Here is an 853,049-nt window from a genome sequence, read left to right as displayed (position 1 = left end):
TTTTAAAACTGCCCTTCTTTTTCCTGGCACTTGGCTTCCTCTGCCTGTGTGTGGCTCTGCTTCCTGCGGCAGCTATTTTGCGGTTGTGCTCGCCACCCTACACCACCACCACAATGTCAAAATTGCAAAGGTGTCCAAAATGTTGGGGACCCCTTCAATAATGAAAGAGAAATCCATCCATTCAGAGTGGGAGAGGACCACCCTTAATGGTTGAAGATAGGCAGAGCAGTCAACACCTCAGAGTAGTGAGCACAAAGGACTCATGAAAATTGATGCGGGAATAAATATTATTGGTGTCTAAGGTGCCACTATGCCTTTGCTTAATTTTGCTTCCGTTTCAATGTGCACCTTTTAATTATGCTTTCAGCCCTTTGAAACTAGAGTCGAGTTGTGTCAGAACAGAATAAAACCCTACTAGTGTTGACAATTTGTAACTTATCTACAGGGAACTAAATCTGCAGTTAACTTTAAATACAGCCATAGCAGTTCTCCCTAAAAGTGTTAACCATTGATTTAACTTCTAGCCCACTCTGATGTCTACAGTATTTAACTTTTGTCTGAGGAGTGCAACTCGTTTCCCTTTTCCATATGGTTTTTTGGTATCAATTAATCAGTATTGTACATATAATAAATGGTATATGTTGCACTCATAAATATATAAATAGCGCAGGCAATCACGACAAAAAATCAAGAGCAAAAAAGCAGAGAATGCTATTTTATTTCTTGTTTATTTTTTTAAAATAAAGTGAGACCAACATGAATGATATAGCGGCTGGAGTATAAGAGTATCAGATTATCATAGGAGGGACCCAAGTTAATGTATCTTATTTATACTTATTTTTTATTTATATCCTGCTAGGGTTGCCAACCTTGAGGTACTAGCTGGAGATCTCCTGCTATTACAACCGATCCCAGCCGATAGAGATCAGTTCACCTGGAGAAAGTGTCTGCTTTGGCAATTGGACTCTGTGGTATTGAAGTCCCTCCCCTCCCCAAACCCTCCATGCTCCACAGGATCCAGCCCAAAAACCTCTCGCCGGTGGCAAAGAGGGACCTGGTACCCCTGTATCCTGCTGATCAGCGACCAAAAGTGGCTTTTCACATTGTTCCCTTCTCCTCCACTTAATCCTCAAAACAACAACCTTGTGAGAGTAGGAGAGGCTGCGAGATTGTGAAAGCCCCACGGTCACCTGACAGGCTTCCATGCTGGAGTGAGGGATTCAGACTCAGTCATCCCTGGTCCAAGTTTAATGCTGTAGCCACTACACCACACCATCCCCCCATTGGGTCATCTGGGCCACATACACTTTCTCAGCCTAACTTACCTCACAGGGTTGTTATGCCACCTCAAGTTCCTCGGAGGAAGGTGGCAATAAAAAAGAACTAGATGAGTGATCTTCAACATGGTAATGCCCATGGGTTTCCTGGTGCCCACTTGCTTCCTCAACCAAAATTTCTTCCCCAAAGCAATGAGCCAATTCTTCCTTAATGGGTGTAAAGAGATGCTTCAGAAGACCCCAGGAACCATCTTTTTTGTGTTTTCAGGGAGTACCCCTTTGGGGAACCACCTTTTCCTTAGCACAACTTTGAAACATCCTGTGAAGGAAACCCCACAACTTCCCTAGACAACCTATTCTATTAGTGGTTCCCCCACATAGGTCTGATACTCTGCCTTCCTCCCCACATTAATATACCTTATAGCAACTTAACTGATTGTCCTTCAAAAACCCAACCACAATGTTTACACATGTGGTAAATTCTACGAGTCTTGTCAGATATAGAAATAGACACCTAGAAACTTTTCTGGTACATTTGATGAGATCCATTTCTCAAGATGCGTTACCTGGTGTCCTGCTGAGATCTCATTCTGTGAGTTGAAGACGGTCATCTGGAAATTATCGTATATTTCCCCTTCATTGCCTGTCAATCAAACAAAGAGACACCACGTTTCCATTTTTCTGTCCATGAAGACTCTACTTCTGAAATGTTTTATCGGGGGTGGGGGGAAAACCCAGCAACTTGTAAAAGTCAAAAAATCCCACTGAAACAGTTAATTGCTATCAACGGGCAGTCTGAGCCACACACACACAAGAACCACTCCAATAATATCATTTAAAATGTGGAGATGGTTTTTGATTGTTCGGCTTTGGGTGTTTGGAATCACCTTCTATTCAATTTGGTGTTCTAAATGAACTCATATCATCGCCCATTATTGTGAAAAATGACCACCTGCCTCCCCCATATGTTGACTCCATTTTTAAATACTTCCCTTTGAAAGTCTCAAAACTCATTAAAGTGGCAGGGCATCCGGCACATGGAATATGGCACATGGAACAAAGGATTTCAGGGAACATTTATTTTCTAATTTGAAAGCATATTTTTTATTTTCTAATTTGAAAGCATATTTTTGTTGCTTTTGCAGGTTCTGCATTATTTTTTCCTCTTTGTCCTTTTAATTTTTATTGCCCCCCCCCCCCGTGACTTTCAGCTCGTACATTCTCTTGATGCCATAATAATCATCTGGCTTCTCTCCTCTCCTCTCCTCCCTCCAACCCCCTTCCACCTTTCCATTTGCTTCTTGCAAATGTTTTCGATGGATTCTGATTTTCTTTTAGCCCCGGCCAAATTTTCTCAGTCGTTCTAATTAAGGACCTTTTTAAAGGAAAATGGAAATATTTGTACACTGTATGCAGAGTGCAGACATCATAGTGTCCCAATGGAATCCTCCATATTCCTTGCATGCACCAGAAACTCTTACAATTGAGGGATGCACAAAGCTCTCTTGAGCAGTGGCATAATTGCTTATTAAAATGCCTTTGGGTTCCTTCAGAATTCTTCAGGTGTTTTGGAAGAGAACAAAACCATATAATTCAGTTTAAATTTGTGGAACTTTCCTTCATCCCTCATACCAGGTGAATTTGTGGTGACGGGCCCTAACTAGGGTTACAAACTCGGGTTTGGGAAATTCCTGGAGGTGTTGTCAAGAAATTGGTATAAGCATGCAAGCAACGTGGTGGAGGAATTCCAAAGAACTGAGATGAGCAAATGTGACGAGCATGAAACAATGTGCTAACATAATCTATCTCTTTAATACGCTTTTTTTATTTCAGAGAAAGCCCCTGGTTTTACAAGATCTCTTATCATATCCCACAATATGCCCATCAATGATAATTTCTCATTAAAATGTTTTCCCATGAGGATATATACGAGTCATGTTTTTAAAGAAAAATGACTAAGTATCCCTCGGTGCTTAAAAAACAGCCTACATTGTAGCTTGAAGGCAAACAACAATGCCTCACTTAAAGAGACATTTTGTCAAACTCAGAATGAGGGACAAACCAGGCCCATTGCAAGCATGCATGAGAATCTGAGTTTTCCCATGACTCTTGGGTATGGATGTGGCTATTACAGACTGTGAAAAGTAAGCACTTTTAAAATTATCCTGGGGGACATTTTTCAAGGTAGAGTCACCAAATTCACAGCATAGCTGCAAGGGACTCTCCTTGTATGAAGCCCAAAGATTGGTAAAGTTGGGACAGGGGGTCTGATTTTCTGGGGTCCCAAAGGAGTCAACCCCCTCCTCCATAGAGAAACATTGTAAACTTTACCATGCATTTCTATGGAGGAGGAGGAAGGCGACCCCTTCTAGACACCATAATATCAGACCTTTTGACTCAATCTTCACCAAATGTTGGGGCTCATGCAAGGAGAGTCCCTTGAAGCTACCCTGAAAATTTGGGAACTCTACCTCCAAAAATGCCTCCCTCAAAGATCATTTAAAAAATTCCCATAGGGAAAAGCCTGGGGAAAGCCAAAGCCGAAAAAAGCCTATTCGGCTGATTCACCGATCGAATATTCAGCTTTGGCTTTATTCCCAGGTTTGGGTATTTAGTAAAACCGAAACCCAAATAATGCAGAAATGGCTAATTTCGGGTTTGTTTTCAGTTCGGGCTTATCAATATGCAGAACCCTATCCGCTGCTCATGTGGAAGAGTGGGGAAACAGCCCTGGTTCTCCAGATTAGAGTCCACCGCTCTTAACCACCACACCACTACACAGTGGGACTAGATACTGAGTAAACATGCATAGGATCATGCTGTTTCACAGTTACTTTATTCTTATTATAAAATATTCTTTTTAGAAGCAACGAAGAGATTAAAACCTTTTCTACTGAAAAGTATTTTAGGGCTTCTGAATTCCTTTTCCTTAGCCCAAGGGTCTCTTACCCTGTTGAGCATCTGTGGACATTTCTGGAATTTTGAGAAAGGGTAGCAGGCAAAGGTTTGCCAACTACTGGGTGGTAAATTCCTGGAGATTTGTGGGGGGGGGGCTGTGGAGGTTGGGTTAAGGAACTGGACATCACTTGTAATTCCTGGAGAATTTTGGGGGTGCAGCCTGAGGAGGGCGGGGTTTGGAGAGGGGAGGTAATTCAATGCCACAGACTCCAATTGATAAAGTGGCCATTTTCTCCAGGGGAACTGATCTCTGTCACCTGGAGATCAGTTGTAATAGCGGGAGATCTCCAGCCACCACCTGGATGATGGCAACCCTATTTATTGCCATCTCACTGTGGACACTCTTCCCTTCTCACAGGTATACGTGATAGAAAATTCTTCATTCAGACTATGGTACTAATGTGGGTGGTTCTGTGGAAACCGAACAATAAAACCCTACATTGGATCTAATTCAATAGGATGTGGAATTGATAGTTGCTGTTAAAAATTAATGTGAGAGAACATTATCCTTTTAATATGTTTAGAGAAATGTTAAGCTCAGGTGTATTTTCTGACCTTTAAAAGCACGGTTAATTTTATTAAGCCAGTCAAGGACTAGCAGTGCCTTTCTCTTTGATTTTCCCAATGTTTTCAGATAAAGCATGAATAACATAGGGTGCGCATTAAACCACGGGATACACTCACAAGCCATCTTGCTTTTGGTACAAAAAAAAGAAACATTGTGACAATGGGAATTCATGTGGTGGTTTATTTGTTTGTTTCCAAACATTTTATGCCTCCTTTCCACCCAATCAGGGCCCACAAGGCAGAGAACATTTAAAACAAAACATATAAACAATTAAAAGACAGTCAAAAATATAAACTTCAACTAAAATCTCAAAAATCAACAAGGAGGGCCAATAACCATTATTGGGGGTATGCCAAATGAAACAAAGAAGTCTTCAACTGCTGGCGGAAGACACTAATAGAGGGAGACAGATAAACCTCCTTGGGAAAGGAGGTCCAAAGTTTTGGTGCCACAACGAAGAAGGCCCTTTCTCGGGTCACTGCCTGTGTAGCCTCAGATGGTGTAGCCAACCGAGGCAGAACTTCTGAGGATGACTGGAGTGAATGGGTGGATTCATATGGGAGAAGGTGGTCCTGAAGTTATGCTACTTTCAGGCCATACAGGGCTTTAACAGGTCAATGCCAGCACCTTGAATTGAGCCCAAAAGCACATTGGAAGCCAGTGTAGGTGGAACAAGACTACACTGATATGAATCCACCCCCCCCAGTAAACACTCTGGCCACAGCATTCAGAGCCAACTGTAGCTTATGGACAGTCTTCAACAGCAGCCCCACATAGAGCACATTGCAGTAATCTAATCTAGATGTTAACAGGGCATGCAACACAATGGCAAGATCTTTTCTGCCCGGGAATGGCTGCAGCTGGCTCACCAGCTGAAGCTGGTGAAAGGCACCTCCGGCCGTGTAGCACCTCTGGCTGCTACTTTATGCTAAGGTTACACTAAGGACTGCTATTAAGTAGGTCGCAGTTCACACAACCATTCATGTCAGCTGAAGGGGCATGAAAAATTACACTTATGTGCATGTGATACTTGATGCTTCGTTCCTCACAAGCTTAATGCTTTCCAGGATGAGACAAAAGCACACGGGTGAGGGATGTGACCAATAGCCACAATTGTCTCAATTGCATGTGAAAACAGCCTATTTTCTATGGCAGATGAGTGTCCAGAATAGCCAACGGGTTGCAGAATGCAATCCTTGGATCTGCTGGGAGAAAAGCAGTAATTGGGTGTCCATGGTCATGCTCAATTAAATCAGTTGTCAATAATATCACACAAGTGATAACATGCTGATGTCAGATCTACACGGCACATTTGGTTTTGCAGATAAGTGTTTCTAACCTATGGTGACAGTTCTAGCTGAGGAAAGAAAGGGAGATGTTGGGTACATCCCTCAAACACAGCTGTATTCAAATGTCACATGAAGTTAACAATGCTCTGGAAATGCACCTCCAGCTTGTTAACTTGTTGTGGCATCCGTCTTGTTAATATCCATTGGGATGGATGCAGTGAAAGAGACAGGAATTCAGTGCTTATGAATCAAAACTACCAAGCAGATCCATTCAATCCCTTTCACTTTGTAATTACTTATATGAGCCTGGATTGAGTCAATGTTGAAGAAGAAGTTCATTTTTACATGCTGACTTTCTCTACCTTTTAAGGAGAATCAAACTGGCTTACAATCGCCTTCCCTTCCTCTCCCCATAACAGACACTTTGTGAGGTAGGTGGGGCTGAGAGAGTTCAGAGAACTGTGACTAGCCGAAGGTCACCCAGCTAGGATTTCCAATCTCCAGGTACTAGCTGGAGATCTCCTGCTATTACAACTGATCTCCAGCCGATAGAGATCAGTTTACCTGGAGAAAATGGCCATGTTGGCAATTGGACTCTATGACATTGAAATCCCTCCCCTCCGCAAACCCTGCCCTCCTCAGGCTCCACCCCAAAAACCTCCCACCGGTGGTGAAGAGGGACCTGGCAACCCAAGCAGCGCACATTCCCTACCAGAAGAGTAACAAAAGTTCTGGCAGTGTATGAGCTTTCATGAATCACAGCTCACTTCTTCAGTGAGAAGGAGTGAGCTGTGACTCATGAAAGCTCACACCCTGCCAGAAATTCTGTTAGTCTTGAAGGTGCTACTGGACTCTTGCTCTTTTCTACTGCTACTGACAGACTAACACGGCTTCCCCTTGGGATCTACCTACCAGAAGGGGTTATGGCACTAAACCTTTACTTAAACTAAGGCAGGACTTGACAAAGATGTTCCAAATGTAGTTGACAGGCAGTACAGTGAAGATGGAAGAAAGTACTTCTTCAGATAGGTCCTGATTAACAAATGGAGTTCAATACCATAAGATGTGCTGATGTCCACCTTTAGATGGCTTTCAAAAAACAGATCAGACACATTTACAGATAACAGATCTATCACTAGACCTGTACTGTAAACTGTCCATATACCTGTGAGAGATCCCCCTCTCTGAGTTTGCTTCTCCAAATCAGTTGCTCAGACGTTGATACAGAAACAATAGATTTATTGAAGCCTTCAGGAGATGAGACAGGCACAGGTAGAAAGTTGCAAGTGAGGGGCTATACGGGTTTACAGAATATATTGACTCCAGGGCACTGGGGCACTGGGGTTCACACTTATTGTTATGGGAAGTTACAAGCTTGGCATAATACAAAACATCAGACGGATCCCAGGAAGTCTGGTGCGGCTATCACACTTCCAAGGCCGCACCGGCCTGAGGGAGTACTGGCAGGAAGAACAGCGGGGGGGAAGATACATGGGCCATCAGGCCTGGCGCCTGAGACCAGAAGGTGTGAACTGCTTTTACGAGTTCACTGATAACACCGCAGGTGATGGAAAGCAGAGACACAAAGACAGAGACCCTCACATTCTGCCCCCCTTAAGGCCCCCCTCCGAGAGGACGAGGCTTATCGGGATAAGCGAGGTGGAATTCTCGGACCAAGCGAGGAGCTGCCATGTGGGGTGCGGCCACCCATTCGTCATGAGCGGAGCCAAGGTTTTTCCAGCGAACAAAGTAAAACAGTTTCCCTTTCTTCCATTTGGAATCTAAAACCTTGGATATTTCCAAATGGGTATCCCCTCCTACTACGGTAGGAATCTCATGAGCGGGAGGGGGGTGGAACTGGGGAGCTGCTACATAAGGTTTGAGGAGGCTTATATGGAAGACTGGATGAACTCCCTTGAGAGTCTTAGGGAGACTCAGTTCCACGGTAACCTCGTTGATTACTCTGGTAATGGGGAAAGGTCCTACATAACGGTCGCTCAGTTTTTTGCAGGGGCGAAGAGAGCGGAGGTTTTTGGTGGACAGATAGACTTGCTCCCCCACCTTGAGTTCCCATCCCGGAGACCGGTGTTTGTCTGCTTGTTCCTTGTACTTGCTTTTTGCCCTTTCCAGATTTTTGAGCAACCATGGCCAGGTGGATTTAACCACCTGAATCCACTCCTGAAGATCAGGGGTAGACTGGAGCTCTGGCGAGACGGGGGCAGAACCGAAAGGGCCAAAATCCGTCCCGTATATAACTTGGAAGGGACTAAAGCCGGTAGAGGAATGAGGCGCATTGTTGTACGCATATTCGGCAAATGGCAGCAGGTCGACCCAGTCGTCCTGGTGGAAATTTACATAGCAACGCAAATAACATTCTACTACCGCATTTACTCGTTCCGTTTGACCATCCGTTTGGGGGTGATAGGCGGAAGAAAGGCCCTGTTCCTCCACTCCCATTAACTTTAGGAAAGCCCGCCAGAATTTGGCAACAAACTGGACCCCCCGGTCGGAGAGGACCTTCCTCGGGATCGAGTGTAGCCTGAGGACGTGCGTGATGAACAGTTTAGCTAAGCCCTGGGCTGAAGGAAGACCTGCACATGGAACGAAATGAACCTGTTTGGAAAAGAGGTCTGTGATAACCCAGAGAACCGTTTTCCCCCGACTTGGAGGTAGGTCGGTGATAAAATCCATGGCGATGACTTCCCAGGGACGGGAGGGGTTCTCAAGCGGTTTGAGAAGCCCCGGGGGTTTTCCCATCCGTTTCTTGGCTGTGGCGCAGGTGGGGCAGCTGCGCACATACAACTCTACATCAGATCTCATACCGGGCCACCAGAATTGCCTTCGAACCAGGTGAAGCGTTTTTATGAAACCAAAATGACCCGCTAGCCTGGCCCCATGTACAAGTCCCAATACTTCTTTGCGAAGGGAAGATGGGACATATAGTTTCCCCCCTTGCACCCACCAAGTGTTGGTTCGTTCCAAGCCAGTGGGGAGGAGATGGTGCTCCTCCTCCTGTAAGGAGGCGTCCCGGAGTCGCTGTTGGAATGCTTCCGGGATACCTTTGAGCGTAGGGGGGGTCTCCGGTTGGCGGGCTTGGGATCGGGTGGTGACGGCCAAGCCAGGGACTTCCCCTCGCTGTTCGGGAGTGAACAGGGAGTCGACGGGGCGATCGAAATCGTTGCGATACTGGGGAAGTCGTGACAAAGCATCAGCTAGGGCATTTTCTTTGCCAGGGACATGTTTGAGGGTGAACCGGAATTTTGCAAAAAATTGGGCCCACCGAATTTGTTTGGCATTGAGTTTTCTAGCTCCCTTGAGAGCCTCAAGATTCTTGTGATCTGTGCACACTTCGAACGGCAGCTCGGCCCCCTCTAAGAAGTGTCTCCATATGGTAAGGGCATGTTTGACCGCTGCTGCCTCCTTCTCCCAAATGGCCCAGTTGATTTCGGACTGGGAAAACTTCTTGGAGAAGTAGGCGCATGGCCTCAACCGTCCCCCCTCATCCCTCTGCAATAGGGCCCCGCCCATGGCTACATCCGAGGCATCCACCTGCACCACGAAGGGCTTGGTGCAATCCGGGTGAGCCAAAACGGGTTCGGATGAAAAAAGTAGCTTTAAACGTTCAAAAGCTTGCTGGCACTGGGGAGACCATTGCAGACGGGCTGAGGGGAGTGCGGCGCTAGCCCCCCTGTCCTTGGTACGCAACAGGGCAGTGAGGGGAAGCGCAACTTGGGCAAAGTTGGGAATGAAATTCCGGTAAAAGTTGGCAAACCCCAAAAACTGTTGAAGTTGGCGGCGGGTAGTGGGGGTTTCCCAGTCCCGCACCGCCTGGACCTTGGCGGGGTCCATTTCCAACCCTTGGTGGGAAATCACATACCCCAGAAATGTAATAGAAGGTTGGTGGAATTCACACTTGGACACCTTAGCATACAGTTTGTGCTCCCGCAGCCGCTGGAGCACTTCTCGCACTAGGCGCACATGTTCTTCCATGGTCTCAGAGTAAATAAGAATGTCATCGAGAAATACCACCACCCCCCGAAACAGTAAATCATGCAAAACTTCATTAATTAATTGCATAAAGACACTCGGAGCCCCCGAAAGTCCGAACGGCATGACCAGGTACTCAAACATCCCAAAACAACTGGAAAAGGCCGTTTTGGGTTCGTCTCCTTCTTTGATGCGAATGCGGTGGTAGGCTTCTACCAAGTCCAGTTTGGTGAAGATTCGGCCCTCCTTTAATTGTGCTAGAAGGTCAGGAATAAGAGGGAGGGGGTAAGCATTAGACTGGGTGACTGCGTTCAGTCTGCGAAAGTCAATACACAGTCTTAAATCTCCCGTCTTTTTCTTTACAAAGAAAGCTGGGGCTGAATAAGGAGCCTTGGAGGGGCGTATGAAACCCCTCGCCAGATTGACATCCAGATAGTCTCGCAATACAGTCTTTTCACTAGGGCTCATGGGGTAAACCTTTCCCTTAGACAGTTTGCCTTCCCCTACAATCTCGATGGCACAGTCCGTTTCTCTGTGGGGAGGCAGTTCGTCGCACTCTCTAACATCGAAAACATCAGTAAACTGCGAGTACTCAGAGGGTAATTGAGGAGAGACTGGGGCGGGGGACCCTACCAGTGCGGCGGCTGGAGTTCTGAGTACCCGTTCCTTGTCATGCAACCCACAGGGGTTTTCGGGGAAGGAAAGCACCCGTTTAACCCAATCAATGGAGGGATTGTGTCCCCTTAACCAGTTCATCCCTAACACCACAGGGGTTACAATAGGGGCGATGGTGAAATACAACCGTTCCCAATGTTCCCCCACGGACATAATCACGGCTGCAGTTCTGTGGGTCACAGGGCCCCGTTTAAAGTCACTCCCGTCCATTTGGGAAAAACGGAGGGGTCCCGGAAGCCGCTTGCGCCGGACACCCAACTTCTTGGCAGTTTCCTCATTTATCATGGTGCGGGCACACCCCGAGTCGACCAACGCGGGGACCTCTAACGGGGGACCCCCTTTGGGTAGGGACAGATGAACACGCACAAATACATTGTCCTCTTGGGCGCTTACCATCGGTGGAGCTCCTTGCACAACGATAGGGACGGTCTGCTGCGGAGCCCCCTCTACAGCAGACCGACGGCGTTTTTTGCCGGCTGTTCCCACTCTTCCTCCTCGCTGGAAGAGGGGGACGGGGTGGTGGCTTCCGGGGAGCCGTCCGAATCAAAGACGGTATTTGTAATCCGGGACCCCGATGGGACCGTAGAGTCGGATGCCCCATCCTGGGGGCGCGCGTGGAGAGCGGAGGGTGCGCCGGAGCGCCGGCTCAGTGGTCCACTTCTGCGGCGAGGCTGGCTGTCGGCGGCCGGTTTCGTCGGCTCGGCCTGGGTTTGGCGGGGGGGGGTCGGACGGCCTGAGCGAGAGGGGCATTGCGATGCAAAGTGACCCTTTCCCCCGCAGATCAGGCAGACGCCGGCCTCGAACCGCTTGCGGCGTTCCGCGGCCGAGAGACCCCCGCCACCCCCTTGCCGGAGTTCCCGGCCACGGTCACCTCGGGGCCTGGGGTCTCGCCCAAGCCGTTGCTTGGACAAGTTCAGGAGTTGTTTGCGATTCTCGATGTCAGCAGCATGGCGAACCCAACCTTCCACATCCGGGGGGTTCCCTTGCATGAAGGCCCAATGTTGGAGGTCTGGGTTGAGACCCTCCCTGAAACATTGTACCAAGGTAGCTTCACTCCAGTCCAGAATTCGGCTAGCCAGTGACTGGAACTCACTTGCATACTGCGCCACCGACTTAGTCCCTTGGCGCAGTTGCATCAGGGAGGCTTTAGCCCGCTCACCCAGAGTCGGGTCCTCAAAACGGTTTCGGAGTGCTACCATGAACTCGTCCAGGGTTCGCAGCACCGGCGAGCGGAGTTCATACTGCAACACCATCCAGGCAGCCGCCTCCCCTTGCAGTAAGGAAGCCACGTACTGCACCCGGGACTCCTCAGAAACGAAGGTTCGGCCTTGTTCCCGCATAAAAATGTCTACTTGGACCATAAAAAAGGTCAACTGGTCTCCCGACCCGTCATACGTGACTTTCAGGTCCCGACGGGCCGGGGGGGCAGGGGTTGCGGGCGGAACTACCGGCGCCCCGTCTGGGGGAGCACCGGCTGGAGGTTGCAACTTCAGCGCATCTAGGGTCGTGGCCATCTCACCCATTACGCGTTGCATGATCTCCATCTGCTCCTGCAATGTGAGAGATCCCCCTCTCTGAGTTTGCTTCTCCAAATCAGTTGCTCAGACGTTGATACAGAAACAATAGATTTATTGAAGCCTTCAGGAGATGAGACAGGCACAGGTAGAAAGTTGCAAGTGAGGGGCTATACGGGTTTACAGAATATATTGACTCCAGGGCACTGGGGCACTGGGGTTCACACTTATTGTTATGGGAAGTTACAAGCTTGGCATAATACAAAACATCAGACGGATCCCAGGAAGTCTGGTGCGGCTATCACACTTCCAAGGCCGCACCGGCCTGAGGGAGTACTGGCAGGAAGAACAGCGGGGGGGAAGATACATGGGCCATCAGGCCTGGCGCCTGAGACCAGAAGGTGTGAACTGCTTTTACGAGTTCACTGATAACACCGCAGGTGATGGAAAGCAGAGACACAAAGACAGAGACCCTCACAATACCATATACACCTGAGCCGACAGAACTAATCACCCTCAAAGGAGGCTGCACATTGTGTCTCTGTATGAGTCACTGGCCACCAAGATCAAGTTAATTCATGTCATCGTATTTCCTATCACTATGTATGGGTGTGAAAGCTGGACATTGAAGAAAGCTGATAGAAAGAAAGTAGATTCTTTTGAAATGCGGTGTTGAAGGAGAGTTTTATGAATACCATGGACTGCCCAAAAGACAAATCAGTGGATTATAGATCAAATGAAGCCTGAACTGACCCTAGATGCTTAAATGACTAAACTGAGGCTATCATATTTTGGTCACATTACAAGAAGACAAGAGTCACTGGAAAAGGCAGTCATGCTAGGAAAAGAGGAAGACCCAACAAGAGATGGATTGATTCAATAAAGGAAGCCACAGCCTTCAATTTGCAAGATCTGAGCAAGGCTGTCAAAGATAGGGCATTTTGGAGGTCATTGATTCATAGGGTCGCCAGAAGAAGAAGAGTTGGGTTTTTTTTGCCGACTTTCTCTAAGGAAGAATCAAACTGGTTTACAATCATCTTCCCCTCCCCACAACAGACACCCTGTGAGTTAGGTGGGGCTGAGAGAGGAAGAAATTAGCTGTGACTAGCCCAAGGTCACCCAGCTGGGTTCATGTGTAGGAGTGGGGAAACCAACCCGGTTCACCTGATTAGTTTCTGCCGCTCGTGTGGAGGAGTGGGGAATCAAACCATCTCACCGTGGACACTCTTCCCTTCCAGATCAGAGTCAACTGCTCCAAACCACCACTCTTAACCACTACACCACGCTGGAATGCCATCACCATAACTCTCATTAGCAACTAGGAGACACAGGCCAAGATTTCCTTATATGTTGCCATTTCTTTTCTTTTGCATTGCTACTTCCAGTGAATACCTTGGAGAGCAATTTCTTTCTAGCCACTTGATGGAGTTACAGCACCTCACACCAAGCGAGGATCTAATCTGCTATGTTCCGGATGATTCTGAATGTTTCATCCCTGCTGTTTTGACCCAAGAATCCCTCTTTTGACTTTGCTTTTCCCTCATGTGACTTGAACAAGTGAGGCTTTATTTTTGTGCCATTTTCACCTTATCCCCTACCATTCCCACCCATAAAAACACACATTTTCAATGTTTTTGCATCAATAAATCAGCATTGTACAATATTTAAGAGTATAAAAACATAAATATAGCCATGTTGGATCAGACCAAGGCCCCTCAAGTCCAGCAGTCTGTTCACACAGGGACCAACCAGCTGCCTCTATGAGGCCCACAAACAAGATGACTGCAGCAGCATTATTATCGTAGGCATGCTCATCTGATCCTGGAGAGAATAGGTATGCATCATGACTAGTATTCATTTAGCCATGGATAGCCCTATCCTCCATGAACATGTCCACTCCCTCTTAAAGCCTTCCAAGTTGGCAGCCATCACCACATCCTGGGGCAGGGAGTTCCACAATTTAACTATGCGTTGTGTGAAGAAATACTTCCTCTTTTATTTAGTTTCTGCTTTTGTGCCAGCCACAATTTTAAATAAAGCACAAGAGCTCTGTTGGCTGTGGAGGAACCATTTGCTGCTATGGGTGGAGCAGCCAATCGGAACAGGGCTGGAGAAGCTATTTGTGCTCTTTCCTGCTTTCTGCAGCAGGCTTTTGCTGAGAGTTGAGCCCGCCCACAGTCCCTGGGCGTAATGCGGGAGTAGCTGGTTGCCTTTTGAGGACCGAGTGGGATTTTCTTTGGGGGGACCTCCTTCAAATGGGCTTGGAAGTTGGGGTGACAACCACAGCCAGCAGCTCCCTGGGAGGAACTGGGAAACAGGAAAAGGTTTGCTTTGGGGGGAAAAGAGCAATGCAGACCAGGGCATGACATCACTTCCAGCAAAGAACTGGAAGTGACGTCATTATGCGGGGACAACACTCTATGATTTGCCCAAAACCACAGTTATGACCTCATGTAATGATGTGACTTCCAGTTCTATACTGGAAATGAGGTCATGCCACCCATTTCCCTCCATTCTTCCCCACTGGCCTTGGAAGTGGGGTATTTTCTGAAAAGAAGCCATTTTTTGCCAGCTCTATAGTGTCCAAGGAATGGTGCTATTAGGCCTAGTCTTTTGACAGGTTAGGCCATAACTAGTATGGACAGGAATAGTGGAAAGTTGGGCAAATACCCCAAGCCATCTATGGGTCACAGGGTGCTGCTTTCAATAGGGTTGCCAGCTAGGGTTGCCAGTCTCCAGGTACTCGCTAGAGATCTCTTGCTATTACAACGGATCTCCAGCTGATAGAGATCTGTTCTCCTGGAGAAAATGGATGCTTTGGCCATTGGACTCTATGGCATTGAAGTCCCTCTCCTCCCTAAACCTCACCCTCCTCAGGCTCTGTACCAAAAACCTCCCACTGGTAGCGAAGTGGGACCTGGCAACCCTATTGCCAGCTCTCCCTTGGGAAAAACCTGGAAATTTTGGGGATTGAGCCTGAGGAGGGTGGGGTTTGGGGAGGGGAGGGATTTCAGTGGGGTATAATGCCACAGGCTCCATCTTCCAAAGCAGCCATTTTCTCCAGGCAAAGTGATCTCTGTCAACTGGAGACCAGTTTTAATAGCGGTAGATCTCCAGCCACCACCTGGAGGTTGTGCAACCGAAAATAGAACTAGTGCCCCAAAAGTGGCTATTGGAATTCTCAGGCACTTATGGCAAAGAATGCAAACACACTGGCTTTACTTTCACCACTCATCGTCAAGGACTTAAAGTCATACGGACATTTGATGCTTCTTCAGATGAAGTTTACACATGTATTAGCATGGTAGTGCATCAATTGTACAGCGTTTTTCGTTTGTGTTGTGCTCTTAGTACAATATATTGTGGTAGCAGCATATTTTGTGTTTGCATTCTTTGCCATAAGTGCCTGAGAATTCCAATAACCACCTGGAGGTTGGCAACCCTCGTTTTCAAGCTAGCTTATCACTGGCTAGAGCAGGTGGGTGGGCTGATGAGAGAAAACCCTTGGTGGCTGAGCACCATCAACTAAGCTCTTAGTGGCTGGAGTAGCATGTTGAGCACAATACCTCTTGATAATGCTTTATGTGCAGGCAAGGATAAACGCTGGTTAAGTTTGAAGCCAGGGTGGTCTTGCCCCAAAGGCTGGCAGTAGGGTTGCCAGCACTGGGTTCGGAAATACCTGGAGATTTTGGGGGTGGAGGCTGAGGGGGGTAGGGTTTGGAGATGGGAGGGACTTCAATGCCATAGAGTAATTGCCAAAGAGGCCATTTTCTCCAGGAGTACTGATTTCTATATTACTTACTTTAATGATACTGCTCATACAGCCAATTCGGCTCTGAAAAGTGTCTTGCTAAGATTAATAGTGGGAGCTCTCAAGCCACCACCTGGAGGTTGGCAACCCTAGCTGACAGTCACAGTAGGCTGTTTCTTAGCAGCAACTTGTACTAATTCAGGGATGTTTAACCAGAGTAGATCAGCCATTAATAAACTAGTTAACCTGCATATGGGTGTCTAATGTACTTATTTGGGGGTACTGGTATTTATAAATGACGTACGGGGGCAGAAGGTCACTTGGGAGTAACCACTCACTGTCCAAGCAATTAAAAGTATCTCTCTGGTCCTCCTCCTCCAGTGCTTCTGTAATCTTTTTCTCATTCTTCCCTACCGCAGCAGATTCTCTTCTTTTTCACACAACTTTGTTCTGGTTAGGAAAGCGATAGCATCAGCATCTTTTTGTCTCTGCCCCTCCTCCTCTTCCTCCTCCTCCTGCTTCACAAATGTACACTTGCTTCCTTGCTGTGGAAGAGCTATTGACTCGCCCTCTGCATCAAAGCTGCTATTTGCCTCTTCCAGGGAAACACTGAGGTGACTGTATTTCCCACCCCCCAGCAGTGCAAGTTACAATTTGAGGTACTGGTTTACTTTGGGAGGGGGGGAAGAAGAGGAAAGGTTTCCCCATCTAAGCACTGCAGACCTGTTCTAAAAAGACTATAATTGTTGTACAAGCCACCATTTAATGGCTGGCTTCACTCCCCGACTGGCCATTTTGTGACTGCTTTGAGGTTGCCAACCTGCAGGTACTGTAGGGTTGCCAGCTCCGGGTTGGGAAATACCTGGAACGTTTGGGGGTGGAGCCTGAGGAGGGTGGGGTTTGGAGAGGAGAGGGACTTCAATGTAGGGTTACCAGGCCACTTTTCGCCACCGGTGGGAGGTTTTTTTGGGGCGGAGCCTGAGGAGGGCATGGTTTGGGGAGGGGAGGGACTTCAATGCCATAGAGTCCAGTTGCCAAAGTGGCCATTTTCTCCAGGTGAACTGATCTCCATCGGTTGGAGATCAGTTGTAATAGCTGGAGATTTCCCAGCCACCACCTGGAGGTTACTGGTATTTTACCATACAATTTTACAATTAAGCAAATGCTACCACTTCCAAAAACTCTGGAGTGAATCCTGAACTTATAAAAGTCCTAGTTATCCCTAATTGGGAATAGGAGTGCGAGAGCCATGATGACGTCCCAGAAACATCCCAGAAGACCCTTCATTGTAGTAATTCTTAAGGTTAATAATAGATTCTCAGACCACTTTGCCATGTTCCTCAGTGGGATACAATATTGCAATAATACAATACTACAATGGAGGGTTCTCAACAAAAGACCTGAAGAAGGAACCTTGTGTTCGAAACAAGGAGTTCTTGGGAACAGACATCATCTTCTGGGATGCTTCTGGGACATCATTGCGGCTCTCGCACCCCTATTCCCAATTCAGGTATAACTAGGGCTTTTATAAGTTCAGGATTCACTCCAGAGTTTTTGGAGGTGTTAGCATTTGCTTAATTGTAAAATTGTATGGTAAAATTGTATGGGCCCTGACCTGGATGGCCCAGGCTAGCCTGATCTCATCAGTTCTCAGAAGCTAAGCAGGGTCAGCCCTGGTTAGTATTTGGATGAGAGACCACCAAGGAATACCAGGGTTGCTGTGCAGAGGAAGGCACTGGCAAACCACCTCTGTTAGTCTCTTGCCATGAAACCCCCAAAAAAGGGGTCGCCATAAGTCGGCTGCGACTTGACGGCACTTTACACACACACACAAAATTGTATGGTACTTTTGCTTACCTTAATAGATAAGTTACACTGCATTTTGGAGTCATTCTGTGCTTCACCAGTAACTGCTTGGCAGCACAGAGGGTGTCGGCTTTTTTTAACCACCTGGAGGTTGGCAACCCCAGTAACCTTAGGCCTTTCACTCTCTCTTGCTAACCTACCTCACAGAGCTGTTATTATTATGAGGGTGAAATGGAAGAGGCAAGAATGGTAGTGTAAGTCACGTTAAGTCCCCTTTGAGGAGAAAAGCAAAGTATAAATATCTAAATAAATAAACACAGAAAAGCAGGATGCCATTTCTTGCTCCGCTTGCTTTCCAAAAGAGTCCAGACCCTGGCAGAGTACAGCACAGCAAGATCTCAGAGACAGAAGAAATACGGAACATGAAACCCAGTGGCAATCAATGCTTAATAGGAAAACTACAGGGAAGCTGGCCTCAGAAAAAGGACAGATGCCTGTGGATACTGTTATCTGCCATTAAAAGAAGGAGAACACAAGACATAGAACAGAGGCTGTCAAAGTTTTTCAAAGTGGAACATGCATACTTCTAAACTTCTTCTTCTGGGGACCTACAGGCAAAATATCTCCGTGGTACTTTCTTCCTCCCCAACACAAACTGCAATATTCTCAGATCAGTTAATGCTGAACGAGTTTATCTTTCAGTTTTCATCTTCCGTATTTATAAAGATATAGCATTATCAAGCAAGAGTGTCATGGGCCCTGCCTTGGGAGCTGAGGACTCGGAGGACTCTGAAGCTGAAGTGGAGGGACAGGTTGCCTCTGGGCCTTCAGTACCTCCATTGCAGTCAGTAGCACAGGAGCCTGAAACAACTCAGCAGGAACCACAGCTAGGCAGAGAGATGGAACAAGGGCAGACAGAAGCTACTCTTCCCCCAACCCCTGCAGCAGAAGCTGAGAATGGCAGCCCTCCAAGCTCACCTGAACCTGATAGGCATATCAGGACTCGGCAGCGTGTGGTTTTGCAGGGTAGAAGGAGGTGTGCTCGCTTGGAGAGGCTAAACAGACAGAGAACTGGTGCTGAGTCTTTTCAGGATGAAGCCTAGCTTGGAAGTGCACTGACTGATAAAGGCAGTGCAGGCATGCTTTCACTTTGCGGAAGCAACCGTGCAGTTTCTCTGTGTTCCTGCTACTGCCTCTGATTAATCTTACCGGCCGTTGACTCCTGCCTGCTTTGACGACGCCTCTGACTTCTGACCCTGATAGATAGCATAATCTTTGTCGCCTGCTCCGAAAGGGGCTAAATACCTCCTGCACGTCTGAGGACTGCGGGCACCGCCCAGCCCTTGGCCTACGCCGGCACAGCGAGGCTTTACCTTATGGCTATTTCACCCCTTATGTAGGGGCAAATCTATATTCATTCCAAACTCTTTCCAGACACCACTCTCTTAGCAGAGCCTGTTCCTCCTTTCTGGCCTCATGACCCACCTGTGAGAGAGTTGTGACTCACTTTTGGGTCACGATCCACAATTTGAGAGCCACTAAGATAGAAGCAGGAACCTCTAGAACTTAAATCATGCTCTGGCTTCATAACAAACCAAGTCTTTTAAGCCTAAATTGGGTTAGACCTTGGCTACCTACGCCTGTAGAACAGTGATCCCCAAAATTGTGTCCGTGGGAGCCAGTGTGTTTCTTCGTGTTCTTTTCCTTCTCCACAAACCAAAGAATCCATTTTGGCTTTCCTCAACCACTAGGGTTGCAAACCTCCAGGTACTAGCTGGAGATCTCCTGCTATTACAACTGATCTCCAGCTGATAGAGATCAGTTCGCCTGGAGAAAATGGCCGCTTTGGCAATTGGACTCTATGGCATTGAAGTCCCTCCCCAAAATCTGCCCTCCTGAGGCTCCACCCCAAAAACCTCCCACTAGGGCGAAGAGGAACCTGTCAACCCTAGTCCCTAGCCATAATACAAATTAAAAATGATGATACATGATGTGCGAAAAAAAAAGCTGTGGAACTTACCAAGTACCAAAAAATTAACAAGGGAGCTCAAGACCCAGGCCAAATGGCTCCCCCCACCATCAGTGGCCTTGGTGCCTACTACCTGCTTTCACAATTCCAAGGCTTGAGGATAGGGTTGCCAGGCCAGAGCTGGCAACCCCCAGGAGTAATTAGGGGGTAGGGGCTGGTGTACTGGTGCCACCCTGGCAAGCTGAAGTCACTTCCAATAAAAACTGGAAGTGATGTCAACGGACACTCTAGGGTGTAAAATCATATAGCAGGAGACCTGGCAACCCTACTTGAGGACCTTTGCTTTAGGGTCATGGAATTGGGAAGAATCAAAAGGCCCATGAGGCCACAATCCTGTGATGTGGTAGGATTACCCATCACCTCATTCTGTGCCGCAGATCTGCCTCTGCAATCTAAGTCACAGTATATTAACAGAGCTCAGAATGCCATGTTCAGCATATCACCTCCGAAGCCCTGGTGTCAACCTTTCTGGATATGTGAACTACTTAAGATCCCTGTGCCTCCACATCTCAAACAAGAGGATAATAATGTTAACTACTGTTGATGTCCTGAAAGCACTGAGTGATAAGGTGTTAATTCATCATTATTTTACTAGCTGTTCAGTCCCCTGCTTGCTAGCCAGAACGCCTGCATTAATGGCCCAGGAAGAGCCATAAACAGATGGTATGCCATATAATGGCAATCAGAAAGAAATATCTAATGTACAAGGAATTTTAAAAAATATCAGTAGTCAGGGCTATTTGGATGATTAAAATCTCAGCGCAGACTCATTTGAGTTTTACTGCCTTGTCGGGGAAATAAAAAGTAACCGTCACTTGCCCTGTAAATGTTAATGGAAGTTTGTGGTAAAGGAAAGAAATGGTAGGATTCGCACATATATGGGCATAAGATATTTCCCCATCATTTGAGACTCATAGCTGCACATGTGATCAGATTCAGCAAGCCAACCCAGATCGGAAAGAAAATCTCAGAAGTTGCTCAGATGTATCAGAATTTTTTTTTGAGTCCTGAATTAACTTGATACATATTCCCTATACTGCAAACATGATTGTTCCCAGATTTTGCTATGAACCCAGACTCTAAAATATCTCTATATCCCAAATCTCAGGTAGCTACTAGCAGTGCTAAAGCGGCTGTAGTAATGCAGCTCTTCCGGGGGTAAACCCGGAAGTGACATAATCATGTCATGTGTAGCCGTGAGCCCGATCGGATTGGATTGGCAGGCAATTGCCCACTGAAGCCACCCACCTGGCAACCCTAGGGTGGAGTCTATGGCATTATACCATGCTGAGGTCCCTCCCATCCCAAGCCCCACCCCCAAAATCTCCAGGCATTTCCCAACCCAGAGCTGGAAACCCTACTCAGCTATCTAATTCTCACAACAGCCTTGTATGACGCACCCCCCTTCCACCCACTTCAATATCCCACTCACTCAGCCCGGCCGTATATGCTGAGGGGAAAAGGCGTTGGCCTGAGTATATTTGTGAGGAGAATTATTTCTTTCTTCTCCTCCAGTCCCAGATGCGTATTTACCTCAGTGAGAAATAGGAGACAAGAGGCTTTTCAGCTTAAACAGAGAAAACAGGGAAGTTTATTAAAGAGAACTTGCAGAGATTGGTTTTTAAGAAAAGGCAGAATAATTTGGAGGGAAAACTCAGAGTTAGATTGATACAGGCAAGATTACTTCAGAGAAATAGCTTAGATGTTCCCTTCACTCAAGTTACTTTCAGTACTCAGTTCTCAAGCTTAGTTCTACCTCACAGAACTATTATTCAGACGTTCAGACCCTCAGTCTGTCATTCAGCTTCAGACTCTCAGACTCTGTCCCCAGCCTAGCTCTCTCTCCGACTACCCCACCTTAGTGGCTGTAATCCTCCACACCTTCCTGCTACCGGAATAGCTCTACCTCAGAGACTAATTCCCCTTGGTGACCTGAGAATGGGCCCTCAGTCTCTAACCCAGTTCTCACTCCTGTCGCTCCCACAGGTTGTGTGTGGGTCAATAGCTTTGGCTTTCGCAGAACCCCTCAGGTTCACAGAGTACAATCTCGCTTCTTCTTCGTCCCTTCACCCAGCTCTGAATGGTGAATCTCTCTCAGAGCTCCGAGTGCCAGCTCTCTGGCTCCGGCCACTCTTGGTCTGTCAGCTCTTGCTGCAGATTAAACCCTTATCCGTCACACCTTGCGAGGTGGGTTAAGCTGACAGAGAGTTACTGGTTCAAGGTCGCCCCACTAGCTACATGTTTGAGTAGGGGTTTGAACACAGGTCTCCCTAAGGTTGCCAACTCTGGGTTGCAAAAATTCCTGGAGATTTGGGGGCGGAGCCTGGAGAGTGTGGGGTTTGCCTTTGGCTGCCATCCAAAGGAGCCATTTTCTCCGTGGGAGCTGATCTCTGTAGTAGGGCTGTTGATCCAGTAAAAAACTAAACCAGAAAAATACAGAACAAATGCAAATTTGGTAAAATTTGGGTTCGGGTACACCAAGTCAGCAAAATCTGGGAGGTTGGCAAAGCTGGATTTGCCATTCCTGAAAAAGCCGGATAAAAACCCGGCTTTTTCTGGAACGTCTTTCCATGGCTCCGGGATGGGGGTATTTTGTGCAGGTAGAGGTCCTAAATTTTCAGGGTAGCTAGAAGGGACTCTCCTTGCAAGAACCCCCAAGTTTGGTAAAGATTGGGTGCAGGGGTCTGGAGTTATGGAGTCTGGAAGGGGTCCCCCCATCCTCCTCCTTTGAAATGCATTGGCAAAGTGGCTGTGTTCAGACTCTTTAATCTGATCCTTGCAATGTATCTCAATGGAGAAGCCGGGCTTTAAACGGTGGGTGGGAAAGTTCGCCTGGTGCCTCCATAGAGTTACCCTGTGATACATTTTGTCTCTATGGAGGTGTGGGGTGAACTTTCCCACTCTGTAGTCTGGAAATCAGCTGTAATCCCAGGAAATCTCCAGACTCTACTTGGAAGATGGCAACCCAACCAATTCTAGTCCTACGCTCTAATTATTTCCCCATGCTGGCTTTCACCAAAACACTTCAGCACTGCAATCCTAAGTAGAGAACTGATTTCTATCACCTGGAGATCAGTTGTATTAGCAGGAGATCTCCAGCCATCACCAGGAGGTTGGCAAACCCGAAGCAAAACGTTGGAGAAAAGAGCCAGAGGCCACTGGTGAGGCAGCTTGAAGAAGAGTTGTTTTTATATGCCAACTTTCTCTACATTTTTAAAGGAGAATCAAACTGGCTTACTATCTCCTTCCCTTCCTCTCCCCCCAACAGACACTTTGTGAGGTAGGTGGGGCTGAAAGTGTTCTTGAGAACGGTGACTAGCCCAAGGTCACCCAGCAGGCTTCATGTGTAGGAGTGGGGAAACCAACCCGGTTCACCAGATTAGAGTCCCCCGCTCATGTGGAAGTGTGGGGAACTAAACCCAGTTCTCCAGATCAGAGTCCACCACTCTTAACCACTGCACCACACTGGCTCTGTCCAGTTCCTTCCCACTCTCTGCTCTGTTGTCCGAAAGAAGACCGGTCTCGAGATCCTGATCCTGTAGCATTTAGCAGCTTGTGACCTGATGCCACATCCAGGAAAGCCCCATGCAGGGGACAGTATGGCTGCCACAGCTCAAGCTCCCCCATTTTCCCATTGCCGGGCACAGGTGCAGGAAGGTAAGCAAAATCACACTCAGAATTGACGAGTGTTTCCCAACTGCTCGCCATTCCCCAGAAGGTGGAAGCAGGCTGCCTTTACTGCACTGCTGGAATGCCGCTTCCCTCCTCTGCCGATCGAGCTTTGCAGTTTCAACCTGCTGCCAATTAATTCCATCTTGCAGTCGGCGTGAATACAACTGAGCTTTGCTTATCAGGGAATTAAAGCTAATGTATGCAAGTAATTAGAATTTCTCAGTAATAAGCAGCCCATGTTTTAGTTTAATGCTGACAATTAACTACAGTCAGATAAGACTTCTGTACAAATGATTCAACAACGGGGCTGGAAGGTTGAAGGGCGGAGAGTCCTTGACCCCATAGAAATGCTAACTAAAGTTTCCCGAGCTACTGGTGGGGGGGAGGGGGCTAAATGCCAACAGGTTTGTATCTCTACTGCATGGCAATTAATCATTTTTTAAAAAACATGGAGGATGACAGTGAACATTATGAACATGTAGCTCTTTGCATTCAATTAGGGTTGCCAACTGAACAGAAAAAGTATTCTACCTTGCCTCTATGCCTTGAACAGCACAAGAAAAGCTAAGATGGATCAGACCAAGGCCCATCAAGTCCAGCAGTCTGTCCACACCGTGGCCAACCAGGTGCCTCTAGGAAGCCCACAAACAAGATGACTGCAGCAGCATCCTGCCTGTGTTCCACAGCACCTAATATAATAAGCATGCTCCTCTGATACGGGACAGAATATGCATCATGACTAGTCTTCATTTTGACTAGTAGCCATGGATAGCACTCTCCTCCATAAACATGTCCATTCCCCTCTTTAAGCCTTCCAAGTTGGCATCACAAGCCGTTACCACATCCTGGGGCAGGGAGTTCCACAACTGAACTATGCGTTGTGTGGAGAAATACTTCCTTTGGATCCACAGCTGAAGCTTTTCACTACTAGGAGGTGAGCATTTTGACACGGGGGCCTGTAAAAACAATGGCAACCCTAGCTTATAGGGAGACCAGGTCTCTCCCTTCAGCAGGAAACCTCCAGCCCTCCACTGGCTCTGCCTGCCTCTGCTCAGTCGGGCAGCAGGGGAAAATGCCAAGGAAAATGGGGTTGGGGGCGATCAGTGTCATGCTGATGCCATGGCATCACTTCCAGCATGACCCAAAAGTGACATCATGGTTATGGTTGCCAAGTTGCCAACCTCTAGATTAGGGTTGCCAACCTCCAGGTAGTAGCTGGATATCTTCTGCTATTACAACTGATCTCCAGCCGATAGAGATCAGTTCCCCTGAAGAAAATGGCCGCTTTGGCAATTGGACTCTATGGCATTAAAGTCCCTTCCCTCCCCAAATTCCACCCTCCTCAGGCTCCACCCCAAAAACCTCCTGCCAGTGGCAAAGAAGGACCTGGCAACCCTACTCCAGGTACTAGCTGGAGATCTCCTGCTTTTACAACTGATCTCCAGCCAATAGTGATCAGTTCACATGGAGAAAATGGCCGCTTTGGCCATTGAACTCCATGGCATTGAAGTCCCTCCCCTCCCCAGCCCACCCTCCTCAGTGTGATGTGTCATTGTGATGCCAGAGAAGGTACGTCCCCGCCCCACACCATCTTTTGCGGGTTGCCAGCCATGGGCAGCCCTAGAAATAGTATCATACATTTGCTATGTGAGACTAGGCAATGGTACCCGTTATTTAATTGAAGCCTTGAATGCAGGAGGACAAGGAGAAAGGCAGCATGCTAACAGCATGCTAACATCCAAAGCCCGTTGACTTTAACAAAAGCCTGATACATGGGATTTTATCAGGGCAAGCTTTTGTGACAGCCAGGAGAGCTTACGCTGTGTACAAATGTTGTCCGCTGCACACGAATGCAGCTGTTGGGTCAAATGGGTTTGCATTGCCACTCAAAACCAACATAATAACAATGAAGCCATGTACCTTAGGGTGGAATGGCAGCCAAGGAAAGAGCCTCTTATTATTCAGATCTCTTTAAAAAATCTATATGGAATATGCTCTTGCATTCAGCTAATACTTGACAATAGAACTTCAGGGCATCCAATGAAGTTGATGGAGGGCAAACAAAAATAAGCACGTCTTTACCCAGTGAATAATTAAGTTGTGAAATTCAGGGCCAGTGGATGCAGCTATGGCCACGACCATAGATTGTTTTAAGAGGGCATTAGACAGATTCATGGAGGATAGATCCATCAGTAGCTACTAGCCATGATGACTGAAAAGATCCTCCATATTTGTGTGTGTGTTAAATGCAGCCTAGTCACTTCTGACTCATGATGACCCTATGAATCCATTTTCCCCAAAACATCCTATCCTTAACAGCCTTGCTCAGGTAAGCCAGCATGGCGCAGTGGTTAAGAGCGGCGGACTCTAATCTGGAGAACCAGGTTTGAGCCCCCGCTCTTCCACATGAGTGGCGCACTATAATCTGATAAACCACGTTGGTTTCCCCACTCCTCCACACGAAGCCTGCTGGGTGACCTCGAGCTAGTCACAGTTCTCTCTGAACTCTCTCAGCCCTGCCTACCTCACAAGGTGTCCGTTGTGGGGAGAGGAAGGCATTTGTAAGCTGCTTTGAGACACCTTAAATGTAGAGAAAAAGTGGGGTATAACAACCAACTCGTCTTCTTCTTCTTGCAAACTGAGGGCTGTGGCTTCCTTTATAGAATGAATCCACCTCGTGTTGGGTCTTCCTCTTTTCCTGCTTCCTCTTTTCTTTCAGCCCCGCCTACCTCACAGGGTGTCTGTTGTGGGGAAGGGAAGGTGATTGTAAGCCGGTTTGAGTCTCCCTTAAGTGGCAGAGAAAGTTGGCATATAAAAACCAACTCTTCTTCTTCTTCTTCTTCTTCTTCTTCTTCTTCTTCTTCTTCTTCTTCTTCTCCTTCTTCTTCTAGGGATGCCAACCTCCAGGTGGTAGCTGGAGATCTCCCTCTATTACAACTGATCTCCAGGTGACAGAGATCAGGTCCCTGGGAGAAAATGGCCACTTTGGAAGGTGGACTCGATGGCACTATACCCTACTGAAGTCCCTCCCCAAACCCTGCCCTCCTCAGGCTCTACCCCCAAACTCTCCAAGTACTTCCCAACCTGGAGCTGGCAACCTATCACAGGATCAACTCAGTTTTTAAGCTCTCTGTCCAGTAGTGGCTTCTACTTGCTTTCCTGCACCAGTTGCTTCATATGTAGGGTTGCCAGGTCCCTTGTTTCCACCGGTGGGAGGTTTTTGGAGCAGAGCCTGAGGAGGGTGGGTTTTGGGGAGGGGCTTCAATGCCATAGAGTTTAACCACCAAAGAAGCCATTTTCTCCAGGTGAACTGATCTCTAACGGCTGGAGATCCGTTGTAATAGCAGGAGATCTCCAGCTAGTACCTGGAGGTTAGTACAGAAACAGGCTGATAACAATATGTAATGACAAAAGTATATTGAATGTAACAATGTGCTACCAAGCCAATTGCATATATACAACAAAGTATTTCTCAGTTCTGGTTGTATAACAATGTGCTAACAAGCCAATTGTATATGTACAACAAAGTATTTCTCAGTCCTGGTACAGTAACAATCAATCCTACTTTTAACCATCAATACACTTTTAAGCATCACCATTTTAGGGACAAAATAGCAACCATGTGTATTTTTTAGCTCATCTATTCCAACATCAGGATGTCCATTGAAACAAGGTTGCGCAGACAAATTTACAGTTTCCACGTTCCCAAATGGGATACAAGTTGTATCCCATCTGGGAACGTGGAAACTGTAAATTTGTCTGTGCAACCTTGTTTCAATGGCTATCCTGATGCTGGAATAGATAAGCCAAAAAAATACACATGGTTGCTAAAAGGGTGATGCTTAAAAGTCTATGAGAATTTTGAAACTACAGAAACTTATATTGAAATGAGTACATTTTGAAATCAATATATAAACGGGACTGAGGAAGAATTGAAACAATCGTATCCCTTTCTACCCTTCTTCACTTGAAGACATCGACCTCTGATTGATTGTTACTGTAGCAAGACTGAGAAATACTTTGTTGTACATATACAATTGGCTTGTTAGCACATTGTTATACACCCAGAACTGGGAAATACTTTGTTGTATATATGCAAATGGCTTAGTAGCACATTGTTACATTCAGTATACTTTTGTCATTACATATTGTTATCAGCCTGTTTCTGTACTAATTTTCTAACCTTAGGTTATGGTGCAGAGGTGTTGATTTTTGACTGCTTAGTACCTGGAGGTTGGCAACTCTATTCATATACCACATATACTACAGAGTCAGGAATGCATGAAGGGAGCCAGTCAGAATAGCTATTTGTTATGATGCAGGACAAAAAGTCACACGGTTGCCTAGGGATCCCTACTCTTGAAAAATTACTACTAGTCCCATGAAGCAGTGTGAGTGAGTTTCAAAGACATAATAATATTGTTTATTTAGGCATCCAAAAAAACCCCACTCTGGGGTGCCATAGAAAAGTAGAAATATAGAGGAAAAAGTTCTTGCCTGAATCTGCCCGATCAGGTTACAACTCTGTTGTAGCTGGAAAGAACACAAAGATCCCTAATGTATATGCAGCTCCTTCCTTCCTTCCTCCACAATAAAAACAGCCTATTTGTCAGACGATATTGTTATTGCTCAATTCTCACTTGAGCCTTGATTCTACCAGTTTTTTTTAAATAAAAAACATGTTCCCCATTTTTGCCTTTTGTAGAGTTCCTCTTGATTGTTTTCTGTGTTCCCTGTTTTTTACAACAGCTTTAATACACAGTTTAATGCTGTGTATGAATTTATTTGACAATATTCCATGTACCACAAATTGCATTGGTTTCATATGTATATAGTTTGAGGAAGAAAGCAGGGAGAAGCAAACTTTGATGGACGAGAGACGTGGCGTGAATGCAAAGAACATCTCGAATCGTTGATAGGAATCGGCACTTTGAAATCAGAGCAGGAAGTCTAAGCAAACTGCTCTTTTATGTAGAACACAATTATCATATTATAAAGGGGAACCCCAGTGTGAAAGCCAACATGTTCCTTTGTTGATTTAAAACATTTATCATCCCACCTTTCTCTCAGAAAACTGGGACCCAAGGCAGGTAATAAAACCAATACATCACCAGAAACGTCAAAAATAGCCTTTAAAATAGCTGGTGGTTAGAATGTCAGCTCGGATCTGGGAGGACACAGATTCAAATCCTCATTTGGCATAAAGCTTGCCTGGTGCCCTTGGGCCAGTCTCAGCTTCATCTATCTCACAGGGTTGTTGTGAGGATAAAAGGGGAAAGGGGGTATCATGTAAGCTGCCCTGAGCTACTGGGGGAAGAAGGACTTAACAATGCATTAGGTAAGATTCCCTGAAATAATCCCACATAGTTTAGGAGGCTTCTCACAGACCAGCTGAGAATCAAGTGGGGAGGGGGAGATACGAGGGCAAGAAAAGACAAGGCAACAGAAAAAGGGGGAAAGAAGCACATGTATGTGGCGATCAGTGAAGAGAGAAGGAGGATGCACACTATGCTTCATCCCTACCCTATTTTTGTGAAGCATAAGCACGTCTAAGTATCTGCATATACATAGATTGATGTGAGAAGGGGTGCAGGTGTGTGAGTGTGTGCACATACAAGTACAAAAGAGATGGCATGGGTTATGGGTATGTATAAGCATAGAGAGAGGGCACATGTGCATGTACATAAGTGTGCCAGTACAAATGTTGGGTTGCCAGCTCCAGGTTGGGAAATACCTGAAGGTTTTTGGGAGTGGAGTCTGAGGAGGATGGGGTTTGGAGAGGGGAGGGACTTCAGTGCCATAGAGTCCAATTGCCAAAGTGGCCGTTTTCTCATAAGAACATAAGAAAGGCTATGCTGGATCAGACCAAGGTCCATCAAGTCCAGCAGTCTGTTCACATAGTGGCCAATAGGGTTGTGCAAAAAAAAAAAAGGTACATTTCGAGTTTGGGTTTTTTCGCCCCATTTTTTCAGGAAACCCGAAATAAGCTGAATACCCATATCAATAAATAATTATTAATTTCCCAAAATGGCTAATTTTGGGTTTATTTTCAGTTTGGGTTTATTGATATGCCCAACCCTAGTGGCCAACCAGGTGCCTCTAGGAAGCCCACAAACAAGACAACTGCAGAAGCATTATCCTGTCTGTGTTCCACAGCACCTGATATAATAGGCACGCTCCTCTGATCCTGGAGAGAATAGGTGTGCATCATGACTAGTATCTATTTTTACTAGTAGCCATGAATACCCCTCTCCTCCATGAACATGCCCAGTCCCCTCTTAAAGCCTTCCAAGTTGGAACTCCAGGGGAACTGATCTCAGTCACCTGGAGATCAGTGGTTATAGCAGGAGATCTCCAGTTGCCACGTGGAGTCTGGCAACCCTATACATAAGGGAATGGTGTGTGTGCATGTACAATACTCCTCTTCTCCCCCCCTGCCCTCCCCACCATAAATGTTACCAGGCCCTCAGACTAATACGAAATCCAATTTGTCACTTTTTAACTTAGGGACGGAACAGAATTTCTGAAAGGGGTGGTGGATATTGACTCCCGACATTCAAAAACCCACCCCATTCAGAGCTGGATAGCCAAGGCTTGACCAATCTTGTCACATCTTGGAAGCAAAACAGGGTCAGCCCTGAGTAATACTTGGATGGGAGACCACCAAGGGTTGAAATGCAGAGGATTTAATTCCATCTGACTCAGGAAAGCTACCATTTTCCAAGTTCCTGTTGCCAAGAGGCATTCTGAGAATTCGAAGAAACTTCCAGAGCAGAGAGCTGGAAATTAAGGAAACTCATGGACAAGAGGAAGAAGCACCCCAGGGTGAGTCTTTCCAAAATTTGGAGAATTTTCCAGATAGGCACATTTCCCCCTGAGAATCCCCCCAAAGGTTCAGAAACACCCAATCTGTTTTGAAATTATATGGTGGGTTTTGCCCATCACAAAGGGTGAAAATATTGATTGGTGTCAGCTACTAGCAAAGGGTTTTGATAATCTGTTTTTTCCAAGCCAAAACATTTGGAAAGACAATAATCAATTACACACATGCACACATACACACATACCCCCAAAAACTAAATATATCAAACATGTAGAGATGAAAGTGTGTAGAAGATTTGGGTTTTTTTTTACTCACAATTCTACATGAGTATCTGGTCTATATCAATTTCTTCAACATGATCCGCGCTGCCATGAGGCTCTATGATTGTGGCCACTATATGAAAGATGAACACCAGGGATTCCAGATGGGGATATGGTTGGAGTGAGCCACTAGCATGTCTGGACATTGGGGGCACTACATCATTCTAAGTGTGTATAAGTATTTTCTCCTTGAATGGGATGTTCCTCTCATAGTCTTAACCTGGGAACTGCCCTCTGACCCCTCCTGTATCTGTGTGTCCTTTGTTTTTTCCATTCTCCACATAGCTTTTAATGGACTCACAGGTCTCTGCAGGTCTCTCCTGTAGAAACAATGCGTCATACTCCTGAACTCATGATTAGGCTTGCCAACTGCCCGGTGGGGGCAGGCAAAAGCCCGCCAATCCACCGGGCTGCTCACCGCCCCTCCAGGGGTACTCAAATTGGCCCCTCAGCTGGACGGCGGTTGGAAGAGGGCCTGTGGAGGTGAGCTCTGCAATGGGCACGCACACGACCCGTGCAACACGCCAACGTCACCTCCAGGTTTACCCGGAAAAAGAAGAGCTGGTTTTAATATACCGACTCTCTACCACTTAAGGGAGAATCAAATCCGGCTTACAATCACCTTCCCTTCCCCTCCCCACAACAGACACCCTGTGAGGTAGGTGCGACGAGAGAGTGTGACTAGCCCAAGGTCATCCAGCTGGCTTCATGCGTAGGAGTGGGGAAACCAAACCAGTTCACCAGATTCGTGTCAGCCGCTCATGTGGAGGAGTGGGGAATCAAACCCAGTTCTCCAGATTAGAGTCCACCACTCCAAACCACCACTCTTAACCATTACACCACACTGGCTCTCCTATGCCACAAATGTTCCCAGGTCCCCACACTAATGAGGATGCTCTAGCCATCGCCTCCGAAACTCTATGGAAACATTAGTTTTGGAGGCAATTGCTAGAGCATCCGTGTTGCTTCCAGGTAAACCCAGAAGTGATCTTGGTGCATTGCTCGGGTTGCGCTTGCACACCGATTGTGGCTGCCAGCCATGCCCCCACAAAGCTCCCACCGGTGGTGAGGATAGGGTTGCCAGGTCCCCCTTCACCACTGGCGGGAGGTATTTAGGGCAGAGCCTGAGGAGGGCGGGGTTTGGGGAGGGGAGAGACTTCAACGCCACAGAGTCCAATTGCCAAAGCGGCCATTTTCTCCAGGTGAACTGATCTCTATCAGCTGGAGATCAGTTGTAATAGCAGATCTCCAGCTAGTACCTAGAGGTTTGTGGAGAAACAAAGGTATCAAGCTCACAATAGTAATGCAAAAAGTGCTCTATTATTTACAAGTGCAAGCATCAAAAATATCATGAACATATACAAACATAACACAATGACTATGTGTAGCTGAAAGCTACCCGAAGAAGACAAATGTTTGCAAAAGTAAGTACAATGACTTGTTTGACAACTTTCTTCTTTTAACAGAAAGCAATAATGGAGCCTAGAATCGGGGAAGGCACACCTCTGCTGGAGCGTTTGCCGGATGATTTAAACGCTTTCGCCGTCCGAAGACAGCTTCGTCAGCCAGTGGCCTCAAACTGTTGCTCCTATGATAATATAATAAAGCAGTGTTGCTAAATAGAAGCTATATAGTTTCTTTCTTCAATAAAAATATATATTGCAATTCAAATATATGGCTACCAACAGCCAATAAATTACCCAACCATTAAAATGTATTAAACATACCTTCAAATCCTTTATAAATAATTTTTCAATAACAATCTTTCTCTTCCATGCACCTTTCTGGCTGCCTGAGTGAAGTTGTGTGGAGAACCTAAGCCCAGCTGGAGGTAATAAAGGTCTATTCTTGGTTACTGTGGTAATTGTTCAAGCAAAAGACTCCACGTTATTTTAAGGGGACAGTGCACGAAAGAAGTTGTAATACTTATATTAACTATAAGTTATAAAAAGCATGATAAATCTACCTCATTATTAAGACCATTTTAAACAAATGTATGAATTTCATTTCTTGTCTTAATAAGATATTTTGAATGTTATCTATATTGAATTGATTGCCCTTGTAAATCCAGATCACAAAAAAATCTGAGATCATTTTCAAAATGTTTATTAGCCAGAAAGTGTTCAGTTTCTGTTAAAGAAGAAACTGAAACTGCTTTCTGTTAAAAGAAGAAAGTTGTCAAACAAGTCATTGTACTTACTTTTGCAAACATTTGTCTTCTTCGGGTAGCTTTCAGCTACACATTGTCATTGTGTTATGTTTGTATATGTTCATGATATTTTTGACGCTTGCACTTGTAAATAATAGAGCATTTTTTGCATTACTATTGTGAGCTTGATACCTTTGTTTCTCCACAGTTCGCTGTTGGTATCTGTGCTGTATTTTTGTTTAGTACCTAGAGGTTGGCAACTGTAGGTGACGAGCCACCTGGCAACCCTACACATGATGCCGGCTCAGCTGGCCACTTGTCATAGGGAAAGTCGTCTTTAGATTAGGCTTCTCTCTCTCTCTCTCCTTTCAACTGCAACCAGCATGTGAATAGAATCCACTTGAATAAATGTAATTTTTACTTTTTGCAATATACTTCTTGGGAGATTTATTTACTGTGCTCAATACCCTGCTGCTATGACTGGACAACCCTAAGTCATACAGAAATGGTACCCTTCCTTTCTGCCCAATGAGGGCACCAAGGAGGCTGATTTCAGCTTGCCCAAATCTAAAGTTCTGTGTGAATCCTGATGCACCTCTTATATGTGTGCAGAGGGTTAGATAACAGCCCCTGTTTAATAGAAGGTGGGAAAGAAATCTACATGTCCCAAAGAATGTAGCCATGGCTTAGGGCTGTCGATTCGGTTCGTCTGAACCGAATAAACAGCCAAATTTTCCCCGATTTGGCGGTTTTCAGTTCGGATGGTACCGAACTCAAAAAAAGCGGGAAAACAACGCGCCAAATTCGGCATGTTTGGGGAGATCGCCAAATAAATTTGGCAAATTTGGGGTCTTTGAATCAGCAGCGGAACCGTCAGTTAGTAAGCAATTAGCAGCATTCTCCCGCTGCCAATCGGTGGCCAAGCTGGGTCTTCTTCTGGCCAATCAGTGTATGAGCCCAGCTGCTGCGCGGGCCCGGGGAGAGAAAGAGAGAGCATCTGTTTGTGTGTGAGAGAGATCCCTGTGTGTGTGTGAGGGGGTGTATGTGCACATTGGCGGCATTCCACGGCTCCGGGGGGCATTTTTTGGGGTAGAGGTCCCAAACGTTCAGGGTAGTTTGAGGGAACCCTTCTTGCAAGAACCCCCAAGTTTTGTAAAGATTGGGTCAGGGGGTCCCGAGATAGGGGGCCCGGAAGAGGTCGACCCCCCCAAAAAATCGCCCACAGGAATAAAGCCACTTAAAGCACATTGGCGGCATTCCGCGGCTTCGGGGGGCATTTGGGGGGCTAGAGGTCCCAAGCTTTCAGGGTAGCTTGAGGGGACCCTTCTTGCAAGAATCCTCAAGTTTTGTGAAGATTGGATCTGAGGGTCCCGAGATATGGGGTCCCCCCCCAACTGCCCATTGGGATGAATGGGATCAGGCGATACTGAATGTGCATCTCTACAGAGCGGCAAATGCAAGGCAAAACCTCCCGTGCATAAATGGCCAAAGAGTCGTGAGAGATCCTGAGCAGCTGCTGCTGCCCTGCTTCTGCTGGAACAGAAGACATCCACAGTTTGACCCATTTTGGGGCTTTTATCTATAACCTTTTTCCTGTGTGGGGGGAGGGGAAGCAGATTCTGTGTGTGTGTGTGTGTGTGTGTGTGTGTGAGGGGGGAAGCCAAAGTGGGGTGGGTTTGATTGCCTCTGTGTGGGACTCTGCTTTCTCCTGTTTTCATAGGTTGCCAACTTTGTCTGGAGTTAACTGTGGGTCAGTGAGTCTACCTCGGCTGGCTGCTATTGTTTCCAATGGGCTGTGCAGCCACTTCTGTTGTTTCTAATGGGCTAGCCTGGCATTTGTTTTAGTGCATCCCATGCTAGTTATGCTGTTTTCTTACGCTTTGAGCATTGTTGGATGCACTTTTGGCGTAGTTACATCAGCTCTTAGAAGCCACAGACTGGCTTCTACTGTGTGTGTGGTGGGGGGAGCCAAAGTGGGGTGGGTTTGATTGCTCTGTGTGGGACTGTGCTTTCTCCTGTTTTCATCGGTTGCCAACTTCGTCTGGAGTTAACTGTGGGTCGGTGAGTCTCTTTCTGGCTGGCTGCTATTGTTTCCAATGGGCTGTGCAGCCGCTTCTGTTCTAATGGGCTAGCCTGGCATTCGTTTTAGTGCATCCCCTGTAATGTATTTTCAATGGAGTCAATGCAAGTCAACCCACATTCCCCTCTCCCATTATCTTCAATGGGCTGGGCAGCCTCTTCCATTGTTTCCAATGGGCTGACTTGTCATTCCTTTTAGTACATCCCTTTTAATAGCTTTATTCCCCCGGGCCGGGGTAATGGTACGGCCCAACTGCCGAAGCAGCCAGACCCCCGGCCGAGCAGCTGGGTGGGGGGACCCATTCTGGGCCCCATATACCTGGGCCCCCCCTGACCCAATCTTTACAAAAGTTGGAGGTTCTTGCAAGAAGGGCCCCCTCAAGCTACCCTGAAAGTTTGGGACCTCTACCCCAAAAAATGCCCCTCCGGAGCCGCGGAATGCCGCCAATGTGTTTTAAGTGGCTTTATTCCTGTGGGCGATTTCTTTGGGGGGGCGACCCCTTCCGAGCCCCATATCTCAGGACCCCCTGGCCCAATCTTTACAAATATTTGGGGTTCTTGCAAGAAGGGCCCCCTCAAGCTACCTTGAAATTTTGGGACCTCTCCCCCATAAAATGCCCCCCCGGAGCCGCGGAATGCTGCCAATGTACTTTAAGTGGCTTTATTCCTGTGGGCGATTTTGGGGGGGGTGACCCCTTCCGGGCCCCATATTTTGGGACCCCCTGACCCAATTTTTACAAAACCTGGGGGTTCTTGCAAGAAGGGACAGCTCAAGCTACCCTGAAAGTTTGGGACCTCTGCCCCCAAAAATGCCCCCCTGAGCAGCGGAAAGGCGCAAATGCGTTTTTAATGGCTTTATTCAGCCAAATTTTTCCCCGAACTCGGAACCTGGCGCCGAATCCCACGGATCTGAATCGGGGGAGTTCGGACTTCGGCATTTCCCGAATTAAAATGGGCCGCATTTTGCTGAATCCGAATTTTACCGAATTTTTTTTCAATAGCCCTACCATGGCTTGCCTCTCAATGGCGAGGAACATGGCTCTACGTAACAAACAGTGCTCATCAGGTATCCCATGCCTAAAGCAGATTGCTGGATTCTGCTGAATGTGGTTAGCATGGATGTGTAAGCCTTCTGTTTGGGTAACTGACAGGAAATTGGCTCAAATGATGCAGATGGACGACCTCTTTCCAGGCGTGGACAGATGACAAATCCACGTTGCTGTTAGATTTGTTTGACCTGCCTCTGTTACCTTCTGTCTGGATGCTCACATTAGTGGGGAAAGCAGGTGGCTCATTCTTATTCCTTCTCCATTTCCTCTTTGAAGTGTTCTATACTTGTTAACAATATAAAGAAAATTGGGCGAATTCTTATTGTGCTTCCAGATGGTGGGGGTTTATGAGTGTTTGGAGGGGCTGAATCAATGCACCTGACACCCTCAATTTGCATGCCAATTGTGATTATTCCCATTCTCATTGGTCTAGTGCAAACAGCGCAGAAGCAAATGGCAGAGAAAACCAGCAACACTACCGTTGCATTCTGCACTAATAAGAACTGCTTCAAAGTACTTCTTTTTCCACTTCCTGTTTTGATTTTCACATCAAGGGAAGGCTGGTAGGATTCCCATGCCACCTCAGCAAATGCCAGGAAATTTGGGGAGGGGGCCGTGACAGGGGAAGTCAGAATTTGGGGAGGATATGATGTTGCTTTCAGGTGATGCTCTAAGCTGGATCACCTTGTGTCTATGGTCTTTACCACTGAGACTAGAGGAAATTTCTAGAGTGTCACTTTGTGAGAGCCATTTTTCTTCTGCTCCTCAATTCCTCAAGGTGAGAAATTGGGGCTGAGAGCTGGTAATTCCCTGGCCTTGGTCAGTAAATGGGAGACCTAATTCCTGGAGAAAAATGACATCTAGATCTTTCCTTCTTTCTTCCCAATCCTAGCCCTCCCCAGACTTTACCCTCAAATCTCCAGGAATTTCCCAAACTGGAGTTGGCAACCTTATAACCTGGTTGTCAAGATCAGAGAGGGGAGGGCAAATGACAACCCTGAGAAGGCTGGTTCTGCTTCCTTGAATCTCTCTCAGGCCATTTATGCAGGGATATTTAGCTCACGATCCCTGCTGGACTCCTCCGAGGCTTCCTTTGCAATATTCATAATTTTACCAACCTTTGGAAGTCACTTTGCTCCCACCTCATTCTTTTCCCGCAGTTCTAGGATGCTGTTTTATAATGAATTTAAATTCTGTTTCAAGGCAAGAGCAAGGCAAATCCTCACCATTTCCATGCATAGTCCTAACTTCAGGTTTTCTCTCCCCATGCCCATTCTGGCTGCTCCCTCCCACATGTCTGTCCCTCCCATCCAACCCCTTCCCTCAAAGCAAAGCACAAAAGAGGGAATGAAACCTTCATGAAATGTGCAGGAAAACACCTCCAACTGAAGAAAGGCAGGAAGGCAGCTCCTGGCAGAGAACTGTTGAAGAAAGGAGGGGAGGAATACCCAGCTCTGAAAAAGCATGCACACAAGACAGGGAACAGTCCCTTTAAGTGCTGACCCGACCCCTCTGAGTAAACTGCAAAAAGGCTGCATTTTCTGGGGTAGGGACTCAAAAGCTCCATGATTCGCTGGGGATGCCTAATTAATCACATGGTACTCCCAGAATTTCTTCGGGGTGGAGAAGCCCTCATGAATATGATGTTTGAGAATTCGGATCAGAAAATGGCACAGCCAACCAAACACAAACTTCCCCTGCATTAATGACCTCAGTGTACTGGATGCCTAGCCAACTCCTCCCATTTCATATGTTTTTCCTGAGCAGTGTGAGGTCTGGCATGATGTTTCTCAACTGGCTCATTTTGCCTCTGCCACTGAGAGCGAAACAGCCATTCCCTCCCATACAGATGAGGCCAGCCAAAAAGCCAGGGATGGCAGGGCATTGCAGGCTTCTGTGAGGATTCCTCCTTACACTCCTCCTCATTGACCAGTTCCCTTGGATCCACCTTTATGCTCCAGTGGGTCCTGGGAGTGGTCCCCTCTTAGGGTTCCCAAAACCGCCTCAGCAAATGCTGAGTGATTTTGGGAGCAGTGCCTGGGGAAGGTACAGATTGGCAAGGATGTGATGTCACTTCCAGATGATGCTCTAGGAATTTCTCCGAATCTCTATGGTAAAGAGCATGGAGACTAGGAGAAATTCCTACACTGTCACCATGGAAGCCATTTTTTCCCCACCCACTGCTCAATTTATCAAGGGCAGGAGATTGGGGCTTAGGGTGGGGAATTCCCTACCAGCCAAGCCTATCCTCACTCCACTGACACCAGCAATGTGTCACTTTTGCCCTGGCTATGCTTACATCTAGGCAGCCAAGAGAGGCACAATGTGGACACCCATCCCTGTCACACCAACAGAAGGATATTGCAGACTGTGTCCCTGAATTTTCTACCATATTTTTCCTTGTAGCTTTTTGCAGCACACAGAACGTTTCTGACTAAGAGTCCCATTTAACACAAAATGTTCCCTGTGACATTTCAAATGATAGCAATCAATATGATAATGGTTCAAATTGGTGGGGTTTTCAGCGAAAACGACAAATCGGCAGTGTAACTGGCATTCATCTCTTTTATCAAATATTATTTCCTGTCACTTTAGGAAGATACCTGTATATTTAAAATTGGTAATGACCAGTAACGACCTCTAAATAAATAGAAAATTTTCTATTGACTTCTAATGGGGCAGTGCTTTATTTCATGGCAAGGCTATTTGAAGAGTTAAATGTGTTTTCCTTTCAATCGATACTGTGGGAGAGAGAAAAAAAAATCACCCATAGCCTTTGAGGAAGGGTGGGCAATATGTAAAAAAATAAATATTATGCGTGGAACTATATTGTAAGTGGAAAGATTGCCCTACCTGACATTGTCTTTACACCGAATATATTAGTGCTGAGTCAAATCTATTCAGTATTTCATGATCTTTTCCTGGTGCAGCCAAATTGTGCTTCCTTTCTCGTGATAGTTTGGCATTCTGTACCAACATGTCTTGCTTATGTAGAAGTGAACAAGAACTGTGATTAGGGTTGCCAACCTCCAGGTACTAGCTGGAGATCTCCTGCTATTACAACTGATGTTCAGCCGATAGAGATCAGTTCACCTGGAGAAAATGGCCGCTTTGGCAATTGGGCTCTATGGCATTGAAGTCCCTCCCCTCCTCAAACCCAGCCCTCCTCAGGCTCCACCCCAAAAACCTCCCACTGGTGGTGAAGAGGGAGCTGGCAACCTTAACTGTGGTTGGGGTAATCCATTCAGTGGCAAGATCTGTATATACATTCTTGATTCCCCCCTTCTTCCTTCTGACCTCCATGACCTCTGAACCAGACAGCTGGGTGCTGGAATAATGGCTAGAGCCAAAGGCTATTGTTATCTTTCAATTCAGATTAGCCATAATAACTATCTTAATGAATGGGGTCCTTTCGGTTGAGGTTTCGGTTAACTAACATCCAACCACACAGCCTTACTGAACGGATCCTGGATGAATTGGTTGGATCTCCTTTAGGGTAGGGTTGTAAATTTCTGTCTCCTTTAGAATAAGGTGAAAGAAGTATACTGTGGTGTCCGATCTTGGGTGGTAGACTTAGAAAAGTAATCTTGACAACTCCTGATTCTACATGTGTGCATGCATGAATACGCACACCCCTTTCTCTCTCTTGGAAAGGGTAACTCCAGATTTATCTAATGCAGACTTGTATGATTAACACAGCCCAACCCTCAATAAATGGCTTCTTGTCAAAACAGTTTATTTAAAAGCTTATTTTGAGTCCAAGAACAATAACAATCCCATCAAACTGCTTCAGTGGCATTATTCCGTTTTGGGATAAACGACTTGGCCAATCCGGATTATTGCCTCATAAAACAGAGTCGGAGCACTATTATCACTTAACTGCACCTGAATTCCAGGAAAACTACTTCATTCAAAGGGTAGTAAACACAAGGAGTGAATTGTCAAGTACAGCCAGTGAAGCAAACAGCATAAATGAGAGTTAGAGATGTTGAATGCATTCATAAATAAAGCTGAAGGGTACGCGGAGGGCACAGAAGCATTAGGTGAACTGAGGTAAAGAAAGGCAGGCTTGGGGGAGTGGGGGTGATGAACCACCCAGTTGGTCTTGAATGACAGTCAGTCAGAATAAATGTGAAGGATCTGCTGGTGAATGTATCCAAAAGGCCTTGGAAACTGTATGATGGGATTGGGCTACAGATCATAAATTGTGGCCTAGCTTCATCTGAGCCCTCAAGGGCTTAAATTATAATTGTTTCCCTCCTTTTAACCAGGATAAGGCATAAGGTGAACCTTACTTCTATTTTGGAAGAAGGACATTGGCTACCCAAAGGTTCTTCGTTGGTCTCTGGACCCAATTCAGGGTGCTGGTGTTCACTTTTATGACTTAGGGTTGCCAAGTTTGGATTGGGAAATACCTGGAGATTTGGGAATGGAGTCTGGGGAGGGGAGGTTTGGGGAGGGGAGGGACCACAACTGGGTATAATCCGATAAGAGTTGGCCCTCTGAATCAGCTATTACCTCCAGGGGAACTGATCTCTGTGGCCTGGAGATCAGTTGTAACTCTAGGAGGCTGGCAACCTGGATGTTGGCCACCCTTGGTCTCAGTGTATTGTGAAGAGTGGGGTTGACAACCTCCAGATATGGCCTGGATATCTCCTGGAATTACAACTGATCTCCAGACAACAGAAATCTGTTCCCATGGAGAAAATGGCTGCTTTGGAGGGTGAACTCTATGCCATTATACCCTACTGTAGGGTTGCCAGCTCCAGGTTGGAAAATACCTGGAGATTTTGGGGGTGGAGCCAACCTCCAGGTACTAGCTGGAGATCTCCTGCTATTACAACTGACCTGTCAACATAGATAAGTTCAGCTGGAGAAAATGGCCGCTTTGGCAATTGGACTCTATGGAATTGAAGTCCCTCCCTTCTCCAAACCCCACCCTTCTCAGGCTCCCCCCCCCCCCACAAAAAACCCCCTCCTGCCGGTGGTGAAGGGGGACCTAGCAACCCTACCTCTTCCTTATATTATTTCCTCTTCATTCACGTGACATCTTCAGATGTTGCTCTGCTGTTTGTTTGGGTCTTTTATGTATGGCAGATAGGCTGAAACAAGGCTTTTTGACTGAATAGCATCTACATTATGGAATTCCTTCCCCTCAAATATCCACTACATCACTAGTGGGGGATCTTTCTACTGGCATTTATATTTCGAAAATATTTCCCTAGCCAGCCAGAAGTGGCAGGGAGAAGCCAGAACTAGCAGAGGTGAACAGACAGAAGGAGGTGAGGAAGTACCAGAGCTGATAGGGAAGAAAACAAGTGGGTGATTTTGGGGTGGTGGTGTTAAGACGACCCATGGGGAGGGAAAAGTGGATAGAAGGGTGAGAGTTGACACACTGAGTTGGTAAAGGTGACCCTGACTTTATACTGGGGGCATTTGTTGGGATTTTTTCTTCCCTGCAAGCCCTCATGGGTCCCTTTTGTTAGACAAATTTCTGCATATGCCTAGTAATGACCACTAGTCTTAAGTGTAAGGATGTGTTACTGGCAACCAAGATCAAGTTAATTCATGTCATCGTATTTCCTTTTACTATGTATGGGTGTGAAAGTTGGACAATGAAGAAAGCTGACGGAAATAAAGTAGATTATTTTGAAATGTGGTGTTGGAGGAGAGTTTTATGAATACCACGGACTGCCAAAAAGACAAATCAGTGGGTTCTAGATCAAATCAAGCCTAAACTTTCCCTAGAAGCTAAAATAACTAAACTGAGGCTATCATATTTTGATCACATTATGAGAAGACAAGAGTCACTGGAAAAGGATTGACTCTATAAAGGAAGCCAAGGCCCTCAGTTTGCAAGACCTGAGCAAGGCTGTTGATGATAGGACATTTTAGAGGACATTGATTCATAGGGTTGCCATGAGTTGGAAGTGACTTGATGGCACTTAACACACACACACAGTGATGACCACTAGATATTTGTCATATTAGCCGAATGGATTCTCTATAATGAGCACGATCACATGAAACTGCCTTCTACTGAGTCAGAGTATTGGTCAATCAAGGTCAGTATTGCCCACTCTGACTGGAAGCAGCTCTCCAAAGATTTACTCATCACCTACTACCTGATCTTTTTGACTGCAGATGCCAGGAACTGAACCCGGGACCTTCTGCATTTTTTTCAGTTGAACATATGAAGCTGCCTTATACTGTCAGATTCTTGGTTTATCAAGATCAATATTGGTCGTTTATGCATGGGTACTTGGACTCACATTCGCCCCCGGTCTGTCTTGGTTGTTCCTTGGAATTATGCATGAGTTTTCCATCCAATAGAGATGACCTTGCTGCTAGCCCTAGCAAATCCCGGAACTTCCCGTTCCTCTAATTACCCAACTCTTCAGTCTCCCCTGAGACCAGCCCGGGTGAATTCACTGTGCATAAGGCAAAGTGCAAAGCACAGAAGCTTGGGGGAGTGACGTTTCTTTCATAGGAAGCACTACAGTCAATCAGAAAGCAGTATGCCAAGGGGTAGGGATTCAACTGCTTCCTGCTTCCAGTTTTCTCAGAATTCTTTCTGAGCAGAAAAATCGATTTTAAAAACGAGGCTTGGATTTCTCTTCCCCCCTCCTGTCCCTTATAGAGAGCTCCATTTTGTTTTTGTTTTTAAGATGTTTTTTGACATGGCACTTGGGTTTCCGTGGGGGGGGACTTTTCTCTCACAGTAAGCACTACAACCACTTACAAAGCAGTGATACAAGGGGCGGGGACTCAAATGCTGCTTGCTTTGAGCTTGGAGACTGCTGGTGCAAAGATTCACAATGGGAAAGTGTGAGTCCAGAAAGCAACGAACCTCAGGTAAAACTCCCATGCATGGACGACCACTGTCTGCTTTGCCTGGCAATGGCTCTCCAGGATAATTTTCACATCACCTCCTGCCTGATACTGTGTCCAGTTTTGGGCTCCACAATTTAAGAAGGATGTTGACAAGTTGGAGTGTGTCCAGAGAAGGGCGACCAGAATGGTCAAAGGTCTGGAATCCATGCCTTATGAGGAGACTTAGGGAGTTGGGTTTGTTTAGTTTGGAGAAGAGAAGGTTGAGGAAAGACATGATAGCCAAATATTTGAAGGGATGTCATGTTGATGAGGGAACTAGCTTGTTCTCTGTTGCTTCAGAGACTAGGACACGGAGTAATGGATTTAAACTAATAGAAAAGCGATTCCACCTAAACAATAGGAAGAACTTTCTGACGGTGAGGGCTGTTCGATGGTGGAATGTGCTGCCTCGGAGGTTGGTGGAGTCCCAGTCTTTGGAGGTCTTTAAGCAGAGGCTAGATGGCCATCTGTCAGGAGTGCTATGATTGTGGAAACCTGCATGGCGGGGGGAGGGTTGGGCTCACTGGGGATGTGGGGGGAGGTAGTTGTTAGTTTCCTGCATTGTGCAGGGGGTTGGACTAGATGACCCTGATGGTCCCTTCCAACTCTATGATTCTATGATTCTTGTGAAGTCAGTGGGACTAAACTTATGAACAAACATCGAAAGAGATGCTTGAGATACTACCGACTGAACTGGCATGCAAAACAGATGCTCTTCAGCTGAGCCATAACCTCTTCCCTTGATGAGAACACATGAAGCTGCCTTACAATGTCAGACCCTCAGCCTGTCAAGAAGGGTTCTGTGTGCTCTGCTTAGCAATGGTTCTCCATGGTCTCAGGTGAGGGTCTTCCACATCACCTGCTGCCTGATCCTTCAACTGGATTTGCTGTCGATGGAAGCTGGGACCTTCTGTGTAATGTTCTACCATGGCCCCTGGGGCTAGGTTTGCCAACCTTCGGATACTCGCTAGAGATCTCCTGCTATTACAACTGATCTCCAGCTGATAGAGATCAGTTCTCCTGGAGAAAATGGCTGCTTTGGCAATTGGACTCTATGGCATTGAAGTCCCTCCCCTCCCCTAACCCTGCCCTCCTCAGGCTCCACCCCAAAAACCTCCCACCGGTGGCAACCCTACCTGAGGCCCTGATAAAGCTGGGTACCTGTGAATACTAGTTGCAGGTGGAGAAACACTGGGAGACAGGGCTATTGTCTTCGAACCCTGCTTGGGGCTTCCTGGAAACATCTGATTAACTACTGCATGAGTCTGACCCAGCGTGGCTTCTTATGTTTATTTATTTAAAGCATTTATTGGCTGCCTTTCTCCCTTACGAAGGTCAAGGCAGAGTACAACATAGGTAAAAAGACATAAAACAAAAGACATAACAACCAACATTTAAAATCATACTTCAGGACTGCTAGTAAACTTAACCAAATGTGGTCCTAAAATGATCAAAAGTGAGGGGGGGGGGGCAGGCATACCTCCTTAGTAAGGTTGCCAGCCTCCAGGTGGCACCTGGAGATCTCCTGCTATTACAATGGCTCTCCAGATGACCAAGATCACTTCCCCTGGAGAAAATGGCTGCTTTGGAGGATGGACTCAATGGCATTGTACTTTGCAAAGGTCCTTCCCCTCACCAAATCCCGCCCTCCCCAGGCTCCGCCCCAAAAATCTCCAGGTATTTTGCAACCTACAGCCGGCAACCCTACCCCTTGGGGAGGTTGTTCCACAGTCATGGGGCTGCCACTGAAAAGGCCCTTTCTTGTGTACCGACCAAATGGGTTTCTTTGATTGATGGGGCAGTCAGGAGGGCCTTTCCAGGCAGGAACATATGGGAGAACATGGTCATTCAGATACTCAGGTCCCAAACCATGTCGGGTTTAAAAGGTAAAAACCAATGGCTTGAATTGGGCTCAAGAAGGAATCAGTAGCCAGTGTAATTGCTTTATTATTGGGGGTAACATGATCCCAATAACTGGCCCTAATGAGCAGTGTAGCCACAGTACTAGCTGCAGCCTCTGAACTCCCTTCAAGGGTGGAGCCAAGTAGACTGCATCGCAATAGTCCAGTCTAGATGAAAGTAAGGCATGGATCACTGTGGCTAAAGCTGACTGACCCAGGAACTAGGGTTGCCAACCTCCAGATGATGCCTGGAGACCTCCCACTATTACAACTGATCTCCAGGTGACAGAGATCAGTTCCTAGGATTGCCAGGTCTCTCTTTGCCACCGGTGGGAGGTTTTTGGGGTGGAGCCTGAGGAGGGCAGGGTTTGGGGAGAGGAGGGACTTCAATGCCATAGAGTCCAATTGCCGAAGCGGCCATTTTCTTCAGGTGAACTGATCTCCATCGGCTGGAGATCAGTTGTAATAGCAGGAGATCTCCAGCTAGTACCTGGATGTTGGCAACCCTACCTATTACAGTGAGAAAAGCTGCTGCCAAACACCCTCGCTTTTATCCATCCCATCTCTACTCCCTTACTCAGAAACCTTTTCAAAGGCTTTTATCTGATATTAAAGTGCCATAGCCTTCTCCTGGCATTTAGAAACAGATCCCTGGCTTTCCTCTTGCACAGCTAGGGGTCTTTGGGACTCTCCTTTGCAATGTACCATTTTTAAATGTTCAAAAGCAGCTCTTTATCCCCCTCTCCCAAGTGATAATCCCGCCATGTGCAGTGGAGAAGGGATTTATTTGGGGGCATAGTCCTGCAGGTTCCCGACACTTTTGATGTCGTCTGATAGAATGTTAAAAAAGAGAGGCACTTTCTAGAAACCTTGGATTTCCCTGCCAATCTTTACATCTGCGACAATCTCTCTGCATGTATATGTTTGCCGTTTGTTTGGCCATATAAACATTTTTTTCTCCCCTTCAAGTGTTGCAAAGTCAGACATCTTTTGTTTCCTCTTTGGCTGCACATAGATTTCACCCTCCAATATCTATACCTTGTGCCCTGCTTACATCTGCCTTGTTAGCATAAGGGGGCTTCGTGAAGTAAAGTAACTGGAACGAGTAACCTCATACTTTTGAAATGAAAGATTCGTATGCAAATTGGGGTCCATCGTTTGGGAAATGCATGCAATATAAAAGCTGGGAAAGATCCCAGAGATGATGGCATGTACATTCCATTGCTGATAGGTTTATGCACATGTAGGGTTGCCAGGTCTGGGCTGGGAAATACCTGGAGATTTTGGTACTAGCTGGAGACCTCCTGCTATTACAACTGATCTCCAGCTGATAGAGATCAGTTCCCCTGGAGAAAATGGCTGCTTTGGCAATTGGACTCTATGGCATTGAAGTCCCTCCCCTCCTCAAACCCCACCCTCCTCAGGCTCTGCCCCAAAAACCTCCCACCTGTGGTGAAGAGGGACCTGGCAACCCTAGGTACAGGCAGCAGAGTACTAGGCAGGAAACCCACACCCTTTCCCAGGCATCTAATGAGGTTCAGGATAACCAAATGAGTTATTGTGGGCTGTGTGTGCTCAAACCTAGAAGGCAGTGAGAACCAGTAACACCAGTCCCTGTGATTGGAAGCACCCACATTGTCTGATTATGGTATAAATTCTATGAACACAGCCCTTGGCCTTTCCTGTGTTGACCACATAAGCACACAAAGCTGCCCTGTACAGACTCAGACCCTGGTCTTTCAAAGTCAGTGTTATCTATTCTAACTGGCTACAGCTCTCCAGGATCTCAGGCAGAGGTCTTTCAGGTCACTTACAGCTAGAAATGCTGGGGTTCAAACAGTGGACCTTCAACGTGTAAAGCAGGTGTTCTACCACTGAGCCAATGGCTCCCCCCCTGTTCACGGCTGAACCTCAGGCTCCCAGATTCCAATTCCATCTTAAGCTACTGCTCCAGGTCCAGCAGTGGAGGTCAGGAACCCCAATCTGGAGAATATACCCTCTAACACTAGATGAAATATGGTCACCTATGCTTCCCACCCCCTATACTGCTATCAGGTAGGGATGCTAGCCTCTAGGTGGGACCTGGGGATCCCCTGGAATTACAGCTCATCTCCAGACTGCAGAGATCAGTTCTCCTGGAGAAAATAGATGCCTTGGTGGATTTTATGTAGGGTTGCCAGCCTCCAGGTACTAGCTGGAGATCTCCTGTTTTTACAACTGATCTCCAGCTAATAGAGATCAGTTCGCCTGGAGAAAATGGCCGCTTTGGCAACTGGACTCTATGGCATTGAAGCACCCCCCTCCCCAAATCCCTTCCTCCTCAGGCTCTGCCCCAAAAACCTCCCGACGGTGGTGAAGAGGGTTCTGGCAACCCTAAATCTATGACATCGCACCTCACTGAGGCCCCTGTCCTTCCCAAGCACCATGATAAAACGTCCAAGAGTTTCCAAGATCGCATTGCTTTACTCTGCTCTGGTTAGACCTCACCTAGAGTACTGTGTTCAGTTTTGGGCACCACAGTTTAAGAAGGATGCAGACAAGCTGGAACGTGTCCAGAGGAGGGCAACAAAGATGGTGAGGGGTCTGGAGACCAAGTCTTATGAGGAAAGGTTGAAGGAGCTGGGTATGTTTAGCCTGCAGAGGAGAAGACTGAGAGGGGATATGATAACCATCTTCAAGTACTTGAAGAGCTGTCATATTGAGGATGGTGCTGAGTTGTTTTCTGTTGCCTCAGAAGGTCGGACCAGAACCAAAGGGTTGAAATTAAATCAAAAGGATTTTCATCTAGACATTAGGGAGAATTTTTCTAACAGTTAGAGCAGTTCCTCAGTGGAACAGGCTTCCTCGGGAGGTGGTAATCACTCCTTCCCTGGAGGTTGTTAAGCAAAGGCTGGATAGCCATCTGTCAGCAGTGCTGATTCTATGACCTTAGGCAGATGATGAGAGGGAGGGAATCTTGGCCATCTTCTGGGCATGGAGTAGGGGTCACTGGGAGTGTGTGTGTTGGGGAGGTAGTTGTGAATTTCCTGCATTGTGCTGGGGGTTGGACTAGATGACCCTGGTGGTCCCTTCCAACTCTATGATTCTGTTATTCCCAACCTGGATCTGGCAGCCCTACCTCCCCCCGCATCTCCTGCCAGTGGCAGGGGGAACCTGGAAACCCACTCTCAGGGCTTTTGTATGAAAGTTTGTGGTTGCCATCATTTTAGGGGTTGTGTGCTTGATGATAGCCTTCCCTCCTTTCTCCTTTCTCCATCTGGGAGTGGATTAAAGAAAAGGATACATTTTCAACTGCTAATTAGCAGCTAGCAAACCGTTTGGTGACTGTCAGTTTTCCTTTTTAGTGCGGATATGTGAAACACTTGTCCTAAAGGGGGACTTTTTGACTTCAGGATAATTATCCCATTACCTCTCATGGCACAAAATTAGCTTTTAATAGAAGTGTTTGAGGTGGCAAGGAGGGAGCAATGTTTAAAGGGCTAACTGCTGAAAGACGTTTTGCAGCCTGTCACCAACGTCTAAATTGTCATCTCGGAGCCCCCCACATGCTGTTAAAAGTAGAATAGCTATTGCCAGTTTAATAGTTTCAGGAATTAAAATGGCAAATTCCATGACTAGAAAGCCCACAGAGGGTCACTGCGGTACCTCACAAAAGGCTACCCTTTGACCCTATGTGAGAAGCCGCCTCAATCGCTTTGCTGACTTTGATTCTGCCATTTTATTGTTGAGCTGTGTCAGAAGGAGGTGGTGCTACTCAGGGAGAGAGAACAGAAACGGAAGCCTTTGCTGACATCTTGAAGCTGAGCAGGAGAATAGAGAAAATCAACCAATGCAAGACGTTGTCAGGTTGGAAGTAGAATTGCCACCACATTTTGCCTAAAAGTAAAATTTTCAGTGAATGGGAAGCTAGGTAAGAGTCCTATGTGGTGATGCCAAAAGGAAATGCGCACCCTTTTTCTGGGGACAGATTGCCCCATCTTTGCCAGTGCTCCCAGGTAGGGCTGTTGATTCGGTTCGACCCGAACTGAAAAAACAGCCGAATTTCTCTCAATTCGGCAGATTTTCAGTTCTGACGAACCGAACTCAAAAAGGGGGGAACCGGGGAGCCAAATTGGCTGAGTTCGGGGTGTTCCCGAATAAATTCAGCTGATTCGGGCCCTTTCCCCCACCCCACGCGCCTTCAGGGAGCTTCCCTGGAGAGGCGCGGGGTGCCCTTTAAACAGATCTGTGCCTCCCGGTCGGGAGGCACAGATCTCTTTAAAGGGCACCCCGCGCCTCTCCAGGAAAGCCCCCTGAAGGCGCGCGGGGGGCCGAATTTTCCCCCGAATTCTGGATCCCCTCGAATTTCCGGGGATCCGAAGCGGGGGGGTTCGGACTTCTGCACGGCCCGAATAAAAACGGGCCAAATTTTGCCGAAGCCGAACTATACCGAATTTTTTTTCAACAGCCCTACTCCCAGGTTATCTTGAATTCTTAACCATTTCAACCTTCCAAAAACCTTTCTTCTTGGCCAGACACTACGCCTTACCCCCTCAATGAATTAGTTGGCAGATTCCTAGATAGCCCAATCAAACAGAGAGTGTGCCCATGTGGAAAAGCAAAGATAGAAACACTTACCCATTTTTTATTCAACTGTGATTTATATTCTCCTATGAGATCTTCTCTTATTACTCCATTAATTTCGCACTTTCCTGTTTGTTCTCATAACTATCATTTAATCTATCTTCTGTCTGGTAAAGATAAGGCTGTTACTTTATCTGCAGTTTATTATTTAACAGCCGCTTTGAAGAAACGCCACAAATTATAAGCAAGTTACGCCTAAATGTTTATTTACATACAGGCGCTCTTTTTGCACTGGAACTAGAATGGGTAAGAATCCAAAACCGAAAAAAAAAACTGTAATTAAAACGTGTGGAATACTAACTCTCTCTCTCTCTTTTTTTTTTTTGCCCGGTCTCTAATTGCAACTGATTTAAAATGAAATTTATGAAGATAAGCTGAGTCATTCTCTCTGGCTTCTGTGTCCTTTCACAGTTTTGACAGTCTTTGTCTCAAGACAGTTTGTTCAGCCCTTTGAAGCCTCTGCTCTCAGAGCAGCCAGAGCTGACAGCTTGAAAAGTTTGAAAACAGTTTCACACCATCTTCTAAATCCAGCAGTGACTGAGATGAACAGCGGGCTTCAGGAGAAGACAGGAGAAAAGGCGTGACTCGCTCAGAAATCGGTTCCACCTAAAGGATGTCCTGACTGTACCTTTGTAACAGAGTAGGGCCAGGCCTGGGTACAAATAGACTACCAAAGGGGGGGAAACACAATCATAAAAGTACAGGGAACCTAAGGGTTGAGCTGCAAACTAAAAATCTCATAAAATAATATATTTATTTGATGTACACAGTAAAATGGATTAAAACACTGTCTGTCTGTCTATACATCATTTAAAAGATACCAACAATTTCAAAGATACATGATAAAATTACATTATAAAACCATTATAAAACACTGTGCCTAGAATACACCTTCAGTCTAGGGTCTAGGCTGATCAAATGTGGTCAGCTGGTACACTCTGCTGAACATTTTCGAGAAAGTTCTGAATTCCTTTGTCAGGTGTAGCTTGGGAGCCAGCATGGCATAGAGGTTAAGAGTGGTGGTTTGGGGTGGTGTACTCTGATCTGGAGAACTGGGTTTGATTCCCTACTCCTCCACATGAGCGGCAGATGCTAATCTGGTGAACTGGGTTGGTTTCCCCACTCCTACACATGAAGTCAGCTGGGTGACCTTGGGCTAGTCACAGCTCTCGTAGAGTTCTCTCAGCCCCACCTATCTCACAGGGTGTCTGTTGTGGGGAGGGGAAGGGAATGTGATTGTAAATTGGTTTGATTCTTCCTTAAGTGGGAAAGAAAGTCAGCATATAAAAACCAACTCTTCTTTTTCCAAGAATGGGACCCAATTATTGCTGCACAAATTTTTGGGGATGTTTGAGTTTTCACTATGAGAATCTTTGTTTCAAAGGAGCCAGTGTTCAGTGGAAGTCCAGTGCCTAGGGTGGCCAGCTCCAGGTTGTGAAATACCTGGAGATTTTGGTGGTGGAGCCAAAGGAGGGCATGGTTTGGAAGGGGAGGGACTTCAATGAGGCATAATGCCATAGAGTCCACCTTTCAAAGCAGCCATTTTCTCCAGGTGAACTTTTCTCTCTCACCTGGAGATCAGTTGCAATAATCTCCAGCCACCACCTGGAGGCTGGCAACCCTACCAGTGCCCTGTTTCTAGGTCTCAATATTTATTCTGAAAATGAACCCAAGTATTGCCCCCTCTTTAGAAATCAAGCATGGATCCACCAGCCAACATCAGCAATCAGCGAATGCCTTTGTATAAAAATACTTCTGGTCATTTATGAATGGGTACTTGGACTCACATTTACCCCCGGTCTGTTTTGGTTGTTCCTTATAGTTATGCATGAGCTTTCCGTCTATTAGAGATGACCTTGCTGCCAACCCTCACAAATCCGGGGACTTCCCATTCCTCTATTAGCCTGATTCTTCCCTCTCCCCTGAGCTCAGCCTGAGTGAAATCCCCGTGCTAAGGCCAAGCGCGGGAAACACAAGCTTGGTTTCTCTCACAGCCAATTACAAAGCATGATGTAAAGAGGTAGAGATTCAAATGCTTCCTGCTTCCTGGTAGCTCTTTCTGAGCAGAAAGGCTTTTTTAAAAATGAGGTTTGGATTTCTCCCCCTCCTTTCAGATTGCTCCGTTTTTTGTTTTTTTCTTCTTATTATTAAAATGCCTTTTTATGCAACAATTGGGTTTGGGGGGGGCGGGAATTTTCTCTACAGTAAGCTCTACAAAGTAAGCCAATTACAAAGCAGCATTTAAAGGGGTGGGACTTGATTTGAGCTTGGAGACTGCTGGTGCAGAGATTCCCAACAGGAAAGTGTGGGTCCAGTGAGCAACAAACCTTAGGTAAAACTGTCATGCATAAATGACCTCTGAGAATGTACAGAGTGCTTTTGGTTGATCACTAAACACAAGTCAAGAGCAAGTGTGGTCCAGTGGTCAGATTAGGATCTGGGAGACCCAGGTTCAAATCCCTACTCTGTCATGGAAACTGGCTAGGTGACTTTGGGTCAGTCACATACTATCAGCCTAACCTACCTCACAGGGTTGGTGTGAGGATAAAATGGAAAATAGAATGATGTAAGACTCTTTGGGTCCTCCCGGGGAAAAGGTGGGGTATAAATGAAATAAACAAATATATACAATAAAAGGTTTCTTGCCCCAACACATTCATTTAGAAATCAGGCACAGGTTCCTTTTGATTTTTCAAGCATAAAAGCTGAGTTTACAATCCCTTTTTGTGTTCCACTCCCTGCTCATTCTTTGGGCTTCCTGGCCTTTTCTCTCCCCCCTTTCCCATATTTTCCTGCTATCAGCCACAAATTGATATTTTAAAAAGAACACGTACCAACAAGGTGGAAGAAAGCACGTTGTGTTTTCAGTGTCCATCTTGATGCTTTCCCAATGAATTAAACTATGTGATGCTAAAGAAAGCTCATTCTACCTGCTTCTCCCCCACACACTCTACAAAGCTCTGAGCGGATTCTCACTGGACTGAACAGGAACCAGGCAAGAGCGGAAAATATCTCATTTACATTTAACACCCAGGCTCTTGGGGAAATAGTTCAGAGAAGGGTGGGAAAAAATCAACAAATGCATCAAAAATTACATTTTATGCCAATTTCTCCATCTCAGTGAGAACTTGCGTAGTGAAGGGATGCAAATGCATCCTTTTAGGAGTTGCCGAAGAGACCTCTGGGTGTATTTCAGAAGGAGGGAATGATATATATATATATGCACACACACCTTGGTAAAACCATTGTTTAGGATATCTGTTGAGGAGAATCAGCTTCTCTTGCTAAGTACAGTGCCTATTATAGTCAGAAACAATCAAAGTATTGAGGGGCCTTGCTGCTAAAGGGACAGAACGCCAGGCGGTTCCTTGCATGGCTTGGTAAAAGAAATGTCTTGCAAACTAGCCCCACCCCCATCTGTCAGACATTGTCACCAGCATACTAATTCTTAGCAGACTGAGCTCTGTGGTTTGAACGTGCTGCCTGGGCCATTGGTAGGCTTGTCAATCACCTGGTATTGGTGGGCAAATGCCTGCCAATCGACTGGACAACCCACCGACCTTTAGCTGGTTGGCAGGCAGAAGAAGGCCAGCTGAAGGGGGGAGCAATCATGGATGCTCTAGCACTCTCCCCCCAAAACTCTACAAACTCTCTATGGTTTCTATTGAGTTTTCAGAGAAGATTGCTAGAGTGTCCCCATAGAGTTTTCAGAGATTACTAGAGTGTCTGCAACATTTCTGGGTAGGGTTGCCAACCACAAGGTGGCAACTGGAAATCTCCTGCTATTACAACTGATCTCCAGCCAATAGAGATAAGTTTTCACAAGGAGAAAATGGATGCTTTGGCAATTAGACTCTATGGCATTGAAGTATCTCCCCACCCCTCCCCTCCTCATGCTCCGCCCCAAAAATCTAACGCCAGCGGAGAAGAAAGACCTGGCAACCCTACTTCCAGGTCGTATCACCCCAGCCCCAGAAAGCTCCCACTGGTTGCCAAGGGACTAGATCATTATGAAGTCTCACAGTGCTGTCCTAAGCAGACTTGCCTCCTTCAAATTTCATTGAAGCCAACAGGCTTAGAAGGAGGTAACTCTGCTTAGGATGGCAACTGAACTTTAGGGCTGCTCCATGTCCATGAGGCCCTATAAAGCCCTAGCCTTGGTTAAAAAGAACCAACCAAAGGAAAACAGTGTGATGGAGAAATGAGGCTCCACAGAGCCTGAAGTGCCCTGCAGGGTAAGACATGGCATGCGTTGGTAAGGTTGGCAGCTTAGGGTTGCCAGCTCTGGGTTGGGAAATACCTGGAGATTTTGGGGGCAGATCCTGAGGAGGGCAGGGTTTGGGGAGGGGAGGGAGTCCAATGGCCAAAGCGGTCATTTTCTCCAGGGGAACTGATCTCTGTTGGCTGGAGATCAGTTGTAATAGCGGGAGATCTCCAGCCACCACCTGGAAGTTGGCAACTTTAGTTACAGTGCTCACTAGGGAAGAGTGAGTTGAAAACGATTTTGCCTTCCTCTTTTGACTCCCATGGAAGTGAGTTAGTGGGTGGAAACACGGGACCTGTATTTGGGGCCTTTATGAAGTATTTCTGAGACTTGCAAGGCTGATGAAGCCGTAGTCGGTGAAACGCAAATTAATACCTGGGAATTGCGTCCCTATCTTGCGGTTTTGAACTCTGTGTATGTGGGTCCCACCGGACAAGAGAAGCTTTCCGCTTTAAGAACCTTCAGCTGTTTAGCGAACTGGAAGAAAACTATTTCGGTTGTAAAGACTGTTTGAGCCTGGTTGCAGGCTGATCGTTCTGGACTTTTCTACTTTACGGTATTCCGTGTGGGATCTTGTTTGGCTATATTTAGCCGTTTGTATATATTGTACATACTATTCAGTACCACCTTGTATGTTGTTCACTTGTTGCATGTCATTAGATAGTGTATTAGGTGTTTAGATAATATTCTCTTTATGTGTTTATAAAATTGCATTTGTTATAACCTAGTCTAGTGCTGTGCTTTGTTTTGACCACCTGGAAGTTGGCAAACCTATGAGGAGGGGAGATTCTGCCACACACAGCAATTCCTGAACCCTCCACCTTTTTCATTACTAAAAAGTTTACTCTCCTTGGCAAAAGGGTAATTTTGATGGGACCTAATGAAAGTCTTCCAAATTTATAATGTGACCAATAAAACACCATCAAAGTAGGTTTTTTTTTTAATACAGTGCAAAGTTTCACAAACTCCAGGCCTAAAATATCGTTAAGAGGACATTCAAGTAAATGGAAAAATCAGGTTGAACATTATTTCACTGAAATAGGTAATAAATGTATATAATGAGGGGCCAGAAGAAGCCATGAAAATGAATCGTCGGGATGGGATTAAGGGGCAGCCATTCAGTTGGTGATCTCTAAAACATGACATGATATGGCATGATGAGAAATGAATAAAATGAGAGAACATATTTTGGTTTGATTTTCTGAGGTGTGAGGATACTTGTGTATTTATTTCCCTAGTCATAACTGTTCATTTCCCCCCTATTATTCTTCACTGAGTAGCTTTATCCGTTCTGTGGGGAGGCAGAGGTGAAGTACCGGGGGTGAAATAATGGTGGAGAAATACGAAGGGTGGGAGAAGGTGCACCCCTCTCTGAAATGAGGCCAATAACCCTCTCTAAATGTACTACTATTTGTTATTATCCCTAAGTGCCTGTATGGGTTGTTTATTAACATTATTTGAAAACCACAGACTAGGATCAGCCTGGATATATAATATGGAATAAGAAGGAGGAGGAGGAGGAGGAGATGAGTTGGTTTTTGTATGCTGACTTTCTTTACCACTTAAGGAAGAATCAAACCAGTTTACCCTCACCTTCCCTCCCCACAACAGATACCCTGTGAGGTAGGTGGGGCTGAAAGAGCTGTAAGAGAGCTGTGACTCACCTAAGGTCACCCAGCTGTCTTCATGTGGAGGAGTGGGAAACCAACCCGGTTCACCAAATTAGCGTCCGCTGCTCATGTGGAGGAGTGGGGAATCAAACCCGATTCTCCAGAGGAGAGTCCACCACTCCAAACCACTGCTCTTAACCACTACAGAAGGCTCAACCAAAGCTTCAGTTGCAGTTATGGTTGTCAGCTCTGGGTTGGGAAATACCTGGAGCTTTTGGGGGGTGAAGCCTGAGGAGGACAGGGTTTCAGGAGGGGAGGGACTTCAATGGGGTGTAATGCCATAGAGTCCACCGTCCAAAGTGGCCATTTCCCCCAGGTGAACTGATCTGTTGCCTGGAGATCAGCTGTAATAGCAGGAGATCTCCAGCCACCACCTGGACGTTGGCAACTTTAGTTACAGTGCTCACTAGGGAAGAGTGAGTTGAAAACGATTTTGCCTTCCTCTTTTGACTCCATGGAAGTGAGTTAGTGGGTGGAAAAAGGACAGCTGGATCTTCAGTAAAATCGATTTTCTCAAATCAGTTTGTGGTCCTGTTGAAAATTAGTTGTAAGCCTCTGGTTCTGGAAAGAATACAATTCCTGGCTGGTCCATATCCACAACTAATGGTCCAAGGTCCCTAGGGAGAGGATATTTTCTGAGAATTGGATTTCCCCCCACCAGATTTAGCAGTACAAGATGAAGATATCCTGTGCTGCTAGATGGCCAGCTTGGCCTGATGACTAGAGTGCTGGACCAGGGAGGACCTGGGTTCCAATCTCCACTCAGCCATGAAGCTTACTAGATGACTACTCAGTCTCTCACTTAGCCTAACCTACCTCATAGAATGGGCATGGAGGCAAAATGGAGGAGTGGGGAACTAGACCCTTGGGCTAAAGGGCAAATCCAACAGTCTTCATAATTTTTTCCTAGATGATTGTTCGTTCTTTAGACTCTTCCTCTTTTTTTTTCTTTAAAAAAAGATGTATTAATGTATTTTAAGAAGGCAGGGGGTAAATCAAAAGCAAATTATAGTGTTACTCAAAGAAAGATAGTGGATATATGGATACATCAAATATCACACTGTAATTTGGTACCATTGCAAATTACTTTGGATATTAGTTTAGCAAATTAGATGAATTCTGTTGGCTACCTTAAAAACAAGATAGACAGAAGATGCCCTTAATTTCAAGGTTCTTATTAAGTTCACATTACATTTGTGAACTAAAGGTAGATGAGAGAGGATTAAAGGGAAAATGTTTAAAGGAAAACTGTTAATTGCTTTTCGCAAAATGAGATAAGTACAGTATTGAGTTAAGCTCAGAGAAATCTCCATTGAAGAATATATTAACCACAGTAATTTCAGTGGAAAGAATATCTTATGGGGAATTTCAAGCCATATTTCTGACACGGTGCCAGGATGTCCTTGGTTAAAGGTAATGAATTTCAGTTCAAATAACAATATTTTGTCAGGCACTACTAATCTGAGACAAGATAATTTGGAACCCTTTTATCACTAGCCAAAAATGGCAACAAAATGGGCCATCAACACGGGCCATTTATGCATGGCATGGATCTCTGTGGTCTGACCTTGGCTCAGCTCAGATTAATCTAACCCGAGTTAGCTAAAACCATATGCATTGCCTGGCATGAAAAGAGACAAAACCGTGTTCAAAATGACCCATGAATAGTATCCACCCTGAAAATGGGAGAAAGGAGGACTTCTTGGCCAATCACCCACCTACATGCTCGGCACCTCTTTTGGTGATTGGTGGTTGCTCTTACGCAAATGGATGCCATCCGGCCCCTTTTTGGGCTCATTTTAAAATGCAATAACTTCCACGTTTTTTTTTTTTTTGTAAATCTCTTATTTTTGATATATTGAAATACTGAATGTCCATTAATTCATGAACCCTATCCTTAACTTACATTAGAGAGGACACGTGAAGCTTATAATTACTTTTATGTACAGGTATTTTAGCCGTTTCCCCTGGAATGGGTGGGATGTGATTCATTGGAATGGTAACATCATAATATATAGGCCTTTTATGCATGGTTGTTTCCCTTGTGGTCACCCCTCCAATGACTCCGGGTCTTTGTTTTGATTATGCATGCAGTTTCTGACCGTCAGAGGTCGCCTTGCTCTCTGCCTGTGTTTCCCTGCATTTTGCCTGTGTTACAGGTCTCTGAAAACGTGGGCAATTGTAATAGCGGGAGATCTCCAGGCCCCACCTGGAGGCTGGCAGCCCTAGCTCCTGGTATGGTGAACTCAACCTCTGCCCCTCCCCTTTACTTCTACTTGGAAAGCAGGGCATGGCATGGGTACAGATATCAGGCTTCGGGCGTTCAAATTATAAGCATGTTTAATAAATGAATAAAAATCACACACACACACAGTCTGTACAGCATCAGGCTGAGCAAGGATACAAAGAGAAGGAGAAAACACACTCCTAACTCTAAACTCACCCTAAAGATGTTAAATGAGGAGAGGCTAATAATACTTGAAGGTGCAGCATTCAAAAGTCCTTTCTTACCTTAGTTCTCAGCATTGGGACTTCTGCTCATATGGTCAACATGAAGTGCATAGTCCGTTATGGCTTTAACCTCCAGGGCCAAAAGATAGGAGAGAGCTTCTTCCTCATGTCCTGAAAATTTCTAATCCCTCCTTGAGAGTCCCTCTGGGAAGCAAAAACTATCTAGCCATTTGGATTTCCCAGGCTGTGTCCCCAAGTGTGACATTCTAGCAAAGGTCCCATCTTTATGCACTGTAAGTGTTCTGTCCTGGGGGGAGAGAGAGGGCTCTTCTTTTGGCCAGGTTTTTTTTTTACCAGCCTGAACAGTTTCTGGAGCCTGTGTAGAGTATCAAAATATTCAGGTGAATTCTGGGTGGAGGGCATTTCTTCATATCCTAATCTGAAAAACAGAGCTGCTGCTGAAAGTAGACCCTAGCCAGGACTATTTATTGTGCCAGCTTTTTAAAAACTCCATCTGTTCATTCCTACAGCTCAAAAATTCATGTAGTTCGAAGTCATTTTTTAATCTCTAGCTGAACATTTTGAAGAAGTACCTGGGAAGATAGTAATATGGCTGGACAATTGCCTCCTTTAGCAAAGCAAGATGTCGCGGGCGATAATCTGACTGAGTGCACATCCTCACGCCTTGCAGAGGTTCGCAGGCTTTATGTACACAGGAGATAAATGCGCAGGGCCGATCTTTCCTAGTGTTTATAACCAGGAAAGCAGCAGAACAATCCAGAGACTTTAAACTGGGGAGATTAGCATGCTGAAAGTGGTGGGGGGGGGGGCAAAGCAAGGACAACATGATTGGTGTTCAATAGTTAAGAATTAAAAACATTTGCATTTCAATCAAAGTACAGGAATGTTTTATCGAGGGAACAGGATTGCAGTTTATTCCTCGGTTTATTGTATGTATTAGAGGAAGGTAATACTGGGCTGTTTTCTGGTTGTATAATTCCAATTTTTGCACTGTTTATGACATATCATATCTGATACTTTTTGGCATTATTTCTGATTTTTGTTATTCTTTTCTGATTGCATTTTTGTGGCTGTCTCATGCTGTTTGGTTATGTATGTATGTATGTATGCATGTATGTATGTAGGTAGGTAGGTAGGTAGGTATGTATGTTAGAGCCCTGTGGCGCAGAGTGGTAAGCTGCAGTACTGCAGTCCAAGCTCTGCTCACAACCTGAGTTCAGTCCCAACGGAAGTTGGTTTCAGGTAGCTGGCTCAAGGTTGACTCAGCCTTCCATCCTTCCGAGGTCGGTCAAATAAGTACCCAGATGACTGGGGAAGGCACTGGCAAACTACCTTGTAAACAAAGTCTGCCTAGAAAATGCCTGCTTCCATGACAGAGTGGGGGATTCAAACCTACCTTTGGGATTCCAGTCTGACACTCTAACCAGTATCCCATACTGGCTTTTGCATTATCTTATGCTGTGTAATCCACCTGGAGTATCAGTAGGAAAGGTGGGCTACGAATAAAGTAAGCCTGCCCCTAGGGTCGCCAGCCTCCAGGTACTGGAAGGAATAAAGATAATGGAAAAGATCCAAACAGCACTCACAAGGTAATATAAAGAGGAAATAAATTTATGAAAGTGCAGGTAAGTGCAAAAAGTGAACATATATACATGCAAGAATCAAGAAGATACACATCCAAAATTTTCATATGATAAGCAAAATTAGTCCAGCAAGGTATGCAATGTAGCAAAGGAAATAAATGTCCATTGAATCACATATAACACCATATATTGTCTATAAAAGACTTTCCTGTGCTTCTAAGTAGCTGGACGAAAGATGTCTGAGGCAAGGGCCACAGCGAAGAGATGCCGAGAAGAGGTGCCAGGATGTGTCGTCTAGATCATGCACACGTTTCGCATATGGCTTCATCAGCTACATGTATCTGTGTATCATAATCAATAAATATACCATGCTAATACAAAAATTTCATATCAATAAATATAACAGTTTAAAAATTTAAAAGTTAAACCTTTATTTTACATTGTATCAAATATATTAAGAAACTATGCAATCATCATAATAAATATATATTTAAAAAAATTATCTTACCAAAGAAGTTCATAACAATCATACCAATTTCAAAAAGGGACCAAAAGGATTTCTGTATAGGTCTCCAAAGGATATAATGAAACTGACAAGATGCGAGTTCAAATAGGAAGCAATGCAAGGAAATGAACTACAGCTGGTAAAACAGAAAAGGAGAGTAGCAAATTCTTTAAAGGAGAAAACTCCTATAAAAAACAAGAGTAATCCAGTTCATTATTTAGGCCATTGGGGGACAAGGATCCCATAAGAAAAATAAGTTTCGTTTCCATTTGGTGTAATATTTTTTGTATGTTTTGGGAATCGTAAGGGCGACCTTGGTACTGCCACAGGACGCAGAACGCCATGTCGTTATCTCGGTGTCCTTTATCAATGAAGTGCGGAGTAAGCAGAGCCTCAAGATTTCCCGCACGGATCCTGGAACGATGCTCAGTAATTCTCATCCTAATAGGTCTAATTGTGCTGCCTATATAAGAAAATCCACAACCTCCAGGTACTAGCTGGAGATCTCCTGCTATTACAACTGATCTCCAGCCGATAGAAATCAGTTCGCCTGGAGAAAATGGCCACTTTGGCAATTGGACTCTATGGCATTGAAGTCCCTCCCCTCCCCAAACCCTGCCGTCCTCAGGCTCCACTGCAAAAACCTCCCGTCGGTGGTGAAGAGGGACCTGGCAACCCTACCTGCCCCCCACACATACCAAATCTACCACCAGAGACTACTATCTCTGATCATAGAGCCAACCTTGGATGGAGACGGGGCAAGAGCCCAAATAATTCAAAAATCTTCATAGGTGAGACCTCAAGCATTTTTTTTTGCACTTTCTGTTTTTCTTGATATGCGGCCTTTTGCCCCAGAGTCTCTCCCTCCCTGATAAGCCTCTCAGTAGTGACCAAGTCATCAATAACTTGCTCAACAAATATCTCAGCAGCAAGAAACTTTTGCAAAAATGCAGAGTAAACTGCATGATCCAAACCTCAAGGGATGTTAGGGTTGCCAGCCTCCAGATGATGGCTGGAGATCTCCCACTATTACAAGTGATCTCCAGGCAATCAGTTCCCCTGGAGAAAATGGCCACTTTGGAAGGTGGACTCTGTGGCAATATATCCCATTGAAGTCCCTCCCCAAACCCCTCACTCCTCAGGCTCCCCCCCAAAAATCTCCAGGTATCTCCCACCCCGGAGCTGGCAACCCTATTAAAGGGTTACATATCACCAGACTGCCTCTCTCCATTTCTCCAGAGAAATGACAGGCAATGTCTTTTAAAAAATAAAATTCAGGTGGTGCATGGTAATGTAGAGATCACAGTGTGCACAAACTCTAGGGATGTGCCTGCAGCATTAGTAGGATTGCCAACCTCCAGGTGGGACCTGGAGTTGTCCTGGAATTCCAACTGATCTCCAGATGACAAAGGGCGAAAACGCATGGTCGCTTTAGCCTCCTTTATTTCCTGTTTCAGCCAGAATTCAGCCAGGATCGAACGTATGCGTTTTGCTGAACGTGTGTTCGATCCTGGCTAAATCCTGGCTGAAACGGGATATAGGGGGCTAAAGCGACCATGCATTTTCTCCCAGAGGCAAAGATGGGTTTCCCTGGAGGAAATGGCAGCTTTGGAAAGTGGACTCTATGGTCTCACATTCCTGCTGAGACCCCTCCCCAAACTCTACCCTTTCCAGGCTCTACCCCAAATCTCCAGGAATTTCCCAACCTGGAGCTGGCAACCCTATAGGCAGAGCCTCTTTCCTTCCAACCGGTGACAAGAAAATGAGCAATTCACTTTGAGATGACTGATTTTTTTTAAGAAGGCCGTGCAGCTGTGCGCTTGGTTCATCAGCTGCCAGCTTTCCCCCTTTTTTTTAAAAAAAGCACAATGTTATTGTAATAAACTATCCACAATGATTCATTAATTATCCACTAACTGCAGATAACTGCCAGCAAGTCTACATTAGCTTGTCTTGCCTTTCCAGGGTTTGAGGCAGGACAGCCAAATGAGTTCATAACGGCTGGTAATGCCTAATTTCCCCCAGATCATTGTCCAGATGATCAATCTTGCAGTGATTGGAGGATGACTAAGACAGACGTCTGAGGGGGAGGAGTTTTCCTCCAATCTGTAACATCTGGGAAGAAAAGAGGTGGGATTTTTGACACCACCAGAGCACGATGCTTTGCGGTTGGCCTGGAAGCACCAAAGCTGACTTAACAAAGAGTTCTCTCAGTATTTATCACGTAGGGTTGACAGCTCTGGGTTGAGAAACGCCTAGAGATTTGGGGGGTGGAGTTTGGGGAGGGGCCTCAGCATGGAACAGTGCTAGGCTTGCCAACCTCCAGGTGGTGGCTGGAGATCTCCCACTCTTACAACTGATCTCCAGGTGACAGAGATCAGTTCACCTGGAGAAAATGTTCACTTTGGAAGGTGGAGTGTATGTAGGGTTGCCATCCTACAGGTCATAGCTGGAGATCTGCTATTACAACTGATCTCCAGCCGATAGAGATCAGTTCACCTGGGGAAAATGGCTGCTTTGGCTATTGGACTCTATGGCATTGAAGTCCCTCCCCTCCCCAAACATTTCCCTCCTCAGGCTCCACCCCAAAAACCTCCCACTGGTGGCAAAGAGGGACCTGGCAACCCTAAGTGTATGACATTATACCCCATTGACGTCCCTCCCCTCTCCAAACCCTGCCCTCTTCTGGCTCCACCACCAAAATTTCCTGTTATTTCTGAACCCGGACCTGGCAACCCTAATCAATGCCATAGAGTCCACCCTCCAAAGCAGCCATTTTCTCCAGGGAAACTGATAAATTATTAAATTATTAATCTCCAGGCCCCACCTGGAGGTTGGCAAACCTATTTACCAGCTTTGCCACTTTTCTCCTCTGTTTTAAGGCAGACTGGAGTACTATATGTGCCATTCCAGCATACTTTGGGCTGACCAAAATAGTCTCATTATCATGACCATGATGTGCGCAACAGTCAGAGACTGTACATGTTTTCACAGGGCTGGCAGGAATGCGTTAATCAGTGTATCAGGATTATGTATTATTATTGTTTCAAAGGGGTAGCTGTGTTGATCTACAGTAGAAGGGCAAGATTCAAGTCCAGTAGCATCTTAAAGACCAAGAAGATTTCCCGGGTATAAGCTTTCAGGTGCCAAAGCTTTCAAAGGTCTCTGACTTAGTCCTTTGGCTCTTGTTGATCTTTTAGGTGCCACTGGATTCAAATCTTGCTCATATATTATTATTGTTATTATTTACTTCATTTATGGTCTCAACCTTCCTCTCTGAGACTCCAGACAAAGTACACAATTAGAACCAATGTAATACGAAAACGCTAAAACATCCAACCAATAGGGAATGAAACAGGCTTACCCAAATTAGAAAACAATGCACTAGAATAGTTTAATGCATACAATATACCTGTATAATATGTACGGTTGCAACAGAGGGGGATTTCAGAATTGGAGAACTGTACAATGAAACCAGTGTGATATATATGAGGAACAAAGCAATGAAAGCTGCCTGAAGTGTCACACATGTTAGCTACAACCTTATTCCCTATTATAAATATGCCCCGCTGAACAATTCAGTTTTATACACCATGTTACCATGTTCTGCTGAGAATCCCAGGAATATTCAGGCAAACAATAACGAAATCCCAGGAATACTGAGACAAACAAAAATGGGATGGCAATTCCTAGCATTAACACAGGATTGCCCTTGAAGACCTCTTGGACATTTCGTGAGTACAACATACAGTAGCTTGTCTGCTGACTAGAATGTGGATGTGTGAACGTATCAGCTCCATTTTAAGGCAGGTACTAAGCAGGGTCGACCCTGGTTCGTACTTGGATGGAAGACTACCAAGGCAAGAGACATGCTGCACAGAGGCAGGCAATGGCATCTCTCTTGCCTTGAAACCTCTGGACGTCTCTTGCCTTGAAACCTCTATGGGCTTTGCGGTAAGTCAGCTGCAACTTGACAGCACTTTCCACCACCACCACCACCACTCTCGTGACCTATATGCTTCTGAGTTCAATTCAGGGTGCCTGAAATAATTTATCACCTTGGTGTGAACCTGCTCACCAGCCTCCCAGAGCAATCTCTTTGCTGTGCCCTCCTTTCAAGTGGTTGAATAGACTGTTGCTTGAGGGTATTCTTTCAGGTCTGTAGCACAACTCCTTTGCAGCCTGGTTTATAGATTTTTTTTTTTTACGGTGCTGAATGGTTTTGTAAAAGCTGATTTAATGACTTGTTTTGTTTTTATGTAGATAATTTGTGATTTTTTTAATGATTTTATGGTATTGTTTTGATCTGTAAGCCACCTTGATCATGACTCTGGAGAAGCAGCCTGTAAAGTCTCTCAGTTAGGCTTGCCAGTTGACCGGTATTGGTGGGCAAATGCCCAGCAAATGACCCTGCTGCCCACCGACCCTCAGCTGGTTGGAGGGCGGAAGAGGGCCAGCTGAAGTGGGGAAGTGATCGTCACTTCCAGGTAGGGTTGCCAACCTCCAGGTACTAGCTGGAGATCTCCTGCTATTACAACTGATCTCCAGCCGATAGAGATCAGTCTCCCTAAAGAAAATGGCCGCTTTGGCAATTGGACTCGATGGCATTGAAGTCCCTCCCCTCCCCAATCCCTGCCCTCCTCAGGCTCCACCCCAAAAACCTCCCACCGGTGGCAAAGAGGGATCTGGCAACCCTACTTCCACATAAACCCAGAAGTGATGTGGACACTCTAGCAAGCTCCCCAAATAACTCTATGGTTTCCATAGAGTTTTTAAGAGGAGATTGCTAGAGTGTCCCCATCACTTCCAGGTTGCATTGCCCCAGTCCCAGAAAACCCCCACCGGTTGTCAGGGGGGAACCTGGCAACCCTACTCTCAGCAAATATATAAGTGACTGGGTTGATGAGACAATGTACAGAAATCATATTTTGCCCAGAGTTTGAGGGAAGTTATGGCCTTGCGAAGGAATTGGGCGTTGGGTGGGTGATTTGTTTGTTTTGGTATACATGTTTTCACTATGTTGGCTAGTGCTGACTGACATTGGTTTTATATGCCGCTTTGAGATGTTTAGAAAATGGGAAAGGCAAATATCTACATAGTTTAATATTTTTTTAAAAAAAATCACAATGAGAATGTTGCCTTTGGGCAGACAGTACCACTCTTGTGTATGTGATTACTGTCTAAGGACATAGTTTTCCTGTTCTTTTATTTTCAAGCAAGGCAATTTTTAGCTTGCCTATTTTTATCTTGCCCTTTTCCATGCAGCAGATGCAAAATCAGCCCTCCCTTTTAACGAAGTCTTAACTGAGTATTGTTAACATGGCAGAGAAAAGGGGTGGCCATATTTCTCCCCAAGCATGGAAAAATCCTAAAAGTCACTTGAATTTTTGAATCCAACCAGTCACAAAATTTGGTAACATACTCATCCCTGGGGTTATTCACTATCCGGTGAAGGGGGCATTGATTGGCAAACCTGTGGGGAAAAGCTTTAAGTAAGTGTATGCAGTCCTAGAAAATCCATGTTGTGCAAAAAATCCCCCCCCCCCAGTAAATTTCAGGTTTGGGTTTATTGGGCCTGATTCTTTTGTTGTTGTTAAACCAGAAATAAGCTGAATACATATACCGGTAAAATTCGGTATTTGGCTTATTTTCAGGTTTCCTGAAAAATTATAGTTTATGGGGATTTTTTCAAAGCTCCTGAGGGGGCATTTTTGGAGGTAGAGTCACCAAGTTTGCAGTGTCATTACAAGGGACTCTCCTTAGATGGTCACCAAAGTTTGGTGAATGTTGGGACAGGGGGTCCAATTTTAAGGGCCCTCAAAGGGGTTGTCCCCATCTTCCAGGCATTTGCAAGCCAAGCTGTCCATCGGTTTTCAGTGTTGCTGAGGACTGATGGAAAGAGCCGATTGCCTGGCTGGCACCTCAAAGTCTCATGGCTGCCTTCATTTCTGGGTCACTTTGCATGATGTCCATGCAAATTAGCTTCCAAATGGAGGGAAAAGGCTTAAATACAAGAGAAATAAGGCACAGAAAACATTCTTTTTGGTGGTAAATGACATCCTGTGAGCAGTCCTTTATTGTGGTCATGAAAAATCTGATTCCAAGAAAAGGTCATGGTGCGGGGAAATGAAGCCTCTACTCAGGGCAATCTTCTTTTAGAAAGCAGGTTTACATGGGGTGGTGGTATCGAAGCTGGCTGAAGTCATGACAATGGGGGCTGTCTGAAGGAGATTGGCATCCATGTGGATGAAGAAATTTCCTTCGGAAGCATGGTAGGTGGCTGTTGAAGCCGGCTTTTTTTAGTTGGAGGATATATCCCTCCAGATGGGACTGGGTGAGCCCCGTCTTTTAAATAAAGCTATCTGAAAGAAAGAAATAAAGAAAGAAAGAAAGAAAGAAAGAAAGAAAGAAAGAAAGAAAGAAAGAAAGAAAGAAAGAGAAAGCACAGAGCCATGCCAGGAGCAAAGACAAATAGCTGAACCCTTTTTTGGAAATTGCCTATTCTGCTTTGGCTTTATCCCCAGTTTTTGGTATCCGGTAAACCAGAATCCTAAAATTTACTGAAACGGCAAATTTCAGGATTATTTTTGGTTTGGATTTATCAATATGAACAACCCTACTTCCCTCTAAATTTTCAAGAGCCATTCTTTTTGCTGTGAAATTTTAAGTGATAAGAGGGACTGACTAACATCCGTTTCCCGGGGCCAGCTGCCTTTTTTCCCTCCCCAGTCCTCTGCAGCCCCCAAACAAGAAGCACTCCTGAAATTCTACGAGTCAGATTTTCATTGCTGTGGTATATAGGGAGTGTTTTGGGTATCCCGAGTGACCAGAAACAGCTTATTTCAGATTTAATTTTGAACATATAAATTTGGATATATAAATACTAGAGTTGCCATGTCCTTCTTCGCCACTGGTGGGAGGTTTCTGGGGCAGACCCTGAGGAGGGTGAGGTTTGGGGAGGGACTTCAATGTCATAGAGTCCAATTGCCAAAGAGGCCATTTTCTCCAGGTGAACTGATCTCTATCGGCTGGAAGTTGTAATAGTGGGAGATCTCTAGCTAGTACCTGGAGGTTGGCAACCTGTAAGACTCCAGCACCTCGTTGCATTTCTCTCATAAGGAACTTTACTCCAGACATAATCGCGAGTTAAAAAGTTTTATTTAAGAAAGCCAGCGAGTTCAGTAGGTCCATTGAGACATAAGGCTAGAATGCAGACATGGGGAAACACCAGTACATTTAAAGGGTACATACAATAGGATTGATTAGTTTCAGGACATAATACAAAAGGGCCGAGTTGAGGCAGAGTTGTCTTGATGGCTTAGGTATAAGGAAACAATACAGAAGGTAACTACTCACTGGCAAAACCATACATGAAACTAATGCGTGAAATAGCTAGGTGATTGCCAGGGCTCCCAGGCATTGTTCCGCGGGGCCTGGTAACACACTAACGATTAGCTGGGCAGGTCTCCATTGAGGTGTAGATACCGGGGGGATGGGCAGAGGCAGAAAGCCAGGAAGCGTTAGCTGACACAACCCTAATGCACACCCTAAACTTAATGCATTGTATTCATACCCCAACTCTAATTCCAGTGTATCTTGGTATATAAAATGACACCCCACCCTTTCAATCGGATGCTTAAAACTTTTCACACTGCTAATAAATTTGCAAAACAGGCCATTGCCATGGGGAAAATGCTGAAGAAAAAGATCTTAGGGCTGCACCCTTCATCTGTACAGTGCTGAGTGACCACTGCTGACGGTGGTTTTCAGGTGCCACAATTACATTTACCATGGGCTGTCGTGGCAAACACACCGAGGTGTCTGCATAAACCACATGAATAACATTCTTTTCTATCCTTCGAATTTGTTTGAAAGAACGAAGCAAGGAAAGGGAATGGTGGCATCAGGAACGAGTTTTACTTCAGGATCCCAGCTGAACAGGTTGCATCAGGCATCTTGAGATGCATCTTGAATGAGGACAATTAACATTCGAAAGCATAAGGGCATACAGCAGGGGGTTGGTTGCCTTAACATCATTATAAATATGTATTATTCGTTCTTTGCATACCAAATTCACTTCTTTTGACGCTCAGAAAGCTGCCTTGTCATCTGGTTTGTTAAATTATTGAAAGATTCATTAATACATTGGGATAAATCTACTCTCTCTCCCCCCTCCCCCCAGCACCCACTGATGCCTTTGTTTTTGATGCAGCCATTCTTGGAACTCTATGATAAAACCAAAGACATTTTGGCACTTTCTCAAGATGATTGATGTCACTTCTGGGGAAAACCTGGAAGTGACATCAGTTCTCAATTGGAACCACAAAAATTGCTGTGGTTTTACCATAAAGTTTTCAGCGATTCCTAGAGAGATGTGATGTCCCTTTTGGGTTTTTCCTGGAAGTGATATCACACTGTTGTTGATGGCTGTCTGTCCCCCTCCAGTCTTTGTGGCAATGATTTTCTGTCACATGACTCATTTCCACATGTCCCCTTCATTGGTTCCAAGGAAAGGAAGGAAAGAAAGGAAAGGTTCCAACTAGGGCTGTTGAATTTTTTTTTTTTTTGGGAAAAGTTCGACTTCGGCAAAATTCGGCCCGTTTAAATTTGGGACGTGCCGAAGTCCAAACTCCCCCGCTTCGGATCCGCGAACTTCGGCACGAGATCCGGAGTTCGAGGGAAAATCCCCCCCCCGCGGGCCTTCACGGAGCTTCCCAGCTGGGAGGCACAGATCTCTTTAAAGAGCCCCCCACGCGCCTTCAGGGAAGCCCTGTGAAGGCGCGCTGGGGCCCTTTAAAGAGATGATCTGTTTAAAGAGCCCCCTGCACGCCTTCAGGGAAGCCCCGTGAAGACACTCGGGGGGAACAGATCTGCACCTTCCAGCTGGAAGGCGCAGATCTGTTTAAAGGGCTCGAATTTGCCGAATTTATTCACGAACACCCCGAACTCGCCGAATTTGGCTCCCCGTTGTCCCGCCTTTTTTGAGTTCGGTTTAATCCGAACCGGAAAACCGCCGGGGGAAATTTGGCTGTTTTTCGGTTCAGGACGAACCGAATCAACAGCCCTAGTTCCAACAACTGACACCCCCCTTCTAATAAGCATTTCCTCTGAGAAGAGGATGGAGTTAGCTTGGCTTCTTTTGCACAATAATAACTGAGGCCTTGCACTAGGGTTGCCAACCTCCAGGTGGTGTCTGGAGATCTCCTGTTATTACAACTGATCTCCAGGCGACAAAGATCAGTTCCCCTTGATAAAATGGCTGCTTGGCCAATTGGACTCCATGGCATTGAAGTCCCACCCCTCTCCAAACCCTGCCCTCCTCAGGCTCCACCCCCACAATCTCCAGGTATTTCCCAACCCGGAGCTGGCAACCCTACCTTGCACTGTTACCACACTGGATAATATGGGAAAATGGTTCTGGTATCACTGCTGTAGACAGGCTGAAAAATATACCTCCGGGTTGTTAAATTGGGGAGAGATGTAAAATATACAGGCTGCTCACCTTTTCCCTAAGAGAAACAATGTCAGAGATTCAAGCGTGGGTGGGGAGTAGGGGCACGTTATCTTGCAAGGAGTTGCCAAGATAGGCGCCATTGGCTCTCAGTTTGACATCCAGCGGTTCCAGGCACACGGCCTCCACCAGGAGAAAAAGGCACCAACCTCAGAAAGGTTTAGAAACAGAATCAAAGGAAATCTGGTGTGCTGAGAAGCTCCCTGTGTGAAAATTGCTGGCTCTGCTTAAAGGTCCATAATCCACACAGTGTGAGAGAGAAATAAAAAAAGAACAGTTCGCATGGCGGAGTGAAGGAAAAAGGTCTTTCAGGCCTGATCTCAGCCAGCCTCTAGACTTGGTTTGCAATGCTTTGTAAAGAACTGATTAGAGTTGCATTTGGGACACAGCTTGACTCTGTACAGCCTGAGCGCGGGAGATTGCAGGCTGCGACAACGAGCGCAGGCCGTGATTTGCATGTCGTTTTTCAGCGATGTCGTTTAAGAACCTTTTTGCCCGAGGAAGGGTCACATGCAATAGGTAGGTGGGCCTTCCCTCCTTTGTATAATCATCACCCGTGAAACAGTTCACATGAACTCCTAAATGGACTGGTCATTGTTCCCACGCACCTCCAGCGTGTACTCAGAATAGGTCTGCCACATTTTCTCTCTCACACACATAGGGTGCCTGTACCTTAAATAAAATGTGCTTCAGTCAGAAAGTTAAGAGGTGAAGCATTTATTTCCCTGGCATTGAGGTATAAGGTTTTTTTTTTGGGGGGGGGGGAGTCTTCCAGTAGAAAGCCTGCTGGCATCTTTTAGAAAAATTGTGCTGTAGGACTAACACCCCCCCCCCAACTTCTCTTATGGTGGGAAATCAATCAATGGAAATTTGCCTTCACAAAATGATTTACAGCATATTGAAGGGGAAATTGGCTAATAGGTATGGGAAGTCAAGGGGAGGTGACAAGGAAAAGCCTTAATTGCCTCATTCCATGAAAACCCAATGACATTTTATCTATAAATACTGCCTTTTAACCTCAACAGAAACTAATGCCGTGCTCTTCTAGGAGCTCACCCTCTTGAGAGTCAGAATGGTGGAGTGGTTAAGAGTGGTGGTCTAGAGCTGTAGACTCTAATCTGGAGAACTGGGTTTGATTCCCCACTCCTCCACATGAGAAGCGGTCGGTGGACTCTAGTCTGGTAAACCAGGTTGGTTTCCCTGCTCCTACACATGAAGCCAGCTGGGTGATCTTGGGCTATTCACAGCTCTCTTAGAGCTCTCTCAGCCCCACCAACCTCACAAGTTGTCTGTTGTGGGGAGGGGAAGGAAAGGTGATTGTTAGCCAGTTTGATTCTTCCTTAAGTGGCAGAGAAAGTCAGTATATAAAAACCAACTCCTCCCCCTCTTCCTCTTCTTCCTCTTCTTCCAGATGTGTAAGATAAGGTGCAATGATCCATTAAAGGGATACCATTTGCCTACTGCTGGTTGTAAGGTTACCTGAAATAGCTTGCTAATTGTTTGGTACTGGTGGGCAAATGGCCACCAATCGACCGGGCTGCCTGCCAACCCTCAGCTGGTTGACGGTTGGAAGAGGGCCAGCAGAAGTGGGGGAGCAATCATCCCTTCCAGGTAAACCTGTATGTGAAGTGGATGTTATAGCACTCCCCCAAAAAACACTATGGTTTCCATAGTGTTTTCAGAGGAGATTGCTAGAGTGTCCCCATCACTTACAGGTTTACCTAAAAGTGATACAGACTCTCTAGTACAGTCCTCCAAAAACTCTGTGGAAACCAAAGAGTTTTCAGAGGAGCCCACAAAGCTCCTACCAGTTGCTAGGGAGACTTGGCAACTCTAGGGTACAGCCTAGGAGAGCAGGGTTTAGGGAGAGGAGGGACTGTGGTAGGCTATAATGCCATGCCATCCATCTTCCAAAGCAGCCATTTCTCCAGGACAAGTTGAATAATTGTTTTAAATAAATAAATAATAAATAAGTGATTTATGTAGTTTAAAGATCAGTAGTAATTCTGGGAGATCTCCACCCTTCACCTGGAGGTTGGCAACTCTAACTGGCAGGCCCTCCTCTCACCTGTGCTCCTCTGAGCCGCAAGAGAAACAGCATGGGCCAGAAATTACACCCATTGATGAGTTAAGTCACAACCACTGGAAAACCCCAGGGTGATAGAATTCCAAGAGTATCACAGTGGATGGAAAATCATGTACCTCAAACTCCACCCGCCCCAGGATCCACCCCCAAAATATCCCTGGGATTTGTCGGTGCAGGGCTGGCAACCCTATCCTCTCAACATGTCTACAAAGATAGGTGTAGTGTCTTTGCTTTCCATGCATGAAGCACTAATAAGGCCACTGGGGGGCAGGCTGGAGTGCCACACTACACATTACACATTGCTGTTCTTTTTCAGACAGATATGAAATCATGGAATTAACATTCCCAAGCATGCTGGAGCCTGATTTGTCTCACAAACATGATGCAAGAGGACGAGGGGCTTCAACTTTCTCTCCCAAGCTGTTTACTTAAGCTGTAACAGCCTCCCTGACTTGTGTCACAGGTAATATATAGTTCGGTCCTGAGAGCATCTATTTTCAAAAGCCAAAAAAGGGAGGCTTTATAAGGATTTGTAGTCTAGCAGGTGGGTCTCTCCAGGATCAGAGGAGCATGCCTATTATCTTGGGTGCTGTAGAACACAGGCAGGATGGTGCAGCTGCAGTCGTCTTGTTTGGGGGCTTCCTAGAGGCACCTGGTTGGCCACTGTGTGAGCAGACTGCTGGACTTGATGGGCCTTGGTCTGATCCAGCAGGGCTTTTCTTATGTTCTTATGTCTCCATGAAGCACTTGATCATCCCAACATATGGGCTGAAAACCAGTGTCATAGGCAGCTATCCATGCCTTACATGTTCCACCCATGTTCATACTCATAAGTAAGTTGGACCACAGTGGTGCTAGCATCAAGCTACCCTCCTCTTGGGCTGACTGCTGCCCTATGCCTCAATAACTGGATTACTATTGTTCCCTCTGCCATTTACCCTTAGGGTTTCTAACCTCCAGGGGGTGTCTGGAGATCTCCTGGGATTACAGCTGATCTCCAGATGACAGAGATCAGTTCACCTGGAGAAAATGGCTGTTTCGGAAGGTGGGGTCTATGGCATTATACCCCATTGAAGCCCCTTCCCTCTCCAAACCCCACCCTTCTCAGGCTCCACCCACCAAATCTCCAGGTATTTCCCAACCTGGAGCTGGCAATTCCTTCATTTGGCTCCTTATCTCCTTTGTTCTCTTCCCCACGGCTTCAATGTAGAGATCCGATTACCTCTGGACTCAGCAAATCTTGACTTTATGATTACAGAATAATAATAAAAATTTTCCCATTCATTTTGACAGATCTATTCTATACCCGTAAAGTATCTAGCTAAACCTTAAGAACCACTGGGATTATTGTCTATAATTTATCAGGGGGGGTGGGATTCTGATTGTAATGGAACCGAGGCTTAAATAGAGTGAAGATGTCATGCCCATTTCTTTTTTTCTTTCCCACCAAGCATCATAGTTGGGTTCTAAACCTGTCCTTACCATTGTCAGCAGGGAGAAACAAACATATTATGTACACTATCGCTGGATCAACCATTTATAGAGATTAGCACAGCAATAAATCACTGGATTTATAAGCTTCTTGGAGCTTTACTAATTATCCACTTGTATGGGATTAGCCAAAAGAGGTTTTAAAGTGACTGGGTTGGTAGAACTAACTTCGCAGTGTGGCACTGTAGCCTTGGAATTTAGACTAGTTCCTGAGGGAGCCATGGAAGATAATGTGGGGCATTCACATAAAAAAAAAATATTTCTGTCTGTCTTGCTTTTTTTCATACATTATGCCACAGGTAACACTTTATACCGCTGAGAAGGCTTCGACGACTCTGTACCCTGCTCTGACCTCCTTGGAGGGACAAAAATGGAATAAATTAATATTTCACATTTTCATCCTTCCAAGGAGTTCAGGACAAGGTACTGGATCTACGTCCAGCCCATTTTGCCCTCGTAACAATTCTGTGAACTATTTTAGGTGGCGAGAGTTTGACTGACACAGAGTCACTCAATGAGTTTCCTAGGAGTCTTCTTGGGGACTGCAGGGCTAGTCTTCTTCTGTGGCTCATTAATATCTCCATTCCTTTTGCACCCTTTTTGTATTATGTTTTTATGCCAATAAAGGAATGATGATGATGATGATAGTTACAGTTCTCTCTGAACTCTCTCAATCCCACCTACCTCATAAGGTGTCTGTTGTGGGGAGTGGAAGTGAAGGTGATTGTAAGCCGGTTTGATTCTCCTTTAAGTGGTAGAGAAAGTCAGCTTATAAAAACCAACTCTTCTTCTTCTGCCCTGGTTGCCAACTGTCATCCATCTCTTCTACACAACCAGAGAGCATGTTGTAAGGCAGGTGCTCTATACTATGCCTCTCCTGCTCAAACATGATATTCACAATATTTTCAGAAATATTCATGCTGATGGTTACTATTTCTCATGAGGTAGCCATGCAGCTCAATCCAGGACTCAAGCTGGTAATCCCTGAACAGACTCTTCATTTCCAGCAGGAAAACAGAAATGAATCTTATTCTCTGAGAGAGATGTAAATTACATGGTTAAATTCAAAGTCACAATCATGACTGTATGAAGTCAAAACCACAATCTCTTGACCATTCTTTTTTGTGGCTATATAATCTCCCACCTTAAAAAAGTATTCCTTGTCTTCCGTCTACTGGACTAATCACCAGTTAACTGAACTAATCACCAGTTAAAAATCCTCTTGAACATTCCACCTTTTGCTTAGTGTCTCTTTCTGTCACTCCATTAATTTCGGTGAGGGTCTGGCATTGTGTGGGGTTCTGTTGGTGACCCAGAACTACCTAGATTTGACACCTGCAGAGTCTGTGAAAGATCCGAGATATTTTCCAACACTCCCAAGTAAGTGTCCACAAAATCACAACTTCTTTTCTTACATATTGAAACTTTAGCTTCCCGATCTGGCAAACTTCAGTAGCCACAAGGAGAGGGTAATTTATTCAGTGTGCTATGAAACAAAGAAGAGGGGGGGAAAAAGACTGACGAGTCTGCCAGGTAAGGTTTTTAGTTTTTTAGAAGTGGCATTTATAATTTTACCATGCTACCTTGCTGATCGAGATGAGATTTGCTATTTTGTCAGAACAGCAAGATTTTATTGTTAACTTCCTTGCCCTGCAGGAAGTCTTCATTCAGCTTCTGACCCTGTTGTAAGAGACTGTGCCAAACATGGCAGTCCCACGGGGTAATTTAAAACCTGTTACAATTGTCAATCACACATGCGTCATTTTCATTATGTTTCCCCACCCCCCACAGATTATAGAAATGAGCCATAAAATGGTTTCACATTTCCCCCCTTAAATAATTCAGAATTAAGCACTGAACCGTGAACCTTTTTGTTATAAATCTTTATTTTTATTTGAACAATTGGAAATTCACAAGCAAAAAGATGTTTACCCAAAATGAGCTAATATAATCAGGTATAAAAAACAATTATTGCAAATAAAAACAAACCACATACAGAGTAGATTATATACACACACATGCACATACTGATAAATTGACCAGCTCCTGTGCAGATAACCAAAACTTCACAATGGGGCTACCTACAACTCTTAAGGACACTTCTGCAAACTGAAGCAATTCCCAGATATGCAGAAAATTATTTGCATCCCCAATGGATCCTCCCAAAGCAGTAAAGAGGACTATGAATGCACAAACATGATGCTGTGCCAAGCAAGCAATGTCAAACTGAAGCAAGGGTGCAAATCTGTGCTGAGGAGAAGCAGAAAACTGGCACAAACAGTGACAGCATGCCACAAACTGGCTGACCAGCCTCCTCCCTTCTCATCATCTCCCACAACGTACAAATATCCATCTCCTGAAACTGACAAGTACTTCCTTGCGGCAAAGTGACATCCAGACCTGAGAGGTCATTTATGCATAGGAGTTTGACCTGAGGTTCGTGTCTCACTGGACCCACACTTTCCTGTCGGGAATCTCTGCACCAACAGTCTCCAAGCTCAAATCAAGTCCCACCCCTTTAAATGCTGCTTGTAATTGGCTTACTTGTAGTGCTTACTGTGAGAGAAAATTCCACTCTCCAACCCAATTGCCACATAAAAAAATGCATTTTAAGAACAACAACAAAAAGAGCAATCTGAAAGGGCGGGTTGAAATCCAAGCCTTGGTTTTAAAAAGCCTTTCTTGTGCTCAGAAAGAGCTCAGAGGAAGCAGGAAGTATTTGAATCCCCGCCTCTGGACTTGTTGCTTTGTAATTGGCTGTGAGAGAAACTAAGTTTGTGTGTCACTTTGCCTTATGCATGGAGATTTCACCCAGGCTTTGCTCAGGGAAGATGGAAGAGTCGGGTTAACAGAGGAATGGGAAGACCTGGACATCGCGAGGGCTGGCAGCGAGGTCATCTCTAATGGATGGAAAACTCATGCATAACTCCACTGAACAACCGAGACAGACCTGGGGCGAATGTGAGTGAAAGTACCCATGCATAAACGACTGTAGAATATATCCCACCTCCAACATACAAAACTGCAATCCTGGTGCAGCTACAAGGGTCTGACATATCTTGGACTTTAACTACAGACATTGCTATTTGTAATTAATTATCAGCTTACTTGGCTGTGTTGCTGCTGCTACTGTCTGAATGAATTGACTGTGAGTAGTGTCTCCCCTTCCAACTGCCTCCCACCACTGAAGATGATTCCCTTCCCCTCAGTCAGGTAGGAAAGGAAGTGCCTGAGCAACAGGAGCCACCCGGCAGATTGATTGAGAACAACCTGTCCCTTATTCATTTGAGACTTAACAGCAACCATTCACTTTGTGGAGCTACAGGGGTCTGACACACCTTGCACTTGAACGACAGACATAGCGGATGTTTGTAATTAATTATCAGCTTGCTTGGTTTTGTTGCTGATGCTGCTATCAGAATTAAAAGTAGAAGAAAGGGTAGGATTATAATGAAGAAGGTGCATAAGTGGTGTTTATATGGTATATACAATATGTGAGTAGAATAACTGAAATTTGGTTCAATTACTACAAGACAAGTCAAGAAGAAATGGAATCTTGATGAGTATTCAGATATGTGTGATTTAGATACCTCTAAGCAATATTTACAGCACTGATTTATTACTTTGGAACATAATATCAGTGTTTAGTTAGATAAAATTGAATTGGAAAGAAGACTATCAGTTGGAAAAGAGACTGGACAATTTGGAAAAGGTTAAATCAGCATTGTCCAAGAACACTTTAGTATAGGGTTGCCATGTCCCACTTCTCAACTGGTGGGAGAGTTTGGGGGTGGACCCTGAAGAGGGCGTGGTTTGGGGAGGGACTTCAATGTAGGGTTGCCAACTGCCAGGTAGTAGCAGGAGATCTCCTGCTAATTCAACTGATCTCCAGCCGATAGAGATCAGTTCACCTGGAGAAAAATGGCCGCTTTGGCAATTGAACTCTATGGCATAGAAGTCCCTCCCCTCCCCAAACCCCACCCTCTTCAGGCTTTGCCCCCAAAATCTCCCGCCGGTTGAGAAGAGGGACCTGGCAACCCTACTTCAATGCCATAGAGTTCCATTGCCAAAGCGGCCATTGTTCTCCAGGTGATCTGATCTCTATCGGCTGGAGATCAGTTGAATTAGCAGGAGATCTCCTGCTACTACCTGGCAACTGGCAACCCTACTTTAGTACTAGAGTCAATACAAGACAATCAAAAATCTATCAATGTGGTAATACATCAATTATAGGAAGATAGTAATGAGATTAAAGTGGTACAAGAAAAAATGAAGAGCCAATTGCAATTACTAAGTATAAAATAGAATTTTTAGAGATTAAAAACAAGCAACATAATTTGAAAACAAGAGGGTTGAAAAAGGGTGTGGAAGGTGATAATCAGATAGCATTCTTAGAAGAGAAAATATTTTATTGAAGACGCGTATTGGGTTAAAGCAAAACAAACAAACAAACACCCCTGCCTCTAGGAATTTCATAAGAGATGTAATCGTTGCTCTTCCAAACTCCTATGTAAAAGATCAATTCATGAAAACAATGGCAGATCAGACCAATTTACTTGTTGAAGAACAAGAAATACAATTATTAGCATATCTCCCAAAATCAATCCTGCAAAAGAGATGAGAGTTAAAACTTTAGTTTACCAATTACAATCACAAAATATTCAATATACCATTCAAATTGTCTGTTAGGGATCAGGATAGATGGGTAGTGATAAAAACTAAGCAAGAAGGTGAGCAGTTGTTGGAACAATTAAGTGCACAGGAATTAGAAGCACATGCACTAAATTAGAATGCTGCTATTGCTGCATTAGAAAAGTTAGAAAAAAAGCAGTTAAGTCAGAAATCTATATCACGGTGCAACTCTGTTAACAGTGCAAGTGTATCACATCCAGTATTGAGTTTCGAGGAGTCAGAATGAGTTCTGCAACCTAACTTAAGGAGAGCTTCCATGCCAGTTGATTATAAACTCATATGGTGAAATGTTTAAGTTTAGTCATATTGAACATCTTTTTAAAATATCTGTAATAAAGATACTGCTCATTCTGATGTTGGTCTAGTGTATTGGTTATGTAAAGTTGACCCAAATAAAAGAACTTTCATTAAGTGTCAATGGGTTGAATTACCCAATTAAGTGAAAGGTTATTTCAAGGTAAACCAGAAAGCAAGTATGTGGTACAGCAATGATGCAAGGCACCCATATGAAGAGAGTATGAAGAGAGATCAGATAAATCTTTTGATGAGCATGAACTTGGGTGATGTATATGAAGCTTCGGCACTTGAAAATAAAAAAGGTATTGATGTTGTTAGATCAATTATGTTAGTAACATTGATTTTTATGTTTAATGTTTTGCATTCTGAAGCCTTCAAAAAATTTCAAAACAACAAAGAAATGGAAAGTCTGCAAAGCTGCTGGTTGGGGGGGGGGAAGCCATACTTTTAGAGAGCAATCCAAAGTAGGCTTACTCAGAATCCTATGCAGGCCCATTCAATGGGGCTTACTCCCAAAATTGCAGTGTATATCCCCAAGTATCAAACTTCAGTGCCAATATCAATTTTCAGTCAACATTAGTCTGTCAGTCAAGCAATGCATGTTTTAGTCCAAGACTTAAAAACAAACAAACAAACATACAAATCACCAAACCTCAAGCTGAATCAGCAAACCTCCAATGTTCTTTCTTGTCAGTACTAGGGAGGCTCCACATAGAGATATCCTGGCTATGTTGCAGAGCAGCTCCTGATTTTCAGGTCATTGAGAAAAACGTCTTGTGCATTATCTGTGGGAGCATAAACTTGGAGTACTTCAAGGCTATGGATCAGAAACACCTTTCATAACTCCAGCGATCCCACTCTCATAACCTTCATAGCATTTTTATCCCAGTATTTCATGTTTCTCAAAGTTACAGACAATAAAAATATTCTTCACAACCTATAAAGAAAAATATTTGAGCATAAACATGAAAAGGCTTTATGCAGCTATCGACGATATCTGAACATATCCTTCAGGTCCCTCCCACCCTTGCTTTTTAGTTTTTCATTTCTTACTTTGCCCTCCCCCCTTTAATCTGTCACCCCTCCTTTGGACTATTTCTTTTTGAAGATTTTTTTCCATGTTACAAGTTGTACTGGTGTTTGTTCAATAAGAAAAATGACACAAAGTATTGTTTAAGAACAGTATAAAGCCTAGTAGCAAATGACGATAACATGCTAAAACCATACTGAAAACATTGTCTATTCAGATCAACAATGGCCAACTCAAGTTGGAATGAAGGATAAGTCCGACTTCTTTCCAGTGCAAATGGTAATGGGATTGAGCCCTGGCAAGTAGGGGTTTGCTCCAAGACAAAAAATCCTTATAATTTCAGATCCAGGATTTGGGGAGGGGGATTTTTACCATGGCTGCTTGTTTTTTGGTTAGGACATTACCCATTCAGGATTCAAATCCATGTGTTTTTTCAGGCTCCAGAGTTTTGGGAACATATTTGAGGATCTGGGCAACTGTTTTTTAAAGTTAATGGCACCAGATTTGCACAGAACATTGACCTCCATCTAATCTAAACACCACCCAAATTTCAAGAAGATCGAACAAGGGGTTGGAATTCACAGACCCCTGAAGTAGGTGCCTCTTAGCATAGTCTCACTTCTCTACACTGACTGATTCCTATCAGGGAAAAACAGGACTGGCCACCAGCATAAATTAAAAAACAAATATCTACTTTCATTTTATTTTCGACTTCCTTTGAAGATGCCGACCCAGCGCCATGTCCTCCGAGTTCACTCGGAGGAACCGAGAGGCGTTTTGAATCGGGGCTCTTTCCAAAAGCCCCGTCTCTGATCCTAATCAGGGGATTGGAATGCAGGTAACCCCCTGCTGCCAAAGAAGAGCGGTTTGACTCCCAACCCCCCCCTCGCTGAGGAGAAGGAGTTGGTCGGAGTCCCGCCGGCTGAGGAGGACTTTCATCACCGCGAAACACCTCGAGGACCCAGAAGCTGTGGTCCCCTTCACATTACACTAAATATCGTACAAGCAAATGACAGAGAACCCCGTCTTTCAAGCTCCATGTAAGTCACTTGAACTCCTTTTGCTTATCATAACGGATTTGAACAACTGGAATTGTTTAAAATACAACTAAGACTTTACACCCCATCACCCAGACTTTTAAACGATCATCCGGCTAAAAAGTCTGTTTAATTAACATAAACTGAATTAGCAGGCAAACAAAAACAACCTGGAAGATTTGAGTGGCATCGATAGCTTCCAATCGACAGCTGCTGTGTGAAGGGGAGGAGGAGTACTTTTAGCTTTCGTTTTCTCCGTTTGGAAGAGTCCTCCAGGCACGTACTCAGGAAGAGACCTCTCTAGGACTTGGAAACCAAAGAGGAGGGTCGTGCCGGTGTGCCTCACTCAGTGCAACATCAAAATAGATTCTACTTTCCTAAATCAGAGTGAGTGTCACGGAAGGCTCACAACCTTGTATCTTCCAGTTCTGCCTAGCAACAGCACTAAAGCTAATAGATTCTTTTCACAACTTTACTGAACCGGTCTGCCTGCTTACATTTATTTCTGGTCGGGGAAAAGGAGAAAAGCCACAGATAACCATGGAAATAAACTATCAGAAGATACAGGAAATGTTGGCTGAACAAAATGAATTAATAAATGGACTAGTAAAGAAGAAGTTTGAACAGGTCTCCAAGCAACAAGAGCAATCAGTTACACAAATGACTTTAATTATCACTCAACAGTTTGCTGATGTTATAAATGAGATCAAGGCAATAAAAGACCAAGTTACACAAATGAAAGAGAGTATGAATAAGATGGAACTTTCAATTAATAACAACACGGAAGATGTGAAAAGACTCAAAAAAGATATGAAATCCCAATCACAACAAATCAATGCTATACAATTCCAGAACCAGCAAATGAAAGATCAACTTGCTATTTTGGATCTACAACAAAGAGAACATAATCTACGCATACGCAATCTACCGGAATGACTTGGGTCTACCAGAGATGACATCATCAAATCACTGGCTGAAATATTCCATTTTAATGTACAAGAATTGAATGCAGCAATAAACAAGATATATAGAATTCCTTTATCAACACGGGTACAGAAAACAAAAGCCAGAGAAATTCTGATCTCCTTCTTTGACATCAGGATGAAAAATATTATCATAAAATTTCAAATGGAGAATCAACTGAGATTCGATAATATACCATTGATAATTCTCAAAGATATCCCATATCACCTGATGGAAAAGAGAGCTGTATACAAAGATTTTGCTGAATTACTCAGAAATAAAGGAATAAAATACAGCTGGTTGCTACCACAAGGTCTTACATTTACCTATAAACAGACTAAATACGCTATCAACTCATTGGAAGACGTGGAATTTTTTTTTGACAAGAAACAGTGAGCTATCAACTCAAATTGTTGGAAAACAAGCAGAAGACTCTATAGCCCACGGAATACAGGGCATTGACTGTTCCAGTCAGGAGACCACTTCAAGCAAAAAAGTGATTGGTGATAGAAACTCCCGACAGAAGAAAAAGAATAAGAAGAAGGGCTGAGAAAGCAAGAAGAATACTAATTTGACTTTTAACATGGGAAAGGTGGGGGGGGGGTAGAGGAAAAATACTATAAACATTGTTTTTGTATAAGGTTTTTTTTAATCCTCTTTTTTATTTTATTTTTAGATTTACACATGTATTTTGAGATGAATATATGGAGGGACATGGGATTTTTATCTCACTGTTTTTTTAAATGTTCTTATTTTTTTACTCCTTTTCTCTCTCCTTAGTATTATCAATATTAAATATATTGGATAAGGGGAAAGTATAGAGTATAATATCAATAGGGTGACTTATAAATGAATTAGAATGCATGGATGCAAAGGAGATCTTAGATATTTTAGAGAGGGAGGAAGATGGTGGGGAAGTCAATTATTTTTTATTGTATTTTGAAGACATACATCTAATAATTTTTTATGAATTGTTAATGATTATCTTTATTGATATAGAGGATGTATGTCTAAATGAAATGTTGGTTATTATTGAAAAATAATAAAAAAATATTAAAAAATACATTCATTTTATTTTCCTACTCCTGCAATGAATGAATGACAAAAAAAATTTACCTTTCCACTCGTGGTCTGTTGTTGGTTTCTTTCACAAACTGAGAAAGAAGGTGTGAGCTAGAATGTCAACAATAGCCGGTGTGATATAATGGTTAAGAGCGGCGTTCTGTAATATGGAGAACCGGGTTTGATTCTCTGCTCCTCCATGTGAAGCATGCTGGGTGATCTTGGGCCAGTAACAGTCCCCTCAGAACTTACCTACTTCACAAGGTGTCTGTTGTGGGGAGAGGGATTCTGATTTTAAGCCACTTGGAGACTCTTTAAGGTAGAGAAAAGTGGGGTATAAAAACGAACTCTTCTTTTTCTTGCCTCTGGAGGGGCTGAAGTGACTAGTTTCCAACACAATGACACAAAAATTACAGGGGAGCTAGTGCTGCCTATCCACTAGAGTCCACCCAACTGTCAAGCGAATTGGACCAAAGAGTACAATTTTACAGGCCCTTTAACAAGTTGCCCCCCAGCATTCTGCTTGCAGAGAAAAAAGGGGCTCTGCCCCCATAAAAAGGGGAAGAAAGAAGGAGGAAAGAAGGGGAAAGCTCAAACTGCAGCTCTGCCAGACCCTGCTCCTGGCTTGTGCCAGCCAGGAACCACCTTCCCTAGACCCCTTCCTGGGAAATTCAAAGAATCAAAGAAAAACAAGCTGCCTGCTGCTGCTGGTAAGCACTAGAGCATTAAAAGCTACATTGTGGGGTGGGGGCATGCTTTTTGTAATGCCTAAGAATTTCAGATTTGTATAACCATTCCAGAAGTTCATGGTAGTGACCCAAAACAACAATTTTCATGTATATTTTTGGCTCAGGAATTCCAGATTGTACACCCCTACTGGCAAGTCTTATTGTAATTTATCTATTAAATATGTTATGAAACAGTCTTTCAAGCCCTGCTTCTATTTGTCCACAAGCTCAGGAAGTACCACTGCCATCCTGGGTTTCCACCTGGTGAGGCACATCTTCCCCTCTACTCTTGGTTTACCAGCTTGTCACAAGTCAGCCTGCTGAGGTCTCCTCGGAAGAAGAGGACCTTGAAGCAGCACTCAGTGAAAGGGAATAAGCATGGCAGGCAGAGCAGGCACAAATGGATGAATACCGTATATACTCGGGTATAAGCCGACCCGAGTATAAGCCGACCCGAGTATAAGCCGACCCCCCAAATTTGAGGCCAGAAAAGGGAATTTCTTATTGACCCGCGTATAAGCCGAGGGTCAATAAGAAATTCCCTTTACCGGCAATGCTGCGCTCTAAAATGGTGGCCGCCATTTTAGAGCGCAGGGCCCTGCCCCAGGTCGCCCTCCCGCCTGCCTCTGGGCCCTCCCAACCCACCCCAACCCACCCCGACCCCAGTGCCATTCAAGGGGGGAGGGGGAAGAGCCCCTTACCTGGAAAGGCGGCGAATCGGTGGCGGCGGCGGCGGCGCGGCCTTCCTGGGCTGGCAGGAGGCCCCCCCCGGCCAGAGGAACGCGCCCAGGCGCGCGGGCGGCGCTGCCGCCGGCGGGGGCCTCCTGCCTGGGCGGGAAGGGCCCCCCCGGCCAGAGGAACGCACCCAGGTGCGCAGGCGGCGGCGGCGCGGCCGGCGGGGGCCTCCTGCCTGGGTGGGAAGGGCCCCCCCGGCCAGAGGAACGCACCCAGGCGCGCAGGCGGTGGCGGCGCGGCCGGCGGGGGCCTCCTGCCTGGGTGGGAAGGCCCCCACCGGATGGAGGAAGGCGCCCAGGCACGCGGCCGACGGCGGCACAGCCGGCGGGGGCCTCCTGCCTGGGCGGGAAGGCCCCCCCCGGCCAGAGGAACGCACCCAGGCGCGCGGGCGGCGCTGCCGCCGGCGGGGGCCTCCTGCCTGGGCGGGAAGGGCCCCCCTGGCCAGAGGAATGCGCCCAGGCGCGCGGCCGGCGGTGATGGAGGTAAGTTCCCCCCTCCCTCCTCCCTCCTCCCCCCTCCCCCCTCTACCGTATTGACCCGCGTATAAGCCGAGTTCGGCTTTTTCAGCCCTTTTTTTGGGCTGAAAAACTCAGCTTATACGCGAGTATATACGGTATTCCCCGTGCCTACAACCACCCAGGACAGGGGACTCACCTGTGTCCAACAGCAACCCTCCACAGCCACTGGAGCGGCAGCGCTGAAGGTGCAGAACAATCCTCTTTAAGCATAAAAGGAATGCTAGGTTATAAGAGCACTGACAGCTGATAGCAATGAGGATGTGCTCCCTCCAGCAAGGAATGCTGATTCAGAGGATCCAGCAACAGCTGGTTTCTCCTAGGCTTATTTAAGCTGAGGCTTGCATCCAGGAGGGTGTGGGAACAATGTGTGTCACCACTTTGTGCTAACTACAACTTTAGCTGTTTCTGTACTTATGACAGAACCCTGACTATTCTTTGGGGCTATGTTTTTACCACTTGGAACTGAACTCTACCGATAACCTGGCTTTGCCTTTGGACTGCATAATGAAAATAAAGCCCCAAAGTAGTTGAGGGGGGGGTCACCACAGAAACAACCTGTGCATAAAAGGCCATTCTGTCTGAAATTTTTGAGGGAGCGTACGCAATCTTGGTAAAGACTGGATCTTGCCTTGATGTCTCCAACGGTGAGAGGGTCCATTAGGAAGAAGGGGCTATTTAAAAGGCTCTTCCCCCTGATTAATTTATTGGCAGTTTATTAGAAAGTCCTTGTAATTTAATCTGGAAATAAAAAGTGAAAAGGACCTCATTTCTCATCTCAGCTTCTAATGGAACAAAGCCGCTTGGGACCTGGTCTGAGAAGAAGCCTGCTGTTGAGACACTTCAGTCTCCTCTTAGCCTATGAATAATGAGACAGAGGCCAGCTCTGAAAAACAATGGAAGTCATTAAAAATACATTAACACTAAAATAATCCTGAACAAGGAAGGCCCACAGGCATGTGGTTTCCCTCCCTTTTCGTTCTTTTCAAAGCAGGCAAGAGGAAATCTAAGTGTGCCCTTGTGGGGTTCCATAAGGTCAGCCACTCATTGAATTCAGATTTCCATCGCCTGTTCATGTCAAACCGCCATTTCAGAGATTCATGACTTGAGTGGGCCTCATCATCCTATCGCTGTACGCTGGGGTTGCCAACCTCCTGGTGCTAGCTGCAGATCTCCTGCTAGTAGAACTGATCTCCAGCCAACAGATCAGTTCACCTGGAAAAAATGGCCTCTTTGGCAATTGGATGCTATGGCATTGAAGTCCCTCCCCTCCCCAAACCCTGCCCTCCTCAGGCTCCTCCCCCCAAATGTCCAGGTATTTCCCAGCCTGGAGCTGGCAACCCAACTGTACACATACAGGATGGCTGGACAGGTCCTAGGGTTGCCAACCTCCAGGTGGAGACTGAAGATCTCCCAGAATTACAACTGATCTCCAGACTACAGGGGTCAGTTCCCCTGGAGAAAACAGCTTCTTTGGAGAGTGGAATCTATAGCATTATACCCCACTGAGGTCCCTCCCCTCCACAAACCCTGCCTTCCTCGGGCTCCACCCCAAAAAATCCAGGAATTACCCAACGCAGAGTTGGCAACCCTAACAGGACCAGAAATAGATATGCACTGTGCAGAGTCTAACAGCAGTATAGCATGTCTGTTGGGGAATGTCTAGGGTTGCCAGGTCCTCTTCACCACTGGTGGGAGGTTTTTGGGGCAGAGCCTGAGGAGGGCAGGGTTTGGGGAGGGGAGGAACTTCAGTGCCATAGAGTCCAATGGCCAAAGCTGCCATTTTCTCCAGGTGATCTGATCTCTATCGGCTGGAGATCAGCTGTAATAGCGGGAGATCTCCAGCTATTTCCTGGAGGTTTGCAACCCTAGGAATGCCACTCAGAACAACACAACCCCCTTTAGTTCTCCACAATGCTAGTCTAACACCTAGGAACTAGGGACCAAGGATGGGAAGAGATTTGTAATACTTTTTAGGGCTCAGAGGCTCTTTATGTCATTTAGAAATAAAATAGGTTTTTTTATTCATGACATGAGATTGTATTGAGGTATTTATATGCTGCTTTTCCACCCAGTTGGGACCCCAAGTGGTGTACGGTTTTATTCTCCCCTCCACCATTTTATTATCACAGCAACAGCTTTGTATGGAAGGTTAGGATGAGAGAGGATAACTGGCCCAAGGTTGCACAGAGAGCTTCGTGCCAGAGTCGGGGTTCGAATCTGGGTCTGCCAGATCTTAGTCTGGCATTCTAACTAATACACCACACTAGCTCTACGCCACACTGTACTGGCCCCTTCCTTCAGCATCCTGTCCCTCCCTCCCACAAATCCTGTTCCTGGGGTTCCCTGGGGGGAATTCCTGCGGGGAATTTCTTGCTGATATGGGAAGGGGAAATTGAAGATGCCCTTGCACCTGGAGAAACTTTACGGGATTCAATCTTACGTGTTACAATTTTGTACCCAGTCCACAGAAAGGATCCTTGGGTTCTCCTTTCGGCTGCAGAATGAAAAAAAAAATTCTGGCCCTGTCATAGGCTTGCCAACCTCCAGGTGGTGACTGGAGATCTCCTGCTATTACAGCTGACCTCCAGCCAATAGAGATCAGTTCTCCTGGAGAAAATGGCCACTATAGCCATTGGACTCTATGGCACTGAAGTCCCCCCTCCACAAACCCCACCCTCCTTAGGCTCCCCCCAAAAAAAACCCCACCGGTGGCAAAGAGAGACCTGGCAACCCTGCCCTGCCAGTTTCTTATGTTTGCATAGAGGGGAATTCACAACATTTATCAAGTGCATTTTTACCCTACCCTTCTGACGTGGGAAGCGTTCTGAATTCTCCCTTCCCCCATTTGACCCTCACAACATCCCTGCAAGGTAGGTGAGGTGGCAAGAGAGTGGCTGGCCCGTTGTTTCCCCATTCCACCTTCCATCGAGCAAGGGATGAAAATAAATTGGCTGAGGAGAAAAGCAACGCAATTCTTAAACCCACAACTATCAATAATTCTGCTATGAGAGCCGCAGCCTTAGATAACCCTCATTATGTCCTTAATTGTTTTGTTTGTTCCTTGGTGTGATAAATATAAAATTGTAATAGGGGAAGGGGAGAAAAATCAAATTACCTCTCTGAAAACACAAGCACCCATTGTTTTGGTCCTGCACCACCTCCCTTAATTTTCCTCAGCATGGATGTGCTGTTTATATGCTATTGTTCCTGGAGAATAATTGACTTGAGGCTGTGATTATATTTTGTTGGTAAAGTTATATTCGCTCATCGACAAAGCCATGTCAGGAGATATACCTTGAGATGATCCTTACAACCCACTCTTCATTCTAAAATGCAAGCAAGGACCGAAAGGGAACAAAATAAAATGTAATATGCATTTTCCAATGAATTCTCTGTTTGTTTAAAAAGAAGCACCTTGATTCGGCTTTGTTGAAGTAGTTCTTCATGCCATTCATTTGAGAAATTCACTTCCTTTTTCATTTCCACAGATTTCGGTGGGGGCTTTACCAGCTGTAATGCTCTCCTCCCATCCAGTAGGAGTAAAATTATGCAGTACCCCACCTGATATAAAGAATCCACCCAGGCAAACTTCAGACTGAAAGGAGAAAACATCTCAGTTGTATAGGGCAATGCATTTTCACTTGCAGAGCATGCATGGGGGTAGGGTTGCCAACCTCCAGGTGCTGGCTGGAGGTCTCCCGCTATTACAACTGAACTCCAGGTGACAGAGATCAGTTCCCTTGGAGAAAATGGCCACTTTGGCAATTGGACTCTATGGCATTGAAGTCCTTTCCCTCTCCAAACCCCCACCTCCTCAGGCCTCACCCACAAAATCTCCAGGTATTTCTCAGCCTGGAGCTGGCAACCCTAATGGGGGGGGGTATTTATTCACCGGTGTCTAAAACAGGCCTGGGGAGGTCTACGTCTAAACCAAAGTCTTTGCTTGAGGCCATCACAATGTCCACTGGCAGTGAATGCCACAATTTAATTACTCATTAATTTAAAAAGTACTTCCTTTTGTCTACTGCATATCAACTTCATTGGGTGCCCCAATTTCTAGTAGCATGGGAGAAGGAGAGGGGGGGAAACCCTCTATCTACTTTCTCCACCCCTTGCATAATTTTAGAAACCTGTATCATGTCCCCCCTTAAGTCATCTCTTTGGTAAACTAAAAAGTCCCAGACTCTCCAGCCTTCTCTCATAGATGCTCCAACCCATTGATCATCTCGATTGCCCTCTTCTGTAACTTTTCCAGCTCTGCAATATCTTGTTCAAGATACAGCAACCAGAACTATACACCACATTCCAAAGGAGGCAAGATTTAGCTCCCCCTTCCCTCATTTTTCTTTGTAAAATAGACCTCCACACATTTTCCTCACACATAAACAGAGATGTGTATGAAGGACCCTGCACTTTTCTGTTTACATTGGCTTTTTATATAATCAACTAAAGGAGGTTGTGCCTGGCAACCAGCGTGAGTGTGGGGCAGGGACACAGGGGGCTGCGCCATCGAATCATAGAGTTGGAAGGGGCCATACAGGCCATCTAGTCCAACCCCCTGCTCAGTGCAGAAAACCCAGATCCAGAAAACCCAGAACTGACATAGTACAACTCTAGGAATTGCCAGATAACACTACAGTAAAACCATAGAGTTTTATGGCAAAAACTATGGTAAAATTGTACAGTTCCTGGGGATTCCTAGAGTTACTCCACTTCACTTCCAGGTTTCCCAAAGAAGTGACATAGTGGTGCAGATTCCCACGAGGTCTTGTCTTGTTTTGTTTTTTAAATTCTCTCACTGCTGCTAGGGCTGCCAGTGGGATACCTTCAACCATGGCAGAAAGCCTGGCAGCCCTAGCTCTGCTGCATGGGGCACAGATAGGGTTGCCAGTTCCCTCTTCACCAATGGTGGGAGGTTTTAGGGGTAGAGCCTGAGGAGGGGGGGTTTGGGGAGGGGAGGGACTTCAATGCCATAGAGTCCAATTGCCAACTTGGCCATTTTCTCCAGGGGAACTGATCTCTATCGACTGGAGATCAGTTGTAATAGCAGGAGAAGGTTAACCTGGAGGTTAGCAACCCTAGGCACAGAGAAGGAGGCACCTGGCCCCACACAGTAAAGAAGCTGCATGCAGCAGGGCATGGCTTGGCAGACTTTTTCTCCCTCCCTCCCTCCCTCCCTCCCTTGGGGGGTTGGGTCCTGGGCTACGGTTGCCAGCTCCAGGTTGGGAAATATCTGGAGATTTTATAAGTGGAGCCTGAGAGGGTGGGGTTTGGAGAGGGAGGGACCTCAGTGGGGCATAATGCCATACAGTCCACCTTCCAAAGCAGGCATTTTCTCCAGGTGAACTGATCTCTGTCACCTGGAGATCAGTTGTAATAGCAGGAGATCTCCAGCACCCTCCTGGAGGTTGGTAACCCTAGCCAAGGCAGACTGGGGTAGAGGTCAGGGTTCTGTTCCAGGGCCATTTTTTTTTCTCCCAGTCGACCTTTGGGCAGAGAAGCACTGCTGCGTGACGGGACAATTTACCACTCAAATAGAGAGGTTGGGTGGTAAATTGTCCCGGTGTGCTGCAGCACTTCTGGAAGTAAAGCAGAAGTGGCGGCCGCGCGTGTGTGATTCCTCCCTCCCAAAATCTCCTGCCGGAGGAGAGGGGAGACCTGGCAATCCTAGTTCCAAATTCACCAGCCTCCCCAGTCAACTGATGTCTGCTAGCAGGGCTGGAAGAAATCCAAGCCAGGAGAGCCACTGCCGGTTGGTGCAGACAGCTGGACCAGTCCTATGACTTAGCAATGAGGCATCTCCATTTGTCCATCGATGTTTTATTTAAAAGAAAGAAGTCAGATGGGAACAGGGCTCTCCTTGTTTGCTCTCGCACAACCCAGTAGGGCCTGCATTGCCATGACGGTGCGTGGTGACAGCTGACTTTATTTAAACTGGGGGGAAACTCATTCCTAAGAGTGTTTTCTTGGCTGCTCCGAATAGCAGCATCGGTTTTTGGAGAGTGGAAACTTTTCCCAACTGTGAAAGAGCCCTGAGCAGACAGGATTGCTCCACAGAATGCAGATAGCAAACCAAGATCTACCACCGACCAAGATCTACCACTAGTCATGCGCACCAGTGACTGGTCCCAGGTGGACAAGGGCTAGCGGTCTGCCTCAAAAGACACCTTCAAGCACTTCAGCAGGGCCAGATGAATGACACTACATGGCTGTGGATTAGGGTTGCCAGGTCTCTCTTCACCACCGGCGAGAGGTTTTTGGGGTGGAGTCTGAAAGTGGTAAAAGCATAGCCCAAAAGAATAGTCACAGTTCTGTCATAGGTACAGACTGAGTACAGAGACAGATAAAGTTGCCGTTAGCACAAAGTGGTGACACAAGTTATTCCCACACCCTCCTGGATGCAAGCCTCTGCTTAAATAAGCCTAGGAGGAACCAGCTGTTGCTGGATCCTCTGACTCAGCACTCCTTGCTGGAGGGAGCGCATCCTCATTGCTGTCAGCTGGCAGTGCTCTTATAACCTAGCACTCCTTTTATGCTTAAGGAGGACAGTTCTGCCCCTTCGATGACACCTCTAGGGTTGCCAGGTCCCTCTTCATCATCGGTGGGAGGTTTTTGGGGCGGAGCCTGAGGAGGGCGTGGTTTGTGGAGTGGAGGGATTCAATGCCATAGAGTCCAATTGCCAAAATGGCCATTTTCTCCAGGTGAACTGATCTCTATCGGCTGGAGATCAGTTATAATAGTGGGAGATCTCCAGCTAGTGCCTGGAGGTTGGCAATCCAATTGTGGATGTTCATGCAGCTGCGTGCACGAGTTCTGTACATAGATTCTCCTTTCTGGACAAAGGCTATTATATTCTTGCTATCATGCACCATCTCTTTTAGGGAATATATTTGCCCGTTCTCCAGTCTTGGAGTTCTGACTCGTTTTCAAGGGAGACGGCTGCGGCTAGGAAGACAGAAAACACCAGTTGTCCTCATACCTCTTTTCTGGCGTGCTCTGGGAATAAACTCCATTCTGTATTCTGTGCTTTTAAGACACTGTCAGGCCTTTGCCGTCAGCAGGAGTAAAGGCTCTTGATATGAGTTAGGCCAGTTTCTGGCTACACGTCAAGTTCTTGGTTCTCATGCCTGTAAACATCTGTGTACAGTTTCGCTCGTCCTGTTTTCCACAGCTGCGCTAATGTTTAGTCTTCCTGGGAATCGCTTATCTCGGGGTTAGGGCTGTTGATTCGGTTTGTCTGAACAACAACAAAAAAGCCGAATTTTCTGCAATTCTGGGGTTTTCAGTTCGGATGGAACCGAACTGAAAAACGGCAGGAAAACGCCGCCCCGAATTCAGCAAATTAGGGGCGATCGCCAAATAAATTCGGCAGGTTCGGTGTTCCTGAACCTGCCTTTTCCCGTCTTTAAAGACCCCCCCGCGCACACCTTCACGGGGCTTCCCTGAAGCTGGGCAGGGGGTGCTTTAAACAGATCTGCGCCTCCCAGCTGGGAGGCGCAGATCTGTTTAAATTCGGCCGGGTCTTTGAAGTGCTGGGCGCCGGCGCCCAGCACTTCAAAGACCCGGCCGAATTTTCCCCCGAACTCCGGATCTTGCGCCGAATTTCATGGATCCGAAGTGGGGGAGTTCGTACTTCAGCAAGTCCTGAATTTAAAAGGGCCGAATTTTGCCGAAGCCGAATTTTACCGAATTGTTTTTTCAACAGCCCTACTCGGGGTTGCTAGCCATGTTTACCTTCACAGCCTGTAGTGCTTTTAAACATGTAACCTGCCTATGTTTCGCCATTATCAGCCTCACCTGCCTGTAGGCAGTCAGTTCTTTAATCTGTCTCTTTGCTCCTAATAAAGTATTACTGCTTCAGATCTACCTGTCTGGATGAGTTTGCTTATGGGATGCTAGGGACAGACGCCTGATCCTGACAGGCACCCTGTCTGATTTCTGGCTGTATTGATCACCTCTGGTTTAAATGAAACCCATTTAGACTCAAGGAAACTTAGGCTATCAGCAGATGCCATGGCTAACCTATCACCAATTAATTTCAAGATTTAAGGAAGACTGCATAACTAGGGGAGCATTGAAACCACAAACAGAATTTGAGCAGATTATAAGTAAAGCATCTCAACACTTACTAGGTAAAATCTACAAGCTGTTGGTGACGTATGACACGGAAGATGAACAAGTGAAGTCATGCCAAATTAAATAGATGGAAAACCTGGTTGAAATTATAACAATCAATGAGTGGGAACAGCTATTTCACAGAAACCTCAAATTCACTTTATGCCAAGGGATTCATGAAAATTGGTTGAAAATGCTACACAGATGGTACCTGACGCCGAGTGATATTCAAAATATGAATAGTTCGACATCTGGCTTATGTTGGAAATGTCGTAAAGCCAGGGGCACTTTTTATCATTGCTGGTGGACATGTAAATCAGTCCAGAAATTTTGGAAGAAAATACATAAGAACATAGAAGGCATTCTCGACCATAAGATAACATATGATCCCAAACTATATCTACTGAACAAAACTCCAGATAGCATCGACAAGGACCAACAAGATATGTTAAAATATTTAGTTACAGCTGCAAGGATAGTTTTAGCATCGTTATGGAAAACAAATAGAATACCACAAATCGAGACTTGGATTGATAAAGCATATGAATATATAACAATGGCACAATTAACTGAAACACTACAGAAAGAGACTCAAAAACAAAATAAAGACAAATGGAAATCCTTCTGTGAATACATTAAAACCAAAAAATGACAACAAAACTTAGTAAGACTCAGCAGATTCATATTTGAGATCTAACACAACTAATTAATAAGTTAATGTATTATCACACCCTATAAGGGGGCGGTACCATATATATATATATATATATATATATATATATATATATATATATATATATATATATATATATATATATATATATTCTTTCCCTCTTTTTTTATTCCCTTGCCCTTTTTCCTTCTGTATCCCATTTATTATTAAAAACCAATAAAAATATTTATAAAAAAGAGAGGAAACTTAGGCTAAGGCAGAAACCGATAAAAAAAAAACCCAGAACAACAAAAAAACACCCAGCCCTGACATAAAAGTGCTGTGATATTTGGTACTGTCTTCCTTCTTTATGTAACTAGTTAACATCATGCATTAAGGTTCCAATAAAAACACATCTGCACCAAATTTCAGATGTTTATTTAAATGATAACCTTGGGGGGGAGGGGGCTTACATAAAGAAAAAATGACAAGAAAATGAAACAACCAAGGAAAAGTCTGAAAATAGTCATATTCTGAACCATTTGCACGGTAAACGTTGACACTAAAGAAGGATCATATTGGCTGGGTTGGATCTTGCCAGTTGTTGCTCCGCTGAAAATGAGGGAAAGAGAGCCCCAACTTGCAATTTTGGCCACCAAAAAGGCTATGTGGAACAAAAACTACATGGGATGGAGGCTGCAGGAAGGAAAGGAGTCAGGCAAGACCAGGTAAAAAAGGTTGGTAAAATGCAACCCAGTGACCTGCTAGGAAATCAGTAATCAGATCCTTCTATGGGGAGAGGGAAATTCTGCAACTGATATTCTATTTTATATCTTATATCTAACCCAAAATTTTAAAGTATAATATGGAAAACTTTTGATTTATTATAAGATGGATATAAGGACTATTGAGAACTAGTATGATTCCACTGATATATAATGTTGTATTATTATGTATTGTATAAAAGATAATTATTTGCTATCTCTTGTTTATTGGTTGAACTATTAGATGTTTTATTGATTTTTATGGCTTCAAGATTTTTAGGAAGGACCTTATTAATCTATTTTTCTTTTCTGTATTCGTATCTCTTTATCTTTTGTTTTTATAATTGTATATATTCAATTATATATGTATAAATGTATATACACACACACAAAAGTAATCAGATCTTCTTTTTTCTTTTTTTTTCTTTTTTAAATCCAAACCAAGTCCCGGGGGCAAGGGGATGAATTAGATCAGGTTGGTGGTGACTCAGGAGAAGGGATTTAGGATCCCTTCTCTGTTTACTTGATCTAAATGCTTCCCCCAGGCTGCCGTTTGGGACCTTCATGTTTTCCCCAGCTGGGCAAATAGCAGGTTGGAGATATCCAGATCAGGAAAACAGTGCATGAGGGCTAAAATACTCCCCCTGTGGCACCATTTCCCTCGTATGATTTGGGCTCCCCAGTGGCTACTTTGCTGGGGGAAGATCCTGTCATGGCTCCTTTCACACCCTGTTTAACCCTATTCTTGATGTGTGGCCTTAGGACAATCTCTCTCTCTTTCTCAGTCCAACCTACCTTGCAGGGTTGTTGTGAAGATACAACGGGGGGGGGAAGGGAGAAAGCCATGAGAGTCTTGAAGGAAGGATGGGCTATAAATGTACTGGCTAGATGTATTCTATTCATTTATGTTTTGGTTCTCTATTTTTCTCTTTTGGTTATAGAGATCTATTTGTACCGTGCATGCTTGTTCAGTTTGTATATGTGATTTATATTGCATTTATGTGTACAATATATGTCACATACACATCTATAACGCTGATTCACTGGCACTGAAGTCATGTTAAAAGCAGAATGTATTTTATGCGAGGGTGGGGAGACGCACGAAAAGCCCTACGATGTCACCAAAATAAATAATTTATCAGGCTTGAATTGCACAAGGCCAAAGGAAAGCCAAAACAAGGATTTAGGAGTCAAAAGAGCAGATAACCAAAACTGAAACCCATCTATGAAATATGAATGGCAACTGGAACAGGAGTGAACGACTCTATGGCCATTCTTAAGCCATTCTCAAGTCTAGGATGCTCTTTAACTCCAATGGCATAATCAGGAAAATAAGGAAGCACAAGACAGAATCCAGATTAATATCTCCCATCGCTCAACTGATAAATAAACAGATAGTGAATTGGATCCCACAGATCCATTCCACTAACAGGGCACTTTCCCTGGTGGAAAAATTGGGTTGCCAGTGCCAACTTCCAGGTGATGTCTGGAGATCTCCTGCTATTACAACTGATCTCCAGGTGAGAGAGATCAGTTCCCCTGGAGAAAATGGCCGCTTTGGCCAGTGGACTGTATGGCATTGAAGTCCCTCCTGTCTCCAAACCCTGCCCTCCTCAGGCTCCACCCCCCAAATCTCCAGGTAATTCTCAACCTGAAGCTGGCAACCCTACGGAAGGAGCCTTCCGTATTTATTATATTTAGAAAAACATTTCTTTGGATCAGGTTTCCCTTCAGTTATATATCAAGGCTGTTTCTCGCCTCCCCCCTTTAAAAAAAATGTGTCCAGCCGAAGCAGTCAATCTTCCTCTCCAAAATTCAAATGGCATATTAATTATACAATCAACAGTGGCTTTTCTACAAAGAGGTGAGGACCACAATAATTTCAGAATAGCTTTTAAAGGGCTTTGTCCGATTTTATTCCTTTCTTCAAGCGGCATGGGCCCCATTAATAAATGTCTCCCCCCTCTTTCCCATGCAAAACTCATTAAGATAACAGTTACCAGGCAGAGGAGGCGAATTTACAGGGCCTATAATGAATACCGGTTTGTATTGGAGTGAATAACTTCAATATTAGCAATTTAAATTTATAGTTTGAAAACAGATGCGTTGCTTCAAATAAATTACCTTATGAGACAGCAAAATCGCCAATTATCAGCTCCCTTCCCTGAGCAAATCAATGTGGTGGTGGGGGAAATAGGAAGCATGCAAATTGACGAATTGTCAGAATTAGAGCCAATATTTATCATACTTTTCTAATGCTTTTAAAAGAATAATTCGATGCTATTACTCAGTCCCCACCCCGCTTGGTTCTCTACTCCAAAATCAGTCCCAGGCTTGATAAGAGGAAACCAGATTCAAGAGTAGTGTATAGGGTTGCCAACCTTCAGGTAGTAGCTGGAGATCTCCTGCTATTACAACTGATCTCCAGCTGATAAAGATCAGTTCACCTGGAGAAAATGGCTGCTTTGGCAATTGGACTCTATGGCATTCAAGTCCCTCCCCTCTCCGAACCCCGCCCTCCTCAGGCTCCGCCCCCAAACCTCCCGCCGATGGCGAAGAGGGACCTGGCAACCTTAGCATTTTATAGATGTGTGTCCTTAGAAGCCAATGTTCGCCTGCAGAGGGTCAACCTTACGCCCACAAGCACAGCATGAGGGATGATTGCATTGCTGCTTGAATGCTTTTGTGTTTTAGGCTTTTATTGGCTTGGGATTTTCACCTGCTCCGTTTGCTGTTGCATTTAATTCTATTGTTGCTCCTGTGTATCTGACTGCCCTAATAAATGTTATCTAACTAGACTTCCCATGTTCAGTACAATCATCCTTCTCATCATGAATGCTGTCAACAAACATTAGAGGTATGCACTTTGGGGGGCATTTTTTTCCTTTTGGTTTCAATGGTTTCATTCATTTTTTGCTTCAGCTTTGTTATTTTTTTCTGTCCATTGTGGGAATATTCCCGTCCCTCTCCCTTCACTGCATTTATTGGGCTGATGGCAGCTGCTGCTGACCAGATTTCTTGTGGTGATGGTATCTGCTGGCCAGGCATGCAGAAAGCTGGCTGTTCACCAGCAGGTAGGCCAATTTCTCTCTCCCCTACCTCCCCCAAGTTCTTGGACATGGTTTTCAACATGTCTGAGGCACCAGGCCACATTACTAGGGTTGCCAGGTTGTTGGAACCAGTGGGCGATTGCCTGCCAATCCAGTAGGCTGCTTGTAGGGGTGGCTGTGCATGCTTGCAGCTGTGCAACATGTTTACGTCACCGCCGGATTTACTCCTCCGCATTGCGATGGGATGCTTTACCATGCAAAACCCAAAAATTCTTTGCTCCTAAGACCCATAGGTCCCGAGCATATTTCTTAGAGGAAAATATGATGGAGACATATTTGGCCATAGCCAATGTTATAGTTGGGTCTCTATCCATCAGCAAAAAGGGAACTATTTTGTCACTTGTTATGGTGGCAGGAATTCTCGCCAGTATGGAGGTAATCCATTTATCTCGGTGGTGTTTAAAGATGGGGCATTCCATCATCTTATGAGATAATATGTCAATTTTCTTTGTATTGCGTGAGCAAAGTCTGTCAGAATATGGTAGATTTCTATATCTTCCATTTAATATTGCTGAGGGTGCATCATTTAAATGGGCGAGCATAAAGGCTCTTTGAAAGGAAGGGACTGTCAGGTTATAAAGATATAGTGGACTTAGCAAAGGGGCAATGTGAAGGCGATCTGGCTGCGACATCTGTCACCCCATTGGTCGCCAGGATTGAGTGGTAAAGCATCTCATTGTGATGTGGTGCTTCGGGGGGTAAACCCGGCAGTGATGTAAGCACATCACATGTGGCCGCCCAACCTCGCCCCAGAAAACCTCCCTCCAGTGGAGGTTTGGGAAATGTAGGTTTTCAGGGTGGCCCACCTGACAGTATTCTTCAGGGAGAGAAGATGTGTTCCTTTAGAACTGCTTTTGGAGACTGGGCAAAGAAATGCATCATTGACCATGGGTTCTTTTTTTCCTCTCACAAAAGAAGAAATGCTTCCAAAGAGTTAGAAACAGAAATGAGTCTTGCTGGGATCAACTAAAGCACATTTTCATAATACCCAAGGCCAAGGCCAAGGTCAATGAAGTCTTTTTTATACACAGAAATCACTTTAATCGGCATTTTGATGATCTGGTGTCCTTTCTCTCTCTTGGCAAAAGAATTCACTTTTGGATCTTACATTTTCTTCATTTTGTAATGGCAGCTCATGACAGTGACCGGATGAACCAGCCTGTGTAAGAATCGAATTTCTTTGCCTGGGGACAAAAAGAGTACTAGACCTTCACAGTGTTGGCTGCTGATTATTCCATTGGCCTTGGCTTCAAAAGGTTTGCTATGGCACTAACATCAATAAGACATCAACCATAAAGAAACGTTCACTGGGTGTAAAGGAAAAACAAACAAACACCATGCCTTTTTGGCATCAGATTCTGCAAAACAGTTTGGCAGAAGGAGCCAAATGATAACCTCCCTCCTGCTGTTTCTTATAAAAACAGCAGCAGGAGGAAAAATGATATGTTAGGTGATGCAAAAAATCATGGAAACTGTCAAGTTATTCATGAAACAAGATGAGACTAAAAGTGACAGCAGAACAGAACAACTTTATGCTAAGGCGAAGGTTGAGTGACTGCCCTTCCAATCCTGGTTCTCTAGTTCTGAGCACAGCACCACCTGTTCCTGGAACAGCAACATTACTCAGTTAAAGCTCTCCATGACTTGCCAACCAGTATAGCCTACTCAATATTCCTTCAGCGGTAAAGGTAGCTAAGATTATATTCTGGACTTCATGGTTTTATGAGGACTTAGAATCATAGAATCGTAGAATCATTGTCATGGGTCAGTCTCAGGGGAATGAGTCATCCTCAGAGGAAGTACTCTACCAGGAGGATCCAGCCCCGCTCGACCTGCATCAGGCCTCACAGCCTGAAGTGTTATCTGAACCATCCCAGCCTTGCGAGGAGCGTATTAGCCCAGCTGGCACCTTTCAGGCTGCTGACCTCCTAGAGCCTCCACAGGACTCGCATCCCGAAGTCTTGTCATAAGAACATAAGAAAGGCCCTGCTGGATCAGACGAAGGCCCATCAAGTCCAGCAGTCTGTTCACACAGTGGCCAACCAGGTGCCTCTAGGAAGCCTTTAGGAAGTCAGGACCACTCCCATCCTGTAGGGAGCCTGGACCCAGTAGCCCAGCTGTGAGCCCTCAAACTGCTGTCTTACCAGAGACATTGTCAAGGGCTGACAGGTGGAGGCAGTGACAGAGAAAGCAACTAGTAACTAAAAGGCACAGTGCCAGGCTTGAAGCATACTGGCATTTGCTGGAGCAACAGAGGGGGGAATCATCGCAGGATGAGACCAAGCACAGGCAGGCATGCTAGAAAAGAGAAGGCTGGGCAGGGCAACAATGAGGAAGCAACGTGTAGCCTACCTTGCAACTCTCTGACTTCCATGCTGAACACACTCTCTCTGACCTTAGACCCGCTTAAGTGACTATGTGTGTGGATTCTGATTTGGCAAGTTAATAATAAAACCATAAAACTTAAACAAGACCCATCTCTAAAAACACCTCCCTTTGGCTCTTAAAGTATTTGCAGTCTCCAAAAAATGAGCAATAAAATAAGTACACTGAGGGTCAGAGTCCTCTAAGAGGAACTGAACTTTTTGCTCCAAAGTTGGTACACGTAAGGACAATGCAAAAGGATATGTACCAAGGAGTCCACTGATTGAAGAGGGCAGGGTCACAGCTGGTCTGAAAAAGGGATCCTTAGCATACGACCCAGCAAAACCATTGAAAAGGGGCAATTAAATCCTATGCTCTTTACATCATATCATATCCTTGAAATTCAAAATACATAGGGTTGCCAGACCCCTCTTTGCCACTGGCAGGAGGTTTTTGGGATGGAACCTGAGGAGGATGGGGCTTGGGGAGGGGAGAGACTTCAATGCCACAGAGTCCAATTGCCAAAGCGGCCATTTTCTCCAGGGGAATGGAACTCTATCGGCTGGAGATCAGTTGTCATAGGAGGAAATCTCCAGCTAGTACCTAAAAACACAGTATCAACAAACTTGTCTCATCCCATCCCACTGCCTCCACAGATAACGTGTAACGTAACTTGAGTAGGTAGATTGGGTGTTGGAATGATGGTGGTGGCCCCCATGAGGCACCCTCCTTCTCTGCGGGGTAGCATCACTGCCCAGGGATTCTGCTTTCTGCAGTGGGCCATGACCAAGTTCACTGCTGCCATGGGGAGGGCTGGTTTGGTCCCTCTCCAGTTGCGGTGAAGAATGGTGCCCTTTAGTGATCACTTAGGTCCTGGGTGGGCAGCCCCTGTATGCCGGATGTTAAATATTGGATTGTGGGAATGGATCAGAGGTGTCGAACTCATTTGTTATGAGGGCCAGGTATGACATAAATGTCACTTGGATGGACTGGGCCATGCATACCATAAAATTTCACGCCAGTTACTGGAGATACAAACTTTATAGAAGACACATACAAAGCCAATTAATGATATTATTTTCTACTTTATTATTTTTTTTACTTAAAATACAAACATGCTTAACACAATAACACTCTAACAGTATTTTCTTTCAGTATTTTCTTTAACAGTCTTTGAAATGTTGACTGGGGTGTGTGGCTGCCAGAGCTGGCAAGCCTGCAACTGGCTTGCCAACCCAGATCAGGAGCAGGCAGGGGTGGCTGCCTCGGCTGGCTCATGGGCTGGATAAGAGCTCTCGGGGCTGAATCCAGCCCCTGGGCTGTATGTTTTACACCCTAGTTTAAATGACTGGGAATGGAATTTAGATGACTGGGAGATCTGATATATTCAGATTTGAAGGGAGATGCAGTGGGGACAGCAGTGGTCTCTGAAAAAAGTGTCTGAGGAAGCTCATGATGGAATTAGTTGGCATGGTTTATGCACACACGTTAGCCAGGTCACATTCCCGCACTGCGCCTGCATGTTCTCACATGCGTGTTGCATGTTTGCCTGCATGTAAAAACATGTTTCCTCTTCTTTTTTCCCTTTAAAAATATTTATTAAAATTTACAATAATACAGCATTAAAAATGAAATTATTTCCAAACATCGACCAATACTTATAAAGCCTATAAAACCACCAATCTCTTTATAAACCAACAACAACAGAATCTAGACTTTTAAGCGTGTACTCCATTCTGGATATTGTGGGATTCCATAGTCTATCTAATTCCTCTGTGTTTTTGTTATTTTGATAGTAATTCAATTTAATCAAAACATAAATCTCCCTTACTTTGTCGAACCAACTATTTAAGTTTGGAGAGTTTGTTCCTTTCCAATATCTGGCAAAAGGTATCCTTGCTAATGTTAACTATGGAGGAATACATCAAAATGCTTCTTGTTCATAGTCAGTAAACAGTTTATCAAAATTATTTCTGGTTTCATAGGTATTTTTATTTCTAGACCTTTAGATATTATAGTAATCACTTTTTCCCAATAAAGTGTAGCTCTGATACATTCCCACCACTTATGATAAAAAATCTGCCTTATCTATATAACAAAACCAATGTTTCCTCTTCTTGACCACCACCTCAAGATATAAACCACAGCTTCAAACAACGGATATCCCAGACAAACGCGATTGGATATTGAAAACGTTAGACTTAGTGGAGATGGGAAAATTAACGGCTTTGATTAACCAAAGTGATAACGAACAGTTCAGGGGAGAATGGGAGGTATGGAGAATTTATTGTGAACAAGAATTACATTCTGGGAAAATAGAAGGTTACATATTGAATTGACCCATTATGTGTTTTTTGATGATTAGTTGTTGACGGTTTTGGTTTAATATTAGGGTCAATATAATAAACGAAAGAAATGTACTAATCCATTTTGAAGCAGACGGAGGTGATGGGGAAGTCATTGTTAATTCATTACTATGCATTTTTAACAACATTACCGAGATATTTACTAATGATTATTATTATAAATGTTGTTAAACGAATGTTAAATTTAATATTTCCTAAAAAAAACCAATAATGTTTTTTTTTTTAAAAAAGATATAAACCCCAGCTTTTCAGTAACTGGTGCCTTTGGGTACGCTGGTAAGGCTGCCTCTGTGCAAGTACGTAGGGCAGAGCTTCCAGTTACTTTAGCTCCCTCCATGGGAGCATGTCGGGGAAGAGCTGCTAAATTCCAGGAAGCTGTGTTGGCCTTGGAGCCACTTGATTGACAGCTGTGGAATTCTGAGATTGGCCATTGGAATGGTCACATTTTAGAACGGAGAGGGTAAAAACGCGGGGTCGCTTTAGCCTCCTTTATTCCCTGTTTCAGCCAGGATTCAGCCAGGATCTAACACATGCATTTTGCCGAACGTGCGTTCGATCCTGGCTAAATCCTGATCAAAACAGGGAATAAAGGAGGCTAAAGTGACCCCGCATTTTCGCCCAGAGAGTGAGCTGAGAGTACGTTAAGCACAAAAGACAGAGCCTGAAGCAGCTAGGTAGAGCTGTGAGCTCTGCCTGGAGAGGATTTCTCCCCAGGAGTTTAAAACAAAGGCGCACTGTTTGAGTTGTCTAATCAAGATAGGGTCAGCAACTAGGTTTTGAGGAGGACACTATCCCTAAGCATGGAGAGTGAGTCCTAGTCATTGAAGTGGGAAACAGCTCTGAAGGAAAGAGCGATCTCTAAACTAGAGAGGGAAATCTCTCTGGTGAAGTGAGGGATAGTGAAAGTGTTTAGGAGAAATATCTCTAGGGTCAAGAGTCATCCCTGTCCAGTTTAAGGAATAATCGGGTGAAGTGATTTTTACAGTTCCTAACTCCTATAACTGAAGAAACAAGTAAATTGAAGTGAAAACTCAAACAGAAACTGTCAACTAGAAAAAGCCATCTCAGTGTGAAACCAAGTGTCAAGCACCTATATGTGAAACTTAGTAGTACCATCTGAAACAACAAAATATCTTTTGTACACCTCTCTCTGTATATATCAGAATTGCCTACTCTTTATTTGTTTGTGACCAGCCAGATACCTTTTCTGAAATCTAGTTTGCCTGTTCTAAACCTCATCCTACGTTGCTGTTGTAAATAAAATCTGCTGTTTTAACTTTTTACCTCACAAAGCCTTTCGTGTGCCAAAATCAATCCCTCGATCTGTGACAATGTCCTTAGCGTCTATGAGCGATCTTAGCACGTGGGTGGGATTTCAGGCACAGTCTGGCTTTCTTTCATAACAAGCAATACATGCCACCCCCAGTTTAAAACTAGTGTTCATTTAAACTTTCCTTGAGTGTGGGCTCTAGGGCTGTTGATTCGGTTCGGCCCGAACTGAAAAACAGCCGAATTTCCCCTGATTCGGTGGTTTTTAGTTCGGAACGAACCGAACTCAAAAATGGAGGGCAACCGGGGGAGCCGAATTCAGCAAGTTTGGGAGTTCACGAATAAATCCAGCCAATTCGGGGCGTCAGTAAGCAGCATAACCGTCAGTAAGCAGCATTCTCCTTCCCTGGCCAATCGGTGGCCAAGCTGGGTCTCCTTCTGGCCAATCAGTCAGGATTGAGTACTGGAGGAATCAGCTGATGTGCGGCCCAGCCGGGGGGAGAGAGAGAGAGAGAGGGAAATCCTCATGTGTGTGTGTGTGTGTGGGGGGGGTGCTTGTGCACATTCGCTCCTTTCTGTGGCTGCAGGGGGCGTATTGTTTGGGGTACAGACCCCAAACTTTCAGCAGAGATTCAGACAAGCCTTCTTAAGAGACCACCCAAGTTTTGTAAACATTGGGTCAGGGGGTCCCGAGATATGGGCTCCCCCCTTTTTTCTTTCCATGGCTGCAGGGGGCGCATTTTTTGGGGTACAGACCCCAAACTTTCAGTGGAGCTTCAGATGAGCCTTCTTAAGATACCCCCCAAGTTTTGTAAATATTGGGTCAGGGGGTCTCGAGATATGGGCTCCACCCCTTTCCCCTCCCCCCTTTTCCATTTCCGTGGCTGCAGGGGGCGCTTTTTTGGGGATACAGCCCCCAAACTTTCAGCATAGCTTCAGACAATCCTTCTTAAGATACCACCCAAGTTTTGTAAAGATGGGTTCAGTGGGGGCAGAAATATTGGCTCCCCCCTTTTCTCTTTCCGTGGCTGCAGGGGGCGCATTTTTGAGGGTGCAGATCCCAAACTTTGAGCGGAGCTTCAGACAAGCCTTCTTAAGAGACCACCCAAGTTTTGTAAACATTGGGTCAGGGGGTCCCGAGATATGGGCTTTCCCCTTTCCCCTATTGGGATGAATGGATCAGCTGATCCTGTATGCATCTCCAGAGCAAAACATCACGTGCCTAATTGGAATCGTCTTGGATTACAAGTCCTCCCCAGCCCCTCCTGATGGAACAGAAGACAGCCGCAGTAAGACCCCTTTGGGGGCTTTAAGCTATAATTTTTCTCCTATGTGTGTGTGTGTGTGTGGGGGAAGCAGAGTCTGTGTGTGTGTGGCGAGGGAGCAGTTTCTGTGGGTGGGGGGGAAGCCAAAGGGGGATTTTGCTGGTTCTGCCTGGGGGTGTGTTCCCCCTCGAGTCTCTCTCTCCCTGGTTTGAGGGGGGTTTCAGTTGTGTGTCTTCAGGTTTTCCCTCATTCATAAGAGTGGTTAGGTCTATTTGGATGCTTGCTCAAAACTGGTTTTCAAATGGTGACTTAAAGAATGCATCTGCCTGGTCCCAAGTCCAATGCAAAAGGAGAAATTCCACCCCCTCCTGTTCATTATGCATAGCTAGCTGCCTCTGTCCCTTTCCATGGTTTGCAAACTCCCAGGTGTCAGGTGTTGCTTTGCACAGTTGCAAAGGTGTTGCTTACAAGGTTGTGTTGCTTTGCAGTGGTGTTGCAATGCTTTGCAAACTTCTCAGCTGTTTGTCGGGGCTGGGAGCTTTGTGCGTGGGCGGCAAGCTCTGCTCAGACGTGCACATTAAGGGTGTGGGGACCCCTTTCGGGGCCCATATCTCAGCCCCCCCGACCCAATCTTTACAAAACTTGGGGGGTCTTTCAAGAAACGTCCTTTGAAGATCTGCTGAAAGTTTGGGACCTCTACCCCCAAAAATGCCCCCCCAGAGCCACGGAAAGGCGCGGTTGTGTTTTTAATGGCTTTATTCGGCCGAATTTTTTTCCCGAACTTTGAATTCCCGCCAAATTGCACGGACCTGAAGCGGGGGAGTTTGGACTTCGGCATATCCTGAATCTAAACGGGCCGAATTCAGCCGAATCCGAACTATACCAAAAAAATTTAAATTCAACAGCCCTAGTGGGCTCTGAGCGTCCGCTGTGGAAATAGCTCAGCCTTCAAACCCATTGAACATCGATGCCCTTGGCATAAAGATAGTGGTTAGCTTTTGTTATAATTAAACACACCCTGGCACAAATGCAGTCCCACAGAGCATTAACTAGTGACATAAATTCAATACCAGAAGCAATGTCAAGAGCATTAGTTGCTGGGAAAACATGTTGAAAGGCAAACCCATCAATGCAGAGTTTATGGGTAAGGCACAGGAAAGTCGCTACAATGTTCTGATACTCCTTTGGGGAAAAATGATTATGACTTTATTATTCATAGCTGATTTTCAATCTGAACATATGATAGTTCAGAAGATATTGACAAATGATTGACAAGCCTAACTTGTTAGGTAAAGCTGTGGCAATCTCCCTCCTGAAAAAGAGAATAGTAGAGTTAGACAGCATAAGCACTTCCTCCAGAGCATGCAGGGCTTGTTGGTTATTTTCAGTTGGTTCTTTTATGCATGGCTGTTTTACTCGCCATCACCCCTGTGACAACTTGGGGTCTTTGTTTGGATTATGCATGCCGTTTCCGATCGTCAGAGTTTGCCTTGCTCTCCCCCTGCATTTTCCTGCGTTTTGCCCGCATTTTCAAATTTGAGATAAAAGAGGTCCCTCAAAACGCAGGCAAAATGAGGGAAAACACAGGAGGAGAGTGAGGCAACCTCTGACGGTCACAAATGGCATGCATAATTCAAACAACGACCCAAAGCCATTGGAGGGGTGACAGCCATGCATAAAAGACGTTGGTCTCCGACCCTCAGCTTCCTTGCCAGCCTATTTGAAATTTCTAACAATTCCTGCCCATAGCCGGGCCTTTTTTATAGCCAGGATGAATGCACTCCAATCTGCCATTCTGAGGGGCTGCTATATGATGATTGCATTCCAGGACAGATATTGCAGATGTGGACAGAGAGAGACTGAGACATTGGATCATATGATCTTGTTTTGACAGTGGTCTGATCTATACAGAGCGAAATGGTTGAATCCAGTCCTGAGGAATTTAGGATCTGTTTATAGAACTAAGATTGTACCATTTTTGTTAAAGGATGAGAGTGCAAGGATTACTTTACCCATGGCAAAATTATTTTGGTGGTGTTTATGTGGAAGAAAAAGAGTTGGTTTTTATACCACTTTTCTCTACCTTTAAAGAGTCTCAAAGTGTCTTACAATCACCTTCCCTTCCCCTTCCCACAACAGACACCTTGTGAGGTAGGTGAGGCTGATAGAGTTCTGAGAGAACTGTGACTGGCCCAAGGTCACCCAGCAGTAGGGCTGTCAATTCGGTTCGGTCCGAACTGAAAATCAACCGAATTTCCCCTGATTCGGTGATTTTCAGTTCGGACGGATCCGAACTCAAATCTGGCGGGCAACCGGGGGGGCCGAATTCAGCGAGTTCGGGAGTTCATGAATAAATTCGGCCAATTCGGCCCCCCCTTCAGGGCAGCCCGCTGAAAGGCGCGGGCTGCCCTTTAAACTGATCTGCGCCTCCCAGCTGGGAGGCTCAGATGAGTTTAAAGGGCAGCCCGCCTCCCTTCACGGGAGCCCGCTGAAGGGAGGCGGGCTGTCCTTTAAACTCATCTGTGCCTCCCGGCCGGGAGGCACAGATGAGTTTAAAGGACAACCCCCCCCCCTTCACGGCAGCCCACTGAAGGGAGGCGGGCTGTCCTTTAAACTCATCTGTGCCTCCCGGCCGGGAGGCACAGATGAGTTTAAAGGACAACCCCCCCCCCTTCACGGCAGCCCACTGAAGGGAGGCGGGCTGTCCTTTAAACTCATCTGTGCCTCCCGGCCGGGAGGCACAGATGAGTTTAAAGGACAACCCCCCCCCCTTCACGGCAGCCCACTGAAGGGAGGCGGGCTGTCCTTTAAACTCATCTGTGCCTCCCGGCCGGGAGGCACAGATGAGTTTAAAGGACAACCCCCCCCCTTCACGGCAGCCCACTGAAGGGAGGCGGGCTGTCCTTTAAACTCATCTGTGCCTCCCGGCCGGGAGGCACAGATGAGTTTAAAGGACAACCCCCCCCCTTCAGGGGAGCCCGCTGAAGGGAGGCGGGCTGTCCTTTAAACTCATCTGTGCCTCCCGGCCGGGAGGCACAGATGAGTTTAAAGGACAACCCCCCCCCTTCACGGGAGCCCACTGAAGGGAGGCGGGCTGTCCTTTAAACTCATCTGTGCCTCCCGGCCGGGAGGCACAGATGAGTTTAAAGGACAACCCCCCCCCTTCACGGCAGCCCACTGAAGGGAGGCGGGCTGTCCTTTAAACTCATCTGTGCCTCCCGGCCGGGAGGCACAGATGAGTTTAAAGGACAACCCCCCCCCCTTCACGGGAGCCCACTGAAGGGAGGCGGGCTGTCCTTTAAACTCATCTGTGCCTCCCGGCCGGGAGGCACAGATGAGTTTAAAGGACAACCCCCCCCCCCTTCACGGCAGCCCACTGAAGGGAGGCGGGCTGTCCTTTAAACTCATCTGTGCCTCCCGGCCGGGAGGCACAGATGAGTTTAAAGGACAACCCCCCCCCCCTTCACGGGAGCCCGCTGAAGGGAGGCGGGCTGTCCTTTAAACTCATCTGTGCCTCCCGGCCGGGAGGCACAGATGAGTTTAAAGGACAACCCCCCCCCCCTTCACGGGAGCCCACTGAAGGGAGGCGGGCTGTCCTTTAAACTCATTTGTGCCTCCCGGCCGGGAGGCACAGATGAGTTTAAAGGACAACCCCCCCCCCTTCACGGGAGCCCGCTGAAGGGAGGCGGGCTGTCCTTTAAACTCATCTGTGCCTCCCGGCCGGGAGGCACAGATGAGTTTAAAGGACAACCCCCCCCCCTTCACGGGAGCCCACTGAAGGGAGGCGGGCTGTCCTTTAAACTCATCTGTGCCTCCCGGCCGGGAGGCACAGATGAGTTTAAAGGACAACCCCCCCCCCTTCACGGGAGCCCGCTGAAGGGAGGCGGGCTGTCCTTTAAACTCATCTGTGCCTCCCGGCCGGGAGGCTCAGATGAGTTTAAATGACAGCCCGCGCCTCTCCAGCGGAGCCCGCTGAAGGGGGGCGGGCTGCCCTTTAAACTCATCTGCGCCTCCCAGCTGGGAGGCTCAGATCAGTTTAAAGGGCCCCCGCGCGCCTTCAGGGAATCCCTGAAGGCGCGCTTCGGCCGAATTTTCCCCCGAACTCCGGATCCCCCCGAATTACCGGGGATCCGAAGCGGGGGAGTTCGGACTTCGGACCGTACCGACCCCACAAGGGTCAAATTCGGCCGAATCCGAACTGTACCGAATTTTTTTTTTTTTGACAGCCCTACCCAGCAGGCTTCATGTGGAGGAGTGGGGAAACCAACCTGCTTCACTAGATTACAGTCCACTGCTAATGTGAAGGAGGGAGGAATCAAACCTGGTTCTCCAGAATAGAGTCCACGCTCTTATCCTCTACACCAGGCTAAAAAAGATGAACTTTTATGATGGGGTTAGGAGACTACTTTACCTTTAAGAAAATGTGTGGAGTTAATCTACCATTTAGAAATAAAACAGAATTAAAAACATATACAAATATAATAATAACAACAATAATAGAATTTAAAGTCTAAAAATAATTTAGTCTGGCCTGACTTGAGACTTTGGGTCAAATGAGTTGACCATTACAAAGAAAGGAAAGGACAAATCTAACTGGAAATGAAGAACATACATTTCCCCAGATTTAAGAGGAAAAAATTCAACAGGAAAACCCAACAGTATGCTACTGTCCATTATTACATTGTATATCCTTGCTTGACTTCCAATCACTTCTTTCAGTTGATGTTTTTAATAGGGATGACCTTAAACCATAGTTCCGGTATACAACAATCTGGTCAAGATAACTGGTCACTTATAAGGGCTTAGGAGCACTCCATTATTCAAGGGGGTTTGGCTTGTGTGACAGAGCTACAGATGGCTCCATAGGCCTTTTGTGAACTTGTCCTCTGAATCTAGATCTCCTCAGAAGTCTATTGTCCGGCTGCACCTGAACTGATGGTTGTGAGACTAAAATGTCAGCACTCTTCAAAGACAGAAAAGCAAATGCATTTTACCTTACTAATTCTCTGGGCTTCCTTCTTCTTTTAAAACAACAACAACAACAGAGCACAGATCTGCTGAGTGCTTTCCAGGATCATTCAAAGAAGGATGACTTTCTAAGTTGTGGATAAAAGGAAATGGATGTAGAAAGAATAAAGACTGCTTTCAGCTAGCACATCTTTCAAAGTTTCCATAACCTTACTGAAGCCTCTCTCTTTGCTTTTTCCTGTAGCCCTTAGTCCAAGACTTTTGGTTCTCCAACTTTCCTTGTGTATGCATGTGTTAAGTGCCATCAAGTCATTTCCAGCTTATGGTGACCCTATGAATGAATGACCTCCAAAACCACCTCCTGTTAACAGCCTTGCTCAGGTCTTGCAAATTGAGGGCCGCAGCTTCCTTGATAGAGTCAATCCATCTCTTGTTGGGTCTTCCTCTTTTCCTGCTGTCTTCAACTTTTCCTAGCATTATTGTCTTTTCTAGTGACTCTTGCCTTCTCATAATGTGACCAAAATGTGGTAAGGAAAGAGGAACATTTATGCATGCATGGTGGATATGTAAAAAAATTAAATTTTTTTGGAAAAAAGTAATAAGCGAAACTAATAATTTGATTAATATTAGAGTAAAAAGGAATCCCGCATTTTGTTTATTGGGGATTCCACAAGATAAAATGGACAAAAATGATAGGGTCATATGTCAATATAGCTTTGCTGCTGCAAGAATTATAATAGCTAAAGTTTGGAAGCAAGTAAATAAACCTTCAATTAATGACTGGAGAGAGAAATTATGGATGTATATGAGGATGGAAAAGATATGGAAGAATTTAAAGAAACATGGGTGAAGGCCATAACATATTGGGATAAACTGGCGAAAATGGATTTTACTATTTTAGTTAATGAGTTATAGAAATAAGGTTTGTACTTTTATGTTAATGTTAATATTGTAATCTTTAAACTGTTCAGACACTTCTCCGGAAGTCTGGTGATGGGTCACTTTTTATGGTGGGTGGTGGGGTGAAAGGGTATTTTTGAATTCTGATTGCATTAAGTTGGAGAACCAAAAGTCTTGGACTAAGGGCTATCAGGAAAAAGCAAAGAGAGAGGCTTCAGTAAGGTTATGGAAACTTTGAAAGATGTGCTAGCTGAAAGCAGTCTTTAACTATTCTTTCTACATCCATTTCCTATTATCCACAACTTAGTTTCCTCTGAAGCTGGACAGAGGGAACAGGGCAGAACCGGCAGTTGCCTGCTCTTTCTCCCTCTCTCCATTGTGGGGTGGGGAAGTAGGGTTGCCAGGTCCCCTGACCACTGACTGGAGCTTTGTTGTGGTGGGGCTGGGGGGGCGGTGGCGGGTTGAACAGCACAATAATGTCACTTGGGTGGTCAGAAGCAGCGGGCCCTAATCTGGAGAACTGTGTTGGTTTTCCCACTCCTACGCATGAAGCCATTTGGGTGACCCTGGGCTACTCACAGCTCTTTAGAGTTCTCTGAACCCCACCTCCTCACATGGTGTCTGTTGTGGGAAGGGGAAGGGAAGATGACTGTGAGCCATTTTGATTCTTCCTTAAGTGGTAGAGAAAGTCAGCATATAAAAACCAACTCTTCTTTTTCTTAATGAGGCTGTGCCTCGTTTTTCTTAATGAGGCTAATCTGGTGAACTGGATTTGTTTCTCCACTCGTCCACACGAAGCCAGCTGATGACCTTGGGCTAGTCACAGCTCTCTTAAAGCTCTCTCAGCCCCACCTATCTCACAGGGTGTCTGTTGTGGAGAGGGGAAGGGAAGGTGATTGTAAGCCAGTTTGATTCTCTCTTAAGTGGTAGAGAAAGTCGGCATATAAAAACCAACTCCTCCTCCTCCTCTTCTTCTTCTGGTTGGCTACAGAACATATGAACACATGGTAGTATTTTCATCTCAGGATAACTCACCCTTTGTTTTCCAGTTTGATTTGGGAAATCTGGGGATTTCTACCTGACGGGTTGTGGGTTGGGCTGGCCGCGATTGGTATTGCTCACTAGAAACTTGGAGAGCCAGGGCACTGTTGTGCACTATTTGGGCTATGCCTACGACACAACTTAAGCATCTGTAACATGCATTTTTTATTACCTTCACTTCTCTGTTGCTATCATTCAGTTTGGGTTGTAAGATCCTTAGCACAGGGAGCATTTTATTTTTTGCCCATGTAACTCAGCAAAGCGCAATATCTAGTGATGATTATCCATTCATCCATATTTATGAAGCAGGGAAGGATATGAAATGAAAGATGAAATGATTAGACTGGGCAACTGTTATATTTTCCTTCAGGAGAAGCAGCCATATGTGAAAGAGGACCAAAAACAATTAATTATGGTAGAGAGGTTTATTACAACGTTAGGGTTAGATCCTAGGGTTAGACCCAATGCTAGGGTTAGGTCCCCCTTCAGCTAAAGGGACACAACACAGCTTATGATGTAGTTCCCCCCTCTTCCATTTTATCCTATCATCAACCTTGTGATGTACCGTAGGCTGTGAGAAAGTGACAGGCCCAAGGTCACTCAACAAGCTTCCATGGCAGAACGGGCATCCCAACTGTGGGCCTCCAGATCCTAGTCATTTCACTTTGTATGCAGTTGGACCCCTCCTCCTGCTAAGGGGTGCCATGAAGGCATGTGAGCCAAAGACATAAGAGCAAGACACTGGTCCCCACAAAATGGATGCTTCTCAGAGAGTTTGGGCTCCATCTTGTGTGTCTAACTTGGGCAGGAAGGTGGTTGAAAGCTGTACTTCCCCCTGGCCTGAAGGTGTTCTTGGCTGGACCATGGGACTAGCTAATCTCCAATGTATCATCCTAAAGTGATTCAATCACCACTCCGAGCAGACCATTACTTACCCTATCCCAGCAATCAATCAACTGCATTCATCCCAGCAATCAATCAATATTCAAGAGAGTTGCCCAGGCATTCTCTTGGATAGTGATGACTCATCAAGCCTCTGCTACCCTTTTGTCCAAACCCTGGAAAATCAATCAATACTTTGATTCTGGTGTTCCTGCCAGCTTATCTCATACTGCCTCAGGACCCATTATGGGGTGTAAATATCGGTCCTTTGGTCATTCATAGAGTCTGTGTGTCTTGCATCCATGCACGCACCCCCACTTGCGTTTGGGCTCTTTCCTTTGCTCCTGGAAATGCTGGCCGTTTTCCTCTTCAGTACTGCTTTCCCTGGACGTCCTTTCAAGACTGGCAACTATCCCTAAACCCTATCCCACTTCCACCCTGTTTCTCTTAGTCAGCTCTTGTATGATTCGTGCGTGTATGTCCATTGCTTGAAAGTATATTTCTTGTTCTTTTTATTCTGTAATAAAACCCATTATAATTATACAACTGCCTGCTGATTTAAGAGTTTTCACCTAGGACTAGCCTGGTATACATAGGTTATCAGTCCCAGTTATACCCTCTCAATCTGTTTCCCTGGCTAATTCCCCCAGCTAAAAGTAGAGTCTGCGTACTTAGGGTAACAACCACACTGGCTATATCATTCGTTAGGACCTCTGTCTGTAAAAAAAAACCAAAAACCCCAGCATCCTAATAATTGCCAGTTCTTAGCTGTATTCCTATGAATACCGCCTCAGTGGCACTTTGTCATGAACAGCAGATGTTCCTTGCTGACCAAGCAAAGGAGGTTTTCTCACTAGGAACTGAAGAATCAGCCAAGCCACTGGTTTCCTTCCAGAACAAAAGCCTACTCGCATACTGATTAGTTTCTCCTGGCAGCCCGAGCCAAGTACCTGCAATTGAATAGACTCCACAAATGCTTCCTATGAGAGTGTGAGAGCAGCAGGTATTCTACCGACCTGATCTTTTGTGAGAACGAAATTGAAGACATATGACAAATGTGCACAGATTAATTTAAAAACATATCTTGCTAAAGAACCAAATTTAGGGCCCTGTACTTGTCCAGGAACCAAGATTCCTTCAACACAGGAGTCTCCAACCTTGGTGAACCTGTAAGCACTTTGAGAACAGGTCGTGGAAGCCAAATCATAATAGTTACCCAGGGGAATGGGTCCAATCACAGAGCACTGGAAAGTCCTATAAAATCTTAGGATGTCCAAGCCAACATCCTCCTATGATAAAGATGGCTGTTTCCAAAAGGATGATCCCTGAAGATACAAAGGCAATGCCTCCTGGCCTCCTCTGAGGTACCTCCTAGTGCAGTGCAGGAAAGCCAGGGCTGGCTCTTTACTTTGGGGGATACATTGGGGGATACATTGCCGCTTCAAGGACTTTTGTAAATTAGAGGCAGTGGAGTATAGTGGTTAGTGTGTCAGATTGGGATCTGTGAGACTGGGTTCAAATCCATATAAAATAAAAGTCCAGTGGCACTTTAAAGATTAATGGCTTTATTGCTGTATGAGCTTTCATGAGTCCCCTTTCACTTCTTCAGATCTGAAGACTAACATGGCCATGCCTTTGCAATCATCTTTCAGATCCATACTCAGATCCATGAAGTTCACTAGATAACCTTGGGCCTATCATCTTTTCTTAGCCAACCTATCTCATAGGTAGGGTTGCCAGGTCCCTCTTCACCACTGGTGGGAGGCTTTTGGTATAGAGCCTGAAGAGGGCGGGGTTTGGGGAGGGGAGGGACTTCAATGCCATAGAGTCCAATTGCCAAAGCGGCCATTTTCTCCAGGGGAACTGATCTCTGTCAGCTAGAAATCAGTTGTAATAGCAGCTTGTGCCTGGAGATTGCCAGCTAGTGCCTGGAGGTTGGCAACCCTATTCATAAGTCATTATGAGGTCAACCACAGAAATATATATGTGACATAGAGCTCATTGGAGGAAAGACTGCATATATATATATATATATATATATATATATATATATATATATATTGTGGCGCCCCTGGTTGCCCCCTAGCGGCGGTGCTGGGTACTGCCGGGTCCGGCGACGGGTCCATTCTGACACTCGCCTTCCCCGCCCACAGACAAATCTTCCCGGGGTTACTCCACCTTGAGGCCTCCCGGTCCTTCTCCCTCTTCCCCTAGGGAGGTGAAGAGCCGGCCTCAGAATGAGAGGGACAGGAGGGGTTAACGCCACTCCTCTGTCCCCTCGCAGCTTGGCGTTGCCTCTATTCACTCTCTCTCGCACACAGGTCAACGCTGCCTCCTTCCTCTCTGGCCTCGGCTCATGCCCTCCTTATATGGGGGAAGCCCCGCCCCCTCCCTTCCTCAGGCTCCACCCGCCCGAGGTGATAAAGCCTAGGCTACTCTGGTCATGGCTGGCTTCCGTCCCGGCCACGCTCCTCCCTTCCCCATTCCGGCTCACGGCCGTCGAGGATCCCCCGTTCTCCCTCCCGACCGGCAGCTGAAGCACCAGGCGGAGCAGGAAGGCCCGAGGCATGGGGTGTGGCCCGCGTCTCGGGACATATATAAAATAGATCAGGGGTCCCCAACCTTTTTGAATTCTGACACATGACAGTGGGCACAATCACAAAATGGCTGACACAAGAGGTGGGGCCAATTACAAAACAGCTGCGACAGGAGGCGGAGCCAACTACAGAATATCAGAAAAGGAGGTCATATGTTTGCCTTCATGGCTGGTTCTTGGCACTCTGCATCGATAGTTGAGGGCCACTCTTTTTAAATTGTTTTAAACTGTTTCGATTTGAATTTGTAATTTCAACAAGGAAATTATTTTGTATTTATTGTATGTGTGGTTTTATCTGCTGTGAGCCGCCCTGAGCCCTGCCTTGGCCGGGGATAGAGGGCGGGCTACAAATCCAAAAAATAAATAAACTAATAAATATGTAACTCTAATAGTACCTCTTCAGCATTCCAGGCAGAAGCTGGGAAGGGGAGGGACTTCAATGCCATAGAGTCCAATTGGCAAAGTGGCCATTTTCTCCAGGTCAACTGATCTCTATTGTCCGGAGATCAGTTGAAATAGCAGGAGATCTCCAGCTTAGTACCTGGAGGTTGACAACCCTACTCTTGTTAGAAAGGGACAATGTGGAACTTAGTTCATTTCTGAGGTTCCCTGATCCCTGTCCCTGAAGTGATAAACCATGTGTAAATGGACAAGGAACTATTCGGATTGAAAACCTGACAGGATTCTTCAGTGTTTAGCTGCAGATTTTATTCTCAGAAGATTTAATAATTCTATGAAACTGGTTTAAATGTGTAATATGCACATTCCCTGAGTGATTCGCCATGTATTTACCAAACCACCATAAATACTTTAAAATGTTTATTACAGTGGCGTAGTAAATTTGGATCTATATGGGTGATGGGCCATTCAGATGAATATTTCATTATGCCATATAAACCCAGAAAGCAGTTCTGTGAATTGGCCTGCAGCCTGTTGGGTAGTATTTCACTCTCGCGGGCTTAAAACTATCTTTAGAAAATATTGATATGAAAAGAAATGTACAAAATTAGACACCTGTAAAGCTTTAAGAGCAAGGGTCCTACCTTATCAGATAACAGAGGGTATAGTGTGATGAACACTTCTAAAATTAATGTTTGCTATAGGAGCACTTGTCAAACATTGCTGTGGCAAAACCTCAATATACCGGCAAAAAAAGTATGAAAATCAGAAAGAGCACAATACTTCTAAATCTCACAAAATTACATTAAAATGCACAGAGGATAATATAATATAGTACTATATAGGAAGGATGACTCCAAAAATCTGATTCATGACAGCCTGATCTCTAATAGAATTTGCCAGAAGGGCAGAAGTAGCCACCGACTGAATAATATGTTTTGCTTTATTTCCCACAAGAAAATTAAGTTTTCCTTCTGTGGTAAGATGGAGATGCTCATTACTTTGAAGGAAAGGAGAGATCCGTCTTTTCCTGTGGTTCGGGTATGGAGAGGGATATCAAAGTTTGTGAGGAAAGTCCTTCTCAGGTGGCCTGACATCCCTGGATGGATCGTTGCCTCTGAACCAACTTCACAAAGATACTCCAGGATAAGAGCCAGCTTTCATTTTCAGTCTTTTGTATGACGGGACTTTTGATGAAATCTGGTAGGTTTGCCAGCTCAGGGTTGGGAAATACCTGGAGGTTTCTGGGGTGGAGCCTAAAAAAGGCGGGGTTTGGAGAGGGAAGGGACTTCAATGGGGTATGATGCCATAGAGTTCACCTTCCAAAGTGACCATTTTCTCCAGGTGAACTGATCTCTGTCGCCTGGAGATCAGTTGTAATAGCGGGAGTCTTCAGCCACCACTTGGAGATTGGCAACACTACCACCAAATTGCAGCAACTTGCACCACTTATAAGAAGTTTCTGAGAACCCCTCCTGACATCACCATTCACTGCATGGATCCTTCCTCTGTCCCGGGTAATCCTGGAAGGAGCCCAGCATGGATTCTTGCCTCATAACCTTGAATTTTCAACATTGGCTTCAGCAGCTCCTGCACCAGTAATGGCAAGGGTGGAAAGGACCCAAAGTTAGGCCCACTGAAAGATCATAGAATCATAGAGTTGGAAGGGACCACCAGGGTAATCTAGTCTAACCCCCTGCACAATGCAGGACATTCACAACTACCTCCCCCCCCCCAGTGACCAGAAGATGGCCAAGATGCCCTCCCTCTCATCATCTGCCTAAGGTCACAGAATCAGCATTGCTGAACAGATGGCCATCTAGCCTCTTCTTAAAAACCTCCAGGGAAGGAGCGCTTACCCCCTCCTGAGGAAGTCTGTTCCACTGAGGAACTGCTCTAACTGTTAGAAAATTCTTCCTAATGTCAAGACGGAAACTCTTTTGATTTAATTTCAACTCGTTGGTTCTGGTCCGACCTCCTGGGGCAACAGAAAACAACTCGGCACCATCCTCTCTATGACAGCCTTTCAAGTACTTGAAGATGGCTATCATATCCCCTCTCAGATGCCAAAGCTCTTGACATACCAAGCAAAGATGCCAAAGCTCTTGACATACCAAGCAAACATGAGTAGCTCATCCTATAGTCATGCCTTTTTCTTGGGGCTTAAGAGTTCTTTTCTTTTCTTTTTTGCCACTGACTTACGGCGACCCCATACTGTTTCATAAGTATTATAGACTTGCTTGGGGCAACCGTTAAAATCTGCTCCAGATTCTTAGAATATAAAGTTGCCAGGTTCCTCTTCACCATCAGCAGGAGGTTTTTGGGGTGAAGCCTGAGGAGGGCAGGGTTTGGGGAGGGGAGGGTCTTCAATGCCGCAGAGTCCAATTGCCAAAATTGCCATTTTCTCCAGGTGAACTGATCTATATTGGCTGGAGATCACTTGTAATAGCAGGAGATCTCTAGCTAGTACCTGGAGGTTGGCAGCCCTACTAGAATAATACAGTTTTTAGAACAATTATTTCTCATATTTCCTGAGTCAGTTTGAAAGGTACACTATCCAGACAGTTTATTTTCAACTGGAAATTTGCTTTAAAAACAAAACAAAACACTTCTAATCACAATAATGCTTACTCTGACAAACTAAGTAGAAAATCAATACACACATCTAAAATCGCATTAACTTGAAACAGCACTTGCTACCTGGTCTCACTGTTTGGAAAGATATACAAATCTTGATGCATCACACAATGGAGCCTTTATTGATGGCCAATTATTTGACATCCAGTCAAATTATTCTCGAGATGGGAAAGTCATATCAAATTACACACCACGTTGATCCATTTTAAAGCTGTTTATCTACTCATCTATTTTTTTAAAAAAATCTACAAGATGATACATATTTCAAAAATAGTATTTCTGCATTAGGGGAGAGGGGGAAAGGCATCATAGTATAATCCAATCTTTTCAAGCCAAGCAGGATCGGTACTTGGATGGGAGGCCACCAAGGAAAACTCTGCAGAGGAAAGCAGTGGCAAACCACCTCACTTTCCTTGAAAGCCCCTTGCTGGGATTTAGGATTGCCAGGTCCCTCTTTACAACTGGCAGGAGGTTTTTGGGGTGGAGCCTGAGGAGTGCGGGGTTTGGAAAGAGAAGGGACTTCAATGCCATAGAGTCCAATTGACAAAGCGGCCATTTTCTCCAGGTGAAGTGAACTCTATTGGCTGGAGATCAGTTGTAATAGCAGGAGATCTCCAGCTAGGACCTGGAGATTGGCAACCCTAGTGGGGTTGCCATAAGTTGGTCACTACTTAACAGCACTTACATATGTAAAAGGGGAGGAAAGCAATTCAGAAGAAGGTGGGCCAGTTCCCACTGGGAAATGGAAAAAGTACTTAAAGTTGAATGTACCTAACCTTTAAAGTTGCTTTCAAAAAAATGAACTCATTACTCACTCCAGAGAAGCATTCTGCAATGCTGGCATACCTACTGAGTACACAGGCTCACGTAACAATATAAATCTACCATTGCCTTTCCTCCAGAAAGCTCAGGAAGGCATACTTGATTGCCCCCTCCTTTATTTTATTCTAATGATTATGTGAAGTAGATTAAGCTGAAGGAGGAGGAGGAGGAGGAGGAGGAGGAGAAGGAGAAGAGTTGGTGTTTATATGCCGACTTTCTCTACCACCTAAGGGAGACTCAAACCGGCTTACAATTGCCTTCCCTTACCCTCCCCACAACAGACACAACAAGTAGGTGGGGCTGAGAGAATGTGACTAGCCCAAGGTCATCCAGATGGCTCCATGGGTAGGAGTGCAGAAACCAACCTGGCTCACCAGATTAGAGTTCACAGCTCATGTGGAGGAGTAGGGGAATCAAACCCAATTCTGCAGATTAGAGTCCACCACTCTCAACCACTACACCACACTACATCAATATACAATGATGTGTGGATATTTTCAGAGGATAGCCATGTTGGTCTGCAGTGAAACAGTTAGATCAGATTCCAGTAGCAGCTTAGAGACCAACATGAGTTTCAAGTTATAAGCTTCTGAGGGTCCAAGCTCTCTGAGATCTCCAGATTCTTTTATTCTATTCAGAAGATGGGAGGGGCACTGTAAAGGATGCCAAGGTACCCTGCATACTGCCATTAGCTTGATTAGAGGGAAAATGGCAGAGGGTAGAAAATTAGCATCTGTAGTGAGATAAGGACCCTATGTCCCTATTCAGCCCTGGAGGGGTCCTGTTCTGAACTTGTGAATGTGTGTGTGGATATACAGCATTAGTCTTCTTCCATCACTGTGTTTTGGTTTGTAGCAATATTTGGGGTCACTCTACATGAAATGCATGAGATTTTATTTTATTTGAGCCTCCCCAAGGATGGTGGTCCAAACAGTTCAGACAGGACAGGTCAGCCCACCTCCATTTCCTGAACTGAAAGCTTTCCTGAACAGCTTTCGCAAACCGAGGAGCCGCCCAGAAACAGCCTTTTCCACATTTAATGTGTGGCTGTGATTCATGTCTGGCACTCTACCATAAGCGCCTGATGCTTTGAGAAACTAACGAAATCTCCTCCTATTCCATACGTTAGCTGTCTATGGTCAGCCCTAGAGAGGAATTCATAATTGCGGCAACTAGCTGGAGCAGCATCTCGCAGGTCAAACACAATAACAGCCTGTTGGTGGAACACTTTGGGATGCAGGCACAGAGAAGCAAATGTACATGCCATGGAAATGTAAGGAAGTTTGAAAGGGGTCGGAGAGAGCCTATGGCATATTTTGTTTTCAACAAAATCAGGGGAAAGTATGATGATACCTGGCCAACTATTCTGACAGCTTGTTTCTGGTCAAGGTCCAAGTGCAAGGAGGAAGAAGAAGAAGAAGGGGAAGAGGAAGAGGAAGAAGAAGAGGAAGAGGAAGAGGAGGAGGGGAGGAAGAGTTGGTTTTTATATGCCGATTTTTTCTACCTTTAAGGAGAATCAAACTGGCTTACAATCGCCTTCCCTTCCCCTCCCCACAACAGACACCCTGTGAAGTAGGTGGGGCTGAGAGAGTTCTGAGAGAACTGTGACTAGCCCAAGGTCACCCAGCAGGATTCATGTGGAGGAGTGGGGAAAGCAACCCGGTTCACCAGATTAGAGTCCGCCGCTCTTAACCACTACACCACACTGGCTCTCTCAAGCAAGACCACTGAAAGCCCATAGACCACCAAGACCCACTCCAATTGCCATATGAAAACCAATTACATAACTTGCCTGGCTCCCTGGGTCTGGGAGTTCACCCCCCCCCATCACTGCTGCTCAAGATCAATGGATCAAAGAGCTTCTAAGGGATAAAGGAAAGGTAAAGGAAAAAATTAGATTTGCCTGTCATCCACTCTGCCACTCCTGTGGGAACCTAATGTGTGCTTCCTGACATGGCCAGCTCAGCATACTTCACATTATGGAAGTATCTCAGTACAGTATCTGCTCTGCAACATTCTTTCTCCATAATTTCTTTCGTGTGTCTCTGGTCCAATGCGGGGGGAAAAGATGTAGCATGAGTATGCTTGCCAGGTTTGGAAATTCCTGGAAATCTGTGGGTGGAGCCTGAGGATGGTGAGGTTTGGGGAGAGAAGGGACCTCTGTGGGAGGAGAAGACCAATTACATAACTTGCCTGGCTCCCTGGGCCTGGGAGTTCACCCCCACCACCACCACCACTGCAGTGCTGAGTGTAGACCACAATACGTGGCTAGCAAGGGGCAACCCAAGACATTTGGTGTTTGAGGCAGTACACTACACAGACGCGCAAAATCTGACATGGGCACAACCCACCAGAAAGTTCTCCAGTTCAATCCTCATTGAAATAATCACAAGTTTTGCAAGCTCACATTTCATAGATTTGCTTCTGTCTAGCTAGACTGAATGCTAACCCCTCTATGGTTATGCGGGGCAGAATTTTGAATATACCTTATCCAGGCAGAACCTCTCCTTGCTCTTCTGGCTCTATCGATTCATTATCGCATGCCCTCTTGGAATGCTGCTTTTACGAGGCTCTTCGATCACATTATATCTCTCCCCTTCTAACATATATATCTAATGCCTCTGTGTCTGACATAATGCCTTTTTTACTAAGTGACAGGGATCCCAAGGCTGCATTGTCAGTGGCAAGATTTGTTTCAGTCCTTATATCCCTCAAACATTAGATATATGCTGCTCAAGATCAATGGATCAAGGAGCTTCTAAGGGATAAAGGAAAGGTAAAGGAAAGAGTTAGATTTGTCTGTCATCCACTCTGCCTCTCCTGTGGGAACCTAATGTGTGCTTCCTGACATGGCCAGCTCAGCATGCTTCACATTATGGAAGTATCTCAGTACAGTATCTGCTCTGCATCATACTTTCTCCATAATTTCTTTTGTGTGTCTCTGGTCCATTGCAGGGGGAAAAGATGTAGAATGAGTATGCTTGCCGGGTTTGGAAATCCCTGGAGATCTGTGGGTAGAGCCTGAGGATGGTGAAGTTTGGGGAGAGAAGGGACTTCTGCGGGATATAATGTCATAGAGCCCAATCTCCGAAGCATCCATTTTCTCCTGGGAAATAATCTCTGTATTCTGGAGATCAGCTATAATTTTGAGAGATATCCAGGCCCCATCTGGAGGTTGGCAACTAGGGTTGCCAGCATAAAGCTGGCAGCCAGTGAGACATTGACCTTTTTGCGGGGGCTCACCAATAGGGTTGCCAACTTCCTGGTACTGGGTGTGGGTAAAAAAGAACAGCACACAAATATAAATGCAAATTTTATATAAAGTGTCAAAAAAGTGCTCATGAAGTGACAAAAATCAAATAAATATGTACAATATATACAATAGGATATGCACAATGTAGACAAAAAAGTTGTTCCAGCAAACAAGTAATCACAATGTAACAGGTTTCAATCCAACAGGTAAGGTTTTTTAAAAAATACGTTGAAATTTCCTAATAAAAATATCTTTCCAACAGAAATCAATAGTAAAGCTGGAAAACAACAGGCAATAACTCCATAGCTATAGAAGATGTTCCAGGACGTGTCATCTAGATCGTTCAACCACATTTCGCTATGGGCTTCATCAGCTACAAGTTCAACAGGAGATAATAAAGATGTGAACCATAATAGGTGCCGTCTCGTAATGGACCAGAGTTACTTCTTTGTAGGTCTCCAAAAAACAAGATAACTTCCAGGTACTAGCTGGAGATCTCCTGCTATTACAACTGATCTACAGCTGATAGAGATCAGATCACCTGGAGAAAATGGCCGCTTTGGCAATTGGACTCTATGGCATTGAAGTCCCTCCCCTCCTCAGACCATGCCCTCCTCAGGCTTCACTCCAAAAACCTCCTGGTGGTGGCAAAGAAACCCTACTGACCGGTGACATAATGACATCACTGGTCACATGATGAAGTCACTTCCAGTGCAACGAGAAGGGATGTCACAGGGTTGAAGGCAATGCTCTAACCTTTGCTCAAAACTCCATGATTTAACCATAATGCTTTGGGGAAAATGCTTGAGCATTGCCCAACATGATGCCACTTCTGGGTTTCACTGGAAGTGACATCATAGCATTGATGCCATTTCCCCTCCCCCATTCCCATAGGGATTTCTCTCTCACCACCCAGCTGAGCAGCAGCAAGAAGAGCATGCAGGAGGTCTTCTGCTGAAGCAGGAGATTTGCCAACCCTGCTATGGAGGCACTCTGGTTGTACATCCAGCTCTGATGCTGCCAGAAACATTTCAGCCCTGATACTCTTGGTGTAGGATTGCCAACTTCCAAGTCGCACTTGGAGTTTCCCCACTGTTACCATTGATCTCCAGATGACCATGGTCAGTTCTCCTCAAGAAAAAGGCTGATTTGGAGACTGGACGGTATGGTATTGCACCCTGTTGATCTCCCTCCCCTCTACAAACCCCGCCTTCCTCAGGCTCCACCCCCAAAATCACCATGTATTTCCCAACTCAGGGCTGGAAACCCTATCTTGGTGTCTCTGAAATGCTGCAACTACACTTGCTGTTGACTTTTTTCAGTGATACAGAGGTCATTTATTGAAATCAAACCAAGATTAGCTCTGATTGTCTGAGGCAGACTTGGAATACAGACTCAGACGTGGTCTTACTATGAGACCTCACCCTAGGGTTGCCAACCTCCAGGTGGTGGCTGGAGATCTCTCACTATTACAACTGTTCTCCAGGGCACAGAGATCAGTTCACCTGGAGAAAATGGAATCTATGGCATTATACTCCATTGAGGTCCCTCCCCAAACCCTTCCTTCCCCAGGCTCCACCTCCAAAATCTCCAGGTATTTCCCAACCTGGAGCAGGCAACCTTACTTTAGACCTTTGCTTTTACCACAGAGATGGGGGATTTACTCAGCTGGCCCAGGCCTCAGGCCATGAGGAGGAGTTGGCTCTATCCCAGTTTACGCCCTCATCCCCTTTCACACAGAGGGATTACTCTCTGTTGCCACTGGCTGGCCATTATTACAATCACAGTCTCGAGCAGCGGTTGTTGGCCTTGAAATCTATTGAAAACTTTGACTCAGATTAAATCAGCAAAATACATATTTAGATCCCATTGATGCCCATTCAGATCCTTCAAGGACCGTAGAGCACCATCAAATTCAGCTCTGCAATCCATTTTCTATGTTCAGTCATAAAGCAGACGGCTGATTAACCTGTTCCTGTCAACCTGCATACATTTTTCTTTCAACCATCTCATTTAAACTGTATTCCTGCCGTGTGGCCCCTCCCGGTGAATGATAAAGAATGGATTTCTGCGGGTTCTTTGCGGCTAAAAATGTATCTTTACAATGCTGGAAGTCTGATGAAGTGTCAAGAAGAGAACATTGGGACAGACAGGGAGTTGAATTGAGGAATAAAAGAACTGGCTTTGTTATATACTTTCTTTCCCCTTTCTTACCTCCCTCTCTCTTTCCTCCTTGCCTTTCTATTTCCTTTTCTTATTTTTTAAAAAAGGTTAATGGGCTATTGGCTCAGGATGGGTTAGGGAAATACCTGGAGAATTTTGGAGCTGAGAATTTGGGGGTGGAGCCTGAGGTGGGAGGGGTTTGGAGAGGGGAAGGATTTTAGTACCATAGAGTCCAATTGCAAAAGTGGCCATTTTCTCCAGGGGAACTGACTTCTGTTGCCTGGTGGTCAGTTGTAATACTGGGAGATCTCCAGCCACCACCTGGAGATTGGCAACCCTAACAGAAATCCTTACAACCCTGTAAGGAAGGCCAGCACTTTTTGCTTCATATTGTAAATAGTTAGGGTTGCCAAGTCGCCCCTGGCAACTGGTGGGAGCTTTCTGGGGCTGGGGCGATGTGACCCAGAAGTGACAGGGTGCTCTAGCAATCTCCTCCAAAAACTATGGTTTCCATAGAGTTTTTTTGGGGAGTGCTAGATTATAATAGAACCAAATATGAAATAGAACACTTAAGGAACTTCAAGCAATATTACAGCACAGCAGGAAATCTTTGCAACGTGGGACAATAACCTATATAAGAAGAAAAGGATTAGACATTCTTATAACTCATGGAATATTTCCTTAACATTCTACTAATATACACCAACTGAAGAAATGGACTCTGAAACAGGATACTTACCGGGTTCCTGTCTTGGTTGTATATAGAATAATTGTATGAGTTTAATCATTCCTGCAAGAAAAAGAAAATGTATAAGAATATATAAGAATGAAATGGTTTATGTGAAGTAACATAACCAAATACTTGAAAGATAACTATTATACATTTATGCAAAGAACATTTTTGTTGTTGGTTTTCTTTAAGAGATATTTTTATATATATTTTTGCCATAGTGACTACATTCTCTTGACTATCCTCCAGGTGGTAGCTGAAGATCTCCTGCTATTACAACTGATCTCTAGCTGATAGAGATCAGTTCACCTTGAGAAAATGGCTGCTTTGGCAATTGGGCTCTATGGCGTTGAAGTCCTCCCCCCCCAAACTCCGCCCTCTTCAAGCTCCGCCGCAAAAAACTCCCATAGATATCCGAGCCATAGATATCCGAGCCAGGGTACTTTCAGATAGCCCACTGTAATTGCCTAAGAATGTAGATCACCATTATTGCAAATGCAGGGAAGGTGGCCATGGTTGATAGGAAAAAAAATTAGGAACTGCATTTTCTTTCATTCCTTTTGCTCTTTTGAAAAACTTTCATTACTCAAGCCAATCAGATTTCCTTATGCTGCCTCTAGCCCTTCATTCACACCCTTTCATTATACATGGTAAGCGCGCAAGAAGCAGCCAGCTTCAATTCACAGGACCCTGCTTCCGTATTGTTTCACTTCCTTGTGATACTGAAAACAAAGCCGCTCCATCTGTGAGACTGATGTGATATTAATGACTTCTCCCCATGCAAAAACTGGATTTTGCAACGAGTCCAGGAGGAAAGAGGGAACGCTCTCCTTCTTTGAAGTTCTCTATCATTCATATTTAGGAGCGAAGGGGCAGCATACACCTCAAGGACTAATGATAATGGAAAATTGTTCACTTGGAGACATTTTTCACAACTTGCCATTCTAAACAGAGTCGCACCTTTCTAAGCTCATTGAATCCAATTGGACTCATAAGGATGTAACTCTAGCTAGAAATGCACTGTAATATACCTAATTCATTACAGAGTGTTGTATAGCTGCTATTTTATGTGTGTTTATATGTGTGTCTATATTTTTATATGTATATAGGCAGGAGCCCAGTGGTGCAGAGTGGTAAAGCTGCAGTACTGCAGTCAAAAGCTCTGCTCACGACCTGAGTTTGATCTCGACAGAAGTCGGTTCCAGGTAGCCGGCAAAAGGTTGACTCAGCCTTCCATCCTTCCGAGGTCGGTAAAATGAGGACCCAGCTTGCTGGGGGTAAAGGGAAGATGACTGGGGAAGGCACTGGCAAACCACCCCATAAACAAAATCTGCCTAGTAAATGTCAGGATGTGACATCACCCCATGGGTCAGAAATGACCCGGTGCTTGCACAGGGAACCTTTACCTTTTATATATATGTATATATGTGTGGGTGTATATATAATTTTGAATATATAATTCTGAAGTGTGTATCTGTGTGTGTATAATTCTGAAGTGTTTTCTGTCTGTGGATAGCTAAATCTGCAGATAGGGGGCACATTCCCCATGAACAGATCTTTCTGCAGACCAAGGGGAGCTGCTAGGCCTGCTGAAACATCTGATTTTTTTAAAAAGGGGAAGGGTTAAATCCCCTCCATTACCTCAGGCTTTTGGTGCTGGAGATGCAGCCCAGGAACTGGGTTTACCCAGGACATGCCAGCAATGCTCCAGCCCTCCCCCCAAAACTCTATGGTTTATAGTCTGTGGTTTCCATAGAGTTTTTGGAGGGAATCACTGGAGCATCCCCACACGATGCTGGCACTTCCGGAAGTGACGGAATCTCACCGCACTCATACGCGTATCACAATTCAGGAGTCTAGCCCAAAGAATGCTCCCGCCGGAGGCCAGGTAGGTCCTGGCAACCCTAGCAATATTTCACTTTTCCTAGTAAGCCTGATTGGAAACCATTTTCTTACTAATATAGAAGAAAGTACCCTGACACCGATGGCCCAGGCTTACTTGACCTCATCTAGATTAATACAATGCCTGGATAATCAGATTATAATACAGATTAAAAAGGTGAATGCTAATTTTGGTTGCTGAAAGTTCTCAGCCCATAATATGGCACAAGAAAATGCCAGAAAGTAAACCACAGAGAGAGGTTTGGAAAATGCAGAACACAGATTGTTTTAGATGTGTGTGAATTTAGCAACCTTCCAGTTTGCACTTTCAAGGGCTGGTGTCTTGCAAAGATAAACTGTCTTGCAGTTTTAAAACTAATTACCTCCAGAATAATAAAAGATCCTCCAAGGCAAGCTATGTCTTACAAATCATTAGCTAATTCAATGAAAGCCGGATATGTCAGGCAACAGGACAGAGTATAAGGAGAGACCCATTTCAGCAAGCTACTGTGCAAGGAGAGGCGGTGGTGGCTTTGGAATTGTCCTAAAATCATGACCTGAGCTAGAAAGACACAGGGTTGGATCTACTCTGCTCAGCTAATGGCAGTACATTTCTCTATGACGAGGAACAAAGTGATAGAATACCAAAGTGATTGGATATAAGGTCTTTATAGCTAAAGCAGTGATACTCACTTGGTGGATCAGGAGCCACATGTGGGTCATTAATAGGGTTGCCAGCTTTGGGTTGGGAAATACCTGAAGATTTTGGGGATGGAGCCTGAGGAGGGCGGGGTTTGGGGAGGGGCTTCCATGGGTAAATTCTATCAATTACGGGTTCAGGTTTTTTTTGGGGGTAAACCCAGAATAAGCCGAATACCCCTACCAGTAAATTTTGGTATTCGGCTTATTACCGGGTTTACCAAAAAATCCGGCTCCATTATAGTCTATGGGGATTATTTTCAAACCTCCTGTGGGGGCATTTTTGGAGGTAGAGTCCCCAAAGTTGCAGCATGGCTGCAAGGGTCTCACCTTAGATAGTCACCAAAGTTTGATGAACTTTGAGACAGGGGTTTTTCAGGGGGGTGACATTGGAGTCAGCTGAAGTCCCAACCACAGGGGCTGTCTGAAGGAGACTGCTCATCCACATGGGTGAGAGAGTCTCCTTTGGAAACCTGGTGGTGTCAGCAGCTGTTGAAGCTGGCTCTTTTTAGGTGGAGGGTATGGCCCTCCAGTTGGGACTGGTGAGCCCAGTCTTTTAAACAACCCTTATTCTTTATCCAAATTAACCCACTGAATGGTGATGGATGGATGGTTGTGTATTTGGATGGTTGGTCAGACCAAGTTGGCTCAGATTACACAATCCTTACCTCAAAAGGGCCCCAATTATAGGGTCCTAAAAAAACCAGTCAAAGAAAAGATAGAAAAGTGGGAGAAAACACAGAGCCATGTCTCTGAGCAAAGACAAATAGCAGAACTCAAAAAAGATGAATATTTATTCGGCTTTTTGGGAAATTGCCTATTAAGCTTTGAGGAGATACCCAGGTTCTGGCGTTCAGTAAACCCAAAGCCCAAAAATTACTGAAATGGCTAATTTCGGGTTTCTTTTCAGTTCGGGTGTATCAATATGAACAACCCTAGTTCCAACAAAAGCAATGTAGCATTCTATCTCATCTCCCTGTCAGGAGCTGACCAAAGCATCTTATTTTGGGGAAGTTGCATAGATTAGTGATAATTCACCTGCTTTTATGTCCAAAGTCCACGGTTCAACTTCTGGCATCTTCAGTTAAAAGATCTCAAGGGACAAAGACTGGGAAAGGTCCTTGGCTGCTTTATATAATAGTTGGGTAGGTGGACCAATGGTTAGATTCAGCAAAAAGCAGCTTGGTAGGGGAGGCAAAAGAACAAATATATCCCCTTGAACCGGATGCCAAATGAAGGACCCAGCAAGGAGATGCAAGAGGAGAAACCAAAAGGTGCGAAGACTCGTTTGTTGCCACTCTCATGCCCAGGATATTTTGCACATGGCTGATCTTCTTCTGGGGGAAAGATTCTGCATCTTTCTCAAGGAATGGCATCAACAGTGGAACATACCATGTTCGACTGTGGCGATCACATTTGGGCTTTTCACTGAGTCTGCCCAGTTCAGCACCAAATACCAGCTTTGTGCTGTGTTTTTGCCATACTACGCAAACAGATCAGCAGCCCTTAATGTCATTAAAGACTATTTCAAGAGTGTCAAACATGTGGCCTGGGGGCCGAATCCGGCCCCTTGTCTGGCCCGCGAGCCAGCCGAGGCAGCCACCACCCCTGAGGTGACACTCCTGAGGTGTCAATAAACAAAGGCAGTTAAATAAAATAAAATACCGTTATGAGTGTTCTTGTTTTAAGCATGTTTATCTTTTAAGTAAAATATAAAGTAAAAAAATATCATTAATTGGTTTTGCCCATGTGGGGTAGTGGTTAGGAGCAGCGGACTCTAATCAGGTGAACCAAGTTGGTTTCCCCACTCTTCCACAAAAAGCCTGCTGGGTGACCTTGGGCTAGTCACTGTTCTCTCCAAACTCTCTCAGCTCCACCTACCTCACAAGGTGTCTGTTGTGGGGAGGAAAAGGGAAGGCAATTGTAAGCCGGTTTGATTCTCCTTAAAGGTAGAGAAAAAATGGGGTATAAACACCAACTCTTCTTCTTCTATGTCTTCTATAAAGTTTGTATCTCTAATACCTGGCATTCAATTTTACGGGAGTCATGGGCCAGCTTGACCAAGTTACATTTATGTCATATCTGGACCTTGTAACAAATAGGTTTGATACCCCTGGACTGTTTAGCTGCACACTGAACTGTAGGATTCTTCTTTAACACACAGCATTTTTAAATGACTGATTTAACTATCTGTATAAACAATTGGCTGGCCAGCAGAGCAGACACGCAGCAAGGATGGAGAACTCCATTGGCTGTTGCAAAAAGCTGCATATGTTAGGAAGGAATACATTGAAGCAACCAGCTGAAAAGCCACAAGTATGTCAATGAACAGATGAAGGGGGTATGAAAAAAAATCAGCTGCCTGATTGGTTCTGGCGAACATGACATGAGCGGCTGTTCAAGCATCCCTAATTAAGATATGGAAACAGTCTGATTTTTTCCAACTCTCATCAAGTAAATAGGTTGGATCTGTAACAGAGCAAGTACAAGATAAGCATTTGGCTCTGGAGAACTGTTCTGGAAATTGGATTCCTTCAGGCTGGGCTAGCATACGATGGATGTTTGTAACCTTAATGAAGAAGAATTGTGGAACTCCCTGCCCCAAGGTGTGGTGATGGCTGCCAACTTGGAAGGCTTTAAGAGGGGAGTGGACATGTTCATGGAGTGGTCATGTTCATCGGCTATCTGTGGCTACTAGTCAAAATGAATACTAGTCATGATGCATACCTATTCTCTCTCCAGTATCCGAGGAGCATGCCTATTATATTAGGTGCTGTGGAACTCGGGCAGATGCTGCTGCAGTCATCTTGTTTATGGGCTTCCTAGAAGCACTTGGTTGGCCACTGTGTGAACATACTGCTGGCCTTGATGGGCCTTGGTCTGATCCAGCATGGCTTTTCTTATGTTCAGAAGAGGAGAAGGAAGAAGAAGAGATGGTTTTTATACACTGCTTTTCTCTACCTTAAGGAGTCTCAAAGTGGGTTACAATCATTAACCCTTCCTTTTCCCACAACAGGCACCTTGTGAGGTAGGTGGGGCTGAGAAAGTCTTGTCCTTTTGTTTCCAGGTAGCACCTGGTATCCGCCTGAGGGGTAGACAAGCCTGAACTTGCCCAGTCAGCTCTGGACCTAGGAGCACAAGATGGATTTCAGGAGACTCCGTTGTGTCTCTGGCTGCACAGCAGTGTTCCATCCTTGTGCACTTGCTCCAGCCCTGTACACAGCCTAGGGCTGTCAGGAGCCCATAACAGCAAATTCTTTTTTTGGCAGCTTGCAAATGGGAGACATAATATTGCAGTTAGCCTTTTCCCAGGGCACTAGGGTATTTAGCTGGTTGCCTAAAAAAGCAAGGCCCAAGCACCTTTCTATTGCTTCCTGCTTAGGGCCAGACTGGCTTTCCTCAACGAGCATTTTGAGAGTCTTTCCGATAGACCCAGAGCTCCTTTTAGACCAGAGAAATTGGAAGATCATTTGCATCCCACAAACCAGGCGCCTCGTGTGTACAAACATATTTCCTCCCCTGTGAAATTTCATCAGGGAATTTGCCAGATTGGAGTGTGTGTGTGTGTGTGTTTTAATGAAGTGAAGCATAGATTTTCTTATAATCATGTATTCCCAGGAGCTGAAACCTTCAATAAGATAAGGTACCAAATATCACAAGACTAATAATAAAGCCACAAGAATTGGCAAATGCTATATTCTCGGATGATTATCCTCCGCTTCCAAAAATCCCCTTGAGCTTATCACTTGATTTATGGACATGCTGGGTGGAACAATCCTGCTCAAGCTAAAAAGAAAAAGAAAAAAGCCAAGATAAACTTATATGTTGCTTTTTAAATGTCTTTGATGTACGGCTTGCTATAAATAGTCTGTGAGTAAATGTTTTAGGTAGGCAGGTGTCTAGACATGATTCATCTTCCCGAGCATCATGCCCACTCATGAACCACTTAAATGACACTAGCTTTAGGTATTACCAGTGAGATACTACCATGTCACTCTGGGATGCTGGCTTAGCACAGACTCGGTTCACAAAAACGTGTTTGTCACTTGAGGAGTGCAATTGAAATGAATGCCTGAATGGGTCGTCACTAAGGTTGCCAGATCCCCCCTGGCAACTGGTGGAGGATGGGGAAGTAGGATAGGGGGTAGATGTGTGAGCATCAAACAAAGCACTGGGACACTGTTGACAAAAGTACATGGGTTGCCACAGCCAATGGGATTAAATAGCAGTATGGGCAGACAAAGCTGAGGAGGCAAGGAAATGGAGAACGGTGCTGAGAAGAATGGTGGTGAGGTGGCATGAACATGCTTTCAACAAATGCCTAACAGAAGAAGAAGAGGAAGGAGGAGGAGGAGGAGGTCAAGACACTTTTTGACATCCTGGAAAACGACATGGAAGGAGTTTGGGCTTGTTTCCAGTTCTGTGAAGTGCCATGCACAAAAGGGAGATTTCAAAGGGGACGGCACTGTGGTTTCTCTCTGATCTGTGCTAATTACTGTGTTCCACAGCTCTTAGCACCTGCAAGATATGTGTGAATTGTTCACTGGAAGGAATTATCACATTTGTCTTCTAAGAGATCAAAGCAGAAGCTACTTCCACTCTGTGACAGGGAGACGAGATTAGTCCTCTCTGACTGATTCCCAACTGAGCCTGAAAAAGGATTTGAATTACTATATCCACTATCTCCTGACCATTAGGGCTGTTGAAAAAAAAATTCGGTAAAATTCGGATTTGGCAAAATTTGGCCCATTTTGATTTGGGAAATGCTGAAGACCGAACTCCCCCAATTTGGATCCATGGAACTAGGTGCCAAGTTCCGAGTTCCAGAAAAAAATTGGCAGAATAAAGCCATTAAAAACACATTTGTGCCTTTCTGTGGCTCCCGGGGGGCATTTTTGGAGGTAGAGGTCCCAAAATTTCAGTGTAGCTTGAGGAGACACTTCTTGCAAGAACCCCCAAGTTTTGTAAAGATTGGGTCAGGGGGTCCCGAGTTATGGGGCCCGGAAGGGGTCCCCCCATCTTACCGTTGGAATAAAGCCATTAAAAGGGATGTACTAAAACGAATGACGAGTCAGCCCATTGGAAGCAATGGGAGAGGCTGCCCAGCCCATTGAAGATAATGGGAGAAGGGAATGTCGGTTGACTTGCATTGACTCCAATGAAATACATTACAGGGGATGTACTAAAACGAATGACAGGCTAGCCCATTCGAAACAACAGGAGCAGCTGCACAGCCCATTGGAAATAATAGGAACCAGCCAGAGAGAGACTCACTGACCCACAGTTAACTCCACACGAAGTTGGCAACCGGTGAAAACAGTAGAAAGCACAGTCCCACAAAGGCAATCAAGCCCACCCCCCAGCAGAACAGGTAAACCCACCCCCCTTTGGCTTCCCCCCCCTCTCTCTCTCTCACACACACACACACAGAATCTCCCCCACACACATACACACACACACAGGAAAAATATATAGAGAATTATAGAGAAAAGCCCCCAAATGGGTCTTACTGTGGATGTCTTCTTCTCTTCTATCAGGAGCAGGGACTGGGAGGACTCAGGAGTAATCCAATATGATTCTAGCAGACTCACACACACATACTCTCTGGCACGGGAGGTTTTGCCTTGGATTTGCTGCTCTCTAGATGCACATTAAAGATTGCCTGCTCCCATTCATTCCAATGGGTGGATGGGGAGGGACCCCATAACTGGGGATTAATTGCCTTTTAGTCAGACCCCCGGGCCGGGGTAATGGTACGCCCCAACTCGAATGTGTTTTTAAAGGCTGTAATGGGCAGATGGGGGGACCCCTTCCGGGCTCCATAACTCAGGACCCCCTGCCCCTATCGTCACCAAACTTGGGGGTTCTTGTAAGAAGGGTCACCTCAAGCTATGCTGAAATTTTGGGACCTCTACTTCCAAACTTGCCCCAGATCCGCAGAAAGGCGCAAATGTGTTTTTAATGCCTTTATGGTTATGCTGCTGATTCGGAGCCCCCGAATTTGCTGAATTTATTCAGCAACTGCCCCTAACTCACTGAATTCGGCCCATTGTTTTCCCGCCTTTTTTGAATTCGGTTCCATCCGAACTAGAAACCGCCGAATCGGGGGAAATTCGGCTGTTTTTCGGTTCAGAATGAACCGAATTGACAGCTCTACTGACCATTTAAAGAGACCAGTTAAGATGATACAGACCCCAACCAGGAAGCAGGGATGAGAACATCATCCCTTAGTCCTCTTACTCCCTCTGTACGGCCTTCAACGTCACGTGCATCCCCACGAGGGAGAAATGGTCACATACGATTAGGGTTGCCAACTCCAGGTTGGAAAATACCTGGAGATTTTTGGGGTGGAGTCTGAGGAGGGCGGGGTTTGGAGAGGGGAGGGATTCAATGCCATAGAGTCCAATTGCCAAAGTGGCCATTTTTCACCAGGGGAACCAATTTCTATTGCCCGGAGATCTGTTGTAATAGTGGGAGATCTCCAGCCACCACCTGGAGGCTGGCAACCCTACATAGGGTCTGTGCACACACAATGCAATAGGCATAGGCTCAGGTCACATGGCCAATTCCTGGACAGGGAAAGGGAGAGCCTTTGGTTTGACCCAATGGCTGCAGTCCAAAGAAGAGTTTTCCGGGAGTAAGCCCCATTAAATAAAATGGGAGTTACTGCTGAGTAGACCTCATTTGGGTCACTCCCAATGGCTAGCGGAGCTCCTGTATCAAAAGCGGCTCATTAATATGTGGGCATTAATTGCTGGCCACCTTTTACTCCACCTTTCTTTTGAAAAACATTTTGATATGAATGATGAGGTTCCTAAATGTTGGGTTGGATCCTGTGAATCTATTCCACCAATGTGGTGTAGTGATTAGGAGTGGTGGATTCTAATCTGGAGAACCAGATTTGATTCCCCACTTCTCCACATCAGTGGCAGACTCTAATCTGGTGAACCGGGTTGGTTTCCCTACTCCTACACATGAAGCCAGCTGGGTGACTTTAAGCTAGTCATAGCTCTCTTAGATCTCTCTCAGCCCCACCTACCTCACAAGGTGTCTTTTGTGGGGAGAGGAAGGGAAGGCGATTGTAAGCCGGTTTGATTCTCCTTAAAAGGTAGAGAAAGCTGGCATATAAAAACTTCTTCTTCTAATGCCAGCACCTTTCTGTCATGCAAAAGAAGGCTCTTTCATCAGGATGGCCATTGGTGGAAAGAATCCACAGGATCCAATGAAGAATTATGATTTATAAAGTGATACAGGAGCCAGCTGATTAGAGAAGGGAAAAGCCACATAAATATTGTGGTCAGGTTTATCCATCAATTACAGCTTTTAAAAAAACTGATTAATCAACTACCTCAACATTTTCTGTCAAAGAACCAACAGATTAAAATAAAATACCTGTAATTCCAATATTACTGAAACCTGAACAAAAATGTTGAGATACTGGAGATAAATGTTTGAGAAACTGAGATAAATATTTGAGATAAATATTAAGTTAAATATTTTAGATACTGGAGGACATTGTCAGGCTTCAGCAAATACACAGCGTTTCAGGCAATAGACCTTCAATCCAGGCAGAGCAGCAATTCAAAGATTTATTTCAGAAAGTCAGTGATTTCAGTAAGACGCGCAAGGTTGGAATACATGACAGGGGGAGTGTGGATACATTTATAGGGCTGATACAATAGGGTTACAGGAACAAAGAGACAATATAGTCATTTCCTGCCGGTAATGACTTAAGTAAAACTGAAACAGAAACAATCATGAACAATCAGTGGAGGAGATGGCCGAGCTCTCGGCTTTGTGCGCGGGACCCGATATCAGATCGAAGATTTACACGAGCGGGTCCCAATACAATTGTAAATCTCTGGCCGGAGCTCGTGTGCAAAACTGGGGGGGGGGAAGGAGTGCACCGAGAACTCCATTTTGTTTGCGGGGAAACCATCTTGTTTGAGGACGGAGCTGTCAGAAGTCCTATCTGACAGACATGCACCACTGCTTACAAATTATATAACAGCAAACATAGAAAGAACAGCTGCCCTTGGTAATGAAGTAATGCACATTGAGGGCATTCCTGGGTTGGGGAATGTCGTTTGGAGGTGGTGTGACCCCACAACAGTGTAAGTGCCCACTGGTAAAAGGGGCACTTATGCTGGCATGGGGGGCATTCCTGCCAGCACCTGGGCGCTGTGGAGCTTCTCAGGGCTCCCTCACTGGTGCAACCTCTCCGGGAACTAAATCCCGGAAGAGAACATCGGCGTTGGCGTTGAGGGGGGCGGTCCCAGGGTGTTCCCAGGGGCGGAGCTGACTTTATTCAGCTTCCTAACACCTTCCTGCCTGGGAATGCCTTCCGCTGTTGTGGCGGAGCTATGACACCTTTTCTGGTGTTGCATCCCTGCTGTTTTCAATGGAGGCATTTCTCCCATTTCCCCCCTTTTTATTTTAAAGAAGGCTTTTTTGTTCTCTGCAGCAGCTGGGAAGCCTCTGAGGAGGCAGCATGGTTGTGCTGCTCCCGGCCACCGTGAATCCACCCCCACCCCTCAGGAATGGGTCTATTTTCTCCTTCTCCCAAATTTGCTGAAGCTGGAGATCGTTGAGAGAAATTCTCTTAATTCCTTTTTATCCATGTTCTCCCTGAAATCCTGCAATGTGTTGATTTCCCCCTTATGGGGGATTTGGAGTCTGTTTCTAATCAATTTCATTTCATTTTTTTTTGATAAGCCAAATGAAAAAAGGAGACTCGGACTTGTGTTGGAAATGTGGAATTGAAAAGGGAACCTTTATGCATGCCTGGTGGTTGTGTAAGAAAATTAAAAGTTTTTGGAGAAAAGTTTTGAAAGAAACCAATAATTTGATTAATATCAAAGTAAAAAAAGGTCTGGCTTTTTGTTTATTGGGAATCCCTCAAGATAAAATGGATAAATGTGACAGAGTCATGCAAGAATTATAATAGCTAAAACCTGGAAGCAAACAAATAAACCTTCAATTATTGACTGGAGAGAGAAACTATGGATGTATATGCGGATGGCCATATTAACAGATTTCCTACATGGAAAAGATATGGAAGAATTTAAGAAAACATGGGCGAAGGCTGTCACATATTGGGACAAACAGGCAAAAATGAATTTTACCTTTTTAGTTAATGAGTTATAGAGATAAATGTTTATATCTTCATATTATTGTTATGACTGAATTTTAAAATCTGTTAAGACACTTCTCCGGATGTCTGGTGATGGGTTGCTGATTTAAGGTGGGTGATGGGTTTTAAGGGTGCTTTAAATTTTGTAATTTTTATTGCACTATGTAGTTAAAACAATTTGTATGTACTCTTTTGTTTTTTTCTATTTCTTTGTTTTGTTTTATATTATATATATATATATATATATAATCAATTTCAATTTGATCAGAGAGAAAAAAATAAAAGAGAGGAGGGGCAGGAAGGAAGAGTGTGCATCATTTCAGAATTTCACTCTGGAGATGCTCAGAGGCAGGCAGTATGTTCCCAAAACCTTCCTGGCCTGCTATAGCACCATACTTTGGTACAAAAGAACTGCAAGGGGCAAAGTTACAAAAGGGTGTGCTGATTTCTCTACAAAGAAAAATGAAAGGGACATCCTTCTTTTAAAAGAGAGGAAAAAAGAGAATAAGGGGGATCATTGCCTGTATCTAAAAGAAGTGAATTTCGGAAAAAGAAATCCCCCTCCCCATGGTGTAGTGGTTAAGAGAGGTGGTTTAGAGAAAAAGGAAATAAGGGGGAAGCTGCGGGAGAGGAAGGAAATAAGGGGAAACAGTGTGCAGTTAGGGTTGCCAACCTCCAGGAACTAGCTGGAGATCTCCTGCTATTACAACTGATCTCCAGCCAATAGAGATCAGTTCCCCTTGAAAAAATGGCCGCCTTGGCAATTGGACTCTATGGCATTGAAGTCCCTCCCCTCCTCAGGCTCCACCCCAAAAACCTCCCGCTGGTGGTGAAGTGGGACCTGGAAAACGTATGACTTGGTAGAATGGGGAATCAGAAGAAATTGTAGCTGCATTATCCGGCTAAAAAATACGTGGATCCCTTCTAGTATCCGCAGCTTAAAATTTGAACCCACTCCTGCATGGAGTTTTACCAAAGCAAGTAAGAAAAAAGTTTCCTCGTGCCATTTAAATTCTTGTGCTTCGTTTTCCTTCTTCTCTCAGCTGTCGGCACTCTTCTCCTCATACGGACTTTGCCCTCCTTCTTTTCTGCTGCTGCATAAGCCACATATGTTTACTCTGGCTTTCCATCATTAGCTTCGCACTTCAGATTGTTTTATTCAGCAGCGCGGTGCCTTTTGCATAGCATCTCAAGATGTCTTGGCATGATTGTAGGCCTGCAAATCGCAGCTGTGGCTGTTTTACATCACAAGGAGCCACGTGAGAACTTATTAAGGAGCTGCGAGCGATTATGCTGTGAAGAACAATCTTGGAACTGAGAAGGAAGGCCCATTTAGAGATTTTTTGCCAAATCTTCAGTTTCTTGAACAAACGCCATGCAATTTATTATGACCAGTCACAACAAGACAACGCAGTATGCCCGCTTTCAAGGCCTCCACAATTTTTCATCAGGCTGTTGAAAGGAAGGGCAGAGAAGAAAAGATCTCCTAGTCAAGGGTTGCCATCTCTGGACTGAGAAATTCCTGGCATTTTGGGGGTGGAGCCTGAGGAGGATGGAGTTTGGGGAGGAGAGGGACTCCAGCCAGGTATAGGAATTAGGGTTGTCAACATCTGGGCACTAGCAGGAGATTCCTTGCTATTATAATGGATATCCAGCTGATAGAGATCAGTTCACCAGGAGAAAATGGCAGCTTTGGCAATTGGACTCCATGACATTGAAGTCCCCCCCTCCCCAAACCCCGCCCTCCTCAGGCTCTGCCCCCAAAACCTTCTGCTGGTGGGGAAGAGGTCCCCCCTCTCAATCACATTTTGGGGGTTTGAGTGCTAAAGCAGCCGCAGTGAAGTGGTGCATCAGGGGGTAAACCCGCAAGTGGCATCGTAGCATGTGCGTGGCTGTGGCTCCACAGCAGCTGAGTGGCTTGGTGGGCAATTGCCCACCAAAACTATCCACCTGGCAACCCTAATGGGACCTGGGGGATCCCCCTGAATTACAGCTCATCTCCAGGCTATAGAGATCAGTTCCCTTGGTGAAAATGGATGCTTTGGAAGGTAGACTCTATGGGATTGTACCCCACTGAGGTCCCTGTCCTCCCCAGGTTCCACCCCCAAATCTCAATTACTTTCCCAACCTGGAGCTGGCAACCCTACCCTGATCCTCTGCCAGTGGCCGGGGGTGGGGCCTGGCAAACCTAGCCAGGTATAATGCCATAGCATCCTTCCTCCAAAGCAGCCATTTTCCCGAAGGGAACTGATCTCTGTTACCTGGAGATCACTTGTAATTTGCAGAGGTCTCCAGGCCCCATGTGGAGGTTGGCAACTGTGTCCTATGTCATGATTTTAAGCCCACTCCTATGCAGAAGGCTTTGCTGACTTCAGTGGCCAGCTGGGAACATTCAATTTCTGTGAATCAAATAGTTAATATTACAGAAGCTTGGCTCTGATGGAGCATCCACAGCATGTAGGGTTGCCAGGTCCCTCTTCGCCACCGTCAGGAGGTTTTTGGGGTGGAGGCTGAGGAGGGGAGGGTTTGCGGAGGGGAGTGGAGGGGCTTCAAGGCCATAGAGTCCAATTGCCAAAATGGCCATTTTCTCCAGTTGAACTGATCTCTATCAGCTGGAGATCAGCTGTAATAGCAGGAGATCTCCAGCTAGTACCTGGAGGTTGTCCAAAACCTGACACAGAAGGAACGATATGTCCAGGCAGTTGTAACAAATTACAAAACTATATTAAACAACGTGAAACAATCATATTGAAACTATATACAAAAATAAATCCTTCGTGCAGTCCCACATCTGACACACTTCAGAATTATTGTTGTTTTGCAGGTGCAGATCCAGGATTAACACAGAGACATCTTGAACATACCAGAATATACTTACCTGAGTACCCTGGATCTGCACCTGCAAAACAATAATAATTCAGAAGTGTGTCAAATGTGGGATTGTACAAAGGATTGATTTTTTGTATATCATTTCGATATGATAGTTTCACACTGTTTAATATAGTTTTGTAATTTGTTACAACTGTCTGGACATATCTTTCCTTCTTTGTCAGGTTTTGGACAACGTACTTATACACCCAGAGGTGTCTTTTTGTATAGTACCTGGAGGTTGGCAACCCTAAAAGCAAGCTGCTTTTACAACTGATTTCCAGGTGACAGTGATCAGTTCACCTGGAGAAAATGGCCGCTTTGACAGTTGTACTCTATGGCACTGAAATCTCTCCCCTCTCCAAACCCCTCCCTCCTCAGGCTCCATCCCCAAAATCTCCCAGTATTTTCCAACCCAAAGCTGACAACCCTAACCTGACCCCTTATTTCTGCTCCTGGAGAACAAAGGATGTTCAATAACGGCATGGGGGGGGAGAGAACTGGGGAGCTGACAAAAAGGGTAGGATGGGGAATTGGGATGAGGGAATTGGCAAACATCACCCTTCCCTGATCCAGCAGTGGGCCATGGTTCTGTGAGAGACCACTGACAGCCAATTTGGTGTAGTGGTTAGGAATGGTGGACTGTAATCTAGTGAACCGGGTTTGATTCCCCATTCCTCTACATGAGCAGCATACTCTAATCTGGTGAACTGGCTTCGTTTCCCCACTCATCCACATGAAGCCAGCTGGGTGACCCTGGGCTAGACACAGTTCTCTGTGAACTCTCTCAACCTCACCTACCTAACAAGGTGTCTGTTGCGAGGAGAGGAAGGGAAGGAGTTTGTAAACTGGTTTGATTCTCCTTAAAAAGGTAGAGAAAGCCAGCATGTAATAACCAACTCTTGTTCTTCTGTTTCTGCTTCTTCTGCTTCACATGCAGAAGGTCCCAGGTTCAACCCCCAGTATAGGGCTGTTGAAAAAGAAAAAATTCAGTAAAATTCGGATTCGGCAAAATTCAGCCCATTTTTATTCGGGAAATGCTGAAGTCCGAACTCCCCCGCTTCGGGTCCGTGCAATTCGGCATGAGGTCCGGAGTTCGGGCCTTTCGGGTCCCATATCTCGGGACCCCCTGACCCAATGTTTACAAAACTTGGGGGTCTCTCAAGAAGGGTCCTTTGAAGCTCTGCTGAAAGTTTGGGGTCTCTACCCCAAAAAATGCGCCCCCTGCAGCCACGGAAAGGAGCAAATGTGCACAAGCAACCCCCCCACGGGGATTTCTCTCTCACACACAAACAGATACTCTTTTTTTCTTTTCCCGGGCCGCGCAGCAGCTGGGCTCATGCACTCAATCGCTCAAACTGATTGGCCAGAAGAAGACCCAGCTAGGCCACCGACTGGCTGCAGGAGAATGCTGCTTACTAACTGATGGTTATGCTTCTGCACCGAACCCCGAATTTGCTGAATTTATTCACCGAACACCCCGAATTCGCTGAATCCGGCTCCCCATTTTCCTGCCTTTTTTGAATTTGGTTCCATCTGAACTAAAAACCGCCGAATCAGGGGAAATTCGGCAGTTTTTCAGTTCTGGACGAACCAAATCGACAGCCCTACCCCAGTATCTCCAGTTAAAAGGGTCAGGTGGAAGCTGATATGCAGTTTCTCTCTCACTACCAGTGAGAGCAGACAATTCTGATCAAGAAACCAACAGCACAATCCTAAGCAGGTCTACACAGAGTCCAACTGATGTCCATTCACAGAGATTCTTTCCAGAGGATTGTTCTTAGGAGTGCATTTCAAGAGTCTTTACTCAGAGACATGGAAGAAAACTGCAGTAAGATGGTAACAAAAGATCCTTGAGAATTAACACATTTCCAATGGGAGTGTTTTACTGTCGATAGTTCAGTGTCTTACTTTTTCACCTGATTTAAGCATTGTATTAAAACTGTGTGTGTCACAGCTTAAATAAAAGTCTCTTATCTTAAAAACAAAAGGAGTCTGACTCCTTATAAGAGAGCTTCCTGTATTCATGTGCTGGTATAACTGTCACTCCAGCAAAACAACAACTTTAGATCCAACCCAACCCAACCTGTTTCTTGTTAACACTTTCCATTCTTTCACAGCTAAATATCAGTTTGTGAAGGGGTTTTCTACAAACTGGCAGATAAAAAGTCAGTTACTATGTTGTTTTCCAAGCTACGGAACTGGAGACTTGCAAAACAAAGAGTGTAAACAATCTCTTTCTGTTTGTGTGTAGGTAGCTAGCAGCTTTTGGGTGGCCATGTAATTGTTAGAGAAGAAAAGTTGGTTCTTTATATGCCAACTTTCAGAAGCCTTGCTGGGCAAAAGCTCTACCTGGCCCCTCCCACCCTCTAAAAACACTTGGCAGGCACCAGAAAAGGTGTTGGTGGGTGCCATGGTGCCCATGGGCACCCCTGCTCTAAACAATATTGACTTGTATAGACCCAGGGTCTGACTCTGTAAAAGACAACTTCATGTGTCATGAAGTCCCAGGTCCTCATTTAATGAGGAGCTATTGCTAAACTACCCTAACCTTGATGGCTCAGGCTAGCCTGATCTTGTCAAATCTCAGATACTAAGCTGTGTTGACCCTGGTTGTTGATTGGATGGGAAACCACCAAGGAAGTCTGTGGTTGCTATGCAGAAGCAGGGAATGGTAAACCACCTCTGTTTTTCTCTTGCCTTGAAAATTGGCTGAGACTTGAAAGCACTTTCCAGCACCAAGTGTCAAAGTGCACCTTTTCCACCATGATTCAAGAAATCTCACAGGAGCAGGATATTTCTGGTGCCTTCTCCACCTCGGGTACTACACACATGGATGATCATTTTCTACAAGACTAGTAACTTGAGTACAGTCGCTGTAAACTTTACGATCCCCACAACTGTCGAGGCTTTGTGAATAAAGGACCTTGTAAGAGTGATAGAATAGGCTAATGCTTTTATTATAAAATCAACACATCATCTAATGGTTAATGAACACATAGCGCTTCGGCCTCCTTGATAAAAGGGAGATTACAACTTTTAAACAATTTGCAGTGAACTTGTCCATGTCAATACCGTAATGCACATGGAAATTGTCGGTGTTACACTGTCAAGTGCTATAATTGTCTTAAAGGATTAATTTTGGAGCAAATTAAGTCACTACAGACATCGTGTGGGTGAACTTCTGTGTTAACTTTGATTAGATTGGTATGCTAAAGGTCACAGAGTTTAATTAGTATTGATAAAGTTCTATATTAATGTGATCACCCTGTTAACAGTAGTAATTATAATCTCGGCTTTCCTGTATTGAAGGCAGACTGTTATATATACCTTATATAATTGAGTATTTGCAATTTGATAACCTTATTGTCCCCCTATTTTTTTCTGGGTATAAATTATCGCCACCACAACAAATGTAGGAAGTTAATTCTGAAGCTAAATTGTAGCTATTCAAGACAATGCTGGGACATCTGTAAGAATCTGTTTAATAGGATTACCAAGGAATACATTGGGGGTACGCTAATAGCAAGTTGTGACCAGGCAGGTTTTTCTTGCCCGTCGCCCCACCACTACTACAGAATCCATCCTAGATGCCTTTGTGGGGAGAGGCAGCGGCTCAGCAGTAGAGCATCTGCTTGGCATGCGGAAGGTCCCAGGTTCAATCCCTAGCATTTCCAGTTTAAAGGATTACATTGTTGGTTCTGGGGAAGACTTCTGCTTGAGACCCTGGAGAGCTGCTGCCAGTCTGAGTAGACAATACTGACCTTGATGGACTGAGGGTCTGGTTGAGTATGAGGCAGCTTTATGCTCAGGCGTACATGCAGCCCCCATGATCATAGGGTTGCCAGCCTCCAGGTGTGGCCTGAAACTCTACCAAAATTACAGCTGATCTCCAGACTACATGAATCAGTTCCCCTGGAGAAAATGGCAACTCTGGAGGGTGGGCTGTATGGCATCACATCCCTGCTGAGCTCCCTCCCCTTCCTAAACTTTGCCCTCCCCAGGTACAGCCCCCAGCCTCTATCTTTGCCTGAGCTGCCTGCTGCGTGGAGTCAGCCCTACACCCAACAGTGTAAATATGTACTACAATATGGTGGTTGGGGCTAGCCACGATTGGTGGTACACTGTATATTTCATAGTGTAAGGCCGCTGCCATGTATTATTGATGGTATATATGCCATAGTTTGGTGGTTGGCACAAAGGCCCAGGTCCAGTTGCTGGTACGTCCAACTAAAAGGATTCCATATAGAAGGGCCAGAGGAATCCAATACATGGGACCTTGGAGAGCTAATGCTACTTAATGTTGATCATACTCTGTTGGAATTACCAACAAGCTGACTTGGCAAGAGGTAGTTTCATTTATTTCTAGTACTGTGTATATCGATAAACTCAAACTAAAAATAAACCCAAAATTAGCCGTTTCGGCAATATTCGGTTTTCGGTTTTGCTGAAAGCCAGACCCTGGGGATCTCCCTAAAGCCAAACGGGTGATTCCCATAAAAGCCGAATAATTATTCAATTTTTTTTTGGTTCGGCTATTCGTTTTTGCTCAGAGGCACGGCTCTGTGCTGTCTCCCATTTTTTCTGTCTTTTTTGACTGGTTTTGTTAGGTTGGGGTCATGTAATAGGAGACAACTTGGTCTGACCAACTATTCAGTAGGTTGATATGGATCAAGCATAAGGGTTTTTTGAAAGATGGGGCTCACCAAGTCACGGACACAGGGATATATAACCTCCAACTAAAAAGAACTGGCTTCAACAGCTGCTCACACCATCAGGCTTCCGAAGGAGACTCCCTTACCCTGCAGATAAGTAATCTCCTTCAGACAGCCCCCGTGGTCAAGACTTTGGCTGGCTCCAATAGCACCCACCCCCCAAAAAAAATCTGCTGTCAAATTGAAGGTTGCCCAAATAGAGGCATCGTTTCCCTGCACTATGACCATCTCTTAAAACCAGAGTTTTGATGACCATAATAAAGGACTGTTCACAGGATGTCATTTGCCAACAAAATAAATGTTTTCTATGCCTTATTTTTCTTGCATTTAAGCCGTTTCCCTCAGTTTGGAAGCTAGTTTGCATGGACATCATGCTATGCACTTCAGATACGAAGGAAGCCCCCAGACTTTGAGGTGCCAGCCTGCCAATTGGCTCTTTCTGCCAGTTCTCGGCAATGCTTAACTTCTGAACCTGAAAACAGATGGACAGCTTGGCTTGCAAATACCTGGAGGATGGGGGCGACCCCTTTGTGGGCCCATAAAACTGGACACCTGTCCTAAAGTTCACCAAACCTTGGCGACCATCTAAGGAGAGTCCCATGCTGCAAATTTAGTGACTCCAAAAATGCCCCCACAGGAACTTCAAAAAATTCCCCATAGATTATAATTATCTCACATTTGAGTTCCCCAAGAGTTCTCAGGTGTATGCCATTTTCTCCAGGAGAATTGATCTCTATCGGCTGGAGATCAGTTGTAATAGCAGGATATCTCCAATCACCTCCAGTCTCAACCGGCAAGCTGACGAAGCTATTGAAACATGTGAGAATTGACGACACGTAAGTGTTGGTTGTTTTCCTGCTCCTCCCTCTTCTCATTGGATGTTTTCCATGCCCATTGAGTGACACCTTGGATCGCGCAGAATGTACGGCAGTGTTGTTTACATTTTCTCCAGCACTTCGGAACCTCCTGCTGGGGCTTTGTGCACACCTCCCTGTTATGAGGACTCATTCTTTTTGAACTGCTCTTGAGTAATCCTCCACAGGAGTGTCCTCCCACAGAGGGGATCACATTGATTGACTCATGCACTGTCTATTGGGGGCTATTGTTTGTGTGTACATATGGTCTCTTGTGCGTAACTTGCTGTTGGTTAGAGTATATGGTATTAGAGATTGTAGTTTGCTAGAGATGCTTAGTTAGGTTTAAGGTTAGTATCCAAACTTAGAGTTAAGGTAGAGTGCAATAGTTTTTATAAGTTTCCTTTCTATAACTTTCCTTTGGTATATGTATTCACATTAAATAGGTGCATAGAGATATAGAGCCTGTGTGCTGTTCTTTTTGTCTCAGACCACCTGGAAGTTGGCAACCCTACTCACACCCCTTGGCTAGCTGGCTTTTCAAAAGCTCTACCAGTTATAAGAGTGAAAGAATTAAAAGAGTTCATGTTAAAAGAATTAAAGTTAAGTTAAAAGGCTCTGCCTGCAAGTAAACTCCCTCACAATACAATGCCCAAGAACATTAGAGTTCACACTACACTGGAGCCATTTGGAATATCACCCCTCAAAACTGAAGCCTTCCAGGCAAAGCCACTGTTGTTGCTTTTTTTGTAAAGTGAAATAGGTATGTTCAAACAGAAATATGTAGAGATCTGATGTACCATTCATCTTATACCATTTTCTTGTCATGCTTAATTTACCAGGAAAGCTATCAAACATTGGTATTTTCTCCCTACATTTATTTTTTTCTCTTCTTACCCCTAGAGGATGAAGCACTAGTTTATGCAAATCACACCCTGGACCTAATGTAGAGGGAGGTGTGTGTTTATATGTGTGCATTGTCTGTTTGTGTGCACAAAACTGGCCCCACAAAACATTCCTGAATCAGATTCCATTTCTCCATTAATGGGCAGTTGTTGTTTATAATTTATGAAGCGGAGGTGGCACAATTTGATTTTCATAAGCTTCAGTGATCCTGCTCGGTGAACAATATTCATTTTGACTGGTAAAGCTGAATAAACACAATCTTGCAGTCATAGCTGAAGAACATTTATTTAACTCTGGGGCATCACTTCAAAGCAGTAACGTCAACAACCTAATACTTTAAAGTTGTCTTTCTTTGATAGGAGCAAATAGAATATACATTACCCCCCAGGAGGGTTTTGTCAAGTCACATTTTCAAGTTGTAACAGCAACCAGGTTTTTCAGTCCAAAGTAGGGTTGCCAGCTCTGGGTTGGGAAATACCTGGAGATTTGTGGGGGGGAGTCGGAGGACGGCGGAACTTGGAGAGGGGAGGGACTTCAATGCCATAGAGTCCAATTGCCAAAGCAGCCATTTTCTCCAAGGGAACTGATTTCTATCACCTGGAGATCAATTGTAATAGCGGGAGCTGTCCAGCTACCACCTGGAGGTTGGCAACCCTGTTATGGCACCCTCACAGGCCCGCAGCTACCCTGGGATGAAATGCCTGGTTGTCTTAAGCCAGTCCAATAAACAGACAACAAGGAGGAGGTTAAGTTCAAAAACAGCAGTTCTTTATTTAGCTAAACACAGAGCTGGGTGGGCCAACCACAGATAAGGCACAGGGTTACCCACATAAGAACAAAGAAGGTAAGCATCATTTATGCATTAGGATGGGGCAAGCCCATAGCTGCTTACAAGCAGATTGATACACAAAAGCACCAATACACGTTAGATGTCTACTCTATGTTAATTAGCATAGCCTATAGATATTGCCTGAAGGCGTAACCAAGCAAGTGCTTGATCTTGTGAGCTAGGAAACAGAACTAAATTCCTAAGGATAGAGGTAAGAGTAACTGTGAGCTAATTCAAAGACAGCTCTCTCTCATTATGGTGAGAGGCAGTACCAGGCAGAGAGTGTGATTTGTTGGCTCATAGTCTTTAGATGCCAACTTCCCTAACACTTCTGTGTGTGTGTGCATATGAGTACATGGTGTTTTATACCAGCCCTTATATTTGGGCACAGCAGGGACACCCCACAAGTGTACAGGACTGAAGCTGGTGTGCAAAGAATGGAAACACTGCTGTGTAGCCAGAGACAAAAGGGGTCTCCTGGCATCCAACTTGTTTGGGCAAGGCTGTAGCATGCCTTCCCCCAAGAAGACAATGGAGGCTCAGTGGAAACCAAGAAACAATGGATGAGTATTTAGCATTTCTATACTTTCCTGCAATAGATGGCAAGCATCCTGCCAGATCCCATCAATTCTATTGTAACTAACTCCTAATCTTGTCATTTCTCCAGCCAAGCCCCTCAGTGACTCACCTTCCGAACCCCACCTCAAATCTCCAATCCTATGTTCTACAATTAACTCTCAAGTACCTCAGCCATCACCAGGCGTTACCAATGGCAGAGAGACCATACCTCCTCCTCCTCCCTTCCTTGGTTATAAAATATCTCCTTTTGTCACAGTAGACGGCTGCCATTTACACAAAATGTAAGCTCTACACCTGGAGTGCAGTCCTTTTCCCCCTTCCCCTTGTGCAGCTGCCATTCTGGATCCTATTCTGCAAGAAGGTGACTATAGCCCGCTTGGGAATCTCAAACCTTTACTTTCTTAGCTCTGTGTGTGTTGGAAATTGCTTATTTGTTTGTGTGTGTGTGTTTTACCACTATTTGATTACTTTTAATAAAACCCTTAAAATACATAAAAACCTCCTTGTTGTTGGGTTGCTCTCCATCTGGCTAGCTCACCTAGGGGCAGAATTGGTTAAAAAAATCCCCACGTCAGCCTCTTGCAAAGCTCTATCTAGTCTCCAGCTAATTTCCCCGAACAAAGGAGACCTCTGTGCTTGGTGTTAACAACCCTAGTCCAAAGGCCTGTAAATGTTGCTGAGGCAAGGCCTTGCTCAATTTTGACTGGGCCTCTTCCACTTTTATACCCATGGCTCGGCTCCCTAGAATCCTCTTGAGCTGAAAATAATTGCCACTTCAAAGATTCATCATCAGGATTTTGATGAGCTTGGTGGGGAGCGCAGCCTCGTGTTTTCTGCCAGGAGACCCAAACTGAGGAAATGTGCACAGTCTCCATGTACGTTGACTTGGAAAGGCCAAGCCACTGCATTTGACTAACTGGGCACAGAAGTATCATTAGCTCTTTTGCTATGTCTAGACCTAAAATAATACACGGCCAAGAAGGAGCTGTGCTCCATTTAGCAACCAATGGAGTGTAGCAGGTTGGCTCTCTTTTGCCTACTGTGATATCCGACCAGCAAAATCCAATGTAAAGCTTTTCCTAGACTATACTGCTTCGGGCTACAGCAGGGAGTTTGAATCAGAGTTGCCATCACCTTGGGAAAGAGCAAGCATTTAGATTGATACGTCAGCGCCTACTAGATATAGAAATGCAGACCCTAACCTCCCTAGCTAATAGACACTGTTCCCCCATGTTTCATGGTATTACTCCGGCTTATGGAGCTGCTGCTTCCTACTTGTCTCATTTGGAGTCACCGGACATTCGCAGAGCTTTCATGCTCGCTAGACTTAACATTCTTCCCTCAGCTATCCTACAAGGAAGATACAAAGGAATCCCTTTTATTTATAGGTATTGTCCATGTAAGACTGGGGATCCCGAACACTTAACTCACGTGCTGTTGTACTGCCAGCTTTACATGAGGCTGAGGAATACTTATATTAAACCCCTACTGCCTAGTGAACAGAATCTTTCAGATCAGCAGTCGGTGATGTACCTTTTATCTGATAGAAACCCTACCGTTACCCAACAAGTAGCTAGTTTTCTCCTGTCTGCACAAAGGATTCGTGAGCAGTTTGTACGTACTTCTAAGTAATGTCTTTTTAATGTAATCTGTTTTAACCGATTTTGTAATTCTGTTTATGGTATACTGATGTAAATGCCTAATAAAGGTAATGATGATGATGATGATGATGGTGATGACGGAGTTGTCAATAAAAGTCTACCTGAACTGAAATTTAAATCAAACATCTGGGGGATTTCAAGGGAAACCAGAAAGGTTTCCGAAAAAATTAATGATATTTGGTGGATGGAAGGGGAGTTCAAATATTGTTGCTCTCAATGCTTCCCATAGAATACTAATATGTCAGGGAGGCAGGTTCCAAGTCGATTTCTTCTCCTTGATGTGTTGGGTTTCTAAGTAAAAGGAGGGGGAAGAGGAGAATTCCAATACTCATACCTGCATCCTGTAGTCCAAAGTGGTACAAACCAAGGAAATCTTTACCACTTGAACGTTTTCTAGATGTATTGAGGGATACTTATAAAATTCAGACTGGGGGGTATTCAGAATGCCCATTCTAGTGGTTTAATACTGTTCATTCTAATGTCCACATTCTTCTGAATTAGATCCTGGGGTTGCATAGCCTCGCTCCCCCCACCCCCCCGTCCCATCCCTTCTTCAAATTGATCTGGCAGCAGGTTTGAATCTAGGGTTGCCAACTCCAGGTTGGGAAATTTTTAGAGATTTGGGGTCCTTAGTGAGGGCAGGGTTTGTGGACAGGAGGGACCTCAGTGGGGTATACTGCCACAAAGTCCATCCTCCAAAGCAGCCATTTTCTCCATGGGAGCTGATCTCTGTCATCTGGAGATCAATTGTAATTCTGGGAGCATTCCAGGCCCCACCTGGAGGTTGTCAGCTAACTATTCTAGATGATGATGAAGAAGAGTTGGTTTTCATATGCCAACTTTCTCTACCACTTAAAGAAGAATCAAACTGGCTTACAATCACCTTCCCTTCCCCTCCCCACAACAGACACCCTGTGAGGTTTGTGGGGCTGAGAGAGTGTGACTAGCCCAAGTTCACCTAGGTGGATTCATGTGAAGGAGTGGAAAAACAAATCCAGTTCACCAGATTACCCTCCACCAGTCATGCGGAGGTGTGGGGAATCAAACCCAGTTCCCCAGATCTGAGTCCTCTGCATCAAATCACCACTCTTAATCAGTACACCACGCTGGCATAGATACCTATGTGGTGGAAAGAAAGAAAGAAAGAAAGAAAGAAAGAAAGAAAGAAAGAAAGAAAGAAAGAAAGAAAGAAAGAAAGAAAGAAAGAAAGAAAGAAAGAAAGAAGGGGACTATTGCCTTAAATCTAGGTTGTTCAGAGGATGCTGCTTCTGCAGGCTAGTTGCAAAATAAACAGCATTCAGTATCCAAAAATAAAGCTGAGATTCTCAGGGTGCCTTGAAGGGCAAACATACTATTGTTGTCCAAAGATAAGGAAAATTTGGTGTACTTATTTTTACATAGCAATTTTTTTTTGCTACATAGCCTTCTTTATTTTGAAGTACAATTCAAAGTACTGGTTCTCAAGGCTCTAAAAACAGCTTGTGGCCAGGGGACTTAAAAGTCCATCTCCTCCCATACTGTCCAGCATACCAGTTAAGATCCTCTTCCTAATACAATGAGCATGGTTGCATTAGGACGAATTCTTATCTATATCTAGACGTACAATGCCTGAGGAATTTATGTTTCAAGAAAGACTTGATATATGAGATGTTGGGAGATATGAGACTGGATCTTCCTGAGAGCTGAACGGACAAGAACACAGGAAGCTGCCTTATTATAGCCGTACTGTATGTGAGATGACTGACAGTGTGGGTATGGGGAATGGGCACAAGCAAGCCAGCCCCACCCCCTACATGCAATCGCGAAGAAGAAGAAGAAGAAGAAGAAGAAGAGTTGGTCTATATACCCCACTTTTCTCTAACTTTAAGGAGTCTCAAAGCAGCTTACAATTACCTTCCTTTCCTCTCCCCATGAATGACACCTTGTGAGATAGGTGGGGCTGAGAGAGTTCGGAGAGAACTGTGTAGGAGTGGCTTCATGTGTAGGAGTGGGGAAACAAATCCAGTTCACCCGTCTAGAGTCCGCTGCTCATGTGCAGGAGTGGGGATCAAACCTGGTTCTCCAGATTAGAGTGCACCGCTCTTAACCACCACACCATGCTGGCTCTGTATGGAGCAAATGCGCAGAGGAAGTGTCTGCGTGGATGCTGCCTCCCTGCATTCAGCAACATTTGGCAAGCAGTGCCTATGATCATGGGGAGGTAGCGTTTGTGAGGTCACTTCCTCCATACATTTGATTGGTTCAGATGACATCAGCAGTCCTGCAGTGGCAGGGGAGCGGCTCATGCCTGCTCTTTCTCCATGCACAGCCAGTGTGGACAGGTCATCTGTACAGGGCTTTCGAGTCAGACGATTGGTCTGTCAAGATTAATACTGTATATCTGACTGGAAGGAGAATGCCAGTAGAACTCCAGAACCTTCTACACAGGGTTGCCAACCTCCAGGTGCTGGAAGAAAAAAGGCTCTGTGCTGTATAATATGGGAAAGAAACAGCAACAGTACAAATTATCAATGCAGTTATATATATTGGGTACAAAAATGTATATACAGTGACTACATAAATAACAAACAGTACATAAAAAGACAAAAGACAAAAATTCACTTAATAAAGGTAAGTACTAAACGTTATAACTATCACTGATATATCTATTTTCTTTTACAGAGTTCAAGCTTCCAGGTAAGTGCAAATGTCCATTGTCCGCGGATGCGTAAATAATGTGAGCCGACACCAGAGCTGGGATAATAAAAGGGCCAACTTTATTTAATCATTCAATAGGGATCTGCAGCGCACAAAACCAAAATATCCCCAATAACTGACTGCAGTGCGGGCCATTGTGGGGATGCTGAAGAGTCAGGCCTCCTCTTGCTTTTGCATCCCCGCTCTAAGGGCGAGACCCACCCTGGCTCTGAGCTCCGAGCCGTCACATGTGGTACGGCTCCCGCTCTTCCTTGCCAAGCCTTTTTAGTGCTCGAGGGAGGTGTGCCGCGTCCAATCCACCCTAGCCGCGAGGTCTATAGGTAAAGGATAGCGGCACCCCTCAAGGAGTTCCTGTCCCAGTTCCCTGCCAGGCACCGAGGCCCCAGTCCTGGTTTGAGGGTTACTCCTTCATCTTCCCAAGTGATGCCTCAGGGTGCTCACCGGAGTTGTAAAATGAACCATGAAGCCACCTTTCTCCCGCACTGCTCCCGCATGCTACCTACCACTTTCAGAGCAGGGTAGGCGAAAAAACCCCTTCGGCTAGTTGCCAATGGTGCCTGGGGGGTAAAAAATTCCTACCCGGCCCCCAGACGGGCGACCAGCTTACGCCTACTCTGAAACACGGAGAGGGAGGGTGGGATGTCTGCTCCGTCCGCTTCCAAAAGAGGGAGGAAATTTCCACCCCGGCGCTCTTAAGCCCTTTCCCCCAGGCCCGCCCTCTTCCCCACGTCAGGCCAAGATGCAAGAGGACTGGCTCTCCTTTCGCGCCCGCAGACAAAATGCGCCCCTCCCCTCAATTCTTTGAATGTGGGGAGGGGGCGGTCTTGTCCGCGGATGCGTAAATAATGTGAGCCGACACCAGAGCTGGGATAATAAAAGGGCCAACTTTATTTAATCATTCAATAGGGATCTGCAGCGCACAAAACCAAAATATCCCCAATAACTGACTGCAGTGCGGGCCATTGTGGGGATGCTGAAGAGTCAGGCCTCCTCTTGCTTTTGCATCCCCGCTCTAAGGGCGAGACCCACCCTGGCTCTGAGCTCCGAGCCGTCACATGTGGTACGGCTCCCGCTCTTCCTTGCCAAGCCTTTTTAGTGCTCGAGGGAGGTGTGCCGCGTCCAATCCACCCTAGCCGCGAGGTCTATAGGTAAAGGATAGCGGCACCCCTCAAGGAGTTCCTGTCCCAGTTCCCTGCCAGGCACCGAGGCCCCAGTCCTGGTTTGAGGGTTACTCCTTCATCTTCCCAAGTGATGCCTCAGGGTGCTCACCGGAGTTGTAAAATGAACCATGAAGCCACCTTTCTCCCGCACTGCTCCCGCCACGGGGGCGGATCAGCCCAATGCTTGGTCCGCCCCCAGCCCCCACTTGCCCTCTAGGCTGCCAGGAGGCCCCGCTGCAGATCCCTCAAGAAGATGTCATAGCCTGCATCTGAAAGATGGACCCCATCAGGTCTGTATAGGTGTGGAAAGCAATGCTTGATTTCCGGATGCGCAATATGCAAGCCATCCCCCGAGACTACTGCACGCCGTATTTCACCATTCACCTTTGCCCGAGCCCTTTCCAGGTGCCCTGGGGCCAATGCGCCCTTCCAGACCCGTCTCTGGAGCATGTCTGACCAAACCAACCGTACGCCGGGCACCAGGGCCCTCAGGTGCTCAAAATCCGCCAGGGCTTGCAAAACAATAGACTTTCCAGGCCGCTTTCCCATGTCATTCTCGCCCAAGTGGATGACGATTACTTGAGGTGGGTGAGACGCCTTCAGGTGATCGTGGAGGGTTGGCAGTAACTGTTCCCACTGCATGCCCCTTCTGCCCAGCCATGCAATCAGCATCGTTTCGCTTAAACCCAGCTGCGTGCTGAAACCCCCTGTGGCTGCCCTGCGGCTAGCCCAAAAGATAATGCTGTGGCCACAGATGAGCACCCGCCTCCTCCTGCGCTGGCAGCCTGTAAAGACAAAATGTCAGTGTGCCGGCAAAGAGGATCCCTGCCCCGGACCCACTCCTTGTAGCTGTGCCACCGCGACCAAAGGCCTGACATAAGACCTGAAGGCTGCTGATCGCCACCTGCCAACTGCCTTAACCATTTCATCCCCATGTCCCAGAGTGGCCGCTGTGGAGGCAGCCCCAATGCGAAATGAGTGAGTACCAAAAAGGTGAGGGGGGGCTCCCAGGCTGGCTAAAACTCTCTTCACCACCGCCCAGAACTGGTACCTAGTAAGTGGCTTGCCATCGGCATGCTGGAAAAAAGGCCCAGATCCCTGTCCCCGTGTTGCAACATAGCTCTGCACGGCTTGCACGGGGCAAATGGCCACTGATGCACAGGGGTACAATTGAAATACCACTCCCTTACCCTTCTGATCAGTCTTAGATGCTCGGAGCGTGACCGCCAAACCCGTGGCCGTTACGGAAACATCCCGCATATGCAGTGCCCTGCCTGATCGATCCCACTTGGACCGCACTAACATTTCACTAATCCGCAGGGCCCCAAAGAAGGCCAGGAGGGCAGTTGCACGATACAGTTTGACCTCGAAAGCTGAGGCGCAGTGCGCTTCTAGGCCCAGCGACAGGCCTGCTAGCAACTCAGGGGACACAGGGGCCCTGGCATCTGGCTTCCTTGGCTTTTCTCTGGCCCACCCCTCTAGCATCCTCCGCACCCTAAAGTCGCCTGTCGTGTCTGCCTTCCCGGCTGCCTTTGCGTAGAATGCCAAAGCTGACAGGCGGCCAGATATAGTGGAAACCGTGTACCCTGTGTCGTGCAGCTGGACGCAGTACTGCATGAGGTGGTCCACCGGTATAGGCCAAGCCAGCTGTAGCTGCTCCTTCCCCCTAAACTCCTCAAAAGCCCGGAAACTCCTGGCAGCCATTCCGAGTACGCGGAGCCAAAGAGTTGTTTATGGCACGCCAGGCCTCACCCCTCCAAGACTCCACAGTGCCACGGGCATCTCCTCTGGTGATACCTGGGCTAGAGGGGCCAGGCTCCTGAAGCGCTCTATCTGAAAACGGGATAGTGCATCAGCGCAATTATTTGTTATTCCAGGAACATGGCGAGCTGAAAAGAGGATGTTATATTTGAGGCACTGTAGTACAAAAGCCCGCACCAAAGACATGACTCTAGGGGAGCGGGAGGACAGTGTGTTAACGATGTGGACCACAGCCTGATTGTCACACCAGAAATGCACTGAATGATTGGCTAGAGCCTCCGGCCAGATGTGAACTGCCACAACCATTGGGAAAAATTCTAGGAAAGTGAGGTCCCGTATTATGTCACTGGCCTTCCATTCTGCTGGCCACCGCTCGGCACACCACCTGCCCCGGAAGTAAACGCCAAACCCATGGGCCCCCGCTGCATCAGAGTGCACCTGAAGTTCTGCCTCGAGCAAAAGGTCTTCCCTCCAGAAAGATACCCCATTGTAACTTTCCAGAAAATGGGCCCACATGCAAAGGTCCTGCCGCATGGCAGAAGTGACCCGTATCCTATGGTGGGCGGCCCGCACGCCGGCCATGGCCCGGCAGAGGCGACGCAAAAAGGCACGCCCCGGCGTGACCACCCTGCATGCAAAATTCAAATGTCCCACCAAGGATTGGAGCTCATGCAGCGTGACTTTCCTTGCCCGCTTAGCCTTAAGCACGAGGCCCCGTAGCTCAGCAAGCTTTTGGACTGGCAGCCTCGAAAGCTGGCCCACGGTATCCAGTTCGATACCTAGATAGGTCAGTTTGGTGGATGGGCCCTCAGTCTTTTCGTGGGCCAGGGGCACTCCCAGCCCCTGGCACAATGTATGAAATCGCTGCATGAGCTCCAAACACTTCTGCGAATCGGGGGGGCCGGCAAAAAGGAAGTCATCTAGATAATGTGTTACACCTGATAGACCAGAAAGCACCCTAACTGCCCACTCCAGCATGGAGCTGAATTTCTCAAATGCTGCGCATGATATGGAACAGCCCATAGGCAATGCCTTGTCAAAATAGAATTTGCCTTGAAATGAGAAACCTAGGAGATCGAAGTCAAGTGGATGGACGGGGAGGAGGCGGAATGCAGACTTAATGTCGCACTTCCCCAACAGTGCACCCTCTCCAAAATTGCGTATCAAACGCACTGCATTATCAAAGGATGAATATTTGACCGAACAAAGCTCCTGGGGAATGGCATCATTCACCGATCCGCCCTTTGGGAATGATAGATGATGTATCAGCCTAAACTCCCCAGGAGCCTTCTTTGGGACTATACCCAGTGGTGAAATACGCAGGTTTTTTAGGGGCAAGTCACTGAACGGGCCTGCTACTCTGCCTTCCTTGACTTCCTTATCAATTTTCGTTTTAACTATACCCTCCATCCCAGTTAATGACTTCAGGTTCCTGGCCATGCTATGAGCCCTAGGGCCCACCGCTGGGATCCGAAAACCATATGTAAAACCATCCAGCAAATACCGTGCGTCTAAGTCCCTCGGGTAGGCAGCTAAAAGGCGCCGGAGTTCGAGAACTTTAATTGGACTGGGCGCCTTTTGGAGCAGCACCTGTGGCAGTTCCCCCACCTCCTTTCTGACCCCAGCCCCGGTCCCCACGACCCCGCCTATTGGGTCGGCCCTTGGGGCAGGAAGTGACGGGGTGGGGTTCCCTACAGATGGGGCATTCATGTCTGTATCTGCAGGGGCGATGATCACAGCGGCCGGTGGAACTGAAATCCCAGCAGAGCAAGCGGGGTTGAACCGCCTGGCCCCCAGGGGGCCTAGAGCTTGGAGCGCGATCGATGAGGTGTCCGCTGTGGGACCTCTCACCCTGCACAGCCCTTGCAGGCATCATGCACTGCATCCACAATTCACCCTGCGGGACATCCCAAGCAAGTGCCGGATTACGAGCCGCTCGCAGTCTGAAATTCTCATCGTACTGGAGCCAAGCCTGGCCCGTGAACTCGCTATAAGCACGATTAATGATGTCCAGATACTTGACCAAGGCCAAGGCCCTGGATGGCTGTTCACGCACAATCACCCCCTGATAGATAAGGTAACCTACCAGCCAGTTGGGCCAAGTGCGGTCCACTTTCCTCCTCCGCCACTTATCGTCATCTCTATGCCCTTCCTTGTCTCTCCCTTTTGGCTCCTCATCCCCATTCAGGAGTGGAAACATATCCACATATTCCCCTCTAAGTATTTTGTCTGTGAGGGCCTGGGGATGGTGGGATCCCAAAGGAAGCCCCATCTCCCCATGTGCCATCAACTGAGGTTGAGGGCCCTGGCCAAGCGTAGCTGCAGCAGTAGGCTGCCCAGCCACTGTAGCGGGCCCTGTGGCTCCCCCGTCCAGCGTCCCCCGGGGGCAAGTGGCCTGCTGTCCTTGCCAAACCTGATTGACCACAGACATTGGATCCTGGGCAGTGGCAGCAGGCTGGCGAGAAGGCTGCCGCCCCCGCCCAGAGAACTGTGTGGGCCCCAAGGCAGGCAGTGCTTCATTTGACTGGTAAGGGGGTGGCAAGTCCATTGCCTGCTCATTAACTAAAGACTCCCCAGTAGATGTTGTGGCCCGTGACTGTGTGTGCACTGGGAACTCACCTGTTTCTGAGAGCCTGGGCAGTGAGCAGCTCTCCCTTGTCGGTGCAGGGGCAGACTCACTGTCCTCCCTGGGTTCCCTGGCATTCCCCTGCTCCAGCGTATCCATACGCCCTGCAATGTCATCCATACGTCCTGCAATCACGGACACAATCTGGTAAATGGATTCTAAATCATGAGCCCCCTGTGGTGAGGCCCCACCCCGAGCAGGCGGCCTCCCTTGCCCCACGATTCCTTGCACCCCACTCACTCCTTGAAAAGCACCGCCCCGCTTCCCTTTCCGGGCAGTCGTGCTTCTGGCTTGGATGTGCCGGGCCACGTGGCCAGCAGCCTGCCCCTCCAGCACTTTCAGCGTAGGCTTACGTGCCCTTTTAGACCTTATGGCCTGTGAGGGCTGTGTGCCTTTCCTTGATCCCATGGCTGGTAAGGCCAGAGGTTGAGGGGTCAGAGAAGGAATGCAGGGGCTTCCGATTCAAAAACGTGCGCGAAGCAGGAGGCAGATGCTGCAGCCGACAAAAGTTTCTGTTCTAAAACGTGCGTGAGTGAGAAACAAAAGCTAAGCCACCAGCCCCTTAACAATGGGGGCAGTAGGACCCTGTTGCCGGGCAGCCCGTCCGCAACCCGGCTTCCTAAACAGGACAAAGGATATGACCCTTAAAAGCAGAGGAAACAAAAGGAGCGAAGCAGCGTGCGGACAGCGGGAGCTGCTGATACCCTCCGTGCACAAGCAGATGCTTGCCACCCCCTTGGGAGGACTGTACTACGCGGATGCCCCCCCCCCGCCTTTCTCCCTCGCTCGGATACTTAGCCACGTGTCCGGGTGTGAGTTCCTCTGTTCCTCCGACTGCCTGTCTGCTCCGTCCGCTTCCAAAAGAGGGAGGAAATTTCCACCCCGGCGCTCTTAAGCCCTTTCCCCCAGGCCCGCCCTCTTCCCCACGTCAGGCCAAGATGCAAGAGGACTGGCTCTCCTTTCGCGCCCGCAGACAAAATGCGCCCCTCCCCTCAATTCTTTGAATGTGGGGAGGGGGCGGTCTTTGGGACATTTGCACTTACCTGGAAGCTTGAACTCTGTAAAAGAAAATAGATATATCAGTGATAGTTATAACGTTTAGTACTTACCTTTATTAAGTGAATTTTTGTCTTTTGTCTTTTTATGTACTGTTTGTTATTTTTGTAGTCACTGTATGTGTGTGTGTATATATATATATATTGCACCCAATATATATAACTGCATTGATAATTTGTGCTGTTGCTGTTTCTTTCCCAACCTCCAGGTACTAGCTGGAGATCTCCTGCTATTACAACTGATCACCAGCCGATAGAGATCAGTTCCCCTGGAGAAAATGGCTGCTTTGGCCATTGGACTCTATGGCATTGAAGTCCCTCCCCTCTCCAAACCCCGCCCTCCTCAGGCTCCACCACAAAAACCTCCTGTTGGTGGGGAAAAGGGACCTGGCAACCCTACTCCTACACCAACAACCTGATCATTTTTTAGCAGGTGATTGCAGCTTGGGATCTTCTGTGTGCAAGGCGGATCCTGTGCTACTGTGCCACAGTTCTCCTCCACACATTTCTACCAAGCAAAACACAAAACAAACCCCAGCTCTGGAGGGCCTCAGTTTGGTTCAAGGCCCTGGTGTGGGATTGTGAGGTGGCTTGGAATGGCGGGCAATGGCCCGCCAACCCATCAGCCGGCTCACAGAAAAGTCCATGCGTGTGCTTTCGCGAGCAATGCGATCCCGTCACTTCTGGTTGACTTCTGGAAGTGCCGCAGTGCGACGGGATGATTTTCCTCTGAAATGGGGGGTTCAGTGGTAAATTGTCCCGTTGCGCTGTGGCGCTTCCAGAAGTAAATGGGAAGCGATCAGATTGCATTGCTCGTGGCTGTGCTCATGCGATCCCCATCCAAAAAATCTCCGCTTTAGGAGAGGGGGACCTGGCAACCCTAGTGGGAAGAGAGGGAGGCTTAATCTTTCTACCTATGCATGTTTACCAGTTAAATCTGATCTGCCCCCTTGGACTGTTATTAGCCCTGGAAAGAACAAAAGACAAATATCGGATTAAGTTAGGTTTTTGGACTAGAACCAATCCTATATAAGCTTTGATAAGAGAAATTCTTCTAATTCCTTTCGCCCCATGTCCCCCTGAAGCCTTACAATCTTTCTTTCCCTCTTTTTAGGAACTGTGAGCCTGGTTCTAGTCAATTCTGGTTGGATTAAAAGAGGAATTCAAAGAGAAGAGGGACAGGAAGGAAGATTATGCCAAATTTCAGAGTTTCTTGCCATGCAAATGCTATGAGGCAGGCAAGGTCTTCTCAAATCTTCCTAGCCCCCCTGCTAGAGCACCACCCTGTGGTAACATGAGGAAAAACCCCCCTGCAAGGGCTGAAGTTACAAAAGCTGCATAGAAGTGTAGCAGAAAACTGCAAAGAGAAATCAGACAGAAATTAAGGAGAAGCTCCTCTTTTGAAGGAGAAATAAAGAATAAGAAGCCTCAACGTCTATATCTTAAAAACTGAATCTAGGAAAAATAAATTCTACTCATCACAATGACACTGTTCTGTACATATTGGACTGCAAGCAAGCCATCTAATTTTACCAATCCTGTTTATTTTTCCATTAAAGTCACCTGTGTTCTCGGTATTTGAGAACAGATCATAAACAGCCAGGAACGTAAGAAGGACTCCAGAAGCAATTATACTTCCCTGTAACTCAGAGTTCTCCTGCTGCTGCAGATCTGTAATTTTATTTGAACATCAGTTGGGGACAGGGGCGCTTAATAAAGCTGTAATAAACACATTTGCTGTCAACAGACATGCTGTGGTAAAAATTAAAATAGTGGGCCTATGACTAGGTTGCGACGGTTGTGCTCATGGAACACATTGCTCAGTAAATATCTGATTGGAAACGCATCTTATCCCTTCAATGCCTGCTGGTTTCGCTTCAGAAAAGCAACTCAGACCAACCGCGTTTAATTACATTGCAACCAAACGGAGAGCCGTAGATTTCACAACCTCGTCAGATTCATACGGCACCCCTTCGAGGGTTGCCAGGTACCCCCTGGCAATCGGCGAGGGACAGGGGGACTTACCAGCGGCAAACTGAGGCCTCGGCCTCTGTTGCCGGTGAAGCGTCAACTTCCAGTGCGCTCCAGAAGTGAAATCATCATGTCACCGTCGACAAGGGGACACTCTGGTATTTGGGCAAAAGGTCTATGGTAGAAGCCATTTTACCATAGAGTTTTTGCCCAAATACCAGAGCAGCCTCACATCACCCGCGATATGATGACATCACCTCCAGCGAGCACTGGAAGTGACAGTGATGTGTCACCGGCAACAGAGGCCTAAGCCTCAGTTTGCTGCTGGAAAGTCTCCCTGCCAGCTGGCTAACGGCACCAGGAGGAGAGCCCCCAAAGCAAGGGATCCTCCACCCCCATGCAGGGGTCTGGCAACCTTCCCCCTGTGCCTCCGCTGGCATGAGGGCCAGGGCTTTTTCGGCCTTGGCTCCTACTTTGTGGAAGTCTCTGTCTAATGAGACTCGTGCCCTTGCAAGATAGAGATGTTCCACCAGGCTTATGGTTAAGGGTATCAACGGTATCAACCAGAAGCTGGCCTCCCATTCCCTTTTCCCTCTTCCCTTCCCTTCCCTTATATCCCTTCCTCCCCTTATCAAAGGAGCCCCGTGGCACGGAGTGGTAAGCTGCAGTCCTGCAGTCCAAGCTCTGCTCACAACCTGAGTTCGATCCCGACGGAAGTTGGTTTCAGGTAGCCGGCTGAAGGTTGACTCAGGCTTCCATCCTTCCGAGGTCAGTAAAATGAGTACCCAGCTTGCTGGGGGCAAAGGGAAGATGACTGGAGAAGAAGGCAAGAAGGCACTGGCAAACCACCCTGTAAACAAAGTCTGCCTAGTAAACTTCGGGATGACCCCATGGATCAGGAATGACCTGGTGCTTCCACAGGGGACCTTTACCTTTTACCCCTTATCAATCCCCTTCTTTCTTTCCCTTCTTTTCCTTACCTGTGTTTCTACCCTAGATGTTAGTCTGCCATCTCTTTCTCCCCCCGCCCCCAAGGTATGGCATTAAGTTTTATAGTGGCTGCCGTAGAAACAGCTCTCTCTACAGGGAACTGAATTGGCGCCATGCTTTTGAGCGAATTTTCAAATGCAGCGTGTTTATAATGCTTTAATTTGTTTGAATGGTTGAATATATTTTAATGTATTTTATTATGATGTTAGCCACCCTGAGCCTGGCATTGCCAAGGGAGGGTGAGATATAAATAAAAGATGATGATGATGATAATGATAATTATGGGTGTGGCTCAGTGATAAAGCACCTGTATGTCATGCAGAAGATCCCAGGATCAATACCTGCATCTCCAGTTAAAAGGATCAAGGTGATTTGAAAGACCTCTACCTGAGACCCCAGAGAGTGCTGCCAGTCTGAGTAGACAATATTGACCATAACCAATGGTCTGATTCAGTATAAAGCTGCTTCATGTGTGTTGATGAAGGGGCTGTGGCTCAGTGGTAGAGCATTGCTTGGCATGCAGAAGACCCCAGGTTCAATCCCTGGCATCTCTAGTTAAAGGGAGTAGGCAAGAAGGTAATGTGACAGACCTCTGCCTGAGACCCTGGAGAGCCGCTGCTGGTCAGAATGGACAGTACTGACTTTGATGGACCAAGGGTCTGATTCAGTATAAGGCAGCTTCATGTGCTGGGCAGTTGATTCAGGACAGACAAAAGGAAATACTTCTTTACACGAGGAGTGATTAAATTGTAGACTTTGCTGCCAGAGGATGTAGTGATGACCACAGGCACAGACAGCTTTACAGAGGATTAGACTGTTTCAGGGAGGATAGTGGCTGCTAGCCATAGTGACTAAAGGGAATCTCCATGTTCAGAGGTAGTAAACCTATAAATACAAGTGCCAGGGGGAAAAATCAGGGGAATGCCTTGGTTTTTATTCCCTGTGGATGGCCCTCCATAGTAAATGGCCCCTGTGTGTGACAGGATGCTGGCCCAGATGGACCACTGGTCTGATCCAGCAGGGCTTTAATGTTCTTATGTGTTCCCCAGATTTGCTTCCCCGTGGGGGATCTTATATTGCCGTGGTACCCCATGAATCCCGGCATTACTTTTATAGCAGCCAATGGTGTTTGCCTTTTCATACCGACCACCACCAGGCCTGGTGGAACCTGTCCCAGCCGCCAGCTGCTGCCGCTTCTCTGCCAAGCAAAAAGAGCAAACTGTGGCTGAAATGTCTGAGGCCTCTAGGAGGAAAGAAGCCGGAATAAGCAGCCGAACTGAAGGACAACATGCCCATGCGGGCCGCTAAACCTGCAAAGTATATGGTGCTAGGGAAAACTCATCTAGTTATATGCTCTTTTATGCACTGCTGCTTCCCTCGCCATCACCCCTCCGATGACTTTGGGTCTTTGTGTTGATTATGCATCCTATTTCCAACTGGCAGAGGTCACCTCGCTCTCCCCCTGCATTTCCCCGCATTTTGAGGGACCTGTTTTATCTCAAATTTGTAAACGCAGGAAAAACGTGGGGAAATCCGGGGGAAAGCGAGGTGACCTCTGACAGTCGGAAACAGCATGCATTATCAACACAAAGACCCGAAGTTGTTGGAGGGGTGATGGCGAGTGAAGCATCCATGCATAAAAGACCTATGTCTGTGACTTCAGTCCAGTTCCCTGCCCACCTCGAAAGCAAGCTCTGACCAATCATTCAGTGGAAATGGGTTGTTTTATGATATCGCATCAATGACAGTGGGAAACTAATCTAATGATGTTGGGATTGTGACATGAAAGGTGAGAAGACCTTGCAGGCTCAGCTGAGGCATTGTTGGGGGTTTACTGGAAAATTTATCATGACTTAGATCTTGAAAGTGCTTTACTGGACAATTAACTTTAAGGACATGCATGATTATATCAAGCTAAATACAGTTACGGTGTGTAAATTTAAGGCTCTTTGGAATGACAAGGTTTGTGCGTTTATGACTTCACAACAGTGGTTTCTCCTGTCTTATAAAACAGACCATGCCTAAGGGGGGAAAACACTCTGAGATAGGGAATCTGACAGAAAATTGGATGCAATATTTGGATTTTCTAAGTTAACAAAAATATTGACAAGATATTAAACACAATTTTCTCTTGTCATATTCCTGAGAGATTGTTCCATTGGTTGGCATTAATAAAGTGATTGCCAATTTATAACTATAGTGTATGTGTACCCTCTCAAGGACCCCAAAGCAAGAATTCACTCAGTTGGTAATACCAATTATCTGTCCCGTTCATATATGCAAGCCACATCACTTTATTTATGGCTCATTAATTCCTTGACACAGAGCTGGAATCGAGGGTCAGAATGGTGGGGTAACTGCCAAGGTCCTATGCCCAACTCAGGGTTCAGCACCAACAATAGATATCTTGTATCTGTTTCCACCAAGAATGAGAGATTGTCCTGAGGCCCCCAGCAATGTCACAAGGGCCTTCGGAGCAATCTTCAAATTCACTCTGGGAAGAAGTCTGAGTAGACAAACCTTGATGGGCCAATTGTCTGATTGAGAATAAAACAGCTTTATGTTCATGTGAACGTGCCACCCCAACGATCATAGGGCTGCCAGCCTCCAGGTGTGGCCTAAACTCCCCCCCAAATTACAACTGATCTCCATACTACTGCGATCAATTCCCCTGGAGAAAATGGCAGCTCTGGAGAGTGGGCTGTATGGCATCATGTCCCTGCTGATCTCCCTACCCTTCCCAAACTTTGCCCTCCCCAGGTACAGCCCCCAGATCGCCAGGAATTTCCCAGCTGGGAGCTGACAACCGTAGATGTTCACCAAAATAGCCTTTTTTAGGTGGTCAAAGTGGGTACCTTCATCCCTGTTCACCAACAGCAAAGTTGAAGAAGAACACTTGTTTTTTCTATGCTGACTTTCTCTACCTTTCAAGAAGAATCAAACCAGCTTACAATTTCCATCCTTTCCTCTCCACACAACAGACACCTTGGGGGGTAGGTGTGGCTGAAAGAGTTCAGAGAGAAATAAGACTAGCCCAAGGTCACCCAGCTGGCTTTATGTGTAGGAGTGGGGAAACCAACCCGGTTCACCAGATTAGAGTCCACGGCTCATGTGGAGGAGCAGGGAATCAAACTGGGCTCTCCAGATTAGAGTCCACCTCTCTTAAATTTGGGGGGATTGAGCTGCGGCAATGCAGCACTTCCGGAAGTAACACCGGAAATGACTTCATCGTGGGTGCATGACTGCATGAGCACATACTCTCTGCTCCAGAGTGGCTGGGTGGATTGGTGGGCAATTGCCTGCCAAAACCATCTACCTGTAAAGCCACACAAGGGGATAAAAATGCTGTGTTACAAAAGTACAACAAAAATACAGCAAAAATCAGGCTAACAATCAGGTAAGTGCAATAAGTGCAAATTGAATATATTCTCAGGCAAGTACTATTACCTGAATAATACAAGAGCCCCGTGGCGCAGAGTGGTAAGCTGCAGTACTGTAGTCCAAGCTCTGCTCATGACCTGAGTTCGATCCCAACAGAAGTTGGTTTCAGGTAGCCGGCTCAAGGTTGACTCAGCTTTCCATCCTTCCGAGGTCGGTAAAATGAGTACCCAGCTTGCTGGGGGTAAAGGGAAGATGACTGGGGAAGGCACTGGCAAACCACCCCGTAAAACAAAAGTCTACCTAGTAAACGTCAGGATGTGACGTCACCCCATGGATCAGGAATGACCCGGTGCTTGCACAGGGGACCTTTACCTTTACTTAAGTACTATTAAGAATTCATAATTACTATGATACAATATGGCACTCTCACATCTTTAATACATCAAACAATGCTGCCATAACTCGAATAACAAGAGGACACCACCTGGCAACTCTACCTCTGAGGTAGGTTAGGCTGAGAGTGACTGGCCGAAGGTCACACCCATCCGCTTCCGTGGGAGAATGGGGACTTGAACTTGGAGTCTCCCAGATCCTAATCTGACACTCTAACCACCACACCATGCCGGAAGTTGACACCAGGCACATCTACAATGAAGTCACGAAAACATATGTGTAGCGCCTCTGTGTTCTGGCTTATTATTTCTACTTTTGTCGTTCCTGCATACCAATTTTGAGCCAACCCTAAACATCTGTAGTAGCTGCATGAACTTCTAGCCATTAACTTTCCAAAGCAGTTGACAGGGTCTGCCAATAAAAAAAGTGATGATTCACTGTCAATATATTCTATGCAAATTGAGAACATTCTACCAGACAAGTGTTTGCTAGGTAATTTAAGTCATACAGGCCAATCCTTTGCACAAATACAAAAACCGCTTTCTGCTCTGGTTTGCCAGTTAGCAGATTAGCTGCTAGTGCCAAGCATGGCCAGCAAACCAGAGCAGAATACCGTGCCCATATTTGATCTTTCCCTATTCATTTGATGTAAGCTGGGAGAGATCAGACTCAAAGGTTAGCATGGTACCTTTTCCTCCCATAGCGTGAGTGAGGGACAGACAGGGGTGAGCGAAAGAGATGCATTTAAATCTTTTCTTCCTGTGCCATTTTCCTGCTGAAAATTTAACATATTAGTTCTATTTTTATTGGTCTTGGACTGTATTAAATAAATTTATTTATTTGTGGGGAGGGGAATTTCTCTTTCCGAAATTAACTCTTTTAGATACAGCCATTGATTCCTCTTATTCACTCTCTCTCTCCCCCACCCCCTTTTAAAAGAAGGCTATTGGATTGATTTCTCTTTGTGGGGAAAACCAGTGCTCCCTTGTGTAACTTCATCCCTTGCAGTTATGCTATTGTACCACAGACTGGTGATCTAGTAGGAGGACAGGGTGTTTTGGCCCTGCCTCTGAGCATCTACAGAGTGTAATTCCACAATGTAGCAGAACCTCCCTTCCTGAACTTTCTGTCTTTTGAATTTCTCTTTTGATCAAAGGAACTGATTTGAAACAGACTTCAAAATCCTAAAAAGAGAAACAGAAACAAATGGTTGAGAGCTAGTGAGGTATAGTGGTTAAGAGCGGCAGACTCTAATCTGGTGAACGAGGTTTCCCCACTCCTCCACATGAAGTCAGCTGGATGACCTTGGGCTAGTCACAGTTCTCTCTGAACTCTCTCAGCCCCACCTACCTCACAAGGTGTCTGTTGTTAGCTTCTATCTACTCATGCCACCTGGCCCCATTATCTGTCATCCAAGAAGTGGGCAAACATAGCATTTGTCTTTATTCATCCTCCTCCCTTGAGTAACTGCATCTGGTCCCAGTCGTACAACATTCGTCCCTCTGGTTTACAGGCACATCAGCAGAGAAGAGCTGGAGCAAGTGGAAGACACCGTTCAAATCTAATCATAGCCCTCCACCACCAAGCTAGTAAGTGAGCAATGTTTGGAAAGACCAACCTATCAGTGCAACTGATCTGTATAACTGCTGTTTGGAAAACATCCCTGTCAGTAACATCTGCTAAATTATTTGCTAAATCCCTCTTTCTCCTCTTCTCCTCACCCATCAACCTCTACAAATTCTAACCCAGACAACCTGTTGCCAAAATATCTGAGTGATTTAAAGATTTGAAATTTCGTATAATGACATTAATGATGGTGCCATTTAAAAAACTTTAATTAGTTATTTTGTTAATATGTGAATGCAGACAGCGGTAAGATTTGCAGAGTTGGAAATAGTTTTTGGTTCACCCACATATTGTTCAAGCAAATCTCAAAGCCCAATCCTACTGTGCGGGCCTGCTGGCTGCCAAAAGCTATCCCTGAGCAGCAGTACTGAGGAATACAAAAGAATTCTTCTCTGGATTGGAGCTCTGCACTGTGCTGTTAAATAATATCAAAAGGCACTGAGTCATGCCAAGAAGGAAAGGAATGCAGGGCAGCTCCTCTATCAGTCATGCAAAAACCCACCCCAAGAGAATTGTGCACCTTTTTTTTTTCCAGGTTAGGTTAATTTTTAAAAATCCGAAAAGCTAAATATAATGAATTTGGCTTTTTTGAAAAACCTGAATCCAAAAAATATGCAGCGAAAATGGCTGCCTTTTTTTTTTTTTACTGGTTAACCCCCCAAAAAAAATACCGAAAAGGTATTTTTTGTTTTTGTTTTCCTTTCCAGTATGGCTTTACATGAATGCACACATTTCCCTGAAGGACCTCAGAACCTCCTTCCAGATAATCTGACCATAACTAATGACCCATATCTCCAAAATAACAAGCAACAGGCTAATTCCAGCAGTTTCCTTCCTATAAACAACCGCATAGGAAGATCCCAGTCCTTCCCCAATCATGACAAGTACCCAGCCATAGCTGTGTACATATCTAATTTCCAAATCTCCCCTAGGGAACACTTTTGATACTCACAGTGCAAAAACGGAGGCCCCCCCCTCCAGTAAAGACAAAGGATTTTTCAGGCCTGCTCATCCCTGAAAGATTGCATTTTTATTATCCCCAAATTCCAATGCCAACACTCCTTTCCCTCCTCATCCCAGGCAAGAAGGTATAAAGAGTTAACCCTCAGCCCCAAATGTCCTATTTTCTTTTATAGGTCTATTTCTCTGTACGTAGGCAGCTGTTGTAGGGAAAGATGTTGGTGTTTTATTTACTGTTTCCTCATCTTGTGTTTTCCGTTCTGTAACTTCTATTACTGCTCTATCATATTGCATAGATTAATTTGGTCTCTTTTTTCTATTTGTGAAATCAAAATCCCATTTGTTTAAGAGTCTTTTCCTTCTTGTTTTTTTCCCCACTTGTAGATCTGGACCTCGGAATACATAGGCTAAATAATCCCAAGTATATAGGTGCCCCAAATACACCCCCCCCCATACAAGCAGGTGACGCCTTTGCACATTATGGCCCTGACATGTATCTACTGATTTGGGTAACAGTTAGGTGATGGATCATAGGTTATGTATAGGGTTGCCAGATATCAGGTAATGGCAGGCAATTGCCCACCAATTAAGGGGGCTGCCTGACACCCCTCAGCTGGCAGAAGGAGGCCAGCTGAAGGGGGGCATTTAATGTCACTTCCGGGGACGCTCTAGCACATTCCTCCAAAACCTCTATGGTTTCCATACAGGTTTTGGAGGAATGTGCTAGAGTGTCGTAAACCTGGAAGTGATGTTATTGCACAGATCACCCCCCCAGTCCCACCACAATGAAGCTCCTGATGGTGGCAAGGGGGACCTGGCAACCCTGATTATGTAGGCCATTTTAAGTAAAGGAACCATCTTTAGATGTAGCTGCACCAAAGCAGCTGAGAAAGGAATGAGGGCACAAAATTCTGGGGGCTTAGGTCATGTAAAGAGCAATGCAAGGTGCTGTTAGGCGATAGTAGAGCCATTCTAGTCAACCATTTCATGTGTGGGCTTCTGAACTTAAGGGGGTCAAAAGTGGCATAAGGGATCTTTTTCTGGTGGCCCATGATGTCTCTTGGCAGCTCAGTGGTGGACTAATGCATTGGAGAGACTGTTACCTGCAAAGTGTGACTCAGAGTACTGCTGGATGCCCAGAAAACCATCTTCGCAAATCTGTTTTACTGCAGCAGTTACATGTTCAGACCATGCATTGGACAGGAAGTGGTTACAACTTCTCCCTATACAAATGGAATGGTGATTTTGGCATCCTGGAGGTTTGGACCGCTCATTAAGCCCCTTTAAATATTTTTAAAAAATATACCAGCAACAAAATGACAACACAAAGAAATGCCAGTTACCATTTCCCATTGCATTTCTTTCATTTATAATTCAATTGTGTATAGCAGCAAACTATTTCCAAAGCTCTTAACAACTTCCTTTCACCTTTCCTGTTTTTCAGAGTGGAAATGCACATAAATCTTGGGGCTGTGATCATAATCTTGCATTTAGATAGCTTTTCCAAGTCAAAACATTCTACATCTAAAGTACCTCGCTACTGCCGGAGAGAGTTTTGCATATGCTGACTAAGTTCTGCCATTTTATAGATCTCTTCAGTAATACGTGTGCCTGCTTAAGTGCACTTAAGAGAGTCATGATACAACACTTACCAGGCTCCGAGGACTTCTCTGTACATGTTCAGCAAAAGCACACTGTAGAGTCTTTCCCAGACTGGAACATTTCTGATTGCAGGCGCAGGAGCAGCTTCTTCTGGAAACTTCTATAAGAATCAGGGATTATCGTGACCTGCTCTGGCCAATTACCATTCTAGGTGTCTTTGCTCATTAGCTGGTTATGCTGCTGTTCCCCCTTTTGCTTATACTGCATAGGTATTTTATGCATAGGTACTTTCACTGACATTCGCCCCTGGTCTGTCTCGGTTGTTCCTTGGAGTTATGCATGAGTTTTCCCTCCACTACAGATGACCTCGCTGCCAGACCTCACAAATCCCGGACCTTCCCGTTCCTCTGTTAACCCAGTTCTTCCCTCTCCCCTGAGCTCAGCCCAGGTGAAATCCCCATTCATGATGCAAAGCGCAGGATACTCAAGCTTGGTTTCTATCACAGAAATCATCTAGCCAATTGCAAAGCAGTCTGTAAATAGGCAGGGATTCAGATGCTTCCTGGGAGCGCTTTCTGAGCAGAAGAAAGGCTTTTAAAAAAGGAGGTTTGGATTTCTTCCCCCTCCCTCATTTCAGATTGCTCCATTTTTTTGTTTTCTTCTTCTTAAAATGTCTTTTTATTTGGCAATTGTGTTTTGGGGGAGGGGCTTTTCTCTCACAGTAAGCACCACAAGTAAGCCAATTACAAAGCTGCATTTCAAGGGGCGGGGACTTGATTTGAGCTTGGAGACTGCTGGTGCATAGATTCCCAACAGGAAGGAGTGGGTCCAGTGAGCAATGAACCTCAGGTCAAACTCCCGTGCATAAATGACCAAAGCGACATAAACTCTTTTCAGCTGTTAACATTTGACCATGTGTATGATATAATGCAGCTTGTGAGACCCACCCGGTTCATGTGATCGCTGCTTTGTCTGAAAGGGAAGATTTGTGTATATTCAGACATGGTGACGGCAGCAAGAGTAACTTATGCAGCAAAATGGAAGGCCGAGAAATGCCCAGAGTTAAATTAATGGATGAATATGTTAACTGAATATGCGGCAATGGCAAAATTAAGAGCTTTTATACACAATAGACCCATTTCAGGAAAAATTGAATGTCTTTTTCAGTTATATAACTAAAAATTAAGAATAAAATAAAATTAAAATAGAAGAAGAGAGATTTAGGGAATTCTTGTTTTTACATTAAAAATTTTATTAGATATGAAGATATATTGAGATTATAGAGTAATGTAATTTAAAAGAAACGAACTATTAAAATGTAAATTTAAAAAGTAAGCTCCACATAAATTGTAATAATATGATTGTTTATATTTAATGTTTATATGTTTGTTTGTGTACTGAAATAAAACTTTAATAAAAAAAAAAGATTTGAAACACATGTACCAGAGCCTTTGGAAATCGTATTGGGAAGATGGTAGCACTCTTTCCCCATATTCATTGTCAAAGGTGATGACTGAAAAGGAATACACAGCCACAATACCTATTTGCTAATACTCAAACCAACAACACTTCCATTGTATTCTGGGAAATCCTAGGGTTTCTTGGGAGCTTTTAAGGGGTTCCTCTGTAAAGAGATCAGTAATGGCAGACATGTTTCCCTGAACAACCACTTGCCCACAGAAAAACAAAGTTCCTTTATACAAAGTCATTCAATTGGTCTGTCTATCTAGCCTTATGCCATCTACTCTGACTGGAAGTAGCTCTCCAAGATTTCAGGGGGATTTCCAAGTCCTTATCAGTGGAGATATCAGTTATCCAAGATCCTTATCAGTGGAGATACAAGGAATTCAATCTAAGATGTTCTGTATGCAAAGCATGTGTGCTGTACCGCTGAGCTATTGACGCTGAAAATATGGAACACTTTACAAGCGTTATGCTACGCTAACCTTCTCTGATTCATTCCAGTTTAAGTATATGTACTATTGGGTCAAGGTTACTACCCTATGTCTGCACAGAAGACTTGTGCAACTAGAAGTGAGACAAACAGTACAACCTCCATAGCCCTTTTCTGCTAGCAAATGAATGCCGAGTGGAAGGGAAAGAATGATGAAGCCCCTCGTACTGCCATGCTATGCTCAGGAGATGATTTGTCCCCACAACACATTATTTTTAAGGAGGGTTGCCAGGACCCTCTCACCACTGGCAGGAGCTTCACTGTGGTGGGGCTGGGGGGTGATTGGCGCAATAACGTCACTTCTGGGCTAAACCCACTACCCCTCAGCTGGCCAGCAGGGGGATGCAGGCCAGCTGAACGGGTGATTAACCTCACTTCCAGGGATGCTCTAGCACATTTCTCCCAAACCTCTATGGTTTCCGTAGAGTTCCGGGGTAACCCGGAAGTGAGGGGGATGCTCTAGCACATTTCTACTAAAACTCTATGGAAACCATATAGGTTTGGGAGGAATGTGGTAGAGCATCCCTGGAAGTGAAGTTAATCACCCCCCTTCAGCTGTCCTGTTTCCCCCAGCTGGCTGGTTAAGGGCTGCAGTCAGCCCCCTTAATTGGCAGGCAGTTGCTTGCCATTACCTGGTATCTGGCAACCCTATTTTAAAGGTGAGCACTATGTCACCTGTTAAACCTGAGATGGGTTGGGGTTTCCCCAACCCAACTTGCATTTACCGTCTAATCTAATCAGACCCTTGGATACCAAAGTAGTGCCTTATGTGAAGGCAATTTGTGATTTAGAATGTGATTGTGAAGAAATGTGTCGATTCGGTTCCAAGCTGGGTCTTCTTCTGGTCAATCAATTGCAGATGAGTGTGTGAGCCCGGCCGCTACGCAGCCCAGGGAGAAAAGAGAGAGTGTCTGTGTGTGTGTGTGAGAGAGAGAGATCCCCATGGGGGGGGGTGCGTGTGCGTGGTCCCGGGTTGCTGTGCAGCCCAGAGGGGAGAGAGAGTGTGTCTGTAAGTGAGAGAGAGAGAGATCCCTGTGTGGGGGGGTTGCATGTGCATGGTCCCGGGTTGCTGTGCGGCCCGGGGGGGAGAGAGAGGCCATTTATGCATAGTCAGGAGGAGTAATCCAATCTTATTCCAGCAAGCAGCAGCAGGTCAGCTCAGAACTTCGGAACGCCGAAGTTCATGCCGAATTCCATGAATCCGAATAGGGGGAGTTCAGGCTTCAGCATTTCCCGAATAAAAACGGGCCGAATTTTGCCGAATCCGAATTTTACCAAATTATTTTTTTCAACAGCCCTAATCTGGAGATCTCCGGCTATTACAACTGATCTCCAGCTGATAGAGATCAGTTCACCTGGAGAAAATGACTGCTCTGGCAATTGAACTGTATGACATTGAAGTCCCTCCCCAAAGTCCGCCCTCCTCAGGCTCCGCTCAAAAAAACCTCCCACCAGTGGTGAAGGGGAACCTGGCAACCCTATTAATTACAGCTTTTGAGGAAACTTCAGAGCATCTTCTCTGTCTCTGAAAAGCGCTTGTATTTTAGTGCTTTTCAAAGAGCAACTCTGCCAAGCTGGCACCAGGGCTATGAAAATGTGTATTTACTGGCCATTCATTATGCTCTTCAGCTTCAGTAAACAAACCAATATTTCTGACGCTGAAAAATGATAGCTCTCCAAGTCCCTTTCTGGACTGTGTCTTCTAAGTGTACAACTTTGTTAAATCTTGCTCCTCATTTTCTGCACGGGCTTTCCTTGCCCTGGGTGCAGAAGGGAGGGGGAAAATCCCACAAGCAGTAATGACACATCTTAAAATGATTAATCAACAATAAGACTATAATTGAACACAAGAGGGTAGTCATTGCTAGATTAATTGCTTCACTAAAATAATCAGCATCCTGTGCATATCAGAACAAGATATTCCATGGAAGCTTTAACACTATGTAAAGACAAATGTTATTGTGGTAATAATTACCACCTTCTACTTAGGGTGGGTGAACTTGCCTTTTCTTGTGTAGAACAGTGGTGATCTAGACAGGACAGTGACATGACCCATTTTAATAGGACCATCCTCAACTTTATAGGTAGGGTTGCCAATCTCTAGGTGGTTAAATAACAATATAAAGAACCTGTGCTGTAATAAGCCGAGTTGATACTTAGAGACAGCACGATAGCTCAGTCAATTGCTCAACATATATTTAGTAATGTCACACAACAACCATCACTATCACAAATAACACTCTACAGTATACAATGTATGTCTCTATATCTCAAATACTAAATACTCTAAAGAAACCAAGTCCTTAACATCACATGAGAGTCCAAATGGCCCCCAACCAGAGGCAAATCCCACAAACCACAGCAAGAAAGAATATGAGCCATGGAACCAATGATGCTAGGACTTGTGTAATCGTGGAGCACGCAAAAAAATTCAGTCTTAGGAACGAGTCCTTTATCTGTTAAAGAGTCATAGGTGAAGACGCAGACCGGTGCAGAGAGGTAGAGCCAGCAAGTATGTGTTCTCTAGATTTTCACATGTTTTGGACGCTTCGTCAGCTTGCTGGTCTTCATAGAGAAAAACTCATTGATTTGAATCACTCCATGGCAATTCCCCAAAAGCACAACTGATTAAAACAGGAATTCTCCTAAAGACCTCAGAGGGTTCCTCAGAGATGACTGCACATAGACTGCAGGAAAGCTGCAGTGTGATGGGACAATTTACACTCAAATGAGGGGGGTTTGGGGTTTGAGTGATAAATCCTCCTGTTGTGCTTCAGTGCTTCCAGAAGTTAACTGGGATTGTGTTGCGGCCATGCACGTGTAATCCCCATCCCCAAAATCTTCCACTGGAGGAGAGGGGGAGGAGCCATGGCTTAATGGTAGAGGATCTGCTTGGCATGCTGAAGGTCCTAGGTTCAATCCCCAGTATCTCCAGTTAAAGGGACTAGGAAAATAGGTGATATGAAATACCTCTGCCTGAGATCCTGGAGAACTGCTGCTGGTCTGAGTAGACAATACTGACTTTGATGGACCAAGGGTCTGACTCAGTATAAGGCAGCTTCATGTGTGTCCATGTGTTAAACTCTACTTATCATTGTACAGCATGGCTTTTGGAAAGCAGAGCATAACAGATGATGCCAGTTTTGCACAAAGACGACCATTGACATTAATGGCAGGATGCGGCCCTGAGTGTTGAATAACTTGTAAGGGATTGAAAATATCCGAAATGTTTGCCAGCCATAAAGGGAAGGCCCTCTGGATGGTGTTTGTAACCTTAAACATAATAGATTGCCTCTGAATTGGTATTATGTTTCTGATTTTGGGTTCATTTCAGTACCATCTTTTATATGTTTAGGACATGCAACAAATGTTTAAATTCAGCATTAGTGCTCTAGTGGAAATCTGTTCAGGGATCTAGAGCTTCCCAACAGTACTGCAGAATATTCGTTCTCATTAAAGATGGAAATGGCTTAACCTATTTAAAAATAATTATGAAAAAATATGGCAACAAATAAATACCAATTTGACAAATTGGGAAAAAATACCTTTATCGTTGTGGGGTAGAGTATCGGTAATTAAAATGATGGTATTACCCAGGATGCTTTTCTTATTTCAAAATTTACCGATTATTAAGGGGTTTAAAGTTTTTAAAATTTGGAAAAAGGATATTCTAAAATTTTTGTGGGGAAAAGGAAAACATAGAATAGCGTATAAAAATTTGATTCAATTAAGAGAAACAGGAGGATTAGGTTTACCTGATTTGCAACAATATTATGAGGCTTCCTGTTTTCTCTGGCTAAGAACTTGGATTAAATTAGAAAATTACCAATTATTAGAGTTAGAAGGGTATAACCTTCGATATGGTTGGCATGCATATTTATGGTATGAAAAGGAAAAGGTAAATAGGGATTTTAAAATTCATATTATTAGAGCTGGGCTATTCCAAATTTGGACAAAATACAAGAAGATTTTAGAAAATAGGACCCCGGGATGGATTAACCCAATAGAAGCTTATATGAAGAGGGGAATACAGTTAAATTTAGATATAGAGATGTATAGGGGTATTATTGAATGGAAGGAGAGTAAATGGGTCTTAAAAAGTAGGGAAGAACTAAATATAAAAGACTGGTTTTTATATTATAAACTACAAGATATTTTTAATAAAGACAGTCAACTTGGATTTAGTAAAAATAAATCCGAGTTAGAAAAGATATTAGAAAGGAAATAAAGGATTGATCGGTAGGATGTATAAATTATTGATTACAATTAATTTAGAACAAGAAAGAATTAAACCAGTCATGATCAAATGGATGCAGGATTTAGGATTTAACATAGACTTGGATAAATGGGAAAATTTATGGAAGAGGGAGTTTAAATTTACAATAACCAAACCCCACCCTCCCCAGGCTCCACCCCCCAAATCTCCAGGAATTTCCCAAACCAGAGTTGGCAGCCCTAGTCTAGCTTCAGCTTCCTCCTAGCCTCATCTGTGAAATACAACATTGGATTCAAGGAGTTTTGCCCAGGTGAGGCTCCCTGGTCAGATAATGAAAGGTTGAGTACAAATCTGCTCTTGCCATCCTCTTAAGAAGAATTCTGTTGGGTAACACCAGTGGTCCACCTTCATTAGTTTTCTGTTTCCCAAATGGTCTAATGGTTTTCAGGGAATCCTCAATGCAGGATGCCCCTTCTCCCATCGTTTGCTTTAACATTTGGTATTCAGATGGATCCTGCCTCTGAATTTGGAGATTCTAGGTAGCTATCATGGTTAATACTGGTACATAAACCTGTCCTCCCTGAACTTGTCTATACCCATCTCAAAGTATCTAAAGCAGAGGTGTCAAACATATGGCCCGGGACCTGGACCTGGCCGCTTGAGAGCTCTTACCTGGCTGCAAGCCAGCTGAGGCCGCCACTCCTCCAGTCCCAATCTGGGCTGATGAGCTGCTGCAAGCTAACTAGCCAAGGCAGTCACCACTCCCCACTCCCAATCTGGGCTGGCAAGGCCCAACCAAGTGGCATTTATATCATATCCGGCACTCATAACAAATGAATTCAACACCCCTGATCTAATGTCTGGTCTAGATGACATATTCAGAGAGAAGAAAAAAAAAACTGTGGATCAGCCATACCAAACATGTGGAATATCATCCCCATGGTAAATGACCATAGTAGGTTTATGTCTTCTGACAACTGAAATGACATCCAATACCCCCCCCCACAAAAACTATTAAACATTTTTATATTCTTAAAATCACCCACTACAACCTTCTGCTTGTTAAAGTAACTCAAGCTACAATTCCCTCAACCACTGCTACAAGATAAAAATAAATCTGTTCCAAGAAAAGAGGTAGAAGAAGCTATATATAGACATGTTTAGATTCACCTGCTTATCAAAGCTTGCAGAAATTAAAGTGCTAAGCACCTATAACAAAGCTTGTTAAACTGTGGGCCGAGGGCAGAGGCAAATGTTGTTTGATGGACCCAGGATTGAGTTGCCAACAGGCATCGAGAAAATGTATGGAAATGTATGGAAATTTATGGAAATGGAGGCATGGAAGTAAATCATGTCACCTGGTAAATAACCTCCCATTAGGACTCTATTAAAGGGACTACATTTTCCAGTCCATTGGTAACCCTAGTCCAAGTGGTTCATTTCACCATACCTTTGCAGAAGGCAGAGAAAAATTCACATCACGACTTGCTTTTCTGGAAACTTGTTCAAATAAAAATATGGGTCAGGGCATGTATTCAAACAACTGCCCTCCCCTTTAGCTGGAAGGGTCTTTGGCTTGAGAGGGACATGGAGCTGTTGGCTGTGACCAGCAGGGTGTTCAGTACTGGCAACCAGCAGGAGTTGGAGGGGGTGGGGACATGCAAAATAAGTGTGGTGATGCCTTGTCATCAGTTCTGGTACAAACCTGGGAGTGGTGTCCATGTGAAAGTCTAGGATTCCACCTAAACTCTGTGGGTTTGACATAGAGTTTTGGTGAAATCCTAGAGTGTTACACCAATGTGTTGATGTCACTTCTGGGTTTGCCCTGGAAGTTATGTTGCGGCATTGCTGTAATGTCTATTTCCCCCATGCATTCCATCCCCTCTGCTCTACCGAGAGGTGGTGAACACCCACAATCCAGGGTAGAATGTATGCTCTTATAGAAGAAGGAGGAGTGGTAGTTGGTTTTTATATGTCGATTTTCTCTACCTTTTAAGGAGAATCAAAATGGCTTACAATCCTTTCCCCTTCCTCTCCCCGCAACAGACACCTTGTGAGGTAGGTGAGGCTGAGAGAGAACTGTAACTAGCCCAAAGTCACCCAGCAGGCTTCATGTGTAGGAGAGGGGAAACTAACCTGGTTCACTAGATTAAAGACCACCGCTCATGTGTAGGAGTGGGGAATCAAACCTAGTTCTCCAGATTAGAGTTCACTGCTCTTAGCCACTACACCACACTAGCTCTCCATATAGCAGGAGACCTGGCCTCCCTAAGAACATAAGAACATAAGAAAGGCCCTGCTGGATCAGACCAAGGCCCATCAAGTCCAGCAGTCTGTTCACACAGTGGCCAACCAGGTGCCTCTAGGAAGCCACTAACAAGACGAGTGCAGCAGCATTATCCTGCCTGTGTTCCACCGCACCCAAAATAATAGGCATGCTCCTCTGATACTAGAGAGAATAGGTATGCAGCATGACTAGTATCCATTCTAACTAATAGCCATGAATACCCCTCTCCTCCATGAATATGTCCACTTCCCTCTTAAAGCCCTCCAAGCTGGCAGCCATCACCACATCCTGGGGCAGGGAGTTCCACAATTTAACTATGCGTTGTGTGAAAAAATACTTCCTTTGATCTGTTTTGAATCTCTCACCCTCCAGCTTTAGCAGATGGAGAGGGAGAAAAACTTCTCCCTGTCCACTCTCTCCAAACTATGCATAATTTTATAGACCTCTATCATGTCTCCCCTCAGCCGCCTTCTTTCCAAGCTAAACATTCCTAAGCGTCTTAACCGCTCCCCATAGGACAGTTGCTCTAGTCCCCTAATCATTTTGGTTGCTCTTTTCTGCACCTTCTCAAGCTCTGTAATATCCTTTTTTAGGTGCGGTGACCAGAACTGTACACAGTATTCCAAGTGTGGTCTCACCATAGATTTGTCCAAGGGCAGTATGATATCAGCAGTTTTATTCTCTATTCCTCGTCTAATTATGGCCAGCATGGAATTTGCCTTTTTTACAGCAGCTGCACACTGGGTTGACATCTTCATTGAGCTATCCACTACCACCCCAAGATCCCTTTCTTGGTCTGTCGCTGCCAGCACAGATCCCATCAGTGTATATGTGAAGTTGGGATTTTTTGCCTCAATATTCATCACTTTACACTTACTCACATTGAAACTCATTTGCCATTTTAATGCCCGTTCTTCTAGTAAGTAGAGATCCTTCTGGAGCTCTTCACAGTCCGGTTTTGTTTTAACCACCCTAAATAATTTGGTGTCATCTGCAAACTTGGCTACTTCACTGTTTAACCCCAACTCCAGGTCATTTATGAACAGGTTGAAAAGCACCGGTCCCAACACAGATCCCTGAGGTACCCCACTGCTCATATCCCGCCATTGTGAGAACTGACCATTGATTCCTACTCTCTGCTTCCTATTTTTCAGCCAGCTCTCAATCCATAAGAGGACTTGTCCTCTTATCCCGTGACTATGAAGTTTGCTTAGCAGTCTTTGGTGGGGGACTTTGTCAAAAGCTTTTTGGAAATCCAAATACACAATATCCACAGGCTCATTCCTGTCCACATGCTTATTGACGCTTTCAAAAAACTCTAATAGGTTAGTGAGACAGGACCTACCCTTACAGAAGCCATGTTGGGTTTTGGCCAGCAGACCTTGCCCTTCTGTATGCTTGACAATTCTATCTTTAATAATGCTTTCCACTAATTTACCCGGAACAGACGTTAAGCTAACTGGCCTGTAATTTCCTGGGTCCCCCCTGGAACTTTTTTTTATAAATGGGTGTTACATTGGCCATTCTCCAGTCCTCTGGTACAGAGGCTGATCGAAGGGACATATTACATATCTTTGTTAGAAGTTGAGCAATTTCCCATTTGAGTTCTTCAAGAATGAATACTGTCTGGTCCCTAGCTGGGGCGAGGGTTGCTGACATGGTGTGTTATATTGTTCTTGTGAAGTGCCCTGAGCATTTTTAGTGGATGATATTACCTACCTGTTCTAAATGAAATCGTGAAATCGTTTCTTTGTTAACATTGCACTGGAGAAGAAAGGGAGCTTTGTACTGAATGCAGCAAGAACCATTCCAAATGGGACCCATTGCTCTGCTGTCACTGCTGCTATTTTTATCTGTACCTATTAAGAATGCCATCAGAAGTATTAGGAACATAGATGGATTAAGGCATGGCATTTATGGGGGAAACCATTTCAAATTCTCTCCCACCACCCACATGACTGTCCCATTTATAACAGCATCACAGCAACTCCTTGGTCAGTCCATCCTCAAACTTTGTTTTTTTTAATTTGTTGGTGATAATAGAAATATAACTGCAAAAAGGTGGCTTCATCAAAGATAGTGCATCAAAGGCATTTTGCTCCTAATGTGACAGATTGTTATAATGATGAGCAATGATGTGAGTTATATTACCAGTGCTGCATTAGGGAACCGTCTTGTGTTGACTGTGATTTTATTTGTCATGGGCGATGGTTTCAACAATCAACTCGACTTGACTTATGGAAGCTCGTGGTACAACAGACTCGGGGAGATGAAGTATGCTCGCCCTCTAATGATAGATGTCATTAGCACGCAGTTAAAAGCTTAAGTCCCGTCCCTTTTTATTCATTCTGAGCTTGTCTGATCCTCCGATGGAATCTTTCGACTGGTTCCAGGGATACATCAAGTGCCCTGCACTTTTAAATGTAAAATCGACTCTACTTGATTGTGCTCGATAGAGATTAGCTGAAACACTAAATTCTTATTTAATTGGACACCATAAAACTTCAAGGTCACAAATCACTAGGTTCAGGTGGCTGTGTCCAGGCCTCCGTTTCCGCAAAAGGCAGGTTATGTTTTCAATCTTTACTCAGCCTCAAGATCAAGCTTAGCTGGCAGCCTGATCCTAAATATTTGTCCTGATACATCTGCCTGTGACAGTTGCATAGTTTCCCTGCAATGTTGGCATGTTAATGTAGGGGAGGGACCATGGATCACTGGGAGAACATCTGCTTGCCATGAGGAAGGTCCCAGGTTCCATCCTTGGCAACTCCTGTTAAAAATATCTGTTAAGAGGTGATGTGAAAGACTTCTGCCTGAGACCCTGGAGAGCCGCTGTCAGTCTGAGTAGACAATGCTGACTTTGATGGACTGATGGTCTGATTCAGTAGAAGGCAGCTTCCTGTGTTCATGTGATTTGTGCTGTTGAGTTGGTGCTCCATGCAAAGGGCACCTCCCTGTGGAAGCCTTCTGTGCTCCTGGTAGAATACCGTAGAGCATAATCAGGAGCATATGAAATATTCTGTGCAAAACAGGTACATTTCTACACAGACTATCCCAAGTTCAGAGTAGGAATTCGACCACACTGATATAAGAAAGCAGCATAAATGTGGGCATAAGCAAACCTGCATGTTTGGATCGAGAGATTTAGATGTGCATATGCATCCCCAAAATTCGGCCAGGCTGTGCAAACCCATTTCTTTTTTAAAAAAAATTAAAATTATTTTTAACACACAAATACAACGCAAGCACAAATGCATCACACACACAACTTACAGTACTCTTACAATACTTCTTACTAGGAATATGATCTCCTTCAAATATCGAGTGCAGGTGGAGCTGTTTTTTGCTATATAGTCTAATATTACTCTTTTAATGATTTCCTTGCAAATATTTCTTTGATTAGTCCCTAATTTAAGCCTATTAGTCTAAAATATTTACCCAGTCTATATATTTCTAAGCTTATTTATTTTAATTATACCTTTTATTTATGCCCTCATTTATGTTTTTTAAATATTAATTCTACACCCTCCAATCAATGCTTCTTAGTTGTTAATAATATAACTTTACATTTCTTATTACCTACTAAAATACCATATATCTATTAAATCACCAATCCATTAATATCTACTCAATTTACTTTTTTAATGATTACAAATACCTGTACTTCTTCTAGTTTATCCTATAATTATCTAACATTCTTACTGTGCATTCCTGAGAATTTGGCCGAAACTTGTTAGGAGGCGGCGTGACCTCACTGCCAGCGTAAGTGCGTCTAATCATGGCACAAGATGCACTTACGCTGGCGGCGAGGGCAGTTCTGTCGGTGCCTGAGTGCCACGGAGCTGCGTGCTGCTCCTCCGCCGGCACAGTCTCCCCGTGGCAGAGACCATGGTGGAGACTTGTGGTGCCAGCGTGGGAAGGTGTTCCTGGGGTGTTCCCGGGGCAGGGTGAGGGGAGGAGCCACCGGAAGGCGGCTTTCTGTCCCCTTTCGCCCCGTTACGCCGGCACAGAGAACAGCAAATCCACGAAAGCAGTTTTATTGGTTATCATCGACAGGTTTCAGAAGCCATATTCAGAAGAACACTAGTAAGGGGCAAAAGGCAAGGGGCATAGCATATATGGAGAAGCAAAAGGAGATAACTGGTATCCTAGGCAACCCCCCTCCCAGAGGCAGGAAGGAGCACTTGGCAGGAAGGGGCACTTGGCGATTCCCACACTATGGGAATCTATGAAGACTAAACATGGGGCACAGACTGGCCTTGGACAGAACAGCACAACAGCACCTGGAGGCAGCTCAATCGCACTACTGCATACCATCCTCATGGCATGCTCCTGACAACTATATACAGTATTTACAACAAATCGTCACCACCAGATTCATTCATCAAGGTATTCAGCTTACTGATACTAATAATGTCCGTAGACTCAAAGTAAAGCGCCCGGCTTCATCTGTTTCTTGAACTTCCCTTAAGAGAGTAGTGCCAAATGTCCGGTGGGGACCACAACTGAATCCAAATTGTTCAGAACCAGATCAGAGAGAGGAACACAGGTCCATGGTATTCATTGCGTTTCACCTAAGGCTTCATCAGCCTCAATTAGTTTCTCAAGTCGCCTAGTTCACATCAGTCAGTTTTCAAAACATGCTCAGAGGAGCTAAGTTAGTTTTCCAAGGCTTATAAATGGCCACTTTGGAAGGTGGACTCTATGGCATTATAACCCATTGAAGTCCCTCCCCTCCCCAAACCCCGCCCTCCTCAGGCTCCACCCCTAAATCTCCTGGTATTTACCAACCCAGACCTGGCAATCCTAGTATTGGTGGACCACATTGGAGACCCCCGGTGTAATCAGTCCAGAAAGTCATGGTAACAACCCCAAACTGTGATTTTTGTGTATATTTTCAGCTTGGGAATTCTGGAATGCATACCCCTAATAATAGAACATAAAAACGGCATCTTGGCTCAGCTCCTTTATGCCTAAATATAGAGTCACCTGTGTTCTGAATGTTAGTAACTCCACTTATAAATCACCTGGATTACTTGTTATCTGCTGCTATAATTTTCTCTGATACTCAAGCACTTCACAAATCAACCCGGGGTATACAAATCAAAAAGTTATTCAATTAGCACAGAAATATCGGATGTCACCGCAAAATGTCACTTAATGTCAGCCTTGAAATGAGCAAATAATTCGCCTCATCAGCTTAATTAACAAAGCAGGCAGCCAAGTAAAATTAATATGCTTCAAACGTTCTTTTTGGGGATCCAGTTTGGAATGAAATGAGTGTGGTGGAAGTTTAATGGCCAAGTCATTTTCAAAGCTAAGGAACTGTTTTGTCTGGAATCAGGAAATGATACCAGAGATACTGAATTGTGAAAATAAAACAATATTGCTTAAAAATGTTTTTAATACAATTAAAATATGGTTTGTGGCTCTATGAGAACCGGCCTTTAATATCCATATGCATATATATAGGTCTCTTCTCACATACCATGTTACTGTATTCTTTGTTTTTGTGCATCAGTGTATCCCCAGAGTAGAAAACAGTGAAGCTGCCATTAAACGTGTAGAACCTCATGTTCACATCACAGTAGGGTTGCCAGGTCCCTCTTCGCCACCGGTGGGAGGTTTTTGGGGAGGAGCCTGAGGGGGTGGGGTTTGGGGAGGGACTTCAATGTCATTGAGTCCAATGGCCAAAGCTAATGAACTGGGAAAGGAGTCGATTGTGCAAAAAAAAAAAAGTATATGATATAGAACAGCAGTTCCCAAACTTTTTGAGTCATGGAACACTTTCCGGGACAGAAATTAATCATGGAGCACTAATTTTCACCTAGCGCCTATATACTAAACTGAATGACAGTAGCATTTTTCTTTCCAATCTCTTCATGGACCACTTGGAGATGTTTCGTTGAACACCAAGTGCTCTGTGGAGCACAGTTTGGGAACAGAAGAAGAAGAAGAAGAAGAGGAGTTTGTTTTTATACCCCTATTTTCTCTACTTTTAAGGAGACTCAAACAGGTATACAATTGCCTTCCCTTCCTCTCCCCACAATAGACACTCTGTGAGGTAGGTGGGGCCGAGAGAGTTCAGAGAGAACTGTGACTAGCCCAAGGTCACCCAGCAGGCTTCATGTGTAGGAGTGGGGAAACCAAACCGGTTCACCAGATTAGAGTCCGGCACTCATGTGTAGGAGTGGGGAATCAAACCCGGTTCTTCAGATAAGAGTCCACCATGCTCTTAACCATTACACCTCAGAAATGGACACAAAATGTATAATCCACCATCATATTAGAATCCTGAAGATGTTTAGCTAAAAGCCATGCCAGAATAACTCATGATAGAAAATCCCCACCACCCCACCTCATCAATGTAGCACATGATGATCATTCTGAGGTTCACAACTAACCTCCTGTTGAGTCACCACTAGAAGCCCACAATAATTTTTTCTTGTTACCGGATAAATCGGCAGCAGTGCCAGGAATGCTCATGTTTTTGAGTGCCCTATGGATATAAGACTGGAGCAAAGTTTAACAAGATGACTTTTCATACACTTCTTAGGATGAGTCCTGTAGAACCTGATGGGTAGAAACTTTGCTAGAAATTCTCTTTGGCCCTGCATCTCTACAGAAGCTTCCCCGTGCACTTCGGGCTGGATGTTCTCTGGGCATTTTTTTCTCTTTTCACTTCCTAGCGACGTACCTTTGTTATAGTCAAAGCTTCATTACAAGCTTTCTTCAAATATTTATGTCCTGCTTTCTCCCCCAGGAGATCCAAAGGGACTTGCGAAAAACAGCAAGAAAATATGATCAAAATGCAAGAGGAAAATACATTATTTAAATAAGACAAACCCAAAAAAGAACCAGCTAATATCTTGGGCCAGTCTCATATCCGAGGGGCCAGCTCATCCAAAACCACAGGCAATAAGCCACAGGCGAAGAGCCTAAAGCTAAGAGGAACACATGCTGTACCTTTAGAAAATCCTAAGGTCAAGCTTTAAGTTCATCTTTTAAAACTGGTATTTGTTGAAGAAACAGCACTCCAAAATGATCTTTGCTATAACAGAAATGGAGGGGTCTCATCCAATCCGTAACCTTACGGGAAAGTTTACTTTCACATATTTGCAGAAGTACCTACTCTGAGTTCAATTATTAGCACTGCTAATAAAGTCAATGTTTCAGTTTGCTTGGATTGTATTAACGTCTCTTAGAACTCATCCATCCAATCCACCAACACGCCGCATTGGCGCCATGTGACCAGGCCATCCAACCACAAGTAGTACAATGGGGGTGGGGTGGAATCTGAGATAGGTTCAAATTAGCTAAAGCAAACCCCAAATATCACAGAATGAAGGATCACGTTGCTTTGAATATTCATGGCAGGTCAATCCTTTGCATTGCCAAGCCAGAGTACAGCAATGAATGTTTGACTCTGAAGAATAAAGAAAGGAGGACTGGTTTGGCGTGATGGGATTCTGAATGCCGTTCCTTCTGGTACTTCACATCTGGTCCTTTAATGGTTATGTACACAGAGACCTTTAAATATTCGAGCTGAAGCATAAATGCACAAGCTTGTAAATCCCCATCAACACAATGGGGCTTGGTTTCACCGGGGTGTCATTTAGCCCATTCCCAGTGTCAGGTAGCAGCACGAAGAAAGCTCAAATTGTATTAACACAGACGGAGAGAACAACTTTTATAATAAGGCACTGTACCTAATGAAGGGTGAGGTTGCCCTCCAAGTATATTTTATAACACAAGGACATCAGAAGAGCCCAGCAGAATCAGACCAGAGTTCCATTCAGTCCCAACATCCTGTTTCCCACAGTGGCCAACCAGAGATTCTGGAGGGCTAAGTAAGGTTGCCACCCTCCAGGTGGTGGCTGGAGATCTCCCACTATTACAACTGATCTCCAGCTGATAGAAATCAGTTCCGCTCGAGAAAATGGCCACTTTGGCAATTGGACTTCAATGCCATAAAGTCCCTCCCCTGTTCAAACCCCGCCCTCCTCAGGCACCACCCCAAAAATCTCCACATATTTCCCAACCCAGAGCTGGCAACCCTAGGGCCATGAGTAAAGAAGAGCTTCCTTCTGTCCATCCTACATCTATTGCCTGTGGTGGCGGTGGTTTGGAGCTGTGGACTAATCTGGAGAACTGGGTTTGATTCTCCACTCCTCCACATGAGTGGCGGAGGCTAATCTGGTAAACGGGGTTGGTTTCCCCACTCCTACACATGAAGCCAGCTGGGTGACCTTGGGCTAGTCACAGCTCTCTCTGAACTCTCTCAGCCCCACCTACCTCACAGGGTATCTGTTGTGGGGAGGGGAAGGGAAGGTGATTGGAAACCAGTTTTATTCTTCCTTAAGTGGTGGAGAAAGTTTGCACATAAAACCCAACTCTTCTCCTTTTCTTTCTTCCTTCTGTCAAGTGAGTGCCCCTTGAGCTCTAGCATTTTGGAAGACCTCAAAGTAGGGTTGCCAGGTCCCTATTTGTCACTGACATGAGGTTTTTGAGGGCGGAGCCTGAGGAGGGCAGGGATTGGGGGAGGGGAGGGACTTTGAACTGATCTCTATCTGTTGGAGATCAGTTGTAATAGCAAAAGATCTCCAGCTAGTACCTGGAGGTTGGCAACACAACTTCAAAGTTTCTTTCTCTGTCAGTTTCAGCAAGTTCAGACCCCATCAGCATATACTTAAATTTTGATTTTTTTGTTCCAGTGTGCATCTTCTTACAGTTTCCTACACCGAACTCAGGGGCAGTCTTAGTGATCCTGAGGCTCTGGGCAAAAGTCCCCGAATCACTGCCACTCTCCCCTGCCTCTGCCCCCTCACTCCAAGGAATTCCAGGATACACATACACTTTTCTCCTTCCCCATTTTATCCTCACAACAGCCCTGTGAGGTTGGTTAGGCTGAATGAATGTGATTGGCCCACAGTCACCCAGCAAGCTTCTGTGGTAGAGTGGGGATTTGAACCTGGGGCTCCCAGATCTTAGTCTGATCCTCTAACTCCTAAGTCACACTAACCATAGTTAATTTAACTAAACCATGGTTTCACATGATAAATGAACCAGGCCAATGTACAGTCCATTGAGATACAGTAATCTAACTGTGTTTCCCCACATTCTGTTCTATGCAACTGAAGAATAGGTGTCAGGTCCCAGGGCCAGAGGAGTGTGGTCAAGAGTAGTCCGAGTTCAAAACCGAGGGTCAGAAGCAGGTAAACGCAGTGCCAGACGATCGTCAAAGTCCAGTCCAAAGTCCAAGATACACAAAGGTCTTCAGGCAAGTAACCCACAGGTAGCACAGAGCGAAAGCACACATTGTTCCCACATCAGCCCGGCTGCTAACGTTTGTTTAAATAAGCCTAATAGAACCCAGCTGATGCTGGTTCCTCTGACTCAGCAGTCCTTGCAGGAGGGAGCTCATCCTCCTCATTGCTGTCAGCTGCTAGGGTTCTCCGTAGTTAGGGTTGCCAGGTCCCTCTGTGCCACTGGCGAGAGGTTTAGGGGGCAGAGTCTGAGGAGGGTGGGGTTTGGGGAGGGACTTCAGTGCCATAGAGTCCCATTGCCAAAGCGGCCATTTTCTCCAGGTGAACCGATCTCTATCGGCTGGAGATCAGTTGCAATAGCAGGAGATCTCCAGCTAGTACCTGGAGGTTGGCAACCCTATCCGTAGTGCTTGTAATCTGGCACTTCTATGCTAGAGGAAGAGGGTTCTGCACCTATGGCGTCACTGCTGCAGCGGTCGGGGGGGGCTGCTGCTAGTCATAGGTGAATCTGCTTCCCTGGGTGGTTGTAGGGTGGTTGAAGTCCCACCCCTCGCCAAACCCTACCCTTCTCAGGCTCCCCCCCAAAAAATTCCCGCTGGTGGTGAAGAGGGACCCGGCAACCCTACATGGAAGAAGGGGTCGAACTCGGCACAGATGGACCTTTTTGGGCAGCAGCCTTGTGTTGAGCATAATGCATTGTGCTGCCCCAAGTACTCTGAAATCTGGACCACTTATAAAATAGGAACCAACTCTTCTTATTATTTTCTCTGTCTTACTCCATGCATTGGTTCCATTCATTAATGTAGATTAAATGATCAGGCGCACGCTACAGTTCAAATGCATCAGAGTGCCAGAGGTCAATTCAGGTCATCAGTCCAGAAGCAAACATCTACGTTTAAGGACTTTCAGGGGAGCATGTGCAGACTGTCAAAAGGGAGAGATGTCAGGCAGCGCAGTCAACAAAAAACAAAACAAATGAAGAAAGACAAGCAGATGGTTTGTAAGTAAAACTTGGTCCCTCTCAGACATTTGAGCTCATCTTGCTCCGCTCCGCTAGTCACTCAAATAGAAGTGGGGTCTCTCTGGACAGTCTGACCCTCTCCTTCAGCACACACATTTAAAACTCTGTCAACCTCTGTTTTTATAAACCCCAAACCCATCAAATTCATGTAAGTCTATACTTGATGTTCTTTCTTTTTTTAAATAATTTTTATTATTTTCTGTAACACCTTATACAGATATTTCAACAACTAACGGAAATCATCAATAAGGGGAAAAAAAAGAAAAAGTAAAAAACATTACATTGTTGAAATTATCTCTCAGTTATCAAATAAAATTCAAAAAACTTCCCCTTCATCTTCCTCCATCTGGTTATAAACCTATTTGATTTTTTGTATTAAGAATTCTAATCCTAACTTTTATTTTATATCTTTAAAAATAATTCTTTTTGTTCAATATCAGTTCGACTACAGTTACACAATATTTCCAACCAAAAAGCTTATTTCATTGTTTTAAACCGAGCATAACACAGCAATTGTAGATTTTAACCATTAAACATTGTATATACTAATAAAGAAGTTATGTAAGACTGAAAATAAAATTAATGTATCATATTTTTTCATCTGTGTCTTTAAAAAGTGGATTAGATCAATAAGTAATCTTTAAATTTCCCATTTAAGTTCCATTTCACAGTAAACCCTCCGTGCCTCCCAGTCACCCACAACTTGTACGTTGTCTTTTTGGTTTGTCAGAGCGATGTGATTTGCCTTTTCTGCCAATTCTAACATCTTTTATTTCCAGTCTCTTTTATCTGGAATGTCCAGATGATCCACCGGCTGCTCCTTTCAGAGATAGGTCTTCTTCTTCTCGATTTTGTTCCTGTTCCTGTTCCAAAATGAGGTCCCCTAATTCTTTTTCATGGCTTCTCATAAAATTTTCAGCATCTTGCAATGAAGTGACAGTGAATCTGGTCTCTTTATAAGTGAAAGTAAGTCCTTGTGGCAACATCCAGCGATATTTTATTCCTTTCTTCCGTAGCATCATAGTGAAATTCTTGTATGTATTTCTCTTTATCAGTAAATGTCGAGGAATATCCTTGAGAATCATTAATGGGATCCCTTCTACAAACAGGGGATTTTCATAATGAGTTTGCATGAAGATATCTTTCATCCTGATGTCGTAGAAGGAGATCATAATATCTCTAGCTTTCGATTTCTCCAGTCTGGTCGGTAAAGGAATTCTATATATTCTGTTTGTTGTATGGTTTAATTCTTGTTCATTTATTTGAAATAGATTAGCCAATGTTTTTATAATGGCCTCTTTGGTGTCACCAAGTTATTCAGGCAGATTACGTATACAAAGGTTGACTTCTCTTACTTTCAAATCCATCATAGCTAGCTGGTCTTTTATAGTCTCTTCTTGAAGGTGGATAGCATCCAGTTGTTTGTCATAGCTTTCCAGTTTCTCCTTGGCAGCTTTCTGTTCTTCAACCACCTTCTTCACTAAAGAATCCATTATTTTGACCTCCGTTTTAATTGTTGTAATTTGGACTTTCATATTTTTAATTTCATCTGTTACAGTATCCAACTTTTGTTTAATTTGATTAGTAGATTGGTTTAAGGTATTCAGCATAGGAGTTAAATGATTCATTTGTTTTGATAGCTGTGTTTGTTGCTTAGACATTAGGTCATACTGTTTTGTAAACATATCAGATTGTTTAATTAACATTTCTTGCATATTCTTGCCAGCTTTATCCATGATAGCTTCTTAAGAAGATCCTAGTAAAATCCAGACATTTACACTGAAAAAAATGCTTTTAGTTAATTTGGCAGGTCTCAAAGTCACTGCTCTTATAACATGAATAGTTTAGTTCAGTCTATTTTACATGTCTGGCAATGTAAATAGTTTTAAATTCTTCCAGTCAAAATAGAAATGAGCTTTTTAACTTTCAAATACCATCGAGATTTACAGATGCTCTAGCACGGCAGTGGGGCAGAAAACATGAAGTACACAGGAAGTTAGATGGTCGTGGACCTTCTGTTGCCTCCTCTAGATGTCCAGGAATGTAGGAATTGTTTAACAGCTGCACAGGGGAGACACACTCCTGCGATCCTATCTTCTACCTCTCAATGGTACTGTTCCTTTGTTATTGGGCGCCTTAAGGAACAAGTTTATTTTCTTGCTATCTTCCAGTTCTCCAAGACAAGTCACTTCCAGGGAAAATGTGGCTGGAGGACCTGCTTAAGTCAGAAGTTCCAGAGTTGGGGGGGGGAGGAATCTTCTTTCCTCCCACCCCTTTCAACATCGTAGCATCTGATTGGTGGTTATAATGTCATTCAAAAGTCTCATTTGTTATGTCTGCCAGCTGATCAAATTGATAAGGTTCCTGCCGTTTTATCTGATAGCTTTTATTTTCAAAAATTAACTCATACATTGGGTGGAGAGATGTGGATTTCATAGATGTTTTTATCCATCCTTCAAAACTTCTAGATCAAGGTAAAAACAAAAGAGTCTTTGTAACTTACTCAGATTTCGGAAGATGAGGTTTTCTTCCTTTTAATAAAGTTCTTTAGTTGGTGATAGATAGAGTTGATGAAAGCTTGATGCCAAAGAAACGTTCATGGTGATGTTATTCCCCTCGATGCCAGCGGGACAACGTCCAAACCTCCGAGGAACTTAAAAAAAGCTCTCTCAGAGGATATGGGAGTCAAACTGCTCTTCTCGGCTGCAGGGGTAGTCCTGCGCCCCAGCCCACTGGTTAGGAACCGGGGTGGAGTGCATTGTTGCACCCCAAATTAGAATGTTTCTTGGGTTCCTCGGGAGTCCCCCGAGGAACGTAGTGCTGAGATCAGCTCTCTACCGGAAGTCCGTCCATACTTGATGTTCTGATAGTTGGCCTAGCCATTTGTTTGAAGGCTACTCGGCTTTTGCTTTAAAGGAGGGTTTTTGGGAAAGGCTGGGAATTATCACACGACCAACAAATTTCCCAGTGACACCAAATGAACAAAAGCCACAGTGCATGAAAGAAAGGGAAGTAAACAGAGGCACACAGAAGATGGCCCTGACCTGGATAGCCCAGGCTAGCGTGACCTTGTCAGGTCTCAGAAGCTAACCAGGGTCAACTCAGGCAAGTATTTGGGTGGGAGACCTCCAAGGAATACCAGAGTTGTGACATGGAGGCAGGCAGTGGCAAACCTCCTCTGAACGTCTCCTGCCTTGGGGTTGCCATAAGTCAGATGTGACATCACAGCAAAAAACCAACAACACACAGAAGGTGGTAGAAGCATTCGATGGTGGAACACACAACAAAATTACCAAGAACAGAATCTCCCATTATCATCCAGGAGTTGACTCCATCCTTCAGTGCTAGTCATGTTCAGAACTGGAGTTCCAGGGTTCCTTCATACTGAACGAGGCAATATTTTGCAGGGTTCTGGTTGTGCATAGGGTTGCCAACTGCCAGGTAGTAGCAGGAGATCTCCTGCTAATTCAACTGATCTCCAGCCGAAAGAGATCAGATCGCCTGGAGAAAAAAGTGTGGTCTCACCATAGATTTGTACAAGGGCAGTATGATAGCAGCAGTTTTATTCTCTATTCCTGGTCTAATTATGCCCAGCTTAGAATTTGCCCTTTTTACAGCAGCCGCACACTGGGTTGACATCTTCATTGAGCGATCCACTACCAACCCAAGATGGCTTCCTTCGTCTGTCGCTGCAAGCACAGATCCCATCAATGTATATGTGAAGTGGGGATATTTTGCCCCAATATGCATCACTTTACCCTTGCTCACACTGAATCTCAGAGAGATGGTAGGAAGGGTGCAAAGGACTCTTACAGGTGCAGTTGGCTGACACAAGACATGGGAAAGCTGGAGCTCCATGAGGGTTGCCAGCTCCAGATTGGTAACTACCTGGAAATTTTGGGGATGGAGCCTGAGGACGGTGGGATCTGGGGAGGACAGGGACTTCAATAGGGTATAATGTCATAGAGTCCACCCTCCCATTTCCCCCAGGTGAACTGATCCCTGTCGCCTGGAGATCAGTTGTAATTGTGGGAGATCTCTTGCCACCGCCTGGAGGTTAAGAGAACAAACAGCACCACAGCTCATTTGTAAGAAGCTATTTAGTAATATAACATGGAAAAAAGCAGAGAGAAAAAAACTCAAAGCATACACGCAGGTATGAAGACAGTCCGGAATTCCAACTACGAAAAAAACGAGGGTGTGTTCATATATGGTAACACAATAAAGTCTCACTGTCGGGTATCCTCCCGAAATTCCAGGGTAAATAAACGAAGGTTGCTTCACCGTATCCAAATGTTCAATTCAAATTGAATAAGATAAATTCCAAATGGAAACACAGTAACACATTCTACTATCCGGAGAGATCATTTCATTTTCATTTGATTTGAATATTTTAATACGGTGAAGCAACCTTCGTTTATTTACCTTGGATTTCGGGAGGACACCCGACAGTGAGACTGTTTGTTTTCTTACCTTACTGTGTTTCCATTTGGAATTTATCTTATTCAATTTGAATTGAACATTTGGATACGGTGAAGCAACCTTCGTTTATTTACCCTGGAATTTCGGGAGGATACCCGACAGTGAGACTTTATTGTGTTACCATATATGAACACACCCTCGTTTTTTTCGTAGTTGGAATTCCGGACTGTCTTCATACCTGCGTGTATGCTTTGAGTTTTTTCTCTCTGCTTTTTTCCATGTTATATTACTAAATAGCTTCTTACGAATGAGCTGTGGTGCTGTTTGTTCTCTTAACTTAACCGCCTGGAGGTTGGCAACCCTAAGCTCCATTGGGATCTCTCTAAAAGCACCATAGGGGGTGGGTGGGCTTATTCTGCTTCCATTTCCAGTCTTGCTCTGTAGCCGACACACAGAAGACACTAGTAACTTCAACTACAAATTATCTCTTCTGGCTGGGAGAGAACCCTTACTAATGGAGAATACTCACTGAGATACTACAACCTCAGCACCAAACAAGAGACTCAAATGAGGCCCCTCTTACATAGGCTCTTGAGGAGGGAACAGGAACTAGTACTTGAGGGCTCACCTAAAGCTGTACACACACATGTGCACCACAAGGTGAGCAGAGATGAAATTGTAGGGTGGGACAGGATGAAGTCTGGGGGACAGCTGAGGACAACGTAAAGAAGGACAACAGACCTTTAAATACTTGGGCTGGGAAGTCAATAACTCCTGAGGCCAACCCTGATGATCTCTGAACACCACAACGGACCTGAACGATGGTACACTTATTTCTATCATGTTAAGACTTCTTTTATTTGATGGAAATGCCATTCAAACTTTGTTCCCACCATTTCATAGGAATCAGAAGTCATCTCCTTGCATGAATGTCTGGGGCTTAAGTGTTGCAAGTTATTCTTTAACTGTTCTTCATTTATTAAATCAGTATTTCATAGTTCTTAGGTCAACAGTGAAGGATTGAAGACCTGTGCTATTCTAGTCCTGATTAAACCTAAAAGTGAATCAAAAATGCACAATGTCCCCCATCAATGTATCCCATAATTAGAAATCTCAAAGATAGCTGATATGTATCACAATCAAAGTCTCAAAAAGTTTGACTCTGCAATGGAATTTATCAGGGGAGGGGGATTCAAATTTGATTTGCAAATCTGAAATGTCCTATTTGTGTCAACTCTGCTACATCTCTGGAATAGATTATTGTGGGGGAAATTTTGCCTTCCAACAATATATGACTTGTCATATTTGAAGTAAAATGCAATGTTCTCTGAGTGTAAAAATGTGCGAAGAGGACTGAGGACTGAGAAGATAATAAGGACGGAAATGGTTTTGGACACAAGACCTCTGAGAAAAAGGTAAAGCTTTGGATTATGGTGAAAGTCACATGCCCAGGACATTAGCACAAGCTCTTGCAAGTTTGTACCTGATTCCCCTCAACTAGACCAAAGTCCTGCATGTAGTAGATGGGCAATGCTCTTTGCTGTTTCCATGACCCTTAGGAGACCTTGGTCATACTAGGGATCCCTAACTATGACAATCCTAGAGGCACATCAGGGATTTTTAGAAAGGGCAGTATATAGGCTTGCCATTTGCATACTGACAGTGGGCAATCCCTCACTTCTGCCCTCCATCCCCCACCCTCACTGATTTGAGGAGCAGGAGAAAAAGCCCAGGGGGGGTTGCATCAGTGGTGATGTTCTAGGAATTTCTCCAATCTTTATGCTTAAGAGCATAGAGATTGGAGTGATTCCTGTAGCATCACCTGAAAGTGATGTGACATCCTCCTCCCAGAAGTGACATCACATCCTCTGTGACATTCTAGGCATTTCCCTAGTCTTTATTAACGTAATGACTGACTGGGGAAATTCCTCGAGCATCACAGAGGATGTGATGTCATATCCCCAGAAAGTTCACCATCCACATATCTCTGTCCCCCAATTCTCCCACAATTTGCAAGTGCGGGGATGGCAACACTAACACCATCATAAAATGCCTGTCATGAGGACCAGTCATAGAATGACTGCCATGGCAGAATTACAAAAGGCTGAGAGATTCACATTTAAGCATCCTCTTATGATGTTTCCAAATAAGTGTGCCCTGCAGACACAAATGTGGTGCCTCCTGTGTTTTTCTAGTGGAGAGAGGTTAACCAGAGTTTTAGGTGAATCCTAGAATGTTACTCCCTGTCCCACGCCGGACACCTCTGCACCCAACACAGAACAGTCGGCGGGGCCCCCCACCTCAGTGACGACTCTCCCAGCCTCGCAGGGGCGATGCTCTGTGAGTGGAGGATCCATGGCACCCCCACCTTGACATGTATGCCAAGAGAGAGAGGTGCCAAAGAAGGAGTGGCGGGAGAGCTGGCCACGACAACGGCGAGCTTGGCGATGTCGGTACCTCTCAAAATGCCACAGAACCCCCCCCCCCCAGGTGCAAAGCGGGCAAGCGTCTGGGTGACGCCAAGACAGGCCAGGGCCAGGAGTGGCATGTCCTGACCTGGAATGTGCCCAGGGGCTGAGGGCTGGGCTATTCCATGGCGGGCAAGCACGGCACCGTGGAAGCCGGGGCCAAGCTACCCAACCCAGGAAGAAGGCAGGGAGGGATCGCCTTGGATGGCCCCACGAACATGTGGGACGAGGGAGCAGGTTTAGCAATCAGCAGCAGGTGCTGCTGATCACCAATATAAGCCCTTGCCCAGAGCAGGAGAAAGGGAGGAAGTGGGATTCCTCAGATCCTGGGGCAAGAGAGTGGGGAGGGGGAACTGGTGGGTGTGGCAGGTAATAGGGGGGAAGGGATAAAACGGAGGAGAGATCACAGCAGCTGAGAAGGAAGGATTGGCGAGGCATTGGATGCAAAGGACTGACGGACCTACTGTATGCCCTATGGAGTGAAGGAGAGGACTCTGGGTCCCACAACTCCCTGTATGAGGCATTGCTATGACACCCAAGGCACATGCTGCGAGAAACTCCGCAGCAGGGGGCGGGGTGTAGGGCACCATCCTGGACCCACCACCAGTAGGGGGTGCTGCTACTGGAACTCACACCCCAACATCATGATGTCACTTCCAGTTGTTCACAGGAAATGGTATTGTGCATCGAAATGATGCCAGCGTGCCTTTCCCTGCCCCCAAATCCACCTGGCCAGGCCCCCATAAGTGCTATGCACTGTTAAAAATCCACAAGGGATCCGATCCTGCATCTCCTGGTGTCTCCCCTAGTTTCACCACTGTAGAAGTCAAACTTTGAGAATTTTGTGAAGATACTTCTGTGTAGTTTCCTCGCCATTATTTACATACGCCTTTGATTGTTATTTTTCCTCTTTTGCTCTGCTTCCCCCTCATATGGAGAGATTAATCAACACACCGCTTCCCATATTCACAGCTGCTTGACTTTTTCTCATTATGCAATCAGTAAAATTAATGAACAGTCGCTCTGAAACACCAGGAGGCCGAACAGAAGAGAGAAGGGACCAAAGGAAGAGGGTTGTTAGAGGCTTTTTTTGGGGGGGGGGAGGGAACGGTCAGTATCCCAAACCAATAAAAATAAATTCACTCTTTCTGTTTTGAAGACTTATGGGTAATAAGTTAGGCATCTTCCAGAGAATTAAATTGGTGTAGCCTACTGTTTAGTCTCATTTATCAACATCACTATTGGCCTGTTCTTGTTCTGGAGCTCTTAACATTTGTTAATACAAGAAATTATACATCTGAAAGTCCAGAGACTTCTCTCACATATATGTGTGCAAATACACAACTAACAAAAACTTAGACTATTGTATATAGTTCCATGATGGCCCATGCACATACTTCTAGATAAGCCAGATGTATTAGGATGGATTGGAGCACTGTTGCTTACTTTTCTATATATAGGGTTGCCACTTCTGGGTTGGGAAATACCTGGAGATTTTGGAGGTGGAGTCTGAAGAGGGCAGGGTTTGGAGAGGGGAGGGACTTCAATGCCATAGAGTCCAATGGCCAAAGCGGCCATTTTTTCCAGGGGAGAAAATGTCACTTGGAAATCAGTCGTAATAGCGGGAGATCTCTAGTCACCACTTGGAGGTTGGCAACCCTACCTACATAAGAGATTGAGTATAGGGGTGATATTTGCAGGTGGTCCCAGAAAGGGAGAGTCCCAGATCAGGCTACATTCAAAGTAGCCAAGAAAGGATGGGTTAGAGGCATCTACCTAAGGTTCTGGTGCCCCATCTTCAGCCTATTTCCATAGATTTGACATTCACTGTCCTTCCCATTCTGGTAAAGTGGCCTTAATGATGGTTGCCTTTGTGGGCCAAGTTGTATTTTATTTTTTCCCTCTTCATGAATAGGATTGGCTTTGATTCTGTTGCCAACAACAGCAAAAAAAGATAATTCCTCTGTTTTAAAGGAAGAATCATGCTCATTACCCATAGGCTCAAACAAAAAACCTACTGTTTCTCTGAAACTCCAATGCAAAACTCACTCTTGGTTTTAAGCCCACTGAAATTTGTCTCAGGACCATGATATGAAGGAAAGGAGTGGTTCTCACACCCCCACACCACTTTCCCAAGCTATAAGAGCCTAAGAGGGGAGTTTCCCCATATGCAGCTCCAAAGAGGGGCAAATAATTCCCTTGGGGCCATGTGGGCTCAGGAAAATGGCATGGGAGAAGGCAGGGAGCCCCCTCCCCCTGCACCATGGCCCCAACCCAGTTGGGTCCCCACAGAGATTTAAAGGGATGTTCCCCACAGCGGATGTTTAAAAAGTCTGATGTAGCTTGCCCCTAAGCTGTTCGGTGATAATAGAAACATGAAACACTCCATGTCAAAAGCCTCTTACGACAACTTTACAAAGCCAGTGGGTCAACACAGATGCCCTCCTGACTTCTTCCTGACTGATAGCCTTCAAGTTCCGGCAGTGGGACATCCAATAGACCAAAGACACAGAACAGCCAAGAGGGAATGCTGTGATGACCTAAGTTGGTTTGCAACCTCATCATGGAAGAAATGGTTCTTTAGATATGTAAGTCCCAGGCTGTGTAAGGGTAATTAACAGTGCAATGCTAAGCAGAGCTATACCCTTCTAAGTGCATTGAAGTCAATGGGCTTCCAAGGGTGTAACTCTGCTTAAGATGGTACCGCTGCTCTTTGTTGGGGGTGTGCATATCGATAAACCCGAACCAAAAATAAACCCAAAATTAGCTATTTTGGTAAATTTCCAGTTCAGGTTTGCCGAATGCACAAACCTAGGGAGAAAGCTGAAGCCGAATAGGTAATTCCGGAAAAAGCTGGATAATTATTTGGCTTTTCTCTGGGCCATGGTGTGGGGGGTCATTTTTGGAGGTAGAGTTCCCAAATTCACAGCATAGCTTGAAGGGATGCTTCTTCCACAAACCACAAAGTTTGGTGAAGATTGGGTCAGGGGGTCCTATTTTATGGGGTTCAGAAGGTATCGCCCCCTCCTCCATTGACAATCATTGCAAGCTGCTTCTTCTTCTTCTTCTTCTTCTTCTTCTTCTTATTCTTATTCTTATTCTTCTTCGTTTAAGAGCTGTTTAAGGAGTCTCTGGTTTCGTTATGGTTGTTTCCAGGTTCAATCTTTAGGGTGACCTGGTGTGCCTAAGAGAAATTCCACAACACCATGGATTGCCTGGTGAAGGATTATGGTAGCTACATAAAGTGCTGTGGTTTATGTTTTTCCCTATGACTGAGCTACAGGACTGCAGCTGGGTCAGGGCACTCAGGAAGAGCTTGACTGCTCTCCGTCTCTTGACTACTGTTTAAAAATCTCTAAAACAAATAAAGGAGATGTTGAACTTCATAACTTATAATTTGAAATTGCTTAATTTCTAAGCCTCTCTCATAAAGAGGAAGAACTTCTTCCATAAAATGTTCCCTATAGTGCATAGTCAATAAAGATAAATGAATTGTTTACTGAAGGAAAGCACACAGTCTGAGCTCACACAAAACTTTAATTTAATTAATCAGTGGGAGAGGGAAATATTGAAATATTAGACATAAACTCCACCCGACCAGATAGAAAGCGCTCACGGTTTTAGCGATTCGGTTTTCACTGTGTTGCAGTGTAAGTTTCCTTCACCCAGTTGTGCCCATAAATAATAACTAGAAAATCGGTAGTGATAAAATGCTCTAAAATTGATTGAATAAACAAAAAGAATTACAGTGTTCTTTGTAATGCGGACACATTTTTAATCATCTGATTGTACACACCCTTCTGAGCACAAGACTGCAACTGTGAAAGACAAAGGGTTCAATTCTGAGCCATTAAAATAAAAAAGAAGCTCATTTTTAACAACATGGACAATCCTTTATAGAACATAGAATCATAGAGTTGGAAGGGGCCATACAGGCCATCTGGTCCAACCCCCTGCTCAATGCAGGATCAGCCCAGAGCATCTCTGACGAGTGTTTGTCCAGCTGCTTCTTAAAGGGGGAGTTCACCACCTGCTTAGGTAGCTGATTCCACTGTTGAACAACTCTTATTGTAAACATTTTCCCCCTAATATCCAGTCGGTTACTTTCTGCCCATAATTCAAACCCATTAGTGTGGGTCCTATCCTCTGCTGCCAATAGGAACAGCTCCCTGCCCTCCACTAAGTGACAGCCCTTCAAATACTTAAAGAGAGCAACCATGTCTTCCTGGCATAGTTTCGCATACATTGAAATCAAGGCCTTAGGTCCCACCTTAAATTTCTATAAGAGCAAGGGGGGCATTTTTGCTGATTGTCCCCTCCTGTGGGAGGTCAAAATGCCCCCTGGAATGCTGTTCCTGGGGGATTGTTCCTGGTGGTAGGGTTGCCAACCACCAGGTGATGGCTGGAGGACCTCCCACTGGAGGACCTCCTACATGGAGAAAATGGCCACTTTAGAAGGTGCACTCTGTGGCACTATACTCCATTGAAGTCCCTCCCCTCCCCAAACCCCACCCTCCTCAGGCTCCACCCTTCAAATCTCCAGGTATTTCCCAACTTGGAGCTATCATCCTGAGTGGATTAAGAAAACAGAACTACAACATGTGCTTTTCCCATCACTATTCAGTATTTTAGAAACAAATCTGAAACTATCCCCTTTGTTCCACCTTTCAGGAACCTTGAGTATTCCACAAAACATCAAGTATTCTGTTACCATAGGGTTTAATTGTATTGTTATTGGCTGCCTTGAACTACTTGGGGACTGATAAACTATACAAGAGAAAAATGTTGAAAGAATATGAAAGTAACTAATACAACAACACCATTGCAGATATTATGACGGATGATCCTTCTTGGCTAAACTTATCCAGCTATCCCTTCTTCTAAGATTTTGATGGCTCTTCTTCAATCCTCCTTCCTGTCTCCCTAGTCATTGATGAGCTAGTTCACTGAGATTTCTCAGTTCCATTTTATTTCCAGTTGGCTGATGACCACTAACATTAATTAAAATCTTAAGTTAAATTATTCTTAAAAGAACATGCCTTCAAACTCTTGCAATCCATTCGTGGAACAAAGGTGGAATTCATCCATGGCATTCCCCAACATAGGCACACAGTAGGGCAAATGGCTCATGTACTTGTAATTAAAGTTGCCGTCTTTTTTCCTGTCTCAGAGGAATTTGGTGCTTTTAATAGCTCCTTGATAGTCCTCTTCAGCTATGTAGTGAGGAAGGACAAAGACAGTGTAATCTTATGCACAGTTACTGCTATCTGAGCGCAATGGATTTAGGCAGGAGCAGTTCTGCATATGAACAGTTGACCATAGACATCTTGAATAATTAATGAAAAGTGTGTTTCAGTTGCACAAACACACAATTACTAGGCACACAATGACTAGGATGTAAAACATTGCAGAAATACACAGGCTTTAGGGTCGGCCATGGCATCTGCTTAGTATGCAGCAAGTCACAGGTTTGACCCCCAGTGTCTCCAGTTTAAGGTCTTTCAGGTGATAGGTGACAAGGAAGACCTCCGCTGGAGACCTTAGACAACTGCTGCTGGTCTGACTAGAACAAGAAGAAGAGTTGGTTTTTATATGCCGACTTTGGCTATTTATGCATGGCCGTTTGCGGATTAATTTGTCCTTCTGAAATAACACTCTTTTCCCAAAACGCTGCACACATGGGGGGAAAGGAGAGCATGACAGGAGCCACAGCCACTCTCCTCCACCCAATGTCTCTGGGCAGAGGCGAGGGGAAGCTGAGAGGAAGCCGGCAGGTGTGGAGCCTGCCGCGGCTGCTCTGCGTGCCTCCACCCCACCGGGCAAGGGGGAGGGGAAGCTGGTGGGGGGTGGAAGCTGCCGCAGCTGCTCCACAGCCTCCACCCCACTGTCCCCGGACCGGGGGGAGGGGAAGCCGGTGTGTTTGGGGGGGTGGAAGCTGCCGGGGCCGGGTGGAGTAAGAGAAAGTCAAAATGAAGGGAGAGGGAGAGAGAGAGAGAGTCGACCCGGATGCTAAATGCTCTGGGAAGGTCTCGCAGTTGCAGCGATCCTTTAATTTATATCGCTGCAATCCTGGGAGTTTAGAAGGATAAATGGCCATGCGTAAATGGCCTCTCTCTCCCTTTTAAGGAGAATCAAACCAGCTCACAATCACCTTCCCTTCCTCTCCTGACAACAGACATCCTGTGAGGTATGTGGGGCTGAGAGAGTTTAGAGAAACCTGTGACTAGCCCAAAATGAGATGGATTGACTCAAGTCAGCAGAACGTGAGCAAAACTGGTAATGATAGATTGTTTTGGAAGTCATTAATTCACAGGGTCGATAATTGGTCAGAAGCAATTTGTTGGCACTTACACACAGAAATGCTACTCAACAAAACACCAGTTGGGATGACCTTGTTTGGCAGAATAATGTGCTATTTGTTCTGGTTGGATAATGTCCCTGATAGACATCTATCTGCTTAGCTAATTTCCCTCTTTGGTGGCTGTTAACAGCACAGGAAATAGAAACTAGAAAGTGATACAGCATAATACCTATCAGATTTGCACATTTCTGACTGCCCCTGAATGCAGGCAATGACTCTGCCTGGATTTGCATCCCTTACAGTATTTACAAATGAAATGTGCTTTTAGTCTGGTTATAATAAGGAAAGTTCTAATAACACATTTCTAGCAGGCCCTTACCACCACAACCTTCAAAATCACCTGACCAACACAGATGCTGCAAATTTTGCCACAGACATGTTCAATAATCAAACTAATTGTGTTTGATCGTGACAATTCATGATAAGCTGTTAATTCAGTCTGCTCGGTTTTCACTGAATGACTTGAATGTCTGTTGAGGGGGTCCAGATCAGAAACCATTCACGTTGTTAAGGGTTACTTACACCAACCATGAGTGGAAGGCTTTTTTTAAACACAGCATTTGTTTATAATTGATTTATATGATTTATGGCTGAATTAACTGTTTATTTAAATCATTTCCTGCCGACTGGAGCCGCTTCAATGCAGGCGAGGGGGGAGAAGAACTCAACTAGGCTGTGTGAGAACGGGCATGTGCCAAAAGTGGATTGTGCTGATGAAGCAACCTGCCAAACAGCCATGAATGTGTCAACGGACATCTCAACTGTCCATCAAAAAAACTGACTCCCTGTTCTTGACTGGCAATAGCACATGAGCTGAGCCAGAGGGTGCTCGATCATCCCTACCAACCGATCTCCCATTCCTCTAAACCAGGGGTGTCAAACTCATTTGTTATGAGGGCCGGATATGAAATAAATGTCACTTGGTCAGGCAGGGCCATGCCTCGCCAGCCCAGAATGACAGTGGGTTAGGGGGCGCTGCCTCAGCTGGCAAACCCAGCCCAGATCAGGACTAGGTGGCTGGCTGGCTTGGCTGGCTCACAGGCCAAATTAGAGCTCTCACAGGGCCGGATTCAGCCCTTTAGCCGTATGTTTGACACCCCTGCCCTAAACAGTGCTTGATCCTTCCTGCCCCTGACTAGGGCTGTCGATTCGGTTCATCCCGAACCGAAAAACAGCCGAATTTTCCCCGATTCAGCGGTTTCTAGTTCGGATGGAACCAAATTTTAAAAAGACGGGGAAATGATGAGCCGAATTTGGCGAGTTCAGGCGGATGCTGAATAAATTCAGCGCCCCCGAAGCAGCATTCTCCCGCGGCCAATCGGTGGCCAAGCTGGGTCTTCTTCTGGCCAACAGTTGCGGTTGAGTGTGTGAGCCCAGCTGCTGCGCGGCCTGGGGAGAGAAAGAGAGAGTGTCTGTTTGTGTGAAAGAGAGATCCCCATGGGGGGAGTGTGCACACTTGCGCATTTCCACGGCTCTGGGGGGGCATGTTTGGAGGTAGAGGTCCAACACTTTCAGTGTAGCTTGAGGGGATCCTTCTTGCAAGAACCCCCAAGTTTCGTTAAGATTGGGTCAGGGGGTCTGAAGTTATGGGGCCTGGAAGGGGTCGCCCCAATCTGCCCATTGGACTAAAGCGATTAAGAACACATTCGCAGTTTTCCACGGTTCGGGGGGGGCATTTTTGGAGGTAGAGGTCCCAAAATTTAAGTGTAGCTTGAGGGGACCCTTCTTGAAAGAACACCCAAGTTTTGTGAAGATTGGGTCAGGGGGTCCGAAGTTATAGGGCCGAATTCTTTTTCAACAGCCCTACCCCTGACTGCATATTATTTTTCCAAAATCTTCTTTGCCTTCCCTTTCTCACCTTTCTGTCTCTTCCATCCCTAGTTACTTTCCCACAATTCTCCCTTTTCCCCTTAGCTCTTCATCAGGCTCCCTGACTTCCTTCCTGGCACTGAGTTTTGCATGTATGTGTAAGTAATACAGTGAAATTTCCTGGGTGAAATACCTGTCAGGTTCTATCAATTGCCTGATTGGCATGGGAGCTGTGACAGAGAATATGGACTGTACTACTCTGCTGATGTCAGAAGCTCCAGAATATATGGGAGAAAGCCAGGGCCTAGCTGAATCAACAGAATAGATTGAGCCATCTTCTAGCTTGGAGACGTACATGATTCCTCCATTCACTATCATCACTGTCACCCTCCTTCATCCAATAGCTACATTTTTACTTACTTTAAAGCTCCCTAATCCCTCTAAATGGATCTTTCTGATTTGTTTTATCACCCATTAAGCCCTTAGTTGCTGGAATGGTACTCTCTCTCTCTCGTCCTCTGCTTGTTACCTCTTCGTCACTACAGTCTTTGAACCTCTTGCTCCTTTTAAAGATGAGTTTACATAAGGCCGACATGACTGATCCGATGATGATCTCAAAAGCTTAGTCTGCAACTGAACACACCCTTGGGGGAGATACAGGAGCAAACTTGGTAACCGTTTCCTACAGTTCGGGGACTTGTGAACAGGAAAATGGTTGAACAGAAAAACTGAGGCCCTTCATTCAGTTTTAATGCAACATACCGTGGCTCTGTGGAAAGCCTCCCGTATTTCTCTGCATTGCAAATACATAACTATCCTTTTAGCATTTAAATCATTACCTGCTTAAGGAAGCCGTAAAGGTTAAAAGCTCATGGAGGGAGGGAGGAAACATTTTAAAGTTAAATTTCCTCGGGGTTCTTCTTCTTCAAAAAAAAACTGCTTATGTGTACACACCTGTTCAAAATTGCTTTCTAGTTTTTAATCTTTATTTAGATGTTTTAATGTGAAAGTAAATTGGATAAAAAAAATCAGTGCTTTTTAATGCATGGCATATTGTAGTACTGAGACACAATCCCATGGAAATTCTGCAAGGAGGTAAGACCGGAATAATGAGGAGCGCACACTGTGACCCAGGAGTCTACAAGACCATTACAGCACCAGGACCATGGACAGCACACTATTAATCTAGAGAAGAGGAGGAGGAGTTGGTTTTTTATACCCCTCTTTTCTCTACTTTCAAGGAGTCTCAAAGCGGCTTACCTTTCCTTCCCCTCCCCACAACAGACACCTTGTGAGATTGGTGAGGCCGAAAGAGTTCAGCGAGAACTGTGACTAGCCCAAGGTCACCCAGCAGGCTTCATGTGTAGGAATGAGGAAATAAACCCGGTTCACCAGATTAGAGTCTGCCGCTCATGTGGAGGACTGGAGGAACAAATTTGCTTCTCCAGATTAGAGTCTACCGCTCTTAACCACTCTGCCACACTGGCTCTCTAAAAGCTGGAGTGTTGTTCTATCATTGGTTAGTTAGATTTGAGTTTTGGGGAGGGGCCGTGGCTCAGTGGTAGAGCATCTGCTTGGCATGCAGAAGGTCCCAGGTTCAATCTCCAGCACCTCCAGTTAAAGGGACTAGGCAAGTAGGTGATGTGAAAGACCTCTACCAGAGACCCTGGAGAGCTGCTGCTGGTCTGAGTAGACAATACTGACTTTGATGGACCAAGGGTCTGATTCAGTAGAAGGCAGCTTCATGTGTTCATGTGAGTTCAGGACACCCTAGAGACCAACAAAAGTTTCAGGTCATAAGCTTTCAAGAGTCAAAGTTCCTTTTGTCAGCACAATGTCTGACGAAGGGAGCATCGACTCTCAAATGCTTACATCCTGAAACCCTTGTTGGTCTCTAAAGTGCTCCTGGACTCAAATCTAACTGCTCTACTGCAGATCAACATGGCTCCCCTCAGAAACTATCATGGGCAAGAAAGGCTAGTGCTATTTAATATCAACTCACATTCACTTGAACATGTCAGTGGGCTCATCCATTGGTTAGAAACAGCCAACACACATTCACTTGGCAATGGAAACCAAGGGCCAGTATCTGGATAATGTTGGGATTTGTATCACATGGTCAGCTGTAGATGCATTAAGTGTAATGTGAGAATCCCTCAGTGCACACATTACAGAAAATTCAAGTGTACACAGTACGAAGATTGCATGCTTATTCACTATCACTTGTAAACAGGGCTACTGTTCAAGGGAGGAGGGTTGTCTTGGCTTTGCCTCTGTGGACTAGAATCGGGCCCAGTTATAAGGGTAGCACTTTGGTTCTCGGAAACGTCTTCTGGTGATGTTCTTCTGATTTTCCAGCTATCAACTCTGAGAATGGCGTAAATGGTGAAGGCAGGATGCTGGAAGCTGAGAGACCTTCAGGAAAAGACTCATTCATATATGCCAGCATCAGCAAGGAGACATTTGTGGGTGTGGGTAATGAAATACAGTTCCTGGTGATACTTGGGTCTCCTCATCTGTACAACAAGCAAGGTCACAGCAGGAAATAGTTCCCCAATGGCTGTGTTCTGAGGTAATCCAGGTAAAACCAGTTTCAGGGTATTTCATGCTCTGGGACTCCTTCCTTTGAAACAGAAGCTGATGAGTCCCAGTCCCAGTTCATGACCAGTTCTTCAGAAGAATTTTGAGGCACAAGAGATGCAAGGGAGATGAAGAGACCACAAATTCATTCCCTTTGTTTCAAGAACTGGAGTGCTGTCATAGCTGAATGATAAAGACTTCAGTCCATCAAGCATCTTTGACTATGATCAGGAAATTAAAGGTCATCTTTGCACCTGGTGGGATTTTAATCTGTTGTTTTCTACGCCCACATTGTATTGGTTGAGCAGCCTTAAATCAGGTTCCGAAAACTTCAAGACATCCAATGTTGGAAGACCTTGAAATGTCAACATGGTTTTTTCAGACAGTGGAAAGAGATTGTGTATGTATGTTATGTGCTGACAAGTCCCTTCCAACTTATGATAACCCTATGAATTAATGACCTGCAAAATAGTCCTATCATTAGCAGCCTTGTTCATGTCTTGCAAATGGAAGGTGGTGGGTTCCTTTATTGAGTCAATCCATCTTGTGTTGGGTCTTCCTTTTTTCCTATTAGCCTTAGCTTACACCTTTTTAAAACCCTGAGGTAGAAGAAAGGCTGGCTTTTATACCCCACTTTTCTCTACCTTTAAGGAGACTTAAAGCAGCTTACAATCACCTTCCCTTCTCTTCCCCACAACAGACATCTTGTGAGGTAGGTGGGGCTGAGAGAGTTCGGAGAGAACTGTGATTAGCCCAAGGTCACCCAGCGGGCTTCATGAGGTAGGAGTGGGGAAACCAGCCCAGTTCACCAGATTAGAGTCCACAGCTCATGTGGAGGAGTAGGGAATCAAACCCGGTTCTCCTGATTAGAGTCTGCCGCTCTTAACCACTACCACCACACTGGCTCAGTAAATAAACTGAATAAAAATACAATGTGTGAAAAAAATAAGCCCTCCTTCCTGTGATATTACTATGCTCAGGAGAATTATAGAAGACACCTGCATTTCCCCCCCAAGCAGTTGCAATAGTAGGAGTTTTCTTTCCCAGGAAATTTGGTATAGCTGCTTGAACAAATTTGGAAGTTGTTTTTATAACATGCTAATTTGGATTAAGAAGAAGACCTGGATAGAGTGAGAGTAAGGAGCAGGGAAGCCTGTGTGGTCTGAGTCTGTGGCTGCCTCATCAACGTCCATAACGTTCTCCCCCACTGAGTGAGGATGCATGGCAAAGGGGCAGGAGAGAGCAGCTTTTGCCTGTGGCTAAGAAAACTTTCTGTGAGCGAAATGAGCGGCAAAATGCAAGGGGAGACGGTTGAAGCTAGCAAGCCAGATGAGAGCGGCCTCTAATTGAGCCAGTAGCTGATCAGGAGCACAAAGAGGTCAAAGGAACAGAGTCCCATTGGTTGGCATCATGCTTCAGGAAACACACTCTCTTCAGAAAGAAACATCTCCAGCATCCTATCCATTTTTAAAGAAAGGGGGGGGGGAGGAATGAACAATGTTCTCAGGGCACAGACTTGGGACCAAGTGCCCAGACTTGGAATGAGTCACATGATTTTTCATCTGTTAAATCTCTTGGCTGGTAATGATAGGCATGTCGCTTTGTCTATGGCAAAGTTTCTATTTTGTGCCCTTAGAATTATACAGGCATCTATTAAAAATATCCCTGGGGTTAGGTGTTAGCGGGGCAGCTGTTTTATTAATTTTTCCAAGTTGCATTGAGACACGTCGCTGCTCTGATTTTGAAACAGAAACGGGACTTGGAAGGAACTTTGTGCTTCTCTCCTGGTTTCGTTCTTTGGGACGTGTGATGGATAGGTCTGAAGACTTTGTAAAATTGCAGCCATGTCCTTTGTCTATTCCTTTGCCTTTAGACTTCACAATGAGCCAACCAGTTTTGGGTGGGGTTTTTTGTAGATTTTTGGGGAACATTTTCCGCCTTGGCAAGCATTTCAAGAACACAGAAGGAGCACGAACATGGCAAAGGTGGGATTTATAGCTTATTTAGGGCTTAGTCGCAGCGACTTACTGTTTTCCCCAAATATTTCAACAGTGAAGGAAAATGCCTCTTCTTATTATTGTTGGCACTCCTGGCAAAAGCATTTTCTGTCTGCTGCTCTCACTGGCAATGGCTGTCACTTCTCTCAGGGACTGGTAGATTTATTTGTTCCTCCTTTCCTGAAAAGCTCAAGGTGGCTTACAAAGCAATATCAATAAAACATCATAAAATATAATTACAATCTCATAAAACACCGTAATAAATACCATAAGTACCATCACACATCTTAACCTCCCAACATGGCGAGTGTTAAACACCTGCACAAATAGAGTTACCCTCTAGTTGCTTTAAAGGCTGTTTATGAAAGGCACTCTGGAAAAAGAACCACACTTTCCCAAATACTGGCAGGGATTAGATCTTGTGCACTTCCTATAGAAAGTTTTTCCAGTGGGATGGAGACACATGTGAAAAGGTTTGTGAATGGGTTGAGGTGGAACATGCAGCTTCAAACAAGGGCAGAGCCAGCTATATTATCACATAACCAAATCTGTCTGTGTTGCATTGTATGCAACCTATAACCTGTAATCTGACCATAAACCTATTCTCTGCATGACAGATTGGGAGAGATCGCCCATATGGTTAATCCAGAAATCATTGCCCTTCCTCCAAATTACATTCATTGGTTTTCAGTGACATCATATAACCAACTCTGGTGAGCAACATTGTGCTATCTTGTTCTTTTATTAGATTATACTTGGAAGAAGAAGAACGCTATATATGTCATGGAGCAGCCAGAAGAAACAGGATCAGAAAAGGTGAATATTCACACAGCATACTGTTGTACTTCACCAAAATGGCAAATTTTTTTACTTGAAATATACTTGAAATATATTTTTACTTGAAATATATATGCTTGGATGAGAAACTACTCCACTCTGTATTTATTTATATTTTACCCTGCTTTCGAACATCAGGTTCTCAAGGTAGAGTACAACTAGGATATGCATTTGGATATAATTGAGCTGAATATATATTTGATAAATACCTTATTGGTATTTTTCAGACATATTTCAATCTCCAGATAGTATCCAGGGTTTCCCAGGGTACTGGTAAATGGGTCCTGAAAACCCCACAATATTCGGGATTAACCAGGAGTATTGGGAGCCAGCATTCCCAGGACTTATTTTGTTCTTTTTTGGAGTGTCTGTGTCTTCCTGGGCTTGCTATTGGCTTGCCAGGTTCATTTCTCTTAGATTATGCCCCTTAAAATTGTTTTTGTTGACTTTGAAATGTTGTATTCTTTGTCAACTTGCTTTATATCAGGTTTGCTTTTTGCGGTGGATCCAATTCACCTGAAATTTGGGAGTTATTTAAAGGACAGGCACCAGCAGCTCTGCTGCAATTTTGGAGCCAGTAGCTTTAAAAACAGCTCCTTCCACCCTCCAGAAAATTCCCAATAGGGAATAATGGAGCTGAAAAATATCAGTATCCCAAAAAAGTCTAGCTACAATTACCAAATTGGTATTTGGAACCTGGAAAACTGGGAATAATAATATTTTTCAGTTCCCTGATATCCAGAGCCAAATAAAACGTGATTTTTTTGAGCTGTACATCCCTAGATTATAATGTCAGTTCTATCCCTGGCTGGGATGAGGGTGGGATATATGTTTAAAAATAAATAAAGAAATACATTTTAAAGAAAGCAAAATTACAAAAGATAGTCAACAGTAGAACTGCAGTATACTTGATCAGGCAAAATCATTTAAACCAAAGCTGGACGGACAGCCATGTTTTTGCTTGGTGTGTAAACTCCAATTAGGGTGCCAAATGAATGAATATCAGAGGGAATTCCACCACCAAGAAGATCCTGTGCCCAGTAGCTATCTATATTATCTCTAAAGAAGTAATATTCAAACGTGTGTTTCCAAAAAGGTTCTTAACAATGGGATAGGTTACATTTTTGGATCAGGCCACTTCACTCGCTTCGTTAATGTCTTATTTATTAACTTTGTTTATATCCAGCTTTTCTCCCCAATGTGGACACAAAGTAGTTTTCATCAATTTCTTCAACTTATACTCACAACAACCCTGTAAGGTAGTTTACATTGAGAGTGTACGACTAGCCCCAGTTATCCAGCAAGCTTCCATGACTGAGTGGGGATCTGAATTCTAGTCTGACTCCCTAACCATTGTTCCATGCTAGTTTTCTAAACTGGCTAGTTTTCTCTATTGAATTTCTCACCCCCTAGCAGTCTTGCAAATAGGGCTGTGCATTTGTTAACTCCGCCTCTAAAAATGTCCCCCGAGCACCTAAAAAAAATATCACATATTCTCTGATGTTAATACGGCCACTATAGTCTATGCACTTAAAAATTTGGAAACCTCTAAAAATACCCCCCAGGAGTTTTGAAAAAAATCCAGTAGGCTAAAATGGACCCAATTTTTACAGGGAAACCCTTAAAAAAAGCCAGAATACCCATTTACTAGTATGGGTATTTGGCTTATTTCGAGTTTCCTGAAAAAAATTGGGTCCAATAAACCCGAAACCAAAATTTATCAATTTTTTTTTTGCACAGCCCTACTTGCAAAGCCAATCTTCCTTTGAAAGTGAGGTTCAATGTGCAAATTTCTTCATCTCCATCAATAGCTACCATCACCCAGGATCAGGGATGGGAAAAGCAAGCGAGGAGAGCAAACGGGGCAGACAAGAGGTGGGAAATCCATCACACAGCCTGACACAGCATTTAAACCGGTGCTCTAGGTGTGTTTTGCTGAAAGGCCAAGGATGGGTCTTGTCTCTGCATACTGATTGCAACCTACCCCAGGTCCTTGAGACAGGCCCAGGTGTATCAATGCATGTTGATCAGCTCCGCTTTATTTCAATGGAATGTCCACGCATGACATTTTGCATAGGGTTGACATCCGAGCGCTTTGTCCCCTTGAATGGCGAAAACTATCTAAACATCACTCAATGTTATTTATCGCCGCACCGCCCAGGTCATTCCACTTGAGCATTTGTTGTGACCTTTCCCCACCTATTAGCACATCTAATTGCAATAGACAGGGCAATTTCTTGGTTGCCACTGTATGAGATGAGCAGACAGCATTTGCTCGGAGCAATTTCTGACCTTTAACTGCTACATTAGCACCTATAATTGGAACTGAAAGGGCAGTTGTGACTGAAAATCATCCCAACAATTCAATTGGAGCCTTTATGATTCCTCTACTAGAACCATATGGTTTTGCACTCAGCTCAACAGGGAAAGAAGAAGGCTATTGGGGATTTGACTCACAACAGTGGCTTTGACAATTAACCACAACACCTTTTGACTTGGACACTCACAAAATGCAATAAACAATTTTATTTGCTGCATGAGATGGGGGAAATAAAATAAAATCATGACGCTGTTGGTTTTCTGTGAGTTGATTCAAGTAAGGCCACAGGATAGCTTCTCACGGTAGCCTTTGATATGTCAAAGGGTTATGCCAGAAATAAATCAGGCAATTTAGATTCAGGAACCTGACGGCCAGTCTTGTAACATCAAAGCAGGACATTTTGGCACTTGACTTACTGCATCAGCAACTACTTTCAAAATGCATAATCGATGTAAATATGAGATTAAAGGCTGATGAAATAGGCAAGGGGAAATCGCCTGCCTGCCTCTCTCAGGATTTTGCCCATGATTATGTCCCATCTGTGTCTACAAATTGTTTTCCAAGAGCTTTATTGACAGTGTCCATAGCCTGTAGTAGAGTTCTTTACATCTGGATGCTCTGGAAAGCTCCTGAAGGAATAAAATATTTTGGAATATGTGACACACCGGGCAATGACCAGAAGCCAAATAACCCACAAATATTCAGGTTATGGGATAGCAGCAGTTAAGGTCTTCAGGCTTGTCTTTCCCCCTCCTTTGAAGGTTTCCCAGGCAACAGGAGGGAGGGGGAAGGAGACATTTGTCACAGGTCTGCCACTTCTGCTGCTGCTCTGGAAGTCTGCTGCCTAAGACAGAGGTCATTTATGCATGTTCACCCCCGTCTGTCTCGGTTGTTCCTTGGAGTTATGCATGAGTTTTCCCTCCATTAGAGATGACCTAGCGGCCAGCCCTCACAAATCCTGGACCTTCCCATTCCTCTGTTAACCCGATTCTTCCCTCTCCCCTGAGCTCAGCCCGGGTGAAATCTTCGTGCATAAGGTAAACTGCGGGACACACAAGTTTAGTTTCGTTCACAGCCAATCACAAAGCAGCAAGTCCAGAGGCGGGGATTCAAATACTTCTTGATTTGAGCTTGGAGAGTGCTGGTGCATAGATTCCTAACAGGAAAATGTGAGTCCAGTGAGGAACAAACCTCAGGTAAAACTCCCATGCATAAATGACCTGGATCTCGCTGGAACCTTGAGGATACCTCTGCCTGTCTGCCTGGTTGGTCTGATAGGCTTGGGGTACTTCTGGGCTTCTGTGGATTGCAGTTGGTTCTGCTGGGCTTGCAAAAGTGGCCCCCTGACTTGAAATTGTCCTGCTGGGTTTCTGTGGATTGCCACTGGTTCTATTGCACTTGCAACATCCCCACTTGAAATTGTTCTGGTGGGCTTCTGTGTGTTGCCCTTGGTTCTGATGGGCTTTTAAAAGTACCCCCCCTTTGCTTAAGATTGTTCTGCTAGGCATCTATGGATTGACCTTGCTTCTGGAAAAATAAAATTCTGCTGGGATTTTCTGGTTGGACATTGGTTCTGTTTGGGCTTGCACTGCCACATTGGCCATGGGTTCTGCTGGGCTTCTCTGGTTAGACATTAATTCTGTTGGGCTTGCCACACTGTCTTGTGGTTGTGGTGGGATTCCTGGGTGGGATTCCTGGGTTCTGTATTGGTTCTCTTGGGCTTGTCTCACCTCATTGGGACTGCCGTAGTGAGAATAAAAATGAGCTGAGAGAAATAATTTTGTAAACATTTTGGGTCCCCATTAGGGAGAAATGTGGGGTATAAATATCTAAATAAATATTGCCCACTTTCAACTCAAGTGCAATGTTTATAGTGGGATCAGTGGACATATTCACTAACTGGATTAAATGTAGAAGGAGATTAAATGTTGAGGGATCAAGTACAGATGAAGTTATATGCACTCACATGTGGACATGTCTTAACGACAAGCCAGAATCAGAAGAAAAAGGTTCTAACCTAGGACAGTGGCTACATATCTATCTTGAATTGGAGTAGAATCAAATGAGAGAACAGTAAAGTACATTGCAATTAATCAAAACTGATTCTAAAAAAGCAGAATATAGTGTGTGGCTGGATGAAACAGGAATTTGCCATATTAGCACACAGTTCAATCAGATGATCTTCTCACAATCCTAAATTTTGAGTGTGGCATCTATTTGATCAATGGACATTTCATAGAATTAGGGGGTGGAAGGGATCACCAGGGTCATCTAGTCCAACCCCCTGTACAATGCAGGAAATGTACAACCACCTTCCCCCCACATCCCCAGTGACCCCCTACTCCATGCCCAGATGATGGCAAAAAACAAACAAACAAACCCTCCAGAATCCCTGGCCAATTGGGCCTGGAGGAAAATTGCTTCCTGACCCCAAAGTAGCAATTGGCACTACCCTGGGCATGCAAGAAAGGGCCACGAGAGCCAAACATTGATGCAACCCTTCCTGCCCTCCCTCTCATAATCTGTCTAATTTCACAGAATCTGCTGACAGATGGCCATCTCTGTGTGTGTAAAGTGCGGTCAAGTCGCAGCCGACTTATGGCGACCCCTTATGGGGTTTTCATGGCAAGAGACTAACAGAGGTGGTTTGCCAGTGCCTTCCTCTGTATAGCAACCCTGGACTTCCTTGGTGGTCTCCCATCCAAATACTAACCAGGGCTGACCCTGCTTAGCTTCTGAGATCTGACGAGATCAGGCTAGCCTGGGCCATCCAGGTAAGGGCGATGGTCATCTAGCCTCTGCTTAAAAACCCCCAAGGAAGAATTCACAGCCAATGCCAGCAAACCATGCCTGCAAAAACCACATCTGCAAAACCATGCCCGGAGGTCAGAGTTCAAAGTAACTGGGATATGCAAGAGTATATTATCATAAAGTTCAGTTTATCAGCTTTCACCTGTGTTGGACATACGTCTCTCAACTCTGCAAATGTAGGACACCCATTACTTCACAGTGGCTCTTTTTAACTCAAGCCTCTAGGCTCTGCTCATCCACTAAAGGTTCACATTACAGTGGATTCTTGCTGAAGTTCTACATCTCTTAGGTGGAAAGGAGCTGTTAAAATATGGAGACTAATCAAAACTTCTTACTGTGCTGCTGAAATTTCTTCACCGTTGACCTAACTACATTTTTAGTATCTGCACTGCACTGCAACAGCTTGCTTTAAATGATTGCAAATGTAGAACACACATCGGGCATCATACATCCCCCAAATACATGGGAAGGAGCATACAAAATGTATGTGTTGCTTGCCCATTCATGCAGACTTGGGTATGTGTGAAATGGCCAAACCTATGTGGAGCTATTGTCACTCCACGCCAGGTGGGTCAGTTAGTTTGAGGCTGTTGGGAAGTAATTGTAGAGAGCCAATCAGCGTGATGTAGTGGTTAAGTGTGGTGGACTTTAATCTGGAAAACTGGGTTGGTCTCCCCACTCCTACGCATGAGGCCAGATGGGTGCCCTTGGGCAAGTCAAAGTCCTCTTTGAACTCTCTCAGCCCCGCCTCCCTCACAGGGTGTCTGTTGTGGGGAGAGGAAAGGAAGGCGATTGTAAGCCGGTTTGATTCTCTTTAAAAGACAGAGAAAATCAGCATATACAAAACCTCCTCCTCCTCTTCTCCTCCTCCTCTTCGTTCTCCTTCTCCTTCTTCTTCTCCTTCTTATTATTAATTAATTATGCCAGGAATTCCCAACTCGGTAACCATCAACACCTTTCCTGCGGCCCACCAAGGGTTATAAGAAAGTGGATTGGACCAGGTGGGGCTTTTGTCCAGCAGGGCTCCTGATTGGCTGTTGGAGGTCTAATTGGCTAAAGTGTTACTATGAGAGTTCTACAAAACCTTACTCTCCAACATTTTGTGATTGGCTCTGCCTCCTGTGGCAGCCATTCTGTGGTTGCAAGCACCCACCACCCTGTGTCAGAGTTCCAATAGGTCCCTGCAGGCTCAACAAGGTAGGTGACCCCTGAATTAAATTGTGATTTTAGAATAGCATGACATTTATTATCAAATTCCCCCAAATTACAGAGCTTTGACTTCAATCTTCCCAATCGCATGGTCAATCACATGGAAAGGGTGAAGTAAACTTGAGGAACAGCTAGTCAAGTCCAACAGTGATGCTTCACCTGAGAGTGTATTTGTTATAGTAGATGTTAATCACATTGCAAAAGCAAAGAGATGCAGCTTAAGAACATAAGAAAAGCCCTGCTGGATCAGACCAAGGCCCATCAGTTCCAGCAGTCTGTTCACATAGTGGCCAACCAGGTGCCTCTAGGGAGCCCATAAAGAAGACAGCAGCATCATGCCTGTGTCTTACAGCATGCTCCTCTGATACTGGATGGATCTTGATCTCTTCAATACAGTAGGACAAGCAGCGTATTCCTGACATGCGCTGGCAGCCCGCACCAAAGGCCTTTGGAGGCCGGCGAAGGCCTACACCAGCGCAAGGGCCCACAGTGCCGGCATCTGGGTGGTGCACACTGGCATTTGTGGCCCCAGAGCTGGCGTGCAGGGCCAGCCACCGGCGGCTGCCACAGCAGCGCCAGGCCCGGTCGCCGACAGAGCCGGATGCTGGCATCCAGACGCCAACAAAGGCTGCACCAGCGGATCTAGAAGACCCAGGTTCAGCAGCTGCCACAGCACCAGAAGGACCTTGACTGTGTGACTGAAGGTAAGCCCCAACGGTCTGTTTACGGCTGGCTCTGCCCCCTTGCAGCAGCCGTTTTGTGGCAGCCATTTTGTGGCTGGACCCGCTGCACTGTGTCAATTCCCAAAGTGCCCATAGTCTCGAAAAGGTTGAGGACCCCTGCCCTAGAGATGTGTGTGGGTCATTAATGGGACCGCCATGTTGAGCAGAGTATCACTAACAGCTTACCCCCCACCTCGCACCTATGCAGTGGTTAAAGAGGACACAGCAATTAACAGGATCACTCAGCTGTTAAGAGCCAGAACACAGCAATCTTATTTTAAAACTGAGAAACCCCAGACTTCTTAGCACAATGCAGGAATTACCAAAACCTCCAAGCATATCCACGTTTTGCATGATCATGTGTTCCGACTTAAGCAAACGGTTGGCGTGAAGCAAGGGATCATAGGGAAACCTCTGTGCAGTTTAACCGGTGACAGGCTTTCTGGGTGATGGTCCCCTCCCAGTGAAACACCCTTTTAGGGGAGGTTTGGAGGATGCTTCCCTTGGCAACTTTTAAGGGAATGCTGCCATGCAGTATTGTTCAGGAAACTCTTTGAAGGAGGCTGATGTTTCTGCCATGGAGTCTGTTATGGGGTTCGGCTTAGGCTGTTTTAGGTATTTTGTCTGCTTTTCTCTTGAATTGGTGCTGTGCTGTTTTCATATTCAAGATGGCTGGAAGCCACTTAGAGCCTCCTTCTTTGAACGGACAGATGGAATGGAAAGCTGTTAACCAATCAATCAATGAATAAAATTGAGATAAATCTGAGTCACAAAGTTCGGCATTTTAATATTACCATAAACACCTCTCAGATAACAGAGTCTTTTACAGGTACTAAGGGTCTCGGGGAAAAGTAAAAATGGCTTTCCCCTTTCAATGTAAAGTGTTTTTTACTGCCTCTTAATATATACAGCCTGTGCAGGTCCATTGAAAACCAGAGACAGCGTGAATGTATGGCCAACATCTCCCAGAAGATAACAATGCTAAATAGTCCATTTCCCCACTACTCAATGTCGCACTGCAGTACTGGAGTTGGGCAAGAGCCCAAGCGTTTCTGTTGATAAGAGGAAGATGGTTATCTCATCCCATTAAACAACTTTGGGATAATGAGTTGCTCCAATCAATCAGAACTCTGGGTATATACAGTGAGAATTAATAACAATTGGGGAATCACATCCAGCTTCTCTTTTCAATATAATGATGTATATTATTCATAAGTGAAAACAGAAATCAGCTTATGTCCATTGTAATGCGACCCTATGCAGAGATACTCTCATCTAACCCAACTGAATAAGGCAATTGCTGCATAGGATTGCAATGACAATAACTTCCCTCCATTCACATGGAGATATCAGGGCATAGTTTTAAAATTGAGCAAACAGTAATACTCTGATATTTACATCGAAGATACTAGTTTTGCAATATTTCCCATGTTAAGGGACATCGATAGATAGACAGACAGACAGGCAGACAGATATTTCACCATCAAGTTGCATCTGACTTATGGTGACCTGTAGGGATTTCAAGGCAAGAGATGTTCAGAGGTGGTTTGCCATTGCCTGCCTCTGTGTCACAACCCTGGTGTTTCTTGGTGGTCTCACATCTGAGTACTAACCAAGGCTGACCCTGCTTACCTTCCCAGAACTGATGAGCTCAGGCTAGCCTGGGCTATCCAGGAAAGGGCAAGGGATATATATCATCTATTAAAGCTCTGTTCAAATCCACATGAGCCATGGGAAAAACAAAACAAAACAAGATTTAGACGATTTCCCCCTAAGACCCACCTTTGGCTCCCACTCCTCATTTCAGCCCCCACATCATACCCTCCATCACTGCCTTTGAGATGTATCAATTATATGTTTTATTGATGTCAGTATTTTTGCCTTGCTTTTCTCCCAAGTTGATGGGGTGTCAGGCTAGGATCTAGAATACCCAGGTTCAAATCTCCACTCTGCCATGGCAGCTCAGCGGGTGACCTTCGGCCAGTCACACACTGTTAGCCCAACCTACTTCACAGGGTTGTGGTGAGGGTAAAATGGAGGAGAGGAAAATGATATAAGCCACTTTGGGTCCCCATGGAGAAGAAAAGTGGAGTATAAATGAAGTAAATAAATAAACGATTTTACCATCTCAACAGACTGGTCATGTCAGTATACTTAAACCTGAGAGCCAGTGTGGTATAGTGGTTAAGAGTGTTGGATTAGTATCTGGGAGACTTGGGTTTGAATCCCCACTTGTGCCATGGAAGCTCACTGGGTGACCTTGGGCCAGTTACATTTTCTCAGCCTAACCTATCTCACAGGGTTGTTGTGAGGGTAAAATGGAGGAGAGGAGAATGATGTAAACTGCTTTGGGTCCTCATTGGAGAGAAAGGCAGGGTACAAGTGGAGATAATAGTAACAACAACAACAGCAGCAGCAAACTGAATGCAACAGAATGTACCACCACACTGAATGTTCTCCTGTTTTGGATTTTCAGGGTCAAATTAGTGCTAGGTGTCAGGAGAGCAAATATTTCTCATCGCAAAACCATTAACCTTTTGAAACATAGTTGGCACAGCTTCCCTACTTTTTGCAGACACAGTAACACCATTTTTTAATTTCTTGTTATTCCAACTTCACAAGACCTCGATCTAAGAACAGAGGGAAATAAAGAAAAGATTCCAACTTCTTTTTCCTATGTTACGTCCTATGGTTAATGATCTCAATGAGTTGGAAATTGCAATGGGAATGGGATGACATCACACACCGCAGCCAGTCTGATTTGGCTAAGTTTATTGAAGGCAAGGGGCTGTGGCTCAGTGGTAGAACCTCTGCTTGGCATGCAGAAGGTCCCAGCTTCAATCCCCGGCATCTCCAGTTAAAGGGACTAGGCATGTAGGCGATGTGAAAGGCCTCTACCTGAGACCCTGGAGCGCTGTTGCCCGTCTGAGTAGACAATACTGACTTTGATGAACCAAGGGTCTGATTCAGTATAGGGCAGCTTCATGTGTTCCTGTGTTCAAGCAAAGAGAATTGAGAGGGAAGATAGTGTTGCCTGAGTCACGCATACATGTGATTCCAGCCAGTCGGAGATCTCTTAGTGAACTGGATGATCACAGCACTATATAGCCAATCAGAACTGGCTACAGACTGCGAAAAAAATGAAGCCTGTTTAGGAAATATTGTTCTCACTCCTGAATAGGGGAGCATTATTGCCCCCTTTCAGTGTAATCATAAAAAATGAACAGTGAATAGGGCACTCCCACCCTATTTTGGCTAATTTCTAACAGAACATTGTAGTGTCTAAATGTTATGATATTGGTTCTTGTGGGTTATCCGGGCTGTGTAACCGTGGTCTTGGTATTTTTTGTATTACCGTGGTCTTGGTATTTTTTGGTCTTGTATTACACAGCCCGGATAACCCACAAGAACCAATTAACTCTGACCGTGAAAGCCTTCGACAATATCATGTTATGATCCTTCATATTGGCTTAACCCCAGGAAAGACTGACCTCTTTTTTTCTATGGATGTGAAATCAGGACCCTCAAATGAAAACGTCTATATCTTCCAAAGCTTAATTTGCTTCTGAAAAAAAATATGTACTTCTGAAAATAGAAGGCATTTTTTTTACTATGAAACTTCAGGTGATTCAGGCGCATTTTAATGTTCCTCCCACCACTGCTCCATTAAGTGCAAAACTTTTTTTTAAAAAAAAACAAACACCTGAAATTGCTAAACAAAAAGAAATTGCAATCTTGGAGAGTCTCTAAAGCTTATCTCTGCCACGTTGCTTGGTTCTCATTTCTGAAAGATGGGATATTTTATATTGCAAGTTATCTGTGCTGTAATACCCACTTACAGAAACATATAAACTGTGTCATCCTGAAAAGTGAGCCCCTTTACAGTCCAACCTGAATACCCTCCTTCAAATTGCTTTGGTTAGTGCCCGTGGCTTCTCTTTGCCAGACCAGAAACAGAACGTTATGAAGAGCATAGGAAATAATTGATTGCCCACCAATGAAAATGCCCTTGATTTGAAAGTCATATGTGACAGTCACTCTGCTTTTAAAGCTACCCTGACATACAAGCTGGAAAGGGCAATCACTCATATAAGCAAAACACAATAGTTCTTCATTAGAGGGGGCATTTTTCTTCTTGACATCTGCAGTTTGGTCTGCTCGATTATGGAAGCATATGACAACAATATGTCTATGCCGGAAGCACTCGTAGTAAAAACAAAAATTCAAGCAACCAAAGCACTAGCTTCTAACGCACTGGACTATCCCTAAACCTGTAGCAGGGTGGCTGAAAAAGAAGGTGTGCAAAATCTCAGCCAATTTCTGCAAGAAATCCAGCATGGGTTGGATGGACCACAAGGATCGTGCAAGCACCATAGATCTTCCTGGCTTTCCACTCCTTCCAGCAGTTATTTTCAATACCAGGAAAATTTATTCCTGGGCTCATGGGAGCTGTGTGGAGTAATAGCCATGTGGGTTGGGAGGCTGGAGTGGGGCTGGAGAAGTTGGCAAAATCATTCCATTCTTCCTTTTCCATTGGTGGAGCTCCACTCCCAGAAGAGCCAGGAAGGAGCAATTTTATCCTCTTCCCTCTCTTCATTGCAGTCTCTTGAACCATATGGCTATTATTTAGGGTTGATATTTGCCCATTGGGGGTGCGAGATCTCCCACCTCCAGCAGGTGTTGTCTACAGCACTCCAGTGGCTGGTGGGAGGAAAAAAAGATGAAAAAGCACTGTTACCAACCATGTGATGTCACTTGGCAAAACCATAATGTTCCCAGTGATTGCTAGAGAGAACTGATATCACTTTTTGGGGAAAACCAAGAAGTGACATCAGTCCTATGGTTTTACCATGGAGTCCCTGGAAATTCCTAGAGTGGCATGAGGTCACTTCCTGGTTTTCCTGTAAGTGATGTCACACCAGTGGCAATGGCCACCACATGTCCCTGCCCTTTAGATCTCTCGCTGATTGCCAGCCCAGACTTGGCAACCCTACTATTATTCCACATGTGTCCCATGACCCTGGGAATAAAGTTTCCCAGTATAGGAAACAACTGCTGGGGGAGGGCAACCTGGGAAGATCAGTGACAGTCACCATCTTCCACTGAAGAATTGTAGATTCCAACCTCATGTTTGTGATTGCTACAATTAACAGCACATCTGTACTTTATGACATGAGTCGGAATCACAAGAAGCATTCACTGTAGGGATCATGGAAAGACCATGCTAAGCACTAAGATGCTGTGATCCTAATGGGGGGGGGGGTCAAATATAGGGAATTTAATTTATTGCTCGAAAACACAGTTTTTAGATTCTGTAGAGCAATACCATGTAGATCCTAAATTTTTCTTTAAGAAGGAAACCACCCCATAATGTAGCTACTTAAGACATCTAAGATTAGGGGTGTGCTCCCAGGGGGAAAAAAATCATTATAATTTTGGATCCAGGATTGGAGGGAGAAAGCTTTACCATGATTGGTGATGTTCTGTTAGGGCCTTACCAGTTCAGAATTCAAATTTCTGTGGGTTTTTTGGAGGGTTACAGAATTTTGGAACAATTATTTTCAGTGGAGAACCAATTCACAGTTCTGTGGCTGCTGTTTTAATAGACAATGGTACCAGATTTCCACAGAACCAAGTCTTCTCTCTAATCTAAAGACCCCCCCCAAATTACAAGTGGAATGGAAAAGTTTGACTTTCCAGTAGGTGCTTCTCAGCACACACACACTTCTTTTCCTTAATTCCTATGGGGAGTGCAAGCAGGAGAGTTCCAGCTGGCAGTGTTATTTTAATAAAATCCTGTCTGTATCAGGGTCCCCACAATCTTACAGTGAATGATTGACCCCAAAAAAATTACCTTTGGGCTAAAAAAATCTGAATTTGCCATCTTTCCTTTCTGTGGGTTGTTCCCTTTCACAACGTAAAGAAAGCTTCCCCTGCAGAAAACGCCCCCCCCCCCAATCCCTGCAATCTTTGAAAATAGTTCATTAAGGAAAAGATACAGGATGTGCATGTGTCATTGCATTTAGTGAATCCATCATCCAATTGCTAGGCGATCAGAACAATAAAAGAAAAGCAAGACACCTATTGCTGCTGAAAATAAGCACAAACACACACACACTCTCTAGAAAAACACATGATGGAGTTTTCAGGGCTTTTCTGTGCAAACACCACAACTGTAAAAACACTTCTTCTCTAATGTTACCATGTATTGTAATTTGATTCCACTACCTTTCCCATAAAAGATCCCATGATTCATTGCTTTTCCTTCTCATAAATATATGAAATAATTAACAGCACATCTGTACTTTATGACATGAGTCTTGCCAAATTCTTTTGTAACTAGCCAGCTAATACCAGGAGATTCTTTAGGGGCAAAGATTATTTATTTATATTTATTTCATTTTTACCCTGCCTTTCTTCCCAGTGGGGACCCAAGGGAGCTTCTGTCATTGTCCTCTCTCTTTTATCCTCACCACAACCCTGTGAGGTAGGTTAGGCTGAGAGTGTGTAGCTGGCTTGAGTTGGCCAAGGAAGCTTCTATAGCAGAGTGTGGGAATTTAAACCTGGACCTCGTAGAGGTGGTTTGCCATTACCTGCCTCCCCACTGGTCTCCCATTCAGGGCTGACCCTGCTTAGCTTCTGAGACCTGATGAGATCAAATCAGCCTGGGCCATACAGGTGAGGGCACAGGACATTAGTCATTTAGTAATGGGTTGGATCCAGTGGTTCCCTTCTGCTAAGTGAGGACTCTTTCCACTGAAGGAAAGAGTCATTCTGTTGCCAGGGGGCGGGTGGGGGGGAGGAGACTTTTCCTGTTAGAAAGGGTTTTTTTCCTCACTTAGTAGAAGGGACTCATTCGATTCAGCCTCATGTCTTTAGTATCATGAGGGTTAAAGGAACACACTGTATTAGGAGTGGTTCACTGCTTGTTTTTGAATTGATCTCTTCCTTAATTTGGAACTAGCCGGGTGGAGGCTGTGCTGTGTACAGCTCCGTGTGGTTAAAGAGGACATAGCAATTAACAGGATCATTCAGCAATTAAGTGCTGGAACACAGCAAAGCAGAATGGAAGTTAAAAGGAAAGAAAGTGAAACAGTGAATAAAATATGGGGAGAAACAGCAGAGGACATCAGCTCTCTAAGGCAGTAAGGGGCCTTTCTTTATTACAGCCAGCAAGGTCACCTGGTACTCTACAACAAATGCTGATCCCCAAACCGGCAACATTTAAATGCATCTCCCTCATATGCAAATACCCATTTCCCAATCTTGTTCTAATCTCTGTTATTACTCCAAAGATGTTTCAGCACCACAGTGACTGGTTCCCCACAGATGGAATGGCCTGTCATCTTGTAATCCCATCTCTGCGCTGGTTCTGATAACCTCAACTTTCCCTCCCGCTCATGGTTTCTGCTCTCCTCTTTCTATATACTATACAAAGCCCATGCCTTGGCTTAGTTTCAGTATTTACACCTTTATTAATCCATGGGTTGCATGCCAACTAAATGTTGCATCGAAAGAAGGCACTTCCATGATCAGAACAGAACTTTTTTGCCTGCCCTCTCCAGATGCAAACCACCAATCTTCCTATGATTGCCAACATCCCAGTGGGGCCTGGAGATCTCCTGCAATTACAACTGATCTCCAGATTACAAAGATCAGTTCTCCTGGAGAAAATGGCTGCTTTGAATAACTTTATACCCCACTGAGGTCCTTCCTCTCAAACTCTACCCTCCCTAGGATCCACCCCCATATCTCCAGGAATTTCCCAACCTGGAGATGTGTGCGTGCGTGTTAAGTGCCATCAAGTCTCCTCCAACCTCTGGAGACCCTATGAATCAATGTCCTCCTAAATGTCCCATTCTTAACAGCTCTGCTCAGGTTCTGCAGACTGAGGGCCTTGGCTCCCTTTATAGAGTCAATCCATCTCATATCAGGTCTTCCTCTTTTCTGCTGCCTTCAACTTTTCCTAGTATTATTGTCTTTTCCAGTGAATCTTGTCTTCTCATATGTGACCAAAGTACAGTAGCCTCAGTTTAATCATTTTAGCCTCTAGAAAGAGTTCAGGATTTGATCTAGAACCCACTTATTTGTCTTTTTGGTGGTCCATGGAATCCCTAATACTCTCCTGCAACACCACATTTCAAAGGAATCTACTTTCTTCTGTCAAGCTTTCTCCATTGTCCATCTTCCACACCCTACTTAGTAATGAGGACTAATACTCTGGCATGAATTAACTTGATCTTGGTTGCCAGCGACACATCCTTATGCTTAAACGTCTTTTCTAGCACTTTCATGGCTGCCCTTCCCAGTCTCAATCTCCCTCTGATTTCTTGGTTGCAGTCCCCCTTTTGGTTGACGATGGAGCCAAGGAACAGAAAATCTTGAACAATTTCAGTTTCTTCATCGTCAACCTCAAAGTTGTGCAATTGTGCAAACCTGTTGTGTAAACCTGGAGTTTGCAACACTCAGTCTCCCTGAAAGGTGGCACCTGGAGGACAGGATACCATTTTGAGAAGGTGAGTGGGCTGCAATAGGAAAGAGGAGGAAGAACATTGCTGTTCTGTTGATGGAGATGCTGTTCGTTAATGGAAACCAGACTGTGGATCCAACCTGATACCTTTTGTGCAAGGTAACTGGTAAATGCCTGTTGTTATTACCCAAGCAATTTGGGTTGCAATCTTTGCATTATCGTGACAGAAAGAACTTTTCTGTAAATGCCAGCTGTCTAGGGACAGCAGTAGTAAAGAGAAGCACATTCTGACCTCGGCTGCCTACTTGAGGTCTTTGGGCTACAGGGGGGTTGCATGGATCTCTCCCAGAAAGAGGAAACATCTGCTTGACCACAGCTGGATAGAAATGTTTATTTTCTCCTGATGTTAATCCTTTTCATATGTTACCATTTTAGTGCTCAAACCATGCAAAAGGGAGATCATGCTATCCACAATCCTCCCAATAGGTGCGGTGGCCATTTTGTGTGAACAGGGCAACACATGTTTTTCCCACTTTGGTACACATATACAGAGTCCTAGATTTTTATGGGTTCAGAGTCATGTGCACCAAAGTGAGGAAAAACAGGTGTGGCCCTGTTCCCACCCAACAGTGGGCATGCATATTGAGAAGGTCACAGGTGACACCATTTCCCCTTGTGCTCATGATGCTGAAATGGACTATTGCCAGACTGATCTCTCCGCTGTCTTTTCCCTCCTCTTCTTTTCTTCGCCTCTTCCCTTGGGCAGCTTCTCGTTTTAGTTTGTAAACCCGAGGACCCGATTCTTTTGACTGATGTCAACTCTTTGGGGGGAAAATCTGTCTGGAAAGCACCCTATGTAAATAAATACCAGTTAGGAATTTTCTATGGGCATCAGAGTTTAAATTGTTCACTTAATAGTATACAAGCTGTATAGAAGCAATGGGATTCTTGGGGGTGAAAGAGCTTGTGGGCAGAACAGTCAGTTCTTCTTACTTTATTAGGACTAAGAGCCGTGTTAGTTTCTGTGTCTTTAATATCTACCCAGTAGGCAGAAATTCAACCAGGGAACCTTTCAGAAAAGTTTCCTCTCCATGGTAGGGAAAACAACATCCTTTAATTCTTGCCTCTTGTGAATCTATTAAAGGCCTAAGATCCTTCCACATGCCCTCCAAATTCTTCAGATTTTGGCCCAAGCAGCTACTTGCCAATGCCTTTTGCCTTCTCATTTAGGCACATTTCGGTGGCTTCTCTAGTAAAAGTAGAGTACTTGCAAATATAATTTGAGACTGGCATTTTCTTTTGAGCCTGCAGGTAATACTAATCATACTCTGTTGAAGAGAAACATTCTGGTCCATTTCTTAGAAATAAACATATACTTGTAGGGTTGCCCACCTCCAGGTGGTTGATAAAGAATATGCAGCCACTATGGCATATAGTTTAACATTTAAATGAGTTGCAACAAAACATAGCTTCAATATTAAACTGAACTCCCACTGAGTTATATTTTCATCAATTTCTAGAAGTGCATAACACAATACATGTAGAAATATTCATTTACAGAAACTTGTACATGTGGCAACAGTCCAAACAAAAGAGAGGGGGGAGGAACAATGGGATGGAAGGGAGGCTGGAGGCCCTGCTCCCCTGATCTGACTCTGGCCCTATGGTTAGGGCCAACCTCCGGGTGGTGGCTGGAGATCTCCAGCTATTACAACTGACCTCCAGGAGACACAGATGAGTTCACCTGGAGAAAATGGGCACTTTGGAAGGTGGACTCTATGGTATTATACCCCACTGAAGTCCCTCTCCAAACCCTGCCCTCTTCAGGTTCCAGCCTCAAAATCTCCATGTATTTCCCAACCTGGAGCTGGCAATCCTGTATGCATATCTTCAAGGCACTCTCTAGGCCCCCATACAGAGAAACTGCTGTGCCTCCCATAGTGTTTCAGATCACAAACGGTTGTGACTGGGGATCACAAATGTTTGGTTTTACACACATACTGTAATCCTAAATTATGCCCCTCTGAATCCATTAAAGGGTGAATAGGCAGCATGGTATAGCTAAAAAGTGTCAGTACTTGGATGGGAGACCAGCAAGGAAGGCTCTGCAGAGGAAGACAATGGCAAACCACCTCTGCTTCTCTCATACCTTGGAAGTCTCTTGCTAGGGTTGCCACACATCACTTGTGACTTGGCGGCACTTAAATACGTAAATCCACTGAAATCAATAGACTTGGAAGGGCAGAAGAAAAAGAAGAAGAGTTGATTTTTATATGCCGACTTTCTCTCCCACTTAAGGAAGAATCAAATCGGCTTACAAACACCTCCCCCCCCCAACAGACACCCTGTGAGGTAGGTGGGGCTGAGAGAGCTGTGACTAGCCCACCCAGCCAAATCCCTTTTGTTTAAGAAAGGAAATGCCTAAAATGATTGCCGAGGCCACGGCGACTCTGACATTGCACTTTCCCCACAATTTAACTGCGGTGGTTTCAAAGAGTGGGGCTTCAATCCTTTTTGGACCTTGCCCCACCCTGCTCTGAAAAGGTACCTCTGGAATTCTGGAGAACTCTCCCAAGGGAGTAGAAGGCACATTATGTATAAGAAAGAGTGTCAAAGAAACCAACCCCAGCTCTCCAAAGGCCTCTTAGCATTATTTATCTCTGCAGAAATAAAAGTTAAGGATGCCAGGTGTACTCACCTCTATTACAGGCTCATTAAGCAATTCAAAATGCCCCCAGCCAGTAATGGGCGACAATTACCCTTTTGGTCTCTGAATAAAATAAATAAACCTCTCAAATCTGTTTTGTTGGCTACAGATCAAGCGCTGAAGGAAGGAGAGTGGGAGAGGAAGGAGAGTAAGAGCAAGAGAAATGAAGCAGCGACATATACGGTAGGTATATGAACAGAAGAGTAACAAAAATTATGCGTTGTTCAATGGTACCATGCCAGATAAATGCTTCGAATTTCCTCCCACTTCCATTCTAGAGCTGGTTATCACTGAAATCAATGGCAGAGCTCCTGCTGAGGGGTAGGGCAACTCTGTGTCTGTGTGCTTAAATATAATACATTGATTTGGTCAGGGTTGAAATGCTAAAGTGAATAGAGAAGAAAGGATGCCATGTTAATTTCTTTCCAAAAAGACCTCTGGAAGATACCTTTGAACTGAAATAAGGTATCACGATCCACAGTGTCTAGAAGCTACGATTGTACCTGATGTAATCTGGGTTGGCCGCAATCCTCATCAAATTGTAAGCATCGCATCAATACCCCCAGTTCATGGAAGAGGCATACATAAAGAAACAACATAAGAACATAAGAAAAACCATGCTGTATCAGACCAAGGCCCATCGAGTCCAGCAGTCAATTCACACAGTGGCCAAGTGCCTCTAGGAAGCCCACAAGCAAGTTGACCACAGCAACATCTTGCCTGTGTTCCACAGCATCTAATACAGTAGGCATGCTACTCTAATACTGGGGAGAGTAGATATGCATCATGATTAGTATTCATTTTGACTAGTAGCCATGGATATGCATCATGATTAGTATTCATTTTGACTAGTAGCCATGGATAGCCCTCTCTTTCATGAACATGTCCACTCCCCACTTAAAGCCTTCCAAGTTGGCAGCCATCACCACATGCTAGGGTAGGGAGTTTCACAAACAAGCTAAAAGCCAATCTGTAACCTTTCGGTGGGAAACAACAGAGGACTCACCACCATTCCTCCATTCACCCTTTGAGAGGCTGTGGCTCAAAGGAAGTGCCTCTATTTTTCATGCAGTTTTAATCCCTGACATATCTGGTAAAAAAAGACCACGCAGTAGGTGATGTGAAAGACCTCACCCTGAGACCCTGGAGAGCCACTGCAAGTCTGAGTAGACAATGTTGACCTTGGTAGGCCAATGGTCTGATTCAGTATAAGGCAGCTTCATGTGCCAGCTCTGTGAGGGTCAATTTTAATGGCCTGTAAAATGGAAAGGAGCTCCGTGGAGCTGAGTGTTAAGCTGCAGTACTGCAGTCAAAAGCTCTGCTCACGACCTGAGTTCAATCCCGACGGAAGTCGGTTTCAGGTAGCCGGCTTAACGTTGACTCAGCCTTCCAACCTTCCGAGGTCGATGAAATGAGTACCCAGCTTGCTGGGGGTAAAGGGAAGATGACTGGGGAAGGTACTGGCAAACCACCCAGCAAACAAAGTCTGCCTTGGAAATGTCGGGATGTGACGTCACCCCATGGGTCAGGAATGACCCGGTGCTTGCCTTTTTAAAATGGAAAAACCTGGTACATGCCCTGAGAATGTCTTCTAGTGATGCTCAACCACCCATTAGCTCCTCTTGCATCTCGTTGCAATCAGGGAGCCGACTGTTTGCCAAGCTGCTTGGATACATCTGAACAAATTTGTATGCATCTGTTTATGTGAGGAGACTGATTTCTTGCACTGTTACGTGATGGCAGTGGTCCCCCCCTCCGAGTCATCGGCTCCAGGAGTGTGTGGCTGTCCTCGACTCAAGCCAGGGCTTTTTCAGCCCTGGCTCTGGCTTGGTGGAATGCTCTGTCTAGTAACATCAGGGCCCTGTGGGACCTAAAAGAGTTCTGCAGGGCCTGCAAGACAGAGCTATTCCACCTGGCCTATAACTGAGGACAGTGGCAAATGATATCAGTGCTGGCTTCCCTAATCCCTCCCCCCTTTACTCTACAACTGATATTTTAGGTAGGGTTGCCAGGTCCCTCTTCACAGGGAGGTTTTTGGGGCAGAGCCTGAGGAGGATGGGATTTGGGAAAGGGAGGGACTTCAATGCCTTAGAGGCCAACTGCCAAAGCGACCATTTTCTCCAGGTGATCTCTATCGTCTGGAGATTAGTTGTAATAGCAGGAGATCTCCAGCTAGTACATGGAAATTGATGACCCTAATTATAGGGGGCGGATAACCAACCCAATTCAGTCTGGTTTGCCTTGGTGTCAGCATCTCTTGCTGCAGCGTGCACTATATTATATGGCGACCATCTGCTTAGTAATTTCAGGAACGGTGTTGTGTTTTAAATGTTCAATTGTTATATTTGTGGCTCTAGTGTTGTTACCTGCACTGAGCCCAGCTTTGGCCAGGGAGGGCAGGTTAGAAACCAGATAGATAGATAGATAGATAGATAGATAGATAGATAGATAGATAGATAGATAGATAGATAGATAGATAGATAGAAGCACCGCTGCAACCCATGTTCTGCGCCTGACCTAGACTTGGGAGAGGGCCAAGCAAAATGACCCCAGGGCAGCCCCTGGCATGCTAAGCAATCTCCTGCAGTTGCTTGGCTCTTCGATCCAGATTGTATGTGAGCGGTGCGCAGCTGTAATAAAAGTTATGCAGGGAAGGTTGGGCTGCAAGTGGCGGTGATGCAGAGGCCTGGGCTCTGCCGAGCGCTGTGATGGTTTATGTAGAGAAAAAGCAAATGGCCCCTTTGTCTGTAATAAATGCTCCCCGATTCCCTTAGTGCTGAATAGACGATGCAGACCGATACATCTTCCACAAAACAACTGTACCTTTTATAGATGAACCTCACTGTGCAGTGTGAAAAATATATCGCCATGCCTTTAAAACTAGAACTCAGTGGCTCCTGCAGGATTACATGGAATTCTTCAGCACTGAAACTGAGGCTGACCCAGGCTGGTGTTTTTCAAATTCCCTGCACAGCAGGATGATCCAACTTTTGGTGCCTCTTGCCAACCAGATTAGTAATTGGACGGGACACCACAGAGGAAGTCCAGGGTTGCTACGCAGAGGCAGGCAATGGCAAACCACCTTTCTACCTTGGAAAACACAAACTGTGCGCTTCTCAGATGTGGCTATTACGAGGGTATTCTGCGGAAGCTGATCTGTCCACTTATTAATTTAATGGAGGCAGAAGAAGAGGTAAAGAAACTTCTTCTTTGGGGCAGGGACTGCCACATTTTGCTCTGCTGCAATTAAGATCCATACGGGAAAGGTTAATACTGGGACTGGCTAATTTTTATCCAGTAAATTATTAGTTTTAACTGTTTTTAAATTGTGATATTTTTAGACAAGAGAGATCTTAATCCTTCACAGGTTGTATTTGCTCATTTTATTCTGGCTTTTGCCATAAATAAAGGTGTTAATTGATTCACCTCTCCACCCCTGTATGTCTTTTGCCCTGACCCAGATGGCACAGGCTAGACTGATCTCATTAGATCTTAGAAGCTAAGCAGGGTTGGCCCTGATTAGTACTTGGATAGGAGACCACCAAGGAAGTCCAGGGTTTCTACGCAGAGGCAGGCAATGGCAAACCACCTCTCCACCTCTGTATGTCTTTTGCCTTGACCCGGATGGCCCAGGCTAGACTGAACTCATCAGATATTAGAAGCTAAGCAGGGTCAGCCCTGATTAGTCCTTGGATGGGACACCACAAAGGAAGTCCAGGGTTGCCACACAGAGGCAGGCAATGGCAAACAACCTCTCCACCTCTGTATGTCTTTTGCCCTAACCCGGATGGCCCAGGCTAGACTGAACTCATCAGATATTAGAAACTAAGCAGGGTTGGCCCTGATTAGTCCTTGAATGGGACACCACAAAGGAAGTCCAGGGTTGCCACACAGAGGCAGGCAAAGGCTTTCCTTGAGTTAGCTGTGACTTTGATGGCACTTCCCACCACCCTACTGCTCCTCTTAGCAAAGTGTTAAGCCTTCCTCCAATGTAAGCAGCTCTCCCTCCGGCAGCAGTGCTACTTAAGTTGGAAGAAGTCTGTTTAGGCAGAAGAAGAAGGCTTAAAGCATTGCTGAGCAGAGTGGTAGGATAACCCTTATATTATGAAATCAGTGCCAACCTATGAAACCTTTTCCTGATTTCTTACCCTTGGGATATCCATTGGGTATGAAGACACTACAGTCTTTCTGCTCAATGCAAAGGATTCTGGGAAGTCTCCTGGGATATATTCTCAGGGACATGGTGCCCCGTTTCAGCTGAAAATATAACTTATGAGAACAAGTTTTAGAAGGTCAGAAAGGGAATTCACCATTGTCATTCTTCTCATCAACAGCTCCCTGATTACATATCTTTTATGAGTTTCTAGGGTTCTGCTGAAAACAGTTTGAATTCAGCCTCTCTGCCATACTTTTCTGACAAAGATTTGAAAGGCAATAGGTTCTCCATTCTCCCCTACCCATTTTTAAATGCCTTGCCAATTTCTACCTACGAAAAATGTATTCTGCCATTTGAACAAGTGGATTCGACATTGAAATGGTACCAGGAAGAGAAATCCAGGATGCAGAGCACTGATGTTGATACGAAAAAGGACTAGCTTGAATGGCCCGTGAAGAGGTTTCTATATATTTGGCAACCAGGCACAACTGGAAGATAGACAGGGTGTACCAAGGAGGGTTGCTGTGAATTTTGTGGTAAATGTGTTTGACAGTTGAACATGGCATGCTTGACTTGGAGGGCAGGACATGAGCTGAGCACAGGGGCTATTTTGCTTTGGCACCGAATTACTCAAATGCCTGCGGACCAGGATTGCATCTGGTTTCTTTTGCAAAAACACACTGCAGGAAAATGGTGCCAATACAAGCCGATCAGCAGCTATTAACATCGCTACATAGGCAAACACCAAGCAGCAGGATTTTTTCAACCCATCAGACTGATCTCTAGGTTGTGTGACTGATTTAACAACTGCCTGTTGAGCAGAGAAGCAATGCAGAAAGGATGGGGAGAGGGGGGCAGAACTCCATTGGGCTGTGTAAGAATGTGCTTCACCTAGGCTTGCCAACCTCCAGGTAATAGCTGGAGATCCCCCAATATTACAACTGATCTCCAGCTGATAGAGATCAGATCACCTGGAGAAAATGGCTGCATTGGCCATTGGCCTCTTTGGCATTAAAGTCCCTCCCCGGACCCTGCCCTCCTCAGGCTCCACCCAAAAAACCTCCTGCCGGTGGTGAAGAGGCACCTGGCAACCCTAGCTTCACCAAAAGCCAATTTAGCTATACTGTACTGTTGAAAGGAATACATTAAAGCCGCTTGCTGAACAACCACAAATACGTTGATGGACAAATGAACAGTCCATTGAAAAAACCAGCTCCCAGTTCATAAAATCATAGCGTTTGAAGGGGCCATACAGGCCATCTAGTCCAATCCCCTGTTCAATGCAGGATCAGTAGGGTTGCCAGGTCCCTCTTTGCCAACAGTGAGAGGTTTTTGTGGTGAAGCCTGAGGAGGGCAGGGTTTGGGGAGGGGAAGGACTTCAATGCCATAGAGTCCAATTGTGGCCGTTTCCTCCAGGTGAATTTATCTCTATTGGCTGGAGATGAGTTGTAATAGCGGGGGATCTCCAGCTCGCTCCTGGAGCTTGGCAACTATAAGGATCAGCCTAGAGCATCCCGGACAAGTGCTTGTCCAGCCTCTGCTTAAAGACTGCCAGCTTAAAGACTGCTCACCACCTTCCTAGGTAGCTGATTCCATTGTTGAACAACTCTTATTGTAAAAACAATGCCCAATATCCAGCCGGTACCTTTCAGTCCAAAATTTAAACTCATTACTGCAAGTCCTATGCTCTGCTGCCAACAGGAACAGCACCCTGCCCTCCTGTAAGTGACAGCCCTTCAAATACTTAAAGAGAGCAAATGTCCCCCCTCAACCTCCTCTTCTCCAGACTAAACATTCCCAACTCCCTCAGCCTTTCCTCATAGGGCTTGGTCTCCAGGCCCCTGATCATCCTTGTCGCTCTCCTCTGCACCTGCTCATTTCTGTCCCTGTTTCGTGAACAGGTTATAAGCTGAACTGGTGGGTGTTTGACGATCCCTAATGCTAACCATATCCAAGAGGTCAGTCCAATCGGGCCAGCAAGGAAGGAATTGATAAAGTCATCCAGAAAGCGAACCAAGCCAAGCTAGGAAGTCAGAAAAAAACTTCTAAAGATAGAAGAGGAGGCGGGGTCTGGTCTGCCTGCCTGGTATGTTTGTTTCTGTCTTCTTCTTCTTCTTCATTGTAATTAGAAAGAAACTTCTAAGAAGGCAATGGTGTCCTGCTCAGGGAAGTAAGATAAGCCCACCATTCTGTTCCATCTCCCTTAATTCCTGGATGGTTAGGGATTGGTTCCCTGATTTGTCATTGTTGTCACTGAATGAAGTTTGGGGATAGGTATATAATAGCTAGGGAGGGAAGGCAGCTTGGTATAGCCTGATCTCGTCAGATCTTGGAAGCTAAGCAAGTTAGTATTTGGATGGGACACCACCAAGGAAGACCAGGGCTGCTACGCAAAGGAAGGCACTGGCAAACCACTTCTGTTAGTCTCTTGCCTTGAAAACCCCATAAGGGGTCGCCATAAGTCAGCTGCAACTTGACGGCGCTTTACACACAAACATATATAATCGTTGCTGTTTTATTTTATTTTTATTGGAACATTTTAATGGATTTTTAACCATCAGGAAAACATTTTAGGGCTCCAACCCCCCCTTGCCAATCAATTACCAAATATACAACAGAACATTGATGCCATTTGCTCTTTTAAAAATAGAAGAGAAAAAATAAATAAAGAAGAGGGAATAAAGGAAGCGTCAAATATCCACTCTCAAACAATATTGTTTCTCTTCCCCTCTAATCATAAATTATTATTTTATTGTATAGTTTTACCTCATGAATTGCCTCAAGCAGGTCTCTGTGGAGATATCATATACATTTTCTGAATAAACAAATAAACATGAAAATAAAATAAAATGCATAACCGTGACAGTGTTCTCATTCCATATGGAGTTAATATTGTATCATACTCGCTTCCCCCCATGCTGACATCCTTTACAAAGATCTCCGGTCTCTGTAAATTGGTGCTCAATATCTACATTCCACTGGTGAACATCTAAGGTGCTCATTTTAAACTTCATGCAAGTATCTGTTTTAGCACATCATGGCGTAAGTTCAGTACAAACTAGGCATGCTGTGAACTTGGGCGCAAATATGATCGACATCAATTGACTGCTAGAACTTGCTTGATTTCACATGATGGAAGCTAAGAACAAACATAAGAACTTAAGAAAAGTCGTGTTGGATCAGACCAAGGCCCATCAAGTCCAGCAGTCTGTTCACACAGTGGCCAACCAGGTGCCTCCAGGAAGCCCACGAACAAGACGACTGCAGCAGCATTATCCTGCCTGTGTTCCATAGCACCTAATATATTAAGAATAGGGCTGTCAAAAAAAAAATTCGGTACAGTTCGGATTCGGCCGAATTTGGCCCTTGTGGGTTCGGTACGTGCCGAAGTCCGAACTCCCCCACTTCGGATCCGTTCAATTCGGCCAGAATTCAAAGTTCGGAAAAAAATTCGGCCGAATAAAGCCATTAAAAACACAACCGCGCCTTTCCGCGGCTCTGGGGGGGGGCATTTTTTAAGGTGGAGGTCCCAAAATTTCAGCGGAGCTTGGAGGGACCCTCCTTGCCAGAACCCCCAAGTTTGGTTAAGATTGGACCAGGGGGTCCGGAGTTATGGGGCCCGGAAGGGGTCCCCCCATCCACCCAAAGGAAAGAAAGAACAGAAGCCGGCTGCTATTCATGCAATGGGCTGGGGGGGACCCCTTCCGGGCCCCATAACTCCGGACCCCCTGACCCAATTCTCACCAAACTTGGGGGTTCTGGCAAGAAGAGTCCCCCCAAGCTACCCTAAAAGTTTGGGATCACCACCTCAAAAAATGCCCCCTCCAGAGCCGTGGGAAAAACCTCCCTATGCCTGCTGGTGCTGAGAGATTTCTCATTAAGCTTGTTTCCTCTGCGGTTAACCACAGATGCCCAAAGGGTTAACCCCTCATGGGAAGTAGGTTAATGAGAAATCTCCCAGCATAGGCAGGCATAGGGAGGTTTTTCCCACGGCTCTGGGGGGGGGCATTTTTTGAGTGGGGGTCCCAAACTTTTATGTTAGCTTGGTGGGACACTCCTTGCAATAACCCCCGTGTTTGGTGAGGACTGGGTTGGGGGGGGGCTGGAAGGGGGCTTACCCCTTCTCCATAAAAACCAATGCAAAACTTTTGGCTTAGGGCTTAGGGCTATCCATGGCTACTAGTCAAAGTGAATACTAGTCATGATGCATATCTATAATCTCCAGGGTCAGAGAGGTTTTGCCTTGGATTCGCCACTCTCTAGATGCACATTCCCCCCAGCCAAATTCTCAAAACTCAACAATAAGCCCCCATGCAGAGTTTGGAGAATCTGGCTGGGAAAATGTGCATCTGGAGAGTGGCAAATCCAAGGCAAAACCTCCCCTGCTTAAATGACCAAGAGATTTACCTCCCTCACCCAAGCCTGGGTGCTACTCTACCTAATAACTAGTGCACCCTTAAACAAAGTTAACCACCAACATCACAATTCACAAACAAGGCAGCTACCTTGAAGCAGATGGATCTCCCCTGCAAGCAGGAATCACACAGGTGAGGCGGCGCAACACTCTAGGAACCCAAGCTAACTTCAACCAAAGTACACTGGATCCCCCCTCCCGTGGGCAGAGACTCACACTGACCCACTTAACTCCAGCCAAAGTTGGCAACCACAAAAAACAGCAGGAATAACACTCCCACAAAGGCAAGCCCACCCCAACCAGAACAGGTAATCCCCCCCCAACCAGAAATCACAGCGTACACACACAGAGCAACAACCCAAACATCACATTTAACATAAAGAGCCCCAAACCAGGCCAAGCTTAACAGAGACTCAGTCAGTAAAAGCCTATGCCAACTCCAGGCCACAGCAGGAATTAGAAAGCCAAACTTGGGAACAGTAGCACAGACCAGAAATCACAGCCCGCACACACAGAGCAACAAACCAAACACCTTTAAAATGACTATTCACTGTCCTGATGCAAAAGGAGAAATTCCCACCCCACCGCACTCGCCTGCTCATTGTTTGCATGTGTGTGTTAAGTGCCGTCAAGTTGCTTCCGACTCATGGCGACCCTATGGCCATTTATTCATGGAAAGGTTTGCATTGGAGTTGTCACTCTCTAGATGCACATTTTCCCCATCTGAATTCTCAAAACTCTGCACGGCGGCTTATTGTTGAGTTTGGAGAATATGGATGGGGGGGAAAGTGCATCTAAAGAGTGGCAACTCTGATGCAAAACCTTCCATGAATGAAAGTCCTCCAAAATGTCCCATCTTTGACAGCCCTGCTCAGATCTTGCAAACGGAGGGCCGTGGCTTCTGTAGCCCCCGCAGGCGGCAGGATCGCTCGGGAGATTGGAGGGGGGATTGGAGGGGGGGAAGGGCAGGCGATCCACTGCAGATCCCTCGCCTGTCTTCCCGGGACTCCCAGGAAGGCGAGCGGGAGGTTGGCAAGCTCCTCTGCTCTGCCTGGACAGGCAAAGCAGAGGGGTTTAAAGACACCTCGCCTGTCTTCCCGGGACTCCCAGGAAGGCGAGGAACACACACCCCAGGCAGAACCGACGACAGCCCCCTTTGGCTTCCCCCCCACCCACAGAAACTGCTCCCTCCCCACACACACAGAGACTCTGCTTCCCCCACACACACACATACACATACACAGGAGAAAAATTATAGATTAAAGCCCCCAAAGGGGTCTTACTGTGGCTGTCTTCTGTTCCATCAAGAGGGGCTGAAGAGGACTTGTCTTGTAATCCAAGATGATTCCAATTAGGCACGGAACGTTTTGCTCTGGAGAGAGCACACAGGATCGGATTGGCTGCCCCATTCATCCCAATAGGGGAAAGGGATCCCCTGACCCAATGTTCACAAAACTTGGGGGGTTCCTTAAGAGAGCTTAATCTAAAGTTCCAGTGAAAGTTTTGCGTCTGCACCCCCAAAAATGCGCCCCCTGCAGCCATGGAAAGAGAAAAGGGGGAGGCGATATTTCTGCCCCCACTGAACCCATCTTTACAAAACTTGGGTAGTATCTTAAGAATAATTCACTGAAGCTATGATAAAAGTTTGGGGGCTATATCCCCAAAAAAGCGCCCCCTGCAGCCACATAAATGGAAAAGGGGGGAGGGAAAAGGGGGAGAACCCATATCTCAAGACCCCCTGACCCAATGTTTACAAAACTTGGGGGGTATCTTAAGAACACTGGTCTGAAACTCCGCTCAAAGTTTGGGATTTGTACCCCCAAAAATGCGCCCCCTGCAGCCATGGAAAGAAAAAGGGGGGGAGCCCATATCTCGGGACCCCTTGACCCAATGTTTACAAAACTTGGGGGGTACCTTAAGAAGCTTCATCTGAAGTTCCAGTGAAAGTTTTGTGTGTGCACCCCAACAAATACGCCCCCTGCAGCCACAGAAAGGAGCGAATGTGCACAAGCACCCCACACACACACACGAGGATTTCGCTCTCTCTCTCTCTCTCTCCCTGGCCGGGCCGCACATCAGCTGATTCCTCCAGTACTCAATCCTGACTGATTGGCCAGAAGAAGACCCAGCTTGCCCACCGATTGGCGGGGGGAGGAGAATGCTGCTTACTGACGGTTATGCTGCTTACTGACGGCCGAATTGGCCGAATTTATTCGCGAACTCCCGACGCTGAATTCGGCCCCCCCGGTTGCCCGCCAGTTTTGAGTTCGGATCCGTCCGAACAGAAAAGCAACGAATCAGGGGAAATTCGGTTGATTTTCAGTTCGGACCGAACCGAATTGACAGCCCTAATTAAGAATACTCCTCTGATCCTGGAGAGAATAGGTATACATCATGACTAGTATCCATTTTTACTAGTAGCCATGAATACCCCTCTCCTCCATGAACATGTCCACTCCTCTCTTAAAGCCCTCCAAGTTGGCAGCCATCCTGATCAGTTCTCTGCCAAAGTTCATCGTACGCACTGTGCCACACTGAAGACTGTTGCAACTATACAGCAGCAGAAGAAGAAAAAGAGGAGGAAGAAGAAGAGGTGGTTTGGATATGCCAACTTTCTCTACTTTTTAAGGAGAATCAAACCGGCTTACAATCTCCTTCCCTTCATCTCCCCACAACAGACACCTTGTGAGGTAGGTGGGGCTGAGAGAGCTGTGACTAGCTCAAGGTCACCCAGCTGGCTTCATGTGTAGGAGTGGGGAAACAAATCCAGTTCACCAGATTAGTGTCTGCCACTCATGTGGAGGAGTGAGGAATCAAACCCGGTTCTCCAGATCAGAGTTCACCACTCCAAACCACCGCACTTAACTACTACACCACACTCTTAACCACTACCTTATCTGTTGAAGGCTTTAACGGTCAGAGTTCATCAGTTCTTGTAGGTTATCCGGGCTGTGTGACCGTGGTCTTGGTATTTTCTTTCCTGACGTTTCGCCAGCAGCTGTGGCAGGCATCTTCAGAGGAGTAACACTGAAGGACAGTGTCTCTCAGTGTCAAAGTGTGTTGGAAGAGTAATATATATAGTCAGAAGGGGGTTGGGTTTGAGCTGAGTCATTGCCCTGCAAAAGAATCAAAGGTAATGTGCTAATCATTGTCCTGTAAGTATCAAGGTAATGTGCTAATTCGGGTGTGGTATGTTAAGGCTTGGCTTCCTGTCCTGAAAAACTCCAGACTACGAAGACTACAGTCCACAATAGCCATGCAGATTAGCTTTGGATTCCACATGTTAACAGATAACTTCAGGATACAGTGGTTCCTCATTAACATACCACACTTGAGCTTGAACAATTTGATACTAGGAGAGGCCATTTTCACTGTCAGAACTGTATGGCATGCAATTTAAGTCTGGAAGTAAAAGAGTTCAGAAGGGTTGATTCTGACTTTACATTCAAGCTCAAGTCTGGAAACTGCGTGGTAAACGATATAGAAGGGACACTGAAAGATTATTGAGGCAAAAGGAAGCATATTTCATACACCTGTTTATTCCCTAGAACCATATGGTTTAAATCTGGAAAATGATTTAGTCTAAGCAAAGGCTTAGGGCTAAAAAGAAAGTAAAAAATACGCTCCACGGAGCAGAGCTCAGTCACAATGCTGCTCTCAGTTTCAACCGGAACCGGAAATCCGGAAAATGATTTAACATGCTTCATTTGAGTGTGTATCACTTTACGGAACTACTGTGATGTCATGTTAATGTACTCTTAAGCTGCACTGATGTGGATCTTTTCCACAACTGCTTGTATCCCAGTTGGGAACAGAGGAAAGGTGAATCTGTTGGTGCAACCTATGAATGGATATCCATTGTGGAAATATTGGAACTAAAAAATTGTATGTGGTTGCTGTTATACTTAATAAGAAGATTAATCATCATTAGAGACAGTATTGGAGCTACTGAGGCTAAAATTAAAGAATAAGCGTGCAAATATGATGACTGTAAGTAACAACTTGAAATAAGCATGATTTGATATTTGATAATATTGTTAATATAGAAGTTTAGATATTTATTGCACAATATTGTAAGATATGTTTATTGGTACAGGAACGGGACTGATGAAGAACTGTGAAACGATCGTCTCCCTAGGCATCGTCACTGTGCACCGTCCTTCAGAGAAGATTGTATTTTTGGAATGAATGTGACTGTACTTTTCGTACTTTTTGTAGTACCAGTGTAATTTTCATGTAACATTGGCCTTGTAGCCTTTGTGGATCATTCAAATACACTTATCGTAGAGTTATATATAGCCATAGTCTGTGCTTAGTTACTAACCTTAGGTATTGGTACAGAGGTGTCCTTTTGGATTGCTAACCTCCAGGTACTAGCTGGAGATCTCCCACTATTACAACTGATCTCCAGCTAAAAAAGATCAGTCCCCCTGGAGAAAATGGCTGCTTTGCCAATTGGACTCTAGGGCATTGAAGTCCCTCCCCTCCCCAAACCCCACCCTCCACCCCCCAAAATCTCCCGCTGATGGCGAAGAGGGACCTGGCAAAGAGGGATGGCGAAGAGGGACTACTGTGTTTCTTGGTGCCCACTTTCATCTTTCCCAAAGTGCCTTTCCCCCAAAGTAAAGTACCAGTCCTGGCTTTCCTGAACCTCACTGGATCAGGAGGTGCTTTAGAAGAGCCCAGAAGTCATTACACTTGGGTCCTCGGAGAGCACCCATTTGAAAATTGTGACTTCCATCATACAGAATGGAAACTCCCCCCCCCCCCAACATTATTTGAATGGTTCTAGCCCCCATGGTATCCATTTTCTGGCTGGCCGTACCATCAATGGCAGCCATTTTTTGGAAGTACCCATGAAAGGTTCTGAAAGTTCCCAAATGTCCACAGGCTCAACAAGGTTGTGGATCCCTGCTTTAAAACAAAGGTTATGTAATGTTAAAGCGAGTCCGTACGCTACTGATTCCTTGAAGCTATAAAGGAATGGCTCTAAATTGTAAATTTGATTGCTACAAAAGCCGTGAAGCTCATTGAGAAACTTTGGACTTCTCCCTCTGTCACTCAAAACTCACAGGCTAGATGAAAATATCTTACCTTTCTTACTGATACTGTCTCTCCAGGGAGCACAAAGTAGAAGATGGATGTACCACTTCTGCCACTTCTTTAACAGTGTTCTGAAACAGCCAGTTCTGGCTGTCTCTCACTTCTGCTGCTAGGACTGTGAGGACAAAATGGAGGCAAAGGGAAGGAAACCTGTTTTGGTGCCTTGAATTCCTTGAAAGAAGGGGGAAGAAGAAGAAGAATTGTTTTTTTTATATGCCAACTTTTTCTACCTTTTCAAGGAGAGTCAAACCGGCTTACAATCTCTGTCCTTTCCTCTACTCATAACAGACGCCTAGAGAGGTAGGTGGGGCTGAGAGAGTTCAGAGAGAACTGTGACTAGCCCAAGGTCATCTAACTGCCTTCTTGTGTAGGAGTGGGGAAACCAACCCGGTTCTCCAGATTAGAGTCCGCCGCTCATGTGGAGGAGAGGGGAAACCAACCCGGTTCTCCAGATTAGAGTCCGCCGCTCATGTGGAGGAGAGGGGAAACCAACCCGGTTCACCAGATTAGAGTCCGCCGCTCATGTGGAGGAGAGGGGAAACCAACCCGGTTCACCAGATTAGAGTCTGCCATTCATGTGGAGGAGTGAGGAATCAAACCTGGTTCTCCAGATTAGAGTCCACTGCTCTTAACCAGTACACTACGCTGGGCAGGAGAAGTTGGTGGTGGCTACACCATTGCTTTTGACTTCATAAATTCTACATCTTTGTAGTTTTTCTTAAATCAAAACTTCATATCTGCAGATGAGGACAGGCTAGCAGCGTCCTGTCCTCAGGACTCCATGAAGGGAAAATTCCATTTGACTGTATCTTAGCCTCAGCACAACCGAATGAACACTGAGGCGAGTTAGATGGGCTTCCCAAAGCTTGTGCACCCTCTGAAAGGCCTCGATCGTTTCGTTTGGAACCTTCTTTCCTTTCGCCCATTTGCTTCCTGCCTTTCTTGTAACATGTGGGGTTAGTGACAGAAATACTTGGAGAGGGAGGCACTTTTTACGTTTTGTGTTTTTCTTTTTTGCCCCTGGTTAGTCGTAAGAGCTCATAATGCTATATCATCCCAATGGCTGAGTGGGTTTAGGCAGAAAGTGTACCAATGAGCTCGTTTTGTTATTAATCATTTGCCGGAGTTGAGGTGCTCCTACAGTCAAAGCCATCCAGAGACATAAAATGCATAATATTTAGTCTAATAAATCAGTCTGGTGCTGGAGACCCCAAAGAATCCCAAATCACTGGCCGGGAGCCAAATAATTTATCCAAGGCATTATCCAAAAAAATAAAAATTGCAATGATCAGTGAAAAACGGAGGGCAGCAAGTGATTATTTATGAGAAACACGCAAGCCATTCAAAACCATTTGATTTATCGTTTTGCGAAGCCCATTAGGGTCTATATGTTCATGGAAGGCAAGAGATTTTAATTTAGGGGGTTGCAATGAACTATGGCTGGGGAATACATATTTGGGTTTCTAGCAAAGGGGGGGGGGATGGCGACAGCCCTCCAGCAATCTGATTTACTGCACAAAGAAATGCTCCGCCACACGTGTAAATCTTTTGGACTAAATAATTACGAGGAAGATAATAAACGGAGGGGCGAGGTTCAATCGAAAGCATAATGTGCTCGCCGCGCCAAAGGTTTTATGCTTGCAGCAGAGGGAGATAGGGTAATTTACAATCCTCGGTAAATATGTACATTGCTTAGGTCTATGACTGGCCCTGGCCAGGCATTCCAGGTCCATAATGCAAGCTGATTCTAACAATGAAGCTGTGACTCAGCCCCTACTGTAAAGATGCTTTATGATCCAATCCTGACTTTTGAGCCTATTGATTTCCCCTCCGTCATGTACTTAGTTCCAAGGAAGAGGTGAGGCAGCTTTATTTAATTCTCGCAATCTTAAATCTTTCTTTCTTTTTTATTTTAGTTTTCCACTTTTCAGTTGAGAATGCTTTCCGGTCTTCACCCTCTCCCACATACTTTACAAAGTTTTTGATGAAGAAGGAGAAGAAATGGTTTTTATATGCTGATTTTCTCTACCTCTTAAGGAAACCCATCTTACAATCACCTTCCCCTCCCCACAACAGACCCTTTGTAAGTATGGTTGTCAACCACCAAGTAGTAGCTGGAGATCTCCTGCTATTACAACTGATCTCCATCCAATAGAGATCAGTTCACCTGAAGAAAATGGCTGTTTTGGCAACTGGACTATGGCATTAAAGCCCCTCCCCTCCCTCCCCAAACCTGCCCCCACCTCAAAAACAACCCGCCAGTGGTGAAGAGGGACCTGGCAACCCTACTTGTGAGGTAGGTGGGGCTGAATGAGTTCAGAGAAAACTGTGACTAGCCCAAGGTCACCCAGCAGGCTTTATGTGGAGAAGTGGGGAAACCAAGCCGGTTCCCCAGATTAGAGTCTGCCGCTCTTAACCACTACACCACACTGCCTCTCAGAAAATGTCTTCTAGCTTGTGCACATTACAGTTACTATTTGCTCAAGATTAAACATTTCCAAATCCCTCAGCCTTTCCTCATAGGGCTTGTTATCCAGGCCCCTGATCATCCTTGTCATTCTCCTCTGCACTAGGGTTGCCAGGTCCCTCTTTGCCACCAGCAGGAGGTTTTAGGGGTGGAGCCTGAGGAGGGCGGGGTTTGAGGAAGGGTAGGACTTCAATGCCATAGAGTTCATTTGCCAAAGCAGCCATTTCCTCCAGGTGAACTGATCTCTATTGGCTGGAGATCAGTTGTAATAGCGGGAGATCTCCAGCTAGTACCTGGAGGTTGACAACCCTACTCTGCACCCACCATTCTGTCCACATCTTTCAAGAACTGAGGCTTCAAGAACTGTGCACAATACACTTACCAGGGATAGTTCTGTTCCTGGTAAATTACTATGATTTAGGGATGAGCAGGGATGAAAAATGCAAACTCATTCCTAATGTCCATACCTTGCTTTGGGAGGGAATACTGTTGGATGGAGTAGCTAAAGCTGCCATTCTTCAGATTTTGTCCACTGGGTCTTCAGAAGTTACATACCAGAGTCAAGCAGCATGCAATATTAGGCCTGGATCCAAAAGATGTCAACAGGTGGAAATGTTTTCTCACCCATTCATCTCTCCATCTCCCCCTCATCATGTTCCTTAGGGACACCCCAGTCCAAAAAAAGGAGCATGAGGGTTATTTGGAGCTGCAGCAGAAGGTGGAGGCAAGGAAGTCGTGCTCCTTGAATGAAACTCTCTGAGTTGTGTCCTTCGCTTAACTGGATTCAGCAGTTCCAAGCTAATGGACAAGTTCCTTTCTCTATTGAATTCCTGCCTTTTCTTCCACAGATGAGTCCTTTTCAGACATGATAATCATATGTACTGGGAGCACACTGTCTATGAGCCTCCCAATATGCATGGCTGCCATGCTGTGTGAACAGTGAAAATGTGTGTATTTAGCATGCTTATACAACCTCAGGATGTGTGTGTGTTAAGTACCATCAAGTTGCTTCCGACTCATGGTGACCCTATGAATTAATGTCCTCCAAAGCATCCTATCCTTAACAGCCTTGCTCAGATCTTGCAAACTGAGGGCCATGGCTTCCTTTATAGAGTCAATCAATCTCTTGTTGGGTCTTCCTCTTTTCCTGCTGTCTTCAACTTTTCCTAGCATGATTGTCTTTTCCAGGGACTCTTGACTTCTCATAATGTGACCAAAGTACGACAGACTCAGTTTAGTCATTTTCACTTCTAGGGTCAGTTCTGGCTGGATTTGATCTAGAACCCACTGATTTGGTTTTTTGGCTGTCCACGGTATCCGTAACACTCTCCTCCAACACCACATTTCAAAGGAATCTGCTTTCTTCCTATCAGCTTTCTTCATTGTCCTTATCCTCAGGATACATGAATGTAAACCCTGAAAAATACAGGAGTTGGTTTTCATGTACTGAAGCTGTAGCACAAAGTAAATACATGCGTGCCTCTTGTTTGCACAATATGGTGACCATACTTATCGGGATGACCACAGGTCAAGCATGCTAACATCCCAGTTGTTTTCTTTCCCCTTTTGTCCCTTCCCTTGTGGAGTCCCTGTCCCCGCGTCTTTCCACCTCTATCCTCTCTTCCCCTCCCCCAGACTGAGGACACTGATGGTGGGCATATATATGGCCACTTGTTAAAAACATCCTCCCCGAGATGGAGTATTTAGGTGCCATGGTGAGGAGATTGTTAGCTGAGTAGTGTTTTAAAATTGTTATTGTATTGTATTTATCTGATAGATTATATTGTGTTTGATGATGTTAGCCGCCCTGAGCCTGGCTTTGCCAGGAGAGGGCAGGGTGTAAATCAAAGTATCATCATCATCATCATCATCATCATCATCATGTGTGGATGGTAGGCTCCCAGGACATGTGACTGTAATGGCTGAAAAGATTTATGGTATGCTCAAATAATGCTACAGATTATCTAGCCACTTGGGAGGAGGCTACGGTTAGTTTGCAGATATTATTCCCCTTAGAAAAATGTGTGTGAGGAGTAAATGATAGCAAACTATAATGTACTTAGTTCCAAGTGTGAGGCCAGGTGGCCTTATTTCATGCTCTCCTTAAATCTTTTCATTTGGGGTGGCCTGTTTTCATTCTGTATGCCTCTCTTCCCTCTACCGTGTTTCTGATCATGGGAAGGGCACCACACTTTGCGGCGATGTGGAGGTTCGGGAAAGGCTGCCCTGGGTGGTGAGTTGCTGTTAGGGTTGCTAATCTCCAGGTACTAACTGGAAACCTCCTGCTATTACAACCAATCTCCAGCTGATAGAGATCGGTTCACCTGGATAAAATGGCCACTTTGGCCATTGGACTCTATGGCATTGAAGTCCCTCCCCTCAACCCGGCCCTTCTTAGGCTCTGCCCCAAAAACCTCCCGCTGGTAGCGAAGAGGGACCTGGAAACCCTAGTTGCCATGCATGAATGGCTCACTGCATGGTATAATGCTGCAAGGGCACAATTGCTACCAGACAGTTGGTATTCTGCAGTAGCTAATTATGTGAACAAGAGGTCTTCAGTTCTACTCCTCCTACAGTCATGGAATCATCGATGGGTCTTAGATCAGCCGTTCTTGCAGAGGGTCAGTTCCCGCACTAGCGATGTAAAAGAAAATTCTCACAGTGTCCATGGAGGCATTGGGGGTACCTTTCTTGGGGGAGGCAAAACACCTTACACTGGTGCCAGAAAGCCCTGGAATGAGCAGCTGACATAACCTCTCTGTGGGAGGGAAAGGTTATGAGTAGGGTTGGTGGTGGCTGGAGATCTCCAGCTATTACAACTGATTTCTAGAAGACAGAGATGAGTTCACCTGGAGAAAATGGCTGCTTTTGAAGATGGCTTCTATGGCATTATACCCTGCTGAGGTCCCTCCCTTCCCCACCCTCCTCCCCCCAAAATCTTCAGGTATTTCCCAATCCAGAGCTGGCAACCCTAGTTCTGAAAAACAAGTGTGTTGAATGCTGTTGGTGTACAGGGATAAGGTTACCAGCTCCAGGATGGGAAATACCTAGAGATTTTACGGGTGGAGCCTGAGGAGAAGAGAGGGACTTCAGTGGGGTATAATGCCATAGGATCTATAGACTCAGCTCTGTGGCAGAACACAGGCTTACATCTGCAAACCTTAAGCAGTTGAAGACTCAAATAAAAAAACACAACCTTCATTAGATTCATCTGTGGTGCTGTGTGGATTGAAAACATGTTGTTGTAGAACATGCCAGACTGTTTATCATTGTGCTTTACAGTCCTTCAGATGTTCACAGAGTTTGGCTTTCTTATATGTATTCAGGCCACATGATGATGGCTCAGGCCCAAGGAGAAACCCACATATGAAACGTTAGTAGTCAATTTGTCCTCTAGATCTCTCACCACCGAAGAAATCCACCTTCTTGACTTGGGTTTAGGTTTTGTTCCCACTTCTCATTATTCAGCGTTACAAACCAAAATTGATTTATTCAAGTTAATTAGCAATATCACATGGAAAGAATCTTTAAAAATTATCAACCAGAGGCTCATCATCCAGAATCTTTAAATCCAAATCCACCTTTATCCCCAACACTTCAAACCACCTTATAAGTACTTTTCAACACTGAGTATCCCAGGATATACAAAAATTAGAAAACCATAAATGGAAACCTAAGCCCAATTTGACACCATCACAGCAAGCCATTCTTTTTGATTTGCAAAATGATAGCAACATAGTAATTAGACAAGCTGATAAAGGAGGGGCCATCATTGTTCAAAATGCATCTTCCTACCATGCGGAAAATCTTAAACAACTTAACAATGAGCTATATTACAAAAGACTTGCCCAGAATCCTTCTAGCAAGTTGACAAAAATTATTAGAACTGTGGTCTCAGAAGGCGTATCATTAGGTTATATAGATCGTCAAACTGCTGATTTTCTGACAGTCCCCTATCCAAAAATACCAATCTTCTACTCTTTACCTAAAATACATAAGGATAACAAAAATCCTTCCGGAAGACCCATTGTTTCCTCCAAAGGCTCACAACTTGAAACCATCTCTCAATTTCTAGATTACCATTTGCTAAAGCTACAGAATCTTTCATGCTTGACTCTGGTGACTTGATAAAACAGACTGAAAATCTTCCCATACCATCTGGTGCAGTACTCGAGACCCTAGATGTCGCAGCTCTGTACACTAATGTCCCGCTTATAGAGTTAGAACTATTACTCTTGAACTACTCGAATCTAGAGAAGAGCTTACACCTCCCACCCACTTCCTGTTGGACCTAACAGACATTGTCTTTGAGCACAATTTTTTTCGGTATGGATCTGAGTTCTTCCTCCAAACCAGCGGGGTGGCTATGGGCACAGCTGGCGCCCAGCCGTAGCTAATATTTATATAGTCAATTTCGAGAAGCAATTTTTATTTCAAAACAACCCATTCAAAAGTAATATTATTTTGTACAAACATTTTGTAGATGATTTGCTATACATCTTTGACTCAGAATATTCTTTTATTTCATTTAAAACATGGATCAGTACTTTAGATCCACACTTGAAATTTTCTGGCAACTGCCATCTGTCTAAACTTGCATTCTTAGACCTGGAGATTTTTGTATCATCAGAACGCTGGCTGGCTATAAAACCTCACCGTAATTCTATGGCTAAGGATTCCGGTCTCCACTTTTCTTCTTGTCACCCAGAACATCTCAAAAGAAATCTGCCGTACAGCCAATACATCAGGCTGAAATGCAATGCTACTTTTCCTAATGATTATAATACAGCCGTGGCTCAACTTCAAACCTCCTTATATAGAAAGGGGTGTCCAAAGGAAGTTATTATACAGGCTAAATTAAGGGCTGACTCTACCAACCGCACTAGCTTAGTGCATGATAGACATGAAAAAAGGAATACAAACACAATCTTTTGCTCCCTAGCCTTCAACCAGCATTCTGGCTTAAATACAGAACTTGATCTTTCATGTTATATTTAAATCAGTTACCTATCCGTCAGGACCTTCCCGGCATGAAATCCCAGCCATGTCAGCAGCAAGAAATTAGCAACACCTGTAAAAACGTGAATGGGAACAATAAAGTAGTATTCTATGGCGCAGTAGTTTCACTCCTATGCATGATTCTAAGAAGTAAGCAGCTTATGATTAGCGCTTGAAAATTAATTTAGATAGGAAGACTCCATCAATGAAATAAATACTGATTTGAAGGTAAGATGTCATCTTTGAGTTCTCTTCAGGAAGAAATAGATACTGGCATATTTGGCAGATTAATTGTTAGTTGAAAGATAATTGCATTAAAATTGTTTTTTAATATGTATTCAACATATGTATAGCACCTTAAAATGTAAAATGTATAAATATTTATATTTAAAATACTTAAAATATTTAAAAATACTAAGAAAATGACGATGTTAAAAATGTTTTTAGCACACTTTTTAGACACTTGAGCCATACACAACGACTATAGAAATTAGAAAAATACTACTGGATAGATATTATACATGGGAAGAAAATTGAACATTGATATGTATATTCCTTAGGCTGAAGAAGCAATGTAATTTGTGAAAAGCGTTACAATTCCGGAAGACGTTTCCCTTCCACCTCTTTGTTTTTGCGGCTTTGGAGAATTCCTTCCCATCCACTGCCCTTCGGGGCTCTGCCGTTGTTTTGAACTTTCACTGTACCAAGGAGCATTCTCTCCTATTACCACCTTTGTGGAACTTTGAATTTACCCATGTTAGAGGTCTTTTCAGACGTCAAAGACTAAGTGGGGTTTATTGTTCCTAGGTCCCCTAGGATTGTTTTGTATACCTCATTGTTCTTGTAGTCGTTGTTGTTGTTTGTTCTGTGCCTTGCGAATTTGTAATGCACTATTTTGCAATTGTATATTGAGCAACGTGCTAATTTTTACCTTCAACCTCTAGGTGGTGGCTGGGGATCTCCTGCTATTACAACTGATCTCCAGGTGATAGAAATCAGTTCCCTGGAAAAAATGGCTGCTTGGGCAATTGGACTCTATGGCATTGAAGCTCAACCCTTCCCCAAACCCCGCCCTCAGGCTCCGCCCCCAAAATCTCCAGGTATTTCCCAACCTGCAGCTGGCAACTCCAGGTACATCCCTGGGGATGACCATCTCATTTAGTTTGGCACTCAGACCATTGGTCTATCAAGATCAGCCCTGTGTGCTTTCCCTGATGGTGACTCTACAGGGTCTCAAGGAGAGCTATGTCACCTCATCCTTTTATTTAGAAGCTCTGGCACACAAAGCAGATGCTCTGCCATTTGATGTGAAAGATTACCTCATCCAAATAGTTCAGACATATGCTAAACTCTGTGCTTCATATCTTTTGTCTCTTGTTTTCATGTAGTCTTTAATACCTTAATTGGGCCTTTGTCCATTACTGTTCATCACCCCAAAGAACCACTACATTGTACATATTCATGCAACCCTCACATTCTTGACCTCCCAGCAAACACCAGTCCCCATCTCATGCTTTAAACCGCACCCAGTTTTTAAATTGTTTCAGCTTTTTCATGACATATGATCCATATGACATATAATCCATATGATCGTGCATTTGGATTGTTTTAAAAAAGTATCACATTAGAATAAGTGTTATTAAAACAGACCCCCAAATTACAAACAGTGAAACCTGTTTTACCAACTACCATATGGTGTTAATAAATATCTTGATTTTGTTTCCATTATCCTCTAAAATAAGGATCGATAGAACCTAATTAAAATCTTACTTAAAATCCATCACGTAAAATGCCCATACAAATTAAGCTCCTCTTTCTTGTTATGTCAGGGTCATTTTGGTGATTAAGGACATCTCAAAGTCAAAGAAGCCATGGGAAAGTTGAACCTTTTCTCCAGACAACCCATAGTGTAGTGGAGTACATCATTCATGGATTATTTTTTAATTTTATTTCATTTATTCTTGGTTTGAGAAATGAAGGCAGCATGGTATAGCTCGATCGTCAGATATGAGAAGCTAAACAGGGTCAGCCCTGGTTAGTATTTGGATGGGAGACCACCAAGGAATACCAGGGTTGCTATGCAGAGGAAAGCACTGGCAAAGCACCTCTGTTAGTCCCTTGCCTTGAAAATCCCATAAGGGGTCACCATAAGTCGGCTGCGACTTGACAGCACTTCACACACACACACACACACACACACACACACACACACACACACACACACACACATTCTTGGCTCAAAGGCCAAACAATATGCATGCCTTTGAACATATGATTATTCCAAAACATGAGAAACCTTTCCCCCATACCTAGAAAATCTCACAAACCGACTCTTTTGTCCATTAAAAATCCCTTTCCAGGATCTTTTTTTCTTTCTTTCACTGTGCCTGTTTTCATTCATGAGTTCATTCCATGATGCTGAAGAAGGCGGATTCTAAGACAAGGGAGAACCTAGAGCAGGGATCCCTAACAAAGTGCTTGTGAGAACCATCACACCTGCTGAGAGCTTTTCTGGTTCCCACCAAATGATTTTAGAAAGTGGACAGGTCTAGACAGAGCTTTGCCCAGGAGTGTTTCTAATTGGCCATTAAAGATCTGATTGGCCGAGCAGATTTTTAAAATGTTTTCTTTGGAAGCAGCTGCCCCCTCATCACCAGGATCTTCACTGAGTTACTGAAAGTGAGCTGTATGTATATGCAAGGAAATATTTTAAAACAGAATGTCCATTTAAAAAGGCATCTTGTTAAAGAGAAATGTTGAAAAATGACTATGAGAATTATGCATAACTTCACTACCTGACATTCTGTGGTTGGCTCAACATTAGGGTTGCCAACCTCCAGGTGGTAGCTGGAGATCTCCCGCTATGACAACTGATCTCTAGGTGACAGAGATCAGTGCACCTGGATAAAATGACCACATTGGAAAGTGGACTCTATGGCATTATACTCCACGGAGGTCCTGCCTCTTTCCAAACCCCGCCTCTTCAGGCTCCACCCCCAAAATATTCAGGTATTTTCCAACCTGGAGCTGGCAACCCTATTCCACCTCCTGTGGTGGCCATTTTGTTGTCCACTCTGTCACATTCCCACCATGGATCTATGTGTTCCCACATGCATGTTGCTTGTTTGATTGCATGTAAAAAGTGTGTTTCCTCTTCCTGCCACCACTCCAAGATACAAAACCCAGCCTTTCAGAAAACCAGTGCCTTGGGGAACCCTGGTAAGGCTGCTAGGGCTGTTGATTCAGTAAAAACCGAACCAGAAAAATAACGACTAAATGAAAATTTGGTAAAATCCAGGTTCGGGTTTACCGAGTCAGCAAAATCCGGGAGGTTGGCAAAGCTGGATTTGCCATTCCTGAAAAAGCCAGATAAAAAACCCGGCTTTTTCAATAATGTCTTTCCGAGGCTCCTGGGGGGGGGGGCTTTTTGCAGGTAGAAGTCCCAAATTTTCAGGGTAGCTAGAAGGGACTCTCCTTGCAAGAACTCCCAAGTTTGGTAAAGATTGGGTCAGGGGGTCTGGAGTTATGGGGTCTGGAAGGGGTCGCCCCATCTTCCTCCATGGAAATGCATTGGCAAAGTGGTTGTGACTCTTTAATCTGATCTTTGCAATGTATCTCAGGGGGAAGCCGGATTTTAAAAGGTGGGTGGGAAGTTCACCCGGTGCCTCCATAGAAATACAATGTGATACACTTTGTCTCTGGAGGTGCGGGGTGAACTTTCCCACCGTTTAAAGCCCGGCTTCCCCATTGAGATACATTGCAAAGATCAGATTAAAGAGTCTGAACACAACCACTTTGCCAATGCATTTCCATGGAGGAGGATGGGGGTGACCAGTTTCCTGTTTCTCAGGCCTTCCCCCCACTTGGAAAAATAAACAGTTTGCCATGGCTCAGGAAGCCCTCACCATAACAGGCTCCACCTCTTGTGGTGGCCATTTTGTTGTTGGCTCCACCTCCTGCAGCAGCCATTTTGTGGTTGCACCGCCCACCCTGTGTCAGAATTCCAAAGGTGCCTGCAGGCTCAAAACGGTTGGGGAGCCCTGACCCAGATGCTATAAGAGCAAACCTAAACAGGTCTACTCAGAAGTAAATTTCATCTTACTCTGTGGGCCTTACTCACAGGAAGGTGCTCGCAAGATTGCAGTCTATGTTCTACCAAGGCAGGAAAAGAGGAAGACCCAACAAGAGATGGATTGACTATAAAGGAAGCCACGGCCCTCAGTTTGCAAGATCTGAGCAAGGCTGTCAAGGACAGGACACTTTGGAGGACATTGATTCATAGGGTCATCATGAGTCAGAAGTGACTTGACGGCACTTAACACACACACACATTCTCACATGTATTATATGCCCCAAAGTCACTTTTGTACAGGCTAAGGTGCATTGTGTACTTTTGACAATATACCTGTTTTTATTGTTACAACCTCCAAGACTTTTGCGCTCTGTTTTTTTTTTTTTTTTTAATTTAGGGTCTGGCATTCAGAGTCAGGAGTATAGTAAACACATCATTGTCCTTGCCTTCATTAATGAGAAAAAGGGATTACATGAGCTAAGCATCTGTCCAGGGTTCTCTATGTCTTTTTAGCAATTCCAACATTTCTGATGCTCAGACCCCGAACTGGCAATTTGTGTACTTGCTGGCGTGCCATCTGTTTGCAATGCGCCAGAGAATCATATGTCTTAAATTAAGCATAGGCTAGGGAAACTTTGCCAGTCTTACCTGCAGAATTGTAAGGAGATTTGCAAAGTGCCACTTAATGTCAAAGACAGTGGTGAGTCGGTTCAAGTAGCCTGTGCAACATGTGAATAAATGCTGTCTTTTAGTCAGAGCATGAACAAATTCAAAGGGCATCGATTACCTTGATCAACACCTTAACAAAAATGCCACAGCTAGGAGGATGTTGTGGTTTGAAGCTTATTAAAACAGTAGCTCACAATGAATGAGTTTACTGGTTGTTTCTCGGTACAATGCAAAGTGCTGGTTAGAAGAAGAAGAAGAGTTGGTTTTTATATGCCAACTTTCTCTACCACTCAAGGAAGAATCAAACCAGCTTACAATCATCTTCCCTTCCCACAAAAGACACCCTGTGAAGTAGGTGGGGCTGAAAGAGCTCTAAGAGAGCTGTGACTAGCCCAAGGTCACCCAGCTGGCTTCCTGTGTAGGAGTGGGGAAACAAATCCAGTTCACCAGATTAGCCTCTGCCACTCATGTGGAGGGAGTGGGGAATCAAACCCAGCTCTCCAGATCAGACTGCACCACTCCAAACCACCACTCTTAACCACTACACCATGCTGGCTCTTATTATTAATAGGGTTGCCAGCTCAGGGTTGGGAAATCCCTGGAGATTTAGAGGTGGAACTTGGGGGTAGTAGTGGAAGGTGCCTTAGATGGATAGGATGCCGTAGAGGCCACCCTCCCAAATAGCAATTTTCTCCAGGGGAACTGACCTTTGCCATTTGGAGATCAGTTGTAACTCTGGGAGATTTCCAACCCCCACCTGGAGGTTGGCAACAACAACGGCTGTGGTACTTGACCATCTCTCTGCTGCATACTGTCCAGTCTGGCAGTTTAGAGCTTCTCCCAAAGTCCTACAGTGATGGTGACCAGAGACAGGACTTTTTCAGTGGTTAGGGCTGCTGACCTTCAGGTGGGACCTGGAGATTTCCTGGAATTAGAACATCTCCAGGCAAACGAGATCAGTTCCCCTGGAGGAAAGGGCTGCTTTGAAAGATGGACTATACTTGGGGTAGTATACCCATTCCTTTCCAGGCTCCACCCCCAAAATCTCCAGGAATTTCCCAATCTGAACTTGACAACCCTATCAGCTGTAGCATCTTGCCTTTGGAATGCCTTCCCCCTGGAGGAGGTTTGCCTGCTGCCTACCTTGCTGCCCTTCAGCTGCCAGGCAAAAATATTTCCTCTTACCCAGGGGCTTTCAACTGAAAGATTCCATCTTTTAAAAACTGTTTTTAGCATCTGTTGCTAGGAATGTCTTATGGATATAATTTAAGTGGTTAGTATTTGAATGGGAGACCACCAAGGAATACCAGGGTTGCTGTGCAGTGGAAGGCACTGGCAAACCACCTCTGTTAGTCTCTTGCCATGAAAACCCCAAAAGGGGTCGCCATAAGTTGGCTGCGACTTGACGGCACTTCACACTCACACAAACATTCTGTGTTGTTTGGGGGCTTATTGTTCTTATGTTGTTGTTTTTATGATTTTAATGTACAGATTGAGTATCCCTCATCTGAAATGCTCGGGACCAGCAGCATTTCAGATTTCAGATCATTTCGGATTTTGGAATATTTGCATATACATAATGAGATATCTTGGGGATGCAATCCAAGTTTGAACACGAAATGCATTTATGTTTTATATACAGCTTATTCACATAGCCTGAAGTTAATTTTATACAATATCTTTAATAATGTTGTGCAGGAAACAAAGATTGTGTACATTGAACCATCAGAAAGCAAAGGTGTCACTATTTCAGCCACCCACCACAGAACAGAGAATAAGTAGGGAAATGATATATCGCAGGCGCAGCTGAAGGGGACTTTTCCCCCTTGGGGACGCTGAATAAACTGTATGTTGTGCACTTGCATTTTGACTGCGACCCATTATATGGGTCACGTGGCATCATATTAGCATCATTTCGGCGCTCAAAAAGATTCGGATTTTGGATCATTTTGGATTTTTGGATAAGGGATACTCAACCTGTATCTTTTACTTTGTCATTCATGAATCGGACCCAGTGCTCTAATCACTATAGCATATGGGCTTACTAATAAAACAATGAATGTCACAGTCATTTGTAAGAATTAATGAGTTCAAATAGCCTCATGAGCAGAGAAGTGTGTTTCCTTCCTGTGAGATATCTTTCCAATTCAGATTCTATATATTTCAGCTTTCATACATTTTCTGCTGGTGGGCTCTCAAAATCCAACAACAAAAAGCTTTTGCAGAGTTTAGATTCCGCCCCCCCAAAGGAAGGCAGATACTTTTATCTGAAACACATTAAGAATCCTGGAGTTTCCCAGTATAACATTTAATGTACTATTCTTATGCACTGTTATAGAGCTGTTTCTAAAAAGATACAGAGCAGTAACAGAACAGTTAAGGGAATATGGCACCTGAATGCATATATGCATGCCTTTTTTTTTTACCCTTTCTTCCTCTTTTATCTCAACATTCTTTGAGGAACAGAATCCCATATGGCCCTTATTCAGAACATATGTTTGTGGTAACCTCATCCAGGTGTCAGTCAGATGAAGCAGTGCTATGCAGGGTTACAATAGTCTAAGTGCACTGACATCCTTGGGCTTTGACTGGAGGAACTCCAAATAGAAGTACAAAACAGACCTGAAAAGAGACCTACAGACCCAGCATCAGTGTATTGTGTGTGTAAAGTGCTGTCAAATCGCAGCTGACTTAATGGCAACCCAGTAAGGTCTTCAAGGAAAGAGGGAGGGAGGGAACTTTTCTCTCACTACAGCCAATTATGAAGCAGCATTTCAAGGGGTGGGGATTCAAATACTTCCTGATTCGAGTTTGGAGACTGCTGGTACATAGATTCCCAACAGGAAAGTGTGGATCCAGAGAGCAACGAATCTCAGGTAAAACTCCCATGCATAAACGACTGAACAGAAGTGGTTTGCCATTGCCTTTCTCTGCATAGCAACCTTGATATTCCTTGGTAGTCTTCCATCCAAGTACTAGCCAGGACCAACCCTGCTTAGCTTCTGAGATCTGATGAGATCAGGCTAGCCTGGGAAATCCAGATCAGGACCTCAGTGTATTAGGGACTAGTTTTCTAATAGCTGCCTCCATTGGGATGTAAGCTAGTGAATGCTGGATGGTATATAGGGGTTGAGCTCACCCGGCATGTACACACAAGTTTATTCATCATAATTAACAAATTCTAACCCTTTTTTTGAATTACAGACATACGTTTTTTAAACTAAATTGTCACCAGCAGTCCTACAAATCACTTGAAATAGACAGTATCTCTTTTTAAAAAAATGCCCAGCATCTTATCTCAGATCAAACGTCAGACAATGTTGACGGCCTTTTCTTAGAATATTCAGTCAGAACCTTTCAGTGAATGATAATTAACAAGATAATTAGCATCAATCAACTTTTCTTGGGTTTTCCCTTTAAAAAAACCCTTAACTATTCCATTCTGAAGAACATATGCAGAAGGTAGAAGGAAATTATTACTCAGGAATAGTCACAATGAAGTTAAACAGGACATATATCATTTGAATAGATGCCTATTGGGCTCATAGAAGCTGTCACGGTACCCCATTACCACACACCAGGATCCCCAAAGCTGTGTTATGGCCTTCACAGTAGGGGTGTGCATCAGCTAAAGCTGAACTGAAAAGAAAAAAAAAAAAACCCAAAATACCTTTTTAGTAATGGGGGGGGGGGTTATACCGAAAAAATGGCTGCAATAAAAGGGAGCCGAAAAGCGGATCCCGAATAATGCCAAATTTATTCGGCATTATTTGGGGCCGCTTTGGCCCCTCAGCCATTTTTTTTACTCCCTGTCAGGCCTGTATATTAGTTGCTGTTTACTTTTGCTTTTCCGCCAACCAGACCTAAGGACTGTTATGCCTACTAAACTGCCACTGAACTTAAGGACTGTTATGCCTACTAAACTCTGTTTAAAGCTTTGGAAACACAGCTTTGTTTTTAATATGTAATCTCCGCCTTTTCTGTGCTTTTATATTACCAAGTTCTAGCTAGGCAGCCTCATAGCAGTGGGTTGGATCCTGAAGAAAAATCTTGTCAAGGAGAGGTGATTTTAATGGATTTCTCCCCTTCCATTGCCTATCTTCAGTTCCCACTTCATGCTGATCCTGGGAGGGGGTTCTTCTGTCCTGTCTTCCTGGAGTATTATTGGGGGGGGGCTTTGGGGCTGTAGCAGGGTAAGTGGGAAGGCCATGCTATAAGTGGACTGGAGATTTCCTGCAGGATCCGAGACACTGAGTAGTGTGGCAAACGATGTGTCCAAATGAGAGGCTACATGTCTGAATGAGAGGTGTTTCTTATCTGAGACCGTGGTACACTGCATTGGTCAGGCCGCACCTGGAGTACTGTGTGCAGTTCTGGAGGCCTCACTTCAAAAAGGCGTGAACAGATTGAAGAGGGTGCGGAGGAGAGAGAGAAGGATGATCAGGGGCCTGGAGACCAAGCCCTACGAGGAAAGGCTGAGGGACTAGGAAATGTTTAATCTGGAGAAGAGGCAGTTGAGGGGAGACATGATTGCTCTCTTTAAGTATTTGAAGGGCTGTGACTTAGATGAGGGCAGGGAGCTGTTCTTGTTGGCAGCAGAGGCTAGGACTCGCAATAATGGGTTGAAATTATGGGTGGGAAAGTACCAGCTGGATATTAGGGAGGAAATATTTTACAGTAAGAGTTGTTCCACAGTGGAATCAGCTTCCTAGGGAGGTGGTGAGTTCCCCCTCATTAGCAGTCTTTAAGCAGAGGATGGACAAACACTTGTCAGGGATGCTCTAGGCTGATCCTTGGGAGAGCCAGTGTGGTGTTGTGGTTAGGAGCGGTGGACTCTAATCTGGAGAACCGGGTTTGATTCTTCACTCTTCCACATGAGCGGCAGACTCTAATTTACTGAACCGGGTTGGTTTCCCCACTCCTGTACATGAAGCCAGCTGGGTGACCTTGGGCTAGTCATCGTTCTCTGTGAACTCTCTCAGCTCCACCTACCTCACAAGGTGTCTGTTGCAGGGAGAGGAAGGGAAGGAGATTTTAAGCCAGTTTGATTCTCCTTCAAAGGTAGAGAAAGTCGGCATATAAAAACCAACTCTTCTTCTTCCTGCCCCTTCCAACTCTATGATTCTAATTTGAAACTGCTATTATCACAACTACTGATATCTGATTAACTGTCTATTAGGACATTGTTAATTAAATACATGTATATTTTTAAAACCATAAAATTCTTGTTTTGCTACTGGCTCATGTTTTGGTTGCTTCCCCTCTCTCCTCTTCTTTCACATTGGTGTACCTGCTCTCCCTCTTTCATTATTAATTGCTACTTTCTCCTAGCCAACACCGGGGACAGGATAATGCATCTTCTGTTTGCCAGGAAACGGGTGGGAAAGCTTTCATATTTAAAGACTGGCTCATCCCCTACCACGTCTCGGGGAAAGAGAATGTGTCACCTCTGCAACTGGTTCACTCATCATTTTGTGACTGCTGTGTCCCAGCCTCCCTCGGACGTGAGTCTCCCCTAATTGAAGCAAGGCGTGCTGCGGTGTAGATCGGATTGCCGTATTTCACCTGCTCACTCCTCTCTGAATGAAATTGGCTGCCAGCTGCCCCCCAGCAAGACCTTTACTTAATACAGTGAACTCTTCTTGGAGTACAGAGGACTGAGTAAACAACAAGACAAGGGTCTGTTTTTTCCAGCCCGGAGCACATCTTGGCTTCGTTACCGTTGTCGCTGTGCCCTGTTTCGAACACAAGTCATTGGAATGTCACAAGTTCCTCAGAAATCAATGGGACCTCTGCCAAGGAAATGCACCTAGGTGGCCAAGCCAAAGGAGGCCTTGGGGAGGAAGTGAAGTGTAGTCCTTTCTCCCCAACCCTTGAGATAGCCTTGTGGTTGGCAACTCTAGGTTGGGAAATCCCTGGAGATTTTGGGGGTGGAGCCTGTGGAGGGAGGAGTTTGGGGAGGGGCAGGACCTCAGTGGGGTATAATGCCATAGAGTCCACCCTCCAAAGTCGCCATTTTCTCCAGGGAAACTGATCCCTGTCACCTGAAGATAAATTCTAATTCTGCGAGATCACCAGGGTTGTCAACCCAAGATATGCTGGGTCTTGCTGTTTCCTTTTCACAGGGCCTATGCCGCTCTTCCCAAATATGAATCCTGCTGTTTGAAAAGTGTCAGGTTGGGCCTAGAGTTGCCATATCCAGATTGGGAAATACCTGGATAATTTGGGGGTGAAGCCTGAGGAGGGTGAGGTTTGGCGAGGGGAGGGATTTCAGTGGCATAGAGTCCAATTGCCCAAGCAGCCATTTTGTCCAGGGGAACTGATCTCTGTCACCTGGTGATCAATTGTAATCTCTATCCACCACATGGAGGTTGACAACCCTAGACATTTTGAAGAGAGGAGGTTAGGACTTTGGCCTAGCCCTCTCTCTCCCTTCTCTAAGAGGCCCTCTAGCACAATTGTTTGCTGACTAAAGACCTATTATCAGAAAAGGCACTTTAAATCCCTTGCATCATTTTACAAAGTCCTCATTCCATAAGGCAGAAACTGTCACTCTGATATGACAGTTGTGTATGGAAGAGCATTTAGTCAGTGAGCCCACCTGCAGTTCTACAGGGTACAGCCCAGGCTCAAGTTTAAGAAGAAGAAGAGTTGGTTTATCCGCCGCTTTTTCTCTACCTTTAAGGAGTCTTAAAACAGTTTACAATTGCCTTCCCCTCCCCTCCCCACAACAGGCACCTTGTGAGGTAGGGGGAGCTGAGAGAGTTCAGAGAGAACTGTGACTAGGCCAAAGTCACCCAGCAGGCTCCATGTGGAGGAGTGGGGAATCAAGCCCGGTTCTCCAGATTAGAGTCCACCACTCCTAACCACTACACCACAATGGCTCGCTGATGGAATGCAGTTTCATCAGCAGAATTGAACTTTCCTGCCTACCCCCCAACCACCCCCCGAAGTCCATTGATCTCCTTAATATGCTGATCCTAGTATGCAGGAGACCCTCAGGAATGACATGAGGAGCAAACTGGTGGTCTGGACTGGATTGGCTCTAGAGCTGGTTCCAGTTCAAGGGCTTTATACATGTTGGCGATTGCATTGCATTTATCCAGTACTATCGGATACCCAATCCTATTGCATAGGTGGTGAAAAGTGCTGTCGAGTCAAAGTCGACTTATGGTGACCCTTTAGGGTTTTCAAGGCAACAGGCAAACATTGCCCACCTCCATCTAACAACCCTGGACTTTCCTAATGGGGGCTGACCCTGCTAGCTTCCGAGCTCTCATGAGATCTGGCTAGCCTGGGCCATCCGAGTCAGGGCCCCATCATCAAATGCTGGCCATTTATGCAGGGCTGTTTCCCCGCAGTCACCCCCACCGACTGCTTCAGGGCTTCCTTTTGATTACGCATGCCTTTCCTGACCGTCAGAGGTCGCCTCGCTCTCCCCTTGCATTTCTGCATGTTTTGCCTGTGTTTTCCAGATGCTGTTTTAGACAGAATCTGGAAAATGTGGGCAAAATACACAGGGACACGCGGGGAGTGCAAGGTGACCTCTGATGGTCAAAAAAGGCACGCGTAATCAAAAGGAAGCCCCAAAGCAGTCGACGGGGGTGACCACGGGGAAACAGCCCTGCATGAATGGCCGTTGTCAAGCAATGAACCTCCGTTGCATGTCAGTTGTGCATGCATCACAACAGCCATCTACTCTCTTAGCCCGTCAAATTCAGATTTCCATCCATTCCACTATGATTCAGCAAACATTGAAACTTTCAAGGGACATGTGAAGAATATTAAGCATCCAAATGCGCAGGGGAAACTTTTGAAGAGAATTTCAGGAAGCCAATTTGTTTCAGCTCCAACGGCCTCTTGGTCTCGACCTGTCTGGACATACAGTCTGGTGTCTCAGCAAGGTTTATTAAATCAGCAAAGGTTGACAAATCCCCGACCCATTACTGTTAGCAAACGGTTTTGCTGCACAAGCAGTTATGTGTTCAGGTATTTTACTTACAACTGGAGCTTTTCATGCCCATTTCCTAACCTTTAACTGAAAAGAAACAGATTTTTTTTTTTTTAAAGAGAATAGAAGCTATGTCAATTCCTGGAAGCAACCAGAGCCAGTCATGCCATATCAGGGCCTTTTGAAGCTGCAGCGTAATGAGAAATATAATGTGCCATTCTTCTGCTTGAATTACTTTTAATTTTTTTCTATATTAAGATAGATCTTTTTTCCCCCTCTAGGAGTCCAACAATTCTCTTATCCAAACAGTCTGTGATTTATTTAAAAGTGCAGTCCCTGGTTCAAATTTTAATTAAAAGTGTTAGTCATGTCTTCCCAGCAAAACAAATATTTATTATTAATAATAATTTTTTTAAGGAAAGTATGGCCCTTCATCCTGCTTGTAGGAAGAGCACACTTCTAGCCCTGTTTCCAGCATGAATTAACACCAGTCATTTCTGTTTCCATAGAGTGTCTTGTTCAGCAAACATGGAATTACAAATTTGGCTCCGTTGCTTATTGCGGCTGGACCTGTCACTAAGTCACTGGATCGCCTGGCACCTGATAGTTGACAGTAAGAGGTTAATGGTTCTCAATAGCTATAAACCTTTTTTTCCAGCTTGTGGAATGTCACAGCTTGCATGTAGTGGAGGGGCAGGGGAAAGTGTCTTTATAGTTTCAGTTGGGGTGGGGGAGAAGAAGAAGAGTTGGCTTACAATCTCCTTCCCTTCCTCTCCCCATAACAGACACCTTGTGAGGTAGGTGAGGCCGAGAGAGCTCTAAGAGAACTGTGACTGGCCCAAGGTCACCCAGCTGGTTTGATGTGTAGGAGTGGGAAACTAACCCAGCTCACTACATCAGCATATGCTGCTCATGTGGAGGAGTGGGGAATCAAACCTGGTTCTCCAGATTAGAGTCCACCGCTCTTAACCACTACACCACGCTGGCTCTCCAGAGAGAGAGAAAGAGAGAGAGAGAGAGAGATCACTAAAACTTAGAATTTTCTAAGCAGGCAGGGGTGCTTGTTTTTGAGTGTTCAACATTCCTTTGGGGAAAATGTGCATCTAGAGAGCGACAAATCCAAGGCATGCCCTCCCATGCAGGAATTTTTTTCCCCAACTCTTGCGATAAAGCTCTAGACTTCTCTATCAATAGCTTTTGTTCCTTTTCTCTAGAGGTTGGGATACTGGGACCACATTTTGACTTGGGGGGGGGGGCTTGCAGGAGAAAAGCTCTGGAATTCTCTGCATGCTCTGGGAAAAGCTTCTGGAATTCTGCTGCCTGAAGGGAAAACTCCTCTCTCTTTGGGGGAGCAGGGCCATGGGGGGGGGGGATCTGCGAGGATTCAGGAGGTTCCAGTGAACGGGCTGTGGCTTTGAGGTGAAGGAGGCGGCGGGTGTGTGTGTGTGATCCTCCCAATCCTTTTACCTTGCGCAGAAGGCACATAACGCACACCCTGCTTCTCTTTGTGCAGCAGGGATTCTTGCAGCCTCTGCTTTGGGCTGGCAAGAAAACTTTGCTCTCGGAATCAAGATACTTCTGCATGGGAGGTTTTGACTTGAATTTGCCGATCTGTAAATGCACATTTTTTCATTGCCATGAATGCTGAGACCTCTTGTTTTTCAGTTTTGAGAATTCGGGTGGGGTAGATGTGCATCCGGAGAGTGCAAATCCAAGGCAAGACCTCCCATGAGGGAGGTACCAATTTATCGGTATATCGCTATTTTATCGGGGAGAAATTAAAAAAAAAAAGGATGACATAGTCCTTAGTGAGATCTCCAATGGAAAACAGGCTTTTTTGAGGGAGGCTGCCGCGCCGTGCGCATGTGTGGGACGACAGGGGGGGGGGGAAATAGGTGGATAAACGGCTGTGGGAGGAACACCATTGAGATAACCCAGCCCCATCGGAGCAAAGTTCTGCGCGTTGGGATACCATTGCATAATTCACGGCTCCAATCAACATCGGACTTTCTCATTTGATTCGGTGCCATGAATAAGCGTTTTAAAAGGCGGATTTTTAAAAAGAGCTTTGAGGGAGCAGCAAATTCATCCATGCATAAATGGCCTGTGTGTTTATGCCACTTGTTCTTTGGGAATTGGATCTAGGACTAGCAGTTGTGCTGCCTGCTGTAGGATTCTGCTTGCTTCCAGTATGTCCTCATTGTGTATTGGTAAATAATCAAGTAATAATCAAATAATCAAGAGCCAGCGTGGTGTAGTGGTTAAGATCGGTGGTTTGGAGCGTTCAAACTGCTTGAATACGTCTGACAACTGCATGCATTGTGATTACATGGTGCTTTTTTTATCTCAAGCACATGCACCACTGTTGCTAGACTACTGCCTCCAAATTTAAAGGTATATTGTTTTTTTAAAAAAATATTTTGTTGAGACTTATTCCTTTGGGGTCTCTGGGGAAATGTGCACCTCACAGATTACCCTCAGAACTTATTCGAGGCAATATGCCTGCATGCATAGAATTTTGAGAATTTGGACCAGAGCGGCAAACCCAACTCAAACTTCCCATGTACAAATGGCCTTTGTGTGCATTACAGTGATCACATTATTCAGATTCCCTTTTAACTCTTACTCACAGATGGCCCTCACTGATCAAAAATGCTCCCCACAACAACAGCATTCCCTGATAAATTGACAAGTCAAGCCCCTTCAATCATGCTGCCCTGCTTTCTTGGCATAATGGGGCTCTGTGTCATTTTTAACCTCCCCCACCCAAGACCAAATAGATTTGAGGCAGGAAAATATCTCACAACTCCTCCTTCACCCACCCCATGAGAAGTCTATTCCGATCAACAGTTTAAATTCATATTAAGGAGCTTACCGATTCAAGAGCTCATTCATTTTAAAAACAGTGTACCCTTGGCGCTGACATTCAAGGAGTTAATATAGCAGGGAAATCATGGTGTCACAGCCCAGGACAAATGATATTGGCAAGTACTTGGAATAAATAGCTTCTGTAGACCTGCCAAAGCTTTGTCTTGAGTAATGGGGTTCACTTATTCTTTTTTATTTTGGAGGAAATAAGGAAATTCAGTTGTAAACGGCTTTATTCATTCGCTCCTTCGGCGCATATGGTTGGATGAGACCATTGGAAAGCTCTGCAATGGGACCAGGACTCTCTGGGACTTATTCCAATGTTCCCACAGCCTGAAGTCAGTCTTCTAAGGGCAGCTATACATTTCACATGGCCTGGCTGGACTGCCCCAGAAAATAGCATGGATAAGGTGGATCTGCACCAATGAAGAGGTCTCACAGAGCTGAGTCTCACAATGGGTAACACAGAGATTCTGCAGACCAGCACAGCTACTCTCTGAAGCAAAGAGTTGAAAGGATGCAGTTGTTTCATTTTTGAGGCTGTTTCATTCAAGTGTACTCGTGTTGTGGGGAATGAAACAGAAAATAGCAAAGGCAGCCTTTTCCTCTAAGGCGAAACAAAATGGACAAAGATCTCAGCCAGTGTCAAGTTGCCTCTAATGGATAGTCATGGAAATGTATGAGGGGAGCCCTTGTTCATGCAGGTAACCCATGCAATTGATCCATCACAGGAGAGGTATGTTCTGAGTTGGGTTGCCAACCTGCAGGTGGTTAGCAAAAACCAACAGAAAGGCATTAGCACAAGTATATGCAAAGAGTGAGCGTTGTTGACAAAATCCAAAAAGTCAGAAGTATGCTGACTGTAAAGTACAAAGTGCAACAGTACACAGAAATATATATAATTCAAATAGTCCAAGTCAAGTAGTCATATTGTAGACCAAAACCAGTGTGAAGTTGGTCTTACGAACAAGCTTCCAAGGCAATAAAACGATGTGCTGTGTAGTATGCGTTCTTGAACATAAAGTTCTGCATATAGGTTCCTTGACCTGTATCAAGAGTGCAAATAGTACAGGGATCTGTTAGTCTTCCTGTTTCAATTATGAATCTTCCTCAGAATTCGACATGGTCTGCTCAGTGGCTAGTTCACATGTCAATGTGAGAGAAATTCTCTGCAGGTGGTGGCTGGAGATCTCCTGGGATTACAACCAATCTACAGGTGACAGAGATCAGTTCACCTGGAGAAAATGGCTGCTTTGGAAGGTGGGTTCTATGGCATTATGCTCCATTGAAGCCCTTCCCCTCCCCAAACCCCACCCTCCTCAAGCTCCACTCCCCAAATCTCCAGGTGTTTACCAACCTGGAGCTGGTGACCCTAGTTCTGACCGCAGACAGGAGTCCTGTTGTTGCATTCTGTACTCAGTGGATTTTTCAAGATGTCATCAAAGGCAGTTTCTCATACAGCATGTAGAAGTAGTCCCATCTGGAAGTTACTACAGCATGGAGCAGCATGGCTAGGTGGGCAGAGTCTACATAAGGGGCCAACTTACAAACCAGAGGGAACTGAATAAAGGCTATTCGAAACAGCACTGACCTGTTTATCCATCAACACAGCTGGGTCTCAGAGCACTCTGAAGCTCTTAAGTTGACCTGCCAAAGAGACCTTAACACTATCTCAGGCTGGTAGGTCAGCAGCAGTCAAACTCTCCCCCTTCCCAACCAGCATCACCTCCATCTTGTCTGGATTAAACTTCAGTTTGTTCACCTTCATCCACTTGACCACGGTCTCAAGGGACTGGCCCAGGTCTCACAACAGCTTCCACAAACTTAGACAATTAAATATTAAAGTTAAGTGTCATCCACATATTGGTCATAGGTTGGCATTGCTGTTAATTTGGGGGGAGATTCAATACTAGATTGCAATTTTTAGTCCTCTTTCTTATTATATTTTTATCCAGCTCTTACTCCAAGGAATACAGGGATGCAAATCTACTTTTCTCCTTCCCTATTTTATTCTCACAATAACCCTGTGAAGTAGGTTAGGCTGACAGATAGTGACTGGCCCAAGGTTACTGGGTAGGTTTTATGACTGGATAGGTGAACTTAGGTCTCTATAGTTCTAGTCTGTTGTTCTTATATCTACAATATATTGCCAGTCTTTGCAACATTGCATTCTGTCTGGTGGTTGAATAGAATCATAGAGTCAGAAGGTACATCCAGGGTCATCTAGTCTAACCCCCTGCACAGTGCAGGGAATTCACAACTGCCTCCCCACCCCCACCCCACACACCCCTACTCCATGCCCAGAAGATGGCCATTAAAAAAAAATCCTCCAGGATCCCTGGCCAATCTGGCCAGGAGGAAAATTGTTTCCTGACCCCAAAGTAGCAATTGGCATTTCCCTGGGCATGTAAGAAAGGGCCACAAGAGCTAAACCCTGACGCAACCCTTCCTGCCCTCCCTCTCATGATCTGCCTAAGTTCACAGAATCAGCATTGCTGACAGATGGCCATCTAGCATCTGCTTAACAACCTCCAAAGAAGGTGGAGTTTGTTTATACGACACTAAATTCTTATGCTTGCTTGGAAGTCTCACACGGTCATCTGTGTTAACACGCTAATTTAAGACATGCCTTATAGGGGGTCAGACTATTGGTGTGCAGGACTCACTTTTGTCTACTCTGACTGGCTGCAGCTCTCTAGAGTGTATGGCAGGGACAACTTTCCCAACATCTAGTACGTGTGATCTTTCCCAATAGAGCTTATTAGGATTTTAGAATTATGCAACTGCATTTGAATTTAGTTGACTGCAGGACTAGTTAAGAGATGAGTCACTCATTAGCTTAAAAATTCCACCGTCATTCCAGAGATCTGCTAGAGAGAGAGAGAGTCATGTTCTCAGCACATCAGGCGAGCTCTCTAGGAAGACCTCTGAAATGATGATGGACAAATCTGTGAAGGCCTGCAGGAATTAGTTTGTATTCCTTACAGCAGGGGTGTCAAACATACGGCCGGTAGGCTGGATCTGGCCCCTTGAAAGCTTTTATCTGGCTTTCAAGTCAGCATGGAGTCAGTGTGGTGTAGTGGTTAAGAGCAGTTGTTTGGATTGGGGGACTCTAAGTTAGAGAACCAGGTTTGATTCCCCACTCCTTCACATGAGCGGCGGATGCTAATCTGGTGAATCAGGTTGGTTTCCCTGCTCCTCCACATGAAGCCAGCTGGGTCACGTTGGGCTAGTCACAGTTCTCTTAGAGCTCTCTCTCATCTCTCTTTCAGATATGACAGATAGTGACTGGCCCAAGGTTTATGTCATATCTGGCCCTCGTAACAAATGAGTTCGACACCCCTGCCTTAAGGCATGTTTATCTTCCTTTTCTTTTGTACTGGATACCTCCTTCCCTTGAATTTAACTGGGACTCTCTTGCAGGTTTATCAGTAATAATGCCAACAGGAGCTCCAAGAAAACACTAACTGGCACAGACTTATTTGAGGCTTCTTGTCTTCTGCCTAATAACCCAGAGGATAAGCTCCACCGCGTGAGATCACTGACACCCACCTCCATCCATTTACCTTCTACCCATGAAGCAATTGCCATCGCTGCCTGGTTGACCTCAGACACTTTTTAACTCTCCTTTTATATTGGCTGGACGCATACAAAAAGGCGAACAGTGACAGTGTGGAATTACTTTTTTAAAAGGCCACTGTGGGCTTTTTTTAAAATCAGCTTTGGCCCAGGTGGTATAGTGTGCAAACCAGAGAATTGTGTACCATCCAAACGAGAAAATACTCATCTAAGTATGTGTGAATCAGACACAGAAACCTAAACACAGGCCTTTTATGCATGGGTCATTTCCATTTAGGGTTGCCAGGTCCCTCTTTGCCACCGGTGGGAAGTTTGTGGGGTGGAACCTGAGGAGGGCGGGGTTTGGGGAAGGGAGGAACTTCAATGCCACAGAGTTCAATGGCCAAAGTGGCCGTTTTCTCCAGGGGAACTGATTTCTATCGGCTGGAGATCAGTTGTAATAGCGGGGGTTCTCCAGCTAGTACTGGGAGGTTGGCAACCCTATTTCCACTGGATTTGCTGCTCTCTCAATGCAGAGTTGTTGCCATCGAATTCGCAAATCACTCTGCACAGGGCCTTGTCCCCCCGAAGAAATTCCCGGAGTATTTGGGATTGAATTAAGCATCACCAGCAAAAATGCAGAGCGTCTGAAATAATGGGGGAGTGGTCACCAATGTCTTCGTTATTACGCCACTTTTTTGGTTCACGCATGCACTCTAGCAACAGATCGCTAGATTCTATTTTTTTAAGATACATTTTTATTTTAAACGTACAAATTACAAAAAAGAATAAGACATAAAATCTATATAACACGACATACACAACGTAACATTTAATATATTACCAAATGTCCCCTGCTTTAATCTAAAGCAGTGGTTCCCAACCTTTTTTTGACCAGGGACCACTAGGACTTTTTTGTTCGGTGCAGGGACCCCAAGGTTCAAAATAAAAATGCCGAGTATTTGAAAATAATCTTTAATCATAACTGTTAGTAAACATTAAACTTAGAATAATATTTGAATATATATTTTTATAATAGAGAACTTTTAATTGAAAATATTAATTTATTATGGGTTTATAACTTTGTTTCGCGGACCTTAATTTAGTTCTCACGGACCCCTGGGGGTCCACTGACCCCTGGTTGGGAACCAGTGATCTAAAGCAATCAACTGTTATCATTTTTTTTCTACCATCTAAAGCAATCATCTGTTATCTCCAAGTTTCCTACTTATAGTTAACCATTTAACTTGTATTTATGTCTACCTCGAAATAAAGAAAAAGCTTTTATTTTTACCAAATCGCTAGATTCAAAGTTTAAGTATTCTGCAGTCCTTTGCTGGAACACTTCAAAAATCACTCACCTTATTTCAGTAAAATATCCGGAGTTGTAAAGGATGGTTTTGACGGACTGGGAAACCACATCTCGGCTCTACCTTAGTTTTAATCAGCTTTCCCGTTTTAGAGCCCCTGTTCTTTCTCTGGCTGCATCCAGGCAGGTGGGTGGAGCCAACGGGGCTCTCCAGCCACTTGGCCTGACTCTCACTCACTGCTCACACTCAGCCGCGGATCGTTCGGGCTGGCTGGTGGAAGCTGTTGATGATCCATCACAAACACAGTGCGACCCCCTCGCTCATACTGAGGCAGGGAACCCTAGGCTGTGGAGTTCTGATCTCAGGCAAGGCAACAAGGTGTTAAAAGGATTGGGCCGCGGTCTTTGGGCCCTGTGCAGGGTGGGCCAAGGTGGGGCCAGCAGCTCTGGCTCATCCCCGCCTAACCCTCTCCCTTCAGCGGGGGTGAAGAAGGGACAGCATCTCAAAAGGAAATGCTCCCTTGGCCTGGAAGGGCTTTCCTATGCTCCTGTTGCCAACCACAAAAGTATCTTCACTCAAAATGACATACCCATTGCTTGCTTTCTTCCCTCCCTGCCTCCCTCCAAAAAGTAATCAAGGCAGTTTACAATATAAAAATGATTTTCAAACTGAGTCGGAGGTAAGGTTGCCAACCTCCAGGTACTGCTCCTGCTATTACAACTAATCTCTAGCCGATAGAGATCAGTTCACCTGGAAAAAATAGCCACTTTGGCAATTGAACTCGATGGCACTGAAGTTCCTCCCCTTCCCAAACCCTGCCCTCCTCAGGCTCCACCCCAAAAACCACCCGCCAGTGGCGAAGAGGGACCTGGCAACCCTAGTCGGAGGCCAGGCAAATGCCTTACACCTTCCACCTCCCCTCCCCCCGTCCCACTTTCTCCAAGGAATCCCGGTTGACTCATACATGCAGGTCACTATTGTGGAGGGCTGGGGAGAGGAGTGGGAGGAAGAACCAAAATTGGAATAAGAAATGGCTGCCCTGTGCCCAGTGTCCTCTCACTGTTGCAAAAAAAAAAATGTTTTCGAGGGGAGGGGGTGGAGGAAAGGGATAGACAAGTGAGAGGCAGAAACGAGAATGTGGGTGTGAGGAGACAAACCTGAACTAAAACTATGCATTGGAGTAGCAATCAGTTTAGGTTCAATGCAGACGTTAACCTTGGGGTAAAACAGCATCCAGAAAACATGGGGGAAATGCGTGGAGAGAGCGAAGTGACTTCTAAAGGTTGGAAAAAACATGCATCATGAAAATGAAGCCCCAAAGTAGCCGGGGGGTGACCTTGGGCTAGTCACAGTTCTCTCCGAACTCTCTCAGCCCCACCTACCTCACAAGGTGTCTGCTGCGGAGAGGGGAAGGGGAGGTGATTTTAAGCTGCTTTGAGACTCCTTAAAGGTAGAGAAAAGTGGGGTATAAAAACCCATTCTTTTTCTTCTTCTATGAAGATCCTGGAAACATTCAATATCTCTTACTGACATTTCTTCTCAAGACCATTTCTTGTTCCTGTAGCCCTGGTAGCACGAGAAGCAAGTAGACAAGGGACCTTATCTCAGTGATTTGCTGTGCCATCAGAGAATGTTTCTTCTTGATCTTTCAGAGCCGGTGGGAAAGGCTGCATGTAAAATAGAATACAATTAATAACAAGGACTCTTGTCCTGCCAACCATTGGCACCAGTGGGAGTGGAGTTTGCTGGTATTACTTGGCATCCTACCTCATTAACATTTATGAGGAACTTACAGGGAATTTTGCATTGACACTTACAAGAAGCTGTCTTATAAGGCTCCAAGAAACTTAAGCAAAGCACCTTTCTCTTATGTTTCCACATGCTGCCTCATCTATTCACATGGGGGTTGGTTGCCTGGGATGAATTTACTCCACAAGAAGGTGGGGGAAAGGCAACTCAACATGTTCATTCACAGTTCGACAGAAGTGTGTTTTTCTCCCTCAAGCTCTGATACTATCGTCAGAAAAGCATTTAAGAATAGCACATCAAAGGTATTGAAAGCCAATGGGAAGTAAGCCCCCGGTTGACTGCGGTTGCCCTCAAAAAATTCTACCCTTTACCTTACAAGTGTTTCCCAGGTCATGATTTCCAGTTCCAGCACATTACTCCAATGACTAAAAGCGTGATGTAGGACTATGTTATAGTCAATGCGATAAATGCCAACGTTCATAGGGAGCAGCAGACAATCCCGGATTAATTTGTGAATGCCTCACCACGGATATATATTCTCCCAAACATATGCAGTCCAGTCATGATAACCATATTGAAGCATCTGTCAAAATTCACTGAAATGGGTTTTTGGATCAATCACAGTTTTGTTTTGCTCCCTGGTGACTGTGGTTGCCCTCAAAAAATTCTACCTCTTATCTTACAAGTGTCTCCCAGGTCATGATTTCCAGTTCCAGCACATTACTCCTATGACTAAAAGCATGATGTAGGAATATGTTAGGAGCCCAGTGGCGCAGAGTGGCAAGCTGTAGTACTGCAGTCCAAAGCTCTGCTCACGACCTAAGTTCAATCCAAATGGAAGTCGGGTTCAGGTAGCCGGCTCAAGGTTGACTCAGCCTTCCATCCTTCCGAGGTCGGTAAAATGAGTATCCAGCTTGCTGGGGGTAAAGGGAAGATGACTGGGGAAGGCCTTGACGACCATATTGAAGCATCTGTCAAAATTCACTGAGATGGGTTTTCAGATCAATCACAGTTTTGTTCTCAATTGTTTCATTAATTTGTGTTTCATTTTGTCGTGCTCTGTGATCGTCACCATTCACGTGTAAATGCTGAGATTCACCAAATTTTGGATATCTACGCTAACACAGCATGCTGATTAGTAGGACAGATGTTGGCATGGGGAGGCAAGAAGGTTGTTGCTCTATTTGACCTGTTGTGGGTACAGATGTTTCCTTAGTTGGGATTTTAATCATGGACGGAAGTAATGAAAACTGACAATTTTCCTGTAAACAGTGGACTGTGGTTCTGTACTTTCACAGCTGACAAAGTTTTCTTGCTAGAAAAGAACTGACGGATGTATTGTGGATTGTAAGAAGGTAGGAGCTCCCTTGCTGAATCAGACCAGAGATCCAGCTGGTCCAACATTCTGCTCCAAGAGAAGTCTCATAAACAGGGCTGTAATGGCTGTTTTTCTCTCATGCTGTTTTTCTCTCTGCATCTGATACTAAGAGGTATACTGCCTCTCAACATGATGATTCCATTATTCACCGACAAACCTATTCTGACTCATCACTTTTTAAGCAAGTGTCCATCACCACATGTGTGGTGAATTCTGTAAGTTCATAATTATATGTTGTGGGAAAAGGTACTTTCTTTTTGTCCTGAATCTCCTGTCAATCAATTTAATGAGTCGCTCTGAATTCTATTATTATGAAAGAAGGAGAAATTAATTCCCTTCCTACACTTCCACTACTCTCCATAAGTTTACAAACCTTCATTTTCTCCCTGTCGTAGCATTTTTTCTAAACGAAAAAACTCCAAAAGCTTTAGCTATTCCTGGCAGGGAAAGTGATCCAATCTCTGACTCAAGTTAATTGCTTGTTTCTGAGCCTTTTTCTAGTCCCCCTGTACAAGACGATTATCAATATATCTAATAGTCAGCATGGGCCCATCTGTGGATACTGAAATATGCAGACTGGGGCGACGTAGACACACGTTTCTACAAAGCTAGGGGGACACCCAGGCTAGCAGAAAAAATTTAAAACTAAAAAAGGGTGGGTTAAAAAAAGAGAGAGTGAACAATTGACTGTGCAAGAGTGGACAACTGTTTTCCCAATGCAGGTTGGCATGCAACAAGAAAGAATTTGGGGGTGAAGGAATAGAAGCCACTCCTCATCCCACACCACAGAGGGTGTGATGTTGGAGGTGGGCAGGGAAAAGGAAGAAGAAGAGTTGGTTTTTATACCCTGCTTTTCTCTGCCTTTAAAGGGGTCTCAAAGTGGCATACAACCACCTACTCTTCCCCACTTTACAACAGACACCCTGTGAGGCAGGTGGGACTGAGAGAGTTCTGAGAGAACTGTAAGTAGCCCAAGGTCCCTGAGTAAGCTTCATGTGGAAACCAACCCGGTTCTCCAGATTAGAGTCAACCGCTCCTAACCACTACACCATGCTAAGAAGGAAGGTTGGTTTTTATATGCTGACTTTCTCTATCACTTAAGGAAGAATCAAACTACTCTACAGTCTCCTTCCGTTCCACTCCCCACAACAGACACCCTGTGAGATAGGTGGGGCTGAGAGAGCTCTAAGAAAGCTGTGACTAGCCCAAGGTCACCCAGCTGACTTCATGTGTAGGAGTGGAGAAACCAACCCGGTTCACCAGATTAGACTCCACCACTCATGTGGAGGAGTGGAGAATCAAACATGGTTCTCCAGAGTCCACCACCCCAAACCACTGCTCTTAACCGCTACACCACGCTAACCATCACTGCTTCCTTAGTTGCCTAGGTGATGGCACTAGAGGTGCCTGGGGAAGTAAGTGCAGGACCTACCACCTGCCCCCCTTGGCCATCAAGGCAATAGTGTCGGGCTGTTGAAAAAAAGAATTTGGTAAAATTCGGATTCGGCAAAATTCGGCCTGTTTTAATTCAGGAAATGCCAAAGTCCGAACTCCCCCGATTCGGATCCGTGGAATTCGGCGCCCAGTTCTGAGTTCGGGGAAAAATTTGGCCGAATAAAGCCATTAAAAACACATTCAAGCCTTTCTGTGGCTCTGGGGGGGGGCATTTTGGGGGTAGAGGTCCCAAACTTTCAGGGTAGCTTGAGGGGACCCTTCTTGCAAGAACCCCCAAGTTTTGTGAAGATTGGATCAGAGGGTCCCAAGATATGGGGCCCAGAAGGGGTCCCCCCACCCATCTGCCCAGCCGGGGTTCTGGCTGCCTCGGCAGCTGTGCCGTACCATTACCCCCGCCCGGGGGAATAAAGCCATTAAAAGGGATATACTAAAAAGAATGACAAGTCAGCCCACTGGAAACAATGGGAGAGGCTGCCCAGCCCACTTAAAATAATGGGAGAGGGGATTGTCGGTTGACTTGCATTGACTCCACTGAAATACATTACAGGGGATGCATTAAAACGAATGACAGGCTACCCATTCGAAACAACAGGAGTGGCTGCACATCCCACTGGAAACAATAGGAACCAGCCAGAGAGAAACTCACTGACCCACAGTTAACTCCACACGCAGTTGGCAACCGGTGAAAACAGGAGAAAGCACAGTCCCACACAGAGGCAATCAAACCCACCCCACTTTGGCTCCCCCTGCACAGTAGAAGCCAGTCTGTGGCTTCTAAGAGCCGATGGAACTATGCCAAAAGTGCATCCAACAATGCTCAAAGCATAAGTAAACAGCGTAACTAGCATGGGATGCACTAAAAGGAATGACAAGTCAGCCCACTGGAAACAATGGGAGAGGCTGCCCAGCCCATTGAAGATAATGGGAGAGGGGAATGTCGGTTGACTTGCATTGACTCCACTGAAATACATTACAGGGGATGCACTAAAACAAATGACAGGCTAGCCCATTCGAAACAACAGGAGCGGCTGCACAGCCCACTGGAAACAATAGGAACCAGCCAGAGAGAGACTCACTGACCCAAGCTAACTCCACACGAGGTTGGCAACCAGTGAAAACAGGAGAAAGCACAGTCCCAAACAGAGGCAATCAAACCCACCCCACTTTGCCCCCCCCCACACACAATAGAAGCCAATCTGTGGCTTCTAAGGGCTGATGTAACTACGCCAAAAGTGTATCCAACAACACTCAAAGCGTAAGCAAACAGCGTAACTAGCATGGGATGCACTAAAAGGAATGACAAGTCAGCCCATTGGAAACAATGGAAGAGGCTGCCCAGCCTATTGAAGATAATGGGAGAGGGGAATGTTGGTTGACTTGACTCCATTGAAAATACATTACAGGGGATGCACTAAAACGAATGCCAGGCTAGCCCATTAGAAACAACAGGAGCGGCTGCACAGCCCATTGGAAACAATAGCAGCCAGCCAGAAAGAGACTCACTGACCCACAGTTAACTCCAGACGAAGTTGGCAACTGATGAAAACAGGAGAAAGCACAGTCCCACACAGAGGCAATCAAACCCACCCCACTTTGGCTTCCCCCTTCACATGCACTCACAGAATCTGCTCCCCCCCACACACACACACACAGGAAAAAAGTTATAGATAAAAGCCCCAAAATGGGTCAAACTGTGGATATCTTCTGTTCCAGCAGAAGCAGGGCAGCAGCAGCTGCTCAGGATCTCTCATGACTCTCTGGCCATTTATGCACGGGAGGTTTTGCCTTGGATTTGCCGCTCTGTAGAGATGCACATTCAGGATTGCCTGATCCCATTCATCCCAATGAGCAGTTGGGGGGCATACTTCGGTACCCTCTGATCCAATCTTCACAAAACTTGGGGGTTCTTGCAAGAAAGGTCCCCTCAAGCTACCCTGAAAGTTTGGGACGTCTACCTCCAAAAATGCCCCCCCCCCGGAGCCGCAGAATGCCGCCAATGTGCTTTAAGTGGCTTTATTCCTGTGGGCAATTTTGGGGGGGCGACCCCTTCCGGGCCCCATATCTCGGGACCCTCTGATCCAATCTTAACAAAACTTGGGGGTTCTTGCAAGAAGGGTCTCCTCAAGCTACCCTGAAAGTTTGGGATGTCTACCTCCAAAAATGCCCCCCCCCGGTGCCGCGGAATGCCGCCAATGTGCTTTAAGTGGCTTTATTCCTGTGGACGATTTGGGGGTGTGTGACCCCTTCTAGGCCCCATATCTCAAAACCCTCTGATACAATCTTATCAAAACTTGGGGGTTCTTGCAAGAAGGGTCCCCTCAAGCTACCCTGAAAGTTTGGGAAGTCTACCTCCAAAAATGCCCCCCGGAGCCACGGAAAGCTGCGAATGTGCATACGCACATTCCCCATGGGGATCTCTCTCACACACAAACAGACTCTCTCTCTTTCTCTCCCCGGGCCGCACAGCAGCTGGGCTCACGCACTCAACCACGACTGATTGGCCAGAAGAAGACCCAGCTTGGCCACAGATTGGCCACGGGAGAATTCTGCTAGTTGCTTACTAACTGACGGTTATGCTGCTGATTCGGAGCCCCCGAATTTGCCGAATTTATTCGGTGATTGCCCTGAACTCGCGGAATTCGGCTCTTCGTTTTCCCGCCTTTTAAAAATTCGGTTCCATCCAAACTGAAAACCCCAGAATCGGGGAAAATTCAGCTGTTTTTTCGGTTTGGATGAACCGAATCGACAGCCCTACGATAGTGTCATTGGAGGCCGGCAGGGGAAGGAACAATGGGAGCTGTAGCTGCCCCCCAGCTGCTGAGATGCTGAGGCTGAAGGTGGGTGGGGAAAGGAGGAGCAAAAATCCCTGCCACCACTGAAGTGGCACAGCTGCAGGTGGGTGGACATTAGTGTAGAAGCCACTGCCCTATGAAAACAGAGACTTTGCCTTCATGCTGGTAACATAACTGAGTGGTCCTGGGTTAGGCCAGTGAACTCACAATGGTAGCTTAAAAAGCTTTATTGGTCTAAAATGCATGGTCCCTTAGCCCACTTTCTTCCCCGTTCCAGCCAGGATAAAATGAACCCGGGCTGGAGGGGGGGGGGACTGTATGGATTACCTTGAATGATCCGGGGCGAAGCTGTGTGCTGATCCGTCCATGAAAACAGAAAATGCAGGAGACATGTACTTCCTGGCAAGTTAGCAATGCCCCCTCCCCCCGGTGATTGGTCATTTAAAAAAAAAAAGGCAGAGAGGTCACAAGGGGAGGGGTTTGGAGTTGGGCGGGCCATTGTGATGCGAGAAGACTCAGCCCGTGTTTATCTGAGACGAGCCAGGGATAACAGTTTGACTCATGAATTACAAAAACCGAGTTCGTTTGGTGTCAAGACAGGGCTGAGCCAACAGCAAATAAGGTCCCGTCCGTTCACGAAGATTTGATCCTGGGCAAAACAGGGAAGAAACAGGGAAGAAAGTGGGCTAAGGGACCGTACGTTTTAGACCATTGATAGAAAAGTATTCAAAGAGATATAAAACTACAAGTTAAATTGTCAGAGGCAACAGCAAGATAAAATAAAGAAGTCTAGCTGTCTACATACTTACTAGGTTAATACATCATAATGCTAGATGTTGAAGCTATAGGTAATGCTAGATGTTGAAGCTATAGGTCTTGTTCGGCTAAGCATTATTCAGAGCGACAAAGTGTCATGATGACAAGCAAGAATGAAGAAGGAATGGTGACCTACCTCTTTCATTTTGTGCTCCCTCACTGACCCTGTTTACTTCTCAAGTGCTCTCTTCAATTGTTTATGTGCTTTGCTTACGTGTCCCTGCTTTTTTAGCTAATACTGATGGTCATGCACCTAAGCTAAGCTCTGAGAAAGTCCCTATTCTGTTATATGCGGATGACGCAGCAGTCCTATCCCTTTCAAAGATGGGTCTTAAACGTTTATTAGCTTCTTTTATCCTATTCTGTAAATGGAATTCTCTATCTATTAATTTTGATAAGACCAAGATCCTGATCTTTTCTAAGACTTGGAAGCAATCAGTTTGGAAAATTGAGGGAAGAGAAATCGAACAAGTGAAAACGTTTAAATATTTGGGGGTCTCTTTTCATTATAATTTAAAATGGATTGCACACCGTAATCAGTCCCTAACCTTGGCAAAAAATAAGATGGCTGCAATAACTCGTTTTTACTATAAGAAGGGTAACCATTTTGTTCCGGCCGCCTTACAGAGTTTCCAAGCCACTGTGATCCCGCAATTTTTGTATAGAATCCCAGTTTGGATCCAGGGTTTTAATAAAGAAGTGGAGCGTCTCAGGGCAGTTTTTTTGAGATGCATCCGTGGCGTCACAAACTCTGTTATTTCTCTCTGTGCGCTGAGCTGGGACTGCACACGATAGAATCTGGTGCTTGGATCACTACAATCAAATACTGGTTACGCTCTCATTTTCGATCCCCCCCAAGTAGTTTATTGGCAGCTTTACATACTGACTCAACTGTTTCTAGATGGTCTCAGCTTATCTTAAATAGGATCAGATCACTCGAGACTGATCTTGATTCCTTGTCCAATTCCAGTGAATTATATATTTTTAGGACAATCCAAAAAAGGATATGGGACAGTGATTCCCAAATAATAAAAGCCGGTGCTGAAGGTATCTGCTCCCCTCGTTTTTTAGGCCTTTCTTATCAAACAAATTCTAGGGCCCAGTATTTTTTTAACTATACCCTCTCACCGTAGAGCATTTTTGTTGGCCAGATTTAATATATTCCCTTCAGCTGTTGTTAGTGGTAGATACAAGGGAATACCACGTGAAGCAAGATGTTGTAGGTGTCAATGCAAAGAACCTGACACAATACAACACATTCTCTTGTACTGTCCACTTTTCACACAGCTTCGATGCAGCTTAATTAGCTCCCTTCCTCAATTTACTATTGCAATGACTACTGGAAACATAGCCCATTTATTGGATGACAAAAGCTTTGAAGTTACCACTCAAGTAGCCGAGTTCCTGGCCAAGGTCCTAAAGGAGGGAGAAAGAAGGAGGGGAACCCTCATTTAATTGTTTATTATAATATTTACCGATGAACTGTGTATTCATTCTTTTTAGATCCATATCTAGCTGCTTTACATGTTTGTTTTGTTACTGTTAATGCCAATAAAGGTTCTGTTTTCTGTTTTCTGTTCTGCTTACTTGTTGCTTTTAATTGTTGTTTTGTGTGTGTGTGTGTGTATTTTTAAAAGTGTGTTTTAATGGTTTGGATTGCTTGCCACCTGAGAATGCTAAGTTGGGCAGAAAGGTGCTTAAAACGTTTTAAAGGAAGGAAGGAAGACCCTTTTCAGATCCCAACACTATATATGAAGTAGGTTCGGATTTTTTGTTTTTCTCCAATGTTTATCACATACAACTGAACACTGAATCACGTCTTCCATCTTGGTTCCCACTCACCCACTTTGGAGAGACCTTTCTGAAGCTCTTCCCATCCTGTTTGAATTCCACAATCCCAAAACCTAAACCTGGAAGAACAAGGCAGAAGAGCCCTAGAATTCAAGCATAATTGACACAGTCAGCATGACCCTGGCATCAACTGGGAGAAGGCATATGTGCCTTCAATACAGTGGTTGGGTCTATGTGGCCAATCACAGTTAGTTGTGGGTAACATGGGTGACTTCTCAGATCTGAATATCAGATAGCATTGCACAATGAAGAATGCTTGCCATTATTGCTGGTGACCTTCTAGGACTCCAGGATCCCACTTGCATATGCACGGGGACAAAACACGAAGCTGCAGTCTACCGAATCAGACCATTGCTCTCCAAGGTCACAAGGTCAGGGTCTTTCAAATCACCTTTTACCTGATAATTTTTGAACTGGAGATAGCAGGGATGGGACCTGGAACCTTCTGCAGGCCAAGCAGAAATGGATTCCCTGTTCAGCATCATAGGCAGCTTTGTGTGGCCATGCATAGTATCTTCCATTATGCAAATCGTAGAGTGGTTTTTCAGATCTGTCTCTGTGTAGCTGAACCCAGTGTGGGCTTGTGTATCTGAAAGGTGTTTCTCAAGGCCACAGGGTAAACTCTAGGTCAAGGTGCATGTCACATTACATTTTTAAAGGGCAAACAACTTCTACTTTAATAGGATGGGTGAGCACCTCGGGGTTGTGAAAGGGCTAGGCTAGGGCTTCAGGTGGCAACCTTCAACTCCAGTCATGGATGATGTACACTGCAGCTCAGGGGCCTTGAGACCAGTGATCTGTAGGGTTGCCAGATCTGGGGTAGGAAATACCTGGGGATTTTGAGGGTGGAGCCTGAGAAGGGCAGGGTTTGGATAGGGAAAGGACTTCAATGCCATAGAGTCCAATTGCCAAAGCGGCCATTTTCTCCAGGAGAACTGATCTCTATTGCCTGGAGATCAGTTGTAATACCAGGAGATCTTCAGCCACCACCTGGAGGTTGGCAACTCTAGTGATCTGGCCCAAAAGAAGAAGAGTTGGTTCTTATACCCTGATTTTCTCTACCTTTAAGGAGTCTCAAAGCAGCTTACAATAGCCTTCCCTTACCGTCCCCACAACAGTCACCTTGTGAGGTAGGCTGAGAGAGTTCTGAGAGAACTGTGACTAGCTCAAAGTCACCCAGCTGGCTTCATGTGGAGCAGCAGGGAAACAAACCTGGTTCACCAGATTAGAGGCCGCCGCTCATGTGGAGGAGTAGGGAACCAAACCCCAATCAGAGTCTGCTGCTCCTAACCACTAAGCCATGCTGGCTCTCAAGAAGCTGGAGCATTCAGTACAGCAAGCAGAGGGCCCTCTCATGTTGTTGCTTTTGCTCGCCTCCTTATCCACATTCGCTGCCAAGCCTGCCAAATATTTGCCGAGAACTCCAGAGAATGGAAGGAGCTGGATTTATAGATTCCTTTAGTGCTGTTGACGTTGTCCGTCCCAGGTTAAGGGCAGTCAAGTTTATGAGAAGGCCTTTTGATTATTTCACCCTTTTCAGGGTCCTTTTCATCTATCACTCAGCTCTTCAAGGGTTGTTTGTCAAGGCTGAGCTGCCAGAAGTCTGTGGAATTTCCTCCTACCCCCTGTCATAAACACACTGCTACGTGCCCAACTGAATTCATAGCTATGTCTCACCGGACACCTCTGCCTTCTGCCTTTCTTACTTTCCAGAAATGGAGAAATGGCTGAAGTCTATCTGGACATCACCAGACATTAAATATGATTGGCTTTCAAGGCACGTACTATACTTCCTAATATATAAAACATCGGAAGGACTTGGAATGCCTACTAGCTGCTTGCAGACCAGCCCTTTCTTGTGAGTAGGGTTGCCAATCTCCAGGTACTAGCTGGAGATCTCTCACTACTACAACTGATCTCCAGGCAATAAGTTCCCCAGGAGAAAATAGCCCCTTCGGCAATTGGACTCTATGGTACTGAGTCTCTCCTTTCCCAAAACTCCATCCTCTTCAGGCTCTGCCCCAACATCTTCAGTTATTTCCCAACCCGGAGCAGGCAACCCTACTTGTGAGTAACCTTTTAAAACCTGAGGTAAAAGAAGAAGAGTCAGAGGGATCTTGGCCCTGGAGCTGGAAGGAAGACCTGACCTGATCTGAAACCTTCCTCCCCTTCTTCTGTTGGTTTAAAAATTGTATTTTTGTGTTGTGAGCCACCTTGGGTCTCCATTGGGGAGAAAAGCAGCCTACGAATGCTTACATACATTTTTTTAAAGTTAAATAGAAGAAGAATAGTTGGTGTTTATATGCTGACTTTCTCTACCTCTTAAGGAAGAATCAAACCAGCTTACAATCACCTTCCCTTCCCCACAAGAGACACTCTGTGAGGTAGGTGGGGCTGAGAGAGCTCTAAGAGAGCTGTGACTAGCCCAAGGTCACCCAGCTGGCTTTAGGTGTAGGAGTGGGGAAACCAACCCGGTTCACCAGATTAGCATCTGCCACTCATGTGGAAGAATGGGGACTCAAACCCGGTTCTCCAGAGTCTGCCGCTTCAAACCACTGCTCTTAACCACTACACCACACTGTACTGTAAATTAAAGGACAACCACTGGGCACCACAAATGATACTAATTTTGCATTGCCAGGGCTATGGATAGCCAATATGCGCCCCTGGGCAAAAAGTTTCCTTCTCTCCACCTGCCATGCATACATCTTTGAAGAAGAAAGAGAGAGGAACGCATAAGGGAAGAAAGGAATTCACCAATACTTAATAGAACAAAGAGCCTCTGTAAAATTCCATAAGCGCTCACATAAGCATTCCCTTTCCTTAACTGGAAAATGTACCAGGTGCCTGCTTTCTGCAGGAGAGCACTTGCAAGGATTTCAAGTTAAGCAAAGGGTTAAAACAAGCAGTTCAATGTCCCTAGAACAGCTTCTCCCTGCTGAGGAAGCCTCAAAATGACAAGTACCAGGTCAGGTGAGAATTTTATGTTCCTGTCTCCCCCTCACCTTGACATTGCTTATCATTGCCCAACAACAGAGAGCTAAAAGTATTGCTAATAAGAGCATTTATAGAGTACATACCAAGTGATTACGGCTGCAGTCCAAAAAACACTTTCCTGGCAGCAAGCCCTATTGAATAAAATGGGACTTTTAAGTAGACCTGCTTAGGCTTGCTCCCTAAAGCTGTGTGCCTCTATTATCTCAGACATCCCTATAACTACATCAGGTAGATGATTTTCCTCATCCCCCGCAGGGATCACCAGCACCTTACCTAATGCCCCCAAATGAGTTCATGGTGTAGGCAGGAGGAAGAGGAGGAGAAAAGTTCATTTTTATATGCCAATTTTTCTCTATCTTTTTAAGGAGAATAAAATTGGCTTACAATCGCCTTCCTTTCCCCACAACAGACACCCTGTGAGGTAGGTGGGGCTGAGAGAGCCCTGTGACTAGCCCAAGGTCACCCAGTTGGCCTCATGCATAGGAGTGGAGAAACCAACCCAGTACACCAGATTAGAGTCCGCCACTCTTGTGGAGGAGTGGGGAACCAACCCCGGTTCTCCAGAGTAGAGTCCACCGCTCTTAACCACTACACCACATTGGCTCTCCATTGAACGAAGGGCTTCTCCGTTCGAAGTTCACTATGCTGCTGGCTGCACCAGCTGTCAAAATCATCCAGCAGCACAACCCTCCACAACTGAGTTACACCCTCTTAAACCCATTGGCTTCAATGGATTTAGGAGGGGGTGACTTTGCTCAGGCCGAAACTCTAGTGGAGTATTGTCGAAGGCTTTCACGGTCAGAGTTCATTGGTTCTTGTAGGTTATCCGGGCTGTGTAACCGTGGTCTTGGAATTTTCTTTCCTGACGTTTCGCCAGCAACTGTGGCAGGCATCTTCAGAGTAGTAACACTGAAGGACAGTGTCTCTGTCCTTCAGTGTTACTACTCTGAAGATGCCTGCCACAGTTGCTGGCGAAACGTCAGGAAAGAAAATTCCAAGACCACGGTTACACAGCCCGGATAACCTACAAGAATCTAGTGGAGTAATTTGTGAGGGTAATAAAACTAGCCTTCAGAACTGCCGCGAGAGGGTAGTGCTCATAAGATTCCACTGAGGTCTCTCCTCCAGTCTCCCCTGCTGCCTATCAGCCTGGAATTCTGTGGCCGGAGCAACGCAACATATTAATCATGGGGTGAACCTTTTTGTTTCTATGATATGGTCTTTAGATCAGCTCACCAAAAGGTGAGTTATCAGAACAGTGGGAAGGAAAGTAAATCAATAAGCAACCGATACTTTTCTTACCTTTTCCTGACTCACTGAATTCAGCTGGTGATTTCCACAGCTATCGTAAACAGTTACAGCCTTCTAAGTTCATTGAAATCAAGTACCTGCTTAACTTGACTTTCCCATGGACCTAATGACATTTAATCAGTATTTATGTAGAGAATGTGCATGTTGCCTCTCCAGAAACATGCTTGAGGTAGCTCAGAAGTAAAAGCAATACCATACAATCCTAAAAACAACATAAATGATCAGTATGAAGTAAGAAGCGATGATTAAAACCAAGCCAGAGACATAAAGATATCCTAAGACCAATACTAACCCTAGAAGCGAAAATGACTAAACTGAGACTATTGTATTTTGGTCACATTATGAGAAGACAACAGTTACTAGAAAAGACAGCCATGCTGGGAAACGTTGAAGGCAGCAGGAAAAGAGGAAGGCCCAACAAGAAATGGATTGACTCTATAAAGGAAGCCACGGCCCTCAGTTTGCAAGACCTGAGCAAGGCTGTCAAAGGCAGGCCATTTTGGAGGAGACTGATTCATAGGGTCACCATGAATAGGAAGTGACTTGACAGCACTTAACACACACAAAACCAATATTGAGCAGCCTAACAAATATCTCCAACACAGTCCTCAGGCCAGAAGCAGAGCATAAAACAACTGCAAAAAATAGACAACCCCTTACTCAAAAACCAGGGTAAATATAAGTGTTTTGGCCTGGTGCCTCAATGATGGCAAGGAAGGTGCCAGGCAAGTCTCAAAGGGGAGAGCGTTTCAGAAGCGAGGGGCCACCAATGAAAAAGCCCTGTCTTTTCACCTATGCAGGCAGGGGCACAGAGAGTGGGGCTTTGGAGACAGATCGGAATTGGTGGACCGGACAATCTTTTTGTTTCACTTTGCTGGGTGGGAGTTTTGACATTGGTTTGCACACTATGTAAGGCCTTATAAAGATGAAGGGAGAATACAGTATGGAACCAATTTCCATGTTACTCTGGTGCCATACAAAGACATGTGCTTATGTATCTCTGTTTGGGATGTCATTACCCTCAAGGCAGTCAAGGTCCAATCTGGCTTCTGCCATGGATACTCCTTGCCCTTGTCTGACTGGCATAAAACCTAGGTTGCCAACCTCCAGGCGGTGGCTGGAGTTCTCCCTCTATTACAACTGATCTCCAGAGATCAGTTCACCTGGAGAAAATGGCTGCTTTGGAAGGTGGACTCTATGGCATTGAATTTCCTCTATGACATTATACCCTATTGAAGTCCCCTCCCCAAACCCCACCCTCCTCAGGGTCCACCCCAAAAATCTCCAGGTATTTTCCAACCAGGAGCTGGCAACCCTAACAAAACTTGGAGTGTTGGTTTAACCACTGAGTTTCCAGCAATTCCTAGAGCTAACTGGCATCACTTTGGGGTTTTCCCGGAAGTGATGTCATGGAGCACACAATGCCACACCCCCATGTCCTGCCATCCCAAGCTCTTGCCAGTTGCCATGCCTGGCAACCCTACTAAGTGATGCAGCAGTTACTGTGCAGTTAAAGTTATACAATAGATCTAGTATGGAAGTTAAGTGAAACTCAGTTGCTTAATACCACCCAGATTAAACAATTCAGTTCTGAGAGAAATCTATCTGTCTCCTTCCCTGATTAGTTTTCACCAGCTGGAAAACATTTCTGTTCTGGAAGACTTTTTATGCTTTTTTAATGTCAATTATTGATAGACTGCTTTTGTAGAAAGCTGATATTTTGAGTGGCTTTTAAATAGTTTTTTTTTAAATGATGGGTTTCTTGTAATTAGATCCTATGTATTGCCTCGAGTGCCTTCAAGAGAAGAAAGCAGCTGACCAGTTGTAATTTTTATTCTTAATTTGCTTGCTCATTTGGCACAACCGAACATGTTTTAAAGAAGATTAATCAAAAGAAAGCTTTTTTTATGAAAAATGAGGAAAACAGAAAAAGAAAAGTGAAGTTATCTCATGGAAAAGTCTACTTTTGGGAGGTAAAATAGGTACAATGTATGAGCATCATTTATTAGTAAATTATGACCCCATTTATCATAGAAATAATGCCCATTTTCATGTATATTTGATGACTGCAACCTATGTATATATCCTGCTGATTACAACTTCCCACAGCCGATCTTTAAGAAATTTCGAATTGGATGTCAGTTTGCAAAGTCATTCATTGGATGTTCATTCAGTGCCAATTTTTTTGGGATCCCCCAAGGGTCGCCACAAGTCATCTGCAACTTGAAGGCACTTTACCCCCGCACACAATGCGGAAATACAGACTTGATTGTGCCAATGTTGGTGCATTTTCTAGAACCCCAAGTATTATATAATTCAGAAGTTCAACGATATTTGATACAGAAATATTTCTGATACAGAAATACTGGAGGGACTCCCAAAGTATGGAGAAAAAATATAAGTTTGTAAACCAAGGTAGCCCAATCTTATTAGATCTCACAAGCTAAGCAGGGTTGGCCCTGGTCAGTACTTGGATGGGAGACCATTAAGGAAGTCTGGGGTCACCTAGGAACCCTCTGGGTCAACTTTAAGACTTTGATGGTAAGAATTAAACTTTGCAATTTTTTTGTAAGTGCACTTGATTACTGTATACACCCTGATGTAGTTGGAGATGTATATTATATTATGTAAAAGTTTTTATTTTGCTTAGAGAATCTTTGCATGAAGATGACATTCAACTGAAGAAGCACATGCGAAACGAATACCAAACCGGAGGTATCGTCTTGGCTTCCTCTGAAAATATTGAGTGCATCACAGAGACTGTTCATATTCATACCACACGTCTGGGGTGGACTTTTTTTTTTGAACTTTGTTGAGGATACAGTTACTTATTGAGCATGTATTTTGTTTTGGTGTAGGATTGTACCTTGTATTTACCTTGAGTTGAATCTGTATCTATGCATGAAGTAATGCTTTCTTATTTTCAGTTATAAATATTGTCAATATTTTCAGAACTAGTTTGAATATAAATTTTGAAACAGTAATATTTACGTTATTGTGAGCCTTCGTGCTGCTGTTTTCACAACCTCCAGGGGGTGGCTAGAGATCTCCCACTATTACAACTGATCTCCAGAAGACAGAGATCAGTTCCCCTGGAGAAAATAGCCACTTTGGCAATTGGAGTCTATGGCATTGAAGCCCCTCCCCTCTCCAAACCTCACCCTCCTCAGGCTCCAACCCCAAATTTTCCAGGTATTTCCCAACCTGGAGCTGTCAACCCTAATGCTGAGACAGGTAATGGAAACCACCTCTGAACGTCTCTTGCCTTGAAAGCTCTACTGGGTTGCCATAAGTTGGTTGCGTCTTGTTGGCACTTCCCATCACTAAACTTTAAGACAAGCCACCTGATGAGGACCGAACATTTTTATTGCTCTCACGATGTGTGGAATGTTGAAGGCAGCTGAGCATCTGCTAAGGGGAAAGAAAGGAGAACAGGATAGAGAGACTTGTACTCCTGTCTGTCCCTTGTATGGGTGCTTTTGTGCAGAGCTTTTGGATGAGGGCAGCTGTTGACATGAAAGAAGGCCAATGTTTTAATGGCTAGCCAATGGGAGGTGGTTTAGGGTCAGCTACTGAATTCCTAGCTCATGTCACTCGGGATGCTTCTCAGCATAAAGGGCATCCACCCTCCCTTCCATCAGAGCAGGGTGTGTTTATGCTGGGGTAGGGTTGCCAACTCCAGGTGGCAGCTGGAGATCTCCCTCTATTACAACTGATCTCCGGGCAACATAGATCAGTTCTCCTGGAGAAAATGGCCACTTTGGCATTTGGACTCTATGGCATTGATTTCCCTCCCCAACCCCCGCCCTTCTCAGGCTCCACCCCCATAACCTCCCGCCGGTGGCAAAGAGGGACCTGGCAACCCTATGTATGTAAGTGCCAGCAAGGAGCTTTCAAGGAAACTGAGAAGCAGAAGTGGTATGTCATTGCCTTCCTCTGCAGAATCTTCCTTGGTGGTCTCCCATTCAAGTACTGACTAGGGCTGTCAAAAAAAAAAAAATTCGGTACAGTTCGGATTCGGCCGAATTTGGCCCTTGTGGGTTCGGTACGTGCCGAAGTCCGAACTCCCCCACTTCGGATCCGTTCAATTCGGCGGGAATTCAAAGTTCGGGAAAAAAATTCGGCCGAATAAAGCCATTAAAAACACAACCACGCCTTTCCGCGGCTCTGGGGGGGGCATTTTTGGGCTTAGAGGTCCCAAACTTTCAGCAGAGCTTCAAAGGACGTATATTGAAAGACTCCCCAAGTTTTGTAAAGATTGGGTCAGGGGGGGCTGAGATATGGGCCCTGAAAGGGGTCCCCCCACCCTTAATGTGGATCTCTCCGCAGAGCTTGCCGCCCACGCACAAAGCTCCCGGCCCGACAAACAGCTGATGAGAGCAAGGGCGGGGCAGGTGCTAAGAACTTTGCAAAGCAACACAACTGCAGAGCAACCCCTTTGCAAATATGCAAAGGGCGGGGCAGGTGTGAAGAATTTTGCAAAACAATACAACTGCAAAGCAACACAAGCACGCAATGCAAAACCTTTGCAACAGTGCATAGCAACACCTGACACCTGGGAGTTTGCATACCATGGAAAGGGACAGAGGCAGCTAGCTATGCATAATGAGCAGGAGGGGGTGGAATGTCTCCTTTTGCATTGGACTTGGGACCAGGCAGATGCATTCTTTAAGTCACCATTTGAAAACCAGTTTTGAGCAAGCATCAATAACCTAACTGATCTTATGAATGAGGAAAAACCTGAAGAATAAAAATGAAGCCCCCCCTCAAACCAGGGAGAGAGAGACTGGAGGGGGAACACACGCCCCAGGCAGAACCGGCAAAAGCCCCCTTTGGCTTCCCCCCCCCCACCCACAGAAACTGCTCCCTCCCCACACACACACACACAGACTCTGCTTTCCCCCCCCCACACACACAGAAAAGAAAAAATATAGATTAAAGCCCCCAAAGGGGTCTTACTGTGGCTGTCTTCTGTTCCAGCAGGAGGGGCTGGGAGGCTGGGTAATCCAATATGATTCCATTTGTATCCAATATAAGATCCATATGTATGCATCTCTCGAGGGTGATCCATTCATCCCAATAGGGGAAAGGGGAAAGCCCATATCTCGGGGGGCCCTGACCCAATGTTTACAAAACTTGGGTGGTCTCTTAAAAAGCCTTGACTGAAGCTCCGCCGAAAGTCTGGGATCGGCACACCCAAAAATGCGCCCCCTGCAGCCATGGAAAGAGAAAAGGGGGGGGAGCCAATATTTCAGCCCCCACTGAACCCATCTTTACAAAACTTGGGTGGTCTCTTAAGAGGGATTCTCTGAAGCTATGACAAAAGTTTGGGGGCTGAACCCCCAAAAAAGCACCCCCTGCAGCCACGAAAATGGAAAAGGGGGGAGAGGAAAAAGGGGTGGAGCCCATATCTCGGGGGGCCCTGACCCAATGTTTACAAAACTTGGGGGGTATCTTAAGAAGCCTAGTCTGATGCTCCGCTGAAAGTTTGGGGTCGGCACACCCAAAAATGCGCCCTCTGCAGCCATGGAAAGAAAAAAGGGGGGGAGCCCATATCTCGGGACCCCCTGACCCAATGTTTACAAAACTTGGGTGGTCTCTTAAAAAAACCTGTCTGAATATCCCCTGAAAGTTTGGGGTCGGTACCCCAAAAAATGCGCCCCCTGCAGCCACGGAAAGGAGCGAATGTGCATAAGCACCCCCTCACACACACATGAGGATTTCCCTCTCTCTCTCTCTTTCCCCGGCCGGCCGCACATCAGCTGATTCCTCCAGCACTCAATCCTGACTGATTGGCCAGAAGAAGACCCAGCTTGGCCACCGATTGGCCGGGGGAGGAGAATGCTGCTTACTGACGGTTATGCTGCTTACTGACGGCCGAATTGGCCGAATTTATTCGCTGAACTCCCGAACTCGCTGAATTCGGCCCCCCCGGTTGCCCGCCAGTTTTGAGTTCGGATCCGTCCGAACTAAAAACCGCCGAATCAAGGGAAATTCGGCTGATTTTCAGTTCGGGCCGAACCGAATTGACAGCCCTAGTACTGACCCTATTTAGCTTCCGAGATCTGATGAGATCTGTGTTTTTATAAGCTGGAATATCCACCACATAGCCCCATCCTGGGTCAGTGGCCAGTGAGAATACTGCCTTCCCTCCCTTTAACCTATTACACAAATATTAAAAAATCTCCTTAATTATGAGTCCCAAGCTGCCACTTTGGAATGTGTCCCAAGCTGGTTCCATAGAGGGGGATCCAACTGGAAGTCTGCCCTAGCTGGAGAAATGCCTAGTGGTGACTTTGCAATCTGTCAAGATAGTGCCATTTTTATGATAATTATTGCAGAAATCTTACTCTGACAACACTTGTAAATCTCATCAGGGTTGTACCTCTTGCTAAGCTCATCACTTAAAGCATTTGGAACTATTGTCTTCCACCAAATGTCAGGCAGGGACATAAATCTCTGTCGAATACCTGACCTCGAATATTAATCACCCCCATCTGGCATTACCTCTCTTTAACACGGAGCTTTTAATAGTGTCTGGCTTTACATAGCAGATGTAGCCCTGTCAGAACTGTCTCTTTATCACAAGTTGCCAGCTCCAGGATGGGAAATACCTGGAGATGTTGGGGGTGGAGCCTGAGGAGGGAGGGGTTTGGAGGGGGAGGGACTTCAATGCCATAGAGTCCTATGGCCAAAGCGACCATTTTCTCCAGGGGAACTGAATTCTATCGCCTGGAGATCAGTTGTACACATGAACACATGAAGCTGCCTTATACTGTATACTGTATCAGACCCTTGGCCTATCAAAGTCAGTATTGTCTACTCAGACCGGCAGCGGCTCTCCAGGGTCTTAGGCAGAGAGGTCTTTCACATCACCTACTTACCCAGTCCTTTTAACTGGAAATGCCAGGGATTGAACCTGGGACCTTCTGCATGCCAAGCAGATGCTCTGCCACTGAGCCACGGCCCCTCCCCATAGCAGGAGGTTTCCAGCCACCACCTGGAGGTTGGCAAACCTAATCGCAAGCCTTTCGTGGGGGAACCACAATGGGAAAACTCATGAAACTGAATGCAAATGCCCGACTCCTAAACAAAGATATATAGCAAGTCATATAAAGTTGACAGCAAGCTGGAGTATTTCTGGCAAAATGGAATATTTCTGGCAAAATTACCCACAATCTAAAGAGTAACAGAGCAGAGCTTCAACTAAGGCCAACTAGAGCCCATGACTCTCTTAGTAAGATGTATTACTTCGGAGATACCCAGGCCTTAGAAAATTGTCTGACATCTCTAGTTAAGCTCTGGTGGAGATCTTGACAGACATGCTTGACTTAATGAATGAAATGCGTCACTGGGCCTAGAGCACAAAATGGCTGTTCCCGTTCCAAAGTGGCAGTTTATGACATTTTGAAAGAAGCAGGACCCTGAAGGTCTCTTGCGATATGAATGTATTTAAAATATCTATATCTTTCTCAAGCCTTCCAAAACTGCTACACTGGGTGGCTTACAACACAACAACATATACAATCTAACAGCGTAGAACACAAAACAAGAATTCCTAATGGACAGCCTGGAAGCAAATTTGACTAAGCCGCGACAGTCACATTTATCCTCCAAAATCCCTCTGGAACAATACTCCCTTAGTCTGGGCTCACACATGATTTTCTATTTAGAAGATTCATATTTAAATCCATACCATGGATTGCAGGCCCCTGGGGGAAAGCATCCCTGATATTAGGTGACCCAACTTTCAATGATTGGAACAAAAATAGAGGTGCACCATATGGGCTCATTGTCTCCTCACCCCGCTCATTTCCTGTATGGCCCCCTTCCCCAGAATTTAACCTTAAAGAATCATAAACAAAGTCCAATGTTTAAAAATGTTCTAAAGGAAGGCAGAGAAACAATGAAATATTGATCCAGTGTGTGATAACTGCAAAGAAAGCAGATGGAAAACATTGGCCTTCAAATTCCTTTTGAGAAAATATCAAAGTTTATGTTTTTTATTAGGGTATTCTTAAGCCAAAAGCCACTTAAAAGCAAGGGCTTTTGCTATAAAGATGCTGTGTTCTGAAATCAATAGAAGCAAACTGCAATCGGCCAATAATTTGGCTATGTTAGATCACTAGACAGAAGCTTTTATTTTGTCTCTGAGAATTTCGGCAGTATCTTTTGTGCCGCTTGTATCCTTGTAACTGTTGAGAACGCTTGCTTTTGTTAATAGGAATTATTTCTTGGCTAGAATTTTAACCACTTTCTTAACATCTTCAGTACAAAGGGTAAGTTCTTTATGTTTATCATCAACTGAAAATTAAGTCCAAGGGCATGCAAATATCCTCCTGTTTCCCTTCCTGTCCTTGTCTCTTCCTGTTTTCTCCTCTCCTTTTCTTACCCTGTTCCCTCTTTCTTATATTTGGATACTAACTAGCATTGGAGATAATACAGTATGCTAGATAGGTGAGTAGGAGCTTTTTAAGGTGTCTAGCAGAAGTGAGAAGCAGGAGGAGACAAGGATAAGGCTCAGAGGTCCAAGAGAGTTGATCATCCTGCAAGAGCCACAGGTGTTCCAGATAGGCATGGTCAAGTTCCAGAGCTGCTTCCAGCAAGGGAAGAGAGCAGAAGGACCATGCTCAGCCAGGGCTAGGACCTCACGGGCAGAGGAAGTGTCCAAATTGTGGAGGAAAAAACTCAGGTTTTAAGGACTTTATGATTGTCCCTGTGGGTCATGTGCTGGGACTCCATCAGGTGATCCCAGAAACTATCGCCTAGGAGGCATTGTTATTTGCAGGCTGCAGCAGATAATCCTGCAACACAGGTTGTAAGGTATTAGGACCAAGCTAGTAGGGGTCTGGGATTCAATCTCACCCCTTGCCTTGAGTGGAGAACTAAGTCATGCATCCACTTCTCTCACTCTCCACTAGAGATACTTGAACAGTAGTTGGATTGCATCCTGATCTCCATGCAGCTGATAGTTTATCAAGCATCCAACTCTCGCAAGTCATTCATAACCGGGTTAGGATACTTGTTCCCGATGCATCTCAGCCTACAACATGATCAGCTTTCGCACACACCAGTCCTCACCACACATAAGGGCAGTGTATTGTTGGAATTGAGGTTGCTATCTCTTTGGAGCAGAGAACTGTCTTTTTGGCTGTTGTTGTTGTTGATGATGATTTGCCCTGACTTGGATGGCCCAGACTAGCCTGATCTCATAAGATCTCAGAAGCTAGGCAGGGTCGGCTCTCTGTTTAGTACTTGGATGGGAGACCACCAAGGAAGTGCAGGGTAGCTCCACAGAGGCAGGTAATGGCAAATCACCTCTATTCATCTCTTGTCTTGAAAACCCAATGGGATCACCATGGTTTGGCCTTGATTAGATGGCACTTTCGTCCATCACTACCACCACCACCACCACCACCATCATAATCATATGAATGGCAGTGTGCATTCATGGCACACTAAAATGAAATGATGATCATGATTATGTCAACCTATAGCTCAGATCTATGGGGATTTTTATGATTCCAAGGAGTTTTGACTGATTCTGTCTTGTTATCTCTCTAAGCGGCCATCCCAACAAATCTTAATACCCAGTGCCATAATGAAAAAATGTAGATGCAGAATGGGAATGTTCTGTAGTTTGCATGATTCTTTTCAATCATGGTCTTTAAATTTGTTGTGCTTTTATATGATATCCCTTAGGAAGACTTTGTATCAGCTCCAGTGTACTCCTGAGACGGTTTTGATCATTGAAAGGGCTGTGCTTTGAAAGGTAAGGTACGTCTTGAGAACTGAATACACTTTTTGCCAATTCCTTTTACCCCATCTGGAAACTCTGCTTGTTGAACAACAAAATTCATTTCCTTTGAAGCTGTTTCCAGAGTTGATTTGTAGCTTGCTTCAAAGCATGTAAACACAAAGTGGAGTTTCTCTGTATTAATTCTTGGAATAATTATATACTACTCATTTAGCTCGATAAATGCCACTGTATATTTCATGATGATGCAGTTCTCTAGAAGAGATGTGAACTGCAGAGCTCAGAGCATAGGAAACTAAGGAGAGCCCTGCTGGATCATATCAGAGGTTCATCTAGTCCAACATCCTTTCTCACATGGTGCCCAACTAGTCATTCTGGAGGGCTAGCAACGGGCATAGAGGCTGAGGCCTTCCCTGATGTTGCCTCCTAACATTAGTATTCAGGGATTTTCTTCCTCTAGATGTGGAGGTTCTCTTTAGCTTCCATGACTACTAGCCATTGATGGACCTATCCTTCATGAATTTGTCCCATCCACTTTTAAAGCCACATATGCTTATGGCTGTAACTACTTCCTCTGGCAGTGAATTCTGTGTTTATGGGCTCTCCTTCACTGAAATTTTTCAAGTACAGGCTGGACAGTCACCTGGAGAGGATGCTCTAGTTTTGGATTTTTTCACCATGAATTAGAGATGAGACAATATGTCCTACATGGCCTGATTGAGATGTGCAACAGGTAAAGAGGTGGCAGTGTTTATTGAGGTGATACAATGAACTGTACCACTTCAGTATACTAGGGTGGGATTACGTTTTTCAAAAGTTCCCCTACACTAACAATTCCCTATCTGTGGAAATCTGGCACAGAAGACAAAGTGCTAGGCTAGAACCTTACTATCTGAGATATTAATGTTTTATTTGCATGGAATTATTGCATTAAGAATGTGTAGGGTTGACAGATACCAGGTAATGGTGGGTAATTGCCCATGAATTAAGGGGTCTACCTGCTGCCCCTTAGCTGGCTGGCTGGTGGACAATTAATGTCACTTCCGGGGATGCTGTAGCACATTTTTGGAGGAATGTGCTAGAGTGTCCCTGTCCCTTCCAGGTTTACTTCCTCTCACCCCCCTCCCAGCCCCACCACAATGAAACTCTCGCCGGTGGCAAGGGGGGACCTGGCAACCCTAACAATGTGGCCCCTTCACTTGCTGCAGGAAATGGTACAACTATTCTACCACAGAATTCAATCACTGCTGTGAATGTATGCTAGGCCCAAGAGCCTCCTGACTCTAGGATTCTATGCATTTACATTTTGTGAGAAGAGAAAACTAGTGGTGATAGAAACTACCGTCAAGTCACAGCTAACTTATGGCGATGCCATTGGGTTTTCAAGGCATGAGAAGAACAGAGGTGGTTTGCCATTGCCTGCCTCAAAATAGCAACCCTAGACATCCTTGATGATCTTCCATCCAAGGGCAGTTACTGCTTAGTTTCCGAGATCTGGGTAGCCTGGCTGGAGATCTCCTGCTATTACAACTGCTCTCCAGCTGATAGAGATCAGTTCCCCTGGAGAAAATGGCCACTTTGGCCATTGGACTCTATGGTATTGAATTCCTTCCCCTCCCCAAACCCCACCTTCCTCAGGCTCCGCCCCCAAAACTGCCAGTTATTTCTTAACCCAGAGCTGGCAACCCTAAGCCTGGGCTATCCAGGGCAGGGCAAATTAGCTAGCGCTCTGCCTACTTTCATCCAGTTTTGATTTTCAGGTAGAGATCAGCAATTTCCTTGAGGTAAAAGGTAAGTAAATAACATATTTCAATTGTATTATTGCCCCCCCCACTGCTTTTTCATCCTTAATTAGTCAGAAGGGAGATCCCCAACCAGAAATCACACAGTGGGTTGTGGGGGAGGCAAATGTCCTCCTCTTTCAGAGGACATCTCTCTCTCTCTCTCTCTCTCTCTCTCTCTCTCTCTCTCTTTCTTTTTAAGGGGGGGGGGCTCTGAAATGTCCAGGTTCCACTTCTGTCTAATCAGATCAACCAAGCTGGCTATGGAGGCTCAATTCCCAAGCACATCCAAGGTTCCCCAAGCTGCCTGCAGTTGAAAGAAGGGCTGTTCAAGCTAGCCAGGCTGTTTCAGGTTAATGAAAACGAGGACAGCGGGCAGAGCTTGCACCATGGCTAGTTATTTTTCTGTTTCAGTTAAGGCGATGATGTGTAAATTTGCATCTGTGAATGTCACTTAGCATATGCACGTTTCTGTGCAGCTTTGGTCCTCTTTTGTCCTATTTTTTTGGTCTCCCCCCTCGTGAGACGACATCACAATAATCCCCAGCCCATCAGAACTGGCTCAATGATTCTGTTAATAAGGGTAGTTGAGGGCCATCGGGAGTGACAATAAGTGAAGGTAGTAGAAATGTTAAGACATCCTTGCAAAGTTTGCCAAAAATAATCTCTCAGACAAAGCCTAAAACGAAATGTTTTTGCCCCAGAGCAAAACTCCTTTGGACGGAGCCAGGTGATAGTTTGAGAGTGTGGTGGAGACACTGTTGTCTATGATGTGAAACTCGTCTTACTTAGCACTTATCAGTCAGGCAGTGTTTCAAAATCCATTCGACCTGTGACAAATTTAGGGCAAAAGAAATTAAGCCCAACTCCACTAGGAATGATGCCTCTGTCATGCCTTCTTAAATTTCTCTTGACACCTCGCATCTGTCCCCAGTATTTGCAAGGCAAGCATCATTTTACTTCCTTCAGACTTTTTCTCTTCAAATCCACACTCGCCTTACCTACAGTAGGAGATAAACAATTTAGGGATTATCCCGGTTTTGTACGGCTCGTAAGTTACGGGGGAATTCCTTCGTAGGTCAGTTCCTAGGGGCTTTTTAAAACCCAGGTAAGCACAAAGGAAAAGCGAAAACCTCAAATGAATTTTTGATGTGGGCGAATGTTCGGCCGTGTCATCCTCCCCTCTACATTAATCTGAAGTGTAAAGTCCCTGGAGAACTATACCACTTGATAATTCTGAAGATATATGTTTGCCTCATCCATTATTCACCTGCAAAGACAGTCTTTCTTCTTGGCAAGATTGTTAGCAGTTCTTTTGAAGACCATCCGCACCGTAGCCCATCGGTTTTTTGAACTGGATAATTTAAATAAATTACAAATTACCCCATTACAGAGAAGCAGCTCTCTTGGGAAAAATTATCAATCCATCGCTGTTTCAATTTATTCAGCTGTATATTACTGAAGTATTTTTCCCCCCAAAGTATTCTCAAATTCTGCTTATATGGAAATAGTCCATGGAACATAAAACTCTGTATTACAATGGGTGGGGGGGATTTTCCTGTGGCAAACACAAATGTGCATAAATGCTAGAGGATGAGGAGGACCCTAGAATACATTCAGCTGTGTTCATGACTTATTTTTCGAGGGATCGCCTGGGCCCCCAAGCTCACCCAGGGCTAGGGTTGCCAGATCCCTTTTCGCAACCAATGGGAGGTTTTTGGGGTGGAGCCTGAGGAGGGCAGGGTTTGGGGAGGGGAGGGACTTCAATGCCATAGAGTCCAATTGCCAAAGTGGCCATTTTCTCCAGGGGAACTGATTTCTATCGGCTGGAGATCAGGTGTAATAACAGGAGATATCCAGCTAGTACCTGGAGGTTGGCAACCCTATTTTCTCCCCCCCCCCCAGGCTCGTTCCCCTCCTTGCCCCTGGGTCCGCAATATTCTGTTCCCAATTCATGAAGAAACTACGCATAAATGGAAAGCTGGTATAAAGTGGCAGCCAGAGGGACCTGGCAACCCTAAAATGCCTGGGATTGAAACTGGGACGTTCTGAATGCCAAGCAGATGCTCTGTCACTGAGCCACAGCTGCTACCTCTTGTTATTTTGCATTTCTTCTGTTGGGTTCTTTCTCTTTGCCTGTAAGTTATATCTCCTGAAGCTCTCTCTGCAGCTGGAAAGACTACAGTTAGCTAATGCTTTTTGCAGTTCTATTGTTGCAGTAAACATTATAGAATCAGCTCTGCATATGTGGGATTGGTTTATTTTCCAAGCTTTGCTAACAGCCCTGAGTTCACTGGAGAAGTGGGAAATACAAACATAAATATTTAATGGTGCCTAGTACCAGGTCACCTACCTCTTCAGGGTTGCATGGGAAAAGATGGGTATGTGGGGGCTGTTAAAAATTGCTCCTGTTTGCTGGTGTGGCACAAATTGTAATGGTTCAAGTATATTATTTTAAACTGGGAGTCAAGCGTGTGGCTGCCAATGAAAACAACAGGCAAAATTGTAACTGCATACCATAGTTGACTTACAAATGAAATTGGACAGAAAAAGAAACATCAGTGTTGATGCCCATTTATTCAGGGATTTCAGATGAAGCAGCTTTTTTTCCCTAACCTGCCCCTTCTTTGGGCCGCCAATCATTCTTTGGTTATGCTGATGATTCAGAACAATTGGCAAATGTTTAGTCAGTGATTGTAAATTACAAAAGAAGAGTTCCAGGCGACATTCCTGTGTTTTGAAGGAAAACACTCTGTCAGCTTTGAATTTTCTCATGCTTTTTACCCTGAAAGATTTTATTGTTCTTTATGAACACATGTTGCTGCCTTATACTGAATCAGACCATTAGTCCATCAAAGTCAGTATTGTCTACTCAGACCATCAGCGGCTCTCCAAAGTCTCAGGCAGAGGTTTTTCACATCACCTACTTGCCTAGTCCCTTTAACTGGAGATACCAGGGATTGAACCTGGGACCTTCTGCGTGCCAAGCAGATGCTCTGCCACTGAGCCATGACCCCTCCCCCTTGGAACAGCTAACTCATTGTATATATCAGGAGACTTTGTTTGTTTGTTTGTTTGTTTATCATTTAAACCTATTATCTCTCTCCCCCCGGCTGAGGCCAGGCTCAGAGCGGCTTACAAAGGATGCATCCTATTACATAATTAAAAACTTAAAACAACAATTTGAAAGCCCTATAAAACTGTCATCAAATAATGTCCTAATTTATCTAAAGGTGCCTCTAAATTGTTAACATAAAACTGCATCTAGGTGAGCACATGGATAACAACCCGATTGATTAGGGAGCGAGTAGTAGCAGTGGACATTACAGTTAACATTAACTCAGGAAGCAGTTGGAAATGACTGGATTTAAGACAGTTGCTAAAAAATAATAATCAGTAGGATGGGTGAACTCAAATGTTTTGGGGAAAGAAGAGAAAAATTGAAGCTTCCCAAACATGAAAGAACCAAAAAGCAACAGGTTCATACATCCTGACTGTATGAGCTTCATTGTAATAACCTGTGAGTATAGTTAAATTCCTATCGTTAATGTACCATTGGCTAAGTCTCCATGGTTTGTAGGGGTAACTGTAGATCAAGTAAAGACCCTGGGGGTGCTCTTGGACATGGTTTTGTCAATGGATTCCCAGGCTGATGATTTGGCTAGGACCACCCCTGAAAAAATTGCTTCTAGTTCCTAGGCTGTCCCCTTATTTAGACTCTGCAAACCTGAACACACTAACCCATGTTACTGTAACTGACTGTTGTAATGCACTGTACATGGGGCTTCCTTTAAAGATCTCATAAACCTCCGTTGGTAATAGGATCGCCAGTTCCCCCTGCCCACTGGGTTGCCAGACCCAGATTGAGAAACTCCTGGAGATTTGGAGGCGGATCCTGGGGAGGACAGGGATCTCGGTGGGGTACAGTGCTATAGAGTCCACCCTAGATCAGAGGAACTGATCGCTGTAGTCTGGAGAGGGGCTGTAATTCCAGGGGATCCCCAGGTCCCACCTGGAGGCTGGTAGAGTGGCAAGATTCCTGTCTGGGGCCCACTACTTGAAACATAACTCCAGTGCTGCATCAATTGTACTGGTTACCTATCTGTTGTTGGTTATTCCTTTTAAAGGTTATTTATAGCCTAGGGTCCTCAGACTTTTCAAACTGGATTTTCTGGAATACTTCCTCATGCCAGCTAAAAAGCCTTCTCCTCTTCGTACCCTCTCTTAGAACTGTCCCTGGGGCAACAACTTCATTGGCCACTAGGGTTGCCAGGTCCCTCTTCTACTTAGGAAATGCTGTTAGTTACTTTGGGGCTATCAGTCAGAGTTACCAGTTGGCCAGGAGAAAAAATGTGCTGTCACTTTAATAGAAGCTACATAATGTGGAGGTAGGTAATATCACCTGGTATATAACATTCCATTATTAAATCCTGAATAAAAGGACAGGACATTTTTCTCCAGGTCATTTGGCTGATGGTGTGATGACAATTGGGGAGAAACCCAGAAGGGTCATCTAGTCCAGCCCCCTGCACAATGCAGGAAATTCACAACTACCTCCCCCCCACAAAATGTTTGGAGCCCATCAAAAGCCCATGCTGCACAATCACTTGAGAGGGAGGAGGGATGTTTATTTTGTGTATCCATGAACCACCTTTACAAACCTTTGCACATGCACAGAATGCTACTAGTCTACAGGGTGGACAACTAAATTAGGTCCTCTCTCCTCCTTGTAGTAGCTTGCAATGTACTTTCAGCCATTCCCCAGTTTGCAACTGTACGGAACAGGTGTTCAGAAATGAAATGGAGCATATAGACGGATAGTTATGTTTGTCGATAACTACATAAGGTTTTTCAGGCCCAAACGGTAACCTGGGGGACTTGGGATGTATGCTGAAAGTCATTCTCGGCAGAGGCTAAATAAGGTTATGAGTGTCTGGAGTTTGTTTACGGACGAATATTTTGATAAATTGCTAGTGCGTTGCTTTTATTGACCAGAAGGGCTTGTCTGGCAGTTAGTAAGATGTATGATAAGTGATTTGCTCAGAAGTTCCAGGGTAATGTAAATGGCGTCAATTTCATTCACTAATCTCGAGATCAAACTCTTTTTCGTAGATAATGGATGTCTCCAGTTAAATAACATGAATCTGCCTAAGGCAGTGTGTTTCTGTACCAAAGTAGCAAAGGCGCATATTACAGTACTTTCATATCCTTGCTGCTATAGCAGTCGCATCCTCTGCCTGTTTCTTTGGGGTTCTGCCGCCATCCCTGCATAGGCTTAGAGAGCAGAATTTTATAATATGCATGTTGTCCTGGGGAACCCTCTTGGGATTATATCACAGCATATTAAAAATTCACATGTGATAGAAATGTCCTTTATGGCATCTGCCAGAATGTGAATATTCTAACAGCTGCTATCCAAAGTTTGAAACAGATGAGGTGAAGACGATCACATGTCCCTTTGCAAGTACACAATGCAAACTGTAGTCTCACATAGCCTAGTTTGTCTTCCTAGGCAGGGAAGACAGAAGGGGTTTAAGCTTTCACCTTCCCCTCAGTTTCACTCTTTGAAACTGGGCTGTTGGTGAAGTAACACTGGAAGTGACATCATTGTGTCGCTGGTGACATGGGACTCTCTGATATTTGATCAAAAACTCTACTGGGGAAGCCATTTTTTTACCATAGAGTTTTTGCCCCAAATGCCAGAGTGCCCTGCATCACCAATGACACAATGACGTCACTTCCGGTGTGTGCTGGAAAAGACATGACCGCATCACCAGCAACATTGCTGCTGTGCTGGGCCAGACCTTACCCCCACTGCCAGTAAGTCCCCTGCTAACCAGCTGATCACAGTGGAGTTGCCATAAGTAGGTTGCTCCTTGGGGGCACTTTCTACCACCAACAACTGTTTCCTGTTGACCCCCAGACCCCCAGCAATCTTACATTGAGAAAAAGAAACAAAGCCCTTCCCCTCTTATAGAAAAATAGCAAGTTGAAAAGAAGGGTTGTAGGCTCAAACATGCTGTATGTAGGAAGGGTTTTTCTTCATCAGAACTAAAGATCTTCCACATACAGTCTGAAGTGGAACTTGGGGAATTCACTGCCACAGGATATACTGAGAGCCACTAGTTTAATTGGCTTTGATTGGGATCAGACAAATCTATGGTGACCAGGTCTATTGATGCCTCTAAGCCATGATGGCAAAATTTATATATGTATGTACAACATTTGGAAGCCCGCCTTTCTCCTTGAAATCACTCAAAGTGGGTACCAATTAGGGATGCCAGCCTCCAGGTGGGACCTGGGGATGCCCCGGAATTACACCTCATCTCCAGACTACAGAGATCAGTTCCCCTGGAGAAAATGGATGCTTTGGAGGGTGGACCCTATGACATTGCACGCCTTTGAGTTCCCTGTCCTCCCCAGGCTCCATTCCCAAATCTCCAGGAGTTTCCCAACCTGGATCTGGCAACTCTACCCAAATCCCCTGCCACTGGCCAGGGGGAACTTGGCAACCCTAGTAAGAATAGTGGAATCTCCATGTTCAGAAACTCTGCATACCAGCGCTAAGAGGCAACAAGAGGGGGAGTCTTTGGCCACTGTGCCTTCCTTGCTGGATATTCCTGGATATTTGGGGGTAGAGCCTGGGGAGGGCAGGGTTTGGAAAGGGGAGGAACCTCAGGGTGGATGTAATGCCATAGAATGCCCCTTCCAAAGCAGCCATTTTCTCCAGGGGAACAGATCTTTGTGGCTTGGCGATCAATTGTAATTCCAGAAGGACTTCACACCCCACCTGGAGGCTGACAACCCTACATGTCCTAGACCCTTTCCTTGCCCCTGTTCTCTAACTCCTGCAGAAAGGGTCTGTGGGAATGAGGAAAGCTTTCAAGCTCCAGTCTCCTTCCACAGAGAAGACTATTGATGAATAATGCATGGAAGTTCTGTGGACTTAGCTTTGCTGATAGAATCTACCTGATGATTAATTATCTTCCCTCAGGCCAGTTTTTTTCCCTCGGCTTCCTAGCCCTGTCACTGGTAACGCAAACTCCGCTACCGATTAGAACTTGATAGAATAGAGCAGGAATTTCAGAAATATGCCCTATCCTGTGTTGATGTCCTTCAGATTGTGCATGGTGGGGAGTTTTTGGAAGAAGCAGAGTGCTTCCCTCGGTGCTTAGAATAAATATGGTTTCCACTGGAGCAAGTTTTGGCGCCTTCAAAATAACATTGGAGGGAAGAAAGGGCAGGTGCAATTTCCATTAAAGCTATACAGGCAAGCCTTGTTTTATTGCGCTTCGCAGATATTGTGTTTTCGAGTAAATCTATCAGCACCATTTTTCCAAGAGCACGTGCTCACTTTGAGTCTCTGAGTCACATTTTGGTAATTCTCACAATATTTTGAACTTTTTCATTATTATTACAATACATTGGTTTTTTAGACATAATGCTATTGCACCCTTAATAGACTACTGTATAGACATAATGCTATTGCACACCATTGCTGCCTCCATGTAAACTTGCCTGTGAGTCCACTGTTGGGCTGAAGCCGTGCGCTGGGTGGGGGGGGCACATCATTCTCAGGCCCTGCCTTGAGGCCCCCTGAGAGGAGGGAGGGGGTTGTTCTTCATTACCTTGGAGACGGCTGGGCTTCCCCCCACCCCCCAAAAAAAACGGGGATATGAGGCTCAAAACAGCGGAGGTGGTGAATGTGGGTGGGGATAGGTACTGTGCCCCCCCACTGTGCCCCCCAATATCTATTTTTGTTAAATATCTTTTTTTCTTGGGATCAGGTGCTTGCAGTGGTCACAAATCACTACCAGTCTAATGGCAAAAAAAACAACAACAGCTGGGTTAAGAGCAGTATAGGGTAAACATGATTTTTATATGTGAAACGAAAAACTGTGTGATTCACTTTATTGTGATATTTGCTTTATTGCGGTGGTCTAGAACTGAACCGGCAATATCTCCTAGGTATGCTTGTACATAGTTTGTTAAACAGAGCTGTCTGAGACAGAAGGGCATTTGAAATAAAACAAACAGCACCAACTAAATGCTCATTTGCACATGGCCCTTAAGGATGTCCTTGAATGTGTGAATTTGCTCCACTAAGAAATGTTTTGTCTGACTCATGATCATGGGTGACCAATGCACCATCAAATGTTATGTGGACTAGTGGCTGAAGAATAGAATAAAATGGTATGTGTAGCTCCTTAGGAAGAGGTTCCAACTGCCACATTTACTGCCTGAGCTGCCCACCAGTAAGAGGTTTTGCGGTTTGTGAGGAGGCACAAATGCAGAATCTGAGGATGAGCATAGAGACAGAAATACTAGAGTCATGCATATCCTTTGGTTTCAGCTTCAGGGGAGGAATTCCATCAGCCAAGATAGAAGTGACACAATACAGTGAATGGAGCCAGATGTGATTGGTGGTGTAGCCGTTAAGGAGAAAGGCAGGAACTATGACTGAGCTGTGGTGTTTCAGTTGAGATTTGGGCCCAATCACACAGGCTAGCCATCGGTTTATGAAGCAGATATCAAGTGATGAAATGTGGATGAACAAGTCTGGCCAAAGAGCTTTTGGCTCCCTAGGCAAAATATGACTTTGACCTCTTATGCATGACTGTTTCCCTCACTGTCACCCCACTGATGACTTCGGGTCTTTGTTTTGATTATACATGTTGTTTCCAGCTGTTAGAGGTCGCCTTGCTCTCCCCTTGTGTTTCCCCATTTTTTCAGGGACCTGTTCTATCTCAGATTTGAAACCGCGGACAAAACGTGGGGAAGCGCAGGGGGAAGGCGAGGTGACCTCTGATGGTCAGACACAGGACGCATAATCACAACAAAGAACCAAAGCCATCGGAGGGGTGACCGCAAGGGAAACAGCCATGCATAGAATGCCTTTGTTTCTCCTCCTCCCTCCCATTCAACATATATACTCAAATATAGTGAAACGTCAACTGGTTCATTCCAAGGGCTGCAATCCTAAGCATGCTTGTGTGTGTGTGTGTGTGTGTGTGTGTTAAGTGCCGTCAAGTCGCTTCATGGCGACCCTATGAATCAATGTCCTCAAATGTCCTATCTTTGACAGCCTTGCTCAGGTCTTGCAAATTGAGGGCCGTGGCTTCCTTTATTGAGTCAATCCATCTCTTGCTGGGTCTTCCTCTTTTCCTGCTGCCCTCATTGTTTGTTAGTATGACTGTCTTCTCTAGTGATTCTTGCCTTCTCATAATGTGACCAAAATATGATAGCCTCAGTTTAGTCATTTTAGCTTCTAGGGTCAGTTCAGGCTTGATTTGATCTAGGCCCCACTGATTTGTATTTTTGGCAGTCCACGGAATCTGTAACACTCTCCTCCAACACCACATTTCAGAGGAGTCTACTTTCTTCCTGTCAGCTTTCTTCATTGTCCAGCTTTCACATCCATACATAGTAATAGGGAATACTTACCTACATGCTTACCTGGGAGAAAATCCCCTTGAATACAGTGGGATGTATTCATGGTAGACATGCATAGGAGGAAGGAACACACATGAAGCTGTCTCCTACTGAATCAAATAATCGGTCCATCAAGGTCAGTATTGTCTACTCTGAATGGTAGTGGTTCTTTGGGGTCTCAGGCAGAGGTCTTTCACATCACCTACTGCCTGGTCGTTTTAACTGGAGATGACAGGGATTGAACTTGAGACCTTCTGCATGCAAAGCAGAGGCTCTTCCATTGAGCCACAGACCTTCCACAGTTGAATGCAATTTCAGCTCCCTCAGCCAGCCTTGCACCCTTGACCACTGCAGCTGTCTGTGGCTTTCTAGCTCTTCTGGTGTCCCCTAGCTCTGGTACTCTAGGCAATTGCTTAGGTGTGCATAGCGGACTGTGTGTGCACCACCCCTGAATTAATTCCAAAGTGCTGATACAACCATTTCATTGCCACACATGTAATGTTTCCACTATAGTAAGATGAAGCCAAGGGTTCCCCCTACAAATGCAACATGCTGTACTACATAATATATTTATTATGTTGATACCCCCTGAGCAATGTATCAAAGCTGCTTCTCTCCCCACCCTAGTTTCACCAATCCCTGCATCAAGTTGTTGTTCATTGTAGAAAACAACTGCTCAGGAACACTTGTCTAAGGGAAAAAAAAGAAACAACAACCAATTTTGGAATAAAAATGAAGGAGAGAATCTTCAGCAGCTCTCTAACAAAGCAGCATTTGTTTAAGCCACTGTTTCCCCTCTTCCTTATGAGCCTTGTCCTTTTTGAACTGCCTCCAATGGAGAAGAGGAGCTTACAAAGGAAAATATTAGGGAACCCCAGAGGATGACAACGACTTGGTGAATGTTGAATCCTTGGGTTTTGCTGAACAAATTGGCCCACCTTGTAATTGCTGCCCATTGTGAAAGTGGGTTTTGCGCTGCCACCAGTTAACAACTCAGCAGCAGCTCCGGCAGCTTCCACCTTACATGTCTACTCGACAGCAGACGCGCGGCCACAAAAATCTGAATACTTTTCAGTCAGACTCCTATTAAAAATGTCAGGCCAAGTTGGAAAACAATGCATTCTATAATTCATAAGCTGCTCTGCTGTAAATAATTCAGGACCTGAGGTGTTTAGAAGAATACAATAAGTGTAAGCATATTCTGCGGTATCATTTCTGGAAAGGAAATATGCGAGAGTACATTTTATAGGTAAGATAACGCCACAATTACTGCTGTTTAATTCCCAAAGCAAAATGCAAAAGTACTCCTGTAAACATTATGTCACTGCTAAAAGTAGCAATTACTCTCGTCTTCACAGATTAAGGCATCTTAGTTATTGCAAGGGTGGCATCCACTATACATCATCCCCCTCCCCTTTCAGTACAACAAAATTGGGCTGGTGGAAGAGCCATGAAGGGATTGTCCTCAGGCTTTTTGCTGAGAAGGGTTCAAAGAATGTTACTGCACATCTATCAGACAGGGTCGGGCTTAGTTTTGGTCATGGGTGGCCATTGACTGTATTCTTGGGGGTTGTTCTGCCTTCCAGAAAGAGGTTTGACAACCAGAAATATACTTACACATCAACTAGGGGTGCCAGCTCCGGGTTGGGAAATACCTGGAGATTATTGGAGCGCAGCCTGTTGAAGGCAGGGTTTGGGAAGTGGAGGGACTTCAATGCCATAGAGTCCCATTGCCAAAGTGGCCATTTTCTCCAGGTGAACTGTTTTCTATCAGCTGGAGATCAGTTGTAATAGCAGGAGATCTCCAGCTAGTACCTGAAGTTTGGCAACCCTACACATCAACACACGAAGCTGCCTTTTTCTGAGTCTGACCACTGGCCTATCATGGTTAGTATTGGCTACTCTGACTGGCAGTTGCTCTCCTGGGTCTCAGAGCCAGTGTGGTGTAGTGGTTACAGTTACAGTTCTCTCAGAACTCTTTCAGCTCCACCTACCTCACAAGGTGCCTGTTGTGGGGAGAGGAAGGGTTTATGATTGTAATCTGTTTAGGGAGTTTTCACGGTAGAGAGAAGAGGAGTATAAAAAACAACTCTTCTTCAGACATAGGACTGTCACATCAAAAGAGGGATGTTGAAATGTTAAATTGTAAAAAAATTCTGTTTCTTATAGAGTGATCTCCCCTCCCACCTCATATAAGTGAAACTGTGGCCAAATAATCTTACAGGCTTTGCTTTATGATCCCTAGTGGCGGACCTACATTTTTGGGAGCCTGAAGCTTGAACTGTTATGGGGCCCCCTTTGCAACCAGCAATGAGGTCTGGGTAACCGCTATCTTCTTCTGTGGGGTTGTTCTATGGCAGATGTACTGGTTCATTCTCTAATAGAGAGGTAGAAGGCCATCAGAGGGGGTTCATTAGGATAAAGGAGGTGAAAATCTGACTTTTGGTATTAAAATGCACAAGCGAGTGTCAGGCCTTTGACATGGCCTTTGCTGGTTCAGGCCTGACTCTTGACATGACTCTGGCTTCGTGTCAAACAACCTTGGTTCTCATGCTTGTATATTGTGTACAGAACCATAAAAAGACATCTGAATTCAAACACATACGTTTCACCTACGCTTCCTGGGAACTCCTTATCTTGGCTTTGTTTTTTAAGCATGTACTTTCCCTAATGTCGTTATTAGCAGCCTTATTCTGTTTGTAGACAGTCCTGAAATTTACCTTTTTGCTCCTAATAAAGTATCTTTGCTTCAGGATCACCTCCCTGAGGGGAGGGGCTGTGGCTCAGTGGCCGAGCATCTGCTTGGCATGCAGAAGGTCCCAGGTTCAATCCCCAGCATCTCCAGTTAAAGGGACCAGGCAAGTAGGTGATGGGAAAGAACTCCGCCTGAGACCCTGGAGAGCCGTTGCTGGTCCGAGTGGACAATACTGACTTTGATGGACCGAGGGTCTGATTCAGTAGAAGGCAGCTTCATGTGTTCATGTGAGTGAGTTTGCTTACGGGATGCTCTGTGTAAACACCTGATCCTGACATTAGGCTGCTAATAACAACATTAGGGAAAGTACATGCTTAAAAGCACTTCAGCCAGGGAAAGTAAAACAAAGCGAGGTAAACCCGAGATAAGGAGTTCCCAGGAAGCGTAGACCAAATAACTGCAAAGCTGCGGGAAACCAGACAGAGGGAACTGTACACAATATACAAGCGTGAGAACTAAGGTCGTTTGACACGAAGCCAGAGTCATGTCAAGAGTCAGGCCCGAACTAGCAAAGGCCATGTCAAAGGCCTGACAGCGAGATGACTGCAGCCGGAATTGAGAATTCAGGTGTCTTTGTGTGGTTCCGATCGGCTCCAGCCTAAGGGCTGACCTATACAACTATGAAGCCCTGCACCAACGAAGGACTTGAGGATCCAGCTGCCAAAATGTAGGCTGTGAATAGATTCTGGCGAGCTCAGCGAGCCCTTACAGCTGGGGTTTGGGGCACTGCAAGCCTCCAAGAAAATTTGAAATTTGACCAATTTCAGGGACATTTTGAGGCCATATGAAATGGGTATTAGGACATATTCTAAGGTCAATATTAGTTACTTCAACCCATTGACTTATGATTCTATCACTAAAATGGATTTATTGTAATAACAAACACTTTTAGAAACTCCATTGATTTTGTTGAAAAATTCACTCATTAAAAGAAAAAAAGTTGCTTCAGGGCCCCCCCGGGATTAGGGGCCCTGAAGCGTAAGCTTCATTAGTTTCATAGTAGATCCACCACTGATAATCCCACCTTTCCTCCAAGAAGCTCAGGATGACATCTATGCTTCCCCCCTCTTCCATTTTATCCATTTTGTGGGATAGATTCAGAATGACTGGCCCAAGGTGACCTGGTGAATTCCATGGTATGACGCACCCCCCTTTCAGCCACTTCAATATCCCACTCAGCCCAACCGTATATGCTGAGGGAAAACGCGTTGGCCTGAGTATATTTGTGAGGAGATTATTTTCCTTCTCCTCCAGTCCCACATCAGTATTTATCTCAGTGAGAAATAGGACTCAAGAGGCTTTTTAACTTGAACAGACAAAAGGGAAGTTTATTGAACAGAACTCACAGATTGGTTTATAAGAAAAGGGCAGAAATTGGAGGGAAAACTCAAGTCAGAATTATATACACAAGATTACTTTAGAGGTAGCTTAGATGTTTTCTTCACTCAAGTTCCTTCAGTTCTCAGTTTCAAGCTTACTCAGATTCCGTTTCAAGCTTAGCTTAGTTCTGTCCCTCAGAACTATTATTCAGACGCAGACTCTCAGGGCGAAAACGCACGGGCGCTGTACCCCCCAAAAAGCGCCCCCTGCAGCCACGAAAATGGAAAAGGGGGAAGAGGAAAAAGGGGTGGAGCCCATATCTCGGAACCCCCTGACCCAATGTTTACAAAACTTGGGTGGTCTCTTAAGAAAACCTATCTGAATATCCCCTGAAAGTTTGGGGTCTGTACCCCAAAAAATGCGCCCCCTGCAGCCACGGAAAGGAGCGAATGTGCACAAGCACCCCCTCACACACACATGAGGATTTCCCTCTCTCTCTCTCCCCGGCCGGCCGCACATCAGCTGATTCCTCCAGTACTCAATCCTGACTGATTGGCCAGAAGAAGACCCAGCTTGGCCACCGATTGGCCGGGGGAGGAGAATGCTGCTTACTGAAGGTTATGCTGCTTACTGACGGCCCCGAATTGGCCAAATTTATTCGCGAACTCCCGAACTCGCTGAATTCGCCCCCCCCGGTTGCCCGCCAGTTTTGAGTTCGGTTCCTCCCGAACTAAAAACCGCCGAATCAAGGGAAATTCGGCTGATTTTCAGTTCGGGCCGAACCGAATTGACAGCCCTACTTTATCCTCCTTTAATCCCTGTTCCAGCCAGGATCGAACGCACATTAGGTGAAATGCATGGCCATTTATTCATGGAAGGTTTTGCATTGGATTTGCCACTCTTTAGATGCACTTTTTCCCTATCCATATTCTCAAAACTCAACTATAAGCCGCCATGCAGAGTTTTGAGAATTCAGATGGGGAAAATGTGCATCTATAGAGTGACAAATCCAATGCAAAACCTTCCATGAATAAATGGCCCATGAATCCTGGCTGAAACAGGGATTAAAGGAGGATAAAACGACCATGCGTTTTCGCCCTCAGACTCTGTCCCCGGCCTAGCTCTCTCCCTGACTACCCCACACCGGTGGCTGTAATCCTCCACACCTTCCAGCTACCGGAATAGCTCTACCTCAGAGACTAATTCCCCTTGGTGACTTGAGAATGGGCCCTCAGTCTCTAACCCAGTTCTCACTCCTGTCGCTCCCACAGGTTGTGTGTGTGTCAATAGCTTTGGCTTTCGCAGAACCCCTCAGGTTCACAGAGTACAATCTCGCTTCTTCTTCGTCCCTTCACCCAGCTCTGAATGGCGAATCTCTCTCAGAGCTCCGAGTACCAGCTCCCTGGCTCCGGCCACTCTTGGTCTGTCAGCTCTTGCTGCAGATTAAACCCTTATCCGTCACACACGGCTGAGCGGGAATTTGAACCAAAGTCTCCCCAGGCCTAACTGAATGAGCTAGCCGCTGCCACAATCTGCGGTCGTGTTTAAGTTTGGTCGGGATTAGATAATATTTCTCCAAGGTCCATAGGCCACTAATGGAGCATTCTTGGTTTAGGCCTCCCATTTACCTACCCAGGGTGGAGATTTAACCACCCTGCCCCTGAGGAATTGATGGGTAAGAGAACAAAAGGCCTCCACATAGTGACTCAAGGAATTTCCACCAGGCTTTATGATAAAGGCCATAGAGATGAGGAGAGGTAGCCACCCAGAAGTGACATCATATCATCCTCAAACTCCACCCCCCCAGCCCCCCACAAATCTCCTAGTATTTGCTGGGACAGTGAGGGGAACCCTGTTCAAGGCTAGTATTAGCGAATGGCAGGGTGGATAAATATCAATGATATTTTAATGGAGTTTTTTTCCCATTTAAATTGGATTTTTAAAAAATAAAATGCTTTTGATGAAAAATCTATCTAAGGATAGTTTTCTCTTTATAGTCTATTTCTATTTATAGTCTAAAGATAGTTTTCTATTATAGTCTATCTATTATAGTCCAAAGGTTATTCATCATGAAATAAGGATTAGTTTTTAATTATGTAGCATGAGGCTGTATATTCATGCAATATTTACATTTTTTGGTAAATGAATTCCATAAATCCATTCACAATGTCATGCTCTTCTAGAGGTTTCTGTAAGATTATTTTGGGCAGTTTTTCTGTCCAAAAGATATTATCACAGATGCTCGTCGCTGCAGTTCTCACAACAAAAAAAGTTATAAAATAAACATACAGAGTTGAGAAAAAGACATTAATCCCATTGCTCCTTTGCAAATATATATACACAGAATCAACCTCTTACCTCTTAAGTGCTGTTTCAAGAACTTCAATGAATAGAAGCTTGTTAGGAGTGGACTAGATCTGCACACGGAGCTAAGTGTGAGGAAGGAGGGGCAAGCAGTAGAAAACCATGATTTAAATCTAGACTTACTGACAAGGGATTCAAATTGTGACTTAAATTGTGATATAAATCAATTTGATTTAACTCAAATCCAACCTGGAGAATTGTAATACAGATGGAGAGCTCTGGTTGCCCTGGTCCTCATCCCTGCCTCTCATTTTTGCCTTGAGTTTCACCCCAAAGCGAACATTCAGTCCTGGATTTCTTCCATCTCATTAGGACAGGAGGTGCCCCTGAAAACCCTAGGAGGAGCCTATGTTTTCAGGAGTACCCATTCAGGAATAGGAAGACACTTGGCTTGGATCCTCTCAAATTCTGTGATTAACTCCATAGCAGACATTTTATGGTCACTGTCCCCCAACATGGCAGTCATTTTGGCAATACCCATGACCTGTCTCAGAATCCTAAAGTGGGTAAGCTGGCCCATTGTTCCCCAGTTCTCTCACCTGGACCAGGACAAGGCATTCTGATATATGATAGTTATGAGATTTAAGAATACATTCAAAAGTCTGAAGCACCCTTTCCTGTTTTGACCTAGGGGCTTTGCGTTTGGGTTGCTAATCTAATTAGTATTTGGCATCGTGCTTCTCATCAGTATTTCTTGCTATGAAAACTCAGGACACGTTGACTGTCAAAGAGCCAAAGTCATTTGCTTGCCTGCGGTTGAAATGGGCTGGAACCTTCACTCCAAGGCACTGGGCCAGTGGCCCCCTAGAGAGAGCTGAAATGGTTCTTGTATATCACATCCCTAATCTGGCAAACACACCATTTTATTTACATAATTGTCCAGTCTCCAAGATGGAACTAATCACCCCATCCCCAAATGAACCAAAGCAGGGAAATAGCTGGACTCTTTCATCAGATGTTCATCTGAACATCCAAGTCCATTAAAAGTACATGCTGAGGTCTCCCTACCATTTTGCCTCTGATTGTCGGGTGTTTCACAGGTACCTTTCTATCACTTGATGGTTACAGAATCACTGGTTGGCTTCCATGTGTTGTCCATTTGTCACCTCAGGTGAAGCACTTTTGAGTGGACACGGTTCATGCATTCATCTAAGAGACATCAAGTACAAAGTGCTTGACACTGCAATCCTATGCACAGTTACTCCAGCCTAAGCTCATTGACTTCAATGTACTTAGAAGGGCATAACTCTACATTGGGTGGCACTGTAAGTAATGTGCATTCATCTGGTAACCAGACCATAGAGTCATAGAATGCAAAATGACAAAGGTTGTTATTCTCCATGGCTAGGGTGATTAGATCCTATTGGTATTTTAGAACAATGGTCCTCATTGTGGAGCTTTTGGGCACCATGGTACCTACCAATGTGTTTCCTGGTTCCCATTTCCTTTTCCCCTAACGCCAGCATCCAATCCTGGCTTTCTTCCATCTCATTAGGACAGGAGGTGCCCCAGAAAACCCCATGAGGAATCTATCTTTGCAGGAGTACCCCTTCAGAAATAGGAAGACTCTTGGCTTGGATTCTCTCGAATTCTGTGGTTAACGCCATAGGAGCCATTTTATGGTCACTGTCCCCCACAAGCTGAACAAGCCCTGGTGCAAGTGTTACACTAGGACTTAGGAGACTTGAGTTGAGATCCCACTCAGACTTTGGGCTTTCTCAGCCCAGCCTAACTCATATGGGTGTTGTGGAAGTAAAATGGAGGAGAGGAAATGGTTTGTTGCCACCTGAGCTTCTTGAAAGAATGAATACAAGTCTGAGTGCTAATTCCTGTTTTTTTTTAAACAAAAACTCTGCATAAACAAAATTAGCAACCAAAAAAACCCTAGCCTAGCCTTCTCATGGGTATGCTACTTTTCCACTGGAAGGGTTTTGTTGTTATCATTCAGATGAGGAGTGTATCTAACAGTGCAATCCTAAACAGAATTACACCCTTTTAAGCCCATTGACATCAATGTGTTTAGCAAGTTGCAGCTCGTCTTGGGATGTCACTGTTAATATCCTGCAATCCCCCTCCCCCTAGTCCGAAACCCTGATGGTGCTGGTGGAAAGTGCCATCAAGTTACAGCCAACTTATGGTGACCCCGTAGGGTTTCATGGCAAGAGACAAACAGAGGTGGTTTGCCATTGCCTGCCTCTGTGTAGCAACCCTGGACTTCTTTCATGGTATCCCATCCAAATACTAACCAGGACTGACCCTGTTTAGCTTTTCTGAAATCTGACAGGATTGGTCCAGCCCAGCTTTACCATGATATTCATTATTTACTAGTTTCTATTTCAGGAATTCTTTGGGGGTCAGGGTTCATCTCCTTCTCTTTATCCTGAGCCCTTGCAACAAAATGACGTAGAGCTTTATCGAAAGGACATCACACCTGTGCCAATGATCAGTCACCCGTTGCTATACAACTGAAAGTGGTTGCCAACTTCAATCATTTTCTTTAGAAAGCAGCAGGTATGAGGGGGAATAAAACAATCTATCATGCTTCACGTGTGCCATGCTTCCCTTTGTATTAGATTGTGTTCCGTGCTTTTTTCATTGCATTGAATAAATTATTCTCCTCTCAATATAAAATACCCTTTCAGGGTATTTTATTCCACTTGCAATTGCTGTAATAATGTCTGTTTCAACATCAATTATCTGGTTGCCTTATGGCTGAGAATAATTTTCATATATTGAACATTAGCACTCAATGAGAGAATTGTTACGAAAGACTATCAACCTTCGTCAAAAAATGTGTGCATTAAAGTAGCAGGAATCTGGTAATCGAGCACAAGCCTCAGAAAGAGATTGTTAAAATGGTCCCCCATTTGAAGAAGAAGAGTTGTTTTTTATATGCTGACTTTCTCTGCCAATTAAGGGAGACTTAAACTGGCTTACAGTCACCTTCCCTTCCCCTCCCCACAAGAGACACCCTATGATGACACTCACTCCATGGCTATACCAGATAGAAGCAGCCATCTTGCTTTGGAGTCTGACTCAAAGAGTTCCCTCACCAGGATTACCATTTTGAAGGCGTTGATGACCCTGCCTTAGAAAATTCTGTCACATGTGCCCAAATGACACAATGGTTAGCATTGTATATTAGGAACACATTGTACAGAACTTCAAAAAGGATTCTCTTGTCTGGGAATGTGTGTGTGTGTGTGTGTGTTCTTGCTTATCAGTCAACTGTGCTCCACAAAGATGTACAGTTTTCCAAAATTCTCTGGGTTATTCATATGATCCCCCGCCCCCCCAAAAAAGTTGAGGAAATATGGACATACATAAATCTACTTTTTAAAAAGCAATCCGATAAAATGTAATAAACAAACACTTGGCTCCATCATCAACCAAAAGGGAGACTGCAGCCAAGAAATCAGAAGGTGATTGAGATTGGGAAGGGCAGCCATGAAGGAGCTAGAAAAGATTCTGAAGTGTAAGGATGTGTCACTGGCCACCAAGATTAAGTTAATTCATGCCATTGTATTCCCTATTACTATGTATGGGTGTGAAAGCTGGACATTGAAGAAAGCTGATAGGAAGACAGTAGATTATTTTGAAATGTGGTGTTGGAGGAGAGTGTTACAGACACCGTGGATTGCCCAAAAAAAAAAAAAAAAAAATCTGTGGGTTATAGATCCCTGAAAGCTAAAATGACTAAACTGAGGCTATTGTATTTTGGTCACATTATAAGAAGGCAAGAGTCACTGGAAAAGACAGTCATGCTAGGAAAGGTTGAGGGCAGCAGGAAAAGAGGAAGACCCAACATAGTTCAGCAAATACTTGGACCAATCATTCATGGATAACTTTATGGCATATTCTTGACTGGCAGTTACAACATGAACCAAACCCTTTGGAGTTCAAGTATCCCTAACTGTAACCAGTTGCAAAGCAGGTGACATAGCTTTTAGTGGAGATTTTCCAAGGAGTTGTTAATGCATCACAAAATACTGTTCCTGGCTTTTTCCGGCTGGCTACAAGACTATTGAAGGTCTTAACTCTCTCCATACCCAAACCAAACCAAACATACAGAAATACAAAATCCAGAATATACAGTTAGAAGGAAGTATCATTAAAAGCCATAGATAAAAAATTTGACACAGCAAGGGTTATGTTTGGATCAGTGATCAGCCAATACTTTTGCTACTATTTCTTGCTTTAGAGCAGGTCCCCACTTCTGGAGGTATACTGTAGTCCATTTATCTCTGGCGAGATCATACTTTTTACAATCGATTAAAAAAAAAAGCCAAACAGTGTCCAAATTCCCTGTTTTACAATCGTAAAATCATTCCGGAAAAGGGGATCCCTGAAAACCTGCCTGCTAACTCCCCCAATAGTAGTACATTGAATCTAGCCTTGGTGAAAAGTATTCTATATTTGGGAACAGTTAAAAATGTACAATAAGTGTCTCCATAATGCACTCTTTAGTTGCCAGGGTGTAAAATTACATTTTATTCATTAACTTGAATCATACATTTATAATCTCAATATACTGGGAATAAAACAGAATTGGAATGTGGAGTGAAAATGCTGATTGTAAGCAAGATCTTCAGAGGTCATTCCGCTAGCAGTGTGATTATGCACTACATTGGTGGCATTCAGATTGACATGAATATAATAATAATAATATTCTACGTCAATACTGTGGTTGTTTTCTGGTAGTTCTTTATCGTAAAGAGCCATCATTTAAATCAATGCCGAACAACACATGCCAGGATAAATGGATGCACTACAGCCACCTGAGAAGAATCTGCAAAAATGTATAATAGTTTGAGAAGTGGGGTTTAGGTCATGACCTTTGAAATAGCCTTATTATATTGTGTGCCGTGAAAAACAAGTCGTCTTGCTGGTGGGCTTCCTGGAGGCACCTGGTTGGCCAGACTGCTGGACTTGATGGGCCTTGGTCTCATCCAGCATGGCTTTTCTTATGTTCTTATGAGAGGGTGCTATCAGTATCCAAGAATGGCCCTACTATATCTGAAAAAATGGGGGTGGGTAGGTAGATGGATATTGTATATTCCCAGGCTAGCTGGATAGATAACCCCATTTTTTTCCCTCCTGGGCAGAATTATTGAAAGTGGCCTTCCTACCTACTCCAGATGGAATCTAAAGAGGTAAACGTTTCTCTTATGGCATTATCTTAATAAGCAACACTTAAGGCTTTCAGATATACATCCAGAAAGCACTAGAAAGGTGATTAGAACAATGGTTTAATTTTTACAATTGCTATAACTTTCTTGCATAGTCTGCAGCCCCATGGTATAAAACAATTTAAATGTACAGTGATCATGATAATGATGCTCTTTTGGACTTTTGATTACTTTCTACCTCTCATAATTACCTTGTAATTATCATGGGACTCTCAAATGTTGGGTGATTCCTGATCTGCATTAGTGGGATTTTTTTTAAAAAAATGCATACAATATAATTTCCTTATCAGTGAAATCCTACACACAGTGACATTCTTGTAAGTCCACTGAAGTCAATGGGTTTCGAAGGGTGAAACTCTGCTTAAGATTGCACCACAAGGCAGTTCAAAGGTCTTGTGCCAGACCAACCATGGTGATTACTTACAGCAGTGTAACCAAGAACTGATTCTTTCCAAATATGTGCTGCAATTTTTTTAGCCCACTCCACTGCTCTGAACTCCTCATGGATATTCAAGTCCAACGGTGAGTGATTTTATTCATATTTATAACCCGTCCTATCTGACGAGATCAGGGTAGATTACATCAACATTACCAAAAATGCTAGACAAGTCTCTGCCCCCAAAGGGCCTTTACTCAAAGTGTTGAATATTAAATGCTTGAAGAATCAAAAGAGTGCAAAGAACAACTATTATTCATTAACAGTCAAATAACAGGCTGGCTAAGTATCGCTCAGAACGTTATACTATTGTGCAGAATGGTTCCCCATTCAAATAACTTGTCAGATTGCTGGTGCCCAGGTGCCCACCTGTTGTCTGCCCTTATGCATTCTGTGAAAATAACCAAGTAACCTTACTGGAGGTTTCCCAGTGCCAAGATATCCAATGTGCTGTAGTGGTTAAGAGTGGTGGGCTCTAATCTGGAGAATCGGGTTTGATTCCCCACTCCTACACATGAAGCCAGCTGGGTGACCTTGGGCTAGTCACAGTTCTCTCCAAACTCTCTCAGCCCCACCTCCCTCATAAGGTGCCTGTTGTGGGGAGAGGAAGGGAAGGTGGTTGTAAGCTGGTTTGAGTCTCCTTAACCAGTTCTTCTTCTTCGACAAGGTTTCCTAAAAGATATCACATGGGTTGATATTTCTCCTGCAATGTACATCTGAGGTGGCCTGCTGGATGGGTTGTAGTCCACATGCTACATCTGGGTTACATGCAGAAGCCCAAATGGTCTGCACCTGGGCAGCACTCCACATGAGTTATGTGCCATGTGCAGGAGGTGGACTGGCCCTCCAATTTAGCCGGCAACTTCCCGTTGGTTGATGGCTTTGGAGGTCTGCTTCCATTTCAACTGCTTCAAGAAAAACATCCTTGGCACAGCCAGCACCCCCTCCTCCCCCACATTGGAGGGCAGAGACTTGAGCTCCTCTGCTTTTGGCTCTGGTTCTAGGAGAGTGATACATGCTGGTTGCATACTTGATCCTTAAAGAGTGAGTTAAGAAAGAAGGCACAGTAGGTAAATCTGGAGAGAATGGTTGAAAGTAGGGCCTTTACTGAGTCCAGGATGCAGTGAGCCCCAAAGTGGAGGGAAATGAAAGGCTATGGCTCAGTGGTAGAGTATCTGCTTGGTATGCAGAAAGTCCCAGGTTCAATCCCTGTTATCTCCAGTTGAAAGGATCAGGCAGTAGGTGATGTGAAAACCTTCATCTGAGACCCTGGAGAGCCACTGCCAGTCAGAGTAGACAATTCTGACTGTGATGGACCAGTGGTCTCATTCAGTATAAGGCAGCTTCGTATATGTTCATATGGGAGAGGTGTGAAACAGTCTGAGCTGGCGTGATCCAGCATGTTCTTATTTGGGAGTGAGCCCCACTGAACTCAATGGGGCTGTACTTTCAAGTAAGTCTGCGCAGGATCCTGCTTCTTCAACAAAATGGTCCTGTTGTATATTTGCTCAGAAGTAGATCCCTCACTAGTAAGTGTGTTTGGGACTGAGGCTAGCTTCTGAACCAGTCTGAGCGACAATTCTTGGCATGCTTTTTCGAGAGGGAACCCCGTTGACCTCAGTGGGACTTAGTTCTGAGTCAACATGCATAAGATTGAGCTATCATATTGAATTGGAAGAGACCAGCTGTCTACCGACAAATGATGCTTATGGATTGTACGCTGAATGTATTAAGATGTGTGGTGGCCCGTCATTGGAGGTCAAGCCCAACTTTTGCAGAGTGAGCTCAAGTGAAGGAGCTGCCCAAGCACCCTTCCCCCATGCCCTTTAAGCAGGATCCAAGATGAAGTGTATAGGGAGCACCTTCCGCTTCAGCCCACCTTGGATCTGAGGTAGCAGTGACAACATGAGAGGAAGCATACACCCCAGGCCATCTTGACAAGGTGCAAGGCAGGGGGCAGAGGAAGACCCTCCACACACACACACACACAATTTGGGTGGCTCAGGCAAGCGCTTTTGCTCCTTGGGCAGTGATCCAGCCCTGGAATCCTGGAGCAGTAATGGAATCACAATGGTGGCAGCGATGGACCCTTGATAGTGGCAAGCCAAGTAGTTCTTCCAAGCAGTACTCAGAACCCTTGATGGAGGCAGCGATGGACCCTTGAAGGTGGCAAGCCATCTAGCTGTCGTGGTTCCCCAGCACACACACACTGAACAGTTTCAAACCTCACAGGGGCAAGTCCAGGGCACTCCAAAAGCCAAGTCCAAGGGTTCAAGCCGAGGTCCAAACAGAGCAAACAGTACACAGCAGGCGCAGCGAGGTCAGGAGTAGATAGACACATTGCTTCCACACTAGGGCTGTCGATTCAGTTCGGCCCAAACTGAAAAATAGCCGAATTTCCCCTGATTCGGCGGTTTTTAGTTCAGGATGAACCGAACTAAAAAATGGCGGGAAACCGGGGGAGCCGAATTCAGCGAGTTCAGGAGTTCATGAATAAATTTGGCAAATTCGGGGCGTCAGTAAGCAGCATAACCGTCAGTAAGCAGCATTCTCCTCCCCCGGCCAATCGGTGGCCAAGCTGGGTCTTCTTCTGGCCAATCAGTCAGGATTGAGTACTGGAGGAATCAGCTGCTGCGTGGCTGGGCCGAGGAGAGAAAGAGAGAGAAATCCTCGTGGGGGGTGTTTGTGCACATTAGTTCCTTTCCGTGGCTGCAGGGGGTGCATTTTTGGGGGTAGAGACCCCAAACTTTCAGCGGAGCTTCAGATGAGCCTTCTTAAGAGACCCCCCAAGTTTTGTAAACATTGGGTCAGGGGGTCCCGAGATATGGGCTCCACCCCTTTTCCCTCCCCCCTTTTCCATTTCTGTGGCTGTAGGGGGCGCTTTTTTGGGGTGCAGCCCCCAAACTTTCAACATAGCTTCAGACGAGCCTTCTTAAGAACCCCCACAAGTTTTGTAAAGATGGGTTCAGTGGGGGCAGAAATATGGGCTCCCCCTTTTCTCTTTCCATGGCTGCAGGGGGCGCATTTTTGGGGGTGCAGCCCCCAAACATTCAGCATAGCTTCAGACGAGCCTTCTTAAGAGACCCCCCAAGTTTTGTAAACATTGGGTCTAGGGGTCCCGAGATATGGGCTTTCCCCTTTTCCCTATTGGGATGAATGGATCACCCGATCCTGTATGCATCTCCAGAGCGGCAACCTCCCGTGCTTAAATAGAATCATATTGGATTACCCAGTCCTCCCAGCCCCTCCTGATGGAACAGAAGACAGCCACAGTAAGACCCCTTTGGGGGGTTTAATCTATAATTTTTCTCCTGTGTGTGTGTGTGGGGGGGAAGCAGAATCTGTGTGTGTGTGCGGAGGGAGCAGTTTCTGTGGATGGGTGGGGGAAGCCAAAGGGGGCTTTTGCCCATTCTGCCTGGGGTGTGTGTGCCCCCTCAAGTCTCTCTCTCCCTGGTTTGAGGGGGGGCTTCAGTTGTGTGTCCTCAGGTTTTCCCTCATTCATAAGATCGGTTAGATCTATTTTGATGCTTGCTCAAAACTGGTTTTCAAATGGTGACTTAAAGAATGCATTTGCCTGGTCCCGAGTCCCATGCAAAAGGGAAAATTCCACCCCCTCCTGCTCATTATGCATAGCTAGCTGCCTCTGTCCCTTTCCATGGTTTGCAAACTCCCAGGTGTCAGGTGTTGCTTTGCATGGTTGCAAAGGTGTTGCTTTGCAGTTGTGTTGCTTTACAGTGTTGCTTTGCAGTTGTGTTGCTTTGCAAATGTCTTAGCACCTGCCCCGCCCTTGCTCTCAGCTGTTTGTCGGGGCTGGGAGCTTTGTGCATGGGCGGCAAGCTCTGCTCAGAGATGCACATTAAGGGTGGGGGGACCACTTTTGGGGCCCATATCTCAGCCCCCCCTGACCCAATCTTTACAAAACTTGGGGGGTCTTGCAAGAAGGGTCCTTTGAAGCTTTGCTGAAAGATTGGGACCTCTACCCCAAAAAATGACCCCCCTGGAGCCGTGGAAAGGCGCGGTTGTGTTTTTAATGGCTTTATTCGGCCGAATTTTTTCCCCGAACTTTGAATTCGCGCCGAATTGCACGGACCCGAAGCGGGGGAGTTTGGACTTCGGCATATCCTGAATCCAGACGGGCCGAATTCGGCCGAATCCGAACTATACCGAATTTTTTTTTCAACAGCCCTATTCCACACAGCTACGCCCTTTCCAGCTGCTTATCAACAACACGCCACTCAGGAAGCCTATAATGCACCTGCCAGCCACCTCACACCTGCTCCTGCAAGCACTCATCCCCGCTGTCAGTGCTGGGTGGGTACTGAGCTGCCAGTCGAGCACTTTGCCTCCGATCCTGTAAGGTCCTATGTGTTCACCTCCTCCGCCATTCCTGAGGCTTTGGTGATGAGGGGGTTGAGCAGACAGGCAGCTGGCTTTCTGCAGCCAGCTCTGAGCTGGAGGGCTGAGGAGTTGCTGCACTGGTCCCTGGCTGTGGGTTTGGGCCTGGCCCTGCAGGGGCTGCTTCTTCCTGTGCCACCTCAGCTGCTGGCTGTGGATAGAAGCCAGGACTACTGGCTGACTCTTCATCAGAGGAGTCATTGGTGCCCCCTGGACCCAGCTGGACCATAACACCAGCTCTTCCAAGCAGTACTCAGAAGCAATCTGAGGTAGATTATGTAACAGCATTCAACTCCTGAGTTTATGAAAATGCCAAGAGGGGGAAAAAAGTGTGTAGCATTCAAATCCAATAAGTTAGTAAAAGGATGATTAAGTATATTCAAGTTCTCTTAACAATCTGCTGTCCTTTTTTTTTGTAGCTTGCCTTGGGGAATTCTTGTTGAAAGGTGTGCCCATGTAAAGTGCCATCAAGTTGCAACCAGCTTACGGCGACCCCGTAGGGTTTTGAAGGCAAGAGACGAACAGAGGTGGGTTGCCATTGCCTGCCTCTGCATAACAACCCTGGACTTCCTTGGGGGTCTCCCACCCAAGTACTAACCAGGGCTGACCCTGCTTAGCTGTTGAGATCTGATAACATCGGGCTAACCTAGCCCATCCAGGGCAGGGCAGAAAGAAACATTTTTTAAATCAATTTAAATAAACAGAATTTGGCATAAAACAATCCTTGTTATGACACTATCACAAAAATGTTGTGGGGACAATTAGTGTCTAAGGAATTGTCCAAACCCAGAGATGTCAAGTAAGATTTCTTAGTTGTCATGGTCAGACCAGAGTTCCACCATAGTTCAGCCCTTCAATCTGATCACGAACATATGGGCGATCCTGCTGTTTCTTTTACAGGGCTGTTTTAACTCCCCAATGTTCCCCTGCCAGGCACCTTACATAAGACTAGAGAATCTTGCATCAATGTTCAATAAAGCCAGCATAGTGTAGTGGTTAAGAGCGGTGGACTCTAATCTGGAGAACCAAGCTTGATTCCCCACTCCTCCACATGAAGCCTGCTGGGTGACCTTGGACTAGTCACAGTTCTGTCTGAACTCTCTCAGCAGCAGTTCCCTCACAAGGTGCCTGTTGTGGCGAGGGGGCGGAAGGTGTTTGTAGGCCACTTTATGGTAGAGAAACGTGGGATATAAAAACCAGCTCCTCCTCCTCCTCCTCCTCCTCTTCTTCTTCTTCTTCACCATGAAAGACACAGACAGTTGATTGGCATGTAAACCGGTGTGGGTTTTTTTTCCTTGAGGTGGAAAGTTTGAATGCAACTGCAGTCAGCATTTTTTTAAAAAAGGAGACTAGACCTGAGCAACAATGAGAATTGGAGCCTTTTAGTCATGTTGCCTCTCCGCCTCAGTAATGTCTCATCTGATTGTCATTACAATTCCATGTATGATCACTGAATTGTAACGCGGTCCAAGAGAATGGAGAGTGCTGAACCTGAAGTGGAGATATAATTATGCCTGTCTGTGCTCTGTTATGTTTCTTTGCCAGGCTGTCAGTGGATCCCCCCACCCTTCTTTGTAAAGTACAAGAACAAAAAATAACCCCTGAGAATTTTAATGATTAATTATGGATTAATTGTGAAGCCTTATTTCATCACGGACAAGTCGGATTGGGTAGGTTTCTTGCAGAAAGCAAAACCGAAGCAGAATGTATATGACGGTTTCTCTGCCGTGAAATGGTTTATATGCCACCTGGTGGGGGATCCCAGTACTTTGCAAGGGATTTTAAAAAAATTAAAAAAAATTTTTAATACAGTGCCTGTAAATAATATATATGCATGTTATGTTTCAGTAACAAAAAATGTCTCTGGTGTATTTCTTTCCCCCATTTTATCTAGTAGGTTTTAGGCTGTGAAAAACTAATAGGGGAAAAGCTACTACAACCAGCAGAGAGAATGTCGAACATTTTGATTCCAAAGCATCAAGTTGTTGCATATTGGCTCTGATATGCTGGCAAATTATTAAACATGAACAAAGTGTGTGGTGGGGAGGGGCCGTGGCTCAGTGGTAGAGCATCTGCTTGGCATGCAGAAGGTCCTGGGTTCAATCCCCTGATCTCCAGTTAAAAGGACTAGGCAAGTACGTGAAGTGAAAGACCTCTGCCTGAGACCCTGGAGAGCCGCTGCCAGCCTGAGTTGACAATACTGACTTTGATGGATCAAGGGTCTGATTCAGTATCAGGCAGCTTCATGTGTTCATGTGGTGCACATTTAATAAAAACCAAGCATCTGGCTTCACTAGGGAGCATGGGTTGTGGGCAGTGATTCCCACAAGGTAGATCTCTGACCTACCGCTGGGTCTGTTGTAGTTAGCTGTCAGCCCACAGAGACAGTCTCTTCATCCCAGCAGTTTTGTAGAGTTGTGTGAGCTGTCGGCACGCAGCGGTCTCCGGTGAGCAGAAGGGCTTTCCTGTGCATTTAAATGAAGAAAGCAGATCTGCATTGACTCCCCTCTGTCCACTTGGTTCTGCTTGTTCTCTTGAAATGAACAGGACTGTCCCTTCAGGCCAAAGCTCACCTAGGGGTGGGGATGCAGGCGAATAGGGTAACACATGGATGGGATGGGAGGAGAAGTTATTTCCTGGTCAGAATTCTCATGCAGTAGCCACATTCCTGTGTTGGATCTCTTAGGGAGCAACCCTCAGCAGATCTACTCATAAGTAAGCCCCATGTTATTCAGTGGGGCTTATTCCCCATTGCAGCCATCACTGCAGCAATCTTTAGGATTGCTGCCATAGTGAATAGTCCTATAAACAGTGCCAACCAGGATCCGGAGGAGCCTTTGTGCGCTGAAGATGATTCTGCATGTGTGCTCATGGAAAGACCTCCGTTTCCTCTTTAGGCAGTATCTTCTAGTGCTGTTATGGGGAGGCGAATTTCTTTTTCCAAAATTCACTCCATTTTTAGAAATAGCCATTGATTCCTCTCACTTTCTCTTTTCTCTTTTAAAAGTGGGATTTCTTTCATCGATTCCAGTGTGGTGTAGTGGTTAAGAGCGGTGGTTTGGAGCGGTGGACTTTGATCTGGAGAACCGGGTTTGATTCCCCACTCCTCCACACGAGTGGCGGAGGCTAATCTGGTGAACTGGATTTGTTTCCCCACTCCTACACAAGAAGCCAGCTGGGTGACCTTGGGCTATTCACACTCTCTCCGCCTCACCTACCTCACAGGGTGTCTGTTGTGGGGAGGGGAAGGGAAGGTGATTGTAAGCTAGTTTGATTCTGCCTTAAGTGGTAGAAAAAGTCAGCATATAAAAACCACTCTTCTTCTTGGAGAGACCAAGGCAACCTTTTGGAACTTCAGCCACTGTAATTGTTTTATGTTACACGCCACAGGATGGTGCTCTAACAGGAGGATAAAGTTTGGGAAGACATTGCTTGCTTCTAAGCTCCCACAGAGTGAAATTCTGAAATTTTGCAGAACCTCTTTTCCTGGTCCTCCTCCTGGAGAGCCATCATGGTGTAGTGGCTAATTGCAGCGGACTCTAATCTGGAGAACCGGGTTTGATTCCCCACTCTTCCACATGAAGCCTGCTGGGTGACCTTGGGCCAATCACAGTTCTCTCTGAACTCTCTCAGCCTCACGTACCTCATAAAGTGCCTGGTGTGGGGACAGGAAGGGAAGGCAATTGTAAGGCACTTTGAGACTCCTTTCAGTAGAGAAAAGTGGGGGTATGAAAACTAACTCTTCTTCTTTCTTTGATCAAAATGGAATTGATTCAAAACAGATTCCAAATGCCTAAAAAGAGGGAAAGAAATGAATTGTTGGATTTCATGGAGAAATTAGGTGATGAGGAATTACGATAATTTCTCTTAGCTCTATTTGCCTTGCTTATACCAAATGCCAGGTCATGGGGTCAATGAACTTTGAAGCTGAGTGGAGATGGTGTGGCTCAGTAGTCAAGCACATGTTCTCCTTGCACAAAGTCCCATGTGCAGACCTTGACACCTCCAGGTGAAGGGGTCTCAGAGAGGGAGTGCTAAAGGAGACATATGTCTGCCTAAAGCCCTGGAAAATCACTGCCAATCAGTAGAAATTATTTTTACTTAGTATCTGCGGGTCTGTCTTTTCTGGTATGCTCCCCCTTAGAGAGCTTTATGCTCTTCTAATACCAACTTACTGGTGGTCCCCAGCTTTAAAAGTATCCGGCTGTCCTCAACTAGGGCCAGGGCTTTTTTTGGCCCTGGTCTTGACCTAGTGGAACTGTCTCTCCCGTGAGACCATGCCCCTGGGGAAACATAAGGAATTCCACAGGGCCTGTAAGACTGAGAGGTTCCGACAGGCCTATAGTTAAGGGCAGCAAAGGTGTGTCATCAGAGCTGGCCTTCCTACCATCCCCTTCATGCTGTGACCAACCTAAAGTGGGTACCCTGACTGCTTCTCCAGGCCCACCATGGTCCTATGCTCTGGAGAAGAGCACCACTGGCTTGTTTAACAGATCGATCATAGGAAACCAGTTTGAAATTTTTAAGGTTCATATACTGTATTGTATATCATGGGTTTATTGTATTATATTGCATTGTTTTGATGATGTTAGCCGACCTGAGCCCAGCCTCAGCCAGAAAAGAGGGTGAGCTACAAATTTATATAAACAAACAAACAAATAAATAAAAGAATTCCATATTTCCCTAGGAGAAGATCTACTGTGAAAGGGTCTCTCAATGCACACATAAAACATTGCTTTTCTTTTTGGATCTTGGTCAATTGGATTAGAAATTATTATGAAGAACTTAACTTTGTTCTTACCAAGAATGAAGACTATGGGGCCTGGACTGAAAGGAGCAGTTTAAGAATGATAGCTTTAAACGTCTGTAGTAGCACACCTTTTGTTTTTAAAAAAGAGCTGAAGGAAATGGTGCGTTTAGTGGTTGTGAATCAAATCGAAGAAGTTGGCTTCTTTAATTATATTTCCCATCTAAAGAGAACTTCTCCAACAACTTGGACATTATTTTTTTAATTAGATTTTGTTCTGGTCTAATGGTGGCAGAGGCAATTAAGCAGACATTTGCAGGGGTGGAAAAGAAGCAATTTTGAGCGGACAATTTCAAAACAGAGGCTGCTTGGGTATAACCCCCCTCAACCTACTAAACTGTCTGGCTGGAAACTTCTTTGGAATGTACCATGGAGAATGACTTCTCTCTCCCCCCCCCTCCTTTTTTATTGAAAGCATTCATTTTTGAAGAGGTTTGGTGGAAATAACTCTTTATAAGCACAGTTGCAACTTACACCATGAGATTGTGCATACACAACAATAACAAGAACAACAAGAACAGCAAGAACAAGAACCACCACCACCACCACCACCACCATAATAATAATAATAATAATAATAATAATAATAATAATAATGGATTTTTAGATTTCTAGTTGAACAGGTTGGGTTCAGAGTGACTTACAACAAAGTTATACAGTTAAAATTCATATAATATACGGTTTAAACTAAAACAATAGCATTTAAAATGACAACTCCCTGACTCATGGCAGCAGTATTACTCCGCACATACGGTAATTTTTTATAATGTTTCCAATAATAATGGGGAAAGGATGGGGGCAGCAGAAGAGAGGGAGGCCGGCAAGATAGTAACCGTTGCTGTCCTCAGCCATATGCCTGGTGGAACTACTCTGTCTTTCAGGCCCTTCAGAATTGATTTAAGTCCCGCAGGGCCTGGATCTCACTTGGCAGAGTGTTCCACCAGGTTGGGGCCAGTGCTGAAAAGGCCCTGGCCCTGGTTAAGGACAGCCAGATGTCTTTTGAGCCAGGGATCATCAGCAGGTTTTCTCCGGCAGAGAAAAGCACTCGTTGGGGGATATTTTCCTGGGAGTAAACCCCACTGATTAGACCTTCATAGGAACCTGATTAGTAGGTACAATAGTACTGGCAGCGTTCTAAACTGTTGTACTGAAGAAACATAGCTTTGGATTCCAGAGGAGATACCCAGCTTAATTCAAGTGGGATTTTCCCAGTTTCTAGTCCATGGAAGCTTGTGGCAGGAGAAACAATGACTGGTTCTATAGTACCATAGACTTCTTTGGCATAAGGGTGTGTGGGCATGTTCAAACAAAGCTGCCTTGTACCAATAGACTATGTTCATCTAGCTCAGAATCCTCATCTTAGACTGAGTAGAATCTTTCCCAACATTTTTGACCTTTAACATTTCTCTTTAATTAGAGAATTTGCAAGATCTGAGCAAGGCTGTCAAAGACAGGACATTTTGGAGGACTTTCATTCATAGGGTCGCCATGAGTCGGAAGCGACTTCACGGCACTTAACACACACAGAGAAGCCAAGGACTGAACCAGAGACCTTCATAATGTAAAGCAGCCTTCCTACCACTGAGCCAGGGTCCCTTATTTGGAAGCTTTAATCTAAGCCACTGGGTCTTCAACTCATGGGTCAGGGCTCTCAAATGGGTCACTGTGCACTGGGTAGCAAACCCTTTGTAGAACGGCCATGTGTTTTGAAGAGACCTGCTGCTAGTGCACATGTGTAGCTATCAAAGGCACCATGCTTCTTGTGTTTCCATCTCTTCACTCCGAGAGGAGCCACAGCATAGTGAAGTGGTGCCACTCAACAATGGGGCGGACTCCTCCATGGCTCTCCACCTTGGTTCATTCCTCCCTATATTGCACTTTCTGTTGTTCAGCTTGTGCTTCCTGTCTCTGGTTTTGTTGGTCTGCTGCCCACAGCCCTGGCCTTGACACCAGTGAAGTCTTAACTCTGGTTCCTCTTCTTCCTGTCCTATAACTGAGATGTCTGATGTTTGCACCATAGTGAGTTCATGCTGCCGTTTCAAGGTGGGTCCTGGGTTTAGAAACATAGGAGGACGAGGACAAGTGGGGAAACCAACCCGGTTCAACAGATTAGAGTCCGCCGCTCATGTGGAGGAGGAGGAAGAAGAGGAAGAGTTGGTTTTTATCTGCTGACTTTATCTACCACTTAAGAAAGAATCAAACTGGCTTACAATCACCTTCCCTCCCCCTCCCCACAACAGACACCCTTTGAGGCAGGTGGGGCTGAGAGAGTGTGACTAGCCCAAGGTCACCCAGCTGGCTTGATGTGTAGGAGTGGGGAAACCAACCCAGTTCACCAGGTTAGAGTCTGCCACTCATGTGGAGGAGGGGGGAATCGAACCCGGTTCTCCAGATTAGAGTCCACCGCTCCAACCCAGGGCTCTTAACCACTACACCACACTGGGGAATCAAACCCAGTTCTCCAGATAAGAGTTGACCACCCCTAACAGCTCTGCCACACTGGCTCTCATTGGTCTAAGTGTATCTAGTCCATGAACTTGTATGCTACAACCCTGTCCTTCTTTACGGGCACCCCCAAGGCCTTTTTGTTGTTTTGGCTTTTAATTAACTCTGGCAGATAATTCAATAGTCCTCGTGGAGACTGAGGAGGTGGAGAGAAGGACAGAATCAAGTGCATTCTTTCTCAAGTGCGAGGTAAAGGGGATCAAGCCAACCTAGTGTTGCCAACTGCCAGGTAGTAGCAGGAGATCTCCTGCTAATTCAACTGAACTTCAGCCAATAGAGATCAGATCACCTGGAGAAAAATGGCCGCTTTGGGAATTGAACTCTATGGCATTGAAGTCCCTCCCCTCCCCAAACCCCGCCCTCTTCAGGCTCTGCCCCAAAAAAACCCTGCTGGTTGCAAAGAGAGACCTGGCAACCCTAAGCCAACCGGAGGCCACATCCCATTGCTGGAGACATAGGATTGCCAACTTCCAGGTACTAGCTGGAGATCTTCCCACTATTACAGCTGATCTTTAGCCAATAGAGATCAGTTCACCTGGAGAAAATGACCACTTTGGCATTTGGACTCTATGGCATTGAAGTCCCTCCCCTCCCCAAACCCTGCCCTCCTCAGGCTCCACCCCAAAAATCTCCAGGTATTTCACAACCCAGAGCTGGCAACCCTATGGAGACATCATTACCACTAATCCTGCCCCCACCCCCTATATGTGTCAGGCTGTGATAAATTTACACATACGTAAAGGCACTTCTTCCTTCATTATGTCCCATATATTTAGGGTTCCTGATAAGAGCCAATTAAGAACAAAATTGGAGTCCTCTGGCAATGTCACAAGTTTCAGGTTCCTAGTAAGAGCTGGTGAAGAACCAGGTAAGTGGCCCCTAGCAGACTTTACCAGGGGACAGGGGTGCAAGACATTGTAAATAGTCTATGCCAAGATGAACAACGTATTTCTCTTCTTTCAGTGCAAATTCAACGAGGTGGCTGAATTTAATTGCAACTTGAGGTCTTAGAGAGATATTGCTTCCTCCTTGCCACGGAGCAAATCACACTAAAAACTAATCACCCCCCCCCCCAACAGCTGGAGCCATGTCTGTGTATGTGTAAAGTGCCGTCTAGGGATAGCAGGTGTTTTGCTGTCTTCATCGTGATAACCGGAATTTCTTGGTGGTCTCCCATCCAAATACTAACCAGGGCTGACCTTGCTTAGCTTCCGAGATCTGATGAGATTGGGCTAGCCTGGGCCACCAAGGTCAGGGCAACTAGAGCCATACAGGCATGGAAAGTAGCATTTGCACGGGTCTCCTGACCTAGAAAAGGAACCATGTGTGCAAATCTGTTCCAGGAAGTGGTTCCTCCCTCCAAATCTAGCAGCAGGGGTTGTGTGTGGAGGGGGTAGCAAATTGCTGATAGCCCTGGCCAGCTCTTGAGGGGGTGATGACTAATAAGCGATTCAGTTTTCCTTCCTCCCTCCAGTCTAATGCTGGCCTCCCTTCCTCTTCCCCTCTCCCTTCTTTTTTCTTCCCCTTCCCTGTTCCCCTCCCTGTTCCCCATGTGTTCCTTATGCCTTCCTTCACTGATTTGCTCCATTTTAGATTATTAATTTGAGGTCCATCTCTCCCTCTGTGGTACATCATTAGTAATGTGCACTGCAGAAACATCTCTCCCTGCTGGCAATTATTTTGGCAACTTGAATTGGCTATTGAGTAAAATTTCAGCATTGTTGTTGTTAACTATATTTTTATCATACTGTATTATGCATTTTATTGTATGTATTTTAGATATTTAGTCTCACCTGCAGCTTATTTTTCTCATCTTGAGCCTATTAATTATAGGAAGGCATTTACCCTTGCCAGATGCCAGGCTCTTCCATTGGCTGTTTTAGAAGAGAAAAATAAGAAGATCCCTAGATCAGAAAGGTTTTGTCCATGTGGGACAGGGGACATTGAAACCATAGAACATGTACTGATACGTTGCCCATTCTACTGCGAAGTCTGATCAAAGCTTATTTCCCCCTTGCTTGGCAAACTCCCTAAAAAGCCAGCTGAGCTTTCGGCAAAGAAGCTCCTATTAGGAGAAAATCCACAGCTTACTCTCCAAACTGCCAAGTTCTGCACTGTTGCTATTAAAATATGTAAAATTTTGTTAGAGAATGAATGTTATAAAATACTTTATAGTTTTATAAATTTTAAGGTGATAATTTTAACCAGGGTTGTTTTTATTGATCTTACACCTTTATTTATACAAGCAGTCTGTAATCCTACTGTTCAAAACTATTAAGTCTAGACACTCTGATGTATTAATATGTGATTGGTCAATTGACCGTATTAATAAAAATTTGAATTTGAATTTGTATGTATTTTAATCATGATGTGAGACCTCCTGAGCCCAGCATTGCCAGGGAAGGGCGGGATATAAATAAAAGTTATTTACTACTACTACTACACTACTACTACTACTGTTGTTGTTGCTATTGTTGTTGTTAGTGTATTATAGGGTTCCATGCACAATTGGATCAGGGGCAATGTGTTTTTTAACAGAAGACTAGGCCAGCCCAAATTTACACATAATAAGTCTGCTCTTAAGAGGTTTGATGGATACCTCTAGTTATGTGTAGTTTTGATGCATAATATGAACCACACAAGTACAGTCAGAAGAGAACAACAATTGGACATTTTCCTGGTAACAAATTGATAGCAAATCCAGATTTACCTCTCTGTGTAAGGGTGAAATTTCTCTGCATTCCTCCATTCCTTCTCTGAACATGGTCTTCTGTAGGTTTCCCCCTAAAGCTCTTGCTGGAGTAATTTTGGTAGGCATGAGGTCAACAGATGTCCACTGGTGGACCACCAGCCAATTTCTAACAGACAATCTAGTACCTCCTGCTGCTGGGGACATTGTAAACAGTGCTGGCCTAGGTGGATCTTGATTTGATCCAGCATGGCTCTTGCTATATTTAGAAGTAATAGAGCATATTGAAGATCTTTTAATACAGTGTTCACGGTTAACAAATTAAATGCACTTTTGCATTATAAATTAATGGACCAAGAAGATTCTAGTAAAACCAAAGAGCAGACCTTGCAAGGCTGAAAGCAACTAACCCCTTTCTTGATTCAAATGGCTGCTAGGTGTGTCACTGGAAGTTCTGATCTGCAAAGGAACAATTCATTTAAGTGCCTTGCTGACATGCAGCTGATGAAACAGAGCATGGTGTAGACTCATAAAAGACTGATCTCTGCATTCCAGTGCCAAATATGCCATTTTGCTGATTACTCTGCTCTATGTTTGTGCAATGAATGGGTGTGCAGTTCTATTCCTGGCAAGTGGTCACCGCAGAATGTGTAGAACATGCTGCTAAAGTGGGTTGTGTTAAGCAAAGCGATGGACATTTTAGGAGGACCTGGAAGAGGTGAGTAAATCATTCTTGATACTATTCACCCATTTTTGTGGATCGTGTAGCTCAATGAGCTGAACAAAAATGTAAGGCCCTGTTTTTTTTTTCTCCATTGGAAACAATGGAGAATGGAAAGAGCATACTCTTTGGGGGCCCATAAAATTGGACCCCCTGAGCCAACCTTTACCAAACTTGGGGGTTATTCTAAGAAGAGTCACCAGAAGCTACACTGCAAATGTGGTACCTCTACCTCAAAAACACAGCCTCCCCAGAGCCCCACAAAGATTCCCCGAGGGTAAAATGGACCTGAAGAAGCAAAAAAAAAAAAAGACGGCTTTTTCAGATTTGCCTTTTAGGCTCCATTAAAATGGTGCCTCTTTTTTTTCCTCTGGAAAAGGCTGAGAAAAGCCGAAATTGCTTTTCCCACCTTTTTTTTTTTTTTTTTTCAGTTTGGCATATCCGAATGCACACCCCTACTTCCCACCCACTCTGTCCTCTTTGGAGTCCCTGGTTTGAGTCCCTGGTTTGACAGCCAGCATGGTGTAGTGGTTAAGAGTGGTGGTTTGGCAATGTAGACTCTGGTCTGGAGAACCAGGTTTGATTCCCTACTCCTCCACGTGAGTGGTGGACACTAATCTGGTGAACTGGCTTGGTTTCCCCAGTTCTCCACATGAAGCCAGCTGGGTGACCTGGGGCCAGTCGCAGCTGTCTTAGAGCTATCTCGGCCCCAGATACCTCACAGGGAGTCTGTTGTGGGGAGGAAAGGGAAGGTGATTGTAAGCCGTTGCCTTGGGAAATCTCACATTTGAAGACACTCACATACTTCAGGCGAATGGGCCTAAATTGGCTATGATCCAAGTGGAATGCAAGATTCTTCCTTAAGTGGTAGAGAAAGTCGGCATATAAACACCAACTCTTCTTTTTCTTCTGAGTGCCCCTGCCACCTGAGGCTAGAAGGGCCTTCTTGGTTGTGGTGCCAAAACTTTGGTTTCCCTTCCCAGGGAGATTCATTTGTCTCCCTCTCTTGTTGTCTTCCAGTAGTTGGTGAAGACGTTTTCATTTTGTTTGGCTTGCTCTCTGTAACTGTTACTGGCCCACCTCCCTTATTGTGTTGTTATGTGTGTTTCTATGTTTTCATTGGATTGTTTATTTTACATATATATTTAAATGCTGTTTTAAAGTTGAAATGTTTTGATCTTTACCGCCTTGGGGACCCTGTTTCGGTGGAAAGATGCCTTAGAAATATTTTAAAGAGAGAAAGAAATATAGAGAATTAGATGCCAAGGAGAAGGGTTCTGATGTAAGTGACAGACCAAGAAAGAGATCTTGGGGTGGCTTGCTGAAGATGTCAACCCAGTGTGCAGCTGCTGTGAAAAAGGCAAACTCCATGCTGGCCATAACTAGACAAGGATTAGAGAATAAAACTGCTGCTATCATACTGCCCTTGTACAAATCTATGGTGAGACCACACTTGGAATACTGTGTACAGTTCTGGTCACCACACCTAAAAAAAAGGATATTGCAGAGCTTGAGAAGGTGCAGAAAAGAGCAACCAAAATGATCAGGGGACTAGAGCAACTGCCCTAGGAGGAACAGTTAAAACACTTAGGGCTGTTTAGCTTGGAAAGAAGGCGGTTAAGAGGAGACATGATAGAGGGCTATAAAATTAGCCATGGTATGGAAACAGTGGACAGGGAGAAGCTTTTCTTCCTCTGTCATAATACTAGAATGTGGGGTCATCTACTGAAGCTCGAGGGTGAGAGATTCAAAACAGATAAAAGGAAGTATTTCTTCATACAACACATAGTTAAATTGTGGAACTCCCTGCCCCAGGATGTGGTGATGGCTGCCAACTTGGAAGGCTTTAAGAGGGGAGTGGACATGTTCATGGTGGAGAGGGCTATTCATGACTACTAGTCCAAATGGATACTAGTCATGATGCATACTGTGAGCTCCTGTCCCTAGAGCGGGCTCACTAGGGGGTTCCAACTCTCTACTGCGCTGCGTTGCTACCCCCACCTTCTGTCCCAGCCTCCCTGGAGGAGTTTAGACAAAACCTCAGATTGAAGGGAAGTTTGGAGACCGCTCGTCCCCCTTGTAACTTCTCCTTCCTACCAGAGTATCGCAAGCATTGTTTTCTTGCGCGTTGTCCTCCAGTACCCACTCCTCCTCGGCTTGTCAGTCATCCCTGCTTTTTATTATGGCCTTCAACATCGGCCGCCCACCACCTGACATGTCCACCAACTTCCGGCCCACGCCCAATTCATCTTTTCCTTCCATCCCGGCCTCCTGCCTTCTCTAGTAACAGCGGTGAGTGCTGCCCGGTTGTCTGCTCTGGCTTCCAGCCGTCTTCCCTTGTCTCGTTCCCCTGCCTGAGTCTGTGTTTCTGACCCCGTTTGTGTCATACTTCCCATGGGGCTCCCCTCCGCCTGCTCTCGCCTCGCTCTCCGTCCTCTCCTGGCATGCTATCCCTCTGCACTTCCCATCTTTCTGTACTTCGTCTCTGAGCCCAGTGTTGGAGCCCTGCAGTGTTCCCTCAGCATTGTCTATTCCTCCCCTGCTAATCCCCCTTTTCCCCCTTGACTCCCTGCATTCCTGAGCTGCCTGCCCCTCTTCCCCCTGAAGGTAAGTGCCCTGGGTGGCACACATACCTATTATGTTCTTATGTACTGTTGTGCTTTGAGGAGCATTCAGATATGCAGTCAATACAGCTGATGTCTGAAGTAGGGGATAAGTGATGAGCCATAGGCTTCTAATGCTTGAAGAAGGGTGGGGGACAGATACAAAGGCATGTCTTCTCAGCTGAACCAACCTCCTTCCCGTTGTAGCCTCAGGTGAGCTCCGATACTCTAATGCTTGAAAAAGGAGTGAATACTAAGAAGCATGTTCTCAGATGTTCCCAGTTCCCAGATTCCTTCCCATTGCAGCCTCTGGTGAGTCCTGGTCTTCCAATGTTTGAAAAGGGAGAGGAGCTGATAGTAAGACAAGTCTTCTCAGCTGGACTGCAGTTCCCAGCCTCCACCCCCTTGCAGCCATTTGAAAAATATATAGTATTAGAGGAGTTTTACTGCACTGTGAGCTGTTTTGACCAAGACTCCTTCTTTCTCAAGTGTCATCTCTCTATCTGCCAGGGAGTTTTTGATTAGGGTGAATTTCCAGGCATGGAACGCATATGCCGTTTCCTTGGGAAATCTCACATTTGAAGACACTCACATACTTCAGGAAAATGGGCCTAAATTGGCTATGATCCTAGTGGAATGCGAGAGTGTGACCTATTTCATGAATTACCTGCAGCTTACATAGGTTTCCTCTATTCCATTTGATCCATACAACAACCCTGAGAGGTAAGCAAGGCTGAGAGCATGTGACCAGCCAAAGGTCACCCAGCAAGCTTCCATGGCAGAATGGGGATTCAAACCGGGGTCTCCCAGATCCTAGTCTGACACTCAAACCACTACACCACATTGGAGACAAACATGCCACAGTGGGGTATGTATAAATGGGCTTATGTGCAAGCAGAGGAGAGAATGTATAATGCCATCCTCAGCCGAGTTACACTTTTTTAAGACCATTGACTTTAATGGACTTCCAAGGGTATAACTCTGCTTAGGATGACACTGGTAGTATATTAGGGAGATATCCATCATGTATGGCTGAGGGCAACCTAGGCTATTAATTGGGTGGTATCTTCTCTCCATCTTATAAAGTTCTAATTGGTAACTAGCAAAATAAAAGTAAATAAAAGATAACTGCAGTGAAATTAAACCAAAGGTGTCTGCTTTTTTATTTCCTAAAGGGATGTTGGAGACTCTGTTTCTCATGTTTGGCTGGGTGGTTCTTTTTGACAACAATAATTCATAACCTCAATATTTGACACTTTTATTACAGCATGAGCTGAAACAGAAGAGAAATAACTCATTAACTCTTCTTAATTCTACCTAAGTTTCAAAGAAAACCTTTGGGTATGTTTCTTGAAACAGCTGATGCCCTGTTAAAAACATATTTAAAATTCGACATATTGGGTAGTTAGACTTTCAGAAACACTAACAGGAAATCTCAGGGTTATTCTTTTTATAAAAGCCATTTGGGTATTTATAGATTTTTGACACCACCTGTCAAACCAATCATTTTCTGGTTGATTGTGCAGAAATTGCAAATCTGAAAGATTGCCACTCCACAATGTTAATTATTTCATATCAGAAGTTTAAAGCAATAGCCTTAGTTCCACATCACATACCACTTACTTGCAGCTCTGTTGGGTCCCACTGACCTCAACAACTATGTCAGATGCCAAATGATTGGACTGGAATTACTCACTAGTCATGTAAGCTGTAAATGTTCTTTGAAGAACTATGGAATAACCCTGTAAAGAACTATGGGGGGAGGGAAACACTTCAAGAGTGAATTGAGTCCATATCAGTTGATCTTCTCTCCCACCTGAAATCTTGGGAATGGTAGCTTGGTGATCATGCTGACATGTATCTGGGATGGATCCTAGAGATCCATGCTAAAGGTAGTATCTTCTGCAGCACAAGGCACCTTCCCTTGCTGCAAACCTCGTCCCTCTTCTACTGAAGGCCATCTTAGTCATGGTAGATGATCTTGAGTATTTCACTCTTTACTTAAGGATAGATGGGCTCACATTCTAGCTGTATCTGAAGAAGTGAGCTGTGACTCCTGAAAACTCATACACTATGAGAAATGTTGTTAGTCTTTAAGGTGCTACTGGACTCTTGTTCTTTTCATCTTGAGTCATGGTAAAGTGTCTTGCACCAGAAGAAGGCACCTCATTTAGCATAACAGATACATTGACTCCAATCCTGTGATAGAGACAAGAAGAAGAAGAAGAAAAATTGGTTTTTATATGCCGACTTTCTCTACCTCTTACAGCTTACAATCACTTTCCGCTCCCCACAACAGATGAAGTTCTGCCCTTGACAAATGGAGGTCTGTTTTATAGATACTTTGCTGATTTAGATAATGTTCTATGGATGTCTGCACAGCTAATAAAATCAAGTAGAGGAAAGGTGCAAGGATTGCCCCTGTTCAGAGGGATTTCCCTCAATCCTATTTGATAATCATAGTGTATAGTCACACCCTCCTTTTAGAGGAGCAGTAATTTACTCCTATATGAAATGCAACAATAAATTACTTAGGTAATTACCCACACTACCAACTCAATGTGTGTATGTAGGGGTAAACTACTAGTTTCTTTCACATCCAGGCTGAGTCAGAGTACACAGTATCAATGCTCAGAGGAATCCTAGAATTGGAATGGGTGTTATAGGCCAACACCCTGATTGGTAATTGTTTTGTATCTGTGATTGTTTTGTATGTTTTACTCCAATGTCAATGAAGGCTTTTGTTCGTTCGATGGCCTAGGCCAGCCCAAACTTGTCAGAGTATGGAAGCTAAGCAGGGTTGGCCCTGGTGAGTACTTGGATGGGAGACCACCAAGGAAGTCTAAGCAGGCAATGGCAACGGCAAACCACCTCTGTTTGGCTCTTGCCTTGAGAATCTTACAGGGTCACCACTAGTTGACTTGACAGCACTTTCCACCATTTATCATGTTTCCACCATTTATCACGCCCACCCCCTTCTCAGTGCAGGAAATTCCAAATTGGAACATGCTTAACAAATGACTGTCCAGCCTGTGTTTGAAGATCTCCAGCAAGGAAAAGCCCACTCATACCTTGTGGAGATGCTCTCTCAATTTTTTGTGTGTGCTGTCAATTCACTGATGATTTATGTCGACTACATAGGGTTTTCAAGGCAACAGATGTTGGGAGGTGGTTTGCCATTGCCTGCATCCTCATCATGACCCTGGCATTACTTGGAGGTCTCCCATCCAAATGCTAACCAGGGTCAGCCCTGCTTAGCTTTTGAGATCTGGTGAGATCAGGCTAGCCTGGGGCTACCCAGCTCCTTAGAAGGGTAGAATGATTACTTCTTGTGACTTGGATACTTATACTTCTTTCAATTAAGCCTAAAATCTCATTAGCCCTTTTTTTGTTGCTGCATCATGCTGCTGACTCACTTTCTGCTTATCAACTGCAGCCCTGAGATCCGTTTTACATGTACTGTTGCCAAGACAGGTTATCTCTCATCCTATGCCAGTGCATTTGATTCTTGTTTGGCCTAAATGCAGAACTTAACACTGGTATCTGTTGAATTTCATGTTGTTCATTTCAGCCCAGCTTTCCATCCTATCAAGGTCATTCTGAAGGTTTTTTCCCCCTGTCCTCTGAGGTGTTCAGTGGAGACTATCAGAATGGCCTAGCTGCAGTGGGCAACCTCCTGCCTCACTACCCTAGCCCCCATTCAATGCAGCAACAGAAGCAAAATGGGGGGGGACAGCAGGGGGACACTGTGACATCAGTTTCTAACAATTAGAGCAGTTCCTCAGTGGAACAGGCTTCCTCTGGAGGTGGTAAGCTCTCCTTCCCTGGAGGTTTTTAAGCAGAGGCTAAATGGCCATCTATCAGCAATACTGATCCTATGACCTTAGGCAGTTCACGAGAGGGAGGGCATCTTGGCCATCTTCTGGGCATGGAGTAGGGGGTCACTGGGTGTGTTGGGGGGAGGTAGTTGTGAATTTCCTGCATTGTGCAGGGGGTTGGACTAGATGTCCCTGGTGGTGCCTTCCAGCTCTAGGGTTCTATGACATCCGAGAGAGTGATGTCACAGCATCATGTAGCACTCTAGGAATTCTCCAACTCTTTATGGTTTTTCCCATAGAGCAAAAGTCTCTGCATTTCCTGGCACTTACCAAGTGTTTTTTTAGAAAGTGGGCGGAGCAAGGTGATGTTTTGCCCAGCATGGCTTCTGATTGGCCACTGGAGAGCCGATTGCCCGTGCAGATTTTTAAAAATTACTTCAGCAGCAGCTGACTTAATGGAAGGCTTCTTTATGTCCCATTTAATTTTGTTTTCATTTTAACATTGGAAACCATTTTGAATCAAAAGTCAGGATATTAATGTTTTTGTAAATAAATAAAATCTTGCCATTGCAGGGCTAAGCCATGACTGGCAGGTACACATAGGGCTGCTCATGAATGCTCCAGTGAAAAGCAGTGCCTTTCCCGCATGTCTTGCACTGAGGAAACAGATGCTGCTTTTGCTTCTTAGATTGTCAACCCACCCTTATTTTAAGGAGTTCATCTTAAGGCAGCATAGATGGCCCTTCCCTCCTTTCTGTTCTCACAAGAAACGAGGCTAAGGTCGCCCAGAAAGCTTTGGGCCAGAGTGGGATTTGTACCTAGATCTCCCCACTTTAGGGTTGCCAGGTCCCTCTTTGCCAGTTCTCTAACCACTATATGATGCAGACCTATTACTGGTTGAGTATCCCTTGTCCAGACTGCTTGGGACCAGAAGTGTTCTATATTTCAGGTCTTTCCGTATTTTGGAATATTTTGGAATATTTGCATATACGTGAGATATCTTGGGGATGGGACCCAAGTCTAAACACGCCATTCATTTATGTTTTAAGTAAACTTTATACACATAGCCTGAATGTAATTTTAGACAATATTTTTAAATAGGTTTGTGTATATTGAACCATCCGAAAGCAATAGTGAGAGAGGGTTGGCGCGGCTGCTGAGGGCCTGTGAGTAACGCCTGCATGCTGGCTCAAAACGTCCCGTTTTCAGTTCATTCAGGTTTTTGCATGTCTTGTTAAGGGATACTCAAACTGTACTATTGTGCATCCACAATGATGAGAGTTTCCCAATATTGTGCACTGTCTCCTTAAGCCGCCCAAGGGAAACAGCAGTATGTAACTAAATACCGAACTGTGGTGGGCAAAGAAATGGCAAAGGACTTTATTCATTGCTACTGAGCACACTCTGTTGTAAGTCAGCAGGTTCAGTGGAATTCAGTTGCCACATCTGGCATACAACTCTTATTATTACTAGAAAGGTGGAGCTATTGGGGTACATCCGGCAATGAACTAACATGGAAGAGCCATTGTGGTGTAGTAGTTAGGAGCAGTGGACTGTAATCTGGAGAACCAGGGTTTGATTTCCCACTCCTCCACATGAGCGACGGATTCTAATCTGGTGGACCGTGTTGGTTTCCCCACTCCTCCACATGAAACCAGCTCGTTGACCTTGGGCCAGTCACAGTTCTCTCAGAACTCTCTCAGCCTCACCTATAGGGTTGCCAGGTCCCTCTTCGCCATCTGCGGGAGGTTTTTGGGATGGAGCTTGAGGAGGGCAGGGTTTGGGGAGGGAACTTCAATGCCATAGAGTCCAATTGCCAAAGCGGTCATTTTCTCCAGGTGAACCTATCTCTATTGACTAGAGATCAGTTGTAATAGCAAGAGAACTCCAGCTATTACATCACAAGGTGTCTGTTGTGGAGAGAGGATGGGAAGGAGATTGTAGACTGGTTTGATTCGCCTTAAAAGGCTCAAAAAAATCAAAATATAAAAATCAACCCTTCTTCTTCTTCTAACTCAGCAAAAGGATCCAGAGTGAAAAACTTGTTCAGGAGGGGAGGGACTTCAGTGCCATAGAGTCCAATTGCCAAAGCAGCCATTTTCTCCAGGTGAACTGATCTCTATTGGCTGGAGATCAGTTGTACTAGCAGATCTCCAGCTAGTACCTGGAGGTTGGCAACCCTAAGTCAGACCCAAGCACTTGACTCTTTCTGCTGCTCTCAAAGTATGGTAAAAGAGGGGGCTATTGGCTTGCTCAGTGCAACACTTAGGGGCCTCCATGGCCAGATGGCAGTATTACAGCTACCAGATCAACATAGGATGCTTCTGAGTCTGGCCAGGCTCCTCAATTTGGGCAACTTGTTGGTTGGATAGAGACTGAACTGATGTCAAGCTGTCCATCCCTGTTTACTAATGTCTTGGTTCAGTGACTGTATCAATGTATCCGTTTGACTGAGGATGATAATAAAATCTATTTGCAGCTGTCCTGCCAGTGAAAACAGAAACAAACCTTATAAGGAATAGATTTACAAACCAAGGCTAGCAAAATTAAGAAACCCCTGAATGTATATTTTCACTATTAGACTGAGGGGATACTCTAAGGCAACGTACCTTCAATGCAACCGCACAGTATTTTGTGACCTGAGTGGTAATTGGGGAATTATCTCCCAGCAGAAACCTTTTGGTCCATTCACCCTCTCCATCATGCTAATTTTCCCAAAAAGAGGATCAATAATTTTGGAGCAGACTGTCTTATAATAGGAACATTGGGCGGGGGGGGGGGCATGCTCAGTGGTTTCCAGTTCCCATGAGTTGCATGGGCAAAGTTTCTCCGCCCTGGGGGTCTTCTTAAATCTCCCTTCTAAAATGGCAGAAGGTGTTGCCAGGGTATAAGCTCTCCTATGTGTATTCATTTCCAGGGCGTACAGATATGCAGCTGGTGCTAAGCTATATCTGGAATGATGAGGCACTTGAATGCAGGAGAAACCAAAAGGTCCGTTTGGTGCTCAACATCTTGATCAGTTTGACTGATTGCCCAGACTATGTCCTCTTCACTTCAGGCAACCATCCTTGAATCAGAGTCCCCTCCCTAAACCTTCTCCACATTCCTTTTTACGAGTCACCCCAAAGCTGGGTGTTTTCTACCAATGTCACGCTAAAGCAGATCAGCCGTTAAAGGTCAGGCAGGTTGTTTTTGCAAAATTACCGGATTAATCCTGCAAGTCTTGAACTCGATGGACATTTTCCTGCAGATGACAAATGGAAGCACACTGGGAACAGGCTCAGCAGCATGCAAACACTGACCAAGCTTGAAGCAGTCCATTACTCACGGGTTCCTACACATTCCGTACAGTGGGTCCTGACTCTCCGTGTCAATGAGAAATTACCCAAATGAGTTGATTATGCTCTCTTTGTACACATGAGTCATAGACTTTACTCAAGGCCATAATGAGCATGGAAATAACATTAACATGCATTCTTAATTATGCTATTGTTCTTTGACGATTGCCCAAGGCTGAAGCAGGAAGAATGGCTGGGAAGACAACTTGGAAGGCTTTAAGAGGGGACTGGCATGTTCATGAAGGAGAAGGCTATTCATGGCTACTAGTAAAAATGGATACTAGTCATGATGCATACTTATTCTCTCCAGGATCAGAGGAGCATGCTGAATATATTAGGTGCTGTGGAACACAGGCAGGATAATGCTGCTGCAGTCACCTTGTTTGTGCGCGTTCTTCCCAAGAAGAAAGTACCACAGCCTTGGTACCACTAGTGAGATGGCCATGTCCCAGGTTACCTCAACATCCACCATGTACCATTTCAGGGAAGTGCATACAGAGCAAGGCCTCTGAGGAAGATTTTAATGTGCAGGTCAGCTTATATGGGAGAAGGTAGTCCTTGAGGTTTCCTGGATTCAAACCATATAGCAGTAGCAGTAGAAGAAGAAGAAGAAGAAAAAGAAGAAGAGTTAGTTTTTATATGCTGACTTTCTCCACCACTTAAGGAAGAATCAGACTAACTTACAATCACCTCCCCTTCCCACAACAGACACCCTGTGAGATAGGTGGGGCTGAGAGAGCTCTAAAAGAGCTGTGACTAGCCCAGTGTCACCCATCTGGCTTCATGTGTGGGAGTGGGGAAGCCAACCTGGTTCACCAGATTAGTGTCTGCCGCTCATGTGGAGGAGTGGGGAATCAGTCCTGGTTCTCCAGATTAGAATCCACTGCTCCAAACCACCTCTCTTAAGTACTACACCATGCTGGCTCTCCAAAGTGCATTTAGCACTTTGAAGGTTGACACCCAAACATGGAATTGGGGCCAGAAACCAACAAAGAGCCAGTGAAGCTGATGCTGGAGGGGCATCATAATGTCCATGTAACCTGCCCAGTTAACAACCCTAATAGCTGCACTGGGGACCAGCTGGGGGCAGCTGCAGATGGACTACTGTGTCAAAATGCAAGGTTGGCTAAGGCAGAGATTGCCATGGCTTAGTCAAACTTCTCCAGCAAAAGGAACAGCCACTGAATGAGCCTAAACTGGTAAAATGCACTATTGGCTACCTTTGCTACCTGGACATCTAAAAATAGCAGAGGTCCAAAAAGAACAACAAAGTCGCAAGCATGGGAGAACTGGGGATGCAATCCCATCTAACATAGGCTCTGTCTACTCTAAACCCATTTATAGGCCAGCCAGATTCCTAAACAAGAACACTTCCATATGATCTGGATGAACCTTCTTTAAGAAGGAGAGGAAGGGAAGACAATTGTAAACCAGTTTGAGACTCCTTAAAGGCAGAGAAACTTGGGTATAGAAACCTCCTCTTCTTCATCATCTTCTTCCTTATCCAGTTTATACCTGGCTTCATAACTTCCATTACCCTCCAAACATTTCACATAAAGGAGAGATAAGAGCTGATGTCATTAGTGCACTAGCCGGACTGTATCCCAGGTCTCTGAATGAGTTCTTAGAGTGCTAGATGTTAAAACAGAATGGGAGAAAGTTGGACCCTTTTAGCATCCACAGGCTATAATTTCCCAGCACCACCAAGAAGAACAGGATCTACTGCAGACTAGCATCCTGACCCAACCCAGCAAGGCAATCCAGAAGGATTCCTTGGTCAAAAGTATCAAAAGATGTTGAGCCATCCAGGAGAGTAAACAAGGATATACAAATTCTGTCAGTTCTTTGGATCAGATTCTCCACATGGTCAGCCAGTGTAATTTCTGTCCCTAGATCATGTCATCCATAAAATAATATCATCCAAGTAGTCCTAGAGCTGAGTAGCTACCAAATGTTCTATACATAGCCTAAATATGGAAGCTTGGAGGTGTTGAAAGTTGAAAATAAATTATACACGCATTGTATAAATGAGTCATCAGTACCGGCAATGAGAGTGGGAATACAAAGTCTTTCATAATAAGACCACCAGGAAACAAAAAGAAACAATAAGGGTCATCTATCCCTCTAGGAGGCATTCAATAAGTTAACATCCAACCAAATAAGCACAGCTGGATTGCTATCAATTTTAGTTTAAGAAGGGCAATTTGAAGGTACCGTAGATTTGGATTTTCCTATTTGGGAGAAATATCTGAAGAATTTTGTGGGAAACAAAATGTTGTAATAGCACAAATTATGGATTTTAGATGTGCTGAGAATGGCACATTTTTGTAAGTACTAAAAAGCAGTTTATTGATGTCCAAATGGATGGGCAGTTCAGTTTTCAGAGGATTATTTCTTAAAAACTGATTGTGCCCAAATAACACATTGCTTTGATTTGTCACTATATTCTTTGAGGAAGAGACTAGGGATGCTAAGAATGTTTCCACGAATGCATTTGACAGTCAAATTAAGTACGTAGAGAGCTGTCACTCAGATATGAATTGACTACCCGATCAGTTTGGTTTGTACCGAACAACCATGAATGCCTGCCAAATGGGTTTGCATCGAATATTAGCAAAACTGTGCATGCTGCTGCAGATTCAGACTGATGGACAGCGATGAGGCTTGCTATGGTCTACTCAGACAAACATTGAAGGGTAGGATTTCATTGAAACATGGGATTGATTTATGATTGATTTAGATGATTTGGGAGTTATCTCATTGTCTACATAAGCAATTGCCTGCTGAGTAAAGCAGCTAACCAGTGGGGGGGGGGGTGATAGTAGAACTTGATCGGGCTGTGTGAGCATGTGCTTGCCTGAAAAGGTGATTGCGCTTTGTTGCATGGTTAGGGAGGAAAACAGTTAAAGAATACAGGCCTTTTATGCATGGCTCTTTCCCTGGCAGTTACCCCTCCGACAGCTTCGGTCTTTGTTTTGATTATGCATGCCGTTTCCAACCGTCAGAGGTCTCCTCGCTCTCCCCTTATTTCCCCACATTTTGCCTGCGTTTTGAGGGATCTGTTTTATTTGAAAACACAGGCAAAACACGGGGAAATGCAGGGGGAGAGCATGGTGACCTCTGATGGTCGGAAACGGCATGCATAATCAAAACAAAGACCTGAAGTCATCAGAAGAGTGACCGCGAGGGAAACAGCCATGCATAAAAGGGCACAGTGAAGCAACCTATCAAAAATCGATGAACAGAGTGACAAACTATTGAGCTGATCTCTGAAAAGCCAGGTCCCTATTCATGACCAATGAACAGGATGCGATCTGAACTGGCAGGGTTTTGAGCATCCCTAGAAGAGACATGTACCCTTGGAGTAAGGCCAGGATAAAATATATTAGAGTACAAATCTGACATTGTGAACAAGGTAAGTCTAAGTATTTATGGCACGTTGGTGAAGTTCTCAGTATTCCTGACAGACATACTTTTGGCCTGGTGGAAAAGATCTGTACTCTTAAATTCACAAAATACAGAATTAAGCTAGCCACCCAAGGTTACCTGAAGCAAATTTTGAAGCAAGTTATGAGGTTCCAACCTAGATCAAAACTATCCAAGATATTTCAAGATAAAGGAGTGTGGGTCTGGATTTGTATTATACTCCTTTTGTCTAATATGGATATCAGCGCTTAGCTGCTGAAGAAAGGGACACTGCAAAATGAGGAAAAAGACCATGGGAAGGGTTATTTATTAGGACTACTGTATTTCCCCTTTGCTTTCAACTCTTTAAAAGGCTTATCCAGTGTGGTGTAGTGGTTAGTGTCAGACTAGGATCTGGGAAACCCAGGTTCAAGTCCCCATGCTGGCAGCTTCCTGGATTCTTCTGGGCAGCCATACACTCCCAGCCCAACCTACCCCACAAGGTTGTTGTAAGAATCAAATGAAGAAGGGGAGAATGCTGTAAACTGCTTTGGTCCCATTGGGGAGAAAGGTGGGGCGTAAATGAAGTATGGAGTATGGAGAGCCAGTGTGGTGTAGTGGTTAAGAGCAGTGGACTCTAAACTGGAGAACTGGATGTGATTCCTCACTCCTCCACATGAGCGGCAGACTCTAATCTGGAGAACCGGGTTGGTTTCCCCACTCCTCCACATGAAGCCTGCTGGGTGACCTTGGGCTAGTCACAGTTCTCTTCGAACTCTCTCAGCCCCACCTACCCCCACAAGGTGTCTGTTGTGGGGAGGGGAAAATGGCATATAAAAACAACTCTTCTTCTTCTTCTTCTTCTTCTTCTTCTATATAAAGAAGAGCCAGCATGGTGTAGTGGTTAAGAGCGCTGGTTTGGAGTGGTTTCCCCACTCCTCCAAATGTGAGGAGAGGCAGAGGCTAATCTAGTGAACTGGGTTGGTTTCCCCACTCCTCCACACGAAGTCAGCTGGGTGACCTTGGGCTAGTCACAGCTCTCTCAGCCCCACCTACCTCACAGGGTGTCTGTTGTGAGGAGGGGAAGGGAAGGTGATTGTAATCCGGTTTGATTCTTCCTTAAGTGGTACAGAAAGTTAGCATATAAAAACTAACTCTTCTTCTAAATAAATAAATTTGGCACCTGGGAAACCTTTTATCAACTATTGGTTGTTATATTGTCCACTACATGGCTTCAATTTTTATTTCCCCACCCCCATGCTTAGTAAAATAGCAACCTGCTGACCACCAAAATCCTGTGCTCACTTATGTCAGCAAAACATTCTATTGTAAGAGGCCTTAAGATCACGCCCTGGATGACCTTTCTTTTCTTCCTCCCCTTTTTTTGCTTTAATATCTAGCCTGAGTAAAGGTCCTGGAGTGCGCAAAATCATACACAGTGTGTGGTGTTATTTTAAAGAAGGGAGGTTTTGAGGGCAGAGCCTGAGGAGGGCGGGGTTTGGAGAGGGGAGTGGCTTCAATGCCATAGAGTCCAATTGCCAAAGCGGCCATTTTCTCCAGGTGAACTGATTTCTGTCGGCTGGAGATCAGTTGTAATAGCGGGAGATCTCCAGCTAGTACCTGGAGGTTGGCAACCCTATAAGAGATGGTTAGAGGTGGTTTGCCATTGTCTTCCTCTGCATAGCAATCTCTGTCTTCCTTGGCAGTGTCCCATCCAAGTACTGACTGTGGCCAGCCCTGGTTAGCTCCCAAGCTTTGACAAGAGTGGGCTAAGCTCGAGTCTTAAAGTCTCGATTATCTGTTATGATAAAAGCTTGCTTTGCATTGGAAACACAGTTTGCCTCTTTATATCAGTTGCTAAGAAGCCAGGGCAGGAGGATGCTATTGCAGTCACCCCGCTCGTGGACTTCCTAGGGGCATCTGGTCAGCCACTGAGTGAACAGAATGATAGACGAGATGGGCCTTTGGTAGGGTGGCCAGGTCCCCCCTCTCCACCGGTGGGAGGTTTTTTGGACTGGGGCTGGGGTGGCGATTCCACATGCACGGCTGCACGTGACAGAATTATGTTGCTTCTGGGGGTAAACCCAGATGTGTCATAATCGCATCACGTGCAGATGTGCAACACCTTTGATCGCCGCTCCAAGCAGCTCGGGGAATTGGTGAGCAATTACCTGCCGGAACCAGCAACCTGGCAACCATAGCCTTTGGTCTCATCCAACATTGCTCTTCTCATGTTTCTTGGGTTCTTAATGACTTCCAGAAACAGTACTATTTTTCTGATCCTATAATGATGAAAGTTCTGGTTGAGAAGCTGGGACATTTCCTGGAACTGAGAAAGTTGCTACAGAGAGGATTAATTAGGCCTGTTAGGAGAGCTATTCCTCTCAACATTTCACCAGGTTTTAATTTAAAGAGCTTTGGTCAACAGGACATGTGTTGCTTCTTGCTCAACAGACTGTTAATCAATCACGAGCTAATTGTTGTTCTCGGAGTGGCTTGTTTCCTGGAAGCTCAAATATTTAATTTTATTCAAAATGCAATATGAAAGATGGCTTGTGTCATTTTGTCATATTGTAGAACATAAAAATCTTTTTAATACTGAGTTTTGTCCCAATCTTCATTTTTCTGACGTGAATATGTCAGCACCTTCCTTTCTGAAATGAGGGAAGTTCTTTGTGGGAGGAGGCTGTGGGGTTTGGTAGTCTGGAGTCCTGATATTATAAATGCAGAACTACACATTACACAAGTGTGGGGTGAAATTACAAGAGAGAATAGGTGGGAAAGAAGAGAGTTCCACACACACACACACCAACAGTTGATTCTCAGGGCATTTAACCAGTCATAAAATGTGCCAAGAGATAGACAGAAGGAACATAACTCTATTGATTCTCCTAAACCTCTCAGCATCTTTTGAGACTATCAATCATGGTATCCTTCTGGTCTTCCTTTTGAGGTTGGGACCGGCAGTACCATTTTGTGGTGGTCCCAGTCCTGCCTGGAAGGTCAGTTTCAGAAGATGGTGCTGGGGGACTGCTGCTTGTCCATTGGCCTCTGGCCTGTGGGGCCCTGCAAGGCTCCATCTTGGCCCCATGCTTTTCAACATTGACATGAAACCATAGGGTGTGGTCACCTAGAGATTTGGGGCTTTAACCAATACACAGGTGATGTTCAGCTCTATCTCACACTTCCAATGGATTCCAGGGAGGCAAAAAAAACAATAAATTGGTACCTGGAGGCACTTTTGGAGTGGATGCCAGCCAATAAACTGAAACTTAATGACACTAAGACTGAAGCCCCACCTACCTCATATGGTGTCTGTTGTGGGGAGGGGGATGTGATTGCAAGCTGGTTTGATTCTTCAGCATATAAAATCCAACTCTTCTTCTTCTTCTTCTTCTTCTTCTTCTTCTTCTTCTTCTTCTTCTTCTTCTTCTTCTTCTTCTGTTGGTGAGTGGAAGGTCTCATTCAAAATTTAAGGTGCTCCCTGTTCTGAATGGGGTTGCATTCTTCTTGGCTTGGAGGTCCTCCTGGACCTAGGCCTACTGCTGAATAAGCAGGAGGCAACTGCAGCTAGGAGTGGCCTTAATCAACTTTGACTAGTTAACCAGCTATGGCCTTTCCTGGGCAGAAGAGATCTGGCCACTGTGGTATATGCCCTGGTAACACCTAGATTAGATTACTGCAGTGGGATCCTATTTGGGGCTGCCCTTGAAAAGTGCATGGAAACTTCAGTTGGTACAGAATGCTGCAGCAAGGATGTTCACTTTTAGTAGGGTTGCCATCCTCCTGGTACTAGCTGGAGATCTCCTGCTATTACAATTGATCTCCAGCCAGTAGAAATCAGTTCACCTGGAGAAAATGACTGCTTTGGTAGGTGGATTCTATGGCATTGTACTCCATTAAACTCACCCCTCTCTCCAAACCTCACCCTCCTGAGGCTCTGCCCCAAATATCTCCAGGTATTTCTCAACCCTGAGTTGGCAATTGTCACTTTTAGGAATGCCAGCCCCCAGGTGGGACCTGATGATCCCCCGGAATTACAGCTCATCTCCAGACTACAGAGATCAGGTCCCCTGGAGAAAATGGATGCTTTGGAGAGGGGACTCTGTGGCCTTGTACCCCACTGAGGTCCCTGTCCTTCCCCAGCTCCATCCACAAATTTCCAGGAGTTTCCCAACCTGGATCTGGAGGGTAGCAACAGAGGATTTATTCTCCAGGCCAGCCCTGGAGGTTGGGAACTGAGTTTTTTCCTCCTTATGTTTGTCCAGGAGGGTAATATCAATAGAACTTATCACTTAGATTCGGCAACTTGATTAAATTATAATAGGTTGTTTCTGATATAACAGTACCTGGAGGTTGGCAACCATATAGTGGTCCCCTCCCCAGCCTGAAGAGTGTGTGGCTGTCCTCGACAAGAGCCAGGGCCTTTTCAGCCCTGGCCCCGGCTTGGTGGAATACTCTTCCAGTTGATTTCAGGGCTCTGCAAAACCTTAAGGAGTTCCACTGGGCCTACAAAATGGAACTATTTCACCAGGCCTACAACTCAGGGCAGCAGCCACTTGTCCATCATTGCTGGCCTCCCCATCTTCCCCCCACCACTGTCATCTGTGGGGTCAATCTGCTTGTCTGGCCCACATTGGGTTGCCAACCTCCAGGTAGCAGCTGGAGATATCCCGCTATTACAACTGATCTCCAGGTGATAGAAATCAGTTCCCCTAGAGAAAATGGCCAGTGGCGAAGAGGGACCCAACAATCCTAGGCCCACAGTGGCTACTATGCTTTTATCTGAATGCCATCTTGTTTCATAGCTGTTATAATTGTTGAATTTTTTAATTGATGTTTATGGTTTTATTTGATTTTAAAGGTTGTTATCCGCCCTGAGCCTGGCCTGACTGGGAATGAGGCAGGCTATAAATATGATAGATAAACAAACAAACATACATACATCTGAATAGTGTTAAGGGCAGACCACCATTATTCAGTTCTGTAAGAACCATTACACATCCATCAATGAGGGACAGGAAATCACAGGCACTGCTGTCAAAATTTCACCCCTGATTCTCGATGCACCTGAAAAACTGAGCTAATCTTCATGCACAATAGAAATGCAGCACAATCAGATCTATTTTAGTGACTACTTGACACCATTCAGTCATTAGCTGACTGGATATATATTGTTACACTGTCAAAAACATGTTGAAGTGACAGAGATGCTGTTATAAGCCAAGAGACCCATGTGTGGAAGACAACAGAAGCTGCCTTTGCATATATGCCTTGCTAATGACACAAATCTTGGCTCTGTTTGTGGTAGCACAGATACAAGCACAGACCCAGATACAGAGCCCTCCTTTGGGACTCCTTTGGAGTTAGTGGCTATTCTAATATTGTTGATTCAAATTGCATGCAAAGGACTATTATCAGGGGCAAAGGAGGTTGCCTTGAAATACAATTGAAGAATCATTCATTGGGTGGAGGCTAATCTGGTGAACTGGATTTGTTTTCCCACTCCTACACACAAAGCCAGGTAGGTGACCTTGGGCAAGTTACAGCTCTCTTAGAGCTCTCTCAGCCCCACCTACCTCACAGGGTGTCTGTTGTGGGGAGGGGAAGGGAAGGTGATTGTAGGCTAGTTTGATTCTTCTGTAAGTGGCAGAGAAAGTCGACATATAAAAACCAACTCTTCTTCTTCTTCTTCTTAACATAAATTTGGTGATTTGTTGGCTAAGACAAATTGTTTCAAAGTAAATCAAACCAATAAAAGCAGAGACTCTCTGAAGCATGCAAACAGGTGAAATTAATGCACAATAATTAAATGGCACACATTTAATGTTGATTTTTTTATTATTATTAATCTATTCAGATTCTTATAACACTCAGAGGAAAACATTTGAGTTAGAGGGTTTGCACTGAAATGTGAAAATAAAGGAAAGCATTTATCATGTGGCTCCAGAGGGCACAGTGACATGATATTATAATGGAATTAATTGCTAATATATTATTTATCCAAAGCATTTTGGCTTTTGCCAGTCAGAACTAATAAACAGATATGATGCCAATGATCAAACAATTATATTCAATACCTCAGTGATTTCTAATGTTTCAATAAATTGGAAGGCCTGCTGTGATCACTTTGCAATCATGAGCAAATATATTAATTACATTAAATATATTAAATAATTGAATCCAATGTATTAATTACAAATACATCAACATATAATTCATTTGGAAACTTCTCAGCCTTTCACTCAGTGAATTTCCCCATGCCAACATCTTGAGCCTGTTTTAATGAAGAATGTATGGTTGTGGGCTGCGGCTCAATGGTAGAGCATCTGCTTGGCATGCAGAAGGTCCCAGGTTCAATTCCCAGCATCTCCAGTTAGAAGGATCACACAGTAGGTGATGTAAAAGACCTCTACGTGAGACCTTGGAGAGCTGCTGACTGTCAGAGTAGACAATACGGACCTTGATGGACTGACGGCCTGCTTCAGTATGCGGCAGCTTCATGTGTTCATGTGTTGCTTTTAAATACATCAGTCCTGTTCTGCCTTTAGAACCCACAGGGCAATTTATAGAGGGGCTCCTATGGTCTTGTATCTTAGTACTGATGGAGGCCACACACCATCAGCAATACCACAATGTCAGGTGCTCCCTGGGCAGTCATTTCTTCAGAAGTCTTATCAGCTGCACTGTGTGTGTTTGTAAAGTGCTGTCAAGTCGCTGTGGACTTATGGCGACCCCAGCAAGGGGCTTTCAAGGTAAGTAGAAGCAGTAATGGTTAGCCATTGCTTTCCTCTGCAGCGCCGTCCTTGTTGGTACTGACCCTGCTTAGCTTCCTAGATCTGACAAGATCAGGCTATACCATGGCACCTTCCCTCCCATAAGCTTCATTGGACGTGCTCAAATGTTAACTGATTTGCATTCTGGGAAATGTTGGCCAAGCATGGTAATTTTCCCTATAACATTGTTGTATCTGAAGAAGTCAACTGTGACTCACAAATGCTCATATTGAAATAAAGATTGTCAGTCTTTAAGGGGCCACAGCACTGTTGTTTACAGTGCCACATAAGGTTGCCAACCTCTAGATGGCACCCGGAAATCTCCTGCTAATACAGTTGATCTCCAGACAATCAAGATCAGTTCCCTTGAAGAAAATGGCAGCTTTGGAAAGTGGATTATATGGCATTATACCCTGTGGAGGTCCCTGTCCTCCCTAGCCCCCCGGAGGCTCCACTCCTTTCTCCCCCAATCTCCAGGTGTTTACCAACCCAGAGCTGGCAATCCTAGTGCCATAGGAGAAAAAAAATATGTACATGGTTTCTTAATCAAAACAGAATACGCTGTTAGTTAAAAGCTCAAGGAGTTTAAAATTTCAATTTCAATATGGGGAGACAGCAAAGGCAGAGGAGGGAAAGGAGTAGGAAAGGAACAATGAGCCCCAGAGAAAGGGTAGAAATGGGACAGACAATAACAATAGCAACAATGTTATCAAATACAATTACTCATACTTACACAACTTTCATCTACAGGGTTAGGCCAAATCTGGAGTGGAGATCTCACTCAAGAAGAAGGTAGGCCTTCACAGACAACATGAGGCCACTTCCATCACAACTCAATGGTAGAGTGCCTGCCTTGCATACAGAGGGTCCCAGGTACAACCACTGCAAACTGCAGTTAGAAGGATCAAATCCTAGGTGATTGGAGAGACCTCTCCCTGAGACCCATCCTGGAAAGCCACTGCCAGCCTGCATAGACATGGCAGACTGACTGTGATAGACCATGGATCAGGAAGGTGGAGATATGAAAGACCTTCACTTGAGATCCTGGAGAACCACTCCCAGTCTGCATAGACAAGACTGACCATGGTAGACTGACCATGGTAGACCATGGATCAGGGAGTTGGAGATGTGAAAGACCTTCACCTGAGATCCAGGAGAACCACTGCCAGTCAGAGCTGACAGTAGGGACTTCAAGTGCCCAAGAAAGTTTGTGACTTGAAACGAGGCAACTTGATGTTTGGAGGAGGGGCCATGGCTCAGTGGCAGAACATCTGCTTGGCATGCAGGAAGTCCCAGGTTCAATCCCCGGCATCTCCAGTTAAGGGGATCGGGCAAGTAGGTGATGTGGAAGACCTCTTTCTGAGACCTTGGAGAGCCACTGCCGGTCTGAGTAGACAATACTGACTTTGATGGACCAAGGGTCTGATTCAGTATAAGGCAGCGTCATGTGTTCATGATGTGTTCATTTGTTCAATGGCAATATGCCCAGCTTAAGCAAGCAGAGCCTGAGGCACAGTCTGGTGCCTGCACACTCCTCATTGTTGCCAGAGATATTCTATGGCAATGTAAGTGTCACCCACAAACACAGATGTTGAGTGAAGTCGATTTTTGGAATTTCAGGTAAAATGGAGTATTCCTTCTGCTATATCTCAGCAGAGCTACAAAATCTCCCCACCCTACCCCTTACTCCTTGAAATGCAAATGAAATATATTGATTTAGTAGTCTGGTTTCTGAGCAGGGTTCAGAGTTAAGTAGAAAAAGTGGGATATAAATATATGTATCACACATACATATGAAGCAGGAAATGCTCTAATCACAGTACCATTATGGCTTTCTCAGCATCTCTCCAGTTCTGATATTCTCTCCCTGGAAAGCCACTGCCAGTCTGCATAGACAAGACTGACCATGGTAGACGGAGCAGTAGAAAAGAGCAAGAGCCCAGTAGCACCTTAAAGACTAGCAACATTTCTGGCTGGGTGTGAGCTTTCATGAGCCACAGCTCACTTCTCCAGATACAACTAGAATGGCATTTCATCTATCCTTAAGTAGAGAACAGTGAATTAGCCACACAATAGCAATGTAAATGTCAAAAGCAAGTAAATGAGATTAGCAGGCGTGACTGGATTAGGCATGATATGCAGAGGGGTAGTAGGCGTGGAGAAATTAGCATTGGTAATGAAACAGGAATTTCAGGTCTCTGTTAAATCCAGGAGAACACATACTCTTGAGTTTCATTATTAGTTGTAATTCAGCAGTCTGAGTATAAGGCAGCTTCCCGTGCACACCGCAGTCCAAACCAATCCAATGTGCCACAAGCACAATTTTTAATTGTCATTAAAATGTAATAGGAATTTAATTTTCAGTTCTACTCTTTTCTGGCTGCCTAACTCAAATACAAGGTGAAATACTGAAAACCACGCACAAGTAAAAGTTTAAATGAGCCCCCAAAGGAATCATAATTAGGAGGACTTGGCCCATATCACTACTTAGGCAAGGCCCATTCAACCAGCAATGAATTGTATCCCTGGGCTAAAGACAGCATGGAAAATAGGTTGGGAAGGGGTCTGAAGGAAAAAAAACTGCTTGGATGCCAGCCTTCAGGTGGGACCTGGGGATCCAGGACATAGGGTCATCTGCTGAAGCTGGAGGATGATTCAAAACTGATAAAAGAAAGTATTTCTTCACACAACACAGAGTTAAATTGTGGAACTCCCTGCCACAGGATGTGGTGATGATTGCCAACTTGGAAGGCTTTAAGAGGGAGTGGACATGTTCATGGAGGAGAGGGGTATTCATAGCTACTAGTTAAAATGGATCCTGGTCATGATGCATACTTATTCTCTCCAGGATCAGTGAAGCATGCCAAATGTATTAGGTGCTGTGGAACACAGGCAGGATGGGCTTCCTAGAGGCACCTGTTTAGCCACTGTGTGAACAGCCTGCTGGACTTGATGTGCCTTGGTCTGATCCAGCAGGGCTTTTGTTCTTATGTTCTTATCCCCCAGAATTACATCTAATCTCTAGACTACAGAGATCAGTTCCCCTGAGGAAAATGGATGCTTGGGAGGGTGGACTCTATGGCATTGTACTCCCCAGAGTCCCTGTCCTCCCAGGGCTCCATCCCCAAATCTCCAGGAGTTTCCCAACCTGGATCTGGCAACCCTACACCTCCATCTCCCGCCAGTAGGCAGGGGGGACCTGGAAACCTTATCAAATTGAGTTATAGGTATATAGAGCAGCGAAATAATTTTTTTCCTTAGGACCCTCCTCCCAGTTTTATATAACGTTGTTTTGCAAAGTCAGTCTTTAAATGCTGCAAAATTAAACAATGATCTCAGTCTGAAGCCACCGTGACCAGCCTTAGGCAAGGAAGCAACTACATTTCCCTCTCTGTTTCTTTAGCAAAATGAGAATAACAGCGGTCTACTTTCGGTATGGTGGCAAGCATAGGGGATGATGACTATTCCTTCTGCCCTTTACCTATGCAAAGTCCTCAAAATGATGATTAATAATGTTGAGGTGTGCAAGCAGAATTGCCAACAAAAATGGTTTTTAATGTTATAGTGCGTTGGATAAATTGGGTCGGCTTCTCCTGTTTAACTACGAAAAACAATTTTCAGTGGCTGCAGTCCTTCCTTCACAAGAGAGCCGCTTCCTTTCAATGCACGGATGTAATTGCAATGCCATCCTGTCTACAGAATGTTTTTAAAAGGGCAGAGAAGAATATTCAATAGTCTCCCCTAGACTTAGACAAAGCTCCGACAATTCTGGGCACCAGGAGGTTTCCATTAGGGAAAGTGACCATCATTAGAAAATGTAGGGGGGAACCTACCAGGTGAGAGAGGGAGAGAAAGAACCTTACTGCCTTAATAGATCTTTGGAGGACTTCATCAAACGGGATGGGAATTAACAGCGAAGTCAATTGAGTCAGGGTCACCCTCTTGGCTAGAACACGGAAAGTGGCCCTGATTGAATCCACACTGTCAATCTGTATTCTTTTCAGGGACATAACAATGTCAGGAGATGATGGTTCTTTCCTGTAAAGGTACTTTCTCTGTGTCCTTTTTCTCTGCATGGGTAAGTGAAGAAGGACAGTCTGTAGAAACAGTTCCTTTTTTAAGGCTTGGAGGGAAATGGCCATTTCTTTAACCATATACACACAGCCACACAAAAGTCTTGGCATGGGGGAGTGATTTTTGCTTTATCACGTACAGAGGGAGGAGAACCCACTGATTATGTATTTTTACTTTATTTATTAGCTAAAGGTCCTTCATTAAAGTGGACAGAGCATGTGTTTGGGTGGGTACATTTTATGGGCTCTGTGCACAGAGCCCCTGCAGCATATATGCTGCCACATAAGAACATAAGAAAGGCCATGCTGGATCAGACTAAGGCCCATCAAGTCCAGCAGTCTGTTCACACAGGGGCCAACCAGATGCCTCTAGGAAGCCCACAAATAAGATGACTGCAGCAGCACCATCCTGCCTGTGTTCCACATCTCTGTCCTTGGCTGCCGGACTATCCAATATCAGGATTGGAGAGATGCTGAGAGAGCCATGGTGGTATAGTGATTAGAGCATTGCACTAGGATTTAGGAAACCTCAGTTGAAACCTCTACTCAGCCACGAAGTTCTGAAGATGATCTGGGCCAGTCACGATGTCAGCCTGGCCTACATCACAGGGCTGTTGTGAGGGCGAAATGGAGAAGAGAATCATGGCTGTGATTCTGAGGAAAGTCAGCATAAAGTGAGGTTACAGGTAGGGCAGGCTTTTGCCCTCATCTCAACAATTTCCGAAGAAGAAGATGAATAAGAAGAAGAAAAAGAAGAAGAATTGGTTTTTATATGCTGACTTTCTCGCCCACTTACAGAAGAATCAAACTAGCCTACAATCACCTTCCCTTCCCCTCCCCACAACAGACACCCTGTGAGGTAGGTGGGGTTGAGAGAGTGTGACTAGCCCAAGGTCACACAGCTGGCTTCATGTGGAGGAGTGGGGAAACCAACCCAGTTCACCAGAGTAGCATCTGCCACTCATGTGGAGGAGTGGGGAATCAAACCCGGTTCTCCAGATCAGACTCCACCACGCCAAACCATCGCTCTTAACCACTACACCACACTGGCTCTCTGTTTATCTTCCATTGTAGGTATGATAGACATCCATTGCAAGGAAAAGGATACAGAAGGACATCTTTGGGGCAGGTGCGATCTGCTCTCCCCATTCCCCCACTTGGTGTGTGGTGCAAGTTTTACTTTTTCTCATTGATGTCACAGAATGTGGCCATTTTCCTTTGTCACACTGAATACAATTGGAACCATAGAGAATCAACCCTACTCCTGCCTCAGTAACCTCAGGACCCACACTGGAAGTTGCCTTCTACTGGGTCAGAGCCTTCATCTACCAAGACCATTTTTGTCAGCTCTGACTGGCAGTGGCTCCCCAGAGTCTTAGGTAGTGTGGTGTAGTGGTTAGGATCCAGTACAGTGTAGTGGTTAGGAGAGGTGGACTTTAATCTGGAGAACAGGGTTTCATTCCCCACTCCTCCAAATGAAGCCAGCTGGGTGACCTTGGGCTAGTCACAGTTCTCTTAGAGCTCTCTCAGCCTCACCTACCTCACAAGGTGTCGGTTGTGGGGAGAGGAAGGGAAGGAGATTGTAAGCTGGTTTGATTCTCCTTAAAGGTAGAGAAAATTGGCATATAAAACCCAACTCTTCTTCTTCTTCTAGGTAGAGGGTTTTCCATATTTGTCTACTAGTGGTGGAAAGTGCCATCAAGTCACAGTCAACTTATGGCAGCCCTATATGGTTTCCAAGGCAGGAGAAGGACAGAGGTGGTTTCCATTGCCTGCCTCTGTGTAGCAACCTTGGACTTCTTTGGTGGTCCCCCATCCAAGTACTAGCAAGGACTGACCCTACTTAGCTTCCAAGATCTGATGAAATCAGGCTAGCCTGGGCCATCCAGGTCAGGGCATTTTCCTACAACGCAATCCTTTTTAAACTAGAGAAGCCAAGGATTGAATTTGGAACCTTCCGAAGACAAAGTTGCCAGCGTGGTATAGTGGTTAAGAGTGGTGGACTCTAATTTGGAGAACCAGGTTGGTTTCCCCACTCCTACACATGAAGCCTGCCAGGTGACCTTGGGCTAGTCACAGTTCTCTCAGAACACTCTCAGCCCCACCTACCTCACAAGGTGTTTGTTGTGGGGAGAGGAAGGGAAGATGATTGTAAGTAGCTTTGAAATTCCTTAAAAGGTAGAGAAAATCAGGGTGTAAAAACCAACTCTTCTTCTTCATCTTCTACTACTACTACTAACAACAACAACCACCATCACCAAGCTGCGGCCATACTCTGAATGAATCACATTTCTGGATCTTGCTGGTATGTGATAGAAATGTTTGTAGCTGATATAAAATGCCTAGATTATTCTATCTATGGCTTTTGGAGGCACTGTCCAGTCACATAGTCATCTTAGACCACATGCTCACCTATGGCCACAGTATAACTAGCATCTGAAGAGAACTACACACATGTTCCATGCGCAGACATTAATTTCACAACAAGATTTGCAGTGCAATCCTAAACAGAGTTTCCTTCCCCTTTTAAGTCCATTGGCTTACAAAGGTGTAACTCTCCTAAGGATTGTCCTCCCACCTAATCTTCACAATTGTTTTTGAAAACAAGGTTCAAAAAGAGGTTAAAGGTAAGGCATTGAAGTCTTCAATCCTAAACACACTTTCTTGAGAGTAAGTCCCATTAAATAAATTGAGACTTATTTCTGAGTAGACCTACTTAAGATTGCTTCCAGAATTTTCTTCCCATTGCATTCAGTTGGTCATTCTAGATCTGCCCTTTGGCTCTTCATTTTAGGTCTGAGTTTTCAGGAATTCTTAAAAAGAGATTTGTTATCCCATATGGAGAAAACGTCTTTTAGAAGTTAAAACTGCTTCCTAGCTCCTGCAAATGTCACCTATTATTATGGCCTGACAGAAAACACACATCCCCGCACACAGCCTTGGCATTTTTGAGAAAATGCTGGATTTTTAAAAAAATACAGGAATAAAAAAAATGGTGCCACAGTATACTTGGTTTTTCTCATATTCTTCACTAGCCTTTGAAGAATAAGACTACATGCTTGTCCTTATGTAAAGTCAAATAACAATTGTAGTTATTTATCCAAACTTCCAATGTTAAAATCTCAATAAGGAATGCAATCCCATTACTCTGCAACAGCTAGAGTGCTTAACTTTCAGAGTATTGTGGGGGTGGGAGTGTGTGTGTGTGGGGGGGGGTTAAGAGTGGGTCTTGAACCCTCTTCAGAGCAAGGGCTACCTTAGTGCCTGCTTATGGTACCGGTGCTTGTTAAGCCCTCCCTCTGTTCGCCCCTCCCTCCCTCCCTCTTAACCATTTAGAGTTGTCAACTCCAGGTTGTGAAATTCCTGGAGATTTGGGGGTACATCCTGGGAGAGACATCAGCAGGCTATCCTGCTATGCAGCCCACCCTCCAAAGCAGCCATTTTCTCCAGAACTGAACTGCCATCCTGAGATCAGCTGTAATTCCAGGGCCCCCCTGGCAGCTAGCAGCCCTAAATGGAGTGGTTTAATATGTTTTACTCCTAAAGAAGGGCAAGGCAAGATTTGAGGCTGGCAACCCTATCCACCATTATTAGCCATAGAAAGGGGGGGAACAGTCACCCAGGGCCGTCTTAACAGCATTATAGCACACACACACACACCCCGAGCTAATCAGTGTCCTGGGCCCCCTACCTACACAACCACTCATAGGAATAAAAATGTACATGGCCGATAAAATTATATTTATCGGTGCTTCCAAAACGAACAAGTCCTTTCTTACATGATACTTCAGGATTTATTCTGAATCCAAACCAAATTAACATGAATATTGGTTCTTGTAGGTTATCTGGGCTGTGTAACCGTGGTCTTGGATAACCTACAAGAACCAATGAACTCTGACCATGAAAGCCTTCGACAATAACATGAATATTGTTCATTACCTTTAGTAAAACGCACGCTAAATATGCAAGTCTCAACATACATAGATTAGCATGGGGCCCCACGAGCATAGGGCCCCCATGCTAACCTACGTATTTTGTGACTTGCACATTTAGCATGTGCTTCACTAAAGATAACGAACAATATTGATGGTAGGGTATGAGCTTTCGTGAGCCACAGCTCACTTCTTCAGATCCACTGTGAACAGTATTGATATCAATATTGTCCAGCGCGCTCCTGGGGTCAGACCTGCCCTGCCTCGGTGACTTTAAGGCCGTTTCCCCTCCATCCATCCGGCTCGGCCCAGCGAGAAACATCTGCACCCCGCAGCCCTCGCCGGCTCCGCTGGCGGGATGCTGAGCAGCAGCAGGCCCGGCTCGAGCACTTAGGACCGCTCGGAAGACTCGGCCGCCGGCCGGCTCCGCCAGTGGATCCCAGGAGGTTGGAGCAGAGCGAGCCGGTACCATCTCCGATCGAGGGGGGGGGGAGCGAGGAAGGAGGGGACCAGCCGGCTCCGAAGGGCCCGATCCTCCCCTCTGTGTCTTTTTTGGGCCGGGAAAAGGAGAGGGGCGGGGTGGGGGGCCGCAGGGGCCGAGGGGCAGCGGCCCAGGCTCCCAACTTCAGCACCACGGACAGCGACCGCAGCATTTCAGCACCGCGGACAGCGGCCGCAGCATTTCAGCACCGCGGACAGCGACCGCGGCGCTTCAGCACCACGGACAGCGGCCGCGGCGCCGCAGCCTCCGCCCTGCCGGCTCCGGCGCGGCCCTCGGCGCGGGGCCTTGGGCTCCTTGGGCTGCGGGTTCGAAACCCGCCGGAGTGCGCCGGAGTTGGGGAGGGGTCTCTCCCCGCTGGAACGGAGCGACGCCGAAGAGGAGGAGGAGGAGGAGGAGGAGGAGGAGGAGGAGGAGGAGGAGCCGGGGAAGGCAGAGAAGCGGAGGGAGGGAGGGATAGGGAAGGGGAGGATTTTCCCAGCCGCTCTCCCTCCCTCCCTCCCCCCCCCGGGTTGCTGGTGATGCTGCCTCTGCCGCTCGCCGGAGCCGCGGCAGTCTTTCCTCCTGCTGGCGAATGATGGATGCGGGAGGCTGGAGCCTCTGAGCCAGCTCCTCTGCGGCGGCGGCGAGACGCTCCCATCGCCGGCTTCCCCGGCTGGCTGGCTGCCTGCCTGCCTGGCTGGCTGGCTCGCCCCGGCCGACGGCGCCTCGAGCTGCTGCGGGTGCGCTCCGGGCAGGCGCCGGAGCCGCGGCTCGTCGGAGCGGCCAGGCTGAAGCCGGAGCTCCCCCGCCAGCAGCCCGCGAGGCAGGGCTCAGCCGCAGCGGGGGGGGGGGGGGCAGCTCCGCTACCCTTCGCCTACCCCCCAGTCTCACCCACACACACACACCCCCGGGGGGGTAGCATTCCCACCCCTCTCTTCCACTTGGCTGCCGACTTCGTCGGGCTGTTCCCTCGAATAGCTGCTGAGAGACCTCCGAAGTCCCGGGGACTTCGCTTCGCCCAGGAGTAAGAAAAGAGGAGGCGTTGGGGTTTTTTTTTTTTGGGATCCCCCACCCCAGGTGGAAGGCGACCCCCGCCGAAGCCGGCCGGGGCAACGGAGCGACGGAGAGGAGGACCCGACAGCTGCCTCCCGCATCTGGCGCCTGGGACTAACGGGGGGGCTGGAGGTCCAGGATGGTGGTGGTGCTCCGCGCCGGCTGCAGGGCGGCTCTCTTCCTGTGGATTTTCAGCAACATCAGCTGCAGAGCCCGGACGGCGCTCCCCGCCTCCCGTAAGTCCCTCGCTTCGCGGCCGTCGCGCCCCTCCCGGCGGTGGAGGGGGTGGGACGGGGGTGGGACGGGGGGGAGAGGCAGGAGGCGATCGGCAAGCCTGGTCAGGGCTCGGGCTCGCTTCCGTTTCGGCGCCGGCGACTCCCCGCAGGGGGAGGAGGGCGAATGCGGTCCAGGGTTTTTTTTTGGAGTGTGGGGGGGGTCGACGTGAAGGATGCGCGCCGGAGCCAAGTTGGAAGCCCGGAGATGGGCCGGCCGGTGCGCGGTCGGCTCTCTGGGAAGTTGTTTCTGGCCCGCGCCGAGGGGGCTTTTGCGGTCGTCGGGAGCTTTGCGAGCTTTTTTTGGGGGGGGGGGGATGACTTGTGCTTTTCCCGCCGCGGATCTGGCGGCAGAAAGGCCGGCCCGACCGGAAGGAGGAGAAAGTTTTTGGCTCCCCACCACCACCACCAAAATCCCTGACGTTGGACTTTGCGCCGTCGGCGCCCTTTCCCTGTCTCGGTGTCGCAGGGCAAGACTGGCCGCCGGATGATGGAGCCCAGAAAGGCAGCGGTGGGTTGCGTCCCAAATCGCAACCCCCCCTCCTCCAGAGGGCCTGATTCAGTTGGGAGATCCCCTGGGCGGACTGAAAACGGTGCCGTCGAAAATGACTAGAGATTGGTGGGCGGTTGTCAGAACAAGATCTTTAACCAGCCCTGCCAGGTGATGCTCCAATGTTTGTTTGTTTGTTTGTTTGTTTTAAACCCAAAAACAAACTCACAGCGTTGGATTCAGAGAAAAGCATCTTCTTCCCCAAGCTGGTGTGTGGCTTTATGGGCCAGTTTTAGACTTGAGTTTGGAAAGTGGGGGCCCTGCGTGCTGTTTTCTCTTAATAAATCCCTTTGCGGAGGGAGAGGGGAATCGTCGAAACAGAAGTCTTGGTGTTTGACTCAGCACATTTCCCTCCAGTTAAAAAAAAAAAAAAAATAGTAGAAGAGGTGCTTTATCGCTGGAGGAGAAAACCTCTCAATGGTCTGGAAATCCTTCCCTGAGTCACTGGTAGGCAAGGAGTCTGCAGTTGTTGTTGTTTGAAACCGAAAGAATCGCTCTCTGCACTGGCTCCTAGGAACTTCCGCTGAGTCTTGCTTGATGTGTCCCGGAGTTGAAATTGGGCAGAGAAGCCATCTCCCCAGGCTGACTCCTCTAGAGCTCTGGGATACCCGAATACAAGGGATGCTGTCTCGGTGTCTGTGATGGGTTCAAAACGTTCTGGGCATGTTCACCGGAAAGGACCAAATGCGGCATGCTCACCTAAGAGTGTTCGATTCATGGGTTTGAGCCCTTCCATTTGGCAGCATGCCAACCGAGGCGTACCGCTCTGTGCTGGTGGCTTGCCCCATTTACATTCTGAGCATCGGTTCTTCCTAGGCAGTGAGAGGAGATGGTATGCAACGCAGCAGGCAAGACCCGGTTGTGTCTCCCTCTGGTTGCTGCAGCTTGGCTGTATTAAAGTTGGCGCATTAAAGCCCGTACTTTGAATGCTGGTCTTGGTACCCCGTACCAGATTTCCCAGATGTCTACCTACCCCTGCGGTTATCACATGAACTTGCAGGATGTTTCAGTTGGGTCAGCTCCTGGCGTTGTAGGAGAATGCAGAGAGAAGCCTGCTCACGTGTTCAGTCTTCTAGCCCTTGTTGAAACATTAGGCTTGGATTCCCTCTTCTTGTCTTTTAATCCTCAAAGTTGGACAAGAATGTTGTGTAAACGAGAGACTCAGATGATATATTGTTAATGCTCTGGATGGGCACTGTCTAAAGGTGGTTTCATATTCCCAGATATGATTCCCAGATGTTCCCAGGTATTGTTACATATCCCCAGGTATCATTACTTTGTGACCCTTGGCTGCCTGTCGTGAAAAGTGGGCACTTTGTAAACAGTTCGTGAATAAAAGTGGCTGGTAAGGTAGCAGATGAATGGATACGGAAAGAGAATTAAACCGCACAGGTGCATCTTCTTTCTCAAACCATTATAACCTGGCATATGAAAAACACATGAAATGGAACCCTGCAGAGAAGCACAAAAGTATATTTGCCTTCCAGGTGCTAGCGAAAGAACCATGTAGTTGGGAGATTTTCCTTAGCTCTGAAATTTGGTTATGTCACCCGAGCACTCCAATGTGCAAGCATCCTGGTGGATAAATTCATTCTTCGGGTCTTTGTTTTCCTCTCTGTCTAACTCTGAGTTGCATCACTGTTCTGTTTAGATGGATAAGTTATGCATGACAGTCTGAGGGGGCATTGGAAGGCTCCTAAAGAGCTGCCTGCTGAAAGAAAGACTTATAGATGTGATCCATATCCCACCAAAGCCCACGGCAAAACCTCAGTGATTTCAGTGCAGCTGGTGCTTCAAATAATTTGCAACCCAAGGATCGAGAGTCTTTCTCCCTGCCACTAAACTGCTTATGAGAAGCCAAGCTGCCTTCGGCTGAGTTACGGCGAAGGAAATGGTTTTCATTTATCCTGCATGTCGAAATGAGAAGCAAGAAACTGAATGGCTAAGGGGCTCATAACATGAGCGGTGGCAGGACTGCGCACATGTTGGGGGGTGGAAGTTGGGCTACAGCGCCGTGCATCAAATGTTCAGGGCATTTCAAGCCACTTTAGAGGAGCATCATGAAGACCAAAATAATTAGCTTGGCTTCTGTTGAGAAAGCTTGAGAAAGTACCGTGGTCATTTATTGCCTTTCGATGCAGAAAACAGATCATCAAGTGTTCCTAGGTTTTTAAAACGGTTAAGGGATCTAGTTAAGAGTTTGGGAAAGTTGAACATACTTTGAGTTGTTTTTTAATTCTTCTATGGGATTTGGTTAAGCCTATTAATGGAAACTTTTGTTGACTTTATTTAAAGGACCTTAATACATGTATTTGAATAAGCTTATTTTACACAGAAATAACTTATGCTGGATATTTTCCAGAATTCGAATGTCCCGTAGCGCACATATTTGACGTAAGGCAAACAGGAGTATGTTGATAGGTGACACTTCTCGAATGCAGTGATAAGCAGCAAGCAATTCAGCTGTGTTATATTTCTGCATAAAGTTTAAGGACTAGGTTGTGAAGTCTCTTTAACTATTTGCATCAAGGATAATGAACAGCTTAGCCAGGAGAGGTCATCACAAGACAAAAAGTAAGATGGGAAATAAAATTTAATGCTGGTTCCGACCTCCTTTACTCTGACTTTAGCTGTGATGAGCTAGGGAGGATGGGAATGCAATCGCACTTAGATTGGCGCTCTCTTCATGGGCTCTGCCTGGCAAAATGTCTTTACAATAAATGTAACCAGATGGCTTGCAAGGACTGGTTCAAAACAAGTCCCTTACCTTTGCAGTTAGATTTTATTCAGTTTATCTTGTTTGTGTACAAATGAAGTCGTTCCAGCAAATACCTTGTCCTGTATTTGTTGAGAGCCAAAACCCTTGTGAGGGGAAATAAGTAACATTTTGTATTATAACTTGCTCTTTCACATATATATTTTATGACTAATGAGAACATAGATACATATTGGTGATGGTGCACATTTACATGGAGGTGTCAAACAGGAAAAGGGGATTCAGCACGCTGCCTGGTCTACGTCGGAAGAAGCCTGTCTCCTTTGGAGAAGTAGAAATGAGCAAGAGTCCAGTAGCACTTTAAAGAGTAACAAAATTTCTGGTAGGGTATGAGCTTTCTGAGGAAGTGAGCTGGGACTTATGAAAGTTCTTTATGGTAGTCTTTATGGTGCTACTGGACTCTTGCTCTTTTCTGCTGCTACAGACAAACTAACACGGCTACCCATCATGATCTGTCTCCTTCGGAGAAAGTCTTTTTCTGTTGGAAGAAAATCTAGTAAAAGGGAGTTAGCGGATCCAGCTCTGCGGGAAGAAGTCGTCATCGGATCCAACCCATTGTCTCCAGTGTGAGCCCACCCAAAGTCTCTAAGTGGTGTGGGAGAATGTGAAAAATGGCAATTAAGTATTGTGCACCTCAGCTGATCAATGTCCACATTCTCTGTTTTGTATATTGCTAAGCAGTATATATAAGATGAAGGCTATCCACAATAACTGGGTCCTGTTCAAAACCTCTGGGATCAAATCTCATCGTCCAGGATCCATAGGTGATTTCCCTATTGGCCAGGCAATGTGTGAAAATCCCTGTTAATAATTTGTGCACATTCTTCTCCACATCTTCATGTCACTCTGCACAACTACACCTAACTTGGGGAGGGGGGATCACTTGTCAGATTGTGAGACCTTGTGGAAGTATCCTCTCTTTCAACACAAAAAATGTCCAATGTGTCTGAGTAACTCTGAATATGGGTATAAGTTGTGTTACACCTGAGTAAAACCATACATATGCTCCAATTTGGTGGGAATTGTGGTGTATTTAGCCAGGGACAAGAATGTATCCGCAATTGATATTTGGTACACCTGAACACAACAGTGCTGTCCTGGGAAGAGTCAATGGTTGGGTAATAAGGAATTTGTGTGTACAATTATCTTGCAGGTTTAGTGCTGTGTTCAGTTAAGATGAACCCCTTGCTGAAATAAACCACATGCATCTTGTTACTATGTCTGCAACAGCCTACAAATCGGCACTGGGGAGACAGAATTGAGAACTAAGCTGTTTTAGGCCCCTGTGTAAAGCATATGCACAGGTCAACTTGCAGCCATTCAGCTACATGATGTCCCTGCAGCCTTCTTGACTTGGTTGTCCTTTTAGAGGCTGAGCAAATGTGGGGAGGGGATGAGGAACAGAACCACAAAAAAGCTGGGGGAACAGGTTTCCCTTTGGACGTTTCCCCGATATACACAGAACAGCATTAAAAAAAAAATATTGTGAACATATTTTCATCTCTGTAGTCAGGTCCGTTTCATAGACCCATCAAAGCTCCAAGCAGTAAGAAATCTGGTCTCCCCGTCTCCTCGCCTGCATGCCAAACAATTTCAAAAGATGCTAGACACGAACACTCTTCCTCTATGCTCATTAGCATGGGAGTTCATGTGTGGATTCCCAACAAGGAAGTTCCCTCTCCAAATCCTTGGGTCGACCAGCCCAGGTTTGGGAACCTTTCTCTCTCCTTAGATGTCTCCTGGTGGCTTGTCGATTGAAACTGAATCATCGCTCCTAAGCCACACTGGTCTTGCTAAACTTTACTCTTTGCCTAAGCAATCTCCTTGAGACCAGGCCTATTTAACAAAAGGTCTCAAACACATATGGGGTGAAGCAGGTGAGAAAACAAGCTCATCCCTCAGCCAGTTTCGGAAAAGTTTGGCCCCAAAAGGGGCCCAGCTTGCCTACTCTGTGCTGTGAAGGGGCAGGTAGGTGGGGTAGTTTTCTATGCAAATGGCTCGCAGCATCATCTATGTCTTGAGGTTTCTACTGCCTGCCCTTCCTGCCCCTTTCCTTTGCCATGATTCATGAGGCTAGCTTACGCAGCCCAATCAAAATTTGCCCTTTCTTTATCATTCAAACAAATGATGGTTCCTTGGTGGGAGCCACAGTTAACCTGACCTCTGGTGTACCAGTAGGGTTGCCAACCTCCAGGTACTAGCTGGAGATCTCCTGCTATAACAAGTCATCTCCAGCTGATACAGATCAGTTCACCAGGAGAAAATGTCTGCTTTGGTAATTGGACTCTATGGCATTGAAGTCCCTCCCCTCCCCAAACCCCACCCTCTTTAGGCTCTGCCCCAAAAACATCCTGCTGGTGGTGAAGAGGGACCTGGCAACGCATTGGTAACGATGCATTTAATAGGGGGTCAGTATTTAATGGCAAACAGTGGTGACAGATGCTAATTTTCTGCCCTTCCCAAGCATTTCCCCTCTGTTCTCATCAAGCTGATTACAATGTGCATTGCAATTCTTCATCATTAATTCTTTTTTCCCAATAACCCTTCCACTTTCTTACTGGGAGGTAAGAGAGCTCTGTCCTGATTTGTATCTGATGAAGGGAACTTTGCCTCTGGAAAGCATATAGAGGTTGAGTAGCCCTTATCCAGACATCCAGACTTTTTGAGCCAGCATGCAGGCCCTCAGCATCATGCCAGTTTGCTTTCTGATGGCTCAATGTACATCAAATTATTAAAAATATCATTTAAAATTACATTCAGGCTATGTGTATAAAGCATATCTAAAACATAAATGAATTTCGTGTTTAGATTTGGGTCCCATCCCCAAGATATCTCATTATGTATATGCAAATATTCCAAAATACGGAAAGATCCAAAATATGGACCACTTCTGGTCCCAAGCAGTCTGGATAAGGAATACTCACCCTGTACCTGGAAAATCTTGTTGGTGTCTAAGGTACTCCTCAACTGGAATCTAGCTGGCAATGAATTGTACTCATTGCAGCCTTCCTTTTCTGCATTTCAGTGTTTTCACTATGGCAGATGCAAAGTGACCATAGCTGGGGAAAGACCCCCCACCCAAAAATCAGGCCAGTGGAATGAATGTCACTGTCAGCCCCTAACCAGACATCTTCTGTCTGGATCCAGCACTCATGGTTGCAAATCCACCCTGCTTATGGTTGCCAGCCTCCAGGTAATAGCGGGAGACCTGGAGAAAATGGCCACTTTGGCAATTGGGCTCTATGGCATCGAAGTCCCTCCCCTCACCAAACCCCACCCTCTTCAGGCTCCGCCCCCCAAACCTCCCGCCAGTGGGGAAGAGGGACCTGGCAACCCTAACCCTGCTCAGCGTTTCCTTAACTGATGTAAGTCAGGCAGTGATTTCCATTGGTTCTCTGCATGTGTTCATCACAAGGCTTAAAGGCTGATAGAAAAGAAATGCTGAATTTGCTGGCAATGGCCAATCCATTTTCTGCCATTTGCCCTCGACATTTAGATGGCTCGCCCTCCTATGTTGTGATTTCTCCTTTGCCCAAAGACCTGGAACACATTTCCTCCTCTTCTTGATGTTTATGCTTAGACCCTTTATAATGCCTTTAGATCCAGAGAGCCATGTTGCATCTACCGTAGCTCAGACGGGGACTAACGTGTCAACATTTAATGTTTCAATTCGAAACTGAAAGCTACAGCTACACTTGGATAAGTTTGTGTCTGTCTTTGAGTCCACCAGAGAGCAACGTTTCCTGGAGGAATTCCTTTGTTCTTTCAGCTTGGGCCTTGGAGGAATCCTTGTAAAGCATCTTGTTCAGTTGCTGGAAATATTTAAGACTTCGCACTCTTTCAATAACTCACAGCAAATTAACCAGGCATGCTTTTTTCCTTATTTGAAATGTTCAGGCAGTTGCCTAACCTGCCCCTGTTAAAGAATTGCTAGGCTGAAATAGCATGTTTCAGTCATAGCGCCATTGACTAGCAACTCATATGAAGATATGAAGCTGAGTTATACTGACTTTGACCACTGTTCCATCTAACTAAATTCAATGTACGTTGACTGGCAGTAGCTCTCCACTGTCTCAAGTGAAGGTCTTCCCCAGTTCTGCTTCCTGTGGTTCTTTTATTTGGAAATGCTGGGTATTAAACCCAGGGTCTTCTGTAGGCAAAATGTACCCTCTACCATTGAGCTTGGTGTAGTGGTTAAGAGCGGTGGTTTGGACTGGTGCACTCTGATTTGGAGAACTGGGTTTGATTCCTTACTCCTCCACATGAGTGGTGGAGGCTAACCTAGTGAACTGGATATGTTTCTCCACTCCTAAACATGAAGCCAGCTGGGTGACCTTGGGCTAGTCACAGTTCTCTCGGAGCTCTCTCACCCCACCTACCTCATAGGGTGTCTGTTGTGGAGAGGGGAAGGGAAGGTGATTGTAATCCAGTTTGATTCTTCCTTAAGTGGTAGAGAAAGTCGACATATAAAAACCAACTCTTCTTCTCCTTCTCCCCTAGATTTGCTGACCCTCAGAGGTTTACTTGGCCTGGTTAAATTAAGGTCCAGTTCACACTGTGTCTTGGTAGGTAGGTCGTGTGTGGCTTCACTCTCCCTCCACTCTGCACAGAGAATGCTCTGGTGTGGATTGGGGCCAACACAGTAGAGTGGACAACTTAGGTTGACTAGGTTATGCCTTCTGCTGAAACAGAAGAAGAAGTGTTAGGTTTTATACCCTGATTTTCTCTACTGAACAGTATCTCAAACTGGCTTACAATCACCTTCCCTTCCTCTCCCCACAACATACACCTTGTAAGGTAGGTGGGGGTGAGAGAGCTCCGAGAGAACTGTGACTAGCCCAAGGTCATCCATAAGGCTTCATGTGTAGGAGTGGGGAAACCTAGCCAGCTGTCTCATATACAGTTGCCCTCTTTGCTCTAGCAGCAAGGAAAATTCAGGCCAGGCTGGCCCAACACATTAAAATCGATTAGAGCTGAACTGCAAATTTCATTTACATGTGGTGAGTGAGGAAGAAGTGAGTGAGGAAACCAACCCAGTTCACCAGATTAGAGTCCGCCACTCATTTGGAGGAGTGGGGAATCAAACCTGGTTCTTCAGATTAGAGTCCACTGCTCTTAACCACTACATCACAGTCTTAACCACTTACACGCACACATATACAAGAAGAGTCCTCTGGTTGTTATGGTCCAGTCAGTAATCTCCCACAATCTCTAACATTTGCCATTTACCTCAGTAGGTGTTGTCTGCCCCACTTGCCACTGGTGTGGATTCCTCCTCCTCTTCCTGACCACCTGTGATGCCCCACACGGAATCTCAAGGCCACTGGAGTGGCCCCACATACACTCCCCCCCACATACACACACACACAGGAAAAAAATTATAGAGAATGACAGAGAAAAGCCCCAAATGGGTCTTACTGTGGATGTCTTCTTCTCTTCTATCAGGAGCAGGGACTGGGAGGACTCAGGAGTAATCCTATCCAATATGATTCTAGCAGATTCACACACACATACTCTCTGGCACGGGAGGTTTTGCCTTGGATTTGCCGCTCTCTAGATGCACATTAAGGATTGCCTGCTCCCATTCATTCCAATGGGTGGATTGGGGGGGGCATAACTGGGGATTAATTGCCTTTTAGTCAGACCCCCGGGCCGGGGTAATGGTACGGCCCAACTGCCGAGGCAACCAGACCCCCAGGCCAGGGTGATGGTATGGCCCAACTGCCGAGGCAACCACCAGATCAGACCCCCGGGCCAGGGTAATGGTACGGCCCAACTTGAATGTGTTTTTATAGGCTGTAATGGGCAGATGGGTGGGGGGACCCCTTCCTGGTCCCATAACTCGGGACCCCGTGCCCCAATCGTTACCAAACTTGGGGGTTCTTGCAAGAAGGGTCACCTCAAGCTACGCTGAAAGTTTGTGGCCTCTACTTCCAAAAATGCCCCCCGGAGCCACAAAAAGGTGCGAATGTGTTTTTAATGCCTTTATTCCTGTGGGCAATTTTGGGGGTGGACCTCTTCCAGGCCCCATAACTCAGGACCCCTGCCCCAATCGTCACCAAACTTGAAGGTTCTTGCAAGAACGGTCACCTCAAGCTACGCTGAAAGTTTGGGACCTCTACCTCCAAACATGCCCCCCCAGAACCTCGGAAAGGCATAAATGTTGATTCTGAGCCCCCGAATTTGCCAAATTTATTCAGCAATTGCCCTGAACTCGCCGAATTTGGCTCATTGTTTTCCTGCCTTTTTTGAATTTGGTTCCATCCGAACTAAAAACCGCCAAATCGGGGAAAATTCGGCGGTTTTTCAGTTCGGGAAAAACCGAATCGACAGCCCTAGTCGTCACACTATAGTCAAATAGTACCTCCTAAAATGAAATATCACAACAGTAATAGATCATAGACATATAATCTTTTAAAATTCAACATAAGTAGCTTATGACTCACCATGAGATAGATATCAAAAATGTTTCAACACAACTAAAATACAGATATATAAATTGTGGATGTAACATACAATATCTGCTTATATAACAGAATATAAAGTAATCTTACAGGTATATATTCAACAAGTGATTCAATTCAATGTCAATTAAAATTGTTGATTCAATAGGTAGTGTTCACCAGGTAGTGTTCCATCAAGTCATATTAACAGGTCTTTTAGTGTAAATTTTGACTATAATGTGTCTAGCAGACATTTTTAGTACCTTCTCATTGCCCCCTGTATTTTCTTGGTTATATAACCTCCTGGTAGTAGCTGGAGCTCTCCTGCTGTTACAACTTGCTGTCACTCTGATTTCCAGCTGATAGAGATCAGTTCACCTGGAGAAAATGGCCACTTTGGCCATTGGACTCTATGGCATTGAAGTCCCTTTCCTCACCAAACCCCACCCTCCTCAGGCTCCTCCCCCAAAACCTTTTGCCAGTGACAAAGAGGGACCTGGAAACCCTACACATCTTGCAGGATATGTAGCCCACATGCGGGTGTGTAATTTTTCAAACAACCCAGTTGCCTCAATTTTATAAGATAACTTGATGTTGATATTTTCTGTTGCAGGATGTTATTTTGCTGCTGTTTGGCCCTTGACCAATAATCTTCTGTGTCTTTTGTGTAATATTATTTTAAAACACAATGTAAACCTTTCCCAAATAAATAATATCGAGAGAGTAGACCTAGTTAGTTCTAGGTCATCCGTATCCATTGTTGGATATGCTGCCTGATCCTATGCGAGTTTGCTGGGAAATAAATCTGTATTGAGGAGCACCTGCTCCAAGGAAACAGGCACCTTTTGTTCCCATCTCCCTGCTTCCTCTAACTTTTTTCCACCATCTGAAAAGCTGGTAGGATTGTTAGCCAAAATGCTCAGTTAAGAATTATTATATGGGGGAATTAGCATTCAGTAACCGGCACTGGATATAACCTGCAGGATCTGACCTATGTCTACGGGAGTCCAAACCGTGATTCAAAGAATAAAGCGGAGTCAATGGTTTTAGTTTCAAGGATTTACTTATTACTCATATGTACACGGACACTCAAATAACATGTATACAACAACACAGAGAGCCTAGGAATTAAAGAGAGTAGTATAGAGACGTTTGCCAATGTAGCAGGCCCTCTGAAGACAGGTAATACTGCACCTGGTCCAGAAGAGGAGACGTCCGGGGTTCCGTGGGCTAAGATACTGGGAAAGGGGAAGAAGAGGGATTCCCGGGACTCGACCATCGAGGCGGGAGGGGAGCTTGGTCAGGCTGTGCAAGACCCAAACCAACAGAGTGACAGCAAGTATGCAAGAGGAAGACCTAAGGTAAGGTATGGACTACGGAGACTCCAGTTATACTCTCTCAGGGGGTGGGGGCTGATTGGATTACCCAGGTGGTTCCCTGTGTGAGCAAAGGTGACATTAACACTAATGGTCAGCTACTGGTGGTGGGGCAAAAGGGCAATTGAGACAAACTATTCTACTCTTACTGATTTGCGCAATTCCTGGAGGACCGGGAATCATTCGTAGATGGGATTAATGAGCTGGAACAAAGACGTGTACAGCTGGGTCTGGGGCGGGTCGCTTTGCATAGCCGGGTGAGCGATCCTCTGTTACTGCCATCTCGATGCTTTCCGATGGGCCATCAATCATGCAGATGATGCGGGGAGAGGGGGGGAATTGGGGATGATTACATGCTTGACAATTCCTTGCGAGATGGCTTCTGCTGGAAAGGGCGCACAGGAAAATGGATTCCCTCTGGTTCACAGGAGGGGTTGACCTGGCTGTGGTTCCTTGGCTGCCTGTTTCACGGGACAGGATAGGAGCCCTTTCAGTGGTGATTCAGGCTGGCTGTCATGACTGGAAAGCTGGTGTCATGCATCTGTTGGGGTTGCCATGACCAGTCCGAGAGATTGGCAACCCATTTGCTTACAGGATCCAACCCTCTCATTGATATATTAGTTAATGTAATATTTTTCACTGCACACAGATGACAGTGGAGGTTTGAGATGCTGAATTTTTATTGTGCAACCTTCAAGGCTTCAGACTCTCCCTTGAAAGTAATAAATCCAGAAATATAGGTCATGTATTACATACCTAGACGCTGTATGTATCATATTTTCATATCATGGAAAGTAGTTAAGTAAGTACAAACACTCCTTTGGGGACCACAGTCCATTGACTTCCAAGACTAATGTTTTCCCCATAGAATCCAATGTGGCGTAGTGGTGTGTTGGATCTGGATCTGGGAGACTCAGGTTTTAAACCCCACTCCGGCATGGTAGCTCATAGAATGACCTTGGGCCAGTCACCCTCTCTCAGTCTAACCTAGTCCCCAGGATTTTGGGGAGGATAGAATGGAGGCTGGGAGAGAACCCTGTGTACTGGGTTTCAGAGTTGCCACTTGGGGTGGGGAACTCTCAGAGCTGAGTTCTCTTTCAGTTGTGAGGTGGAAGAAGGGAGGGGGAATGCTCTGCTGGCATTAGAGCCTGGCATTGCTGCACCAGCAGCCAGAGACCGGCGGCCGGCCTGGCACACCGGCGCTGGGGCCACAAACGCCGGCATGCATCTCCCGGACACCAGCGATGCGGGCCCTTGCGCCGGAGTTGGCCTTCATCAGCCTCCAAAGGCCTTTGGGCATGGCTGCCAGCGCGGCTCAGGAATGGGCTGTAACTAGGGTTGCCAACCTCCAGGGAAGGTTCCTAACACTGAGCATGTACCTTTGCCTTGTACTGGTTAATATAAGCAGTGCAAGTGAGATTAATCACTACTCTTCAAGATACTGCTTGATGGGCTTGATGGGCAAGCTGAAGAAGGACAGAAACGTGTGAAAGACTGGCTCCACATACTTGCCACCTCCAGTCCAGGAGTTCTCTTGTCACCTCCAATCTGGGATTTCTTGTCTTTGCCAATTCCATTCCAGGATTTCTTGTTACCGTTTGGGGAGTTGATGCCTTTTGAACTTTGTACGCAGGTACACCCTGCCTTTCTGAATGAACTTATTGGGCTGACAATTATTTGCTTCCTTTTGAATTTGTTACAAGCAATTGTTTTCTGTTTAAATGTGTAATAAGTATGCTATAAGCACCTAAGGAGTGAGTAGTTATCAACCTGTCGTGGTGTTTTAAGAAAATTATAATAAAAGTATGCAAATAGTTAGATATAGTTGCATATGTATTAGAATTTATTGAGCCCCATGCTGGTTGTTGTTTGCAGTTTCTACTATAGCAGCATAGGGTTTTTTGTTTGTTAAAGAATCTCCAGGTGGTGGCTGGAGATCTCTTGCTATTACAACTGATCTCCAGTTGATAGATCAGTTCACCTGGAGAAAATGGCCGCTTTGGCAATTGGACTCTATGGCATTGAAGTCCCTCCCCTCTCCATACCCTGCCCTCCTCAGGCTCTGCCCCCAAAATCTCCAGGTATTTCCCAACCCGAACCTGGCAACCCTAGCTGTAACAGTAGCAACTATACCCGTCCTCTTTTCTTGCCAAGTTTGAAAGTTGACTGAGAGCTCACGCACTTCTCAACTGTCAATGAACTCTGTTGCTTAGAGTTACTCTCATCTTAGACAGTTAGTTGAAACAGTAAGGGGGGAAAGTTGGATGAATTGCTTTTTAATAGAGGTTAAGAGCTGCATTTTGATTCAGCTGAGCTGAGCTGGGGACTACAGGCAGGGGTGAGTTTAAACTATGCCTGTCTTAAAACGCTGGGAAGCCTAACTAAACTGAGAATTTAATTGAGGTTTGCTGGGAGAGGGTTGTGATTGTTGTGCCAGTGCGTGATTGAGGTTGATTGCTGCCTGAAAGCTTGATTGTTACCTTGTTAAATGGTGTTGTGATTGGAGCTTGTGTGTGAGAGGTGGAGGCTGTGAGCATTTAAATTCCAAGGCTTCTGCTTTATTATATTATTCTTTGGTGTTGTAACCCTACCGTTTACTCTCTTGCACTCTTCCAAATAAGAACTGAGTGCCGAAGTTCCTTACCCTGCAGCTATCTGCTGCTAATTCACATAGATATTCAAGTTGCTCGGTACTCCAACTGGATGGAGAGAATTACTCTGCCAAGATAACAAGATTTTATACTCACCCCACAGTTCCCCAGTCACGATCCACAGGCTAAGAGCCACAGGGCAAGAGCAGTGGGGTGCCTCCGGGATCTGTGTTGGGACCAGTACTTTTCAACCTGTTCATCAATGACCTGGAGCAGGGGTTAAACAGTGAAGTAGCCAAGTTTGCAGATGACACCAAATTATTTATGGTGGTCAAAACAAAATCGGACTGTGAAGAGCTCCAGAAGGATCTCTACATACTGGAAGAATGGGCATTAAAATGGCAAATGAGTTTCAGTGTGAGTAAGTGTAAAGTGATGCATATTGGTGCAAAAAATCCCAACTTCACATATAACACTGATGGGATCTGTGCTGGCAGTGAAGGACCAAGAAAGGGATCTTGGGGTGGCAGTGGATAGTTCAATGAAGATGTCAACTCAGTGTGCGGCTGCTGTAAAAAAGGCAAATTCCATGCTGGCCATAATTAGACGAGGAATAGAGAATAAAACTGCTGATATCATACTGCCCTTGGACAAATCTATGGTGAGACGACACTTGGAATACTGTGTACAGTTCTGGTCACCACACCTAAAAAGGGATATTACAGAGCTTGAGAAGGTGCAGAAAAGAGCAACCAAAATGATTAGGGGACTAGAGCAACTGCCCTATGAGGAGAGGTTAAAACGCTTAGGACTGTTTAGCTTGGAAAGAAGGCGGCTGAGGGGAGACATGATAGAGGTCTATAAAATTATGCATGGTTTGGAGAGAGTGGACAGGGAGTTCCAGGCATTTCCCAACCTGGAGCTGGCAACCCTACACCTGAGTCATACAGCACCTCCTGATGGATGATGAAGCCCTTAAAAGTGAATTGCACCAATGATGAGTTGTCCCTTCTCATTTTTAACTTCTCAGTTTCTAGCAGCAATTGTTCAACATCCCTGGTGCCTGAGAAGCATAATGAAACTTCCAGATAAATCCTCAGAAATGACACACCCGTTTGATCAGTATGTGCCGCATTTTTCAAGGGTCACGCGGCTCCACAGTCATGCCACTGTCATAGCAGCAATTATGCTTCAGAGCTCATTCCTTTATGCATTTCATGCCCCAGGTTCAGCAAAGCACACATTTAGCAAGACCATTGCATTTCAGCAACTCCTTAAGTGGTTTGCTGAAACAGAGTGGCCTGTTGAATTGGGGCTTCGAGACGCGGCGACTCTTAATAGCTTTTGAATGATTTTTTAGTTACATTTCTCCCTGTGTATATTTCAATTATTAATGGTGCAATTTTTCCCCTGCAGGTTATTTAGTTGGAATGGGGGAGAGAGGGGAAGGAAAATCCAGCAAAGCTATAATTCATATGGTGTGGCTTTCTCGATAGCCCATGTCTTTCTGAATTGGATGCTGGTTGGATATTCTTCCTTATGAAAATGATTCAACACTTGATAGATCAGGGTCAGATATAATTTAAACATTGATGTAATGTACAAGAGCAGAGGTTTCTGGAAAGTGCTGTCAACTTGCAGCTGACTTACAGTGACCCCATAGGGTTTTTCAAGGCAAAAGAGGTTCAGAGGTGGTTTGCCTGCCCCTTAGGGTTGCCAACCTCCAGGTACTAGCTGAAGATCTCCTGGTATTACACCTGATCTCCTGCCGATAGAGATCAGTTCGTCGGGAGAAAATGACTGCTTGGGCAATTGGACTCTCTGGCACTGAAGTCCCTCCCCTCCCCAAACCCCACCCTCCTCAGGCTCCGCCCCAAAAACTTCTCGCTGGTGGTGAAGAGGGACCTGGCAACCCTACCCATGGAGCCTCACAAGGTTCCATCTTGTCCCTCATGCTTTTTAACATGTGTGTGAAATAGGGTTGCCAACCTCCAGGTACTAGCTGGAGATCTCCTGCTATTACAGCTGATAGAGATCAGTTCACCTGGAGAAAATGGCTGCTTTGGCAATTGGACTCTATGGAAAACCTCCAGGTAGTAGCTGGAGATATCCTGCTATTACAACTGATCTCCAGCTGATAGAGATCAGTTCACCTGGAGAAAATGGCCACTTTGGCATTTGGCACTTTGGCCTGAACCCCACCTCCTCAAGCTCCACCCCACAAATCTCCTGTTGGTGGGAGGGACCTGAGAACCCTACTTTCAAGGCAGGTTTGGTTTTTTTAATTAGAATCCTTGGATGATCGCATTACAATGTTGGAATGTTAGGCCTGTTTGTCGGTCCCAATGATTTTTTTAAATGTATGGATGTGCGAGTATATAATTGTCCATATGCAATTCTACAGAAAGGCAGTGCTGAGCAGTAATTATATTGGATTCTCAAGTAGCCGACAGCTCAGCTGGTCATTAAAAACATGTGCAGAGTGCAGGAGGCAAGATCAAAACTAGGTATTTGTGTAGTTGATGTTTTCCAAACCTAAAGCACAACCAGCATTCATTGACGGATATATTAGTCCCCTGAGAAGGAAGGAGTAACATAACATTTGGTGCCTTTCTTTCAGTCTGGCCTTTTTGCTGGATTTATCTGTTTGTTTGTTTTGTGAAGAGGCCATCTGTCAAACTATGAAGAAGTAGAATGGAATCATAAAACTGGAAGAGATCAAATTATCGCATTGCACCAACCTCCCCCAAAAAACACATGGCTATCCATCTACCAGACCCTATACAGACCTCACTTGCCAGATCCTCCCTGACTACCCGTGGGGGATGGGAGGGGTAGAGTTTCCAGATCCAGGGTGGGAAACTCCTGGAGATTTGTAGATGGAGCCTGGAAAGGAGAGAGACCTCAGTGGGGTACAATGCCGTAGAGCCCCCCCTCCAAAGCAACCCATTTTCTCCAGGGGAACTAATTTCTGTAGTCTGGAGATGAGCCATAATTCCAGGGGATCCCCAGGTCCCACCTGGAGGCTGACATCCACTCCATGATGCAGACCAGTGCATGCTCCAAAAGGAGTGCAGGGTCATTGGCTGTGCAAACAGAAATGATCCAACATCTTTAGGTTTATGAATATGGCATGCTTCCAAAAACTAACAAACAGTGGGATACTTAAAGGCAAGAAACGCTAGCCTAAACTGTGGTTAGTTTGTAAAACCTGAATTCAGAGTCCAATTGCCAAAGCAGCTATTTTCTCCAGATGAACTGATCTCTATTGGCTGGAGTTCAGTTGAAATAGCAGGAGATCTCCAGCCACCACCTGGAGGTTGGCAACCCTAGTTGGCAACCCTAGGGCCATAGCCAGGAGTTCAGATGAAGCTACTGGGGGAGCCTACTCAGAGGAGTTAATGCATTACAGGGGATCGAAATGAAGCCTAAATACAAGCAGAGTATGGGAACTAGCCCTCAAACAACTGCAATGTATACTCCATCAGTTTGCTAGTATTTAGGGATAAGGTCACCATGAGTTGGTAGTGACTCGATAGGGTTGCCCACCTCCAGGTGGTGGCCGAAGATCTCCCGCTATTACAACTGACCCCCAGGCAACAGAGATCAGTTCACCTGGAGAAAATGGCCGCTTTGGCCATTGGACTCCATGGCATTGAAGTCCCTCCCCTCCCCAAACCCCACCCTCCTAAGGCTCTGCCCCCAAAATCTCCAGGTATTTCCCAACCTAGAACTGGCAACCCTATGACTCGATGACCTGTTCTTCTTCTGTCACGGATAATCTCTGTGACAGAGCTTCTGTAACTGGGCCACATGATGTCCCCGAATCTTGCTATAACACAGGTTATTCTCTATCATGAATCCCAAAACTATTTCTCTTGGGCTGTTGAAGGTTTGCCTTGTGTGAAACACCATTGGTAAGCATTATCTTCATTATGAAGGATGTTCAGCCATGGGATTTAATTCATGTCTCCTACCCTGCCTGGGGAAGAAAATTGCTTTTAGTTTTATATTAGGCCTCGAATGGCGAAGCTCAATCTATGTACCTCTCATCATCGTACGATGCCACATACTTAGAGCTTGGTTATCTTTGCACAGTGCCACCTGCATTCATCATTTTTGAAAGGGGGGGGATAGAATCGGGTAAGAATCTGACAATGTGATTTCTAATACAAAGCACAGGCTTATTTTAGGTAGCAATCCATATCTGGATTATCCTAGAAAATGAAAGGCATTGAATTGGTCCAGAAACATTGCAAAGAAGCATGGGTAATACCATTTTGTAAGGAAACTCGATCATTCAGAGAGGGGCTTACTTTGAGCCAGGACTCAGCCCCAGAATTTTTTTTATCTTAACTGTCAGAACTTAAAGACCAACGTGCGCATTGTGATACAGAATTAAGTATGCATTTGAGCAATTATTCCATTGCACTTCCAAATACAATTTCCTCTAGGCATTCATGTCCTTCAGAAATATTGAACATAACTTGCACATTTCAAAGGTCATAGGTTTGCCAGCCTCCTGGCAGGAGATCTCCCATAATTACAGCTGGTCTCCAGATGACATGGATCAGTTCCTCTAGAGAAAATAGCTGCTTTGGAAGTTGGACATCATGGCATTATACCCTGCTGAGGTCCCTCCCCAAACCCTCTCCTTCCCAGGCTCCATCCCCAAAATCTCCAGGAATTTCCCAACCCAGAGCTGGCAACCCTGGTCTACACAAGGTAAAATATTGACCTTTTATGTTTGGCTGTTTCCCTCGTAGTCACCCCTCTGACGACTTGGGTCTTCATTTTGATTGTGCATGCCGTTTCTGACCGTCAGAGTTTGCCTCACTCTCCCCCGCGTTTCCCCGTGTTTTGCCCCCATTTTTAAATTTGAGATACAACAGGCCTCTGAAAATACGGGCAAAATGCGGGGAAATGCAAGTGGAGATCAAGGCAAATTCTGACGGTCAGAAACAGCATGCAGAATCAAAATAAAGACCCGAAGGCGTTGGAGGGGTGACCACGAGGGAAAAAGCCAAGCATAAAAGGCCATTGTCTCGTCCTATATATTTCTGAGCATGTATAAAGTTTTCTTAGCACTGAGATGCCTGACTTTCCAGACCCCAAGAAGGCCTTGGCATAGGGTTGTCAGGTCAATCTTTGCAACCAGCAGGAGGTTTTTGGGGTGAAGGCTAAGGAGGGCAGGGTTTGGAGAGGGGAGGGACTTCAAGGACATAGAGTCCAATTGCCAAAGCAGACATTTTCTCCAGGTGAACTGATCTCTATCGGCTGGAGATCAGTTGTAATAGCAGGAGATCTCCAGCTAGTACTTGGAGGTTGGCAAACCTACCTTGGCAATTCTGTTCCGATGAAAAGAAAGCTAGATTGCTGAAAGCAATGAGGCATTGTGAAATGAGGAGGGATCTACCATCCGCTGTCATCACTGAATATATTTTCTATTCATCAGTATAGATATGGACTGAACCTTATTATTCTGTTCTGTTAACTACAGAGCTTGCCTCCAGACACATGGAACCTTCTGCTGGTGGAAGAGGCTTGTTCCAGTCAAAGGCCCCATCATTAATGGAATGGAATAATATGACCCAACACATAGTCTATCTTCCATTATTACCTATTATAAGCACCGTGGACAAGATGTCACCCTGTGGAATTATCAACTTGCACAGCACAGCACAGTACAATACAGCACAGCCTTTTATATCCTGATTTGAACCATGATGTCCGAGCAAGCACTATGAATGTGGACTGGTATTATTTGATGCATTACCATTAGCAGTAGCTGAGGATTTTTGCAGTGAGAAATGAATATATTACATCAGTAACAGCCATATGAGACCCCAACTATCCACTCAGAGAAACAGTGCTGGGACAGCGAGTATATAACCCAAGGATCCCCAACAATGTTGAGCTGTGGTAATGGACTAAAGGGTAATGAGTGCCACCACAAAAGGGTCATCATGAAATATGGGGCCACTCACCAATGTCATGGGAGGGTGTCATGGGGTAAGGCACTGACAAAATGCTAGGAGGATGCTTGGCTTAAAATCTTCCACGAGTGCGGCAGCTGTTTCTGAATGGGTGCTCCTTGATGACCTCCTTGGGTTTTCTAAAACCACTCTTATTCCAGTGAGGTGAGGGAATGACAGGTTAGCTTTTGGCTGTGGAGAACAAAAAAAAGTGGTCCCCAGGAAACACATTTGCTCTGCTCGCAACCTGAGTTTGATCCCAACTGAAATTGGGTTCAGGTAGCCAGCTCAAGGTTGACTCAGCCTTCCATCCTTCTGAGGTTGATAAAATGAGGACCCAGCTTGCTGGGGGTAAAGTGTAGATGACTGGGGAAGGCAATGGCAAACCACCCCGTAAACATAGTCTGCCCAGTAAACATCATGATGTCCCGGCACCCATGGGTCAGTAATGACCTGGTGCTTTTACAGGAGACTACTTTTACTCTCCTTTTTTTACATTGTTTTAGCTCTTCCTGTATGCCATTTTCCAGCTCTAGCTTCCATCTCCTCAAAGCTGCTATTTGCCAGTTGAGGTATAGGCAGCAGATGGTAGGGTCAATAGTTACTTTATTGATGGTTGAGAGAGAGAGAATTTGTTTAGCCATAGGTCATTACAAAATATCCTTACGTATGTACAGTTTATTGATGATTTGTGTGGTGCAGTTGTTAGAGTGTCAGACTAGGAACTGGGAGAACCAGGTTCGAATCCCCACTCAGCCATGGAAACTTGCTGGATGACCTTTGGCCAATCACACACTCTCATCCTAACCTACCTCATAGGGTTGCTGTTGTGAGGATAAAATGGAGGAGAGCAGAATTATATAAGCCACGGGCCCCCCTTTAGAAGAAAAGTGGGCTATAAATTAAATAAATTTAGGGCCCCCAAAATCTGATCATGAAAACATCCTCTCCCCTGGTAGGGCTAGGAGATTCAAGCTTTCTGGTGAGCACTTTAATCTATAAAATATTACAAGATATTCAATTACAGATTTCCAAGTATCACCTCTAGTTTGACCTTTACATGCTCTGAAAGTGAACTTTTTGTGTGTAAGAATGAAACGTGACTCCAATTTAAAAAGTCCCTGAGCTATCAAAAGTTTGGGAAACTTTGCCTATTTCCCCCAAATATCTGGTGACCCAGCCCCTTCTGGACTTGCATTTATATCTCGCAAGATCCACAGAACTGTGATAACCAGACATAGAATCATAAAATCATAGAATCATAGAGTTGGAAGGGACTACCAGGGCCATGTAGTCCAACCCCCTGCACAATGCAGGAAAGTCACAACTACCTCCCCCACATACCCCCAGTGACCCCTACTCCATGTCCAGAAGATGGACAAGATGCCCTCCCTCTCATGATCTGCCTAAGGTCATAGAATCAGCATTGCTGACAGATGGCCATCTAGCCTCTGCTTAAAAACCTCCAGGGAAGGAGAGCTCACCACTTCCCGAGGAAGCCTGTTCCACCGAGGAACCGCGCTAACTGTTAGAAAGTTCTGCTACTGTCAGCTGAGCTGGAAATATAAGCTTATTGAGGAACAGAAACAATTTTTTCGAGCCAACATGAAGGAGGAAAAAAGAATGTCCTTGCTAATCTTTCATTTACGCAAAACCACAAAGACAAGTACAGTACTGTTTTTTCAGACTTGGGTAGAATTCCATGGCATATTTGACATTCTGTTGCAGTTCAGGGGGTGGCTTTTTTTTTTTTTACAAGACCACGCTTCCCAAGGAAGAAAAGTACTATTTACAAATATAGCCTGTTATTTTTACAGTGCAAAATCAGTATTCTCTTTTTCCTCCTTTTTCTTTAATAGTTCTGATTAAAGAGGGGGAGAGAAATTCAAGGCTTATGAAAGGCTTCACGGCAATTGGGGAATGGAAAAAAGCTGGAAGCATCTATTAATCCAGCACGTATAGAGACATCAAACTGAAATTGTACTGCTGTCATTTTTAATGAGAATGTTGCATTCTGCCGGCTCGTCAGCTTTGGGGATTAATGCTCAGAAAGTTTTTTGCAGGTGTTCTCTGCCCCCTCCCACACACACACAGTAATAGAAACAGTGTCTTCCTCCACCAACGGGGAATTAGCGGAGGTGGACACAGTTGCTAGCCAAGGGGCACTCATCTGGTTCTGACAACACAAAGCAGCTTTTTCGAAGAGCCCTTTGAATGGAGAAGGTCAAGAGATGCGGCTTCTCTGTAATGTACTGTGATGTGATTCTGTACCTGCCAAATGTCTCTTGGCATTGAGGGCCACCGTTGGGTTAGGGATTGTTTGCCATCGTAAAAGCGAGATTGAATCTCCATGCTAAAGAGGCAATATACCTCTGACTATCAGATGCTCTTCGCAGGCTTCCCGGAGGCATCTGGTTCTTTGGCAGTGTTCAGAAATAGGATGCTGGACGAGATGGACTGGATCTCCTCCAGGAAGGCTCTTCTTGTGTTCACAGGAGCAGAGAACATTACTGACACCTTCTAGCTTCAGAGAAATCTTCCTCTGCTCAACTGATATTTACTTGCACATCATCTGCTGCTTGAGATCCTTTATCTATAGGTTTGTGTACAGACCGAACCTGAGACTTTCTGCATATGCTTGAGCTATGGCTCGATTGCTATTGTCAAAGCGATTTTCCTCCTTTACTTCTGAGCCAGTGTGGTGTAGTAGTTAGAGTGTTGGACTAGGAGCTGGGAAATCCAGGTTCGAATCCCCACTCTTCCATGGAAGCTCACTGGGTGACCTTGGGCAAGCGACAGACTCTTGGCCTAACCTACCTCACAGGATTGTTGTAAAGCAGAGGAGAGGAGAACAATGTAAGCCCTGCTGAGCCCCCACTGAGAGAAAGGATCAGTAGAGATGAAATGAAATAGAATACTCTTTTCTGCAATTCCCCTTCTAGACTGAAAGCCCAACAACCGGGTGTGTGTCTTATTTTCAATTATGCACCATGCCCAGATGGAGGGAAGGCAGTGTGGTATATCGCCATCTTGTCTGATCAGAAGCTAATCTTTATAAATAAATGTATTTAATACAGTCCAAGACCAATAAAAATAGAATCAATATAATAATTCAAACGTCCAGTATATCAAATAACTTTTGAGAAAAGAAACATTTTAATATTATAAATTCACAGAATTATACATTATCTTTATACAAATTAGCTAAAAAGCCTATATATGGCTTACCCAAGTTTTCCTAGTCTTACAGTCTATCCATCCAAATTTGGCGACTTTGAAAGTGATCTCTCGATTCTTATCCGCAAGCATAACTGAGAGAAGAATCCTTCTGTTTTTGCTGGGGTGTCTGGGAATTATGGGGCTAATCAGAGTTTCCCTTATATGACTATAGATCTTACAGTCAAAAAAGATATGCTCTAGGGTCTCGATATTCCCATATCCACATAAGCATACACATTCTTTAGATGGTAAATCTCTACATCTACCCTCAAGAATCACTGAGGGCTGCATATCATACCTTAATACGGTGAAACTCCTTCTATGATTAGGATTATCTAAATGCTTAAGGGAAGCTAATCATGGTCAATGCTCAGAAGGGAGGCCACCAAGGAAGACTCTGGAGAGGAAGGCAATGGCAAACCACCTCTTCTTCTCACTTGCCTAGAAAGCTCTTGCTGGGGGCGCCATACGTTGGCTGCAACTTGATGACACTTTACATGAACACACACACACTGTGCCCAGCTAATAAAGGCACTCAGGAAATACTAGAACTCCTACTAATTCATATCCTTCAATATCTAACTGTAGTAATAAAACACCCTGGAAGTTATGAAAAAGAGAGTTTATTTGTGTAAAAAACATTATAGCCTGCCAGTCGTTTTTATCTGGTCTACTTTTGTATCAATAAAACGAGCAATCAATAGACGACCACCTCTCTGAATTTTTTGTCACAAATATGTCTTCTTCCAAAAACGTTTAACTACCCCATCTCCAAAATATCTGGACCAATGGCATTTGCTGCTATCTGAAATTAATGATTCAATCTATAAATGCTTTTATGCCCTTCCAAATGTTCACCAAACCAAATTGCCTTCATTGTGGATGTAAAAGTTTCTAGGAACATAACCTTTTCATGTTACATTAAAGTAATGTTCTCTCATATGATGCAGCAGTCCATATATTGCCAAAGGATCTCATTGGCTGGTCTCTATGTATGTAATTTAAGAAACAGTAAAAAGTGACAAGGTTATAGCAGATGAAGAGACCGGAACACTATAATTTCCAATAATGTCTGAAATAAGGGTGCTTCCGAAGTACTTCACCAGATGGCTTGACAGTACTTAGCCGACACTATGTTATGTTTCCTTGACACAACACAGTATGTTTATTGCAAAAATAATACCACAGCTTTCTACAAATGCTGTGCTCAGTCATGGAATCATAGCACATGCCATTTCTTCTCTAACAAATCTGTTCTAGGCATCCTAATAAATTCTTGATGCCATGTACCAAATACTGTATTTTTCATGATAATATCTAAAAATAACAGGTTGTATCGAGCTAGCTTTTTCATGCAATCTTGTCCAGTTTTCCTCCCTACTATAGAATGTCCCATGTGGCCTTGTGCATGCACACCTCACAATCCCCAGTATAGGAGCCAGCATGGTGTAGTGGTTAGGAGCGGTGGACTAGGGTTGTGCATATCGATAAACCTGAACTGAAAATAAACCCTAAATTATCGATTTTGGCAATTTTGGGGATTTGGGTTTACCAAACACCGAAATCTGGGGGTGTGATTAAACAACAAACCCTTTCCTGACTCAAATATTATCCCTCAAGTATGGGTTGATTATTTTTCCAACGTCGTTGGCCATGCTGTGGTCCCTCCATCTGATAATGAGGAAATTATTCCCTCAAATATCCCTCCATGGCATGCAGTAAGTAGGGAAGAAATTATGACCCTAATTTCTAAACTAAAAACCAGTCGAGCACCAGGTCCTGATGGGCTCCCTGTCGAACTCTTTAAGAAATATGCTGACTGGTGGGCTCCATTACTAGCCAGTCTTTTTACATCAATTGATCATTATGGTATCCTTCCTGATTCATGGCCGAACTCAATCTTAATGCCAATCTATAAAAAGGGAGACCCAAATCTACCAGGAAATTATCACCCTATTAGCTTGCTATCAGTACTGGGCAAGTGATAAGCTAGACATCTTGAGACCCGCCCTTCGGAGTGGTCTCAAGCTAAATCCATTATTGGCCCAGAGCAAATAGGATTCACTAAGAACAAATCATCTTTAGATCACTGTCTCGTTTTATCCTTTCTTGTGGAAAAATACATGAAGATGGGGGGGGATTGTTTGCAGCTTTCATAGATCTAAAAAGTGCTTTTGACTCTATTTCTAGAGAGAAACTGTGGGACAAATTGTCAAATCTAGGAATTGACCCCAGGCTGCTAATACCTTTAAAGAAATTACACTTAAACACCACCTGCCAAGTTAAATATTCAGCTAATGGTGGACTGACTAACAAAATCTTAATTCAAAGAGGCATTAAACAAGGGTGTGTTTTAGTTCCCCTACTTTTTAATATTTTTCTTTCTGATCTAGTACAGTCATTGGGTTCAGTTAATGGTCACCCACCTAAATTAGGGTCCCAGTCTTTACCTCTACTTCTTTATGCGGACGATACCGTCATTCTTTCTTTCACCAAAGTAGGCCTCCAACGATATCTAGATGCTTTTAATAATTATTGCCATTCGAATTTACTTTCTATTAACTCCTCCAAATCAAAAGTAGTGGTATTTTCCAAAAAATGGTCCTTATACAAATGGCATATTGGGAAGGATTCAATCGAACAAGTTAAAAGCTATAAGTATTTGGGAATTACCTATAACTATAATCTCAATTGGTTTATACATCGACATAATACTATTAAAGCCACCAGGATTTCCTTAAATCAACTCAAGCAATTTTTTTACACGAAGGGGAATCAGTGTGTTCCTGCAGTGATCAAAATCCTGAATTTGAAAATACTCCCCCAACTTGTGTTTGGTGTTCCCTTATGGCTTGGAACTCTTAATCAAGAAGTGGAAAACATCCAGGCCATATTTCTTAGACAAATATTGGGGATACCTAAATGTGTTTCATATTTTACAATGTGTCTTGAAACCGGGCAAAACTTGATTGCCACCAATGCCTGGATTCAAACAATAAGATATTGGCTCAAATTATATTTTCAAATTGAGCCAGGTTCCCTCTTATATCTTTTGAAAAGTGAACTTCATTATTTCTCATGGGACATATTGATTAGATCTAGACTCTGCCAAATTGGAATTGATTTAGATAATCTTGCTCTGGCCAATGAATCTTACATCTTCAAAAGAATCAAGCAATGTCTCCTTAATGTAGAATTGCAGAATTTTAACCCAGCTCTTCCCCCCATCTGTTCTCCTGCGGCCCTAGGCCTTAATAATGGATCGGGTAAAATGGCTAGGTATCTAGATAACCTAGAGATACCTTCTCAACGCCGCGCTTTTCTATTAGCTAGGGTTAACGCATTCCCATCTAGGATGCTCTTAGGCCGATACCTTCAGATCCCTAGACATGAACGCTTACGCACGTGCGGTTTAAATTTGTTGGATACAATTGACCACATCCTTTTAGATTGCCCCTTCTATGTGACTCTGCGGGATAAACTGCTATTTACTTTGCTCCAGTACAAGAGATACAGGAGTAATGAAGTGAAATGCAAATTTCTCTTGAGTGATCATGATCCTAAAATTACGGCTACCATGGCTGAATTTCTTACAGGAGTTCTTAAAGAACAAGAAAAGTTTTATTAACCCGACTTGTAACTTATATGTATTGCCCTTTGGAGTTATATTGTTGTTTTATCTCTGTCTTTTGGTATGCCAATAAAGGTTAATGAAATGAAATGAAATGAACCTGGGGGTGTGCCCGAAGCCACATAGGCGATTCCCGAAAAAGCTGAATAAGTGGTTTATCCCCGCCCAGTGAAAAGCCGTGAAAAGGGTTTGATGCATTTAAATGGCTGAATTTTTCAGAAATCATGAATTTAAAGCCGAATTCCCACCATAGGGGAATTCGGCATTTGGGTTTCCCCCCTAAAAAGGCCAATAAACCTGAACCCAAATTTTCCTGATTTTCCCCCCAATAGCCCTAGTTGGGGCCCTTTTGAGGTGGGGGTCATGTAATCAGACCCAACTTGGTTTGAGCAACCTTCCAACCACATAACCATCCATCCATCACCATTCAGTGGGTTAATTTGGATAAAGCATAAGTGTGAAGTCCAACTTGAGAGACCTTTCAGAGCCAGCTCTGGCTGCTGGTGGCTTCCAGTTTGATTGTCACAAATGGTATGTAGGCTGGGTTCATGTTGGACATGTTGTAGTGGAATTATGGTTGTGCAAAAAAAAAAACTGGTAAATTTTGGGTTTGGGTTTATTGAGCCTGATTTTTTTCCAGTAAACCCGGAATAAGCCAAGTACCCATACCGGTAAAGGAGTATTTCAGCTTTATTTCTGGGTTTACTGAAAAAAATTGGGTCCATTAAAGTCTATGGGGATTTTTTTTAAAAAAACCTGTGGGGCATTTTTGGAGAGAGTTCCCAAATGTTCAGAGTAGCCTCAGCTTTATTCCCAATTCTAATATTCAGCTTTAATTAAATCCAAAAGAAGCTGAAAAGGCCTTTTCCAGGTTTATTTTCGGTTTGAGTTTCTTGATATGCACAACCCTATTGTAGATGGCTGGGGAAGGAAATGGCAAATCACCCCGTAAACAAAGTCTGCCTAGTAAACGTTGTGATATGGCATAAACCTATGGGTCAGTAAAAGTTATAATGTAGGCAAAATTTTCTATTAATATTTTTACTTTTGTACTGTATCCAAAATGACCCCAAAACTTTGTTGAGGAGTGCCAGGAGATTAATGATTTGATATAGAAAAGCTACCCGGATGCCTTAGACTTAAGTGCACACCTATATCTGAATCAGGCCTGACCAGAGTCATCCAAAACTAGGGTTGCCAGCTCCAGGTTGGGAAATTCCTGGAGATTTGGGGGTAGATCCTGGGAAGGGTGGGTGTTGAGGAGGGGAGGGACCTCAGCAGGGTATAAGGCTATAGAGTCCACCATGCAAAGCAGCCATTTTCTCCAAGAGAACTGATCTCTGAGGTCTGGAGATCATTTGTAATTCCTGCAGGTTGGTAACCTTACCAGAACACCTTGTGGCCCATTTATCTATTGTTACATGTTAGAGGAGTGTTCTAGTGAACCTCTGCACAGATTCACCAGCCAATCCTAAGAACCCTTTTCTAGGTGTAAGTTCTAGGAATTGATCAGGAAAAGATTCTCTGTAGGCCTTCTTAAGGTTGCTCTATATGGCTTGCAATTTAGAGATGCTGACCTACCTTACAAAATGGTTGTATGGGTGGCTCCGAATGCTGGTCTAAATCCCTATATGAATGTTAACTTTTGTTCTCAGAAATCTTTACCTGCTTCTTTGTCTGCAGCTCTTAAAGGTACAGGAACCATGATAGGAAAAGTGGTAATTTGTGTCCTAGGGACTCCTTGTCTGGGGTGTTTGAAAAGTTGCCAGATATGTCCCTGCAAAATGTTCTCCATTTTTTTCCAATTAGAAAGCATCCTTCGCCTGAGGACACAGAAATTGTTTACCAATCTATGACCCCAAAATGCAATCATTAATTTCAGTGTGATTTTAATTGGATTAATTCGAGACCAAGGGATTACGTATGTATTTAAGGATTTCTGACTCTCTTCTGTAATTATTTAATCAACGTAGGCTCTGTCAATAATTATAAACATACCTAAGAGCTTATAGCATTTACATTTGGCAGAATTACCAATGGGAAGACATGGGACTCACCAAAGTAACACAGCATAAAAGAAGAGATTCCTGTTAAATTCTTGCTTTTTAAAATCTGACATAATTGACGCAATTGTAACTGCTGTCATGATCTATAAAAAATAAAATATTTTTAAAAAGAAGAGATGGGCTCTAGTTTTGTTAGAAACCCACTATTAGGTTACATTTCCCCCCTACAGAATGACTTCTTTTCATCATAGGCATCCTACTCTGATCCTGGAGATAATAAGTATGCATCATGACTAGTATTCATTCTGACTCGTAGCCATGGATAGCCCTATCCTTTATGAACATACCCACTCCCCTCTTAAAGCCTTCTAAGTTGGCAGACATCACCACATCTTGGGGCAGGGAGTTCCACAATTATCTACACATTGTGTGAAGAAATACTTCCTTTTATCTGTTTTGAATCTCTTACCGTACAGTTTCAGCAGATGACCCTGCATTCTGGTATTATGAGAGAAGGAAAAAAGCTTCTCCCTGTCTATTCTCTCTATACCATGCATAATTTTATAGACCTCTATCATGTTTCCCATTAACCACCTTCTTTCCAAGCTAAACAGCCCTAAGCCCTATCCACCATAAAGCTAGGTGCATCTCCAAAGCACATTTGGCTTAATCAGACCTCCAAAGCTGCTGCTTTCAGACTGTTCTGGAATTTGAAGAAGAAGAAGAGTTGGTTTTTATATGCCGACTTTCTCTACCACTTAAGGAAGAATCAAACTGGCTTACAATACCCTTCCTCTCCCCACAACAGACACCCTGTGAGGTAGGTGGGGCTGAGAGAGTTACAAAAGGTTCCTCGTTTCGCAGCATCCATTGGAATGGAAGGAAACTTTTTGAAGGCTCAAATTAAGCATGACAGCATGAATCTATTTTTTTTTCTGTAGAGCATGAGAGATTTGGTTGATAGAGTGCTGGAGTGGGACTGGAAAGCCCCAGGTTACATTTACAATTGATACCAGCAATGGTGTAGTGGTTAAGGGAGGTGGTTTAGAGCGGTGGACTCTAATCTGGTGAACCGGGTTGGTTTCCCCTCTCCTCCACGTGAAGTCAGCTGGGTGACCTTGGGCTAGTCACAGCAGAAAGAGCTGTAACTAGCCCAAGGTCACCCAGCTGACTTCACGTGGAGGAGAGGGGAAACCAACCCGGTTCACCAGATTAGAGTCCACCACTCCAAACCACCTCCCTTAACCACTACACCATTGCTGGTATCAATTGTAAATGTAAACCGGGGCTTTCCAGTCCCACTCCAGCACTCTATCAACCAAATCTCTCATGCTCTACAGAAAAAAAAATAGATTCATGCTGTCATGCTTAATTTGAGCGTTCCAAAAGTTTCCTTCCATTCCAATGGATGCTGTGAAACGAGGAACCTTTTGTAATTCTGCCTGGAAACAGAGAAACGGCTTTAATGACAAATTGAAAGGAACATGAGACGATGAATATTTTTCACTCAGCATTTTCTTTCTTCTCGAGACAAGAGGGAGAATGTGACTTCCGAAAGTGGGAGGAGAGGGGAAAAAATGCAAAGGCATTTTCACAGCCAATTTCTTGCAATGGGTAAAGATCCTAATGTGTCTGACATCAGCCGGGAGAGGCTATACAGCATCCAGCATGCCCTGAAGAACGGAGGCTGTCACTTGATATTCTGTGGATAAGGCACCAGTAGTAATTTCAATCATACTGTCAGCACCTTGCAGGACTGGTTAATTCCCCTTAAGGGGGAAAGCAATGATAGCTCTCAAACCAGGCTGATTTCCCTGCGCTGGTGAAACAGAACATCTCTCTTTCCTTGTACATTGATTGAAAATGACTGCTGGTAATTGGAGATGGGAGACTTTTGATATTAGCCGTTCTTAATGCATTTCTTTACTGGAAGTTTGTATGGGGTTGCAAGCTGGCTCCCCCACCCCCTTTTCCTTGTGTATGTGAGCAGATACATAACCAAAAGTTCTATGATGACGAAGATTACATTATAGGGAAGCACACGCTTGACGTCCATGGGAGCACTGAAATTGGCGACTGGCAGTCCAGAGGTCCAATTTGGCCTTGTGAAACTTTCCATCTGACCAACGGCATGGCTCTTGACCCCCCAAAACAATCACTTTATGTAAGCAGAAAAGCAGCTCTGTTGGATCCGAACAGAGGTCCATCTAGTCCAATGTCTTGTTTCATACAGTGGCCAACTAGTAATCCTGAAGGCCCCAAAATCAGGCTTTACTCTATGTTATCCCAGTCCACTAGCATGCAGAAGTTTGCAGACGCTGTATATGGGGGGGGGGGGGTTCCTTTTACTCACCATGTCTAGTAGTCACTGAAGGATCCATCCTCCATGTATCCACCTAATCTCCTTTTAAAGCTACCCATGTTTGTGACCATAACTATGTCCGCTGTCAGTGAATTCCACAATGGGCAGCACAATCCTGAGGGCTGCAGCTGGCCATTGGTGTAACTATGGTGATGCTAGTCTGCTACCTGAAGGGTTGCTTTAGTGAGCAGACAGCAGGAAAAAGAGCATGTTGTTGGAGTTTTGAAGGCCGCAGCTGTATCAGAGTCCCTACTAGGGTTGTGCAAAAAAAAAACAAAAAAAACCAAACCGGTAAATTTCGGGGTTATTGGGCCCAATTTTTCAGTAACCCCAAAATAAGCCGAATACCCATACCGGTAAAGGGGTATTTTGGTTTTATTTCTGGGTTTACCAAAAACAATTTGGGCCATTATAGTGTATGGGGATTTTGAATGGTGATGGTTGGTCAGACCAAGTTGGCTCTGATTACACTACCCCTACCTCAAAGGGGCCCCAAGTATGGGGCCCTAACACAACCAGTCAAAGATAGAAAAATGGGAGAAAGCACAGAGCAGTGCATCTGAGCAAAGGTAAATTGGGAGAAAGGTAAATGGGAGAAAGCACAGAGCTGTGCATCTGAGCAAAGGTAAATCGCCTATTCAGCTTCAGGCAGATTCCAAGGTTTTGGTATTCGGTCGACCTGAAACCCTAATATTGCCAAAACTGCTAATTTTGTATTTATTTTCAGTTTGGGTATATCGATATGCACAACCCTAGTCCCTAGTAACTGCACTGTAGCGTCCCATCCAGGTGTTGTGTTTCAATAGCTTGGTCATGACTGACAGAGCAAGCAGAACTGACCAGGGACCTGCAGGAGTAGGGTCGCCTGGCAAGCCGATCTACCACGTAGAGTGGGGCAGTGCCAGACCCCCCCCCAAACCTCCAACAAGCATTGTCCTCTGCTGAGGGGGTGGGAGACAAGCAAAGAATTGAGATTATAGCCCAGTGTAGGGCTGAAAATGTCACCCACCCCAGCAGGGGGTCCAATTTTATGGGCCCCCACATGGGTCACCCCTTTCTCCATAGAAAAGCATTGTGAAGTTCACAGTCCTTTTCTATGAAGAAGGGGTTGACCCCTTTGGGGCCCATAAAATCGGATCCCCAACCCAAACTTTACCATGCTTTGGGGTTCATGCAAGGAGAGTCCATTGCAGCTACCCTGAAAATCTGGAAACCCTGCCTCTAAAAAATGCCCCCACGGGAGCCTTGAAAAATATTCCCATAGGCTAAAATGGACCCAATTTTTTTTTTTTGGGGGGGGGGACCTTTTAAAAAGCAAAAAACCAATTTGCTGATATGAGTATTCAGCTTGTTTCAAGCCCCCCCGCCCCGCCCAAATCAGGTCCAATAAACCCGAAATTTACCCTTTTTTTTGTTGGTGGTGTTTTTTGCACAGCCCTAGAGTTTGTGAGGGAGTGAGCCAGTGGGCAGGGTCGAAACTCTTGGCCCTTCAGCCCTGGCTGAATTAAAAAGATGGTTCTGGTTAGTTGCTAGCTGTCACAGGCCACCAACACACACACACACTGAACAGTTTCAAACCTCACAGGGGCAAGTCCAAGGGTATTCCAAAAGCCAGGTCCAAGGGTTCAAGCAGACGTCCAGATAAAGCAAACAGTCCACAGCAAGGTTGAAAGTAGATGGACATGATGCTTCCACACAGCTACACCCTTTCCAGCTGCTTATAAACAGGATGCCACTCAGGCAGCCTGTAATGCCATGCACCTGCCAGCCACCTCAGACCTGTTCCTGCAAACCCTCATCCCTGCTGTCAGTGCCGGTACTGAGCTGCCAGTCAGGCACTTCGCCACCTGTCCTATAAGGTCCTACGTGTTCGCCTCCTCCGCTGCTCCTGAGGCTCTGGTGATGAGGGGGATGAGCAGACTGGCAGCTGGCTTTCCACAGCTGGCTTAGAGCTGGAGGGCAAGGGGTTGCTGTGCTAGTTCCTGGCTGCAGGTCTGGCCTCACAGGGGCTGCTTCTTTCTGTACAATCTCAGCCACTGGCTGTAGGTAGAAGACAGGGTGGCCGTCTGACTCTTCCTCAGGGGAGTCATCAGTGTCCTCTGGGTCTGGCTGGGCCATGACACTAGCCAGCATCTGAAAGCACTGAAACAGTTAAGATAGCAAAGAACTTTTTACTGTTAAGGTTACCTGTATGAAGACTGAGGCAGGATTTAGTGTTTATTGTTGAGTTTCCAGTGTCATAACTGATGTGAAGTGTATATAATTTGCACTTGGGTGCTTTTCATGGAATGCAAAGTATCTCTTGAAAAAGCAGTTCTTTGTAATCATCCTGTTGATGAGATGCCTGGTGTTTATAAGAGCAGAAGTAATTTTTTCACACTGAGTTTTGGTCGTGCTGTTTGTCCTTTAGTGGAAGTACAATTAACCTCCCTGTTCTTTTCAAGCTAATAGCAAGTAGGCAAAGAGGAGATCCAGAGAATGTCCTTTTCCATTCCATTTGGGTGGTGTTTGAGAGTCTGTTTGCCCGATCCTTCCTTCCTTCCTTCCTTCCTTCCTTCCTTCCTTCCTTCCTTCCTTCCTTCCTTCCTTCCTTCCTTCCTTCCTTCCTTCCTTCCTTCCTTCCTTCCTTCCTTCCTTCCTTCCTTTCTTTCTTTCTTTCTTTCTTTCTTTCTTTCTTTCTTTCTTTCTTTCTTTCTTTCTTTCTTTCTTTCTTTCTTTCTTTCTTTCTCTCTCTCTCTCTCTCTCTCTCTCTCTCTCTCTCTCTCTCTCTCTCTCTCTCTCTCTCTCTCTCTCTCTCTCTCTCTCTCTTTCTCTTTCTCTCTTTCTCTCTTGATGAGCTGTTACCCATGCACACATTCCTATAGAAAAACATTAGAGAAGGCACCTCACGTCCCTTTTGTCAGTCATCTGAAATGTCATGAATGATTTGTTACTGACATCTTCTGCTCCGTTTTTCTCTCTCTCCCGGTGCAGACTCGAGAAGCCTTCAGTGTATAAACTGAATATGCAAATTACTCACCCAGTTTCACACTAAGCCAATTAGTGAAATTGTTTCTTTATTACAGGCTTTGATGCTGACCCTGAGATTGAGCAACATTTGGAAAAGAATGCAAATTAATTTTTTGAAAGGGCAGAGCTTTGTGAATGAAAACATAGTCTAGCGGGCTGTTATTTCTGTAATGCTTAATAGCGCATGCACTTGTTTTCTTGTTTCTATATTAATATCAAAACGAAGGCCATTTTTTATTTATCTCAGCTATCTGGACAGCAATTGGACCTGCGTAGCTGCCAGTGTCAAGTAGAAAAATCGAGCCATTTCTAGTTAACACTATGGGTACAGTAACTGCTCTGAAGATGGAAACCTGTAGGCACTGTTTTATTTATATATTTCAAAAAGTTACTTTCCTGGCTCTCAAGTTAGAAGAAAGAGTGACATACAAAGGTGAAAACTAGAAACCAATCTATTAAAAAATGCTTTACTGATAGCAAGGGGCATTTTTAAAGATGTTTGGAAACACCAAAAAGGAGCAGCTCATCAGATGCAGAATCCAAGGCTGAACCAAAAGTGAGCAGGATATAGCTGGCTATGTTTTAAATTCAGGTATGATGCAAAACATTCATTCACTCTTTAACCCTTAGAAGGACTGATGATTTCAAAAATGCTTATTCAGCATGTCCAAAAATGCATAGGAAATCCAGGCTCTCATTAGGGTTGCCAGGTCCCTCTTCACCACCGGCGGGAGGTTTTTGCTTCCTCCTGGAACCAGGGATGGGATCAAGCAGAGTTCACTGAGATGTAGGGTTGCCAGATACCAGGTAACAGCAGGCAATTGTCCGCTGGATCACAGCTGGCCAGCAGGCAGAAGCAGGCCAGCTGAAGAGGGGATTAATGTCACTTCCGGGTTTTGGGAGGAATTATCATTAGATTTAATAGTAACAATAAGGCAGTGCTAATCTTTTTCTTAAATATACCGATTGTGAGGCTCAGCATAAAGTTTCAGTACAATATCAGTATTATACAATAATAATCAAGTATTGTAATCCATCAAGATAGTGTGAAGGTATGAAAAATTATCAGGTATCTCCCTCTTTTTTTAAAGGCTTATTTGCTCTTAAGATCTATAGATGAGTTAATAGAATAATGCAAGAAGGTACAAAATGACTTAGAACCGCATCAAATTGTAGTTGATGAAGGTCTTGCTGCAGGTATGGCACATTGATTATGTATAAGGTGTGTATGTTGCATGCTGTATGTTTTGTTTTATGTTTATGAAAATAAAAACTTAATTAAAAAAAGAGTTTTTGGAGGAATGTGCTAGAGCATCTCCATCACATTCTAGATTACTTTAGTAGTAGTAGAAGACTTGGTTTTTATATGCTGACATTCTCTACCACTTAAGGAAGAATCAAACCGGCTTACAATCACCTTCCCTTCCCCTCCCCACAACAGACGCCTTGTGAGGTAGGTGGGACTGAGAGAGTTCGGATTGAACTGTGACTAGCCCAAGGCCACCCATGTGTAGGAGTGGGAAAACCAACCCGGTTCACCAGATTCGAGTCCACCACTCTTAACCACTACACCACACTGGCTCACCAGTGACATTATTGCGCTAATCACCTCTCAGCCCCACCACAATGAAGCTCCCACTGGTGGCAAGGGGGGGACCTGGCAATCCCCCTGAGATGGCTGCCACAGCAATGGAAGCTCATTGGATGACCTTGGCCCATCACTCTGCTATGTGATAACATCGTTGCCTTCAGGCAGAAGTGATGGATTTGATGAAAAGAAAGGAATGGAACCTAGGCAGCAGCTTATATGGGCTGCGAACACAAGTGAACTGGCTCAAAATGTCTTCCCAGCCCCCTTTCATAATGAAAATGTTCATGATCAAACATTAAGCTCAGACCGAGTTGGCTTTCCGAAATCTGCTTTTGCTTACAGGAGGTCATCCCATGTAGTAGTCTGTTCTGATGAGCATGTTTGTTACATTCTATGAGATCCCCTCCCTCAGTCTACCCAGATATCTTCACTGCAGGCTGGTTAACTACTGGGCATTTAGATATCTGCAGAAGTGGGTTTACCTATTATTCTGCATTTTCTCTCTCTGACCACGTCAGTTGATGATGCTAGAAAGCAGGTTATGCAGACCTCAGAAAACAGTGTTTTGAGCCATGGAAACTCCCTAAATGACTTTGGCCAGCATGAGTGGTAAACAAGTCCTGGGTATGGCCATCTTGAGGCTCACTAGTTGGTTGGAAGTGAGAGAGATTATGTAAACAAAGAAGGGAGTTTGCCAAGAACTGGTTGAACTAGCTCCCAAATAAGGAACTTGGGAGTTGTTTGGACTGAATGGGGGGAGGAATGTCCCAAGCAATTCCAGTGTTGATGGTTGTGTATTTGCTGCATAAACAGGATAAAAGGAGGAAGTGAATGATTTGACAATACAAGTAGACTGAACCAAAGGCTTGGTCCCTTGGTCTCTGGCTGTCTAGGTTGTCAAGGGTAGCACTACCCTGAGGTGTGTGGACTCACACTTCAGTGCTTATGGTTTGGTTTGCCCAACCTGTCTCCTTAATAAGGTTCCTTGGCTTTAAGGAGCCCTTGACAAGCCATGGTTAGTCCTTGGATGGGAGACCACCAAGGAAGTCCAGGGTTGCCACGCAGAGGCAATGGCAAATCACCTCTGAACATTGGGAAGGGGCCGTGGCTCAGTAGTAGAGTCTTTGCTTGCATTGTAGAAGGTCCCAGGTTCAATCCCCGGCATCTCCAGTGAAAGGGACTCAGCAAGGAGGTGACGCAAAAGACCTCTCTGCCTGAGACCCTGGAGAGCCATTGCTGGTCTGAGTAGACAATACTGACTTTGATTGACCAAGGCAACTTTCAGTATAAGGCAGCTTCATCTCTTGCCTTTCAAAACCTATGGGATTGCTTGACGGCTCTTTCCATCACCACAGACCTGTTTAGTACCATTATCAAGATGGCTGCATCATGTGCTTCTGACCATATCCATGGCACCAATGGTTGGTCCTTTTCAGGTTCAGGATTTCATTTCTTTTTTGCCTTGATATTCTTTGAGGAATGAATATTCATATGTGTGTGGCATTTTTTCGGTCTGTTGCTTGGTTGAAGGGTAAAAGAAAAGGAGATTTTAATCTGCCTGGCCCTTAATCAGCTGCTCACACTGTTTCTCCCCTCTCATCACGCTTCTGAAAGCTAAGAATCTCCCCCCCCTTTTGAAGCATCCATGTTGTATTTAATATTTCCATAAACCATTTTCAACCTCCAGTTCCAACAATATTAAAAACTGCAACTTTTGTTGTCTTGGGAAGGAGAATAAAAGGGAAATGACTATATAAACTGTAATCATAAATGTGTGGGTGTGTGTTAAGTGCCGTCAAGTCGCTTCCGACTCATGGCGACCCTATTTTATCAAAAATATGCAATTATAATAAGATACCACACAACTGTATGCATGGTGGAGATCTTTTTATCCAACAGCACTCTGGAGGAATGCAAGATGCACACAAACCACCACTCTTAACCTCTACACCATGCTGGCTCTCCACCTGAGAGCCTGGAAAACTGCTGCCAGTCAGAGTGGACAATATTGATCTTGATGGACCAATGGTCTGATTAATATAAGGCAGCTGCATGCATGTGGCCTATAGATCAAGAGAAATCATACTATGTTATTTTCCATTACAATGTATGGATGGGAAAGTTGGACAATAAAAAAGGCAGCTGCATGCATTTGACATATAGATCGAGATAAATCATACTATATTAATCTCCATTATTATGGATGGATGGGAAAGTTGGACAATAAAAAATGCTGTCAGGAAGAGAAATGATTCATTTAAAATGTGGTGGTGGAGAGTTTTACAGATACCATGGTCTGCCAAAAAGACGAATAAGTGGGTTCTAGATCAAATCAAGCCTAAATTCTCCCTGGAAGCTAAAATAACTAAACTGAGGCTATCATACTTTGGTCACATTATGAGAAGAGGAGACTCACTGGAAAAAGACAATCATACTAGGAAAAGTTGAAGGCAGCCGGAAAAGAGGAAGTCCCCATAGGAGATTGACTGACTGAATTAAAGACGCCACAGCCTTCAGTCTGCTAGAGCTGAGCAAGGCTGTTGAGGATAGGATGTTTTCTAGATTATAGGGTGCCAAGAAGTGGGGTGAGACTTGATGGCACATAACACACAAGGGGGTGGGATGCCTTTCACACAAAAAAAAGTCCAGCAATAGCAAAAAGTGGCTCCTTGGGCAATTCTTCCAGGTTTGTTCCCATAATATGCAAAAGTGGTCTCCCATTCATAGTAAATACTGTTTTTTGGTTTTGCTTCTGTATTGCCCTTTCTATGTTGATATCTGTGCTAAATTTCTTAAGTCACTCTTAGATGAATGGAACGGAGTTTTGGACAATTGTAAAGTTCATTTTTTTCTCTCTGGACAAAACTCCGATATAATGCATAGGGTAGCAAAATTTCCAGAGCTAGCAATGAAGTATTGTCGAAGGCTTTCACGGTCAGAGTTCATTGGTTCTTGTAGGTTATCCGGGCTGTGTAACCGTGGTCTTGGAATTTTCTTTCCTGACGTTTCGCCAGCAACTGTGGCAGGCATCTTCAGAGTAGTAACACTGAAGGACAGTGTCTCTGAAGGACAGGAGAGACACTGTCCTTCAGTGTTACTACTCTGAAGATGCCTGCCACAGTTGCTGGCGAAACGTCAGGAAAGAAAATTCCAAGACCACGGTTACACAGCCCGGATAACCTACAAGAACTAGCAATGAAGCTCTGAGAATCTAAATTCTGATCCTATCTAGTCCTAGCTTTTATTCTCCTTGTTTTTAGCTCCTGTATTAATTGCATATATGCCAATAAAGGTGCTGCTGCTGTTGTTGTTGGTTGTAAATACAGTGCTGATATAGAAAGCATTGCCTTTTCTCTCCAATGGCTTCATTTGACTCAGTAATGCCATCATGCATTTAAATCTAATTGGCTGCAAGGATTGTGATATCATGCTCGATCCCCGATGTGTGTGATAATTCTAGGGATGTGAAATCTGGGTTGGGAAATTCCTGGAGATTTGTGGGAGGAGGAGCCTAGGGAGCGTGAGGTCAAGGGTATAATGCCAGAGACTCCACCCTCCAAAGCAGCCATTTTCTTTCAGCAAACCAATCTCTGCAGTTTCTAGATGGGTTGAAATTTCAGGAGATCCTCAGGCTCCAACCAGAGATTGGCAACCCTAGATAATTCTCAGAAGGATGACCCTAGAAAATGATGCTAAAGCGGGGGGGGGGGGGAGAGACTGTTTTGGCAAACTGGAAGAACAACAAAAAGAAGTGAGCTGTGACTCACGAAAGCTCATGCTCTACCAGAAATTGTGTTTAGCCTTTAAGGCACTACTGGACTCTTTCTCTTTTCTACTGCTACAGACAGGCTAACATGACTCCCCATCATGATATATCAACAAAAAAGTGAACACTCGCTTAGAAGGGTGCAATATCATATAGGATATTATTGTTGTATAGTTTTTACTGATCTGATTGACTGTACCAATAAATATATATATATATATATATATATATACCATATAGGATAGCACTGTCAATCTACTTTTCCCCCCAGGAACTATTCCATGCATACATGCATGTCTTTAAACCTTCGCTTTTGTCGTCCAGAAATGAAACAGGTAAACAGTGGGTGCAATTTTACTCACCAGCAAATGGCAATATCTCTTTTGTCACCGCTGCCCTTGAGTAGATGTGATCTTGTGACCCAGATGTGGAAGGTCCTGAGTTGCATTTGCAATCTTCCCAGCCTGCTTGACCCTGAATGCTGACCGCTCTGTCTTGATTGACAGCCATTTGGAAATGGATTCGGAGCAGGGTCATAAATCTCTAGCGCTGACTGCTGTGCTGGGGCTATTATCAATCTGCAAACTGTAGATTGATTATGTTCTTTGCAGAAGGGGAATGGGTGTACTTCTTGCTTTCTTTGGAAAGAAGTCCAGTGTTTATTGACCGGCTTAATTTTATTATGTGGAAAAAACAGTAATTATAAAATGTCTTTCATGCATGATTTGAGAATCGGACCTACTTGGAAATTCCATGCCCTATGTGATCCCTAATTTTTCCTAGAATCAATCCATCTTAAATCTCATTCATAGCACTTGGCTGGTTTTTTTTATTTAATTGTCTACCCTTGGATCCAACTGGTTTCCTGGTGGCTCTGGCAAGTCTATAGTGTAGTCTTCATTCGGTACATAACAAGCAAAGTTGCAAAAAGTCTAATGGTGGCTCTGGGAAAGGCTCCTCCTGACATGGTTGTGTTGAGGAAATCAGTCTAAAGGTCCGTTCAGAGCTGGAGGATGTTAGACCAAACGCAGAGAGAGACCTCAGATGAAAAGTACAAGAAAGTTTATTTACTAGTAAAGGAGAGGTCACACTTTAGCAGAGCCGCGAAAAGATGATGTCTTAGAGATACAGACGCAAACCAGAACTGATATAGTCCAGAGATGAAAGGTGTCATTTGCTCATAAGTTTAGAACAATAATCTTACCATCGTATGATCATAGCAACATTTTTCTTGGCATTAAAACCCCCTTTCTGAAAACAGGGACTTTCCATTATTTACCAAAACTCAAAGTCCTGCTTTCTGTCTCTACTTTGTCTACTGATCAGCCACTGAGTAAATATACAAGCCGCTTCTTTCCGAAACTTCTTCAAGCTTACAGCTACTGCTCTGATTTTTTAACCCATTATTTAAAACCATTATTTTATTATCCCTAATAAAATCATTTCCATATCAGTTGACAGACTTGTTCAAAGTTCAAGTTAAGTGTTTTATGCATGGTCGCTTAACCCTCCTTTATTCCCTGTTTTAGCCAGGATCAAAATTTTGGGTATGCACGTTACTTCATTCCTTGGAAACTCAACGCTGCTTCAATGCAAAACGAACCCGGTTTTTCCCATTCCTCTTCTGGCCCGAATTAAACCATGGATCCTGGCTCATTCTGGAATCACTGAGCGAGCGTACAACTTTCTTGGGTTGAACTTCACCCCACCCTTTTCCAAACCCCTCTTCAAGGCAGCATGCTGATAGCCAAACAGGGGAAGCACAGAAGATTGGCTTCTCCCACAGCCAATCACAAAGCAGTGTGTAAAGAGGCAGGGATTCAAGTGCTTCCTGCTTCTTGCTACCTCAGAGCTTTTTCTGAGCAAAAGAAAGGCTTTTTTTTTAAATGAGGCTTAGATTCCCCCCCTTCTTTCAGATTGCTCTGTTTTTTGTTCTTAAAATGCTTTTTTATGTGAGAGTTGGGTTTGGGGGGAAGGAAATCTTCTCTCACAAGGTAAGCCAATTACAGAGCAGCATTTAAAGGGGTGGGACTTGATTTGAACTTGGGAGGCTGCTTTTCTGTATTCCTGCCTCCATCAGCACACAGTTTTGTCCCTGATCATTCCAGCCAATGCATACAGTTTCCCCCAACCTGGGTTACTTTGATCCTGGCTGAAATGGGGAATAAAGGAGGTTAAAGTGACCATGGATAAATGACCTTAGTCTCTGGAACCAGAGACAACACAGGCCATTGACTCAGTTGCCTTCCTCTAGCAAGACCTCGCTTTGCTCTTTGGTTTGCTAGGGAGCTGGGACCATAGGAATAGCAGGGAAAATGGCTAGAGTGACAGTGAAAGTAATATGGTGCTAGAACTGTTATAAATGTAGGCTCCAGCCCATTGTAGCCCATTAAAGTGCCCACTACATGGACAGTGAAAATGATAAAGATATCTTCCTTTTCTACCTCCATTGTATTCTGTGGCAACGTTGCTTCAAGAGCGGAGAAAACTATATTGGGCCCCTGAGGGAGGTAGTAGAGCCCTCAGCAAAGCACTTCATGGATCAACTGATGAGCACATGAAGCTGCCTTCTACTGAATCAGACCCTTGGTCCATCAAAGTCAGAATTGTCTACTCAGACCGGAAGCGGCTCTCTAGGGTCTCAGGCAGAGGTCTTTCACATCACCTACTTGCCTAATCCCTTTAACTGGAGATGCTGGGGATTGATCCTGGGACCTTCTGCATGCCAAGCAGATGCTCTGCTACTGAGCCATGGCCCCTACATTCAACTAGAGGAAGTTTCTCCAGCCTAAGAAGAGTTCTTTCAACTTAAGTAGCTATTCTTTTGGAGGAAGAGCCACTTAAGTTGAGGAAGGCTTAAGGGTGCTCTAGCGGAGGGCCTCTTGGCATTCTGCCACGTTGCCCACTGGTGCATTGGACACCAGCAGGAGGAAATGAGGGACATGCTTATATTACTTTCAGTAAAAAACAGAAGGGGCACAGTGGATGCTCGAGCATTTTGCACAAATGCTAGAGCATCTACCATGTCAAAACCAGATGTGACATAAGCACCATGAGCACAACACCAGCACCCCAGGCCCCACCAGCACAGTGGCAGGGCAACCCTAGGAAGGCTATTTAGGCTGGAGGATGGATTCAAAAGCGGAGTGATACAGGCCAGTATCAAATCTGACTTGGCCTGCATATTAATTACAGTTCAGAAAATGAAATGCAGTTTTTGATTTCCATATGCGGAAGGCTAGTTGAGGTGACTTGGAAACATGTTGAAACTGAAGCTGTTTAAGCAACTTTAATGTTGCTTTTGAGACCTAATTGTGGAACAAATGTAACACCGCTCTTGCTCTTTTGTATTGCCGCATATTCGTAGACGTGGGCTATTTAGCTCCATTAAGAAAATGCAAATATATCTACTTACGTAACAATCACCTTAATGATCACTGCAATAATGCTCTTCTCTTGTTTAAAATGATGCATTCTAATCCCATCAGTACGGTAACTTCTGCCAAGTGGTGAATTATTAATAAGATTATAATCACGGTAACGAAGCAGCCTCATTATATTTTGCTAGCTGCTGTTAAAAATTTGGCTGAGCAGTCCAGGGGTGTGAAATTGGGTTGGGAGATGTATTTTGTATCCAGGGAAGGAGCTGGAAGTAAGTGTGGTCTATGCTGTCCCAGAAATAACTCCAGTGTTTCTCCATGGAAATCTTGTGAGTAAAACTGATCCAGAGCATAAACTCTTGTATCAGTTTACAACCAGTTTAGGGTAGATTCACACATGCATGCATATCACTTAACCACTCATCATTTTACTACTGAGTACTTAGGGATAGTTCACACACCACTGGGAGTCCTATCATGTGAAGGAGGGTTGCCAGCTCCAGCTAGGGAAACAACTGGAGAAAAGAAGAAGAAGAGTTGGTTTTTACATGCTGACTTTCTCTACCACTTAAAGAAGAATCGAACCGGCATACAATCACCTTCCTTTCCCCTCCCCACAACAGACACTCTGTGAGGCAGGTGGGGCTGAGAGAGTTCTAAGAGAGGTCATCCAGCTGGCTTCATGTGGAGGAGTGGGGAATCAAAGCCAGTTCTCCAGATTAAAGTCCACCGCTCCAAACCACTGCTGTTAACTGCTACACCACGCTGGCTCTCTAAAGGCAGATTATATCGTGTAATACAACTGTAATCAGCAGGGTGGGGCATCCAATGAAGAGTGTGATAGGGCTTGGGTTGCTGAAACCAAAAAACTAGCAGAAATTGAAAACAGAACTAAAATAAACCTGAAGCAAGACATAATCATTTCCACATGGCACATTAAACAATACAGAAATTAGGGACGTGTGTTTGGATGTAATTGAGCTTATTACTATTTCCCGGGTATATTCAGCTCCCCCAAATATATCCAGGATTTCCCAGGATAGCAAAAGATAGATATATTCAATATTCAATATTAACCTAATGAAGCCGGTGTTTGCAGGTTCCCAGGATGGTTTTTACCCCCCCCCCTTTTCTGTGTCACCTAGGGCTTGTTAACAGGTGCCAGGCTGCTGTAGATATGGTTCTGTCACTTTCAAGGGGTTTTGTTGATTTTTAAAAGTTTGATCTTTGCTGGAGTTGGTTTGTGTGGGTTTTTTTGTTTGTTGATTCACGTGTTTTTCTTTAAGATGCTTGCATTTTGTATAGGTTGAGATTCATGCATTTTACATAGTTTTAAATTCTCAGGTATATATTTTCAGATTCTTGGGTGTTACATAGTTTCAGATTCTCAGTTTAGAATGGCAACAGTTCCAATAGTGTTGCTTAGAATGGCAATAGCTTCAATAGTGTTCCTGTGGAGGAGTCGCTCGGGTTTTATATTTTTGACAGCCAGGGAGTTCCTCCATAGGAACAATGGAAGATGGCTTGAGGCACCTTGTTCAGGGTCCTATAGAATTGAATCCATTGGTCCAAGTCACTTGAAATTTGGGAGTTATTTAAAGGACAGGCACCAGCATCCCTCCTGCAATTTTGGTTTTAGTACCTTTAAAAACAACCCCCTCCCAACCACCTGGACATATTCCCCAAAAGGAATTATTGAGCCCAAAAATACTGGAAACCTGAAAAAAAAAATCCGAATACCATACTGGTATTTGGAAACTGGAAAACCTGGAATACCAATATTTTTGGTCTCCAATACAACTGGATCCAAAATATGCCAATTTCTTTTCTTCTTTGCTGCACACCCCTAGCAAAACTATATAGGAGTATACTTAAAGTAACAGACAGAACACAGTAGTATAGTCCACATTGCCTATCTGCTTTACCAGTGCAGTTCTCCCCTCCCCATTTGATCCTAGCAACAACCAAGTGAAGTAGGTGAGAAGTTACTGGCTCAAAGTTAGCCAACAAGCTCCACAGGTCTTAGGGTTTCCAAGCCGGGGTTGGGAAATTCCAGGAGATTTGAAGGTTAGATCCTGGGGAGGGTGAAGTTTGGGGAAGGGTGGGACCTAGGGCTGTTGAAAAAAAAAGGTAAAGTTCGGCTTCGGCAAAATTCAGCCCTTTTAAATTCAGGACGTGCCGAAATCCGAACTCCCCCGTTTCGGATCCGTGAAATTCGGTGCGAGATCCGGAGTTCGGGGGAAAATTCGGCCGGGTCTTTGAAGTGCTGGGCGCCGCCTGCCCAAGCGGCACCCAGCACTTTAAAGACCCAGCTGAATTTAAACAGATCTGGGAGGCGCAGATCTGTTTAAAGCGCCCCCCGCCCAGCTTCAGGGAAGCCCCGTGAAGGTGCGCCAGCTGGGAGGCGCAGATCTGTTTAAAGCGCCCCCCGCCCAGCTTCAGGGAAGCCCCGTGAAGGTGCGCGGGGGGCTCTTTAAACAGATCTGCGCCTTCCAGCTGGAAGGCGCAGATCTGTTTAAAGAGCCCCACACACACCTTCAGGGAAGCCCCGTGAAGGCACACGGGGGGGGGGGAACAGATCTGCGCCTTCCAGCTGGGAGGCATAGATCTGTTTAAAGCCCCCCCCCCCCGCCTGGCTTCAGGGAAGCCCCATGAAGGCGCGCAGGGGGGTGTCTTTAAAGGCGGGAAAAGGCAGGTTCGGGAACGCCGAACCTGCCAAATTTATTTGGCGATCGCCCTGAATTTGCTGAATTCGGGGCGTCGTTTTCCCGCCTTTTTTCAGTTCGGTTCCTGAAAACCCCCGAATTGCGGAAAATTTGGCTGTTTTTTTGGTTCGGACAAACCGAATCAACAGCCCTAGTGGGACCTCAGCAGGATATAATGCCATAGAGTCCACCCTCCAAAGCAGCCATTTTCTCCTGGGGAATTGATCTTTGTCATCTGGCGATCAGTTGTAATTCCATGGGACCTCCAATCTCCACTTGGATGTTGGCAAGCATAAAGAGGTATTTCAACTGGCATCTCCCAAGTAATAGTGAGACCCTCTAACCCCTAAACCATGCTGGCTTTCTCCCATGCCAGGAGAAGGGAGAATTTTCACATCAATTCATGATGACAGATAAGATCAAGGTGATGCTTGATAATAATTGTCATGTAAATAATATATCATGTAAATTTCCCCTTGGAGCTGATTCATGTAGCAGCCATTATGTAAGTTGAACACACAGGGTGAGAGACTGCTAGTGTGGGGGGGGGGATATAGTTTTGGCCACTCATCTCTCAAACATCCCAGTTTCTGTGAAGTTGCTACAGGTGGTGCTGATAGTAGTGATGGTGATGATGAAGCTACACCTTAAATATCTATGTGCTCTACATTTTTTTTAAAAAAATAATCATGGCCTGGCTTCAGTCTTACTCTCCAAGGGGGCTTTACAGAATGGTCAAAGTTAATCAGAAGGAAAGCAACTTTCCAAGAGATGGAAATGATGCAAAAGTAGTAGGGAAATAGGTGCTCTATTTTGCATAGAAAGAGAGAGAGAGAGAGAGAGAGAGAGAGAGAGAGAGAGAGAGAGAGAGAGAGAGAGAGAGAGAGAGGTTGCACAGGAACTTTAATTTAGTAAGTCCCACTGCACTTTGAGGCAAGAAAATCTCCTTCAGCGACTTCATCAAATAATATGTACAGAATGACTGCTTAAACGGTTACTCTGAAAAAACTGGTTTAATTGCCCTTGAGAAAAAGTCTCTTGACTAGATATGGACCTTACAAGCCACCTTGAGCCTATGGAAATGGCAGGATATAAATACATGAATTAGCTAATTCCTGAGCTTTGAGGTTTACACTTTTCTTCCTTTTCACCTATTCCCTCCCATACTGGAAGAGCTGAAGCGGCCCCATCTTGGAATTCTTGAACCTCATATGACGCAGTCTACTGGCTGAGACTCCAGCGAAAGAACGTTTTCAGGACCATGGCTTCAAGTCAGTGTTTAAAAACTTCATTTCATGAGGGTTCTGTCACTCCAGAGCCAACGAGGCAAGTGGCAAACCACCTCCCAAACGCTGTGTCAGGTGTTTTGTATTCAGCTTCCCTGCTCACATGTCTCAGGGCAGGCGGTAACTCTGACCTGCTGTTGACCCACTGCTGAGGAAATATAATACGGTTTATGAGATCACTGTGCTTCTCTCGACTTCATGGTCAGAAACCAGTCAAAAGGCTGGCTTACAGTGAGGAGAGAGGCATGCTTGCGGGACTGTAGGTGATCACCCCCTACAAAATTGCCTTTTAACAGCCGGGAAGTAATTAGTCATGTGCCAGGAACATCTCTTAGCATCAGGTGAACATCACCAGTTAAAATAAAATCTGCATAAAGTTTGTTTCCTTACAACTATAGATATGTGTGATATAGCTGAAAAAGCATACTAATCCAGTTTTCCTTGGTCATCCAACCTCATATTGTTGTCATCATTTTAGCCATATTTCCACCTAATATATGCAAAGACTTACTATAAACAATCATAAGTAAGCAACATTACAATTTCACTAATAATTATTTAGATATTTTCTATGCACCAGAGTGGTGTAGTGGTTAAGAGCGGTGGTTTGGAGTGGTGGACACTAATCTGGAGAACGGGCTTTGGTTCCCCCGCTCCTCCACATGAGCGGCGGACGCTAATCTGGTGAACCGGGATGGTTTCCCCACTCCAGCCATCCATATATATTAGGAAGGTACACTCCTTTGACTTCTGAATGAAGCTACAAGCACATGGAGGAATCTAAAGCTTGAAAAAATCTATATGAAATGGGAATTTTACCGATCTGGAGAAACGGGTTTGATTCCCTGCTCCTCCACATGAGCAGGGAGGCTAATCTGGTGAACTGGATTTGTCTCCCCACTCCTATACATGAAACAAGCTGGGTGACCTTGGGCTAGTCACATCTCTCTTAGAGCTCTCTCAGCCCCACCTACCTCACAGAGTGTCTGTTGTGGGGAGGGGAAGGGAAGGTGATTGTAAGCTGGTTTGAGTCTTCCTTAAGTGGTGGAGAAAGTTGGCGTATAAAAACCAACTCTCCTCCTCCACCACCTCCTCCTCTGTGGGAAGGTGTTCCACAGCCCAGGGGGTAGCAACTAAAAAGTCTCTCCCAGCAATGTTGCCTCAGAAAATACAGGGTCCTACAGAGGGGCCTTACCCAGGGATCTCTGGGCCCAAGCAGGTTGAAATGGGAGGAGGTGGTCTTCAGGTGCTTTGGACTTAAGCCACTTAAAGGTCTAACCCAGTACCGGGAACATCATGCTCTGTCTACTCAGAGCAGTAGTGGCTCTCCAGGGTCTTGGGTACATCACCTAAGTGCCTGGTCCTTTTAATTGGAGATGCCAGTGATTGAACCTGGGACCTTCTGCATGGCAAGCAGATGTTCTTCCTAAGTGTCTGGTCTTTAACTAGAGATGCCAGTGACTGGATGCCAAGCAGATGTTCTACCACTGAGCCACAGCCACTCCCCAAATTTCAAATTTTGCCTATGTTAATATGTCTTTATTCAGATATAACATTTAACCATGTGGGTTTTTTTCTTAACAGTGGTTAAGTGTTACATTTGAATAGCTAAACCATCACTAAGAATTGGCTGCAAACTGGCATGTGGACCTATAGGCTGATGAGGGTTGGGTGTACTTATCTTATCATCATTGAAGCAGAATATCTGGCGCAAGAAGAAACCTCTCTGCATACAAAGTGAAACATTGGCCTTCCTTGGTGACTTGTCATTCATGCCCTCTAGGGGCAGGATTTGCCTGACCTGGGTGGCCCAGGCTAGCCCAATCTTGTCAGGTCTCAGAAGCTAAGCAGAGTTGGCCCTGGTTAGTATTTGGATGGGAGACCACCAAGAAACTCCAGGGTTGCTATGCAGAGGCAGGCAATGGCAAACCATCTCTGTTAGTCTCTTGCCTTGAAAACTATATGGGTTTGCCATAAGTTGGCTGCAATGTGACGGCTGCTGTCTCTCACGCACACAGAGGCAAGAATTAGCATGGCAGACTAGATTATTATTTCACCTTACATCTCAGCTTTTAACCAGAATGGCTAAAAGATAGAGTTAATGATGGTTATGCACGATGTTGGCCCTGACCTGGATGGCCTAGGCTACAGATGTAGCAAGCTAAGCAGGGTTGGCCCTGGTTAGTATTTGGATGGGAGCCTACCAAGGAAGTCCAGGGTTGCTGTGCAGAGTCAGGCAATGGCAAACCACTTCTGATGATCTCTTGCCTTGAAATCCCTATGGGGTCGCCATAAGGTGGCTTCAGTTTGATGGCACTTTCCATCAAACATGATGTTTACTGAGCCCTCTTAATTTGAGAAAACACCCATTGTTTCTGCAGTTTTACTTTAATTGTTTCTGGAACGTCTGTGTTAATACCAAATGCAAGCCTCAAAATACAAATTAGAGATGTGTTGTTATGGAAGTTCCAGTCTACTAATGCAGAGTTCTCAGACAGGATTCGGCTGTTCTTCAGTGTGCTTTTTAATATATATGTAAAATTTAAGATGTTTGTATAGTATCTGCTGACTTTCCCAAAAATGCGTTGCAAATTCTCTGTTAAGCTCATCACTGTAACAACACTGTTCACATCCTGTTTGGCTTTCCATATACCAATTCTCTCCACTGGCTTTTTTTTTTTAATGACTTTGTTGTTCAACCATTGGACTACGGCAGGAGTGAAATAAGTCCTTTGAGTGTGAGGCTTTAGGGGAAATGGGTGAATTCTAGTTCCAGGCCCTTAATAGATTTCTTCTCTTAATAGCTGCTAACTCTTTGATTGAAATGGACTTCTTTCAGCCCTGTTTGCATTCTCAGCTTTAAAAAAAAAATCAGAATAGTGACTGAGGATATAGGGAATTCTGGTATGACTCAATGGGTTGCCAACTCTGGGTTGGGAAATTCCTCGAGGTTTGGGTGTGGAGCTCGGGGAGGGTGGAGTTTGGGGGTGGGAGGGAACTCATCAGGGATATTCTGCCATAGGGGCCATGCTCCCATGTTGCGTCTGATGACATCCACCCTCTGAAACTGCCATCCCCCCCCCTCCAGGGTAAACTGATCTCTGTAGTCTGGAGATCACATGTCATTCCAGGAGAACTTCAGGCTCCAGTGTTGCATCTGATGACATAGGGCAAAAACGCATGATTGCTTTAGCCTCCTTTATTCCCTGTTTCAGCCAGGATTCAGCCAGGATCGAACGCATGTTCGGCGAAACGCATGCGTTCGATCCTGGCTGAATCCTGGCTGAAACAGGGAATAAAGGAGGCTAAAGCGACCATGCATTTTCGCCCATAGAGTACACCCTCTGAAGCTGCCATTTCCCCCCCCAGGGAAAACTGATCTCTGTAGTCTGGAGATCACATGTCATTCCAGGAGAACTTCAGATTGTCTCCATTTGGAGGGAGGGACAATAATATGATGGAATTATCCAGAATTCATTTTTGTTCCACATGTTGGCAGCTACAGCAATTCCAGCTCTTCCCGTTTCAAATGTTTCATGTCACCAATAACACCACTGACCTCCTCTCTCTACATGTTCATAGCATAGAACATTCTTGCTATTATCCCTTCTGAGACAAGACCTGGCTTGCCCCTTACTGACTTAATATGCTGCAACTTTCCTTGCTGACTTCCACTGTTCAGCTTCAGTTTACAGCTGTACCAGAACCGCAAGGTTTTCCTCCGGTTTTTATTGTCTTGCTTCAGTGTACAGCCGAATTATTTATTGCTGTGGAAACAAACTTGGTCCTTCCAAATGAGACTATTTATTACATTAATTATTATAGTTTATTCTAGGTTTATTCTTGTGGAACACTATGTTTCTTTCATTTGATGCAATTATTCTGCATGCAATTCTTGATTAGAACACCCAATACGCATATCAGAATTTTGTGGTCTACGTTGCTTTTCTTTTTGCTTACTTCCTTTAATCAGCATGATATTGTATTCTCTTTTACTACATGGAAGTTGGCAACCCTGATATGAGACCTGACATAAAAGAACTGGGCGTTTGGCTGGTGGCAGCTGCAGCAGCTCAGGAATAGGAATGGAGGAACAGAGTGGACCTTACACCTGGGCTCTTTCATCTTGCAAACCTTTTACTTTATTTGAAGAGGCAATACAGTGCTGTGAAATGGGGCGCCAGAGCGTGAAAAAGAAACGTTTGTTCTTTCTGACCCTTTGCGAAAACCACTTAACTTCTATTCTGCTTCTCTACTTCTCTTTGTTTTGTTTATGCATTTCTAGACGATTTGCTCTGTTTCATCAGTGCTAACACACATTATAGGCTAGTTAGAAGGACCCAAACAACAGATATGCATATGAGAATACAAAATGCTCTGATGGTGGCAAAACTTGCGACCAAGCAAGCCAAGTTCGGGTGCAATATCTTCTGGCACTTCAAGGGCAAGGCATAGCTCCAATTACCTCTGCTTCCCAGACCTAAAACAATATCCTCCCTAAGATGGAGTAGTTGGGTGGATTTTAAGATGACTAGTTTGTGTTTAGATTGGTTTTAAACTGTTTACTGTATTTTATGTACTTACGTGATGTTAGCTGCCCTGAGCCCAGGAGGGCAAGGTATAAATGAAATCATCATCTTCTTCTTCTTCTTCATCATCATCATCTTCATCATCATCACAACAACAACAACAACAACAACAATAGTTGTTTTTTATATGCCGACTTTCTCTACCACTTAAGAAAGAATCAAACCGGCTTACAATCACCTTCCCTTTTCCTCCCCACAACAGACTAGGGCTGTCAAAAAAAAAAATTCGGTACAGTTCGGATTCGGCCGAATTTGACCCTTGTGGGTTCGGTACGTGCCGAAGTCCGAACTCCCCCACTTTGGATCCCCGGTAATTCGGGGGGATCCGGAGTTTGGGGGGAAATTCGGCCCCCGCGCGCCTTCAGAGGGATTCCCTGAAGGCACGCGGGGGCCCTTTAAACTGATCTGTGCCTCCCGGCCGGGAGGCGCAGATCAGTTTAAAGGGCAGCCCGCGCCTCTTCAGCGGGCTCCCCTGAAGGGGGGGCCGAATTTGCCGGATTTATTCGTGAACTCCTGAACTCGCTGAATTCGGCCCCCCGGGTTGCCCGCCAGTTTTGAGTTCGGATCCGTCCGAACAGAAAATCACCGAATCAGGGGAAATTCGGTTGATTTTTAGTTCGGACCGAACCGAATTGACAGCCCTACAACAGACACCTTGTGAGGTAGGTGGGGCTGAGAGAGTGTGACTAGCCCAAGGTCACTTAGCTGGTTTCATGTGTAGGAGTGAGGAAACCAGCCCAGTTCACCAGATTAGCCTCCGCCGCTCATGTGGAGGAGTGGGGAATCAAACCCGGTTCTCCAGATCAGAGTCCACCACTCCAAACCAATCGCTCTTAACCACTACATCAACCTGGCTCTCCAAATTGCTCCAAACCACCACTCTCAACCAATACACCCCACTGGATTATTATTATTATTATTATTATTATTATTATTAGTAGTAGTAGTAGTAGTAGTATCATCATCATCATTAAATAGAGGTGTAGACCAGAGTATGTGGTTGGTGGAGATGATGGTAAAATAGGTTTAAGAAGGTGCTGCAGCACAGACGTAGGCCATCTGCTTTGTGTGCAGAAAGTCTCAGGTTCAAATTCTAGTTAAAAGGATGTGGAAGACCTCCACCTGGGACTCTGGAGAGCTGCTGCTAGAACAGACAATGCCAATTTTTATAGACCAGTGTTTTGATGCAGTAAAAAGCACTGTTGTGTTCAGTAAACACAAGCACACCTTGGCTTGAAGCCATGGTTTCATTAGGTTTTGTTTGTGAAACCAGGATTTGGCTCACAGACAGTGGTTTGTCTCAACAAGTGCTGTTTTCACCATCTTTACTATGGCCAGGGAGGGTTGCCAACCTCCAGGTACTAGCTGGAGATCTCTTATTATTACAACTGGAGAAAATGGCTGCTTTGCCATTTGGATGCTATGGCATTGAAGTCCCTTGCCTCTCCAAACCCGTCCTCCTCAGGCTCTGCCCCAAAAACCTCCCACTGGTGGCGAAGAGGAACCTGGCAACCCTACCAGGGACCTGTGTTGGCATGGAGGTTATGAGGGCAGCGCTGGAGCGGTAAAAATGAATGATGTACACAGAAAACAGAACTACATTGATTAGATAGGAATGTATGGGTGAGAACTACAGCAATCAAAAGACATGGACCATAATTTTGTTAGGGGAATATTTCACATTTCAGTGGTAGCAAAGGGGAAACAGGATTAAAAGTCCTGCTCATGTACATACCTGTGGTTAAGTAGGGAAAGCCCTGACCTGGATGGCCCAGGCTAGGCCAATCTCATTAGATCTCAGAAGCTAAGTGGGGTCAGCTCTGGTTAGCACTTGGATGGGACATTGCCAGGGAAGCCCAGGGTTGCTTTGCAGAGGGAGGCAACGGCAAACCACCTCTGAATGTCTCTCTTTCTCTCTCTCAATCCATATGTGTGTGTGTGTGTGTGTGCCTTTCCTTCCTCAATGAATAGTTTCTTCTAGCCAGCCTGGTATAGTGGTTAACAGCGGTGGTTTGGAGTGGTGGACTTTGAGCTGGAGAACCGGGTTCAATTCCCCAGTCCTCCACATGAGCGGCAGAGGCTAATCTGGTGAATCGGGTTGGTTTCCCAACTCCTACACATAAAGCCAGCTGGGTGACCTTGGGCTAGTCACAGTTCTATTAAAAGCTCTTTCAGCCCCACCTATCTCACAGATGTCTGTTGTGGGGAGGGGAAGGGAAGACGATTGTAAGCCGGTTTGATTCTGCCTTAAGTAGTAGAGAAAGTCAGCATATAAAAACCAACTCTTCTTGTTGTTGTTGTTGTTGTTGTTGTTCTTGTTGTTGTTGTTCTTGTTCTTCTTCTTCTAAATCCCACAACAGAAAGTTCAGCAGTGTAGCTCAATCTGCCTCCGTACAGATGTGCCTGGTTCCTCGTGAAAATGATCAAACGCCAAATATCAAGCCAGCCGTATAACATTCTGAACTAGTATTTTCACTGGGTTTAAGCACTGAAACAATGACAGCGTATGCACAATGAAAATGTTGCGTGACTCAAATGTTTTACTGCTAATGACTGGCTAGAGATCATTTGCATAACGCCGCTTGCTAGTTTATTTTCCTGGGGAGGTTATCGGACTAAAAATCGTCAAATATCCTATAAATAATTCAGGCCTACATGACATGATGTATAAGGAGGAGTGCTCTACAAGCGCTAATAAATATTTCAGCCATTTGCAATTGTAACAATGTCTCTGGATTTATACAGAAGGATTCCAAGTACAATCTGCCTAAGCCGGTGGACAATCTGCTTTATTGCCAAAATGGTTATTTTTTTTTTTTTAAAAAAAGCAGGGGGGGTTTCAATGATACATCATAAAAATCACACATATTGCATGTCATTGTGGTGAAGCCTAAGTATATATTTGCCACCATAGGGGTCCCAACATTGCCAGGGGTCCCAACATTGCAGGCAATCTTCTGCAACCACTAACTAGGCCCCACTCACACTCACTGGAGTGAAGGAAGCAAAATGGAGGGGAATGGCATTGCACAATGCTCTAGGAATTCCCCAGATCTCTATGGTTTTTACAACAGAATTTTGGGAGTTTCCTGGAGTGTTGCTCAACATTGTTATGTCACACCCAGAAGGCACGTCATGACTCCCTCATGCTCTGCCTCCAAATTAGGACTGGCATTGCCAGTGTCACACACCTCCCATCGTCCTGCCCCCAACCCTAACCCAAATGATCCTGGCCCCCATACCTTCCTCTGTAGCAACCCTATACCTCAATTATCTCTTTGCCCTCCTTTCTCCTCTCTCTTCCTTCTCTCTTCAATGTAGAATCTCTTTGGAGGGAGAAACATCTCTTAGGAATCTATCTAATTCCAATATGTCCCCACTGCCTGTGAACACTTAAATCCACAGATAGGGGGCACACTCCCACCCAACAGATATTTCTTCAAACTTGGGGTACTCCCCAAGTTTTCAGAACAATCTGAAAACTAAAAACTCTAAAAACTAAAAAATCTAAAAACTTAAAAAAAATTTTTTTGTGGAGTCCCACTTGTGGCTTCAAATTTCCAATCCCTGATGTTTCAACCACCATATTTCTTCTTTTGAATTAACTTCTCCTTTGTGTGAATTGAACCTGTGATCCTTCTACACTATTGTCTGTTTGCACACACCAAATCTTCTCCATAAAATGTATGCATTTTAATGCAATAATCAATCAATCAGTAGTGCATATATAAATCACATATTATGTACCTATAAATAAAACTGTGTAATATGCACACACAGGACTGTTCTAGAGTTGCCAGATGACAATGGGGGGCAATTGCATGCCAATTAGTAGGCCTGCCTTCCACCATTCAGTGTCCCTGTCACTTCTTGGGTAAACCAGGAAATGATGGGGATGCTCTAGCACATTCCTCCCAAAACTCTATGGTTTCCATAGAGTTTTTTTTTGAGAGCTGTGCTAGAGTGTCCCCATTAGGGCTGTTGAAAAAAAGATTCGGTAAAATTCAGATTCGGCAAAATTCAGCCTGTTTTAATTCGGGAAATGCCGAAGTCCGAACTCCCCTGCTTCGGATCCATGGGATTCGGCATGAGATTTGAGTTCGGGGGGAAATTCGGCCGAATAAAGCCATAAAAACTACATTCCAGCCATTCCGTGGCTGCGGGGGGTGCATTTTTGGGGGTAGAGCCACCAAACGTTCAGCGTAGCTTCAGAGGAGCCTTCTTGCAAGAACCCCCAAGTTTTGTAAAGATGGGATCGAAGGGGGCAAAATATGGGCCCCGAAAGGGGTCCCCCCTTAATGTGCATTTTTATTACATTTACAGCACACATTCGAGCCATTCCGTGGCTGCAGGGGGCGTATTTTGGGGGGTATAGCCCCCAAACATGCAGCGTAGCTTCAGAGGAGCCTTCTTGCAAGAACCCCCAAGTTTTGTAAAGATGGGATCAGGGGGGCCGAAATATGGGGTCCCCCCTTTTCCCTATTGGGATGAATGGGATCAGCCAATCCTATGCATCTAGAGAGCGGCAAAACCAAGGCAAAAGGTGTACCCCCAAAAATGCACCCCCTGCAGCCATGGAATGGCTCGAATGTGTGCTGTAAATGGAATAAAAAGGCACATTAAGGGGGGACCCCTTTCGGGGCCCATATTTCAGCCCCCCCGATCCCATCTTTACAAAACTTGGGGGTTCTTGCAAGAAGGGTCCTTTGAAGCTACGCTGAAAGTTTGTGGGCTCTACCCCCAAAAATGTGCCCCCTGCAGCCACGGAAAGGAGCAAATGATGCCTGGGAGTTTGTAAACCATGTAAAGGGACAGAAGCACGCTAGCTATGCATAAGGAGCAGGAGGGGGGAATTTCCCCTTTTGCATCGGACTCGGGACCAGGAAAATGCATTCTTTAAGTCACAATTTGAAAACCAGTTTTGAGCAAGCTTCAAAATACACCTAACCAATCTTATGAATGAGGGAAAACCTGAGGACACACAACTGAAGCCCCCCCCTCTCAAACCAGGGAGAGAGAGACTCGAGGGGGCACCCCCCAGGCAGAACGGGCAAAAGCCCCCTTTGGCTTCCCCCCCACCCACAGAAACTGCTCCCTCCCCCCACACACACAGACTCTGCTTCCCCCCTCACACACACACAGGAGAAAAATTATAGAGAAAAGCCCCAAAATGGGTCTTACTGTGGATGTCTTCTGTTCTATCTTCTTCGCACCTGCCCCGCCCTTGCTGCTTGCAGCTCAGCTGTTTGTCGGGGCTGGGAGCTTTGGGCGATGCACATTAAGGGTGGGCGAACCCCTTCCCGGCCCCATATTTCACCCCCAATACAATCTTTACAAAACTTGGGGGTTCTTGCAAGAAGGGTCCTTTGAAGCTATGCTGAAAGTTTGGGCACTTTACCCCCAAAAATGCACCCCCCTGGAGCCATGGAATTGCGCAAATGTGCACACACACACCCAAGGGGGATCTCTCTCTCACACAAACAGATACTCTCTCTTTCTCTTACCGGGCCGCGCAGCAGCTGGGCTCATGCACTCAATCGCAACTGATTGGCCAGCAGAAGACCCAGCTTGGCCACCGATTGGCCGCAGGAGAATGCTGCTTACTAACTGACGGTTATGCTGCTGTGCCGAACCCTGAATTTGCTGAATTTATTTGCCAAACACCCCGAACTTGCTGAATTCGTCTCCCTATTTTCTCGCCTTTTTTGAGTTCGGTTCCATCCGAACTAAAAACCACCGAATCAGGGGAAATTCGGCTGTTTTTCAGTTCGGGACGAACCAAATCGACAGCCCTAGTCCCCATCACTGCCAGGGTAAACCCAGAAGGGACATTTTTGAGTGCAGCTGGATCCCATGCACACACCAAAGCTCCCACTGGTGGCAACGGGGGACCTGGTAACCCTATCCTGTTCACTCAGTTCAATTTTTTATGCACTAGTTTACTTCCACTTGATTTTGTCGGTAATAGAGTTTGTTGTTAAAACGGTCTTCCCATTTTATCATTACTGTATGATTGGGCAGGCAGTTACTCTGGATTTAGACTGTCAGGCTAGAAAAATAGGGTTATGAGAGACTGTAATAGCCTAGGCAGTACATGGAAAGTTGAGCACATAAAAATAAAGTCTTTTCAAGTGGAAATTTGATTAATACAGTCAGATAATAGACCTAGAGCAGTAAAACCTTGCATACGTTTGGCGATCAAGTGTGGAAGTAAGAGCAAGTGTACTGTGACCTGGACTTATGCGAGCATCACAGTGGAATGTCTCCATGTTATCAACCATGGCATGCAATATTTTTCCAGGAGAGTTTCACAAAGGAGCATGTCATAACATAGACATAGCAATTGTTAAATGAAACCCCCAAAGCATATTTGTAGTAGACACCTTGCGGCCCAGGATGGGAATGTTTACATGCTCCCTCTCCCCCCCTCTCTCCACACTCACACTTATATATATATAATTGTGCAGTTCCAAAGTTTGATGAATGTCAGCATTCATATGTGAATGCTGATGATGATGTAATATACATTTTGTGAACCCCTGAACAGAGATTTCTGTTCTACTAGAGATCTCTATTCCCTCTACTTTTGAGATACACACAAGAGACTAGTGACAACCTCAGTTAAGAGAGTGGCATTCACCAGTGTGTGTCTGAGTTTTTCAAACATACACAATTTGGGAATATGAATGTTGACATCCACCAAAATTCAGACCTTTTCTTGGTGAGGAGTGAGACTCTGAATTCATATCCTTCTGCCATATATTAGTATTGTATTTGATAATAAAGGCCTGTGACCTTTTGGCTTGGCTGACTTGAGTCTGACCTACAGCCAGACATTTCTCATTCTTCCAACTGGAAACTGGAGGATGGCTCAAATAAACAGGGTCTTCTTAAAGTTGTAGATGCTACTTGCTGTAGAAGTGTTGTTTATGGAAAAATAACCTGACTACACATGGGCAAAGTCATTGAGAAAGGAAGACATTTCCTGGAAAGCCCTGAATTTACGGCCAGAACTGACAACACTATGGCCATGTATGCAGGGCTGTTTCCCTCACGGTCATCCCGCTGACTGCTCCGGCGCTTCATTTTGATTATGCATGCCTTTCCCGACTGTCCGAGGTCACCTCACTCTCCCTGTGCATTTCTGCACATTTTGCCCACGTTTTCCAAATCCTCACTAAAACAGCATCCGGAAAACACGGGCAAAACATGCAGAAATGCACAGGGAGAGTGAGTTGGGAAAGGCATGCATAATCAAAACGGAGCAGTTGACGGGTGTAACTGCTGGGAAACTGCTGTGCATAAATGGCTGATGAGATATGTGATTGGATGTTTCAAATATTTTAAAAAGGCAGATAGCTGCTATGGTAAAATGGGGGTTAACCCAAGGCTGTCTTAATGCATGGGCACGCTGGGCAGCTGCCCAGGGACCGCACAAGCGTAGGGGCCCTATGCTAATCTATGTATGTTGTGACTTGCTGTCAATGAATAAATAAATACTATACTAAATTATAAATATTATAAACTTTAAATGTCATGTTATATTGTTCAGATGTTTGTGTTGATTAGTGCTTGCTGTACAGCATGTTTTTTTAGTGTTTAAACACTGATTTAGTTGGAAGTACCAATAAATGTATCTTGAATTTTGTGGACCATTTACATTTTTATTCCTGTGAGTGGTTTTGTAGGTAGGGGGCCCAGTGCACTGCTTTGCCCAGGGGGCTATAATGCTGTTAAGATAGCCATGGGTTAACTTTTTCTGTGATTGGCTTTTTTTTTTTTCTATGGCTAATAATTGTGGATAGGGTTGCCAGCCTCAAATCTTGTCTTGCCCTTCTTTAGGAGTAAAATGTATTAAACCACTCCATTTAGGGCTTCTGACTGCCAGGTGGGCCTGGGAGATCTCCTGGAACTGCAACTGATCCCCAGATGACAGTTCAGTTCTGGAAAAAATGGCTGCTTTGGAGGGTGGGCTGTATAGCAGGATAGCCTGCTGATGTCTCTCCCAGGATGTACCCCCAAACCTCCAGGAATTTCCCAACCTGGAGTTGACAACTCTAAATGGTGAAGAGGGAGGGAGGGTCGATTGTGATTAGAAAAGGGTTAGAGCATTTCTCCCTCTCCAGGCTAGGGCTGCAGTAAGGTTGCCAGGTCCCTCTTCGCCACTGGCAGGAGATTTTTGGGGCGGAGCCTGAGGAGGGCGGGGTTTGGGGAAGGGAAGGATTTCAGTGCCATAGAGTCCAATTGCCAAAGCGGCCATTTTCTCCAGGGGGAACTGATCACTATCAGCTGGAGATCAGTTGTAATAACAGGAGTTCTCCTGCCACCACCTGGAGTTCCCAATGTCACATCTGGAGGGGAATATTCAAGGCTGTAGAAGAAAGGTGCTTCTCAACTTTGATCTAATTTAAAGATGTTACTGGAAGACAATCATTTCCTGTGAGCTGATTTCCTGTAATTTTAATATGTAACCTGGATATTGAACCATGTGTCCCACCACTTTATAAGTTTGCGCCAGAATCTCACAGAAAAGCATTCATTTTCTTCTTTCTTCAGCAATGAATCACTTTGAATTCAGCTAATGAAGCTTTATTTATAGCACCTGAAGTCTCTGCCAGTTTACCTCTCTGCATGTTTCTCCTTTCAGTATGAGAATCCCCACATGTACAAGAGAATGTGCACTTTACCCTATGCATGTATCCTATCCTCCAACAGTGCCCAGATGCAATGCAAGAGAGGGCCTTCTCAGTCAGGGCGTCACAATTATGGAAGTCCCTCACCAGGGATATTTGTCTTTCACTTTCTCTCATTGTCTTCTTCTAGCAGGTGAAGACTGTTTTCTTTTGTCTGGCATACCTTTAATGAGCCCTCCTTCCAGCTTTATGTTTTTATGTTTTAATTTACGGTATTTTGTTTTATATATGTATTTTTTAGACCTGGTTTATAATTGATTGGGTGATGTATTGTTATTATGCTGTTCTAATTGTTAGCCACTTTGGTGGCCCTGAGAAGAAAACAGGAGTATAAATGTTGTAAATAAATAAATACGTTTTAAAATATGGACCTGCTTCTAACCGACCTATTCACAGAGGATCACTTTCTGAACCAGAGTAGTTGCCTGCCACTGCCCCAAGTGAAGACAGCAGATTTTTTAAAATGGTGACATCATCTATGTCACTTCCAGGCAAAACCTGGAAGTGACATAGGATAGCTTTAGGAATCACTCTATTGTTTTACTATCATTTCCAGCAATTCCTGGAGCTACCCTATGTTGTTTCCAGGGTTTCCCCCAGAAGTGACATAGTGACACAGACAACATTGCATCCCCCTATGTGTTAAGGTTGCCAACTTCCAGGTACTAGCTGGAGCTCTCCTGCTAATACAACTGATCTCCAGCTGATAGAGACCAGTTCACCTGGAGAAAAGGGCTGCTTTGGCCATTGGACTCTATGGCATTGAAGTCCCTCCCATTCCCAAACCCCGCCCTCATCAGGCTCTGCCCCAAAAACCTCCAGGTAGTTACCAACCTGGAGCTGGAACCCTACTATGGTCCCACCTCAGACTCTTCTACTGGTTGCCACACAGGGCCTGGCAACCCTAAGTCTGAGTCTTCCACTGTTGCACATTACTGAAGATGTGCCATTTTCTGATGTACTCATTTAGGCAAGTGACACAATTGAAGAAAAAGAGTTGTTTTTATATGCCAATTTTCTCTACCTTTTAAGGAGAATCAAACTGGCTTACAATCATCTTCCCTTCCTCTCCCCACAACAGACACCTCGTGAGGTAGGTGAGGCTGAGAGAGCTTGGAAAAAAACTGTGACTTAGCCAAAGGTCACCCAGCTGGCTTCATGTGGAGGAGTGGGGAAACCAACTTGGTTCACCAAATTGGAGTCCACTGTTCTTAACCACTACACCAAGCTTGTTCTCTTGGCACAGCTATTATGCTGGTTCCAGACAATGCTACTAACTGCCCACAGTTCTGTTCTTTCCGTCCTGATTTTTCCAGGAGAGGATTTGTTGTGATTTTTAAAAATTGTTACAGACAAGAAACTGCATTCTGCATGGATGGTCTTTTGTATTCCTGCTCTGTCATACTGTATATATGATTTCCCCCTGTAAAATGTGCTCATTGGAAAATGCAAGCCATATGTTGGCTTGTTCCCTAATACTTGGCTCAACTGAGTCTGAAGCCTTCCTCTGCCAGAAGAGGCTGTTCCAGTGGCAGAAGAAGAGCCTCTTCCATCAGAGGAAGACTTCTTAGGCTGGAGAAAGGTTTCATACTTGGCTGAGCCAAGTGGTAAGATACAAGCCACTATACATATAAGTGATGGACTTTGGCATCACAGTACCATATATACTGCAATAAAATATCCATAAAATGCCTTAAAAAGAGGCAAATGCATCATCCATTCCAGCAATGAAAACGGGCAGACCAAAACTATTTAGAAAACACAGAAACAAAAAAGAAATGGGGAATGCGTACCCATCCATTTCTCCAACCGAGTTCTCAATTTAAAATAGATTTTAATATGGAACAATGGTCAAGGGTGTATCCATCCAGCCAAAGGAGCTTTTTACCCAGAATTAGCTTTGAACTGTGGAGAGAGAGAGAGAGAGAGAGAGAGAGAGAGAGAGAGAGAGAGAGAGAGAGAGAGAGAGAGAGGATGATGAAAATTCAACAGAAAGATTACCTGCCTGAACTCTTTTTAGAGAGAGATTTCCATTCTTATTTTCTGAGTGTTCTCTATGCTTTGTGAGCATATAAAAAGAGTATTAAATATAACAAATGAATTAGCTTGGGAGATAGAGAAGACTTTAAAACGAAATTGGATGGCCTATGAATAATAAGAAAGCTTTATTTAAATTGGGGTTGATAAAACCATTTACAGGGTTTTATGTTTTTTACACCCGTCTGGTGTTATTTTTGTGGATTTGAAAGTTGTTGGTACAGTGGGTTTAATGGGATCAGTTAAAATACCAATACCTCACTTATGTCCAGTCCTCACTGCTGACATCTGTATCCTTGTTGTGGAGCTACACCAAAGCAGACATTCCTTTTAGCTACAGGCAACTGATCAGGGAATAACTGCAACGTAAAGCCCTGAATATGTTGAAATGGCCACCCAAAGTCACACGACAGAGAGAGCATCATCTCCAATTAGGGTTGCCCCTCAGGCACTCCCCATCCCTCACGAGCTAGTATCCCAGAAGTGACATTATGTGGCATTCTAGGAATATTCCTGATCTCTATGGTTGTTAACATAGAGATTAAGGGGAACCCTAGAGTGTTGAGCAATGTGGCAATTTCATTTCTGGGGTCCTAGCCAGGAGTGATGTCATGGCATTGTATGATGTCACTTTGTCAGTTTCCCGCTCCCAAATGCTTCTGCTGCTGTTGGGGCCAGAGCTGGCAAACCCAACCTCCAACTCAGCACTTTTCAGTCAATTCACATCGAGCTGCCATGCTTGAAGAGCTGATTTACATATACATGCCCAACTCTTGCTGGTGGCATCACACATAGATAGAGTTGCCAGCTCTGGGTTGGAAAATACCTGAAGATTTTGGAGGTGGAGGCTGAGGAGGGGGGGGTTGGGATAGGGGAGGGACTTCAATGCCATAGAGTCCAATTGCCAAAGCGGCCATTTTCTCCAGGGGAACTGATCTCTATTGGCTGGAGATCGGTTGTAATAGCAAGAGATCTCCTGAGGTTGGCAACCCTAGTTGTAATAGCAGGACTCGGAGCTCTCCAGTCACCACCTAGAGGTTGGCAACCCTACACATAGAGCTATCATATCTCTTGACCTGACTTCAAAGGCAGTGGTTTTCAATGGAGCCAGTTTTCACATGTAAGCTGCACCCACATGGGGAATTTCCTCTGTCTTGACTTCAAACTGCACCTTTGGGGATCGGACAAAGGGAATATCTGCACAAAGTCACCCTACAATTCTGCAGTTCCCAAGTTTTCCCTTCCTCGGTACATTCTTTCCCGGAACCGGAAACCATCCTTGAAATGATGTTCCTCAGTTGTCAGCATATATCACCGTGATATTATTTATCTACTGCTGTGTCAGTGAAAATCTAATTTTAAGAAATGTACGTAGACGTAAATCTTGGAGATGAAGCTAGGCATAAATAACAGGCGGGAGGACCAAGGAAGAAATAATGAATGACAAATTAATAAATCTGACATTGTTATCCAGTGGACATACTGAGGTGAATGCAATTGACTCTGACAAATTAAATTTTGAATGTCCTGCTATAATTAAACTGTGCTAAGTCAGAACTGCAAGCATTCCTGAGTTCCTACATTCACTAACACATGAGTGGTATATTTTAATTTCATATATTGTATTTCAGCATTTCATTTCTTAAGGAACATGGGGTACAATCCTTATAAAGTTAGACAAGAAGAGAAGAGGAGTTGGTTTTTTAATATGCCGACTTTCTCTAGCTCTTAAAGAAGAATCAAAGTGGCTTACAATTTGCTTCCCTTCCTCTCCTTGCAGCAGACATCCTGTGAGGTAGGTGAGGCTGAGAGAGCTCTAACAGAGCTGTGACTAGCCCAAGGTCACCCAGCTGGCTTCAGGTGTAGGAGTAGGGAAACCAACTCGGTTCACCAGATTAGCATCTGCCACTAGGGTTGCCAGGTCCCTCTTTGCCACTGGCGGGAGGTTTTGGGGGTGGAGACTGAGGAGGACGGGGTTTGGAGAGGGATTTCAATGGCATAGAGTCCCATTGCCATAGCGACCATTTCCTCCAGGTGAACTGATCTCTATCGGCTGGAGATCAATTGTAATAGCAGGAGATCTCCAGCTAGTACCTGGAGGTTGGCAACCCTCTCTGCTGCTCATGTGGAGGAGTGGGGAATCAAACCCGGTTCTCCAGATCAGAGTCCACCGCTCCAAACCCCCGCTCTTAACCCCTACACCACACTGACTCTCAGCTTTAATCAGCTTTGGGTTGCATTAGCTTCAATGGGAGTGCACACGCATGACGGAGATTTCCTTCAAGGCAATATGATGTAGCTATTTCCTTCCCAGAATGTCAGCAACATTGAAACCTGTGAATAGTAACCATTTAGGAATAATTACAATGGTCTGGATGTAAATTCCCATAGGAAAGGTTGTATTTATTTGTCTATTTTAAACATTTATTAGCCACCTGTCCACTTTATGGAACTCAAGGAAGTTTACAATGTAAATCAAATAACAACCAAAAAGACTGCCCATAAAGCCATCTTCAACCGTCTCCTAAGGATCGAAAGCAAGGGGGCCAGGCACATCTCCCTGGGGAGGCTGTTCCAAGATCATGAGGCTGCCACCAAAAAGGCCCTCTCTCATGTACCCACTGAACAAGCTTGTTTGGTTGATGGAACAGTCAGGAAGTCCTCTCCCTGTGATCTTAATTCCTGCATGGGAACATATGGGAGAAGACAGTCCTTCAGATAAACCAGGACCAAGCCATGTAGGGCTTTAAATGTCAAAAACAAATCCTTCAATTGAGCTTGGGAGTGGATCAGTAAACAGTGTAATTGCTGTAACAACGGTATCACATGCTTCTGATCGCTGGCCCAACCAGCTGTCTAGCTGCAGCACTCTGCACTAGCTGCAGTTTCTCAACACTCTTCAAGGGTAGCCCCAAGTACAGCTCATTGCAGTAGCTCAGTCTACAGTTAACTAAGAGCCCATTCCTGAAGGGGGGCGAAGCACCATAGGAGCCAGCATGACCCCGTGCTGGCGTAGGTGCCCTACACCATCGCAGGGGCAAACACACCGGCATTTGGGTTCCATTGGCCCTCGCCACCAGTGCAGCCATGCCAGCGCAGGCTTTCCTGGAAGGGAAAGCCTGCGCTGGCATTAGGGGGGTGTTGCTGGAGTGTTCCTGGGGGTGGAGCTGCCTTTAGGCAACTTTCACAGCCCTCTTGCCCTGGTGGGGCTGCACTGGTGGGGCTGCACTTTGAGCACTGGTGGGGCTGCACCCCCTTTTTGGGGGTGCAGCTTTGCGGATCTCTATGGAACATTTTCCCCTCTTTTTAAATTGTAGGGTTTCCTGAAAGCCTTTTTTTTTTTTTTTTTTTTTTGCATCCGCAGCAGCCAGGATGCCTAGGAGGAGACAGAGTGGCTGCACTGCTCCCGGCTGCTGGAGATCCACCCCCCCATTCAGTAATGGGCTGCCCGTCATGGATCATTCTGTCTAGATTTGACTGAACCAGGAATGGGTCCAGCTGATGCACCATTGGAGGAATAACTATTTAAGTTGCTTTCTAGGATGGCTTGTAGGGTTGCCAACCTCCAGGTACTAGCTGGAGATCTCCTGCTAATACAACTGATCTCCAGCTGATAGAGATCAGTTCCCCTGGAGAAAATGGCTGCCTTGGCCATTGGACTCTATGGCATTGAAGTCACTTCCTCCCCAAACCCCGCCCTCCTCAGGCTCCGCCCCCCAAAACCTCCCACCGGTGGCGATAGGGTTTCCAGGTCTTTCTTCGCAATTGGCGGGAGGTTTTGGGGGGCGGAGCCTGAGGAGGGCAGGGTTTGGGGAGGGGAGGGACTTCAATATCATATAACCCAATGGCCAAAGCAGTTCTCCAGGTGAACTGATCTCTATTGGCTGGAGATCAGTTGTAATAGCAGGAGATCTCCAGCTAGTACCTGGGGGTTGGCAACCCTAGGTGGCGAAGAAGGACCTGGCAACCCTCATGGCATGGCAGGATATTTGCAGATCATCCCAGAGAGGAAGCGAAGCCAACATGTTGCCAGAAAGGTCTGTCACTCTGCCAAGCCCAGTTCCTGACCTGTAACGTGAGATGAGCGAAGGCACTTGACCTTCTCACAACTTCTGTTAAATTTGCTGGCAAACCCATATTCAGAAGCTGGGGCTTCACCAAAAGCCACTGGCTGTCTCTGAGCCAAGACCTTCAGAGTGGGATTTTACCCAAAACATAGCACTAAATTTAGAAACAGCATGCTAGTGCTCAAAGATGCCACTGATTAATGATGAGAGAGATGGAAACTTAATTACTTTCTTGGGTGTCCCCATTGAGGGAGGGGGGGAGTCCATTCGAGCCACTGCATTCACCTTCTACAGAATTAAAACATGGCTTTGCCTTTTTCTTTCCCTTGTTGGGAGGAAAGTGACAGGTGGCCCAGCTTCAAAAGAGAACGACTTACAGGAATTCATAAATAATGGAAATCAGTAATGGCAGACTGCATCCCTAATGACTACCTTTATTTATAGCCAGGTTCTCTGCCAACATGTCTGAGCACCTCACAGTGACGGGCTAGATTTGCTAATTAGGCTGATGGAGCAGCCTAAAAAATTGAGACCCGGAAAAGTTGCCAGGTAGGGTTGCCAGGTCCCTCTTCACCACCAACGGGAGGTTTTTGGAGTGGAGCCTGAGGAGGGTGGGGTTTAGGGAAGGGAGGGGCTTCAATGCCATAGAGTCCAATTGCCAAAGTTGCCATTTTCTCAAGTGAACTGATCTCTGTCGGCTGGAGATCAGTTGTAATAATAGAAGATCTCCAGCTAGTACCTGGAGGGTGGCAACCTTATTGGCAGGACTGCCCCATGTTTGGCCTATGTGTTTGGGGAGCCATCAAGGCAACAGCAGACTACCAGTCACCTATCAGGATATATCTGGTGTTTGACAACCTCCCAATTCTTTTAGACCCTGACATATAGTAAAAAAACAACCACTTACCCCCCAAAAAACCAGAAGATCTCGAAAGCCTCTGGTGCTTTGCCATAAGGTTGCCAGCTCCAGTATTGTGTGGACATGGGCTAAGTGCTTTGGTCGGATGGTGTGCCTTTCAGGCACATATCTGCAGAATTATGCAGCCTTTTCTCTAATCCTTGGCTCACCCTGTCTCTCTCTCTCTCACACACACACATACACACACACTACTATAAGCAAGAATGCAGCCATAGTTTTTGTAACAGCTTCTGAAAACCAGACAGATTTCTCAGTCTTAAAGTCAGCGGAAATTTCTTTCGAACTAGTTACCAGCCTAAGGCAATGCATAGACTGTATTCAAACAAGATTTTGATGTGTTCATTTATTAATGCATACCACTAATATTGAAGTCCACCTGAATACCTTGAATTACATCTGGGAACAAAGGGGTGGTTTTTAAGAAGGGGTGAAAAACAGTCATTCCCAGTTGCTCTATTTGATGGCCTCGTGACTGTACTCTGGACTAGTTGGTTTCCAGCAAGTTTCTTGTAAGCCTTATAGCTGAGTCTCTCTGGGAAATGAAATTCTATAGGTGATCCCACCATAAAGTCCAGTTCACTGTTGTGGTCTACCTCATTTCAGAAAGCAAACAAAAAACAAAATCAATCAAACAAACAAAAAAATCCAGCAAGGCCTCATCTGATGATTTTAGTGACGGCTGCCAAACTCCATGTGGTGGCTGGAGCTCTCATGGGATTATAACTAATCCCCAAGTGACAGAGATCAGTTCACCTGGAGAAAATGACTGCTTTGGAAGGTGGACTCTATGGCATTATACCCTGCTGAAGGCCCTCCCCTCCCCAACCTCCCACCCCAACTCCAGGAATTTCCCAACCCAGAGCTGGCAACCGTGTATTAGTGAATGGGCAAGATACCACAGCATACAGGAGAAAGGAATCTCAAAAGTATGGTAGGCCATTTAGGACATCACTGGTCAAACCTAGCTCTTGAAACTGCCCAATCTAACCCACAGAATCTGGACACTGGCTTTGAAAGCGTCAATGAAGCCATTTGTAGCTTGAATTTTTAAACAAGCAAGCATGCGGGATTAGTGGAGAGAAAAGAATTCTGGAGAGGACATTGAAAGCTTTTTTCATCCTGTATATTTGTGTACGGAAGGAAAGGGTTGCAGGAGGTACTGGGGAAAAAGGGAGAGGAGATTAACGGTGAAAGCTCTCGCATAATCAGCCAGATGGCTTTTTGCCTGTTGGACTATTGCTAAAAAAAAAAAAGCTCATATTTATGGCTGCGAGAAGATCTTGCTGTGGTGAGCCACCACGAAGAAAGCAGGCTTGATTATCTCATGAATGATGTTGATGCAGAACAAAAGACCCCCTCAAGTCCTTATTTCCCAAAAAGACTTCTAATAGCGTTAGGCTTTTATGGTGGTGCGCCTCATAGTTTGAAAAACAGAGCTGGTTTTAACGTAATGCTGCCAACGAAAGAGCTGCTCTTTTGAATGTCGGTTTCCTGCACTGATGATGTTGTGACTGTAGCAGATTTCTTTGGCCTGCTGCCATTGCCTTGCGTAAAGAGATGATTTTATTAGACATCAGATTTCTTTTCTGGTCTGAGGCATGGAAGTTTGTTTCTTTCTGCCCTGGACAGGGGATGGAAAAAAAAAGTTGGTGTCTGATTAGGTGCTCTGCATGATTAGGGTGGCAATATCAAGAACACTTTCCTGGGAGTAAGCTCCAAGCAATAAAATGTGTTTTGTGTGTGTGTGTGTGTAAAGGGTCATCATCAAGTCACAGCTGACTTATGGCTCCCCTGTAGGGTTTTCAAGGCAAGAGACTTACAGAGGTGGTTTGTTATTGCCTTCCTCTGCACAGAGACCCTGGTATTCCTTGGTGGTCTCCCATCCAGTTACTAAATAGGGCCGACCCGGCTTAGCTTCTGAGATCTGACAAGATCAGGCTAAACCTGGGTCATCCAAGTTCAATAAAACAGGCTTGCCAATTCCGCTTGGGAAATACTTGGAGATTTGGAGTTCACTCTCCAAATCAGCCATTTTCTCCAGGTGAACTGACCTCTGTCATCTGCAGATCAGTTGTATTTTGGGAAGATCTCCACCCCCTGGGAGCTGGGAACCATGCAATAAAATGAGACCCACTTCTGAATAGGCCTGCATAGGATTGCTTCCTGTGTTTCAATGTCATAGGAGGACTATGCTGAGTTCTCTGTGGAACAGCCTTGATAAAATAGTTGGTAGCTGCAGCCGGTCCTAGATTTGTTAACCAGCCATTCTGTAACTGGTCAACTAGTGAAACCAGGTTTACTGGGGAGCTGGGCAATATGAAGCAGACTGGAAGGTGACTAGAGCAATATTGATGAAAGATTCAGGATGGATCAGTCAGAGCACGCCATAAAGCCCGTTTGCAGGCCTATGAGGTGGTGGTCATGGCAATGAAGAAGACTTTCTTCTAATCTGGAGAACCAGGTTTGATTCCCCACTCCACCACACAAGCAGCGGACTTAAATTTGGTGAACCAGGTTTGTTTCCCCACTCCTCCACATGAAGCCAGCTGGGTGACTTTGGGCTAGTCACTGGTCTCTGAGAATTCTCTCAGCCCCACCTACCTCACAAGGTGCCTGTTTTGGGAAGGGAAGGTGATTGTAAGCCGTTTTGAGGAAAAACGGCTCTCCTCCTCCTCCTCCTCCTCCTCCTCCTCCTCCTTCTTCTTCGCCACCAGTGCATCCACAGAATCTCACCCAACTCAGTTGTTTAAAGTGATATTATATAAGTCCCACCCTTGCTAGCGATGGATATTTGGCCCTCAGCAGTGATGTTTTTGCAAGGTTCTTTGCTGGCAACATCTCTCTTCTCCGTTTTGAATTGAAGGCCAAGTTGAGAGCAGATCCGGTACCTGAAGCGTCAAAAGTGCCTGCTTGTCCTTTTGTTATGGATTGTTTTAGATTGATCCTGCCTAAGTTTGCTGACAGGGTTCTTGGGAATGTGAGAGCCACCACCTGTGCTCATGACCCATGCCCATCCTGGCTTTTAAAATCTTTCTGGGAAAAGATATTGGAGCCATTCGTGAAAATTGTCAATTCCTCCCTGATTGAAGAAGGCTCTCCCTAGGCCTTTGCAGGAGGCAATGATTAGACCTCTACCCAAAAAACTTCATTGGCTAGTGGTGAAATGGACAAGTATAGGTCAGTCTCCAATTTACCTTTTCTAGAGAAGGTGACAGAGCGTGTGGTGGCGGAGCAGCTCCAGGGCTTCTTGGATGACCCATCTACCCAGGAACCATGAAAGTCTGGATTCAACCCTGGGTCTGGTACCAAGACAGCTTTGGTTGCACTGGTAGATGGCCTTTGTTTAAAGATGGACAGGGGAAAATCCTTCCCCTGCTGATACTGTTGGACCTCTCAGTGGCCTTTGACACTCTATTCTTATCCACCAGCTTGAATACAGAGCTGGAGTTGAATACATAGCCCTTTGCTAGTTTCACTCTTTTCTGTCTGACCAGACACAAAGAGTTTCAACAGGAGGATCAGAATCAATTGGGTGGAATTTGTCTTATGGAGTGCCACATGGTTCTGTACTTTCACTGACTGACAGACAGACATATAGATAAATAGATACATAGATAGATACATAGATAGACAGACAGAGCTTCTGAATAAGATTGTCCAGAGCTTTGGGGTTGGGTGTCGCCAATATGTAGCTCTATATTTCATTATCCAAGCCTCCAGATGCATCTATCTTGGTTCTGAACCAGTGTTTGGAGGCTGTGGTCAGGTAGCTAAGGCAGAACAAGCTGAAGCTGAATCAAGACAAGACAGAGGTTATGCTGGCTGGAAAAGGCTGATATTCGAAAGGGACTGAATCCACTTGTCCTAGATGGAGTGATGTAGGATTTTTCAAAGCAGGTTAAGAGCTTGGCGGGGGGGTGCTCATGGACCTTGCCTTGCTGTTTGAAAAGCAGGTTGGTCGTGGTGGCCAGCAGTACCTTCTATGAGCTGTGGGAGGGGCTGTGGCTCAGTTTGTAGAGCTTCTGATTGGCACGCAGAAGGTCCCAGGTTCAATCCCTGTCATCTCCAGTTAAAGGAGCTAGGCAAGTAGGTGATGCGAAAAACCTCTACCTGAGACCCTGGAAAGCTGCTGCCAGTCTGAGTAGACATACTGACTTTGATGGAGCAAGGGTCTGATTCAGTATAAGGCAGCTTCATGTGTTTATGATCTGCATCTGATTTGCCAACTCTCTCATTACCTAGACTCAGCTGATCTCTCCATGCTGCTCCATGCTTCATGGTTAGATTACTGCAACACACTGTCTGTGAGGCTGCCCTTAAAACCTGGAAAGTATGACTGGTCCACAATGCGGCAGCCCAACCATTGTCAGGGGCTAGCCACCAGGAATAAACATTGCCAATTTATGGCCACTTTGTTTCCGACTTCAATTCAAAGTGGTGGTTATGACCTTTAAAGCCCTTAATGCCTGGGACCTACTTATTTGAAGGATTGTCTCCTTCCATCGGTCCCTGTTTTCCAACTTCAGCCATCAGGAAGCCACCCATTGTTATCCCACCACTTAGGGTGGCCTGTCTGGTACTGACCAGAGCCCAGAATCCTTCCATATGTCCCCATACATCAACTGCCATCGTCAGGCAACCATGTGACTGCTGACACACTGCTCAAGGTGGTCCCTTTGGTATCGACCAGAGCCCAAGCATTTTCCATCATGTCTCCAGCTCTGTGGGCTCCCAGAAGAGGTGAGAGGGGGAGGCCTTCCTTGGAGATCTTCAGAAAGTGCTGCAAGGGCTGCCTGTTTGCCAGGCCTTTTGAGGGGGTTTGAATGGCCGGCATTTTTTGAGGGGGGAAGGGGAGAGATTTGGGGTTTGCTATTTTATTGTGGGTTTAACTGAAAATGCTTTTAACTATCATTGTAGGATGCCTGGAACCACAAGGAAAAGAGGGATAGAAAGGTTGCAGTTGGATTTGCCTCCTGTGGCAGCCATTTTGTGGTTGCAGCCACCACCCTGGGTCAGAATGCCAGATGTGCCCATTGGTTTGAAAAGGACAGGAACCCCTGCCAAAACCATAACTATAACCCTTCCCCTTTCCTTCCCCTGTAGCGTTGCCAGCTCCAAGTTAGGAAACACCTGGAGATTTGGGGGGTGGGCTGGAGTCTGAGGAGCTCTGGAGAGGGGAGGGACTTCAGTGCCATAGAGTCCAATTTTTTTAATATTAGCCTTATTGATTAGCTTCATTGTACCATAGGAAAAAATTGTTCCCATGAATTTCCTTTTGAAGATTCCTTGGACTTTTTGAAAAGCAGTGGTAAGCAGTCTTATTTTTGAAATTGCATTCATGTTGTTACAAATGTATTCTCAACACTCTTAAGTTGTCACTGTAGCCATTTTGATAAGCCTTATTATTAGCCTTATTATTATTATTATGATTATCATTATTCCTAGAGGCCATTTTTTGGTCTCTTTAAACATCATTGTGGTCGCCAAGCTGAGGAAGGATTGGATTCCGAAATGCGTACTTGTGATAGACCCACCTTGGACCTTTCTTCGTCTCTTCGTGATTTTTCATGGACTATAATTCTTGAGTATACATGAGCCCTTGCTAAGGCCATAGAAATAATTGTTGAATTTATGTTGTTCATGTTGTTTAAAGCAATCTGTATTATACATTTTTTGTTATTTTAGACCCTGTGAGGTTTCTGTGTGGCTTTCAACACAGTGTTTATGAATATATGTTGTGTTTTGGATTTTTAAAAAAATAGAATTATTATATTCTATAATATTGTTTTCTTTTCCAGTTGGTATATTTCATATTATTATCTTTAAAGCCACGTGCTGCCATTTATTACAGTTACAACAACCACCTGGAGGTTGGCAACCCTATTCCTGTCAGTAATTATTCTTTTATTATATGGCCCCTCCCTCTGTATGTTTTTCCCATCTGACTTTAAATTTATGATATTTAATTTTAATTTTGTAAATGATGGATTTTAAATTTGCATTGTAATGGTGGTGAGCCGCTCAGAGTCTGGCATGGTCAGGAATGAGCAGCATAGTAATCTGAGATAGATAGATAGATAGATAGATAGATAGATAGATAGATAGATAGATAGATAGATAGATAGATAGAATTGGGGTCTGCCAAGCTCCAAGCTGAGCCATCAGATTCTGCCCATGACCCACCTATGAGCCACTACAGTTTACTCTGGCTTTGCCCATCCCTTGCCCAATTTTGTCTTGATTCCCTTCCCAAGCTGTGTCTCCCTAGCTTTAATGAGGGACATTCTTGCTTGCTGATTTTAATTCTCGCTTGTACCTGCTGGTTGCTTTACTTAGCTCTCAAGTCATAAGCTTTCAGCATCCGCGTTTACAAGTGACAGGTTCTATTCTACCAGCCAAAAGTGCTTCCCCTGCTGAAACTGCACAAGATGTACCCCTGATGCTCTCGAGAGTGCTTCGTAATGTTGCACTCAATGGAAACAATATATAATTCATATCTAGCACTTCCTCTGGACATTCTGTGCTGTTCGTTCCTGGAAGAGGGCAGCTTCAGGAGTAGCTAAACTTCTTTCCTATTTATTTACTGTGCTTTCTCGTTGGGCAGAATGACTGATTGGTTTTTTTGAAAAATTAAATAGTTTTAAAATTGTCATGAGCTCCTTTAGCACTTCTGATGCAGTCAACCGGTAGCATACAAATCAACAAAATATTTCCACATCTGTATGCTGTAAAGAGCTTCCCTAGTTCATTTCTGGAGAATAAATAGCTTTTAAAGCACAGGAGCAAGTTGGGGCATTTTTAGTGGTCAGTTGGTAACCCTAAAAGACAATCCTCCTTACAGTTTTCTAACCTTCTTTTTAAAAGGCACCATCAAAAATTTCCATTCCCTTCTAGGGTTGCCAGTACCCCAGGTGGGGGGGGGGAAATCTCCTGCCTCTTATTTCCTGCTGCCACTAAGAATGGAAGAGGGAGCAAAAATTTTTAAAGGACCATCGGGCCAATGGTATGCTGTCACAGCCAGGGAAAACCCAGAAATGATGATAGCTCTCTAGGAATCATCAAAAACTCTGGTGATTCCTAGAGAGGCATGAGTTTTTCCTGAAACTGCTGTCACACCATTGCTGATGGTCACCCCCCCCCCATGTCACTGACCTCCCTGTTCTCCCACTGGTTGCCAGGCTTGGTAATAGTGTTGCCAATCTCCAGGTGGTGGCTGGAGATCTCCCGCTATTCCAACTGATCTCCAGGCGACAGAGATCAGTTCACCTGGAGAAAATGGCTGCTTTGGAAGGTGGACTTTATGGCATTATGCCCCGTTGAAGTCCCTCCTCTCCCCAAACTCCACCCTCCTCAGGCTGCACCCCCAAAATCTCCAGGTATTTCCCAACCCAGTGCTGGCAACCATATATTGCAACCCTGTAATCCCACCTCTCCAGCCAAATATTGAGGAGATCTGAAATGCAAACCACTGAGGAAAGTAAGGTATCATAAAGAGCGGGCCACACATATGGTACATAACCAACCGGTGTCTTTGCTATCCCAGAGAATGAATGTCAGAAGCAGAGAAGCTAAACTGGCTGCTAGCAAGAACCAAGTGAATAGGAACAAGAAAGTGAAACCACCCTTGCTCAGAGGCTGAATTTCAGCTCTCCTTAGTATGGCAAGGTGGGAGGATCAAAACACTACAGAAATTATGGTTTAAGGGTCTTTTAAAAAATGCAAAAGGTATGAGCTTTTTTCTGATTTTTTTTTAAATTTACCTTATAGGGTAAAATTAGATGTGAGGATAAAATGAAAGAGGAAAATGATGTAAGCTGCTTTGGGTCCCCACTGGGGAGAAAGGCAGGGCGTAAATGAAGTAAGTAAGTAAGTAAATAAAGGTGCAGAGTGCAGCAGGAAATGTTAAAGGCACAAGTCTGAGCTAAAAAATAACGGAGCTCCCTGAATATTCAGTAAGTACAATGTGCTTTCTCAGGGTAACTGACATTTCTCTTCAAGATAGGGGTACCATTCTCCCACCAGGGCCTAGCTCCCTTTTCCTGCTGCTTATCCTGCAGCCAGTGGAAGAAAAATTGTGTTAAAAAAAGCCATCAATGACAGCATGACATCACTTCCGGGGAAGTCACATCAGTCCTCTCTAGGAATAACCAGAAATTTATGGTATCTCTCCATGTTTTCCAGATTTTTCTTGGAAGTGACATCACACCATCGCTAACAGCTCCCCTCGTGCCTCCTATCATTAAATCCCCATGTCCCCACCCCTCCCCACCCCCAGTCTCCTGGCAATCCTATTCCAGGACTTCAAACTGTTGAAATATCCTATACTTTTTTTTGTTATTAATTATCACTTTTTGAAATAAAAAAGAATTTAATTAAAAAAAGAATTGAAATGAGCTACTGTAATTCAGAGCCTGATCCTACACAGATTTAAGTGTGCCCAACCCTCTCAGGCTAGCCTGATCTCATCAGATATCAGAAGCTAAGCAGGGTCAGCCCTGGTTAGTATTTGGATGGGAGACCACCAAGGAAGTCCAGGGTTGCTGTGCAGCAGAGGAAAGCACTAGCAACCCACCTCTGTTAGTCTCTTGCCATGAAAACCCCCAAAAGGGGTCACCATAAGTCGGCTGCAACTTGACGGCGCTTTACACACACACACACACACCCCTCTATAAGGAGCCCCATGGCACAGAGTGGTAAGCTGCAGTACTGCATTCCAAGCTCTGCTTACGACCTGAGTTCGATCCCAACGGAAGTGGGTTTCAGGTAGTCGGCTCAAGGTTGACTCAGCCTTCCATCCTTCCGAGGTCGGTCAAATGAGTACCCAGCTTGCTGGGGGTAAAGGGAAGATGACTGGGGAAGGCACTGGCAAACCACCCCGTAAACAAAGTCTGCCTAGTAAACTTCGGGATGTGACATCACCCCATGGGTCAGGAATGACCCGGTGCTTGCCTTTTTACCTTAACCCTCTATAACCCTTCTAACTTTCTCTGGATTTCTAATCCTAGACACCTCCCCTAGTCAATGTAATGGTGAAATTGACAAGTGTGGGCTAGTAGCTTCTAATGTTGTCAGTTTCACTTCTGAAAGAAGCTTAATCCTGTGATGAAGCAAAAAAAAAAAATCTTTTAAAAGGGCTGCCTGGTAACAATGGATATGTGCACACGTCCTTTAATGTGCTAAAAACAAAATTAAGAAGAATTTAAAAACCTGTTCTGAGCCTTCAGGGGCAGTGGGTGGGATGAGTGTTTCCATCACTGATGTCATGAGCATTATGAAAAAGATCATCAATACATTTTTCCCCTTCCTGCTCTTTTGGTTCATTTAACTTCATTGATCGGTTTCCTGTGTTAGTCACTGGCTTTGGATTGATTGATATATTTTAATTGACTTTTTTATGTTGCAGCCTGCTGCTTAACTATTTATGATTATTTATTGAGACGTGACTGGTTGTTTCTTTGCGTTAATGAAAGCCACCGTGGAAGATGTCTGGCTGAGAGGGCTTTGGTTTGGTTTAGTGTTTGTAGGACACGATTTAAAAAAAAAAAAATCCAATGTGCCTAAATGGCATTTGTCATCCTGGGAATTCTTTGCAGCCAATGCCTATTTATGCAGAAGTAATTCCAATGCATTCGATGAGGTTATGCCTGTTAAGCGAAGCTACAGCTGCAGTCATAATAGGGGGGTGGGATAAGGTTGAAATTTTTTAACTAGCCCCTCCAGCTGCCCCTTTAATGCCAGTTTGATCTTGCAATTATTCTCGGGTGATGCTATTTATCCCCGTGCCCATTTCTGCATGTTGAACATCTCTTCAAGGAACAGGACACTTTTTTCATGGCCAGTTGGCAATTACATTTTTTAAAAAATCAGTGAGGCTAAGGGGTACAGGTTCACTTGCCTATTTTCGGAGGTTGTTCACTGTGATAGGAAATGATAAAGAAAACACTAAAGAGGGTAGTTCCTTTTTATTGTTAGAAGAACCAGGTCGTTACTGACCCATAGGTTGAGATCACATCACAATATTTACTAGGCAAACTATGTTTATGGGGTAGTTTGCCATTGCCTTCCCCAATTGTCTACACTTTACCCCCAGCATGCTGGGTACTCATTTTACTGACCTTGGAAGGATGAACTACTGAGTCATCCTTGAGCCGGCTACCTTTCCTTTCCTTTTATTTCAAGCTCATCTGACCAAAGATCTTGAGCGCAACATACATAAGATAGAAACAAAATTTACAGCATTATAGAATGTTAAAATACTGTAGACAATATGACTTTAAAATCTTGGGATTCATAAATAATTTTAAAATTACAAATATAACAATAAATAAATAGCTTAAAAGGGATTGCGGTATAAACAGTTCATTGATAATATCTCTGTTTAGCACATAATTTAACTTTATAGTGTCTTTAAAGACAGTAAAAAAGGTAAAGGTCCCCTTTGCAAGCACCAAGTCATTCCTGACCCATGGGGTGACATCACATCCCGACATTTACTAGGCAGACCTTGTTTACGGGGTGGTTTGCCAGTGCCTTCCCCAGTCATCTTCCCTTTACCCCCAGCAAGCTGGGTACTCATTTTACCAACCTCGGAAAGATGGAAGGCTGAGTCAACCTTGAGCCGGCTACCTGAAACCAACTTCCGTAAGGATTGAACTCAGGCTGTGAGCAGAGCTTGGACTGCAGTACTGCAGCTTACCACTCTGCGCCACAGGGCTCCTTTAAAGACAGTACTATTGTCAAATATTTGGCCACACCTCTAGTAATTTCTGGGTCCGAGTCTCCCAACAGTATTGAAACCACCCAGGGGTCAGCAGGAAGATGATGTTTTGATAGAACAGGAGCAACCCAGAGGACCCTGGGTGCAGACCATAGATCACAACATAATAGAAGGTGATCTATCGTCTCGATCTCTCCTGATGCACAAGCACATAGCCTATCTGAGAATGGAGTTTTATCAAATCGTCCTCTCAGTTCAGCTGCTGGCTACCTGAAACCAACTTCCATCGGGATCGAACTCAGGTTGTGAGCAGAGCTCTTGATGGCAGTACTGCAGCTTACCACCCTGCCCCACATGGAGTGTCTGATTTTGATAGCATGCAGATTTCTTTAAATATAATCACGTAACTACGCAGAGAATTTGCTCAAAGGAAGATGATTCATCTGTTAAAACTTCTTTGATTGGTTGAGAGCCTTCATGAAAATAAAACTTGAGAAGCAGTCCGGAGAGAGGAGATAAAGCCCTGAGACTGAAGTTTAGGCAAGGAAGATGTGTTGACAGCGTATGTCTGCTTTATTTTAACAAGGCACTAATTAGTGCTCTTTAAAGCGAGTTGAAATGCAAGCGAGATAGGGGCGAGAGGTGTTTTCAAAGGAACATGCATGCATTTGATTTTTCATAAGGATAAACCCCCAACTGTTTGGATCAATAGAAGGGGTCAGATGAAGCCAAACACAATATATGAGCAGTCTTGAAAAAAGATTAAGCATTTTGTAAAACAAATAAAATGAACCTGCATATGAAGCAGGACAGGAATGAATTAAATAGCAAGCTGCGACTACAGCAATAAACGACATGGTGGGGAACAGTTAATCAATATGAGCGTAGTTGAGAACAGGCTATGAAAATAATGCTTGTTGAAATTACATTGGGTGTCCTTCACTTCTGTGGAAATCTACAGAAGTAGGATGGCCAGGCATGGCTATCAGGGAGATTCAGGGGAGAGGGCATGGAGAGGCACAACATCCCATGTTTCGCTATGTTACTTCAGAGTAGGGTTGCCAGGTCCCTCTTCACCACCAGCGGGTGGTTTTGGGGGCGGAGCCTGAGGAGGGTGGGGTTTGGAGAGGGGAGGGACTTCAAGGCCATAGAGTCCAATTGCCAAAGCGGCCATTTTCTCCAGGGGAACTGATCTCTATCGGCTGGAGATCAGTTGTAATAGCAGGAGATCTCCAGCTAGTACCTGGAGGTTGGCAACCCTACTTCCGAGGAAAGATCGAAAGTAATGTAGGGTAGCTCTAGGAACCACCAGGTGTTTCCGTGCGCTATCCTACATGACTTCCAGGTTTTCACTTTAGGTGACATAGTGGTGCACAGAACAGCAACTTATTTTTTTTCTCCCACCGCCACTCCAAGCAGTGGTGCGCAAGAACAACTAATGGAAGGAGGTAGGGTTGCCAGCCTCTAGGTGGTGGCTGGAGATCTCCAGCTATTACAACAGATCTCCAGGCGACAGAGAGAAAATGGCCTGGAAGTGATGTAATGACATTGGCAATGTCACCAATACTACATGCCCCTCATGTCCCCGCCCAAACTCTTCTGCTGATTGCCAAGCTTGGCCTCTCAACTAGGTTTACCAACCTCCAGGTAGTAGCAGGAGGTCTCCTGCTATTACAACTGATCTCCAGCCAATAAAGTTCAGTTCACCTGGAGTTTGGGGGCATTACCCCCAAAATTGATTTATTGGCATCTGGGTTACTTCCCCCCACCCCCCACAAAGCTGGAGACTCCCATGTCCCCACTAGTAATTGTGGCAGACCTTGCTGTGTAGATTTTATTATCTACCTGAAGACATTTCCAATTCAGAGCTGGCAACCCTACCTCCAGTACCAACCCAGTGATTCAGAGTAGGGGAGAAGAACCAATGTGAATTGGTCTGCCTAAATATTGTAGAAAGCAAGGAAAATACTCTCGGTATTCAGCAACATTTTCAGAAGCTGCCCTGTGTCCTACTCTGTCTGATCCACCCACAGATAATATTTCAAGTGACCTCCACATGGTACCCATATCACAAGAAGTGGCTCTTAGTTCAGCAGTATCCAAAGTACAAGATAACAATGCTGGTTTCTGATGGAATTGGATAAAAGTCCACAAGACAAATCCTTTTTGCTGAACTAATATGTGAATCCAGCTTTCCTGTCAACACGAAAGGCTCGAACATTTTATCTCTAGTACTGTAATAAAGAAAAAGTGCTGTTCAGCATGAGAAAGCCAAGCATCTCTGTCTCTTGCAGAGAAAGAAAGCAATGATAGGACAGATTACTATTCTAGTAACGTAATGTTTATTTACTTTTTGTAAAATATTCAGTGTCTCCAGTATTGGTACATTAACGCCAAGATCCAGTCGGGAGGATACGCTGCTAATCCATTGTGTGTGAGGGGAAAGCCAATCTCTCTGCAGCCTTTTGTAGTTTTAATATTAAGTCTTAGCATTTGTATAGCACTTTTTGTCTTGAAACCATGAAGTCCTGACAACAGTTCCATAAGGCAGGCCACTAATATTATCATGTTGTTGTTATACAGATGAGGCTAAGAAACAGTGATGTGAGATAGTGTAAGAGATGAGGTTTGAACTAGAGATATTGCAGACTACTAGGGTTGACAGTAGGGTTGCCAGGTCCCTCTTCGCCACCGGTGTGAGGTTTTTAAGGTGGAGCCTGAGGAGGGTGGGGTTTGGGGAGGGGAGGGACTTCAATGCCATAGAGTGCAATTGCCAAAGTGGCCATTTTCTCCAGGTGAAACTGATCTGTATCAGCTGGAGATCAGTTGTAATAGCAGGAGATCTCCAGCTAGAACCTGGAGGTTGGCAACCCTACTGGTAACCCTAACTGGAGGAGACAGAGAACTGTAAGGAAACAATGTAACTCATTCTAACAGATTTTATATTCAGTGGACGGCTGCAGTTTTTGGTAGAAGCCATGTATCAGGCTCCATTATATCATATTCTGAGGTTCATGTCCTCAGGTAGATAACAAAATCTACACAGCAAGGCCTGCCACAATTACTAGTGGGGGCATGGGAATCCCCAACTTTGCGGGGGGGGGGGGAAGCAACCCAGATGCCAATAAATCAATTTTGGGGGTAATGCCCCAAATGCAAAAAAGTAAGCTGCCCAAGTTTGAGTGCCATTTTGACTAGTGTAGCAATCAAAATGGACCCTGAGGAACCTGCTTCAAGACTCTGTGGATTACAGGCAGATACTAGGAGGCAGCAAAAGCAACAAGGGTACAAGGATCGAAGAGAAGAATAGTGACCAGAGGAGGAGGAGGAAGAACTGCAGCACTCAGGTCCTCCTTAGAAGACTTTCTCCACATGGCCAAACATCTGATATCTAGCGGAGCAAAGAGAGAGGCCCTCCCCTCTAGCAGTGATGTGCAGGGTTTCCAGCTCATGGTTGGGAAATTTCTGGAGATTTGTGGGTGGAGCCTGGGGAGGGCAGGATTTGTGGAGGGGAGGGACCACAGCATGGTATAATGCCATACAGTCCTCCTTCCAAATTGGGTTGCCAGCTCAGTGTTGGGAACTACCTGGAGATTTGGGGAAGGGGGGGGTAGAGCCTGAGGAGAGCAGGGTTTGGAGAGGGGAGGGACTTGAATGTGGTATCATGCCATAGAGTCCACCTTCCAAAGCGACCATTTTCTCCAGGTGAACTGATCTCTGTCGCCTGGATGAGTTGTAATAGCAGGAGATCTCCAGCCACCACCCGGAAGTTGGCCACCCTACTTCCAAAGCAGTCATTTTTCTGCAAGGGAACTGAGCTCTGTGGTTGTAATTCTGAGAGATCTCCAGGCCCCACCTGGCAGGTGGCAACCCTAGACCGATGTGATTCTGGCACCATCCCAAGAGAAGGTCCATCTGGCTTCGTCATTGCTAATTTTCCAATGTTTGTAAGCATGGAGGACTTTTGCTGGTTACGTTAGTGAATAGCGATGGCTTATCTTTCATCCTGGCCGCTGTGCTTTTAAATTTTGAATGTGAAACTGAAGGTTGCCTTTTTTGTCTGGCAGTTGTTAGGAATGGAGCACCCACGTTTTGTTGTTTAAGCCTGTCATTGCCTGCCCCGAGGCCCAGTTAAATATGGAGGCATGGAGTGTGATCGTTTGAACTGAATAGATAGATAAAAATAATTCCATCCCATGGAACGACTCTTTCATATAGAGGTTGGCTGTAATGTATACTGGCATACCACTCCAATTCATTTGTACTATCATTTGACTGTATGCCGCAAGCAAGAATATCTGGAGATTGTATGGAGACAAATTATACAGTAGGGGCAAATCTGCCAAGCCATCAGATCCACGAAAACAAGAACTCATATTTTGAGGGTAGCCATGTTGGTAGGGTTGCCAGCTCTGGATTGGGAAAGACCTGGAGATTTTGGGGTGGAGCCTGAGGTGTCAGGGAGGGGAGGGACTTCAGGGCAGGGGTTAGAGAGGGGAGGGACTTCAGTTGGATATGATGCCATAGACTCCTCCTTCTAAAGCGGCAATTTTTTTTCAGGGGAACTGAACTCTGTTGCCTGGAGATCAGTAGTAATGGGAGGAAAAGGGGGGGGAAAGAAAAAAAATATTTTTTAAAAAAGTAATAGCGGGAGATCTCCAGCCACCATTTGGAGGTTGGCAACCCTACATGTTGATCTTCAGTTGAAGAACTCTATATGACAACGGGAGCTTTGACTCTCAAAAATTTGTACCTCTAAAATCTAGTTGGTCTGAGGTGCTACTGGACTCAAATCTTGCTCACCTTTCTTACAAAGTATGCCAATATTTGCTCCAGAGCATCAGTTTGGCATGGTTTTTCAGAGTGTCAAACTAGAATCTGAGAGTCCCAGGTTCAAATTCCCACTCTGCCACAATGTTTGCTGGCAACCTTGAGACACTTTTTCTCAGTCTTCCTCAGAGGGTTGTTGTGAGGATAAAAGAGAAAAAGGGAAGACCTTGTAATCTTTTTGGGGGGCCCATTGAGAAGAATAACGGAAAATAAATATCTAAATAAGTAAATATATTAAAATATGTAGAAGAGTCCATGCGATAGTGTCAAGAAGTTCTAGGAAATCTGGGCTCAGATCCCCACACTACCATGTGACCATGGACCTGTTGTCCTTTCTCAGCCTAAACTGCCTCATGGGCCGGTTATGGGGGTACAACGGGGAAGGGGGAACCAGGCTCACCGCTCTGAGCTCCTTGTGTGAAGGGGGGGGGGAATTCACTAGAAAAAATTGTGCCTTTACCTGGATGACCCAGACTAGCCTGATCTCATTAGATTTCAAAAGTTAAGCAGGGTCAGCCCTGGTTAGTACTTGGATGGCAGACCACCAAGGACGTCCATGGTCACTACACAGAGGCAGGCAATGTCCAACCACCTCTCTACCTCTGTGTGTCTCTTACCCTGACCCGGATGGCCCAGGCTGGACTGATCTCATCAGATCTCAGAAGCTAAGCAGCGTCAGCCCTGGTTAGTACTTGCATGGGAGACTTCCAGGGTCACTGGGCAGAGGCAGACAATGACAAATCACCTCTGATGTCTCTTGCCTCAAAAAGCCTAGAGGGCTGCTGTAAGTCTTCTGTGACTTGACTGCACTTTCCACCACCAGTCAAAAGACTGGGCCAGCTTAACACTATCTCAACTAGGTTTCTACACACACACACATACACACACAAATATCTAGGACACTGTGTGGTGTAGTGGTTAAGAGCGGTGGACTCTAATCTGGAGAACCGGGTTTGATACCCCACTAAATGCTAGTTAATGCAAGCAGCGTGGTGTAGTGGTTAAGAGCGGTGGTATGGAGCGGTGGACTGGAGAACCGGGTTTGATTCCCCACTGTTCCACATGGGTGGTGGACTCTAATCTGGTGAACCGGGTTGGTTTCCCCACTCCTCCACATGAAACTTGCTGGGTGACCTTGGGCTAGTCACAGTTCTCTCCCAACTCTCTTAGCCCCAACTACCTCACAAGGTGTCCGTTGTGGAAAGAGGAAGGGCAGGCGATTGTAAGCCAGTTTGAGACTCCTTGCGGTAGAGAAAACCAGGGTATAAAAACCAACTCTTCTTCTATTCGACAAGCCTTTCAATGACAGTCACAAAGTGATTTCCAGCATGTCGGCTGTAACGTTTCAAGAGATTTGGTATCCTAAAAATAAATCTGCCGATCCCCTGAACATCTACAGACGCGCATCATAATCAAAGTTCATTAAATTTGTACCCGGCATCAATGGATGTACCAAAGTGCACCGTATCACACAGCCCTAATAGCTCACACCTGGCGGATCGCTATTTGACATTTTCACACTATTAATGTAAGTGCTCTTAGATGGGAGATTCATAATAGCCGGCTTTGCTTGCAGTGTATTAACAAGCGACACTCACCAAGGCCTATCACACTGACCACTGGCCCTTTCTTTTATGTTACTGATGGAATATAATCATTTGCCCAGCTTGTCACTCAAGTGAAAGACAGTTCTCCCTGGTTTAAAAAGCACCCGTTTTAGTTTTGTGAAAAAGATCCTGGCTGATCGACTATCATCATTACAGACATCCCAACCATCACCACCCTTAGCCCATACATTGTTTGTCTACAAAGGTGACTTTGTGTGTGGAGAAACTTAAAGGATGATGCTGTGATCTTTTGCTGGATATCTGGTTATGGACCATGTCAACTAGAGCTTTCAGAAGACTCTGGCTACAGTTTCTTTGGACATCTACCCACCTTTAAAGGAAAACAGCCCATTATGTGTACTAAACCAGATTGGTATTTGGTTTTCCTAGACAATTATGTAGGTTCTCCGACTATTCCATCTCCTCAAGTTACATGCCATACTGTGTTTCCAGAGCCACTCTGGGTTTCTGTTTTACTGAGTTCTGTCTCTTTACAGTGGACTTTTCAGTAATAGATTTCCAAACTCCCAGGTGGACTGCCCGGAATCATTTCATGTCAATAGGGTTGCCATCCTCCAGGTAGTAGCTGGAGATCTCCCGCTGTTACAACTGATCTCCAGCCGATAGAGATCAGTTCACCTGGAGGAAATGGCCACTTTGGCCATTGGACTCTATGGCATTGAAGTCTCTCCCCTTCCCCTAACCCTACCTTCCTCAGGTTCCACCCCAAAAATCTCCAGGTATTTCACAACCTGGAGCTGGCAACCCTACGTGTCAAACTAGGTTCAAATCCCCTTTCTGCCATGGAAGCTTGCTGGGTGACCTTGGGCCAGTCACACATTCTTAGCCTATCCTCCCTCACAGGGTTGTTCTGAGGATAAAATGCAGGAGAAGAGACCCATGTAAGCTGCTTTGGGTTTTCATTGGGGAGAAAGTTGGGGTATAAATGAAGCAAATAAATAAATGAATCCTCTTCGGTACCTAAGCCAAGTGGTTTTTTAAAAAAATTGAAAACAGATATCAAATGTGCAGTTCCAAAAGAACATTTGCACAGTTCTGCCCTGCTGCTGTCCAATTCCTAGGTCAAAAAGTCTCCTCCCTCCATGTAGATATCTAAATGGAATATCACTCTAAGCAACAAAGCATGTGTGTGGAGTCACAAGGCAATAGGGTTGCCAACCTCCAGGTACTAGCTGGAGATCTCCTGCTATTACAACTGATCTCCAGCCAATAGAGATCAGTTCACCTGGAGAAAATGGCCGCTTTGGCCATTGGATTCTATGGCACTGAAGTCCCTCCCCTCCCCAAACTCCGCCCTCCTCAGGCTCTGCCCCAAAAACCTCCCACCAGTGGCAAAGAGGGACCTGGCAACCCTACAAGGCAAATGCATGGGTGTGTTACAGAGGCATGCACTATGCATAGGGTTGCCAGCTCTGGGTTCAGAAATACCTGGAGATTTTGGGGGGTGGAGCCTGAGTAGGGTGGGGTTTGTGGAGGGGATGGACTTCAATGGGGTATAAATCCACAGAGTCCACCTTCCAAAGCAGCCATGTTCTCCAGGTGAACTGATCTCTGTTGCCTGGAGATCAGTTGTAATGACAGGAGATCTCCAGCCACTGCCGGGAGGCTGGCAGCCCTGAGTATGCACACAAATTGCAATTGCATGTTACCTTAGAATCATAGAATCATAGAGTTGGAAGGGAACACCAGGGTCATCTAGTCCAACCCCCTGCACAATGCTGGAAACTAACAACTACCTCCCCCCACATCCCCAGTGATCCCAACTCTCCCCCCGCCATACAGGATCCCACAATCAAAGCTCTCCCGACAGATGATTATCTAGCCTCTGCTTAAAGACCTCCAAAGACGGGGACTCCACCACCCTCCGAGGCAGCACATTCCACCGTCGAACAGCCCTCACCGTCAGAATGTTCTTCCTAATGTTTAGGTGGAATCGCTTTTCTATTAGTTTAAATCCGTGTCCTAGTCTCTGGAGCCATAGAGAACAAGCTAGTTCCCTCATCGACATGACATTCCTTCAGATATTTAAACATGGCTATCATGTCTCCCCTCAGCCTTCTCTTCTCCAAACTAAACAAACCCAACTCCCTAAGTCTCTCCTCATAGGGCATGGATTCCAGACCTTTGACCATTCTGGTCGCCCGCCTCTGGACACGCTCCAACTTGTCAACATCCTTCTTAAATTGTGGAGCCCAAAACCGGACACAGGAGTAGGAAACCAGCTAGGGAAGCGGTTGGACCATTGGATGACAATGGGAGTAAAGGAACTCTAAGGGAGGATAAAGCGATTGCTGAAAAACTAAATGAATTCTTCTCATCTGTCTTCACTGTTGAAGATACAGGGCAGATTCCTTCTCCTGAACAGAGATTTTGGAGAGGGGAAAATGAGGAACTGAGGCAAAGAGTGGTAACAAGGCAGGAAGTCCTAGAACTAACCCTCCTAACTTGGTGTCATCTGCAAATTTGATTAGCATGCTCTCTATTCCCTCATCCAAGTCATTTATAAAAATTTATAAAAATAGTAAATAGTACTGGTCCCAAGACAGACCCCTGTGGTACCCCACTGGTCACTCCTCTCCAGGATGAAGTTGTGCCATTAATGAGCACCCTTTGGGTTCGGTTGGTCAACCAATTCACAATCCACCTAACAGTAGCAGTGTCCAGCCCACATTTTACTAGCTTTGTTTCAAGAAGATCATGGGAACCTTGCAGTTCCAATACCAATACCAAAACCTTTAATGGCATAAAAAAGAAACCTTAAGTTATACAATAAAATATTACATACGGCTCGAATAATGTTACAAATATAAACAATATTTATCCCTGAGTCTTGTCATGTCGTACTTTTATAACACTCTGAAGGTATTTTGCCACTTTCTCAATTATGTTGGGAGAGTGATTATTCAAGAGAAAAGACACTTTTGCAGGATCAGATAATCCAGTCTTGTTTACCAAGATAGGTGTTAATGGTTTGGATCGAATTTCATCATAATAAGAGCAGTTCCATGTTTTCCTTTTTAAAAACCCTGAAAGCGAGGGTCCCTCTTAAAACACACCCACAGTGCTGTCACCCTCGACATCTCAGCAATGTTCCTCCGGCTCTGACAGCGAGTGTTTGTGAACATATCAAACTGCATGCATGCACTTTGGGAACATATGAAACTGCATTGGGGGATAACTGTCTTCAATGATTTTGAAAGCATCTTACGGCAGACTCTGTCAATTCACCCATCTCTCTTGTAAAAACGTCTTCCCACTTTTACGGCAGAGGTCGGGTGTTTTTTGTGTGCGTGCATTTTGTTGCTTTTTTTCCTCATGATTTTCCAAGCGGGTCTCCCGTCACTGTGATGAATATGTATGGCGCTACTCTGTATTTTCCCGGCTTCTTGTGTAGTGAACGTAGGGTGACACGGCAACCGTCGCCTCCAAAAAAGATTAGTTTAGTCATCAGTATGCAGTCTGGTGATTTGTCGGCGCAGATTTGATTGACAAACAAGAAGCCAAGGCCTTTATAGGGAATCGACAATGTCCCAAGGCCAGATTCCTTGTCAGTAGTCTCGAGTTTCTGCAAGCTCACAATTTGTCATGCTCAGTGACAAACCCAATAGGGTTGTGGCAGATGCTGTTGTATGAGACACTGGGAAAAGCATTCTTGCTACTGATTGAAGTAGAGCACTTGACAAGAGCTACTTCTGAAAAAAAACACAGGATTGTTCTCCTGAAATGTTAATTTTTTTCTTCCTTTTCTCCAACGTTTCTCCTCTCTCAGGTATCTTTCCTCCTAAATTGGAGTTGTCAACCTCCAGGTGGTGTAGGGTTGCCAGGTCCTTCTTCGCCACCGGCGGGTGGTTTTTGGGGAAGAGCCTGAGGAGGGTGGGGTTTGGGGAGGGGAGGGACTTTAATGCCATACAGTCCAATTGCCAAAGTGGCCATTTTCTCCAGGTGGACTGATTTCTATCGACTGGAGATCAGTTGTAATAGCAGGAGATCTCCAGCTAGTACCCCGAGGTTACTCAAAAGGGACACCACTGTGTAAGTACAGAATGTAAGGAAGAAACAGGACCAATGACAGTGAAACTATATATCTGTCCTAATAGCTACAAATAGCAAAGTAAATAACACAGGATTACTATCCTTAAATGGGCTTGCATGTATTATAAAAGTCCAATATTGGTACAAAAGCCTGTAAGAGTATATGCAGTAGTAAATCTTATTTTCAGATGTCCTTCAGCCAGGTACAAGGGAACAAGCAGGTTCCAAAGAAAAGAAGGGGAGATGGCCATTTCCGATTCTTTCTCAGTCCCTCTTCAGTTCCTTAACACAAATCAGTACATCCAATAAACACTCCCCATGTCACTTCTATTCTACAAATTTAACAATTTCAACAATAATATAAATCATACTTACAATACATGACTGTACAAAGTCTCCTCTCAATTTATAACTGGAACCACCTCTAGTATAATCCAGTTTTCATTAGTTCCATTATTAGGAAAGTCAGATCGGTTCTTAGAGGGATACCTAAAAGAATGACAGAGCTTCTCTCCTATTTTACTGCTGTCTAGATTACCTGCAAGTGTGTGTGACAACCCCGCATAGGCAATTAAAGGGATACCGCGTTGAAACTTAGATAAAGCATGAGAGGTCATCATCAAGATTTAAACCATTAAGTATAATGGTATCAAAAAGGTGTATAAAGTATGCTTCTTTTTGCCGCAAGATTCTTTCTGTGTCTCATGACCGTCTATCAAAGTGTTTCCCTTTCAGATGCCAAATGACAAAAAACGGTAAGTCGTTCTCAGAATGTTTGTGCGTAAGAAAATGTTCTTTGACTGGGGCATCCCTGATCTTGGCTCTAATCCTTGATCTATGCTCTAATATCCTGGTTTTGACTGGTCTAATACTGGACCCCACGTACATCTTGCCACATGGACATAAAAGACAGTACACGGTATTCCTGGTTGCACAATTAGTAAATTCCCTCAAATGGAATACAAATTGTGAGTCAGTGCATTTGAACTCCTTAACCTCCAGACTTAGATTACAGGCTACACATTTGTGACATTTAAAATGCCCTGTAATTTTAGATTTAATACTGGAGCTAAGCAACATATCTGAATGTACCAATTTGTCTCTAAAGGACATGGTTTTTCTGTACCCAATGCGGGGGTTGGTAAAATGAGTACCCAGCTTGCTGGGGGTAAAGGCAAGATGACTGGGGAAGGCACTGGCAAACCACCCCGCAAACAAAGTTTGCCTTGTAAACGTCAGGATGGGATGTCACCCCATGGGTCAAGAATGACCAGGTGCTTGCACAGGGGACTGCTTTTACCTTTACCATGTGGTACCCAAGAGAATCTTGATCAGGCTGTTGAGGAGTAAACCATTCAAGCTTCAATGCTGCAGCAACATGTTGAGTGAGGTAAAAATAAGACTTTTGGGATTCTGACCCTGCTTGAAGCACCAATCATCTTTATAATGCACTTCTGTATTTGTGTCGAGCTTCCTGCCAAAGCGGCGTGAATTACCATCTGGAACAGAGCTGGAAGCAAGACACTTCTGAAAGTGAGAGTGACATGAAGTAGCTTGCTGAAGCTCTTTTACAAAAGGAAATTGCCATAGGATGGGATTTATGATACTTATGGGCAATGGAAGATGAGAACAATCTGAATTTCCTGAAGAGTAGGAGAGGGGCAAAAAGAATTTTAACACATTTTGTTAAAAAAATTATAGCCTTCCCCCCACTTGCACAGTGTTTTGAACAGCCTATCCAGGCCATTGTCTGAAACTATATTTCTAAAAGAATGTATGAGTGTCCTTGATCCTTTCTTTCCTGAAGGAAATCCTGACATTAAGGTAATAGGAACTGGAGGTTACTTCTGAAATCTATACATTGATCTGGAGCAAGACACAGCAACTACTAAAGCTGTCGAGAGCATTTGCTTATGTACTCTTGAAGGCATTAAACACAGAAAGGTGGGAGCTGTAGGGAAGTACCAGAGAGGTGAACTGGGACTGAGGGAATGAAACTCTAAAACAGCCCCTTTCACTGGAGCATGTTTTCATTTTAAAGCACAGACTGAGGATTCGAGAGCACTGCTTTCCCATTCTCTCAGTATACTTCTGATTTTCACTGTGTTGTAGCTAAGAACATAAGAAAATAAGAAAAGCCTTGCTGGATCAGACCAAGTCCAATCAATTCCAGCAGTCTGTTCACACAGTGGCCTGCCAGATGCCTCTGGGAAGCACACAAACAAGACAACTGCAGCAGCATCCTTAGGGTTGCCAACCTCCAGGTACTAGCTGGAGATCTCCAGCTATTACAACTGATCTCATTGTAATTTTATGTGAGACTGGTCAATTGACCATGATTATGATTATTATTATTATTATTACAACCGATCTCCAGCTGATAGAGATCAGTTCCCCTGGAGAAAATGGCCGCTTTGGCAATTGGACTCTATGGCCTTGAAGTCCCTCCCCTCCCCAAACCCTGCCCTTTTCAGTCTCCACCTCAAAAATCTCCAATTATTTCCCAACCTGGAGCTGGCAACCCTAAGTATCCTGCCTGTATTCCAATGCACCTAATATAATAGGCATGCTCCTCTGATACTAGAGAGAATAGGTATGCATCATGACTAGTATCCATTTTGACTAGTAGCAATGGCTGGCCCTATCCTCCATGAACATGTCCACTCACCTCTTAAAGCCTTCCAAGTTCCTAAAGATGGAATAATAATCCAGGATGCAACTAATGGCCATGATTTTCATTTCCTGAAGTGAAGAGATTAGCACAGCGGGGAAAATATCTTAAAGACAGCAACAATTTTCCAAATACTTATATTTTTGGAAACATAGACACATGGGGGAATGGTGATGTGCAAGACGTTTAATGATAAAGGCTCTTTCACTGAATACAGAAAAACTCCACAAAAGATTAACACTGTGCACCACACAACATAGCAAAACAACAAGTCAGTGCTTTGAATAAGGAATACTGATCGGCAATTCAGGACGAGGCTTGCCAACTCCATTTTGGGAAATTCCTGAAGGAATGAGAAGGGGAGGGAGCTTGGTGGGGATTTGATGTCACAGAGTCCACCCTCCAAAGCTGCCATTCCCTTCAGGTAAAGGCAGTCCCCTGTGCAAGCACCGGGTCATTACTGACCCATGGGGTGACGTGACAACGCAACGTTTACTAGGCAGACTATGTTTATGGGGTGGTTTGCCAGTGCCTTCCCCAGTTATCCACACTTTACCCCCAGCAAGCTGGCTACTCATTTTACTGACCTAGGAAGGCTGGAAGGCTGAGTCAACCTTCAGCCGGCGACCTGAAACCGACTTCCGTCGGGATTGAACTCAGGTCGTGAGCAGAGCTTTTAATTACAGTACTGCATCTTACCACTCTGTGCCACGGGGCTCCTATTTCCTTCAGGAGAACTGGTTTACGTGTGCTCGAAATCAGTTGTAATCCCTGGAGAACTCCAGACACCATTTGGAGGTTGGCAACCATATTTGGGGGGCGTCAAAACGTTTTGTATCACCTGATTTTTGTTTCCAAAATGGAACCAATGCACAGCTCTTTATCGTCTTCAGTTTTGTTTCCAAATTTTGTACCAGCAGTTGCACTCATCCAGTTTGCTGAAGCTTTTGGTTCCATCTGTTCAATCATTTTCAGAGGCTCTCTGAATCCCAGCATTGGAAAGCAACTGGGATATCTGGTCGGTCACTCGGTGAAACAGGATGCTGAACTACATGGACCATTGGTCTCATCCAGCAAAGCGCCTCTTATGTTCTTATGTTTATGTCATGTCCCAGCGTCTACATTACTAATACCCCATGGAAAATGCTGCAAAAACTCCATCCTACAGTGTTTTAGATTCAGTTGCATCGAGACCCTTTGTAGGTATTTTATTTACTGATAAAAATGTGCACACCAATTAAAAAACCACAAAGTGAATTCAATGGTTAGGTTGCAGATTCCTCCCCCCCCCAAAAAAAAACATACCCTGGGGCAGCCATATTTGCTACCACATCTGATTCTTTTTTTGCACGAACACATCAGCAATGCAGAGAAGAAAATGATACAAATTAATGAAAATGCTTAGAAGCTGTGACACAGCGTGTTTGCTCCAATTTCTGAATTAATTTACAAAATCATGGTTAATCTGGAATACAGGAAAAGAATTTAGGTGAAAAGCAGGGAAGAGCAAATCCACAGAATAAAGGAATGAAATGCAGGAAATCCTCCCATCCCTATTGTGAAGGATCATGAAGAGGAAGCCACCCAGAATGTAGAAAATCAACAAGTAACTTTATTGTAACCTCAATAAAGGAATCAGGAGGACACTTTAAACTCAGTGGGCTGCTAGTAAGAACCAAAACCAAACAGGAGTGGGAATGGAAACTGCTCTTTCTAAGAGAATGAAATCAACACTTCCTAGTATGCCATGTCTGGAAATTCAGTGGACTACATCTATGGTCAGTAGTTTGGTGTCCTATGAAAATAAAGGAAATATATGTGCAACTACCTATATTTTGTAAATTGTGGAACTAGGGTTGCCAACCCTTGGCTGGCAACCCCTGGGAGAATTAGGGGGTGGGTCTAAGTAGTGCACAGCATCATTGCATGTTAAAAATGCTGTTATTATGCCAAGGTTTATGTATGTAAGTGCACAGCATCACTTCTGGTTGCATTACTGGAGATGATATCAAGGCATAGCCATGACACGAGAGCCAATGTGGTGTAGGGGTTAAGAGAGGAAGACACTAATATGGAGAACCAGGTTTTATTCTCCACTCCTCCATATGAACCCTGCTGGGTGGCCTTGGGCCAGTCACAGTTCTCTCAGAACTCTCTCAGGCCCACCTACCTCATGAGGTGCCTGTTATGGAGAGCCAGCATAGTGCAGTGGTTAAGAGCGGTGGTTAGGAGCGGCGGGCTCTAATCTGGTGAACAGGGTTGGTTTCCCCACTCCTACACATGAAGCCAGCTGGGTGACCTTGGGCTAGTCACAGTTCTCTTAGAGCTCTCTCAGCCCTACCTACCTCACAGGGTGTATGTTGTGGGGAGGAGAAGGAAGGTGATTGTAAGCCTGTTTGATTCTTCCTTGAGTGGTAGAGAAAGTCGGCATATAAAAATCAACTTTTCTTCTTCCATTCCCATCTGAAGTGGTTGAGATATGAGGGGCTGTCAATAGACGAAAATATCACTGCCCAGGAGGACTTTTTGCTTATACAAAGGAGAAATTTGGACTCCTTACGATAGAGCAAAGAGGGGCATACAAACCAACTCCTCCTCCTCCTCCTCCTCCTCCTTCTTCTTCTTTTTCTTCTTCTTCTTCTTCTTCTTCTTCTTCTTGTCTCCAAAATCTCTATGGTTTTGCTTTCCTCCCCCTTTTGATTCCATAGCTGCATCAGGTAGCTGTGGGCGACTAGGGGCAGGAGGCTATTGCAGGTTTCCCTATGTGGAATATATATTGGACAAATCAGACAGATGCACGGGGGGATACAGGGCCAACAATAGCTACTAGCCATGATGACTAAATGGAACCTCCTTGCCCAGAGGGAGGCAACCCTGGGTGGCAGCTGGGAGGAGCTAAACCTCTGTGCCCTGTTATTGGCTCTCCAGAGCAACTGGTTGGCCACTGTGTGAAACGAGATGGATTCAGCAGGGTAACTCATGTTCTTCACAGAATACCATTAAGCCAAGTTTCTATGCATGACCAACACATCCAAATTGAATTTGACAATGTGCTGTTTGCTTGTTGTTTTCCATCTGCTGGTGTTTCCTACCACCATTTTTCCCCCTCATTGCCCTTGACCTCATTTTTCTACTCTGCTGTTTAATTTGAGTCAGCCACAGGATTTTGCTTATGGGTGTCTGTGCCATACTATCCTCAGATGTAGTTGTGACATTCTTGATAAAATCACAATGGGTCATTCCAGAAAATTGGGTCAAATGACAGCGTGGCTAACAAGTGAGGGATAGTGAGGGCAAAGGAAAAGGCAAGACAATCATACTGGGATAAACAGGCAAGAGACTAACCATGCAATCCTGAAGGGGGGGGCAAAGCTCCATAGGAGCTGGCATGACCCCATGCCAGCATCTGTGCCATTTCACCACAGTGCAAAGTGGCATGGACATTGGTGCAGGAGCAAACACAACAGAGCCAGGGAGCCACAGAGCAGTGCAGGCCTCCGCCATTGGTGCTGCCATGCCAGCAGAGAAATCCTGGAAAGGAAAGCCCATGCTGGCAGCGGGGGGTATTCCCAGGACATTCCCAGGGGTAGAGCTGAGATTAGTCAACTTCCCGACCACTTTCACTCCAGGAGTGCCCCTTCTTGTTGCTGCATTGCTATGCCAGAGAAATAGCTGACTAAACTGAGGCTATCGTACTTTGGTCATATCATGAGAAGACAAGAGTCACTGGAAAAGACAATCATGATAGGAAAAGTTGAAAGCAGCAGGAAAAGAGGAAGACCCAACAAGAGATGGATTGACTCTATAAAGGAAGCCACGGCCCTCAGTTTGCAAGACCTGAGCAAGGCTGTCAAAGATAGGACATTTTGGAGGACATTGATTCATAGGGTCACCATTTGGAAGCAACTTGACTGCGCTTAACACACACACAGCCTCGCTAAACCCAATGGACAATTTCCCTGTATTTTTCATTTTTTAATCTTTTTATATATCTTTTTTTTCCGGCTGGGAAGCCTCTGAGAAGGCAGCGCGGCTGTGCCATTCCCAGCTGCTGCATATCCACCCCCTTCTTAGTAATGGGCTGTTATGAGCAAAGTGCAACATCCAAAATGGGAAATATGTTTTGAGAGAAATAGAAAACGAGGTAAGGGTTATCTATCCAGATCCAGTTTTGAAGCCTGCTAAAAAACGCACTAATTACACAATGCCGAAAATGTCAGAGAAGTTCAGAGTCATTTGGATGTTATTTCTGAATATCTGGAGATGGTAATGCAAGGTGACATTCTTGCCGTCTGTAGCCTTGTGACTTTCTCGGCAGCAAGCAACCGGGTGAAACCCTCCGTTGCACTGCTGTGTAAATTAAAGACTGTTCTTCTCATGCAAAAGTTATGCGCGGCACTTCTCATGCTAATGGTGTATTAAGCTATGCTTGCCCTTTCACAACCTTACTAATGACTACTATAAGAATAAGGCCAAAAGGCATGGTGACTCAGCAGTTCTCTTATTAATGTCGGACCATGGTCCCTCATGCTGTAGTTCCCCATTATTACTTTTATGAGAATCAGCATAATTGTGCTGTGAGTTTTCCTAGGGCTCTCTGAAAAAAGACCACATGCATTTTTCTTCCCAATGGCCTTCAGCTCGCTGCACCGTTACTTACTGAACTTACTGAAATAAATGCTTTTCTATCATTTCCTTAATTATTTACCAAAACCATGTATACTTCTTGAGAGAAAGAATAGTCTTTGGAAAATGGGAAGGATTGTCCTAATGTTAATAGTTCAGATCTGCTCTCACCCAGCCAACAGAGCAGTACTACATGCTGCTATTCCAGATAAGAGTAGCAGGAAACTTGGCTGGAGAATCCTCAATGAAATCTTGCTTAAGTTATGTAGAGGGATGCTCATGCTGGAAACCAATTTTAATAGTCAGCTATTAAATATTCTTAAACGTCATGCAGCCGATTCTTGACCTTTGAGGGTGAAAGTCCTCAGGAGGCCAGGAAGGGGATGTGCTGGCATTGGGCCCCCCCTGGGCTACTTACACTGCCGTGAGTGGCCCCAATGCCGGTGGGGAAGCCCAGACGCTGGTCTCCCAGCACTGCCAGGGATGCTAGCTGGGCCTTCCACCGGCACAAATCCCCACACTGGCATTCCAGGGGGTGTGCCGGGGGACGTTCCCAAGGGCATGCTGGGGGGTTGAGCTCCCCATTCGGCCTCAAACGCCGGCATCAAGAATGGCATTGCTGTGACTGCTTTTTAGCAGGCACAGCATTGCTAGAAGGGCCATTACAGCTTTGGAGGAGTTGCGGTGGTGCCTCAGCCATGCTGTCCCTGGCCGCCGAAAGGTTAGGAATGGGCTGATGTTTTATATAATTTGACCAGTTTCCAGTTCAACCCTTATGTTCTTTGTATTTTTTTTTTTACTGAGTTCGTTCCCCCCTTTTTTGGTTGTCCAGAGGGATGCTCATGCACCACCAGTTTGGCTCCTGTCTTGGTCTGCCAGGTACAGACTGGCAATCAGCAGAAAACTGGGAGGTGGGGACAGAGGGGTAGCCATCACTGTCAACATGACATAACTTGTGTGGAAAACATGAAAGTGAAATCACACTTCTCTAGGAATTGCCAGAGACTCTGTGGTAAAAGCATAGAACTTCCAGCAATTCCTAGAGAGGATTCATATCACTTCCTGGTTTTCCCCTGAATTGACATCGCAACATCAACCCTAAAGCCTTTTTTAAAAAAATTACACAGCCCCATAGGAGTCACAAGGGTTGCTAGCTCTGGGTTGGGAAACACCTGGGGATTTTGAGGGTGGAGTCTGAGGAAGGTGGAGTTTGGAGAGGGGAGGAGCTTCAATGCCATAGTATATAATTGCAAAAGCAACCATTTTCTCCCGGGGGACTGATTTCTATCACTTGAAGATCAGTTGTAATAGCGGGAGATCTCCAGCCACCACCTGGAGGTTGGCAACCCTAGGAGTCACTGTTCCCCACCACTACCACCCAGCATCATTTAATTGTCTGGCCTAACCAGACAATTGCTTTGACTTACTGCTCAGGTGCAAAAAGAGCCACATGGCAAAAGGACATGAAACAGCACAACCACAGCTACTGCGCGGTTGCAGTGCTGCTCAGCATGCTGATCGAGGTGGACAGCTACAAGGTTGAGCTATGAGGGTCATGGCTGTCAAAAACAGTACTAACCATGTTCACTGCAAAGTTCTCAGCACAGTTAACTGGCACTTGTTTAACCTGCTTCTCTTCACAGGAACTCCAAATGACTTTATTGGCTCTTCCCTCCTGCCCTATTGTATCCTCAGAACAATCCTGTGTGGTAGATCAGGTGAAGAGAGGATCAAGGTTGCCCATTAGTCTTCGGGGCTGCAGAAACCATAGAACCTGGTTCTCCTCAGTACTTGTCTAACCTCTCGACCATTGGCTTCCCATACCAGTGCAATTCTTCATGACATCCATTTTGCTTCTTCCCTATCTTGAAAAGTAGTGAGATTTCAGAAGTGATATTTGAGCCCTTGAAATGTTTTTAGGAGTCACATGGATTATTTTCAGTGTAATTTCCACGTCCTTTTTGTTTGGTTCCTTACAGCCCGTTCCTGAGGTTGGGGGGCCAAATGGGCTGAGGAAGTGCTGTTACCCCTACACTGGAGACTGTTACACTTGCACCATCTAAACTGGAACAGATGCCGGCGTAGGGGCACTTACGCTGGCCCCCTCGGACTGCCGTGGCAACGCAGCCCTTGGACATCGCCTCAGCCTCCCACCGGCGTCCTCATGCCGGCATTCCAGGAGGTGTTCATGGGGCGTTCCGGGGGCAGAGCTGCCATTAGGCACCTTTCTAACCCCTTTTCAGCCTGCGAACGCCCCCTAAAGCTAGAGCAGTACTGCACCACCTTTTTTGGTGGCACAGCATCGCTAGGGTTGTCAGCCTCCAGGTACTAGCTGGAGATCCCCTGCTGTTACAGCTGATATCCAGCCAATATAAATCACTTCACCTGGAGAAAATGGCTGCTTTGGCAATTGGACTCTATGGCATCGAAGTCCCTCCCCTCCCCAAACCCCGCCCTCCTCAGGCTCCACCCCAAAAATCTCCCAGCGTTGGTGAAGAGGGGCTTATCTAAACATCAGAGTTTATCTACTCATGTATAAGTGTTATTGTCCACTGTGGATCTCTCTGATGTAGACATTTTTCTTTCTTTTATTTTCCACAGGTTGTATTGTTCTATCCTCTCCCCTTCTCTTCTCAATTATGGTATGTTTCCACTTCCTCCTTCAGCAATCATCTTAAAGTTTAACCCTTTCATGGTTTCTCGAGTTTTCCTTTATCCCTCTCCTTACCACAAGGACATATTTCCTTATAACAAGGAAATCTTTACCCATGATTCCACTGAAACCCACATAGATAAAAAATACAAAATATGTGGATCTAATCACTCCCACACATTATTCTGCAGAAAGGGTATCATGAGGAAGAAGCAGAGACTCGTGGATATTTCAACTGGAGTTTAAAATAAAATGTGTGAACGTGTGTACACAAATATGGTTCTACCTGAAAATGAGGCGATCCACAGACAAGTATGAATTTGTGAAGTGGCTCTAAAACAACAGGTTTTATTGGAATAGTATATTTCATACTCTCAGAAGAAGAAATAATTCTACTGGATCATAAACCAAGATTTGTATAAAACTTTCCTAACCCACAGAAAATTCCAGGAAGATATAAAAGTGGCCTTTTGGTAAAGATTATCACAGCTTCTTTAATTTAGCTATACCTATCAGCTTATTCTAACTTTTTTGGTAAGTAAAGATGCAATTTTTTTGGGCTAGGTAAATCAATAGTGCAAGAATGAAGCCATGTGTTAACATAATACTTAAATTTTAAGTCTCACACCTCTGGAAACAATAAATCAGCCCTGCTGTAATTAAACCTTCAAGCCTTGAGTACATTTTAAAGGAGAATCATAAAACAAAAATCGAGTGGCATTTTTAAAGCTATTGCTCCCAGTCTACTGGAGAGAATTTAAATTGTAACAGCACTGTCAGATCTTAATTAAAAATATTCAGCAATTACATACCTGATTTCCTAAGGTCGGTTTAACAATCTATCCATCTTTTGAAAGAAACTTGCTTATTTGCATTTGGTTGATGAAAATGACGAACACTTAAAAGGGAATTCCGAAATGGGCAGAAAGAAGTCTCCAGATCAGACTCTCCCAAATATTGGGTTGGGTCCAGCCAACATTTCCCTTTAACCTTGCCCAATGCCTCTCCTTATTACTGCCCCCATCATTCATGACTTTTATCTATGCAGCTCCCATGAGCTCTCCAGCTAGTACCTGGAGGTTGGCAAACCTTGTGGTGCCTGTGGGCCCCATCATGCCTTAGGATCCCACTCTCTGTTCTTAGATCTCAAAAAGTGCCTACAGGCTTCTATCCTAATGCACCCCTGTGGCCTTTTATGCATAGGTTGTTTCCGACACAGTCACACACACACATCCGACTACTTTGGAGCTGCGTTTTCATTATACAAATCTTTTCCGACCTTTAGAAGTCACTTTGCTCTCTCCCCTCGTTTTCCCCGCGTTTTCTCGATGCCACCCAAATCACCCTTGACAAGGAGGACACAATGCATGTGTAGACCGTGGGAGTAAAAACCTACCCAATGAGTAGGGTTGCCAACCTCCAGGTACTAGCTGGAGATCTCCTGCTATTACATCTGATCTCCAGCCGATAGAGATCAGTTCCCCTGGCGAAAATGGTCGCTTTGGCAACTGGACTCTATGGCATTGAAGTCCCTCCCCTCCCCCAACCCCGCCCTCCTCAGGCTCTGCCCCAAAAATCTCCCGTTGGTTGTGAAGAGAGACCTGGCAACCCTACCAAGGAGCTTTCTCAAGTGAAATGTCTAAGAAACGTTGAGGGAACCCAAAAGAGTTTTGCAGAGAGGAGCAATTTTATTTGGAGAGACAGAACATGTTCCTGCTTGTTCTGTTGCTGGAGTAGGACAGCTCGGCATTTCACATTTCCATAGCCAAACATCTTTGGTCATAAATATGTATATGTGATCCAACAATCCTATATCGGAGTGAAATTTACACAACTCTGGTTGCTAGGCATCTTTGCTCTGTTTGGTGATTGCTTTCCATTTCTCCTTACACATGCTTCCATTAGACCAATCCAATTTTTGCTCACTGTTCTATGATCACTTTCGATATAAGCTCATTCCTTCACACAATATTTGATTTCCATGTAATTCAACAAACAATTGAGTGTGATTAACCTCATCTAATTCTGTGCAGGACATACCCTGACAGTCTGATGTTTTCAGGGCCTAATCAGCCACCCAGAATGACATCATGAAAATTTCATGTCACGTAGACAGTTTATTGACAGGGTGCAATCTGGTCTGAATAGGATTCTGTAACAACAAAGTTCTGTTTTCCTTAGATTCCCCACCCCTCCTCTGCAACAGAAGAATTTTTCTATTCTTGCAAATACCGTGAACTTACAATAGTAGCTTTGAAATGGATGCCAAGTGAGCTCAATTGTATCAAAACATCTCGACAGCATCTTAAATGCTCAACTATAACTTCACGTGTAAGATAACCACAAATGGCATCTGGGAGATGATTTATTACTGGAGCCGACATCAGCCAAGCATCCTACAGATATCCTACAGGATACAGAAAGAGGCCTTAATATCATGGCCTGAAAGATGTGTTGTTTGTTCCCCTCTTTTTGTATTATAACAACCAGCCTGATGAAGTTCAGAAGAACTCAAAGTTTGCACAATGTGCTCTATTCTTTTGAAGAGGAAAAGTTGGGATTTCTTTTTGGATCAGCACAGCTACATGCGATTTCTTTCAACTTTGCCTTGTAGAGTCACACTGCGGAAGATCAACAGTGGTGAACAAGGTGTCTCAGATGTTCTTCTTTTAGAGGAACACCTGAGAAGCTAGGTTTTCAAAGCAACTGGGCTTCCCCAGACAACATGGCAACCATGCATATTAGGGGGGCGAGGGTAGTGCTTACACCCTTTACGTTAGGGTTGCCAGCTCTGGGTTGGGAAATACCTGGAGATTTTAGGGGTGAAGCCTCAGGAGGGGGTGTTGGGGAGGGACTTCAATGGGGTATAATGCCATATAATCCACTTTCCAAAACAGCCATTTTCTCCAGGTGAACTGATCTCTGATCTCCTGGACATCAGCTGTAATAGCAACAGATCTCCAGCCACCTCCTGGAGGTTGGCAACTTTACTTTACATGCACTTGGTAGGCTCCAAATACATTTGATGTAATCTGAAAAGGTCAGATGGAAAATATAAAAACTACAGTGATAGCCGAGTAAACTGACAGTTAATACATGATATCTATCGGATATCTATCGGAGAAGAGGCTCTGAAAGCACAGGAATGTGGGAGGCGAAAGAAGAAAAACAGGCCTGTAGATGTGGGCGTTCTTCCTCATTTCCTAGGGTGGGCTGACCACTGCGCTGAAGTGCATTGCATATACCGTAGATTTCACTCCTAATCACCCATCCATTTGGAATAATATTCCATGGGTATTTAAACTGACAGTTCTCCTTTCCCACCTCCGCCGTGCTTTTTCCTTTCGTGCATGTGTATACTTCGCCAATTTTGTCACCTTCTCACTCTCGTTCTCTCTCTCAAAAATTGCTTTTCAAACAAGAAACCTTGAACCTAATCAGCCAGGATACTGATCCTTGTTACACTCTACTAGCCACTTTCTTTCATCCCCCTCCATTTGGTCTCTGAAGTTTCTTTACTCGTTTGAAGTCCTCCTTTTTGTCAAATAATAGGCCCCTTTCCAGTTTGGTTAGCTCGAAAGGCAACGTTTCACCTTGATGTTTTTCAAAGTAGCTAATATCTTGCAAGTGGGTTCCTGCTCACACATACTTCTAAAAAAAAAGGAAATGGAACAAAGAAAGATCATTAATTATAAACAACTGAAGTAAAAAAACAACAACAACCATTGTGTTTTAACCACTGGATAGAATCGTTATTTGACAGCATATGGGGGATTTAAAAGGCAACATTTAAAAGTACAAGAAGCAAAACTTTAAAATATTTGTCCTTAATACAACAAACAGCTTTTATCCCCAAAGGGTTTCTGTGCATCTTCCTTTAAAAAAAATATTTTAACTTCAAAAAAAGTACATACGGCTGTACATGATCAGAAAATGTTGCATTCGAATGCTCAACGAATAAGAGGCAATTCTCTGCAAATTTGTTTGATCAAGGTCTTCTTGCTTCCTTGTTTATAAGAAGTCAGTCTGTTCTAGAGCCGTGGTCCACAGATCCTTTCATATCAGACTGTCAATATCAATGAAGGTTTTGATGTCCATATAAGAAAGTCTCTAGCCCTGTTCACAGGTTACAGTAAAAGCATCCTGATTACCTGTTTGTAAGAAGCAGCCTACGAGCATTCACTTGACAAATGGAATGTGGCATCAGTACTGCTCAGCCTTTTGGCTAAGATCAAGTGTAGTACTTGGGTAAATGTGGGGAGAGCCAGCATGGTGTAGTGGTTAAGAGCGGTGGTTTGGAGCAGTGGACTCTGATCTGGAGAACCGGGTTTGATTCCCCACTCCTCCACATGAGTGGCATACGCTAATCTGGTGAACTGGATTGGTTTCCCCACTCCTCCACATGAAGCCAGCTGGGTGACCTTGGGCTAGTCACACTCTCTCAGCCCCACCTACCTTGCAGGGTGTTCTGTTGTGGGCAGGGGAAGGGAAGGTGATTGTAAGCCGGTTCGATTCTTCCCTAAGTGAGAGAGATAGTCGGCATATCAAAACCAACTCCTTCTTCTTCAAATTCGCATGTTCAGCTGTACATCCACTGAGAGTAACATGAGAATTACTCAACGCGCTTATAAAGAAAAATCAAGTGCACATTCATTGTAACTTGTGAATAGGGATTTGATGAATCTTTACTAGAATTAAATGCAATTAATTTGGAGGTGACATCATCATCTTTTCTTGAATGCAGCCAATGAACAGCTTAACAACTCCAGTAATATAATACAATTACGACAACATTTATCAGGCTGTCTCTCATGCCAACAACGATCTCCGTTTTCTGATGGCAATGTAACAGAACTTTGCCACAGTGTATGAGACAGAGATGTTCTTATCTTTGAGCAGAAAATTTGCCATTGAAGTGCTAGCATATCTAAAAGAACTAGAGTACTCATGAAACCTGGCTAGCAAAGGTAGAATTAGGTGATTCCCAATAGCCCTGTAAAATTTACAATTCAAAAATATATGTGCGATTGGCTTGATCTTGACTTGATCTCATTAGCGTTGCAAGGGCATAACTGTGCCTCCATGGGCCAGCGTTGAAATCTGATGAAGACTGTCAGTAATTATGAAGACTCAGTAATTCTGCTTTTTTTAGTTGCTGTTATTGTCATTGTTTCCCCCCCAATAAAATTAAAAAAAAAAAAGATTTGTTTGAATGGTGACTGATACTCGAACAGTCTTAGGAATCAGTTCTTGAAGGTTATCAGCCCGGATAACCTACAAGAACCGATGAACTCTGACCGTGAAAGCCTTCGACAATATAGTCTTAGGAATATTACACAGACCATGGGTTTGTCCAAATGAAACCCATTTATGTCACTGGAGTGCCCAATTGGATCACGTAGGAGAAATATTGGCCGTGTCATCATTTTTATTAAATGGGGACCAAATGTCTTTTGGGCCCACACTGACCCCTAGTGTTGAAAAAGAAAATGAAAAGGGGAAAATGCTAGTCTTTTATGCACGGGCCCTTTGACTTATTTTCTCCACTGGTCCGACTTGGTCTTTCGTTGGGGTTATGTATCAGTTTTCCGTCCCTTAGAGATTACCTCGCACCCAGCCCACACAATGTCCAGGTCTTCCCAATTCTGTTCTAACGCGATTCTTCAATCACCCCTGAGATCAGTTCGGGTCAAGTCAAGTCAAGTCAAGTCAAGTTTATTAATATGGTCAACTGACCAATCACATGCCAACACATCAAAATTTCCAGATACAATAGTTTTGCACTGCAGAATCACAGAATCACATATAAAGGTGTAAGGTCAATAAAAGCAACCCCTGGTTAAAATTATCATATTAAAATGGATAAAATTGTAAAATATTCTAACAATCATTCTCTAATAAAGCTCTGCGTATTTTAATAGCAACAGTGCAGAACTTGGCCGTTTGGAGCATAAGCTGAGGGTCTTCTCAGCCCGGGTCAAATTGTCCCGATTTCCATGCATGAGCCAAAGCGCAGGAGAGGGGAGTGGGGGTGGGTGATGTTTTTTTTTCACAGTAAGCACTACAGCCAATTACACAGCAGTGTTTTCAAGGGGCGGGGACTCAGACGCTTCTGGATTTCTGCTGGTGATTCTGCAGTACTCTGGAAGCCCCAGGACTTACTCCAAGGCAAACAACAACATGCATAGCATTTTTAGGATTTGGAACAGAAAAGTGTGAATCAAGAGAGCCTTGAACCCCAGATAAAACTCCCGCATAAAAGACTGCTGTTGTACCCCATCTAAGAAGTTTCTGAATAAAAATGGGACCTTTCTATTAGCAAGTGACAGCAAAGTTCTCAAACATCTTACTGGAGAAACCAGTACAAACATTTCAACTTAAAAAAAAGATATATACATATAAAACTCACCTGCCAGGAATAATATGGCAATGACAAAAAATAAAACCCATGTTGGAAACAAGTATGGTCAGGGTTTGAGGACTGTGCTTTCGTTGCTGTAGAATTTGCAAGCCCGATGATTCAAAAATATTTCTTTAAATTAGCGCCATATTGATAGCAGTGTATGATGTTTGGTACTGGAAGCCACCAGTGCAGAATGGTAATGGTTGTGAAGAGCTTAGTTCACAAGTTTTGATTAGGAATGCACCAAGCTCCTCTGGAAATATTATCTGCTTTATCAAATTGATGTTGCTCCTTTGAAAGCCTTGAGTGCTTTTATTCAGGCCAGAACCCACAAATCCACCTTAAATTCTGAGTGTGGCTTCATGTGATGCCAGAGTTCTTTGACAGGATTCCAAACATAATTGGGTCAAAAATTCTTCTGGGGGCAGGGTGATTTGGATCATGGCTAGGGTACGGAGGAAGTAATTACTTAACTTTCTCCCTGCACCTTCAGGAATCCTCCCAATTGCACAATATCGCATAATATTACTATATCTACATGATACAAGTCCCGATCTTTTCCCCAACTGGGGCCCTAAGTGTTGGAAGTGAAGGACTTTGTGCTGTCTCTTAACCTCAGACTTCAGAGGGAGACAAGACTAGTGAGTCAGAGAGATAGAGGGGACAAGACACAGGGGTATCCTTTGAACAATCCCTTTGATGTGTAGATTGCTACTCTCGGGGAAACTTCCTTCCTTCCTGCTTCTTCTGCACCTCCTCACGCACTCTTCTCCAACTTGCCACCATGAGGGGAGGACCCAAGTTAGTTCAAATAGACAGGGAATAGAATCCTAGTTAGTTAGAATAGATAGGGGACCATATTTTATTCTATCCTATCCAGAAATGGATTTCCTGCAATAAATGAAGAATATTAGTTGAATAGACAAAAGGCTCCGAGCAATTTTGTTCCTGGCATATACAGGTCATTTATGCATGGTCGTTTTAACCTCCTTTATTTCCTGTTTCAGCCAGGATCAAATTTTTCTGAACGCACGTTACCTCATTCCTTGTAGGTGCAACCCTGTTTCAACGCAAAATGAACCCGGCTTTTCACATTCCTCTTCTGGCCCGAATTAAACCATTCATCCTGGCTCATTCCAGAATCACTGAGCGAGCGTACAACTTTCTGGGGTTGAGCTTCGCCCCACCCTTTTCCAAACCCTTCTTCAAGGCAGCATACAGATAGCCAAACAGGGGAAGCACAGAAGATTGGCTTCTCTCACAGCCAATCACAAAGCAGTGTGTAAAGAGGCAGGGATTCAAGTGCTTCCTGCTACCTTGGAGCTCTTTCTGAGCAAAAGAAAGGCTTTTTTAAAAATGAGGCTTGGGTTTCTCCCCCCTCCCTTCTTTCAGATTGCTCCGTTTTTTGTTTTTTGTTCTTAAAATGCTTTTTTTATGTGGCAGTTGGGTTGGGGGGGGGAAGAAATATTCTCTCGTGAGGTAAGCCAATTAGAGAGCAGCATTTAAAGGGGTAGGACTGGATTTGAACTTGGGAGACTGCTTTTCTGTATTCCTGCCTCCATTAGCACACAGTTTCGTCCCTGATCATTCCAGCCAATGCATACAGTTTTCCCCAACCCAGATTACTTTGATCCTAGATGAAAAGGGGAATAAAGGAGGTTAAAACAACCATGCATAAATGACCACAGAGGTTTGGATGGGCTTCTCTGCGCGCAATTAGCCTTTGCACACTCTGCTAAATTACCAGGATGTTTTGGCACAAGGAGCAGCCTAGATTCTTCCCCAGTGCCACAGGCCTGATCCACATTGCTCATGGCTGCTTTTTAGAGTCGCATTGCACACTGGGGGATTCCAGTCATGGAACTCTGATGCCATGAGTATTTTGTGCCTATGTGGTAGGTGAATTTAGGGGCATGTGTACCCTCTTTCCCGGAGGTTTTTGGGGTTTTTTTTATCAAGACCAAAAGTTGGTGACAGGTCTTTATATGATACCTAGGTGATCTCCCTTGACCTGATGATTAGGGTTGCCAGCTCCGGGTTGGGAAACACCTGGAGATTTTTGGGGCAGAACTGAGGAGGGCAGGATTTGGGGAGGGGAGGGACTTCAGTGCCATAAAATCTAATTGCCAAAGCAGCCATTTTCTCCAGGCGAACTGATCTCTAGCAGCTGGAGATCAGTTGTAATAACAGGAGATCTCCAGCTACTACCTGGAGGTTGGCAACCCTGTTTATTGCCCTGATGTCTAACACTTAACCAGTAACAAGACAGAGACTCAGGTATTTAGCTGACATGATTTGCATTGGTTTATCCAAACCAAATATCTAAATATCAAAGCACTGTAATCTATGGACATGTCTGTAACACAGGAACGTATGCTGCTCTATATGCGTAAAAGGAAGGCTGGGACACAAATGTTAGAAGTCGACAATATCAGGGGTTTAGATAGGCTTGCCAGGTCCCACTTTGCCACTGGCTGAAGGTTTTTAGGGCAGAGACTGAGGAGAGTGGGGTATGGTGAGGGGAGGGACTTCAGTGCCATAGAGTCTAATTGCCAAAGTGGCCATTTTCTCCAGGTGAACTGATTTCTATCGACTGGAGATCAGTTGTAATAGCAGGAGATCTCCAGCAAGTACCTGGAGGTTGGCAACCCTACTGATGATGCACGTGTTTGAGTGTCGTAGAGTAACCAGACCGACACGCACATATCAAGGGTGATGTTTTCTGATCTGTCTTCTGACTCTGTAGATCTGAACCTTCAACCTTTGCAAAAAGAAGTGGAAATCTCAAAGCAGCCAGCCCTATTTCCAAGATGGCAGCATGGCTTTGTTGAGCTGACTGGGCAGGTTTATTGGGGTGGCTCAACACTGCTTCCTCTTCTTTCAGCATTCAACTTCACCAGTGCCATCAATTCCAGCTCATTAAGTCAACCAAGTTGAAGACTAGTTCTTTCTTTTTAAAAACAAACTGCACATATTTATTTTCTTGGCACTCAGAATAATCACCCCCCTTGCCTCTTTAGAACCCTTTTTATATCGTTCACATTCGCTGTGCTATCCTCCGTTAGCACATTTGTTATTGTTTAATTAAACAGACAGTAGAGTCAAGTGTTTCTGGAAGAAATCAACTGAATGGAGCCCCGTCACTCTTTGCATAATTAATGGAGTTCCCTGTGGGTGACACAATTCATTAAACTGCAGAGCAGAACTACCGGTACATTATTTTCTTCACACTTTTGAACTGTTGCATTCCTCAGTGCCTACCTCCAGGTGTTGTGCTCATGAGACCATAAATCCTTGTTTTTGGATGCTTGCTGGTATATCTCTCAGAAATGGACACACAACAAGGCAGCTGAGGGCAGAAATAGACTTTACAAATGACATGGGGCTGACAAGGAATGATAACCCCCATGCCATGCTTTCCCCAGCTCCTGAAGCATGGTGTAGTGGTTAGGAGCTATTGACTCTAATCTGGAGAACCAGGTTTGATTCCCCACCCCTCCACATGAGTGGCAGACTCTAATCTGGTGACCCGGGTTGGTTTCCCCTCTCTTCCACATGAAGCCTGGTTGGTGACCTTGGGCCAGTCACAGTTCTCTCAGAACTCTCTCAGCCCCAAGGTATCTGTTGTGGGTAGAAGAAGGGAAGGTGATTGTATGCCGGTATGAGACTCCATAAAGGTAGAGAAGATCAGGGTATAAAAATCAACTCTTCTTCTTCCTCCATGATATCTAGGGATGCTGGACCTGTGGATGGCATCATCATGCTGAGAGTTTCCTGCGTTCTTCAAAGAATTGGAACAGAAGTGGGGAAACTTGCAATGCCTTGATATTGAATGCCATGATGAGGATCTTTTACATGTTATAGGAGAGAGGAGGAGACATGGGATTGTCCTTTTGTTATGATGGACTTGTGTGTATCTTTAATTATTCTGCTTGAATGATCAATAGGTCTTAAGCTGGACCACACTAAAGCACAATGGCCAAAATAATTTAGTATTTAATATATTCCCCTTATTCTTTAAAATAGGCAGCCAAAAGGATGGATGAGTGCCTTCTTGCCATTATCAAATGACTCAACCAGTCTCTGTCTTTCAACCTCATAAGAACATAAGAAAAACCATGCTGGATCAGACCAAATATATATATTTGCCAAAGGAATTAAAATAAGATTGTGTGTGTAAAGTGCCATCAAGTTGCAGCTGACTTATAGCAACCCTGTAGAGTTTTCAAGGCAAGAGACTTACAGAGGTGGTTTGCCAATGTCTTCCTCTTCATAGCAACCTTGTCATTCCTTGGAGGTTGCCCATGCAAATACTAACCAGGGCAGACCCTGCTTAGCTTCTGAGATCTGATGAGATCAGGCTAGGCTGGGCCATCCAGGTTAATAATAATAATAATAATAATAATAACAATAACAACAACAACAACAACAACAACAGGTGATACATTTAAATCAAAAGAGTAGGCTATAAAAGAGGGGTGATGCCATCTATGGAGTAGGATTGCTAGTCTCAATTTGCCATTTCCATATCCCACTAACCCAGAGACAATATTTGGATACCTGCTTATCTCCTGGGAAGAGTCTGTGAGAAGAAGGGAAACATAGGGCGAAAGCGCATGGTCGCTTTATCCTCCTTTAATCCCTGTTTTAGCCAGGATCGAATGCACATTAGGCAAAATGCATGCGTTCGATCCAGGCTGAATCCTGGCTGAAACAGGGATTAAAGGAGGATAAAGCGACCATGCGTTTTTGCCCATAGAGTTCCTCAGATCTTCCGTTAGTTTTCACCTCAAACCTGAAAGAGTGCAGTTCTTGGACCTCTGTCATATGACATTTGTTGATCATGTTGGTCTCCTCACATTCTGTGAGGCTGGTGAGGGGTTAAGGTTCTGCTGTAAAATACGATCTATAGAATAGGAACATTCAAAAATGCATTATGAGAAGGTACTGGTTTTGAAGTCACTTCACTGTAAGTTGTCAAAAGTGCATATTAAAGCACACAGGTAATCCTTGTTATAAAAGAAGTGGATTGACTGTGCTTGTGCTTGCTTGTTTCATTAATATATCTTAGCTCTAAGCATGTAAATAAAAAAATGGGCAAAATCCTTCCCATTTTTAGAAGGTAATTCCTCAGAGTAAATCAGTAATAAACTGTAATAATTTGTTATTTGCTTTAGATAAATAATCTGTAATAAAAAGTGCATTCCTTGAGGAAAACAAACACATCCTCTTCATATGAGATACAAAGTTTAATTAAGTAATAATTTAATGTAGCTTATAAATGGAGCATTTTAAACTCTCAGGAAATGTACTACCCCTTAATAGTAATCAAAATGAAGGAGCATTTCTTGTCATTGTTGGTTTCAAATATTACAGCACCTTTCCAGAGATGGCCAAGTAGTTTCAAAAGGCAGAAACCATCATGAGCTTGAAAATGATTTACTGTCAAAGGCCAAGGAGAGACTGAGGGCACGCATTCATTTGCCCACAGATTTTGTGGCTGTGTAATTCTGCCACTTTAATAGCTAGCCTTCATTGTTAACACTGTAACCTAGTGCTTATATTCTTATTTGCCCAGATAATTCCCTGATGCTGTGAGACTTCAGTACATTAATGATAGTCACAATCAAACATAGACAGGACTTAGATGATGGTTTCTTTGAACGAAGTCCCCAAATGTATCAATTACCTGGTTGGGACAATGCATTTGACCAGTGTCTAATATGCTAGTCTCTCTCTCTCTCTCTCTCTCTCTCTCTCTCTCTCTCTCTCTCTCTCTCTCTTAGGGTTGCCAGATGCCCGGTAATGGTGGGCAATTGCTTGCCAATTAAGGGGGCTGCCTGCCACCTCTCAGCTGGCTGATGAGCAGAAGCAGGCCAGCTGAAGGAGAGGGGGTGATTAATGTCACTTCCAGGTTTACCCTGGAAGTGATGGGGAAGCTCTAGCACATTCCTCCAAAAACTCTAAGGTTTCCATACAGTTTTTGGAGGAATGTGCTAGAGTGTCCCCGTTAGGGCTGTCAATTCGGTTCGGCCCGAACTGAAAATCAGCTGAATTTCCCTTGATTCGGCGGTTTTTAGTTCGGGAGGAACCGAACTCCAAACTGGCGGGCAACCGGGGGGGCCGAATTCAGCGAGTTCGGGAGTTCGCGAATAAATTCGGCCAATTCGGGGCCGTCAGTAAGCAGCATAACCTTCAGTAAGCAGCATTCTCCTCCCCCCGGGGAAAGAGAGAGAGAGAGGGAAATCCTCATGTGTGTGTGAGGGGGTGCTTGTGCACATTCGCTCCTTTCCGTGGCTGCAGGGGGCGCATTTTTTGGGGTACCGACCCCAAACTTTCAGGGGATATTCAGACAGGTTTTCTTAAGAGACCACCCAAGTTTTGTAAACATTGGGTCAGGGGGTCCTGAGATATGGGCTCCCCCCTTTTTCTTTCCATGGCTGCAGAGGGCGCATTTTTGGGTGTGCCGACCCCAAACTTTCAACGGAGCATCAGACAAGGCTTCTTAAGATACCCCCCAAGTTTTGTAAACATTGGGTCAGGGCCCCCCGAGATATGGGCTCCATCCCTTTTTCCTCTCCCCCCTTTTCCATTTTCGTGGCTGCAGGGGGCGCTTTTTTGGGGGTGCAGCCCCCAAACTTTTATCATAGCTTCAGAGAATCCCTCTTAAGAGACCACCCAAGTTTTGTAAAGATGGGTTCAGTGGGGGCTGAAATATCGGCTCCCCCCCTTTTCTCTTTCCGTGGCTGCAGGGGGCGCATTTTTGGGTGTGCCGACCCCAGACTTTCAGGGGAGCTTCAGTCAAGGCTTTTTAAGAGACCACCCAAGTTTTGTAAACATTGGGTCAGGCCCCCCCCCGAGATATGGGCTTTCCCCTTTTCCCTATTGGGATGAATGGATCACCCTCAAGAGATGCATACATATGGATCTTATATTGGATACAAATGGAATCATATTGGATTACCCAGCCTCCCAGCCCCTCCTGCTGGAACAGAAGACAGCCACAGTAAGACCCCTTTGGGGGCTTTAATCTATATTTTTTCTTTTCTGTGTGTGTGTGGGGGGGAAAGCAGAGTCTGTGTGTGTGGGGGGGGAGGGAGCAGTTTCTGTGGGTGGGGGGGGAGCCAAAGGGGGCTTTTGCCGGTTCTGCCTGGGGTGTGTGTTCCCCCTCCAGTCTCTCTCTCCCTGGTTTGAGGGGGGGCTTCATTTTTATTCTTCAGGTTTTTCTCATTCATAAGATCAGTTAGGTTATTTTGATGCTTGCTCAAAGCTGGTTTTAAAATGGTGACTTAAAGAATGCATCTGCCAGGTCCCAAGTCCAATGCAAAAGGAGAAATTCCACCCCCTCCTGCTCATTATGCATAGCTAGCTGCCTCTGTCCCTTTCCATGGTATGCAAACTCCCAGGTATCAGGTATTGTTTTGCACTGTTGCAAAGGTGTTGCATTGCGTGCTTGTGTTGCTTTGCAGTTGTATTGTTTTGCAAAATTCTTCACACCTGCCCCGCCCTTTGCATGTTTGCAAAGGTGTTGCTTTTCAGTTGTGTTGCTTTGCAAAGTTCTTAGCACCTGCCCCGCCCTTGCTCTCATCAGCTGTTTGCCGGGGCCGGGAGCTTTGTGCGTGGGCGGCAAGCTCTGCTGAGAGATACACATTAAGGGTGGGGGGGACCCCTTTCAGGGCCCATATCTCAGCCCCCCCTGACCCAATCTTTACAAAACTTGGGGAGTCTTTCAATATACGTCCTTTGAAGCTCTGCTGAAAGTTTGGGACCTCTAAGCCCAAAAATGCCCCCCCCCAGAGCCGCGGAAAGGCGCGGTTGTGTTTTTAATGGCTTTATTTGGCCGAATTTTTTTTCCGAACTTTGAATTCCCGCCGAATTGAACGGATCCGAAGTGGGGGAGTTCGGACTTCGGGACGTACCGAACCCACAAGGGCCAAATTCGGCCGAATCCGAACTGTACCGAATTTTTTTTTTTTGACAGCCCTAGTCCCCGTCACTTCTGGAGTATGCCCAGAAGTGACATTACGCATGTATCCCCCCCCCCCAGTTCCACCACAATGAAGCTTCTGTGGGTGGCAAGGGGGGACCTGGCAACCCTACTCTCTCTCTCTCTCTCTCTCTCTCTCTCTCTAACCCCAACATTCCTTCAAAGAGCCCCCTCCTCATTTTAGCCTCACAAGTACCAGGTGTCATTTGGAGGTAGTAAACCTCTGAATATCAATGCCAGGAGGCAACATTGGGGAAGGCCTTGGCTTCTATGTCCTGTTGTTGGTCCTCCATAGTAACTGGTGGGCAACTGTGTGAAACAGGATGTTGGACTAGATGGGCCACTGGTCTGACCCATTAGGGCTCTTCTTATGTACTTATGCTCGTAAAGAGAGACAGGACAAGGTCACCCAGTGAGTTTCATGGTGGAGTGAGGATACAAACCTTGGTCTGCGACCCTAATCCAACACTTTAACCAGTATAACACACTGGTTCTTGAGCGCCATTTCTGCCAAAAGTTATACTTAGTGGGGGGCAGGCAATACAATCGTGAACATGTGCATGGCATCCGAAGTGAGCCAATCCCAAAATGAGCTGTGGAGTGTTGGCCCGCTTGGTGAGATAGTCCCTGGTATCGGCCAGCATGCAGCAGTGCTTAAGCAGGTAGATTCCCTTAGCAAAGGAGTAGTGAAGAGCCGGTGAGATGATTGATGAAGGTACGATCGATCATTCGAAAGAGCTTCTCTTCCAGTCCTACCGCTCAGCAATCAATGTGACAGGGACAGCAGATAAGCAGTTCTAAATGATGGGGAGATTACGTCGCAAGGTGGCATGTAGCCTCCTCCTCAGCACAGTGTTCCTTGAGGTCATGGTGCTCAAATTGTGGACATCTTCACTCATAAGTAAGGCCGATTGAAGCCCAGATATGCAGATGTTTCAGAAGAGGGTAACAGCTAGTCTGGATAATTATTTGATTTGGATATATTTGATTTAGATCATTATACCCTCTTTTGTCCCCAATGGGGATATCAAGCAGTTTATAGCATCATTTCTCCCCGCCTTCATTTTATCCTCACAACACTGCTTTGAGCTGAGAGGGTATGACTGGCCACCCAGTGACTTTCCATGGCAAAGTGGGGTTTCAAGCCTGGGTCTCCCCGATCCTCGTCCAAAACTCTAACTGCCACATGGGCCTGAAAGCACATTGTGTATCAATTTGACAGCTGCTGTTGTCAATTCAAATTTTCCCTCAGCTATGAATTTACTGAAGGATAGACTACATGAGATGCTGGGAGGTCGGTGAATGGATCTCTCATGGCTTTTCCCCTTCTAGAACTCAGATGTGTGGAGTTCCAATTCCAATCAGTACCATAGAAGAAGAAGAAGAGGAGGAGGAGGAGGAGGATATGCTGGCTTTCTCTATCACTTAAGTAAGAATCAGACTGACTTACAATCACCTTCCCTTCCCCTCCCCACAACAGACACCCTGTGAGGTAGGTGGTGCTGAGAGAGCTCTAAGAGAACTGTTACTAGCCCAAGGTCACCCCGCTGACTTCACGTGTAGGAGTGGGGAATCAAACCTGGTTCTCCAGATTAGAGTCCACTGCTCCTAACCACTACATCACACTGGTTCTCAGGAAAATGGCTCAGGGGGAAGGTTTAAACCCCCAACGCCTCACACCCTGGTCTCAAAGAGAATCAGGCCACCATTATGGTTGATTTTTGGAGCAAGAATGTCAGCATATTTGTTTGAGTGTAATTACCTGGTTGGATCAATGTATTTGTCAGATGCTAGACTTTGTTGGTGGCTTTCAGCAATCTAAGCTCTTCTTCATCTCAGCTCTTCATTTCACAATTAGCCATATGGAGATAATAATATTGGATTGTATCCTACCAGGGTTTTTTTGGGGGGAGAGGGTTACATCTTGCAATTCTACTTCTCACTATAGCCACCATCCCATTTGGCTCTTGTCCACATGGGTACCAAGATGCCTGGCAGAGGTGTTCCAGTGGTGAAAAGGAGCTTCTATTCTCAATTTCACCAAGCTGGTAGGATATAGCCTACTGACATATGCTAGAATGTTGTCATTATTTCTGACCTAATTTTGTGGAGTGCTGCTGCTGCTGCTGCTGTTGTGTTCCCTTCTTGTTGTTGTTGTATTCCCTTCCTATATAACCAGTGGAATGAATGAAATGGAGATGCAGCAGAGAGTAAAGACATATCTTGAACACATGAATATGGTTGCCAGGTCCCCCCTGGCCACTAGCAGGGGATGGGGGGTAGGGTTGCCAGATCCAAGTTGGGAAACTTGTGGAGATTTAGGGATGGAACCTGTGAAGAAGAGGGACCTCAGTGGGGTACAATGCCTTTGAGTTCACTCTCCAAAGAATCCATTTTCTCCAGGGGAACTGATCTCTGTAGTCTGGAGATGAGCGGTGATTCCAGGGGATCCCCAGGTCCACTGAGGAGGCTAGCATCCCTAAAGTTCCCTCATTCAGAGTATGACCACTGGTCTGTCTAGTCAGTGGCTCTCCCAGATCTAAGACAGAGGTCTTTCACATCACCTACTGCCCGATCCTTTTAACCTGGAGTTGTCAGGGACCGAACCTGGGATTTTCTCTATACAAAGCAGGTGCTCTACCACTTAGCCACAGCCTCTCCTAGTCCATCATCCTGTTTCACACAGTTGCCCAGGTAACAAAGCTTCAAAATTCTTACCCTCATGCTAAGAGCTTCCATCACACCTGAAGGCTCCCAACAAATTTGTAGCAAACTGCTTGTTACTGGAGTCATGGTTAATATCTATTCCTTGCTTCTGTTCTTCCATTCTGTTTTTTGTTAAACTAGACCAGGGGTCGGCAAACTCATTAGTCAAAAGAGCCAAATATCAACAGTACAACGACTGAGATTTCTTTTGAGAGCCAAATTTCTTAAACTTAAACTATATAGGTAGGTACACTGTTTATTAACTTAATAAACTTTTATTAAAGTTTTAAGTCTTAATTAAACTATAGGTACACTGAATAAAACTTGATATCATACTTAATAGTGATCTTATTTATTGATAAAAATTAAATTGTAAGTCCCTGCCATTTCCCCCTCCCCGTCCGGAGTCCTCGTCTGGAGGCCTGGTCTACCGCCATAAAAGCCTATTGGTAGACCTGGCCTCTGGCTGAGTCCCATTGGGAGGCCAGGTCTACCTATTGGCTTTCTTGGCAGTAGACCTGGCCTCTGGAGGCCCATAGAAGCCAATTGGTAGACCTGGCCTCTGAAGGGGGACTTTTTCCCCTCCTCGGAGTCCAGGTCTACTGCCAAGAAAGCCAGTGGGTAGACATGGCCTCTGAGGAGGGAAAAAAGTAAGTAAGGTATCCATAAAATTAAATCATGACAATGACTGACAAACAATGTGAACAATGTGAGCAAACTTTTCTCTAGATTCACAGAGTAAACACATGAGAACATAAGAAAGGCTGTGCTGGATCAGACCAAGGCCCTTCAAGTCCAGCAGTCTGTTCCCACAGTGGCCAACCAGGTGCCTCCAGGAACCCCACCAGCAAGACCAGTGCAGCATCATTGTCCTGCCTGCGTTCTATAGCACCTGATTTAATAGGCCTGCTCCTCTGATTCTGGAGAGAATAGGCATGCATCATGACTAGTATCCATTTTGATTAGTAGCCATGGATAGCCCTCTCCTTCATGAACAGGTCCACTCCCCTCTTAAAGCCTTCCAAGTGGGCAGCCATCACCACCTCCTGGGGCAGGGAGTCCCACCATTTAACCATGTGTTGTGTGAAGAAATACTCCCTTTTATCAGTTTTGAATCTCCCACCCTCCAGCTTCAGCAGACGACCCCGAGTTGTACCATTATGTGTGTCCCGGGTCGGGGCTTTCCCGTCACTTACCAGACAAGCCCCTGCTGGCTCCAAAGTGTGCCTCTTCCCTACAGGGACCCGCAGGCCCAGAAGACAACAGGGGAACGGAGTCGGCACCGCAGAAGATGGGGCGCCGCGGCCCAGCACCGCTGCCGGGGACGCGCCGCCAAAGGAAGCCCGCCCAGCCCAACAGCTGATAGGCGGGTGGGGTGGGCCAGGAACCGCCGAGCTGCCCGCCCAGCAATCGTGCGGCTAGAGGGGAGGGGAGGCTTTAGCCTCCCAACCATTGAGGGCAAGGGAAAGGGGGACCCGGCCATTTTCCACGGCGGGGGGGGGGGAGAGACAGCACGCCCGCTTGCCTGCTCTCTCTCTCTCTCTCTCTCTCTCTCTCTCTCTCGCTCTCTCTCTCTCTCTCGCTCTCTCTCTCTCTGGCGCACCGGCTCCACAGCCCGGCTGCCGGCGCGAGCAGGCGCGAGAGCAGGGGCTCAGAACCAAGTTTGGAGAGCCGCACTCAACGAGCCAAAGAGTTGCATGCGGCTCGCGAGCCGCGGTTTGCCGACTCCTGAACTAGACCGATGCCCACACAAAAGCCAGCTCAGTTTATTCTTACTCAAAAGTAACCTACACGGAACTTAAATATTGCTCTATTTAATTTCTCTGTTGCTCTCCAGTTTCCTAATTGCCTTCATGCCAAAAAGACTGAGAACTATCCACCGCTCAATTAATCACAATACACAGCAGTAATCATCAATCTTATTTCAATTCTCTTACAAATTCAACCCACTTTTTTCCAGTGGTCTCAAAGAAGCTGAGCAGCACACAGAGGATATCTTATTAATTCATCACATTTCATAACTTTTTTTGTGTGGAAACAAATTACACTGAGAAACTCCCCCCTTCGATAAGGACTGGAAACATCTAGCTGGGGTCTACAAGAATTGATAGCAAAGCAATTATGCTTCTTAAAATAAAGTTTTTAAGGAACATCCATTTACATAAGAATCAAAAGAACTCGGGGAATGGGAACATTTGCCAGCATTGCCTTCTTTCCCTGTTTATCTCCTAGATTCATTTGCAATATCAAAATTAACTTCCCTGTTGAAATATCAGGGAGGGACCAAATGCTTATTCGGATCAGGCCTTCCACGAAGCTCCAAGAAAAAGAACCACTTTCCTAGGGAGGTATGAGCAGAATCCAGGAGAGGTGTAATATCCTCCATGTCAAATCCCCCAGCATAGTTTAAGTTCCTATTGTTTAAGTGAGAACATAGAAGCTCTGTGAACGGGTTTTCCCCCTTTTGAGATGCTGATTTACAAATGGAGGAATCAATGGAACAGTTTTGCACAAGCTCCATTTGCTTGTTGACCTTGGGACTCTTTTAATAGCTAGTTTTGTTGACTTAAGCAAAAGAGCCACTATGGTGTAATGGTTAAGGTGTCGGACTAGGATCTGGGGAACCCAGATTTGAATCCCCATTCTGCCGTGGAAAATTGCTGGGTGACACACTCTCTCTGCCTCGACCCTGGAAAGTGTTTGGATGGGAGGCCTCCAAGGAATACCTATTTGGATGGGACACCATGTGGAGGCAGGCAATGGCAAACCACCTCTGAACATCTCTTGCCTTGAAAACACTACAGGATCGCCATAAGCCAGCTGTGACTTGATGGCAACAACAACAAAAAAGTGGGCTTACTAGGCTATAATTAGAAAACCTTAATGCTAGATACTACACTTAAGATCTCCAGTCCTCAAAAAGTTATGAGAGGTGAGGGGGGGTAGACTTCCTGAAACACATAAATGACTGCAGGTCCTCAGTCTTGTCAATACCAAAAATATGCTGCCATTACCCAGTTGAATGTCTGCTTCTCCTCCCATATCAACCTGCCTACATGCTGGGGTTCACACAAGGTGCTGTCCTACCCAAACTGGTTTTAGCTGAGGTTAGATTGCTTGGGATTTGTGGGAGGGCTTTTTCTGCCACCACCTTCAAAACATGGCACACCATCTTGTTGGACCTTCTGGACTGTGCTAAAACCTGTTTCTGTCCTGAAGGCCCTTCAGTCTGGTTTACAGTAGAGATTATGGCTGCAATCTGGGGGTGGGGAGCTCCATAGGTGCCGGTGTGATCCCGCAGCAGCGTAAGTGTCCATTTAACGCAGGATAAGGGGCACTTATGCCATCACGAGTGGCATCCATGCTGGTGCAGGGATGCAGTGGCATGGGATGCGGGCACCAGCACTTTGGTGTAGCCCCATTTATTACAATGGGGGATTTTTGAGTAAATTTTCTTACTTTTTTAAGTTTCATTTTGTAGCCGGAAATCTTCTGTGGTGGCAGCATGGCTGTGCCGTTCCCGGCTGCTGTCAAACTACCCCCCCCTTTGGATTGCACTGCCCTTCTGCTTATGACTTGGATCGCTTTAAGGCATTGAGTGAATGTTGAACAGCTCAGTTTTTTTCTGGTTATGATGTTATGATTATGGTTTTATGATGGGGATTAGATTTCTACACCACTTTGAGCACCATATTGGTTGGAAAGTGGCTAATAAAGAAACTAAAGTAAAATAAATATGAGAATTCTTTCCACAAATGAAAGGTGGAGAGATCGGTCTCCTGTACAGACTCATCTAGCAACTTCCCCAAGGTATGTCTCATATGGCTGTTGTTTGTATGTGAATATCAATACAATCCTAAGCAGAGGAACACTTAGGATTTACTTCAATGGACTTGGAAAGGGGCCACTCTGAAAGTCGTTTGGTATTTCTCCACATGAGTGGGACATGCCCATTCTGCTCCTTATTCTTCTCCTTAACAGGATGGGAAAGACATGGGCAGTTGGCCTGTCCACACAGTGTTGTAATTGTCTTTCTCTCTCTCACACACACACAACATAACATAAACACACATGAGCTGTAAGGGATAGCACCAAAGGGAAGAGGTTCCTATTTCAGTGGAAAAATATGGAGGGGTCTTTTGCTTGGGAGGCTCTTTGCAGGATCAGAAGACATGGTGTGTGGAAGCTAGGGCTGTTGAATTTTAAAAAATTCGGTATAGTTCGGATTCGGCCGAATTCAGCCCGTTTAGATTCGGGATGTGCCGAAGTCTGAACTCCCCCACTTCGGATCCGTTCATTTCGGCGGGAATTCAAAGTTCGGAAAAAAAAATTCGGCCGAATAAAGCTATTAAAAACACAATCGCGCCTTTCCGCGGCTCTGGGGGGGCATTTTTGGGGTTAGAGGTCCCAAACTTTCAGCAGAGCTTCAAAGGACGTTTATTGAAAGACTCCCCAAGTTTTGTAAAGATTGGGTCAGGGGGGGCTGAGATATGGGCCCTGAAAGGGGTCCCCCCCACCCTTAATGTGCATCTCTCAGCAGAGCTTGCCGCCCACACACAAAGCTCCCAGCCCCGACAACAGTTTGCAAAGCAACTCAACCTTGTAAAACAACACCTTTGCAACAGGAAAAAACCAGAAGACACACAACTGAAACCTCCCCCCTCAAACCAGGGAGCGAGAGACTCGAGGGGGAACACACACCCCAGGCAGAACCGACGACAGCCCCCTTTGGCTTCCCCCCCACCCACAGAAACTGCTCCCTCCCCACACACACACAGACTCTGCTTTCCCACACACACACACACATACACAGGAGAAAAGTTATAGATTAAAGCCCCCAAAGGGGTCTTACTGTGGCTGTCTTCTGTTCCATCAGGAGGGGCTGGGGAGGACTTGTAATCCAAGATGATTCCAATTAGGCACGGGACGTTTTGCTCTGGAGAAGATGCACACAGGATCGGCTCGCTGATCCATTCATCCCAATAGGGAAAAGGGAAAAGGGGAAAGGGGAAAGCCCATATCTCGGTACCCCCTGACCCAATGTTCACAAAACTTGGGTGGTCTCTTAAGAACACTGGTCTGAAACTCCACTCAAAGTTTGGGATCTGCACCCCAAAAAATGTGCCCCCTGCAGCCACGGAAAGAGAAAAGGGGGGAGGCGATATTTCTGCCCCCACTGAACCCATCTTTACAAAACTTGGGTGGTATCTTAAGAATAACTGTCTGAAGCTATGCTAAAAGTTTGGGGGCTATATCCCCAAAAAAGCGCCCCCTGCAGCCACATAAATGGGAAAAGGGGGGAGGGAAAAGGGGGAGAGCCCATATCTCGAGACCCCCTGACCCAATGTTTACAAAACTTGGGGGGTATCTTAAGAAGCTTCATCTGAAGCTCCACTAAAAGTTTGAGGTTTGAACCCCCCAAAATGCACCCCCTGCAGCCATGGAAAGAAAAAGGGGGGAGCCCATATCTCGGGACCCCCTGACCCAATGTTTACAAAACTTGGGTGGTATCTTAAGAAGCTTCATCTGAAGCTCCACTAAAATTTTTGTGTCTGTACCCCCAAAAATACGCCCCCTGCAGCCACAGAAAGGAGCAAATGTGCACAAGCACCACCCCCCCCACACTCACACATGAGAATTTCTCTCTCTCTCTCTCTCTCTCCCTGGCCGGGCCGCACATCAGCTGATTCCTCCAGTACTCAATCCTGACTGATTGGCCAGAAGAAGACCCAGCTTGCCCACCAATTGGCCGGGGGAGGAGAATGCTGCTTACTGACGGTTATGCTGCTTACTGACGGCCGAATTTGCTGAATTTATTCGCGAACTCCCGAACTCGCTGAATTCGGCCCCCCCAGTTGCCCGCCAGTTTTGAGTTCTGTTCCTCCCGAACTAAAAACCACCAAATCAGGGGAAATTCGGCTGATTTTCAGTTCGGGCCAAACCGAATTGACAGCCCTAGTGGAAGCTGTTGTCATTTAGAATTATGCACCGCTCGCTGAGCATTGCATCACTGCAAATATTCCCTTAGTGTAGGGCAGTGTGTTTTGTTAGTAAATGGAAGTCCAAATGGAACAATGTATAATTCACAAAGAATAAGAAAACCAAAACCTCATTCCTATCTTTTATTCATTAGTTCAACAGGTTTGATTAAATATATATGAAGCTCTGGTCCAAAAAAGAATTGCTGGCAGGAATATTGGGAAATTTTCTGACATGATTTCAATAAAGCAAAGCAATTACCAATAAAGCAACTACATTCATCAAGGTGATAAAAACAATCATTGGTAGCTACTGAGAGAAAGCGAGAGAGAGTGAAGAATGATATATTATTCAGGGATTTTCCCTTTTCTATATCCCCATTTGGATTAAATGTTTCGCCAAAAATCCATAGCAATCAGCCTTCAAAACCACCTAGAAACCCATGTATACATGCTCCGACTCTGTCTTTTGCATGTACATACAACAATACATAACCTCCCCATTGGTTTCTTCATCCATCTTTTCCATTCTGTGACAGAGAGATCTTCTTCCTAGATCCTGTTAAGTATATTTGAAGTATATTTCAGCAGCTTTGAAAATTCATGCTAAAGCTCCAGTGCCTCTTGGTTACTTCTGTAGTCTGAATTTTTATTGTAAGTAATTGGATCAAGTTGTTTTTTATCTAAGACTTGTTTGCTTTGTGTGCTCTATTGGCACTACATTTATTTATGTGGGAAGCACTTAATATATCTTCATTTAGCTGTTAAACTTTCCCCCATTTTAGAGTTACGGAGAGATACGACCTGACACGGCAAAGTCCAACAGCTACTGGGCTTTTTGGACAGCTCCCAAATAAAGTATGTGTGTAATGGAACAGGAGCTCTCTCTTTTTGCACTAGGCTATCTAGCAAGTACCCTGACCTGGACAGCCCAGACTAGCCCAATCTTGTCAGATCTTGGAAGCTAAGGAGGGTCAGCCCTGGTTAGTACTTAGATGGGAGACCACCAAGGAAGTTCAAGGTCACTATGCAGAATTGGGCTAGGCAAACCACCTCTGAACATCTCTTGCCTTGAAAACCCTATAGGGTCACCTTTCCTTAGATTTAGCAGCCACTGGCTATTCATCAACCACTTCACATTATAAAAAGGGGAAATGAAATTAATGTTTTCCTTGACACTATAAAGAGAAAAGTTGCCACAGCTCTCACGCAATTGACTGATTTGGCAGCAGATAATGCAGTATCCGCTTCTCAGAAAGTGTCTTTAGCTGTTTTATCCAATGAGTGATATATTTATTTTGTGCAATATTATTTTGTGGACATGCTAAAACAACGTGGGCTAGGGAGTCTATTTGATCCAGACAAAAAGGGCATTTTTGTTCTTCTGCAATAATTTTATTGTATCACTCTTGTGTCACGGCTGAGTCTAGGGCATTACATCTTGTCAATAGGAAAGCTTGTCTGAACATATGAATTTTTAACCAGCGGAAATTGTCTGGCAAGGAGAAAGTTCTGTTGAAGGGTCACTTTAAGTTGGCTGTGACTTGACAGCAAAAAGAAAAACCTAACAAGTAACACTACAGGTGAAGCCATCTTATGCCAGGATTCTAAATACCTGTGATGGAGAAAATTGTACCCACACTCAAGAAATTTGGAAATCAAATGAAATGGAAATGCGTTCCTATTCAGTTCCTTGCATTTTGATACTAATCAGGGAGAAAAAGAACCTAATTCGCATTTTGATTGAAACATTTTTCCCCCACCAGCAGCTCATAAATTTCCTATTTGAAAGTCCTCGTTCTAGGCTTTCTTTCATGTGACGATATAAGCATCATTTTGTTTTTGGTGCAGAATGGAATTTTTAAGCATTCAACATCAACGGGCTCATAGAGGGTGTAAAAAAAAAAAAGCACACCCCAGTTCCGAATAATATGTGAACGTCTGTGATATTTGAAAAAAAAATCTAATTTACTCAAACAAATTCCCCCTAAAATGCTGAACGGATCTTCCCATACATGCAATTTGGCAAGCGTGACTTTCCCAATTTGTGTCTGTTTCCCTTTGTGTATGCAAAACATAATAAATGTTGACAGGTGCAACTTTCTCCTATTGCCCAATTTGGATACGCATTTCCATGTTTTACATAGTAATTAAAACATTCCATATGCAATCACAGACGTTCTCAATTTGCCAGCCCACCTCATTTCTTTGACTGATTTGTAGACATCCTGTCAACATTTTGTACATGTTACGTGCCAGGATGTGTTCTACTACTTTACCCGACATATTCCTTCAAGAGCAAGCAAGTCTGCTGAAGTTTATAATGTGCCGTCTCTTAAGAGCCAGCGTGGTGTAGTGGTTAAGAGTGACAGACTCTAAGCTGGAGAAAGGGGTTTGATTTCCCACTGCTTCACATGAGCCGGGCCTTCTAATCTGCTGAACCAGGATGGTTTCTCCACTCCTCCATATGAAGCCTGCAGGGTGACCTTGGGATAGTTACAGTTCTCTCTGAACTCTCTCAGTCCCACCTACCTCACAAAATGTCTGTTGTGGGACAAGGAAGGAAAGGCGATTGTAAGCCAGTTTGATTCTCCTTTAAAACAAGGTAGAGAAAATCGGCATTAGAAAAACAACTCCTACTCCTCCTCTTCTTCCTCCTCTTCTTCCTCCCCTCCCCTCCTCTTCCTCCTCCTCCTCCTCCTCTTCTTCTTCTTCTTCTCCTCTTCCTCCTCCTCCTCTTTTTCCTTCTCCTCCTCCTCCTCAAATGTGTGATTCCTTATACCTTTAATCCTATGTGGCATGAAGAATTTTGGCAGAGTCTGCTTCTGTCTGATGGCTGGAATGATCAGAGTCATCATACCAGTTCAACATCTTGGCAATGGGCTTAGTAGCATGCAAAAGAAGTCCAATTTATACTTAACTGGTTGGGCAAAGTTGCTCCTTTCCCATGGGTTGGTCTTACACACTGTTCCTGTAATCGCCACTCATGGGAGGGTGTGTGTCAGTGATTCTAGTATGCTGAGGAAGTGCATTACTTACTGGTCCCAAATGGTTTGGTTTTGCAGGGTTCAGATAGTCCAGTTCAGCACAACACCAAACCAAAGAGCTCCTATGCCACAACAGTAATGTGGGAATTGTTCCACAGAGACAAAGTGACTGCAGGTAACTCCCGCCCCCAATCAGTAGCTTCCTCCCCACTCCCCCAATCAGTAGAAACAAAGTTTCTCCCAGCCATACTACCTGGGGCAGTGAGCAGAAGATCTTAGTTTGGAATGTATCCTTGTAAAAAAAAATAACACATTGGGTGAAGGCCAGAGTGAACCTTTGCCACCATACCTCCAAGTGAAGACACCAGACAAAATGCATTGGTTAAACTAACGTTTATTAATTACAATCTAAACTGCATAAGTAATTCCTTCTTTCCCCTAGATTTAACAGCCATTGGCCACTCATCTACCATTTCACACTTTAAAAAAGGGGAAATGAAATTTCATTTTTCCTTGACACTATAAAGAGAAAAGTTGCCACATCCCTCATGCAATTGACCAATCTACTTGACAGCAGCCTCTCAGAAAGCGTCTTTAGCTGTTTTATCCAGGGAGGGATATATTTATTTTGTGCAGTATTATTTTGTGGACATGCTAAAACAATGTGGGCTAGGGAGTCTACTTGATCCAGACAAAATGGGCATTTTCGTTCTTCTGCGATAATTTTATTGTATCGTCCTTGTGTCTCAGCTGAGTCTAAGGCATTACATTTTGCCAATAAGAAAGCTCATTCAATGCAAGTTTAATTGAGCTTGTGATTGAAACCACACACTGAAATGCCTCCCCACAGGGGAGGGGCTGTGACTCAGCAGAAGAACCTTTGCTTTGCATTCAGAAGGTTCAATCCCCAACATCTCCACTAAAAAGGACCAGGCAGTAGGTGATGGGAAAGACCTCTGCCTGAGATACTGGAGAGTTGATGCCAGTCAGGGCAGACAATACTGGCCTTGATGGATTGATGGTTTGATTCAATAGAAGGCAGCTTCATGTTGCTCATTTATCCAGATACTGCTCTCCAGTTTGATTAGTAAAGTGAATGCACATTGGCTCTTCCAAATGTGTCTACACATACATGTGGAGTCAGATAACCGAGAGCCAGCATGGTGTAGTGGTTAAGAGTGGCAGGCTCTAATCTGGAGAACTGGGTTTGATTCTTGGCTCCTTCACATGACCGTTGGACTCTAATGTGGAGAACTGTGTTCAATTCCCCATTCCCCACAGGAAGCCTGCTGGGTGACCTTGAGATAGTCACAGTTCTCTCAGAACTCTCTCAACCACACCTACCTCACAAGGGGCCTGTTGTGTGTGTGTATATGTGGGGGGGGGGGTGATTTTAAGCTGCTTTGAGACTTCTCCTCCTCCTCCTCAATTTTCAGAAGCCAGTTCTACCACTTTGGGTGTGTAGGTTCTAAACCAGCTCATGAACACTTAACTAGTTCAAAGATCTGATACCTACCTTTTCAAGGGTATGTTTAGCCTGAAGAGGAGAAGACTGAGAAGTGATATAATAACCATCTTCAAGTACTTGAAGGGCTGTCATATAGAGGATGGTGCTGAGTTGTTTTCTGTTGCCCCAGAAGGTCAGACCAAAACTAACGGGTTGACATTAAATCAAAGAATTACCATCTAGACATTAGGAAGAACTTTAAGAACATAAAAAAAAGCCCTGCTGGATCAGACCAAGGCCCATCAAGTCTAGCAGTCTGTTCCCACAGTGGCCAACCAGGTGCCTTTAGGAAGCAACCAAACAAGACGACTGCAGCAGCACCATCCTGCCTGTGTTCCACAGCACCCAAGATAATAGACATGCTCCTCTGATCCTGGAGAGAATAGACATGCATCATGACTAGTATCCATTTTAACTAGTAGCCATGAATACCTCTTTCCTCCATGAACATGTCCACTCCCCTTTTAAAGCCCTCCAAGTTGGCAGCCATCACCACATTTTGGGGCAGGGAGTTCCACAATGTAACTATGCGTTGTGTGAAAAAATACTTCCTTTTATCTGTTTTGAATCTCTCACCCTCCAGCTTCAGCAGATGACCCCGTGTTTAAGTATTATGGGAGAGGGAGAAAAACTTCTCCCTGTCCACTCTCTCCAAACCATGCATAATTTTATAGACCTCTATCGTGTCTCCCCTCAGCCGCCTTCTTTCCAAGCTAAACAGTCCTAAGCATTTTAACAGCTCCTCATAGGGCAGTTGCTCTAGTCCCGTAATCATTTTGGTTGCTCTTTCTGCACCTTCTCAAGCTATGCTCACTATTTTGTCAGATTACACAGAGAAGCCATTGAAATTCATAAACATCAGCACAACTTTAACAGAAGAGAGTTTAAGAATGAATAAGGCTTGGCTTCCTGTCCTGAAAACCTCCAGACTAACAAAGACTACTGTCCACAATAGCCATGCAGATTAAATTTGGATTTCACACATTAACAGATCACTTCAGGATACAATGGTTCTATATTAACATACCACACCCTCATTAGCACATTATCTTGATACTTACAGAACAATGATTAGCACATTACCTTTGATACTTTTTGCAAGACAATGATTCAGCTTAAACCCAACCCCTTTATGACTATATATTACTCTTCCTACACACTTGACACTGAGAGACACTGTCCTTCAGTGTTACTCCTCTGAAGATGCCTGCCACAGCTGCTGGTGAAACGTCAGGAAAGAAAATACCAAGACCACGGTCACATAGTCTGGATAACCTACAAGAACCAATGAACTCTACCGTGAAAGCCTTCGACAATTCTATGTAATATTCTTTTTTAGATGTGGTGACCAGAACTGTACACAGTATTCCAAGTGTGGTCTCAACATAGATTTGTCCAAGGGCAGTATGATATCAGCAGTTTTATTCTCAATTCCTCGTCTAATTATGGCCAGCATGGAATTTGTCTTTTTTACAGCAACCGCACACTGGGTTGACATCTTCATTGAGCTATCCACTACCACCCCAAGATCCCTTTCTTGGTCTGTCGCTGCCAGCACAGATCCCATCTGTGTATATGTGAAGATGGGAATTTTTGCCCCAATATGCATCACTTTACACTTGCTCACATTGAATCTCATTTGCCATTTAAATGCCCATTCTTCCAGTTTGTAGAGATCCTTTTGGAGCTCTTCACACTCCGATTTTGTTTTAACCACCCTAAATATTTTGGGGTCATCTGCAAACTTGGCTACTTTGCTGTTCAACCCCAAATCCAGGTCACTGATGAACAGGTTGAAAAGCACTGGTCCCAACACAGATCCCTGAGGGACCCCACTGCGCACATCCCTCCATTGTGAAAACTGACCATTGATTCTTACTCTCCTATTTTTTTTCCCTTTCTGACAGAGCGGTTCCTCAGTGGAACAGGCTTTTGGGAGGTGGTAAGCTCTCCTTCCCTGGAGGTTTTTAAGCAGATGCTAGATGGCCATCTGTCAACAATGCTGATTCTATGACGTTAGGCAGATCATGAGAGGGAGGAAATCTTGGCCATCTTCTGGGCATGGAGTAGGGGTCACTGGGGGTGTGAGGGGGAGGTAGTTGTGAATTTCCTGCACTGTGCAGGGGGTTGGACTAGATGACCCTGGTGGTCCCTTCCAACTCTATGATTCTACACTTCTAGTGTCTGAATAACAACTTTAAATATAATTGGCCAATAATTGGCACCTGTCAACCTTTGTGAGATTGATGCCTGAGTAATATATATCTTACATGGCACCCTGTGAAGTTAATTCTCAGGAAAAAAAATCTGAATTGATGTATTCTAAGAACTAATTTAAGAACATTTAGTCCAGGGTGTCAACTGAAGGTGCCTCCTATCAATTTACTGAACATAGCTACTGACAGTAGCAAATTTAATCATGCATATATTTTCCGGCAGTCAAATCTTGATATTCAAAAGTGCTTAGTTTACAAATTAGATGAGGTTCTTCTCCCCCCTTCCATCTGTGGGAGGAACCCAATAATTGAATTGGGTGGATTCTCCATATTTCTTCAAGGCCTCTCCAGTCCATTTGTAACTCTTATTAATAAAATACTGATATTACAGAAATGATATTAGATATCTAAATTATTATAGAAACCTGATAAAAAAGCAAAAAAAAAGCAAGCTAATAAAACTGAAGGGAAGACACAGACAATTCTGTATCTTGAATTCTTGGAGAATACTCTCTCTTCCCTCAGAGCATCCAAGGTTTTTATTAAGCAATATTACAATGGATAGCAATTTAGACAATGGAACTTAGGCAAGGCATACCATGATTAATGATGAATAAGATCAAGGCATAGAGAAGACAATAAAACATTCCTTTCTGAGGACAGCATTCCTCAAGCAAACACTGGCTGTCTGTTACATAGGATGATGAGTTTAGTATACTTTAATCTCTTTCGAGTTGCTAATCCCTTTAAGGTTGCTCCACTGAGGTCATTAGGTCACTATACAGTCAGTACACTTTGGACAATATATATCAAGAGATGAGACATATGAACTGTTATGATCTAATATTCTCAAAAGCAATCAGGGCCTGCCCAGCGATTGCCATATTACCCATAAGAGTTTCCTACATAAAACAGAATACATTTGCAGTGGTAACAAAAAAGATCAATACGTAGTTCCAAATGGTCCTTACCTTGGTCCCAGAATAGTGTTGACAACTTCTAGGTACTAGCTGGAGATCTCCTGCTATTACAACTGATCTCCAGCTGATAGAGATCAGTTCACCTGGAGAAAATGGCCGCTTTGGCAATTGGACTCTATGGCATTGAAGTCCCTCCCCTCCCTGCCCTCCTCAGGCTCTGCCCCAAAAACCTCCTGCTGGTGGTGAAGAGGGACCTGGCAAGTGGCAACCCTATCCCAGGAGTTAATAAAGGATTCTTACTTCCATTCAGAATTTCTGCTTCTGAGATCAGATTTCAATTAATTTGGTTAAATTTATTTATTGAGATATTTATACCTTGTTTTCTTCCCAATTGCAGCCCAAAGCAACTTACAGTGCTGTTTTCTCCTCCATTTATCCCCACAATCCTGTGCACTAGCTTAGGCTGAGAGTGAATGACTTGTCCAACTTTTCATGGCACAGTGGAAATTCAAACCTGGGTCTTCTAAACCCTAGTCTGACATTCTAACCACTACATCATGCTGGCCCCGACACGGTTAATCATATTTCTACTTTTGTTTGGACAGTCAGAGTTGCCTTCTCTCTGTAATCTCTATTTTTGTGGCCAGTTCACTTTCTCCCTCAGTTGGAAACTTGTCTTTTGTTCATATGAAACTGAGTCAAAATGTTGGTCTATATGACATTGCACTGTCTACAGTCAAAAGCTCTCCATAGTACCCAGCAGATATCCTACTAAAGCTGAGAAGGAAGTGGGTAGGAACCTACTGCAATCAAAGCATGTGCACTGTCATTGAATTTTGGGGCACTCCCTGACCCCATAAATCAGCACATAGTCCAACAAAAGAGACAAAAAATCAGAAGGTCTATTCCTCTTATTTATTCAACTGCTTGGATTTGTGATTGTAAGGTAAAGTGTGCATTGAGTCACAACCAGCTCATGGATTGGGAAATAACTGGAGATTTGGGGGATGGAGCTTGAGGAGGGTGGGGTTTGGGGAGGAGAGGGACTCCCGTGTGGTGTAATGCCATAGAGTCCACCTTTCAAAGCAGCCATTTTGTCCAGGGGAACTGATCTGTGTTGCCTGGAGATCAGTTGTAATAGCACGAGATCTCCAGCCAACACCTGGAGGTGGGCAACCCTATGGTGAGCCCACAAAGTTCCACCTCAAGGGGTTTTCAAGGCAACAGATGAGGAGAGGTGGATTGTCATTGCCTTCCTCTGCATAGCAGCCCCAGTCTTCTTTGGTGGTCTCCCATCCAAGTACTGATCCCTTGGGTATAACCAACCATTAATACTCAAAAAGCAAGCATTAAAACAACCCCTTTTACAAGAGTCCTAAATGGTTTAAAGAGACTCTTCATTCCAACTCTTAACCTTAATTACTTTGGTGTAGCCTAATTTTCTGAAGTGCTGGTGACCTATTTTGGTCTGAGTTACCTGCGTTTTTGGAAACAGCACCTAGAAATTGCAATGTGCTTACTGATCCTGTGGCTAGCTTGGTAGAGAAAGGAGCAGGAAGAATTTTTTAACTACATTCTTTTAAAAGCATTCCACAGTTGCTGTATCAAATAATAGGTATATGCCAATATAATGGAATTGTGGAACTCCCTGCCCCAGGATGTGGTGATGGCTGCTGACTTGGAAGGCTTTAAGAGGGGAGTGGACATGTTCATGGAGGAGAGGGGAGTGGAAATGTTCATGGCTGTTAGTAAAAATGGATACTAGTCATGATGCATACCTATTCTCTCCAGGGTCAGAGGAGCATGCCTATTATATTAGGTATGTTTTTAATTTCTATATTATATATTTTCATATTCACACAACCCAGTTAAATTGTGGAACTCCCTGCCCCAGGATATGGTGATGGCTACCAACTTGGAAGGCTTTAAGAGGGGAGTGGACATGTTCATGGAGGAGAGGGCTATTCATGGCAACTAGTTAAAATGGATACTGGTCATGATGCATACCTATTCTCTCCAGGATCAGAGAAGCATGCCAAATATATTAGGTGCTGTGGAACACAGGCAGGATGGTGCTGCTGCAGTCGTCTTGTTTGGGGGCTTCCTAGAGGCACCTGGTTGGCCACTGTGTGAACAAACTGCTGGACTTGATGGGCCTTGGTCTGATCCAGCATGGCCTTTCTTTTAGAGGACAATTATGTAAACCACTTTGGGTCCCCATTGGGGAGAAAAGCAGGGTGTAAATGAAGTAAATAAATTAATAGTATTACATCTATAGAACACTTTCCCCATGCAAGCGTGAGACACCTACATTCATTTCATTGTTGCTAAGTTACGACTGTATTATTTGCTGGGCTTTTATGGATTGATTTGTGTTTCTGCTGTTTATTGATGTTTGGCTTTATTGTCACCAGCTTTATCTGGTTTTAAGATCGTTCTCATCAGTTTTGTTTTGTTATTCCTGTAGGTTTGTTAACGGGCTTGCTTGTACCATACATGGCTTTTTGTGGCTATTTTTAAGTGGCTTTAAACGTTCTAAATAAATAAAAGCTGAATGAAATTAGGCCACATAGGAATAGTTAGATTGGACAAAGTGAAACCTCAGATATTTCAAGCTCAGCACAGAAGAAGACGCTGCAAAAATACCTTCCGTTAGAGAAGTAAACCTGTAAGGTCTGAGTTCACTTGTTGAATCCCAATCACCAGACGTCCAGACAAGCCTGGAGCTCACAAAACCATTCTCCTAGCCGCTTGATGCAGGCTAGGAGTGAGGTTACTTTGTTGGTGCCATTTTGAGCCTTCATCTGTGAGCTGTTCAGAGAGATGGAGTAGGCTATTTTTGTTTTCCGTTTTAATATTTTAAAGCTGTAGGGTGCTTTGTGCTTGTTGGGGAAGCATAGAAACAATTACTCTGCCTAGAGTCCAAATTTCTTCTCCTCGTGGATAAGCAAAAAGTCCTCCTGGGCAGTGATATTTCCATCCATTGACAGCCCCTCATATCTCAACCACTTCAGCGGGGAAAGAAGAAGGAGAAGAAGAAGGAGAGGGAGAAGGAGAATGAGAAGAAGAAGAGGAGGAGGAGGAGCAGGAGGAAGAGGAGGAGGAGTTGGTTTTTATATGCCGACTTTACCTTTTTAAAGAGAATCAAAGCGGCTTACAATCTCCTTCCCTTCCCCTCCCCACAACAGACACCTTGTGGGGTGGGTGGTGCTGAGAGACTTCAGAGAGAACTGTGACTAGCCCAAGGTCACCCAGCAGGCTTCCTTTGGAGGAGTGGGGAAACCAAGCCGGTTCACCAGATTAGAGTCCACCATTCATGTGGAGGTGTGGGAACTCAAACCCAGTTCTCCAGATTAGAGTCAGTCGCTCTTAACCACTACACCACACTGTTTTTTTGGGAAGGGGAGGGAGCTTTGGGGAGAGTATGGGTGCTGCTGTTGGAAGGGTGCAGCAGGAAAATTTCTGCCTGTGAATGGTAGAAGGCTCCTTGAGCTGGAAGAATCCCGGTGCAGGCATTCCACTCAGGAATGCACTGTCAGTCTGCAATCCTTTTTTTTTTATTGCTTTTATAATAAGACATACAAAATAATAATAATAATAATAACAACAATAAAATCATAATCCATACAGCAACAGCAAAAAACATAAAATACACAAAAACGCATACAGAGCACTAATACACAACTAATACATTATTATTTACTATCTTTTCTTTTTTTAAAAAGGCCTATAATGCCCTAAACCCTAAACCCTACCACCCACCACTGTGCCCTTCACCATTGGACTTCCGGCGAAGTGTTATGACATTGTATAAAAACCTATTGTTATAATCAATAATTAAAAATCACATTGAACTATAATTCATTAATTATACCTTTAAAATCCATTTTTGCCAATTTATCCCAATATGCGGCGGCCTTTAACCATGTATTTTTAAATTCATCTGCTTACACTGGAGTAACTCTGCTTAGGAGTGCACGGTCATGCATCTGTTGTGGATTTGCTGTTTTGCTGTTTATTTTCATGCTGCACTTTGGAATGCATTTTATCAAGGAGCACTTGACACCTCTTTGTTAACCATATTCCCTCTCATCTAATAGTGCATGTGCTTCAAACAAATGGTTCCAAGTGTCTTTCTCTGCCTTCAAAACCTTGATAGTGACCTCCTCTTCCAAATGTTAAATGTCGTTACAACAACTAATCTTTATTGTGGTCATGATTCCCAAACATAGAAGGGCTGACCTATTACTGAATAACAAGTTGAAGCTGTAAAATCAGGCGTATCACTTTCAAATTCCAAGAGATTTACATAATTCAGTATTGCTTGGGGGGTAATGATCACGCTATAGACACAGAGCATCTGCTAGAGATTTAAAAGCCATTTTTCTTTCATTAAAATCAGTATCCTCCTTGGATATTTGGATGGGGTGAGAATTTCAGCTCCAGGAATGATTTCTCTTATTTTCTTGCAGACCATAATCATCTTTCCAGCCAAAATTGGGCTCTCAGAGGTGTTTAGAATGAAATTAAAATAAACTTATTGTAAAAATAATCATACTATTACCTTTGGAAAGTAACAAGCAGCTCCGAGAACAGCAGAAGAGCAAACACTCAAGGCCCAATCAGATAACTGAGCATCTTTCTGAACTGATTTGAAAAGGCCCAGTCTTTTAAAAAGTATGAAGAACTCAACCCATAAACCACTGGAGGGAGGGAAATTCAGACATAATATGTCAATACAGTTGCCAGTAGCGCCTTAGCAAGCCCTGGGAGATTTTGAGACAGTGCCTGAGGAGAATTGAGTTGGAGGAGTCTGTAATGTCAGTTTTGAGTGATAGTCTAGGAATTTCTCTATGGTAAGGATGACAGAGATGTGGAGAAATTCCTACAGCATCACTAAGGAGGCGGTGTAGTGGTTAAGAGTGGCGGACTCTAATCTGGAGAATTGGGTTTGATTCCCCACTCATACACATGAAGCCTGCTGGGTGACCTTGGGCTAGTCACAATTTTCTCAGAACTTTATCAGCCCCACCTACCTCACAAGGTGTCTGTTGTGGGAGGGAAAGGTACTGTAATTGTAAGCCTCTTTGAGACTCCTTAAAGGGGAGACTCCTTAAAGGGGGACTCCTTAAACACTCCTCCTTCTCCTCTTCCTCCTCTTCTTCTCCATTTTTCGACCATTTTTTCTCCTGCTTCTCATTTTTTGAGGACAGAGGATTGGGGCTGAGGTTGAGGTTTTACCCAGTACAGGTAGGGACAAGCCAAATTTATGGGTCGTAACAGTGAAGATTGTGCTTCAGGTTCCCAGATACCCACAGGGAACAGCGCACACAGCTAGATATCCTCAGTAGATCAAAGTGCATAAGGGCACCAATGGCAGGGGATGTCCTTTCAGATAACTCAGGTCAAGTTCATTTGTGGCTTCAAAGATAATGGGAAAGGAAATAAAAGATAATAGAAAATAAAGATGCCATTTTCAACTTCTCAGATTCCCTGTTAAGTTGCTTTGCAAAGTTAACTTTGCCTTAATTCTCTTGAACATCTCCCATCCATCCATCCATCCATCCATCCATCCATCCGTCATCTATCTATCTATCTATCTATCTATCTATCTATCTATCTATCTATCTATCTGTCTGTCTGTCTGTCTGTCTGTCTGTCTGTCTGTCTGTCTGTCTGTCTGTCTGTCTGTCTGTCTGTCTGTCTGTCTGTCTGACTGTCCAGTCTTAAGCAGAGTTATACCCCTCCAAGTCCATTGAACAGTGTTAGCATCTCACAATCATTTATATCCCCCTTTTCCATCTATCAAATTAACCTTCATGATGGGTTAGAACAAGTTAAAACAGTAATGATAAAATTACAACAAAAACAAATCCATCCACCAGCAAGCAGTGCCCAACTCTCCTCTTAACTGTATCATAAAAAACATCAACAGTTAAAACTTGCATCAGCTAAAAACCCCTGTTCCTCAGAGTTGCTAAAGATTTCCAAAATAAAAATGCTCAGATACGTGGGATCTCGAAACATAGATTGCAACCCCAAGGCACTTTTTAAGCCCTTTTGATTGAAACAGATTTAAGCATACAATTAAGTCTATAAGCAGGGTATGAACGAAGTACATATACATCAACATTGTCTACTCTGACTGGCAGCTGTTCTCTAGAGTCTTCTCGTATTCCCTGCTCTGTCTACAACATTTTCACATCCACAGTGCCTGTGGAAAATGGATCTATATTCTGCATTTACCAGGTAGGAAGTAAGTAATTTGTGGTATGTGGTATGCTCTAAATCAGGGGTGTCAAACTCATTTGATACAAGGGCCAGATATTACATAAATGTCACTTGGTTGGGTCCGAGCCATGTGTACCATAAAATTTAATGACAAGTACCAGAGATAAAACTTTATAGAAGAATCAGGCAAAGCCAATTAATGATATTGTTTCTTTATTTTTTACTTAAAATATGCAACATGCTGAAAATGATAACACTCTTACAGTATTTTCTTCTATTTAACAGTCTTGATAATTGACACCTTGAGACTGGGGGAGGTGACCACCATGACTGGCTCACGGGTAGGGTAAGAGCCCTCAAGGGACCAGATCCAGCCCCCGGCCCTTATGTTTGACACCTATGCTCTAAATTTATCCCCAGTCCTGTTTAGCGTAATTGTTTTGCTTATTGCCGTGCAGCTTGGTCCCCTGAGGTTAATTTTCAGCCAGGTAAGCACTAGTCCCTACGATCCACAGGGCAGAGGCTTTTGATATTGTGTTGTCTGCCAGATCCTGACTGGTTCAGCAGGAGGACTGTTTATCACTGCAACTGCCTGTCAGATAAGGATGCCATCAGAAGCCTGAGGTCACCGCAAAAGTATTAGTTTCATTAGTCAAAAATACCAAAGGCTTAGAGCAATTTGATGAAAAGTGGGCGTCATTTTATACTTATATGAATTATAGCTAACGAATGGAGGACGATTTAAATATCCATAATAGGCTATGTTTTATCTAATATGTCTTAATTAACTGCTAAGTAAATTTTGGGTTTTTACATAATAGATTACTAAAGTGGCGAAGTAGAATAACTGAACGATATTTTACACTTATTTGTTACTTAGAGAATGTATTACAATGTATTACAAAGTATTACAATTGACTGAAATTTTAGTTGTATTTAACTGAGTTTACTATTTAACGAAAATTCCTCTATTGCATTTTTTTATATATATATAACGTTTTACCTTTTACCTTCTTTTTTCCTTTTGTACCCTCCCAAATATATAAATAAATTAAAAAAAAATACCAAAGGCTTCAGGCAGTATCCCAGAAACCTGCCTACAAACTGCTTATTGTGCTATTCCTCCAACCAACAAATATTTCCTGAATCACCTACAAGTTGTGACGCGGACAAAACTCCATTTAGAAATTGCCTAGGCAACTTCTTTGTGGGTTCACCTAGCAGTAAATAGCTTGCCTGGTGCCTACTTTCCTTTTGGCGCCAAGCCAAAACATGTCTTTTCCCCCAAGCTTTTAACGGAAGGGGTTCCATCTTTGTCAGGTGTATTATGGTCCACTTCTAGCCTGAGGACTCTTTTATGAATATCTTTTTAGGCTGCTCCATGTGTGTTTTATGCTGGATTTTATGCCCTGGCTAATTTGTAATGGCTTGTTTGGGTTTGTTGTTTTAGTCGTGAACCACAGGTCTCTGTAGAGGCAGCAGATACCTTTTCTAAACAAATATCTTGAAATGAGCATTCGTGAGAGAATATTGCAGCATCTCTGGATTTTAGGCTCTCCCTCTCTTTGTTTCAGAAATAAATGCATTGGGCAAATTGTTCCGTACCCCTTCCTAAATTACATCGCAAAAATAATGCATAGCAACAACAGAATCGTTCGTGATCAAACAAAAGTCCAAAATAAATTTTCCAGAAGATACACTTTAGAAAGAAACACCTTTATAATTTTACCCGAATTTTAACTTTCCCCTCTTCCTCATTATATTAGGTAAGAAACGCAGAATGCCTTTGTTATGCTCAGGATTTAAAGTATGTCTTTTTTTGGGGGGGGGGGAAGCATTCAGATTAATGTATTATGTATGCACAGAGCTCTCTCTTCAAAATAATCAAACACCAAATGGCAACAACTCATTCTAAGTGTTGTTTTAAATCATTCTATTTAAATCCTCGGCAATCATTTTGCTGCCAAGCTGCCGTCCCATCTTTGTGCCATTATGCAAATCAGCACCAGTGATAAAGCACTGATATTATTTGCTTAACCGTCTTAAAAGATCGTTTCTGGGAAACAATTTCTGGATTCTGCCGGTAAGAACAGCTTCGCGTGTACCAAATCCATTCAGGAGATTTGAGAGAGTGAACATAAATATGAAATTCATGTTTATATTCATAAACACCTGAGACTCAATGTGGGGTAGTGATTACAGTGTCTGGCTAAGACTGGGAAGAGCCAAGCTCAAACCCCTGCTTAGATGTGAACTTTGGGCCAGTTACTCTCTCATAGGACAATTCACATGTTAAAAGGTCCCTTTTGATCAGGTCTTCAGAAGGAATGCCACCAGCTGGATAATCTGTTAAGGGGTAAGGAGTAACAGTATCCATGCTCAGTTCTGGTCATCCTCTATCCTTGTCTATCATCACATGCAGAGAGACAGGGATGTCCGTAGAGTATCTTCTTTTTGAAAGACACGAGTGGAACAAATAAAACAGGAATTGAGACAGAGGTACCTTCAAGACAAACAAAATGTATTCCGGCATATGCTTTTGTGAATCAGAGCTCACGTCATCCGATCCACCAGGCGGATTGAATATACAACAGAAAGGGGTACGCTGGTGTTGAAAAGAGCAGCAGGTTCGATACAAGACCCGAGGTCACTGGATAACCTTGGGCTAGTCACTTTCTCTCAGCCTAACTTGCCTCAAAGAGTTGCTGTTGTAGGGATACAATGGAGGCGGGGAGAATGATATTTTAAGTTGCGTTGGGTCCGCATTGGGAGAAAAGGGGGGATATTTCTTAATAAATAAATAATAAATAAAATTTATATTCCACGTTTCTTCCCACTGGTGACCCGAAGGGGCTTACAGGGGAAAAATAAATTAAGCAACGCAAAAGAGAGGAACAAGATATACAACAACTGGTAGACTCAGGGCCACAGGCAGTAAACCAAGGGCTAAAGTCTTTTGATTCTTGCCCTTTGATGCACACCTTTGGCCATTCCCAGGGTTTAAGGCCCTCAAGCAGGAAGGGAAAGCTGATTCTCCACTTAGACGTTATGGAGTTGGCAGAGATGCTCTCAAATTTCCCCTCCCTTTCCTTCTTTCTTTTATTTGCCTTTCATTCTTTACTCTCACCTTTTAGTGCATCCCCTGGAATAGAAACTGTGAATCACTTTCCCAGGTTCCTTTGAAATGACATACGTATTCAGTCGGGAAATGTGCAAAAATGGAATGTCACAAAGGAAATGCGCGCCTCTGTTTGATCAAGAAGGGTGGGATCAATTCCAGAAGGCAATTATAGAATTCATAGCTCTTCACTCTGAAATCTATACATGCGTTTCAGTGTTAAATTTGCACACACCCATGTCTTTTTTATTAGGGCTGTCAATCAATGAATGAGTTTTTTTTTAATCTTTTAACTGATTAACCTATTACATTTAAATAAATGGGCCTGCTATCTATACCTCGATAGCTACCCTCTTGAGCTATTGAGGGAAATGTTAGATAGATGTTACAATTAATTAAAAGACAACCATTACTGATAGAAGGCAGACATCTTTTTCCCCCTTTCCTATTATAATACTCCAGAGCCAAAATATTCTCTAGAAGTGTAAGGTACTTCACCTAGGCAGAAACAACATAAGGCACAGGTACAAGATGGGAGATAGTTGGCTTGACAACAGTAGATGTGAAAGAGATCTGGGAGTCTTAGTGGACCACAAACTGAACATGAGTCAACAGTGTGATATGGCGGCTAAGAAGGCCAATGTAATTCTGGGCTGCATCAATAAGAGTATTGTGTCTAGATCAAAGGAAGTAATAGTACCACTGTATTCTGCATTGGTCAGACCTCACTTGGAATACTGTGTCCAGTTTTGGGCTCCACAATTTAAGAAGGATGTTGACAAGTTGGAGCGTGTCCAGAGGAGGGCGACCAGAATGGTAAAAGGTCTGGAATACATGCCCTATGAGGAGAGACCTAAGAAACTGGGTTTGTTTAGTCTGGAGAAGAGAAGGTTAAGGGGTGACATGATAGCCATGTTTAAATATTTGAAGGGATGTCATGTTGATGAGGGAACTAGTTGTTCTTTGTTGCTCCAGAGACTAGGACACAAATGGATTTAAACTAAGAGAAAAGCAATTCCACCTAAACATTAGGAAGAACTTTCTAAGGGTGAGGGCTGTTCGACGGTGGAATGCGCTGCCTCGGAGGTTGGTGGAGTCCCCATCTTTGGAGGTCTTTAAGCAGAGGCTGGATGGCCATCTGTCAGGAGTGATTTGATTGTGGGGCCTGCATGGCTGGGGGTTGGACTGGATGCCCCTTGTGGTCTCTTCCAACCTTGTGAACTTGTGAAGTATATCTTTAACTCTCCATCTAACTTTGGCATGTGACAATTAAAACCAGCTTGCACTGATTAAGCACTGATGAATCTAACCATTGAACCAATTGCATAGAATTGTGCAAGAGGAAAAGTTGGTTTCAAAGGCTGATGTTAGGCTGTTTCAAGAGCTCGGGAAAGGTTCGGAGATATCAGAAGTAATGCTGGTCCTGTTCAAACAGAAATCTGATAGATGCATTTCTATTGGCTTCAATGTAAAATGCATCACTAGCTGTAACTTTTCCCATACCTTGTACCCACCAGAGATTAATAAAATCAAACCCAGTGTTGGGGCAATTGTAAATTATTATACCAGAGGTGGAAAATATATCCCTGGAGCAATTCAAGTTTTTAATCAAAAAATTATTCTAATTATTCTTTTGAGTGCTGCCATTTGGTTGTTGATTGTCGTCTGCTCCAGTTTTTATGGTGGCTGTTGAATGCCTTTTGGTATGTCACTGGTATTGTCCTCCATTCTGAGTTTGGCCAAATGTCTCTTGAAGAGGGGTACCAACCTCCAGGTGGTGGCTGGAGATCTCCTATTACAACTGATCTCCAGCCGATAGAGATCAGTTCTCCTGGAGAAAATGGCCACTTTGGCAACTGGACTCCATGGTATTGAAGTCCCTCCCCTCTCAAACCTTGCCCTCTTCAGGCCTCACCCCTAAAATCTTCAGGTATTTCCCAACCCGAAGCTGGGAACCCTACTCTTGAGGCTGGGGCATGGTTGTTTGCCTTCAAGCTACAATTTAAGCTGTTTTTTTTATTAGCACTGAGAGATACCTGGTTTTCGTTAAACATGACTCGTATAGATCCTCATGGCAAAAACAAATTTGGATGAGAAATTGTCATTGTTGGGCATATCGTGAGATATGATTAGAGATACTGGGAAATCAGAAGCGTTCTCTGAAATAAAAAAGCTTATTAAATTGATTATGTTAGCAAGTTGATTCGTGCTTGTCACGTTTGCTCGTCTCAGTTCCCTGGAATTCCTCCCCCCATGATGCTTGCCTGCATATACCTTTTTCTTGACAATTCCTCGTTTTCTAAGAGCTTTTTTTTCTTGCTAGATTAAATGCTAACCTTTCTATGGTTATGCAAGTTAGATACACGGACTTACCGTATTCAGAAAGGACCTCTGCCCATTCTATTGATACCCTGTCACACTTGCTCCTGGAATGTCATTTGTGTGAGGATCTAAGATCAAGATATATTATTCCTCTTTTAACAGATTTGACTAGTATCTCTGTGTCTGAGATAATACCTTATTTATTAATTGACAGTGATCCTCAGGTTACATTGGCAGTGACAACATTTATCCCAGTCCTTATATCCTTTAAACAATAGATTTAAAATTATGCAGTTCAAGATTTATGAATCAAGGAGCTTCTAAGGGAGAAAGGAAAGGAAATTCTTAGAGATTGTATCTCTCTCCCAAGAAATTTTCCATCTAAATTTCAGGCAGGCAGTTCAGATTTTCCCCTGTACAGTGTGAATGAACATTTCTCTCCCTCCAGGGCTAATAGCAACTGGGGAGGGGGAGATTTGCATCAATATATGCTATTTATTGTAGGAAATTTCTTTCTTTGGAAGATTTCTGCTGATTCTCCCCTCCATTATGGCTCCACTTTCCCCCTATGCTCTTCCTGATTGGTCACTGACTAGGAATTGGGAACAAAATTTCAGGAGTTTAATGAGCTGGAATGGGAAGGGGGAATCAGTGGAAATTGCCTCTCACTCGACAGAAATGCTCTTCTGTCTTTGGAACCAAATGGTAGGATACAAGCCCTTCATTCTGAAATTCCAACTCTGGATGGCTAAAATAAAATGGTGGATTTCAGGTTATGAATTTTGGGCTGATGGAGTGTTCTGCTTGTACCCGGAAGAAATATATTAAATCAATGGAAGAAGTAATATGAAGTTGAACCGCATACATTTCTGACATTAATGTCTATTTGGAAGGGCACCGCCGTTCTGTAAAAGCAGAGATGTGCGGGTTTTCTCTGAGCGATTCAGACTCTCAAGTCCATTTCATCAAGTTGCCTGTTCGCTCAGCGGCCGTACTTGGATGGGAATGTGAATGAGAGAATTGAAATGCTTCGGCTTGCTGAAGTTCCATTTGAAAACAACTGTTTTTGACTCGCCATTGTTCTTAAAAGAAGGTTTTGTTGGTGGCAGCAGCGGAATGTGTGCTGACTCCATTTGATGTTGGTATGCCATCAAATCGGGGCTGAATTTTTATCCAGTTTTATGCACAGATGGTGAAAGTCTGCCTTAGATATCCATACGAGCTAAGCATGATGAGAGGCATGTAATTTGTCCGTAGATAAAAGCCTCGCCAATGGGATTGTAGTGGGGGCGGTTGGCAGAAGAAAGCAGCAGAAACCTTAGAACGGAAATTGGATTTATTTTGAAAATCGCATTTCTGAGTCAGCATACTTAAAAAAAAAAGGTATCAGTTATTTCTCTAATTATTAAAAAGAATGCATCCAATCCATAAGGGATAGTATTACGATATATTGCAATGTTTATTATATGTAGGGCTGCCAGACCCCCACTGGGGAAGAGGGGATCCCCTGCTTTGGGCCCCTTCCTCTGACTGTCCAGCTGGCTGGCAGGGGTCTTACCAGGCTTTAAATGAGGCTTAGGCTCTGACATTGCTTGCGTGAGGACCTCATTTCCAAAAGTGGCATTACCACATCAGCGACAACAGGGGAGACACTCTGGTATTTGGGCAAACTCTATGGTAAAAACAACTTCTACCATAGAGTTTTTGCCCAAATACCAGAGTGTCTCTCCAGTCATCACCTGTGTGATGATGCCACTTCCGGAAGTGACATCATAACAGGTGACGTCAAGGTCTAGGCCTAATTTTAAGGCTGGTAAGTTTCCCCACACACAGACACCCTCTCTCGCATATAATTATCTTTCTTTTTTCATTCAAATGTGTAAGTTTCTTATATAATGCTATTTTGCAATTTTTTATTATTAGTTTCTATGCTCCCAAAAAAGGGCTGCTTAACCTTCCTATTCTAAGTGATTATGGGTTATATTCCTCCCAACTGGTATGCTTTTTAACACACCAAGAGGCTGATGAAGCTATGCTTTGGTGAAAGCGCTAAGATATCCGGAATAGCGTTTCCTCCTTCCCCCTTTTTTGGAAACAAGTCTTCTTGGATTCATGCGGACCTTGTGCCAACTATATAGACATTACTGACCTTCGTTTGGATCAGAAGAATTTGGAATAGGATAAGACTGTTGGACTTTGGACTTTGCCCATTTGCTCCTTGTATTCCATTGTTTATATTTGTATATAGTGCACATTTGTGGTGGTTTCAATTGCAGCACGTAATGAATTGTTTATTCTTTAAATTGAATTGAGTTGTGCTAGTTCTTTTTTCTTCTACTTGCTGTTACTAGTATTGTGAGTATTTTTTGCAATACCTGGAGGTTGGCAACCCTAGGAATGAACCTTTGCACAGGAGCTGAAGGGAAAGAGTCGTCTGTTTATTTATGCTGTACTTTTGTGTTTGGTAGGCTGCTTTGCAAACCCATCGTGCCTGTTGCCGTTCTGGTGTAACTGACAGTGCAAAACCAGTTAATGGACTTAGAAGGGTTGTACCTCTACGTAGCTTAATTTATTTTCATTTTCATTTCTTTTCTTTTCAATGTACTTTACATGTATCCTGCCTTCCCCCTAATAGGGACCCAAATCCTCTTATATCATTCTCCTCTCCACCATTTTATCCTCACAACAAGCCTGTGAGGTAGAGTTGTCAACCTCCAGTTGAGGCCTGAAGTTCTCCCGGAATTACAACTGGCATCCAGACGACAGAGATCAATTGCCCTGCAGAAAACGACAGCTTCAGAGGGTGGGCTGTATAGCATCGCAGACCTACTGAACTCCCTCCCCTCCCCAAAATCTGCTTTTTCCAGTGAAAGAGCTGGACTTCCCTGTTGTCCTTCCTTGCCTTACCTTTCCATTATCCAGTCAATAAGACCAAGCAGCAGGGTGACTTTTGTGGCTGTTGAGGTTCCAACCCCATCCCTGTTGCTCAAATTTTGCTTCTTTTGAACAGAAAACAGAAAACAGAACCTTTATTGGCATTAACTTTTTGCTTCTTTTCTTTGCCTGTGTGATTTACTTGGCCTCAGGCTGTTTGGCATCACCTCTCAATCCCCCGTCTTTCCACAAAATATTTTTCATGATCAATGCGAAAGAAGCAGAGCCGGGGGAAAGTAATAAATGGCATTATATCTATGTTATACACCTTCCTATTTGAACGTGTGGTCGTTCTCTTCGGCCTTTTCTCCTTGAACAATGCAGGCAGATGGAACATTGTAATTCTATTATATGAAGGTCTTTGCTTTGCTATTCTGCTAGATTCTGAACTCCTACTCATCTATGTTGGGTGCCAGATACATTCCACTCAAAGATTAACTGCTCAGGTGGGTGAAGAGAATATGTCTTGTGTTCAACTCATTATTTCTTATTTTGGATGCCAAATTCTATTTCGAGAACACCTTTCCGGCAAGATTGAAAGGGAAAGGGAAAGACTACAAAAATTCCTTGTCTATTTATTTCTCCCCTTCTTAGGTCTTTCCACAGGCTTGAAGTGCCTTACTTGATCTGTTAATTCAGAGATCCAGTGTTGTATAGTGGTTAGAGTGTAAGGTTGCCAACCTCCAGGTGGTGGCTGGAGATCCCCCACTATTATAACTGATCTCCAGGCAACAGACATCACTTCACCTGGAGAAAATGGCTGTTTTGGAAGATGGACTCTATGGCATTATACCCTGCTGAGGTCCCTCCCTTTCCCAAACCCCACCTTCTACAGGCTCCACCCCCAAAATCTCCAGGTATTTCCCAACCCGGAGCTGGTAACCCTATTAGAATGTCAGACTACGATCTGGAAGAACCAGGTTCAAATCCCCACTCTGCCACTGAAGCTTGCTGGGTGATCTTGGGCCAGTCACACACTCTCAGCCTCACTTACCACACAGTAGAGTTGCCAAATCCGGGTTGGGAAATTCCTGGAGATATGGGGACACAGACTGGAAAAAGCAGATTTTGGGGAGGGAGCTCAGCAGGTCTGCGATGCTATACAGCCCACCTCTGAAGCTGTCATTTTCTGCAGGGCACTGATCTCTGTTGTCTGGATGCCAGTTGTAATTCCGGGAGAACTTCAGGCCTCAACTGGAGGTTGGCCACTCTACCTCACAGGCTTGTTGTGAGGATAAAATGGTGGAGAGGAGAATGATATACTGTATTTTTCGCTCCATAAGACACACTTTTTTCCTCCTCAAAAGTGAGGGGAAATGTCTGTGCGTCTTATGGAGCGAATGCCGGCTCGCGCCGTCTGGACACGCACGCGCCCAGCCGGCTCTGTGCGCCCTGCCCACCTCCCAGATGGCCATCGAGGCGGGGAACACCACCTGGGCGCGTGCGCGTCCAGATGGCGCGAACCGGCATTCCCCGCCCCGACAACCTGCTGGGAAGCGGGCGGGGCGCACAAAGCCGGCTGGGCGCATGTGCCGGCTCACGCCATCCCGATGCGCATGCGCCCAGCCAGCTCTGTGCAGCCCCGCCTGCCTCCCAGTTGGCTGTCGGGGCGGGGAACACCGGCTCGCACCGTCCCAATGCGTACACGCCCAGCCGGCATTCGCTCCATAAGACAAGTTTTTAGAGGAGGAAAACAAGGTTTTTTGCTTGTTTTCCTCCTCTAAAAACTAGGTGCGTCTTATGGTCAGGTGCGTCCTATGGAGCGAAAAATACGGTAAGAGGATTTGGGTCCGTAATAGGGGGAAAGCAGGATACAAGTAAAGTAAATTGAAAAGAAATGAACTGAAAATAAATTAAGTCACTCACTGGAAAGCTACACCTCCTCAGCATCGAAATAACCAAGAAGAGAAAGAACAATGGCGGTGCCAAAAAGGGCAGGGGCTACGCACAGTCTATCTGCTGCACCAGCTGTCCTCGCTGCATCCCCAAGGACAAAGCCATTCTGAAGTTTGTCATCTGAAACATTGTAGAAGCAGCCGTAGCCTGAAATATCTCTGGAGCAAGTGTCTTTGACTCGTATGTACTGCCTCAGCTCTATGAGATCCAGTGTGATGTAGTGGTTAGGAGCGGTGGACTCTAATCTGAAGATCCGGGTTTGATTCCCCGCTCCTTCACATGAGTGGCAAACTCTAATCTCCTGAACTGGGTTGGTTTCCCTTCTCTTACACATGAAGCCAGCTGGGTGACTTTGAGCAAATCACTAGGGTCACCAACCTCCAGGTGGCGGCTGGAGATCTCCTGCTATTACAACTGATCTCCAGCCGATAGAGATCAGTTCCCCTTGAGAAAATAGCCACTTTGGCAATTGGACTCGATGGCATTGAAGTCCCTCCCCTCTCCAAACCCCGCCTTCCTCAGGCTCCGCCCCCAAAATCTCCAGCTATTTCCCAACCCGGAGATGGCAACCCCTCTAACAGGAGAGAGGAATCTTGGGAACATGGCTGCCAAGCGAAATGAGAACAGGGCTGAGCTTCTCTTGCCCTCCTTGTTAGACCCAAAGAGCCCTTAGCCTTTGGGGTTTAGTCCATGGAGCACAGCCTGTGAGCCTGGGTGATTCAGGCCAGTGTATCCAAGCCCAGAGCAGGATCTGAAGTTCTACTGTGCATTTGGTTTGTCTAAAAAAACACATATTTTTTGTGTTTCTTTATTAACCACATTGAATCCCTAATGAAGAGAAAAGCAGGATAAAAATACTCAAGCATCTCCTTTATAAATACACATAAATGGAAATGTTGGTGACATGCAAATTTATTTAAATGTAATTGACAAAAAGGCAGGGGATTAATCAAGAACAAAAAAACCCTAATTCGTTCAATCCCTACCATTTTTCTATCCCACGGTATTGTTTGTCTGATTTTTTTTCCCATCTTCACTGTGCCGTTATGCTAAAAAGTTGACTTCCTTTCCTCTCAAGTAAATACATAGAAACCTGTCAGAGTTCTGATGCCTTTCATTATACACTTTTCATTATTACCTTGTCGTTGCCGAACAAGCCAATTTCAAAGCCTCTGGCGAAAAACGACAAGCGGCATGACAGTTTATTTCCTCGTCCTTTCATTCGATTAGGAACATCATGGAAGATTTTAGATTCCATTTATTTTATGAAAAGGGGGCGATGTACCGTTTGTTATAAAAAGGGTAGCCGCTGAAAGACTGGGCAAGAGTTGTTTGGAATTTCTGGAAGGTAGAAAGGCTTGGAGGAGGAGATGCTCTAAACCTCAAAATGTGTAGGAGTTGAATAACCTGTTGGACAGTTGGTTGCAAAATCTGCTAGACTAGAGTTGTCAACCTCCAGATGGGATCTGGGGCTCTCCTGGAATTACGGTTGAACTCCAGACTACAGAGATCAGTTCCCCTGGAGAAAATGATAGCTTCAGAGGGTGGATTGTATGGTCTAATAACCCACTGAGGTCCCTCTTCTCCCCAAATCCCACCTTCCCAAGGATCTACCCCCAAAATCATCAGGTTATTTCCCAACCCAGAGCTGGCAACCCTACCCAGAGAGCAGTAGGCCATTTACAAACAGGCTTAGATTGAAAGAGAATAGCTTTCCTGTCTCATAGCTGATTACAGCTCATAGCCCTCACCACTGTGCCATTCCAGTTTTCTGCTAAAGATAAGGATGCTCTATTCTGAACTGCCTGTTAGTAACTTGCCCCACTCTGCCTCCCTTATACCACACTTCTCAGCCTGCCCCAACCTAGAGGCAATCAAATAGACAGCATCATCATCTTTTTCAAGATTCAACAAAAACAATCCCGGCTAGGATTTCAAAACTCTCTGCTGGACACTAATGCTGCAGCCACCCATGGAAAGTCTTTGTGTAACCCCCACTAAAGGTATCTGCTTGGATCCTGTGAACAAGTTCCGTGCTCAGAGGATAGTCTCTGCTGCAGAACGCACTTCCTCTTCTGCTAAAACTTTCACTTGTTTAAGATCAATGGCTTCCAAAGGGGCCAGTGTGCAAATGGAAGCGTGAGCAGAAACGGAAGCACTAGGGTTGCCAACTTCCAGGTGGGGCCTGGAGATCTCCAAGAATTTCAACCGGTCTCCAAATGGCAGAGAGAAGTTCCTCTGGAGAAAAGGGCAGCTTTGGAGGGTGGACTCTATGGCATTATACCCCTCCCCTCCCCAAACCTTGCAATCTCCAGGCTCCATCCCCAAATCTCCAAGAATTTCCCAACCCAGAATTGGCAACCCTAGAAAGCATGCTCTGCATCAAAGACAAGGGCACATGGAACACATTAATAGGAGCCAGTCTTCTTTTTTATACGTGTGATTTGACTTTCCTCCAACAATCTTGCAACCAGGTACACAAGCATGATCTCACCATTCGAAGAACAACAGCATGGGACAGGTAAGCCTGAGAAAGATTAGCTAGTCCAGGGTCACCTAGCAAGTTTCATGGGTCTCCGAAGTCCTGTAATGTGGAGATGGAAAGTGCTGTCATGTGGAAACTCACTTATGGCAACCCCTCATGGGATTTTAAGGCAAAAAACAAACAGAGGTGGTTTGCCATTGCCTGCCTCTACATAACAACCCTGGACTTCCTTGGTGATCTCCCATCCAAGTACTAACCAGGGCTTACCCTGATTCACCTCCAGGATCTGGCAACATCAGGCCAGCCTGGACCATCCAGGTCAGAGCCCTGCAGTGTAGCCACTACTTATACTTAGGATTGTATGAAGAGAGGCATTCCTTGGTGAGTGTCCATCTCACTCATCGCAAACTTTCACACATGCTGAATAATGCACTTTTCATCAACTTTCAGTGCACTTTAACAATCATTTGCAACTGGATTTTGCCATTTCACGCAGTAAAATCCCGCTGCAAAGTGCATTGAAAATGGATTGAAAGTGCATTATTTGGCATGTGTGAAAGCACCTTAAGTGCTGCCAACCATAGCTGGAACCCCAGCAGAAGAACTGGGGTGGGGGGCAAGGACACGCTCTTTTGTGTTGTGCTAATGCGCGATGTCACTTCCGGGTGATGTCATTGCATCTAGGCAGCACTCCAGGATTCAGCCAAAACTTAGTTTTGCACTAAAAGTCATATCGCATTTTGACATAAATGTTGAATTGCTCCCTCCCATTTTTCTAAGGTTGCCAGTCTCCAGGGTGCAGGTGGAGATCTCCCGGAATTATAACTGGTCCCTAGGTTACAGAAATCAGTTCCCCTGGAGAAAATAGCTGCTTTGGGAAGGTGGACTCTATGGCATTATACTCCATTGAGGTCCCTCCCCTCCTTGGCCCATACCCTGCCCTCCCCAGGCTCTACCCCTAAAAGCTCCAGGAATTTCCCAACCCAGAACTGGCAACCCTACATATGTCCTCCTCCAGCCTGTCAAGCGGTGGTGGGGAACAGGGAGGGGAGGCCAGACCTGTCCCCCACATCTATTTATTTATCTGCCTATGCTACAAATGTTTTCTTCTTATAAAACAGCAATTGTTCTGAATATACTATAGCTGGAAACAAAACATTGTGCTTAGATAGCCTTGATCAGACTAAGCAATGCAAAGTTTACCTTTTCATGGAAAAAAGATAATGGGAAAATGGAAAAGATGTTTCAGAAAGAGACTTTCATAATGCTTTCAACTTTTTTTTAAATCAGAAGAATGACAAAATCTTCCCTTTAGCTGAAGAAGAAACAAACCCGATCAACATTGTGCTGATGGGGGAATGTCAATTTAAAGTAGCCACGACAATGTATTGTAGCTCTGCCAGAAAAATATGGACGATTATTTTTCTATTTATTATTTTGGCCAAAAGGACTTTTTGTATTTTTTAAATGCTTCCCCCCCACACTGCATTGTATCTAGCCAACTCATCTCCCCTTCATCTTGAGATGCTCTGGAGGCATGTTTTCAGTTTCACAAAGAGACATGAATGGTCTTGTAGCGTAAACTGAAAAGCAGCATCTAGTTTCCAAGGGTACCCGGTTAACAAATAAAAGAGATGCAGTACAGCAAACAATATATGCGCATACAAAAGCCAACACTTTCACAGCCTAGCGAGCATCAAAAAATGGCACGGCTATGCACTCTGAAGTGTAAATTGTTTATTATTTATTGGTTTGATTTTGATGCCGAAGACTGCTGGTTCATGTCTCACCCGTGTCATGAAATCACAAAGTGTCCTTATAGTACAATCCTAAAGACATTTTCCTGGAGGCAAATCCCACTTAGTAGACTTCAATAGGATTCTTCTGCATTGCAAAATTGGAATAATAATAATAATGACCTACTAAATCAGAGCCCCGTGGTGCAGAGTGGGAAGCTGCAGTACTGCAGTCCAAGCTCTGCTCACAACCTGAGTATGATCCTGACGGAAGTTGGTTTCAGGTAGCCGGCTCAAGGTTGACTCAGCCTTCCATCCTTCCAAGGTCGGTCAAATGAGTACCCAGCTTGCTGAGGGTAAAGTGTAGATGACTGGGGAAGGCAATGGCAAACCACGCGTAAACAAACTCTGCCTAGTAAATGTTGGGATGTGTCATCACCCCATGGGTCAGGAATGTCCTGGTGCTTGCCCAGGGGACTACCTTTACCTTTAGTTGATCAGGCTGTTGTTAAGGTTACCATTACCACGGGTGTGTTTTGATTGCCTAAGACTGCTCTGGACTTAAAAGTTTCCTTGTGGACCCACGGGCCAGCGGCTCCAGGGGAAGGAGGAATACTGAGTAAATACACGTACACATCTCTTTTGGGTGTAAATGGCCACAGTTTTTATTGATCACAACAGAATGGAGCATTGGCGGAAAAACATGGGGGCGGATCCAAGACATCAAGTCACCACCCTGTAACCTGATACACGTATCGAAAGCATCGATAAGCAGCCCACCACCAGTGGGCACCAAACCGGAGTAGCACTTATGAGGCCCCACCAGGACGGACATCTCTGTGTGGAGCAAGTGCCACCTGGGATTGGAGTACCCACTGCCGGCCCCTTAGCTGGGCATCGTTGCTGTACTCCATCCCAAGACCCCTTATGGGGGTCCCCATAAACGGGAAGGAAAGCACTTCTTCTGTTGCCCCAGAAGGTGGGACCAGAACCAACGGGTTGAAATTAAATCAAAAGAGTTTCCATCTAGGTATTAGGAAGAATTTTCTAACAGTTAGAGCAGTTCCTCCGTGGAACAGGGTTCCTTGGGAGGTGGTAAGCTCTCCTTCCCTGGAGGTTTTTAAGCAGAGACTAGATGGCCATCTGTCAGCAATGCTGATTCTATTACCTTAGGTAGATCATGAGAGGGAGGGAATCTTGGCCATCTTCTGGGCATGGAGTATGGGTCACTGGTGTGTGTGTGTGTGTGGGGGGAGTAGCTGTGAATTTCCTGCACTGTGCAGGGGATTGGACTAGATGACCCTGGCAGTCCCTGCCAGCTCTATGATTCTGTTCTATGATTCTATGATTTATAACCTGCTGTCTTTCCTGGCCAAGGCCAGGCTCAGAGGGGCTAACATCAAGTTTAAACGTAATACAATAAATACAGTATTTAAAAATTCAACTCAAATAAAAAAAAACCCAATTTATGTTAATAAATCAATTGGTGCCCATTTATTGGGCACAGGACCAAGGCAAGCCTGGAGAAAACAATCAGGATCCCCAATTTGAAATGCAGATAGGGAAGAAGGGGTAGGGAGGCCAGCTATGATGGAAACTGTTGCTGCCCTCAACCATAGGCCTGGCGGAACATCTCAGTCTTACAGGCCCAGTGGAACTCAGCTAAGTCCCACGGGGCCCTGGTCTAACAAGAGAGCCACCAGGCCAAAAAAGCCCTGGCCCTGGTTGAGGACAGCTGTTCCTGGCCCCACCAGTAGGGCCAGGAACACTAAAGTTGTGTGTGTGTGTAAAGTGCCGTCAAGTCGCAGCTCACTTATGGCGACCCCTTTCTTTGGGTTTTCATGGCAAGAGACTAACGGGGGTGGTTTCACTAAAGTTACCATCTGATTAATCATCTGTCTTCCTGGGACAACCAGCATGGTGTAGTAGTTAAGAGCGGTGGTTTGGAGCGGTGGACTCTGATCTGGAGAACCAGGTTTGATTCCCCACTCCTCCACATGAGCTCCGGAGGATAATCTGGTGAACTGGATTTGTTTCTCCGCTCTTACACATGAAGCTAGCTGGGTGACCTTGGGCTAGTCACACTCTCTCAGTCCCACCTACCTCACAGAGTGTCTGTTGTGGGGAGAAAAGGGAAAGTGATTGTAAGCTGGTTTGATTCTTCCTTAAGTGGTAGAGAAAGCCGGCATATAAAAACCAACTCTTCTTCGTCTTGCTCTCTTTTGTTACCCTCTGGAGGCATATTGAATGTAGCCTGAAACTGTGTATATAAAGACTGAAGTGATGCCCCTGGAATCAAAATTTGGGATTGATTCATGATGGGAATCTTTCATGGGTATGCTGACATGGGTAGCATGCTGCTTGGGTAGGATAGCATGGACCAATTTGCAGCAACTGGAGAATTCTTGGAGGGGGGATTCCCCCTTCCGAGTGTTCTTCATTGACACTTTTGATTTGCCAGGTCTTTTCTGATTTTGCCCATCCTTTCATGTTACCTGACAGAACCACGGCTTTGAGCTCTGTTGCTGGAAAGTGGACTTTAAGCATCATAGGAATTCCAGAGTGGGAAGTTTTGTCAGTTTGAGAGTCTTGGACTCTCCCTAGCTAAGCTTGCTTGGGGCAATGACATTGTTATTTACTTTTCATCGTTTCATTCCAAATGCCTTAACCCCCTTCCCTTTCACACACTATATAGGTATAGGCTCAAGCCAAGGGAGCTGTCCAGTGCTGAATTCACAGGTGGCAGATGGAGAGAGGCAATCCATGTATACCACCCTAAATTCCTCAAGGAAGGATGGGATAAAAACACACTAGACCAGGGGTGTCGAACTCATTTGTTACAATGGCCGGATATGACATAAATGTCACTTGGTTGTGTCGTGCCGGACCATACCTCACCATCCCAGATTGAGAATAGGGGAGTGGCTGCCTCAGCCGGCTCGCGAGCCAGACAAGAGACCTCAAAGGGCCGAATCCAGCCTTCAGGCCATATGTTTGACACCCCTGCACTAGACAGTTAAGACAGATGGATAGGTGGATGAATGGGTGGGTGGGTGGACCAGGGAGATACCCTTGGGAATACCCTTGAGGGGATAACATTCCCCTCATCTCAACAGGCTTGCCCCATAATAGGGTGCATGGTATATGTCAAAAAAATGAATGTTCATCTAGAGAAGCCACATAACTCACACCAGCTTCGTCCATAGTCTTTTGTAAGCATATTAAGTCCGGTTGTCATTTTTACCCCAGGTCAGGAACTGACCTGAAACTGAAAATATCGTATTTGCCAAAAGAACAAAGTCCAAGCCAAAACAAAAACAAAACCCTATCTATTGCCTTGCTTATTTGTTGTTGTATTCAGAGGAGGGCTCTAATATGGGGACTATAAGAATGGAAATTGGAAAATCACTTCCAGAAGTCTGTTCAAGGCTGTTCGTGATTGTTTTGTCAAACTCTGTATAGTCTGACTTTTATTTTCCAGGTACTGAGATTTAAAGATTTTCCCATATATTTTTAACGGGCTTATTTTACTTCAGATATTTGGGGATGTTGTCTAGGTTGGGTGTTGTTGGTTTTTTTTGCCAGAATGGCTCATTGTTAACACTGGGTATGTAATGTTTACTGCTCTGAACCTCCATAACTTAAGTCAATCAATAGAAAGCTCTTGACAACATTATATACACAGTGGGGCTGGTTAGCTTCTCTCTATATTGGAAACTGGGTGCACTGCTTCCAAAATTAAAACCAGAGAGAAATGAAAAACAGACATACTGTCTGTTGAAAGGTGGTTGTTGTTTTTTAACAAGCATATGCACAAGATTTATGTCTATTGATGGGGAAATGCTCTGAAATGTCAAACATGCTTTTTTTAGAATAAATATTTGTAAAGTGTCAGCACAATGCACAAGGGAAGCAAAGCAAGGAGAGCTTATTAGCACTGCTTTGGAAAAGTTATGATGTCTAAGAAGGGTTCTGAAGAATTAGTCCAGTGATATGCAACATACATCCCATGGAGTCTATGTTCACCTCTCCACTAGTCCTCTGAGATGGTGACCTCTTGTGGGTGAAATTCCAATCTGATTCTTCATGCTAGGAAGGGGGACTATTAAGGCTTTTCCACATGGGTTCTTGTCATTGGTTCTGGCCCCGTACTGCTTTAGTTTATCCCCTGATGTCTCCTGAGTTCCTGGTGATTCTTAGAGTTACCTGGAAATGACATGGGGAGCTCTAACAATTGCCAGAAACTCTATGATAATATTACCGTACAGTTTCTGGCGATAGCTAGAGCAACCCTTGTCACTTTCATGTAGCTCTAGGAATCGTCAGGACCTCTGTGGTCAGAACTTCCTCTAAATAGACAAGGCTTTATTTTTCTTTTTAATTTTTCTCCCCAGGATGATTGTGTTCCCTCCCCTTTGGCTTCAGCCCATTGATCAGATGAGCATTGGTGAACGAGGGCTGCAATTGCCTGGAGATCTCCTGCATAAGAGGGGAAAATGGGAAGCCTATTTCCAGGACTTTTCCAGGGCTTGCTACTGAAGTGAGGACTATTTCCCATTTCTTAAGAAGTCCCCATGAAGGCATTATTTCCAAAGTTCTTTTTGCTAGCTTTAGGTTTCCAATCTCATTCTGTCCTTCCTGAATGCTGCATGTGATTTGAAGCTGCTATGAGTTATTGTGCCAATATGGGGTGTCGTTTATTTTAAGGTATAATTGTATACCCCTAGGCTATAAGGGAAGACCTGGCAGTGAGAAGGCAGCTTAAAATCACAACAGAATCATCATTATCATTATTCTGAACTCTTTTGCATTATAAAATTTATTATGCATGTGAGATGGCAGAGTGTTTGAAAAGAGATATCCATTAATAACTGAAATGTTTTTTTAATCAGTTTGGTCAACATAGAACACTTTTTGGTCATTAAAAATAATTTTCTTCCCAGATAGGCATCCAGACTGCGTACCTTCACAAAGTACACTATTAAGAAGGAGAGTCGGCTTTTATACCCCCATTTTCTCTACCTTTTAAGGAGTCTCAAACTGGCTTACAATCACTTTCCCTTCCCCTCCCCACAACAGACACCTTGTGAGGTAGGTGGGGCTGAGAGAGTTCAGAGAGAACTGTGACTAGCCCAAGGTCACCCAGCTGTCTTCAGGTGTAGGAGTGGGGGATCAAACCCAGTTCTCCAGATTAGAGTCTGCTGCTGTTAACCACTACACCAGGCTGGCTCTCTTAAGATGCCCCCTCCCCATAATAAGAGCACTGACTGTGGTTATCAGATCCCTGCCGTCACCACATATACTGGCATGAGGGGGGATAGTGACGAAAGAGAATTATTTGAACTCACCTGACGAGTTTCAACATCAAACTCACAATAAAAACCGCTGCCAGACTTACCACAGGGGAGGGATTTGCAGGTGTGATATTAATAAAGTATTTAAACCTTCTTTTTCCCCAAGAAGTTACATGAAGATGAAAGCTGGCATTTGCTAAATGACAAGTGGATTCCCCCGCCCCTGTCCTGCCCTCAGGCTGTGATACGTAGGAAATCTTTTGACATCCCTCTACCAGCCTATCTTGTGAAATACTTGAAAAGCAATGGAGGAAATGCCTCTTGCATGAGGACATTTACAGAAGTGATTATTTATTGATTTCTTCCTTTCCTAATAATAATAATAACAACAACAAGAATAAAACTTTATATTGGGGATGACTTTGGATACAAATGGGACACCCTCATAACTGTGCTGTCAGAGCAGCTGTGCTTACTACCTGTTTTTCTCAAGATAGTGATTTGAACCCTTACAGACCTTTACAATGTAGGTCTTATTGAAGGACCCCCTCTCTCCATTAGAGTTGCCAGCCATCTGCTGGCAACCCCCAGGAGGTTTTAGGGCTGAGCAGGGTGTTATACTCTGCAATGTCACTTCTGGGTAGGTTTGCCAACTTCCAGGTACTAGCTGGAGATCTCCTGCTATTACAACTGACCTCCAGCTGATAGAGATCAGTCCACCTGGAGAAAATGGCCACTTTGGCAATTGGACTCTGTGGCATTGAAGTCCCTCCCCTCCCCAAACCCCTCCCTCCTCAGGCTCTGCCCCCAAAACCTCCCACCAGTGGCAAAGAGGGATCTGGCAACCCTACTTCTGGGTACATATCTAGAAGTGCTGTTGTGGCTTCACAGTGACCCTCTAGGAATTTCCCAAACCCATATGGTAAAACCAGGGAGATTTGAAACTCGTAGAGCATTGTTTGACACCACTTTTTTAAATTTTTTGCTCCTGCTGCTCCACCAAGCAGTAGCAGGAGCCCAGAGGAGTGGGACATGTGACCGCCCTATGCTCCAAATGAACCTGGATGTACCTTAAGATCCTCACAACAAGGATGAGTATCTTTCCCCTCCTTAAAAGAGATACAATATAGGGGTACCAGGGCAAGAATGTTTTCTGTGGGTGGCCTCATCCTTTTGGAGTAGGCCACCAGTTGAAATAACTTCTGGAGCAGCAACGCATACCTTTTCTATAATAAATTAAAGGTTGAGGGGGGACATGACTGCTCTCTTTAAGTATTTGAAGGGCTGTCACATAGAGGAGGGCAGGGAACTATTCCTGTTGGCCGCAGAGGATTGGACTCACAATAATGGGTTTAAATTGCAGGCAGAAAGGTACCGGCTGGATATTGGGATTTTTTTTTTTTTACAGTAAGAGTTGTTTGACAGTGGCATCAGCTACCTAGGGAGGTGGTGAGCTCCCTCTCACTGGCAGTCTTTAAGCAGAGGCTGGACAAACACTTGTCAGGGATGCTCTAGGCTGATCCTGCATTGAGCAGGGGGTTGGACTAGATGGCCTGAATGACCCCCTCCAACTCTATGATTCTATGATTCTAAATAAACAGTGAGTAATAAATAGGGAGAAAGTAGTGCATATACAGAAATTGGTGCCAAAATAACAATGGGGTCAAGTGACATGAGGGAAAATTGAAATCAAAAAAAGGATTTTTCAGATCAAATTGGACAGGATAAGAAATTCTACGTCTTCACTTCAGAAATCATGGTTTAAGCGTACTTGATCAAGCTTCCTTGCATCAATGCCATCCTACTCTGCTGCCAGGGTTAAAAATAAGGACACCAGTGAATACAACAAATGATATGATTTCTGTAAAAAGCACCAATGTATAATAGACCAAGTACTGGAACATATCTCGACTGTACAAGGATGTTTAACCTACTGCTGTTGTATTTTTATTTGTTGCTGTAGTTGTTGCTATAAACTAAACTTAAAATAAAGAGTTATTTAAAAAACAAAGAGGAGAACAGGTGAACCAGACAGCCAACTGGTATTCTACTGCCTTGACAAAATTATCACCTGACTAAAATATACCCCGCCCTGACCTGGATGGCCTAGGCTAGCCCGATCTCATCAGATCTCAGAAGCTAAGCAGGGTCAGCCCTGGTTAGTATTTGGATGGGAGATCACCAAGGAATACCAGGGTTGCTGTGCCAAGGAAGGCACTGGCAAACCACCTCTGTTAATCTCTTGTCATGAAAACCCCAAAAGGGGTTGCCAAAAGTCGGCTGCAACCTGACGGCACTTTGCACACACAAAATATACCCCTCCCCATTTTTCTGAGGCAGCTGTTAGTTTCCATTGGTTCCTGGTATTAATGATGGTGCTTCCACACATGCTGAATAATGCACTTTCAATCCACTTTCAATGCACTTTGCAGATGGATTTCATTGTATGAAATGGCAAAATCCACTTGCAAATAATTGTTAAAGTGCACTGGAAGTGGATTGAAAGTGCATTATTCAGCATGTGAGGAAGCGTCCTGAGTGTTGGAAGGGTGCTAGCGACTGTATTTATCCTGGGGTGGGGGGGAACCCTGTTACTAAAATTTCAGAATAAAAGCAATACGTACACACATACAGGCAATATTATGTTAAGGCTTAATGTATTAATCGGTCTTTGGGGACAGCCACTTTAGCTGATTTGCTCACTAAGTGCAGTTAATGCACCGAAACAAAAAAAATGTCTACTTATTAGATGATTCCACCTCATTAATGAGAACCAGTCATTCACGGGGCAGGGAGTTGCAGAGGAGTTACAAGTGGCTCTTTGGAGGAAAGAAAATTGAGTGTGTGAGCAACTTACGCTAAACTAAAATGCATCCCACAATTTTCAAAGCATAAATATATAGCCAGGCCATGCAATTATGTTGTAACCGTCTCTTTTTAAAAAGTTGCCAACATGGACTCCAACGCAGAAATGTTTTAAAGAGTAGGTGTTTTTCTAGCTGCCTCGTTGCATTTTAGAGCAAACAGAAATGGGGTGGGTAACACTAGAGATGTTGTTTTCTAAAGGAAGGGTATAAATCTCTATCGTGTTGCTGTTTTTTGTGTTCTTTATAGAAATCTATGTTCATCAGGTTCCCTGACCTGGATGGCCCAGGCTAGCCTGATCTCGTCAGATCTCAGAAGCTAAGCAGGGTCAGCCCTGGTTAGTATTTGGATGGGAGACCACCAAGGATTGCCAGGGTTGCTGTGTAGAGGAAGGCACTGGCAAACCACCTCTGTTAGTCTCTTGCCATGAAAACCCCCCAAAAGGGGTTGCCATGAGTCAGCTGCGACTTGACGGCACTTCACACACACACACGTTCATCAGAGTCTATCTGCAATTCATTGCCTACAGTTAGAGTATATACCCAGCTAAACCTAATTTTTGTTCCTGAGGGGTTAGCTTCTTGCATCTGCTTCCCCTCCTTGTTTTCTTAGCCTTTTCTCTTGTGTTCCTTCCACTGTTTAAAAAGCTTAGCTTTCCAGTAAGGTTTGTTTCATGCAGTCATTACATGAGCCCATCTTAAACCTTTAGCAATTTATATGTTTATATAAATGTACACGGCTGTTAGAGCTGCCATTTCCTGCTTCCAGTGGGCAATGTCCTGCTTTCAGCCTCTGACCCCCACCATTGCTCAGTAGGACAGTAGGGGGGCAGGGAAAAAATCAAACTCAGAAGTGACATCATACCACTCTAGGAACTCTATGGTAAAATCATAGTCTCCTCCAATTTCTTAGAGCAGCACGACATCACTTCTGGGTGATTTAACACCATCCTGCCAATGGTGTCCCCACCTCCCCAGTCTCTGGGTGGCAACCCTAGCCACTGTGTGGGTTGACAGATCAAAAGGCATGGCATAAATATTTTAGAGATAATGTGGTGTGGTGATTAGAGTGTTCACCTGGGACCCTGGAGATCAAGGTTCAAATCCCTGCCCAGTCACAATGTTCACTGGGTGAACTTGGGCTTGTTGCCCTCCATCTCAGCTTAACCTACTTCACAGGGTTGTTGTGAGTACAAAACGGAGGAGGGGGACCTGTACAGACCCTTGCTCCTGGTTTCCCCAGCCACCCACCATCTCCAGTATTGCAGCTCCGCATACTGAGGCTACCCAGAGAAAGATCTATTTTGTTTGTCTTTTAAAGCTTTTCCTTTTTCTACCAGGATAAACTTGGGTAGTATGCTACCTCCAAGGGACCCTCCTTGGGGATTTGATCAAAATGGGGCAGTCTGTCTTCTGGACTGATTGTCCCCATAGACTACTCCTGTATGCAAAACTGAAGTATGGGTACAAAGAAATAAAAGCCAGGAATTCTGATGGAATAATCAGCATGTTGATTTGACCTCTCCCCCCCACCCATCCATCAGAGTAAAAGTGTCAGTCCTCCAGTCCTTTGCAGAATGGAACTTGTTATTTTATTGCCTACTTCAAACAGATAGGTTGTGTCATTCTAAAATCGTTATTCATCCATCAAGAACCAAATATACCACTCTGTGTTCCTTGGAGGAAGGGTGGATTAAAATAAGACAGGGAGATTGAGAGAGAGAGAGAGAGATGATGATGATGATGATGGACGGACAAGTGACCAAAATCCAGGGCAGATGAAAAATGGAGATTTTGAAGATTTACAGTGCAATCCTAAACAGAACTGCATCCTTCTAAATCCATTAATTTCAAGGGTATAACTCTACTTAGAATTGCACTGCCAAAAAGGCATCACTTGATTATGGGCTGGATTCCAGCAGCTTTTCAGCTGGTGAAAAAACAGAGGCATCCTCTTTCACCCCCAAAACTATGCTGAGTATCTTGTGACCTGCATGTACAAAAGCCACATAGGACGAGAGCTGGGGTATGGAGGGGAGTTGGGCAAGACTGCATGAAGGAGCGGGTTGGATCAAACATTTTCTCTGGGCCAGTCCTGGAACACTTCAGTTTGACACATACTCAAAGTTCTCTGAGAAAGTCAAATGATGGGAAACAATAATTCTATCATAGATAAGAAGTTGATTCTCAGTGGTTTTGGAGAAGGCTCAATACTCTTAAAATGAAGAAAGTGGCGATGTTGTGTGTTTTATTCTTAGAAGTATCCCTTTGAAAGATGCCATGCATTTAATGATGGCCAAGATGAAGAACCATACAAATGTCCACAATCTCTTTCTCTCGCACCCCCTTTTACTGCCATTGAACTTGTTGCCCCATTTCGCATACAGAAGGCAGAAATGCATGATGGTTTTGTTGCGAACGTTATTCTTTGACATTGGGTGCAGCTATTTCATAATAAGCTGCACAAGGTCTACAATGTGATATCCGTCCCTTTTGCAAAGACAAAAATATCGAGAGAGGTTAATGATCCTTCGCTATTGCCAGTCGGCGTGCCATGTCTCCCTTTCTCTCACCCCTCCCTTCTCCTTCTTTTTTTTTTCATCACTGAAGTTTGAATTAAAAAAACAAAAGGGTTTTTTTGGGAAAAGAAAATTGTTCTCTTAACTGAATTCCATTCACTGTCAACGTTATGCTAAGTGCGATATTTGCAGAAGTGTGAAATCTAATTAAATCTAGTTGCTTGCCTAGCCAAGCCAGAGTGCAACCGGAGGGCTTTTGTGATTGCGGAGTTGCGACACGGGACCCTTTAATTACAAAGGTCTGTGTTTTGATATCTGCTTTTATTTTGTTCTTTTATATATATATATATATATAACAGAGGGGAGAATCACCCGTGGGAAGAGATCAGAGAGGCAGATCAGTGACAAATCCCCTTACTAGACCCATCTTTCATTTCTCATCAGTTTACTGACACTTTACAATACCAAAGGAAAGGAGAAGCAGAAATGTATTCCAAGAGGATAGTATTGCCAATGACACAAGGTCTGTGCTATTGAATATGTACTGTATAAATGCAGGGGGGAATGAATCAAATTCCACAAATATTTTTGGAGCACATTAAAAGGAGTCAATGTGGAGTTGATGCCAGGTGCCCACCCTGGCTATCTGTGGGGGAATGTTTGGTCCCATCCTAGGGTTGCCAGCCTCCAGCTGTGGTGCAAAAAACAAAGTTTGTGCTGTATAAAGGGAACCAATCTAAGTCACAGCAGCTATGACCATAAAACAAGAATGTGAGAAAATACGTATGTACAATAATGCATATATTATAACATACTACACATACAAAACTCAATACATATAAAATAACATCAGGGTCCATAATAGATTCAAGAAGATTCATGGACTGAAGGGAAATTACATACTGCAATAGCAGGAGGGTACATTTATATTTGAATTGGTATACGCATTGTGTTTTTTATGTGTAGTATGTTATAATATATGCATTATTGTACATACGTATTTGCTCACAGTCTTGTTCTATGCAAGGATTCGAGGTGCCCTCTCCACTTAATGCCTGGCTTAATGTGTCCAACATAGTACATTAAGAAATCAGAAAAGGAAACTTGAGTAAACCCTGTACTCGGTGGGACTCTGTCTGCATGCCCGTCTATGATCTGGAACAGAGGCCTGTTAGTTCATCATGCCTGTTTGTGAAAGAAATGGCAAATTTCCCATCACTTTTCCTTAATGATATCCTCCAGGCTTTTCTTGACTATTTTCTGTGTTTACAGTGTTTATCTTAACTTTCCATCCTCCCCAAATAGGGTTGCCAACCTCCAGGTACTAGCTGGACATCTCCTGTTATTACAACTGATCTCCAGCCAATGGAGATCAGTTCACCTGGAGAAAATGTCCGCTTTGGCAATTGGACTCTATGACATTGAAGTCCCTCCCCTCTCCAAAACTCGCCCTCCTCAGGCTCCGCCCCCAAAGCCTCCCACCGTTGGCAAAGAGGGACCTGGCAACCCTATCCCCAAATGTAAATATTTTAACTAGAGAGTCTGGAGTCCTTGGTTTTCACACCTCTGCTCATTTGGAATCATAGCTGACCTCTAAGGAATTGAAAGAGAAAAAGAAGGGATGCAGGTAACAATGTGTGAAATTTGTGTAAGGATTTTGCACTTATTTTGTTGCCTCTTAAAAAGACTCTCAACTTTTAGTTGAAGATAGGATTGCCAGGTTTGGGTTTGGAAATACCTGGAGATTTTGGGGGTAGAGCCTGAGGAGGGCCAGGTTTGGGGAAGGGAGGGACTTCAATACCATAGAGTCCAATTGCCAAAGTGGCCATTTTCTCCAGGTGAACTGATCTCTATCGGCTGGAGATCAGTTGTATTAGCAAGAGATCTCCAGCCACCACCTGGAGGTTGGCAAACCTAGTTGAAGAGGAACCTCCACATTTTGTTTTCAACAGATCAGATGACAATTAAGGGATGAGTGGATTCCAGTGAGATATTTTGCTACCCTTTTTCACCTAAAATTCTTTGCTATCCTCAACGTTCTTCAGGTGTTTTATCCTGGGGTTGGTAGCCCAAATTCTCTTTGAATTCTGATTTAAGTGGCATTTTGTAGCCACTTTAAAAGTAATACTTTTCCTTAAGAATGTATAGACACAGTTTTATTTGTTTTTGTATTCTGTCACTGAGCTTTTCCATTTTGCTGATTTTCAGTGATTTGTTTTCCTTCAGTGTAATTTTTACACCACTTTTATGCCATGTATACATTTATATAGCATTTATATGCTGTGGAGGCAAAACATTAATAAAAAATAGGATACATTTAATAGGAAAACAGAAATGGTGCAGCAGCAGAAGAAGAGTCACAGGTTTGATGCACTCAAGGGATAAGTGAAACTCAGATTTTTCAGTCAAAATAACACAAATAAAAAATTCAGTATCTTCTCTACTTCCTACTAACATGCTATACATTCTATTCCCTGTATTTTAGTAATTTTAGTAATTTAGTGTTTTAGTATTATAGTAAGGGCATAAATCATTGTGTTGTTTCTACCACCCTACATATCATTTTTTAAGAATTACAATAAAATGTTTTAGGAAATTCACCAATACTTTTATTAAAGTCATTGCGTAAAATGAGATGCTACACAGCTGAACTGTTTTCTAAATTACCTGAAATATCTCAATAGCTATCTAATGCCACAATATAGCTGTTGATGCAGCAATTAAGAGGACAGATTACTGCTGGAAACAATGTTGCTACCACACCGCTGTATTTATGGGTTATATATGGATTATGCTAAGGTTTTAGCAATTACTTACAGCTGAACTACCATTTATTAATGTTATATATCTTGGCATGGGTTCCCATACACGTTTCTCAATGGGTTCATCAATGTTGGTCTAGAAACACTCTGAATTGGTACTACAACCATACATGGTCATTGCATGGTTTAGTTTCCTTCCCAGTCTCTTGGACTGGTCAGACTACAGTGTCCAATTTGGTTAGCTCCCCTCATCCACAGATGCCCCAGAATGCTTGTTCATCTAAATACGTTGAACAATGTTACTGACACTAATCCTGCCTGCGCCTTAGCTAGAGCCAAACCAGAAACCAGGCTTATTTAACCTGACAAGCTCCCACACACAAGCAACATGAAGCAGGTAGGAAAAAACAACTTCTCCCAGACAGCTTGAGAAATAAACCCCAAAAATCCTGTTTGGCTCCAAATTGACCAGGCAATTCAACAAAGATGTATGAAGAAAGCAAGGACAGATAAAAGAATGGATCTTATTAAGAGTAGGAGGCTCCTATTAGGGCTGCCAGGCTGAGCCTGGAAACTGGTGGGAGGATTGGGGGTAGAGCTAATGCAGCATATGGCCTCAGCTGCATCCTGACATCACTTCTGGGAAAATCCTGGAAGTGATGTAGGGTGGCTCTAGGAATAATGGGAAATTCTGTGGTGAAACCACAGTGTTTCTGGAAAATCCTAGAGCAACCGTCTGTCACTTCCAGGCTCCCCACCCCCACCCCGGAAGTAAGATAGTGATGCAGCCAACATTATTTTTATTGTTTAATCTCCCCCCCCCCAATGCTTAGGACAGAAGCGGGTAACAGAACATGGGGTGGGGGATTCCCATCCCCAACTGGTAGGGTTGCCATGTCCCTCTTGGCCACCCATGGGGAAGTTTTTGGGGTGGAGCCTGAGGAGGGCATGGTTTGGGGAGGGGAGGGACTTCAGTGCCATAGAGTCCTATTGACAAAGCAGCCATTTTCTCCAGGTGAACTGATCTATATCGGCTGGAGATCAGTTGTAATAGCAGGAGATCTCCTGCTAATACCTGGAGGTTGGAGAGAATGAAGGCTCAGTGCTGTATAGATGATGGAAAAGATCCAAACAGCACTACAAAGTAATATCAACACAAGATAAATTTATAAAGGTGCAGGTAAGTGCAAGGAGTGAACATATGTACAGAAATTAAGGGAAACACAATCAGGATTTTTTTGCAATTAGCATAAATAGTCCAGCAAGATATGCAAAATGACAAAAGAAATTGTCCAATGGATCACATAAAAACAATATAGCTGTCCATGAAAGACTTTCCTTTACTTCTCGGTAGCTGGACACAAAATGTCAAGAATGAGGACCACAGCGAGGAGGTGCCAGAAGAGGTGCCCGGACGTGTCGTCTAGATCATGCACACGTTTCGCACATGGCTTCATCAGCTACACATATCAGAAAAGTTTATAACAATCATATCAATTTCAAAGAGGGACCGAGAGGATTTCTGTATAGGTCTCCAAAGCAGAAATCCTCTCGGTCCCTCTTTGAAATTGATATGATTGTTATAAACTTTTCTGATATGTGTAGCTGATGAAGCCATGTGCGAAACGTGTGCATGATCTAGACGACACGTCCGGGCACCTCTTCTGGCACCTCCTCGCTGTGGTCCTCATTCTTGACATTTTGTGTCCAGCTACCGAGAAGTAAAGGAAAGTCTTTCATGGACAGCTATATTGTTTTTATGTGATCCATTGGACAATTTCTTTTGTCATTTTGCATATCTTGCTGGACTATTTATGCTAATTGCAAAAAAATCCTGATTGTGTTTCCCTTAATTTCTGTACATATGTTCACTCCTTGCACTTACCTGCACCTTTATAAATTTATCTTGTGTTGATATTACTTTGTAGTGCTGTTTGGATCTTTTCCAATACCTGGAGGTTGGCAACCCTACCAACTGGGGGACTGGCAAATCTACCTCCTGTCTTTTCATAAATTATTCTACTTGTGGATGTTAAATTGGAATAATTGTTTTCTACATCCAGTTTTTAAAACACTGTAACTTATGGAATTCCTTTAAAAAAAAAAAATCCAAGCCTAGGATAGTTAAAGGTAATTTGTATTCTTGTATTCAAAGTTTTACTTTTTCATTAAGCTGGAATTATTTATTAGTAAGTAGGTCAAGATGCTAAAGAAGATCTAATAAAGCCTATCTTTTCCAACCTTCCTTTATTAGAATCAGTTGTCCGTAATATTGCGTTAGCAAGTAAAATGAGGTTATTAATAACTAAATAGTCACCCAGCACACATTGAAAACTCAATGCATTGAGAAATCTTTACACCTAAAAGCATTTTACAATAATGCTTTAAATGCGGTGAAAATAAATTAACAATTTAAAGACTGTATTTATACGGTTTATAGTCTGCCTTTCTCTCTGGGACTCAAGGCTGATTGCACCGAGTGATTCAATGTGATTGACAAGATGGGACATTCAATAAACAATGAAACAGGATTTAGGTTGTAAATCCAACCAGAAGTCTAAAAACCAGAACTTCCTCTAACATTGTGGGGGTTCTGATATCATCCCCCCATTTTTTCTCCCTCTGCTCCTTTTTTCTCCCAGCGTGGTGTAGTGGTTAAGAGCGGTGGTTTGGAGTGGTGGACTCTGATGTGGAGAACCGAGTTTGATTCCCCACCCCTCTACATGAATGGTGGAGGCTAACCTGGTGAACTGGATTTGTTTCCCTGCTCCTACACATGAAGCCAGCTGGGTGACCTTGGGCTAGTCACACTCTCTCAGCCTCACCTACCTCACAGGGTGTCTGTTATGGGGAGGAGGAGGGAAGGTGATTATAAGCCAGTTTGATTCTGCCTTAAGTGGTAGAGAAAGTTGGCATATAAAAACCAACTCTTCTACTACTACTACTGCTACTACTACTACTGATTTGGTCAGTAAAGGGTGCAATACAAATTAAAAAAAAAATATGACCACCCTAGCAAAAAGCTTTCAAGGCAAGTGGAAAGCAGAGGTGATATGTCATTGCCTTCCTCTGCAGAGTCTTCCTTAGTGGTCTCCCATCCAAGTATTGATCCTGCTTAGCTTCCGAGATCTGATCAGATCAGGCTATAGCCTGCCACCTTCCCTCCTGTGGTAAGCTTATCCTCAACGAACTACTAATCCCATTAGAAAAAGCCAGCAGAAGAAGGGAGAAGGCATCCAGCTTGGTTTAAAGGAACTGCTAAGCCAAGCCAAAGAAAGAACAACAGACACCCAGCAGATGGACAAGTTACTGCAGAGCATATGGGAAAAGATGAGGCCCTGTATTGTCCTCAAGGGTATGTTTTAGGGTTTTCATTTATTTACTTTACTGGGTGCCATTTGTTAAGATTTGTCTCTTATTCTGAGTTGCTTTTCCAAAGGGTGCTGAAAATTCTTTATTCACAACAGTTGTTATTTTCATAGTCCTTGTATGTCAGTCCTATCTACATGTGGTTGTAACTGGTTAGATTTCAAGTTTATGATAAAATGTGTTACCCTGAAAACATAATTATCTCGGAGTGTTTCTTCTTCTTCTTGAAGCAACTTTGCAATTCCCTGATATACCACAGTGTCATTTCTTGACTTAAACCTTCCCCATTTCACCAGGTGGAATTTAGGAAACAGTGTTATGTATGCATGGTTCTGCTGGGTTACATCTGCAGGAAGAGCATGTCTCTGTCATAGAAGGATGCTTGGCTTGAAACCTCCCAATACTTTGTGATTGGCCCCAGCCTCCATGGAAGCCCTTTTGGGACAGCCAGTCAAGGTTCTCAAAATTCCAAAAGTGATAACAGGTTCAATAAGGTTCCTGACCAAGGTGGTTCCATGTAAAGTGGGTACCCATGGCACAGTGCAGAACGTTAACCATAATTCTCACCAACAGTGTGCTAAGAGTAGACTTCAGAGCCAGTTGGGGCTTCCTTGGCAGCCCCCCCCCCCAAATGAATTTCAAAGAAAGAATATAGTTTTAGCATTTGAGAATGTGAAGAGAAAGATCTGGACTTCAGAAGGGTCCCTCAGAGCAGGTAGATCCGAAAACAGCAATACACAGGTGTCATTGCCAAGAAGCCAGAAGTTAACAAAAATGGGATGGATGAAACAAATGAGACTCAGAGGGTTATTTTACATCTTCATGAAATATCAGCATCTTGCTAGAGGAACCAATGGTTTATGTCTAATTCTGTGATTTAAATGCTGGAAGTAAATCAAGTGATGTATCCCTGTTGCGTTTCACAACCTTCCCTAGATCTAGTTTATTCTTTGGTTACAAGCGGTACAAAATAGTTTTGTGGCACTTTTTCTGATGGGATCCTTCAAAAGGAGATTTCAGTAATACAACTGCAAAGAGGTCGGTTCCTACAGATAATGTTGGCAATCAGCATTCCTAGCTAGGGTTGCCAGATCCAGGTTAGGAAACTCCTGGAGATTTAGCGGTGGGGCCTGGGGAGGACAGGGACCTCAGTGGGGTACCATGCCATAGAGTCCAGCCTCCAAATCATCCATTTTCTCCTGGGGAACTGATCTCTGTAGTCTGGAGATATAATTCCAGGGGATCCCCTGGTCCCACCTGGAGGCTGGCATCCCCTCTTCCTGGCACTGTTTAAAACTAGCAATTGTGACTCAAAAACACATCACTGATATTATGCATTTCATAAAACCTGCCGCAAAACGTAACTGGAGGAAACAAATCTCCTTACATTTTGTGCAAGGAGGCGCTGGTGGAACAGAAATTAGCACAATTATCTTCCTCTAGAGGAAATTAATGATGCTTTAATTGGGATTTTAAATATTTCACTGGTGTGATAAATAATTAACAATATAAGGGATACATTCTATAAAGCTGCACTTGAATTAGTTCCAGCCAGAGATCAGCAATAAATTCAGCAGATATTTTCCAGAAATATGTAGACTCATTTTCATTAGATTTCCCCCCCCCTTTTCCCCCTCCTTCCAACCAATAGATCTAGTAGCATATTTTTAAGAGCTCCTTTAATTATACTTTCTGTCACTGGGCAATTAACCTTTCAAAATGTTGAAAGCTTAGTGATAGACCATCCCCATCCAAACATACCTTCTAGTCATTAATTTAGGAGCATAATACCATTTTATTAATATTGTTGACTGTAAGTTACAACTGTTCCGTTTTGACCTTGTTCTGAGGTAATTTTTTAAAGTGTATTCCTAAGGATATCTAATCAGCCCTGCTGAGATCCCTGTTACCTTTTGAAATATGAGGTCCTCCGACATATGTTCCAAATATAAATACCCATTTCTAAAATCCACTCATTCAATTTGAAGATTACAGTGATTCCATTAGGGTTGTCCTAGCCACCAGTGGGGGGGAGGGAGGTTACCAGCTCTAGGTTGGAAAACTCCCACAGATTTGGGGATGGAGCCTGGGGAGGACAGGGACCTCAGCGGGGTACAATGCCAAAGGCTCCACGCTCCAAAGCATCCATTTTCTCCAGGGGAACTGATCTCTGCAGTGGAGATCAGTTGTAATTCCATGGGATCCCCAGGTCCCACCTGGAGGCTGCCATCCCTAGATTCCATGCAACTGGTGCCATTTTCTTGGTTCAGCAATGAACGGCCGCTCTGCTAGATAACCACACCTGCTAGTACTACTTTTGATACACTGTTAAAGGGGCTGAAGTGGGTATTCACCTATGAATTCCAAACCCAACAGGCAGGGATATGTCTACTCTATTCTAAAACCCCCCAACAATCTTCACCAACAAAAGCTGAATTCTTCATCCTGTACTGTTCATGGCACCTTTCATGATTTCTTATATTCTGCACAGTTTATTCTGTTAAACTAGGAAAGGGGTAAGAATCTCGGGACGTCTCCTCCCAGGCTACTGGAAAGTTGACTTGATAATCCTCTACATGAGTGGCAAAGGCTAATCTGGTGAACTGGATTTGTTTCCCCACTCCTACACATGAAGCCATCTGAGTGACCTTGGGCTAGTCACACTCTCTCAGCCTCACCTACTTCACAGGGTGTTTGTTGTGGGGAGGGGAAGGTGATTGTAAACCAGTTTGAGTCTTCCTTACATGGTAGAGAAAGTTGGCATATAAAAACCAACTCTCCTCCTCTTCCTCCTCCTTCTTCTGGGTCAACTTTAGCTTCCTCACTGGAACATCTTATAACATCTGGATTTACTCGAAAATCAGTTTTGACAATGATTGTATAAATGTATTCTGTAGCAACAATCTGCTGTTGCCTGGCAAAGAAATTATGTGTTAAGTGGAACCTCTGCCACTGGCATTAAGCTTTATTTTGATTTCAAAATTGCTACTATTTTTGCTTCTCTCTTGCTAAAATTGCTTGATCTGAAAAGCACTTTTGTGCATGAGAATCTCCCTTGCTATCATGTGTAACAGCAGCTTTTGATGGCTAGAAAGCTTATCATGTACAGTGCCATTCTTGGACTATTTTAATGCAGTGTTGTTTATTTGATATTATTTTGTCCGCCTGAGGTTAACGTATCCATTGATTTAAGGCCATTGAGTAGATACTGGGCCTCAAAAGATTGCTTTTGGATCTGCTATTCTGCCTTTTCCCTCTGTCTCCAACATGTTAGTCAATGCAATTGGAGAAATGGATTAAGCTAACCAAAGAACAGCATTTTGAGCCATGGAAAATTTGTTAATGGTCTCAGGATGAATTTCAGTGATAAACAAGTCCAAAAAATGTTGTGTGAAGAAATACTTCCTTTTATCTGTTTTGAATCTCTCACCCTCCAACTTTAGCAGATGACCCCACGTTCAAGTATTATGGGAGAGGGAGAAAAACTTCTCCCTGTCCACTCTCTCCAAACCATGCATAATTTTATAGACCTCTATCATGTCTCCCCTCAGCCGCCTTCTTTCCAAGCTAAACAGCCCTAAGCGTTTTAACCGCTCCTCATAGGGCAGTTGCTCTAGTCCCCCAATCATTTTGGTTGCTCTTTTCTGCACCTTCTCAAGCTCTATAATATCCCTTTTTTTAGGTGTGGTAACCAGAACTGTACACAGTATTCCAAGTGTGGTCTCACCATAGATTTGTCCAAGGGCAGTATAATATCAGCAGTTTTACTCTCAATTCCTCATCTAATTATGGCCAGCATGGAATTTGCCTTTTTTACAGCAGCCGCACACTGGGTTGACATCTTCATTGAGCTATCTACTACCACCCCAAGATAACGCGTTCTCCCCATTATCTGGCTCTAGACAGCATCATAACAAACACCAAGAGAGACAATGTAACTCCAAAACTAAAACACAGATGAAAACAATGTCTCTTGAGATTCTCTGTGAAATGGGGAAGTCTAGACTCTTCTTTAGGGCTAGGGCTGTCGATTCGGTTCGGCCTGAACCGAAAAACAGCCCAATTTCTCCCGATTCGGCGGTTTTTAATTCGGATGGAACTGAACTCAAAAAAGGCTGGAAACCGGGGAGCCGAATTCGGCGAGTTCGGGGTGTTCAGTGAATAAATTCAGCAAATTCGGGGTTCGGCACAGCAGCATAACCGTCAGTTAGTAAGCAGCATTCTCCCACGGGTCTTCTTCTGGCCAATCAGTCATGATTGAGCACGTGAGCCCAGCTGCTGCGTGGCCCGGGGAGAGAAAGAGAGAGTATCTGTTTGTGTGAGACAGAAATCCCTGTGGGGGGGTGCTTGTGCACATTCACTCCTTTCCGTGGCTGCAGGGGGTGCATTTTTGGGGGTGCACCCCCAAACTTTCAGCGTAGCTTCAGATGAGGCTTCTTGGAAGACCCCCCCCAAGTTTTGTAAAGATGGGATCAGGGGGTCCAGAGATATGGGTCCCCCCTTTCCCCTATTGGGATGAATGGGATCAATGTGCTTTAAGTGGCTTTATTCCTGTCACTGTGGACGATTTTATTGGGGAGGCAACCTCTTCCGGGCCCCATATCTCGGGGGGCCCTGACCCAATCTTTACAAAACTTGGGGGTTCTTGCAAGAAGCGTCCCCTCAAGCTACCCTGAAGTTTGAGACCTCCACCCCCCAAAATCCCCCCCCCGGAGCCACAGAAAGGAGCGAGTGCATTTTTAATGACTTTATTCGGCCGAATTTCTCCCCGAACTCAAACTAGGCACCGAATTCCACGGATCCGAATCGGGGGAGTTCGGACTTCAGCATATCCCGAATCAAGATGGGCCGAATTCTGCCGAATCCGAACTATACCAAAAAAAATTTACAACAGCCCTATTTAGGGCATTTCTGCCGTAGCAGTGGTGAAGGTCCCTCAGCAAGCTTTCAGTACAAAGGGACTCCCCAAGTTTTAGATTTTTTGAAATCTTTCTAGATGCTTATATGTAGACTTGCCACCATTGCTGTTATATTTTCTATTTATTTTTGTTTGGGGATTGTAACTATTTAAAATATCTTGTTTTCCAAAAAACTTGTGTTTCAACTTTACAAAGAGCTCACGTGCAAATTTCGTGCGGGATCCAGCCCAATGTTACTTGTAAAAATTCTAACAGCCCATTCCTGAGCTGACGGTGTGCGGAGTCGGTGGGGAAGAGGCGCAGAGGTGCCTATTCCTAAGCTGACTCGCACACGCTGCGGGAAAGAAAAAAGCCTTTTCAAGGCTATTTTTTTTCCAAGAGGCAAAAAGCCCCATTGAAAACAGCGAGGTGTTGAAAAACCCCATTGAAAACAGCCAGTGGCTGCCAGGACCAAAATGGGATAGGAAGCTGCCTAAGCAGTGGCTCCTCCCCCCGGCCCGCCACTGGAACACCCCCCTGTGCCGGCACGGCCTCTCTATGCCATGGCTTGCACCATGGAGAGGTTGCGCCGGCGAGGGGGCGAGGCGCAGTCCCACGGCGCTCAGCCACCAGTGGGACTGGCCTCCCCACCAGCGTAAGTGCATGTAATCACGCGATTACACGCACTTACGCTGGCTGTGGGGGCACACCGCCTCCTAAGAGGTTTTTGGGGGCCCCCTCAGGAATGGGCTGTAAGCCTCTGTGTGTGTATTTGTGTGCGTGTGTCCACTCATACCAAGGAGAACATCCCTCCCCACCCCAAACTCAACTTCTGAATAAAAATTTGAACTCAAGATGGGGGCAGAAGTGGCAGAAGATATTTACTAGTCTTTCTTCTATAGCAGTGGTTCCCAACCTTTTTTTGACCAGGGACCACTAGGACTTTTTTGTTCGGTGCAGGGACCCCAAGATTCAAAATAAAAATTCTGAGAATTTGAAAATAAACTTTAATCATAACTGTTAGTTAAACATTAAACTTAGAATAATATTTGAATATATATTTTTATAATAGAGAACTTTTAATTGAAAATATTAATTTATTATGGGTTTATAACTTTGTTTCGTGGACTTTAATTTAGTTCTCGCGGATCCCTGGGGGTCCATGGACCCCCAGTTGGGAACCAGTGTTCTACAGGGACAGCATCACCTTGGATCCAAGGAATATTCAAGATGGTACTGCCTACCAAGGATGTCATTTCACATATCAGGGTTCCTGTGATTGATTGGTGGTGGCAAGATTTGCAACCAAGTTCAAGTCGGTTGTACATGTGTGAGTTGCGATTGCAAAAATTAGTGTACATTTAAAACATTTCTGGTTACTCTCACACCACAAAAATACTTTGCAACAGCTACAGATATATTAGCTACATGGAAGAAATAGTTTCTCTGTTTGAAGTAAAAAAAATGATGCATGCATTCCTTGCACATGGGTCCATTTCATTGGTTATAACAATTATCATTCATTATGTAGGATATTAGGCTGGAGAGAGTTCCGGAATCCGGCCTGCCCACCCACCCTAAATTGTATCTCTGGACAACCCATTGAGAGAAAGCCGAATGCAGGCACAGTCAAGATTCTCACTAGAGGGCCTGCTAGGTTAATGTCACCATCTATGAATCTCCTATGCAAGACAGAACCACCAACGTGGTGTAGTGGTTAAAAGCAGTGGTTTGGAGCGGTGGAATCTGATTCCCTTTGGGAATGACCCACCATCCTGTGATTTTACTCTTTCGCCTGGAGATTCTGGCAAGGAAGATGAAAGTGCAAGTTAAACACTCGGCCAACTTCACCACACAGAAAGTAACTCAACCACACAGAAACTTCACCCCACAGAAAGTAACTCAAGGCCAAGGACAAACATGAATGACTGTATGGAGCGGCATTTCTCTCCCAACGTGGTTGTGAAGCTTGAGACTAAGGTACAATAGGCAATAAAATATCTCCTTTGGTTAGGAGGGCTGTGGGGGAAACCATAGAGTTAAAACAGAGGGAGGGGGGAAAGACCCACCCTAAGTACCAAGCTGGGTACCCAAAGCTAAATTAATCAAGATATAAAACAATTTTGTAACAGCCCAGGTATGTATTTAAGGATGTATTCCAAATAAACTCTGTGACCATGATGTCAAATTGTTACTAAAATATGTTTTAAATTGTCAAGGCACACAAACATGGAATGCAATCTGAATATTTCTTTCTGGACTGGGCTGACCTTACATACAAGGTATGCATAAGAGTATCAACAGTATGTGTGCATAAGATGTTTTATTAGACCACTGATGAAGGCCTGAGGGCCAAAAAGCATTTGGCATGTGGTTTTAGATTATCCTCCTTGTATTTTTTCCCCATGTTGGCTTGTTTTTAATATCTGCATGAGTGTTTATAATAAATATATTTTATAGTATAATTGAGTTCTTTTTAGGGTTGCCAGGTTCTTCTTTGCCACCGGTGGGAGGTTTTTGGGGTGGAGCCTGAGGAGGGCGGGGTTTGGGGAGGGGAGGGACTTCAATGCCACAGAGTCCAATTGCCAAAGCGGCCATTTTCTCCAGGGGAACTGATTTCTATCGACTGGAGATCAGTTGTAATAGCAGGAGATCTCCAGCTCATACCTGGAGGTTGGCAACCCTAGTTCTTTTCCACCCAACCTTTGGGTACAAACCATAGAGTTGCCAGCAATTCCTAGAGTTACCCTATGTCACTTCCAGTTTTTTTAGTGGAAGGGCATAGCGGTCCTACCTTTAGTGCATGCATTTTCCTGCATGATGGGGAGTGGAACATGGAAAGTAAACACTCAGAACTGCATATGCAAAGTTTAAAACACAGTTACAGGTGATGGCAGATGTCAATACTTTCCACTGCCATGTTCAGATAGGGTTGCCAGGTCCCTCTTCACCACCGGCGGGAGGTTTTTTTTTCACGGAGCCTCAGGAGGGCGAGGTTTGGGGAGGGGTTTGGGGAGGGGAGGGACTTCAATGCCAGAAAGTCCAATTGCCAAAGAGGCCATTTTCTCCAGGTGAACTGATCTCTATCAGCTGGAGATCTGTTGTAATAGCGGGAGATCTCCAGCTAGTACGTGGAGGTTGGCAACCCTTAGTTCAGAACATGCATATAAAAGTAAGCTTGTTAGAAATGTAAGAAGATGGTGGCCTCTCTTGCTGAGCTCTATGATAAAACACGGTGACTTCTTCAGAGCCCTCAGCCTAGCTAGAATTCTTTCATGAAAAGAAAAGAAAAATACTAAATAGGCAATGCATTTGTTATTAGCCTGAAAGTCTGTCCTTGAGCGCCACAGATATTAATGCATTAAAAGTTGTGCTCAAGGGTCAGGTTTCTCATTTTTCCTTGTCTCTTGCTTCACTAAGCTGGGCCGGTGATGAATCTACTCCTTACAGGTGGTCCCAGCAAATTAATTTCAACAGACACCTCCCCCTAAAACCTAGGTAGAAATCCCCACTCAGAACTTGGAGGACTGTTCACTTTATTATCGGCGGAAGAGAGCTGGCATTTATGAAGCCATTTGCAATTTAGTTTTATGCCACCCTGACACTTCATAGCCACGAGGTACGCGTTAAAGTGAATGGCAACATATACATGTGCAAATGAAACCTTTGCCACTGGGGGTTGAAATCTGTACGGATCAGAAGAAAAATGGATATGGGTATTTAATTCATAATGCCTCTGGACAGCCATATTGGCATGTTGGCGTACGATGGCAATTGGGCATTTATCTACCCTTTGATGGGAACTGCCTGTAGCCAGGTGACACAGAGGAAAGGAACATTTGCAGAGAAGTCCTCTGAATACCTTCAGGTTTCTGTTGGGATATTAAGTTTTATTTCAAACCTGCCATTCCTACCTGCAGTGGAACGCTCCAGGACAGATGTGCCACCATGATTAGTGTTACGAGAAATGCTCCGCTACAACAGCCTCATTCCTCTGCGCAGACGGAGTCTTTTGTAGGTACTAACCTATAAATGGGCAAAAACAACAACTGCCCATATATGCTCATTCTATGTTGAGCCCCCAGGTATCTGGCAACCCTAGCAATGCTGTAAAAATGGTTCAGAAAGATATTTGGGGGTAAAGGCTTCCAGGTCCCTCTTTGGCACTGATGGGAGGATTTTGAGATGGATGTATTTTCCATCAGTGGAAAATTACCATTGGATCTAACCCATCGTATGCACTTCCCAGGGGTCCATCTTGTGGATCAAACAATCCACACAGTGGGGCTGTCCAAGGCTAGATAGACACTAGAGTTGACATCCTTCAAGTTAAAGTTTCCTGTGCCCTTGTTGACTGTAACATGCATCCACATAAATGCATGCACGTGTACACTAAGACTCCTTGCAATGCCCAGTCTGTTATTTCAAACAATTCAAACACAGAAGAATTCAGTTCAGCTCTGGAGTGAAGGAGATCACCCCTCTATCATGTGTGTGTGTGTTAAGTGCCGTCAAGTCGCTTCCGACTCATGGCGACCCTATGAATCAATGTCCTCCAAAACATCCTATCTTTAACAGCCTTGCTCAGGTCTTGCAAACTGAGGGCTGTGACTTCCTTTATAGAGTCAATCCATCTCTTGTTGGGTCTTCCTGTTTTCTGCTGTCTTCAACATTTCCTAGCATGATTGTCTTTTCCAGTGACTCTTATCTTTTCAATATGTGACCAAAGTATAACAGCCTCAGTTTAGTCATTTTAGCTTCTAGGGTCAGTTCAGGCTTGATTTGATCTATAACCCACTGATTTGTTTTTTTGGCAGTCCATGGTATCCATAACACTCTCCTCCAACACCACATTTCAAAGGAATCTACTTTCTTCCTATCAGCTTTCTTCATTGTCCAGCTTTCTTCATTGTCCAGCTTTCACACCCATACATAGTAAAAGGGAATATGATGGTTTGAATTAACTTGATACCACTTAACATTTACAATTCCTGAAATATTTTTGCTGGGAGAACGGTTTTCAGTCAATTTAGCAACCATGTCTCACCATGTCAGAAAGCTGCGTTTCCTGTCCTAGAGCCAAATGAAAAGTACAGATGCAGTTGCAGAATTCTTTTAATTTGTATTCCTGCTCAAAAAAAAAAAATTCTCCCTTCTAATGTAACTGTCTATTTTTTTAAAAGTCAAAACACACAAATTGAGTTCAGCTCCTGAATGAACAATTATATGCTGCACGGCATTTCTCATTTGCAAAATGTTCTCTAGGAAGACCGCCTTCAGTCGATTGAGGGTTAATTTTGCAAACAACTCCCATCATGTCCAAAAGTTTTCAAACAGACTCTGAACTCACTCACCTCATTAATCTAAGAGGGTCATAACTGTATCTTTATTTACCTTATGGGTTGGCAGGAGTGTTTAATCAAGAAAAGGAGAGACTATAAATAATTTGTGTGCTTTAAAGGTCAAGTTTATATGGTTGTGTAATCGCTTGCAAAATGAATTTTTTATACATGGGGTAGTAATAACTGATTCACTGGCCAGGACATAATAAGCTGGATGTGACTGCCACCGGCAAATTAATACTTCCCAGGTTATATCAAGAACTCGGTGGGGTTAAAAGTTAGGGTCTGCGTGAAAAATTAGTTGAGCATATGTGGAATGAGAGCCAATTAGAGTTGAGCCCCAAAATGGCAGGAGTACTTTTCATAAGAGTTTCTGACAGCTGTGAAAAACACCCCCCCAAATTTGGTGATGGGGGACCGGCAAAGGGGGAACAGTGTTTGCAGTATATATTCCCCTCCCACTGAACTGTTGATACTGAACTCATGATACTGTTATACCCTGTTCAGACATTTGATTTTGGCACACCAACAATGCATCACATCAATGCATTTCCCACAATCTGCCCAATACCTGCAGTCATCATTTTGTATCAATAGGGCAACACACATATTGTCCAGTTTCAGTACATGTGAACACAACAATGAATTTTTGAAGGGATATGTTTGCATGTACCGAAGATGTTCATGAATGGGAGCATACATGCTTTGCCCTGTCCACACAAAATGAAATACTTAAGGAAAGCAAGTAAATAAACCTCTGGTAAACCTGGGTAGAGACATGGGGGGAGATGGATTGATGGGGCAGTTCTAAGCAGAGTTACACTCTTCTAAACCAGTTGGTTTCAATGCGTTAAGAAGCATGTAACTCTGTTTAGGATTGCATTGAAAGTATATTGCTAGAGTTCTTGGGGATAAAATGGTTCTGTCCACCACTGGCAGCCAAGCTGCTTAGTGACAGGGGCAGGTTTTGCTAATACCTAAACTGTATTCCCAGTTCAATCACATGACTCCAAGCAAGCCTTTCACCCTATTGAATCCCCCCAAAGTAGAAACAGGACTAGGATTGTGCATATCAATAAACCCAAACCAAAAATAAACCTGAAATCAGCCATTTCGGTAAATTTCAGGATTTGGGCTTACAGGATACCAAAAACTGGGGGTAAAGCTGAAGCCAAATAGGATATTCCCAAAAAAGTTGAATAAGTATTCGGCTTTTTGGGTTCGGCTATTCACCTTTTCTTAGAGGCATGCCTCTGTGCTTTCTCCCCTTTTTCTTTCCATCTGGTTTTCTATCTGACTGGTTTTGTTAGGGGCCCATAGTTGGGGCCCTTTTGAGGGAGGGGTCATGTAATCAGAGCCAACTTGGTCTGACCAACTGACAGCACTGAGCTGATCTGCACTTTAAAAGATAGGGCTCACCCAGTCCAGAGAATGTTAGTTTCCATCAGTTGCTCATGGCCCTTCTGAAGAAGACTCTCTCACCCGAGTGGATGAGCAATCTTCTTAACATGAGCTGCCTTGGTCCTGACTTCAGCTGGCTCTGATATCATTTCCCCACACCATGACCATCTCTTGGAATCAGATTTTTCATGACCACAATAAAGGACTGCTCACAGGTCATTTGCCACCAAAAGAAATGTTTTCCGTGCCTTATTTCTCTTGCATTTAACCCTTTTCCCTCCATTTGAAAGCTCATTTGCATGGACACCATGCAGAGTGACCCAGAAATGAAGGCAGACCCCAGAGTTATAGACACCAGTCTGGAATTGGCTCTTTTTACTAGTCCTGGGCAATGCTGAACTTTTGAACCTGAAAACCGATGGACAGCTCAGCTCACAAATGACTGCAGGATGGGGGTGGCCCTTTGCAGGCCCATAAAATTGGACCCCCTGCCCCAAAGTTCACCAAACTTTGGTGATCATCAAAAGAGAGTCCCTTGCAGTGATCCTGCAAATTTGGGGATTCTACCTCCAAAAATGCACACACACCCAGGAGCTTCAGAAAAAAAATCCCCATTGACTAAAAATGGGCCTGAATTTTTCAGGAAACCCAAAAATAAGCTGAATACCCATATTTACTGGTATGGGTATTCGGCTTATTTCAGATTTACTAAAAAAATCAGGCCCAATAATCCCAAACCCGAAATGTACCAAAAAGGTTTTTTTGCACAACCCTAAACAGGACCATTTGCTCCTGGTTAAATTGAATTGACTATTCTAATTATTCCTGCAACAGTCAACCAGCAGCAGAGACGTGGTGGACAATGAAGAAAGATGACAGAGAAAAAAACTTATTTGTATGGATGCCATCGATCACCAAACTTGTCTTCTAGATCAAATCAAACCTGAATTCTCCCTAGAAATTAAAACCCTCAAACTGAGATGATTGTACTTCATGAGAAGACAAGACTCATGGGAAAAGACAATAATTCTAGGAAAAGCTGAAGGCAGTAAGGAAAGAGGAAGACCCAGCAGGAGATAGATTTACTCGATAAAAGAAGCAAGACCTGAGCAATAGGGCTGTCAATTCGGTTCGGTCCGAACTGAAAATCAACCGAATTTCCCGATTCAGTGATTTTCTGTTCGGACGGATCCGAACTCAAAACTGGCGGGCAACCGGGGGGGCCGAATTCAGCGAGTTCGGGAGTTCGCGAATAAATCCGGCAAATTCGGCCCCCCCTTCAGGGGAGCCCGCTGAAAGGCGCGGGCTGCCCTTTAAACTGACCTGCGCCTCCCAGCTGGGAGGCTCAGATCAGTTTAAAGGGCCCCCGCTCGCCTTCAAAGGAGCCCGCTGAAGGGGGGGGCGGGCTGTCCTTTAAACTGATCTGCGCCTCCCGGCCAGGAGGCACAGATCAGTTTAAAGGGCAGCCCGCGCCTCTCCAGCGGAGCCCGCTGAAAGGTGCGGGCTGCCCTTTAAACTGACCTGCGCCTCCCAGCTGGGAGACTCAGATCAGTTTAAAGGGCCCCTGCGCGCCTTCAGGGGAGCCCACTGAAGGGGGGCAGGCTGTCCTTTAAACTGATCTGTGCCTCCCAGCCGGGAGGCACAGGTCAGTTTACAGGGCAGCCCGCGCCTCTCCAGCGGAGCCCGCTGAAAGGTGCGGGCTGCCCTTTAAACTGACCTGCGCCTCCCAGCTGGGAGGCTCGGATCAGTTTAAAGGGCCCCCGCGCACCTTCAGGGAATCCCTCTGAAGGCGCACGGGGGCCGAATTTTCCCCCGAACTCCGGATCCCCCCGAATTACCGGGGATCCGAAGCGGGGGAGTTCGGACTTCGGCACGTACCGAACCCACAAGGGTCAAATTCGGCCGAATCCGAACTGTACCGAATTTTTTTTTTGACAGCCCTACTGAGCAAGGCTGTCAATGATAAGATGTTTTGGAGGGCATTAATTCATAGGGTCACTATAAGTTGGAAGCGATTTGATGGCACATATCAAATCACAAAGAAGTGTACCTTAACTCTTTGCCATTCCATAACACACGGCAAGCACGAAAACAAACCTATTGAACAATTTAAAAAAGGAATCAATTGGATTTTCTCGAAAGTAATTAGATATTTGAAGGGAAAAGAATACAAAAATAGCAGTAGCGCTTTTATCCCATTTCTAGGTTTGTGAGCTCCAAGCTGGGCAGCGTTGTAGGGGAACAAGCATTTGTTTTCAAAGGCATTTGACTCGAATAGTAAGCATGGATACATGGAAGAGAAATATGCACAAGCATCACTTTTAGGGTTGGGGAGTCATTAATACTGGGTATTTTGAAGTGCTCCAGCACTCCACCCTGAGAGTAAATGAGGACATTGTAATGTTGTTGCAAGGAAGAACGTTTCCTTAGGGCTTAGTTTAATATTCATTCTCCACAATTGAGAAGAATGCTTTAAACTACCTAGTTTATGGCAGCGATCTTTCTGTCTAGAGATCTGTCGGTGCTAGTATGTAAAGCTGAGTGAATGTTCCCCCATTTTATTTCTTTTTATATTCATGGATATTTTTATCAATGGTTTTGCGTCTCGGCATTTGGCTGTTGGTTTTATAGGGTCATTTGTATTGCCTATGCATGTTGTATTGTTTGTAAGTACAATGTACATCATTTGTACATAAAATATACGTTCAATGTATAGTGTTGATTTTCTGGTGCACAAGTACTGCTGAGAAAATGCACACAGTTTAGCAGAAATATTGGCTGCAAGGAAACAGAATGCGGTCCCCACCTTCCCTTCAGGGGGGAAAAAGCTGTAGATTTGGTTTGCATGGGAGAGAAGTGAAATCAAAAATCTAAATTTTAAAATGATTTTTCATTGTTATTTTATTAGATTTATACCCCAGTCTCTTTCCCGGCCAAGGTCAAAAGAGCAGGGATGAGAAATCTGAAATGGTTTGACATGGAAAAGATATGGCAACTGATGTCTCCTTGCCATGAGTTTCTTGCTGTAGATGGAATGTGTGTGTGTGTGTGTGTGCTTGAGAAGGTGCAGAAAAGAGCAACCAAAATGATTAGGGGACTAGAGCAACTGTCCTATGGGGAGCGGTTAAGACACTTATGGCTGTTTAGCTTGGAAAGAAGGCGGCTGAGGGGAGACGTGAAAGACGTCTATAAAATTATGCATGGTTTGGAGAGAGTGGACAGGGTCCCCTCAAGCTACACTGAAAGTTTGGGACCTCTTCCTCAAAAAATGCCTCCCCCCGGAGCCGCGGGAAGCTGCAAATGTGTTTTTAATGGCTTTATTCCAATGGGCATATTGGGGGGGACCCATTTCGGTCCCCATATCTCGGGACCCCCTGACCCAATCTTTACAAAACTTGGGGGTTCTTGCAAGAAGGGTCCCCTCAAGCTACACTGAAAGTTTGGGACCTCTACCTCCAAAAATGCTTCCCCCGGAGCCGTGGAAAGCCGTGAATGTGTTTTAAATGCTTTTATTCCAATTGGCGATTTTGGGGGGGACCCCTTCCGGGCCTTATATCTCGAGACACCCTGACCCAATCTTTACAAAACTTGGGGGTTCTTGCAAGAAGGGTCCCCTCAAGCTACACTGAAAGTTTGGGACCTCTACCTCCAAAAATGCCCCCCCCCAGAGCCACGGAAAGCAGCAAATGTGTTTTTAGTGGCTTTAAATGGCCGAATTTATTCGCGAAATCCAAACTTAGTGCCGAATTCCACTGATCCAAATCGGGGGACTTCGGACTTCGGCATTTCTCGAATAAAAACAAGCTGAATTTTGCCGAATCTGAATTTTACCGAATTTTTTTTCAACAGCCCTAGTGTGTGTGTGTTTGTGTGTGTGTGTGTGTGTGTGTGTGTGTGTGTGTTAAGTGCCATTAAGTCGCTTCCGACTCATGTGAATCAATGTCCTCCAAAATGTCCTATCGTTAACAGCCTTGCTCAGTTCGCGCAAACTGAGGGCAGTGGATATATCTTCCCAAATATTCAGAATCTGCAAAACCTGCCAATTGTTGGCATATCTTTTTGAATGTGAAATTTCTAATTTGGCATACACAGTTGCATTTGGTTTCCAATTTCAGAATTTCAGTGTTTTCACAATTTGCTGGCCTTTCTTGGTTGTTTTTCTTTGGATCAGCACTAGCTCAGTTAAATATCAAATATGATTGCATATCATCTGTCAAAGACTGTTCATTAAAAATGATCATTTCATGTAAAGAAGAGAAGACTGAAAGGTGATATGATAACCATATTCAAGTACTTGAAGGGCTATCATATAGAGGATGGTGCCGAGTTGTTTCCTGTTGCCCCAGAAAGTCAGACCAGAACCAATGGGTTGAAATTAAATCAAAAGAGTTTCCAGCTAAACATTACGAACAACTTTCTAATAGTTAGAGTAGTTCCTCAGTGGAACAGGCTTCCTCAGGAGGTGGTAAGCGCTCCTTCCCTGGAGGTTTTTAAGCAGAGGCTAGAGAGCCATCTGTCAGCAATGCTGATTCTGTGACCTTAGGCAGATCATGAGAGGGAGGGCATCTTGGCCATCTTCTGGGATTGGAGTAGGGGTCACTGGGAGTGTGGGGGAAGGTGGTTGTGAATTTCCTGAATTGTGCAGGGGGTTGGGCTAGCTGACCCTGGTGATCCCTTCCAACTCTGTGATTCTATGGTTCATGTGTCGAACCATTCTACACTCAATTCTACAGGAGGAATCTGAAAATTTCCTAGGCTACAGAGATCAGTTCCCCTGGAGAAAATGGCAGCTTTGGAGGGTGTGAACTCTATGGCATCACATTCCTTCTGAGCCCCTTCCCGAACTCCACCCTCTCCAGGAATTTCTCAACCCAGAGTTGGCATCCCTATCATTACTTAACTAGAAGAGGATGGAGAACAGAAAGGGGAGGAAGAGTGAGAATGTGCAAAAGACTTCTGGAAACTTTGATAAAGCAAATAGCACAGTCTTAAATTTAACTTATCTGTTGATTTTATTCAATTTATACCCCGCCCTTTCCCAACCAAGTTGGGCTCAGGGCAACTTTCAAAAGTTAGTATATATAATACAATATAATATAATTTAAAAAAAGTTAAAATAATTACAAAATTGCTAAATTATGCTTCAAATGACTATCCAACAAGGGAAGCTGCTGATCAGCGCAGAAAGTTCTCACTCATTCCAAAATGAAAGAAATTCTTCACCATGGAGGTCAAGCAATAGATCCAGAATTATGTATCTGTACCCGTATGCATATAAGAGATTCCATATATATCTGCTTGCCAAGACATGAAGAATATTTCAGATGGCAAAGTCAAGGATTGGCCATGCACTGAAACCTTGCAAAACAGATGCAGCTTTACAATGCCAGTATCTAATGAGAAGTATATTATTGTGATAAGAAAGGTAGCTGAGGGAGGTCAAGAAGGATGAAATCGACTCATTAAGATGAAGAATTCCTCCTGCCAGCCTTTCTCCGCCATGTTGTTTGCTTGCCTCCTGAATTGCCCGGCCATGTGGCTGAACTTTTGTCGGAGGCTGAACTTCAGTAAATTATCAGTAATTAAAATTGCTGCAGTGGAACCCGGGGGCTGGAGGCCGGAGAGCCTGACACGTCAGATCCAGGCAGCCCAGAGATCATCAGATCTTTTATTAAACACCTGCTTCTGGGAGTTGTCGGATTTTACCTACATTAGCTGGCAAGATGTTCTGAACAGCAGGAGGACTGCAGATTTGATTCAACAGTAAATTATGGCCAATTAACCAACAGCTATTTATCCGGCATAAACTCGGGCTAATGATGGAGGGGAGAAAGAGCTGGCTTTTCACGGGGGGGGGGGGGGGAGGTTGCTTGGAGTGATCCCCGTCAAGTCACATGGATTGTAGAATGACAGCATAATTGTGGGGGTACTAAATGGTACTGTAACTTTGAACTGTTTGGTCCAGGATTGCTTAATTCTCCTTTGTTTATCCACTAATTTTCCTATCGAAAGACAGTGGGTTGGATCCAATTAGCTTTTCTGCTGGGGGGGAAAAAAGGAGGGTTCCCCTTTGGACGCCAAAAAAAGGCTTTGCTGGGAATCATGGGACAAAAAACATATGGGGCGGTGCCTGTAGCAGGGACAGAATTTGGTAGGGTTCAGTGAAAAAGCTGGCTGGATCCCACCCAATGACTTGTTTAAAAAGTACAGATTTGCCAAAAGATCTGATTTCTCTATTACCCCCGTATTTCCATTTCTTACCTTTGGATTTTTTGTTGGTGTTGATCATCTCATACTGCACAGATGCTAAAAGAGATCATGGTAGTCTTATTACATCAATATCGTTCTCTATTTAACTCAAGAGTGTTTAAGCATGTACCACTCACTTTCTCAGTTTAGAAGAACCCACTTGGTTCAAGCCAGGGAACACACAAAGTTCCTTTACACCTGTACTTTTCAGATAGTTATGATGTCTTCTAAATCTTTGGCATATTCCAGCACTTAATAGGGCAATCCTATGCAGAGTTACTCCAGGCAAAGCCCATTACAATCGGTAGGCTTCGACCAAAGTATGTCTCCTCTGGACCAGACTGTTGGTAAGGATCTATGACAATTAAATAGGTCCTGAAATCATGACGTATATTCATCGATGGGATGTTGAGTAAATATTAAAATGTAATTGTGTACTTCAAGACTGACAGCATAGATTCTAGCAGGGGGAAAACTAAATGGTACAAGAAATCTTTTCTGGCAACAAAATGGCAGCATGGCACTGAACTTCCCTCCTAAAACATCTAGCACATCTTATCCTGACATCATTGCATTACCTCTTCCAAAATACTAGAAGAGGGCATACAAAAAGAAGTACTTCTTTAGTCCATGAATAATTAAACAGTGGGATTCACAGCCAATAAATGTAATGGCAGACACAAGTACAGATGGGGGTTTAAGAGGGAATTAGACTGATTAATTGTCTATTAATGGCTACTAATCTAAAGATTGTAACCATGTACAAAGATGGATAAGTTTTCTGCAAACCTACGGGTATGCACAGAAAAATGCAGAAAAACACAAAAACGTTTTTAAAACGGTGTTTCCCAAAAGTTTGTGCTTCAAAGAAGCTAGGGCAGTGCTTACACCTTCAAAAGAGCAGGCAGCCAATACTTTCTGACAATAGGTGGGAAAGAAGGGAAAGGAGAGGAGTTGTTGCCACCTGCACCAGCAGGTGGCAGCAGTAACATAGCAGATGAACATGCGGCCTGCCTGGTGAGCAGGCAGGTGACCTGGAGAGTGGGTGGCCAATGAAGAAGCAAGTCCAACAGAGAGAGAGAGAGAGAGAGAGAGAGAGAGAGAGAGAGAGAGAGATGCATTGAATAGTCTGGCTACTGCTGGACGAGTCAGTTGGGGAAGGTGACAGAGCCCCAAAGGAGGAAGAGGTGGGGGCAGGGGAAGCAGCAAAAATGGGGGAGGCAAACAGGGAGGATAAGTGCATGAAAAGGAGAGTGTGGTGTAGTGGTTAAGAATGGTGGACTCTAATCTGGTGAACCGGGTTGGTTTCTCCACTCCTCCACATGAAGCCAGCTGGGTGACCTGGGGGTATTCACAGTTCTCTCAGCCTCACCTACCTCACAAGGTGTCTGTTTTAGGGAGAGGAAGGGAAGGTGATTGTAAGCTGCTGTGAGACTCCTTAAAGGTAGAGAACAAGTGGGTATAAAAAATAATTCTTATTCTTCAGGACAGGAGACTCAAGAGAAAGCAGTGAAGGGCAAAAAGGATGGAATCCCCACCCCTCAATGACTTCTGCAGGTTCCCTATGGGTAAATGACAAATAAGGAGGAAGGGCAATTTAATTGGGGGAGGAAGGGCAGACACCCCCCCCCCCAGACTTGGTATCAGTGTGGACATCAAATATTGTGACATCAGAACATGACATAAATTGTACTGTCTCCAAGATATGCATCTGTCATTTTCAGGAACATGTTATTAGACCAGATAGCAGTGTTCTAACCAAGACCTTCTTAGGGAGTGGGGGCAGATTCCCTATTGATCTCCAACTGATGCTTCAAAACCTTAGCTTCTGCAGTGGTGATGGGATGAACTTCTTCCCTCTATTGAATGGATTTTCTTCTAAGGAAGAGGCTAATTTTCAAAATTACTAAATCCAGTGCATGTCCTTTTCATGGAGACATTTATCTAGCAGACCAGATTTATTTAAAAGACCAGAAGGGGGCAATGTGAATAATGCCAAATAATTACAGTGAACATTGTTTACTTGTAGGGTTTTCAGATGCTAGAGAGAAACCCCTCACCTTCGCTCTTAGCTCCTGTGTCAGCAGCTGTTTCATATTAAGTTAGCCATTCAACTCTCAGAATTAATGACCTTTCAAAGCTATCTTGAAAACTGGATCAAGATGATGTTTGACTAATCAGTGAAAATAATGATACAAAAATGAGACTGGGTGATTAGAAAGAACCTGGCTAATCACCTTTTTTAAGTTTGCTTCTTTAAAAACAAAATCAACCCAAAAAATCAGATTTCTCCTGTTTTGAAAAAAAAAAAAAAAACACCCCTCAATAATGTTTTGTTTTTCTTTAGAGAGCGAGCGTGGTGTAGTGGTTAAGAGTGGTGGTTTGGAGCGGTGGATTCTGTTCTGGAGAACCAGGTTTGATTCCCCACTTTTCCACATAAGCCGCAGATGTTAATTTGGTGAATTGGATTTGTTTCCCCACTCCTACACATGAAGTCAGCTGGGTGACCTTGGGCTTGTCACACTCTCTCAGCCCCACCTACCTCACAGGATGTCTGTTGTGGGGAGGGGAAGGGAAGGTGATTGTAAGCCGGTTTGATTCTGCCTTAAGTGGTAGAGAAAGTCGGCACATAAAAATCAAGCCTTCTTCTTCTTCTTCTTCTTCTTCTTCTTCTTCTTCTTCTTCTTCACTAAATGGAGAAAAATCTACCAAGCATAGACCACGGTTCTTGTCTTCTCTCTGCACTACTTCCTATATATAGTCTTGGAGTATATTCAGAGATGTTCTGTCATATACCTAGGAGTTTGTACTATAAAAGGAGATTGGCACATTGGCACACTTCTGCTCTCTTCGTGCTCAAGGAATGTGTAGAGGTCAAGCATAGGGATAATGGGAAACCAACGGTGAGCAAGAAGTGATCAGGTAGGGTTGCCAGGCCACTGCCATGCAATCAGCTGGAGAACCAGGGGGCAGGAAAGGAACATCAATCTGAAGGATTCCCACCAGACCTTAAGAAAGAAGGGGGGCAGTCAAAAGAGATGCTGGAACTTTAAGGAGGCACATGTGGTTACACTGATATTAAGCAAGTAATCTTTACCTGATATGCTGGATGTTTCCTTTCCCAGATATAACATCTATTGGCTGTTCATCTGCCATTTCACACTTAAAAAATGGGGGGAGGGAATGGACTGGATGTGTCCTTGAGCATGTACCTGGAGGAAAAAGCTACAAGGAGATTCCAAAGACATGGCAACCAGGAAGGCAATTTTGCCCTGGATGCCTTTTGCTGGATCCGGCAAGCGAACATAGCCAGGAGGTGAAGAAGAATGGTTAGAAAGAGGGGGATAACTTTGCCCATCATCATCATTTTCTTTCTTCTTGGGTAGTATGTAACAAATGAAATTATAAGCACAAAATACATAAACCATGAAAAGTATTCATGACTCTGCACCTGTTGTTGGTTGTTTTTTCGGCACCAAGTCACAACTGACTTATGGCAACCCTGTAGGGTTTTCAAGTCAAGAGACGTTCAGAGGTGGTTTGCCATTGCCTGCCTCCATGTCACCCAGGTATTCCTTGGAGATCCCCCATCTAAATACTAGCCAGTGTCAGGGCTGAGAGAGTGTGACTGGTCCAAGGCCACCCAGCAAGCTTCTATGGCGTGAGTGGGGATTTTCCCAGGTCCTAGCCAGACACCTTAACCACTACACCACACTAGATCTCAATCTGCAGTGATTTTAATTTAATAGGTGAGGATGGACTTAAGGTGAAAGATAGGCCATGTAAACCAGTCAACCACTCAACCCCAGAATCTCCATTTAAAAAGACCAGGTAGCAGGGTGATGTGAAAGGCCTCTACCAGAAAGCCTGAAGAGCCACTGCAAGTTTGAATAGACAGTACTGACCTTGGTGAACCATTGGTCTGCTTCGGTATAAGGCAGCTTCATGTGTCCATGTTTTCTTGACAGTTGTTTGAAACTCTTTTTCTGATTTTTGAAACGGGTTCTCTTATATGCTTAAAAAAACCTCACAAAAACTAAAACAGTCCTTTTGTTTTTTCCACCCAGCCAGTCCATTCTTGCAAACAGCCATGTGTAATGCTGATGTTAATGTTCCGCCAGATGAAAAGCAACTGTGCTCTATATTCCAATCTTCTCCTGTGCTAAGCATCAATCTAGATTGTCAACCTGACTTGAAACACTCTAGAATGGCAATGGAGTGCTTGTCAGGCACTTCGGCTATAAGAGTGTTGGTGCTTTTACTGCTCAGATGCTTTAGCCGAAGCAGCACTGCCCAGGTGGCATCAATCTGACACCACATTTCTGGCTGAAATATAGAGCTGAGGGGTTTTTTAAGGAACATTTTCTACAAGGTTGAAATGCCCGGCCCCGGTTAACCATCTTCATTACTGCTTGCAAAATTATGCGCCTGCTCATTTATATGGTCCTATGGTGCACTTTGCCCCTTGCTCAGTTTACTTCAGTTACTACCAGTGATGCCTGAGTGCATTGGCTCTTTGGGACAATAACATCACAGTGTGAAGTCCCTGATTGGCTGGAATCATGAGCATGAGTAAGACTGGAAGCCATGCCCTCCCTTTCAACTGACTTCATTTGCCCTCAATGACATCAACAAATAACCAAATCCAATTTGATAATATTGATTGGACATCATGCCTTTCCTACTGTGATTCCTGATTGATTGAGATAATCTACAGAATTATATTCAAGAGGTGAAAAAAGCAGTAATTGGGTGGGGAGAGAGTGTCAAAGCAGAACAACTATGGAAACCACAGGCCCATTATGTTTTTAAGCGAATAGTTGTACAACCAGTGTTTCCAAGGACATATATCTACTCCATCCCATGAAATCACTCATTTAGGCTTGACAATTGAAACTGGAGAATGTTCAGCAAAGTTCCTGCCTATAAAAATCCTCAACATTCAGTAAAGTATTTTGCATGCTTGCTGATGTTTCATCTCTACCTGCTCCCTGGTGTTCACATTAGAACAATATTCATTGTATAGATTGTTATCGAGTGAACAATTATCTTGTAGACACATATGTGCACGGTGCCAAATATCTGGATTTTCATTATCATTCAGTGGCTATTCTATCCAATAAGTTAGTTGTGTGTGTGGGGGGGGGGGAATCCCACAATCTCTAGGGCGTACCTACACAATTTGTGACCCCCCATGCACGACACCACTCATGAGCTATAGCCGGTGATTCAATAACTTTCCTCTCCTTTGCCTAGATAGGACTGCAGCAATGGCTGTCAAGCTCCAGGCAGGCCATAATAAATGGCTCACCATCTCAGTTCAACTCGGCGAATCACAATGGAATCAAGTTTGTTCTATGGCAATACCCATGATTAGAGTAAACGACCCTGATCCTTAACATATTGGGCAGGGCTCAAGGGGTCCCCAATACAAGTTCTTTTTGTGCTCCACCATGTTTGTCAGAGCCTCAACATGTGTAAAGTCTGACCCTTTTCTCAAACAGCTAAGCAATTTTCTTAGCACACGGGAAGATGTTATAGTTAATCAACTTCCTAGATGGTAGAATGACCATCATAGATGTGTGTGCATAAAGTGCCATCAAATCACAGTTGACCTATAGCAACCCAGTAGAGTTTTCAAGGCAAGAGACTAACAGAGGTGGTTTCCCATTGCCTTCTTGTGCATAGCAACCCTGGTATTCCTTGGTAATCTCCTATCCAAGTACTAACCAGAGCTGAACCTGCTTAGTTTCTGAGATTTGATGAGATCAGGCTAGCCTGGGCAATCCAGGTCAGGGCTACCATCATAGATACCATTTGGGAAACAATTACCTGGATTTGCTCATTCACAAATGTTGCTCCATCAAGTGACTTGCATGTGTGAATGCTCATTCAACAATTAATCACCACAGGCAGATGTGACTTATCAACAGTTTTTCAACAGAGGTCGGCTCCTCTACCTCTCCCCGCCCCCCGACTGGTTTACATCTTAGTGAGAGAGCCTGGCTGTGTCACTGAGTTGGCCGAGATCCTGTGTGTAAGAAATTTTTGACCGCCATTTGTCATTGTTTTAAGCTTGGATTGTTGAATTTAATTCTTTTGTATGTATCAATGTTTTTATTATGGTTGTGATACATTGTTTTGTTACCCACCCTGGGCCCGGCCTTGTCAGGATAGAGGGCGGGATACTACTACTACTACTACTACTACTACTACTATCTTCATCATCATCATTAATAATAATATCACTAAAATTCAGACCTTGAAGATTCCATAGAACCACCAGATGAGATTTTTAAAACTTCACAAAAATGTAAATAAATGGTCAGTAAAACAGACACTCATTCAGCAGAGCTTCATCAAATGCCGCCAAGAGTTGAAACAAGTGTTAATATAATGCCTACATATTAACTTTTGATTTCATAGCATAATACAAAATGACATTTCTTTCTCATTTTGTATGGTTAGCTTTTTTGTAGTTGGACTGCTGTTAACATGCTTTATGTGAGGCTGCCCTTGAAGACAACTCAGAACCAGTCAGTACAAACGAGGGCCTAGCTCAGGAGAATATATCACAATGGATTTAAAACAACAACACTGGCTTCCTGTTGGTTTTGAGCTGAGTTTAGCATGCCATTTCTCACCTTGAAAACCCATAATGACCCACATTCTTTAAGGATCATCTCACTTGATATTAACCTCCCCATGTCAGCTTCGCCTTGCCATTCACATGCTTGGGGTCATTTTCGCAGCCTCTGTCCAAGTTTGTGCTTTTTCTGTCTTCCCGCCCACTTTGTGGAACAGGCTAGTAGAAGCGGTGATGAGGACTTCTCTCTTCTTTCCATTTCAAGCTCGGTTCCTTAACACAAAGAGAAGCCTGTTAGGTTGGGGTGAGAAGTGAAGAGAGTGGAAAAGAACCTCTCAACATTATGAAACCTTCCTATGCAACTCAAAGTTATTCTGTAGCAAGAGCATCTTTGTAAATTACTGCGGGTGAGTGATTGAGCTCCTGTTTGTGAGCCAACGATAAATCAGCGCAGATTAGCTTCTTTACTCCTTCCAAGTCGAACCATTTGTCAACGTAGGAATGTACATATGATGTTATGGAGACGACCTGTAGGCCAAAGTCAATGGTGATTTAAATGACAGTGTCAAATGAGCTCCCCAGTGGGTGAGAGCAGTAAGGTAGTGTAAACCGTCACATTTTGATGCATGTGTCAGGGCCAAGATTCTTCCAACATTGTAAATACTGCCAAAGGTAGGAGAGGAATGCAGTTATTGAAAACTGGGCTGCATTTGATTCTGAAGAAAAAGAAGAGGGATGCGCCAAAGCAAAACTAAGGCAAAAGGCAAATGCAGTCTTGGGCTGCATCAACAGAAGTATAGTGTCCAGATCACATGAAGTGACGGTATCGCTTTACTCCGCTCTGGTTAGACCTCAACTACAGTACTGTGTTCAGTTTGGGGCACCACAATTTTAAAAAGATGTAGACAAGCTGAAACATGTCAAGAGGAGGGCAACAAAGATGGTGACGGGTCTGGAGACCAAGTCCTATGAGGAAAGGTTGAAGGAGCTGGGTATGTTTAGCCTGAAGAGGAGAAGACTGAGAGGGGATATGATAACCATGTTCAAGTACTTGAGGGGCTGCCATATTGAGGATGGTGCCGAGTCGTTTTCTGTTGCCCAAGAAGGTCGGACCAGAACCAACGGGTTGAAATTAAATCAAAAGAGTTTCCATCTAGACATTAGGAAGAATTTTCTAACAGTTAGAGCGGTTCCTCAGTGGAACAGGCTTCCTCGGGAGGTGGTAAGCTCTCCTTCCCTAGAGGTTTTTAAGAAGAGGTTAGATGGCCATCTGTCAGCAATGCTGATTCTGTGATCTTAGGCGGATGATGAGAGGGAGGGCATCTTGGCCATCTTCTGGTCACTAGGTGTGGTGGGGGGAGATAGTTGCAAATTTCCTGCATTGTGCAGGTAGTTGGACTTGATGACCCTGATGGTCCCTTCCAACTCTATGATTCTAAAGAAACAATTGGTGCAAGAGAAATGATATTTTAATAAGTTTTTTACAGCAATACATTTCATGTAAAGCTTCTTCAGTGGGAATCTTTCAGATTCTTCTTCCCTTTACGCAAAATGCATTGGGGTTAAAAAAAAGTATTAAAATACCATTTCCCTTGCACCAATTTTTCCTTCACTTTCATTCTGCATTTGATTCTGCCAAACCGGGACAGCAACCTCCCTCCCTAAGCCTCTGTTGAATTTAGTTTCAATTTCTTATTTTGTCAGGTAATTTTAGCCTCTGGACTTAAGGGTCTTATGCCTACCCACCCCCAATGCAATATCCAACCAATAAATAAAATAAATATTGGGTGATGAGCCATAATGATATACAAAAGGTTGTTGCATTGTGGTTAAAACTAAAGTTGCCAACCTCCAGAAGGTGACTTGAGATCTCTCGCTATTACAACTGATCTCCTGGTGACAGAAATCAGTTCCCCTGGCCGCTTTGGCAATTGGACTCTATGGCATTGAAGTCTCTCCCCTCTCCAAGCCCTGCCCTCCTCAGGCTCTACCCCCAAAATCTCCAGGTATTTCCCAACCTGGAGCTGTCAACCCTAGTTACACATGACTGAAAAATAAACATATGGTAGGAAAATGTCCTGACCGGAACTCAAGAAAACTCAAAGAGGTCCCAAATAGATTATCAGTCTGATAGCCTTCTCTTCCATAGCTGTACTATAGAATTAATTTAAAAAATCAGATATCGCTGGAGTGAATTAATTAGCTGACCTTCAGAGGTCACATCTCTCCTTCTCAGTGGTCCCCGTGATGTTCTCCACAAAGGATAAACCTGATGGAGTCTTGAAACGCTCCCTAAATGAATCAATGGTATAATCAGGAATCCTCTTATACAATGCTGGAGACCCAATGAAGAAACAGGACCGCTTCTGACACCATGTGATGTTTCCTGTTGCTTGCAGTGCAGGTCAGTAACAGGATACTCAGGTTCCTGCTCTTAAGTTCAGCCTGGTCATTTGGCTGTATTTCAAAGCCTGCCAATGGAAGCATGAATAAAATGCTGTGTGATTGCTGGGAACAGAAACAGCTGCATGCCCATAGCAGATAATAAAATATGTGCGCCATCTCCCCCTCATAATTTGGAGATGGTCTTCAACAATATTTTCAGTTATGGATTCATACCTTGCTAAAGAGCTATGAATAAAATTTGTTTTATATTTTGATAATTTCCAACACTGTACGGCTGAGATGCTTCGAGGGTGAACACACTGCCAAAGCTGTTGAAAACTCAAAGTTACACGTTCCTCTTTACAAATGTTCACCACCCATGTGTTATCTCACAGTAACACTTCCCTCATTTTGTGATGCCAAATTAAATCATGCAATCAACTGCATACCAAATGTGGCACTACCTCTCCCGCTACCCAATGGCTGGCAGCCATTTTCTGTTCAACAATTGCATAGCAGAATGTAAGTGGGTTACTAAGGAATCCTCATGAGGTGTTTTAACAGAACCAAGAATATGCTGTATTACCCCCATAAATGTGTACTGTCAAGATGCAAAGATCCTCCATTCGCCCATGGCAACAAAGTGAGGGAAGTTGGCTGAAGGGAAGAAGCAGCCAGGAAGCAAGTAGAGTTGCCAAATCTGGGTTGGGAAATTCCTGGATATTTGGGTATGGACCCTGGGGAGTAGGGTTGCCAACCTCCAGGTACTAGTTGGAGATCTCCTGCTAATACAACTGATCTCCAGCTGATGAGATATTTAACCTGGAGAAAATGGCCGCTTTGGCAATTGGACTCTATGGCATTGAAGTCCCTCCCCTCCCCAAACCCTGCCCTCCTCAGGCTCTGCCCCAAATATCTCCAGGTATTTCCCAACCAGGAGCTGGCAAGCCTACTGGGGAGGGACCTCAGAAGACTATACTGCCATAGAGCCCGCCCTCCAAAGGATTTTCAGTTCTCCAGGAAACTGATCGCTGTAGTCTGAAGATCAGTTGTAATTTTGGGATACCCCAGCCCCCATCTGGAGGTTCACAGCCCTAGAAGCAAGCGTTGTGTGGCTTGAGACTTCAGGCCTAGGAAAATATTACAGATTTGAAGGCTGGGGGGCAGGGGAGACTGCAAAAAAGCCGGACATGTTTTTCTCCCTTTTTTCATAAGGACTCTCCATACCCCCAATTTTTCAATGTAGAAACTGTAAATTTGGGGAAGTTCTTAAAAAAGTATTGAAATATTGTTTCCTTTGGAATGTGAGATTCTTTTATAAAGAGGTTTTATTCACTCTGAACGTGTAGCACGAATATTTTATGCAGGACTGTAGCATTAGAGAATGCCCATTTTCAAGGATATTTTTTATTGTTTACATGTGACAAATTTTGTTTACAAGTAATATGCTATAATGTGCATGTATGTATTTATTATTTATCACATTTATACCCTATCACTCCCTTGACAAGCAAGGCTCAGGATGGCTTGCATCAAAGTAAAATACAATTCAATAAACAGTCTTAAAAGCAATAACAGATTGGTGAATTTCGTGAGAGATTTGGCAGCTTTTCTCTTTATTGTGTCAAGAAAAAAAATTAATCTTCATTTCCCCCTTTTTTTAAAGTGTGAAATGGCAGATGAATAGCCAGTGGCTGTTAAATCTAGGGAAATAAATAAATATATAACACAATTTAAAACCATTTAGATAATTCCCCTATTGAATACGGCTGCATTCAACAACCAAACAGTAAATTGCCATGGCAGCGCTGGGTCCGGACGCCACTGGAGCCTCCTGCCGGCATCCGGCTGCCAGCACAGGCCGCGACGGTGATTCGGGATGCATTCCTGGGGCATTCTGGTGCCAGCTGGGGGACGGGTCCAATGTTAGTTGGCCTCCTGAGCCGTTTCGGCTCGGGAACGCCCCCTTTTTTTGCCGAGGTACCTCCCGTGCAACCCTATGAGGGTTGCATGGTTTTTTTGCGCCGGGCGGAGGTTTTGGCAGTGCCGAAACCTCCTTAGGAGGCAATGCCACTGGGTTGCCTCCTAAGCCTGGCGCAGGCATTCCTCTCAGGAATGCACTGTTACTCTTTTAAATTTCATATATATGCCAAATAGTCTACATTTATACACATACAGCACACTCCTAGGCAGAGTTACACCCTTTTAAGCACATTGTCTTCATTGGACTTAGAACAGTGTAACTCTGCTTAGGCTGGCGCTTTAAGATATAAATGATGGATCTGATAAAGCGGTAAAACAAGTTTAGGCTTGTTGAGAAAGCATTCTATATATTTTGATTTTCCCTAAAAATGTCTGTTATTTGAAAAATGCAGTCGTCACCCCTGAGTTTTCAATATTTTCATACTTTTTACCTCTCTGTGGAGGCTATAGGGCTTACTCTTAGGTTTGACAAGAACTGCAGTTAAAAGCTCGAAATGAAACAGATTTGGTTTGCCATGTCAGCTGCTGCTGGCAGGACAGCAAAAGGAATGGTAGCATTTCTTAACAATTGCAGATATTCCCACAGTGGGCCTTAAAGGCTCTGCTCAAGTAATCCATTAGGACTTGGGGGACGTGAACCCCCACCCCACCCCAGACTAAAGGGGTGGTAGGTGAGAGTGTGTGAACATGGAAGGAAAGTGCAGTTTGGATTCTGGGCAGAATTGCCATGGCTTGTTGTGATGTCACTTCCAGCTAGGTTGCCAGGTCCCCCTTGGCCATTGGCAGGGGAGGTGTGGGGGGATCATCACACAGGCAATGATGGGAGATGCTCTGAAAGTGTCATCATCACGCTGGTGATGTCAAGGCCTAGGCCTCATTTTAAGCCCGGTGAGACTCGCGCTGGCCAGCTGGATGGCGCCAGAGGGAGGGGTCCCAAAGCCAGAGATCCCCTGTTCCCAGCAGGGGTCTGGAAACCCTACTTCCAGCAGTGCATTTTGTAGTCACTTCCATAAAAACCCAGAATTGATGTCCCACCTCTCTAGGAATCACAATAAACCATAGAGTTTTTGGTAGTTCCTAAAGTGGCATTTATGTCACTTTTGGGTTTCCCTGGAAGTGACGCCACACTGTCGCTGACAGATGCCCCTGCCATGTCCCTACCCCACTCGGTCTTCTGAGTTTAGGTGAGTGTGCACTAAGTACAGTGCCTTCTCACTGATGGTGCTTAGACTTTGCAATTCCCTCTCCACAAAATCTTTCCTAGTGTTGAGCTTGCATTGTCTTTAGGTACCAGGTAAAGATTTTTCCCCCCTCCTAGGTAAATCTTTTACAGCACATTCCTGAGAGGAATGCCTGCGCCAGTCATAGGAGGCAGTGTGGCTGAGCTGCCTCCAAAGGAGGTACCCCCCCTGAAACCTCCCCATGGCATTAAAAAATCTGTGCAAACCTTCATAGGGTTGCATGGGAGATACACCACCTAAAAAGGTGGTGTATCTCATGAAAATAAAAAGGGGCGTTCCCAGCCCAAAATGGCTTTGGAGGCCACCTAAAGGCTGCTCCTCCCCCAGCCCCCAGCCCCCAGCCCCCAGCCCCTCCCCCAGCCCAGCACCGGAACATCCCGGGAACACCTTTCGGGATGCCGGGACACCTCCCGGGACGCCAGGGTGGGCTTTTACGCCAGTGGGATGCCAGTGGAAGGTCCCGGTGGCATCCTGGCGTGGGGCTGCCATGGCAGCATCTGTGCCTTCCCACCGGCATTTGGGCTACTAACACTGGCGTAAGTTGCTCAGACGCCAGCACAGGGCCCCCGAATGCCCTTCAGGCTCAGGAATGCACTGTTAGTTCCCATGTTATTAGTGCTGGCTATGCTGACCCATTATTTGTAATTTAAGATTCTGACTTCAGACTTTGTTTTGTAAATCCCTCCTTTTATGCTGCTAGGATATGATTTCATCAGGTTCTTAATTGCTTTGTTTTATTGCTGCTCTTTTAAAATATTGGTTGCGCTTTGTTCACCCTATTTATAATTTAATTAAGAAGTGGGTTATTTTTAAACATCGTTTCAGAATCTGTTTGAAGCCTGAGAAATGTCTAAGACCAATTTTAAGCTGCTTCGCATTTTATGTTTATGCTCTGGCTGCATGTTAATAACTTTTATTGTTTTTTTATTATGTTTTATTGTGTGAGCTGCCACGGGTAGTTTCCCTGGAGAAGCAGCATAGAAATTTTCCAAATAAATTAATAAAATAATAAGCAGCTTATTGAGAAAGGGATAGCAGAGTTGTCGAAACCGAGCAGATAAATGCCCAGACTGAGGCATGGCTGCCGTTGCCTGAAATAAGTCTTCCTCTGGTTGCTTCAAGATTTATGCACTTGCTATTGAAATGGTTGATACGGATAGAGCTAAACCAGCATGCATCATGTTAAGAATGTATCCCTCCATCCATAACCAATTCTGTTCTGCCCTAAAGCATAGGAAGCAAGTTCAGTAACATAATATTGCTCATTGTAGGGCCCTTCATTCAACATGCTGGGACAGAAGGATGAGTTAAGGAACTGTGTCTGTCTCAAAATTATGTTTTCGATTGCCGGTTTGTAGTGAGGAAGAGGCTAGGCTTGTCGCTTTTTCTTTTGGGATGTCTGTGCTTTTCACAGATGGAACACCAAATGAGTAATGCATAGGGTTGCCAGCTCCAGGTTGCCACTAGGGCTGTTGATTCAGTTCGGGCCAAACCGAAAAACAACCGAATTTCCCCTGATTCGGCTGTTTTTCGGTTCGGATGAACCGAACTCAAAAAAGGCGGGAAATGGGAGAGCTGAATTTGCCGACTTCGGGGGTTCGGCGAATAAATTCGGCAGATTTGGGGGCCCCCCGCGCGCCTTCACGGGGCTTCCATGAAGGCGCGGGGAGGGGGCCCTTTAAACAGGGCTGCGCCTCCCAGCTGGGAGGCGCAGATCTATTTAAAGGGCCCTAGTGCAGAGAGCGCAGAGGGGTTTGACAGCCCCCCCCCGCAAGCCTTCCCAGGAGTCCCGGCAAAGCTGGGAGGGGGTCTTTAGACCCCTCTGCACTCTCTGCGCAGAGAGCGCAGAGAGGCTTGACAGCCCCCCTCCAGCCTTCCCGGGAGTCCCGGCAAAGCTGGGAGGGGGTCTTTTGGGGATCCGAAGTGGGGGAGTTCGGACTTCGGCACGGCCCGAATAAAAACGGGCCAAATTTTGCCAAATCCGAATTCAACTGAATTTTTTTTTCAACAGCCCTAGTTGCCACTCCTCCACATGAAGCCTGCTGGGTGACCTTGGGCCAGTCACAGTTCTCTCAGAACTCTCTCAGCTCCACCTACCTCACAAGGTGTCTATTGTGGGGAGGGGAAGAGAAGGTGATTATGAGCTGCTTTGAGACTCCTTAAGCTCGAGAAAAGCGGGGTATAAAAACCTACTTTTTTTCTTCTTGTGAGGTAGGTTAAGCTGAGAGAAAACAACTAGCCCATATTCACCCAGTGTACTTTATGGCAGAGTCTGACAATCTGACCATTGCACCACACACTGACTCTCAAGAAAGGTTGCTAGCCCCCCACTGACAGGGATTCCCCTGACCAGCTCCCATTGCCCACCAGTGCTCGGAGAGGCAGCAGGAGAAAAAAAAAGTCTAAATGGCCATTGGGCTGACAGTGTAACATCACTGCTAGAAAAACCAGAAAGTGACCTCACGCCTCTCTAGGAACCACCAGAAACCCTATGGTAAAACCACAGGGTTTCCAGCAATTCCTAGAGAGGTGTGCTGCCACACACACACACTATGTCCCCTCACCCCCCTGGTCTCCTGCTGATTGCCAGTCTATGCCTGGCAATCCTACTGTCAGCACATTTAATGCAATGGGTTCTATTTGTAAATGTATTCACACAAATCGAGTTGTGCATCCCTGTCTCGGAAATCAGTGGTATTTAAACCAGGGGTCTTGAACTCATTTTTTATGAGGACTGGATATGACATAAATGTCACTTAGGGCACTTTCACACTGCCCAAATAATGCACTTTCAATCCACTTTCAGTGCACCTTAATGATCGTTTGCAAGTGGATTTTGCCAGTTCACACAATAAAATCCACCTTCAAAGTGGATTGAAAGTGGATTGAAAGTGCATTATTTGAGCTGTGTGAGGCATGGCCCTTCAGTCCAGGCCATGCCTCGCCAGCCCAGATCGGGACTGGGGTGGTGGTGGCTATCTCTGCTGGCAAACCCACAGCAGGGAGGAGGCTGCCTCAGCTGGCTCTCGGTCCAGATCCAGTCTGTGGGCCATATGTTTGACAGCCCTGATTTAAACCCTAACTCATGCCCATCCTTTTTTCTATTTGAGTCTTCTGCAATCTGGGCCAAATGTTTTGCTGCTGCAAGACATTGAACCCAACACTTGACTATGATCAGCAACCAAAACACACAAGATCCATTCTCACAACAAAATGAAAGTTTTTTAAAAATATGTCTATGAAGAGAGCAGGAAAAAGGGTTTCCTCCTCTAGGCCTCAGTGGAAAGTACAATTATTAGTTTTCCCATTCCAGTATTTGACTATCCCTCAGGGGGTTTAATATGAAAGTCAATGCAATCTGCTCTTTCATCAGTTCCCACGGCTGGTTTGCAGCAAGCTGCAAATAAAATGGCTCTCTTCCTTTCAAGAAGTCTGTCGAACCCGCGAGGAAGGCGAGAAACAGCCGTGGAGGGGGCACGGCTTGTGCTTGTAACCTATTTCCTGGCTCCTTTTTACTCCCCGAGAGCAAAGGACTTCAATCAATTTTCTGCCCAGACTTTCCTGGCTAATGACGTTATGGAAGGAAATTGGGAAACAATTCAGGCCAGCTCTTATTAGCTTTCTCCTGCCGTGAGTTTAACTGACCAACATAGCATTCAGGCTTCTATTGTGGTTCATAGTAGTAATAGGCTTCCAACCTTCCTAGACCCTTCATAAAATAAACACACAAAATAATATGGGATGCGGAAACTGACCATGGTAAACAAGCTAGGGCAGAATGCGGTGGCAGGGATTTTTGCAGTTCCTTGTGTGAATACTAGGCAATATGCTAGTCCCAATCAAGGAGAAACAAAGAAACAGAGAGGATTCATTAGAATGCATGGTGTCATCATTAGGGCTGTCGATTCGGTTTGTCCCAAACCAAAAAACAGCCGAATTTCCCCTGATTCGGCGGTTTCCGGTTCGGATAGAGCCGAATTTTTAAAAAGGCAGGAAAATGAGGAACCAAATTCAGCGAGTTCGGGAAAACGCTGAATAAATTCGGCAAATTCGGGGGCTCCAAATCAACAGCATAACTGTCAGTTAGTAAGCAACTAGCAGCATTCTCCCGTGGCCAATGGCGAAGCCGGGTCTTCTTCTGGCCAATCAGTTGTGGTTGAGTGCGTGAGCCCAGCTGCTGCGTGGCCCGGGGAGAGAAAGAGAGAGTGTCTGTTTGTGTGTGAGAGAGATCCCCATGGGGGGGTGCGTGTGCACATTCATGCCTTTCCGCAGCTCCGGGGGGGCTTGTTTGGAGGTAGAGGTCCCAAACTTTCAGTGTAGCTTGAGGGGACCCTTCTTGAAAGAACCCCCATGTTTTGTGAAGATTGGGTCTGGGGGTCCCGAATTATGGGGCCCGGAAGGGGTCCCCCCACCCATCTGCCCCCCACCCAAGCTACACTGAAATTGTGGGACCTCTATCTCCAAAAATGCCCCCCCCGGAGATGCGGAAAGCAGCGAATGTGTTTGTAATGGCTTTATTGCAATGGGCAGATTGGGGGGACCCCTTCTGGGCCCCATAACTCAAGCCCCCCTGGCCCAATCTTTACAAAACTTAGGGGTTCTTGCAAGAAGGGCCCCTCAAGCTACACTGAAAGTTTGGGATGTCTACCTCCAAACATGCCCTCCTGGAGCGGCAGAAAGCTGTGAATGTGTTTTTAATGGCTTTATTCCAATGGGCAGATGGGGGACCCCATTCCGGGCCCCATAACTCGGGAGGCCCTGACCCAATCTTCACAAAAATAGGGGGTTCTTGCAAGAAGGGTCTCCTCAAGCTACACTGAACGTTTGGTACCTCTACCTCCAAAAATGACCCCCCCCCCGGAGCCGCGGAAAGGACCGAATGTGCTTTAAATGGCTTTATTCGGCCATTTTTTTTTTCTGAACTCCGAATCTCGTGTCAAATTCCACTGATCCGAATCGGGGGAGTTTGGACTTCGGCGTTTCCCAAATTAAAATGGGCCAAATTTTGCCAAATCTGAATTTTACCGAATTTTTTTTTCAACAGCCCTAGTCATCATTTCATGTCCACCCTACATCAAATAGGGCCACAGATTATTGTAGACTTCTTTGGTTTCACTGGCATTCTCTATTCATTGGACTCAAATATTCGTGCTCCCTTGAACATTGAAATATTGGAATGAAATGTGTGATGTATGTTCAGGATAGAATCCTGCATCTGAAACGTGAACATCAGTTGACCTCCTGCTCTAGGTGTCAAAGGGGACAAGGAAAATGCAAGAAATGTTGTACTGTGAACTGAAAGCTGGTATCCAGATTTGGGATTCAGTTCTCCATTGAACATTTGAACACCCAGTCAAACCGCAGGTCTGCTTTCAAGGGGGCTGAGAAAGCTTGGATAGGCCAGGCTAGCCTGATCGCATCAGAACTCAGAAGCTAAGCAGGATGGACTTTGGTGAGTATTTGGATGGGGGACCTCTAAGGAATGCCAGGGGTGTGACACAGAAGCAGGCAATAGCAATCTGCCTCTGAACGTCTCTTGCCTTGAAAACCCCACCACGGGTGGCCATAAGTCAGCTGTGACTTGACGGCTAAAAAAGAGAGAAAGCTTTAAAAGGGTGTGTGCAATGTATTCCTTCAGTACTGAAATCACACAATGCAGCTTGGTAGATACATAGTTCAAATATCAGCTTGAAGCCATTGTTCAGGGTGAGAGGGAAGAAATGTGCAAAAAATACTTTATAACTGGATATCTGAATGAGGTAGTAGCTAGTAAGCAAGCCAGCCATGTAACATTTTTTATGCACATCAAACAGAGGGGGACTCATAGGAGAGGGGAAATCCCATTCACCTGTTGGCCCTCGCTAACTCCCCTTAATGCAGCTCCCCATGCCAATACGCCCTCCCTTCTTCACCTCCCCCTCCTTCTCTGATAGGTTTGCCAACCTCCAGGTGGTGGCTGGAGATCTCCGCTTTACAACTGATCTCCAGCCGATAGAGATCAGTTCACCTGGAGAAAATGGCCACTTTGCCAATTGGACTCTATGGCATTGAAGTCCCTCCCCTCTTCAAACCCCACCCTCCTGAGGCTCCACCCCTAAAATCTCCAGGTATTTCCTAACCCAGAGCTGGCAGCCCTATTCTCCAGCTACCATTTCAAGATGTCAAAATTATTAAATAGAAGTATTTTTATTTAAAGTAAGCACAATGATTATGACTATTCGCTGCACTTTTGGTCATTGATCTTGAAGATATCCGAAAAAGCCCTTTGTCCCTTGCTATGAATCTTGTCCTCCTTAACGATATCTCTTCTCCTTTCCCGAAGCTTAAAATAGCACCTCTGCGTGAAGCAGACCCAAAGTGGCTGATTCACTAGAAAGAGTAATTACGCCTTCCATGGTGTCATGGAAACTGAGTCTCAGCCAGCAGGGGTTGGGTGCGCTTTGGTCTATCCACAGCTATCTTCGCCTCGACCCCCTAGGGACTGAATCTTGTGTACTTCAACTAATTGATATCAATATATCAATATATATATTCAGGATGCATTCATTAATTTTTAGACCTGCTTTGCATAACAATGGTTTTACTCTTCAATGGACCTGTGTCTTTAACTGTCCATCATTTTCACTGCCACTCCGTGTGTGTGTGTACGTGCACCATCAAGTCAAGTCACAGCCGACCCATGGCGACCCCATGGGGTTTTCAAGGCAAGAGACATTCGGAGGTGGTTTCCCATTGCCTGACTCTACGTGGGCGGAGAGAGTTCAGAGAGAACTGTGACTAGCCCAAGGTCACCCAGCAGGCTTTGTGTGCAGGAGTGGGGCATTGAACCCGGTTCTCCAGATTATAATCCACTGCTCCTAACCACTACACCACGTTGGCTCTCTGGCAGAAGAACAGCTACTTTCACTGGATGGAGTCAGCATGGTGGAGTGGTTAAGAGCGGTGGTTTGGAGTGGTGGACTCCAATCTGAAGAACTGGGTTTGATTCCCCACTCCTCCATATGAGCAGCGGACGCTAATCTGGTGAACTGGGTTGGTTTCCCCTCTCCTGCACCTGAAGCCTGCTGGGTGACCTTGGGCCAGTGGCAGTTTTCTCAGCCCACCTACCTCACAGGGTGTCTGTAGTGGGGAGGGGGAGGGAAGGTAATTGTAAGCTGGTTTCATTCTCCCTTAAGTGGTAAAGAAAGCTGGCATATAAAAATAAACTCTTCTTCCTCTTCCTCTTCTTCCTTGAGACAGAGAAAGCGGAGCTGAGTACAGTAGTACTCAGTAGACTTTTGCAGAAATGCAAGTATAGGAATCAGTATAGTAATTATAAATGCACTCATTATTTTTAGGTAAAGGCAGCCATGTAATCAGTGTCTCCTGTGAGTCACTGCAAACCGACCATAAGAATTGCCCCTTATGGGGCCCTATTCCACCTATGAGAGTCCTTTTACCCAGCTAATGCATTTCAGAGAAGAGAGATTTCAGAAACCGGAGAAAGAATGGAACGACTGAAGCCTAGCAAATCATGCTGCTAATGAAACTGCTCTCGACGACTGTTCTGTAAGGATCAGCAGAAAGAAGCAACAGGGTGGAATGTCTGGCCTTTCCCATCCATGGAAGATGGATGGGATGGAAGGGAGATACATCCGCTCGGATCTTGCTTCACTTTCTCTGGATCGCCCTAGGGGTTGTTGTGGTCCTTGAAAGTTTTTTTTTTTAACTTTATTAACTTCGCCCAGATGCAGATTGTTAAGCAATCATTGAACGCTTTGTCATTTCCTGAAACGAGAAAAAAAAAGGTTGCAAATGTTGGAACGAAAGATGATGAGAGAATCCCCTGATTAGAATATTTGTGTGTGTGTGTGTGTGTGTGTGTGTGTGTGTGTGTGTGTGTTCAGCCTAATGAGCAGCCCCCAGCAGCGGTTTGATGATCAGGGATGAGTCACTGGGGGGGGGGGGAGTTGTTAATCCTTTCGTCTCCTATGCAATTCAATAGCCCTTCTCCAAAGTGCCATTTTTACCATGGTCCGTGGGAGGAAAAAGAAAGCCCCTTTTCAATGCAACGGATGGATACATGAAATCACCCTAGATGTTGGTGTGAGAAGCAGCCTGCTGGTTCAAATCAAGTGTCTTGTGTGTGTTCACTGAAGGGAGGGTGAATGTAATGGGAAGGGGAATCCGTAGAAAATTTCTGGAGGTTCTTTCGGCAGCCCCGATAAAATCTCAAGACTGGTTTAGTTTGGCCTTGGCGAAAGTGGAAAGTGTTTCAACTGTTACCGCCGGGTACATCAAGAGAGGAAACAGTTGCCCAGTTCTGAAGAAAAAGAATAAGAGTTGGTTTTTATATGCCAACTTTCTCTACCACTTAAGGAAGAATCAAACTGGCTTACAATCACCTTCCCACTCCCCACAAGAGACACCCTGTGAGGTAGGTGGGGCTGAGAGAGCTCTAAGAGAACTGTGACTAGCCCAAGGTCATCCACCCGGCTTTTTGGCTTTTACTTTTGGGCTGACAAGGATGTAAACAAAACAAAACAAAAAAAGGAAGAAAACAGCCCAACTAGGATTGTTGTTGTTTTATTTATACCTGTGGGGTGCTGTCCAGAATCCTTTCTATCATTCAAAGTTTTTGATTTTCTTTTAAAAAGATAGTTTTGTGTTTCTTCCATAGCTAATCCTTGCTTGAATTAACTGGACATTCACCTTTTTAAAAAAAGATGGATAATTATCTGTGAAAGGGAGAACTCTCTAATGCAGAGATGAAAATGCACGCTCCAGCAAATGTTTGATCCATCTTCGGGGATTCCAGCATTTCCACAATGGTGTCCTATAATTTTATGAGGACATTTTATGGCTGCCCTCTTTTACGAGAGTCTGTGCACTGTGTTTTTGCTCAATTATTTATGGCTATTCAATAATAAATAGAGGTTTGGGTAAAGGTTTGCCTTATCATTGCGATCCCTCCCTTGTAATATAAAATCCACTAACCAGAGTCAAGCCTGTGAGTAGGCAAAACTAAGACAGCCCCAGTTCCTATTGGCACACTGAAAGCATGCATTTCTCTGCGCATGGTGTTATCTGTGATGACCCAGGGGAATGGAGCCGAAGAGACCAATCGTAGCGCTAGTCGCTGGCAAAGGGGGAAAAGAAAATAGTGATAATGTTTCATGGTGACTCTTGAACCCATCTCCAAGTTTGAAATGGCAGGCAAGAGGACCGGGCATTGCGGGAGAAAGTAGACAAGAATTCAGTCAACATTTCCGAGGCAATGACACCCTTTCTACAGGTGTGTGTATATATCTGAATGCATCAGTTCATCGGTGTTCCCTCAGCAATACAAATTCGCCTCAGAAAGTGTGAAGAGATTAAAAGAAATCTTCTCGATTTATTCCTTCCCTCTTTCATGCTGAGCTAAGCTAAGATTAATGTCTAGACGGGCTGCCCTCAGGGAACGCTTTTCTGCATCACATTTGCCTGCTGAGCAACCTCAGAGAATCTATCTAAAACACACGTTCGATTTAGCTGGAACATTGACTGGGCCTTGCGTGGGCCACACTGCCATCTCTCATGAACCGAGCATTTATTTATGTATGAAAATAATTCTGTCCTGCCTTTCCATCTCCCCAGCAGGCAACAGAAGATAAACCCATACATAAAAATATCATCCATCAGTAGACCACCCTAAGCCTTCAGTGCATAACTCCCCATAACTCACCCTCCAAAGGTTCACCTGCATCGTACATACGTTCATGGCTAACAGAAGGAAACTAATCTAGGGGCCTTCCTCATAGCCTCTGGGAGAGCATTACCAATTGTTAGGGTTGCCAGTTTCCAGGTGAGCCTGGTGTTCTCCCAGAATTACAACTGATCTCCAGATCAGTTTCCTTGGAGGAAATGGTAGCATTGGAAAGGCAGACTTTATGGCTCTACAATAGGGTTGCCAAACTCCAAGTACTAGCTGGAGATTTCCTACTATTACAACTGATCTCCAGCTGATAGAGATCAGTTCACCTGGAGAAAATGGCTGCTTTGGCAATAAGACTCTAGGGCATTGAAGTCCCTCCCCAAACTCCACTCTCCTCAGGCTCTGCCCCCAAAACCTCACTCCGGTGGCAAAGAGGGACCTAGCAACCCTATCCATGGCTAACAGAAGGAAACTAATCTAGGGGCCCTCCTCATTAGGGCTGCCAGCTCTGGGTTGGGAAATACCTGGAGATTTTGGGGGTGGAGTCTGAGGAGGGCAGGGTTTGGAGAGGGGAGGGACTTCAATGCCACGGAGTCCGATTGCCAAAGAGGCCATTCTCTCCAGGGATTTCTATCGCCTGGAGATCAGTTGTAAAAGCAGGAGATCTCCAGCCACTGACGGGAGGCTGGCAACCCCACTCCTCAGCCTCGTGGCGAGCATTACCAATGGTTAGTGTTGCCACCCTCCAGCAGAGCCTGGCGTTCTCCCAGAAATACAACTGATCTCCAGACAACAGAGGTCAGTTTCCCTGGAGAAAATGGTTGCTTTGGAAGGCAGACTTTGTGGCACTACAACCCTGCTGAGCGCCCTCTCCTCCCTCCCCAGGCTCCATTCCCAAATCTGCAGGAATGTCCAAACCTGGAATTGGCAACTGTACCAATGGTAGGAGCTGTTGCTGAGGGGAAAAAAATGAGCCTAGGTAGTAAACAACTGAACAACTTTAAAGAGGCCAGGTTGGCATTTTCAGTGGGCAATTGCCTGCCAATCCACCATACTTGGAGTGGTGATCGCGCGTGCGCGTGGCATAATTACGCCCAGAAGCGCCACATTGCAATGGGATGCTTTAGCACTCAAAACCTCAAAATGCTAGCAGCCCCACGAGTTTCCCCGCCCCAGTCCCAGCCCCCAAAAATAGACTAAGAAAGGGGTAACTCAACTTAGAATTGCACTATTAAGTTTTCTTTCAGGGAGCCCCCAGATGAACTCATGTTAATTTACTGCTAATATGAAATGATTCCCGTCTTTGGTCTTCTGCCTTCTGTCTTCCTTACCTGCAAGGAATGAGAGACTTCCAAACTGAAGCAGAGTCTTTCTGACTAGATATTAAGGCACATGAATTGAGCTTTATTTATTACAGTTGGTTTGTGCATTTGTGTATATATATTCGTGTTGCTTTTGAGTAGCCCTCGCTGCTTTTTAAGCATTGTGTTCGTTTATAATATTGATACGTTTCCTTTGACACACGTTCACACTTTCACTTTCGTACTTGTTAATACATGTTCGTGCAAGTATTTCGTGAGCCTTGTACTATTAATTTCCCAGTACCTGGAGGTTGGCAACCCTACCTTTCCCCCACCCGTGTACAAAGGAAGGGGCACCCAGAAGAGCAAAGCCAAGTGATGGAGAACCTAATAAAATTCTCGACAGCAAAAACAGAGCCCATGACAGACAAGAGCTGAAAATCTGCCGGCCCCGATGCTGTATTAAATATGTTCATTCCACTCACCCAAGTGTGCTCAATTGCTGGTACCACATTATCTGTCATTCTTACTCGCAAACAGTCCTTTATAATACACGGCTGCCAGCCCTCTCTCTCTCTCCTGTGCTATATGCCCCTGATTAGAATTTCAAAGCGAGTTAATATATTTTTGGAAAACACTGCACTTTCCAAACCTAATTTTCATCTCTTAGATCTCGTTAAGCCGTTTAAAACTTCGAGCGACCTTTCAGCCTCCCCCCGCTCCCCAGATTCCGGCATGATTTCAAACATTTTTCAATGTCATCTTCTCTAGAACCGACAGCAAGGAGAACGGAAAAAACGCTTTAGAGAGATTGTCCCGAGTCTTCCAGCAGCAAAGCAGAACAGGAGTCTGGTAGCAGCATGGACACTTAAGGGATTTTGTTGCAACAACAAAAAATCATGACTCAGAGTTGACATCATCAGATGCATGAAGGGTACCTTCATTTGCACAATCCACTTATATACACAGCAGGAAGGTGAACCGGGGTGGGTGCGTAGGGTTAGAATCATAGAGTTGGGAGGGACCACCAGGGTCATCTAATCCAACCCCCTGCACAATGCAGGAAATTCACAACTACCTTCCCCCCACACCCCTAGTGACCCCTACTCCATGCCCAGAAGATGGCCGAGATGCCCTCCCTCTCATCCTCTGCTTAAGGTCATAGAATCAGCACTGCTGACAGATGGCCATCTAACCTGTTCTTAAAAACCTCCAGGGAAGGAGAGCCCCCCCCCCGAGGAAGCCTGTTCCACTGAGGAACTGCTCTAACTGTTAGAGAATTCTTCCTAATGCCAGGGTTTCCACGTCCTTCTTCACCACCGCTGGGAAATTTGGGGGGCGGGGCCTGAGGAGGGTGGGGTTTGGGGAGGGGAGGGACTTCAATGCCATAGAGTTCAATTGCCAAAGCGGCCATTCTCTCCAGGTGAACTGGCCTCTGTGCCATGCCAATGCCTTGCTGCTGTAACCAATAAAGCTGTGGCCATTTTCATCTAGCTACAGTTTCTGTGTCGTCAGTTGCATGATCGGGGTTTATGGACCGGGGGAGAAGGTGGGACATGTGGAAACAAAGCCTGACAGGGTTTGGGGTTTAGGTAGCCGCATCTCAGCACTTCCCACATTGGCACTAGGTCACCATGCTATCTTCCACAAATGGAAATGCCTTTCCGGTGGAAGACCTGTGTGGGTGGATACAAGGCACTTGTGCGGATTACCTCCCTGCTGATATGTGCTGTTGTATGAGTCTGTGTATATATAGGAGCCCCATGGTGCAGAGTGGTAAGCTGCAGTACCGCAGTCAAACGTTCTGCTCACAACCTGAGTTTGATCCCGATGGACAATGGTTTCAGGACGCCGGCTCAAGGTTGACTCAGCCTTCCATCCTTCTGAGGTCAGTAAAATGAGCACCCAGCTTGCTGGGGGTAAAGTGTAGATGACTGGGGAAGGCAATGGCAAACCACCCCGTAAACATAGTCTTCCTAGTAAACGTCGGGATGTGACATCACCCCATGGGTCAGTAATGACCCAGTGCTTGCACAGGGGACTGCTTTTACCATTATAGATATATACTTTTTCCTACATGTACACCTCAGTCCAACAATCTCTCTCCTCCCTCCTCTGTCCTGGGTCTACAGTTGTCACATTTTGGTCCAGAGGATGTCTGCTTGTTGTTCTACCTTTCAGTACTTCAGGGGACAAGGCAAGCACGATTCTTTGGGGCATGACATAACAGGCCAAAAGCAACTCCGAACAACGGCTTTGGTACAGAAATAGATCCAGTGCAGTCAAGAAGACTTTCTGAACTGAGACTTTCTGAGAGATGCTCACCCTACCAAATAGGCATATGCAGTTGTAAAATGCACAGGGCAGGTATTTCAAAGGACCAAAACTAGATTTCTTATCCTCACTGTTTCAGTTTGAAAATCTCCATTCTGATTTTGCTTCTCCCTTGTCAGATCTTTAACACTGAGGAGATGAGAACTGAAACTGTTACAAAACTACAAATATAAACAAAACAAAAAAAATGTTTCCAACAGGGAACTACAGCAACTGCCCTGTGAGGAGCAGTTAAAACGCTTAGGGCTGTTTAGCTTGGAAAGAAGGCGGCTGAGGGGAGACATGATAGAGGTCTATAAAATTATGCATGGGTTGGAGAGAGTGGACAGGGAGAAGTTTTTCTCCCTCTCCTATAATACTAGAACGCGGGGTCATCTGCTGAAGCTGGAGGGTGAGAGATTCCAAACAGATAAAAGGAAGTATTTTTTCACACAACGCATAGTTAAATTGTGGAACTCCCTGCCCCAAAATGTGGTGATGGCTGCCAACTTGGAAGGCTTTAAGAGGGGAGTGGACATGTTCATGGAGGAAGAGGGTATTCATGGCTACTAGTTAAAATGGATACTAGTCATGATGCATAACTCCAGGATCAGAGGAGCATGCCTATTATCTTGGGTGCTGCAGAACACAGGCAGGATGGTGCTGCTGCAGTCATCTTGTTTGGGGGCTTCCTAGAGGCCCCTGGTTGGCCACTGTGTGAACAGACTGCTGGACTTGATGGGCCTTGGTCTGATCCAGCAGGGCTTTTCCTATGTTATGTTCTTAACAGGATAGGTACATCAGTAAATCAACATTATCAGTGGCCTTTTATGCCCTGCTGTTTCCCTTGCTGTCACCCCTCCGACAACTTCGGGTTGTTGTTTTGATTATACATGCTGTTTCCAACCACCAGAGGTCGCCTCGCTCTCCCCCTGCATTTCCCTGCATTTTGCCCGCATTTTCGGGGACCTGTTTAATCTCGAATTTGAAAACGCAGGCAAAACGTGGGGAAACACAGGGGTAGAGCGAGGCGACCTCTGACAGTTAAAAATGGCATGCATACTCGAAACAAAAACCCAAAGTCATCGGAAGGGTGAGTGTGAGGAAAACAGCCATGTATAAAAGGCCTATATATACAGCTAAATGGAGACGTACACACGATTTCGTATGTACTATGTCTGTTGTTCGTTAAAAAAGAAACCCAACACAAACAAATCTAAATATGCCAACTGTGAAAAACTGAGAACCAAAACTGTTAAAATTGCACATAGAAAACAAAACAAACAAAATCAGGAACATTTGCTCTTCAGTAACATTTCAAACCTTGCTATCATTTGCTTTCAAAGTGCTCCATGGGAAACTTGCAGGCTATTTGACTATAAACTGACTTGATGCACTTGTAATGAAATCTTCTACCTGGAGAGAGTGACCCATTTCAAGGGACTGGCCCTTATTCCAGCTTCTCTAATTCTAATTCCCCATCTGGAAATGTGTATTCTGCGAATGCACAGAACTGGGGGAAACGCAGCAAAAAGTCAAGCAAGTTAAATCTCAAACCATCTCACAGAATCGCTTTTAGATTGTATTACTCCCTTGGTTTATGCTTTGGGTGCCCAGTGCTGAGTCCTGAAATTCTTCATAAGAAGAATAAATCTTTTCCTAGTATGCTGGTTTATTTAGTAATGATAAATAAACTGGGTGGAGTTCATGGATTTCCTCCTCAAGACTCTTAGCTAGTATGTAAAGCGGAATGCTTTTTTTTTTTTTTTTTAAATAGCAGCCTGCAAAAAGCATCTGTCTGGGAAGACTGTATCTTCAGGTTATGGTGGGTTCACTATCTCACCAGGTTCCACCCAGATTCTGCCTTTCACCATGCAGTTTCTGTCCTAGTTCCACCTTGGATTGCCAACATCCAGCCTGGTGATCTCCTGGCATTTTAACTGATCTCCAGACTACAGAAGTTAGTTTCCCTGGAGAAAATGGCTTCCATGGAGGGTAAACTCTATGGCATTTATCGGGTGGAGAGCCCCTCACTTCCCCAAACCTCACCCTTCTTAGGCTCCACCCCAAAATCTCCAGGAATTTCCTAACTCGAAGTTGGCAACCCTAGTTCCACCTCTCACTAGAGCTGCCAGGTACTCCCTGGCCACCACAGGAGGTGGGTGCCGGGTTGCCAGCTCCAGGTTGGGAAACTCCTAGGGATTTGAGGGTTGTGCCTAGGGAAGACAGGGACCTCAGTGCAATACAATGCCATAGAGTACACCCTCCAAAGAATCCATTTTCTACAAGGGAACTGATCTCTGTAGTCTGGAGATAAGCTGTAATTCCAGGGGTCCCCAGGTCCCACCTGGAGGCTGGCATCCATACCTATCATTTGCTAGGTTTTACATGCTCTGGATCCACCTAGCAGAGCACTACCTTTTTTTAAAAAAAATAATAGTTTGTAGTGAGCCAACTCCCAGGCGACATGCATAGATTCACCCCATGTTCTCCTTCCTTTTGGCCTCTAGAAAGACGATGCTTGGAGTCACGGCACTCCTCATGGTCAAAATGTCGTGTGTGTCAAGGGGCTTCAGAGAAGAGGGGGTATCAGGTGGTAGCTGACCCCATTCTTCCTCTTCTGTCTGTAGAGCTTCGCTTTTAGAGAGGGAGGATATGATTTGCAAATACACTCAGGGTAGCTTGGAGCCATTTCGGTTTCTGCTGATTTGAATGCTGCTGCAGTCATCTTGTTTGTGGACTTCCTAGAGGCACCTGGTTGGCCATTGTGTGAACAGAGTCCTGGACTTGATGGACCTTGGTCTGATCCAGCATGGCCTTTATGTTCTTATGTTAAAATGTTTCCTCTGCCTCTAACTGTGCACCAAAATGTCACTGTCCTTTTCCTATGATGCCAACTTGTTTTCCTGGCTGGGTTCCTGTAACATCAACAGTTGCAAGTGATGTTTTTTCCAGGCAACCCTTTCTTGGAAATTCGGTTGCTGGATTGCTGTTTGGCATATAAATGCACATTGCTATTTTATGGTGAGTCAGACCATTGACCTGTGAAGGTTAGCATTGTCTACTCTGACAGGCTGTGGCACTTTAGGGTCTCGGGTCTCGGCTTTTCACATCAACTTTTAGCTGGAGTTGTGAATCTGGGGCCTTTTGCTTGCAAAGCAGATGCTCTACCACTAAGCCAGGTACTGGAGTCTCCTTCCCAATCAGCTTAGGGTTGCCAGGTCCCTCTTCGCCACTGGTGGGAGATTTTTGAGGCGGAGCCTAAGGAGGGTGGGGTTTGGGGAGGGGAGGGAGTTTGGTGCCATACAGTCAAATTGCCAAAAAACCATGTAGCAGACTGCTATGTAGCAGCAGAAAAAGTTAAGGCTGAAGAAGCCATTATTGGTGAAAGCGTCTATTACCTGGAAGACGTTTCCATTTGTTATCTAGTTCCAGCTTGGTCCCCGTTGGATTTCCCACAGCACTATAGTTCAGCGGATTAAACTGTCCATTCCCTGATACGGACCTACCATAGGAAAGAGAAGGACTTACTATTTCTATCAGGAAGACCAGCTCTTACAAAGAATGTTATAATACACGGAAAGTCCTAAGGACCTAGAGGAAAACCTATGACATAGATTTCTTGTACATAGTATTGGTCTTTGTTATTTATTTTCCTGTTAGATGACCGTTCACTTGTAGATATTGTTGCACTACCATTTGTATTGACTGTCTCTCCTTTGAATATATGTTTAGAACCGAGCCGAGTGCTGATTATTTTTGCATAACTACCTGGAGGTTGGCAACCCCACATCAGCTAGGAGGGTCCATTATAGTCAAAAGATCATGCGATGTCTTCATTTTCCTTAAGAAATCCATTTGTGGGTGGAACATTTCCCTTAGATCTTTTCATTCCCAAAAGACAATACAGAAGAACCCTGGGAGGGGTTTCCGAAGACACTGAAAGGCAATGTTCAAAATAACTGATCACGCAAAGCAAAAATTACTCTTTGTTTCCATCTGAAGTAAAATCTATCCCTGTCATTAATTAGAATTTCAAATTATTAATATTTATGCAGATTTCCAAAGCCTGATGAAAGGTCCTTATAACATAATGCAATTAAGTTCCGGTTGATTAGACAATTATACATAAATGAGCCTTTTTCCCCACAAGAATAATGCACTGTGATAAACCGGTTTGTGGAACGAATATGATAAAAGGAATGCTACGTGGAAGCAGGATATTTATTATACAAACTTCATCCGCTCTTAGAACTTTAACACTCTGTTCCAACTCTTCCGACTGATGGTTATGATGTGGGGAGAGGAAAGATAAAACCACAAATTATCGGCCAATTTGTTTCATCTTAAAGTCAATTATTTCCTATAAGTTACAGCTGAAAGGCATTTGCATGTTTAATTAAGGCTTAATCATGGGGGGAAAACCAAACCTTATATTTTTCAAACGGTCCAATTAAATTAATTATGTTTATGAATAAGAAAGAAATGCTAATATGATTTCTTTTTATTTAAAGAGGTTACTGGTGGAGGGCAAACTCATCTGAAAGAATTTTATGGACATATAGCAGAAGATTTATGAGGTCTTTGGGTAGGGGTGGCCATAACAAGCTAGAATGACTTCCTAAGTATAGGTATCCCAGAACTTTTTGGAAAGGGAAAGAAAACTATTCATGTTTCTAAGGTCAAATCAGAACTTTGAGGCCTTTTATTGGGACATCTGTGTCATAGACTTAAATTTAATTAACAGCTATTCCTAGGATTGTCAACTTCCAGGTGGGGCCTGGAGATCTCCTGGAGTAACAATTGATCTCCAGACTACAGAAGTCAGTTCCGCTGGAGAAACTGGTAGCTTTGAAGAGTTGACTCCAATGTCATTATACCCTGCTGAGGTCCCTCCCCAACTCCTGCCCTTCCTAGGCTCCAGGAATTTTCCAACCCAGAGTTGGCAACCTAGCAATTTTTTTCTTCCCAAGGAATACTAGGCATTAGGGTTGCCAACCTCCAGGTACTAGCTGGAGACCGCCTGCTATTCAACTGATCTCCAGCTAATAGAGGTCAGTTCACATGGAGAAAATGGCTGCTTTGGCAATTAGACTCTATGGAGGTTGAAAACCCTGTTGTGTGCTAAAGAAATGGCAAACCCATCAGCCCAGATTCTGAGGTAGAACTCTGACCCATCTTTACTTCTAAATGGAAGAGGGAACAGGAATGAATGGATGGAACCGAGGTCACTCCAGATCATGTCGATGATGTGGTCCGTTTTTCCAGAAATGAAATACTGTCTGCACCAACTGATCTCATAATGGTGTCTCCATTTGCAATTGAATGGCTCCAGTAGGGGAGATTTCACAGCTTCTATTGTAATGTGGCATATTGATTCTGATTTTTGAAATGGTTCTTAATGGTTACTTAAAATACCAGTTGGCAGCTGAAGCATTTTTTTTCCCAAAACACTTTATGATGCCATTATTGGGCAGTTTTGTTTGTCAAATCGTAACTTAAATGCTGAGAATGTAAAACTGAGAAGAGTTACACTTACTTTCCTCCTTTCTCTTTGCCCTTCTGTTCTGATAGAAGCATTTGGAAGGGTTCTGTGAAGTCTGAAAGCTGATGAACTCTCTGTGCCCTCCCTCTCAGAAATTTAGTTTCAGAAGTTCCACTTTAGCTGGTTGTTGCTGTCGGCAGAGTTCGAGAAATAGCCCAATCCCACACTTTGGAGTTTGGTTTCAATAACCTATACTGCAACAGGATTTGAAAAAAAGATAATAACTGACTGCAGGTTGCTGATACAACAGAGAGGCCGAGTACAAGCCCTAGCACACACGAACACACAGCAGAAAGAGAAAAACAACAAGAGGCAAGCTGAACTACTAGGGTTGCCAGGTCCCTCTTCACCACCGGCAGGAGGTTTTGGGGGCGGAGTCTGAGGAGGGCGAGGTTTGGGGAGGGGAGGGAATGACTTCAGTGCCATAAAGTCCAATTGCCAAAGTGGCCATGTTCTCCAGGTGAACTGATCTCTGTCGGCTAAAGGTCAGTTGTAATAGAAGATCTCCAGCTAGTAACTGGAGGTTGGCAACCCTTTGAACTACAACAGAAAACGTTCAAGAAACTGTAAACACTAGAGAATGCACTACAGCACCCCCTAGCATAAAAGTGGTCTACACAACTCTTTTAGCTGTATTTACATTAACTAGATTCTTAGCTAGGGTGGCCAACCTCCAGGTACTAGCTGGAGATCTCCTGCTATTACAACTGATCTCCAGCCGATAGAGATCAGTTCACCTGGAGAAAATGGCAATTGGACTTGAAGGCATTGAAGTCCTTCCCCTCCCCAAACCCCACCCTCCTCAGGCTTTGCCCCAAAAACCTCCTGCCGGAGGCAAAGAGGGACCTGGCAACCCTACAAATATTACAGGGCCTCTCTTCTTAGGGCCTCTCTTCTCAAGGGACTGATTTACACATACGAAAGAAATGATTAAACACTCTGAGAAGGTAAAATGAAGAAGTTGATTTTTATATGCTGACTTTCTCTACCACTTAAGGAAGAATCAAAACCTTCCCTTCCCCTCCCAACAACAGACGCCTTATGAGGTAGGTGGGGCTGAGAGAACTCTAAAGAGACCTGTGACAAGCCCAAAGGTTACCCAGCTGGCTTCATGTGGAGGAGCTGGGAATCAAACCCAGTTCTCCAGATCAAAGTCCACTGCTCCAAACCACCGCTCTTAACCACTACACCACTTTGGCTTTCAATGGACTGCACCACTTGAGATTGCAAGTTGAGAATCACATTGTGGAATGATTCCTACTTTGTCCCGAAGGCTCAGGGAGTTACAGTTCTGACCACTTTGAAAAAAAATGGATTCCTCCCCTGCCATGCAAATTCTGAGTGGTGGAGCATAGGCATCCCTTTTGGGTGTGAACTAGGGTTGCCAGCTCTGGGTTTGGTATAGGGTTGCCAAGTCCCTCTTCCCTACCGACGGCAGGTTTTTGGGGTGGAGCCTGAGGAGGGCAGGGTCTGGGGAGGGAAGGGACTTCAATGCCATAGAGTCCAATGGCCAAAGTGGCCATTGCCTCCAGGTGAATGGATCTCTGTCGGCTGGAGATCAGTTGTAATAGCAGGAGATCCCCAGTGAGAACCTGGAGGTTGGCAACCCTAGTTGGGAAATAACTGGAGATTTCTGGGTGGAGCCTGACGAGAGCGGGGTTTGGAAAGGGGAGGGGCTTCAGTGGGGTATAATGCCATAGTCCACCTCCCAAAGCGGCTGTTTTCTCCAGGTGAACTTATCTCTGTCATCTGGAGATCAGCTGTAATAGCAGGTGATCTCCAGCCACCACCTGGAGGCAGGCAACCCTAGTGTGGACTGTTTGAGTTGCTTGCAGAAGAAGAGAATTTGTCTCACTAGACTACATTTCATCGAACGAGCGCCGCAGTAGTAATAATCCATGGACTGCATTTCAGTCAGCTTTCTACAGCAGGTGATAATTTTTTAATGCTGCCATCTGTCTTAGCTGTATTTAACAGCAAGAAAATAAACAGTGAAGCCCCACATGAGGAGACGGTTTGTTATACGATGATCTTAAAATGGGATGCAGGCACAGGCTGCCCTGAAGTCCCTGTTTGTGAGTTTTAAGGTGTGTCAAAAATCACTCCTCAGTCCAAGCCTGGTTGGCTGGCCTCTTAAACTCACTGACACATTTGTCTCCTGAGATCTTATTGGCAACATCTCGTGCAGAGGGTCTAAGAACAGAAAAAATCAAATTAGTGGTCCATCTAGTCCAGCGCCCTGTTTACCCAGGGGCCAGCTAGTTGCCTTGGAGGGCCAATAAACACAGTATAGAGACCAAGGCCTTCTGCTAGGGTTGCCAGGTTGGAGTTTTCGGCGGGCAATTGTCTGCCAATCCTCCACATTGCTTGGAGCGGAAATTGCGTGCGCAGCCGTGTGTGACGCGATTTACATCCTTCCTGGGGGAAACCCAGAGGTGCCACATCGCGACGGGATGCTTTAACACTCCAACCCCCAAAACGCTAGCTGTCACCCTGGCAGGAGAAATCAGAGAACAGGGACAAGGGATTTGGCATCATACCAATGTGCCACATCCCTTTCAGCATGAAACTGGAAATGACATTGTCACATTGGCATGACACTCCAGGATTTGTGCAGATGTGATGATATCACTTCCAGTTTCATGCTGAACATGCAAACACCCCCCCCCATTTCCCCCCCTGCCACCCTGTCAGGCACAGTGAAGAGCTGGGCCTCTCTGTTTGAGAATAGTCATAAACCTAAAAAAAAAAAAACTTGTGTGAAAGGGTAGCCATCAAATTCTGCTCACAAGTGCAATTTTAACCATGCCTGACCACACTCACAACTTGTTGGAATTTGGGGACAATTCCATTTCATCTCTTGAGGCTACAAGGATGCTTAGCATGCATAGGAATTGCCTACAAGGCTCTTGATGATCCCCCAGATTAGTAGAAAGCTAGAAGGAACATCTGATTCTGCTGATATATGTGCAGTCCTAAACAAAGTTATACCTAGGGTTACCAGCTCCAGGTTGAGAAATACCTGGAGATTTTGGGGGTGGAGCCTGAGGAAGGCAGGATTTGGGGAGGGGAGGGACTTCAATGCCATAGAGGCCAATGGCCAAAGCAGCCATTTTCTCCAGGTGAAATTATCTCTATCGGCAGGAGATCAGTTGTAATAGCGGGAGATCTCCAGCCACCGCCTGGAGGTTGGCAACCCTAGTTATACCCTTTAGGGCTGTCAAAAAAAAATTCGGTACAGTTCGGATTCGGCCGAATTTGGCCCTTGTGGGTTCGGTAGGTGACGAAGTCCGAACTCCCCCACTTCGGATCCGTTCAATTCGGCGGGAATTCAAAGTTCGGGAAAAAAATTCGGCCGAATAAAGCCATTAAAAACACAACCGCGCCTTTCCGCGGCTCTGGGGGGGGGCATTTTTGGGCTTAGAGGTCCCAAACTTTCAGCAGAGCTTCAAAGGACGTATATTGAAAGACTCCCCAAGTTTTGTAAAGATTGGGTCAGGGGGGGCTGAGATATGGGCCCTGAAAGGGGTCCCCCCCACCCTTAATGTGGATCTCTCTCCGCAGAGCTTGCCGCCCACGCACAAAGCTCCCGGCCGACAAACAGCTGATGAGAGCAAGGGCGGGGCAGGTGCTAAGAACTTTGCAAAGCAACACAACTGCAGAGCAACCCCTTTGCAAATATGCAAAGGGCGGGGCAGGTGTGAAGAATTTTGCAAAACAATACAACTGCAAAGCAACACAAGCACGCAATGCAAAACCTTTGCAACAGTGCATAGCAACACCTGACACCTGGGAGTTTGCATACCATGGAAAGGGACAGAGGCAGCTAGCTATGCATAATGAGCAGGAGGGGGTGGAATGTCTCCTTTTGCATTGGACTTGGGACCAGGCAGATGCATTCTTTAAGTCACCATTTGAAAACCAGTTTTGAGCAAGCATCAATAACCTAACTGATCTTATGAATGAGGAAAAACCTGAAGAATAAAAATGAAGCCCCCCCCTCAAACCAGGGAGAGAGAGACTGGAGGGGGAACACACACCCCAGGCAGAACCGGCAAAAGCCCCCTTTGGCTTCCCCCCCCACCCACAGAAACTGCTCCCTCCCCACACACACACACAGACTCTGCTTCCCCCCCCCCACACACACAGAAAAGAAAAAATATAGATTAAAGCCCCCAAAGGGGTCTTACTGTGGCTGTCTTCTGTTCCAGCAGGAGGGGCTGGGAGGCTGGGTAATCCAATATGATTCCATTTGTATCCAATATAAGATCCATATGTATGCATCTCTCGAGGGTGATCCATTCATCCCAATAGGGGAAAGGGGAAAGCCCATATCTCGGGGGGCCCTGACCCAATGTTTACAAAACTTGGGTGGTCTCTTAAAAATCCTTGACTGAAGCTCCGCCGAAAGTCTGGGATCGGCACACCCAAAAATGCGCCCCCTGCAGCCATGGAAAGAGAAAAGGGGGGAGCCAATATTTCAGCCCCCACTGAACCCATCTTTACAAAACTTGGGTGGTCTCTTAAGAGGGATTCTCTGAAGCTATGACAAAAGTTTGGGGGCTGAACCCCCAAAAAAGCGCCCCCTGCAGCCACGAAAATGGAAAAGGGGGGAGAGGAAAAAGGGATGGAGCCCATATCTCGGGGGGCCCTGACCCAATGTTTACAAAACTTGGGGGGTATCTTAAGAAGCCTAGTCTGATGCTCCGCTGAAAGTTTGGGGTCGGCACACCCAAAAATGCGCCCTCTGCAGCCATGGAAAGAAAAAAGGGGGGGAGCCCATATCTCGGGACCCCCTGACCCAATGTTTACAAAACTTGGGTGGTCTCTTAAAAAAACCTGTCTGAATATCCCCTGAAAGTTTGGGGTCGGTACCCCAAAAAATGCGCCCCCTGCAGCCACGGAAAGGAGCGAATGTGCACAAGCACCCCCTCACACACACATGAGGATTTCCCTCTCTCTCTCTCTTTCCCCGGCCGGCCGCACATCAGCTGATTCCTCCAGCACTCAATCCTGACTGATTGGCCAGAAGAAGACCCAGCTTGGCCACCGATTGGCCGGGGGAGGAGAATGCTGCTTACTGACGGTTATGCTGCTTACTGACGGCCGAATTGGCCGAATTTATTCGCCGAACTCCCGAACTCGCTGAATTCGCCCCCCCCCCGGTTGCCCGCCAGTTTTGAGTTCGGATCCGTCCGAACTAAAAACCGCCGAATCAAGGGAAATTCGGCTGATTTTCAGTTCGGGCCGAACCGAATTGACAGCCCTAATACCCTTCATTGACTTCAATGGACTTGGGAGGGTCTAACCTTGCTTAGGATTGTGCTGTTAATTCTAGAAGAGACCCCAACAACTGCACTCCTCTTTAACGCTAGTTCTTCTTGTGGGACCTGCTGTGTAACCAACCAGCCGGCTGTCAATTTAGAGCTCCTGTCTGTAAATAAGATGAAACTTTTCCTTGTTTGGCTGTGAAAAGGGTGGGTGTTTTCAGCCACCAGATGTCTTTTGAAAACAACTTTATCATCGATCTGGTGGAGAGGTGGGTCTGCTACTACCAGTGAAATTCCGTACTAGAGTCTGAAGCCTGAATCTTTCATTCTAAACAGCAGCAATGTTGCTTTCGGTGAAGTGTCATTATAGATTGCATTTATTATTTATTGCAGGACTATATTTAGAGATGCAACCAAATCGTATTATAATGGGATCTTAGTTCACAGACTGAATGGAGAGGGTCACTTTGAATAATGTCTGTTGTGCTTGTTGTGGTAATGAAAAAAAAAACCATAATATGAAAAAGAAAGGAGAGTCCTTCTGGCTGTATGAAATTAGAAATATTTCTATCAGTCAGTTGACTCAAGGATTCCTCCTATTGGAAAGATTTGTTGGTCTTTTCTTCATTCTTTTCCCTCTGGGCCAAATGTTAATCATGTAGTAAGGGCAATCCTTTGCTCTTCCATTAGCCAGGAATGCATCCTTCTTTGGAGTCTGCCAAGTCTTTGCATGGTAGACTTTGTCATCTCTGGTTGAAATATCTCAACTAGCAGGGCTGGAAAGACCTTCATGAGTCAGTAAGCTGGATGAACAAGTGGCTGGACCACCATATAAGTCAGCTTTACCTGTTCACATGACTTTCCCCTCGTGAGTATGTGAACTTGAGATGGACCAAATTTTAGTTTGAGGGACCTAAACCTGAACTGAAATTTGATATTGCCACTGGGATTTCATCTAAAATGAATTTCAAAATGAATGTATGGGTTCCAGCTCAGAGAAAAAACCCAAGGAATTCTGAGGGAAAACATGATATGTGTATTTATGTGCTGTCAAGTCACAACCTAACTTAGCATGACCCCAGAAAGGGGCTTTCAAGGCAAGTGAGAAGCAGAGGTGGTTTGTCATTCTCTTCCTCTGCAGAGTCTTCCTTGGTGGTCTCTAATCCAAGTACCGACCCTGCTTAGCTTCAGAAATCTGATGAGATCTGGCTGTGCATGTGTTAAGTTCCGTCAAGTCGCCTTCGTGGTGTAGTGGTTAAGAGCGGTGGTTTGGAATGGTGGAGTCTGATCTGGAGAACCGGGTTTGATTCCCCACTCCTCCACATGAGCAGCGGAGGCTAATCTGGTGAACTGGATTTGTTTCCGCACTCCTACACATGAAGCCAGCTGGGTGACTTTGGGCAAGTCACATTCTCTCAGCTTCACCTACCTCACAGGGTGTCTGTTGTCGGGAGGGGAAGGGAAGGTGATTGTAAGCCGGTTTGAGTCTCGCTTAAGTGGTAGAGAAAGTCGGCATATAAAAACCAGCTCTTCTTCTTCTTCCGACTCATGGCAACCCTATAAATCAATGCCTCCAAAATGTCCTATCTTTGACAACCTTGCTCAGATCTTGCAAACTGAGGGCTGAGGCTTCCTTTATAGAGTCAATCCATCTCTTGTTGGGTCTTCCTCTTTTCCTGCTCCCCTCAACTTTTCCTAGCATGACTGTCTTTTCCAGTGACTCCTGTCTTCTCATAATGTGACCAAAATACGATAGCCTCAGTTTAGTCATTTTAGCTTCTAGGGTCTGGCTAGCCCATATCATTTTAAATCCTGCGATCAACATTAAGTCTTGCTACATTCCAAGGCTTTCTGTGGCAGAATGCAAAAGGAGTTCAGAAGATCTCCTCAGGTATTTTGAGAGAAGCCAAGTAGTTTCAATAGGACGTTTCTCAAGGGAGGTTCACAAATCGAGATCTCCCCGTTCTCCCATCAAAGCAAGTTGATGACCTTGACTGAAATCCAAACTTAACAGGGCTGGGACTGTTGTTTGGCTTGTCCTTAAGGACAGCTCTAACTTCAATTCATGCTGAACATAGCCTTAATATGCAGACTTAATATGGGCCACTGGCTGCCAGCAGAGAGGGAAACATCTGTGCTGAGCCTGGAGAAACCCGTGCCAGGCCTTTTTCTTGAATTACAGTCATTCCTCTAACAAGTTATCTTTTTTGCATCTCTTCTGGCTGCCGAATGAGATGTTACAGTAATCTTAGCGCGGGGCCATTTGTAAGCGAAATTTATGTTGCAGATTTGCATGTTAAGTGCCTTACTGGTAAGAGCAGCTCTCAAAGACAGTGTGTTTATACCTCCATTTGTGCTTAAATTTGAATGCTAAAATGGAGCCAAGTTAAAAAAACACAGATGATTTTATGGCTCTTCCTGTACCCTCAAATATGGATCATTTACTTTAACTGCTGACTGGAGTGACCCTCTGCTCCGAGAAAAAGACAGCGATTAGCATCATGATCTGTCAGTATTTGCTGTTACACTGCCATTTGTTCTGCCTGTTCTGCCATGAGGAATCAGAGCTCTGTTTGCTTTGAAACTGTGGGGTTTTTTAACGTTGTGCTAGCTCTTCTAAAACATTCTTGAAAGAAGAAAGACAGGAGGCCCATCATTGTTTGAACACACAGATACATACACATGAAGCGATCTTACACCGAGTCTAGAGTTGCACTTGCCAGGTCCCTCTTTGCCACCAGCTGAAGGAATTCTCTTTGCTGAAGGAATTCTCTTCTGCAGTGCTTCAGCTTCCTCCCTTTTTCAAAATCTCCTTTTGAAAGGTTAACTTTTCATATTTATTTATTGAGATATTTATACCCCACTTTTCTCCCCAATAGGAGTGGCTTATGACATTGTTCTCCCCTTTGCCACTTTATCCCCAGAACAGCAACCCTGAGAAGTAGATTAGGCTGACAAAAAGTGACTGGCCTTAGTCACTGAATTTCTATGTCACTATGGATTTCTATTAGGTTTTCCAGGTCCCTCTTTGCCACCGGCAGGAGATTTTGTGGGTGGAGCCTGAGGTGAGTGGGGTTTGGGGAGGGGAGGGACTTCAATGTCATAGAGTCCAGTTGCCAAGCAGCCATTTTCTCCAGGTGAACTGATTTCTATCGGATGGAGATCAGTTGTAATAGCAGGAGGTCTCCAGCTAGTAACTGGAGGTTGGCAACCCTAATTTCCATGGCAGTGTTGAAGTTAGGGTTGCCAGCTCTGGGTTGGCAAATACCTGGAGATTTTGTGGGTGGGGCCTGCAGAGGGCACGGTTGGGGGGGGGGTAAAGACCTCAGCAGGGTACAATGCCATGGAGTCCATCCTCCAAAGCAACCACTTTCTCCAGGGGAACAGGTCTCTATTGTCTGGAGATCAGCTGTAATAGTAGGAGATCTCCAGGCCTCACCTGGAGGTTGGCAACCCTAGCTGGGGTTCAAACCTAAATCTTGCAGGTCCTAACATGATGCTCTAACCATTATACCATGCTGGCTCTCATTTTCTCTCATACTTCCTTATATTCAACTACTTTTAAAAAATATCGATGCTGTCCCTCTTCTTTACTTTACTCAAGTGTCATGCCTGGAGGTGGCTGTATTTATTTCTTTTTCTTCATGCTAAATTTTCCCCATTAAGATTATAGCATTTCCAACGTTTTGGTAACAGTCATGTATGGGGAGAATCCAAACTGATCACAATGACAACACAGGTAATCAAAAATGACCATATTGACTCATCTCTAACTATAATAATTATTACAATTGCCAGGGCACCGGATAAAATTATGCTTAGTGTCAGAAGAAGATCAGGGAGGCATGGTTGCTCCCCACACACACACACACCCTAGCTGTCTCTTCCTGGGGATTTTCCTTCCAACCTACTTAACAGCTCATAATACTCAAATGTTCACTCTAAACACACAGAGTTATAGCTCCAGAATACGGAGTGGTGCCATGCTAGGCTTTACTTAAGCCTCTCTCTCTCTCTCTCTCTCTCTCTCTCTCTCTCTCCTGGCTGAATTTGGGCAAACTGCACTGAAGGACTCTGCTGGGCCTCATTCTCTTCTCTTTGTTCTGAATAAAATCATGCTCGGTTTCCTTATTCAAAGAGCTCTTTAGCATATTCCTGGGTGAAGGGAGCATCTCAGACCTATGAGCTGTGATTTCCCCGATGAGTCCCTTGTCTTAAATCTAAACAGATCCCATTTCACCAGTCTGTTGTGCTGCTTACTGTCTCAGCTCTGTAGGAATAGACCTGCTGAGGTTAGGGTTGCCAGCCTCCAGGTGGTGGCTGGCGATCTCCTGCTATTATACCTGATCTCCAGGCAACAGAGATCAGTTCACCAGGAGAAAATGGCCACTTTGGCAATAGGACTCAATGGCATTGAAGTCCCTCCCCTCTCCCAACCCTGCCCTCCTTAGGCTCCACCCCCAAAATCTCCAGGTATTTCCCAACTCGGAGCTGGCAACCCTAGCTGAGGTTGATCGCTAGGGTTGCCAGGTGGGTGGTTTTGGTGGGCAATTTCTCACCAATCCATCCAGCTGCTCTGGAGAGGCGATCATGTGTGTGCGTGGCTGCGTGCACGCGATGATGTCACTTCCGGGTTTACCCCTGGAAGTGCCACATTGCCGTGACTTCTTTAGCACTCAAACCCCCAAAAGCAGCTGCGGTGATGCACTGCTTCTGGAAGCAAACTCAGAAGAGATTTCATTGTGGCTGCACGGCCGCGTGCACAAGGCCACTCCAGCCCCACTGCCTAAAACCTCCCACCAATTGAGAGGGGGGACCTGGCAACCCTACCGATCACTTGCTTCCTACTGATTTCTGACTAAGCATATGCCCTTCAATACCTCATCCTTTGCTCTTGTCTGAGCCCCTTTCAATAGTTCCACAGCTGGGAATGGCAGATAAAGCTCCCGGTGATGCTTAGCCAGTGCTAATAGAGTACAGCTACCAGACGCCATGAATTATATATTAATGCTGTTTTAACTGCATTCTGAAGTGCCATTACTTTTGTTTTCATATTGCCATTAACTTGAAAGGAAGATGACCCCCTTAAAATGTTATACGTACAAAATCTTTTATTATTGGACAAAACTGTAACTTGTATATGAATGTAGACAACCCTCCCTTTTTATAGCCTACCTGGGTAATAGGGTTGCCAGCTCTGGGTTGGGAAATAGCTGGAGATTTTGGGAGTGGAGCCTGAGGAGAGCGGGGTTTGGGGAAGTAAAGGTAAAGGTCCCCTGTGCAAGCACCGGGTCATTCCTGACCCATGAGGTAACGTCACATCCCGACGTTTTCTAGGCAGACTCTGTTTATGGGGTGGTTTGCCATTGCCTTCCCCAGTCATCTTCTCTTTACCCCCAGCAAGCTGAGTACTCATTTTACCGACCTCGGAAGGATGGAAGGCTGAGTCAACCACAAGCCCGCTACCTGAAACCAACTTCCATTGGGATCGAACTCAGATCGTGAGCAGAGCTTGGACTGCAGTATTGCAGCTTACCAGTCTGCACCATGGGGCTCTTTGGGGAAGAGAGGGACTTAAATGGGGTACAGTGCCATAGAGTCCACCTTCCAAAGTGGCCGTTTTCTCCAGGTGAACTGATCAGTGTCACCTGGAGCTCAGTTGTAATAGCAGGAGATCAACAGCTACCACCTGGAGTTTGGTAACCCTACTGGGGGGAAAAACCTAGTCTTGCATTCAAGCAAATATGAGGCTTTCCAGGCCCAGCCAGGCCAAGTCATGGGGGAAGTCATGCAACATCACCAATGTCACTACATCACTGGTTACCATAGAGTTTCCCACCATTCCTAGAGCTACCCTTTATCACTTCCCGTGAAAGGGACATAGTGATTTTGGTGACACTGTTGTTATTTTCTCCTGCCGCCACTCCAAGAGGTGGCGGGAATAAAGGGCTGCCAGTGGACAACTTTCTGTGCTCTTCCTCTTGGCCGTACTCATTTGGGAGGTAAGATGGGTGAATTTGGGAAAGGGGTTATCTATTCCTTACTTTGACTGACTGTTAGGACTGGCCAAGGTTTGTGCCGGCATGGTGCCCTCTTTCGCTAGGTTGTTGGAAAGAAGTATCACCAATACATACTACCAATAGTCAGATAAGTTTATCAACTAAAGCTTTCGACAATATTTAGTCAGATAAGGTTTTGGAGGAGAGGGTAGCTCTCCTTTCAGCACAAACTCCTGTCAGCACAGAGTTTCTCTAGCATCAATAGCGACCTTCTCTTTTTCTGTTTCCCCACCATTTTGTGCTCCCAGTATAAAGGCAAACCTATGGCATGTTCAAGCTGAGGAAATCAGTTTTTAATGTGCAATGTAGACATAGTACCCATTCCCAGATCTTGTTTTTCATGAAAACCAAGATGTTGTTTGCTTAATATGCTGGGGTGGGGGTGGGGGCTATAACCTGGTTAGTATATAGTGAATGGTAAAATTTAATTATGGTTGTTCTACTTAAAATTAATTAACCTGTAAAAATAGTATTGCATAGCACTGTAAAGGTTATAGGCTTGCACTTATATATGTACTAAAGTGATGACTGAATGGTGCACTGTGCATAAATAAGGGGTCATCTTTTTCAAAGCCTTTGATTTATCTGGTAGTTGGGGACATTGCATATGGAGAAAATGCAATAAAGGACAGTGGTTTTTGTGACAGAAGAATAATACCCCTTGGGAGAATACGTTAACTGTAATGCTGTGTGTCTTAGGGTTGCCAGATCCAATTTGGGAAACTCCTGGAGATTTGGAATGCAGCCTGGGGAGGACAGGGACCTTAGTGGGGTACAATGCCATGATACAGTCCATCTTCCAAGGCATCTATTTTCTCCAGGGGAACTGATCTCTGTAGTCTGGAGATGAGGTGCAATTCTGGTGGATCTCCAGGTACCACCTGGATGCTGGCATCCCTAGTGTACCTACCTGACTTATATTTGAGGGTCCCAAGAGTATACCGTGAAAATAAAACAATCCCTCCTTTGACAAGAGGACACTGAGGTAAATTGACAATTTCATACAGTTATCTGTTAGCCAAGCTGCAATGGATGTTACCTCACATTCCACAACATTAATCACCTAATTAATTAATAATATTAATTTTTAGCACATCAAGGAGATCAAGACAACTTACATGGTCTCCTTCCCCCATCTTATCTTTACGACCATCTTGTGAACCATCTTATGAATGAAACCTGCTTCATTTAAGAGTGGGTAACTGAACACAGGTCTTCTGGGTTGTAGTCTGATAACTATACCACACTGAAGTGTGCTGTGGCCAATGGTGGATTAGCATGACCTCTCCCCTTCCTACACACTCAGTAGGGTTGCTCAGGAGACTAGGGCTTAGGTGATTATTATCAACTAAAAGTACACCTTCATCCAACAGGTTTAATGTCTTTCCTCCTTTCACTCATCCCTCAATCTACTTGGAGTGAAGGGATAATTACAAAATTGTTCACATTGGGCATGAACCTCAAACAATTACTGGAACTAGAATTCAGGAGGGTGAAAACTTTAATCCAGCAATGCCTTAACGATATTGAGATGCAAAATGAGACAGTTCTCCTTCCAAATTCATACAGGATATTAAAGTCATGGGCGGGAATTTCTGCTGCTCCATATTTAACAACTATCACTTTTCTAGAGCCTAATGCTTCCCCTTTAGCCCTGCTCAGCAGAAGATTTCAGCGCTGGCCCATGGAGGCATGGTTATTGGAGTCAATCTATCGATTTTGGGGATGGAGACTGGGAGAGTGAGCTTTGGGGAGGAGAGGGACCACAGTGGCTATAATGCCAGAGAGTCCACCCTCCAAAGCAGCCATTTTCTCCAGGGGGACTAAGCTCTGTAGTCTGGACATCAGGTGTAATTTAGGGGCAACTCCAGGCTCCACCTGGAGGTTATCATACCTATTACACAGTGATTTTCTTGAACCCTGTTGCAGCGGAGAATGAAGATCTCCAAAATCAAGCTCAAAAATCAAATTGAATTCTTCCATTTAAGAGTACTTTCTCCAAAGAGGCTTCCTCCAGCTGAAGATTTCCTTCTTGGTGAAAGGGAACCTTTAGATCCAACCTATTGTAAGGAGAGAGTGCTATCAAGGTGATGCTTTTTAGTAATTATTTGTTTACAGAGACACGAGTAGGGTTGCCAGCTCTGGGTTGGGAAATACCCGGAGACTTTGGGGGTGGAGTCTGAGGAGGGCAGGGTTTAGAGAGGGGACTTCAATGCCATAGAGTCCAATTTGCCAAAGCGGCCATTTTCTCCAGGGGAACTGATTTCTATCAGCAGGAACTGATTTCTATCAGTTGTAATAGCGAGAGATCTCCAGCCACCACCTGGAGGCTTACAGCTACTATGGCTAATCTTTGAACCAAAAAATATTTATAAATGCTTATCTTATAAATGCAAACAGAACACAATATTAACCACTCTTTGAGTAGTATTCTCTTTAAGTTGTATTTTCCTTTTCAACAAAGATGAGACCTCTGCAGCTTCACCTTACAATACACTGGTGATAGCAGCGGCAACATTTTCAACCCACAATCGGTACATATCGAAGTAGAGTACAACACATAACCAAAAAGTTTCTTGCAGCAAATCTAATGAGCCTCAATAAGGCGGAGGAGGTACAGGCTTCCGGTATAATGTCCCTGTTTCTGAATTCCTTTTTCAGCCGCCTGCGGATTGGGTTCACACTTGTGGAGCATACATTGCCATTATTCAAAATCAGGCTGTTGCCATCTCTCAGCAGCAGTCTTGTTTGCTTTTACAAATTTTCTCAGTTGGAACTGCCACAAGGCAAAGAATCTAAGATCAGTATCAGCATGCCTTTTTTGATTAAAATGTTCTACTACTGGCTCATCTATGACATTGTTTCTAATACGTGATGGTGTTAGCCGATTTGTAATTTTAAAGGGCGACTTATTTTACCAATATAAATTAATTCACATGAACAAATCAAAGCATAAATAACATTTGCAGAGTTACAGTTGGTAAAAGATTTCAAAACAAAATGAAAACCTGTTTTAACAGAAGTGAAACTTTTCACAGGCAAGGCAAGCGTGCACACTGCGCATGCTCCACAGTGAAAATGCCCTGTAACAATAGGGGTTGCCTACCATATGATGCCCCAGGCCCAAGACTACCTCTCTGTGACACTGAATATTATTGACCTTCTTGGTTGATAGTGTCCTTTATGTATCTGGCCCCTCACAAAGAAGTGTGTACTAAAAGTCCTCAGTAACACCACCACCACATCTTTAAAAGAAGTTTAAAGAGATTGAGTATCTATGGCCCCCTCTGGTCTACTCTGTATATTATAATGCCACCAAGCAATGGAATCTTCTGTGTTCACGAAGACAAGATGCCTCCTCAAAACATCTCCTCTTTGGCAGATGAAATGGCAGGCCCACCACACAATGGTAATCCTAAAACCTCTTCAGAATCTAAAAGCACTTTGGAAACCCCCGTCCTCCAGGCTGCTTCTTGCCAGCCAGTCCCCAAAATGGCTTTCAATTTCTCTCGCCAAATCCAAACTGCCTCTTTATTCTGATCAAATTCCAAACTGATTTCAGCTCAGATTCAGGCAAAGAGGTGTGACACCCCCCCCCCCAACCAGCTAGGCTTGACTGCCTCTTAATTAGGATCCACAGCTAATAGCACAGGCATGCCAAAGCAAAACAAAACAGCCTTTGAAAAACAGGAAAAATGGCTCGTAATAACGTATTTAGTACCAATTCTCTTCTAGGCACAGAACACACAACTGACAGTCCACACCCCTGAAAATCATTGTTTTTTTATATATCTGCTGTCCAATTTCTAAGCCATAATACAATACCCGTAGTTTACATCTATAGAGTAGGGGTTTCCAACAGGTAGCTTGTGTGTGATAGTTTGCCAGCTGTTGTAGAATAGCTCAGGCATCACCTAGAAGACCCAGGAAAAGATCACAAGAAGATCTGATCTAGGCTTTAGATTTTTTTAAAAAAGAAAAACTTTTATTTCATAAGATTTAACTTTTTAAATATTGGGTACAGACAGTGTGGGGATTAACCCTATGCTCTTAATGCACCATATTCCCTGTATAGAGTGCCTATAACCTGCAGCTCAACACACGTTACTAATGAATATGTTAACATAACAATAAATAAACTTATTTATTTATTTCTATCCCACCCTCTATCCCCGGCCGAAGCTAGGCTCAGGGCAGCTGATAACAACAAAACATAACAATTATATCAAACAATCAACTATAATCATTAAAACGCTTCAACAATAAGCAATTCTAAAATTAATTGATTGATTCCTATGAATTGAACACGTGGCGCTCCGTAGAGAACAGTAACCAAAGAAGCTCAGAATCACCGTCAGTGCCCCCAAGATAATATCATAGTACTGGGGGGGGGGTGGATAGGGAGGCCAGGTCTGACGGTACCGTTGCTGCCCTCAACTATAGGCCTGGGGGAATATCTCTGTTTAGCAGGCCCTGCAAAATTCTTGGAGATCCTGCAGGGCCCTGGTCAAAATAGAAAGAGAATTCCACCAGCCTGGAGCCAGGGCCAAAAAAGCCCTCGCTCTTGCTGAGGACAGTTGGATAGTCTTGGGGCCAAGGAGCACCAGTAAATCGCTGTTGATTATGCAAAGCCCCCAAGAGTGTTATGATCTGTTTCGATGTGACCTATTTATGTCAATGCCCTGACCTGGATGCGCCAGGCTAACCTGATCTTGTCAGATCTCAGAAGATAAGCAGAGTTAGCCCTGGTTAGTACTTGGGTGGGGCCTTTTATGCATGGCTGCTTCCCTCGCAGCCACCCCCCCCCGACTACTTTGGAGCTTTGTTTTGGTTATGCATTCATTTTCCGACCTTCAGAGGTCTCCTCGCTCTCCCCACATATTTCCCCCCTGTTTTCTGGAGTCTGTTTAGCCAGCATCCGGAAAATGTGGGGGAACACGCGGAAACACACGAGGAGAATGAGGCAACCTCTGAAGGTCAGAAAATGCATGCATAATCAAAACAAAGCCCTGAATAGGGTTACCAGGTCCCTCTTTGCCACCGGCAGGAGGTTTTGGGGGCAGAGCCTGAGGAAGGCAGGATTTGGGGAGGGGAGGGACTTCAATGCCGTAGAGTCCAATGGCCAAAGCGGCCACTTTCTTTAGATGAACTGATCTCTATTGGCTGGAGATCAGTTGTAATAGCAGGAGATCTCCAGCTAGTACCTGGAGGTTGGCAAACCTAGCCCTGAAGTAGTTGTGGGGTTGGCCATGAGAGAAACAGCCATGCAAGCCCTGGGAGGCCACCAAGGAATACTGGGGTCGCTATGCAGAGGCAGGCAATGGCAAGCAACCTCTGTTTGTCACTTGCCTTGAAAACCCTATTGGGTTGCCGTAAGTCAGCTATGACTTAACAGTACTTTTCACACACATTTATCTCAATACCTTCTCCTGACAATTTCCAGACATCTCTTTTGAGCAGGGAGCACCGAACTCTTGAGATCCCACTTTATGTAAAGTTCATGACAACACTAGTCTCAGGCCTTATCAGTTTTGACTACTGTGTGGAGCATTGGTTCACCACCCCAGACTGACAACCTGGGGCTGGTAGGAGGCAAATGATGCCAGTAGCACACTTCGATGAGCAATCTGCATGAATGCTTTTGCAGTGTTCTCAATTAGTAACGCACCAGTTCCCCCTGAGAAATTTCACTAATTTCTTAAAGCCTCTTTTCCCCCTCTTCTGACATCTCTTAGGGGTATCATGAAGCAGGCACATAGAAATTGCTTCAGGCAAAATTAGGTCTTTATGCATGTTCCCAATCATCTCCCTTGCTACAAAATGATGCCAAAGATATAGTGACCTTTTCCTCAGGTCATACAGAGATTCTTAGTGGAGAGTAAGTCCCTGTGCCTTCAATGGGATGCACTCTTGTCATACGCAGGACCAGGATGCAGATCACTTTGTGTTTGATATGAGCGTAAAAATTTGGAGATTCTCAATTTTTTGCAACTTAAGAAAAATGCACTCTACTTAGTAACCAGAGGCAGCATTCAGTAGTAATTGCTTTTATTTTCACAGCTAGCTTTTAGGTAGAAGTGGAATGAGGGTGATAAATCAAACCCAACAGTGAAGGCCTCTCAGAGGAACCTTGAGTGAATACTTACTGCTGGGCAAACACCAAACTATCCCTCTGGAATATAAGAGGGGAGAGAAATGTTTTTTAAAGAAACAAAAACTTTGTACGTGTTCTTGTCTGGTAGCCTCCTGTGACATCATAGCCTTGTTACAGTGACCAGGCTGAACAGGTTGCCAACCTCCAGGTGGCTGGAGATCTCTTGGGATTACAACTGTTTTCCAGGTGACAGATATCAGTTTACCTGGAGAAAATGGCAGCCTTGGAAGGTGAACTCTATGGCATTATACCCTGCTGAGATCCCTCCCCTCCCAAGACTCCACCCTCCTCAGGCCCACCCCAAAAAATCTTCATGTATTTCTCAACCTAGAGCAACCCTACTGATCAGGAAGAGTTACAGAATATCAAACGACTTCTAGCTATGGGTCTATACTAAGCTTACCAATTGCCCGGTGGTGGCGGGCAAAAGCCCACCAATCCACTGGGCTGCCTGCCAACCAGCTAAGGGTCAGCAGGCAAAAGAGGGGGAGGTGCGCAATGTGTGTGCATGCGAACCATGTGCTGCGCCGACATTGCTTCTGGGTTTACCCAGAAGTGATGCGGACGCTCTAGCAACCTCTGGCAAACTCTATGGAAACCATAGAGTTTCATTGGAGATCACTAGAGTGTCCACGTCGCTTCTGGGTAAATCTGGAAGTGATGATGGCACATTGTGCAGTATCTGTGCACGCGTCGGGCAGGGTGCGTGTGCATATCACGCATCCCTAGCCACGCCGCCGCAAAGTCCCGCCAGTGGAGCAAAGGGACCTGGCAACCCTAGTCTACACCAAGTTTATTCAGACCAATAATTTTCCAGTGTGCTTCAAAGGCAATGAGTTATTTTCTGGGGGGAGGGGGGTTGGTGTAAGAAAGGTATGTGATAGGGTTGCTAAGCCTACTGCTCCTGCAGAGCAGCAGTGGGAGAATTTTTTTTAAAATTGGCATTGCATTCTCTGTGACTTTACTTCTAGAGAAAACCTGGATGTGATGTCAGTTGACTCCAGGAATCACCATAAACTCTATGGTAAAACTGTTTTTCCTGGAAGTGACATCATGGCACACACAATGCAACACTGCGTCCCCAATATCTTATTCAATAGCCACAAGCAGGGAGCCTATTTTTCAATGGACTGTTTGATTATTTGTGGCTGTCTGACAGTTGCTTCAGTGCACATTTTTGTGCATGTGTATGCCCACATAGTCCAACTGAATTTTACCTTTCTTTCTCCTTGCTTGTTTACATAAACAGTTAAATCATACAAATTAGTCATGAATTTATAATTAAAAAAAAAAACACCTGTCCTTCACTGTTCATCAGTCCTTAGTAACATTAATGGCTGCAGATCTGTTTTGATTGGTAGAGTTTTTATGTGCGTGCAGTTTTGGGAAAAAAATGCAAATTGTTTGATAGGCATTTAAATTGTTCCTAGTCAACTGGAATGGACATGGGACTCACAGTCAAACAACATACATTTGATCATCGAACTTGGTCAACACGAAATTCATGGCATCCTTAATGACTACCAAGGATGTACATCCAGATATTTCTGTTCAAAAATATGCCCGAAAAAATACCTTATCAGTCTTTTGCAGATATATTTCGATATCCAGATGGTATCTGGGGCTTTTTGGGATACCAGTAAATGGGTCCCAAAAAACTCCAGAAATACTCAGGAATATCCAGGAATATTGGGGGCCAGCATTTTCAAACACCCAGGACTGTTTTTCTTCAAATTTAAAGAGTGTCTGTGTCAGTGTCTTTTCACCAGGTCTTGGTATTGGCTTGCTAGGTTGGTTTGGCTTGGATTCTGTTTGTCTGAAATTGCTTCTATTGGTCTTTCAACGGTATGTTCTTTGCTTAAGTTGGTTTGGGTTGGAATCCTCTGGTTTGACATTAGCTTGGATTCTCTGGTTTGACATTTCAGGGGTCCATAGAGTTGGACCTTTGGTCCAATTCACTTGAAACTTGGGGGTTCTATAGTTGACAGGTAGCATCATCATTGCAATTTTGGTGTCCTTTGCTTGAAGGAGAGCCCCTCCAGCCCCTGGAAAGTTTCCCCTTAGGAAATAAATGTCCTAAATAATATCAGAATCTCTCCCCCCCCAATAAAAACAACAACCCTGATACCAAAATGGTATTTTGGACCCAAATAACTTGGAATACTGATTATTTTTTCCTCCTTGGTATCCAGATCTGAAAAATACCAACTGTGTAATCTGGTGTGCATCCCTAATGACTAGTCCTCTTGCTGACGGTCTTCATTGTCCCATCTTTCACCTGATAGCTCCTTCATTTCCTCTTACAAGATTTTTCCTAGTAAAAATAGATACTAGTCATGCTGCATACCTATTCTCTCCAGGATCAGAGGAGCATGTCTATTATATTAGGTGCTGTGGAACACAGGCAGGATAATGCTGCTGCAGCTGTCTTGTTGGTGGGCTTCCTAGAGGCACCTGGTTGGCCACCATGTGAACAGACTGCTGGACTTGATGGACCTTGATCTGATCCAGTATGGCCTTTCTTATGTTCTTATGATGCATGCGTATTCTCTCCAGTAACAGACGAGCATGCCCATTATATTAGGTGCTGTGAAACACAGGCAGGATAATGCTGCTGCAGTCGTCTTGCTTGTGGGCTTCCTAGAGGCACCTGGTTGGCCACCATGTGAACAGACTGCTGGATTTGATGGGCCTTGGTCTGATCCAGCATGGCTTTTCTAGTTTGTCTTATGTTCTCCCACTGTTCCCTGTTGCTCTCTAGCCCCCTCTTGCTACTTGCAACAGAGTCAAGTCCCATGGACGGATCAGTGCCTCCTCCCAAACTTTGGAGCTCTTCCTTCAAATATTCATTTCTGCTAACATTGTGATTTCCCCCAATAAAAAACACACAAACAAACAATTCATTCTCTATTTCATACTTAATTGTATTGTATACTCTGTAGGGGCCCTGGTTTGTTCATCAGGGATTTGTGTGATCTGTTTTCGATCGTGAGAATCTGTATGAGCTGTCTTTTGTACTATGCCTATTAAAGGCTATTGAATTGAAATGAATTCATTCTCCCAACCCCAATAATGAATATACATTTATTAGGAAATGTGAGACTATCAAAGAATGAAACAAGAAGAAAATCCCTTTTGAAGTAATATGGACCATCCTAGCTTTGCAGGCTTCAGTGCATTTAATGTCTAGTATGACCGGATGTTTGATCAACTGCTGTTGCTAAAACACACTAGAGTCTAGTTGGATGTTTAAATAACCTTTTACTGTTTTACTGCTCCGTGGATTTTCATTCTTTAGCCTTCATTTTCCTATGTGATCCATTTCTGCAAGTGGCTTCAAAGGAGGTCAGGGTTGCCAGCTCCAGGTTGGTTAATTCCTGGAGATTTGGGGAAGAAGCCTTGGGAGAGGAAGTTAGGGAGGGGGAGCTCAGTAAAGTATAATGCCAGTTACCTTCCAAAGCAACTATTTTCTCGGTATTTTGGAGATTAGTTGTAATTCTGGGCAATCTCTAGGCTCCACTTAAAGGCTGACAACTCTAAAGGAGGTCAGCACAATACAGAAGCAAAAGAATTGTTCATCACTTATGGCTTCAGTCTGTGCTAGGCTATGCATTATTTTATCAATATTTTTTGAGTTCAAGTTTGTTAAACTCAGAAATTTTCAAAAAAGCAAAAAACCCAAATATAAAGGACATGGCTTTTTGAATAATGTAAAATTTTCGGTTTGTTAAACCTGAACCTGGACTTCAGAGGTGGCCCAGCATTTAGATTGCCACCTCCTGCCATCCCCAAAGATGGACGCTGCAGGGGACAGCAATTTGAATTCTGGGAAATCAGAGGAGGTGAGGACTCAGCCAGCAGATAAGTAAGGGGGGGGAGGGGGAAATGGTGGCAAGGCCAAAGCAGCCCCAAATAATTCCAAAAAATTCAGCATTGTCTGGGATCCAGTTTTTTGGCTTCCTTTAATTGCCGCCATTTTTTTTACTGGTAGAAGCCCCGCCCCAATAACAAAAAGGTATTTTTCAGCGGGGGGGGGTTGGTTTGGCTTTAGCCGAATGCACACCCCTACTGTGTGCCTTTTTACTACAAGGACCCCAGTTTGCCACCATACTGGCTCAGTGCATACATAATGGGAAAACATGTTTTATTTTATCTGTAGTAAGTTTGTCACTCCAGGATTCAACTTGGAGATCCTCACTCACTGGTTTGTCTTGACAAATGCTGGTTTCATTACCTTTGCTCTGTAGCTGGGGAAGGCTGGTCAGTGCTGAGGAACAAACTAGGAGTAAGCAAGTATGTCTGTGTCAACATATCATATGAAATTATAGTTAAGTGGGTTTTTCAGACTTGATCACTGTAACCAAAAAAGAAGAAGAAGAAGACTCATGAGTTCTGTTCCATCTCTCCCCAAATCTCTTCTTTTCACTTCTTGACAATTTCAGCATCTGGAACTGCCTCTAATGCTGTTCCCAAGCGGAGATGAGGATCTGAGGTGGTACTTCCTTCCAAGGGCTCCGTACCATTTCCTAAGGAAGAAGGGAAGGAGCCGCCTTCTGCCTAATACACTTTCAAGCTTTGACTTTGAGGGAAGTTGCAGTCAGGGGAGGAAAAAACCATTCTTGGCTTTGCTTAAATACCATGTAAAACTGGTGCTTTCCCTTTGGAAAGGTCCCTGTGGTACATTAAATGCCTGCAAATTAAACAGTGGCACTAAAGAAGGCAGCTTATAACTCCTCTGGGGGATGGAGCTCTTTGCTGCATGTATCACCATGACCTACAAGCTATAGGGCAGTAGCAACAAAATGGCTTCATTAACAGTGACATTAATACCTGATTGCTCATCACACATCCAAAGAATTTGCCAAAGAACAGAATGAAAAAAAAATCTAATTATGCATCTCTTTTTTTCTGTTTCTCCTATGTTATAGACCCCCCCACACCAAATAAGGACATGTGACAAAACAGGCCTGCAATATCTTACTATGATACTGCCTATTTTGCTTAAGTAGTGGATCCAGGGGGGAGGGAAGGCTGCCTGGTATCGCCTCATCTTGTCAGATCTCAGAAGCTATGCAAGGTCAACATTTGGATAGGAGACCACTAAGGAAAGCTCTGTAGAGGAAGGCAATGGCAAACCTCCTGTGCTTCTCACTTGCTTTGAAGCCCCTTGTTGGTGTCAACATAAGACAGTTGTTACTTGATGGCACAAAGTATGTATGTAGTGGATCCAAGTAGGATATTTCACTTAGACAGCCAGTGTGGTGTAGTGGTTAGGAGTCGTGGACTCTAATATGGAGAACCGAGTTTGATTCCCCACTCTTCCACATGAGTGGTGGACTCTAATCTGGTGAACCAGGTTTGTTTCCCTGCACCTACATATGAGTGGCAGACTCTAATCTGGAGAACCGGGTTTGATTCCCCACTCCTCCACATGAAGCCTGCTGGGTGACCTTGGGCCAGTCACAGTTCTCTTAGAACTGTCTCAGCTCCAACTACCTCACAGGATGTCTGTTGTGGGGAGGGGAAGGAAAGGAAAGGAGATTGTAAACCAGTTTGAGACTCCTTAAAGGCAAAGAAAATCGAGGTATAAAAACCAACTCCTCCTCCTCCTCCTCCTCCTCCTCCTCCTCCTCCTCCTGTTCTTCTTCTTTATTTTTTATTCATTTATTTATTTTAATACTTCTAGCCCACCCTACCCCATCCAAGGCCGGGCTCAGGGCAGGTTACAGCATTTAAAAATCTTACAATATGACTATAAAATATATAAAACCATTAAAATCATTCCCTTAATTATAAAACGATGGCTGGCATATGAGTAAAGTGCCCTTCTTCTTCTTCCTAATCTACCACTACTACGTCTCTGAGATTTTCCTTAAACTGCTCCTCTGAATATGCAGTCTCTGCTTTACTCCATTTTCAAATGAAGTCTCACTTAAGGGACAAATCACTTCTTAACCCTCTGCCTGGTTAAGTGGGTCATACAAACGAGAGATTGACTGGACACTGTAAACATCATTGACAGATTCACATGGTGTGGGGTTCCTTGCAAGGCTGCTCCAGACTAGGGCTGATGCAAATTTTGCAGCAAATGTGTTTGACAGTCAAATTTACCTTGTTCGACTGTGATGATCAGAGGTGAGCCAGTTAGTGGGTCTGTGTGGTTCGGCACCAGATGATTTCAATGCCTGCCAAATAGGTTTACATTTCTTTTTTTTTCCAAAAGTGCACATGCATGAAAATGCAAAACAGGTCGGCCGCCGTGAACGTTTCTTAGTACTATGTAGACAAACACCATGCAGCAAGATCTCTTTCGAACACAGTATTTATTTATGACTGGTTTAGATTATTAGAGCCCATTCCTAAAGAGGGGTGAAACTCCTCTGGAACCCGTGTGGGCGTAGGCACCACCTTATCATGGAATAAGGTGGCACCTATGCTGGCAAGGGAGCAAACACGGTGGCAGGGCTTTCCCAGAAAGGAAAGCTTATGCCAGAGTGGGGGGTATTCTCAGGACATTTAGGCAGCTTCCACAGCCCTTTTGTCCCAGAAACTCCCCCTTGAGCAGCAGCAGGGCTGCCCCACCTTTTTTGATGATGCAGCCCCATTGTCGGCAATGGGAGATTTCCCCCCTTTTATTTATTTATTTTTAGGGATCTCTTTTTCACTCTGCGGTGGTCAGGAAGCCTTGGAGGAGGAGGCATGGCTGCACCGCTCCCGGCCACCACATAACTGCCCCTCCTTAAGGATTGGGCTGCCCGTGACTGATTTTGTTCTCTACTTAAACAATTGCCTGCTGAGTAGAGGCGTTGTGTGGGAAGGGGAGGAGGAAGTCGATCTTCTTTGGGCCATGTCAAAGCACACACACGCTTAAAGCTGATTGCGCCATATGGTACCGTTAGGAAGGAATACATTGAAACCACCTGCCGAACTGCCATGAATGGCTCAACAGACTGCCTGTTGAAAAACTGGTTCCATGTTTGGGACCGGCAGGCAAACTGTTGGCTGTCAAGCATCCCTACTTCAGGCTGGAGATAGAAAACCTCATACCATAATATTTCTTCATGTGAAAATGTAAATTCTGTGTAGGAAGGCAGCATGCAGTGGTAATGACTTGACAGAGCTACGCTAAAACCTACTACCAAACTTTTCTCTGCTAGCAAGCTTTGTGGTGTTTTTCAATACACAGGAAGCATGCTGACATCTGGGAAAGTCATGCTAGTCTGGGAAAGAGCTCTGTCACAAATTTCTTGGTAATTACTGGGCCAATGTGGAGTTGAGCACTTGCTGCAATGGCTCCTACAATGCTAAAAGGTTGTGTCTTCCCATAAGACCCAGGACTGGTTCATAAGAACATAAAAAAAGCCATGCTGGATCAGTCTAAGACCCATCAAGTCCAGCAGTCTGTTCACACAGTAGCCAAGCAGGTGCCTCTAGGAAGCCCACAAACAAGACGATTGCAGCAGCATTGTCCTGCCTGTGTTCCACAGCACCTAATATAACAGGCATGCTCCTCTGATCCTGGAGAGAATAGGTATGCATCATGACTAGTCTTCATTTTGACTAGTAGCCATGGATAGCCCTATCCTCCGTGAACAAGTCCACTCCCTTCTTAAAGCCTTCCAGGTTGGCAGCCATCACCACATCCTGGGGCAGGGAGTTCCACAATTTAACTATGCATTGTGTGAAAAAATGCTTCCTATTGTCTGTTTTGAATCTCTCACCCTCCAGCTTCAGCAGATGACCCCACATTCTAGCATTATGAGAAAGGGAGAAAAGCTTCTCCCTGTCCATTGTCTCCTTACCATGCATAATGTTATAGACCTCTATCATATCTCCCCTCAGCCACCTTCTTTCCAAGCTAAACAGCCCTAAGCATTTCAACTGCTCTCATAGGTTCACCACTCAAGTGATACAAGCAGTCACTTGGATACTGTCAGACTCCAGGATCTTGTTGCATCTCAGGAATAATAAACTTCACTCCAGGCGTTTGCAGAGAGTTTAAAAGGTTTTATTCAGAAAGCAAAAGACTTCAGTGGTCTAAGCAACTTAAGGTTAGAATAACGAAGGGGATTTTACAGATCAGCTTTATAGGATGCACACACTAGAAGTGTTTACATGTAAAGGCTTTGAAATGCAAAATATCAGAGTTCTCTCAAACTTCAAGAGAGAGAGGGTTCCGGCAAAATCACACCTTGAGATCAGAGCAGATTTACAATAGGAAGGCTACTTTGAAATGGAGGCATCGGAGCCTCTGGCCATCGCACCTTTCTCCCAAACTGAAGAGACTTTCCCACGGGACCAGGATGTGGGGGGGGGGAGGACACGGGGCTTGCTATCCGGGGCTCGATTGCGTGCCCTCGCTGACAGGTACCAAATTGGAGGAGGCAACTTGAAATAAGGTGTGTGTCCCTTACATCTGTGTCTAGGGTTGCCAGCTCCGAGTTGGAAAATACCTGGAGATTTTGAAGGTGGAGCCTGAGGAGGGCGGGGTTTGTGGAGGGAGGGACTTCAATGCCATAGAGTCCAATTGCCAAAGCGGCCATTTTCTCCAGGGGAACTGATCTCTTTCGCCTGTAGATCGGTTGACATAGCGGGAAATCTCCAGCCACCACCTGGAGGTTGGCAACCATATTTGTGCCTCTGCCCCAAGATCAAATGTGGACAGCAGAGGAGTTTTCTTGGAGGCCTACCTGAGCCACTAGGGGGGCACTAAGGTGTTTGGGGCAGCGGAAATCCTCAAGCCACCCCTGGCAGAACCTCCACAGAGCATAACAGAGACTACTCGTCCCATGATGCTATGCCCCTTTCCAAGCCAGTGATCCCCGTGATAAACTCTGGGGATATCCTTGTCGACAAGGTTCATCTGCTTGAATGACTTCACCCTCATACAGGATAACCTGTAATGACTGATCAGGTTTTAGACTCGACAAATGTTAATGTGTGATATCAAAACTGGGCTATTATGTTCCTTCCCTGCATGCTCGTGCTCTTTTATGTCTCTCTTGTCCAAATTATCTTTGACATTCAATTTAAAATCCAAAAGTGGCAATGAGAGCCCATAACATAATGTCTGGGAAGCTGTTGCATATGTGACATTTAGCAGAATGGACGGATTTCATTAAAAAGCGCTATTCAGCTGCTCTGTTTTGCTTTCATCCATTTGTGAAAAAACACGGGCCGGGGGAGAATCTTCTCTCTGATTTCCTTCCCTTGTATCACCTGGATTTAACTTCTTTGATTCCCCCCCCCAAGTATTCTCAGGTGTCTGGGGGCAGGGATATTGTTACCAACAAAAGAGCGTTGTGAAAAATAATCTCAAGGCGTTTGATCCAAAGGTGCAATTCTGATGGCACTTCCATCTGCTGAGGAGGGAAAGGCAATTTCTACCGATTTCTTCCTCCCAACTTTGCTCCTCATGCCATTCCACCAGAAACAGATAACATAAGAACATAAGAAAGGCTATGCTGGATCAAACCAAGGTCCATCAAGTCCTGCAGTCTGTTCACACAGTGGCCAACCAGATGCCTCTAGGAAGACCACAAACAAGACAACTGAAGCATTATCCTGCCTGTGTTCCAAAGCACCTAATAAAATAGGCATGCTCCTCTGATCTTGGAGAGAATAGATATGCATCATGACTAGTATCCATGTATACTAGTAGCCATGAATACCCCTCTCCTCCAGGAACATGTCCACTCCCCTCTTAAAACCTTCCAAGTTGGTAACCATCACCACATCCCAGGGCAGGTGTGGTGGGAAATTTTTAGTATTAAATGTTATTTGTGTTAAGAAAGTACCATTTATAGGCCTTAACTTATAGTTAAGGCCTGACTCTGGCTTTTAGCCTTCAGCTGCTACTAGTCTGACCCCATCTTCAAATTAGGGCCTGTGATCTTGGAAAAACTTACATTACTAGAAAATGGGTGCTTGCAAATTCCTTTCAGGGACATAAAGAGCCTCTGAACCAGCAACAAAATTATCCTGTTAAATAAGGGAATTTACAGGTTTCTCAAGCAGACAAATTGTCAGTCACTAAGTAACATATTAGGAACAGAAAGTTTCACAGCTACAATTCATGAACAGGGCCATCTCCGGAAAGTTTGTGAGAAGGGCTATTGTAATGATCTCTTTCCCATGGTTTAGCCTATAAAACGTCTCGCGAGATCCCTGTTTCCTTATCATTCTGAGGAAAGAATTCAGGCTGTAAGCCATCTTTCTTCGGACTGATCCGGAGCGCTCTGATTGTCTTTTGTCTGTGTGTTTTGCAACTTAATAAGTATTGTTTTATGACTTTGTCTTATAAATTTCTTGTAAGCTTAATAAATCTGTCTGGTTCACTATCATAACATCTATGTTCTATGTAAGAGTTTTCTGATTATCTAAAGGTGACTGGTGTGCACTATCTGTGTTATCTTTGTTATCCTTTGGCTATTGCTTTTGGTAAGTAGAGCAGGCTGGGGAATTCCAATTTCAAAGAACCTAAGGGAGAACTAAAAATTCTCCCGTCAGCAGGGAGTTCCACAATTTGACTGTATGTTGTGTGAAGAAATGCTCCCTTTTATCTGTTCGGAATCTCTCACCCTCCAGCTTCAGCAGATGACCATGTGTTCTAGTATTATGAGAGAGGGAGAAAAGCTTCTCCCTGTCCACTCTTTGGGAGGGCTCCATGGGCTGCACCTGGAGGGGGAAGGAGAGGGGGAGATGTCCCACCCACCAACTTCATTCCACTGGCAGTGATTTGTATCCAGTCTGAGAAATTTTTGGTCTTCTTAACCATGCAAGAACCTTTCTTTGGATGTTTCTACCTAGATGTTCTGAGGATTGTAGCCGTTTTCTGAAAATCCTAGCATGTAGACAGAACATATGTCAAATAGAAAAAGGATCATGGGGACTGACCTCATAACTTTAAAAGAAGATGGGAAGATCAGGTTGTCCATGTTTGTGGGACATGTTCACCTGAAAAGACATGAAATGACAAACATATTCTCTTCACCATTTTGACCTGCAAATCCCTATTTCAAATTTGCTTCTCTCTCATGCAAATCAAACCCATGATAACTTGCTTTTATGCCATTTTCTGTTTCCATTTTCCACATGACATGTATGCATTTTTCAACATTATTTGTGCAATGCAGTAGTATTAGAGGTATATTGCACATATACATTGTGTACATCAAATCTTAAAATGACATATAAATTGCTTAGAAAAAACTGTGAAGCAAAATACAGACCAATCTACAAAACCAAGAACAAACAGCAGAGAGTCAAAAACCAAAACACACAAATGCATTTAAAAGAGATGAAGTAAGGAACAGTTTGTCATCCTTACTCAGGAGCTGCATGTGTTCAGTTCATAGACATAACATTGGTGTACTACCAACCACAGCCAACCCCACCGATGAAGTTGTGCCACCTTCCTTTTTCTGCTGCCGCTGAGAGCAGGGTTGGCCCAGCTTGGCCAACAGATCAGGCAGAGATTGATGGATTTTCCAAAGTAAACTGGAAACCAAAGAACACATTTAGGGGAGTGGCTGTAGCTCAGTTGTAGAGCATCTGCTGAGCATGCAGAAGATCCCAGGTTCAACCGCCGGCATCTCCAGTTAAAGGAACTAGGCAAGTAGGTGATGTGAAAGACCTCTGCCCGAGACCCTGGAGAGCCACTGCCAATCTTGAGTAGACAATACTGACTTTGATGGACCAAGGGTCTGATTCAGAAGGCAGCTTCTTGTCTTCATCGGTTCTTTAGGGGAGGGGCTGTGACTCTGTGGTAGAGCATCTGCTTGGCATGCAAAAGGTTCAATCCCTGACATCTCCAGTTAAAGACAGGTAGGTGATGTGAAAGACCCTGGAGAGCCCCTGCCGGTCTGAGTAGATAATACTGCTTTAATGGACCGAGGGTCTGATTCAGAATAAGGAAGCTTCATGTGTTCATGTTACTCAACCTTTTCTACGTCTGAGCTCATTCTTACATTCTGCATCCAAATCTCACCCTGACCCTCCAATCCATCTCTCATTGGTGGTATCCAAATTAGGGTTGCCTGGCCTCCTCTGGCCACCGGTGGGGGGAGCCAGATCCAGGTTGGGAAACTCCTGGAGATTTTGGGATGGAGTTTGGGGAAAGCAGGGACCTCAGCTGGGTACAATGCCATAGAGTCCACCCTCCAAAGCATCCATTTTATCCAGGGGAACTGATCACTGTAGTCTGGAGATGAGCTGTAATTTTGGGGGATCACCAGGTCCCACCTGGAGGCTGGCAGTGCTACACAAAGACCATAGGAAAGGGCACCTCTTCCCAAGTGTCCCAATAGAGGAGAAGGATTGCTGGTGCAATACTAGTTTAAGCAGTCACCTATGCCTACGGTTGCCAGGTCCCTCCTGGCCACCAGTGGGAAGTTTTGGAGGCGGGGCTTGAGGAGGGTGGGATTGGGGGAGGTTAGGGACTTCAATGCCATAGAGTCCAATTGCCAAAGCGGCCATTTTCTCCAGGTGAACTGATCTCTATCGGCTGGAGATTAGTTGTAATAGCAGGAGATCTCCAGCTAGTACGTGGAGGCTGGCACCCGTACCTATGCCCATCTTTCAGTTTAGTTCCTGTATACTCACCCTGTAGATGCAAACAACATACGCACAGGCTCTCTGTGTGATGGTGGGCTGCATGATAAAGAAGAGAGGCCCTGATTGTAGCTATGAGCCTATGTGCATGCTTTCCCTGGTGAATTTTCTCATGGTGGTGAAGGCAGCTGCATCTCTCCTCCTGACATTAAAAGAGAGTGGGAGGAGCAGGGTGTCCATCTTTGTGGGATATAAGATTGCCAACCTCCAGGTGGCATCTGGAGATCTCCCACTATTACAACTGCTCTCCAGACAACCAAGATCAGTTCCCCTGGATGAAATGGCTGCTTTGGAGGGTGGGCTCTATGGCTGAGGTCCCTTCCTTCTGCAAACCCCCACCCACCCCAGGCTCCAGGATCAAAACTTACAGGTATTTCCCCACCCAGAGCTGGAAACCCTAGTGGGACATGTTAAAATGTTAGTGGAAATATAAAGGTCAGTATTTTAATGTAAGGGATGTTTTAGGCAAATACCATTTCCCTTTGCCCATCTTATCATGTTCTCTCTCATTTCTGCCCTCCGGTAGACAAAGCAATTATCAGAAGCTTCCATTTCAAGTTTTAACAGGTAATTATTACCCGCTTAAATACGATTTAATATTACTTTGATCGTTGAAATCATTTGATGTCACTCTTTATATGTGCAGTTATATTCACTTTAGTGTGAATTACAGTCTTTAAAGGATTAACATTCATCTCATTTCTGCAAAGGGCTGATTGTGCCTTCTCTTCTTCCATAGAACACATTCATGAAATTATGGATGGACAATCGTCCTGTTCCCACCAAAGTTTGCCGAAATTGAAATTCGGTGTGAATTTAGCAAATCTTGTCCAGATGAAGCATCTGAAGGAATTCTGAGCCAAAAGGATTTTATGCATCAGAAGGATTTCTAAGCTGGTACTTTGTCCATCTTGGTGTTGCAACTGAAGCATGCCTAAGATAAACACAATCCAAAGTTCACATTACTGACGAGATAAATACCAAAGTCTGATTTTTTTTTGGAAAACTTTCTACCTTCAGGGAACTCATTCCGCATCAATGTATGTGACACGTACGGTTGCCAGACTCCAGCTGGTAGCTGAAGATCTCCCGCTATTACATCTGATCTCCAGGTGACAGAGATCAGTTCCCCTGGAGAAAATGGCCGCTTTGGCAATTGGACTCTATGGCATTGAAGTCCCTCCTCTCCCCAAACCCCACCCTCCTCAGACTCTGCCCCAAAAACCTCCGGGTATTTCCCAGCCTGGAGCTGGCAACCCTAGTGACAAGGGAACCCCTTTATGTTTGGCATGGGACGCCTGTGCATTGCAGAGGTTCTTGGGGGCCATTTTCTTGTGCCCACACAATTTATTCAGAGCACCAGCTAAGTTGCTTGGGCCTCACCTCTACCTGACATGAACTCTGAACGTGACCCAGAACATAACAAATGTTCTCCTGCAACTACACAGTAAAGAGAGGGAAGGAGGCATGGTATAGCTCGATCTTGTCAGATCTTGGAAGCTAAGTAGTTAGAGCTGTCCTTAAGGACGAGCCAAACAAAAGTCCCAGCCCAGTTAACTTTGGATGTCAATCAAGGCCATCAAGTTGCTTTGATGGGTGAATGGGGAGTTCCAGATCTGTGAAACCTCCTTGGAAAATGTCCCATTGAAACTACTTGGTTTCTCTCAAAATACCTGAGGAGATTTTCTGAACTCCTTTTGAATTCTGCCACTGACAGCCTTGGAATGTAGCAAGACTTGTGTTGATTGCAGGATGTGGAATGATATGGGCTAGCCAGATCTCATCAGATTTCTGAATCTAAGCAGGGTTGGTACTTGGAAGGGAGACCACCACGGAAGACTGCAGAGGAAGGCAATGGCAGACCACCCCTGCTTCTCATTTGCCTTGAAAGCCCCTTCCTGGGGTCGCCATAAGTTGGGTGCAATTTGACAGTACATCACACATACACAACTACACAGCGCAGTGGAAAATTGATAATCTTTCTAAGGGTCTAAAGAGATTCTATGTGTGGGGGATCAGAACATGTCTTTCATTCCTTGTTTCTTTAAACACTTCTACCCCACTTACTAGGACAAAAATATCCCCAAGGCAGCTTATGGTATTAAAAATATGCCCTTTGAGGAAGTTTCTATCTCGAAATGCATAAAGAAGAAAAGATACCATTTTATTTTTCTACACCAGGGGTGTCGAACTCATTTGTTATGAGAGCCGAATAAGACATAAATAAGACATAAATGTCGCTTGTTCGGGTCGGGCCATGCCGTATGCTTGACACCCCTCTTCTGCACAATTCTTTGTTATTCTTTTCCCAAGACCATGAGTGCACGGGAAATCCAGAAGTGTATTTGAACACTGGAAAAGCTAAATACTCATCCGATAAAGGTTGTCAACGGGCATTAATGAGGCATGAAGGTCTTTAGCCTTGCATATGGGAGACTGGCATATTCTCTTTGCTGAGAGCGTGAAAACCAGTAATTGCGATAAACTGATTTTGTTTCAAATCTATCAGTGTCTAATTGAACTCTAGACAGGTAGCAGTGAACAGGGGGAAATGATCTTGGTAATAATTAGATGCTGTGTGTGCAAGGGAGAACTACCTTTCACCTTTGGAAAATTGTTTTCATGAATGCCGGGGGAAACTTTCTTTTCCCCTAAGTCTCCAGGATATGTAACAGTGGTTCCCATTTTAAAGATTCTAGCACTTTACCTTGGCAATTGAACACTATTTATTTATACATTCTCATTCAGTTCTTGAATGAATAACGCAGTGACACACGTCTCCAATTAAGAACTTAAAGTTAATTAGGGAAAGCTGGATTCACATGGTTCTTAAGAATACTTTAACACAGCCATTCATCCCCAAAGTTCAAGATAAACCATAAATCACAGTGAAGTGGGTGATTTGTTATAGCATTACTTGCTCAGAATGAGAAATGCTTCCCAATGCAATTGCATTTTTGAAAATGCCTCTCTATAACTAAGTCAGCATAATGTATACACTCCAGTAAGTGGGCACAACTGGAAACATGGCAAATGTCAAGGCCATCAGCATCACATAACTCCAGAAGCACAAGAACCTAAGCAGTATTTAAGACTCCTTGATATTCAGATTGATATTTGTTTTACAAATAGTAGGGGTCCATAATGCGGATATAGAGGAATGTGACTTGCATCACTGAGCTATGCCATATGACTTCAAGGCTTCAGTATAATAAAACACATCCGTTTTATCTCCTTTTTGTTTTCAGGTATTAACAGTCTGACAATGGGCAGAGGCAGGAGCTGAAGGGCAAGACCAAAGGGCCCTTGGCTCTTGGTTCTTAGGTTTTAGCTTGTACCCTATAGCCATGGAGAAGCTGATCACTGGATTCAGAATCTGACCCAGATGTGTCCCCCTCTTTTTTTGTCTTTTGCTTAATTAGGAATTTATTTAGAATAAATAATCTCACAAGCTACTTTCAGCGTATTCCTGAGGGAGGGGTGGATCCACAGCGGCCAAGAGCAGCACAGCCACACCATCTCCTCAGAAGCTTCCTAGCCACCACAGAGAATAAAAAAGCCTTTTTAAAAATATAAAAGGCAAAAATGGGGAAAATGCCCCCATTGAGAACAGCGGGGATGCAACACATAAAAAGGTGTCATAGTCCCACCGCAGCAGCGAGGGGTGTTCCCAGGCTGGAAGGGGTTAGGAAGTAGTCAGCTCTGCCCCTGGGAATGCATCAGAATGCGCCCCCCATGCCAACACCACTGTTCTCTTCTGGGATTTAGTTCCTGGAGAGGCTGTGCTGGCAGGGGAGCCCCATGTAGGTCCACAGCACCCAGGCACCGACGGGAATGCCCTCCCCCCACGCCAGCATAAGGGCCCCTTATACCATGATAAGTGGGCACATACGCTGGTGCGGGGTCATGCCACCTCCAATCGACTGTCGGCCCCCTCCTCAGGAATGCACTCTTTGGGTCTGTATGGGGGGGAGCAGAATAATGTCATCTAAATAACTACATAAATAAATTACTGGTTTTGTTGGACTTTTCAGTGCCATTTGATCATTCCATGATGTTGGGTCTTTTGGAAAGCCTCCTTGGAATCTCAAGACATTTAATAGATGTCTTGTTTTCACCAGCTAGACTCAAACAGTTATGATGGAAAATCTAAGATACCACAGGGATTGGTACTTGTACCGCTGTTATTTAACATCTATATAAAGTCTGTGAGAGAGATTCTCCTTCAGTTTGGGGGTGTATATCAACGTGCTAATAGCATCTGGATCTCTTTCACTAGTTCATCTGGACCACCTGAAACGCTGCACTGAAGCTCTAGCCAAGTAGAATGGAGTAAATAAGAAAAAAAATACATCCAGACAAGACAGGGGTGATGCTGATAGAATATGCCAACTCCCTACCTACCTCCCCTAGGGTTGCCAGCTCCAGGTTGGGAAATCCCTGGAGATTTGGGAGGTGGAGCCTGAGGAGGGTGGAGTTTGGGGAGGGGAAGGACTTAAATGCCATAGAGCCCAATTGCCAAAGCGGCCATTTTCTCCAGGTGAAATAGTCTCTATCGGCTGGAGATCAGTTGTAATAGCAGGCGACCACCTGGAGGTTGACAACCCTAATCTCCCCCTCCATTATTTGTCTATCTTATAAACTTGGGGGGATGATCTTACATCACAGCCTCTCAGTGGTCACCATCTGCTGTTTTATTATGGTTATATAGTTTAATGAAGTATGATTATATTGATGGGTTTGAAAGTTGAGTATCATGGCTTTATGATGATTTGAATGTTGAGTATTGTGGCTTTTATGATGGTTGTAATGTTGTTAATCACCCTGAGCCTGGCTTCGGCTGGGGTGGGCGGGATAAAAATTTGAAGTGTAAATAAATAAATAAAACTATATACCCCCTAAATAACCCCTAAATAATTGTACCTGCACTGAGCTTCAAGTTTCTTCATCTTTTCCAGTTCACATTAGTCTCTACCTAGGAAGAAACGCAACAAGACTGGCAGCAGATTTTAGGAAATCCAGTTCCTGTCTGACCGCCTTTCATCTCATCTTAATCACTTTGATACATAAATTGCTGGAGAAGTGCCAGTTCTGGATTATGTTTTTTTTAAAAAAAATATTCTTTTAATGCCGCTTCTGTGAGTCGTCAAAAACTACTTTCTTATTCTGCAATGAAACTGTCACAACTCCTGGCAGGGAAGTTGTCAGATTTTTCTACCTGCTACAAGAGAGAGCCAAATGTCAAGCTCCATCAAACTTGGCGGCAGGTGCAAAATCTTCTACACTGTTCACATAGGTCAGGGTGTTAGCAGGAGGGATTGTAACAAAGCCACCCAGGAATGCGCGCTGGTTACTGTGATGGCCTTCGCAGGCAGGCACACTGCTAAGAGCATGGGTTGTAAAGAAAGCAGATCCCTCTTGCTACATTTTTATTCATCCTTCCCTTTGGGAAGTGCTGTTGACACCTGTCTATCTGTCTATCTTTAAAAGGACATGAAAATACCTAGGGATGTTCAGCATTCTGAGAATAACCTTAAAATAACCACAGAGATTTCAGTTCAGTAAAGAGAATCAAAATCAAGCCTTAGGAGGCTAAAGCCCACCCTTCCCAAACTCCTCCCTCAAATCTCCAGGAGTTTCCCAATCCAGCGCTGGCGACCCTACAAGGACTTTGTAACGCGTAACCGAGAGCATCGCCCAAGATGCCTTTAACATCATAGTCTACGACCGAAGCAAAGTCTTGACTTCCTTTGACTACAGGACCTGGTTAGTACTTGGATGGGAGACCAACAAAGAAGTCCAGGGTTGCTATGTACTGACAGGATGTGGCAAACCACCTCTGTTCATCTAATGCCTTGAAAACCCTATAGGGTTGCCATAAGTTGGCTGGGACAATGGCACTTTTCCCCATCCCCAAGGGGTCTGGCTGTCTGCCAAGAATTGTTAGTGATGCATGTTGGTGTTAACTCCATCTTTTGTTACTAATGAAAATAATTGTTCGAAGTTTAGCTTTTCATGCCTTTAACTAAAAATGGTATAATTTGCGGACAGAATCTGTAAAAACCTTTAGTGAGGCCTTGGTCTTCAGTTGTATTACCCAGACATTTTAGAATAGTTTTTAATTTGTTTCATAAGTTTTAAAAGTCTGATATTCCTCCAGAACACCTTGCCTGACTTCATGGTAACTTCAAGTGGCCATTTATCATGTAATAAATGTAATAACAAGGCATTATTGTAGATAATGCATTAAAGACAACTGTGTCAGCATGAACATATTTAAATGCCGTTCAAGATAGATTTTATATGTTCAGCTATTGGGGTTATTTGGACTGGAAGTAATGAATGTATTAATGGAATAAGAAAGGCAATATCGTTCCTTAGAAGCTGGTGTATAGTCTAATTATGGAAAAAAGGGCTTACAGGATGAATAAAATTAATGGCTTGGGAAAAAAGGAAGAAAGCTTGTTGTAGCAAAAGGTTAACGTGCATATATTACAGGTTTTTTTTCCCTGTGTAACAAATCAAAATAGTGATTCTGGGGTGGGGGTGGGACAATTTTAAATGAAATGCTGCACTATGGCCTTTTCCTCACGAATGGTTTACAACGTTTCATGCTGTCAAAAGCTACGTTGTATTTTTTCATGTCCACATGTTTTTTTTTCTTCTGTTTGGTATCAGAAATGTGTTCTTGTAGTTTATTCTCCATTGTTTTCTCGAAAACTTTTACTGCATGGTTTTTCTTCCTCTGTTTCTCAGCCAGCTTTCCTTGAGCGTGCAAACATCTGGAAATGGCCTTTCCCTTGTACATGCCCAATGTTTTGCTCATTCCCCCTCCCTTCCCCTCCCTCCCTCCATTTCCCTCCCTAATTTTTTTTTTAAAAAATTGACTATGGGATTAGCGTTGAAATGCTGGATCGAATGTAGCATGAATGGGAGAGCCCCCCCTTTCTGCATTCAATCCAGGGGGATTCACAAAAGGGGGAAATTCTCACATTTGTAGCTTCTTCTTCTCATTTCAATTTGAGAAAATATAGCCTTCCCTCTCCTTGCCAACCTTTTCATGTTTATTAATGCCCAGATCCCCCCCTTTTCTTTCAAAACCCAATTTATTTGATCAGCTAAGTTTTGATGCCACGGGAAAAATAGAACATGCTTGAAACACACAACTAAGAAGAGTGGAACCCCTCCCTTTCCCCCCACCTCCTACTTTTTAAAATTTTTGATTGCTCAGATTGATCTATTGCCCATTCAATCCAGCATTAAATCACTAATCTGAGTGTGGAGGGAGGGGAAGGGAGGGGGTCCTTCTCTGTCTGCTCCCAGATGTTAAGATGTATATCAATTATTCTGCCCCAGCCTAGCAAGCTGAGGAACTGAAAAACTGTTCATTGGTTTATGTCTGAAGATGGCACGTGAGAGGCTGATATGAATTCACAACACATAAACTGTTTAATTCTACTCTTACAGGGAAATGGTTTGAGTCAGATGTTCAGGGAGGTTTCAGTTTTAAACTTGGCAGGTGAAAAGACAACAGGAATGAGGGAAACTTCATATAACTATATACAACAGATAGTTTGTCACAAAAATGTAGCTGTTTTGTTCTAGAATAGTTGTTTGTTACTGCTGAGAGAGATCACTTAGCTGTACCTCCTTAGATAAACAGGCATACACTTATTTGACACACAATTTCTAAAGTCTATGGAGATGGGAACATAGGCACAGGTTCCAATTTTCCTTCTTTAACACTTGATAGGGATCATCCCCCTTTTCCTTGGAGCTATTTCCCCCAGGGAAGGATTACCAGTTTCATTTCCCTCCTTCATGATCCTCCTCAATCCTCCACTCCCCTCCTTCTCCACTCCTCCACCTTCCTGCTACTCTCAACTGCCACTCCCTCAGGACAACAGTTAGGTTTGCCAGTGCTGGGTTGGGAAATACTTGGAGATTATGGGGGTGGAGCCTGAGGAGGTTGGGGTTTGGGGAGTGAGGGACTTCAATGCCATAGAGTCCAATTGCCAAAGCAGCCATTTTCTCCAGGCGAACTGATCTCTGTCGTCTGGAGATCAGTTGTAATAGTGGGAGATCTCCAGTCACCACCTGGAGGTTAACCAAAACAAATAAACTACCTGTGCTAAGAAAATGTAAACTGAATCCCAAACTCACAGCACAATGGACCAAATAATTATAATATATTTCAACAAATTTATACATGACCTAATATCTACAAAATCTACAAATCTATCCCTATGGTACCATCAAATGCATTTTTGTTTCATAGATGGTATCGTAGGGATAGATTTGTAGATATTAGGTCACGTATAGATTGATTTGTTGAAATATATTATAATTATTTGACCACTTGGTGGTTGGCAACCCTATCAACAGTAGAATTCTTTTTTTTAACCCCCTCTCAATGAGGGTTCTCAGACCCATATAAGACATCTGCAGTTAGCTGTCCATCACAGCAGGACGTGGCAGTCATTACTCTACACACATTGGTTTGTAAATCGTTATGGTGCCTGTACAAAGCTAAAAGCTTTCTTTATTGGAAAAAGTCTTTCTCTCTTGAGGGGAGACCTGGCAGTAGGGAGTTAGAGGATCTGATCCGTGATTTTTAAACAGCAGAAATTGTCAGCATACTCTGGCCTAAACCTGTGCAGTATCACTGCTGCAGTGTCCTGTGATTCTGTACAGCAGCTGGAAGAGAGCGCGTTTTAAAGTCCCTGCCTAGAGTTCTTTGCAGTTGACTTTATTAAGCAGTACTGCGCGATGTCATAGCATCATCATATTGCATCTCCAGCGCCTGCAGTTTTTCAGTGCTGGTATTTAGATTTACAACTAGCAGAGACAGCAGTTCACAAACTCATTATAACCTTCATCAGTGCGGGAATAAGTTATCAGTGATTTATATGTTCACGAACTCAGATGCGAATGCACCGTACAACTCATTTTATATAGTTTATCTCACTAAGTATATGAAATATGTTTGACTTACAAAAGGTGCCTGAAAACTCCTTTCGGCATGAGAATATCGGAGTTGTCGGCTGGTTAGGTTTTTTTTTTTTAATCTGACCGTGAATAACAGTCCCATTTTCACATTCCAGTGATTTGTGACCCGTCTTCAGAGAGACTTTGAAAACCTCGTTGATTTGTTTTGTCTCCCTTGCCAGAGTGAATGTCCTGGTGAATCACAAAATGTGTCCACACGGCAGTATCAAACCGTCAGGCTGTATTTGGGAACATTTTGTTAATTTTCTTAAGAGATCAGAAGAATTCTGTGAGATATACTTCACAGTGCTGTAGAAGGTACTGTATGAGTATAGCAGGACTATATTGCTAATAGACTCATCATTATATCTGCTGTATCTGGTAGCCCTCCAGGGGCCTTCTGTCTTTGTTGCCTGTGTGAGACTGCTAAGATCAGGCTGGCTTGTCAAGCATCTTGCTGATAGTTTATTTGGTTATTTAGATACTTATGTTCTACTTTTCTTCTTCTTTGGGGAGGGGCTGTGGCTCAGTGGTAGAGCATCTGCTTGGAATGCAGAAGGTCCAGGCTCAATCCCCAGCATCTCCAGTTAAAGGGACTAGGCAAGTAGGTGATGTGAAAGACCTCCACCTGAGACCCTGGAGTAGACAATGCTGACTTTGATGGACCGAGGGTCCGATTCAGTATAAGGCAGCTTGATGTGTTCATGTGTTCTCACTGGAAAATCTAAGTGGCTTTTAAAAAGCAGGAAAACATATAATTTAGATGGGGAGAAAAACACAAGTCCAGCTCCTGAAATGTTCCTAACACCCTATGGTCAACTGAATATGTATGATGACTGGTATTTTAATACTATGATTCATTTTTGTGAAGTTGTGCCCTATGGCTGCCGTTGTGAAATATTCCTTTGATGGAGATAGACTTCTAAGATCCAAAGGGTTGGGGAGGGGCTGTAGCTCAGTGGTTGAGCATCTGCTTGGCCTGCAGAAGGTCCCAGGTTCAATCCCTGGCATCTCCAGTTAAAGGGACTGGGCAAGTAGGTGATGTGAATGACCCCTGCCTGACACCCTAGAGAGCCGCTGCCAGTCTGAGTTGACAAAATTGACTTTGATGGACCAAGGGTCTGATTCAGTATAAGGCAGCTTCATGTGTTCATGTGTTCAAAAGTTCTGCTCCACTAATGGTAGAACAGGAGCCCCGTGGCGCAGAGTGGTAAGCTGCAGTACTGCAGTCCAAGCTCTGCTCATGACCTGAGTTCGATCCCAAAGGAAGTTGGTTTCAGGTAGCCAGCTCAAGGTTGACTCAGCCTTTCATCCTTCTGAGGTAGGTAAAATGAGTACCCAACTTTCTAGGGGTAAAGGGAAGATGACTGGGGAAGGCACTGGCAAATCACCCCATAAACAGAGTCTGCCTAGAAAACGTCGGGATGTGACGTCACCCCATGGGTCAGGAATGACCCAGTGCTTGCGCAGGGGACCTTTACCTTTTTAATGGTAGAACACTATTCCAGTACAAGGGACCTTCCTGCAAAGGAAGGGGTCTCTTCCATTGAAGGAAGTTCTTTGCAATATAGAAAAGCTGTAATCTTTGGGGAATAAAAGTCAAGACTTTCTTCATAGAGAAAGGCTTATTTTGATTTGAAAGACTTCTTATAGAGGAAAACTTGGCAACGGAGAGTCAGATAATCCAATTTATTAGAAGGAAGTTGTAGGATCCAGCCTAATATGTTGCACAATAATACTATACAAGGAAGAAGAAGACTTGGTTTTTATATGCTGACTTTCTCTACTTTTAAGGAGAATCAAGCCAGCTTACAATCTCCTTCCCTTCATCTCCCCACAACAGACACCTTGTGAGGTAGATGGGGCTGAGAGAGTTAGGAGAGAACTGTGACTAGCCCAAGGTCACCCAGCTGGCTGCATGTGGAGGAGAAGGGAAACCAACCCTGTTCACCAGATTAGAGTCTGCCGCTTGTAACCACTACACCACTCCGGGGATGGAGGAAGAAAAGGGAGGGCTCTCTACATCCCTTTGCATGCTATCATTAGATGCTCATCTTACTAGCATTACAGAAGTTTGCACATGAAAACAAGTAACAGAACGGGAGTTTGGGCTTTCTGCTGAACATTTCAAAAATGGTGGGGAAGTAGTGTATAACCTTTCTCCCCTCTACTGAATTTCATATGATTTTATTTAATGAAGAAACATTTAGTTGGCAAGAGGGTCAGATCCTGAGCTATAGAAGTCATAGAAGTCTCAAAATGAATCAGAGAAAAACATCATAATTAGCAATACTCACCCGATAACAAGAGAATCCAACTCGAGATTTTCCCCTCAGGGCTGAGACAACTATGCATAGAATGAGACTGGGTTTTATTTTGTTTTGTTTCCTTGTCTAGCTTTTTTGTCAGGAGGAGAATTTGTCTTATATTTCAGAATATTTCCCTCAGGGATCTACATTAAGACGATGAAACTTTATTATTTTTTGTTTGTTTGCTTTCCATTACAATGAACTTTCCAGGTTTCAACAGAGCTTTCCCGTCTTTTGCAATAAATCATCAATGAAATCCTCTGTGGAAAAAGATAAAAAGAAACAATAGTGTATTTACTTTTTTAAAAAAATCTGCAAGAAATGTGCTAGTGTTCTTTAACTTTTTGCCTAATATGAATTTTTTTAAATGAGTTGTACTAATGACTCTAATTGTGATTGAATTAATTGGCCTATATATGGACAAAACCAATTGTGATCCGAAGAAAGAAAGAAAGAAAGAAAGAAAGAAAGAAAGAAAGAAAGAAAGAAAGAAAGAAAGAAAGAAAGAAAGAAAGAAAGAAAGAAAGAAAGAAAGAAAGAAAGAAAGAAAGAAAGAAAGAGTTGGTTTTTATATCCCACTTTTCTCTACCTTTACAGAGTCTCAAAGTGGCTTACAATCACCTTCCCTTCCTCTCCCCATACCTGGTGAGGTAGGTGGGGCTGAGAGAGTTCTGAGAAAATTGTGACTAGACCAAGGTCACCCAGCAAGCTTCATGCGGAGGAGTGGGGAATTAAACCCAGTTCTCCAGATTAGAATCCACCGCTCTTAACCAATATGCCACGCTGGCTCTCAAGAACATGTCTGCCAACCTGACCCAGGGACATACCTAAGGAAAATATAGTATATGTAGTAAATATATGTAGTTAGACCCTCAGTGTTTATACAAAGAAAGGCAGGAGGTGTGAAACCAATGCTCTCTCCACATTCACTGTAATAACAGGACCTCTCAAATGGCAGCCAAAAATGGCTGCTCTATGGGGGCCCATGATGCACCTAACAATGCAATCCTTAGCAGGTCTACTCAAAATCATACTGAAGTGTGGTCACTTTCCAGGAAAGTGTTCTTAGGATTGCACGTAAGAGTCCCAAACCATTGGTCGAAGTCTGCTGATTTAGATCAACTTCCTTATGATATTTCAACTACTGTTGCCTACACCTGATGTTTCCATTGTGCTTGAAATGAATCTACAAATCCCCCAACTACCACATCATCAGCCCATCCCAGGGATTTCTTGTTTCTTCCACCCATTCTGCTTTCACCTGAGCACAAAAATTCATTTACCCACTAAGCTAAGCTGAAGAAAAAGCAATTTTATTTGAGGATGAGGCTTCATCAGTAAACCTGTCCTCTTCTTTTGCATCCTGATTCGATTTATCCTCACCTGGCTGGATGAAAAGAACTGAATGAGAGGTATTTTTGTTCTGGTAAGAAAAAGATAAGATGGTATTGGGAGCTTTTTTTAAAAGTCAAGGACTGGGAAATGGTGATGTTCTACTGTAAAGCTGATGAGATAGATTCGAGTCCAGTTGCACCTTCGAGACCAACAAGATTTTTTGGGTACGGGCTTTTTTGGCCCTGGCCCCAGCCTGTTGGAATGCTCTTCCAAGTAATATCAGGGCCTGCAGGACCTTCAGAAGTTCAGCAGGGCGTGTAAAACAGAACTATTCCACAAGGCCTGCAATGGAGGGCAGCCACAGGTTGTCACCAGCCTCCCTCCCCTCTCCTTCCCTTTGGGGCTTCTGATATGAGAATGTGGCTGCTTGGCCGGGCCTCCAATGGCCCTGTAATTATATGAGTACCATCTTGTTAACTGTAGTAATTGTATTGAATGGTTTTATGAATTTTAGATATATATGATTTTATTATGATTGTTGCTACCTGCCATCAGGTCAGGGAGAGGAATGGAGCCCTTCAGTAGCTGCCACCACTCTGGGGTGGACCTAACTCGGGAGGGCCCAGAGCTGCACCCTCCCTGCCCCTGGCTGCTCCGTCTCCCGACAGGGTGTACTTTCAAGGGGACCAAGTGAGGCGTGAGGAGGACCCAGGCAGAGTAGCCGTTTGCTAAAGAGGTCTCATAACAGGGCTGAGAGAGTTCAGAGAGAACTGTAACCAGAGGCGGATCTGCTGTGAAACTAATGAAGCTTAAGCTTCAGGGCCCCTAATCCTGGAAGGGCCCCTTGAGGCAACTTTTTATTAAATGAGTGTGACATCCCTCCAGGGAAACCTGGAAGTGATGTTGCTTTTTTCTTGGAATCACCGAAAACTCTATGGTTTTATCATAGAATTACGGGCAATTCCTAGGAAAGCATGACATGACTTCTGGGTTTTCCCCGGAAGTGATATCACACTGCCACTGACGGCTCCCACCCATGGCCCCCACCCCCCCGGTTTCCCACTGGTTGCCAGGCTGGGTTCAGTAACCCTACCTATTAAATTAGCATTTTACCAAAGGGCCCTGGAAATAATTTTACTGTATGTGCTTTATGACATTGTAAGGCCTCTTTGTTCCTTTCTGTAGCTGGGTGTATGTTGTGTTACATATGTTGTGTTATACTTTGTATTGTGTGTAATATTCTGGAAAATGTAATAAAATAAAATAAAATATCTTGATATAATTGCCTAATGGCTTTTTTGTTATATTGAGGACTTAATTGTCACCTATGTTTCCATTTTATGAAAATCAGATGTGTAATGCATAAAAATGTTGCATCTCCCCCCCTCTCACCCACCCATACAAATATCGCTCACTTCAATTGTTGCAGCATGCCATGAATCTTAGATCAGGTATGCTCCTTGTAAGCAGTTTTAGGTTTAGTCTTGGCGTGACCAGAACTGTAAGTGCCAGGTGTTCTGGGCAGACATCCAGCAATTGGTATTAGTGTAAGATAAGAAAGACTAGGCCTTAGCAGAATACTGATGTCTAAGTTCATGACACAGGTAATGCTTGGTTTAGGTTATTAGTTAGATCTGTGGATCTTAATTTCACCCTGCAAGCCTCAAGGGCTCCCTCCCTCTCTTTAGTGTATTCCTTTTTCTGCAGACAGGGAATACAAGCGTTCCAGTACATGGTGCATGAAAACACCAGGGCCTTTTTCTATAGTGGGAGGAACTGCTTCGAATGTTAACAGTATAGTCATTGTCTATGGTTTTGAAGTATTAGGGTTGCCAACCTCCAGGTAATAGCTGGAGATCTCCTGCTAGTACAACTGATATCCAGCTTTGGCCATTGGACTCGCATTGAAGTCCCTCCCCTTCCCAACCCCGCCCTCCTCCGGCTCCACCCCAAAAACCTCCCACTGGTGGTGAAGAGGATCCTGGCAACCCTACGAAGTATGGAGGTACTGTTTGTAAGATGTATATTTAAAAACATATGCTTTGCACCCCAATACTCGATGGCCTCGGGTTTGCTGATTCAGCCAGATTTTTGGCTTCCCTGCAGGACTGGGGGGTGGAAGGAAAGGCAGCATGGCATAGCCCAATCTTGTCAGAACTCAGAAGCTAAGCAGGGTCCATCTTGGTTAGTATTTGGATGGGAGACCACCAAGGAAGTCCAGGGTTGCTGTGCAGAGGAAGGCACTGGCAAACCACTTCTGTTAGATTCTTGCCTTGGAAACCTCATAAGGGGTCGCCATAAGTCAACTGCAACTTGATGGCACTTTACACACACATACACACAAAAGACTGGGGTGTGAATATTTGTCTCTCACCTGCTTCCCCCTGTCTCTTTAAGGCCTGATTAGGATGCGCTCATTCACAGATTACTCAGTTTATTTAATCTTGTAGGACTTGCATCTCATTAGGGACTTATTCAATCTTTTAACATCTATCTTCTTTTAATGTAATTGTTACATCTTGCTAAGCTCTGATCCCAGCTTCATTCAATACAGATTTGTGACTTCATGTCTGTGTCTTCCCATGGGGACATTAACATTGTATCATTTGAATGGTGCCTCACGAGAAGTCGATAATAACTGCGGGCAGTAACCGGAGTTCAAAACCATTGCTATTACTGGGTGACTACTGTTAAGCAACGGTTTCCGTAGCAGTGTGACTTTCTCATGACCCGGTTGGCCAATCTGTGGCCCTTGAAGAGGTAAAGCAAGACAGATGGCTGAGCTTGTCATACGGCTGGCATGTATGCAGATGTTGAGCTGGTAGTAGTTGGAGAGCTGAGAGGAAAGGAAGCCGGTGGTCAGAGAAACAGGTACAGTCATCTTGTAAATCACATGGTTTTTACCCAAGAGACAAGCTATAGAAATTACGATGACAGAACTAGGTTAGAGTCAAAGAGACCTTCTTAAGACTCAGCGGAATCCACCAGCTCCTTTGTCATGTACCGCCTTCTAACCATGTGCAGAGGTTGTACCTACTGTGGTTATGAATTTCATTCATATCAGGGCCATTCCTGAAGCCCCCCCCCCAAAGCTTCTTAGGTGGACTCTATGGCATTATACTCCATTGAACTTCCTCCCCTCCACTAACCCTGCCCTCCCCAGGCTCTACACCCAAAATCTGCAGGTATTTCCCAACCCGGAGCTGGCACCCCTAGTTGCCTAGGAAGTGCAGAACATGTCTAGAGTCAGTGATCCCTGAGAACAGGAGTCTCCAACCTTTTTTAGGCTGTGGGCACCTTTGAAATTTGCAGAGGTGGTGGTGAGCATCACACCAAAATGGCTTCCACAGGAAGCAGAGCTGAACTCAAAATGGCTGCCTCAGGAAGTAGAGCCAAATTTTTTACTTTACTCCTCATATCTCATGTTCATTAAGTGATGCTAAATGCGTAGTGCATTTGCACTTGCTAGGTGCAATGCTCTCCCTTCAGCTGTTACTTTTGGACGATATAACCAAACCAGTCATTTGGCGAGGCTATGTCCCTGCAACTCAAATTCAATTGAGTCGGTTTTCCATATCCTTCTTTATTGTCCTCAGTTTGATGTTATTCATCACAATCTACTCAATCCTATTTTAACTAATATGTCAGGACACTCGGAGGCCCTGAAAGTTTATTGTCTTCTCAATGACTTGTCAACCGACATTACTGAACTTAAAAAAACAGCTACTATTTCAGTTATCAAAAACTGATTGGATAAGGTTAATGACTGATGGTGTCCAATATTCCTTGTTTTCCTATAGCTATTCATCATTTGTATGGATCACTTATTGTATTGTATGCCAATAAAGGTCTTGAATTGAATTGAATAAGTGATGCTAATGGCTGCCAATTTGTGTAGATCAATTGTAACCTGTGCATGTGCATTCTTGCATAATCTCATGGGAGTTGTAGTTCACCTCCCACCGATTACTGAAAGAAACATTTTTTTTACTATAAAAATAATAAAGGGATTCATCGTGCAAGGCAAACACCGAGACAAGTGTTCTTCTTGAACAGCCCTAATTTTGCATAAATTCTTCTAAGGCGGGGCCACAGTGTGGTGCCTAGACACATCATTAGGGTTGCCAGACCCCTCTTTGCCACCGGTGGGAGGCTTTTGGGGTGGAGCCTGAACAGGGAGGGGTTTGGGGATGGGAGGGACTTCAATGCCATAGAGTCCAATTGCCAAAGCGGCCATTTTCTCCAGGGGAAGTGATCTCTATTGGCTGGAGATCAGTTGTAATAGCAGGAGATCTCCAGCTGGTACCTGGAGGTTGGCAACCCTATGCACCATGGTGCCCACCAGTACTTCCCTTGGTACCAAGCTTATCAGAAAGTCAGAGGGGCTGTTGTAACACAGGGCTTGTTATTGGCTTCCCTCATTCAAATGAAAGAGATGATGCAGAGGACTGGTTAGCAACTGGAATTTCATTAGTCAGTGTGTGGTTCCAGTCCTCCTTCAGGATTTCCTTCTTCTCAGGAGGTATGAGGGGGAAAGTATTCCATTTGGCTCTGCCTCCTAAGGCAGCCATTTTGAGTTCAGCTCTGCCTCTGCCTCCTGTGGAAGCCATTTTGGGGTGGCGGTCACCCCCAAAGTTGCACAAAGCCTAAAAAAGGTTGGGGACTCCTGTTCTGAGAGATCACTGACTCAAGACAAGTTCTGCACTTCCTAGGCAGCTAGGGGTGCCAGCTCCGGGTTGGGAAATACCTGGAGATTTGGGGGATGGAGCCTGGGGAGGGCAGGGTTGGTGGAGGGCAGGAAGTTCAATGGGGTATAATGTCGTTGAGTGAGTCCACCTTCGAAAGCAGCCATTTTCTCCAGGTGAACAGATCTCTGTCACCTAGCGATCACTTGTAATAGCGAGAGATCTCCAGCTACCACCTGGAGGTTGGCAACCCTAATGACAACCAATTGCATCAAGTTCAAGGTCTGCTGTGATTGGCTGCACCTGCTTCATATACTTTCCCTAGATTTAACAGCCACTGGTTGTCCATCAACCACTTCACACTTTAAAAAGAGGAGATGAAATTAATTTTTTCCTTAGCACTATGAAAAGTTGCCACACATCTCTCCTGCAATGGATCTATCTATTTGACAGCAGATAACGCAGTATCAGCTTCTCAGAAAGCATCTTTAGCTGTTTTATCCAAGAAGCAATATATTTATTTCTTGCAATATTATTTTGTGGACATGCCAAAACTATGTGGGCTAGGGAATATATTTAGGGTTGCCAGGTCCCTCTTTGCCACCGGCGGGAGATTTTTTGGGCGGAGCCTGAGGAGGGCAGGGTTTGGGGAGGGGAGGGACTTCAATGCCATAGAGTCCAATGGCCATTGTCTCCAGGTGAACCGATCTCTATTGGCTGGAGATCAGTTGTAATAGCAGGAGATCTCCAGCTACTTACTACCTGGAGGTTGGCAACCCTAAATATATTTGATCCGGACAAAATGGGCATATACTGTATGTTTTAGATTTTAAAAAAAAATTTGGTTGTAAGGCAGAAGGAAGTAAAACTCCTCCACCGCAGTCACAGAGCTCTGTGCTCAAATCGATAGCAGTGAGGCAAGGACATTTGAGTGTCAGCTCCCGGGTGATCACAGATATCATCCTGCTGAATATGTTTGCCACGAGATTCATAGCATACCTAGCGATAAGTTCTTCATGTCTGCTCTAAGATTTTCTCTTATGACATGTTAGAGGGATCTTGCTTATCAGAGAAAGGGAATGCATGCAATGTTTCATCTTGAAATCCATGAGGACTCACTTCTGGCACTTCTGTTTCAATAATATGTGTGATTTTATAGGGCAGATTGAATGCACTGATGGTAAAGCCTCAACAACTCAAGACAGTCCTCAAAGGAATTTCCAATTTCTGTTATGCTAAGGAGCAGCAGGCCCTGACCTGGATGGCCCAGGCTAGCCTGATCTCCTCAGATCTCAGAAGCTAAGCAGGGTCAGCCCTGATTAGTATTTGGATGGGAGACCACCAAGGAATACCAGGGTTGCCGTGCAGAGGAAGGCACTGGCAAACCACCTCTGGTAGTCTCTTGCCATGAAACCCCCCCCAAAAGGGGTCACCATAAATCAGCTGCAACTTGACGGCACTTTACACACACAAGGAGCAGCAGTCCCAAACAGGATGCATTTTCCATGAGAATTAGTTTCACTTTAGAGCAGAATCATTTATTGCAATATAACCTCATATTTCCCAACAAAGAAAGATTACCACTTTCATTTTTGTGTGTATGTATACAGTTATATGGGGGTGAAGCTAACTGGCTGACCAGTAAAATATCCACCAAGGGTTTGCTGATGCAAGTGATTTCGATATCTCTAAGTAGTTAGTGAAGTTATGCTTGGCTCTTTCATTAAAAGCACCATTAGACAGCCAGATTCATAGAGGGATGAGGGCAGCATTTTTTTTTTTACCAGGTAATTCTGGATCATATTAAATGTGGTTGTCATTTCAGTTGGTCACCAGGCATCTTTGGCTGAATACCCATTCACCTGTTTGAGCTGTCTGCTCAATATCTTGCATGAGAAATAACTGGGGCAATTTGAAGGAAAACACTTGTCAGTTTAACAGCTGTAGAAGTGTGTGTGTGTGTGTGTGTGTCTGTTTTCTTTAGGAATGAGACAACAGGTGATGGTTGGTCTGTCACTGGAAATCCAGATGTGCCATTTGCCCCCCCTCCCCCCAAAAAAACCCTGCTGTGAGGTGTCCAATTTGGATCATGGCTCCCGCAGGAAGGAGAGAGTTCTGTTCACCCCTTTACAATGTTGCTTGAGGTTAGTTGCTTCCCTTTTGGGTTACTTTAGACCTTGGTAGAGAAAACCAATACGGAGGTCCTCAGTTGGGGGTTTTAAATTGTAATTTTGAACTGGTATTTGCTGGTCAAATGACTGTAAATAAACTGAACTGAATGGTAGAGAAAATCCAGGATAGCAATATGCCCTACTAAAACCTACATTTTTATACCATGCAGACCAGTTAAATATCCTTTTAAGAGATACCTGCTTCTCATGACTGGCCTTCATCATACATCCTACTTGATCCTAAACATAAGGTTGCCAACCTCCAGGTGGGGGCTGGGGATCTCCTGGGATTACAGAGATCAGTTCCCCTGGAGAAATATGGCTGCTTTGCCAATTGAAGTCTATGGCATTGAAGTCCCTCCCCTCTCCAAACCCCGCCCTTCTCAGGCTCCACCCCAAAATCTCCAGAGCTTGCAACCCTACCTAAAGATGTTTATGCAGATGTTCTAGCAAATTCAATGGGAAGACTTCCTAGCAAATATTCATAGTCTCGGCCATAATGGAGAACACACAGTGGCGTGATTTGTTATGCAGAATCAGTCTGGGAAGAGCATTGGACTTAGACTGGGGAGACCCAGATTCAAAGTCTGACTTGGCTATGAAGCTCAGTGGGTGACCCTGGGCTTCAGCTACATCAAAAGGTTGTTATGGAAGATAAAATGGGGACCATGTAGTTGCTTTGAGCTCTGTGGTAGAAAAGGGGATAAAAATGCCAACTAATAATACACAATATTATTACAGAGGGGCCATTTACTCCAGGTTAAATTATCTCTGTTGCCTGGAGATCAGCAGGGTTGCCAACCTCCAAGTGGTGGCTGGAGATCTCCTGCTATTACAACTGATCTCCTGGCGACAGAGATCAGTTCTCCTGGAGAAAATGGTCACTTTGGAGGGTGGACTCTATAGCATTATACCCTGCAGAGGAGGAGGAGGAGAGTTGGTTTTTATATGTTGACTTTCTCTACCATTAAGGGAGAATCAAACCAGCTTACAATCACCTTCCCTTCTCCTCCCCACAATAGACACCCTGTGAGGTAGGTGGGGCTGAGAGAATGTGACTGGCCCAAGGTCATCCAGCAGGCTTCATGTTTAGGAGTGGGGAAACAAATCCAGTTCACCAGATTAGCCTCCGCCACTCATGTAGAGGAGTGGGGAATCAAACCCGGTTCTCCAGATGAGACTCCACCACTCCAAACCACTGTTCTTAACCACTACACTACCCTAAGGTCCCAGGCTCCCCTCCAAAAACCTTGCCCTCTTCAGGCTCCATCCCCCAAAATCTCCAGGTATTTCCCAACCTGGAGCTGGCAACCCTAGAGGTCAGTTGTAATCTCCAGCTACCACTTGGAGGTTAGTAAATCCCTAAGGAAATGATCTCAGTACACAGCCACTGATTTTCTTTACCATATGCACCTTTACTGATATACTACAGCAATATGCACAATATGCTCAACACTATGTAACTAAGTTCTAAATTACAAAGTTCTAAACTACAGAAAGCCTGAAATCATGTTAAATAGGCTTCTATACATTTACACAGTTTTTTTCTTTATGGTATAATCACCCCAGATCATAATACCCCCAGGGGTGATTATACCATAAAGAAAAAAACTGTGTAAATGTATAGAAGCCTATTTAACATGATTTCAGGCTTTCTGTAGTTTAGAACTTTGTAATTTAGAACTTAGTTACATAGTGTTGAGCATATTGTGCATATTGCAGTAGTATATCAGTAAAGGTGCATATGGTAAAGAAAATCAGTGGCTGTGTACTGAGATCATTTCCTTAGGGATTTACTAACCTTATATCAGTACACCTCCAGTTTATAGTAACCACTTGGAGGTTGGCAACCCTATCAATATCATGGGATGCTTAGCCTTGCGATTACTGAAAAGTGCAAATTAGTGGACATCATCCCTCATTCTTTTTCAGCATAATGTTTTCCACATCTGCTGTAGTTTATTATATTCACAGATGCTGAGGATTTTTTGGTGCAGAAATGGATTTTCCTGGAGGTGGAGGCCCTGCTTTTATTTTATTACTTTTCTTTGGTCAAGCATTCATTAATATCAAAGCAGAATAGACTACAATGAGTTCCTAAAAAGTCTTGGAGAGACAAGGTTCTTCAGGCTGTCCAACAACTGTCTGTGCTACATGCTTGAAAATTCAGGTCTATATTTGGTTCGTAGATCTTCTACATCTAAAAAAAAAAAGACTTATCAGCCTTACTGACACGCTGACTCACTGGGAAGGATATCAAAATGATCAAGGGGTTTCTACGGCACACAGAAAACTGAAATCTCTGACATGCAAAATCCAAGATGTCTAAATCAGTAGAATGTCTGAGAAGCAGACGTGGGCCATTTACGCACGGCTGTTTCTTCGCGGTCACCTGCCAACTACTTTGGGGCTTTGCTTTGATTATGCTTGCAATTTCCAACTGTCAGAAGTTGCCTCACTCTCCTCACGGGTTTCCACGCATTTTGCCTGCATTTGCTAGATTTGTGTTAAACCAGCATCCAAAAAATGTGAGGAAAACATGTGGAAACATGTGGGGAGAGCATGGTGGTCAGAAAATGCAAGCATAATCAAAGCAAAGCTCCAAAGTAATCGGCAGGATTACTACGAGGCCATGGTTCCATGTCTCCTTCAAAATTTTGGATATGGGATTAGATCCAGCCAATTTCCCTCCTACTGTTTTTTTTTTTTTTTTGCCCTTTTCCCTCTCTACTACAACCCAAATCCAGATATTTTGTACATTCAGGTTCCATGATTCTCAGCATAGCCTTATTTATTTAAAAAGTCTGTATCCTGCCCTTACAAGGACCACCAAGGCAGCAAACAATTTAAAACATACATGGTAAAATCAAATTTTAAAACCATTAAAATCAACCCCCCAAACACACATCATTAAAACAAGTTAAAGAATAGAGTTTACATACAAAATATAAAAATTATAAAAGCAGTTAAGAACATTGGTTAGGAAGAAGGGATCATCATTAAACCAATTTTTCAAAGAGTTAAAAACAGAATTAACATACATACAAAACATGAAAAACATTGATTAGGAAGGAGGGATCATTGAGGAAATGCCAAATGAAACAAAAAAGCCTTCACCTGCTGGCAGAAAACACCAACAGATGGGGACAGACATATCTCCCTGGAGAGAGAGTTCCAGAGCTCTGATGCCACGACCAAGAAGGCCCTCTCCCATGTTGTCATCTACTGCTCAGAAGTAACCCAAAGCAGAGCCTCCAAAGATGACCGTAGTGGACAGGCAGGTTCATAAAAGAGTTGGTGATCCTTCAGGTATACAGCTTTGAAGGTCAAGATCAGCACCTTTAATTGTGACCAGAAACAAATTGGGAGCCAGGGTACATGGGCCAACACTGGAATAATATGGTCCCTATGACGTATTCCAGTTAGGGTTGCCAGCTCCAGGTTGGGAAATACTTGGAGATTTTGGGGGTGAAGCCTAAGGAGGGTGGGGTTTGGGGAGGGAAGGGACTTCACTGGGATATAATGCCATAGAGTCCACCTTCCAAAGTGACCATTTTCTCCAGGTGACCTGACCTCTGTCATTGTAATAGCGGGAGATCTTCAGCCATCATCTGGAGGTTGGCAGCTCTAACTCCAGTCAATATCCTGGCTGCGGCATTCTGTACCATCTGGTTGAAGATGATACATCCTTCCTTTTCCACCTGCATAAAAATAAAATGATTGGATCCAACATACAAAGTTTACCTCATGACAGAGGACAACAATCAAGCAGAGAGGAAGCCAATAAGAGGTTGCAACAATGGGCTTTGAGTCTTCTAACAAAGAATGTAAAAATGTGCCAAACAGCACTGTAAGTCAAGAAAGGAGACACCCCCTTCATGTGCCTTAACAACCACCCCCTGTGTGTCCTTCAGAAAATTGTCCGAAGCAGGATGTACACTTCTTCTTTTGGAGGCATAAAACCATGGGTGGCCATGGAATAATGCTCCCTCTTCCTCCAATATGACTGACTCGCAGAATCATAATGGAGGCCAGAAACTCTACAATGTAGCATGCTATAATTATGTACTATTGTAGTAATACTTTAATTCACACCCTCTTACAAATTATGCTCTTCCAGATGGGAAGGACTCGTGTAAATCCGAATATAAAAGCTTCCCTGAAGAGGCTGTTTTATTATTCATATTTTCAAAGCAGCCAGTGTTTTGAACACCTGCTGCACACCCTTCATTTTTATGCTGGTGACTAGAAATTGCTTTGCAAGAAGCTGTAGGTGACTGAGGCTTTAGTTTAAACTGAGAATCGAAAGGGGAAGACGAATAAATAATGGTAGACTCTGAGATAAGTGGCTGCCAATTAGACTTCAATGAACTAGAGCGATGTCCGTGTGCAGATTATATTCAGATTTTGAACTCACCGATAACAGCGTCTCGGCTTCCGTTGCTCAGCGGAGTTAACCACGCGTTCCTTTCAACCGTCCCTTCGCGCGCGCCCCCCAGCCCTGCCATGAAGGACGTACCGGGCTTCTTGCAGCAGAACCAGAGCTCCGGGCCTGGCCAGCCCGCCATGTGGCACCGGCTGGAAGAACTCTACAACAAAAAACTCTGGCACCAGCTAACTCTGCAGGTTCTGGACTTTGTGCAAGACCCCTGCTTTGCCCAAGGAGATGGACTTATCAAGCTTTATGCAAATTTCATCAGTGAGTTTGAACACAGGGTGAATGAACCCTTTGTCCCTTGTTGAGATCATTCTTCATGTAGTCTGGCAGATGACAGATCCTACTGTGGCCCTAACTTTTCTTGAAAAGACCAGAGAAAAGGTGAAAAGCAGTGATGAAGCTGTCATTCTGTGATAACAGCATCTCAATGTAGTGAGGGCCTCGGAAATGAGCAGTGCTGAGGCTACATGCATAAAAGCCCTCAAAAGACAAGAGCACATCTCGTAATTCTCAAGGGGATTGCATTCAAAATGGCCTCCCTAGTAATACCTGTCAGGGCCCATAATATTTAGGAATACTTACTGTATGGGACTTGGACATCACTGTTTTAATCCCCCTGTCCCTCTTCTAGCCTTCAGAACGTGGAGTGGAGATTGGAAATGTAAAGGCTGAAATTGCATCTGGTAAATTGTTCCGAACATTAAGCATCAAGTAGGGCTCTCTCCACAGGGAAGCCATTTGCGCAGCATCTAGGATTGCCAGGTCCCCCCTCTTGATCGGTGGGAGGTTTTAGGAGGCGGAGCTGGGGCTGCCACATGTGCGCAATGATGTCACTTCTGGTTTTGCTTCCAAAAGTACAGCATTGCCGCGGCTGATTCAACACTAAAGCAGCCGCAGCAATGCGGCACTTCTGGAAGTAAAACCAGAAGTGACATCATTGAGCACATGATAGCCACTCTGGAGCGGATGAGTGAGTTGGCGGGCAACCACTCACCTGGCAACTCTAGCACCATCCCAGTGGTGACTGTCACATGTGCTTTGGCCCCAGCTCTAGGGCTGTCAAAAAAAAAATTCGGTACAGTTCGGATTCGGCCGAATTAGGCCCTTGTGGGTTCGGTACGTGCCGAAGTCCGAACTCCCCCACTTCGGATCCGTTCAATTCGGCGGGAATTCAAAGTTCGGAAAAAAATTAGGCCGAATAAAGCCATTAAAAACACAATCGCGCCTTTCCGCGGCTCTGGGGGGGCATTTTTGGGGTTAGAGGTCCCAAACCTTCGGCAGAGCTTCAAAGGACATTTATTGAAAGACTCCCCAAGTTTTGTAAAGATTGGGTCAGGGGGGGCTGAGCTATGGGCCCTGAAAGGGGTCCCCCCCACCCTTAATGTGCATCTCTCAGCAGAGCTTGCCGCCCACGCACAAAGCTCCCAGCCCCGACAACAGCTGAGACGTTTGCAAAACAACTGCAAAACAACTGCAAAACAACACAACCTTGTGAAACAACACTTTTGCAACACACAACTGAAACCTCCCCCCTCAAACCAGGGAGCGAGAGACTCGAGGGGGAACACACACCCCAGGCAGAACCGACGAAAGCCCCCTTTGGCTTCCCACCCACCCACAGAAACTGCTCCCTCCCCACACACACACAGACTCTGCTTTCCCCCACACACACACACATACACAGGAGAAAAATTATAGATTAAAGCCCCCAAAGGGGTCTTACTGTGGCTGTCTTCTGTTCCATCAAGAGGGGCTGAAGAGGACTTGTCTTATAATTCAAGATGATTCCAATTAGGCACGGAATGTTTTGCTCTGGAGATGCACAGGATCGGCTGATCCATTCATCCCAATAGGGAAAAGGGGAAAGGGGAAAGGGGAAAGCCCATATCTCGGGACCCCCTGACCCAATGTTTACAAAACTTGGGGGGTATCTTAAGAACACTGGTCTGAAACTCCGCTCAAAGTTTGGGATCTGCACCCCCAAAAATGCGCCCCCTGCAGCCATGGAAAGAGAAAAGGGGGGAGGCGATATTTCTGCCCCCACTGAACCCATCTTTACAAAACTTGGGTAGTATCTTAAGAATAAGTGACTGAAGCTATGCTAAAAGTTTGGGGGCTATATCCCCAAAAAGCACCCCCTGCAGCCACATAAATGGAAAAAGGGGGGAGGGAAAAGGGGGAGAGCCCATATCTCGAGATCCCCTGACCCAATGTTTACAAAACTTGGGTGATAGCTTAAGAACACTGGTCTGAAACTCTGCTCAAAGTTTGGGATCTGTACCCCCAAAAATGCGCCCCCTGCAGCCATGGGAAGAAAAAGGGGGGAGCCCATATCTCGGGACCCCCTGACCCAATGTTTACAAAACTTGGGGGGTACCTTAAGAAGCTTCATCTGAAGCTCCAGTGAAAGTTTTGTGTCTGTACCCCAAAAAATACGCCCCTGCAGCCACAGAAAGGAGCAAATGTGCACAAGCACCCCACACACACACACGAGGATTTCGCTCTCTCTCTCTCTCTCCCTGGCCGGGCCGCACATCAGCTGATTCCTCCAGTACTCAATCCTGACTGATTGGCCAGAAGAAGACCCAGCTTGCCCACCGATTGGCCGGGGGAGGAGAATGCTGCTTACTGACGGTTATGCTGCTTACTGACGGCCGAATTTGCCGAATTTATTCGCGAACTGCTGAACTCGCTGAATTCGCCCCCCCCCCCCGTTGCCCGCCAGTTTTGAGTTCGGTTCCTCCCAAACTAAAAACCACCGAATCAGGGGAAATTCGGCTGATTTTCAGTTCGGGCCGAACCGAATTGACAGCCCTACCCAGCTCTTCTTGTGTTTGTTCTGGTCAAACACCACACAGCGAAGTCAACTCCAAACCACAGAAAACAAAACAAATGAGGGACACCCAAAACAGCTCCGAAAGAGCAAAAATAAAACCCAACCCTCTAGGGCAGGGGTGTCGAACTAATTTGTTCCAAGGGCTGGGTATGACATAAATGTCACTTGATCAGGCCAGGTCAAGTGGACCATAAAATTTGAACACATGAAGCTGCCTTATACTGAATCAGACCCTTGGTCCATTAAAATCAATATTGTCTACCCAGACCAACAGCGGTTCTCCAGGGTCTCAGGCCAAATGCCAAATACCTGAGATACAAACTTGATAGAAGACCGTTAATGATATTATTTTTTACTTAAAAGACAAACATGCTTAACACAATAACACTCTTACTGTATTTTCTTTTATTTAACAGTTTGTGATCATTGACACCATGGGACTGAGGGGGTGACTGGCTGAGCTAGGGAGTCCACAGTGGTCTTGCCAGCCCAGATTGGGAGGGGAGTGGTTGCCCTGGCTGGCAAGACTGCAGGGAGCTCCCCAGCCCAGATTGGGAGCTGGCAGGGGGTTGGCTGGCTTGGCTGGCGAACCCACGGTGGGCTTGCCATCCCAGTTCAGGAGTGGGGGGGTGGCTTCCTCAGCTGGCACATGGGCTGGATAAGAGCTCTCAAGGGGCTGGATCCACCACACCTTCCCCCCCCCGGGCTATATGTTTGACTCCCCTAATCTTCTCCTTCAAGCCAAAAGGGCAAACACCCCCTAACTCTGTATAATGCTCTAAGAGAGTTAAAAGATGTGATAATTTAGTAGGACATTAATGAGAAAACAAGAGAGTAAGCAAACTTGTTTCTCAAGGCTGAATAAGCAAGCGAGAAGGAAAGGAGAGGGAGAGCGTCCTTTGAATATTAGAAACAAACACTTAGGAATGTAACACAGCTCAAGATAAGCCTGGCTGCCTGGCTGATAGTCAAATCAAGGCTGTTAATTCTCTTTGTTCTGGTCTTGTAAATATCCAGCTGCAATGGCTCTCATCTCTAAGATGTACTATGAAGAGCTTTCCCTTCCCCATTTAGATCACAATGCAAGTACAGAGAAAGTATCTACCATCATTGGGCAGGGGAAAGTCTGGCCTAGAAGACAGCACTTGAGTCCTACTCAGACAATGAAAAGATAGAGTCGAGTCCAGTAGCACCTTAGGGACCAAACAAGATTTTCAGGGTATAAACATTTGAGAGTAACAGCTCCCTTTTTGTCAGATACCCTGTCAGAAACCTACATATGTACAACTCCCTCCACACCATAAGAAACCCGGAAAAGGTACTCAGTCAAATACATATCAAATGGGAATGGGACCAGCACCCGCAATCCTAATACTTCTGCAATGCATTCAATTGACTTCCGAAAGGGTTAAATATTCAAATCCAGCTGGTTTTTCTATGGATGAAAAAGGAGGGATTGCAAAAAGGGCTATGCTGGGGAATGATGAGATGCACATGGACAGAAATCATGAGTAAAGGGGGCCGTAAGAAAGAAGTGAATCGGGTGAGATCGAATGAAAAGGTTGGCTGGATCCAGTCCATTACGCAGGATTATATTTGAGATCAGATGAGATAAAAGTTCACTCTGTGATGATGAAACCCACCATGGCTAGGGTTGCCAAACTCCAGGTGGTGGCTGAAGATCTCCCACTTACAACTGATCTCCAGCTGATAGAAATCAGTTCCCCTGGAGAAAATGGTTTGGCAATTGGACTCTATGGCATTAAAGTCCCTCCCCTCCTCAAACCCTGCCCTCCTCAGGCTCCACCCTCAAAATCTCCAGGTATTTCCAACCTGGAGCTGGCAATCCTAATGATGGCTGATTGAGACAATTATACCATCACCCTTTGCTTTTGCTTGGGAGTCAAAGGAAAGTTCCTCAGTGGAACAGGCTTCCTCGGGAGGTGGTAAGCTCTCCTTCCCTGGAGGTTTTTAAGAAGAGGTTAGATGGCCATCTGTCAGCAATGCTGATTCTGTGACCTTAGGCAGATGATGAGAGGGAGGGCATCTTGGCCATCTTCTGGTCACTAGGGGTGTAAAGGGGGAAGTAGTTGTGAATTTCTTGCATTGTGCAGGGGGTTGGACTTGATGGCCCTGGTTGTCCCTTCCAACTCTATGATTCTATGATTCTAAGTCATCTGCATTCAACCTTCTTCTCAGACACATTTTATTTGATTCAAAACGTAGTTATCATCCTGAAGTGTCGTTTTCCTCTGAAGATACACATTTTCCTCCTGTAAAGCCAGGAACATAAATATGGGTAATTATTCGGAATGCAAGAGATAACAAATACTGTAAATGATGTATGGATCGGCTCTCACCTTTATTGATTCATGCGCTAGTCGTCCCCTCCTCTCTTGTCAGAGCAAGTCTTCCATATATCATTTTAGCATTGCATAGATTTATATCTTTTCAATCTGGAATGATATTGAAAGAGATCTTCTTATCTCTGACACAAAACGACTGCACAACTCTTGTAGATGACAATATGATCCATGTATGTTGCTTTGCGTTTTCCCCCAAACACACACACTGGCTACTTCCAGGGCAGGTAATTCCATCTACAACAGTGGTTCCCAAACATTTCGGGCCACCGCCCCCTTGGATCCACAAACTCAACTGCAGCTCTCCTACCCTATCCAACAATACAGTTGAAGGAGCCAACCTCTAGCACCCCCCTGCTGCTCCCTTGCCTCTTAGTGCCCCCACAGGTAATCCCACCGCCCCCCAGGGGGGTGGTACTGTCCACTTGGGGAACCACTGATCTAAAAGATTTGCCAATGTCTATTCAAAATTCAAAATTGTTACATGTTGTTTCTCTGTCCCTCTCAAGCTAGATAAAGGATGTTAGTTTCCAAAACCTGAAGGGAGAGTGTATACAAAATCAAGGAGAACATCACATTACAGGAGAGCTCTGACACGAATGTAATTTTCAGTTATCATTTCTTTTGAGTTTTGTGTGTATGATCAGGAAGGCCTGATTTCTTTTTGCCAGTTTCCCATTTTCATGTCTTCCTTTGACGGCATCTTAATGTCATTTTGATGCCATTTCTATGTAAGCGACACCACACCAGGGATCATTTGTTAATGTCCATCTTTCTATTCGGTTTGGTTAATATTGTCAGAAAAACAGTTGACTGTAGGACTGTTATGGGAGCGGAGAAACTCAAACTTTTGAATCTAACAAAATTGGCGATTGAACCTGGCAAAAGAAAACAGGCCTTCTAGATCAGGCACGAACCATAAAACAGATGAAAAGGTACTTCTTTATATACCAAGAAAGAGGCAGCCTCGCAATTCCTGTGTTTCTAAAGCATGCAAGATATTTTTTTTCTCTGTGTATTGCTGTTAAAAGATCAACAATATGAGCTGATTGCCAAAAAGATATATGGTTAGCTTCCTATAATGAGGAGCAGTCAAATTGCATTTGGTGCAAGGGATAAATCACAAGATGATGTGCAAACAGCATCGCTAAAATTGGAATTTAAAAAATTTGTCAGATTTCTATAAAATGCTTCTGAAAATAGAATGTTAATTGCAACTTGCTAAGTAATTAGGGAGAAAGAGTAAAAAATGCATACCTTTCAGAGGCAATTAGGTGCCGTTGATCACGACAGCATTAACCTTTGGGTCAATTGTACTATTATGGAGCTAGAAATCCAGAATATGTCTACAAATGTCACTTTTTTTTCTGAAGTATTTGAGATCAGAATGTGGTTCAATATCTGTTAAAATAAAAATTATGGTGAACACCAGCGTAACGACAATGGTTAGAATTTCATCCACCTGTTCATTATATTTATTTATAACCAACCTTTCTCCCAAATAGGGAGTCTAAGGGGTGTACATTGTTCTCTTTTTCTCTATTTTATCCTTACAACAACCCTGTGAAGTAGGTTGGGCTGAAAGTGTATAACTGCCCAAGATCACTTATCAATCTTCCACCACAGAGTGGGGATTCGAACCGGGATCTCCCAGATCCTAATCCTCTAACCACTATACCACACTGGCTCTCTAAAAGCACTGGAAATGCTGAGGGTTGAACCTGGGGCCTCACATGTGTGAAGTGAATGCTCTACCATTGAGCTGGTGTGTTGCTTTTGGGCCTTGTCCACATACTGACTATGCATGAGGTGAGGAGGTAGCTGTGCGTGCAAGACAGGGCCTTCTCCACCTTGGCACCCTCAGTTCCGGTTTTCCAGACAACATCAAACACTGTTCTGTTCTGGAGGACCTTTGAAGGAACTTAAACCTTCCTTGTGACTTGTTTTTCTGCCAGGGTTTTTTCTTTTTTTTTAATGGTCTGACTGGCTTTTGCAGTCAGCTGTCTTAAATATTGTATGGTACTGTTGCTGTTTTAAGCTTTAAGGTCTTAGTATTAGGTCTGGTTGCTGCTGCATTTCTGTCAATTTGGCTTTGTTATTAATATTGTTTCCCAGACTTGGATGGTCCAGACAGTCTAAGCTGATCTCATCAGTTTGCAGCTGCGGCACAGGTAGGGTTGTCAGGTCCCCCTGGCTGCCGGAGTGGGGTGGGGAGGTAGGGTTGCCAGATCCAGGTTGGGAAACTCCTGGAGATTTAGGGGTGTAGCTTTGGAAAGACAGGGACTTCAGTGGGGATCAATGCCATAGAGTCAGCCCTCCAAAGCATCCATTTTCTCCAAGGAAACAGATCTCTGTAGCCTGGAGATGAGCTGCAATTCCAGGGGATACCCAGGTCCCACCTAGAGGCTGGCATCTCTACAGGCAGGGTTGGCCCCGGTTAGTACTTGGATGGGAGATTCCCTAAGGAAGTCCAAAGTTTGCTAGGCAGAGACAGAGTCATCTCTTGCCTTGATAACCTTATGGGGGAGGGAGGGTTTGGGGAGGGGAGGGAGGGTTTGGGGAGGGGAGGGACTTCAGTGCCATAGAGTCCAATGGCCAAAGCGGCCATTTTCTCTACCCGCTGGAGGTCAGTTGTAATAGCAGGAGATATCCAGCTAGTACCTGGAGGTTGGCAACCCTAATCAGATACCAGGGTAAAACTTGGTGTATAATACCATTTGGAGTATGATTATAAGAGATGGGGGACAGAGGGGAGGAGACAGATTGCTCATATAAGCAGAACCAAAGCGGAGAACATTAAATACTTATGGAGGTGTTCCATTTGCCACTGATGGAACACAGAGGACATCACATTTACATTTACACATATCATATCACTGCAAATTGAAATTTCAAAGTCCTGAAAATATCCTATTTTATAACCATATTCGAAAGCCATAGGATGCAGTCATGTCGGTGGAAATTTTTGAAACAGGCAACAGAGCAGTGGTTTTCCTCATTTAACACATGTCAATGAATGAAGACGAAAAAAATTTCAGAGAGCAAATTGCCTCCATTTTGCATTTGCACAATATTGAGAATAAAATTGATCTGAGGTTTCTGCGGCAAAGTGAAGAAAATGTGACAGCGAAGCTATTTCAGAAGGGTGATTTGTGTCATCTTTAAGATTAGCTCAAAGGTTATGTAAATGGGCTTTCTAACTTGGGTCTTTTTGCGTGCGTGTTGAATTGTTTGTTCTAAGCCAGGCTAGACCATCTGCCTTTTTCCCCCCTACCTTAACTTCCCCTCACATAAAAAGGCTTTTACTCAATTGTCCTTTCTCACACTGATTCTTTATACCAGCAAAAGCTATTTTATGAAAGCAGTTCGTCTGGATAGTGCTTGTCACACAAAGCTCAATCTTCAAAATGGTCCTGGGTCTCAGCATGACCCATGCGTCTCACTCAACAGGATGTTCTGGTATTCATAACTTGTGCGGGACTTCTTTCCGAGCTTCAAACAGGGTCACAGTGACTCTACCCTCAGTTTTGGAATAAAGTTTGTTTGAGACCGTTTCCCCCAATATTCTGCGCAAAACACACAGTTTCCTGTATCAAATATATACGACATTAACCTCAGGTTATACAGGAAGTGCATCAGAGTAATAATGGAATTCAACAAGAAAGGGAACCTAATAATATTACACTCAGGACTCAACACATCTGAAGGAACATCTGTCCCTGTTTGTCCCCATGTGTGGGGTTGCCAACCTCCAGGTGGTTTAATAGAAGGAAGCACCTACACTAACCAGTCACGTTGTGCAAAGGAATAGTAACAAGCGCTTGCAATATATGCAAAATAGTGATGTTATTCAAAAAGGGCAAAAACATGCAAAGTTACAATGATATGACGAACTCACACTTATATACACAAGTCTTCCAAAAGGAAGTCAATCTTGATAGGCACAAGCTTTACAAGGTAAGTACAAAAACTTATTTCTCTTAACATTTGTTCTTTTTGCAGGTAGAAATGTAGACGTGCCGTGGAGGCTGAAACGGATCGGGAGCGTCCTTCCGGATGAAACCAACGCTTTCGCTGTGACACGACAGTCTCAGACTGGATAAGCTGCGAAATATTACTGCCTGGGACTGAATAAGCTGTGAAAAATTACTGCTGTATGAAGACAAGTGTATGAGTGAGGCTCTTGGCTGAAGAAGCTGTTGTGAGACAGCGAAAGCGTTGATTTCATCCGGAAGGACTCTCCCGATCCGTTTCAGCCTCCACGGCACTTCAACATTGCTACCTGCAAAAAGAAAAAAATATTAAGAGAAATAAGTTTTTATACTTACCTTGTAAAGCTTGTGCCTATCAAGATTGACTTCCTTTTGGAAGACTTATGTATATAAGTGTGAGTTCGTAATATCATTGTAACTTTACATGTTTTTGCACTTTTTGAATAACTATTTTGCATATATTGCAAGAGCTTGTTACTATTCCTTTGCACAACCTCCAGGTGGTGGCTGGAGATCTCCCGCTATTACAACTTATCTCCAGGCAATAGAGATCAGTTCACCTGGAGAAAATGGCCGCTTGGGCAATTGGATGCTATGACATTGAAGTCCCTCCCCTCTCCAAACCCCGCCTTCCTCAGGCTGCACCCCCAAAATCTCCAGGTATTTCCCAACCTGGAGCTGGCAACCCTGCCCATGCACTAGTGATAGTCTTCTGTTGTTTCTTGTTCCTCTACTTAAGGTAGCTCACTTGGCATCTACTACAGTGGTTCCCAACCATGTGGAATGAGCTCCTTGAGAAAGTGAGGGGAACACCATCTTTAGACTTATTCAGGATGACCTGTGAGGGCTTTTCATGGGCCATAAACTGCAGGCATTCTCACATGGATAGTTCAGGATAGCTCGGTCTCATCTAGGCTTGCCAACCTCCAGGTGGTGGTTGAAGATCTCCCGCTATTACAACTGATCTCCAGGCGATAGAGATCAGTTCACCTGGAGAAAATGGCTTCTTTGGATGGTGGACTCCATAGCATTATACCCCACTGAAATCTCTCCCCTCGCCAAACCCTGCCCCCTCCTCAGGCTCCACTCACAAATTCTCCAGGTATTTCCCAACCTGGAGCTGGCAACCTTAGCCTCATCAAATCTCAGAAGCTAAGCATGGTTGGCCCTGGTTAGTACTTGGGTGGGAGAACCTCCAAGGAAACCTCCTCTGAACATCTCATGCCTTGAAAGGCCCATCAGTTGGCTAAAACTTGATGGTAAGTTCCCCCAGCACTACAAAGGTGCAGGCATTTGAGGGCGAGAGGTAATGGGTTTTGTTGTGTTTTTTATGTTTTAAATAAAACTTATAACTCTCTTTTTTGAGGGCTGACTGCACATTGCCTACACTGCCTAATTTAAATCTTTATATCAAATCTATAGATTGGTACTATTCTGCACATATAGAGCTAGCATGGTGTAGTGGTTAAGAGTGGTGGTTTGGAGTGATAGACTATGATCAGGAGAACCAGGTTTGATTCTCCCCTCCTCCACATGAGTGGTGGACTCTGATCTGGTGAAGTAGGCTGGTTTCCCCAATCCTACACATGAAGCCAGCTGGGTGACCTTGGGGTAGTCACTGCTCTCTTAGAGCTCTCTCACCTATCTCACAGGGTGTCTGTTGTGGGGAGGGGAAGGGAAGCTGATTGTAAGCCAGTTTGATTCTTCCTTAAATGGTAGAGAAAGTCAGCATATAAAAACCAACTCTTCTTCTAGTGCAGATGAGGAGGCTGAGGGTGGCTGGCTTAAGTCCACATAAGAGGCTTGCAAGGCCTCTCACTATAGCAGGTAAAACCATACAGTTTGGGGGCATTTATAGAGTTAGCTTTGTTACTTCTGGAAGGGGTGTAGTGCCATCAGCAGTGTTGCCAATGTTGCACCCAACCTTCATGTCCCCACTCTAAGCCTACCACTAGAAATCACTTCACCTGAAGAAAATGGCCGCTTTGGTAATTGGACTCTATGGCATTGTAGTCCCTCCCCTCCCCAAACTCTGCCCTCCTCAGGCTCTGCCCCAAAAATCTCCAGGTATTTCCCAACTAATACCTGGAGGTTGGCAACCCTACACTGGTGGAGGATCTTTCATAGACAACAGCAGTGCCACTACAGCTAACCATGGTTAGTACTGGACAGAAGAAGTCAATGGTAAATCACTTCTGACCAACCCTTACCTTGAAAACCGTACGATGAGACCTTGTTCACTTAGCATCTTCTTTTTGCTCTGTATTCTTGTCTCATTCTTTTTTCTTTTCTTTTTTTGTATTAAGGAGGGGGAGCAGAATCTTTTCAATAAAAATCTGTCACCGGATCGGTACAAAATATGGATTTGCTACTATGGATTACAGGGGCAAGTAGATCAGAGCAACACACAGTGGTAATGTTCAAAAGGATATCAGCTGTTGTGGAATTTATGATGCCAATTACGCTGTCGTTCTACCTGTAGTGAATGCATTATGTTTCTTAAATTTCCCTGGGAATGAAAAAGAACATAAATGTATTTTAATTAGCTAACCTCTACAGCAACAGACTTGGGGAAGTTATTGTCTATTTTCCCCCTCAAGGAACAAGTGTCTGAGTCTATTTTCCAGCAGTAAACATTTTGTTATTCACAAACTCAATCCCTTCCCCCATGTTTACTTGCAAAATGAAAGGTTGATTTTTTTTTTTTAACTTCCAGCATTGGTAAAATTGTCAATGAGGGTCCCTCCATTAAAGAGTCTCCATCAATTGGATGCACACATTCTGATATAAAGATTCATATCTGTAGTGAAAATATTTTTCTTATAGAAGTACAATGTAAGACAGAGGACACGGGCTTAAAAATTCTGGGGTTTTATCCCACATCTGTCTCAGAGCCTTGCAAACGGCAACAGTTGCTTCTTTTCCTTAAAATGGAAACTCATCATATTGTTCCAGAGGATTGTATGAATTAAACCTTGGAGAGGCGCCTCGCAACAATCCACGTTGATTCCTGAACTCGTGCTGGGGTCAGCTTATTAGCAACTTGATACCGTTATTTCAATCCCACTTGCTGTAGAAATAAATTATCCCAGAGCTGTTCTCTCGCTGATCTGTCTCACTCCAGATGGCCGACAGTGGGAATGGAATGGGTTGGATCCAGGCAGCTTTTCCCACTCAAGCTCAAGCAGTTCCCCTTCGCTCTACAGCCCTCATCTTACGTGGCTTTTGTATACAAGGTCCCATGATCCCTAGCATAAGCGATGTTTTTTGGGTGGTCAAAGAGAATCTCTCCTTTCTTTTTCACCAGCAGAAAATCTGGTTGGTTCCAACCCTATCATTCAAGTGTATCTTTTCCCTGCCTTTCTTCCCAGCAGCTCAGGGTGGCATGCATGTCTCTGCTTTCCTCATTATATTCTCACAATTACCCTGTGAAGTAAGTTTCAGAGGGTAGCCATGCTGGTCTGCAGTAGATCAGCTAGATTCTAGTCCAGTCACACCTTAGAGACCAACAAGATTTTGGGGGATTGTGCTTTCAAAAGTTAAAGCTTCTTTTGACAGATGCAAGTAGGAATGGAGATCCTTGAGTACTTATATTCCTATCTGAAGGTGGGAGGGGTGCTGCAGGGAAAGGAGCCAGGGTGCAAAGGTACAGGGCAAAATGATTATAGCTGGGGAGAAATGCTTGGGGGCAGAAGCTGAACATCTGACAAGAATCCTATGAGACAAAAATCCTATGCCCCTATTCAGCCCTGGGGAATCCGTCGTTCTGAATTTGTGAATGAACTCAAATTCAGCAATTTCACACTACCATCTCCCTTTGAAGCCTCTCTGTTTGAGGACTGCCACTCTTAAAGACCCCCCACCCCTCTTCCCAGGAGTCCCGGGAAGGCGGGAGGTGGGTTGTCAAGCCCGTTTGCGTTGTCTGCGCAGGCAGCACAGAGGGGTTTGAAGACCACCCTCCTCTTCCCGGGAGTCCTGGGAAGGCGGGTGGTGGGTTGTCAAGCCCCTCTGCACTGTCTGTGCAGGCAGCGCAGAGGGGTTTTAAAGACCCCCCTCCTCTTCCTGGGAGTCCCGGGAAGGCGGGCGGTGGGTTGTCAAGCCCCTCTGCACTGTCTGTGCAGGCAGCGCAGAGGGGTTTTAAAGACCCCCCTCCTCTTCCCGGGAGTCCCGGGAAGGCGGGAGGTGGGTTGTCAAGCCCGTCTGCGCAGGCAGCGCAGAGGGGTTTAAAGACCCCCCTCCTCTTCCCGGGAGTCCTGGAAGGCGGGCGGTGGGTTGTCAAGCCCCTCTGTGCTGTCGGTGCAGGCAGCACAGAGGGGTTTAAAGACCCCCCTCCTCTTCCCGGGAGTGCCGGGAAGGCGGGCGGTGGGTTGTCAAACCCCTCTGTGCTGTCTGCGCAGGCAGCGCAGAGGTGTTTAAAGACCCCCCTCCTCTTCCTGGGAGTGCCGGGAAGGAGGGCGGTGGGTTGCCAAGCCCCTCTGCGCTGTCTGCGCAGGCAGTGCAGAGGGGTTTAAAGACCCCCCTCCTCTTCTCGGGAGTCCCTGGAAGAGGAGCGGGGGGTCTTTAAACCCCTCTGCGCTGCCTGTGCAGACAGTGCAGAGGGGCTTGACAACCCACCGCCCGCCTTCCCGCAGATCTGTTCCCCCCCGCACGCCTTCAGGGAAGCCCCCTGAAGCCGGGCGGGGGGCTCTTTAAACAGATCTGTGCCTCAGAGCTGGGAGGCTCAGATCTGTTTAAAGGGGCCCCCGCCCGGCTTCAGGGAAGCCCCTTGAAGGCGCGCGCTTGGTGGGGAAGATATATGTGCCTCCCGGCTGGGAGGCACAGATCTGTTTAAAGAGCCCCCTGCCTGGTTTCAGGGAAGCCCCCTGAAGCCAGGCGGGGGGCTCTTTAAACAGATCTGCGCCTCCCAGCTGGGAGGCTCAGATCTGTTTAAAGGGCCCCCCGCGCGCCTTCAGCGAAGCCCCGTGAAGGCGCGCGGGGGGGGGGGGGGGAGCCGAACCCTGAATTTGCCGAATTTATTTCCCGAACACCCTGAAGTCGGGGACGAACCGAATCGACAGCCCTACTCCCAGATTCTAAGCCAGCACTAACCACTATACACTGGTTTCCCCCACTACAGGCACACGTCCCACATAGCAAACTGTCCTGTCAGGAAGAAGGCTAGATTAGAGTAAGTCTCTAAGTTTTCATGTGTCTGGAATTTATATACAGAAGAATATGCAACCCTCCAATGTGCAGTAGTACAATCCGGCAAAAACTGCACCCATGTGATTCTCCTAATTGTGTATTTCAGCTGGGGATGGAATGGAAATAATGGTAATCAATCGTTGGTGACCAGGACTAATAACCAATACTTAAATGAAAAGAGAAAGGTCAAAAAGGAATTGCATCTAGATACCACTCCCATGTTTAATTCATGTTCTCCTGTATCGCTGAGTCTCTTGTGCATGCCACCGTGTATAGAAATGCCTAATGAACAATTAAAAAGATCAAATGTAACTTTACAGTAATATGTACTACCTATTGCCTATTAGCAATGTGGTGTTGAAGCTACAGGAACAAAATTGCAGCAATTATTCATGGCGTACAATTATTGACAGGCAGCGCTTCAGATCTAATTACAGTTTCCCAGGGTATTGCGTACATGTAACCCATTGGCACATGCTATAAATCATTACCATCTTTGAAGGGTATAGAAAGCCAGGGCATGACCCTGGTTGCATGCGGAAGAGGAACCTCCTGGTCCTTCTTGCAAAGAGTCAGGTGGCATCTTAAACACCTATTCGATTTTATTCCAGTATAAAAATGGACTGTAGCTCACTTCTTCAGATGCAATGAATGGATCTACACTAGGCAGAAATTTTATGTAATGTGTAAAAAAAGAAAAAACCCAAGCAGTAGGGTTAAGCCACCAAGAAATGCAGGAAGCACAAGGAGAAGTGGAATGAGGTCAACTTTGAATCAAATCAAGAAAAATGGAAAGACCATTCTAGCGTTGTTGCCCAGTTTCTCCCTGAAATCCAACCATCGGATTCTTTTCCTCTTCTTCAGAATTTGGAGTTTCAGATTGATTCTGTTTGATCAAAAGAGGGTTTGAAGAGAGGAGGGGCAGGAAGGGAGATTGTATAGAATTTCAGAATGTCACTCTGCAGATGCTCAGAGGCAGGCAATGTCTTCCCAAACCTTTATGTCCTCCTGCTGGAGCAGCAAACTGTGGTGGGTAACATAACTCCCCACACCTGCAAGGGCTGAAGTTACTAAAGGGTGCACAGAGGTGTCAACAAAAAACTACACAGGGGAATCTAAATGAAAGAGAAACTCTTTTTCTTTTTTAAAGAGAATAAGAGGAAGCAGTAGCTTCATCTAAAAAAAAGTTAATTTTGGAAAAAAGAAATTCCACTCCCCATAACATTAGTCCATTCACTAGTTAAACTGAGCTTGTTATTACCTGTAATGGGTGGGGAGTTCCAGGGTTTGCTAAGATAACACTAAGTGAGAAAGAAGAAGAAGAAGAAGAAGAAGAAGAAGAAGAAGAAGAAGAAGAAGAAGAAGAAGAAGAAGAAGAGTTGGTTTTTATACCCCCATTTTCTCTATCTTTAAGGAGTCTCAAACCGGTTTACGATTGCCTTCTCTTCCTCTCCCCACCTTATGAGGTAGGTGGGGTTGAGAGAGTTGGGAGAGCCCGAGGTCACCCAGCAGGCTTCATTTGTAGGAGTGAGGAAACCAGCCCAGTTCACCAGCTTAGAGTCCGCCGATCATGTGGAGGAGCGAGGAATCAAACCCGGTTCTCCAGGTTAGATTTGGTACCAATTAGGTACAAATCCCAACTAGTTTATTCTCACTTTGCAATGGCAGGTTTCTTTGGCTGCTTAATGAATTCAAAGAAATCCCAAGACACAATGAAAATCCCACAGATGTTGGGGTTTTGAGAAGAGTTGACTTTAGGGTTGTCAACCTCCAGGTACTAGCTGGAGATCTCCTGCCATTACAACTAATCGCCAGCCGATAGAGATCAGTTCACCTGGAGAAAATGGCTGCTTAGGCAATTGGACTGTATGGCATTGAAGTCCCTCCCCTCCCCAAACCCTGCCCTCCTCAGGCTCCACTCCAAAAATGTCCCACCAGTGGCAAAGAGGAACCTGGCAACCCTAGTTGACATGCAATTTTGTCCCAGCCAAGGGAGGGTTTTGCCATCCACCAGCTCGGTGGTGAGTTCAAAAGACAACCTGAAGCAAGCCGAGATCTTTGCCTGGGTTTCCCAACCAACAATGCCCAAAAGACAAAGAGTCGATCAAGTTTACACTGTATGAGCAACCCTGAATGCCAGCCAGCAAGGGTGAGGAATAACAATATGAACAGTAAAGGATGCAGCAGGGACTAGATTATCGCCTAAGAAATTTTTTTGCGATATTAATAGTAGAGATGGTAGTCCCGATGATTACTCAAGTGGCGGTGATGGGTTGGATCCCACTTAAAATTTCTGTGCATCCGGAGGGGGGCGTTAAATTACCCCTCCCAAGGCAGACACCCATTTTCCCCCAATCTATTTCCTGGGTCCCCTGTCTCCCTAGAGCAACCTTTTCTAGGGCCGAGGGAGAGGGAGAGATAACAGCTATTGTCTTGACTTCCCTCAACAGGGCGTCCTTTCATTTCTGTGGTGTTCATCGAAACACCTTAAGGGCATGAGCGAAACAACGTTGAGTTCTTTTAGGTCCAGTTGATTTCAAAGGAAGGGTTCATGCTTACATCTCTGCTGTAGAAATGATGATACTTACATGTCTTGTGGATGGGTCGTGCCCCACGAGGAAGTAGGGAGAATTCTGATGACTTTGTCTCTTTACCCTTCCCTCTCTTTCTTTTTCCTCATGGGGGTGTTCTCTGTCTCTGATTTTTATTACCATATTTTGAAATTCAAGTCACTGCTAATGTGCTAAGAATCTTATCCCTCCGGGATAAGTAAAAAGCCATTAAAAATGAAGTCAGTAAAAGTCTAATTCGGCCATGTAATTTGTGAGGGGGTGGCAATGGAGTGGCTCTGCACCACCCATCCCGTTCTGTTCCCTTCAGCGTTCCTCCTTTCAAGTTTAATAAGACTGGTTGAAATCCATGCTGAATTGAGAGATTTAAAAAGGGCCAATGGGTTTTATCCTTGAATATATATTGCCATGAATATTACATTTCCCTGTAGAGGCTAAAAACATATAAAATTGTAGAACACATTTAAGGGGGAGAAATTGAGTACAGCGTCCTTGGAACTGAAGGAAATTTGTGTGAAGCCCATCCATTCTCCTTGTGATGAGATCATTTGAGGTGGAATTTCTTTTAATTATGTTTTTTTTTTACAATATTAGACTGTCTGTGGTGATGAATTAATCACAAGGATGATTCATATGTAGGGATGACAGCTGCCGATTGGGAAATACCTGGGGATTTGGGGGTGGAGCCTGAGGTGGGCAGGGTTTGGGGAGGGGAGGGACTTCCATGCCATACAGCCCAATTGCCAAAGCGGCCATTTCCTCCAGGGGAACTGATCTCTGCCACCTGGAGATCAGTGGTAATAGCAGGAGATATCCAGCCACCACCTAGAGGTTAAGCAGTTTATCAACTGGTACCCAATTTATGGTATGAAATTATATTCAAGACTCACAATGTATATGAAAATCAATAGTAACAAAAGTGCATATTACATTTGTAATAGAAGTCTTTAAAAAGGTAAAGGTCCCCTGTGCAAGCACCGGGTCATTCCTGACCCATGGGGTAATGTCACATCCCGACGTTTCCTAGGCAGACTGTGTTTACGGAGTGGTTTGCCAGTGCCTTCCCCAGTCATCTCCCCTTTACCCCCAGCAAGCTGGGTACTCATTTGACCGACCTCAGAAGGATGGAAGACTGAGTCAACCTTGAGCCGGCTACCTGAAACCGACTCCCGTCTGGATCGAACTCAGGTCGTGAGCAGAGCTTTTGACTGCAGTACTGCAGCTTAACACTCTGTGCCACGGGGCTCCTATTAGAAGTCTCACAGATCTTTTAATCCAGACTAAATACAAAATAAATGGCTATATTGCTTTTTCTTTCTTTTATACGACCCTTCTTCATGTATTATGTGTAGCAAGTTGCCTCCTTCGTGTAGCAGGTCAATTCTGTGTTAACAAACTCATAGGTTTCACTTGTTTCATAGAGGTTAACTTCCTCCAAACATTCTCAAACTCCTTTCTAACAAAATGACAGAAAACAAATCAAATTCTTTTTAAATATTTTGTCTCCAAATTTTTCAAAATGATATATACTTCTGAATGATGTATTACAGTATTGTATCTGAATTGGATCTTAATGGGGATATATTAGTACACATGTAGAGTTTCCCCAGATCATTATATGATGCTTCTATCTGAAAATTCAACAATTAAAACATTATATTATGCAAAAAAAGTTTTAAATTATCTTTACCTTAGGCCAGAGGTTCCCAAACTTTTTGAGTCATGGAGCACTTTTCAGGAGAGAAATACATCACGGAGCGCTTATTTTCACCTAGCGCCTATATACTAAACCGAATGAAAGTAGTATTTTTCTTTCCAATCTCTTCACGGAGCACTAGGAGATGTTTCACAGAGCACCAACTGCTCCATGGAGCACAGTTTGGGAACCTCAGTTTTAGGCTATGCTGCATTGTTCTCTTTATGTTACCAGCGCATAATCGCCTTACATAGACCTTGTTTGCATCTCCAAACAGGAGTATTCTAATAGTCTACAAAGCATTCAGATGGGACTCATTTGCAAATCAATTAAGTGCTTTGGAAGGAATGTTCTGTTCTACTACAATGACATTCAGGTGTGATGATTCAGTTTTCCTGGAGGTTGGCAACCCTATTCATATACCATACAGAGTATGGTATAGTGGTTGGGGAAACTGGCCCAAGGTCATCCAGTGATCTTTATGGCAGAGTGGAAATTTGGACTGGTCTCTGACTATGGTTCGGTTCCCCACTCAGCCATAAAGCATGTTGGGTGATTTGGGGCTAGTCGTACTCTCTTAGACTAACCTACCTCATAGGGTTGTTGTGAGGATAAAATGTGGGAGGAGTGAACAAGATGCCCTGTGCTTAGGGTTGCCAACCTCCAAGTGGTTGCTGGAGATCTCCCGTTATTACAAATGATCTCCAAGCAACAGAGATCAGTTCACCTGGAGAAAATGGCTGCATTGGAAGCTGGACTCTGTGGCATTATACCTCATTGAAGTCCCTCCCCTCCCCAAAACCTCCCTCCTCAGGCCCCACCTTCAAAATCTCCAGGTATTTCCCAACCCAGAGCTGGCAACCTTATTTAGTTACTTATTTCAAGCTTTTTTTCCACTTCTGGGGAAAATGGCAGCTTTAGAAGGTGGACCATGTGGCATTAAACCCTACCGGTCCCTCCCCTACCAGGACCCCAACCTGCCAGGCTCCACTCTCCAATCTCCAGGGGATTCCTAACCCAGAGCTAGAAACTCTACCTGTGTTGCTTATAGGGTTGCCATCCTGCAGGTAATAGCTGTAGATCTCCTGCTATTACAACTGGTATCCAGCCGATAGAGATCCGTTCACCTGGAGAAAATGGCCACTTTGCAATTGGACTCTATGGCAGGGGTGTCAAACATAAGGCCCAGGGGCCAGATCAGACCCCTTGAGAGCTCTTATCCGGCCTTCAAGCCAGCCAAGGCAGCCCCCCCCCCCTCAATCTGAGCTGGCAAGACGTGGCCCAGCCCGACCAAGTGACATTTTATGTCATATCTGGCCCTTGTAACAATTGAGTTCGACACCCCTGCTCTATGGCATTGAAACTCTGCCCTCCTCAGGCTCTGCCCCAAAAACCTCCCGCTGGTGATGAAGGGGGAACTGGCAACCCTTGCTGCTTAGAAGAAGAGCAGAGTAAAAATAAGAAAGACTGTTTCCTATTTCATTTCTTTTTACAATTCTTGTGTGCGTAGGTGTGTGCGCGCCTCATCCATTTTGGTCCTCTGCATTGGCTATTGGTTTTATAGATTGGTTTGCATTGTGTATGCCTGTTGCATGCACTTTATATGCAATTTATACAATATTTATGCTCTGGCCTATGTCATTTGCACATAAGATATGTATATAAAGTTCATGCAAGGGAGAAGTGATAAAGGAATGGGGACTTTAGGGTCAAAACAGCAGGGATGAGAAAGTGCCGGCCAAGCCTAATCAATACCAAATCTGGTCTTGGTCAGAAATATATAAAACTCTAGGTGGGGAAAAGACATGAGTTCCAGGAGCAAGCAGGAGTGTAAATAGCCGAACTATTTTGCATTCTGCTTGAGAAACGGAAATCACATCCCCTGTCAGAATCCAAATGAACACTGCTCGATTTTCTGGTAGTGAATAAAAATACAATGAGCTAGAATGTAAAGGGAGACCTCTGGGAGGAGAAAAATGGGCATTATTGGAGGCCAGTAGCTGCGGAATAGTTCAGATTGTGTCAAAATATGCTGGGCAGATGGTATGAATAATAAGTTTAAAATTACCTGGCCCATTTTAACGTTGTGTTATAGTACTTTTCCAGGGTATTTTTTAAAAGATTGTTTTGATTATCTCTCTTGCTCGCTTTAGCTTAAAGCTTAGGCAAAACTTCTCACCTGTTTTCACCATGGAACTTGCCAGTAAAGGTTGTCTGTCTGTCTGCCTCCTATTTTCGGTGAATTTTTGGCACGCCTCATTAAAAATATGTCCTTGTCCGTTTACTTTCACTCTTCAGTGATGTATCAGAGACCTTCGTCTGAATGGTTATGTAGCATTGCGATTAGATTTATAGCTTTGTTAAGGGGAGAGGAATTTGTTTTTCCAAAATTCACCTCCTAAGATACAAAGATTGATTCCTCTTTCAAAAGAGGACTTTCTCTTTAATTTCTCTTTGATTTCTTTTTGTAGTTTTCTGTTAACCCTCTGTGTCCTTTTGTAAATGACACAACTGCAGCAGCACCATCCTGCCTGTGTTCCAAAGCACCTAATATAATAGGCATGCTCCTCTGATCTTGGAGAGAAGAGTTATGCATCATAACTAGGAGCCATTTTGACTAGTAGCCATGGATAGCCCTCTCCTCCATGAACATGTCCGCTTCCCCCTTAAAGCCTTCCAATATGGCAGCCATCGCCACATCCTGGGGCAGGGAGTTCCACCATTTAACTATGTGTTGTGTAAAAAAATATTTCCTTTTATCTGTTTTGAATCTCCCACCCTCTAGCATCAGCAGATGACCCCGTGTTCTAGTATCATGAGGTGCTCAGGGCAGGCAATGTCTTCTGTAACCTTCCTGATCTCTTGCTAGAACACCACCCCATCAGTAAGGTGGCCAGGTCCCTCTTTGCCACTGGTGGGAGGTTTTTGGGGCAGAGCCTGAGGAGGGCGGGGTTTGGAGAGGGGAGGGACTTCAATGCCATAGAGTCCAATTGCCAAAGTGGCCACTGATCTGTATCGGCTGGAGATCAGTTTTAATAGCAGATCTCCAGCTAGTACCTGGAGGTTGGCAACCCTAGTTGTAATCCTGGGAGATGTCCAGGCCCCACCTGGAGGTTTGGCAACCCTGGCTATGACTCTACCTTTTGTATAAAATCACTGCCTCCTTATTCAGCCGCTGTGCAGCAAAGATCAGCCAAGCAGGCACAGAATACCGTTCTCTGCACTGTTAGCTTTGCAGTGAAAGCAACATATTTTTTTAAAAGGAAATTTTGACTACATCCCTAACATCCCTTGTGGCCCACACATTTATGATTTAAACTGCATCCTAAACTTTGTCACCTGTCTGAAGCAGGAATTCCAACATAAAAGACTAAACAAGGTTAGCGCTTCCCAACTACCGGCAGACAAAATAAATTTACAGTTCCTCGTAGCCGAAGCCATGGCATTTTACAGGTGATTAGATTGAAGGGGGTGCTCTGGGCAAAAGAAAAGGAGCGCCTCTTGATAAAATTAAGATCTTGCTGGCAAACCTGGCTGCCAAGCTGTGAGAAAGTCTCAGCTGCTGTGAGATGTGAGCTCCAAGAAAAAGAGGTGGTCCCATCGCTGCTGCTTAAAAATGTCCCATGAATAGGGTTGCCAACCTCCAGGAATTATCTGGCTATCTCCTGCTATTTACAACTGATCTCCAGCCGATAGAGATCAGCTCCCCTGGAGAAAATGGCTGCTTTGGCAATTGGACTCTATGGCATTGAAGTCCCTCCTCTCCCCAAACCCCACCCTACTCAGGCTCCGCCCCAAAAAACTCCAGCTAGTGGCAAAGTGGGACCTGCCAACTCTACCCATGTAGCATTTGAACACGTGAACATATGAAGCTATCCTGAATCAGATCCTTGGTCTATGAAGGTCAATATTGTCTATTCAGACTGGCAGGGGCTCTCCAAGGTCTCAGGCAGAGATCTTTCACATCCCCTACTACTTGATCCTTTTCCAGTGAAGATGCTGGGGATTGAACCTGGGACCTTCTGCATGCCAAGCAGGTGCTCTGTCACTGAGTCACAGTCCCTCCCCATTTGAACAGTACATTTAGACGCATACAATAATAGAATCATAGAGTTGGAAGGGACCACCAGGGACATCTCGTCCAACCCTCTGCACAATGCAGGAAATTCACAACTATTCCTCCCCACACACCCAGTGACCCCTACCCCACGGGTGCAAGGATTTGCTCACCTATGCATATTCCTCCTTTGATGACCACAAATTAGGTGGTCATTTGCATGCATAAACACCAGAACTTTCACATATTCACTTAGCCAGGGAGGGTGGGTTATAAATTTGAAAAAATAAATAAATGACAATTTCTTTAAACACAGTTCACATTGGCTTAGATCCAGACTAGAGTTTTCATGGGTGAAAGGATTTCCCCCAGCAGAGCATGACTCTCTCCCTTCCTCCTTCACCTGGCAACCTGAACTGTCCCCAAAACCTATTTACCAGGGGGATCACCTGACCCCCAGGCACAGGATCTGGGGGTGCATTTTGCTGGCTGGAGGAAGGGGGACAGGGAAATCCCACTCTGCAGGTGGAAATCCTCGCACCTATGGAAACACAAGCCATAGTCTGTCTCTGTCATAGAGTTATTAAGGTGATACCAACCTGTGCTTTTTTCTATGTATTTGAGCAGGGAACGTGAAAAAAGTTGCAAGTAATAATTTACATGCCATGCACATCAAAGATTTAGATCAATTTTTCAAAGATTTCAAATATTCACTTGACAGATGTGCGCTAAACATGTGATCTTGGCATATGGGAAAACCCATGAAATATGAAAAGGTAGTTTCGTGTGTCCCTTCTTTAATGAGTTGATTTGGTTGCGCAGAGGGTTATAGACAACCTTCTTGCAAGACTTAATTTGTTCATCAGACAGAGCAGGTGTTAAATGCAGAAATATTTAAATCCCTCAAAGCAACTTCCATAAATTCCGTTTTCATAAGTCGAAGCTCATTTACTTTAATATATGTCATAACAAATTTTTAGCTCTTCAGCTGAAAAAACATAACAGCCCAGAGTGAGTTTTAGCCTGAAGGATCTCTTAATTACATCTGACTATCCACATAATACCCATTTAGTGTAAATTAGCATAAGTGCATAGCCATTTGTCGACTTGCATAGATTTACACCACCTGAAATTTTGGACCTCTAGAATCTTTAATCCCTAGGAGGATATAAGCAATTTTAAAAATTCAAATTCTCTTTGCAAAATCTTAGCAATCATTTTAACCAGATATGACTTTATCATGCTGGAAATTACTAAGTTTATTCATCTCAGACGTGCTGGATAAAAAGGAATGGACCCAAAAGCTGCCTGTATATATCATATTAATGCTTACGCTTCTGCCACTAGAGATCTTAACAATATGAAGCTTTCAAACATTATTCAGAAATTCATTCTTAAGGAAGAATGCTGTATAGGCTGCAACTACACAGCATTGGATACTGCACAGTTGTGCTAAAGCACTCATTCATAACTAGATTTCTTGGCCCACACCGAAAAAATTAAAAAAATCAAGTAGTGAATGCTTCCTATTTGCAACAATTGTGCAACATCCAACCATATGTTGCTGCAGGTTTGGACTCATCAATATACTGTAGTACTCATCATTCTACTATTGAGCTGCTTAGGATTTGTACAAGTAACCTAATTTAATCCTGGACCTACCATTCAGGAGGTCAGGTCGTGTGTAAGAATATGCTTTCTGGAAAACAGAGTGCTCCCTATGAATACAGAAGCTGGCCAACCCTGTTAAGAGCAAAGGCTGTTGTAATATTTCCCTTTTCAGTTTTCAAAATCAATGCATGGAATGAATTTGTATTGATTGTGAACATCATTGGTGGTTGAGACGGAGAGCTGATAGCACACCCATGCAGAGTTTGCAATGCAGGACTTCACACCCCATCATATTCAGTATTTTGGGTGCGGTGGAACACAGGCAGGACAATGCTGCTGCAGTCGTCTTGTTTGTGGCTTCCTAGAGGCACCTGGTTGGCCACTGTGTGAACAGACTGCTGGACTTGATGGGCCTTGGTCTGATCCAGCAGGGCCTTTCTTATGTTCTTAGTATTGTATCATGTTAACAACAATTCTGTTAATCGTAGTTAGTTTGGATTGCTGAAACCGATGACGTTTATCAGGGGAAAATACTCCATCTAGGTGGTATGGTAAAGGTAGTCCCCTGTGCAAGAATTGGGTCATTACTGACCCATGGGGTGACATCACATCCTGATGTTTCCTAGGCAGACTATGTTGACGGGGTGGTTTGCCATTGCCTCCCCCAGTTGTCTACACTTTATCCCCAGCAAGCTGGATACTCATTTTACCGACCTTGGAAGGATGGAAGGCTGAGTCAATCTTGAGCCAGCTACCTGAAACCGACTTCTGTAGGGATCGAACTCAGGTCACAATCAGAGCTTTTGTTAAGCCATAGTGTAACCTAATGGTTATGAGCTTGAGCTGCAAACCAGGACGTTTACCTATCATCTTAGGTGTTGTGCAACATAGGCAGGATATTGCTGCTGTAGTTGTCTTGTTTGTGGGCTTCCTAGAGGCACCTGGTTGGCCACTGTCCGAACAGACTGCTGGACTTGATGGGCCTTGGTCTGATCCTTGGCTTTTCTTATGTTCTTATGTTGTATTGTATATTTTTTATTATGTGAGCCGCCCTGAGCCCGGCTTCTGCTGGGGAGAGCGGGCTATAAGAATGATGAAACAAACAAACAAATAAATACACTGCCACCCTTCATGATCTTGACTGCCATGTGTTGCAGGAGGGGGAGGAAATGGTAGTTTATGTCAGGTAGTCTTCATAACATTTAAAGCTTGAAGAAATATGCTTAATGTACAGGCTGTTGTTCAGAGGTTAGTCATAGCTGCCTCTCCAGATAGGACAAATGACTGTGAAGAGTAAAATTTCCAAGTTGGAGTTCAGCTGAAAAACCAGCTTCTCTAGCAGGAAAAAAAAAAAAACCTTGTAAGATTCTTCCCAAGAATGAGTAGTAGAGAATAATATCCATAATGTACCAAAAAAACAGCTATAATCTCCTGAGATATCTCATCAGACAGAGGGCAGGCATTTGAAAGAGAGAAAATCTGCTTTTCACAACTGATAGCTTTTGGAACAGGACCTCATTTGATGACCTGAACACAAGGGGCATCTTGTAAGGGATGTAGGGATAGAATTTTTAATTCAAAGACATCCTTGTCTGTTTAATAATGTTTGAGACACGGTAGTTGTTTGAGGACTTACCCTATCATCACATGCCCTTAGTTCTAGAACAAGGCTTACCTATTGTTGGCATTTGTCAAGCAGTAGAGTTTTTTTCACCCTGAGCTGGATGGCCCAGGCTAGCTGGCTCTTGTCCCAGTTCAGAAGCTAAGCTGGGTTGGCCCTGGTTAGTACTTGGATGGGAGACCACCAAGGAAGTCCAGGGTCACTATGCTGAGGGAGGTAATTGCAAACCACCTCTTTCTTTTTTCACCAGCAGAAAAAGCTGGATGGATTCAACCCTTTGAGTTTAGAATGTCTCTAAAATGTGCATACAAAACAGGGGTCCCCAACCTTTTTGAACCTGCAGACACCTTTGGAATCCTTACATCATGCTTAAGCCAAAACGCGGAACAGGAGATCTGGTGGGGGGGACATTTCTCTCTCAGTAAGCACTACAGCCTATTACAAAGCAGCGTTTCAAGGGGCCGGGACTCAAATGCTTCCTGCTTTTTGTCTCCACGTGAAGTTCTATTTTCTGAGCAGGCATTGTCACATAAAAATGGGTTTTAAAATGACGCTTGGGTTTCTCTCCCCCCTGCCCCATTCCTTTTAAAAAGCTCCGTTGGTTTTTAAAATGGCACTTGGGTTTCTGTTGGGAGAAGAGGGGAAGGTTACGTTTTTCTCACAGTAAGCACTACGGCCAATTACAAAGCAGTGTTTTCAAGGGGCGGGGATTCAGAAGCTTCCGGATTTGAGCTTGGTGACTTTGCTGATGCATAGCAATTTTTGGATTTGCAACAGAAAAGTGTGGGCCGAGCGAGCATCGAACCCCAGGTAAAACCCCCATGCATAAACAACCGTAGTCATGTAATTGCTGCAGCATACACCCCCAGCAACTGACATGGATGATATATTTGTGCGAATCAGCTCCAATGCTTTCAAGTGAATTTGAAATTAGATTAGAATGTACAGCAAAATCTCTCTGTGCTTCCCATCATTTCCCCCCCCTAATCTTATCCTTCTCACCCCTCCATAGAAGATACTGGTGCTTATCATCATGCCTGCGGACAGAAATTATGCTGTGTCACTATTACACAGAGCTCCTTCTGCACTCCCCCTCCCCAACTTTTCCCTTTCTTGCACGTGCTGACAATCCTGTTAGTGTCGCTCTAGCAAGTGGCTGGCCCGCTAAGGAACACTTGGCGTCTCTCCTTCTCGGCAGCCTAAACAGGATTTCTGAAGCATAATATATATATTTAATCTTTTGAAGTGAAGATGCTAATCTCAAACCCGCCGCCGCCAGACTCCTGCCAGTTCCGATAATGGCTCCTGACGTACGGCAATTTAGGAGGGACAGAGCTGTCCGCTCAAGACTCGGGCTTTCTGGTTCCCTTGGCTAATGGAAACGAGATGAGAGTTTATATGGCACCGAAGCCGGCTCTCATAAACCTTAACTGTGAGGTTCGTGGAGTTCTCACCTTTCCACTGCAATTTTTCTTCGAGAATTACTGGGGTGCGGGGGGTGAGTGCTTACTGTGGTCCATCAGCCTACTATCTCGTGTTTCCTTAGTTTTCTTACCATAGAATTCTAGCAGTATTGTGCTCCCGAAGCACAGTTAATCAGACCCACTTGTTACTACCCATAAGTCAAGTTTGCACAACACTCTGCCACCAACCAGTCATCAGCCTTAGAGTCACTGGGGCCTCACCGATGAAAACAGGTGAAGAAGATGAGTTGGTTTTTATATGCCGACTTTCTCTACCTTTTAGGGAGTCTCAAACTAGCTTGCAATCACCTTCCCTTCCCCTCCTCACAATAAACTCCTTGAGAGGTAGGTGGGGCTGAGAGAGTTTATTTATTTATTTTGCGATTTATAGCCCGCCCTCCCCGGCCAAGGCCAGGCTCAGAGAGAACGGTGACTAGCCCAAGGTCACCCAGCGGGCTTCATGTGGAGGAGTGGGGAAACCAATCTGGTTCACCAGATTAGAGTCTGCCACTCATGTGGAGGAGTGGGGAATCAAACCCAGTTCTCCAGAATAGAGACCACTGCTCTTAACCGCTACACCACGCTGCCAGTTGAGAGCCCTCTTCTAGTCTTCTCAAGGCCTCTGTCCGCTGCCACTAATTTCCGTGTGCATTTACTTTTTGATAAACTTCTCTTGGATAGTCTTCTCCTTAAACAGGAGAAAGGAATAACTTCAAAGTACTGCAAGCATCCTTGTCTGAGACGCTCTTGCTCCTAACTGATGCTAGAAGCTCAGTGCTGCCCGGGGTTGGTTGCGTAAAACGTGGGAAGGGACTTGGGGAATTTGCTGCTGGAGGCTGGAGGCTGTAGTGATGTACACAAGAATAGATGGCTTTAAAAGGGGATTAGACAGATTCATGGAGGATAGGTCTGGAAAACATTTCTTTTGGTGGCAAATGACATCCTGTGAACAGTCCATTATTATGGTCATCAAAAATCTTATTTCAAGAGATGGTCACGGTGCGGGGAAATGAAGCCTCCACTCTGGGTGATCTTCAGTTTGACAGCAGGTTTTCGGGGTGGGGGGTGATGTCGGAGCCAGCCAAAGTCTCAACCACGAGGGCTGTCTGAAGGAGACTGCTCATCCACGCAGGTGAGGGAGTCTCCTTCAGAAGCCTGGTGGTGTCAGCAGCTGTTGAAGCTGATTCTTTTTAGTTGGAGGTTATATCCCTCTGGATGGGACTGCTGAGCCCCATCTTTTAAACAACCCTTATGCTTTATCTAAATTAACCCACTGAATGGTGATGGACAGGTGGTTGTGTGGTTGGAAGGTTGGTCAGACCAAGTTGGCTCCAATTATACAATCTCTACCTCAAAAGGGCTCCAACTATGGGGCCCTAACAAAACCAGTCAACAGAAAGAGAGAAAAATGGGAGAAACCACATAGCCGTCCCTGTGAGCAAAGGTGAATAGCCTATTTGCCTATTCAGCTTCGAGGAGATCCCCAGATTTTGGCGTTCAGTAAACCTGAAACCCGAAAAAAACTGAAAACAGCTAATTTCAGGTTTATTTTTGGTTTGGGTTTATCAATATGCACAAACCTAGTCATGATGCATACCTATTCTCAACAGTATCAGAGAAGCATGCCTATTATATTAGGTGCCGTGAAACACAGGCAGGACAATGCTGCTGCAGTTCTCTTGTTTGTGGGCTTCCCAGAAGCACCTGCCTGGCCGCTGTGTGAACAGACTGCTTGACTTGATGGGCCTTGGTCTGATCCAGCAGGACTTTTCTTATGTCCTTAATATTCAAAAGGAAAGCAAATAAATGAGTGGCTTATTTCCCCCCGAAAGCTTCTAATGGACAATATACTTTGGCAAAAATTACAAGGTCTCCTTCACATTTAGGACAAAATTTGCTTTGATGTAGGATGAAGCTGGAGAGAGGCCATGTGGTGGCAAATGTCTATGAACTTATGATTTGCCACTGGCTGATCCAGCTTCATTGCCATTGCACATCATGTGCAAATGGTACCACTGTCACAACGCTACCCAGAATGCCATCTGGATTTTCTGCCTCTATGCACTCTGGATCTCACTGGAAAATGTAAGGTGTAAGCAGTTTAAGAGTGCATAAGTGTAACTTGCAAACTACTTAGTGATTCACTTTTGTTTCATACTTGGGCTCAGAGTCATTGCCTTGTTTAATCTAAAATTCTGAGATAAATGTAGATATTCCGACTCTGGCCAAATGAGCAAATGAAATTCCTCATGGGAGTTTTGAACATCCCTATGATGTCAGCCACTGAATTCCACCTGAAACAAGATTTTAGATTAAATTGGAAGTCTGTTCATGCTCAAGTAATGTAGCTGAGTAATTCTGAATAAAGATCAAAGAGATGAAATAGGGCTAGTAATTCTTGGCATGCGTATTGGACAATACCATAGGGAAGTTCAGCGAGGTATGAATCAAGCTTCAGTATTCTGAATCCAATGAATAATGCCAATGGATTTCCAGCACAGAGTGTGGACTAAGAGGATCTGTTAAGAGTTTTGATACTTCCTGATGTGGTCTTCCAGTGGTTTTAGCATGCACCCATCTGCCCAACATGAGTGACATGTTTGTGAAACCCCTGTTTCCATCAGATGAATGGTAAACAAATTGTTACGACTGAAAGCAAATCTCCATCCCAAGTGTTTTCAGATGGGTAGCTGTGTTAGGCTGTTGTAGCGAAAATAAACAGGAGTCTGGTACCACCTAAAGCCGCCCTGAGCCGGGGCCTCTGATTCATAAAAGCTGGTGCTGGGATCAGTTTTGTTAACCTTTAAGGTGCCACTCAAGTCCTGTTTAATTTTTCATTCCAAGTGTGTGTGAATTCAGCAGACACCTATCCCTACTTGATCCCCATTCATTCAGGTATTAATTCCTCCAGTTGAGTAGCTCAGTTAGTGAATTATGCATGAAAGCTATGCCACATGGGACTGTACCTTATAACAGAAAGCAGTTCATGCAAAGAAGGTTTTCACTCAGCTTGATTACTTTGATTGTAAACATTGCAACTTCTCTTCTGGGATGGGTGTGTTTATGATCACCCAACTGAAATAAGATGGATTGTACGGGAACATGCTACAAACTAACATCTTCTGATGTCCTACAGGACCTACCTGCATGCATTACAAATAGCCACCACATCAACTGATTGATTGATTGATTGATTGATTGAGAGCTAGCATGGTGTAATGGTTAAGAGCAGTGGTTTTGAGCTGTGGACTCTGATCTGGAGAACCAGGTTCGATTCCCCACTCCTCCACATGAGTGGCGGATGCTAATCTGGCAAACCGGGTTGGTTTCCCCACTCCTGCACATGAAGCCAGCTGGGTGACCTTGGGCTAGTCACAGTTCTATTAAGAGCTCTCTCAGCACCACCTATCTCACAGGGTGTCTGTTGTGAGAGGGGAAGGGACGGTGATTGTAAGCCGGTTTGATTCCGCCTTAAGTGGTAGAGAAAGTCGGCATATAAAAACCAACTCTTCTTCTTCTTCTTCTTCCATTCCAAGGGGTTGAGAGTGTATGGGATGAAAGTAATCTACAGTGCAATCCAGACCCGTTGACGCACTAGCAACTTACCTCGCAAATTACACGCATCCAGTACACAAGAACCCATACCGCTTTTAAATTCCTGTTCCCACCGCGCCTCCTTTCCCCGCTGCACTTGAAAATCCCCAGACCGGCAAGCTTCCAGGCATGCCCAGTCGGCACTCCAAGCAAGGACAGCGATTGGTTCAGCTTTAGTAAGGGAGGCGGGGGAGTGCAGGGGTTAGCTGGCAGCAGGATTGAGGACGCATTGCATGTTCCCACTTTAAGGCACCGAGTGTGGAGGACATTTTATTTTTTTAACTCGCCTTATCAGCGGATCCTCTTACCACGGAGAAACTGCGCTCTGGAGACGTCCTGGGAATCCTTCGGGTGAGTTGCAGTGGGAACATGCAAGGAAAGCCCGCGGAAGCCGGCGCCGCAAATGGTAAGTGCGGACACGGCCCTGTACAGAGTTAGACCCTTCTAAGCCCACTGAGGAAAATGGGCTTAGAAAAGTATTAACTCTGCTTCAAAACACACTGTTAGAAAGTTTAGGTCAGACAAAAGACCACCAAGGGAGGAGGATGAGTTTATAGAGCTATGAGTTGCACAAGGAGAGTGAATAGTGATTTGTTTTGCTTTGCTTTTCACTCCTTCATGACATTATTTCTTGGCTCACCCTATGCTATTGATTGGCAGGTTGTTCAGCACAGTCTGGAGGACTTCTTCAGGCAACACATAATGAACTTATCGAATTCACTGCCACGATGTGGTGATGACCACTAGCTTAGGAGTCTTTTAAAAAGGATTAGACAAATTCACGAAGAATGAATTATCAATGGCTATTGATCTTTCATGAGCAGTGGCAGCAGAGTTCTGGATATCAGATACTGGGGACATACAACAGGGCAAGGTTGTTATCTTCATGCCCTGCTTGATGGGTTCCTGGAAACATCTGGCAGACCATTACTGGGGAAAGGGACTTGATGATCAGGTGGACCCTCAATCTAACCCAACGGGTCTACTACGTTCTTCAGTATGTTGTTTTCTGGATAAAGCCCGGGGAGAGGCTGTCATCCAACACCTAATTCTCGGAATGTTAATCCGTTCCATGATTGATACCTCTATAATTTAGTTGACATTTTATTCTTCGAAAAATGCCATTTTGGATAAAAGCCCGGGATTTGTATTGCTTTTAAGACTTAAACTGTGGCTTCTTGTGAAAGGTATTCATCCACAAGGCAAGGAAGTGTGAGGTTTCCATTACCATGATAATCCAGTGAGAATGGCAATTATTTCCGTTTACAAAAGTTTTTTTTCAAGTAATGCTTCTGGGACAGTTTTGATTCTTTTTTCTTAATTTTTTTAATAAATGTGAATGAAGTCAGGTCCCTTTTTCTCTTTGGCACAAAGAAGTTCATGTTGTCATTCATTTACCCCAAAGCAAAATAAATAAATAAATACATGGGTCATAAGAAAAGCCATGCTGGATGAGACCAAGGCCTATCAAGTCTAGCAGTCTTTTCACACAGTGGCCAGCCAGGTGCCTCTAGGAGGCCCATAAACAAGACAACTGCAGCAGCACCATCCTGCCTGTGTTCCACAGCACCTAATATAATAGGCATGCTCCTCTGATACTGTAGAGAATAGGTATGCATAATGACTAGTATTCATTTTGACTAGTAGCCATGGATAGCCCTCTCCTCCATAAGCATATCCACTCCCCTCTTAAAGCCTTCCAAATTGGCAGCTGCTACCACATCCTAGGGCAGGGAGTTCCACATTTTAACTATGTGTTGTGTGAAGAAATACTTCCTTTTATCTGTTTTGAATCTCTCACCCTCCAGCTTCAGCAGATGACCCCACGTTCTGATACTATGAGAGAGGGAGAAAAGTTTCTCCCTGTTCACTCCATGCCATGCATAATTTTATAGCCCTCTATCATGTCTCCCCTTAACTGCCATCTTTCTAAGCTGCACAGCCCTAAGCATTTCAGCTGCTTTTCATAGGGCCATTATTCTAGCCCCCTGATCATTTTGGTTGCTCTTTTCTGCACCTTCTCAAGCTCTACAATATCATTTTTTAGATGGGGTGCCCAGAACTATGGTCAAATTCATGCCCCTCCCCAACTGAGGCTGGGCTCGCCAGAGATCTGCACCTCTAGCAGATATTGCATTGGCTTGCTAACTCAGATGTGAGCCAGGGCACAGTCTGATCCAGCGAAAGAAGATTATCTTTCAAAAGCTGGCGACACCATTGTGTGTTCAGATGTCATTTAAAAGGGCAGCGGTCCTGTGAATATCAGTCTACTCACTGAAGTGGGAAAAGTGTCTATCAGACGACTCCATAGATCAATTTAAAAGGTGCAGAGGAGACATTAATGTCCCAAGCATGGTATTTCCTGCGCTAACATTGCCCAAAACAAAAAATCGCAGGGCATTAATTTGATGTCAAATCAAGCGATGTGCTCGGGTAGCCACACCAAGCACGTGGAGCAAATTTCAGTACCTGGCGGTGTAATGCAACATGTCACTTATTTTATAAAGGCAGTACATGGGTATTCCCTGTACATTAAGACAGCATATCTGTAGGATAGAGTCAGGGTTCTTGCTTCTGGAAGCGCCAGGCCATTTTCTTAGAAGGCTAGCCTGATCTTGTCAGATCTTGAAAGCTAAGCGGGGTCGGCCCTGGTTCGTATTTGGATGGGCGACCTCCAAGGGACACCAGAGTCATGATGCAGAGGCAGGCAACGGCAAACCACTTCCAAACATCTCTTGCCTTGAAAACCCCATGGGGTCACCTTAAGTCAGCTGTGACTTGATGGCACACACAAAAAAAGGATGTGGTAAAGGTAGTTTTTATCTTAGAGATTCAGTTCCATATGCACAAGATTTCACTGATCACAGGAGGGACAAGGCGAACTGCCATGGCAATTTTGATAGGAAAAAGAACCTTTGAGAAATCGAGCCAACTTTTCTGACACACCTCAAAGTTCTTCAGATGTTTTAACTCTCCCTCCCACACAAGGGATTTATTCTGTCATGTTTTATACATTCAGAGGCATCAGGACAAAAATGGAAAGTGTACAGTATTAAAAATGGCAGGTGTAAAAGAAACATAAACCCATTGTCTGAAGTGCAGTGGAACAGGCAAATGTGGATTTTGGGCAAAAAAACCAAGGGCTTCTGGAATGTTACAGGATGCGTAAAGAACCATACATTGACAGGCTGTGCATCCTTGGAGAATTTTGATCATCTCCCATCTCAATGAGTGTCTCGTTTCTTCATAAAGTGTTGGATCCTACCAAAGCTTTCCACTAGCAGCAGCATTTTCCTGCTGCATAAGAAGCCTTTTGTTTGTGGAGTCGAAAAGTTCCACAGGATCCTGTCCATGGGCATGGATCCAGAAAATGATTTCCACCTACAGAGAGCACTTCCATTCACAGAGTGGGACTTCCCTGCCTGCCGCTCCTGCTGCTACTGATCTGTTCCCTAAGGTCCTTTAACTGGAGATATCAGGGAACGCTGAAGCTGGAGGGTGGGAGATTCAAAACAGATAAAAGGAAGTATTTCTTCACACATTGCATAGTTACATTGTGGAACTCCCTGCCCCAGGGTGTGGTGATGGCTGCCAATGTGGAAGGCTTTAAGAGGAGAGTGAACATGTTCATGGAGGAGAGGGGTATTCATGGCTACTAGTCAAAATGGCTACTAGTTGTGATGCATACCTATTCTCTCCAGGATCAGAGGAGCATGCCCATTATATTAGGTGCTGTGGAACACAGGCAGGATGCTGCTGCAATTGTCTTGTTTGTGGGCTTCCTAGTGGCACCTGTTGGCCACTGTGGGAACAGACTGCTGGCCTTGATGGACCTTGGTCTGATCCAGCACGGCCTTTCTTGCGTTCTTATGTTTAATAGCATCCCAGGAAAAGAAATACCAAATTCACCAGTATGAAGAGAATCTCCTTGCAGCCAGTAGCTAATTACTCATACCACTCCCCCTTCGCCCTGTTTCACGTCAAACAATGGAGGCAGTCATGTGGAAGAAATGTGAAGTAGCAAGTTCACATCAGTGTTATGCTTCACACATTGTCTAGAGTTGATGGTGCGTGAGCTTCTGATGAATGTAGCAGAATTAATATGCTTCTGGAATGGAGAACTGGAGGTTTATCACCCATTTTCCTGTCGCAGAACAGAAACCATAAAATTATTTAGAAGATACTGACACCCCCCTCCAAAAAAAGAAAAAACCTTCATGTTTTAACTACGTTTAGCTCCTCTGCAGAATTTCCCTTACTGTTTGGAATGGAGCAGAGTTGCTAACCTTTTAGGAAAGCTAATCTTTTCCTGCTTTCAGGTTTTCTTAAAATCTGAAAGCTGTTTATCTTGCATTAGGACAAGATTAAAGAAGAAGAAAATGTAAGAAAGGCAATTTTGTACTGTTATATGCTTATCACAGCTTAGGTTGCCAACCTCCAAGTACTAGCTGGAGATCCCCTGCTATTACAACTGATCACCAGCCAATAGAGATCAGTTCAACTGAAGAAAATGGCAATTGAACTCTATGGCATTGAAGTCCCTCCCCTCCCCAAACCCCTCCTTCCTCAGGCTCTGCCCCAAAAACCTCCCGCTGGCAGGGAAGAGGGACCTGGCAACCCTGATCACAGAATTATAAGTACTGCATATAAAATTGTAATGGACTTAAGGTACATTGGCTTAATTGTGTATGACGGCCCATTATCGTATTTTTTCATTTGTGTGTGTGTGTGTAAACATCATTGTATACTCTGCTTTTAGTCTAAGAATGGTTTTATGAGACTTGTTCATGTTACTCAATGTTCTATGCAGTTTTTATGCTGGGGTTTAAATCATTACATTGTTTTAATTGTGTTTTTCTCATGTTTTAATTTGTAAGTCGCATAGAAAGCAGAGAAACATTCTACACACACATATGCAGAATTTAGGGATGCCAGCCTCCAGTGGGACCTAGAGATCTCCTGAAATTAGACCTGATCTCCAGATGACAGAAATCAGTTCCCCTAGAGAAAAAGGCTGCTTTGGAGGATGGACTCTATGGCATCATAACCCACAGAGGTCGTTCCATTATACCCTATTGAAGTCCCTGCCCTCCTTTCCCCAAACCCTGCCCTCCTCAGGCTCCACCCCCAATATCTCCAGGTATTTCCCAACCCAGAGCTGGCAACCCTATTTAAGGAGTCTCAAACCCGTTTACAATTGCAAGAATTGAGAGAGAACTGTGACTGGCCCAAGGTCACCCAGCTGGCTTCATGTGTTGGAGTGGGGAAACCAACCCGCTTCACCAGATTAGAGTCCTCCGCTCATGTGGAGGAGTGGGGAATCGAGCGCGGCTCTCCAGATAAGAGTCCACTGCTCTCTTAACCACTACACCACGCCGGCTCGAATTTTCTCCTTCACTCCTTTCCAGCATCAGCAGCATTCATATGGCTTTTTTGTACTTTACCTCAATAGATAATATTTTTCTTTTAATTGCATTACTTTTCCTGTTGCTTTGGCAAGGCATTTGCTTCACTGGGGTTCTCGGGAGAATTAGAGGACGTGTTTTATAATTAAGCGTTCATGCATTAAGATTTAATAGTTCATAATTAGGATTTTTACATGAGAAATTGCTCTTCATATGCAGCAGAAATCTAATTTAGATGTCCACCTTTAGGGAAGTGCATGAAATAAACAAAGCCTAAGGCAATGCAATATATTTTAGAGATGGGTAGAAAGAGTCACTAATGAAAGCTCATTTAAGGACATGAGCCAGAAATCTGAACAATCTACCACATGGTCTAAGCTCTGGATCCTGCAAACCACAATGGAGTTCTTCCGAAATGGGGAATTCTCTGCTTTAAATGGCATTGCACTTAATCTGAAGAAGAAGAGTTGGTTTTTAAATGCCAACTTTCTCTAACACTTAAGAGAGGCTCAAACCGGCTTACAATCACCTTCCCTTCCCCTCCCCACAACAGACACCCTGTGAGGTAGGTGGGGCTGATAGAGCTCTAACAGAGCTGTGAATTGCCCAAGATCAACCCAGCTGGATCCGTATGTAGGAGTGGGAAAACAAATCTAGTTCACCAGACTAGCCTCCGCCGCTCATGTGGAGGAGTGGGGAATCAAACCCGGTCCTCCAGATCAGAGTCCACCATTTTGCCTCAAAGCATTGCCCTATAAGAGGAATACATTTGCCTTCACCGCCTTGCACTTGTTGGTTTGAGTTCTCCTCAGGCTCCACCCCCCAAAATCTCCAGGTAATTCCCAACCCAGAGCTGGCAACCCTAGGCTCAGGTGAGGTGCTGTGGACCTGCCTCTCCCCACCCAGGCCCTGCTGGACATCAGCCTCAGGCCCACAAGGCAGACAAGGAACCCTGTTGGGCACCTGTCTCTCCTCCCCCTGGGGCCTCCACCAGTCAGGTGGGCCGACACTGTCATCCCCTGATAGGTCTGTTTTGCCTGTACTAGGTTCCTAGTGCAATCTCCAGCATCTCCACTTAAAAGTAGGGCTGCCTATCAATAGAGGCTTAGCAGGATGCTATTCACCGTGATGATGTTTCTGTTTGCTTCATTTATACCACATCTTTCTCCCCAGTGGGGACCCAAAGCAGCTTACATTGTTCCCCTCTCCTCCATTTTATCCTCACAACAGCCCTGTGAGGTAGGTTAGGCTGAGAGTGTGTGACTGGCCCAAGGTCACCCAGCAACAGAGTTCCCAGATGCCTAATAAGGGCAGGCAATTGCCCACCCATTAACAGGCCTGCCACCGCCCCTCAGCTGGTTGGCAGACAGAAGAAGGCCAGCTGAAGGGGGGCAATCCGCATGTGTGTGGGGGGGGGGCGCGCGTGCCACTATAACGTCGCTTCTGGGTTTACCCCGGAAGCGATGGGGATGCTCTAGCACATTCTTCCAAAATCTCTATGGTTTCCATAGAGTTTTTTTTTTTAAAGAAACATGCCAGAGCATCCCCATCACTTACAGGGTAAACCCAGAAATGACGTTATCACAGCGCACATACCCTCATGTGGATTAACCCCCCAGCCCCACCGCAACGAAGCTTCCACCAGTGGCGAGGGAGGGAACACCTGGCAACCCTACCCAGCAAGCTTCCATAGCTGAGCGGGGATTTGAACCTGGTTCTCCCAGATCCTGGTTTAACGTTCTTACCAGGGCATGCCATGAAAAGCTTCAAAAGCCCATATTCACAGATTTTGTAATCAACTTGGCTCCCACTCATATTGGGTAAAAGGTAGGCTATTAATAATTAAGAAAACCTTGAAGCATGTGGCAATGGATAATTGCTTTAATTTCCCTTTGCCCAGTATGTCTCATCCCATACTCACCTCCCTTAGGATGATAGCCTGATGTCTTCTTTCTCATTCCACTTTTTGAGCCCTGCCCTCTGAAATGTTCAAGTTCCACTTCTGTCCAGTTAAATCAATGGCGGATGCCCAATTCTTGAGCACTCCCAGCATCCTCAGAGGTACCTGCAGATGGAAAAAGGGTTGCTTAAATTAACCAGACTGTTTGGAGATGAATTAAAGATGATGATCCAGAAGAGAGGAGAGCCTTGAAAAATTCCCCATCAGATCAGCACCTGGACAGCAGGCAGAGTTGGTAATAATGGAGAATTGTTTTTCAATTTAATTTATAGTAATTATATGTAAATTAACAAGTATTAGTATCAGTTAGCATATGCAAATTTGGTCTTCTTTTCCTGTTTGTCCTCTTTATGAGGGTTCTTGTCCTCTTTTCTGATTCTCAATACATGGCCACGAATACTGACAGATCTACAGTTGCCATTCTCTAGGTGGGACCGGGAGATCTCCCAGCTGACCTCCAGACGGCAGGGATCAGTTCCCCTAGAGAAAAATGGCTGCTTCACAGGGTGAAGTCTATGGCATTGTACCCTAGAGAGTAGGGTTGCCAGGTCCCTCTTTGCCACCGGTGGGAGATTTTTGGGGTGGAGCCTGAGGAGGGCGGGGTTTGGGGAGGGGAGGGACTTCAATGCCATAGAGTCCAATTGCCAGAATGGCCATTTTCTCCAGGGGAACAGATCTCTATAGGCTGGAGATCAGTTGTAATAGCAGGAGATCTCCAGCTAGTACCTGGAGGTTGGCAACCCAAACCCACCTTTCCCAGGCGCCATCCAAAAGTCTGCAGGAAGTTCCCAGCCTGGAGCGGGCTACCCTACCTAGATCACCCAAAGTTTATTGTAGCAGCATCCTGTTAAAGACTCGGACATATATTTGATGTTAGACACATATTCTTCAGCTGTTGGAATGTTCACATTTATTTCAAAGCTATGCACAGCAACAAGGTTGGGGGAGAAAAGGCGCTGTGAATATAAACAAAGTCAGTCCTATAAAAGAATACAGCCCGAGATTATTTTCTCAGGCTATTTTCTCATCTTGTTAAAATGAATATTATTACAGATCAAAGGGGGAAAGTAGAGAGCGCCAAGCTATTCAAGTTCAATAATTCAGTAGGAAAATTTCCACACTGAAAGGAAGTGAGCAAAAACCTTTAGTCGCTTTGCCTTAACATTTCTATTTCATTTCCTGGTTTGACCTTCATATTTCACTCAGATCACTAAAAGTCATTCATAAAAGGCAACCAAGCTCTGGTTGACTTTTCTCCCGTGAACACAAGAACTCTTGTAAATGCCGATTTTCACCTGTGGAATAATGGAGGGAGACTGAGAAAGCAGGCTATAGTGAATGTTCAAACTTTTCCTCACTTTGAGCTTGGGTTTGTCAGGTTCCCCCTCACTGCTGGCGGGAGCTTCCCGGGGGTGGGGTGGGGTAGGGTAGGGGACTGTGCGCAGCATGATGACCTCACTTCTAGGTTCATCCTGGAAATGCTGGCATCACGCGGGATGCTCGAGCACATTCTTCCGAAAACTCTATGGAAACCATAGACGTCTTTGGGGAGAGTGCTAGAGCATTCCCATCGCAATGCTGGCACTTCTGAGGTAAACTTGGAAGTGACGTTATTGCACCAAGCACCCCATGCGTGTGTGGAACGCCTCCCCCCTCAGCAGGTCAGCTTCCACCCGCCAGCCAGATGAGGGGCAGCAGGCAGCTCCGTTGCCCACCATAACTAAGCAGTTGGCAACCCTACTCTGAGCCCACCCTTTATCCAAGGAGTAAGTTTATAGGGTCCCCTATCTATTGTATTCTCACAGCAACTCAATGAGGTCGGTTTTTGGAGAGATAATGACTGGCCCAAGTTCACTTCCAGTGCATCAGTAAACAGAGTTACACCCTTCAATTGATTTATAAGGGTGTAACCCTGTTTAGAATTGTACTTAAGGTTTACAACCTCCAGGTCAGGCCTGGAGATCTCCCAGAATTACAACTGTTCTCTAGACCACAGGGGTCAGTTTCCTGGAGGTCAGGAATTGCCTGCTTTGGAGGGTGGACATAGCATTATAGCTTGCAGAGGTCCCTCCCTTCCTCAAACGGCCACCCCCCCCCCGAAATCTCCAGGTATTTCCCAACCCAGAGCTGGAAACCCTAGCTTAGCAGCTAGGGGAGCTTGGTAACATTTTTCAGGCGCTGGTTGCCTTGTATAAGGCCATTATCTTTCAAGCTGCAGATTGCAAGCTGGTTCCTGGCTGTCCAGTTTGTTGGAACTGAATCCATCCTCCCCTGGGAGTCCAGAAGTAGGACTTAACTCACCATAAAGTATTGCAATGAAGAACCAGTTGTTTCATTGAGCTCTGTTGCATGTCCTATTCACCGCTATATTTATGTGTTTGCTACATCAGCTTTATTGTATTGTTCTGGATGGTGGAATGGCTGAGTTAAGTAAAAAAAAAAAATCGATTTGTCCTGCAAGTTCTGTTCTTGAAATTAGCCCCGTAGAACCCACACCGAAGTGAGATTACAACTGATCTCCAGATAGGTTTGCCAACTTCCAGGTTCTAGCTGGAGATCTCCCACCATTACAACTGATCTCCAGCCAATAGAAATCAGCTCACCTGGAGAAAATGGCCACTTTGGCGATTGAACTCTATGGCATCAAAGTCCCTCCCCTCCCCAAACCCCATCCTCCTCAGGCTCCACCCCCAAAAATCTCCAGGAATTTCCCAACCTGGAGCTAGCAACCCTACTTGGGACTGTGTTGTTGTTTTTTTTCCAGACCTTGAACTAGTAACCTGATAGTTCTTAAGGTTCTTTTCCAGTTCGGAGACTTTCTGTTTCTGGGGAAATAAAGGTTTTGTTTGTTTGTTTTATCTACATTCCTTGTTCAGGTTGTGTAAAACTCAATAGAGATCTTCCATCCTTTGAGCAGGTTATGTAGGGTTTCCTGAAGAGCAAGTCAATGGAAGAGGAAAGGCGTGGGTCTTTGAATAGCTCTGAGTGTAAAATTTGTGCTGATCAAGATTTAAATGGTACAAGGTTCCCTTTGACCTTTCACAGTGCTTTCCTAGATCATAGATAAAAATGTTTTCGTCAGGGAGGGGAAACCAGCTGGAATAATTGATAGGTATTTTGAAAGAGAACTGTGCAGCACCAAGCAGTTGGCTAGGAGAGGTACTATGGGCAGGATCCACCCAGCTTTTGCTAGTAAAACAGGAAGAAGGGGTCCTCTTTGACCATGAAAAAAGCTCGGCTGAGAATTTTAGGATCTGCATCTACAGAAGTCATGTGGGAGGGAGGTTATAACTTGGATTTTGGAAAGATTGTGTGAAAAAGCTGGCTGGATCCAACCCTGTGCGCAGGTTCCTCAGGCATGCATGGAAGCCCGTGTTTTGTAGTGGCTACAACATTGCACTGATAAGAGTCCAATGGCCAAAGCAGCCATTTTCTCTAGGTGAACTGATCTCTGTTGGCTGGAGATCAGTTGTAATAGCAGGAGATCTCCAGCTAATACCTGGAGGTTGGCAACCCTAATTGTACATGGTTTTACTGTATTGTATGTGCTGATGTTTGTGAGTCGCCCTGAGCCCAGCTTTGACCAGGAATGAGGGCAGGATATAATTGAAAAATAAATAAATAAAATAAATAAACATCGTAAACGGCTTTGGGCCCCTATTGGGAAGAAAAGGAGGGTGTGAAAATCTAAATTAATTAATTAAAATTAATGTAATTTTTGATATAACAATAAATAACCAGAGGCTTGATCAGATATGATATATGCCTTATTTTCTGTAGGTTTGATAGTTTATGCAACAGGCAAAAATTCAGATGAGGGCAGCTTTGGAAGCTCAGTGAAGAACACGCTGATACCAGTAGAATTTCTCCCTGTGTGGGAGTTACAGCCCTACTGTACTTCTGAATGCTACTGTGGTTCTTGTCCAGGACACATCTTTTTGCTCCCAGCTTTCTCATCTCAAACACCTTTTCCCCCTTTCAAATCTTGTAAGGCAATCTCTATCCATTTAGAGGTTTATGACCAAGCTATCATTGATTTCTTTCCAGTCCCTGATTGTAATTATCCCATGAGGTTTTTATGGGTACGGTAGGAGAAAAACTGCAAATAAACTGATCACCATTAGTCTGCATTCATAGAAGATGAAATTTAAATAAATGTCTGTAGGACCGCTCAAGCAGAGAAGGTAATATCAATCCCACTACTTGCTTTTCGAGATTCACAAAATAAATTCAAAAAGATTTTGCCCTGAGTTTACCTAGGCTTGGTTCATTTACATTTTTGTTGCAGGCTTAAGCAATGTCGTTCAATGTCTATAAAAGAGGAGGGAAATGCCAACTATAGTCCAACTGTGTATACGTGAAGTGGTTGAACGTGCGCCCAGATCCTTAAAAAATAACAGCACAGTAATCATACCAATCAGGTTTTCAACATGGAAAGGGGACAAGGTAAATATGAAGAGTTTCAGCTTCACAGTCCTGGCAGCCGGGTTGGGAAGAGGTATACTATGTATGGTTCCTTATTCTCTTGCGGAACCTCCTTCTTGGCATAGATGGCCACAGACTGCCTCTCACTGGTATTTATAGCAGAAAATTTTAAGATAATATTACTTATTTCCCCATATTCTACACTACTATTCCATTAAAAGGCTCAGAGTGGCGGTGTGAGATGATGTGATGGGGGTGATGTGAAAGACCTTAGCCTGGAACCCTGGAGACTTTGATGGGCAGGATTGCCAGCTCCATGTTGGGAAAGACAAATGCGAAGTTCTTAAGAAGATTTTGACGAAATGGGATGAGAAGCTGGCAACCCGTCTGTATTTACCTACTAGTACTGAAGAGATGATTTATCGCTATTTTTCTACCAATACTTAAGAGATGATTTACAGCTTTGTTTATTAACTGATCTACTGGTGTTGCGTCATTGAAGAGATATCCACCACACATGGAAGAACAAGCTCAAGAACTGCATAAGGACTCTTGATTCTATGCCAGTAGAATTATTGATTGTAACCTTGGATGTATTTTAGTCAGTATATAGAGGTAGTCATAACGTTTTGTACATGGTATATTAAATCTATGAGTATATGTCCCTCAGCCACATACATTTGTATTTTGAGGGATACAGGATTCCCCAAGACTGGACTACTCCGGTGAGCTTGAGAAGTTAGGGAGGCCACCAACCTGATTTTGCTATCATGGTCTCACTCAGTTTGGTGTGCGTAATCTCAGAGCTTTGGCAACAGCTAGAAGTCTTTCTAGGAATTCATAACAATTCACTTGAACTCTTTGCTTGACCTGAAATCCCAGCATGTGTTTTCCTGCAGCAACAGAAACATGCTCTATTTTCTGTGTAAACAAAGAATTAAAAGTGAACATTTATGGATTCCTAGAAAGTCTTTGACCACCTTTGTTTATTTAAGGATTGGTGAGTTTCCTCTAAAACGTCTCCTCTGTGGCTGTTCTTTCAATGTGGAGGGGAGCCCTCAAAGGAATCTTTCTTCCAGGGGCCCATTAGGGTTGCCAGATCCCTCTTCTCCACTGGCGGGAGGTTTTTGGGGTGGAGCCTGAAGAGGGCATGGTTTGGGGAGGAAGAGACTTCAATGCCATAGAGTCCAATTGCCAAAGTGGCCATTTTCTCCAGGTGAACTGTTCTCTATTGGTTGGAGATCAGTTGTAAAAGCGGGAGATCTCCTGCCACCACCTGAAGGTTGGCAACCCTAGGGCCCATGGTGGCAGTCTCGAAAATGACAGCCACAACAAGTAATTGCATCCAAAGGTGTGAAATCTTTGGCTGTGTGTCCAAAGCATGCCCAAATTCTTTGTATGGCAGCCTACAAGTCAATGGCCACCACTAACTGAATCCCTGATCATTCTATTTTATTAACTTTTCAATTTACCCACGTTACTGTAGCATCTCTTCATGCCCTCATGCAACCTCTCACACATCCTTGTACCAAGAGTTGTATCGGCTCCCATTCAATAACCACCGTTCACACCACATAGAAAGAATCTGTGGGGAAGCTGGACTTTGACGGTTTACTGGACAGAGGCTACAGTCCTAAGAATACTTTCCTGGTAGTAAGCCCTACTGGATAAAATGAGGCTTACCTCAGAGTAGACCTGCTTAGGATTGTTCAGAGAACAAGAAGTGCAGGACTTAGGCAACGCAGAGAACTGTCCATAATTTGTAATTTGGGCTCATTGCTAAATCTAGCTCAAGTCCTTTTCAAGAGGAAACGAAAGCTCTTGAAAATTTCTAATTGTGCCTCTCAAAATGGTGTTTGCTTGAAACAAACAGCGGCCCATAAACAGCACCTGCAAAGATTTATTCAGGGAATGAAGCATAACATTTACCCAACAGAGAGGCTTGTGTTAGAACCGAGAGGTGACCTTTGGCAAGTAGTGCCGATTTCTAAGTCAGAGAACCTTTCATTCCAAGAGATTAGTTTCCAGAACAGTTAATTCCTTGTGAAAAAGAAGGCTAGACAATGCATACGAGGCCCTGTTAAACTGTGTCTGTTAAAGGAAACATAGCTAATTATTTTTAATTGCATGAGATTTGGGAAGGGAGCTCATTGGGTGAAATTTTTGGCTTTCTTCATTACAATATCTCGCTTTCCTTTATTTTGCAATTAAAATATATAAATGCATAACTAAGGACATAATCACAGACCACCTCCCCATACAGTATTTCTGTAAAACTTAAGTCCAAACATAAAGTATAGTCAGTGGAAAAATAAACATCAATTAGAACATTAAATAGGATTCCCATGATATAAGGTGTTAAACCCAGTCCAGTGAAACCATACATGCTAAAGCACAGAATGATATCTTGTTGAAGAAGAAGAAAAAGAAGAAGAAGAGATGTTTTTTATATGCTGACTTTCTCTACCACTTAAGGAAGAATCAAACTGGCTTATAATCACCTTCCCTTCCCCTCCCACAACAGACACCCTGTGAGGTAGGTGGGGCTGAGAGAGCTCTAAGAGAGCTGTGAGTAGCCCAAGGCACCCAGCTGGCTTCATGTGTAGGAGTGGGGAAACCAACCCTGTTCTCCAGATCAGCCTCCACTGCTCATGTGGAGGAGTGGGGAATCAAACCCCGTTCTCCATATTAGAGTCCACCACTCCAAACCATCGCTCTTTAGCACTACACCATGCTGGGCTGGCTCCCAATACACAGACTGCTTAGAAGCAGTCCTTGGATGTAACCCCCATTGCTGTTGAGTGCCTCCCCTTATGAATTTCTAGTTTGGGCAAGTATGAGAAATGGACTTGGGGAGGAAAATGACACCAGAGTGTGCTGGTCCAAGCCATTATGAGCTGAGGCAAGATGGGAGGCCGGGGTAGGCTTGGATTGTAATGGCTTGTTGATTTCCACACCACTTACGGGAGACTCAAACCGGCTTACAATCACCTTCCCTTCCCCTCCTCACAACAGACACCCTGTGAGGTAGGTGAGGCTGAGAGAGCTCTAATAGAGCTGTAACTTGGCCCAAGGTCACCCAGATGGCTTCATGTGTAGGAGTGGGGAAACAAACCCGGTTCACCAGATTAGCCTCTGCCGCTCACATGGAGGAGTGGGGAATCAAACCCAGTTTCCCAGATCTGAGTCCACCACTCCAAACCGCCACTCTTAACCAATGCACCATGCTGGAGAAAACCTAGACACCCCCAATGCCTCTGTTGAAAGCAGTGGTAGACTGATTCAGTATAAGGCAGCTTCATGTGTGTTCGAAATGACCCAATCCACGATGATAAAATGATAAAAACTGTAGCCCAAATAATGTGGGTTGTTTAAATTAGGGGAATTTGCTTCTTAAAATTTCAACAGAGAGAGAGAGAGAGAGAGAGAGAGAGAGTTCATCTGGGAGGATGGTCTAGGCTTTTGTTTGCTTGTTTGTTTGTCTTTAGACCAGAAGTTACATAGTGTTCCTATTTCACCAAGCTTTGAGGGATTATCCTGCTGATGCCAGTTAAAATATTCCAGTTTCGGTCATTTAGCATTTTATTTTTAAAAAGTTATTTGAATAGATCTTTCCGGCGTCATCCAACCAATCATTCATTTCAATGGGAGACATTGGGCCACTAAGTCGGGGTGGGGGTTTAGAGGTACAATATTCCGAGGGCCCTGATCTTCCTCGGGACACGTGGAATTGAGCAAGCCTGTAGTTTGTTTTAATGTGGTGTTTGTCTTGGGTCTGGACCGGGTGAGGGGGAATCATTGACTGAGAGGCTGTGGCAGCCTTTGGCAGCCCTGGGGAGTTAAACACATTCTGAATTCATTTCTGTGAGGGTTATGCAGATGCTTAAACTTTGGTTGGATCCTACGTGCAGTTTCTGTAAAAATGATATACAGGTGGGGAGATGAAGAAGAAGAAGAGTTGGTTTTTATATACCAGCTTTCTCTACCACTTAACAGAGACTCAAGCCAGTTTACAATCACCTTCCCTTCCCCTCCTCACAACAGACACCCTGTGAGGTAGGTGGGGCTGAGAGAGCTGTAACTTGCCCAAGGTCACCCAGCTGGCTTTGTGTGTAGGAGTGGGGAAACAAACCCAGTTCACCAGATTATCCTCCACCGCTCATGTGGGGGAGCTGGGAATCAAACCCGGTCCTCCAGATTATGAGTCCACCGCTCCAAACCACTGCTCTTAACCACTGCAACATGCTGGAGAAAACCTAGACACCCCCAATGCCTGTGTTGAAAGCAGTTTTGAAAGTGGAACACTGTGTCAAGGAGTACACAGGATAGGATGATAGCTGCATTTTATCCAGTTTCCGTGTGCTCCGGCCCCAGTGCTATGGTTGATAGGGCTGTGCGAGGGTATCCTGAAAATGTCTTCTTCCATTGTATTATTTATGGATCCTCATAACTGTATATGGAGCTTTACAAAACAATCATAAAAAGACAAGGTCCCATCCAGAGGATGTTGTGCTATCCTGTAGAATGGATTACAAATGACAACATAAAAATGGATTGTGAAATATGCCCGAAAATCAACACAGAACATCTGAAGGACAAAGCACACCAAGTGTCTGTACCGCTTTATTGCCCTCATGTCGTTCACATAGGTCAAATCCATTCCTCAGCTGTATCAATGATGACAGGCCAGGATCTCTTATGAAAATCTTGAAAGTCTGTGAATCAGAAACTCAGAGCTGGTTTTTTCCCCCTCCTGACCCAGAACTGTTTGACATATAAGGCAGAGGCAAACCCAGTGTAGCCACAGATTATACACCCAACAATAGGCTTACCGGGTACCTCCTCTCCTCTGGCAGGAGGCTATGGGGCTGTGGATGCAATTGTGTGTATGTGAGCAAATGCGCGTGCGCGGCACTTCTGGTTTACAACCTCGCGAGGGGCCTTTTCCTCTTAATTTGAGTGGTAAAGGGCCGCTTTACCACTCAAACTAAGAGGAAAAGGCCCCTCATGAGGCGGCACTTCTGGTTGTAAACCGAAAGTGCTGCGCACGCACCAATGGCTTGCACATGCACATTTGTCTGCCGACCCTCAGGTGGCCGGCGAGCAGAGGGATGAATTGCTGGGGGTTTGCCCACCACCACCGGGCACCTGGCAACCCTACCCAACAAGGAGTTGCAGTCAGTCATTGGCCCCTGATTACTGAACCTACCTGTTATGTGTGTATATGGGCATTCCAGCCTCTGCAGACAAAACAGAGGGGCCTGGACTCAGGCTTTACTACTCAGGCCTTGAGGTTCATTTCTGGGAGGATAAGAGCCATGCACAAACTTGCCTCACACCTTCGCTCAAATCAATCAACAGTATTGACTACAGAGAGAGTAAAAAAAAAAAGGCAAACTCTCATTCCAACACAGGCAATAAAAAAGAAACTTAAAACAATTAACTAGCCATGCTGACTACTCACAAAACAAAACTGATCACATATGGTCTTACTGCCAGTTCCCGTAGCCAAAGGCGATAACCCGAAAGGAGCTTCCATCCCTGGGAAAACCCTCTCTCTTTTACATCATGGGCCTAATTAGTTTCAAGGGTTCCCAGTACCAACCCAGCTGTAATTTCCTAGGGTGTGAACCTCTCAAGGCCAGAATCCCAGCCCAGCTGTAAGGATAGCTTCTTTCTGACAGTAGCCATTTATGCATGGCAATTTGCTGTGCGGTCCATCCTGAACTTGAAGTACCCCACAGTTTTTTTGTTTGTTTGTTTTAGTTTTGCACGGGAAATCGATGAATCAGACCGCACTGCGCAGCCAGAGCTCACAAACCTCGCATTTTGGAAAAGCACTTCTAACGTGACTTTTTTGGACCGCCCCGCCATGGCGACGAAGAATCCGTGCTGGGTCGCATGAATAATTAAAGCCGCGAATGATCTTGTCCCCGCCTCTCCTCCGCCCACCCAGGTCTTCCCCCGCCTTTGTACCGCCTACCGGCTCTTCCCGACCCCGTCCCCTTTCCAAACCTGCTGTCGAGGGAGGAAGCCATTTCCCTGTTCATTTTTCGCACGCAGAGTGCGGCGTGAAAGCAAACAACTCGCCGTTATTTTTTTTTAATTATTTCATTTCCTTTATCGATATAGCGCTATTTCACTATCTCACCACTGCCATGCAGCACATTCTTCTCCTGCTTCACACTTTCTCAGATCCCGGCAACTTTTTCCCCGAGGTCTCATAACCCCCCCCCTTCTATCTGTAGATGCATCTTACCCCGTGAGTTTTAAAGCAAATAGGGGTGCTTGTTTTTTTACTTCTGAACATTCTTTGAGTAAAATGTGCATCTAGAGAGCCGCAAATCCACGGCAAGACCTCCCATGTTCCTCTTCATGACATCTGAGGTTTGACTCAAATTAACCACTTTATAAATGCATATTTTCTCATGAATTTTCTAAGCAGGCAGGGGTGCTTGTTTTTGAGTGTTCAACATTTCGTTGGTAAAAATGTGCATCTAGAGAGCGGCAAATCCAAGGCATGCCTTCCCATGTGGGGAAACGTTTTTCCCAACTCTTGCGATAAAGCTCTAGACTTCTCTATCAATAGCTTTTGTTCGTTTTCTCTAGAGGTTGGGATACTGGGACCACATTTTGACTTTGGGGGGGGGGGCTTGCAGGAGAAAAGCTCTGGAATTCTTTGCATGCTCTGGGGAAAGCTTCTGGAATTCTGCTCCCTGAAGGGAAAACTCCTCTCTCTTTGGGGGAGCAGGGCCATGGGGGGGGGGATCTGCGAGGATTCAGGAGGTTCCAGTGAACAGGCTGCGGCTTTGAGGTGAAGGCAGCGGCGGGGGGGGGTGATCCTCCCAATCCTTTTACCTTGTGCAGAAGGCACACAACGCACACCCTGCTTCTGTTTGTGCAGCAGGGATTCTTGCAGCCTCTGCTTTGGGCTGCCAAGAAAACTTTGCTCTGGGAATCAAGATACTTCTGCATGGGAGGTTTTGACTTGAATTTGCCACTCTGTAGATCCATATTTTTCCATTGCCGTGAATGCTGAGACCTCTTGTTTTCCAGTTTTGAGAATTCGGGTGGGGAAGATGTGCATCCGGAGAGCGGCAAATCCTAGGCAAGACCTCCCATGAGGGAGGTATCAATTTATCGGTATATCGCTATTTTATCGGGGAGAAATAATAAAAAAAAGGATGACATAGTCCTTAGCGAGATCTCCACCAACGGAAAACAGGCTTTTTCGAGGGTGGCCGCCACGCCACGTGCATGTATGGGATGACAGAGGGTGGGGAAAGAGGTGTGTTAATGGCTGTGGGAGGAACACCATTGAGATAACCCAGCCCTATCGGAGCAACGTTCTGCGCGTTGGGATACCACTGCATAATTCGAGGCTCCAATCAACATCGGACTTTCTCATTTGATTCAGTGCCGTTAATAAGCATTTTAAAAGGCGGATTTAAAAAAAGAGCTTTGAGAGAATAGCAAATTCCTCCTTGCATAAATGGCCAGTGTGTTCCAGATATTTACATTGTTCAAATGTGTGAAGCCTTTGTAGGGACTCGCAAGATGGCAACCCACACTAAAAACTTAGGAGTTGGTTGCATGGGGTGAAAATTAATATGGGAGCAATTAGACCCCCTGGGAAAATCTTGGTTTTTTCACTTACTCATTTTCCCCTGTAATTAATAATGGTGAAATTTGAACAGCCGTGTTCAGCTTCTTCAACGCAAGTTCTTTTAATTCTATTTTTGTGGAATTTTGAGGGTTTTTAAAAGGGGGCTGGAGACCGTGACCCTCCACATGGCACCCACCAGTGTGTTTCCTGGAACCAACTTGTGTCTTGAGTCTTCAGGATGAAACCCAAAGGATCTTGATTGAAACAGGAAAAACTGACGAGGAATCAGTAGGTCGCTTCCTATCAGCTGACTGATCAGCAAAGCACTGAGCTCGTCCCAGGTAGAGTTGACAGGTCGGGGTTGGGGAATACCTGGAAATTTTTGAAGCGGAGTCTGAGGAGGGTGGGGTTTCGGGAGGGGAGGGACTTCAATACCATAGAGTCCAATTGCCAATGGAGCCATTTTCTCCAGGTGAACTGATCTCTGTTGCCTGGAGATCAGTTGTGATAGCAGGAGATCTCCAGCTATTACCTGGAGGTTGGCAACCCTAGTCCTGGGCTGGCATGTTAGCCGCCATGGACCTTTGACTTGGGCATATACTTGGCAACCTCTTCCTGGGAGCAAGTTCCCTTTCTCTTTAAAAATTGAAATCAAACAGCAAAGCAAAAAGCTGATCTTTTCCTCAATGTCCACCATTTTTTGATGCTCTGTTGACAAACAGTTAGTGATTGGCTGTGCCCCAGTAGCCATTTAGTGGTGATGCCCTCTTTTATTTGCCACCAAGTCACAGCTGATTTACAGTGACCCCTGGCAGGGTTTTAAAGGCAGGAGACATTCAGAGGTAGTTTGCCATTGCCCGTCTGTGCATCACAACCCTGGTATTCCTTGGAGGTCTCCCATCCAAATACTTGCCAGGGACGACCCTGCTTCACTTCTGAGATCTGACGAGACCAAGCTAGCCTGGGCCTTCTAGGTCAAGGCAATGTTCCCCCAAATTCCAAAAATGCCTGCAGGCTCAGCAGGGTTGGGGACCCCAGGAAAAGAGACATTTAGGGAAGGGTATGTGCCTTGAAGGAGCCCCGTGGCGCAGACTGGTAAGCTGCAGTACTGCAGTCAAAAGTTCTGCTCGTGACCTGAGTTCAATCCCAACGGAAGTCGGTTTCAGATCGCCAGCTCAAGGTTGACTCAGCCTTCCATCCTTCCAAGGTTGGTAAAATGAGTACCCAGCTAGCTGGGGGTAGAGTGTAGACAACTGGGGAAGGCAATGGCAAACCACCCCGTAAACATAGTCTGCCTAGTAAACATTGGGATGTGCTGTCACTTCATGGGTCAGTAATGGCCTGGTGCTTGCACAGGGAGCTACCTTTACCTTTATGTGCTTTGAACATTCCTTTGTGACACAGTACAGAGAAGAAATTAGGGAGACATCTCTCCTGAAGTTATTCCAAACTTGTGATATTACCTCCTAAAGAAGATCTGCTTCTGATCTGTGTAGCAACAGATCATATCCAGCCACAGAGGTGGTAGGGAGGAAGGCCTCTTCATACAGAATATTGAAAATCTTGCTGTGGTACAGGATGTTGAACTAAATAATCCTACATCTATATGATTCAATATAGCATTAATCTTTATTTTCTTTCTAAAGCCCAATACTTCCAACAGTTGGCACAATATCCCAGCAGATGCCTTTATACCAAAAATATAATATTTCTTTCTCATATTTCTCACCCACAGGAGTACAGAGGCATTGTATTCCTGCCAGGTTTGCCATATGACTTATCTAACTCAAGTGCAGTTATGACTGGAGGAGAAATGGGAAGAAACAAAGGAAATTCTGCTTAAAACGATTGTGCCTTTCAACGAATTTCTAAGGCCACTTGTTATGGTCCAAAATCTAATAGATTTCTTCTTTCATTGCATTCTTCCCTTGAAATTCCTCTGCTTAAAATGTTTGCGCTTTGTGATATAACCTCAGAAGGGAATTCTGCCGTCTGCTTTGGTAGGAAGTTGCCAGTTATACTCATATATTGTTATCAGTCAGCAACTCTGCTTCGATAAATCATTAGATTAGTACAGGGGCTTCTCTTCAGCAATGATTTTAGGCAGATTCACACAGCAGATAAATTCTTCTAAACTCCCCCCCCCCATGATAACAGTTTCAAAAGGTAATACACTTGCATTTTAATGCAACATAAAGGGCAAGATAAAATATTCCTGGATCTATCCTAAGCAGTACTTGATTCTGGAATCAGTGTGGTGTAGTGGTTAAGAGTGGTGGTTAGGTGCGGTGGACTCTCTAGAGAACCAGGTTTGATTCCCCACTCTTCCACATGAGTGGCAGACTCTAATCTGGTGAACTGGGTTGGTTTTCCCACTCCTCCACATGAAGCCCCCTGGGTGGCCTTGGACTAGTCACAGTTCTCTTAGAGCTCTCTCAGCCTCACCTGCCTCACAAGGTGTCTGTTATGGGGAGGGGAAGGTGATTGTAAGCCGGTTTGATTCTTCCTTAAGTGGTAGAGAAAGTTGGCATATCAAACCAACTCTTCTTCTTTCCAAACTATAAACGTCACAGTGGCATTGTCAAATCTAATTACCGTGTCTTGAGTACCAATAGTTAAGGAGGTACCCAATTTGATCTGGAATGGGCTAGACCTTTGGGAGCCTTTTTGGAGAATTTACCCGAGAAACTCTGGGTTTTTACAAGAATAGTCCAATGTACAGAAAGACCCAGCCTTGGTGACCTCCTCCACTATAGCTAGTCTTCTCTTTTGCTAGTCTTCTCCTCCTCTTGTCTGTAGTCTTCTGAAGATACAAGTTGCAGGGTTGGGGGAAAGAATGGGAAATGACAGCTGAGAGGGCTTGTCAAACTGAGGGTTCTCCACATTTCCAGCTCTCTGCAGTGAAGGTTTCCAAATATCCTTGAGACTTCCACTGTGGAGAGAAACTCCTGCGACTTGGCTATTTTGTGAAAGTAAGGGCAATTGAAGGGGGACATAATTGCACAGCTGGCAACCAGCAGAGGAAGCAAGTATGGGGATAGGGGTGCCAACCTCCAGGTGTTGGCTGGAGATCTCCCACTATTACAACTAATCTCCAGGTGATAGAAATCAGTTCCCCTGGAGAAAATGGCCACTTTGGCAATTGGACTCTATGGTACTGAAGTCCCTGCCCTCTCCAAACCCCGCCCTCCTCAGACTCCACCCCAAAAAACTCCAAATATTTCCCAACCCAGAGCTGGCAACCCTAGCGGGTGATCGGGCTTGTGGGTTTGTTTTTAACCACTACCCCCTTTTGAAATTCTTGTCTGTCCTTAGCTTTGAGAGTTTGGATGTCAAGCCCCATTCCAAAATATTGCAACCATCCTTCTGAATCCATCCTTAATTACAGATTTGACCTATGATGTTGAAATGCCCTTACACCAAAAATCTAAACAGGCAAAGTGAACAGATGGCCCTACAGCCCCCCTGTGGAACATTGATCTTGTTCTGTACCATAGTGAAATTCAAATGTGTTATAAGATTTGCCCGCTGTTCTAATCATAAGAAAAAAGTAATATGTTTTTTAAGTTTTCAGGACTGTATTCCACTTCTTTAATGTTACATATAAAATCCATACAACAGAGTTAGTGTAAATTCCCATCTTTTGTGGAATGCTCTCCTTGAGGACACTAGTTACAGGAGTGAGAAGCCATTCTTGCTAGAGCTGTAAAACAATGGCTGGAAAAGGCAGGAGGTGCCCTCTTGGGGCCAGAAGGCTAAGTTGTCATTTATTAAATGTGCATGCCCAAAAGCTATGTGGGGTGGGTGCTATAGGATGGAGGGGGATTGGGTGAGATAGAGTGAAAAAATATGGCTGGATCTAACCCTTTGTTATGGACGCTGACCACATATGGGGGTATATCTGGGTGGCCAAACACACTTGTGTGTGTAAATTGAGGGCCATGGCTTCCTCTATATAGTCAATCCATCTCAGGTTGGGTCTTTCTCTTTTCCTTCTACCTTCAACTTTTCCTAGCATGATTGTCTCTTCATGACAAGAGTCATGAAGAGACAATCATGCTAGGAAAAGTTGAAGGTAGCAGGAATTTTCTCATAATGTGACCAAACTACAGCAGCCTCACTTTAGTCATTTTAGCTTCTAGGGTCAGTTCAGGCTTGATTAGATCTATAGCCCAATCTTTTTTTTTTTTTTTTGGCAGTCCACAATATCCGTAACTCTCTCCTCCAACACCACATTTCAAAGGAGTCTACTTTCTTCCTGTCAGCTTTCTTCATTGTCCTGCTTTCACACCCATACATAGTAATAGGGAATACGATGGCATGAATTAATCTAGTCTTGGTGGCCAGTGACACATCCTTACACTTCTGACTCTTTTCTAGCTCCTTCATGGCCGCCCTTCCCAGTCTCAAATTCCTTCTGATTTCTTGGCTGCAGTCTCCCTTTTGGTTGATGATGGAGCCAAGGAATAGAAAATCTTGAACAATTTCGATTTCCTCATTGTCAATCTTATGAGTCCTGAATTCTTGTCTAGGGAACAGTGTATGAATCCCTTCAGGACACGGTTTGCCCTCTCCAGTCTAACAAATGCATTTTGTTTACTTAAGCCATGTGTTGGTATAGCTAAAGCTTCTACCACTAAAGTTTCTAAATCTGTGCAGTTAAACATTTAGCGCTGTCCAGAGCCCAGTGTGCCTATTGCAGAAACAACCAAAAGGATGATATAGAAACTAATGGGTAAAGCTGTGGAGACAGAGGATGGATAGCTCTAAATCAAGGCAGTTTGCAAGACTGAGATTTCACTTGTGACCTGTTGTATTTGTAATGCTTGTTTTTCAAATGTTTATAAAGTCCTGGGAGAGAGATTTTCTCCACTTCTCTCCTGCAATTTCCATTATTTCTTTACATGCCCGATGGTAGCTCATTCACCTTCAAGAACTTTAACCATGGTTGACGCTATAGTGTACCTTAGTGGTTTATTCATGTTTTTTTTGGGGGGGGGGAATCTGCTATTGACCTGCTATTTAAATGCAATGGAAAATGGGTAGTTTTTATCTGGGTTTCAGAAGTTAAACATTATTCAGAAAACCAAAGCATCTTTCCATATTTGTGATCCTCTAGCTCCATATGCTGCCATGTATCACCGCTGGGAATTTGTATATAATTCAAACAGCACACAGGTTTAAACAAGTCTATTGTTAATACAAGCATGACCTCCTGCTGCTAAAAGCTTAAAAGATTTCTTTCCCTTTATACTGTGTCGTTTTCACCTGCTGCTCCGTGTGAAGTTTCCAATTTGAGCTTTATTTGTAGTGCTTTTTTTCCTAGAGCAAATATTGCTACTTCTTGAGAGGTGGCACTTTGCTGGCATGCCTCTGCGGAGAGCGCATGCTTTTCATGTACCAAGTGCCACTTCACTCAGCCAAGTAAAGGAGGGCCTCCGGTAAGAAGACTGGGAAAGTCCTTTGCTGGAGACCTTGGAGAGAGCTACTGCCAGTCAGAGAACCGCATGACCGCTCAGTGGGTCTCTGGCCTGACGTGCAGATTTGACAGCATTGACTTGGGGATTGACAGGGCTGATGATTTTCTCAGTCTCTGTAGGTCTTAAATTACTTAGCATAACTAAAAATTAAATGGAAGCAGAGCGGCCACTTCAGGACTAACAACATTTCGCCATTTTAATGTAACCTATTTTAACTGTTTTTGCAACTCTGTTAATTGTATGCTGATGTAAATGCCTAATAAAGGTAATGATGATGATGACTAACAACATTCCTGCCAGCATCAGTGTTCGAAAGTCGGTGCTTGCTTTATCAGTTGCATGAATGGTACAAGGGCAGCACATGCCTGAGCTTTTCAGCGGCTGGGGACGGCATGGCCAAGGCACCGAAAGTCAGTGCTTGCTTTATTAGTTGCATGAATGGTACAAGGGCAGCACATGCCTGAGCTTTTCAGCGGCTGGGGACGGCATGGCCAAGGCACAGAAAGTCAGTGCTTGCTTTATCAGTTGCATGAATGGTACTAGGGCAGCACATGCCTGAGCTTTTCAGTGGCTGGGGACGGCATGGCCAAGGCACCGTGACAGCGCCTCCAAAAAAGTTCCCCAGCCTCCAAAAGTCTTCAAAAAGCCTTTTTAAATTTAAAAACTGGAAAATGGGGCATTTCCCCCATTGAGAACAGCAAGGCTGCACCAGGAAAAATCTGGCACAGCAACGCTGTTGCTGGAGGGGGGTGTTCCTGGCCCGGAGGGGCTTTGGAAGCTGAAGTCATCTCTGCCCCCTAGAATGCCCCAGGAACGCCCCTCCCCCTCGCTGGCACCACATGTCTCTTCTGGAATTTATGTCCTGGAGAGATTGTGCCGCCGGGGGAGAAGCATGCAACTCTGCGACTCCCAGGTGTCGACAGATGTAAGTGCCAACGTAAGTGCCTCTTATTACCGAATTAGAGGCACTTATGCTGGCGGCGGGGTCACACCACCCCCTAAGCTGTCTTGGCTCTCCACCTCCGGAATGGGCTCTTCAGTACCACAACAGATGAGCAAAAGCAATATAAAAAGGAATTAAACAAAATGAATCAGTTTATTATACATTATATAGGGCTGCTCGCCCCCCCTGGTCTCCGGCAGGGAATGGAGGGGGGGGGTAGGGTTGCCAGATCCAGGCTGGGAAACTCCAGGAGATTTAAGGGTGGAATGTGGGGAGGACAGGGAACTCAATGGGGTACAATACCAAAGAGTCCACCCTCCAAAAATCTATTTTCTCCAGGGGAACTGATCTCTATAGTCTGGAGATGAGCTGTAATTCCAGAGGATCCCCTGAGGGCTGGCATTCTAATAGTGCACTTAAAAATACAGTGGTGTGTTTGGACTTGTTCACTCTGTTATTGTTGTCTTGTTGGTACATCATCAATTTTGGGATAGTCACATGTATATTATATATTGTACACTGAGGACTACCTAGGCCTGTGGCTTTCAGTCTAGAGCAGGGGTGTCGAACTCAATTGTTGCGAGGACCAGATATGGCATAAATGTCACTCGGTCAGGCCAGGCTATGCCTTGCCAGTCCAGATCGGGACTGGGTGTGTGTGTGGAAGGATTGTGTCTATGTAGCGAAAGTCGGCTAATGGAAAATTCCCACCACTAAAGTCTATGGGGATTTTTTGCAAAGTTCCTGTGGAGGCCTTTTTGGGGGTAGAGGTCCCAAACTTTCAGGGTATCTTTCAGGGACTCTCCTTGCACGAAACTCAAAGTTTGGTGAAGATTGGGTCAGGGGTCCAGTGTTATGGGCTCTGAAGAGGTCACCCCTTTCTCCTCCACAGACAAGAATTAGTCGATTAGCACAGAATCTCTTACTTTCCAATGCTTGTGGATGGAGGTGGGGGCAACCTCTTCCAGACCCCATAACTTCGGACCTCCTGACCCTATCTTCACCAAACTTGGAGGTTATTGCAAGGAAAGTTTCTGCAAGCTACCCTGCAAGTTTGGGGACTCTATCTCAAAAATGCTCCCCATGGCCAATTGTTTTTGGGAAACCAAAAAAACCTGAATTCCCATATTTACCGGTATGGGAATTTGGCTTATTTCGGGTTTCCCCCAAAAAAATCAGGCCCAATAAACCCAAACCCAAATTTTTCTCCCAAATTTTTTTTGCACACCCCTATTGTATGCTGGTTTGATTCTCTTAAAAAGATAAAGTCAGCATATAAAAACCAACTCTTCTTCTTCAAATCCACAGAACACTTTTTCAAATAGCAAACCATTTATCCCTAAACTTGTTGTTATGAGGAAACATGCCACGGGCTTTTAAAAATGCATAACCCCTTAGGGATGACTTTATTTCTGCAGTAGTCTCTCAGTGCTCCAGCATGCACATCAATTCTCATTTTCCTCACACAGGACCTTTTAAAACTGCCCCATTCATCACTGTCTCCAGAACCCATGTTAACTCCAAAAAAAATATGGCTGGTCCAAGAGAGAGGCTATGTGGTCCTCAGAATAACTGAAGACATCAAAGTCTCTTGCTGTCATCTTGTCAATGACACTTGAGTCCCCTTTAAAAACTGAAACCAGAAAAACAAAGGGAGCTATACCCAACTCATAAAACAGTCTAGGGACCTCAAAGATAGAGCCACAATATTTTTTTAAAAAAATACAAATATATATTTATTAGTAAGTGCAATTGTGCTTTAAAAGAGAAGCAGAAGAAGAAGAAGAAGAGTTGGTTTTTATATGCCAACTTTGTCTACCACTTAAGGGAGACTCAAACCGGCTTACAATCACCTTCCCTTCCCTACAACAGACACCCTGTGAGGTAGGTGGGGCTGAGAGAGGTGTGACTAGCCCAAGGTCACCCAGCTGGCTTCATGTGTAGGAGTGGGGAAACAAATCCAGTTCCCCAGATTAGCCTCCGCTGCTCATGTGGAGGAGTGGGGACTCAAACTTGGTTCTCCAGATCAGAATCCACCACTCCAAACCACCGCTCTTAACCACTACACCATGCTGGCTATGGACCCCCAAAGGTAAATTACTCAAGACACATACAAAGGACAATCAAAGGGACACTTTACTCAAATAGTACATGCGCTCACTAACTTGTGCAGAAGGCTAGAGTTCTGTGCTTTTAAAATGGTGTCAAGAAGAAATTAATCTTCATTTTCTTCCTTTTTAAAAGTGTGAAGTAGCAGGTGAATAGCTAATCGCAGTTAAATCTAGGGAAAGGAATACTAAAATGGTGTATGCACTCTTCAGAAGGCACAGAAATGTCAGCATTCGTAACAGGCGTAGGTTCATTTGTGCCGCACTGATGCACAAGTTAGTTTTCAAGACACGACAAAACAGCAGATGGCTTTAAAGCACTTTGTGGCTTCCCAATTCAGCAGTGGCTTGAATTTCTACCACTGTGAAAGAAGACCAAATTGCATTTCTGAAATGAAGCAGTTCAGTTAAAACAGGTAAGGTGTGGGCTGTGTAAACCAGGGATATATTGAGGTCATAGAAACAGCATTACAGTTGCCAGTTTAAACTGTGGAGGGAGATTCCTTCCAAACCCTTCCTTTCAGGGTAAAGGAAGGTAAATCAAAGAATTTGTCTCTATTGGTGGTCTTGCTCTAAGCTCCAGAAGCCATAATGGCTCCAGTTACCCATCATACATTCAGCACTTGGATACCATTGTTCGGGATCCCAGTATTAGAGGTACAGGCACAGGTATAGGTGGGTCAGTTCTCTTTAAAAAGTCAGCTTCCGAGTTTCTATCAGATCTGTGAAGAAAGCTAGTATTGAGTTTTGTCAGCAGAACAATCAGTAGAAATAGGCAACATTGCCTAAGTACAAAACATTTTGTTACGATCTTCTTGCCATATCACAAAGGCCACTGCTAGGGTTGCCAGGTGCCCGGTGGTGGCGGGAAAACCCCCGGCAATTCGTCCCTCTGCCCACCAACCACCTGAGGGCAGGGGAACAAACGTGCATGTGTGCGCCAAGGTGCGTGCGCGGGGCTTCCAGTTTACAACTAGAAGTGAGCCTCACGAGGGGCCTTTTCCTCTTAGTTTGATAAAGGGCTGCTTTACCACTCAAACTAAGAGCAAAAGGCCCCTTGCGAGGCGCACTTCCGGTTGTAAACCAGAAGTGCCACGCATGCGTGTCAGGGAGTGCACACACGTGCACACACAATCACAGCCACAGCCCCATAGCCTCCCGCCGGAGCAGAGGAGGGACCTGGTAAGCCTCGCCATCACAGTCACAATATGACAATATAGAGCTGAGAGCATAGGAAGGGATTGCACAACTTGCCCAGTCCACTTACGCCAGCATGGTGTAGTGGTTTCGAGTGGTGCACTCTAATCTGGAGAAGCAAGTTTGATTCCCCGCTCCTCCACTTGAGCGGCGGACTCTAAGCTGGAGAACCGGGTTGGTTTCCTCACTCCAACACACGAAGCCTGCTGGGTGACCTTGGGCTAGTCACAGTTCTCTCCGAACTCTCTCAGCTCCGCCTACCTCACAAGGTGTCTGTTGTGGGGAGAGGAAGGGAAGGAGATTGTAAACTGCTTTGAGACTCCTTAAAGGTAGAGAAAACTGGGATAGAGAAAACAACTCTTCTTCTTTTGTTCAGCAGTGCTTTGTATTACATAGAGAACCACTCTACAAATGGGGAGGGACTTTCAAAAGAAGTTGCTGATAAAGTATGGGGGTCTGTCTAAAAAAAAAGATATAAAACTTATTTCTGGGCTTCTCTAATCGTTTGAACCGTGCTAAAACAGTTCTTTGAATAAAGGGCATAGACTACAGTGGTAGTTCTTTGAATAAAGGGCATAGACTAACGTGGCTTCTGTGATGTGGTTTCTGATGCTTATGTGATTCTTCCCCGAAGAGCCAATCCTGGTTTTCCTCTACCTCGCTGGAGCTGGAGGTGTTTCAAAAGTTGCCAGGAGGCAATTTGTTTGGGCCTGCGGGAAGTTCCCATTCATCTAGCTACCCCCATTATAAAAGAAGTTTGGCTTAGAATCTCCCAACGTTTTGTGATTATCTATCTATCTGTCCATCTGTCCGTCTGTCCGTCTGTCTGTCTATCTATCTATCTATCTATCTATCTATCTATCTATCTATCTATCTATCTATCCATCTGTCCATCTGTCCGTCCGTCCATCTGTGCATCCGTCCATCCGTCTATCTATCTATCTATCTATCTATCTGTCTGTCTGTCTGTCTGTCTGTCTGTCTGTCTGTCTGTCTGTCTGTCCGTCCATCCGTCTATCTATCTATCTATCTATCTATCTATCTATCTATCTATCTATCTATCTGTCCGTCCGTCATCTATCTATCTATCTATCTATCTATCTATCTATCTATCTATCTATCTATCTATCTACCTACCTACCTACCTACCTACCTACCTATCTATCTATCTATCTATCTATCTATCTATCTATCTATCTATCTATCTATCTATCTAATTTATAATATGCCCTCCCTAGCCAAGGCCAGGCTCAGGGCGACTCACATAATAGAATTATATAATAAAACACAATAAAACAGTCAGAACACTAATAAAAAACAGTAATTAAGTACAGCCTGTACAATCCTAACAATAGTATTATTCTGAGGCGCGATTAGTGTGACCTCTAGGCCGCAGAAGAGCCTGCTGTATTCCACATCCCCCAAAGATAACAATTCGGGGGGCGGGGAGGATGTGCAGGGTAGGGTGGGGAGGCCAGCATTGATTGGGGGGGGGAACGTAGCTGGCCTCAACCATAGGCCAGGTGGACGAGCTCTGTCTTACCCCCATGGCAGCCATTTTGTGATTGACTCCACATCACAGAAGCCATTTTGTTGTTGGCACCCACGACCCTCTCAAAATTCCAGAAGTGCCCGGAGGCAGAACAAGATTGGGGGCCTCAGGCCAGCAGACTTAATTACACAGCTCATCAATGAAAGGCATCTAAGGAATACATGAAAGAACAAATTAATTATATTGAATAATACATTGGGTTGCCAACTTCCAGGTACTCAGCAAACTAGAAACAGCACTTCACAAGCTAGACACAATGATTATAAAGTAGTGGTATTTAATAACATATCCACCGCTGATAGTATGTAGGCAAAAACATGTGTTAATTATTGCCTTAAAAGTAACACCAAAGAGAGGACTATGCCTTGTTACAAAGTCCTTTCATGGACTTACCTATAATACTATTATTTGTTTGTAACAAGGCATAGTCCTCTCTTTGGTGTTACTTTTAAGGCAATAATTAATACATGTTTTTGCCTACATACTATCAGCGGTGGATATGTTATTAAATATCACTACTTTATAATCATTGTGTCTAGCTTGTGAAGTGCTATTTCTAGTTTGCTGAGTATCCTACAGCACGCTAACTTTTGTTTACCACAAACTTCCAGGTACTAGCTGGAGATCTTCTGCTATTACAAGTGATCTCCAGCCGATAGAGATCAGTTCACCTGGAGAAAATGGCCGCTTTGGCAAGTGGACTCTATGGCATTGAAGTCCCTCCCCTCCCCAAACTCTGTCTTTCTCAGACTCCACCCCAAAAACATCCCGCTGGTGGCAAAGAGGGATTTGGCAACCCTAATAATAAAACTGAATTCTACCTTTGTCTTCCAGTTCTCAAACCTTCTCAAATGACACTTCTGTGCCTTTATTTTTTTTGAATTTCATGTTGCTTTTGTGATATTCAATACAAATATTTCTCACCTATCTCTGAACTGAGGCTTGCCAAAGCCGACTCAATAATCCTGGGTTTCTGCTGGTAAATGCAATCGGAGCCCAGGGTAATAGTTCTCGATGAAGAATGCAGAAGGCCCAAATGGAGAAGGTGTGTTCACAGATAAATGACTTTATACCACACTACAGTGCTGATGCATGAAGCAGTTGTTGACACTCAGGGTGACAGTGACTGATGCTTCCATAACAGGCATCCTGTTCTTTATAGATAGCTTTAAAATCTTATTGCCTTAATGTCAGAAGACCAGACGTTCCACTTTCATATTGACTGTGTTTGTTGAAACTGGATATCTTCCCGTCAAAGGTGTGATTAAATCCATGCTGGCTTTTCAACAGATATGGAAATGATGTAAATAATAAAAAAAATAAGAATACATTTTCTTTTCTTCCACCCACTGTAAAACAAAAGAGTTTGCAGGGGAAATTGTCCACCTTCCAAGAATCCTATTCATTCTTTAGGTTTCTGTTTAGGTTCAGGATGTTCCCTTTTTTACACTTGCTTATATTTATTTCCCCAAGGGTTTTGGTTAAGGTTGCCAGGTCCTACCTGGCCACAGGCAGGAGCTTCTTCTGCGCAGGGCGGTGGGGAGCAAAACGCGCGCGCACATGCACAGTGCAATAACATCCCTTCCGGGTTTATCCCGGAAGTGCCGGCATTGCATGGGAAGTTGTGGCAATTTCCTCCAAAACGTTAAGAGTTTTTAGAGGAAACTGGTAGAGTGTCCCTTACGATGCCAGCACTTCCGGGGAAGTGATGTTATTGCATCGTGTGCATGTGTATGTGTGGATCGTTCCTTCTCTTCTGGCTTCTGCCCACCAACCAGCAGTTGCCCGCCATCTCTAGGCATCTGGCAACCCTAGGTTTGGTTCCCCACTTTTTGCTACATAATGTTATTAGTATTGTGCATGCATATAGTATGGTTTTCTGCATAGTTTATAATGGCATGTATCCATTCATCTGCAGACTTACGGAGCACATGGACAATGTGGGGGCTGCAGCACAAAGGGGAATTAGTGGAAATTGCCCCCCTCCACAAATAGAAATGCTGTCCCATCAGAGGAGCTGTGTGGATGTATACATTTCACAGTATTCATATAACACAATGTATGTAACTCATATTCTAATGCTCGTCTATTAGTGTATAGATAATATTGAAAATACATACAGTTTACAGGGGGAAATGGTGCAAGTAAACAGAAAGTGATTGATTTGCACAAGGTATTATCACCTTGTGTTACTACAACAACCTTATGAAGTTGGTTAGGCAGAGATCTGGTAATTGGCTTGGGGTCATCCTATAAATTTTATGACTGAGAGTTTGAACAGAGGTCTCCTTGGTTCAAGTCTAACAGTGTAATCCTTAGGGGAGTTACTGCAGTCTAAGCCCATTCATTTCAATGGCCTTAGACTGGAGTAACTCCCCTTAGGATTGCATTGTAAGCATCTTTCTATTGCTTCACTGTGGCTGTCTTTGAATGTGAATCTCTCTTTCATGAAGCGCTATACTAGGTTGCTTCTTGACAGTTCTCATATATAGGGAAGTAACATTTGATCCTCCCCATTGTAGATGAAGTAGGTAAATGCTTTAAAAATCAATGCCCTGAGTAGCCCCTTTACATATACCACAGGAAAACCTAAACCTAAGAGTAGATTGAGTGTATCGTTGCCATCCATTAAGCTCAATGTTGCATGTCTCAGTCTCGACTCCCATGTATCTTTTACATTTTCTTGGCTTTCATACGGTGTAGTAGTGTGATCTACACACTACATAGCAACCAAACCAGGTTTTTCACTGAGCTTCCATACAACCACAGATACAACTTTTTGAATTTATTTATTTATTCCATTTGTGTCCTTTAATTCCTCTAAGAAATGTGGGGCAAAGTATATGGTTCCCACCACTCATTTAATTCTTACAGGTGCCCCATGAAGTAGAGTAAGTGCAGCAAGAGATAGTAGTAAAGTTATTGGCTGATACCGATCTGAATGTAACCCCAACTGTGGCAAAATTTTATCTATGGCTTTTAATGATCCTTCTAACAGTATAGTCTGGATTTTGTATTTCTGTATGGCCATGACCGCACTACTCATTTTCAGCATTTAATGAAATGCCTTATGTTTGTTTGATCGCACCGAAAGCCTTTTGTTGGGTCTTCCTCTTTTCCTGCTACCCTCAACTTTTCCTAGCATGACTGTCTTTTCCAGTGACTCTTGTCGTCTCATGACGTGACCAAAATATGACAGCCTCAGTTTAGTCATTTTAGCTTCTAGGGTCAGTTCAGGCTTGATTTGATCTATAACCCACTGATTCGTTTTTTTTTTTTGTTTTTTTTGCCAGTCCACGGAATCCGTAACACTCTCCTCCAACACCACATTTCAAAGGAATCTATTTTCTTCCTATCAGCTTTCTTCACTGTCCAGCTTTCACACCCATACATAGTAATAAGGAATATGATGGCATGAATTAATCTAGTCGTGGTGGCCAGTGACACATCCTTACACTTCAAAATATCATCTAGCTCCTTCATGGCTGCCCTTCCCAGTCTCAATCTCCTGATTTCTTGGCTGCAGTCTCCCTTTTGGTTGATGGTGGAGCCAAGGAATAGAAAGTCTTGAACAATTTCAATTTCCTCATTGTCAACCTTAAAGTTGTGTAATTCTCCTGTAGTCATTACTTTTGTTTTCTTGATGTTCAGCTGTAGTCCTGCTTTGGCTCTCTTTTAACTTTCAGCAGTAGTAGTTTCAAATCTTCACTATTTTCTGCCAATAATGTAGTGTCATTGGCATATCTCAAATTATTAATGTTCCTCCCTCCAATTTTCACTCCACCTTCATCTAAATCTAATCCGGCTTTCCTAATTATATGTTCTGCATATAGATTGAAGAGATAGGGAGATAAAATACATCCTTGTCTGACACCTTTGCCAATTGGAAACAATTCCATTTCTCCATATTCTGTTCTAACTGTGGCCTCTTGTCCAGAGTACAGGTTGCGCATCAAAACGATCAGATGTAGTGGCACACCCATTTCCTTTAAAACCAGCCATAGCTTTTCATGATCCACACAGACAAAAGCTTTGCTGTAATCTATGAAACACAAGCTGATTTTCTTCTGAAATTCTCTCGTATGCTCCAGTAACCAGTGTATTTTACAGATATTTTAATACCTTTTGATATTTAGCTACTGATTTTTCTTATCCTCTTTTTTCTCCTTTAAAAGTGGGATTTCTCTTTCACTTCTCTTTGATTTCTCTTTGAAGAGAAATCAATGCACTATTTTGTAACTTCAGTCCTTGCAGCTGTTTTGTGTTATGCACTACAGGGTGGTGCTCTAGCAGGAGGATAGGAAGGTTTGGGAAGACATTGCCTTCCTTCTGAGCATCTACAAAGTGAAATTCTGAAATTTTGTAGAACCTCCCTTCCTGCCCTTCCTCTCTTCAGATTTCTCTTTGATCAAAACGACATTGACTAGAAACAATGTCACCACCATATATTTCTTCTCACCCCTTGCACAACTGTCTTAAAAAACAACCACAAACCTTCATGTCTTTCCAAATATTGTTTTAAATGCCCTAATTCCAGCCAAATCGAGATGGAATAAAGTAATTCAGTTTAGCTTCACTTATCTGAGCAAAGCCTTTTAAAGATGCCACCCATAAATGGGTAACAGTGGCAAGTGCCTGTTCATGTGCTTTCTCAGTAATGGTGTCTACCTTATGGAATGGCCTGCTGGAGGAGGTCAAGAAGGCTCCCACAATGGGAACCCGAAGCAGCTTACATCATTCTCCTCTTCTCCATTTTATCCTCACAGCAACCCAGTGTGGTTGGTTAGGATAAGAATGTGTGGCAGGGGCACTGTCACCTAGCAAGCTTCCATGCCACGGTGGAGATTTGAACCCAGGGTCTCCCAGATCCTTATCCTGACATTCTAACAGCTATACCACACCGGCTCTCTAAGAAGATCTAAATGAATGAACTGATGCCAGTTTACGTTTTCAGAATCATAACTGATGGATTTCTTCATACCTTTGCATGATTATCCTCTGGATAAATACTATTTAGCGAGGGGGATCTTTTCCTTCTGCTCACATATTCATCGCTTAGTTATTTGGTGCATAAGACATGTGATAGTGTATCTTTATAGGAAACAGATAGGAAACAGATCCAGCAGACCAAATCAAAACGATGCAACTTCCAGTGGGAGTGAAATCGAGCGAAATTCCTGTAGTATCGTTTCCCCCTTTCTGTAATGGAGTTAACTTTTACTCTTCAACAACCTTTATGGCATCTTTAAAGTGGTATTGATGTTATGAAAGCTATTCGATTCAACTCTCTGAAGGGCTGGAAACCAGTTTCAAGTTCAGCATCCTTCTGTGACCTGCAATGATTTTATTTCTGCCGTCTGCCGAGTGAAAGCTTTTGTGAACTTTTGTGAATCCGCCCGCATTCTCCATGGGCTGCTTTGTTGTACACTGTACTAAGAACATGTGATATTTGATTGCAGGATTTATAATCACATTCGGCAAGAATTGACACTACCCGTTTTGGCTGGCCTTCCAACTAGACAAAGATCCATCCAACTAATGAAAATACTTTCAGATAGGAACAATGAGATAACTTATAAAGTCGCCAAATATGCAAGGTCATGTATTAAGCATAGAAGTACTTGGTCTAATTCTGATAAGGGAAGTGGAATATATCACTGAATGGGTTATAATAAGCAAACATTATTGTAAACATTTTTTTCTAATTAGTGTTTTATGGAAAGGTATATTTCTATATAGAAGCTAAAATGACTAAACTGAGGCTATCGTATTTTGGTCACATCATGAAACGAGAAGAGTCACTGGAAAAGACAGTCATGCTAGGAAAAATTGAGGGCAGCAGGAAAAGAGGAAGACCCAACAAGAGATGGATTGACTCAATAAAGGAAGCCACAGCCCTCAATTTGCAAGATCTGAGCAAGGCTGTCAAAGATAGGACATTTGGGAGGACTTTCATTCATAGGGTCGCCATGAGTCGGAAGCAACCTGATGGCACTTAACACACACACATATAATTTTATATTCTTTTGTATTGCTGTGACTTGACAGCACTTTACACACACACACACACAGTAGGTCTCTGGAGAGGCAGCATATATATTTTCTAAATAAATAAAATAAATCCCAACAATGACCTCTGACACCAAAATCGAGTAGTAAAGGGCAGTGGCGGACCTACATTTTTGGGACCCTGAAGCTTGAACTGTTATGAGGGCCCCTTCGCAACCAGCAATGAGGTCTGGGTAACCGCTGTTACCTTCTTCAGTGGGGTTGTTCTATGGCAGATGTAGTGGTTCATTCTCTAATCGAGAGGTAGAAGGCCATCAGAGGCGGCTTGTTAGGAGAAAGAGGTGAAAATCTGATTTTTGGTGTTAAAATGCACAAGTGAGATGAGTGCAGCCTGAATTGAGAATTCAGTTGTCTTTTTTGGTTTTTTTTGGTTCTGATTGACTCTGGTCTAAGGGCTGAGCTATAGAACTATTAAGCTGTGCACTAACGAAGGATCCAAGGATCCATCTGCCAAAATGTAGGCTATGAATAGATTCTGGTGAGCTCAGCAGGCCCATACAGCTGGGGGTTCAGGTCCTGGAAGCCCCTGAGAAAATTCTGAAAGTTGACCAATTACAGGGACGTTATGAGGCACCCACAAAACGCACACACACAAACTTGCAGTGCGAAATAAATCACTTACGAGGGCAATCAGAAGAACGCTCCTTTCCTGTAGAATCCTTTCTCTCTTTTCTTTTTTCAGCCAAGGGCTGGAGGCAGTATTTACTTAATGATAAGATTGCACTTCAAGATAAAATGTCAAGGGAATTTCGGAGGCAGAAAACATCACACCTGCGAGAGCAAAATCTGTTCTCAGGATATAAAGGTCCTCTGTACACAAGTTAAAACCTCACCTTTTTTTTTTTTTTTTTTGCTGTGATCACCATCAAATAACCTGGGAAGTGGATTACAGAAGGCCTGTCAACAAAGTTTAAACTCTTTACAACCTTCATATAGGAGTGAGAGGGCGGAAAATTGTTTCGCCGAAGGTGAGTTCACTCAATCCATTCAAGTGAATAGCCCTTTTCTCTCCTCGTCTGGCCTTCTGTTGTTGGGGAACTGGTAGGCATACAGGGGAGTGATCTATAGTGACAACTTCACACCTCGCAAAGCATCAAAGTGACAGCAGCAATGATAAGGTAAATTCAAAGAGCTAGTGTGGTGTAATGGTTGTTGCTGGACTAGGCACTCTCAAAGGTGGGTTCAGATTCCTACACTGCCTTGAAGACCCCTGGCTGACACTGGGCTGGCCATGTAGTCTCAGCCATAGTTTACTTTGCAAAGCTGTCATGAGTAGGGTTGCCAACCTCCAGGTACTAGCTGGAGATCTCCTGCTACTACAACTCATCTCCAGCCAATAGAGATCAGTTCACCTGGAGAAAATGGCCGCTTTGGCAATTGGACTCTATGGCATTGAACTCCCTCCCCTCCACCAAACCCTTCCCTCCTTAGGCTCCACCCCAAAAACCTCCCGCCGATGGCTAAGAGGGACCTGGCAACCCTAGCTGTGGGGATAAAATGGGGGAAAGGAGCTCCTTGGAGGAAGGACAGGCTGAAAATATAAAGAAATATAAACATGTACGAGGGTTGCCAGATCCCTCTAAGCAACGGGTGGGGGTGGGGGGGAATTACTAGCACTGAGGAGAGAGCTAGGCTGGAATCACTGGCGATATGGAGATGTCACTTTTGAGTTGCACCAGGAATTACATCAGTGTGCTGCCGGGGGCACGGGACGCTCTGGTATTTGGGCAAAAACTCTACAGTAGGAGCCGTTTTCACCATAGCGTTTTTGCCCAAATACCAGAACATCCCACGTTGCTGGCGATGTGATGACATCACTTCCAGCACAGGCCAGAAGTGATGTTGCCAAGGCACTGGCAACGCCACCCGAGGCCTCTCCCAGCTGCTAGTAACATTCTCCAAAACAGCCAAATGCTCTGGGAAAGGTTTGGGGAGTGGATTTTTCTTGTGGGGGCAGAACCCCTTAGCCTTTGCCTCTCGTATAACCACCTTGGACCAAATATGTCCTTGCATACCCACACAAATACCTGCCTCTCCCAGCCATTTCCTCCTCCTGTCCCATCAGAAATGTTTCCTTTCTGAAATGGGGAGAATAACCTGCCACAGGGGAAGGCTCTTTGAACTGAAGGGGGATATATCGTTCCAGTAAACTATTTATTTGTATGTATTTAAAACATTTGAGCTCTGCATTGTCAGCCCTAAAGATGTCTGAGGCAGCTTCCAACTTACAATCAAACCAGTGGGGAGGGGCTGTGGCTCAGTGGTAGACATGCAGAAGTGGTAGACATGCAGTGCTTGGCATGCAGAAGGTCCCAGGTTCAATCCCCGGCATCTCCCGTTAAAGGGACCAGACAAGTAGGTGATGGGAATGACAGTGACCTGAGACCCTGGAGAGCCTCTGCCTGTCTGAGTAGACAACACTGACTTTGATGGACCAAGGGTCTGATTCAATATAAGGCAGCTTCATGTGTTCATGTGTTCAATATTCCCATTAAAACACCAAATATTGCTCAGTTCAAATCATGGAAGATCATCAGGGGTGGAATATGGGGTGTTCCACTTGGGAGAAGGTGGGCCGTGGGGCACAGCCAGTTTATTTTTTGAGCATATCAGTGTAAACTGGTAAATTCCCCATGCAGAGAAAATAGATGAATCCGGATGGTCCTACCCAATTGCCCCAAAACGTGGGAACATCAGACACTTCTAGAGTGTCCAACCTCCAGGTGGTGGCTGGAGATCTCCCACTATGTCATGTCCAGGGCCAGAGGCAGGGAAGCAGGGTCAAGAGTGGTGCAAAGTCAAAGCCAGGGTATCTACAGAGTTCAATTCCAAGTAGTACAAACACAGTCCAAGAGAATAGTTAGGGTTTAGTCCAGAGTCATAGGTAGGGTTGCCAACCTCCAGGTAGTAGCTGGAGATCTCCTGCTATTACAACTGACAGAGATCAGTTCACCTGGAGAAAATGGCCACTTTGGCAATTGGACTCTATGGCACTGAAGTCACTCCCCAACCCCCACCCTCCTCAGGCTCCACCCCAAAAACTTCCCACCGGTGTCAAAGAGGGACCTGGCAACCCTAGTCATAGGCAAGCAGAGTTCCAAGGTAAAGTCACAGCTTAGCACACGGTCATAACACAAGTTGTTTCCACACCCATCTGGATGCAAGCCTCTGCTTAATTAAACCTAGGCTCAGCACTCCTTGCCAGAGGAGGCTCATTATCCTCACTGTTGTCAGCTGGCAGTGCTCTTAGTTGTGCTTCCAACCTAGCACTTTTCCTATACTAGAGTATGATTGATCTACTCTTCCTGCATCACTGCTCCAGAGGCTGTGGAGGGTTGCTGTCAGATGCAGGTAAGTCCCCTGCCCTGGATGGTTGTAGGCATGGGGAACATTCATCTCTTTGTGCCTGCTCTGCCTGCTTTGCTTGCTGTGCTTCTTCCCTTTCACTGTCTGCTGCTTCCAGGTCCTCTTTCTCAGAGGAAGCCTCAGCAGGCTGACTCTTGACATGCTATTACAACTGTTCCCCAGGTGACAGAGTTCAGTTCACCTGGAAAAAATGGCCGCTTTGGAAGGTGGACTCTGGCATTATATCCCAGTGAAGTCCCTCCCCTCCCCAAACCCTCCCCTCCTGAGGCTCCATCCCCAAAATCTCCAGGTACTTCCCAATCCTAGACACTGGCAACCCTAGACACTTCTGATAGCAGTGCAATACTATATTCCTGTCAGAAGGTCCATTTCAGGGTTCTTTTCTATGTCCCTAGCTGCTGCAATATGGCCATCTAAACGGTTAGATATATTTCTCACGGATTGTAGATTTAAACTAGAGATGTATGTCAGCACCAATACATAAAAACAACCAGGATTTGGCGGCCTTTCCCAATACAAATGAGGTTTCTGCCACACAGGGAAATCGCACATGATGAAAATGTTCATGTTCCAATCTTGGCAAACCAATAAATAAAACTAAAGCAAATGTGACAAAGAGCTTTCTGCGATCTTTCACACCCCCTGGTGCTTTCATTGGTTCACAACAATTTCTCATGATATAACAAATTTGTCTAATGCTAGCACAGTCGGACACAGCAGGTTTCTGCCACTTTTGCACAATTTGTGAAATGCTAGCCATTTGGATTCTTAATTGCCACAGAATAGAATCAGTCTAAAATGGATTCCTCCCTCCCAAACCTCTTAGATCTTCATCGGGAAGGGTGTGACTTTACAGATTTGGGGCAGCACTTTTTGACTGAATGGCAGTCAAGCATGCAGAAATCTGACCAAGGAGTTGGAGCGCCTCTTCTGTTAGGCAATGTTAAAGCTTCTAGCACCTTTTCAGTCCAGAAAAAAATGTTATGTATGATTTATTTAGCACATTTTTATCCCACCTTTCCCCCAAAGAGCACAGGGGAGTCACATGGTTCTCTCCCCTCCTCAGTGATATCCTCACAACAACCCTATGGGATAGGGTTGGCTAAGGGCAAGTGACTGGCCAAAAGTCACCACCCAGCGAATTTCGTGGGAAGAAGAGTTGGTTTTTATATGCTGAAAAATTACACTCCAATACAAGATAATGTGTATAATAGTAGTATTGCTTTCACAAAATCAAAATGCGCATAATACAAATTGTGCGCTTGCAACAATAACACAAGGGAACAATATACAATGTATATTGTATATACAATGTGCGATGTATAGGATTACAGGACAAGCAATGGGCTTCCGGTAAATCTTCCCATTTCGCTCATGCTTCATCAAACTTGAAAATCCTCACAGTTGGATTGTATTCCATGAAAACATCCAAAGTAAAGGTTTGTGCCTTCAGTTTACTCTCAGGCGGCTGGTTGATTGAGTTCAATCAACCACCTAGAGGTTGCCAACCCTACTCCAACACTCTAAGCACTATACCATATTGGCTGAAAAAAGACAGCTAAGGAGGGAAATTATAGGGAATATAAACAAATAAGGAAGCCTTCTGGGGGAACAATGGTTAGTGGGTTATTTTTGTCCCTCATGAGGTTAGTATTTAGGATCTCAAAGAAACTGACTGATAGTAAAAACAGAACAGATAAAAGGAAGTGCTTTATTACAGCTCTAATAATAAAAGCATCTCATTTGCATTTAACACAGGCTTTGCAGAGGAATGCTTTTAGCATCAGCATAAAGTTTCATAAAATGTAGAAAATACAGACTAATGGGATGGTTTTCATAGAGCATGTGGAGAGCTTGAGCCTGAAGGCACAGCAACATGGTAAGCTGTTTCCAGGTCCACCACATATCCTGTCAGATCAGACACATGCTGGGAGTTTCATAACTGGAGCGCTCAGCAGTTTCCGAAATGTCATTCTTAGGTATGTGGGGCCCCAATTCAGAACAGGAGCGCAGCAGGTGAAGACAGTGACTTAAGCCTTCCACCACACCATTTTACTGACACTTCCAAGGAGCCATTGTATATGTTGCTGGTGAACCAACAGAACTCTTGTCACACATCTAGGTTGACAGGACCTGGGTCAGACCTGTAAAGAAGGGTGTTAAAGGTCATTTACGCATGGGAATTTTACCTGAGGTTTGTTTAGGGTTGCCAGGTTCCTCTTCGCCACCGGCAGGAGGTTTTTGGGGCAGAGCCTGAGGAGGGCAGGGTTTGGGGAGGGGAGGGACTTCAATGCCATAGAATCCAATTGCCAAAGTGGCCATTTTCTCCAGGTGAATGGATCTCTATCGGCTGGAGATCAGTTGTAACAGTGGGAGATCTCCAGCTAGTACCTGGTGGTTATCCTCCACAAATTGATGATCTCTGGCTTTTCACCTGATATTTGTCGTCAACAAAGAAGATTTTGTACTCACAATTGAGACAATTATGTTAGACAACTTCTGTACATATGTATATATGGATTTTTTGGTGGGTTTTGATGTATAATTTGTCATGTATTGTCTTGAACTATATGTGGTAGCTTATAAAGTATTTTGCACTTTGTTTAAATTGGCTTCGCTCCTGTACTGATTTCCAAATCCCTTGATACTTGTACAGTGGTGTCTACTTTGTTTTCTCAGTACCTAGTGGTTGGCAACTCACTGGCCCCACACTTTCTTGTTGGGAGTCTATGCACCAGCAGTCTACAAGCTCAAATCAGGAAGTTTTTGAATCCCTGCCCCTTGAAGTGCTGCTTCGTGATTGGCTGTAGTGGGAGAAAAGATCCCCTCAACCCAACTGCCACATGAAAACGTATTTTAAGAACATATAACAAAAAACAGAGCAATCTGAAAAGAAGAGGGGGGGAGAAATCCAAGCCTCGTTTTTTAAAAGCTTTTCTTCTGCTCAGAAAGAGCTTCGAGGAAGCAGGAAGTATTTGAATCCCCGCCTCTGGACATTCTGCTTTGTAACTGGCTGTGAGTGAAACCAAGCTTGCATGTCCCGTGCTTTGCCTTATGCATGGCGATTTCACCTGGGCTGAGCTCAGGGGAGAGGGAAGAATCGGGTTAACAGAGGAATGGAAAGTCCTGGGATTTGTGAGGGCTGCCAGCGAGGTCATCTCTAATGGAGGGAAAACTCATGCATAACTCCAAGGAACAACCGAGACAGATGGGGGGTGAACGTGAGTGAAAGCACCCATGCATAAATGACCAGCATGTAGTTAGACCCCGAGTTGCAGTTTATTTGGGTCATTTCTTAGTTGATCAACCTTCAGGGAATGTACAGCTCTCTGATTCTCAAGGCAGAAGTACTTCTCTGAAATGAAGGCCTAGCCCCTGCCTCTGAATTTGGGCTTAGAAATTCCCGTCTTTTTCTTTTAAAGTAATTCTACGTCTCTTTATAGACTCTGTTCACAGCGGCTCTGACCTGTGATTAGTGTCCAGGCCTCGGACAAAAAACAAACAAACAGTAGCTGAAATGTTAAGGGGAAATAAAAGCAATATGATCAGTTATAGCCAATATTATTAGCCAGGAGAAAATTGTCAAGGAAAGGTACCCTGTAAACAAGAGTTCTCTGGGAATATTCATTAATACTGAGCTGAGCCAATTCAAGCAGAGGGGTATTTTTGAGCACTTCATGCTATGTATGCCACGCTGATGTCATTGCTGACATGGAACTGCAGCCTCAGTTTCCTGTTTTGCAACCGAATAATGTATTTGCGCAGTTTTATATGGTAGCTAATAGTCATATCTGAAGGAGAACACTACCCATGGACGGGAAACAGCTTCAAATATTATTTCTTCTGACCCTAGTTGACAGTGTATGTGTATGTTAAGTGCTGTCAAGTCACTAACAACTAGGGTTGCCAGCTCTAGGTTGGAAAATATGTGGAGATTTTGGGGGTGGAGCCAGTGGAGGGCAGGGTTTGGGGAGGGACTTCAATGCCATAGAGCCCAATTGCCAAAGCGGCCATTTTCTCCAGGGGAATTTATCTCTATCGCCTGGAGAACAGTAAGAATAGCAGGAGATCTCCAGCCACCACCTGGAGGCTGGTAACCCTATTTCCTACTCATGGCGACCATATGAATCAATGTCCTCCAAAACATCCTATCGTTTACAGCCTTGCTCAGGTCATTTAAACCGAGGGCTGTGGCTTCCTTCATAGAGTCAGTCCATCTCATGTTGGTGTTAAGGTAGGAAGGGGGTAAACCCAGAAGTGATGGGGATGCTCTAGCACTATCCCTCCAAAACTCTATGGAAACCATAGAGTTTTGGAGGTGATTGCTAGAGTGTTTGCATCGTTTCTGGGTTGCATCGCCCCATCCCAGAAAGCTCCCGCCGGTTGCCAGGAGGACCTGGCAACCCTACCCACTTGTGAGGGAATCAGCTTGTCTGGACCACTTGTGGAAATAAGCAAGTTGGCCATACCCAGTCCAACGTAATCATATTAGCTCCCAATTGATACACTGAAAAATAGAAACTCAGAGCTAAGCAAAATCCCCCAAACATGCTGCTTTTCAGACATTACAATCACACATACTGGGAGCCTAACAATTGCACTTAATGGGAGCATGCACTACTTGTGATCCTTCCAATATATCCGGTTGCCATGTTGTGTGAACGGGGGCAACAACAAACCCTTAAAAGGCCAGTAATCTGTTAAAGCATACCAAAGACAATTGTGCATGGTAAATACAAGCGTTGGCCCCTGTTCGTGCAACATCACGACCAAGCATAGAGGAAGGATTGCTGGTAAAATATATTCCCATTCTATGGGATTTAGTGACTCCTGGTATGTATGACTGTAATATCTGAAAATGTTGAACAATGGAATGGAGCCAACATCTGCTCGTTCTGATGTGCAATGTTGAGTCATTCTCAAAATGGAAGCGTGGGATGAGTTAAATAAGTAGAGCCAATCAGCTGACTAGAAACAAATTTATATAGAGGCTCCCAAGCAATATGTATGTGGTCTGAAACATGGGGCAGCTGCCTCACCCTCAGCTCTCCTTTAAACTGTGGTGCGAAACTTCGGGGCCTTATGGCACACAACATGATCTCATGGCTCTAGAGAGCAGAGGAATAGACTAGGATCTGGGAGACCCAGGTTTGAATCCCCACTTCTGCCATGGAAGCATGTGCTCAGCCTAATCTACCTCACAGGGTTGTTGTGGGGCTAAAAGAAGAGAACAATGTAAGCTGCTTTGGGTCCCCATTGGGGAGAAAGGCAGGTAGGGTTGCCAGGTCCCTCTTCACTACCGGTGGGAGGTTTTTGGGGTGGAGTCTGAGGAGGGTGGGGTTTGGGGAGGGGAGGGACTTTAATGCCATGGAGTCCAATTGCCAAAGTGGCCATTTTCTCCAGGGGAACTGATCTCTCTTGGCTGGAGATCAGTTGTAATAGTGGGAGGTCTCTAGCTAGTACCTGGAGGTTGGCAACCCTAAAGGCAGGGTATAAATAACATAAATAATTTGCACTGAACTATCTGGTCTCATGAATATCATTGTACACCTTTCCTGGGAATACAATAATAATAAAGGTGGTAAGCAGCTGAAAAGGAAAATGTGCTTTCTGATTTACTTTTATAGAGGTCTTTTGTAACCTATATGAATCATAACATAGATTCAATGTGGATGCATGAATTTACGGATGCATGAATTTACAACTGAAGAAGCTACCGCGAAACGTACACAAGATCCGGAAGTGTCGTTTTGTCTTCTATTTCATTGAAACTCTTTGCCTTTGTCCATCTTCGAAGCCTTTTGTCTTCTATTTCGTTGAAGCTCTTTGCCTTTTGTTCATCTTTGAAGCCTTGTTTATGAGTCTGAAGCAACGGTGGAGTAACCGCTTGTGGAACTTTTTGTACCTTGGACTATTGGCGGAGTCACCATTTGGACACCTTTGATGGCTTTCCGCATTTATTTATCAGGACTATTACGGTGTAGCAACCAGTATCTTTTATTTCAGCATGGTCCTTATCATTTACACTGTTTTTATGTTGTCATATTTGCGTTCTTTATTGTAGGCTTTGTATATTGCTTTCGTCTATGCCTAATGAAATGTGTGACTTTTACTAAATACGCTTATTTCTACTTATTGAGCTGTGGTGCTGCCCATTTGTCTTAAGTACCTGGAGGTTGGCAACCTTAAAGGCAGGGTATAAATAACATAAATAATTTGCACTGAAATATCTGGTCTCATGAATATCATTATACACCTTTCCTGGGAATATAATGATAATAAAGGTGGTAAGCAGCTGAAAAGGAAAATGCGCCGTGTCAGAAGAATGTCTCTTTACGCATCGCATTTCATTCATCTAAGGAAAACAGGCTTAGCGGCTGTGGTTAACACCGACGAGCGTTTGTAATCCTATAGCAATTTGACCTAAATGAAATGAGCATTATCTTTAAAGTCCATTCGCTCATACTCCTCACCTGGGGATGCATTAAACCTATTTCATACAATGAAACGCTATCTTGTGGACAACTGCTCTAGGAGGATGGGAGTAATTTCAGCGGTCCAGATAAAGTTGTTTTTTTTCCCCCAGCCCAGGAGATTAAGAAACATCGACTGTGCCTCAAGGCTCGCATTTTGAATTAAAGATAACGTTACCTTGTTACCCACCTAGATGTAGGTAAACTGTCCCTGAGGCGATTCCGCTTCTGCAGTTGCCTCCAGAAATGTCTCCTAGGGATAACAAATGACAGTCTTATACCAAAAGGAGCGCCTCTCAAGCTGTTTTCTTGAAATTAACTGGTACATGGAGCAGAAGGGAATTTCCTCCACAGCGGAGGTATCTTCATCACAGCCAGGCCTGTGTCAAAATAACCCCTAATTTTAAACTCAGCGTTGCCTGTTCTTCACTAAGGAAAACCAAATGATGACCCTGAAGCTGAGCTGCCAAACGGGTAGTGTTTTATTTATTTATACCCCACTTTTCTCCCCAATGAAGACCCAAAGCGGTTTACAACTTTTGCCCCTCTTCCATTTCATCCTCACAGCAACCCTTTAAGGCACTGGTTCCTAACCAGGGGTCCATGGACCCCCAGGGGTCCGCGAGAACTAAATTAAGGTCCGCGAAACAAAGTTATAAACCCATAATAAATTAATATTTTCAATTAAAAGTTCTCTATTATAAAAATATATATTCAAATATGTTTCTAAGTAATGTTTAACTAACAGTTATGATTAAAGTTTATTTTCAATTCTCAGAATTTTTATTTTGAACCTTGGGGTCCCTGCACCAAACAAAAAAGTCCTAGTGGTCCCTGGTCAAAAAAAGGTTGGGAACCACTGCTTTAAGGTAAGGTAGGCTGAGAGTGTGCGGCCAGCCCAAGGTAAGCCAGCAAGCTTCCACGCCAGAGTGAAGATTTGAACCTGGGTCTTCCTGATCCTAGTCCAACACTTTAATAAAAACTGGCTTTTTTCCAGGATCTGGTGGGTAGTAAGAAAGCATGGGACATGTAGACCAGGAGGCCTTGTGGGTGAGGAGATTTGATAATGCATATGGGAGCAAAGGTGCTGACATTTGAAAACCTGGCTCAAAGACCTCAGACATTCTGAGCCTTCAGCTGATATTAACTCTCTCACAGTAATAGCCTTGAGGGCTAAAAAAAAATCACCCATTTTAAAAATGAATACTTACTCCAAAGCAAAATTCTATATCAGGCTGTTCATAGGTCTGTAAATGGATCTTATACCTATAGAAGTTGTATACTCTAAATAAAAGCTGTCAGGAGCAACCAAACAATGGGTAAGAATGGAACAACATTTGAGGCCGGTAGCAAAATTCAGGTCCGAGACCAACACAGTTTTCCAGCATATAAGGTTTGGTAAGTCAAAGTTCACTTCGTCAAATACTAACTGGCAAAGTGAGTTTTGACTCATGAAAGCTTAAACCCTGGAAATTTGTGTTGGTCTTTAAGATGCTACGGGACTCGAATTTTGTTCTACTAGTACAGACTAACTCAGCTACCCACCTAAAGCAGGTAGGGCTGTGTTTCAGTGCATCTGCTTTACATACAGAATGTCCCCGGTTCAATTCCTGGCATCTCCAGTTAAATTGCTCAGGTAGTAGATGATGTGAACCACCCTCTACCGCAGACGTGGAGAACTGTGGCTAGTCTGAATAGACAATATCCTAAGGAAAGCAACTCTGTGCCATTAAGAAGAAGAAGAAGAGCTGGTTTTTATATGCCGACTTACCCTACCACTTAAGGGAGACTCAAACCGGCTTACAAACACCTTCCCTTCCCCTCCCGACAACAGAGACCCTGTGAGGTAGGTGAAGAGAAAATGTGACTTGCCCAAGGTCACCCAGCTGGCTTCATGTGTAGGAGTGGGGAAACAAATCCAGTTCACCAGATTAGCCTCTGCCGCTCATGTGGAGGAGTAGGGAATCAAACCCGGTTCTCCAGATCAGACTCCACCGCTCCAAACCACTGCTCTTAACCACTACACCACGCTTAAGAGATGCGTGGCAAGCAGACATCCGAGATAGACCTTTTTCTGATGCGCTGTTGCTGAAATAGCACCACATTTGTTAAAGGCGTCCCTTTTCTGTTTATTTTCTGTTTATTTCAGTTTATTAGACAGTTCAGTAAAAGGGAATCGGGAAAGAGGAGGCACAAGGGAACCTGTCTTCTCAATCTGTCTTAAAGTTCCCCCCATAATCACCTGTAAAGGCCACCTGAAGGATTCTTGTCTGTGGGGTTTATTGTACAGTGTTTCGGGCCCTCTCCTCAGTTTGGGGGGGTATGTACATCTTGAGACCGAACGATTGCTAGTTTCTTCATTTGCATTTTCTCATTTCATTGCAAGTGAATAATTACTTTTCAGTGACTTTTTAAAAGCCTTTAAAAAAAGTTTTACAAACAATTTCTGATTTTGTAATCTTGGGGTCCTGTTTAAGTGGGAGAGAGGAGTGCGTCGTTCCATCCTCTTCCCATTTGTCAGGTCAAATCTGGTAAGACTTTCTATATTTCCAACTTTCTGGTTTGATAATCTAGGTGACTATGTTTCTATACAGTATAGATAGTGGTATGCAAGCCAAATGCATAAATCTCCTTGCTATGAAGGAAAAGAAATGTTAACATTATTGGTAATATGAGGAATTAAATAGAATCCACAAAAGCACTTCTAATGCACATTGCACATGAACACATGAAAGCTGCCTTATACTGAATCAGACCCTTGGTCCATCAAAGTCAGTATTGTCTACTCAGACTCGCAGTGGCTCTCCAGGGTCTCAGGCGGTGGTCTTTCACATCACCTACTTGCCTAGTCTCTTTAGCTGGAGATGCCAGGGATTGAACCTGGGACCTTCTGCCTGCCAAGCAGATGCTCTACCACTGAGCCACAGCCCCTCCCCTTTTTGCTTTTTTTTTTTACAATTCTTGAATATATGCAAGAGTGATCCTTTACACATCACAGAGAATTCCAACCCTGCTAAAATCTGAAATGCTTCCTCCATTTATTTATATATTTTATTATATTATATTTCTCGCCTGCCCTTCCCGACCGAAACTAGACTCTGATTTGTCTGAAAGCATCAACATTTGTTACAGTAAAAAAAATTATAAAGTTGGATGGTGTGCCTCCAAGGTGAACATACTGGGGGAAAATTGACCTCAACTTTACTTATAAAATACATTTCATTCCCTTCCATTTCTCCACTGATTTAAATGCCAGCAGGATTTTTAAAAAGAGAAAAGTACTATAAATAATCTGTAAAATGTAACTTTTGCTTTTTAGAATTTAAGGTAACAGCGTTCCATTGTTTTTGAGAATGAGGCCCAGGAGATCTTCTCTCATTTGCATTTCTTCTTGCTTTTGTCTCCCTACACATCATGAGTTATTTTGGTTGTAAAAAACTGCCGCTCTGTAGAGCTGAGACTAGATTTAGTAACATTCCTGCTCATCTGTTTGCATAATGTTGAGCAGTCAAATATCCCGCAGCGCCTTTACGTTAAAATGCGTTCTCGGAAAGTTGGGTCCCTTGGGGTGATGGTGTACCTGCCTAGAGCCGCGAGGGCTACAGTGTGTTTATATATTAATTTTGGCAGTTCCTTGCCCGCTTCAAGATGGAAGCAAATCCATTAATGCAAATGTAAGATTCAGAAAGGAAGGGATTACTGGTTGGGAGCTCAAACTGGTTGAAAAGTGTGCTGCAGATGGATGCAGAACTGGAATGAAACGTTTTAAAGGTCTTGCGGAGCATTAAACTGAAATCAGGAAACTGTAAGTAAAAGAGCCGTGCATCCTTATCTGAGAGGTAAAATAAGTTATTTGGAAGGAGGGGGATATGTCTGTTTTTCTTTTAGGGTAAGCTGCTAGAAGCAGAATTGCCTTGGCCTTTTATAGGCAGCTTCCTCGCGAGAAATCTCTCCCCCCTCCCCCAGCCATTCTGAAGTCTGAGAATGCACGCATATACAAGAGGGTAACAGGACTGCAGAAGCAAACTCTACCTATTTATGCACATTTACCAGAATTATTTTATAGACCCCAAACATGTGTACTGGAGTACACATGTATGGCTCTCCTTCCACAGGATGTGAAACCCGGCTATTTCCTGGGCTTCCACTTACATGGAAAAAGCTGTATATACTACACAGTGTGATCCTATGCAGAGTTACCTCAGTGTAATCTCACTGATTTCCAAGAGTTTGGACTGGAATAACTGTTCATAGGATTTCATTGACACGGGTTCATGCATTCCAGTGAAGTCATCTTGAAGAAGAAGAGTGGGTTTTTATATGCTGAATTTCTCTACCACTTAAGGAAGAATCAAACCGGCTTACAATCGCCTTCCCTTCCCCTCCCCACAACAGACCCCTTGTGAGGTAGGTGGGGCTGAGAGAGTTCAGAGAGAACTGTGACTAGCCCAAGGTAGGGCTGTTGATTCGGTTCGGCCCGAACTGAAAATCAGCCGAATTTCCCCTGATTTGGTGGTTTTTAGTTCGGGAGGAACCGAACTCAAAACTGGCGGGCAACTGGGGGGGCCGAATTCAGCGAGTTCGGGAGTTCGCGAATAAATCCGGCAAATTCGGGGCCGTCTGTAAGCAGCATAACCGTCAGTAAGCAGCATTCTCCTCCCCCGGCCAATCGGTGGCCAAGCTGGGTCTTCTTCTGGCCAATCAGTCAGGATTGAGTACTGGAGGAATCAGCTGATGTGCGGCCCGGCCAGGGAGAGAGAGAGAGAGAGAGAAATCCTCGTGTGTGTGTGGGGGGGTGCTTGTGCACATTCGCTCCTTTCTGTGGCTGCAGGGGGCGTATTTTTTGGGGTACAGACACAAAACTTTCAGTGGAGCTTCAGATGAAGCTTCTTAAGATACCCCCCAAGTTTTGTAAACATTGGGTCAGGGGGTCCCGAGATATGGGCTCCCCCTTTTTCTTTCCATGGCTGCAGGGGGTGCATTTTGGGGGGTACAGACCCCAAACTTTCAGTGGAGCTTCAGATGAAGCTTCTTAAGATACCCCCAAGTTTTGTAAACATTGGGTCAGGGGATCTCGAGATATGGGCTCTCCCCCTTTTCCCTCGCCCCTTTTTCCATTTATGTGGCTGCAGGGGGCCCTTTTGGGGGGATATAGCCCCCAAACTTTCAGCATAGCTTCAGACAATCATTCTTAAGATACCACCCAAGTTTTGTAAAGATGGGTTCAGTGGGGGCAGAAATATCGCCTCCCCCCTTTTCTCTTTCCGTGGCTGCAGGGGGCTCATTTTTGGGGGTGCAGATCCCAAACTTTGAGCGGAGTTTCAGACAAGTGTTCTTAAGAGACCACCCAAGTTTTGTGAACATTGGGTCAGGGGGTCCCGAGATATGGGCTTTCCCCTTTCCCCTTTCCCCTATTGGGATGAATGGATCAGCCGATCCTGTGCATCTCCAGATCAGCCGATCCTGTGCATCTCCCGTGCCTAATTGGAATCATCTTGGATTACAAGTCCTCCCCAGCCCCTCCTGATGGAACAGAAGACAGCCACAGTAAGACCCCTTTGGGGGCTTTAATCTATAATTTTTCTCCTGTGTATGTGTGTGTGTGTGCTGGAAAGCAGAGTCTGTGTGTGTGTGGGGAGGGAGCAGTTTCTGTGGGTGGGGGGAAAGCCAAAGGGGGCTTTCGTGGGTTCTGCCTGGGGTGTGTGTTCCCCCTCGAGTCTCTCGCTCCCTGGTTTGAGGGGGGAGGTTTCAGTTGTGTGTCTTCTGGTTTTCCTGTTGCAAAGGTGTTGTTTTACAAGGTTGTGTTGCTTTGCAGTTGCTTTGCAAACTTCTCAGCTGTTGTCGGGGCTGGGAGCTTTGTGCGTGGGCGGCAAGCTCTGCTGAGAGATGCACATTAAGGGTGGGGTGGACCCCTTTCAGGGGCCATATCTCAGCCCCCCCTGACCCAATCTTTACAAAACTTGGGGAGTCTTTCAATAAACGTCCTTTGAAGCTCTGCTGAACGTTTGGGACCTCTAACCCCAAAAATCCCCCCCCCCAGAGTTGCGGAAAGGCGCGATTGTGTTTTTAATGGCTTTATTCGGCTGAATTTTTTTCCCCGAACTTTGAATTCCCGCTGAATTGAACGGATCCGAAGTGGGGGAGTTCGGACTTCGGCATATCCCGAATCTAAACTGGCCAAATTCGGCCAAATCCGAACTATACCGAATTTTTTTTAAATTCAACAGCCCTAGCCCAAGGACACCCAGCTGGCTTCATGTGTAGGAGTTGGGAAACCAAACCAATCAATGCATCTCTCATGCCAGGAAAAACTTTGTCTGCTGATTTCCAACCTGACATGTAAAAGGCAGAGCCAGCATGGTGTAGTGGTTAAGAGCAGTGGTTAGGAGCAGTGGATTCTAATCTGGAAAACTCGATTTGATTCCCTGCTCCTACACATGAGTGGGGGACTTAGATCTGGTGAACTGGGTTTGTTTCCCCACTCCTATACATGAAGCCAGTTGGTTGACCTAGGGCTAGTCACAGTTCTTTCCAAACTCTCTCAGTCTCACCTACCTCACAAGTTGTCTGTTGTGGGGAGAGGAAGGGAAGGCAATTGTAAGCTTCTTTCAGACTCCTTAAAGGTAGAGGAAATAAGCGTATAAAACCAACTCTTCTGCTGCTGCTGCTGCTGGTATTTTTTTAAAGGTGGCTACTCTAGATGATTAGGTAGAGTAGACTAGATGTGATATGATGGCATAGCCATTTACAAAATGTGACATACAAAGCAGACTTCATTTGTGAACCGAATTGAGCCTGACATGATTCAGCATTACTCCTTCCTTTCTCTTTTGGGCAAAAGATTCAGTGTCTCATATGCCTGATCCCACTTGGAGTGGAATCAACAATAACTGTCAAACCGGGGCTTGCTTCAAGCTGGGGAGGGGGGGAAGCCCCTCAGTGCTACTGATGCTGGCTTTTACTGAAAATGTTGTAATTGCATGTTCCACATCATTTCACCCATTTGCAGAACCTCACTCATTATAGTTTACAAGCTAATTTCAAATGCTTGCAGAAAACAAGGTATAAGGGAGGTGGTACCAAAGCCAGTCCACTCAGATCTTTTAGAAAGCCCATTTGAAGATAACACTTCATTACTGTTGTTTAATATGAATGCATTCTTGTTTAATCATGGATTAAGGGGGAGGGCTGTGGTTGATTTGTTTTGTGCAAAGAAAGTCCTTCTCCAGAATCTCCAGTAAAAAATGATCACGTAGTAGGCGAAAGACCCCTATCTGAGACCCCAGAGAGGTACTGCCTGTCAGAGTAGGTGATACTGACTTTGATAGACCAGTGGTCTGACTCAGCAGAAGGCAGCTTCATGTATGGGATAATGTATGTGAACCCCACAAATCACACTAAGAAAATCACTACAAACAGTCAAGCTTATTACAATGGATCCAATACAGTCTGATAGGGGGTGGGGGTGGGAATGATATGACGGCACATGGTACAGTTCTGCCATAAAGATGAGAAGGTTTGGCTGTGGAAGATGACTGGGAAATTGCACGGGAAGTATATGTAAGCCACTTGGAGCTTCTCAGAGGAAGATTTGGGTATACGTGTTTACATTAAAATTAAACATTAAAAATACCTGTCCCCTGAAACACAGACAGCCTCCAAAATTGTGTGGCAGCTTGCTATGGGCCTGTTTAAGTTAAGTGTGGCCTTAGGGTTGCCAACCTCCCGGTACTAGCTGGAGATCTCCTGCTATTACAACTGATCTCCAGTTGATAGAGACTAGTTCACCTGGAGAAAAAACTTTTGCAATTGGACTCTATGGCATTGAAGTCCCTTCCCTCCCCAAACCCTGCCCTCCTCAGGCTCCGCCCAAAAAATCTCCTGCTGGTGGCAAAGAGGACCTGGCAACCCTATGTGGCCTACACATGTGAGTAGGATAGGGCTGCCAGCTCCAGGTTGAAGAATACCTGGAGATTTTGGGGGTGAAGTCTGAGGAGGACAGGGTTTAGAGAAGGGATGGACTTCAATGCCATAGAGTCCAATTGCCAAAGTGGCCATTTTCTCCAGGGGAACTGAGTTCTATCAGCTGGAGATCAGTTGTAACAGCAGGAGATCTCCAGCCACCACCTGGAGGTTGGTAGCCCTAGAGCTGGATGAAGTGACAGAATCATGAGGTGGGATAATGGGCTGTACCACTTCAGGTAGTGAGAGTTATATTTTCCAACACATATCAGGGAGAAAGGTTCTAACATATCTGTAGTCCTTTGGATACTATACTGGTTTTGCACTTATAGGGGATCAGTCACGTGTGGGAACCACAACAAAAATAATCTTTTATGTGCAGTCTGAAGTGGTATAGTCCACCACCTCAGTATTTTGCCCCCTTCATTCTACTACAAAACTATACTAAGCCTTAGTAGTAGTACTTTGGGGACTGCAAGAAATGGAGGGGTAAATGCATGCCAAACTCTGTGCCAATCTATTTGCCCAAATGCTCCACAGAGAAATGTGTTTGTATGAAATTGGCCCCCAGGCTTAACCTAATAAAGTCCTTTATCAGCAGAGGGCAGGTGTTTGGGATGGCTGAGTGAGGCTCCTCTCTACCGACACAGCTCAAGAATGGGTTGGATAAAAAGCACAGTATGTATATTTATTTCTCTTGGTACCTTTACAAAACTTTGAAATAATTGCTGGCGTAAGCACGAGCATTCCTTTGAGAGCTTGATGAACTACATTTTTAATCAGTATTTGAAGAAAGCCATTTTAGCCTTAAGACACTTTCTTTCTAGATGAGAAATTTATGCATGCGAAAAAAAGATGGAAAATGTGTGCAAAGAGAGAGAAAAATTGATCATCTCTCTTTCAGAAGAAAGTTTCTACTAAGGGGCATACAGGAATAGAGTGTAGTTTTGTGGGTCTCACTGACCTGCTCAACCTATTGGATCAACCCTACTGGTTCAGCCTTCCATTTTTCCTGCAGAAATCTGCCTTGGAATTGCTGCCAGAAACCACTGTAAATACAATGTTTTCTGCTTGGATCAGTACATAAGAAAAGCCATGCTGGATCAAACCAAGGCCCATCAAGTCCATCCGTCTGTTCACCCAGTGGCCAACGAGGTGCCTCTAGGAAGCCCACAAACAAGACGAATGCAGCATCATTATCCTGACTTTGTTCCACAGCACCTAAAATAATAGGCATACTCCTCTGATACTAGAGAGAATAGGTATGCATCATGACTAGTATCCATTTTTACTAGTAGCCATGGATAGCCCTCTCCTCCATGAACATGCCCACTCCCCTCTTAAAGCCTTGCAAGTTGGTAGCCATCGCCACATCCTGGGGTCAGGAGTTCTACACTTTTACTATGCTTTGAGTGAAGAAAAACGTCCTTTTATCTGTTTTGAATCTCTCATCCTTCAGCTTCAGCAGATGCCTCTGCGTTCTAGTATTATGAGAGAGGGAGAAAAGCTTCTTTTGTCTCCATACCATGCATAATTTTATAGACCTCCATCATATCTCCCCTTAACAGTCTTTTTTCCAAGGCAAACAGCCCTAAGTGTTTTAACTGCTCCTCATAGGGCAGTTGCTCTAGCTCCCTGATAATTTCTGTTGCTCTTTTCTGCACCTTATGAAGCTCTGCAATATCCTTTTTTAGGCATGGTGACCAGAGCTGTACACAGCATTCCAAGTTTTGCACAAGGGCAGTATGACAGCAGCAGTTTTATTCTCTATTCCTTGTCTAATTATGGCCAGCATGGAATACACTGGCCTCTCCATAAATAAAGGGAAAATGAAATTGGCAACATGCAGTCATCATAGATTGTGTGGGGAGATCTTGGACTGATGGAAACCCATGGCTGACTTGGATGTATGTTGAGTGAAAGCTGCTGAAGGATGTCACTGGTTGGAATGATCAGGCACTGCTACAAGGCAATTCAGAGATGGAGGAGAAAGCTCTTCTTTTCGGGGGCGGGTAAGCATTAGGAGGCTACAATGGATGAAGGTGACATCTCAGTCAGCACTATGGAAGTGTGCAATTGTTTACAGCTAGCAGCTCCCATAAACATCTGTAGTCCATGGTGGGTGCTGCTAGTCAGGACACAACTGCACACATGCATGGTAGCTGACTTTCCCATCCCACCTTGAATGTTCTACAGGGGCAGTAGGTAGTTCCCAAAAGAGAGCCATCTTGCTGAAGGATATCAGTCAGTTATGTGGTCACCAAATTTAGTGGTAGATCCTGCAGCTGTTGGTTTTATAAGTAGTGAAATGATAGCACGTTTGCAGTATAACCAAAGCTGGTTTGCACAGGGAATCTTTACCCTCTGGGGTTGGCAAGGCCAGCATTCATGTGACAATGCTGTGAATGTAAAATCATTCCTCATGTTTGCCAGTTGGACTCAAATTTCTGTTTTGTGTGGGCTCTTTTAAAATCTGGAGTGAAATTGTGGCTTCCAATTAAACTGAAGGATGAAATTGCAGCTGCCAAACATGTCTGACTTACACAGACTGACAGAAAAACAGACATCAGTATTGCTGTCTCTTTTTTCAGGTATGGGGGTTAAATAATTTTTTTCTAACTTCTTTTGTTGTGCTGAAGACTGGTCCATGTTTAATGAATGATTTTAAGTCCACCATCATTTTGGAAATGCTTGTTTTGAAGAAAAACACTTTGCAGTCAGCTGGGGAATTTCTGTCTTCTGAGAAATGTATTGTCATCTACAAACTCTCTTACCTCATTTTTTCATCTGAATTTTGTCCCATAATTGTGAAGTTTTTTCAGGTGCCTTTGATAAGGGAAATTGTTTATTCACTGTTTACTGCTATAGTAAAACAGTCAGCGAGCATGTAGTTTTTTCCTAACCTGATCTCTGCTGGCTGATCATTCTTTTGTTATGTTGATGATTGGCTAATGTTTATTGAATATTTGTAAATTAAGAAATAAGACCTTCAGGCTACAAGCATTTAGAAAGGATTAAAGGAAAGCACTATGTAGTCAGTTTGGGATTTTCTGTTTTATAAATAATTTGCTGTCATCAGCAAATTTTCTAGCACAATTTGGGTTTAGTACAGCAATCTATCAGCAGAAGAGGTTGATGGTTGCAGATCTTTCCTGCTTTTCCTTCACCCAGAAATCCCTTCTGACCATGGGATAGTTGATTCCTGATATTGCAGGTCCTGAGGGGATTAACAGCCACATGGGTGGGTGGATAGGCTATAGTAGGGAGAAGGATGAAACCATACTCTTCCTCCCTATTCTATTAGGAGAGCTTTACTGACAGAAGAGGGGGGAGGGAGCAATTTCCCCTTCCCTCACTGCATCCTACTGACTTGTGTGTCTATCACTCAATGCCCTATTAATAAATCTGATTCTGATCCAAGGACTCACCTTCCCCAGCATCAGAAGGAACTGCTCTGGGGAAGTGACAGCAAAGAAGATCCATGATCATTAAATGAGTGGATCACTGGTAGGGCTGTCAATTCGGTTCGGCCCGAACTGAAAATCAGCCGAATTTCCCTTGATTCGGCGGTTTTTAATTCGGGAGGAACCGAACTCAAAACTGGCGGGCAACCGGGGGGGGCCGAATTCAGCGAGTTCGGGAGTTCGCGAATAAATTCGGCCAATTCGGGGCCGTCAGTAAGCAGCATAACCTTCAGTAAGCAGCATTCTCCTCCCCCGGCCAATCGGTGGCCAAGCTGGGTCTTCTTCTGGCCAATCAGTCAGGATTGAGTACTGGAGGAATCAGCTGATGTGGGGCCGGCCGGGGAAAGAGATAGAGAGAGGGAAATCCTCATGTGTGTGTGAGGGGGTGCTTGTGCACATTTGCTGCTTTCCGTGGCTGCAGGGGGCGCATTTTTTGGGGTACAGACCCCAAACTTTCAGGGGATATTCAGACAAGTTTTCTTAAGAGACCACCCAAGTTTTGTAAACGTTGGGTCAGGGGGTCCCGAGATATGGGCTCCCCCCTTTTTCTTTCCATGGCTGCAGAGGGCGCATTTTTGGGTGTGCCGACCCCAAACTTTCAGTGGAGCATCAGACAAGGCTTCTTAAGATACCCCCCAAGTTTTGTAAACATTGGGTCAGGGGGTCCCGCGATATGGGCTCCACCCCTTTTTCCTCTCCCCCCTTTTCCATTTCCGTGGCTGCAGGGGGCGCTTTTTTGGGGGTGCAGCCCCCAAACTTTTATCATAGCTTCAGAGAATCCCTCTTAAGAGACCACCCAAGTTTTGTAAAGATGGGTTCAGTGGGGGCTGAAATATCGGCTCCCCCCTTTTCTCTTTCTGTGGCTGCAGGGGGCGCATTTTTGGGTGTGCCGACCCCAAACTTTCAGCGGAGCTTCAGTCAAGGCTTTTTAAGAGACCACCCAAGTTTTGTAAACATTGGGTCAGGGCCCCCCGAGATATGGGCTTTCCCCTTTTCCCTATTGGGATGAATGGATCACCCTCAAGAGATGCATACATATGGATCTTATATTGGATACAAATGGAATCATATTGGATTACCCAGCCTCCCAGCCCCTCCTGCTGGAACAGAAGACAGCCACAGTAAGACCCCTTTGGGGGCTTTAATCTATATTTTTTCTTTTCTGTGTGTGTGTGGGGGGGGGAAAGCAGAGTCTGTGTGTGTGTGTGGGGAGGGAGCAGTTTCTGTGGGTGGGGGGGAAGCCAAAGGGGGCTTTTGCCGGTTCTGCCTGGGGTGTGTGTTCCCCCTCCAGTCTCTCTGTCCCTGGTTTGAGGGGGGGCTTCATTTTTATTCTTCAGGTTTTTCCTCATTCATAAGATCATAAGGTTATTTTGATGCTTGCTCAAAACTGGTTTTCAAATGGTGACTTAAAGAATGCATCTGCTTGGTCCCAAGTCCAATGCAAAAGGAGAAATTCCATCCCCTCCTGCTCATTATGCATAGCTAGCTGCCTCTGTCCCTTTCCATGGTATGCAAACTCCCAGGTGTCAGGTGTTGCTTTGCACTGTTGCAAAGGTGTTGCATTGCGTGCTTGTGTTGCTTTGCAGTTGTATTGTTTTGCAAAATTCTTCACACCTGCCCCGCCCTTTGCATGTTTGCAAAGGTGTTGCTTTTCAGTTGTGTTGCTTTGCAAAGTTCTTAGCACCTGCCCCGCCCTTGCTCTCATCAGCTGTTTGTCAGGGCTGGGAGCTTTGTACATGGGCGGCAAGCTCTGCTGAGAGATACACATTAAGGGTGGGGGGGACCCCTTTCAAGGCCCATATCTCAGCCCCCCCTGACCCAATCTTTACAAAACCTGGGGAGTCTTTCAATATACGTCCTTTGAAGCTCTGCTGAAAGTTTGGGACCTCTAAGCCCAAAAATGCCCCCCCAGAGCCGCGGAAAGGCGCGATTGTGTTTTTAATGGCTTTATTCGGCCGAATTTTTTTTCCGAACTTTGAATTCCCGCCGAATTGAACGGATCCGAAGTGGGGGAGTTCGGACTTCGGCACGTACCGAACCCACAAGGGCCAAATTCGGCCGAATCCGAACTGTACTGAATTTTTTTTTGACAGCCCTAATCACTGGATCTAACCCAATACCATCAACTGGAAAAGTACTAAAGGCTAAAAATGACAAGCATATTGCAAGCATAAAAAGCATAAAATACTAGTATAATGGGTATATTTTAGTCTTTTAAAATTCAGAAAAATGAACAAGTGTTCCTCCTTTTAATATTAAAAAAAAATTCAGAAAAATGCAGAAACTCATTTAAAACACAAAAATAAATGAAAGCCTTTGGGATTCTTGAATGTAGAGGAATCCTAAAAGAACCAAAAAAATGATAGATTTGTATATCTTAATATTACTTAATATTATGCACTCAGAAGTGTTCCACAAAATTCTGTGGATTTACTACGAAGTCAGAGTAGATAATATTACAATCATCCAACTCAAAGCACATTCCCACACAGATCAGATCCCTAAGTTCCATGGGTCTTATTTCTGTGTTGAGTTGCCATTGCATTTTACCTAAAGTGAAAAATTTGAGGCAGATGTGGAGGTTTGCACCTAATCAAAACATCTGAGGAGCTTTGAGGGAAGCAAAAAATCCTAATGAAATTGCTCAGGGTGGTTCCTTACATCCCCAAGTTATCATCAGATTTCACCTACCGTGAAATTTCAAGGCACAACTGGAAGTCTGTTTGCACGCGAAAAATCACAACTCTTTTGAGGACAGCAAAAAGCGTTTCAGAGAACCTAGAGAAATGTTTCATCTAGATTCCACACACACCCGTTCCTAAGTAAGTAATATAGTTTTAACTTTTGGGCTGCTTCCACATGGTGAAGATTCTTGGTTCTACATTCATTGTTGCTCTTTGAACGCAAAGGCATTCTTATTACCGAGTGTCCACATGAGAGTCCCTTTCCGTTCTCCACATTTACCCCTGCATTTCTCCCCACAACACCACTGGAGGAATTTTTGAGGGTTTTTTTATTTAAAAAAATCTTATAGCGCTATAGCATTATGATGATATATCAGTTATCACTTCTTAAGAAGCCTTCTAATGGCATGAAGGAGTGACAGAAGGAAAATAGTGCTAGTGCAGACAGAACCTTCAAGAATGAGCACCTTCCTCCACACACACCAGATGCCATGCTGGCACCCTTAGACTGCGTTCTTTGAGAAATTGTTTTCTTAAGTCATGTTTGAGAAAGGTGTGTTGAGGCCGGGAAAATCTGAAAACTGGACAATTAGAGGGTAACACTGTGTGTATGCTCCCCCCCCCAAAAAAAAAAAAAACACAAAAAAACCACAACACTTCAATTTGGAAGCCTTAGTGGAGAAAAATATCCGTGTGGAAGCAGCCTTTGCCATATTGCCAACTGATCTGCTGACCTGAGAAGAAAATTAATTCCGTCTGAAAATGTAAACGTGCCATCTTGATTTCCAAATTGCAGGCAAAACTGGAAAGGGGAGCCAAAGTTACTTATAAAGGGAGGGCAACTGTAATTATCTAGTTGTCAATGAGCCAAAAAAAGCTTGGAGAGTGAAACTAACACATTTGTAACAAAAGCTGATTTAAGATGAATCCCAGAAGCAATTCAGACCCGCACTATCAGATCCTGATATTGAATTCTACCTACTGACATGCAATTTATTCTCAACCTGTTACTAACTGGGGTGGGGTGGGGATACTGAGACACCACTAAAGTTGAAAACTCCAAAAGAATCCTATCTTATTAGCTGCAGTTCTGTTTCCCTAGGTCCCATGCCCTCCTCGTATTAAGTGGTCATACTATTTCTCATCTTGTGTGGAAAAAGGCTTTTTTCTAGCCGCCATATTTCAAAGCTTGCAGTTTAAAGCTTCATTCCTTATCCAGCCAAGCAGCATGAAAGCCACAGCCGTGTCTTCTCTGATAGTAGTGTTATATTGAAACAAATCTATTATGAGTGAATTACTTGGAGAAAAGCCAGGGGGGCCGTCAGCCCATGCCCTGCTCTTAAAACCAGGTAAAATTAAATTATGATCTTGTCAGTCTAGAGAGTGAAGAGAATGTGTTATTACTTATTGAGGGTTCTATTTTAATATATAAATATATTTTTATATATCAGGAATTCCCAGTCTTGTTAAGCCTATGGGTACTTCTTGGATTTTGATCGTGGGAACGAGTACCTTCACAAAATGGCTGCCTCAGTGTTGGAGCTAATTACAAAATATTGGGAGGCTGCAAGCCAAGCATCCTCCTGTGATGCAGATCATGATGGGTAGCCATGCTACTCTATCAGTAACAGTAGAGAAGAAGAAGAAGAATCTCCTTCCCTTCCTCTCCTCACAACAGACACCATGTGAGGTAGGTGAGGCTGAGAGAGCCCTAAGAGAGCTGTGACTAGCCCAAGGTCACCCAGCTGGCTTCATGTGGAGGAGTGGGAAATCAAACCAAGTTGTCCAGATTAGAGTCCACCACCCTAACCACTACACCACGCTGGCTATTGCAGAGCAAAAGACTAGTAGCACCTGAAAGAACAAAATTTCTGGTAGAGTTTGAGCTTCCGTGAGTCCCATGATTCTCAGCATAGCCTTTTCAGGGAGATAAGGAAAATGCTTCCGTCCCTTTTTTCCAGCAGAAAAGTTTGTTGTATCCAACCCATGATATTCTGTATCAAATGCCGAGCCTGGCATCTGTGCAGATTGAAAAATCTAGAGAAAGGGGCCAAGAACAGAGTGGTGATATTTTTCAACAACTCCAGGGGAACCCCAGTTTTGCAGAAAAATCCCAAATGTTTTTAAATGGGGGGGGGGTTATAAGATTCCTCATACACACCCCAAAAAACCCTCAGAGAAGCACTATCTTTGCAAGCTCAAACAACGCTGGTTTCAACCCTGGGGAAGGCACACTCTGGCTGAAAAGGCATGGCCGTTTCGTCCAGCTATTCTCCCGGAAATGTTGTGAATCTCTAAAGGCATCATGCACATTAGTCTCCCACACATGTGATGAACCCACTTCATCTTGCAACTTTTCCAGGTCTTCCGAGTCCTGTGTCGTCACGATATATGAGGAAGGCTTGCAACATTGAGTGGCGGAGGCTAATCTGGTGAACTGGATTTGTTTCCTCACTCCTTCACATGAAGCCAGCTGGGTGACCTTGGGCTAGTCATGGCTCTTAGAGCTCTCTCAGCCCCACCTACCTTACAAGGTGTCTGTTGTGGGGAGGGGAAGGGAAGGTGATTGTAAGCCGGTTTGATTCTTCCTTAAATGGGGGAGAAGGTCGGCGTATAAAAACCAACTCTTCTTCTTCCTCTTCTTCCTCCTCCTCCTCTAAAAGCTCCAGGGCAGCCATACCCTCAAATGTGTGTGATTTGGGAGAGGTGAAGGGAATGGGCAGAGTACCGTAAAAGTCTATGCAGTGAAGCTATTCACATAGCAGAGATGTATGAAGTGGTCCTTTCAGGGTCAGATTGATGAGGATCACCGCAGGGTGAAGTGGTTAAAAAGCACCTAATGGATACAATTTATCACATGACTTCCATTTGTCACAGGGTTATTACCAGTGCAGCTCCCTATATATCTGTTCTGCAAATATTGTGGTCAGGCAAAGTCGCCTAAGCCTCTCTCAGAAGTTACAAGCCCAGTATTTTAAGCAGGGATAAATTACCCACGCCTTCAAGAGGGAATATAAACCAGCCTGTATGTGTCAGTTCAAACTGCCAAACCTCCCATGGGCAGGACTCTAAAAGTGGGGAAGGAAAGGCAAGGATAAACCAAGCCTTAATAATTCTGTTATCTCTTTTCTTGTACCACTACCAAATGTGTCTTAAAGAGAAATCTGCTGCTGTGCCTTTAAGACTGCATACTTGGGAGTAAGTCTCACTGGATACTTCCTAGTAAGCAGGAATTGAGCTGTTAACAGTAGCATGACCTACTGTTATTAAGCCTGGTGAAATTTCCCCACCATTTGTCTCCCATGCCTGGAAAAAAGTTCAGGGAGCTAAATTTCTGGATATAAGACAGAAGTTCAAAGCATAGCAGAAAAGTAGAGATGAACAAACGTTTCCAATTTTTAAAAAATATATACTTTTATCAGCAGTTTGCACTGTCCTTTTTTCATTGATTTGTCTGTATTATATCCATCTTGAAGATGTTATAAGTGCTTTATGTAGCATTCTGACATACAATGTATTTCTTTTATACATATAACACAAACATAAGCCCTGATTATTTATCTTGGAAAACACATCAGTTTTCAGGGAAAATTTGGTGCAACAAAATAGAAAATTGATGCAAAAATAACCTCAAAAAGAAGCGGAATTGAGAAGTGGGTTTTTTAGGTTGAAATAGCAGGGATGAAAAGTTTGAAATCATCCCTACAACAAACCTTGTACAAAAAAAAGAGCTAATCACCTTCTCCCACCCACCAGTTTCCCCCCACAAATGGCCAGACCCAGGCATTTGGTGTTATGATGTCAATACAGGCTTGAGAACCTCAGGTTCCTTTCTTTCCTCATATGTCTATCTAGAGCAGGAGTGTCAAACTCAATTGTTACAAGGGCCAGATATGACATAAATGTCACTTGGTCGGGCTTCACCAGCCCAGATTGGGAGTGGGGGGGGGCTTCCACAGCTGGCTTGTGGGCCAGCTAAGAGCTCTCAAGGGGCTGGATCTGGCCCACGGGACTTATGTTTGACACAAGTTCCTCCTTGCTGCAGTTCTTTGTTCCCATTTACCAAACGTGAAGAAGATAAGTGCTAAAGAGACCAGCTATAGTGACCAATTGTTGTTTTCCATAGGGTCTCCTTTATGTAGAAAAGTTACAGCGTACACTTTCTATCTCTTACTCTTTCTCTTTTATAGTAAAAAATTATTAATGTCAAATGGTCATTACTCAGACAATTACTTAATTAGTTCCCCTTGCTGCTATTAGTAGCCAGTAACTCAATGGTATAACCAATTTCATAGAGTCTGCTCTTTTCAGAAGCTACTTTACAACTGGACATGTTCTTTCTAAATGCACAGCCATCTAGCACTAGGGTTGCCAGCCTTCAGGTGGTGTCTGAAGATCTGCTATTACAACTGATCTCCAGCTGATAGAGATCAGTTGACCTGGAGAAAATGGCCGCTTTGGCAATAGGACTCTATGGCATTGAAGTCCTTACCCTCCCCAAACCCTGCTCTCCTCAGGCTTCACCTCAAAAACGTCCCACTGGTGGCAAAGAGGGACCTGGCAATCTTATCATTAACACTGAACCAATAAGTTTACATTATGGGTATTTTAGGACTGGTTCACATATGACCCTTTTATGTACAGTATATATGTGACAATGTGACTCCATATAGACTGTTACCTGTGACACAATGTCCACCATGTATACAAATGAGCACCATGTAAACAAATACCTTTTGTGGGGGGTGGAACTTGCTCAAATCTCCATCTACCCATTCATCTCCTGGGGTAAACTTTTTTTCCCCCTAACACATAATTTTCCCCTTAGCAAGAAATTTCTGAACAAGTTTTTCCCTGTTCTGTTAGATATGACAGACCTAAAACCAGCTGTTTGGCCCTTTATGTGTGATACATATTTATAGATTCTACAGAGTGGAAGAAACAAAACCAAGTTTAGGATCTTTAAAGCATGAATCGGCTAAGAACTAATTTGCTTTGTGGTCCCTTGCTGCATTTAATTTAATTGATTGGAAGTAAATTAATGTGGAATGATCAAATAATTCTCAGAATGGAAATGGAAGCTAATGAACTAAACAAATCAACAGAGAAATAAAAAGAGGTGGCTTGCCATAGTTCTTGGGATAATCCCCATTTTAATTACATTAATCCTAATTGTTGGTACATAGATAACGAAAAACTCTCCTATCGCTTTGTGACACAAAGGAATAAGATATGGAGGAGAAACAGATGGAAACTTAACCATTGAGTTCAAATCAATGTCACATTCATTCTGTAAATCCGAATCATTAGCAACGAGTGTCCCCAAATAACAGAACAGGGGAAAAAAATCTATATCAGGTGCAATTATTTAGAAAGCTTTGTCTACAGAATTCGCACATTGATTATATTCATTAGAGGATCGTGAAATGGTTTCCAATGGAGACCAGCTGCAAAATAAGCAGGGAGATCTAATGAGTGAAGCTCTCATGAGCCAGCTGTAGCCATGGCAGAAGGGTGTGGTAGATTCAGGATGTCAAGGGTGTGGTAGATTCAGGATGTTTCCATGAAGAACTCATTGGTCGTTTATACATGGGTACTTTCACTCACATTCACCCCCCCCCATTTGTCACGTTGTTCTTGGATTAATGCGTGAGTTCTCCCTCCATTAGATATAACCTCACTGCCAATCCTCAAAGATTCCAGGACTTCCCATCCCTCTGTTAACCCGATTCTTCCCTCTCCCCTGAGCTCAGCCTGCTTAAAATCCCCATGCATAAGGCAAAGTGCAGGGCACAGAAGCTTGGTTTCTCTCACAGCAAGTAGACAGCTAATTACAAAGCAGCATGTCAAGGGGCAGTGATTCAAATACTTCCTTTCCTTGGAGCTCTTTCTGAGCAGAAGGCTTTTAAAAACTAGACTTGGGTTTCTCCCCCCTCCCCGGTTCCTTTCAAATAGTTCTAGTTTTTGTTCTTAAAGTGCTCTTAAAATGCTTTTTATGCGGCAATTAGGTTGCGGGGTGGGGGGAGGAACCTTTCTCTCACTACAGCCAATTATAAAGCAGCATTTCAAGGGGCAGGAACTCAAATACGTCCTGATTTGAGCTTGGAGACCGGTGGTTCATAGACTCCAAACAGGAAAGTGTGGGTCCAGCGAGCAACGGACCTCCGGTAAAACTCCCATGCATAAACGACCATTGAATCCTGGTACAATACTGGAAACATGCAACTGTGGACTGCCATAAACCAGCCTGTAGCTGCAACTGCCTTGTTAATTGATCTCAAGAGAGTCAAAGCAGAAAGCTGCCCCACCTTGGGGTATGTTCGTGCTGGCCCTGAATTGGAATGGGACTCTGCCAGTCCAGGTGAACAGTCATACAAAACTGTTCCGGTAAACTCCTGCAACTATATGTTTCATTGTCCTCGTGCCCCCCTATGTCCTCCCCAGGCCTGTTACGGGAAATGTGCTGGGAGTTCCAAGCTTAGCATTTAAATCCCAGGCATGCAGGGGGCTGATCTGGAGCCGCACTGTGGCTTACAGGCAGAGGAGAATAAGCTTTCTTCACATTAAAGGTAAAGAACTGGGTCATTACTGACCCATAGGGTGACGTAACATCACAATGTTGACTAGGCAGACTATGAGCTCATTCCTGAGCCTGGGGCCGAATGGGCTTAGGAGGCACCAGCTCCCTATGTCGGCGTCCACACCACTTGCGCCGTGTAAAGTGGCACAGATGCCAGAGTAGTGCCACTTGCGACGACACCCCAGGACTGGCGTGGCAGCGCAGTTCATGGATGCCGGCTCAGCCTCCCGCCAATGCCCTGCCACCTCAAGTGCTCGTGCCAGTGTCCTGGGAGGCATTTCTGGGGGGGGGGGATTCTGGTAGGCTGCCTCCCTTCCAGCCTGGGAACACCCCACTCCAAAACAGCATTGCTGTGCCAGGTTTTTCCTGGCATAGCCTTGCTGTTCTCTATGGGAGAAAATGCCCCACTTTTGAATTTTTAAATTTAAAAAGGCTTTTTTTAGCTTTTTGGTGGATGGGGAACCTCTTTGGAGGTGCTGCAGTGGCACCTCGGCTATGCCATCCCCAGCCGCCGCAAAGCTCAGGAATGAGCTGTAAGTTTTCGGGGGGTGAGCTGTAAGTTTGTCATTGCCTTCCCCAGTCATCTCCACTATTCTATTGTAGGATTTATTTATTGTAGGATTGGGAGGTTTGGGGGGCAGAGCCTAAGGAGGGTTGAGTTTGGGGAGGGGAGGGACTTCAATGCCGTAGAGTCCAATTGCCAAAGTGCATATTTTCTCCAGGTGAATTGATCTCTATTGGCTGGAGATCAGTTGTAATATCAGGAGATCTCCAGCTAGTACCTGTAGGTTTAGTAACTAAATCACAAAGAAAAAAAACCTATGCTGCAATGAAGAATATTAAATAAAAAAAACAGCACGAAGGCTCAATATTGCAATATATTATATACTTTTATCTAAATGTATCATTCAGGTAAACATCTAAGTTGTCTGAATAGTTCATACACTATCAGTTGTTCTACACGATTATATACAGACAAAAAATAGGTCCCAAAAAGACCATACAACACAATGTGTGTGTGTGTGTATGTGTTAAGTGCTGTCAAGTCGCTTCTGACTCATGGCAACCCTATCAATGTCCTCAATAATAAACATAATAATAAACATAAAAAGGCCACAATGAAGGTGAAGCAAGTAAGTAACATAGGTTCACAAACTCAGTTACCAAATGAAATACATTTTTGTTATCTATCAGCAGAAAGTCCACTGTCTCTATTGGTGGATCTACATGGATCAGTTGAAATGAAGGTGGGGGACACCTCTTCTCAGCAGGGGAGCTCCATGTATGCATTGGGAGCATTTCTACCTGGAAGTAAAATCTCTGCCCCAGGGCAAGAAACTCCTTTAAATTTCGACTTGTCAGCGATGCATCCTCCAGGAGTACCCTCTTATTTGGTTGCTTTCATATAATTCCCCCCCCAAGCTATAAAACATAATTATAATTAAGTGAACTCCAGATGAACGATGAGAAACTCTTTCCAAGCAACGTGGAATTCTATCATTGTAGGGGAATTGTACATTGCTGCTGCCGCTGCTAATTAAAAAGTTTCCCACTTTTGCCGCTATGCTTGAAGATTTCTTTCTTTCTATCTTTTTTTTTCTTTTTTTGCTCTCTCTAGGCATGCTATTTTCTCTCCCTCCAGGTCATTTTGTAATCTTAGTGCAAGTCCAAGTGCTACAGGTATTTCATTATGTACTTAAACTCCTAGGCTTTGCTGTGTGTATATATTACCTACCTGTGAATCTCTCAGCAAATTAAATTAATCTTTCACAATGCTTCAGAGGATTAGCTGTGGAAAAGATAGTGGCATTATATTGTTACTATGAGAGGAAGTGGAGGAAAAAAATATACCCGATTTTGGCTGCAATCCTAAACACATTTGCAAAGGAGTAAGTCTCATTGAACTCATTTAGGGACTTACCCAGGGACTTTCTGCTTAGGATTCCTCTGGCTGACAGTAAGATGCATGCCATTAAATGTTACATCACAGACATAAGGATAGGGCAGAAAAAATGAACTTCTGTATGTTTGCCCCATCTTTAAAGGTAGGTAAAGGACCCCCGTGCAAGCACCGGGTCATTCCTGACCCATCGGGCGATTTCACATCCCGACGTTTTCTAGGCAGACTTTGTTTTACAGGGTGGTTTGCCAGTGCCTTCCCCAGCCATCTTCCCTTTACCCCCAGCAAGCTGGGTACTCATTTTACCGACCTTGGAAGGATGGAAGGCTGAGTCAATCTTGAGCCGGCTACCTCAAACCAACTACCGTCGGGATCAAACTCGGGTCGTGAGCAAAGCTTTGGACTGCAGTACTGCAGCTTACCACTCTGCACCATGGGGCTCCTTTGCCCCATCTCTACTGCTTGATAAAATGTTTTGAATGAGCCCTTATTCCAAAGATGCAATCCTCTTCTGCTGAAAACATGGGCAGGGTATCTTCTGTTGATCTGAGGAAAACAGGAAAAGCATAACAATAGGGTACAGAAAGGAGTTAGCCATGAACACACATTAGGGTTGCCAGGTCCATCTTCGCTACCGGTAGGAGGTTTTTGGGGCAGAGCCTGAGGAGGGCAGGGTTTGGGGAGGGGAGGGACTTCAGTGCCATAGAGTCTAATCACCAAAGTGCCCATTTTCTCCAGGGGAACTGATCTCTATCGACTGGAGATCAGTTGTAATAGCAGGAGATCTCCAGCCATCACCTGGAGGTTGGCAACCTTAGCACACATACGATCAGTTGTATTACAACAGGGGTCCCCAACATGGTGTCCATAGGCTCCTTGGCACCTACCAACATGCTTCCTGGTGCCCATCAAGTGCTTTTAGAAAGTGGGTGGAACCAGGTGAGGCTTTTGACCAGCAAGGCTTCTGATTGGCCTCTGGAGATTTGATTGGCTGTGCACATTTTTAAAAATGTTGCTTTGGCAGCAGCTGCCATCCTAGCAAAAGGAGCCAGAGTGGTGTTGTGGTTAAGAGTGGTGGTTTGGAGCTCTGATCTGGAGGACCAGGTTTGATTCTCCACTCCTCCACATGAGCGGCGGAGGCTAATCTGGTGAACTGCATTTGTTTCCCCACTCCTACACATGAAGCCAGCTGGGTGACCTTGGGCAAGTCACTCTCAGCCCCACCTACCTCACAGGGTGTCTGTTATGGGGAGGGGAAGGTGATTGTAAGTAGGGCTGTTGAAAAACAAATTCGGTATAGTTTGGCTTCGGCAAAATTTGGTTCATTTTTATTCGGGCCGTGCCGAAGTCCGAACTACCCTGCTTCGGATCCCCGGGGGGATCCGGAGTTCGGGGAAAATTTGGCCCTTGCACGCCTTCAGGGGGCTTCCCTGGAGAGGCGCGGGGTGCCCTTTAAACAGATCTGCGCCTCCCAGCTGCGAGGCGCAGATCTGTTTAAAGGCCCCCCACGTGCCTTCAGGGAATCCCTGGAGAGACGCGGGGTGCCCTTTAAACAGATCTGCTGCTCCCGGCCGGGATTCCCTGGAGAGGCGCGGGGTGCCCTTTAAACAGATCTGTGCCTCCCGGCCAGGAGCAACAGATCTGTTTAAAGGGCACCCCGCCACCCTTCAGGGAATCCCTGGAGAGGCGCGGGGTGCCCTTTAAACAGATCTGCACCTCCCGGCCGGGAGAGACAGATATGTTTAAAGGGCACCCCGCCCCCCTTCAGGGAATCCCTGGAGAGGCGCGGGGTGCCCTTTAAACAGACCTGCTGCTCCTGGCCGGGAGGCACAGATCTGTTTAAAGGGCACCCCGCTGCCCTTCAGGGATTCCCTGGAGAGGCGCGGGATTCCCTGGAGAGGCGCGGGGTGCCCTTTAAACAGATCTGCTGCTCCCAGCCGGGATTCCCTGGAGAGGCGCGGGGTGCCCTTTAAACAGATCTGCTGCTCCCGGCCGGGATTCCCTGGAGAGGCGCGGGGTGCCATTTAAACAGATCTGCTGCTCCCGGCCGGGATTCCCTGGAGAGGCGCGGGGTGCCTTTTAAACAGATCTGCTGCTCCCAGCCGCGATTCCCTGGAGAGGCGCGGGGTGCCCTTTAAACAGATCTGCTGCTCCCAGCCGGGAGCAGCAGATCTGTTTAAAGGGCACCCCGCCCCCTTTCACGGAATCCCTGGAGAGGCGCGGGGTGCCCTTTAAACAGATCTGTGCCTCCCGGCCGGGAGAGACAGATCTGTTTAAAGGGCACCCCGCCACCCTTCAGGGAATCCCTGGAGAGGCGCGGGGTGCCCTTTAAACAGATCTGCTGCTCCTGGCCGGGAGGCACAGATCTGTTTAAAGGGCACCCCGCTGCCCTTCAGGGATTCCCTGGAGAGGCGCGGGGTGCCCTTTAAACAGATCTGCTGCTCCCGGCCGGGATTCCCTGGAGAGGCGCGGGGTGCCCTTTAAACAGATCTGCTGCTCCCGGCCGGGATTCCCTGGAGAGGCGCGGGGTGCCCTTTAAACAGATCTGCTGCTCCCGGCCGGGATTCCCTGGAGAGGCGCGGGGTGCCCTTTAAACAGATCTGCTGCTCCCGGCCGGGATTCCCTGGAGAGGCGCGGGGTGCCCTTTAAACAGATCTGCTGCTCCCGTCCGGGATTCCCTGGAGAGGCGCGGGGTGCCCTTTAAACAGATCTGCTGCTCCAGGCCAGGATTCCCTGGAGAGGCGCGGGGTGCCCTTTAAACAGATCTGCTGCTCCCAGCCGGGAGCAGCAGATCTGTTTAAAGGGCACCACGCGCCTCTCCAGGGAAGCTCCCTGAAGGCGCGTGGGGTGGGGGAAAGGGCCCGAATCGGCCGAATTTATTCGGGAACACCCCGAACTCAGCCAATTCGGCTCCCCGGTTCCCCCCTTTTTGAGTTCGGTTCGTCCGAACTTAAGAACTGCCGAATTGAGAGAAATTCAGGTTTTTTTTGGTCGGGCCGAACCGAATCAACAGCCCTAATTGTAAGCCAGTTTGATTCTCCCTTGTGGTAGAGAAAGTCAGCATATACCAACCGGCTCTTCTTCTTCACTGTGTGACTGAAGGTAAGCTACAACTGACTGTTTGTGGCTGGCTCTGCCCCCTGCGGCAGCCAGTTTGTGGCAGTCATTTTTGCGGCTTTGCCCACCACACTGCATTAGAATTCCAAAGGTGGCTGCAGACTCAAAAAGACACACTAACTATAGTCCAGGATTCTGATTTCTAACAGCAGCTGGCCAAATGCTTCTGGAATACACATCGGCATGGTGGGGCACTGAGTCCAAGCGATGTCTGTGACACCCGGTATTGAGAGGTATACTTCCTTTGGATACGAAGGTTCTCTTCGGCTCTCATAGCCGACAGCTGTTGATAGACTTATCCCCGTGAATTTGTTTAATCGTTCTTTAGAGCCATATAAGCAAATTGTGGCAAGTTAATTAGGTGTTGTGTGAAGAAATAGTTCTTTTGTGTCTGTGCTGAACCTGCTGTCAGTCAACTTAATTGGATGACCCTGTGTTCTAATATTATGACAGAGGGAGATAAATTTCTCTTCCTTCTCTCCCCCCCCCCCCCCCCCCGGTGTTGATTTGCTTCTTATGCACTGATCCCATGGCATAAAAATCTAATAAATACATCATATTCAAAAATATACAAAAATATGCTGCTTTATACTTAGTATTTTAATTGCCACAACTTTCCCCAGTTCTGGGAATTGGACAAGAAACTCAGTTCTTAGGATTCCCTGGAGAGACAAACCAGTGTGTTGAGGACTGGAAGAAACTGCTAATCATGTTAATTGACACGCCGTCTTGACAGCATCTTCAGAATATTCCCAGAAAGAAATCGCTTGTCAGTGTTAGATCCAAAGGTTTGCCGTCGGCTTGACCCCATAACCATTAAGAGTTGGTGGCAGGAAGTGGACATATGAATGAGCAGACTGAGGTCACCCGTGGTTACTCTGATGAACGCCGGTGGTCTTCTCAATCGCTATTCTGTTGACTTTGTTGGTTTTTAGAGTATCTGATAGCTCAGGCAAAAAAAACCCAAATAAACCATCCTTCTTGACTTGATCAAGAGAGGAAGAGTCAAAATGTCTTGACATGGGAAACACTGCTGTTATTTTCAGAATTTTTCCCAAACAGCTTGCAATACCTCTTTAAAGAACTGAATTGTTTACTGCCTGGAGGTCTACGCTGGAAGCATTTCATTGTCTCTCTTGGCTATTATTGTTTTTGTCATATTGATTTTTATGACCTGAAATTTATGTCATTTAGACTGTTGTTAGAAAAGAAAAGCGAAATAGCATTTCTTGGATGATGGTTTCAGATAATAAATTTTAGACAAGTTAAAAGGAAAGAAGATACTTTAAAAAAAAAACATGCCCACACACACACACTGCCTGTTTCCATTACCATGACCCCCACAAAAATTTGTTATGAAATGAGATAAAATAAGAATTTAATACATACAATTGTCAATGCTAAAAATCTAAATCAAAGATAAGTCTGTATTTGAAAATGTGTGAATGGGGTAGAACAAAGGCAGAGAATAGGGCCATTTTGTTAACAATCTGAGTAGGGGAAGGGAACAGGGCAGTGAATGGGATTCGAACTCTAGGCTGTCCTGCAGTTCACAAAGTTCCTTTCCCCCATATGCTGTCCCATAATATCATTTTTTAAATGCCAGTATTCCTCAGAGGAGCACATAAGGTTCTTTTCTCCTCCATTTTATCTTTACAACAACCCTGTGAGGTTGGTTCGGCTGAGAGAAAGTGAGTGCCCCAGGATCACCCAGCCAACTTCATGGCTGAGTGGGGATCTGAACTTGGTCCTCCCAGATTCTAGTCAGACACTCTAAGCACTACACAAGGACTGGCTCTCTGCACAGGCAGAGGGAACAGTGAGTAGTCGGGACCAGAGAAAGGGCTTTGCTTGGGACATTGGCAAAAATCTTCATGTGTTTCACAGAATTTTTCAAAAATTTGCTTTTTTAAAAGATACACAGCACCCAAACATACTCAGCCTCCATTTGGCAGCATGGCTCATTCATTCCGCGACAACCACTGTTCAGAGCCTAGGAAGTAGGTATTATTAAATGCCAAGAAGCCATCTACATGATGCTCGTATTCCACAGAATGGAAACATTTCTTGTCAGAAACAAATTGACCCAGTATTGTGTCCCCTGCCACACCTAGTCAAAGGAGAGAGGACATCATCATCTGTGAAAGTACATCCAGCAGCCAGCATAGTGCAGTGGTTAAGAGTGGTGGACTCTAATCTGGAGAACTGGGTTGGTTTCCCCAATCCTACACATGAAGCCTGCTGGGCTAGTCACAGTTCTCTCCGAACTCTCTCAGCCCCACCTACCTCATAAGGTTTCTGTTGTGGGAAGGGGAAGGGAAGGTGATTATAAGCCAGTTTGATTCTTCTTTAATCTCTTAGAGCTCTCTTGACCTCTCAGAGCTCTACCTGTGAGGTAGGTGGGGCTGAGAGGGCTCTAAGAGGTTAAGAGCTAGGTGACTAGCCCAAGGTCACCCAGATGGCTTCATGTGTAGGAGTGGGGAAACAAATCCGGTTTACCAGATCAGAGACCATTGCTCCAAGCCACTGCTCTTAACCACTACACCAATCTGGCTCTCTGCTGGAGGCCGAGGGGAAAAGAGATGCTCATGAACTGAAGCAATGGGATGCTGAAACTCACGGGGACTAAAAAGAAAATTTGTTTCAGGGTAGCTGCACACACCCACGGGACCAACTTTTCTTTCAGTGTGAGGCAGCCCCCTGGCTGTTTTTCATGATTGTTGGGGTGTTTTAAGGCAGCACTTCCATACCCTGTAGCATTCAGCTGCCTTCACTCCACAACACGATTTTTGATTCCCACCTTCCTTCTGCATTTTCTGATGTTCACCTCCAATAGATACTGAAAATGATGACCTCAGAAATGCTAATATAGTATAACACCGCAAACATACCAAGTGTGTCACAGTTGGATGTGGCGGTATGTCAACAGACACATGTCTGATGTCTCTCGTAAGTATTGTGGGTGATAGAATGTGAGCTTTGTCAGCGGGGTATTGGTGTTGCTTTTTCCCCCCGTTCCATTTTCTGCTGAAAGTGGAAATGAAAAGTGTATTAAGTGTGGGATGATGTCACTGACAAACTTGTAAGCAATGTAACAGATGCTGAAGATCTTTAAGAGAAAAGAACAAGTCATTTGTATTTGACCCAATAAGGGTATTGATTTAATTTCATTATGTGCAAGCTTTACTTGTTACACTATAGATTTTGAAACCTTTTGCTATTAATGATCGGTGCTATACTTCTATAGCTCTTTGCACTATTTTAAATGCCTTAATTTTGGACCATGATTTATACTTATTTCTATTGTAAATAAATCAGAGCCTATACTATTCAAATGCAAGAATGTTGTTCTGTCTTGGGCACCAAATATTTAATAATGAAGTATGTGATTCATAAATTTGGCCTGGATTCTTTGTTTTATATTTCCCCCCATTTTTTTCTTAATCATACTGGATCCTTGATTCTTTCATGATGCCTGTAATCTCAGGGTTCGGCAACAGCTAAAATCTTCTCCAGGAATCTGTAACTGTTTGTTATAACTGTAGCCAGTTCTCTCCTACGCCAAGAAAGGACTTGCCATGATATCAAGTCAAGCAAAGGGTTAAAACGAGCAATTAAGGATTCCTAAAGAGACCTTTTCTTCTCTAGTCCATTAAAGATTGTTGAGTTCCCTGCCAGAGTACATACAAAATAGGAATGCTTTCACATTTTCCACCCTTTTTCTTTCGACCCAGAGTCCCTGCTTCAATTTTGCTTCTTCCTTGTGTGAACTGAACCTGTGATTCTTTATTCTTGTGTCATTTTCTTCTTTTTAGAAATGCTACTTGGGAAGAGTCTTCCCAGCAGAAAAATAGGTTCTGGGTGGCTAATGTTCCTATAAGGCGTATATCTGCTTCCTCCTTTTCTATTACCCAAATAGGTCTCCATGTCAGGGCTGTCATATGAATTGCATCCCCTACATGTGAAGAACTAGAATATGCCCCAGGGTAAAAAGGAATTGTTTGTTGTGTACGCAGTGGCCAGCCTAGCACAATAAATCTCCTGGGGAAGAAAAGATGGAAGGGAGACAGATACTTAACTGGAAAGTAACTTGATTACGCTATCAAAGGTACAGAAAAAGGGGAAGGAAAACTTTAGTCGTACAAGACAGCAAAACTGAGCTATTCACTGGCAACACTATAGCAGCAGCAGTTTACTAGTAGCAATCCAGTAAAAAAAAATCACATTTGGCAGAATCCTAGTGTTCACAAGTGTTACTTTAAGCTAAATACCCAACTTTTAGTCCGAACTGTGTTCCTCCCATGTGACTAGTCCAGCAAAGCCAACCTGAAGAGAAAGGTGATGGGTTGTCCCCAAAAGGGCCCAAAAAGTGCAGTTAGATAATTGCAGATAGGAAGAACACATGAAGCTTCCTTATACTGAAAAAGACCCTTGGTCCATCAAAGTCAGTATTGTCTACTCAGACTGGCAGCGGCTCTCCAGGGTCTCAGGCAAAAGTCTTTCACATCACCTACTTGCCTGGTCCCTTTGACTGGAGATTCCAGGGATTGAACCTGGGACCTTCTGCATGCAGATGCTCTACGATGGAGCCACAGCCCCTCTCCTAGCCAAGTGGGCATGCTATGGAGGCCAGCCAAGAAAGGGGGGTTGGGGGAGTTAAGAGAAGGGAACCAGTAGGAAGGCTTGGATGGTTAAATTCAGGTAGGGAAACATAATGGGAGAAAGCAAACATGTATTCTGTCTCTCTTGAGGAGGAGGGTCCAGTGATTGTGTGGTCAGGGTTCTGGAAGAAAGTCCTGGAGTGGAACCAACTTCCAGATGGAAGAGGGCAGAGATCCTGTGATCTCTGCAGTGGAAGAAGGCTTGGGAGCAGAGCCAGCTACAAAAATGGAGGGCTTGGGGTACCTTTCTCATGCACCCAGATTTACCTGGGTGCAAATAGGGGAAGCACTAATATTTGGTGCAGAATTAGGATCCTCAGTGGTATTGGGCCCAAAGTGCAGGATCCAATGGCAGACTGCCTATTGATGGGATTTGGGCTGCACTACAATTGGTGCAATGTGAGTATCTAAGACCACATGGGTGTGAGGGTCAGGATCCAGGCTGTTTTGGGACAGTTCAATCTGTCTGTTGTAAAGGGGTACCAGGAAAGGGTGCAAGAGTGATGTAATGGGGACCAGAAGATGCGTCTGGTTGCATATTACTGGTCAGTGGCAGCCTGGCAGGCATGACTCAGACCTGCTGACCACGGCTAGGGATGGGTTGATAGCCTTTCCAGGGGTTATGATTGAATGATCAGGGAAGCTGGTGTAGTGAGGGAGATTCTGAGAGTATTGGTTATTATCCTGTGTGTGGTGTTTTGGAGGGCCAAAGAAAAGATTGTTGATTAATATTCCCCTGGAATATTCAGGCAGTCAAATTACTTCTTGAAAGCACCTGGAGAAATACACCCCTTAATTGAGAAACCCTTCCTTGATATCAAAATGAATGAATTCATCCACACCTCTAACTTTGTAAGACCAGAGTATCTTGGGGTACAGAGGATCTTGTAAGACCAGAGGATCTTGGGGTACAGGAGTCGGGGGGGGACATGAGGGTAACATGGGAGGGAAGACCCCCTTCCACTACCCAGAAAATGAAACCACACAGTAATGTACAGGAGTAACTGATGTATTGGGAAATTTCTTAATTCTCCTGAATGTCAGAAATAATTATGTTTGGGATTTAGCACAATTACAGTATTTAAAACAGAGACCATTTGTGTGAGGTCTTGATGAGTACATTTGTGATTGCACATCAGACTCCGTGGATATGGCAGAACGATAATAGGTGGCGATCAAGGGCTATTTCCCAAGTTACCAGTGGTTGAACATTTAAAAGCAGACTAAAACAAAATGTCAACTAAAACAAAATGTGGGACCTCCTCCTCAGATGAAATGTGCCAGAAATTTTGACAGACTATTAGAGGTTCTGAACCCTTCTTCACTGTCAGTAAATGTAACCCGCAGCAAAATCGAAATCAAATTTGGGGGGTTCCTTCTCCGGCAAGACATCTGTGGAATTTCAAGAGATTCTGAAACTCTTGGTGTTGATGCTTTGTGCACCCCAATGAATGAGGGATGTAGGAAGTGTTGGGGGGGGCGTAAAACACACCCCGTATGGGTTGTTGGAATCAAAGGAGCCTATATACACTTGTTGAATAAATGTGTAAAATTATTCCTCAACGTCATGTTTGACTCGCTTCATGAACAAAAAAAAAACACACCCAATAACAAATGGTAGGAACTCTAGAGAACTCTGAGATTCAAAAGAAAGTCACTAGGGATAACTGAGTGGCAGCGCAGAGAAGCCCAAGAAGGGATACTGAAGTAGTTGAAAGAGGGGTGCGTCATAGCAGTCAACGGAAACTATACTTACCAAAGCACCTACCTGTCTAGAGAGCGTACCCAGTGGAAAGATGGCTCTCTTCGGGGAAAAAGAGATGTAAGGTGAAGATGTAGCCTATTATATATGCTTTGGTGCCCATTGAAGGACTATCAGAGCCCTCAGCAACTTTCACGGCATTTATTATAAAACAGCCTACATATGTTTGACAATCAAGTACAAGCAAACATAGCAGTGGAAACAACTCGGGGCCATTTCTCGTGATCACATCTAATGTGGTATCTGCTGCTTTGGAGACCGAGTTCTGGGCTCTCTGCACTGCATGTAGAGGTGGTCCAACAGAATGCATAGTACACTGTGCTCCTCAGGAGCAGACTGCCCCTTTAACATACTGGAAAGGTTTCCAGGGAGCCTCTCTCCAAGAGGCTAGAAGCAAGCGGAGCCAAGGGGCCAGCACCTCAAGGTCCACCCCGCTGGGACCCACACTGCAGGGAGGGTGCCGCTGGATGATGCTGGATTGGGTAGACCAGGGGTGTCAAACATAAGGCCCAAGGGCCAGATCCAGCCCCTTGAGAGCTCTTATCTGGCCCGTGAGCCAGCCGAGGCAGCCAACCCCCCCTCCCCACTCTCAAAATGAGCTGGGTAGGCATGGCCCACTCCAACCAAGTGACATTTGTGTCATATCCACCCTCGTAACAATTGAGTTCGACACCCCTGGAATAGACCTTTGGTCTGATCCGCCATAGCTCTTCTTTTGTCCTGGTTTTTTGTTTCTACCCTGTGTCCTCCTAAGTGCATCCTGGACCCAAGTTTAAGAAAACTGCTAAATGGCCGGTGAACAAATGGAAGTAGTGCAGTGTTTGCTAATCTCATTGGAGCTGATCAGATGCATTGGCAGGCAGAGGTACATGGATGCGTGCAAAGAAATGTGTGGCAGCATGCACCCTTCATCTTCATGGAGCCTCTAATTTACAAGAGCTGTCTCTTGTAAGCATTCTGCATGTGTGCTCTAAAATGTCAGCCCAGATGTGTTCACTTGTTTAAAAAGAAACTCCCATCCACTGTAAAATATATGTTAACCCCTAATCGCACATAGGGGTGCCTTCAAAGACAGATTGCTTTGCTTCTTAAGACTGATGGGAGGAACACACCTGTTCATGCAACATTTCAATGCTTTTTCAATCTGAAAACTTCTGAAATGCAATCAAGTTGAGAGAGTTTTAGAGCAGTCATATTTAATTATTTCTTTTCGGATTAATCTCTCTGAAACAGAGAGCCTTGAAGAGAGAATTTCATAGGTTTAAAGATGTATTCTTGAGCCTTTTTTTCAGAGGGGTCATTCTGGAAAGAAAAGGACCAAGAAGAGGTCAAGAGGGTTGGCTGCGAATAGAATGTTTTTGATTTTTCTTATCACAAGGAGTCTTAATGTAAAGTCTCTACCTCTAATCCTACCAAGCATCTTCAATGGGATTTAATTTTTTTTCTGATTTGAAGGAATGTGGGGGGATGTTTTCTCTTTTCTTCCTCAATTTTTTTTCCGGCTTTGCAGTTATTCTGATTTACAACTTCTTTGGAAACACCTCTTGCTCTTATGATTTTTGTTTAAACACTGATTCATTGGTGAAGGACAATGTTAGTGTAGACCAGGAATGATCACCTGATATTGATTAGGGAGGTAAAAATGACAGTATCCTCTTTGGACTCTCTGGAGCTTGCTTGAAACTGCTCCATATATCAACAACTGAAGCCACCAAACCTTGGCTTTGATCCTATTAATTCCTTCTAGATGTGAAGAGGAGAAATGGGCCTCTGCGGTAGATAGGGTTGCCAACCTCCAGGTGGCTGCTGAAGATCTCCTGGAATTACAGTGGTGACTGGAGATCTTCTGCTGTTATGGTTGGTCTCCAGGCGACAGAGATAAGTTCCCTTGGAGAAAATGGCTGTTTTGGAAGGTAGACACTATGGCATTATACCCCACTGAGTTCCCTCCCCTCCCCAAACCCCACCGTCTGCAGGCTCCACCCCCCAAATCTCCAAGTATTTCACAACCTGGAGCTGGCAACAGTGGGTGGTGCTTGGCACTTTCTCTTCATGCAAGACCAGCATCTTGGATGAGCAGAAAGGGCCTAGCACCAGAAGAACATCTCAGCAGTGGACGATAACATTGCAAATGAGGAAGGAAACCAGGGACTTGAATCTTCCAAAGTGTTTGTGCAGGTGGAAATCCTTCTTCTGCAGAGCGTGATCCTTGTTCCTCCCACCTAGGGTTGCCAGCTCTGGGATGTGAAATACCTGGAGATTTTGTGGGTGGGGCCTGCAGAGGGTGGGGTGGGAGAAGTGGAACACCAAGAAACACATTTCAGGGGCGTTTGGGATTCCAGGGGAAGTAAAGTTGCCAGTCTCCAGGTGGTGACTGGAGATCTTCTGCTGTTCCAGGTGAAAGAGATAAGTTCCCTTGGTAGGGCTGCCAGGTCCCTTTTGCCATCGGCGGGAGGTTTTTGCGGCGGGGCCTAGGAAGGCAGGGTTTGGGGAGAGGAGGTTCAGTGCCATAGAGTCCAATTGCCAAAGTGCCCATTTTCTCCAGGTGAACTGATCTCTATCAGCTGGAGATCAGTTAAAATATCAGGAGATCTCCAGCTAGTACCTGGAGGTTGGCAACCCTATCCCTTGGAGAAAATGGCTGCTTTGGAAATTTGTTGAGTATCAGAAACAAATCTTCATGACTGATGAGAATGGATGTATGGAATAGATAAAAATGAAGCAACCATGGTCCTGCTTCCCGGTCCACTCCCAACATCTTGTGGTAGTATTCATAATCATAGACTACTTCACCTTTTTGCTTGGGAGTATCACATGTTGTGTTATTTATCTGCCCAAGTAGAAATGTTTTTGCTGTCGGAATCATTGTTTTGCCGCTCATGCGCATTATTATCGGCAGTAGGCTTAATTGCTCACTGCGATGTTCTGAATCATTGTGGCCTGTTGTTTCTTTCGTTTTCATTTTCATGGACTCCAGAAAATTGTTTTCCAGCTTGCCTGTAGGAGACTTGTTCAACATGAGGAACATATGGTTTTCATAGTGGGAGAGGGAAATCAACAGTAGTGGCTTCATCCCAAGATCCAAATCAGACGTATTGCTTTCATCTGCCTACAGTACTGATGCAGCTTCCTAGCAACTTTACATTTACCTAGGACTTTGTATATGCCTTCCAAAGTACCTTCATTTTCTGGAACAGCAAGCCTTAGGATCAGATCATTAGTATTCCTTCAACTTCACGTGATCTTAACCGGTGGCCAAACCACCTGGGTACATAATTTGATCTCGGTCCAGCCTGAGAAGTAAGGAGTAATTTGATGTTACTCCGATATGCTTAAAGCACATTCATCATCTCAGTGGGAAGTGCTGTCTAACTCAAGTGCTTTTTTGAAAAATTGTGATGTTGAGGCTAGTGCGCTAGATACCGATGTGGGGAAATTCATACTTGACACTCAGCTTCTGCTAGGAAACTCACTAAGACCAAAGTCCTAAGGACACTTTCCTGGAAGTAAGCCCCGTTAAATAAAATGGGATTTACTTCTAAACAAACATGCTTAAGAGAGACCCCTAAGAGGTTTTGGGCAAGGCACAGATTACCCTTCTCTAAATTATCTCACAGGAATGTTGTGAAGATAACATGGAATCACTAGGGCAGTCAACCAGTATAGAAATCAGAAAACATGTACTGTAATTAATCATATGTTTTAGCCAGTTGATTGGCTAATTAAAGAGTGATGCTTATTTCTAAAACCTTTCTGTGATATTTACAAGAAGTTCGAGAAAGCAGAATTGAGGACGGTAGTTTCAGAGGGTAGCCATGTTGGTCTACAGTAGAACAGCTAGATTCGAGTCCAGTAGCACCTTAGACACCAACAAGATTATCAGGGTATAAGCTTTCATGTGACAAAGCTCACTTTGTGAGATATGTTTCTGACAAAGGGAGTTTTGACTTTTGAAAGCCTGTATCCTGAAAATCTTCTTGGTCTCTAAAGTGCTACTGGAGTCAACAACAACAAATCATTTATTGCGGTCCAAAGACCAGTTCAACACAAACTTTAAAATTCTACAACATTCAGTTTTCCCCACTTAAAATGTACGAATGCACTATTATTTAAAATTCACGCACTTCATAACAAAAGATATTAATTCTAAAAAGGCTGCCTAATAAGATCATAAGTCCCTATCCTGTTCTGAGGTAAAAATATGACTCAATTGGCCTTTCTGATGATACACCCGTCTGCAAGACCTGGCCACCTGTTTTGTCATCTCTAGTGGGGCATCGAAAAAGAAATTTGCTCTGTTTCAATAAAACCTGTACTTTCCTTTAAAAGGGGGCCTAATAAAAGAAGAGAAAGGGATTTTTATTGCGGCACCGGAAATTTTTAAAACTTAATAAAAAAATATTTGCATTTCATAGTAATACATTAATTAAAAGGTACAAAATGCAGTACAAATTCGTCAATTTAGATTTTGCTTTCCTCCTTACATTAAAACTGAGCTCGTCTTTGTGAAAATCTTTAGAGGGCAAATTTTAAGAGCTATTGCGCAGAACCCAGCCGTGGCTGATGTAACTTGTTCTTTCCCCCCCTCCAAAAGCAGTTGCAATATTGCTGAATCTGAGAGCTCTCCGTTGCCCTTTAACAGGGGTAGAATGTATCTGGAACACGCTTCTTTATACCAGGGGCATCTTAGTAACACATGGGTCGCAATCTCCATTTCTCCAGTTTCACATGGGCAAAGTCTTTCGCTAATCGGGATCCTTTTAAAACGTCCCTCTGTCATTGCTGACGGGAGAGCTTGAAAGCGCATCAATGTAAATGCTCTCCGTACGTTTGGGCGCTCTAAATAATATAGGTATGATGCTGGCGTCACTGTATACTTATTATTGGATGGAGCCCTATATTCGGGACATTTTCCCAGATCATCCTGGCGTGCAATATCCCAAATTCTTTGTTTTATAAGTGTTTTGGCTTGCACATAATTCATTTTCTGCACAACATTAATATCTATGCCCAGGCTATCCAGTTTTCTATAAGTTGCCTGGAGCCAGGAGGATCTAAAGTCATCTTTCAGTATCAGTGGGGTCAGACCTTGCGGATTAGTAATCATCTTAAGCCACAGAATGCTACTAGAGTCGAATCTAGAGTTGAGGTAGCAAAAGCTGTTTCTCACTGTTTAAAAGAAAGGCTGTCTGGAATTTTTTTTAAAAAATAATTCTTACAGTAACACATCAGAACCAAAATAAAATATATTGTACTGTTAAATTAAGTCACAGAACAGTTAGAATCTGCCTTTTCTACGCATCCCTGCCAATTAATCAATTTATTTATCTACTTACTTCATTCATATCCCACCTTTCTCTTCAATCTTCTGCATTTTATCCTTACAATAACTCTGGGAGGTAGCTTAGGTTGAGAGGGTGTCACTGGCTCAAGGTGATCCAACAAGCTTCCAAGGCGGGCAGCCCAATCTTGAAAGAGGGGGCAGATCCATGGTGGCTGGGAGCAGCGCAGCCGCTCCACCTCCTCTGGGGCTTCCTGGACATCACAGAGGCAAAAAAAGCCTTTTTCAAAAATAAAAATAGAGGCAATGGGGGGAATCTTCCATTGCCTCCAAAGGGGCTGCGCAATCGAAAAAGGGGCGCTCAAGGGGGCATTCCCAGGCAAAGGGGCTGTGGAAGCTGTCTAATGCCCTGGTAACACCCCCCACAAAAGTGGGCTTTCCGTGAAGGCATGGCGCTGGTGGCAGGGGCTGGCGGTGCCCGGACATCTGCATGTTTGCCCCCGCGCCGGCATAGGTGTCCCCTTTTCCATGGTATGGTGGCACCTATGCCAGTGCAGGGTCATGCCAGCTCCTAAGGAGCTTCCCACCCTTCAGAAATGGGCTCTTTGTGGTGACTGAAACCTGAGTCACCCAGATCCTAGTCTGACACTCTAACCACTATACCACACTGGCCATCTTTAGTTGACTGATCTACCATTAAAGGATTTTCTGCCCTAGAAATAACTCTTATTGCCTGGAGCCTCTTGGTGGTAGCGAGGACATATGTTTCAAAATATAAGTGTCAAGGAAATGGTTCCCCATAATTCCTTGTGTTATAATTTCTTTGGTTCAGGCTTTTGGCCTACTCTAGATTGATATTAGACTCCGAGCGGTTGGCATACAAACATTCCAGCCTGCAATTTATTGCCGTGGGAACGGTTTCAGTTTTGAAAGATTCACTCCTGTGGGGGGAAGAGATAAGATGCAGCTGTGAGCTGAGGCCGTTTACAACTTGCTTCCTCCCTAAATTGAAGGTTGTTAAATCACCAGGCAACCGATCTGTCGGACAAGGTCTTATCTCCTGCTGACGAGTACCAGGTGAATTGGGTTCTGCAGGCTCAAGCTCACCTTTTGACATACCCTGATGCAAGAGTGGGGCAATGTTTGACACATCAATTAATTACTGGTTTATGGATTTCCTCGCAGTCTCATTGGACAATGTGAGCTCACTCTTTTGGGACTGCCAGGATAAAAATGGCCTGTTGATAGTCATAAAGTATGAATGCTTGGGATATGCTAAGGCATGGCAGCTTCATCAAAAACCCATTTTGATTTGCCCTTTTAGGGGGACTCGCTCTCAGACTGACTATGGAAACAACTCTGGATACTATACCAAGATGCTATGACTTTTGTGGAACTAGTAAACCTTATTTGAAACTTGCCTAAAGCTTTGCCAAACTTTTGAACCTAAGAAATCTTAGGTTAAGAAATCTTGTGTTAAACTTGTTGTTATTTTCTGCTTAAACCACTTCATGAGTCTTTTGTCTTTCTGTAACAAGCACAAATCTTTGGAATAAATATTTAACCTATATTTTGGTTGTGTTCATTGACTTTGGAGGCTTCAAGTCTAAATCTTAGTGCCTTATTGTTTTGTGGGTCCACCTACCAACACCCAAACTTTTGTCTGTGTAAATTCTCCACCTGTAGGGCCTCCTACCTTGCAGGGTGAGTTTTTGCACTAATTTGGCATCAGCAGGCAGAGGCTGCCCTTATCCTCTGCCTGAGGCTAACTGATTGAATAAGGGCTGGTGGCAGATTATCCGCTGAACTCAGGAAGGCTTCCTGTGCTCAGTGTTTTGGTTAGAAGTAACTTTGGGACCACCTTTACAGAGGACCGCTCAGCGGAGGCAGGGTGGCTTTCCTCTACAATAAGTATATTCATTTTTTAGCTTCTAGAACCTGAAACTGCATTAACAGAACAGATCCCATTTGATTTCTTGGACTTCCTTATGCAATTTATCAGCTTCCAACTTCAGTGAAAAATATACAGCGTAATCCTAGTCACAGTATAATCCCATTTAACCCCGAGAAGAAACTCGTTAGTGAAAAGAGGCAAAGCCATCTGAACTTTCTTCAAATATGGTAGTGCTATTCAATTCGATGTTCACCGGCACTGAGATATCTCCAAAGCCAAGATAAGAAGAGATGTGAGAAAAAGTTTCTTATCCCATACGTTTTCGTAGCTTTGCAATTTTATTCCTGTAGTATTTGGCCTAATCTGTGGTAGGCCAACAGACATGTGAAATCTTTTCTGTATGAGCAATGAAAGAAGGCAGTGGGAGGCTGCAGTTCATCTCTTCCTTGAAATGTCATCTTTTGATGAAACCCACTTCCTTGGAGGCTTTCAAGCCATGGTGGAACATCTGTTAACTATGTCTTAGGGCTGGGAAAGCAGGACCAGATGATGCACTGGTACCTTCCAGTTTTATGAAATTGTAAAAAATTTATGTGGGCTACCTCCGGGAATGAAATGTGAGGACCCAGGGATGCAAGAGAAAATAGGATTTTCATCACATAATGAATGGATGTGTAGGATAAGAAGCCTAAAACATCAAACCAGCCTATACGGCGAGATGGACTATCCAAATGTCACTTGGGTCTAGAAAACATTGCCATATAAAATTCAGAGATGTTAGGCATGCAGATAATTTTTCCCAGGGGTGGAGCTGCCTTTAGACAGCTTCCTAGCCCCTTTCACTCCAGGAACGCCCCCTCCCACAGCTTCCTAACCCCTTTCGCTCCGGGAATGCCCCCTCCCATGGTGGCATGGCCATGCCACCTTTTTAGGTGGCATAGCCCTGCTTTCCCCTATGAGGACTTTTTGCCGTTATTTTGCACTGCTCCCGCCCGCCACGGAACTACCCCCCCTCAGGAATGTGCTGCCCCTCTTCCTTTGGAACCAGTGCAAGAACTACCCTTTGTTCCAGGTCTACTCAATTTGTGCCCTCCCAGATGCTTGCAAATCCTCTCACTCTAGGTTTTTTGCAATCACAGGCTGGCCATACAAACAAGACTTTACCAGGTGTACATGGTTGGAGGGGAGAGTTTATCTTTGTGGGTCAGTCACAGCTTACCTGTTTCTACTCTGAATCAACTAGAGGGAATTAAAAGAGGCTAGAGGGAGAAATAAAGGGTGCTTGAAATTGATTGGGACTGAGCAAGGCAACTTCCTGAGCAATTGTGTCTGAGATTCAGGCTCACAACTGTATTTTTCAACAGCGAAATTTGTGTTACCTCTATGTAGAATGGAATATTAAAACTTTTTTTCCTCCTCTTCCTTGCTGAGGAAGTATGATCTGTGAGCTCGAAGCAGTCTTATTTCTTCGTTCAGTGGTGATGAAAGGTTAATATACGAGCAATTAGTGGGATGCTTTATGGGAATAATTTGCAAAGGAAATGATACATGTTGCACAAAAATTGTGCTAACTCCCCAACAGATTTGTCCTTATTATAGTAATAAAAAACCCTTCACATGCAGTGTATAAAAAGGCAAGCCTATCTCATATATCATCTGCTCCACAGAATGCATTGTCATCAAGGAGACAAGCTTCTGCCAATTTGTTTTTTGGAACAGATGCTTTGGGAATATATGATGTACAGTATGGCACTCTGGAAAATATATCCATCTGTGATAATTTCATGTTTGCAAAACCCAACTTCTAATGGGACGTCTTCATCCCATTAGTCTCCTGGAGCAAGCAGGTTGTCCAGCAATCAGCATTCGAAAGAGGCTGCCATGACCCTGGCACCAAACATTTTACCTCTGGGATCTCTTATCAAAAATGTATGGCTTCCTAGAGAAGTTCCTTCTTAGGAAGAACTCCCAAATTAGTTTCCTCTTTACCTTGATATGGAATCTTATGACTGCCGAGGGATGTAGAAGGGGCCGTGGCACAGTGGCACAGCATCTGCTTGGCATGCGGAAGGTCCCGGGTTCAATCTCTGCCATCTCCAGTTAAAAGGAGCACATAGCAGGTGATGTGCAAGACCTCTGCTTGACACCCTGGATGGCCCAATAGTCTCATTCAGCATAAGGCTTCATGGATTAAGGTGTGTGTCCATGTGTGAACCCTACCACCCCCCTTATAGGTTCATTAGATTCAATGAAATGAATGCCTGTGGATCAGTAATGGAGCTTAATGTCATGATCCCATTCCTCCATGTATATCCATTCAGTTTCCCTTGAACATCTAAAGAAGGTTGGACAACCACTTCTTTCAGCATCCTTTCTCCCATTTTTAAGAGAGTGGTATCCTATTCAGAACTGCTGCAATCTAGGTCTACAAAAATCTGCAGGTTCATACTGAAATGATTCAGCATAGGATTGCATGTTCATTCTTCAAACCCTTATAATTTTTTGACGTTTACTTCCACATGAGGCTGATCCTTGTACAGTGTGCTTCTAGGACTTTGAGGCCAACTGCTGATTAATGTTTTTGTAGGTTGAGACAGTGTGTGAAAATACATAACATAATTAATTAAGCAGAGTGTGAAAATACATAACATAAGGATGCCAGGATGCCAGTAAATTTCACAAGATGTTAAGAAGGAGAGCAGTTAAAACAGGTAGACAGGGTAGAGGGCTGATGCGGCATAGAAGGATATGTGAGCTGGGAGAACAGTGGTTCAAATCATAGCCAGAAATTTGCTACGAGATCATGATAATGACAGCATGGCATGTTGGGACTCTTGTAAGAATTGGTGTTAGGATATGTGTGAAACACCTCACACACTGAAACACCGAAAGTGGTAGACAAATGCTAATTATTCACACATGGCTGCCATTTTCATTGGTAGCTTTGTGTTTGGGCTACCGTATAGTCCCTGAGCTTTGACATGCCCCAGGGAAAGTCTTGAGGTACTTCTGAGCGTTCAAAGTAGCATAATGTGGCATCCAGGACCAGGGAAATAATGGAGCGGTTCACCTAATTAAAATGAAACACCTTCCAGTACTTCACAATGCTAAATAGGAAAAGATTACAAAAGAAAGAAGATGAGAGAGAGAGAGAGAGAGAGAGAGAGAGAGAGAGAGAGAGAGAGAGAGAGAGAGAGAGAGAGAGTGCGCGCCCGCGCTGGCAAGAGATGTGCTACCAACCTTACATTTCTATTTAACCTTGAACAATTTCCATTTCACAGGGAGAAATGGTAATGAACCTACTTATCTATGAAACATGCCCACCTGGTGTTAAGTTGTAATGCCTCTTGAAGTGAATGTGAGTTGATTGTCACAGGCCTGAACACCTGAGGAAAAGGAGGAGGCACTCTGCCAAGAGAGATGACACCTGCGTTTTGCAAATTTCCAGCCATTAATAGTGTTTGGGAGATAGGCTGGATGCCGTATTCCAGAAGGAACTGTTTTCCTGCAAAAAAAAAGGGGGGGGAGTGGCTGAAGAAAAGCAACTGGAAAGGGACAGAGGAAACAGTAACGTCTGTGCTCCGAAAAGAGGAAGCCCCTCTTCAACCTGCGAGGTAGAAAGATCACCTGGGTGAAATGGCAATGTGAGCTTGCAAGGCTACAGCCGGCAAAAGAGCAATTGCAAGGAAAAGGAGTGACAAAGAACGTCCGCACTCTCGTGTTTGTAGGGTTGCCAGATACCTGTTAATGGTGGGCAATTGCTAGGGTTGCCAACCTCCAGGTACTAGCTGGAGGCCTCCTGCTATTACAACGGATCTCCAGCCAATAGAGATCAGTTCACCTGGAGAAAATGGCCACTTTGGCATGGGACTCTATGGCATTGAAGTCCCCCCCTCCCCAAACCCTGCCTTCCTCAGACTCTGCCCCAAAAACCTCCCGCCAATGGCGAAGAGGGACCTGGCAACCCTACCTTGGCCCCTAGCAGGGTTGCCACCACCAGGTTGAAAAATTCCTGGCGATTTGGGGGTGGAGTCTAGGAGAGCGGATTTTGGGGAGAGGATTGACCTTCTGGGTATAATGCCATTGTGTCTACTCTTCAAAGCAGCCATTTTCCCCAGGAGAATTGAGTTTGAGATGAGTTGCAATTCTGGGAGATCTGCAGGCCCCACCTGGAGGTTGGCAACCATAGCCCCTAGAGCCACCTGGGCCCAGGGAATTTGGTCCTTTTAGTCTCCCTGCCTCTGTAGGCCTGAACGTATGGCATAGAATATGCCCTGGATTCCTGTACAAGTTGCAAAAACAAATGGATGTGGAAATTGCTTCCTGTAGGTAGAAAATTTGAAAATCATTACATTAGAAATTACTTTGAGTTAAAAAAAAATCTAGCATTTTTTGGGAAAGTGGCAAAAATAGCTGCAAGGAGTGAATCAGCTTCCAGCTTGCAAACACCAGAGAATGCTTGTGTTTTGTGTCTGTGGGCATTGTGCGCAAGGCGTCAGCTGACAGCTGACTGCGACATTCTTCAAAATTGGCAAGAGGTGGAAAGTAATGGAATCCTATAAGGAGTCGCACTCTTCAGGGGTCAGCAGACTTGGATGTTGCCATATCCTTTGAGCTCCTAAGTATGAGATATGCTCACGTAGCTTAATAATGCTGGCTGATGTGTTTGGGATGTTATTATTTTTCTATGTGTAACAAAAGGAAATGATGGGAACCCAACATTTCCCTTTGTCAGGGACAAACACCACCAGTGCCTAGAAGAATAGTTAGCAAAGAGGAGATGGTAATATGCAGAAAGCTGGAGGCTGAGTATTTGAGCTGCTCCAAATCTCCATCTAGGAGGGAAGGTGGTATGGTATAGGCTGATTTTGTCAGATCTTGGAAGCGAAGCAGGGTCAGTACTTAAAGGGGAGACCACCAAGGAAGATTGGTAGAAAAGAGCAAGAGTCCAGTAGCAGTATAAAGACTAACAAAATTTCTGGCAGGCAGGGTTGCCAAGTGCCCCGTGGTGGAGGATAAAATCCAGCTGATCCACTGGGCTGCCCGTCGGCCAGCTGATGGCCGGCAGGCACTGCGTGCACGCACTCGCACATGCGCACACGCATCACTTTCAGGTAAACCCAAAAGTGTCACGGACGCTCTGGCAATCTTGGATAAAACTCTACGGAAACCATAGAGTTTTGGCCGAGATCGCTAGAGCATCCGAGTCGTGTGGGGTGCGTGCGTGTGTTGCTCTAGGCGTGTGTGCGCATTGCATGCCACAGCCCTGGAAAGCTCCCGCTGGTGGAGCTACGGGGCCTGGCAAGCCTACTGGCAGGATATGAGCTTTCATGAGCTCATACCCTGTGGCTGTGGCTCACGAAAGCTCACACCCTGCCAGAAATTTGGCTAGTCTTTAAGGTGCTACTGGACTTTTGCTCTTTTCTACTGCTATTGACAGACTAACATGGCCACCCATCGTGATCTCAGCCCCACCTACCTCACAAGGTCGGCATAAAACCGCCACCCCTACCACCACCACCACTACTACTACTACTTCTCCTCTCCCCTATGCATACCTATTGGACAAGGATTGGGCAAGCTGCTTACAGCTCTCATTCCCCATCCACCCACTCATCCCTGATCAAATTTCTGGTTCACTCAAATAACAGACCTGGTTAACAATGTCTCAAATATGTGTGCATTTATCATCTGAAGACTGCATAATTATCATGGCATTCATATGTGAAGGGACCATCACATCTCTAATGGTATACAAAGATATTGAGTAGCACCTCCAACCTCAATGCGTTTCACTGAAGTCAGTTCAGAGGCTCAGCCCCAGGTCGTTAAGTACACACGCAAGGCATGCTGAGAACTCCAATGCTCCCAAAGTTGGTATGGGCCTTTTATGCAGGGATGTTTCCCCGCAGTTGCCCCTGCTGACTGCTTCAGGGCTTCCTTTTGATTATGCGTGTCTTTTCCGCCCGTCAGATCTCGCCTCACTCTCCCTGCATGTTTTGCCCATGTTTTCCAGATACTGTTTTAGCCAGAATCCAAAAAAAAAAATGTGGGCAAAGCACATGGGGAGAGTGAGGTGACCCCTGACAGTCGGGAAAGGCATGCATAATGAAAAGCAAGCCCCAAAGCAGTTGGCGGGGGAGACTGCGGGGAAACGTCCCTGCATAAAAGGCCATGGTCTCCGGGTGCATTTACTTTGATCAGACTTCTTCTGTTATATGCAAGGTGAGTTCCTGATAAGATTGCCTCGGTTGTTGTTTTTTCTGTGAAAATTTTGTCATGAGCTTTGTGCTGAACAGCTTTGTACCTACAGAGTGAATACTTGTGCTATGGGGTCAGGTTGTTCGTTACTAATAAGTAGCAGAGGGTAGGACTCGCAGAGGGTAGGACTCACGATAATGGATATAAATCACAGGCAGAAAAGTATTGGCTGGACATTAAGAAAAAAATGTTACAGTAAGAATAGTTCAGCACTGGAATTGGCTGCATAGGGAGGTGGTGAGCTCTCCCTCTCTGACAGTCTTTAAGCAGAGGCTGGACATGCACTTGTCAGGGATGCTCTAGGCTGACCCTACACTGAGCAGGGGGTTGGACTTGATGGCCTCTATGGCTCCTTTCAACTCTATGATTGTAAGTAACAAATAGCAAACCTGACTTACAGTGCAATCCTAGGCAGAGGTACACCCTTCTAAACCCATTGATTTAGCTTAGAACTCATTGCACTGTATATCTTTTCAATTGCCAGAAAAGAGTCATGTATCCTTGTCAAGCACGGAATCACTTGCAGTTCATCCTCTCTTTGCCTTTGGGCAGCTGGATCCATCTGTTAAATGACCAACATTGAATTCAATGAATTGACTGCTTTTTGCAACTGCACAGTCATTGGCATCCACTCATGAAGTGCCTGTAAGAACTGATTCCATGATTAGGTAAGGTTCATGGGCAGATGCCAAAAGCACACAGAAACATCTAAGTGGGAAGTCTCAAGTGGATTTTTTAAACCTTGTAACCACTTGCTTTTTAATTCTTGGAGGTAGCAGCAGCATATGAATAAGGGCTTGGCAGCTGTGACAAAGCAGTTGTGCAACCATGCACAACCAATTTAATTTGGAGACATCTAAATAGCTTGGTGAACAATAGGCTCCACAATTGCGACTGGTAAGCAGGACATCAGCAAAACTGGTAAGTGACCAAGCATGGCTACTACAGACCAGTGATCGCGTCTGAAGAAATCAAGCAATGCATATATGGGTGTGTTTGTGTGTGTGCGTGTGTGTGTGTGACCCAGCCCAAAGGGGGTAAAGACAAATCTGATGGATAATGTTAGTCAATAAAAAGTATTTTAACAACAGCATTGAACCAGCACTGAGCACCGTACAAATCCATCCTTCTTTCAACACCTCTGAGATGATCTCCTTTGTTCAGCACATTGTTCTAGGGTTGGTAGGGGGGGGGTCAATATTTTCATCTGAGTGTATATGACACACTGAGTGAATCTGGCACACTGGATGGATGTCTTTTGAACTACAAAATACAGGCATCTTTTAAAAATTCCCTTTCCTACGACTGACAGTATGTCTGGGCTCAATCTGTAAGTGACAGGGGGAAGGCAACTAAAGCATGTCTAGTTTTGAAATTAACCATTAGAGGGGGGAAAAAGAGTACCAGGCTAAATGAAGACTTACTAAACAAAGGAGACGTGAGGTTCAGGAACGGTGGTTTCCTATTGGTCCATTCCAAGAACAGGTAATCCAAAGTGGCATGTTGGATTATGCATGCATCAGCAGTTATGATTTATGGCACCTGTTAGCATCGGCTCAGTGGCTGATGGGACTGGGGGCTAAAAATATAGCTGCCATTAGTTTTCACACCTGTGGTCTGTCTGTACTGTGGTCCCTCGTAAAAGTGAGAGGCAAAGAGCAATTCCAACCACTAACATAAAATAAAGCTGGGTTTTGAGTAGAAATAGATTTACAAATATTCAGGTTGAATACCCCTTATCCAAAATGCTTGGGACCAGAAGTGTTTTGGATTTCGGATCATTTCAGATTTGGAATATTTGCATATACATAATGAGATCTCTTGGGGATGGGACCCAAGTCTAAACATGAAATTCATTTATGTTTTATATACACTTTATATACATAGCCTGAAGGTACTTTTATACAATATCTTTAATAATGGAGCCGGGGGGGGGGCTGTTCTGCTGGGGAGGTTGATTGCCTCTGCGCTAGTGTTTTTATTGCTGTTTTCACTGGTTGCTACCTTCGCCTGGAGGTCAGTGTGGGTTGGTAAGTCTCTCTCTCTCTCTGGCTGCCCTGTTGTTCTCCTTCGTTTGGAATTTGTGTGTTCTTGTTGTGCGGGGGCCTGTTCTGCTTGGGGGGGTTGATTGCTTCTGTGGGCCGTGTCCATAGAATCCGAGCTTTTGCCTTCTTTTGCGTGATGGGGGGGAGGGAATGGCGTGTAGTGGGCATGCATGTGTGTATGCGCCAGTGGTGTCGTGTGCCGTACAATGCAGCATCCTGCTTATTCCCCCCTCCATGGCCCCCTGCAGGTGTCCCTGCGTAGGATTTCTCCTTTCCCCTGACCATGACAGCTCAGCCACGTTGTCTCCTTCCTCAACCCCCTCCCCGGTATTTGTTGTTTTTGGTTGCCCCCGGGGCCAAGGAAGTGGTGACAGGAGGAAGCTAAATGTAGAGGAAAGGGCAGGCAGTCCTGATCCTCCAGCCTGCTTACTCGGAAGTAAGAGCAGCGGTGGGGCTTTGCTCCCAAGGTAAAGTGGAGCGAATTGTAAAAAACACCACCTTTTATCAGTCCGCAACAATGGGAGGTTTTGCCTTGGATTTGCCACTCTCTAGATACACATTTTCCCCATCCAAATTCTCAAATCTCAACAATAAGCCCCCCTGCAGAGTTTTGAGAATTTGGCTGGGGAAAATGTGCATCTAGAAAGCGGCAAATCGAAAGCAAAACCTCCCGTGCATAAATAGCCAACGAGAAACAATGGGAGGTTTTGCCTTGGATTTGCCACTCTCTAGATGCACATTTCCCCCATCCAAATTTCCAAATCTCAACATTAAGCTCCCCTGCAGAGTTTTAAGAATTCAGATGGGGAAAATGTGCATCTAGAGAGCAGCAAATCCAAAGCAAAACCTCCCATGCGTAAATAGCCAACGAGAGACAATGGGAGGTTTGGCCTTGGATTTGCCGCTCTCTAGATGCACATTAAGGATTGCCGGCTCCCATTCATTCCAGTGGGCGGAGGGGGGACCCCTTCCAGACCCCATAACTTGGGACCCCCTGACCCAATCTTCACCAAACTCGGGGGTTCTTGCAAGTAGGGTCCCTCCAAGCTACCCTGAAAGTTTGGGACCTTTACCTCCAAAATTGTCTTCCCCAGAGCCATGGAAAGGCATTAATGTGTTTTTAATGGCTTTAAATGGCTGAATTTATTCGCGAATGCCGAATTTCAAGCCGAATTCCCCCAATCCGAATAGGGGGAGTTCGGAATTCGGCACTTCCCAAATAAACATGGGCCGAATTCAGCCGAATCCAAATGGAACCGAATTTTTTTTTCAACAGCCCTACTGCCCACCCCCCCAAAAAAAATGGTGGTGGAAAATGCCACCAAGTCACCTTCACATTGACTTGCTTCCAAGCTCTCCCCTCAGCATTGGTAGAGGGGCGTTTTAAAAGGACCCTGATCAGTGACAGACTTTGTCCATGTGGAACTGGAGAAATGGAAACAGTGGCTCATGTGTTATTAAGATGTCCCTGGTACACAGAGGCACGTACAAAGTACATTCTCCCTTCGCTGAAGGGCCCTAGAGAGCCCTCAGAATCAGTAATATTGCGGACTCTTCTGGGGGGGTGGGGCTAAGAACAGGTTATCTTAGCCACAGCTAGGTTCTGTGCAATAGCACTTAAAGTTCGCCTCTCAAAGATTTCCTCCTAGATAGGTCTAATTTTCACTTAGGGGGATAAGTAAAACGTAATCTGATGGATTTGCATTTTGTATTTTAAATTAACATATAAACATGAACTGTGGATAGCTTTATTAAGTGTTATGTATTTTTAGAATGGCAATGCCGTAATAAAAAATCATTTCATTTCATGCCACCAAGTCACAGCTGAGTTATGGCAATCCATATGGTTTTCAAGGCAGGAGGCAAACAAAGTTGATTTGCCAGTGATTGCCTCTTAGGGGTTTAACATCCAAGTAATAGCTGGAGATCTCCTGCTATCACAACTGATCTCCAGCCGATAGAGATCAGTTCCCTTGAAGAAAATGGCTGCTTTGGCAATTGGACTCTATGGCATTGAAGTCCCTCCCAAACTCTGCCCTCCTCAGGCTCCGCCCCAAAAATCTCCTGCCAGTGGTGAAGAGGGACCAGGCAACCCTACTGCCTCTGCATAGCAACCCTGGACTTCCTTGGTGGTCTCCCATCCAAGTACGAAAATGGGTTGACCTTGCTTAGCTTCCAACAAGATTGACCTAACAAGACATATGACCCAAACATATGATTTGCTGATTTATAGGAGCATTGTGTGGGTAGGCTTCAGAGTGGTCAGAGGAAGGCTGGCTAAGGATAGGAAAGTGACTTTTCCATTTTTACTACAGGAAGTGTACTTGACAAAATTATACTGTTTAAACTGAGATGGTCTTATACGTTTGTAGTTTTTTTCCCTGACTGCCATTTTCCAGGTAAGAAATCATCTTCCTAGAAAAGAATGGAAATGGGTGCAGATGAATAAAATAGCCCGCCAAGACCATGCAACTTCTGTCTTAAAAGAAAAAATCTGGGGCTGTGTGGTCATGTTTTCTGGCTTACAAATCCCTTGAAATACAGACTCGTGGAATTTTCCAAAGCAAATAGTTGTGGAGATTAATTGACATATATATCAGTGGGTGCAAGCCTTGGTTATAAGCCCCATGATAGCTGCTAGCTTGTTTCCGTTTTAAAAAAAATCACAGTACTTTTCTAATCTCTGAACAGTGTGGGCTTTTTTCTTCTTGTTGAGGTTTCTGCTGATACAAAGCGCATTTTCTCTGAACGTTATCGAGTAGATAAGCCTCTGTGTCATTTTGCCATGTGCACACTTGGCTGGTTTGAGCCCAGAGACGCTAGACAGAGTTGCTTATTAGAAATTTCCGATTGGACTCAGGGAGAGAAGGAACAGATTCCAAGTGCCGGTCTTCCTCAGTGGGCTATTTCAAAAGCATAGCAAGGCACAACCCAAGGAAGACTAGCATTAGATTAAAATGTCATGCTACTATCACAGCCAGCTCTAAGTAATACCGGATATTCTATTATCTGCTTCATATCATCCAAAATTGAATTTAAATGTTGGTTGAATATATTAATATCTCATATGCTGCAACTGTGAATTTCCTCTAAATGTTGGTTTTTATTTCTGAAGAAGAGGAGGAGGAGGAGGAGGAAGAGGAAGAGTTGTTTTTTATATGCCAACTTTCTCTACCACTTAAGGAAGAATTAAACTGGCTTACAATCACCTTCCTCTCCCCTCCCCTCCCCACAACAGACACTCTGTGAGGTGAGTGAGGCTGAGAGTGTGTGACTTGCCCAAGGTCACCCAGCTGGCTTCATGTGCAGGGAAACAAATCCAGTTCACCAGATTAGGCATCCACCACTCATGTGGAGGAGTTGGAAATCAAACCTGGTTCTCCAGATCAGACTCCACTGCTCCAAACCACCACTCTTAACCACTATACCATGCTGGTAAGATCATCTCCCATATGGGTGCCTGATAAGGTGGCAGTTGTTGTTATTGGGATACATCCAATGTACTATCAACAAAGACATTGGCCTGGAGCCAGACTAAATATCCCAGTAGCAGAATGCAACTTTCCTCTCTCCCCCTCCCACTGCAGCCCACTGATCCCCACAAAATGCCACTCCTGGGGGATAGGAGACCCCGCTGAATAACAAGGGGGGATCTGCACTGGGGAGGAGGAATCAGCAGAAATTGCCTGTTTAGTCTGGATCCAACCTATTGGATCCAGTAAGCTTTTCCGCTAGTGAAAAAGGAAGTCGTCTTTGACCTCACTAGGGCTGTCGATTCGGTTCGTCCCAAACCGAAAAACAGCCGAATTTCTCCTGATTCGGCGATTTTTAGTTCAGATGGAACCAAACTCAAAAAAGGCGGGGAAACGGGGAGCCGAATTCAGCAAGTTTGGGGTGTTTGGTGAATAAATTCGGCAAATTTGGGGTTTGGCGCAGCAGCATAACCGTCAGTTAGTAAGCAGCATTCTCCCCCGGCCAATCGGTGGCCAAGCTGGGTCTTCTTCTGGCCAATCAGTCGCGATTGAGTGCATGAGCCCAGCTGCTGTGCGTCCCGGGCAGAGAAAGAGAAAGTATCTGTTTGTGTGAGAGAGAAAGCCCCATGGGGGGTGCTTGAGCACATTCGCTCCTTTCCGTGGCTGCAGGGGGTGCATTTTTGGGGGTACAGCCCCCAAACTTTCAGTGTAGCTTCAGAGGAGCCTTCTTGCAAGAATCCCCAAGTTTTGTAAAGATTGGATCAATGGGGGCTGAGATATGGGCCCCAAAAGGGGTTCCCCCCTTAATGTGCATTTTTATTCCATTTACAGCACACATTCGCTCCTTTCCGTGGCTGCAGGGGGTGCATTTTTGGGGGTACAGCCCCCAAACATTCAGCGTAGCTTCAGAGGAGCCTTCTTGAAATAATCCCCAAGTTTTGTAAAGATTGGATCAGCGGGGGCTGAGATATGCCCCCCTTTTCCCTATTGGGATGAATGGGATCAGCCGATCCTGTGTGCATCTCGACAGCAGCAAATCCAAGGCAAAACCTCCAGTGCTTAAATGGACCGTATTAGATTACCCAGTCCTCCAAGTCCCTCCTGATGGAACAGAAGACATCCACAGTAAGACCCCTTTTGGGGCTTTAATTGAGTTGTACTCCATCCCAAGGCCCCTTAAGGGGGTCCCCACAAACGGGAAGGAAAGGCACATCTTCCCATCTTGGATCAGACCCCATGCCAAAACCGCCCAAAGCTGTGACATAAAAGAAATATAACATAAAAAATTAGGGAGAATGGGCGGGACTCACTCGCCGCCATCCCACATTGAAAGAGGACGGTGGCCGGCTGAATGCCGCTTTTAAAAGGCGCGGGGAGAGGCCGGGGTCAGGCAGCTGCCTAACGTCACTCTCCCACGCACCCCCTAATCGCCAGGAAGACCATGGGGCCGGCGGGGTCTCGCGGGACGAGTGGTGTCTCCCCCGCCTTGATGGCACCCCCTCTTCTCCCCGGAGCCGCCCGGGTAAGTCCACAATGCCCGACCTGTTTATTCAGGTCGGGTTTCTTACCAAAGAATCTTAACCCACAAGCAATGAGAATGGGAAGAATTAAAGAAATATAACATCCCTTCTTATTTTCTCTTCTGTTAATGTATTCAGTTTTGCATCATTAAGACACTGCTGGTAAGCAATTAATTCTAATTATTGTTTAAAGAAGGCCTGTCATTTAAACACAAGAGCTGTTGATGAATTTTCTTGCACTCCTGTAAAATAATTGTCATATCTGAAATGTATCAAGGCTCTGACTACTGTCTGTTGTAAAAATTATGGTTATGCCTACCGACTTCATTTGAGGAATATGAATCTAACCCAACCCCTTTCTGACTATATATTACTCTTCCTACACACTTGATACTGAGAGACACTGTCCTTCAGTGTTACTCCTCTGAAGATGCCTGCCACAGCTGCTGGCGAAACGTCAGGAAAGAAAATACCAAGACCATGGTCACACAGCCCGGATAGCCTACAACAGGGGTCAGCAAACTCATTAGTCTAAAGAGCCAAATATCAACAGTACAACGATTGAGATTTCTTTTGAGAGCCAAATTTCTTAAACTTAAACTATATAGGTAGGTACACTGTTTATTAACTTAATAAACTTTAATTAAAGTTTTAAGTCTTAATTAAACTATAGGTACACTGAATAAAACTTGATATCAGACTTAATAGTGATCTTATTTATTGATAAAAATTAAATTGTAAGTCCCTGCCATTTCCCCCTCCCCGTCCGGAGTCCTCGTCTGGAGGCCTGGTCTACCGCCATAAAAGCCTATTGGTAGACCTGGCCTCCGGCTGTGTCCCATTGGGAGGCCAGGTCTACCCATTGGCTTTCTTGGCAGTAGACCTGGCCTCCGGAGGCCCATATAAGCCAATTGGTAGACCTGGCCTCTGAAGGGGGACTTTTTCCCCTCCTCGGAGTCCAGGTCTACTGCCAAGAAAGCCAGTGGGTAGACATGGCCTCCCAATGGGACTCAGCCGGAGGCCAGGTCTACCAAAGGAAGCCCGCCCCGCCCAACAGCTGATAGGCGGGGGGGCCCAGGAACCAACGAGCTGCCCGCCCAGCAATCGAGCGGCTAGAGGGGAGGGGAGGCTTTAGCCTCCCAACCATTGAGGGCAAGGGAAAGGGGGACCCAGCCATTCTCCACGGTGGGGGGAGGAAAGGCAGCACGCCCGCTCTCTCGCTCTCTCTCAGGCGCGCTGGCTCCGCAGCCCGGCTGCCGGTGCGAGCGGGCGCAAGAGCAGGGGCTCTGAACCAAGTTCGGAGAACCGCTCTCAACGGGCCAAAGAGCCGCATGCGGCTCTGGAGCCGCAGTTTTGAGACCCCTGGCCTACAAGAACCAATGAAAGCCTTCGACAATATTTTGAATCTAAGGTGATTCATAACTTTGTAAGATATCGGTGGTACTTTACGTCAGCTGTGTTGAGGTGAGAACTGGGGAATTGCAATGGACATGATTCTGATAAGTCTGGTTCCATAAGAGAACAGGAGGGAAGCCAGCATGGTATAGCCCGATCTTGTCAGATCTCAGAAGCTAAGCAGAGTCAGTACTTGGAAGGGAGGCTTCCAAGGCAGAATCTGCAGAGGAAGGCAATGGCAAACCACATCTGCTTCTCACTTGCCTTGAAAGCTCCTTGCTGGGGTCGCCATAAGTCAGTTGTGACTTGAAAGAACTTTACACACAAGAGAAAAAGAAGAGTTGGTTTTTTATATGCCGACTTTCTCAAGCACTTAAGGGAGACTCAAACCAGCTTCCCTTCCCCTCCCCTCCCTGCAACAGATACCCTGTGCGGTAGGTGGGGCTGAGAGAGCTCTTACAGAGCTGTAACTTGCCCAAGATCACCCAGCTGGCTTCGTGTATAGGCGTGGGGAAACAAATCCAGTTCACCAGATTAGCCTCCGCCGCTCATGTGGAGGAGTAGGGAATCAAACCCAGTTCTCCAGATCAGAGTCCACCGCTCCAAACCACTGCTCTTAACCACTACACCAAGCTGGCTCTCTGAGTAGGTCTACTTGGAAGTATGTCCTATGTTGTTCAGTGGGGTTTGCTCCCCATGATGACTGCAGCCTTACAATGCAATCCTCAGAATGCTTTTCCAAGGAATTGAATAGACTTGAATAGGATCTTGAGTAGACCTGTTTAGGATTGTTCTTTAGATTAGTCTATGACACTGAAGGATTCTGGGAACAGAATTCTCTGAACATTGGCCTTTGGGGGTAATTACAGCAGGAACAGAAAGTCTGTCTGATTAATGTACGCTGTGGTGTCACATCCATAAAGTGATGCAAAAAGTAGGCCTAGGGTCAATAATTGGCAGAGCTGAAGCCAACAGAACTTTGGTACCGCATGTCAGGATGTAGAAACACAAGCAGCAAAACCAGAGATTGATGGCTGTCAGGGGGCATAAGGCAAGATGAGAAGATGCTGTCCAGGCCTTTAGTGCCACTGTCCTAAGTGGCTGTCATAACCAATGACTATTATCCAGTTTCATAGTTTTTGCCTTTGAAATTGTTGCATGTGTTGTTCATAAGTCATCACTGTAAAGGATAAAGGAATGATTGCACTACAATGCAGTGTACAAATAACACACTGGCATAAAATAGATCATTTGGACATAAGGATGAAGAGATTGAAACATACTTTCCAGCTAGATTAAAGATGCTTTCCAACTAGGTTAAAAATCGCAAATAAATTAGCAAATAAAATGGCAATTGACACGATACATCTGGGGAGGGAAGATGTATCTGTGGGTTGATGTTCACACCTGGAGGTCGGATAAACCAACTGGTAGCCAAGAAAGGATGTCCAAGAACGAGTGGTCCAAAGAGTTGTAGTCAGTTTAAAGAGAAGGGGGAAAAGATGAAGACAGTGTTGAATAGATGCAAGTATAGGAAGGAAAGTGCAGGAAGGAGCAGCTAGGAAGATAACTTTTTAAACCAGTAGGAGACTGCTCATTGACCGAGAATTAGTAGTATTAGGTGCTTTGGAACACAGGCAGGACAATGCTGCTGCAGTTGTCTTGTTTGTGGGCTTCCTCGAGGCACCTGGTTGGCCACTGTGTGAACAGACTGCTGGACTTGATGGACCTTGGTCTGATCCAGCATGGCCTTTCTTATGTTCTTGGTAACTATCCCATGAGCAGCTCTAAGAGCTGTTAGTATTACAGTCCAACCAGCTTAGCTTTTACAGGTCTCATTTTCTTCAGAGAAGTCTGTCTGTCTGCCATTTCTGTAGCAGGCTATGGTCTGAGGCAGGTTGCTATGTCTCTAGAGGATCCCAGTTCACACCTGGCATCACCTGGCATTGTACTCATTTGTTTTCCTGCACAGGCATTCAGAAGACAAATAGTTAATTTTATCACTGATTCCAGAAAGCACATGTGCAAGGTGTCATCTTTACAGCTTATATTTCTATATCTCTAGTGGGAAATGGCATTACTGATTCACAGCACAATGTTGCCATCAGCTACGAACATATGTTGATCCTGAATTTAAATTGTGTTACCCTTGAAGATGTCTACAGGTTTGAATTACAGGAGAACAAGGCGTGTGGATTCATGCTAATTTGAGAGTTCCAAAACGCCAGACGCAATTCACCACAGAGTTCTCCTTTATATGACCCGTACAACCCTCATGTCGTGAACAACTCTCAGCCGTTGCAAAGCAGGGAGTACTGGCAGACCAAAATCTTTCTGATGCTCAGCCATTCTGGTCCAGTTTTATTTTCGGCTGTATTAATGACCAACTTCCAACAGACCAGGAGCCCCGTGGTGCAGACTGGTCAGCTGCAGTACTGCAGTCCAAGCTCCGCTCACGACCTGAGTTCGATCCCAACGGAAGTCAGTTTCAGGTAGCCGGCTCAAGGTTGACTCAGCCTTCCATCCTTCCGAGGTTGGTAAAATGAGTACCCAGCTTGCTGAGAGTAAAGTGTAGATGAGTGGGGAAGGCAGTGGCAAACCACCCCGTAAACACAGTGTGCCTAGTAAACGCCAGGATGTGACATCACCCCATGGGTCAGCAATGACCTGGTGCTTGTACAGGGGGCTACCTTTACCTTTTTCCCCCAACAGGCCTGTTTTAGAACAGGATAAGGAACACACATGAATCAGCAACTCAGATCCAAAATGGTGCTAGGAAAAATGGATTAATTTCAGGCGACAACAGGAAATCTATCAGGACTCTACTTGGGCAGCTGTAGTTATTAATTAAGGTTCCACCATGTTGTACTAATTGGGCAATCGATAGCCTTGGTGTTTTGACATTTCATTTACTTGGTAGTCTGCTTATTAATGTGATGTGATTCCGCTCTGCGGGTTCTGTCCTCTGTGTGTCGGTCTGCCCATGATGGTTGAGGTGAGCAACCAGCAAGCTCTCTGATCAGAAAACGAGAGCTGGCAGAAAAGACTCCCTTTAACTTTCCTTCATTCATGTGGGATGAAGAGTTGCAACCCGTGCCGAGCGCATTAAATGCTCAGTAGTGCACGCTGCCAGTGCCAAAGGGTGCCCAAGCAGAGTTAATTCCTTAATTAATATTGATGCATCATGGCGCTAATATATTTCTCTATCACGGTGTTTAATTAAAACTACACTAAAGCACTTCAAAGCCAGCATTAGGCATGGTAAATGTGAGCTCAGCAGAACAATCTTACCTAGCGTTAACTTGGATACTTACAGAGTGTTTGCAGGAGAAAACTTGAGATGAAGGTTCACGTACTCTGCAAAGAAAGCTTACTGAGCTATGAACTGTTTGAATATCTAATAGTAGCATATCTGCCAACTGAATGCTGATATGTCAATGATTCAGTCCGGATGCTTTTTTGCCTAGTTGTTATTGCTTCCTTCCCCCATACAACCCCATAGCATGAGACTAGAGCTGGTTCTTCCACTTCCATTTCTGCATTAGAAATCTTTGTTTCCCAGTGGGAGGAAGTGGCGACAGTAGTGACCAGGAAGGTGAGAGAGGAAGGAGGAGCCAACCTTGATCTGGCGGTGGTAGAAAGTGCTGTCAAGTCACATCTGGCTTATGGCGACCCCATAAGGTTTTCAAGGCAAGAGATGTGCAGAGGTGGTTTGCCTGCCTAACAACCCTGGGCATCCTTGGTGGTCTCCCATTCAAACATTAACCAGGGCCGACCATGCTTAGCTTCTGAGAACTGATGAGATTAGGCTAGCCTGGGCTATCCAGGTCAGGGAAACCTTGACCTGCTGGCATTCAGTTCCTTGGTATGCTAGAGACAGATTTTTTAAAAATGTCACACAAGCTCTTTTTGAAAAGACACCTTGATTTAGAGCACCTTTTCCCTGATGTTAGAATTCAATGCACTAAAAGTAATTTCTTTCAACAGAGCAAAACATAAGGAGACAAATGGATATGCTTTACTGGGGCCTGAGATCTAAGGAAACTCATTCCAAACTGCAAGTCCATTACCATGGAATAGTCTGTTTATGTCATGTTGGACATAAAATAGAAATTTTCTTTCATGAAAAGAATTGTATTAATGGAATGAGATCTTGTGTGTGTGTAGGGACAGAACCATCCAAGATTTACCAGACATGACAATCTCCTTGCGCACACTCAGGAATGCAGGGAAATGCTCTGTTATGAATTAGCACACAATCAAGTAATGATATACACATTTTATTTTTTCAAAGATTTTAGAACACAGCAAGATTATTTAAATTTTGATTTATTTTTATTTCTTTCAGAAAGTAAGATATGGGTGAATCAAAAATTGCATATCCAGCTATTGCTATTGTCTATTTAAATCCCTTCTTTTTCAAGAAATTATCTGGGTAAGCTTCCAAGGTCCTGACCTGGATGGCCCAGGCTAGCTAGCCTGATCTTACCAGATCTCAGAAGCTAAGCAGAGTCAGCCCTGGTTAGTATTTGGATGGAAGACCACCAAGGAAGTCCAAAGTTATTATACAGAGGCCGGCAAAGGCAACCCCCTTTTGTTCATGTCTCGCCTTGAAAACCCTACCAGGTTGCCAAAAGTCAGCTGCAACTTGACGGCAGCTATTACAACCGATTTCCAGCAAACAGAAATCGGTTCCCCTGGAGAAAATGGCTGCTTTGGCTATTGGACTCTATGGCATTGAAGTTCCTCCCCTCCCCAAACCCCTCCCTCCTCAGGCCCCACCCCAAAAACCACCCGCCGGTGGCGAAGAGGGACCTGGCAACCCAACTCCCAGCAGCTCTTGGCAACCCCGGCCAGCAGATTTTCTCCATCTATTTCCTTACTTCTCCCCTTCCAGCTCACTGGCTAACCAGTTCACCAGCCTGGCTCCCTGCCAGCACACCAGTCTGCCAAGCTCCTCTGTCCACTGTGCTTCACCTCTTTCAGACCGATAGCCCTCACATTATCAGGATGCACTGACGTGTTGAGAGAATTAACTAAAAAGATTCAGAGACTTGCTTAATACTCCATGTGTTTATTGATCTTTTATCATGTGCATATTCTCTTTTTTAAAAAAAAAAATCAATTCGTGTAGTGAGCACTGTCTCTGTGCATCATTGTGTGTGTGTTTCAAGATCCCATTTATTTCCCCAACACGAATGGCGCCTGGCACATTAGTGCTTCTGCTTACATGGGCAGCTAATGATGCAAATTTGCTGTTTCCCCTAAATAGGGTTATTTTCCTGTCTTTCATCCAAAGATAAGGTGTTTGAATGATGCCAATTAGAAGCGCTGAAGTTTTGGTCATATTAACAGATGAGAGCCATTCTAGACTTTATACAGCATCCTATTTGATCGCAAAAGTAGGAGAACATGCATTTTTGGAAATATAAATCTCTGGGTACCAGCCAGTTTCCAATATTCCATAAAGTAGTTGAGAAACAAAATGCAGAGAGTTGGTTTAAGAATGAAGAGGTAAGATTATGCAGACTGACACTGGATTGACTTGGCCAGCACATTCCTGAAGGGGAAGTGGATCGGCAATAGCTGGGAGCAGTGCAGCCGCACCGCCGCCTCCAAAGCTTCCCAGCTGCCGCACAGCCTAAAATCCCCTTTTTAATGTTTAAAAATTAATAAAGGGGGAAACGCAACATAGGAAGCAGGGAGGCTGCACCACCAAAAAAGGTGGCACAGCCCCGCCGCCCCTCAAGAGGGAGTTCCCGGAGTGAAAGGGCACCCCCGCAAACACACCTCCATACCAGTGTGGGCATTCCCTTTTGGGAAAACCCTGCTGGCATGGCTGTGCTGGCATGTTTGCCCCCTCGTTGGCATAGGTACTACCTTATTCCATGATAAGGTGGCACCTACGCCGGCGCAGGGTTACGCCAGCTCCTAAGGAGCTTGGCATCCCCCTTCTGGAATGGGCTCTCAGTGTCTGATATAACAGGTTTTATGTGGGTAGCTATGTTGTCCTGCAATAGAAAAGCAAGATTTGAATCCAGGAGCGCCTTAGAGACCAACAAGATTTCCAGGGTATAAACATTTGAGAGTCAAAGCTATATTTGTCAGAAATTTATTAATTTATTTACTTTATATAGAATGAATGAACTGCTTTATTTGCATATAGCCTTAGGCCATTACAAACATGTCAACAATACCGCAAATGCATAACAAAAGGAAAATACTCGGTTGAAAAAATGCTAGATTGAGAATAAATATACATAGTAAAACTATGCTAAATTGATGCATACAGAGCAATAATGACTAAAATTTGCAGCTGTGTCCCAATCGGCCAATGAGACCTAGCAACCATTAAAATCAACTAAAAGGATCAACCCTCTTAGCAACCATATTGGACCTTATTTTCTTTGCTGCCAGAGCATACAGGGAGGTCCTATAAGAAATAAACCCATCAGAGTCTTTTAACAAAAATACTAATTTCATGGCACTAGGACCAGTGTTTAGGCTAGAAATCAACCTGGCAAGAAATTTAGCCCTGGGTTTCACATTTAGAGGGATTTACTTTATTTATATCCCGCCTTTCTCCCCAGTAGGGACCCAAAGCTGCTGACAACGTTCTCCTCTCTTCCATTTTAGCCATTTCATCACAGATATCTCCAAAGGAGCTTAGAGTCTTGAAAGCTTATACCCTGTAAATCTCGTTGGTCTTTTAAGGTGCTATAGGACTCGAATCTTGCATTGACAGGGACAGTGAACAGATTTATCTGATATTGCACTAGTGCTCTTGAGTACGTTCCTTTATTTTTCTTCACAGCAGCGAGCAGAAACAATTCACTTATACAGGCATACCTTGTGTTGTTGCGCTTCGCTTTATTGCGCTGTGCAGATACTGCATTTTCGAGCAAGTCTATCGGTGCCATTTTCCCAACAGCATGTGCTGACTTCATATCTCTGTGTCACATTTTGGTAATTTTCGCAATATTTCAAACTTTTCCATTATCATTACAGTACATCTTTATAGACATAATGCTATTGCAAACTAAATAGACTACAGGATAATGTAAAGATAACTTTTGCGTGAGAGATGTGCGTGAGAGATGTGGCAACTTTTCTCTTTATGGGGTCAAGAAAAAATTAAATTTCATTTCCCATTTTTAAAGTGTAAAGTGGTTGATGGATAGCCAGTGGCTGTTAAATCTAGGGCAGCGGTTCCCAAATTTTTGAGACATGGAGCACTTTTCAGGAGAGAAATTCATCACAGAGCACTAATTTTCACCTAGCACTTATATACTAAACTGAATGACAGTAGTATTTTTCTTTCCAGTCTCTTCACGGAGCAGTAGGAGATGTTTCGTGGAGCACCAAGTGCTCCGTGGAGCACAGTTTGGGAATCACTGATCTAGGGAAAGGAGATAACTTTTATATGTACTGGGAAACAAACAAAAATTGTGTGACTTGCTTTATTGTGATATGCACTTTATTGTGGTGGTCTGGAACCAAACCCGCAATATCTCCGTGGTATGCTTGTAAGGGTGAAAGTAAAGCACTGTATTGGAGAGGGGACATCACTGTTGCAACAGTAAGGGATAAACAGTCTGGCAACATCAGGGGAAGGCCTTGGCCCCTATGCCCTATTATTGACCCTACAGAGTAACTGGTTGGCCATTGTGTGAGACAGGATGATGGCAGTAGACCGACCCCTGGTCTGATCCAGCAGGGCTCTTCTTGTGGTCTTATGTTTCTGCCATTTGTGACACTGGGAGGTTACACCATCACCAGTGTAGATCCAGCAGTGGGGACAATGGGATTGTACCAACACGAGCGAACACAGTATCATCCACTTTCTCATATGGGCTTTCACGGACCAGGCCCTTGTCACTATGATGGATTGTTGCCGGTATACAGAGCAAAACTATTCTCGTGTTTTTAATATGCCCAATTATAAAATTACTGCAGCATTTTTTCATCGCCCTCATCTTAACTAGGGATGCTCAAACACCATGATTTGTCATAACTCACGTTTAGAAAAGTTCTGGAAATTATTGAAGACTTTTGTGTCTTTTTGTTAATAAACTGATTTTGTACTCAGTAGTCAGGGCCGAACAGTTTTACTCTGGTGTTTAGTACATTTTAAAGCACTTAATTACTTTCCCTGCTTAGCTTTCTGGGTAACATGGGACATGGATTGAAATGAAATTAATTCAGATCTATATTGTCATTAGATTCTGAACCTCAATGGATTCCAATGGGTAAAAAAGCAGGCCACCGATTTTATTCAGCTGGCTAATTGTCATTAGTTTTTCTGACAATGGCGGTATCCCCACCTTTCCATCTTCTCAGTATTTAATTTGTTTGATAGTTAATTACTTGCTACACGTGTCTACAAAGGGGAGTATAAAAATTGAATAAAGGTGAATCAATAATGGGAGCGGTCTTCTCTGAATTTCCTCAGTTGCTTTTTTGTCTTTTACCTTTGCTAGTTTCTCCCCTTTTAAGATGTCACATGGCCAGAGCAATGTGCATTGCATGGAAAGGAAAACAGCATTCATTCCTTTCCCTCTCATTCAAGTGCGTTTCACTTTATCTCTTTTATGTATTGATAAGAGAGGAAACGGCATCTCTTTCATTTCGTTACTAATAAATTCAACAGAGGAACCTGACTCCTTCTGGGTGGAACTTGGCCAAATGCGGAGAAGAATTTATGCATGGTTTGTTTATGTCAAAGGACCTCATTTACCCAGCTGTAATTTGCTCACAAGCCTCTTCCAGGAAAGATAATTATGAATATGGTGCATAGCTGAGAGCCAGGGCACAGAAAACAAAGCAAAGGCGTATCATCCAACACATCTCAAGCTCAGGGCGTGCAGGTGTCCCCCACTCCATGCCGTATTCACAGCAGATGAAGGTTATGATGGAACCAACACATGCAGCTCTTCCAGTATGAGCTGCTAAAGGCTGATTCTCGGATGCTTGTACATCACCGAGGACCTCATTGAAAAGAACACAACCATAGGGAACCACTCCTGTGCAATTAAACGGATCACCAGAGAACTTCCCAATCTTTTTTCCAAGAGGGCCACAGTATTATTATTATTATTATTATTACTATTATTATTATCATTATTCGTAGTCAAAGTCGTCGTCGTAGTAGTAGTAGTAGAAGAAGAAGAAGAAGAAGAAGAGTTGGTTTTTATATGCCGATTTTCTCTACCACTTAAGGGAGACTCAAACCGGCTTACAATCACCTTCCCTTCCCCACAACAGACACTCTGTGACATGAGTGAGGCTGAGTGTGTGTGACTTGCCCAAGGTCACCCAGCTGGCTTCGTGTGTAGGAGCAGGGAAACAAATCCAGTTCACCAGATTAACCTCCGCTGCTCATGTGGAGGAGTAGGGAATCAAACCCAGTTCTCCAGATCAGACTCCGCTCCCACTGCTCTTAACCACTACACCATGCTGGCTCTCTAGTAGTAGTAGCAGTAGTGGTGGTAATAGTGATGGTGGTGGTAGTAGTAGTAGTAGTGATACCAAGCTCCAAATGAGGCCTAGAGATTTCCCAGAATGACAACTGATCGCCAGTTCCCTTGGAGAAAATGGCTCCTTTGGAGGGTGGATTGTATGAAATTATAGCCCATTGATGTCCCTAACCAAATCCCACCCTCAAATTTCCAGAAATTTCCCAATTTGGAGTTGGCAGCCTATAGTAGTAGTACTACTACTACTAGTGGTGGTGGTGATAGTAGTAGTAATAGTCACAGCTCTCTTAGAGCTCTCTCAGCCCCACCTCCCCCACGGTGTCTTTTGTGAAGAAGGGAAGGGAAGGTGATTGCAAGCTGGTTTGATTCTTCCTTAAGTAATAAAGTCGACATATAAAACCCAACTCTTCCTCCTCTTCCTCCTCCTCCTTCTTCTTGCCAGGCGCTGAAGAAGGAATGCTCCCTAGTTCCAGGGCGACCCTCCCTTGCTTCCTCCCTACATCCCCAGAGATAGTTAGGATGCTCAAAAGGTAGTAAGACAGTGGGGAGGGAAGGGGAGGTGGCCGGCCGCCACAGGGGCCACCTGCCCTGGTGCGCTGGGCTGGGGGCGGGGCCAGCCAGGATGCCGCTCGCCTGCCCTGTGCTCAGCTCTCCTCTAAGCAGCAGTGCTGCTGCTGCCCCACTTTCTTCACCCCCCATAGATCTTGCCCTGGCTGTAGGGAGGGTGTTGCTTGTACAGGAGGGCACGGTGCATGCAACTGCAGCCTCTGAGCTGGTGCTGCCACCGCCCCCTCTCTGCCTGTCGCCTGGGGCAGCTGCCCCCTTGTCCCCTAGATCCATCCCGCTTCCTGATCCTCCAGTGGATAACACTTTCATTTGAATGAGGGCAGCCAGTAACAAGCCCTGCCTTACAATGGCCCAACCCACTTTCAATAAAGTTCAGTGGATGTCAAGTGAAGTATTGGTGGGCACCATGGCATCCACAAGAACCATATTGGAGAACCTTGGTATAGTCAGTGCGTATATCACTTTACAGTGTCATGAGTAAAATTGCACAGATCCCTGCCTGCTTTTTGCCCTGCCCATACTTTTGCTCTTGGTTGTTGTTGTTTTTTCATTTATACCCCACCTTTCCCTTTAATGGGAACCCAAGGCAGCTTCCTTTGTTCTCCTCCCATCCATCTCACAACAACTTGCATGTGACTGGTCCAAAGATACCCAGCAACTTCCATGGCAGAGTGGGGATTTGAACATGTGGGGCTCTCAGACACTATAACTACTATACCCCATTGGCACCCCAAATCCATTATAGGAGGTAGCCTCCTGACTTTCCCTCATTGTTCAATTGTAGGGTTGTCAGGTCCCTCTTTGCCACTAATGGGAGGTTTTTGGGGTGGAGCCTGAAGAGGGCAGGGTTTGAGGAGGGGAGGGACTTCAGTGTTATAGAGTCCAATTGCCAAAGCAGCCATTTTCTCCAGGTGAACTGATCTCTTTCGGCTGGAGATCAGTTGTAATAGCAGGAGTTCTCCAGCTAGTACCTGGAGGTTGGCAACCCTATTCAAATGCCTCCAGCACCACCCAAAAAAGGGGGGCTAGGGAGATAAAATTCTGGGAGCCATGGAGCCAGGCAAGTGATGTGATTCGGTTCCATAGGAAGTTGGTTGGAACTGAGTGAAATCAGGTGGGCCCGGTCTTTGTCTATGGGCCCCATAACTAGGGTTGCCAGGTCCCTCTTCATCACACGCAGGAGGTTTTTGGGGTGGAGCCTGAGGAGGGCGTGGTGTGGGGAGGGGAGGGACTTCAATGCTATAGAGTCCAATTGTCAAAGCAGCCATTTTTCTCCAGGGGAACTGATCTCTATCGGCTGGAGGTCAGTTGTAATAGCAGGAGATCTCCAGCTAGTACCTGGAGGTTGGCAACCCTACCCATAGCTCTTGGCAATCCCGGCTGCTTCTGCTTAACTATTCAACACTCACACAAACACACATACGTGTTTCTCCTTCCTGCTGCTCTTTTAGCATCTGCTTCATTTGGATCCTTTAACCCAAATGGTGTCCAAACTGCTGACTCCAGGAAGAAACTTAGCACCATTATTGGCTTTTTCCCGACAATTTAACATAAAAGGGAAAAGCTGAGCTGGAGGTTTCCCTTCAGCTTGTGATTGCTGATCAGAGAAAACACAATGTCAGCAACTCATAATTTATGTTGTGTAATGAGACGGGTGGGGGGAAGGAACAGAGAAGTGAGGTGACGCAAAGGTGTGCAGCACATATATTCTCTGCATGCTTCCTTTTTTCATTTTTTTCCCCGCTCCTGTCTTACAGGTTGATTACGAAGTTCCCTGAATATGGCATATCTGAAACCAATTTAACACACCAGTTTGTAAAACTCATGTGATTCATATGACAAAGGCCAAATGCCTTTAATTTTTAGGCAAGATTTCACAATTCTGTTTAATGTAAAAACTATGTTGTGTGAAATTATTCTTGAATCGTGCAGTTTTGAGATCCAGGACCTGTAAGAATCCCCAGTGTCAAGAGGTACAGGATCTCATCAAACCCCAGTATCTTACTAATGAATCCCCCCCCCCTTCCAATTAAAACCTCCTGGAGATAAAAATTTAAAATACTCAGAAGATTTACATTACTTTCTGGAAAATTCGACGCCATAGAACAGCCTCTTAGCGCAATTGACAGATGCGTCCCAGCTGTAATTTTCTTTTTAAGTGTTATAAGACTCGGACTGTAATTCTTTGTTTGTAAGAATTTATTAGCCCATGTTTTCTGTTTTATTTTGTTTTATCTGGCTAAGGGCCGTCAATCAATTATCTGTCTATCCGTCATTACTTTCTGCTGAATTGTGGGCTCCCCTGCCCTTTGGGATGTGTGCAGTGTTTAACTTTCCCTCGTCCCCTTTTCTTGGAGTCTCGCGGAACCTCTGCCCTTGTAGAAAAAAACTTGCCGACTGGAAACCGCTCAGGGGTTATATTTTTGTTTTCAATTTCAGAACCGAAATGCTATGGAATAATCAGCCCCCAAAGTAGCGTGGTAGGCAAGGGGGGGAAGCTGTCCACAATTTTATACCCCTTTGGGGGTCCTATGTAGGAGGGTGAAAGGCCATTCGAGTTCAGACATGGAAAGTCACCTCCCTCCTCTGTTTTTTGGTCTGGCGAAGATGGCAGTTTTCTTCAGCTCGCTGCAGTTCTAATAGCGACTCTGGGGACTGAGTTCAACCTTTCCAAACCTCCTTTTTTTTTTCCTTTCAAAAAATGTTTAAAGTGAATTTAGTACAGGCGAAAGGTGCTGGATTGACAGCTTTAGAGCTGCCGCATAGGTTTCCATCACCGATAATGCTATTGCTCTTCAACCCTTCAGGGCTAACAGACCGGTCTGGTTCCACTGGCATTTGTAATTTATTTCTTTATATCGCTGCCTATAAAAGGGAGTCAGTGGAGCCAAGCAGAGCTCGGTGGCCCTTTGGGTACCCCACCGCTGGATCATTGGGAGAGAATCTCCAGGTTCCCTAGCTTTCAATAGGTCATGGTTTCAAGTCAGTATCCACATGATGGCCCTTTGGAGCCAATGTGGTGTAGTGGTTATGAGCAGCGGACTCTAATCTGGAGAACTGGGTTTGATTCCCCACTCCTCCACATCCAGCATGCTGGGTGACCTTGGGCTAGTCACAGTTCTCTCCGAACTCTCTCAGCCCCACCTGCCTTACACAGGGAAGACTTCAGTCTTGTGATTTCTCTCCTTCTGCAGTCTGAAGTGGAAGGAAAAGGGCTTTACCATGCTGGTTCGTTTTTAACTTGGTGGCCTACTCTTCATGTTTAGTAATCCTGTCTTTTATTTCTTAGGGAAGGCATGTTCACATATTCTGTCTGCCATTTGACACAATGTGTATAATTGAGTTCCATTGTCATACACCATTGTGGGTACCCAAAAGGTTGGGTGAAATAAAAATCAATTAAACAATGAAATATATTTATTACAAAACACTCGTGTGTATATTAAAAACAAGCCCTTATGGCAGGGTTGATAATCTAAAATCATGTACCAAATGCATTTCGGACCCCAGGCCTTCTTCGGTAGTCTAGTAAAACATTATGCACACATAAACATAAATTAACAAACAGAACGATTTTGTATCAGCCCAGGTATGTATTATAAGATGTATTCCAAATGGACTTTGTGCCTGTGATATCAGATTGTTACTAAAATACGTTTTGAATGGTAAAAACATGCATCTGAGGAATGCAGTCTAAATATTTCTTTCTGGCACGGGCTGGCATTACATTCAAAGTGTACATATCAGTATCAACCAAACAGACGGCCTGTTTGGTTTTAGATTATCCACCCTGTATTTGCTTGTTTTTAATATATGCATGATTGTTTCGTAATAAACATATTTCATTGTTTAATTGAATTTTATTTCACCCAACCTTTTGGGTACCCAACTTTATTTTTAGATTGGGTTATTTCCCTCCTATGTTTTTGTCTGTACACCATTGTGTTAATGTCTCCACATGGCTTCTGATCCATAGCTTTTATCGATTCAAGGGGTGGGGGGAGACCGACCTCTACAGCAACATAAAACAGAAGGATTGACATACTAGAAGTGTAATACCAAATTTGCAATACAGAAAGTCTTAAAAGGATTGTATTCAACACCTTAATTCACAACTGTCAACATTCACAAACTAAAAAAATGGATAAGGAGGAGATCCAATGTCTAGGCAAGAATATAATGTCTTCAGCCAATTATACAACGATAGAAATGCTCATTAAAGTGACAAAGAACACGTTTTATATAACATTCTGCGATAACGCAGTGATGGCTGATAGCTATCTGAAATCCATTTCAAAGCTGATCCTCTTCCAAAAACTCTCATGTTCTCTTGCCTGCTTATTCAGACAACTCAGGTCAAAGTGGCAATTATTCTGAGGCAAAAATCCAGGAGGTCCGTGTGGGCACAATTACACCGATAATTGAGGTAGAATCAGATTTCTCACAAGGATGAAGTAGCTATTTGCCGCTGCTCACACTCAGATGTAAGTCATATATATAATTGGTTGAAGACATTCTTATATTTTTGCCTCTACGTTGTATTTTTGTCCGTATCTATTTTTGCAGTATGTGAGTGGTGACAATTATGATCTAAGGTGTTGAATACAATCCTTTTTAGTCTTGTTTTAGGACTTCTGTTTTCTGCTTTATTAATACCAAGTCATCAGTGTTACTGTGTGTTTAATTGACATCAAGCTGCTTCTGATTTATGGTGACTCTATGAATTAATGACCTCCAAAACGTCCCATCATTAACAGCTTTGCTCAGGTCTTGCAAACTGAGGGCCGTGGCTTCCTTGATTGAGTCAATCCATCTCATGTTGGGTCTTCCTCTCTTCCTGCAACCTTCAGGTTTTCCTAGCAATATTGACTTTTCCAGTGACTCTTGTCTTCTCCTAATGTGACCAAAGTATGATAGCCTCAGTTGAGTCATTTTAACTTCCAGGGAGAGTTCAGGCTTGATTTGATCGAGAACACATTTCTTTGTCTTTTTGGTGGTCCATGGTATCCATAAAACTCTCATCAAACACCACATTTCAAAGGAATCAACTTTCTTCTTGTCAGCTTTCTTCATTGTCCAACTTTCACACCTGTACATTATAATGGGGAACATTGTGGTTTGAGTTATCTTGATCTTGGTTGCCATCAACACATCCCTACACTTAAGAATCTTTTCTAGCTCCTTCATGGCAGCTCTTCCCAGTCTTGATACCACTACAGATTTAAAAATGGAGATAGAACTCACCCCTTCAGTATTTAGGGTTGCCAACCTCCAGGTACTAGCTGGAGATTTCCTGCTATTACAACTGATCTCCAGCCGATAGAGATCAGTTCCCCTGGAGAAAATGGCTACTTTGGCAATTGGACTCTATGGCATTGAAGCCCCTCCCCAAACCCTGCCCTCTTCAGGCTCCGCCCCAAAAACCTCTCGCCGATGGCAAAGAGGGACCTGGCAACCCTATCAGTATTTGCTGCAGCAGATCACAGTGACTTTTCACAGTGACCTGGGATATGGATCTTAAACTTATCTTTAGAGACATCTGCAAGAGTAGACCCACATTCTTGGTTCCACAGGGGCAGCTACTGTGGAGTCTCCATGCAAATCAGTGGAGCAAACCAATATCATAGCAGGTTCATCAGAAGAAGCCCTTGGTGAAGACTACTGAGAAACTAAAGTGTCAGTGATTATCGCAGCCCACAAACAATGTATGCTCACTTACTTAATAGATAGCATTGTGATCATGTCTCCATTAAAGTAGCCTTTCTCGGAAGGACTTCTCTCTTCAGTAGCACTTTCATATTGATTCAGACTATTGTTTAGGGGAGATCAAATCAGTTCAATTAGTGTGTTCATTTATATTCAGACCACACTTCTCTTGCCGTCTTGGAGACAGCAAATTGCTTGTGCACTGTACCGTTTCCCCATTCCTCTTTATTGGTTTATAAAATTCTCGCAATATGCCTCGTTGCCTAGAGGCCATTTTTACTTACCATAGGTGAATAAGCAGCTATTCAATAACAAGAGTGTTTTTAAAAGCTGTAAGAGGATGATGGTCTTCACCGTAATGGGGTTTGCGTTATTCGTTATGCATCACCCCATCAGTGATGTCTGCAGTATTATGCTGTGTGTATATGTGTGTTGTAATGGGTCTTTTCAGATGTATTTTGTAAGTTTTACATGTTGTTGGTGGCACTGGATTAATCATTTTACTCTTACCATCTGTGATCTTTCAATTGGCACTGTGACTAATTGACAAAACGTTTGGCATGGTAGTTTGGTGTGTCTAAATAAATGTGTCATTTCCTCCAGATTCCCATCAGACCTTATGTAGACAAAGAAAATCCTTAAATTTAGCACTTGAATATAAAAGACACCCTTGGCTGGGTAGAGTGTTAAGCATTTTGGAGAAAATGTCCCAAGAGGGTTGGCATTGTCTAGATCTACAGATTTCTGTTATTTTTTGATATCTTGAAATGTTCATTAACCAGATGACAGAAAAAAATGTGAATGAGTGTACCATGTACAATGATAATCCTGCAAATCTATCACCTGTCCATAGCTCTACTGGCAACCTGCTGGAATTTATGGCCTGCAGGTAGGGTTGCCAGCTCTGGGTTGGTAAATACCTGGAAATTTGGGGGGGGCGGAGCCTGAGGAGGGTGCGGTTTGGAGAGGGGAGGGACTTCAATGCCATAGAGTCCAATTGCCAAAGCGGCCATTTTCTCCAGATGAACTGATCTATCGACTGGAGATCAGTTGTAATAGCAAGAGATCTCCAGCCACCACCTGGAGGTTGGCAACCCTACCTGCAGGTCTTATAAGACCCACTGCTGGATTTTCTGTACACTTTCACTTATAATGCAAAGTAAAATTGCTCTCAAATCTTCAACATGAAAGTCATAACCATGACCTGCTACAGACTTGATGGTAGAATCTGATCATCCATGAAGGGGTCAGGTTGGGCCACAAAATGTACTTCCAGTTTCCAAGATTACTGTCTGAATGTCCCTGAGAACTTATACCATGGACACCCTTGGCTGAGAGCCCCTCCAAATCACTTAGCAAGTTAGCACAGTTAGGATAAATTTCAGAGGCCACTGGCTAGTTCTTTAGATCATAATGTACAAAGACTCAATGCTATAACCCATTCCAAGCACATTGTATTAGGAACAGAGAAAGAATTTGCTTTGTTAGCCAGTCCTTCCTCTTTTAGCCACTTTGCAATGTCTCCATTACAGCCTCAGAGCTTCCTGCCTTTCCTGGGTTGCCAGGTCGCTTGGATTGGCCGGCTCAGAAGCAGGGATCGCGCACTCACACACAGCCACGCCGACGCTAACATTTAGGGGTTTGAGTGGTAAAGCAGCCCTTCATGATGCGGCGCTTCTGAGTGTAAACCGGAAGTGATGTAATTGTGTTGGCGCAGCCGTGTGCACACGATCCCTGCCCCAGCTCCTCCTCAAAAACCTCCCATCGGAGGAGAGGGGGGTCTGCCAATCCTATTCCTAGGGTTGATTTGGAGATATCTGGGTGGGGTACAACCTGGGGAGGGTGAACTTTGGGGAGGGACCTCAGTGAGGTATAATGGCATAGAGCCCAGTCTCCAAAGCAGCCATTTTCTCCAGGGGACTGATCTCTATTGTCTGGAACTCAGTTGTAATTCTGGGAGATCTCCAGGCCCCACCTGGAAGCTGGTCCCCATATATTTGCCCTTGGTTATCTAGCATGATAGTTAATATTGATACTTGTTAATAGTTGTACTTCCATTTTGTTGCTCACTTTTAGAACATTTATAGAGGAGGAGGTGGAGGAGGAGAAGAAGAAGAAGAGTTGGTTTTTATATGCCGACTTCACTTAATATAGAATCAAATCGGCTTACAATTGCCTTCCCTTCCCCTCCCCACAACAGTCACCCTGTGAGGTAGGGGAGGTTGAGAGAGCTGTGACTAACCCAAGGTCACCCAGCTGGCTTTGTGTGTAGGAGTGGGGAAACAAATCCAGTTCACCAGATTAGCATCCGCCGCTCATGTGGAGGAGTGGGGAATCAAACCCGGTTCTCCAGATCAAACTCCCCCACTCCGAACCACTCAAAGAAAGAGAAAGTTGCTTCTGCAAACTCAGAACTGGCTGTGATGCTTTCTTCTTCTTCTTCTTCTTCTTCTTCTTCTTCTTCTTCTTCTTCTTCTTCTTCTTCTTCTTCTTCTTCTTCTTCTTCTTTTTAATCAGTTGTGTGTTAGTTCTTGGCGTCCGCAGATTCAAATCGACCCTTATGCCTGGCAGCTCCCGATTTTAATTAGGGAGCCGGGGTTCAATACAGAGCAAATGTCAGCTAAGCACATTGTGCCTTGAAATAAATGGTGCCAAGATGGGACAGCAGCGTTTTTAATAAGCAGCATCCTAAGGGGTTTTCGCCCCCAAAGGTCGCTTCGCTCCGTCACTGATGCAGCCCTTTGCACGGAAGTGCTTTTCTTTGATTTTGGGGGGGGGGGGGACACCACTTATTTGTTCTTGCAGAACCTTTTATTAAATGAAACCCTTCCATCAACTCTCACCTTTTTTTTCATACTGTTTTAACAGTTCAGAGTTGTGGTGGCATTTACCTCTCCAATTAAACCAGTGTTTCGGTTTGTCTCCTGCTAGCTTCCATTAGGTTTGATGAGCACAGCAAGGAAAGAGGTTGTGTCAGCACCAGGAATATGTGTGTGTGTGTCCAAGTAACTCTGGCTTTCTATAATGCAGCTGGTCAGCAAATAACTGTACAAAACTTTTGACAATTCCTGTGTTAAGAGGAATTTCATGGATCCCAGACCAGGGAGGATGTCTGTCTCTATCTAGCACCCTTCCTCCAAGGATCTCAAGGTGACTTCCATGTTTCTCCCTCCCTTATCTTCACAATAACCCTGTGAGGTAGGCTAGACTGAGAGTGAGAGAGTGACTGGTTCACGATCAGCCGGTGAGCTTCATGGTAGAATAGGGATTTGAACCTGGGTTTCCTGAATCCTGAAGGGGTCTGACACTATACCATACTGGTTCTTTGTTGGTCAGCGGATCCTGGTTCAGAGGGACTAGGGGTGTGCAAAAAACAATTTCTGGTAAATTATGGGTTCGTGTTTATCGGTCCATTTTTTTTCTGGGAAAACTGAAATGAGCTAAATACCCTTACTGGTAAATGGATATTTGGCTTTATTTCTGGGTTTCCTGAAAAAATTGGGTCCATTATAGTCTATGGAATTTATTTTCAAGGCTCCGGGGGGAGGGAATTATTGAGGTAGAATCACCAAATTTGCAGCATAGCTGCAAGGGACTCTCCTTAGACGGACACCAAAGTTTGGTGAAGTTTGGGACAGGGGGTCCAGTTTTATGGGCCCGCAAAGGGGTCAGCCCCATCCTCCAGGCATTTGTGAGAGCCGAGCTATCAATCAGTTTTCAGGTTCAGAAGATCAGCATTGCCAAGGACTGGTGGAAAGAGCCGACTGGCAGGCTGGTGCCTCTGATTCTGGGGGCTCTTTTCGCATCTGGGTTGCTTCACATAATGTCCATGCAAATTAGCTTCCAAACTGATGGAAATGGCTTAAATGCAAGAAAAATAAGGCACAGAAAACATTTATTTTGGTGGTAAATGACACCCTGTGAATAGTTCTTTAATATAATAATCAAAAATCTGATTTCAAGATATGGTAAACAAAGCCACTACTCAGGGCGACCTTCAGTTTGAGAGCAGGTTTTCATAAGGGGAGTGATATCAGAGCCAGCCCTACTTTGCTTAGTGCAGCCGAGTGCCTCCATGCCTCCCCCAGGCAAAGATTTCCTCTGTTTGTGATTTCTCGTGATCATTTTTAAAGACTCTTGCAATGCTGCCTTTAGGATATTTTAGAGAAAATCTTCTCATTTTATGTTTTTTTACTGCTGTTTTAATGGTTGGCTTTATTGAGACTTCTGGTGTTTTAATTGCTTAATTGTATTTTAGTACACTGTTGTTTTATTTTCCATGCTGTGAGCTATCTAGTGATATATATAGTGATGTATGGGCAAAGCTTCTGTTTCCCTTCCCATTGCAGGTATTTAAGCCTGGGCTTAACCTTTTTTTTGCAATCTGAAGGTCAGCAGCCAAAGGGCTCTTGTCTCTTAGTGAGTGGCTTGCAGCCTATGGCCTTGAGTTGGGGAATTCCTGCAGATATAGGGTTGCCAACCTCCAGGTACTAGCTGGAGATCTCCTGCTATGACAACTGATCTCCAGCCGATAGAGATCAGTTCACCTGGAGAAAATGGCCGCTATGGCAATTGGACTCTATGGCATTGAAGTCCCTCCCCAAACCCCACCCTCCTCAGGCTTCGCCCCAAAAACCTCCCACTGGTGGCAAAGAGGGACCTGGTAACCCCATTGGGGGTGGAGCCTGGGGAGGGACCTCAGACACATATAATGCCATACAGACAACCCTCCAAAGGGCCCATTTTTCTCCAGGGGAACTGATCTTTCTAGTCTGGAGATCGGTTGTAATTCCAGGAGATCTCCAGACTCCAGCTGGAGGTTTGGCAGCCCTACTGAGTGAGCAGCACATTCACTCCAGAACAAACCTAAGAACTGGAGTTATGCTTTAGAGTTGTTGTGGTTGTTAGTTGGTTGTCTAAGTGAGGTTTTTGTGTTTCTTTCTAAGTTGCTTCGAGTTCCCAGTGGGAAAGCTGGATAGGAATGCACAAATAAATAAATAAATAAATGTTCTGAATTGGATGATGACCGGTTTCAGAAGGAAAGCAGCAGTTACGTCCTGTTGTGTGTAGTACATCTCCTGTAGGCTTCCTCTTGCTAAACCTGTGTTGTTGAAGGAGATAAGCGACAAGAAAGGCTCTCTTGACTTTCCGAACAATTCTGGCTGTGTGTCAAAAGCTCAGTTGCAGCCTGACTCAAATGTCTGGCAATGATCTCCCCTGATCGTTCTGAGCTTTCGTCAGCTCCAATTACTGGGACCAGCAGAGGGCGCCTTCAACTGTGTTTGCATCTGGCTAGAAAGAACTTCTCCCTATGGATAGAGAAGGGGAAAACCAGGCGACGTTTACAGCCGTCTATAATGATTAATGCCTCCCTATCACATCCGTATAATGAAGAATAACTTCTCCTTTTAAAAATGGATTTTAATTTATGGAAACTAATGAGCTGTAAATGCTTTACCCTTTCCCCCCCTTCAAAGAGTCAAATAAACTATACATTTCTGAATGACTCTAATCTTGAGAGCAACAATAACACAGTGCAATTTATTGCTTTGGTCCCCCTCCCTTTTCCTATTCCCCTCCTGGCCCCCATAGGCTTTCCCTCCCTTTCGTAATCAACAGCCATTGGCATTTCTCCAATACGACATTTAGCGGAATGGATCATCCATCTGCCTCTCTTCCCTTTGCTAGCTAATTGCAAGGTTTTTCTTCCTCTGCAAGTTTCCTTCCCTTCCCCCTTTTGTTTTGCTCATGGCCGGGTTTTTATGCCTTTACAGTGAAACTATGCCGAGTTTGGTCAATCATCCTGGGAGGTCGCAAAGACCTCTTTGGAAAGGAACAGGACATTTTGCTGCCTTTGACACTGCAGGACTCGATTGTCCCACCAAAGAAACCATTCCCATCGCTCATGCGCTACCAGTGGGCCCCTGAGAATTATTTTTCATACATTACTACCCAAGAACAAAATGCATAGTTCATTGATCGGGAAGGGTGCATTCATGTATGGATGTTTCCATTTACTCTCACAGATACTTATGTTCACCTTGCAAAACACTGGCATTCACCGATCGGGCAATTATCTGATTTCTTAACCATTGTTGGACATTGTGGATTGTAATTGGCTTAACTGGGCTTCATTCTCCATTCACAAGCACAGACTCAACTTAAATGTGCATCATTTCCCATGCAAAGCCAATCTAAGTCATTGCTATGCTTCACATAGGTAATAAGATGCATTCAGGAGTTTTGTTTGTTGTTATAGCTATTACTGTTTGCAAACTTGTCGCTTTTATGGCACAATCACAATAACAGATATGCAGTTGTCACTTTGGGAGCCATGGATGTTTGTATGCATACATGTTATCTCTCCAATGTCTCTTTCAAATATATGACACAAGCAACTATGAAACTGACGTTTCTGTGTATTGTAAAGAGAAAAAGCTGCACTCTCTTGTGCTCTTCAGAGTTTATCATAATGTATTACGTCGGGAGTATAAACTCTTGATCTTGTCATTTTCAAACAGATTATACTGTTAGGTTTTCTGGAGGAAATAGATCATTTCTACTGAACTTGGGTTGTTTTAAAAATGGATATTAAGGTTTTTGTTTTTGCTATAAATCATTTTGGGTTCATAAACCATGGTACCATGAAAGTTTTAGATTTCCATGAGCTGGGTATTAGTTGGTATTAGTACATTTGGGGCATGAAGATAGGGCTTTTGGGGAGCCTAATATTATCTGTGAGCAGACAAGACTCACTGGAAAAGACAATAACGCTAGGAAAAGTTGAAGGCAGCAGGAAAAGAGGAAGACCCAACATGAGATGGATTGACTATAAATGGGTTGCGAGCTCCAGATTAGGAAATACCTGGTGTTTTGGGGGATGAAGACTGAGGAGGGCGGGGTTTGGGGAGGTGAGGGACTTCAATGGGATATAATGCCATAGACCCCATTGATGAACAGAGGTGGTTTCCCCATTGCCCGCGTCTGCCTAGCAACCCTGGACTTCCTGGGGGGGGGGGGTCTCCCATCCAAGAACTAACCAGGATCAACTCTGCTAAGCTTCCCAGATCTGATTAGATCAGGCTAGCTTGGGCCATCCCGGTGAGGGCAAGCAGCCCGTACCTGAAGAGGGGGTAAATCCATGGTAGCCGGGAGTGGCACAGCTGCGCCACCTCCACAGAGGCTTCCTGGCTGCCAAAAATAAAATAACAGCAATGTAAAAAAATAGAAAAGAGAAAATGCCCCTATAGAAAACAGCAAGGCTATGCCACCCAAAAAGGTGGCGTGCAGATGCTGCAGCTCGAGGGGGCGTTCCCAGGACCAAAGGGGTCAGGAAGCTGCCTAAAGGCAGCTCCACCCCCTGGAATACCCTGGGAACACCCCCCTCCCAAGCTGGTGCAGGCTCCTGCTTTCGCGATTTCGCTGCTGGTATCGCAGTGTCACTTTATTCCATGATAAGGGGTCGTGCTGGCTTCTAAAGAGCTTCAGCCTCCACTTCAGGAATGTGCTATTAGTCTTCAATACTGCAATTGCATGAAGGCTATTTCATAGTCCATATAATTTGGTTCACTACAATATTGATGGTTTGTATTTTTAACTTTGTTTTTTCCCCTCATAGTTCTCAGATAATGAAAATTTAGAAAATATGTATGTTTATGTAGAATAGGGTTTAGCAATTTGCAGCTGTCTCTCAGCCTCTAGCATTAGATTTATTTCCAATATTGTTTGAGCAAAACTAAGGCTTTTATACTTTTAAATTTCATATATATGCCAAATAGTACAATACTGCATGCTAACAGTTATGAAAGATGCATTTTTATGTTCTTAAACAAGATAAGAAGTTTATGTTCACTATGAGATATCAAACCTTAGGGTTGCCAGCTCCAGACTGGGAAATACCTGGAGATTTTGGGGGGTGGAGCCTGAGGAAGGCAGGGTTTGCAGAGGGGAGTGACTTCAGTTGGGTACTGTACCATAGAGTCCACCTTTCAAAGCAGATATTTTCTTCAGGTGAACTGATCTCTGTTGTCTGGAGATCAGTTGTAATCCCAGGAGATCTCCAGCCACCACCTGGAGACTGGCAAACTTACTTATACAGAAAGCCAAGAAGTAAGGTTTGATAGGAGAAGGGGGCTCCAATTTATTGATTTATTTAAAATATTTACATCCCTCTTTTCCACAATGCCCAAGATATACTTAATCAAAAGAAAAACATAGGTAGCCAAAATTAGAATGCCATATATGTATAATGTTTGGCCGCAAATATAAATAAGTCAATTGGAACACATGTTGTAAGCTGCTTGTAAGCTATATGCTACTGTGATATATGTTATTATTAAGTAAGTGCATGGCAGAATTCAGATGGAACTGAAGAAGTCTGAGGATGAAACGGATTACTTCTAGAAGACCGTCTTCTTTTACTGTGTTGTTCGCCTTGCAAAACTGTTCTGTGACCATTTTCCAGACTTTATTGATGCATATTCTGATGGACTTCTTTATATTTGCGGCCAAACATTATGCATATATGGCATTCTAATTGTTGCTACCTATGTTTTTCTTTTGATTAAGGTTTCTTCTTCAACATAGTGGTGCTTTATTCTGATCAAGATGTACTTAAACATAACCCATACACATAAAGTAATGTGCATCAACCCAATGCACAATTACCTGGGGGTAAGCCCCATTGAACTTAGTGGGACTTACTTCCACAGAGACATGTATCGGATTGCTCCATAAATGTTGCATATAATTCCACTTTACCAAGCATTTCCACCCCCACCCCCTTGGATTCCCAGAAAAAATTTATTTCTGAGCTGATGGAGATTTGATATTACAGGTTGAACATCCCTTATCCAGACTGCTTGGGCCCAGAAGGGCTCTGCTGGATAGCCAGGGTGGTGTAATGATTAAGAGCGGTGGTTTGGAGCGGTGGAGGTCCAAACTAACCGTACAGTTGGATGCAGTGATGTGTCAATGGAATAATCTGATGGGTGCAGATCTTCTAGGGTTGCCAGGTCCCTCTTCGCCACCAGCAGGAGGTTGTGGGGGCGGAGCCTGAGAAGGGCGGGGTTCGAGGAGGAGAGGGACTTCAATGCCATAGAGTCCAATGGCCAAAGCAGCCATTTTCTCCAGGTGGACTGATCTCTATCAGCTGGAGATCAGTTGTAATAGCAGGAGATCTGCAGCTACTACCTGGAGGATATACAAAAGTCAATATTGAATTTTTATAGTTATATTGTGCAATATTGCTATTATAATATTCACTAATAAATTACAATAAATACAAGGCTTTTTCTATTGCAAACAGTGCACCAGTAATACATAGGATACCACAATGACAGCACAAAAAGTCCAGATGTTAAGGACTAGTAAGGCAAAATTTGCCAATTTCAAATATTCCAACAGTCAATGAAGTGCACCGAAGATGCCACTGGATTCCATGAGACAGGATTCCGGTATTTCACCCAATTCACCCTGCAGGTTTCATCAATCAGAAGGAAATCTTTGTGTGGCTGTTAGACAAATGCCTGCAAAACATGAGGAGTGTGCCTCTCTGCTTCAGATGGATAACATGCTGAGTCAACTAAAGGGAAATGCTGAAAATCTTGGAAGAAACATCTGAAACTCAACATTTCTCAAAAGGGTTCCTCATGTCCCTATTTAGGAGTGCCTTCTCAAAGATGCTGCAATCCCAACTCTACCCAGACTACTTCTGCTCCACTGGAAAAGTCTCTCAAGTGAGTGGAAAGCTGTAGGAAGGCTTCTTGGAGGGTGGTTGGATCCACCCCAGCAACTAGAGTCAATAAGAGCCGAGGCTACAGTTCCCATCGAAAGATCAATGCTGAAATTCTTGGAAAAAACATCTAAGACCCAACATTTCTCAAGAGGGTTCCTTATGTCCTTAGTTAGAAGTCTCAATGATGCTGCAATTCCAACTCTAACCAGACTACTTCTGCTCACATTTATATAACCTTATTCTATTGCAACATTCCTGATTTATTTCACACTGACGATAGATTAATGTAATTGCAGAAGAATAAGCTTCGGCTCATTCTATATGTTATGTGTCTGTCAGCTGCGACGTATGTCATCAGCGAGAGTTAAAGGGATAAGCATGAATACTGCATAAAGCCCATTAATCAAACAGATGTCGTTTCAGTAATTATGAAATCTTCTCATTAAGCAGCAGTAGTAAGTCATTAAAACATCTTCTCCAGCCTTTTGGCTAAGATCAAGTGCAGACTATCTTCTCATTAGGATAATGGAGTTCAATAAAATGATATTCCATCATTCTCCATAAGGGAGCAAAGTGGAACTTTTTGGTTAAGCGCAAAGCACTTAGCAATTCATTTTATCTTCCTCAGATCTCGTCCATTCATCTATAAGACAATATTAATCCTTCACACCATCAGGCGACACTCCTGGCAAAAATGCATCGGTCATAAAAGTTAACTTTGTAAAAGAAGTTAAGGGTATTTGAATGAAATTCACATGAGGTATATAAGGATTGGTGATGAAAGCATCATCTCTATCTTTATTTATTTTTACTAATCCTGCAATGAGTTGCTTTGACCTTAATTTGTGGCTTTTCGAGACAGCAAATTGAAAAAAGGTGCCTCTCTGTGTAATCGTATGAACTAGGGTTGCCAACCTCCAAGTAGTAGCTGGAGATCTCCTGTTATTACAACTGATCTCCAGCCGATAGACATCAGTTCGCCTGGAGAAAATGGCTGCTTTGGCAATTGGACTCTATGGCCTTGAAGTCCCTCCCCTCCCCAAACTCTGTCCTCCTCAGGCTCTGCCCCTAAAACCTCCCGCCAGTGGCAAAGAGGGACCTGGCAATGTTAGTCGCTAGAGCATTTGAAAAAGAGGGACCTGGCAACCCTAGTATGAACACTTTCTTGGAAGCAAGCCCCAGAGGGGGAAAGGGGGACTTACTTTAGAATAGAATTGCTTAAGATTACTCCAGTAGTTTTCTTCTACAGCCCAAATAAGCTAAATTCCCTTTATGGAAAATCTTATTATGGTTGTTGTTATTGCTTCAGAGAATTGAGAATGCTCATGAGAGAGATCAGTATAATTATCCCTATATTGCAGATAAGGCTGAGTATGGCTTTGGATTCTATTATTATTATTATTATTATCATCATCATCATCATCATTATCATCCCAGGCATAAATCAAACCAAGGAGATCTTGATTTCTAGATCAGACTATTTTCCACAATACTACACCAGACTACAGAATGCTTTTTCCGACAGCATCGTGTATCTTAAAACAAGGAAAGTTTTCCTCCTTGATATACGACCTGTATTTGCTGGTTTCTTAAAGAGGTGTATAGCAAGTATCCCATTCATCACATTTTCTCCCCTATCTTCTCCTCTTTACAGATGATTTTATCTCAGTATAAATACAGCTGTATTACAGCTCTTATGGGACACAATGATTTTGTTATAGTATACTGCTCCTCTTTGGAGCACAGTAATTTGCTCTATAGCAATCTTTCTATCTGTGGCACCTGTCGGTCATCATGCCCACTTTAAATGCTCCAGAATAGCACACAAAATAAAGACATGCTCACCATCATGCAGCACAAAAGGAAGACTGCATGTCCTAGTTATCATACTTTGCATGGGGATTTACGGCATTTGAACTAACACATAGGGTTGCCAACCTCCAGGTACTAGCTGGAAATCTCCTGCTATTATAACTGATCTCCAGCTGATAGACATCAGTTCCCCTGGAGAAAATGGCCGTTTTGGCAATTGGACTCTATGGCATTGAAGTCGCTCCCCTCCCCAAACCCCACCCTCCTCAGGCTCCACCTCCCAAAACCTCCTGCCGGTGGCAAAGAGGAACCTGGCAACCCTAGTCACTAGAGCATTTGAAAAAGTTTGGTCTTTGTTGGACCTGTACATCCAGTGATTATTGCTAGCTATCGCATCTGGTTTCTCCCCGCCGAGGTCCCTTTTGTTTGTGAAATATGCTAATTTTACCATGCTGTTTTCTTTGGCTGACATGCTAAACATGTGCTAATGATAAGGTTCTGCAGAGCATAATTACATAGTACAGTAGCCTTAAAATGCCTTTCTACTAATTGTACATCCCAACGAGGATACAATAATAGACAGTGTTTGTCTTGCCACTGCTTGCATTTGACAGATTGCACTTTAGAGGAGGGGAATTGTTCAAGGATACATTATAATCTTACTACGCTGTTATCATCCAGGGATGCGGAAGGGAGAGGAGATATTTGACAATCTACTTGACCCTGTTCCTCCATACATATGTATACATCATTTGATTTGTCTGGACTACTGTACTGTCAGCTGATTGTTTGTACTGAAGAGCCAGCATGGTTAAGATGGTGGTTTGGAGTGGTGGACTCTGATCTGGAAAACCAGGTTTGATTCTCCACTCCTCCACTTGAGCGGCAGAGGCTAATCTGGTGAACTGGATTTGTTTCCCCACTCCTACACATGAAGCCAGCTGGGTGACCTTGGGCAAGTCACAGCTCTCTTAGAGACCTCTCAGCCCCACCTACCTCACAGGGTGTCTGTTGTGTGGAGGGGAAGGGAAGGTGACTGTAAGCTGGTTTGAGTCTCCCGTAAGTGATAGAGAAAGTCCGCATATAAAAACCAACTCTTCTTCTTCCATTGTAGTGTTGTTATGGGGAGGGGAATTCTGAAATTCGCTTTTTTTAAAAAAGACAGAAACTGAGTCATTCTTTCTTTTCCTTTTAAAAAGGGATTTCTTTTTAAATTACCTTTTGTAGAGAAATCAACCCACACTTTTGTAACTTCAGCCCATGAATTTGGTTTGTATAACACACCACAGGGTGGTAGGGTTGTCAACCTCCAGGTACTAGCTTGAGATTTCCTGCTGTTACAACTGATCTCCAGCTGATAGAGATCAGTTCCCCTGGAGATCTCCAACTAGTACTGGGAGGTTGGAAACCCTAGCTATAGGCTATCTGGGTTAGGGAGTTTCTGGAGCTTTGTCAGGAAAGTTCAAGAATTACACAGCATCTGCTTTTAGTGAGACCGCTGGAACTTCCCTGAGTTTGCTCAAAATATATTGGAGACATGAGAAATTATTGGGAGGGGGGCTGCTTAGCTCTTCTATCCCCAGATTAGTGTCCAGGATGTGAACTGTAGATAGTTTTAACCTGAGAGCACATTCTGACTATGCATGGAAATTTCCTTTAACTTACAAATCAAGGTAGACCTTTTTTTAAAAAAAAGTCAGATTTTTTTAGCATTCACCAATTATTTAATAATTTTTGACCTAGTTCCGTTCACTCATTCTTAATTAGAAAAGAAACTTATGCTATGTGTGAAACATCTTCTGTCTAATTATTAATTGGGTATGTGTATACCACAGATTTAAACTGATTGAATACATTGTATTCAGATACATAGATACATTGTATCTCTATGGAGGCACGGGGTGAACTTTGCAAAGATACATTGCAAAAATCACACTAAAGATTCTGAACACAGGCACTTTGCCAATGCATTTCAAAGGAGGAGGATGAAGGTGACCCCTTCCAGACCCGATAACTCCGGACTCCCTGACCCAATCTTTACCAAACTTGGGAGTTCTTGCACACAGAGTCCCTTCTAGCTACCCTGAAAATATGGGACCTCTACCTGCAAAACTGCCCACGCAGGAGCCATGGAAAGGAGTTCCTGATAAAGCCGAATTTTCAGGAATGACAAATTCAGCTTTGCCAACCTCCCAGATTTTGCTGATTTGGTAAACCCGAACCAGAAATGTACCGAAATGGCATTTATTCAGTATTTTTTCAGTTCGGTTTTTACCGAATCAACAGCCCTAGCCGTCACCCCTCTGACGACTTCAGTTTCAAATTCAATATAAAACAGGTCCCTCAAAACACATGGAAACTCAGGGAGAGTGAGACGACCTCTGATGGTCGGGAATGGCATGCATAATCCAAGCAAAGGGGTGATGACAAGTGAAACAGCCATGCATAAAAGACCTGAGAGAGCTAGGGATTTTGAATCAACATTTCTTGCATCCTTGCTAAACTACAATTCCGGGGACTCTTTTGAGGAACCCTTTATAGATACTACTGTAGTGAGTTTACATATGTGCTATGAAGACCAAGGTAACATATTTTAAAAGCAAGTCTTAATGATACCACTTATTTAAGGTTCCAGTGTATAGCAAAAAAAAGCATCCATCCATGGTGCCCTATAAAGTTGATATCCTGAAAGAAATCAGATAACATTCCATCCAATTTGAAGAAACAGGTGATACTGTTATTAGGATATTAGAATAACAGAATCATAGAATTGGAAGGGGCCTTACAGGCGATCTAGTTCAACCTCCTGCTCAATGCTGGATCTAGGGCTGTCGATTCGGTTCGGGACGAACCGAACTCAAAAAAGACGGGAAACGGGGGAGCCAAATTCGCCGACTTCGGGGCTTCGGCGAATAAATTCAGCAGATTCGGGGTTCCCCCCCCCCCGTGCCTTCACGGAGCTCCCCTGAAGGCACGCGGGGGGCCTTTAAACAGATTTGTGCCTCCCGGCCGGGAGGCTCAGATCTGTTTAAAGGGCCCCCTGCCCGGCTTCAGGGAAGCCCCCTGAAGGCACGTGGGGGGGGGGAAACAGATCTGCTCCTAACAGCTGTTGGGCGCAGGTCTATTTAAAGCCCTTCCCCCCCGTGCGCCTTCATGGAAGCCCTGTGAAGGCCCACAGGGGCCCCGAATTTTTCCCCAAACTCCGGATCTCACCCAAATTTCAGGGATCCGAAGCAGGGGAGTTCGGACTTCGCACGGCCCAAATTTAAAAGGGCCAAATTTTGCCGAAGCCGAACTTTACCGATTTTTTTTCCAACAGCCCTAGCTGGATCAGCCTAGAGCATCCCTGACAAGTGTTTGTCCACCCTTTGTTCAAGTCAGCCAGTGAGGGAGAGCTCACCACCTCCCTAGGAAGCTGATTCCACTGTCGAACAACTCTTACTGTAAAAATAAAATTCCTAATATCCAGCCAGTACCTTTCCACCCTCAATTTAAACCCATTATTGTGAGTCCTATCCTCTGACCTCCTCTAAGTGACAGCCCTTCAAATACTTAGAGCAATCATGTCCCCCCTCAACCTCCTCTTCTCCAGACTAAACATTCCCAACTCCCTCAGCCTTTTCTCTTAGGGCTTGGTCTCCAGGCCCCTGATCATCCTCGTCGCTCTCCTCTGGATCTGCTCCATTCTGACCACATCCTTTTTGAAGTGAGGCCTCCAGAATTGCACACAATACTCCAGGTGGGGCCTGACCAATGCAGGGTACAGCGGAACTTTGACATCTTGCAATGTGGATGTTATATTTGTTCTGGACTCTCAGTGCTTGGCTGGCATTTTTTGCTAATCACATTCAGTCTACATAAGGGTGACTGACTAGTCCCTGTCAATATTTTTTCAGTCTTCATTTTGTAGCTGCCATTCTGTCTGTCTACATCTCTACGTAGACACACTGAGGTTTGCATAACAAATCTGGTAATGAAACAGTCTAGAGCTCAGTGACTAAGCGGCTGTCTGAATTACAAAACCATCCAAAAATTAATTGAGAGGATTTACTCACCATTAGCTGCCAAATTCAATTAATGGCTTGACCTTTCAAAAGAAAGAGTTGGCTATGCCTCCTTAAACAGCCTGCACATATTTGCTGCAAGCGTGCATGAATAGTGTTGAGGCGGATCGCTCTGATCACTCTGATTGGTGTACAATTGCTCACACACCATGCACAGTGTTGAAAACCATGCTTTCAGTATTCATTTGGACAGTTTAATACCCTGAAGGAGAAAGAGACTCAGCCATATGAGTTTTGCATGGTTAGGGTTGCCAGGGCCCTCTTCGCCATCAGCGGAAGGTTTTTTTTGGGCGGAGCCTGAGAAGGGCGAGGTTTGGGGAGGGGAGGGACTTCAATGCCATAGAGTCCAATTGCCAAAGCGGCCATTTTCTCCAGGTGAACTGATCTCTATTGGCTGGAGATAGGTTGTAATAGCAGGAGATCTCCAGCTACTACCTGGAGGTTTGCAACCCTGTCTATCACCTCTCCCCTTTACCTGCATCTTTCTCTTCTTCCCATCCACCAACCAACCTCCCTTTATCTGCCCCTGCCTGAGAGGATGCCAAATACCTTGTGCTAAAGAACTGTCCCATCTTTTAATCTCACATTTTAAGGAGGAGGAGCCTCTACTACTTCAGATACTAGGGTTGGGCATATCGATAAACCCTAACCAAAAATCAATCTGAAATTGGCAGTTTTGGTAATTTTCATGGTTTGGGTTTACCAGATACCAAAACCTGGGGATAAAGACGAATAGGCAATTCCTGAAAAAGCCAAATCAACCCAAGCCCGGAATTTACCCAAAAAAACTTTTTTGCACAACCCTATCAGAGACCCATCTGACCCATCTGACTGACTGACCCATCTGACTAGCTTATGAGTCCCCTGTCAATATCTGACTAGGAGGTAGGGTTGCCAGCTCTGGGTTGGGAAATACCTGGAGTTTTTGGAGGTGAAGCCTGAGGAGGGTGGGGTTTGAGGAGAGGAGGGACTTCAGTGGGGTCTCATGCCATAGTCCACCTATGCCATTTTCTCCAGGGGAACTCATCTCTGTTGTTGTAATAGCAGGGCATCTCCAGTCACCATTTGGAGATAGCAGGAGATCTTCAGCTATTACCATTTGGGGATAGCAGGAGATCTTCTGCTATTACCTGGAGGTTGGCAACCCTAATGGGAAGACAGCTCTGCTTAGGCCTAATGAGACTTGGCAGGCTGCCTTTCCACAGGACTTGGAGCTCGGGAAATGGGCTGTGTTGTTCTTTTCTTACGTACACTAACCACTACACCACACTGCTCTCCAGCATTTCTAAAATCCGTTTCAATGATGAGAGGTGTTATGTACCTTCCCACTGATGGCAGGAACGGAAAGAAGTCAAATGCATTTCTTGACAGTTCGCTGCCAAAACCTCTCAGCTGACACATTTTAATGAAACTCCCCGGAAATCAATACATCACCCGGACAGAAAGTGTTGAGTACGTTGAAGCAGGGCTGTTGCATTGTGAGAAATTAACATGTTAGAGAGAGAGAGAGAGAGAGAGAGAGAGAGAGAGAGAGAGAGAGAGAGAGAGAGAGAGCTCTTAAGGAATGATGGGAAAAGAAAATCAGAAAAATACCTGGTTTGTTTTCTCCCTTATCCCTTTGCAGGGGGGGGGGGGATGGAAGGAGTCGTCAGGTTGAAATGGCACTCTTAGAGCATTTAGTATTTATAGTTGAGTAAAGCCTAGGTAAAAGCTGGAGGGAGAAAATAGTTAGGACATGATTTGTCTCTTCCTCCAAGGGAAAAACTGTCAGGGAAACACAGCATGATTTATCAGTTAGGCACCTATTGTTTTTTGCTTTTATCTCTGCTAGTAACAGCAGGCAACTGATAGGTAGCCAGCCAAGCATCTAGCTTCTGCCTTGAATATGGCATATATGGATTGAAGGTGGCATGAGGAAATTGAAGGAAAAGTGCCAGCTTAATGTTAAGTGGTACATGTGCTGAAAAGGCAAATAAGTTTGGTTTCCCATTGGTGGGGGAGAGTCAGGTCTTCGATCTATTCCAGCTCAACAGTTACAGCACTGGTGCAGCCACTTCTATTGAGCCCTTTGTTCAATAAACAGTATATACCAGAGGACGGTAACTCAGGGCCCATGAGTTTAAACCCGCGAGCTTTAAATAATTCTTGGGGGTGGAAAGTGCCAACAAGTCGCAGGTGACTTATGGTGAAGCCATAGGGTTAGCAACAAAACAGGGGGAAGAACGACCTTAACCCTATGAAACTAGAATGATAGCCCATTCCTGAGCTGGAGTATAATTTATTGCAGTCGACCAGTATTACAAAGTCAAAAGATCATTAAAACAACAATAGCTCAATACAACAACAGCAACAAAAATAGCTACATGAACATTTGAGCTAGTCAAATGGGTTTAAAACTCTGCATCAGCTTTAATATCATTTCCCCATGTCTTACCTATCCCAAGACAGAATTTAGCTAGTCTGGATACCAGTGGTTTCTATCACCATTCCTGAGCTTTTGGAGGCAGGGACGGCGTGGCTGAGGTGCCGCTGTGGCACCTCCTAAGCCCTTCCACAACTGCTGAAATGCTTTAAAAACCCTTTAAAAGGCTTTTTAAATTTTAAATGGGGCTTTTCGCCCCAGAAAAAAGCTGGCGCAGCCTCACTCTTTTCAATGTCAGTGTACCCAGGGCAAAAGAGGACAGGAAGCTGCCTACATGCAGCTCTGCCCCCCGGCACACCTCAAGAATGCCCCGGGGGCGCCAGCATGCTCCCCAGAACGCCAGTGTGGGCCTTTACACCGGTGGGACGCTGGCAGAAGGCCCAGCCAGCATCCCTGAGTGGCGTGGCAGTGCCTGGAGACTGGTGTCCAGGCCTCTCCACTGGCAGCCATGCCATCCTGCACTGCATAAGTTTTGGAGGTGGAGCCTGAGGAGGGCAGGGTTTGGGAGTGGAGGGACTTCAATGGCATAGAGTCCAATTGCCAAAGCGGCCATTTTCTCCAGGGGAACTGATCTCCATCGGCTGGAGATCAGTTGTAATAGCGGGAGATGTCCAGCTAGTACCTGGTGGTTGGCAACCCTACTTGGAAAGACATTTGCAACCCAGATTGGAGAAACATTGAGCTTGCCAATATGCAAGCAGGTGTTTGCAATCTGGAACCAATTCATGTAGAGTCAGCCCAGAAAGAGAGGCAGAGCTAGAATGGAACACCGTGCCATGCGGCTCCCCCCACCCCCGCAGAACTGAAACACCTCTTTATAAATTGGTTTTAACACATGACAAGCGAGGGATGGGGAGGGAAAAAGGCAAAACGGAAACTTGCATGCGTGGAACATTTTTGATCCGGTTTGGAATAGTCGAGAAAAAAAACCCAATGTTTTTATGCCGAGGGCCCCCTCGCAATTTATGTACAAACCACAATCCCAAGACAGGTTTAGCTGAGCGTTCCTCATTGCGAGCCCCCTTGATTGCCCATTAGGGTAGAAAAAGCAGCGAACCAATACAAGAATAAATTACGCAGCCCTAGATTACACTTTAATTTTGGCCATTTCTCAGGAATATCGAATTTGAACCGACGCCTCCAGGGTGAAAGCAGGGCCATCGGGCTTTGCTTAATCTAAGCCTCTGAGGGACCCCCAATCCTGCCTTTAAAAGCACATTGAAGTCCTTTAATGTGCCTTCTCACCTTTGAGAAAATACCTGCTTGTATGGCTGCCTTTAAAAACCCTGTGCAAAGATCAGATGTGACAACTTTTCATTGTCCAACTATCCTCTTTGAACTATAAGAAAGGGTAATGTCTCTCCAGAGCGCATGTCTGTAGATGTTCCCTGGACTGTTTCCACTTAAGAGAGCTTCTGATTAAACATACATTCTTAGTGGCTTAGATGAGACAACCTCTTCAAAGATTACTACCAATTTTCAGTGGCAGGTACCACTTATCAGACAATAAAGCCATAACCTTTTAAATTCAAAAGACTGTGCTTCTTGTCATTTGGAGCAGAATGCAGAGCAAATGAATATATTGATCTGCCATTCCACTTATATTACCAAAAGCAAGTCTCCCTTTAGTGTGGGAATAGAGGGAGGGTTTTCTCTTTGTACCAGGCTACAGAAATGCTTCTAGAAATTGCAGCAAGCTTCTTAATGGTGCTATAGGTCACTTGCTGGTACAGATGATTTTTAATTTCATATCCCTAGCGTGCGACCTGAAAATCCCCATTTCTATTTCACATTTCCTGTGTGAATTCAGTATGTGATTCTTCACTTTTGTATTGACTGAATCTGTGATTTTTTTATTTCTCCCACCATTCTGGATTCCTTGCCCTGAATTTCCCTCATACAACATATGCATTTTGTCTGCATTAGGAGTGAGTGAATAAATTAGTATTATAGGTATTCTTTATATGTACAAATAATGATGTACATTATACTTTTAGATGCTGAATAAATTGTGGGGGGAAACATGCAACGTGTTTACACAATGTAAACAACTCTATAAAACCAGCAGTGAGAAACAGTGCACTGAAATTGTTGATAAAACAATTCCCCCTATGGCCTGTTAGTACTGCCCCTGAACAAGGAGGTTCTCTTTGGTCATCACAGCTAGTAGCCACTTCTGAACTCATCCATGAATCTGTCCAAGCCCCCTTTTAAAGCTATCTATGGATGTGGCCATCACAATAACTTTTGGCCGTGAATGAATTCCACATTACACGTTGAGTAATGAAATACTTCCTTTTGCTCATCTTGAAGTGATCGCCCATCAACTTCATTGGGTGCTCCCAAGTTCATTATTTTGGGAATGGGAGAAAAACCTCTCTACCCCACATTTCTCTACCCCATGCATAATTTTATAAATCTCTATTATGTGCCCCCTTAGTTGCCTTTTTTTATAAACTGAAAAGGTCCAGACTCTTTAGCCTTTCCTCATTAGAAAAGTGTTCCAACCCCTTGGTTGTCCTCTTCTGTATTAGTGCAACTCTACGCCTCTGACAGCCAGCGTGTTGTAGTGATTAAGAGCGGTGGTTTGGAGTGGTGGACTCTGATCTGGAGAACCGGGTTTGTCTCCCCACTCCTTCACATGAAGCCAGCTGGGTGACCTTGGGCTAGTCACAGCTCTCTTAGAGCTCTCTCAGCCCCACCTACCTCACAGGGTGTCCGTTGTGGGGAGGGGAAGGGAAGGTGTTTGTAAGCCAGTTTGATTCTTCCTTAAGTGGTAGAGAAAGTTGGCATATAAAAACCAATTCTTCTTCTTCTTCTTCTTCTTCTTCTTCTTCTTCTTCTTCTTCTTCTTCTTCTTCTTCTTCTTCTTCTTCGATCTACAAAGCAATATTGGCCACAGCACATACCTGCCTGCCTCTCTGCAGAGTTTATATCCAAGGATAAGAGTGTCCCATTGATTTTCCCCCATTTCACCAGGTTTCCAAAACACCCACTGTATCTAAATTGTGATTTAGTGCCAAGAATTCCAGCTCCCCTGTAGTGGAAGGGTGCTGCTGTGTCCAACTGACACTATGCCAGAGAAGATCATGACTTCCCAAACTGATCTATATAACTTTATTTTCTGTTCTTTTATTTATTTCCGTTTCCTTGTTATTTTTCTACATGGAGCAACTGGGTCAACTACAGTTTATGTATTGATTTTTAAAAAAGGATATAAAACATATTTCTAAAGTAACCCAATTCCAGGCGTGTGGCCCTATCTTTTAATGCGTCCCTTCTCTTTGGGCTCCGCTTGGAATAGGCAAACGCCGCTGTTTCTTTTTATCTGCTTTTGGCTGCCACCGCTGTGGCAGGAGCCAGGACTCTTTTGAGCAATACTGCTTTATCTCTATTGACACTGTACAATTTGGGTTGGGATATGAGGCATTCCTGAGGATCAGTAAGCGAGGCTTTAATCTTCCGATTACAGCTGGGCTCCACACCTATTTACAGCACGGATTCAGCTGCTGTTGGACTCATTTGCCTATGAAACCGAATGCAAACCAGCCTCAACAGCAATCTCTCATCCAGATCTTGGGGCAAGAATGTCAATCATGTACAAAAAGTTCTCTTTTTTCCCTTTTCTTCTGCAAAAAAAAAAAAAAAAAGGAATTCATAAAAAAAAACTCTATATGCCTGGGAGCTTGGTTAGGAACAGCAGATAAAAAGCAAACAGACTCCAGAAGAGTCTATGCATACAAAGCAAACAGATACTGAATGTCTTACTTTCTCTGGGTCGCACAAAGTGCGAGAAAGAAGGCCGTTGGTTGCATGCCCTGTTTGCATAGCAGTTAATATCAGGTTTAGCTGAATTCTTCTACTTCCACGTCTTTTAATCTCTCCTCGTCCTCAATGTCTTATGCTTAGGGAATCTTGCCACTCCTTGTATCCCTTTCTTATCTCTTCCTTTGTGGCATCAGAGGCTACCCTGACTAGAAACTGGGCGATAGGTTGCGTGGAGTTGCAGGAAATGCCTGTTGACAAGTAGGGTTGCCAGGTCCCTCTTCGCCACTGGCGGGAGGTTTTTGGGGTGGAGTCTGAGGAGGGCGGGGTTTGGGGAGGGGAGGGACTTCAATGCCATAGAGTCCAATTGCCAAAGCGGCCATTTTCTCCAGGGGAACTGATCTCTATTGGCTGGAGATCAGTTGTAATAGCAGAAGACCTCCAGCTAGTACCAGGAGGTTGGCAACCCTATTGACAAGACTTGTTGGTCCACAATGGGTTTAGAAGCTTGTAGAGTGCTGGAATAAATAGGAATGGGGTTTCTTTTTCCAAAATTCTCTTTTTCTGATATAGGCTTTGATTCCTCTTATTCCCTTTCAAAAAAAGAACTTCATTTTGATTTATCTTTGTCGTTTTGTTACATTTCAATGCACCCTTCAGCATTGAACCTTGCAGGTTTCCCTCCCTGATGTATAGGGTTGCCAGCTCCAAGTTGAAAATACCTGGAGATTTTGGGGGTGGAGCCGGGGGAGAGTGGGGTTTAAGAAGGGACTTTAATGCCATAGAGTCCAATTGCCAAAGCGGCCATTTTCTCCAGGGGGACTGATCTCTGTCATCTGGAGATCAATTGTAATAGTGGGAGATTTCCAGCCAGCATCTGGAGGTTGGCAACCCTACTGATGTTACACACCACAGGATGCTCTTGCAAGAGGGTAGGAAGACATTCCTTATCTCTGAGCATGCAAAGAATGAAATTCTGCTATTTTGTAGAACCTCCCTTCCTGCCTCACATCTCTTCCAATTCCTCTTTTGATATAAACAGAATAGATTGGAAACCCTCCAAATTCCGAAAAAGAGGGAAAGAAATTTATTTTTGGATTTCGGGGAGAAATCAGGCAAAGAGATATGAAGAGAAATCCTCTTAACAACACAAACCCTTGATTTCATCCAGCATAGGTGATTCTTGTGTGGTTGAACAGCGAGATTTGAGTCCAGCAGCAACTTAGAGACTGACCAGATTTTCAGGGTATAAGCTTTTGAGAGTCCAAACTCCCTTTGTCAGATACTATAGTATCTGATGAAGGGAGCTTTGACTCTCAAAAGCTTATACCCCCAAAATCTTAGTCTCTAAGGTGCTATTGGACTCAAATCTAACCGTTCTACTGCAGACCACCCTGGCTACCCTCTTAAACTCTCTTATATTGTAGCCAGTCTTATTGCTGTGACTGTTGAAATTAAATATTGGAATAGATTAGGGTTGCCAGGTCCCTCTTCACCACTGGCGGGAGGTTTTTGGAGCAGAGCCTGAGGAGGACGAGGTTTGTGGAGGGGAAGGACTTTAATGCCATAGAGTCCAATTGCCAAAGTGGCCATTTTCTGCAGGGGGACTGATTTCTATTGGCTGGAGATCAGTTGTAACAGCAGGAGATCTCCAGCTACTACCTGGTGGTTGGCAATCCTAGAATAGATCCAACCTTAGGCCAGAAGAAGTTCCTCTATCATAAAGAGCCTTCCTCCCACTTAAACGTCTCTTAGTTAGGAAGAAGTTTCCTTAGGCTGGAGGAAGGCTTCAGACTTTGCTCAGTGGCATGGTAGAATAGTGGTATTATCTCTGCTGCAAAAAAATTAAAATAAATGTATGCCTTCCGGTTCAGCTCCCTGCGTGCAATTACCCAAGGTGCGCAGCAGCAGAAAGCCTTTGTTCGCCCGTCGGTTTTAACAAGAGGCCCTTAATTCGCTGTTCCTGCTGCGGAAAACACCTCCCGTTTTCCACCTGCATCAGGCAACGGCAGCTGCGCGTAAGGTGCCGGTGCCAGAGCTTATTAGGACAAAGTGGAGTAAGCTGGGAGACTGCTGTAGCTTCATAATGTTAACATTTAAATGGTCCCAGGTTGTCTTTGAAGTTAACACCTTACGGAGATAAATGGGATGGAGTACCGTTGATGCCTTCACCGCAGCTGTCACGGTTGCCGAATAGAGTGTTCTCTAATTGATTAACAGGATACAGTACATTGACTCATATAAGAAGGGCTCCTGTATCTGGGTAACAGTAAGGCTTCAAGAATTGGGCTCGTAGTAAGTGAAAGACGGGATTACTTTTTCTTTTCTTTTTGCAGGAAATCAGCAAAACCTGCCAAAGGAATCTACGTTTCTCGGCTTCTTTCCCCTTGTGGCTTTCGGCCGAGGCTAAACGGGAAATCACAGAACAGCTCAAGCAAGGTTACCGATGTTGTCGGGGCCTGTGTTTCTCTTTCCTTTTTTGAGTTGTGTGTGATTTATTGCAGCTGGCTCATTTTAAGTATCTCCCACTTCCCAAATTTGATGCAGAGCAGAATTTACATAGAGAGAGCTTATTAGAGGCTAAATAGAAGGTGCGATATTCATTAATATGGAAGTAAGGTGTTGTTGTTTTTTCTTAGCCTACCTCTCCAAAAATAGAATCCAGAATGAACATCAGTATGAAACATATATTGGTAAAATGCATTTAATAAGACTGGAAGAAGCGGTAAGGGAGGCTCTGCGCCAATGCAGGGAGGAAACTACGTCTTTAAAAGCCAGAACGTGTCTGCATGTTACTGGGTACTCTGAAACCAGCTAGGAGTCTGTCTGTGGATTATGTGGCGATGCACTTTTATTCAGTGATGTGAATTTACACATTGAGCACTGTATTTATGTGCATTCTCCAGTGCTGAGCACAGCTTTTGGTTCGATAGCGACTGAAGAAACTTTGGTGTGAAATGGGGTTTATACCAGATGCCCTTCTCGCCATTCGCGTTATCTCTGCTTAAGTGCTGTTATGTTTGGTTGTACAACTTTTGTACTGCCAAGCGTTAGCTATTTGCAACGATTGTAATGCAATTCACTAGCAACTTTATTGTGGTTTATATGTTTAAAAAGGACTTGCAACACGCAAAGAAACTTATAGCTTGTGGATTCTTTGATTTGTAATCATAACTTTATTACTTGGAGAATTGTAATTTTTGTACTGTAGAAAAAATTGGTTTGCGTTTCAATGTAAACTTCATTTAGTCACAGTGCTATGGTTTTGTTACTGGGTACTGGCTGGTATCCCACTGCTTGGCTCAGATAAATTTAAAGTTCTTCTCTGATGCTGGCAGAGAAAGTCTCCCTAGGCTAGAGAACGGCTTCAGACTTGCCTGAGCACAGTAGCAGCCGGGGAGAAGATCTCACCTGAAGTCTGGCTCTGCATTGCCTAGGAAACTCCCATTTTAAGGAATGATGAAGAGAGTTTTGGGTCTCGAAAGTCTGGCTGGTCTCCAAGATGCTACCGGACTCGAACCTAACTACCAGGTGGCTGAACCCACATCCAGAGGGTTTGAAGGATAGTCAATAGATTCAGAGCTGCTCTTTCTCCAACATATAGGCCTTGGATTGTTCACACAGTCAGTGGCTAGGGTTGCCAGGTCCCTCTTCGCCACTGGTGGGAGGTTTTTGGGGCGCAGCCTGAGGAGGGGGGGTTGGGGAGGGGAGGGACTTTAATGCCATAGAGTCCAATTGCCAAAGTGGCCATTTTCTCTAGGTGATCTGATCTCTATTGGCTGGAGATCAGTTGTAATAGCAGGGGATCTCCAGCCACCACCTGGAGGTTGGAAAAGATCCAAACAGCACTACAAAGTAATATCAACACAAGATAAATTTATAAAGGTGCAGGTAAGTGCAAGGAGTGAACATATGTACAGAAATTAAGGGAAACACAATCAGGATTTTTTTACAATTAGCATAAATAGTCCAGCAAGATATGCAAAATGACAAAAGAAATTGTCCAATGGATCACATAAAAACAATATAGCTGTCCATGAAAGACTTTCCTGTACTTCTCGGTAGCTGGACACAAAATGTCAAGAATGAGGACCACAGCGAGGAGGTGCCAGAAGAGGTGCCCGGACGTGTCGTCTAGATCATGCACACGTTTCGCACATGGCTTCATCAGCTACACATATCTGACAGGAAAGTCTTTCATGGACAGCTATATTGTTTTTATGTGATCCATTGGACAATTTCTTTTGTCATTTTGCATATCTTGCTGGACTATTTATGCTAATTGTAAAAAAATCCTGATTGTGTTTCCCTTAATTTCTGTACATATGTTCACTCCTTGCACTTACCTGCACCTTTATAAATTTATCTTGTGTTGATATTACTTTGTAGTGCTGTTTGGATCTTTTCCATCATCTATACAGCACTGAGCCTTCATTCTCTCCAGGACCACCTGGAGGTTGGCAACCCTATCAGTGTTATTGAAATCTGCCCTTCTATTTGTATTTTCCTAATAACATTTGTAACTTATAACTTGCACAGATGGATTTTCTGCATTCTCAGGTTCCACTAAATGCATCCCCAAAAATCAAACAATAAAGAGGGATTTGCACTATTTTTGCTTTACCTCATTTTTTCCCAGTTTCCAATTCTAGAAGCCTTCTGATAGCATTCCATTTCATTCAGAGATCTCTAGAGACATCAATCTGTATTGTGTTAATATCTTTCTTTCTTTTTTAAGTAGATGGACTATTTCACACACACACACAAACACACACCCTTCAAGGGAACTTTTTTGATTGATGGTCAAGGGGGAAAAATAAAAGTACCAAAGGCAAGCAAATAAAAAATCCTTACAAGAAAATTTTCTTTTTCTTCCCCCCCTGTTCTTAGACTGAGGTCTTGAACAATAAAACCATAAAACTAAAATAAGACCCAGCTCTAAAAACACCTCCCTTCGTCTCTTCTCTGCAGCCTCCAAAAAATGAGCAACAAAAGAATTTTTTTTTACTGTTTGTATATTGAATGGGCAAGCAACAGATTATTAACCCAATGATCCTGGAAGCAGATAACCAGAATAAGTTCTATAGAAACAGTCTGATAGAAAGCCAAATTTTCAGTACAACTTTCCATTGTGGTCTGATCAGTTCCTTGGGCATTTTTCCTGAGAAAAACATGAAGCGGGAGCCTAATCTTCTTGAATACCACCTTTAGGGAAGTGGAGCCTAGAACACAGCCATAGGTATCAGCCCAGGCGTGGAACAATAGTCCTAGTTAACAACAAGCCTAGTTATTTGCTCATCGGTCTAAGCCTGCTGGTTAGCCTTAATCTCACCTCCAGTTTCCATACTGTGCACATGGGAATGGCACTTCCTTAGGGTTGCCAACCTCCAGGCACTAGCTGGAGATCTCCTGCTATTACAACTGATCAGTTCCCTGATAGAGATCAGTTTCCCTGTAGAAAATTGCCGCATTGAAGTCCCTCCCCTCCCCAAACCCTGCCCTCCTCAGGCTCTGCCCCAAAAACATCCCACCGGTGCCGAAGAGGGACCTGGCAACTCTACACTTCCTGCTACTTTCTGTTGTCTTCCTGCCTGCCTGCCTGTCTTCTAAGTTCTATGCTCTAAGACAGAGGTGTCAAGATCATTTGTTACAAGGTCCGGATATGCAATAAATGTGATTTGGTCAGGCCAGGCCAGGTGTTCCATCAGATTTAATGCCAGGGACCAGAGATACAAACTTCATAGAAGACACAGGCAAAGCCAATTAACGGTATTATTTTATTATTATTATTTTAATTTTTTACTCAAAATGCAAACATGCTTAAAACAATACTCTTCCAGTGTTTAATTTATTTAACAGTCTTTTATAATTGGCACCTTGGGACTGGGGTGTGTGTGGCCCTAGTTGGTGAGCCCGCAGCGGGTTCGCCAGCCCAGATCGGGAGCAGGAAGGGGGGCTTCCTCGGTTGGCTCACAGGCTGAATAAAAGCTCTCAATGGGCCGGATCTGGCCCACGGACCGTATGTTTGACACCCCTGCTCTAGAATTACAACAGATGTTCAGATGACCAAGATCAGTTCCCCTGGAGAAAAGGGCCCCTATTGGGCCCTACTGAGGTCCCTCCCCTCCCCAAACCCTGTCCTCCCCAGGCTCTACCCACAAATCTCAAGGAATTACCCAATGCAGAGCTGGCAACCCTACCTATGGGGATTGAACTTGAGACCATGTGCATGCATTGTAGATGGTCAGCCACTGACTCATACAACCCTCAGTCAATCTTGACCCAATAGGTAAAGCTCTCTCCTGCTCTGGATTTGTCCCCTAGCCTTGCCTATGGGGTTCATAGCCAGCATGGTGTAGTGGTTAAGAGCAGTGGTTGGGTGCTTTGGACTCTTATCTGGAGAACCGGGTTTGATTCCCCTCTCCTCCACATGAGCGGCGGAGGCTAATCTGGTGAACTGGATTTGTTTCCCCGCTCCTGCACATGAAGCTAGCTGGGTGACCTTGGGTAAGTCACACTCTCTCAGCCCCACCTACCTCATAGGGTGTCTGTTGTGGGGAGGGGAAGGAAAGGTGATTGTAAGCCAGTTTGATTCTTCCTTAAGAGGTAGAGAAAGTTGGCATATAAAAACCAACTGTTCTTCTTCATATCTCTGATATCAAAATCTGGCAACTCACTGAAAATGTCCCACTGAAAAGGTTCCAAGTTTTGATACACTACGGCATTGAATACTTAACTTTAATGGCTCTACGAATCATTGTCTTTTCGCTATACTCCAAAGATGTATTTTCTAGTGGTGGAGCTGTTCCCACGAGGGAATTTCTCTGCCTGTGTGTGAATTGAGGATTATTTTCGTGTACAACAGAGCCTACACTCCAGCGCATATATTAAAAAGATTAAACAAAACGTAGTGGAACAGTTAGTTCTTCCTTTGCCGATAAGGAAATGCCTTAAGGGAAGAAGAATAATGAATGCAGGAGGGAAAAAAGTAGAAAAATCTATCCTAAAAGATTACATGTTAATTGCAAGCAGTTGAGAAGGAGAAGTGTAAGAATTTTTGGTGTTTTTTTTTTCTTTAGAGTTTTGCATGGCGTAAAGTACAATCTTAATTCTAGATATTCTCCTTCATCCAACAAACGAAAGGCTTTAAAAACTTTCCTTTCTCTTTCTACTTTCCACAATAACACTGACTTAATCTTTTCTCTACTGAGTCTAGTGGAAATAAAGTGCTTAAAAGGATTATGGAGATTACAAGAAAGGCAAATTATGCCTCTGAAATGTCAGTACTACCGTGATTAACCGTAGTGTTATTTCCCCAGTTTAAACTTTAATGGACAAGTGATTGCCATTTTGATTATCCTGGTAACCATGTATACTTCAGACCTTTTCAGATGTTTGATTTTGGTGCTCCAACTACAGGTGACAGGAACATGTGCTACCTGAGATCCTCCCAATACATGTGGTTGCCGTTTTGCACGAAAAGGAGGGATGTGTATATATTTCCAATGTGCATACAGCTTCAGTGGGTGTGAACGTCCTGTTTAAAAAATCCAGCATTCCATTCATGTGTACTGGATCTTAATGTAAATGGGGGGAAAATGTGTGTGGCCCTTGTTCTAGGGTTGCCAAACTCCAGGTACTAGCTGGAGATCTCCTGCTAATACAACTGATCCCCAGCCAACAGAGATCAGTTCACCTCGAGAAAATGGCCCCATTGGCAATTGGATTTTATGGCATTGAAGTCCCTTCCCTCTCCAAACCACGCCCTCCTCAGGCTCCACCCCAAAAACCTTCCAATGGTGGCAAAGAGGGACCTGGAAACCCTACCCTTGTTCACACAAAATGACTAGGGTTGCCAACCTCCAGGTACTAGCTGGAGATCTCCTGCTGTTACAACTGATCTCCAGCCAATAGAGATCAGTTCCCCTGGAGAAAATGGCCTCTTTAGCAAGTGGATTCTATGGCATTTAAGTCCCTCCCCAAACCACAACTCCTTAGGCTCCACCCCAAAAATCTCCCACTGGTGGCGAAGAGGGACCTGGCAACCCTAAATGTGACAACCACACATATTGGGAGGATTGTGAGCTGCAAAGGCATTGATTGTTCCCTGCATAGAATAAAACATGAATACTGCCCTATGCATTTTCTAGGAGGAAAGGACATTGGGAAGAAAGGTCTTCTCAGGCTGATATTAATATTAGGAAAATCCAGACAGTCTTCCTAGGCCATTTTTCAAAAATAATTTACACGTTCTTCCATACTTTATTCTCTGCTTCCTCAGAAACTAGTGAGACCGAAATCAATTGGAATGTTTACAAAAACATTTTAAAAGGAACAACCGTCGATACGGATTAAACATGATGAAGTCAAAGTTACAAAAACAATGTTATTCTCAGCGGTGATACTCTGAGAGCCCTGACCAGGATAGCCCAGGCCAGCCCAGTCTCATCAGATCTTGGATGCTAACTGGGGCAGCTTTGCTGAGAATATGGATGGGAGACCAACAAGGAATACCAGAGTTGTGACGCAGAGCCAGGCAATGGCAAACCACCTCTGAACATCTCTTGTCTTGAAAACCATATGGGGTCGCCATAAGTTGGCTGCAACATGATGGCAAAGAGAGAGAGAGAGAGGGGGGGGCCTCCAGAACTGCACACAATACTCCAGGTGCGGCCTGACCAGTGCAGTGTACAGCATAACTATGACATCTTGTGATCTGGATGTTATGCTTCTGTTGATGCACCCCAAGATCGCATTAGCTTTTTTTTGTCACTGCATCACACTGGCTGCTCATATTTAACTTACAGTCCACCCCTACCCCAAGATCTTGTAAGATCTTATAATGCATGGCTTGGCTGCATCCTATCAAACTTTGAACATTGTGTGGATAAGACCTGCTAGGTGACCATTTTGCAAAATAATCATGGCATCGAGAAAATGTATGTGTTCCATGGAGTGGGTAAGACACAGATATGAAATCCTGATTGCCCTTCTTGAGAAAATCCTTCCTAGGAATCCGTATTAGGAAGATGGTATCTATACATCAGTACTGTAATCAGATAGTAATTGCTGAGACAGCTAGTTCAGTCACAAACGAGTTTCCATACATGGCATATATGCCCACAGCAGTGCCGTAGATCTGTAAATACAACAGTGGCCTACGAGGACAAAACATGACAGTTCAGCATCCGTTTGGCAGTAGCTTTGATTGGAGTGGTGTTCATGATTGCCTATAATCTGTCTTCATGCGCAATGTTGGTATATAATGAGTCAACATACATAATAGTTAAGACTGTGCCTTCTGAAAGATCTTTAATCTTCCTCAATTAAGTCAGGACGTTTGCTGATATCTTTCAAATTACCTGTGTTTTTTGAAAAAATATATAGTGTGAGGAAATCTTACCACATATTCTTTGGATGCTGCTGGAGTCATCTTTTTTGTGGGCATCCTAGAGGCATCTGGTTGGCCACTGTGTGAACAGGCTGCTGGACTTGATGGGCCTTGGTCTGATCCAGCATGGCCTTTCTTATGTTCTTATAGTGCATACCTATTCTCTCCAGTATCAATGGAGCATGCCTATTAGATGCTGTGGAACACAGGCAGGGTGGTGCTGCTGCAGCCGTCTTGTTTGGGGGCTTCCTAGAGGCACCTCGCTGGCCACTGTGTGAACAGACTGCTGGACTTGATGGGCCTTGGTTTGATCCAGCAGGGCTTTCTTTATGTCCTTATGTTGATTATGGATATGATAGATAGGGCTGCCAGGTCCCCCCTCTCCTCTGGCGGGAGGCTTTTGGGGCAGAGCTCAGGATTGCGCACACGCGCACCGACATGCGTGCACGTCACTTCCAGTTTGCAACTGGAAGTGCTGCCTTGCGAGGAGCCTTATACCACTCAAACTCTTAGTTTAGGTAGTAAATGGCCGCTTGCGATGTGGCACGTCCATGTGTAAACGTATTGCAAGGGCCTTTTACCACTCAAGTGGTAAAAGGCCCCCTGCAATGCATTACAACCGGAAGCAGCCCTTTACCATAAGGTATAAGGCCCCTTGCAAGGCGGAACTTCCGGTTGTAAATGTGCACGTTTGCCTGCTGTTCTGCAGCGGAGAAGTTGATAACAAACAGGTAATTAAATTGTGGAACTCCCTGCTCCAGGATGTGGTGATGGCTGCCAACTTGGAATGCTCTAAGAGGGGAGTGGACATGTTCATGGAGGAGAGGGCTATCCATGGATACTAGTAAAAAAATGGATACTAGTAATGATGCATACCTATTCTCTCCAGGGTCAGAAGAGCATGCCCATTATAGGGGCTGTGGAACACAGGCAGGATAATGCTGCTGCAGTCATCTTGTTTGTGGCCTTCCTAGAAGCACCTGGTTGGCCAATGTGAACAGACTGCTGGACTTGATGGACCTTGGTCTGATCCAGCATGGCTTTTCTTGTGTTCTTAGGTTTCCCTAAGGGAGAAAGTTTGAAAACCTTTCTAAGGGATGCAGGATTTTTTGTTTTGTTATTACCGTCAAAGTGATATGGATTTCAGCACTGGATATTAACTTTAATGTGATGACAGTTCAAGCACCATAGAGTACTGCTGTGGTTTTTTTAAAATGAAGGCGGCGTGAGTAAGGCAAAGCATAATGCGGTTTCCCGAGGTGACTTAAGTCTCAAAAAGCATTTCTCTTCCTTGTATTTCAGAAAAATGCGATGAAGCATTAGTCTCCAGCCTCGCCCACTCCTCCTTCAGCAGTTCATCCTCTCTGTCAAACAGCTACGCCCCGGGGTATGCAAAGCTAAACAAAAGAGGAGGTAAGAAATTCTTTGTTGTGTGTGTGTGTGTGTGTGTGTGTGTGTTCTTACATACCCATGTGTATGGACAAGTCGACAGTTAACATTTCTAGTGGGTTCCTAGCTTTTGTGAGAGTGAGAGGGAAGATGGTATGGTATAGCCCGATCTTGTTGGTTCTCAGAAGCTAAGCTGGGCCGGTATTTGGAAAGGTGACCACCAAGGAAAACTCTGCAGAGGTAAGCAATGGCAAACCACCTCTGTTTAATCACTTGCCTTGAAAAGCCCTTGCTGGGGACGCTATAAGTCAGTTGAAGAAGAAGAAGAGTTGGTTTTTATGTGTCGAGTTTTTCTACCTTTGAAGGAGAATAAAACTGGCTTACAATCTCTTTCCCTTCCTCTCCCCACAACAGACACCTTGTGAGGTAGGTGAGGCTGAGAGAGCTCTAAGAGAACTGTGACTGGCCCAAGGTCACCCAGCAGGCTTCATGTGTAGGAGTGGGGAAACAAATCCAGTTCACCAGATTAGCATCCCCCGCTCATGTGGAGGAGGGGGGCGTCAAACCCAGTTCTCCAGATTAGAGTCCACCGCTCTTAACCACTACACCACCCTGATTTGATGGCACTGTACACACACACACAGTAGCTTTTGCAGACATGTTTGCAAGACTGCATTAATCTGTTTTCCAACCATGCTGAGTCTCCCTGTGGGCACCTCCTGAAGGAGAACTGTATGGGCTGTGGGTTCAACAAGCATCAAAGCCAGTCATCTCAAGCAGTCAATACTTTCCCCATTTCTCCCCTTTGGGGAAATGCATCACTCACAATGCCTGTTGGCTGCTAGGGAGCTTTGTGATGGTGACATGGCTTGTTTCTCTACATGAAAGGATTTCTATTTATAGAACAAATAAATAGTTGCAAAGGCATGGCCACTCAAGCAAAGGTAAATCGACCCGGTGGTTTCTGCTTTGTGTCCCCCTTTCCTGTCCTTTCTTATCTTTAAGGAGCATGAAGAGGCACGTCTCTCCCCGATGGTGCATGAGTTTAATGTACATCAAATTATACTTCAGTGTAATTGAACGAATGTAATGCCAAAGGAAGATAAGGCACTGACAACACCGTCCTAAAAAGAGGAAAAGAGGAAGCATCTAGTAGCTCCTTAAAGACTAACCAAATTTCTGGCAGGCTTTCATGAGTCACAGATCGCTTCTTCAGCTTATACCTTGCCAGAAATGTTCACTGGGTAGCCATGTTAGTCTGTCTGCAGCATTAGAAAAGGGCAAGAGTCCAGTAGTGGTTAAGAGCAGTGGTTTGGAGCAGTGGACTCTGATTTGGAGAACTGGGTTTGATTCCCCACTCCTCCACATGAGTGGTGAAGGCTCATCTGCTGAACTGGATTTGTTTCCCCGCTCCTACACACGAAGCCAGCTGGGTGACCTTGGGCTAGTCACACTCTCTCAGCCTCACCTACCTCACAGGGTGTCTGTTGTGGGGAGGGGAAGGGAAGGTGATTGTAAGCCGGTTTGATTCTTCCTTAAGTGGTAGAGAAAGTCGGCATATAAAAACAAACTCTTCTTCTTCTTCTGACTAACCAAATTTCTGGTAGGGTATGAGCTTTCATGATTCACAGCTCACTTCTTCAGATAAGAAGTGAGCTGTGCCTCACGAAAGCTCATACCCTACCAGAAATTTGGTTAGTCTTTAAGGTGCTATTGGACTCTTGCTCTTTTCTACTGCTACAGACAGATGAACATGGCTACCAATTGTGATCAATGTCCTAACCAGTGTTATGCTCTTCTAAGCCCACTGACTTCAGGAAGCAGAAAAGAGGTAGCATGACAGAGCCATTTGTCCCTGCGCTATGTATGTTTCATTATTTTTCTATCCTGGTGTTATCTGAGTGGGGGTGGAAAGTGCCGTCAAGTTGCAGCCAATTTATGGTGACCCCGTGGGGTTTTCAAGGCAAGAGACTTACAGAGGTGGTTTGCCATTGCCTTCCTCTGACTAGTGACCCTGGTATTCCATGGTGGTCTCCCATCCAAATACTAACCAGGGCTGACTCTGCTTAGCTTCTAAGATCTGATGAGCTCTGGCTAGCCTGGACTATCCAGGTCACGGTGGTGTCATCTCTAGTTGAAGGGATTTTGCAGGATTTTGTAGTATCAAGTTCTGCCCCCATTCTGGAAAGAGCAAGTAAAGCATGCTTAGGTGTATCTAAGTAATCCTGTTCCCACCTCAGAAGCACCTAAGGATACAACACCCCAAGAGAAGGCCTAGAATCCTGGAATGGGACACTACCATCACTGATTCTTCAACACACCTTCTCTCCAAATCTAGTTTCAGAGGGTAGATGTGTTGGGCTGCAGTAGAACAGCTAGATTCATGTCCAATAATTCCTTACCAACAATAAGACCAACAAAAAATTTCAAGCTATAAGCTCACAAGTCTCTCTCAGAAGCTTATACCCAAATCTTTACGGTTCTACTGGACTTGAATCTAATTGTTCTTCGAATCTACTTGCATCTCTTCTGGAGGGTGACTTCAGTGAAGACGTTACCGTTCTCATCAATTTGGTGGGCAAGGGATCAGTTTCTCTTATGGAAAATGCTTGCTAACTTATCAAAAATGATGAATCTGTAGGATTTTTTTTTAAATTCTGAATGAAAAATTTGTGAGCTAATTGATTGAAACATGTTGAATAGCAGACCAGCTCAATGCTGATTGATTAGGTTGAGTATGATGTTGTCTTCAATGCTTATGGGGTCCCCATAAGTCCATTGTGACTTGACGGCACACACACATTAAGCTGGAACTACATGTTATGACCAATGCATGGCTCCCAATGCAAGGAATCCCTTGACATCTCCTCCTTCTCCAGTGTGGTGTAGTGGTCAGAGTGTTGGACTAGGATCTGGGAGACCCCAGATCAAATCCCCATTCTGCCATGAAAGCTTGCTGGGTGACCTTGGGCTAGTCACACCCTCTCAGCCTAACCTACATCACTGGGTTGTTTTGAGGATAAAATGGAGGAGAAGAGAACAGTGAAAGCAAAAGGTGGGGCACAAATGAAATTAAATCTCTAGATAGGCAGACAGACAGACAGATGTTGATATATATCCATGGTGTGAGTGGAGACTTGAACCCAGGTCCTAATCCAACACCTTAACTACTACACCATGCTGGCTGTCAAAATAAATAGATATATAATGCAAAATATGTGACCTGACATCATCCGATGGTGAGATTCCCCACCCCCCAAAAATAGCAGCTAATGAAATGGAGCATGGATGGGGAAAAATAAACGGGATGATGTCATACTATGGGTATCCTATTAGCAAATGTTATGGAGGAGAGACGAGGTGGAGATGTGGGGATTCTTCTTTTGAAGGGAATCACACATTACCATAACTGTTGCTTTGGCTTTATAAGTTGAAGATCATGGCACAATTTTTGTCTGCTGTGAGCCTTGTGCTGAACTTTGTCCAAAAGGATCTCCATCATCAGAAGGATGACAATGACACAAGTTCACCATCTTTGTTTCCCTTCCATGCTACATACCATTTGATCAATATAGAGGTGACTTTCTGAAGACTCTTGAGTATTCTGTAGACATAAAGAAGAAAAGTTGTTTTTTATACCCTGCTTTTCTCTACCGAAAGGAGTCTCAAAGCTGCTTACAATCACCCCCCCACACACACACATACACACCAGACACCTTGTCAGATACATGGGGCTGAGAGAATTCTGAGAGAACTATGATTAACCCAAGGTCACCCAGCAGGCTGCATGTGGAGGGGTGGAGAAACCAACCCAGTTCTCCAGATTAAAGTCCGCCGTTCTTAACCACTACACCACACTGACTCTCAATAGCATGGCATAGCAAAAGCATAGCAATTCAACATTTTAAGCATGGTTAGTAAACGGTGTAATAGTCTTTCTCTTTTGTTTGCCAGGCAGATTATTTGAATCTGTTATCATACCAGCCTTTCTACAAATCTCCGTTAATGTATAATGGTGATTGATTTAATTAAACATATGCTACTAAAGCACACGTCCAGTCTGTGGATTTGCATGCACATTTTCTGTGCTTGCAGATCTAATATGAGTAATAAGTACATGCATGAACCAGCTTCAGAAACAAGGTGCAAGGAGCTCAAGCTTTATTTATATCTTGACCTCACAATTCCTTCTCACAATCAGGATGCAGAAGAGTGGATTTCTATCACTTAAAGCTTATAGGTGCATTTCATATGGCTACATTTCCAATATTTATCTGGGTGTTTTTACTCTGCATTTATTAATAGAATATTTGCAAAATCATGAATATGCATTACATTCTCAATTCCATGCTTTAACATAAGTGCAACATCAATAGCGCATGGCGTTGTCTTTGTACTACCAAGGTTATGGTAGAACACATGGAGTTGCATTATGCTACTCTGAGCAGCAGAGGCTCCCCAAGGTCTTAGAGGGAAGTCTTTTACATCACCTGTATCTGATTCTTTTACCAATTTACCTGGAGATGCTGGCGATTGAATGGGGAACCTTATGCATGCAGATGCCATCGCCCATTGTTGGTTTGTTCCTGACAGCTTGTATTCAGACGTGTACTGGATCTGCAGGTAGCATTTAAGTAGCATGGTTGATAGCCACTGATAAACCTATGGGCCAACCCTGCCCCCCATAATATTATGCTGCTGCTTCTTTCTTTCTTTCTTTCTTTCTTTCTTTCTTTCTTTCTTTCTTTCTTTCTTTCTTTCTTTCTTTCTTTCTTTCTTTCTTTCTTTCTTTCTTTCTTTCTTTCTTTCTTTCTTCATATGAAAACCAACTCTTCCTCTTCTTCTTCTTCATTCCATCCTTCCCTTCCTTCCTTATCTTTTTTCTTCTTCTCTGCTCGGTCCTGTGGGACAGCAGATCCAGATAGATGGGGTTTCAGATCACAACATCTGTTTTGCTGTGGAGCCACAATGCACCACAACATTTTCTGATGCACCACCCACTTGAGCAGTCACCTACACCCATGTGCTTTAAGTAAGTTTAGCAATGGAGTTTCTCCCTTAGGGTTGCTAATATGTGCCCTGGTAGGACTCCAGTGCCTTTGGTTGCTGCCTGATGCACAGAAATGTGCCAGACAAATCTTTTCCCATCACTTCCTCAGCACGCAAGAGAAAACTTCATTTACTAAATCTCTGTGTATCAATCAGTTGTGAAAAGCATAAGTACTTTGGCAGAATACAACAACAATGCTGGTATCTTTTGGGGCCCTGTGGCAACCCTAAGCTAAAGTTAGTCATGACTCAGTCTTCTTAGAATCCAGAAGACCCCCCTCAGTTGTGATTCTGTTAACGGTTCAATGGGGTGTGGGCATGATTAAGGTTAGCTGGATTGGGGCCATTGTTAGGGCTGCCCACCTCCAGGTGGTGGCTGGAGATCTCCCCCTATTACAGCTGGTCTCCTGGAGACAGAGATCAGCTCCCCTGGAGAAAATGGCCACTTTGGCAATTGGACTGTATGGCATTGAAGTCCTTCCCCTGTCCAAAACCCGCCCTTCTCAGGCTCCACCCCCAAAATCTCCAGGTATTTCCTGATCGGGAGTTGGCAACCTTAGCCACTGTATCTGGGGTTTCAAGCAAAGGTATTTTTTCCCTCCTAGAATAAGTAAGCCAACGGGACCAAAGTCAGAGCATCGCCGAGCAGAGCAACACTTTTTTGATCCGCTGAAGTTAGCGGGCTTAGGAGGGTGTAGGATGGTGTGGTGAGCCTTGCCCCATTCGGAAGAGAATGAAACTTCCCCCATAACTGACAACAGGGATAGGAAATAAAGGCAGTGGCAGAAAAGAAAGAGTTTGCTCACCATCATGACTGTTTAGCACATCACTGTCCCAAAAGGGGTGTGGGGGGGGGGGAGAAATAATGGGGTTAAAATTAAGCTGTTTTCTTTTTTTTTCCCAACAGAAGAGTGCTGCTATTATCCACATTTCAGTCTTCACAATTAGACTTTTGTTATTCTCGAGCCATTTGGAGTTACTCGGTATGATGGAGCATATTATTAATAATCATCTCTTCTTTTTGTGAGATAGCCGTTGTGCCACAAAACACATCTGTGTTAACAGGAAGGGAGTGATATTTTTTTTTTTAAAAAAAAACACACTCTAATTTCAGGGGAAAATAAGAGACAGTGTCGTCTTCCCTCTTTATGTTGGTTTGCTTCAGTTTTGCGGTCTGCGTAATGCTCTGTGGAACGTACATGTCCAACTCCAAGGAGGAAAAGCAATCCATTTGCAGCACTGACATGAAGGAGGTGTGCAGTGTGTACTAAAAGAAATGTCAGGATTCTGTGGCCTCCATTGATTATGTAACCTAAAGAGATTTGCATCATTTTGTATAATGTGCATAATTTACTCCACTTCTACTAGACCTCTGTTGGGGCAGGGAACTATACTGCCTGCTTTCTGAAGAACGGGATTACTTTCCCTGTCACCCAGTTATCGTGGAGAGGAATTCTGCCTCTGCTTAGACAGCCCCTCTGCAGGGCTGCCGAGAGGGGGTGGGTCAGACACAGGGACAAAATTCTACGGGTCTTGGTAAACCTTTGGTTTGCGATAAAGTCAAGCAGTAAAACACCATCAACAAAATCTACAATCACCAGCATAAAACAATAATCATAGCACAAATTCTAAAGGAGAATCAATATATTGATCCAAATGCATAACCAAATAGATGTCTTTTTTAGCAACTGCCACAAGGAGGGCAGGGAGGGGCACTGGGGTTGCCAGCTCTGGGTTGGGAAATACCTGGAGATTTTTTGGGGTGGAGCCTGAGGAGGGAGGGATTTGGGGAGGGGAGGGACCTCAATGGGGTATAATCCCATGGAGTCTACCCTCCAAAGTGGCCTTTTTCTCCTGCAATGACAATCTTGGTATCTGGGCAGGATAGTATGGGCCCTTTAAGTACCCTAGTCCCAGAGTATATAGGGTTTCTAGGTTAGGTTGCCAACCTCCAGGTACTAGCAGGAGATGTCCTGCTATTATAATTGATCTCCTGCTGATAGAGATCAGGTCACTGAGAAATGACCACAGCAGGTAAACCTCTACAGTAGGGATTTCCCTCTCCATCTGTAAGTCTGGATCTAAGTTAGGGTTGCCAACCCCTAGGTGGCAGCTGGAGATCTCCTGCTATTACAACGGATCTCCAGCCGATAGAGATCCGTTCACCTGGAGAAAATGGCCGCTTTAGTAATTGGACTCTATGGCATTGAAGTCCCTCCCCTCTCCAAACCCCGCCCTCCTCAGACTTAGGTCATGAGCAGAGCTTTGACTGCAGTACTACAGCTTACCACTCTGTGCCACATAGGGTTTCCAGGCCTCTCTTCACCACCAGCGGGAGGTTTTTGGGGTGGAGCCAGAGGAGGGTGGAGTTTGGGGAGGGACTTCAATGCCATAGAGTCCAATTGTCAAAGCGGCCATTTTCTCCAGGTGAACTGATCTGTCCGCTGGAGATCAGTTTAATAATAGGAGATCTCCAGCTAGTACCTGGAGGTTGGCAACCCTAGTGCCATGGGCTCCTGAGCTTTATCCTAGGGCTAACTTAGCGATACCTTGAGGGTATAATTTTCAATATCTTCTCTTTGCTCTAAGCTATACCCATTAAGAATAGGTATCTGGAACGTGCTACAGAGAGTAATAAAATTATGCATTTTTGTTAGACATAATAAATATGAATTGCCTCTATTATTTTAAGTGATTTCAATCAAAATTTAGGGATAGATTTCCCCCAGAATATTTTCAGGTCATCTTTTAGAAATGCTTTAGTACCTTTACTAGAACAAGTACTTTGGCTAATAGCTGTAGAACTATTGTCCACGCGTATAATTTCTTTGCATTAGGGAACAATGTAACTGTGACTTTTAAAAATGAAATGTTTCATACGTTGGTTTTATCTCCATGGCAAATGGTAGGGTTTTGCGTACCCTCTGATGTGTCACAAGTGAAAATGAGGACATTCTTGTTAAACCCCAGGTTTTTTTTACCAAGAATCATAACCCAAACTCCTACTGTGCCATGTTGTTGAAGGCTCCAGTCTATTTTCTGAATTCTGTATTCATTTACTCTCCAGGCCTCTGTCTTCCACCAATTTAGAATCCAGGAAAGTGGGATTTTTCCCTTTAAAGGAAATCTAGGAAAGCAAAAGTGATCTAAAAGTAGGCTATTGACAATTCTAAAAACAACTGGACAGTTTTAGTGTTTGAATCCTCAGACATGGTGTCTGAGGACCAAACTAATTATTGGGTTGCCAGGTCCCTCTTTGCCACCAGCAGGAGGTTTTTGGGGCGGAGCCTGAGGAAGGCAGGGTTTGGGGAGGGGAGGGACTTCAATGCCATAGAGTCCAATTGCCAATGCAGCCATTTTCTCCAGGTGAGATGAACTCCATCGACTGGAGATCAGTTATAATAGCCGGAGATCTCCAGCTAGTACCTGGAGGTTGGCAACCCTAAAACTAAGTGAGGATCCAAATGCTGGGAGATCCATGAATTGCAGCCCATTCCCGAAGGGGGGGTAGTTAGGCAGTGGCCGGGAGCAGCGCAGCCATGCTGCCCCCACAGAGGACCTCTCTGAGAAATCTCCATTCTGCAGGATTTCTCAGTGGCTGTTTTTCACATCATTCAGAATGGCGGTAATTGAGGTAATTGGTGACCCCACTCCTCATAGGTTATGCTTATTTTCAATGCTGTGAGGTAGGTTGGCCCAAGAAGAAGAGTTGGTTTTTATATACTGACTTTCTCTGCCTTTGAAGAAGAATCAAACCGGTTCACGATCTCCTTCCCTTCCCCTCCCCACAACAGACACCTTGTGAGGGAGGTGGGGCTGAGAAAGTTCGGAGAGAACTGTGACTAGTCCAAGGTCACGCAGCTGGCTTCATGTGGAGGAGTGGGGAATCAAACCCGGTTCTCCAGATTAGAGTCCACCACTCTTAACCACTACACCACTCTGGCTGTCATGTTAATCATCCAAACTTACCTGGTGAGCTTAATGGATTTAAACCCATCTTCCTGCTTTTAGTTTGATTCTCTAACTGCTATAAAAAGTGGCTCATCAGGCTAGTATAACATTTTTCCTTGTAGGTTCTATCAGGCTATGTGGGGATAATTCTGGAACAGACTTGCGAGACAAACTTAATAAGATTCTTTTATTCAAAATCCCTCCAACGTGCAGAACAATAAATACAACAAAGATTAAAATATGTATTTACTTATTTCAATTATACCCTCACTTTTCTCCCCAGAGGGGACCCAAAGCAGCTTATATCATTCTCCTCTCCTCCATTTTATTCTCACAACAACCCTGCAAGATAGGTTAGCCTGAGAGTGTGTGACAGCCCCAAGATCAGCAAACAAGATTCTATGGCACAGTGGGGATTTGAACCTGGGTCTCCCAGATCCTAGTCTGACACTCTAATCACTATACCACAGTGGCTTTTAAAGTTTTAGACTTTCAGACAGACAGAAAGATGGAGAGGTAGTACTGAACACAGCGGTGTAACAACAACCAGAAAAGTGCCATATATATAGTTTTGATAAATTCAAGGAACATAAGAACATAAGAAAGGCCCTGCTGGATCAGACCAAGGCCCATCAAGTCCAGCAGTCTGTTCACACAGTGGCCAACCAGGTGCCTCTGGGAAGCCCACAAACAAGACGAGTGCACCAGCACCATCCTGCCTGTGTTCCACCGCACCCAAAATAATAGGCATGCTCCTCTGATACTAGAGGGAATAGGTATGCACCATGACCAGTATCCATTCTAACTAACAGCCATGAATACCCCTCTCCTCCATGAATATGTCCACTCCCCTCTTAAAGCCTTCCAAGGAAGCAATTGGTTCTTGCTTGAAACAACTCAGTTAGCCAAGTTCAGCTTTTTCCAGTCCAGGTCCTAGAGTTTTCTAATGTATGGTTGCCAACACCCAGTTGGGAAATTCCTGGAGATTTGTGGGTAGAGCCTAAGGGCACTGGGGTTTGCGGAGGGGAAGGACCTCAGCAGGGTATAATGCTATAGAGTCCACCAAACACAGCCATTTTCTCCAGGGGAACTGATCTCTGTCACCTGAAGATCCGTTCTAATTCCAGGAGCTAATGGCAAACAGTAGGATATGTAGGGTCAAGTACTTGGCAACAACCCTGCACATCCAAATTTTTCCTCTCCTTGACAGAGCCACGCCTGGATTTCAAAAAGTGGGGCGTGCAGGAAGACACATAACATTCAGATAGGGACTAGGGTTTCCAGGTCCCTCTTCGCCACTGGTGGGAGGGTTTTGGGGCACAGCCTGAGGAGGACGGGGTTTGGGGAGGGGAGGGACCATAGAGTCCAATTGCCAAAGTGTCCATTTTCTCCAGGGGAACTGATCTCTATCGGCTGGAGATCAATTGTAACAGCAGGAGATCTCCAGCTAGTACCTGGAGGTTGGCAACCCTAGTTGGGAAGGAGAGAGAAGAGGGGGAAGCTGGCATTGGCCGTTTCTGTGAATGGAAGGAGTAAAAAGGAACTTAATGGCAGATCTCATGGAGAATGCAACTAGCCAGAACCTCCGTATTTCAAAGCCTCCTTATTTCAAATAGGCAGCAATGCTAGTTGGCCAGAAGTGACCTGGATGTGTTCGGTATGTTATTTCTATCACATTGTTTGTCATCTGTTGTTTCTGATACTTTTTAAATAGTGTAAACCAGTTTGAGTCTAAGCAAGAAAGGCAGTCTGTAAACGAACTAAATTAATAACTAACAGTGTAACCCTAAAGAGAGTTATTCCAGTCTAAGCCCATTGAAATGAATGGGTTTAAACTGGAGTAACTCTCTTTAGGATTGCACTGTCAATGAATTAATTGAATTAAGGTAGTTTAAGACAGACTTTAAAGGCTGTTCAATCCATCGAACATCTGTTTTAAAGAACCAGCCAACGTATCTAGATTGGCAAAACAAATTCCTTTGTAATTTGAATGTGTCCGACAGATTTGTTCAAAATGGAACGGTTGTATCTTTTCACTCTGCAGGAAAGCATGGGATCACATCTTGTAGTAGGCATGGACTTGATTATTCTTTCCAGTCCATAAATAGCCACAAAAACATCCATTATAAGCACCCACGCATTGGAGCTTAGGGGGCATTGAGATCACATTAAAAGCAATGTAATAGAATCTGGAGTGATTTCCCTAGCAATGACACATTTCCAGTGGAATTTCTCAGCAGCTGAAGAAGGAAAAGGAACTAGCAGCAACATTTCTTTGTTAAGACAGGAAGGAAGGAAGGAAATTAGGAACAAAAATCCTCAGGCTGGTTTTATACATCTGTGGGAGTTGAAAGAGATCTAATGAAGGTGGTCAGGGTTTGGCAGAAGACAACCTTGGTGGTATTATCAACTTGGCTCTTTTCAAGCACTCTATGAATATTCTTTTTTAAAAAATATACATTTTCATTAACACTTTAAACATTACAAACACTTCACATACACATACACATGCAGATTAAGCTTCTTCCAAGGAAATCAGCAATTCTAAATAACACAGTAGTTAATCAATACGCTAATTTATATTATCAGTTCTACTTGGTGATAAACTGTTCTAACTTCTCTATATCTCATATAGGCCTTCTATTCTTTCGCACTGCCAGTCTTCTGATTACTCCAAATTCTAAATTTTAGCATTATAAACCATATGTAATACTTCTGCTTTAATCTTATTTATCCTCCTAATATGACTCTACTATAAATTTTCTCCACATTTACTATGTTTTCATTTAATCTTAACCCCTATATTACCTCAGATAAAAATATCTTTTTTTATACTTTCAGATGAGCATAATCAAAATAGCACTTCCATTTCTTTTGAAATTCATCCATCGTTCTCCCTTTCAGAATGCTAGTTAGTCTGGCCATCACCGCATATTCTGACATTTTTTGTTGCCATCTCTCTAATTCCGGAATGTCCTCTTGCTTCCACACCGTTGCCAGAACCACTCTTGCTGCAGTCGTCATATAACTAAATAGGTCCCTGTGGGGCTTTTCCAAATTTACTGGTTCTGTTCCCAATAACATGGTTTCAGGATTCAAAATAAACTTCACTTTTAAGACATTCTGCATTTCTTGTGAACCTGAATCCAAAATTTCTTTACTTTTTTACAAGAACACCACAAATGAAAGGAAGTCCCATCTTTATCTTTACATTTCCAGGAGTGGCTATCATATGATTCATTCATTTTTTTGATGTCATTGGTGTTATATACCATCTGAAAAATTGCTTGTACCAGTTCTCTCTCAAATTATTGTTCGATGTAAATTTAATTGATTTAGTCCATAGTCTAAATTGGAATCTCTTGAAATTCTGCATCCATTCTCTATAAATATTCTTAAGCTCAGAAAGTCTTTCTTTCTTTCTTTCTTTCTTTCTTTCTTTCTTTCTTTCTTTCTTTCTTTCTTTCTTTCTTTCTTTCTTTCTTTCGACATGGGTTGAGTGGGTAGAATGCCCGAGACATGATTTCAGAGCTAATGCTGTCTGAGATGGTCAGCTACTCAAGAAAGATTATAGCTAAATAAACTTACAGCCCATTTGTGTTTAGTCCAGATAGGACCCTGATGCTCTTTGTATTCGTAAATGTGCTCACTGACTTTTATTAGGTTAATGTACTATAGCTAAATATAACTTGTTATTCCATAATAAAATATAACATAGAGCTCTCCCTGTTTGGAGATAGTGGAATGAAATGCTCATACTTGCAGTGAGGAATCTGTCTTGAGATGCTCTCTGTTCAAGAGTTGAAATGGAAGTGTTGACAGTATTATCAACATTTCTTGGAACAGTTTTGTACATCTCTGTGTTGTATGGTTGCCAATCTCCAGATGGTGGCTGGAGATCTCCCGCTATTATATCTGATCTCCAGGCAACAGAGATCTGTTCCCCAGGAGAAAATGGTTGCTTTGGAAGGTGGACTCCATGGCATTATACCCCACTGAAGTCCCTCCCCTCCCAAACCCTGCCTTCCTCAGGCTTCACCCCCAAAATCTCCGGGTATCTTCCAACCCGGAGCTGATAACCCTGCTGTGTTGTCACTGATTTGTGTGTATGTGTTAAGTGCCATCAAGTCACTTCCTTAGGAGAAATATCAGAGGAAAATTCATGAAAGGAAGTAGAAAGATGAGATTCATAACTATGTCCCACAGCCCACTATTAACTCTCCACTTTCCAAAAGGAGCTCACTATTCACACCTTGAGGGAATACAAATACCCCTTGCCACACCTCCCTACCCTGCTCCTCCTCCCCCTTGCATTGTTATCTTTGGGGGATGTGGGATACAGCAGACCCTTCTGTGGCCTACATATCATGCCAGCTGCACCTCAGAATAATACCATTGTTAGGAGCTTATGGGTTGTTTTTAATTACTGTTTTAACTGTTTTATTATATAATTATATTTATGTGAGTTGCCCTGAGCATGGCCTTGGCTGTGGAGGGCGAATTATAAATTTGATAAGTAAATAAATTGTTCATTTGATATACTGGTAACCTGCTACATAGTTTATTACCTTTTTACAGAGTGCTTCAGATCATAAGGTATGGCTAGGGTTGCCAGCCTGGTCCCCCCTCTCCATTGGCGGGTTTTTTTGGAGGTAGAGCTGGGGTGATTGTGTGCACGTCCACATGCAACACAATCATGCCACTTCTGGGCCAGCGGTTTTGGGGTTTGAGTGCTAAAGCGGCTGCAGCGATGCGGCACTTCTGGGGGGAAACCCAGAAGTGACGTGATCGCATCATGTGTGGCCATGTGTGTGTGCGATCTCCACTCTTGAGAAGGTGGGTGGATTGCCCACCAAAACCACCCACCTGGCAACTCTAGGTATAGCAAACAAAACAAGTAGATTTGGAGTTGGGTCATAAGAATTTTAGAAACTTGAGCTGGGTTCTTAAATGACAGCATTTAAGTTAGTCCTAATACAGTGCGGTCCTAAGCAGGGTTAACCCCCTCCTAAGACCATTGACTTCACTGAACTTAAAAGGGTAGAACACTGGTTAGAGGTGCATTGCTTGGATATAGGTTGTTTTCATTATTCATTGAGCAAAACATTGCTATTGTACTAATAGTATTTCTTTTGTTGTAAACTGCCTCAAAGGCTGCATAGAAATGTTTTCAATAAATAAATGAACTGATCAATGGGGCACCTGCTATATGATCAAGTTACACCTAAATGCTCGTTTGCATACAGGCGCTTTTTTGCACTGGAACCGGAACTGGAGAATACTCCTGATTTCATTCCTATTAAATTTTGCATACAGAAAAGTAGTATAAATGAACAAAATCCACAGTTTATTTATACAGTTTCTTTCAATCCCCCTCCCAACCTGGTTGGGCATCCAGATGTTGAAATTATCTGGAACAATATATGAGTGCTCTCCCTCTCTGTCTCTTAGGGTTGCCAACTGCCAGGTAGTAGCAGGAGATCTCCTGCTAATTCAACTGATCTCCAGCCGATAGAGATCAGATCACCTGGAGAAAAATGGCCGCTTTGGCAATTGAACTCTATGGCATTGAAGTCCCTCCCCTCCCCAAACCCCGCCCTCTTCAGGCTCTGCCCCCAAAATCTCCCGTTGGTTGAGAAGAGGGACCTGGCAACCCTACTGTCTCTGCATATATGCACATACCTATACAAACATCCATTTTGAAATGATGGTCTTGTGTAGCAGCCTATCCAAGGAAATAATATCAACAAGACAGAAAATAAAGTAAAATAAAAAGCTGGGCAAAATTAAACCAGTAAATCTCTATTTATGTTATTAGCATTCTTTATTTTTAAATCAGAAATATTGCCTTTATTATTACTTGCTGTAATTGTCAGGGGAAGCCAACTCATTCAGGCCTATCTGTTTAATGTCCGATGTGCAATCGGATAGAGCTAGCTTATTATTTGTAAGGTAGATTAATTTTAAAATTGAGAGGTCGCTGTGATTAACTCATTTTGAAAACCCTTTGCTAATAATCCTTGTGTCTCTTCCGAGTGATCATTCACTATGAGAAATAATGAAAGAATGGAATGGAGTACAATAGAGAAGACTTCTGTCATGGCAGGAGAAATGTTGGTTATTGCTCTCATGGAATAAAAAGGATGAGGAATCTGAGGTGAGAAACTAAGCATGCAATCCTGAAGGGGGGCAAAGCTTCATAGGAGACGGTGTGACCCTGCGCTGGCGTAAGCCCCCATTTGACCCGGGTTAAGGGACACTTCTGTCATCACGGGTGGCATCCACGCCAGCCCCGGGACGCCATGCAGAAGCGTGGAGCTCAGACACAGGCACTACCTCCTGGCAGCGTTCTAGTGGCCCAAGTCCTGGGAGTCGTTCCCAGGGCATTCCTGGGGGTGGAGCCGTCTTTAGGCAGCTTTCAAACCTCTTTTGCCCCAGGTATGCTTCCTCAAACTGTGGTGTTGCTGCGCCAGGTACGTTGGTGGCGTAACCTCGCTTTCCTCAGTGGGGGCATTTCCCCTATTTTATTTTGTAACAACCTTTTATCTTCTTTGCGATGGCTGGGAAGCCTCTGTGGAGGCAACATAGCTTCACCTAATGTTGCCAACCTCCAGGTACTAGTAGTGAAAATATAGTACTAGGCTCAAACCAATTAATTTAAATAATACACAAGCAAACTATGCAAACATATATTGTGAACAATGTGTAACATCTACAGACAAGTGAAAACAGCCATTTTGAGCAGCCTTTTTGGTGCAACAAGACTGAATTATTCTCTCTGTATTAGATTGCTATTATTGCATCTACAAAGACAAACCAATTAATATCTATGGCGATTCCAGCTGATGAAGCTGCAATTTTGCAGTGAAAACGCTAGTGTGCATCCGGACCGCGTTACTGTGGACTTTTTCAGCCTTCCTCGTGTTGCTTTTTGAAGAAAACAACCTAGAGATAAGACTCTTACCTTGAAAAAGACTTTCCATCTTAGATTTGCTTGTACATACTATCACTGCTGTTTTCACTTGTCTGTAGATGTTACACATTGTTCACAATATATGTTTGCATAGTTTGCTTGTGTATTATTTAAATTAATTGGTTTGAGCCTAGTACTATATTTTCACTACTATCCCAGTAGTACTTGTGCATATTTTTCTCAACCTCCAGGTACTAGCTGGAGATCTCTGCTATTACAACTGATCTCCAGCCAATAGAGATCAGTTTACATGGAAAAAATGGCAGCTTTGGCAATTGGACTCTATGGCATTTAAGTCCCTTTCCTCCCCAAACCCTGCCCTCCTCAGGCTCTGCTCCAAATACCTCCTGTTGGTGGTGAAGAGAGACCTGGCAACCCTAGATGCGCTGCTCCTGCACCCTGCCTAACTACACCCCCTTCACGAATGGGCTGCCCGTGCCATATCTTCCTTTCCTTCCTCGTTCTTCTTTCCTTTACAAAATGTACAGGAGTTAGGGTTGCCAGGTCCCTCTTCGCCATTGGTGGGAGGTTTTTGGGGCAGAGCCTGAGGAGGGCAGGGTTTGGGGAGGGGAGGGACTTCAATTCCATAGAGTCCAATTGCCAGGGGATCTTCTGCTATTACCTGGAAGTTGGTAATCCTAACAGGAGTATAGTTTTTCAATTTCATTGAATGGGCTTGTTCCCCTATCCCTCATAGGTGTCTTAGCAAAGTAATAAAAGTGAGTTTAACATTCTGCCCAAATAATGTTTTGCAGTTTTTCCCATGTATGTCCATTTACTCCACATTCTCCTCTAGACATTGTGTAACTGTGTCCAAATCTTGTAATTCGCAAAGATCCTTAAGCGATTTTGGGCATCACATCCTTCTTGGTCTCCACCTTAGCCCTTCATTGGTAAAATGAAAAGCGTGAAGTCATGTCCACAGGATGAATTAGAGGAAAGCAAAGCACTTATGTGCACCACAGATGCTTTTTAGTAATTCTGATGTTTCAATTCGTGCAGCCACTGATATCCATCAGAGAGAACGCCACCTCTGTATCTGTGGACAGAGTGGTCTCTCCCTAACTATAATGCATATGTACAGCTGTAAAGAAATGAGCTTTTCCCCAACCAAGCCCACTAATTGATCACATGCAATAACTGCAAGGAAATGGTCATGTTGGGTAGACAGGGATGTGTTTATTAGAGAGCCAGTGTAGTATAGCAGTTGAGTGTTGGACTAGGCTCAGGGGGTCTCCCGTTCAGATCCCTGCTTTGTCATGGAAGCTTGCTGAGCGACCCCTCACTGGCAGTCTTTAAGCAGAGGCTGGACAAATACTTGTCAGGGATGCTCTAGGCTGATCCTGCATTGAGCAGGGGGTTGGACTAGATGGCCTGAATAACCCCTTCCAACTCTATGATTCTATCATTCAAGGCAAGTGACATTCAGAAGTGGTTTGCCATTGCCTTCCTCTGCATAGCAACCCTGGTCTTACTTGATGGTCTCCCATCCAAGTGCTAACCTGGGCTGACCCTGCCTTTCTTCCCAACTAAGCTGACCCTGCTTAGCTTTCAAGTTATGAGATGAAATGAAGTACATAAAATAAATAAATAAGATTATATGGGCATAAATCAGACAAAGAACAAAAAATTGAAAAAGTCTGTGGTTAACATAACTGCTCTGATCATTGTATCAGATACAGCTTGAGTATTCTTTATCCGGACATCCGATATCCTGACTGACCCGAAAACCAGACTTTTTGAGCCAGCATGCAGGCATTACATACAGGCCCTCAGCAGCACCCCAGTTTGCTTTCTGATGGTTCAAATAAAAAAAAAATGTTTAAAATTACATTCAGTCTACGTGTATAACGTGTATATAAAACATAAATTAATTTCGTGTTTAGGCTTGGGTCCCACCCCCAAGATATCTCATGTATATGCAAATATTCCAAAGTAGGAAAAGATCCAAAATACGGACTACTTAAGGTCCCAAGCAGTCCAGATAAGGGATACTCAACCTGTATTATGCTTTCTTCTCTTACAATAAGAGCTGAGAGTAACATTGTTTTTATAACCTTCACTTTGTCCTGCCTAATCCGTATTGACAATTGTCAAACTTCTTGCCTAAACTTTGCACCAGCTGATTTCCCTAGAGTGCAATTTGACAGTCCCACTAGCATCTGATGAAGTAGGTAATAGCCAAGGAAAAACAATGCTGTGCGAACAAGAAATCAGAGGTGTAAGTAGAGTTTCTAAATGTTAGTTTGTATCAAGACTAACATGGCCACACATACACACACACACACACATATAAACAATTAGCAGTTCTCTTCCTTCCATTCTACACAGCAGCGTGTTGAAAAACTGTCCTTACAGCCAGTAATAGGGAGAGCTGTGTTTATTCCTTCTCTCCTGTAATTGCTGAAAACTGACTCCTGGCAGACAGCTAGTATGGAGAAAGAGTGCACTGTGCAGAGGGGAAGAGGTCAGAAGAGAAACTGAAGCGAGGCACACCTGGAAATAAGCCCCATGGGACCCATAAAGGATTGGGCAGGTATAGGAATGATTAGAAGCAGCCAGGTGAACTAGTCCTGTCAGTATTTTCACATTGAGAATTTTAGGGCTGTGTTCCCAGACTTTTACTTCCTATGAACAGCTGAGGACACTTTTCATAACTGCTCTTCATCCCCCCCACAAGTTTTTATTCATCTTGCCCCTATTTTCTGTGAGCAAAAATGTATTCCAGAGAAGTTCTACTCAGTTAAATAGAACTATTCAGAAGAAAGGGGGGCTATATATTAATAGTGCAGTGGCGGGAGACTATGGAATATAAAATCCCCAGATCAAATCTGGTAGTAGGTGGTCTTTGGCCAAGCCCCTGTTTCTCAGCCTTCCTGTAACCTTACCTGAATTATGAGAATGTAAGGACTTCTGTTGTAAGGTTGTAAGGACTTCTGGGATATTGTATGACACTGATACAGTTCACAAGGAAATTAACAATTAGGGCTGTGCTTTGTTTTTGTACAGCTTGGTTTTTTTTTTTTGGTTTTTTTGCATAAACCCTGCAATTTTGACATTTGTTTCTCAAATTGGTAAACGAGGTGTGTGGATGCTTGTATTCTGCAAGCTTTTTTTCTCCCTGTGGCCAGTTTTCCAGCTGCAGAGTCACAAGGTAACTGAGCAACTCTTAAAAGCACAAGCCCAAAGAAGCTGGGAGACAAGATGTCCCAGAGTCTGTTCTAAGTCAGGCAGCTGGAGATGGCAGGAGACATAGTCTGTTGATGCAGTCTGCGGTCAAGCACAGATAATTCCAAGTCTGAAACATCAAAGGAGGAGAGGGCAAATTCCAAAGACGTGGTCAGGCCTGATCTAGAAGAGTAAGATTTGCAGAGACCAACAAAGGCAGGCACACATGCAACAGCTTGCTCCCACACAAGGCTTTCTTCACTTGCTGTTTAAATAGGGAATTATATTGCTGGGACAGATAAACCATCTGCAGTTAATTAGGTTGTTTCAGCATTCTTAGCCCGGTGTAATTCATCTGCCTCAATGCTGCTGTCAGGGCTTGACAGCTGCTGAACCAGCAGCAATCTTGCGCATCTTCGACTCTCCTGAATTTCAGATCTTAAACGCCTCCTTCATTGTTCTAGAAGCTCTGGCACTCTAAGGGTGCGGATGATGACTGTTGGGTTTCTGGCATGGCTTGAGTTCCTGAGCTGGAGGGCTGAGGGTACAGTGCCTCAGCTTCTGCCTGTAACTACTCCCGTTACAACTTCTGCCTGTGAGTTCACCTCTGTTATCAGCCCTGGGCTGGGACTGACTTCCTCCACATCCTCGTCTGAGGAAGTGCCAGAAGACTGACCCACAACATAAAGAGAGACATACAGAGAACTCCCCAGCCTGGAACTGAAGCAGTTGTGGAGAGCCAGTGTGACATAGTGCTTAGCATGCTGGAGTCATACCCTAGTGGGTGGTCAAATCCTCATTCATTTGTGAAGTTAACATGGTCACTAGGTGATTGGGGGGGGCGAGAAGTAGTTGTGAATTTCCTGTGTTGTGCAAAGGGTTGGACTAGATGTCCCTTGAGCAGGTTAGCCAGCTCCGGGTTGGGAAATACCTGGATATTTTGGAGGTGGAACCTGAGGAGGGGGAGTTGAGGAGGGGAGGGACTTCAATGGGGTATAATGCCATAGAGTCCACCTTCCAAAGCAGCCATTTTCTCCAGGTGAACTGATCTCTGTTGCCTGGAGCAGTGGCGGACTGGGTCTAAAAATATTAGTTGCCAGGAGACAAAGGGAGACAAACCCACAACTATAAGGCTATCATTTATTTTTTAATTAATTTTTATTGTTAACATATTGTCTAATGTTTAAGGGAGGGCCACTTCATCAGGGACCCACAGGGCCCACTTGCCATCGGGCAAGCTGACACAATGGCCAGTCCTCCACTGGCCTGGAGATCAGTTGTGATAGCGGGAGATCTCCAACCACTACCTGAAGGCTGCTAGACTACCTGAAGGCCGGCAACCCTACCCTTGAGCTCTATGTTTCCCTTCCAGCTCTATGTTTCTATAGGGCCTTGAGCCCGTAATGCACTCTCAGCCTAACCTGTCTCACACTGCTGTTCACAAGGCTAAAATGAGGGAGGAGGGAACCTTGTATGTCACTCTGAGATCCTTGAAGGAATAGTGATTTTTTAAAAGTGAGGGTTGGATTTGTGCTGTCCCAGAAGGTTGTGCTCCAGGAAGCTCCTGAGCTTCTCCAGTTAAAAGGATCAGTTAGTAGGTTAATGTGACAGATGTCTTCTTGAGACCCTGGCAAGCTGCTTTGTGATCAGAGCAGGCAATACTGACTTTGATAAACCACTGGTCTGGTTCAGTAAAAGGTAACTTCATGGGTACATGTGTATTCACAGCAGAGAGCAGGTGCCCTTCTGAAAGTTGTTTGCAATAGCAAATAGCTCCAGATGGCTCAAGAAACTCAGCCAATCTTGTTTTCGTGGAAAGCCAGGATTTCCTGAAAAGCCAGGAAAAACAAAGCCAGGATCTCTACAAGGTAGCCTCTGATGGTAGTTGTTTGCTAAGATGCTCGTGTGATTTTGCCTGTAGACAAGGGGAGATAATTTGGAGCTCTAGGTGTAGCTCTAAGAGGCACTGAGAAGCCAGCAGGGTGTAGTGGTTAAGAGCGGGGGACTCTAATCAGGAGAACCGGGTTCGATTCCCCACTCCTCTACATGAGCAGCAGATTTTAATCTGGTGAACTGGGTTTGTTTTCCCACTCCTACACATGAAGCCTGCTGGGTGACCTTGGGCTGGTCATAGTTTCCAAACTTTCTCAGCCCCACCTACCTCACAAGGTGTCTGTTGTGGGGAGAGTAAGGGAAGGTGATTGTAAGCGGGTTTGATTCTCCTTAAAAGGTCGAGAAAGTCGGCATATAAATACCAACTCTTCTTTTTCTTCTTCTTCCATCATTGCTGATGGTCCCTTTCTGGTCAATCTGGACATACCTTCAACCTGCCAGAATCCAGCCTTTCTCATCACAGTCTCAGTTCTCAGAAGGCTACCAGCCAGCCACGGCTTGATAGAGACATTTGCAGGCCGCTCTTGAAGAACACTGCTGCAATTCCCTTCTGATGAAATTGTGAATGTCTTCTTCTTTTTTTAATACATGTTTTCATTTGTAACCGGAAAGCAGAGCAGATGGTTGAAGGCATAGCTCACTGTGATGTGTCAGTTAAAATAACCAAAGCTACTAAACGCTTGTTCACCGGTGGGGCCGCTTTCCAGGGAAGAATTGCCGGCTCTGTTTTGAATACAGTAACTCCAAATGCTGCGAACTGGCTCCGAGAGCATGTTTATCTCACATTGGCTGTCAGCGACTCCCATCCTTTGCTTTTGTTCATTAGGGCAGACAGATCATTGATTTGGCGCTGAGCTCCATTAAGGAGGCGGGGAAGGCAATGAGCATTGAGGAATGTGTACTGTGCCATGGGGGATTTATTCTAATTGGACTCTGTAAGGCTGATTTAATGGAAATGCTGCATTTGTTGATAATAGACCGGTTTGATTTTCATCTTCTAAAAATAAAATACGCATACTGTTCCCCAGGTAGTAATATAAAACGTTTGATACCTGATACTTGATCTTAACTACATGTATCTTACAGTTTTTAAATTAAAATGAAGGTATGCTGTAAAGTGCAGTTAACATTTTATTTCCCTAGTTAATTTCCCCCCAAAAGAAGGTCAGCAAAGATCCAAATTGTAGCCTGGAAAAGCATATTAGAAAAGGGAAGACAGAATTGTTAGGTTTTTTTTAATCATTAACAAAGCAATCCTAAGCATACTTTTCTGGAAGTAAGCCCCATTGAATAGACCTGAGTAGGATTTTAAGCAGATCTTCTTTGGATTGTTCTCTAACAGCCCATTCCTGAAGGGGAAGCTGAAGCTCTTTAGGAGCCAGCGTGACCCTGCGCCAGCCTGGGTGCCACCATATCACAGAATAAAGTGGCACCTACACCAGCGAGGGGGAAAACACGCCAGTGCCAGGAAGCCACGCCATGCCACTGCTGGCATTGCTGTGCTGGCAGCAAAATCCCAGAAGCACCCCCCCACACCATTGCTTCCTCCCTTTCCCCCACTACTTCTCTTACTCTCTCACTCTTTCTTAGGGTTGCCAGGTCCCTCTTCGCCACCGGTGGGAGGTTTTTGGGATGGAGCCTGAGGAGGGTGGGGTTTGGGGAGGGGAGGGACTTCAATGGCATAGAGTCCAATTGCCAAAGCGGCCATTTTTCTCCAGGGTAACTGAGCTCTATCAGCTGGAGATCACTTGTAATAGCGGGAGATCTCCAGCTAGTACCTGGAGGTTGGCAACCCCATACATGGAACACCAACATAGTAAATGTATAGGGTTGCCAGGTCCTTATTTGCCTCTGGCAGGAGGCTTTTGGGGCAGAGCCTGAGGAGGGCAGGGTTTGGGGAGGGGGGACTTCAATGCCATATAGTCCAATTGCCAAAGCAGCCATTTTCTCGAGGTGAACTGATCTCTGTTGGCTGGAGATCAGTTGTAATAGCAGGATTTCTCCAGCTAGTACCTGGAGGTTGTATTCAAAAAACAGCTAATAAGTGCTTACAGGAGTGTAGAATTCAAAATATGGCACTTAAACAGAAATATCCAAATCAGGAGAGTCACGATGCAAAACTTGCAGTTAGAGTAATGTATTGGAACATTAGAAACAAAGCCACTTCTAACGCAACAAATATACAATTAGAACGAAGTTCCAAAACAAATACAAATACAAATTGTAAGCATATGCCGGCAGCGCTCGGCTAGATTCAGTTCGTGATCTGTGGTGTACTTAACAGTCACTTCATACAGCACCGGGAACCAAGAGTAGAGTAGCAATGGAAATCCAGTAAAGTTCCATTTCGTATAGACTTTCTCAAGCCTTTTGAATGTTCCGTGCAATATTCATTCAAAATTTGAAGGAGTGTGCCTTTCCTCTTTCTTACTTTTGCCAGGCGTCTTACTTTTGTCGTCCCAAGAAAGAGGAAAGGCACACTCCTTCAAATTTTGAATGAATATTGCACGGAACATTCAAAAGGCTTGAGAAAGTCTATACAAAATGGAACTTTACCGGATTTCCATTGCTACTCTACTCTTGGTTCCCGGTGCTGTATGAAGTGACTGTTAAGTACACCACAGATCACGAACTGAATCTAGCCGAGCGCTGCCGGCATATGCTTACAATTTGTATTTGTATTTGATTTGGAACTTCGTTCTAATTGTATATTTGTTGCGTTAGAAGTGGCTTTGTTTCTAATGTTCCAATACATTACTCTAACTGCAAGTTTTGCATCGTGACTCTCCTGATTTGGATATTTCTGTTTAAGTGCCATATTTTGAATTCTACAGTACCTGGAGGCTGGCAACCATACTCTTTCTCCCTCCTGCCACCCTTTCTGTTACTCTCTCCTCTATGTCTGTCACTTTCTCTTTCTGCCCCATCCCATCAATCTCTTTTTCTGCCCGCCATCCCCCCCCAGCCACCCACCTACTTCCTCCCCCCACCCCAGCAACAGCAGTGGCATTTCCAGCTGCCCACCTGCTTTCTCATGGCCCTATAGCAGCAGTGGCGGCAGGGGCTCTCTCAGAATCACAACAGATCTCCCAATTACAGAGATCCAGTTCGTTGCCAACTCCAGGGATGGGAATTCCTGGAGATTGGGGGGGGGAATGGAGCCTTGGGAGTGTGAGGTTTGGGGAGGGAAGCAACTTCAGCAGGGTATAATGCCGTAGACTCCACCCTCCAAAGCAGTCATTTTCTCCAGGGGAACTGAGCTCTGCCATCTGGAGATCAGTTGTCATTCCGGGTAATCTCCAGCCCTCACCTGGAGGTTGGCAAAACTAATTCCCTTGGAAGGTGGAGTCTATGACATTATATCCTTCTGAAGCCCCTTGGGAGTGTGAGGTTTGGGGAGGGAAGCAACTTCAGCAGGGTATAATGCCGAAGACTCCACCCTCCCCAGGCTCTACCCCTCAAATCTCCAGGAATTTCTCAACCTGGAATTGGCAACCCTATCTCCTTCCCACCCAACAGCCATCTTATCTTTATCTGCGCCTCTGTCTTAAGTTTTCCATCTCCTTTCCCCCTGCAGCCTCTACCTTGGAAAACTATGGTCTTTGTGGGACCTAAGCAGATTACATTAGTCTCCTCTCCTCTTTTTTATCCGCACCTCTCCTCTTTTTTATCCGCACAACAACCCTGTAATGTAGGTTAGGCTGAAAGTATGTGACTGGTCCATAATCATCCAGTGAGTTTCTACAGCGAAATGGAGATTCAAACCTGGGTCTCACGGACCATGCTCAGAAGCTCTAACCGCTACACCACCCTGGCTTTCATAGGGTTGCTGCTGTTGAACAGCAGCAAGCAGCCAGGTGTAGTTGAGTCATGCAAGTAGGGTTGCCAACCTCCAGGTAATAGCAGAAGATCTCCTGCTGTTACAACTGATCTCCAGCCGATAAAGATCAGCTCAGCTGGAGAAAATGGCTGCTTTGGCCATTGGACTCTATGGCATTGAAGTCCCTCCCCTCCCAAACCCCGCCCTCCCCAGGCTCCGCCCTCAAAGTCTCCCACCGATAGCGAAGAGGGACCTGGCAACCCTACATGCAAGTCGGGTGGTATCAAGTTACCCAGAGGTTGCTGCCAGGCTAAGGGTTGCCAACCTCCAAGCGGGATCTGGAGAGCCCCCAGAATTACAACTGAACTCCAGACGAAGACAACTGCCCCCCTGGAGAAAATGGCTGCTTCAGAGGGTGGACTCTATGGCATTATATTTGGCTGAAGCCTGTTCCCTCCCCAAATCCTGCCCTCCTCAGACTTCACCACAGTATCTCCTGGAATTTCCTCACCTGGAGCTGGCAACCCTAGCCAGGCCTGGCTCCATTGAGTCCTCCCTCAAAGGCCAAAATAGGCCTGGAAAGGGCCCTGCCCCCTCACCCTGCCTTTTACTCACAGCAGAAAGGGAAACCTGGAATGCTGTGGTTGCCTAGCAACAGCCATTGAGTGAATCCTTTGCTTAAAGTGACAGGCACTCCTTTTATCATTTTGGGTGTTTTTTTTTTAAAAAAAAACAATGTGGTTTTTTGGGGGGTTTTTTTGTTTTTTGTTTTTAAAAATTTACATTTTCCTACAATCTGGGGCCCTTTTCAGGTTTGTAGAAAGATCTGTCTTACCAATTCACAGCTCCAGTCACTGGATTTAAGTATCCAAAGTGTTGGCTGACTTCACTATTAGAATACAAGATATCATAAAGACTGTCTCCTTCTGTCATTTTGGTTGCCAACCTCCAGGTGAGGCCTGGAGATCTCCTGGGATTGCAAATTACCTCCAGAAAACATATATCAGTTCTCATGGAGAAAACAGCTGCTTTGGAGGGTGGGTTGTATGGCATTACACCCTACTGAGCTTCCTCAACTCCCCAAACTCCACCCTCCCCAGGATCCACCCCCCAAATCTCCAGGAGCTTCCCAACTTGGAGTTGTCCACCCTCTCTTATCATTGTCTTCCCCCAGTAGGTGGAAACTTTTCTTTCCTCTGGTGTTCCCTCCCTGATTCTCATTAACCCTTCCTCCCATCCATATGTTTGTTTATCTATTCTGTTTTATTTTCAGTTGCTTTAATATATTTATATGCATTTTTAATTAAAAATGTTTTTATTGTTCGCTGTCTTAGGATGCCTAAGTTGTGTGGCAAGAGGGCTTTAAAATGTTTTAAATAAACAGGCGAAATAAATGTGCAAAGCCATAAAAGCACATTTCAACTTGTCATGCTATCTGGGAGGATTCTGTTAATGGAGGCTAATGATGCCAAAGAGAAAGCAAATGTGCTTCCCAGAAAAATGATATGTTTTATACTTGAATTTTATCGGATTTCTGCTGCGTATATGGAAACAACCTCAGTCTGCTGGTGTACGTGCGTAAATGGGGTTGTGCCACCATCTATGCGAGATCAATGGGACAAAACCCCAGTACTGAGCTTCAGGGCAGAATTTGCCCATGGAGAGCTGCAAGGCAGTTGCCTGCAGCAATTCTACGCAGGGATGGAGCCAGCTCTCCTTGCTGCCGCTCATCCCTTCTCCCTGCACGCATCGCATCGCAGGTGGGCTGAAAAGGCAGGCAAGCTCTCATCCTCAAAGCCCCTCTACAGATGCAACAGAATCACTTGGTGCACATTTGCTTGAGCTGTGCTTTTCTTAGATAGTAGGTGGAAGATCCATACTCTCCAGAGGTCCGTATATCAGCAGGGGAAAGAAGTCTCTGTTTTCTGCTTCCTGCCCCTGCCGTTTCCACATGCTGTAACTGGTGAGGCTCTCTTTGAATAACAATCTCTCGTATTTCTAGCCCAAAGGAGAATTACGCTGTTCAATTGTAAATCATGGGCAGATTATTGCAAAGTTAATTAATGGAGAAAGGGGAGAAGAACCTTTAGCAATGGAGGGGGGACACGAGCTTTACTTCTTTAGATGAGAACGGGGGAGTTACACGAACACAACTGCTGCATTTTCGTCTCCAACGGTTGTTGGGTATACATTTTTATGTACTGTATTTTTCAGCCTGTCCTTCCTCCAAGGAATTCAGATTAGCACATGTAGCTCTCCCTTTGCTTTTGGACTTGAATCTGGGAGACCGAAGTTCAAGGCCTTTTATGCACAGGTTGCTTCTGTCACGATTCCCCCCCGCCCCCCACCCGACTTCTTTGGGGATTTGTTTTCCTTGTGCACTTTCCCCCCGAACTTTAGAAGTCACTTCACTCTCCTTGCATTTTCTGGATGCTGTTTCTGGCAGGATCCAGAAAATGTGGGGAAAACGCAGGGAGAGAGCAAAGTGACTTCTGAAGGATCAGAAAAGATGCGAATAATGGAAATAAAGCCCCAAAGTAGTCGGGAGTGGGGTGTGATCGCAATGGAAACAATCTGTGCGTAAAAGGCCCAAATCTCCACTTTGCCATAAAACTAGGGCTACCAGGCCCTTAGCTCCACCGGCGGGAGCTTTTCAGGGATGTGGTTGAGGCGTGCGATGCGCGCGCCATGCCTACGTCACTTCTGGGTTTTCTCGGAAGTTACATGGATGCTCTAGCAATCTCCGCAGACACTCTCTGGTTTTCATAGAGATTTGGTGGAGGTTGCTAGAGTGTCCTCATTGCTTCTGAAGTGACGTGGGTGCAGCGTGTGGGTCATTGGGCAGCCGAGTGGATTGGCAGGATTTTGCCCACCACCACCGGCCACTTGGCAACCCTACATAAAACCTTGCTGGGTGACCTTGGGCCAGTCACACACTTTCAGGCTAACCTACCTCACAGGTTGTTGTGAGGATAAAATGGGGGAGAGGAGAATGATGTAAGCTGTTTGGGGTCCCCATTGGTGAGAAAGGCTGAATAGAAATAAAGGACATAAAATAAACAACAGCCCTGTAAAACAGGCCAGGATGATTGACTGGGCCAAAGACACAGAGTAAGTTTTATAGCTGAACGGGGATTTGAACCTGGATCTAAATCCAGGGAAAATCTTGTTTCAGTTGTTAAGATCTCACATTTGTTATTGTTGCTGTTTTTTGAACACTCAACACACTCCGTACATATAGAAAATGGGCGTCTCAGAAGAAAAGGTTTTAGACTTCTCATTGACATGCTGATTATTTGCTTGGCATTGTATTCATATTTTAAAATGAAACTTAAATTCATTTGGTGGATTGTGCTTCAATGCAGAAAGGGTAGAGTTTTTAGCAAACTCACGTCAGACTTTTTATTGGTGTAGAGGTCTAACAAGGCTAGGGATGCCAGCTGCAGATTGGGAAATACCTGGTGATTTTGGGGGTAGAGCCTGAGGAGGGCGGGGTTTGGGGAGGGGAGGGACTTCAATGCCATAGAGTCCAATTGCCAAAGTGGCCATTTTCTCCAGGTGAACTGATCTCTATCGGCTGGAGATCAGTTGTAATAGCAGGAGATCTCCAGCGAGTACCTGGAGGCTGGCAACCCTAAACAAGACCTGCATGAGGTAAACATCATGGCTGTCTACCTTTCCTCTGACTTATTTCAGAGTGTATAGCTGATGAAAGAAGGACTGTCCTTAATCCTCCGATCAATAGAGGTTATACATTTCACCAGCCAAATGAACAAAGTAATCAACTCGCCTAAATTACACTGCTTATAGATCAAACAGTTCCGGAAAATCTCCATTGATCTGATCAGTGTGTGTCTGGCAAAGGTGGACATAATGACCTCCCTTTGGGGCTGGTCACTGTCCCCTCCAAGCAGCCTTCCTTCCATTTTATTCTTTTCCTTTCTCTTTCCTGTTGAAAAACCAAACCCAACAAAACTGGTCTTGGGTTCTCTCTTCGTTGAAATTTCAGGGAAGAAAGAGCAATAAGTAGGGTTGCCAACCCCCAGGTTCTAGCTGGAGATCCTTCTATTAAAACGGATCTCCAGTTGATAGAGATCAGTTCCCCTGTAGAAAATGGCCGCTTTGGCAATTGGACTCTATGGCAGTGACTGAAGTCCCTCCCCTCCCCAAACCACGCCCTCTTAAGGCTCTGCCCCAAAAACCTCCCGCCAATGGCGAAGAGGAACCTGGCAACCCTAGCAATAAATCAGGTCAAAACTCTGCTGAGCGTTATGTGTATGCTCTGTTTACATGTATCTCTAAGGAACATAATTGTGTCAATTTGGTCTTCAATTGGTAGGCTTCCCAGTTGCCCGAGATTGGTAGGCAAATGTCTGGCAATTGACTGGGCTGCCTGCCACTCTTCAGCTGGTCAGCGGGTAGAAGAGGGCCAGCAGAGGGGAAGCCGTAATCTGCATGCATGCCTACGTCATTTCTGGGTTTACCTGGAAGCGAAGTGGACACTCTACCACTCTCCCCAAAAACTCTATGGAAACCGAAGCATTTTCGGAGGAGATTGCTAGAGTGTCTGTGCCAAACCTGGAAGTGACATGGATGTGTCGCACGCACGCAGATCGCTGCCCCCAGTGTCGTGGTGCAGGCGAGGAACGAGAGCTGTAAGCGTAGTCTGGGGAACAGTCCAAGGTCATTCACAGTGAAGGCAGAGTCCGAGATATCAATACAGGCAAGGGAAGTCCAAGGGGTTAGTCAGAGCCAGTCCAAGAAGTCAGGGTACCAGGAATCCAAAGGATAGCAGGGAAACAAGGCCGGTACACCAGGAGGTTGGTGACAAGTTGCTTGCACAACAGCCCAGCCTAACTGATGGCTTAAATCCCTTCCCCTGCTGCTGTAGCAGAGCCAGCTGATGCTGATTCGGCTGAGTTCCCAGGTGGTGCTTCAGCCCTACTCTTCCTCATCACTGCTACTGGGGAGGTTCCTCTGTAAAGCCTTCAGTCTAGCACTCTTCCGTCTCTGCTGCATGCCAGATGAACCTGTTTTCTTCTCTGCTCCAGTGGCCCTGGCGAGGCCTCTGGAGACACTGCATGTTGCAAGGTGTCAGGTCCAACTGGAGTCCTAGAGTTGGCAGGCTGCAGACATGGTGAGTCATCTCCTGACTTTGGCTGATCCTCTATTCTGGCCTCTACTTCATCTTCATCAGAGGAGGTCACTGCGGGCTGACTCTCCAGGCTGACTCATGACACCCAGCCATGCCCCCACAAAGCTCCTGCCAGTAGCAAGGAGCAACCAGGCAACCCTGTCAATTGACCCCTAAATCCAAAGAAAATCTATCAGGGCCTGGATAAAATGGAGGAGGGAAGAAGTGTGTATCTAGGGTTGTCAACCTCCAGGTGATGCCTGGCAATCTCCAAGTATTACAACTGATTCCCAGATGACAGAGATCAGTTCCCATGGAGAAAATGGCTGCTTTGGAGGGAGAACTCTATGGTATTATATACCAATGAGGTCCCTCCCCTCCCCAAACCCTGCCTTCCCCAGGTTCCATCCCCCAAATCTCCAGGTATTTCCCAACCCAGAGCTGGCAACCCTACGTATATGCAACCCTGTGCATGTTGAGGGAAGGGTGGCATAAAAGTACAGCAAAGAGTTTAGAGTCATAATACATAGAAGTGATCCCATGTTGTTCTCTTCACAACAGTCCTCTGATGCAGGTTGTGTTGAGAATTAGTTCCAGATTACTCTCTGATTTTCATGGTTCAGGGTCAAGTTGAGCCCCTGTCAGACTGTTTGAGCTAAGGAGCAACTTTTTCCCATGTAGAAGACGACCTTTTTTCTTAAAAATTTAGCCCCAAAATTAGAGGGGTCGTCTTATACACGGAAACTGGCTGTTGCCGCCGGCCCCACCCGTGACAGGCAGGGCCGGCGGCAGCAGCCACTTCTTTCCCCGCTCGCCCTCTTTCCCTGCCCGTCAGCTGTTGGGCGGGAAAAGAGAGGGAGCAGCCAGAGTCCTGTGCCCTGGCTGGCCAGAGTCCGGCGTTCAAACTGGTCACCGCCCACCCTACCAGGTTTGGACGCCGGACGCCGGCCAGCCAGGGCACAGGACCCTTTTGCCCTATAAGATGCCCCATGTATAAGGCAACCCCTATTTTTTCTTAATTTTAGGTTAAAAAATAGGGGTTATCTTATACATGGGGGCGTCTTATAGACAGAAAAATATGATAAATGGCTTTCAATCTGTTTCATTTTTTAAAATATTATTTCTTAAAACGGCAGTGTATCTGTCAAGAAGTTGAGGTCTCTCAATTTCTTGGATTTCATGATTTTTTTGGTTCAGGCCTGGGAGGCCTATGAATTTTGTGTTATTGGGATTTTAGACCAGAAAAATAAGTTTCCTTTTGAAAACTGCTTCTGTGGAGGGAGTAAGCCCCAGCTGGTGCTAGTTAACCTTTCCCCTTTGTGGAATGCAAGGCAATTGCCATGGTAATTAAATGGTCAGCCATCATGACAATGTCCAGGTGCAGGTAGTTCTGCAGGCTTCCTCACCTGAACACATCTCTGAGTGAGTCAGCAATTCTGACCAAGCGATTAATTAACAGCTAAGTGCTTGCGTTTTCTCAATTGGCCTCTATGAGCTCATGCCACTGAGAAAAGGAATATAAGGACAAACCAACCCTTGAGAAAACTATGCATGCTTTGGGGTACAGCAGGAGAGCTGTGCTGGCTGCATCACAACCCATTTGATTTTGGCCCTTGAGGGGGAAACTTTGGTCAAGCTGACCTACTTGGAGAAACCTTTTGAAACTCTTGAATGCTGGAAGCATCTTTGGAACTTGGTAACTATAAACCTGATGCAAGAAACCTTTGCCAATCCTTTTGAACCAAAAAGGCTTTTGAATGTATTAGCTAGTTATACTAAATAGTTTATTATTTTCTTGCTTGAAACTTCATGACTTTTTCTTTCCTGTAAACCAGCTTGAATCTTATAAATAAATTGTTAGCCTTTAAATGGCTTGTGTCTGTGATTTTGGGATTCCAAGCCTAATTCTAAGTGCCTTTGTGTGAGTGTAAAAACCACCTACCAAAGACATTTTGGGAGTGTAATCTTTCCCTGGCAGGCCTCTACCTTGCAGGGTAAGTGTTGCACTTAATTTTGGAGTGAGTTGGGAGAGGATTGCCCTTATCTTCCCCCTGGAGCTCAATCTTTTGAAAGGGCTGGTGGCAGCTACTCCTTGGACTTGGGGCGAAAGCCTGGGGTTCAAGGTTTTGTCTTTTGGAAAACTTTTGACCAAACCAAATCAGCCTCCAACTGGTGGAGACAGGTTGGGGAGCTCTTTGACATATATTATTATACCTATCTGTGAGTGTGTGGGTGTGGTTTAGTACTGAGCATGTTGGGAAACAAGAGCTTGAATCTCTAGTTCACCACTAGGATTGCTAACTTCCAGGTGGTGGCTGGAGTCCATTTGCTGCCGCTATTGCAACATCTCCAGGCGACAGAAATCAGTTCCCCTGGAGAAAATGGCTGCTGTGGCAATTGGACTCTATGGCACTGAAGTCCCTCCCCTCTCCAAACTCTGCCCTCCTCAGGCTCCATCCCCACAAACTCCAGGCATTTCCCAACCTAGAGCTGGCAACCCTATGCACCGTGCAAATCATTCAGTGACATTGGGGCAGTCATTCACTCTTAGGGTTGCCAACCTCCAGGTACCAGCTTGAGATCTGCTATTACAACTGATCTCCAGCCGATAGACATCAGTTCACCTGGAGAAAATGGCCGCTTTGGCAATTGGACTCTATGGCATTGACGTCCCTCCCCTCTCCAAACCTCACCCTCCTCAGGCTCTGCCCCAAAAACCTCCCGCCAGTGGCGAAGAGGGACCTGGCAATCCTATTCAACCTTATGTCACTTCAGTTGTGAGGATAAAATGGAGACAGGGAGAACAGCTGTCGCTGCTCTGAGCCAAAGAAAATGTCATTTGTCCTGGAAACTGAAGCTAGAGGCCTTTTCAGGCTCTTACATCAAAAGGTTAAACTAAAGCACTAGGCAATCTGTCACCAATAACTGAGAGTGTGTACTGCTGGTGTCTCCTCAGGCAAATGGGTAGGTGAGTGGAGATAGGTTTCTCCATGATTTGGCATGGTCCGTCTAAATGGAAGATAGTCATAGCACCTTTAGGTAGCTATATTTAGCAGCTAGTGAGTATAATGATGGATTTGTAATAGTCTGGGAGGAAAGAATGCTTGGGGGAAAGGCATAAATCAACAGTGATGCTAATTCGTAGCACAATGAGAATAACATGTTCTGGTTGAAGTCTCCTCGTGAATACAGACCATATTTTATCAGAAAAGAGCATGTGAATTCACTGAATAAGGCTGCAACCTTGAGTACACTTACTAGGAAGTAAATGACATTTAACACAGTGGGGCTTACGTCTGAGTAAACATGCTTAGAGTTGCACTGCACATACTTTTCAAAAGAGATTTTACTACACCCTTTTTGGACAGTGTGCACATTTTTGTAGTGTGTCTTGGTCTGCCTATTGCTACACTTAGTGTTAAACAAACTATAGGCATTCTAAGCTGCATGGTGAGATTTATTTCCCAAGTAAACATGCATAGGGTTAGGCAAAAAAAGATTGTTTTCTAAAATCATTACTAATTTTTAAGTCAAAGACAATCTGTATGGGCTTTTTAGACTGTTGTATTCCTGTGCTAAATAGACAAAATCCATTTTTAGAACACCTATTTGAAAATAAACCTTTCCTTTCCCTTTTACAGTACATTATTTTAGTTAAGAATGACATTTCACATTTGTTAGGGTTGCCAGGTGGGTGGTTTTGGTGGGCAATTGCCCGCCAATCCACCCAGCTGCTCAAGAGCGGGGATTACATGCATGTGCGGTTGCGCAAGACGTGATCACGCATTTACCGGACGTTACCTGATCATGAAAAGCTATGGCTGGTTTTAAAGGAAATGGCTGTGCCACTACATCTGATCATTTTGATGCGCAACCTGTACTCTGGACAAGAGGCCACAGTTAGAACAGAATATGGAGAAATGGAATTGTTTCCAATTGGCAAAGGTGTCAGACAAGGATGTATTTTATCTCCCTATCTCTTCAATCTATATGCAGAACATATAATTAGGAAAGCTGGATTAGATTTAGATGAAGGTGGAGTGAAAATTGGAGGGAGGAACATTAATAATTTGAGATATGCTGATGACACTACATTATTGGCAGAAAATAGTGAAGATTTGAAACGACTACTGCTGAAAGTTAAAAGAGAAAGTGCCAAAGCAGGACTACAGCTGAACATCAAGAAAACAAAAGTAATGACTACAGGAGAATTACACAACTTTAAGGTTGACAATGAGGAAACTGAAATTGTTCAAGACTTTCTATTCCTTGGCTCCACCATCAACCAAAAGGGAGACTGCAGCCAAGAAATCAGAAGGAGATTGAGACTGGGAAGGGCAGCCATGAAGGAGCTAGACAAGATTTTGAAGTGTAAGGATGTGTCACTGGCCACCAAGCCTAGATTAATTCATGCCATCGTATTCCCTATTACTATGTATGGGTGTGAAAGCTGGACGGTGAAGAAAGCTGATAGGAAGAAAATAGATTCCTTTGAAATGTGGTGTTGGAGGAGAGTCTTACGGATTCTGTGGACTGCCAAAAAATTGCACTTAACAATAAATGTATATCTGTAATATTATTTTTAATGATTGTGGCTCAACCTTCAAGGTTACTAGCCTGTTTTATGGGTTGGGTATAGCTGGGGTAGCTTCGCCACCAGCAGGAGGTTTTGGGGGTGGCACCTGAAGAGGGTGGGGTTTGGGGAGGGGAGGGACTTCAATGCCATAGAGTCCTATTGCCAAAGCGGCCATTTTCTCCAGGAGAACAGATGTCTGTTGGCTGGAGATCAGTTGTAATAGCCGGAGATCTCCAGCTAGTACATTGAGGTTGGCAACCCTAAGTATTGCTCCCTTTGTTTTGCTGGGTTCTTTGATTTCCCCAAGAACTTGTTGTCTAAATTATTGCTGCAGTCAACACAGGAGTAACTAAATCAATATCATCACCCCTTTGTAATTAAAAGAGATTTTACTACACCTCTTTGGGAGAGTTTGCAAACTATCTGTCATGAGGTAAGTTTATCTAGTGTGTCTTGAAGAGATCTACTCAGAAGTAAGTCCCATTTGATTGAAGTGAGACTTACTCCCAGGAAAGTGACCTTAGGACTGCAGCCTTGGTCTCTATTTTTACACTTGATACTTCAACGAAATACAGGTATTCTGTGTAGTGAACTTGGTGGGATTTATTTCTCAGTAAACACACACAGGCTGTTAGATTCTAATTTTTAGAGACCTTTGTGGTTATGGGAGGCAAGGTCTTTAGTCCTGTGTATAGCATGATTAGTCTTTAGTGCATCCTTATTCTGTATTTATTGCTGTTCTTAATTTGCTTAGGTTTTCGAAATGATTTTATATTCCCTTAGGGGATCCTTGGATCCAAAAGGTGGGATATAAATTAATGTTTTCATGGCTGAGTACATTTCCTTTGCCCCTTTTCTAGGATTGATGCAGACAAAAATCTATCAATTTTTTGGGAGGCATTCACCTCTTTCGGGGTTAATCATGGCAATTATATGTTTAACTAGCTTCATGTGCCACTAACTCCTAGAAAATGTGGTGAAGCAAGATGCTAGTCTGTAGGGATGCTGATAGAGTGCAGATTGGCTTTACAAATCTGAATCTGTTTATTCAGTGCATGTTTGAACTGGTGTGCAATTTGGGGATTGGCAAACCTACAAAATTTCAGCTTTTGGGAATCTTATAGCTGACCTTGCGAGCTAGTGGTATAGCCTCTTTTTGGTTTGCCATCTGAATTTCATTGACTCGGAATACCTATCTCCAATCTCAGATTACCATTATGCCCCACTCTAGAGTAGCTCTCCAGCCCACTTTGTAATGCCAACCAGAGAATCTCTTTTCCTCTATCAGCACATCATTCCAGGTGTAAGAGAGGGAGGAGGGCAGAACAACCGGCCACTGCTAAGGACAGAACTGTAGCTAGGTAAGGAAGTTCTGGTGCTCATGAGGATGCACAGAACATATATTTTTGTCCCTATTGTGCTCTTGGAGGAAATATAATGGTTGGGGGAAACAAGCTATTTTTGGACTTTTTAGGACAGTTGATTCGGTTAGCCGACCTGGGCTCCAAATTGAGCACAGGGGAGTTTACCCATTACTAGCTTGAACCTAGCAAGAGAATTCATTTTCTTCCCTAGGGTGGAGAACAGGAAGAGTCTATTGGATATCCTACTGATGTCTGGCAAAGGTTATGAGCTCAGTAGATGACATTACTGGTTTAAGATTGACCAGCACAAGACATAATAAAACAGGAGTCCAGTAGCACCCTAAAGACTAACACTTTATTCCAGAAGAAGCATTCATTAAATTTGTTAGTCTTTAATGTCTGCTGATAAAACCACCTGTTTTATCTTGCTCCTAAAGCCTAACGTGGTTACCCCATCTGGAATTAAATTAAATTCAGTATACAAATACAACGCTTTGCTAGCACTGTGCTGGGATTGAGCTAGGGCTGCAAACCTGCCAAGAAAAAAAAATGGTTTTGTTTTGTTGTTCCTTAAGCAGCAGCAGCTGGACACATAGAAATCAACAGTTCAAGCTTTTCACAGCATAGATAAATATTATCATCTGCTAATGTCTGCTGATCATTTTGCTTTTCATCTCGACAAGTTTCTTGAAGTTAGTATCTGAGCTTACTCACCACTTTGACACCTGGGCTGTCTGTGGGTGAGGGACTACAAGCAGAGTATTGGTCAAATCTTCTTTGTTCCTTCTGGGATTGGACAATTCCCTTGCAGCCTTTTTTTAAAAATATACATTTCATTTAAATCAAGTTTGAGAGGGTAAAAGATAATCATTGTGGCTTTGCAGAATGCCGCAGTGTCATATTATGGAGCAGAGACCATAATGGGAAATCTTAATTTGGTGAACTTTCCCTTGAATATAGGAGAGCTGGCATGTTATAGTGGTTAGAGTATCAAACCAGGGTCTGGGAGAGGCAGATTCAAATCCCCACTCTGACACAGAAGCTTGCTGTGGGCCCAGGGTTGCAACTGCCAGGTAGTAGCAGGAGATCTCCAGCCAATAGAGATCAGATCACCTGGAGAAAAATGGCCGCTTTGGCAATTGAACTCTATGGCATTGAAGTCCCTCCCCTCCCCAAACCCTGCCCTCCTCAGGCTCCACCCCAAAAATCTCCCGCCGGTGACGAAGAGGGACCTGACAACCCTATGTGGGCCCTTGGAGCAGTCGCAGGTTCTCAACCTAACCTAGCTGTTATCCAAGGAGTTTGGGATGATGTGTGCTAATTTTAGCCATTTCTACCCCACTTTTTCCCCCAATGGGGAAACATACTTGTTTACAACATCATTCTTCCCTCCTCCGTTTGGGTCTCTGGGATCAGACTCTGGCACTCTGACCACTCTCCTCCGCTGCATCCAAAGCAGCTCCAACAGACACGACCCGTGAGACGGCTTTAACGTATAAAGACGGTTCAGTGCTGTTGGAGCAAACTCATAAACCAGTTGGTAGCTTTACTGCCCTGGAAGTTAATTCATAACCACGGCAACGACATTTGTCAAGCAGTGGCGGATATGTTCAGTGATGCTCTTATGCGCTCAGTCAGCCAAAATGAAAGCCATCCATCCTCCTCTTTAATGTTCCACCAATGACCTCTTTTGAAGCTTGTACATTTCGAGGAGAAATTCTATGCTGCTGAGAGCCTAGAGGTGGAGATACTATTATTTCCTCCCACTTAATTTGGAGCTGTGCTTTTAATGTGGGAGCCCGTTGAAAGGGCGTCCAGAATCAATCAGCTGTGGCTGACTTGTGCCAGCTGAAGAGGGATGAGGTGGCAGATTTGGTCCAGCTCTGAAGCGATTATACTTTGACAGTTGCAAAAGAGATATAATTACAGTATGATGTTGTCTCTCGCTTCTTTGTCATGGTAGCCCTTCTTTATCATGCAAGTACATCTTTGAATGGGTCAAAATTGCAGTGTTCACCTGCAGCATTAAATGGAACAGACTTCCAACCTTTGTTTGTTTGTTTGATTGATTGATTGATTGATAGATAGATAGATCATCCTACAGTGCTGTCTTAGGCGGAGTTGCATCCTTCAAAGCACATTGACTTCAATGGACTTGGAAGGGTGTAACTTTGCCTAGGATGGCGCTGATAGAGTCACTACTGAGTTTGCGCCTAATGAAATACAGGGTGAATTTGGAGATTCCTGTTCGAGTGACATTTGAAAAGAATTCAAGACTACCCGCATACAGGGAACCCACAGAAATAATGAATGCAGGATGTATCTACTCAAACTGTACGGAGAGGTTCATCTGCCTCTTACCCATTAAGCTCCTGAAGCTGGAGGTTGAGAGATTCAAAACAGATAAAATAAAGTATTTCTTCACACGATGCATAGTTAAACTGTGGAACTCCCTGCCCCTGGATGTGGTGATGGCTACCAACTTGGAAGGCTTTAAGAGGGGAGTGGACATGTTCATGGAGGAGAGGGCTATCCATGGCTACTAGTCAAAATGGATACTAGTCATGATGCATGCCTATTCTCTCCAGGATCAGAGGAGCATGCCTATTACGGTATATTAGGTGCTGCGGAACACAGGCAGGATGCTACTACAGCGTTTCATCAAAACATCTGACCAACTTCGACGAAAGCAAAAAAGGACTCGCATTATTTCTCAGGAGGGTCCCACACATGCTTACACCACGATCCTTACTCAAAGGGCTAGTTTCCATGGTGAGATTACTTGACAGGTTCATGGAGACTTTATGGAGAAAGGCTAGTGTGAGCCAGGGTGGTCTAGTAGTTAAAGTGTCGGACTAGGGTCTGGGAAATCCAAGTTCAAATCTGCACTCTGCCATGGAAACTTGCTGGGTGACTTTAGGCTAGTCATACACTCTCAGCCTCAACTCTGGCAAGTATTTGGATGGGAGACCTCCCAGGAATACCAGGGGTGTGTTGGGGAGGCAGGCAATGGCAAAGCACCTCTGAACATCTCTTGCCTTGAAAACCCTACGAGGTCACCATAAGTCAGCTGTGACTTGATGTCAAAAAAAGAAGTGTGAGCCAGCTATCCATGATGAAAGGATGGCAACCGTCTTTCAGATCTTGGCTGTTCTGTTGTGTGTGTGTGGGGAGGGGTGTGTGCAGCTGGAATCATGGAAATGGCTGCTGGTGCTTTACATCACATGTATGATCATATGAAGTTGTTTGGCAATGTGGACCCCCCCAGAGTTTGTGTCCGTATATGGTTTACATGCACATCTCTTAACAGGAGCTATTTTCCAAGGTAACGACATTAAGTCTTCAATGCTGCATATGACTATGTTTCCTTCTCAGGGGCTGGAGGCTGGTGTCCATCGGATAGCGACCATTACCAGTGGCTGCAAGTGGACTTTGGCAATAGGAAACAGATCAGCTCTATTACAACTCAAGGCCGATACAGCAGTTCAGATTGGGTCACTCAGTACCGAATGCTTTACAGTGATACAGGAAGAAACTGGAAGCCATATCACCAAGATGGGAACGTTTGGGTAAGTGATTGCAGATTGCATTACTATCTCCATGCTATTTTGATCGTAGATACAGAAATCAAACATATTGTCGAAGGCTTTCACGGTCAGAGTTCATTGGTACTTGTAGGTTATCCGGGCTGCGTAACCGCGGTCTTGGTATTTTCTTTCCTGATGTTTCGCCAGCAGCTGTGGCCGGCATCTTCAGAGGAGTCACACTGCAGGACAGTGTCTCTCAGTGTCAAGTGTGTAGGAAGAGTAATATATAGTCAGAAAGGGGTTGGGTTGAGCTGAATCCAAAGTTTAGCTTTGGATTTCACACATTAACAGATCACTTCAGGATACAATGGTTCCATATTAACATACCACACCCTCATTAGCACATTATCTTGATATTTACAGGACAATGATTAGCACATTACCTTTGATACTTTTTGCAGGACAATGATTCAGCTCAACCTAACCCCTTTCTGACTATATATTACTCTTCCTACACACTTGACACTGAGAGACACTGTCCTTCAGTGTTACTCCTCTGAAGATGCCTGCCACAGCTGCTGGTGAAACGTCAGGAAAGAAAATACCAAGACCACGGTTACGCAGCCCGGATAACCTACAAGAAGAAATCAGACATGTTTGTGTTAATGTGACAGGTTGATTTTATTCCTAGGTAGCAATGCAGGAACACTTGTGTAGAATGTGTGTATTTATGTGTTGTTTTCTCAATATTCTGTGTTGGCATACTTGTCTGGTAGTATGGTACTACCTGTGGTGACGATTCATGTGATCAGGGTGTTTTGAGTTGCAAGAAAACACATAAACTGAAAGGGATTTAGCATCTGAGAACCTGGACTTTTATCTTTCTTTATAACCAGGCCTCTAGATCTCATGAGGCTATGGGAGTGTATGAATCCTTATGAAATCTCAGAAGCCAGAGTGGAGATGGGGGTCTGCAATCAGATAGTGACTATCTTTAAAGTTTTCTGACTTAACCTGGAATTGGGTTGGGTAGGTGATATCCGAGGTAGTCAGAGCTTTCCGGAATGACTCCTGGGTCTCCTAACTATGTGAATTAATCGTTAGGAATGTAACGGTGCCTGCCCACTCATTTTTAAAATTCCTTTTCCTTTCCCTAGATTTAACAGCCACTGGCTATCCATCAACCACTTCACACTTTAAAAGTGGGAGATGGAATTTTATTTTTCCTTGACACTATAAAGAGAAAAGTTGCCACATCTCTCACACAATTGACCGGTCTATTTTGACAGCAGATAACGCAGTATCTGCTCCTCAGAAAGCGTCTTTGGCTGTTTTATCCCGTTCCCCAGGAAATAGCATTTCTCCAAGCCAGCCTTAGTCCTGGGACCGCTCAGGCAAGTTGCCTTGGCCAATCACACAGTCTCTCTTGGAGGGGAGGGAAATTTTAAACTGCAGCCATCCATTCTCCTTATGTGCGCTGCGGTCACTGTTCCTTGTATTGCTTGGATTATATTAGACCCTGGCTGGACTGACTGTGCCTGCATGGAACTTCTCAACAGACTGATCTGAGTAATTATTACTTCTAGCTAGCCTTTCCTCTGTCCTTTTCCTTTGGGAGTGTTAGTATGGGGTGGCACATTTGGTCACTGGGAAGGGAGTTCAGGAGAGGTATTATTTGTGTTGTTTGGGATTCTGTGCAGTTTAATATTTGGTTCATTTTGATCATCTGCCTTTCCTTTTTTGGGCTACTGAGGAGTTTGTTTCTTCTTTTTATTGTGGGGCTTTCTTTCTTGAATTGTGTCTTTTCTTGTTGCATTCAGTTAGTAGGTTACCTGTTTTCCACCTTTTTGCAGATTCATTAGTCATTTTTGGTAACATCGTATTTTCCATTGCTTAGGTTAGGATAGGTAGATTCCTTTCCTCTGCAAGGCAATTGGCTAAACTAGACAGACACTCTGGAAGGACTACTTTTTCTCACGTGACCTTTTGTGTTTGCTCCACCCCTGCCGCAAAGAAAGCATGCAAAATTCACAGCCACACGTTAGCTATGCAAACAGAGGTTGCTAATGGAAGGAACAAAGGAGCAGCTGAGTGTGTGTGGGGGGTGGAATTTCTCCTTTTGCGTTGGGACCGTGAATAAGCATTTTAAAGGTCGCATTTAAAAAAAACAGCTTTGAGCGAACATCAAAATTGACCCTGCATAAATGGCCACAGTTACTAAGTTTGGCACAAGAAGAAGGTTGTTGTGATTGGAGCTTGTGTGTGAGAGGTGGGGGCTGTGAGCATTTAAATTCCAAGGCTCCTGCTCGCCAGAGGCAGCCTGTGGCTCTTAGCCTGGGGATCTGTACGGTGAGTATAAAATCTTGTTACCTTGGCAGAGTAATTCACTCCATCCAGTTGGAGTACCAAGCAACTTGAATATCTATGTGAATTAGCAGCAGATAGCTGCAGGGTAAGGCACTCAGTTCTTATTTGGTACAGGAAGAGTGCAAGAGAATAAAGGGCAGGGTTACAACACCAAAGAATAATATAATATAATTAATTAATTAATTAAATACCAGTTATAAAGGTAGAAAGCCAGCAGGGGTTGGGGGGCTATCCAGTGTGATGTGTAGTGTCACATGTATGATTATCTGCCTGCTGGACAGAAGTCGTGGGTGTGTGCTTGGTGCAGGGAGCTCCTGGCTCTCAGGAAGCGAGTTCACTTCCTTGAGGCCAAGGTAGCTCAACTGGAGGAGCTGAGGCAGGCAGAGAGAGAGGTGACTAAGGACTCCGGGGATGAAATAGTCACATCCCCCCCCCCCCGGACAAGATGGACTGGATAAATAAAATGTTAGAATTAGCAGAAATGGCTAAACTAACAGCGTTGAAAAATCAAAAGGACAACGCAGAATTTGTGGGAGAATGGGAGGCATGGATAACATATTGTGAAAATGAACTAAACTTGGTAAATATGAAAGGATATGTATTGATCTCATTCGAATGTTTATAGATTAAAGGTAATGGTTTATTTTTAATTACTAATTTTTTTAGCAAAATTTAAATATAAAGAACCATGATGAATTAGATAGTAAATGCAAAGGGGAGTATTAGAATCTTAAATGGACAGAGGAGGAGGGAGGGGAAGTTACATAAAGTATTATAAACATATGAGAACTGTTTGTGTTTTTCCCCTTTTTATATTAAGACAAATGATGATGAAATTAACTGTAATATTATTAAAAACAATAAAAAAATTCAAAAAAGAAAGAAAAAAATACTCACATCCCAGTCCCAAGGTGACGGCAACCTGTCAGTCACGGATGATGGAGCCCTTGGGGAAGGAGGCCATCTCACTGAGGTAGGTGAACGTGGTACCTTAGAAGGGACCTCTTCCTTGGTGGATGAACAGATATCCTCTCATACCGAGGATATGCCTCAGAGGGGAGTGGGGGATTCAATCCTTAGGAATGTAGATAGCTGGGTTTCTGGCAGGTGCATGGACCGCATGATGACTTGCCTGCCTGGTGTGAAGGCTGCGGACATTACCCATCATATAGGTAGTCTGGTAGATAGTGCTGGGGAGGAGCCAGTGGTCGTGGTGCATGTTGGCACCAACGACATGGGGAAATGTTGTCCGGAGGTCTTGGACTCCAAATTTAGGTTGCTAGCCAGGAGACTAGAAGCCAGGACCTCCAAGGTAGCTTTCTCAGAAATGCTACCTGTTCCACGTGCAGGACCAGCTAGGCAGGCACAGTTGGTGAATCTCAATGCGTGGATGGGACGGTGGTGCAGGGAAGAGGGCTTTAGATTTGTAAGGAACTGGGCAACATTTTGGGACAAGCCGGGCCTATACAAAAGGGATGGGCTCCACTTGAACCAGGATGGAACCAGACTGCTGGTACGTAATATAAAAAAGGTGGCAGAACAGCTTTTAAACTGAACCAGGAGGGGAAGCCGACAGGAGCTGAGAAGCATCCGGTTCGGGCAAACTCAGTGCATATGACAAAGGGAAAATTGCTTCAGATTGCCCACATAGGAATTACTTAGACATGAAAGGGGATGGGAAAAAAATGATGGACAGCCACTTAAAGATGCCCAAAGGCACATGCCTGGTAAGTCGAAAGAGAAAAACAGTGTGGAGGTGTTTCTATGCTAATGCTAGAAGCCTCCAAGCAAAAATGGGGGAATTAGAGTGCATGGTTTTAAGAGAAAACATAGATATAGTGAGCATTACAGAAACCTGGTGGAGGGGAGAGAACCAGTGGGATACAGTCATCCCTGGTTACAAACTGCATAGAAATGACAGGGAAGGGTGTATTGGAGGGGGTGTTGCTATGTATATCAAGGAAGGCATAGTGTCTAATAAGCTAGAGACCATAAAAAGGGCAGACTCGTCCACAGAATCCTTATGGGTGACAGTTCCGGGCCCCAAAGGAGATTTAGTACTGGGGACGTTCTATCAGCCCCCTGACCAAATGGCTCAGGGTGATCGTGAGATGCAGAATGAAAT

General features: G+C 44.7%; 1 protein-coding gene across 1 annotated transcript; it reads left to right on the top strand.

Moving 5' to 3' along the window:
• The first annotated feature begins 359,771 nt into the window (after positions 1-359,771).
• LOC130484131 (contactin-associated protein-like 2) lies at positions 359,772-850,419 on the top strand. The gene is made up of 4 exons (XM_056857036.1): positions 359,772-359,868; positions 809,016-809,126; positions 848,406-848,599; positions 850,378-850,419. Exons 1-4 carry the CDS (start codon positions 359,772-359,774, stop codon positions 850,417-850,419), a joined length of 444 nt encoding a protein of 147 aa, XP_056713014.1.
• Positions 850,420-853,049: the final 2,630 nt, after the last annotated feature.

This window comes from Euleptes europaea, chromosome 11 (genome assembly GCF_029931775.1).
Source record: "Euleptes europaea isolate rEulEur1 chromosome 11, rEulEur1.hap1, whole genome shotgun sequence".
Taxonomy (NCBI): domain Eukaryota; kingdom Metazoa; phylum Chordata; class Lepidosauria; order Squamata; family Sphaerodactylidae; genus Euleptes; species Euleptes europaea.
This window is presented reverse-complemented; position numbering and strand designations above follow the sequence as displayed.

Bases quoted from the DNA above. Each gene is read 5' to 3' on its own strand.
- LOC130484131 (XM_056857036.1), top strand. From the start codon at position 359,772: ATGGTGGTGGTGCTCCGCGCCGGCTGCAGGGCGGCTCTCTTCCTGTGG. The intron at 359,869-809,015 runs GTAAGTCCCTCG...CTTGTATTTCAG, and splicing joins GACGGCGCTCCCCGCCTCCC to AAAAATGCGATGAAGCATTA. The intron at 809,127-848,405 runs GTAAGAAATTCT...TTTCCTTCTCAG, and splicing joins AAAGCTAAACAAAAGAGGAG to GGGCTGGAGGCTGGTGTCCA.